The 962998-nt window shown below is 42.8% G+C and overlaps 3 protein-coding genes across 4 annotated transcripts; 2 read left to right on the forward strand and 1 right to left on the reverse strand.

The window, feature by feature from the left end:
* The first annotated feature begins 159303 nt into the window (after nt 1-159303).
* LOC126175546 (breast cancer anti-estrogen resistance protein 1) lies at nt 159304-678582 on the forward strand. Of its 2 annotated transcripts, none has more exons than XM_049922390.1 (8): nt 159304-159486; nt 569356-569499; nt 587212-587343; nt 643261-643420; nt 646331-646665; nt 658107-658493; nt 670995-671301; nt 677307-678582. In XM_049922390.1, exons 1-8 carry the CDS (start codon nt 159448-159450, stop codon nt 677756-677758), a joined length of 1956 nt encoding a protein of 651 aa, XP_049778347.1. In that variant the 5' UTR covers nt 159304-159447; the 3' UTR covers nt 677759-678582. The 2 variants fall into 2 exon arrangements, with proteins under 2 accessions (XP_049778347.1, XP_049778348.1); XM_049922391.1 differs by lacking the exon at nt 159304-159486 and adding an exon at nt 535892-536068.
* Nucleotides 678583-755033: 76451 nt separating this feature from the next.
* On the reverse strand, nt 755034-756481 carry LOC126175548 (N-alpha-acetyltransferase 10). Its single transcript, XM_049922392.1, has 2 exons — nt 756345-756481; nt 755034-756005 (listed from the first exon to the last, which is right to left on the reverse strand). Exon 2 carries the CDS (start codon nt 755779-755781, stop codon nt 755236-755238), a length of 546 nt encoding a protein of 181 aa, XP_049778349.1. The 5' UTR covers nt 755782-756005; nt 756345-756481; the 3' UTR covers nt 755034-755235.
* A 12-nt stretch (nt 756482-756493) lies between these two features.
* LOC126175549 (integrator complex subunit 5) lies at nt 756494-873804 on the forward strand. Its single transcript, XM_049922393.1, has 16 exons — nt 756494-756606; nt 758213-758451; nt 793030-793177; nt 797033-797209; nt 808518-808660; nt 813779-813871; nt 813962-814088; nt 826161-826385; nt 826629-826787; nt 848701-848849; nt 849018-849166; nt 855284-855507; nt 859776-859987; nt 868806-868968; nt 870448-870893; nt 873376-873804. Exons 2-16 carry the CDS (start codon nt 758215-758217, stop codon nt 873598-873600), a joined length of 2877 nt encoding a protein of 958 aa, XP_049778350.1. The 5' UTR covers nt 756494-756606; nt 758213-758214; the 3' UTR covers nt 873601-873804.
* The last annotated feature ends 89194 nt before the right edge of the window (nt 873805-962998 follow it).

Here is a 962998-nt window from a genome sequence, read left to right on the forward strand (position 1 = left end):
AAAAATCGGAGGCCTTAGAACTTGAATGCAACTCGTATGACTGATGGCACTCTAAATCATTTCTCCATATAGACACGAGTGTTACCGTCGTTTTCAAACTGTGATTGATTGTTTGCAACAAACTTCATGCAAGAGCAAATGTACTGTGATGCTAGCAAATGTACTTTCATGCTGTTTGCATGACCAGCTGTTTAAAAAGCAGTCTACAGTAGGTTCTAGAGTGGACTCCACATTCTGCCCTTACTACGCGCTTACGTGAAACAAATATCCTTTTCCTCATTGACGAACTATTCCAGAATACTGTACAGGGTCTATAAATTAGTTATAGAAAAGTGACCTTGAATTGTGAAAAAGGTAAATAACTTATAGAAATGTTTGGTACAGCACTCAGTGCAGTATATCTTCAAGTTTTATTTACAAATGTTCAATGTTAATTCGACAAAAAAGAAAGGACCGTAAATCTTGTTACAGCTAAAAGCGCAATAAAAAAAGAATTGTCTTAGGCGAGTCCCGTACATGTTCGATTATGTGACGAGGTTTCTGCCCACCCCGTCTCCAGACACGCCCTCGCTAGTCATCGGCGTTCAGTTCGCAGCGGGACGCATCACTGAAGACAGTTCTACTCCACTCAGTGAGATTCCAGGCCGAAGACATTTCTCGACACGCCCCAGACAGTGGTGGGATACCAACCTGATGTTGCCCGGCAAACTGCCCGACAACCAGGAGCGATGGTGTGGGGTGTAATTTCTTTTCACAGCAGGACCCCTTTGGTTGTCATCCGCGGCGCCCTTACAGTACAGCGGCACGTCGACGATATTCTACGCCCCGTTTTGTTGTCTTTAGTGGCAAGCTATCGTAGGCTTATATTTTAGCAGGATAGTGGCCGCCCGCACACGGCGAGAGCTTCTGCTGCTTGTCTTCGTGCTGTCCCAACCCTACTTTGGCCAGCAAGGATGCCCGATATCTTCCCAGCTGAAAACGTTTCGAGCATTACGGGCAGGGCTCTCCAACCAGATCGGGATTTTCACGATCTAACACGCCAATTGGACAGAATTTGGCACGATATCGCTCATGAGAACATCCAACAACCCTACCAATGCCTTGCAGAAAGTTTGCTTGAGGGCCAGAGGCGGGCCAACGCGTTACTGACTTACTCAGTTTGTGAAGCTCTTTCTCTCGAATAAATCACCAGTTTTTCTGAAATTTTTACCATTTGTTTGTCACTACATCAACATAATAATAAAAATGGTTCAAATCACTCTAAGCGCATCTGAGGTCGTCAGTCCCCTAGACTTGAACTACTTAAAACTAACTAACCAAAGGACATCATACACATCCATACCCAAGGCAGGATTCGAACCTGCGAACGTAGCAGGTGCGCGGTTCTGGACTGAAGTGCCTAGAACAACTCGGTCACAGCGGCCGGCATGAACATTATATCTACCGGTTCCGTCCCATTCGGATAATTCTTTCGTGGTGCGTCGTTTTCTTCGTCTTATTTTCAAGACATGACATATCTGTATGGATTTACTTCGTCCTCTGTTTTCTGTATCAGCTCGAGAAGTTTGGCTTTTCTATCCTCAGTATCCTAGGTGATAACGAATTTCTCACGGAGTTTAAGATGTCGCTTCACATGGTGCTTCTTCCACACCGATGAAGTAGCACTACAGAATAGTGGGGACCGGTTTGTATTTCAATAAAGAAGTAATCTTCTGCTAGCCCGTCCGGTTACCCGTGCAGTCTAACGCACTGCTTTCCGGGCGGGAAGATGTGCATCAATCCGCCCGGCGGATTGGTGTCGAGGTCTGGTGTGCCAGCCACTCTGTGGATGGTCTTTAAAGCGGTTTTCCATCTGCCTCGGCGAATGCGGGCTGATTCCCCTTATTCCGCCTCAGTTACACTATGTCGGCGATTGCTGCGCAAACACTTTCTCCACGTACGCGTACACCATAATTACTCTACCACGCAAACATTGGGGTTACACCTGTCTGGTGTGAGACGTTCCGGGGGGGGGGGGGAGGAGAGGGGAAGGGGGGGCAGGGAGGGGGGGGGGGGTCCACTGGGGGCCGAACCGCACAATAACCCTGAGTTCGGTGTGGGGCGGCGGTGGGGTGAGTGGACTGCTGTAGCCTGTTGTGGGGTTGTGAACCACTGAGGGCTACGGTGGGGAGGATGCCTCCCCGTCGTTTCTAGCTCCCCAGTTCAATATAACACAATACAATCTTCTGCTAAGATTAGGTTGGACCATAGGGATTCGACCGATTTTCGTTTTGAGGATCTCAGCTCCTCCTTGGCCATTTTTCTCTCACTAATTTTTTCCTGCTGCGAGCGCCAAAGAGACATCGACAACAGTGACAACACGAAGTAAAGAGGTACGACTTAGCACGCATGTCGGTATCAAAAGAACGATGTCTGCTGTGCATTTAATTGTGGATTTGAGATCAATTACACAGATGTAACGGAGAGGTGACTGACAGCGTCCGCGGGCAAGCAGTGTGGGCGTCCACAAAGCGTATTTGCCCATTCACTTGTATAACCTTTGAATCAAGAGAGAGAGAGAGTTATGGTACGATGAGCCTCTGGTAACATATTGTAGGCGAGGGGCAAGGTTCCAGATGTGACTAGAGAAGAAACCGTGTGAAAAAGGTTGTAGGAAGAGTAATGGGAAGTCGTCAAGGTGAAACCTCTTTATTTAAATGAGTGTGTCAGTACTTAAATTGCAGAATGACTGAGAAGATGAAACTTCTACGTTGTTTGATTCTGAAACAGCTGAGTAAAACTGAACGTACTGAGCCTACTTTCTCTTTACTTTTTCTTATTATGTCAACACTGATCCACAATATTCTAGCGCAACGCAATCTGACTGCTCAAAAAAATTAAACCTAACTTCAAATAATTAATTCAAAAGAATGGCCCTGACTAAAATGAAATCGCCCGCATCTCGTGGTCGTGTGGTAGCGTTCTCGCTTCCCACGCCCGGGTTTCCGGGTTCGATTCCCGGCGGGGTCAGGGATTTTCTCTGCCTCGTGATGGCTGGGTGTTGTGTGATGTCCTTAGGTTGCTTAGGTTTAAGTAGTTCTAAGTTCTAGGGGACTGATGACCTAAGATGTTAAGTCCCATAGTGCTCAGAGCCATTTGAACCATTTTTTTTAAAAAGAAATCTTAACAATAACCTATACATTTCATTAAGCAATTACTTCACAAAAATCTTCATTACTCGAACTACTGCAATACAGCGAGCGTCAATACTCCCAGCTAAATAAAACATTCTAACTACTAAAGCCACTAACTACTAATAGGGATGTGGTTAGCAAAGTAAAGATTTTGTTGCAAACGAAATAATGTATTTTTTACCTTCATAATGTGACATCCAGTTCAGGCACGACTATAAATCGTCATTGACATTTAGTACAAAGGTATATAATCATGAATAATATTCAATCTCCAAGTCGAACATGTACAGATCGTTAGCCTATACTAACACTTCAGACCTCTACCCTCCATCAATGCTAACTTCTCACATCTAACATCCATCACTGCTGGCTGTACACCTCCAACTGCCCAACAGTACTTCCATCGCCGCTGGCGACTAACTTCCAACAACGTGTCCAACCAGCCACAGAGTCTCTTACAAAGTGCAGTCAGAGATCCAATGCAAAGCGCTACACAGCGCTGCCAACACAGAAGTAGCCCATTTACAAATGGAGGTGACGTAGATCTTAAAAGGCGGGTAGGAATGCAGTTATGCAGGAAGAGGGTGGACTGAGCCCTCATTCGGGATGGAAGAGGCAGGATAAGTTAGGTTGATATAATGGGTCGATTTCAGGAGTGTAGCTGTGTCTGAAGGTAGTCACATTTAGCCCCAATGTTCGAATGATTAGTATTTTAGTCTACTTAGGTTTTGTTTGGGTGATTAGCAATTGCGGGTTCCAAATTAACTTTTGCTGGAAGTATTTTAGAGTTGTAGTTAGGCGAGTTGGACAGTTATGGCCTGTGAAACGACGGCTTGGTTGGTTTTTCCTATGACTATTTTACTGGATTCATAGAGAGGTACTACTGGCTACACCAGCAGGTAAACTGGTTGGTGTGGCATTGTCGGGTGACCCTCAGTGCAAATAAATGTATCGTACTGCGTATAAATAGGCGGAAATTTGCACTGTTACATGATTACACCATTGCTGAACAATGTACATATATTCTGTGCAAAACCATCGTGGGATGCAAGGCAGAAGGTATGTCCATTGTATCAGGTATTAGGGTTTCTCCCTGTTCCATTCACATATGGAGCGTGGAAAGAATGATTGCCTGAGTGATCAAAAGTAACCGGACACGCCCAGAAACTTACATTTTTCATATTAGGTGCATTGTGCTACCCCATACTGCCAGGTACTTTATATCAGTGACCTCATTCGTCATTAGTCATTAGACATCGTCAGAGAGCAGAATACGGTGCTCCGCGGAACTGACAAACTTTGAACGTGGTCAGGTGATTGGGTGTCACTTCCGTCATACGTCTGTACGCGAGATTTCCACACTCCTAAACATCCCTAGGTCCACTGTTTTCGATGTGATAGTGAAGTGGAAACGTGAAGTGACACGTACAGCACAAAAGCGTACAGGCCAACTTCGTCTGTTGACTGACGGAGACCGCCGACAGGTGAAGAGAGTTGTGATGTGTTATAGGCAGACATCTATCCAGACTATCACACAGTAATTCCAAATGGCATTAGGATCCACTGCAAGTACTATGACAGTTAGGTGGGAGGTGGGAAAACTTGGATTTCATGGTCGAGCGGCTGCCCAAAAGCCACACATCACGCCGCTAAATGACAAACGGTTCCTCGCTTGGTGCAAGGAGTGTAAACATTGGACATTTGAACAGTGGAAAAACGTTATTTGGAGTGACGAATCACAGTACACAATGTGGCGATCCTATGGCAGGGTGTGGGTATGGCGAATGCCCAGTGAAAGTCATCCGCCAGCGTGTAATAAAGTTCGGAGGCGGTGGTGTTATAGTGTGGTCGTGTTTTTCATGGTGGAGGCTTGCACCCCTTGTTTTGCGTAACACTATCACAGCAAAGGCCTTCATTGATGTTTTAAGCACCTTCTTGCTTCCCACTGTTGAAGAACAATTCGGGGATGGCGATTGCATCTTTCAACACGATTGAGCACCTGTTAACAATGGACGACCTGTGGCGGAGTGGTTACACGACAATAACATCCTTGTAATGGACTGGTCTGCACATAGTCCTGACCTGAATCCTACCTTTGAAATTTTTTGGAATGCCGACTTCGTGCCAGGCCTCACCGACCGACATCGATACCTCTCCTCAGTGCAGCACTCCGTGAAGAATGGACTGCCATTCCCCTAAAAACCTTCCAGCACCTGATTGAACGTATGCCTGCGAGAGTGGAAGCTGCCATGAAGGCTAAAGGTGGTCTAATACCAAATTGAATTCCAGCATTACCGAGGGAGGGCGCCACGAACTTGTAAGTCATTTTCAGCCAAGTGTCCGGATGCTTTTGATCACATAGTGTATGTGCGTGTAGTAATTATTCTAACCTTGTACACATGACCTCTATGTGAGCAATGCGCATGAGTTGTAGTATATCCCTAGAGTAATCATGTGAAGTTAGTTCTTGAAACTTTTTAATAGACTTTCTCGGTATAATTTACGTCTGTCTTCAAGAGTCTGCCATTTTAGTTCCTTCAGTATCTCTGTGCACTCTTCCACGGATTAAACAAACCTGTGGCAATTTGTGCTGCCCTTCTCTATATACGTTCAACATCCCCTGTGAGTACAGGTACCACACACTTGAGCAGTATTCAAGAGCCTGTCGCACGAGTCATTTATAAGCTATCTCTTTTGTAGACTGACTGCACTTCGCTAGTATTCTACCAATAAACCGATAGCTACTACCTGCTTTACCCACGTCTGAACCTATGTGATCATTCCATTTCATATCCCTACAGAGCGTTACACCAAGGTATTTGTATGAGTTGACATATTCCAACATTGACTGACTGATATTATAGTCACAGGATACTACGTTTTCGTTTTGTGAAATGCACAGTACATTTCTGAACATTTAAAGCAAGTTGGCCATCTCTGCACCACTTCGAAATCTTATCAAGGTCTGATTGAATATTTATGCAGAGTCTCTCAGATAGTGCTTCATTATAGATAAATGTATCATCTGCAAAAAGCCTAATTTTACTATTAATATTGTCTGCAAGGTCATTAATATACAACATGAACAGCAAGGGTCCCAATACACTCCCCTGGGACACACCCGAAGTTACTTCTACATTTGGCGATGACTCTCCATCCAAGATAACATGTCCTCAATCCAGTCACAAATTTCACTTGATACCCCGTATGATCGTTCTTTTCACAATAACCGTACGTGCAGTACTGAGTCAAGTGCTTTTCGGTAATCAGAGAGCACTGCTTCTACTGGTTGCCTTGATCGAAAGCTTTCAGTATGTCATGTGAGAAAAGTGCGGGGGTTTCGGTGATCGATGTTTTCGAAATCCGTGCTGGCTGGCACTGAGGAGGTCGTTCTGTTGAAGACACCTCATTATGTTTGAGCTCAGAATATGTTCTAATATTCTACAACAAATCGATGTCAAGGATATAGGACGGTAGTTTTGTGGATCGCTTCTACTACCCTCCTTGTAGACGGGTGTCAGTTCGAGGTCTCTAAGATAGATTGTAGTTAGAAGAGGGGCTAAATTAGCCGAAAATTCAGTATAGAATCTGACAGGGATTCCGTCGAGGCCTCGAGGTTTGTACAATTTCAAGGATTTCAACTGTTTCTCAGCAACACCGATGCTAATACTTATTTCATCCATCTTTTCAGGGGTACAAATATTAAATTGGGGGCAGTTCTCCTGGATTTTACTTGGTGCAGGAACATTTGGAAACGGAGTTAACCATTTCAGCTTTGACTTTGCTACCCTCAATTTCGGATCCTGTCTCATTCGCTAGGGACTGACCACTAACTTTGGTGTCACTAGTAGCCTTCACATACGACCGGAATTTCTTTGGCTTTTGTGAAATGTCATTTGACAATATTCTGCTACGGTAGTCATTGAAGGCATCACGCATTGCACTCTTGAACGCGTTTCATTCAGCATCTCTCTATCTATAAACCTACGCTTATTTTACATCTATTACGCAGTGTTCTCTGTTTCTTTAGAAGTTTTTTTTTACAGTGACTGTATACCACGAAGGTTCCCTCCCAATACGAACTTTTCAACTGGGTACATATCTATTCAGTGAATTGTCAACTATTCTTTTAAACTTGAGGCAGAGTTCCTTTACATGCTCCTAATATGCGCTGGAAGTTTCAAGTTCGTCATTGAGATATGACGGTACTGATTTTTTTATCTAGTTTACTAAACATATATATATCTTTCTGCTTGTTTTAGTTGTCCTTAGTACTTTGGTAATCATTGTTGCCACAACCGCGTCATGGTCACTGATACCAGTTTCGGTGTGGACATCTTCAGACACGTCAGGTCTATTTATTGCCATTAGATCCAATATATTTCCATCATGAGTGGGGTTCCTAACTATCTGTTCTAGGTAGCTTTCAGAGAAGGCATTTAGCAAAGTTTCACTGTTATTTTCCCAATTAATTGTTGGATGATTCAAGTTTTCACCAATGATTACAGTATGATTGGGGAACTGAAAGCGCCCACATGCCTTAAATATCTGAGAGTATGTCTGCAGAACGATATAAAGTGGAATAACGACGTATAGATGATTTTGCGAAAGGCAGATGCAGAACTGAGATTCGTTGGAAGAGTCCTCAGAAAGCGTAGCCAACCCTTGAAGAAGTAGATTACAAAAACCTCGTTCGATCAATACTTGAAAATTTTCTCGTCAGTCTTGGACTCTTACCAGATATAATTGATATAAAAAATAGAGGAAATTCCAAGAAGAGCAGCGCATTTTCTTCAGAGGGTCGTTTAGTAAGTGCGAAAGCATCTCAAGAGATGCTCATCCAACTACCGTCGCAGACTCTACAAGAAAGGCGTTGTGCATCTCGCTGTGGGTTACTGTTTACTATATTAGCCTAGGGCAGTAAACCCCCAATTCTTTAAAGAATGGAACTTCCATGTATAAAACAGCTTCAAACGTCTGATTATAAATGATTTAACGTTTTAAATATCTGACGTTCAGGGAAGGTTCATTATCTTTCGGCTCAAAAAATCGATTTTTTTAAAATTGCATTTTTGTATCCATGAAAGTGTTTAGAATCCACCCCTGAAACGGTTTTTCCGAATACGGAACGGAAACGTTTGTTATTCGGGGTGCTTGAGAGGAAACACACAACATTCAAATGAAAGTTTGAACGCGTGTGTTTGGAAGTTAGCCCTCAAGCATTTGCATTCCGGTGCGAAGACTGTGGAGATTGCGACTTTCCTGGCAGTGAGCAACTTCAACGAAGGGTATTCAGCAATTCTGAAGACCATGACAGCAACGGGCATCACCCTGGGACTCTATTCGACGCAGTTCACCAAGCATTCAGACGACCACTGGATTCTAGCGGCCGAAAACCGCTTGTCACTGGCCGTACGAGCGACTCTGGAGCAGCGCAGGATGGCCCAGATCCAGCAGAACGTCCTCTGTGAGGAAGAGGAAGGACTAGTTTATGGAACAGGAATAGCAGATTAAGCTAAGTCGCCTGATATTGCATTTATATGTAGTCAAAACTTCAAACGCGTTTTTCACGAACTAACTTTTTTTATCGCGCGGTATGGTAACTTCATATATACTGAACCGATTGGCATGATTCTTTGTTTCCGACGAAGCTAACTAAATTATCTAGGAGTTGTACCACTTTTATTCCGATCCATCAACTATAAATAATTTACTTGGCCGACGAAGTCGAAAAATCGATGAAAAAACCCTATTTTTTTCAAATGACTACCATTTTGTTTCCTATGGTCCAAATAACTTAAGCGAGGTACAACTCCTAAAGAATCTTACATACTTCGCTAACGTCAACTCAATTTTGATTTCAGACGTGCCGACTGACCTGTGACACACCGCGCGTGGAGGTATACATCGAAATTTGTTTCGTTCCGACGGCACTTCCGCCTTTTCTCTTCGACATTTCCGGTCGAAAAAATTCCAGTTTGTAGAGGAAATATAAATACACATTTTGACCAAATTTGACATTGACATCTATAACACATCTCGAGAAAAAAATTCTCAAAGAACATGCTTTCTTCGGGCCAAAGATAGTAAACCTCCCCTTAAGCAGATAAACGACAAAAAGTTTTAAAATGGTTTGAAACTATGCTTCATGTTTGTTGGCAGTTGCTAAGTGCTCTCGTTATGAAAGGCTAGATGAATATAATCTTGTAATTTGCGCTCCATTTTAAGCAACAGTAAGTTATGCACGTATCTCAATGTTTGTGATGTCATACTCCCGCACTATGTGCTGTACAATGGCATATTTGTAATTTTGCAGTTATATTAAGCGATATTTGTAGATACTGTGTGCAAGCTGTGCTCCGAATGGAGTCGGTAGTAAAGAAGTAATAAATTCCCCTGCGCTGTTAATCTACTGATCTTGGTACAGAATGCCAGGGGAAGTGCAAAGCTCAATTAACTGACTATATACCCACGCGCTACTCTGTAGAATATGGAATGCTCAACCTTGAAATGTGTGTTACCACGTACCTGTTACGAGCACATGGTTGAATACTGGTGTATCTGTACGTGCGCTTGTAATACAAAACTGGTTCTTGTAAGCTGTTCTCCTGCTCTATGTGGATGGTACTTATAGACTTGCACAAATACTCAATTCTCTATCCGCAGCTTTTGAAATAATTTTCACAGGACATACAAGAACATTTTGTTGTTAATTTAGATATATAGTCAATAATGTGGACTAAACTGGGACTATCCAAAATGTGTACCAATGGCGAATTATCATTTCTTATTGTGTTATCAGTAGCAAATTTATAGTATACTACCACTGTGCAACCTGTGTTCCATTTGCGTCTCGTTTACTCGTTTTCGTATACTCTAATAGTAAATCTGGCCTGTATTATTAATCCTACGTTACAGCATACTGGGGTACGACTTACAATAATGTCTACCATGAATTGTCGAAATAAATTATAATCGGCGGCCGGAGTGGCCGAGAGGTTGTAGGCGCTACAGTCTGGAACCGCGCGTCCGCTACGGTCGCAGGTTCGAATCCTGCCTTGTCCTGCCTTGGGCATGGATGTTTGTGATGTCCTTAGGTTAGTTATGTTTAAGTAGTTCTAAGTTCTAGTGCTTAGAGCCATTTGAACCATTTTTTGAATGGTTCACACGCTGACACCTGTTGATGGCCCATCATTGAAACCTGCAGCACTTTGGGGAAGGATTTCACTTCTGTCACGTTGAACGATTCTCTTCAGTCATCGTTGGTTCCTCACTCTGTCGAACAATCGTCAAGGAACTTCCTTTTCGGATGAAAATGTGCTCCGATCATAGCTCGACGAGTTCTTCGCCTCGAAATCACCTGATTTCCGTAGTAGCGGAATGGAATTAGTTACTGCAGCGTGGGCAGACTGATGTAAATAGTGAAGGAAAATATGACTAAAGTCTCTAGGTGTATCTGTTGTGTTTATGAAACTTATGGAAAAACGCTACAAATTTATGAACCACCACTAATAGATCCACAGGTCTGTGCGCCCGCTTGAGGCAGGGCAGACAGCGGCGGAAGGCCCTGGGCCGGCGTGGGATCGTACGCTGGCGCCGGCAGCCACAAAAAGGCGCCACTGCTCGCCGGAGACGGGGCCGCCGTATTTGGACGTCCGGCGCTGCATTCCGCCGCCCAGGCGAGCCGCGCGGGCCCGTCCCCCTGCGTGCCGTGCTCCACCACGCCAACGACAGGACCGGACATTTATATGCTCTGTCTCTTCAGTGTTCCACATCCATCGAGGTGCTCAAAAATGGCTTCAGTTGCAATAGGAATCCACAGATTGGGCAAAAATGACCGACACACTCAGGGAAGACACGGCATCATTTTTCTCCACATTCAGTGCAAAATCTAACTCATATGTCAGAAAAGGTAACAGGAAAAAATCAGGAAGGGAAACGGAAAAACGAGCGAAGCAATAGGACAAAAAGGAAAAAGGAAAGAAAAGAGCAGAAAAGGGAAAGATGGAAAAGAAAAAGAAAGGAAAGAAAACGAAAACGGCAAAATGAAAAGAAAAATGACAAAAGAAAACAAAAAGGAAACGGAAATGTTGATAGGAAAGGAATAAGGTAATGGGGAATGGAAGGGCTAAAGGATGAAGGATGAAGGGAAGGAAAAGGGGAATGGAAAAGATAAAGTATGAAGGAAAATGAGAAAGCAAAAAGTTAAAGGAAAAGGGGAAAGGAAAGGTAAAAATGGTAAGGAAAAGGGGAAAAGAAAGAAAAAACACAAAGGGAAAGCGGAATGGAAAGGAAAAAGAAACAAGGGGAAAGAAAAAAGAACAGAAAGGAAAGGAAAGGAAATTAAAAAGGAAAAATGGGAGAGGAAAGGAAATTTAAAATGGGAAAGGAAAAGGAGGAAAAGAAATTTAAAAGGAATAAAGGGGGAAGAAAGGGAAATTAAAGCAGAGTAAAGGGATGACGAAAGCACATTGAAAAGGAAAAAGGGGAAAGCTAAAGAAGTTAAAAATGAAAAAGAGGAACCGGAATGTAATTAAAAACAAAACACAGGGAAAGGAAAAATAAAATGAAAAATAGAGAAAAGAAAGGAAAGTAAAAAGGTAAAAAGAGACAGGAAAGAAAATTCAAAAGGAAAATGGGAACAGGAAAATAAAAGAGAAAGGTTAAGTTCAAATGATTCAAATGGCTCTGAGCACTATGGGACCTTACTTCTGATGTCATCAGTCCCCTAGAACTTAGAACTACTTAAACCTAACTAACGTAAGGCCGCGGGACTGCTACGGTCGCAGGTTCGAATCCTGCCTCGGGCATGGATGTGTGTGATGTCCTTAGGTTAGTTAGGTTTAAGTAATTCTAGGTTCTAGGGGACAGATGACCTAAGATGTTAAGTCCCATATTGCTCATAGCCATTTGAGGCATTTTTAACCTAAGGACATCACACACATCCATGCCCGAGGCAGGATTCGAACCTGCGACCGCAGCGGTCGCGTGGCTCCAGAGTGTAGCGGCTAGAACCGCTCGGCCACTTCGGCCTCAAAGGTTGTCTCATAGCATAGTCAGTTGGGGGAGTGTTTATATTGGGTGTGTATCTTGAGTGTAGGTGATTGTTCTGAGTATCTACAAAATAGTGTCATGTTGCTGTTGTATGCTGATCAGAGAAAGGACAGGATGAAACCTGGTCCCTGCACAAAGCGTACTCCTTTCGAGTAGCACACGTGGGACCGCTAGGGTTAACGCCCCCATCCATTTCTAATACATGTTGAATATAGTTGTATGCAAAATGGCTTGTGTTTAAACTTCACTTTTTTCTTTAATCTTTCCTACATCCTGTTCAGTAAATACGCCTCTGTTTCTTGATAACGCTTCAGTTTTGCACCTTAATGCGTCATCTGACATTTTTATGTACCCAGAAGATGTGGAGTGACTGACCTACACGAAACCACTCTCTTGTTAAACGAGAAGTAACCTGGGAATGTTTTGAGGCTGTACAGAAGCAACAAAGATACAGTGTTCCGATAGTACATATCGTTTATGCCCCTATTTTTCTCATCGCTATTAGGATTTAGCCCGATTTTTTTGTATGCTGTGAGTGTGCTGTTGTCTTTACATTATCAACTATCAGCTAGTACCTTTGGAGAGAGTTACGACGTATACCTTCTAATTAATTTTTACGGTGGGCAAAGCTTTAATTATGATCTCGAAAAAATCACTCTACGACTATGAAATTTGGTAATGATGTCAGTCCTTCTCTACATATTCACTCTTCAATGGTCAGGGAATGTTCTGCCTCGAAAATCACTTCGTTATTCCGGAAATGCCTGTCATCCAACGCTTTGTTCATCCGAAGAAAGATGGGACTGTCGCTGGATGCCTACGCTTGGGGGATACGGTGGATGAGGCACAATTTCATATCCCAAAGAAGTAACATGTGTGACTGTGTCCAGTACAGAATGAGCTGTGCATTGTCGTGGAGTAACAACACGCCATTAGACTTCTTCCCACGACCCTTAGTCTTCACAACCTCCCTTAACATCTTTAGGAGATTTAGGTAATGTGTTCTTGTGAAGGTTTGCATCTTACGAACATAATCTGTCAGCACCACACCAAGGAACTCACAAGAAAGCACTCAGTGCTGCGTTGCCCAATGATGCTTCTTGTGCTCCTTTTTCTCCGTTAAAGATACACCCAGGACTCATTCATGGTGATTAGGCTGCTAAAGAAGTCATCTGGATTGGCCCGACACAGCTGCAACATTTCAGCTGCTGCTCGGCGGATTTTTGAATGTGGGTGAGCAAGCAGTCGCGAAACGCTGCGGGCGGTGACCTTTCTCGTCTTCAAAGTGTGGTGCTAGATATTGAAAACTGATCCACGGCTGGTTTTCACTTTTTCCACTATCGCCGCGATTGTGATATCTGGTTTACGAGCACCTGAGTCTCCACCCCTCTAGCGATCACAAAGAGACGCTCTGCTACCTCGTTATCCGTCATCCAGACTTGTTTGTCCGCACGTAAAAGCGTCCTCCCACGGGACGAGAAGGCTAACGTCGACGTGGACACGGTCGGGTCATCCAACCACGCGAATGATTGCGCCGTCACACATACGTGATTTGCGCTCGCAGCGTTCTCCAGCGGCCGTTGTCGCCTTTATTTGGCTCGCAAAACATCGTTTATTTACGGTAATGGGCGTGCGTAAAATAGCTCCTTTAAGTCTATCAGCGACTGCTGAAGAAGAGCGGAGAAAATCGTGAAGGAGATCTTGGACCTGCTAGCGAATTGCTGGCAGAGGAACACTACATAATGCTGTACAACGATCTGGATTGCTTACTAGCAGAAGTTACTCGTTAACTCAGCTGCATTTTCATCCCAGTTTCTCTTTTTAAATTGAATAGAGTTAAGGTATAGTGACTAATGTGAGTTTGCACATGCGTAGTATCCATATTCTCAGTGTCGCATTGACTACCAACTCTCTGAAATAGCTACTTAATCATCGAGACTCGTTTTGTAATTTCATTCGAATGGAAGAGGAGATTTTTCCGAAGCTGTTCACCATCACTAAAAGCAAGATACAAACAGAGCCAGACCGTAAACCAGGAGATAGGTAAATATACTTTACATAATGTTTCATAGCAGCAGAAGTTTCCAGTGTGTAATTTGTGATTACTATCAGACATAGTCTGGCAACCACGTCAAAATTTCTGGCCACTGAAGAAACATTCCATTCATTGGTATTTGCAATAAGAATTGCAGAAAATGCAATATTTGTAGTAGAAAACTTCGTCTTTTGAGATAATACTTCTATGAATTGATTAAGAAAGACCCTGAATATTTTAGAAAACAAAAGGCAAAGGTAAAGTTGTGCACGCGAAACTGCTACCTTTCTGTTCACAGTTCACGACGTTATCAACTCCGCTACAGTTTCCACATGAATGCTGGCACTCCACATAGTTCATAAGTTCCCTAAAGACAGCATCTACAAATGGCATTATTTCATATTTAATATTGAAAACTGCACCAAAGAACATACTCTTTTTATAGATCTTCATTCTGCCGTAGTACTGAAATAGTATACTTTCGTAACCACAAGTTATAACACTAAAAACATCAACTACAAGAAACCTTTGCCTACCAATATGAGGTTTCCTGTCATTTTATTATAACAAATCGTAACCAGAACGACGCGTCTTCGAGAGATCCACAATTTTCTGATGCTTTGAAAGAACTTATATTCGTACCACACACCCCACGATAAATAAAAACCACCAAACACGATTTTTACCGCCGTACAATATGCCGGCTGCTATGTTCTGCTTGTGACGTGAAACCATGTCGCATTACACTGGCCACATTCCATTCCACGAGGCAAAAATCTGACTTGTCAAATTATCTAACCCTCCACAGCGTAGCGGAACGTGCAATTCCACCGAGGCCCACGAGAAAGGCAGGCCGCGGCGCGCACGCCACGAAGGTAGTCCTGAATCCCGCTCGCTCGCGCAGCTCAGCGGACAAAACGCGTTTCTAAACCTGTTAACTCGCAGCTGGGCGTGTAAGTACTAACGAGAATTGCACCTCCCACTGGAATCTGCTATTATGCAGTCTTACTGATTAATTGTAATACGGCAAAATTTAATGTAAGCTCAGTACTCGATATAAATGGTGTAACGGCGTGTTTATAGCATTTAGTCTCTCCTGCTTAGCAGTATTCATTACATGCTGGAAGTGGTGCCTTAAGCAACTGTAATAATTTTAGCATGATTTTATTTTATTGTACGCCAGTACAGCCGTAATAAATTCTAAGTAGGTCCATGGACTTCCCATCATTATAGGACTAATAACAGTAAGATTCTATAATAACGGATTCCAGTAGAAGATGCAGTTTTCGTTTGTACTGACACACCTAGTTACGAGTTAACAGGTGTAGAAACGTAGTTTGTCTGCTGATTTGAACGAACGAGCCAGCGAGCGCAGGACCTTCGTGACGAACGCGCCGTGACCTGTCTTTCTCGTAGGCCTCGAATTCCACGCTGTGACGTCACCAGCTCCTCGAGCACGTGGGTTTACACGCCTCGTGAGAGGACGGCATAAGCTTCTGCATCAACCAACCACTGTAACATACGGTAGCGGACTGTTGCCGTGCACTTCCACCATCTCAGCATGGACTGCTGTAACACTATTCCCGTTTGAATGCAGGAGACGAACTACCGCACGATACTCCACTTCATGAATGAGCTGCGCCATTTTGTTTTGGCTGCCGTAGCTGCTCAGTGGTCAGCGGGTCTGGCTGCTATGAGAGGGATCCGGGTCTAATTCCCGGTACTGCCCTGGAAGTTTCCTCAACGGGAGGTCTGAAACATGGTGCAGCCAGCCTCGTGTTGCCAGTTGAGGAGCTACTTGATTAATAAGTAAGAGTTCCAAGATCGAGAAAGCCGACAACGATAGCTGGAAGAGCAGTGTACTGATTACATGCTCGTCCACACCGCGTCCGAATGACGGCATCGGCAGAGGATGGCACGACGGCTGATCCGTCCAACTGGCCCTTCTGGCACAGAACTAGCTTGCTATATTTGGTATTCATCCTTCTCGCTGGATAAGACGCAAAGGAATTGAAGACAATAGCTGTCAGTGGGCACTGATTTACACTCCTGGAAATTGAAATAAGAACACCGTGAATTTATTGTCCCAGGAAGGGGAAACTTTATTGACACATTCCTGGGGTCAGATACATCACATGATCACACTGACAGAACCACAGCAAATAGACACAGGCAACAGAGCATGCACAATGTCGGCACTAGTACAGTGTATATCCACCTTTCACAGCAATGCAGGCTGCTATTCTCCCATGGAGACGATCGTAGAGATGCTGGATGTAGTCCTGTGGAACGGCTTGCCATGCCATTTCCACCTGGCGCCTCAGTTGGACCAGCGTTCGTGCTGGACGTGCAGACCGCGTGAGACGACGCTTCATCCAGTCCCAAACATGCTCAATGGGGGACAGATCCGGAGATCTTGCTGGCCAGGGTACACTTTCTAGAGCACGTTGGGTGGCACGGGATACATGCGGACGTGCATTGTCCTGTTGGAATAGCAAGTTCCCTTGCCGGTCTAGGAATGGTAGAACGATGGGTTCGATGACGGTTTGGATGTACCGTGCACTATTCAGTGTCCCCTCGACGATCACCAGTAGTGTACGGCCAGTGTAGGAGATCGCTCCCCACACCATGATGCCGGGTGTTGGCCCTGTGTGCCTCGGTCGTATGCAGTCCTGATTGTGGCGCTCACCTGCACGGCGCCAAACACGCATACGACCATCATTGGCACCAAGGCAGAAGCGACTCTCATCGCTGAAGACGACACGTCTCCATTCGTCCCTCCATTCACGCCTGTCGCGACACCACTGGAGGCGGGCTGCACGATGTTGGGGCGTGAGCGGAAGACGGCCTAACGGTGTGCGGGACCGTAGCCCAGCTTCATGGAGACGGTTGCGAATGGTCCTCGCCGATACCCCAGGAGCAACAGTGTCCCTAATTTGCTGGGAAGTGGCAGTGCGGTCCCCTACGGCACTGCGTAGGATCCTACGGTCTTGGCGTGCATCCGTGCGTCGCTGCGGTCCGGTCCCAGGTCGACGGGCACGTGCACCTTCCGCCGACCACTGGCGACAACATCGATGTACTGTGGAGACCTCACGCCCCACGTGTTGAGCAATTCGGCGGTACGTCCACCCGGCCTCCCGCATGCCCTCTATACGCCCTCGCTCAAAGTCCGTCAACTGCACATACGGTTCACGTCCACGCTGTCGCGGCATGCTACCAGTGTTAAAGACTGCGATGGAGCTCCGTATGCCACGGCAAACTGGCTGACACTGACGGCGGCGGTGCACAAATGCTGCGCAGCTAGCGCCATTCGACGGCCAACACCGCGGTTCCTGGTGTGTCCGCTGTGCCGTGCGTGTGATCATTGCTTGTACAGCCCTCTCGCAGTGTCCGGAGCAAGTATGGTGGGTCTGACACACCGGTGTCAATGTGTTCTTTTTTCCATTTCCAGGAGTGTATATCAATGGCGGAAGTTGAAAAATTTTGTCGGATCGAAGTTCGAACCCGGAGAACAATGCTAGTAAGCAGGAGAATATATATATATATATATATATATATATATTCTGACTGGTTTGATGCTGCCCACCACGAACGTATCTCCTGTGCTAACTTTTCGTCTCAGAGCAGTAATTGAAGACTTGAAATAAAAAAGGCTCTAAGTGCCAAAATAAGGGATTTTGAAGTTTTGTGTGAAATGGGATCTACATGCCAAGCCCAATGACGTATAAAAGGCTCAAACTGCCACGAATGAAAATGTAGTACGGAATGTACTCAACAGATGGCATGCGGTTTAACAGCCACTGCTGTTAACATATGAAAGGTTGTATGTTCCGCGCCCTTACTCCATAGTCTTAGACAAAATGCAGGAGGCAGCAGATGTTTGTCACAGTTTGAGTGGAAAGAAACGACGAATTAAAAGAGAAGGTACTGTTGCAGCAATGAGGAAATGGCTGAAAATGGACAGAGTAAATTCATTTGTAAGTACAACTAATAAATATAAACCTGCACAAGCTCATTCAACACAGGAGCTAAGTTGCGTTACTATCGCTAACCTAGACTGTCACTAGACAAAATGTTTATTCTTGAGTTACCAAATGTATTGTTCCAGAAAATGCAAAAGATGGACAGACCAATCAAGACAAATAAAGCCATTTATTGTCAGTAACATAAAGGCATCCGACTTCTTAGATTTCAAGAAAGCCGCAGATTGTAATATAAACACAGCAAACCTAAATTTGTTCTGTGTAAAGTGGCTATGGTTAGTCAAACACAAGCCTCATCTAGTTAAGACCGGGAGAAGATGGAATGAAATTGAGGTGTGGGAAGGTATCCGTATTTTGAGAAAGGGTGTACGAACCCAGGACAGCAAGAAAAGGCATTTACCTGCCAAGGATGTGACAAGTCACGTATGTGAATAAAGGATGAAATATGTGATTGAAATAATGGAGTACCTGACAAATAATGACCACGTACAGTTTTACAAAAGCAGAATGAACGTTTATTATCTTTTTGCTGAGTATTGAACGATGGCACTTAGAGCTTGCATTTCCTCTTTTAGTAAGTTTTTATACAATTACAGTACAATTTTTGTAATTTCCTTTAGAAACCAGATACATACAGTGCTTAACTTTCAAATAAAACACATTAATAGTGCAAATATGATCATTAATTTCCTAGTGTACACAAATTCATGATTTTGGGACTTTGATCAGTTTGTAATTCATGTCATCAATTATTTGCTGGAATATTCAAATATCTGTTTTCCTATATAATCTTTACCCTCTACAGCTTCCTCTAGTACCTTGAAAGCTATTCGCTGGTGCCTTAACAGAGGCTCTATCATCCTGTTCCTTTGTCTTGTCAGTGTTTTTCGTATATTCCTTTCCCCTCTCATTCTGCAGGAAACCTCCCCATTCCTTACCTTATCAATGCACCTAATTTTCAATGTTGTTGTGTAGCGCCACATTTCAAATGATTCGATTCTCTTCTGTTCCGGTTTTCCAACAGTCCGAGTTTCACTACCATACAATGCTGTGCTCCAAATGTATGTTTTCAGAAATTTCTTCTTCAAATTAAGGCCTTTGTTTGATACTAGTACAACAGTTTTTGTGGCCAGGAACGTAATGGGAATGAGTGATTATGATGAAGACGACACAACACCCAGTCATCTCGAGGCAGGAAAAATCCCTGACGCCGCCGGGAATCGAACCCCGGACCCCGTGCTCGGGAAGCGAGAACGCTACCGCGAGACCACGAGTGCGGACATTTGCTGCTTAGGTAGCACAATTCCTTAACTTTGTCTGCTTCGTAATCTCCAAGTATGATAAGTTTCTCGCTGTTCTCATTTCTGCTACTTCTAATTACTTTGGTCATTCTTTGATTTAATCTTAATCCATACTCTGTACTCATTAGACCGTTCATTCCATTCAACAGATCCTGTAATTCTTCTTCACATTCACTGAGGATAGCAACGTCATCAGCGAAACATATTTGATATCCTTTCACCTTGTATTTTAATACCACTCTTTACCTTTCTTTTATTTCCATTATTGCTTATTCGATGTATAGATTGCAAAGTAGGGGCGAAATAATTCATGTGACTGAATACCCTTTTCAGATTGGCATTGCTGCAAGGAACCGTTATTACCCTTTTGATAATATTTTTAATGTTACCTTTCTTCTCTGTTTAAGAAAGTTTCCCACGAAAACGAGTTTGTGGACGTAGAAGCTTGACCTTGTTATTGCAAGTTTTAAGTGGTAAACGTATCTTTTCGTATAAACTATGTGTACCAATGTCTTCTTCAGTACCCACCACCTATGATGCTTGTACATATTTTTCACGTTTAGCAGTTTTCTTTCCCTGCAACCCCTTCACTGAAAATCTTATACGGAGAGTTTTCGTGGTCAAACGACTTTTTATGATAATCTTCGTCTATTAGGAAGGCTATGTGAGAAATTCATTCTTGAATTTTTTTCACTCAACTTCTTTTAGTTTTAACATTTATTGATTTGCTTTCGCTCTGAAGAAACAACCGCCCCTACGGGACACAATATCCTCTTTTAATGTGGCGAAGGTATTATACAATTCTGTGGGATTTGTGTATTCGGATTCCAGAATTTAAATACGTTTCTGAAATAAAATTAATAAATAATGTACAAAGTATTTGTAGCACTACGAAATTCAAAAGACCAAATAAGCTTACTGCACTCATTCTCTCCTTCTTGCCGGAACTACCGCTTTCCAATCAACCAAGGCCACTCCGCAAAAGGAGGCCCGACACGATATTAGGAAATATCCCATGACCTTTGTAACGCCGGCCGCTGTGGCCGAACGGTTCTAGGCGCTTCATTCCGGAACCGCGCTGCTGCTACGGTCGCAGGTTCGAATCCTGCCTCGGGCATGAATGTGTGTGATGTCCTTAGGTTAGTTTGGTTTCAGTAGTTCTAAGTCTAGGGGACTCATGACCTCAGATGTCCCATAGTGCTTAGAGCCATTTGAACCATTTCGTTTTTAACTTTTGTAATCTCAATGTATAGCGAAGCACTGCATGACAGTCTTGATTAGTGAAAACAAAGCTTACTTTAAGCGCCTCCACTCTTTTAGCACCGACAGAAAATTCATGAAAAACCTTCAGCACAAGACTTTCGACACCGAAAGATAGTTACTTCACGCAGTGTTTTACTGCATCGTGCAAGACATGGGAGTCGCGGTTAGTTTTAAGGATATTTTGGTTCACTGACTTGCCTAGAGTTTGCGACTCAATAAATAAATTAGTGACATCGGTGGAATTATAAAAATGCCGAACCATTCACACTTCAGTAATGAACACCGAACATGGAGCTGACATGCTGAAAAGTTCGTTAAAAAACCGAAAACCTAGCAACTCAGGCCAGAACAAGGAGCTTTGTTTTGCCTGTAGCGGTGCGCAACGGGATGTGAATGCGTACCTAGACTGTTGACATGTACCTGCAACCAAACAAAAAATTAGTTAGGTAACTTTATTGTTTCGAGGCGAAAATTAATACCTTATCCCTCGTAGGTGAATCTGACGCCTGAAGACAGGTGGTGTGGGAATTAAGAGCGGGTGGACAAGGAGTGCTGTTATCACTGGAAAGTCGCGATATTCAAGAACAAGTTGGCGCTATGCCTGTTTCGAGCGTATGGATCGGGGTTTCTCTTCCACGCTAATCCTGCGCCACTAAAAGACTACGGAAAAACAGTTACGCGAAAAACTCGTCGAAAAATTCTTCCTAAATGCCGGATGAACTGGACTAGCGTTCTATTACTTCTGGTATCATATACCATAGAGAACGCCAACTGGCGGTAGACCATTGTTGGTCAACTCACAAGTAGGCGCCCCGAATTTGGTAAGGAAACTACCTTTGTGCGACTGCGGCAGACACTGTACAAAGATCTTCAACTGAGATCAGCTTATGAAAGGCTACCGCCCGAAATCCGGAGCTGCTGTCTATTCACATCTCGTACGCAAGACGTATTTAGTTCTTAATATGGCTCCCCAACCAGTCACGTAAGACATTATTCGGCCCGTTACAGTAACTCGCCGGTGCACCATATTAAGATTTCAAGGGATTATTCCGGGTAGGTACGACAGTAAGAACAGCTTAAAATGGTTACATATGTTTGCCAGAAAGGCTTTTACGACTGTCATTCTTTCGTGCTCCATACGCTAAAGAAATAGATAGGGAAGTAAGTGATTTTGTTAAGCGTACTGCACTCAGGATGATGGTATCTTCACGAAGTAAGACATTAAAATCTTAAGACTTTTATCCATTGTGGATGTGGAACACTGCGACTGTGGTGTGAAAAGGTTTTCAGAAGTTACTGCAACCAGTCGCCTTTTATGTAGATGTATTTTTATTTAACCATGACCGGTTTCGAGCTGCCTAGCAACTCATCATCAGATGGTATATACATTTAGTGCTTTTTTGTACCCATTGTGTGGGTGGTTGAGTATCTGTGGCTAAACAGAAACGAGAACAAATAATCGCTACATGTGGTACAGTAACACGAAATATTTACAGAATAATTTATGTTTAACGTATAAGAGCAAATAATCACTACATGTGGTACAGTTACATGAAATATTTACAGTTTAATTTACGTTTTGAGGTGTTACTTACAGATAAATCTTTCTGCAGGTATATATATCTCTTTTAGGATGTATTTTTGAAACCATTGTGTCTTGTTTTTCACAATTACACAAGTTAAAACTTTCACTAGATGTATATTACTTTTATGAGGCACTGTTGGAAACATATATCTTGTTTTTCGTAAACATCGCTGAACACACTTAGCCACAGATACGAATACAGGATTTACACATTATAAACAAGCCAAAGATTGCAATATAACTACAGTATCAAAGATTTCAAGTTGACCAGAGGCATTATTAGTCATCGCACACACTGACAAGAGATTTGTCTTTATTACATAGAAAATAAATGTAAATTAGCTTAAACTATTAAAATATTTATTTATAAATTAACTGTGCAATTTTAACAGGTATATTAAACTAAATTTTTTACTTAATATTTCAGTTACATTTAAGATTATTGGTATTGAGAGTATTATGACAGCTAATTTCTTGCTCCTTCCATTGGCTGATCTTGGCATATGATGTCAGGGATGAGAGATTGATGGTTAACTTGAAATAATAAGTAATGCTGGTACTTGAAAGGGTGTGGAAAAGGAGTTGGCGGTGGGGGGGGGGGGTGTATAGGAAAAAGGAGAGGGGGGGGCATTTTGTTTCTGAATGACTGTTTAGTTTTTTAAGTTCAAAGAATCCTTAAAATTCTGAAAGAAGGAGTTATTCGCCAATTCTGTCTGCTCATTTAAAATGGTATGTGGGGAATTATGTTTGTGGATGAAAATCTCTAATTGTTCGAGAAGATCCATCTTGAATCCCTTGTCTACAGTGTGTAGGATTTGAAGGTTAGTTTTAATGTCTGTTATGGAATGTTTATTATCTGCTAGATGGGTAGCAAAAGTGGATCTATTTAAGTTGTTTAGGCGTAGTGCATCAATGTGCTCTTTGTATCGGATCTCAAAATTTCTACCTGTTTGCCCTATGTAGTAGCAGGGGCAGCTGTCACATCTTAATTTATATATACCAGATTTTTGGTAAGGTGTGCTGGCTATTTTGGTGTTGTGGACTATTTTGTTCTGTATTTTGTTGTTAGTGTGAAAACTTATTTTGACATTATGTGGTTTGAATAGCTTAGCAAGTTTGTATGAGATATTGCCGAGAAACGGCATACAAACGAATTTGGTTTCTTCTGCTACTGAGGTCTGGCTTGCTGGTTTTGCTTTGTTAGATATAATGTTTTTATCTGATTTTTCAATTATGCTTGGGTCATAAGCATTGTTTGATGCTATTGTTTTTAATATATTGATTTCATTAATTTTTGCAATAGGATCAGCTTGAATCTTGTTGATACGGTTAAGTGCTGATTTGAAAAAAGCTAGTTTATGCTGATTTGGGTGGCATGATGTATTGTTTATTATGACATCTGAAGTGGTGGGTTTCCTATATATCTGAAATTTATGTTTGTTGTTGTGATGTGTTATGTTTAGGTCAAGAAAATAGATACCTTTTTGGGTTTGGTGTTCTACTGTGAACTGTATTTTGGGGTGAACATTATTAAGTTTACCAGCTAAGGCCTCAATTTCAGTGGCTGTCCCATCATATAACAACAGGGTGTCATCAACATATCGTTTATAATAAATGATTTTGTCTGTTTCTATTGGGTTTGCTTTAAAGAATTTAATTTCGAGATCATTAATGTAGATATCAGCAAGAAGGCCAGCTAGACTACTGCCCATTGCTAGACCATCATGTTGAATATATATTTTGTTGTTGAAGGTGAAGTAATTGTGGGACAGTGGTTAAATAAAATACATCTACATAAAAGGCGACTGGTTGCAGTAATTTCTGAAAACCTTTATTAAAATCTTATACAGAAGTACGTGTGTGAATTATGTGTTAACTGTTAAAACAATTTTTATTTCCTGACAACATTTACATATGTTTTCGCTATTCGTTTCAACTGTATCAGACAGTGATCTTCAGCTATGAGCACAAAAAATAAACATACTAGTACAATCTTTTGTACGACAACAAAATACTTTAATAACCGTACAGTAATAAAATCATAACATTCTCGTAACAACATGTAGCACAGTAGTTTTTGTGGGATCCTGCCCACTCGTGTAATTTAGAGTGCCTAGGAAGCTGTTTTCTCGGATAGCTAGACAACATTCAAGCAGATCTTATTAATGGTGTTTATTACAGTACATTGAATTGACAATACATAGACAACACTTAACTTTACCTTTTCACAATGAAGTGTCGCAAGCAATTGGGCGACATGCAAATAATCAATGTCCTTCGATAAGTATACAATTTCTACACAAAAAAACTTTAGTCACGACTAAAGAGTTAGGGTGACGGCTCGACTCCTAGTGCGACTGTTCTAGTCCGGCTGGGGCTAGCTGGAGCGGCACTTATATTCTTCGTATAGGTGCCGCTCCTGTCATGGTGTCGTCCTAGTCAGCGTGCTATTGGCTGACGTCGTCTCCTTCTCTGCTGTATCGTTCAGGCCGACGTGCCGGCGCTTGATGTTACACCGGAACAGTTTTAGCCCCGTTGAGGACTATGCAGTATCAATAATTTAAGATTTTTTTCCCTTTATTGGTATTCCATTTTCCATGAGCCACACTCATTCCTTCATCAGCCAGAGAGACTTAAAATACATATAAGTGATTTAAAATCATTAAAAAGCTATTAAAGCACAGAACATACAGCTCATGAGTTAAAATATTGATGTCTTTCTTTGTGCGCTCCTTAAACGAGAAAAGGACGATTTTCTTGGCATTCACTAAGATGACACTAATAACAGTGTGATAAATGTATATACTAGACTGTTTCGATTAAAAGAGAAACGTAAAACGACAAATCGAAATTTTTACTCTAATTCTACACACAACACATTTCTTTTTTATGCAGTATATAGAACAAACAGGACTTCGTAAAGAAGCAGCCGAAATTGTAAGGCTCCAACTTTAATTTGAAGAAAAATAAAATACATGTTTGGCATCTACCTGGCTCTACCTGGCACACAAAGTTCTAAAAACTAAGTACTAGAAAATTGAGTGTGTTTCTCAATCCAAATGCTTAGGCGGAATCGCCCAGGAAACTGATCTGGAAGATGATGGTTACGAAATTGGTTGTTACAAAATAGAAAAAGTTTTCATTCTTATAAAATGCATCTATAAAAAAAATGCAGCTCAAAATTCACCAGACTTGATATTACAATACGTTCATCAGACGTGAAGTTCTTTATGGTGCTGAAACTCTTGTTTTAAACAGGAAGAGGGCTGTTGAAGAAATTCAAAAGAGAAAAAAAACTATAAAAAAAATTTATGTCCAAATTGTACTGAAGAAGGAACATACAAAGTTTGAGCAAATAAGGACATTGAAAAGTATACAAAGATTTAATTGGATATGAAAAACACAAGCTGAAATCTATGAGAACTCTACTCGTAAGAGAATAGAACCAACCATATTAAGTAGATCAGCTTTGGAGTTCTAGGAAACCCGCAGCAAAGCTAAGACTGAAACAATAAAAGAAGACCTAAAGGGAGCAAGATGACACAATTTGACATACCAGACATAAGTACAGGGCTACTGTTAAAGATGTATTCGCTTTCAGAGCTCTATATTTTCCAAAGTAGTACATGTACAAAGACGATTGCTGCATGAACAAAACCATAAACTGGCCAAGTTTCCATTTTGCACTCTAGAAATGCTCTATGTGAGCCCCTCTACTCACACGACACGTTTCCAAGCGGTAGTCAGGTTCGTTTCATACTTTATGTAACAATACCCTATCAGAAGCCATCACAGCTGCACTGACGCGTTCTCTGATCTGTTCCAATGTTCTTCGCACTGGGCGGGGCGGAGGGGGTGGGGGGTGGGGAGGTACGTAGATACGGTACTTAACTTATTTGGGACTGATGACCTTCGCTGTTTAGTCCCCCTTAAACATCCCCCCCTTAACTTATTTCCCAAAGGAAAAAGTCATAAGGCGGTAGGTCAGGTGACTTACGGGATGAGGGCAAGACAATAGAGCCACATCATCTTTATCACCAAGCCCACTCCAACAACGTGGAAGTTCGTCGTTTCGATAGCGACGAACGTCGATGCTTCAGTGAGGAGGTACGCCGTCTTGGTGGAAAATGACAGTCTCGAAATCAGCAGTCAGCTGTGCAAACAACCAACCACAACTGTAACACATCAGGGTAGAAGTGTCCGCCACCGCCTTCTCACAGAAAAAAAACGGCACATTCAGCTTTGTCTATAACATTAGATAGTTAGTTAGTTAGTTACATGTTCCACTGATCAGTCTCACGGTAACCGCTATGATGTGGAACGTGTCAAATGCAGAGGAAATGCACACATTAATCAAGGTTTTTTTATTTTTAAAGCGTAGACGTCGTAGTCTATGACGTAGAAGGATTTGTCAAGGAGATATGATTTCAATTTATTTTTCAAACTATTAGCGCTATCTGTCAGACATTTTATGTCATCTGGTAATTTATCGAAAAGTTTTACAGCAGCACAATTAACCCCTTTTTGGGCCAGAGACAGGTTAAGTAGAGGATAGTGTAAATCTTCTTTCTTCTGGTATGATAATCATGAATGTCACCGTTTTCTCGCTTCCCACGCCCGGGTTCCCGGGTTCGATTCCCGGCGGGGTCAGGGATTTTCTCTGCCTCGTGATGACTGGGTGTTGTGTGATGTCCTTAGGTTAGTTAGGTTTAAGTAGTTCTAAGTTCTAGGGGACTGATGACCATAGTTGTTAAGTCCCATAGTGCTCAGAGCCAATGTCACCGTTGTTTATAAACTGGTCCATGTTGTTGAGAACAAATTTCATTACTGAGTAAATGTACTATGATACTGTTGTAAGAATTCCTAACCTTTTAAACAGATGGCTACGAGATGTGCGACTATGAGCCCCACACATGTGGACACTACCCATCACCACCTCAAAGTGGGTCCTATCTCCTTTCTCATCACCCTTGCAACCCGGTAGACCACTATCCTCTCCACAATCTCTACTTGGGAAGACCTTCAAAATCCTACTTTTCCTCAGACCAAACAAATCCCCCACTGATACGTCCTTGTACCACATTTCCCCATCTCAGTGTTTAACAAGGTCTTTGAATCCATTCTATCCTGACATATGCACTGCCATCTGCACACACACCATCTGCTTCCTATTATCGAGTGTGGCTTCAATTCCTCCTTGTCTGCTGATGATCAACTCCTGAATCTCACCCATCTCCTATCCCAACAGCTCAACAACCATAAATTTGCAATCTTTGCCTCCCTTGACTTAGAGAAAGCATGACCATGTACGGCATTCTGCTCTCCTTTTCAAACTCCAGACTTATGCACTTCCAATCAACTACGTCCACCTTATTGCATCCTTCCTCTCCGATCGCCCATCCCATGTCAGTGTTAACATCAGTAGCTCACGTACTTTCCATCACACTGAAGGAGTACCCCAAGGTTCTGTTCTCTCCCCTCTCCTGTCAATACACCCAAACCACCTCCTCCCATCCACCTCCTTCCGTATGCTGATGCCACCGCTTTCTTCGCCCTCTGTCTTATGCTCCAGAGATCCCAATGATCCCTCCAAACCCACCGCACTCAGTTTACCTCCTCGTGTAACCAATGGCTCCTTAAGATTAACCCCTCCAAAACCCAGGACGCACCGCCTGCACCTTCTATCTCCATGACTACTACCTCACCATTTATGACTGTCCCACCCAACACAACAAAATACCATGAGCTAACTTCCGACTGGCAGGAAACGTGGACACCTCAGCTATTAACCATCCAACAGAAAGCCCATAATACCCTAAAATTAATGGAACTACTAACTGCCCAAACGTGGGGACTACACCTCTCTACTGTCCTCCACACGTACTAACCTGTGATCCACCTCATCCTTTCCTATGCAAATGTCATATGGATATCCGCCCCTTCAAAGTTCTATTTACCCTTCCTATACATCCCATCAACCCTCACCTGCACTTCCTCCGTTTCCTCTCCCAAATAAATTTCAACCTTCTCTCTCTCTGCCGGCCTATGAACTCCGCCCCAGCGTATACCCCTCCTACCAACTCTGGATCCATCCTACCCTATACACCCTCCAACTGCTCCTTCCTGCCGGCCGCGGTGGTCTAGCGGTTCTAGGCCCGCAGTCCGGAACCGCGCGACTGCTACGGTGGCAGGTTCGAATCCTGTCTCGGGCATGGATGTGTGTGATGTCCTTAGGTTAGTTAGGTTTAAGTAGTTCTAAGTTCTAGGGGACTAATGACCACAGATGTTAAGTCCCATAGTGCTCAGAGCCATTTCAACCATTTTGCTCCTTCCTCCTCCTCTCCCCATCCTGCACCTCCTCCTTTTCTACTTTCCCATTCTTCCTGCACCCCTTTAATGTTCTTCAGGTGTTTCTCAAGTGTCTTTAACTGTGCTATATGTCCATATTTTTATCACTGTTTTTAAACAGTTCGTGAAGAAGCATTATATTATTTATTTTTCAATTTTTTTAAGCAACTATGTCAGCATTAACTTCTTCTGGCTGAAGAGAGGGTTACTTGTACCCCTGCCAGCCCCAGCTCTCCCCGCCCCCCCTCCCACGTGGGGCGATGAGGGATAAAATAACAATAAAGAAAAAAAAATATTTGTATAGTTAAGAGTGCTTTTGTAAATTAAGCTACCTTTCGGGCTTATATTTTTCTAGGTCTGAAGTTAGGCATTACTGACCGAAATTACCTGCTTACAGATAGAAATTTTGATTGATGTAGGAAAAGCAGCTAGTGGGCTGAGACTCACTGGGGGAACCACCCTTGAAAGAAGCAGCAGACAAACCACTAGTTTAACCTATACATGAGTATTGGGGTTTTTTCATTAATAGAAGGAAACTAAAAGATGCAACAAAGAGTGGCATGCTTCTTTACGGGAACGATTATCCTTCGCGAGAGCGTTACAGAGGTGCTCAACAACTCCAGTGGCAGACGCTTCAAGAGAGACGTAGTGCATAACTGAAGGGTCCAGTATCGAAATTCCGTCCACGGAAGAGCCAGACAATGTATTACTTCCCTCCAAATACGTATCGGGAAATATCCACGACGAGGAAAATCAGAAAAATTAGACATCACGCAGAGATAGACTGACCATCATTGTTGCCACGACCCATTCGTGTAAAGAACATGGAAGGAGGAAGAGAGAGGTCTACCAGAAGTGCTCTCTGCCACAAACCATAAGGTGGGTTGCGGAGTACAAATGTAAAGGTGTAGAAATACCCTTCTCAAACTAAAACAGGTGGATAAAAGGTAATTAAAACAGCGTAACATGGGAGAAAGGGGCAGGGGGAAAACCTGTGAGGCTTTCTTACAAACATGGCGGCCACTTTGGAAGCCGCCGTCTTGAGTATAATTCGTAATTTTCAAATAAAAAGCTTTTTATGCGACATATCAGACAGATAATTACACAAGAGAAACAGTGTGTCTCTCATTTGAGGACAGCTTTATTCATTCCCGAGTTACGTCGCGTTTAAAGAGACCCTCGGACGCTCAATATTTATAGCACAGTGCTCGGTATTGCGCAATAATATTGACTGTTTGAGAGCGGTATTGACGGTTTACGCAATATATCGAAGGAGACTGCCGAGCTTTCAAAATATTGACGCTCGCTCAACATATTGCGTCACAAATTGTACCGTCCGAAGGTGATATTGCGCAATACACAACAGTCCCTGCCGAGAGTTTGTGATTTACAGACATGTACACAACTGATACTGTTACGCCATATGAGCATGAGTACATCGGGAAATACAGATGAAAAGAAATCGTCTGCTGATGTATTTTCAAGGCAGCAGTCTGATTACTTACTCAATAATAAACTGTAGAAATATTCTACAAAAGTGTTTGAGTTCAGGGAAAAAACAATGCAACTACGTATTTGTTCGTTTCAGAATCTCAAGTTATTTATTGCAGAAATGTCTACTGTATTCAGTGGATAGGAAATCCGGCGAGTACATGAACAGTATCTTTTCTACGCACATAAGGCGTAACGAGGTTCACCAATTCGTTGAAAGATTGCTCGTCCATAGTTTAAAAAATTCCAATAGTCGTCTGGTTATGCTATTAAGTTCTCAGAGTATTAGTGTGGCCGTGTGCAGAACGCCTTTAAAGCCACTTTTCGCTGCACGCAGATCACCACTGGGAATTCGTGAACTGTTTACTGTGCTATCTGTCAGACATCACCAAGCAATTAATTGTGTTTGATGACTTCTATATGTATTCTCTAAGGGATTCTGACAGGGAAAAATGGTCTGGAAACCTATTTGAATCCCACAACTTCGTCTCAGTAATTAAGTTTCCATCATGGGTGGATAAAGTCAGTAGGACTCTTAATGATAATGTTTTCTCTGATAAAGCTCAAAGCAAGAAAATAAGTGTACACTGACCAGCCAGAACATTGTTACCACCCACCTAACAATCCGTATGTCCACCTTTGGCATGAATAATAGCGACGACGCTTTGTAGCATGGAAGCAGCGTGGCCTTGGTACGACGTTCACTCCAAAAGAAATGCACACTACTTTTTTAAAATCCATCTTTTATTCTACATGTTTGAAAGTTTTACAGTGTGTAGATACATCCTTTAGGAACAATTTTTCATTTCTCCACATAATTTCCATCCCTCTCAACTGCCTTACGCCATCTCGGAACCAGCGCCTGTATAACCGCACGGTAAAATTCTGCACCAACCTGTTGGAGCCACTGTTTGGCAGCGTGCACAAGGCAGTCATCATCTTCAAACCTTGTTCCACGAAGAGAGTCTTTCAGTTTCCCAAAGAGATGATAGTCACATGGAGTTTCAGTGTTGTCCATCCGAGTTTTGTGATCGCTTCCATGGTTTTTTGACTGACATGTGGCCGTGCATTGTCATGCAACAGCAAAACATCCTGCATTTGCCGATGTGGTCGAACACGACTCAGTCGAGCTTGAAGTTTCTTCAGTGTCATCACATATGCATCAGAATTTATGGTGGTTCCACTTGGCATGATGGCCGCAAGCTAGAGTCCTTCGAAATCGAAAAACGCCGTAGCTATAGCTTTTCCAGCAGAAGGTGTGGTTTTGAATTTTTTTTTTTCTTGGGTGAATTTGCATGATGCCACTCCATTGATTGCCTCCGTCTCTGGTGAAAAATGATGGAGTCATGTTTCATCACCTGTCACAACTCTTCCAAGAAATTCATCTCCACCATTCTCGTACTGTTCCTTCGCTGCATACGTTTCTCTTGTTTCTTTGTGAGCCACTGTCAACATCCTGGCAACCCACTTGGCACAAACCTTTTTTAACGCCAACAGTTTCAGTATTCTGCAAACACTTCCTTCCCCTATCCCAGCGTAGCGTGACAATTCGCTCACTGTGATGCGTTTGTCAGCAGTCACCAATTCGTTAACTCTCTGCACATTGTCTGGAGTGTGTGCAGTACGAGGCCTGCCGCTGCGAGGACAATCCTCAATATTGCTGTGCCCGCTTTCATCACGTAACCTGCTTGCCCACCGACTAACTGTACTGCGATCCACAGCAGCATCTCCATACACCTTTTTCAACCTCTTGTGGATGTTTCCCATTGTCTCGTTTTCACAGCACAGGAATTGTATGACAGCACTTTGCTTCTGACGAACGTCAAGTATAGCAGCCATCTTGAAGACATGATGTGACGGCGCCACTCACGGGAACAGGTTGAACTAAATTGGAAAACAAGCGGGAAGGATGTATCTATACACTGTAAAACTTTCACACATGCATAATTTGAACTGTATTTTTACAAAAATAGTGTGCATTTCTTTTGGAGTGACCCTCGTAGGTTGCTGGAGAGAGTTGGCACCACATCTACGCAAGTCACCTAATTTTCGTAAATTGCGAGGAGGGCGACGATGAGCTCAGGCGCCACATTCAATCACATCCCAGATGTGTTCAATCGGGCTCAGACCTGAAGAGTTGGGGGGTTAGCACATCAGTTCGAATTCGCCACTGTTTTCCTCGGACCACTCCATCCTGGCCTTGTGACATGGCGCGTTATCTTGTTGAAAAAAGCCACTGTCATCGGGAAACATGATCATCATGAAAATGTGTATGCTGTCTCCAACCCGTGTACGATACTTCTAGGACGTCATGGTACCTCGCACGGGCTGCAGTGGACCCATGGATGCCCACGTTAATGTTCCCCAGATCATAAAGGAGCCGCGGCTGGATTTTCTCCGTCCTGTAGTGCAGATGTCAAGGAGCTGTTCCCCTGGAAGACGACGGATTCGCGTCCTCCCATCGGCATGAGAAAGAAGGTATCGGGATTCATCGGACCACGCAACGCTCTGCCACTGCGCCAACGTCCTGTACCGATGGTCACGTGCCCATTTTAGTCGGAGTTGCCGATGTCGTAGAGTTAACATGTTAACATTGGCGTGTGCATGGGTCGTCGGCAGGGGAGGAGCACCGTTAGGAGTGTTCGGTGCACTGTGTGTTCACACACACTTGTATTCTGCCCAGAATTAAAGTCTGATTTTACTTCCGCCATAGTTTGCGCCTGTCCTAATTTATCAGTCTCCCCTGCTTTCGACGGCAGACGTATGTGATGAGGGATGGCCGCCCAACCCGACGACGTTTGGACGTGATTTCACCTTGGTTTCGCCACGACGGCGCTCCTCGAACACCCGGCAAGTCTTGCAGTTTTCGAAATGCTCGTGCCGAACCTCCGGGCCATTACAATCTGCCCTCGCTGAAACTTAGGTAGATCGCCCGCCTTCCCCAATCTACAAATGGACAGCACGCTGACTGATACTACATGCACCTTGCGTGTGTCTGACTAGCAGTCATTCCTCGCCAAGTGAATCTGCTGTCTCCTGCACGGGTTATATCGGTAGTAAGTAAGTGGTCATAGTGTTCTGCCTGATCAGAGTATACACCGTAAAAAATGCTCTCTCTGATCATGATGCACGGTTAGTTAGGATAAATAAGACAGCGCCTTACAATACTGACACTCTTCAGTGGAAATTGGTTAGAATAATTAGTGACTCCAGAACAAATATTTTTAAGAATAGTTTACAAGATGAAATTTATAATAAAGTAAATGCTGACATTAAATTTAATCTATTCCTTCATAAAGTTGTATCATTATTTGCAAATATCTTTCTGCATAAGCTAATCAGGAGGAGTACTAACCAGCGACGTAAAAAAACATGGATTACACTTGCCCCAACGTTGGAAAAACGTTTTTGCTGAAAATACCTTATTCTTAGGTTTTTAAGGGTGGGCAATCCAAATATGATACTTAAAAAACTGTATCACCCAAAATTTCTTCACATTTTACAGTTAAATTTATTAAATTAAGCGACTTTTTAATGAATTAACAGCTTTTATATAGTTAAAATAATTTAAAAAGGAGGTGTAATGAATATAGATGACGTTGGTAGCAGTGCTGAAACTCATTTTCTGGCAAAAAAAAAAGGTCGATTCTATTTTTGTGTTAACAGATGGTGTTTAGTTTACTGTCAACCTAACCTCACTTTCCCGTTTCCTGTACATGTGCTTAGTACAATGTCTAATTCTGGTTTTAAAAACTCTGCTGACAGTTTTTGTTATATTTGTGGTGAATTTGTGATTAAAAACACGAAAGAAACATTACAGACTTTGTGAAAAAGTTTTATCTATCGTACTTTGGATCTAAACCTGGTGATCAAGATAATTATTGGGCGCTGCATAAGGTATGTTGTGTGTGTGTTGAAGATCTGAGACAATGATCCAAAAAGGAGAAAAAAGCCGTTAGATTTTCTGTTCCTATGATATGGAGGGAGCCAAGAAATCATTCTGATGATTGCTACTTTTGCAGTGTTGATATTATTGGTCATAATTCGAAAAGCAAGAAGGTAATAAGCTACCCTAACCTTCCGTCCGAAATCCGACCAGTAGGGAATGGTGTAGATTTCCTGGTTCCTGAAACACCAGATGATTTAAATTTTATTCCAACAGAAGTATTTTCTGATGTACAATGTGATTTAGATGAACCGGATGACGATGAATTCCATTGTAATACAGAAAGTCTAGAGCCCAAAGTGTTTACTCAGATCGAACTTAACGATTTGATTAGGGATCTGGGCTTAACGAAAGAAAAAGCCGAATTGCTTGGCTCTACATTAAACGAAAAGAAATTATTGGCAGTGGGAACGAGTATATACATGTATAGAAAGAGAGAGCAGCAATTTTCCAAGTTTTTTCAACAAGAAGGTGATTTAGCGTACTGTTAGTGTTAGTGAGGAGCAAGGAGATCAAAGAGAGCGTTTGCACCAGGACGTTAAAGTGATGGAAAAACGTACCGAGGCCGCTGAAACACCAACATGATGGGGGACTACTGTTGGTCACTTCACTGAGAAGTTCAGCAAGCGACTCATCGTAGAAAAAGCTACACAAGAAGCTTCAAAGAAAAAGAGAAAGAAAAACAAACCAATTCCAGCTGACAAGTAAACCTCTGTTAATACATACCATTGTTTTAAGTAGCTTACTGTAAATACAAACCATGCTTATGTTGTAACAAAGTGTCTCATTGATTTCTCCATTTACCGTATAGCGTAGGATGTTGTGTACTATGTAATAAAAAGCATACTGCTCGAAAAATATGAGTGATACAAAAAAACTAAGGCTAGATTTGGATTCAGCTCATAAAAATCTACGAAGATCAACTATCAAAGAAAAAAAATTTCTTAGAAAAAAATTTTCGTGGGCCTGTGTTATTGGAGGGATTAAAGTATCTTATGAAAGGAAAAGGGAAATGTATCTCTTGGCAAAAAGAAGTAATTGCACACTGCAAAAACTACTCAAAACTACTAACAGAAGTTATTAAAAAGTCGAGGGACATGTAGATTACGCCAGAACTTAGTAATTCCGGAAACAGACTTACTGCTGTATGGAATGTAGTGAAACGAGAGGCAGGATAACCAGCCAATGAAGTGGATAACATCACTATTGAATTAAATGGGTGAGCTGTAAATGATGAGTCACAGGTAGCAAATTAGTTTAATAATCATTTCTTATATGTAGTAGAAAATACAGGGACAAATAGTTCAAGACAAAAATCGCAGTAGCCTGTTGAAAAATCAACACTCATAGAATTAAATCATATGGATGTTTCACAAACTTCTCACTCTCAAATAAAAAAAATTATGTAGTGTCTCGAAAATAAATGCTCATCTGGATTTGAAGAGCACTAAAGATTTGTTCCCATATAATAAGCCATGTCGTAACTGAAATATGTAATGCATCACTGACTCAGGGGATTTTTCCAGAGATTCAATTGTTAAACCATTCTATAAGAAAGATGATAGGAGAGATGTCAGTAACTACCTATGTTTCACTGCTGACATGTTCTAAAAGTTTTGAGAAGGTGATGTATTTTAGAATAGCACCTGAACAACAATAACACTCTCGTTAAGTCGCAGTTTGGATTTCAGAAGAATCGCTCTAATGTCATTTATACGTTCGTTCACAACATTTTTCAAACATCAGATAGCACAGTAGCACTGGTTGGTATTTTCTGTGACCTAGCTAAGCCATTTATCCTCGATAAACTGAGGTTTTATAGAATTAATGGTATAGCCAACTAATGGATAATGTTCTGTCTAACCGAAAGAATGCAGAAAGCTGTACCGCAACAGAAGAAATAGTTACCAACGTTCTTGAAAGTGACATTGATTGGTTTTCTGCAAATGAACTCACTCTCATTAACCAATTCGTCACCTCTAGAGGAACTACACCAATTACAAGTATAGTACATGGTGAGAAAATAATGAACAGGCTGGAAACTTCAAAAATTTTAGGTGTGCGTATTGACGAGAATTTAAACTGGAAAAATCATATGTTGGAACTCCTAAAACAAGTCAGTTCAGGCTCATTAGCACTTAGAATCACTGCCAATCTTGGAGAGAGAAAAATCATAATTTTACATATTTTCATTAAATGATGCCATAGAGAATAATGTTTCAAGCAACTCATCTTTAAGAAAGGGAGTCTTCATTGCTCAGATAGGTGCTGCAAGAATAATATGAAGAGCTATTTCAATAGTGGTACAAGTCCATTACCTCCACTTTTCTGTCTATAATGTTTCTGAAATTAATGATCCAAACAAACAGAAAGAAAGGTTCATCTCTAGCAAGAAGCCATATGCTTGAATATTTCTGTTATCTCAACTGCAGATTTTTCAGCGCTCATTTAACTTTAGTACACTGTATCTCAAAATGAACAAAGATGGACTTGTACCACTATTGAAATAAGCCCTTCATATGTGGTGCTCACCCAAGATCGTCTTGTATACATTCAGTAAGTTTCTCATATGAAAGGTGTCAAATTACTGAACAACAAAAATTTATTCTTCCTGGATAACACACTGCAGTAATCATTGACATAGTGAGAAGACATCTTTTGAGCAACATTTGTACAAGTGCAGATAACTCCGTTTGGAGCAGTCAATACGAAATAAATGTCTTCCATGGATATATGACCAGTTTCTAACTACTTTTATGCCTTACAATTTCTGAGAATCAGGCAGTGTAACATAAAAATGTGTATCTGGAATTAATTGGTTACCTAGTTTTCGGTCTTGAACAAAATATGGTTCATTTCTTCACGCTCAGTTTCTACTCTTCATAGAATGAACGAATGTCACTGCATGCTCTCTCTTGATGGACATGTTGGTTTCTGCAGTTCCTTCTACAGCTTCCCGTTACCACCAAGTTTTCTATGCTCACCTCGTAAAAATACTGTGATAGTAACCAGAAAACTGTGCGGTGAAAGTCGACCAATCAGCTGTTTATTGTGTATTAGTGATCTGTGTATTTGGCATTTTTCTTGGACTGAGAGGAGGTGTCTTTTTTACTAATGTTTTGGTTCTTATCTCTTTTTCCCTTGTGCTTAGCCTGTGACATTCCCATTGACGGTGGTCTGCAAATGTTGAGTGGCTTGTACTGTTTTCCATGCCCAAAATGTTCTGCCAACCAATGTAATGTAAATTTTAACATAAGCCCTTGCAAGTGAGCTGACAGATACTAGACATTTATAACGTGCTTTTTAAACATGTATTTCCTATTTTCTATGTAAATTTATCTTGGTGTACAAGCAGACGAAACTTCCGGAAGTACGCAGAAAAACAGACAAAAATTTAGTGAACCAAAAAACAGTGTTCAATATTTTCTGAAACGAACTGTATGTAGAGTTACAACCGCACGTAAATAACGATTCCAACCATTGAAGATGTTTTAATCCAATAAAACGTACGTTAACGCGTACGGTAAAATAAATACGCACTTTTAGTAGTTTATATATATATATATATATATAATTTAAAATGCCCTAAATGATTGTACAGTCACCACGAACGCAACGATAGCGTAGAATGAAAAACTCTTAGTTTTCTTTACTTCAGATAAACCGCTGGTTTGAGTAGCTGTCGCGATCTGCTTGTTTGCTAGTAGTTCAATAAAAAGCGGTTGTGGTTTGAAAGAAATAATGCTGTAACCTCCCCACAGATAAATTCTATAATAATCTCCCTACAGTAAAAAATATAATTATACAATTCACATTCAGCGGCACCTCCCACAGATAAATTCCGTAATCTTGGAACAATAAAATGTGACTTATCTCCTAATAAAAAAATGTGTCTAATAGATAACCTTTCAATAATTGACTGTGAATTTAAACTGGTAAATTTTGGACGACAGCGGTGCTGCGTCATGGCCCTTAAAATTCATTCTGAATAAACTGAAAATTGTTACCTCAATGAAGTCGCCGGATAACGCATATATATCTGCTCTTATAATAAATTTTTCTGGCACAGCCCAGTGCAATGCTGGCCGATAGATTTGTCATGTATAAAAGGAAACAACTGATTTTTCTTTGCAATAATCGGGATGACCATGGATTGGAGAAACAAGTAAATTCTTTACATTGAGACGAATGATTGTCAAAAGTTAATTTTTTATAAAAAAGATTATTATTAAGAGATTTTGTAACATTTTTTTAACATTTACATTGGACTTGATATAACAATACTACATAAGCGCGAGGCTGCTTTTACCTTATATTATATCGCTAAGGCTCCGCCATCGCTCCCCACGATCGGCCCAGCCAATTCCATACACTCGACTGCTAGCTACTACTACCACTACTGCTGCTATTGCTCCACAGTTCCTACTGCAGTCAACACTGCTCTCTGGTCTCAGATTCTGTTATAGCTTACATATCGCAGGCAGCGCGTGAGCAATCCATCGAAATTACATCTGCTCGATTGCGCTAGCAACAAATTCCTTAACCATGGACCTCTTACAATGTGAATGAGTGGACTTTTCCACAACTTTTCTCACAGAAAGAAAATTTGTTTTCCGCTGAGGCTGTGCGAACAATTGTGACAGAGCGTTACTCCCAAGATCACGGAAGAGTAATTTAAAGTTAGTGCTGCAAGGCTAAAAAGTGATCTTGCAGCGTAATCCCATATTGCTTAGGTGATTTTGATTTAACAATAAACGAATGTTTGTACGAAAGTTGTTGCATGACGTGTAAATATGAAAGTAGTAGCTAACCTTTATTTATGTGTACAGTTCGGCATAATCTATAAAAATTCAACTACTTTCACCACCATTAGGACCTCAGAGACAAGCTTCACTTTGTGCAAAATATACCCTGAGGTGACAAAAGTCATGGGATAGCAATATGCACATGTAGAGATGGCGGTAGTATCGCGTACACAAGGTATGAAACAGCAGTACACAGGCAGAGCTGTCATTTGTATCCAGGTGATTCATATAAAAGGTTTCCGATGTGCTTATGGCCACACGATGGGAATTGACACACTTTGAACGTCGAATGGTAGTTGGAACTAGACGCATGGTACATTCAGTTTCGGAAGTCTTTGGAGAATTCAGCATTCCGAGATCTACAGTGTCAAGAGTGTGCCCAGAGTACCATATTTCAAATATTACCTCTCACCACGGACAACGCAGTTACCGACGGCCTTCACTTGACGACCGAGAGCAGCGGCGTTTGCGTAGAGTTGTCAGTGCTAACAGAGAAGCAACACTGCGTGAAATGACCGCAGAAACCAATGAAGGGCGTACAGCGAACGTATCTGTTAGGACAGTGCGATGAGATTTGGCGGTAATGGGCTATGGCAGCAGACGACCGACGCGAGTGCCTTTGCTAACAGCAGGATATCGCTTCCAGCTCCTCTCCAAGGTTCGTGGTCATATCGGTTGGGACCAGTTGAGCGCCACGCAAACTAAACATCACCAGACTCAGATTCCGAAGAAACACCTGCCGAAAGTACATCCAAGGGCAAAGAGCGTCATTCACCGACAACTTTTTGCGTTTCAGGTAGTTTAGCTTGCCGTAAAAGATCTGCCAGTGTTGTTAAAGTAGGTATAACTTTCTTCTCTGCACGAGGCAAGGGCCTCTTTGGAGGTAGTACAGATAAATGTTTTAGCAGATGGTCATTAAATTTAAACCGCATCTGAATTCCTTTACCTCCAAGAATTAAGAAGTTGCAACATCTCTCCCTAAATTCCCTTATAAGATGAGCTATGGCCAAAACATCATTCAGTTACATTGCTTCCGTGAGTTCTACATCCAAATAAATGCTGTTAGTGTCCAAAAAAATGGGTCTCATATGCTGCTTCTAGAGGACCCACAATAATTATAGTTTAATAAATGGATTACGGAACAAGTTTACCATCTCTTCTGACTTATTAAGCATTTGTGTTTCCCACTAATCAATAAATATTAAAGTTAGTGCATCGACTGCTCCAACCTTCGTTCTACAACAGATGGAAGTGAAAGCCTATGAGTCTGCACTGAATGTAGTACGGTATTTTATATACTTTAAGATGCATATATTTTTGAAACTGATCTAGCTGACATTGCCGTTTGCAACCCAAATAAGTAATTGCAAATTCCTCACAAACTACGAAGTGACTTGGAACCATCATTAAAAGACAGGTGAATGACAAATACATTTTGTTAATTTGATTCCAGAGAGAAACACTTTTAGCCAACTGGGTAATGCATTGTGCTTCCTCACCACAGCATTTTCACCATCTGAGCATAAGCCAATGACATTTTCTAATGGAATAATATGTTGTACTAAGGCCTGAGTGAATTTCTCAAACAAGTTAGCCCCAATTATACACTCCTGGAAATTGGAATAAGAACACCGTGAATTCATTGTCCCAGGAAGGGGAAACTTTATTGACACATTCCTGGGGTCAGATACATCACATGATCACACTGACAGAACCACAGGCACATAGACACAGGCAACAGAGCATGCACAATGTCAGCACTAGTACAGTGTATATCCACCTTTCGCAGCAATGCAGGTTGCTATTCTCCCATGGAGACGATCGTAGAGATGCTGGATGTAGTCCTGTGGAACGGCTTGCCATGCCATTTCCACCTGGCGCCTCAGTTGAACCAGCGTTCGTGCTGGACGTGCAGACCGCGTGAGACGACGCTTCATCCAGTCCCAAACATGCTCAATGGGGGACAGATCCGGAGATCTTGCTGGCCAGGGTAGTTGACTTACACCTTCTAGAGCACGTTGGGTGGCACAGGATACATGCGGACGTGCATTGTCCTGTTGGAACAGCAAGTTCCCTTGCCGGTCTAGGAATGGTAGAACGATGGGTTCGATGACGGTTTGGATGTACCGTGCACTATTCAGTGTCCCCTCGACGATCACCAGTGGTGTACGGCCAGTGTAGGAGATCGCTCCCCACACCATGATGCCGGGTGTTGGCCCTGTGTGCCTCGGTCGTATGCAGTCCTGATTGTGGCGCTCACCTGCACGGCGCCAAACACGCATACGACCATCATTGGCACCAAGGCAGAAGCGACTCTCATCGCTGAAGACGACACGTCTCCATTCGTCCCTCCATTCACGCCTGTCGCGACACCACTGGAGGCGGGCTGCACGATGTTGGGGCGTGAGCGGAAGACGGCCTAACGGTGTGCGGGACCGTAGCCCAGCTTCATGGAGACGGTTGCGAATGGTCCTCGCCGATACCCCAGGAGCAACAGTGTCCCTAATTTGCTGGGAAGTGGCGGTGCGGTCCCCTACGGCACTGCGTAGGATCCTATGGTCTTGGCGTGCATCCGTGCGTCGCTGCGGTCCGGTCCCAGGCCGACGGGCACGTGCACCTTCCGCCGACCACTGGGGACAACATCGATGTACGGTGGAGACCTCACGCCCCACGTGTTGAGCAATTGGGCGGTACGTCCACCCGGCCTCCCGCATGCCCACTATACGCCCTCGCTCAAAGTCCGTCAACTGCACATACGGTTCACGTCCACGCTGTCGCGGCATGCTACCAGTGTTAAAGACTGCGATGGAGCTCCGTATGCCACGGCAAACTGGCTGACACTGACGGCGGCGGTGCACAAATGCTGCGCAGCTAGCGCCATTCGACGGCCAACACCGCGGTTCCTGATGTGTCCGCTGTGCCGTGCGTGTGATCATTGCTTGTGCAGCCCTCTCGCAGTGTCCGGAGCAAGTATGGTGGGTCTGACACACCGGTGTCAATGTGTTCTTTTTTCCATTTCCAGGAGTGTAGACACTGTCATTATGTCAGGCAAACTGAAAGTGTTTGCCCAATATTTGGCCTTCCATTGTGTCATAATGGCACACAACTATTCAAGCAGAACTGACTGAAGCAATATCGATATTTTCATCTGTCAAAATGGAGAATTTTACTTTTTTTAGGCTTAGAAACAAGGTGCGGCAGCCTTTCTTACAATAGCCGTGCTTTTGTTCCTTTTCATAACATTTTATGCTATCGTAGAATCAGAAAACGCACTTTTTAACATAGCTGTTAAATGGTCAGTTGTATTAAAAGGAATATCATGAGCTGCGGCAGTTTAAAGCTCGGCTTTCATAGTTTGCTTCTCGAGCGTTGTCTTGCCTTTGGATAAACACTTTGCAAAAGTTGCGCCTGATTTTTCAATATACCACTCATTTTGATTGCATGTGTTTCAGCGATTGTCCTTTGCTATCCATGAAAGAAATACTGGATCCTCTTCCCATGCAGTGCGATGCTGTTGAAGCCTGTACTGAGTGTCTCACTTTTTTGGCAACTCATCTCTTTGCATCTTCTTTTTCTTTGACGTAGAAATACTGCACGTCTCTTCACCCCTACTTGACATTACATCCTTTCAATGAATAACACAAATTAATACAAAATGCTTATGTTACATGTTGTTTGAGAAGGCGTGCTACGTACCGAACTAGAACACAAAGGGCTGAGAATCATTTTTAATCAGCTTTTGAAAGCTGTTTTGTGTGTGACTCATGGTTCGCAGAAGAACAGATTGCAAAAACAGATTTGTTTATCAACGATTATTAAGAAGCAGAAATTCCAGGACAAAGATGGTCTCTAAAAGCCGGAGTTGTTCCTCGATTATTTCCTTGTTTGCCGCATTATCTACCCTAAATATTACACAAAAGAAAATTTTCAGTAAAACACTTACAAAAGAGAAATTGTACACAGAAGACAGTAAACCAGAAGAAGTTGCGAAGTATGCCAGTGTTTCTTCTGGCGAGTAAAATTACGGTACGAATTTGTGCCGTACGTAGGAGTAGTTTCAGTACAAAGAACAGTGAAGTGTAAGAAACTGGAAATAGTGTGATAACCTAATAAACTGAATAAAGCGAATGCCATAATAAATGTATTGCGAAGGCAGCTCGCAGATGAAAAGCGTGGGTCGTCCTATATCATTCTACACTCGGTTAAGACTGATGTTCACTGAAATAAGTTAAAGCCACACTTTTTCACTTCATAACGTAAATTTCTGCTCTCGGGTCGCGTTCGTGTGTTGCGATTGCGGTAGTTACGTGTGTTGCCTGTGTTCACAATCGGCGCAACTGACATCTTACGGCGGCTACTGACTATACCGCTATTGAGCGGCGTTCGCTCGCAGTAGCTCGCCTTTCTGTCGCTATGTGCCGCCACTTGTAACCTAGTGCTAAAACGGCAAAGAAAAGTGAACTTATAGACATACGGGAGGAACAAATAGGCAGAACACATGACAAAATATATTGGAAACTAGCTGTTCTTGTAATCAGTTTTATTTGATGTTTTCAATTTTATTTTAATAATAAGAAAAATATCTGTACCCATTATATGTGTACAGTTGCTTGTCTATAATACTTTGCCCGCATGTCTTTGCCTCCTAAGTTTATGCCATGCAAATACCAGAACAGTTTTACATGTTAGTTTATATACTTGTGTGGGGACATGCGAGTTTCATGGCAGTGGGTGGTGTTAAATGTAGGGGTTGCTGACATTGTGAATGACAGACTGCAGTGTTGTCTGTTAACATTCGTCATTAAGTGAAATTAGTATTTGAAAGTTGAAATTGTGTTTTGTCACAGCTTTAAATCACGTCTTTCGAATTTGCAACCTGTATCCCTCCGCACTCCTCGCGTATTAAAAGGCTCCTTCCGTTACGTTATCACCGTTAACTGTTAACAATGTGATTAGTCAGGAACGTTGCGTACAGGGTACGTAAGGACTCCGTATTGAGTTGCCTTTTGGAGCAGTAATTGGCACTGCGCCCATACTTCCGACATGGCCGCTATATTACTCTTTTAAATGGCATTAACATTGGAAATCGTTTCGAAAAATAAGCATGTAAGTCTGCATAGTTCAGGTCGTTACTATTGCACTCACGTTAATGTGAGATGCAGACATAGACAATTAAACTTCAGGATAATATTATACTAATCCGAAACATTGCAACGATGAGTATTTTTTTTTAATTACAGAACTAACAAATGAGATTAATACTGTGATCGTTATAAGAAACATATAGTTAAGGAAGCAAAAACTTAGATCTTCATGTGTAGTGCTGGAGCTATTCTATTATATTTTTGTTAGACGAGAAGGGTGGAGCGTGTGCAGAAATCCAATTCGAGTAGCACAAGTGACACAAATGAAGGCTGCAGATACCGGAGCCCGCCATGGTCTTGTTCATTATTTTATTAACGTATTCAGTAGCGAACAATTATTAACTGTAGTTAATGTCTAAACAGTTATCATACGCCGTTTTCACTTATGCAACTTTTATGAGATAGCAACACAAAAAGAAGATAGAGGTTGTTTTCGTTGTCACGTGGCAAGCAGAACTACAAAAAAATGAATAAATGTGTTGTATCATAAAGTGAAAGCAATAATTAAGCAATATGCTGATGACAAATTTATTATCAAATCTAAATACCATTGTTACAATATCGGCATTAGACAATCGTTTTTTCTCTTCACAATTCTAAAATACTGGAAATAATGTTTAAATACAATGTAAAATACGTAGTTCTTATTTTCTGCTCAGTGGTCGGTTAAGTATTTTCAGCACAGAATTGGGCAATTGCACCACCGACGTCGGTGTGGGAGACGATACCGTATGAAACATTTTTCTTTTCAGAAGAATGATTCGTGGTGATTTCCACATTAGCTTGTATAGATGCCCCTAAGAGAACAGTTTTAACTGTGGTCTCTATTGCTTGCATACAGGAACGCGCATCCATCATATCATTGAAGCCTCCAAGCTACCTGAGGTGACTAAAAAACAAGTCAATGTCATCGCTCAAAAAATTCCTCGACAACACATAATGGAATCCAAATTTCAAGAGATATCGTATGCATGTTACTGCAGATTCTGTTGTGATGATAATGGCATCACACTTCTCAAGACCAAAAGCCTCTTGTCTACTTCGTCCAGATTTCTGTATTTTCTCCATGTAAGGAAGGAACGTTTCGTTGAGCCAAGTACGTCCGTCATCGAAGAAGTGTAGTTTGTCGTGGTTGCGTGAAGTATAAGCAAGTGTAGTATTGCATACATCGTGAATGTCATACTATTTGTGTATTATTTTCACGAACTGCACGGTAGCTTGAAGACTTTGCTTATTGGGACAATATTCACCTGCAACAGAAGCGCAAATTTCAAGAGCGGCTGGGGCTGATTCTGTAAACAACAAATTTGCCCGTCTGACATTAATTTTCTCCAAATTAGACGGATACACTGTTTTTCTGGTTACGTTACTTATCTGCTTGAACACCAGGTTAATTTCTAGTTTGTAGAGAGTTGTAACATGTTTGCCACTTACATCTCTCCCATCTATTCTGAGTGCGCTGCCCAGAAACTGAGAGCAAACATTTTTGCTTATGTGGCTTTGATTCTAACTTAGAAACAAATGAAGATTTTGATCTAAGTGATGAGTTGTTTTTGGACTAACCGAGCCATTACACACCCTCTCAGACATTGCTTCATTAACTTTAGAACTATCTGTCACATCTCTCAAAACGCGAAATCCTGCCCGTTCAACTGTAACAATTACCTGCAACGTTTTTGCATGTACAGTATTTGAAGCGCAATTAAGTTACTGCAGAAGAAGAATGTCACAGGTAATCGGTTGTTTTGTTGAGAGCCCTCTGAAAGCAATACGTAGCAGAATATTTGCCAACTTTTCACCACCTTATGATGGTTTATCATTAAGTTCATATTTACCGCAGTATTGGTCAAGCGTCTATCATAAAAAAACCGCGTATCAATAGGCAATTCATCTATTATTAATGAACCTACTTTCTCTTGTTCGTTGGAGAGTAACTCTCTTCCGTATGTCCTGGTAATTCCTTTCTGACCAGAAGACACACCAAGGTACTTTTTTCAAAGTGCTTTTATGTGAAATGTGAAAGAGTTCCATTTCCCTGACAAATGCATTATCCTTTTGGAAACTTTCTTTGCCAGAGAACAGAAATCTTTGTAACTACTTCGCTATACTTGACTTCCTTTTTTCCAAATACTTTTAGCTCTTCCAACAAAAATATTACCTTCATGTTCTTTGCTTCGTTGGAACGTAATTGAACATTATAAATTTCCGTCAGTTTCTGATTTTTTATTTTCAGTATCCTAGCTATGATTTTGTTTTTCCTCGCTACGACTCGTGAATAATACTTCTCCACAGTCCTGTTAGAAGCGTGGAGACTCTTATAAGGTATGTACACCTGAATTCCTGCCTCTAATTTGTTAGAAACATGGATGGCGATGTCACCTGCAGTGCATATTGCCGCTTTATCAAGTGCGGAATGGGAGGAATGCCTGAGACTATTTTAGTGCGCACCGAAGAGAACTTTTAAAGTAATTTCGTTTCCTGTGTGGATTTTCAGTTTTTGTTTGCTTATTGTAGCGGGCTGACCCGACAGCCAATCCACTATGACTTGTAGCCGAATAGCACGCGTTTAAGCTCACGCAGACTGGCGTGAGGTCTGGAACAGATTAAAGGAGTTGAGTCTACTAAATACAATACGGAGTTGATGTAATACTTAACTTTAATCCATAATTGGAGAACATCGCTCTTGTTGATACATTATATAATCTCAATATAAACTGGTCATGGCGCCTTGCTAGGTCATAGCAAATGACGTAGCTGAAGGCTATGCTAACTATCGTCTCGGCAAATGAGAGCGTATTTGTCAGTGTAGCTTCGCTAGCAAAGTCGGCTGTACAACTGGGGTCGAGTGCTAGGACGTCTCTCTAGACCAGCCGTGTGGCGGCGCTCGGTCTGCAATCACTGACAGTGGCGACACGCGGGTCCGACGTATACTAGCGGACCGCGGCCGATTTAAAGGCTACCACCTAGCAAGTGTGGTGTCTGGCGGTGACACCACACTTATATTACGGGTATCCAGGGCACATTGTTGGGATAAATTGTGAAGAAGTCTTCTAATTTTGTTAGAAATACTAAAGCAACTATTTTCAAAATGCTGATTGCATAATACCGCCGGCCACGGTGGCCGAGCGGTTCTAGGCGCTTCAGTCGGGAACCGCGCGGCTGTTGTGGTCGCAGGTTCGAATCCTGCCTCGGGCATGGATGTGTGTAATGTCCTTAGGTTAGTTAGGTTTAAGTAGTTCTAAGTTCTAGGGGACTGATGACCTCAGATGTTAAGTCCCATAGTGCTCAGAGCCATTTCATTTCCATAATACCGATTTTTTGGAGGACTACCGAGTACTATCTTCGTCTGGTCGCTCTCTTGATATATCCTTTACCCATTTTTCACGCAGATTTTTGGAATGAGGGTCCAACTATTCACTCGTCGCATTGACCCAAAATTACTCGACAGAATGAGGGCAGAGATTTGTTCAAGAAAGTTTACGAGTCACGAGGGTTTGAGTTTCATTACATCGTTAGATTTATATTCCTTGTGCCCTGCAGCAACAAGCTTCAAAAATGTGTTCAAATGTGTGTGAAATCTTATGAGACTTAACTGCTAAGGTCATCAGTCCCTAAGCTTACACACTACTTAACCTAAATTATCCTAAGGACAAACACAAACACCCATGCCCGAAGGAGCAATCGAACCTCCGCCGGGACCAGCCGCACAGTCCATGACTGCAGCGCCTAAGACCGCTCGGTTAATCCCGCGCGGCAGCAACGAGCTTAATCAACCTCCTGGGATGAATGTTTGTCCTTAGCGAGAACGTAAATAACGAAGCAGTATCTCAGCTAGCTTCCCATATACTCCAAGGTCTCGAAAAGGTCTAAGTCCAGATTGCTTCAGATTCAAGTTGAAGTCCTCAGATGCTAACTGGCAAAAACTACAAGCCCAAATCAACGCTCTACATTGGCGGTAAAATTTCAGAACCCGGAATCGTCCCCTGACGAAAACATACTCTTAAGTCCACAACTCTACAATATCACTGGCGGCACACACGCTGGCGCTGGCTCGGTGCTGTCCTTGAAGTAACCAATTTGTAACAGATCGTTGTGTCACTGTAGTGCAAATGCTGCTTGAATTGCTGCTGCAGATGCAGTACGATGCGCCAGAGCCATACACCAAACACAATAGTCTTTCGTCTTGGTAGTGCCATGTGGCCGTCCAGAGCTCGGTCTTCTTGTGACCGTAAATTCCTGTGACCACCGGTACCAACAGTCATGTACAGTAGGTACATACCTGCTAAGTCTTTCTGCAATATCGCAGAAGGAACATCCAGCTTCTCGTAGCCCTGTTACACGATCTCGTCCAAACTTAGTGAGATGTTGATAATGTCTTCTTTGTCGCCTTAAAGGAGGTCTTGACTAACTTCAGCACAACACGACCAATTCAAAAGGTAACTAGCGCTCACGACCGTTGTTGTTGTGGTCTTCAGTCCTGAGACTGGTTTGATGCAGCTCTCCATGCTACTCTATCCTGTGCAAGCTTCTTCATCTCCCAGTACTTACTGCAACCTACATCCTTCTGAATCTGCTTAGTGTATTCATCTCTTGGTCTCCCTCTACGATTTTTACCCTCCACGCTGCCCTCCAATGCTACGTTTGTGATCCCTTGATGCCTAAGAACATGTCCTACCAACCGGTCCCTTCTTCTTGTCAAGCTGTGCCACAAACTTCTCTTCTCCCCAATTCTATTCAATACCTCCTCATTAGTTATGTGATCTACCCATCTAATCTTCAGCATTCTTCTGTAGCACCACATTTTGAAAGCTTCTATTCTCTTCTTGTCCAAACTATTTATCGTCCACGTTTCACTTCCATACATGGCTACACTCCATACAAATACTTTCAGAAACGTCTTCCTGACACTTAAATCTGTACTCGATGTTAACAAATTTCTGTTCTTCAGAAACGCTTTCCTTGCCAATGCCAGTCTACATTTTATATCCTCTCTATTTAGACCACCATCAGTTATTTTGCTCCCCAAATAGCAAAACTCCTTTACTACTTTAAGTGTCTCATTTCCTAATCTAATTCCCTCAGCATCACCCGACTTAATTCGACTACATTCTATTATCCTCGTTTTGCTTTTGTTGATGTTCATCTTATATCCTCCTTTCAAGACACTGTCCATTCCGTTCAACTGCTCTTGCAAGTCCTTTGCTGCCTCTGACAGAATTACAATGTCATCGGCGAACCTCAAAGTTTTTATTTCTTCTCCATGGATATTAATACCTACTCCAAATTTTTCTTTTGTTTCCTTCACTGCGTGCTCAATATACAGATTGAATAACATCGGGGAGAGGCTACAACCCTGTCTCACTCCCTTCCCAACCACTGCTTCCCTTTCATGGCCCTCGACTCTTATAACTGCCGTCTGGTTTCTGTACAAATTGTAAATAGCCTTTCGCTTCCTGTATTTTACCCCTGCCACCTTTAGAATTTGAAAGATAGTATTCCAGTCAACATTGTCAAAAGCTTTCTCTAAGTCTACAAATACTAGAAACGTAGGTTTACCTTTCCTTAATCTTTCTTCTAAGATAAGTCGTAGGGTCAGTATTGCCTCACGTGTTCCAACATTTCTACGGAATCCAAACTGATCTTCCCCGAGATCGGCGTCTACCAGTTTTTCCATTCGTCTGTAAAGAATTCGTGTTAGTATTTTGCAGCTGTAACTTATTAAGCTGATAGTTCAGTAATTTTCACATCTGTCAACACCTGCTTTCTTTGGGATTGGAATTATTATATTCTTCTTGAAGTCTGAGGGTATTTTGCCTGTTTCATACATCTTGCTCACCAGATGGTAGAATTTTGTCAGGACTGGCTCTCCCAAGGCCGTTCTGATGGAATGTTGTCTACTCCCGGGGCCTTGTTTCGACTCAGGTCTTTCAGTGCTCTGTCAAACTCTTCACGCAGTATTTACAGCGTGTATTTAAAGCAAATCTGATTTGCATCCTCATAGTGACGCTACCAACGCCAATCTTATGCGACTGGCACGACATTTGAATAGACATCATCGTACAGATGTAGAAGCATGCCAAACAACTTTTGATTATGTCGCACATCTCCTTCCTGGTGTTTTTCCGTCAGTGAAAGTAGATGTGTAGAATAAAGATGTAGAATGTTAATAACGTTCGTTTTATTTATAAAGCTTTAAGAGTTTTCACACAAAAAATCTGGGGGCATTGCTTTCCAGGACGCCCTCGTACATACTGTTTAGGAGCTGTTATCACTGGATGAAGGTGTATTGTCATTTATTGCACGACTTTCAGATTTTTTCGTCAGCAGTACATAGCCATCGCCAAAGCTGAAGCCGGCCAGTGTGGCCGAGCGCTTCTAGGCACCTCAGTCTGGAACCGCGCGACCGCTACGGTCGCAGGTTCGAATCCTGTCTCGGGCATGGATGTGTGTGGCGTCCTTAGGTTAGTTAGATTTAAGTAGTTCTTAGTTATAGGGGACTGATGACATCAGATGTTATGTCCCATAGTGCTCAGAGCCATTTGAGCCATTTATTTGCTAAAAACACTTAATCACACATGAGCTTAAAAGAATTCAGAAACAATACGGCTGAAGGCGAGAACACAATATATTAAAATTGCGTTAAGGAATATACACGGCTGAAGGCCTTAGTTACAAAATAGAAGAACTGAGGGCTTAAGGCCTTAATAACAAGAACTCCAGTAAGGTAATTTAAAAGGTTTTAAACAAAGACCTTCCAAATTTTAGTTTAAGTAGGCTGAAGGCCTAGTCTTAAAATACACTCCTGGAAATTGAAATAAGAACACCGTGAATTCATTGTCCCAGGAAGGGGAAACTTTATTGACACATTCCTGGGGTCAGATACATCACATGATCACACTGACAGAACCACAGGCACATAGACACAGGCAACAGAGCATGCACAATGTCCGCACTAGTACAGTGTATATCCACCTTTCGCAGCAATGCAGGCTGCTATTCTCCCATGGAGACGATCGTAGAGATGCTGGATGTAGTCCTGTGGAACGGCTTGCCATGCCATTTCCACCTGGCGCCTCAGTTGGACCAGCGTTCGTGCTGGACGTGCAGACCGCGTGAGATGACGCTTCATCCAGTCCCAAACATGCTCAATGGGGGACAGATCCGGAGATCTTGCTGGCCAGGGTAGTTGACTTACACCTTCTAGAGCACGTTGGGTGGCACGGGATACATGCGGACGTGCATTGTCCTGTTGGAACAGCAAGTTCCCTTGCCGGTCTAGGAATGGTAGAACGATGGGTTAGATGACGGTTTGGATGTACCGTGCACTATTCAGTGTCCCCTCGACGATCACCAGTGGTGTACGGCCAGTGTAGGAGATCACTCCCCACACCATGATGCCGGGTGTTGGCCCTGTGTGCCTCGGTCGTATGCAGTCCTGATTGTGGCGCTCACCTGCACGGCGCCAAACACGCATACGACCATCATTGGCACCGAGGCAGAAGCGACTCTCATCGCTGAAGACGACACGTCTCCATTCGTCCCTCCATTCACGCCTGTCGCGACACCACTGGAGGCGGGCTGCACGATGTTGGGGCGTGAGCGGAAGACGGCCTAACGGTGTGCGGGACCGTAGCCTAGCTTCATGGAGACGGTTGCGAATGGTCCTCGCCGATACCCCAGGAGCAACAGTGTCCATAATTTGCTGGGAAGTGGCGGTGCGGTCCCCTACGGCACTGCGTAGGATCCTACGGTCTTGGCGTGCATCCGTGCGTCGCTGCGGTCCGGTCCCAGGTCGACGGGCACGTGCACCTTCCGCCGACCACTGGCGACAACATCGATGTACTGTGGAGACCTCACGCCCCACGTGTTGAGCAATTCGGCGGTACGTCCACCAGCCTCCCGCATGCCCACTATACGCCCTCGCTCAAAGTCCGTCAACTGCACATACGGTTCACGTCCACGCTGTCGCGGCATGCTACCAGTGTTAAAGACTGCGATTGAGCTCCGTATGCCACGGCAAACTGGCTGACACTGATGGCGGCGGTGCACAAATGCTGCGCAGCTAGCGCCATTCGACGGCCAACACCGCGGTTCCTGGTGTGTCCGCTGTGCCGTGCGTGTGATCATTGCTTGTACAGCCCTCTCGGAGTGTCCGGAGCAAGTATGGTGGGTCTGACACACCGGTGTCAATGTGTTCTTTTTTCCATTTCCAGGAGTGTATTTCACATAAGGTTTGGCTGAAGGCCATATACTGAACCTAGAACAACTCAAGGCTTAAGGCCTGGATAATGAATTAAGATAGAGAGGAAAATTTTGAAATTTCAAATGATTTTTTTTTCTTTGACAGCTGAGGGCCATATCTTAAAATACATCACATAAAGTTCGGCTGAAGGCCGTATACTGAACATAGAACAATTCAAGGCTTAAGGCCTGGATAGTAAATTATGACAGAGAGAAAATTTTCAAATTACGATTTTCTTTTTTTTTGTATACTTCAGACGGCTGAAGGCCATATCTTAACATATTTCACATAAGGGTCGGCTGAAGGCCACATACTGAACATTAAAACAAACTACGTTAATACACGGCTAAAGGCCTCGCACAGTACTTGAGACAAAAAACAATCACAATCCCAAACAACAGAACAGTGGCGCTCAGAAGTATTCCAAGGGTCGGACTGAGGAGGAAACTCTAACAACAGGTTAGATGAGACAGCCAGCCAAGCGTAACACTAAATAATCGGGTGGCAGAACTACCTTGGGACGGCTGAAGTACCAACCAACAACCTAATCAATTCCCTTCCGCCCAACCAACGGCACGACAAACGAAAATATCAGCGAGGACGAAATTTGCAGCAGCACTACGTCTTGATAATAGGCGTCTAAACACAATCAAGGCACAATAACCACTCAAAGGAAAAAAAAAGAACAACATCAAGCTATCGAACTACACGCGGTGCCGGACAGCATCAACACGGCGAGGAAAACACACTGCTGGAAAACTACGCTAACGACGAAGGCGGGTAGCCGGAACGTTAACGGCCACAAGGCAGAAGATACTGCTGGTGCACTTCACTAATAAGTTACAATCATTTCAATAGTTAAACACCATACAGGAAGGCGGCTGCAAAATTTGCCGACTCCAGTACACCATACGTTGCTGCTTGCAGGAACGGCCCAGGAAGCAACAACTGGCAATGAACAAAGAGATGTCACAACAGTTGAGGTTTCGTTACAGGTTAACTGATTACTCAACTCCAGTCTCTAGATTCGGCGGAGGACGAACTTTGCAGCCTTTGCAGCTCTCGCAGCTAGTGCCACACAACTCCGACAGCGCATGCACGCCGCCAGCAGCCCCAGCCTGACCACAAGCCGCGGAGACTGCCGCGCGCTAACAGCCGAGCGGTCTCAGTCGCTGCAGTCTCGGACTGTGCGGCTGGTCCCGGCGGAGGTTCGAGTCCTCCCTCGGGCATGGCTGTGTGTGTTTGTCCTTAGGATAGTTTAGGTTAAGTAGTGTGTAAGCTTAGGGACTGATGACCTTAGCAGTTAAGTCCCATAAGATTTCACACACATTTGAACTTTTTTTTTTTTTTTTTTTAACCGCGGTGACTTCCTCGCTGCTCTGTTGCAACCGACCGACTACCCACACACACCATCACATGGAAAATATCGGTCACACCAAAGATGGTACAGCAGTACCAGTATCGATAATCGCTGCTGCTGCCACTGACGGAGGCAAGTGAGCAACTCGTTCAAGTAGTAACTGAGGGAGCAATAAGGCGCCACTCGATGGTGAGAAAATGCCAAAAACGGAAAAACGATATGAGCGCAAGCCAGCCACGGCGCAAAAGCCATCTCCATAGCCATCGCTCTGCGACATAAATCAAGTCGTTTTAGATAAAATGTAATGGTGACAGGTTGAACACTTGTAAGTAGGCTGTTTATATTTTCTTATTGGCAACGTTACGTAGCGCTCTGTATGAAAATCACTGGCTGTGCTGTGTGCAGTCTGTGGCTAGTTAGCATTGTTGTCTGCCATTGTAGCGTTGGGCAGTTGGATGTTAACAGCGCGTAGCGTTGCGCAGTTGGAGGTGAGCCGCCAGCAGTGGTGGATGTGGGAAATGAGACGGCGGATATTTGAGTACAGAATGGATGTCATCAACTGCTGTATATATTATATTATTAAGGTAAATACATTGTTTGTTCTATATTAACATCTTTCAGTTGCTAGCTATGCCTATCAATAGTTAGTGCCTTCTGTAGTTTGAATCTTTTATTTAGCTGGCAGTAGTGGCACTCGCTGTATTGCAGTAGCTTGAGTAACGAAGATTTTTGTGAGGTAAGTGATTTGTGAAAGGTACAGGTTAATGTTAGTCAGGGCCATTCCTTTGTAGGGATTTCTGAAAGTCAGATTGCGTTGCGCTAAAAAAATATTGTGTGTCAGTTCAAGCACAGTCATGTATAAATGTTCTAAGGGGACGTTGTGTTTGTGTACCCTTGTGTATTTGTGTTTTTCCTGTCTTTATGTGTTTAGCTGATGTTGTTATGTTATAGAATTTTTCTAATACTATGTTATTTATTTTGTAAAGATGTTTAGACATTATTAATTCTGTTCTGTTTTAATGCTCATGTGTGAAGTTGACGTTTCAAAAGTTATTCTGATCTTTTATGTATGTACTCATGTCATAATTCCTGTAACACTGATGTATATGTTATTTATATTCTTTTGTAAAGCCTGTATTACTACAAATGTTATCTGTATTATTATGTTTTAATGATGTATTTTGTACCTTTGTTATTGTATTTTTTTATGTTATAAAATTGTAATTGACACCAATTTATCACATTAAGTAACTTGTAAGCATTCATTTCACTGCACACATTTCTGTTGGTCATAGTATATGGACAATATGTGAGAAGTAGGGAGTGATAGTGTTTGCACGTATGTTAATAATTCAGCAAGGGACTGGATAACAGCATTGCTGGTTCTAAGGACAATTCCAAAAACTTTGTGCGTGCACAAGTGGTAGTTTATGGACTTGCTACATTCTCCGCAAGACTCTTCGATGGTGAATGTGCACCTGCACAGTCGCAACAGATGGCTGCTGGCCGTCTCTACATGGACTACAGTGGGTCTGCATCTTTGATGACTCACCAATATAATTATTTCTACAAGGACTGCAGTGGGTCTGCGCCTCTGGTGGCCCACCAATACCAATTCTCTACCAGGACTACAGTGGGTCTGCTCTGTGATGACCTACCTACCAATATTCTTCAAAACGTCGAAAGACTCTGCTGTGGGTTTGCTCTGTTGTGGCCCATTACCTGTCAGCATGTCAAGAGTCAGCACTGTCTTTCCGTTGGAAGGACAACACTACTTCTTCAAGACTGCATGGACATCCACTACTTCCGTGTGCATTGTCTTTTACTGCTCAGACTTTGTTAAAGAAACGGCAGTTTTACTGTGATGAATGATCAGGACTGTCTTTATGGACTGTGAGAAAATTTTAGCTTTTGACCAACATTGTATTGATAAGTGTGTGCATTTGATATCTTTGTTATTGTAATTATGAAAAATTTTATCAAATCATTATTGGCCACTGCCCAAAACAATTTGTAAAATTTTTTGTGGGGAGCATGGGGGCTATGTAAGTAGGCTGTTTATATTTTCTTATTGGCAACGTTACGTAGCGCTCTGTATGAAAATCACTGGCTGTGCTGTGTGCAGTCTGTGGCTAGTTAGCATTGTTGTCTGCCATTGTAGCGCTGGGCAGCTGGATGTTAACAGCGCGTAGCGTTGCGCAGTTGGAGGTGAGCTGCCAGCAGTGGTGGATGTGGGAAATGAGATGGCGGATTTTTGAGTACAGAATGGATGTCATGAACTGCTGTATATATTATGATTATTAAGGTAAATACATTGTTTGTTTTATATTAACATCTTCCAATTGCTAACTATGCCTATCAGTAGTTAGTGCCTTCTGTAGTTTGAATCTTTTATTTAGCTGGCAGTAGTGGCGCTCGCTGTATTGCAGTAGCTTGAGTAACGAAGATTTTTGTGAGGTCAGTGATTTGTGAAAGGTACAGGTTAATGTTAGTCAGGGCCATTCCTTTGTAGGGATTTCTGAAAGTCAGATTGCGTTGCGCTAAAAAAATATTGTGTGTCAGTTCAAGCACAGTCATGTATAAATGTTCAAAGAGGACGTTTCACACTTTAAAAAGCCCTATAGCTTCTGATCTGAATTTAAATCCGCATTTTTTTAAAATGCGTCTTCTCACATCTTGGAACCCGATCATAATTAAGACTCCTTTTAGAGCTAAGTGCTTAGCACAAGTGTGTTACTAGAACACAAAATATTTTTTGAAATTACTTTTTGTGCCCTCGGTAGCTGGGTGCACTCTTCGTTACTCTGTATCTTTTCAGAGAAAGCAGGTTCCAATTTTTGGATACATTTATGTATCTCCTGGTGAAAGCTGACTGATCTTCACGCATTGCGACTGAAACCCAATTTCTGAATTGTTGTTACGTCATATCCTTCTGTACCATCACACCGTTCACTTCCGTTGTTAGAAATTAAGCTTTTCCGTTTGCTTTTTGGTGATATCATTATCAGTGTGAGGCATTTTCTTCCTTCTTTTTCGTAATCTTTCCCCGTTACTCGGGTTTCGCTTTCCTGATAATGCAGCGCCACCTCTACCACTGGTAGGCATCATCTTCACTAAGGTTCAGCTTCTTTATGTCGCTTGGAGTCTTTGTCAACTTGCTGGTTTTAATTCTTCCTCTCCCTCTCGTACTCGTAGGAAAGGAAACGCACTTATTCTTCACGTCTTCGTGTTATTTGACTGTACCACCTACACCTGGATTCTGAGACTTTCTCGTTTATGGGCGACTTTACAACTACCTCTTATGAGTTTTCTGCGCACTTTGACTTTCAGTCTTACTGCTCCTGCCCGTGGTAACATGCGCAGTTATGTTGTGTGTAGGTTCTGTTCGAGTGTCTTTTATGATGCCCAGACTTCATTGCCATAGAATAGCGATGGACTTACATCCCTTTATAAATCTTGCCTTTGGTTTTTATGGATATTTCTGCAAACCCACAGATCTCTTGGAAGCATATCTACTTGTTCCAACCACAGGTTATTCTTTGAGTTATTATATGCTTCAGTTGATCAGTCCTTTGATATTACTGATCCAAGAAACCTAAAATTTTTAAGTATTGGAAGTGTGACTTTATCAGGCTTGATGTACGTGGTTTTTTGTATCGCGGATGAAGTTGCACATCATGAACTCGATCTTGGTTCTACTGATGCTTAAACTATTTTCGAGGGTTGGAACTTAAATAGTCGCAATTATTTATTCACAGCCGATACAAAAGAGTTACATGTTTGCACCTGTCACTGTCCTTCAAAGTAGTCGCCAGTATTGTGTAGAACCTGTTGCCAGCGATGTGGAAAGCGTAGTATACCGTTAGCAGAGCCTGTTCTTTTGATGGTGCGAATGGAGCGGTCTACTGCTTGTCGAATCTCTGGAACAGTTTTGAAGCGAATGCCACGAAGTGGTTCTTTCATCTTCGGAATCAAATCAAAGTCACAAGGACGTAAGTCCGGGGAGTATGGTGGATGGTACAGTACTGCCCAGTACCATCGACCGAACAGAGCAGCCACAGCTTGCGCTGTATGCGCCCGCGCATTGTCGTGCAAAATGATGGGTGGGTTGCGCAGACAGTGTCGCCGCTTCATTCGCAAAGTTGGTCGCAGGTGATGCTCCAGAAACGAACAGTAATACGACTTAAGTCCTTGTGACTTTGATTTGATTCCGAAGATTAAGGAACCACTTCGTGGCAGGCAGTAGACCGCTCCATTCGCATCATCAACAGAACAGGCTCTGGTAACTGTATACTACGCCTTCCACATCGCTGGCAACAGGTTCTACACAACGCCGGTGACTACTTTGAAGGACAGTAGAAGGTGGAAACATGTAACTCTTTTGTATCGGTTTTGAATAAATAGTTGCCACTATTTAAGTTCCAATCCTCGTATTTCCAGTGCCCTCCTCCGCTCCTTAAGGTTCTCACTAATTTCCTGGATGATATATGATATAGTGCCTATTTGTCAGCATACAAACGATTCCACAGTGTCTAATCAGGAATCTGATAACTCGCAGCATTGTTATTTTGCCATAAACATGATACAAAATATTAGCGGTCGCGGCGTACGCAAAAGCGTTCGCACTCAACACATCCGGCGCACTGAGACAGACAGCGACCGAGATAGTCGTCAGTCCAGTCGAACTGGCTTCCAGCAAACAATCCCATGTGCCCGCCAAAGGTCCTACCTGCTGCTAACTTGGCATAAGATCACTGATTTTGCCTATCAGCAGCATAAACCAGACTGCCAAATAGGTCTGCTGCACGCCTGTGTTCACATACAAGGGTCATTGATTGAGTTAGCAGACGATAGTTACTGTCGCGGTAGCAAAAATGTAAACTAACGAAGACTACCGTTATCGCTCAGTCGGTCGGTCGATTTGGGTTAGGGGACCCAACAGCGAGGTCATCGGTCCCATCGGATTAGGGAAGGATGGGGGAGGAAATCGGCCGTGCCTGTTCAAGGGAACCGTTCTGATAATTGCCTAAAGTGATTTAGGGGAACCACAGAATACCTAAACCAGGATGGCCGGGTGCTGGTTTGAACCGTCGTCATCCCGAATGCGAGTCCATCGTGCCAACCAATGCACCACGTCGCTCGGTATCTCTCAAAGTGTGCAATTGCTCTGTCTACACGCTTCAAACCATACGAACACAGAAACAGTGAATTATTTTTGCTGAACTTAAGGTGCATGTGCATTGAATGTTTATAATGTTCCTGACATTCCGAAGCTTTCACACGTTCAGGATTACTCTTCCAAGACCATAAATTCCTATGGCCGTGCGGTTCTATGCGCTTCAGTCCGGAACCGCGAGACTGGTACGGTCGCAGGTTCGAATCCTGCCTTGGGCATGGTTGTGTGTGATGTCCTTAGGTTAGTTAGGTTTAAGTACTTCTAAGCTCTAGGGGACTGATGACCTCAGATGTTAAGTCCCATAGTGCTCAGGACCATTTGAACCATAAATTCCTATTCCGAGTTGTATTTCGATTCGTCTATAGGGTCCATCTATTTGTGCGTAGCCTTTTGAATAACCCTGTATATTTAACACGGCTTAGGCGGTTTTAATGAAACAATAATCGCGTTATTTTATTCCCTAGTGTAGATGTTTTTGAGGAATTATAAACTTCATTCGTGGACAGTATACGAGGGTTGTTAAATAAGTATCTCTGTTTCAAAGGCTGATGTCGTTGCTAAATCAAATTGGTGTTTTCATCGTGTGCTCCCGTCTATTAGACGACGCCCAAAAATGGCACAGATTCAACGATTACTTTTAATTCCGCAGCTATTTCAGTAAGTTGCGCTACATGTTTCCCTGGGATGAGTAAGATGCGGTATTGCCCAATGATTCGCTTAATGTCCAATGATACACTTTTTACCTGTCGATGGGAAAACATGTGACGAGATAAAAGCGAAACTGTATGCTTTTTATAATCACTCTTCACCATCAATAACGGCACTTGTCTGTTGTCTGTTAATTCAACGCCGCGCCGGGTAGCCGCACGGTCTAGGGCCGCCTTGTCACGGTTCACGCGGCTCCCCAGTCGGAGATTCGAGTCCTCCCTCGGGCATGAGTGTGTATGTTGTCCTTAGCGTAAGTTAAAGTTAGATTAAGTAGTGTGTAAGACTAGGGACCGATGACCTGAGCAGTTTGCTCCCGTAGGAACTTACCGCAAATTTCCAATTTCAGCCATTTTAAACGTAGCCGAACATCCGTTGTTGATGAGATACGTGAAGGTACTGAAGAAGTTCACAACATGATTCTCACTGATTGTTCAACGAAAGTGGGCGAAGTAGTAGAGGCCAAAGGTGTGTCATCGCTATGGCAATTAATATTTTACTCCATAAGTTGGCGACGTAAAAAAATCGTCGGCCAGGTAGTTGCTGCGAGTGCTTATGGTGGACGACAATCGTTTGCGGCTTCAAACTTCGAAACTGTGTCTGGGACAATTTAAGCGAGATCCGAAGCACTTTTTGCATTGAACTATCATTCTCTTTATGAGATCTGGATTCATGATTATAACTTAGACACCAAGCAATATCCAAAACAGCCCTTTGCTTCTGTTGAATCAGCTCCAAAGAAGGAAAAAACTGTCCCATCAAGCGCAATTGCTATCGCGACAATTTTTTTAGGATGCGAATGGCGTCAAACTCATAAACTTCTTTAAAGGGAGAACAACGGTCACTGGACAACACACCTGCTACAACAAAAAATTTAAAGAACACAGTCCCAGTGGGCTGAACAGGAAGAGCTGTTCACCCACCACAACAAATAGCCAGCACAGTTATCTGGAATTGTCACCATAAAACTCCATGAACTCTGCCAGAGCCTCATTATTCGCTCGACCTCTGTCCCTGCAACTTCTTCTAGTTTCTAACCACGAATAAATGGCTCGGAGGTAAAAAAAAAGTCCAAAAGAGGTCGTCATCGTCGAGACAGAGGCGTATTTGAGAGAGTTTTTTTCCCTTTATTGTTATTTTAACACCTTGTCAGAAGGTGGGCTGGCAGCAGCATCCTACGCCGGTCTTCAGCCACAAGTTGGACAAATGAAAATACAAAGAAGACACATAAGATATTGTACAAAGTGGCGAGCAAAAAACAGTAGACACAGAAAACAAAAAACACGAAGCCGTTCACACTCGACGAAAAACACACTAAAAACTGTCGGCACGGCACACAAACACTGACGACTTCGACGGCACAGGTGAACGGAGGAGCGTGACGGCGAAGAACACTAAACACAAACACGATGGCACACACACGAAACTGATGGCGATGATCTCCGGCACGCGAATGTCCACGTAACGTTTGTCAGTCTGGGGACCTGCCAAGAGGGGAAGAAGGGGGTGGGGGAGGGAGAGGGGAGAGCAAATTTGCCAATGGCAGAGGAGGAATGGAGGTAGGGGGATAGGGGAAGCCTGAGGGAGGAGTGGGGAGAAGGGAGGAGGGAGGGAAAGGGGGAGAGAAGGGAGAGAGGGTGCCTATAGGAACAAACACAGGAAGAGGGAGGAAGGATCAGAGTTGGTATGAGGGGTAGATGGAGGGGAGGAGGGCATCATCAGGGAGGGGGAGCTGGCAGAAGCCACCTTGGGAGAGAGTATGGAGAGTGGAGAGATGGAGAGCAGGTGGGGCGTGGAAATACAGGTGCGGCAGCAGACGGGGGGCGGGAGAGGATGGGAGAGACCAGCAGGTGAGGAGGATTGAGTTTATGGGAGGTGTAGAGGAAAAGGAGGAGGTGGGGGAACGGAATAAAGTCGTACAGGATCAGCGTAGGGGAGGGGAGACGGATGCGATAGGCGAGGCAGAGAGCATGGCTTTCTAGGATCTGAAGGGATTTGTAAAAGGTAGGGGGAGCGGAGATCGAGGCAGGGTGGGCGTAGCAAAGGACAGGATGAATGAGGGATTTATAGGTATGGAGGATGGTGGAGGGGTCCAGACCCCATGTACAGCCAGAAAGGAGCTTGAGGAGACAGAGTCGGGAGTGAGCCTTGGCTTGGATTGTCCGGAGGTGGGGGGTCCAGGAGAGGCGACGGTCGAGGGTGACGCCAAGGTACTTAAGGGTGGGGTTGAGGGCGATAGGACAGCCATAGATGGTGATGTAGAAATCGAGGAGGCGGAAGGAAGGGATGGTTTTGCCTACAATGATCGCCTGGATTTTGGAAGGATTGACCTTAAGCAACCACTGGTTGCACCTAGTGGTGAACTGGTCAAGACGGGATTGGAGAAGGTGTTGGGAGCGCTGTAGGGGGGGGGGGGGAGGGCAAGGGGAAAGGAAGGCGGTGTCATCGGCGTACTGGAGAAGGTGGTTGGGGGGTGAACGCGGCGGCATGTCCGCCGTATACAAAAGGTACAGAGGACGGAACCTTGGGGCACACCGGCGAAAGGGAAAAAGGTGTAGGAATCAGTGTTGTGGATGGTAACGTAGCAAGGACGTTGAGAAAGAAAGGAGCCGATCAGATGGACGTAGTTAATAGGAAGGGCGAAGGTTTGGAGCTTGAAGAGGAGACCGGAATGCCACACGCGGTCATAGGCTCGTTCAAGGTCAAGGGAGAGGAAGATAGCGGAGCGACGGGAATTGAGCTGTTCGGAGAGGAGATGAGTGAAGTGAAGGAGAAGGTCATCGGAAGAGAAGGACGGCCGAAAGCCACACTGGGTAACGGGAAGAAGGCGGTGCTGGCGGAGATGCCGGTGGATGCGTCGGGTTAGGATGGATTCCAAGACCTTGCTGAAGACCGAGGTAAGACTGATGGGACGGTAGGAGGAGACAGTGGACGGTGGTTTACCGGGTTTAAGGAACATCAGGATACGGGAGGTTTGCCACAGGTCGGGGTAGTAGCCGGTGGACGGGACTACATTGTAGAGCCTGGCCAGGGTGGAGAGGAAAGAGGCAGGAGCTTCACGAAGGTGGCGATAGGTGACACGATCGTGACCAGGAGCGGTGTTGCGTTTTGTGCGGAGTGTAGCGATGAGATCCTGTGTAGTGATAGGGGCATTGAGTTCGGTGTGTGCAATGTTGTCCAAGTACTGGAAACCAGGTGCGAGGGGACGACAGAGGTGTTAGGTCGATCGCGCACATCCGGGAAGAGGGAGTAATCGAACTGGGGATCAAATGGTTCAAATGGTTCAAATGGCTCTGAGCACTATGGGACTCAACATCTTAGGTCATAAGTCCCCTAGAACTTAGAACTACTTAAACCTAACTAACCTAAGGACATCACACACACCCATGCCCGAGGCAGGATTCGAACCTGCGACCGTAGCAGTCCCGCGGTTCCGGACTGCAGCGCCAGAACCGCTAGACCACCGCGGCCGGCAGCTGGGGATCGTCGGGGATGATAAAGACATCGGAGAGGTAGGAGGCAAAGTGATTGGCCTTACTAAGGTTGTCAGGGAAGGGTTGGTCGTCATGAAGGAGAGGATAGTAGGGGGGGGGGGGGGTTAGATCCGGTAAGGCGGCGGAAGGCTGACCAGAACTTGGACGAGTTTATAGGAAGTGTAGCGTTTAAACGGGTGCATGTCTGTCGCCAGTCCCGGCGTTTCTTAGCCGCGAGCAAGTTACGGATGTGTCTGGAGTTGCTGGTGGCGTCGTCGTAGGGTGTCCGGGTCACGCGTGTGGAGGAAGCTACGGTAGAGACGGCGGGATTCACGGAGGTGGAGGACGGCCTGTGGGGTTTGTGAGAGTTTAACGGCTCCTTTATTTGAAAGGGATTAAAATGACGGAGAAGTTGGTCCCAATGTTCTCCCTGATAGGGGGCAACGTTGAAAAATAAATAATTTGTTATAAAAAAATGGCATCTTCGTTTCTAATGCAGGTGATCACTGAACCACCATCGTAAATTGAAAATAATTGACTATATATATTAATTTTCCATTTGTGTAAACGAGAAAATCTTGTAGACGTCGATTTGTAGTGAGAAACCAATTGAGAACCCTGGTCAGCAGCTGAGTATGAGTACGTCAGCAGCTGGCAGCAAGAACCAGCCGAGTGCTGTGCGGGACAACTTGGCCACATCTTCAGACTGCCGGTCGGTTTTGCAGATTGAGATAAACAGCCGGGAGAAGTGTTTTGACGCAGCCGTGAAAGCCTAGCTGGCGCAGTTCTCCCGGCTGCTCGGGTTCTTTTTCAGCCGCGTTGATGACAAACGGAGTAGCGACCCCTGGAAGGGGCCAATTATGCCGAGGGCTCCTGGGAACTACCAGAAAGTGCTGGCCCCGCAGCGCACACTGAAGTCCGCTGGATGGCGCTGCACTGCACTTTGCTCATCGTGACGCCCCGTAAACATATTTGTGTGCTCCTCATTTACACAGTTTATTAATCTACTAATACCTTATTTGAATCATTTAAAGGTTTTCAATGACATAAGCTGCGTTTGGGCATTGGAATGAATCAATGGTAACAGAAAATTTGTGCCGGACCCGAACTCGAACCCGGATCTCCCACTTAACGCCAGCTGTCGCCTTCAGGGGGAACTTTCATGAGATTGGCCGATGATGCCAATTTTCAGTTTATGTTTTATTTATTAGTAGAACTCATGGGCAATAAGTTTCAATGATGACATCGGATCGCAAGTGCCTGAAAAATAATTAACTCCGTGATGCGACCTTCGTGCCACGCCCACTTTATGAAGCACCACAATACTAGCTCGGTGAACAACAATTTCGTACACTACTTTCAAGCAAACGCCCATAGGATACATCTAGAAGGCTGTGATATATACCCTTTGGTTTTATTGATCATCTGTGACTCTGTTCCGTATCTTAAAAACAATAAGAAAGTATTCTTGTTTTGCATTGTGCAACTGACGGATATTTACTAAGTTTTCGATTCTTGCATGATTCAATAGTTCCACGGACACAGAGCATGTAGGCCAGAAATCAAACCCACATATACTTAGAGACATTTATTTTACTTGGATTAACGTCGGAAGTACAGCTCTAAACAAAATACGAAAAACAAAGAATTAACATCAAACCAGAGAAATCAGCTACTCGTCCAAAGAAAAAACAATGCGCTTCACTGGTCGGTCTTTTGTTCCCACAAGTGTATAAAAAACTGGATAAACTGCATTTGCGTAAATTAGTGAATGCGAGGCGTAAGAACAGCACAAACCAGCAATGAGTTTAAGTCCGAAGTAAGAACATCTGCCGAAATTGTGAACTCGACTCCTAGCAGCCCCAGGCGAAAAGTTGGTGATGCAAACAGTGGATAATGCAGCAATGAATTTCACTACACTGAACTTAGATCAGTTGACATTAAATTATTAAATGCAGCAGTGAAATTGAAGACATGTGAGGAAAAACGGGCTAACCCTCAAATGTAAAAACATAGAGATAAGTGTTACCATCTGTTGCTGGATATGGGAACTATCAAAATTGACATTGGTCTCACCCCTAAATATCACGTAGTGTTGACACCAATGTCGATTTTGATGGTTCCTGTACCCAGCATCAGGTGGCAACACTTACCTCTAAGCTTTTACCATTGAGGGTTAGCCCACTTTTCCGCGCATGTCTTCAATTTTCTTAAGTTTGCAAGAGCCGTCGTAGTGATAACATTCAGTTTATAGATGCATAATGTATGGAAAGACTCTGATGCTGACAGTTCATTCAGAACTTCTAAGTAGCTAATATTAGGTTTTCCCATGGTTTGAGGTGCATTGGAGTTGGGAGAGAAGGGGGTAATTTCGTGTGCGTCATAATGAATATGTCATGTTTGAGACTGAAAAAATAGACTGTGAACTGGAAAACATAATTTCTGAAATTTGTGAAGAAAGTATGATAGCAGCTACAGTAGAAGCTATTGTAGAAAATGACCCCTTAGGGAGAACAATTCTAGTCATATTAGAATAGATCCCGTTGTGTCATGGAAGGAAGGCATATATCTTTATGTGGCGTGTAAAGTGTCTTAAGTATTGATACAGTTACGGTACTTGACATCTAAGTCATGTGCAAGATCTACAATAACTCTACATTTAGTGGAAAGAGTGAAGAAGGGGTAAAAAGTCATAACTGCAGTAAAATGTGCTCTGGTTCTAGTGGTGGAATGGAGGGGACTAATACGCAAATTATTTTTAAAAGTTCTGTCAAGAAACATGGTGTCATACTCCTGAAATACTTGGAGATAGTGACTCCAGTGCATTCAAGATTGTGAATGAGAGCATATCTTACGGAGAACTTCCAATTGAGAAACTTGAATGCATTGGACGCACCCAGAAGAGAATGGGCTCTGATTGAGGAAACCTATCAGTGGTAATGAAGGGCAAATAGTTGGAAAATGGAAGGTGCACTAGTGGACAGACGCACAAGGAAGATGATGGACACACTTCACATGTAGTATAGCAAGGCTATCAGACAGAACCTACCCAGTGTAAGTGACATAAAAAGTACAGTATGGGATACATACTTCCACATAGTATCAACAGATGAACATCCCATTCATCATCTATGCCTCAATAGGAGGTGTAAATATTTACGGGCTCAAAGGGATAACAACACCTATATTGAATATTGCCAAGCCCATTTACAGGTTTCTGGCCGATCTTGAACTTCTAAAAAAGTGTGTTTATGTCAAAACTCAGAGTCCAAATGAGTCTCTAAATTCACTCATACGGAAACGATGGCCTAAAACCACACATTCATCTGCTATAACTGCCATAATTGTAACTTGTGATGCAGTTCTTATATTTAATGATGGGAACATAGGGAGGAATATTAGAGAGAATGATTTAAGATAGAAAATTTCACTCAGGACATCTGGAGAAAAATAATTTATAGTGCCTCTCTGCAGCTGAAAAGTCAGTTGAAAGACTGGTAAAGGAAAGTAGGCAGAAAATAAGAAGCCAGAGGAGAAGCCTTGAAGGGAAAGAGGACCCTGAGTACAAATTTGGGGCCTTCTGAAGAGGTGATACGAGAAAAAAATGTTAGGTTGAACATGAAATTTCATTTCCTTAAAATTATGTTTCATAAAATTTACATACTTTTCCTCAGACTCTATGAAGGCTAGAGTTCTTAAATTTTCTACACATATTTCTATAAACTCAATAAATACCCCTAGGGAAAATTTTGAAATTCTGATTGTAATCTGAGTTAAATATATAAATTCAAGGAGCTTCATAGTAAATGTGTTAATTTTATATAAAACATAGTGTAAAATTTCAGTGCCATATCTTCAAAACTGTGGATATGATGAATCTTTCAAATAGTGTTTTTTTTTTTAACTGATCTCCTTAATCGCCTTGGCCATCCAAGCACACTTTCCAAAAAACGCTAAGTCCCAGCCTGTTACACATTGCTAGCGTAACATCAATTACCCATGGACCCCTTACTCTCCATTTCGGGTTCTTGCAAGAGATCGGGCATGGTGTCCATCTGCACTGGAAGAATTTATATTTGATCCTCTCACTTTTAATATATATGCATCATTTATATTCCTCCTATTGCATTAAACAGGATGTCACAATATTTTACTGTCTAAATTGAACACACGAAAATACTCATAAACGGAGCATTTTGAAACAATAAACTGTTGTCGTTATAGTCTTCTATACGAAGATTGGTTTGATGCAGTTCCCTATGCAAGTCCATTCTGTGCTAGCCTCCTTTTTTTTTTTTTTGCATTACTACTGTAACCTACATCCATTTGAATCTGCTTACTGTAGTCGAGCTTTGATATTCCTCTGTAGTCTCCCCTCCCCCCCCCCCCCCCCCCCAGCTTCCACCCACGTATTTTCCTCTATTATCAAATTATTTCTTGATGCCTCAGGATGTGTACTATCAACCGATCCCTTCTTATAGTCAAATGATGCTGTAAATTTTTTTTCTCTCCAGTTAGATTCAGTATGTCTTCATTGGTTATTCAATCTATACATTTTAGCTTTCTAGCACCACGTTTCAAAAGCTTCTGTTCTCTTGCTGACAGTTTGGCTCCTAGTTTTACATCTGTAAAAGGCTACACTCAAGAAAAATCTCTTCAGGAAAGACTTCCTAACACTTAAATTTATATTCGCTATTAAATAATTGTTCTTTTTCAGATACTCTTTTCTTGCTATTGCCAGTCTGCGTTTTATGTACTCACTATTTTTGGCTGTAGCCAGTTATCTTGCTGCGAAGTAACAAAACTCGTCTACTACTTTCAGTGTCGTATAGGTGGTTCAGGTGGCCAATAAATACAATCAGACATCTACATAAAGATAACACGTTAGTAAGTTTGTTTACACTGTGTGCACTTAATAACTGAGTTATGCGTTTGAATGGTGTAGGCTCTTTTCGGTGCTGAGCTACATATAGAATTGCGCTTTAACAAAACTATGGTTCGGTAGATTTGGTACACTAGATAAATGACGTAGTTAATGGTGGGATTACTGGTAGTACTGATAGCATTGGTAGGGAAAGAAACATAAATTGATGTGTAAGAGAGAAACTGGGAGATTGTTCAGTGCCGTCTCTCGCGTAGCTGTGAGTGGCGCGCGGTGCGTCGGGTGCGATAGACGAAGGTGACATCGACTCCGTATTTAGTGTCTCATTTCCCAACCTAATTCCTAGGGCTGTGTTTGAACACGACTCGAACTGTTCAAACAGTTTATGTAACATTTTGGGAAACCTCGAGTTACGTTCGATCTTCTGATCGGCCTGCAGTGTAGCGAATTTTGCTGGTACTATCACTTAGACCTGTATTAGCGTTATTTAATGCACTGTGAATATTAATAATAAAAATAATTGTGAACCACGAACTGAAATATGATGCGTATGCAAGTAAGTTTAGAGGCAGGAAGTTCTCTTTTTTCCAGGAAGGCATCAAAGACAGCAGTCAACTCACGCACGTCACTAACACCTCAGTACAATGTTGCCTTGACAAAAACGGTGCTTCCATCTCAACCTTTCCCCCCTGCCGCATCTTGGGCATAAAATCGAGTCTTCAGTTTCATAATTGCGGTGATTCAAAGTAAGCGACATGTGTTTATGACATAGTACAATCCCCATGTATATATCTGCTTAACAGATGCCCTGTTTATGGAGTTAGTGGTGGATGGCGTGTAATTTCGCATGTCAGACACCGCTGCTATGCGACTGTCTCTTTGTAAGAGGCATTCTCTGTCACTAACGATCATTTTACAGGGTGTTTCAAAAATGACCGGTATATTTGAAACGGCAATAAAAACTAAACGAGCAGCGATAGAAATACACCGTTTGTTGCAATATGCTTGGGACAACAGTACATTTTCAGGCGGACAAACTTTCGAAATTACAGTAGTTACAAATTTCAACAACAGATGGCGCTGCAAGTGATGTGAAAGATATAGAAGACAACGCAGTCTGTGGGTGCGCCATTCTGTACGTCGTCTTTCTGCTGTAAGCGTGTGCTGTTCACAACGTGCAAGTGTGCTGTAGACAACATGGTTTATTCCTTAGAACAGAGGATTTTTCTGGTGTTGGAATTCCACCGCCTAGAACACAGTGTTGTTGCAACAAGACGAAGTTTTCAACGGAGGTTTAATGTAACCAAAGGACCGAAAAGCGATACAATAAAGGATCTGTTTGAAAAATTTCAACGGACTGGGAACGTGACGGATGAACGTGCTGGAAAGGTAGGGCGATCGCGTACGGCAACCACAGAGGGCAGAGCTAGTGCAGCAGGTGATCCAACAGCGGCCTCGGGTTTCCGTTCGCCGCGTTGCAGCTGCGGTCCAAATGACGCCAACGTCCACGTATCGTCTCATGCGCCAAAGTTTACACCTCTATCCATACAAAATTCAAACGCGGCAACCCCTCAGCGCCGCTACCATTGCTGCACGAGAGACATTCGCTAACGATATAGTGCACAGGATTGATGACGGCGATATGCATGTGGGCAGCATTTGGTTTACTGACGAAGCTTATTTTTACCTGGACGGCTTCGTCAATAAACAGAACTGGCGCATATGGGGAACCGAAAAGCCCCATGTTGCAGTCCCATCGTCCCTGCATCCTCAAAAAGTACTGGTCTGGGCCGCCATTTCTTCCAAAGGAATCATTGGCCCATTTTTCAGATCCGAAACGATTACTGCATCACGCTATCTGGACATTCTTCGTGAAGTTGTGGCGGTACAAACTGCCTTAGACGACACTGCGAACACCTCGTGGTTTATGCAAGATGGTGCCCGGCCACATCGCACGGCCGACGTCTTTAATTTCCTGAATGAATATTTCGATGATCGTGTGATTGCTTTGGGCTATCCGAAACATACAGGAGACGGCGTGGATTGGCCTCCCTATTCGCCAGACATGAACCTCTGTGACTTCTTTCTGTGGGGACACTTGAAAGACCAGGTGTACCGCCAGAATCCAGAAACAATTGAACAGCTGAAGCAGTACATCTCATCTGCATGTGAAGCCATTCCGCCAGACACGTTGTCAAAGGTTTCGGGTAATTTCATTCAGAGACTACGCCATATTATTGCTACGCATGGTGGATATGTGGAAAATATCGTACTATAGAGTTTCCCAGACCGCAGCGCCATCTGTTGCTGAAAATTGTAACTTCTGTAATTTCGAAAGTTTGTCTGCCTGAAAATGTACTGTTGTCCCAAGCATATTGCAACAAACGGTGTATTTCTATCGCTGCTCGTTTAGTTTTTATTGCCGTTTCAAATATACCGGTCATTTTTGAAACACCCTGTATATAGGACTGATGCGAGAATAGTATAATTTCTGAACCGTTATCGAATGCGAATAGTCGAGGTTATATACCCCTAGAAAGCTATATTGAACATTTATCACAAGGAATCGATGTTTTAAGGAAGTAGTGTTTCATTTTACAGTGTATCACCATAGTTTATCGTAGAGAAACCTGTAAGAAGAATGTATGTCATGCACTGGAAATATATTTCTTACATTGGGATAGTAACAGCGATGCATTCCGTATGAGTAATAGATCGGAAACCGCAACGATCTAACATTATGGCGTGTTTTAAGTGCAGAACCTTGTAACATTAGGAGTGCATGTGTTTATATTCTCTCTTTCCAATACCTTCGTGGCAATGACACCAGTAACTAGAACCATGCTTTAGAATCGATAGCGCAGTTGATTTACGTAAAATTCAGCAAACTCTGTCCGTCTGGAGGTCCATCATGCATAAAAACGACCCATTTCTTGTTCTTGTCCGTCTGTTACATCATCATGACAGATTCAGATGTACTATACACTGTTAAGGGTGCGAATCTCCTCGACATCTGCGTATCTGGAGAAATCGTGTTCTCTTGGATGAGTGCGGGACAGCAGTTACAGCCTCGGTTCGCACTGTTCTTACATGAAACGTGGAATGTAGCTGTCTACTTCTGGTCACCTGCAGATAAGTGCCAGTGCTGCAGGGAGCACTGGTCAAAGACAATGCGACGAGATCTTTCGGTCTCTAAATTTATCCTTACAATGCGAGAATGCCCTGTGACTCCCATCCATATAGAGAAAGATCGCAAATTATGCAAAAATGGTTCAAATGGCTCTAAGCACTATGGGACTTAACATCTGTCATCAGTCCCCTAGACTTAGAACTACTTAATCCTAACTAACTTAAGGACATCACACACATCCATGCCCGAGGCAGGATCCGAACCTGCGACCGTAGCGGACTGAAGCGCTTAGAACCGCTGTGTCACAGCGGTCGGAGTAAATTATGCACTATGATCGTAGTGCTAGAGATATGTAGGTCGCTGTCTGGTTTACTTTGGTGTCTATGTTCGAGAATTAACAATGAATGAACGTACCGCACAGTCATCAATTTACATTTGGGATGGTACTCGGAAAGTAGTGGAAGGGTTGTTTAGCGATGATACAGAAACTTGTATGCATGCTGCCGCGTCATTGGTCGGTGTTCAAATTACGATAAAATTGCTAAAATTAATCGCAATATAAACTATAATGCTTATTATTACAGAACATGGGCGGTGTCTTTTCAATCTCAACAGTCCACAGGTACGCTGTTGATTACCAGATAATGATGACATCGCTTGTCTGAGATGGAGAAAGATTCTTGACGGAGTAGGCAACAGGTTCTGGGCATGGTTAACACTGAAACAATGATCACGTACATGGCAGCAATATGAGGAATCAATCAAACAGAACATAGCGCCATCAGCTATCCTGTTACTGTGAATGATGAGTTTAAATGTATAGGTCGTCAGTCACCTTCAGACAGCAATTTGGAAATTTCCACAATGATTCAAAACTCTTCCAGTTTCTTTATGTTCAAATTACGATAAAATTGCTAAAATTAATCGCAATATAAACTATAATCCTTAATATAATGGGCGGTGTCTTTTCAATCTCAACAGTCCACAGGTACGCTGTTGATTACCAGATAATGATGACATCGCTTGTCTGAGATGGAGAAAGATTCTTGACGGAGTAGGCAACAGGTTCTGGGCATGGTTAACACTGAAACAATGATCACGTACATGGCAGCAATATGAGGAATCAATCAAACAGAACATAGCGCCATCAGCTATCCTGTTACTGTGAATGATGTGTTTAAATGTATAGGTCGTCAATCACCTTCAGACAGCAATTTGGAAATCTCCACAATGATTCAAAACTCTTCCAGTTTCTTTATGTTGTGACTGTATTTTATTTCAATCATTCAGTGTGTGGGCGTGTTGTGGGATCAGCGGCACCAATGTGATTTACACTGTGTGATGTCTAGTTTTCTGGGAGAGCCAGTGGACCAAAACGTGTTAATGTCAATTTAGAGTCTGACACAGACGTCGGTCGTAATGGGACAAAAAAAGTGTAGCAGTGTACAAAATGTGTTACAGCAGAAAAAGCTGTGTATCAGACAACGAAACAGGCACCCTCTCCTGTGACTGCTAACCTGTGGGAGATGGTTCTCGTACAATACAGGCAATGAAACTTTACACCGGTCAGTGTAAGCGACGTCGATCATTGTCCACCTGTGCTAATGGATAAATACCTGTATATTTAATAGGATCGCCGCATATGCTCCATGCTAGCATGTAGACGGTATTCGTTTTCGATATATTGGAAGAGAGAGATTCGGTAAAAATCTCTCAGATGAAGTTAGCGGAGCTTTTATAGTTCGTAATTTTTCTGTGTTGGATGGGTCAGAATAACGATGATAGATTATAGATGTGAATGGACCGTGAGGGATGCGGATCTGCTTCGGACTGCAGTACCTGCATGACGTTGAGACTTCCTAATATTCCTGATAAGAAACACCACCATAACTGTTTTTACTGTCTTTTATACTACGTCGTGTTGCAAGAGCAGGTTTCATTTGGCATTGACCTCACACGTCGTACATGGGGGCAGAGCTATGACAACATGTTCCCATTTCCACCGAGTGGTCAAAACACGGTTCTATAGCATTAACTCTGCTCACTTTGTTTCTACAAAGGCAGCAGAATGTGGTAAATTTAGTTCTCTCTGACTTCTGAGTAAAATTGATCCTGCTATCAACTGCGGTGTTTATTACACTACATCATTCCATATCAACGACATCTTTCTCATCCTAAATATCCACTGGGTACACTGCTGATTACGCACATAATGATTGACTGACACCACTCGGCTGAGATGGAGGGAGCCTTGGCTGAGCACCAAATATCTGCTACTTGTCGCTGTGGAGCATGGGATTAAATGTAGAGGTCATCACCTCCATACAATTGTTTGGTAGCGTTCCTCGATGCTACAGACTGGTCCTATTTCCATATGCTGCAATGCCCTACACATGGTTTTTTTTCACCAGTAAGGTGACAGTACCTCTTTCCTTGTACTAACCCATGCGTGCTGTGAACAGCACCTTCCAGCGATGGTCAACACCGGAACAGTAGTCATGTACATGACTGCGAAATGAAGGAACAATGCTTTTTGAAATGGAACACCAAGACATCCGCTACCCTGTCGATGGAGAAGATGAGATTAACTGTACAGGTCATCACCTTCGAATAGCTGGTGGAAGCATTATGTAATACCGCAAACTCTTCCAGTTTCCATATGTTGCGATGTCTTCCACATTTTTGTCAATGAGAAACATCGCCCCTGTGTTTTATTTCTACCAGCCTGTTTTGTGGTCGCTGTACAGTTTATGCCACGCAATGTTTAACTTTATGTGAGAACCAGAGGATCGAAACGTGTTAATGTCAGTTTAGTAGCAGCTGAGATGGATCTCTAAGTCTTGGTAGAAAAAGTAAAGTATATCATGGTGTACAGTGATTGGATGTGTTACAATCTAAATAACAATGTATTAAACTGCTTGTGAAGGAACAATACAGGAATCCTCTCGTGTGATTGGTAGTCTGTTGGATATGGTCATCCTACAGTACGGGTGACGAAACATTACACTGGTCTATGGAAGCGAGTTCGATCACGACCAAGATGCAGAGGGAGTCTCTAAAAAATAGTGCTGGAGTTTTTGCTGTATGGGATCCTTAGAAGATAGGTTGGAATAAGGTGACTCGTTTCGAGATAGGAGAATGGCATGAGTGTGATTCACCAGTGGCTGTAATAATTAAAAGATGTCTCTACAAGATACAAATCAAGTACGTGGTAGAATGGTTAGACTTTATTCCAAATCACAGACAGCATTTCTGCCCGAAAGCGTAACGCTACCAGCAATTGATGTGTGTGCCTGTAGTCTCAAGACTGCTTTTTATGCAGGGTAACATAGTCGTTACGATCGTGTTTTAATAGCGCAGTTCTTAAGCGAAATGTATTGTGTGGTTTGTTGAATCCCTCTGCGGTCAGTTTCAAATGCCGGTTCTCAATAGTGTTCCTTGAAAGGAACATCGTCTTCCCTCCACGGATTCCCATTTCACCTACCTAATGAGTGTAATCCGACTAATGCAAAAAAAAAGAAGAAAAAATTACTCGCCCTGCAAACTGTCTCTCTTGATCAATTTAATTACTTAGCCTGTCAAACTGATATCAATGACGTGCCACCTGGTGGGTGCAGGAGATGGCTAGGGCACCATGGAATGATTGTCGACAGGAATTTCTTTTTTTTTTTTCGTTGTGGCGATATCTTTTAACGAAAATTTCAATCTCCAACTGCAAGCTATCATCCCAAAGATGTACAGGCTCACGTGCGGTTCCTCTTCGTCGAAATGTCTTGGCTCAAACTCGTCTAGGGATTTAACCGCACGTGTCGCATTACACGCCCTAAATTAGACACTTTTGACCCTTTGGTTAAATTGTCTGGCTGATGGCAAGTCTGCGAAATTGTACGAAAGATACAAAGTTAATATAGCATATAATAACAGTAATATTAATATCGGGAACTAAATTAACGACTCATAAATGATGTCGACCACACAGTTGCGATTTGGTAAGAATGATGTTTATTCAGACAGCAAACTAATAGCGAAAGTGGTTATATTTAATGTTACTGTTACACTCGAGCGCATATCCTTTTGACAAAGTTCGATCATTCACAATCTCATCGCGAAATACAATAGCTCGTTATCTGCGCGAAAAGTTAAGAGTTCACGCCAAGTGTGCGGCTGCTCACCGCTCAGAGACTTACGTCCCGCGATACCACACAACGCGAAATTTTCTAAGTCGTTTCACTTCCTAACTACCTAAAGACCGACTGTCCGGTTTCGGGTCTCAATTCAAACTGTACCCTTCGATGTCTAGAACTGAACTGCCCTGTCCACTTTCGCGTGTGCACCACCACTGTCCCTCTCCTGCCTCCGGCCGCGTCTGCCCTTATGCCGAACATCGTCGCTCAACTGCCAAGAGCATTTCCCTACCTTGAAGCCATCCATCTGATTGGCTACAGCTGATTCTACATTATTTTACATTTTATCATATTTAAATAATCAAAGCTTGACCACTTTCACGTTCTAATCAAAATAACAATAACATCCATTACATAATAAACGTTAAATTCTTTTACATAAAACCAATACAATTTCCTTCTTAACTTTGATTGTCACGGCCAGTAGCCTTGCACCAATGCAACTATTATGCACTAAACTCTACACCAAATATTCTGTTACCTAATGATTCAATAAGGTGTCATGCTGTCATCGTTCAATGTGTTTTGTGTGGAGGAAATGATCATCTGATGCTTAACTGAAATAATTTAAATTTACTGTATCTTTGAAACAAATAAAATTACAGAGTTGATACTTACAACATTTGTCATTTTAATGATGTGCTTTTATATGAAATATCGATCGTTAAGATCTACCAAAGCGTTCAGATTTTGGCTTTCAGGTCTTTCTTACAAAACTTGTTAATTTCAGTTTAACAGTAAATCCTAAACTATTATAGATGTGATCAATATTCAAGTTTTATTGGGATCGCCATGAAAATTTAAGAAAGATGGTAGATTAAAATTACTGTGGCTTCATTCCCTGAATTACTACAGACTTAAATAATTTTCATAAATGTTTCCCTTTGTGGCCGATCCTAGGTCCGCCATATTTAACACTGCTATGCCTCCCTGGTCACTAACAGCTCCTACGGGTTTTCCTACGACGTAGGTTCTCGTCTGTCTCACTTGCACACTACAGCGCTTGGGCCTGATCAGCCTGGCCTCATTCAGCAAAATAGACGCCTGTGGACTGTCCCCATCTTGTGGTGAATCTGCGCTCTTTGTGGCGCACGGTCCTGGACGACTGGATTCGTTTCACAATTCCTGGAAAGCTGTCTCTTTCGGCCATATACTTAAATGAGAGCGAAATGCTCGTTAACTCACACCACCCACACAGGGCGAGACAGGCTCTCGCGATTTGTTTCGTAGTCGTTAGTATGATATAGCATCGCATTGGTAAAAGTGGACCTGTCATAGTGCACAAAACAGCATTGTTCTCTTGAATTATAGCTTGTTGTTGTCAAACGTAAAATGAATGTGTTTTTCTTTTTCCGACATGTGAGTGTACCGAGCGAGGTGGCGCAGTGGTTAGACACTGGACTCGCATTCGGGAGGACGACGGTTCAATCCCGCGTCCGGCCATCCTGATTTAGGTTTTCCGTGATTTCCCCTAAATCGCTCCAGGCAAATGCCGGGATGGTTCCTTTCAAAGGGCACGGCCGACATCCTTCCCCGTCCTTCCCTAATCCGATGAGACCGATGACCTCGCTGTCTGGTATCTTTCCCCAAAACAACCAACCAACCATGTGAGTGTATGACGTGAAAGATTGTCTGAAATGTTTGTAATACACACGCGCACATGAGAAATGTTGTTAGGTTGTGTAATTTGTTTAACAAGCTGAAAGAAATTGCTTTACACATTTTTTTCTTTTGAGATTATATTCTCGCGTTTTCCTTACTCCAATGACGTTTAGAGAGAACGAAGACATTCTGAGGTGATCGGTAATTTTCGCAGCAAAAAAGTCGATTTTTTCCCTGATTTTACTCATGGTGGACATGTCTCTGCTAATCATTTGTGATCAGTGGTGGTGCACTTAGTTGGATGTCACAAAAAATGAGATGCAAATTGTACTCTGCAGTCAAACGTAAAACTATACCGATTTCGCTCATAAAACTAAAAGAAAATGGACATTGCCTATTATCTCTTATTGCTTGTTATCTCTTATTGCTTGGTTCACTATACATGCAACTGTGTAGGTGTAGGAGCGTCGCATTAAGGCAGAGGCCAGATGATGAAAAGCCGAGTGCCGCGGACTGTTCCCAGGATGGGCTGAGTTATGCTGGCAAATTTCCCGTTTGTGCTAAGGGGCGCCGCCTCTAGGCATGCTGTATATCGCGAGTGACCGCATAGGGCCTAGCGGGGCATGCAGTCGTAGAGGTTTCAGCAGTTTACCCGCAGAAAAACAGCAAATGGCGGGCAGTGGGGGAGCGAGATGTTCTGCGGAACATCTGGCCGTTTGAAGAAGCCTGTGTCCTCCCTGTAGGTGAATGGACGGGGGCAGGAGGGGGGAAGGGGAGGCTTGAGGGGAGATGAGAGGGCCTCGGTTTTCGGCAGTTTGTGATAGTACATTGAGGAGAACGCACATCCAACTACCGCCCTCTCTGCAGTCTTTTAGGACGACGATTTTCCCCAGTACATGCGTTGCATTATGACCTGTTTATAACGAGTGCCGGTTTTCTTTTTTTTTTAAGGACATTTTGGAAGTGTAATTAGAACTGTGACGCATTTTTTCCATCAGTTGTGATAGCGTGCGTGTAGCGTGGCTGTTGAGTAGGTGGCTGTAGCGAATTCTGATGTCGAACAACGGTAGATACTCTATGCTTACAGGTAACACCCTTTTTAAGCTCCTCTCTGTCCAACACCAGCATCTCGTCAGTAGAGCATATTTCCCACCAAAAAGAGTAAAGGCAGTACCTTACACCACTACCTTTTCCCCCCACCTTGTAGGTGCAGGGTAACGTTTGAGTGTGTCTGTCACCAGTTTCAAGTGGTATATGGTTGTGTAATTAGGCCCAACCTTTATGATTAATTACATAATTAGGACTGATTTTGTGTCAGTTTCCCGACCAAAATAAGTAAAGTACACTAACATAACCTTCCTCTCCTCAATCTGGACAGTTTCCATATGCTGGTGGGGGGGGGGGGGAGGGAGAGTGCACTTGGGCTTTCCATCTAGGAGAACCAGGATTCAAGTCCCAAAAAGAGCACTGCTAATTTTCAATTTCCCGTCAATACCAAGCGCCTCTGGTGGTATAAGTGTGTTAGGTGGGGGGTGCATTTGGGCTTTCCGTCTAGGAGGACCAGGGTTCAAGTCCCAGAAAGGGCACTGCCAATTTTAATTTCTCATCAATTCCGGGGTGGGGTTTGGGATGGGATGTCAACACAGCCCTGGAACAAAAAAATTTCCGCCAAAATTCGAAATTCCCTCCAAAATTCCCACCAATAGAGTAGGTTGAAGGAGGGGGTGGGTGAGGAGGCGGCTGGGCCCTGGAGCAGGCTGAAAAAAAAAACACGTGACATCATCCTGGGGTGGGGGTGGTCGAGGTCAGGGGCGGTGTGGGCTAGGCCATTCGCGGGGTTTGGCGTGATCAGGGGTGATCAATTGATGAATTTATTTCATTTGGATATCAATTTGATATCAAAATTGGACCGAGGAACCCACTACCCTACTAGTACTGGGTTCAGTCAAGTAGTATTTTCTAGAGGACAACATTTTCGTTTTTGTCTATTACCTTTACTTAAAACTCAGTGTGGACGTTTATACATCCATACATACCGGTACTGAATGAGAAACTGCAAATTTGTTCAAACACAACAGGAGTGTATGTGGTGGTAGGATTTAATGCTATTTCCACGTGTGTTTCACAGAATTGTCAGGTTTTAAGTAGAGCCATGGCTTGTGGTTATGGCTGTTTCATAATTACTTATTCTTGAACTCGCGCCGCGCAAGTCAAATGTCACGCGATTGTTCTAACAAGCGCGATCCTGTATCGAAAGCCGCGGCGTATTGGGAAATCTCGAGCGTGTTCGAACGCGGGTGTCATTTCCCCAACCCTACTAATTCCCTTGGCATCCCCTAACTTAATTTCACTGCACTCCATTACCCTGTTATTTCCTTTGTTGATGTTCATCGTATAACTGCTTTCCAATACACTATCCAGTACGTTCCAATGCTCTTCCAAGTCTTTGCTGTCTCTGGCAGGTTACAGTATCGTCGACAAACCTCAAAGTTTTTATTTCTTTGCCCTGATCTTTAATTTCCTTTCAAATATATCCCTGTTTTTCTTTAGCACTCGCTCAATGCACAGATAGAGCAAAATCGGGGATAGGCTACAACCCCGTCCCTCTATCTTCTCTTCTACTGATTGATTGATCGCCTTTCCAAATTTCTTTTTGGTTTCTTTTAGGGCTTGTTCTACGTCAAGACAGGATAACATGTGAGTTACGCAACAACCCTTTTTCATTCCGTACTCAACTACCGCCTACCCGACATGTCTTTTTCATGAACTATTGGTCGGAAATGAATATTTACGTATCTTATCCCTTAAGGCTACGACTTAAGCTGATAGCGACTGTTCAAAATGACGATCGCCAATCTCGGTATATTCATTAAAGTGTAGTCTACTGACAAAACATTGACAGCAATGTCCTCCCTCGGGCATGGGTGTGTGTATTCTTCTTGACATAAGTTAGTTTAAATGGTGTGTAAATCTAGGGACCGATGACTTCAGGTCCGTAGGAATTCACACATATTTCAAAATTTTTTTCCGAGAGTGAATGTGTTTATAAGTGGCTCATTACAGGAATTTATTTCCTTCATTTAGAAAGAGGTATAAGGACACGCATTACGTCATACTGGACGGCGAAAGTTCAACAGAGCGTAAGTGACACCGGGTGCTCTCCAAGAAAGCATAACAGACCTCTAATATTCTCAATAAACAGAAGCGATTAGTCGTATATAACCAGTACCTCTATCATATAATTTTCTAATTGACGATGCTGTTGCGTACAGCGACGTATCGTCACTGGATGGCTGGGAGGAACTACACAGCAACTTGCACAGGAGTTCCAAGACGCGTAATGAACACCAGCTCTCTTTATACATGGAAAAATGTAGAGTTATGCCAGTAATAAAGACAATTAACCTGTTGGCGTCCGTTTACCAGATTAGTGGTAAACTTATGGGACTCGTTACTTCTTTTGTGCATGTTGTGGTAAACACCAAGAAGCGATATGCAATGGGACGAACATGTGAACTCACTACTAAGAAAGACGAATGAGAGACTTAGATGCGTTTGAAATCTTCTGGGAACGTGCAGAGCATCTGTAAAAGAAACAACATGTAAGACAGTAGTGTGCCGAATTTGAGTTCTACCTCAGCATTTTGTTTACCTACGGATAGCTGTGACAGCAACAACAAAACGAGTTCAGGTACGCGCTTTTAGGATTTGTATATTATCATCTTACGAGTAATAAACAGACCTAATCTCTGTTTACCATAAACCAATATTTCGACACCTTGTTGACATAAGAATAGAAATGAGGCAGCAATTCAATTTGAAGTTTTGTTTAGTACGTATAATGTTCAGACATACAGACTGTATCATAATTAATAGCGCAAACGCATACAGTGAAAGTACACGATCATAGAAGCAAAAAAGTCACAATAAACATACGTCCACAAGCAAACTGCTTGCGAGGTGATTGTGCCTTTGTGTTTACTGGCCACCACTAACTTGATTCCGTGTAAACGTCACCCCAGTTAGGAAAAGGGAAAATACTGTACAACATTAAGAAAAGTTATTAGAGATACGTTGCTAGAAGCGTAGTTGTGGTGAATGGACACGACAGTGGTCACATAACTGTACTCGTAGTTAAAGGATATGTTCAAACTGTCGTCCTTGTACACGGATGCAGGCCTTTACCTGCCGCCACAATGAGTTACTACCCTTTCAGACCTGCGCGGATCATTTCGAAATTCTCGAAGAGCACTGACAACTCTCTTCTCCAGTTCTTCAATCGTGTAAATCACAGTGTCCCCGGGCATAGAAATCTATGGGGTTCAGATCAGGTGATCTTGGAAGCCACAGTACAGGTCCTCCTCTCCCAATCCATCTTTGGCCATATCGGCGCGTTAGATGTCGTTTCACCATAGCATCAAAAAGTGCTGATGCTCTAAGATGCTTGTACCACACCCTCTGGCACTTCTCTATGGGAACATTCACAAGCAATCCTGCAAGATGATGCCAAAGAACCCGATGGTAAGTCCGACCTTTGAGTTTTTTTGGTAACATGTACGGACCAATCAAATGATCACCTAGTACCCCTAACCATGCTTTCAATGATAAACATCGGTGATGTCGAGACTCATGCACAGCCCGTGGGTTGGAGTATACGTAACTCCAAACGTAAGAATTGTGATAGTTAAACACACCATCGTCAGTGACCCCTGCTTCATTAGTACATAAAAAGTTATTGTCAAACGTAACATTGCCAACAATACGTTGTTGTTGCATCCACTGACAGAACTTTAGTTTAGGACCGTAGTATGCCTCACTAATAAGCTGAACTCGTTAGAGATGGTACAGGTACGAGGTGCGTTCAAGTTCTAAGGCCTCCGATTTTTTTTCTCCGGACTGGAAAGAGATAGAAACATGCGCATTGTTTTAAAATGAGGCCGCGTTCATTGTCAATACGTCCCAGAGATGGCAGCACCGTACGGCAGATGGAATTTTACCGACAGTGGTGAGAATGAGAACTGTTTTAAATACTTAAAATGGCGATGTTTTCCTTACTTGAACAGCGTGCAATCATTCGTTTTCTGAATTTGCGTGGTGTGAAACCAATTGAAATTCATCGACAGTTGAAGGAGACATGTGGTGATGGAGTTATGGATGTGTCGAAAGTGCGTTCGTGGGTGCGACAGTTTAATGAAGGCAGAACATCGTGTGACAACAAACCGAAACAATCTCGGGCTCGCACAAGCCGGTCTGACGACATGATCGAGAAAGTGGAGAGAATTGTTTTGGGGGATCGCCAAATGACTGTTGAACAGATCGCCTCCAGAGTTGGCATTTCTGTGGGTTCTGTGCACACAATCCTGCATGACGACCTGAAAATGCGAAAAGTGTCATCCAGGTGGGTGCCACGAATGCTGACGGACGACCACATGGCTGCCCATGTGGCATGTTGCCAAGCAATGACAGCATGAATGGAACTTTCTTTTCGTCGGTTGTGACAATGTATGAGACGTGGATGCCATTTTTCAATCCAGAAACAAAGCGCCAGTCAGCTCAATGGAAGCACACAGATTCACCGCCACCAAAAAAATTTCGGGTAACCGCCAGTGCTGAAAAAATGATGGTGTCCATATTCTGGGACAGCGAGGGCGTAATCCTTACCCATTGCGTTCCAAAGGGCACTACGGTAACAGGTGCATCCTACGACAATGTTTTGAAGAACAAATTCCTTCCTGCACTGCAACAAAAACGTCCGGGAAGGGCTGCGCGTGTGCTGTTTCACCAAGACAACGCACCCGCACATCGAGCTAACGTTACGCAACAGTTTCTTCGTGATAACAACTTTGAAGTGATTCCTCATGCTCCCTACTCACCTGACCTGACTCCTAGTGACTTTTGGCTTTCTCCAACAATGAAAGACACTCTCCGTGGCCGCACATTCACTAGCCGTGCTGCTATTGCCTCAGCGATTTTCCAGTGGTCAAAACAGACTCCTAAAGAAGCCTTCGCCGCTGCCATGGAATCATGGCGTCAGCGTTGTGAAAAATGTGTACGTCTGCAGGGCGATTACGTCGAGAAGTAACGCCAATTTCATCGATTTCGGGTGAGTAGTTAATTAGAAAAAAATCGGAGGCCTTAGAACTTGAATGCACCTCGTACATTGCATTGCGATGCATTAGCCTGCACCCACTACCGTGGCTCACTCCAGGAATTTATGTGGCAGTGTCCCGTGTCGAGAGTGTTTGATTGTTTCCAGTACCACATTTTCAAGAAAAGATGTAATTTATGCCTGCCTATCCGCTTTCGCAACATGTGCAAAGCTCACAGTTCCTCAGAGTTGATGCACCCTTGCAAACGTTCGACTCTCGGGGAGCCTTTGAGCAGGGTATGCTTCTTGGTACAAGTGTGCAGCCTCTTGTACATTGCCGTTAGACCTACCATACATGAAATGCATACCCGCATACTCCTCGTTACCGTAATGTTTCATGTTACCACCACACTCGTGCAGCACAACGAACACTTCACAAGCAACTGAGATGAGTGGGAATCTGACTGTGTAAAGTACTGACGTATCCATTCTATTTACAACTCCACGTCTCTAAAATGAAAACAAAGACCACACCACGGACCGGTATACGGTGTTTACAGGGAATCAAGTCAGTGATGGCTTGGAACCACAAAGCCGCAATTATCTCGCAAACGGCTATTGCGCACTTACGTTTAACGAGTCTTTTTTGCTTCTAGTATCGTGCACTTTCAACTGTATGCACCCTGTATATGAACAGTTGAAATTCTCTCATACTATTGTAACACTATTTTATGGCATTCATGTTAACAACAGTCCGGGTCAAATTGTTTCCCCACTCATCAATTGTATTATATGCACACAAAACGAAACAAAGATCACTGAACGAAATATGTCATATCTTTGTAATACACATCAGTTGTACAGCACAATATGGATACTAACAGACTTATCGTCACATTTGTTATCTATTTATATTCCTAGTGAAAAGTAAAAATCGATGCCTAATTGGCAGCCGCAATGGAAGCTGCCAGGTGAATACCAATTACGAAGCGGTCCACTCTGTCGCTGTAATAGAATTCATCTTTAGATACAACTGACCATATAGCCATCTCTCATAGCGATACATTAAAGTATGTTTATCCGTCTTCTTGTCGCAGAGACAGTATCTAGCATTATGCTATGGAATTAAAAGTTTAACTTTCAGGTCACCATATTAAGGTGAGCCTGAAAAGGTTCCAAAACAAATTAACGGAATAAATGAATTTTGAAAAGAGTGGTATTTATACGGTTCAGTCACATGAATCTGACCTCCGTCTATGTTCGACGTGCAGTCACCACTCAAAGAAGGCAGGTGGCAGTACTAACAGTGGAGGGTATATAAAGCGTGTCGTTGTCGTTGTGGTAATGCGGAAACGGTTTGATTTATCTGACGTCCAAAAGGGCGGGATTATTGGCTCTCGAGTCGAAGGTGGAAGCATTTCACAAATGGCTAAATCTGTAAACTGTTGGTGTACCGCCGTGGTATACAGGGTGGTCCATTGATCGCGACCGGGCCAAATATCTCAAAAAATAAGCGTCAAACGAAAAAACTACAAAGAACGAAACATGTCTAGCTTGAAGGGGGAAACCGGATGGCGCTATGGTTAGCCCGCTAGATGGCGCTGCCATAGGTCAAAGGGATATCAACTGCGTTTTTTTTTAATACGAACCCCCATTTTTTATTACATATTCGTGTATTACGTAAATAAATATGAATGTTTTAGTTGGACCACAGTTTTCGCTTTGTGATAGATGGCGCTGTAATAGTCACAAACATTTGGCTCACAATTTTAGACGAACAGTTGGTAACAGGTAAGTTTTTTAAATTAAAATACAGAACGTAGGTACGTTTGAACATTTTATTTCGGTTGTTCCAATGTGATACATGTACCTTTGTGAACATATCATTTCTGAGAACGCATGCTGTTACAGCGTGATTACCTATAAATACCACATTAATGCAATAAATGCTCAAAATTATGTCCGTCAACCTCAATGCATTTGGCAATACGTGTAACGAAATTCCTCTCAGCAGCGAGTATTTTGCCTTCCGTAATGTTCGCATTGACAATGCGCTGACCCATGTTGTCAGGCGTTGTCGGTGGATCGCGATAGCAAATATCCTTCAACATTCCCCGCAGAAAGAAAACCGGGGACGTCAGATCTGGTGAACGTGCGGGCCATGGTGTGGTGCTTCGACGACCAATCCACCTGTTATGAAATATGCTATTCAGTACCGCTTCAACCGCACGCGAGGTATGTGCCGGACATCCATCATGTTGGAAGTACATCGCCATTCTGTCACGCAGTGAAACATCTTGTAGTAACATCGGTAGAACATTCGTAGGAAATTAGCATACATTGCACCATTTAAATTGCCATCGATAAAATAGGTGCCCAGTATCCTTTCTCCCATAATGCCGCACCATACATTAACGCGCCAAGGTCGCTGATTTTCCACTTGTCGCAGCCATCGTCGATTTTCCGTTGCCCAATAGTGCATATTATGCCGGTTTACGTTACCGCTGTTGGCGAATGATGCTTCGTCACTAAATAGAACACGTGCAAAAAATCTGTCATAGTCCCGTAATATCTCTTGTGCCCAGTGGCAGAACTGTACACAACGTTCAAAGTCGTCGCCATGCAATTCCTGGTGCATATAAATATGGTACGGGTGAAATCGATGTTGATGTAGCATTCTCAACACCGACATTTTTGAGATTCGCGATTTCGGCAATTCGTCTGCTACTGATGTGCGGATTAGCCGCAACAGCAGCTAAAACACCTACTTGGGCATCATCATTTGTTGCAGGTCGTGGTTGACGTTTCACATATGGCTGAACACTTCCTGTTTCGTTAAATAACGTAACTATCCAGCGAACGGTCCGGACACATGGAAGATGTCGTCCAGGATACCGAGCAGCATACATAGCACACGCCCATTGGGCATTTTGATCACAATAGCCATACATCAACACGATGTCTACCTTTTCCGCAATTGGTAAACGGTCCATTTTAACACGGGTAATGTATCACGAAGCAAATACCGTCCGCACTGGCGGAATGTTACGTGATAGCACGTACTTATACGTTTGTGACTATTACAGCGCCATCTATCACAAAGCGAAAAAGGTGGTCCAACTAAAACATTCATATTTCTCTACGTACTACACGAATATGTAATAAAAAATGGGGGTTCCTATTTTTAAAAAAACGCAGTTGATATCCGTTTGACCTATGGCAGCGCCATCTAGTGGGCCAACCATAGCGGCATCTGGTGTCCGCCTTCAAGCTAGACGAGTGTCGTTCTTTGTAGTTTTTTCGTTTGGCGCTTATTTCGTGAGATATTTGGCTCGGTCACGATCAATGGACCACCCTATATATTATATACAGTATGTGATTTATAGTATACTTTGAAGGCAAAATGACGCTGTCCAAAACCGGCGCTGTAGCAGCTGTGGTGCACCACTGGCCGTAGATGAAATGGGTTGAACGACGGCTGCGAATATGTGAAAGAGCGAATAGACGTGCAACTGTTGAGCAACCGATAGCCCATACGCACCAAGAGGCTAGTAACAGCGTCTCCTCATTGACCGTTCAGCGAACTTTGCTGCGTACGTGCCTCCGCAGCAGGCGTCTGGTTCATGCAACCATGTTGGCTCCTGTTCATCGGCGACGAGGGCTGGAATTTGCTCGCCAGTACCGCAACTTGACTTCCACAGAATCGCGATAGGTTGTCTTTTGCGGATGAATCACGTTTTATGCGTGTACAGCATGAAACGTCTGAAAGCAAACACCCTACGCCAGTCGTCGGAAGGGTCCAGCCCAGAAGAGGGAGCGCTAAGGTCTAGGGAATATTTTCGTGGCTTTCGCTTAGCGACCTCGGTCGATCTGGAAGGCACGATGTTATAACCAGGAATAACACAGTAACCTCTTCAGTCTGGTTTATTAAATCACAAATCACTTTAACAATTATGTTAGCCAAGCGTCTACCCAGGCTCACACTCAGAAGTAATGCAGAATTAAAGTTTGGTTATACCAATGTCCGAATGTGCATGGTGGGGTGCACGTCCCGTAATTATTCCCAAGTCCAGTGAAGTTAAGTCTCTCCAAGTGAAGTCGCAAGACTTTCCGCCGAGCAGCCAGGTAACCTCGAGTGGTGCGGCGAGTCATCCACAAGCAGCTGGAACACGGCGTACTGCACTTCCCGATGAGAACTGACGTTTGTGGCGGCTGCCGGGTTTATATAAGGCTTGCTAGCTAATGGAGCCGTCGGCTGGGGTCGCTGTTTTCCAGGGAAAACCAATCGCAATGTTTCCTGGCGTAGCCAATTGCTGTGTGCTGACAAACGCGCGCGCGCGAAGGCGGCCAACGATGGTAGCCGCGAGCCGCCCGGAGAAGTGCGGCCAGCGATGTATTTCTCGGCCACGTAAGGGAGCGTGCGTGTGAAGACGGCCAGCGGTGGAAGCAGCGGGCCGCCCAGAGAAGTGCGGCCAGCGATGTACACTCCTGGAAATTGAAATAAGAACACCGTGAATTCATTGTCCCAGGAAGGGGAAACTTTATTGACACATTCCTGGGGTCAGATACATCACATGATCACACTGACAGAACCACAGGCACATAGACACAGGCAACAGAGCATGCACAATGTCGGCACTAGTACAGTGTATATCCACCTTTCGCAGCAATGCAGGCTGCTATTCTCCCATGGAGACGATCGTAGAGATGCTGGATGTAGTCCTGTGGAACGGCTTGCCATGCCATTTCCACCTGGCGCCTCAGTTGGACCAGCGTTCGTGCTGGACGTGCAGACCGCGTGAGACGACGCTTCATCCAGTCCCAAACATGCTCAATGGGGGACAGATCCGGAGATCTTGCTGGCCAGGGTAGTTGACTTACACCTTCTAGAGCACGTTGGGTGGCACGGGATACATGCGGACGTGCATTGTCCTGTTGGAACAGCAAGTTCCCTTGCCGGTCTAGGAATGGTAGAAATATGGGTTCGATGACGGTTTGGATGTACCGTGCACTATTCAGTGTCCCCTCGACGATCACCAGTGGTGTACGGCCAGTGTAGGAGATCGCTCCCCACACCATGATGCCGGGTGTTGGCCCTGTGTGCCTCGGTCGTATGCAGTCCTGATTGTGGCGCTCACCTGCACGGCGCCAAACACGCATACGACCATCATTGGCACCAAGGCAGAAGCGACTCTCATCGCTGAAGACGACACGTCTCCATTCGTCCCTCCATTCACGCCTGTCGCGACACCACTGGAGGCGGGCTGCACGATGTTGGGGCGTGAGCGGAAGACGGCCTAACGGTGTGCGGGACCGTAGCCCAGCCTCATGGAGACGGTTGCGAATGGTCCTCGCCGATACCCCAGGAGCAACAGTGTCCCTAATTTGCTGGGAAGTGGCGGTGCGGTCCCCTACGGCACTGCGTAGGATCCTACGGTCTTGGCGTGCATCCGTGCGTCGCTGCGGTCCGGTCCCAGGTCGACGGGCACGTGCACCTTCCGCCGACCACTGGCGACAACATCGATGTACTGTGGAGACCTCACGCCCCACGTGTTGAGCAATTCGGCGGTACGTCCACCCGGCCTCCCGCATGCCCACTACACGCCCTCGCTCAAAGTCCGTCAACTGCACATACGGTTCACGTCCACGCTGTCGCGGCATGCTACCAGTGTTAAAGACTGCGATGGAGCTCCGTATGCCACGGCAAACTGGCTGACACTGACGGCGGCGGTGCACAAATGCTGCGCAGCTAGCGCCATTCGACGGCCAACACCGCGGTTCCTGGTGTGTCCGCTGTGCCGTGCGTGTGATCATTGCTTGTAAAGCCCTCTCGCAGTGTCCGGAGCAAGTATGGTGGGTCTGACACACCGGTGTCAATGTGTTCTTTTTTCTATTTCCAGGAGTGTATTTGGCGGCCGCGTACTGGAGCGCGTTGTTCGGTGTTTGTTAGAAGTGGTGTATACCACACACGATGAATCGACACAAGTATGCATCTCTCTTTGGGGACCATGTCCACCCCTACATGCAGTTTGTTTTTCCTCGGCACGATGGAGTTTACCAGCAGGAGAATGCAGCGTGTCACTCAGCTCACAGTGTACGTGCGCGATTCGAAGAGCACCAGGGTGAATCTACTGCAACAGCTGACCACCATACTCCCTGGATTTAAACCCAGTGGACAATCTGTGCGACTACCTCGACCCGGTTGTTCGCGTCATGGATCCTTGACCCAGAAACCTAGCGCAGCTTGCCAGGGCACTGGAGCTGGCATCGCTCCACATCCCTATTGGTACCTTTCAGAACCTCACTGAGTCTCAGCGGTCCGAGTTGGAAGTGGTAGGTACTCAGGCCTTTGACAGGTGACTGACCATTGCATATCCTCCGTGTTATGTTGACGCTTGATTTACCTCATTGAGCAACATGTAGTAGGAATAATAGGGGTTATATACTGTCTTTTGCCATGGTGAGCCGTGGCTGGCTCGTGTTATGATTTGCATTAAACCGTAGTTTCTATTCTGTGATTTGTCTCCCGCGGTTATCGCGATTATGCTGTTATCCTCTCTCTCCGCGAGTTTCAGTAGCAGCGGTATCGATATTCACACCCTTGTACTATCTTTGGCCTCGCGCTTATAGTTTTCGCGCTGTGCCGTGTCCGGGCAGTTGGTCGGTTGGCGTGGATCAGCGACGAAGTTTCCGTAGCGCGTATGAGGCCGGGGGCCGCTGGCGGCGTCCACGCGCGGTCGGAGTGTGGGGGGCTGTTCCCATTCCTACGAGGTCTGTGACTCACCGATCCCGGACACGAAAGTTGAGTCTTTACTTAATCTACCAGCCAGCCCCAACTGTTCACATTATGTCGTTTGAATTTCGTTGTGGGCTGGTGGGACATTGCCGCGAGTAACAACGTGTGTTTTCTAGATGCCGAAATTCTAGTCGCCCTCCTGTGGAGTTTAACTTAACTTGATTATTTTTGAATTGAAGTGCACCAGCGGAATCTTCTGCTTTGTGGCCTTTAACGTTCCGGTTAGCTGCCCTGCCCGTTGACATAAATTCAGGCAGTGTATTTTCCTCGTCGTGTTGTGGCTGTCCAGCACGGCGTGTAGTTCGACAGCTGAATCTGTAATTCGTTGTGGGCGCCGATACCTTCTGCGTTGTTCCATTGAACTCCCTGTTGTGTGCTGGTCGGGTGGAGCGGTAGTTATCCTGTCGCTTGGCCCGTTGACTGTCTGTCGGTTGGGTTGCCGTCGCATTGAAAATTGTTGGGCCGACTGCCTGTCTCACCTAAGCGAGCGATAGTGTTTGAATGCCAGGCGGACACTTGGAAACTTCTGAGCACCGTTTGATGTGCTGCCTTTTCTTATTTGTCCTTGTTTGTTTATGTATGGCTTCTAGCCGATTTTAAATTAAAGTCGTTTTGCAGCTAAGGCGTGAGATTGTTTTGGCCTTCAGTCTGATTCAAAGAAATTTTAGGATAAGGCGTTTTGCCTTTTAAATTCAAATTCCTGTTATGAGCCTTAAGTTATTGGCTTTCAGCCGATTTTAAGTTAAGGTAGTTTTGCCCTTACGGCGTGAGATTGTTTGGCCCTTCAGCCTAATTTAGAGAAATGTTTTAGCATAAGGCCTTCTGCCTTTTAAATTCAAATTCCTGTTTTTGAGTCTTAAGTTATTGGCCTTCAGCCGATTTTAAATTAAAGTTGTGTTGCCCATAAGGCGTGAGATTGTTTGGCCCTTCAGCCTAATTTAGAAACATGTTTTAAGATGAGGCCTTCTGCCTTTTAAAATTCAAATTCTTGTTTTTGAGTCTTAAGTGATTGGCCTTCAGCCGGTTTTAAATTAAATTTGTTTTGCCCTTGACGCGTGAGATTGAATGGCGCGTTTAGCCGGGAATTAAGTTCTAAAATTAATGTTTGGCTTGCTCTTTTTTTAAGTTTTTTCTTTACTCTTCTAATGTTTGTCAAATGAATAAAGTAATATGTTCGAGCGCAACTGACAGCCACTGATTTTGGCCTCTGTCCACAAATTATACAATCTGTCCTGTCCTGCGGGTACAGCAGGGCATATCACACGGAAAAAAAATTCAAAGTATCCTCGGTGGTCGGCTTTTTTTCTCTCTCTCCCCCTCTCTCTCCCTCTCTTTGTCTTTTTTTCTTTCTTTGCCTATCTCATTCCTAACGTTCACACACAGGTGCTCGAAGACTTTTAGAACACTGCAATTAAGTAACAGAGGATATAGTTACATTTTCACGTTGTGTGAATGCACTTACACCTCGTATGGTCTAAGTAACACTTTTATTACAGTCTCAAAAGATGGTATATAGTACATCTTACTTCCATAGCTGCGACTACGGCAAAAAGGGGGCCTAAAACCAAAAAAGACAACATGTATAAGAAAAATTAAATGGCACAGATATAAACGGCGTCCCTGCGCCGGGCTGAAATGTTTCCCTCGTTTTACTGATTCACGGATCTGCGCTCTGTGCTTCAGATGAATGCCATGGCTTTGCATCAGCCCGACAACTTGAGGGAGTGTGGTGGTGTGCACCGGCAGCTGCCATATCCGGCCGCGTGACGCAGCGCAGCCCTTCTGGGAAGCGCGTCACCAGGTGCCTCCAGTCCGCAGGCGAGATACGTGAGTCACGCCCACCTTCCCAGTGGCCGTGAAGCTCTCGGCAGAGAACGACGAGTCAGCCGAGGAACGCGGCTGCTATCCGCGGACTCCGCCGGAATTAGTGCCGGAGAAGCGGGGGTCGGGGGACATCAACATTCCGTATACATAGAATCCATTACACGGCGAAACACATCCGCTCGCAGCTAAGAGGCGGAGTTATTTAAGTACTACTTATACGTATACAAGAAAATCCGTGAGAGATCACATAGTCTCGAATTTAACCAGCCTGCTTGTCATAACTGAAGTAGCAAATTTAATTTGTAACACCCCACCCGTCACTTATCTGGTTTTGGCGTGTGTTTTCCCCAGCTAATTGACTAACAGGTCAAGAAAGAGTGCAAAACTGCCGCTATATCGGATAACGCAAAGAAACTAATAAGGCCCTGTGACTCCTGATTGAACTGCGGTGGTAGTGTTGACATTAATTGATTCAGAAATGATCCCTTTTAATTAAAAAGGGCTGCACATTGATGTTATATTCAGCTATTGAAAACCAGATGTAAATGTTGAACATAAAATTAATTAAGAAAGTGACGTTGGGATTTCAACTACTTGATTGAAAACAGGTGCAGTCGATTAGCACAAATTTATTTTAACTCGTGACCTTCAATCATCACATTACATGACTCTCCTAACAGGCAGTGGGAATAAATTGCGTTTACGTGGAGTAAAACGCGATAAATCAAAATTAATTCATATCGACTGACCCAGGCGTAACGCGCAGTGCGAGAAGAATTCTACAATACACAGCCCATGGAACCCTCATGGAAACTTTGCCGACGTGATCCAACAAATTAATCAGTGGCCTAACTCAAGCCGGAGCGGGCGCAATATCACCGAATTCATTGGGGGGGGGGGGGGGGGGGGGGAGGCGTCGTTGTGCGGACGTCGGCCGGCCTCGTGGTACTGCAAGGCTACGCTCGTCTATTCACTCCTAGCTATCTTGCTCAGTACATAGCTGAAGGAAAACTTTCTATCTCCAAGCTCAATCGTTCTGTTTGCTAGGTCCTAAACTGCAGAGATGCTCACTTTCTCTCAGGCAAGTTGAGTAAAGAGCTCCACATCGGCATTCTAGGCAAGATGGGAACGGAAAAAAACTCTACAAAGAATTCTGCCAGTCCGCTCTTCGCCTCGGTTCCCCCCCCCCCCCCCCCCCAGCAAGATCACTTACGCCAATTGCTGCGCAAGTCGCGTTAATTATGCGTCGCTTCCCAGCGCCGACCAATGCCTGCTCTTGGAAGTGAACAAATTCCCACAAAATGTCCCTTCCTCTGTTATTTAGCTCCTCCCAGGCCACCCATCAAGGTTAGCATCTGCATAAAACACCATTTTTTCCGAAATTCTGACTCCCAGGAGAGTATTTCAAATTCCTTGGTTCTAAGGTGTATTTCATTCTGTCACTGTTTACCTGATTTACTTCAGACTCTGCAGATCGTGAATTCAGCGTGAAGTTGCTATAGTCACGAACACGCATATTTCGGCCTCTGTGGACCACTCCACCGTAGCTTTGCGCGGCTTTCTCGCATGTTTCACTGAAAATGGGACGATGGACATTTATCAACAGGCGTACAAGTTCTCCCTCTGCTTCCCGGTACACCAACATGGAATCAACCACCCACTCACTGTCACTCATCTTAAGGCAGCTGGAGGCCGCGCCCCGTTACCACTTTCTCAGAGTTTGAGCCACCCTAAGCTGTCTATTGTCGCTTCCCTTCGCCTCTCGCCAGCCGCGCGCCGCCACCCGGCCGCAGTCAACTCTGAATACTTCCCTTGCCAGTCATTTTTGTTCAGTCCTACTGTTCGCTCAATAAGGTGATCTTTAATAACTTCAAATAAGGGGCATAGTTCTTGACATCTTACAAATTTTTTTCCTCCTCAGTCCCGAGTTTAGATTTTATGAATGAAAAGACTATATTGGGGTCGATACACTATTCTGGAATAAAATAATATTAAAATACTAAATTTAAAAAAACTTGTTTGATTCACTAAAATTGTAAGACATGTTCCAAGTGAATCAGTACGCATGCAACAGCAGGCGCTACAAGTATGACCCAAATGGCCGTGCATGAAAATGGGATTGTTCCCGGGCTCGTGTTCTGTTGGTGATAGAAAGATAGGGTCAAGTATTTTGGATAGCCCTTGGAGTAAGCACCATTTGTGTACCCAATAGATGGGTCGTCTTTCTGTGACTATGCTACACTACAGGGTCAAAATCTGAATGTTATACGCTTCCTCCAGCTTAGGCAAATGGAGCAAATCGGTTGGTTCATTTCGCATTAGATGTGGTCTACAGTGCGCCTTAAGGCGCTTATGGAGGCACCGTTTAGTCGATGAGCGCTTTCTTAGAAAACCCGAAAAAAGCATTTTTCACCATGTTTTGGCCGACAGCGGTAAATATCTAAATTCCTAACCGCAGCAAATTTCTCAGATTTTAACGGTATATCCTCTAGGAGTTCCATCTTCCCGTTTTCAAACATTCTATCCGTTATCGAGAAACACCCCAAAAACATCGCTTTTAGGTACCAAAACCGAGTCGTCGAATCCAAGACGGCTATGCACAGCAAATGGGTGTAATTTTTCGGTATATTCTTAAGAGCCCGATCTTGAATAATCTTGAAAATTTTCTTTCTATCTTTATCCATTTCCGAGATACAGAGGTCGAAAGTTACCCTACCTGTACATGTAAAATCAGGTGTTAAACGACAACATAGTTTATAAAATGACGTAGCACGGAGAGATCAGATATGGTATCTGTCCCACACACAATGTCGTAATATTTGTTAATAGGTACAATACCTACTGAAGAAGACAGTTTTAAAACTGAGATGATAATTATATCGCCATTCTAGCTGCAAACAGTCGCTGATATACATCGTTGGGGACATGTCGAAAATGTGTACCCCGACCAGGACTCGAACCCACGATCTCCTGCTTACATGGCAGACACTATCCATCTGAGCCACCGAGGGCACAGAGGATCTTACGCCTGCAGGGATTTGTCCCTTGCACGCTCCCTGTGAGACATTCGTAGTGCGCCTAATAGATGTTTGCCCATCACACTCATTACTCGTGGCAGATTAATCTACCAAGTCTCGTACGAGTTTGCCTGTTTGCAGCTAGGGTGTCGATTTAATTATCATATCATTCTAGAGAAGCTGCACGGTCGTCAATTGTATCTGTTCTTTCGGGAACAGATACTACCTTCATATATAGTTAAAATATGGCTACCCGGCCATTGACCTTCTTGTGCGAACGCACACACTATGCCCCAACTCGTACGGGACTTGGTAGATTAATCTGGCACGAGTAATGAGTGTGATGAACAACGTCAGTTAGGCGCCCTATGAATTTAGTGGTGTGGACATGTTGGGAATGTGGGTCTCACAGGGAGGGTGCAAGGGATAAGTTCCTGTGCCCTCGATGGCTCAGATGGACGCCGGCACGGAAGCTCAGTGTGTTCGATCAGAGAGCTGGTTGGTCTCTGTAATAAAAAACTGAGTGGAAGGATCAACAAACGAACTTCACCGGGTGTCATGTGAAGTCCACAACGAACAAACGCAACGATCAACAACGAACAAAATGCAAAAAAGAAAAAAAATAATGCATAGACCATCTGCCATGTAAGCAGGAGATCCTGGGTTCGCGTCCCGGTCGAGGCACACATTTTCAACATGTTACCAATGATGTATATCAACGCCTGTTTGCAGCTAGGGTGTCGATTTAATTATCATGTAATTCTAGGGAAGCTGCACGGTCATCAATTGTGTCTGTCCTTTCGGGAACAGATACTACCTTCATATATGGTTTTAAAACTCTCGATACCATAGTCAAAGTTTAATAAACCTATATTTTGCAACTTTCTGGCTGTTATTTTCAATCCATTGAAACTCTTGTATGCACAGTTGCTGATGCGCAGCCACATTTAAAATCTTACAGCTAGTTTAGTTTATTCCTTGACGCGAAAAAAATAAAAATTGGATGTAGCATATATGCTAGATAATGAGATTTATTCTGTCATTTGTTGTTAATGTAGAAGTTTCACCACGCCGTACTTGCCGTGCTATCAGACGTATATTGAGGCGAGTAGAATCGTTACATTACTGATATTAGTATCAGTGCTTTTGTTTCGATACCTACTGAATAAGTTTATAGCATAAGATATGTCAAATTAATGATATCGGAAATAGCGTAATGAGAATTGAATACATACGACACAGTTGTTACCTCCGTCCCTATCCCAGAAGCATCACGATGATATCGTATTAAACCGCCACCATCTCTTGTCATGGCTTCGATTCGACGAGGAAGAGAATCCACAAGTTTCTTCAGGTATGAAACATCTAGTTCTAGGCGCTTCAGTCCGGAACTGCGCTGCTGCTACGGTTGCAGGTTCGAATCCTGTCTCGGGCATGGATGTGTGTGATGTCCTCAGGTTAGTTAGGTTTAGGTAGTTCTAAGTCTAGGGGACTGATGACCTCAGATGTTAAGTCCCATAGTGCTCAGACCCATTTGAACCATTTTGAAACATCTAGCTGAACCTACTGTAAAACTACCAACCAGCTATGTTTTACCCGCTGCTCCAGATAGTGGTTCAAATGGCTCTGAGCACTATGGGACTTAACTTTTGAGGTCATCAGTCCCCTAGAAACATAGAACTACTTAAACCTAACTAACCTAAGGACATCACACACATCCATGCCCGAGGCAGGATTCGAACCTGCGACCGTAGCGGTCGCGCGGTTCCAGACTGTAGCGCCTAGAACCGCTCGGCCACTCCGGCCGGCCGCTCCAGATAGTTCCAGACATTTTCTATGTGATAGGCTACCTCCTGAGTACGAAGAAACGTAAGCGTGTAGTCCAGTGAACACGGCTGTTTTCATGTTGCAAGAGGTGTGTGTTCAGATCCTAGTCATCATGGAGAATGACGCGAAAAATGCCAGAGTTGGTCACAGACAATGTAAAAATAAACTTCCAGGTATTCACGGTAACCTGAATCAGTGGGTCGAAGTCTTGGTACTAAAAACATCACCAAAACATCACACAGCTACATCCTCGACGTAAGTGCGAGACAAAGCCTCGTGGGTCGCAAGGCACTCGACGCCTTGAATCATCTGAAAAGGGAAATGTCGCCACTCATACAACCATACGACACGACCTCACTCGTCGAACCGCACTACACGATACTAGTCAGATACTAACCGATTTCATTGTTGTTTGGCCTATTGAAACAGCGTAATGAGCTGCTGGAAGCAGTGGCCTTTTGCAAGAAACCCGACTTGAAGCGTCCATCGCACTGTGAGTAGAGAAAATTGGCACTAATAGAGGAAGTCGTAGCGGGCCACATCAAACCAGTCAAACGGCTAATGGAAAATAGTATCATTGCCAAAGCTACTGATGGAGGCAATGTTTTCTTTTTTTTTTCGGAAACATCTATTACGTGAATTGTGATGTTTCCCTACCGTCATTCACTGGCAGAAACATTCTGCGTCTCCATCAACATCTATTGCCTCATAATTGACTGCCGACATTGATGGAGACTGCGGCGTTTCTGCTATTATTCTGAATGATCGACTTTTATTGCAAAAATTTCGGCCATCAATTCCTCAACGTAGCACAAAACTTCAAAAAGTTTTTCAGTTCGAGTGAGCTGACCTATTGGGGTCTAAGATAAAAGTATCCTGATATAATAGGTGTTTCAGCAGAAGAATCATACTAATAGAAGAGGCTATCAATAAGTAAAGCAGCACATTTCTTCTCGGTCAGTTTCGGTTGAAAAAATGCGGAATATGTTGTGGGGTCATCTTGGAATATTCCCACTTCAGCCTATATAATTTCAAGAAGCTCTGATAGGTGGCAGCGCTATTACGTAGTCTACAGAATGGCCTCTGTAACGGAGAGAGCAGAGAGCTGTCATTGAATTTCTTTTGTCAGAAAACCAGAGTATCGTATATATTTATAGGCACTTGCAGAATGTCTGCGGAGACCTGACAGTGAACAAAAGCACGGTGAGTCGCTGGCCGAGGCGTCTGTCGTCATCGCAACAAGGTCGCGCAAACCTCTCCGACATCGGCGTTCCAACCGCCCGCAGACAGCTGTGACTTCATGCAGCGTTGGAACGTCTACATCTACATCTACATGGTTACTCTGCAGTTCGCACTTAAGTGCCTGGCACAGGATTCATCGAGCCATTTTCATACTACTTCTCTACCATTCCAGTCTCGAATGGCGCGTGGGAAAAAGGAACACCTAAATCTTTCCGTTCGACTTTGATTTCTCTTATTTTATTATGATGATCATCTCACCGTACGTAGGTGCGTGTCAACAAAATATTTTCGCATTCGGAAGAGAAAGTTGGTGATTGAAATTTCGTAAACAGATCTCGCCGCAAAGAAAACCGTCTTTGTTTCAGTGACTGCCACCCCAACTCGCATATCATATCAGTGACACTCTTGTCCCTGTTGCACGATAACACGAAACGAGCTGCTCTTCTTTGCACTTTTTCGGTGTCCTCCGTCAGTCCTAGCTGGTAAGGATCCCACGTGCGGGCATTCTCATTCGAGCTGATCGACGAATTACAATTAAACACCTAGCTGCTCAACTGGACGTCTCTGTTGGTAGCGCTCACAAAATTTCATTGGACTGTTCTTCCTAATTCACCCTGCAGCCTGGATCTCGCGAATTCCGACTTCCATCTATACGGCACAAAGAAGGATGTATCCGCGGGATGCAGTACGTGGATAATGTGTAGGTTATGATGCAGCAAGACGTTGGATCCGACTTTGACTAGTAGAGTGGTACCATATGGGCATACAGGCTCTCCCAGTAACGTAGCCGTCACACTGAACGGAAATTGTACTGAAAAATAGGGTTTTGTAGCCAAAACAGAGGGATGTTGTGTATTGGAATGCTGAACAAAACCACCCTGCTTTCAGAAAAAGCATCACATTATATATTGAACGCCCCTCGTATAAGGGGCTGTCAAAACAAAACGAGCCAGATGGAAAAAGTAAGTAAACTTTTTATTATTTCAATAGTAATCGCCATAACTGTTAATTTATTATGCCACAGTAGAGAAGACTGTTGATGCCATCATGTAAAATTTTTTGTTGTTGAGTACGGAGACATGATTGTACCCAGGCGTGCACGTCTTCGTCTGAAGCAAATCGACGGCCACAATTTTTTTTTCAGTGTTCCAAAATATGCAGATCGCATGGGGAGAGATCGTGCCTGTATGTAGGTTGTATAAGTGTTTGCCAGCGAAACTTCTGCTGCAGCGTCGTTGAAACAACCTGGGTAGCATGTGGGCGATCCGTTATGTTCGACTACGCTGGTAACCCCTTACACATCCTCCACATAGTCCCGATCCGTCCCCGTGCGATTTCCATCTTTCTGAAGCCTCTAAGAAAAAGATATTGGTGCCGTCGATTTGTTTCGGACGAAGAGGTGCACAACTGGGTACAATCGTGACGCTGTATGAAACAGCAAACATTTTTCCATGAAGGCATCACAGTGGGATAAATGTGTTAACCGTTATGGCGATTACTTTTGAAATAATAAACAGTTTACTTACTTTTTCTCGATCTGTCTTGTCCTCATTTGATTACCCATTATACCCTAATATATGCGATATGACTCCGACTTCATGCTGTAACTTCCTACGACAAATAAGTTTCGATGTCTGGAGGTGAAAACCATTTCCAAGCAGCAGTCCGCCAAAATCAAGGAAGAATAGCTGTCTCAGCTTCACGTAGCACTTACTAAGAAAAGTAACTTTACTCTTGTAACTAATTAAAAATAATTTATCAACACAGTCACTGATATCTTCTGACCATGTAAAAGGAAAAGATGAAATGGTGGACACATATATCCTCGTACATTCCCAAAGAGAAAAATACTGTTGTAATGGCTGCTCTAAATCTTAACTATAGTACAAATATTGTTTATCCTGGCTTGGCGTAATTAAAATGAACGTCAGTCGGCAGCGAACGCAAAACAGAGACAGACTAGTACACAATTTGAATCAAATCCTGTTTTGGCACTGCAACTAGAGCTGTAGACTCCGTACAGTCTGGTTCATTGTCGATTCCGTGGGTAATATTAGTATCTGTTTCGCTAATCTAACCATGCAGGCTCATAAAAGCCATACAATTTGTTTCTTAGATCGTCGCTGAGCAGCGACCACCTGATATTTCAAAGAATATCTTACGCGCCACGGCGCAGAATACGAATTGTTCATAAATTGTATCGATAGCGATATTTTGGGTTTCTGATTTTTTGACAGCTGAAGAACTGTAATCCTCTTCTATTACCACAGTCCTGATATATTTTTTTAAAGACGGCTAACGCGTATATGGCGTGGTCCGCAATCGCTAATTAGTTATTATAAAATATTACTATTGCGCAGTGCTATGTAAGAATTTATGTGTGCAGCTAAGACGAAATGTCGAAAATGCTAAAGGACTTTATTTAAAGAAAGAACCAGAAAGATATAAAATTGAAATGTACGGAGCCTATTGTTAGCAATATTGACTAAGGTAATTAAATTGGTTGTCCGCTGCTCATGGCCTCGCGGTAGCGTTCTCGCTTCCTGAGCACGCGGTCCCGGTTTCGATTCCCGACGGGGTCAGGGATTTTTCCTGCCTCGAGATGACAGGGTGTTGTTGTGTCGTCTTCATCATCATCATTCATCCTCATTGCGGTCGGAGGAAGGCAATGGCAAACGACCTCCACTAGGACCTTGCCTAGTAAAGCGGTGCGGGTCTGGTGCATCGTTCCCCTACGCTCTGTATAGAAGCATGGAACTTCATTTCATTTTTAAATTGGTTATTGTGCTCTCAATTGCTGTAGTGCCTGCTTATTACTTGAAGTATTTCTATGCTATCCATCTCCTATCAATGGCAGCAGAAATAACGGTGTTTTTAAAGTTTTCATACAGCTACCAGAGACCGACGGCATGTCGGCGAACGTCGTAGTTAAGGCAGAAGGCGCATTGCTATTTACCTTGTTTGTGATTTAAATCCAATTTCTTTTAATGTGTGGTGTAGTATAGCAAAGAAAATTTCCAGCTCTGGCTGGTCCCTTAGGTTTCTCTGTTCGTAGTTGCTATGTCTCATATCCGGTCGTGATCGAACGTGATTACGACACAAATAAATTAAGTGGCAATGCGAACTCTGTTCTTAATCTTGAGAACGCTACGCCTTCTGCAAACGATTTCAGGTGACATATAAACTACCACATTCAGTACTTAAGTTTTTGAAAAGTCTTTGCTCTTCCCGCCAAGAAGTGGTGCAAAACTCTCAACAGATTTCTGAATTTTCCCAAGAGAATAATAATTTAATCAAAATAAAAATAGTTTAAAAAAAATAGCCGCTGAGGTGCTGTTCTGCCTGAAGTGTACGTCTGGGTGGCGGTTCTCACGTTTTCAACATGTAACAGATTTTCCAAACACTGTAACGTTTTTTACCTTTATTGAAATAGTTAAATGAATGCCTGAACTGGGAATACATACAAAACTGGAGTTATCGTATAGCGTTTTGTAACTGCAAGCGGCGTACTTACTGTGTTATTGTTAGCAAGACGTTATACGAACTGATTGTGCAATGTAACTGCAATACCAATAAAGAAATACAGTCACTGCAAAATACATTAAGCCCCTTAGGTACTGAATCCTCAGGCCCTGTTCAAAACTGGTAACTTTGGTCCCTGTGCACGTAACAAATAAAATGTCTTACCTCTTAAGCAGCAATGGTGGATCGCCTTATATTCGGCTCTCCCATGAAGAAGAATAAAATATACTAGCTTTAGGCTCAGCGGTGTGCAATGCTGGCCGTAATACTTTAAAATATACATCAATTTTTTTGGCTGATAAATGAAAACATTTAAGAAAAATTCAGTGTCTTAAAAAAAAAATGTATAACCTGAACAGGGAGGCGGTAGTGATTTGGGTGAACTACTAACACTGACTTTTTCAATAGTGAACTTGTATTCGAAGTTAGGTTTGGCTTCTCAAAACATCTGACAATTGAAATTACATTACTCAGAAAAAATACCTCCTTTTTACTTAGTGAAAATCTTTTTGTGCTGACGTCACAAACTATGAGACTTGTACAGCATGTATTATCTAACATCACTAAAAATCATAAAGACAAATCATCAAATTACGTATATCTGTGTTAACAAATCTTAGAAACATTACAAAAGGGAAATATCTAACTAACCTATACATCAAATCTGTTTACGTACATTCTGAGGTTACTCATCATAGAACTGTTACCAATTATCAGCCAACTCATTTACACTAACGTGCTGCAAAAGGAAAGTAATAATAAATTAACTTCTTTACTTTAACTACGAGAAATGCTTTCTTGTCACACAATTAAATTTACATTTCATCATTTCACTTTACATTCCATTATAAAATCACTCATCATTTAACTATTTTACGTGTAGTGAAACACAAAATATTGATATGAGAAAATTCCTACATTATAATCTCACACTTAAGTGGCTTTACAGAGCACACCACTAAAACTGCCTACCACCACCTCTTTCGCTTACAGACTGCTGTGCGCCAAGCGCTCCCATACTCCAACACTACAATCTCAGACCAGAAGCAGTATCTTTGGCTCTGCGACCGTGCAAAATCAGCGATCAGCTTTATAGAGCCCATCAGAGACAAGCATCGTTTTCAATATAATAGTTTCACTTTAGTTTACATTAGTATCATTAGTATCATTACAATATTCGGATGCCACATATAAGTGTACCGGTACCCCACAAAACTCCTTTCAACACAATCAATACATATGTTTCCCCACAATAGTACCCCTTATCCAACCACATAGGAAACATTTTCAGTACATCATTCCACGGTTACCTTTTACTTTACTACTTTAGAGGCGCGGGGGGGGGGAATAAAAATGCTAATGTAGCCGGACATTTACAAGATATAGAGATGACACTGCATGAAGCTTTAAGAAGTCACCGTGTCTCACATTTAACACCTGTACTCTAATTACTCACAAGAGGTAAGCTCCACATTCCTCGTGCCGACTCAACGTTTCCGGCCCGCTCGTTTGTTTGCCACCGTTAAACAGTGGAAGATAGCAAGCCTCTCCCTGCGAGATAAGGCTTCCCGAGAAGCGCTTTCGTCAACCTGTGCTATAGCTCGAAAGAAGCGTATGACGCAATAGCACGTTAATGCAAACAGTATCTTCAGGTAAAGAACCACGTCTGGAGATTTCTACTGCCACGAGAATCAAAGCCTACGAGACACAGAGTGGAAATCACGCATCTCTATTAATACCCCGATAGGCATAGCGGATTGCCTGAAATCCGGCCCATTGTAGAGCAGGATTCTTTTAATGCAAAACCCAGGCAGTTGAGACTGGGACAGGAGACCCCAATTGGTAAGATTCCACGAGTTTACGGAAGTTTCGGCATTTGCCTTGCAACCAAGAAAAAATTACCCCCACAACTTTGGTCTGAAACGGGGACTTAGAGCTATTTTTAATTATGGAACGATATGTCCCCATCAAAAATATGAACATCTATGCAACGGACTTACCGTAATTCGACCACATGTGAGTAGGCACTAAAGAGAACTGCGAGAAGAAAAGCTAGTGGCACACTATATTAATAGTGTGGGACATGTTCGGTACAGCTACATTATCTTCACAGACTGTTCTTAGTGGACGGGCACATTATGAAAGAAATTAGCAACGATCTGACAATGAGGCACCGATAGTACTAAAAGAAATCAAGGCAGCGTCATATCCCAAAGAAGTAAATAAAAAATTTGGAGATTTGAATCCACTTGCAATGCAGACATTTAAAGCCAGTCTCGAAAGGCTAACTTGGTAATAAGTCTACAACTAAGATGACTTGAAAGAGAAATATAATACTTTTCTCTAAAGCTTATCAGTTTCTTTAATATCTCTTTGTAATTTAAAGAAGTGGAGCCGCATACGAGGGTTGTTTGATAAGTGTGGTAAAAAATCAAGAAAAATGTTTATTTCAGAAACAACTTACCATGTTCCTCGACATACTCCCCTCTACGGGACATACACTCGGTCCACCGATTTGCCAGTTTTTTCATTCCATCGAAATACATAGGTCCTATAAAACTGAAAAATACTTGTTGACCAACTATCGCTTCCTCATGTGAGAAAATTTCTTCCCATAGAGCCCAAATTTCAATTCAGGCAACAGGAAGAAGTCACTTGGGGCTAAAGAACTAGGATAGGGTGGATGATGAACCAGCTGACAGTACAATTCATACACTTTCTTATTGTTATCACAGATGTGGAGGATGGTACATTATCCTGGTCAAAGTGTACTTTTCTGCGTACCAACCTTGGTCTTTTCTTCAGCCAACACAAGTTTTAAACGATCCAACAGTGAAGCATAAGAGCGCCCATTTATGATTCCCCTTTTTTCGAGCAATATTTGAGGATTAGTCCTTGGGAATTTCAAAAAACAGTGACTATCGCCTTACCAGCTGGCAAAAGTTCTTTGCATTCTTTGGTGCAGTTTTACCAGTCCTTATCCTTTGTTTTGCCAGCCGTTTTGACTCTGGTGTGTAATGATGGTTCCAGGTTTCATCAACAATCACAAATCGACGAATTGCTATTAAACATCGCCATACATTGCGCTGAAATGTCGGAACGGATACGCTTTTGGTCGCTGTGAGCAATCGCGGCACTAACATCGCAACGGGTTCCTCATAGCCAATCCTCCGTCCAGGATATTGTGCACTCGCTCAGGTGAGATGCCTACAGTCTTAGCAACCCCATGAATTTTTATTCGCTGGTCTTGCATTACCAAATCATGTTTTTTTGTCAATAGTTTCATTAGTGGTGACCCCCAATTGGACGGCCGGAACGCGCTTCGTTTTCGGTGTTTGTCCAACACCGTTTAAATTCATTAATTCAAAAGTAAATAGTTTTCAATGATGGTGCAAAGTCCGCGAGAACTTTATTCTGTTTTGATTTGTGCAGCAGTCCAACACGTCAAATGAAAAGGTTTAATAACAACACGAAACTCGGTTTTCTCCACTTTCAATCGTAGTCGACACACCAACTCAGACCTGTCAAGAATGTACGCTGCACATCGTTACACTTTGTTATACGATCTTTGGAATAATCAGACTTATCAACCACGAAGGCGTAACAACAATGTTCCATTCGTTCATGGAAATTTACCGGACTTATAAAAAAAATGGTTCAAATGGCTCTAAGCAATATGGGACTTAACATTTGAGGTCATCAGTCCCCTAGACTTAGAACTACTTAAACCTAACTAACCTAAGGACATCACACACATCCATGCCCGAGGCAGGATTCGAACCTTGCGACCGTAGCGGTCGTGCGGTTCCAGACTGTAGCGCCTTTAATCGCTCGGCCACTCCGGCCGGCCCGGCAGCGTTTCCTTAAGATCAATACAGGGACCAGGGAATTACCATGGAAAACACCCCCATGCCTTAACACCAGATCCTCGGTACTCCTCTGTTGGCACTGCATATTATGGCAGGTTACTTTCTCCAGGCAGCCGGCCGTAGTGACCGTGCGGTTCTAGGCGCTGCAATCTGGAACTGCGAGACCGCTCCGGTCGCAGGTTCGAATCCTGCCTCGGGCATGGATTTGTGTGATGTCCTTAGGTTAGTTAGGTTTAACTAGTTCTAAGTTCTAGGGGACTAATGACCTCAGAAGTTGAGTCCCATAGTGCTCAGAGCCATTTGAACCATTTCCTCCAGACACTCGCTATAATCAAACCTTTCCATCGGGTTTCCGCAGGGTACGTCGTGCTTCATCATCCCAAATCACTCGTTTCCAGTCATTCACTGTCCAGTGCCGTCGCTCTTTACACCACCTCAAGCGTCACTCAGAACTGACTATATAAATCCGTGGTTTACGACTATATCCTATTCTTTTCGACTCCAATCACTGTGCTAGCCGGTCTGCTGGCAGCACTTTGGATCTCACGAGTGATTCCTTCCTCCGTTTTTATGCGATTTTCCACAACCACCCTCCGCAGTGCTCGACAGCCGCTGTACATAAGGTCTCTCTGGCCTTGGTGTAACTGCGGTTGTTCCTTCGCGTTTCCATTTTACAGTCACGTCTCCAACAGTCGATTTGTGCACCTTTAGAAGGGTTGAAATGACCCTGATGGTTCTGTTACTCAGGTGACATGTAACGACTTTTCCACATTCGGAGTCACTAAGCTCTTCTAACCGACGCATTCTGCTATCACTGCTTCTCTGATGACAGAACTCTCGCCTCATTTCATACTGGTGGGTCCGCCTCTCGCAACATATAGTGGTCAGTTCAGCATTACACCGGTGTGTCTGGACGCTTTGGATCACATAGTGTAGGGCGAGTATCATTGTGAACGGCAACATTTCAAAGTCGTCGCTGCACGAAGTTTTTTTGGGAGGGACGGCGGCAGTGCAGCGCCGCTGCAGTAGTGGCGATGTGAACGTGCAGCACGCTGTGGACTGCAGCCAAGGGAGGCGGCGGCACTTGCTGGCCAGGGACTGCGATCGATACCCGGCGCGGAACGTCTGTCGCGCGACGCTTTTCGATGAGTGACGTCATAGTCGGCGCAGAAGATGCGCTCGTCAGCTCCTTCTTGGTTGCACTGATGGGCTGTTTTCAGCTGTACAGTTTTTACCAGACTTTTGGTTGTTTCCTCTTCTGCGTCGGTCCCATTATCACCAGAAACACACTCAACGTTCTCAATTATTTGTTGTATTTATTCGAGACCCTTCATATAATTTCCGCCGTTAGCGACACCCGTTATCACCATGGTAGTTACTGATGACTTGAAACACGTCCCATCATCCTGTACCCACCAAAGGTTCACTTCCAAGCCGACTCTGCGGGGGAACTCGTTTCTTATCCTATAAGTCCGCGTAAGGAGTCTCTTATTTTCTGTATTTTCACAGTACAGGAGTCACATATGTGCCGTACTGTGCTCCAGCCTTATATTCTGACAAGGAACCCCTTGAGTGCTGGTCGCAAGTTTAATCTTTAGTAAGGCTCATTTGAAAATGTTATGTTAACAATTACGACAGGAATAATATCAAAATATTTGCTGCAAATGACTCACTATGTGCATCGAGTGGGCACAGAAAGTGTTTGTCCGGGAGGTCAGAGATCTACACTACTGGCTATTAAAATTGCTACACCAAGAAGAAATGCAGATGATAAACGGGTATTGATTGGACAAATATATTATACTAGAACTGATATGTGATTACATTTTCACGCAATTTGGATGCATAGATCCTTAGAAATCAGTACCCAGAACAACCACCTCTGGCCGTAATAACGGCGTTGATACGCCTGGGCATTGAGTCAAACAGAGCTTCGATGGTGTGGTCAGGTACAGCTGCCCATGCAGCTTCAACACGATACCACAGTTCATCAAGAGTAGTGACTGTATTGTGACGAGCCAGTTGCTCGGCCACCATTGACCAGACGTTTTCAATTGATGAGAGATCTGGAGAATGTGCCGGCCAGGGCAGCAGTCGAACTTTTTCTGTATCCAGGAAGGCCCGTACAGGACCTGCAACATGCGGTCGTGCATTATCCTGCTGAAATGTAGGGTTTCGCAAGGATCGAATGAAGGTTAGAGCCAGGGATCGTAACACATCTGAAATTTAACGTCCACTGGTCAAAGTGCCGTCATTGCGAACAAGATGTGACCGAGACGTGTAACCAATGGCACCCCATACCATCACGCCGGGTGAAACGCCAGCATGGCGATGACGAATACACGCTTCCAATGTGCGTTCACCGCGATGTCGCCAAACACGGATGCGACCATCATGATGCTGTAAACAGAATTTGGATTCATTGGAAAAAATGCCGTTTTGCCATTCGTGCACCCAGGTTCGTCGTTGAGTACACCATCGCAGGCGCTTCTGTCTCTGATGCAGCGTCAAGGATAAACGCAGCCATGGTCTCCAAGCTGATAGTCCATGCTGCTGCAGACATCGTCGAACTGTTCGTGCAGATGGATGTTGTCTTGCAAACGTCCCCATCTGTTGACTCAGGGATCGAAACGTGGCTGCACGATCCGTTACAGCCATGCGGATAAGATGCCTGTGATCTCGACTGCTACTGATATGAGGCCTTTGGGATCCAGAACGGCGTTCCGTATTACCCTCCTGAATCCACCGATTCCATATTCGAGGACCGAGAACTTAATATTGTTTTCTGTCCGACTGCTTTTATTTCTTGAGACCGCAGTCATCGATTTCTGGACGTTCTCGATTCTCTCTATTATTTACTGAGTGGTTGCTCTCATAATACCAAATGGCTGGAAAAGGGAACAAAACGAAGTTTCATTTAGTCTTAATTACAGTAGCGGCTGAAGTACACCTTGTGTTACTGTAGTAATTCCGCGTCATGGCACTACTACCTTAATTATTAAAAAAAGAAAAAGCCAGCGTAATGATCGCACACACGCGAACGAGGAACCCGTTCTTCCACTGAATTAGCGCCTCACACAGGGCTCTCCCGATCATGGCCATAAAGAGAGTGCATTAGTTTGCGGCGCGCGTCGTGTAACGGCCCCGCAGCCACCGTTTCATCGGTCAGTTAACGCGCGGGTCGTACGACACCTGACTGCGAACAGACGAGGAGAGGCGAGCAGACGTTCTGAAGTCGAGCCCCCATCGGATCATAACGCGTCGCCCATAATCGTCTACACTACACGGTTCGTGGCGGCTGTGCGTGTCATCTGCGTCTGAGCTTCCCCACCCCGTCACGCATTTCCACCCACTCACTCTCTCCCGCCAACTCCCACAACTTCCCCCATCCCTTGGACCGCCACAAACACACACCATGTATTTCTCTTCACACGTTTTTCTTCACGGGAATCCACAACTGTTATTCATTGTCAGTCACAAAATCCGCTTCACTTGGAAGAATTATTTATTTCTAGAAAGGAAAGCGCTGCCCGGTTTCAGCATCTGTGTCCCATCTTCAGGTGCATGTATAAATGTGAGTCGACAAGTATGCATAACTAAGGTTAAAATAGGATGTTTAAATATTGCATCCGCGGTACGTCACACGCAAGAGAATGTCCTCCCTAACCCTAGGTCTGCCAACGGTGCAACACCACATAGTCCATCGCACATCGACACAGTTTTTTCAGATTTAAAAACGCTGACCTCGATTCATAGTCTATACAGTGTGAGTAGGAGAAGGCGTCATGCCTCTTTTTTTTTAAATCCTATATGCAGCAAGAAGATACGCCTACGCTACTAAGAGAGAACGTATTTCTCTTGGCCCTACTTTGTATACTTCATACGACCCAAATACACGTCAGCTACAATCTGTCTCTATAGCCTTTCATAATTGCGAAAGTGTAGCCGGTGCAGGATTTTGTGCTCGAACTGACCTCTACATGCTACAATGTTAGTGGCAGCTGTGCGTGTCATCTGCGTCTGACATCTCCCACCCCCTCCCGCAATTCCACCCACTATATCTTTCCCGCCAACACCAACAACCTCCCCCGGCCCCTAGAAAGGAAGAAGAATCAGAAGGGGCTTAGGAAAACTACTTCAAGTGTGTGTTCGTCCTAATGTTTAAGGAGCTCGGGAAAGGTTCAAAATCATGAAATGTTCAATGTTTACTTTTTTGCATTTTAAAAATCTACAGACTTTTCCCTTTCAATTGATATATAATTTACTCAGTTCAGAAGGCAACTATTTTTAAAATATTCTTGAAATATGTTCTGTATGGGCGTGATCCACTGTGGTGCTGCTAAACTGCTGTCATATTTTGCACTCATGCATCTGCAAGCTCACCATGTACATTTTAGTGATGTGAGACAAAATAAGTATTGTGGTTAACCTGTGTTAGTTCCATATATATCGCTCGCTCGATCGTCGTGTGTTTCATGATTATTTACTTTTTTGTAACCCTGAAAATATTCGTAGTGAATTCTGTTCACTGAAGTCTCTGTTTTATTGAAGGATAATCATGGGTAAGAGTAATGTGACTAGAAATCCTCTGAAGGCTTTTAAGAAAAGGAGAAATGTTGGAAAGCCAAAGGTAGATGTTATTACCGTAAACAATACAGGCGGTAATCAAGTGAGTGAACCTAATCTTGCTGGTACACCTGCCCATTGCAGTGAAAGTGAGAAAGATAGTACTTCGCAGAGAAAGCTTGGTTCAGTTAGTGAAAAATATGAATGTTTTGTGGCCGAATCAGATGTGAATGAAATATTTGTTAAGTCAGTTTTCAACGCAATTTTTACAAACCGTGTAAGATGCATTCAGCGTAGTGAAGTCGGTCTGGAACTCTCTATAAAAAAAATCACGTAGGACTTGCCAGTGAAATGGAACTGAAGTGCGGTAAGTGTTCGTATATGACTACCTTTTGGAACACTGTTGCAGTAACTCCAAATGAAGAAAATGGTAGCAAAATGTATGAACACAAAATTATATTTCTTTATGCCTTGCGTACAATTGGTAAGGGTGCTACTGCAGGTGCAGTTTCCTGTGGCAAGAATCTTCCAAATCCCCCAACCAAGTTTACGAACTACAATAGATTTTTAGGGCCTAAAGATGTCTGTACTGAATCTTGAAGAAAGCTGTAGAAGAGGCAATAATAGAAAACAGTGGTAATAGAGACTTGACTGCAGCATTTGATGGTACCAGACATAAACGTGGACACACATCCCTTCATGGTGTGGTATCTGCTGCCAGTATGTATACAGGGAAAGTTTTAGATGTAGCAGGACTTGCAATACGGCGGCCGAACTTCCCCGCATGGGGCCTCCCGGCCAACAATGTCATACGATCATTTCATTTCATTTCATCTAAATACTGTAGCGTCCACAAAAAGATAAAGAAACGCATGAAAATAATTACACAGCTGACTATAGTGGCAGTACTGGAGGAATGGAAGTGGCTGGTTTGCCGGTAAATTTCAACGTTCTGTTGCTTGTGATAAAGTGTGATATGTGAATTACCTTGGTGACTGTGTTTCTCAAAGTTTCAAACATATTCAGGAACTGACGATGTTATTGTGCAGAAATCAGAGAGTATTAGACACGTACAAAAACGAATGGGATCTAAACATCGGCAACTGAAAGCTTCGTACAAAAAACAAAAAGTCAGTGATGGAGAGGGGTTGGATGGGAAGGGAAGGTTAACTGACAGTGTAATTGACAAAATAAATAACTATAATGGAATGGCTATTAAGCAAAACACACACAGTGTCGTTGAGATGAAGAAGACTGTTTGGGATCGTTTTTTCCATACTTTTCCAACCGATGAAAGTCCCCATCTTGTGTCCCAAAGGAGAAAATAGTTGGTGTAAGTACAACAAGGGATTGGTAACTGGTGACGTATACATTCATAAACATAGTCTGCCTGATGCGGTAATGGAGGGGATAGAACCTATTTTCAGTGACTTGGCGGCTCCTGAACTGTTGAAAAAGATTGTTCATGGAAAAACTCAAAACCCCAATGACAGTGTAAGTAGTGTCATATGGTCAAAAATCCTCAAGACTGTGTTTGTTTGAGTAGAAGCACTTCACTTTGGTGTATATTATGCTGTTGCTACTTTCAATGTTGGCAAAGTATTGCGAAATATGGGAATGAAGATAGGTTTCAATATGGTACGAACGATGCTTGCTTTAGACAAGGAACGTCTTCGGGCTGCTTGCAGGACTGTAAATAGCATAGAAATACAAGCCAGAGTAAACAGGAGGAGGTCAAAGAGAAAGGCGAAGGATGAGTTTGCAGCAGATGAAGATAATTCATCCTATGGACCTGGAATGCACTAAAAAGATAATTCAAACTTTGTCACTCGATTCATAGAACTTTTATTTTTCATACAAATTACATGCTTTCTCAGGATCTACCAAACCATATCGCTTCAATTTTTCCGGAACTGACACACATTCCCTTCTGTGCTACCTCACACAGCCTTTTTCCCAAAACCTGTATATTGCTGAATTTATAAAAAAAGACACAAAACAGTAGTGAATTTTAATGACAATAGAAACAAATAATCTCTAGCAACTGAATTCAATTTTTTAAAAAGCGCTGTGTTAAGTTGTAGCAAATACTCCAATAAATAACCTGTAAAAATTTCAACTTCCTATCTCAAATACTTTCTGAGAAAACATGTACTTTATAAGCGCTATTTTAACATCGGAAAGATAGGGCTTTCCGGAGCCCCTAAGTGATCAACTTTTATGGAAACAAGTAAACAATCGGAAGTCTTTGATTCAACGACAATGCCGGCCATGAGAGCCGCGCCTCACGGTGTTTACACCTTAATTGCTCACCCCAGTTGGGTCTTACTTTTCAGCTTCAGCATATTTCTCAAACACTTCTGCGAAATTTATCAGCATCAACATTAATAAGGGTCATGTCACTCCGTTCGTCTTTTCAAGTAGTACATCATTCCATTAAAGAAAAAAGAAAACATAGTTGTTTCAATATCTCAGCTGAAAGTAGAGTTAAATGTGTTAACCATACATCTAGGCTACGTGCCCCTCCCCCTGCGTACCACCATTTTCTCAAAATCTCATAATGCTGTCTCTAACCGTTCTCGAAATAAAACGGGCGTTATGTCTTACGTGATTCACCCTGTTTGTCTTCTGTCGTTCGATTATAATTAACTTCATTGTGACTAAGTTCTTAGTACACATGGTGTTAAAAAAGACCATTCCATATTTTGAGAAGTGGTAGTATGAACCAAAATAAGAAAAAAAAGTCCACTAAACATGGGCTCTAAAATGCATAGCTTAAAGAGCTTTAAGACTTGTTTTGGCTATTCTCAAATACTGCGAGCTCTTTGCTGTTATGAAAGACTTACAGAATGCAGTAGACAAATGAGGAGCAGCAGCAGGAGGAGGGGATTACTATTCAACGTCCCGTCGACATCGAGATCATTAGAAAAGGAAGGAAGATTGGGTTTAATGTCCATTCGACATCGAGGTCACTAGAGACAGAGCACAAGCTAGGACTGTTTCGGAGATGGGGACGGAAATCGGCCGTGCCCTTTCGAGCAACTATTATGATAAGTGATATAGGGAAATCACGGAAAACCTGAATTACGATGGTCGAAGTCGGGTTTGTACCGTCGTCCTCTAGAACGTGAGTCCAGAGTGCTAACAACTGCGCTACCCCACTTGGCATAGAGGAATGAGGACACGTTACTCTTTTAATGTCCGTGGATACAGCATACAGTAAACATCTGTTAGTGTTATTACTGTAAATCGTATTCACAGTTCTGTGTCAGCGCAGCGCAGAGGGACCACTTTGTATTTTGATAAGTCTGTGAAATGCTGTTACATTGTAGTTTTATGTTTGCATTTACCAGCATAATGGAAGTGTCTTATTTCTTATGGGAAATAGCAGACAATATCTTCTCTTATAGTCTGACAATGGAATTAGTCGTCGAGCCCGTATCACGTATGCTGGAAATTCTTCCATTTCACTGGTAAGTGATAAGTAAAAGCATTTCACGACTTCGAAAGTTGTGTCCAGTGCTTCTCAGACCGGACTTGAGGAGTGCAACTGCGATACTTGTTATAGAACAAATCTTTGATCATACAAGACAAGTGAGTACAATGTTTTATTCAAACTTCACAGAAGAGGGGCGTCAGTTATGTTAGTTTCAGCAGCACTGTGCAACATCCCACACGTCAGCTGCGTCACTGTCCCGTGTGCACAAGAGATGTTTACACCAGAGAGGACAGTCAGCGAAGGCTTGTGGCTTCCTCGGTCACCAGACTTGTCCACTTGTGACTTTTACTTGCGGGGGTTGTTAAAGCGAAGAATATGCGAGACAAACTCACACACAGATGAAGAACTCAGACCACGATCCAGTATGTTATCAATAGCATCACAACACAAGAACTGACAAGGGTATATATGATTTTCCACGTGTGTGCTGGAATGGGCAGATGACACTTTCAGCACCTACTGTGAAGGTGAGTAATCATCTGAATACATTACATTTCATTTCATGTTCATGTTTTGATTTTACGGGCCGTTTTACGTGCCGCGCCCTGTATAACTTCCTTGTTGAGTATAGATACACACTTCGTGCGTCATATGACGAACAAGAATTGCGTCGCACTGATTAAGAAGAGCGTGTTAGCACTATCTCCCAGTTCGCTTCGTGAACCACTTTTAGCCAGTCAACGGTTAGAATGAGGGCAATGCCTTACATGAAGCAAGGGTTCCCTGTACATTTTTTATTAATAAAATGTTCCGAAAATAATGGCTGACCTAAATTGCGTCTCAAAAACTTGGACTAACCGTTCTCTTTCTTCTCCAGATTAAATTTCTGCTGAAGAGGGCAGAGAGGTTAGCTTTAAAGGCTGAGCCTTAATTTACTCTTAGCTTGAGTGGAAGCGCTGTAGATATTTCATTGCGGAAAATTAATATTTAACAGCGTATCTTGCTGCAGAAATATCCTGCCGTGTTTGAAAGGGCAAGGTAATATTATTTATGGCTCTACATATACAGTCATAAACGAAGTAGCACACGCGAGACTATACTGGACGTCTACTTAATATGCACTTTGTGTATCTTCTATTGGCAACAAGAGCTGTTCACAAATACTATACTTTTATTTCAGTAATCAGGAGCTTTTTTCCTGTGATCCCCACGGAAGTATTTCCGTTAGTGTCCATGGGAGCCCTTGTCAACCTGGTTTGAGGTACTGAAATTAAAGGAATCTTCTGTGAAACCAAATAAAATTTACATAACTTAATCAACTGAATTCTTGAATGTACCTAGCACTCGAGTTGCTGCTTGTGTCACTGGCTTCTCTCACTAATGTAACTGTAACACAAAATTTAGCCGGCCGCAGTGGTCTAGAGGTTCTAGGCGCTCAGTCCGGAACCGCGCGACTGCTACGGTCGCAGGTTCGAATCCTGCCTCGGGCATGGATGTGTGTGATGTCCTTAGGTTAGTTAGGTTTAAGTAGTTCTAAGTTCTAGGGGACTGATGACCACAGATGTTAAGTCCCATAGTGCTCAGAACCATTTGAACCATTTTTTGAACCACAACATTTAAAGTTTTAGAATGGAGGCGACAGGTTTAGTGTAGGAAAGGGGATGGAGGTGGAAGAAGTTTGGTCGTACATTAAGGCGCAAAGATTACAATACGGATTAAATCATGAAAGTTAGGTCTGTACCTCCTTCATAGGGGCTTCATTAGATCAATGATGATTTTCAAGATCGATCCTGAAGTCGTCAAGATCGGAATGTACAGTCTGTGGGGTGTAGTACACCAAGTGCCCAGCCGGTCAAACGTAGATGTAACGTCTGGCGGGCGGCAGTGAAAAATATGATGTGCTTGTATGAGTTGCCGTCTGACGATGGGAGCCAGCTTCTTTCACGTCCAATTGAAAATGACGTTTTGGTCCTTATACAGCAATCGATGTTCGATCGTATCGGAAATCTGATAATGGTTGCAGAGAGGGATCTAGGCAAGGTTGGTTTACTTAAGTACAATGTGTTCATTAATGTTAACATTAATCATATATATCCATTTTCTCTAAAGTTCCACATCATTTCGGTAAAAGAATCGTTCACCTGTAACAAACTAACTCACTGTAGATAGTGTGTTAGTCATCGCTTCCCTGAACAAAGGTGGGTATCATTCGGCAGAAGACGTTGATCCATACCCTGGGTAGATTGCGCAGCGGGAACTTTGCTGCTAGGGGTGAGGCGAAAAAGACGAAGCAAAATACTGATTATGAATGACGAGCAGCTGCGAAGCAAACCCTCGCTCCGTTGCTTTAGGGCTTGTAGGAGATGGCAAAGTATTATGGTACATAAGTAGTATGGTAAATAATCAGTAACGGTCTGAAGGCAGCGATGGATGGAAATAATGTATTGATTGAGACAAAGAAGACTTGTTGGAGGCTATAGAGGTAACGTATTTTTTACCTACGTCAGATAGGTTTGATGTTTTACACCTTATTGCGCCAGTTGATCCCTATCATATCAAATAGTTTCGTAGGCGGGAATCCACAGCAGAAATATATCGTAGGAAATGCATGACACGGTGCCGCATTGTAATTTCGTATATATTCCGACCGATTTCGATATTTGACCATCATCGTGGAACTATACCAACGTCAAATAACGAAAACAAAGTGTAATAACCTACAAAGTCAAAGGCACAAGTGACAACCTATCGTGATTTGGTACTTACGAAAGAAAAAATTAAGCTTTCATATGTCATACAGCATACAACATAAGATTAACATCTTTATTACAGTCACAACATTGTGCACAACGAATCACAAAGCTTCACAACGAGATGATGAGGTCCAGTCACTGGCTAACGACAAACTGAACGTTATGACTTTGGGTGTGACCAAAGAAAGTGTTTGCAGTATCAGCCAAAAAGAAAAATGGCAAAGATAGACCCATGGCAATTATCAAATCGACTGAAATAAATTCATGAAAAATTTTAACACATATCCCCTTCGCTCTGTCCGTCACCTCCTTCCCCCTCTCGGACCATCTCCACCATATGGTATTTAAATATACAGGGTGTTACAAAAAGGTACGGCCAAACTTTCAGGAAACATTCCTCACACACAAATAAAGAAAAGATGTTATGTGGACCTGTGTCCGGAAACGCTTAATTTCCATGTTAGAGCTCATTTTAGTTTCGTCAGTATGTACTGTATTTCCTCGATTCACCGCCAGTTGGCTCAAAGGAAGGTAATGTTGACTTCGGTGCTTGTGTTGACATGCGACTCATTGCTCTACATTACTAGCATCAAGCACATCAGTACGTAGCATCAACAGGTTAGTGTTCATCATGAACGTGTTTTTGCAGTCAGTGCAATGTTTACAAATGCGGAGTTGGCAGATGTATGGATAGGCACCGGGCAATAGCTGTGGCGCGGTAAGGTTGTATCGAGACAGATTTTCAGAACGAAGGTGTCCCGACAGGAAGACGTTCGAAGCAAGTGATCGGCGTCTTAAGGAGCACGGAACATTTCAGCCTATGACTCGCAACTGGGGAAGACCTAGAACGATGAGGACACCTCCAATGGACGAGGCAATTCTTCGTGCAGTTGACGATAACCCTAATGGCAGCGTCAGAGAAGTTGCTGCTGTACAAGGTAACTTTGACCACGTCACTGTATGGAAAGTGCTACGGGAGAACCAGTTGTTTCTGTACCATGTACAGAGTGTGCAGGCACTATCAGCAGCTGATTGGCCTCCACGGGTACACATCTGCGAATGGTTCCTCCAACAATGTGTCAATCCCCATTTCAGTGCAAATGCTCTCTTTACGGATAAGGCTTCATTCCAACGTGATCAAATTGTAAATTTTCACAATCAACATGTGTGGGCTGACGAGAATCCGCACGCAATTGTGCAATCACATCATCAACACAGATTTTCTGTGAACGTTTGGGCAGGCATTGTTGGTGATGTCTTGAGTGGGCCTCATGTTCTTCCACCTACGCTCAGTGGAGCACGTTATCACGATTTCATACGGGATACTCTACCTGTGCTGCTAGAACATGTGCCTTTACAAGTACGACACAACATGTGGTTCATGCACGATGGAGCTCCTGCACATTTCAGTCGAAGTGTTCCTACGCTTCTCAACAACAGATTCGGTGACCGATGGATTGGTAGAGGCGGACCAATTCCATGGCCTCCACGCTCTCCTGACCTCAACCCTCTTGACTTTCATTTATGGGGGCATTTGAAAGCTCTTGTCTACGCAACCCCGGTACCAAATGTAGAGGATCTTCGTGCTCGTATTGTGGACGGCTGTGATACAATCCGCCATTCTCCAGGGCTGCATCAGCGCATCAGGGATTCCATGCGACGGAGGGTGGATGCATGTATCCTCGCTAACGGAGGATATTTTGAACATTTCCTGCAACAAAGTGTTTGAAGTCACGCTGGTACGTTCTGTTGCTGTGTGTTTCCATTCCATGATTAATGTGATTTGAAGAGAAGTAATAAAATGAGCTCTAACATGGCAAGTAAGCGTTTCCGGACACATGTCCACATAACATATTTTCGTGCTTTGTGTGTGAGGAATGTTTCCTGAAAGTTTGGCCCTACCTTATTGTAACACCCTGTGTATACTGTTATATTACATTTTGTTTATTATGTGTATAATACATATATTTATATACCATATGGTATCCAGTGGTTATATATAAACATGTGAGTATACGAATGCAACGTTATATCAAAATCGCAAACGATAAGTGACGAACTTCCGAAGTCTGAAGATTGTAAACAAAGAAATATGATGCTTCTCTTAGCAATGTGTCCACTTCATATATAAACTGGGTATAAAAATACACTCGTATTCGAGTGCAACATTGTGACAAAATTTAAATCAATTGGTGAAGAACTTTTGGAGATATACTATTTTGAACAAACGAACAATTACAATTTTATTTATATCGATAGATGTAGGAAAGTACTTACACACAACTGTAATAGGCCTTGTACGGACAACATCATATCAATGCACTCCTTAAAGTTTGTCATGTTTGTTATATGAATAACTGTCGTTTTACAATCATGGACCAACATAGTCTAACTGACTGATACATCAAGCTATTCCACGTCGAGAAAACTTGAAATACAAACTATGATGAGCTTGAATACAATGAATGTATCTCTCATTAGCTTGAGCTAACGGGTACTGTGACACTCATCTCAAGAAGTGTACAATTATTAAGCAAAAGAAAGCAAAATTTTGGAAAATTATATGCATAGCATAATGTCAAAAGACGCAATGAAAATGTGTCAAGTCATTTTATATGAAGTGCTGTCACTTTCTGAACCCGAACCAATATATTGAGTTACGTGATACATTAAAATCTACCATAGATAGATAAAACTTTAAACACTAACAGAACAATGGTAAAAACAGTACAAGTGTCTCTCATTAACTGGAGTCAATCTAAAAAGTGAGAAATATCTCTAGAGTTGAATAGTCCTTATATGAGGGAAATGTAGTTATCAACAACAAGATGCATAAAAAGTATAAAACACTTCTACTTCCATTATTATATGAGTTATTATACGTTTTTAAAATATCTGAGTGAATAGCGGAGCACCAACAGGGAGATACACTCAGTATTTTATGTCATCTATACATCTTACTAGTCATGAATTTTATGACTACAGTTTTCGGGAGTATGACTCCTTGCCTAGCATTACAGGTATATTCAACATGTACATATGGTTAGTTAAAAACACTACTTGTACATCCCACTTAAAGTGACTGTTCCGAGTGACATATAATACAGATTTCACTAGTTCATTTGAAAAGTAAACCAGCATGCTAAAGTCCAATATCAAACCACAAGGATTAGTTAGAACTAATAAACGAGCAGCAGCCTAGATTAACAAGTCAGCAAAATTTCCAGTGATCAGAGATAGTTACAAACAAAATAAAGTCCTTCAGTGTTACTCATTGAGAGATACCAAAGAAAATATGAAATGGAAACAAGATTAGGCTCAATACAGTGCGTGTATTTCTCATTAGCTACACCCAAAGTGTACAGTGGACTTACCTCTAGAAATTGTACAACTTTTAAATGAAAAAAATTACGGTTATGAAAAATTACGATATGTTTATAGCATAATGCCAACAGACACAATAAGGATATGTCAGGTCATATTATATGAACAGACGGCCTCTTTCCAATTCAGAAACAACGCAGTCAGTTATGTGATACAGTAACATCTAGCATAGATCGGTAAAATTCAAAATATAAACAAAACAAGGATAAACGCAGTGCAGGAGTGTCTCCTTAACTTGTGCCATTATAAAAAGTGAAGAACATCTGTAGATTATGAAATGTATTCGCAAACTGTGAATAAGATATTACACCGGCTACATGATTTACCAAGACACATGAAAATTTGTGCTGACTGGGACTCGAACCCGGATTTTCCGCTTGTCGCGAGTTGTCGCCTTAACCAGTCGCCTTTAGAACCTGGGCATCTAGTTTTATTCCTATAGTTTTTATTTAGAAACTTGTAGCTTATTAACGCATAATAGGTTCCACTTACTTGTGTTATTAAACAGCATATTTGTTTCAGTTATGCGAACCCATCTGTAAATGTTGAGTATTCTGTGATCTGTAAACCGACCTGATCCCGGTCATTAGGATACATCGTGCGAAGTGATTCACAGAACGTGTAACTAACCGCCGGCCGGAGTGGCCGTGAGGTTCTAGGCGCTACAGTCTGGAACCGAGCGCCGCTACGGTCGCGGTTCGAATCCTGCCTCGGGCATGAATGTGTGTGATGTCCTTAGGTTAGTTAGGTTTAATTAGTTCTAAGTTCTAGGCGACTGATGACCTCTGAAGTTAAGTCGCATAGTGCTCAGAGCCATTTTTGTGTAACTAACCAACGGATGCCCAAGGATGGACAGTATGTTGTCGTATCCTGCTCTGATGAAGGACGATGGAGGTTTGTCAAGGGCACCATTGCATCTGTTGCAGATATATCCTACATAAGAGTACCAATTACCTGCTTTCCATTATACATGTTTTACTTTTCTTTATTTTCATCTTATAACCTCTTACCAAGACACTATCCGTTCCTTTCAACTGCTCTTTCAAGTCTTTTGTCGTCCTTGAGAGAATCATAGTGTCATCAGCAAATCTTAATTATGTTTATTACTTCTCCCAGAACTTTTTGTAATTCCAAATTTCTTCTTAGTTTCTTATTTCCACAAATTGTTACGTCTGCGTTTTTGTGTGAGTTGACTGACTGCAGTTGTAACTCACTGATGATGTAGCCACAGGACACTGCTTTTATACTTATTGTGAAATCGAGAAGTTTCAATTTCTGTGCTTTTAAAGGAAGCTGCCAATCTTTGCACCACCTTGAAATCTGATCAAGATTGGAAGTTAGTTACTATGTGGAACGAGCCATTTTCCAGTATATGATACACGATTAGTTTTAACAGTAATGAACAGATTATCTTTCAGTCCTACTCAAGCAACTACACTTAGGAACTAGTTTTTCTTTCCGGCTACTAGTTTTTAAATAAAAATTAGTCTGTGGTAAAGAAAGTTTTAGTTTAGATTTGAAACTTGCTTTGCTACTTGTCAGACATTTTATGTTGTTGGGCAAATAATCAAAGATTTTAGTTGATGCATAGCGAACTCCTCTATGAGCCGCTGCCAGCGTTAATGATACGTAATAAGAGTCATTTTTCTTCTATTGTTTTGTAGGTATGGACTTCGCTGTTCTTCTCAAACTGTCGTGGGTTATTTATGACAAATTTGACTAGCGAAAAGGCCTACTAACATATCTCAAGGTCGGTCGCCTTTATTGGTGACACAGGCCACTTCCTGTTGTCAGCGCGCCTTCTGTTTTCCTCTCTGGATAGCAGCACCTGCCACTGTCCGCGCAAGAGTCGCAAGCGAGCAGCCGCCATGAACCTCGGGTTCTGCGCAGGACATTCTCCTGTGAACTATACAGGGAGCAAACTTTACTGGACCCGCTCATATCTGACGTGCTGGTAACAACACTGCCCTTCATAAGGAATGAAAGTTACTAATTTCCAATCGAATTAAAACAACATAACATCGTTTTTTATTTAATTTGTTAGTTTTGAATGAGTTAGGCAGACGCGATAAACCAACGCAACAACGTTAAAACTAAGCAGCCAGCTAACTGCTGGTTAAAATGGTTCAAATGGCTCTGAGCACTATGGGACTTAACATCTTAGGTCATCAGTCCCCTAGAACTTAGAACTACTTAAACCTAACTAACCTAAGGACATCACACACATCCATGCCCGAGGCAGGATTCGAACCCGCGACCGTAGCAGTCGCGCGGTTCCGGACTGCGAGCCTAGAACCGCGAGACCACCGCGGCCGGCATACGTAAAAACACTAAACACCAATTCACAAAGATAGAAGAGGATCTTAAGATACTCCATCACATCCAGAAATCACATACAATGGATTTAGTGAACTAGGCCAAAATTTTTGTACACTGCAAAAAGTCAGGAGAAAAAAAAATGACAAGCTAGATACTAAATCAATTAGTTTATCAAATGTTTTTCTTGCGTATAATAAGTATACTAAAGCCATAAATTGTTCATTCCTTCATATATTGCCCTAAAATATTTGCAAAGAATACTATAAAAATAGAATGTAAATCGTAGGCCTAATTGCTAATTTAAGTACTCGTTGTTGTTACTGACAGCAGTTACTCCTTTGTAAGTCACAGTTTAATGTGAATAATGGAATCCACTAAAATAGAACACCTCTAACGTTTGGAATTCTTTTGTAAGGAATGCTGTCGCAATATGTTTGTACAATCTTATGATTTTACATAAAGAAATATTATGATTGACGATTTACCTTTGTGTGAGTTTCTGCGCCGATGGAGGAGGAAGGAATATGTTTTCTAACATTAGCGTCTAATAATGACAAAGTCTATATCTTCTGATTACGGTAAAACCGTAAATAAAGACAACTGCAGGACAAGAGAGGCAGAACAATACACACAAGCAGACATCACATACAGTACTAATGTACATAATAACACTTTTCTTTTTAAAGGGACCAAACTACAGGGTCAACAGTCAACAATAGCACTTGAAAATGAAAATAAATGCCTGAATCGCGTAGTGATAGGCATGGGAAAAAGTTGCTGGCATAGTGTTTCAAGTATTTAAATAATCAGAGACATGTTGACACGTGAACGTAGTGTCCAAGATCTCGACAGTGAAAACCATTTTCTCAAAGATTTATTTGTCATGACTGATGTAAAAGACAGCAAAAGCAGCCGCAGTTTTTTTAGTAGTTTCGCTCTGCACGTTGGCAGTGCTAGCGAAAACATTTTAAGGTATTCGTCACCTGACAGTAACTAATCTCAAGTTTTTTCTAATATGTTCTAAAATGTATGTAACACATCGATACTGTATTGTTTTCATTTTATTTTATTTTATTTTATTTTTTTATAACCCATTCTTAGAGACTACTCCTATTCTCAAGTTCTCATGTTAGTTGTGTCCTCCCAAACTGCCAGAATTAGCAACTAAACCCTGACAAAGACTGCATAGATGCTGCCGTATGGCGACCGAAGAACAACAAACAGTCTCATAATAAAACTGACAGTCGCAGATGATCCCAGCTGTGACATCCCTCTTGCTCAGATTCACAAACGTAAAATGACCAGCAGTGACAAACATGCAGCCCTATCTCAGCATTAACGCAAGCTAGTCTACATCTACACTCCTGGAAATGGAAAAAAGAACACATTGACACCGGTGTGTCAGACCCACCATACTTGCTCCGGACACTTCGAGAGGGCTGTAGAAGCAATGATCACACGCACGGCACAGCGGACACACCAGGAACCGCGGTGTTGGCCGTCGAATGGCGCTAGCTGCGCAGCATTTGTGCACCGCCGCCGTCAGTGTCAGCCAGTTTGCCGTGGCATACGGAGCTCCATCGCAGTCTTTAACACTGGTAGCATGCCGCGATAGCGTGGAGGTTAACCGTATGTGCAGTTGACGGACTTTGAGCGAGGGCGTATAGTGGGCATGCGGGAGGCCGGGTGGACGTACCGTGGGGCGTGAGGTCTCCACAGTACATCGATGTTGTCGCCAGTGGTCGGCGGAAGGTGCACGTGCCCGTCGACCTGGGACCGGACTGCAGCGACGCACGGATGCACGCCAAGACCGTAGGATCCTACGCAGTGCCGTAGGGGTCCGCACCGCCACTTCCCAGCAAATTAGGGACACTGTTTCTCCTGGGGTATCGGCGAGGACCATTCGCAACCGTCTCCATGAAGCTGGGCTACGGTCCCGCACACCGTTAGGCCGTCTTCCGCTCACGCCCCAACATCGTGCAGCCCGCCTCCAGTGGTGTCGCGACAGGCGTGAATGGAGGGACGAATGGAGACGTGTCGTCTTCAGCGATGAGAGTCGCTTCTGCCTTGGTGCCAATGATGGTCGTATGCGTGTTTGGCGCCGTGCAGGTGAGCGCCACAATCAGGACTGCATACGACCGAGGCACACAGGGCCAACACCCGGCATCATGGTGTGGGGAGCGATCTCCTACACTGGCCGTACACCACTAGTGATCGTCGAGGGGACACTGAATAGTGCACGGTACATCCAAACCGTCATCGAACCCATCGTTCTACCATTCCTAGACCGGCAAGGGAACTTGCTGTTCCAACAGGACAATGCACGTCCGCATGTATCCCGTGCCACCCAACGTGCTCTAGAAGGTGTAAGTCAACTACCCTGGCCAGCAAGATCTCCGGATCTGTCCCCCATTGAGCATGTTTGGGACTGGATGAAGCGTCGTCTCACGCGGTCTGCACGTCCAGCACGAACGCTGGTCCAACTGAGGCGCCAGGTGGAAATGGCATGGCAAGCCGTTCCACAGGACTACATCCAGCATCTCTACGATCGTCTCCATGGGAGAATAGCAGCCTGCATTGCTGCGAAAGGTGGATATACTGTACTAGTGCCGACATTGTGCATGCTCTGTTGCCTGTGTCTATGTGCCTGTGGTTCTGTCAGTGTGATCATGTGATGTATCTGACCCCAGGAATGTGTCAATAAAGTTTCCCCTTCCTGGGACAATGAATTCACGGTGTTCTTATTTCAATTTCCAGGAGTGTACATCTACATTTATACTCCGCAAGCCACCCAACGGTGTGTGGCGGAGGGCACTTTACGTGCCACTGTCATTACCTCCCTTTCCTGTTCCAGTCGCGTATGGTTTGCGAAAGCCTCCGTGCGCGCTCGAATATCTCTAATTTTACATTCCTGATCTCCTCGGGAGGTATAAGTAGGGGGAAGCAATATATTCGATACCTCATCCAGAAACGCACCCTCTCGAAACCTGGCGAGCAAGCTACACCGCGATGCAGAGCGCCTCTCTTGCAGAGTCTGCCACTTGAGTTTGCTAAACATCTCCGTAACGCTATCACAGTTACCAAATAACCCTGTGACGAAACGCGCCGCTCTTCTTTGGATCTTCTCTATCTCCTCCGTCAACCCGATCTGGTACGGATCCCACACTGATGAGCAATACTCAAGTATCGGTCGAACGAGTGTTTTGTAAGCCACCTCCTTTGTTGATGGACTACATTTTCTAAGGACTCTCCCAGTGAATCTCAACCTGGTACCCACCTTACCAACAATTAATTTTATATGATCATTCCACTTCAAATCCTTCCGTACGCATACTCCCAGATGTTTTACAGAAGTAACTGCTACCAGTGTTTGTTCCGCTATCATATAATCATACAATAAAGGATCCTTCTTTATATGTATTCGCAATACATTACATTTGTCTATGTTAAGGGTCAGTTGCCACTCCCTGCACCAAGTGCCTATCCGCTGCAGATCTTCCTGCATTTCGGTACAATTTTCTAATGCTGCAACTTCTCTGTATACTACAGCATCATCCGCGAAAAGCCGCATGGAACTTCCGACACTATCTACTAGGTCATTTATATATATTGTGAAAAGCAATGGTCCCATAACACTCCCCTGTGGCACGCCAGAGGTTACTTTAACGTCTGTAGACGCCCGAACGCCTTCCGGAAGTCAAGGAAAATGGCATCTACCTGGGAGCTTGTATCTAAAATTTTTTGGGTCTCATGAACAAATAAAGCGAGTTGGGTCTCACACGATCGCTGTTTCCGGAATCCATGTTGATTCCTACAGAGTAGATTCTGGGTTTCCAAAAACGACATGATACGCGAGCAAAAAACATGTTCTAAAATTCTACGACAGATCGACGTCAGAGATATAGGTCTATAGTTTTGCGCATCTGCTCGACGACCCTTCTTGAAGACTGGGACTACCTGTGCTCTTTTCCAATCATTTGGAACCTTCCGCTCCTCTAGAGACTTGCGGTACACGGCTGTTAGAAGGGGGGCAAGTTCTTTCGCGTACTCTGTGTAGAATCGAATTGGTATCCAGTCAGGTCCAGTGGACTTTCCTCTGTTGAGTGATTCCAGTTGCTTTTCTATTCCTTGGACACTTATTTCGATGGCAGCCATTTTTTCGTTTGTGCGAGGATTTAGAGAAGGAACTGCAGTGCGGTCTTAATCTGTGAAACAGCTTTGGAAAAAGGTGTTTAGTATTTCAGCTTTACGCGTGTCATCCTCTGTTTCAATGCCTTCATCATCCCGGAGTGTCTGGATATGCTGTCTCGAGCCACTTACTGATTTAACGTAAGACCAGAACTTCCTAGGATTTTCTGTCAAGTCGGTACATAGAATTTTACTTTCGAATTCACTGAACGCTTGACGCATAGCCCTCCTTACGCTAACTTTGACATCGTTTAGCTTCTGTTTGTCCGAGAGGTTTTGGCTGCGTTTAAACTTGGAGTGAAGCTCTCTTTGCTTTCGCAGTAGTTTCCTAACTTTGTTGTTGAACCACGGTGGGTTTTTCCCGTCCCTCTCAGTTTTATTCGGCACGTACCTGTCTAAAACGCATTTTACGATTGCCTTGAACTTTTTCCATAAACACTCAACATTGTCAGTGTCGGAACAGAAATTTTCGTTTTGATCTGTTAGGTAGTCTGAAATCTGCCTTCTATTACTCTTGCTAAACAGATAAACCTTCCTCCCTTTTTTATATTCCTATTAACTTCCATATTCAGGGATGCTGCAACGGCCTTATGATCACTGATTCCCTGTTCTGCGCTTACAGAGTCTAAAAGTTCGGGTCTGTTTGTTATCAGTAGGTCCAAGATGTTGTCTCCACGAGTCGGTTCTCTGTTTAATTGCTCGAGGTAATTTTCGGATAGTGCACTCAGTATAATGTCACTCGATGCTCTGTCCCTACCACCCGTCCTAAACATCTGAGTGTTCCAGTCTATATCTGGTAAATTGAAATCTCCACCTAAGACTATAACATGCTGAGAAAATGTATGTGAAATGTGTTCCAAATTTTCTCTCAGTTGTTCTGCCACTAATGCTGCTGAGTCGGGAGGTCGGTAAAAGGAGCCAATTATTAACCTAGCTCGGTTGTTGAGTGTAACCTCCACCCATAATAATTCACTGGTACTATCCACTTCTACTTCACTACAGGATAAACTACTACTAACAGCGACAAACACGCCACCACCGGTTGCATGCAATCTATCCTTTCTAAACACCGTCTGTGCCTTTGTAAAAATTTCGGCAGAATTTATCTCTGGCTTCAGCCAGCTTTCTGTACCTATAACGATTTCAGCTTCGGTGCTTTCTATCAGAGTTTGACGTTCCGGTACTTTACCAATGCAGCTTCGACAGTTTACAATTACAATACTGATAGCTGCTTGGTCCCCGCATGTCCTGACTTTGCCCCGCACCCTTTGAGGCTGTTGCACTTTCTGTACTTGCACGAGGCCATCTAACCTAAAAAACCGCCCAGTCCACGCCACACAACCCCTGCTACCCGTGTAGCCGCTTGCTGCGTGTAGTGGACTCCTGACCTATCCAGCGGAACCCGAAACCCCACCACCTTATGGCGCAAGTCGAGGAATCTGCAGCCCACACGGTCGCAGAACCGTCTCAGCCTCTGATTCAGACTCTCCACTCGGCTCTGTATCAAAGGTCCGCAGTCAGTCCTGTCGACGATGCTGCAGATGGTGAGCTCTGCTTTCATCCCGCTAGCGAGACTGGCAGTCTTCACCAAATCAGATAGCCGCCGGAAGCCAGAGAGGATTTCCTCCGATCCATAGCGACACACATCATTGGTGCCGACATGAGCGACCACCTGCAGATGGGTGCACCCTGTACCCTTCATGGCATCCGGAAGGACCCTTTCCACATCTGGAATGACTCCCCCCGGTATGCACACGGAGTGCACATTGTTTTTCTTCCCTTCTCTTGCTGCCATATCCCTAAGGGGCCCCATTACGCGCCTGACGTTGGAGCTCCCAATTACCAGTAAGCCCACCCTCTGCGACCGCCCGGATCTTGCAGACTGAGGGGCAACCTCTGGAACGCAAAGACTATAATAAAAACACTAAAGTGTTGCTGTGGAACTCATGTTTCAAACAAAATTCTTCATTATCTACGGACCCCTAGAAAAATCCCATTCAGAAATAAAGGACATTATTAAAACCTTCGAACGTTCGCAGTTCGCAAACGTTCTCGTAAGAAAATTTCTTACCTTCCTTGACTACTGATTGCTATTAACATGCGACTGGAGAACAGTTCACATTTTATGGCAGGAATGTGGATGTGATGGATATACATCTCACCCAGAAGGTTTCTAGATATATGACTTAAACATAATTTTAGGGCCTATCTTACCAAAAAAGACTCAGTTCACGTAACTGTCAAAGTAAAAACCATTTTTTGAGTCTGTTAACTAAAAGTGAAGAAAGTGCAACAGCTGAATGATCGAGCAGAATATTATGCCTAGCATTAGACGCTAGTACAATAATAACGCAGAAAATTAACGTTGTCAAAAATTTTGAATATGAAGCTGCCGGGGCAGAACCCTCAGTTGTAGAAGCTGACATGGCTCACATAGCAGTACTGTTGTGAGAAACAGACTCTGTTGACAAAACACTCCTGTATATTGACTAGAACGCCACAGACGAAGTGAATAAAGACCTACTCAAAAGTTTCGTATCCGTTAAAACTAAAAGCTGACGGTTCTCAGTTTCTGTTCGATCTATTAGAAAAACGAAGACAAAGTCGATGAACCCAAAGCTTCCTACCGCTGGGGTACAGGAAAAGAGTGAATATTGTGCATACAAATTTACCATTTAGTGTTTGGCGATGATGTTGATCTCAGATCTGAGCTCTTGGCATGTTGTCGTGAGACGATGAATATCTGATGACGCTCTCTTTGGCAGGGTGAGAATAGCAAATAAAAAAGCAAATCATATGCGACCTGCACATATCTGTGTTTGCCTTAATCCTTGATGGTCGCTGTGTTCCCTGTAGGCGATTACTGCGAACACCATGACTGAAAGGCCAAGGACCAATGTAATTGTTGTGTACGACTTCGTACACAAAGGTATAGAGAGGTGGGTTACAGAGCGGTGCAGCAACTGTCGTCGTAGGAAAGCTGGACAGGAGACGAATTGATTAGCGAACAAGTTAACACAGTAAACAGATTTACCTTACTTGTATTTCTCCAAGTGTACTGCGGCTCCTTACAACTAATGCAGCAATATCAATGTCAACAAGGGTGAGGCTCTCTGAGCTAAAGCACAAATGATGGTGTCAGGGACACGACTAGGTGGCATCGGCTTGGAGTCACGTAGTAAAGAAGCTCCAAGTGCAAGTGAGCTGTATAGTTGCCATCGGCCCTCCTGTATTGCAGCGGCAGAGGGCGCTCCTACGCCGGAGCCTCTTTAGGTGTGGCCCAGCGGGTATGCACCATTGGGTCCGCCGGATTCCGCACAACCACTATCGGACTCTACATCTATCTACATCTACATCTACATGGATACTCTGCAAATCACATTTAAGTGTCTAGCAGAGGGTTCATCGAACCACCTTCACAATTCTCTGTTATTCCAGTCTCGTATAGCGTGTGGAAAGAACGAACACCTATAGCTTTCCGTACGACCTCGGATTTCGCTTATTTTATCGTGGTGATCGTTTCTTCCTATGTTGATAGGTATCAACAAAAATATTTTCGCTTTCGGAGGAGAAAGTTGGTGACTGGAATTTCGTGAGAAGATTCCGTCGCAACGAAAAACGCCTTTCTTTTAATGATGTCCAACCCAAATCCTGTAACATTTCTGTGACACTCTCTTGCATATTTCGCGATAACACAAAACGTGCTGCCCTTCTTTGAACTTTTTCGATGTACTCCGTCAGTCCTATCTGGTAAGCATCCCACACCGTACAGCAGTATTCTAAAAGAGGATGGACAAGCGTAGTGTAGGCAGTCTCCTTAGTAGATCTGTTACATTTTCTGTAAGTGTCCTGCCAATAAAACGCAGTCTTTGGATAGCCTTCCACACAACATTTTCTATGTGTTCCTTCTAATTTAAGTTGTTCGTAATTGTAATCCCTAGCTATTTCGTTGAATTTAGCCTTTAGATTAGACTAATTTATCGTGTAGCAGAAGTTTAACGGGTTCCTTTTAGCACTCATGTGGATGACCTCACACTTTTCGTTATTTAGGGTCAACTGCCAATTTTCGCACCAGTCATATATCTTTTATAAATCGTTTTGCAATTTGTTTTGATCTTCTGATGACTTTATTAGTCGATAAACGACAGTGTCATCTGCAAACAATCTAAGACGGCTGCTCAGATTGTCCCCCAAATTGTTTATATAGGTAAGGAACAGAAAAGGGCCTATAACACTACCTTGGGGAAGGCCAGAAATCACTTCTGTTTTACTCGATGACTTTCCGTCAGTTACTACGAACTATCAACTCTCCGACAGGAAATCACAAATCCAGTCACATAACTGAGACGATATTCCATAAGCACGCAATTTCACTACAAGCCGCTTGTGTGGTACAGTGTCAAAAGCCTTCCGGAAATCCAGAAATAGGGAATAGATCTGAAATCCCTTGTCAATAGCACTCAACACTTCATGTGACTAAAGAGTTGTGTTTCACAGGAACGATGTTTTCTAAACCCATGTTGACTGTGTGTGAACAGTTAGTTTTCTTCGAGGTAATTCATAATTTTCGAACACAATATATGTTCCAAAATCCTACTGCATATCGACGTTAACGATATGGGTCTGTAATTTAGTGGATTACTCATACTACCTTTCTTGAATATTGGTGTCACTTTCCAGTCTTTAGGTAGGGATCTTTCGGCGAGCGAACGGTTGTATATGATTGTTAAGTATGGAGATAATGCATCAGCATACTCCGAAAGGAACCTAATTGGTGTACAGTCTGGACCAGAAGACTTGCTTTTATTAAGTGATTTAAGTTGCGTCACTACTCCGAGGATATTTACATGTACGTTACTCATGCTGGCAGCTGTTCTCGATTCGCATTCTGGAATATTTACTTCGTCTTCTTTTGTGAAGGCATGTCGGAAGTCTGTGTTTAGTAACTCTGCTTTGGCAGCACTGTGTTTGATAGTATTTCCATTGCTATCGCGGAGAGAAGGCATTGGTTGTTTCTTGCCGCTAACATACTTCACATACGACCAGAATGTTTTTGGATTTTGTGCCAGGTTTCGAGACAAAGTTTCGTTGTGGAAACTGTTATAAGTATCTCGCATTGAATTTCGCGCTAAATTTCGAGCTTCTGTAAAAGCTCGCCAATCTTGGGGATTTTGCGTCTGTTTAAATTTGTCGCTGACTTTTTTAACTTTTTAACCATAATACACTGTAGATACCCCGAATAAAATACTGTGACCAGCAGCTGGGAGAAACCACATGTCACACAGGTCCATAAGAATGATAGCAGAAGTGACTCACAAAAGTTCCATCCAATCTCATTGATAATCACATATTGTAGAATCCTAGGACATGTTCTGAGCCCAAACATTACGAAGTATCTCGAACATAATGACATCCTCCGTGCTAACGGCCTGGATTCCGAAAACATTGGTCTGCAAAACCCAACTCGTCATGACATCAACATTTATTAACGAATATACTCTCATCTGTGTTATCAAATGAAATACTCTCATCTGTGTTATCAAATGAATTTTTTGGTAGAGAGGACATGGCATGTTACCTTGGATAGAGAATCTCATGGACAGAAGTAGAAGTAACGCCATGTGTCACCCAGTTAACTGTTTTTGGACCCTTGCTGTTCATGTTATATTTTAATTACCTAGCAGTGAATGATAATAGAAACCGTGCATTTTTCCAGGTGAAGCACTTTGCTATAAATGACGTACTACCTGAAAACACTGCACACAACATATCCATTCAGATCTTGATAAAATTTCAAAATGGTGTAGAGACTGGCAGATTGCTATCAGTGTACAGAAATGTAAGACTGTGAACGTCACAAAACTTATAAACCTCGTATCCTATGAATTCAGTATCAGTGAGTCACTTTTGGTGTCAGACAACTCGTGCAAATACTTCCGTATAATAATTTGTGCCGGCCGTTGTGACCGAGCGGTTCTAGGCGCTTCAGTCCGGAACCACGCTACTGCTACGGTCGCAGGTTCGAATCCTGCCTCGGACTTGAATGTGTGTGATGTCCTTAGGTTAGTTAGGTTTAAGTAGTTCTAAGTCTAGGGGACTAATGACCTCAGATGTTCCCATAGTGCTTAGAGCCATTTGAACCATTTTTGAATAATTTGTGGGGATTTCAAATGGAATGATCACCATAACTTCCCATCTGCGTGTGAAACAGGTGGCTGACTTCGATTTGTTGGCAAGATACTGAGAAAACGCAGTCAGTCTACAAAGGAGACACTCGAGCATCCCTTCTTAGAATACTTCTCAAGTATGTGGGAGCCTTACCAAATAGGACTAACCGTGGATAGGACGGAGTTAATGTCCGAACTGTTCCGACACGTGTTCTATAGGGGATGTACCTGGTAATCTTGTTAGCCACAGCATTACATCAGCAACGGGCAGACAGTTCACAGACATAAGTGCTGTGTGTGAACCAGCAAACGTTCTGTTAAAAAATGGCACCACAGATTTGCTGCATGAGAGGTAACATATTACGACGCAGGATATGTGCGTAGCATTGTGCTGTCAGAGTTTCCTCAGTAACTACCAGTTGTGACCTGTAGTTACAGGCGCCGGCCGGTGTGGCCGTGCGGTTCTAGGCGCTTCAGTCTGTAGTTAAAGGCAATGGCTCCCCACACCATGGCGCGAGAAGTAAAGCTGCTGAGCCCAACCGAAACATTGCAAGAGAGGGACCTATCCGTAGGTCGCCACCATACTCGTCAACGATGGTCTCCTGGGGTACAGCCGAACTGTGACTCATCGTTGAACACTATGCGATGCCATTCATCAGCAGACGATGCTTCCCATTCACAGCATCACTCCAGATGCAGCTGTTGTGATGTTAATGAGAGCCTACACATGGTGCGGTAACGCCCTACTCCGGCTGCTGCTAGTGGTTCAAATGGTTCAAATGGCTCTAAGCACTATGGGACTCAACATCGTAGGTCATAAGTCCCCTAGAACTTAGAACTACTTACACCTAACTAACCTAAGAACATCACACACAGCCATGCCCGAGGCAGGAATCGAACCTGCGACCGTAGCAGTCCCGCAGCTGCTGCTAGTCTCCGAACAATGGTGTGGGATAACACAGAATGTTACAGGCCATCATTACTTGATCTCGAATGGCAGGCATGGATGTTGAAGGGATTACGGTGTACTTGGTGCACCATATGGCGATCGTCCCTTGTGATCGTCAGTTGGACGACCAGAACCGTGACGACATTGGGCCACTGTCGCATGCAAATGCCCCACAGATATGGGTGTTGTGTGATATGACCAGCTTGCCAAATAGAGGCCCACAGTAAGGCCACTTTAAAACTCTGTCAGACGCTGATAATTCTGTCTGACATGGGTACACAGAATCTCTTTGTCCTTCACAGTGATCACTCAATCTGCTGCTGTTACACCCCATATATTCCCTTCCAGACCTGTAAGGATACTAATGCGACCGACACTAATGCGTCACAGACAATTGCGGCTCTAATCATTTACATATCCGCCGATAATGTATTTCTATGAGGTTGCCTTGACATCTAAACATGTCTTCTGGGTGGTTCACTTTTTCGACAGGCTGTGTAAAAAGTGGTTCAAATGACTCTAAGCACTATGGGACTTAACATCTGAGGTCATCAGACCCATAGGCTTAGAACTACTTAAACCTAACCAACCTAGGCACATCACACACATCCATGCCCGAGGCAGGATTCGAACCTGCGACCGTAGCAGCAGCGCGGCTTCGGACTGAAGCGCCTAGAACCGCTCAGTCACAGATGCCGGAGACAGGCCGTGTAGTTTACAGCTCTGTGTTGTCATATAAAGCCCCTTTAGGTGAACGCTGAGTGAGCTGCAAAAGTAGAAAATGATTAAACAGAATTCCACACTCAGCTTCAGACATGTTACTCCCATTAAAACACCATATCTGCCACAGATGGCACACAATTTGCCTCCTGCACCCAGAAGGGGCGCCAGGTGACTTCTTTAAATCTTTTTAACATTCAGGCCTTTCACAGAATCAGCCTCAGCAGCAGGGTGCAGGCGCTTCCGTTGACCATTTCCTGTTCCTACTAATAACACCGCCCTACAAAGAGGTGTTTCTTGATAGGACTTTTTGCGAGATTGTTTCCAAAGGGCGTGGGAAAGCACTTGCTACATTGGGCACTTAAGCCAGCGTTTTATACTTTGACTACCAACCACTTTAGATGAACTACAGTCAGAGCAACTTGTCAGCTCCAGGCAGAACAAAGCCCCATACCACCAGATACGAGGTACCGCCTCTTGCGTCGCTAAGAGACAAGAGGACGACCCCACAGTGTGGTCGGGAATGATATGTTATAAGCTGTGTTGTGAGCATATTAACCTACTTTCGTCTAGCTGTAACTGTGGGTTCTTTGATCGCTAGGTGAGGGCACATATGAACTGTAAGTCATGAAATGTTAATTTACTTTATTACATTAATGAATACAAATTTACTTAAGTTTGGCCCGCTTCTTTGTCACAGGAATGCTGTATAAAGTACAACTGTCACTGACTAGCAAAACAGCTTGATGTGCTAATTAACAAACTCTTGAGATACAATCTTCAAGCTTTATTAAAATACAAGTTCATCAGAAACTTGAGCAACTCGTTGGACCTACACTACGATGTTGACTCCAGATGTTGTCACGGACCGGGGCTGAGCTCTTGCATGATCTCAGCGTGAGGGCGCTGCTGTCCTAAGAAGGAGGTGTGGTCTTCTGGAGTACTTCCCATTTTTTATTGCGGATTGCAGCGAGCCCTCGCTAATGTCTGTGGTATCGACTTTGGTTTGGCACTGCAATCTCTGGACGATAACACAAACATAGATGAGCGCACCTGTTATATTACACGCTCTTGTTCTTCACGGTCTACTATAACCTGTAGACTGCCAACAGCCAAGAGATATGCTGTTGTTGTGATTTACGTTTAGCATGCGGGAAGTTAATGCTTGTGGGAGTACTCCACAGTTGTTGCCCAGATGGAATGGTGACAAGGCAATTACGCAGCAGATATCGTTAAAAATGTTCAAATGTGTGTGAAATCTTATGGGACTTAACTGCGAAGGTCATCAGTCCCTAAGCTTACACACTACTTAACCTAAATTATCCTAAGGACAAACACACACGCCCATGCCCGAGGGAGGACTCGAACCTCCGCCGGGACCAGCCGCACAGTCCATGACTGCAGCACCTAAGACCGCTCGGCTAATCCCGCGCGGCAGCAGATATTGCAACCACATTATTTTCAATACGTTCGGCAACGAAATATCAGGTAATGTCCATGCAGAAAGGCATGAGAATTATGTAACGAATTATAAGTGTGTACTGTTGATTCCAGGAGAGAGTAAGGGCCCCTTCTCGCCCCACCTCACTCCTCTTCCCACCCTTTGCAGATACCTGTTGTACTGTTAGGGTAATTGGCATAGCGATTACATATCTCTTCAAAACCGACGGAAAATTAAGACCGGGAAATCAATACTGAAAATGTACTTGGATTCCAGGACGGAGTTTGAGTCTGCGGGACTTGCAAATTTCTGCGAGGGATCGAAAAGTTCTCTGAGGGGAAAGACTTTGATTCCTGTGACTGGCTGATTCTTGGGAGCGGTGAATTTCAAACATTCAGAGCGATACAACACGCAGTTGTTGTTTACAGCAGTTTGCAGTGATCTTCGCTTCACCCCACCCGGCTTCCAATCTTTGCAAAGCCTAGTTATCATCGTTGTCCTTCAGCTGTTGTATGACACATCAGTAGTAAAAAGTCCTGCACCAGGCGACCGGTCTACTCGATGGGAGGCCATATCCAAACGCACAAATCATTTCATACGTCGACCATCGTGTATCGTAAAGCTACAAGAACTATTTGTTTTACAAGTCTATATTGACAAATCTTGCAAATTTCTGCGAGGGATCGAAAAGTTTTCTGAGCGGAAAGACTTTGATTCCTGTCACTGGCTGATTCTCGGGAGCGGTGAATTTCAAACATTCAGAGCGATACAACACGCAGTTGTTGTTTACAGCAGTTTGCAGTGATCGATGTCATACGATTCGTAGAAATTGATAAGAACAAGTGCAGTACAGTGATAAAATGCATTTATTTAAGGAAGCAGGCTGCGACCCACTTCTGACTTGAAGGAAGATTTTGCGGACTTCGCACCAGTGCCCAAGACCGCTTATGACTTCATGATCGTCATCGACGTCGTCGTCGTCGTCGTCGTCGTCGTCGCTGTGAGGAGTAAAGCACCTTTTGACATCGTCTGCTGGATAAGACACTGGTCTAGACTGCTCATACTTTACGGCATTCAAATACACGCATCGATGTTGCTTCAGCATGTTTTCTAATGTCCTCTACTTACCTTCAGTTAAGGCGTCTTCTGTTGTTTTTCTCATTTATTGGAATCCAGCAAATAGCTTTCCACTCCTGGTTACACGTCTCACCTGCCCCTATTTAATTTTTAGTACGGCCTTCAGTACTTCTAAAAGCTATACTTAAACACAAGTGTATTCTAAATAACTATGAATTTCTTAAGCACTAAATGATGCGCACTTGCTCTAAGTCTTCCAAGCCTCCATTTTTCATTTAGGGATAAAGTGTTTTATCATTAACACTCCACGTATGTAATATTAGTTTCTGCTGTTTTATTTGAATGACTCCGTCGCCACATTGATCCTATCGTACCTAAATTTTAGTATTCTTATCCACTACATGTAGACATAGTTTCATTACGCGCCACTTGTGTATATCAGTTTTAACCTGACTAAATTTTTTATATTAATACCTTGTTTATGTCTCCTAAAGATGAGGCCATACATGATTACCGATCTCAGCGGCAGTCATCTTTTTCTGGTCACCCTTCAGCTGTCGTTGTCTTATTGCTTGATTTTTTGATATACCTTATGTGTATCGTCAGCATCCCGTGTTTTTGTTGGAATTGTACATTTTAGCTTTTTATTATCTTGCGTTCCGTCACGTTCACTTTTAGGCACTTCCTCGTACACTTATGGTTATGTCTTATGACATTTTGTGTATTAAAAAGTGACGCTTCCAGGTATTTGAGTTCGTTTACGTTATTTCATTTCAACGACTCTGTAGTTGCATTAATCCTATTGTACCCAACCACAGGGCTCCCGTCCACTACACGTAGGCTTAATTTGTTTACTCGCTTTCCCTAGTCCCAGTGTATAGCCCTTTCGCTCCTCGCTTATATTTATCACGCCCTGGTACTCTGTGGACGCAAAGTGTTGTCTTATATGGTAAATTGTTAATCCTGTTCAGTTTATCATTTTAATCCTAACTAAGCTTTTTATACTAAGACGTTTTTACTGTGTAACGACTAGACTATACGTGGATACCGACCCTAACAGTTTGCATCATTCTCCTACCACACGGCCGGCCAAGTGGCCGCGCGGTTCTGCCGCTGCAGCCTGCAACCGCGAGACCGCTACGGTCGCAGGTTCGAATCCTGCCTCGGGCATGGATGTGTGTGATGTCCTTAGGTTAGTTAGGTTTAACTAGTTCTAAGTTCTAGGGGACTAATGACCTCAGCAGTTGAGTCCCATAGTGCTCAGAGCCATTTGAACCATTTTTTTTCCTACCACACGCTACCTCTCGTTGTCTTATTGCTTAATTTTTAGATATATTTTTATATTCATCCGTACCCATTGTTTTAGTTGTACTTTCTTCTTATTTCTCGATGTAGTTGTCACGTTGGCTTTTAGGCATTTTTGCCGATTTCTCACATTTGTATGCTGTTTCATTATTCTTATATTTGTAATTCTAGTTTGTGTCGATCTTGTGAACCACACTTATGTAGCGGATGGTCCAGTCAACCACCGTTTCCCGCTCTTTTGCGGCTATTTACTTCTGTTCGCCACCTCATTGGCTCCCACGTCCGCTTCCTCCGCCGCAGTCAGCTGGCTTCTGGGCCGTCTGCACTATACTCGGATCCACGAACGATGGCACTTCGCGCAGATCTGGACACCGACGGCGACTGCATTGTTGCCGGCCGGAGTGGCCGTGCGGTTCTAGGCGCTACAGTCTGGAGCCGAGCGACCGTTCCGGTCGCAGGTTCGAATCCTGCCTCGGGCATGGATGTGTGTGATGTTCTTAGGTTAGTTAGGTTTCATTAGTTCTAAATTCTAGGCGACTGATGACCTCAGAAGTTAAGTCGCATAGTGCTCGGAGCTATTTGAACCTTGACTGCATTGTTCCACGCGAAGGTGGCGATGAACGCATACGTGTGCTGTGCACTTGAAGAAAGCGTGTATACCACAAGTTATGTCTCTCGCTTGCTTGTGCAGAATTTGTCACCTACAACTACTATCAGCTGTGACAGCTCGCAACAAATGGAACAATGATTCACTACATAACTCTTTACGATCACGTTTGAAGCTTGCAATGGCTACGGCTCTCATAGCATTACGCTGAGAACATTTCTGAACACTCATTGGCTGTCGGAGAATGTGTGACGTAGATGTGCAGAACAAGCCTAAATTCAACCGTCTTCGTTCGTGGCTCCAACTATAGTCACTTCTGGGCCGTGCTGTCCAGGTTATCCTACTCGTGAATTCAGTTACTTGTTTATTTACAGTATTTGTTCAAATGGTTCAAATGGCTCTTAGCACTATGGGACTTAACATCTGAGGTCGGTCATCAGTCCCCTAGAACTTAGAACTACTTAAACCTAACTAACCTAAGGACATCACACACATCCATGCCCGAGGCAGGATTCGAACCTGCGTCAGTAGCCGTCACGCGGTTCCGGTCTGAAGCGCCTAGAACCGCTCGGCCAGAGCGGCCGGCATTTACAGTATTCTTGAGTTCATTTCTGTCCGGAACCCTCCCCAAAGTTAGCGTTTTCGTTCCAGTAGCATGCGTGTATGTGATCCACCATGACTGACTGGCCCGACCAACACACGTTTATGTTCTCATAATTATGTGAGTACATGACTTTTCGCAATTGAAGCTTTCATTTTATTATATCAACCCCATAGTACTTAGTAACCTCGCTCCCCTCTTATTCGCAGTTGATGGCACCTGAATATGAAGCTTTAAGCTTCGAAACCGGTCGTGAATAAATTAAGAAAATTACTGGCAACTGAAGCGCATTTTTCTATAAATTTAGTACTTGTGCCAATGCAGACTGTTCCCTCACTCAGTGTTTGTGTTCCAGTCTTTCCTAGTAATTCCAAAGACGCGTCGCTCCGTTGCATACTGACCTAACCTCAGTTTAGGAATGGTTTTTATATTAAAAACCTCTGTCTCAGTACCATACATCAAAACTGATAATACAGAATGTACACTTTCCTTATAGGTACAACGGAGATTTAATTCTGAAATCCTTATTTTGTTCGCCAAATCACTCTAGAGCAAATTTTATTTTTCTGTTTCTTCCTTTTTCCAACAATCGACTCATTGTCTCCGACTGTCTGTAACACGACTCTATTAATTCTGTCACCAAAAAGCCAACTATAACACTGCTATGTTTAATTTTACGCTTGTTAACTGTATTGAATTTAGAACGATAGTTTAATTTTTGAGCGTCGTGTCGCACCTATACTCTCGCGTGAAGTAGTTACATTTGCGTAATTTTATGCGCTCATTAGCTCTGCATATGAAATAGTTAATATTACGACAACTAGACACTAAAGCAGGTGATTTTTACGGAGTTTAGATTTAAAATTATTTAACCGTGGGGTTAAACAGAATTTTTATGATGGCAATACTACTTTCCCACCCATGTAATACTTTCTAGAATCACATTTTCCGTACACTGTACTTTTTACTTTAGTCACTACGCTACTATTCAATATTCTGACGAGAATAAGTACTACCTTATATTCATTTTTCCTCGTAAAAAGAAAAATACCTTTTACTAAAGAATACAGTCATCAGACCCCAAAGGGCAAGAACTGAAAGTTGTTTCTTTACTTCACTGAAAATCATTAACACGATTATTCTGGGAATTTAACTACTTCACTTTAATGAGGAATAAACCAAACAAGCAGAATTTTATTTTTCTGTTTTTTCGGAAATCTTGCAGGATCCAAAAGTCAGCTAATGATGGCAAAGTCACCATTCCAATAAAGAGCAAAACTTTTGTTTAAGAAGTCAAATAATCATTTTCTCTGTGTGACTGAACTGTTCATTTGTGCTTCTATTGCTTCACATCAGCGTTATTGCACAAACATTTATACTGCCAATAATTACTCGTTGTTTAACAATATGAGTTTGTAAAATGACAGGTGAGAAGGAAATGATAAGCTTTCAAGTAATACTAATGCACGTTATTATAGTAAAGTAATATACTAAATTAACATCTACTCTTTGTAAGAAGCCGGCCGTTGTGGCCGAGCGGTTCTAGACGCTTCAGTCTGAAACCGCGCGACCGCGACCGCGACCGCGACATCCTGCCTCGGGCATGGATGTGTGCGATGTCCTTAGGTTAGTTAGGTTCGGCCGCTACGGTCGCAGGTTCGAATCCTGCCTCGGGCATGGATGTGTGTGATGTCCTTAGGTTAGTTAGGTTTAAGTAGTTCTAAGTTCTAGGGGACTGATGACCTCAGATGTTAAGTCCCATAGTGCTCAGAGCCATTTGAACCATTTCTTTGTAAGTTAACTGATCCTCTCTTTACGTATTTAAGCATAGAAGAAGAATGTTCTCACGTTTTTAACCGAAGCATGGATGTGTAAGCAGTGACCAGTTAACACATTATGGCCTCTTCAGGTCCATGTCAAACATGTAGCTGCATTCCTTTGCTACAATGCTTACTGGATTTGTGGTGCGAGCAAATACGACATATATTTAGTACTGAGAAAAATCTTATATCTGAGGCAATTGCATAATCGAAATGTATCAAACTGACGTCCCGATTCATCATTGTGCACTATTTTACAGCACTTTTAAAATTAACTGCTTGTTGTGAACACTAGCTACCGACTGCACTGCAGTTACTGCTGTAGCGTTGCTCTTGGGGAACCAAAATAAAAAGAACTGTTACTTTTTTTTTTAATGTCGAAAAAGTGAATATTTTGGTGGGCCACTTGGCAACAGAATCAGGGATTGATTACACTATTATAATAACATACGTTGAGCATTAAATACCTGAATAAGAGCAGCATATTGATATATATATATATATATTTGAGATCGTTCGGAAGAAACATTATCATTTCTCTGCATTTTTATAGTCGCGATGTAGTCATACCCGGATCAACACTAAGGGACCAGAAGATTTATAGACTTTAAAAGAAATGCAACACTACACAATTAAAAAAAAAGGAGTTGGTTCAGAAATAATAGGAAAACGATAATGTTCCTTCTGCCTCATGCTGCATTCGGCCCATCAGCGTGATCGTATTTCTGGTGATGAAGTAACACAAAAATAATTATCATACAGGTAAATAAGGAGATGGATTCATCAAGGTTAATTTACTAAAATAAGCACACTTATCTTTAACACACGTTTTTTAATGCTACGTACCTTTTCATATTAAATTACAATAGATGACCATTGTGGTTAGATACTTTATACATAACAGTAAAAATGTCCTCTTGACGCTGTCTGTTCGATATCAGTTACAAGAAACTACATGTTTTCTGTTTGGAAAAAATAACAATTAGCATATTCACTCAATACTTTCACAGAGAATACAAAATACAGTTGCGGAACGCAGCAAGTCCGCGTCCGCCTCTCATGAAATACAAACAGTAAAAGGTGAGGCGCCAAAAGCCTCATTTGTCTTGAAACAACAGAGTTCTTTTTTACACCATTAATCGATACATGTACATAGAGATTTACTGCCACCGCGCAAGAACGGCAAAGATACAGAATAATAGATTCTATCACTGCTATGCGATGGTTCATTTCTTTTACTTTACAATTGTTCGATAACTTTAGGCCATCAGGCGTTTACTATTGAGCGTATATTAATGTTTGTGAGGCGAAAATTACTAATATTACACTGCCTCCCATGAGGAGGGAAGGAATACCGAAGGTATTACTTTCATCCTCATGCCCATTGGAATATTTGTAATTTTCGGGTGTAACATACAGGTTATTAAAAATTTCATTTTACATTCATTTCATAATAAAAGAATTAACGCTTCAATTTGTAATTACTGACGATGGATCATTGTGAATTTGTTCTGTGTTTCTATCAGTGTTTGCATGGATTCAGTCTTTCTTGATAATTCTTAAAATTAAGGCTATAAATACACATATTTACAAACTTTATAAGGAAATAGAGTCACACTTCATTTTTCAACGTTGCAAAAGTAATTTGACTATCACAACTGGTACACAACTTTCTGTTTTGACTGTATTCATTTTATTGTCATCGTCTTGTCGATTGACTGCCTTGTCCGTTGTCGCACTTAATTATACATTTATTTTCGTCGCTCATACACTATTTATGATAGACTTGGATTGTAGAGCGGCCACTGGTGATGGCTTCGACAAGGAAGTCCATATCTTTCACTTCCAGGGCTCGAGTGTGGCTCTCCGAATTATTTCACATATGAAACAGATAAAATGTCTTATATTAGAATAGCTTACAAAACTAATTTTATATACATATGGGATGGGATTTAGGAAGGATCGGATCCTTTGACGTATTTTCGTGTGCTTATTTTCATTCGTATCGTGACCTTTCGTTAAAGTTTACATTTCAACAGTGTTCAGATGTGACCTTGTGACTTATCTCTGTGTACAATCAGTCATTATACTAATTACGCTAACTTCTCTATCTTAGAGTCTCTCAGAAGGTTTATGATACATACAAAATGCTTTCAGTACTGGGTGTGAATGTTTTTGCTACAGAATGTAGCGCACAGCAACTGTGTTGGCGGTTGAACGTTTACATTATTTCGTCACGTGGTGGCTGTCCGCCTCCACTGTTGCGAGCAATCTTGAAATTCAGTCTGTGCGCGCGCACGTGACCGGAGCTTTCTTGCAGAGCGTTGATTTCGCGCTTGAGGTGCCGTGCGTCGCTTTTGTTCGGCGGATCGTGGCTTTGTGCTTTTTAGATTGCTGGAGGGAGCTTCTGCCACCGAAACTGCCTCATATCACTTCCTGTCCACTATCTAGTTACGGATTCACAGGTAAGTGGTAGCTACCGCTGCAACTGCACGTGTGGAATGACACTGATTATTACACACTGCACACATCAATGAATTTTTTTACACATATGGTGCAGTAGAATACTGCCACTGAAAATCGTCGAACTTTAAAACTTCACTTGCACTGTGGTGAGCGTCTGCGTGAACGGTGTATTAAAAGAAATTCTCGCTTCATAACATCACACGGTGTTTACAAGTTGATTTACATACTAATATTTACAAGAGTTCATTTAAATCGAGAATTAATCTAATTGACCACTTTGAATCAGAACAATTGTTTCTTAATTAGTCTTTTTTTTTATTTATGCCTACGGTCACAGGTAGGCTATTATAAGTCCTTTTTCTTTGACCAAATCAATTCCAATCTCCTTTACAAATTAATTTCATTCATAGTAATCTTTATCACGCTTGCTTATTCATTTTGTAGGCCCAATACATTTTTTTTTTAAATTGCTTGTCTTATTTAGTGACTTGTGAGGGAAGCTTCATTTATGTCAAAGTTGCTCTCGTATGTGCTTGTCTTTAAAGAAAGTTCGAGGACAGATTTGAAAATAGCAATTCCGCCTCGGGATTTCGTGTAGAAATACAAACAGTCGTAAAAGAAAAGTGGGCAAAGCGGGCCTACTCACAGATCGTCGACAGAATTTAAATTACTGCTCAACCTGGTCGAAAATTTAATTTACATTGCGCATTACAAAAGCAATATGCGCGTCGCGAACCTACTCATTTTTATATGTAGTGCCTCACTTCCTAAGCACACATGCATCTTTACAAGTTGATCCTGAGGAGTGGATAGGATCAAGGATCTTAAAGGATTTGCACTTAGAAAAGGGATTCAATAATCACATAATCACAGAGAAAACAATAAATATTGCAGTGCGCACTTAAAATAAAATCTATCACTTCAAGCATGTATATCTAATATGTATCTTACTGCAGCTTGCTTACTACTCTTTGCTCATTTCTTAGACTAAGTCAAGTTTATGCATTACGCACTTGGGTATTAATTATCATTTGTATATATAAGCCTCTCACTAGAGTGTTGTTGTTTGCTGCTGTCGCGACCTGTGAAGCTTGGGCGAGATTCTTATTCTATTTGCTGCTAGCTTGTGAATTTGCAGTATCGCTAATGCTCAATAGTACCGTGAAGTTGGCATAATAAATCATGTTACTCATATGTTCTTTTACTCAGCTTGTTTATAGTCTGGACTCATCTTACTTTGCGTTATATAATAAACTTCCTTTTTATTCCATCACGCTTTTACTTAAGGTTAACGTCAGGCCTTTTTTAGAACAATTGCACTGCGTTATCAATCTGTTCATGCTTAATCCTAGGTATCTGTTTACTTCAAAGAGATGTTATTTCATCGCTGGCACAGCACTGTGCTGGAAGTTACAAGTTAAATCTACCGACTGTTTCGCGCTAACAGGTGGTGCCTTATTTACGTCACATTTGAAAATAGGGAATAACCTCATGGAATCGAATCTTTTCACATAACTTTCCTCTTTTGTCTGGACGTTTAAGTATTTCCTTTTAAAACAGGTCATTAACTTGTCCTCGATTAAATTTCACTTACTAATACTAAGCACATAGAATCATCATTTTCATATTACTATTTAGTGAGAGAAGTGCATTATTCGCTCCTTCCTGCTCATTCTCAAATTACTATGTACCGAGAGAAGTGCATAATTCGCTCCTTCCTCTTTCCTCATTTTAGTACCTCGGGGCTAATTAATACCTCTCGAGTACATCATTTTTCTTACATACTAACTTATAACTAAAATTGAAAATCGCCTCTAGGACATGTCCTCCTGTTTACATAAAGATTATTCATGTTAATACTTGTCTACAACTTATTCTGTATTTTATTTTCCAGACACGTTGTTTTGATACATAAGGTTTCCTTTTAGCACCGGTTAACGTCCGTAGTCAGTTCAGTTCAGTTCAATTCTTGTTACTCATTGGTTAATCCTGATCTCCAATACCTTAGAATTTTCATACAGCTTAAATTAACTTAATTCCTGGCGTTATAAAATTTTCTTAAATCATGATGGTGGAACAATCCTTTGATTTTATTCGTGGCAGGGTCAGATAACAAATAGCTACCAATGTGTGGTTTCCTCATTATCACAAAGGGACCTTCATAAATATGTTGCCACTTACGATTCTTCTTTAACAACAGGGATGGTTTAAAGTGAGTCCTGACTAATACCTTTTCTCCTTCTTTGAAATCTATAACTCTGTTTACCTTCTTATCAAATGCCTTTTTTCGGAGGTTAGCATACGTTGTCAATGATATGAGAGCTTGCCTGATTTTTGCGTCTAGGTCCAATTCGTTGTCTTGTAACTTTGGAAGGGGGTCTATCCATTCATTCCTTTCTTTTGATCTTGACATTAACTCATGTGGCGTGAATCCGGTCGACAGATGAGGAAGGTGGTTTACAATCTGTTCGAAAGGTGTTACGAAGTCTACCCACTTAGATTGCTTATTCGGAATGTACGTCCTTATAAATCTGTTAAATTCTTTGAAGATTCTTTCTGTCGGATTCGATTGCGGTCGAAACAGGGATATCAAAATTTGTTTGATTCCATGGCGAGCAAGAAATGCACGCCACGGGCGTGATGTGAAATTTGAAGCATTATCAGACAAGATTGATTCTGGAACCCCGAATCGTGGGAAATAGTCATTTTCCATGCGACGAATTATTGGATTTGCACAAGAAGATTTTACTGCGTACAGTCTTATGTGCTTAGAAAAATTATCCAGGATTGCTACTAAGTATTTAGCGCCTCCCCTACCGGTGGGTAGTGGACCTGCCAAATCAATACTAAGAAGCTGGTTTGGCCTTTCAGCAATTATTGCATTTAGTGGGATTGAAGTGGAAACGTTTAAGGATTTTGCCTTTTGACAGATGACACAGTTTCTCAATAATTTATGGATTCTCTGGTGTAGATTCGGAACATAACAGTAAGTCGAGATTTTCCTTTTACATTTTTCTGGTCCGTAGTGACCCCATGAAATGTGAGTGTACCACAGAAGATGTTCAATGAAATTTCGAGGGATGCAAACACACCACCTCTCAGATGACTCAGACGTCTTATGAAATAGCACTTGGTTCTGAACTTTATAAAACTTGGACAACTTGTGGGCTGGATTTTCGTGAAGAATTTGTATAACCTTTTTCCACTTTGGATCTGTATTTTGAAGAATCTGAATCTGCCTACATAACTGAAGAAAATACTTTCTGTGAATTGGATCTTTCATTAACAAAACTTTATAATTAGACATTTGTTCCACCAGTTCGCTGGTTTCTGGTAAGCCCTCAGGTGAGCGAGAAAGTGCGTCTGCTATAACATTGTCTTTACCTTTAATATATACAATGTCAAAGTCATATTCCTGCAGGAATAAGCACCATCGAGTAAGACGAGGGTGTTGCAACTTGCATGTAAGGAGGAATGATAAGGCTTGATGGTCTGAATAGACTTTAATTTTTCTTCCATAGATATAATAGTTAAATCGCCTAAAAGCCCATATTACGGCAAGTGCCTCCAACTCCGTAACCGAATAAGACTTCTCACACTCTGATAACACTCGACTCGCAAAGCTAATCACTTGGATTTGCTCGTGTCCATTTACTAATTGAATCTGAAAAAGACAAGCGCCGATACCCACAAAGGAAGCGTCTGCAGTAATACAAAATTCCTTATCCATCTGAGGATGATGGAGAATGTTACTGTTAACCAGACTGTCTTTAATTTTCTTAAATCCGTCTTGGCATTCCGGCGTCCAATTCCAATGTGAATTCTTTTTTAAAAGGTTGTGAAGAGCGGGATTGTTCAGTACCTGATTGGGAACAAAACGTCTGAAAAATGACGTAAGACCGATAAATCCTCTCAGTTGCCTTTTTGTAACAGGGGTTGGAAAGTTTTTTATAGCAGACAATTTTTCCGGGTCGGGTTTAATTCCTTCAGGGGTGATGATGTGTCCTAAAAATTTAATTTCACTTTTTCCAAACTTGGATTTCTTAAGATTTGCTGTAACACCGTACTCTCTGAATCGTTGAAATATCTTCTGCAGAAGGGCCACATGATCTTCCCAATTTCTCGATGCTACAAGAACGTCATCCACATAGACTGTTACCTCGTCTAAAAGTTCAGGACCCAGTACATAGTCAAGGGCAGAAATAAAAATTCCGGAACTCACATTTAGTCCAAACGGTACAACTTTGAAATGGTAAGATCTACCTGCAAATATAAACGCAGTGTACTTTCTAGACTCCTGCGCAAGTTTTACTTGCCAGTAACTGCTTTTCAAATCAAGGGTGCTCAAATACTTAACTCCGTGAAATTTCTGCAGATGCTCTTCAAGAGCCTCTGGTCTCGTTCTTATGGGTACTATAATTCTATTGATTAATCTTGCATCTAGGACTAGCCTTACGCTACCATCTGATTTTAGTACAGACAATAAAGGACTCGAATAAGGTGAATGAGATACTTCTATCACATTCCAGCGTAACATTTTCCTGATCTCGCACTTGACAGCTTCTCGTCTCGCATATGGAATGGAATAGCTTGTTCTACAGTAGGTTGAATGGGGCAGGACATCCATTCGATATTCAAAGCCTTTTATTAGTCCAGGTTTCTTAGAAAATACTTGAACGTAATCTGTTAACAAATTGTAAAGCTCATTCTTCTGTTGTTTGGATAATTCAGTGGACTCACTAGCTTTACCGTATAATTCATTCTGACCGGGAATTAGGTCTTTATACTCATCGTCATTAACACTTTCAGGATCTGTCACGTCTTCTGTCTGACTGTACTGTTGTCTTTTAGTCCATGGCCGTACAGCTATTCGAAGCACCCCAAAGTTTGTCTTCACCTTACTTCTTAACAAATTTACAGTTACTTGTTGCTGGCTCGCTACTAGAGTACAGATTCCACACTCGATGTCAATTTTAGCTTTCGTATGCCTCAAGAATTCCATACCCAGGATACATGGCACTGATAGGTTTTTAACAATAAGAAAAATGCACGTTACTGAAATAGACTCTATCTGGATTTGAAGCTGAGTCTGAAGATTTACACGTTGTGTTAGTGGACCAATTGCTCCCGATACGGTGCAACCTTGAATTGGAAATGATAAAACTTTGCATACAGAGGATATTTGCTTAAATAAACATAAAGATAAGACATTTATATTAGCTCCTGTATCTACAATGGCTGTTACTGCCAAGTGTAGCGTTGCTCTTGGGGAACCAAAATAAAAAGAACTGTTACTTTTTTTTTTTTAATGTCGAAAAAGTGAATATTTTGGTGGGCCACTTGGCAACAGAATCAGGGATTGATTACACTATTATAATAACATACGTTGAGCATTAAATACCTGAATAAGAGCAGCATATTGATATATATATATATATATTTGAGATCGTTCGGAAGAAACATTATCATTTCTCTGCATTTTTATAGTCGCGATGTAGTCATACCCGGATCAACACTAAGGGACCAGAAGATTTATAGACTTTAAAAGAAATGCAACACTACACAATTAAAAAAAAAAGGAGTTGGTTCAGAAATAATAGGAAAACGATAATGTTCCTTCTGCCTCATGCTGCATTCGGCCCATCAGCGTGATCGTATTTCTGGTGATGAAGTAACACAAAAATAATTATCATACAGGTAAATAAGGAGATGGATTCATCAAGGTTAATTTACTAAAATAAGCACACTTATCTTTAACACACGTTTTTTAATGCTACGTACCTTTTCATATTAAATTACAATAGATGACCATTGTGGTTAGATACTTTATACATAACAGTAAAAATGTCCTCTTGACGCTGTCTGTTCGATATCAGTTACAAGAAACTACATGTTTTCTGTTTGGAAAAAATAACAATTAGCATATTCACTCAATACTTTCACAGAGAATACAAAATACAGTTGCGGAACGCAGCAAGTCCGCGTCCGCCTCTCATGAAATACAAACAGTAAAAGGTGAGGCGCCAAAAGCCTCATTTGTCTTGAAACAACAGAGTTCTTTTTTACACCATTAATCGATACATGTACATAGAGATTTACTGCCACCGCGCAAGAACGGCAAAGATACAGAATAATAGATTCTATCACTGCTATGCGATGGTTCATTTCTTTTACTTTACAATTGTTCGATAACTTTAGGCCATCAGGCGTTTACTATTGAGCGTATATTAATGTTTGTGAGGCGAAAATTACTAATATTACACTGCTCTCTACTGACTGTTTAGTCTTTTTACGCATTCCGCGTCAGAGCAACGAGAAAGCGCCAAACTAAAAGACATAGTACATCCTCTGCTTTTTTGCATAAATACATTTATTTCAATATCACTCCCTGAGGAAGAGCTCAATTTTCTACAAACATTAATAATGAAAATAATTTGATTTAGGACATAGTTTCAATTAAGCAAATTATTACGCACTTGTCGCATAACTATCGACAGTTGATCATAGCCAGAGTACACAAAAAATAATAGCTATTAAATTTTGATGGCAAAAAATGCGAGATAAAATCAAAACGTGGTGTTGTTACGTTACGTACCCTAAGTTCTAAAGCCCATCATCTTGTTTACCACTTCGTTGTTAGCTTGTACCATTTATTTTTCGATATGTTCTTTATACATTATTTTCGTTATGTTTCTCCAAGTACCGACGAAAAAATCCCTGTATATTATTACATTCATAGTGTCAAAGACTTTTCAGAGCTGTTTCCAAACTCACTGTGTTACGTTATCCATTCATTAATTAAGCTCGTCCGCACTAAGCACAAACACCACAATGTCATCGCCAAAATGAAAGTGCTTCAAATACGCGCCATTATCACGTATTCCTTTTTCCAGTTTAATTATCTAAAAGCTCCCTTTAGGACAGCTGAGAATAGTTTTGGTGATATGTACTCACGCTGGGTCTTTCCCAGCTTCTTTGTTGAACTACTTCATAACTGTAAATGAAACACACCAAACTGTCTATGTTCTGTAGTATTAAATTATTTCGTTAACTGGTTTTCCATTTACAAGGCCATTGTCAGACTTAAAGTGAATATCGTGGTCAGAAAGGAGACAATAGCCTATTGGTGAACAACATTGAAAGAAATATTGCACATGATGTGTAAACACAGAGCAAATGTCATGTTTGATTGTGCAATGGCAACGTTACTGAAAATATTTCAGTTAAACAGTAAATAATTAAAAGGGAACAAAGTAGAATAACATTAAGATTAAATATCGAAAAAGCTGATGTATATATTATTCAGTATACTTACATATATTGAATCAATATCTATTTCTGTAGGGTTGTTGCAACAGATATTATTAAAACAGAATCAAAATCTTCCTCAAATTCTGGGGTCCAAGATAAATCAGGAGTTCGGAGTAACCGATTCTTTTTATAATTCCGTTCACGACTCGCAGATGCTCCGTTGTACGACATGCATGCCAGCCGGAGTGGCCGTGCGGTTCTAGGCCTTACAGTCTGGAACCGCGCGACCGCTACGGTCGCAGGTTCGATTCCTGCCTCGGGCATGGATGTGTGTGATGTCCTTAGGTTAGTTAGGTTTAAGTAGTTCTAAGTTCTAGGGGACTGGTGACCTCAGATGTTAAGTCTCATAGTGCTCAGAGCCATTTGAACCATTTTTTTAACGACATGTAGTTTTAATGTTTCTTTGCGTGGTTAATATCCAGTGTTGTTTTTCTGCGCAGTTGCTGGCAATATTAATGAATATACTGAGACTGTTCTAGTTTGGGCAAATGCGTTAATCCACGGACATTCTGAAATAATCTGATCAGCTCCTCCAGCTTAAATCATTTCTGTTCAGATACCATCGTATGCAGGCGCTTCCTTTCATCCAATGTTTTACACACTACATCTGCCATTATTTTCGGAATTATTCACTGTGACTGGATAAGTAACTTAACGAACGCGGTTAAGGTCCGATAGCGCTCTTTTTCTGCGGAAGTAGTCGTTAAAATTCATGTTATCGTTGTAGAAGGTCATCTCACTAAGATAATGAGAGTGTTGAAATGGTTGGCGTCTTACTCGAAGGAGTACGCCTTTGTAATGATGCTGCACTAATTTTTATGTATGGAGCATTCAAGTGCCTGGTAGTTGCTGCGTCTGTGTTTATAGACTTCCGAGCAAAAACGTGATGTCATCGTCAGTTGCTTGGCATAGGCCACAGGAACGTATCCAGTGTGATGACAGTTCGTGGTTTTAACGCAGACTGGACATTCATCATTGATGGTGGTTTTACCAATTGAAGAAAGTTGGAAGCTTAGCCATGCCAAATGCAGCATTCCGTATACTATATGACATATCATTATACAGGGTGTTACAAAAAGGTACGGCCAAACTTTCAGGAAACATTCCTCACACACAAAGGAAGAAAATATGTTATGTGGACATGTGTCCGGAAGCGCTTACTTTCCGTGTTAGAGCTCATTTTATTACTTCTCTTCAAATCACATTAATCATGGAATGGAAACACACAGCAACAGAACGTAACAGCGTGACTTCAAACACTTTGTTACAGGAAATGTTCAAAATGTCCTCCGTTAGCGAGGATACATGCATCCACCCTCCGTCGCATGGAATCCCTGATGCGCTGATGCAGCCCTGGAGAATGGCGTATTGTATCACAGCCGTCCACAATACGAGCACGATGAGTCTCTACATTTGGTAACGGCGTTGCGTAGACAAGAGCTTCGAAATGCCGCCATAAATGAAAATCAAGAGGGTTGAGGTCAGGAGAGCGTGGAGGCCATGGAATTGGTCCGCCTCTACCAATCCATCGGTCACCGAATCTGTTGTTGAGAAGCGTACGAACATTTCGACTGAAAAGTGCAGGAGCTCCATCGCGCATGAACCACATGTTGTGTCGTACTCGTAAAGGCACATGTTCTAGCAGCACAGGTAGAGTATCCCTTATGAAATCAAGATAACGTGCTCCATTGATCGTAGGTAGACGAAACTAAAATGAGCTCTAACATGGAAATTAAGCGTTTCCGGACACATGTTCCCATAACATCTTTTCTTTATTTGTGTGTGCGGAATGTTTCCTGAAAGTTTGGCCGTACCTTTTTGTAACACCCTGTATACAACAGAAGATGCGAGTTAAAAAGTTGTGAAACCGGTCGCGTGAGTCTCTAATCGACTTCAATAAAAACAGCTACTGCGGACTGTCATACTTTTCATCCTGTTTTTATTCTAATAGTTTTAACACTGTTATACTTTATGAATTTGTCAGTCAATTATATACGTTATGAATAAACCTGTATGATCATAACACACTCTTTTGTTGCTGTAATAAATATGATAGTATAAACTTGCATAAGACAATCCTTCTGCTGCAAAAGGGCGTTAGTTGCCTCATCAGCACAATTAGATTCGAAAAACGGTCCTCTCTAATACATTCAAACTTGATTACTGACTGCGCTCGATGGAGTATATTGTTTCACCCTGCGGCCAATTGCTATGTAACAACTCCAAGATACCATGCTTAAGACCATTGTGTACTAAAAGAGTTTTTCGTGACTCCTGAAAAATTTGCTTTCTGGGATTTGACCCCTTTTCCAATTCACCTATTCAGTTATGCTTCGTTACGTAACCGTTATCTGTCTATTGATCCGGAGCATTTTCGTTTATGGTAGACACGTCATTGCTCAATTGAAATAGATAATTATTAAAAAACAGCAACAGTAGGAACATTCAGGGTGAGTTAGTCAGAATTTCCATTTGGTGTGGTGAATGGCAGCTTGCTCTAGATGTAAGTTGATGCACATTGGCACGAAAAACAATCCTATAATTTCCGAATACAGTATTAGTGGTGTGCTGCTCGCCGCCGTCACGTCGATTAAATATCTAGGATGTAGATATACAGGGCGGTCCATCTGAAGTTTCGAATGAGTTTATCTCAAAAACTATACATCAGGTAAAAACAGTGGGTAAGACAAGTTCGTAAGCTCAAAGGGGGCATGAAATGACACTACACGTGACCTCCAGCCCCCTCCCCCCCCCCCCCCACCTTGGGTGGGCCTAGGGGCAACTTTTAAATCTTACGTGGAAACCCCCATTTTATTGCAGATTCGGATTCTCCATAAAAAAGTAATCAAGTATTGTCTGAAACATTTTTTTAAACCATTGACAGATGCGCTGAAATCGAGAAATATTAAAATTGGGGAAGAACTCCGATTTATTTAGAATGATCAGAGAAGGACGCAACAAATCGATACAAAATGTGCACCAATTCTTTCATTACACCAAATTAAGTTTTTTTTTCTTTTACAAAATGTATCTATCTTACCCGCCACAGTTTTTGATGGAGGTAGGTGAAATGGTATTAAAATCTCGTTAGGGAACTCTTCACAATTGCGTTACTCACCCGACTGTGGCGCTACCGTGGCCAAACTGTAACTATGGCTCAGTATAAAGGACGGTGCAATGCGATCAGACGTCACTTTACTTTCAAATTGTGAACCGTAAACATCAACTGACGAAAGTAAATTATTCTTTAGCGAAACATGACTCACTATCCTCCTACAGAGATTGTTGATATGATGTTAATTTTAGGTGAATGCCACAAAAATTACGCTGCACCTGCGCAATTGAATGTGGATCGTTTCCCAAACAGACGACATCCGAGCGAAAACATTATTCGAAATTGCACTCGGCGAGCTCGATATGGATACATGCACCGTCCACGTCGTCATCGCGAATACAATGAAAATTACTCTCGTACCCTTACCGCTCTCGCCTGTGTTCAACTGGATCCCGAAATTAGTAGTCGTGCGATTCAGAGACAAACTGGAATACCAAAATCAACTGTTTTGAGGATTTTGAAGGCACACAAATATCATGCGTATCATATCACACTGACACAGGCATTAACGCCGAAAGATATGCAAATACGCGTGCATTTCTGCCAATGGACCTTGGAAATGATAAGAGGTGACAATGATTTTTATTAGATACGTTATGTTCACCGATGAAGCCACATTCGAAGACAATGGCGAATTAAATCGTCATGATTGTCATTATTGGTCCCCTGTCAATCCACACTGGCACAGACACGTTGACAGTCAACACAAATGGTTGTTAATGGTCTGGTGTGGAATTTTAAGCGGTTACTTGATAGGACCGTGTTATTTAGACCGAAATATTACAGAGGAATATTATTTACAACTTCTCCGCAATGATGGCTCTGAGCACTATGAGACTCAACTTCTGAGGTCATCAGTCCCCTAGAACTTAGAACTAGTTAAACCTAACTAACCTAAGGACATCACACGCATCCATGCCCGAGGCAGGATTCGAACCTGCGACCGTAGCGGTCTCGCGGTTTCAGACTGCAGCGCCTAGAACCGCAAGGCCACTGCGACCGGTTCCGCAATGATTTGTTGGAGCTAATGTAAGATGTTGATTTAGAAACTAGGCAACGAATGTGGTTCCAACAGGACGGAGCAGCTCCCCATTATGCTAAAAATGTGCGGAACGTTTTAAATTTACGGTACCCTGGTCAGTGGATAGGACGCGGCGGACCAATTCAGTGGCCTCCGCGTACACCATTCCTAACATCTCCTGATTTTTTTCTTGTGGAGTTAATTAAAAAATATTGTTATGAAAGACAGCCCACAACCCGAAACAATATGGAACAACGCATTCGAAGAGCGTGTGCAGCCGTACCACGGGATGTACTGCTCAAAACTGTGGACAATGGGGATAGTTTTGAACAATTTCTTCGTGGCTAATTTCATTGATTAAGCACCACCACACGTGAGAGGCAAGGAGACTCTCGCTAGTGAAGCACCCCATCATGTAAGAGGCAAGGGGACTCTCACTAATGAAGCACCCCATGGGAACATCATTCTACTACGTCCATGTCGTTGCTCCTGGGTAACGCTAAAAGTAGCGTATAATACATTTTGTACAAAAATAGCTTAATTTAGCGTAACGAAAGAATTGGTGCACATTTTTTATCGATTTGATGCGTCTTTCTCGGATAATTCTAAATAAATCGCGAAAGCGTTACGGAGATGATAGATAAACTCCAGTGGAAGACTCTGCAGGAGAGACGCTCAGTAGCTCGGTACGGGCTTTTGTTAAAGTTTCGAGAACATACCTTCATCGAAGAGTCAAGCAGTATATTGCTCCCTTCTACGTATATCTCGCGAAGAGACCATGAGGATAAAATCAGAGAGATTAGAGCCCACACAGAAGCATACCGACAATCCTTCTTTCCACGAACAATACGAGACTGGAATAGAAGGGAGAACCGATAGAGGTACTCAGGGTACCCTCCGCCACACACCGTCAGATGGCTTGCGGAGTATGGATGTAGATGTAATGTTTCTCGATTCCAGCGCCATCTTCAATGGTCTAAAAAAATGTTTCAGACAAAACTTGATAACTTTTTTTATCGAGAATCCGAATCTGCAATAAAAGATGGGGTTTCCATTTAAGATTTACAAGTTGCCCCCCGCCCCACCCAAGGTGGCGGGGGCTGGAGGTCACGTGTGTGTCATTTGATGTCCCCCTTTGAGCTTACGAACTTGTCTTACCCACTATTTTTAACCGATGTATAGTTTTCTAGATAATCTCGCCCGAAATTTCAGATATACTACCCCGTAGATGTGCATGAAGTAATGTTGCAAATCGAAATGAATTGGAACGAAAACGTGAGGTCAGTAGTAGGGAAGGCATATGGTCGACTTCGTTTTATTGAGATAATTCTAGGAAACTGTAGCTCATCTACAAAAGAGACCGCATGTAGATCACTGATCACCGTTCCTGAGTACTGTTTGGTTGTCTGGGATCCCCATCAGAGTCGTGCTGCAATATTTTTCATCGCTAGGTTCGATCAACGCATCAGTACTGCAGAGTTGCTTCGTGAACTCAAATGGGTATCCCTGAAGGGAAGACGACGTTCTTTTCGTAAAACACTGCGAGAAAATTTAGAGAATCAATATTTGCGACTGTCCTAGGGCCGATTCTACTGCCAACAAGACCAACGTGTATTTCGGGTAAGGTCCACGAAAACATGGTAAGAGAAATTTGGGCTCTTACGGAGGCATGCAGAAGTCGCTTTTTCCCTCGCTCCATTTGTGAGTGAAACAGGAAAGGAAACGAGTATAGTAATGTTACAAGGCACCCTCCGCCGAGCACCGTATAGTGGCTTGCGGAGCATTTGTGGAAATATAGATATATAAGTAGATACCTCAGTATTCCGCACAGGAGCACATAAACGTTGGGGATGTAGTCTACAAACATATTTTTCAAAGGTAACCATTCAAAGCATACATCATATCTTGTAAAAGAATGACTCCTTTATGACTGCCCCAAAGTCATTCGACAGCTCAGCCGCATAGAGGCGGAATGGGACGAACTCGATTGTAAGGTCAGAAGAACTACAATCAACTCGAAATAAATTCTGAAAAATAAATTGAAGAAAAATTGGGTACTAATTGGGCCTGGGTACATCGCGAAAATCCTTGGTAACACACAAGAGCGTTTGAAATCATTAAGGATATCCCACGAAGTACCGAGTTCCAGTACTGTCCTGTACTCAAGATCAGCTGTGCTATGACACATTATGAAAGATGCTGTAATGTTAATCTGTGAGTAGGTTTGTTTATAAATAACTTTTTTCGCTACCAGTTACGATTTTCTTTTATTTATATTTTATATTTTACACGACGCGTTTCGGGAAATGAATCCTATTTTCAAGTGCATTTCTCTTTATGTACTATGTCATTGTTTCGTAATATTTTCGTGTGTGAGGTTGTTCACTGTTCTGTGAACTTTCTGCAATATATAAAAAATTTACAATTTTTTCTTAATTATCTATCTGTATATACAGTTAGTGGCGACATTTGGAACAACTTGCACTTGCAGTTTTTTATGGTCTAATTGTGCAGAGAGACACACATATAAAATACCACACAAAATTTTCTGTGCACTGCATCCATGGAGGATAACTTACATAAACAAACAGTCACAAAGATGTTTTCAGACGTAGTCAACAGAGTTAATGTTATGTCTCGACAGAGTATGATATATTTTTGTACAGAGGGTATTCCTCAGAATCTGGATCATAATTTGCTTAGGTTTGTTTACAGTGGTGGTTATTTCTAAGTGTTACTATTTTTATTTAAGTGTATGGCAAAGTTTCTGAAGAAATTCACGGATTTACCTTGAACTCTTTCATTTACTATTTTGTCTTCATATTTTCTGTAACGTGAATACATCTTCAGTTCTTCTAACAAAAAATGGTTCAAATGGGTCTGAGCAATATGGGACTTCACTTCTGAGGTCATCAGTCCCCTAGGACTTAGAACTACTTAAACCTAACTAACCTAAGTACATCACACACATCCATGTCCGAGGCAGGTTTCGAACCTGCCACCGTAGCGGTCGCGCGGTTCCAGACTGTAGCGCCTAGAACCGCTCGGACACCCCGGCTGGCTTCTTCTACCAAATCCGTTTTATGCACTTTCTTTAGTGGTGGAGTACTTTGACATTTTACGCTGGTATTACAAGTGTGTGACCTGTATCTGTACGTGTTTAGGTACTGCTGATGTTTGTGTAGGCATTATGTGCTCTGTGTAACCGGTGTTGAGATCCGATCCTTATAACTGTTTGTTTATGTAAGTTCGTTATTCTCGATCTACACTGTGCGCAGAAAATTGTGTGTGATGATTAATATGTGTGAGGCTGCACAAATAGACGATAAGAAAACTGTAAATACAGTTCTCGCAAATTTTGCCACTAACTGCATACAAAAAACGATAATCAACTAAAAACTGAGGGGTTTTTGGGTATTGCTGTAGTCAACAGAATACTGAAGAAACTCACATCGTAAAAATTCTGTAAAGAATCGCTAGTACATAGAGAAAAAGTAGTAGAAAACGGCAATCATTTCTCGAACAAGCCATGGAAAATACAAGTAAAAAAATCGAGACTCGTAGCAGAAAAATTTATAAACAAGCCCGTTGTTTTCACAGTCTCTGGCTTTCATTTCCAGTGAGTCAAACCCGATAAATCTGTGAAATATTATTTAAGAAATTATATCCGTATTACCTCGCTTAAGGAATTATCTGATATAGTTTACTTTATTAAAGAGAATTATTTTTTTCATTTAAATATGTATGTGAAAATAAAATACGGCATATTACTGGATATAGTAAATGACCGAATATTAATGAGAGCCCCTGTACATGTAGATATCCTTTCTTTCAAGAGGACATTGTTGTATTTTTCTATCACCTGTCACCTCGAGCTTTTGGAATCCCTATCAGGAAGGATTGAGGGAGGACATAGAAGCAATTCAGAGGCGGGCTGCTAGATTTGTTACTGGTAGGTTTGATCATCACGCGAGTGTTACGGAAATGCTTCAGAAACTCGGGTGGGAGTCTCTGGAGGAAAGGAGGCGTTCTTTTCGTGAATCGCTACTGAGGAAATTTAAAGAACCAGCATTTGAGGCTGACTGCAGTACAATTTTACTGTCGCCAACTTATATTTCGCAGAAAGACCACAAAGATAAGATAAGAGAGTTCAGGGCTCGTACAGAGGCGTATAGGCAGTCATTTTTCCCTCGTTCTGTTTGGAAGTGGAACAGGGAGAGAAGATGCTAGTTGTGGTACGAGGTACCCTCCGCCACGCACCGTATGGTGGTTTGCGGAGTATGTATGTAGATGTAGATGTGCGCCTGACAGTTAGCAAACTGCAAAAAGTGCTCGGTTCTGGTAACAGCTAGCATGACTTCGGCGATACAAATCCATAACTGTCACCAGAGTTGTCATAATGATCGCTATTTATGCTGTTACAGATTAGTGGCTACAGGTTGCAAATAAGAATTCTCTGTTTTCGCTCGCTTTTCCATCATTTCTCGTCGCTCTTCTTCTACACTCGTCCTTTTCCGATTATGTACGCACGCTAATAGCCGCGTCATCGAGTGGACTAAACAAGCAACGAAAAGGCTTCCTATCTCAGGCATCCGTAATGGTCACTCTTCTACTGGTGTTATCGCCTGTGTCCCTTACAGCATTATCTGCTCTGTTATTCTTCCCGTGTGACAGAAATATTCTTTCTTGGCGCCTTTTGTTATCTCAAACATTCCTTTCTGCCTACATTTAACCCGCGAAAGAACCTGAGAGCTGGTGCGGAAGGAGCTATACGCTCCTTAAGTGGCGTCCTGCAGGAAGGACATTTATACGGTTCAAATTGATCTAAAGTAGCGCAACCCCTATAAAAACGGTCGGGGCGCGCCCGATGTTTCCCGACGGACTGTACGCGCGCGGCGGATGTTTCCCGCTCGGCGAGTATCGACGCGGCCGGGGCGGCGCTGTCGGCGGCGGCGCGCCGAGCCCTGCTGTCAGTGTGTGCGGCGTCGGCGCGCGGCGTGGTTGTGCAGTGTCTACCACTCCACACGTTGTCCGCGAAGCGTGTGTGCGTGAGTGGGATGGTGGCGTGCTGAACTGAGCAGGGCGGCCCAGCTGCACTGACCGGACGGCGGCTGCTGCGCTACAGCCAGACATGATGCCGCAGCCCGAGGCGGCGGTGCTCGCCACGCAGGTACGCAGCCGGAGGCCCGCGGATCGACGCCGCAGCTGCGCTATCGATTATCGCCATGCGCCGCGCGCTCCCTGTGCCGACAATGTGCAGTGTCGCGCAGGCAAAGACCGACTTCCGGAAGTCAAGGAGATGTGCCGCATGCGCTATCCGCGCATCCTAGCTAGCAGACATTCTCCCTAAGGAGAAGGAACTCATACGAGATGACTTATTATCAGTAGTAGTAGTAGCAGCAGCAGCAGCTTCGTTCATTCTTGTATTACTTTTACAAGAATACCAGACACGTCATGGTATTACAATTAAAGAACAAATACTTCTTGTATACAGGTGTCTGCCTCCATAGGTGCAGTCAGCGCGTCTGACTGCCATGTTTAGGAACCGGGTTCTATTCCCGATACGGCCAGGGCGTATTCCTCGGTGGGAGGACTGAATCAGGGTGCACTCAGCGTCGTGATGCCAACTGAGGAGCTACGCGAATGAGAAGCAGCGCCTCCAAGGCCTGGAAAGTTGACAACGGCCGGGAGCCTGCATCCAAATGACGCTGCAAGGGAGGTGACAGCCGGCCGTGTGGCCGTGCGGTTCTAGGCGCTTCAGTCTGGAGCCGCGTGACCGCTACGGTCGCAGGTTCGAATCCTGCCTCGGGCATGGATGTGTGTGGTGTCCTTAGGTTAGTTAGGTTTAAGTAGTTCTAAGTTCTAGGGGACTGATGACCACAGATGTTAAGTCCCATAGTGCTCAGAGCCATTTGAGCCAGGGAGGTGACAACGGCGGCCACTGGTCGTCGCTTTGCACTGTGGGCCTGATCGCGAAGTGGTTCTAGAATGCTGTTTATCGTAAAATCCTTTTCTATTTCTGTGATCCAATTTTCGGTTTATTTCTTTTTACAAAAGTAGACCTAGTGGGATGTTTGTACCATTCACCGCTACTACTACTGCTAGTGTTGTCGGTTTTGCTAGGATATTGGACATATCGTGCCATTACAGACTAACAGTATAAGACATACTTAACGTACGTAGGTACCTACACACTTACAGGTCTAATGGTTCAAATGGCTCTGAGCACTATGGGACATCTGAGGTTGTCAGTCCCCTAGAACTTAGAACTACTTAAACCTAGCTAACCTAGGGACATCACACACATCCATGCCCGAGGCAGGATTTGAACCTGCGACCGTAGCAGTAGCGCGGTTCCGGACTGAAGCGCCTAGAACTCGTCCACCGCGGTCGGCTCTCATAGGTCTAATTTGGCAAGAATGGTGACCTTACAGTGGGAAGCATCACGGCGTTTGCTTGAAGTTATTTAGAGAATATGCGTAGTTCTATAGGAAAGCTGGCTAGGTCGCATAAAAACTCATACAGCAGGTGGAGAATGTCTTTGCTAGTCACACAGTATACATGAGACGTTCAGGAATTATGCAAATTTTAAGAAATCCAAGTACAAAGGTAGCACGAGGCCAAGAGCATTACCACTAGTGCACGTAACATGAGATGAGAGACAAGTGAGTCCATGGGATATCTTAAATCAGGATAGCCTGGGGGAGATCAGAATCACCATCCTACCGAATATAACACCAGCCTGTTAACTTCGTTCAGTGTGTATTGCCGATTCGTGCTTTTGTTCTTGCGAAGGGGTTACATCATGATGTGCTACTGCTACATAGTTCATTTGTTTCTCAACACCAGTCACTGCACACAAAGCACATAATGTCAGCTGATACAAAGACCACGACAGTGATCTTTTATTTCCATATTGGTTGCGCGACTTTCCATTTGTTTGCCTGAAAAACTGATTCAGTGTCCCTCCATAATGACCTCAAAATGCGGATAATCTGTATAACGTAGAATTTTTTTGTAAGATTTTCAAGAAAAAAAGATTGTTATTACATATTTTTCTAAACTCCCTACCTTGTTTTTCTAACTTTTCCGTCACTTTATATATTACTCAACAATTTAGTTGGAAACTAGCTTTCAAAATTAATTTGTTTTAGTGCTCTTTAATCTGCTTAAGCAATTAATTGTATAATTTTAATTCCTGGTGGAAGATATCGAGTATTATATTGCTACACTGCAAAATACTCTGTCTCACATGGTAAAGTGTGTGACAGACAGTGATATTTGTTGTTTATGTGTTAATATCCTTCCATTCATTGGTGGAGCGTGGGAAGAAATTATTCGCTCTCTGCAAGAGTGAATAGTAGCAGACGCAAAACATCCGAAGCTTCCACAGCTGTAATGTTCCAATTTGGTTTATGTTTATACATCAAACTTTTTTTCTCGAGTGTGCTTGCCTGTTTGATGTTCCGTATTTCCTTTGCACTGTCGCAGGAATCAAGATTAGCGTGAAACCATTCGCACGATTTTTGTTGTATACGTTGTATACCCTCTGTTAACCTAGCTTATCATTGAATTACGGTTTTAATTCGCTGTGACTTTTCCCGATCCCCACAGCCATTCCCCTATTTGTAACTACAGCGTCGTACACAGCATGTTCGTTCAGCGCCGACGCTTTACTTCGCGTGTCTCCCTTAATAATATCGCTGTGAAAAGATCCCACTAATCATTGCTGCTGTCATCGCCGCCGTTCGGTTACGAGTTATTCCCTTCCGACCCACTTTCACCAGTTCTTTCCATGGCTGCTGCTTCTGCTAACAGAGCGTTGGTGACTTGAGCGTGCAACAGCGCTTCGCGTCCGATGTTTTCAGACCACGGCGAGCCCGACTCTCATTGTGTTTCTCAATTGAAACTGGTCTATTTGCACTGCATGCTTCTGCAGACACCGACCATGCTACGTTACTCTAGTGACGGAGAATGACATTCGTCAAAGAACTGTGCTAGAATTCACTCGTAAAATTACAACAGGGCTTAGAATACGTGTTATGACAAAGACCTACGCGTACCACATTGTAAGCGGCCCCTACTTCATCGCTTTTATATTTGTCTGGTACTTCCTGTTATCTGGCTGGTTAGAAAAATTAGACATCGGACGTTAATAAGTAGCCAGGTTTAAATGGTGAACTGACTCCCAAGGTATATGGGTGAATAATTAAAGTTCTAACTGTGAGCCTAGGCCGCACGTCTTATATATTCTCCCACACTGTTCTATGATCCTGTCTCTTCGAAAATATTTTTATTAGTAATGAAGAGATTGTAATATGTGAACTCGTTTGCACGACATACGCAATTTTATTCCACTTTAAATTCATGTACCACGTCCCTACTGGTTCTGACTGCACTCACTCTTCAATTGTCTCATTTATCACGAGCCTGTATTTTTTACTGTACGATCGCCCTTTCATTGCGTAACAATTCCCTTGATACGTAATTCTAATCTGAGCTTCAAAATCTCACATTCCTCACACACATATGCGTTCTACTTGCTCTTTAACTCTGATGCGACTGTCAGTATAATCCTTCCACAAAACTTATTCACTTTTTTTACGCACTTTGCTCGGAGCGCGAGCTCCATGGACCCACCCTGTACGCTTGCTCACGTTCGACTGACTCACGCCTTTGCGCCAAAAGATCTCCGGGGCATTCTAGAACGATGCGGCATCCCCGTCAGCGATGCCGCTGCGCTGTAGCGAACGAGCGTAAGGGTAGATTCGATCATTCAAGTAAAGAATCGATATCTGTACTCTTACAATCTCAAGCACAGCCACAGTTATGGTTGTAACATATACGTTAGTAGTTGTTACCTGGCGTCGTCTAGGCACATTTCAACTACTTGTACAATGTTTTGTGATGACTCTACGTCACATGCATTTCCAGATTCTTTTCCAGCAATTCGACGAAAGTGAATTTAATCATCGTTAGAACTGTTATTAATCAGCGTATTGATCCTGGAAACTACGAATACAACTTTCATGTCGATAGTTTTCTGTTGTCTACAGGTTACACCATTCCCATCACCATTTCGCTCCTAACGTACTATGTATGCTTTTCCCCCCACAGTATTTTTTTCTAGATAGTAAGTCATATACAATACGTATCAAGTTTTGTTGAAAACGTGTGATAAACAGCTGTACACACGTTCCCCTTCTCGCTCTTCGAGTGCTCCGGGAGTCTAATACCCACAATTTTTTCCCCTTTATGAAGTCGTAGAAGCACAATCGTTTAGTTGAAATTGCTCCACAAATGTCAGTGTTCCAATCACTACCCCCGCCTCCATCCCTGCGTATCCTTTAGATCTCTAATTCATGCAGTTTCTTTTTCCTTCGAAATATTAAGTCATCTTTGTTCTATGTTTTCGCAGAAATTTCTCAAGGCATTCCTGAGTTACGCTCACTTTATCGTGTTACCCCTACAGTATTATTTTACAAATAGCAGTTCATGTGTGAACCAGTTTTTGTTGAGATTGCCAGAGGAGTTTCAGAGTTGGGCGTGGGCATAGGTTATTGGAGGTAATGTGGCCGTGCGTTCTCCTCCAACATTTCGCGTGGAGTGGAAGGCACGGTGTTGTTTGGCACCTACACATAGTACTGTCAGACGAGAAAGGTAAGTTCCAGAAATAAAATTCTGCGACTGACAAAAGTTTGGTTGAAATTGCTCCACATATGTTAGTGTTCCTACCCCCATCTCCATCCCCACCCCTAGATGTTCTTTGGATATCTAATTCATGCCTTTTTTTTCCTTCGAGATAGTAAGTCATTTTTGTTCCAATTTTTTTTTTTTTTTTTTTTTTGCAGAAACTCTTCCAGTGCAGCTGGAAATTAGCATAGGGAGGAAATGTGTAACATCACATTATATTTACGCTATTCTGGACGGTTATGAGACGAAAGGAATGCGGAGAATAAAACAGTAACTGGAAAATAGCCTATTCTTCTTAAAAAAAAAAAAAAAACTGCAAGAGGCTCCCAAGACGGTTCTTTCTACTCGACGAGTGGATCCCCATCAATAGTATCTTTGGCGTTAACCCATGATATGAAAATTTTAAGATCCAGTACATTCAGAAAATGTTTGTCAAGTCTGCCGATCAGGGACTGAGTACGTCATTTTTATCAACTTTGTGGTCAGAGTCTGATGACAGAAACGTGTTGTACCTCCGGAATTCTATCAGACTATCTGCTACCAACGACATTTTTGAGTTTAGGTTTGTTGTAGGCTCAAAAAAGACACAACTATGTGAGAAAAAAAAGTTTTGGGATCTTTTAAGATTACATCCGTACAAAATGTGGTTGAGAAAGTTCTCACGTTTCAGCAACAAATGTCAATCAATAAGACACCTGCGAATTAGTTATTTACATATCCATGTGTCATGTTCGTGCTGCTACTCCACTAAGATGTGCAACGTATCAACTCATTAAATAAGTCTCGATAATTGAGGTCATTCGTATTTCTAGTGTCACATCTACGAGCACTACTGAAGCTTTTGTATTGTGACATGTTGCTAGCGAAAAACTGTTAGTAAACAGTTGTCTGCAGGAGGGCGTAGGACATATACCATATGTCATCTTTGTTGCACGTTCTGTGCAATGAATACTTTGTGTAAATGGGTCTATCATAGACGATTAATGAATGGAAGTGACCAAAGTAAACCAACTTTGTGATATTTTATCGCCGAAATCAGCTTTAACAGGCGCATCGAAAGTAACAGATTTAAACGCGCCGTAGGATCTATGTTGCCTATCGTTTTCAAGTTATCATCAATGCAAACATTCAGAAGGTTTTAAAACTGTTTCGTACATGCCTGTATTGCTTTTCACCGGTGCTCTAATGTATGAAAGTTATTGTTTTCTAAGTTAATTTTCTGTCTGTTTAAAAATAGTTCATTCAGTAATTTTACTGGAAATATCGTCATTGTTCCTGTTGGTGCATTTTTGGCACTGTTCTTTACGACATTACACCAGAGAGACTTTTTATCACTTCGTCAAGCTGAGGGTTATTTTTATTGACCGATTAGAGTAGTTGTGGATCTAATATTGAGCTCTGCGGGACGTTTGTGGTGAGTTATACTTAGTCGGAACATTATTTGTGATCTATAACAGTTGGAGTTGACTGCCGTGCACACAGCTTTCTGTTGGTAAAATAAGAACTGAATTAGTACTTAGGCCTAACTGCACATTCAGTAGACTGAAATTCCGTTCTCTAGAAGAGAATATTGCAGTTTGCCGAGTCATTACCACTAGATAGATCACAAGGAATTTTCATTCGTAGTACTCCGTACCTTCTCCATTATTTCAACACTCACAGTCAATTAGTGTACGATTACTGTGGTGTAGCCGCTGACGGTATGATGAACTTTAAGACGAATAAAATCGCAAATAGCGGAGCTACAGCGAACAAAAGAGGCCGAGATGCAAATGCTAGTTCCCGCCGAGGAAAGCGAAACTCGTTTCCTCGCGGTTCCTTTCTCCACGGCGCTGTTATGTAGGTTGCCGTGTCTGCTCACAGCGCGTTCTTTTGCCAGATAGCTTTCCAGTAATACCTTTTCCATGCGCTCTCTGAGAGGATGGACTTTTTTTCTACTCTGCGGTATTCACAACTCCGGAACAAACCGATCTCGTGACCTCTGAGCAGCATCGACCGCCGCCTTGGCAGCAAACGACAGGCCGTCCAATATGCCGAGTAATCGCAGATCCTTGTCAGGGGCCGAACACGCCGAAGCAGTCCCTTCGCGTGTCCGGCATTTTGCCATCTTCTTGATTCCCTTCTGTGTTTTACATTCACTGTTTTGTTAGAGGACGATGACACTAATTGTGTTTCCGCTCAAGCAAGTAGTATTCCTTGAAGTTAGTCTAACAATCTGCATGCGTATAGTGCAGACGTGAAAAACACTCTACCTGATCAAAAGTGCCAGGACGCCCCTATGTAGGCGATGTCGCTGACTTCGAACATAGACTAGTCATTCGTTGTGGCGCAAGTAATAAAACCATCAGGGACACTTCCAAAGATGCCCACATCGACTGTTGATGATGTGACGGTGAAGTAGGAGAAAGGAATAGCCCGGGCTAATTGAGACAGTACGGGATGACGGAAAACATACTCGAAGAATAAAATGGTAGAGCTGCACCGCAGATGAACCGAAAACATTTTTCGGATCGCCGTAGTCCACCACATATCATTTTCGTCCGACTACAGCCACGGCTGCGAGAGATTGGTACGTCCACAACTACGGGCGTTGACTGTCGTGCTCCACGGACGCGCCGCACTCTCGACTTTGAAGAGGGCGTCCATCGTCACGTCATGTCACGTCACTTAGAAGAGGAGCCGACGACGAGCACTCGAAACATTGGCCATGCCCTGGGCGTGCCCCACGCGAGCGTCTGTCGACTTCTGCGTCACCAGAAACTCCACCCTCACCGCCGACAGGACGTGCGTGCATTGACTCCGGCAGATTTTCCGCTACGTGTCAATTTCTGTACATGGTTTCTAAAATATTGTATCTACTTGTCCAAAATTTTCACGCCGCGTCCATTTTACGGATGAAACTTTCATCAGGGAGTCTGTTTTGAACTGTCGAAACAGACGCATTTGGGATGACGGAATTCTTCATAGCGCACATTCATTTGGATTTCAGCAGCGATTCATAGTCAGTATACAGGCTGGTGTCATTGGTGGCCATCTTATAGGGCAGTATGTTCTTCTGTACCGCCTGACGGATCCCTATTGCTTGACATTCGTGCCTCGTCGACAACGAAATCGTTAGAGACAGGTTCTTGCAAGAAGCAGTGTTGGATGATTAGCCAATGTCACTTGGTCAGAAAATGTTGTTCCAACATGATGGCGCACCCGCGTAATGCTTGTGACGTTCACAGACCTCTTATTCGAACGTAGGGGGTCTACAACGAAAAGCGGGTAGGTTGAGGAGGGCCAACTACTTGACCATCACGGTCGCCAGAATTAAATTTTTCCAGTTTTTTCTTATGGGTCCATATGAAGTCTGGACGCTGATGACCTCACCGTTTAGAGCCCTAAAAGACCAACCACACCACAGTGCATATGAAGAGGCTTATGCGAGTATATGAGCTCAGTGAGTACCGTGAAGCGGGAGATTTGGAAGTATGAAGGCTTTCACGAGCGTATGACATTGCCGCTGGTAAATCTTTCGGAGACTAAGGTCGTTGTCCACGAAACTCTTCTGTTCCTAATGTATCGTCCAGAACTGCGATGGACATCTTCAGAGGGGTTACTCGTCCGTTGAGTCTTACGGACTCATGACTTAACGGAGGAGCAACGCCTCTGAGGATGTCGAACGCAGTTCTGTACGAAACTTTAGGAACAGAGGAGTTTCGTAGACCACGACATTGTACCCCGAAACGTTTACCGGCAATGATTTGAAAGTCATTAGATCTTAAAAATTATTTTAGATCCAAACGGTTCATTTTCGATCATGGGTTCCTCATCAAAACTTAATCTATTAAATACCTTCTACAACCCCGAAGCTTGTAATAGGAACGGTGAAACATACTGCAAAGTGTGTCCTCGGAGTCTTTCACGGTAGCATGCTTCAATAAAATCTCTGTTTAAAAGCCGCGTCACTTCGAGTAAAATACTCAAGCTTTCGACAGCTGTCTCCGCCATCATCATCAGGAGTTAAAACCACTAAATGCCGGGGCTGGCTCGGTGTTCTGCTTATATAGATGCAATGGCAGCTTCTGGAACCTTCCAGAGAGGGTCGGATTGACGCGTGCGCGGTAGGCAAGATGGGTTGCTCCTAGCAGCTCCGTCCATCCGCTCGACGGAATGACATCAAATGGCGCACAAGAAAGAGGTTGTGAACCCGTTAGCACAAAGGATCACTATTATATCTGACGACGACCATTTAGATCGTAAATTTCAGCATTTGAATGGCGTATTCAGAGAAAACGGTTACAGGAAGGGAGAAATTGCAAAAGCTTCGAAATGCCACGGGCGAAAGACGCCTCGTGAATTGGCGGAAGAGGCCAAGCCATCTGCATTCCTCCCATATTTCTGAGCAGCTATTAGCAACACAGGACGCGTACTGAAGGGATATATGGACTGATACCAGTGTTCCGGCCCGCCTACAAGATGAGAGATATGTGACGTCTCGTTAAAGACAACGTAGGTCTTCGAGTGCCTGTCGTGTATGCTCATCCCTGTGAATATGGTCAAAATATTCGCACTGTTGCTGAGAGTTGTGTAGAGTATTCACGGCGTATTAAACAAGGGGACTTCAGAAGTCGTCCGTCACTGAACGTTGCGTAGAAAACGGGCATAAAATACAATTTGCAAAGACGAGAGTTTTGGCTCAAACACCATCATTTTGGGATTCACAAAAGAATCTGCCGAAATTAGAATAATCAGCAACAGTTTTAGCAGAGACCAGGGGTAAGCGCTTAGTAAGGCTTGGGGGGCGGGCTTTAGACATTGATTGAAAGCAAAGACGTGGGCTTGACGCTTCTCCAAAGGCGCCGGCCGCTCGCGCCACCTGTCGCTCGGCCAGCAACGGGATGAAGCTGCTGGGAGCTGCCCATGTTGCATTTCACGCATGCGTCACTCCGGTCCTCTCGGGAAGGTTCCAGACGCTGCCATTGCATCTGTACAAGCAGAACACCGTTCAGTCCCCGGCAGTCAGTGGCTTTAACTCCTGATAAAGATGGAGGAAAGCTCGAGCATTTTATTCGAAATGACGCGGCTTGTAAACCGAGAAGGTTTTGTTGAACCCTGTAAACTAATATTAAAATTTTATGACTAATTTCCTAAGCGGAACATCGTTCAGAAAACGCTTCTTACAGCTTTATTTAGTGTGTTTAGAATACTAAATAAACGTTCCAGAACCTTGCAGATCCCTTACGTGCTTCTCTCGCCTGTGCATCTCACTCGTATAGTACTGTTGTAACGAAAACTAAAATCCATGGCGGAATATTTCTGTAGGGCTGCACCGTTCGCGCTGTTTATGAGCCGCGACTGACTTATCCTTGACACAGACACCGTCTTACAAAACAGCGGGGCCCAGGGTACAGCATCTGGGCGCTGCACTAACGGCGCGGCGTGGCGTGTCTTGCCCTATGTCGACACCGGATTTATGTCGTGTCAGGGCTTCTACGCGTTGCTGCTAGCCGCGAACACTGGTTTACACGGGGCAGCCTTGACACAAACGTGTAAGCTATGATGGTGACGTTTGATTCCAAAACTTTGTCCCCTTGTGTGTGTGTGTGTGTGTGTGTGTGTGTGTGTGTGTGTGTGTTTGTGTGTGTCTGTGTGGACTCTAGCGTCTAGCTGCACGTGGTCTAGCAAATAGTGTTGTGGCGGTTCTCTTATTTAAATGGCCTGAAAGACTGGATTTATTTCTTGGATTCATTAACAGGCGTCCTTTAGACCCGGAACCCACTTTCTCAATAAACTGTCTTATATTAGTTTATTTTAGTTGCTGTCAAACGTAATCCTTGGAAATACTACTCACGTTCTTCGTAAAAACATTATTTTGCTGCAGTTCAAATTAATTATTTTATTTTATAACTTTTTTACTCATACGCGTGTAATGTATGACAGGGGTCTTTTAGATCCCTTAGCAGACAATCTGTTTTTGCAGTAGTTTATTTATCGTTGATCTAAATAGTGTGTTCAAAAATGGCTCAAATGGCTCTGAGCACTATGGGACTTAGCATCTGAGGTCATCAGTCCCCTAGAACTTAGAACTACAGCATCTGAGGTCATCAGTCCCCTAGAACTTAGAACTACTTGACCTAACTAACCTAAGGACATCACACTCATCCATGCCCGAGGCAAGATTCGAACCAGCAACCGTAGCGGTCGCGCGGTTCCAGACTGAAGCGCCTAGAACCGCTCGGCCACTGCGACCGGCTAAATAGTGTGTTAAAGCAGCAAGTTGTTAATAATAATTATCAGTTCTGCACAACTATACTCTTTGTTGAGAGTTCAGAAGTACTGTAAAAGCTGCAACCGAGTATTCTTTTGAAGGTTTCTCAATGCAACGATGCTGTCAGATCAGCATAAGTTCAGTTTCACAAACAGAATGATTATTTGAGACACATTTTCACTATATTACAACTTGGAACCATACTTCCTGTAAAAGACAAAAGTACGTCATCTAAAGTGACCACAATTGAACGAAATTTTGAACCAACTATTATTGTATGGCTTGAGGATGAAACTTCCTCTAATCAGGAAGCAGAGATTTACATCCTGATGATCCCCAGGATAATTAACCCTCTTGTTCTTGCGTCCCAAGTGAAGCAAGCAGTGAAGAATTAGATGATGCAGACAACAGAATTGCTGACTTCTCTATGGGTAAAGATGGAACTCAATAAAGAAAATTACGGCTACCAATGAACAGTATACAAGGTACACAATGTCATGAAGATTGCTCCTGGTCCAGTAAGAGATAGTGTAACAAAACGAAACAAAACGAAAATTCCACAAGAAATAAAACCTCCCACATACAGAGAAGTTTTGTCAACATCATTTAGGTTTGAAAAACAAATTGACAATCGGACTTTTTGTGGCCAAAAAGAACAAAAGTGTGATATTACTAAGTTCTTTGCATCACAGCACCATTGTAGATGAAGGACGTAAAAATAAGTGAGAAGAAGTTTTATTCTATACGGTATGCAAATCATGAGCTGACTCGTTTCCAGAAGTCAAGTAAATGCACGTCAATCAGACAATCAATCACTTGTTATTTTGCCATTTTGCCCTGGTTCTGGTTCGATCTTTACTACTGTGCCATGTCCAGTTTCTGCATCGCTCTCTTGTTCGATTGTAGGAAACCAAACGAAGAATACGTTTTCTAGGCGCTACAGTCTGGAACCGAGCGACCGCTACGGTCGTAGGTTCGAATCCTGTCTCGGGCATGGATGTGCGTGATGTCCTTAGGTTATTTAGGTTTAATTAGTTCTAAGTTCTAGGCGACTGATGACCTCAGAAGTTAAGTCGCATAGTGCTCAGAGCCATTTGAACCATTTTTTTTTTTTTTTTTTTTTTTTTTTTTTTTAAGAATACGTTTGCCGACACAGTGTCTGGCGACGAGGTTCAGTTTGCGCATGCAACGGCCTTACTGGCTAACTTCAATGTTAATTAACTCAGAAACGGCGCAACTTATCGAATTCTTTTCTTAATAATTATTTCTCAACACAACCTACTATGCAACATCCTTACAAACTTTTCAGATTGTTTCTCACCACCCAGAATAATGATTTTCCCCGTTGGTGCTTCTGATGCAAGGAAATATTACTATTATTAAGCATCAGATTGAGAAGAGAAAGCAACTTAATACTTGCGTGGCTCCCCTTCCCGTTTAGAAAGTGCCGCGTACCATTGTGGAACAGCGAGGCTTCGTGCGAGCGATGTACGATTTGAGAAGTGAAGTTTGCTAAGTAATTGCCAGACGTCACTCGCACTGAAAATGTACCTAAGGGCCAGTTTACAACAGTTTGAAAAATATTACAAGGGGGTGGGGGGTGGGGGAATAAAAGTAGTATGTTCATTACTCAAATCAGTGTTTTATGTGACGAGATGTGGCGGTGAGAAAACACAACATCTCATGCTTGAAATGCTATTCTCGTAAACTACTGAAATGTGTATAGGTGGGTAATTTATTATCTGGAAAGGCTCTAGCCACAACTATAGTCGTGTTTCAAACTCAACACTTTGTCTAAGGAAAATATAATTGACTGACACACTCGTGGTACAAGTTGAAATGATGAAAAGCACACCAAAGAGAGTGATCAACAGGTAAAAGAAACCACCTACAACATTCTGACGTTTTGTACCCTAAATGGAAAACCTTAGCAATATCTGTGCCTGCCGAAACTCGTAGCATTAAATAAATAAAACAAATAACCATAACTGGTTGCAGTCCAAATACGCAGTGTTTATACTTTGAGTATCGTTTATATAAATGTGTAACTAGTATGTGTGCGCAGGCTCCAGCGCTCTCTTTTTCCAGAAGCGAATCGTGTGCTTCCACACACGCAAATTTTTCTCGCTGTTTCCGACGTATAACGCAAAGAAAATATTTCACGCAAGGTACATATTTCTATACGCCCATGAGTTCATCTTGTTTTCTTCGTGTTTTCCAGTACACGCCGTCGCCTGCAGCAATGTCATGCATTTATTTCGTGCTCCAGAGGAAAAAGAGGGTTAATTATAGAGCGTCAGCCCTGGTGAGTTACAAGACAGCACGTCTGTAGCGAGTTTCCACAAAGAGTAGCAGCCTCGCTTGCGCGTGTTGCTCTCATTTTTCTCTTTTTTCTTTTATCGAGTCCAGTTTCCAGTGGTGTGGCATGGCGTTTTAAGTCCTTTCTCTAAACGAGCGGTAGTAATTAGGTGTACAGATCAGGGAGGCCTCGTCCGATGCTTTTAAAACACAGACAGAGCCGTTGTTGCTTCGGTGAGCTTTGGACCCGAGAGGTAGCGAGGAAAGCGCCCGTCACTGCCGTTAAAGAAGTGGCCTCGGAGGCGATTCCGGGGGATCCCCCCCCCCCGCCCCCTCCCCCTTTCCCCCTCCGGGCACACAGGCGCTCACCACTTGTTTCATCCTCTTCAGCCATTTACATTATCGTTTAGTCCCATTTACAAATATCACTAACTCTGCTTTACAAAAAATGAAGTACTTCTGAAAATTTAAGTCTGAATAGCCACACAGAAGTTACGTATAAAAAGCTGAATACACACACACACACACACACACACACACATATAATCATCGGCTGTTTCACTTCAATGAAATTTGCTTCCCGGCACGCCATCTTGTATTTTTTGGATTTCTCGCCTGTTACGGTTTTTCTAATATAGTGACACTGTTACGGATCAATCAAAACTTGGAGTCTTTCTTGGTATCCTTCATCAGTTCAAAAAATGTTCAAATGCGTGTGAAATCTTATGGGACTTAACTGCTAAGGTCATCAGTCCCTAAGCTTACACATTACTTAACATAAATTATTCTAAGGACAAACACACACACCCATGCCCGAGGGAGGAGTCGAACCTCCACCGGGACCGGCCGCACAGTCCATGACTCCAGCGCCTGAGACCGCTTGGAAAATCCCGCGCGGCTTTCATCAGTTATTATTTTAGAATTCCCATGTTTAGTGTAGAAGTAATAATCATCGAAGTTGACGTAGTGGTTTCGTGTTCTATAATCCATGTTACCGCATTGTTTTTACTGCGTAACTATCAGAGCTTCTCAGGATCAATAAGTTCCTTCACTTCGATATAGCTCGGATTTGTTCGGTCTATGACTGTTAGTTTGCGACGCAGATAAGCAGATATTGTCACTGCGTCTATGCGCGCAAACCTCTGGCTGAGGGTAGCCACCTGCCTACAAATCTCATATTCCGATGTGAGGCTGAGATGAATTTTGATCAGTTTCTCGTTTGTCGAGATTTCATCATTTACAATAAGATACCACTGTGATCTTACGAATTTAGACTGGAGTTGTGTACGTTTATCAGATGATATTCCACTTCTGTTGGACACGATTCCTGTTATTTAATTCGGTCAAGAATTCGCATAGTTTAGAGTTGGTTTCAGGGAGACCCGCCAAGTTAGCCGAGAGCGCTAATGCGCTGCTTCCTGGACTCGGGTAGGCGCGCCAGCCCCAGATCGAATCCGCCCGGTGGATTAACGACGTGTGCCGGTGTGTTGGCCAGCCTGGAAGTGGTTTTAGGCGGTTTTCCACATCCCACTAGGTGAATACCGGGCTGGTGCCCACAGCCCTCCTCAGTTATACGACACGCAGACATTTGTAACACTCGCGCACTATTTCATGGTTTACACTAGACGCAGACAGCTGGGGTACACTGATTCCGTCCCGGAGGGAGGGGGGGGATATGGGGTGGTGGCAGGAAGGGCATCTGGCCACCCCTTTAAATTAACCTTGCCAAATCCGTTGTAACCACGCCGATCCTGCGAACATTGCGGGACGAAGGCGCAAGTGAAAGAAGAAAGAAGGAGAGTTGGTTTCAGGGAGTTGCTGACCCTGTGCACGTAACTGTACTCGAGGTAGAACAGCCAGATGCGACGATAAGCTTAAGGCATCGGTGCTATACTTACATGGGACTCCATACTGTCTAGCCTCCATATAGCTTTTAGTGTATGATGACAATTATGCTCCACTTCACAAAAGCAGCAGAAGTAACGGACGAAAACACTGACATAATTACTCCACTCTTGGTCGCTTGTGAGCGTACGGAAAAAACATATCCATACAAGCGACCAGCTATGGGGTACTTACGTCATTGTTTTCGTTTGTTGCTCCTGCTGATTTTGTAAAGTGGGGGCGTGATACACCATAGTTCCCACGACTTATGACTTGATTTACACTGTACGACAGCACAAACTGGTATAACGCCGAAATTGCAATAGCACATAATTAAACATACACAACCATAAGATGAATTAACATCTTTCAAACAGTTTACACATTGTGGAAAAGTTCCTCAATAAGATAATATGCCATTTAGTTCTACAGTGTTCCGTTACTGGTTGATTCAGTGTTCTAGACTCTGTTCGCAACATGGATGCTTAGCCGTTGAATTTTAAGAAATCGCTCCAGGCGGATGCCAAGTTGTTTCTTTACATAGTCCTAACCACTCCGACACATCCGTTCAAACACGAGGTAGTCTTCTATCAACAACGGTGTCACAGTAGATCAGATGAGTAACTATTGGCTCGGCTTCACACTCGGAAAACCTGCAGCGTATAATACCTGGCGACTAAAATGAGTGGAGCAAAAGGGAAGTATTCCTGTGGCTACGATAATGACTTTATTTCAGAAATAAACATGTACGCTGAAGAGATAGCTCTCACAGTTCTTACTAGACCTGTTGATAAATAACGATACATCGATTTTTTTCCAAAAATATCGTTATATGTCGGCGATGACTTTTTCACCGATATATTGATATCGAAATCTCATTATCGAGAGCCGATATTTTTATTTTATATTTCTTCCCAATTTACGATAAATATGTGGAAGTGTTCTTTTGAAATTGTAAAAAAACACAATTTTACTTTCACTGTGTCAAGGAGTCTTACTACTTTTTGAGCTTTCATCACGTCCAGTCTTTCTTTTTGAGTAAGCGAAACAAGTATAGATGGCACAAAGAAGAAGTCCGATTGCACTGGGGAGGTGGCGGTGAGAATGGAAGAACAGGATTTCCGAAGAAACAGCACACCAGTTGCATTAAAATACAATTTTTAACACAATTAGTGTGCTATTTCTTCACATTGGCAGTTTTATAAAACAGTTGCTGAAAATGATGAATAAAAATATAACTGACAAGACTGCTTTTTGCAATGGGCAGAGACGTGTGAGGGGAAATGCCGACGTAATCGGCGCTCGGCGCTACCAACAGATACTGCAACCTTTAACTTCACCACGCAGTTTTGACACTACAACTGATAGATTGCCGGCATTTGCACAAATGAAAAAAAAAACAGAAGTCGACATGAAATGTTCCGGAAAAATCTGATATGTGACGAAACCAAACGACGGACCAATCGGATACCATTTATTGTGGCACTTACAATGTAGTTACCTTTTTTAGCAAAGTGGTTCTCGCCTTGCGTGAACGCGCATCGCTTTCCTTTCAATTCCTATTCTAAGGGAGATAAGTTGGCTGCTACCTTGTTGATGTAAAGAGTATCTAATAATAAATCAGTACTTAAATATGCATCTCTAAAATGCATGTGCAGACGATATTTTTATAGACCGGTACCTCGACACTTTTCCGTCGATATAATGATAGTTTTTCGATAAATTTTTCATTACTTATAGGCCCTGTAATGATACTTTTATTAATATCGATGTATGGAATTCGCGATATTTTTAAAAATTTTCAACAGTCCTAGCTAGCTCTTACGGGCATTCACAGATGCTGGAATTGGGCTCCACCTGTGTAACATCAGACGTCTATCTGGGACTGCTTTCCTGCCAGACTCGTTTCAGCTTAGCCCGATCAGTTGAATTAACCGCACCGACTATCAGGCCTCAGCTATTGTTAAGTCCCGTGGAAATGAGGCGATGTAAATCATGTCCTTCGCCGCGCTGGATTGGCCGAGCGGTCTCAGGCACTGCAGTCGTGGACTGTGCGGCTGGTCCCGGCGGAGGTTCGAGTCCTCCTTCGGGTATGGGTGTATGTGTTTGTCCTTAGGATAATTTAGGTTAAGTAGAGTGTAAGCTTAGGGATTGATGACCTTAGCAGTTAAGTCCCATAAGATTTCACACACATTTGAACACTTAAATCATGTCCTTCACTAATCCCCCAAAGAAAAAATCCATTAGCTTAAGGTCAGGCGACCTGGGAGAGCCACAGCATGAAAGGTGCATCATTCGACGCAGCATGACTAATCCAGTGCTGTGTGACTACGTATGAAGTTTGCCAATATTGCAGGGCTCTGTCTTGCAGCAAAATGAAGTCGGGAACGTCTTCTGTCAACTGAGGCAACGACCAGAGAGAGCATATCAGTATAATGTAAGCCTGTAAGAATTTATCTGCTATAGGAAGCATCAAGGACTCTGCTGTTGGTTCTGGCGCAGAAAACATTAAGTTTCGGAGAATCACGTTCATGTTCCAGAAGAGTGCGCGGGTTTTCTGTAGCCCATATTCTCAAATATGCATGTTCTCTTTGCCACTTAAGTGAAATATAGCTTCCTCAGAGAACACAAATCTCTCAGCGAAACCATCAACCTCCATCCGTGCTTGAAATTAATGCATAATTGTCTCCATTTGGGTTTATCGATTGGTATTAGCGCCTGTAACATTTGAATTATGTAAGCCATAAACTGCAGATGCTTGCGCAATGCCGTTCACTGCTCTGCTGGCACGACACATGTGCTTTCTGGGGCTTGTTTCGTTGGTCCTATGAATGTTCTCCACCACTTCATTCTCGATGGATGCCCGTCCTGTGGTTTTCTTCTTGCATATGCATCTTGTGTCCTCGATTTGTTTTGCCCATCTAGCAATGTTGTGACGGTGTGGTGCCACTTTACCAAAGGTGGCCCTGAAATGTCTTTGAACAGTGATTATTGATGATGTTTTTACGTATTCTGTGACACAATATCCTTTTTCTATCGTGGATGCTACCATTTTTAATACTAACGCCAGCGATTAACAACGACCACTTTCCATTGTTTCATTTTTGCCAACCTAAACTGTGAGATCTGATGAAATGTACATTTTCCTGGAGACATTTGAGCCTCAATTTTGTCTTCGATAAGGGTAGAAGCTGAAGCAATGAGTTAAAATTTCTATCACAGCCGGGACTTGAACCCAGGTCTCCTGTTAACCAGACGCATGTGTAATCGCAACAATACCGTAGCACTGTGACTGCCACTGCTGCATGGACTAGGTAATCGCCGGCACGGTAACTCAGCGTGTTCGGTCAGAGGGTTAGCTGCCCTCTGTAATTAAAAAAAAAAAAAAAACTGAGTTAATGGATCCACGACGAACTGAAACGGGTGTCTTGCGACGTTCGCTCCGAACAGATAAAACGAACAAAAACGAACAAAATGAGATAAAAAAAATTCATAGTCGAGTCATCTCTAACACAAACATCAATTCACACTTTCAGCCCATTTTCCCCTTCTTAAATAGTCAATATTTCCGAGGCACTCATACACTGGAATAGCACCCTAACTTTGCATGGAGAGCCTCGGCAAAACTGACGATTTAAGAAGGGGAAAATGGGCTGAAGACGTGAACTGAAGTTTGTGTTAGGACGGGAGCACTGACTAAGGTAACCCGTGCAGGTGCTGCAGCCACAACGTTGCGGTTGTGTCCTAGTGAGCCCGTCTGCCTCCTAAGTAAATTCTGTTAGAGGGCTTAGCTACCCTCTGTAATAATAATAAAAACAAAAAAAATGAGTGAACGGATCAACGAACAATCTGAACGAGTGTTATCGGACGTCCGCCACGAACAAATTCAACAAACACTATAGAACAAAATGAGAAAAAAGAAAAAAAAGTAAGAGACCCGAGTTCAAGTCCCGGCCGTGGTGCAGATTTTAACTAATTGCGTCAGCTTTTATTCTTATCGAAGATAAACTGTGAGAGCTAACCTTTGAGTCTATGTTTGCATTTGAAAAGTAAAGCCATTACTGTCATTACATTCACTTTGAATCCCCCTGTACAACTACTGTCAGAGCGACTGCTGGTGAAAACCTTGTTTACAAGTTTGCTCGCCTCTAGCCTCTTCTCTCTCAGAAACTTCCTCGTCCTCGCTGGAGCCCTGGCGACGCTTGACCCTGCTAGTAGCTAGCGGCCGCCAGTTGGCAACTCGGCAGTGCGGGTCGGAAGTCGGGCGCATTGCTCGTTAGACGGGCAATTTATTCCGCCAGGCTGGCTGCGTGTAATGAGGCGCGTCTCCGTCTGGCCCTCCGCGGCAGCTCCCTGTCTGCTGCTCCACCTCATTAATATGCATTTACATCTACGTCTATGCTCTGTACACCACTGAGAAGTGCATACTGAAACGTTCTTCACATTGCACCACGTATCAGCTTTTCTATCCGTCGCATTCGCATATGATGCGCGCGAAGAATTTCTGCTTAAATGCCTGTATGCACGCAGTAGTTAATCTAGCCTTGTCTCAGCGTTCTCTACGGGACCTGTACGTAATGGCCGTTGTGTTTTTCTAGGTTACTCACTGGTTACGCGTTCTTGAAAGTTGGACCGACCGCGGTGGCCAAGCGGTTCTAGGCGCTTCAGTCTGGAACCGTGCGACTGCTACGGTCGCAGGTTCGAATCCTGTCTCGGGAATGGATGTGTGTGACGTCCTTAGGTTAGTTAGGTTTAAGTAGTTCTAAGGGACTGATGACGTCAGATGTTAAGTGCCACAGTGCTCAGAGCCATTTGAACCATTTCTTGAAACTTGGTCAACACGAGGGATGTTCAATAACGACTACAACAAATTTTTTTCTCGGCCAATTTCGGTCGAAAAAGTGCGGAATTTGTTGAGGGACATCGTGGAATATTCCACGCTTCAGCCCTTATAGTCTCATGAAGTTTCGATTGGTGGGGGCTCTGTACGTAGCCTCCAAAATGTCGCCAGCAACGAAGGTGCTTTCCAAGCAAGGAAAACCAGAGCATCGTAGACATTGATAGACGATTCCAGAATGTCTGTGGAGACCTGGCAGTGTACAAAAGCACGGTGAGCCGTTGGGCGGGACGTCTGGCATCATCACAACAAGGTGGCGCAAACCTGTCCTATCTCCCGCGTGCCGGCCAACCGCACACAGTTGTGACTTCTGCAGTGTTGGGACGTGCGGACACACTCTTTCGAGGTGATCGACGGATCACAATCAAACACCACGCTGCACAACTCGGTCTCTGTTGGTAGTACTGACACACTCGTTCACCAGTTGGAGACTCAAAGGTGTGTGCCCGCTAGGTTCCACGCGCATGATAGAAAACCATAAACAGCAACGAAGGGCCGTCTGTGTGGAATTGCTTGCACGCTACGAGGATGATCGCGCCAATTTACTGTCGAGTATCGTCACAGGCGATGAAATGTGGGTTCATCATTTCGAACCGGAAACAGAACGGCATGCCATGGACTGGTGCCACACCACCACTCCCTCGAAGAAAATGCACAAAGCAGTTCTCTCAAACGGAAAAGTCATGGCTACGGCCTTCTGGGACTCTGAAGGGGCTATTCTGTTTGAAGTGTATTGCCAGCCGCTGTGGCCGATCGGTTCTAGGCGCTTCAGTCTGGAACCGTGCGATCGCAGGTTCGAATCCTCCCTCGGGCATGGATGTGTGTGATGTCCTTAGGTTAGTTAGGTTTAAGTAGTTCTAAGTCTAGGGGACTGATGACGTCAGATGTTAAGTCCCATAGTACTTAGAGCCATTTTTTTCGAAAGTGTATTGTGTTACCATCATGAAATTCAAGAAATGACTTTAGCACCTTTATCGCCACGAAAATACAAACGAACTTCTCCTTCTTCATGAGAAGGCATGGCCTCACACAAGTCTGTGTACCCGAGAGGAACTCACAAAGCGTAATTGGATTTTCTTCCTCATCCATCGTATCCCCTGACCTCGCACCTTCTGACTTCAGTGTGTTTGGCCCAATGAAGAATACACTCCGCGGGAAGCAGTACGTGGACGATGGGTAGGATATTTATGCAACAAGACATTGGCTCCGACGTCGACCAGTAGAGTGATTCCATGAGGGTATACAGGCCCTCCCAGTAAGGAGACATAAGGCCTTCGAAATTGAAGGGAGATTATGTTGAAAAATAGGGTTTTGTAGCCAAAAGAGGGGGGAATAACATGGTATATTTCAGAAAGAAATGTGTTGCATTACTTATTGAACGCCCACTGTAGGGTGTCTTTAGCGGAATAGTTGGCCTCTGGTTTTAATCATTGCCTGTTCAGATTATTCAGTCAGCGTCTCAGTGACTGTCAGACAAACCTGTAACCATTCGTGCTGCCCTTCTTTGTATACATCCGGTATCCCTTCCCTAGTTCACCTACAAAAAGTTTATTACAAATTTATTGTAGGTGGTCTTGCCCTTCCTATGGTACTTGGTATTGATTGCACACAGCTAAGATACAATCTCCTCAAAAGTATTCGAACACCACTATGTAATGTCCAGTTGACCACTAGATGTCACGAAAGACGGACTCGCTAGTATAAAAGAAGGCGGGGAGTGTTGTGTAGTCAGTAGGGAAGCAGCAACAGTAGAATTGATCAGTCAAGAGAGCACAGTGATTTCGAACGTGGACAAGTCGCTGTATGTCACCTGAGTAACAAATCCAGTTGGGACGTTTCAGCCCTTCTATAGCTAGCTGAGTCGACTGTTGATGATGTTATTGTGAAGTGGAAAAGAGAAGGAAGAACTGTAGCTAAACCGAGAAGAGACATATCTCATATATACTGACGAACAGAGACCGTCGAGCTTTGCGGAGGATGGTCGTAAAAAATCGCATAAAATCAGTGGAAGGAATCACTCGTGAGTTCCCTAGTGTTGCAAGCAGACCAGCTCATGCAATGACTGTGCGCAGAGAGTTAAAAAATAATGGGATACAGTGGTCGAGCAGCTCCTCATAAGCCTTACATTTCTGTAGTGATTCCTAAGGAACGCTTGAAGTGCTGTGAAGAGCGACCCCACTGGACAGTCGATGACTGGAAACGAATGACTTGGAGTGATATACCTGTGACATCCGATAGAAAGACTTGGGTTTAGTGAAGCAAGAGAACGTCACTTGCCATCGCATATAGTGCCAACAGTGAAGTGCGGAGGATGTGGTGTTACGGTATGGGGGTGGTTTTCGTGGTTGGGGTATGGTCCACTTATTGTGCTTCAGAAAACCCTAAATGCCGAAGGATATGAGCACATTTTACAACATTGCTCACTTTCTATAACACAGGAAGAGTTCAGAGACGATGGTTGATTGTGTCAGCACGACAATTCACTCTGTCATAAAGTAGCATATGTGAGGCAATGGTTGTGGACAAAAAGGTTCTTGAAATGAACTGACCTCCCCGGAATCCCGATCTGATCCCAATGGAACACCTTTGGGACGAGTTAGAACGTCGATTTCGCCTCAGACCACGGCGCCCAACATCACTACCTTCTCTGATTTCGGCTTTTGAAGAGCAATGGGTCGCCAGACCTCCACAGACATTCAGACACATCACTGAAAGTGTCTCCACCAGTGTTCAAGCCCTCATAAAGGCGAAGAGTGGACACACCCCATATTAACGTCCACTAATACGTCGCCGTATCTTTGGCTCAGGCAGTGTACATGGCATACTCACAATCTGTTCAAAGAAACTTACGAAAGCATAGGCTAGAGACGTTGCACAGTTCATTGACTAATGGACAGTCAGAAGAAGCAAGAGGTGTTGACGCCATTAAGAGCAACACCAATTAGACCGTCTTCAGGCTGGCTTTGCCATTTTAAAAGCTGCCTCAAGTCGCAACTCACGAGAGTCAACCACATCTGGAGTTAGTGATTCGCCAATGGGACCACTTGTTGCACACGCCCCTCTCCAGCTGCGGCTTTCGGAACTATGTTAGTGGTGGCCATGTCCCAAGAACATCCGAGAATATACCACATTTTCGACTGTTACCAAAATTGTGATAGACGGAGTATCTTCGCAAAGATTTCATTGCCTCGAAGAATTTTTAAATGATAAAATCCTATATATTATACTGAACACTGAATGTTCACTGACACGAAGGCGTCATCTGAGATGAATTTCTTTTCGTTTTGATGGCAGAAATTGAGAACATTTACCAGTTTCAGTGGGGAGATTCCATTAGAAAATAGGAGCGCGTCTAGATGGAGATAGTATTGTGCCCAGTGTAATTTTTATCTTGAGGAAAAAATTTTACTACATTCTTCGGGGGTGATGATGCTACACTCCTGGAAATTGAAATAAGAACACCGTGAATTCATTGTCCCAGGAAGGGGAAACTTTATTGACACATTCCTGGGGTCAGATACATCACATGATCACACTGACAGAACCACAGGCACATAGACACAGGCAACAGAGCATGCACAATGTCGGCACTAGTACAGTGTGTATCCACCTTTCGCAGCAATGCAGGCTGCTATTCTCCCATGGAGACGATCGTAGAGATGCTGGATGTAGTCCTGTGGAACGGCTTGCCATGCCATTTCCACCTGGCGCCTCAGTTGGACCAGCGTTCGTGCTGGACGTGCAGACCGCGTGAGACGACGCTTCATCCAGTCCCAAACATGCTCAATGGGGGACAGATCCGGAGATCTTGCTGGCCAGGGTAGTTGACTTACACATTCTAGAGCACGTTGGGTGGCACGGAATACATGCGGACGTGCATTGTCCTGTTGGAACAGCAAGTTCCCTTGCCGGTCTAGGAATGGTAGAACGATGGGTTCGATGACGGTTTGGATGTACCGTGCACTATTCAGTGTCCCCTCGACGATCACCAATGGTGTACGGCCAGTGTAGGAGATCGCTCCCCACATCATGATGCCGAGTGTTGGCCCTGTGTGCCTCGGTCGTATGCAGTCCTGATTGTGGCGCTCACCTGCACGGCGCCAAACACGCATACGACTATCATTGGCACCAAGGCAGAAGCGACTCTCATCGCTGAAGACGACACGTCTCCATTCGTCCCTCCATTCACGCCTGTCGCGACACCACTGGAGGCGGGCTGCACGATGTTGGGGCGTGAGCGGAAGACGGCCTAACGGTGTGCGGGACCGTAGCCCAGCTTCATGGAGACGGTTGCGAATGGTCCTCGCCGATACCCCAGGAGCAACAGTGTCCCTAATTTGCTGGGAAGTGGCGGTGCGGTCCCCTACGGCACTGCGTAGGATCCTACTGTCTTGGCGTGCATCCGTGCGTCGCTGCGGTCCGGTCCCAGGTCGACGGGCACGTGCACCTTCCGCCGACCACTGGCGACAACATCGATGTACTGTGGAGACCTCACGCCCCAGGTGTTGAGCAATTCGGCGGTACGTCCACCCGGCCTCCCGCATGCCCACTATACGCCCTCGCTCAAAGTCCGTCAACCGCACATACGGTTCACGTCCACGCTGTCGCGGCATGCTACCAGTGTTAAAGACTGCGATGGAGCTCCGTATGCCACGGCAAACTGGCTGACACTGACGGCGACGGTGCACAAATGCTGCGCAGCTAGCGCCATTCGACGGCCAACACCGCGGTTCCTGGTGTGTCCGCTGTGCCGTGCGTGTGATCATTGCTTGTACAGCCCTCTCGCAGTGTCCGGAGCAAATATGGTGGGTCTGACACACCGGTGTCAATGTGTTCTTTTTTCCATTTCCAGGAGTGTATTTTGCCACAGAAACTGGTAATTTTTTCTCAACACCTGCTATCAAGATGAAAAACTAAATTGATCAATCAGACTCACGGGGATTCCCATCTCACTCCATTGGCAGATGCCACAAAGGACTTCATCATGAAGAGGTTCACTGTTAACACTGCGAGAGCGTCCTTTCCTAGAAGATTGCTTGATGCCTCAGGATGAGCCCTGTCAAGCGATTTCTTCTTTTAGTCAACAAATTTCTTTTTCCTCCAGTTCGATTCAGTACCGCACCACTCGATCTATCCATCTAATGTTCAACATTCCTCTGTAGCACCACGTTTCAAAAGCTTCTCTTCTCGGGTGAACTGCTTGTCGTCCACGTTCCACTTCCGTACTAGGTTACACTCCTTTACGAGAAAATATTTCTTAACTCTAAAATTTATTTTCGATGTTAACAAATGTTTCACTTTAGAAAAAGCTTTTCCTGCTATTTCCAGTTTGCATATTGCATCTTCTCTATTTCGGCCATAGTCACTTATTTTTCTGCCCATTAGCTATTTTTAGTGTCTCGTTTTTAATCGACAAGTGTCAGTCAAATGAAAAGGAGACAGATGGAAAAAAGTAATTAAACTGTTATTGAAACTTCCTGGCAGATTAAAACTGTGTGCCCGACCGAGATTCGAACTTGGGACCGCTGCAGAGTGAAAATCTCATTCTGGAAACCTTCCGCAGGCTGTGGCTAAGCCATGTCTCCTCAGTATCCTTTCTTTCAGGAGTGCTAGTCCTGCAAGGTTCGCAGGAGAGCTTCTGTAAAGTTTGGAAGGTAGGAGACGAGATACTGGCAGAAGTAAAGCTGTGAGTACCGGGCGCGAGTCGTGCTTCGGTAGCTCAGATGGTAGAGCACTTGCCCGCGAAAGGCAAAGGTCCCAAGTTCCAGTCTCCGTCGGGCACACAGTTTTAATCTGCCAGGAAGTTTCATATCAACGCACACTCCGCTGCAGAGTGAAAATCGCATTCTGTAAACTGTTATTATTTTACAAGTAATCGCCATAACTGTTAACACATTTATCGCACTGTGAGACAACACGATCAATACCTTCATGGAAAAATGTATAAGGTTGCCTACGGAACCATGATTTTACGCAGGAGTGCACCTCTTCGTCCGAAGCAAATCAACAGCCACGAACGTTTCTCTTCGGGGCTCCAAAAACATGGAAATCGCACGGGGTGAGATCGGGACTGTATGGAGCATGTGTAAGGGCTTGGAAGCTAAACTTCTGCAGCGTACTCGAAAGAACCTTGGAAACATGTACGCGGGCATTTTGTTGGCAGATTGTTTCGACTACGTACCAGAAGATTCGCTGGGAAGCCCTTACACGTCCTCCATACAGTCCCGATCTCTCCCCAAGCGACTTCCACATTTTTGGAGCCCTTAACAAAGACATCCGTGGTCGTCAATTTGCTTCGGACGAAGAGGTGCACGCCTGGGTCAAGTCATGGCTCCTTAAGCTACTGCAAACATTTTACCATGAAGCCATTGACCGTCTTCTCTCACAGTGGGATAAATGTATTAACAGTTATGGCAAATTCTTTTGAAATAATAAACAGTTTACTTACTTTTATTCCATCTGTCTCGTTTTCATTTGAATGGCCCTTATACTTCAATGAAGAGCACTTGATTTAATTCGACTGCATTGCTTTGCTTTAAGTCATCAATCTTCTGACTGGTTTGATGCTGCCCGTCACAAATTCCTCTCCTGTGCCTGCATTTTCATCTCAGAGTAGCACTTGCAACCAACGTCGTCGATTATTTGCCGAATGTATTACGATCTCTGTCTTCCCCGACAGTTTTTACCGTCTACAGCTTCCTATTTTACCATGGAGGTTATTCCCTGATGTCTTAACAGGTGTCCTATCGTCCTGTCCTTTCTTCTTGTCAGTGTTTTCCACGTATTCCTTTCCTCGCCCATTCTGCTGAGAACCTGCTCATTTCTTACCCGATCAGTCCATCTAATTTTCAACATTCTTCTGTAGCACCGCGTCTCAAATGCTTCGATTCTCGTCTGTTCCGGTTTTCCCATAGACTGTCTTTCACTATCATAGAACACTGACTCCTCTTCTCTGAAGAATATCTCCCTGAAATTAAGGCCTATGTTTAATACTAGTAGACTTCTCTCTGCCAGGAACGCCCATTTGTCAGTGCTACTCTGCTTTTTATGTTCTCCTTGCTCGTCATGGATTGTTTTGCTGCCTAGGCTGCAGAATTCTTCAGCTCCACTTACTTTGTGATCACCAATCCTGATGTTAAGTTTCTCGCTGCTTTTATTTCTGTTTATTCCCTTTACTTTCATTTTTCTTCGATTTGCTCTCAATCCACATTTTGTACTTATCAGACCAGTTCATTCCATTCGATACATCCTATAATTCTTCTTCACTTTCACTGAGAGTGGCAATGTCATCAGCGAATCTTGTCGTTGATATCCTTTCGCCTTGAATTTTAATTCCACTCCTGAACCTTTCTTTTATTTCCGTCGTAGCTTCTTTGATGTATAGACTGAATAGCAGGGGCGAAAGACTACATCCATGTCACACAACGTTTTTAATCCGAGCACTTTGTTCTTGTTCTTCCGGTCTTTTTGTCTTTTTTGTGTTTGTTGATATTAATCTTGTAACATCTTTTCGAGACACTATCCATTCCGTTCAACTGATCTAACAAGATCATTGCCGTCTCTGACAAAATGTCATTGCCAAACCGCGAAATGTTTGGTAAAAGACGCCCTACGCCATACGGTGTCCGACGGGTTGCGAAGTATGAATATAGATGCGGATGAGTTTTATTGACCTAGACCACGGAGATAAATATCGCCATCATCGTCAGTGTTCTGTCATAAGGCAGGTTTTCACATGGTAGTTCTCCAGGCTGTCCGGTCTTCTGCCGTCCTCTTCAGGTCTGCATAATTTCCTCTTCCCTTTATGTCGTCTATCTTGTATCTCCTTCTTCCTCTCAGTATTCCCCCACAAACAAATCCTTCCAAAGCATCTGCTAGCAAGCACTCCCTTCTCAATGAATGTCCCAACCAGTTGTTTTTCCTTTCTCTTACAACCTTCAGCAGACATCTTCTCTCACCAACCCTTTCCAATACTCTGTCATTACTGACTCCTTCCATCCAGCTTGTTCTCTCCATTCTCCTTCACATCCACATCTCAAATGCTTCTAACCTTTTTTCATCCTCTCGTCTCAGCGTCCATGTTTCTGCCCCATGTAATGCCACACTCCAGACAAAACATTTGCCAAGCCTTTTCCTTAGTCCTTCATCTAATTTGCCACATAAGAGTCTCCTCTTTCTGTAGAATACCTCCTTCGCTATGGCAATTCGAGTTTTCACCTCTTGGTGACATCTCAAGTTTTCAGTTATTGTGCTTCCAAGATATTTAAATGCACTTGCTTGGCTAATGGTAGATTGTCCTATTATAATATTGAACAGTCTGCGTCTTGTTCTGATGACCATACTCTTTGTTTTTGCTGTGTTTATTTGCATCCCATATTCCACACAAGCTTCATTCAGATCTTTCAGCATGTTATTCACTGTCCGCTCACTTTCTGCCACTAATACTATGTCATCAGCAAATCTTATACATTATATTCTCTTTCCACCAATACATTTCCTCTTTCCCCATCTAAATATCGAGGTGAGTAAAATACCAGCTTAGCTCTTCATTCTGCTGCAATTACAACAACCGAAACTTCATGCACTCGGTGGATTGATGTTGAAAGTTTTTGTGTATTGGCTCCGTATCGTTCTTGCAAAATCTTCTCGCTGAAGCCATCTTTCAGTACTTGCTGCACACTGTGAGCTTTTTAACATACTCGACAACGGTCGGAAGCTTCCCGTCCTTATTTGACGCAAAGGATTGTTGGGACAAGAACATCCGGGGCTATCGCTACCTCTTTACCGCGATTTACAGTCCCCGTCCACGTAGGAGGATAGCACCACTTACCCCGTGGCATTACCGCCGGAAAAGACGCTCTTCAGATTAGGGGAGTCCCGGGGCGGCTGCTGAATATTCTGGCACCTGAGTGTTTCGGCGTGACGGCGTGCGTGGAATACGGACGCGGCCATTTACATGAGCAATGGGCGCCGGCGCGGGTAATGGACGCGCGGCGACGACAATGCTAAGCAGTGGGTCAGCCCTCGAGTTGTGGCCGCTGGCGCCGTGATATGGCGCCGCGCTGGTAGCCGGTACTTGGTACCTGGTAGCTGGTAGCACAGTCGCCTCACGTGCGGCGACCGCGGCGCCACGGGCGTGAGCGCCCGGCTGTCACGCGGCCAGCCCCGTTCCTCTTCCCACGAGAGAAATCACTCGCGCGTGACATCATTCCCAATCTCTTCCACAAAAAAAAAACAATCACTTACAGCGCCCGAGAGGCCAGTTTAAATTCCTAACCATTTCGGCTCTACCATTCCTTACAGGCATACTGAACAATCGTACAGCACCCGCGGCGCTGTACTTCTAGTCGTGGATGTCTGCGTGGGTGTGTTGTTTACGTGTTTCTGATAAGTATACGGAGATACGGAGAGGGGACGACCTTTTGCTTGTCATCACTGTTCTGATTGGTTTGGTGCAAGGATTGACGCATTGTGCAGGTACTGTCAACTGACGACAGAAATGAACGTATTGCATTATGCATAGTGGAATGTACCTAGTCTCCTCGGAACTCTCACATATTAAGCGAAATGTTCGATTCTGTATAATTTTTGGACGGACTTGGATTAATTTTTGTACTTAAAGTATATTTCTCTCATCTGTAGATATTTCTCAACATATGTAATTGGCAAAAAAAGATTTTTTGAGAATATATTTTTACTATTCGTATCAGTCCATTTCGTAAAATCGAACTTGTACCATGGAAAGTAGGAATCAGAATTGTCAATTTTAATAGTAAAAAAAACAAATTTACAGTAAATATAACATTTTCATGCTTTAGTTTTCACGTACACAAAATTTCTATCTTCAATTATAATTTTTTTTCTAACTGTTTTCGATAATAAAATCGATTTTATAAACTAATAGGAAGACCTATTTCTCACATTTTCAGAGTTTGCGGGCTTTTTATTAACCATCTTCACTTAAAAAGTTATTTTCAGAAAACAAGACATGAATTAACTTTGGAAAACAATTTCAATTAAGATAGTCATGTTAATACTAATTTGGACCACATCCTTTTCTGGAAGGTACTGGAAGCTGTCTTCGTAATATATATATTTTTTCGCGCCAGGCCGTCAGCTTTGGTTTAACATTTACTGAGTTTGGTACATGTCATTCTCTGATCGATTGTGTTCTTTGTATGGCTCAAGTAAGTTGCACAATGTATGTCTGAAAAGTGTCAAATATATGGTGGAAAACTGTGTTTCAGTAACATGCATATAAAAAAAGAAAATGGTTAAGAGCAACATAATGTTCCAATGACTTGTCATTGAAACGGCTCTGGACAACATCTTTTCAACAGGTTATGCAGACACAAAGAAAACAGCCATGAGACTGAGACCAATTTTGCAAGACGAGTACTATTTATTTTCGAATATAACGCATTTACTCGTACTATATATTTTAACGTTCTTTATTACACCTTGATAATGTGCTTCATAATATACTCCAGCTCACAAATAAAGGATAATTGCTGAATGTGGTGCCACACAACGTGGCACTGCACAAAACTGGTACTAATAGCATAGGCACATAGGGAACATACACGACACGGATCTGTAAGTCCACAGTATTGGTGATAATTTGAGAAAACAGTCCCGAAACACGTGTGCTACAAAACGCCACTGTTTCCTGTGTACCCCGACATCAATATGGGATATGTTCACCATGCACACGTACACAGGCCGCACAACGGGTTGGCATACTCTGGATCAGGTGATCGAGCAGCTGCTGGGGTATAGTCTCCCATTCTTGCACCAGTGCCTGTCGGAGCTCCTGAAATGTCGTAGGGGTTTGAAGACATGCAGCGACACGTCGACCGAGAGCATCCCAGACGTGCTCGATGGGGTTTAGGTCTGGAGAACAGGCAGGCCACTCCACTCTCCTGATATCTTCTGTTTCAAGGTACTCCTCCACGATGGCAGCTCGGTGGGGCTGTGCGTTATCACCCATCAGGAGGAAAGTGGGACCCACTGCACCCTTGAAAAGGCGGACGTACTGGTGCAAAATGGCGTCCCGATACACCTGACCTGTTACAGTTCCTCTGTCAAAGACACGCGGGGGTGTACGTGCACCAATGATAACCCCACCCCACACCATCAAATCACGACCCCCATACAGATCCCTTTCAAGGACATTAAGGGGTTGGTATCTGGTTTCGGTTCGAAGTTGTTCCTCATATCCATCCGCATTAACTCACAGTTCTTCACTTTTACAGCAAGGTGCCATTCATCGCGCTAAATAGAAATCCGATCGTACTCATCCTATATCCCCCAACAGTCACTCAATGACGACAGCGCCCCGTACATAACAACGTCATCAGCAAACAGTTGCAAATAGCTCCCCATCTTATCCGACAGATCGTTTATGTACGCTATCTGGTCAGAAGTATCAGGACACCTATTAATGGATATTAATGTGGAGTGTGTCACCCTCCGTCTTTATGACTGCTTGAACTCTGCTGAGGACACTTTGAATGAGGCGTCTGAATGTGTCTGGAGGAACTGCAGCTCGGTCTTCTTCAAGAACCCAAACAACAAAAAGTAGTGATACTGGACGCGGAGTCGACGTCCTAACTCATCCCAGAGATGTTCCACAGCGTTTAGGTCGGGACTCTGGGCTAACCAGTCCGTTTCAAGAATGTTATTGGCCATAAACCACTGCTTCACTGTTGCTGCTTTATGACAGAGGACGTTGTCATGCTACTGCGATCAATCATCGTCTCCGAACCGTTCGTCTACTGTACGCTGTACACAATAGCATAAAGTATATTCATTTCCTTCCGCATTTAGTGATTTCTTAAGAGCCATAAGGAAACAACATCATAACGACGAAAAACACCCCCATTCCGCAACACCCCCTCCTCTATACTGCACTGTTGTTGCTACACGTGACGTCGAAGGTCCACAGCTCGTGGTCTAGAGCTAGCGTTGCTACCTCTGGATCACGGGTCCGCAGATCGTGGTCTAGCGGTCGCGTTCTCGCTTCCCGAGCACGGGGTCCCGGGTTCGATTCCCGGCGGGGTCAGGGATTTTGTCCCAGATCCGATTCCCGGCCGAGTTGAGAAGTTTCTCTGCTCGGAGGCTGGATGTTTGTGTTGTCCTCATCATTTCATCATCGTTGTCATCATTGGTGACAGTGGCTAGATTGGATTGTGTAAAAATTTGTATGGGCGATGATGACCCTGTAGTTGAGCGTCCCACAAACCAAACATCATCATCATCATGATGTCAGGTAACGTTCTCCAGGCATTTGCCAAAGCCAAACCATTCTGTGGGATAGCCATGGGGTACAGTGTGATTCATCACTCCAGACCACTCGTTTCCTGTCGTCCAGAGTAGAGCGGCTTCGCTCTTTGCACCACCTCACGCGTTGCTTAGGATTGACGACAATGTGTGGCAATGTGTGGCTTATGAGGAACTACTCGACCATTGTACACTATTCTTTTTAACTCCTTACGCTCATTGTGCTAGCTAGACTGCTCGTTGCACTTCGTAACTTATGAGTGAATCTTTCCGCAGATTTCATGCGATTTCTTACAACCACCCTCCGCAATGATCGACGATTCCTGTCCATCATTACATGAGGTCTGCCTGGTTGTAGTTCAGCTGTCGTCGTTCCTTCGCGTTTCCACTTCATCAACAGTCGGCTTGGGCAGCTTGAGATGGCTTGAAATGTCCCCGATGTATTTGTTACCCGGGCGACATCCAGTGCCTAGCCCACGTTGTAAGTCTCTGAATTCTCCTGGCCGACCCATTCTGCTGTTCAGTGCTTCTCTAGTGACAACACAATATTCCCGCCTCATTTTACTCTTGTGACTCCACCTCTCGTGACATAAGCGGTCAGTTTCACATTACACAGAGTACTCGGATAACTTTGATCAGTTAGTGTACATAGAAAACAAGGCGGTCTTATCAGATTTCCTTTGATACTCCTGAATTTACCCTTATGTCTGATGTACACTCGACCTGCAGGACAACGTAATATGTGCTATTACTTAAAAAGTCTTCGAGCTATTCAGATATTTGAGAGCCTGTTCCGTACGCTCGGACCTTAGGTCTCCAGCGAGGTACAATGGTGATCCGTTTCTGAAAATGTAGGAATACAGGGTGTCGAGTAATATTGGTATTTTTATTATTTATAGTGGCGTATGTTTGTTACATGGTACATTTAACATGAGCACTACTCACATCTCGACACAATTCTCATCTACCAGGTATTGTACATAAAACATTTCGGAGCATTTGTCGCTTTATAGCTGTAGCAACTTGTCTATTTCGGTGTCGGAGCTCCGCCAATGAGCTGATAAGGTGTCGGTGAATATCCCTTGATAAATCCCAGCAACTTGTCTAGTTCGGTCTGCGAGTTCCACCAATGAGTTGATGAGGTGTCGGTGAAACACGTGTCCCTTGATAAATCCCCAGACGAAGAAGGCCAAGGGTGCGAGGTGAACAGAAGTCACCACCAAGATCATGGTCCTGCGTGCCCAATCCATCTTCCAGGAAAAACGAAAGTTAACAACGTACGCACATCTATGGCATAATGACACGATGCCCGTGCTGTTGTTTGTAAATATTATGCACACGTTCATCCTGCACAAGCTGTGGTAAAAGAAACTGCAGCGACGTATCTATGTACATAGCCCCATTAAGTTTTTGGCGAGGAAGAAAAGGTTGTAGATTTTGTAAACGGATATTCCCATCCACACATTAACTTTGTGGGATTCTCGCTGGATTTCCAGGTTGTCCTGTCCAGTGATGGTGCCTCAGCCCCTATAATGCAGTTATGTCGGTTAACCCTTCCACAAATGTGAAAGGTGGCTTCGTCACTGAATAGCATCTGGTTGAGGATGTTGCAATTTGCATCTGCTTCGGGGAAATCCTGGCATATATTTATACGCTCTGCCAAATCCTCGTTATGTAATTGATGCAGGACCTGCAGTTGATACGGCTTTTCTTTCGGCGTATTCGCAACACTTTATGTATCGTCGAGCGTGTCCAATTCCACCGACAATCGCCGCACCAAACTTAGACCGCGTCCAGAGATATTCTAATGTCTTCAGTTCGGTCAGCAGAGGTTGATGGATGGCCTTTCCGGGCTCGTTCTTAACAGGACCAGTCCACTTAAACTTGTTCACTAATTGTTGGATTACCATATCAGTAGGTTCCCCTGTATGGAATCGGCGATCAAATTTCGCCTGAATTTCACCATACGACAATCTCTATAATCTCCATATCACGACGGCTATCCTCTCCTGCACAGTTTACATCACGCTTGTTCAGGAAAATGTAACGACAGTCACATGTTTAGCGGTAGCATGCGTTGTTTTCAGCAATAACTGCAACCTGCAATGCACTAGCATTACATCTTATCCCTACATCACCGTTTACTGCAAAATCCACCCTTCATTTCTGGACATACTGTACAAGCTCACAGGCAAAAACTTAATCGCTCGTAGGAGACGTCACGCTAATACCGTGCAGCACCGCATCTAGCCACGAAAAGGGCCTGAGATAGTCCACAAGTTTCTTCATGTATGCAATATCTGTCTTAAGCAACTAAGTGATGTTAGGGTTGTTGACTGCTACATTTCAGCCAGTGTTCCAAATATAGTTCCTGACGTTTTCTGTGATCGTAATATCGGGCGATTTAGCAGCCAGTTGAGGTGTGATAGCGTGCCTCAGTGTTCGTCAAACCAGGATCGTATGCGAGCAGCCCTATGAATATGGTTATCATCATCTCGGAAGACAAGACTGTCCACATAATACTCATCATGAAGATTTACAATAAAAGGTAGCAACTGGTCACTGGTGATGCTGAAATAATTTTTTTTTTCAAAAGTGGCAAAATGGCAACTCAACGGAACATTCTGTACGTCTCCAGTGAAGTACAGTCCAGTTGCTGTACCGTCTGGAGCACTGAAGACGTGCTGCTCTACGTGTCGGCGTGAGTAGTTGCCTTTTTCGAGGTACTGGACTCCAAATGTCCGTTACATGCAGTTCCCTTACGATGCGTGCTCGAAAACTGGTTGAGATGGACCTGAATTTTTTGTCAGTAGCAATTCCTGTCAGGTTTGAAACCTACTGTCATTGACAAGGCGCGACACTTGTCTCTGGTCCGTGTGTCGGTTAGAATCTCTTTACGATCACCGTTGCCACCCCAAGTTACGTGAGATCCGTTCGACAGTCCACGTTGGTACTCGAACATATCGGGCAACTTCATTCATGGTGTGATTAGGGGTATGTCCAAACACGATAGCTCCTGTTCCATTAAGTTTCGGGTGTGCAACCGCAAGAATACTCGTATACCACGCAACTGCGCATGCGGCCACAGATGCAAATGCTCCAGAGACGTTGGTCGTGAAACGTCCCCTTAGAACATTTGTACATGACTGTGCTTAAACTGACACACAATATTTTTAGCGCAACGCAATCTGACTATCAAAGATCCCTGCAAAAGAATGGCCCTGAGTAACATTAAACTATACCTTTCACAAATAACTTACCTCACAAAAATCTTCATTACTCGAACTACTGCAATACAGCGAGCGCCACTATTGCCAGCTAAATAAAAGATTCAAACTACGGAAGGCACTAACTACTAATAGGCATAGTTAGCAAATGAAAGATTTTAATGGAGAACAAACAATGTATTTACCTTAATATCATCACAAGTTATAATATATATAATTTCAAAACTCCGCCATCTCTCTCCTCACATCCACCACTGCTGGCGGCTCACCTCTAACTGCGCAACGCTACGCGCTGTTCACATCCAGCTGCCGCTGCCCAACATTACAATGGCAGACAACAATGCAAACTAGCCACAGACTGCACACAGCACAGCCAGTGATTTTCATATAGAGCGCTAAATAACGTTTACAAATCTTTAACATATTGCAGCGTGTCAGCAACTGTGAAATGTACAGCAAATAAACAATGTTTTCAGCCTTCAGTTGCAAGGTAATTTTATTCGTTTACCTAGGTTTCGATTCCAGTAATGGAATCTTCTTCAGAACCTATAAATTAAACCACATATGGACATATATTACTCACTAAAATGCATTATCAGTCTAATGATTGAATAATGAAGAAATTGTGATACTTACAACAATGAAATTATTTTGTGAGCCAAACACTGGCCATGTCACAGATTAAAAATTAAAACATTAAAGACGCATAATCATAAGATTATGTCAGTCAAAATTAAAACCATTAGGGCGAACGTAGACGGAGCTGCGCCGGCCATAAATCAGGACCACACGTAAGCGGCTCGAAAACTAGGCGTCGTGAGCCGTTACGCGGCGAGGCTCGGCCGCGGCCAAGCGCATGCGCAAGCGCAAGCGCGAGAGACAAACTGTCTCAAAATTACTTAGAGCAAATATACATATAAACAAAATGTAACTGAAAGCTGTCTTACAATTGGACATACCTATCTATTGGTATAGCAACATTAAACAATTTACCTGAGAACAAACTACAAAGCCAAGGTATAATTTTTTTTTTTTTTTTTTTTTTAATATTATAGTAAGAGGGGGTAGCCCCGCTACAGTAACTAACAATTAGTGTCAAAACCATGCGTGCTGAGCATAAAATGTCTTTAACATAAAAAGGCCTTAGCAACTATGTGTCATTACCAAGCATATAAGGAAATACAAAGACACACATGTACAATCACATTATAATAAAGGGACAAAGCAGATAGGGAAACAGCATCGGCCATTCGAGGCAGACTGTGGGTCAACTTCACTGAAGTAAAGGTTGAAATCCTTCGAAATAACTTCTATTCTTTAATTGCAGCTGATCATTAAGTAAGTTGTCCCTATCAATACTAAGATGTTTAAAAATTTTTGCAATTCTTCGAGGGTGTCTAGCCTGCATCCCTTTACTTCATTATGCAAAAGCTCTGCGTCTTTTAGAGGCTTAGGAGCATGCGCCTTTTGGACCAGATGTTCAGCAAATGTAGATCCTCGAGTTCCATCACCGCTTTTTGTCGGCAGGTGCTCTTTAAACCTAACAGACAGGGCCCTTCCTGTCTGGCCAATGTAATAAGAAGGACATTCAGCACACGTGATTTTATATACACCTGACAGCGATGATTTATCATTACCTTTATCCAGAGAATGAACTAGGTTCTTTTTGAGGTTGTTAGTGGTAGAGTATGAAACTTTACACCCTAGGTTTTTTAATAAACGACCTACCTTATAGGATATGTTACCTATAAAGGGAACTGATATGTCTTTCGTTGCCTGGTGTTGATTGTGAGTATCTGAACTGGAAAGGGTGGTATTCTTCTTTCGTGTTTTTTTATTGAACAACTGTCTCACTATACTGGGATTATATCCATTATTCTGAGCGATGTTTTCGAGGACTTTTAATTCGTTTTGTAAGTTGATTGGCGAAAGCGGAATGGAAAGAGCTCGATGGATACTCGAGTGAAAAAAGGCCATTTTTTGGGCCTGAGGATGGGTGGAATCAGCTGGGATGATGATGTCGGAATAGGTTGCTTTCCGAAAAATTTTGAAATCTATTTTGTTGCCAATAATGGATAGCGTCAGATCGAGATAGTCTAAGGTCCTATCAGCTGTCTGATTTTCTTGTGTGAAACTGATTTTTTCATGTAGGTTATTGAAAGTGGTAAATAACAGTTCTAGCTCTTCATGGGAACCTTCAAACACAAACAGCAAGTCATCTACATATCTCGCATAGAATATTATATTATTTGCCAAATCTGGATTATTCCGAAAAAACATCTGCTCTATTGAGTTTATAAAAATATCTGACATGATACCAGCTAACGGGCTGCCCATAGCTAGACCACAGGGTTGCGAATATATTTTATTATTGAAAGAGAAATAATTGTACTTGAGGGTGGTGCGTAACAGAACCATTAGTTCATCGATCTCAGGGGCCGATAATTTTTTATGGTATCGCAAATTGGTTTCTATAATGTCCATCGTCTGTTCAACAGGCACATTGGTGTATAAATTTTTAATATCAAATGATACGAGTTTTGTGATGTCAGAACAGGCTAAAGTTTTAAGTTTGTTGGCCACGTCTACCGAATTTTTGACGGAGAAATTTTTTTTCAAACACAAAATTCTCTTTCAATTTACGGTGCAGGAACCTAGCTAGTTTGTGGTATGCACTTTTGGTACTGTCAACGATCGGCCGGATGGGATGGGAAATTTTATGAACCTTAAACTGGCTTCTCAAAATAGGTGGTTTCGGATTCATGTTTATAAGGCATTTTTTATAAAACTCGCCGATTAACTTTTTTGTACCGCTAAGAGCCGACCTTATCTCTTTTTGGATCACGGGTGTGGGGTCCACCTCGATTGGCACGATGCCATTTTCCTCAAAAAACATTTCCGTTTTACGGATGTATTCGCTTTTGTGGGCGATAATTAGGGAATTGCCTTTATCGGCCTTAGTTATCAGTGCTTCATTATTTTTAAGCTTAAGATTAATGCTCTTCAACGTTTGATGTACAGTAGAAACAGGATTTTGAACAGAGTAATCTTTTTGGACAATTTTACAGGCGTCATAAGCTATTCTTGTTTGCGCATTTTTTGCTATTTTAGAACAATCAAGCCCAACTTTGAGGTCGACAAGAGCACCTGCCGACAAAAAGCGGTGATGGAACTCGAGGATCTACATTTGCTGAACATCTGGTCCAAAAGGCGCATGCTCCTAAGCCTCTAAAAGACGCAGAGCTTTTGCATAATGAAGTAAAGGGATGCAGGCTAGACACCCTCGAAGAATTGCAAATTTTTAAACATCTTAGTATTGATAGGGACAAATTACTTAATGATCAGCTGCAATTAAAGAATAGAAGTTATTTCGAAGGATTTCAACCTTTACTTCAGTGAAGTTGACCCACAGTCTGCCTCGAATGGCCGATGCTGTTTCCCTATCTGCTTTGTCCCTTTATTATAATGTGATTGTACATGTGTGTCTTTGTATTTCCTTATATGCTTGGTAATGACACATAGTTGCTAAGGCCTTTTTATGTTAAAGACATTTTATGCTCAGCACGCATGGTTTTGACACTAATTGTTAGTTACTGTAGCGGGGCTACCCCCTCTTACTATAATAATAAAAAAAAAAAAAAAAAATTATACCTTGGCTTTGTAGTTTGTTCTCAGGTAAATTGTTTAATGTTGCTATACCAATAGATAGGTATGTCCAATTGTAAGACAGCTTTCAGTTACATTTTGTTTATATGTATATTTGCTCTAAGTAATTTTGAGACAGTTTGTCTCTCGCGCTTGCGCTTGCGCATGCGCTTGGCCGCGGCCGAGCCTCGCCGCGTAACGGCTCACGACGCCTAGTTTTCGAGCCGCTTACGTGTGGTCCTGATTTATGGCCGGCGCAGCTCCGTCTACGTTCGCCCTAATGGTTTTAATTTTGACTGACATAATCTTATGATTATGCGTCTTTAATGTTTTAATTTTTAATCTGTGACATGGCCAGTGTTTGGCTCACAAAATAATTTCATTGTTGTAAGTATCACAATTTCTTCATTATTCAATCATTAGACTGATAATGCATTTTAGTGAGTAATATATGTCCATATGTGGTTTAATTTATAGGTTCTGAAGAAGATTCCATTACTGGAATCGAAACCTAGGTAAACGAATAAAATTACCTTGCAACTGAAGGCTGAAAACATTGTTTATTTGCTAAATAACGTTGCCAATAAGAAAATATAAATAGCCTACTTACAGTCGGCGGCAGAGACGTGCACAACGCGCGAGTTACACCTATGACTCCGCAGTCGATCTGTGTTGGCATGTCGATATATCACTGTGAGCTGCATTGTGACGACGTGTATGTGAGTTTATTACACAAAGTGCCGGATACCATGATTTATCAAAGTTGAAACCACTATCTCTATTAATTAAATTCGTCGTCAAGCGAATCTCAATTGCCTCCTTCACTATCGAGTCCCAAGAAGATGATGTAGTTGCCAAAATTTCGACGTTGTCATACAACATACCGTGACCAGTGTCAATACAGTGCTCTGCCACTGCCGAGTTGTTAGGTTGTAAAAGTCGCGTGTACCTCCGGTGTTCTGTACAGCTTTCTTGGACAGTAAGCGTTGTTTGTCTAATGTAAGAAAGACCACATTCACATGGAATTTTGTAAACTCCAGATTTTCGGAGCAGCAAATCATCTTTGACGGAGCCCACGAGTGCAGCTGTCTTGGATGGAGGACGAAAAATCACTTTTACTTTGTGTCTGCTGAGTATCCGTCCTATTTTTGATGAGAGGCTACCCACATATGGCAGGAACGCCATCGATTTAAACGTTTCGTCGTCTTCTTCTGCTTTCTTTGTGGCCTCTTTCGGTTTCATTTTCAGTGCCTTCTGTATTTGCTGTGGGCAGTTCCCATTGTCTTCAAACACTCTTTGTAAGTGGGAAAACTAATCTTTCAGACTGCTTTCGTCAGAAATAATATGCGCTCTATGGATCAAAGTTCGGAAACATTTCGGAACACTCATCGTCTGGGCAGCTGCGCGGTACACGAGTATAAATGGACGAAGCGAGCAATGGAGCGGCAGTCTTGCGGATCACTCTGAAGATGGCTGAACGTTATACAGCCGACATATCTACATCTACATCCATACTCCACAAGCCACCTGACGGTGTGTGGCGGAGGGTACTTTGAGTACCTCTATCGGTTCTCCCTTCTATTCCAGTCTCGTATTGTTCGTGGAAAGAAAGATTGTCAGTATGCCTCTGTGTGGGCTCTAATCTCTCTGATTTTATCCTCATGGTCTCTTCGCGAGATATACGTAGGAGGGAGCAATATACTGCTCGACTCCTCGGTGAAGGTATGTTCTCGAAACTTCAACAAAAGCCCGTACCGAGCTACTGAGCGTCTCTCCTGCAAAGTCTTCCACTGGAGTTAATCTATCATCTCTGTAACGCTTTCGCGATTACTAAATGATACTGAAACGAAGCGCGCTGCTCTCCGTTGGATCTTCTCTATCTCTTCTATCAACCCTATCTGGTACGGATCCCACACTGGTGAGCAATATTCAAGCAGTGGGCGAACAAGTTTACTGTAACCTACTTCCTTTGTTTTCGGACTGCATTTACTTAGGATCCTTCCAATGAATCTCAGTTTGGCATCTGCTTTACCGACGATCAACTTTACATGATCATTCCGTTTAAATCACCCCTAATGCCTACTCCCAGATAATTTATGGAATTAACTGCTTCCATTTGCTGACCTGCTATAGTGTAACTAAATGAAGAAGAAAGAGAATTCTTGTGGCTGCACACCCGAAACTTAATGAAACAGTCTTTGCGCCGCCAACACCTGAAGATTCACGCGATAGCTCGTGTCTGCCATCATGTCACGTCTCCCGGTGTGCTCTCTGGAAGGTGTGAGTAATGTTTTGTCCTGTGGGCTTAGCACCTGCCTGTTGTAGTGAATCCTAGGTCCGCAAGTTACCATGGGAGAAAGAGGCGATACTTGTCTCGTACGACCGATGCTGACTGATGGCTAGAAGCTTTTCTCCCCCCATGCGCTCTCACAAGGGAACCTCCCCACCGCAGCCCCCTCAGATTTAGTTATAAGTTGGCACAGTGGATAGGCCTTGAAAAACTGAACACAGATCAATCGAGAAAACAGGAAGAAGTTGTGTGGAACTATGAAAAAAATAAGCAAAATATTCAAACTGAGTAGTCCATGCGCAAGATAGGCAACATCAAGGATACTGTGAGCTCAGGAGCGCTGTGGTCCCGTGGTTAGCCTGAGCAGCTGTGGAACGAGAGGTCCTTGGTTCAAGTCTTCCCTCGAGTGAAAAGTTTATTTTCGCAAAGTTATGATCTGGCCGTTAGTTCATTGACGTCTCTGTTCACTGTAATAAGTTTAGTGTCTGTGTTTTGCGACCGCACCGCAAAACCACGCGATTAGTAGACGAAAGGACGTGCCTCTCCAATGGGAACCGAAAACATTTGATCGCAAGGTCATAGGTCGACCGATTCCTCCACAGGAAAACACGTCTGATATATTCTATACGACACTGGTGACGGCATGTGCGTCACATGACAGGAATGTGTTGTCGACCCACCTACCTTGTACACTTGGCGAATGGGTAAAAAGATTCTTCTACCTTGCCCGATTTAGGTTCTCTTGTGGATGTGATAATCACTCCCAAAAAAGTGATGAAAACATAAGAATTTGTCACATAAACTGCAACAAATGAATGCAACTGTTTCACAGTCGCACAGTTTTCCCTGTGCTCTGTCAAAACATATGTTTTTAACGTTTTCAAATTTTTCCGTGTGTAGACCGTCAAATCCTGCATATGTCCAAGCAACTCTGAACATGTCCTGGAATTTTGGAGAGTGAAGTTGATTATATAAGAAATTAAACTTTCTCTCGAAGGAAGACTTGAACCATGGACCTTTCCTTCCGCAGCTGCTCGCGCTAACCACGGGACCACAGCGCTTCTGATCTCACAGTATCCTTGATGTTCCACATCTTGCGCATGGACTACTCAGTTTGTATATTTTGGTAATTTTTTCATAGTTCCACACAACTTCTTCCTGTTTTCTCCTGTGTTCAGTTTTTCAAGGCCTATTCACTGTGCCAACTTATAACTAAATCTGAGAGGGGTGCGATGGGGAGGTTCCCTTGTCAGTAACGGCGTCGCGTGGCCCGCATGTGCGGTGGGCTGGCAGTGCAGTCTCGGCGCGACGCGCTCCTTCATTAAAATCGGCCAGCCACGCAGCACGGAGCGGAGTCAGCGCATACTAACGGCCGCCAGTGTGCAAACAGCGCAGGCGCAGGCGCAGGGGCCGCTGGCTGCGCTCCTCGGTTCACCCAACCTGAGCCAGCTCGATTGCGGTCGCTGGAGGGCTCGTCGAACATGCTTCTGGGGGAACCGTGGGCGAGGGGGATGCAAATGACGCGTAATTTACAGAGGTACTTGTAGAAACGCCCTACTGCCTCTCCACAACTCATCGCAATGGCAGCTCTTCAAGTTTTTTCTAGTGTGCCAGAATTTCATTGTGTGACCCACTCGTGCATCGTAGAACGTCACAGTGATGTTCGGGTTCTGTCCGTTACGGATCAGCATTGCAACATCAGCAGTTGTGATTGCTTCATTATTTCATGCACGAAGGGTAACAATGGCATTGACTGATGTGTACACGCGATCCTTGATGTAAACCCCCAAAAAGAAGTGTAATAGCGTGAGATCGGGAGAGTGCGTGAGCCATGCGATGGGACCATCAGCATCCATCCACTTATTAGGAAATGTCATTCAGCACATTACACACAATAAACTCAAATGTGGTTGTGATTTTTTAGGGCTGCGTTGAAGTGGAGCTTGCATTTTGTCATCACATGCTTGAGTCGCAGCAGGGCATCCAGGCTCATTAAAGTTTTTGAACAGCTTTATTATGCTGGTTTTTGGTGGTGTGCGGTGCTATACTGGTGTCATATTTCCGCAGTATCGTTTTCACAGATTTGGATTCTGCAGCTCAGATGACACTGTAAGTAGGCTGTTTATGTTTTCTTATTGGCAACGTTACGTAGCGCTCTGTATGAAAATCACTGGCTGTGCTGTGTGCAGTCTGTGGCTAGTTTGCATTGTTGTCTGCCATTGTAGTGTTGGGCAGCTGGATGTGAACAGCGCGTAGCGTTGCGCAGTTGGAGGTGAGCCGCCAGCAGTGGTGGATGTGGGGAGAGAGATGGCGGAGTTTTGAAATTTGTAACACTGGATGTCATGAACTACTATATATATTATGACTGTTAAGGTAAATACATTGGTTGTTCTCTATTAACATCTTTCAATTGCTAACTATGCCTATCAGTAGTTAGTGCCTTCTGTAGTTTGAATCTTTTATTTAGCTGGCAGTAGTGGCGCTCGCTGTATTTCAGTAGCTTGAATAACGAAGATTTTTGTGAGGTAAGTGATTTGTGAAAGGTACAGGTTAATGTTAGTCAGGGCCATTCCTTTGTAGGGATTTCTGAAAGTCAGATTGCGTTGCGCTAAAAAAATATTGTGTGTCAGTTTAAGCACAGTCTTGTATAATTGTTCAAAGGGGACGTTTCAACACTTTGCGCCTTCTTGTGGTCTGTCGCTAGTTAAATACACTCCAAGTAAAATCTGCAGCAAACGACAAAGGAAATAAACTTTCTGAGTCCTAAAAGTTTTACAACGAACCCTGATTCTGTTCAAAAATGTGTGTGAAATCTTATGGGACTTAACTGCTAAGGTCATCAGTCACTAAGCTTACACACTACTTAACGTAAATTATCCTAAGGACAAACACACACACCCATGCCCGAGGGAGGACTCGAACCTCCGCCGGGACGAGCCGTACAGTCCATGACTGCAGCGCCTGAGACCGCTCGGCTAATCCCGCGCGGCGAACCCTGATTCTCTAATAGTTTCCAAGTTACGATTTTTTGAAATGATAAACGGTATTTTGTGGACACCCAGTATATCGCGTTGCTTTCACTCGTTCAGTCATCGACCTGTACATCCGCCTCAGAAAGACTACCGATGCCCCTGCCGCGCGGAGACGCATCAACACTTGGGCCTTGCCGTCACAACCAGCGGCTGTGCTTAGCTCCTCGGTGCGGCCTCGCTGACGGAGGAGGCTGTGAGATCGTCACAGCGAAGGAGGCCAAGGACGGCAAACGGTGTCTGCTTGGACCCTCCAGCAGCGGAATTTGCATACTGGCTGCCAACAGGAACTGCATATTCTGTCTCTATAATCAACCCGCCCACCAGTCTTCTAATTACATTCCTCCACCAAACGGTCAATGCACCTCCTCCTCCCATCTCAGTAGGCCGATTAATTCTCTCTACCTCTCGTGATTCCTTCCTATTACCTCCTTCCGTTGTCCCTATCTCTTCGTATCTCGACCACCTTCCCTCTCCCCACACTGTCTCTGCCTTCTATCCCACTCCTCCTGCTCTCTCTCTCTCTCTCTCTCTCTCTCTCTCTCTCTAACACACAGCCGACCGGGTGGCCGTGCGGTTCTCGGCGCTACAGTCTGGAACCGCGTGACGGCTACGGTCGCAGGTTCGAATCCTGCCTCGGGCATGGATGTGTGTGATGTCCTTAGGTTAGTTAGGTTTAAGTAGGTCTAAGTTCTAGGGGACTGATGACCTTAGAAGTTAAGTACCATAGTGCTCAGAGCCATTTGAACCAATCTAACACACACACACACACACACACACACACACACACAGACACACACACACAGACAGAGAGAGAGAGAAATCAAACACAGCACCGTGTTGACAGTTCGGCCTCCCATTCAGCACAGCTTCCAGATTTCCTTGCAAAATCTTGTTTGGTTATTCACATATTATGTATTGCAACATCACTGTACTTCTCAAGTTAGGTGTGTGTGTGTGTGTGTGTGTGTGTGTGTGTGTGTGTGTGTGTGTGTGTGTGTGTGTTTGGTTACAAGAGAGCAACTGGAATAGTATCTTCTCTGTTTGAATATAAGATCTGACTGTGTGGTAAGAAAAGAGTGAACCGTTCCGTTAGGGACTTGAAGAACTAATGCTACTGCAGAACTGATTCTGCTGCAGCCGTAGATAATTGGATCAAGATCGGTAGATCGTGTTAAAAAAGTCTGAATTTATTTACTGAGCGATACTTCCTCTTGACTGAAGATAAAGGATACTCTTATATCTTTACAGAAGTAGCGCGTTACTGCGCTCCATTTGGAGCCACGAAGGAAAGTAGCTGTTTATATCCCCATCTTTTTCTATGAGTGATAAATAGTGAGGTCGGACCTACAATGTGATTTGTTCAGCCGAACGATTGGTGGTCTTATTTTCTTTGTATTGTCTTAAGGACAAAGTTAATTTGTTTATTACCGTGGAAGGAACTGAAGCAAACAGCAACTGCTTATTTTATTAAATTTATTTTATTGTCCTTTCCTGGTCATGAGTGTTTCAGACCCACTTAAAACAAATAGTAGATCTAATATAGGTGAATAGTGCATTAAATATTTCTGTCAAGTTTATATATCTTAAAACTTTGTACTCATTTATATAACTAGGTGACATGCTGAAGACATTTAGTGTAATTATCATACTGCCAACAGTGACGAAATTATACGTACATAAAATTTTTGGTTGCTATTCAGATATACAGGATGAAAGGGGTGACAAAAGGAGCGCGAAGTTTTGGTTACGTCAGGGATGTGGGTTTGTTCGGCTTTCATCAGTTACTTGTTATTACCAAGTAAATGTTGAAACCATGCTTTGATAAGGAATTCAGAATATTCAGATAGATGTACTCTCCTTCTGTCACTCTTTAATCCTGTATTTCTGAACAGCAACTTGAACTGTTATTTACGTATAATTTTATCACTGTAGGCAAAATAATTAGTACATTTAATGTTTTCAACAAGTCAGCTGATTGCATAGATGAGCACGAAGAGGCTATTTAAACTTGACAGAAAAGGATTCGATTTCCTCTTGAAATATTTAATCTTACATATCTATTCACCTGCCTAACGAAAGATTTCCACAGTGCTGCAAGACTTACTCAGAAATAATGGGTTTGTATTGCTATATGTTCCTTATACTTTGAAAAAGTGTTTCTGTTTTGCTATATGTTCTTTGCACTTACCATTTTCTGTTCACCATCTTTGTTTACAAAATGTGATAGTTTGTGTGTGATGCATTCCAGCAGAGAAAGAAGCCTGTAACTACCTGAGGTATTTTATTTTAGTTGTTTTATTTGCACATTTACATTTACGTCCAGATTTTAGTCAAAGACCTCCACAGGGCTATATTCTGAAATAGTGTTTTGCTTCTCTACTAGACACTGCCACCGCGCGACCGCAACGGTCGCAGGTTCGAATCCTGCCTCGGACATGGATGTGTGTGACGTCCTTAGGTTAGTTAGGGTTAAGTAGTTCTAAGTTCTAGGGGACTGATGACCTCAGAAGTTTAAGTCCCATAGTGCTCAGAGCCATTTGAGCCATTTAGACACTGGCACAGGTTAACACAAAGTGGCAGCGCAACACACACATCATGAATACAAATAAATCCACTTCTTGATGGAGGTGTAAACCTTTGAAACGCGATGTCGAGATAAAGTAAACAGTGACTGGTAACAGTAAACTTGTTGCTTCCATAAATAACAGTTATGGCTAAACTAAAATGTTCGCATTTAAAGCATACGTTTCAGTATCTTCACGAATGCACATATTTTTGCTTTTGTTGGCCGCTGTAATATTTCCATGTTCCTTTCAATATCTGTGACTGTATATTCACTCTCAACTAATTTCCAAGCAAAAGTTCATTCGCTTATATGGCCTGATCGCAGAGCATATATTGTAAGTAGGCTGTTTAGGTTTTCTTATTGGTAACGCCACGTAGCGCTCTGTATGAAAATCACTGGCTGTGCTGTGTGCAGTCTGTGGCTAGTTTGCATTGTTGTCTGCCATTGTAGTGTTGGGCAGCGGCAGCTGGATGTGAACAGCGCGTAGCGTTGCGCAGTTGGAGGGGAGCCGCCAGCAGTGGTGGATGTGGGGAGAAAAATGGCGGAGTTTTGAAATTTCCAATACTGGATGTCATGAACTGCTATGTATATTATGATTTTTCAACACTATTAAGGTAAATACATTGTTCTCTATCAAAATCTTTCATTTGCTAACTATGCCTACTAGTAGTTAGTGCCTTCCGTAGTTTGAATCTGTTATTTAGCTGGCAGTAGTGGCGCTCGCTGTATCGCTGTAGCTTGAGTAACGAAGATTTTTGTGAGGTAAGTGATTTGTGAAAGGTATAGGTTAATGTTAGTCAGGGCCATTCTTTTGTAGGGATTTTTGAAAGTCAGATTGCGTTGCGATAAAAATATTGTGTGTCACTTTAGTGAATGTTTGAGTACGTTCAGTTTTGCTCAGCTGTTTGAAAAGCAAATAATGTAAGAGGTTTATCAGAACAGTAATTCTGAAATTGTTCTAAGGGGACGTTTCAATATATGCACTTCGCATCGGGAATTAAAACTTCTCGCTGTTTGCCATATGTAGTAGCAGGAGCAAGAATCAAAATTAAACTGGTAATTTCCTGACTTCCTGTGTATTTGGTCATTCATACCAGTAGCATTTTTTCTTGCTTTTGATAAGTGTGGCAACCGAAATCATCAGCCCACTATATCGAAATCAATTTGCACTTCTTTTACACGTGACGTTCCAGCTCGACAAGAGTAACCGGAAGTTACAATCGATTTTGTTTCACATTATCGACTTGTACAAATTTTGCTGATACCTTGCATTAATTTCCCCGCAGTATCACTTAAGTTTATAGTACTAGATAGCGATACAGATTTAACAGATATTAGGACCTACAGGGGTTGGACAAAACATGGAAACGCCACAGGAAATGGATGCTTGAAGGTAAATGCAGGTTGCGCAGTTGTACTTCACAAAGTACGGCTGCTGTGCACTGTTCTCAATACTTTGCAACTGTGAGTCGCGATCAGATCAATGTTCTGTAAAGCAGTGAGTGCATTATTCGAAGCTAAGTGTATTCCACACTGTGCAAAATGGCTCTGAGCACTACGCGACTTAACTTCTGAGGTCATCAGTCGCCTAGAACTTAGAACTAATTAAACCTAACTAACCTAAGGACATCACACACATCCATGCCAAAGGCAGAATTCGAACCTGCGACCGTAGCGGTCGCTCGGCTCCAGACTGTAGCGCCTAGAACCGCAAGGCCACTCCGGCCGGCCCACATTGTGCACGTTGTTGGTGTTGGTATGGTGGGTGCTTAAGTAACGAAGAGAGCTGAAGTGTTTGGTGTTTCAAGAGGCACCGTTTCGAGGTTTATATTGCATACGGGGAAAGCAGGAAAACTTTCCGCTAGAGCAAGGCAAAGTGTGTGTTGAGTGATCGTGACAGACCGCCATTGCAGAGGATTGTGGCGAAAAATAGGACGACAGAGGCAAAAGACACTGCAAAACTCAATTTCGCACTCGCGAATACCACGAGGATCAAAAGAACATGACGGAAACTCTATAATCAGCGCATTGCAGGGAGAGCCGAAATTCCAAAACTACACTTCAGTGACGCAAATGATAGTAACAGGGGAACGTGGCGCCGAAGCCATTAAACCAGGATTTATGGCTCAATGGAAGAAAGTAATTTGGTCGGATGAGTCTTGTTCCTCATTGTTTCCAACTTCTGGAGGAGTTTACGTCCCAAGAGTGGCGACGGTTCGGTGATGGTTTGGGCAGCCATATCGTGGCGTTTTGTGGGTACTGTGGTTAATGTACGAGGTCGCATTACTGCCAGTGATTTTCTGATCATTTTGGCTGATCACTTTGCCGTGAACTACAACCACAATTAGATATCATTTAATAGGTTGTACATCGTATGTATGAATATTTAAAGGAGACTGACATTGTCACGCACGCCTTGTAAATAATTGTTAACGCTTATTGCATGAAAGGTGACGGAGTGTCTTTATTATCATACTAGTAGAGGTTGGAACGGCAGTAGAAATGAAACGGCAGGCGGAACTCAAGCCCTGAGTGGAAGGCCCACAGAGGTGTGTTGGTCCTGCTTAAACAGAGGAAATAGCAAGGTGTACGTTGTGACATCTGAGCGATGGGGCTCAATAGAATCGCGACCGGCCAGTATTGTAGCCAGACGAGAAGGACTATACTTCGGAAACTACGAAAATCTCGGACGCAGCTGAAAGGAATGAGGAAGCGTCACCTCAGAAACCACATAGGCTGGGTTATTTTCAAGGATTTTTATTCAGAAGCGTACCATTGTACGAATATAGGTTTTTCCTCGCCAACTTTCCGCGCTGGACGACAAAAGACTAATATATTGTTGGTCGGCGTTCGGAAGAATCTGTAGATAGGGAGAATAGTCCATGGTTACGGGAATATGATTCGTTTTCGGAATTACGAGGATGGGGAGCCGAGCCTTGCTCGGAGGCCAGCGTTGGAGCGACGAGGTATCAGCTTTGTTGGTACAGACAGACTTGATGTCTTTGCTCTCAGGAGAGTTTATTGTTAGAACAGTTAGACACTGTACTGTTACGAACCTATACGATTCTGGACTTCACCTCCGGGTTGGAAGTCGTCGTTGAGTACGCAGCGTTCAGTAATTGACGCCGGCCGTTGTGGCCGTGCGGTTAAAGGCGCTTCAGTCTGGAACCGCGTGACCGCTACAGTCGCAGGTTCGAATCCTGCCTCGGGCATGGATGTGTGTGATGTCCTTAGGTTATTTAGGTTTAATTAGTTCTAAGTTCTAGGCGACTGATGACCTCAGAAGTTAAGTCGCATAGTGCTCAGAACCATTTGAACCATTTCAGTAATTGACAGCACTTCCTCTGCCTATACTTACGTTGAGAGATGTTATCTGAACTCTGTCCTTGTGGCTGGGAGTTCGCGTTTCTCGTCTGTAGAACACAGAGAGGAGAAGACAGTATTAGAGTATATTAGTCAGAGGACAGCCTTCTGCCGTCCTAGTGTTTGAAAGAGTTTATTTGTGGCTGGAGTTCTTCCATCGTCGCAGACGAGTGCGAGAACCATCACTTCGACGCACTGGACGCAGTACACACGGTGATATCGCAAATTGCTTCGGCTTTTTAGGGCTATAAAGCTAAACAGCTGTGATCACGTTAATTTCCACTGAGGTTCCACACCACTGTACATCATCTTTGAAAGCAGTGTCTTCTAGCGTTTGGTACGTAGATGATATCAGTCATTTCGCGTTATTGATTTTAGATTGCGCAGTCATAATAAGGGGCACAGTTGGGCAATTGATTAGTAATTTTACTTAGGAAATGTGAACTTTGTAATATAAGGTCTTTTTAATCCAGAATATATAAGCAGCAACAACGTTTATCATTTAGTAGGATTAGTTGCCTTTATCATTCATTTGTGTTTAGATTGTAATTTATAGAATTAAGAGATCTTAAGATCTGCTTCAGGGGGTACTCATACAGGGTCAAATCTTCATTTTAGCGTTTGTCATTCTCCGTTGCGCACATTCACTTTACACCCGCCGGGAGTAGCATCTTGGAAGGTCCATACTATGGCGCAATGTTTGTTCCTCAGCGATGATGCTGTGTTCCAAGAAGACAAGGCCCCTGTTCACACAGCTCGCATCGTCCAGAACTGGTTTTGTGAGGACGAGGAAGAATTGTTGCACCTCCTCTGGTCACCAGTATCGATATTATTGAACCTTTGTGGTCCACTTTGGAGAGAAGGGTGAGTGATCGCGATACACGTCTATTATCGTTGCGCGAACGTGTTGCTATTTTGCAGGAAGAATGCTGTAAGATTCTCTTGGAAACCGTACAGGACCTGTAGTTGCGCGTTCGGAGACGAGTGGAATCTGTTCTGAATGCCGACGGCTTTCGTTCATTGTATTAGGCATAGAAATGTGTTATGTTTTTGGTGTTTCCATATTTTCGTCCTGCCCCTGTACTTGCACATGACATATTTGGTTGAAATAGGCTGTTCAGTATAGTAACTGCTGTTGTTTATGCTGAGTCACGTGAGCACAGACCGCGTCTGCGGCCGTGGTCTTGTTGGCCTGCCGTAATTGCGGCCCCTCCTGCTCCAGCCCGTTGGCGACGTTTCGCAAAGCCGGTGCGGATTTACGAGTGACCGGCCCACTCCAGCTCCAGCTCCAGCTGCAGGTCGAGCTAGCGCGGCCGCGGCACACTTTCGGCCAGTAAACCGCCGCGCCGCCCACCTCAGCCGCGCCAGCCGCCTCTTACCGCCCGTCCGCCGCGGGCCTTTCTAAAAGCCCGCCGCCGCCGCCGCCACCCTTTCGGTCTGCCGCTTCCTTCCGCCCACCGCTTTCACGGCGTTTCAACTCGCCGCGCACACACAGAGCAGCTCTTCAGTGAGCAGCAGTGCTCTGCCATCTTCGTGCCGCTTTGTACGGTGAATCAGGAGTCGAGATACCGACTACGCTGAACGTAATAAACACTCTTAGACGTTTTGCGTGATATTAGCTGAACCGTGATTTATTTTCAAAGAATATTCTTAAGAATTTATCTTATTTACTAGCGATTCATTAAGAACATTAACACATTTAATCACAATATGTGAGCGTGTAAGTAGTTGCCAGGGAGTAACTGATGAAATCATAAGCAAATTCCTTTTTAACAAACGGTAATTTATTCACTTTAATGGTGCCTGAAGCATTTTTTTATAAAAAAGAAACATTTAAAATTATAATCAGAAAACACCCTCTAAATGTCAAGTTACAATTTATTCAGAGGCAGAAAGAAACAAATTTTTGACTGTATGAGCTTTTGGGCTGAGAACCTTGCCGCTCCCTTTTGACACGACCGTAGTTACGACCTCTCACAACCACCTCTGAAAGACTACACTGGTGCAAATCTGCAACACACCAGATAACTTTAAACTAAAAGTTTTAACAATTCACACAAGCACACGAACTATGCACCCCATAGGAGGGATGGTACAAAACACTAAAAATTAAAATATTAACTTTGCCACCGAAGGTGCAACTTGATTTTAACTTCTAACAAAAGTCTTATAGTGGAAGAGTGGCAACTTTATATACTAAAATGACGCTTTAAATAAAAGCCCATGAAATGCAATCTTATATAAAATTATACAAGGTTGGCTAAACAATAGTTAAGATGCTCTACAGTACACAGATGCCGCCTCTCAAGATGATAGGCAAGATCAAAACATATTTCAGGAATTAGACCGCTACACTCCAAGCAATAAATTTGTTAACACACCAATCCGACAAACATGACAGAGGCAGCTACTAACGTACGGTAGATTGATAGGGAGATTACCGAACAACCCGAACCACAGGTTGCTCTAACCCGCCCCTACTCCACAAGGAAAAACGGACCACCCAATTCATAAATAACCACCTCCCCGCGGCTGGGCAAACGGAGAAGAATGGTGGGACGACCCCAAAACAAAGCGGCTGCTGACCTCATCAAGAAAACAAGTAGAATTTAACAAGTAAATGAAACAACATATCAACAGTCACTTAACTTCTAATAAACTGCGATTTCTGGAGAAGACCTGGCGCAGCAACCCCAAATCGCTCTCCCGAACCGTCCGTTGCCAGCCGCTTCAACGGACGCAGGAAGGCGCGCCGAACTCCCGTCTCACGGCGTCGCAGCTCGCACCGGCCAGACCGATGTCGTGGGTTGACTCCTGTGGCTCTCGTCTCGACCGCGAAGCCACTACCCCTCGCTTTACGGCGCGGCCCACTGGTCTCACGTGGCGACCTCACATGCGCCGACGCTCAAGGCGGACAAGTCATCTTGCGTCTCAGTGCGCGACCGACCAACCGATCGATCCCACCACCAATTACCATTGCCTGAGGAACTCGGGCAGACTGGCGGCCTAACGCGCAGACTCAGATGCAGGAACTAAGCCCCGACCGGGCGACCACTCGCTGACTTCTCTTACTGGCGGAGTGGAAAGACTCTCATTTATCCGGCTTTAAAGATTGATCCGAACGACAGACATACTAGCACTCCGGACGACAGACAGACACTAACTGCCTCACAAATTCGGACGAGAGACTGACCCCAGACTCACACAGACTGACCACTGGCGAGCCCATAGCGCCCCTTAAATGCACGTGAACAGGCAACCTTTCCCCTTTCCCACCAGAGGGAGACACTAAAGCTGCGATTGCCACAGCGGCGCCACCGCCAGAAACGGAGGGCGACTGCTTCACACTACGCGCTGCGGCGCGCTCTTCAAAACAGCAATTTTTACCACGGCTCATTAGCCTCTCCAGAAATATCTATGGGGTTTCCTTCAGACATGTCTAAAGACGAATCGTGGCCTATTATTTCGTTTCTAGGCCAAAAATTGCAAGCCTGTTATCGTCTGAATGGTATACGGTGTGAAACCCGTCGACACATTGCGCAACATTTTCCCGGAGTGCTGCTGGTGTTATTGAGTATAAGACCCGTGTACAGTGGCGTGGGCAGAGCCGTCTTTGAAAACTGTTGTCCCTTCTGGCCGGAAACAGAGAGCATACTTAGCGCTGTATGTGGCTCACGGGCAAATAAAACTAAGACAAAGGGTGTGTGAAGTAGTAGAAAGGAGATTGACGACTAGCTTCATATGCTCAAGATCAAGTATCCCGACACCTCTAATACGCAACTGACCGCAAGATGTCGCGAGAAGCGCAACCACCGGTATAAAACGACGCGCGGGAGTATCGTGTTTGCCGCGTGGGATTAGCCGAGCGGTCTCAGGCGCTGCAGTCATGGACTGTGCGTCTGGTCCCGGCGGAGCTTCGAGTCCTCCCTCGGGCATGGGTGTGTGTGTTTGTCCTTAGGATAATTTAGGTTAAGTAGTGTGTAAGCTTAGGGACTGATGACCTTAGCAGTTAAGTCCCGTAAGATTTCACACACGTTTGAACATTTTGAACAGTATCGTGTTGTCAGCAGAGGAGCATTAACAACAGTCGACTGTTGGTGATGTGACCTTGAGGCGGAAACGCGAAGGAACAACCACAGTTAAACCAAGATCAAGCAGACCTAATATGCTGACGCGGATAACGACCGTCGAGCATTTCGGAGGGTGGTTCCAAAAAATCGCATGAAATCAGCGGAGGATTCGCTCGTGAGTTCAGAAGTGCTACCAACAGTCCAGCTCGCACTGCGACTGTGCGTAGGGAGTTTAAAAGAATGCCGCACAACATCGGGCAGTTCCTCAAGCCACACATTTCCTTCGTCAGTGCTAAGCGACGGTTGAGGCGGAGTGATTTGAAGTGAGGAGTCGCGCTGTACCCTGTGGAAGTTCGACGGAAGAGTTTGGGGCTGGCAACGTTACTTGGCATCATGTATAGCGCCAACAGTGAAGTACAGTTGATGTGTGTACCGAACGGGAGTGTTTTCGCGTAGGCCTGGTCCCTTTATTGCTCTCAAAGAAACTCTAAAAGCAGAACGACATGAATACATTTTACAGCGTTCTGTACTGTGTATAGTAGAGGAACAATATGGAGACGATGATAGCTTGTTTGAGGATGACAATGCACCGTATATAAAGAAATACCTGTGAGACAACGATTTTTGGACAGTGGGATGTTAGAACGTTGACTTCGCTCCAGACCCCAGCGTCCTCTGGTTTCCCCTCTGCAGAAAGAATGGCCCGTAATTCCTCCACAGACGTTCAGATAAATCATCGAAAGTGTCCCCAGTGGAGTTCAAGCCGTCATAAAGGCAAACTCTGTTTTCTTGTGCACTAGTAGGTGTCCGGACGCTTTTGATCCGGTAGCGTAGATTCCAACAGGCGTAGAAAGTTTTCTTCAATAGAAGAGCTCGACTGCTATCAGACATTGATAGGCGAATAAGGATCAACTTTCTGGAAATGAACAACCGAAGAAGAATATCAGAAGCAACTGAAACGTGGACCATCGGAAGACCAAATCGTAAGGATTTGAAATGTGGCAGTATCGTATATAAAGAACAAAATGAAGAAGTACTAGGAAGAAAACGGGATAAAACAAGTGTATGGATCACTCTTAATAGAAGAGGGACATGTCTGTGGCAAATTGCTTCGCCATCCAGGAGTAGTCAAGCGGAAGATGTAGGAGATGGGAAAAATACTGGTCGTTTGCAAAAGAACCGTCCGATTTCAAAAGACTAGATCTTCGACATAAATGGTGCAGGCTCTGATCCTGAACGTAAATAAATGTAACATATTCCGCATGCAGAAGAAAAGAAATTCACTACTGTATAGCTACACTGCTGCCGACAAACCGCTGGAAATAGTATCTGCCGTAAAATATCTAGGGGTAACTATCCTGAGCGACCATAAGTGGAATGACATATAAAACACATAGTGGCAAAAGCAGATGCCAGACTCAGATTGATAGGAAGAATCTTAAGGGAATGTAACTCATCCATGAAGGAAGTGGCTTATAAGGCCCCTGTTCGACCCGTTCTTGAGTATTGTTCATCTATCCGAGATCCCTACCAGATAGGACTGATAGAAGAGATAGAGAAGATCCAACGAAGAGCGGCATGTTTCTTCGCGGGCTCGTTTAGTCGGCACGAGAACGTTAGGGAGATGCTCAGCAAATTCCATTGGCAGACGTTACAAGAGAGGCGTTGTGCATCGTGGAGAGATATCCTATTGAAATTTCGAGAGTGCTCTTTCCGGGAGGAGTGGGACAAAATATTATTTCCCCCCACATACATCTCGCGTAATGACCATGAGAAGAAAATTCGACAGAATAGACCCAAAACAGATGCCTACCGACAATCATTCTTCCCACGCGCTATCCGCACGTGGAACTGGGCTGGAGGGCTCAATTAGTGGTACAAAAAGTACCTTTCGCCACACTCCATTAGGTGGCTTGCGTAGTATGATGTAGATGTAGACATGAGTAAAGATGGAAATTTATGGTAACTGCAGACTTTTCGTTTTTGACTGAAAAACTCAGCTTTACAAGGATACATCTTTCATGCGCAGGCACATACAACATCGGAGTACGTTTTGAAATTACATTTAGGATCAATATTTTCATTTACTTTTCACAAAATTTTAATATGCTCTCCACTGGATGCACGAAAAACATCGAGTGATAGTCAAATTAGTCCCATACTTCTGCGAGCGTGTCTGGTATTACTGTATTCTCGGCTGTTGCTGTGTGGTTCCGACGTTCCCAAAATTTTAGAAAGAGGAGGCACATAAACAGATTTTTTTAGGCTACTACAAAAAAAAAAAAAAATCACGTACCGCGGAGACCAGTGGTGCAATGCGATATCCGCACTCCCCTTCCCCCCCCCCCCCCCCCACCCTTACGTCGTTGGAAGCGTCTTGTCCAGCTCTCGACGAAAATCACGCCTCAGGGTTTAGGGTTTAATTTGCACCTGTGCAATTGCTACAATTAGCTAGCGTATTGACTTCTCTGTGTACAACAGCGTCATCTGCGAAAAGCCTCGTGGAAATTCCGACATTATCCACTAGGATATGTATAGGCGCTGAAGCGCCAAAGAAATTGGTATAGGCATGCGTATTCAGATACAGAGATATGGCAACGGTCAGAATACGGCGCTGCGTTCGGAAAAGTCTATATAAGACAAGTATCTGGTGCAGTTGTTAGATTGGTTACTGCTGCTACAATGGCAGGTTATCAAGATTTAAGTGAGATTAAACGTGGTGTTATAGCCGGTTCAAATGGTCTGATGCCGTCAGGTATGACCGCAGCTTCCGTATTTTTTGGTATGTTATGTTGTAACATTTAGTTTTAATTTTGTCCGAAGAAGGTGTCCCTTGTGACAACGAAACCTAGGTTACAAATTAAATGTGTTCGCGACTGAGGGCTGTATTTTTCAAAATTTTGAAATCGTATGAATCTTTGTGAAACATCCTGTAATACGGCCACGTAAAGACTACAATATCCAAAAACGTTTCTGGGAAATGTTGAGTGTAGTAGTTACGTTGAGATGAAGAGATTAGCGCACGATGGAACAACTCGAAAGAGCTTTGACGTACTGTAAGTCGGGCCTCTAGCTACCTTGGGATTCCCCTGCGGAAGAGAAGCCCGATTGTTTCCGGCGTGGCCCCGCGAGGTCACTGCCAAATTGAGCGGAAAACTCGGCTGTCCGCCCCCCCCCCACCTCCCCCCCTCCAACAGCTGCCGGCTAATCCGGTCAACAGCACTCGCCGCCCAGAGCAGGCGGCTCTGTCGGGCTGTCCCAGGAGACGTTCAACCGTGAAACGCATTTATCGTTCACCAGCTGTGTAGAATGAATATTGGTTTATTATACTATCTCATAAAAACTGCTTCAGTTTTCTAATCGTGTTTACCGTAGTAACATTATTTTATTCACCAAAATGACGTCGCAGAGACTCGCCATTGTTTCGCAGGAGAAAACAGTGATGTTGTTTCATAAATGTATGATCAAAGCACAGTTTAGATCACGTTTTTTTATTGTAATGGCCGCTTTCTATCGAACTGGGCCATCTTCAAGTCTAAACTATTAAACCGATAATATCTGTGACCGACATCAACTGGCGCTCGTCGTCGTAACACACCACTTGATTCCCGTTATAGCCATCATCGTCTCAATCTTTTAGATCTGAAGATGACCTAATTCCGCAAAAACTTAATTGACCTACACTCTGTCTTGTTCGTATAATGAAGTAGGTGTTCGGTCCGTAGGTGCTCGATTATTCGAGATGAAATTTATTTCGACTTCCTGGCTGACTGAAATTGTACTGGAGCGAGACTCGAACCCCAAACTTGAGGGCAATGCCTTTTCCGACTACGCCATCCAGGCACGACTCACGATCCGCTTTCGCAGCTTTATGTCAACCAGAACAGCTCTGCTATTATCAACACTTCAGACAAGTTCTTCTCTTTATCATTTGATTTTCGATAATGATTTTCGGGGCTACCAACCTCATCTTCGGATGCATCTTGTTTCCATTTCCTGACGTGACATACAGGGTTGGACAAAAATGGGGAAACGCATGCTTGGACTTAAATGCAGAGGCTAGCCGAGCCTGCAGGTTGCACTGTTGTATTTGACAATAAACGGCACCTGTGCAGTGTCCTGTATACATTGCAAGGGCCAGTCGTGGTCGGCACACGGTTCTGTGTAGTTGTGATGACATTATGTCGGGGCTAAGTGAATTCGAAAGTGATCAAATTGTTGGTGCTCGTATGTTGGGCGCTTCCGTAGCCAAGGTAGATCAAGTGTTTGGTGTTTCAAAACGCACCGTATCAAAAATTTATACCCATACTGTAACATCATCGAGTAAGTCACAACGCGGACGAAGTGTGTGTTAGGTAATCGTGGTACACCGTCATTGAAGAGGATTCTGACAAAAAATAAGAGAATGACAGCTGCAAAAATCACTGCAGAATGAACGTCACGCTCGCGAACCGTCTCAGCACCAAAACAAAACGAAGGGAGCTCCATAAGCAGGTAATTGCAGGGAGAGATGGAATTCGAAAACCACAAGCGAAGCAAATGCCCGTAACAGGAAAACGTGGTGCAAAAGCCATAATACCTCGACTATGGGGCAACGGAAGAAAGTAATTTGGTCGGATCAGTCTTGTTGCACACTGTTCCCAGCTTCTGGTCGAGTTTGTCACAGGAGTGCAGCATGAAGGGGGTTGGCAGTGATTTGGGCAGCCGTTCGCTGAATTCCATAAGATTATGTGGCCTTTTTGGCTGCTCAGGTCCATCCCATGGTACAGTGCTTTTTCCGCAGTGGTGATGATGTGTTCCAAGACGATACTGCCCCTGGTCACACAGCTCGAAACGGTCAGGACTGGTTTTGTGAGAACGAAGATGAATTGTTGTACCTCCCCCGGCTACACAGAGTCAATAGATCCCAATATTATTGAGCCTTAGTGGTCTACTTTGCAGAGAAAGGGGTGCGATTTATCCACCTCCATCATCGTTCCTGAACTTGCCACCATTTTGCACGCAGAATGTTATAAGATTCCCTTGAAAACCATAAATGACCTGTTTTTGTCCATTCCAAGACGACTGGTATCTATTTCGAATATCGTTAACAGCCGCCCGGCCGGAGTGGCCGTGTGGTTCTAGGCGCTGCAGTCTGGAACCGAGCGACCACTGCGGTCGCAGGTTCGAATCCTGCCTCGGGCATGGATGTCTGTGATGTCCTTAGGTTAGTTTGGTTTAATTAGTTCTAGGTTCTAGGCGACTGATGACCTCAGAAGTTAAGTCGCATAGTGCTCAGAGCCATTTGAACCATTTGGTTAACTGCCAGTATTAGGTATGGTAATGTGCTGTGTTTCATATGTTTGCCCAAGCCGACATAGTGGATGGTGGGAACACAGTCACGTGATGATTTGCAGTTATAAATAAAAATAAATTAGTCTCTGGCTAAAGATGGACTGGTAGCTCTGAAACATATTATGCATTAAACAAATTAAAAACCGTCATTGCAGCAGCGTCTAATTAATTTATAATTGTAAATTTTATTGCGTATTTCCGAAACGTACAGTCCTGAAAGAAAGTGTATTGCGGAGAAATGGCTTAGAGCACATAAGATTGTTTCCAGAATGAATCTTTCGCTCTCCATTTTGTGAACAGTTTCCTATGCTATGATCAAGCCATTTGTGCGCAATACCCTTTCTTGCAGGATTGCATGCCCCACAAATGCATGCAGGAGCACTTCTGTGAAGTTGGACGTTAGGAGAGAGCTGCTGGCCGATGTAACCTGTGACAGCGGCTCGCGAGGCGTTCCTAGATACTTCAATCATCAGTGCATTGCCCGCAAAATATAAGGTTACGGATTCGAGTCCTGGGTTGTTTGTTTTTTTGGGGAAGGAGACCAGACAGCGAGGTCATCGGTCTCATCGGATTAGGGAAGGACGGGGAAGGAAGTCGGCCGTGCCCTTTCAAAGGAACCATCCCGGCATTTGCCTGGAGCGATTTAGGGAAATCACGGAAAACCTAAATCAGGATGGCCGGTGGGGGGTTTAAACCGTCGTCCTCCCGAATGCGAGTCCAGTGTCTAAGCACTGCGCCACTCGCGTCCTGGTCCAGCACAATTTTAAACTGGCAAGAGCTTTTAAAACAGCGCTCACTTCGCTGCAAATTTTGTAAGTAGGCTGTTTAGGTTTTTATGTTGGTAACGCCACGTAGCGATCTGTATGAAAATCACTGACTGTGCTGTGTGCAGTCTGTGGCTGGTTTGCATTGTTGGAATATTTGCTATTGTAGTGTTGGGCAGTTGGATGTGAACAGCGCTTAGCGTTGTGCTGTTGGAGGTGAGCCGCCAGCAGTGGTGGATGTGGGAAAGAGAGATGGCAGACTTTTGAGAGCGGACGATCTGGATCATTTGCTAACTATGCCTATCAGTAAAAAAAATGGTTCAAATGGCTCTGAGTACTATGGGACTTAACATCGGAGGTCATCAGTCCCCTAGAACTTAGAACTACTTAAACCTAACTAACCTAAGGACATCACACACATCCATGCCCGAGACAGGATTCGAACCTGCGACCGTAGCGGTCGCGCGGTTCCAGACTGAGGCGCCTAGAACCGCTCGGTTACAGCGGCCGGCTTCCTGACACAAGAAATGGCTTCCTGACACAAGAAATGATTTTGAGAAGATGGCTGTGTTACATAGTGGTGCAAAGAAGACTCTCGTTTATTGAGATCGAGTATTTCTGCTGTCGTTCAGACATTAGTGCTGAAGGGAGAGTGCAATGATTGATCAGGCGGTAGCGCAAACAGAGGCTTAAATGCACCTATCCGTGATCACTGTTCGTAGACAGAAATGGTGTGGCCAAAAGCACGAACGTCACGGTTGATTCTCACACACGCGTTCGTCACCAGTTTCATCCGCGTGAGTTCTCACTTGAAAGTCTTCCAATAATAGCATCACTATAATCAAGAATTAGTCGAACTAATGATTATTCGAGTTACTTTATAAGTTCCAGAGGAAGCGCTTTTTTAAATATATCTGTAGTGTATGAAGATATGCTGACACCACCTTACAGACTGCAGATGTGTGTTCACTTTAGTCTTAGGGATGATCTAAAATCGTACCCACTTGCTTTGCTCAAGAAGAAAAGTTAGTTCTACGCCGTTAAGATTAAAGGTACCTGTAGGGTGCAAAATTTTTTGTGAGCAACTAAAGTTGAGTGTGTTATAGGTGGCCGGCCGAGCGGTTCTAGGCGCTTCAGTCTGGAACCGCGCGACCGCTACGGTCGCAGTTTCGAATCCTGCCTCGGGCATGGATGTGTGTGATGTCCTTAGGCTAGTTAGGTTTAAGTAGTTCAAAGTTCTAGGGGACTGATGACCACAGATGTTAAGTCCCATAGTGCTCAGAGCCATTTGAACCATTTGTTATAGGTGGATTAAATTTCAAACCTATTTCCTGTGTCCAGTATAACGCAAGTACATTGTCGTTTGTATTGTGGGTGTCTGAGCGTAATTTGGATTGCACAGTTTGGATTGCACTGGCGGATAACTGTATGTCGTTATCGTATGGGTGATATCTGCAATGGGAGAACAACTGACATATCATTAATATGTGAGGAAAGTAATGCACCCAATGCTGATACCTGTGGGACCCCTGATACTATTCTCTAAATAAAAGTTTTCGCTTGTGAATTTTGCATGTAGAATATCAACGCCGAGAGCGTCGAAAGGCTCGCTTAAGACCAAAAACCAAATAAGCTACCTGTTGTTTATGCAAATCTCTCATCATTCACTGATCACCTGCAAGCCTCTCTGAATTTCGCAAGAAAATTTCCAACGCCTTATACTCGACTGGATGTTCTGCGAAGAGCGTCATCGTGTAATAAAGGAATAAGGCAAAGACAGGCGTAAGAAGGGCGAACAGTCCGCAGCTCGTGGTCGTGCGGTAGCGTTCTCGCTTCCCACGCCCGGGTTCCCGGGTTCGATTCCCGGCGGGGTCAGAGATTTTCTCTACCTCGTGATGACTGGGTGTTGTGTGCTGTCCTTAGGTTAGTTAGGTTTAAGTAGTTCTAAGTTCTAGGGGACTGGTGACCATAGATGTTAAGTCCCATAGTGCTCAGAGCCATTTGAACCATTTTTGAAGGGCGAACAGCGTGTACTATGGTTGGAACTTAAATAGTGGCAACTATTTATTTACAGTTCTTACAAAATAGATACGTGTGTAAACGTTTTACTGACCTTCAAAGTAGTCACCAGCATTGTGTATAACTAGTTGCCACGATGTGGAAGTCGTAGGATACCCTTAGCAGTGCCAGTCGTGTTGACAGTTCGAGCGGCGCGGTATGTTGGTTGGTTGGTTGGTTGCTTTAGGAGAACAGACAGCGAGGTCATGGGTCTCTTCGGATTAGGGAAGGACGGGGAAGGAAGTCGACCGTGCCCTTTGAAAGGAATCATCCCGGCATTTGCCTGGAGCGATTTAGGGAAATCACGGAAAACCTAAATTAGGATGGCCGGACGCGGGATTGAACCGTCGTCCTCCCGAATGCGAGTCCAGTGTCTTAACCACTGCGCCACCTCGCTAGGTGCGCGGTCTGTTGCCCGACGAATTTGTAGCAGTTCTGAAGCGAATGTCGTGAAGTGTTTCCTTCAGTTTAGAAATCGAGTTGAACTCACGAGGGCTTACGTCAGGGGAGTGCAGTAGGTCGTATACCACTTAGCAGCCCCATCAGTCAAACAAATCAGTAACAGCTTGCACTGTACGTGTTTGAGCATTGTCCTGCAACATGATGGTCAGGTCCTGCAGAAAGTGTCATCACTTCTGCCTCTATACTGTTCATTTTTGCAACACAACCTACGGCCAGCTTTGAGACAGAAGTGATGACACTTTCTGCAGGACCTCACCAGCATTTTGCAGGACAATGCTCAAACACGTATAGTGCAAGCTGTTACTGATTTGTTTGACTCATAGAGCTGCTAAGTGGTATACGACCTACTGCACTCCCCTGACGTAAGCCCTCGTGAGTTCAACTCAGTTTCTAAACTGGTGGAAACGCTTCACGACATTCGCTTCAGAACTGCTACAAATTCGTCGGGCAATAGACCGTGCCGCTCTAACAGTCAACACAACTGGCACTGCTAAGAGTATCCTACGACTTCTACATCGCTGGCAATGGACTATACACACTGCTGGTGACTACTATGAAGGTCAGTAAAACTTTGAAACACATATCTATTTTGTACGAGCTGTAAATAAATAGTTGCCACTATTAAAGTTCCAACCCTCTTAGAAATGCCTGGCTCTGCCGTGTATCGACGTTGGCGGCAGCGCTTTCCTCCTGCTGTCGCAGTGCGTGGGAGAGCCCGTAGGAGGCTGGTGATAGGAATCTGCGGGCAGCCCCGTCGATCTGTGCAGTGTGGGTCCAGAGGCCGGACGGGCGGCGTGACCTTGGCTACCTGCGGCAAGGACACCGGCCTTATCTGCCGCGCGAGTCAACGGCCGGACAACAGTGACGCTCTGTGCCCGCAGCTGCCGCTCGCCGCCTTCGCGCTCGTCTGTGAATTGTGCCGCGAAGAAAGCAGAGTCCGCCCGCGGGGCGATGGAATGTTGTCTGCGCTTGCTCTGTAAGCATTGGAAAGAGTATTCGAGAGGGTTCTATTCGGAAACTTGCGAAAGTTTTCGAATCTAACGTGGGAAGTGTACCAAACAACATATGACTATCATGAAATGCGTATTTGACCATCAGCTGTTGTACTGAAAACGTTAAAACGTATACAATCAGGTCTGTATATACGAGGGCAGTTCAATAAGTAATGCAACACATTTTTTTTATCGGCCAATTTTGGTTGAAAAAACCGGAAATTTCTTGTGGAATATTTTCAAACATTCCCGCTTCGTCTCGTAATGTTTGATTGACTTCCGACAGGTGGCAGCGCTGTACGGAGCTGTTAAAATGGCGTCTGTAACGGATGTGCGTTGCAAACAACGGGCAGTGATCGAGTTTCTTTTGGCGGAAAACCAGGGCATCTCAGGTATTCATAGGCGCTTGCAGAATGTCTACCGTGATCTGGCAGTGGACAAACGCACGGTGAGTCGTTGGGCAAAGCGTGTGTCATCATCGCCGCAAGGTCAAGCAAGACTGTCTGATCTCCCGCGTGCGGGCCGGCCGTGCACAGCTGTGACTCCTGCAATGAGCGTGCGAACACACTCGTTCGAGATGATCGACGGATCACCATCAAACAACTCAGTGCTCAACTTGACATCTCTGTTGGTAGTGCTGTCACAATTGTTCACCAGTTGGGATATTCAAAAGTTTGTTCCCGAACTTCTCCTTCTTCATGACAACGCAAGACCTCACACAAGTCTTCGCACCCAAGAGGAGCTCACAAAACTTCAGTGGACTGTTCTTCCTCGTGCACCCTACAGCCCCGATCTCGCACCGTCGGATTTCCGTATGTTTGGCCCAATGAAGGACGCAATCCGTGGGAGGCACTACGCGGATGATGAAGAAGTTATTGATGCAGTACGACGTTGGCTCCGACATCGACCAGTGGAATGGTACCGTGCAGACATGCAATCCCTCATTTCAAGGTGGCGTAAGGCCGTAGCATTGAATGGAGATTATGTTGAAAAATAGTGTTGTGTAGCTAAAAGATTGGGGAATAACCTGGTGTATTTCAATGCAGAATAAAACAACCCCTGTTTCAGAAAAAAAATGTGTTGCATTACTTATTGAACTGCCCTCATACTAACCTGTTAACTGATGTCATTACTGAGTTCAACATAAATGTCCTGTCTAGAACTTACCATATTGGAATTTATTACATATTATAACACCTGAGATGTATCCACTATCAAATAATAGGGATCTACATCTACATCGACACTCTGCAAATCACTTTTAAGTGCCTGACAGAGGGTTCATCGAACCACTTTCACAATTCTCTGTTATTCCAATCTAGTGTAGCGCGCAGAAAGAACGAACACCTATATCTTTCCGTACGAGCTCTGATTTCCATTAGTTTATCATGGAGATCGTTTCTCCCTGTGTAGGTCGGTGTCAACAAAATATTTTCGCATTCGGAGGAGAAAGTTGGTGATTGGAATTTCGTGACAAGATTCCGTCGCAACGAAAAACGCCTTTCTTTTAATGATGTCCAGCCCAAATCCTGTATCATTTCTGTGACACTCTCTCCCATATTTCGCGATAATACAAAACGTGCTGCCCTTCTTTAAACTTTTTCGATGTGCTCCGTCAGTCCTATCTGCTAAGGATCCCACACCGCGCAGTAGTATTCTAAAAAAGGACGGACAAGCGTAGTGTAGGCAGTCTCCTTAGTAGATGTGTTTACTTGCACCGGTTTTAACCTTATACCCATTGATGATTGTCTAAGGCCGAAACCAGTTGACGAGTATGGTCTTCAGTAAAACAGCTGGTAGTCAAATAGGCATTTCATGATTTGCTGTTAACAATAACCTAACAAAAATGTTTAAAATGACTTTCTGTTGAAAAATTTATTGAAAGCATTCCGCACAAATAAATTGGGAACGGAAACTAAGCTTACATTTTGAAAAACCTCAAGTTGTTGTCCCGTATTAAAATATAAAGAAAGATCCCTGTTGTGCGCGAGAACAATAGAGGAAATAATTTGTCTGTACTACTACCAGTTATTTATTTATTTATGTAATATGTAACAATGAGTTTCGAGCATATTTTTTGTGTCGCAAGGCTTGTTTTATTACATAAATATGAATCAAAAGCTACTGACGGTCTCTAAAATTAACTATTTGAAAATTTACAAACTATTCTGATGTAATATCGACACAGTCGCTTTTTGTGAGAAACCGGGGTGAGATGCACAGAGAGAAAAAGACATCCACTGTCATGATGTTGGCCTACAAGGGTCCGACACAAGCAGTTTCATCAATGAGATTCAACCCAACGTCGCAGTAGCAGCGGATGTCACTTTGTCGCCCTGCCTCCCGCTCCATTGTATCACAAGAAGTGACTGTGTGAAGATTACATGAGACACAGTTTGTAAATTGTCAAATAGTTCGTTTTAGAGTGTTTCAGTATAGCTTTTCTTGTCATATGAAAGCAAAAAAAATGCCTGATGATGAACAAAACATGCTTGAAACGAATAAGAATGTGTTAAGTAAATGGTGTGACTGGTAGCAGTGCAAAGCAAATAATTTATTCATACAGTCGCGGTACTAACACCAAGTCTGTATGTTCAAATAAATAAATTTCCTTGAGACAAAAAACCTTCTGTCCACAAATCGGCACAGTTTTAGAAAGCATCGGTCGCGCGAAATTCATCTTGCCCTTTTCTCGCACAATGCCCTGCGATCCATGGTTAAAGGACAACGAGCAGACTCTATATTCTTAAATTTACGGAATCCTTTGAGACAATGGCTCAGTGCAGACTGATAACGAAAGTCAGAGCATACGGAATAGGTTCTCGGCTCTGAGAGTTGCTCGAAGACTTTTTAAGTAGTAGAACACAGAACGTTGTCCCGGGCGGCGAGTGTTCTTTAGAGAGATGGATATCGTCAGTAGTGCACGGGGGAAGCGTATGACCCACAATATACAAGGATAACGCTATCTGACTATTACTTAACACAAAAGAATGGCCCTGAATTAGAAGAAATCCTAACAATAACCCATACATTTCATAACTCACTAACCTCACTGAAAATCTTCATTACACGAACTACAGCGATACAGCAAGCACAAATACAGCCAGCTAAATAAAAGATTCTAACTACTGTTAGCTCTAACTACTAATAGGCAGGTGGTTAGCAAAGGAAAGATGTTGTTGCAGAGCAAACAATGTATTTAGCAGGTTTTACTTTAATCATGTGACATCCAGTTCAAAAATTATACAATCGTCCGTACATCCAGTTCCAAAAATTATATAACCGTCAACAATATTACATCTCCATGACGGACACACGTCCACACCGTCCGCTCGCGCTGACACATCAAACCTCTAACCTCCATCACTGCTGACTATTCACCTCTAACTTCCATCACTGCTGGCTATTAACTTCCAAATGCGAGTGCGACCAGCCACAGAGTCTCTTACAGAGGGCGCGCACTGCTGTCAGTGATATTAATGCAGTCTATAGCGCTGCCAACATACAAACACATAAACAGGCTGCTTACAGTTCCACCAGCACACGGTATTACGGAAATGCTCCGTGAACTCAAATGGGAATCCCTGGAGGGAGCGAGACGTTCTTTTGGCGAACCATACGTGGAGAAGCGGTATTTGCGACAGAACGCAGAGGGATTCTACTGCCACCGTCTTACACCTCACGTAAGGACAGCAAAGACATGATAAAAGAAATCAGGGCTCTGGCGGAAGCATGTAGGCAGTCGTTTTTCCCTCCTTCCATTTGCCAGTGGAGCAGGAAGTGTAATGATCAGCAGTGATACAAGGTAACCTCCCCAACCCCCACCAACCTCTGTATGGTGGCCTGTGAAGTACGTTTGTAGGTATAGGTCTGTTCTCTTTCAGAAACATAATGGGTACGACCCCGGGGATTTAAGAGTAATGTTGTTGTTGTTGTGGTCTTCAGTCCTGAGACTGGTTTGATGCAGCTCTCCATGCTACTCTATCCTGTGCAAGCTTCTTCATCTCCCAGTACCTACTGCAACCTACATCCCTCTGAATCTGCTTAGTGTATTCATCTCTTGGTCTCCCCCTACGATTTTCACCCTCCACGCTGCAATCCAATACTAAATTGATGATCCCTTGATGCCTCAGAACATGTATGTCCTACGAACCGATCCCTTCTTCTGGTCAAGTTGTGCCACAAACTTCTCTTCTCCCCAATCCTATTCAATGCTTCCTCATTAGTTATGTGATCTACCCATCTAATCTTCAGCATTTTTCTGTAGCACCACATTTCGAAAGCTTCTATTCTCTTCTTGTCCAAACTATTTACCGTCCATGTTCCACTTCCATACATGGCTACACTCCATACAAATACTTAACAAATTTCTCTTCTTCAGAAACGCTTTCCTTGCAATTGCCAGTCTACATTTTATATCCGCTCTACTTCGACCATCGTCAGTTATTTTGCTCCCCAAATAGCAAAACTCCTTTACTACTTTAAGTGTCTCATTTCCTAATCTAATACCCTCAACATCACCTGACTTAATTCGACTACATTCCATTATCCTCGTTTTGCTTTTGTTGATGTTCATCTTATATCCTCCCTTCAAGACACTGTCCATTCCGTTCAACTGCTCTTCCAAGTCCACTGCTGTCTCTGACAGAATTACAATGTCATCGGCGAACCTCAAAGTTTTTATTTCTTCTCCATGGATTTTAATACCTACTCCGAATTTTTCTTTTGTTTCCTTCACTGCTTGCTCAATATACAGATTGAATAACATCGGGGAGAGGCTACAACCCTGTCTTACTCCCTTCCCAACCACTGCTTCCCTTTCATGTCCCTCGACTCTTATAACTGCCATCTGGTTTCTACACAAATTGTAAATAGCCTTTCGCTCCCTGTATTTTACCCCTGTCACCTTTAGAATTTGAAAGAGAGTATTCCAGTCAACATTGTCAAAAGCTTTCTCTAAGTCTACAAATGCTAGAAACGTAGGTTTGCCTTTCCTTAATCTTTCTTCTAAGATAAGTCGTAAGGTCAGTATTGCCTCACGTGTTCCAGTATTTCTACGGAATCCAAACTGATCTTCCCCGAGGTCGGCTTCTACTAGTTTTTCCATTCGTCTGTAAAGAATTCGTGTTAGTATTTTGCAGCTGTGACTTATTAAACTGATTGTTCGGTAATTTTCATATCTGTCAACACCTGCTTTCTTTGGGATTGGAATTATTATATTATTCTTGAAGTCTGAGGGTATTTCACCTGTTTCATACATCTTGCTCGCCAGATGGTAGAGTTTTGTCAGGACTGGCTCTCCCAAGGCCGTCAGTAGTTCCAGTGGAATGTTGTCTACTCCGGGGGCCTTGTTTCGACTCAGGTCTTTCAGTGCTCTGTCAAACTCTTCACGCAGTATCGTATCTCCCATTTCATCTTCATCTACATCCTCTTCCATTTCCATAATATTGTCCTCAAATACATCGCCCTTGTATAGACCCTCTATATACTCCTTCCACCTTTCTGCTTTCCCTTCTTTGCTTAGAACTGGGTTTCCATCTGAGCTCTTGATGTTCATACAAGTGGTGAGTAATATGGATGTCTAAACACTTTTACTGCTCGCAAATTTCCGAAGAACGTTTGACAACATACAATGACAGACACTACCAAGAATTTGAAATGCCGTTAAAATAGTCAGATTTGTTACAATGTGTGTAAAAGAAAACTTCTGCCGATAGAGATATCAATGGGAGAAAATGAGACAAAGGGACGCCATTTTACCTGTTGTATATTATTTACCCTCATCCTTGACATAGTTGATGGCAACGGCCTTGCCGTAGTGGATACACCGGTTCCCGTTAAGCGCTGTCGAGCGTGGCCGGTACTTGAATGGGTGACCATCCGGGCCGCCATGCGCTGTTGCCGTTTTCCGGGGTGCACTCAGCCTCGTGATGCCAGTTGAGGAGCTACTCGACCGAATAGTAGCGGCTCCGCTCAAAGAAAACCATCATAACGACTGGGAGAGCGGTGTGCTGACCACACACCCCTCTTATCCGCATCATCAGCTGAGGATGACACGGCAGTCGGATGGTCCCGATGGGCCACTTGTGACCTGAAGACGGAGTGCTTTTGTGACATAGGTGATAGAGGGGTTGCTAAATCTTACTGCAAACGAATTGAATTGCAGGGTCTATACATTCCTATAATCGCCTACACAGATGGATGGTTGGTTGGTTTGGAGGGGGGTGGGGGGAGGGGACCAAGCAGCAAGGTCATCAGTCCCATCGGATTAGGCAAGGATAGGGAAGGAAATCGGCCGTGCCTGCATTTGCCTTAAGCGATTTAGGGAAATCACGGAAAACCTAAATCAGGTTGGTCGGACGCTGGTTTGAACTGTCTCGTTCCCGAATGCGAGTCCAGTGTGTTAACCACTGCGCCACCTCGCTCGGTGCCTATACAGATGATGTAGCATTAATAAGCAATTTCACAACAGATGAAATTAGTATAAAACAGAACTGTCATAGAGTTGCTGAGAAAACAAGACTGTGTGTTAGTTGGTTGGTTGGTTGGTTTGGGGAAAGAGACCAAACAGCGAGGTCATCGGTCTCATCGGGTTAGGGAAGGACGGAGAAGGAAGTCGGCCGTGCCCTTTCAAAGGAACCATCCCGGCATTTGCCTGGAGTGATTTAGGGAAATCACGGAAAACCTAAATCAGGATGGCCGGACGCGGGATTGAACCGTCGTCCTCCCGAATGCGAGTCCAGTGTGCTAGCCACTGCGCCACCTCGCTCGGTGTGTGTTAGTGAGGAAAAGACAAAATACGTTATGATAAACAAGAAAACCTACAGTAGCCAGTTCACAAGAATATCCCGTCCGCTGTGTTATTAGCCGTCTGATAAATATTGCCTTACCACTAAAATTCATCAGTTTTGTTGAATTTCATTGTTCACTGTCTGTGTCTCTATAGTCCCCCTTTTATTTTTTAGTGTACAGCACCAGTGCCGAAAAACAAATTCTAGTGGAACATGTATTCAGACGCTACATCCATGCTGTGAGCAAGGAACGAACGAGAAAACGCTACAATGGCGATATTTTTACCGAATAAAATGAAACGTATATCTCGACGAGAAAACGCTATTCGATAGTTGCATCCATAGGTGCAGAATTCATAAACTAGTGATACAGCAGATAGTGATACTGTGCACATATAAATGGAGAATTTAATCAGTTTTACCTCCGAAGTGGCAATGCACTGAACGGGCGAGACGCTAATACGCATACTCGTACTTGCGTTGACCGAATTTCTTGAAGCCAGTCTTAGTCAGATCGCACAACTGCATATATCAAACTGATTTTAGAATGGAGCGTATAATTCTGTTTTTGCACATGCCACAATGCACAGCCGACTTGGTCTCACAATTCATGTTGTACACATTTTTCTCAGCACTCTTTGTTGTAGCTACCGTCAAGGTAGCCGCCAGTTTAAAAAATTTAGGGAGTGTCAGCACAAGAGACTCTGCAGAAAACATGGTTCTGGATGGCTGAACACAGGTAAGGACCACAACTCTTGCCAAGAGCGTCTAAAACATCCTGATCAGATACGCTGAAAATGCAACACTATATTTTGTTCCTCTTGCGAGCAGTGTGGCAAGAAACTGTACGTTGACATACATCAGACGTAAGCATTACGTAAGAGGACTGGTGATCACGCGCACGTGGTCACGAACTGCACGGAAATAGAACAGGCTCCAGATGTGCGTCTGACAGCGACTCCAGTTATAGCAGAGTCTGGACAGGATAACGTACGCCTCTAACGTAATTAGCAGCTGACTATACGACCACAGGAAAGTTCGCTTTCAACCGTGTCATTTATTTTCTTCGCGCCTGTTAATTTCTGTTAACTTTGGGGAGCGAGCCTGTGGAAACTCGCTAAATAGATTGGGGAGCTTGAATGCAACTAAACTAGTTCTCAGTGATAAGTCATCGTATCGCTTTGGAGAATGACTATAGTTTCGAGTTTGTTAAGAAATCTCCAGTTCCTCTATAATAGTAAATGCGCAATTAATTTCAGATTCCTGCGAAGATGCTCTATTTGCAATTTTACGTTGTTCTCAAGAAATTCTGTTGGGTACATTTAGAGGGATGGTATTCCAAGAATACTGTCCCCGTCATGTACCTATGCCACATTTACACCTATCACTTAAATTCCCGACCTCCGACAAAGACTTTAAAGCTCTCACATCCGAGTCAAATAGGATTATTTTCCCAGGTACATACAGTCTGTCGACGATAAGTTGGCAGATAGAAATAAAACCATTGCGAGTTAAAAAACCTCAACGAATGTAAATGATCCAAACTTATGTACGTTGGACTGCAGCATCGAGACATTCTTTGCGGCAAGGACGTGTGGAGAGAAACGTACAATTATAGAATTGTATGAAGATGTTATTTGTTCTTTCGGACAAGTCCGAAAGAACAGATACCATCTCCATATAAATAAGGCTTACCGGCTAAAGATGCCCTCACATTGCTCAAACTCTTACGGGAATTGGTAGATTGACTGCCGCGAGTAATGAGTACGGCGCGCAGGGACACTACAAATGAAGTGTGTGGACAGTAAGCTGGAAATGTGGGTCTCACGGGGAGCGTGCCAGAGATAAGTCTCCGCATTCGCACTATCCTCTGTGTCCTCGATGTCTCAGTCGGATAGAGCGTGTGCCATGTAAGCAGGAGATCCCGGGTTCGAGTCCCAATCGGGGCACACATTTCAACTCTCCTCTTTGATATTTATCAACGCCTGCAAGCAGCTAATGGTCTGGATTTCATTGTATTTTCACTTGTACAACTAACCTGCCAGCGCACCTCTGTTTGGCGGGCGGGGCGGCCCACATGATCGTCGATTGTCGGCAACTTCTCATTGTTCTCAGTGAAGAAGTATGGAAAATCTGAGTATAGGATTTCTAGCATAAAACAATGGAAACGCCCTACGCGCTAGACCTCGTTTAGTGAATGTTAACTCAGATTTATTAAAATCGATTTACACACATCAGAAAAAGTTTTACATCACCTCGGTTCCGAGAGTTCCGGAACCTGTACAGAAAATTGGAATAGAGATCAACATAAACATCATTTCCGCCCTTTTAATTGCTCATGTTGTACCACCATATAGCGAGTCCTTCAGAGGTGGTGGTCCAGACTGCTGTACACACTGTTACCTCTAATACCCAGTAACAGTTCCTCTTGCACTGATGCATGCCTGTATTCGTCGTGGCATACTATCCACAAGTCCATCGAGGCACTGTTGGTCCAGATCGTCCTACTCCTCAACGACGATTCGGCGTACATCCCTCAGACATTTAAGCACAACATTCTCAATAGCTGCACCGTCTTACCTTGCAAGCGCTAAGTTTCGTCAAAGACGAGAGCGAAGTCAGAGAAGACATACTTCTGGATGACGTAACTTTGACGTAGTCTCACTGATGCTACAAAGATATCTGCAGCCGTCGCTACACCACGACAATATGGACGATACTGGTAACGGCGTGTCGCCAAAGTGTATTATCAATAAACAGCAGATTAAAATTCAGCGGGGTCGAGTTTTGAGCTAGGAATCCACCGCTCGCCTGTTGGCGACATACTGGTAGTGTCAGCAGTCACGGACGTATGCTACAATAGCAGCTGGGTGTCCGATTAGGGCGAAGCACTGTTAATACGGACAACAGTAAACGCCCGTTCCAAGTTTATTTCATCAGAGAGAGCATATTTATTTTAATCTGCAGACAAACAACACGTAAAATGCGCGGATGCCCCTACAATAGGTCTATTTAGACTTCACTTTGTTATTCCCACAAAAGCCGATTGCTTAAAATCGTCTCTCCTTAATGCAGCCCTGAAGAACAGATAGGCTAACAGTTCGATACACTTCAGCATCTGATTTACACAGTTCACAGTTCTTATCAGGAATTCTCACTTATTAAACTTCTACCTCCCACATGGTTCAAAAACATGAGCGCAATCTTTTAATAATGTTCAGGTTTAATACAACAGTAATCCACTTGCATAATATTGTGTCGTAGGAAATTAATATTCCGTAGCTTCCACAACAGGCCTCCACTTAGTCACATACAACAAAACGGCCTCTGTGGAAACACTTCCGGAACTATTGATAGTCCAAGCTCAAACCAGTTTCCAAAAAGTCTCATAATCATATTAAAATGTCCCTACAGCATGTCTGCATAAACTCATGCATCCTCCTGACTGCACGACAGCTCGCGTTCTCTTATTCAACAATAAAATCTCCTCGATTTTTACATCTTACACGGATAAAATAGGCCCCTACTGGATCACGCATTACTTTACATGCAGATTATTATTTTTCCGATCACATTGTAATTACAACCTAGATAATATTCTGCACAAGTGAAAAACAGAATATGATTCTACAGTTTGTCACAGATGATACATGTACAACAATAAGAGATATTTTACAAAATAAAACTGGAGAATGAACATACTACTGCGTGAACAGTTCAGTGAGTACATCTTAATAAAAAACTCTCACTTTCAAACAATCCCAACAGTTGCCTTATGTTTCTTAGGGAATTAACGGAAAATCTAAATCTGGATGGCAGGACGAGAATTCGAACCAGCATACTCTCGAATACGAGTCCAATGTTTTACCACTGTGAAACTTCCCTCGGTTGTCTTCCTGACCACAGATATGCCACCCGTGAGATCTGGAGCGGATGCTACTACCTGGATCTCATTTATTGATAAGAAGAGCTACAGGCGGATCATGGCAAGTTGTGGTGTGTCGTGTTAACTGCAGTTAAAAGTCAGTGCCATCATTGTGAAACATTAACTGTTTTTCATTTTTAATACATGCGGAAAGAATGGGGGTACGGAAGTACTAAGTAATGAAGATACACGCTTGAAGTTCTTTGAGGCTGTAGATGCTGCTATAGTGAACATCTCAGTAGGCATTTGACTTGAAGAGGAATGGACATCTCCAAAAAGGGCCATCGCAGATTTTGGAAAGAGAAACGTCGGTACGAGAAAATGATTACGAACAAACCATGGGTAACAGAAGATGTACTACAGCTGACCGGCGAAAGCAAGAAGTACAAAAATGTTCAGGGAAATTCGGCGATATAAAAATACAAGTCACTTAGGAATGAAAAAAAAAGGAAAAGTGCACAGAAGCCAAGGTGAAATAACTGCATGAAAAATATGGAGAAATGGAAAAAGAAATGATTGTCGGTAGGACTGATTCAGCATACAGAAGTGTCAAAACAACATTCGGTGAAGTTAATAGCAGGGGCGGCAACATTAAGAATGCAATGGGAATTCCACTGTTCAATACCGAGGAGAGAGCGGATAGGTGGAAAGAGTATTTTGAAGGACTCTATGAGGAGAAAATCTCGTCTGATGGCGTGACAGAAGAAGAAACAGAAGCCGACAGAGAAGAGATTGGTATCCAATATTAGAATAAAATTTAAAAGAGCTTTGGACGACTTAATCTCAAATACTGCAGAAGGGATAGATAACATTTCGTCGGAATCATTGCTGCAAGTGGCAACAAAACGACAGTTAACGTTTTTGGTTAGAATGTTTGAGACGGGCAATATATCATCATGCTTTCGGGAAAACATTATCCACACAATTCCAAAGATAGAAAGAGCTTACAAGTGCGGCAGTTATCACACAGTCAGCTTAACAGTTCATGAAGGCAAATTGCTGACAAAAATAATATACAATTATAACTGAGGATATATTAGATGGCGATCAATTTTGACCCTGTTGTTCAATGTATACATCAAAGAAGTAATGGCAGAAATATAAGAAAGGTTCAAGAGTTGGATTAAAATTCAATGTGAAAGAATATCAATGATAAAATTCGAAGATGACATTGTATCCTCAGTGAAAACGAAGAAGAATTATAGGGTTGTTGAAGGAATGAACAGTGTAATGAGTACTGATTATGGGTAGAGGGTTAATCGAAAATAGACGGAAGTGATGAGAAGTAGCAGAAATGAGAACAGCGAGAAATTTAAAGTCAGGATTGGTGAACACGAAGTAGATGAAGGTAAGGAATTCTGCTACCAAGGCAGCAAAGTAACCCGTGATGGACGGAGAAAGGGGGACATGAAAAGCAAACTAGCACTGACAAAGAGCATTTCTCGACAAGAGAAGTCTGCTAGTATCAAACATAGGCCTTAATTTGAGGAAGAAATTTCTGAGAATGTACGTTTGGAGCACAGTATTGTGTGACGGTGAAACATGGACTGTGGGAAAACCGGAACAGAAGAGAATTGAAGCATTTGAGATGTGTTGCTACAGTTGGATGTTGAAAATTGGGTAGACTGATAAGGTAAGGAATGAGGAGATTCTGTGCAGAATCAGAGAGGAAAGGAATATGTGGAAAACACTGACAAGGAAAAGGGACAGGATGATATGACATCAAGGACTGACTTCCATGGTACTAGAGGGAGTTGTAGAGAATAAAAACTGTGGAGGAAGACAGAGATTGGAATACATCCAGCAAAATAATTGCAGACGTAGATTGAAAGCTCTACAGTGAGATGAGAAGATTGGCACATGAGAGAAATTTTTTTCCTTTGCTTCCTCCACAGTCCTTTTACATGTAGCAGAGCAGAGGTCGTAGGAAATTGATGGCCAAATTTGAAGAAGAGACACTGTTAGCGTGGGAGTATAGAAGATAAGTGTCTGCTGCTGCGTATCCTTTTCAAGCGCGTATCACGCCATTTCCTTCCGTCACTTGCACATTCTTAAGGTCGCACTGGCCGTAAGTCCTAGTGCCTGTGGCCCGCCTGGCTCTGTCCGCAGGGGACGGAGACAGCTCGGAGCCCCGCTGATAAGGCCACGCGGCGAGGTAAACACTTTTAAGCCGTACACGGCATGCGGGCAGCATTCCCAGGCACTCGCGCAAACATGGACAGCCACGCTGCGCCCATCGCGCTGCGGCGGGCGTATTAAGGAACTTTTCTCTGAAGAGGCTGCAGCTCTGCAAAAGAATTCGACACGAAATGTTTATTTAAAACTATTACGTTGGTGTATCAGTTCGTAGCTTTTTTCAGTAAGTTTAATAAACACAACAGATACACATAAGAAAGATTTTAGTCATCCGTAATGTTTTCTCTTTCATTATTTACAACTCTGACGACGCTGGGCGCTGGAGGTTCGAGTCCTCCCTCGGGCATTCATGTGTATGTTGTCCTTAGCGTAAGCTAGTTTAAGATTGTATTGTATGTTAACCGGGGACCTAGAAACGACGGAGAGGCTCCGTCCCCACCGCAGCCGCAGTGGTCCACAACCCCACGACGACTACCGCAGTCCACTTCACCCCTCCGCCGCCCCACACCAAACCCAGGGTTATTGTGCGGTTAGGCCCCCGGTGGACCACCCAGGGAACGTCTCACACCAGTCGAGTGTAACCCCTATGTTTGCGTGGTAGAGTAATGGTGGTGTACGCGTACGTGGAGAACTTGTTTGCGCAGCAATCGCCGACATAGTGTAGCTGGGCGGGAATAAGGAGAATCAGTCCGCATTCGCAGAGGCAGATGGAAAACCGCCTAAAAACCATCCAGACTAGCCGGCTCACCGGACCTCGACACAAGTCCGCTGGGCGGATTCGTGCCAGGGATCAGGCGCTCCTTCCCACTCCGGAAAGCCGTGCGCTAAACCGCTCGGGCGGGCTAGTTTAAGGTAATCTAAGTAGTGTGTAAGTCTTGGGACCGATGACCTCAGCAGTTTGGTCCCTTACGAATTCACACACATTTGAACATTTGAACGACGCTGGGGGAACCTTTCGATTCCGCGACTGTAGAGTAACGTGGTTCTGAGGCAAGGATCTCGTCGAGCCATGTTAGCACCGCGTTTTCGTCCGGAAAAGTTGTTCGACAGAGAGCGGAAAATATGAAGATATGAGGGCAGAAGATGAGGTGAATAAGGCGGCTACAGAATGACTTCCCAATCCAATTACTGAATAGCGTTTTTTGCCAGTCTAGCAGAATGCGAGCAGGCGTTAATGTGGAGTAGCATCACTTCACGCGGTTTCCCTGGTCGTTGTTCTTGGATTGCATCTGCAAAACGTCTCAGTTGTTGACAATCAGACCGTCGCTGTTACACCAGATGCATAACATTGTCTTTCGTGAACTTGCGCGGGTCTTTGTACGGGAAGTTGCTGCTTTGTTTGGTCTCCGCCATTCCTTTCTTTTCGTTATCTTAGCATAAAGACGCTACAGGTCAGAAAATGTCGGTCTTGTTCACGAGCCAGTTGATGACGAGCAAACAGAGATGCCCCCTGTTCAACGATGTTGAGACTACACTTCGAGACAGACTTCCGAGCCATGACACATACCAGTTGCTTAGACGTGAAGATACTTTCCAACTGCTAAAGACATTGGCTAACGAGGTATCGCGGAAAGTTTTAACAGAATGCCTGAGGGACATGAAGTAAATAAAAACTGAGACAACCAACACCGATTGCGTCCAGAGCCCTATTCCCATACCGCCTGTGCGTGGACTGGCCGACTTTCCATCTTAGTTGGAATCCGCCACGTGCAGGACTAGGGGGAGGGGGGGTCAATGCTACCGATAAGGACATGCACCGGATATGACGTAGGATAAGCTAGTTTGTAGGACTTAGTTTAGGAAAATTAAGTTAGGGAACTGCAGCGATTTAACATCTTGGCCTGCCCAGTGCCAGGGGCATGCTCTTCGGGTTTAACTCGATGAGCAAAGCTATTAAAGTAGGTTTATATCTTACTGTCACACTTGTGAGGCTGCAGGCGATAGGAACTAGTTACAAGAAATAGATATAAGTCGTAGGTATTTGATACTAAATGCCCATTGTTTGTAATTCCAACTGTAGCTCACTTGAAAATTGTAATTAGCTGCAACATAATTATATCAGTTGTATAATTATTATGACCCACTAATCATATAAGGAAGTGGGTTAACACTGCATAATTATTATGGTTTGTAATAAACAGAGATGCACATATGACAACCCACTGATTTTTGTGATTTTGCCTTAGAGCATGCGGTACCCGTACACCCAATTTTTGAACCTTCCCCATTGCATGCAAGTGTCGCAAGATGGTGGAATGATCACATTTGGGAGTCCTCGAGTACCGGTACACTGACATGGATCATTGTGGATTAATGCGTTTAAACGTTCCTCATCAATCCCCTGAAGGCCTTCCTGAACGGTGAGAGTTCAAAACGATCCTCCTTAAAACGAGAAGACAATTTTCTTGCCGTGCTCTGCCTGTGGTATTATCCCCAGTCAAGGTTCAAATGTTTCTTTCTGCTTTCGCTGCTGTCTCCGCTCTACTGAAGTCAAACAGAAGAACACGTCGGAAATGTTCCGATTTCTTCACTTGGCACTCCATTTTCTAGCGTCCACAGCCCTACTCACTCGTTCCAAATGACAAAGTGGCAATGCATAAACTCAATTGGCAGCTATGAACTACAAATAAAAAATGACAAACGACAAATACACCCATAGCAAGCGGAATAGCAACATGCAAAACAACAACGCTACGAACTTCTTACTTCATTTGGAAACGGACAGCCGGCCGCTGTGGCCGAGTGGCTCTAAGCGCTTCAGTCCGGAACCGCGCTGCTGCTACGGTCGCAGGTTCGAATCCTGGCTCGGGCATCGACGTGTGTGATCTCGTTAGATTAGTTAGGTTTAAGTAGTTCTAAGCTCTAGGGGACTGATGACCTCAGATGTTAAGTCCCATAGTGCTTAGAGCCATTTGAACGTTTATTTTTTTTATTATTTTAAGCGGACATTTGCTCGTCGCGACTACGGCCCGTCCTCAGTCATTGTGGACGCCAGAGTCTTGTTTTCTGCATCCGCTGGAAGGGGTACTTTGACGAGATTCTGTGTCGGCAACTATTAAGGTTTTAGAAGGGCCTTTCCTAAATATGCTATCCACTCCAGCAACCGCACTGTTTTACGATCTGCATAAGGAATCTGAATCTGCAAATTATAACATTCTTTCGAAGGTCCAAGGTTGCTGTTTTCGCTGCACAAAGGTTCACTTCATATTTGTTTGTAAGCAACGCGGCATGTTAGATTGCTCATGCAGTTTTCATAATAAATCTTGTTCAGAGTGGTAACACCGAGCAAGGTGGCGCAGTGGTTATCACACTGGACTCGCATTTGGGAGGCCGACGGTTCAAACCCGCCCTCGGCAACCGTGATTTAGATTTTCCGTGATTTTCGTGAATCGCTTTAGGCAAATGCCGGGATGGTTCCTTTGAAAGGGAACGACCGACTTCCTTCCCCATGCTTCCAAAATCCGGTGGGACCGATGACCTCGCTGTTCAGTCCCTTCCCTCCCCCCTCCCCCTCCAAATCAAGTAACCAATCAATCGAGTGGTAACAAATTAGCGCAGTTGTTCTACATGGTTCAATAATATTGAAAGCATCCCTGTTGCTTCTATGGGTAGATGACCTTCCACTGATAAAGCAGTTGCAAACATAGTAACCAACCCCAGTATTGATAGAACAACATTAGTTAGTATGGATAAACTCTACGACAAAACGAACCTTTGAATGTGCAGTAACGGTCATTCAGGATATTGGCCACGAGGGATAGTCATACAGTTTAAATTATCACCTCGAAAAGAATCAATTTTTGTACCTGAAAATTGACGATCGTGTTAGTTTTTCTCTTCACATGCTGCTACGGAACACGCGGTGCAGCTGTTGGTGCAACCGGCACTAGAATACTACAAGTCTACTGTTATTTTCTTCCCTTCTTCCGTGATAATGTGGAATATGTCTCCTGTCCTCTCTCTCTCTCTCTCTGTGTGTGTGAGTGTGTGTGTGTGTTTGTTTTGTCACAAAGAAATGAAAGGGGAGGGGGGGGGGAGTAAATAATGTTCGCAGTTTATTTTTCTACTGAGGCGGGAGTCCGTTCACTTACGATTACGTGTGAGACGACAGGTGTACTTTGTCCCCGTCACCCGTGACGCGATGTTAAAAATACGTCGTTACTCACAAGTATCTAATCGGAAATCCGATGTGCCAGCAGGCTTGCTGATAGAGCTGGGTTCTACGGCAGGCTCAGGTCGCTGGGGCGTTAATTGCCTGGAGCTTGCACGCTAAACTGCAATTTCTCCGCCGATGAAAGTTGGAGACGGCTGAGGTTCTTTCCTTCCTTATTTTCCGTTCCACTCCGGCACGACAGGCGTCAGGAAATGAGGTCATTTGTAATTGGAGGGGGGCCTCACATCTGACGCAGTGAAAAAGTCGCACCGTGCTATACGATTTGTGGTGTATTCTGTCATCACTCATCAGCCGTTTCATATCCATTGTTGGATAAACGTCTACTATAAGCTTTTGTGTGCATCACGGTTTCCAGCTCCATGTATCCATGTCGCTCCTTCTTGCTCTCTTACGTCATCTACCCATCTTCATCAAGGGTGTCGTCTTTTCGTACCTCTAGGAATCCAGAAAAGAACTTCGTTCATCAGTCTACCATCCATAACAGTTATGGTACGCATGTCGCCCACCACCATTTCATTTTCGTTACAATTGTATGCTGCTGATGACATCACATGCCGACAACATTATTATATATTAAAAAAAAAAAAGCCTGCGTATGTTGTACTCGCAAAACTCGAGTATTAGCCGGTCGATTGAATTCTTTACTTCGTTTCCATTTGTAACGTCCCCTTAGAAAAATTATTGAATTACTGTGCTGCTAAATCTCTTACGAATACATTATTTGATTTTCAAACAGCTGATCAGAACTGAACGTACTCAGACATTTCGCTCTTTCCCTATTCTGATCAACACTAAACTGATACACAATATTTGTAGCGCAACGCAATCTGACTTTTAATAATCCCTACAAAAGAATGGCCCTGACTAAAAATAACCTATATCTTTCACAAATCACTTACCTCACAAAAATCTTCGTTACTCAAACTACTGCAATACAGCGAGCGCCAATACTGCCAGCTAAATAAAAGATTCAAACTACTGAAAGCACTAACTACTGATAGACATAGTTAGCAAATGAAAGATTTTGATAGAGAACAAACAATGTATTTACCTTAATAGTGTTCAAAAGTCATAATATATATAGCAGTTCATGACATCCATTCTTACAAATGTACTGTTTCTGATAGACACACGTCCAGATCATCCGCTCTCAAAACACTGCCATCTCTCTTCCCACATCCACCACTGCTGGCGGCTCACCTCCAACTGCGCAACGCTACGCGCTGTTCACATCCAGCTGCCCAACACTACAATGGCAGACAACAATGCAAACTAGCCACAGACTGCACACAGCACAGCCAGTGATTTTCATACAGAGCGCTACGTAACGTTGCCAATAAGAAAACAAACAGTCTACTTACACATTTATGCAGTGAGACACAGCAAAGCGTAGCCGGGTACAGCTACTTCAAGTGTATACAGGGTGCTGCAAATAATGTACTCCTCTGTGTAACTAACAAAATAATAAGTGAAAGGCATACTTATTTATAAAGGGAAACGTAAGAAACGCCACTCTTTCTGCGGAGCTGTGAACATTGTTTATTTAGTTCTTTTTTTCCCAGAGAGTTGCAGCAACGAGTTATACACTACTGGCCATTAAAATTGCTACCCCACGAAGATGGCGTGCTACAGACGCGAAATTTAACCGACAGGAAGCAGATGCTGTGATATGCAAATGATTAGCTTTTCAGAGCATTCATACAAGGTAGGCGCCGGTGGCGACACCTACAACGTGCTGACATGAGGAAAGCTTCCAACCGATTTCTCACACACAAAGAGCTGTTGACCGGCGTTGCCTGGTGAAACGTTGTTGTGATGCCTCGTGTAAGGAGGAGAAATGCGTACCACCACGTTTCCGACTTTGATAAAGGTCGGATTGTAGCCTATCGCGATTGCAGTTCATGGTATCGCGACATTGCTGCTCGCGTTGATCGAGATCCAATGACTGTTAGCAGAATATGGAATCGGTGGGTTCAGGAGGGTAATACGGAACGCCGTGCTGGATCCCATCGGCCTCGTATCACTAGCAGTCGAGCTGACAGGCATCTTATCCGCACGGCTGTAACGGATCGTGCAGCCACGTCTCGATCCCTGAGTCAACAGATGGGGACATTTGCAAGACAACAACCATCTGCACGAACAGTTCGACGACGTTTGCAGAAGCATGGAGTATCAGCTCAGAGACCATGGCTGCGGTTACCCTTGACGCTGCATGACAGACAGGAGCGCCTGCGATGGTGTAGTCAACGAGTAACCTGTGTGAACGAATGGCAAAACGTAATTTTTTCGGATGAATCCAGGTTCTGTTTACAGCATCATGATGGTCGCATCCATGTTTGGTGACATCGCGGTGAACGCACATTGGAAGCGTGTATTCGTCACCGCCATACTGGCGTTTTACCCGGCGTGATGGTATAGGGTGCCATTGGTTACACGTCTCGGTCACCTCTTGTTCGCATTGACGGCACTTTGAACAGTGGACGTTACATTTCAGATGTGTTACGACCCGTGGCTCTACCCTTCATTCGATCAGTGCGAAACCCTACATTTCAGCAGGATAATGCACGACCGCATGTTGCAGATCCTGTACGGGCCTTTCTGGATACAGAAAATGTTTGACTGCTCCTCTGGCCAGCACATTGTCCAGATCTCTCACCAATTGAAAACGTCTGGTCAATGGTGGCCGAGCAACTGGCTCTTCACAATACGCCAGTCACTACTCTTGATGAACTGTGGTATCGTGTTGTAGCTGCATGGGCAGCTGTACCTGTACACACGATCCAAACTCTGTTTGACTCAATGCCCAGGCGTATCAAGGCCGTTATTACGGCCAGAGATGGTTGTTCTGGGTACTGATTTCTCAGGATCTATGCACCGAAATTGCGTGAAAATGTAATCACATGTCAGTTCTAGTAAATATATTTGTCCAGTGAATACCCGTTTATCATCTGCATTTCTTCTTGATGTAGCAATTTTAATGGCCGGTAGTGTAATTTTTTTAAATAGAACTTTTTTCTGTCATGTAACTGATGTACTTACATAACTATGTGTTAACCAGTTCAGATCAAATCTTTGTCAGTTTCAATTAAGAACCAAATAACGGATGCCATATACTGTACATGAAATTACTTTCGTCATGGAGCGACAAGCTACTTGGTTGTGCTGCTGAGAACTACTTTGCGTTTGATTTTGGGACATTATTATCATACTAAAATATGAAATCCTAATATATCTGTAAAGGTATTTGTTTATGTGTATGGCAGAGTGCAGTCGAAGACCCGTCCTCTTTATCTATATCACCTCTGAAAAATGTGTGTGAATTCCTATGGGACCAAACTGCTGAGGTCATCGGTCCCTAGACTTACACACTACTTAAAGTAACTTAAACTACCTTACGCTAAGGACAACAGACACAGCCATGCCGGAGGGAGGACTCGAACCTTAGACGGGGGAAGCCGCGCGAACGGTGACAAGACGCCCCAGGCAATGCGATTGGCAGTTAAAAGACTAGACGACGATGACGACTTTTTCTTTATTTCTTCACATTCCGTACCTCTAAAGTTAGACCAGGCTGTTCGATTAATGATCCATTAACCAAAAAGGAAATTTTCATCTGAAGGCCAGGCGAGCTATACTGGGGCAGAGTTATTCCCATGTGGGAATATTTAGGAGGGGTTTTCCGTTTTTGGCATTTGCTTTACAACCAAAGAAAACTTCCCGAAAACCTTGGCTGGAACCGGGACTGGGGAACTGCAACTATTTTTAATTGGGGAACGATACATCACAGACAAGAAATATTAACCCTAATGTAAGTGAATGTATATTTGTGTGCATAGAGTGTAAAACTGACGACTTATGCGACATGTACAGTGCAACTTACATGTCAACGTGAAGACGACGACCAGAACAATAGTTTTGCATGACAGATGCGACGGCGAGAACAATGCCCTCCGACGCTTAACACCCACCCACTATTTGCTAGGCCCATACCCTTCCATCGGGCAGCAAATAACGTAATTCTTCGCTCTCCGTATTGCTCCTCCATTGTCCTAGACGTATGCGCCTGATTTGGTCACATACATCTTGACTTATACAGCCGGTCTTTGTGGCCGAGCGGTTCTAGGCGCTTCAGTCCTGAACTGCGCTGCTGCTACGGTTGCAGGTTAGAATCCTGCTTCGGGCATGGATGTGTGTGATGTCCTTAGGTTAGTTAGGTTTAAGTAGTTCTAAGTCTAGGGGACTGATGACCTTAAATGTTAAGTCCCATAGTGCTCAGAGCTATTTGAACCATTTGACTTATACAGGATGGGGAAAAATAAAACCGGCCCCGAGAACAGCAGAGGAAAGGAAATACAGTACTGACCTGACTAGAGCAGGGGTTGAAAGTGACCACCAATCATCTCTTGCCACTTTTAGGCTCTGATCGGCAAGTTGTTGAAGGCGGATCGAAGCTGGACTGCTGGAACTGCTGTAGTCTTATGAGGGTTGCTGCGATATGCCATAGATTTGAAGGCTCCCCGCACAAAGTAATCGCACATTGGCGGATCATGTGGCCAGGGTGGCCAGCTAGGGCCGCGACCAGACTGACCTCTGCTAATAACTCTGGCAGGCGTGAAGAATGTGTAAATATGCTGTGAACAGGTGTGGATCACATGGCGGGCGTACACGTGGTGTGTGCGCCACGGGCTGTGTTTATATGCATACATTCACGTCCTGTCATATCCACTCGTCCGGGTCACTTTTATTTGCCATACCCTGATAACTAACCCAATATATAATATTCGATAAAGTGTATTCATCAAAAGCAACAACGATGATCGCTATATCCCGACGAACCGCGATGTTTTCAACAAACACAAATAGTTGTCCCAAGTGAAGAATTTTTCGCTAGATAGGTCCAAGTAAATCAACTTCGGTAATATTTCCAGTTGGTATAATAAGTAAGTGGCCGCCTTAAAAGTTATAAATGCGTTATAGCGAACATAACCAGCTGAAGTGCTTTTGGAATATCTCCTCAAATAATTTCTAAATCTCTGATATTTGTGGAACATTAAATTCATAGTGTTTCCTGCCGTCACTATATTATTTACATAGTTAGACATATATTTACAGGTCATTGGCACTAATCTCACGGGAATGATATTGAATGAGTAAGTTTACGGGATATGTATACATCGTTCGTTTTTCTGTATGGCTGTATACAGACCACATTACACATTACTAAATAGCACAGTGGCTTCAGTTTAATAACCACGAGATATTCATGCTACAAAATGCAGTTAGAACGCTTAACTTATAGAAGAGGTACCTGCAGTGTGATTGTGGCTGAAAATTACATATTATTCTCACTGCTCGCTTTTTTTTTTTTTTAAAAAAAAAAAAAGATCAAATGTATGTGAAATCTTATGGGACTTAACTGCTAAGGTCATCAGTCGCTAAACTTACACACTACTTAACCTAAATTATCCTAAGGACAAACACACACACCCATGCCCGAGGGAGGACTCGAACCTCCGCCGGGACCAGCCGCACAGTCCATGACTGCGGCGCCGTAGACCGCTCGTGCTCGCTTTCCAGCGATCAATATTTTGTTAGTAAGTAATACATTACAGAATATTTGAAGGCGTTCATTTGTTAGTTTCAGAAATTATCCATGATGTGAACAGAAAAAGTTACTGAACATAGCTGTCTGAAGTGGTCAGTTATATATTCCATACAGTTCAAGTTCTCATCAGTGTGTAGACGCATACAGAGTATTACACTGAAATAGGTTAAAAATGACCCAATCACTTATTGCGCACAGTTTTTTCGGTGCATACTAATCTATGGCTCCCTCCTCTCTCTCTCTATCTCTCTCTCTCTCTCTCTCTCTCTCTCTCTCTCTCTCTCTCTCTCTCTCTTTTATGACTATTACTTATGATGCAGCTATAGTGGAGACGTCTCCGCATGGAATTAAAATAAACTAACTTGCCAGCCGACAGCATATCGTGGGGCACAATTGAAATACATCCATACATCAAGTGTTTCAACAGAACACAAACTATATATAGATGAGGAAGGGTAAAGTCGTCATCAGCATGAAGCTTGTCTTGAACACAGCAGTGGTTTATTAAACTTGGTCCTAATGGAGGCGATAACGCCTGCCTCCGAAATTTGAACTGACTTACCCAGCCAGTTATACTGTGACCTACAGTTCGATGAGGACCCCAAACCACAGAGCAACCGGACTTTTTTCACATCTACAAATCATTGTCAGAGGTAAAAGAACAAAAATTTTAAGAGGCGAAAACTGTTTGAGGTTCAGTGTTAAAACTCAGTCCGTCATAGGGTTATTCAAATAGTCTATACTATAACTTTTAAAATAGTTGCTCTTCCTCCTGGAACGTCGTGTACATACTCTGCTAGGCACTGTACAGTGCATGGCGGACAGTACATCGTATCAATGTTGTCATTTTTATTTTCTATTCCATTCGCATATTGATATAGGGAAAACTGTCTACATGCATTCAGTGCGCCCTGATCTCTGTTGTCACCCCTAATCGAGATATATAGTGATGGCAACAGAACGGTGGTAGAGTCTTCTTCTATTAGATGTTTACTGAAATTCGATGTGCGTATGGTACATTTAGCCGGGAGTCCTGTTCAGGGCAGTTCGGCTGATTGGTGCAAGTCTTTTTATTAGAAGCCAATTCGGCAACTTGCTCGTCGCTGATAATGAAATAATGACCAGGACAACACACACACACAGTCCCGAGTGGGGAGCAAAGCTAAACACAAGACCACGAGCTGCTGAGTACAGGTTCACTAAATTCAACAAACAGGTTTCCTCGAGAACAACGTCATCTTTGTTCCAATGATTCCTATTTAAATTATCCGAGCATTTCTGTCACACTTTCACGTGGGCTGCACCTACCTGTCACAATCATGGCAGCATGCCTTTGAACAATTTGATAAGTACTCCAAACGATGGAACAACATTGTAGAATTGACCACACTAGCGTCTTATTTGCACTTTCCTTTACACATGCATTGCATTTTCCCGGAACCCTCAAGAAATATGTCATTCACCTCTCTTAACACTGGGATTACGTGACCGTCCCATTTCATATTGCTTCTTAGTATTAATCCTAAATACTACGTGAAGTGCACAGACAGATCACCTCCAATCTTTTAAAGAAGGATAATGTATTTACAGGAGTTGTCGCTGAGACCTCGTGAGTACTGAATCAACAAAAACGGCACGAAAACCAGCTCCATCCAGACGGCACGTCAGTGGTTTAGATCCTGCGATGAGCGTAGTCGTACCGAGTCACGGAGATCTTCCAGCGTGTGAGGGAGTGGCGAGCTTTGTGCGTTGGGTGACCTACAGGGAGGGACGACCCTGAACTTGGCGCTCCATCTGGCGAGGCGCACCACTGCTGGCACAGAACCGGCCGCGTCTGCCGACGGAGAACACGCTCAGCCCTGAACCCATCTCCAGCGACGGCCAAGGAAAACACTGCGCAGACAGAGCCTGGCTGCTCCACTTTACTCACGAGAAATCGAAATTCTTTTCAACAATGTGTTTCTACTGCACTTCTATACTTGCAATAAAAGGCACAGTAAATTTCGTAGGAAGCATGCTAATACTTTGAAACTGGGTAAACACATTGAAGAGCGAAAGGAACTGGTATAGGCATGCGTATTCAAATACAGAGATATGTAAACAAGGAGAGCAAGGCGCTGCGATCGGCAACGCCTATATAAGACAAGTGTCTGGCGCAGTTGTTAGATCGGTTACTGCTGTTGCAATGGCAGGTTATCAAGATTTAAGAAAGTTTGGACGCAGTGTTATAGTCGGCACACGAGCAATGGGACACAGCATCTCCGAGGTAGCGATGAAGTGGGGTTTTTCCTGTGCGACCATTTCACGAGTGTACCGTGAATAGCAGGAATCCGGTAAAACATCAAACCTCCGACATCGCTTCGGCTGGAAAAAGATGCTGCAACAACGGGACCAACACGACTGAAGAGAGTCGTTCAACGTGACAGAAGTGCAACTCTTCCGCAAATTGCTGCAGATTTCAATACTGGGCCATCAACAAGTGTCAGGGTGCGAGCCATTCAACGAAAAATCATCGAAGTGGGCTTTCGTCGGACGAGTCTCGTTTCAAACTGTATCGAGAGGATGGACGTGTACGAGTATGGAGACAACCTCATGAATCTTTTGAAACTGAATGCAAGGCACGAGGCTGTTCAAGCAGATGGAGGCTCTGTAATGGTGTGGGGCGTGTGCAGTTGGAGTGATATGGGACACCTGACACGACAAAATACGACTCTGGCTGGTGACACGTACGTAAGCATCTTGTCTGATCACCTAAATCCATTCATGTCCATTGTGCAGTCCGACGGTGTTGGGCAATTCCAGCAGTACAATGCGACACCACACACGTCCAGATTTGCTACAGACTGGCTGCAGGAACGCTCTTTTGAGCTTAAACACTTCCGCTGACCACCAAAATCCCCAGACATGAACATTATTGAGTATATCTGGGATACCTTGCAACGTGCTGTTCAGAAGATATCTCCACCCTCTCGTACTCTTACGGATTTATGGGCAGCCATCCATGATTCATGTTGTTAGTTCCCTGCAGCACTACTTCAGACATTAGTCGAATCCATGCCATGTCGTATTGCGACAGTTCTGCGTGCACGTGGGGGGCCTACACGATATTAGGCAAGTGTACCAGTTTGTTTGGCTCTTCAGTGTAGTTGGTGCGCAGCTGTTAAGTTCTTCTAATCGTTTTCCAAGTTTATCGTCACTAGAGTCAACAGTTCAACGTCTGGTTCAAATGGCTCTGAGCACTATGGGACTTAACATCTATGGTCATCAGTCCCCTAGAACTTAGAACTACTTAAACCTAACTAACCTAAGGACAGCACACAACACCCAGCCATCACGAGGCAGAGAAAATCCCTGACCCCGCCGGGAATCGAACCCGGGAATCCGGGCGTGGGAAGCGAGAACGCTACCGCACGACCACGAGATGCGGGCTCAACGTCTGTATCTGCGTATAGAGGAAGAGATAAAGATATGGAATAGGGGTAGTAATATGAAATACTATGATTTCTCGCCTTGTAAGTGCTGTACTCTGACTAGCTACTTGAAAATTACGTTCAGCAGCGTTTGGGACACATTCATATTGCAGTTGGCAGCCAAGTTCTTTTAACGAATTCGATAGGAGGAATAACTGTTGCACGTTGGTTGTTTTCTCTTTCGTTCTTGTCATAATACATCCATTATTAATATATTTTCTACATAGACGTTTAAATAACGCATTAAGCTGTAAAACGGGGTGTTTGTTGCGTATTTAAATTTCATTTTCGATTTTATTTTCGTTTATGAATTTCAAGATGCTGTGTCACTAATATGGAATAGTAGTATTCCATAGCTGAACCTTAGTATTTCATATTTGTACTGTACTTTAACAACCTATTTTACTTATAGGTATTGCTCAGGAGATACTTCACTAGGCCGGCCGATGTGGCCGAGCGGTTCTAGGGGCTTCAGTCTGCAACCGCGCGACCGCTACGGTCGCAGGTTCGAATCCTGCCTCGGGCAAGGATGTGTGTGATGTCCTTAGGTTAGTTAGGTTTAAGTAGTTCGAAGTTCTAGGGGACTGATGACCTCAGATGTTAAGTTCCGTAGTGCTCAGAGCCATTTGATTCATAGTTCACTAGGTCTAAAGCAGTGGGATGAGTCTTCCATGCAAACAGCAATTAAACATCCTAGAGAAAATACGTTGGGCTACCTGAAGGCGGCGTAAACCTTCCTTGTTCCCAAGGCCACTCAACTGACGGTAGTAAAATCAGATTTGCCAGGTGATTTAGCCACAAAGACCAAACTTGGGGAAAAAACCGTATATCTCCCAAACAAGTACAACAGTTTAGCGAATACAGCAAGACAATGGAAAATACACTCCTGGAAATAGAAAAAAGAACACATTGACACCGGTGTGTCAGACCCACCATACTTGCTCCGGACACTGCGAGAGGGCTGTACAAGCAATGATCACACGCACGGCACAGCGGACACACCAGGAACCGCGGTGTTGGCCGTCGAATGGCGCTAGCTGCGCAGCATTTGTGCACCGCCGCCGTCAGTGTCAGCCAGTTTGCCGTGGCATACGGAGCTCCATCGCAGTCTTTAACACCGGTAGCATGCCGCGACAGCGTGGACGTGAACCGTATGTGCAGTTGACGGACTTTGAGCGAGGGCGTATAGTGGGCATGCGGGAGGCCGGGTGGACGTACCGCCGAATTGCTCAACACGTGGGGCGTGAGGTCTCCACAGTACATCGATGTTGTCGCCAGTGGTCGGCGGAAGGTGCACGTGCCCGTCGACCTGGGACCGGACCGCAGCGACGCACGGATGCACGCCAAGACCGTAGGATCCTACGCAGTGCCGTAGCGGACCGCACCGCCACTTCCCAGCAAATTAGGGACACTGTTGCTCCTGGGGCATCGGCGAGGACCATTCGCAACCGTCTCCATGAAGCTGGGCTACGGTCCCGCACACCGTTAGGCCGTCTTCCGCTCACGCCCCAACATCGTGCAGCCCGCTTCCAGTGGTGTCGCGACAGGCGTGAATGGAGGGACGAATGGAGACGTGTCGTCTTCAGCGATGAGAGTCGCTTCTGCCTTGGTGCCAATGATGGTCGTATGCGTGTTTGGCGCCGTGCAGGTGAGCGCCACAATCAGGACTGCATACGACCGAGGCACACAGGGCCAACACCCGGCATCATGGTGTGGGGAGCGATTTCCTACACTGGCCGTACACCACTGGTGATCGTCGAGGGGACACTGAATAGTGCACGGTACATCCAAACCGTCATCGAACCCATCGTTCTACCATTCCTAGACCGGCCAGGGAACTTGCTGTTCCAACAGGACAATGCACGTCCGCATGTATCCCGTGCCACCCAACGTGCTCTAGAAGGTGTAAGTCAACTACCCTGGCCAGCAAGATCTCCGGATCTGTCCCCCATTGAGCATGTTTGGGACTGGATGAAGCGTCGTCTCACGCGGTCTGCACGTCCAGCACGAACGCTGGTCCAACTAAAGCGCCAGGTGGAAATGGCATGGCAAGCCGTTCCACAGGACTACATCCAGCATCTCTACGATCGTCTCCATGGGAGAATAGCAGCCTGCATTGCTGCGAAAGGTGGATATACACTGTACTAGTGCCGACATTGTGCATGCTCTGTTGCCTGTGTCTATGTGCCTGTGGTTCTGTCAGTGTGATCATGTGATGTATCTGACCCCAGGAATGTGTCAATACAGTTTCCTCTTCCTGGGACAATGAATTCACGGTGTTCTTATTTCAATTTCCAGGAGTGTAATTTTTTTAGACGTACAGACTTATCCGAAGGGATCTCAAATACAGGACATTTTAGTTTGCAAAGCCAATCCTATCCAGAATCCAGTTTTTGGTGAACGGGCTGGGAGAGGGTGGTTACGCTTTTCTTGAAACTGCACAAAAAGGATACTTCGATTCGAAAACCCACTGCAACCTCATCTAACCGATCCCTAGGTTTCACGAGAGAAAATGTGACAATATTTAATAACTGAAACAACAATATTTCGCGAGTTTTTCTATTGTGTTGTTATGTTTTACAGTCTTTTGTTTGACAAATAATTATTAGATTTTCCGTTATTTGTTTTAACTTTAAGAAACGTGAAACGAATGGACTATTCCATATTTGTACTCCAAAATCTGAAGAGCTAAAAATGTCAAACTTAGTGTTAGGCCTAATTTAGAAATGTTCCTAGAAAGCATTAAAATATATCCCGAAGTACGAGCTACGGATATTTTATTTGCTTAACGTGAAAAATTGAGTATTTTGTGAACGAAAAACAAAATGGTGTTCCATATTTGTACCACTTCCTCTATACGCCGCAAGTCACTGCAAGGTGTACCATTAATAGGCATTACCTTTCCTCTTCCACTCTTATCTTGTCTTCGCACTTCTTAAGCGAAATGAACTACGTTGGCAGCAGTACTATAGTTCTGCAGTCACCTAGAGACGTCGGTTTTCTAAATTTTCTCAACTGTGTTTCGCGAAAAGAACGTCGCCTTCCCTCTAGGGATTCCAATTTGAGTTCATGACGCGTCTCTGTAATACTTCCGTGTCGATCGAACCTATCGGTAACAAATGCAGCAGTACGCCTCTGAATTGCTTCTATGTCTTTCTTTAATGCGACCTGGTGCGCATCCCAAACATTCGAGCAGTATTCAAGAATGGGTCGCACCAGTGTTCTATTCATGATCACCTTTACAGATGAGTTACACTTTCACAAAATTCTGCCAATAAACCAAAGTTGACCATTCGCCTCCGTCACCAGTTCAAAATGGCTCTGAGCACTATGGGACTCAACTGCTGAGGTCATTAGTCCCCTAGAACTTAGAACTAGTTAAACCTAACTAACCTAAGGACATCACAAACATCCATGCCCGAGGCAGGATTCGAACCTGCGACCGTAGCGGTCTTGCAGTTCCAGACTGCTCCGTCACCAGTGAAACGTGTGTATTTCAGACATGTTTCAGTAAAAGTCATACACTACATCTACATTTATACTCCGCAAGCCACCCACCGGTGTGTGGCGGAGGGCACTTTACGTGCCACTGTCATTACCTCCCTTTTCTGTTCCAGTCACGTATGGTTAGCGGGAAGAACGACTGTCTGAAAGCCTCTGTGCGCGCTCGAATCTCTCTAATTTTACATTCGTGATCTCCTCGGGAGGTATAACTAGGGGGAAGCAATATATTCGATACCTCATCCAGAAACGCACCCTCTCGAAACCTGGACAGCAAGCTACACCACGATGCAGAGCGCCTCTCTTGCAGAGTCTGCCACTTGAGTTTGCTGGCCATTAAAATTGCTACACCAAGAAGAAATGCAGATGATAAACGGGTATTCATTGGACAAATATATTATACTAGAACTGACATGTGATTACATTTCCACGCAATTTCGGTGCATAGATCCTGAGAAATTAGTACCCAGAACAACCACCTCTGGCCGTAATAACGGCCTGGATATGCCTGGGCATTGAGTCAAACAGAGCTTGGATGGCGAGTACAGGTACAGCTGCCCATGCAACTTCAACACGATACCACAATTCATCGAGAGTAGTGACTGGCGTATTGTGACGAGCCAGTTGCTCGGCCACCATTGACCAGACGTTTTCAATTGGTGAAAGATCTGGAGAATGTGCTGGCCAGGGTAGCAGTCTAACATTTTCTGTATCCAGAAAGGCCCGTACAGTACCTGCAACATGCGGTCGTGCATTATCCTGCTGAAACGTAGGGTTTCGCAGAGATCGAATGAAGGGTAGAGCTACGGGTCATAATACATCTGAAATGTAACGTCCACTGTTCAAAGTGCCGGCAATGCGAACAAAAGGTGACCGGGACGTGTAACCAATGGCACCCCATACCATCTCGCCAGGTGATACGGCAGCATGGCGATGACGAATACACGCTTCCAATGTGCGTTTACCGCAATGTCGTCAAACACGGATGCGACCATCATGATGCTGTAAACAGAATCTGGATTCATCCGAAAAAATTACGTTTTGTCATTCGTGCACACAGGGTCGTCGTTGAGTACACTATCGCAGGCGCTCCTGTCTGTGATGCAGTGTCAAGGGTAACCGCAGCCATGGTCTCCGAGCTGATAGTCCATGCTGCTGCAAACGTCGTCGAACTGTTCGTGCAGGTGGTTGTTGTCTTGCAAACGTCCCCATCTGTTGACTCAGGGATCGAGACGTGGCTGCACGATCCGTTACAGCCGTGCGGATAAGATGCCTGTCATCGCGACTGCTAGTGATACGAGGCCGTTGGGATCCAGCACGGCGTTCCGTATTACCCCCCTGAGCCCACCGATTCCATATTCTGCTAACAGTCGTTGGATCTCGACCAACGCGAGCAGCAGTGTCACGATACGATAAACCGCAATCGCGATCGGCTACAATCCGGCCTTTATCTAATTCGGAAACGTGGTGGTACGCATTTCTCCTTCTTACAAGAGGCATCACAACAACGTTTCACCAGGCACGCCGGTCAACTGCTGTCTGTGGATGAGAAACCGGTTGGAAACCTTCCTATTGTCAGCACGTTGCAGGTGTCGCCACCGGCGCCAACCTTGTGTGAATGCTCTGAAAAGCTAATCATTTGCATATCACAGCATCTTCTTCCTGACGGTTAAATTTCACGTCTGTAGCACGTCATCTTCGTGGTGTAGCTATTTTAATGGGCAATAGTGTAATTCGTTATTAACTACCGGTTTCGATCATCTGATTGTAGTATTAGATATTGATACCACCCCAAAGGCGTCACGGATTTGCCAACAGAGTTGCAGGTTTCCGTTAGATGCCGATAGTGGTCGCACAGGATCTGACGGACCCAATGGTCCGCTCCCGCTGGCCTGGTCTCCAGCGGCTCTGGACTACGAACGCCCTCAGCCGTCGTGATGCAGGACGGCCGCCGCCAGCCACTCAGCCAATTTGCACTCGGAGCATCATCACTACTACAGCATCGTTCGTGCTTAGTAAAGCGAGCCTCATCCTACGCACTATTGTGTGAGCTGGGTTCTTCTCTTGCTGTATTATCTGTAATGAGTCTGCATACACTTGGAGAAATACGATTTAAGTAAATCTTCTACATTAACGCTCATAAATTAAGGATAATGCCGATACATGGTGAAGCAACGCTCTGGTGGACGTTTTGCAGGTTTAAATCACATCGGGGTATGACCGTGCGGTGCATTTGACCTGCGGTCGTCGCACGGTAGCGCTGGCAGCGGTCCACATACACAGAGGTGTGTTGGTGCATGTTAGAGTACGGTGCAGCGAGTAAGTGTGCAGACGTTTTCAGACGTGCTAATGGTGACTGTTGGTTGAAAATGGCTCAAAGAACACATATTGATGACGTTTTGAGGGGTAGAATACTACGGCGACTGGAGGCTGGTCAAACACAGCAGGTCGTAGCATGGGCTCTCCGTGTGCCACAAACTGTGATCTCAAGATTGTGGCAACGATTCCAGTAGACAAGAAACGTGTCCAGGCGCTACAGTACGGGACGTCCACAGTGTACAACACCACAAGAAGACCGATATTTCACCATGAGTGCCCGCAGATGGCCACGGAGTACTGCAGGTAGCCTTGCTCGGTACCTCACCGCAGCGACTGGAACAGCTGTCTCCAGACACACAGTCTACAGACGACTGAACAGACATGTTTTACTCGCCCGGAGACCTGCAAGGTGCATTCCACTGACCCTGGTCACAGGAGAGCCCGTAAAGCCCAGTGTCAAGAACACAGTACATGGTCACTGAGACAGTGGCTCTAGGTTGAGTTCACGGATGAGTCCAGGTATAGTCTGAACAGTAATTCTCGCCGGGTTTTCATCTGGCGTGAACTAGGAACCAGATACCAACCCCTAAATGTCCTTGAAAGGGACCTGTATGGAGGTCGTGGTTCGATGGTGTGCGATGGGATTATGATTGGTGCACGTACACCCCTGCATGTCTTTGACAGAAGAACTGTAACAGTATGTCCGCCTTTTCTGGAGTGCAGTGGGTCCCACCTTCCTCCTGATGGATGATAACGCACGGCCCCACGGAGCTGCCATCGTGGAGGAATACCTTGAAACAGAAGATATCAGGCGAATGGAGTGGCCTGCCTGTTCTCCAGACCTAAACCCCATCGAGCACGTCTGGGATGCTCTCGGTCGACGAATCACTGCACGTCTTCACACCCCTAGGACACTTCAGGAGCTCCGGCAGACACTGGCGCAAAAATGGGAGGCTGTACCCCAGCGGCTGCTCGACCACCTGATCCAGAGTATGCCAATCGGTTGCGCGGCCTGTGTAGATGTGCATGGTGATCATATACCATATTGATGTCGGGGTACATGCACAGGAAACAGTGGAGTTTCGTAGCACATGTGTTTCGGGACGGTTTTCTCAACTTATCACCAATCCCTATGTCCCTACGCTATTAGCGCCACGTTGTGTGGCACCACATCCTGCAGTTATCCTTAATTTATGAGCATGAGTGTATTTACTGTAATAACTTGTTCGCTAACTATGTCTGTTACTGTCCGGATTTCCTACGACGACAGCTGCTGCACCACTCTGTAGCCCACCTCTCCTTGCTGTTGAGTACGAGGTTGTACAGCCGGCCGGGGTGGCCGAGCGGTTCTAGGCGCTACAGTCTGGAACCGCGCGACCGCTACGGTCGCAGGTTCGAATCCTGCCTCGAGCATGGATGTGTGTGATGTCCTTAGGTTAGTTAGGTTTAAGTAGTTCTAAGTTGTAGGGGACTGATAATCTCAGAAGTTAAGTCCCATCTAAGTTGTAGGGGACTAATAACCTCAGAAGTTAAGTCCCATAGTGCTCAGAGCCATTTTTTTCGAGGTTGTACACAACACTCATTATCTTCAGGTATCATAACATTACTGACAACAGCTGAATGACAACGACAGCTGGATGACAACGTTCTTACTGTGGTGTCCAAAAAGAAATAAGTCATTCTGTCTCACAGGTGTCAGTAGTTAAATACATTACACAGTCAACAATAAATTTTACTGACCCAGTGGACGATCTTCGTACAATTCATAATTAGGTTCCCCTCTTTCGTGTCGAGTACACTCTACATTTTGAGCAGGACAGTGTAGGGTATACTTAATGTGTAATAGCATGGCAGGATCAATATTGTTATAAAAGTAAACCTCTCAGAGAGGTCACAGTTCGTAGTGATAGACGGTAAATCATCGAGTAGCACAGAAGTGATATCTGGCGTTCCGCAAGGTAGTGTCACAGGCTGTTCCCGATTTACATAAATGATCTAGGTGACAATCTGAGCAGCCCCCTTACATAGTTTACAGATGACGCTGTAATTTACCGTCTAGTAAAATCATCAGACGATCAATTCCAATTACAAAATAATCTAGAGAGAATTTCTGTATGGTGCGAAAAGCGGCAATTAGCACTAAAAAAAGAAAAGTGCGAGGTCATCCACATGGGTACTAAAAGAAATCCGATAAATTTTGGGTATACGATAAATCGCACAAATGTAAGGCCTGTCAATTCGACTAAATACCTATGAATTACAATTACGAGCAACTTAAATTGGAAAGTCCACATAGATAATAATGTGGGGAAGGCGAAACAAAGATTGAGCTTTGTTGGCAGAACACATGAAGATGCGACAAACCCACTAAAGAGACAGCCCACATTACACTTGTTCATCCTCTGCTGGAGTATTGCTGTGCGGTGTGGGATCCTTACCAGGTAGGATTGACGGAGGACATCGAAAAACTACAAAGAAGGGCAGCTCGTTTCGTGTTATCGCGCAATAGGGGTGAGAGTGTCACTGATATGATACGCGAGATGGGGTGGCAGTCACTGAAACAAAGGCGGTTTTCTTTGCGGCGAGATCTATTTACGAAATTTCAATCACCAACTTTCTCTTCCGAATGCGAAAGTATTTTGTTGACACCCACCTACGTAGGGAGCAATGATCATCGTAATAAAATAAGAGAAATCAGAGCTCGAACGGAAAGATTTAGGTGTTCCTTTTCCCACGCCCCATTCAAGAGTGGAATGGTAGAGAGGTAGTGTGAAAATGGTTCGATGAACCCTCTGCCAGGCACTTAAATGTGAATTGCAGAGTTACCATGTAGCTGTAGCTGTAGATGTAGATGTAATAGCAATAATAACTACAAGTGATACTGCTTTGCCGGGACTTCGAAAGTAGTTATACATGTCGTCCCACACTAAGCTCACTGCGCACCAAGTGTGGCGCATTGTGAGGGGAGAGTGCTTGTTCCATGTTGCTTGCATAGACAATTCTGCCGCGGTACAGATGATAGTGGGGTCCACGAGAAATACGGGGCCCGCAACGAACTTGTGATGTTACACCAGTCGCCCTGTCCGCCAGACTTCGCAAACGCTCATCTCCGTGCAGGACCCACGGGAAATCAATATGTTAGCGAAAAAGTGCCCACTAAGTATTTTAACTTTGTCGTGTGTTATCGAGGGCTTGCGCGCGTTTAAACGCGCAGTTAAGAATTATTAAACTCGTTTGAAATAGTTAATCGCACCCTGCTGGAGACGGCTTCTGGCACTTGACAGACTTGCAAAGCCACGTGCTATGACTTACGCGCCGCGACCTGTCTTTCTCGTGGGCCTCGGATAATATGTGACATCACGCATCCTTGCACCATACGATTTCCATCTTCTCGGCGAACTGAAAGAAGATGTGGAGGGAACGACATTCTCCAACGATGAGGACGTTCGGAAATGGAAGTTTGTGGTAAGTTCTATGGGACCAAACTGCAGAGCTCATCGGTTCCTGGTCTTACATACTACTTAAACTAACTTACGCTAAGAACAACACACGGCAAGACGGCCTAGACCGCACGGCTACCCCGCGTGGGGAGGACGTTCGGACAGCGGTTCTCCAATGGCCCCGTGGAAGCGGATTTCTATCGTCGAGGAACTGAAAGATTGGTAGAAAGTTCCCACTGTTTTTACAGAGACTTGGTAACTATGTTGAAAAGTAGTGTCTTGTATCTGTGTCAGTGTGAACTACAGTACAGCATCCAATAAAAGTCATTTTGGCTGGAATAATAACTTATAACTTACTCATTGAACTACGACTCCTACTACGAGGTGCATTCAAGTTCTAAGGCCTCTGATTTTTTTTCTCCGGACTGGAAAGAGATAGAAACATGCGCATTGTTTTAAAATGAGGCCACGTTCATTGTCAATACGTCCCAGAGATGGCGGCACCGTACGGCAGATGGAATTTTACCGCCAGCGGCGAGAATGAGAACTGTTTTAAATACTTAAAATGGCGACGTTTTCCTTACTTGAACAGCGTGCTATCATTCGTTTTCTGAATTTGCGTGGTGTGAAACCAATTGAAATTCATCGGCAGTTGAAGGAGACATGTGGTGATGGAGTTATGGATGTGTCGAAAGTGCGTTCGTGGGTGCGACAGTTTAATGAAGGCAGAACATCGTGTGACAACAAATCGAAACAACCTTGGGCTCGCACAAGCCGGTCTGACGACAGGATCGAGAAAGTGGAGAGAATTGTTTTGGGGGCTCGCCGAATGACTGTTGAACAGATCGCCTCCAGAGTTGGCATTTCTGTGGGTTCTGTGCACACAATCCTGCATGACGACCTGAAAATGCGAAAAGTGTCATCCAGGTGGGAGCCACGAATGCTAACGGACGACCACATGGCTGCCCGTGTGGCATGTAGCCAAGCAATGTTGACGCGCAACGACAGCATGAATGGGACTTTCTTTTCGTCTGTTGTGACAATGGATGCCATTTTTCAATCCAGAAACAAAGCGCCAGTCAGCTCAATGGAAGCACACAGATTCACCGCCACCAAAAAAATTTCGGGTAACCGCCAGTGCTGAAAAAATGATGGTGTCCATGTTCTGGGACAGCAAGGGTGTAATCCTTACCCATTGCGTACCAAAGGGCACTACGGTAACAGGTGCATCCTACGAAAATGTTTTGAAGAACAAATTCCTTCCTGCACTGCAACAAAAACGTCCAGGAAGGGCTGCGCGTATGCTGTTTCACCAAGATAACGCACCCGCACATCGAGCTAACGTTACGCAACAGTTTCTTCGTGATAACAACTTTGAAGTGATTCCTCATGCTCCCTACTCACCTGACCTGGCTCCTAGTGACTTTTGGCTTTTTCCAACAATGAAAGACACTCTCCGTGGCCGCACATACACCAGCCGTGCTGCTATTGCCTCAGCGATTTTCCAGTGGTCAAAACAGACTCCTAAAGACGCCTTCGCCGCTGCCATGGAATCATGGCGTCAGCGTTGTGAAAAATGTGTACGTCTGCAGGGCGATTACGTCGAGAAGTAACGCCAGTTTCATCGATTTCGGGTGAGTAGTTAATTAGAAAAAAAAATCGGAGGCCTTAGAACTTGAATGCACCTCGTACTACTAATGCTGTTACTCTCCTTGACATTGCAGTAAGCCTACTTTTGGAGAAAGAAATGAACAGTATCTTGGATCACAGAAATCGACAAAGATGTGGAACAAATCGGAAATCAGAAGCATAAAACGCTTTGTTTTGGGAATAAACGCTGTGTTTAAGAGGACTGCTAACGGAGAAGAAATAAGAAACCAGGACTGAATCGGCTGTATGATAGTAAAATACAGCATGGGGAGGACGTGAACTAACACAGGAAAGGCAGGACGAACTGTCGCCTGACCACAGCAGGCAGAGGTGCCAAGAGCCTTCCGCCAGGGCTGAGACCGCTGCCACGTCCGTGTGGCGGTCTCCTCGCCTCACTTGGATTCGCGTGGCTGCCAGTGACTCCGCCAGTCTGTGCTTCCGTAAACAACACCGCGGGGTCGCGCAGCAGTACGGGCTTTCACGACCGGTGTTTACGTTCTCAGTGATAATGCTTTTATTTCTGGGGTTTCGGATGGGTTCCACGGAGTATTTTTTTTCTGTCTTGCGTTTCATCTTCTGCTCCTGAAGGCTTTCTCAGAGGCTATGGAGACAGATGACTGTTCGACGTTAAACGCTTTAAAAAGACGAGTGCAGTCCACACTTCACTCGACGAGCAGGTGACAGAAACAGTGGAACTGTTGTTCGTAACCGCGCAACGGTCGTCGTGACGTGAAGTTGTTCGAGTATTACCGAAGATAGCCGACTCGCTCCTACGTTACATTACATATGGAAAGAAGTCAAAGTTGCGCATTTAATTTTAGTACAGTATAATGAAATTATTGAAGGTCAGGAACTATTATTCTATTACAATGCTGATTCTACATCTCAATTTACATCTACATATATATACTCCGCTAGCCACCAAGCAATATGTGGCGGAGGGCACATATTCCCCCCCCCCCCCCCTCCCATCTGATCCTGTCACGGATCGCGGAAGGAAAAACGACTGTCTAAACGCCTCAGTACGAGCTCTGATTTCCCGTATCTTTCAATGGTGATCATTGCGCGATTTGAAAATTGGTGGTAATAATATATGCTCTACACCCTCGGCGAAGAAAGGATTTCGAAATTTAGTGAGCAGCCCCTTCTGTTTAGCGCGTCGTCTATCTACAAGTTGTGTCCCACTTTGAACTTTCAGTGAGATTTGTAACGCTCTCACGATGGCTAAATGTACCAGTCACGAGCCGGCCGGTGTGGCCTTGCGGTTCTAGGCGCTTCAGTCGGGAACCACGTGACCGCTACGGTCGCAGGTTCGAATCCTGCTTCGGGCATGGATGTGAGTGATGTCCTTAGGTTAGATAGGTTTAAGTTGTTCTTAGTTCTAGGGGACTGATGACCCCAGATGTTAAGTCCCATAGTGCTCAGCGCCATTTGAACCATTTTGAACCAGTCACGAATCTTGCCGCTCTTCTTTGGACCTTCTCAATTTCTTGAATCAGACCCAACTGGTAAGGGTCCCATACAGACGAACAATACTCTAAGACTGGACGAAGTAACGTATTGTAAGCAATTTATTTTGCTGAAGGACTGCGTCGGTTCAGGATCCTACCAATAAACCGCAATCTAGAGTTCGCCTTGCCCGTTACTTGTGTAATCTGATCATCCCATTTGAGATCATTTCGAATAGTCACACCCAGATACTTGAAGGATGTTACCGCTTCCAAAGACTGGGCATTTATTTTTTACTTGTACGTTAATAGGGATTTCTAATTGCAAAATAACCTAAAACATTAAATTTAAGCGTTTCTGTGAAGATCCCCTGCAATGGAGTAGAATGAATTCTCTAATTCAGTCTTAGCTCACTCCACTTTATCTGCATGACATGTAATGTGCTCCACCAGGTAACTGAATCATGCAGCCGACTCCCTCGTGCATTAACCCCCCCCCCTCCCCCCCCCCCACCCCGTTTTTCAAAGACTGGAGCTCTCGTGCATTAAACAGCTTCAAATGTCTGACTACTTTACAAGTTAATTAATATATTAAAGATTTCACGTCAAGCATGCAAAATATTTATGTTCGAAGACAAAAAACGCTAAATACATAGGTTTTATTGGTTTCGAAATATTCCTGATGCTGAAGTTTGAATGCATAAACGGCGAAAATATAATAAGCGATTTGCATTTATATCGATGTAAACAGGTTCTAGTTTTACAGAAATCCTTTTCTCGTTGTTGCCAGTACACATTTTATATTCTCTCTACTTCGCTCGTTGGTTATTTGGCTGCCCAAACACCAAAACTCATCTACTACTTTTAGTGGCTCATTTCCTAATTTAATTCCCTCGTCATTCTCTGATTTAATTAGACTATTTTCCACTACCCTTTTTTTGCTTTTGTTGATGTTTATCGTACATCCTCCTTTCAAGAAACTGTCTGTTCCGTTCCACTGCTGTTCCAAGTCATTTGCTGTCCCCGACAGAATTACAATGTCATTGGTAACCTCAAAGTTTTTATTTCTTCTCCATGCATTTCAATTGCTTCTCCCAAATATTCTTTGGTTCCCTTTACTTCTTGCTCAATGCGCAGACTGAATAACATCAGGGATAAGCTAAAACCCTTCATTATTGTGTATTAACCAATGCTGATTTTTTTCCTTCATTGAGTTTCGATTCCCCCTAAAGGGGGCGGGCTGGCAGCAGCTTATTACGCCGCTCTTCAGCCTACAGAATTTGTTTTAAAAAGATGAAGATAATAAAAAAATAATAACAGTTGGTGATAAAATCGGTGACTTAAAGGTAAAATGGCAGAAAATACTGGAGCTTAAAACATAAAACACAGGGTGGATGATGCTAATAAAATACACAGGAAGCAGAAAAATAATAGACAATTAAAAAACATGGCGACAGTCTGGTCTCTGTTCGCAAGAGATATAAAAAGCACACCCAGCGACAGCATGATTTCTGTTCGCAACACTGTGGAAAGACGCACAACACTGAACACTCACTTAAACACTGCAGTAAAATATTGGCACAAATATGACATACCACACCCGAGAGCAGGTGGGGGGAAACTGGTCAGATGACGGGAAAAAGGGGGGGGGAAGGAGAGGAAAAGTGAAGGAGGAAGGGGGAAAGGAGCCAATGGAAGATGAGGATACATAAGAGGGGGGGGGGGTGCTGAGCAGACGTGCCAGGGAGTGGGGAAGGCAGAGGAGGGGAGTACAAAAGGACGCGGGGGGGGGGGAGAAAGGAGATAGGGAGAGGGTAGGCGGGGAGAAAACACAAGATGGAAGGGGGGGGGAGGAAGAGTGAGCCCAGGGAAAGGACGGAGGAAAGGAGGGGGGTGAGGATCAGAGTTGATAGGAAGGATAAATGGAGGGAGAGAGGGCATCATCCAGGAGGGGGAGTTGATGGAAGCCACCTTGGGAAAGGAGATGTAGGGTGTAGAGATGGAGAGTAGGGGGGACACAACGGTGAAGACATGGCAGGGGGCGGGGATGGGAGAGGAGAGGAGCAACCAGGGGGTGAGGGGGTTCAAGACGGCGGGAGGTGTAGAGGATGCGGATATGTTCGAGGAATAGGAGCAGATGGGGGAAAGGAATGAGACCATAGAGGATCCGCGTGGGGGACGGGAGGCGTATACTGAAGGCGAGGCGGAGTGCATGACGCTCAAGGATCTGGAGGGACTTATAGAATTTGGGGGGGGGGGGGGGGGGGCAGATATCCAGGCAGGACTGGCATAACAGAGGATGGGCAACCCCCATGTCCGGCCAGAGAGGAGTTTGAGGAGTCGGAGGCGGTTGTGAGCTTTGGATTGGATGGAGCGGAGATGAGGGATCCAGGTGAGGTGACGGACAATGGTGAGGCCAAGGTAGGTGAGGGTGGGGGTGAGGCGGACAGGACGGGCGCAGACAGTAAGGGAGAAATCCAGGAGCCGGAAGGAGCGAGTGGTACGACCTACGATGGTGGCCTGGGTCTTGGAAAGGTTGAGTTTCACGAGCCACTGGTTACACCATGCAGCAAAAAGGTCAAGGAACCAATGCTGGTCAATTTCGGCTATAAAGCGATTATCAAGTGGTAGTTCTGCATGAGAACAGGCTGGCACGCTGTCCGGTCACCGGCATATGTTACTAATTTCAATGTAAAATAATGTTTTTCGAGCTTTCTCGCAATGTGATGCTTCTAGTCAACGGTGACCATAGTGTGAAGAGCGTCATTTTACGACGACAGACAGACATTCCTACACTGGCAATACCGTATGCATTATCATTGGTCGCAATATGGCGGCGAGCGCAAACGACGTGTAAACAGCTCTTTGTGCGCTGATAAAACAGTCGTAAGAAATGGGGATAAACTGATATAACTAAGTTACTTTTAGAGTTTTGACATATGGCCTATACATGCGCCGTGTTTGACTGTAATATTTCGTGGAGCAGACAGAAGAAACGAGGCAGGAACACGTCTCAGCGCAAGCATAACGAGAAACATCTTACGGATTTTTGCTTTTGCACTCTATGTAAGGCTTTTCTTCGAATAGTATGCTCGTTATGAAGGTGCTCCTATAAGCAGAACAGACTGTTTGTCGCTGATAACAGGTTGTTTTATTCATTGGTGTGTTCTTACGAAAACTGTAACCTGCTTTACACATACACATAATGTTTTTCTCACAACACGATTCCACAATGTGTGTGTTAAACTCAACTAATACGCAAATATTGACTCAACTGTAGAACTTGTTTGGATCACGTCGTAAAGATTCATTTAGTCTAAAAAAATCGTAGCAGTACCATGCACGAACTGTTTACCTCACTAACCCTCAGGCTTCAGTAAAATATATGTCTCTGCCAGTCCAGTAATCTATGTCTGTGGTCTGCACACTCATGGCTCACTCCACATATATTCCTACTCGATGACTTCGAACATATTACCTCACCTTTGCTATCAAAGTCTATGACATTATATTCCAGTGACAACAGTTCGAAAAGTGTTCTTGCTAGGATTCATCATACGTTTGAAGTTAACGTTAACAATACCTAATGAAATAGAATGGTGACGAACAACACTGAGTATGGGATTTCCATGAGCTCTAAGACCTTATAACTGACAGGATTGTTGATAAAACTGTAAAACATGTCTGAACTTGTAATGATCACTTGTAAGTGGATACTCAAAAGATATGATTTATGGCCATGAAAGCTAGTACAGCAAAATTTGCTGTCACATTCACTAATTATTGGTTCAGTGAATGAGGAATTTCAACCTTGAAAAACCCGAAATCTGAGGTAAATCGGCTGGCAGCTGTGGTCGAGCGGTTCTAGGCGCTTCAGTCCGGAACCGCGCTGCTGCTACGGTCGCAGGTTCGAATCCTGCCTCGGGCATGGATGTGTGTACTGTCCTTAGGTTAGTTAGCTTTAAGTAGTTCTAATCTGAAGACCTCAGATGTTAAGTCCCATAGTGCTTAGAGTCATTTGAACTTTTTCTTTTCTTTTTTTTTTAAATCTTTTGGTGAAGCGAGGTCACCACCTTGATTTAAGACCTCGCTCTCCGTAAAATATTCATTTCCGACCATTGGTTCCTGATGTCAAAATACCTAGTCGACGACACTCTGACAATATGTATAAATTTTTACCTAAATGATTGGGACACCTTGTATACCTTGTAGCACGTACCACACAAATGCAGCCGTAGCTGTAGCCGTGAAAGGTGTTCGTGTTATCTCGGGCCGTTGCTGCTTTTCATTCGGACCATCTCGCCCGTGTTTGTCGACGGATAGCCTGCGCGTCAGCCATGCACCGCGGAGCACAAAAAAGAGTAGAGGCGGCAGTGTTTGCCGATAGCCGGACATTGCAGGTCGCTGTCCGCCGTGTTGCGGGGTCAGTGTACAACGGGCCGCAGCGCCGTGTTCCCGATAAATTTTTCCGGTGCCTCTGACACGCTATACTCCAATCGGCGCGACTGGCTACGGGTAACACAGTCGTGCTCACGAGAGCGCGTTTCTGTTTCCCCGGGTTTAACTACCCTTCAACAGCGTAGCAATTTGAGGGGAATACTTTTCCATTGCCGATAAAGCAGGACAGATATTTTCGCGTTGTATCGATAAGATCCATGCTATCGTTTACATTCCACATCTGTATCTATGCTCCGGAAATCATTGTGAAGTTCATATCACAGAGTATTTCCAGTTGCACCAACTATTAAGGTCTGTTACCGTTACATGCGTGCATTGGGCGCGGAAAGAATGTTTAAATGCCTCTGTATGCGCTTTAATCATTAATAGCCCACAACAGACCAAAACCACGATAACGCCGAACTTGAGCATTACACAATTCAACAACTACAAAATCGTGATCCTACCCACTCTCTCCTACGCAAATGTTGCACGGCTATCCCCTCTACCTATCATCATTCCAAACCCTTGAACTTCACGCACTGCGGCTTGCTTTCCACATCCGTTTACCTTCCCTCCCGTAGATCCTCAACCATTTCATCAAATTCCCACTCTTCCTCAACTACATCGAACACCTCTGCACAGCCTACGTTTTTTGCAGCGGAAATTCCAATTTTCCCGCTGATCACCAATCTTGGTATGCTACCGCTCCTTTACAAACACGTACCACCATATCTACACCTACGCATATATCCTATTCCAACAAACTTCAACAGACTCCCTCTCCCATACAATGAAATTGTCACCGATATTTATCCGTGCTACCAACAATAACTTTTCCGCCCGTATCCCGTTCCACGTCAGTTCTCACCTATCCCCTACCCTCCTGGCCACCCATCAAACTCGTTTTCCCACTGTCCACCATGTCATCTTCCGTAGATGCCACCCAATGGCCTATATATTTACACCCAACCCTTCCTCCGTACGCAACACCCTATGTTTCCCACACTCAAGACCATTTTTCGCAGTGCATAGCCTTCAACTTTGTAGCGTATGTGCAGTGCTCCATTTCAATGAATGTCACAGTTCTTTTCAACCTGTTCTAAATATCTGTTTTTTTTTCTTTATCTGTTAGTTTTTTTATTTTAATTCAAGCAGAAACGAAGGACAACAACATTCTAATTTACGTAAATAGCATCATAAATTATCATTTCATAGATTTGAAAACCGTTTTTACGTCTGGACCCATAAATCTATATTGTGCACTAGCTGCGGTGCCTGATGTTATCCAGGATATTTAATATCTGCTCACAAAAAGCGACTGCTGTGTATCTTTGTTGATACTCATGGCGAATGCAGGCCGCATGGGAAACTGCAATCACTTTAAACCGAAGCGGTTCATAAAAATCAGATTCTAGGCTTCCGGCTCTGACTTTTGCAAATGTACACCAATTTCAAACCTAAAGTTTAGCAATAACAATTATTATATCACAGATTATGCTTTGATCCCTTTTTAAGTTACAAATTAAAGTAATATATATGTAATGCATAATGTACCTAAAATCTAGCTACAAAATACATACTTTTATCATTTCACTTCATTAATTTTCTGCAAGAAATATTTTGACTCTGAAAATTTGTGCGTATGCTTAAATGAATAAATATTTCATATAGTTATTAATATTTTGTTTAATTTAAATATATATTTATGGTCAGCAGGGGCGAAAAAGCCACTGATTACTTAAAAAGACATACCGAATTAGCATTACAAGCTGCGAAACTTCCCTTTCACGAAAACAAAATGAAAGTGTATTTACAGTCAGTAAACATATAATTTTACCAAGCTCGAATAACACTGTAAAATAAAACTCTTACCTCAAATCTTGAGGGTACCAATGTTCTTCGTTTGTCTCTCCGGAGTGTAAGCAAGCGCACATCCGGACTATCGACTGTTGACAAGCCACATGAAAACCATGGCGTGTTCAAGTTAATGCCTACCACACATAGTGATTGGTCCTGCGTCATGTTGATAGTCTTAGCAAATGAAAATCGGATGGGAAACTGCAATCGCGCGAAATCGAGTGGCATATTTAAATCACTGCTTATCAACGGAATTTGAGGAATATCGCCTGCGGCATTCCCAGTGATGATCTTGGCCTCTATCATGTTCGGCAGTGGGTTCTTCACGGCCAGTGTTGTTCCGTTGCACAACGAAGGCTGGCTGTTTGGTTGTTTGATCATCCCGCGGTCTAGTGACTTTTATTGGCACTACATCAACGACCTGCCTTTGCGTTTATATGACACTGTGGATTTTGGTAACAAAGATAACTGTGAAACTAGAACTAAAATATCCACTAGGGTGTAAGTCATAAGTAACAAAGGCAACTAATCAATAATATGAATTTGCAATCACGTTTCTGTTAAATTCTCGAATTTTCGCTCATTCCGTGATCTAGTGACGTCTGATGCTACTACTGTCGCTGTAATTTGTTCTCGCGAGAGGAATTACTGTCAGTTTACTACGATATATTTCGTTTGTTAAGGATGAAATTTTTCGTTAATTTCCTTAATTGTTTCATCTGAATGTAGAAATCTGAAATAGATCGGTCAAGAACTTTGAAGTAAATCGGTTAACTACTTTGCGAGATGCTTTTGGCTGAAGACCAGGATATTGTACCGACTGGCAGTCCAACCCCCGCCCACAAAGGGACGAGCGGAATGGGGCAACAATAAACAAAAAAAAAGAAAAGAAAGAAGTGTAATTAATCTACTCTTAACTTCGCGGTCGCTACGGGAGCAATACTCTGCGGGATTGTAGTGTATTTTTAACCTACTTGCTTCTTGAAACTTTGTAAGTAGGCCTTCGCTGGATAGTTAGCGTCTACCTGCAAGCAATCTGACAGTTCCTGCTTTTCTGCACCTCACGCTTGAGGACCTGTACTGCCCTTCTTCTGTAATTCAACGTCCCCTGTCAGTCCCATTTGGTGTCGGTCCCACGCACTTGAGCAATATTGGAGGATGGGACGAACGCGTGTTTGTAAGCATTCTGCTATGTAGACACATTACATTTTTCCACTATCCTAAATGAGCCGAAGACTGTTAACTGCTTCACCTACTACTGAATCTAGCTGTCAATTTGTTACAGTCAAGTTTTTGTTCGAGTTGAATGATACCAAATGTGATCTAGGATACTTAGTTATTGTGTTTTGTGAACAAAATGTTGCGTTTCTGAATGTTTAAAGCAAGTTTCCGCCCGTTGCACCACTTAGGAATTCTACAAAGATCTGACTGAATATTTACGCACATTTTTTGAGTGAAATAACTCTTAGGTTCGTGTTAGGCGCTTTGTAGGGAGTTTTTAAATTAAATTTTGAAACTCCATAAATCCAGGAAATTACTAAGTAAGGGAATTTATCGGAATATTTAAGAAATTATATCGGTAATGACGAAATGTTAAACCCTTATGTTTCTTGCTATTGCTTTCAATTTTTAATGAGTGACAAAAGTCATGGTATAGTGACATGCACATAAGCAGAAGACGGCAGTATCGCGAACACAAGATATAAAAGGGCAATGCATTAGCGAAGTTTTCATTTGTACTAAGGTGATTCATGTGGTAAGGTTTCCGACGAGATTGTGATCGCACGACAGGAATTAACAAACTTTGAACTCGGAACGTTAGTTGGAGCTAGACATTCTATTTCGGAAATCGTTAGGGACTTCAGTATTCCGAGATCCAACATGTAAAGAGTGTGCCGAGAATACCGACATTACCTCTCACCGAGGAAAACGCAGTGGACGACGGTCTTCACTTAACGACCGAGAGCAGCGACGTTTGCGTAGAGTTATCTGTGCTAACCGACAAGCAACACTGCGTGAAACAACGGCCGAAATCAACGTGAGACGTACGACGATCGCATTCGTCAGGACAGTGCGGTGAAATTTGGGGTTACAGGGCTGTGGCAGGAGACTCCTCTTCGCACTTGAATTCCTGTTCTTGAGGAAGGTAAGGGGGAGTCTCTTGTCGTTAGATATTTACTCCACTTAAGGTGGATTGAAGTATGCTGGGACGTTTGGGAATAACTGGGATGGTTGTGCGTAGTAGGTACTGATGATTGCCGGCCAGAAACAGAGGGTAGGTCACATGAATAACAGCGATGCGTCGGCTAGGGGCTTTTACTTGACTGGCCCTGTTGACGCCTAGGACTGCCAATCAACGACTGACAGGGCGAGTGGTTGTTGATGATGATGATGATGATGTCTGGCGCGATTACGAGGAGAGCCTTCTAAGTCCTCCTGGCGTTTGGGTGCCTCTTCTTGTCCTACTTCTTCTTGTAAGTGTCTACTTGTGACACTTCGGTATCTGTCACGTCCTCCCAGCTGGCGGCTTCAGCGTCTTCAGCGGTCCCCGCCCCTTGTTCTTTGCTTGCGTTCTCGGCTTGTTCTATCGAGGCAACGAGAACTTCCCAGTCAACAGGAGTGAGAGGAGGGCGGGCGTTGTAGGACCTGAGAGTGTCCAAGTGGATGGACACTATCTTCTGCAGCTGCGTCTTAGAGACGAGGCAAGGAGCTTCCTCCATGATGACCTGGGTTGCCTTGGTCTTCGCCGCGACGGCTGTCTGTACAGCTGCGTCTTGTGTTACCACCCCCGTGGCTTCCTGTGTTACTACAGGCTCCAGGGAGGTGGCAGTCTGCGTGTTGGCGACCGACGAAAGTGCTTTTTCTAAGAGCATGACATCGCCTGCAGCGCTTCTCTTGGGTTCGTGACCATATCGGTTGGACCCCAGACGGAAGGAAAACGGTGTCCTTGTCAGATGAGTCCCGATTTGAATTAGTAAGAGCAGGTGGTAGAATTCGAGTGTGGCGCAGATCCCCGGACCCAAGTTGTCAAAAAGGCACTATGCAAGCTGGTGGTGGCTCCATAATGGTGTGGGCTGTTTTTACATGGAAGGGACTGATCCCTCTGGTCCAACAGAACCGGTCGTTGGTTGGAAAGGGTTATGTCCGGCTACTTGGAGACCATTTGCAAGACCGATGACCGTAGCAGTCTGGTCGCTTTAATCCCGCAACCACCATTTGCAACCATGTATGGACTTCATGTTCCCTAACAACAGTGGAACTGACACCGCGCCACAGTTGTTCACAATTGGTTTGAACATTCTGGATAACTCGAGCGAATGATTTGGCCACCCTCATCGCCCGTCATGCATCTTATTGAACATTTGTGGGACATAATCGAGAGGTCAGTTCGTCCACAAAATTCTGCACCGTTAACACTTCTGCAATTATGGACAGCTCCAGAGGCAGCATGGCTCAATATTTCTGTAGGGGACTTCTAACGACTTGTTGAGTCCATGCCATGCAGAGCTGCTGCAGTACGGCGGGCAAAAGAAGGTCTGATACAATATTAGGGAGTAATCCATGACTTTTATCACTTCAGTGCACAACGAACGTTTTGTATCCAACGTCTAACCCGCTCTTCTAGTTTCAGTATCAGTGTACTTGCATCGCAGATTAAACCAGTAACATTTCAGTCTAAAGAGGACGCATCTTCTTGATTCTTCCATTGTGAAATCTTGCGGCACCTGCGGTGAAGGGATCGAGGGGAGGGGAATCTAATGAAAATCACATTAGTGTACTCCGGCCTGCGGCCTTTCCTGGTCAATTATATTCAGCTGGCGGCTGGACGCTTGCGCAACTGAACATCACATTGTGGCATCCTTACCGATAGTTAAATGTTGGCAGAAGAACAGAAAACAAACTGTAATTTTTATTCGATGGATGAGTAACGTAAACAACTTGATCTTCTCGACCTAGGACTTTGCGACCATTATGTTTTCCGCTAGCCGGTGTGGCCGAGCGGTTCTAGGCGCTTCAGTCCGATACCGCACGACCGCTACGGTCGCAGGTTCGAATCCTGCCTCGGGCATGGATGTGTTTGATGTCTTTAGGTTAGTTAGGTTTAAGTAGTTCTAAGTTCTAGGGGACTGATGACCTCAGATGTTAAGTCCCATAGTTCAAAATGGCTCTGAGCACTATGGGACTTACCATCTGAGGTCATCAGTCCCCAGCTACTCCGGCCGGCTAAGTCCCATAGTGCTCAGAGCCATTTGAACCATTTGTTTTCTGCTAAGTAATGAAATTTAGGACACGGAAGATGTTAAATACGCTATGCTTCTAGTAACTGACATATTAGTATTCTGATCATCTTAGGTGGAGCATTAGTAGGTAACGAATATGGTGTTAATACTTGTTGTAGTACATTTTATCAGGTAAGTGTACAACTGTGATCCTACAGTGGTTACTATTTATGAAACATAACATTGTTTTCGCAGTACTGTTTTACGTTTACAACTATCATAATTAACGGTGAAAGCCAAAATACCGCCTCAGTATTCATAAAAATATATTATCTATCTGCGACTTTGCAGTTATACAGGGTGTTACAAAAAGGTACGGCCAAACTTTCAGGAAACATTCCTCACACACAAAGAAAGAAAATATGTTATGTGGACATGTGTCCGGAAACGCTTACTTTCCATGTTAGAGCTCATTTTATTACTTCTCTTTAAATCACATTAATCATGGAATGGAAACACACAGCAACAGAACGTACCAGCGTGACTTCAAACACTTTGTTACAGGAAATGTTCAAAATGTCCTCCGTTGGCGAGGATACATGCATCCACCCTCTGTCACATGGAATCCCTGATGCGCTGATGCAGCCCTGGAGAATGGCGTATTGTATCGCAGCCGTCCACAATACGAGCACGAAGAGTCTCTACATTTGGTACCGGGGTTGCGTAGACAAGAGCTTTCAAATGCCCCCATAAATGAGTCAAGAGGGTTGAGGTCAGGAGAGCGTGGGGGCCATGGAATTGGTCCGCCTCTACCAATCCATCGGTCACCAAATCTGTTGTTGAGAAGCGTACGAACACTTCGACTGAAATGTGCAGGAGCTCCATCGTGCATGAATCACGCGTTGTGTCGTACTTGTAAAGGCACATGTTCTAGCAGCACAGGTAGAGTATCCCGTATGAAATCATGATAACGTGCTCCATTGGTGGAAGAAAGTGGGGCCCAATCAAGACATCACCAACAATGCCTGCCCAAACGTTCACAGAAAATCTGTGTTGATGACGTGATTGTACAGTTGCGTGCGGATTCTCGTCAGCCCACACATGTTGATTGTGAAAAATTAACAATTTGATCACGTTGGAATGAAGCCTCATCCGTAAAGAGAACATTTGCACTGAAATGAGGATTGACACATTGTTGGATGAACCATTCGCAGAAATGTACCCGTGGAGGCCAATCAGCTGCTGATAGTGCCTGCACACGCTGTACATGGTACGGAAACAACTGGTTCTCCCGTAGCACTCTCCGTACAGTGGCGTGGTCAACGTTACCTTGTACAGCAGCAACTTCTCTGACGCTGACATTAGGGTTATCGTCAACTGCACGAAGAATTGCCCCGTCCATTGCAGGTGTCCTCGTCGTTCTAGGTCTTCCCCAGTCGCGAGTCATAGGCTGGAATGTTCCGTGCTCCCTAAGACGCCGATCAATTGCTTCGAACTTCTTCCTGTCGGGACACCTTCGTTCTGGAAATATGTCTCGATACAAACGTACCGCGCCACGGCTATTGCCCCGTGCTAATCCGTACATCAAATGGGCATCTGCCAACTCCGCATTTGTAAACATTGCACTGACTGCAAAACCACGTTCGTGATGAACACTAACCTGTTGATGCTACATACTGATGTGCTTGATGCTAGTGCTGTAGAGTAATGAGTCGCATGTCAACACAAGCACCGAAGTCAACATTACCTTCCTTCGATTGGGCCAACTGGCGGTGAATCGAGGAAGTACAGTACATACTGACGGAACTAAAATGAGCTCTAACATGGAAATTAAGCGTTTCCGGACACATGTCCACATAACATCTTTTCTTTATTTGTGTGTGAGGTATGTTTCCTGAAAGTTTGGCTGTACCTTTTTGTAACACCCTGTATACTGGTTAATTAATTAGTAAGATAAAACTTCCTGGCAGATTAAAACTGTGTGCCGGACCAAGACTCGAATTCGGGACCTTTGCCTTTCGCGGGCAAGTGCTCTACCAACTGAGCTACCCAAGCACGACTCACGTCCCGTCATCACAGCCTAAATTCCACCAGTACCTCGTCTTCTACCTTCTAAACTTCACAGAAGCTCTCCTGCGAACCTGTAAGAAAGGATATTGCGGAGACATGGCTTAGCCACGGCCTGGGGGATGTTTCCAGAATGAGGTTTTCACTCAGCAGCGGAGTATACGCTGATATGAAACTTCCTGGCACATTAAAACTGTGTGCTGGACCGAGACTCGAACTCGGGACTTGCCTTTCGCAGGCAAGTGCTCTACCAACGGAGCTACCCAAGCACGACTCACGCCCCGTCCTCACAGCTTTAATTCCACCAGTACCTCGTCTCGTACCTTCCAAACTTCACAGAAGCTCTCTTCCCAGGAAGTTTCATATCAGCATATACTCCGCTACAGAGTTAAAATCTCATTCTCTAATTGGTAAGATACCTGCAAGATCCATTGACCATTTGTATGACTTTTTTTCGAAATTGTACAGAACAACTCAGTTTATGGGCTGCATATTTAAAAAAAATCCTTGTTATTATGGCTGCTCGCCGGCCACTTACAGGTTACTAAACAGCACACAGCTTTAAATTTAGTAAGAATGAACACATTAGTATTTAATACTAGTCGTGTGATACACTAAAATTTAGTTTTTCAGTTAACATTCTACGGGTTTACAATAAACATTCGTCTACGACAGAGAAGGAGTTTATTTTAAGTTAGATGTGTAATTTGCTTTGCTACCTTCCAGTTATTTTACGTTATTGTGTAAATGTTAAAGGATTTTATGACAGCATATGCCCTACTTTTTGAGACACTGACAGTTTTAGTAATGACTAAAAAAGTAATTTTTTCTTCTAGTTTTGTTGGCATGGACGTTACTACTCTTTCCACACTGCGAGGGATTATTTATGACGAACTTAGTACCGAATATACATACTGTGATGGCGCGGTTAAAATTCCCTGGTTACTTTACGAGTCATTCACAAGATTATTAGCGGTGAACAGCACCTATTATCCTCACTGCTCGTTTTTTTTTTTTCAACTGATGTTTTATTTCTAAATGCTGAGTTACCACAAGCGGGTAATCCGGGTTCGAGCCCCAATCCTGCACAAATTTTCACTGTCGTCACTCCATTATACAGTTAGTGGTTGTCCTTGTTCGCAACTGCGAATGCATTTCCTGTATGTCCTTTTTGCCAAGCTATGTACTGTTATGGTAGCTGACATGCGACCCCAGATAGTGGGAAACAGAGAAAATTTCTAAGTCATCCTGCATACAAGACAAGGACTGTAATACAATCAGGTCTCCGGAATGCAAGTCCAAAGAGGTCAGAGTAACGTTTGGAGCTGTTGTGACAGGGCGCTGGTTGCGTTGCCGCAGCAGAAGTCGCGACTCGACAGACAGCGGCAAGTGTGTGTGGCGTGGCGTGGCGTGGCGTCCCTAAAGGCCGAGACTTTCCCGAACAGGCTGCCGTCGGCCGTGTGAGTCACGCGAGGCAGCCGTGCAGAGCCCGCCAACCAGACACTGATTCACCGCGTCCGCGCCCACTGCCAAGTTGGCTCAATACACGACTCGGGCCCGCCCAAGCTTCACAGTTTACGAGCCGTCGACGGTCCCCACAATTGATACCTGAAGAGCTGTATACGTGCAGTCTTTCTATATCGACGCATATACTCTGCAAGCTAATTTATGGTGTATGGCGAAGGGTACTTTGTGCAACACTCTTACATCCCAACTTTCCTGATTTGATTATATAAAAAGCGTCTCGTTGCTCAATTTTTTGCAAGGAGGCCTAATACACTACTGGCCATTAAAATTGCTACACCACGAAGATAACGTGCCACAGACGCGAAATTTAACCGATAGGAAGAAGATGCTGTGATATGCAAATGATTAGCTATTCACACCATTCACACAAGGTTGGCGCCGGTGGCGACAGCTACAACGTGCTGACATGAGGAAAGTTTCCAACCGATTTCTCATACACAAACAACTGTTGACCGGCGTTGCCTGGTGAAACGTTGTTGTGATGCCTCGTGTAAGGAGGAGAAATGCGTACCATCACGTTTCCGAATTAGATAAAGATCAGATTGTAGCCTATCGCGATTGCGGTTTATCGCGTCGCGACATTGCTGCTCGCGGTGGTCGAAATCCAATGACTGTTAGCAGAATATGGCATCGGTGGGCTCAGGAGGGTAATACGGAACGCCGTGCTGGATCCCAGCGGCCTCGTATCACTAGCAGTCGAGATGGCAGACATCTTATCCGCACAAGGCTGTAACGGTTCGTGCAGCCACGTCCCGATCCCTGAGTCATCAGATGGGGACGTTTGCAAGACAACAACCATCTGCACGAACAGTTCGACGACGTTTGCAGCAGCATGGACTATCAGCTCAGAGACCATGGCTGCGGATACCCTTGAGGCTGCATCACAGACAGGAGCGCCTGCGATAGTGTACTCAACGACGACCATGGGTGCACGAATGGCAGAACGTCATTTTTTCAGATGAATCCAGGTTCTGTTTACAGCACAATGGTGGTCGCATCCGTGTTTGTCGACACCGCAGTGAACGCACATTGGAAGCGTGTATTCGTCATCGCCATACTGGCGTATCACCCGGCGTGATGGTATGGGGTGCCATTGGTTACACGTCTCGGTCACCTCTTATTCGCATTGACGGCACTTTGAACAGTGGACGTTACATTTCAGACGTGTTACGATCCGTGGCCCTACCTTTCATTCGATCCCTGCGAAAACCTCCATTTCAGCAGGATAATGTACGACCGCATGTTGCAGGTCCTGTACGAGCCTTTCTGGGTACAGAAAATGTTCGACTGCTGCCCTGGCCAGCACATTCTCCAGATCTCTCGCCAATTGAAAACATCTGGTCAATGGTGGCCGAACAGCTGGCTCGTCACAATACGCCAGGCACTACTCTTGATGAACTGTGGTATGTTGAAGCTGCATGGGCAGCTGTACCTGTACACGCCATCCGAGCTCTGTTTGACTGAATGCCCAGGCGTATCAAGGCCGTTATTAGGGCCAGAGGTGGCTGTTCTGGATACTGATTTCTCAGGATCTATGCACCCAAATTGCGTGAAAATGTGATCACGTCTCAGTTCTAGTATAATATATTTGTCCAATGAATACCCGTTTATCATCTGCATTACTTCTTGGTGTAGCCATTTTAATGGCCAGTAGTGTATAATTGTCTGGCACGGAGCTGAACCACGATTATTTGGCACAGATTAATATTCATTTCCATTGAATTTGTATACAGCCATTTTACTCGTTAATATTTCTGAAGGCATTTAGTACATTCCTACAAATTCTTTGCTTACCATCTCAAGATTGCCTGGAGACTGTAGCCTATTGTAGTCTTATCTTATTGAGCCGAAGCCAGGGAGTCCGCTGTGTTGGCCAGTCAGTCCCTGTGTAGCAGGCGGCAGGTGTCCGGCGCCTGCTGGCAGCCGACGAGTGGTGAGGCCTCTATTATAATAACGGGCTGACCTGCGATCCTAATGAGGTGGCGAGAGCGGGCCCGGCGAGATAACAAAGCAGCACCGGCCCTCGCCCTCTCTCACACTCCGGGGGTAACTGTTCCTGGGGGCGCCAATTAACAGCGCGATAACGAGCTCGTCCTACGTTTTACGTTTATCATCTTTTCACCACTCACAGAATTAAAACGTAGCCGTACTGGCGCCGCTTCACCTCCACAGCCAAATAGTCTGACTTCCAAGTGCAGAAGCCGGATTCGATTCCTAGTTGAAGGGTGTTTCCTTGGGAGGTCTGGAACGGAACTCGGCCTCGTGAGAGCAATTACGGACTTGGTTGAAGAATAAGTAGCGGTTCCAGTTTGGAAAATCCGACATTAACGACCGGGAGATCGATGTGCTAACCACATGTCCTCCTCCATCGTCTAAATGACGCCGCAGGTAGAAGATGATACAGCATCGCGTGGCGCTCTCTGTCCCTCGCAAGGTGTTGTACGACTGTTCATGCTGCACTTTGCCTAACTTCTTCGAAAGGTTACTTAAATTTGGAAGACGTTCGTTAAATAGTCACGTTTGAAATCATTAATTTCACGCGAGCTCTGAGCTGTTGCAAATACATTCTGCACTCGGGTGTGTTGATTGCTAAGCGGACCACGGTCTTTGGCTGGTAAAGTGAAGGTATAGGCGATAAACTCTAGCTCGAGCGAGCTAGCCAATAGGAGGCCTGTGTGGGCAGAGTCCTCGGTAAAGGGCAGAAAGAAGCTATATTCAGTAATACGCAATTTGATTCGCAAATTGCGTATTTAAATTGACTTTACCTGTACTATTTATGGTGACATATGAAAATTTGTGCCGGATCTGGTCGTCTTAAGCGATTCGGCTAACCGAGCAAGTCTCCAGGACCATCCCAAACTTCCATATGTCACACTTTTTCACACCTCGTAAGGCTCGCATACACACTACGTGATTATCACCAGAGGGCGACATTCGATATGACAGTCATTTTAACCCGTCAGGGAGTGTAATACTTATTATGTAATTGTACAATGTCTGGGTTGACAATTCACGTGAAACAGTGGTCCTTGAGACGCGCGTGCATGTCTGAACGAACATTATTTCACGTGAACTGTTAACAGAAACGTTGTACAATTACATAATAAGCTTCATTCACACCGTTTCTGTTTCCGCCTTGCTGCGGACGGCTGGTGAGCCCTGTTTCCCAACACTCGCTGCAGCTGTCTTATGGACGATGTGTTTTTAAGTTCGGGTTACGTTCCGATGGTCACTCTCTTGCTACAGTCTACGAGGGTTACGGAGAAACCGCGACGTGCTCGGGCTGATTGACGTGATATTTTGTTCGCATCTCTTTCAGATCTACAGATGTACCTTCGTGCTCAGGGCTAACACCCGATGTTCAGAGAAATAGATATTGTTCCATGTTCACGGTACAGTATCGGTGTTTCACTTGCTCAACCGTGAGGTTGGCCTGCTGACCCCACTGATTTAATAGTGCTTATCGTTCTAATTTTCATGTATCGTTGTCTTCTCTATTATGTGATCCATCAAGAGACAAGTGTAAATTTATTGTTTGTCATTCGTTATTGATTTGCTTATTAACAACCAGAACTTTCCCTACAGTATCTGATTTATTTTCTTCCTGCAATCATTTAGGAAATCAACGTCCTCATTACATTTCATCTGCCCACAAGGAAGGTCTAGTCCAAGCTTCCCACTCGTGTGAGGTCTGTATCGTGAATAACTGTGATCTTAGAGCCATCCGAACATTTTTTCGCGTCCCTGTTTATATCCTATTGCGCAATGAAAACGTCTGCTACTCTTGAATATTTCCATTAAGCCGTGGTCAGATAGCGCTAGCAATTAAACTTTGGCCAATGTTTTGTATGAAAGGAGCACAATTTAAGGGCATTTTACTTAAGTTACGTAGTTCATATACTCAGTGCAGAAGAAAGAGAGGAGGCTTTTAAACTATCATACAACGACGTACGAAAACGCCGACGAATTACTTCAGAAATGAGCAGGTACACTTTTACTTCGGTATTTATTTCTTGTCCTATTCCAACGCCACTATTATCAAAGGACGATTGGCGTTTAGCATTGCGTCGACGATGAGGATATTACAGACAGAACACAAGCTCAGACTGGTTATTATTGGGGGAAGAAACCAGGTCCCGCTCTCTCCAGACTACTCATTTGTTATCCGCCGTGTCTAAAAGGGGTCCTCATAAGCTCAATATTTATTGCTCAATAGTGAGTATTGCGTAATAATATTGACTACCTGAGATCGATCTTGACTGCTTGCTCAATATATTGAAGGAGACTGCGGAGCTTTAAAAATATTGCTGTTCGCTCAATAGATTGTACTGTGTAAGGATTGCAATATTGAGAAAGTAATGGAGTTACTATCGTTAGACGTCGACCAGGCGAAGACTCGTTGCCTCAGTGCGTCACTGTGCCATGTCATACCGCGAAAATCAATTAGAAATGTTTTGATGACCATCAAATTACTGTGCTCCTTTGGCCTGGCAACAGTCCCGACTGAACCCAATTGAGAACTTGTGGTCAAGGCTTAAAATCACGGTTTCACGACGGAATCCCAGTAACAAGAGGGAGTTCCTACAACTCATAATTAATTCGTGTCCGCTCCGACAGTGCCGCCACGGTAGCTCAGCGTGTTCGGTCAGTGGGTTTAGCTACCCTCTGTAATAAAAAAAACTGAGTGAACGGATCAACGAACAAGCTGAACAAGTGTCATCGGACCTCCGCCACGAACAAACTGAACGAACAATATGGAACAAAATGAGACAAAAAAAAAGCTGTGTGGTCAGCGGATTGCCGTCCTACGGGCCGGGTTCGATTCCCGGCTGGGTCGGAGATTTTCTCCGCTCAGGAACTGGGTGCTGTGTTGTCTTCATCATCATTTCATCCCCATCCGGCGCGCAGGTCGCCCAATGTGGCGGCGAATGCAATAAGACCTGCACCAAGGCGGCCGGACCTGCCCCGCAAGTGGCCTCCCGGCCAATGACGCCAAATGCTCATCTGCATTTCCATAATTAATTGGTGGTTAATAGTGATCAAACCAGAAGGTCTTCGACGTATGTGTGGACTCGAAACCACGTAGGGTCTGGGCAGTGATTAAATCAAAAGGATATCCCACAAAGCCGGTCCTTGTGGCCGAGTGGTTCTAGGCGCTTCAGTCTGGAACCGCGTGACCGCTACGGTCGCAGGTTCGAATCCTGCCTCGGGCATGGATGTGTGTGATATCCTTAGGTTAGTTAGGCTTAAGTAGTTCTAAGTTCTAGGGGACTCATGACCTCAGATGTCCCATAGCGCTCAGAGCCATATCCCACAAAATAAACCGAGCGAGGTGGCGCAGTGGTTAGCACACTGGACTCGCATTCGGGAGGACGACGGTTCAATCCCGTCTCCGGCCATCCTGATTTAGGTTTTCCGTGATTTCCCTAAATCGTTTCAGGCAAATGCCGGGATGGTTCCTTTGAAAGGGCACGGCCGATTTCCTTCCCAATCCTTCCCTAACCCGAGCTTGCGCTCCGTCTCTAATGACCTCGTTGTCGACGGGACGTTAAACACTAACCACCACCACCACCACCATCCCACAAAATACTGAAAACATTGCAATAACTTTTGTGCCAAATAATTTGTAACCTTCTGGAATGGTTGAGTTGTGCGTATTTTGTTTGATTTTTTTAAAGTCTTAATTAAAATTTTATATTTGAAATTTAGTTTTCAAGAAGTGGGCATTAAGGCATGTGTTTGAAAACTGGAAGTGAATTATACTGCATATTTCAAATAAAATAAACTCCTGACTGCAATATTCGATGAATCTTTAAGAAGTGTCCAGAATTAATGCCAGTGCCGTAATTAACCACATGTTTTAATCTGATCAGCCGGCCGGTTTGGCCGAGCGGTTCTAGGCGCTTCAGTCTGGAACCGCGCGCCCGCTACGGTCGCAGGTTCGAATCCTGCCTCGGGCATGGATGTGTGTGATGTCTTTAGGTTAGTTAGGTTTAAGTAGTTCTAAGTTCTAGGGGACTGATGACCTCAGATGATAAGTCCCATAGTGCTCAGAGCCATTTGAACCATTTAGTCTGAGCAGCTGAATCCTAACCAGGGCCATAAGTTGGTTGCTGCGGCATAGCACGCCGCGCCGCGCTTCGGCAATAACCGCTCGCCCACTCTAACCCGGCTGTGTGTGTCTCGTTGCAGGTAAGCAGAGGCGGCAGCCGACCAGCCCAGCTTTCCCGAGCGCCAGGGTGACGCCAGCCGGCGGGGGCGCCGTCTCGACGCGGCGCGACGCATCGTTTCTCCTGATGCGGTAACGCCAGCTCTTGAGTCACCGGAAACGAGGTCCTCGGCCCTCGTTCCTACAGAGTCAGCTCATACGGGGGCTATTTGAAAACTGTAGCTCCGTTAGGCTGTAAACACGACGCTGGCCATTAAAATTGCAACAGCATTAAGGGTAGCAAATATCGAAATTTTATTTATTGTGGTATACATAGAAAGAAGCCGAGGACGGTCTGTTAAGTTTGGTAAATTTCCATGGAAAATGGAACATTTTTGTTACGCCGTCGTGGTTGACGAGCTTCATTATTCCAAAGATCGTATAAAGAATTTTAACAACGTACGTCATACAGTGCTTTGTTGACAGCCGTCTGAATTCGTCAGTGGCTCGACTGCGATCCCTCTGTCTCATTTCTACTCATCATTTTCATCTCCATTCTTTGTTTGAAGGATATATTCCTTAGTTGTGTTTCATGTATTTTTACGTATTCTTCCAATGTAGCTTATTTCGACAAAATCAGTTCTGATATTTTTAAATTTAAAATTCACAAGAGTACGTAAACCCGTAAGCTCAGATGTATGAAATAACTAGGGATCGCCCCAGCTTCTTACTTGTACTAAGTATATACATCCAGACGTCTTGTCTCACGTAAGTGTTAAAAGTTACATGCACAAACCTTCCATGTGAATCAGTCTGTTGTAGGATAATTATTGGGAAAATGATTTGGAAATGATTAGGGAAATATTATATAAAGGATTGAATGATTTTTTAAGATTATTATCGGATAAAGGAGGGAGTTCGGCCATCCGAATAGTCACCGTAGCTAATAAAAAATTGAACAATAAGATTTCGTTATGAATATATAGATACAAAATATGAATATATAGATACAAAAATTAAAAATGTTCTTATGTCCCTTCTTGAAATAATTTCTTATGCCTCTTTAACGCCGCGGTGACACGATGGTGTCCTGGCAGCTTGTCACGATCGTCCTAACATTTGTTACAGTGTACTGTTATGGACTAATAAATAATTTTTTTTCTTGATGCAATATATTTTCACACAAAACCTTTACGTAATACATTCACAAGGTTAGTAATACTTGGCGTGCGCACATTTTTTATATGTACGTCCAGTCTCTTTCAGGTCTCAACACAGACAGCTACTAATTAATTAGTACGCACTGGATTGCTCATTAATAATCATTTCTGGCCTCGCTTTTATCGTTGTCACAGATGTTATCACTGTCTAGCGCTCAGAAAGCGCATCTTTTAATCATCGTAAAAATTAGCCTACCTATTGTGTTTTTTGCATTTTTTTAATACCTCACTGGAAACAGAGGATGTTACTGTAGCCACAACTCCGGCACAGGAGTAGAGTTCATGCTACCTCTTCTTGGCCACGATGCACGCAGTTATGGCATTGCCAAAGTCTCGTTTTTTTTAAATCGCACTTCCAGTAAACCTATTAGCGAGATTAGGTCTTGCCAAATACACTTTTGACTTGAATTGGGATGAGGAATCGGATGGCGACGGTCAAGTGTGTCATTTTTTCTTCATCCGGTATACGCAACCCTTCCTCGTGAATCTGCCTATTAGTGAAAACCGTATCAAAATCTCTACAGCAGTTATGCTGAACGCACGGACAGAAATCGCGGCAGGTTATTTCAGTTCAGTAGAAAATAAGGCGATAATACAGTGAAGTGTTTTCTGGAGACATTTCCGAATAATGTTGACGAATGTGACCATATTCTGCTGTTGAATTCCACGAGGTGCAGGCCTCCTTCACTGCACTGTCAGGGTGTTGTACCGATGGACACCTTAATTACGTGGCCCGTCTATACGATTTGGCACACAGCTCTCGCAATATTCTTTGCATTTCCTAAAGGTACAGGTAGACACTGACCTAAATAGAACGTTTTCGAGAGTATAAAGCAATTTACCAGCTGTACCTTCTGAATTTCACAAACAGCGAACCACAATGCATTGCAAGTCATTTAGGAGGTCAGCGGTAGCTCGTGCTGGTCTCCCTGTAGCAGTAGCTTACGCCAACCACACGCTGCAGTTGACGACTTTACGCCTGTCTCCTGTGCCCACAAACCTTCTCGTGATCAGTCTGTCTATTAGTGAAAACCGTATCAAAATCCCTACAGTAAATTCTGAGATTAGCATTCGTGTACAAACAGAAAAGCTCGGTAAGGGAGTTTAAATAATAATATGTATGAATGATTCCGACGAGTTGTGCCACTAACCACTAAATGACTATGGCATAACTTCCACAGGAGGAGATTTAGTGTTTAACGTCCCGTCGACAACGAGGTCATTAGAGACGGAGCGCAAGCTCGGGTTCGGGAAGGACGGGGAAGGAAATCGGCCGTGCCCTTTTCAAAGGATCCATCCCGGCATTTGCCTGAAGCGATTTAGGGAAATCACGGAAAACCTAAATCAGGATGGCCGGAGACGGGATTGAACCGTCATCCTCCCGAATGCGAGTCCAGTGTGTTAACCACTGCGCCACCTCGCTCGGAACTTCCACAGTGGCAGAATACTGTAATTCATTATGGTTCAGCCAGTTTACAGGAAATATTATAACTTATATAGACAAACCTTTCTCTTGATTCGGTCTATCTATTCGTGAAAAGTGTATGAAAATCTCTATACAGTATTTCCTGACATTCGCTCGAACATACAGTACTGGGGGACTTTAATTCATACATGTACTAGTGACTGCCCTGAGTTAGCACCTGTAGCACTAAGTATCGTCAGCCAAACCATTTATTTATGATAATTAGTGGTGTACACAAACCGTGCCTTTGAATCAATCTACAAGTGAAATCCGTATTAATTCACTAGAGTAGCTCCTGAGATTAGCCTTCTCGTACAGACATAAAAATGTGGCTGGGAACTTTAATTTATAATGTGTATTGATTATGGTCAAGCTTTGCTGGCCTCTGGATTTGTCGCGGCTTTTAGTTTACAGCTCTTCGCACCAGATACGGCCTCCTCTCTAAAGTTGCCCCGAAATCTGTCTTCAAATGCCAACTAAATACGGAACGGACAAAAATATATAAACGGTGTTCCTGGAGGAAGGGTCGATATTCAGGGATATGAGAAGAGCGAGCATTCGAAGGAAATAAGTATAGTGAACATGAGCTCTAAAATACAAACCTTAAGAGCTATGAACATTTGTTCATCTTCGATACTACGAAACAGATCTTTTCTACTGCAAGGTTTTTGCTCTCCATATTTTGAGAGGTAGTAGAATGAACTAAAACAAGAAAAAAATGTCCATAAATATGGTCTCTAAAGTGCATACCTTAAGAGGTATGAGCAGTTGTCCATCTTCGCTGCTGTGAAACATAGAACTTGATGTATACCTTTTAGGGCCGATGTTGACAATTTTTTAATGTTTTGGGCCATATTTGCAGCAGAAGAGATTTGTTTCACAGTATCGAAGATGAAGTAGCGCTCATAGGTCTTTAAAGAATGAGTTGTAGAGCTCACACCTTGTATATACTATGCATTTATTACTTAGCGGTAATAAATTATGCGCACAGCCCTTCCTCGTGAATCGGTCTATTACTATTTGTACAGTACTTCACGAGATTCCACTGAATACACAGGCGGAAACCGCGGTGGATGACGTTGATTTATACGACTAAATATACACATCAAAAAAAGTTTTGCATCACCCCACTACCCATAACTCCTGAAGATAGACGTTAACTGTAGACATTGTATCACAGACACAGTCCCTTTGAGTGTTCAGAGATGCCACTAAACCCGCCTAAAGGTGTAAATAACCAAGCATGAGCAGCGTCTGTTAGACGGAGGGGGTCCGACAGCCGATCAGTTCCAGTCATTCCACCAGGAAGGAGGTACACGACTTGCGCTGTCTGTTCTTCAACCATGCCGCTATCTACAGATTATGGCTCCCAGGAACCCTGACAGCAACGCCACCATGTTTAATAATGTTTTTCGTGCAGCTACAGGACGTCGTGTTACGACTCAAACTGAGCGCAATAGGCTGCAGGATGCGCAACTTCACTCCCGACGTCCATGGCGAGGTCCATCTTTGCAACCACGACACCATGCAGCGCGGTACAGATGGGCCCAACAACATGCCGAATGGATTTGCACCACGTTCTCTTCACTGATGAGTGTCGCATATGCCTTCAACCAGACAATCGTCGGAGACGTGTTTGGAGGCAACGCGGTCAGGCTGAACGCCTTAGACGCACTGTACAGCTAGTGCAGCAAGGTGGATGTGCCCTGCTGTTTTGGGGTAGCATTATGTGGGGCCGACATACCCGGCTGGTGGTCATGGAAGGCGCCGTAACGGCTGTATGATAGGTGAATCCCATCCTCCGACCGATAGTGCAACCATATCGGCAGCATATTGGCGAGGCATTCGTCTTCATGGACGACAATTCGCGCCCCCACTGTGCACATCTTGTGAATGACTTCCTTCAGGATAACGATATCGCTCAACTAGAGTGGCTAGCATGTTCTACAGACGTGAAACCTATCTAACATGCCTGGGATAGATTGAAAAGGGCTGTTTATGGGAGACGTGACCCAGCAACCACTCTGAGGGATCGCCGTTAAGGAGTGGGAAAATCTGGACCAACAATGCCTTTATGAACTTGTGGGTAGTATGCCACGACGAATACAGGCATGCATCAATGCAAGGTATCAGAGGTACCGGTGTGTACAGCAATCTGGACCACAACCTCTGAAGGTCTCGCTGTATGGTGGTACAACATGCGATGTGTTTTTTTCGTGAGCAATAAAAAGGGCGGAAATAATGTTTATGTTGATCTCTATCCCAGTTTTCTGTACAGGTTCCGGAATTCTCGGAACCGAAGTGATGCAAAACTTTTTTTGATCAATGGTATTTCCGCAGTGGTAACACTGGTTCCAGTCAGATCACTGAAGTCAAGAACTGTCGGACAGGGCTAACACCTAGATGGGTGACCATCCGGTCTGCCGAGCGCTGCAGGGTGCACTAGCCCTTGTGAGGCGAACTCACATGCCCCTTCATATTCGCATCCAGTGACGCCAATCGGCTGAGGATGACACGCCTGCAGTCGTTACTGTTGGGCCTTTGTGGCCTGTTCGGGCGAAGTTTAGTTTTATAGGTACAGAACATAGATAGATTTAGTGACACCTGTTCGGAGCGCACTAGTCGTATCTCCGTGTCGGTTGGCCTCTGCTCCGATCGGAGTGACTGCCCGTTCCCACTGCCCGCACATGGCCTCCCATTGCTCGTTGCCTCCTACAAAAGTACCGGAGATAACCCGAGGAGGCTCGCTACTCGGGAACACCGTTTTACCGATTTGAGCAGTTCTCTTAGGTTGTTCGCAGATGATGCTGTAATTTACCGTCTAGTAAGGTCATCCAAAGACCAGTATCAGTTGCAAAGCGATTTATAAAAGATTGCTGTATGGTGTGGCAGGTGGCAGTTGACGCTAAATAACGAAAAGTGTGAGGTGATCCACATGAGTTCCAAAAGAAACCCGTTGGAATTCGATTACTCGATAAATAGTACAATTATCAAGGCTGTCAATTCAACTAAGTACCTAGGTGTTAGAATAACGAGCAACTTCAGTTGGAAAGACCACATAGATAATATTGTCGGGAAGGCGAGCCAAAGGTTGCGTTTCATTGGCAGGACACTTAGAAGATGCAACAAGTCCACTAAAGAGACAGCTTACACTACACTCGTTCGTCCTCTGTTAGAATATTGCTGCGCGGTGTGGGATCCTTACCAGGTGGGATTGACGGAGGACATCGAAAGGGTGCAAAAAAGGGCAGCTCGTTTTATATTATCGCGTAATAGGGGAGAGAGTGTGGCAGATATAATACGCGAGTTGGGATGGAAGTCATTAAAGCAAAGACGTTTTTCGTCTTGGCGAGATCTATTTACGAAATTTCTGTCACCAACTTTCTCTTCCGAATGCGAAAATATTTTGTTGAGCCCAACCTATATAGGTAGGAATGATCATCAAAATAAAATAAGAGAAATCAGAGCTCGAACAGAAAGGTTTAGGTGTTCGTTTTCCCGCGCGCTGTTCTGGAGTGGAATGGTAGGGATGAACCCTCTGCCAAGCACTTAAATGTGAATTGCAGAGTAATCATGTAGATGTAGATGTAGACGAGCTCTGGTGTAAACGACCTGCAGAGCCGTGGTAGCTGATGGCGTGTGCAGTGAGCTCACTCAGAGTCAGTGTGTGTGCAGCGCTGTGGCCTGTGGCCAGCCAGCCGCAGCGAGAGGCGCCACGGCGCGGCCTTGGCTGCGCGGCCCCGCCTCGGGCCACAGCGCAACGCAACGCAACAGCTGCCCGCCGCCCCAGCTCACATCATTACGACCGCCGCCCCGCCCCCGTACAGGAGGTCGCTAGCGCATGCCTCAGCACGGAGACAGCTGGTCCTAAAACTAGCCGACGAACAAGCTTTCACCGCCAGTTTCTGCGGCGATTAAAAGAGTCAACACCGGCAGTCTGGGGTTCAAAGTGTCAGCCCGGAATCCGCCGCGCGGAAGAGCAAGCAGCGTGTGAGGATGACCCGGGACTCCAGGAGTTGGACTCACTGTGTTCGCTGGCTAACGCCGTTCTGCACGAGCAAGGCTGCTCAATAGGGGACCGTACAATCTTCCCCTCACCGATTTAATTAATATTGACAGGGTGTGCCCGACACAACTATGAATTCAGCATACGCCGGCCGGTGTGGCCGAGCGGTTCTAGGCGCTTCAGTCTGGAACTGCGTGACCACTACGGTCGCAGGTTCGAATCCTGCCTCGGGCATGGATGTGTGTGATGTCCTTAGGTTAGTTAGGTTTAAGTAGTTCTAAGTTCTAGGGGAATGTGACCACAGCAGTTAAGTCCTAAAGTTCTCAGAGCCATTTGAATTCAGCATACGATGGGGTGTGGAAAAATTTCTAACCTAGCAAATGAAGAATGGCAGAAATTTCATAATACGAATTTATTTTTCAGTATAATAACAGTGTACACTAATACACATGCGGGCATGCTCAGTTAACTTCTGAAAAGCATTCAAATAAAATGTCTTCGATTTCGAGTCCAACCAACCACAGCATCAATCATTGTTTTGACTGTCGTTTTGTCTGAGAATCAAAGTCGTGAACCCACGTTTTGTCCATTGTCACATACTTTACAAGAGAGCCGTCTTCATCCGCTTCAAATTGGAGGACGATTTCTTCACATCACTGCACACGCTCCCATCTCTGATCTGCATTCAAGTCTTTCAGGACGCACCGAGATGAAATTTTCCACATTCCCAAAGTATCCATAACAATGTCAACAGCACGCCCATGGGAGATTCCAAATGTGGTTTCAATGTGATGCAACGTTGTTCGACGATCCTGCAAAATCGGTCGTGAATTGCAGTCACTGTTTCATCAGTGGCAACGGTGACAGGCCTTCCGCTCCTTGGCGCATCTTCCACTCTCGTTCTTCCAAGTTTGAAGTCAGACACCCAGTTTTTCACTGTTGCATAAGACGGAACATTGTTCTTAAGTGGGCGTCATTCCCTCAAAATGAAGATGTGCAGTCACAAAATGGCTCTGAGCGCTATGGGACGTAACTGCTGAGGTCATCAGTCCCCTAGAACTTAGAACTACTTAAACCTAACTAACCTAAGGACATCACACACATCCATGCCCGAGGCAGGATTCGAACCTGCGACCGTAGCGGTCGCGCGGTTCCAGACTGTAGCGCCTAGAACCGCTCGGCCACTCCGGCCGGCTGTGCAATCACAGCACGGCTCTTGATTCTCTCGATATTTCACCATTTGCTTGCACTACGATATGCAACGCATCCCAGCTGCAAAACTAACGAAGCTGGGGCCACGAGATTTGACATACCTACAAAGGGTCACCATAATAGTAGGTGTTGTTGTTTGTGCGTGACATTACGGAAACTATCTTGGGCTAGATATGTTTCGACCGCCCCTCGTATGTAAACAGGGAGATGGAACTTTCAGCCGTTTTCCAGAAAATCGAGTATGAAAATATTAGGCCTGCTTTCTATGAGGTGCCAAAACTCGAAGGTAGCGATACGCGCATATACAGATGGCGGTACTATCGTGTGCACAGGAGCAGAGCATTGGGGGAGCTGTCATTTAAACTCAGGCGATTAATGTGAAAAGTTTCCTACGTAATTATGGCCACACGACGGGAACAGACTCAGAGTGTGGAATTATAGTTGGAGGTAGACGCATTGCACGTTCCATTTCGGAAATCGTTAGGGAATTCAGTATTCCGAGTTCCACAATGTGAAGACTGTGCCGAGGATACTAAATTTTAGGCATTACCTCTCACCACGGAAAAAACAGTGGCCGACGGCCTTAACTTGACGACCGAGAGCAGCAGCATTTGCATAGAGTTGTCAGTGATAACAGACAAGGAACACTGCTTGAAACAACCGCAGAAATCAACGTGGGACGTACGACTATCGTATCCGTTAGGACAGTGCGGCGAAATATGGCGTTAATGGGCTATGGCAGTAGACGACCGACGCGAGTGCCTTTGCTAATAGCACGACACCGCCAGCAGCGCCTCTCCTGGGCTCGTGACCATATCGGTTGGACCCTTGACGACTGGAGAACCGTGGCCTGGTCAGATGAATCCCCACTTCAATTGGCAAGAGCTGATGATAGGATTCGAGTGCGGTGCAGACCCCACGAAGTCGTGGAGCCAGCGTGTCAACAAGGCACTGTGCAAGCTGGTAATGGCTCCGTGACAGTGCGGGCTGTGTTTACATGGTTTGGACTGGCTTCTCTGGTCCAACTGAACCGATCATTGACTGGAAATGGACATGTTCGGCTAGTAGCAGCAAATGGTCTCCTGTTCCCAAGAAAAGGTTGAATCTTTATGGCTGGCAATGCGCCATGTCACCGTGCCACAGTTGTTCGCGATAGGTTTCAAGAACATTCTGAACAGTTCAGGCGAATGGTTTGGCCACCCACATCGCCCGACTTGTATCCTATCGAATATTTTTGGGACTAATAGAGAGGCCAGTTCGTACACAAAATCCCTGGAGCGTCAACACTTTCGCAAATATGGGCGGCTGTAGAGGCAGCAAGGGTCAATATTTCTCCAGGAAACGTCTAACGACTTGCTGACTCCATGTCACATCGAGCTGTCGAGTTGCTGCACTACGTCGGGCAAATGCAGGTGCGACACGACAATGGAAGGTATCCCATGACTTTTGTCGCATCTGTGTACAAAGATTAGTACGAAAGTTTTGCAATAAAACGCAACAATAAGCCGCAGGAGGCTGAGTGTTGCTGTGTTCTGAGAAAACTTCATACTTCCACTGTAGCCGCTGTGCCCAGTCTGTGGCGCTGTCATTCACTAGCAGAGTTAGTTCCAAGAGTTTGCTGTGGCATCGTTGTCACGGAGTGAGGTTCGCCCAGTTTTGCTGTACAACTTGTTTTGAACGTGGCCTGAACATAGACCAGTGCTTTGTAGAAATGACTCGTGCACTCGGTGGTGTGTGTCCATATCATACAACTATATTCAGGTGGCACAGAGAATTCCAAGGAGGAAATTACACTCTGGAGAGCGCTGAGAGGACGAGAAGGCTACGACCTTCAGTTACGGAGGAAAACATTGATGCTGTGAGGAAAATGCTAGACGAAGACAGGCGAGTGACCCATAAGGAGATAGAGGATACCTTAGGGCTAAATGTCTGTCAGATGATTTGCAAGTAAAGAAACTATGTTATCTCTGGGTGCCGCGTAGACTGGCGGAAGAGCAAATGACACGACGTCTGACTTGTTGCCGAGAGATGTTAAAGAAGTTTTAAAGGGACACTTTCAGTATGCTAATAACATTGTGACAGGTGAGGAGACTTGGCTGTACTATTATGACGTGCCGACTATTAGTCAAAACAAAGTTTGGGTCTTTGAACACCCGTAGCTGTCAGAAAATGCCGATCAGTAACGCAGAAAATGATAGCTGTTAGCTGTCTTTTTTTCCAAAATCGAGTCGAATTGTGGAGAGTATTGTTTTGGACAAACAGGAGACAGTCACAGCTAAGTGGTGCACTGAACAGTGCCTGCCCAAAGTCATCCAATCTTTGAAGAACCTGCGACCGAAGTCAACAGCGGACACTTGATTCCTCCAGTACGACAACGCTCCAGCTCACCGCCCCAAAGCATGCACCGAATATTTGCGAGATGCAGGACTGAAACTTCTTGAGCACCGACTTTACGGTCCAGACCTTGCTCATTTTCACTTTGCACTATTCCCGCATGTGAAAATGAAGCTGTAAGGAGTGCAGTTTTCAAGTGATGAGGACCTCCGGAGGGCTTGGGACAATGAGTGTGCCTGCGGAGACTTGGGAGAACTGGTGTAGGGATTGGTTTCTGAGTATGGAAGACGTATTCAGTGTGGCAGAAGTTACTTCGAAAAAACGAAATAAATAAAATTGTATTGCAAAATATGTAGGGTGTATCAAGATAATTAATAACGAAACTGACGCGAATGAAAGCCTACTGAAGCACATGCAAAAACGTTCCAGTAAACATTCGTACACAAACGAGCTTAGGTATTTAACAGATGTGACTGGTTCCAGTGGTTGTCCGACAATGGTGCAATCATAAAATAACGGATGTTTTTATCTATTTATAAACTATACGTTATACTTGTTTATGTTGAGAGTCAACTACCATTCATTGCACAAATCGTTTATCCGTTGCAGGTTTTCCTGTTTGCTTTTTTTCTCTTTTTTTTTCTTAACTCTCTTAGCTGACGGCCGTACGCAATGTCCGACGCTATCCACCATGTCGTTTAAATACGGGGTAATTATAAATATAAAAAAAAAATCGATGCAGAATGCCTGAGAACAACATAGCAAATACTACAGTATGTAAAAGGAAAATTATCAAAGCTGTTTTCTTACCATGTTTATGAATATTCTGTGTGTTCACACTTCGTCACGCGGCAAATGGTTCAAATGATTCTAAGCACCATGGGACTTAACATCTAGACTTAGAACTACGTAAACCGAACTAACCTAAGGACATCACACACATTTATGCCCGAGGCAGGATTCGAACCTGTGACCGTAGCAGCCGCGTGGTTCCGGACTGTCAGGCGGTACACATCTAATCGATAGTCCAGTTCTGCCCATACATGGCTCAGCATATTAGGAATGCCGGTATAAATGGAAATGTCGTGTGGGTAGGGTCTCCCGTCAGGCGATGCCGGTAAGAGCAGCTGTTGCAATGCAGTGTCGCAAGTCTTCGAGGTTCTGGGAGGAGAGGAACATAAACGCTATCGGTGATCCTTGGCGTAATCCCACAAGGAAAAAAAAAAAAAAAAAAAAAAAAAAACGCTAGGAGTCATGTCCGGCGACTGTGGTGGCTACTCCAGTAGCGTCAGGTCAGCGTCCGCAAAACAACCGCTGCCGCTCCCGTCTACGGTTTTTCCAAACTAACTTCCGGCACCACTCTCACAAAAACCTTCGTGACTTCGTCTTTCACGTGCTGTATCATTTGTTACGTTACCTTTACCAGTTTTTTTACATTTTTCATGGACTTTATACACGGTCCAGTTATATTAGTGTGAGCACCGCCTATGTTCGACGTTATCGCGCAATAACCATTCACAGACAGCAAGTGGTAGCACTACAGTGAAGGGTACACATGGGTTGGAAAGTAGAGGCAATACGGCTGTAATTCATAGCAGACTTCATTAAGAGACGTTCACTGTATTACATGCCCTCAATAATCGCCCCCTCCTCCCAGCCCCCACCCGCAGATGTGGAAGGCGCCGTACACCGTCAGCGCATATCCGTCTCTGTCGATGTCTCGCAAGGACTATCCTACGGTACGGGTGATGTCTTCTGTTGTAGCGTGTGCCACGAAGAGGTTCCTTCATAGTGGCGAACAGGACGTAATCACACCGACTCATACCGGGTGAATACGTTGGATGTTTCACCCTCACGTACGCAGGAGCTCCTGCACGGGATTTGCCGTGTAGCATCGTGCATCATCATGAAGGGTGGTGGGATGCGGTGCCAGAAGGAACACTGTTGTGCGCTCCGACCACGTGCCACTTCAGTCTTAATCCGCGCACGTTGTTCGTGTTTCCTAAACGTACTGTTAGGGGGCGCAAACTGGCCTCCCGCACTTTAAGACGGTACACTCTGTGTCTGACTCAAACACAGAAGTCGCCGCTCACTGCGCTACTTCAACTGACCTGCCATCAGCTACAGAGAGCGGGCGCGCTGTGTGGCGCACATCCTTCATGGTAGGGCCGTGTTGCCACTACTTTTTATCCAAGCCGTGTACGAGGCGTTTTTTTTTTTAAAGTAAGGTCTGTTTGAACATAAGTACACAACGAAAGGTTATTTTAAAAAAGTAAATTTACTTTCAGAAATTACATACTTCACTCTATTTTTCGACTTAGTTGTTAAGTTTGTTCAAACACGTATCACACCTCTGAACCAATTTTAAAATACCATCTTCATAAAAACTTGCCACCTGCTCCGATAACCAAGAGTTCACTGCCGGTTTCACGTCGTCGTCATCATCAGTGAGGTATTGTTTGAGGTGGAGGAACAGATGGTAATCACTCGGCCCAAGATCAAGAATGTAGGGAGGGTGGTCTAAAACTTCCCAGTCAAAACTGTCCAATAAATCGCGGGTCTGACCTGCAGTGAGAGGTCTTGCAATGTCATGGAGGAGGACAATTCCCTTTGTCAGCATGCCGCGTCTTTTGTTTTGAATCGCCCTGCGTAGCTTTCTCTGGGTTTGGCAGTATGCTTCTGAATTGATAGTGGTTCCTCAATGCACGAAGTCGACCAACAAAACACCATGGCTATCCCAAAACACCAATGCCATGATTTTGCGCTGGGACAGAGTCTGCTTGGCCTTCGCCTTTACAGGCGAGTGTGTGTGTCTCCATTCCATGCTCTGTTGCTCCGATTCGGGCGTGGTATGCGAAACCCATGTTTTCTCTCCAGTTACAATCTGACTCAAGAAGCCGTCACCTTCTTCGTGATAACGAGTTAAAAACTTCATCACACACTCAATTCTTTGTTTTTGTGGTCCTCTGTTAGGAGTTTCGGGACCCAACGGGAGCACAGTATCCTAAACTTTAGGTGTTCAGAAACAATGTTGTAAAGCCCTGATCTCCACACATCAGGAAATTCGTTTGAGAGAGCCGTTATTGTGAAGAGCCTGATCTCAAGAGTGCTCGCTTCAATTGAAGCCACCAAATCGTCTGTAATCACAGAAGGGCGATCGCAGAGGTCCTCATCATGGACGTTGTCATGACCATTTTGAATTCTCGTGGCCACTTACGAACTTTGCTTTCACTTATAACAATATCACCGTACACTTTGCAAATCTGTCGATGAATTTCTGTAGCAGACAGGTCCTTGCTGATAAAAACCATATCACTGAGCGAACCTCACATGCGGCAGACGAGTTCATAGCTTAAACATTTTGAATGCGCAGAACAGAACCGTACAGGTTAGCTACAGAGCTGAAACTGAGCACAGTTGTTCCCGAGGCATGCCGGTACATGACGCACGCGCTCGTTGCGGTATGCGCGCGAACTACTACTGTCTGCAACAAAACGGACCTTACTTAAAAAACACGCCTCGTATAAAGCTGACCCGTGGTTTATTTTCAAAGAATATTCGTAAGAATTTATTTAATTTAGTAGCGATTCATCAAGAACATTAACACATTTAATCACACTATGTAAGAGTGGAAGTAGTTGCCAGGGAGTAACTGATAAAATCATAAGCAAATTCCTTTTTAACAAATGGTAATTTATTCACTTTAATGGTGCCTAAAGCCTTTTTTTTAAGAAACAGATTCAAAACTATAATCAGGAAGCACCCTCTAAATATCAAGTTACAATTTATTCAGAGGCAAAAAGAAACAAATTTTTGACTGTATGAGCTTTCGGGCTTAGAACCTTGCCGCTCCCTTTTGACACCGCCGAAGTTACGACCGCTCACAACAACCTCTGAAAGACTATACTGATGCAAATCTGCAACACACCAACACTTTAAACTAAAAGTTTTAACAATTCACACAAGCACACAAACTATGCACCCCGTAGGAGGGATGGAAATGGTACAAAACACTAAAATTAAAATATTAACCTTGCCATCGAAGGTGCAACTTGATTTTAACTTCTAAGAAAAGTCTTACGGTGAAAGGGTGGCAACTTTATATACTAAAATGACCATTTAAACAAAAGCGCATGAAATGCAATCTTATATAAAATTATACAAGGTTGGCCAAACAAGTTAACATGCTCTACAGTACACAGATACCGCCTCTCGTTAACACACCAAATCCGACAAACATGACAGAGGCAGCTACTAACGTACGGTAGATTGATGGGGAGATTACCGAACAACCCGAACCGCAGGTTGCTCTAACCCGCCCCTACTCCACAAGGAAAAACGGACCACCCAATTCACAAATAACCACCTTCCCGCGGGTGGGTAAACAGAGAAGAATGGTGGAACGACCCCAAAACAAAACGGCTGGTGACCTCACCAAGAAAACAAGTAGAATTTAACAGGTAAATGAAACAACATATCACCAATCACTTAACTTCTAATAAACTGCGATTTCTGGAGAAGACCTGGCGCAGCACCCCTAAATCGCTCTCCCGATCCGTCCGCTGCCAGTCGCTTCAACGGACGCAGGAAGGCGCGCCGATCTCCCGTCTCACGGCGTCGCAGCTCACACCGGCCAGACCGATGTCGTGGGTTGACTCCTGTTGCTCTCGTGTCGGCCGCGAAGCCACTACCCCTCGCTTTACGGCGCGGCCCACTGGACTCACGTGGCGACCTCACATGCGCCGATGCTCAAGGCGGACAAATCATCTTGCGTCTCAGTGCGCGACCGACCAACAGATCGATCCAACCGCCAATGACCATTGCCTGAGCAAACTCGAGCAGACTGGCGGCCTAACGCGCAGACTCAGATGCAGGAACTAAGCCAGCCCCGATCGGGAGACCACTCTATGAGTTCTCTTACTGGCGGAGTGGAAAGACTCTCATTAAGCCGGCTTTAAAGGTTGATCCGAACGAAAGACCTACTAGCACTCCGGACGACAGAGAGACACTAACTGCCTCACAAATGCGGACGAGAGACAGACTAGGAAGCTGGGGACGAGAGACTGAGCCAGACTGACCGACTGGCGAGCTCTAGCGCCCCTTAAATGGACGTAAACAGGCAACCTTTCCCCTTTCCCACCAGAGGGAGACACCAAAGCTGCGACTGCCACAGCGGCGCCACCGCCAGAAACGGAGGGCGACTGCTTCACACTACGCGCTGCGACGCGCTCTTCAAAACAGCAGTTCTTACCACGGCTCAAAAGCGTCTCGGGAGGACGCAGAGAAAGAGTGCAGCCGTTGTCGTAATGCGGAAACAGAGCGATTTATCTGATGTCCAAAAAGGCACTTTCATTCGCTTTCGGGCCACGAATGGAAGCATTTCCGAAATGGCTAAGTTTGTAAACTGTTCGCGTTCCGCTGTGGCTAAACTATACCGCGCACGGCAAAATACGGCTATTCAAAACCGGCACGGAGGGAATTGTGGTGCACCACGAGCCATAGGTGACAGCGGTGAACGACGGCTACGACCAGTCGTGCAGCTGTTGAGCGGCTGACCGACCAGATGAGCCGAGAGGCTACCAACAGTATGTCCTCAACGACCGTTCAGCGAACGTTGCTGCGCACGGGCCTCCGCATCAGGGCGCATGGTTCATGCATCCGTGCTGACTGCTGCTCATCGGCGACGAAGGCTGGGATTTGCACGCCAGTGCCGTAACTGGACGTCCGGTGATTGGCGACAGCTGGCCGTTTCAGAAGAGTCACGTTTTATGCCCCATCGGACAGATGGTCGTTGGCGTGTATCGCGTGAAACGCCTGAAAGCAAACACGCGGCAACAATCGTCGGTTGTTTCTCAGGCCGGAGAAGGGAGCCTTATGGTCTGGTGAATATCTTCGTGGCGTTCCCTGCGTGATACCGTCATTCTGGAAGGTTCAATGAATCAGGTATGCATCTGTCCTTTGGGATCACGTTCACCCCTACGTGTAGTTTGTTTTTGCTCGGCACAATGGCATCTACCAGCAGGACAATGCAACGTGTCACACAGCTCGCAGTGTACGTGCGTGGTTCGAAGAGTGCCAGGATGAGTTTACCTTACTCTCCTGGCTAAAAGACTCCACGGATTTTAACCCAATCGACAATCTGTGGGACCACCTCAACGTGGCTTTCGTCGCGTGGATCCTCAACTGAGAGACTTAGTGCAGCCGGCCACGCACTGGAGTCTACAGCGCTCCACAGCCATGTCGGCAGTTCCAGAACCTCGTTGACTCTCTTCCTGCGTGTCTCGCTGCGGTCCGCGTTGCAGAAGGTGGTTATCCAGGCTGTTGACAGTTGGGTACATCAATGTGACTGCACAGTGTAATTATCCTGTATACCGCGAACGCTAATTGTCCTTTGGGGTACGCTCGAAGTTATGACTTAAAATTTCTCTTCGTTAAGAATGACATGTCGTGTTCTCAGAATGAGATTTTCACTCTGCAGCGGGGTGTGCGCTGATATGAAACTTCCTGGCAGATTAAAACTGTGTGCCGGACCGAGGTTCGAACTCGGGACCTTTGCCTTTCGTGGGCAAGTACTCTACCAACGGAGCTACCCAAGCACGACTCACGTCCCGTCCTCACGGCTTTACTTCTGCCAGTACCTCGTCTCCTACCTTCCAAACTTTACAGAAGCTCTCCTGTGAACCTTGCAAAAATAGCCGTCCTGAAAGAAAGGATATTGCAGAGACATGGCTTAGCCACAGCCTGAGGGATGTTTTCAGAATGAGATTATCACTCTGCAGCGGAGTGTGCGCTGATATGAAACTTCCTGGCAGATTAAAACTGTGTGCCGGACCGAGGTTCGAACTCGGGAAGTTTGCCTTTCGCGGGCAAGTGCTCTACCAACTTTTTTTTTTTCATTATTGATCGTTGTGTTTGGTCATTGCGGACGTCGCAAGACATCCTGTTCAAGTTCGGTGGTTGATCCTTCCACTCAGTTTTTTTATTACAGAGGTCAACCGGCTGTCTGACCGAACACGCTGCTGAGCTACCGTGCCGGCGAACAGCGAGGTCATCGGTCTCATCAGATTAGGGAAGGAAGTCGGCCGTGCCCTTTCAAAGGAACCATCCCAGCATTTGCCTGGAGCGATTTAGGGAAATCACGGAAAACCTAAATCAGGTTGGCCGGACGCGGGATTGAACCGTCGTCCTCTCGAATGCGAGTCCAGTGTGCTAACCACTGCGCTACCTCGCTCGGTGTCCAACTGAGCTACCCAAGCACGACTCACGTCCCGTCCTCAAAGCTTCACTTCTGCCAGTACCTCGTCTCCTACCTTCCAAACTTTACAGAAGCTCTCCTGCGAACCAGAAGTAAAGCTGTGAGGACGGGACGTGAGTCGTGCTTGGGTAGCTCACATGGTAGAGCACTTGACCGCGAAAGGCAAATGTCCCGAGCTCGAGTCTCGGTCCGACACACAGTTTTAATCTGCCAGGAAGTTTCATGTCGTGTTCTATTTGTTATTAGCTCTTCAACTCAATCAAAACGCTGTTATGATACTCCATGCAGCCGAATTTTGTTCATTAAGTGACGTGCCGAAACCACATAGAAGTTAAAGGACACAGCATCAACCTGGGTGCTGCTATCTATAGCTTCCGTATTTCGTAGACGAACAAAGCGAGTTGGGATTCACGCGTTCGTTGTCTGCGGATGCCATGTTGATTCCTAAATGAACAGAATTTCAATGTCCGTGAATTTCGTAGTATGCGAATATAAAACATGTTCCATCATTCTGCAACTGACGTCAGCGTTAGTTGTGTGCGTCTGCTCGTCTGCCCTTTTTTAAAACGGGAGTGACTTACGCACTTTCCCAACTGTTTGGAATGCTTCGTTCCTCCAGCGACCCTACGATAGCAAGCTCTTTCGTGTACACTCTGTAAAATGGTACAGGTAGCCCGTGAGGTGCGCTTCCCTTTCCTCCGTTGAGCGATTTTACTTGATTTTCAAACCCGCTGTTTCTTATTTCGATATCTGTCGGTCTCTTATTTCGCCATCTGTTTTAACCACTCGGCCAAGTCACACGGTAAAAGCAGTCCAAGGGAGCACGCCTACATCTGCGTAGTAAAACTACTCCGCAAGTCACTGTAGATTGCGAGGCGGACGGTATTTCGTTGCACTATCACGGGAACCTCTGTACCAGGCAAGTGTAACAGGCAAAGCATAATATTACCACGAGACGCACTACCATGGAGTATGCTTGAGCGTCCCTTAGAACATCCATTAGGGCTCCCCGCGGCGAAAATGGAAACTAGAGAAGTTTTCATTCAACGTAATGCAGAGCGAGTAAAGCATAGAACCACTGCTAGGCCTATCTTTACAGTGCAAAACAAGTAAATGTAGCGAGATATCTGCAAGGATTATTAACACGCTCCATGCCTCTCTCCACCCTATATATCAGCTTCGCGTCTCGTTTAGTCTTGTCTCTTTCACGCTGGAAGTCGAACAAACACAATGTTAACAAGACAGATACAGAGAAGCTGAGTTGAAAGAGACCGCTGACGAGATAGCATTTTAATTATGACGTTTACGTGTCTGCTTTAGTTTGCATAATATCGTTATCTTGGTAGACGCCGTGAAAATAAACATCGAATCTGAGTTTTTGGATCCCAAGAGAAGACTTCACCCGGAACCGAGTTAGTGGCGCCAGTGGGCAGGCTAGTGTTTGAAACATCTCGTCACGCTCTGATTACCGCCCGGCCATCCCGATGTAGGTTTTCCGTTGTGTCGCTAAACGGCTCAGGCTGAAGCCGGGGCGGTTACTTTGGAAAGGACACTGCCTCCTCCCCTCTCCGCCCTTCCTTAATCCGATGAGGTTTCTCCGTCTGTAGTGACCTCGTGGTCGACAGTATATTGAATCGTCTTCTGCCGTTACCCTACGAGATTTGAAGCCATGGCTGTATAATACCAGGTGTATGTATCTAAGATATCACACAGAATATACCGCAACTACCAACAATAAGACAAACAAACAACCACTGAATGTCATGTAGTGCCCTGAGATGCAACACGCCAAGTAATACACTGAAGAGCCAAAGGAACTGGTACAACTGCCTACTATCATGTAGGACTCCCGCGAACACGTAGAAGTGCCGCAACACGACGTGGAATGGACTCGACTAATGTCTGAAGTAGTGCTGGAGGGAATTGACACCTTGAATCCTGCAGGGCTGTCCATAAATCCGTAAGAGTACGAAGGGGTGGAGATTTCTTCTGAACAGCATGTTGCAAAGAATCCCAGACATACTCAATAATGTTCGTGTCTGGGGAGTTTTGTGGCCAGCGGAAGTGTTTAAACTCAGAAGAGTGTTCCTGGAGCCACTCTGTAAAAATTTTGGACGTGTGGTGTGTCGCATTGTCCTGCTGGAATTGTCCAAGTCCATCGGAATGCATAATGGACATGAATGGACGCAGGTGATCAGGCGTGCTTACGTACGTCAGAGTCGTATCTAGACGTATCAGGGGTCTCATATCAGTCCAACTGCACACGCCCCACACCTTTACAGAGCCTCCACTAGCTTGAACAGTCTCCTGCTGACATGCAGGTTCCATGGATTCATGAGGTTGTCTCCATTCCCGTACAAGTCCATCCGTTCGATACGATTTGAAATGAGACTCGACCGACCAGACAACATGTTTGCAGTCATCAACAGTCCACTGTAGGTGTTGACGGGCCCAGGCGAGGCGTAAAGCTTTCTGTCGTGGAGTCGTCAAGGGTACGCAAGTGGGCCTTCGGCTCCGAAAGCCCATATCGATGACGTTTCGTTGAATGGCTCGCACGCTGACATTTGCTGATGGCGCAGTACCGCAGTTTGCGAAAGGATTGTACTTCTTTGACGTTGAACGATTTTTTGCAGTCGTCGTTGGTCCCATTCTTGCAGGATCTTTTTCCGGCGGCAACGATGTCGGAGGTTTGATATTTCTACCGGATTCCTGATATTCACCGTACACTCGTTAAGTAGTCGTAAAGGGAAAATCGCCACTTCATTGGTACCTCGGAGATGCTGTCTCCAACTGCTTGTGCGCCGACTATAACACCGCGTTCAAACTCACTTAAATCTTGATAACGTGCCACTGTAGCAGCAGTAACCGATCCAACAACTGCGCCCGACACTTGTTGTCTTATATAGGCTTTGTCGACCACAGCGCCGTATTCTGCTGTTTACATATCTTTGTATTTGAATACACATGCCTATAGCGGTTTCTTTGGCGCCTTAGTGTATGTCAATACACACAAACACAATAAACATACACCAACACAGACCACTGCGGATCAGAATAGCTCGAGGTTCTACAAAGACCTTCTCACCTGAAATAGGTGGAAATTGACTATTATCAACCAACAAGCTACTTAGACTATATTACACATACAAATATTGTATATAACGTCCCTCTACGTATTGCAACTTATTTTCGCCACACTTATCGTATTACATTCTTTAATTGTTCTTTGACATTTTCATTATATAAATTATATTCTCATCTACTAGGCAGAAACAAATTATGTGGAACCACTTTGACAATTGTTAAGCCTTCACTTCTGTGCAACCTTTGAGAAATTTCTGTATATTATGTTCTTTATATTATAAAAAAGCATTAACCACTTTGTACCAGTAAGATTGTAGTAATAAGAAGTCTTTGCTGTTAGATTTAGAAGCATCCGACCCACCTTACACTTCAAGGCGGTGGATTACTCTGTACTCTTAATGAAATGAGTAAATAATAAGTGGTTGGCAGAATGTCATTTTTGCAAATGTTACACTATCTAACAAAAACTTGTGAGGCACGCAGAATCGGAGGAGAAAACGGAATGAAACTGGTTGAGAACGCATGTGATAGTTATTTCAGTGGTTACAAAATCGAATGAAATTTTCGAAGAATTTACCAGCATGACCTCGCATACCAGTATGACACTGCATTCATTCTGGCCTGATTCGGTTGGGAATACTGGCACTGGGACTGAGATGACGCCCGAGCTGGTCGCACACTTGTTCTATCGGGAACAAATCGGGGGATTTTGCTAGCCACGGGAATAGTTCAACATATTAAGCGTCCAATTAATAGACTCAAGTGCACTGTGTGGACGAGCATATGCCTGATGAAAAATGGCTCCACAGTACTGTCTCATGAGTAGTAAGACACGAGGACGCAGAGTGTCCGGGACATGCTGTTGTACTGTCAGAGTTCCTTCAATCGCCACCAGCCATACTATGAAGTCATACCCGACGGCACCCACACCATGACGCCATAAATAACATCACTATCCCTCTCCAAAACATCGAAAGAGTGGTACCTTTCTCCAGGTCGCCGCCAAACCCGCCGACGATAATTCGGAGTAGTGCAGAACTTGATTCACCGCTGATAACAATAAGACACCATTCGTCAGCAGTTTATGCTTTTCGCCCTGGGACCACTCCAAACACAATTGTTTGTGTTGTGGTGTTAACGGAAGCTTAAGCTTGGGAAGGCAGTTTCGAAATCTGGTTGCTGCTCGGCTCGGATAAATGGTTCGGAATGACACAGAATGTTGCAAGGGCTACATTAGTTGTTCACGGATGGCAGGCGCAGCTGTGAAACGGTTACGATGTGCTTCGTGCACAGTACGGCGATCCGCCCTTCTGGTGCTCAGACGTGGTCTACCGGAGCCTTAGCGACGAATATCCTCACACAGTCCAACATCAGGCCACAGCCACCTCAAGCCACATAAATCGAGATACTGCTTAACTCGACGAGACTCACAATAATGCCCTTTCCAAACTCTGACGGCTGCTCATGATGCGGTATCTGGTTCAAAATGGTTCAAATGGCTCTGAGCACTATGGGACTTAACATCTGTGGTCATCAGTCCCCTAGAACTTAGAACTACTTAAACCTAACTAACCTAAGGACATCACACACATCCATGCCCGAGGCAGGATTCGAACCTGCGACCGTAGCGGTCACGCGGATCCAGACTGAAGTGCCTAGAACCGCACGGCCACAGCGGCCGGCCGATGCGGTATCTCCGTGTCCTTCAAAGTGATCACTCAACGCCTGCCTGGCTCCTTATATACCTTGCCAGACCTGGTAATAACACTAAACACGAACAACACCAATGCAGTCTGGTGGGCGTTCTGTCTGTAACCGAGAACTGCATATCTAATGTTACATACCCGCCAATGGTGTGCACGTATACAAAGCTACATTGACATCCGTCCATGTCTTTGAGTGCTTCACCTTTTTGTTAGGAAGTGTGTTTTTCCCATTTCTCAGACGTTGACATTATCACTCAACTAGGTAATTAGATCGCAGGCGGCAGCCCGACTGCCGTGTTCTGAAGAAATTGGTACAGAGGTATCAAATGCTGCAGGAGCAAATCTAAACCACAGACACTAAGCCATGCACCTGCTAGACGAAAGTCCCATGTTTTATCATTACTACTCCTTTCTGTCATCACACGTAGACCGACATTATAAATGGGATGTATCGTCTGTTTGTACATTTTGTTTATTTCACAAGCCTCTTAAATATGCTACACTGAAGATCTGCTGCCCAGCTGGATATCACTTAGCGTCGCTAGTTTCTTCAAACAAGTCATAATAAGTTTTCCACACCTCTCTTCGCGACTCTCAGCTTAAAGCTGTAGACTGCGCCGGCCTTTTTTATTCTACAGTATGTTTCCAAAAGCCAGGCGATAGCAGCTTGAGGCAGCCTTGTCAGGTCGTTCTTGTTATCTAATGTACAGTACTGTATTTTAGGAGATATCCGACTGTAACGGAGTAATACGTGCTGTATACTGTGCTCGTATGTGAGCGAAATACGAGGGTTATTCGGAAGGTAAGGAACGATCGCTCGCGAAATGGAAAATACAGTGAAAATCTGATGAAGCTTTGCACAGATGCGTTGGGCACTGTGTCTAGTACGCCTGTCGATCGCATCATGTCGCTCTTTCCAGTTCTGAGCTCACAGTGAGAACGTAAAGATGGCTAGAAATTAGCGTCTCCCGCCAAGTATGAGGGCCTGGCGAAAGATTTCGCCTGAAGCTATGCAATCCACATAACATAACTGTCATACGGTTCGTTCTTCACGACAATTCTAGGCCGCACTCTGCTGGGGCAATGAAGATGCTCCGTCAGCGTTTTCGATAGGAAGTGTTTGATCACCCACAATACAACCCGTAATTGGCTACTCCTGAGGTTCATCTCTGCTCAAATGAACCGCTGGCTGTGAAGACAGTATTTTGACACAGACAACGAGCTGCAGTCCAGAGTAGAAAATTGTCGAGAAGCACTGGCGGCTGTCTTCTATAACGAGGGTATTGAAATGTTGACACAATGCTACGACCGATGTCTTAAGTCTGAGCGGCGACTGTGCAGAGAAGTAGCTGGAAGGTGTAACTGCAAACCGTTTCAAATAAAACAGTTTTGATTTTCACTATGGTTTCCATTTCGCGACCTATCGTTCCTTACTTTCCGAATAGCCCTCGTAGTTAACAGTGACCATGCAAAAAATTATTTTAAGTTTTTCATTCTTTATTTGAATACGATGTCCCTGTATATAAACGTAGGCTTCCGCGGCCGTTGTTGCAGTCAATAAATTTTTTCTGGGTTTGTGACCGCATTGTCAATATGTAAAACTACTGACGTTTCGGTCACTGTTCAAAAATGGTTCAAATGGCTTTAAGCACTATGGGACTTAACATCTGAGGTCATCAGTCCCCTAGACTTAAAACTACTTAAACCCAACTAACCTAAGGACATCACACACATCCATGTCCGAGGCAGGATTCGAACCTGGGACCGTAGCAGCAGCTCGGTTCCGAACTTCAGCGCCTAGAATCGCTCGGCCACAGCGGTCGGCTATGGTCACTGTTGCAAATGACCTTCTTCAGGTAGTTTTACATATTGACAATGCGGTCACAAACCCAGAAAATTTGTTGACTGTGACGATGTCCTTGTTATGAGAACATCAGATTTCTTATCGATTTCTATTGACGCACATATAATTTTCAATATGAACGTGCTCATCTCTTTTATTATTGTTAATTTATTTAATAAATGTAGGAGTATTTGAGATATGGTTGTATTGTTTATCTTGAACTTTCATCTGAGATCCCCTTTTAAAATGCCTAGCTAACCGCTTCGTGCGGGTATTCTTACCGATGGCGTAATTCTTTCCGATTGGGAAATTCTACTGCAGGGGAAAAGGACATTCTGCTTGTTGCGGCCTTCAGCAAAACTCAGAGCTACTGCTAACTTGCTTCTCTGCTATCCCACGCGTAAAGATGGGGTACGCCGAGATGCAAGCTGCAACCTCCACCTTAGCGTAACCTCGCAGCTCTTACTTGTGATCCAGTAACAACGTCGTCTGTTTTCTTACGGTACCCTCGTCTGCAGAATCCATTTATCTCCAATGTCAATTTTACAAATGCTGCTTCTGGATTATCTGACAGATGATAAACAATATGGTCACGGAGTGAGATGGAAGTCACCGTCTCTCGTGTGTATCTCTGGCAACCGGATGTGACGTTCGAATGGATATTGAAGTGGGAGGAAGAAAACAGCCACAAACGTCGATGGCAGCATTGAATACATTAAAAACTCCTTGTGACTGTCCGCAGACAATGCTGCTGTAAACAGGAAACATGCAACATCAGAAAACTCTTGTGAAATGCACGAAGACTGCAGACAATCGACGCTTGGTACCCGGACTGTGAGTTGGCCTTCGACGTGAATAAATGTAGCGTACTGGACACAAAGAGACGGAAAGACACGATACTACGCTAGTTGCGGTAAAACACTGAAAACAGTAACAACTCTCAAACATCTTGGCGTGTCCGACCGGAGCGCACTAATGTGGAATGACCGCTAAGACTAGTTGCAAGTAAAACAGATACGAGGTTGAGACTGCTTCGAAGAATTTGCAGGAAATGTAAAATCCAAGAAAGTAGTGCAATACTCGTTTGATCGATTATTAAATACTGCTCGCCAGTCTGCGTCTATTACCAGGTAGAGTTAGTAGACGCAATACAGAAGATCCCGAAAAGATTGGCGGCTGGAGTGGCCGAGCAGTTCTAGGCGCTACAGTCTGGAACCGCGCGACCGCTACGGTCGCAGGTTCGAATCCTGCCTCAGGGATGGGTGTGTGTGATGTCCTTAGGACAGGTTTAAGTATTTCTAAGTTCTAGGGGACTGATGACCTCAGAAGTTAAGTCCCATAGTGCTAGAGCCATTTGAACCATTTGAACCATTTTTGAACCCGAAAAGATTGACGTATTTCGCCACAGAATAGTTTTTTAGGAAGGAGAGCGTTGCAGAGATGCTCATCCAACGACGGTACTAAAAGAGAGGGGCTGTCTATCACAGAGAAGTCTACTGTTAAAATTCCAAAAAACGGATGTTCCAAGAAGAGACAGATAATACATTACTTCATCCCACATACTTCTCACGATATGGCAACGATGAAAAACTGAGAGAAATTAGAGCTAATACGGAGATTTACCAACAGTCGTTCTTCCTACACGTAATTCGCGAATTGAACAGGAAAAGACGGCATGACAGAGGCAGCAAGAGCATGCTCTGCCACAAGAAAGCTTGCAGTGTCTAGACGTAGAAAACCCCTGATGCAAACGACCCAGCTTGCCAGGAAGGTAGCACCAATATGCTCCTGTGGCTCACTTGGTATTGATTCACGAACGGGATGTACACTATCTAATAAAAAGTACCTAGACACCTATTAGGGGTGTGTCTACCCTTCGTCTTTACGACGGCTTGAAAACTACTAGGGACACTGCCAATGAAAATTGCAGTGAAATGCAGGAAGATCTGCAGCGGATAGGCACTTGGTGCAGGGAGTGGCAACTGACCCTTAACATAGACAAGTTTAATGTATTGCAAATACATAGAAAGAAGGATCCTTTATTGTATGATTATATGATAGCGGAACAAACACTGGTAGCAGTTACTTCTGTAAAATATCTGGGAGTATGCGTGCGGAACGATTTGAAGTGGAATGATCATATAAAATTAATTGTTGGTAAGGCGGATGCCAGGTTGAGATTCATTGGGAGAGTCCTTAGAAAATGTAGTCCATCAACAAAGGAGGTGGCTTACAAAACACTCGTTCGACCTATACTTGAGTATTGCTCATCAGTGTGGGATCCGTACCAGGTCGGGTTGACAGAGGAGATAGAGAAGATCCAAAGAAGAGCGGCGCGTTTCGTCACAGGGTTATTTGGTAAGCGTGATAGCGTTACGGAGATGTTTAGCAAACTCAAGTGGCAGACTCTGCAAGAGAGGCGCTCTGCATCGCGATATAGCTAGCTGTCCAGGTTTCGAGAGGGTGCGTTTTTGGATGAGGTATCGAATATATTGCTTCCCCCTACTTATACCTCCCGAGGAGATCACGAATGTAGAATTAGAGAGATTCTAGCGCGCACGGAGGCTTTCCGGCAGTCGTTCTTCCCGCGAACCATACGCGACTGGAACAGGAAAGGGAAGTAATGACAGTGGCACATAAAGTGCCCTCCGCCACACACCATTCGGTGGCTTGCGGAGTATAAATGTAGATGTAGTTGTAGAGGTGTCTGAATGTCTGCAGGCAAATGGCAGCTTATTCTTCCTCAAGAGCCGAGACCAGAGAAGTTAGTGATGTTGTATGCTGAGGCCTTGAGCGAAATCGATGTTCCGACTCAGCTCAAGGGCGTTCCATTGGGATCGGGCCAGTCCGTTTCAAGAATGTTATTACCCACAAACCGTTGACTCAGAGATGATGCTTCATGACAGAGTGCATTGTCATGGTAAGTATCATCGCCTCCGAGCTGTTCCTTCACTGTACGCAGTACATAATGCTGTAAAATTTGTTCAGGTCGTTCCACATTTAACGTTTTCTTAAGCTCAATAATAGAACAATATCGTGATCACGAAGAACATCGCGCCACCTCCTTTGTACTTCACTGTAGGCACAACACAAGATGGCAGGTAACTTCCTCCACGCATTCGGCAATCCAAAACACTTCCATCGGATTGCTAAAAGGTATAGCATGATTCACCTCTCCAAATCACTCGTTTCCAGTCATCTTATGTCCAGTAGCGTCATTCTTTACAGCGCGTCAAGCGTCACTTAACATCGACTGCAGAAATGCGTGGCTTATAAGGCAGCTGCTCGTCCATTGCACCTCTTTCTTTTAACTCCCATGCACAGTCATGGTGCTAGCTCGACTGCTGATAGCACTTTGAAGGTCGCGAGCGATTCCTTCCGCTGATGTCATGCGATGTTTTTTTTTTTCAACCACCCTCCGCAAAGAGACGGAAAGATACGTTACTACGGTATTTGTGGTAAACCACTGGAAACAGTAACAACTCTCAAGCATCTTGGCGTGTCCGACCGGAGCGCCCTAATGTGGAATGACCGAATAAGACTAGTTGCAAGAATGGGTAGCTTTGAGGAATGAAATAGTGAAGGCAGCAGAGGATCAATAGGTAAAAAGACGAGGGCTAATAGAAATCCTTGGGTAACAGAAGAGATACTGAATTTAATTGATGAAAGGAGAAAATACAAAAATGCAGTAAGTGAAGCAGGCAAAAAGGAATACAAACGTCTCAAAAATGAGATCGACAGGAAGTGCAAAATGGCTAAGCAGGGATGACTAGAGGACAAATGTAAGGATATAGAGGCTTATCTCACTAGGGATAAGATAGATACTTCCTACAGGAAAATTAAAGACACCTTTGGAGAAAAGAGAGCCACTTGTATGAATATCAAGAGCTCAGATGGAAACCCAGTTCTAAGCAAAGAAGGGAAAGCAGAAAGGTGGAAGGAGTATATAGAGGGTCTATACAGGGGCGATGTTCTTGATGGCGATATTATGGAAATGGAAGAGGAGGTAGATGAAGATGAAATGGAGGATACGATACTGCGTGAAGAGTTTGACAGAGCACTGAAAGACCTAAGTCGAAACAAGGCCCCGGGAGTAGACAACATTCCATTAGAACTACTCACAGCCTTGGGAGAGTCAGACCTGACAAAACTCTACCATCTGGTGAGCAAGATGTATGAGACAGGCGAAATACCCTCAGACTTCAAGAAGAATATAATAATTCCAATCCCAAAGAAAGCAGGTGTTGACAGATGTGAAAATTACCGAACTATCAGTTTAATGTCACAGCTGCAAAATACTAACGCGAATTCCTTACAGACGAATGGAAAAACTGGTAGAAGCCGACCTCGGGGAAGATCAGTTTGGATTCCGTAGAAATGTTGGAACGCGTGAGGCAATACTGACCCTACGACTTTTGATAGAAGACAGATTAAGGAAAGGCAAACCTACGTTTCTAGCATTTGTAGACTTGGAGAGAGCTTTCGACAATATTGACTGGAATACTCTCTTTCAAATTCTGAAGGTGGCAGGGGTAAAATACAGGGAGCGAAAGGCTATTTACAATTTATACAGAAACCAGATGGCAGTTATAAGAGTCGAGGGACATGAAAGGGAAGCAGTGGTTGGGAAGGGAGTGAGACAGGGTAGCAGCCTATCCCCGATGCTATTAAATCTGTATATTGAGCAAGCAGTAAAGGAAACAAAAGAAAAATCCATGGAGAAGAAATAAAAACGTTGAGGTTCTCCGATGACATTGTAATTCTGTCAGAGACAGCAAAAGACTTGGAAGAGCATTTGAACGGAATGGACAGTGTCTTGAAAGGAGGATATAAGATGAACATCGACAAAAGCAAAACGAGGATAATGGAATGTAGTCGAATTAAGTCGGGTGATGCTGAGGGAATTAGATTAGGAAACGAGATACTTAAATTAGTAAAGGAGTTTTGCTATTTGGGGAGCAAAATAACTGATGATGGTCGAAGTAGAGAGGATATAAAAGCGTTCCTGAAGAAGAGAAATTTGTGAACATCGAGTATTGATTTAAGTGTCAGGAAGTCGTTTCTGAAAGTATTTGTATGGAGTGTAGCCATGTAGGGAAGTGAAACATGTAGGATAAATAGTTTAGACAAGAAGAGAGTAGAAGCTTTCGAAATGTGGTGCTACAGAAGAATGCTGAAGATTAGATGGGTAGATCACATAACTAATGAGGTGTTGAATAGAATTGGGGAGAAGAGGAGTTTGTGGCACAATATGACTAGAAGAAGGGATCGGTTGGTAGGACATGCTCTGAGGCATCAAGGGATCACCAATTTAGTATTGGAGGGCAGAGTGGAGGGTAAAATTCGTAGAGGGACACCAAGAGATGAATACACTAAGCAGATTCAGAAGGATGTAGTTTGCAGTAGGTACTGGGAGATGAAGAAGCTTGCACAGGATAGAGTAGCATGGAGAGCTGCATCAAACCAGTCTCAGGACTGAAGATCACAACAACAACAACCCTCCGCAAACCTGGACAGTCTCTGTCCGTCAGTACGTGAGCTCTGGCTGGTTTTGGTTTATCTGTGGTTGTTCCTTCACGTTACCACTTGACAGCCACATTACCAACAGTCGACTTGGGCAACCTTAGAACGACTGAAAAAGTTCTTGATGGAACTGTTACGAAGGTGACATCCAATGAGTACTCCACGTTCGAAGTCTGTGAGCTCTCCTGATCGACCGAATCTGCTGTTACTGATTCTCTAGTGACAAGACAATAAGTACTCCCTACCTCCTTTTATACTGGCAGGTCCGCCTCTCGTGGTATCTTAGTGGTCAGTTCCACATTACATAGGTGTGAGCGCATACTTTTGACCGGAAATTGTAGTTCTCTAGCTAACAAGCTGACGTTTCTTACGCAGGCACTGCGTTGAGGTTTTTTATCTTTCACAGCAGAAGGTTGTTGTTAAGGCACAGCTGCATCTGTTAGTCTTATTGTATTTGGACGGTCCATTTCAGAGTGATTGTAAAGAGATGAAGAATAACTCACATATCTCACTAAAAATTGTTCCTGAATTTTTTAAAGTAGGTTTTCCTGTGATAACGGGCGAGGGTAAAGAATTGTACTCTAGTTAAATCAGACAATTCTGAAGGATTCAGACGCCAAAAGCAGCAAATGAGTGTTCTTAATTGGACAGCAGACCGGTGGCCGAAGTAGAGAGGGCTGCAGACTGGCTATAGGAAAGAAAACACGAATATTTCTGAAAAAGACAAATTTGTTAACTTGAATATAAATTTAAATATTGGGAAGTCTTTTCTGTAATTTAAACTCGCTTGGCAGTAAAACATGGACGACAAACTAATTCAGACAGGAAGGAAATAGAAGCTTTCTGAATTTTGTGCTACACGAATGTTTTCAAAATTAAATAGGTAGATCGAATAAAAAATCAGCACGGACTAAATCGAATTGGAGAAGAAAAGTAATTTATGGCACTGTTTGACTAAAAGAAAGGATCGGTTGAGAAATCCAGTGGCATCAAGGGATCGTTAGTTTGGTAATGAACGAAAGTGTGTGGGTAAAGGTTCCACAGGGAGACCAAGGTGGGTGATGGGCGTTGCAGCAGTGATTACTCAGACAAGAGGCTTGCGCAGGATTAGACTAGCGTGGGGAGCTGCATCAACCCGTCTTCGGACTGAAGATCACAACAAAGATAACATCGCCCCCCTTTCCCAGATGCATGATGATTCATATTTTACACAATTTCAGCCACACTCCTTCTCCTGTCAGACAAACCTGTGACTGTTGCGCTGTCCTTGTTCGTACATGTTGAATGTACCGTGTAAATCTGACCTGGCATATATTCCCAGTACTTCAGCAGTTGCCGGCCGCGGTGACCGAGCGGTTCTAGGCGCGTCAGTCCGGAACCGAGCGACTGCTACGGTCGCAGGTTCGAGTCCTGCCTCGGGCATGGATGTGTGTGTGATGTCTTTAGGTCAGTTAGGTTTAAGTAGTTCTTAGTTCTAGGGGACTGATGACCTCAGATGTTTAGTCCCATAGTGCTCAGAGCCATTTGAACCATTTGAACTTCAGCAGTTTCAGAGAACAGTATAGGGCTTTCCCTTTCTTAGACAACGGCAGTCTCCAGCATTTTAGAAATGATTTGAAGGCCTGCTATATGCTTCACCTACGGCTGTGTCTATGCGATCGTTCCATCTCAAGCCGCATCTGTTGTTGCTGCTGTTAATCGTGTCGTCCACTGTCTGCTGCTTCTGTATCACTGTAACTACAGCGCCAGCTCTGCCACTAAAGGATGAATGTAACTATTTTGTTTAGTAGTTTCGGAATAAATCCGCACATCCTGAACCTGATCCCAATACCATAAAATGTAACAGCAGAGTTGCAGGTGCAGCCCAAAAATTTCTGACCTACCGTTAGAGGGCCGTAAACCGCCGGGAACGGCCGCCGCTCCGTTGCGCTACAGCGACTGACAAAAGAACATCGCAGCCTGTTGCGGCGAAATTGCGGAGCGGCGTTTATTACTTTCTGCAAGCGCGGTTCACTTGCAGTCGTAAAGCAATCTCCGGGCCGCTGCATGCGCAGCAGCCGCTGTTGTGAGAGCGGCGAGCAGAGCAAACTACTGGCAAGTAGCCTTTGGCGAGCTATAAATGTCGTGAGGACGTTGTAAAAGTTAGCGACCTGTTCTTCGAAAGAGAGGGTCTGCTCGTATACGTCGCCAGTGCGGAATACAAGTGAGTTGATTGAACAGGTACTGCAGTTACTCTGCAGCTGTTTTTCTATCTCATTCATAGAGCTAGGTCACGTGTCACTTAAAGCGACCGTCTATTACCTGTAACAACTGACAAAAAAAGCGCAGCACCCGGAAGCAGAGGAGGAAACGAAATGAAAGTTCACTGGTTGAAAGTGTATGGGATGTTATTTCAGTGATTACATATGTAGGCAATGAAACCTAAGGACATCACAAACATCCATGCCCGAGGCAGGATTCGAACCTGCGACCGTAGCAGCAGCGTGGTTCCGGACTGAAGCGCCTAGTACCGCTCGGCCACAGCGGCCGGCCGTGAACCTCTGGCTTAAGGCAAACCTCCGAATACGCCTTGACTGTAAAATTCCCTTTTCAGACACATCGGAAGCTTAGTTTCGAAAATTCTAACTACAGTAAGCATTCTAGGCAGTTTTTAGTCTTCTGTTTATTTCCCAGCCGGCGATGCAGTCGTTCTCTTCAACTAACCAAAATCAAAAACTGATCAACTGGTTATGTGACCTCATCGTTAATTTGTACTACTTTTCGGTGCATTTATCATACGTTTTTAGTCCTGTTATAAATTATATTAAGGCCACCTTTCAAACATATTGTACTAAATTATTCCATTCACCCCGGAAACTAATCCGCACGCCGCGCGGAGTGGCCGCGCGGTTTGAGCCGCCATGTCACGGTCTCTGGCATAGGTGTGTGTGTTGTTCTTAGCATAAGTTAGTTTAAGTTAGATTAAGTAGTGTGTAAGTCTAGGGACCGATGAACTCAGCAGTTTGGTCCCTTAAGAATTCACATACATTTGAACATTATTTTTTTTTATCCGCACGAGAGGTAAATTGTATAAATTCGTCAGGTATATTACTTTAACATGTTTTCCTTTTCCTCTAAAAAAAATGTAATTTCCTGCAGGGCTACTGATTGGACTTCATCTTGCGTGCACAAAAGTAATATTCCCCCGACTTTTTAATGTAAAAACTCTTTAACCTTTTTAAATAAAACAAACGTTATTATCATTGTACATCTTTATTCTTCATGTCTACATATTTATTTCTCAACAAAGTCACCCTGGTGACGAACACGGTCAGAAACTAGATTACAGCACGCTGTTTCTCAAACGTCGACATAGTTACGTTACACGCCGCCATGTTACCCCCTACAGTTCGGAGCCTGCTGGTGGCAGAGGGCTGCAACTTGCGTCAGAGATGCGGGAAAGTCGCCCGAGGAATGTGCATAACATGTATTGCTTCAATTGATATTGACAACAGAATAAAAATTCGGAGACGTTACTTTTGAGCACGCACTCGTACAACCAAGCCTTACTACAAAGAACTATGTACATTTTAGGAGCTTATGTAGCATACTTTAGAAAAATAGTTGTAGCATGAATCAGACAAATTGGAGTAGACTTTAAAAAAATGACATTGGCAGAAAATGGCAAACGGCTATAGAAAGATTAAGGAGCCGGCTGTGGTGGCCGTGCGGTTCTAGGCGCTTTAGTCTGTAACCGCGAGACTGCTACGGTCGCAGGTTCGAATCCTGCCTCGGGCATGGATGTGTGTGATGTCCTTAGGTTAGTTAGGTATAAGTAGTTCTAAGTTCTAGGGGACTTATGACCTCAGATGTTGGGTCCCTTAGTGCTCAGAGCCAAAGATTAAGGAGTCCTTTGGAGAAAAGGAAAGCAACTGTACGAATATCAAAAACTCTGATGGCAAGTCAATACTAAGCAAAGAAGGGAAAGCTGAAAGGTAGAAGGAAAATATGGAGGGGCTCTACCAGGGAAATGAACTTGGAGGCAGTACCACAGAACCGGAGGAGGAAATAAATGAAAGTGGGATGGGAGATACGATACTGTGGGAAGAATTTGACAGAGCATTGAAAGACGTAAGTTGGAACAAGGCCCCTGCAGCAGACGACATTCCGTCAGAGTTATTTAGATCATAGGGAGGACCAGCTATGACAGAACTATCGCACATGCTGTGGAAAGCCATATGAGACAGACGAAATAGCCTCAGACTTCAGAAAGAATGTAATACTGAAGTTTCAATATCGATAGGTGCTGATATACATGAATATTACCGAACTAACAGCTTAATAATCCATGCCTGCAAAATACTGACACGAATTAGATACAGAAGAATGGAAAAACTGGTGGAATCAGACCTCGTGGAAGATCAATTGGGTTCCAGAGAAATGTAGAAACACGCGAGGGGATACTGACCCGATTCGAGTGACGTAAAAGTGAAGCAGTAGTTGAGAAGGGACAGAATTTAGTCTATCCCCTGTGTTATTCAGTCTGTTCATTGACCAAGCTTAAAAAGAAACCAAGGAGACATTTCGAAAGCAAAAATATAAAAAAAACGTTGAGATTTGCCAATGACGTTGTAATTCCGTCAAGACTTCAACGGACTTTGAAAGAGCAGTTGAACACAACGGATGTTGTCTTGACAATAGAATATAAGATGAGCATTAAAAATGTGAAACAAGGTTAACGAACTATAGTCGAATTAAATCAGGCGATGCTGAAGGAAGTAGACAACTGAACGAGACACTAAAATTACTAAAGGGGTTTTGCTGTTTGTGCAGCCGAAGTAGACAGCATATAAAATGGAAACTGGATATAGCAAGGAAAGCATTTCTGAAAAAGAGAAAATTTTTTGACATTGAATATAAATTTAGCTATTAGGGAGTCTTTTCTGAAGGTAAGGGACTGAAAGTAGCATTGAACAGAAGCTTTTGAAATGTTGTGCTGTAGAAGAATGCTGAAGATTAGCTGGGTAGATCGCGTAACTAACGAGGACATACTGAACCGAATTTGTGAGAAAAGAAATTTATGATACGCCTTGAGTAAAAGAAGGGATCAGTTGATAGTACGCATCCTGTTATATCATAGAGCTGTCAGTTTGGTATCGGCAGGAGGTGTGGGAGGTAAAGCTGTAGAGGGAGAGAGAGAGTATATGGATGTAGGTTCCGTAGTTATTCGGAACTGAAGAGGCTTGCACAGGACAGGCTAGACTGGAGAGATGCATCAAACATTTATCTGATCGTCATATAACTGACGTTACAAACTTATATTTCCATGTAACATGTTATCTGAATTTCTTATTGAGTCGTATGACAGAGAGAGCGTATGCTTTGCGAGTGTGCAAGTAAACGCTTACGTCCGACAGACGGGAAGTGAATCCAGTTCTCTGGTGGAAAATCTGTTTAGTTTGGACCAATGGCATTCCTAATAGTCGATGATATACTGTTTTGCGTGATTCATTTTATCAAAGCACAGGGTTGTTGGAATAGGCTTTATTTCATTTGTCGTAACAAACGTTTGGAGACGGGATGAGAAAAATGTCAAGTTTTTGACTTCATTTGGCAAGTACTCTTGCGAGGATTACTTTTGAAATTACTAGAAGAAATCAACGTCTTCCGAACGCGAAACAGTAATTACAGCAGCTCGAAGCATGCTTTTGAATATGGGCACGTAACATAACAGTTTTAAAAGACTAATAGTTTTGAAAGTATGGTAGTTTAGGAAGAACAAAAAGTAGAATTAAGCAAACTGAATAAATGGCGAGATGAAATACGCTGGGAAAAGACTTGTCATAAACACACGTTCCGTTTTCGATATTAATATATACCGTGATATTTGATTAATTAATTAATTATGTATTCTTGACTCATTTTAATTTGCATCATTTTCGCATTAAGCGCAATCATACCATTTGGAAACATAAAGCATGAACATTCTGAACTCGTTTCTGCATAATGTGGCTATTATCTGCTACCTACGTGCTGACGCACAGTAAATATACAGTTACCGACTGCTGTATAATCTGGTACTGGCCTACACATGACAGCAATAAATACGGGTGCTACGTCCGCCAGTGTATTGGAAATGTCGTGTGGCTAGGGCCACCCGTCGGGTAGACCGTTCGCCTGGTGCAGGTCTTTCCATTTGACGCCACTTCGGCGACCTGCGCGTCGATGGGGGAGAAAATCTCCGACCCAGCCGGGAATCGAACCCGGGCTCTTAGGATTGACAGTCTGTCATGCTGACCACTCAGCTACCGGGGCGGACGCCAGTGTATTAACAAAATACCTTGACAAAAGGGCCGTTGTATTCTATGTATGCGACCAGCGATCAAGTACTACAATCATTCGCAACCGTTGTGTACCCAGAAGCATCTGTTGGTGGCGATTTAAAGTAGAATTATCAGATAAACATTTCCGTGGGCTACACAAATGCTAGATTCAGACTTATTGGAGGAATCCCAAACAAGTGTAAATTCACGCATGGAAGAAGACGCTTCCAGAACCTTCATTGGATCACTTATTGATTATTTTTCTATGGTCCGGGGTCATTATGAATTTGTTTAAATGGAAGAGGCATAGAAAATTCAAAGAAAAATCGCGAGCTGCGTCATATGTAGCTTTAGTGAGCGTGAAAATGCCACAGAAATGTTCAACAAAATGCTGTGGGGAACGCTACAGGAAAGTTGTTGTGCTTTTCGGAGGGTCTTACATCATTGTAAGAATCCACTTTCCTAAACTAGCCTAAACGAGTCAACAAACATGTTATTTCATTGAACATACAGTACATCTCGCGTAATGACCGCGACGGTAAAAATTAGAGAAAGTCAGACTCATAAAGAGGGGTGTCGGCAGTCTTTCTTACCGCATACAGTCCGCCATTGGAATAGATGCAGTATCTATTGGTTCTAATGGCTCTGAGCACTATGGGACTTAACTTCTGAGGTCATCAGTCCCCTAGAACTTAGAGCTACTTAAACCTAACTAACCTAAGGATATCACACACATCCATGCCCGAGGCAGGATTCGAACCTGCGACCGTAGCGATCGCGCGGCTCCAGACTGTAGCGCCTAGAACCGCTCGGCCACTCCGACCGGCACAGTATCTATTCCTCACCGCACACGGTACGGTGATTTACGAAATGCAGACTTACATGTAGGTATCGTATTCCGCAGCATGTTCATGTCGCTGCAGGTTGCCATCAAATGAAATTTTTATAACTTTTTGAGGGTATAAAATCACTTGTACTTGCTTACAACTGGTCGTATAAATTTATCTTTCTGATTCCGTAGCAAGGCAATTGCGATTCATTTCGCTTTTTAAAAAATATATGATATACACTGACTTATGTCACTCAGTAGAGTGTACTTTCCATTTTTTTTTCTTTTTGTTGCGAGACTAATGTCCGGCACATGTCCATCTTCAGCGACATCTGCATTGTACAGGAGACAAAGTGCACTGTACTACAAGTTTATCTCTAGCTTATAGTGTTGCGTATAAGCTAATATGACTACTGTCTTTATCACATGTCGTAACTGTAATAGCCGTATGTGTATTGGTTCTTTTAGCACACGCAAAGTACATCTCTTAAAAACATAACGTGGATCTTTTGTTGTACTGCTGGTGAATCAGTACACAAATTTCTGATGTGAAATCTTTGTTCTCTCTTCAGATTACGGAATTTCGTTTCTGATTTGCTTTATTTGTGTTATCGCAATATCTGAAACAAAGAAATGTACTTATAGACTAGAAGTTCGCAAAAATATTAATGAGTTTCTCGATTTTTTTAAACATCGATCTGACCATTCAAAGTAATGCTAGGCTGTTCTCATTGTGGTCTTCAGTCCCAAAACATGTTTGCTACAGCTCTCCTTGCTACGCTATCCTGTGGAATCCTCTTCAACTCCGAATAACTACTGCGATTCATTTGAACCTGCTTACTGTATTCATCCCTTGGTGTCCCTCTACAATTTTTACATCTACATACATACTCCATAATCCACCGTACGGTGCATGGCGAAGGTTAGTTTAATCACTTCGCAAATGGAGCGAGCGAAAACAACTGTCTAAATTCCTCCATATGAGCCCTAATTTCTCTTATGGTGTCTTTGCGATCCTTAGGTGAAATATACGCTGGAAGTGGTAGAATCGTTCTGCAGTCAGTTTCAAATGCCGGTTCTCTAAATTTTCTCAATAGCGTATCGCGAAATGAACGCTGCGTTCCCTCCTAGGATTCCCATTTGAGTTCACGAAGCATCTACGTAATATTCGCGTTTTTTAATGAAGCCTATAGATAACAAGTACAACAGCACGTCTCTGAATCGCTTCGATGTCATCCTTTAATCCGACCTGATGGGGATCCCAAACACATGAGTAGTACTCAATAATGGGTCCCACTAGTGTTACGTACGCGGTATCCTTTGTAGACGCCTTCCCACACCATAGCAGCTAGACCACCAAAACGATCATTTTCGAGAATGCTGGACATACCCCCAGATGACTAGAAGTGTGAACACGTAGTGCACCCAGGTATATTGTCTAATATGGTCACTTAGTGGTCCAGGTTATTCGGTGTAGGGAGGCATAATGGTGCATGGGAGTACTGACCCCCAATCTGTGAATACGGTTATTCGTCCCTGACTTCATTTTACGGATGACAATGCGCGATGGCATCGAACTGCGCAGGTGGAAGACCTCTTGGAACGAGAGGATATTCGGCGTATGGACTGGCCTGCCCGTTCCTCCGAATTAAATCCCATCGAGAACGTGTGGAATGCGTTGGCGAGGCGTACTGCAACGTCCACATGCACCAACGTCCTGACCATCCAGCAGTTGTCACTCGCGCTACCGGATAATTGGAACATCCTACCACAAAAACTTCTTAACAACCTTGTGGGCACCATGAGAGCAGATTCGGAGCATACGTTACCGTCCGTAGTAATCACACATACTATTAAGAACTTCGCTCCACCTTTTATAATGTCCAGGAGACCATCATAAATCGCGGTGACTTCAGTCCAATATTGTCTTTGAATAAAATTATTACTTCTGTTCGCGTCGTTGCGTATTTATTTTAGTTACTTACTCTAGTATGCTGTAGCAGTTCTTTCCATGTATGGTCCAAGTTTCATCGAGCTCTGTTACTTGGCAGTGTGTTCCTTTCGTCCTTACGTCTTGGACATCAGCGTATACTTTAAATAGTAATGGCCCCATAACAATGACTTGGTGTACACAGGAAGTTACGTCTGAAGATTTCTCTCCGTTAAGGGGACCACACCGTGGTTCAGGTCGAAAAAATCGATTTTCGGTTTTCATCATATTTCGATAGATTCAGGTTTTATTTAAGTACTTTGAAAAGGATTTTGCTGAAAAAAATTTTTTTTCGAGCATTTAAAGAGCATTTTCCTAACACGTGTGTTTATGTGCCACGCCCACTTTCCTGTCACCCCCTGCAACCCACTCACTGTCAACTCTAATCCACATGGAGATGCCATTATTAGCAAAATAGAATGCGTAGCCCACGTTCAAAAACGTTTGGGAACAAGGCTAAGAAAACTAACTGTTGATATGAGAGGAAAAAAATTAAAAGATGAAAACTGTTGATCTGATTAACTAAAACTGAAATAGAAAACTTGCAGGTATACTATGGGGAGGCAATTAGGAGAAATAAAAAAATCTGGAGGCCATGAAGAGCGATGTTTGGGCCATACTCTTCCATAAGTCCTCTACTGATGATAAGCCATGTCATGGATTGTGTCCATCAGGAGAAAATTCGTGGTGCAAATACAATAGGGCTCGGGCAACTGGAGAAATTCTCACCAGCATTCTATTCCTGCTGCTGTTATTACAGCAATTAAACCTATTTTCGGAGACTTGTCTCATCCTGACCTTCTAAGGAAATGCCTGCATGGGCGGACACAGAACACAAATGAATGTTTCAGCAGCATAGTTTGGAGTCGCCTTCCTAAAATTGTATTTGTAGGCATGCATACAATGAAACTAGGAGTTCATGATGCTGTTATTACATTCAGTTGCGGTAATATTGGAAAGTGTTGGGTACTGTAAAAGCAGGGAATTAATCCTGGGCTGCAACATTGCGATAAAATGAGGATAGCCGATGAAGACAGGTCTGCGTTTAATATGGCCAAGAAAGCATGACAGACATCCAGAAAGGTGAAAAAGAATCTGGAAGACCTGCTAGAGACCAAAGAACGACCATCATATGCAGCAGGACAATTTTAATTAACTGTAAGTAACAAATTTCAAAAGTTTTTTCTTTAAAGCCAATTTTCCGCAAACTAAAATATCAGAAACTATCATAGACAAATGAATGAAATTTTCAGAGACTCTGCATAAACATAAAAACCCACCTCTGGTACCACATTCATTAATATTCCCCCATTAGGAAGCTCACAAAAAATAGTTTCTGCGGAAAAACTTAATATTTTTTATTGATAAATTTAAAAAAGTATTTCTTAAAAACTATATAATGGATAAAGTAGATTTTAGTACAGTTGACTCTATTAGCATCATGTAACATACAGTAAAAATATTAAGGTCTTGCATCAAATAGTATTTTTCAGAAATGGGTCAAATACTTGCCTAAATTAACATAGGGTAGATTGGCCTGGTGTGGTCCCCTTAAGGAAGGTATACACTCTTGTTTTTGCGCGGAATTCTTCAATATAAATTCAAAGCTTGTCTGGCATTCCATACGGTCATTAGGTGACAAGTCGGAACTACACTCCTGGAAATGGAAAAAAGAACACATTGACACCGGTGTGTCAGACCCACCATACTTGCTCCGGACACTGCGACGGGGCTGTACAAGCAATGATCACACGCACGGCGCAGCGGACACACCAGGAACCGCGGTGTTGGCCGTCGAATGGCGCTAGCTGCGCAGCATTTGTGCACCGCCACCGTCAGTGTCAGCCAGTTTGCCGTGGCATACGGAGCTCCATCGCAGTCTTTAACACTGGTAGCATGCCGCGACAGCGTGGACGTGAACCGTATGTGCAGTTGACGGACTTTGAGCGAGGGCGTATAGTGGGCATGCGGGAGGCCGGGTGAACGTACCGCCGAATTGCTCAACACGTGGGGCGTGAGGTCTCCACAGTACATCGATGTTGTCGCCAGTGGTCGGCGGAAGGTGCACGTGCCCGTCGACCTGGGACCGGACCGCAGCGACGCACGGATGCACGCCAAGACCGTAGGATCCTACGCAGTGCCGTAGGGGACCGCACCGCCACTTCCCAGCAAATTAGGGACACTGTTGCTCCTGGGGTATCGGCGAGGACCATTCGCAACCGTCTCCATGAAGCTGGGCTACGGTCCCGCACACCGTTAAGCCGTCTTCCGCTCACGCCCCAACATCGTGCAGCCCGCCTCCAGTGGTGTCGCGACAGGCGTGAATGGAGGGACGAATGGAGACGTGTCGTCTTCAGCGATGAGAGTCGCTTCTGCCTTGGTGCCAATGATGGTCGTATGCGTGTTTGGCGCCGTGCAGGTGAGCGCCACAATCAGGACTGCATACGACCGAGGCACACAGGGCCAACACCCGGCATCATGGTGTGGGGAGCGATGTCCTACACTGGCCGTACACCACTGGCGATCGTCGAGGGGACACTGAATAGTGCACGGTACATCCAAACCGTCATCGAACCCATCGTTCTACCATTCCTAGAACGGCAAGGGAACTTGCTGTTCCAACAGGACAATGCACGTCCGCATGTATCCCGTGCCACCCAACGTGCTCTAGAAGGTGTAAGTCAACTACCCTGGCCAGCAAGATCTCCGGATCTGTCCCCCATTGAGCATGTTTGGGACTGGATGAAGCGTCGTCTCACGCGGTCTGCACGTCCAGCACGAACGCTGGTCCAAGTGAGGCGCCAGGTGGAAATGGCATGGCAAGCCGTTCCACAGGACTACATCCAGCATCTCTACGATCGTCTCCATGGGAGAATAGCAGCCTGCATTGCTGCGAAAGGTGGATATACACTGTACTAGTGCCGACATTGTGCATGCTCTGTTGCCTGTGTCTATGTGCCTGTGGTTCTGTCAGTGTGCTCATGTGATGTATCTGACCCCAGGAATGTGTCAATAAAGTTTCCCCTTCCTGGGACAATGAATTCACGGTGTTCTTATTTCAATTTCCAGGAGTGTATATCGAACGCCTTCTGCAAATCAAACAACACGGCAGTAATCTTGGCGCCAGTACCTACTGCCATCTGGATCTCCGGTTTGACACTATCATTATTTGCGGAATTCGTGACGATTCCAAAATAGGATGTTTTCGGCCTCTAGAAACGTCAGAATAACCGAGCAAAAAAAAAAAAAAAAAAAAAAAAAAAAGTGTTCCACAATTCTACAACAGACAGATTGTAGCGATACAGGCCCGTAGTTTCATGTGTCTGATTGAGGACGTTTCTTGAAAAGAGGAGGAAATTCTTTCTCATAGCATACACTACTGGCCATTAAAATTGCTACACCAAGAAGTAATGCAGATGATAAACGGGTATTCATTGGACAAATATATTATACTAGAACTGACATGTGATTACATTTTCACGCAATTTGGGTGCATAGATCCTGAGAAATCAGTACCCAGAACAACCACCGCTGGCTGTAATAAGGCCTTGGTACGCCTGGGCATTAAGGCAAACAAAACGTGGATGGCGTGTACAGGTACAGCTGCCGATGCAGCTTCAACATGATACCACAGTTCATCAGGAGTAGTGACTGGCGTATTGTGACGAACCAGTTGCTCGGCCACGTTTTCAGTGGTGAGAGATCTGGAGAATGTGCTGGCCAGGGCAGCAGTCGAACATTTTCTGTATCCAGAAAGGCCCGTACAGGACCTGCAACATGCGGTCGTGCATTATCCTGCTGAAATGTAGGGTTTCGCAGGGATCGAATGAAGGGTAGAGCCACGGGTCGTAACACATCTGAAATGTAACGTCCAGTGTTCACAGTCCCGTCAATGCGAACAAGAGGTGACCGAGACGTGTAACCAATGGCACTCCATACCATCACGCCGGGTGATACGCCAGTATGACGATGACGAATACACGCTTCCAATGTGCGTTCACCGCGATGTCGCCAAACACGGATGCGACCATCATGATGCTGTAAACAGAACCTGGATTCAAAAAATGGCTTTGAGCACTATGAGACTTAACATCTGTGGTCATCAATCCCCTAGAACTTAGAACTACTTAAACTTAACTAACCTAAGGACATCACACACATCCATCCCCGAGGCAGGATTCGAACCTGCGACCGTAGCAGCCGCGCGGTTCCGGACTGCGCGCCTAGAACCGCTAGACCACCGCGGCCGGCGAACCTGGATTTATCCGAAAAAATGACGTTTTGCCATTCGTGCAACCAGGTTCGTTGTTGAGTACACCATCGCAGGCGGTCCTGTCTGTGACGCAGCGTCAAGGGTAACCGCAGCCATGGTCTCCGAGCTGATAGTCCATGCTGCTGCAATCGTCGTCTAACTGCTCGTGCAGATGGTTGTTGTCTTGCAAACGTCCCCATCTGTTGACTCAGGGATCCAGACGTGGCTGTACGATCCCTTACAGCCATGCGGATAAGATGCCTGTCATCTCGACTGCTAGTGATACGAGGTCGTTGGGAACCATCACGGCATTCCGTATTACCCTCCTGAACCCACCGATTCCATATTTTGCTAACAGTCATTGGATCTTGACCAACGCGAGCAACAATGTCGCGATACGATAAACCGCAACCGCGATGGGCTACAATCCGACCTTTATCAAAGTCGGAAACGTGATGGACGCATTTCTCCTCCTTACACGAGGCATCAACTGCTGTTTGTGTATGAGAAATCGGTTGGAAACTTTCCTCATGTCAGCACGTTGTAGGCGTCGCCACTGGCGCCAACCTTGTGTGAATGCTCTGAAAAGCTAATCATTTGCATATCACAGCATCTTCTTCCTGTCGGTTAAATTTCACGGCTGTAGCACGTCATCTTCGTGGTGTAGCAATTTTAATGGCCAGTAGTGTATGTTGACTCGCATAGGTACCCCATTGCGTCCAGTGGACTTTGCGATATTGGACGATTTCAGTTCCATTTTTATGCCTTGGTCACTTATTTTAATATCTTCCACTTTGCCAATCGTGATACTATTCAAACGAGAAAGTTCAGAGCCGTCCTCCTCAGTGAAACAATTCCTTCGCGGAAAACCGTAGTTGGGATCCATTGGTCTGCAGCGCTTGCCTGTATAAATCTGAAAGTCTTCCCGTCTCTGCTCCGTACTGCTGACTCGCTATCTGGAGGTTCCTCGAACGCCCGGTGACGGCTCTGCTGGTCGCGCATCGTTATCTGGGACACCTCCAGCTGCCTCAGGCTGTGTGTGCGCCGCCGACGTTCTGAGAAGGCGGCCAGCCTCCCGCACGTGCCCTGTGGGCGTACCGGGAGCCCGCTCCTATTGGATCAAATGGTCACCAGACATCACCGCACAACCAGATGGGAGAGGATAAAAAATTAGAAATATGTTGAAATGTTGCAGTTTGCTCTCACTATCTGCACTGGAGGTGGCTCGGCGGCTAATAACGCGTGTGCATTTTTATGTTTAAACAAAACGGAGTAAAAGAAAGTGCTTTATACGATCAATAAACATACAGGGTGCGTCAAAAAAATGTATACACTCTTTGAAGCGTCATAGAAAATTTATTCCCATTCTACAATGTTATGGTCGTGCGGTAGCGTTCTCGCTTCCGACGCCCGGGTTCCCGGGTTCGATTCCCGGCGGGGTCAGGGATTTTCTCTGCCTCGTGATGGCTGGGTGTTGTGTGCTGTCCTTAGGTTAGTTAGGTTTAAGTAGTTCTAAGTTCTAGGGGACTGATGACCATAGATGTTCAGTCCCATAGTGCTCAGAGCCATTTGAACCATCTACAATGTTAAATTTCTGGAAGTGGAAAGCTTAAAGTCCAATTGGAAATATAAATGTACTTTGCAAATGTGATTAATGTTCAAACTGGTAGCCTTCAGCATCAATAAATTTCTGAGTACAAGTCACCACTGATTCCGTACATCGTACCAAAGTGTCCAATGAGATTTCTGCGAACACTGCCTGAATCTCATTCTAAAGTGCGTCCAAGTTACGTGATTTTCGTTTGTACACCTCATCTTTTACTGTGCCCCATAAGATGAAATCCAGGGGCGTGAGGTCTGGAGAGCGTGCAGGAAACTCGATTGGTCCCCTGCATCCTATCTACTGGCCTGGCACATTGTGATCCAGGTATGCTCGTACGTCCCTATGATAGTGCGGCGAGGAGCCATCTTGTTGGAAATAAAACTCATCATTACCGTATAATGCACGAATGGCAGGGAATATGGAGTCAGCAAGCATTGTTAGGTACGTTTCTCCAGTAACAGTATCTTCAAAGCGGAAAGGCCCATTGAGTCCCCTTGCAGACAAACCACACCACACATTTATACCAGGCAAATTCACAGCCTTTTCAACTGTAATGTGAGGATTATCTCCATCCCAGTGCCTATTGACAGTTCCATTGAGTTTGAATTAGGCTTCATCCGACCAAATTATGCTACCCATAAATCCCGGTTCACGTCTCACCACCTCCTGAACCCATTCACACAATTCTAACCTTCGATCTGGATCGTCGTCACTTAGCTGTTGCACCAGCCTTGCAATGTACACATAAAACTTGCCTTTCTTCAGAATGCGTAGCACACTACTAGCACTTACATTACTATCACATGCCGCTTGCCTTGAAGATTTTTGAGGCGAACGCTGAAACAGTTCCAAGACCGCAGTTGTGGAATCATCACTTGTAGCTGTACGAGGTCGCCCTGATCGACCTTTATGCACATCTGTCACTGTTCCATGAATTTCGAATTTGTCTCGTAGACGTGTAATTGATAACCTTGAAGATGGTTCTGTACCATACTCACTTCTCCACTGTCTTCGAACCGCAGCTACATTCTTAAACTTCCAGTACCACTTAATTATCTGCTTCCGCGCTTCAAAGCTCAAACGCACGTCCGCCATGTTGCAGTTACTTCCTTGCCACTACTGCCACCTGTTGAAGAAACATAACATTACTTTCTCACAGATATTTAACCTTGTAGAACGGGAAATAAATTGTCTATGACAGTTCAAAGTGTGCATACATTTTTTTGACTCGCCCTGTATAATGCTGTTATTACTTCTACACCTAAAGCGTTTAGTTGCACCTGGCCAATTGGCTGTCGGTTAATTGTGAGCATCAGAATAACGTAGAGTACTGCACTAGCTATATGGTTCTATAAGTCTAGTCTTTGTACACTATCTGATCAAAAGGATCTGGACATCTCTATGTAGTGCAGGACTGAGCATTAGGTAATCATCTCGCGAATGTTACAGTTCTTCTGGTGGAATTCCTCTCCCGTTGAGCTCTAGATGTCACGAGGGGCGTGCCCGCCAGTATAAAAGGGGGAAAAATATTGTGTTTCACCAGAGAGGCAGTGAAAACAGAACGGCTCAGCCAGGAGAACTCAGCCACTTCGAATGTGGACTAGTCACTGGATGTCACCTGGGAAACGGATCCATCAGAAATATTTCAGACCCTTCTAAAACTGCACAAGTTAAATGTTGGTGATGTGATCGAGCAGTGGAAGCAGTTACACAGATAAACCAAGACCAGACAGACTCATGTACTGACGGACGTGGAGAGTCGAGCATTACGCAGAGTGATTGTAAAAATGAAATTAGCAGAAGGAATCACATGTGAGTTTCAGCCCAAACAGTACAATAACTGTGCGTACGGAGTTAACAGTGGTCAAGCCGCTCCTCATAAACCACACATCTCTGTAGCCAGCACTAAGCGACGCTTGAGGTAGTGTAAAGACCGACGCAGTGGACAGTGGATGACTAGAAATAAGTAATTTGGAGTGATGAACCGCGTTGTACCCTGTGGAAACGCTATAGAAGAGTTTAGGTTTTGGGAATGTCTGAATAACATCACCTGACATCACGTGTAGTGCCAACACTACAGAGAAGGTGGCGTTGCAAAATGGGGCTGTTTTTCGTTGTTGGGCATGGTCCCCTTATTGCGTTGAAGAAGTCGTTAAATGCGAAAGGATGTGAATAAGTGTTACAGCATTCTATACTACGCTACTGGCCATTAAAATTGCTACACCAAGAAGTAATGCAGATGATTAACGGGTATTCATTGGACAAATATATTATACTAGAACTAACATGTGATTACATTTTCACGCAATTTGGGTGCATAGATCCTGAGAAATCAGTACCCAGAACAACCACCTCTGGCTGTAATAACGGCCTTGATACGCCTGGGCATTAAGGCAAACAAAACTTGGATGGCGTGTACAGGCACAGCTGCCGATGCAGCTTCAACACGATACCACAGTTCATCAGGAGTAGTGACTGACGTATTGTGACGAACCAGTTGCTCGGCCACGTTTTCAATTGGTGAGAGATCTGGAGAATGTGCTGGCCAGGGCAGCAGTCGAACATTTTCTGTATCCAGAAAGGTCCGTACAGGACCTGCAACATGCGGTCGTACATTATCCTGCTGAAATGTAGGGTTTCGCAGGGATCGAATGAAGGGTAGAGCCACGGGTCGTAACACATCTGAAATGTAACGTCCACTGTTCAAAGTGCCGTAAATGTGACAAGAGGTGACCGAGACGTGTAACCAATGGCACCCCATACCATCACGCCGGGTGATATGCCAGTATGGCGATGACGAATACACACTTCCAATGTCCGTTCACCGCTATGTCACCAGACACGGATGCGACCATCATTATGCTATAAACAGAACCTGGATTCATCCGAAAAAGTGACGTTTTGCCATTCGTGCACCCAGGTTCGTCGTTGAGTACACCATCGCACGCCCTCCTGTCTGTGATCCAACGTCAATGGTAACCGCAGCCATGGTCTCCGAGCTGATAGTCCATACTGCTGCAAACGCCTTCGAACTGTTCGTGCAGATGGTTGTTGTCTTGCAAACGTCCCCTCTGTTGACTCAGGGATCGAGACGTGACTGCACGATCCGTTACAGCCATACGGATAAGATGCCTGTCATCTCGACTGCTACTGATACAAGGCCGTTGGGATCCAGCACGGCGTTCCGTATTACCCTCCTGAACCCACCGATTTCATATTCTGCTAACAGTCATTGAATCTCAACCAACGCGAGCAGCAATGTCGCGATACGATAAACCGCAATCGCGATAGGCTACAATCCGACCTCTATTAAAGTCGGAAACGTAATGGTACGCATTTCTCCTCCTTACACGAGGCATCACAACAACGTTTAACCAGGCAACGCCGGTCAACTGCTGTTTGTGTATGAGAAATCGGTTGGAAACTTTCCTCGTGTAAGTACGTTGTAGGTGCCGCCAACGGTGCCAACCTTGTGTGAATGCTCTGAAAAGCTAATCATTTGCAAATCAGAGCATCTTCTTCCTGTCGGTTAAATTTCGCGTCTGTAGCACGTCATCTTCGTGGTGTAGCAATTTTAATGGCCAGTTGTGTATGTACAGTTTAGGAAGATTTCGGAAACGATGACTGTATCAGCATGACAATGTACCCTGTCACAAAGCAGCACCTCTGAGGCAATGATTTGAGATAATATCATTCGTGAAGTGGACTGGCGTGCCAAGAGGCTGAGCTGAATGGAACACCTTTGGGGTGAGTTACTGTTAGCACGTAGCCAACGGCTTTGCCGCAATGCAAACACCGGTTCCTGTCAGGTCACCGAAGTTAAGCGCTGTTGGGCTTGGCTAGCACTATGATGGGTGACCGTCTAGTCTGCCGAGTGGGGTGCACTCAGCCCTTGTGAGGCCAGTTGAGGAGCTACTTGACGAATTCTTCGCCTCAATACAAGTGATTTCTACAGTCGCGGAATCGAACAGCTACCCCAGTGTTGGCAGACTGTCGTAAATAGTGAAGGAGAACGTATTATTGATGACTAAAGTCTCTGTTATGCGTATCTGTTGCGTTCATTAAACATACGACAGAACGATACGAAATTACGAACCAACCCAATTGTAGCGGACCTGATAGAAGAGGAGAAATATTACCATTCTCGTATTCCCAGTGAATTGAACCAATTTTGGCTCTCGTGTTTCCAAGTGCTTGGGGTCGTTGAAAAGTCGTGACATTTCGACTACCTTAGCCGGCTGGAAACACGAGAGCCTTATGATAACAGGAGAAATATTGCCTCCCATCCGTCCCGCGGAGCAACTTCCAGTCCAGCTGTCCGTTCCAGTACGGACTGTTGGCTCAGCGAGCACTCCAGCGCAGGACCCACTATTTCTTCCGATAGGCAGTACACAGTGCCGGCTTATCTCACAACTCGCTTGGCGAAGCTGTCCCGAGCTTGCGAAGCTGTCCCGAAGATTCAGTGTCAGGGGGCTGCATTCTCGAGGTTCTGCAGAGTCAGCCGTTTGTATTTCTTTGGCCGTGACTTCTGTAATGCTACGCCCCTCAGCGATTGTGTTTGCTTTACGACCGCGACCAGTCTGTTCTGCTCGGTTTTTTTCCATTTAAGTCTATCACAATGGAAGCGCTCCAACTTTGACGGTTAAAACCAAATACAAAATATTTAAAATTATGTGTCTATTCTAAAAGGTGTCATAAAATATTTCCGGGTGTAAATCTTGTTGTAAGACACACTATGTGGTCAAAAGTATCCGACCACCTGACTGAAACTGACTTACAAGTTCGTGGCACCCTCCATCGGTAATGTTGCAATTCAATATGGTGTTGGCACACCCTTAGCCTTGATGACAGCTTCCACTCTCGTAGGCATAAGTTCAATCAGCTGCCGGAAGGTTTCTTGGGGAATGGCAGCCCATTCTCCACGGAGTGCTGCACTGAGGAGAGGTATCGATGTCGGTCGGTGAGGACCTGGCACGAAGTCGGCATTCCTAATCATCCCAAAGGTGTTCTGTAGGACTCAGATCAGGACTCTGTGCAGGCCAGTCCATTACAGGGATGTTATTGTCGTGTAGCCACTCCGCCACAGGCCGTGTGTTATGAACAGGTGCTCTATCGTGTTGAAAGATGCTGTCGCCATCCCCGAACTGCTCTTCAACACTGGGAAGCAAGAAAGAGCTTAAAACATCAATGCAGGCCTGTGCTGTGATAGTGCCACGCAAAACAACAAGGGGTGCTAGTCCCCTCCATGATAAACACGACCACACCATAACACCACCGCCTCCGAATTTTACTGTTGGCACTACACACGGTGTCAGACGACGTTCATTCGCCATACCCACACCCTGCTTTCGGATCGCCACATTGTGTAAAGTGATTCGTCACTCCACACAGCGTTTTTCCACTGTTCAGTCGACCAGTGTTCACGCTCCTTACACCAAGCGAGGCGTCGTTTGGCATTTACTGGCGTGATGTGTAGCTTAAGAACAGCCGCTCGACCATGAAATCCATGTTTTCTCACCTCCCTCCTAACTGTCATAGTACTTGCAGTGGATCCTGATGCAGTTTGGAATTCCTGTGTGGTGGTACGGATATATGTCTGCCTATTACACATTACGACTCTCTGCAACTGCCGGCAGTCTGTCAATCAACAGACGAGGTCGGCCTGTACGCTTTTGTGCTGTACGTGTCCCTTCACGTTTCCACTTCACTATCACATCGGAAACAGTGGAACTAGGGATGTTTCGGAGTGTGGAAATGTCACGTACAGACGTGTGACGCAAGTGACACCCAATCACCTGACAACGTTCAAAGTCCGTGAGCTCCGCGGAGCGCCCCATTCCTGCTCTCTCACTATGTCGAATGGCTGCTGAGGTCGCTGAAATGGAGTACCCGGCAGCAGGTGGCAGCACAATGCACCTAATATGAACAACGTATGTTTTTGGGGGTGTCCGGATACTTTTAATCACACAATGTAAGTCACTAAACTGATAAAAACGAGTTTTCGGCAACAGTTGTAGTGGCCATCCCACGGCTCTGTGATCCAAAACTCGATTTTATCGTCTCAAGCTCTTATTTTATAACGTGAAGCATCTCTATGCTCAGAAACATACTATCACAGTAACTTCGCTAGACGTCGGTTCTTGCCTCGCTGACAGCTATAAGAGCCTCGTGCCAAGGTATGCCCATCTATCGGATCAGCTTCAAATGAACATGAAGTCACTGTCTCTGAATAACTGTCTCCACAGATGTAGGTTATCATCGAATGGCAAATCAGAGCACAACAGCGGCACCGCTTGCGATCGTGCCAAGAGCGTAGAGAGTGGACCAACGGGGTTGCGTGCTCTGAGTAATGATTCTGGATGTACCCTCACATCGTCACAGGTCGGTACACGTAATGCACCAAGAAATATTGTCAAACATGATTGTTTAGGTGGTGCAGGTCTTATAGTGTAGGAGGCATAATGTTGCATGGATGTACAAATCTTTGAACACACTACACTCACTTATCAATGTTTCTTCCTCATGGGCTTCTTTTCAGGGGTGCATTGAGAGGTGAGTGAAGGAGCTCTTGGAAGGAAAGGGCATTTGAAGAGTGGACTGACCTGCCGTTCCCCGACATAAATCCCATCGACCACGTGTGGGTTGCGTTGATGTCGCAGTACGTCCACAAGCACCTTCGACCATCTGGCCGAGGAATGGAACGCCCTGCCACAAGACTTCCTTGCATCCTTGTAGTGAGCATGGGAGCACGTTTCAAAGGACGCACTGCTGTTCGCGACGCTCACACACCCTGTTAAGAACTATGTCCTTTTGTTATGTCCGTGGGACCAGCAGAAGCGTGGTGACTTCGTGTAGTTACTGTCTTTGAATAAAAGTCTCATTTCTGTTCGTCTCATGGCGTACTTATTTCAGTTACCTGTAGCAGTTCTTTCTATGTGTATGTTACATGGCACTGTCACAACGTGCGAAACCCACTGCAATTCTTAAGTTTTGCGCACCTGTGTAGAAACGAGGTCTGGTTGGTGAATGCTGGTACAAAACGAAGCCCAAACGGTTTCTTGTCAAGTCCGTAATCAAAAGCTAAGTTCGGCTAGAGGACGCAGAATAGTCCGATCAAGAGTCCAAAGCTCATACGCCGCCTCAATATTCCATAGTCCTATTAGCGGTGCAGTCAGAGTTACTGGAGCTGCCGACCCGGACGTAAACCGCAGGTACACCCGCCAAGAGATGTTTCCCCAGATGTTGAAAATAGCGCTAAAGTTGTAAGGTTCTTTTACTTAACACACGGCCATGCACTCCATGCTCTGCGCTCGTTAGTAGCACACCGCGTCTTGTACAAGTCCACCGCGGTGCACGGGTTCACAGCACCAAATCACAGCACCTGAAGATGGGCCTACAAGAACCCGAAACCGGTCGTGTGTTAAATAAAAGAACCTTACAGCTGTAGCCGTATTTTCAACCTCTGGTATAATGTTCAGTTGCGGATGTTCCTCTGACACGACTGTTTACAAGAGATGTTTGTAACTGTTTCTCAGCCTTTCAGTAGTTGCTCTCATCGTTGGCTCATCATACACATTACTTTAAGCATGGGTGTCATTTTGGTTTTCTTTGTTGTGTATTTATTATCAGTCAGTACCATGCCGGTGGTCTTGGCGACCTTGTGCCCGGATGTGTCTGTTCTGGAGTCTTTTGTTTTCTCGAAGAAGGCTCGCGGTATTGTGCAGCAGTGCTCCTGTAGGTAACGGACTCCTGCCATCTGGTTGGCTGTAAGTCGGGCTGTAGATGTAGCGCCAGTTTAAGAGTCCTGTTTTGGACACGCTGGAGCTATTGACTTGCTGTTCCAAGAACTTGCCCCTGTCGACGGCTGCGTAGTCAGTGAGCGATCACAGGAGCATCTTGTAAATGGTGAGGCCAACGTCTTGTGGTAATGTTAATCGTACGTCGAGAACCAGATATAGCTGACACAGACATCCAACAGCCTGGCAGTGAATGTCCTCGACGAGACTGCACCACATCAGACGAAATTCCGACATAACGCTGCTGTACCATGGATCTCAGCTGCTGGGTGTGCAGCTGCGACGAGGCGCCTGGCAAGGATGATGGCCTGGTCTTGTATGGTGGCCTATGCAGTGAGTTCGTCGACTCCTCATTATAGTTGACACAGGTTTTATTTCCTAATATGTATATGTAGAACACAGTTTTTGATCACTCGCACTGGTGGTGATACACAGACCAGTCAAACTGTGATCGATTACAACAGAGTTCACTGAGTGAACAGTTAGCCAGAAGCAAAGTCCAGACTGTAGTTCAAACGCCCACTAAATCACGCAGGGCTTACAGGTAATTACGACTGTGGAAAGGATCAAGAGAGTTGCGATCGGATTCATTTAACAATTGAAATTCATTGTCATTTAGTTCACAAACACACTTTTAAAAGCAATAAATTTGCTTCGCGGCTGAAGGCCTCCAAGCAGATGCTTTAGAATAAGTTCAGTTTTGAAAAGACATGACACACAGTTAAATTTACGAATAAGATAAATCGTATACATCAGCATGCGGAGCGGCTGAAGGCCGCCGGATTAAATCTTCAAATTTCCAAATATACTATGATGATTACTGAAGGCAGAAGGCCACAATGTTTTAAGATGCTAAGAGGGCTGATGGCCCACAAGGTGCACAGAATGAGATAAACAAACGCAATAAGATGACTGAAGACCGCAAAATTAAATTCTGCAAATTAAGGAAATATATACATTGCAGCAATCGGTAAAACAATACATTAAGTTTAAAAATTTCCTTTAGGCCCACAATAACCTGTAAAATCTTTCAGAGGAAATTACAGTAACCTTTCAAGAGCAGAAGGCGATAATGTTTGGACTTGAAGGAAACTCTGAGAATATGTTTCGAGGGCTGAAGGCCCACAACTAACTTTGCTAAATCAAAAATACAAAATACAGTTAAATTACAACAACATTAAGACTTCCTAAAGGATGATTAAGAGAACGGCACTCAGGAGTCTCCAGTGGATCGGTCTGCCCTCGTTCACTTAGGCGAGACAAGTGGTGAGTCCAACTACACTTAATTCGTGCGAACCCAACCAAGGGACAACAGCCACGGACCGACCGACACAACGACTTGCTTCCCATCAATCAGTACATGAGAACTCAAACACCAGAGGTTAGAAACGTGATAATCGACAATGGAGTATGTATTAGCTGTCAAAATTACACACCATGTTGGACAGCGACAACAGGTGAGGAAAGTACGCTGCCTGAAATTACGTTAGTGGCCAGGGCAGATAACCAGAACACCAACGGCCACAAGGCAGAAAATTCCGCTGGTACACTTGAATTTGAAATACGGTAATATAGTTAACTTCACCCAAAAGAACACTGCCTGAATTGTAGTCAACCAATATAGTTAACTGCACCGCATGGCGGCTAAATTTCAGCAATAGAAACACTCGGTGTTGCCCACAGGAAAACCTCCCCTCAGCGAACCACCGAAACGAACCACCACAACATGGATGGGCATGGCTGGGGTTGTTGAAACCACTACTCAGCTTTGACGTCCTGGGTCGGTGACCCACGAAGCTCGCAGCGAACGGACAGCTCAACACACGCTCCGACACAGCGCAGGGACCACCAGCGGATCCAGCCGACTGCACCGCGCGGAGATATGTTCCCTGGTCCGCACCAACCGACCGACTGCCTCAGAATGCCGATAACATCTAAAATCGTCATCAGTGGAAATAACACCAACTACACACACAACCTGACAAACACTTGCACGAAGACCTGAACGATACCCAACAGTAACTAAGCACACACGAAGACAAATCGGGAGTCGATGCATATACACAGAGTCGACTCTTGAATCATCGGCGAGCCAAAACACGTAGTCCGGTAGGACGACCGGCCGACGATCCACCAAGACCGTGGCCCGGCTAAGTGATGCGTGGCGGCAATGACCGGGCGAGCCATGTCAACGCAGACCTCACTGCTGCTCCACCCGACAGCACTAGTACCGCATTGCAACTCCCCGGCTGGCAGGTCCGGACTGCGCTCCAGACGCGTTCCAACTGACTGGCAGCCCGAACTCGCAACCCGAACTCCTCTTACGACAGACAACTACAGGGAAGTAATAGCAGTCGAGCAAAGATATTATGAGAGGGGATATATCGATACGCGCTGCCAACGGCCGCTCACGGTCAGGCAAAACAGCAACTCAGTGACAGTAGCAATTTAGATTAGCGTAGTGAGGTGGAAGTAAGTTAGAAACAGGGTGTAAAATACATGATGGCGGGAACACGAGCCACGCACGGCTCAGTAGTTAAAGTCGTCGTAATCGTGTGCAAACAGTGCAGGGAGCGAATCGAAAAAAGTAAACACGGGCAGGATCAATCATTGAAATATCAACAGTGCATACCGAATCCTTCAGACAACAGTGAGAATTGCCCGGCAAGTGCAGCACTATGATATTTACAGGCACTCTCTCGTCAGTGGGCGGGTCCACGTGACATGACCGCAGCTACTGCGACATCCTCTGTGGGAACAAGCTGCGACCGTTGTATGAAGCCCGAGTACCTCTGACCTTTCTTCCATATCGGTATTCGGGCTAGGCGGAAAATTTGAGTCACTGTAGAATACTAAACGAGAGCTCCTGCTCCTACTCATGAGCGTCGTATCATCGGCATGTAGGGACCACTGTGTCTTTCTGACCTGCGGCAAGTCACTCTGGAAGAGGACATACACTGATGTGACACTGAGACGGTAAAATCTGCGAAATACCTCCTAATATCGTGTCAGACCACCTCTTGCCCTGTGTAGTGCAGCACCTAGACGTGGCGTGGATTCAACAAGTTGTTGGAAGCCCCTGCAAAGATATTGATGCCTGCTGCATCTGTAGCCGTTCATAATTCCGGAAATGTAGTCGATACAGGATTCTGTGCACGAATTGACCTCTTGATTATGTCCCATAAATGTTCCATGAGATTCATGTCGAGCGAACTGGGTGACCAAATCATTCGGTCAGATTGCCCATAATGTTCTTCAAACCAGTTGTGAAAAATTGTGGACAGGCGACATGGCGCATTGTCATCCATAAAAATTCCATCATTGTTTGGGACATGATATCCATGAATGGCTGCAAATAGTGCCCAACTAGCCGAACATACAGCATTTCCAGTCAATGATCGGTTCAGCTGGACCAGAGGATCCAGTATATTCCATGTAAACACAGGCCACACTCTTATGGAGTCACAACCAGCCTGCACAGTACCTTGTTGACAAGTTGGGACCATGGTTTCTTGGAGTCTGCGCCATAGTCGAACCCTATTCCCGTCTCTTACCAACTGAAATCGGAAGTCATCTGATCAGGCGACGGTTTTCCAGTCTTCTAGGGTCCAAACGATTAGTCATGAGCCCAAGAGAGCCGGTGCAGGTGATTTCGTGCTGTTAGCAAAGGCACTCGTGTCTGTCGTTTGCCATAGTCCATTAACGCCGAATTTCGCAGCACTGTCCTAACGGATACGTTCGTTGTACGTCCCACTTTGATTTCTGCGTTTATGTCACGCCGTACTGCATGTCTTTTAGCACTGACAACGCTACGCAAACGCCGCTGCTCTCCGTCGTTAGGTGAAGGCTGTCGGCCACTGCGTTGTCCATAGTGAGAGGTAATGCCTGAAATTTGCTATTCTCGGCACATTCTTCACCCTGTGAATCTGGGAATGTTGAATTCCCTAACGATTTCCGAAATGGAATGCCCCATGCGTCTAGCTACAATTACCATTCCTCGTTGAAAGTCTCTTAATTCCCTACGGGAGGCCATAATCACGTCGGAAACCTTTTCACATGAATCACCTGAGTACAAATGACAGCCTTGTCAATGCACTGCCCGTTTATAGCATGTGTGGGCCATACTGCCGCCATCTGTATACGTCCGTATTGCGATGCAAATACTCAGAATATGACACTGTCCCTAGTGCAGAGTCCATTTCCGGTTCCGTCTGATTGTACCACTTATATAAATCACTCCAATACAATGATCTCTATACAGACCTGGATGAGACGTCTGGTTTCTGAGTATAGAACTGCAGCGTATCTGCAGATTCAGGTGACTTGCGTCGTCCGCTATGTTGTAGTTTGGCAAATACAATTTCTTTCGGTCTGAACGTGACAAAGACCTGTAGACTGATTTCTTTTCCTTTTTTTTCTTTATAGTGATTTCATTCCCCTGCCCCATAAGGGCAGGGGAGGGCTGTGAGCGGCACAATCCGCCGCTCTTCAGCCGAGTGACATGGCAACTAAAACAGGAATAAAATGATACATACATAAGGCGATAAAAAGGGGGAACATAAAACAGAGTAAGGGGAGAAAATGGAGGTAAAAATACACTGACATGGAGGCGTCCATAGGGGGAAAATTAAAAAGTCGGCATAAAGTTAAAAAACATAGTTGGCGATTCGTGGAACACAAGAAAGACACTGAAGTCACACACACAGGTTAAAAGTCCACAGTATTAAAAACACTCCAGAACAAGACACTTTAAACCCACTTGGAGCACACACGATGAAGAATAAAACTGCCAGGTGGGACCTGACGAGGGAGAGACCTGAGACGATGGAAAAGGAGAGGGAGAGCAAGGTACACCAGGGGAGGGGGCGGGATGAAAAGAGTAGGGGCGTCAGCGGGTGCACCAAGAGGCAGGAGATGAAGAGGGAAGACAAGGCAGGAGGGAGTGCAGAGACACTGAAGGGGATCACAAGAGAGGGTGGGGGGGAGGAGGAGGGGAAAGTCGCGCAGGAGAAAGGAGGGGGAGGAGAGAGAGCCCTGACGAGGGGGCAGAAGGAAGGTGGGGTTAGAGTTGGTAGGAAGTGTAGATGTCAGGACGAAGCTTACCATCCAGAAGGGGTAGACACTGATTTCTTGTTTTGAACTTTATGTCAACTTATGATGTGGGAGCACAATCGAAAAGTATTTTCTTTTCGTGTTCTATTGACATTTCCTAGAAGGCAAGAAAAGAAATACGAGCATCTGTGGCTGACACGATTAGACAGCTGACGTTCGACATCCAGATCACTGCTCCAATACCACGGGATCTGCCCACGTGATACCAGTGGTGCGCTGTCTGGTGGTGACATCGAGGACCAATTCCTCCGTGGTATCGATAGGTGTTCCCCTGCAGTGGTTATCTCTGGATACACGCCTCCTACCGAATATTCTATGAACGTCGATCATTTCGTAGTGGACGTCTGAGCCGCTGGTACCTTCGCGGGACACTACGTTTTGAGAGGCGTGCCTTTTTGTTTATGGCTGCTGCGGCCCAGGCTCCGTGTACCGGAAGACAGGCGGCCGCTGCGGCTTATGACGGGCGTGTTCCGTGCCGGTGGCCGCCGCCTGGGCTGGAGTCCCGGGGCTGCGCCCACACCCACGCCCAGCGCCTCTCGCCATTGTTCCCGGCCGGGCGCTACGCGGACTCTCATTTCCGCCGCTGTCTGCCTCTCGCGGTCTGTACGCTCCTCCCCCACCCAGGCCTCCGGCTCCATCTCCACCTCAGCAGCTGCAGCTCGCTCTAATACTAGTTCTCGTCGCACGGAGTCTGAAAATTACTGTGTTTGCCATAGTTTCCGGCCGGGCTTTAGTTTCTCCCTCTTCTTTCTAGCTTTGTGTTAAGATTTAATTTGATTTAATCAGAGACAAAACTACAGTGGCCTTAGCCCCATAATGCCTGCACCGAAACCATGTTTACTTTGCGTTATCTCTCCCTGACATTCTAGTAAAACAAGCCTGTACGCTTGAAGTGTACTAGACTCCCTTTACTAGTTCTTCATTGGACACAACCCCTTCAGTAGTTAGTGAACCAAACATTTTATACACTACTGGCCGTTGAAATTTCTACACCACGAAGATGACGTGCTATAGACGCGAAATTTAACCGACAGGAAGAAGATGCTGTGATATGCAAATGATTAGCTTTTCAGAGCATTCATACAAGGTTGGAACCGGTGGTGACACCTAAAACGTGCTGACATGTGGAAAGTTTCCAACCGATTTCTCATACACAAACAGCAGTTGACCGGCGTTGCCTGGTGAAACGTTGTTGTGATGCCTCGTGTAAGGAGGAGGAACGCGTACCATCACGTTTCCGACTTTGACAAAGGTCGGATTGTAGCCTATCGCGATTGCCGTTTATCGTATCGCGACTTTGCTGTTCGCGTTGGTCGAGATCCAATGACCGTTAGCAGAATATAGAATCGGTGCGTTCAGGAGGGTAATACGGAACGCCGTGATGGATCCCAACGGTCTCGTATCACTAGCAGTCGAGATGACAGGCATCTTATCCGCATGGCTGTAACGGATAGTGCTGCCCCGTCTCGATCCCTGAGTCAACAGATGGGGTCGTTTGCAAGACGACAACCATCTGCACGAACAGTTCGACGACGTTTGCAGCAGCATGGACTATCAGCTCGGAGACCATGGCTGCGGTTACCCTTGACGTTGCATCACAGACAGGAGCACCTGCAATGGTGTACTCAACGACGATCCTGGGTGCTCGAATGGCAAAACGTCGTTTTTCCGGATGAATCCAGGTTCTGTTTACAGCATCATGATGGTCGCATCCGTGTTTGGCGACATCGCGGTTAACTCACATTGGAAGCGTGTATTCGTCATCGTCATACTGGCGTATCAGCCGGCGTGATGGTATAGGGTGCCATTGGTTACACGTCTCGGTCATTTCTTATTCGCACTGACGGCACTTTGAACAGTGGACGTTAAATTTCAGATGTGTTACGACCCGTGCCTCTACCCTTCATTCGCTCCCTGCGAAACCCTACATTTCAGCACGACCGCATGTTGCAGGTCCTGTACGGGACTTTCTGGACGCAGAAAATGTTCGACTGCTGCCCTTGCAAGCACATTCTCCAGATCTCTCACCAATTGAAAACGTATGGTTGGTTAATGGTGGCCGAGCAACTAGCTCGTCACAATACGCCAGCCCACTACTCTTGATGAACTGTGGTATCGTGTTGAAGCTGCATAGGCAGCTGTACCTGTACACGCCATCCAAGCTCTGATTGACTCAATGCCCAGGCGTACCAAGGCCGTTATTACGGCCAGAGTTGGTTGTTCTGGGTACTGATTTCTCTGGATCTATGAACCCAAATTGCGTGAAAATGTAATCACATGTCAGTTCTAGTATAATATATTTGTCCAATGAATACCCGTTTATCATTTGCATTTCTTCTTGATGTAGCAATTTTAATGGCCAGTTGTGTATCTTTTGTCCTTCAGTCCTTTGCATTGGAAGATGAAATGCGCGGCGGCATCATCTCCCCTACCCCCATCCAACACAAAGATGCGGGCGGTATCATCCACCTCGCCTACATAGTATTCACTCACGGGCTTCTTTCTCTATATCCATTGTGTTCATTTGTTTCTTAAAGTTCCCAAGTCCTTACCTTGAATTTGCCTCCTTTTTAAGCCCAAGGTCACAGAACTTCTCTTTAAGCTCGGTTCCAACATCATTAGCGTACTGGCTTTTTGTTTTTGCGTCTTAGTCTAAAGTTCAATCTGCTGCCTTCTGATCTAGCTATAGAGTTAAGATTTCATCAGCACCCTAATGAGAATTAGCCCAGGTTACAGACCAACGAATGGGGTCGTTGCTCTGTCCTGGATACCTTATCAGCTTGTTCGTTACCAGTGATACCTGAATGGCCAGGCAGCCACGGCGGATTTACCATATTGCTTTTCCTTAACCTCATATGAGATTCAAGGCACTGTGCGACAATCTTTCTCTGGTATCGGCCGAGCAGTTCTAGGAGCTTCAGTCTGGAATGGCGCGACCGCTACGGTCGCAGGTTCGAATCCTGCCTCGGGCATGGATGTGTATGATGTCCTTAGGTTAGTTAGGTTTAAGTAGTTCTGAGTTCTAGGGGACTGATGACAGATGTTAAGTCCCATAGTTTTTAGAGCCATTTGAACCATTTTGTCTCGTATCAGGGGCTGAAAGAGATGTCAGAGCTGTTTGACTGTTTGAACAAATATGGATGCCACGATCCTTGCAGCGCCCATGTATATTCTCCTCTGTGCAGATTTTGACAGATATTCTCCTCCGCGCACATTCTGTTAGCGAATATCTCCGCCTGGGATACCGTAGCTAGCTTTGCTCGAGAGACTGTAGTTCTTGCAGGACAGTGCGACACCCACACGTCCAGAATTGCTACAGAGTGATCCCCGGAACACTCTTCTGAGTTTACACACTTCCGCAGATACCAAATTCCCCAGACATTGGCATTATTGAGCATATCTGGGATGGCTTGCGACGTGTTGTTTAGATGAGATCTCCACCCCCTCGTACTCTTGCGGACTTATGGACAGCTCTGCAGGATTCATGTTGTCAGTCCCCTCTAGCACTACTCCTGACATTAGTCGAGTCCATGCCACATCGTTTTGCGGCACGTCTGCGTGCTCGCGGGGGCACTACACGATGTTAGGCAGGTGTCCCAGTTTATTTGGCTCTTCGCATGTAGCTAGACTAAGCCCTGATTTATTGATGCTATGCCTTCTTATAGATATATTCATGACCTAACAATCAGTTTTGCTACACAATCTGACTTCTAAAATAAGAAAAGAAAATAATCACAGTAGAACTCTGATGTGTTGGCAAATGTGCCAACACCTTAGAGGAGGCCGAAATGCACGCTATAATCTAACGCAGACGGGCGTGAGGTCTGGAACAGGATACGTAATGAATGCTATAAAGAAAAGTACGTAGCTGCGGTTATACTTAACTTTAATCCATCATTTGTATACAGCATTCTTGATGATACAAGTGAGACTCTCTATAGAAATGGTTAATGGCGCCTTGCTAGGTCGTAGCCATGGACTCAGCTGAAGGCTATTCTAACTATCTCTCGGCAAATGAGAGAAAGGTTTCGTCAGTGTAGTCGCTAGCAAAGTCGTCGTACAACTGGGGCGAGTCCTAGTACGTCTCTCAAGACCTGCCGTGTGGTGGCGCTCGGTCTGCAATTACTGACAGTGGCGACACGCGGGTCCGACATGTACTAATGGACCGCGGCCGATTTAAAGCTACCACCTAGCAAGTGTGGTGTCTGGCGGTGACACCACAAACTCACTACAAGAAATCGCGGAACGATAAGTTGGCGGGCATAGAGTGCACTGTGGAACATAACATCAAGTAGTAGTAAATCACTCGTAAAATCCTATCAAGTCTATGCAGTGTAGAAGTGGTCAGCTTATAGTCGAACATCGTGCAGTTACTTCGTGGAGACATGAGCAAATATACACTGTAGAAATCTGCAACAGCAACATAGTAATCCTGGAACCACAGACAAAAACCTACCTTTCATAACCTGAACATCGTGCATCCAACAGAGTAGGATATTTATCGCCATTTATGTGAAAGGGCTTTGTATGAGCTGAGCTTTTCCATTACATACACTATGGGCAGCCGCAACCTACGAACGGCGAGACCTCTTTCCTCAACGACCGCGGAACAGAATGTGTATTGAAACTTACCCTTCAGCATGGGCCAATATCGTTCATTGTTCTCATTAGCAGGAAGCGACCAAAACTCACCAGAAGTCCATACGCTAACGCTACCGCGTCCCAAAGAGAAATAAACTCAGTCTGCACAACAATTTTTTTTGAGTCATCAGTCTTGTGCCTGGTTTGATGCGGCCCGCCAAAAATTCCTCTCCTGTTCTAACCCCTTCATCTCACAGTAGCACTTAGAACCCACGTACTCAATTATTTGCTGGATGTCTTCCAATCTCTGTCTTCCTCCACATTTTCTACCCTCTACAGGTCCTACTAGTACCATGGAAGTTAGCCCTGGTGTCTTAACAGATGTCCTATTATCCTGTCCCTTCTTCTTGTCAGTGTTTTCCGTATATTCCATTTCTCGCCGATTCCGCGGAGAACCTCTTTATTCCTTACCTTATCATCAGTCGACCTAATTTTCAACATTCTTTTGTAGCACCATATATCAAATGCTTCGATTCTCTTCTGTTACGGTTTTCCCAGAGACCATGTTTCAGTACCATACAACGCTGTGTTCCAAATATACATTCTCAGAAATTTCTTCCTCAAATTTTTCTGTTGGCCAGGAATGTTCTTTGTGGCAGTGATAGTTTGCTTTTTACGCTCTCCTTACTCATTCCATCACGGTTTATTTTGCTGTCTAGGGAACAGAACTTCTTAACTTCGTCTACCTCATGTTCCCCAGTTACAATGTTAAGTTTCTCACTGTTCTCATTTCCGCTTCTTCTCTTTACTTTCGTCTTTATTCGGTTTACTCTCGTTCCATATTCTGTACTGCAAACAGCCTTGCCGCTGTGGTAACAACAGTTCGCGTGAGATCAGCGAAGTTAACTGCTGTTGGGCTTGGCTAGCTCTTGAATGGGTGACCGTCCAGGTCTGCCGGGTGCTGTTGGCAAGTGGGTTGCACTCAGCCCTTGCGAGGCCAGCTGAGGAGCGACTTGACTGAGAAGTAGCGACTCCCGTCACGGAAACTGACAACGTCCGCCCCGGTAGCAGAGTGGTCAGCGTGACAGACTGTCAATCCTAAGGGCCCGGGTTCGATTCCCGGCTGGGTCGGAGATTTTCTCCGCTCAAGGACTGGGTGTTGTGTTGTCCTAATCATCATCATTTCATCCCCATCGACGCGCAGGTCGCCGAAGTGGTGTCAAATCGAAAGACCTGCACCAGGCGAACGGTCTACCCGACGGGAGGCCCTAGCCACACGACATTTCCATTTCCAACTGACAACGACCGCGAGAGCGGTTAGCTGACCACACGCCCCTCCATATCCGCTTCGACAGCTATCTGCTGAGGACGACAAGGCAGTCAGTCGGTACTGGTGGGCCTTCCGAGATCTGTAATACGGAGAGAGAGAGAGAGAGAGAGAGAGAGAGAGAGAGAGAGAGAGAGAGAATCTGTACTCATTGGATTGTTTCTGTACTCATTGGATTGTTCATTCAATTCAGCAGGCCCAGTAATTCTTCTTCATTTTCACTGAGAATAGCAATTTCATTAGCGAACCTTAACACTGATATCAATTCACCTTGAATTTTAATCCCACTCTTGAACCTCTCTTTTATTTCTGTTGTTGGTTCTTCGACGTATAATTGAAGAGCAGGGGGTGATAGACTAAATCCCTGCCTTACATCCTTTTTAATCCGTGCACTTCGCTCTTGGTCTTGCATTCTTATTGTTCCCGTTAACAGTTTACTACGTTTGTCAGGTGTAGCCTCTACCCATACTATTTCACAGAAAGTATCTACTTGAATTTCACTACAAGGCAAACTTCTTCTTGAAAAAAATTCGGCTGTAATTATTTCCGGCCTTAGCCAACTTTCTATACCTATAACTATTTGAGCTTTAGTGCTTGCTATTAGGGCTTGGAGCTCTGGTTCTTTCCCAACACAGCTACGACAACTTACAACTACAATACCGATCGTTTCCACAACTACCTTACTGTGTTTTACCTGCCCCCATTTAGACGGACGCCCTTTCTGTGGTTCCCTGAGACTATGTAACCTAAAAAACCGCCCAGTCTCTACCACACAGCCCCCGCTACCCATATACACTCCTGGAAATGGAAAAAAGAACACATTGACACCGGTGTGTCACACCCACCATACTTGCTCCGGACACTGCGAGAGGGCTGTACAAGCAATGATCACACGCACGGCACAGCGGACACACCAGGAACCGCGGTGTTGGCCGTCGAATGGCGCTAGCTGCGCAGCATTTGTGCACCGCCGCCGTCAGTGTCAGCCAGTTTGCCGTGGCATACGGAGCTCCATCGCAGTCTTTAACACTGGTAGCATGCCGCGACAGCGTGGACGTGAACCGTATGTGCAGTTGACGGACTTTGAGCGAGGGCGTATAGTGGGCATGCGGGAGGCCGGGTGGACGTACAGCCGAATTGCTCAACACGTGGGGCGTGAGGTCTCCACAGTACATCGATGTTGTCGCCAGTGGTCGGCGGAAGGTGCACGTGCCCGTCGACCTGGGACCGGACCGCAGCGACGCACGGATGCACGCCAAGACCGTAGGATCCTACGCAGTGCCGTAGGGGACCGCACCGCCACTTCCCAGCAAATTAGGGACACTGTTGCTCCTGAGGTATCGGCGAGGACCATTCGCAACCGTCTCCATGAAGCTGGGCTATGGTCCCGCACACCGTTAGGCCGTCTTCCGCTCACGCCCCAACATCGTGCAGCCCGCCTCCAGTGGTGTCGCGACAGGCGTGAATGGAGGGACGAATGGAGACGTGTCGTCTTCAGCGATGAGAGTCGCCTCTGCCTTGGTGCCAATGATGGTCGTATGCGTGTTTGGCGCCGTGCAGGTGAGCGCCACAATCAGGACTGCATACGACCGAGGCACACAGGGCCAACACCCGGCATCATGGTGTGGGGAGCGATCTCCTACACTGGCCGTACACCACTGGTGATCGTCGAGGGGACACTGAATAGTGCACGGTACATCCAAACCGTCATCGAACCAATCGTTCTACCATTCCTAGACCGGCAAGGGAACTTGCTGTTCCAACAGGACAATGCACGTCCGCATGTATCCCGTGCCACCCAACGTGCTCTAGAAGGTGTAAGTCAACTACCCTGGCCAGCAAGATCTCCGGATCTGTCCCCCATTGAGCATGTTTGGGACTGGATGAAGCGTCGTCTCACGCGGTCTGCACGTCCAGCACGAACGCTGGTCCAACTGAGGCGCCAGGTGGAAATGGCATGGCAAGCCGTTCCACAGGACTACATCCAGCATCTCTACGATCGTCTCCATGGGAGAATAGCAGCCTGCATTGCTGCGAAAGGTGGATATACACTGTACTAGTGCCGACATTGTGCATGCTCTGTTGCCTGTGTCTATGTGCCTGTGGTTCTGTCAGTGTGATCATGTGATGTATCTGACCCCAGGAATGTGTCAATAAAGTTTCCCCTTCCTGGGACAATGAATTCACGGTGTTCTTATTTCAATTTCCAGGAGTGTAGCTGCCTCCTGTGAGTAGTGGACTCCTGACCTATTAAGCGGAACCCGGAAACCCTCCACCCGACGGCGCAAGTCAAGGAATCCGCAGCGTACACTGTCACAGAACCGCCTGAGCCTCGGATTCACACTCTCCACTCGGCTCTGCACCAAAGGACCACAGTCGGTTCTATCGTGAATGCTGCAGATGGTGAGCTCCGCCTTAATCTCGGAAGCAAGACTGGCAGTCTTTACCATTTCCGCTAGCCGCCAGAAACCAGAGAGAAACTCCTCCGATCCAAAGCGACACACGTCATTGGTACCGACATGACACACCACCTGCAGTTGGCTGCACCCTGTATTCTTCATGGCATCCAGAAGCACCCTTTCCACATCCGGAATGACTCCCCTCCGTATGAACACGGAGTGCACACTGGCTTCCTTCCCCTCCTTGGCAGCCATGTTCCTAAGGGATCCCATTATGCGCCTAACGTTGGAGCTCCCAACAAGCAACAAACCCACCCTCTGTGAATGCCCAGACCTTTCAGGCAGAGAAGCTTCCTCTGAAACAGGGTAGACGACTGCATCCGGCTTAGGGACATCATCAGCCACAGATAACGCCCGACACCTGTTCGTAAAACGAACGTGGGTGGCCCTATGATCGGCATCTCGGAAAGTATTTCGCTACTGATTACGCAATGTACACTTAGAGAAAGCTTTTGACAGTGTTGACTGGAATACTCTCTTTCAAATTCTGAAGGAGGCAGGGGTAAAATTCAGGGAGCGAAAGGCTATTTACAATTTGTACAGAACCCAGATGGCAGATATAAGAGTCGAAGGACATGAAAGGGAAGCAATGGTTGGGAAGGGAGTGAAACAGGATTGTAGCCTATCCCCGATGTTATTCAATCTGTATATTGAGCAAGCAGTAAAGAAAACAAAAGAAAAATTTGGAGTAGGAATTAAAATCCATGGAGAAGAAATAAAAACATTAAAGTTCGCCGATGACATTGTAATTCTGTCAGAGACAGCAAAGGACCTGGAAGAACAGTGTCTTGAAAGGGGGATATAAGGTGAACATCAACAAAAGCAAAACGAGGATAATGGAATGTAGTCGAATTAAATCAGGTGATGCTGCCGGAATTAGATTAGGAAATGAGATGCTTGAAGTAGTAACTGAGTTTTGCTATTTGGGGAGCAAAATAACTGATGATGGTCGAAGTAGAGAGGATATAAAATGTAGATTGGCAATGGCAAGGAAAGCATTTCTGAAGAAGAGAAATTTGTTAACATCGAGTATAGATTTAAATGTCAGGGAGTCGTTTCTGAAAGTATTTGTGTAGAGTGTAGCCTTGTATGGAAGTGAAACGTGGACGATAACTAGTTTAGACAAGAAGATAATAGAAGCTTTCGAAATGTGGTGCTACAGAAGAATGCTGAAGATTAGATGGGTAGATCACATAACTAATGAGGAGGTATTGAATAGAATTGGGGAGAAGAGGAGTTTGTGGCACAACTTGACAAGAAGAAGGGACCGGTTGGTAGGACATGTTCTGAGGCATCAAGGGATCACAAATTTAGCATTGGAGGGCAGCGTGGAGGGCAAAAATCGTAGAGGGAGACCAAGAGATGAATACACTAAGTAGCTTCAGAAGGATGTAGGTTGCAGTAAGTACTGGGAAATGAAGAAGCTTGCACAGAATAGAGTAGCATGGAGAGCTGCATCAAACCAGTCTCTGGACTGAAGACCACAACAACATACGCAATGTCTTTGCGAAAAGTTTACAGAGACTTTTTTCGCGAGTGAAAGGAACAAACAGTAGCAGAACTGAATGTCTCGTTGTAACGTGCAACGGCCAACGTAGCTCCACTTTTTCAATGTGATACTTAAACATTTGTTACTATCCCTCGTATAAAAATGGTATGTATGTAGGAAACACGAGTCGCGTGTGAGGGAGGTGCCGGCGCGCAGCTGTTGCGGGGGCGTGGTGCGCTGGCACCCACGCGCCGGCGTCGCTTGCGTGGGCCGCTCGCGGCCATTCATCAGCAGAGGCCGGCCGGCGTAATGCGACGCCACGCGGAACACTCCACACCGCTGCGCTAACTGGGCCAGTCTGGCAGTCTGCACTCTGCAGCCGTGATTTGTGTTTGCTGCACGCGCAGCCCCCACCACTCGAGCCCCGTGTCGTGTCTGCTGCATAAAATGAGGCACGACTTTGCATTTCCTCCTACTAGAGCAAGGTCCCATGAACCCGCCAGGTTAGCCGAGAGCGCTAATACGCTGCTTCCTGGACTCGGGTAGGCGCGCCGGCCCCGGATTGAATCCGCCCGGCGGATTACCGACGGCGGCCGGTGTGTCGGCCAGCCTGGATGTGATTTTTAGGCGGTTTTCCACATCCCGCTAGGTGAATACCGGGTTGGTCCCCACATCCCGCCTCAGTTCCACGGCTCGCAGACATTTGAACACGTCCGCACTATTCCATGAATTACACTAGACGCAGACAGTTGGGGTACTCTAATTCCGTCCTAGTGGGTACGGGGTGGCGGCAGGAAGGGCATCCGGCCACCCCTTAAAACTAACCTTGCCAAATCCGTTCCTAACCGTGCCGACCCTGCGAAACCGCGGGACAAGACACCAGCAAAAGAAAGAAGAAAGAAAAGAAAGATCAAACTCGCATAATTTACTGTAACTGCAGTTAGTTACCTTCGACACTGGGTTAGTTACCTTCGAGATTGGACGTGGTGAGTTGATGTTAGTCAAGAATCCCTTTAAGGTGACAGAGATGTCATTATCAACACTTCACTGACTTTGAATGAGGTCGTGTAATAGGGCTACCAACCCGCCGGGATAGCCGAGAGTGCTAACGTGCTGCTTCCAGGACTCGGGTAGGCGCGCTGGCCCCGTATCGCCCGGCGGATTACCAACGACGGCCCGTGTGCCGGCCAGCCTGGATGTGGTTTTTAGGCGGTTTTCCACATCCTAATAGGTGAATACCGGGCTGGTCCCCATGTCCTGCCTCAGTTACACGACTCACAGACATTTGAAACACATTCACACTATTGCACGATTTACACTAGACGCAGACAGCTGGGGTAAATTAATTCCGTCCTGGGGGGTACAGGGTGGCAGCAGCAAGGGCATCCGACGACCCCTTACAATTAACATGCCAAATCCGGTTAACCATGGTCGACCCTGCGTAACCGCGGGACAAGGCGCAAGCGATAGAAGTGTAGTAGGGCTACGAGAAGCTGGATGTTCCTTGTTCGATACTGCAGAAAGGCTTGGCAAGGATGTAGCCACTGTACGTGATCGCTGGCAGCAGTGGTCACGAGAATGTACGGTCGCAAGAAGATCGGCTTTCGGACGGCCACGAGCCACTACCGACACGAAGGACCATCTTTTTCAACGTATGGCTCTGGCTTAGCTACTACCAATCGCGACTTCAGCGGTGACAAGCGAGAGCTCGTTGGAGGGCACAGTGGAAGTCGGTACTGTTTTCTGATGAAATCTGGTTCCGCTCGGTGCCAGTGATTGCAGTGTGTTGCTTAGGAGGCCAGTGGAGGGCCTGCAACCAACCTGTCTGCGTGTTACACACATTGGATCTATAACTGGAGTTATGCTCTGGGGTGCGATTCCACATGACAGCAGGAGCACTGTCGCCGTTATCGCACTCGCCCTGACTGGAAATCTGTACCGGCCGTTGTGGCCAAGCGGTTCTAGGCGCTTCAGTCTGGAACCGCGCTACTGCTACGGTCGCAGGTTCGAATCCTGCCTCGGGCATGGATGCGTGTGATGTCCTTAGGTTAGTTGGGTTTAAGTAGCTCTAACATGGGGAGGCCACGACGTTTGGAACGCGATTTTACTGCGAACTTCGTACACTCGTAGTACTCCATGATGACAACAAAATGTGTAAATAGTAGCGCGTACTTCTCAAGCGTTGCTGAGAAAATCTCAAGATAATTTCGGTCGTTAAATATATACCTGTGCGTGGTCATTTTTACCACGAAGCGGCGGCAGCCGAGTGGTTAATGTTCAAGCCATGCCGGCACGGTAACACAGCGGGTTCGGTCACGGGCTTAGCTACCCTATGTAATAAAAAAACTGAGTTCATGGGTCAACGACGAACTGAGACGGGTGTCTTGCGACGTCCGCCCCGAGCAGATACAACGAACGAAAACGAACAAAATGAGATTAACAAAAAAACAAAACAAAAAAAGCCCCGTAATTGCTGAATCGAATCCCGTTCGTCAGTTTTTTTTATTTTCAACACAGTCGTTTGCTTTACTATCTATATTACAATTGATATAATGGGAGAAATACGTGTAATCAGATGAACTTTTATTAAATTTACAATGTTATTTGGCAGTCTACAAATTTTTATTATCACAAATAATATAATATTCGTAACTGTCGACTAGTAAACGACCAAACGCATAAAGTGATACTGAAAATGTATGCTTGTCCGTGATTTGAGAAATCCCTTATACCTGGATGGAGCCCGAAACTACTTGTTACCTGCAAGTTTTGATCGGAACAGACGGCTTTCGGAAGATGTACAATTAATCGTCGCTTTAGACATTACGAGTACAAGTTGCAGGATGGTATTTTTCGTAAAAACATGGAAAACAAAGTTAAACGGCACCAGCTGCATTGGATAAATGCTATGTTTCCGCATACGCAAGGTGTTTTGAGTTTTTCCGTGGGAAAACAAACCTCGTTAACATTTTCAGAATCCTCTCTTTCAGCCGATAATTTGGAAGTAAACCATGCATAACGCAGTATTTCCTTAAATATCGGCGCTAATAATTGGTAATGCAGTATCGAGTGTATTTTAATAGCGTCTTCACGAGAAGAAATTTCTCGTTCTCTTTCGATTAAATACGAACAATTTTGAAGACACGGACAAGCACACATTTTCAGTATCACTTTATGCTTTTGGTCGTTTACTAGTCGATAGTTATGAATATTATATTATTTGTGATGATAAAAAATTGTAGACTGCCAAATAACATTGTAAATTTAATAAAAGTTCATCAGATTACACGTATTTTTCCCATTATATCAATTGTAATATAGATAGTAAAGAAAACGACTGTGTTGAAAATAAAAAAAAAAACTGACGAACGGGACTCGATCCAGCGATTACGGGGTTTGAATGCTAACCACTCAGCTGCAGCCGCTTCGTGGTAAAAATGGCCACGCGCAGGTATATATTTGACGACCGAAATTATCTTGAGATTTTCTCAATAACGCTTGAGAAGCACGCGCTACTGCTTACTCATTTAGTAGTCCTCATGGAGTACTACGAGTGCACGAAGTTTACCGTAAATCCGCGTTCCAAGGGTTGTGGCCGCCCCTTGTAAGTCTAGCGGACTGATGACCTCAGATGTTAAGTCCCTTAGTACTCAGAGCCATTTGAACCACTTTTTTTTCTAATCTGTACGTCAGTATGGTGATTAGATCTCTTCGCTGCCTTTCGTGAACAACATCCCGTGGTGGTTTTCCAACAGGATAATGCTCGCCCACGTATCGCTGTTGTGACCCAACATGTCGACCTTTTGTGCCTTGGTCTCCTCCAACACCAGACTCTCTCCAATCGAGCACATATGGGACATAATCGGACGACAACTCCAGCGTTGTTCAGAAACAGCATTAACCGTCCCTGTATTGAGCGACCAAGTACAACAGGCATGGAACTCCATCCCTCAAAATAACATCGGCACCTCTGAAACACGATGATTGCATTTTTGCGTACTTGCATTCTACAGTCTGGCAGTTACGCCGGTTATTAATGTTCCAGGATTGCACATTTGCAATGGCTTATCTCGCGCTAACGTTAACCTGCGATATTGCAATGTTAATCACTTAACTATCTTACCTAGACAAATTTATTCCCGAAGTTTCGTTACTCCATATTAATTTTTTTTTGTTCTGGTATTTTCTGTCAGTGTACGACGGAACTTACGGAAATACAACATCGATGGATGCGAGAGGCACCACTTATATCATGTGCTCTTATTATCGCAGTTTCGCTGTGATATATAGTGCACCAATAGCATGCGTTAAACTGCATTCCCGCAATTCGTCACGAAATGAGTTCGTAGCTGAGGGCGACCCATCCATGGGAGAAGAGCGTCGTTGACTCGGTAGCAGTCTGGGCGGATCTCGCGATGAATAGCCCGTATGTAGGGTCGGGTTTCACCCTCTCCCTTCTAGCATTACAGTCACCTCCAGCGGCGCAAACACAACACGGCGCTCGCTTTACACACTCTCATCAGGCCTGTCTGCACTTCACACCCAGCAGTCCCAAGTGTCGTCATGTGTAAGTGTTTGTACCAGGCGGAGAGCACCAAGACATGTGGCTCTACTTCTACAACGTTTTTCACTGCCTTTATGTGACGAAGATTCGAGAGGGTACGTAACATACCTTGATTGCTAGAAATTGTTTCAATAAATAAACAAACGCCGTCTAGATTACAACTTTCTACTACCGAGTACCAGTTTCAATATGGCGCCGCAAATTACAGTTTGTCAACAACAGTGTAAAACTTAGTTTTACAGAACTGTTGACAAGCTGCCCTTTGCGGAGCTAGACTTGAAGTTGAACTGCAACACAGATGTACAATATAAGTAGTGGGTAATAAAACGTTCGCTAAGACATGACGTCAGTTACGAAATACATTGTTTCCTCGTATTTTATGAGGCCCAGGCCCAGAAAGAGGGCTATTCTTGGTGCATTTTTTTAGGGGACCGCATACCTAAACAAGTGCGTCCGATCCAGAATCAAAGTTACAGCCATCTAGATTCATCCATGACAACAGAACATATGTTAGTGAAGTCAATATTAATAGAAGGTAGTTACTTATTCTTGCGTATTACGTTTTCATACTGTTTATGTATGGTCATTCAAATCTCTTTGTTGACATGATGACTAATTCAGTGATTTCGGAGTGTTTTTCAAATATGGTGAGCCGACTTGTCATAATTGTAGCTGTTCGCGACCAGCAAAATAAAACGTTGCACGAAGGTAGATAATTGGATAAGGTCAAAATGAAATTCTTCTTTACCCAATGATATTTGTCCGTTGCCGAGATACGGTGGTTTTAAGTCGAGCTAAATGTCGCACACAAAATTGGTTCTTGCGTGAAATCAGTACACGGAAATGGTTTAAGGTGAATCAAATAAATAAAAAATGCATTATTATCATTTGGGCTTTTACGTGCAAAAAACGCGTTCTTTGTGAGATTCTTAAGCACACCACTTCTCTGTTTCAGACTTATGTGAATCGGTTCAAAAAGGTAGATAAATATATGTTATTAATGGCCGTCCTGTTGTTTTGTGAAAGCTTTATCCATTGTCACGATATAAGCAACATGATTCGAAAGACAATAAATAAACCTATACCGGATCAGTCGCCGCCCGAGTCAACAAAAATCTACATCGCTTGGCAAGCTATGGCGATCTAATGTCAAAATTATGGTGGAGTAAAGTTGGGAACCAGAATGAAAAATGCTGCAATCGTAGCACAAAAAAGACGAATATGTTATGGATGGCAGCTTGGAGGACATTTAAATAAAACATCTTGAGATATTCGCGCTATTTTACGAGTTAATCCTACTTCCTCAGTGCAGTGAACTTTCTTAGACCCACTCCTGTTACATGTGTGGTGATGTGACGAGAGGTGTATGAACAAATAGAAACAAATTTATGTGCTTCTAGAGAGTGGGATGCAATAGAAGTATCCGATAGTGGGTGTGCATCTATAATATGAAGTATCCCAGCGCGGAGATGCATGCATTTTAAATTGTAATGACACGTTGTGTCATATTTCATGACATAACATATGCCATTATGCCATAAAACATGGCCATTTTGAATGACACAGTGGCATATGTGATATTATACGACATGCCACCATATATCATGGTACTTCACTTGACACGATGGATTATATTACATTACATGGGTACTGGTACTAACAAGTAAATAAAAAAACAAAAAACGCAAATATGTCAAGATGTTTTGATTTAAATCTCTTCGAAACTGCCAGGTAAGCCGAAAATCTAGTTGCCTTCTCTTAAATCCCTAATTCTGCTAGGGCATTTTTGCCCTGGGCTACGATAAGAGCACTTTTCATTCTGATGATATTATGTTTGGTGTTGTATTCACGCTTTAAGTTTTTGTAGACCCAGTGGCCCAGTGTCCCACAATAAATCTAAACCCCAGTCGGTCCGGGCACACTTTCTCCCTCACTTACAGCGTCTTTCAACTCTGACAATGATTTATTATTGTGAAAAATGCCACATTGCATCGTGATTCGGAGCGCACGTTGAACACTAGGTTCTTCTATAACTAGCCGTCCAAGGATAAGTCATTTCACTGCTCGGTGGAGGGTAAAGGCTTGCCACCTCTGAGTGGACCATAACTAGAACATATTCTCAGTTCGAATATAATAAACTTTCTTGACACTGAGAAGTTTATGTTCACGAATAAGCGTGGTTTTAGAAAACAGCGCTCTTGCGAAACTCGGGTTGCCCTTTTCTCACATGTTATACTGAGAACTATAGACGAAGGGCAATAGGCAGATTCTATATTCCTAGATTTCTAAAAAGTATTTGACACGGTGCCCCATTGGAGACTATTAAGAAAAGTACGAGCATATGAAATAAAATAAGATCACAGGTATGTGAGTGGCTCGAAGACTTCTTAAATAATAGAACCCAGTATGTTGTCCTCGACGGCGAGTGTTCATGAGAGACAAGGAATGTCCAAGGGAAGTGTGATAGGACCGTCGTTGATCTCTATATACATGAATGATTTTGCGGACAGAGTTGGTAGCAATCTGCCGTTGTTTGCTGATGATGCTGTGGTGCACGGTAAGGTGTCGAAGCTGAGTGGCTATAGAAGACACAATAGGACTTAGACAAAATTTCCAGTTAGTGTGATGAACGGCAACTAGCCCTAAATGCGGAAAAATGTAAGAAAATGCGGATGAGCAGGAAGATCAAACCTGTAATGTTCGGATGCAGTATTACTAATGTCCTGTTTGACACAGTCTAGTCGTTTAAATATCTGGACGTATCGTTGCAAAGCGATATGACCTGGAACGAGCACGTGATAACTGTGCTAGAGATGGCGAATGGTCGACTTGGGTTTACTGGGAGAATTTTAGGAAAGAATGGTTCACCTGTAAAGGAGTCTGCATATAGTACGCTGGTGCGACCTATTCTTGAGTACTAATCGAGTGTTTGGCATCCGTACCAGGTCGGATTTAAGGAAAACGTCGAAGCAATTCAGAGGCGGGCTGCTAGATTTGTTACGGTAGGTTCAAACAACACCTTAAGTAGTGGCACAGTGTACCCTCCTCCACGTACCGTATGGTGGCTTGCGGAGTATCTCTGTAGATGTAGATGTCCATAATATAAAGCATTGCAGTGCTCAGACCAACAGACGTGGGACTCAGTCTGATATATAAAAATGAATATTTGTTTGTTCGTCTTCTGCGCGTTCCAATACCATTCATCCGATGGCCTGCTACGGTCGCAGGTTCGAATCCTGCCTCGGGTATGGTTGTGTGTGATGTCCGTAGGTTAGTTAGGTTTAATTAGTTCTAAGTCTAGGGGACTGATGACCTCAGATGTTAAGTCCCATAGTGCATAGAGCCATTTGAACCATCCGATGGTGATGGAATTATGGTGAGTTGTGAACACGTCCGGGAAGGTGTCCGTGGGTAGCGACCACCTACCACCCGTAGGGTTGGGGATGAAAAGGCGCTGACATTAAACATCAACACAGGAACATCTGGACCAGTTTCAGTCAAATTCTGTGTGTAAGTGATTCATTATTTTTACAATTATTTGTATAAAAATATAGTGAGGGTAATATACCCCAACCACCCCTACGCGTGGGAGTGGAGTGAGAAGAAGTGACATGTGAAAATATTCGATAACAACCCTTTTTAGTATCAAACTCAGTTTTCGGGGCCGTCAGATTTATTGGTGACAGCCACGATGATGTTTCACTCCTAGAGTTCTGGGTAGGTGGGACGTGGACAAAAAACATTGCCATATAAGCATGTATCTCTGTAACACCATTTTAGTAGATTTATCTACTATCTGCAAAAATTTACTGTGACAGTAAGGCACCCATAGCACCCTATAGGTGAGGGTTTTGGGATGAAAAAACATGACACGACTGTGCAGTGGAATCAGCTGTCTTGTCATAAAACTGATGGCAAACGCCTTCGAAGCGGCACTTCTGAATGGCAAGTCAAAAGGAGATTTACTTATTTCAAACATTCCCGTCATTCCCAACGACATGCCAAATTATTTCAAACAACTGCATTTCCCTTTCCGCTTTGCATTCTCAATGACCATCAACGAGACACAAAGTCAGTTGCTTCAAGTGTGTGGATTAAATCAGGACAATCCATGCTTTTCGCATTGTCAGTTATACGTTGCAAATCCGCGAGTGGGACGGCCGAAAAAATTGTATTTGGTTCAAATGGCTCTGAGCAGTATGGGACAACATCTGAGGTCATCAGTCCCCTAGAACTTAGAACTACTTAAACCTAAGGACATCACACACATCCATGCCCGAGGCAGGATTCGAACCAGACTGAAATGCCTAGAACCGCTCGGCCACCACAGCCGGCAAAATTGTATTTGCAGAAGAAGGAATGATCAGAAATATTGTGTATCCCAAAGCAGTTAAATAAACTTTTTCAAATTTGATTTAATACATAAAAACCATTGTCTTTCATTTACTGTGTACATATAAATGTGTCCGCTTTGTACATGTACCTACTCAATAAGAAAAAAAAGGAGTGCAACACATGCTAGGCACAGTTAGTTCCAACACGATATGTATATCGCAGTGTTCACGATCTTCATGTGTTAGACTCTGATTGATTCCATGATGTTCCGAAACAAAAGATTTATAAAAATGTTTCACAGAGCCTCCATTAGATACCAACAAAGACGTCCACTTATCAGCACCAATTGTAATACAAGAACACTTCTATTATCAGTTGCAAATGGTTTATTGTGATATCCTATCGAAGCATCTCTAGAAAATCGCTAAACTTATTTTCGATTGTGATAAAGCTGTTGCTTATTTACAAAGCGGCAAGCAATCGAAACGAATTAAACGTTCTTACTGGAATGTAAGTTTTCTTGCACTTCATCACTGATTTTATATGGTGATTTTTTATGGGAACCCATCTTCTTACTATACCGACTAGGCACAATGTATTTTCAACAGCGTGGCTCTTCTTCAAGAACACCTAACTGTTAGACCAGTCACGGCGCCAGAATATTGTGCCGATTTACCGAAGGCAGCCATAAGTATAGGGGAAACAGAGAAATTGATAAATCAACAATTCTGAAAAGACAGAAACGGTGCGTAAAAGTAACGCCTCAAAAATACCCCTACTGCACAGCGCTTGCGCGATGTGTGTATGGCAGACAACTGCCCCCCCCCCCTCCCTCACCCTTTCTGACCAACGCCTTCTTTTTAGTAGTAGGCTAGGCAGGGGGGGGGGGGGAGGGGTTGTTGGCCTTCTAAGAGTAAGAGAAGACTACTGGTTAGCCATTGTTTCTGGAACAATCATTAATATTTCCTTACGTCCGGCGAAGACTTATTGAGCTATCTTTCATTTCTGTGATTATTTCCTTGATTTGTGGAAAACGTTTGTAGTAAATCAGCAAATATCAGCTCTTAGCATTCCATCGACATTAATATCTCTTCAGAATGTCCCAAGACGACTGCAACTTATGAGTGCTCTTTTAACACACAGTTCTTGTGCGGATTTGGACTTTTTTGCGTAGTAATTAGAGTTCACAACTCAAAGAGCAGAAACAGTGTGGAAATTAGACGCCCGCTTTATTACTTAGTCGTATATTTCTCCATTCCGCGTGGAGACATCTCACAGTGCTTAGCTTCTTTTCTTTGCTGTTTTTCCTTTTCGTTTCATTACGGCGCGGAGCACTCCTCGCCTGGTGGCGTTAAATAGAGCGCCAGTGTTATCTCGAGCAGGAGGCGCTGCAAAAACGCGCTGACACGGGCCATTACGTCTGGCGAAGGCCGGGGAGCGCGGCGTTCGCAGGCGATACTTTCAATTACGCCAGCCGCAATACGAACGATACGTTCTTTCGCCACAGGCGCCTCCCATTCAGTTCGATACCCTATAAATAGCCGAGACCATTGACTCTTGCGTGATACTACCGCGGCGTCTAAAGTAGAGCAAAAAAGTGTTTACATCTTCGTGTTTAGAAGTTCTAAGATTTTTCTCTCGGGCTCGAGAATACTGCGCTCAAAAATTATCGTAGTTTGACGTCTATTTTTAATTGTCATAAACAGTATAGAGTTATTATTATATGGGAACAGCAGAAGAACAGCAAGGCTTTAGCAAAAACAGGAGCGCAATGGATGCTATTTTCGCTTTAACACAGATTGTAAAAAATCATTAGAGTTTAATAAACCAGCCTATCTGTGCTTCGTTGATTTAGCAAAAGCCTTTGACAGAATTAGAAAAAAGGATACAATTCAATCCTTAATAGAGAAGACAATTCCAATGGGTTCAGTGAAAACCATAGACAACTAGTAAATCAACAGTTAGACTACACTAAGAATTCACAGATGAAAGTATATTAGATTTGAGTTAGACAAGGAGACCCATTAAGCCCGCTGCTGTTCAACTTTGCAATGGGCCCATCGTTGATGGCCCAAGAAAGAAACCGGGATATGAAATGATGCTGTACTGATAACAAGTAATGAGAAAATTTACAGAGGTTACTTTACCAATATAATAAAACAGCTAAGCAATATAACACGGAAATCTCATCTAAAAAAAATTAAAAGTATGGTATATCAAAAGGACCTGTTCGATTTCAATTAGAAGTAGATGGTTTGCCAATCGAACAAGCAGCTATAAAGACTTAACCATGGAAGTGAAAAATCAAGTGACAGAGGCAGTAAGGGTAGCTGGACGCCTGCAGACTACTTAATGGAGAGATAAATTCATGCGAACTGAGGGAAGGATAAAAATATGTAAAGCAGTGGTGGGTCCTGTTTCGACATATGCGGTAGAAACTAGTGCAGAAACGAAAAAGAAAAAACAAAAGTTAACAGCAGTGGTAATGAAGGTACTAAGACAGATCGGAGGATTAACCATGTAAGTCAAATGAACAAATGTGTCTATAAGGAAACAGTGCGGAATGCAAGATACAGATAAAGCTATGAAAACGAGAAAAAGAAATTGCACGGATTATGTGGGAAGGTTGGACCCCACAAGACCAGCTAAAAACGTAAGCATGGACGACCATAAGGGAAATGACTACCCGATGGAACGGCAGTCGGTCCAGTACATCCACGGAATTAGGCAAACTGAGGCAGCCCTAGACAACAGAAGAAGAAGAAGAAGAAGAAGAAGAAAAATAAGAAGTGTAAACTTATTAATACCAATCTATTTACAGATTTTCGTTTGCAACCTCCGTTTTTCATGATTGCCTTAAGCATCTCAGTCTTCATTTACGGTACCTATTTTTAAAAACAATAAGCACGAAATAAATTTTCACAAAAGTTCAGTGATTTGGACACACGGTTCACAGCTTCCAACACACGCATCACTGAATTCATAAACTGAAGAGTTTTGACAAAGGTAGAGGTAAAATAGGAACACTAGCAACCATTGCTTACTTTGTTCGGCTAACGAAAAGAATATGCCAATAATACAGGGGCCGAGATGTGTGGGGGTGACAGTTTGCAGCAGACCATGCTCATAACCGCCAAATTGAACTTTCCACCAGCCCGACTTTCAGTGTTCCAAATAAACTTCATAATAGCAATAACAGTGAAATATATAAAACGTTTTATTATGTTAAGTTTAATATATTTTATAATATTCACCAATTTTTTATCTTTTTACGTTTTAGAATATATTTTTATATATTTCAATATTAATTTTAAAATATTAATCCTAAGAGGACACGCTATGATTTGGCGCAGAGGAAGAAAATATCCTGAGCAGATAAATTAAGATCTTATTTGACAGATGTAATAATTTCCGGATATTTGTTATGTTGGAGAAAAAGCTTTGTACATAGGAAAACCCCAATACATAAATCAAAAAGTATATTAATTATAATATCAATAACAATTAATTCGCATAAGCACATAATTTTAGCGTATCTGGCAAGAAACTGCATTTTAGAGAAATTCGGTGTTCGGAAAAGCGTTCGTCCAAAGGTTTTTAGAAGTAAATGTGTCTTTCAATTTGTTATGTAGCAAGCATGAGGTGCACAACAAACAACAAATACCGGCACAACCGCCCGCCTGTGCCTCGCAGCCGGCCGGAGTGGCCGTGCGGTTCTAAGCGCTACAGTCTGGAGCCGAGCGACCGCTACGGTCGCAGGTACGAATCCTGCCTCGGGCATGGATGTGTGTGATGTCCTTAGGTTAGTTAGGTTTAATTAGTTCTATGTTTTGTGCCTCGCAGTTTCGTGCAGCAGCCTGCAGATTGCGTTCACAAACGTGGGACCTCTTCTTGCTTCCGGTCCGCTTCCTCCTGTGCATCGGATACGTCTTCCGATATTGTGAACAGACACCATAGGGAGAGCTCTCAACTGTGGACTGCACTGCTCCCGTCTTGTACTGGCAGACAGGGGGCAACACGTACTAACACGCATTGTGCTGTGGACACACACACACACACACACACACACACACACACACACACACACATACACACACACACACACACACACAGTTACGAACCAGCAGTTAGACCTCCCAGTTCAGCGACTGTAGTCCGTTCCCTCCAGTGCTCTGAAAGACTACCTTCCAACCGTGCAGTCGCTATTTACAGAGAACTAGGACCGCTAACGCAGTGTCTGCAGTATTGCACTCGGTTATAGTGATGATATTGCAGACTATCAAGAAACAGAAAAGTTATTTAGATTGCGATACATCAGATTGTGCCAAAGTTAAATACCATGGCGTTCACAAACTCTGGGCCTCTTCCTGCTTCCCTGTCATTTCCTCCAGCGCACCAGACTCTTACGAGGTGCATTCAAGTTCTAAGGCCTCCGATTTTTTTTCTCATTAACTACTCACCCGAAATCGATGAAACTGGCGTTACTTCTCGACGTAATCGCTCTGCAGACGTACACATTTTTCACAACGCTGACGCCATGATTCCATGGCAGCGGCGAAGGCTTCTTTAGGAGTCTGTTTTGACCACTGGAAAATCGCTGAGGCAATAGAGCACGGCTGGTGAATGTGCGGCCACGGAGAGTGTCTTTCATTGCTGGAAAAAGCCAAAAGTCGCTAGGAGCCAGGTCAGGTGAGTAGGGAGCATGAGGAATCACTTCAAAGTTGTTATCACGAAGAAACTGTTGCGTAACGTTAGCTCGATGTGCGGGTGCGTTGTCTTGGTGAAACAGCACACGCACAGCCCTTCCCGGACGTTTTTGTTGCAGTGCAGGAAGGAATTTTTTCTTAAAAACATTTTCGTAGGATGCACCTGTTACCGTAGTGCCCTTTGGAACGCAATGGGTAAGGATTACGCCCGCGCTGTCCCAGAACATGGACACCATCATTTTTTCAGCACTAGCGGTTACCCGAAATTTTTTTGGTGGCGGTGAATCTGTGTGCTTCCATTGAGCTGACTGGCGCTTTGTTTCTGGATTGAAAAATGGCATCCATTGTCACAACCGACGAAAAGAAAGTCCCATTCATGCTGTCGTTGCGCGTCAACATTGCTTGGCAACATGCCACACGGGCAATGGTTCAAATGGCTCTGAGCATTATGGGACTTAACTTCTAAGGTCATCAGTCCCCTAAACATAGAACTACTTAAACCTAACTAACCTAAGGACATCACACACATCCATGCCCGAGGCAGGATTCGAACCTGCGACCGTAGCGGCCGCGCGGTTCCAGACTGTAGCGCCTTTAACCGCTTGGCCACCACGGCCGGCCCACACGGACAGCCATGTGGTCGTCTGTCAGCATTCGTGGCACCCACCTGGATGACACTTTTAGCATTTTCAGGTCGTCATGCAGGATTGTGTGCACAGAACCCACAGAAATGCCAACTCTGGAGGTGATCTGTTCAACAGTCATTCGGCGATCCCCCAAAACAATTCTCTCCACTTTCTCGATCATGTCGTCAGACCGGCTTGTGCGAGCCCGAGGTTGTTTCGGTTTGTTGTCACACGATGTTCTGCCTTCATTAAACTGTCGCACCCACGAACGCACTTTCGACACATCCATAACTCCATCACCACATGTCTCCTTCAACTGTCGATGAATTTCAATTGGTTTCACACCACGCAAATCAGAAAACGAATGATTGCACGCTGTTCAAGTAAGGAAAACGTCGCCATTTTAAGCATTTAAAACCTCATTCTCGCCGCTGGCGGTAAAATTCCATCTGCCATACGATGCTGCCATCTCTGGGACGTATTGACAATGAACGCGGCCTCATTTTAAAACAATGCGCATGTTTCTATCTCTTTCCAGTCCGGAGAAAAAAAAATCGGTGGCCTTAGAACTTGAACGCACCTCGTAATAAATAACTTTTGTTATACCTTGTTGTGTTGCCACATTTGTGTTACACACTTAGACGACGAATGTCATGGGATAGCGATGTGCATATATACAGATGGAGGTAGTATCGCGTACAATAGGTATAAGAGGGCTGCGCGTTCAGGTGATCCATGCGCAAAGATTTTCGACATTATTACAGCCACACGACGGAAATCAACAGACTGTACGCGGACTGGTACTTCGAGCTAGAAGCATGAGACATTCCGTTTCGGAAATAGGTGGGGAACTCAATATTCCGAGATCCATTGTGTCAAATGTGTGACGTTAATGCGCTACGGCAGCAGACGACTGAAGCGGGTACCTTTGCTAACAGCACGGCATCGCCTCTGCTGAGTTCGTGATCATATCGGTTGGACCCTACACGTTTGGAAAACCGTGGCCTGATCAGACGAGTCCCGGTTTCAGTTGGTAAGAGCTGAGTGTAGGGTTCGAGTGTTGTGCAGACCCAAGAAGCCATGGACCAAGGTTGTGAACAACGCACTGTGCAAGCTGGTTGTGGCCTTATAATGGCGTGGTCTGTGTTTACATGGAATGGACCTGGTTCTCTGGTCCAGATGAACCAATGATTGATTGTAACTGGTTATGTTCAGCACCTGGGGACTACTTGCAGCCATTCGTAGACTACACGCTCCCAAACAAAGACTGGAATTTTTACAAATGACAATGCACCATGCCACTGAGCTAAAATTGTTCGTGATTGGTCTGAAGAATATTTTGCACAATTCTAGCCAATGGTATGGCCACCCAGATCGGCCGACATGAATCCCATTGAACATTTATGGGATATAACTGGGAGGTCAGTTCGTACACAAAATCCTCCATCGACTACACTTTCGAAATTATGGATGGCTATAGAGGCAGCTTAGCTCAGTATTTCTGCAGGGGACTTCCAATGACTTGTTGAGCTCATGCTACGTCGACCTGCAGCAGAAGGAGCTCCGACACGGTATCAGGATGTAGCCCATGACTTTTGTCAGCTCTGTGTAGTGCGCTCTGTTACACAAGTGTTTAATTATCAAGTGGGCAGTCGATCATCATTAAGGAACTATAGCAGGACCGTGGATGTCTTGGCTGAATTAACAGTAATATTCAGGTACATCATTCTCAACACAATTGTTTTATCAACAATGTCTCATAAGATTGACAATACCAAAATTTCCACGATACAATATCGAAGTGTGAATGCGGTTCACCAATCCTACCTGTGCACTCGCGAACCATGTCGGATTTGGGGTCGGCTACTGGTGCACTTAGCCTATGAATGAGCTGGCAGAAGTGCACCTCATCTATGGAAAAGCGGACACCACTGCTGCGCCAGCTCCTCGTCTGCTGAGAGATAGGCACAGCGAAGATGTCTGGATCGGATGACATTTGAACGTCTTCATCGCCGTCTGTGCCCTCAGGGGAAGTTTACATCTCCTGGTTTCGCGAGGGAAGACCAGCTCCACATTGTATCGAATGTTTCCTGGTTGATGGATACAGGTGATCCAGCTGCTTGGCCCCCGTGCTCACTTGATTCGAACCGTAAAGATTTCTACTTGTGGGGCCATTTTAAATCATTGGTGTATTCGTCTCCGGTGCGTGACATGAAATCCATTCGAAATCGTATTGTGGGAAGTTGTGAGGAAATACGCTGCACTTCTGGAATTTGGGACCGTGTTCGCAGGGCCCTAGGGACGTCGATGTGAAACCTGTAAGCACATATTGAAGCAAAGGATGAACGTTTTGAACACATTCTGCAAAATCAACTACCTGTGGGAAGAAACACGTTCTGGCGAATGTCAGTGTTTCGAAGGCCATGACTCGGAAACCAAGCATTTCCGAATATACGTTGTAATGAACCTTTTTTAAACAATGGAAATCAAACAGTGAAAAACCCAGGACGGAATGTAACAATATTATGAGAAGGAAAGTTGCTACTCACCATATAGCGGAGATGCTGAATCGCTTTCAGCCATTAAAGGCCTTCGTCAACAATACACACACAAACACACACACACACACACACACACACACACACACACACAATCACGCGCGCGCGCACAAACGCAACTCACACACACGACTGCAGTCTCAGACAACTGAAACCACACTGCGAGCAGCAGTTGAGTTGCGTTTGCGTGAGTTTGTGTGTGTCTGTGTATGTGTGTCTATTGCTGATGAGGGCCTCAACGGCCGAAAGTTTCAATTGTGAGAGTATTTTTGTTGTGCCTATCTGCGACTCAATATCTCCGCTATATGGCGAGTAGCAACTTGCCTTTTCATAATATTGTTATAATGAACGTTTTTTGTTGACCGTGTGTGTGGAATACATACCTGTAATTACGCTTTCTATTCTTAACACACCTTATATCTTAAAGTTACAAAGAATGATGTGGCTCATCTTTCTGGTGACAGGTGACAGAGTAATGTGGACTGCTGTGGATGTGGGTGCACTGTGATATGGACGACGGTGGCGGTTTGAATGGCCTGCTACAATCACGCCTGGTACAGTCGTTCACTCGCTGTTGAGTTTGACGTCCTCAAGGTGGCCGTCTGGTCTCTGATAAATACATTGCCTTATTCGGTGACGGTGTTGCACTCGTGTCGAATATCCAAATTAGTAACTGGAAGTGAGTGTTAGTTGTTATTCTATCTTACTAATTTCACGGAGGCATTGATTTTTATTATTTGTTTTTTTAAATTACTTTGCTGAATGTTATGGATAAAGGTGCGAACGTTTCGCTTCGTATATACCATCCACTGTACAAGAACTTTGAAGTTGTAGTTCTGAGAGTGCGTTATAAATATTGTTGTTCTAGACGGAAGTACAGATCATTTTTCCTCCTAGTGTTATATGTGTGAATATATGAGATACTAATAAATTTGTTTGTGGGCGGGATCAGCCTTGAAAAACAAATTTTTTTCTTTTACCTAGACATGTTTCGCTGAATTTATAGCATCATCACTGGGTTTTTTTACTGTCTTTCTTGTTATTACACACTGTGGTTTTTGTCTTTTTCCATGTTTTGCATTACATTTGTTTTTCTTTCCCAGTTCCTCTTTTTCCAATTTCCCCATTCTTTTAATTGTGGGAAATTGTATTTTTTAAAATTTAAAACTCGGTAGTTTAATAAATAGGAACAGTGAAAATTTAAAAACGTGAAGTTTTTCACAGTGAACTTAATGGAGGAACCACAAAAAAATGAGAATTGGAAAAAAAATAACTGTAAAAGCAAAATACAGAAAACCGCAGGAACCAAGGCATGTAATAACAAGGAGGACAATAAAAAACTAACTGATGATGCTGTAACTTCAGCGAAACGTGTGTATATAAAAGAAGAAAAATTGTGTTTGCTCAAGACGGATCCCACCCGAAACCACCCTGGGCTCGCATTCGGGATGACGACGGCTCAAATCCGCGTCCAGCCATCCATATTTAGGTTTTCCGTGATTAGCCTAAATCGCTCTAGGCAAATGCCGTGATGGTCCCTTTGGAAGGGCATGGCCTATTTCCTTCCGTATCCTTTAAACATTACGAGCTTGTGCTCCGTCTCCAATGATTTCGACGTCGACAGGGCGTTAAAGCCTAATCTTCCTTCCTTCTGATCCAAAAACAAATTTATTTGTAAACAAACACGGAGCTTCAACCTCAAGATGAATATGAAATACCTTCAGACTGCAAGAGAAACTATAAAGGAGAGTACTATAAGGTAGGCACAGTGCAGTGGATATAAAATAATTTCTGGAAAATATTACCTTAAAAATTCCGAGTTCACTTTCCGTGTATCTACGTCTCTTATTTATTGAAGCCCCCGACGAAATACTAAGAATAAACAAAATCGGTAGACTAATTTTTAGGTTTTGTGCTGTGTTCTGGACGGCGCTTAGGTCAAGAGTGTAACACGTTTAAACTAGTTGGAAGTAGAGAGCCTGGCGTCTTCTTCTCAGAGAAAATGCTTTCTGAGGGAGACGCCGGTACCGGTATGTCGCAACCAGAACGTCGGGACAATGGCTGGCCGACATTCCACTGGGATGACTGTGTCGCTCCGCCGCAAATACCTGTGATTCCCTGGGCGGCGTTCTGTTAGTTACGCCGCACATGCCGTTCGCCGTTCCTGGAGCAGAACTTCTTGTCTTTTTCTAGACCTGCACTCGTACTCCGCAAATCACTAAAACAGCATTGGTCAAACAACTTACGGGAATGCAGCCGGGTGACGTCGTCGACAACAGCCGATATTTCGATAGGAGCACACCCTGCCATTTTCAAGGCAAAACTGCAGCACATAAACGCTGTGAAAGCTAATTTAAAACTTCAGTTTTCAGAGGAACTCCACAAAGATAACACACAGACACACTCTGTAAACACTAGCGCCGTCACAAAGCAAAGATGACCGACGTCAGAAGCCATCGATAGTGAAATTTAATAACCAACGGGTGAGGTAGCAGGAAGCTATTTAAATTAAATTAGCAAATAACATTATGAATAGAGATGGTAGTTTTTCTTTAAATTCTGTATGGAGTCCTGCTCTCTCACTTGTCAAACAATGGAGCGACAGAGTTCATGCTACTTGACCTGTTGATTATTAATTTCGCTATCGATAACTTCTGACGTCGGTGATCTTTGGTTTGTGATGGCGCTAGTGTTTACAACGTGTGTGTGTGTTAACCTTACAGAGTACCTCAGAAAACTGAGGTTTTAAATTCGTTTGTACAGTGCTTACTTGCCTTGAAAATCGCAGGCTGTGCCGCTGTCGAACTATTGGCGGTTGCGAACGACGTCACCCGGCTACATTCCCGTAAGTTATTTGGACAGTGCATACGCCGGGAGAAACCAAGGTAAAACAACACTTTTGTACGCACATTAATTAGGAGAGCGAATAAATACTCAGAGAACAGTGGCATCAAAGGCTGCAACATAAAAATGTCTCTGCATTTTGTTTAAATCATCACAGTTAAGTTTGGTTTCATGCAGTTCATTTCAGCTTAGCTGTGCAACGCACATCAAATACGATCTGTCTTATAAAGGACCGAGCGAAATGGCGCAGTGGTTAGCAAACATTACATATGCACATACTGTATTAAGTGCATACACAATACACAATAAAATTATCATTTTTGTATGATCGAAAATATAGAAATCGCCCATTGTTGTATTTTAATTATGACAAGTACAGATTTTAACCTTGACAACTACAGATTTTAATTAAGTATTTTTAGAGATAAAAGTAAATTAGAAAAATCTGCTTCATACAGTATGTGCATATGTAATGTAACAAATGTACCAGACGCCACCTGTCAGTATTATTTTTATAATTAATATAAATGAAGTGCATTCTGCCAACCAATTTAATGTGATGCAGCATGTGAAGGTTGTGTGTGGACGGGTTACCTCTGTACCGAAATTGCAGGTACGTTCTGGTACATTTGATGTTGATCAGATAGGATGAAAAAGGTCTGCATTTGTGAAATAGTAAATTGGTATCATAGTCGCTTCAGATCTGATGATGGTTCTAGAGGAACCGAAACCGGTCATGTGAATAAACTTCTTTGCAATCAAGACGGATTATAATTAACATTGTATAACCAGTGATTGCGGTTTCTCATTAGACATTATGTATGTTTTTGCAAAATAACGCCCACTACGTTTACAGTGTATATTTAAAGTAAACCTGATGTGCATCCTCACAGTGGCGTTACTAAAATGGCTCTGAGCACTATGGGACTCAACTTCTAAGGTCATTAGACCCCTAGAACTTAGAACTAGTTAAACCTAACTAAACTAAGGACATCACACACATCCATGCCCGAGGCAGGATTCGAACCTGCGACCGTAGCGGTCTCGCGGTTTCAGACTGCAGTGCCTAGAACCGCACGGCCACTTCGGCCGGCAGTGGCGTTACTAGTGCTACTCTTCCGCGACTGGCATGAAATTTGAACCGACATTATCTTTCAGATGTAGAAATACGTCTACCAACTTTTATTTATATCGCACAACTCCTTCTTGGTTTTGCAATTTTTTTCCATCACTGTATTTAAGTTCTCGTTTATGGATAGTGTATGCTTCTTCTCTGTAAAACTTAAGTACCGTGCGAGTTTAGCTATTTCGTCTCTCTTGTAGGATTACACTAGTAGGAAAAGTATCAGGACCTAGAGCAACGTTTTCACTGTGTCATTAAAACAACACAAAAAAATTTAGAACTCCACACTTGGCAAATGCTATACAGGGTGGTCCATTGATCGTGACCGGGCCGAATATCTCACGAAATAAGCGTCAAACGACAAAACTACAAAGAACGAAACTTGTCTATCTTGAAGGGGGAAACCAGATGGCGCTATGGTTGGCCCGCTAGATGGCGCTGCCATAGGTCAAACGAATATCAACTGAGTTTTTTTAAAAATAGGAACCCCCGTTTTTTATTATATATTCGTGTAGTACGTAAAGAAATATGAATGTTTTAGTTGGACCTCTTTTTTCGCTTTTTGTTAGATGGCGCTGTTACAGTCACAGACATATGGCTCACAATTTTAGACGAGCAGTTGGTAACAGGTAGGTTTTTTAAATTAAAATACAGAACGTAGGTACGTTTGAACATTTTATTTCCGTTGTTCCAATGTGATACATGTACCTTTGTGAACTTATCATTTCTGAGACCGCATGACCGGCCGGAGTGGTCGTGCGGTTCTAGGCGCTGCAGTCTGGAAACGAGCGACCGCTACGGTCGCAAGTTCGAATCCTGTCTCGGGCATGGATGTGTGTGATGTCCTTAGGATAGTTAGGTTTAATTAGTTCTAAGTTCTAGGCGATTGATGACCTCAGAAGTCTGCTGTTGCAGCGTGATTACCTCTAAATACCACGTTAATGCAATAAATGCTCAAAATGATGTCCGTCAACCTCAATGCATTTGGCAATATGTGTAACGACATTCCTCTCAACAGCGAATAGTTCGCCTTCCGTAATGTTCGCACGTGCATTGACCATGCGATGACGCATGTTGTCAGGCGTTGTCGGGGATCACGATAGCAAATATCCTTGCAACTTTCCCCGCAGAAAGAAATACGGCGACGTCAGATCCGGTGAATGTGCGGGCCATGGTATGGTGCTTCGACGACCAATCCACCTGTCATGAAATATGCTATTCAATACTGCTTCAACCGCATGCGAGCTATATGCCGGACATCCATCATGTTGAAAGTACATCGCCATTCTGTCACGCAGTGAAACATCTTGTAGTAACATCGGTGGAACATTACGTAGGAAATCAGCATACGTTGCACCATTTAGATTGCCATCGATAAAATGGGGGCCAATTATCCTTCCTCCCATAATGCCGCACCATACATTAACCCGCCAAGGTCGCTGATGTCCCACTTGTCGCAGCCATCGTGGATTTTCCGTTATTCTGCCGGTTGACGTTACCGCTGTTGGTGAATGACGCTTCGTCGCTAAATGGAACGCGTGCAAAAAATCTGTCATCGTCCCGTAATTTTTCTTGTGCCCAGTGGCAGAACTGTACCCGACGTTCAAAGTCGTCGCCATGCAATTCCTGGTGCATTGAAATACGGTACGGGTGCAATCGATGTTGATGTAGCATTCTCAACACCGACATTTTTGAGATTCCCGATCCTCGCACAATTTGTCTGCTACTGATGTGCGGATTAGCCGCGACAGCAGCTAAAACACCTACTTGGGCATCATCATTTGTTGCAGGTCGTGGTTGACGATTCACATGTGGCTGAACACTTCCTGTTTCCTTAAATAACGTAACTATCCGGCGAACGGTCCGGACACTTGGATGGTGTCGTCCAGGATATCGAGCAGCATACATAGCACACGCCCGTTGGGCATTTTGATCACAATAGTCATACATCAACATGATATCGACCTTTCCCGCAATTGGTAAACGGTCCATTTTAACACGCGTAATGTATCACGAAGCAAATGCCGTCCGCACTGGCGGAGTGTTACGTGATACCACGTACTTATACGTTGGTGACCATTACAGCGCCATCTATCACAAAGCGAAAAAGTGGTCCAACTAAAACATTCATATTTCTTTACGTACGACACGAATATGTAATAAAAAATGGGGGTTCCTATTTAAAAAAAAACGCAGTTGATATCAGTTTGACCTATAGCAGCGCCATCTAGCGGGCCAACCATAGCGGCACCTGGTTTCCCCCTTCAAGCTAGACGAGTTTCGTTCTTTGTAATTTTTTCGTTTGATGCTTAATTCGTGAGATGTTTGGCCCGGTCACTATCAATGGACCACCCTGTAGATCAGGGGCGGGCAGGAATCCTGCACGTGTGCGGTGCACTTGCACGCGTGCAGTTAACAGGTGTTCTGCGCGCACACAGGTGCAAGCTGGCCACCCGCTTACCTCCCCTCCCCACCATACCTTCTGTCCACTCCTTCCTCTGTAATGCGTTTTGTTTTTCTAGCTTGCTTTATTGAATGATGGAATAAGGTTAGCAGGAGTGCTTGAAATAAATCATGGTTTGAAAGAGTACCTATTAACTACGATAAGTTTTATTTATCACAGGTGGAGTTTACAATACGTTTAATATCTGGAACAAAATTTCTGCATACAGACAAACGGAAACAGTTACGTAAATTTTCATCACTTATGTTTGCTCTTAACCGAGGCTTATTAATTCAGCAAATGATTTTCCCAGCTCTCACTATATTAAGCGCAATTTTATAGCTTGCACGTACCGCTGGGCTATTATTGTTATCGTCCTGAAAAATTGAAAACAGTGCTCCATAAAATGTTAACTCAGTTAGATGAGAGACATGACGAGAGAAAGTCGCAGATCTCTCGTGACAACGGCAACTAGGACAGATGCATCTAATATCGTCAGGTCGCTCTTCTTAAGCTCAGTCAATTTCCCCATCCGCTCAGAATCCGACAATAAATTGTACTCGTCCTTGTGAAATTTATTATAATGGCCTTCAATACTAAACTTCCCTTGACCAGCGAGAATACTGCCACATATTAAACATTTCGAATTTTCACGTTTTTGCACAAAGAAAAAATGATTCTCCCATTACTTTTTAAAAGATAGCAAATCTCCACGTCTCCGTTTCCTTGATTCACTCTGCATTTTCCGGTTCTTGAAATACAACGTTCACTACGTAGTGGTCGCTTCGCATCAACGTCCGCGGCTTTGTACTACACTGCCGCAACCTGCCGGTTGTCGCCACTGTCCCCTTCGACGATTGCACGCGAGCAGCACACGTGCAGCGCTGTGCGCTCACGAGCCGCGTGCAACGTTTGCCCGCCCCTGCTGTAGATCATCAAAGTTACAGATATAATGGCGAATTGGTTGACAGCCGATTTACAGACAGGTGCGACAGGCGCACGCACATCGAATAGTCGATTTTGACCAGGAAGTCGCTTGTATAAAACGAGCAGAAGAATAATTTGTGAACACGGATTGTATGATATAGAATCTAGATGCTGCCAACGTCCTGCGAGGCGCTTTTGCCTTTTTTCCTGTCCGGCACAAAAAGAGAGAGACGCCGCTGACCGCTGGAGCGCCAGCAGCAGCGGAGAATAAGCGGTGACGCAACCGCGGCTGATTTACGTGTCGGCGCTTTTTGCTGGCGCGTCGCGGAGTGGCGCCAGTGCAGCCCTGCTAGCACTCCGCCAGGCGCGCTGCTGCGGTGGCGCCGCGGCGTCGCGCTGATAACGGCCGTGTGTGGCGTCCAAAAAGCCGGGCGAGACAGGGCTGGTTGGCGGAAAAACAAAACCAGCCTCCAGCAGCCAGCCGGGCGGCGCCGCGGGCCCCTGCCGGCCGCCTTGCCGCCTCGTAATTGGCCGCGCGGCAGCTGCTCGCCCCGATAGCGCCAGTTTTGCCATTTGATGTTCCGCCGGCGTCTGGCCGCTAGATAACCACCGAGTGAGACAATTAGCGCTGATGTTATACACACATTTAATTACGGGCGGTTATCCATTTTAATAAACTAGCTTCGTAGCAGTGATACGTTCAGATTTGTAACAAATGATCTGCTGTCAGTCACTTAGTGGTAAAGACATTTTTAAATTTCAAACCACTTACAGCTGTAAAGCCATTCAACAAGATCTATGGCTTGCCAGAAGTCTTATCATACTCGCAGAAGCCGTCAAGGCCCTTTTTTATTACAACTTCTCTGGCAGCAATACAAAACTGTCATGTTGTGGTTGTGGTCTTCAGTCCTGAGACTGGTTTGATGCAGCTCTCCATGCTAATATATCCTGTGCAAGCTCCTTCATCTCCCAGTACCTACTGCAACCTACATCCTTCTGAATCTGCTTAGTGTATTCAGCTCTTGGTCTCCCTCTACGATTTTTACCCTCCATGCTGCCCTCCAGTACTAAATTGGTGATCCCTTGATGCCTCAGAACATGTCCTACCAACCGATCCCTTCTTTTAGTCAAGTTGTACCACAAACTCTTCTTCCCAATTCCATTCAATACCTCCACGTTAGTTATGTGATCTACCCATCTAATCTTCAGCATTCTTCTGTAGCACCACATTTCGAAAGCTTCTATTATCTTCTTGTCCAAACTATTTACCGTCCATGTTTCATTTCCATACATGGCTACACTCCATACAAATACTTTCAGAAAAGACTTCCTGGCACTTAAATCTATACTCGATGTTAACAAATTTCTCTTCTTCAGAAACGCTTTCCTTGCCATTGCCAGTCTACATTTTACATCCTCTCTACTTCGACGATCATCAGTTATTTTGCTCCCTAAATAGCAAAACTCCTTTACTACTTTAAGTGTCTCATTTCCTAATCAAATTCCCTCAGTATCACCCGACTTAATTCGACTACATTCCATTATCCTTGTTTTGCTTTTGTTTATGTTCATCTTATATCCTCCTTTCAAGGCACTGTCCATTCCATTCAACTGCTCTTCCAAGTCCTTTGCTGTCTCTGACAGAATTACAATGTCATCGGCGAACCTCAAAGTTTTTATTTCTTCTCCATGGATTTTAATACCTACTCCGAATTTTTCTTTTGTTTCCTTTACTGCTTGCTCAATATACAGATTGAATAACTTCGAGGAGAGGCTACAACCCTGTCTCACTCCGTTCCCAACCACTGCTTCCCCTTCGTGCCCCTCGACTCTTATAACTGCCATCTGGTTTCTGTACAAATTGTAAATAGCCTTTCGTTCCCTGTATTTTACCCCTGCCACCTTAAGAATTTGAAAGAGAGTATTCCAGTCAACATTGTCAAATGCTTTCTCTAAGTCTACAAATGCTAGAAACGTAGATTTGCCTTTCCTTAATTTTTGTTCTAAGATAAGTCATAAGGTCAGTATTGCCTCACGTGTTCCAACATTTCTACGGAATCCAAACTGATCTTCCCCGAGGTCGGCTTCTACCAGTTTTTCCATTCGTCTGTAAATAATTCGTGTTAGTATTTTGCAGCTGTGACTCTCCCTTTTCCTACACTCGAATTCCAGTCACCCATGACTGTTAAATTTTCGTCTCCCTTCACTATCTGAATAATTTCTTTTATTTCATCATACATTTCTTCAATTTCTTCGTCATCTGCAGAGCTAGTTGGCATATAAACTTGTACTAATGTAGTAGGTGTGGGCTTCGTATCTATCTTGGCCACAATAATGCGTTCACTATGCTGTTTGTAGTAGCTTACCCGCATTCCTATTTTACCTCCGGAATATTTTACCCAAGAGGACGCCATCATCATTTAATCATACAGTAAAGCTGCATGCCCTCGGGAAAAATTACGGCCGTAGTTTCCCCTTGCTTTCAGCCGTTCGCAGTACCAGCACAGCAAGGCCGATTTGGTTATTGTTACAAGGCCAGATCAGTCAATCATCCAGACTGTTGCCCTTGCAACTACTGAAAAGGCTGCTGCCCCTCTTCAGGAACCACACGTTTGTCTGGCCTCTCAACAGATACCCCTCCGTTGTGGTTGTACCTACGGTACGGCTATCTGTATCGCTGAGGCACGCAAGCCTCCCCACCAACGGCAAGGTCTATGGTTCATAGGGGGGTGTGACGGTATCACAATCAAAAGAGAATACATTGGAATGTCAGAAGGGTTGTTTGTGGTGCGTAGTGCAAGTAGCTTATGAGGTACTGTCGTTTGAACATTGTAAACGCCGCCAGTTTGTGGGTATCCTGCATCGGGGAGCAGTGAGCAAATATGAAAATAATAAAATGGATCTGCTCAATAGCACGCAAGCCGCGCGGGGTGACCGCGAGGTTTAGGGCGTCATGTCACGGACTGCGCGTCCCCTCTCGCTGGAGGTTCGAGTCCTCCCTTGGGTATGGGTGTGGGTGTTGTTCTTAGCATAAATTAGCTTAGTTTAAGTAGTGTGTAAGTCTATGGACCGATGACCTAAGCGGTATGGTCCATTAGGAATTCACACACACATTTGAATAGCATGCAGTGCATGAATTAAAGGTTTGCCGTCGGTAGGACACACCACAGCTTCGATAACACGACGTATTGGATTTACATCCAAACATATTAATTATCTATTTCAATATTAATGTGAAATCCTGTAAGAAAAAAAAGAAATTTCTATCACTTACTGATTGGTGAGTGCATCAGATCGTGGGTGCTGATGAACGTACCATTGTTCGACAAATAGACAGACCGTGAAAAGTCTTAGCTTAATTCCTACCGTAAATAGTGGTAGCAAAAATGAATCGGACTTCGTATTAGAGCAACGTACGTTGCGCTTCCTGACGCACCATCTCTAAAACAGAAAATACACAACATAAAAACATATATGTGGGATTTATAGGCGAGCACATGCATGGTAGACACTTTTGAAAAACGTATCAATTTATTATTCACAACAATGTAAAGTACAATATTTGCCAGTTACTCATACCTACGTCTGCTTTGCGAGGACCGACAAACGAGAATGATTCTTTTTCCCTAAACAAACTTCAGTTGTTTAATAAATGACAGTTTTTTTTCATAATCGATGCTTTACGTTTTTATTATTGATTGATCTATTTTCTGTTTATCTTCCGCTTGGATGAGTGCACGTTTTATTATGACATTAAGATAAATAGAATTTTTTTTAAATTTCTTACACATTAAGTTGTTTGTTCCATGTGGTAGCATGAAACAGTGTGAAATAGATATGGGTGCCTATGTGCAGCGCTACATAGATGTCTTTGGAAGTGTCGTGTTGTTAAATGGGATTTTGACTAGGACGAACGAAAGACAAAGGTGAATACAGTACCTCTGTGGAGTCTGACAAGTAAAGAACCAATGTACCTTCAAAGCCAGTGCTCAAAATGACTACCACCAGCATCAGTACACGCTTGCAGTCTGCCAGGCAACGATTGCTGCATAAGTTCTTGCATTCCAGTTGAAATTGCAGCGCAGGCAGCAATAATACGCAATTTCATGTCATATGGTGTCATCCGTATGTCCTCGTAGGCAGCGTCTTTCAGCTTTCCTCCCCCCCCCCCCTTCCCCCCCCCCCCCCCACCACAAAAAACAAAAAAACAAAAAATCCAGTGGCGTCAGATCTGGGGAACGGGCCGGCCAAGGCACAGGTCTTCGTCCAATGTACCGATTTGGAAACAATCCCTGAAGACACGCAGTCGTAGTTGGTGCACTGTGGACTGGACAGCCACCATGTTGATACTACAGGTTCTTCCTAGTTTGAAGGGGAACGTCTTCTAACATATGTGGTTGACGCTCCGTTAGGCGGTTGAGACACTTGTGTGAATTCGCTGTTCACTCTACAAACAACGCGCCTATGAAGTCATAGTGTACTGTTCCACAACACACGTTTAAACTCCAAGGACGCTGGCGTTCCACGTAACGAAGCCAACGGGGATTGTCAACAGACCAGTACTGCATGGTTTCCGAGATTTATTTAACCATGGTTAGTCAATGTTGCTTCATCCACAAATAGTATACAGGGGATAGGCAAAATAATGCGAACAGTTGTAGTAATGGGATGGTTGTATTTGACGGTCAACAACGCAGGTAAGGCACGTGTCGCACTGGACTGTGCGCGTTCATTACGGACTAGGCATCAGTGCATGTCGTTTACGATTAGCGCTCACTTAGTATTTGCATTCAGAGGTCGAAGTCGACGTACAATGAAAGACCTAACAGAGGTTCAAAGCGAGCAGAGTGTGGAGGCCCGATTAGCTGGAGCATCAGTAACCAAGACAGCCAACTTACCGAATGTTTCAAGAGCAATTGTTTCAATAGTCATGACAGCCTACACAAAACACGGAAGGACATCGTCGTGTAAACGTAATAGTGGGTGCAAATCAAAACTAAATGACAGAGATCGTCGTACGCTAACACGAATTATGTCAAAACAACACAAAACTACGGCGCCTAAAGTGACTGTAGAGCTCAATAGACATCTTCGTGACCCAGTATCTACCAAAAGAAGCCTACAATCCTGGTTGCTCGATTCCAACGGTTAAGTATGGAGGTGGAAGTGTGGTGGTGTGGGCAGCCATGTCGCGGTATTCTGCTAGTCCCATCATTACTCTCAAAGGCCGTGTTACAGCTGATGATTATGTGAACATTTTAGGTGATCAGGTGCACCTCATTATTCAAATGTTGTTCCCCAACAATGATGCCATATTTCACACAGCCAGGACAGTACAATCGTGGTATTAGGTGCATGCAACTGAACTGCAGCGTCTTCCCTGGCCAGCGCAGTTCCCCCGACTTGAACATTATCGAACCCTTATGGGCGGTATTGGAGCGCAGACGCTGGAGCCAGAAGAGTGGCATAACATTCCATAGGAGGCTATAAAACCATCATATGCCAGTATTCCAAGAAGAATCGCAGCTGAATTACTGGCTAATGGGGGTTCAACCCCTTATTAATAAACCATTCCCAAGTAAGTACAGGTGTTCACATTCTTTCGCCTGTCACTTGCTCATGACATAGATTCGCAAAATAATTTCCATGCAGCACTTGATGGAGAGAGTTGTGATACGTTGGTTGGTTGATTTGGGCGAGAGGACCAAACAGCGAGGTCATCTGCCCCATCGGATTAGGGAAGGATGAGGAAGGAAGACGGCCGTGCCCTTTCAAAGGAATCATCCTGGCATTTGCCTGAAGCGATTTAGGGAGGAAATCACGGAATATCTAAATCAGGGTGTCCGAACACGGGCTCGAACTGTCGTCCTCCCGAATGAAGAGATGTGATAGGGATGTAACTTATGAGGGTGGAAAACGCGTTGTACACTTACCTGACCTATGCCGCTTCCTCGTGTGATTGTGCGGGAACTATTTTGCGGATCTACTGCTACAGCCGTCAGAACATTAATTTACCCTCCTCTCCAATACACGTTTTGTTCTGTTGCGTATTTTAGGCTTACACTATCACTTTCACGTAATTGTCTGAAGAGGTTCACAAATAATCGTCATTATGGTTGACCTCTATCGGGTTATCTTGCGGCGTACACGGTAAACGAACGAGTTCCCTACATTCGCCCTACATTCGCCATCAACCACGAGCATGGCCGCTCTTTCCGCATTAGGATAAACCATCTTGCAAGCACGCCGTACTGCGTCTACTATCATACAATAAGTGACAGGATCGTCGCAATGCAATCGCAGTGTACACACAACACAATGCACTCAAGCAATAGGATGGAAAAAACAGGTTCGGTGTTTACAACGTTCACAGTACGATAATTCCTTAACTACTAGCATTAGCTTCCTGCAACAAACACCATTAACAGTCTCATTCTCGCTACTCATAGGATTTTGCTGTCAACAGGCATTGTCCCATTTAAAAATTCGTAACTTTGGTAAATAACTTCACTTTCGTAAACGTCTCAAAATCTGTGTACTGGCTGCAAATACGTGCCTTTCTCCACAGTTCAGTTCCGTGGATACCGCATATCGACATGTCGGAAATATTTGCGGTGCAAATGCTAGGTGATTCACCTTCTTAAAAAGTCCTGTTTTGATTTTAGCTACGTCGACCTGATGACGGCCCATGATTGAAAGTAGTCCTAAGAAGAAAAAAAATGATGTAACAGCTTTGCACAGTTTGAAGATATCATTCCTGAGATAATTTTCTTAGGCCACATCTATAAACAACAAACTGATCTCTGTAAGTGGCTGCAAATGATTTCTTGTGAGCTCTTTACTATGTTTTTCGAGATATACATCCCCGTCTTTGGGTAGTTCCTCTTTCACCTATAATTTACAACAGCTGCATTCGTGCCCATCTCCCCGCCAGGTTAGCCGAGAGCGCTAATGCGCTGCTTCATGGACTCGGGTAGGCGCGCCGGCCCCGGATCGATTCCACCCGGCGAATTCACGTCGAGGGCCGGTGTGCCGGCCAGCCTGGATGTGGTTTTTAGGCGTTTTCCACATCCCACTAGGTGAATATCGCGCTGGCCTCAGTTACACGGCTTGCAGACATATGAAACACGTTCGCACTATTTCATGATTTACACCAGACGCAGACAGCTGGGGTACGCTGATTCCGCCGGGGGGGGGGGGGGGGGAGGTTACACGGTGGCGGCAGGAAGAGCATCTGGCCACCCCTTCAAATTAACCATGCCAAATCCGATTGTAACATTGTCGACCCAGGGAAAACTGCGGGACACAGGGACGAGCGAAAGAAGAAGCATTCGTGTCCATCTGAGACTTGCTATCATGATGGCAGAAAGCTCTGATTTTCATTTCCAGACACTCCAAGCCAAATAGTAACCTCACTTCAGAACACCTCACAATGTATTAAGTATACGTTAGAGGAACAGGGAGAAGAGTAAAGCCGACTGGCACTATTTACTCTTTGCCATACAAATATCTTTTAAGTACAAACAAAGGTAATAATACTTAATTTGTTAAAAAAATTATTTTTCTATTTGGACGCAGTAATAATAACTGTAATTGGTAAAGCACTCCTGATGTTCATCGTCCATGAAATGAGGTAGAATTTCCTAGCAAACTGCATGTATTCGGGAAGTTATAAGGTTTTATTAGCTACACTAGTTGAAGTTAATACGGAAATCGGAAATAGTTGAATACGTTACCACAGTGCTTTATAGATCGTCGTTTGAGATATTGGCAGTTGATATGAAACTCTTAAACGAGAAATTTGTGTTGAACGCTGGAAACCCACTCGTACTCATTTGATGTCTTCATCGGTTTCTCTACGCCAGCCAATATGGCCGTACGCATTCAACTCATTAAGCTGTCACACACATTTTGTATCGACAGCTGAGACAATCCGGTTCTTTGCCACAGCATCTTCCAAAGATTCGCTGTACGTGGTTGTCTGATCTGTTTTCATTGCAGCAATTGACAATTTGCTCTTTGTCTCGTGTCGTCGTCATTGTACCATTACTCATCTCGAATAACCTGTAACACGAAACCACTTTCAGTCGACGCTCGAGGGGGGAAAGGGGTGATTATGCCGTAAAGTGATGAACATCTACGGATTCCCAGTTGTTTTGACGCTGAAAAATCGTGGAATTTTATGGTTATAGATGTTTGTTGTAGCGATGCCGAAAGGCAAGCGAGCTTGATCAGAAAAGATACTTGCATATCTAAGTCACTATTAACGAGTCCAGCGCGACGGAAATAAGAAACAATATCTTACTAACGAGTCAGTTCTTGGAAAAACACTGATAGTGACAAGGCGATAAATACGATTCAGTCGGAAAGGAAATATTATTCAGCCTGAAACAACTTTCCCCGTGCTATAACGAAACAACGTTCGTACATTTTGTTACGTCTCAAGCAGAGAAAAATAAAGAGCTCAGGTGTGTTTGTCAACGGCATTGATGTTAATCAGTTCTGAGAACGGGTTGTAGGCGTGAACTACTTAGTAAGAGTTGTGAAACCCCGTCCGCAGGTATCAGACTTACAACAGCTATAGTTTCGAAATTTATGCTGTTTTAGAATCTGTACAAGCCGATTGATCATTATGCTTCCAAGAATTGTTTACACACCATTTAGCGTAAAAAATCAGATAAAAAAGTAAATTGCTGTTAGCTTGTGTCTGAAGGAAGGAAATATGTAATACAAATACTTTTCACGGCTATGTATCTCGAACTGTGGAAAGGTCACAGGTTTACATTCTTGTTAAAAGTAAATCAGTTGTTATTTATAACTCTGAAAAGTGTTAGAATTCAAAACCACTGAAATTACGCATCAAATAATAGAGACAGCGATAGAAATTGGCCATTTATTTTGCAAAGGAAAATTCGTAACCATATTCATAACAGCTCGACATATGGAGACATTACCAGGAAATACGGTAACCAACCCTTTCGGAAATATGAGGAACTAGGGTGTGGGGTTCTCGGGACACCAAAGCACATGTGTAAAACTGTCCTAATGTAGAACACTTACGTTAATGGGAATGCAGTTTCTCAAGGTGACTTTCTCAGGTAATAACTGGCGCATCAAGTCTGAGTCATTTCCGCCAGCTGGAAGAGGAAGTAGACGAAAGCTTCTGTTCTCACTGAAACATGACACGATGGGGAAAGGGAGAAAATGTTAGTGCTTTTCATTTTTTCACAGGCAATGATCGGTCAATCATTTTCATTTGAAGTATCTAAAATTGTTGTAACATGTTCTGTGAACATGTCAGAAAATTACATGAAGCATCATACATCAATCTGGAATTTCATTTGAAAATTACATCGCTTTAGTACACTTCGTACGCCGAAAGAACAGGCTCGCAAGCCGACAGGGCTTCTAGCTGTCAGGTGCGAAGTGTAAAAAACTGCTGGCAAACGTAGAAATCTTCTATAGAGCTGAGGCGTTATTTTACAGAAGCATGCAAAACCGCGTTCCATGATTAGTCGTGGCAGACGCGCGAAGTCGATTTTTGCTGTCAGGTTTCTTCTTCCAAATATCGGACCTAACAGGCACAGTCCTGTTGGAGAGTATAAATTTAATGGCTCAGGGTTCAGTTTTCAGCGAGTCGTGGTATTTCTTTTGCCTTTTAACGATTTTTTCACCTCCAGCAAAGGTTTTTATCTGTTAAAAATGCCAAGATCACCGGCGTTTGAAGTTCACATTAAACTTTAGCAACACTTATAATTAGCTGGGTAAGTCACTTCAAAGGTCGAAAGATTTCCAAGAGGACCATGTCTACTAATTTACTATGTTTAAACCAGCCTTTGTTTCAGTACTGAATCGTCTCTCTCTCTCTCTCTCTCTCTCTCTCTCTCTCTCTCTCTCTCTCACACACACACACACACACACACACACACACACACACACACAGACAGAGACAGAGAGAGAGCGAGAGAGAGAGAGAGAGAGAGAGAGAGAGAGAGAGAGAGAGCATTGTTGAAGTTGACAAGCGCATTTAGTGCTCCAGGAAAGATATTCCAGGGACAGTCGGGCATCGAACCCTACTCAAGCTGCCCCCGCCGCACTGTACCTCTAAAAGTCAACCTGATTGCGAATTGAAGGTATAAGTTTTTATTGACGTAGTTCTTTCATTATCTTGAACAAGTGTTAAAACGTCTCCATCGAAATTTGTCACCAGGCGGAAAAGACGCAAGGAAAAGGAAAGACTGGTGTGATGCACAAACCATTTGATTTAGCGGACCTAGATCCTACACATCCAATCATCTTGATTTACAAATGGTGTTTCCAACGTACCTCGACTGAGGCCAATTTGTAATTTTGACCAATACACCATCGCTGCCGTTGGTCAGACGGCTGCTGCAGTACCTTCCCTCAACCCTCGTCCGCATGCTTTATCCTCCAACTGGTCTAACTTTCCTTCCGTATTCCAGTGCCCAGGATATTGACGGGATATTGAACTCTATTACATTTTCCTCCTCACTGGCGCGTAAGGCGGTAACACAGTTTGTGAAATGCGAGTGTGTAACGTAAGGTTAGTGAACGACTGTGTTTTTTTTTATTCATCCATTAGTTGGTTAATTTTATAGCTACATGGTCAATGTGAATATTGAGAAACGGACTTAGGAGTATATGAGCTCAAACGTAATGAGGAAACTCGAACGAATTGATCTCTTCTATGCGAACGAGCATGGATTATGAACGACTGTCATGCGAAACTCAACTCGTGCTTTCCTCAAGTGCCACGCAATGCAACTGTTCAAAGCAATCAGGTGCCTACGGTATTTTTTTACCTAAAGCACATCTTGTGACCGGACTGTTGTATATTAACTACGTGGCAGACAAATACTAGTAGCAACCTCAGACTTTTGCAGATGATACACTTATCTATAATGAAATAATATCTGAAAGAACGTGCATAAATATCAGATCTTGACAAAATTTGGAATGGTACAAAGATTGGCAGTATCATTTAAATGTGCCGAACCCTAAAATTATGCACTCCATAAAACTTAGAAACGTACTATACCATAACTACAATATCAACGAGTCACATTTGGAATCAGCCAACTCATACAAGAACCTGGGTATGAAAATTTATGGGGACATGAAGTGTAATAGGCACATAGGCTTAGCAGGTGACAGTCTTCAGTCCATTGGTGAGTAATGGAACAATGCAGCCAGTCTACAAAACTGAAATGTCATGATAGTCAGGAGCTGGATGGTGGTGTCTTGAGAGGCTGCATTAGCTACTGTAAAACTGCTGTAAAACACATTTATTACAGATAAAATTTTCCAGAGGATAAACAGAGTCTCAGTTACAACTTTAATTGATGAGGTCCACAATAGACTTAACAAGCATCACAGAAGAAACAATCGCAAGTTCTCATTTAAACCTTGAAACGATCAATCAATTTTAACTCAAGAAGATTGCTGCAGTTATAAGACACAGAGTTCTTACAATGAAAGAATTTACTAGTGACCAAAGCAAACTTGCAATACACTAACAAAGGTAAAAACCAGTTAAAACCTTACGCAGCATTCTATTAACTGAATTACTCTCTGAGGTACTTACAGGATTTAACTTTACACATCAATAACGCTGCCCTTCGCATCAAGAATTACAGTAATAGCAGCAGCCGGCCGCGGTGGTCTAGTGGTTCTAGGCGCACAGTCCGGAACCGCGGGACTGCTACGGTCGCAGGTTCGAATCCTGCCTCGGGCATGGATGTGTGTGATGTCTTTAGGTTAGTTAGGTTTAAGTAGTTCTAAGTTCTAGGGGACTGATGACCACAGAAGTTAAGTCCCATAGTGCTCAGAGCCACACACAGTAATAGCAGACTTAGGCATCACACCCAGAATTAGCAAGTGTAGCAATTGGCATCAGGCAATGGAATAATTACATGTGGTAACAAGGAACCACTAAACCAGGACATACATAACGCTCGTCAGCCATCAGTAAAAGTTCTAGGATTTCAGGTACAGTTATTAAGTCACCTGAAACACATGAAAGAAATATGAGCACAGGCTCAGAACAAATAAACACAGTTTAAAAGGAATCCGTTTATATTTCCAAAAACGAAGAAAATTTAACCACTTAGACTGTAGCAACTATCTTACTAATAAAGAAACAGACTTAAAAAAATCATTTAAATGTATCAACGGCTCCGAACAGTGTCTTAGACAATTAGGTTGTTATACCACCGGTACGACAAACGCAACACCCAATAAATTATGTGTAATCGTTGTCTAATTATCTATTTAATCAAAGTGAAGCACGTCAACCAATTTTTTGAAACGGGTATGTTATTGGCTTTGCTTTGTGAGCAAACAATGAAGTGTTGATTGTTGTTTCCCAACCAACCTGGAAAACACATCATTGGTGTGAGCGAACAATGTTCTTCTGCTCTTGTACTGCTTATTGTTGTACCCTGAATTGTTTCCCTTTGAGTCACACGTGTTTGTAGGATCTTTCTGCGATTGTCGTAATCGGCTTTGCGGAGTAAACATGCTATTGAGCCCTGAACAAGCTGCGAAAGCTGCTGCTTTGGTGGAAGATGGCCACAGCATGCATTACATTGCAGAAGTGTTGAGGACTACACCTTCCTCGATTTCCAGAACTGCACGAAGGTACAGGGAAATTGGGAGGCTTTTGCAAGGAGACCAGGCTCAAGCCCGAGAACAGCAACATTTGAGAGAGATGTTGTTTATAAACAAATTTAACAAATTAAGCCAGAGATGCACACTTCAAGGAAATTTTGAGTAAGCTCATGAAGCTAATGAACGTTTTTTTGTGTTATACACTTCGCACTTACAATTTCAAGTTCTCCGCAACCTTCACACCACCACTACTGAAGCACGAAAACGACTCCACCAGGTTCGAGGGGTCAACGTTAGTGAGAGAACCGTTCGAAGAAGAATGGAAGAAGCCAATTTTCAGTCCAGAAGACTTGTTACAGGTCCGGAACTCAGCACAGAGCGTTGCACAGCATGACTACGTTTCGCAAGGGAACATCTTGGCTGAAGAGTACAACAATGAGATCTAGTGTTGTTCACAGATGAGTCGCGATTTGGCCTCTGATAACCTGATGGAAGAGAGGTCTGGAGAAGGCCAGGGGAAAGGTATTCTCCTTGCACATTCTCATCCACAACGCATTATCAGGGTGTTTCTGTGATTGTGTGGTTAGGAATTAATACAGCTACAAGCACGGATTCGATCTCTGTGGAGCATGAGAGCCTAATCGCGCTGCGGTATGTGGAGGAAATCTTTCTGGAGCACGTTTTGCCTTTCATCGCATTAATTGGTGATGATTTTACACTAATGCACAACAATCCACGCCCACATATGATGGGGATTGTGCAAGAGTTCTTGGATGAAACAGGGATTTATGCTATGGGTTGACCTGCTCGAAGCCTTGATTTCAGTCCTATTGAGCACATTTGGGGACTGGCTGGGGAGAGGAGCCAGACAGGACTATCTAGATACCCTACAAGACTTCGGAACGGCCTCTTGGGGAATGGGATATGATTCATCAACAGGACATTACCGCATTGATCAGGAGGATGCTTGAAAGGTTGAATACTATCATTGGTGCAATAGGTGGCAATACACGCTTTTAAAGATATGAAGAAAGGTCTCTAAGATCGTGTCCGAGATCTGTGAAGAAAAGTGCGAAGTGTATAACACAAAACAGACGTTCATTAGCTTTATGAGCTTACTTAAAATTTCCTTCAAGTATGCATCTCTGGCTTAATTTTTTAAATTTGTTTATAATCGTCTTTCTTTTTGCATAATTGGACACTTAGATAAGACCATACCACAGTATTCCATCATAAGATAGTGGATTAGTCTCATAGTCATAAATTTAAAATAAATTTCAGTTTTTGTAAGAAATTGAGGTGTTGCGTTTTCGTGCCGCTCACTGTGACGACCCCAGTCAACAAATTTGCCCACGCTGAGCACACTTTCATTACTTCACAAGTATTAGGACAAATTTGATCACAGCCCGGATAACCACACGCAACTAGTTTCAGGACTCTGTCTATTGAGGTCAGGCAACGAGAGTGCGAAAAGGCTGGTAGGTTTCCCCATAAAAAAATAATTTCGCAAGGAAATTTATAAGAAGTCAACATTAAACAAAAGAACTCTCCACAATAAGCGGACAAATCTACAGGATGTCCACCAGGATGCAGGTGAGAAGTAGCCATCGCAACGCCGTTATCCTCCCAAGGCGTAGAAGTTCCCTTCCACTATGCCCCAGGGCAGTGAATCCTCTCACAGCGAGGCGCTTTTGAGCACCACGGGAATACAGGCGTGCTTCATCCATTCGCCACTCAAGACCGTACCAAGTGCACTGCTACCACCAGGAGCGCACCAGAGCTCACGCTGTCTAAACGGACACCGTCAGCCTTATTTCTCTGGTGGTCACTCACCAAGCGAGCACTACTGAGCTTCCGCTCCCCTCCCTCATACTCTCTCGTCGCAACCAAAGAGCCGACGACTATCGATAAACGAGCAAAGAGAATATTCGCGCAAAGATAAAATAGAACTGCCGCGCCATGGCTCACAAACATACACGACTGTTTTAAGGAGCGCGACTAAATGTAAGTTTTTTTCAAATTTATTATCTGTATACAAGGTGTTACAAAAAGGTACGGCCAAACTTTCAGGAAACATTCCTCACACACAAAGAAAGAAAATATGTTATGTGGACATGTGTCCGGAAACGCTTACTTTCCATTTTAGAGCTCATTTTATTACTTCTCTTCAAATCACATTAATCATGGAACGGAAACACACAGCAACAGAACGTACCAGCGTGACTTCAAACACTTTGTTACAGGAAATGTTCAAAATATCCTCCGTTAGTGAGGATACATGCATCCACCCTCCGTCGCATGGAATCCCTGATGCGCTGATGCAGCCCTGGAGAATGGCGCATTGTATCACAGCCGTCTACAATACGAGCACGAAGAGTCTCTACATTTGGTACCGGGGTTGCGTAGACAAGAGCTTTCAAATGCCCCCATAAATGAAAGTCAAAAGGGTTGAGATCAGGAGAGCTTGGAGGCCATGGAATTGGTCCGCCTCTACCAATCCATCGGTCATCGAATCTGTTGTCGAGAAGCGTACGAACACTATGACTGAAATGTGCAGGAGCTCCATCGTGCATGAACCACATGTTATGTCGTACTTGTAAAGGCACATGTTCTAGCAGCACAGGTTGAGTATCCCGTATGAAATCATGATAACGTGGTCCATTGAGCGTAGGTGGAAGAACATGGGGCCCAATCAAGACATCACCAACAACGCCTGCCCAAACGTTCACAGAAAATCTGTGTTGATGACGTGATTGCACAATTGCGTGCGGAGTCTCGTCAGCCCACACATGTTGATTGTGAAAATTTACAACTTGATCACGTTGGAATGAAGCCTCATCCGCAAAGAGAACATTTGCACTGAAATGAGGATTGACACATTGTTGGATGAATCATTTGCAGAAGTGTACCCGTGGAGGCCAATCAGCTGCTGATAGTGCCTGCACACGCTGTACATGGTACGGAAACAACTGGTTCTCCCGTAGCACTCTCCATACAGTGACGTGGTCAACGTTACCTTGTACAGCAGCAACTTCTCTGACGCCTACATTAGGGTTATCGTCAACTGCACGAAGAATTGCCTCGTCCATTGCAGGTGTCCACGTCGTTCTAGGTCTTCCCCAGTCGCGAGTCATAGGCTGGAATGTTCCGTGCTCCCCAAGACGCCGATCAATTGCTTCGAACGTCTTCCTGTCGCGACACCTTCGTTCTGGAAATCTGTCTCGATACAAACGTACCGCACCACGGCTATTGCCCCGTGCTAATCCATACATCAAATGGGCATCTGCCAAATCGGCATTTGTAAACATTGCACTGACTGCAAAACCACGTTCGTGATGAACACTAACCTGTTGATGCTACGTACTGATGTGCTTGATGCTAGTACTGTAGAGCAATGAGTCGCATGTCAACACAAGCACCGAAGTCAACGTTACCTTCCTCCAATTGGGCCAACTGGTGGTGAATCGAGGAAGTACAGTACATACTGACGAAACTGAAATGAGCTCTAACATGCAAATTAAGCGTTTCCGGACACATGTCCACATAACATCTTTTTTTTATTTGTGTGTGAGGAATGTTTCCTGAAAGTTTGGCCGTACCTTTTTGTAACACCCTGTATATTGTCCAGTTGGTCAATACTGAGATAAAATCAACGTGTTAAAGTTGATGATGCACAGCTTGTAATCCTGAACACAGCACTCAATAGCACTATGTCCAAGAAACAACTGGACGACACGTGTACAGCCGAGGTTAAAACGTAATTCGTCAATACGATGGACGCAGCACCCACAGCACCCAGTAGCACTGTGTGTCAAGAAACAACTGTTTGGTTTGATGACACATATACAACCGAGGTTACCATATGACGTATACAGTATTCATGCATTGATGATGTTATTTCATTAACTTCATCAAGCCCGCCCGGTTAGTCCAGCAGTCTAATGCACGGCTTTCCGGAGCGGGAAGGAGCGCCTGGTCCCTGGCAGGAATCCGCCCGGCAGACTTGGGTCGAGGTCCAGTGAGCCGGCCAGCCTGTGGATGGCTTTTAGGCGGTTTTCCATCTGCCTGGGCGAATGCAGGCTGGTTCCCCTTATTCCGCCTCAGCTACACTATGTCGACGATTGCTGCGCAGACGAGTTCTCCACGTACGCATCCACCACCATTACTCTACCACGCATACATAGGGGTTACACTCGTCTGTTGTGAGACGTTCCCTGGGGGGGGGGGGGGGGTCCGCCGGGGGCCGAACCGCACTATAACCCTGGGTTCGGTGTGGGGCGGCGGATGAGTGAAGTGGACTGCGGTAGCCGTCGTGGGGTTGTGGACCACTGCGGCTGCGGCGGGGACGGAGCCTCTCCGTCGTTTCAAGACCCCCGGTTAACATACAACATACAACTTCATCAAGGTGTGTTCTGATACTTCAGTTAGCGGTTCCACCTCATACTTGAGTGATGAATGTTTCAGAATGACAGCAGAATTGCTAAGACTAATCAGACAAGATTTTCACATGTCAGCTTTGTTACGCAAGTAGCTGGACAACGCCGATTATCATCCAACATATACGACATTAAAATTTTAATGTTATGTGTAGATAAAGGCTTCACAGCAATCAATTACAATGATTTTGCTTGTTTAACATTACTGCATAACAAGGTTTAACTTAATATGATAATTTCACACTATTGTTTCCCATGACAAAGGTGTTGTGTTTAGATGTTACATATATTTCGGGTTCTCATAAATAATAGCAGACTTATTTCACACTTGTTACATTTGATAATGGTGACTGAGCTTCACCGAAACTAGTCATGTAAGCTTTCTGTAATTTACTGCGGCTGTGGCTTGACTAATCCACTGAATTCAAATAAATTTGAATATAACTCTTGCGAACCATTGCTGGAGTGAACGTGACACTAAACAGGACTAACATAACGACAGAACAAAAATAATAACTGTATGAATAGCCTCAGGTTAGAACTGCTAAAAACCACAAGTGGCAGACACTGGAAGAGACACTCACTAGTCTCGCGCAAGCCTACGTACAAAGTTTCGGGAATCAATATTAAGCGAAGAATCTAGGAATATATTACAGCACACCACATATCACTCACTTAGGGACAGACGGGTGAAGATTAGGTTAATTAGAACACGCACAATCATTCATTCTTCTGACGCCCCATACGTAAATGGAACGGGAAGATACGCAAATACATGGTGCAACGGGAAGTACCCTCGTCCACGCACTTCACTTCTCAGTCGTGCAGAGTATCGTTGTGTGTTGTTGGAACTGAGGGGGTGTGTGGGAAGGGCATCACAATCAACAATGTTACGTTTCATCGGACCGCGTAAATCCAAAGAAATCCGAAACGCTAGATACACTTAGGGAAGAAGTCTTTTGTGTGATATTTCTCGCCTCGGTATCTAATAGTTAACGCAGCACGTCATGGACGCTATTAAGTTCTGAAGGCCAGAGCTCTTATCCTAGGCGCTTGCTCAGAAGGCGGCAGCGATGGTCTCGCACAGATAGCTTTCACTCGACCGTGCGCCCTTGCCTAGCCAAGGTGTGTCCGTTCCCGTCTTCGTTGTTGGCCTTCATGACTGGACGCAGTGCTGCAAGACACTATGAGGGACTTGTCGGGTGCTCAGCGCAGTATCTGATACGTGTCTCCTAGGCAAACGTGCTGCCCGTACGTTATGATAATTTCCGTACCTCGATAGGGGCACAGATAGGACTGCCTTTAAACACAGAAAATTGCGACCATCTAGCCAAGTGGAGTGCATGTTAAGTCTGCGGGAGCAACAGTGAAGACGTGAAACACTTCTCGCCGGTATCCATTACTTGTTTCTATGGCCAGTCGCCCATCACACCGTTCAGTCACGACGTGGCTAGTACATAGAGATTTACATGATTTTGTTCTGAATAGTTGTTTTCGTCCAACTCTGTAGCTGAACGTTTAGCGTCTGTGGGAGGACTATAACGAGTGGACTAAGCCTTGTGAAACCATTTGAGGACCTACTTTTCGAGTAGTTTTGGCTCAAGGTTCTGAAAGCTGGAAACTGGTGCGAAAGCGGTGTGCTGGCCACTAGTCACTCCACACCACATCCAAATTACGCCACGTGGCAGAGGCTGACACGTCGGCTGCTCGAAACCGGGTGATCTTCAAGGTCTGATCGCAGAGGACCTTTTGTTTTACTTGGTTATTTTTTGTTCAGAGGTGTACTACATCAGTAAGGGATTTACACCTTAAGATTTCGTTGACTTTGAAGGGGTAGGAATCGCCCAGTCTTACAAATGTAGCGAAGGAACCGGCTTCGTCCTGTTTAACGCGGATCGACAAAACGCAATGTTTAAGGCACTGGACTAGCTTTCTGTAGGAGGAGGGGGTTCGAAATGCCCGTTCGGACATTCAGATTTAGGTTTTTGTGCGTACGCAGTGTGGCCCAGTTCCGTTAGGACTGTGGGTCTGAAAAATGAAAGTCCTGGATTATGCTCACAAAATCACTGTATTTTTTCAAAATAGTATGAATCAAAACACATCGGAAATCGTTTTAAAGGTGTTTGAAACAGTCACTGTAGTTCAGTACTGTACAGTAGTCGAGTACAGTTTTCTTTCATATCATTAACTGCGTCATAACGGTGTCCTTTCATTGCCGACAGAACAACCAGAAACAGGCTGGGGCCAAATCCGGCGAATACAGTCGGTGAGCCAGGATTGGGATCCATTTGCTGACTAAAACTTCATGCAAAGTCTTCGGTTTGTGGGCTGGGGTGTCGTCATGGAGTAGCAACCGCCGGCTGCTGAGGCCGGAACCGCGCTGCTGCTCCGGTCGCAGGTTCGAATCCTGCCTCGGGCATGGATGTGTGTGATGTCCTTAGTTAGGATTAAGTAGTTCTAAGTCTAGGGGACTGATGACAAATGTTAAGTCCATAGTGCTTAGAGCCATTTGAACCATTTGAGGAGCAACCAGAAGCCTTCATTTGCGTATTCGGATCGAATTCGACGAATTCTCGCCCACAAACGCTGGAGGACTGAATGCAGCAATGCTAGAGCTCTGAGTTTCTACGCAGCTGCTTTTGAAATTTAAAGGATGGTAATGCCGCAGCTCACCACGCGATAGCATTGCGGTCTGAAATTTCGCTCAAGCAGTCCTAAAGGAACGGGGACACACTGTGTATCATAAATAAGTTACGCTGATCGCAGAGATTGCTCCTGTGGAAAAGGCGTGGTCGATTAATTGTCCCTTCCGTCTCCAATCTGAGTTTGTCTCCGTCTCTAACGACCTCATTGTGAAGTGGTCGTTCAACCATAATCTTCCTGCTTTCCTCTGTGGTCTGCTTAACGAACTGTGTCCGCAGTCAGCTGAAATGACTTTAAGAAACAGCGGTAAACTTAAAAATGAATGGCCGGCAGTTTGTAGGAACCCTGCTGTTCCCGATTGATTAATTGATTGATTGACTGGCTGAGGGGGGGGGGGGGTTATGGGACTAAACGTGCTGTTCCCGAATACAAGTCCTGCCGCATCTAAATCAGTAGTTTCAAATCATAGTAGTGCAACTGCTGCATCCCACCTCATCAGTGATCTGTCTTGTAACACATTATCTACGCCTGTCCTTGTGATTCTCTCCATCCATCATCCCTTCAACTACTGTTGCCGGCAAGGAGTCATGTCGTATCATATGCCCAATGATTCTATCTCATCGTTTCATTATGTTCGTTACTAGGCACTTTTTTTCTTGCTGACGCATTCCAAGACGCTTTCATACCTTACTGCATCAGCTCACCTAATCTAGAACAATCTCCTGTAACTTCACATTCCAAAGACTTCAAATTGTCTTACTACTGTCTTCCTCTTTGTCTGCATTTCGCCCCCATACAGAGTTGTGCTCCAAAAAAGAGCTTTTCATGATAATAAATGAAAAGCACCAGTTTGCTTTTGTTCTACAATATTATTTTTATTGCTAACCGGTTTTCGGCTTACAAGGCCATCTTCAGGCATTTACTGAGTATTATCACCAAAGAAGTTAAATGTTAGCAGACAACATTGGAAGAGAAGTAACACATCTAGAGTGAACTAGAAACATACGGTGAGTAACATCTTTGCAATGAAATAGTTACTCACCGTATGTTTCTAGTTCACTCTAGATGTGTTACTTCTCTTCCAATGTTGTCTGCTAACATTTAACTTCTTTGGTGATAATACTCAGTAAATGCCTGAAGATGACCTTGTAAGCCGAAAACCGGTTAGCAATAAAAATAATATTGTAGAACAAAAGCAAACTGGTGCTTTTCATTTATTATTATAATGTTGTTCTACCAAGAACCGACGGAATATTCTGTTAAGCTTTTCATGAATTTTTCCTGGTCTCGAGGTTTATAGTTTGTATATTAACAGCTCATTATTTTTATAAGGAGCCCGTTTGCCTTCTACATTACTTGATATTATGTCATTTTGTACCTTCCTCTTCTATTTGTTGTACTTCCGAGCAGCAAAATTCGTCCACCTCTTCAAGAGTCTCTTGTCCTAGTGTCCACCTATTTTTTTGTATGTGTATGTTATGTCCATCAATTAGCACTTGCTCCATTTCTTAAAGCACCTGACTCAGTTACTGCTCATTTCGGGCGACTAAACAACGTCATCCACGGACCATACCATGCTGAATCGAGATAACTGTTTACATCCCTCATTGCCTCTTCAATAAACTAATTAATTACCAGCACTGACAATGATAAGCACTGACTGATACCTTTCATGATTTTTTCTCTTGCATTACTTTATAATATTAGAAGCCAACATCGTTTGATGTGAAATAGTTTATTTCATGACCAGTTTCGACAGTAACTAGCTGTCATCCTCAGATGCTGAGATCTCCCAGAAATATGATTAATCAGTTTCGTCGACATACTGAAAATATGCTCCAATTACAACAATGCAGCTCCATAGCGGTTTGTCAGATGCATAAAACTTGTTAAGTAAGATATCCAAAGCACCAATAATAAGTCATGGACAAAAGCAGGTAGATCAGTAAAAATGATGCATCTTCGACAACTCAGGAAGACTTGTATTATTCCAACGGTGTTGACTAGTCCATTCCGCTTTGCATAAAGAGAATTAGTTACCCTTCTACCCCTGTGGTTGACACTACACTGCCTAAGAGTAAGAAAGGATACACGTTAGCTTATCCGTGCGCGCCTCCGGGACCGAATGAAACCCACGAATTTCGATGGTGTTTCCCTCGTGTTATTACCGAATACGTCTTTGAAATAAATGTGTCGGTGGATATAAATTGCCCTGAATGTCTGATATTGTATTCGGAAGTAACAGGACCAGTGATAATGGGGGTTTGATTTGAATTGGTCCTGCAGGCGTTCTCAGAGGGCCTAATTGGTTAAGCCGACTGCTTGCGATACGTAGGAAAACCATATTAGAATACAGATCTAGTACAGCGTTCCACTTATCGTGAGTTACGAATAATATCGATATTAACGTCGTTCTACTGTTTTGCATAACATAAAATTATGTATAGATGAAATCGATACGTTCTCCAAGGACAAAAACGTAAACAGATTGTAATACGCGACTAGTTGTCAGTGGTGCTTATTGTGCTCACGAGTTGAGGATACACAGTGATGACGTCGTTTTCTGTTTGTATACCGCTGTTTGCGTGAAAAATTCACGTCGTACAACACTGCTTGTGCAAGGCCTTACCTGGGGCTTGTCTGCGAAGAAACTGTTCTGCATCATTGACCTGATCCTTTCAATTTGTAAACGCGCACGCAATTACTGCTGACAATTTTTTAAAAAAATTATATATCCTGACACTGTTATGAACAACTAAACGAACGAGGACAACAGTCTGCGAACCAAAAGACGGTTTTACTGGTAGGGTCTTTGCTTCCTTAATCTCAGCATGCTCGTAATCTCGTGAATGCTTCTCAAGCGTCGGTCTCCAGCTATGTTTAACGTTGTCTGATAATGGATTAATTATTTTGTATTCGTCAATATCTTAGCTACTCCATTTCTTTCCATCTTGTACAAACCACTCTATCACTGGACATTTACTGCATTAATCTCGGACGCATTTGTAGTTTTTGTACTTCCCTAAAATCCTTCTCCTTCGGTTTTCCTCTTCATTACCAGTATGACTAATTCTGGATACAGTAAGGCGTAAACAGCCAATCAGTCCGATCCACTGATGTTTCCAGCAGTTATTGTGCACTCAGATTGTTTTACACAAGTCGGTTTCTTGTACTGATTGGTAGCTTGATTTTTTAAAATCCTTTAATAAAGATATATTTAATATGGTACCAGAATCGGTTTTTTTTTTTGCCTTCCTAGCTTCCGGTAGTCACACTTAATCAGTGACGCACACATCTATAGGGACCGATGACCTCAGCAGTTTGGTCCATTGGAAATTCACACACATTTGAACGCACACATCTAGTCACCTCTTCCTTACTAAATTTTAAATTTTTTCATATATATTTTGTATCATTCCCGCTTTGGATTAGCGTGCCATTATTATTCGTCGAGCGTCCCGTAACCTTTGTCTTCCTTGTTTTTATTTATGGACAGAAGGTATTACGAACTCCATGTTTCCACTTGATAATCTTTCTTTAGATGAACGTAAAATCTGATAAGGAAAATCTATTTATTTTTTTACTTTTAGAGGATTTTCGCTAATTTGCCCGTTGACAATCTTTGACAGTCGCCGTGGGGTGCTGATATTTGCAGGAAACTGACCGTAAGCAACGTGATCGTCCTTGTGAATGTTGCACTCAAGGTCAAAAATACCCTGAGGTGACAAAAGACATGGGGCAACGATAAGCACATATCCATAGGACTTTCTATTTCATAAATCGTTAGGGAGTTCCATATTCCGAGACCACAGTGTCCAGAGTGTGCAGAGAATACCAAGGGTCAGGCATTACCTCTCACCACGGACAACGCAGTTACCGACGGCCTTCACTTAACGACCGAGAGCAGCGGTGCTTCCGTAGAGGTGCCAGTGCTACCAGACAAGCAACACTGCTTGAAATAACCGCAGAAATCAATGTGGGACTTAGAACGAACCTATATGCGTTACGAGAGTCGGGCGAAATTTGTCGTTAATCGGCTGTGGCAGCAGACGACCGAGCCGAGTGCCTTTGCTAACAACACGACATTGCCTAAAGCGCCTCGCCTGGGCTCGGTACCACATCGGTTGGAATCTAGACGACTCTAAACCGTGACCTGGTTAGATGAGTCCCGATTTCAGTTGGTTTGGAGTGTGGCACAGACCCTACGAAGCCGTGGACTCAAGTTGTCAACAAGGCACTGTGAAAGCTGGCCCCATAATGGTTTGCGCTGTGTTTACGTGGATTGGACTGGGTTCTCTGCACAACTGAACCAATCACTGACTGAAAACAGTTATGTTCGGCTACTTGGAGACCATTTGCAGCTATTCATGGACTTCATGTTCCGCGATTGTTTGCGGACCGTTGGAAGAACACTCTGGAGAATTCGAGCGAATGACTTGGCCACCTACATCGCCCAACATGAATCCCATCGAACATTTATGGGAAATAATCGAGAGGTCAGTTCGTGCACAAAATCCCCCACCGGCAAAACTTTCGCGATATGGACGGCTTATTGACTCAGTATGGCTCAATATATTTCTGCAGAAGACTTCCAACGACTTCATAAGTCTATGCCACGTTGAGTTGCTGCACAAGGCCGGGCAAAGGTGGTCTGAAACGATAATAGGAGGTATGCCGTGACCTCTGTCACCCCAGTGCACACTTACGCACACAGCTGACATACCCCGCGAAGGGAAGATGCCTGCGTGTGCGAGGGATAGAGAAAACCTTTCCAATTATGCGGCTGAATCCGTCCTTTGGGGTCTCCCAGTCCTTCTGCCACACAACTTTACTTCACTTTAATCCCAAATAAAAGTATGGGCAGCATCACATCTCTAATGCTTCGATTCTCTTCTGTTCCGGTTTTCCCAGAGTCCATGTAGGCTTGACGTTGGCCTCAGTTCAGCGAAGAACACAATCCACAACTGCATTCAGGTATACCACATCCAGCTGCAACCACGCATTGATGATTACATCCTGCAGCGATACCAAATTATTGGGATGTTGTTGGTTACGTTTTACTGCTGTTCCAAATAGTTCCAAATAAAAGTATGGGACTATTTGGAACAGCAGTAAAACGTAACCAACAACATCCCAATAATTTGGTATCGCTGCAGGATGTAATCATCAATGCGTGGTTGCAGCTGGATGTGGTATACCTGAATGCAGTTGTGGATTGTGTTCTTCGCTGAACTGAGGCCAACGTCAAGCCTACATGGACTCTGGGAAAACCGGAACAGAAGAGAATCGAAGCATTAGAGATGTGATGCTGCAAACAAATGTTGAATTAGGTGGACTGATAACGTAAGGAATGAGTTTCTTCTCCGCAGAATCGCAGAGGACAGGAGTTGAAACTTCTTTATTTACATGTGTCAGTCTGTACTTAAATTGCTGAATGACCGAGACCCACAATATCCTAGCGCAACGCAGTCTGCTCAAGAAAAGGATAACCTGACTTCAAACAATTAATTCAAAAGAATGGCCCTGACTGAAAGGAAATCCTAACAATAACCTATACATTTCATTAAGCACTTAACTCGAAAAAATGGTTCAAATGGCTCTGAGCACTATGGGACTTAACATCAGTCCCCTAGAACTTAGAACTACTTAAACCTAACTAACCTAAGGACATCACACACACCCATGCCCGAGTCAGGATTCGAACCTGCGAGCGTAGCGGTCACGCTGTTCCAGACTGAAGCGCCTAGAACCGCACGGCCACACTGGCCGGCCACTTATCTCACAAACATCTTCGTTACGCGAACTACTGCCATACAGCGAATGTCAATTCTGCCAGCTAAATAAAAGATTCTAACTACTAAAGCCACTAACTACTAATAGACATGTGGCTAGCAAAGGAAAGCCGGCCGCTGTGGCGGAGCGGTTCTAGGCGCTCCAGTCCGGAACCGCGCTGCTGCTACGGTCGCAGTCTCGAATCCTGCCTCAGGCATGGATGTGTGTCATGTCCTTAAGTTAGTAAGATTTAAGTAGTTCTAAGTCTGGGGGACTTATGACCTCAGATGTTAGGTCCCATAGTGCTTTGAGCCACCGAATTTTTTGTTAGCAAAGGAAAGATTTTGTTGCAAACCAAATAATGTATTTTTTACCTTAATAATGAGACATCCAGTTCAGCCACGAGTATAAATCGTCATCGACATCTAGTACAAAGGTATATAATCATGAATAATATTAAATTTCGAAGTCGAAAATGTACGGATCGTTAGCCTGCGCTAACACTTCAGACCTCTACCCTGCATCATTGCTAACTTCTCACATCTAACATCCATCACTGCTGGCTGTTCACCTCCAACTGCCCAACAGTACTTCCATCACTGCTAGCTACTAACTTCCAACTGCCCAACACTACAGACGATTAACTTCCAACAACGAGTCCAACCAGCCACAGAGCCTCTTACAAAGAAAGCAGAGTCAGAAATCCAATGCAAAGCGCTGCCAACACAGAAGCAGCCCACTTACAGAGTATATGGAACACAATGACAAGAAGAGGGGACGGGATGATAGGGCATCTGTTAAGACATCCGGGAATAACTTGCGTGATACTAAAGAGAGCTGTAGAGAGTAAAAACTGTAGAGGAAGACAGAGAGTGGAATACATACATCCAGCAAATAATTGTGGACGTATGTTACAATTGCTACCCTGAGATGAAAAGGTTAGCACAGGAGAGGAATTCGTGGTGGGCCGCATCAAACCGATCAGAAGTCTGGGGACTCAAAAAAAAAAAAACATAAAAAATAAAAAAATCAAGCCCGGAGATGGTGTTTTACACGATATTAGTATGATGTCTCCTCGGAGTGACTTTTTTTTTGTTCGGTATGCTTGTTAAGGTTTTTGTTCGGAGATGATGTAAACAGGGGCTACAGGTGTTGAGTTGCACCGAAAAGAATGTGAGTGCAAACAAAGACAAAAAATTTGCCAGATTACGGAAGCAGCGATAAGAAAACGTGCAGAGAGTGCCATTTGGACAGCACACAATAGAGTCCAAAGTTTGCGCCCACCAGCATGCAGATTGCTTCCGCGTTGACGACAGAAGAGCGACCGCCGCTGCCGGCGTCGGATTGCTGAAGCGCCGGCCAGCTGCGCGGCCATCAGCACTCGTGGGGGCAGCGGACAATTACGTCGGTCAATTCGCGTGCGCCGTGGCCTAGCTGCGTCGGCGTCTAGACGGATTGTTTCTGTCTCCGCAACAAGTCGGGCCGTTAAGGCAAACAGTTTGCGCAGCAGCTCATTCGACGTCATCTGGGCAAAGTCCCACTCGGGCCAACTTCGATGACAAAAAGTGGAGAAAGAACATCATTCTGAATGCTGAGAGCATGATCACAAACAAGAAACTTGGGCGAAGCCGCTTGTATTTCTCAACTGCTGCCTTCGTTTTGTATCTGACCACCGTGACAAACGTAAGATTAACGCTCGTAAAGCTGTTATTGTACCAATTTTCTACAGCTATAAGTACCTTGCTTTCAGCTACGTAGATGCCAAGGCAACAGATAAACCTACAACTGATTGGTCTGTAATGGATCTGTAAGTGACGAACTTCACTTTCGACACCATGGCTGCAAGCAAGTGCAGAATAGTAACGCAGTACAATAATAGTATCATTATGTTCTCAAAGCATAGTTATTACAATGCTGCTTCAGTGTTGCCGATGGGTCTCAGTTGATATCACTTCATGCCATTCCATCGTCATTGCTTTCTTTCCGCGAGTTTAATGCACTTAATATGCACTACTGGCCATAATGAAATTTAACGATTTTTCCCCAGTATATAATTCCCACTTACCGTATGCAAAACCTCTGGATGTAGGACGTAGCAATCATGAGTGGAAACATCAGTGACTATAAAAGTCCGAGTCAGGCCTGAAAGCGCACTCAGACAGCTTAATGGCTAAAGCTATTGCTGTCGAAAAGTAGAAAGTCCGGGTTCGAATCCCAGTCTAGCGTACATTTCTACTTGTTGCTAAACTGTCACTACATTGCTGATTAAGCAAAGTTGATCGGTTTGCGCTGATGTCATTTCATGTTGTTTACCTTCATTGATTTCACCCACATTTACACCACTTAATTTCAACAAGAAAAACTAGTACCAAGGATAACTCTCTCTGAAAATGCTGCCAATTCAACAGAAGTATGGGATGAAAGTCTTTTCCCTGAAAGAGCCTACTACATTCTCTCAGCATGGACACTAAAATAACGAGGAACAGAAGATGGGCGATGGGAGAGTAATGATGAGAAACAACTAGTAGGAACTGGAAGGAGTGGAAATGATGAGGCAAAGGCATTAGATGACAGCTTAGATACTGGAGAACTAGGAAGACAAATCGCAAGAAAGAGATTAAAAAAGCTGGGAGAGGAATGACAAGGAAAAGATGAGAGAAACTGTAGTAGAAGTTGTGATAAAGGTTGAAAGCCTCTGAAAGTAGAATGAGAAAGAGATGAAAATATCTGGGAAGAAATTAATGAGGATAAGATGAAAGGATCTGGTACTAAAATGACGAGGATAAGAGAAAAGGATTGCCTGAGAAACTACGAGGAAACGTTAATAAGAATTGAAACGAACGGCGAGAAATGTATGAGAGGAACTAGAAGAGAAATTTTGAACAAAAGATAAAATGAATTCAAAAAGACATGGCAAGGAAGGGAAGAGGAATTGTAGTAAGGAATTCCAGGAATTTGTGGTGAAAGGCATCTAGAAAACCTAGGAATCGCAGTGACTAGAAGACGGAGCGCTAACGAAGGTATCGTCGAACGCAGCGACTGGATGTAGAGCTGCGAAAAGGTGTCGAATAGAAAATAATTCTCGTCAAGCTTGATTTAATTACCGTTAGCAGCTAAACCACAATTATAAGCCGGAGACCTACACAGTTCTGATCATTCAATCTCGAGAACAGGACAACGCATAAATACTCTGGGCTACGTTATCATTGATTACTTATGTCACTGGCTGTGAAGTGTGAAGGAAACGAAGCTTCAGAACAAACTGCCACCTTTATCCCTTGGGGAAACATTGCAGTCTTTCTGTCATTAAGCTATACCGATTTAGGACCCCCTAGCCGTAACATAGCGCCAGTAGACACCTGGGATTCCACTTGCTCTTATATTTTCCGCCTAGACGCTGTTGCCACGCGGGTGTTTCAGCGGTACCTTTGATGTTGCCGGATATGCTTTTGTGCTTCAGAAACTGACAAGCGGTATGCGGAGAATCTGGCGAAGAAACTTGCTCTTCCGTTGTTGGAGATATACGAGGGTTTACTGGAATAGTAGCCGGGAAGCACTTGATGGGTTGCTCTGAAGATCGATTGCCTAAGCCGTTCACAATGTCAGGCATGAATATTTATCACTTATAATAAGAGGTACTTCCACATAGTTCAGCTAATCATTTGCCAGTCTAATGACCCTGATTCTTAAACGCGTCTCCTGACACACACACACACACACACACACACACACACACACACACACACACACACACACATTGATTGATTTGCTATACTGTGTTACATTTGGCTGTATTTTACGTCTTCCTTATTATGAACTTTTTTCCGAAGTCATCTGGCTTCCCATTGAGCTCATGCTGTCTCCATCATATTTCTTATCTTGTGCAAAACTCTTTGCCTCTTCAGATCTATTGTTCCCAGTGTTCGCGGTAATGTATTTTTTTATATTCAAATCATTGTTTGTCCCACAGTTTTTCCTTTGTACTTCTTCATCCAGCACCAATCAACTATTCCTGGATCCTATAACATATGTTCATTCTTGATGGTAGTGTTTTCCCTGCTTTTTTTCATATTCTTTCAAATACCTCAAAATACCGTATTTCATTTGTGCACTAACTATTTAACATACTTGTCTCCATAGATCATATCGTTGAAGTCCGCCACTATCATATAATTGACGAATTTTATATTAAAATGACGCAGATATTCGAATTGAACGGAAAAAGCGAAAATAATCAGCGAAACGAGACTCGAACCAGCGCTTACCAGTCTGTAGTGCTAATGCGTTATTTGGGCTCAACCATTCCTTTATTTTCCTTGTTAGCATAAACACACCATTTATCGTCACCAGTAACGACACAGGATAAGAATGGTCGGTATTGTTCAGAAGTCAGTTGATGATGACGAGCATACACATTCGATTTTCGAACCTTCCCCATTGTATGCAGATGTCTCACTATGGTGGAGTGATCACAGTTCGTCACATCTGCCACTTCTCGAGTATACTGACGTGGATCATTGTGGGTTAATGCGTTTAAACGATCTTCATCAAACCCCGAAACTGTTCTTCAACGTGCAGAGTCACTAATGTCAAAAATGATTCATCTTAAAACGAGAAAACCATTTCTTGCCTCCGCTACAGTCACCACTGAATTGAACTTAAACATAAGAATATGTCGGAAATGTTTCGATTGGTTCACTTGACACTCCAGTTTCTGGCATCCACAGCTCCACTCACTCTCTCCGAACGACCCCAAATGTTAGCTCAAGTAGCCACAGTGAATTCCAAATAAAAAAATGGCAATCGATAAATAAACCCATGACAACCGGAAAATCAACATGCAAAACAAAAACACTACGAACGGTTTCACCAACCTAATACATAGCGGGTAATGCGACTTTGTGATCACTCTGTAGGTAGAACGTGCTCTGAACAGCCACAATGCAGACTTCCACAACTAAGGTCTCTTCCAAGTCACCCGTCCTTGTCATTTTGGAGAGAGCTAACGCCATCACGGAGTTTGATGGTCGCAGTTTACTTTTTCGTGTTGATAGCTAGAAACTGTGTAACTTAATGCAGGTAGACTTCAGTTCTGTGACTATGGTTGCACCTCCTACATCACGTAATCCTCGAACAGGAGTTTCCGCATTCCCCGGCATCAGCTGGCGACCGCGTCTGGCGTCCTTGCCTTCGCAGCGCTAAGAGGTAAGGCAAAGCGACAGAGCTACGCGTGATGCGAGTCAGCACGCAAACACGTGGCGCTGATGGCGCCGTCTGCAGGTACAGCCACAGAGGTTAACACGGCGACGCTACGTCTACATCTGTACAGCACAGGTCGCGTCCATGTCTGCTTCTTCCAGTGGAACGTAAACAGCTTGGCGAATTCCTCTATATATTTCCTCAACGGCGAGAAGCTGCTTCAATGCAACTATCGCCTTACATATGCCAAATAACTAACAAGGAAACCTCCCCATCGCACCCCCCTCAGATTTAGTTATAAGTTGGCACAGTGGGTAGGCCTTGAAAAACTGAACACAGATCAATCGAGAAAGCAGGAAGAAGTTGTGTGGAACTATGAAAAAAATTAGTAAAATATACAAACTGAGTAGTCCATGCGATGATAGGCAACAAGGACAATGGGAATCGTGGAGCGCCGTGGTCCCGTGGTTAGCGTGAATAGCTGCGGAACGAGAGGTCCTTGGTTCAAGTTTTCTCTCGACTGAAAATTTTACTTTCTTTATTTTCGCAAAGTTATGATCTGTCCGTTCGTTCATTGACGTCTCTGTTCACTGTAAGAAGTTTAGTGTCTGTGTTTTGCGACTGCACCGCAAAACCGTGCGAGGACGTGCCTCTCCAATGAGAACCGAAAACATTTGATCGCAAGGTCATAGGTCAACCGATTCCTCCACAGGAAAACGCGTCTGATATATTCTATACGACACTGGCGACGGCATGTGCGTCACATGACAGGAATACGTAGTCGATCCACCTAACTTGTACACTTAGCGAATGGTTCAAATGGCTCTGAGCACTATGGAACTTAACTTCTAAGGTCATCAGTCCCCTAGAACTTAGAACTACTTAAACCTAACTAACCTAAGGACATCACATACATCCATGCCCGAGGGAAGATTCGAACCTGCGACCGTAGCGGCCGCGCGGTTCCAGACTGTAGCGCCTTTAACCGCTTGGCCACCACGGCCGGCACACTTAGCGAATGGGTAAAAAGATTCTTCTACCTTGCCCGATTTAGGTTTTCTTGTTGATGTGATAATCACTTCCAAAAAAGTGATGAAAACATAAGAGTTTTCACATAAACTGAAAATAAAAAATTAAACTTTTCACTCGAGGGAAGACTTGAACCTAGGACCTTTCGTTCTGTAGCTGCTCTCGCTAACCACGGGACCCCGGCGCTCCTTGTCTGCTATTGTCATTGATGTTGCCTATCATCCCATGGACTACTCTGTTTGTATATTTTACTAATTTTTTCCGTTTTCTCGATTGATCTGTGTTCAGTTTTTCATGGCCTATCCACTGTGCCAACTTATAACTAAATCTGAGGGGGGTGCGATGGGGAGGTTCCCTTGTAAGGATAGAAACTCGATATTTGGATAGGATGTCGATATTATGCTGTAGGCGCCGTTTATGAAGGGATTTTTCGGAATTCCACCTCTATGGGAGTGAAATAGGAGATGAAAGGTTTTTTGTAAATATGTCGCTATTATGGCAATTTTGAAGCTACACCTACGGGAATTGGCATTTTGTTTCCAGGTTCGAAATCATGAAATGCGTGTTTCAGCATCTTTTGGGAATTTAACTTGTGGGTAGAAATTAGTGGGTGAAAGTCTTTTTTAAAATAAACCATTATTGAAGAACTATAAAAGCATTTTTAAATCTACGTATAAGAAAATTGGTATTTGACTTCTTGGCTGCAAAAAAAGAAAGTGTTTTGAAAATTCAGCCTCTAAGGAATGAAAGAGGGGATGAAATATTTTAGGAAAATATGAAAGCTAAGTCTCTGAAAATTTGAATTTGACTTCTGTGTTGGAAATAAGAAGAACGTATTCACGGATTTTTGTGAATTCAATCCTTAAGGTGGTGAAATAGGGCCAGACTGATTAACTGACTGATAATCGCCCAGTACGAACCGCTAAGGATAGATCTAGAAATTTGGAGAGGGTATGGATCTTATACTACAGGTAACGTTTAAGAAGGGATTGTTCGAAATTCCATTCCCAAGGGTATAAAATAGGGGGTGAAAGGCTTTTTTGGAAATACATCGCTATTAAGGCAATTTTGAAACTAGAACTACGAAAATTGGTATCTGGTTTCTCAGTCAGAAATTAAAAAATACATTGTTTCACTGTTTTTGAAAATTCAGTCACCAAGGGAGTGAAATAGGGAATGAAAATTAAGAAAATATTTCGTTGTATTAAAATTTTTTAAAGCTGGATCTATGAAAGCTGGTATTTCACTTACCGGTTAGATACAAAGAAATATATGTTAGAGGGCGAAAGTTGCTATTGAAATATCTCCACAAGAACGCAAAAGCTCTGCAGCTCTGACCCTTATGCAAGCAGTTATTCGGCTTGACACTGACAGAGAGAATTGTTGTATGTCCTCCTGAGGGATATCATTTCAAATCCTATCCAACTGTCGCGTTAGACCGTCAACATCCCGAGCTGGTTGGAGAGCCGTACCCAAAATGCTCCAATCATTCTCAACTGGGCAGAGATCCGGCGACCTATCAGGCCAAGATGGGGTTTGGCAAACACGAAGGCAGGCAGTAGAAACTCTCATCGAATGTGGGCGGGGCACTATGTTGCTGTAATGTAGGGCCGTAGACTATCGTCGACGTACGACTGTGCTGTAAGGATGCCGTGGATGACAACCAAAGGGGTCCTGGTACGAAAATAAATGGCGCCCCAGACGACCACTGCTGACGTCGAGCAGCGTGCCGGGCAACAGCCAGGTTGGTATGCCACCGCTGTACGGGGGCTTCTCCAGATTCGACTTCACTGGCTATCGGGGCTGAGTTCGTACCGCGACTTATCACAGAAAACAGTTCTACTCCAGTAAATGAGATTCCAAGCTGATTCTGGAAATGCTCCGGATAGTAAAGGGATACCAACGTGACTGACGCCCACTATACGGCCCGAAACTGGGAGTGATGGTGTGCCATTTCAGTTCATAGCAGGACCCGTTTGGTTGTCATTCTCGGCAGCCTTGCAGCGCATCGGTACGTCTACGACATTCTACGGTCCGTTTTGCTGCCCTTCGTGGCAAGCCACCCTGGTCTCACATTTCAGCAAGATAATGCCCGTCCGCATACTGCTCATCTCCGTGTTTGCCAAACCATAACCTGACCAGCATGGTAGCCGGATCTACCAGTATTGCCGATCCCTTACACCAAAATACTCTGAAAACATCTTTCAACAAACCCCGAAATTTTGTTGGTGGGGCTCAGGTACACGCTGTACACCTTTGACAGCACATGGCATGTTCTAAATTTCTGATCTCAGAGAAACTCTCAGAAAAGACATGTTCGTCTATTTCAAAGGCCATGTTCACTGGCAGAGCTCCACATCTCTTAATACACTCCTGGAAATTGAAATAAGAACACCGTGAATTCATTGTCCCAGGAACGGGAAACTTTATTGACACATTCCTGGGGTCAGATACATCACATGATCACACTGACAGAACCACAGGCACATAGACACAGGCAACAGAGCATGCACAATGTCGGCACTAGTACAGTGTATATCCACCTTTCGCAGCAATGCAGGCTGCTATTCTCCCATGGAGACGATCGTAGAGATGCTGGATGTAGTCCTGTGGAACGGCTTGCCATGCCATTTCCACCTGGCGCCTCAGTTGGACCAGCGTTCGTGCTGGACGTGCAGACCGCGTGAGACGACGCTTCATTCAGTCCCAAACATGCTCAATGGGGGACAGATCCGGAGATCTTGCTGGCCAGGGTAGTTGACTTACACCTTCTAGAGCACGTTGGGTGGCACGGGATACATGCGGACGTGCATTGTCCTATTGGAACAGCAAGTTCCCTTGCCGGTCTAGGAATGGTAGAACGATGGGTTCGATGACGGTTTGGATGTACCGTGCACTATTCAGTGTCCCCTCGACGATCACCAGTGGTGTACGGCCAGTGTAGGAGATCGCTCCCCACACCATGATGCCGGGTGTTGGCCCTGTGTGCCTCGGTCGTATGCAGTCCTGATTGTGGCGCTCACCTGCACGGCGCCAAACACGCATACGACCATCATTGGCACCAAGGCAGAAGCGACTCTCATCGCTGAAGACGACACGTCTCCATTCGTCCCTCCATTCACGCCTGTCGCGACACCACTGGAGGCGGGCTGCACGATGTTGGGGCGTGAGCGGAAGACGGCCTAACGGTGTGCGGGACCGTAGCCCAGCTTCATGGAGACGGTTGCGAATGGTCCTCGCCGATACCCCAGGAGCAACAGTGTCCCTAATTTGCTGGAAAGTGGCGGTGCGGTCCCCTACGGCACTGCGTAGGATCCTACGGTCTTGGCGTGCATCCGTGCGTCGCTGCGGTCCGGTCCCAGGTCGGCGGGCACGTGCACCTTCCGCCGACCACTGGCGACTACATCGATGTACTGTGGAGACCACACGCCCCACGTGTTGAGCAATTCGGCGGTACGTCCACCCGGCCTCCCGCATGCCCACTATACGCCCTCGCTCAAAGTCCGTCAACTGCACATACGGTTCACGTCCACGCTGTCGCGGCATGCTACCAGTGTTAAAGACTGCGATGGAGCTCCGTATGCCACGGCAAACTGGCTGACACTGACGGCGGTGGTGCACAAATGCTGCGCAGCTAGCGCCATTCGACGGCCAACACCGCGATTCCTGGTGTGTCCGCTGTGGCGTGCGTGTGATCATTGCATGTACAGCCCTCTCGCAGTGTCCGGAGCAAGTATGGTGGGTCAGACACACCGGTGTCAATGTGTTCTTTTTTCCATTTCCAGGAGTGTAATTTAAGAGAAAACCTCTTAAAGCTGTTAAAGCTGCCTGAAGCAGTCTTAGTAATATTTTTTATTATTTTTGTATAGTTTCGATCTTCAGTCATCATCGGGCAACAAATGTAACCAGCACAACGTGGGAGGGCGATTCGTTGCCATCAAAAGTACTGAAAAATGCGGAAAACCAAGCATCGTGGTTGTACACTACCGTTCAGTTTCTGAAACCAAGGTGCTTGGTACTCTTGTTCACGTTGTATTTCTGATGTCAATGAATCATTCTTCCATATTATGTTGATAACGCTTGTCGATCTGGTGATGATTTCAGATCTATATTAGTCGAGAGTAAGAAACATTAAGAGAGAGCTTTTACCGATTTTGACGTGTCTACTTATAACATTTCTGTAACTACTCGTAATAATGGTGTTGTTTTACTCATCGTATCTGGCAATCTGTCGCAGCATAAGTCCTGAAACAGTAACTGTAAAAAAATAACTACAAAGTTATGTTTTAATTAATTAATTCTGTTTTTTGTTTCCACAGAATATTTATTGTAATCTCAAATTAATTAAAAACATCTTGACAAATCTGAAATAAGTTGTAGTATACTTACAATAATGAAATAAATCATACACAACAAGCTACATGCTCTCTGTTCAAAATCACACAAAGTACTGACCCCCCATGCCAATATGGCTACCCCTATATATATGTTCTAAACATTCCCGAACAATCCTCGGCATTGTTTAGGATGAACATTTGATTAATTGACAATTAAAATGTATACAAAAAACTGAAAATGCATATATAAACGTATGTCTGCTCAGTACAGTAAGTACACTATGATATCAGTACATGTCTGTTATTTCTTTCGAGAATAAACTCTCAAATAAGAAATTACAATAATACATTTATATTTTTCATTAATTACTAGAGACTCTTGTGGGGATTATTCCCTTCATTTACAGAGCTTCTACATTTAGAACTGAAATAGATTAAACAGTTATTTTTTCAGTTATAAGTTTTTCTAGGCGAGTTACATATTTTGTTTACATGTGCGATCGTGAATTAGACCGGGAAATGTTCGTTTTAAACTGTCGTAATGGGCTGTTACGTTTCATACTCTAAGTTTTTCATTTGTATTTGAGCTGCAGCAGCGAAAAATCTGCCTTGTCTCTGCTGTTCCACTGCGCGGTAACACTATCTGGAAGAACGCCTAAAGGGCTAAGCTAAGCTTTCCCACCTCACGCCAGTCCCTCCAACGCCCTTGGTGATGCTCGCGTCCCAAGCTCCAGAGATTTTATCCTTATAACCTGGAACAAATCGCGTTGGACGCGCACATCTTCTGAGTCCTAAACAGGCACTGTCGTAATAAATATTTCTCTTTTATGGCCTCAGTAAAAATAGCGGTCGTGGGAATGCCTGCAGGAGTTTTTGTTGAAGTTGGATATTACAGAGGAATAGGCGGACTTGGTGTTCTGATGGTGAACCACGTGCCAGGAAACCGAAAGACCGAGGGATCGAATCTCGTCCGGCTCATGGAATATTCCAGTCTGCCTTCAACCTAACATTTACCTCAGAATGACGTGCCGGCCGCGGTGGTCTAGCGGTTCTGGCGCTGCAGTCCGGAACCGCGGGACTGCTACGGTCGCAGGTTCGAATCCTGCCTCGGGCATGGGTGTGTGTGATGTCCTTAGGTTAGTTAGGTTTAACTAGTTCTAAGTTCTAGGGGACTTATGACCTAAGATGTTGAGTCCCATAGTGCTCAGAGCCATTTGAACCATTTTTTCAGAATGACGTAAGATTCGCCAGGAACGAAATGTGGTTAACTGTAGGTCCCCTTTCTTCGCTAAGATTACTGGGGTTGTGTGGAGATATGCATGTCACCAAGGTGAAAAAGTGCACGGAATTACTATAATTGTTATTATTATGAACAGTTATACCTAAATTCTTCTTTCTTGAATGATTGAATTATTATTTCTAAAGTCTTCTTTCAGACATAACCTGCCTGTTTCGAAAATGGTAAATCGACATAAATAAACGCAACGTCACACTGGATTAAGACAATGTGTTTGCGCTTACGTCTTTGAAGCTACATTCCCTTCAAATTAGTACCTCATCAGTGACGCAGTCACACGTACGTTACTACAAGTTTTTCAAAATCCTTCGGGAATCCTTTAAGTAAACTGGCTTCAGCAAACACGCGGTATTTTCTATCGCTTCTTCCTGATTCTCAAAATTTGAATGGCATAAGGACGACGATAAGGTATAGTCTGTATTACGTAAAAATGTGTCTTCACGGCCGGCCGTGGTGGTCTCGCGGTTAAGGCGCTCAGTCCGGAACCGTGCGACTGCTACGGTCGCAGGTTCAAATCCTGCCTCGGGCATGGATGTGTGTGATGTCCTTAGGTTAGTTAGGTTTAAGTAGTTCTAAGTTCTAGGGGACTGATGACCACAGATGTTAAGTCCCATAGTGTTCAGAGCCATTTGAACCATTTTTTGTGTCGTCACAGCTGTCCGCTCCGAAGTCAAAGTGTAGCCTGAGGAGAGTATTCTAATCATGCTGAAGACCATAACTAAAAATGGCTCATATCACTTCCCTAGACACCGACATGCACCAGTTTCTGCTCTGCTGACTGGGTATGGTGTCTCTGCGCTTAAATTTTATCTACCATCGAGGGATTTTTATTTTAAATTATCGGTTACTTATTTCACGTTCAAAAGGCAAGGAGGTATCGCCTTTTGCCTCTGGAAGTCTAACCTGATACCCTCAGATGGACGCTGAGAATGAGGAGGACGAGTGTCTCAAGCTACTCCACAAGATCTGATAGATACGGTGTGAAGTCTTGTTTTTGTGTGTCGTCGGGCAGACAACTTTCTTTATCTACATTTCCCTCACTATCGCGACGGATACGTTATGCAGTTTGAGATTCGGCCCATTGTAGTGTTCTGGCCCATTAGCCCGTTATGAGACTGGATTAATAAAAAATAGAGAAAAGTCGGAATTGTGGTTTTCATGCTTCAGCTGTTCTAAATTATGTTGCCTCCATTTGAGTACAGCACTCAGTATGTTCATGCAACAATGTGAAACTGTGAGGTTGGTTGGTTGTTTGGGGAAGGAGACCAGACAGCGTGGTCATCGGTCTCATCGAATTAGGGAAGGATGGGGAAGGAAATCGGCCGCGCCCTTTCAGAGGAACCATCCCGGCATTTGTCTGAAGTGATTTAGGGAAATCACGGAAAACCTAAATCAGGATGGCCGGACGCGGGATTGAACCGTCGTCCTCCCGAATACGAGTCCAGTGTCTAACCACTGCGCCACCTCGCTCGGTGAACTGTGAGAAAAGTCCGTTTTGGGATGTTGTTCAACTCACGCGTCACAATGGCTTGAATGTCAGTTATATCGTCACTCTGTCGTTTTGTGATAGCTACGTATTGATAACACTGATTGATTGCACAAAACGAAGGACGTATCGCCTTTTGCCTCTGGAAGTGTAACCTGATACCATCAGATGGAGATTAACTATGGAGAGCGAAGAGGGATAGGAGAAAAAAGGGTACCTGCCATTTTTACTTATGGTAACCAGTGATGCTGAGAATGAGGAGGAATCGTCACCCGTGATGACTTTTTTCCAGAATAGAATTGTCCGCGTTTTGCATTTTAGTCAGGTCACAGCAGGCGCTCATGTGTCGTTGTTTCGTTTGGGATCCAAGATGTGCGGGACAAACGTTGCAAACACTTTTAGCTTCTTGAAAACATTCTGGAGGATGACTTGTACACTTTATTTAGGGATTTTGCGTCATTGTGATTTGTGACACTATAACACTGACACACTACGACCGCACGTCCACCACTCAACACTGTCTGCTCACTACTGACTGGTCGAATGCACATCTGTTGTGTGTAGTTGTTAGTTCACGTCGCCACCGTAGTTTTGCTGTTGTCGCTTATACGCCAGGAATAAAATCAATCTCGGAACCTTTTGGACCGACGGTGCAGCGCCTCGGGACAAACTTTGTTCCTTGCAGTTTTCATTTTCTACTCCTGACCGTAGAGCAGGCTGTTCAACATCCCGCCCACTACAGAGCCTCTTTTTTTCGGGGAAATGTCATGTGAGCTGGAATGGACAGAGGTGTCTCAATTGGGAATAAATTGGGAGGCGGTTATGAGTCCTACCATTTGCCATACAACCAAGGAAAAACCGTGGACAGGACTAGGAGATTTGAACTATTTTTAATTTGAAGAATAAATTAATTTATTTCTGAGGTAATGTTGTTCATTATCCCAGACAAAAAATAAAATGTTTTGTGTGCGCATGTGTGTGAGTGTTTTTGTGTGTTGTAAGCGTGCGTGGGCGCGCGCGCATGTATGTGTGTGAGTGTGTGTGTGTGTGTGTGTGTGTGTGTGTGTGTGTGTGTATGTGTGTATGTGTAGTGACTGTTAATGTCGGATGCTTCAGTGTTCTTTAGTCAGTGGACAGGTGTGTTCCATACTCCATTTTTCTTCCTCAGTTTTCATTATACACTATGCAGTGAACAGTTTCATATTATTAAATACCTACATAAACTGCATGCTGAGATACACTGACGAATGCACTGAATGCTTTCATCGGTTGTGGGAGCTAAAAATTGTGATTTTTACATTGCCTCGTTTCCATAGGCTCTCTCCAACTTTTGCACAGACCCAGCACCGATCTTCATAGCAACACACAAAAAAATGGTTCAAATGGCTCTGAGCACTATGCGACTTCACTTCTGAGGTCATCAGTCGCCTAGAACTTAGAACTAATTAAACCTAACTAACCTAAGGACATCACACACATCCATGCCCGAGGCAGGATTCGAACCTGTGACCGTAGCGGTCGCTCGGTTCCAGACTGTAGCGCCTAGAACCGCACGGCCACCCCGGCCGGCGAGCAACACACAGAATATGATCATAGCATACATTTTGTACGACATCGTTTCAAAATTCGACTACGTGAGAGTTTTGCTTTCACTTCGAAGTCGCCGCCTGCACAGTATTCCCTTTTTTTTTTTTTTTTGTTAGTGGGAATGAATCGGGACATACACCAAGTGGGTTGGTGGACTCACTTAAGGTTGAGGCGTGGTTTGAAAGGTGGCAGGGATGTCATACACTCACTAAACTTCGGCATTTAGGTTTTCCAAGATTTCCCTGAATCACTATTGGTGTTTCTTTAGAATACACAGTGGTTAATTTTCTTCCTAATTGGAGCTTGTTTTCGGTTTCTAAGTACCGCAACCTCGACAGGACGCTAAGTGCTAATGCTAAATAATCACACTTAAGAAACCTACAACATTTCGCAATGCGAATGGATGGTAGATGGACTGTGAGAGTTCTTTGCTGGATTCCAAAGACGGAAGCTGGGCAAGTGATATGTAGAAAGCCTGCAGGATCAAGTTCATAATGTAGATGAAGTTCATAATGTAGAGAAAAGAGGAAGCCTCCATACAGCTGATGATATTGACAATGATGAATCACAGCTCGGAAAGAAAGAAAGGGAACATCTCATATTCGGAATTTAATCGCTCATTAGAGATTACTGTGCCAACAATACTATTATTTACCTTCCAAGAGCGATGTAGAGAAAATCTGGGTAGTTATAAGCGCTGGAAACAAGACAATGAATCAAGCGTAGCGTGAAATCGTCAGTCCTGCTCGTATAGTGCAATGCGCTGCGTTCTATCTTTCGAGACAAAGAGATGAGCCAGACCCGGATCGGATAGGCGCGGCGGATTACGACCGTGGTTTTGAGGCGGCTTCCCCCTCTCGTTTAGGCAAATGCTGGGATGAACCCCAAATTCCACCTCAGAGAATACCGTCTACAAACAGTTCAAATACGATAACACACGGTATAAATATTAGACGATCCACAGAAAAATGGCACAAACTAATTCCCTCCCTTAGGTTACTTTGACGATTGTGGCACAGAATAGAGTATACAGGAAGGAAAGCAGAGGTCGGCTCCTTTGATTTGTACGAAGTCAAGCGTTGCGCTCGACGCCATACTGAAACCGAGTTAACGATAGTGCTTCGTATTACGGCTCTGAATGGGCGTTCTTACGAAATGAAACTAATCTGACTGATTAAATGAAAACTTTTACGAAAGGAAACGCTATCTAAACAAATTGTGGTAAATATTTAGTTAAAAAATTATCAGATAAGCTTTTAAATTCATTATTGTTCACATGTGCAAGCTGTGAACTGCCACTGATATTAGTTTCAGAGGTCAACGACATTTGTATCAGTGCTGGAATTTTCACTCATGTTTTCAACCTGAGTGTCACACATAGGTATTACTTTAAATGATACAACAGACTGCATTAAAATTTGATTTCCACCAATGTTCTGAATTAGGCCGAAACCTGTAAGTTCATTCTACCATATTGTGTAATATGAACCGCATTCGTGTCCAGTGACGATTATAGGTGTCTCAATGAAAATTTTGTCAAGCTTTGCCCTAAATATGAGATATGTTTGAGCTCTGCCGTTATGTAACTGTTGGTGTGGAATGTCGTTTTCTTTCTCTTCTTCTTCTTCTCTAACATTATCATGGTTTTCTCCCAGCAATAAGTACAACAATGAATCGAGATCACTATTTAAGTAACGTTCCTCTACTTTCACGAACTGTTCACGACTGAGTTGCAGGTTACTTGGACATTGCGCCATCAGGTAGCAGGTAGAAATGAAATACTTTAACTTATATTTTCTGCATAATGTAGTGACATGTGGCTTTCCATCCAACTTTAGAAACAAATTCGATATGTTAGCTACGTTTAATACAGTGCAATGTATCACCTAAAATGAACCAAATGTAGCCAGCAACCACATTTTCATTGCAAACCCTTCAGATTTTATGCTGTGGAATACTAGAAAATTTAAGTATCAGAGTCACCATGACAAACATCTAAATAGAAGTTTCACCATCGAGCTGTGATATGAAACAATAAGATACAAAAGAAATCAGTTCCGTGCGACAGCCTCCTCTGAATCGAATAAGAGGTATTAGATAAGGCAGTGAAGAAAATGCGGTAATGCAGAATAAGATTTTTTAATTTTTTAAAGCAAAAAACCGAAAAGTTAACTTCAGGAGTTGGTGTTACTTTGCTTCATTTACGTACAGTATTTTCTGCAGTTTAATGAGTGTTTACTGTTTACAGCAGGAAAATTGAAAAACTCATTTTTTTCATGTATTGCTACAGCCGCTTTGTGGTAATTCCTCACAGTTTTCCTGTGTGGTCTTTTCTCTCATTACTGCCCATAATATATTTCTGACTGTAACAGTACGTCAGACAACTGCTGACTTGTAGATAAGCGCATCAGCTAAAAAGCACAATTAATAAAATAAACAAAACATATCCGTTCGCCTTTGGATTCAGACACAGTTGCTTACTCGAGTTCAAGACGGCAGACTTCACGCATACGCACAAACGTTTGGCGCATGGGTTGCAGCCTAGTTTCCATTCTGTATACTTTCTATTCCTTCACTGCGGTGTCAGGAAAAAATACGGGAAGAAAGTTAAATAATAAAATAAAAATTTGCCAAATCCTGAAGAAGCGAACCCCTTACTGTCCGATATGAACGCTAGGGAAAAGAAATAAAGACAATACCATGTCAAAATTCGTAATGAGAGATGCAGAAATCGTAATTATATAAGAGGAAAAAGTCTTCTCATTGTAAGGAATTGAAGCAGTAATTAACGCAGAGAAATATTGTGAGCGTAAGGATGTGACGTCTGTGACCGTAGTTGCGATTTACCACATTACCTGCAGTATGAGGCCTAACCAATGAGAACAACACGTCCTTAATCTGTCAACGCAGCGGTTTTGACAAAGTCGCCCGCCCTCCCGTTCTGTAGCCGGGTCTGGCACCGACCTTGCCTTATTAGATCACGCAGCGGGCACAGAGCCAACTTGACCGGCGGCCTTGCATCGCTGTTTACGTTCGTCCTGTTCCGAATGCCTGGCCTAACTCAGCTACGGAACCATCGGCGCTGCCACGCAGGTTTTTGACGGTCACTTTGGATGACGCACGGTATAACTGGATACACATCTGCTGCGTACGGCCGTAGAAGCCTTTTTCCGCTTCTATATGACATAAATCGTGCCACGATAAGCTACAGCAAGCTGTCGTTCTTGATTGAAATTCTTCCACAAGTACTAATCTGCAATTCTAGCACACACAAATTAATATAGAGGCTGCACCTTCACTGTTCTCGCGTGTAAATGACGCGTAATGCAGTTACGGTACGTGACTACCCATATTTGATAGTCAACTTGTTATGTTCGCTAGAACAGCTACTTTAATGGCCCCTTTGTGGTAACTTTCAGATTACGTACAATATGGAAAACGGATATCAATCAACGTTGTCGTAAATTATTTACACTCGAGCAGTTCAGTCATGCTGCTCCTTAACTGCCGCTACACGCAGTCGTCTCCGTGGCGTAGTGGCTGGCTATTCCTATTGGCTAGCGACGCGGAAGTCCCGAGTTCGAGTCCGGTGCTGGAAAGGTGTGGAATGGGTTCCAGTCAGCCTCTTGAGACAATTTGTTGATATCAGACTGACAGCCACATATTATTATATGCCGCTGCAACCAGTAATCGAAGAGCGATAAATCCATTTGACTTTCAACAAATGTGTTAAAATTTGAGCTGGCTGTATACAAAGAACGGTACCTATAGTAAGATGCTTTCCTTGCAGGCAAATCTCTACGTTACTTCGTGGGTAGATTCATTCCACGTCCTGTGGATACCTCATACTGGCAGTTCAATTTGGTTTCCATCTGGAACTGTCTGGCAGAATGCACTAACGCGAAGATTTTATTTAATTGTTGTATGGACACGAGTACACATATCGTGGCGACGGAATGAGAAGTGTTTTATCGAATAATGGCCTAGGTATCTTATCCACTTGATTAGTACGCTTGGCATCAATGTATTCCTTGCCAGATGAATACAACGCTTGAGCATGAAAGTCAAATAGCATATAAATTAGAGAGATACGTTCGTAGTGGCAAAAACAGATATTAGAGTTTTTAATTTTTTTTTAGTAATATGACTAATGAGGAAGTATTGAATAGGATTGGGGAGAGGAGAAGTTTGTGGCACAACTTGACCAGAAGAAGGGATCGGTTGGTAGGACATGTTCTGAGGCATCAAGGGATCACCAATTTAGTATTGGAGGGCAGCGTGGAGGGTAAAAATCATAGGGGGAGACCAAGAGATGAATACACTAAGCAGATTCAGAAGGATGTAGGTTGCAGTAGTTACTGGGAGATGAAGAAGCTTGCACAGGATAGAGTAGCATGGAGAGCTGCATCAAACTAGTCTCAGGACTGAAGACCACAACAACAACAACAACATGACATATGCCACTGGAAACCGTCATCGTACTGTAATCTGTTAATAATAATAATAATCCATCTTAATCATACAACAGTTTTATTGATTCCCCAATTTCGACTCTCAAAGTCATCTTCAAATGATAGAATCAATACATATATTTAAAAATATAATGGGAAGAAACAGGTTGCTGTGTGTAGTTCGTGAATATACACACGAGAAAGGTCAGTATTAAGTGCAATTCGATCTAGAGCTTAGTACTGTGTGACGTACGTACAAATGCGAAAGATTACCTTCTAGCAAGATAGATGAACTAACCAACAAGCTGGTAATCCAAAATGTGGTACAACGTCGTAGCGTACCGTCAAACCAATTTGTAATGTATAAAACTACTTGTAAATTATACAAAAAAGAATACACGAAAACTAATGTGCGTAGTCTGCCTTCTGTGAAGGGAAAACTGCAAAAACCTTCATAAAAACGTGTTAGAATGCAATGTGAGATAGCAGAAGGAAGGACGACATCAGACTGTTTCATACAGCTGGATATGTGATCGCAAGGGGTTGTTTAGTCGTGTAATTGGAAAGGAGTACTTCGTTCGTGTGCCATGGCATCTTTCTCTCATTATAGTGGGGATGGCCGTGACAAATGAGTGTACAGATCGATTAAGTCAAGGAAAACCATGTAAACTGTAGATTCTTCTGTAGCATGGTCCATTATTTCTACTCTCTGTGTGTATTTGTAACAAATTATTTTATAATGCCATGACAGTAATCATTTTGTAAGCAGAAGCATTAACTTATACCTAATTTCTGTTTTCATTGTTTCAGGTAAGCCACCATCTGTGATCGACGTGAGATTCAACCGTGTCAGCGTGCAGTTATCATATTCCGCTAGCATGCCAGGAACAGTTCAGACACTCCGGTTCACAGTAAGTTGTTTTCAATCTACGGGGATAAGAAATAAAGTACACCGATGTGTAAAACCTCAGAACGAAAGTAACTTTAGCGTGATGTGTCACTGACGAGTAACATGGCTCGATGAAACTTTGACCATACATAGAAAGAACTGATACAGTATAGCACATCGCATAATGTGTCAGTCACGAGTAACGTGGCTCGATGAAACTGGGACCATACATAGAAAGCACTGATACAGTATAGCACAAAAAATAAAGAAATACGCAATGAGGCGTTATTGAAAGACTATAATTACACTAAAATTACCACGGTTTTGATGGTCTCCCGGACATAACAAAAGGTGGGACATAGTTCTTAATAGGGTGTGTGATCATTACAGAGAGTGCATCCTTTGAAACGTGCTCCCATGCTCACTGCAAGGTTGGCAAGGAAACCTTGCGGCAGGGCGTTCCGGCCGGATGGTCGAAGGTGCTTGTGGACGTACTGCTGTACGTCCCATCAATAGATAGACCATTCCAGTCGCGAATATCCTCTCGTTCCACGAGATCCTCTGCTTGTGTAGTTCGAAGTCGTTGCGCATTGTGATCTATAAAAATGAACTCAGGACCCAATGCACCTATAAAAAGACCCACCTGGGGAAGGAGCACAGTGTCACAACAACAATGTTTGGTTAGTGTACCGTGTTCAAAGAGTCGGAGGTCAGTAAGCCCATGCAACATTATGCCCCTCCACACCATAACACCTGGACCACCAAAACATTCGCCGGCCGGAGTGGCCGAGCGGTTAAAGGCGCTACAGTCTGGAACCGCACGACCGCTACGGTCGCAGGTTCGAATCCTGCCTCGGGCATGGATGTGTGTGATGTCCTTAGGTTAGTTAGGTTTAAGTAGTTCTGAGTTCTAGGGGACTTATGACCACAGCAGTTGAGTCCCATAGTGCTCAGAGCCATTTGAACCATTTGAACCAAAACAATCGTGTTCAAGAGTGGTGGACGTACCTTTCAATTGGCGAGAGCTGGAACCCCGTAATGCACTCAGGAACATTGTCGACCATGATCGTTTTGGTAGTCTAGATGTTATGGTCTGGGGGCCATAATGCTGCATCGGCTTACTGACCTCCCCAGCGAACAGCGGAGGTGGATGAACTGTTGGAACGAGAGGACTGGCTTGGCCTGCCCGTTCCCCCGACTTTGATCCCATCAAGCACGTTTGGGATGCATTGGGGAGACATGTTGCAGGAAATCCAATTGGACGAACGACCATCCAGCAGGTGTCAAACGCTCTGGTTGAGGAATGGAACACTGTACCACAACAACTTTTTAACAACTTCCTGGCCAGCGGGGCGCACGTTGGAAAGCATGCTTTGCCGTTTATGGTGATCAAACACTCTATAAAGAACCATGATCTGCCTTTTGCAATGTCCAGGGGAACATCATAAATTGCGGTGACTATGAATAAAAGTGTCGTTTCTGTTCGTCTAGTTAAGCCATTACCTAACAAGGAAGGCTGCCACAGCACGTTCTGAGCCCGCATCTCGTGGTCGTGCGGTAGCGTTCTCGCTTCCCACGCCCGGGTTCCCGGGTTCGATTCCCGGCGGGGTCAGGGATTTTCTCTGCCTCGTGATGGCTGGGTGTTGTGTGCTGTCCTTAGGTTAGTTAGGTTTAAGTAGTTCTAAGTTCTAGGGGACTGATGACCATAGATGTTAAGTCCCATAGTGCTCAGAGCCATTTTTTGAAGCACGTTCTGATGCCCAACCTGCACTATCCAAGGCCTTAGAATATAGAGTCCACAACCAGCTAACAAACTACTTAACTACAAACAATCAACTAGACGAACACAAGTTAGGCTTCCGTAAGCATCGCAGCGCGAAATCTACCTTAATAAAGGTAACAGATGACCCGATGCTGGCCATTGATGCACAAGAGGCAACTATCATGTGCTTCTTAGTCTTCAGCAAAGCCTTTGGCACCGTCACTATAACATTTTACTTGCTAAACGTAGCAGACTAAATTTCTCGCCAAGTGCAGAGTAGTGGTTTCACTCATACCTGACGTCTCGCCAACACTGTGTCATGTCCGGCACCATAAAGTCACAATGGAGGCAGGCAGTATCAGGCGTCCCCCATGCTTCGGTATTAGGTCCTACACTCTTCTCATTGTACGTAAACGATGTGTCAGAAGTCTTGTCCTATTGCAAATATCAGAAATACGCTGATGACCTCCAGTTACATCTAAAACCTATAAACCTGAAGATGGCTATCGAGAATCACAATACCGCTATCAAAATAGGCGCAGGATATAGGGTTCAAGCTCAACGCATCCAAAATCCAAGCAGTACTTGGTGGTCATTCTAGATTCATCAGCCAGAAATTTCGTGAGTCCCTACCATCTTTAACCCTGAAAGCGACAAATATCAATTTCTCTCCTTCAGCAAAGAGCCTAGGAGTATTTATAGATGAACATCTAAATTGGACTGAGCACATAACTGCAATGTTCAGGAATGCGTCAGAATCTGTCCGTCAAGTCGTCTGTTCCTGAGCGAAGGGATAGTTTAGTGTAAACCATATATCTACCGACACCAGTTATTTAATATTGGCACACGAGATCGGATTTCTCCCAGTTGACGTTGCTCAAGCAGCCTGAAGATGATGTAACTGAACACCGAAACTGGTTACGTAAATAGATTAAATGCAAAAGAGACGCCTCTAGGTGTTTTACTTTCCATTTCATATCTATGCGTTATAAACCTTACTCTTAATAGTTTAAAATGGACGATTTCGCTCAATGTTTCGATACCTTTCACAGAAGTTTCGTGTCAAAAATTATGTGCATTGCGTTAATCTCCTCTCTGAAAGCCACATGCTAATGTTACCAACACTCCATGTCCTCCACAGTAACACTTGTGTCATCTGCAAACAGAAAAATTTTGAGTCATCTGTCCCGATCATTGACATATACCAAGAAAAGAAACCGATCGAGACAGGAAACTCTCACATTTGCACAGATAAACAGACCTGCACAGCACGGATTAGTGTCGAGAGCAGAAACAAACCAGTCTTCGGACAAGATCACAGGGAAATCGACGACCAGAACTGTTCCCTTAGCGTGACTGGAAGTGCTCTGAATAATGTGTGCAGTGAAAGTATTCACTTGTAAAATACACTGCTCGAATTCCGGGGAAAAACTCCATACCCCCGGGCTGCCGACAGAAGGCGTATCGCAGCTCCTTTGCCGAGGCTCTCTCACATCTCAGCAACGTTAATTTGGCTCATAGCTGTCAAAGCACCCAAGGTTACTCTCCAAGCATAAACTAGGGATGGGAAAAACCGGTATCGGTATTTTAGTTCTGAGTAACCGTTATTTTTCGATATTTGTTTGGTCACCGTTATAACAATAATAAACAAAAAAACATCGAAGCTGTGTGGACCTTATCAATACTCTCAGAATTATTCTGGAACAAAGTGCGGATTTGCAACACGCCCTCTACCTTATCTTCATTGACTTTGAAAAGGCTTTCGACTCTGTCAATCAAAGAGTCATGAGGAATACTCTTGCAAAATATGGCATTCCAACGAAGATTATTAACATTATCAAGGAAATGTATGAAGACTATGAATGCCAAGTACTACATAATGGAGAACTAACAGTGCCTTTCCAAGTTAATTCGGGAGTACGACAGGGGTGTATTCTTTCGCCAACACTATTTCTTTTGGTGTTGGACCATGTGATGAAGAGAGTGATGGGGCTACGAAAGAGACGTGTACAATGGGGGATGCGGGATAGGCTCGAAGACGTAGATTTTGCAGACGACATTTGCTTAATGGCACAACGATATCGAGACATCGAAGAGAAACTGGCCAGATTACAGAGAGAGGCGGAAGTTGCTGTCTTCAAGATAAATGTTCGCAAAATAAAAGAAAGGAGGATAAATTCGTCCATCACGAATAGGCTGGCCATTAATGGAAAGGACGTAGAACACGTCCAGTCTTTCCTCTATCTCGGAAGTATAGTCACGACTACAGGAGGCGCTGGGGAGGACGTCCGTAGTCGAATCCGCAAAGCAAATGGTGCATTTGTACAACTGTACCCTGTCTGGAGAAACAGGAACATCTCAAAGAAGATCAAACTCCGGCTTTTCAATAGCAGTGTGAAAGCTGAAACGATATCAGCGCACACTCCGCTGCAGAGTGAAAATCTCATTCTGGAAACATCCCCTAGGCTGTGGCTAAGCCATGTCTCAGCAATATCCTTCCTTTCAGGAGTGCTAGTTCTGCAAGGTTCGCAGGAGAGCTTCTGTAAAGTTTGGAAGGTAGGAGACGAGGTACTGGCGGAAGTAAGCTGTGAGGACGGGGCGAGAGTCGTGCTTGGGTATCTCAGTTGGTAGAGCACTTGCCCGCGAAAGGCAAAGGTCCAGAGTTCGAGTCTCAGTGTGGCACACAGTTTTAATCTGCCAGGAAGTTTCATATCAGCGCACACTCCGCTTCAGAGCGAAAATCTCATTCTGGAATGTGAAAGCTGTTCTGTTATATGGTTGCGAAACTTGGAAGGTGACTAACCACATCAAAAAACCAGCTACTACAAGTTTTTATCAACCGGTGTCTCCGGCATATTTTAAATGTGAGATGGCCAGATATAATAACAAATGAGGATCTTTGAAGAGAGACAAATCAGCAATCAATCAATATACAAATCAAAGAAAGAAAACGGAACTGGACTGGGCATACATTGAGGAAACCAGAAGGAGCTGTTGAAAGGATGGCATTGGATTGGAACCCTCAAGTAGTTAGAAAAGATGGTGGTCCCAAACAGACGTGGAAAAGGACGATCGAGAGAGAAGCTGCAGAGGATGGGAAAACCTGAAGTGAAGAGACTTGCTAGAAATCGTACCAGGTGGAGGAATTTCGTCACGGCCCTATGTTCCAGAGGGAACGAGAGGAACTTAGAAGAAGACGGTTATAACAGTTTTTTTCATTTTTTACTAATATCCGGGCAGAAAATCGGCATGACAGTTTGCCATAGAAGCAGTGCTAAGATTTTTGGTTTTTAAATAAAACCGTTTTTAAGAAAACGATTTTTTATTCGTAAAATTACCATTGCTTTGAAATATTGCATTATTATAGAAACTGTGAAAGCGATCAATCCTATTTCAATGACGACGCCTGCAGTAAGAAACTAACAACGAACGCATGACATAAGAATCAGTACAGATTGCAGAGACAGTAATGTACCTGTTGTGTGGCGTTGCCGATTAGACGGTACGCCTGTACCTTTTCTATATACTACTTTCTCACAATCGTTTTCGGGCATCAGTAATATTACAGAACGTCACCGTCGATCGTTTGTGAAAATATTTAATGAAGTCCGGTAGCAACGAAGTACAATGCTCCATTTGCTTTAAAAGATTAAAAACGGGGGGAGACACAACAAACTTGCAATACCATAGGACAAAACATACACAATGTTCCTTGGAAGAGAAGGTAACTTTCATTGGTACATCTATAATTCTACTGACGTGCCGTAAACTTGAGATAATAACCGAACCATTAATTGTGCGGTTGCTTCATGGCGAAAAACTGATACCATCCAAAAACGACAATGCAGGGAAGTCATCAACTTACGACACTACCGTTCAGTCTGTACATCAAAGTAGCAATGATGGAAATAAAAGAAAGGTTTAAGAGTTGTATTAAAATCCAGTGTGAAAGGATATCACTTATAAGAATCGCTGTTGACATTGTTATCCTCAGAGAAGTGAAAAAGAATTAAAGTATGTGTTAAATGGAATGTATAGTCTAATGAGCACGGAATATGGATTGAGAGGAAATGGAAGGCAAACGAAAGTAATAAGTACAGCAAGAAACTTAATACCAGGATTGGCGATCACGAAGTAGATGAAGTCAAGGTATTCTGTTACCGAGGCAGCAAAATAACCCATGACTGCCGGAGCAAGCAGGACATAAAAACCAGACTGCCGCTAAATAAAAGGGCACTCCTGGCCAAGAGAATTCCACTAGCATCAAACATAAGGCTCAATTTGAGGAAGATGTTTATGAAAATGTACGTTTGGAGCACAGAATAGTGTGGTAGTGAAACGTGAACTGTGGGAAAACCAGAAAAGAAGAGAATCGAAGCATTTGAGATGTAGTGGTACAAAAGAATGTTGAAAATTACCTGGACTGATAATGTGAGGAATGAAGAGGTTCTTCGGAGAATCGGCGAAGAAAGGAATATGTGGGAATCACTGACTTCCATGGTACTGGAGGGAGCTGTAGAGGGCAAAAACTGTACTGTAGGGGAAGGCAGAGAGTAGAAAGAATACATCCAGCAAATAACTGAGGATGCGGCCCGCATCAAACCAGTCAGAAGATTGGTGACTCAAAAAAAAAAAAAAAAAAAAAAAAAAAAAAAAAAAAAAAAATGCTAAGATTGTGCTAAAAGATATTTTCGGGTTCAAAACTCTACTTCTAAAAAATGGTTCATTGGCTCTGAGCACTATGAGACTTAACATCTTAGGTCATCAGTCCCCTAGAACTTAGAACTACTTAAACCTAACTAACCTAAGGACATCACACACATCCATGCCCGTAGCAGGATTCGAACCTGCGACCGTAGCGGTCGCGCGGTTCCAGACTGAAGCGCCTAGAGCCGCTCGGCCACTTCGGCCGGCAACTCTACTTCTGCATTTGTATCTATTTAATAAGGATGTTGTTCATAACAGTTAACACCAATTAGCGAAATTTGATTTGTTTTTCATTTTTTTGTGCTGTACATAAAGTATCCCCTCATCCCTCCCCCCCATGGAAAATGCGTTGGTATTGCTAGGGTTTATGTTTGTATTCAGATAGTTTCCCTTGCACAACATTTTATTCATTGACTATGCACCCTATGGACACTATGGTTTTAACTAAGAACGTTGGGCTTTCTATCTTCTTCGCCTTGCTGTTTACCATGTTTTAATGTCTACATGCACGTGATGATGTGGCTGCAAGCAACGAACCGGTAGTGCCTTAGTGAAACTGATTCGAGATATAGCTGTTTTGTAAGTTGTAACTACAAAATTTCGACCAGGATTACGAGCGGCACAGTGTCGAGAGGTTTTGGTTGGGAATAGTATCCGGTACGTTCAGCAGCAGTTGATATCTGTATCCGCAGAATACTTGAAAAAAATTAAAAATGGGAATCGTGATTTATTACACTTTTATTTTAATATGCTTTTCTTAGGAACTGTACTTTGCTTTACAGGATGTATTGCATTTTTCACTGACGCCAAGTGGGTTGTGTACATCTTTCTAGTCTGCTAATACAGTTCTTTCTTAGCTTATTAGTCGTCAATTCCTTTTATATTCATTGGTCTTACAGGTAGTTACAGTACCCAACTTGTGTCTCTATAAAAATGCTGTCAATAGCATCACTGTTGATTACCACAACTGTTTGTTATAAATTCTAGAAGGGATAATTTGATTATATGTAACGACAAGGGACTTGAGTATATCTGTGTAATAGATTTGCGCTGAATATACAAATTAAAATGTCCACTTAATATTAATGTCCTGTAGGTCAATCTATTTAGAAAGTAAAAGCTTGAATAATGCGACTAATTGTTTCACCAATAGCTTAGAATCAACAGATGGAGCACAGTGTATCGTGACTGTTACCCTGAATTTCCTATCAGTTCTACTTCTACAGCACAAGCTTCAACATGCTAATCACCGCACAAAGTCGGGGCGTGTGCATTGTATCACTTCTTCGTATAAACTGCAATTCCGACTTCTATTTCATTTTTCACAATAGCGGGTGCTTTCTGAATAACTATTGGTTGTAATGTAGAGATCTTAATGTGTGCGAAGGAAAACGAAATGAACTACACAGCCACGCTTAATAACTAGAGAAACAGGTCGCAGCCATATTGTCGTACATCGCAGGCAGTCATACTGCGTACACGAATCGCATGCGATCCATCACATGGCCTGGGATTTCCATGCGATTAGTGTTCAGCGATAGATCGCTGCGATTTGCCCACACGCGTGCGATCTATGAAGCAGTAGCATGCCCAGTCAAAAAACGCTGCGATCCAGCGCTCGTGAATGCCGCCCGTAAAGATGGGCAGATGAGATGCGAGTCTGCACTTGGCGCAGAGCTAGCGGGCAGATGGACAGTGCTGCAGGCGTCGGGTGGGGGAAGGGGAAGACACTTGGCCCCGATGCGCAGGTTATCAGTTTTATCCAGCACCGGTGTAGCACGATGGCCCGCCATGTTGGCTGCGTGTGCGGCGCTGCCATCGATCAGTGAGTGGCAGAGCGTGTCTTCCGTGTCCTGCTGTGGCTGGTGTCATGCCACCGCTTGTGAGTACGCCACCTGTCTTCTTCGCTGTCTCATGAATTCTTCCTATCAAGCATGTTCTGAACGCGTCACACTTTACGTATTACTTTTTATGATTTGTTTTCTTATGTCCGCACCGGTGCTCACGCTCTTGCACCTATCACTTTTTAACGATCTCGTTTAAAGAATCGCAGAAGCGCTTGCAGTAGCATGTCACTTTATGAGCTCGTAATCAAAAATGCGATTCCGTCCTCACACGGTTATCTTAACAGATTACCAGAGGTTTTTCTCAGTTATTGCAGGCGAATATTCCCGCGTTCTTATTGAGAGTGCTGACGGGGTGGTGGAGTAGCAGTGACGTCACTGCTCATTAGCCGCGGCACCTTATCCAACACCGACTCAAAGGAAGGCCTCGGCGCTTGTTCGTGACGTCACGTCAGCTAGGCACGGCGAACGCCAGGGCTGTTGCAGGCATACTCATAATGGTGGTGTCTCCCTCCCTGACACAGGAAAATGTGAAACTATTGGCAGTAGTTGACCAACACACATTGTTCTGAGAGATTTCTGCAATCAATTAATTGTGCAATTCATTACACTTCTTAACAAATAGTGTACTCCTGCTCTTAAATTTCCATCTGTTTTAAGGACTGACATACAAAAACAACTTCATGGTCCAGCAGCAACAGAATTCGTGCTTCTTTACCTTATTTGTAAATCTGAGGAAGTTACGTTTGTACTGGGTTGCTTTTACAAGAAACTGAACATATTGGTGCTCTTCTTTAGGTATCTTTGTTGACTGTGAGGTGAGGAGCACTGAATGTTAATGAAATATCTTGCGATTGTACTCGTTGGGGGAGGGGGTGGGGGACAGAAGAGGCAAAAGGGAGATACTTGTTTTATCAAATACAATTTTTTTATCTTATAAAGTTTCTCCTTTCAGTTGCAAGAGGGGAATATTTATCTTTTCTAATGTGCATGTTTAAAAAAGTTTAAGCTCAGCAGTATTTTCGATGTATGAAGCTATTTTGTTTCCTGTTTAGAATTCCTTTCGTTGAAAACGACTGTAATCTAATGACTGGTAACAGTTGGACAGTTACACATGTAAATTAGTTCACATTTCCAGTGACGATGTTCAAACGAAAATAAATAAATAAATAAAAGAACCGAGTTCATTGTAAGGGGGTTGGGGTAAGTTTCGATAACAAAATGGATCAATTAAATGTAGTTACTTGAATGTAAACTTTCCGAAGTTTGCAATGGGGCAAAGCATCTTCTCATATTGATCTACGTTTGTTTCGGCAGGATTCAGTAATACAGAACTATGATCTTCATTTGTAGATTTACGATAGTAAGGAAATCTTTCATCTAAATAAACCTGCAGAATCCAAAACAATACCAAACATTTTGTCCAAAAATAAGCGATTTATAGGGATAAGCACGCCCAGGCGTTTCTGGCTGTAACAGACCTGGCGTTCGCCGTGCCTAGCTGACGTGACGTCACCAACAAGCGCCGAGGCCTTCCTTTCAGTCGGTGTTGCCTTATCTCGTGTAGAGAAAATAGCAGCTGTTATTAAAATTCTTGAGTCGAGAAGTCCTGTCGTATCAATTTATAAAATACATAAAAATGTTAAAAATACTAAAATAACCGACGTTTTGACCGTGTTGAGCTTCTGTCCTCAGTCTATGCTCTGAAGAAGGACGCTCAGATAAGGCCAAAACGTAGGATATAGTATTTTTTGCTTTTTAAGCTTTTTACAAAACGACGCGGCGGTACACCCATAAGGATTCTAATAGAGACTGACACCTGGATGCGAAAGGCTGCGTACTTATGCCACGTAGTACTTGGTTCGTAGCCAGAGAACGTGCTCCTAAGGTCAGAAAAGAATCAGTCGCTTAGCCTTGTTGATCAGTTCGCCCGAGGCATCTCTCACCTGTGCTGTTGCAGTTGTTGGTAGAGCCTCCGAAATTATTACATGTCAGATTAGGTGTGTAGTTCCTTTTACACACCCAAGTTGACAAGATAGTGGACATGTAATATTTCCGATAAATATAAAATACATGATGTTTGTTAAACAAAAGTTCTTGTGCTTACATTCAATGTCCAAACCGTGTACTCGTAATACAGTTCTTAGCGACTACAAACGACTAAACAAATTAAACTCTTTTACAGTGTAACAACAAAAGTTGTCATGCACATTTAGAGATATACAGGGTGGTCCATTGATAGTGACCGGGCCAAATATCTCACGAAAGCGAAAATAGTAGTTCAACTAAAACATTCATATTTCTTTACGTACTACACGAATATGTAATAAAAATGGTGGTTCCTATTTAAAAAATCGCAGTTGATATCCGTTTGACCTATGGCAGCGCCTTCTAGCGCGCCAACCATAGCGCCATCTGGTTCAAAATGGTTCTGAGCACTATGGGACTTAACATCTGAGGTCATCAGTCCCCTAGAACTTAGAACTACCTAAACCTAACTAACCTAAGGACATCACACACATCCATGCCCGAGGCAGGATTCGAACCTGCGACCGTAGCGGAGATATTTGGCCCAGTCACGATCAATGGACCACCCTGTACACTAGTGCTAGCCCTGGTACGTATTTATTCCAATCTTCTATTTGTCCATCGCGTTCTTCCCCTTCTTTTTGTCGATCTCCTGCTTTCACCCTATCTCTCTGTGCACCTCCTCCACCCCAACTCTCTTTCCATCTCCAGCCTCTCTCTGTTCTACATCTCTGCTTGTCCATCTGCTCCTCTCCCCTTCCCTATGTCCATCTGTTCCTCCACCTCTGTCCATCTACTGCCCCCCTCTAATTTCATCTCTTCCTCCACTCCTTCTCGTTCTTCATCTCGTCCTCGCTCCTCGGTCTGACCATCTCCTTTCTTTGTCTATTTTCTCCTCCTCCATCTGTGCCCATCTCCTCCTCTCTGTCCATTTCCCACTCACCTTCTCTTTGTCCATCTCCTCCCCCCCCCACCTCACTATCTGTATCCATCGGCTCCTCCCCCTCTCTGTCTGTCCATCTCCTAATCCTCCCTACATCTCTCTCCTTGTTAGCACTCCATATCCCAATAGGAGACTAATGGTTCTTACCCCCACAGTATTACTTCCCATGTCGTACATAATTATGTGTCTAAATTTGATTGAAATCTTTCCAGGGATTTAGGATGAGATTTTCACCCGTGGCTTTGCCTATGTATGCACATGTCATATGCACTTCACGTATATTTAAACTATTGAAACATATGTCACACTTATTTGCTTGCACACATATTTCACCTCTATCTATAGCTAATTTCGCCCTCAGAATTTCGCAGCGCAATGCCTATCACGTCCTGAGCTGAGTGTCGTACAATATTATTCTTTTTTTTTTAGGTAGATTTTGCGACTTATGTGAATACTGTGTGCGAAATGTGTGCCGTGCAGAGATAGAACAAAGAAGTAATAAATTTAAACATGCATGATGCGGCAGTTTTTCAAGCATTCAATGTTCATGACGTCGTATCCCTGCATTATGTGTCGTATAATGACATAATGTTGCTGGTACATTCAATGGTATACATGAATATACCACTAAATATAATATTCTTCTGGGCCTCCTTTAACTGCACTATTTAGCTAAATCTTTCATTGCTGGCAAGTTGCTGAAAAGTATGAGTTCTGGAACAATGGAATTTCTTTTTACCACAATAAGTACGTTTAAATGCCTGTTGGTTGGTTTTGGGGGAAGAGACCAAACAGCGAGGTCATCGGTCTCATCGGATTAGGGAAGGATGGTTCCCTTTCAGAGGAACCATCCCGGCATTTGCCTGGAGCGATTTAGGGAAATCACGGAAAACCTAAATCAGGATGGCCGGACGCGGGAATGAACCGTCGTCCTCCAGAATGCGAGTCCAGTGTGCTAACCACTGCGCCACCTCGCTCGGTTTTTAAATGCCTGTGCGTTCTACTCTCGTTCCTAGTATTGAATTCGAGGACTGACCTCTTGCTGAAAAAAAACAATAAAAGGATATATTATTCACAACACAATTTCAATGAGGAATAAACATACTGAGACGTAGTAGTTAATACGCGACCTACTTCTAAATTACACTTTAAATTTTTATTGTCTTTCAGTTAAAAATTAAGTATTACCAGGCGTTATCTCGCCAGTGATTTCTCAATCCGAACATAGGCTTTTTCGTAATATATTTTTCACAGAGATTTGCCTGAGACTGTCGTGGTTATTTCAAGACATGTCTCTGTATAATTTTAAATAACTGCCGAGTGGATTACTCCTCGAGTACCACTGTTTTCTTCAAAGAGTAATGGGAACGCCGTATTCGGTTTTCGACAACGTGCGAAGCGAATTTGCGTCAGGTGAGAAAATGCCTGTGATTTATAGACGCACTGTTGCTAACAGTTCGCCGTTAGGCAGTACGTAGCCGGTTTTATTACCGATTTGGGAGTCGAAAGAGGTAACTCGGTAGGGGCAGGAATTTGCCCTCGCGCTTAATTGCGTTTAGGCGCCAGGATGATGCATGGCGCTGGAAATGTGATAACTTCTTGGAACGGTGATGGCCATCAGGGATGGAGTGTGGGGAGGCATTTCCGAGAGCGCGCAGGTGAAGGGCGCTCGGGCTCGGCGCGGTTAATTTCTCACGTGCCGGCCGGCTGCCGGCCAAGTCCCAGGGGCTACATGGCGACATGCTATGGCGCGTTGGCTAAGTCAGGGGAATCATATTCTGGGGAACGGCGGTTCATATCTCCGTCCAGGCATCCAAGTTCATTGCTTTGTTTATGAAAACCACCGCAGCTGTAATTTAGGTATTTTTATTGCTCCGCAACCAGTCTCGTGTTAAATGAACATCATCAGGTGAGCGAAAGTTCACCGACAGTCTTCGTAACAAATACTTTCAAAGTGACATATGTGACAGTTACGAAAATTGGTGGCGAACCTTCGGTCACTTGATGATGTTCATGTAGAACGAGACAGGTTGTGGCACAGTACCTTAATTGCAGCTGTGGTGATTTTCATCAGCCAACGGCCTTGCCGCAGTGGTAACTGCGCTTCCCCTCAGATCACCGAAGTAAAGCGCTGTCGAGCGTGGCTGGCGCTTGGATCGGTGACCGTCTTGGTCTCCAAGTGGGGTGCACTCAGCCCTCGTGGGGTCAATTAGCTACTTGTTGGAGAAATAGCGGCTTCGGTCACGAAAGCTGACAACGCGGTATGCTTACAACATGTCCCTCCATAGTCGCATCCAGTGACGCCTGTTGTCTGAGGATGACACGGCAGTCGGTCGGTACCGTAGGGCCTTCCGATGCCTATTCGAACGGCGTTTACTTTAGTTCATTAACATTTATCTTATACAGCTGCGGAACACTAGATCATCACGATTATTTCCTTTGAAAAGGACAAGTATGATGTTCTTCCCTTCCTCCATTCCCCTTCCTCAAACTATGATCTCGTATGTACACTACTGGCCATTAAAATTGCTACACGAAAAAGAAATGAAGATGATAAACGGATATTGGACAAATATATTATACTAGAACTGACATGTGATTACATTTTCACGCAGTTTGGGTGCATAGATCCCGAGAAATCAGTACGCAGAACAACCACCTCTGGCCGTAATAATGGCCTTGACACACCTGGGAATTGAGTCAAACAGAGCTTGGATGGCGTGCACAGGTACAGCTGCCCACGCAGCTTCAACACGATACCACAGTTCATCAAGAGTAGTGGCTAGCGTATTGTGACGAGCTAGTTGCTCGGCCACCATTAACGAACCATACGTTTTCAATTGGTGAGAGATCTGGAGAATGTGCTTGCCAGGGCAGCAGTCCAACATTTTCTGTATCCAGAAAGGCTCGTACAAGACCTGCAACATGCGGTCGTGCATTATCCTGCTGAAATGTAGGGTTTGGCAGGGATCGAGTGAAGGGTAGAGCCACGGGTCGTAACATATCTGAAATGTAGCGCCCACTGTTCAAAGTGCCGTCAATGCGAACAAGAGGTGACCGAGACGTGTAACCAATGGCACCCCATACCATCACGCCGGCTGATACGCCAGTATGGCGATGACGAATACACGCTTCCAATGTGCGTTCACCGCGATGTCGCCAAACACGGATGCGACCATCATGTTGCTGTAAACAGAACCTGGATTCATCCGAAAAAATGACGTTTTGCCATTCGTGCACCCAGGTTCGTCGTTGGCTACACCATCGCAGGCGCTCCCGTCTGTGATGCAACGTCAAGGGTAACCGCAGCCATGGTCTCCGACCTGATAGTTCATGCTGCTGCAAACGTCGTCGAACTGTTCGTGCAGATTGTTGTTGTCTTGCAAACGTCCCCATCTGTTGACTCAGGGATCGAGACGTGGCTGCACGATCCGTTACACTTACGCGGATAAGGCTGTTGGGATCCAGCACAGCGTTCCGTATTATCCTGTTGAACTCACCGATTCCATATTCTACTCAGTCATTGGATCTCGACCAACGCGAGCAGCAATGTCGCGATACGATAAACCGCAATCGCGATAGGCTACAATCCGACCTTTGGCAAAGTCGGAAACGTGATGGTACGCATTTCTCCTCCTTACACGAGTCATCACAACAGCGTTTCACCAGGCAACGCCGGTCAATTGCTGTTTGTGTATGAGAAATCGGTTGGAAACTTTCCTCATATCAGCACGTTGTAGGTGTCGCCACCGGCGCCAATCTTGTGTGAATGCTCTGAAAAGCTAATTTGCATATCACAGCATCTTCTTCCTGTCTGTTAAATTTCGCGTCTGTAGCACGTCATGTTCGTGGTGTAGCAATTTTAATGGCCAGTAGTGTAATTACCTCGTGATTAACTCTACTATTCCTTCCTCCCATTTGTTCCATGATTCGTAAACAGCACTACACAGTATTACTGTTTTGCAAGAAAGTATTTCATATTCTGAATGAGTCTTGGACTTTGTGTCTGCAGTGATCTCTCCAGACAAGTGAGAACTGTGCGCCAGACAGATACTTGAACCTAGGTCCACGCCTTTCTCGGAAGATGGTCTTGGAGGAAAAACATTCATGTATTTAATAAGAGCGCTGATCCTGCTGTGTTCAAGTTATAATCCTTATATTTCTACTGACAGTCTCGTTTTTTACATGGTAGTGTTTTATTTGGTGTACCCCATGGACAGTGCGGAAGATAGCAGTATTAACTGAAATCTTAAGCCTTCCTCAGGTGATGTAGTTACCTATGTGTTAATTTTGTCTGGTAAAAATCGCAGTAATATGTAGCTAGATCCCGGAAAAATATCTACCTGCTGGAGAGCCTGATAACTTGGTCTTAATGTACAGAAATGCAAAGTTGTATGCTTTGCTAAACTTTGAAAAACGTGCTATCATTTGACCGCAGGACTTATGGCTCACATCCAGAGTGAGACTGTCTCACAAATATTTGGAAATGATAATGTATGGAAGTATGAAATAGGGTAACCAATAGGCTCAGTTGAAATTTAAAGTGGCAGATTACGATTCATTGATAGGATACTACGAAACTGCAGTTTATGTAAAAAAAAGATAAAAAAGATAGCATAGGAAACACTTGGTCTGTATTTAATTGCTTCCCAAGTGTATGGGATCCACATCAACTCGGACTAATGGAAAACATGTCGCGTGTCCGAGGAATGGCGTTGTGGATGGCCACTGGTTTGTTTGACCAACTGTAGAGTGTAACAGGAAGTTGAAAAAAAAACTTAATTTGGTAGGCGCTCGAACAAAAAAAATGCGGTACATCGCGGGAGTATCCACTCAGAAAACTCCAAGAATCTGGTTTTAGAACAGAAGCTACGAATATTCTCCGGCCCGCGACGTATCTATCCTGTAATAGAGATTGTACAGATGAAAATAAGCAAGTAACAGCTCGCTTTAAGACGTGGAAACGTTCTTGTCACGTTCTGTCTTCGAATGGGCAGGAAGAAGCCTTAAGATACGCTAAAATAAAAAGTACACTTTGCCATAAACTTCGGGGTATAGATGTAGACGCTGACGCGCAGGAACAAGTCGCTTTCTAAATTTCCACTGCTTCAGTCGGTACCTCTTGCTGGTTAATACCTGTGTCCCACATAAGCCGAATATTCGCACCGGTTCGTTAACTGAACAAACACACCTGAAGAAAACACGCGGCCAGCTGTATCAACAGGCTGCACAGTCCGCGCTCACAGGGCGATGCGGCGGGCACGGGTCCGCGGGCGCGCCTCACATAGCTCTAAGCCAAATGCAGTGCAATAAAACTAGAAGCCACTCGGAGTAACGCATCCAGCAGTCTGACAGAAACTTTTAGGTGCAATGCAGTGCGGTCAGTTAATTCACAGATTCTTGTCAAATGAACTTGCCTCTATGCTTCGGTTCCACAGAGTTGCTACTCTAGTGACATTCATATTTCAGAAATAAACAGTTCGTTGTAATTCGTAGAGACTCAAAATTAAATTTATGTTGTCATTACTCTGCAAGTATTTGAAGGCTAAAAGTAATTTCATGTGCAAGCTATGCCTCCTCTTGCGGTAAGTTTTTTCTCTCTTATGTTTTCCGAACACTGAGGGCGTACCACCGCAGTCAAATAGAAACAGTTGAAAGAAACGAGTAATACCTGCAAACAATATAACTGTGTACGAAGAAAAGGATATAATTATGGACACATCATGAATCTCTCTTCTAATTTATTGCTGAAACAAGACAACTCCATGTCTAGCTTATTATACACATGTAACATGTACAATTTAACAGAACTGGATAGCTCACTTAGCGAGACACTTATGCGGTATCGCAAATGTGAGAGTCAATCTGGTCTCACGTAAGAAACACAGCATTGCCAGCCGGTGGTGGCCGAGCAGTTCTAGGAGCTGCAGTCTGGAACCGCGCGACCGCTACGGTCGCAGGTTCGAATCCTGCCTCGGACATGGACGTGTGTGATGTCCTTAGGTTAGTTAGGTTTAAGTAGTTCTAAGTTCTAGGGGACTGATGACCTCAGCAGTTAAGTCCCGTAGTGCTCAGAGCCATTTGAACCATTTGAAACATACACTCCTGGAAATTGAAATAAGAACACCGTGAATTCATTGTCCCAGGAAGGGGAAACTTTATTGACACATTCCTGGGGTCAGATACATCACATGATCACACTGACAGAACCACAGGCACATAGACACAGACAACAGAGCATGCACAATGTCGGCACTAGTACAGTGTATATCCACCTTTCGCAGCAATGCAGGCTGCTATTCTCCCATGGAGACGATCGTAGAGATGCTGGATGTAGTCCTGTGGAACGGCTTGCCATGCCATTTCCACCTGGCGCCTCAGTTGGACCAGCGTTCGTGCTGGACGTGCAGACCGCGTGAGACGACGTTTCATCCAGTCCCAAACATGCTCAATGGGGGACAGATCCGGAGATCTTGTTGGCCAGGGTAGTTGACTTACACCTTCTAGAGCACGTTGGGTGGCACGGGATACATGCGGACGTGCATTGTCCTGTTGGAACAGCAAGTTCCCTTGCCGGTCTAGGAATGGTAGAACGATGGGTTCGATGACGGTTTGGATGTACCGTGCACTATTCAGTGTCCCCTCGACGATCACCAGTGGTGTACGGCCAGTGTAGGAGATCGCTCCCCACACCATGATGCCGGGTGTTGGCCCTGTGTGCCTCGGTCGTATGCAGTCCTGATTGTGGCGCTCACCTGCACGGCGTTGGGCGCTAATGACCATAGAAGTTTTGCGCCCTAAAACCACAAACAAAAAAAAAACAAAAAAAAACCTGCACGGCGCCAAACACGCATACGACCATCATTGGCACCAAGGCAGAAGCGACTCTCATCGCTGAAGACGACACGTCTCCATTCGTCCCTCCATTCACGCCTGTCGCGACACCACTGGTGGCGGGCTGCACGATGTTGGGGCGTGAGCGGAAGACGGCCTAACGGTGTGCGGGACCGTAGCCCAGCTTCATGGAGACGGTTGCGAATGGTCCTCGCCGATACCCCAGGAGCAACAGTGTCCCTAATTTGCTGGGAAGTGGCGGTGCGGTCCCCTACGGCACTGCGTAGGATCCTACGGTCTTGGCGTGCATCCGTGCGTCGCTGCGGTCCGGTCCCAGGTCGACGGGCACGTGCACCTTCCGCCGACCACTGGCGACAACATCGATGTACTGTGGAGACCTCACGCCCCACGTGTTGAGCAATTCGGCGGTGCGTCCACCCGGCCTCCCGCATGCCCACTATACGCCCTCGGTCAAAGTCCGTCAACTGCACATACGGTTCACGTCCACGCTGTCGCGGCATGCTACCAGTGTTAAAGACTGCGATGGAGCTCCGTATGCCACGGCAAACTGGCTGACACTGACGGCGGCGGTGCACAAATGCTGCGCAGCTAGCGCCATTCGACGGCCAACACCGCGGTTCCTGGTGTGTCCGCTGTGCCGTGCGTGTGATCATTGCTTGTACAGCCCTCTCGCAGTGTCCGGAGCAAGTATGGTGGGTCTGACACACCGGTGTCAATGTGTTCTTTTTTCCATTTCCAGGAGTGTAGCATCTCATGAATCGCATTGTACCGATTTCTCTCAGATGGGTCCCTGGGAAAAGTGCGATACATCTCTCAGTGCAATGAACTAAAATTACGAAACTTTATTAACCAGTTTCATTGCTAATGTTAATTAAACTACATGCTGATACTTTAGTTTTAAGAGTTTTTATAGAGATACTCTTGAATGGAGTGGAACAGTTTCCGAGCAGACAGTTCTATAATTCGCTCATGAAACTCAACTATATTACCCACAACCCACTTATTAAGATCTGACAGCTTGTTCAATACGTGTGTACGTATATGTCAGATTCCTCTATTACTAATTTTAACCGTTTTATAGTGTTTTTCCGGTCCTGGTATTAGAGTCATGCTTAGCAGTATTTTTCGAGAGATGAGAAGATTGGTAACTGTCAAAACATAAATAAACAGAAGTACTATGAAACAGCTGACAAGATATTTAAATGACCTCTAGTTGTAATCATGCGTACTGGATACGTATGTGAACGGAGATGCTTATTTAATACTGGTGTATGGTTCTCCACTTCTCGTTATATACCACTAGTCCCAAAACTGAACACTACTGTCTTCTTGTTCAGCGTTTGGATAAATTATATTCGTAATTGTGAATTATGAGACATACCAAGCGACATGTACTGAATATTGGCCAAATTTAATGATCATCCATTTACCTTCAAATGTCTTTTGAAAATTTCCAATGTTTGACCAGTTACCTTTCGTAGAGAACTGATCGGTATCCTGGACGACATCATCCAAGCGTCCGGACCGTTCGCCGGATAGTTACGTTATTTAAGGAAATAGGAAATGTTCAGCCACATGTGAAACGTCAACCACGACCTGCAACAAATGATGGTGCCCAAGTAGATGTTTTAGCTGCTGTCGCGGCTAATCTGCACATCAGTACCAGACAAATTGCACGAGAATCGGGAATCTCAAAAACGTCGGTTTTGAGAATGCTACATCAACATCGATTGCACCCGTACCATATCTCTATGCACCAGGAATTGCATGGCGACGACTTTGCCACTGGGCACAAGAGAAATTATGGGACGATGACAGATTTTTTGCACGCGTTCTATTTAGCGACGAAGCGTCATTCACCAACATCGGTAACGTCAACCGGCATAATATGCACTATTGGCCAACGGAAAATCCACGATGGCTGCGACAAGTGCAACATCAGCGACCTTGGCGGGTTAATGTATGGGAGGAAGGATAATTGGCCCCCATTTTATCGATGGCAATCTAAATGGTGGAGTGTATGCTAATTTCCTACGTAATATTCTACCGATGTTACTACAAGATGTTTCACTGCATGACAGAATGGCGATGTACTTTCAACATGATGGATGTCCGGCACATAGCTCGCGTGCGGTTGAAGCGGTATTGAATAGCATATTTCATGACAGGTGGATTGGCCGTCGAAACACCATACCATGGTCCGCTCGTTCACCAGATCTGACGTCCCCAGATTTCTTTCTGTGGGGAAAGTTGAAGGATATTTGCTTTCGTGATCCACCGACAACGCCTGAAAACATGCATTAGCGCATTGTCAATGCATGTGCGAACATTACGGAAGGCGAACTACTCGCTGTTGAGAGGAATGTCGTTACACGTATTGCCAAATGCATTGAGGTTGACGGACATCATGTTGAGCATTTGTTACATTAATGTGGTATTTACAGATAATCACGCTGTAACAGCATGCGTTCTCAGAAATGATAAGTTCACAAAGGTACGTGTATTGCATTGTAACAACCTACGTTCTGTATTTTAATTTAGAAACCATACCTGTTACCAACTGTTCGTCTAAAATTGTGAGCCATATGTCTGTGACTATAACAGCGCCATCTAATACAAAGCGAAAAAAGTGGTCGAACTAAAACATTCATATTTCTTTACGTACTACACGAATATGTAATAAAAATGGGGGTTCCTATTTTTAAAAAAACGCAGTTGATATCCGTTTGACCTATGGCAGCTCCATCTAGCGGGACAACCATAGCGCCATCTGGTTTCCCCTTTCAAGATAGACAAGTTTCGTTCTTTGTAGTTTTTTCGTTTGATGCTTATTTCGTGAGATATTTGGCCCGGTCACTATCAGTGGACCACCCTGTATATACAGATGACTGGGATCTGTCACTTTTTTTTATTTTTATTAACTACTTATCGAGCATTTTTCGGTCGCTCTTCAGATGAAGCATGCGTCATCTGAAGATGAGCCTGAAAAGGTTCCAAAACTATTTAATGAAAATTAACAAATATTCAGTAAATGAGTGGTTGCAGTTACTTGTATTTATATTCAGTTAATGTATTGTCACATTATTCTACAGTAACCACAATGGACGAGTTAATCTAATTTATTGGGTATGACTGCTCGACGGTTTTTGGAAATGCTCAAACTTCCTGGCAGATAAAATTCGATAGAAATGTCGTTGCCATGAGTTGTGCAGGAGAACGTCTATGAAATGTGGGAGGTGGGAGATGAAATAGTGGCGGCAGTAAAGCTGTGGGGGCAGCTAGTGAGTTATGTTCGGATAGCTCAGTCGGTTGAGGACTTGCCCACAAAAGGCAAATGTTAAATGTTCCAGTTTCGAATCTCCGTCCGGCACACAGTTTTAATCTGCCAGAAAGTTGCAGATCATGGCACACTCCGATGCGAAGTGAAAAATCATTCTTTGGGAACGCTGGCACTGGTGAGAAGGGCCCTACCCTACTCGATTAAAAAAAAAAAAAATGTGAGGTAGCATCTGTGGGAATAATACGAAACATGACGTTTAAACAATAACAAAACCCCTCGCTTGGAGTGTCAAAGCATCTGTTTGTTTATATGCGCAACTGAAAATAACACGGCGAACCGGAGTGTGTATTGGGCGCTCCGTTTGCGAGCTACCGCTGTAGACGCGGGCGTCCCTTCCGGCGCGCGGGGGTGTTTTTGCGAGGGAGGTTACTGAAAGCCTCCCCCGGCAGGCGTGAATGCCCGCGGCGAACCTGTTGTCCGCTGCCCCCCGCCACTCAATGGCGCGCGGCGCTCCCTACCACAGCACCTGCCACTACCCCCTACTCTGCGCTACTCATTTGTCACTCGCACTCGAGTCTGCCGCAGACCAGCCGTCCGCGGCAAACAACTGCCCCGCACGTTGCGCATGCGCTCTTTGACTCCGTTCTGGGCCTCGCTTTGTCTCTCTCTCTCTCTCTTCCATTACGTAGAGTGGCTCTCGACACAAACCAGCCATTCACGGTTCGCCAATCGCCCCGACCACGGTTCAATGCCGCGCACTGCCAGCATACGATACAAACAGACAATGAAACTGCCGAATTACTCTGTGACAAAGCTGTTGTTATCGATTGTCAACATTTCTGTGGACATTCCTGACGTGTACGGCATTTATAAAAGACACCCCTCACGCTCATTAACCACAACTGAATAATTTGAGGTACACGTGTCTGTCGAGAATAAAAACTTCGTAAAAGAAAGATCCGAAATCGTGATTTATTCCCGTTTGTAGTTTCAATCTCGTGCTTAATTTTAGCTTGCCTTACTTGAACCTCATTCGATTTCGAACATTGTGGCCCTTCTTCAAGATAATACGTGGGCTGAGGGACAGCTATTATCAACCTGAAAGACCAGATTAGAGCCAACGGCAGTTACGGGCGATGTTCATCCACTGGTCGGTCATAGGTTGGTAACGCGTCGCTTTCCCGTAGCCACTGAGATGAGTCTCTGACATAACCATTGAGAGGCGAGAACAGAGGCAATATACACTCCTGGAAATTGAAATAAGAACACCGTGAATTCATTGTCCCAGGAAGGGGAAACTTTATTGACACATTCCTGGGGTCAGATACATCACATGATCACACTGACAGAACCACAGGCACATAGACACAGGCAACAGAGCATGCACAATGTCGGCACTAGTACAGTGTATATCCACCTTTCGCAGCAATGCAGGCTGCTATTCTCCCATGGAGACGATCGTAGAGATGCTGGATGTAGTCCTGTGGAACGGCTTGCCATGCCATTTCCACCTGGCGCCTCAGTTGGACCAGCGTTCGTGCTGGACGTGCAGACCGCGTGAGACGACGCTTCATCCAGTCCCAAACATGCTCAATGGGGGACAGATCCGGAGATCTTGCTGGCCAGGGTAGTTGACTTACACCTTCTAGAGCACGTTGGGTGGCACGGGATACATGCGGACGTGCATTGTCCTGTTGGAACAGCAAGTTCCCTTGCCGGTCTAGGAATGGTAGAACGATGGGTTCGATGACGGTTTGGATGTACCGTGCACTATTCAGTGTCCCCTCGACGATCACCAGTGGTGTACGGCCAGTGTAGGGGATCGCTCCCCACACCATGATGCCGGGTGTTGGCCCTGTGTGCCTCGGTCGTATGCAGTCCTGATTGTGGTGCTCACCTGCACGGCGCCAAACACGCATACGACCATCATTGGCACCAAGGCAGAAGCGACTCTCATCACTGAAGACGACACGTCTCCATTCGTCCCTCCATTCACGCCTGTCGCGACACCACTGGAGGCGGGCTGCACGATGTTGGGGCGTGAGCGGAAGACGGCCTAACGGTGTGCGGGACCGTAGCCCAGCTTCATGGAGACGGTTGCGAATGGTCCTCGCCGATACCCCAGGAGCAACAGTGTCCCTAATTTGCTGGGAAGTGGCGGTGCGGTCCCCTACGGCACTGCGTAGGATCCTACGGTCTTGGCGTGCATCCGTGCGTCGCTGCGGTCCGGTCCCAGGTCGACGGGCACGTGCACCTTCCGCCGATCACTGGCGACAACATCGATGTACTGTGGAGACCTCACGCCCCACGTGTTGAGCAATTCGGCGGTACGTCCACCCGGCCTCCCGCATGCCCACTATACGCCCTCGCTCAAAGTCCGTCAACTGCACATACGGTTCACGTCCACGCTGTCGCGGCATGCTACCAGTGTTAAAGACTGCGATGGAGCTCCGTATGCCACGGCAAACTGGCTGACACTGACGGCGGCGGTGCACAAATGCTGCGCAGCTAGCGCCATTCGACGGCCAACACCGCGGTTCCTGGTGTGTCCGCTGTGCCGTGCGTGTGATCATTGCTTGTACAGCCCTCTCGCAGTGTCCGGAGCAAGTATGGTGGGTCTGACACACCGGTGTCAATGTGTTCTTTTTTCCATTTCCAGGAGTGTATTTCTAGCGCCGACATTGAAACCATTGTCTTCTTTGCTGTTCTTCGGTGTATTAGTGAGTTTTGAAAGAAATATTTTGTGATTATGGCATGGTGTGCTGTAAAGTGGACTAATCTAAGAGATTTAGTCCTGCACAGCGATATCGTCCGTTTGTGCGTGCCTCATGTATTAATTGCAGAGACACGAAAATGTGTCAAACGTAGTGGTGAAATGACCTTTCAAACAGTCAAAAGTTGTGTGGATGGAATCATCTGGAAGTGCAGCAAAAGCCGCCAGTTTGAGTAAGTGGATCAATGTTTTTGAATTCGATCATTGGAAAGGCGGGTGGATCAATGTTTATTAATAACAGAGTCGCAGGTTCGATATGTTAAAAAAAACATTGATCCACCCACATTCTCCCGTGATTAAATTAAAAAACGTTGATCCACTTAGTGTGCTCGCACATATCGACTGCGTAGCAGCACAGAGCACAGAAATATTTCATTGCTTTTTCGAATATACCATGGGTAGCGACGCTGAATTTGGTTTGTAGAAGACACTACAACAGTTTAAGTAGCAGCGACTCAAACAAAGGGCAATTACATTTATAATCCTCGTTTACAGCAGTGTTTCACCCTTTCTTTTGAATGTATTAATTCGAAAAACGTTGTCCGCATGCTGCTCCCTCATTGACTGTCTAACACAAACAGGTAACATTCCTTCTTTTCTTCCCATCATACCTCCTGGCAAGCGCCCGACAACATTCATGCACGGAACAAAAATGGCTCTGACCACTATGCGACTTAACTTCTGAGATCATCAGTCGCCTGGAACTTAGAACTAATTAAACCTAACTAACCTAAGGACATCACACACAACCATGCCCGAGGCAGGATTCGAACCTGTGACCGTTGCGGTCGCTCGGTTCCAGACTGTAGCGCTTAGAACCGCACGGCCACTACGGCCGGCTGCACGGAACAACTAAGTACGCCACTGGCCCTATTCTAGAGTTTTAACATAGGTTTGAGCACCGCGGCGCTTTACCAGAGATCTACGTTATTCTTCTGCAATTCACAATTAAGTACCTGGCGGAGCGTTCATCGAACCACCCTCAACCTATTTCTCTACCGTTCCACTCTCGAATAGCGCGCGGGAAAACGAACAATTAAATATTTCTGTGCGAGCTCTAATTTCTCTTATTTTATTTTGATGGTCATTCCTCCATATGTAGGTGGGCACGAACAAAATGTTTCTACACTTTGCAGGGAAAGTTGGTGACTGAAATTTCATGAGAAGATCCTACCGCAACTAAAAACTCCTTTGTTTTAATGATTGCCATCAAATTTCACGTATCATATCCGTGATGCTCTCTCTTCTGTTTCGCGATAGTACAAAACGAGCCGTCCTTCTTTGAACTTTTTCGAGTCCTCCATCGATCCTGTCAGATGCGTATCCCGCACCGCACAGTAATACTCCAGAAGAGACGTACATGATTAGTGTAGGCAGTCTCTTTAGTAGATCTGTTTCATTTTCTAAATGTTCTGCCAGTAAATCGCACTCTCTCTTTTGCTTTACCCACAACATTATCTATGTCATCGTTCCAAGTTATTCGTAATTGTAGTCCCTAAATATTAGTTGAATGTACAGCCTTTAGATTTGTGTGATGTATCGTGTAACCGAAATTTAGCGGAGTCCTTTTGGTATTCATGTGTCGATTATTAAAATTCATAGTAAAGCCTTCAGCTGTCATTTATTTCGCACAATTCGCTACTAGCAAGGTAGCTGGCATAGACGGCAGAAAGTTATACCATAATTTGAACAAAAGTAATTTACTCTTTTAAGCCCACCGTGGTACGTAAAAAAATTCTCATAATAATAACTGTGTACGATAGTTTTCGTCAGTAAGAAGGTCCACATCGACAGACAGTAACACTCACTTGTATGAAATCACACTTTTCGTTATTTAGTTTATTATTGTGGTTCTGTTGCAGGTAATATACCCTGAACTTCTTCCGACCCCTGAACTGATTTAGCCAGTCAATTGTAGGGGGGACACACGGTTTAACGTGCACTTCGAGCCAAGGCGCAACTCGGCATTTTCACGCTGGCAGTCATTACGAGACGTGTGCCGGACTATAGTTCCCAAGTAGTACGATGACTTCAGTGAGGTTAAAATGCGCATGCAATGAATGAATCTCCCCCGACAGCGTCCCACAGTAGACACTACAGAGAAACTGGGAATTAACTCCAGACACTGCTGCCGACCGAAAAGTGTACACTACCCCTTCCGCACAAGTTCTACAGGCCGTCGAACATTTCTTACTAGTTTGTAAGAAATGTTCTGTAATTAATAACTAAAAAACGGGAGATCTTCTAATGTGTCGTTGCATGGTTTTTGTTCTGTCTTTGGCGTTAGAAGCCGCGCGCAACGTTTTATAAGAAGATGGCATGGTTAGATTCTTCCAGCGAAATGCAGAGTGCAGAGCACCTGGTGCAGATATTGCAGCTGATCCCCGATGTAAAGAAATGAAACACAATGCGGTTAAATATACGAAAAGATACGATATAGAACATATTCGGCGATCAGTCGCTGGACTCAGTTACTACTTTCATATGTTTAGAACTTTATGTATATAGTGACATGTTTAATGATCACGAAAAATTATACACCATCTGACAGAGTATACCCAGTTCATTACATGTAAACACAGGCTAGACCATTATGGATCCACCACCAGCTTTCACAGCTGTTGACAACTTAGGTCCATGGCTTCGTGGGGTCTGCACCACACCCGAATCCTACTCCCAGCTCTTACCAACTGAAATCGGGACTCATCTGACCAGGCCACATTTTTCCAGTCGTCTAATGTCTAACCGATATTATCGCTAGCGCAGGAAAGGCGCTGCAGTCGATGTTATTCTTGATACGTGTTACAAACCGGACACAATGGGAAGGACCAGACTTCTTTGCTTTTTTCTTTTATCACTTGTTTATTACATCAGAGAAATACACATTTTAAGACAAAATTTAACTACATGAAATACTGCTCCTAGTAAAGGTTAACATAAGCAGTGACAAAACTTAGTTGTCTTAAGGGTTTCTGCTGGCAACAGCAGTTCTGTCAAATGACACGGGATGGGGCTGGGGTGCGAAACTGCTCAGACAGCGGGATGCAGGTAACTGCACACGAGGCCGTGGCAGTGGAAATCCCTACCACCACTTCCCCTCAAATGCCGGCACAGGGCACCATCCAGTTCTGAGACATTTAGTCGCTGCGGAAGGTTACGTTATCGCTACCGAGTATTTTCTGGAAGTGTTTTTGGGAATCTGTGATGAGTCATGTCAGGAAGAAATTGTGCGGATCCAACCGGAAAGACACGGCGATGAAATTCTTTTCTTTCCCTGTGAAAGATGAGAAAAGGTACCTTTAAACAAATTGTATTACTTTAGCTGTTGTTGCTTTGAGAATGAGTATCTGTCTTGTGCTAGAACTCCCTGGCAGATTAAAACTGTGTGCCATACCAAGACTCTACACTGCTAGGAAGTTTCGTAGCAGCTGCAGAGTGAGAATGCATTCTGTCTTGCACTACTCCAACAGATACACAACATTTACAATCGTAATACTAAATCGGTAGAAACGGAACCGTTGTAGTCTCACTTTATCGTCTGTCCGACCCTTAAAACGCGTTTTCTTGAGAATGGGTAGAGATAATTAGTGGAAATTTATGTCACATAATACGGTATAAGGTCACTTCGTTATGTAAAAACATTGAGCTTCTGCGTCAACGCAAGCAACAGATACGGTAATTTATGCAAAAGAAATTTACACGTCAAAGGTCACTCGTCAAAACTTATAGGGTACCTCCTGTTGACCCAGGATCATAACATTTGGTATTAAACAAGGTTTCATAGAACAAGCAAAAGAAAAATTTCGAAAATTGTGAAATTATGTCACACGAAAAAAATATTGTTGTCATTTCTTGTCTGTCTGGCAGTCTTCAGTCTCCGTTTTCTAAAGATCGCGATAAGTTATCGAGTCGAAATTTATGTACCGTCCGAAGGCGGTGCAAAATATTTGAACATCTAAGTCACCGCAATCAAAAGATACGACTATTTATGTCACAAATTCTGTTACTCGCAAACTCACACTTGAAAATCTATAACATACTTCCAGTAGACCTAGAATCGTGAACTCTGACAACAAGCAATGTTCCACACTTCAAGTAAAGGAATAAATAGAAGTAAAGTAAAGGAATAAGAAGGCCATAAGTACATCGTGTCTGCATAATGGCTCAAATTTTTGCGTGAGGTCGATTGCTGGCCTTGTTTTTTTTTTTTTTTTTCGCGTGTAAATATGAGGTCGAGTTGATGAAGTTCCCTTGTAAGTGCGATCAAAAAAGTCATTTTCACTGATGAAGAGTCTGTGTGTTAAATAGTGCACGCCCTAGAGTTCTCAACACACAAAATTTTACATGTTAAAAGAGCTTTCTACACTGTCTGCAGATTAATGCCTTCACATCAGCGTTGAAAGTAATTATATGTCCAGTTATGGTTCTGCATTTTTCGAAGTAATCTAATTGGATTGTTGTTGTTGTTGTTGTCTTCAGTCCTGAGACTGGTTTGATGCAGCTCTCCATGCTACTCAATCCTGTGCAAGCTTCTTCATCTCCCAGTACTTACTGCAACCTACATCCTTCTGAATCTCTTGGTCTCCCTCTACGATTTTTACCCTCCACGCTGGCCTCCAATGCTAAATTAGTGATCCCTTGATGCCTCAGGACATGTCCTACCAACCGGTGCCTTCTTCTTGTCAAGTTGTGCCACAAACTCCTCTTCTCCCCTATTCTATTCAATACCTCCTCATTAGTTATGTGATCTACCCATCTAATCTTCAGCAGTATTCTGTAGCACCCCATTTCGAAAGCTTCTATTCTCTTCCTGTCCAACCAATTTTTATCGTCCATGTTTCACTTCGATACATGGCTACACTCCATACAAATACTTTCAGAAACGACTTCCGGACACTTAAATCTATACTCGATGCTAACAAATTCCTCTTCTTCAGAAACGCTTTCCTTGCCATTGCCAGTCTACATTTTATATCCTCTCTACTTCGACCATCATCAGTTATTTTGCTCCCCAAATAGCAAAACTCCTTTACTACTTTAAGTGTCTCATTTCCTAATCTAATTCCCTCAGCATCACCCGACTTAGTTCGACTACATTCCATTATCCTCGTTTTGCTTTTGTTGATGTTCATCTTATATCCTCCTTTCAAGACACTGTCTATTCCGTTTAACTGCTCTAGCAAGTCTTTTGCTGTCTCTGACAGAATTACAATGTCATCGGCGAACCTAAAAGTTTTTATTTCTTCTCCGTGGACTTTAATACCTACTCCGAATTTTTCTTTTGTTTCCTTTACTGCATGCTCAATATACAGATTGAATAACATCGGGGAGAGGCTACAACCCTGTCTCACTCCCTTCCCAGCCACTGCTTCCCTTTCATGCCCCTCGACTCTTATAAGTGCCATGTGGTTTCTGTACAAATTGTAAATAGCCTCTCGCTCCCTGTATTTGACCCCTGCCACCTTTAGAATTTGAAAGAGAGTATTCCAGTCAACATTGTCAAAAGCTTTCTCTAAGTCCACAAATGCTAGAAATTTTTGATAGTAAATATAAGTAAATTTCTTTTGAATCTACATGGATGACATCTGTCAGTTCAATCTTTAGGCACAACAATCGAAGCTAAAATCGCTTGTTTACGTAGAAATAAATAAAATATTTGCGTTCTAAAAAAAAAAGGGACAGTCTTTAATAACGGTTTAATCACAGGAAGTGATGTAGGAGGTGTCTGTTTTTCCATTTTTATGTCTTTTTTTTTCAAACATGTCATTAAGAACGGAGACTTGGTTTTCGGGCAGTAACGGGTGCTCGGCGGTGCCGGTGAGCAGGAGGAAGTGGCGGGGACGCCCACGGCTGCAGCAGGCGGCCTGGCTTTCGCAGAAGGCGGCTCAGCAGCGCCGTGGGACCCCCGCAGCTCGCCCACCGGAAACGCCCACCAGGGAGCCTCTGCGCCGCCCTGGGGACACCATATACTATACAGCCAACCAGGCCCGGTCAGACCGCACGGCCGGGCTGCGCCCACAGCTGGCCAGGACAGCCCCACCCTGCACGTGGCGCACACACGTGCAGCCACAGTTACGGATGCACCCACTCACATCAAATCTGCATCTACACTGAGGTGTCAAGTGTCATGGGACAGCGACATGCACATATACAGATGGCGGTAGTATCGCGTACACAAGGTTTAAGGGCAGTGCATGGCCACTGTTTTTTAGAATTCCCTTCGAGTAATCCAATTATATATTAGAATATAATATAATAATTCCAATCCCAAAGAAAGTAGGTGTTGACAGAAGTAAAAATCACCGAACTATTAGTTTAAGAAGTCACAGCTGCAAAATACTAACGCGAATTCTTTACAGACGAATGGAAAAACTGGTAGAAGCCGACCTCGGCGAAGATCAGTTTGGATTCCGCAGAAATGTTGGAACACGTGAGGCAATACTGACCCCACGACTTATCTTAGACGAAAGGTTAAGGAAAGGCAAACTTACATTTCTAGCATTTGTAGACTTAAAGAAAGCTTTTGACAATGTAGACTGGAATACTCTCTTTCAAATTCTAAAGGTGGCAGGGGTAAAATACAGAGAGCGAAAGGCTATTTACAATTTGTACAGAAACCAGATGGCACTTATAAGAGTCGAAGGGCATGACAGGGAAGCAGTGGTTGGGAAGGGAGTGAGACAGGGTTGTAGCCTCTCCCCGATGTTATTCAATCTGTATATTGAGCAAGCAGTGAAGGAAAGAAAAGAAAAATTCGGAGTAGGTATTAAAGTCCACGGAGAAGAAATAAAAACGTTTAGGTTCGCCGATGACATTGTAATTTTGTCAGAGACAGCAAAGGACTTGCAAGAGCAGTTAAACGGAATGGACAGTGTCTTGAAAGGAGGATATAAGATGAACATCAACAAAAGCAAAACGAGGATAATGGAATGTAGTCGAACTAAGTCGGGTGATGCTGAGGGAATTAGATTAGGAAATGAGACACTTAAAGTAGTAAAGGAGTTTTGCTATTTGGGGTGCAAAATAACTGATGATGGTCGAAGTAGAGAGGATATAAAATGTAGACTGGCTATAACAAGGAAAGCGTTTCTGAAGAAGAGGAATTTGTTAGCATCGAGTATAGATTTAAGTGTCAGGAAGTCATTTCTGAAAGTATTTGTATGGAGTGTAGCCATGTATCGAAGTGAAACATGGACGATAAAAATTGGTTGGACAGGAAGAGAATAGAAGCTTTCGAAATGAGGAGGTATTGAATAGAATAGGGGAGAAGAGGAGTTTGTGGCACAACTTGACAAGAAGAAGGCACCGGTTGGTAGGACATGTCCTGAGGCATCAAGGGATCACTAATTTAGCATTGGAGGGCAGCGTGGAGGGTAACAATCGTAGAGGGCGACCAAGAGATTCAGAAGGCTGTAGGTCGCAGTAAGTACTGCGAGATGAAGAAGCTTGCACAGGATTGAGTAGCATGGAGAGCTGCATCAAACCAGTCTCAGGACTGAAGACCACAACAACAACAACAATCCAATTAGATTACTTCGAAAAATGCAGAACCATAACTGGACATATAATTACTTTCAACGCTGATGTGAAGGCATTAATCTGCAGACAGTGTAGAAAGCTCATTTAACATGTAAAATTTTGTGTGTTGAGAACTCTAGGGCGTGCACTATTTAACACACAGACTCTTCATCAGTGAAAATGACTTTTTTGATCGCACTTACAAGGGAACTTCATCAACTCGACCTCATATTTTCACGCGAAAAAAAAAACAATGCCAGCAATCGACCTCACGCAAAAATTTGAGCCATTATGCAGACACGATGTACTTATGGCCTTCTTATTCCTTTACTTTACTTCTATTTATTCCTTTACTTGAAGTGTGGAACATTGCTTGTTGTCAGAGTTCACGATTCTAGGTCTACTGGAAGTATGTTATAGATTTTCAAGAGTGAGTTTGCGAGTAACAGAATTTGTGACATAAATAGTCGTATCTTTTGATTGCGGTGACTTAGATGTTCAAATATTTTGCACCGCCTTCGGACGGTACATAAATTTCGACTCGATAACTTATCGCGATCTTTAGAAAACGGAGACTGAAGACTGCCAGACAGACAAGAAATGACAAAAATATTTTTTTCGTGTGACATAATTTCACAATTTTCGAAATTTTTTTTTTTGCTTGTTCTATGAAACCTTGTTTCATACCAAATTTTATGATTCTGGGTCAACAGGAGGTACCCTATAAGTTTTGACGTGTGACCTTTGACGTGTAAATTTCTTTGCATAAATTTCCGTATCTGTTGCTTGCGTTGACGCAGAAGCTCAATGTTTTTACCTAACGAAGTGACCTTATACCGTATTATGTGACATAAATTTCCACTAATTATCTCTACCCATTCTCAAGAAAACGCGTTTTAAGGGTCGGACAGACGATAAAGTGAGACTACAACGGTTCCGTTTCTACCGATTTAGTATTACGATTGTAAATGTTGCGTATCTGTTGGAGTAGTGCAAGACAGAATGCATTCTCACTCTGCAGCTGATACGAAAGTTCCTAGCAGTGTAGAGTCTTGGTATGGCACACACTTTTAATCTGCCAGGGAGTTCTAGCACAAGACAGATAATCATTCTCAAAGCAACAACAGCTAAAGTAATACAATTTGTTTAAAGGTACCTTTTCTCATCTTTCACAGGGAAAGAAAAGAATTTCATCGACGACTGAAGAGGATCGATCAGACAGAAGTGCAACCTTCCCGCAAATTGCTGCAGATTTCAATGCTGGGCCCAACAAGTGTCAGCGTGCGAACCATTCAACGAAACATCGTCGATATGGGCTTTTGAAGCCGAAGGCCCGCTCGTGTACCCTTGATGACTACATGACACAAAGCTTTACACCCCGCCTGGGCACGTCAACACTGGTATTGGACTGTCGATGACTGCAAACTTGTTGCCTGGTCAGACGAGTCTCGTTTCAAATTGTATCGAGTGGAGGGACGTGTACAGGTATGGAGACAACCTCATGAATCCATGGACGCTGCATGTCAGCAGGGAACTGATCGAGCTGGTGGGGGCTCTGTAATGGTGTGGGGCGTGTGCAGTTGGAGTGATATGGGACCCCTGATGCGGCTAGATACGACTCTGACAAGTAATACCTACGTAAGCATCCTGTCTGATCACCTGCATCCATTCATGTCCATTGTACATTCCGACGGACTTGGACACTTCCAGCAGGACAATGCGACAACCCACAAGTCCGGAACTGTTACACAGTGGGTTCAGGAACACTCTTCTGAGTTTAAACAGTTCCGTTTGCCACCAAACTCCCCAGACGTGAACACTATTGAGCATATCTTGGATGTCTTGCAACGTGCTCCACTCTCTCGTACTCTCTCCGATTTATGGACAGCCCTGCAGAATTCATGGCGTCAGTTCCCTCCAGCACTACTTCAGACATTGGTCTAGTCCATGCCACGTCGTGCTGCGGCACTTCTGCGTGCGCGCGGGCGCCCTATACGATATTAGGTAGATGTACCAGTTTATTTGACTCTTGAGCGTATAAGCACGCCTAAAATGGGCCTATTCAAACGCAATTTTGTCGTAAACGGATGAGAGTAGCGTCACTCTGCTTACAGATGTTGAAGTCCTAATCGTGTCCACACAACCTGTCGATACGAATCGAATCGGTGAGGGGAAGTTCGTACGATCTTCTCGTAAGCCGTGTTTAGTGCACCAATCTTCCATGTCGTATAATGTTTCTGCATATACGTACACTACTGGCCATTAGAATTGCTACACCACGAAGATGACATGCTACAGACGCGAAATTTAACCGACAGGAACAAGATGCTGTGATATGCAAATGATTAGCTTTTCAGAGCATTCACACAAGGTTGGCGCCGGTAGCGACACCTACAACGTGCTCACATGAGGAAAGTTTCCAAGATATCTCATACAGAAACAGCAGTTGACCGGCGTTGCCTGGTGAAACGTTGTTGTGATGCCTCGTCTAGGGAGGAGAAATGCGTACCATCAAGTTTCCGACTTTGATAAAGGTCGGATTGTAGCCTATCGCGATTGCGGTTTATCGTATCGCGACATTGCAGCTCGCGTTGGTCAAGATCCAATAACTGTTAGCAGAATATGGAATCGGTGGGTTCAGGAGGGTAATACGGAACGCTGTGCTGGATCCCAACGGCCTCGTATCACTAGCAGTCGAGATGACAGGCATCATATCCGCATGGCTGTAACGGATTGTGCAGCCACGTCTCGATCCCTGAGTCAACTGATGGGGACGTTTGCAAGACAACAACAATCTGCACGATCAGTTCGACGACGTATGCAGCAGCATGGACTTTCAGCTCGGAGAGAATGGCTGCGGTTACCCTTGACGCTGCATCACAAACAGGAGCGCCTGCGATGGTGTACTCAAAGACGAACCTGGGTGCGCGAATGGCAAAACGTCATTTTTTCGGATGAATCCAGGTTCTGTTTACAGCATCATGATGGTCGCATCCGTGTTTGGCGACATAGCGGTGAACGCACATTGGAAGCGTGTATTCATCATCGACTTACTGGCGCATCACCCGGCGTGATGGTATGGGGTGCCATAGGTTACACGTCTCGGTCACCTCTTGTTCGCATTGACGGCACTTTGAACAATGGACGTTACATTTCAGATATGTTACGACCCGTGGCTCTACCCTTCATTCGATCGCTGCGAAACCCTACATTTCAGTAGGATAACGGACGACCGCATGTTGCAGGTCCTGTACGGGCCTTTCTGGATGCAGAAAACGTTCGAATGCTGCCCTGGCCAGGACATTCTCCAGATCTCTCACCAATTGACAGCATCTAGTCAATGGTGGCCGAGCAACTGGCTCGTCACAATACGCCAGTCACTACTCTTGATGAACTGTGGTATCGTGTTGAAGCTGCATGGGCAGCTGTACCTGTACACGCCATCCAAGCTCTGTTTGACTCAATGCCCAGGCGTATGAAGGCCGTTATTACGGCCAGAGTTGGTTTTTCTGGGTACTGATTTCTCAGGATCTATGCACCCAAATTGCGTGAAAATGTAATCACATGTCAGTTCTAGTATAATATTGTAAGTAGGCTGTTTATGTTTTCTTATTGGCAACGTTACGTAGCGCTCTGTATGAAAACCACTGGCTGTGCTGTGTGCAGTCTGTGGCTAGTTTGCATTGTTGCCTGCCATTGTGGTGTTGGGCAGCTGGATGTGAACAGCGCGTAGCGTTGCGCAGTTGGAGGTGAGCCGACAGCAGTGGTGGATGTGGGGAGAGAAATGGCGGAGTTTTGAAATTTGTAAGACTGGATGTCATGAACTGCTATGTATATTGTGATTTTTCAACACTATTAAGGTAAATACATTGTTTGTTCTCTATTAAAACCTTTCATTTGCTAACTATGCCCATCAGTAGTTAGTGCCTTCCGTAGTTCGAATCTTTTATTTAGCTGGCAGTAGTGGCGCTCGCTGTATTGCAGTAGTTCGAGTAACGAAGATTTTTGGTGAGTTAAGTGATTTGTGAAAGGTATAGGTTAATGTTAGTCAGAGCCATTCTTTTGTAGGGATTTTTGAAAGTCAGATTGCGTTGCGCTAAAAATATTGTGTGTCAGTTTAAACACAGTCATGTATAATTTTTCTAAGGGGACGTTTCATAATATATTTGTCCAATGAATACCCGTTTATCATCTGCATTTCTTCTTGGTGTAGAAATTTTAATGGCCAGTAGTGTATTTCTGCATATGCGTATGACAAGAGAAAGCAAACGTAAATCACTCACTAAAAGAATTATGCTTCCCGTGCAGCAGAAGGAAGGAAACGGATCTGCTGGGTCGTCCAGGTGCGGGTGGAGGGACGTGGCGCCAGCACATTCCTGAGGGCCGCTCCCACGGCATCCTCTTGCAGGTCGACGCGGCGTGGTCCGCTGTAACGAGATGCTCCCGAAATGGCCCGTGGGGTCTTTTGAAGGCTGCCGCCTCTGCGCTGCAAATGGGCTGCAGGTGCCCACCGCCCACCGGGACGCAGCGAAAGTGGTCGCTCCAGATGGCCGACAGGAGTCAAGGCCACGGCCGGCTTAAAACCTACCAGCTACCTGCCCCTGCCCCTGGCCGACGGGCTGTTCACGAAATTGGAGGGGCTATCAGGTTCAGAGCTAAACAGCCTATAAATTAACAGTGAGCTTTTGCGGCCGTCGTAATATCAGTTAAAAACTTATTTGGTAATCGTACTGCGTCATCTTCAATAATAATTTTCAAACGTTTCGGCTCAGTTCCGGGAGCCTTATCTCTCCACTCACCTTCCAGGTAGTAGGTTGTTATACTGGTGCCGATTTTGTGGGAAGATCAGTACTAAAGATGCTGCGGTACGTAAAAAGCGCAAACCTGTACACTGTAGATGATTTTATGTTGCAACTTTATCCTTAAAAATAATATTAGTATTGCGGCAGCAGATGAGGTCTTTCTGTGATGCTCTTAGCGTTTCCTCATTTGTGAAGACGCTACATCAAACATAAATCCATCAGCAAACGTATTAAACGCATCTAACACAAGGTAACTGACGATGGCCGAAGTAGGGAGCGTGTAAAAAGACAGTCTCCTAGAAACAAGAAAAGAATTTCTGGAAAAGAGGTTTTTGTTGACGTCTGATTTAAGTTTTAGGAACTCTTTTCGGAAGGCATTTGGATTGCAACCTAGCGCGGAAGTGAAAAGTGGACGATAAACATTTCAGACAAGACAAGAAGAGAAGAGAGGGTTTTGAACTGTAGTGCTACGGAAGAGTGCTGAAGATCAGATGAGTAATCAGATTGGAAGCAACTTGACTAAAATGAGGGATCAGCTGATAGGACGCGTCCTGAGCACCAAGGATTTCGTAACGGAAAGGTGTAAGTGTTGGGGGGGGGGGGGGAGAGGGGGGGAGCAAAAATTGTAGTAGAGGAGACCAAGGCTCCAATGCAATAACTATATTTAACTGTATATACGCTGTTATGCAGAGATGAAGAGCATCGCATTGGTTAGACTCGCCTGAGACCTGCATCAAACCAGTCTCAAATGGTTCAAATGGCTCTGAGCACTATGGGACTTAACATCTGAGGTCATCAGTCCCCTAGAACTTAGAACTACTTAAACCTAACTAACCTAAGGACATTACAGACATCCATGCCCGAGGCAGGATTCGAAACTGCGACCGTAGCAGTCGCGCGTGAAGCGCCTAGAACCGCTCGGTCACAGCGGCCGGCTGGAAACCAATGATCACGCCTTTTTGGACGCCAGACAAATCGTTCCGTTTCCGCATTATGACGACGACTGCACTGTTTTCTGCGTCCCCACTCCTCCCCCCTCCACCGACACGCTTTGTATACTCACTCTACTAGTGCTGCCACCTGGCCTCAATGAGTGTTTATTGCACGTTGACGTCGAAAAAGGGGTGGTGGTCACGTTAATGTGACAGAATCGCATACCTCGCAATGCTGGTGGCCTCATCTACATTTTCAGGTTGGGGATTGTCGCAACCAAAACGAAAACAAAATGATTTGAAAATATTTGACATTTCAGATTCCACAACAGCTCGCCATTGATGTTCAACAATAAAAATGGCTCTGTCGTCGTTTCTTTTTGCCGTGGCCCTGTTGTTCGCCTGATGTTCTCGTTCTCTGTCGGCCAAATATTTTAATTTCTGTATAGAGGCCCACCCACGGGACTGGCAGTCAGTTATTTGTAATAGACATTGATCTTTATAAAAATTCGAATTCATTTAAAACATTTACCACTTATACAGGGCGGCTCAGCTGCGCCTAACGATGTCGCTTTATGCAACACGCATTGTTATATCTCGCCTTCATAAACCACGGACGAGATTTTCATATTCTCTCGCTGGCTAAATACGAGTCCCACAGAAAAAAAATGAAAAGGTCTTCTTTGTAGGAAATTAAATGTAGTTAAATTTTGTACTGGGATACGTTCTCACAAGAGCTATTCAAGAAAAACGTACAAAAGTGACCAAACGCACCCCTACTCCCACACTCTGCCACAACCCTCAGATTTCTAGTATATTGTTCATGACACTCCCGCCTACCAGCGAATCTGCAACTGCATGAAGTATTTCCCAAGTTCGAGATTTTTCGGTCTTCAAAGACTGGCCTTACTACCCCACCATCTTAGATGAGCACTTAAAAATTGTAAAATTGACGTTTCCATCAAGTTTACCTAAAAATTTTGTGATTTTTAACAGCATAACATAAACAATTATATTGTTGTATTCGTCAGATCTCATGGTTACGAAACTACTGTTCTTGTAAGGGTTAAGTTTATATCCAACTGCCGAGGTAACTAGTTTTAGCGTAACATTTACAAAAATCATAGTCCTCAAGGACACGTTTAAAGTAATAATGTTAACGAAGAAGCCGACTATGCTGGTGACGTAATAGCCCAATTTGTACAGTGATATGAGGCAGTGGCGCGAGCAACATACTAGAAATCCTCACTGGTGAGAGATGAACGAGGGTGTGGAGGTCCGTGTGAAGGTCACTTTTGTGCGTTTTCTTGAACAGCTCAAAAACCGTGGCCTCCGGCGAAAACGTATCCCAGCGCAAAATTTAACTGTATTAAATTTCCTACCGAAAGGTCCTGTTATTTTTTTCTGTAGGACCAACAGTTTACGTATAACAAGCGAGAGAATGTGAAAATATCGCGCTTGGTTTATGAAGGCCAGATAATAACTTTGCGATTGCGGGTTATGTAAAACGACAACGGTAGGGCAGCTGAATCACCGTGTATATATATATATATATCCCGGCTGTGTCGGTCTCTTACCATTAATGATTTGTAAAAGAAGGGAAGGGAGGGAGATATTTGGCGTTCCGAGGGATGGAACACAAGCTCACTTTCGAGGAAGGATATCGGTAATATCCTCTTCGAAGGAACCGTCCCGGCATTCGCCTTGATCAGTTTAGGGGAAGCACTAGATGGTCGGGCATGGGTTTGCAACACCAAAGAGGGTGGCAGAGGATAGTCGAAGATGGCGTCCGAACATGGGCCCACACCGAAAAAGCGACCATACTGTCGAACGATGGCTTTCCTTTGAAAGTGCTGGAAGTACGAGGCATTCCGTAGAAGTAAAATGTAACTGTTCAGGCGATGAAGCGACAGGATACAATGATCGATACAGTTCTCTTCTGCTCTATGTGCACGTTTCGATTACAAAAATTCGTCCAACGTAATGGACATCGTTACGATTGGTTCCCAATAACTCCAAGAGCAAGAAGAAACCAAATACGACAGCTACAATATGCTATTAACAGCTACCAGTCGTTCTTTGGTAAATCCGATAGTTCCATAGTTTTATGCGCGAGGAGACAGGAGTGTCCCACACCATGTTACTCTACCCAGAAAAATAAAAAAAGTAGCATTCCTTGTTCGGAATGTAACCAGTAAAGAGTCTGTCTTGATGAAAGCTTCCATTAATATATGAGTGTAAGTAGTTTCTCATAGTAGCAGATACAGTAATGAAACAAATTACATTTCCTACCACTATTATGCACTTGGGGTGATCGCTCTCTGAGTCTGATGACCTCTTAAGTCGACAAAACACTGAAGCCCATCTTTCCTTCTTCCTGCACCATTAACAGAATATTTGTTGTCGCCTCTATTTCGTGACTGGCAGTGTATCTTCCAAAAAGTGTTCGTTCGTTTTGAAATTGACTCGAATCTGTACTCGTGACATCCGCATAGTGCATCTATCATTTCAACGATTGCACATAAAAATTTGAAAACATTTTTTGTCTTTTTTTTTTAACACAAAGTAGAAGCGTACGACAGCACTGCATTCCAGGAATATCACTTAGGGACGCATGCACTACAGACGTTCGTAGTTGTTATGATCGTCTCTCACGTTTATCGCCACCAGCTCTCGATAAGTTTCCGATGGCGAAATCTTTTGAGTGCTGGCTCTAAACATTTCTTGGTAGTACTGTACATTGTTCGGGGATATCATCGCTTGCACTTCCTGGGATTAAATACAGACGTCGCGCCACAGTGGTACCTTGATGAAGACAGCCTGAAATTGTTAAGCTCCTCATCATTTAACAACCTTCTACCGCAAGAATTTCAACGCTTTTTTCTATTGTAGGCATAACAAAACGAGTCCTTTTATACCGCATAATCTGTTTACATTAACGCAGACTTGAAAAGGATTCTTTAAAAGAATGACAACATCGCGCGCAGTGATAATTTGTTATTGTACTTAGAAGTTGTTTATTGTTGTGTAGACGTTAAAAACTGTTTTGTTCTTCCGTTAATAAACTATTTCTTGTACGTCACGTATCGAAACGATGTTCGTATAACTCCAACCAACCATTCAAAACCAATAGCTCTCTGAGTTTACTAATCCGTTGACTTGAAAACTTGTCTTGTCCGTGAAAAGTCATACTTATTGAACCATTTTGTTTCCATTTTCCCCGGCTAAACATTTTTAAATTCGGTGTATCAGATCCTTTCTTTACCTCCTACCGGATTTTTTGTCTGTTAAAGGCTGTATTTTTTATGTAACACTGCGGACAATAGTTGCTAACTGTTGGTAGGTGATGGGTGTCTATAAATGCGTGATTATCGGAAACAGTCGATCTTTTTCTATATGAGAGAGTCTTTATCGAAAGCACACATTATACATTCGTCTTTATTGTCCCTTGTATTTTCTTCTTCGTTTCGTATAAAAACATGACACACGCATTCATATCTCATAACAGTGAATTGAACATCCTCAGGCCGTGGCTGAGGCAAAAACATAAATAAATAAACAAAGAAATCTTTAGCAGAGCAGTACTTTTTGAAATCACCGCCAGAAACTTTCTTTTTATTTTGTTTAAATTACATTTACCGACAAATTATCGCTTTGCAGTACACTCCAAATTCGTCATTCTACTTCAAACTCCCATATTTTTTGGAGATCATTGCATTTGATGACTCCGAGATGTTATGGTCGAAGAATTTGTCGCCTCATAAAGGTGTTAGATTCCACATGCAAAATTCCTAGTTGTAGGGAAAACAGAATGAAGAGTGGTTCTGTGATAGTAATAGTGGATAATTTAGACAAAATCGACTTATCTCAAAGAGTAATTAATGGAAATCGTAAGGTGGTTTATTAGATTAATAGAAATGTGGTAATCTTAAAGTTACACGGCGCTTGTTCCCAGTAAGGCAGTTCGTAGCGTTTTGCGTTGTATAGATGTAGATAAGGGCGCAGTAGTTAATTGCGCAGTTGCCAAAATTAAAACAGTTCTGAGTTTTAGCAGAATATTTGCTGGAAAATATGTATATAATATTTAATAATGGTCTATAGTAGCTCCATTTGCCAAGGCTTAGTTCCATTCTAACACATGTGTATTCTGTAGTGTATTAGATAAGAAATTACTCCTTCACACAGAAATTGTGATCGCCACACTGGACGTGTAGATATAATTTAAAAAAAAATCATAAACCCACTGAAGATGGTGCATAAAAAACGGAACATGTATGGCTAATATTCAAAAAATAAGAAAACTGTCTTACAAGATGGCTATGTGTTATTAATGAAGGATAGTAATTGTTAATGCACAGGATTTTACGTGAATTTCCAGTAGTTATATTATTTTTAATGGAGCAGTAACGAGAACAAAAGCAAGATTATCTGGCATTCTTAATTTATTCTGCTGGACTTCACACAGTTGAATTTTCATTTCCCGTAAAAATTTCTACATTCACTAAAAGCTGATTGAATCTAACGTGCTTTTCTTCTAACGAAGATTTTCTAATCTTAAAATTCATGTTTGCGTCGTGTTTTTATTTGACTGTAGCGCTATGTCTTGGTATATGATGACACTGCAGTGGAAATTAATTAATAGCTGATTTTCTGTCGGGAAAATTCGAATTTTCTGTTGCTGATAACTAAATGCTTTTATGGGTTATTATTAAGTTCCGAGGAGTGAAGCATTACTGGGAGGTTAACCCTTTCAGAGATGAATTTTTTCTGTACGAAAGTATTTTTTCTTTATGCTGCAAAGGTCTTAGATGATTTTGTAATGATTTTAGACTCAAGATTTGAACAAAAATATGTACCCGTTTTCAAAATTATAATTTTCACACTTTGTTTCTTTTTATGGACTAAAATAACTAATTCGGAAATATTCACTGTTGTAATGAATTAACTGATCATTCACTAACTAACACGCAAAATAAAAACAGTAATATTCAATTATACGGCGGACTTTAACTAACGAACCACTTCCGTTTATTCTGGCGGTCACAAGCTGCTGCGCGCTGCTTCATTGACTTGTTGATACATTTTTATAGTGATACCAAACAGTTGGCAGCACTTATACATAATGAAAAGATTGAACATTCGCAACTGCGTATATGAGATCTCCACTGGGGAAAAATATTTCTGTTGCAGCTAAGACACATTAAAAGTTAATGTATACAGCCGTAACCAGAGTATCTGAAAGATTTAAGAATAGTGATCATTGAGACACTTGAGAGGCTGCTCCTCAGTGGTAGGAAGACAGTACCTATTCTAATACGCAATTGTTTGCGTCCATTGTTGCCCTCTCATACTTGGTTTCAATAAAAGAGACCTGGGTGGAAGCTGTGTAGTGAACAGTACATTTTTCCATTATGAAAATCCAGTGTATATTATCTGTGTTGCTGTATTCGGGTAAGGCAGCGGAACTTTTTCTGTTCTGTTTCACATAGTATTAATTGTATTTTCAGGTTTCAGTCATGCATCATCAGTAATGATCGTGTGGAAATAAAATAGGTAGTGCAAGAGCGAGAGCAATAATTCTGTTTTTATTGTAGTAATAGACTAACCGTCACGTATTACGGCATAGTACTGTACGTATTGCTTTACTTGCAATTCAGTATATTTTTCTTTTTTCGCGCGAGTGGAAAACATTTCTGTTTCCTGTACTGAATTAATTCGTGCACCCCTTTCGTTAATCGCTTGAAGTGTTCACAGTTGGTCAAACGAGATTAAGCCTTTAATTAAGGGCAAACTCGTTTGCATCAAGTGTAAAACCGTTCTGCTAATTACAGTGAGCTCTGATGTCACAGTCGGACGTTATTTTTGATTCTAAACGAGTTAAATTTGGCGGAGAGTGGTTGATTAATTTCACCGCGCTCGGTTTCTCGGCAGAGTGAACCAGCTGTCGGACTTCTGCTATGTCATCAATTGTTATAACATGGTTTGTGCGTGCTGCCGCTGCAATAAGTGTTGGTGTGGTACAATAAAGTTCCGGCAATTACTTAAATTCACCCAGCAATAAAAATAGCTAATGGGAGTTTTGTTTACAAACTGAAGTTACAGTTGCAGTTTCCAAACACATTCACAGTAACTAAAGAGAAATTAAATCTGTCTATATCGCAAGAGCAATCGCAAAATGGTTTCCTTTAAAGTGGCATTCCTCAATACTATTGGATTCTCTCTCTCTCTCTCTCTGTTTTTACTTTGAAGGCTGGAGCGAAACGAATTCATTCGCTTTTGGTTCGGTGTAAGTAATACTGTGTACATTAGTCACATGGAGAATATCTGAGGAGTAAATTAATTCGCACTAGAGTACGGAAAACAGTCTTAGAGGAGGTTATTTTCCTTTGCGTGGTCCGAATTACATGTCTTAGGTTTCGTTATGACGCGGGGGCTATGAAATAGCAATTTATTTCCTCATTATTAATCCCCAGATTCAACGTCGTTGTTCTTTGACACATTCGATTGTGGTTCAAATAGATTCGATTCCTCAGGAGCAGAACATTGCGAGTACTTTCAAAAGTGCCACGAAACTTTACGTCAAAACAGCTCGTATTCTTTTCTGGAACTAATAGGGCGTACTGTTCTTTGATGCAGCCGCTTTACTGCAACACTAATACCTGTAATCCCATGCGCGATGTGAAGATAATCCACATACTAACGAAAAAGAATGTTTTTTAACATTGTTTTTGTCTGAATGTTTAGGATGGTGATATTCTAAACAGTCCAAACAGCTCGTTGTCTTCCGAAATCGCCGTACAAGGGTCGTTTATGGATTTTTCTTTGTGACAAATAGACTGTGTCATTGGAAGACTATATATGTTCTTATGATGAAATCCTTGAACATTCTACCCATCACATAACACATCATCTGACTATAGAATGACCTGAACAGTAGAAATCGTAAATTTATTGAATGTCACAGAACCTTGTCTGTTTGGATTTTTGTTTGTGGGGCTTCATGAAAAGCGCTATCTAAACTTCTAAAAGTAAAAACTTGATAAGAAGTCGTTGCTTGCACTGTGAGCAATTCTATTTTCGAAAAAAAAGGTTCAAATGGCTCTGAGCACTATTGGGACTTAACTTCTGAGGTCATCAGTCCCCTAGAACTTAGAACTACTTTGACCTAACTAACCTAAGGACATCACACACGTCCATGACCGAGGCAGGATTCGAACCTGCGACTGTAGCGGTCGCGCGGTTCCAGACTGTAGCGCCTAGAACCGCTCGGCCACACGGGCCGGCTACTTTCGTAAAGGTAACGCCAAGACTTTGTCCCAAGAGGTAAAGAAAAAATAGTGAAAAGTCCATCACGAGGAGAGCCTGAAAAGTTTTCTATTTGGCAGTAAATGATGGTACTTTTAGGTAAAAGGTTCTTCTATCATTATATTTCGGCCTTTGGTCACTACATCATGTCCGATAGTTTCCTAGTGAGTAGATTCTGGAAGGTCTGTCAAAGATATACTTGCGACTGCCAGAAGTCTATTTTCCAAACAAAATTTCTTTACATATGGGAGTAGACGTAATTCAGGTGATGGTTCATATGTTGAATGAGGTGGGTCAGATTGAAAAGCGATATTGAGGAAGATTATCACGAATGGTCACATGTTTGTTTGAGTAACGAAAAATTCTGAATAATCAGAACCTGCAAGCGCTCGAAGAACGACGTATGTTATCAAGTCCAAACTTTCGATGGAATACTCAAGTATCTGGTTTACTGGTGATGTGGGATTCAGGCACAGCCGATTACGTATCACTCCCACAGGGGTCATAAAGATAAGACCGCGCCATCAATACCTTTCCCAAGGACATGTATGCATTTCTAAAGTCCATCAGTCACTGCAAAGAGAAGAAATAGTATTATGTCGTACAATGAAAAGAAGCCTCTGACATATATATAACAGCGATTTGGAGATATCTGCGTAGATATGGATTTACAACTAGTTACCTCGCCTCTGTATTTTTCAGCGGACCATACAGCTGCCGTAGAATATTGACTCCTCCGCGTTCGTTGATGCAGTAGTACAACCAGTAGAAACTTGTAAGTTTTAAGTAAAAGCAGAGAAGTGTTAGTCTGTTAATGAGTTACCGGCGCAAAGCAGTATCCAGAAAACGGAGAAGGTGTAATGCTGCTGTACTGATTCAGTTCACCAGGTTACAGCGAGTTTCAGGTCCATATAGTATCTGTTTGATTTTGTTTGTATTGTATGATCGATAACAGTTTTAAGAAAAGGCAGTTAACTGAAAAAAAACTAGATTGGACCTTTGTCTTTCCGCCGTAAAACGCAGTCCACATAATTATGCTGGTACATTAATATTATACACTCCTGGAAATGGAAAAAAGAACACATTGACACCGGTGTGTCAGACCCACCATACTTGCTCCGGACACTGCGAGAGGGCTGTACAAGCAATGATCACACGCACGGCACAGCGGACACACCAGGAAGCGCGGTGTTGGCCGTCGAATGGCGCTAGCTGCGCAGCATTTGTGCACCGCCGCCGTCAGTGTCAGCCAGTTTGCCGTGGCGTACGGAGCTCCATCGCAGTCTTTAACACTGGTAGCATGCCGCGACAGCGTGGACGTGAACCGTATGTGCAGTTGACGGACTTTGAGCGAGGGCGTATAGTGGGCATGCGGGAGGCCGGGTGGACGTACCGCCGAATTGCTCAACACGTGGGGCGTGAGGTCTCTACAGTACATCGATGTTGTCGCCAGTGGTCGGCGGAAGGTGCACGTGCCCGTCGACCTGGGACCGGACCGCAGCGACACACGGATGCACGCCAAGACCGTAGGATCCTACGCAGTGCCGTAGGGGACCGCACCGCCACTTCCCAGCAAATTAGGGACACTTGCTCCTGGGGTATCGGCGAGGACCATTCGCAACCGTCTCCATGAAGCTGGGCTACGGTCCCGCACACCGTTAGGACGTCTTCCGCTCACGCCCCAACATCGTGCAGCCCGCCTCCAGTGGTGTGAATGGAGGGACGAATGGAGACGTGTCGTCTTCAGCGACGAGAGTCGCTTCTGCCTTGGTGCCAATGATGGTCGTATGCGTGTTTGGCGCCGTGCAGGTGAGCGCCACAACCAGGACTGCATACGACCGAGGCACACAGGGCCAACACCCGGCGTCATGCTGTGGGGAGCGATCTCCTACACTGGCCGTACACCACTGGTGATCGTCGAGGGGACACTGAATAGTGCACGGTACATCAAAACCGTCATCGAACCCATCGTTCTACCATTCCTAGACCGGCAAGGGAACTTGCTGTTCCAACAGGACAATGCACGTCCGCATGTATCCCGTGCCACCCAACGTGCTCTAGAAGGTGTAAGTCAACTACCCTGGCCAGCAAGATATCCGGATCTGTCCCCCATTGATCATGTTTGGGACTGGATGAAGCGTCGTCTCACGCGATCTGCACGTCCAGCACGAACGCTGGTCCAACTGAGGCGCCAGGTGGAAATGGCATGGCAAGCCGTTCCACAGGACTACATCCAGCATCTCTACGATCGTCTCCATGGGAGAATAGCAGCCTGCATTGCTGCGAAAGGTGGATATACACTGTACTAGTGCCGACATTGTGCATGCTCTGTTGCCTGTGTCTATGTGCCTGTGGTTCTGTCAGTGTGATCATGTGATGTATCTGACCCCAGGAATGTGTCAATAAAGTTTCCCCTTCCTGGGACAATGAATTCACGGTGTTCTTATTTCAATTTCCAGGAGTGTATTTTGAGCAATACTAGAGTTTGCTCACGGAGCAAAGATTTGTACATCCTATTTCCTCACACATGTAACATCGAAATCAATGACAAAAACATTCGAGAACTAAAGAACAACAGTTGTACGGCGTCCTTAAGTACGCCTTATTAGGATCTCTGGTCGGGTGGCAAGCGTAAAATAGCGTCCAGTTCACGATTCTGCAGTATCAGTTCTTAATGAAAACAATAATTACTAATATTAAATGTATAGCACACTAAATTACAAAACATATTAACTTCATATTGAATTACAAAACGCAATAAAATTTGGCTGTACTTGTGACTGCCCAAGCGTTACCAGCACCGAAAATCTTTAAGGTATAGGTCGCGCAGAATACAGTGGCCGATGTTAGTGAGCAATTTTAGTCCAATGCGCTAGGCGAGTTCATTCGCTTGTTCCGAAGGCGAGCCGGTAAGTGTTTTCCACCTTTCGGCAAGTCAGGGATGACAGCATCGAGGCGCGCGCCTTGCAGTCTTTCTCAAACAATTTTACTGAAGCTATTCGTACAAAATTTTCATTTTTGCTTTACTTATAGCCTTATGTGTCAAGTTCATGATGACGTGCCCATCATTTCGTTTATGATCATAGTTATTATGATATTTACGTGAACCTAAGACACTGCGCGAAATTCGCGAAAGTGTACAATGAAAAATAGAGGTCGCTATGATTTTGCGTTTGGTGCATATTACATAATTTGCTGTTGCGTCTGAAATTTAACTAACATATTGAATTTTTCTTTAGACTTGGGTAGAGGTGTCTGTCACCAATCTCGATAAAACTGATGTGATGTAGCACATACATTTGAGATAGTGCTGCGCCTGCGCTAAAGCCAAAGTGAAATATCTGCGACATTCCTCATATTTGGGAAATTGTCTAAAAATATTGCGTAGTACTGCACTGTACATCTACAACAACTCCAGAAAATTGTTTTTGCGTGTTCCAAACAAAGAAAAGATGTGTAAAATGTGGTTGAAACAGGCTCGTATATCCCAAATATTTCTTTTCTTTTCTGAAGCACCCCTGTACTAAAGCGAACAAAACAAAACAAAAATTATTCAAATTGGTCAAGCCATTTCTTTGTTTTGGTGAGACTAACACACAACAATTGATTTTTATATATAGGAGGTAATATGTATAACGAAATAACACTAATTTTGAATTGGGTACCATATTTTTATTGAATTTAATATAACTGTAAGCCATAAACCTACATTTCCTGTCAGTCATCTGAACACAAAACATATTACGCCTAATGAAAAACAATTATAAACGACTAAAATTTTACGTTTCTCGCTTTTCTGTCGGCAAAGTCTCTGATCAGATTAGCAAAGTCCAGGTTTTCTGCAACTTCATTTTCAATGGACAGTGAGGCCAAACTGGTTAGTCTTGTTTGAGACATTGTAGACCGCAAGTACGTTTTTATCAACTTCAGTTTGGAAAAACTGCGTTCGCCGCTTGCGACAGTCACTGGTATTGTTAGCAAAATACGTAACGTTATCCAGATGTTGGGATATAACTCTTGAAGATTATGCTTTTTTATGAAGTTTAAGGCTTCAATAGGCGTTGCCTGGCTGTCTTCGAGATAGTGTTGCAGGCCTAAAATTTCGTCGCACAGCAAATTTCCGTCAATATCTGACTTCATGTTGACAGTTAACTTTTCTTGTAATTTAGAACAGCATTGTATTAGTTCTTCTTTATTTTGATTTTTTTTTAGTGTCAAACAAGAAACTCTACGTCGCAGAAAATTCTTGCATCTGTTCAAATCTTTCTTTCATGGATATGTGCACGGTGTCCAACAGTGCATTGAAAAACTCTACTTTAAACTTCTTTTTTGGGTCAGTTATTTGATCATCAACAGCCTCTTCACCCGGCCTGCGTTTAATACGTCTTAATCGCATTTGTGGTTTAAATAATGGCTGCGTATCAAGATCCGAAGCCAGTTCAGTTGCTGTTACAATAGCTTGTTCGAAACCTGTTTGTCTATATGTTTCCAAATAAGAGCAACATTTGTCAAGGATTCCCATAAACTCGACAAAGTTGATTGTGGGTGACTGACTTGCTTTACTCACAACGTTAATTTGAAACAGAACATCATACCATGTCACGAGAGAAACAATGAAGCTGAAGTCTTTTAATTGCCCTCCTAGTGTTGTCGCTTCGTGTGACACCGCAGCATCGCTTTGTTCAGTAGCATCGGCCAAGGAAACCAAAGCGTCATGCATTTCGCATAATTGATAACGAATTGCTTTGACGCTATCAATTCGAGCTTCCCAGCGTGTGACATTTTTCAGGGTGTATATCTTCAAATGGTCGGTCAAAATTTTCCATCTATTTACCGATCCAGCAAATAGATTAAACATTTTTTGTAACATTCCGAACAGTGTCACGGATTTTACTGATGATTTTGCCGCATCACACAATACCAAATTATAATTATGGCATCCACATGGCACAAAAAAAGCTAGTGGATTTAACTTCTTAATTCTGTTCTGTTCTATCAGTAGACGTAACTAGAAAAAAACCTGAACTGAAAGATAAAAATGTTTTTCGCACCTACCAGAAAATTAAAATGTTGACACAGTCACGACACTCGTTTCACTCACAATTATTCAGCCACGAATTTCTTTTATTTGGAGCGACCGGTAGTTTCTGTTGTAAACGAGAGATGGTGCGGGTGCATGGGCTCTTCCTTGTTGCAGTTCTTGAAACAAATAAGAGAGGCGCTTTGGTAGAGCCCGTGCTAGCCTGCGTCAAACATGGATGGTTGCAGACAATACGAAGATTGCATTCAGCATGATTTCTCTTCTGCTACCCCGAATTCATCGCGCATTCGTGAGATTAGCGACGTATGTTGAATGAGACTGAATAATATTTTAGTTTCGCGAAATGGGTGATTGTAAATTGTAATTTTTTTTTTACATGCTTTTAGTACGTGGCGCCCCTTGGGCCCCGGCGCCCTGGGCGACCGCCCGAGTCGCCCCACCCTAAAGCCGGCGCTGACAGTCGTCCTTGGGAATCGTTTCAGTGGTATTGTTTCTTGCGCATCGTTGTATCAGAATAAGTGATGTTATGCGTGACATATTTAATGAACTTTTAATTTAATCAGTGAATAAGAACGACAACAATTTTTATCTAACTGCTGAGCAATATAATAGTTTGTTAGGTGAAGTGAAGATGCAAAAGCGGTTGCCAATAAAAAATCTGTTCACCACAGATGTTTGAAGCGATATGGTGATCTTGACATCGGAGGTGTAGGGAAACTCTTTATCAGTGTCTGCTGGAGAAGAAGAAATTCGTTGTTACGTTTCAAGTTGGTCCGAGAAGCTCCCAAAGAAGGTCATCAGTTGTAAACAAAGAAAATGAAAACAGCTTCAAGTAATAAAATTCCAAAATCTTCAGCTGCACAGAATGTGAAGACTAAAGTACGGGATGTAGCCCGGGAAAAAATAATGCAAAATCAATAACAGCAGTGGCGATAAATATTCCTGATAATGAACTTTATCAGCTTGGTACCAAATCCGGTAAACTGAAGTCATTGTACTCAGGAACTAGTTTACATTGTGCAAAGAAAATTTTGTAAGTGTCGAAGAAGTGGGCAGAGAAGAAATTAGTGTATGGGAAATGGTTGCCAAGCTGTCTAGCGTTCAAGGGCAAACGTCCAGAAGCAGCATTTATTTAATACACTGTTCATCTAAAAACTGATTGTGCAATTGTGTTCCGTGTTATGTAATTCTAAATGCTACAACAGTCAATGTTGTTGTGGCAAAATTTACAAGCTATACAACTTTGCTTCTGCCGTTTTTTTCCCCAACATTTAAGGCTTTCATGAAACAAATTGGTTACACATGTATCATTAAAAGTATTTTCCATCGCTGGCCACTACTTTCTCCCATCTTTCGGGCAGTGTACGAATACCGCGTATCTTTTGAGGTGATCCGCGAATCGATCCAATTTGTGCCCTCTGCATGAGATTGGAAGTGTTGGTCAGCCAGACCATGCGCCATTGATCTAAACAGGTGATATTCAGAGGGAGCAATGTCTGAAGAATACGGCGGGTGGGGTAGGACTTCCCATTTCAACGTTTCCAAGTACGTTTTGACCTCTTTTGCAACGTGGGGTCGAGCGTTGTCGTGCTGCAAAATCATTTTATCATGCCTCTCGCTGTATTGCTGCAGTTTGTCTTTTAATGCTCAGCTTAAACGCATTAATTGCGTTCGATAACGAGCACCTGTGGATGTTTCACTTGGTTTTAACACCTTATAGTACACGACGCTGATTTGGTCCCACCAAATGCAGAGCATGAGCTTGGAGCCGTGAATATTCGGTTTGGCTGTCGACGTGGAAGCATGGGCGGGATATCCCCATGATTTTTTTTTTGCGTTTAGGGTTATCATAAGGGACCTATTTTTCGTTCCCAGTCACACTGCGATGCAGAAATCACTTCCGTTTTTGCCTCTGAAGCAATTGTTCACAAACAGACACACGCCGTTCAATTTCTTGGTTTCAGCTCACACGGGACCCAAGTTCCTTCTTTCTGAATGACGCCCATAGCCTTGAGACGTTTTGAAATGGCTCGCTGTGTCACTCCCACTAATTGTGCCAATTCTTCTTGAGTTTGCGAGTCTTCACTCAGCAGTGTCTCCAGTTCTGCATCTTCGAAAACATTCTCTCTTCCACAACTATGCCGGTCTACGACGTTAAAATCACCATTCTTGAAGCGTTGAAACCGTCACGACACGTTCTTTCACTTACAGCGTCCCTACGATACGTACTTGATAGCATTCGATGAGACTCAGCCACTGTTTTCTTTATATTGAAACAAAACAGTAACACCTCCCACAAATGACGAGAATTAGGCTCGTAAACTGACATTTTCAATCAAGAACAACTTCATGATGCAGACACAAATCGACTAATGTTTGAATGAGGTTATGTTGACCGAGGTCCAACGTAACTGCCTGACCTCTGCGATCTGTTTCTTTCGACCGCTACTTACCGCTATCGCCATCTCTCGGCAAACGGCGGAAGCAGAGTTTTACCCTTTGTAACATTCACGAAGTTACCTTTTTATAACATTTTTGTTATAACTATAACATTTTTCTCTAATTTCAGTATGAAATATTGTTCATTATAGTCACAATGGAATGTAAGAATATTTCAATAATGTTATTTTACAATCAGTACAAACTATTTCAGTAACTGCCAAGGTGATATTTTAAATGAATGCGTGTTTACGAGTTAATATGGGTAAATCCTAGCATTTACGATAGTCTCTTGATGAAAGTTCGAGATTGATGCATGTAATAAGAAATTTCGGACTGTTACCATACCACGATGATAAATGTTGAGTTTTACCAGTAAATTTTAGGATTTACCAATCATCTTACGTTTACAGTAAGCATCTTTTTAGTACGCAAAGGAACGTGCAAGACCGTACTAGGAGGTCAGCATCATACTCGGCCCCTCTCTACTATCGCCCAGAAAGGACAAGTAATGTTTTACAGGCATGTCAGCTGGCGCCGATGCTATAGCCTGAACTGGCAACATTCGCCCACTTACCACCTAACAATGAAACCGCTGATGCTTGCCACAAGGACTTCTCTACTTGTGTTGCGCATGCGCACAGGGCACTTTCCTCCTTCCCTGGCCCTCGCCCAACTGACAGCGGTCATCTTGTGGCGCGACAATAGTGCGTGTTTTCGGAGAGGAGTAGACCACGCACCACAATGCGTTTTACCTCTAGATCCCGTATTTATGTTCGTCTCTCTTTTTCTGAAGTATACGTCGGTGTCGGCTCGGCGCCTGCCCATTGCAAAGCGGCTGGCCTGGTGTTTGTTACGCAGGCAGCCACGTGGCGTAAGAGGTGCCCCACTCCCAGTGGGCCGGCCACGCCGCCTGTTTACCGACGCGGTTATCACGCGGAGGCGCCACCGAGAGCCGCCGGCTATTTATCGGGGACACGGGGTCGGTGCGGGAGATATACAGAGGGGCAGGGGCGTCTAGAAGGGAGATACCAGCGCGTCTCCGGAATTCTGGAGGAGCCAGGCGCCGCTGCACACTAACACTTGTCACGCTGGCCTGGCGAGTCTGAGGCTAAAAATAACTGCTCCTGGAGTAGATACCGTGCATACTTCGGCTAGGACAGGGCGGGAGGCTCCTCATTCCTCGTGATCAGGGCTTTCCTAACTGTATGAAAGTTGTGAATAACGCAGGATGAAGGAAGACAGCTTGGTAATAAGGGTAGGGTAGGGTAGAGCACGTCGAACCGAGCCAAGGTTTCCATTCCACCACAGGTCGGAAATGCACAGTTGTCAGACAACAGCCAGAAAACAATACGAGTCAGCGAAGCGTGCGCGTAAACGCTTGCATTTACATTGAAGCGTCAAAGAAACTGGTATAGGCACGCTATTCAAATACAGAGATATGTAGACAGGCAGAATACGGCGCTGCGATCGATAACGCCTATATAAGACAAGTGTCTGGCGCAGTTGTTAGATCGATTACTGCTGCTACAATGGCAGCTTATCAAGATTTAAGTGAGTTTGGACGTGTTGTTTTAGTCAGCGCTCTAGCGATGGAACACAGCATCTCCGAGGCAGCGATGATGTGGCGATTTTCCTGTACGACGATTTCACGGGTGTACCGTCAATATCAGGAATCCGGTAAAACATCAAATGTCCGACATCGCTGCGGCTGGAAACGGTCCTATAAGAAGAAACCAACGACGACTGAAGAGAATCGTTCCACGCGACAGAAGTGCAACCCTTCCTCAAATTGCTGCAGATTTGAATGCTGGGCCATCAGGACGTGTCAGCGTGCGAACCATTCTACATCTACATCTACATTTATACTCCGCAAGCCACCCTTCGGTGTGTGGCGGAGGGCACTTTACGTGCCACTGTCATTACCTCCCTTTCCTGTTCCAGTCGCGTATGGTCCGCGGGAAGAACGACTACCGGAAAGCCTCCCTGCGCGCTCGAATCTCTCTAATTTTACATTCGTGATCTCGGGAGGTGTAAGTAGGGGGAAGCAAGATATTCGATACCTCATCCAGAAACGCACCCTCTCGAAACCTGGACAGCAAGCTACAACGCGATGCAGACCGGCTCACTTGCAGAGTCTGCCACTTGAGTTTGCTAAACATCCCCGTAACCCTATCACGCTTACCAGATAACCCTGTGACGAAACACCGCCGCTCTTCTTTGGATCTTCTCTATCTCCTTTGTCAACCCGACCTGGTACGGATCCCACACAGATGAGCAATACTCAAGTGTAGGTCGAACGAGTGTTTTGTAAGCCACCTCCTTTGTTGATGGACTACATTTTCTAAGGACCCTCCCAATGAATCTCAACCTGGTACCCGCCTTACCAACAATTAATTTTATATGATCATTCCACTTCGAATCGTCCCGCACGCATACTCCCAGATATTTTACAGAAGTAACTGCTACCAGTGTTTGTTCCGCTATCATATAATCATACAATAAAGGATCCTTCTTTCTATGTATTCGCAATACATTACATTTGTCTATGTTAAGGGTCAGTTAAACATCATCGCTATGGGTTTTCGGAACCGAAGGCCCGCTCGTGTAACCTTGATGACTGCACGAAACAAAGCCGTATGCCTCGCCTGAGCCCGTGAACACCGACATTGGCCTGTTGATGACTGGAAACATGTTGTCTGGTCGAACGAGTCTCGTTTCAAATTGTATCGAGCGGATGGACGTGTACGGGTATGGAGACAGTCTCATGAATCCATGGACCCTGCATGACTGCAGGGGACTGTTCAAGCTGATGGCGGCTCTGTAATGGTTGGGGCGTGTGCAGTTGGATTGATATGGGGCCTCTGATACGTCTATATACGGCTCTGACAGGTGACACGTACTTAACCATCCTGTCTGATCAACTGCATTCCGAAAGACTTGGGAAATTCCAGCAGGACGATGCGATACCCCACACGTCCAGAATTGCTACAGAGTAGCTCTGGGAACATTCTTCTGAGTTTAAACACTCCTGCTGCCCACCAACCCCCCCAGACATGAACATTATTGAGCATTATTGGCATTATTGATGCCTTGCAACGTGCTGTTCAGAAGAGATCTCCATCCCCTCGCACTCTTACGGATTTATGGACAGCCCTGCAGGATTCATAGCGTCAGTTCCCTCCAGCACTATTGGCGTCTTTACTATTGTCGATTAACGTTTAGAAGCGGCTCTCCGTACGCCGCGAGCCGATGTTATCGTGCACTCTTCTCCGTCTGGACTTTCCCCCGCAAGCTAGGTGTGATAAACACCGAATAATTTACCTTCCGGCTGTTTTTCGTGGCCGTCTACGCTCGCAGAGCTGAAGCGCTATCTCTGTCGTCCTAACGCGTCTAGCGTGTCATTTCCGTTATTCGTATGGCCCACTGACTTTTGCTGCGGTGATGTTTCGGTACAATCCGCTAACTAACGTGACGGTCGGACAATCCCAGTTTCTCATACAGGAAACTCATTTAACTCGTTCTACGTGTAAAATCTTTTGTCGGTAGCTGGATGACTGAGACTACCGGACAGATTCGAACGAGCGAGGGATGCAAGAATTGCAACTGTTCTTGCAAAGAAATACTGTATATTTCAGCATATGACATCATAAATCTGAAGAAGTCCTGTGATGAATGAACTGTATGACAAGGACTCTACGTATAGCGTTTAGGATGATTTGCAGGTAGTTATAGTCACAGGTGATTGAATTGAGACTGCCGGGTATGTTGATTAAACTGGATAGGGCACTGACAGAATCGTATTCGGACATGTATTTGGATCTTTTTTTCACACAGCAATTATCTGCAAGACGTTTCAGTATTGCATATCCTACATTTCAGAGTTTTCAGAGTGACTATTCCTATACGGCGGCACACACTGTGGTAAGCAAAGTCGTAAATCATTTGTTCCCTTGTTTTGGTTTTGTTCTGTTGTTTTAAATTTCTAAATGCTTAATACGATCTTATGGAATAGAGAACTCTGCCTAAATAGTCTTAAATAGTTTTATTTAACTCCTATTGTAAATTCTATTGTATGTCATTTCACTTGATGCCTATTTTAGAAGCCAAATTGATCAAAAATCAATTTTCGTTGAGTATTGCCGCGTTGCATTGTGGAAGGCCTGCCATTTGTAATTACGGTCTTGTGGAATTCAGAGCATCGAGCATTCGCTGTCGAGGTGTATTTAAAACATAACGAGTCTGGCATCACTGTTCAGCGAGTTGAAACGACGCGATGTTCTGGATTATTGGACAGTTGTACAGTGGATGCAACAATTCGGGACTACTACATCTTGTGCAAAGAAGAAAGGCCCAGGACGATATAGGACGCAGCGGGCCGCGGAGCGAGTGGAGGAGGCGCATCAAGTGCTCATCTCAAGTCCACAGCGTTTGCTGTCAGACGCGCCATGGCACTGACAATGTCAGATCGTTCCTTGCGGCGCATGATCAGTGAATAACCTGCACATTCACCCATCCTGAACGCAAGGGCAGGATACGTACAGCTGTGTAGGAGATCTCATTGAGCATGCTGAATCAGTTGATGTCTACATCTACATCTACGTGGATACTCTGCAAATCACATTTAAGTGCCTGGCAGAGGGTTCATCGAACCACGTTCACAATAATTCTGTTATTCCAATCTCGTACAGCGCGCGGAAAAATCGAACACCTATATCTTTCCGTGCGAAATCTTGTTTCACTTATTTTATTATGAAGTTCGGTTCTCCCTATGTAGGTCGGCATTAACAAAATATTTTCGCATTCGGAGGAGAAAAGTGTTGATTCTGCTGCAACGAAAAACGCCTTTGTTTTAATGATATACACCCCAAACCCTCTATCATGCCAGTGACACTCTCTCCCGTATTTTGCGATAATACAAAACGTGCTGCCCTTCTTTGGACTTTCGCGATGTTTCCATAATGAGATTTTCACTCTGCAGCGGAATGTGCGCTGATATGAAACTTCCTGCCAGATTAAGACTGTGTGCCCGACCGAGACTCTAACTCGGACCTTTGCCTTTCGCGGGCAAGTGCTCTACCATCTTTTTTTTTTTTAATCTCATTTTGTTCTCTTTTGTTCGTTACATCTGCTCGAGGAGGACGTCGTAAGACATCCGTTGTAGTTCGTTGTTGATCGATTAGCTCAGTTATTTTATTACAGAGGGCTGCTAACCATATGACCGAACATGCTGAGCTACCGTGCCGGCAGCATCTGAGCTACCGAAGCACGACTCACGCCCAGTTCTAACAGCTTTACTTCTGCCAGTATCTCGTCTCCTACCTTCGGTAGCTCAGATGGTAGAGCACTTGCCCGAGAAAGGCAAAGGTCCCGAGTTCCAGGCTCGGTCGGGCACACAGTTTTAGTCTGCCAGGAAGTTTCACGATGTTCTCCGTCAGTCCTATCCGATAAGAACTCCACACCGCGCAGGAGTGTTCTAAAAGCGGTAGTGTAGGCAGTCTCTTTAGTAGATCTTTCACATTTTCTGAATGTCCTGCCAATGAAACGCAATCTTTGGTTGGCGTTCCCCACAACATTTTCTGTGTGTTCCTTCCAGCTTAAGTTGTTCATAATTGTAGTTCCTAGGTATTTAGTTGAATTTACAGCCTTTAGATTTGACTGCTTTATGCTGTAACCGAAGATTAATGGATTCCTTTTAGCACTCATGTGGAAGACCTCACACGTTTCGTTATTTAGGGTCAACTGTCAATTTTCGCGCCACTTAGATATCTTTTCTAAATAGTTTTGCAATTTGTTTAGATCTTCTGGTGACCTTACTAGTCGATAAACGACAACATGATCTGCAAACAACCTAAGACGGCTGCTCAGTTTGTCTCCTAAATTGTTGATATAGATAAGGAACAGCAAAGGGCCCATAACACTACCTTGGGAAACGCCAGAAATCACATCTGTTTTACTCGATGACTTTGTGACAATTACAACGAACTGTGAGCTCTCTGGCAGGAAATCACGAATCCAGTCACATAACTGAGACGATATTCTATAACCACGCTATTTCACTACAAGCCGCTTCTGCGGTACAGTGTTAAAAGCCCTTAGGATATCTAGAAATATAGAATCAATTTGAAATCCCTTGTTAATAGTACACAACCATGGGAGTAAAGAGCTTGTTGTGTTTTACAAGAACGATGTTTTCCGAATCCGTTTTGACTGTGTGTCAATAGACCGTTCTCTTCGAGGTAATTCGTAATGGTCGAACACAATAATGTACCAAAACTCCTGCTGCATATCGACGTTTATGATATGAGCCTGTAATTTAGTGGTTTACTCGTCCTACCATTCTTGAATATTGGTGTGACCTGCGAAACTTTCCATGTCATACCAATATTCAAGAAAGATAGTAGGAGCTTTCGTTCGCCGCCTGAAGGAATGCGTGGAAAGTAATGGCGACATCCTGTACTGTGTTGTACTCAAAACGAAGTAAAGAGCGTGTATGATATGTAATGGGATTTTTTTTCAATGTGTGTTTCAAAAAATATGCCGGTTTTTTCCAGGTTCTGTCCTTTTTGCATCTTACTATTCAATCTTCTGGTCTCTGCACATAAAAATATTACACTTATGCTAAATTATTTTTGCGGTTGGGGAGTGATAACCTCCTGATGTGCCATCCCCTCTCTTGGACTTGTGTGTCATCAGGGCGTCGTCGTGATTAGTTTACTTCAACTGAAGTGGAGAGTATATAGCGGTAATAGCAGGACAGCCAGTCACCAATAGAACAGATTACACGTCACCGCCGTCGCCGATACTTGTGCCCCTGTTCATCAGACGAGTTAGTCAGTAAGCTGTTACACAGGGGGAGGGAACGGACGGCAGATAACGGCTGCATTTCCACGCGGCGGGATGCGGCAAACAATAACAAATGACAGTTCTGAGTCACGCCTGGGGCGTATCTCGTTTGCGGAAATGGAGACGCGCGCGGAGCGTGAAGAGCCCGGCTCCCTGGTCCCTCGGCATCAGACGGCAGCTGGCCGGGAACGATCTGGCCTGGGGACGGCTGTCCGCTCACCATGCGAACCCGCCCGGCCGGCTTGGGGTGTCTCTATCAGCCGCGTGACTCACAGACTGCTGCTGTAATGCTGGCGCCTGATTCACCCTGCGAGCCCCTATTGTCTTTCGCCCTGGCGAGAATTAGGCGTCAACCACACGCAGGGTCCCACTGTTCCGTGACGGCTGCGCCCAGGGTAGACGTGCGCTCCTGTCGCATTCGAGGCCCGACCGGAGCACGGACGAGCGTGAAAGGAACGGAGGGGGAGCAAGAGAAAAGAAGCCGTGACAATGAACCGCAGTCTGCTGCAGGCAAGCAGGTCTGCATTGCGCCCTCTGGAGATAATGAGCTCAGGCGACTGCGTACAACCGTGTGCTATTTTTAGGTTTACGTATTCTGACAGTAAGATCATTAATACACTGTCAAATTTTCTTTGGCACGGTTTCTTTGTCAAATAAAAATTGACAGTGAACGAGGAACTTTGTCAGAGTTAGTCACTGGTCAAATTATCTTTGATCAAATCTAGCGCCTCGTCTCAGATCTGAAGACAGAAAGCGTTCGTCTTCTGTTTACTGTACGGAGAAACGCAACCGCTTGGAGCGCTAGCATCGCTGCGTCTGTCTGGCATCTGATGTTTACCAATGTGGCTTTGAAATATATACGGTGCATCGTAGTTACAACGAAATTGACAGAAATGTACGAGGCAGATGAAGCAGTGTATAGCTTGAGGCATCCCGCAAACAAAAACAGAATAAGAAGCAGCGAGAGCGAAAACAATTACGGAGACCATTAACCGTGAAATACGGCCAGGATGCACCTCCGTGGATATAAAGGACAAAAATCTACAACTTGTGAAGAAATAAAAATATTTTGGTGGCTGTAGTATGTACTAAACAGTGATTTGCCTTCGGATATTGCGTCTTCAGTGGTTTATAAGTAGCGTCACACATTTCTAGTATTATTTTCGTCAATGTGCGCTGCGGTATGACAGTGTTGTACAGCAAACTAGTGTCTCCTGTTGTAATAAATCGTACTGTTACGGCAAGTCTTGCCTTTTACAGGAATAGCTTTTGTGAGGTGAGAGTTCTGCTTCGTAATATCAGGAGCCACTTTCCATTCACAAGTAATTTTCATACGGCTTTACGTCTTCGACATGCAGCTCATGTAACAGATTTTTTTGGATGCGTTTAGGATCACGCCGTGAAACCTACGACTTCGCCCAAGTACATTTCCTTTTTGTTTTCTTCTGCTCCTCTTCCAAATGTAAATACAATGAAGTTGTGGTACACGCAACAGCAGAGCACAGTGTCTTCGTCGGCTATTCTGAAGGAGCTATGACGTCAGAAATCTTTGTAAAAGGACATTTGATGACAACGTAATATCCCGATTTGTGCCACGTCAAATATCTTCGTAAAAAGAAAATATGATGAATATATGACCACGTTTCTTTGTCAAAGACAAATTTTTAGTGTAACACATTTATACAAAGCAGTAATTCATTCATATAAATGTGTTATGTTAGTTTATTATCTTCAATACTGCCTAAGTAACCAAAAAAAAGCGTAGTATACTTTGTACTTAGAATACTTCTTGGTAAAATAATCAAAGTGTGGGCTACACCCCTACGTCAAGCATGCATCCAGGATTCGGTTTTAAGGATTTTAATAATAAGAACAGTGTAACAGTGATACGAACTTGATTACATCAGTGGTTAGTACAACGCTTAAGCGTAACTTTCAGGAAAGTGCAGCTCTGGGAAATACATCGTTTAAAAAGCATTTGACCATAACTTTGAAAAGCATGAGTGGACCCCAAAAAGTAAGTTACACATTATTATGGTAAGCCGAGTACCTTATATTGAATTTTGCACTACACTTCAAAGTGACACAGATACACGACACAAATTTTCGACATAGTCCTTAATCACGAAGCCATCCCTCACCGCTGGAAAATCTCTTTCTCTCTATATTTTGTTTCAGCTTGCCCAAAAGATGGACATTGCTTGGTGAAAGATCTTTAGTTCCTCATGAGAGCACCCACGTCCGTACAGCCTTTATCAAATTGTCGGCGCCATTTTACTACCGCTGGACGCGACACTGCATTTGGTATATGCACTGCCAGAGTTTCACGGTGAATCTGTGTGCAGTTTAGCCGTTTTGCTCACTACCAAGAACGGTACTGTGCCGCGTGCTTCAACTTTTCAATATGCTCCCAGTTGTCTCATATGTCACTCCCACGTTATGCGCTTGTTATCTGAACCGCATCGGCACCTGCAATATGATAATCCGTCATTCTTATTCCACAGTGGTCTTAGCATTGGACGACATATACAACTTCTGAAGTTCCTACGTACACTGATATACACAAAAGTAAAAACGCTTATTCTAAAATGTTTTATTAATCGGTGCCTTATAACACGCATGTATATCGACTTCAGCGTAGTATGTGACAAAAATGGGCAACAAATCAAAGATGATTACTGGCTGTTTTAGTTGAGTGCCATATTTCAGACAGCAACAGTGTCCAGAATGAGAGAAGGGACATGAACGATACATTATCACTACTGTAAGTCTGAAAGAAAAGTGTTGTGGTGGACGTCGGTCCGTCAGCGTGATGTGAAGAGAGAAATTTTCCTACATAATGAGGAGACACCGTGTGCCCTAAACGTAATCTCCTAAGCGGCTCAAGAGCGAAAATATGCACTGAAGAAATTTAGACACAGTAGCTGTGTGTGTGTGTTTCGTTCTTATTTTCAAGGGTACACCGACGTGAAGGTCTGGTGTGGTAGTATCTTTGACCCCTCACCCCAGGGTGTCACGATATTTCAAGACTAGGGCCACCCCACTCGATGCTGTATTGTCCGCAGGATCCCCCGACCTGCGCAGGTGTCTGCGTTGTGTTCAGACATATTTCTGGGACCTGAGCGCTGCGCGTCCTCTTATAAAGGCGACACAGACGCCGGTGCGTGTGTCGGGGCGAGATTTCCCGTATCAGCAGTCGTGTACCGGCGGCGTGGACTCGATATAACACACGACAGTTGGCTCCTTCTAAGCTGCAATAAACTACTGTCACGGAATGCCTACGGTCCTAGTCAGCGCAGGCACTCTTGTCGCAGCGCAGTAGCTAAGAGGCCCCGTGCATGCTCAATACTGATAGCGCAATACTGAGAATTGGTTCAGGTCGAAAAAATCGATTTTCGGTTTTCATCATATTTCGATAGATTAAGGTTTTATTTAAGTACTCTGAAAAGGATTTTGCTGAAAAAATTTTTTTCGAGCATTTAAAGAGCATTTTCCTACCACGTGTGTTTATGTGCCACGCCCACTTTTCTGTCACCTACTTTTCTGCATATATTTTAGATCTTTATATCCCCTACATTGCACGTTAGGGATTTTTTTACTCCCTGTTGGCTATCCTTGGAACGCAACGCTCGATATTCTTTCTGTTTGTATTCTTTCTGTTTGTAAAGAACACGTTTTCAAACACGTGGTTAGTTTTGTTCAAGTGTGATTGCGAATAGTTGTTATACTTACGTTTGCAGTGCTTGTTTACGAGTGTTTTGTTGTGTTTATTGAAGATGACCAAACGTAAAGGCATTTTCAAGAAACGACAATTTAGAGGAAACAAGTCCATGTCATGGATTGTGTCCATCAGGAGAAAATTCGTGGTGCAAATACAATAGGGCTCAGGCTACTGGAGAATCTTAGGCTCACCAGCATTCTCTTCCTGCTGCTGTTGTTACAGCGATTAAACCTATTTTCAGAGACTTGGCTCATCCTGACCTTCTAAGGAGATGTCTGCATGGGCAGACACAGAACCCAAATGAATGTTTCAACAGCATAATTTGGAACCACTTTCCTAAAACTGTATTTGTAGGCATGCATACAATGAAACTAGGAGTTCATGATGCTGTTATTACATTCAATTGTGGTGATATTGGGAAGTGTTGGGTACTGAAAAAGCTGGGAATTAATCCTGGTGAAAATATGATCACTGGTCTGCAATATTGCGATAAAATGAGGATAGCCGATGCAGACAGGTCTGCATCTAATATGGCCAAGAAAGCAAGACAAACATCCAGGAAGGTGAAAAAGAAGGCTAGAGGCCAAAGAAGATTAACTGTAAGTGACAAATTTCAAAAACTTTTTCTTTAAAGTCAATTTCCCGCAAACTAAAATTTTCAGTACATATGCCCCATTATATCAGAAACTACCATAGATAAATGAATGAAATTTTCAGAGACTCTGCATATTATAAAAAGCCACTTCTGGTACTACATTCATTAATATTCCCCCATTAGGCAGTTCACAAAAAATATTTTCTGCAGAAAAAACTTAATATTTTTGTTAATAAATTTAAAAAAGTATTTCTTAAAAACTATAAAATGGATAAAGTAGATTTTAGTACAGTTGACTCTATTAGCATCATGTAACATACAATAAAAATATTAAGGTCCTGCATCAAATACTTTTATCAGAAATGGGTCAAATAATTGCCTAAATTAACGTGGGTTAGATAGGCAGGGTATGGTCCCCTTAATATTGGCCCTCAGAGATCAGTATTAATGGTCTGCACAATATATTGAAGAACACTTCACAACTTTATAAATATTGACGATCTTTCAATATATTGTGCAATATATTGTTCTGTGTAAGGGTGGTATTACCCTATGCAGGGCTGCTTCTGCCGAGACCTAGAGAAATTCAGTTAACTCCGAACGAATTTCTGCAAAGAGCTGGAGAAAGTAAATGACACAAGATCAGGAAATGGGCCGGAAGATGTGCGTGAAAGCACCTTATGGTACTTTGAAGACATGAAGCTCTTGATAGATCAGGAACCGCCAGATACCTTGTTGTCCACGATATCGGAGCAAAACTGAAGATTTGGGAGCAGTGATAGCATTCAGAAATGTTTTCTTTATTTGTAGCACCGATTGGCAAGTAATATCAGGCAACGTGTCCAGTGAGCATAGGGTAGCTGGGGGTAAAGCCCAGCGTGGGGTAAAAACCGTACTAAGTTTTTGAACTGGCACCCGTCGAATCAGGAAGTGATCACCTTGTGCCAGGTTTGTCTTCTGTAACTTATTGTTCCGTGAAAGTTCTTCCCGGCAGGCGAGGTAAGTCTGTTTACTACTTAAATATCGCTTGTCTGACATTTAACTTGAACATTGTATAACGTAGATTTTGAAAAGAAGAATCAACGAATTACTCATTGACACTACTTCATTTTAGCTTCACTTTCGCATGGCAATAATAATTCCAGTTGGTCCCCTCAATCAGCTTTGCGCATTTGTGAGAAAGCGACACAGGAAGAGTCATTCATTGGCACGGACGATGTGATAAAAAAGTGTTGAAACCCGCAAGAATGAATACAGCACGATTCCAAACCGCGATAACATTTTCTGACGACCTACAAAGCACAGTATTTATCTAGATAGCTTAGCCTTAGTCATTAACTCTTTCAGGTTACCCTGATAATTCTCCTTTCGTGGAGAAGAAAGTATTTTTGTACAGGTACTTTTGAGCTTCATGTTCAAATATATGAGATATTTAAGTACAATACTGTGTCGGGTAACTTCGCTACAATACAACAATGGTACACAGAGTTATTTCAAGTGTTTTTATCATAAAGCCATCTATTTTTAGCTATGTTTATCACAAATGGCGCAGACACCTGCAAGTGGTGCTTTACTCCCATTTTATGGCGTAAAACGCCTGAATTTTTTTATTCCTAAATTTTAAATTTCTGTGTAACTAATAATCACGCAGAGCTGTAATTGCGATGGGTTTTATGTAACAAACCAATCCATGACTTTAATTTGAAATCGCGTGAAAATCTAGCCCTCATTGATTACAATGTAAGAAAAACTGAAAATAGCGGGGCTTTACCCCCACCTACCTTACATGTTTATTTTCTTGCAATAGTTTTCACACACTGGCATACGATCATGTACGCTTTCAGCAGCATAATTTTTTTTATTTCGGTTGCAACAGCAGTTACGGTAGAGAAATGCGTAGAAAAGTCACCTATACAAGATAAATGATACAGTTCACGTCTTTAATTGTAATTATTTACGAAACTACGCTGCTCTGATCCATTGAAATGCGGACAGAAATCTTCTCGGACTTGCTTCGCCCGTTCTGTATGATTTCTGAGGCAAGCAACACAGTCGCAATACACATGCACATCGTCGATCGCTTACATGTTCCCTTTGAAGGCGGAGCTCTAACTAACGTGTAAGTAAATACTGTGCAATAATATTGTGTAGTTCTTGTCGTCGAACTCTCGTGCAATAAATTGTCACAATATTATTGCGTCAATGATACTGGCCGCGTGAGGGCAGCGAGACGATGGACATCCAATCGAGGAGACCGGGGTTCAAACCTGTGCCGATTCTGTAATTTCTCAAAGTCGATAAAGGCGAATGCAGAGGTGGTTTCTTTGAAAAGGACATGGCCGCTTTCCTGTCCTACCGAAACATATCCTAGGTGGTTTTTTGTTTCTACTGATCTCGTCGCCGACTGGGTGCTAGTTGCTAACCCTCCTTTTTAATCGTGGTTTCATACGCACGTACAAAGACAAAAGTTATTGGATTGTATTCGCTACTTTAACAGTAATGCATCCTCACTATCTCGTTAATCGAACTAGCAATCCAAAATGCGTTTATCTAAGGTACTTTTCAAATATGCACTGTCCAAAATCAACAATACATTGGTAGCACTTTCTTTGTACTGATCTCCAAGGAGAAGCGTATTCCCCCCCCCCCCCCCCGCTTCCCCCTGTGCGGCAAAACCATTTACATCATCTACACCTATAATCGGCAAGCCAAATTACGGTGTGTAGCATTGGGTGCTTCTGGTGTTACTACCATATCCCCCTTCCATTTCTCCCCTTTCATTTCTCTTTCTCATTGGAAGAACGACTGTAAGACTTCAAATTTCTGTGATTTTCCTCGTTGTGATCGTTCCACGAGACTTATGTAGGAGGAAGCTATATTTTGCCCGACTCTTCCTGGAACGTGCATTCCCTGATGCACGTCTCTCTTGTAGCGTTTGCAAAGCGAGTCTGTTGAGGACTTAAATAACGTTCTCGAGCTTACTGAACGCCCCCCTGATTGTAAGAGGCGCTTTTCACTGGTTTTCTTTATTTCTTCCATTAATCCAACATGACAGGGGTCTCAGACTGATGAACAATACTCAAGAATCGGCAGTGACCACCACGCTCTCCACATTATCAGGGCGTAGCTCTAAACAAGGTCCTCACCACTCGTAAAAACAAATGTCGGCTCGCGCCACCACAGCAGTAGGAAGAGGTGAACAAGTTTGTCTTCTGAACGATACCGAGCGAGGTGGCGCAGTGGTTAGACACTGGACTCGCATTCGGGAGGACGACGGTTCAATCTCGCGTCCGGCCATCCTGATTTAGGTTTTCCGTGATTTCCCTAAATCACTCCAGGCAAATGCAGGGATGGTTCCTCTGAAAGGGCACGGCCGACTTCCTTCCCCATCCTTCCCTAATCCGATGAGACCGATGACCACGCTGTTTGGTCTCCTTCCCCAAACAACCAACCAACCAACCAACCATCTTCTGAACGCGGGAAGTGACTAAGCTGCAGCGACATGGAACATACATAGACCTTTCCTGGATACCAGCGCACAGACACATCCAGCAGAATGAGAACGTGGGCTCCCTGTAAATGTGCACAGCGCACAAATGGCACTTACTTATCCCCTGTTTCAATGCATCAGACCACACTCCTGAATTGAAAGCAGGGCCTTATAGGGTGTGGAAAGAAACACGCCGCCTGTAAAATAATCTGAAATCCATTCCGTTCCACGCTTCAAAGATCGCACTATGCGAAGTTACAAGCCAGTAGACCCGTCACCTTCACAGAGTAAGCTTAGAAAACATTTGAAATTAAGTTTAAAGTTGGTTGGAGGTCGCTAAGTGTTCTCATTATCAAAAACCAGATGAGTAGACTCCGGGCAATTTGTGCTAGTTTTTCTCGCATGTCAGTGTTTACGGCTTCGTATCTCCTGAGCTATCTATCATGCAATATAATTTTGCAGGTAAATTCAGTGGTAAATGTGGTAACTATCTGCAGAATTTGTAACAATAGAGTTAGCAGTAAAGAAGCTAAGAATTAATACGTCAGGCCTGATGCTTCAGTTTTACTGCATGAACAGCGAAAATGTAGTAAGCGATACGCTTTTTTCCTTTCATCGTTTTGTAAGGGAAAGTCAAAGAGAGAAACTTTCGAAAGGTTTGAAATTATGTGTAACGTTTGCTTGAGTCACTAAGTGCTGTCATTTTCAAATATTGGGTGAATACAGTCTAGGTAATTTGCACGCCGTGAGTTACACTGCTTTAAGATATTTGTAGTACATGTCTCACGGTGTTAAATCTTTAACGAAAGGTTATAGCTGTTAATGAGTAGACTATGACAACATTTGAAACTTGCTCCATAGTTATATGAAATATTGGATGTCAATTTTTTATTGCCCCCCTGGAAGCTGTTAGATAGGCTTCTGCATCTAGTGCCGTGCACAATGAATTGCGTTAGTCATTTAGCAATTTTCCTGGCAGATTAATACTGTGTACCCGACCAAGGCTCGAACTCGGGACCTTTCCCTTTCGCTGGCAAGTGCTATACTATTTGAGCTACCCAAGCACGACTCACGACCCTTCCTCACAGCTTCAGTTCTGCCAATACCTCGTGTCCTACTTTCCGAACTTCACAGAAGCTCTCCTGCAGACCTTGCAGAATTGGCACTCCTGGAAGAAGGTTTTGCAAGGCCTGCAGGAAAGCTTCTGTGAAGTCTGGAAGGTAGGAGACGAGGTACTGGCTGTGAGGAGTGGTCGTGAGTCGTGCTTGGGTAGCTCAGAAGGTAGAGAACTTGCTCGGGAAAGGTAAAGATCCCAAGTTCGAGTCTCGGTCCGGCACACAATTTTAATCCCCCAATAAGTTTCATATCAGCGCACACTCCGCTGCAGAGTGAAAATTTCGTTCTAGTATATGTTGCATCTACTATGTGCTGAAGATGTCCTTCTGAGTTTTTTTAATCGTCAGATCCACCTCAAGTAAATAGGTGTCGGATGGATGCTACTTACACGAAACGCCGATCGTTTGAGATGTTAGGGAGTCTGAAGGAGTGGTAGGGGGGATGGAGAACCCTTTGTAGTGGAGAGTGGTCCTAACGATCCACATTCGCAGTCTTTGTTCCCGGTTACGGCAAGCTGTGCCTGAGACGTACAGTATATCAGCAACAGTTTAGTGCCTGTCCGCGACGGTGACCCGTAATTGGACCGACGTCTGGGAGGCGAGGTTTGTTTTTCAGGCATCTCCGGAGCTGTTTGCGCTGTCCTTCGCAGAAATGTCGCCGCAGCCGGTGTCGCGCATACGTCACGCCTACGCGAACTTTCCGAAAACAGCCAGCGCCGTGGCAGACCACTCACTGCGAGAAACGTTGAGCGCCGCTTAGCCTGCCCGCTGTATACGGTCGACGGCCGGGATACACCGCAGCTGCGAGACCAGGGCTCAGTTGTGCAGCGTTCTACAGGTCGTAACCACTCTCTTGTCTGCACTCAGTCCATCAGGGCACTATTTGTTTATAATGGGTAGCGTAACTGGTTCAAAGTAAAGGCCGGCCGCGGTGGTCTGGCGGTTCTGGCGCTGCAGTCTGGAACCGCCAGACCGCTACGGTCGCAGGTTCGAATCCTGCCTCGGGCATGGATGTTTGTGATGTCCTTAGGTTAGTTAGGTTTAACTAGTTCTAAGTTCTAGGGGACTAATGACCTCGGCAGTTGAGTCCCATAGTGCTCAGAGCCATTTGAACCATTTTTTCAAAGTAAGCACCGTGACAAGGCTGAATCAAAATATCAGACTTCCAGACAGATAATAACTGTGTCCCACACCGGGACCCGTATCAGGACCCTTGTATTTCGCCGGTAATGCACTTACCTACTGAGCTATCCGGGCACTACTTACGGCCCACCATCGCAGCTGTAGTTCTGACAGCGCTTCTCTCCCACTTTCCAACCTTCATATTCCTCTCCATACCTGTTGGACAGGGACTCCTGTTTACCAGTTACGTATCTTTTGTTACGATAAAGTTCAGTTAAGGTAAATCTGCAATTACCCGTAGATTGCTTCGAAAACCGTAGTACTCTTCGTGGGATGATCGTATGGGAAGTGGTGCGCTCTTGCCGTCCGCTGGTATTTTTGCTGACTTACTGTCAGATATTTAGCGTGGAACGATGCTGCAGTTTGCAATTTTTCACGTGAAAAGTTGTTGTTAGAGCTGAAAGAAGCGCAAGGGACAGCAAGAAAAACTTAGGACCTACTGAGGACTGAAGCCTAGATCTTGGATTTGTAATGTGCCACATACCGACTTAGTCACCGAGACAAATTCGTTTTGAGTAAATTCTGCTTACTTCGCGTGGGTCTGCATTGGTCAAAACTATTGATATTTCGTTTGAGAACAAATACTGCATATGCGGTAATGTGCGAAACTATCTCGAAGCTTGTCGTAACTGAACATTACCATCACTATATTCAGGTGGTAGTGCAATTAATAAATAGCCAGTTGAAGGCATATCTGTATCGATATCTTCTCTTGGAACTGCAATTACAGTAGATACATTGAGTCCTTGTCTCTGAAAGGCTGTAATAAATCTGCTCTCAAAGCGTTTTTCATTAGTCTTGCAAATGTTGTTGTTTACGACTAGTTAGTGAAACAGCAGATCCCCAACGTTTAAGAATCAGTCAGATTAACATGAGCTTCACACTTGATCATCTATTACCATAGCAGTTAATTAAGACGAACAAACGGAAGGACGATATTTCTCGTCGGTTACACAAGTCGCGTACGTGAAATTCACGAGTAAGAAACTACATTTTCACACGACTTCTCTCTTTATAATCTCAAGTTCCATGTATTATTCTATTTTAAAACATTTATTCCACTTATGTATTTTCGCAGGTTTAACAGACGATTTAGAACCAAGCTATGTATACTTATTACAATATCATTAACAACCAAATATTTCTGCCTTATGTGTAAGTATCATCACTGACGATATAGTAACAGCAGAAAACTAGTGTGATGTCGCTACAGCGAGAAATATGTACGAAAACTTTGCGCGCAGAATCGCAGTTTGTTGGGAGGGCGTCTTGGGCCAAGGTTCCTGTTTCAGCTAGGAAGTTTTTGGTTTAACCCGGACCAACGGCCTTTTGTATAGCCATTTGAACATCTGTCGTACTGTAGCTATATTACAGTGTATCAAACAGCGGAGCCGGTGCCAAGACAGATTGTTGGAATAGATTAATTCCTTTTACAGTAGATTTTAATTGGGCTGAAATTAATGCTCAGCTAATAGCACAATTTGTATGTGCATCATTAGGATTTTATTTGTAAGAACAATCACCCTCCTTCGAATTTTACGTGCAAAAACAGTCACCTTTAAATAACTCACGAGTGGAGAGAGAGACTGATGGTTCAAATGTGGTCCACCGGTATATCGGACCTTAGCCTAAGATGAGTTTGAGAAAAAAAATCGTGTTTCCTTTGGGTTTTACTTGCAAGAAACACGTTTCTGTGGCATGTTTTGAAGCGCGCCAATTCTATACTTTAATTTTGAAGGAATCAAAATCAAATCTGTGTGAATTCCTAAGGGACCAAGCTGACGCCCTCGGTCCCTAGACTTACACAATACTTAAACTAACTTATGCTAAGAACACACACCCCCAAGCCCGATGGAGGACTCGAACCTCCGGCGGGAGGGGCTACGCAAACAGTGACATGGTATCCCTAACCGCGCGGCCACACCGCGCGGCGTTGAAGTAATAGGTTCAAACTTTGCCACGAAGGTAGTTAAAGGGATAAAGTCAAAACGAAACTTGTTTCTCCAATAATATTTGTCCGTTGTCGAGATACGATGGTTCAAAATCGATCTAAATGTAATACGTAAAATACGTTCTTAGGTAAATTGAGTGCGCGAAAAAGGTTTAAAATGAATCAAATCAGCAAACAAAATGTATTCTTATGACGAAATTGAAAGCTCACTTTCAAAAATCTAGCTTCTTTGGGATTTTACGTGCAAAAAAACGCGTTTTTTGTGTTTTTTACACGCGTCACTTTTGTGTTTCAGACTTGTGCGAATCGATTTGTATTTTTTAAGAAGGCAGGCAAATACATGTACTTAAAGGTCATCCAGTTGTTTTGTGGAAGCCTTGTCCATTGCCACGATGTGAGCAACATGGTTCGAAGGCTCTGAGCACTATGGGACTTAACATCCATGGTCATCAGTCCCCTAGAACTTAGAACTACTTAAACCTAACTAACCTAAGGACAGCACACAACACCCAGCCATCACGAGGCAGAGAAAATCCCTGACCCCGCCGGGAATCGAACCCGGGAACCCGGGCGTGGGAAGCGAGAACGCTACCGCACGACCACGAGATGCGGGCAACATGGTTCGACAGACAATAAAAAAAAACATATGCCGAATCAGTAGTAGCCCGATTCAACCATAAGTTTATATCGGCTGCTCAAGATATGGCGGTCTAATGTCAAAATTTTGGGCGAGTAAAAGACTTATCTGGCAGTTTCAGAGGCATTTAAATCAGAACATATCCGCGATTTTCTACAAGCTAGCCCTACATCCACAGTGCAGTGAGCTCTGTTACCCGCAAGGTGCTGGCACACCCGCATCTTGCAGTTTATAGGCTAAACTCCCTGATCCTGGGAGTGAATGCATTATATTACATGACACGGGTACTAATAGCAACAAGTAAAAAAGCGCGAATATGTCAAGATGCTTTCATTGAAATTCTTTGAAGCTGCCAGATAAGTCGAAAAGCTGGTACCCTTTTTTTACATCCCTAACTCTGCCCGGGATATATTCGCCTTTTTTGTGCTAAGATAGGAGCATGTTTGATTTTCATCAACGAATATTTAAGTAATAGGAAAGAGCTAATTAATCGTGGTATATTTTGTCTGACATTGACCGTTAAGGATAGAATATAAGGTTCTGAAACTTTCAAGATGTCATCTGTCAGACGTATAATGTTGACTTTTCGGCTACCGGTTAGTCCAAAAAATTTTGTCTCCGACTGAATCAACGTGAATAATAGAGGATTTGTGACTACCGCAGCTTTCCAAATATTTATTTCTAGAAAGGTTAGTGATGGGCCACCTACGTCTCTTGCACATGTACTCTGTGAATCACTATGAAGCGTCCTTTATTAGGTTTTCTCCTCGTCCACAAGAACAATACTTCTATACCTTCTCATTCCGGGCTGTTATTAGCCTAATTATGTCTTCATGGTCATTACGAGAACAGAAATGAAGAATATTTGTCCATTCTGCCCTGAAAAGTAGTTCTTAGAATTTTCCAAACAGGTTTCAAAAATATATTTGTCACTTATCTTCGAAACTGTAAGACAGTTATTGTTTGATGTCCGTTTCAATGTGTGTTCCGGAATAGCTCGAAGAAGTATCCCAAATGTTTCTCACCAGGACAAAATGCCCTCCAGTCTATGGTTGTTGTGAATCTTGCTTTCTTTGCAGAATAATGTCATATATTTGAGCATATCCAACCCATTACAAAAGAAACCGCTGCGAAAGACTTGTGAGTCGCTTCCGCAAGGAGGCCCTGTTCTGAAATGTCGAGCTATAAGCGTAGGAGGCGTCAGACTTGCGTTCGTCGCGTAGCCCAGCGTAGGTGTTTCCAGTTACTCCGCAGCTGCAAGCACGCAACCCTGCGGAGGATGCTTCACGCAAGACGCGTTAAAAGCGCACGGAACGAAATGGCAGACCTGTAGAAAAACGATGTCAAGGTGTTTGTGAGTGGGAGCTACTAGTACAGGGTGACACAAAAGTGTTCGCAGCTGGAAACACCGCAGAACAGGGACGGTGAGCTGCAGACATACACGCTGATCACGAAATGTGGCGGTGTCACACGTCGATTCACTTGCGGAATACTGGGGCAATGCTGTCAGTTTACAAAGGAGACTGCTTACGTAACACTTTCTACACCCCATCTTAGAACATTGCTCAGCTGTATGGGACCCATACCGAAAAGGACCAACAGGAGATACTGACCGAAAACAAAGAAAGGCAGCGTGAATGATAACAGGTTTATTTGACTTACGGCAGAGCGTCGTGGAAATGTCGCAAAACCTGAACTGGTAGGTTTTTGAAGATACACGTCAACCACTAATCGAAAATATACTTGCAAAGTTTTGAGGAACAGTATTAAGTGGAGAATCTTTTTCAAAAATGCACCACAATTCAAAATTGCTGTCACTTCTGATATTATCATTGAGTCATTGTAATATCTTTATTTTTTACATCTAAATATTGCAATTTTCCATAATTGCGCGTAGCCTTCTTTAACAGGAAGCCACGACATCACACACTGAGCGACAGTCCTGGATAGTTATAGAACAATTAGTCAATAACTGTCATCCCAAGAATCGGAGTCGTCTCCTAACACCCAAGTACGCTGAATTCATCTGCATTAGAGTTTTTCCTTGTGAAGATAACCTAAAACTGTGAATTTATTTGAAGTAACAAATGAAGAAGTGTGAGAGGAGAGCAGTTTTTAGCACACTGTTGTAAAATGGAGAGGTAAGATTATTGGACCTCTATTGAGACATGGGGGCAACTAAAACAATAACTGAGGGATATGTCAATGGAAAAAGAACTAGAGAAAGACCACGACTTAAGTACATAGATAAAATTGTAAGTGATGACGATTGTAGATCTTACACAAAAACGAAGCAAAAGACAGAGAGGCCTAAAAACTAAAGATATGCAGACAACCAGACTTTGCCTACAAATCCTTGCACAAGGAAGCAATAAATTAATGACAAAATTCTTGGTACCAATTAAAATGTTGCAGACAGCGACTGGGAACCACGACAGCAGTTCGCAGCACCTCATTTACAAGAAAAAATTTTCAAACACTAATGGTCTGGATAACTGCCTGTTAGAAGGCAGATTGCAAACTTTTATTTGCTGTGTTTAACGCGTATTTTGAGAATTTCTTTCAGTTTTGCAGAATTTTTGAGAAGGCTTCGTCTTTTGTATTATCTGGTAGTCTCACATTTCCCTGTAGTTTTAGACAACAAAGAGTTCATGTTGTGATCGCACTTGCCATCAGACGGCGGTTACCCACTTTGCTTGCGCTGTTTACTATCTGTCCTTCGGGAGCAATTGAGCTGTAATCTCCAGCGACGTGGTGACCGCAATAGGATAAGAGTGCGGTGCATGTTTTCCTGTCTTTATTTAACAGGTAAGTTCCGACGGACATTATGTAGTCTTCTTTATGATTGAGCATGCAGTTGTTCGAGAGCTGTGGCACAGATACTCCTGCATATCACAATATCTGGAGCAGTGGTCGCTATTTTTTTCGTGATAAAAATGTTTTGTGAACTGGGACGCAGATACTCATGCACGTCATAATATCTGGAATAGTGATCGTTATTTGTTTCGTGATAAAAATGTTTTGTTGAACATCTGGTATATTTTTCACTTTTTCTCCTGTAAGATGTGTGCAGTAGTAAATCAGTTGCCTCAAGTTATTCTTGCTGTTAATTCGATGAGAGTTTCTGCTTTCTTCGCAGATTCTACTCCACCTGTGAAAAAATGAGAGTGTTAAATCATAAAACTTTACTTATTTTCCAAGAGGGGCTACCCACCTCCATACGGTCACTATTGGGTTGTTACTCAGATTTGAAACATAGCTACGATTTGAAGTATGTATTGACCTCAAGGTTCAACCAAGACTGTCTGGAAACCTTATTTTCCCAGATAAGAGCAATTTCCAGGGCCTATGATCATTCCTTACCAGTGATTCACTTACGTAATTCTTCACCAGTGGCAGCGGAAACTGATACAAACGGTCTGACTTCTAAGCTGTTTACAAGACTTACGTCGGACATTGAAGAAGCATTGTCAACGACAGAAGGTGAGCAACAAATGAGAGACATAACAATAGATGATTTAACTGTTTAACCATTGATAGGAGCTTGTTCTCTAGAACATTACTAGAAAAACAATATAAGAGTTTCATAGTCGTAGTAAGTATCAACATTCAGACCCTGTATAGGTAAACTTCTATCGAACCCATCACTGGTTACATTACGCTTCAGTTTTCGTAAATTAATGTTAGTATGAGCGGAATAGCACCATATGCGAACGTGAGAATACGTCTCACACTGCTGACGCTTCTCGACAGTGACGTCATGCTGACGCGCACGATCGCTGCCGGACGCATTGACCCAACTTTCTATGTAGGAATCTTGGGGTTTGGCAAACGCGAAGACAAGCACTGGAAACTCTCATCCTTTGCAGGTGGGCATTATCTGGTTGAAATGGAAGCCCGGGATGGCTTGCAATGAAGGGCAACAAAAGAGAGCGTAAAATACCGTCGACATACCGCTGGGCCGGCCGCTGTGACCGAGCGGCTCTAGGCGCTTCAGTCCGGAACGGCGCTGCTGCTGTGGTCGCAGGTTCGAATCCTGCCTCGGGCATGGATGTGTGTGATGTCCTTAGGTTAGTTAGGTATAAGTAGTTCTAAGTCTAGGCTACTGATGACCTCAGATGTTAAGTCCCATAGTGCTTAGAGCCATTTGAACCACTTCTGAACATAGAGCTGTGCTGTCAGGGTACCTGCGGATGACAACCAAAGCGGTCCTGCTATGAAAAGAAATGTCACCATACACCATCACTCCTGGTTATCGAGCCTTATGGCCAGAGACAGTCAGTCTTGGTACCCCACCACTGTCCAAGATATCTCCGCACACTCATTCGATGGTCATCGGGGCTCAATTCGAAGTGGAACTCATCACTGGAGACAGTTCTACTCCAGTCAATGAGATTCCAGGTTGGAAACGTGTCTGGAATCGCCTTGGTGGGATACCAACCTGATTGTCGCCCGCCATACGGCTCGACAACCAAGAGTGATAGTCTGGGGTGCCACTTCATTTCTTTGCAGAACTCCTTCGGTTGTCATCTGCGGCACCCTTCGAGCACAGCGGTAAGTTGACGATGTCCTACACCCTGTTTTGTTGGAGCTTTCAGGGCAATCCTGCAACATGCTCCTGATTTTGACGACCCAACATGCCATTTGGATAGAATTTAACGTGATATCCATCTTGCCGGCCGGGGTGACCGAGCGGTTCTAGGTACTACAGTCTGGAACCGCGCGACCGCTACGGTCGCAGGTTCGAATCCTGCCTCGGGCATGGGTGTGTGTGATGTCCTTAGGTTAGTTAGGTTTAAGTAGTTCTTAAGTTCTAGGGGGCTGATGACCTCAGAAGTTAAGTCCCATAGTGCTCAGAGCCATTTGAACCATTTTTTATCCCTCATGAGGACACCCAAGAAATCTATTAATCAATCCCAAGCCAAATAGCTGCTAGTATAAGGGCCACAGGTGGACCAACGCGCTATTGGCACTCAATTTTTGAATCTCGTTCTCTTGAATAGATCGTCCAAGTTTTCTCATATTGTGAAATTTTTGTAAATTTCTCGTAAGATCGTATGGGACCAAACTGCTAAGGACATCGGTCCCTAAGCTTACACCCTACTTAATCTGACTTAAACTAACTTACGCTGTGGACAATACACGCGCTCAAGCCTGAGGGAGAACTCGAACCTCCGACGGGGTTAGCCGCGCAGACCGTGACAGGACGCCCAAGACCAAGCGGCTATCCCGCGCGGCTCTTATATTGCAATCATTTGTTTGTCTGCACATGTACAATACATCTACTGACTTCGGTTCCTTTGGGATAATTCATTCGTTGAACGTCGTTTTTCTTGTCTTAGAGGATACGCAGATTCTAACCATCGCATCATGATTCTTAGGTGCTGTTGTGAGAGGAACGCCCTTATTGTTCAGATCAGTTTAACGTAATCGTACCTCTAGGTAGCCATGTCGGAAAAACGAAGGGAAGTTAAGGTTTAACATCCCGTTGACGACGAGATCATTACAGACGGAACACAAGCTCATACTGGGGAAGGATATCACCAGAGACCTTTTAAAGGAACCGTCACGGCATACACCTTAGCCGGTTTTCGAGAAGTCACGGAGAACCTAAATCTCGAAGGTCGGACTGGGATATGACTCTCTATTCCCGAATAGAAGTCCAGCGTCGTACAATTGCGCCAACTCATTTGGTAGCTCGTTGACGCGTGATTAACGTATTTGCAGTGTAAGTAAGTGATGGTAGGGAGTCATGGGTGGGATCTGTAAACTATGATGACGAATTAGTCAGTTCAGAAAGCTTCGAGACTGCATTAACAAAAAAAAATAGATAAACGTTAAAATGGTGGTTTTCATACTTAATGCATTAACAAAAAAACAGATAAACGTTAAGATGGTGGTTTTGATGCTACTTGACTACAAACCACAGAATGTTAATCGAGCGATGTGAAATTGTCAGAAAAGTCCTTCCTTGGTACGTAGGCCAGTTCGCGCATCACACTGACTTGAACGGCGATTATGTCGTCAAAGCGTTTTGTCGTTTTATGATAAGTTCGCATTTCTAACACCAAGCCTCGTCACCCTTGACGGTCTTTTTTGTGGAAAAGAGTTGTCTGCGTTTCGCATTTCAGTCAAATCGCGGCAGGCGTCCACACGTCGCTTTGTTCGATCCAGGACTGCGGAACTAACTTTGCACAAACTTTTCTCTTCTTCAAAACATTCCGAGGAGTGTCTTGAACACTTGATTTGTAATACAGTAACGTTGACACGTTGGGGCTGCATGTTCATTATTTAATATTACCTGCTCAAAATTGACTCTGTTGTTTACAGTTGTTAATTCAAGTTACCACCGTAGTTACTGCGCTGACGTCGCTTATAGCCAGGAAAATCTGTCTCGGAACTTTTTAGACGGATACCTTGTAGCTGCACGCTACAAGACGATTTCTAACCTGGTAAAAGTATTGTTCGCCCGTTTTTTTTTTTTCTACATCTGAACGCGTATTATATTCTGAACACAATATGCGTTCTGTCCTGACACGATAAAATCTGCCAAACGGCACTAGGGCAGGTTGGAAATCGCAGCATGGAAGTATTCTACATCTTTTGCATTAGTTTCATAATGATAAGGAAGTTGTAAGTTACATATAATACACATATTATCGTGAAAAAGGAGAGAGTGTGCCACAGGTATGATACACGAATTGGGGTGGCAATCATTAAAACAAAGGCGTGTTTCGTTGCGGGAGTATTTTCTCATGAAATTCCTATCACCGACATTCTCCTCACAGTGTGAAAATATTTTGTTGGTGCCCATCTACGTAGGGAGAAATGATCATCAGCATAATAAAATAAGAGAAACCAGAGCTCACACAGAAAGATTTAAGTGCTCGCTTTTCCTGTGCGCTGTTGGAGCGTGGAACGGTAGAGAGTTAGCTTGAAGGTGATTCGAAGAAACCTATGCCGGGCACTTCATTTTGAACTGCAGCGTAAGCATGTAGATGTAGATGAACTTAATAAAACACAATTGATCAAGATAGGGGGAAATAGAGTGACGTGAGTGATTGAGAAAGAGGAAGAAGCATAAATGTTATTTTATCCACGTTGGACCTTGCGACCTCCGCGGCCGTTAATGATAGTTGGTGAATGACGCAAACACCGACAAATATTTTTGAAGGCTTTATTTTACTGCCACAACCAGTTTCGAGCTAACAAACCATTGCGTAGATATTTGGGTTAACAGCATATCGTCTGCTCCACAATATGTTCCAGTGGATAGCGGTTCGCTTTGTTGTGGTCCATGTGGTATTCTATCTGGATGTATAAGTTCTTGAATTCCACCACAACACACATATTGTAAAGCCATAAAGAAAAACGACTAGTGTACAACATATATGCGACGTTCAGCACACATTTTAAGAATATAGTGAGATGTGCCACAATTACTTTCTTAGAATATGTGGTTTATGGTGGAATTCAGGAACATATACGTCCAGGTAGAAAACCACATGGAGCACAACAAAGGGAACATAGGCATGGTAGCCCGAAACCGTTTATGGCAGTAAAATAAAACCATCAAAAAGTATTTGTGGCTGGTTGTGCCATTCACCAGCTAGCATAAATATTGTCGATGGAGTTCGAGTTCGCCTTGTATGCTGCAGCGTAACTCGAGTGCGTGCAGTGACCGCAGCGTTAGAAGCAAAAAAAGTAAACCCGAGTTCAGTATCATGTAGCTATAAGCAGTTTACATGTGCCTCAAAAGGCATTGTAAGCGGCAGTGAATTTTAACAAGTGCAGTGTTGGCCGCTGCTGATGGGTGTGGAGAGAAGGTCGAGTTTGTAAATAGTGGAGTAGCGAGGAGGGCGGGCGGCGGCCTTGCGGGTTCCTCCGCCTCCATTATAAATAGCGGCCGACGGCGAGGTGGTCCGCGGAAGACGAGCTTCCGGAAGCGGCGCTGAGTCAGAGGCGCTGCCTGCCACGGCTACGTCACCAGGGAAAGGCGGCGCGCAGCGGCTGACGTCACAGCTGCCGGGCTGCAGCGGGCAGCGTTCCGGGGGCGCCGCTACGTGCTCTCGCAGGGGGCTTATCACCGGAAACACAAGAATCTGGCAGTCCGGCGGTGGTCGTGACCACAACGCGCCAGTGAGAACGCTAGGCGGTTGTGGCTGTACGCCGTAGACCAGGGCTTCCCAACGTGTGGTCCGCGGCCTTCACCAAATCGTGTAAAATAATTAGTAAAATTATTGAATAAAATTGTGAAAATCAAATTCATCACTTTTTTGTGTGAAAAAAAACGTGTACTTTTACTTCAGGTCGTATTCCCAAGCAGCCTTTGCGGTTCCTAAGTGAGAACGCATCACAGTTTAGTGCCGGCGAATGCGGCTTCTCGATCGATTGTTTCTCAACAATACGAGGGTCGTTTGTGCGCCGGCTCACAGCGGTAGATGCGCTGAAACCTTTTACGCATGCGCGGAGGGAGCTTTTTCGACCAATCACAGCACTCGCTGGCACGTATGCGGCCCCAGGCATCATTAAATGTTAAACTTGCTTTGTCAATGCACTACCTATTTCATAAGTCGATTTTTGACCTTCAAGTTGTTTTCATTCATCTCTAAACCAAAGACTATTGATACTTCGAGGGGAGGGGGCGGGGAGGGGGGTGTCATTGGGAACAGACTAGGGGTCTGTCATGGATTTTCGACTGAAGAAGGGGTCCACCAGTTGAAAAGGTTGGGAAGCCCTTCCGTAGACTATATTCAAAAGTGATATCACCGTACAACAAACGATTATGTCGTGACTAATAACAATATGTGACAGACTGGTATTATAAACCGGATTTCCTGTCTTTTCACGAGCAGTCGCCTTAACCACTGTTTTCCTTAACTTCTTCTGTTTGTAAAAACGTAATCTACTAATATTAAACTGCTAACCCGGGGCGTAACATTATTTATGGGTTCCCTATTTAACAGCTTCGAGGGGCAGCAAAATTTATGTTTCTACATTTCGTACAGTTACTGACCGAATTGAAAATTTTTGAAAGGCATTATAATCTACTCATTATGAACTAGAAACTTGAGTTAAAGGTTAAATACAATAGATCAAGAACTGTAGTTAGAAACTGTGTATATATCTTGAGGCAGCGTAAGTCACAGAGCGGAAATTACCCAGACTATATTCTGAAGGTGGCAGGGGGTAAAATACAGGGAGCGAAAGGCTGTTTACAATTTGTACAGAAGCCAGATGGCAGTTATAAGAGTCGAGGGGAATGAAAGGGAAGGGTTGTAGCCTATCCCCGATGTTATCCAATCTGTATATTGAGCAAGCAGTAAAGGAAACAAAAGAAAAATTCGGAGTAGGTATTAAAATCCATGGAGAAGAAATAAAAACTTTGAGGTTTGCCGATGACATTGTAATTCTATCAGAGACAGCAAAGGACCTGAAAGAGCAGTTGAACGGAATGGACAGTGTCTTGAAAGGAGGATATAAGATGAACGTCAACAAAAGCAAAACGAGGATAATAGAATGTAGTCGAATTAAGTCGGGTGATGCTGAGGGAATTAGATTAGGAAATGAGACACTTAAAGTAGTAAATGAGTTTTGCTATTTGGGGAGCAAAATAACTGATGATGGTCAAAGTAGAGAGGATGTAAAATGTAGACTGGCAATGGCAAGGAAAGCGTTTCTGAAGAAGAGAAATTTGTTAACATCGAATATAGATTTAAGTGTTAGGAAGTCGTTTCTGAAAGTATTTGTATGGAGTGTAGCCATGTATGGAAGTGAAACATGGACGAGAAATAGTTTGGACAAGAATAGAATAGAAGCTTTCGAAATGTGGTGCTACAGAAGAATGCTGAAGATTAGATGTGCAGATCACATAACTAACGTGGAGGTATTGAATAGAATTGGGGAGAAGAGGAGTTTGTGGCACAACTTGACAAGAAGAAGGCACCGGTTGGTAGGACATGTTCTGAGGCATCAAGGGATCACTAATTTAGCATTGGAGGGCAGCATGGAGGGTAAAAACCGTAGAGGGAGACCAAGAGATTCAGGAGGATGTAGGTTGCAGTAAGTACTGGGAGATGAAGAAGCTTACACAGGATAGAGTATCACGGAGAGCTGCATCAAACCAGTCTCAGGACTTAAGACCACAACAACAACAACAACAACATATTCATCCAGTTTTTGAGAGTGAGAGCACCTAACGACTTCCAATTAACTTTACACATAATTTCAAATCGTTACGAAAATTTCCTCGCTGATATCACCCACAAACTAATGAAAGGAAAAATGTTTACTCTATTCTACATTTTCGCTGTTCATACAGGAAAACTACAGCATCACGCATGGCGTTTCAATATATCTCTTCTTTACTACTGATTCTAATGACAACACATATTGCAGACAATATCTACACACACCACTGAACGCAGCTACTAAATTATATCGTTGTGCGATACATAGTTCAGGAGACATGACGTTTTATACTGGGAGTTCGATTCTTTAAATGATCTGCGGTGAGGTTCACTGCTGTATAGCTAAATAAGATCCTCATTTCATCACTTAAAGTTGTTCTTTCTGTAGATTCAATAAAAACTCCCCGAAATATAAAAGTTAAATCATTCATTTTGCTAGAAAACTGGTGCTTTTGCGAGAGTTAAAACACTCATTCAAAGGAAAATCTCAGAATGAAAAAGAACTATTCCAGTGTCACTTTGTAAGCGCCCTATTCGGTCAGCGGTTTTCTATCCCAGCTGTTACGCTAGTAATCCGTTCTTGACAGGTGGACCGTATGCCTAAACCTGACAGGGCTAAACCTCACATGGGACGCATTATAAATAATGTGTGTGGGCCTAAACAATTTCGCGGCGGTAAGAACATAGTTCATCGAAGTCACTGCTTTGATTAGCAGTTGAGCCACGCGCATGGCCGCTTCCATACGGCATCTGCAGTTCCAGTACACCACATTTGTACAGGGCATGCTAAGTAACCTTCCACATGTTTACGAACACACATGACTATATTCTGAAAGTGGTTCATACAAAGTTCTGAGTTACGCTTTACTCAGTTCTGTGTATACAGATTTACCACAGTCCATGGCGGAGCGCTATTGTAGTTATAAGCCTGTATATTCTGCGGTACTTCTACGAGGTTCCATTTTTTATTACCAAAATCGTGCTTCCAGTTTAGTCCTGGTGCAGCTGAATGCTCTTATATGAATATGCCTGGTCATATTAGGGAAATATTTTCCAAGTTCTTGGTCTTGTTGCCCAGGCATCATCACATGAGTGAGGGGTGTGTCTCCTAAGAGTAGTCGGGCCCATTTTTTCTGATGTTTCAGCAGATATTTACAATTTCGCTTTTGCATTGTGTTGCTGGAGTCAGTCTAAAGAAATATTGCTCGTCTTGTCTTTCGTGCGACGCACAATTTCAGCTGAAAGCGTCGGTTTCTTTCCCGTTGCAAACAGGATGATTTTTAAAGCGGAACTCTACGTGCCCATTCTATAGAGCGGTCCCAGGTTAGTCTAGTGCAATATTTGTTTTTGCAGTATATATTAACAGGAACAGAAAACACGAAGAATGAACAGCAATACAGCAGCGACTGAGTAGCGCTGCTATGTGGCGGTAGCAGATAGTGCGGGGCAGGCCAGTGCTGTCGCTGATGAAGTACTGGTTATTCTTCGTGTTTTACATTCCCTGTTAATACATACTGCGAAAACAAATATCGCACTAGACTAATCTGAAACCGCTCTATCGAATGGACAACTAAATATGTGTTGAAACACGTGAGAGAAAGCGCCTGACGACTCTTGTGAGAGGCACCTTGTATGTCGTTACTATAGTGAGGCGCTCTCTGTTCACCTGATATTATTAGAGAGCTCTTTTATGAGGTAAGTCACACGCTTTTACACTACTGAAACCACATTAAAATAATATTTCTACTTAATAGTAACTACACGCTCTTTGTATAACGCGGCCGTCCGGTCGCACGACTTACAGTTTATGTCACACTAGACGATTTTCGCTGATGAAGTTAAACGATTTTTGTCGCTGTCAGAAATAGAACTAATGGATCCAAACGGAAGACACCACACTGGGCTGAAATGGTCGCTCCGAGAAGTTCCGCTTGCAGTTGTCTCTTTGGAATGGGCCGAGAGGTGCAGTATTTTTCTCGCGGCGATTCTCGTTGGCTGGCCTTCCACACCTTAATGTTTTTGTCGCCTGTCGCGCAGCAGCCTCGAGGTTTAGTCGACTCTGTTTCGTCCGTGTGTCGTAGTGTCTGAAAACTATGTAGTAAATGACGTCCCAATAGAGAATTGTGAAGGTGGTTCGATGAACCCTCTGCCAGGCACTTAAATGTGATTATCCATGTAGATGTAGATGTAGAACTGACAATAACTGTGGTGCAGAAATATCTCTGTCTCTAAAACACAAAAACTCCTGATTATGAAGCTCGTTTGTCAGCTAAGTCGACATCAACGTCCACGCAAATCTTAACACCTGGGACTCCAGTCCCTTATTTTTCACCGATAACTGGGATGGTCAATAAAAAATCGATTTTGTTATTTGAAGACAGCTAGAAAAGATTAAGCAATCGCCGTGAAATTGTGTAACAAACTTGTTTATTATATCCTAGTTCGTGTTGTGGTCATATTTGTATTAACAAATTACTTACTGTGTTTCATATTAGAAACTTACTCCGATGTTAAAGCCAGTTGCTCTTTTGCACCAACACAATCACATGTTACTCTCTTTCTTTTGTTACTTTTTAATATTCGACAGCAGTAACATGAAAGATGCTACGGCATACACTAATAATCAAATAATTTTCTTGTGTAGCAATACATAGTTCCTTTCGTAATATTTCTATAAATTTACCAATTTTGTAAGCAGTTACGTATTCTGCAACGATGAACAACATATAATGCTTCTGCACCTATATATTTAAGTTTAGGATAACAGCTCATTTTGGAAGGTCCGTCTCGTACGCTGGTTACAAGACAACTGCAAGAGGCACATATTTTTGTTGGAAGTGTGACATCAAGTTTTCATTGTGTTGCGACTTCATCCGTCGCTATGTTGCGATTACAATCGTTTCAAGTGTGGCACACTTCGGCAACTATTTCAGCCGCTAATATTATGTAACGGCAAAAATCGCCTTGTCTGGCGTTAGTCTTAAGCCGACTCACTCTAACCCGGACTACCAGCACGTAATCGGCGGCCAACATGAAAACGCGGAGACGCTGCACATTTGCTTTCAAACATCGTGAGCGCCTAACTTGAAATGTTTAAAGGTAAGGTAACGTCGAAATAATAGTGTCCTTAATTTGCATTGTTCCCACTCGACAGTTTATTCAAGTGTGATGTTTAGAAAATTATGAATTCTTATTTTATATTGCACCGTTCAGTCTCTAGAAATAAAAAAGTACAAGTATTTTATTTTTTATTGCAAGAAATTTTAATTTATTGCGAATACTGTATTTTTAATGCGACTATTAATTGAAACTAAAATGATGTCATATCAACTGAAAAATTATGATTTAATATTTGTTCATTAACAATTATTTTGGTCAATAAATATGTAGGTTAAATAAAAGTAAAAAAATGTTACTACTAACGAGATTCAAAAAACTTTTACGCTAAGCACTTAGCTACCAACACTTGTATTAATAAAATACAAATTTTTAATGCTTCACAGCGTTCGAAGATTTTTCTTCATTCGTAATTCAACGCACTGCTTTAGGAAACTGATGTCCAGGCACTAACCTTCACGTCCTATGTGTAAGTATGAAGAAAATCATCGAAGGGAGCCTACCGTAAGATCGCCTTGTGAGGTCTTTCTTAATACACCATTTGCGAAATGTGCACTTGCAACTCGTCAAATATTATATGGTGTGTGTCGAGAGTAAATATTATAGCACTCGAACTTGTGTTTGGAAATAATGTTTGAACATCTTCGTACGCTTTCCATATTACTGTGTTCTTACCAACATAATTATTGTTGTTCTGAGCTTCAGTCCGAAAGCTGGTTTGATGCAACCTCCCACGCTAGTGCGTCCTGTGCAAGATTCTTGCGTCTATTTTATGAAAACAGGATATACTTGTCAATAAGGAGTGGCCACAAATTTTACTGTTTCCTGATAATGCACTTATTTTCAGTCTGTCGGTCACCGTTTTATTCTCTCAGAATTAGTGGTTTCAGATATTGTAGCCCATCTTCTGAACTGTTACAGGTCATAAAAATAAATGACCATTGTGCTACACTGAGGTTTCTTCCGTGTTTTCGAGATCGACGCTGCTTGGAGATACTTTCCGCCTGGCATTTATGCAAGTCACTCTACGAGGTTTGACGGAAAAGAAGAGACGACACGCCTCAGTTTTTTTTAACTGTTTCTCTGTACTAAAATCCGTTTGTCAATGTAGGACATTCTTCGTGATGTTTTATATCTAATGATCTGGGATGTTTTACGTATAAATTATTTACAGATTTTACTTTTAAATCAAATCGTACGTGCAAAGGGCACACTGTAACACTAGAGGGTTTGTATACCAGTCAAATTTCTTTCAAATTTCCACGTAAAGCGACGGCATATGAGGTTATTTTTAGTATACATCCTGATAAGTTTACGGTAAGACTGGTTACTCTGTAACTACAATGTTTGTATTGTGAATAGACATAATTATTTTGGTTTTTTTGATATTGTAAACACAGGTTTAGAAACCAATTGTAATTTACTTTTACGTTTTTTAACATATCTGAAGATGGCGACGCTTCCGAAACGGTAATTTGAGATATGAAAAGACAGACTGAAAATAATTGTATTTTCTCATCATCTCTATTTAACTACTGCGGCCTAAATCCATTTAAACCCGCTTATTGTGATGTTCGATCGCTGCTATATCGGCTAACAGGAGGCAACCCACACTCGTGCTCGACGTCAGTAAATACTGGCGGGACAGTTTGCGTGTCGATCTAGACGTAACTGGTAACGTAAAGTGTACCAGGGTCGTAATTTTACTAGCAGGCGATTTATTCCGGTATTCGTAAATTTCGTGATCGCAGGGCTATGCGCCGATACCGTGGGTTAACACCATAGTTCATCGAGATCCATTACGACATGAAGTAGGAACCGTACGAAGGACGGACAAGTAAACGAGCGATTAGATTTCGCAAAGCATTTAAACTGATCCTCAGACACGGAGACATGTTCCTCCCTAATTTTTTTCGACGTTACTTCCTTTTTAGGTCAGTTTTATATGAATAAAATTTAGTCACCTTTGAATATATTTACGTGTAATCGGTATCATCATATAAATGATATTAATAGAGCATGAGTGAGTAAAATATTACCAAAATATTACAAAACTGTACGAAGGACGGACAAGTAAACGAGCGATTAGATTTCGCAAAGCATTTAAACTGATCCTCAGACACGGAGACATGTTCCTCCCTATTTTTTTCGACGTTACTGCCTTTTTAGGTCAGTTTTATATGAATAAAATTTAGTCACCTTTGAACATATTTACGTGTAATCGGTATCATCATATAAATGATATTAATAGAGCATGAGTGAGTAAAATATTACCAAAATATTACAAAAACTTAAAATAAGGCGTTTATATTGTCAAAATTACTTTGCAAATGGTTCAAATGGCTCTAAGCACTATGGGAATTAACTTCTGAGGTCATCAGTCCCCTAGAACACAGAACTACTTAAACCTAACTAACCTAAGAACATTACACACATCCATGCCCGACGCAGGATTCGAACCTACGACCGTAGCAAATTACTTTGCATTTTGCATCAAATTACATTGTACGATTAAATAATTTATTAAAAATGAAAAAGATAATCTTATTAGAGAGTCCATCTTTTGATTTGCAGCTCCTTGTAATGGCCGTGTTTGTAGTTAAAATTGTTGGATGTGAGGTCCGCCAGTTATGCAAAACACCGTTTTTCTCAGTACCCAAACATGTTTCGGCACCACTGTGCCATCATCAGTGGGTTTTCGTTTATTCTACAATGTGAACATTTTTGTTAAATGATTATAAAATTAGGTGCATTTTTAGTTCAAAAAACAGATCGCTTGTTTTTGCAAATACCTTTACATTTCGTGTGCATGAATTTTCTGGATCACTTTTGTGTTAATTACTACAGATAGCTTGTCATCTGCAACCAAACGATGCTGATGAGAAAGTTTTTTTACTGGGAGTTAACCTATCTTCTAGAATGTAATTTAGTTTTTCGCGATGTTTTCGCGCCTATTTTCGTATTTACTTTCTTTTTCGTGTGGCAAGCACTTCCATTCTCCGCATCATGCTGAGATGTGATGCACACGTAACTGTAACAAGTATTTTCCACAAATAACGCACTAAAACACTTTTCAGTACACATGTTATGTGTCCCAGTACACATAACAAACCACAATCACACTGTGTTCCGGTGCACGGAATGCAGGCTCACTCTTACTGTACTACATGCACCGTGCGTGTGTCTATCAGTCACTCTTCACCAGGTGACGCTGCTGCCCCCTGGACGGGTTTTTATCAATTCTAGGTCTGGCTTATCAGTGCATGTATATAATTTTGCTGAACGAGGGAAAAACTGTTTTCCTTCGCAGTAATAGCAGCGGTGAAACGCATGGTGCTCGATTCTCAAAACGTCGCCGATTAGTAGAATGCCTTCGGTCGCAGACACTTGAAAGTAGCCGATAGTCTGTGGGGACGACGCTGCAGTAAAATAATCTCGGTGAGACGCCCACTAAATTCTCTGGGCAGAACGGGTAATAGGATTGTGGAAAGGGCCAAGGGTTGAAGTCAGTTTCTGCTTCTAATGGTCATTTATAATTTAGTAACTTTCTCACGGCTGAAGGCCTCCAACAAGAAATCTTAACAAGATAAAAATCCAATTAAGATAGCAATAAAATAATTGAAAAAAAACAACATACGCAAAGTGCAATACAAATGGCTGAGGGCCACAATTAATTTCCAAAATTTTAGAATATATTCCGATAGACCTTTAAAGGCAATAGGCCGACAAGAAATCTTTAAAAAAATCAAAATTCAATTAAGATTGCAATAAAATAATTTAAAACCCAGAAGGCAACATACACAAGATGCAACACAAATGGCTGAGGGCCACAATTAAATTTCAAAATATATTACCATAATCTTTAAAGGCAGAAGGCAGCAGCGTTCAAGCTTGAAAGATAAATTTAAAAATTAATTTTGCAAAATTTTAAGAAACAAACAATAACCACAAGCCTAAAATTTAAAACAGCTGACAACAGATAATTAAATACCGGTGGCACTCAGAAGGCCTCCAGGGAGGTCGGCCTGCCCTCGTTCACTTAGGTGAGACAGGTGGGTAGCCCAACTATACTTGATGCGTCGGAACCCAACGAGGGTGCAGCCACGGACCGACCGACACTACAACTTGTTTCCCGTCAATCAGTACATGAGAACCCCAACCGGCAATGTTACAAACGTGATAATACACAATGGAGTACGTATTAGCTGTCAAAATTACACACCATGTTGGCCAGCGACAACAGGTTAGGAAAGGACGCTGCCTGAAATTACGTTAGTGGCCAGGGCAGGAAACCAGAACGCTAACGGCCACAAGACAGAAAATTCCACTGGCTCACTCAAATCGTAGTCGACCAAAATAGTTAATTGCACCGCATGGCGGCTAAATCTCAGCAGTAGAGCCACTCGGTGTTGCTCACCGGCAAACCTCCCCAACAGCAAACCATAGAAGCGAACCAACACAACATGAATAGACGTGGCTTGGGTAGTTTAAACCACTACTCACCTTTGGCGTCCTGAGTCGGCAAACAACGAAGTTCGTAGCGATCGGACAGTTCCACACACGCTCCGACACTGTGCAGGGACTGCCAGCGAAGCCCCGGCTGCACCGCGCGGAGAACTTCCCTCGTCCGCAACAACCGACCGACTCACTCCAGACCCCCTTGCCGGAAACCATATGCACCAAATCAAAGATGGTACACGCCTCAAATATCAATACACATCACTGCTGCCACACGTAGAAGGAAGAAGAACCACGACGTAACCGCGACAAGGGCGGGAAACCAAGCACAGATAGCGAAGTAGACAAAAACGCATGGTTGGGAGAGAGCAGGACTCACTCGGATTAATAACTGCGTCACGCCGCAGATTGTCCGACGTTAGACACTACTGGCCATTAAAACTGCTACACCACGAAGATGACGTCCTACAGACGCGAAATTTAACCGACAGGAAGAAGATGCTCTGATATGCGAACAATTAGCTTTTCAGAACATTCACACAAGGTTCGCGCCGGTAGCGACACCTACAACGTGCTGACATGAGGAAAGTTTCCAACCGATTTCTCAACACAAACAGCAGTTGACCGGCGTTGCCAGGTGAAACGTTGTTGTGTAAGGAGGAGAAATGCGTACCATCACGTTTCCGACCTTGATAAAGGTCGGATTGTAGCCTATCGCGATTGCGGTTTATCGTATCGCGACATTGCTGCTCGCGTTGGTCGAGATCCAATGACTGTTAGCAGAATATGGAATCGGTGGGTTCAGGAGGGTAATACGGAACGCCGTGCTGGATCCCAACGGCCTCGTATCACTAGCAGTCGAGATGACAGCCATCTTATCCGCATGGCTGTAACGGATCGTGCAGCCACGTCTCGATCCCTGAGTCAACAAATGCGGACGTTTGCAAGACAATAACCATCTGCACGAACAGTACGACGACGTTTGCAGCAGCATGGACTATCAACTCGGAGACCATGGCTGAGGTTACCCTTGATGCTGCATCACAGACAGGAGCGCCTGCGATGGTGTACTCAATGACTAACCTTGGTGCACGAATGGCAAAACGTCATTTTTTCGGATGAATCCAGGTTCTGTTTACAGCATCATGATGGTCGCATCCGTGTTTGGCGACATCGCGGTGAACTCACTTTGGAAGCGTGTATTCGTCATCGCCATACTGGCGTATCACCCGGCGTGATGGTATGGGGTGCCATTGGTTACACGTCTCGGTCACCTCTTGTTCACATTGACGGCACTTTGAACAGTGCACGTTACATTTCAGATGTGTTACGACCCGTGGCTCTACCCTTCATTCGATCCCTGCGAAACCCTACATTTCAGCAGGATAATGCACGACCGCATGTTGCAGGTCCTGTACGGGCCTTTCTGGATACAGAAAATGTTCGACTGTTGCCCTGGCCAGCACATTCTCCAGATCTCTCACCAATTGAAAACGTCTGGTCAATGGTGGCCGAGCAACTGGCTCATCACAATACGCCAGTGACTATCCTTGATGAACTGTGGTATCGTGTTGAAGTTGCATGGGCAGCTGTACCTGCACACGCCATCCAAGCTCTGTTTGACTCAATGCCCAGGCGTATCAAGGCCGTTATTACGGCCAGAGGTGGTTGTTCTGGGTACTGATTTCTCAGGATCTATGCACCCAAATTGCGTGAAAATGTAATCACATGTCAGTTCTAGTATAATATATTTGTCCAATGAATACCCGTTTATCATCTGCATTTCTTCTTGGTGTAGCAATTTTAATGGCCATTAGCGTACATAGCAGACACTCCCGTGTCTTCCTCTAGAATATCCTACGCTGTCCTACAGCAGTACTGTCTGGCCTCGGAGGCATACGACGATGCGCCACGCCTCGCACTTGAGTCTACTGGAGTGCTGTCGGGCCATCTCCGTTGAACAATCTACTTTATTGCACAATTAGCCGTTTACCAGAAAGAAACGTGCGCAAGTGCGTTTGTAGGACGCGGTGACGCAGGAGCAAGGTGACGGACGTTTTAAAATCCAGTTATTCCCAGCAGGTTTCCTAATAGCGACGGCGTAACGAAAGCACTCGGCAGGTGTCGTTAAGGCGCGTCCTCCTTATGTCGCTACAAATTACTGCTGACGTGGGCGGTGAGTCCACCTGTCACATCTGACGCCTTCCCACATAGCTGCATTTGGTGGTGTACCGCAACATTCATTATAATACCACTCAGAACCTCATTTGCATAGTTTTAAATGACAACTCGAAGTATAGTTCATTTTGCAGTTGTCGTTTACTACCGCAGCCACAATATTTTACGCAGTGCAGTTAATGTATTTGCCAGATGTGGTACAGTAAACAGGTAATTCTGCTGGTGCTAGGCGTTGTGGTACACTAGCCACTCAGACCGTAGTTTTTAAGCGGTTTCCCACACCCTTCGCAAGACAAATGCAGGTTTGATGGCCACTTGCGCCGTAGACTCAAAGGAGCAAAATTTACACGAGTCAGAGAGAGATGATGTATAATAGATACCTTTCTGCCCCGGGCTAAATAAAGCTGCATAATCCAGACCCCCAAAAAGTAATTCGTGTCATCAGTAATGAGGAGTCCAGAATGAGATTTTCACTCTACAGTGGAGTGTGCGCTGTTATGAAACTTTCCTGGCCGATTAAAACTGTGTGCCGGACCGAGACTCGAACTCGGGACCTTTGCCTTTCGCGGGCAAGTGCTCTACCAAAGTTTAATAACAGCGCACACTCCGCTGCAGAGTGAAAATGTCATTCTGGAAACATCCCCCAGGCTGTGGCTAAGCCATGTCTCCGCAATATCCTTTCTTTCAGGAGTGCTAGTTCTGCAAGCTTCGCAGGAGAGCTTCTGTAAAGTCTGGAAGGTAGGAGAAGAGGTACTGGCAGAAGTAAAGTTGTGAGGACGGGGCGTGAGTCGTGCTTGGGTAACTCAGTTGGTAGAGCACTTGCCCGCGAAAGGCAAAGGTCCCGAGTTCGAGTCTTGGTCCCGCACACAGTTTTAATCTGCCAGGAAAGTTTCATAGTAATGAGAAGTACATATAAACTTGTGTGCAGTAACTGCCCCAAATTTTCATTTTGGCATACGGAAAGAACATTAAACATTAAGTTCAAGAACGGTTAAGGGTTATCAAGTTCTTGTCGGGTTTCCAGCCGGATCAAACTGTCATCTGAGCACAATGTTTCAGCGGTCCACCTGACCGCCATCATCAGATGAGATAACTGTCGCCGATAACTGATGCCACTCACAATTGACTGCATGCGCTAGATACAGTGCGCACGCATTCAATTATTCCTGCTGCCCCCTGGCGCAAAAAGAGTTGCAGCGCCTCCGGTGGTGAATACTGTTGAAAACGATATATCATTATAAATAATTATTCATAGCTGGCCGATTCAGATGGCGTTGTTTCTTCATATCTGATAAAACAGGATTCCATGTTTTACTTAGCGGGTATCCATTATTATCTGCTAGTCTGATTTCGACAGATTCTTTTAAAACGCAATCCCAGTACCGCGAAGCATTGGCAACTACTTGCGTCTCATTGTAAAGCATCCTGTGCTTCCGATGCATATAAAAGTGCAGTCAATTGCGAGTGGGATCAGTGATCGGCGAGGGCAGCAGAGCTTTTCGCACCTGATGATGGCGGCCAGGTGGACCGCTGAAATATTGTGCTCAGATGACAGTTTCATCCGGCTGGAAACCCGACAAGAATTTGATATACTAATACTCCGGGAAAGTCTACATAGTCACAATGAGTAAGGGAGTGGACAAGAATATGGAAACCTCAAAACTGCAACACATTTCCGTGCCTAATACGGTGTAGGTAAACAGCTGGAATTCGAAAGAGCTTCCAGTAGTCTCGGAGTCGATAAATAAAGGTACTGTACTGTTTAAGAGGGTATCTTATACCATTATTCCTGCAAAAAGTGGCAATATCAAGAAACGATGATGGAGGTGGATAGCGACCACGGAACCTTCTCTCCAACGTAGACCAGTAAAGCTCAAAAATATTAAGATCCGGTGACTGTGATGGACAGGGGAGATGCGATGATACATCCTGGTGCTCACAAAACCATTACCAGACTGTAGTCTCATTATCCTTGGCAGTAATGAGAAGTTACGGGGAACCCACGGTACCCAAGGAATACCACGTTATGGCTGCTCAAATTATCACCGAATCCCCGCTATGTTCCACTGTTGGGACGTAAACTCGGCCAGAAGTTGGAAACAGAGTGAAACATGACTCATTCGACCACATGACTTACTTCCATTGCTCCATAGTCCATGTTTTATGGCTTCGGCACCATGTTTTCCTGTCATGGGCGTTTAAATCAGTGATGAGTGGTCTTGGAATTCCAACTCGGCGTACATCTCCCAGCTTCGTGTTCTTTTGGTGCTGACAGAATTAGCAAGTGTGACATTCAGCTCTGAAATGACTTTTGCAACAGTCGTCATGTTTCGTCAGAATTATCTTCAGTGACAGTTCGTTACCATTATTTAACACACACTTCCGTCCTCGTTGTGACTTAGCGGATGACATTTTTTAGCTGTCACTGTATCCGACAGAAATCTTCAATACGATGTCTGTTGAAAGACCAAACACGGCTTGATTACGGAACCACCCACCATACAAGCTACAGCAATATGCCCACGTTCGAATTCACTTATCTCCGATATAATGCACTCACAGCTGTATATGACTGTTCTGACAGCGACTGGAAGTTGCAACGTGTTGAGGACATTGCACAGATACCGTTCATGGACAAATACAATTTTCTAATATCTGCACTGTCTGTTCCTAATTTCAAAAGCCCACAACAAAGAAATGTATACACTCCTGGAAATGGAAAAAAGAATACATTGACACCGGTGTGTCAGACCCACCATACTTGCTCCGGACACTGCGAGAGGGCTGTACAAGCAATGATCACACGCACGGCACAGCGGACACACCAGGAACCGCGGTGTTGGCAGTCGAATGGCGCTAGCTGCGCAGCATTTGTGCACCGCCGCCGTCAGTGTCAGCCAGTTTGCCGTGGCCTACGGAGCTCCATCGCAGTCTTTAACACTGGTAGCATGCCGCGACAGCGTGGACGTGAACCGTATGTGCAGTTGACGGACTTTGAGCGAGGGCGTATAGTGGGCATGCGGGAGGCCGGGTGGACGTACCGCCGAATTGCTCAACACGTGGGGCGTGAGGTCTCCACAGTACATCGATGTTGTCGCCAGTGGTCGGCGGAAGGTGCACGTGCCCGTCGACCTGGGACCGGACCGCAGCGACGCACGGATGCACGCCAAGACCGTAGGATCCTACGCAGTGCCGTAGGGGACCGCACCGCCACTTCCCAGCAAATTAGGGACACTGTTGCTCCTGGGGTATCGGCGAGGACCATCCGCAACCGTCTCCATGAAGCTGGGCTACGGTCCCGCACACCGTTAGGCCGTCTTCCGCTCACGCCCCAACATCGTGCAGCCCGCCTCCAGTGGTGTCGCGACAGGCGTGAATGGAGGGACGAATGGAGACGTGTCGTCTTCAGCGATGAGAGTCGCTTCTGCCTTGGTGCCAATGATGGTCGTATGCGTGTTTGGCGCCGTGCAGGTGAGCGCCACAATCAGGACTGCATACGACCGAGGCACACAGGGCCAACACCCGGCATCATGGTGTGGGGAGCGATCTCCTACACTGGCCGTACACCACTGGTGATCGTCGAGGGGACACTGAATAGTGCACGGTACATCCAAACCGTCATCGAACCCATCGTTCTACCATTCCTAGACCGGCAAGGGAACTTGCTGTTCCAACAGGACAATGCACGTCCGCATGTATCCCGTACCACCCAACGTGCTCTAGAAGGTGTAAATCAACTACCCTGGCCAGCAAGATCTCCGGATCTGTCCCCCATTGAGCATGTTTGGGACTGGATGAAGCGTCGTCACACGCGGTCTGCACGTCCAGCACGAACGCTGGTCCAACTGAGGCGCCAGGTGGAAATGGCATGGCAAGCCGTTCCACAGGACTACATCCAGCATCTCTACGATCGTCTCCATGGGAGAATAGCAGCCTGCATTGCTGCGAAAGGTGGATATACACTGTACTAGTGCCGACATTGTGCATGCTCTGTTGCCTGTGTCTATGTGCCTGTGGTTCTGACAGTGTGATCATGTGATGTATCTGACCCCAGGAATGTGTCAATAAAGTTTCCCCTTCCTGGGACAATGAATTCACGGTGTTCTTATTTCAATTTCCAGGAGTGTATTATCAAGTACAGGGATTTCAAGAGGTTTTACAAGGGGCCATCAAAAAGTTTCCATTCGAAGGCCGTACAGTCCAGAACGGGTATGACAGTGAGGCCAATTCGCGGTGAACGTTGAGGCAATCATCCCAACTACGAACCAAGTTGAAAGCACCCGTTTGGTAAAACACGGTGTCCTGCTGCACGAAGGAGTCCGCAACTGCCTGCTGTACGTCATTGTCCGCGATATGTTGCGTATACGCTGCAGCAGCGCCGCATATAATAGAAATTATGAAATTTTAATATTTAACTGTACTCAATAACAGACTATGATAACATACAATGCTGTTTAATGTGATGTTTGTAGTTAAAAGTATTGCAATGTAAGCAGTAGGACACAGTTTGCTGAAATGTATGGAATAACAAATTATTTTGGCTACCTGATATTATCAGCAGGTGAGCGACTTTCTTTTTTTCTTTTTTTTTTTTTTTCATCAGTCTACTGACTGGTTTGATGCGGCCCGCCACGAATTCCTTTCCTGTGCTAACCTCTTCATCTCAGAGTAGCACTTGCAACCTACGTCCTCAATTATTTGCTTGACGTATTCCAATCTCTGCCTTCCTCTACAGTTTTTGCCCTCTACAGCTCCCTCTAGTACCATGGAAGTCATTCCCTCATGTCTTAGCAGATGTCCTATCATCCTGTCCCTTCTCCTTATCAGTGTTTTCCACATATTCCTTTCCTCTCCGATTTTGCGTGGAACCTCCTCATTCCTTACCTTATCAGTCCACCTAATTTTCAACATTCGTCTATAGCACCACATCTCAAATGCTTCGATTCTCTTCTGTTCCGGTTTTCCCACAGTCCATGTTTCACTACCATTCAATGCTGTACTCCAGACGTACATCCTCAGAAATTTCTTCCTCAAATTAAGGCCGGTATTTGATATTAGTAGACTTCTCTTGGCCAGAAATGCCTTTTTTGCCATAGCGAGTCTGCTTTTGATGTCCTCCTTGCTCCGTCCGTCATTGGTTATTTTACTGCCTAGGTAGCAGAATTCCTTAACTTCATTGACTTCGTGACCATCAACCCTGATGTTAAGTTTCTCGCTGTTCTCATTTCTACTACTTCTCATTACCTTCGTCTTTCTCCGATTATTATGATACGATATTGTTGTTAGAGAGTGTTACTTGCTTAGATCGCAGTAATTACACATGTAGACTACTAGTTTCGGCAAATTTTAATTACCATCTTCAGATCATCCACATGCATCATACATATTGGTACTCTGTTATCAGACTTTAGTACTCGGCAGAGAACAGGTGTGTCTGAATACACAGTGCACCTAACGATGGGCCTCCGCAGCCGACAACCCATGCCTGTGCCACGACATCTGCAACTACGATTGAAATGGGCACGTGACCATCAGCATTGGAGTTTGCCGCAGTGGCAGAGCCTTTCATGGTCTTATTATTCCCTATATCTTCTTCATCATGCAGATGGGAAGGCACGAATCCATCGCCTTCCAAGGGAGCAGCTACTTGACACGTGTACTGCAGGACGGAGACAAACTGGTGGTAGCTACCTTATGCGCGGGAGAACATCCAAGTGCGCATCCATGGGTCCAGTGGAGCTCGTCCAAGGCACCATCACGGCCAAGGAGAATCGTACACTGGTTGCAGACTACATACACTATGCGATCAAAAGCATCCAGACACCCCAAAAACCATACGTATTCCATATTACGCGCATTGTGCTGCCACCTACTGCAAGGTACTCCATATCAGCGACTTCAGTAGTCATTAGACATCGTGAGAGAGCAGAATGGGGCGCTCCGCGGAACTCACTGACATCAAACGTGGTCAAATGATTGGGTGTCACTTGTGTCACACGTCTATACGCGAGATTTCCACACTCCTAAACATCCCTAGGTCCACTGTTTCCGATATGATAGTGAAGTGGAAACGTGAAGAAACACTTACTTCACAAAAGCGTACAGGCAGACCTCGTCTGTTGACTGACAGAGACCGCCGACGGTTGAAGAGTAATGTGTAACAGGCAGACATGTATCCAGACTACCACACAGGAATTTCAAACTGCGTCAGGATACACTACAAGTACTGTGACAGTTAGGCGTGAGGTGAGAAAACTTCGATTTCATGGTCGAGCGGCTGCTTATAAGCCACGCATCACGCCTGTAAATGCCAAACGACGCCTCGCTTGATGTACGGAGCGTAAACATTGGGCGATTGAACAGTGAAAAAACATTGTGTGCAGTGATCAGTCACGGTACACAATGTGGCGATCCGATGGCAGGGTGTGGGTATGGCGAATACCCGGTGAACGTCATCTGCCAGCGTGTGTATTGCCAACAGTAAAATTCGGAGGCGGTTGTGTTATGGTGTGGTCGTGGAAGGGTCTTGCACCCGTTGTTGTTTTGCGTGGCACTATCACAGCACAGGCCTACATTGATGTTTTAAGCACCTTCTTGCTTCCCAGTGTTGAAGAGTAATTCGGGGATGGCGACTGCATTTTTCAACACGATCGAGCACCTGTTCATAATGCAAGGCCTGTGGCGAATTGGTTTAACGACAATAACGTCCATGTAATGGACTGGCAAGCACAGAGTCCTGATCTGAGTCCTATAGAACACCTTTGGGATGTATTGGAACGCCGACTTCGCGCCAGGCCTCACCGACCGACATCGATACTTCTCCTCAGTGCAGCCCTCCGTGGAGAATGGGCTGCCATTCCCCAAGAAACCTTCCAGCACCTGCTTGAACGTATACCTGCGAGAGTGGAAGCTGTCATCAAGGCTAAGGGTGGGTCAACACCATACTGAATTCCAGCATTAGCGATTGAGGACGCCACGAACTTGTACGTTATTTTCAGACAGGTGTCCGATTACTTTTGATCACATAGTGTACATCCCTTCATGAGGATCAAGTTACCCGACGGTAGTGCCGTTTTTCAACAACATAATGCGCTATGTCACTACTAAACTGTAACAGTAATATTCAACAAACATTCATGATACATTATTAAACGACGTTGAGCATGTAATTGTTTGCAAATTGTCAAGTGGATTTTCATTTATGTGTCATCGTGACAATGGAATATGTATGTAAAGAACATAGGGGCGCAGATTAACTTCGGTGGTTACTTTAGATGTTTCTTTGCTCAGAATCGTGTGTGTTACAACCGCTGAAATGGCCACCCGGTCCCAGATGAGGCTGCGTGCCTAACGGTTCCCAGAAGCAACAAAAATTTGATTTTCAGAATTTCACGTGATTACTGACTGAGTTTAAAAATTTAAAACGCTGCCATAATCTCCTCATGCAGAGTGTTAAAATCTTACAGTAAAGGTCTAACAGAATAATTCAAGCATTAAAGTTATAAACTATGAGTATGTCTCGAGGCAGTAGATCTCACGGCGCGCAAATTTCTCAGACTCTATACATCCAGCACTTGAGAATGGGAGCACTTCCAGTAAACTTTACACATAATTTCGAACCTTTTCGAAACTTTTTCTCAGTATCACTTCCAAAAAAAATAATGAAACGAAAAAAGTTTATCGCTTACTACATTTTCGCTGTTCATGAAGTAAACCTTTAGCATCAGGCATAACCTTTTAATGTGTTACTTTTTGATACTATCAAGGAACTTCGACTCTTTAAGGAATCTGATGAAAGTGGGGGGGGGGGGGGGCGGAGTTATTGATCAGTATATTTTCGTGACTGTTAGTACGAGGAGGTGATTTTCTGGTTAATTACTATCGTACAGTAAAGTGCATAAACATTACTAGAGTAAAAAATCGTTTTAGTAGCTCACCTCACACCGTGTGAATTTTCAGTTTTAGGGTACTGAAAGAGAATGACGTCGTTACAAAAACATTAAATCTACAGCATTTAAGGGATTTGATTGAACTAGGATTTGAAAACATAATGAGGAGTTATGTAACAAGATATGTAAATTAGTATTTACACGTTGTGTTAAATGTGTGTATAAAAATGGAGAATACGAGATATGGTCTAAAAGTAACGGGAATTTTTTAATTTCGCGGGCTTTGTACGCCCGCTTTTCAATTTTTTTTGTTGCTGGTACACGTATTCCTGATATATGTTTGCATTTTCAGCTGTTTTGAATATTTAGTTTATTGTTGACAGTCGAAAAGGTTATGCGTGTTTTCGAGTGCTCGGCGAATTTTTACGTTCGGAAAAGGTGGATCAAACAATTTTAATTAAATGTTATTTGAAAAATGGAATAATATGCAGCACTGCATTCGAAATGTTGACTCTGGCTTTTGGAGAATCAACTACGAGTAAGACAACAGTTTACGAGTGGTTTAAACGTTTCAAAGACGGTCGAGAAGACGCTGAAGGCGACGACGCCCTAGCACATCAATTACCGACAAAGTAGTAAAGAAATTGGTTGTGTAAAACCGCCAAATCAGCATTAGAGACGTTGTTGATGATGTCGCCATATCATTTGCCTCATGCCAAGCAACTTTATCGGAATTTTTGGGATAACCAGAAAAGTTTGTTCCGAAATGTTGAATTTCTACAAAAAAAAAAGGCGTTGTGTACACATTCGTCCCAATGGAAACCGCCTAAAGATCCAAGGCAAAAAAAAATAGAAATAAAAAATCGATCAGATCGATCACAAGTGAAGATTCTTCTCACAGTTTTCTTCGATTACAGTAGGACAGTGCATCACGAGTTCGTGCCTTATCGTCGTATGATCAATAAGGAATACTACCTGGAAGCTATGCGGCGTGTAAGTGAAGCAATACACAGAAAACGACCAGGATGGTGGCAAAACAACTCTTGGAAATTGCATCACGACAATGCTCCCGCTCACGCCTAAATGCTCGTTGGCAAAAAACAAAACCTTTATGTTGCCTCAGGCACCCTATTCGACGGACATGGCACCCTGAGACTTCTTTCTATTCCCGAGGCTGAAGAGAACCAGGAAAGAACGTTGTTCTGCCACCATTGATAAGATAAAATCAGAATCGCTGAAGTAGCTGAACACTATAATGGAAAATGAGTTCCAGAAATGCTTTCAAGATTCTAAAAAGCGCTGGAACAAGTGTATTACATCTAAGGGGGATTACTTTGCAGGGGACAAATGAATAAATAAAGATACTTTAAGAAAAACAAAATTTCTCGTTTCTTTTTGATCACACCTCATACTTTGAACTGTTTCAGTGGGAAAAATTAATTTGTATAAACCGTTAGAGCCGCAGAAAAGCGTTATAAACGGTCATAGAAAAATGTCGTTTTTTTTATCCGCGCCTGTGGTGGAGGCAGCGAGTGCATGGCGCCGGCAGCGCGGGCGCCACGCACGCGGTGTTATTTAGGGAGCGGCCACGTGCCGTCTCCCACAGCGCGCTGGCGGCTCCAGTCTTTGTCCAGATAACTGCCCGAGCCGCGCCACACACGCGCCGCCCGCGATCGATAGCCCGGCGCGGCGGAAGTGGCGAGCTGCACCACGGGTCTGTCACCTGCGCGTCTCTCTCGGTGTCAGGCGTTACAGAGCAGCACGTGGCCTCCCAGAATAGCTCAACCGACAACGGGTGCGTTCGCTATCCTCACGTGACGTCCTATCGCGTCTATCTCTCCTCTCCGCCAAATATTCGAAGTCAGTTAAGTACGTACCACAGTTTTACCTCTGTTTGTACAGATGGATTCCAGCAAGGAAATGCCCTCGGTTGTTCTGCTGTTTTCCCTGGTAGGGTTTTTAAAGTACTTCTTCCGGAACACTTTACAAATTGTGATGGGGAATTATATGGCATTCTGATGGCACTGGAGAGGGTTCACAGACGTTACCGTACAAGGTTTCTTATCTGTCCCGACTCACTTAGTGCACTGCACTGCAAGCACTTCACCAAATGTATCCAGTAGACCTGCTGATTCAGCTCATCCGTGACCCCTTACAGCGGCTCGAACACCATGGCAAGAAGGTGATCTTTTGCTGAATACCTGGCTACGTTGGGATACAGGGCAACGACATGTACGACAAAACCGCCAAGAAAGCATGTCGGGATGGTGCTGTCCATCAATGTCCCATCCCGTTGCACGCCATCATCCCATTTTCTGACAGACGCATCATGCGTCAGTGGGAGACTGAATGGTTGCAGGTAACAGACAACAAATTGCGGTCGATCAAATCGACCACAAAGGCATGGCGGACTTCATGTCAGCCTCACCGCTGGAAGGAGGTTCTGCTTACCAGATTGCGCATCGGGCAAAGCCCTTTAACGCGTGGTTTCCTCCTCCGGCGGGAGCATTAACCACTCCGTGAAGTTTGTGGCGCCGCGCGGGATTAGCCGAGCGGTCTAGGGCGCTGCAGTCATGGCTGGTCCCGGCGGAGGTTCGAGTTCTCCCTCGGGCATGGGTGTGTGTGTTTGTCCTTAGGATAATTTAGGTTAAGTAGTGTGTAAGATTAGTGACTGATGACCTTAGCGGTTAAATGCCATAAGATTTCACACACACACACACACACACACACACACACACACACACACACAAGTTTGTAGCGTGCCACTTTCAGTTCAACACAAGTGGCTACTTGTGTCCGACATACTTACGTTAGGACAGCCCTCAGTCTCGATGGAGATGTGCCCACCATCCTCGCAGATACTGATTCTAGTGTTACAAGGGTGGTGAAATTTTGTGAACTGTCAGGCCTCATCCCTAAATTGGTGGGAAAGGGAGGCAGACTTTAATACATTATAAACTGCTCGGCATGTGGTGGCAGCCTTCGTCCCTGCCCATGAGATTAGCATGCTAAATTTTCGTCACGGTGCTGATGACCATGATGTAGAGCGCGTCTTTCCTCAATTCATCATCACCATTTTCGAGGTCAGTGGTCGAGTGAGCCACCGGACAGGTATTACATCTGCATATCTACAATCTGATAAAAATTTATCGCAACACCTACTAGTAGACTATACTACGGGATGTTTTTGTTGTAGGATGGGGCCCCTCCACGCCCACACCGACGTGGTGACCAAACCAAAAGTTCTACTGTCACCTCCGTACGACATGTTAGTTTTCGAATCAGGAATCATAGGATGCGGGCTGTGTTTTCCATGCGTCTGGGTAGGGTTACTCATTGACGTGGTCCATCAGGAGACAGAGAGTGGACGATAGCGATCAAAGGGTAGCGGTTTGTAAGGGCAGAGTGCCAAGGAAAAAAAAAAACCTCTGCGACAGTAGGACGGGTAGTAAGAGCAGTAGCGGCTTAATAGCTGAGGTCATCAGTCCCCTAGAACTTAGAACTACTTAAACTTAACTAACCTAAGGACATCACAGACATCCATGCCCGAGGCAGGATTCGAACCTGCGACCGTAGCGGTCGCACGGTTCTAGACTGAAGCGCCAAGAACCGCTCGACCACAGCGGCCGGCGCCTGTTTTTCGGCGGGTCGACCATCTGGGGTTGCCAGTAGTAGCTGTGTTGCAGGGGCTCGACAGTACTGTTGTGTTAGCGTGCTATGGTCCGCCTGCCTAACTGGGTGGTAACGTGCTTGCCTCCCATGCAAGTGGGCCCGGATTCGATTCCCGGCCGGGTTGGAGATTTTCTCCTCTCGGGGACTGGGTGTTGTGTTGTCGTCATCATCATTTCATCCTCATCACCGGGGCGGAAGTCGCCCAATGTGGTGTCGACTGAAGTAAGACTTCCACCTGGCGGCCGAACTTCCTCGAATGGGGCCTCCCGGCCAACGATGCCATAAACTCATTTCATTTCATTTCCAGCGTGCTGTGGACCATAGATGTTTAGTTCCTTGCTAATAGTGTCTTTGGTCTATTACGTTTCCATCGATGGTTGTGGTAGTAGTTCTCCAGAGAAAGAATAAACTATGGGATGTATCCACTCTCTGTTTTTATAGCTGCTTGAAGTCTGCTGCCGACACTTTCAGTGAGGTGCCTGAATGTCTGTGGAGTAGCAGCCCATTCTTCCTCAAGTGCCGAAACCAGAGAAAGTAGAGGAGTTGGGCGCTGTAATCTGGAGCGAAATCGACATTCTGATTCAACCCAAAGGTATTAAATTGTGTTCAGATCAGGAACTTCGGACGCCAACCTGTTTCAGGAATGTTATCGTCCACAGATCATTGCCTCACAGAGGCTGCTTTATGACAGGGTGCAGTGTCATGCTGATACAGTCATCTTCTTCCAACTGTTCCTCTACTACACTTAGTACACAATGGTGTAAAATTAGTACATATCTTTCTGCGTATAGCGTTTTCTTAAGCGCCACACCTTAATCACAAAACTTACCTCCATACCGTAACACCATCTCCTCTGCATTTCACTGTTGATACTGCACATGTTGGCAGGTAACATTTTTCAGGCATTCGCTAAACCCAAACCCTTCAGTCATATTGCCACAGGTTACAGTGTGATTCGTTGCTCCAAAACGCTCGTTTCCGGTCATCACTGTCTGTCGCGACCAAATTTTATTCGTGCCACAGTCATATAAAATTTTTTTGCAAGATATAACCGCCATTTGACTGTAGAACAGGTTTTATTTCACACTCGAGATTTCGGCTTTAGGCCATTATCAAGTAGTACAACTGCAACAGATTAAAGTACAATAAGAGCACAAGTATCAGAAAAATAGCAGGAAAAACAGTTAAATCAGTATACGGGCTGCATGATTTAAGTAAGAGAACAAATCAGGCGGTTACATCTGGCGGTTATATCTTGCAAAAGGAAAGAAAATTTATTCAAATCGACACTGGGCCCTGGAAGTTATGAAACATTTTATACTTATTAGGACGCTTAGCGATGGAATTATAACAGTTGTTCTGAGACGACTGTATCAGTCAACCAATAATTCGTCCGAGAGTCATAAAGAAATCACTTAAGCGAGAATATTGAACGAGAAGATTGCGTGGTTCATTATTGTTTCATGCAACAGTTTTCTGCCCCGATTATGAGTTATTCGATGGGTCGTAACAGGCGTAACAATGAGGAAGCCCACAGTTCGCTTGAGATATGCAGGAATAAAACGCTTGTAATTGAAAAATAACGGGTATTTTGTAATTTCTCGTGTTGTATTCGTAAACATGTTTCAAACATGTATGTTCAGTGTTACCCATATCGTACATTTTGTCTGTTGTAGGCTGTCAAAAAGGTTAAATGTGTCTTTGTAGTATCAGTGATTATTTATTTTATATAAAACAATATCAGAGAATTTCTATTACATTTTGCATTAAGGAGGGAATAAAGCGAGGCAACGTTTTATAAATGTTAAATATTGTATCTGATGAGTCTTCTGTGTGTAAACCAAGGGCTTAGAGTGGCATAACTGATTCGAAAAAGGCCGTGAAAACGTTGGAGATGAGGAGCTCTCTAGACGCCTAAACACATCATCAAACGATGAAATCGTGGTAAAAGTGAAAGTAGTTATTATGAACAAAACCCAAAATCACAGTCAAGGAGGTACTATTATCAACTGGGTCGTGGCATGAAATTTTGTTGGAGACAGCAGCGAATGCAAATTGTTAAGCTGTCGCTAGATGAAGTGACAAGCGACACAGAAATACTGAAATGTTTCGTAACAGATTCTGAACACCGAGTTACGAACAAGATGTCGAAACTAAGGCCAAGGAATAAAAAAATTTCCATAAATGCGGACAAATCTTAATATAATGCTCATCGTGTTCTTCGGTTTTAACGGGATCATGAGCTCTTGCCACAAAGGTCAAATGATCAGTAAGGAGTATTATTTACAAGTTTAACGCCGTTTCCGTGAAGCAAACACAGAACGGTTCGCATCTATGGCGAAACAATTTATGGCGTTTGCACCACGATAATATACCTGCTCATACTTCGTTACTTCGTGAATTTTTAACCAAGGACAGAATTGTAATAATTGACAGACATGCCCTCATGTGAGTTTTTTCTCTCTTCATAAATATTAAAAAAACCTTAAATTGCCGTCGTTTCACAAGCGTAGGCTAGGTTACAAACGGATCGCTGAGAGAGTTAAAATCCCAAACATCGAACCATCGAGTTACCGAAGTATTTCGGGAACTGTTTTGAAGGGGATAAAATTTATGTAGACCAATAAACAAAATTATTTCCAAAAAAATAAACGTTTGCATTATGAGTTGAACACAGCTCGTATTTTGTAAGGACCAGAAATGCATTATAAAACAGCCGACAAGCGGCAGCGTACGTTAGTTTCACGATACTCAAAGACGAAGAGACACCGTTATTCAGGTATTATCACAAGTAATGCAACTGAAATCTTCAGCAACATTGTCCCTGTTCTTCCGTCCGGTCCCTGTTTTAATTCGAAGTGTCCGTCTGAAAGAATGAGTACCCCGTGCTAGCGATGTATTTCTTTTCTTTCGTGCTGTCTCTCTGATGCACCACTGACGCGGACGTCTTCTGCGTCTGGCTGCTTTTATCTCTTTTTTGTGAATTTCTTGTGGTGCCGCCTTTCCTTCTCGGTTTATTTGCTCTGGGTGCCCGGGAGCCTGAGTAATCAACGGGCGCCATTAAGCGGATTGCGGCGTTGCGGATACAATTGCGCGTCTACCGGAAGATGGCCACCTCTCCCCGCCTCGCACCGCCTGTAATTTTAATCTCTGGAAACCGGGGGGGGGGGGGGGGGGGGAGGGGGGGAGTCTCGTTTGCTTGCCAACGGCATAATCTCTACCCGCATTCCGGAGGAGCAGGCGGTAGAACAACCGTGGCGCCTGAATTGCCTCATTGTCAAACTAAAAGGAAAAGAAGACAATTTTTTCTTCACTCTCTGCAAAGAAAAGAGGCAGGCTTTCGCTCTTTATTCGGCGTGACGTAGCGTGACTGTTCTTTGATGCACGGAGGATAATATTAGTTTTACTTTATTTGCATCACCAGCCTCAAGGCTGATTTGAACAGCAGTGTACTCTGGTACGTCTACGTCTTCATATACCTGTACTGCTTAAGACCGGCTCACACCAATTCTTGTTCCAGTTGCGAGTGGTTTGTGGAAAGAGAACGACTGTTGACTAGCTTCCGTACGAGCTGGAATGTCTATTCTTTTAATTCCATGATCTTTTCGTGAGATGTACGCAGGAGGGACCAGTATATTGGTTGACTCTTCTACGAACGTACGTGTTCAGAACTTCAAGTAGAGGTTCTGGTCGAGAGGCGCGAAATTTGGGTGAAGTTAGCAATTTTATTTTTCATACAAGGCTTGTTTTTTATTAAAATGGGGCTTTTACCACTTCATCCATGTACCGGGTGATCAAAAAGTTAGTCTAAATTTGGAAACTGAATAAATCACGGAATAATGTAGACACACATGCTTGGAATGACATGGGGTTTTATTAGAACCAAAAAAATACAAACGTTCAAAAAATGTCCGACAGATGGCGCTTCATCTGATCAGAACAGCAATAATTAGCATAACAAAGTAAGACAAAGCAAAGATGATGTTCTTTACAGGAAATGCTCAATATGTCCACCATCATTCCTCAACAATAGCTGTAGTCGAGGAATAATGTTGTGAACAGCACTGTAAAGCATGTCCGGAGCTATGGTGAGGCATTGGCGTCGGATATTGTCTTTCAGCATCCCTAGAGATGTCGGTCGATCACGATACACTTGCGACTTCAGGTAACCCCAAAGCCAATAATCACACGGACTGAGGTCTGGGGACCTGAGAGGCCAAGCATGACGAAAGTGGCGGCTGAGCACACGATCATCTCCAAACGACGCGCGCAAGAGATCTTTCACGCGTCTAGCAATATGGGGTGCTTTTTTGGTTCTAATAAAACTCCATGTCATTCCAAGCATGTGTGTCAATTTTTACCTCTCTATCTACATTATTCGGTGGTTTATTAAGTTTTCAAATTTATACTGACTTTTTGATCACCCGGTATGAGGTCTGCAGTGTCTGTAGTGAACTGTCTCAGAGACAATGTTTCCGCATGCTTAAACCGCCGCGCAGGTGAACAACGAGTGTTTGACGAACGGACGTCACGTCGCCTCCACAAATCTATACGGGGCGATCGGCGGTCTGCTGTTAGATCGCCGTCGATTTGAAATGAGGCGTCAGTAACGTATTTCTGCCAGGAGCGTCCGGGGACAAATGTACCGCATAGACTTCGGTAGGCGATGACTGTCCCGCGTCTCAGTGCCTACCCAAAACTCTTGACTACTCCGTATATTTTATTTTTCGCAGACATGAAGAACGTCAACCGTGGAAGCTTTCATTCTGATTTGCTTTGATGGAAATGATCAGTGCCTCCCATTAACTGAAAGCATTCGAATGACTTAGTTTTATGAACGTTTTTTGTTATTATGTACAATAAACTGTTACCTCAGTTTTTATTTCAGAGAATGGAGCCGAGTTGTTTGTTTCACGTCGCGTGCGTATAATATATTTAATTATAAATAAATCATAATTTAATCAAATGAAGTATCAGATGTCTTAGGTCACTGAATTTGTAGTGGATATTCTTTAATTTTCTGTTTCCGCTTTATTTTCATATTAGCATCATTTGCCAGTAGGGTGTGCACCGTTTTCTTCGTATTGCTTCCATATCGGGAACGTTCAAAACCAAAGCCGAGAAATCTCTTCCAGGATATACATTATACAGTAAGTTTTGATGATTTTCTGGCACAGCCACGTCATGGCTAATGTTCTGTAGATTTTTACTTATTTGCAAGTTTTAACGACATTGTCTTGACATAGAAAAGAGATATTATATGAAGTAACCGTTCATTCAGTGGATGAGTCAGCAGGTGTTAGCAGATATTTGTCCCTGACTGCGAGAACGGTGTTCATATACACGATGCCCCAGGAGGAATTATCAGTGTTCAGGGATGTGACAAGAACCGTCATGTGTATCATGGAAGTCTTAGTACACGTGAAGTCTGTGATGTATACCTTAAGAGCTATGAGCACTTGTTCAGTAGAAGAGATGACGCTCATAGTAGCGAAGATGAACAATTGCCCATAGCTCTTAAGGTATGCATTTTGTAGCCCATGTTCATTAGACTCTCTCGCTTCGAATGACCGTTTCTGTTGTGTCCCATAATTATGGTTACCTGATATGATCATTCAGTCTGGAGGCGAACTTTAATTCTTTATTAGAGTCTTCTTTTGAGAACAAATTTATCTACCAAGATCGCTATATTAACAAAGTTGGTGGATTACTAGCTTCGGCAATATGTATTACCATATTCAGATTCATAAAACCAGGCAGTTGTAAGTACATCATACAATTCTTACACCACTCTGTCACATGGGGGCTGCACAGTACTGACCATTCGTCCTGGGACATCCTGTATACGGCCACCGGTGGAAAGGATCGGTGTTTGTTTCTTCGTTAACGGAGAATTTCTCAGCTTGTCGCGGAAAGAGCCGAAGAGATATCATCTAAGTACGAGTCATCGGAAGCGCTCAGCCTTGGCGACATCCGGCGTACTTTACGCATTTGGTCGTCACAGAAAATGTCACGCCAGTTGGAATTTTCAGCCAATCGCGAATATCACCGTCTCACATCTACATCTACATGGTTACTCTGCAATTCACACTTAAGTGCCTGGCAGAGGGTTCATCGAACCATTTTCATACTACTTCTCTACCATTCCAGTCTCGAATGGCGCGTGGAAAAAACATAAATCTTTCCGCCCGAGCTCTGATTTCTCTTATTTTATTATGATGATCATCCCTCCCTCCGTAGGTGGATGTCAACAAAATATTTACGCATTCGGAAGAGAAAGTTAGTGATTGAAATTTCGTAAATAGATCTCGCCGCAAAGAAAACCGCCTTTGTTTCAGTGACTGCCACCCCAACTCGCGTATCGTATCAGTGACACTATCACCCCTGTTGCGCGATAACACGAAACGAGCTACCCTGCTTTGCACTTTTTCTGTGTCCTCCGTCAATCCTACCTGGTAAGGATCCCATATCGCGCAGCAATATTCCAGCAGAGGACGGACAAGTGTAACGTAATCTGTCTCTTTCGTGGGTTTGTCGCATCTTCTAAGTGTTCTGCCAACAAAGCGCAGTCTTTGTTTCGCCTTCCCCACAATATTACCTATGTGGTCTTTCCAATTTAAGTTGCTCGTAATTGTAATTCCTAGGTATTTAGTCGAACTGCTAGCTCTTAGATTTGTGCGATTTATCGTATACCCTAAATTTATCGAATTTCTTTCAGTACCCAGGTGGATGACCTCGCTCTTTTCTTTGTTTAGTGCTAATTGCCACTTTTCGCACCATACAGAAATTCTCTCTAGATCATTTTGTAATTGGAATTGATCGTCTGATGATTTTACTAGACGGTAAATTACAGCATCATCTGCAAACAATCTAAGGGGACTGCTCAGATTATTATCTAGTTCATTCATATAAATCAGGAACAGCAGAGGGCCTATGACACTACCTTGCGGAACGCCAGATATCGCTTCTGTTCTACTACATGATTTATCGTCTATCACTACGAACTGTGACCTCGCTGAGAGAAAATCACGAATTTGATTAATAGTCGCTTGTGAGGAACGGTATCAAAAGCCTTCTGAAAATCTAGGATATGGAATCGATCTGAGATCCCTTGTCGACAGCGCTCATTACTTCATGGGAACGATATTTTCTGAATCCGTGTTGGTTATGAATCAATAAGTCATTTTCTTCAAGATGACTCATAATGTTCGAGTACAGTATACGCTCCAAACTCCTACTGCAAATTGAGGTCAGTGATATTGGTCTGTAATTCAGTGGGTTACTCCTATTTCCCTTCTTGAATATTCGTGTGACCTGTGCTACTTTCCAGTCTTTAGGAACAGACCTTTCGTCAAGTGAGCGGTTGTATATGATTGCTAAGAAGGGCACTATTGCGTCTGCATACTCTGACAGGAACCTCATTGGTGTACTATCTAGACCGGAAGACTTGCCTTTCTTAAGTGATTTGAGTTATTTCGCAACACCTAAGATATCTACTTTTATGTCACTCATGGTAACAGCTGTTCTGGTTTCGAATTCTGGAATATTTACTTTGTCTTCTTTCGTGAAGGAATTACGGAAAACTGTATTTAGTAACTCCGCTTTAGCGGCACCATTATCGGTAACATTTCCATCGCTATCGTGCAGTGACGGTATTGACTGTTTTTTGCCACTGGTGTGCTTTACATACGACCAGAATCTCTTTGGGTTTTCTACCATAATTTGAGACAATATTTCACTATGAAAATTATTAAAAGCATCTCGCATTGACGTCCGCACTAAATTTCGAGCTTCCGTGAAACATAGCCAGTCTTTGGGATTTTGCGTTCTCCTGAATTTGCATTCTGCAACAGTGTTCTGACGTTTTGCGTACCATGGTGGATTAGCCCCATCTCTTATTAACTTATGTGGTATGAATCTATCTATTGCTGTCGATACTGTATCTTTGAATTTGAGCCATATCTGGTCTACACTTACATAATTAGCTTGGAAGGAATGGAGACTCTCTCTTAGGAAGGCATCAAGCGAATTTTTATCTATTGTTTTAAATAGATATATTTTGCATTTATTTTTAGTGGTTTTGGTTGATATGGTTTTGAGTCTCGCTACAATGACCTTGTGTTCACTAATCCCTGTATCTGTCATGAACTCTCTCTATTAGATCGGGATTATTTGTGGCTAAGAGGTCAAGTTTGTTTTCACAACCATTTACAATTCGTATGGGCTCATTAACTAATTGTTCAAAGTAGTTCTCAGAGAAAACATTTAGTACAACTTCGGAAGATGTTTTCTGTCTACCACCGGTTTTGAACATGTATTTTCACCAACAAAACGAGGGTAGATTGAAGTCTCCACCAATTATAACTGTATGAGTGGGGTACTTATTTGTAATGAGATTCAAGTTTTCTTTGAAGCGGTCAGCAATTATATCATCTGAGTCAGGGGGTCGGTAGAAGAAGCCAATTATTATTTTGGTACGTCTGTTGAATATAACCTCTACCCATAGTAATCCGCAGGAACTATCTATTTCAACTTCACTACAAGATAAACTACTACCAACAGACACATACACACCACACCTACTTTATTTAATCTATCCTTTCTGAACACGGTTTGCGCCTCGGCAGAATTTATCTCCGGCTTTAGCCAGCTTTCGGTTCCTATAATGAAGAGGTAGAAGGAACCAAAACAAGAAAAAATTGTCTAGTGAACATGGGCTTTAAAATGTTCCTTTAGCTCTTAAGGTATGCACTGTAGTGCCCATTTTTATTGGATTTTTTTTTCGTTTTGGTCCATATTACCACCTCTCAGAATGTTGAAAGCAAAGAGCTTGCAGTACAAGAGATTTGTTTCACAGTATCGAAGATGAAAATTGCTCACAGCTCTTAAGGCATGCATTATAGGGCCTATTTCTGTTGTACTTTTTTGCTGAGAATAATCGTTCCTATCATGTCGATGAATATTACCGTTCCTCCTTGGACACCCTGGAGGAGTGCTATAAAATGAATATTTGTCTGAAGAAGTGTGAACGATAAGCAGTAAATACAGAAAAGAAGCTGATTTTTTAGAAATATGATTCTGCAGAAGAGTGCCTTACATAATATGGGTAACTCCGATAAATAATGAAGAGGTGTGAAATCGTGGAAACAATAAATATGACACAACTGGACTAAAGGAGGGGATAGCTTGACAGTAGGTTTCTAAAGGCATCAAGGAATAGTTGATTCGGTAATTGAGGAAGCTGTGAGGAAGGGGGAGGGGGTAAAAATCGTGTTGAGGGTTTGTGAACCAAGGTTTGAATACAGTAAGCAGATTCAAATAGATGTAGGATGCAGTGGTTGCGCAAAGATGTACTGGATAGATTACCGTGGAGAGTTGCATCATATCAGACTTCGGGCTGAAGATCACAACAGCAGGCCTGGTGCACGCATTTATCTCTCTTATCTCTTTCTCACGGTCCGTAAGCGGAAGATAAGACAGTGGTAGCAGTATTGTAGTATACGTTTTCTCGAATATCTGTTCTCTAAATTTACCCGACAAGCTTTTGCGAGAAACGCGTCGCCTTCCACGGAACTTCTCATTTAAGATCTCTGGACGTCTCCATTATACTGTCACATGGACTGCGCTGACATGACTCTAACAGCGCTTCTCTGAACTCATTTGAAATATGGCATAATGCCCACTTGATATGGAATGCTCTAGAAGTGATTGCACTCGCGTCTTTTCAGATGTGCCGTACTTGATCAAAAACCTGTCAACGAATCCAAGTCTTCGTTCGGTCTCTCTTAAACCGAATTTACATGTTTGTTCTATTTCACATCGCTTCGCGGTATTACGCCTAAATATTGAAAATATCTCACGGAAAATAAAGGTAGTGCAAGGAATAAGGTTTCGTCTACACAAGGTCATTGGACTGGGCGCAACCTCAGATTTCGGAATGACAAGGAAAGGTATTGGACCTGTTCTTTCCTATAGCTGTTAACGGAAAACGCAAATCTGGGTAAGCGGACGGGGATCTGAACCGTCATCCCCGAGAATGCTAGTCCAGTGTACGATGTGATGGTCTCCGGAAACTTACCGCTAAACCTGTAATCGGATGTGGTGGGAGTTTTTGATTTTTGGTTCAAATGGTTCAAATGGCTCTGAGCACTTGGGACTTAACTGCTGAGGTCATCAGTCCCCTAAAACTTAGAACTACTTAAACTTAACTAACCTAAGGACATCACACACATCCATGCCCGAGGCAGGATTCGAAACTGCGACCGTAGCGCCTAGAACCGCTCGGCCACCTCGGCTGGCTTTTGGTTTTTCATTGACATTATATTCCACTTATCCACATTCTAACACTTCTGCCACAGATATATCAAGTGAAACTATTATCTGAGACGTTATAAACTATTAAAAGTAGTTTACAAAATGTGACGGTCACGCATCCATAAGAATGTTGTACCTGTTTATTTTATTTTATTTTTATTTTATTTTACTTTTTTTTTACAGACTGAATCGTGAGCCTCAGGCTCTGACAGGACTGCGTTTCTATTAATTTCTTCTTTTCTAAATAACCAGTACAAGTAATATTTTCAGTTATACAAGATGAACATTAATGAAACCGACAAACTGCAGGGACAGATTCCTACTGGAAATGGAGGAGAAAAGGTGCTATGAATATGTGTCCGGAAATGGACGTGCAACGACAACAAATCGTTCCGAAACACAGTAAAGTGCTGCATCGTCTCCATGTCACAACAGATGTTCAAAGTGGCCTCCATGGGACTGCAGGTAATAGAGACAGTAGCAGCTGTCAATGCATGATGCACATAATAGTACTTTTGATTACACCATGTTGTCGAGCCTCTTGCCTGGAGCTTGTACCAGGGTACTTCTCAATATCCTGCAGAACCCGGTCCTCCAACTCTGGTGTACGCACATTCCGCCGCCTCCCTGCACGTTCATCTGCCTGAAAGGACCCATGATCACACGATCGCCGGAAAAGGGCGTGAAATATTGTATGACGTGGTGTCTGTTACTTATAGCCATGCTATCTCTCCACCGTACATCAACACCATTTCGGTTTGTTCCTGACATGAATTCCGGACCATTCTGCTGCTTACAGCACGCTGCGTCAATCACACAGCCTGCAACACATACGGAACACAAGGCACGTGGTCAGCGTCATCTACCGTGGCAACGATGCATTTCCGATCAAATGTTCAGTGGACCTTTTTTATCCCATTTCCAGTCACGAATCGGTCCCTGCAGTTTGTCGGTTTTATTAATGTTCACCCTGTATGCACGAAACCTTATCGGCTAGTGCAGTTCTTATCATTCATTATTTTTCGCTATATTTCGCTATTGTCCTGTATCATCATGTAACAATTGATGCATGTATCACCATCATGTCCTTGACTGTAAGTTCTTGTAATTTTTCCAGAGACTTGATCATGCTATCATTCGGCGCTTAACTTTCAGACCATTTCTTTGTCACTACATTTTAGGATCTCCATCCTTTCCTTACCGTTTTCTAATGCTTGTAATTTAATATCCATATAGCGGTGTGAACCAGGCTATATACGCGTGTCAGGTATGTTCTTCATCATTCGGAAGATAATCCTCTTCTTGGAAGATTTATTTACTGGTTTTTCTAGTGTGTGTTTCATACCATCATCTGAAGGGCCTCTTATAGTGAAACATGGGACTTGGGGTAATGGTTAGTTGTCTGTGTAAAATTCACAGTGAATGAGGCATCCTACAGGAACAATCAGGAATGAATGAAGATAGTCTACGCAGGATTCACTTGTCAAGTAACGCATAAAAAGCTGTGAAAACTGTGGATGAATAACCGGGACCGATGGAAAAAATATGATCTAAAAACAACAGAAAATAAATTTAAGTATCAAATGGTTCTGAGCACTGTGGGACTTAACATCTAAGGTCATCAGTCCCATACACTTAGAACTACTTAAACCTAACTAACCTAAGGACATCACACACATCCAAGCTCGACGCAGGATTCGAACCTGTGACCGCAGCAGCAGCGCGTTTCTAGACTGAAACGCCTAGAACCGCTCGGTCACAGCGGCCGGCTAAGTATCAGTAATCCGTCATTGGTGAAGCTGCAGTTAGGTCCCAATGCCTAGTTTTCTTGCATCGCGTCAAACGTGTTCTGAATCCGTTGATGGGCACTGACTTTTCGGAGTGTGTCAACCCGAGTCTGGATATTCGAGTATATTTGCTACGGAACGAATATCATGAGTCACGACTGCCAGTCAAGTCACAGACATCTTCAGTGATTGTCTTCTGAGTTGTAGCCGGTCGGTGTGGCCGAGTGGCCGAGCGGTTCTAGACGCTTCAGTCTGGAACCACGCGACCGCTACGGTCGCAGCGAGTTTGTTTGTGTGTGTGTGTGTGTGTGTGTGTGAGAGAGAGAGAGAGAGAGAGAGAGAGAGAGAGAGGGGGGGGGGAGCGCGAGAGAGCGCTGGAAGAGGGAGGTGTTAATTTACCGAACCTCCAGTCAGATGAGTGTGGCAAATTGCTTAAATATCACAGTCAGTTCACCCCGCTTTCCAATACTCTGTGTTCCACAGATCAGTGGAACTAGCTTGTCAAAACAAGTAAAAAGTTGTGACAGTCACAGGCGCCCCCCAATCACTGAAGCAAGATGACAGGTGGTTGGAATCCACCAAGGCTTGGAGTGTTGCGTTCTGTCAGGCTTATCCTGCTAAGCTACTCCATTGTCCCTAATGACCTAATGACGGACGGCTCTAAGGGCAAGCTCACAAAAAGAGGGCTCTGCCGTCTACGTGGGAGATGTAGCTGAAGATGCTGTGCTCCTGCGGTTCGTGGAGACTATTGTTTCTTGCCGAGCTGCGGTGTGGTTCCAAAATAACGCGGCAGCGCGGCGCCAAACTGCCTGGAGACTCGTTCGGATGCTGGAGCGAGTGAGTGACTTGGCCGGAGGGCAGAAGAACCCGTTCCTCGCTACGCCTCGCACTAAAAATACCGCCGCAGTCAGCATTGTGGACGCGCCGCGTCACCGGCTGCGACTGCCGACTGCGGCCGCTCTGCTCGGCGAGGCCGCTGGCGCAGCTACACACGTCAGCGCGGCCGCTATCTGTGTGTGTGTGTGTGTGTGTGTGTGTGTGTGTGTGTGTGAGCCGCTGCTGCTGTCGTGTGCGGACTCGGCCGGGCAAAGCCAGTCTGGCGGCGAACGCGCCGGCGTTACCAGTGTGCTGTGGAGTGCTGCGCGGTGCACATGCGCGCTAGCTCACCTGTTGGAGCGAAACTCGTGTGCGCGTTGCTAGGCGGCCAGTGACTTTTGTGTTATGCTCGACGCATCGACTTCCAGGCAGCACAGGTGTCGCACTGATCGAACGAGATGAAATACGTAAGTAACAACTTCTGTTGCTACAGTTATACCTAGCAGCATACCGATTCTATGACTCGGCCGGGAGTGCGTGGTGCTGCTTCGCTTCGCTCGCTCTTCTGTTCGCAAATTAAGATTACAACAGAAGATTAGCTGTGTATGACACTACTCTCCAATCCATTTGTGTGGCTAGAAGAGCGTAATGGTACTACATGGCTGACTGCCGCTTGTCGGTAATTTTCACAGCACCGATGGCGATGACATTGTATTGGGTGAGCGTTATGAATTGCCGTCCATTCCCCTTTGCATTTTTCATACTTGATGTCCGCTATATGTACGTAATACTCGTCGGAGATTTGTATATTATATAATACACCTTCTCTGAATTTATTTCGCGGTTTTAGCTGTATACGACGAAACGTTCGTTACACGAGGAAAGAACGTGTATCTAGAGCTATGATGCAGATCAGTCTGTTGCCACAATATTTTCCGTGTGAGTGCTTCTGGTACATTTGAGGATAAAAAAAGACATCAACGCAACCAATATTTTTGTGTAATACTGTTCTATCATTATGTAATATGACCGTGGCAGTGTTGGTGAAACTGTTATGTGGTTATGACAACACATTTCGCAAGTTTTTGCGCTACTTTTGCGAAAAGGCGGACGGAGAACTTTGTTATTATACCCAACCTTTCGTAATCAATTGACTGTATACAGATATCGAAAAACCGCCGACCTTTCAGCAAGTAGTCTTTCCTACGTAAAACATAGTTTTCGTATTTTGAACCAGTTATGATGTTATGAAGATTTTCACGGTGTGTGTGTGTGTGTGTTTCGTAAGGAATTACAATTGAAAATGGGTATTAATATGTAAAATATGAAGTACATCAAATGAAAGAAAATAATCTATGACGGTGTTTTTCATTATTAACATTCTATCTGTAGTAACAAGTTTCCGCAGTTTCACTATGTCATTTGTTTCGCTTTAACTCAGTTTTATTCATTGCGAGCTTCCACTGAAAGATACCTAAAGCGCGTGTAACAAATAAAAGCAATTCTAGGCGCTACAGTCTGGAACCGCGCGACCGCTACGATCGCAGGTTCGAATCCTGCCTCGGGCATGGATGTGTGTGATGTCCTTAGGTTAGTTACGTTTAAGTAGTTCTAAGTTCTAGGGGACTGATGACCTTGGAAGTTAAGTCCCATAGTGCTCAGAGCCTGTTGAACCATTTGAACCAAATAAAAGCATACCCTTCGTAAGTTCACGGTTTTATTTTCGTTAACGCATTCTGAATCCTCCTGTTTAGAATAGTACGGAAAAAGTGTGAGTTGTAACGCAACTTGTCGGAGAAAAGATATTTTGTAGAAAGATGAACCGTATCGCGCGGAAAAAAAAAAATCTGATTGTGGAGTCACTGTTAATTATGCTCGCGCAGCAGAATTCGAAGGCAAAATGATTGGTTGTCAGTCAGTGTGACACAGCAGTTTTCTAAACATCGCGTACGCTCAGTGGAAAAGACGCTCTTTTCGCTGCAGAATGATGTTTGTAACATCACGTCATTCTAGAACAACTTTGTCGTTCGAAATATCAATACCAATCTCAATTAATTAAAAAAAAATGAGCAGTAAAGCTTGCATTTTGAGATTTCATACATGAAAACCATAATTCTCGGGATCCCTGGGACAGTGGGAACTGTCATATTATCCTATAAAGACAAGCATAGGAGCTTAAGTCCATGTACCATATGCTATATATTCTCGCAATTTCCGTATACATCTCTGCAAATCACAGTTAAGTGATAATTCTCTGTTATTCCAATCTCGAAAGGTGCGCGAAAAAACGAACACCTATATCCTTCCGTGCGAGCTGTAATTTCCCTTATTTTATTATGATGATCATTTCTCCATATGTAGGTCGGCGTCAAAAAACTATTTTCGCATTCGGAGGAAAAACGAAATTTCCGCTAACTAAGCTTAACGACTAAATTGTCAAATCTTCTCAATCTGCATCTTTTCGTTCCGTATTTACATTATTGTTCAAAGGTCGACAGATAGCCCATGATCCGAAAAGAAACAGTTCCTAAAAGACAGGAATATGTCAGAAGAAAATCGATCGTAACATTTTGTAATACCGATGTGTAGGAATTGGTTCAATGACATTCGAGACAACTCTGGCATATGACTATCCAACGCGCCAAATTGAAAAAATACTCGAGTGTTGGTATGGCTTTTCATTTTACTGTTACAGAAAGGTGAGTTCACTCATAGAGTTGCTGGAATTTGCGCTGTACAGCCAAGAACTGAAGATGACGTAATATAAATTCATTGCGTCTTCCCGTGTGCATTTCTCTTATCTCAGGGGCACTTTTTCAGCTTTGTTATTCCACGAGCGTAATCATCAGACGCGCCGGCTGTCACGTACCGCTATCCAAAGTCTGCCCACGTAGCCTTGAGTGAAACAGCACAATCAGTTTTGATATCTCCTAGTTGCAGGTGTACCTATAGTCAGTCTCTAGCCGGGAGTTGATATTTCCATAATTACGGAATGTGAAATGTTTTGCAGCCCCATCAGCTGCAGGAAGCTTAGAGCTGAACTTTCCGTCGACGTAAGAATCGCTGGAGCCAAGGCAGTTGCGCGGTTTATCAAGGATATTGGAAGAAATACGCCTAGGCCTGGATGAAGGAAAAACCTCAAGTGAAATTGGGAAACGCGCGGAAAACGAAGTAAAAATGGAACAACGAAGATTTGGACTCTGTTTATTTCAAATACGATCCCAGTTGTTGAAAGCTGCACCATTTCGCTAGATTTCTTCGAAAACGATGTGTGTCATCCGTTTGAATGATGACCCAGCTTGTGGCAAGTAATTTTTGAGTGCCCACGACGAAAATGTACGGGTATGTGGTAACAATTAGTGAACATCATATTTTGATCGTATATGATGTCATAAATGTCTCGTCTAGACTCTTCGAAGAACTCCGTCTTCAGCTAATGCATCCACGTTTCTTTTCCAAGGTTGTTTTCTACCCATCTTCCATTACGTCGTTTCAATCGATATTCTCTCATCTGTTGGGATCGCCGTATGATTAAAACCATTACAGAATTTGACATGACGAAGGAAATTTTTCCAAGTGGAAACAGGATTAAGACAAGGAAATGGATTATCACCTGCCCTTTTCAATCTGACTCTCGAAAAGGTAATATGGGAATTCAACAAAGAGAATTTTCAGGGTGTCAAAATGGTTCAAATGGCTCTGAGCACTATGGGACTTAACATCTATGGTCATCAGTCCCCTAGAACTTAGAGATACTTAAACCTAAGTAATCTAAGGACATCACACAACACCCAGTCATCACGAGGCAGAGAAAATCCCTGACCCCGCCGGGAATCGAACCCGGGGACCCGGGCGTGGGAAGCGAGAACGCTACCGCACGACCACGAGCTGCGGACCAGGGTGTTCAAATCTATCATGAAAATATGACGTATCTGGTCTAGTCAGATGACATTTCCCTAATAAGAATAGCTGAAAAGAAGTATTCAGACCCAGGTATTAGTGTCTCCGAGAGGTGGGTTGTAAATTAGTATTGAAAAGACTGAGCACATGACCATAAAAAGAAATATCCATAACTCCGAAGATCTGACAGCGAACTGTGACAGGTAGAAGTATGTGAAAGAATTCAAATGTCTTGGATCAGTTTTTTTTCTGAAGTAACATCAATTGAAGCAAAGAATGAGGCAAGACTGTAGGTGGGAAGCATGTGCTACCTGTATTACTCTCTAAACTTTATATTAAAATGTAGAAATATTTCTCAATGCAGAAATATTTCTCAATAACTACCACTAAGATTTTATAAAACATTAATACTGCTAGTGGTACTAAATGATTGTCAAACCTAGAGCAGTGGAACACAAGACCTTAATCGACTGCTTATGTTTGAGAGTAAGGTCTTCAGGAAAATACGTGGACCAGGTTGGGATCCAACTACAGGAGAGTGGAAAAGTCGCAACGATACAGAACTAGAAGAGCTACATAAGAAACCAACATCGTTACAGTGCTGAAGAGAAAAAGCCTCCAATGGGCTGGACTTGTAGTGAGATTGATACAGACTAGATGGCCAAAAGTTCCAGTCGACTGGACCCTATCAGACATCAGACCAGTCTAGAAAGAGAGTTAGAGAGAGATAGTAGAAGACAGAAGCGGATGGAGAGCACTAACTGTGATGTCACGCTTTCCTCTGGGCCTGATCGTGTAAGTAAGTTGTAAGTAAATAAGTAAGTTGGGAACGAACAAAGAACTCCCGTGCTCAAAGTACCATCCATTCGCTTGGTTACATGTCACTCACCACGGCTTCATTTTCATTACAGCCATTTCTGCTCTATTCAGTATATTTAGTCAACTGTTTGCTGTCATTTCTCCATCGCCCGCTGAGAAGCCCTCGGTTTTCACATTAATAAATCCATGTCACATTGTCATACTGAGGTGACAAAAGTCATGGCTTGGCGATATGCACATATACAGATGGCGGCAGTACCGTGTATACAGGGTATAAAAGGGCAGCGCATTGGCGGAGCTGTCAGGTGGTTCATTTGTAAAGGTCTCCGACGTGATTATGGCCGCACAACGGGAATTAGGACTTTGGTAGTTGGAGCTAGACGTATGGGACATTTCATTTCGGAAATAATTACGAAACGCAATATTCCGAGAACCACAGATCTATAGTGGACCGAGAATACAAAATTTCAGACATTATTTCTCACCACGGACAACACATTGACTGACGGCCTTCACCTAACGACCGAGAGCAGCGGCGTTTTCGTAGTTGTTAATGCTGACAGACAAGCAACACTGTGTGAAAGAACCTCAGAAATTAATGTGGGACGTACGACGAACGTATCCGTAACGACAATATGACGAAATGGGCTATGGCAGCAGACGACCGACATGAGTGCCCTTCTTAACTGCACGACGTCACTTGCCGCGCCTTTCCTGAGCCCGTCACCATATGGGTTGGACATTAGACGATTGGTAAACCTGGCCTGGTCAGACGAGTCCCGATTTCAGGTGGCGAAAGGTGCTGATAGGGTTCAAGTATGGCGCAGGCCCCTCGAAGCCATGGACCCAAATTGTCAAGAAGGCACTCTGTAAGTTGGCGGTGGCTCCACAATGGCGTGAACTGTGTTTACATGGAATGAACTGGGCCCCCCTGGTCCAAGTGAACCGATCATTGACTGAAAATGGTTCTGTTCGGCTACTTGAAGACCATTTGCAGCCATTCATGAACTTCAAGTTCCCAAACAAGGAGGGATTTTTTTATGGATGACAGTGCGCCATCTCTTCGGGCCACAATTGTTGGCGACTGGTTTGAAGAACATACTGGACAATTCACGCGAATGATTTGTTTACCCAGATGGCCCGACATGAATCCCATCGAACATTTATGGGACGTAATCGAGAAGTCAGTTCGTGCACTAAATCCTGCACTGACAACACTTTCCCAATTATGCAGAGCTATAGAGGCAGCATGGCTAATAATTTCTGCAACGGACTTCCAACGACTTGTTGAGTCCACGCACTACGTCGGGCAAAAGGAGGCCCGACACTATATTAGGGGTTATCTATGACTTTTTTCATCTCAATGTAAGTCAAAACTGGTAACGCATACTGAATGTGCACTTTGTGGCTCAGATACATCGCAGTTTTCGTGTTGAAAACTCCAATTTACTTACTAAAAGTGCTCGTGACCATTTTCACTCTCCTGTTCATTTCTTTTACTGTCAATCTAGGCATTTTCAGCTGTTGTAAATACAAAAAATTCAACTGGTTCTATCGCGTAGCATTATATTTACATCGTCTTCTTATCGGTGTGTTTGTTGTTCACTATTCTAGTTTTGTATTTGTTTTATATGCCTGCTCTCCTGCTTATATGAGCTCCGTCAGTCGATGTTAAAATTGATCCGCACTAGAGGCAAACAGTACACTGCCAGTAGGAAAAGAAAGTTCAGTGAGACATGTTCCAACAAAACGTATTTTTTCTTTATTTTTCCATTTTAAGGAGACTGAAAATTACTTCTAGGACTGCTGAGAATAGATTTGGAATGTGGAATCTCCTTGTTTAACTTTCTTTAAACACTGAAAAAGAATTCTAACGTATACGACTTGAGTTTGTCAACTCTGTAACGATATTTTATGCAGAGTTCTGTGTCATCTTCTGTTCTTTTCTTATACTGTACATACTGTAAGCAGGTAGAACAATATTTTTTCTGTCTATTTCACATCAGCAGATGATTGCTAGCACAATTAAAACCTGTCATATCAGCTTGTAAACTTGCCATTTGGACAAATAAAGATTATTGAATTGTGACTTCCCCTGGCCTTATTTCTGCTCTGCAACAATATTTTGCGTGGCTGCCTTCTCAGTGTTTGACAACAGCCCCCAAAACAGCTGCTGCATCGTACGGAAAGGGTTAGAACAAATTAGGACTCTTTTCCGATATATAAACGGAAAGTGCAGGTATAATAAGACAGCAAATCACGCACCTAAGGGGGGTAGGACGTCAAACGGGCCGACTTGGAGCAGGAGAATCACCACAGGACATTTTAATTTCTACTGTCTATACTTTTAGAAATAAATTCGTAAAAGTTTGTCACCATGACCAGGAAGGATTGAGGACTCACACTCATCGCAGTGGAAGTTCAAAAACATTGCGAAATACCTTTTTTTTTACATGTGAAATTTCATCATTTTTTCTTATTACTGGCTGCGTTTGTTGCTATAGGTACACTTTTCTTCCTAAGTAAGAGAGATTCTTCGATGCATTTTTCATAGTATACAAACAGTAGTTACAGGTGTATGAAACTCTAGAATTTTCCAAATCTATTAAAAAATTGTGGAAAAAATTGAGATAATTAATTATAAAACTTGAGTTTTTTCTAAACATGAAGTTTAAAATATAACAGTTCGTTCATTTTTTCGTAAGTTAAATAACTTCTAGAGTTTCATACACCTGTTACTATGGTTTGTATGCTGTGCAAAAGTCATGGAAGAATCTCTCTTACTTAGGAAGAAAAGTGTACCTATAGCAACAAATGCAGCCAGTAGTAAGTGAAAAAATGATGAAATTTCACATGTAAAAAAAATGTGTTTTGTTACATTTTTGAGATTCCACTGCTATGAGTATGAATCCTGAATCCTTCCTGGTCATGCTGTTAAAGTTTTATGACTTTATTTGTAAAAGTATAGACAGTGGAAATTAAAATGTCCGGTGGTGCCTCTCCTGCTCCAAGTCGGCCCGTTTGGCGTCCTACCCTCCTTAAGCTGGAAACAAAAACGATTGACTATCACATAAGAAAACAGAAGCAATAACAGTCCTGTGCTACTGATTGCGGCCATGTATGTAACTGGAAAGAAAGTAAGTGAAGAGGGCACAAGCGCAAGTGATGATCTGTTTATCAGGAACTCATGTTGGATGCCTGTGCTGTCAGTACATGTCAAAAGACAATGTACTCTGCCCAACTTCTTGACCAGTACGCAACCGAGAGACAGCGACAATAGGAAACTTCTGCGTGCCGGGCAGATGCTAGCCGAGCACAAACAGCTGTCGGATTTGCGATAAGTGCCGCTAAGCAAATCAGCACTGTGTTTCGACAGCGGCCTTCAGCCGTTCAGTGCCACCTACTCCCGTGAGATTATGCGTGGAGCGATGTGACGTCACAATACGAAGTTTGCCCCGGATCTGATGTAATACACCTGTTCTCCACAAGCCACCTTGTCGTGTGTGGCTGTGAATACATTGCGTACCACTCTCGCTGGCCCCTTTCCTGTTCTGGGTGGGAATCCTGCGCGGGAAGAACAGTGTTGATACGCCTTCGTTTCGATTCTAATCTCCCTAATTCTAGCTTCACGTTCTTTTAGCGAGATATGCGTAGGAGAAAGCAGTATTTTGTCTGACTTTTCTCGGAATTTTAACCGTAAATCACAACGCCACTCTTGTAGTGCCTACCATTAGAGATAGACGACCGCCTCCGTGACGCTTTCTGCCTTAACTAACGGACCTGCCATGAAACGTGCTCTTCTTTCATTCTTCTAAATTTCCTTCACCAGTCCTATCTGGTAAGAGCCCCAGTTTGAGGAGTAATTTTAATCGCCAGAGCGAGAGTTTTGTAAGCTACCTACTTCGTGGGTAGACTACAGGCCTACTTCGTGAGAAGTCTTCCAACAATACTGTATGTCGTTTACCTTTTCTACGGTCAGTATTATATGGTCGTAGCACTCACTGGCGCTTACTCCCAGATATTTAAAGGATGTGGCTATTTCCTGGGATTGTTATGCAATTATGATGTCATATAATAACGGGTCTTCGCGCCTGTGATGCGATATTAGGTGCGTTTATTTATGTTAACGGCCAACCGATAATCCCTGCGGCAAGCGTCGATCTTTTGTATGTCTTCCTGCATTTCGCTACAATTTTGTAGCTTTGCGATTTTTCTACATAGCGTGATAGAAGAACAGCCTCATTGAACTTCCGACGCTGTCCACTGGGTATTTTATGTAAACTGTGAAAAGTAATCGTCCTGTAACATTCTTTTAGTAGGCACCCGATGTTACTTCTGAAAATTTCTCTCCGTTAAGAGTAATAGGCTGTGTTCTTTTTGCTAGGAACTATTCAGTCTAAACTATAAGATTGTCTGATCGAACGCTTATATTTTGCACAGAAGGCGACGGTACGAAACGGTATCGAACGTTATAAGGGAATGTGATAGAAAAATGGGCAGCGGTATCGACTGCTTTATGGGTCTTGTGGAACGACTGAGTGAGCCGGCTTCCACGTGACCGTTGTCTGCGGAATCCATATTGGTTCCTACAGACGAGGTTCTCCGTCATCAGAAAGGCCATAATATGCGAGCATAAAACTAGTTCCAAAATTCTACAACGGGCTGACGTAAGCGATATAGCCCTATAGGTGCGTCCTTTCAATGAACCTTCTTGGAAACAGGGGTACTTTGTTGTCTTGCTGGAAAAAGTTATTCAGTTCGCAAGGCGCCATTGCCCCCGTAACAAAGATGCAATTTGATCTCGTAATTGTGTTAAGCAAGTGTTGGTGGCTACCTGTTGCAGGCAGATAGACTGTATTTTATACTAAGACCGAACAAAGGGATTTTCTTTTCAGATGCAAGTGTTAAACGTCTGATACCAGAAACCGCAATAATCTTTCAGAGCCGGCAGGAATGCGATAAAGCCTTATTATATCAGTTCAAAATAATTCACTTTATCTTTTATCTCAGTTTTCTGATGATAAGAAGTGTAAGCATGCTACCTGAAGGAGATGTTTTTCCTTTATTCAGTCCCTGACACTCAGTTGTCACATAGTTATAGTTGTGATGCCCTTCACAGCTCACATGTTTATCTTTGTTCGTACGTAATATCCTTCTCTCCTCCTTCCCTCCCCCCCTCCTCCCACCCCCTACCCCACCCCTACCCGACCTCCTCATCATTTGTGAAATCCTCTCTTAGAACCGATGTACCAAGCTCCAGTACCTTTCTCGATCTGGCTCTCTGTTCTATAAGTCACTCAGAGCCATTCCTCTGGTGTATTTTTTTTCATTTTTTAAGAAAAGATTGCATCTAGTCCAGTGCCATATCCTCCACAGGGCATTTCTTTATTTTCTTTATAGTGGCGTACTGGTCCTGCTGCATTTTATGCTTCCTTATTTATATTTTTCCCCGTTCGCGGAATCCTTAGCAATCGCCCAGAACGCCAAGCCTTCACTCTTCACGAACATGTTCGTTAGCATTTCAAGGACGGGTTATGATAGTTGTTTGGATGATTTCACTGTGACCATCTTGATGATGTTGTATCAGCTTAAAAGGAAAATGGGATCTGTTTTATCTTACATACAGTGATATAGTCTATGATCGAAACCGGTAGATGATACATAGGTTAAATACAGTAAAACAGCTGATGGTTAAAATGCATTTTCTGAAATGCTGTTTATGTTACAAAGTAACTGAAATATGCGCAGTATTCAGAAAACTCAACAATACGCAATAAAAATATGGAAACTATGGTACATGAATGGGAATCTATAACTCGTTGACGAATGTAGACCCATGGTACATCGAAAAAACTATATCGATTTATTTTCGTGATGAAATAAACAATTATTTACTTGATGATGTCGGGGGTATTAGCATATTACATCGATTGCAAACACAAACACATTCTACCTTCATATTACTAAAAAAGAAAAGAAAAACGAAATTACCTTTACTCCTCGAAGACATGCTGAAACTGTGAAGCCGGCCGGAGTGGCCGAGCGGTTCTAGGCGCTTCAGTCTGGAACCGCGCGACCCTCGAAGACATGCTGAAACTGTGAAGCCGGCCGGAGTGGCCGAGCGGTTCTAGGCGCTTCAGTCTGGAACCGCGCGACCCTCGAAGACATGCTGAAACTGTGAAGCCGGCCGGAGTGGCCGAGCGGTTCTAGGCGCTTCAGTCTGGAACCGCGCGACCCTCGAAGACATGCTGAAACTGTGAAGCCGGCCGGAGTGGCCGAGCGGTTCTAGGCGCTTCAGTCTGGAACCGCGCGACCGCTACGGTCACAGGTTCGAATCCTGCCTCGGGCATGGATGTGTGTGACGTCCTTAGGTTAGTTAGGTTTAAGTAGTTCTAAGTTCTAGGGGACTGATGACCTCAGATGTTAAGTCCCATAGTACTCAGAGCCATTTTTGAAACTGTGATAAACAGCCTTCTTTCTTATTTACAAACGAAAACTTCTGATACTCAGAAAGCATGTGTTGTGGACTACATGCTGCATTCAGACACAGCAGTATAAATTTATTCCTGAGCTAAATAGAAGTGAAATATAATGTCGGAGGTCTTTTTGACCGGTGTAGTGCAGCAACTCGGCGTGGTGTGGACCCACAAGTCGTTGAAAGCCCCCTGCAGAAGTATTGAGTAGTGCTGCCCTTACAGCTGCCCATAACTGCGGAAGTGCTGCTGGTGCAGGATTTTGAACACGAACTCAGCTCTCGATTATGTCCCATAAATGTTCAATGGGTGGCCAAATCATTCGTTCGAATTGTCCAGAATGTTCTTCAAACCAATGGCAAACAAAAAATGTTTCAAATGGCTCTAAGCACTATGGGACTTAACATCTGAGGTCATCAGTCCCCTAGACTTAGAACTACTTAAACGTAACTAACCTAAGGACATCACACACGTCCATGCCCGAGGCAGGATTCGAATCTGCGACAGTAGCAGTAGCGTGGTTCCGGACTGAAGCGCCTAGAACCGCTCGGCCACCGCGGCCGGCGTATAATGGCAACAATTGCGTCCTGGTGACATGGCGTATTGTCATCCATAATATTTCCATCGTTGTTTCGGAACACGAAGTCCATGAACGTCTGCAGATGGTATCCAAGTAGCTGAACATAACCATTTCCAGTTAACGATCGGTTCAGTTGGACCAGAGGACCCCGTCCATTCCATGTAACCACTGCCCACACCATTATGGAGCAACCACCAGCTTGCACAGTGCCTTGTTGACAACTGCGGTCCATGGCTTCGTGGAATCTGCCCCACACTCTAACCCTACCATCACCTCTTACCAGGGAAAATCGGGACCCCAGACTACGATTTTCCACTCGTCTAAGGTCCAACCAACGTGCTCACGAGCTCTGGAGAGGCGTTGCAGACGATGTCGTGCTGTAGGAAAGGCGCTTGCGTCCGTTGTCTGCTGCCGTAGTCCATTAACGCAAAATTTCGCTGTACTGTGTTAACAGATAAGTTCGTCGTACATCCCGCATTGCTTTATGCGGTTATTTCACGCAGAGTTGCTCGTCTGTTAGCACTGACCACTGTGGGCGAACGCCGCTGCTTTCAGGCCATCAGCGATTGCGTTGTCCATGGTGAGAGGTAATGCCTGAAATATGGTGTTCTCGGCACACTCTTGACGCTGTGGATCTCGGAACATTGAATACCCTAACGATTTCCCAAACTGAATTCTGGTCGTGCAGCCACAATCACGTCGGAGACGTTTTCACATGAATTACCTGAATACAAATAGTTGCTCCGCCAATTCACTGCCCTTTGTATACATTGTGTACGCTATATTACTGCCATCTGTATATATGCATATCGGTATCACGTGACTCTTGTTATCTAAGCGTATATTAGGATATTACAACACATTCTAGAGACATTGTAGTGAGAAATTACTAAAATACGATCCAAAATTACCTTTATTTCTCGAAGATATGCTTATATACTGTAAGTAGGCTGTTTAGGTTTTTATATTGGCAACGTTACGTAGCGCTCTGTATGAAAATCACTGGCTATGCTGTGTGCAGTCTGTGGCTAGTTTGCATTGTTGTCTTCCATTGTAGTGTTGGGCAGCTGGATGTGAACAGCGCGTAGTGTTGCGCAGTTGGAGGTGAGCCGCCAGCAGTGGTGGATGTGGGGAGAGAAATGGCGGAGTTTTGACATTTGTAAGACTGGATGTCATGAACTGCTATGTATATTATGATTTTTCAACACTATTTAGGTAAATACATTGTTTGTTCTCTATCAAAATCTTTCATTTGCTAACTATGCCTATCAGTAGTTAGTGCCTTCAGTAGTTTGAATCTTTTATTTAGCTGGCAGTAGTGGCGCTCGCTGTATTGCAGTAGTTCGAGTAACGAAGATTTTTGGTGAGGTAAGTGATTTGTGAAAGGTATAGGTTAACGTTAGTCAGGGCCATTCTTTGGTAGGGATTTTTGAAAGTCAGATTGCGTTGCGCTAAAAATATTGTGTGTCAGTTTAAGGACAGTCATGTATAATTGTTCTAAGGGGACGTTTCAATACTTTTGTTACCGCGTCAGTGCCCTGCAACGCCTTCAGGCGGCATCGAACGTCACGGTGGGCGGTGGTCATAATATTTTGGCTCATCAGTGTATATGGCGTTAGTCCCACCTACTTCGTGCGGTTACACTGAGACTTTTACATATCCAGTAACGTAACTACCGACCAATGTGACGGTCGTTGCATGCCGCCTTGATGAAGTTTTGATTTTAAAGGCAAGCAATATAGTTCCTTAGTAAGGCGAGCAACCTCACTTCTTTTTGTTGATCGTTGTAGTACACTGATAGTGTGTTGATCGTACAAGATACAGGCCGCGAACTTTGAGTATCAGTATCAGAGTTAAAATCGACGTGGAAGTTGACTCGGGAATGTGTTGATGACGACGGCGCAGCTGGAAAGAAGGTCGAGGTGGTAATGTCGGCGCGAGCATTCCTGTCGGCGCGCGGCACGCACGCACCGCACGCACGCGCTTGCCTTTGCGCGACCCGGCAGTCGGCGTGACGCCCATGACGATTAGCGACGGCGGCGGCGCCGACAGCGGCCGTGCTCCCGACGCTGCCCGATAGCCGCCGCAGCGAAACGTGTGCCGTGAAGTAATCCCTGTGACAGGGACACGCCGCCCGCACGCGGAAGGGCTTCAAAAGCGTGCGTGTCTGGCGCTGCGGTGACGTGCCCCAAGGAAATTAGAAGACCTCCGCATCCTCTGGCGACCCCTTATACCGTATGTGATACATCCCACATTAGCTGTCTGTCATTCTCAGAACAGCTTATAGTTTTTGGAAGGAGCCAAAAGTAGTTCTAAGTTCTAGGAGACTGATGACCTTAGAAGTTAAGTCCCATAGTGCTCAGAGCCATTTGAACCATTTTGTTTTTTAAGTAAGTACCGTTTTGAAATTAAAAGAAGACATGCTTAGATATCTCAATAATTTTATTGTTACATGAAAGCCTGTACCTTAATCTAGTTTTCTACACAATTTCCGTCAATATTGTGGCACTTGTCGTAACGTTGTACCAGTTTTTGAATATCCTCCTCATAGAAGTCAGCGCCTGACTTGTTAACCACTGCATCACCACTGTTTTGACTTCTTCATCGTCTTGAAGACGCTGACTGCCCAGGTGTTTCAAGTGCAGAAACAGATGGTAGTCACTGGGCGCAAGATCAGGGCTGTACGGAGGATGATCTAGAGTTTCCCATCGAAAAGATGTGATGAGATCTTTGGTCTGATTCGCCACATGCGGACGGGCATTGTCTTGCAGCAAAACGATGCCCTTGCTCAACTTCCTTGGACTGTTGCTTCGATTCTGGTGTGACGTAGGCCACCCATGTTTCATCGCCCGTAACAGTTTGGCTTAAGAAATCATCACCGTCGTTCTGGTACCGCTCAAGGAAAGTCAATGCACTGTCTAAACGTTTGGTTTTGAGCACATCCGTCAACATTTTCGGTACCCAACGTGCGCACAATTTTCGGTAATTCAAGTGCTCGGTCACAGTGCCATACAAAACACTGCGAGAAACATTAGGAAAGTCATCCCGCAAGGAGGAAATCGTAAAGCGTCTTGTCCACTTCCTGCACCAAATTTTCATTAACGGCCGAAGGACGCCCACTCCGTTGTTCATCATGCACATTTGTGCGGCCATCTTTAAATGCTCTCACCCACTTTGTTACCATTCCATCACTCATAATGTTTTCTCCGTAAACTGCACAGCTCTCACGACGAATATCCATCGCTTTTAGGCCTTTAGCACTAAGAAATCTTATAACAGCCCGTACTTCACAGTCGGCTGGACTCACGATTATCGGAGGCATCTTAAACACTCAGTACACAACGTAAACAAGGAAGAATCAGACTGTAATGGCGTCAGTGCGTAGATTAAGGTACAGGCTTTCATGTAAAAATAAATTTATTGAGATATCTTAGCACGTCTTTTTTTAATTTCAAAACGGTACTTACTTAAAAAACACGCCTCGTACATGATCTAATTAAATAATACATTAGCACTGGGTGTGTGCAACCTTCGTCTTTATGGCGGCTTGCAGTCTGTTGGGGACACTTTCAGTTAGATGTCTGAGTGCCTGTGGAGGAACGGCAGCGTATTCTTCATCAACACCCGAAACCAGAGAAGGTAGTGATGTGGGCGCCGAGTCTGGAGCGGAATCGACGTTCTAACTCAACCCCAACGCGTTCCATTGTGTTGATGTCGGGATTCTGGGCTTTTGCTTAAGCGGAATAAGGGGAAAGTATCCTAGCTACTGAAAACTGCTCGATACTGTAACACCACCTTTTCGTACTTCACTGTAGCTACTACACATGATGGCAGGTAACGTTCTCCAGCCATTCACAAACCATTCCATCGGACTGTCACAAGATTTATCTCTCGAAATCACTTGTTGGTAGGCATCCACTGCCCAGTGGCGTCGCTCTATACTGCAAGGGTAGTGGCTTATGGGGAGCTGATCGACCACTGTACCGTAATTGTTCTAACTGCTTGACTGCTGGCAGCACTTTGGAAGCCACGAGTGATTGCTTTCGCTGATTTCATGCGAGTTTTTGCAACCACCTTCCGCAATGCTCATCTGTCCCTATCAGTCGGACATGAGATCCGCCTGGTCTTGTTTTAGCTATGGTTGTTCCTTGTCTCCACTTCATAATTACTTCACCAACAGTCGCTTTGGGCAGCTTTAGAATGGTTGAAGTGTCCTTGATGGAGTTGTTACTCAGATGATATCCAGTTCTCATTCGAACTCATTGAGCTCTCCTTGCCATAACATTCTGCTGCTAATGCTTCTCTCTGTCAACACAATACTCGCCAACTTGTTTTGTACTCGCGGGTCCGCCTCTCGTGACATCTGGCAGTAAATTCCGGATGACGTGGCAGTGTCCGGATACTTCCGACCAACTAGTGTTCTGCTGCTTCCCCGATAAGCGAGCACTGCTACAGGGAGAGAATTTTGGCACAGTATTGCTAATTTCACTTCATTTATTTCTTGTACGGTGTTGAAATGTTAAAATTTCCATGATGCTGACTATACCTAGAAAATGTACTGGAAGCTGATTTAAGTTCCTCAAATTGTGTTTTATGGGAAGTAGCACATTTGATACGTACCTTTTGTCTGGGCCTTTTCTAAATCATACAATGAATGCTTTCACGACTGGATGTTTCAGAATTCTTCCGGGTTGCATGGCCGAGGTCCATGGAACTCTTCTATCCCTGTGCGCCGGAATACCTTGACGCCGAGTTAAAACATCTGAAACAGGCTTTTGAGAAGAATGGGTACTCTAGTAATGATATAAATAGAGTTTTGCGAGCGAATAACAGGAGGCCTAAGGACAACGATAGGACACAGCGATGGAAGAACACGGTTTCTCTACCCTTCAATTACCTACCAAAATTAACGGATCAAATTGGGAAGATTTTAAGGAAACGTAACGTTCGACCGATTTTCAAACTACCTAAGAAAAGAGGCCGAGCACTTCGTTCCGTTAAGGAAAGGTCCCCCTCTGTCTGCAAGTGGTGTAACCAAGATTCCTTGTACATGTGGTAGGGACTACATTGAAACTACAAACAGAAGTGTGAATACACGGTTGAAGGAACATAAAAGTCTTAGCCGACTAGGGAAAACAGACAAGTCAGCCGCGGCGGAACATGCTCTGCAGTTGGGTGATCACGTAGTGAAATTTTCGGAAACTGAAATTTTATGTACTATGACGAACTATTATCCACGGTTATATAGAGAAGCCATCGAAATATATAAACATGGGGATAATTTTAACAGAAAAGAAGAAGCTATTAAATTCAGCGATATATGGACAGTGGCGCTACAGAATCTATGAGAAGTTTTTATCTTTGACGTACTATAATCGATAGTTATATTTTAAGCTTGACGAGGTTTATCTCTGCTATCACGAGAAATCCAGACCACACCCACTTTCCACGGTATTTAGGCCGTTCTTCGACGTCCTACTCGTCAGTCGGCAAGACTCAGCACAACCAGGAGCACCTCCGAAGATGCCCAACGTAGCTTTGGACGAAACGTCAGGGATAGAAGAGTTCCATGGACCGCGGCCATACAACCCGGAAGAATTCTCGGTAACTTTTATAAATCTCTCTTGCCTTGTTGAATCCAGAATATAATTTTGAGTCGTTCCGTGTACGTATGTTAAATCTTCCTGTGTAAGTCCTTTTGCTAGAATTCTGTGGATGTGGGCATAATATTTTTATCTTCTCTTTGAATTTGTGCCGCGCAGTGAGATAGTTTTCCCGTTGTTTTCTGGGATTTTAGTGTGTAATCATCTTCGGTTCTGGTTGGGCCTTTATCATAGTTTTGCGTTTCTCTTTCGGGATGTTTTAGATGTCGCCTTGTATATCTGAGGGCTTCGCTGCTGTACAAGATTTGTGGTTTGATAACTATGTTGTTGTCACTGATTTTTATGTGTGCACGGATCCATTCTTTTGTTACAGATGTCGTGAGTTCCTCCACAGGCCCTCTTGAGTTACTGTGGGCGAATTCTTTGTACTTGTTTTCCTCCTCCCACAGGTTTATGTCGCGTAAGTACTGAAGCAGGGGCTCACTCGATCTGACCATACTTTATGCACAATTCTGGATGCCGAATTTTAAGCTCATGTATTTGAGCATACGAGTAGACAAGCACTAGTCACGAACTGTTGTTAGTCTACATAACAACAGTATCCTGCAGTGACTGCTTTCGACAGCTAATGTATAATGTGACCTTCTCCATATCCCTAAGGGTCTCCTTCGTGGTGGGATTTACGGAACACGATGCGTGAATGAATGGATGAACTGAATGAACGAGTTAGTGTTTGAGTATAGATGAACAGAATGAAATGCCAGCGCAGATAGTAGCTCTCGTAACGGTGGTGATACGACCGCTGTCCACCCGCGTACCACTTGTTGGCTCGGAGAGCGGTGCCGGAACGTCAGGAAACAGGCGGCTGCCGCTGTTTGTCTGCAAATATTTGGGGGCATCGGCCAGGCGCGTGCTGTGTGCTCGGAAAAGGCCGCGCCGGATTTCCTTTTGCTGGACACATATTTGAGTGGGGCCGGCCTGAATGCGCGCACTCGCCGCTGCTCGTTGCTCGAGGTTCAAGGACGAGACCACCTCAGCCACTGGCCAGCGTCGATTTTCTTCATACTTATAGCAGATGAAGCTCCGTGCCCAACACCTAAGCAAGTCCAAAAATCGGGTTTGAAGTTTTAAGGATATTGGAGCAGTGTCAAGCACAACACGAGCCTTTTTGGCAGAACCACCGGTAGCTGGTTCAAATGGCTCTAAGCACTATGGGACTTAACATCTGAAGTCATCACTTACCCAGAACTTAGAACTACTTAAACCTAACTAACCTAATGACATCACACACATCCATACCCGAGGCAGGATTCGAACCTGCGACCGCAGCAGCAGCGCGGTTCCGGACTGAAGCGCCTAGAACCGCTGGGTCATAAAGGACGGCCCACCGGTAGCTGAGTGCGTGGCGTGGACGCGAAGTCGGCGGTTGGATACTCAATAGGATCGAGAGTTTTTTAGTTTTTTTTTGGAATTCTATAGTTTTTCAACCAAATTTTTAAGAAAAATGTTTTTATTTTTAATTACTGCTCGTACGAAAATTAAATTTGGTAATACCTTACTGTTAAAGAAAATAAAATGTAGCCTATATAACAGTAATACTGTTCAATCTCAAAAAATAAAAAAGTATTTTATTTCCTATTTCTTGTTTCGTATTTTTATAACAATTTTTAACTTCCTGTCTCTACTTCCACTTTCGTAAAGTTAGTAATTGAAAATAAAACAAGAAATTTTTATTAAAAATATTGTTTTATCTTTGTTAACTCACATTTACATTTGTGGATAAAGATGAAATTCAAATAAAAGTTTAAAAAGTTGCTACTGACGAGTTTCGAACCGACGACTTTACGACTGCAAAAATCTTGCCCTATACATTATGCTCGCGGTGACAATGGTAACTAGCTAGGGATATTTTATATTTACGTGCGCTGAAAGTGATTTAATTTGAAAAGTTGATTTTTTATTATTTTATTTTATTAATTTTTTTTATTTCACAGTACTGCTTTAGCAAACTGATGTCCAGGAGTTGCCCTTCAAATCCTATAAGTATAATTAAAATCAAAGAGTGCCAAACTGTAACATCTTCTTGAGAGTGTTAGGCAATACCTAACGGGAACGTCGTTCGCCCTTTAACACTGTCTGCAATTGTTGTTGATGATGAAGTTGCTGCTGCTAAAATTAAGTAAACTTTGCGCTCATGGTACACTATTATGGCGCAAAGGTTTGAGAAGCTCATCGCCACTTACGTGTCGCGGTCTGATGCAAATTATGCATGTCAATGCCGCGGACTACGTAGCGCGTGGATACTAAGAGCTCCGCCAAATCGATGGCCGAAAACATAGTAGGGGGTGAACGCTACGACTGCATGCAAGATGAGATCAAATAAGTGCCAACAAACAGAGCTAGACTGGTCTTAAATAACAACAAACACAGTTATAAAACAAAATCTAGGTGAGAAAGCTAGCTACGGTAAAGCTAGACGCACACGAGCTATGTATTACCGCGAGCTCGCAGCGTAGTTTCCTAGCGCGTTTTAGCAAGACATGTGAAACTGTGGAGGCTCGTGCACTACGGCACTGAAGCTGCCAGCTCGCCGCGAGGACAGTACCTCGCCGGTCGCCGCGAGCAAGCAGTCGTTGTGGCAGAACTGGCCGGTGTACACGTGTTCTCAAGTCCAGCAGCAGCTGCCGTCAGCCTGCCATGAATGCAACCCGTTTTAATATCTATGTGTATATTGGAGAGGTGAAGAAATGTACTGAAATGTGGGACACACGTCGCGACGTTTACCATGATAGGACCGGGAAGAGGTGCATGGTTTCACATATGCGAAAAGTACATAAAGAAATGAAGCACCTGCAGACGTCGTTTTGATGTTACTTTATTATCTTGCGACCAATTTCGGTGACTCTTTACACCATCTTCAGGCCTTATCTGACGCTGACGGGGAGAATTTCAATTGTATACACGATCCCATCAGTGGCGAACATCTATGCAACCTACGAGGGCAGTTCAATAAGTAATGCAACACATTTTTTTTCTGAAACAGGGGTTGTTTTATTCAGCATTGAAATACACCAGGTTATTCCCCAATCTTTTAGCTACACAACACTATTTTTCAACGTAATCTCCATTCAATGGTACTGCCTTACGCCACCTTGAAATGCGGGCCTGTATGCCTGCACGGTACCATTCCACTGGTCGATGTCGGAGCCAACGTCGTACTGCATCAATAACTTCCTCATCATCCGCGTAGTGCCTCCCACGGATTGCGTCCTTCATTGGGCCAAACATATGGAAATCTGACGGTGCGAGATCGGGGCTGTAGGATGCATGAGGAAGAACAGTCCACTGAAGTTTTGTGAGCTCCTCTCGGGTGCGAAGACTTGTGTGAGGTCTTGCGTTGTCATGAAGAAGGACAAGTTCGTTCAGATTTTTGTGCCTACGAACACGCTGAAGTCGTTTCTTCAATTTCTGAAGAGTAGCACAATACACTTCAGAGTTGATCGTTTGACCGTGGGGAAGGACATCGAACAGAATAACCCCTTCAGCGTCCCAGAAGACTGTAACCATGACTTTACCGGCTGAGGGTATGGCTTTAAACTTTTTCTTGGTAGGGGAGTGGGTGTGGCGCCACTCCATTGATTGCCGTTTTGTTTCAGGTTCGAAGTGATGAACCCATGTTTCATCGCCTGTAACAATCTTTGACAAGAAATTGTCACCCTCAGCCGCATGACGAGCAAGCAATTCCGCACAGATGGTTCTCCTTTGCTCTTTATGGTGTTCGGTTAGACAACGAGGGACCCAGTGGGAACAAACCTTTGAATATCCCAACTGGTGAACAATTGTGATAGCACTACCAACAGAGATGTCAAGTTGAGCACTGAGTTGTTTGATGGTGATCCGTCGATCATCTCGAACGAGTGTGTTCGCACGCTCCGCCTTTGCAGGAGTCACAGCTGTGCACGGCCGGCCCGCACGCAGGAGATCAGACAGTCTCGCTTGACCTTGCGGCGATGATGACACACGCTTTGCCCAACGACTCACCGTGCTTTTGTCCACTGCCAGATCACCGTAGACATTCTGCAAGCGCCTATGAATATCTGAGATGCCCTGGTTTTCCGCCAAAAGAAACTCGATCACTGCCCGTTGTTTGCAACGCACATGCGTTACAGACGCCATTTTAACAGCTCCGTACAGCGCTGCCACCTGTCGGAAGTCAATGAAACTATACGAGACGAAGCGGGAATGTTTGAAAATATTCCACAAGAAATTTCCGGTTTTTTCAACCAAAATTGGCCGAGAAAAAAAATTTGTTGCATTACTTATTGAACTGCCCTCGTACATTCGCTTGAACTTGTTTACTGTTTTCGTCCCCCCACCGCACACCCCCACCCACTTTCGTATATATGCAAGTAGTGCGTAGTGCAAAAGCTTCTGTTCTTTTTTAGGAATTATAATAGAGCTCGCTTATACGTATTTCAGTTACATTGTGGTCAACTGCAGCATCGTAAGCCAGGAAGACGATCGGTTTCGCTGAGGTACACTTGTAAAGGTCCAGTTATGTCCGCGTCTTTTATTGCAGAGTGTTTATTTGTACGTGCGTTAAAATATGTTTCATATTACTCTCTGGCAAAGAACATTTGAGCCGTCACCAAACAACGCACACCCGAACAACTGATGTGTTTCTGAAGGTAATGAAGTATATAGTAACTTTTTATTTCATTCCACCTTCGTATATCAGGAGTGTTAAGAAATGTATGTTTTCACTATTTACGTACATTTGCTTGTAAATAATGTGAAGTTTTAAAATAATTCATTATTGACGCTTACAAGCTAGAACAGTTGTCTATTTTGTGGAATATCAACTTTTAATTCAGTTGTTTTTTGAGAGAATCGGGCAGCGGCTGAACATTCACATTACACAGTCAGATGCTTATTCAGGCTCCTAGTAACGTCTTTTGTGTTGGTCTCTTAAAAGAGGTGTTCCACCCAAGCGGAATTATTTGTCATGTTGAGGTCTTCAATTCCAAAACAGAATTAATGCAGCTCTCTACACTAGTCTATTCTCATTAAGCATTTTCACTCCTCCATAACCGCTCAACCAGCATCCATTTCAACCTGCTTCCTGTACTAGGGCCTTGGTCTCCCTCTACTCTCCCTTCTCCCCCCCCCCCCCCCCCGCCTATATCCTACCATTACCAAATTAACAATTCCTTGATGCCTCAAGACGAGTCCTATCAACCAATCCATTATTTTGATTATGTTCTTTTTCTCCAGTGCGATTCATTTCCTCTTCATTAGTTATCCAATCTACCCATCGCACTACTCTTGAATATTCTTCTGTAGCACGATATTTTCAAAGTTTCTCTTCTCTTCTTCTGTGAATTGGTTATTGTCCACATTCCACGTATGTGCAAGGCTACGCTCCAGACAAATTCCTTGAAAAAAAGATGAACTGCCACTTATGTTTATATTGGCTGTTAACCGTTTCCCTTTTTCAGGAAAGCTTTTCTTACTGTTGCCATCGTCAGTTATTTTGCTGCCCGATTGACAAAACTCTTCTAATGCGTCTAGAGCCTTATTTCCTAATCAGATTCCTTCAGCGCCATGCAATTTACTTCGACTACACTCCTTACTGTTATTTCACTTTTGCTTATGTTCGTCATATAACCGCTTTCCCAGACAGTAACCATTCCATTAAATTGATGTAAGTCTTATAGATGAATCTTCATTCAGTTTCCAAATTTCTCCTTGATTTCCGTTGCTGCTTACTCCCTGCACAGGCTGAATAAGGTAGTGAAGCGGATAAAGTCCTGCCTTACGCCATCCTTGAATACACTGGTGTGCAAAAGTTAAGGACGAAAGTAACTTTCTCGTGATGTAGAACGCCAAGTACCGTAGCTCGATGAAACGTGGACCATACACGGAAGGAACCTGCTATGATATGTTACAGAAGGTAGCTGGAAGAAAAACGCAATGAGACGAACAAAAATAAACTTTTATCCAAAGGCAAAAATTACACCGAAATCTCCGTTATTCTTGATGGTTCCCTGGACATTACAAACGACAGGACATGGTCCTTAATAGGGCATTTCTTCGTCACAGACGGTCGTGTATGTTCTGCTACGTACAGCCATGTTGGCCACAAGCTTGTGAAGGAGTTCCTGTGGTGGGCAATCCATTCCTTCAACAGCGCGGTTGACAACTATTGGGGCATGTGGACGTGGTTGCAGTATGTCTCTCCAATGCATCCCACACTTGCCCCGAATGGGATTTAAGCGGGGGGGGGGGGGGTGAGCGGCGAGCGGGCAGGTCAATCCATTGGCTGAATATCCTCTCGTTCCAGGATTTCCTTCACCTGCGCTATTCCATGGGGTCGCGCACTGTCATCCACAAAAATGAAGTAAGGGCACAATGAACACGTGAAAAGACGAACGCGTTGGGAAGGAGTACAGTGTTACAATAACGTTCATCGTGTAAGTGTTCTTGGAGGTCAGTACGCCCATGCAGCTTTATGCCTTTCCATACAGTAACCACTGGACCACCAAAACGATCGTGTTCGTCAATGTTCCTGGATGCATTACGTGTTCCCATGTCTCGCCATGTGAGAATACGTCGAGCATTGTCGAATATCCCATCGAGCACTATGAGATGAGTTAGATGTATTACAGCACGTCCAAAGGTACCAACAACCATCGAGCAGTTGTAAATCGAGGTGGTGAAGGAATGCAACGCCGCACAGCAACAACTTCTGAACAACCTTGTGGCCAGCATGAGAGCCCGTTGCTGAGCATAGCACCATGTGAAAGTTACTTTCGTCCTCAATGACACCAGTGTACTTCCTCCCTTTCGTGTCCTTCAAATCTTGAAACTGGAGTCTTCTTTCTGTACAAGTTCTTGGTAACACTTCGCTCCCGATCCAGTGAGAGGGACCGGGCAGGTAGAATTACTCACTGAATGTTTCAGCAATCGCACTCCCTGTAGGAATGTTGGCAGCTTCACGCAGCGAATACCGTTTCACTTGCGGGCCGCTGTCAGACGCGTGGGCGTGGGCGGGCAGCTAGCGGGTGGTCCCTGCGCTTATCTGGCGGTTCCTGGGAACACCGGCGTACGTCAGCCGCCGACGCTACGCCTCGCGCGCTGTCACCGCGCCACCCCACGCCGCCGTCCGCGCTTATCTGCGCTCGCGTCACTTGTTTGCCCTGTCGCCGCTTCTCCGCTCCGGGGTTCGCACAGTAATTGCACACAGATAACGCGGCACCCTAAATTTACAGCTCTGACACTGTGCGTGTTTCCGTGGAATTCGGTGACTCCCACAATTATGCTCGTGGATTACTTCGCGCTTATTTCTTTCTAACTACTGTACCTCGGCGAAAATATTCTTCTGCGTAACCCACCACTCATATATCTCTCAGCGTGTGTATCTGGGAGCATAGGTAATTTAGGTTGAAATATTACATAAGGATGTTTTCCAGCAGCAAGACAGAGAACCGCCATTTTGGTGTCTGCGTGTAGAAGATCTTAATTGGACGATTCTCTAATCCACAACAGTGTTTTTTTTAGATGGACTTCGCAAAATGTAGAGTGCATTGCATGAGAATAAAACAATTTCATACAATCACAAGATGTGTAGTAATAAACATTAGCTGCTGTGAAGATGTTGCACCAATAGAATATACACTCCTGCAAATTGAAATAAGAACACCGTGAATTCATTGTCCCAGGAAGGGGAAACTTTATTGACACATTCCTGGGGTCAGATACATCACATGATCACACTGACAGAACCACAGGCACATAGACACAGGCAACAGAGCATGCACAATGTCGGCACTAGTACAGTGTATATCCACCTTTCGCAGCAATGCAGGCTGCTATTCTCCCATGGAGACGATCGTAGAGATGCTGGATGTAGTCCTGTGGAACGGCTTGCCATGCCATTTCCACCTGGCGCCTCAGTTGGACCAGCGTTCGTGTTGGACGTGCAGACCGCGTGAGACGACGCTTCATCCAGTCCCAAACATGCTCAATGGGGGACAGATCCGGAGATCTTGCTGGCCAGGGTAGTTGACTTACACCTTCTAGAGCACGTTGGGTGGCACGGGATACATGCGGACGTGCATTGTCCTGTTGGAACAGCAAGTTCCCTTGCCGGTCTAGGAATGGTAGAACGATGGGTTCGATGACGGTTTGGATGTACCGTGCACTATTCAGTGTCCCCTCGACGATCACCAGTGGTGTACGGCCAGTGTAGGAGATCGCTCCCCACACCATGATGCCGGGTGTTGGCCCTGTGTGCCTCGGTCGTATGCAGTCCTGATTGTGGCGCTCACCTGCACGGCGCCAAACACGCATACGACCATCATTGGCACCAAGACAGAAGCGACTCTCATCGCTGAAGACGACACGTCTCCATTCGTCCCTCCATTCACGCCTGTCACGACACCACTGGAGGCGGGCTGCACGATGTTGGGGCGTAAGCGGAAGACGGCCTAACGGTGTGCGGGACCGTAGCCCAGCTTCATGGAGACGGTTGCGAATGGTCCTCGCCGATACCCCAGGAGCAACAGTGTCCCTAATTTGCTGGCAAGTGGCGGTGCGGTCCCCTACGGCACTGCGTAGGATCCTACGGTCTTGGCGTGCATCCGTGCGTCGCTGCGGTCCGGTCCCAGGTCGACGGGCACGTGCACCTTCCGCCGACCACTGGCGACAACATCGATGTACTGTGGAGACCTCACGCCCCACGTGTTGAGCAATTCGGCGGTACGTCCACCCGGCCTCCCGCATGCCCACTACACGCCCTCGCTCAAAGTCCGTCAACTGCACATACGGTTCACGTCCACGCTGTCGCGGCATGCTACCAGTGTTAAAGACTGCGATGGAGCTCCGTATGCCACGGCAAACTGGCTGACACTGACGGCGGCGGTGCACAACTGCTGCGCAGCTAGCGCCATTCGACGGCCAACACCGCGGTTCCTGGTGTGTCCGCTGTGCCGTGCGTGTGATCATTGCTTGTACAGCCCTCTCGCAGTGTCCGGAGCAAGTATGGTGGGTCTGACACACCGGTGTCAATGTGTTCTTTTTTCCATTTCCAGGAGTGTATTATAATCTTATAAAAATTCTTCATGAGTTCATGCTTGTGCGACATGCTATATGATTATGCAGTGGCGTATTTACAAAAGGGCAATTTACCTACTCTACCGCTTTTTTGATAGACCAAGAAGTCCCAACGGTACCGACCGGCCGCAAGGTCATCCTCAGTTCACAGGTGTCAATAGATGTGGATATGGAGGGGCGTGTGGTCAGCACACCGCTCTCCCGGCCGTCAGTCAGTTTACGAGACTGGCTTGCGTAAGGTACACTGAAAATTTGGTAACTTTTCCGCAAAATGACAAGTAGGATGTGATTATATACAGGATGGTCCAGGAGGAATGGTCAGTTCCCAGGGATGTGACAGAGGATCATTCGTAGCAAAAAACGTCTTTTAAAAAATGGCTCTGAGCACTATGCGTCTTAACTTCTGAGGTCATCAGTCGCCTAGAACTTAGAACTAATTAAACCTAACTAACCTAAGGACATCACACACATCCATGCCCGAGGCAGGATTCGAACCTGCGACCGGAGCCGTCACTCGGCTCCAGACTGTAGCGCCCAGAACCGCACGGCCACTCCGGCAGGCCGTCTTTTAAAGATGACTTTAAAAGCATACCTTAAGAGTTATGACCACTTCTTCATTTGTGAAACACGTCTCTTCCGCGGAAAAAGCGCTCGTAGCTCTTGAGGTATGCATTTTAGAGTCCATGTTTACTAACAATGTTTTTTTTTTTTTTCTTCTTCTAGAATGATCGTTTCTGTCGTATCGCTCAATATTGACTATTCCTTGTGGGAAACCTTGTATAAAAGAGGATCCCATCTGCAGCTGCAGTGGTGAAATTACGTACTAGGGTTTTTGTAGTTTAACACATTTTGGGCTCACAGTGTATGGAACAAACATGTACAAATCAGTCAATGAGTTTGTAAATACCTAACTTTCGTTACGGTATGCTGGTATTCCATGGTCACGTAAAAAAAGTGAGTAGTGAAACGGGACGTTAAAACTGGCGTAGCACAAAACGAAATGAGGACTGAATTACTATCTCAGTCTCCTATGGACAAACAGACAATTAAGTAACCGCATATCACCGCTCCAAAATATTCACGCAGTGGTAAGGAAAGTCGAAAACGGGACGAAACCGAATCCATCGACAAAATTCCGGAAGCTGTACAGGGAAATTACCAAAGTATTTTGTATAGGGGATCAGTGGTCTTGGATTGTTTTGTTTTGTTTTAGGGCGCAAAAGCAACTAGTCATACGTGCCCACGTGAAAAGTGTAGAACACGAAGACAAAGTGGTCTCCGATGGCCTGTAACTGCATTTCGGTTATTCAGGCTGCAGTATAATTGCAGTAACTGCGCTCCGTTTGATTTATTACACCTCATTTCCTCTCCATTTTGTAGCTGTATAGCATTGAAAATATCTGTACAACAGAGCAAACATCAATGGTGTGCGTCGTGTGTCTTGTTTGGAAAAAACTTTTCCTTTTCATCGCGATATTTGTTGTTGACAACAATAATGCCCACTGTATATTTCGCCCTCAAGGTTCCGTTCTGTCACACGTTTGTTTCATCAATAGTGTTAGTTGTGCTTAAATAGTGATAACAGTGGTATGCTTAGGTTTACTACTGAACAATTTCCTACAAGCACCTCCTGCATGGCTTCGCTGACGTCTTTGGAATAGGGGCGCAACGACTCTATATTAAGCTATTCCCGCAGCGATGGCAACTGCATCACAGAACTTCAGCGTGTAAGACAGTCGACGCTGCGTCGCTATACAGTCTGCCGTGAGCATGGTGGTCGAAATATTGAACTATACATGTAAGAGGACAGTTCTGCATTTATTACCATCTGTATTGTACACTGACACAACAGGCTGAACACATTATGATTAATTTTTTGTATGTCCATCCTTCTGATTGATGGTTTGTTGGAATTCGGCCGTTCGCTTAAACAATAAAGTGAAACACGAGCAGCTGTCATTTTCTTGTTGTTTATTATATTGCAACCTGTTTCGGTGACTCAGTACACCATTTCAGGTCTTAACGGACGCTCAGAGGATGAACTCCAATCGTATACACGATCCCATCAATGGCCAACATCTGTGAGCTGGCTTCCGTAGAAGACTGTAACAGCGATGTTGGTTGTTCGTGGCTGCGGACACAGCATCACTGTTATTTTTATCATAGCCTTCGTATTTCAAGATAGGGAGGTACAAAAGCCAGGACTGCAACGACGACCTCCGCAGCTGAGAAAGAACCAAGAGATTAATGTTGTTCGTGACATTTTGTTAACTTTAACAGTAACAAAGAATTTTCTTTAGATCTACCTTTTGATGGTTGACAGTAAGCACCAGTGGCTCGAAAGGCGTCTCAAACAAATGTAAAAAATAACAGACATATTGTTACTAGTTGTAGTAAATATGTGTGAATTGATTAGACTAAGTGACGGAAAACAACACATTCAGTAGGCTAATGTACACCGTCTGTCCAAAAAGTTCAGAGACTGATTTTATTCCTAGCATATAAGCGATGTTAGCGTAGTATTTACGGTGGCAGCTTGAAGTGACAACGTAGGCAAAAGATTCGCGCCCGCACAGTCGTGAGCAGGCAGTGTTAAGTAGTGGATGTGCAGCCTAGTGTATAAATGTTGTTGTGTCACAAACCGCAGAGAATTAAGTATTCAAGAAATTATCCAGAATGCTCTGAGAAAGAGAAAAGTCTGTGCAAAGTTTGTCTCGCATCCATTGACTCCTGAAAAAAAAAGCAACTACGTGTGGATGTCTACTGCTATGTTGTTGAAATGCAAGCCGCGAACAGTTCTTTTCTGGGAAAAAAGAAAAGGAAACCATCATCACGGATGGCGAGACTTGGTGTTACCAATACGAATCCTCCACAGAACAACAAAGTGCAAAAGTTTACGTGAAGGCTTAACGCTGTGACGTCCTGATTCTCAGACCAACGTGATGCGCAAGTTGAACAGCATCCCAAAGAAGAACTTTTCTCATGGAATTTTTAATAGCACAATTGGACGAAATACAGTAGTATGCCTTCCTCCTCAGTCCAAATTCCTATTCACGCCTCAGCCCACCTTGGTATAACCCTTAAACGCGAACAACATCGCAGAGGCTCTCCAACTGTATTCGAAAAGCACTTCAGCATCGAACCAAACGGATATCCTGCTTGAAACCCAGGTAGAGGTGATTTTAATCAAGTCAAACTGTAAGGTTCCAGAGACGTTTTCAAGTCTCCAGCATCTATGATGTACAGGGTTATTACAAATGATTGAAGCGATTTCACAGCTCTACAATAACTTTATTATTTGAGATATTTTGAAAATGCTTTGCACACACATACAAAAAGTCAAAAAGTTTTTTTAGGCATTCACAAATGTTCGATATGTGCCCCTTTAGTGATACGGCAGACATCAAGCCGATAATCAAGTTCCTCCCACACTCGGCGCAGCATGTCCCCATCAATTAGTTCGAAAGCATCGTTGATGCGAGCTCGCAGTTCTGGCACGTTTCTTGGTAGAGGAGGTTTAAAAACTGAATCTTTCACATAACCCCACAGAAAGAAATCGCATGGGGTTAAGTCGGGAGAGCGTGGAGGCCATGACATGAATTGCTGATCATGATCTCCACCACGACCGATCCACCGGTTTTCCAATCTCCTGTTTAAGAAATGCCGAACATCATGATGGAAGTGCGGTGGAGCACCATCCTGTTGAAAGATGAAGTCGGCGCTGTCGGTCTCCAGTTGTGGCATGAGCCAATTTTCCAGCATGTCCAGATACACGTGTTCAACCGTTTCTTCGCTCACTGCAGGCCGACCCGTTGATTTCCCCTTACACAGGCATCCAGAAGCTTTAAACTGCGCATAAAATCGCCGAATGGAGTTAGCAGTTGGTGGATCTTTGTTGAACTTCGTCCTGAAGTGTCGTTGCACTGTTATAACTGACTGATGTGAGTGCATTTCAAGCACGACATACGCTTTCTCGGCTCCTGTCGCCATTTTGTCTCACTGCGCTCTCGAGCGCTCTCGCGGCAGAAACCTGAAGTGCGGCTTCAGTCGAACAAAACTTTGAGTTTTTCTACGAATCTGTAGTGTGTCGTGACCATATGTCAATGAATGGAGCCACAGTGAATTTATGAAATCGCTTCAATCATTTGTAATAGCCCTGTATATATGCAGACTGAAAAGCCTAATGAAAATTTGTACTAAGGCTGGCATTCGAATCCGGGTCTCCTGCTCGCTAGGCAGACGCGCCAACCACTTCGCCACCCTGGCCCAGGGGCTTTGAACAACTCAACTGCACGGACTACCCTACCACGCTTCCCTCCTCCAACTAGTCAGCTGAAGACCCGTGTTTCTTTGGTACAAATTTTCATTCTTCGCTGCAGTCTGCATATATACATCATAGTGTTGGAGACTTGAAAACGACTCTGAAACCATACAGTTTCGTTTGTTTGGCGATTTTTCTGACGTTTCGCCAGCACGAGTGGTTGGTATTGTCAGAGCTTTAGCCTACATAACTGGTGGTGGATTTGAGTCGAGTTTTGCGGCCTCAAGTTTTATGTACCTGGCGAGCCAACGTCTGTGGTCATTACCGTTGCGGTTCTCCTCTTGCTACCTGAAACGGTCGTTCGCTACAGCACGGGAATCCAGTACCCGCTCACCTTGAGGCTTTATTCTTTAATGGTGAAGCTATTGTCATTCGCCGACACGGGAATTCTTGTTGTAGAGAAGAGCTGTACACCTGCTTGTTCGGGGCGGCTATAGAAATACACAAACGTGTAGGATGGGGGAACCGCAGCGGTAACGACCACGGAAAATTCTTGGACGTTGGGGCACAGTCGTACATAAGCTGCGACCGCGAGCTCGACTCAAGTCCACCACCAGCACTGAAGGGTGAAACTTTGACAATTCCAGCCACTGGCGCTGGTAATACGACAGAAAAATCAACAAAAAGAAGTCGGCAGCAGAACCCGAGACAGAAACCAAGAGGCAATTTGTCACGCTTCCTGTCACAGTTTCACAAGGTCGTTCTGTGCCCTCTACTCAAGTAGAACATCTGGAGTATTAAAACCACCGTCTTAACTTTTATCTGTCTACATCTACATGTATACTATACAAATCACATTTAAGTGCCTGGCAGAGGGTTCATCGAACCACCTTCACAATTTTCTATTATTCCAGTCTCGTATAGTACGCGGAAAGAATGAGCACCTAGATCTTTCCGTACAAGCTCTGATTTCCCTTATTTTATCGTGGTGATCGTTCCTCCCTATCTAGTTCGGTGTCAACAAAATATTTTCACATACGGAGGAGAAAGTTGAGGATTGGAATTTCGTGAGAAGATTCCGTCGCAACGAAAAACGCCTTTCTTTTAATGATTTCCAGCCCAATTCCTGTATCATTTCTGTTACACTCTCTCCCATATTTCACGGTAATACAAAACGTGCTGCTTTCTTTGAACTTTTTCGACGTACTCCGTCAGTCCTGTCTGGTAAGTATCCCACACCGCGCAGCAGTATTCTAGAAGAGGACGGACAAGCGTAGTGTAGGCAGTCTCCTTAGTAGATCTGTTACATTTTCTAAGTGTCCTGCCAATAAAACGCAGCCTTTGGTTAGCCTTCCCCACAACATTTTGTATGTGTTCTTTCCAATTTAAGTTGTACGTAATTGTAATACCTAGGTATTTAGTTGAATTTACGGCTTATATATTAGACTGATTTATCGTGTAACCGAAGTTTAACGAGTTCCTTTTAGCACTCATGTGGATGACCTCACACTTTTCGTTATTCAGGGTCAACTGCCACTTTTCGCACCATTCCGATATTTTTTTCTAAATCGTTTTGCAGTTTGTTTTTATCTTCTGATGACTTTATTAGTCGATAAATGACAGTGTCATCTGCAAACAACAACAGACGACTGCTCAGATTGTCTCCCAGATCTTTTACATAGATAAGGAGCAGCAAAGGGCCTATAACACTACCTTGGGGAACGCCAGAAATCACTTCTGTTTTACTCGATGACTTTCCGTCAGTTACTACGAACAGTGACCTCTCTGACAGGAAATCGCAAATTCAGTCACATAACTGAGACAATATTCCATAAGCACGCAATTTCACTACGAGCCGCTTGTGTGGTACAGTGTCAAAAGCCTTCCAGAAATCCAAGAATGCGGAATCGATCTGAAATCCTTAGTCAATAGTACTCAGCACTTCATGTGAATAAAGAGTTAGATGTGTTTCACAGGAACGATGTTTTCTAAGCCCATGTTGACTGTGTGTCAATAGACTTTTCCTTCGAGGTAATTCATAATGTTCGAACACAATATATGTTTCCAGAATGAGATTTTCACTCTGCAGCGAAGTGTGCGCTGATATGAAACTTCCTGGCAGATTAAAACTGTGTGCCGGACCAAGACTCGAACTCGGGATCTTTGCCTTTCGCGGGCAAGTGCTCTACCAACTGAGCTACCCGCTTCAGAGTCAAAATCTCATTCTGTAAACATTCCCCAGGCTGTGGCTAAGCCAAGTCTGCGCAATATCCTTTCTTTTAGGAGTGCTAGTTCTGCAAGGTTTCGCAGGAGAGCTTCTGTAGAGTTTGGAAGGTAGGAGACGAGGTACTGGCAGAAGTAAAGCTATGAGGAGGGGGCGTGAGTCATGCTTGGGTAGCTCAGTTGGTAGAGCACTTGCCCGCGAAAGGCAAAGGTCCCGAGTTCGAGTCTCGGTCCGGCACACAGTTTTAATCGGCCAGGAAGTTTCACAATATATGTTGTAAAATCCTGCTGCATATCGACGTTAACGATATGGGCCTGTAATTTAGTGGATTACTCCTACTACCTTTCTTGAATATTGGTGTGACCTGTGCAACTTTCCAGTCTTTGGGTACGGATTTTTCGTCGAGCGAACGGTTGTATATGATTGTTACGTATGGAGCTAATGCATCAGCGTACTCGGAAAGGAACCTAATTGGTATACAATCTGGAGCAGAAGACTTGCTTTTGTTAAGTGATTTGAGTTGCTTCACTACTCCGAGGTTCAAATGGCTCTGAGCACTATGGGACTTAACATCTATGGTCATCAGTCCTACTCCGAGGATATTTACTTCTACGTTACTCATGTTGGCAGCTGTTCTCGATTCGAATCCTGGAATATTTACTTCGTCTATGTTTTATTAATGCAGTCTGGAAACTTTTTGGTCTGACCGGATTGTGGTCAGTGTGTTGCGGTGGCTCGCGGGACTGTGTAGTGACGCCGCCGTGTGTGTGTTTGTTGCAGAACTGCGTGGCGCGCGCGCTGTACGACAACATCGCAGAGTCGCCGGACGAGCTGGCATTCCGGCGCGGCGACCTTCTCACCGTACTCGAGCAAAACACGGCCGGCATCCAGGGCTGGTGGCTCTGCTCGCTGCGCGGACGGCAGGTGAGTCGCGCCCTTCCCGTCACCGTAAACCATGCCCTCTCCAATCCGTATCCGTAATCGATAACACACGCCCGTATCCGTAATCGATAACACACGCATGACAGGTGGCGCTCGACTCGGAGGAAGCCGATTCTAATGGTGGTTGGAAAAATTTTCACCACCAGTGTTTGGCCAACAAGGGTAGGACTTACACCAAACTTTGCGCCAATCCATCATTATTTTGAATGAGGATAAGTCTAATGTTCTCAAAATTTTGGAAGAGCACAATTAAGTTTAAGCCTACAATTGATAACAACAGTATTAGTTTATCGCAGCAATTACGAATGTTTGAAATTTCACAACAGAACACAATACAAATGGGCATTGATACAATCAATGAAAGATTATGTAGAAGTGATGCAAACAGTAAAATACATGAATCTAGATCTTTAAATTGCCACACAATCTTGTACACGCGGACTAACGCAAAGGAAAATTCTGAAGTCGGCATTTATATATAAATAAGTGTGCATAATGCACGGATTTTTTACTTAGCTGATTCTGTGCACACTTCTACACTGGTGTGCTGGAGAAGAATACTGCAGCACAAGTTTATCTCGATCAAAACTGCTAAAATGAACAGCATCAAGAAAGCACTTTTCTGCCTGTTGCAGCTAATAATGCTTGCACAGTTCAGCATACTGAAGCATTGACCTTTGGTCAGTTAATGCACAACTCAGAGCAATAAAAACAGATAAAACAGGTTTTTTTTTCTTTTTTTTTTTTTTAGTGATGCACTTGTGAAGTCCTGAGTGAGTGATAAAATTTTTATGCCAGAGCACAAGCACTGAATTCTCATTGAATCATTTTCCAGCCATGTAGGAGTGTGTTGGCAGTTTTGTGAGTGTGAGGTGCTCGGAAGGCAGAAACCTTAGATCATGGAGCCATCAGCCAGCCTGAAATAATGAATGAAGGGGACTATGTGAAGTTTAACTGAAGTAAAAACATGTACAAAGTGACAATTATTGAACTATACGAAATAAAATCGTCATAACTTCTGAACGGTTTGCGTTAGAACGTTAAAACTGCACTGTTGGCCGCGGGGTATGATGGGAAATAGTATGCGATGTATGGTTTGGTCTAGCGACGAAGCCCCCTTTCATTTCGTTGGGTTTGTCAATAAGCAAAATTGGCGCGTTTGGTGGACTGAGAATCTGCATTTCGCGATCGAGAAGTCTCTTCACCCTCAACGGGTGTCTGTGTGGTGTGCAATGTCCAGTCACGGAATAAGCGGTGCGATATTCCTTCATGGCACGTTGACTACCGAACGGTACCTGAAGATTTTGGAAGATAATTTCATCCCCATTACTCAAAGATATCCTGATTTCGACAAGATGTAGTTCATGCAGGACGGAGTTCTCGACCCTATCGATGCAGGCGAGTGTTTGATATCCTGGGGGAGGACTTTGGGGACCGCAGTCTGGCTTTGGCGTACCCAGAGGCCACTGGCATGGATCTCGATTGGCCTCCATATTCTCCGGGTCTGAACACTTGTGACTCCCTTTTGTGGGGCTATATTAAAGACAAAGTGTACGGCAATAGCCCCAAAACCATTGCTGAGCCGAAAACAGCCATTCAGTACGTCATCGATGTTTCGTCACTTCAGCGGGTCATGCTGAATTTCTCTATTCGCTTGCGCCACATCATCGCCAATGATGACAGGCATATCGAACATGACATAACCTAAATCCGAATATCTGTAGTGACCATTAGAGGCCGGCCGGAGTGGCCGAGTGGTTCTAGGCGCTACAGTCTGGAACCGCGCGACCGCTACGGTCGCAGATTCGAATCCTGCCTCGGGCATGGATGTGAGTGATGTCCTTAGGTTAGTTAGGTTTAACTAGTTCTAAGTTCTAGGGGACTGATGACCTCAGAAGTTAAGTCCCATAGTGCTCAGAGCCATTTGACCCATTTTTGACTATTAGATGTTGAATAACTTGTGTGTACGCCGTAGCTAGTAACTAATTTAAGTTTTTTTCATATAGTTCAGTAATTGTCACCCTGGAATACTGTTGTGGCGATCCGTCCGTCGGGTGACGGAAGTTAAACCAAGTGGCCCCTTGGTGCTATTCGATGTTGTTGTTGTTGTGGTCTTCAGTCCTGAGACTGCTATTCGATAGGAGTAAGTAAACCTGCACTGGGTTTCACCCTCGCCCTTCTTTCATGAGCATTATACAATACAGGCAGGATAACACGCTATACACATATCCATTACAATATAATTGCGTATTTGACTACCGTGAACATAGTCCTGGACTGAAACCGGCTGGCAGGTAAATTGCATCAAAGTCAGCATTCGTGTTATGAGTTTCTTACATTATATATTCGCTGATATCCATCTGCACTCCATGTTTTCTGGTAATGACATCACACCAAGCGCAGCCGCATGTGTTGCGATGTTAACTACAGTCTACGCATGGGACAGTAATTCCCCATTCTGGCTGCTGGTAGTTCAAATGGTTCAAATGGCTCTGAGCACTATGGGACTTAACATCTAGAACTTAGAACTACTTAAACCTAACTAACCTAAGGACATCACACACATCCATGCTCGAGGCACGATTCGAACCTGCGACCGTAACGCTCAGGCGGTTCCAGACTGAAGCGGCTAGAACCGCACGGCCACACCGGCCGGCGCTGCTGGTAGTCTCCAACCGATGGTATGGGATGAGAGAGAAAGTTGCAGTGAGTCCGTTACTTGTTCTCGGATGACAGGTGCGTATGTTTTGGGGTTGGGATGTTCTTGCTGCGCAATACGGCATCCTGTCTTGTGGTGGTCTGAGGTCGTCGACCAGTACCTTGGCGTCAAGTATACCTGCCTTCACGTTACCATGCAGTCCAACGTCAGGCCACTGTGACTTCTGAAAGCTCCAAAAATCTGGATATTGCACGATTCGACCAACCGGCGAAATGGAGACCTACAATGACGCCCTTTTCAAACTGTCAGGTGCTGATAACACTGTCCAACACGAATGCATGGCATCTCCGCGTCATTCAACATGATCACACAACATCTGACACAGTTCATGCCTCTTACATCCCCTTGTACGCATGGTAACAACACTGAACTCGAAGAACACTAATGCACTCCGGTGGCCGTTCTAACTTTCACAGAGAATTGCAACTCTGATTTTTTTCTAAGCATACGATGACGTGTGCTTTTACGAAGCTACATTGACATCTGACCATGTTTTCTGGATCCTTCCCATATTTTTTTTTTTTTTTTTTTTTTTGTCGGACAGAACAGAACTCTTAGTATAAAACCGTTTCCCCTATTAATCGCACACGGTATTAGTCGTAGGCGTCCAATTGATGCTGCTCCAGTGCTCTTGATGTTGTTCTCTTTGTCGAAGGGCACGTAGGCAGGTGTTTGATGCATTTTCTCCCGCATGATCCTGCGTAAGACTTACAGCGGCGAATAGATTACGAATGGATAATGAAGCACTATGCTGAATTACAAGAGATGCGAAGATACCGAGACGATGACTTGATGGGAGATGGTTAGGATTAGAAAGTATAAACGATCCACATACACTGATCTGGCAGAACATTATGACCGTCGACCTACTATCGATATAAAACCATCCAGGCGATAGCAGCGCGCCGGCCGAAGTGGTCATGCGGTTCTAGGCGCTGCAGTCTGGAACCGCGAGCCCGCTACAATCGCAGATCCGAATCCTGCCTCGGGCATGGATGTGTGTGATGTCCTTAGGCTATTTTGGTTTAACTAGTTCTAAGTTCTCATCAGAAATCCGACTGTCAGAATTGACGGTTCACCAGTTCTCCGACGACGTGAGAAACGCTATCTAGGAGTTGTTATTGATGAGAGGTGGAGCTTCGGGAAACACATTGATACCGTTACTCAGAGAGCTCTCCAGATATTAAATAACCTCATTTCAATAGGCCATAAAAGATTCCATCTCCCTCCACACCCTATTAGACTCTACCACAATAGTTGTGGGTTACGGCTCGGGAGTCTGGGCGCACAGGCTCACGAGGGTTGTGCCCGCCATGGCAGTGAGAAGGGTCGAGAGAAGCATGGTATTAAGAGCTGTGAGAGCCTACAGAACATCTCCAGGGGGGGGCCTATTAGTCATAATGGGGCTCTGCCCTCTGGACATAAAGATAAGAGAACAGGTGGCTTGGTATTGGGCCAAAAAGGGAAATTATGAGAAGATTGTAGATATAATGGGTATTAGGGTGGGGGATAAAAGGGAAATAAGGAAAAGAGGGGAGGAACTCTGGCAGGAGTCTTGGGAGGTAGAGAAGGCTGGACGCAGAGCTTTCCAGTTTATACCTAACGTAAGGGATCGCCTGGAATTGAAATACTTTGAGCCCACACGTGGACTAATCCATTTTCTCACTGGCCATGGACCCTACCCGACATACGTATGTCGATTTGGGAAGAGGGCTACACCAGCGTGTGACTGTGGCGATCCGGAAGGTACACCCGAACATGTAGTTTACGAATGTCCCCTTTTCAATGATGTCGCAAACACACTACGAGACAGACTACCCAACTATGACACATATCAACTACTTAGACGAGAGGAAACTTTTCAGACCTTAAACACATTGGCTAACGAGGTATCGCGAAAAGTTCTAAATGAATACTTAAGAGAGATACACTAAATAACAAAGACAATAACCACCGAATGCGTCCAAGAGCCCTATTCCCATGCCGCCTGTGCGTGGACCGGCCGACTTTAATCTCAGTTGGAATCCGCCACGTGCAGGATTAGGGGGAGTAGGGATCAACACCACCGATTGTGACACACACCCGATATGACGTAGGATAAGTTAGCTTGTATGACTTAGTTTATAGGAAATTACGTTAGGAACTGCAGCGAATTTAACATCAAGGCCTGCCCAGTGCCAGGGGCATGCTCTTCGGGATTAGCTCGAAGAGCAAGACAGATTAAAATTAGGTTTATATCTTTCACTGGCACGCATGTGACGCTGCAGAACATATAAATTAGTTATAGGAATTAGATGTAAACTGTAGATGTTAGATATTAGATGCCCATTGATTGTTAAACAATAACTGTAGCTCACTTATCAAAACTGAAACTAGCTGCAAACTTAGTATAAATGTATAAGTGTTATGACCCACTAATGAATTAAGGAAGTGGGTTAACTTTGTATAATTATAATGGTTTGTAATAAAGATTTTTAAAAAAAAGTTCTAGGGGACTAATGACCCTAGAAGTTGAGTCCCATAGTGTTCAGAGCAATTTTTTTTTTTTTTTTTTTTATATAGCAGCGCACGGTGCATGTAGTATCAGTGAGCGTGTTGTCCGTGTTTAAAAGGCGCACGATCTATGTGAGTTTGACCGAGGGCAGATTTTAATGGCCCGGAGGCTCGGCACGAGCGTTTCGGAAACTGTACGACTTGTCGCGTGTTCGAGGAATGCTGTAGTGTCTTCAACACGTGGTGAAACCACTTCCAGACGTCCTGGGGTTGGGTGGCCATCCCTCTTTACAGAGACGGACGTCGTAGGCTGGGCAGACTGGTAAAAAAACTAGAACTACAAGCAGGCTTTAATGCTGGGCAGAGTACAAGTGTGTCTGAACACACAGTACACCGAACACTCCCAACGATGGGCCTCCACAGCCGACGGCCCATGCAATTGCCATTGCTACACCACGACTTCAGCAACTACGACTGAAACGGGCATGTGACCATAGGCATTGGACGTTGGTGCAATGGCAGAGCGTTGTATGATCTTATGAAGCTCGATAAGTTCTTCATCATGCCCATGGGAGGGCGCGAGTCCGTCGTCTTCCATGGGAACAGCTCCGTGACACATTTACTGCAGGACGGAGACAAGCTGGTAGCGACTCCATTATGCTCTGCGAAATATTCATTTGGGCATCCGGGTTCCAGTGGAATTGGTTCAAGCCACAATGACGCCAAGGAGTATCGTTCACTGGTTGCAGACACCTTGTCATAACGATCGTGTTTCCCGGCGGCAGTGGCATTTTTCAGCGAGATAAGGCACCTTTCACGAGGCCAGGAGTGTGATGGAGTGGTTCGAGGAACATAGTGGCGAGTCCCAATTGATGTGCTTGCCCGCCCAACTCGCCAGATCTGAATCCGATCGAACACGTCTGGGATGTGATTGAACGTGGCGCCACAGCTCATAGACCCCCTCCGCGGAGATTACGGGAACTAGGAGACTTGTGTGTGATGTGGTGCCAACACCCTCCAGCGACGTACCAATGCCTCACTGCTTCTATGTGACGAAGCATCGCCGCTGTTATCCGTGCCAAAGATGGACACACTGCCTATGAAGTAGGTGGTTATGATACTCTGGCTGGGCAGTGTATTGCGGCGAATAGACGATCAATATATAAGGAAGCACTATGCTAATTGTAAGAGATACGAAGATACTGAGACGGTGACTTGATGGGAGATGGTTAGAATTAGAAAACATGAACGATCCACATAGAAGCATGTTGATGAAGAGCCTGAAGTAGGGGAAAGAAAAGAGGCATTTATCCTGACGTTATCTGTCAAATGGCTAATTATATGGTCGTGAGTATGCGACTGAACAGTCACAAAAGATTATGACGAACACTGTGAAATCTGGGAGATGGGCCTAGGAGCCACAGCAAAGCGCAAACGGTAAGCAGCAGCTGTGTATCCGGCCGCCGGCCATATCCGGCTGCAGGGGGTCGACGGCTGGGGCAGCGACCAGGGACAGCGCAAAAAACGCCGCGAACTCTGAGACCGCTGGCGAGCCAGCGCTCTGCATCTGGTCTGCAGATCACTCTGAACAGATGCTGAACGTGCAAACTCATCTGCACTCTCTCCATAGCTATCGCTGGTCGATAGGTCATCTAAAACAGCAGGAGCGCCTTATTCTCAAAACGTAAAGCTAGTGTCATTTCGCTCCGACAGAATATTTTTACGAGTAGAAGCATTTATCGTTCGCAGAAACGAAAACGTACTACGAAGAATTTCATAGTCGGCGTCCGAATGATATTCGGAGGGAGGGGGGGGGGGGGGGATGGCTTGCCACTCTTCTTATACTACCCCTAAATGTCGTCCAATGATTTTTAAATACAGTAGAATACGTTTTCTTATTTCTTACTTTTTGCGTGCCTTTGTGACAGATTAGTCACTATCATAAAGGTTTTCGACACTGTACTACGTCGTCGACTACTAAGACACAATCACAAGTAGGAACTTCGCAAATATGTGGCTCGCTCGATAAATATCTAACAGAACCCAGTACGTTGTAGTGACCGTCCCGGATAGTCGAGCGCCTTAAAACACCGTTTTGGGGATTCGGGGAGTCTAGCCTGCTGCAGGTCGTATCCGCCTCGGGGATTAATGAGGAGGGCTGTTGAGCCGGTCGGCCTGTATATGGTTTTAGGCGTTTTCCCGCACCTATCTAAGTAAACATCTGGCTGGTACCCATATCCCGTCTCAGATACACGCTACGCAAACATTTAGAAAACGTTTCCACACTTGAACACAAATTTACTCTAGACGAAGACAACGGGGTACAGAGCTTTCCGTCCCGGTGGGGGGGGGGGACTCTCGGCGTCACGGAGAGCATACGGCCACCAACTACCGCCCTATAGAAGATACAGAAGAAGAAGATCCATACAGTACGCCATACTAGACAGTCATTGTTCTGCAGAAATGAAAGTAACATCGAATGTGTTCCAAGGAAACGTAATATGACGTCTGATACTCTCTATCGCGTAATCGATTTATCAGACAGCGTCAGCTGCACTATCAGATTCTTCACCGACTATGCTGTTTTGAGGAAAGTATCATCGTTGATGATCGAAGAAAATGAAGAAAGACTGGGACAAAATTTCCACCTGGTGTAATCAGTATGCTGATAAATATGAGATAACATAACAGCAAAAACGAAGTGCCTGATAATATCAGATTACAACGCTAGCGATAAACATCACTTCTCAGAACTAATCTGGGGCAGTACTACGAAGTTATATGAAATGGGGCAATCACGTATTAGAGAAAGCGGGTTCACCTGTAAAGGAAATCGCATACAAGGCCTTAATGTAGCCAATTCTAGAGTTCTAATTTTCCATCTTAGTGGATGGCGGGAACGCAACCGAGTCGTGATTTGTAATTATAAATAAATTAGCTTCTGGCTGCAAGGATGATTTTTTAATTTCTTTATTGCAAATCGATCTTGGGACTGGCAGCCCCATCATCAGTCGCCCCTTATTACGTACATCTAATCGATGTTAGGTTTTATTTTCTCCGGGAACATAGCTAGCTCCCGACTGCTGAGGTGTCTTTTGTGTGGTGTGCACGCGGGTCTTGCACTTTGCTGGGGGGGGAGTTAGATGCTTCAGCAGTAACGCCTAAAGATAGCGAGAAGTTGACTTGCCGAAACATCCCGCCTTCTGGACGACGCCACCCGCCTAAATACCTGATAAATATTCAGAATCACCTGGGATACTGGTGATTTCCTCTTCAATCTGTGTTTTGAGCTGAGCTAGGGTTCTTTGTCCAGTCCGGTACACGACGCTCGCCAGATGTCCCTTTGAAAACAAGTCACAGACGGAAATTTGTGGAATCTGGAGCAGTCGAAGGATGTTGGCGTCCCTTGAAATTACGCGATCCCCAAATAAACGATTTTCTGCCGTCATAGACTGTATGGCAGAGTGCGAGGTGGCTCCGTCCTGTTGAAGCCAAGCGTGTTGAATGTCGAGATTTGGAACCAGAAACGTCTCTAACATGTTGACATTAATGTTCAGACGTCATAGCGGAAGCAATGCCGAACCTCTCGCTGTGCAACTGTGGAGCTGGAGGTGGGGCGACTGCACGCGCTGCACCGGTCCACTTCTCCACGGTCACTAAATGTCCGTTACTGGTGACGTCTTTCCTTCTTTTCTGCTGTCGTTGTAGGGCAGCCAACATAAACTTCAAATTTCCCCCTTTTTTCTGTGCAGCCCTGTACTTTTCTCTCTTCCGTCCTATTTTTGATAGAACCAAAAATTAACTCGTTAATAACAAGATGTTTGTCGGTGGAAGGATCAGCTGCTTTCTATTTTGTTAAAAGTATAGCGTACGCAATATTCCTCTTAGCTTCACCGTGTTAGGACAACGATTTAATGTTCCTGGAACAAGGGTAGCTTTCATATACTCGAATAAACTTTTCCAGCAATTTGCGATTGATCCGATCCACATTGCTCGTCATAGTGTCGATACGAAACATTCCTCATATTTGTTGTTTGTTTGTATAAGCTTGCACGTTTCGGTACACACGCAGCGTGGATGTCGGTATGCTTGTAGCGTTAGAAATCTGTCAGTATCAGGCAGCTTGAACAGGGCGAATGCTGGCGCAAAATACTCTACTCACCGTCAAGCACGCATGCTTGTGAAGCTCACTTAAGCTTGTAGCCATGTTTAGAAATCGAGAATATACAGAAACACCAGTTTGTTAACGATAAAGCTTGAGGTAAATAGCCTGTATTCTGGGGCACCTAGAGAAGTCTGTTTATCCATCAAGTTTCGATTGGAATAATGGTCAGAGTATTTTGGGACCTGAATAGGAGCAGCTGAATGTATGTGAACGTCATGAAGAACGAAGAAATTTGATAGTGTGTCACTTTTAATATTCTTACTTGAATATAAAATGTAGTCAGTCACCGAACGCAAGTGCGGGCGCTATGTGTGATTTTCACGTACCGTGCTGGAAATCGTTCTGAACGCTGCTTACGTGATAGCGAACGTGTAGTAGATGTGTGTTTACGGCTCTGAAATCCGCGATGAAATGGATAAAAGGCTTTCTGCACATATTTTGTGTTACGAAACCTGCCAGTATTTACAACCGTGTCGCGTTGTCACGCCTAGTCAGACCTGTTTGCTGTTGTTGCTGTCTTCAGTCCGAAGACTGGTCAGATGCTCCCCACGCTAGTCTATCCTGTGCCAGCCTCTTCATCTCTGCATAAATACTGCAATCTGTAACCCTTCGAAACTAATTGCTGTAGTCAAGCCTTAGTCTTCCTTTACGGTGTCCATCCCAACACTTCCAGCCATTGCCACAATCATTTATCAACCGAGCCCTTCTTTCAGTTAAGCTTCATAAGACACTGCAGAAAGGTTTGGAATTTTCATCCAAGACATTGGCGGAAACACTGGTGGTCAGGGACATTACGCCGCCAACCCCCCTCCCCTACGCCATAAAGGCAACGGGAAGACGAACTACAGCACGTAGCATACCCGAGAGATACCCATACATGTACTGGTCGCACCTAACGTTGCCTAATTTCGGTGATCCGAGGAGAACCGGCCTATTCAATGAGGTAAGGCCGAAATCCGATTCCGCACCTGTTCATTAGTTATATGTAACCGTCAACATTTTTCTGAAACACCACGTTTCAAAAGTTTCCGTTCTCTTATGTCTATACTGTTTATCTATCATATTCTACTTCCTTTCAAGGTTGTACTCCAGACAAATACCTTCAGAAAATACTACCTATCACGTAACCATGGACAGAATTATAAAGCAATATAGGCAAACAATTCTAAATACTATATTTGTGTTACTTCAGGAAGTCAACAAGCATATATTGATAAAAAATACATTAATTCATGTTATATAATATAAGTTGCAGCAATACATATTTGTTGTATTAGCCATTAAAGGATCTACTTAATTAAATGTTGGCTTGTAACTAATTACATTTATAATTTGCTGACGTATGAAAATATTTAAGAATTTGAAATTTTTGACCTTCATAGTTTATATTATTTACGAAAGTTCAGGAAACAATTCTTTTGCTTTTCAATGCACAAATTTACATTACGCTTAATTGGTGGACTTCCTTTGCGATTTGGCAACCTTGCATCCACCTTTCTTCTCAGACATGATTGGCCAGTGTCCAACGTTGTCCTTTCGAACAAACTTCTGGGGAATTGGCTTCGATCTATGACCTATTTTCTTCTTCTTTGCATATTTATTATCTACAACTGAAGAAGGTCTTCCTCCCACTTACTTCCTTGTTCATTTTGTAGAGGGCATCAGCCAACTAAGCTTTGAACCGACAAAATAGCCTCTGCTTATTTTTGGGTACACCTAGAGAGTCACAGTCCCCTCTGTACAATAGGCACGCATTTACTACCACCTTATCGAGGAAGTGAAAACGATAGCACTCCTTCGGTATGGTGTTGATTCTATACAGTGAATCTAGAAGAGCCACTCCTCCGGTAACTGATGGACAGTCAACTTCACGTCTTTCTTTGTTCTTCTTATGCCATCGGTTCAGCGTACTTATTGGTATTACTTGAGTAGCCACTCATGCAACTGGCATAACTCTCTCCACCAGTCTCACGAGCGACTACACTCCTCTTCTTTCTATAAAATGCTGTAGGATTTTACAAAATGCACTTTAACCATCAGCTGTTTATTTGTCCTATTAGTTCTCTACCGGTTTTGGTCACTAACCATCATCCAGGATGTAGGATGATAGTTAATAACAGAAACCGGTAGATCATTAATGGGACAAATAAAGAACTGATGGTTAAAGTGCATTTTGTGAAATAATTTACGGCTGTTGAACCTCGCCTTACGGAAACGCTACAGGATTCATCATATACACTCCTGGAAATGGAAAAAAGAACACATTGACACCGGTGTGTCAGACCCACCATACTTGCTCCGGACACTGCGAGAGGGCTGTACAAGCAATGATCACACGCACGGCACAACGGACACACCAGGAACCGCGGTGTTGGCCGTCGAATGGCGCTAGCTGCGCAGCATTTGTGCACCGCCGCCGTCAGTGTCAGCCAGTTTGCCGTGGCATACGGAGCTCCATCGCAGTCTTTAACACTGGTAGCATGCCGCGACAGCGTGGACGTGAACCATATGTGCAGTTGACGGACTTTGAGCGAGGGCGTATAGTGGGCATGCGGGAGGCCGGGTGGACGTACCGCCGAATTGCTCAACACGTGGGGCGTGAGGTCTCCACAGTACATCGATGTTGTCGCCAGTGGTCGGCGGAAGGTGCATGTGCCCGTCGACCTGGGACCGGACCGCAGCGACGCACGGATGCACGCCAAGACCGTAGGATCCTACGCAGTGCCGTAGGGGACCGCACCGCCACTTCCCAGCAAATTAGGGACACTGTTGCTCCTGGGGTATCGGCGAGGACCATTCGCAACCGTCTCCATGAAGCTGGGCTACGGTCCCGCACACCGTTAGGCCGTCTTCCGCTCACGCCCCAACATCGTGCAGCCCGCCTCCAGTGGTGTCGCGACAGGCGTGAATGGAGGGACGAATGGAGACGTGTCGTCTTCAGCGATGAGAGTCGCTTCTGCCTTGGTGCCAATGATGGTCGTATGCGTGTTTGGCGCCGTGCAGGTGAGCGCCACAATCAGGACTGCATACGACCGAGGCACACAGGGCCAACACCCGGCATCATGGTGTGGGGAGCGATCTCCTACACTGGCCGTACACCACTGGTGATCGTCGAGGGGACACTGAATAGTGCACGGTACATCCAAACCGTCATCGAACCCATCGTTCTACCATTCCTAGACCGGCAAGGGAACTTGCTGTTCCAACAGGACAATGCACGTCCGCATGTATCCCGTGCCACCCAACGTGCTCTAGAAGGCGTAAGTCAACTACCCTGGCCAGCAAGATCTCCGGATCTGTCCCCCATTGAGCATGTTTGGGACTGGATGAAGCGTCGTCTCACGCGGTCTGCACGTCCAGCACGAACGCTGGTCCAACTGAGGCGCCAGGTGGAAATGGCATGGCAAGCCGTTCCACAGGACTACATCCAGCATCTCTACGATCGTCTCCATGGGAGAATAGCAGCCTGCATTGCTGCGAAAGGTGGATATACACTGTACTAGTGCCGACATTGTGCATGCTCTGTTGCCTGTGTCTATGTGCCTGTGGTTCTGTCAGTGTGATCATGTGATGTATCTGACCCCAGGAATGTGTCAATAAAGTTTCCCCTTCCTGGGACAATGAATTCACGGTGTTCTTATTTCAATTTCCAGGAGTGTAAAAAAAAAGGTTTGCTTGCGAATGCCTAAGTTGACAAATTTGTTACTTCTGAAAAATATGCTCCTCAAGGTCTAGGAGTGAAGTGTTTTTTACACAGATATACCTCAAAATTCCCTCTATTACGTAATATTTACTTAAAGTTGATAACTTACATTTTTGTAGATCGATAATTATAAATATCAACAGCTGAACATTCGTCCACTCTACACACAACTCCGGAGATGCAAATGTTCAAATAATTGAAGAAATCCTAACTGTGCGGCGCCACTTCCTATATTTGTAGTCTGGAACGTTACGAATGTTCTACGCACAGCGACTGCAAGGAAATGCTTCTCGCTATGCAGGTACAACAATGTACTGTAAGCGTTACAAATTTGTCGAGCTCGTCCGTGGAGGGCTAAGCTTGCATTAAATGTTTTTGTCTGCAGTGAGTACCTGGGCCACGGGACAGTAAACTATAACCTTCATTCGGCAGACAATCCACTTATCGGCTACAAGTCCTGGACTGGCAAAGAAGAGCGATGCACAGTAGATAGCGCAGGGCTTGCAGAACGAGAGTAGCTGTGCTTCGAGTCGCTTTCGTGACGGTCGTAGGCGAACCGTTGCTTAAGACGAAATTGCAATGTATGCGGCTGTGGCCCGGATTTCTCCGTCTGACGGATTTGCGGGGGTTTTAAAGAGAGAAAGCGCGCAGCGCTGTGTGGTTACACGACCGTCGCCCGCCGGTTTTACTGCGCAAAATCCTGTGTTCCAGCGTCAGAATGCCTGACTCCCGCGCGAAGTGCCTGTCATCCCGGTGCCGGCAGCCACCGCAACGTTATTAGAGTCCATACGCCGTACGGCTTGCCTCAGATGTGACTGAACTTTAATAATTCACCTCTGGCACGGAAGAGACAAGGAGTGTCTCTCTGGAGTGCGCAGTAATGTTTAGTTTCATGTTTTCCAACTTGCCTTTTGTTAGCCGCAGAAAAGTAGCTCGATGGAACGTTGGTTTGCGCGGAAATTGGTACACAGCCTTTCGATTCCTTTCAGCATTATTTGTACGTAGTTGGCTTTCCGTACACATCAAAAAGTCATCATGCATACGCCGTAACACGAAACGGGAGGCAGTATTACACACGCACTGCATTTTGACACATTGCACGGGGGATGCCGAGAGCTGAGGAACAGAGTTGCAGTGAACATATAGGACTAGATGGTTTCAGAAAGTAACGAGAACTTTTATTTTTTTCTAAAAAATGTTATTTATTCGTCTAGATGAATGTTACACTCTTCAAAATCGACTCCACTGGGTATTATACACATATATCAGCGCTCTCTCCTATCCTTGAAACTTTAGGATAGCTTTTATCTTTCACAGTGATGTGTTGTTAATCTCATCTGTAGCTGTAAAATGACAGCCCTTTAAGGTTTTCTTTTGGAAACAGAACAAGTTATATGGGGCCATGTCTGGTGAATATGGAGCCTGAGGCATCTTACAGTATTATTTCTGGCCAAAAATTCACGAACTAGCAACGGTATGCGATCAGGTGCGTTATTGTTGTGTTAAAGCCATGGACTGTTTACTTATGAAAAAACAGTCACGATCGCAAAATATGATTTATTTCAAATGACCCGTTTCGTCACATACTGCAGGCCATCTCGAGACTGAGTGCACCATTTGCTGGAGCTGGCGACGTGCTGAGCAGCTGCTTATTGTCAAGACGATAACTGCTCACAATACGCAGCGGCTCAGCATGTCGCCGGCTCCAACAAATGGTGCAATCAGTCTGAAGGTAACCTACTGTATGAACCGAAATCGGCCATTTTAAATAAATGACATTTTGCGATTGTGGCTGTTTCTTCACAAGTAATTATCACAAGTCAGATCGCTGACACTCCCATTTTGTTAAAACCATGAATTGTTACTCAAAAGCTGCGCGGGATTAGCCGAGCGGTCTTAGGCGCTGCAGTCATGGACTGTGCGGCTGGTCCCGGCGGAGGTTCGAGTCCTCCTTCGGGCATGGGTGTGTGTAGGGACCGATGACCTTAGCAGTTAAATCACATAAGATTTCACACACATTTGAACATTTGTTACTCAAAAGTATGGGAATTTTTATTGGGCTGCTTCACGCAGACGGTATTGAACTTTTCAACAGCACTCGCGTTGAGCGCCACAGCTGATTAAAACTAATATTAATGACTAATGAAAACCACCACAGATGTATGGTAACACGTTTATTGTGGTACGGCCGGTTTAGTTCTTAGAACTTCATCATTAATATTAAACAGTACACCTTATTGATCGCTCGAGCCCGTGGCAAGAAATAATGGCTCACTCTGCTGTTAAAATCAAACAGCACAGTGAATAAAACCTTCACATTTATCCACAACTGAACTTTTTCGGTGTTCGTGGCCTTGAACAGTTCCTCTGGTACCAATAAATCTCAGTTTCTACGTCGTATTCGCAAGCCCACGTTTCTTCGTATGACACGTTACAGTAATTACACAGCGTTGTTGACTTCATCTAGCAACTCCTGAGCAATTTCCATTCGCCGCTGTTTTTGTTCAAAATTCAGTAGTGTTGGAATAAATTTTGCTGTCACACGTTTCATACCCAAAACACCCGGAAAAATTCAAGGCATGAGCCAACTGATATGCCAGCATCAACGGCGACTTCTCTTAATGCGATTTGGCGATCGTTGATAAACATTTCTTTAGAGGGCGTAGAAAAATTTCCACTACCAGCCACAGTAGGTGATTATTTATTCGTCAGACGACCGGTTTCGGGCTTGTGCCCATCCTCAGGCGTTTATACATTCATGTACTTGTTTATATTGCTGGAGAGCAATAAAGATGAAGCATCCTTATTATAATTATGCTGTGGTGTCAGTTTTTCCACTCAGTTGCATATTTGTTATATTTTCACGTCCATGTTTCAGTTTTTTTAAAATCTAGCTGCATATTTCACTAGTATGTCGTGATATACACTGTGTTTACATAAAAACATGTAGGCTATGGTCAAATAACTTAGATGTACGAGGTGCGAAGATGTTACTCAAACAGAAACTTGTAGGTTATGGTCAAAGAACTTAGCTAAGTTCTTTGACCATAATTTACATGTTTGTATGTAAACGCTGTGTATATCACGAGTGCACGACACAGTAGTGAAATATGCAGCTAAATTTTAAAAAAACAAACATGGACGTGAAATTGATAACAAATGTGCAACTGAGTGGAAAGCTGTCACCACGGCACAATTATAATAAGGATGCTTCATCTTTATTGATCACCAGCGATTTATACATGTAAGAATGTATAAACATTTGAGGACGTGCAGAAGCCCGAAACTGGTCGTGTGACGAATAAATAATCTTTTGTTGTGACTGGTAGTGGAAATTTTTCTACCCCCCATACAGGAACAGTCACGGAGTTCAACAGCATCCACTATGGATAAAATTCACTTAACATTTCTTTAATTGTTTCCTTGATTTTATTGACTGACGATGTGTAGGGGAGTCCAGGGAGCTCGTCGTCTTCGACGTCTTCACCGCCTTCTTTGATACGCTTTTATCACTCGTGAACCCCCAGTTTTACTAATAGCTGACACACCATAAGCGCCGGCCGGGATGGCCGTGCGGTTCTAGGCGCTACAGTCTGGAACCGCGTGACCGCTACGGTCGCAGGTTAGAATCCTGCCTCGGGCATGGATGTGTGTGATGTCCTTAGGTTAGTTAGGTTTAAGTAGTTCTAAGTTCTAGGGGACTGATGACCATAGATGTTAAGTCCCATAGTGCTCAGAGCCATTTTTTTGAACACCATAAGCAATATTTAGCATTTCTAAAACTTCACTGCATTCTGTTTCGCGATCAATTTTTGTACAATTTAATAATCGCCGATACTACCAAAGTACATGTAGGCTTTCCAACAGCTGACAATAGACTAAATATTTCAAAAATGGTTCAAATGGCTCTGAGCACTATGGGACTCAACATCTTAGGTCATAAGTCCCCTAGAACTTAGAACTACTTAAACCTAACTAACCTAAGGACATCACATACACCCATGCCCGAGGCAGGATTCGAACCTGCGACCGTAGCAGTCCCGCGGTTCCGGACTGCAGCGCCAGAACCGCTAGACCACCGCGGCCGGCGACTAAATATTTGATTTGGCTATCAATGTATACATACTTTCCAAACATGTGTAGAAACAAAACACGGAAAAAATCGTGCGAACCGGACTAATACAATACGCGATATTACAAATTTCGCGTTACTTTTTGAACGCATCACCGAGTGAGGTGGCGCATTGGTTAGCACACTGGACTCGCATTCGCGAGGTCGACGGTTCAAACCCACGTCCGCCCGTCCTGATTTAGGTTTTCCGTGCTTTCCGTAAATCGCTTCAGGCAAATACTGGGATGCTTCCTTTGAAAGGACACGGCCGATTTCCTTTCCCATCCTTCCCTCATCCGATGGGACCGATGACCTCGCTGTTTGGTCCCCTCCCCCAAATCAACGAACCAACCATCGAACACATCTCGTACGCGAGAAACCCCTGTAATTAGGCCGACCCGCACGGCAGAACACTAAACAAGTCGAGGTCAGGCCGGCAGCTTGTCAGCTTTGAAACACGACTATGGCGGGGGAACGTAACGCACGGTGTTGTTTTCTTGCAGGGTATATGTCCCGGTAACAGGCTACGTCTGCTGGCCGGTGTGTACGACACGGGAGGCGAGACCGTGGTGGCAGACCTCAACACCCTGCAGCGGCAGGGCAAGCGTCGCAGCTGGCATGTGCAGCCCAACAAGGTGAGTGAGTCCACGGTCTTCCATTTTGTTTATTACTCTCACCTCTCACCGCTAAGCAATGTTCACATCTCACCGCTAAGCAGTGTTCACAGGGAAATGCAGGCAAAACTGCACTGCGCAGGCTGCCTTGGTTCTCGTATTTACAACATTTACAGAATATTTTTTCCGAAGGATTAACAAAGGATAATCAAATGCTATTAAAACCCTTTTTACTTAGAAAACTGCGTAATTTCTTTAGTAATTCGCTTGCTAACGAACATGTACTCCTTAATTCAATGCAGTAGCCGGCTGCTGTCGACGAGCGGTTCTAGGCGCTTCAGTCCTGAACAGCGCTGCTGCTACGGTCGCAGGTTCGAATCCTGCCTCGGGCATGGATGTGTGTGATGTCCTTAGGTTAGTTAGGTTTAAGTAGTTCTAAGTCTAGGGGACTGATGACCTCAGATGTTAAGTCCCATAGTGCTCAGAGCAATTATTTTTCAATGCCATACACTGATATGTGGAACTTGCTGAAATACGTGAGGATAAAGACCATCGCTTACTTATCTGCTTACAGAGCACCTGATGATGCCAATATGCCGAAATGGGCTCATAGTGAATGATATAAAATAAAAACAATTTACTGGGCAGTGTAGCTGGCTATTATTCATAATAATAATGTCATTAAAAGATATATTTTGCGCTGCGGGCTCCAAACAACAAAAAACATTACTCTCTTATTCGCGTGTTTTCACTTTTAGAAACAGTGTTTCAGTATCTTGATTTTTTTCGAAAAATTGTGGTTGATCACGTGACTTAGGGTAGCCTCAACACACACATTATTTTGTAGATAACGTTGGAAACTTGCGGAGGCCTACTGTACTCCTAATGAAATTAAGTCCTTGTGCAAATGAAAATCGTGCTAGACAGACCAACTACATTAAATTTACTCAATGGATCCGTTTAAAGCCGCAGCAGTTGTTTTCACAATGACCACATAATTAAAAACGTGTTACAAAATGCAGGGCGATACGCATACAAAAAGTCGCTTGACATAAAGACCGGCGTATGACCCTATAAATAAGCAACTGTAATTTAATGCATCAAACAATGTCAAAAAATATACTGACTGGCGATGCAATCACCGATCAGCCTCTAGAATGAGTCACATGTGTCAGACATCTAGGGGCTATCCATTCTGAGAGATTTAACGTGGAACAGTTACGTAATTTACTCACGCTAATTGTACGTAGGTCCTCTGCCACTGTAAAATGTTTTGAGAGACAAGATTGTTTTCCAACTGACAAACATCCTCCCTTTATTTCTTATTACTGCATAGTATTTTGGGATGTCTGAAAATGGTCACAATTCGAGGGGTCAGCGGAAGGAAGTTCTAACCTGCAAGTATGTATTTTGATTCACTGTATGTTGTGTTTGGTTAAATTCAAAGACGTGAACGTAAATACAATAAGACAAATCAATTTGTATAGAAGACAGTGCTTCCTTGCGGTACATGTGGAATAATTTGTTACCAGTATGTGGTACATCCGAACATACAGCAGATAACGTGATCATACTAATCCTTGCTAAATTGAGGGTTAACACTTTCTTCCCGCCCATTCCTCCAATTGTATAATCACGAGGAAAAATGGGACGTTACATATTCAGACACTTCTTGGACAATACCATTGGTAAATTTAGTTTTTTCGAGAGGGAGAATCGTGAGGAACTGCAATTCACTCGTGAAGGAAATCGCTTAAAAATAGTTTTCTTCCCATCAGCGGTCTAAACAACTGTTTTGCTATATTAACTTACGTACCCTTATGTTTATCGTAGCCAAAGATTACTTTAGTTCGTTGCATAACCTGACATAGGTCAAAAATCCATCACCACTGAAACAAAATATTTGCTCTGCCTGTCCTGACTAACTCATCATCGCCCAGCCCAAACTGCTGAGTACAGAAACTTGAAATCTGGAGGTGTGGATCGTAGGCGTAATATAGGAAGAGATTTTTCAAATTTTCAACCCTAAAGGGGTGAAATAGGTGATGAAGGCTTAAAAAAAATGTTGCCATTAAGATAATTTTGAAGCTAGACCTACGAAAATTGTTAACTGGTTTCTCGGTCAGAAATAAAGAAATACGTGTTTCAGCATTTTTGGAGACCCTATGGGGATGAAATAGTCGGTGAAAGAGCTTTTCGAAAATATGTAATTATTGAAGAACTGATAAGGTATTTTTAAAGCTACGTCTATGAAGATTGGTATTTGATTACTCGGCTACAAATTTTTAAAAAAATGTGTGTTTGTGTTTTTGGAAATTGAACCCCTAAGGGTGTGAAATAGGGAATAGGGTTTTTTGATGAAAATAATTATGGAAGCATTTTTGAAGCTAAATCTATGAAAATTTGTATTGGGCTTCTCTGTTGGATATAAAAGACACGCATGTCACTGTTTTTGGAAAATCAACCCCCACGCGGGTGAAAAGGGAGATGAAATGATTTATGCAAGTATTTCATTGCAAAAGCATTTTAAAGCTAAATATTTGAAAATTGGTGTTTGGCTTCTCGGTTACAGATGAAAAAATCCGTGTTTCACTGTTTTTGGATATTCAACCCCTGTTGTTGTTGTGGTCTTCAGTCCTGAGACTGGTTTGATGCAGCTCTCCATGCTACTCTATCCTGTGCAAGCTTCTTCATCTCCCAGTATCTACTGCAACCTACATCCTTCTGAATCTGCTTAGTGTATTCATCTCTTGGTCTCCCTCTACGATTTTTACCCTCCACACTGCCCTCCAATGCTAAATTTGTGATCCCTTGATGCCTCAAAACATGTCCTACCAACCGATCCCTTCTTCTAGTCAAGTTGTGCCACAAACTTCTCCCCAATCCTATTCAATACCTCCTCATTAGTTACGTGATCTACCCACCTTATCTTCAGCATTCTTCTGTAGCACCACATTTCGAAAGCTTCTATTCTCTTCTTGTCCAAACTAGTTATCGTCCATGTTTCACTTCCATACATGGCTACACTCCATACAAATACTTTCAGAAACGACTTCCTGACACCTAAATCTATACTCGATGTTAACAAATTCCTCTTCTTGAGAAACGTTTTCCTTGCCATTGCCAGTCTACATTTTATATCCTCTCTACTTCGACCATCATCGGTTATTTTAGTCCCTAATTGGCAAAACTCCTTTACTACTTTAAGTGTCTCATTTCCTAATCTAATTCCCTCAGCATCACCCGACTTAATTTGACTACATTCCATTATCCTCGTTTTGCTTTTGTTCATGTTCATCTTATATCCTCCTTTCAAGACACTGTCCATTCCGTTCAACTGCTCTTCCAAGTCCTTTGCTGTCTCTGACAGAATTACAATGTCATCGGCGAACCTCAAAGTTTTTACTTCTTCTCCATGAATTTTAATACCTACTCCGAATTTTTCTTTTGTTTCCTTTACTGCTTGCTCAATATACAGATTGAATAACATCGGGGAGAGGCTACAACCCTGTCTTACTCCTTTCCCAACCACTGCTTCCCTTTCATGCCCCTCGACTCTTATAACTGCCATCTGGTTTCTGTACAAACTGTAAATAGCCTTTCGCTCCCTGTATTTTACCCCTGCCACCTTCAGAATTTGAAAGAGAGTATTCGAGTTAACATTGTCAAAAGCTTTCTCTAAGTCTACAAATGCTAGAAACGTAGGTTTGCCTTTTCTTAATCTTTCTTCCAAGATAAGTCGTAAGGTCAGTATTGCCTCACGTGTTCCTACATTTCTACGGAATCCAAACTGATCTTCCCCGAGGTCGGCTTCTACCAGTTTTTCCATTCGTCTGTAAAGAATTCGCGTTAGTATTTTGCAGCTGTGACTTATTAAACTGATAGTTCGGTAATTTTCACATCTGTCAACACCTGCTTTCTTTGGGATTGGAATTATTATATTCTTCTTGAAGTCTGAGGGTATTTCGCCTGTCTCATACATCGTGCTCACCAGATGGTAGAGTTTTGTCATGACTGGCTCTCCCGAGGCCATCAGTAGTTCAAATGGAATGTTGTCTACTCCCGGGGCCTTGTTTCGACTCAGGTCTTTCAGTGCTCTGTCAAACTCTTCACGCAGTATCATATCTCCCATTTCGTCTTCATCTACATCCTCTTCCATTTCCATAATATTGTCCTCAAGTACATCGCCCTTGTATAAACCCTCTATATACTCCTTCCACCTTTCTGCCTTCCCTTCTTTGCTTAGAACGGGGTTGCCATCTGAGCTCTTGATATTCATACAAGTGGTTCTCTTCTCTCCAAAGGTCTCTTTAATTTTCCTGTAGGCAGTATCTATCTTACCCCTGCTTAGCCATTTTGCACTTCCTGTCGATCTCATTTTTGAGACGTCTGTATTCCTTTTTGCCTGCTTCATTTACTGAATTTTTGTATTTTCTCCTTTCATCAATTAAATTCAATATTTCTTCTGTTACCCAAGGATTTCTATTAGCCCTCGTCTTTTTACCTACTTGATCCTCTGCTGCCTTCACTACTTCATCCCTCAGAGCTACCCATTCTTCTTCTACTGTATTTCTTTCCCCCATTCCTGTCAATTGTTCCCTTATGTACTCCCTGAAACTCTCTACAACCTCTGGTTCTTTCAGTTTATCCAGGTCCCATCTCCTTAAATTCCCACCTTTTTGCAGTTTCTTCAGTTTCAATCTGCAGTTCATAACCAATAGATTGTGGTCAGAATCCACATCTGCCCCAGGAAATGTCTTACAATTTAAAACCTGGTTCCTAAATCTCTGTCTTACCATTATATAATCTATCTGATACCTACTAGTATCTCCAGGATTCTTCCAGGTATACAACCTTCTTTTATGATTCTTGAACCAAGTGTTGGCTATGATTAAGTTATGCTCTGTGCAAAATTCTACAAGGCGGCTTCCTCTTTCATTCCTTCCCCCCAATCCATATTCACCTACTATGTTTCCTTCTCTCCCTTTTCCTACTGACGAATTCCAGTCACCCATGACTATTAAATTTTCGTCTCCTTTCACTACCTGAATAATTTCTTTTATCTCGTCATACATTTCATCTATTTCTTCATCATCTGCAGAGGTAGTTGGCATATAAACTTGTACTACTGTAGTAGGCATGGGCTTTGTGTCTATCTTGGCCACAATAATGCGTTCACTATGTTGTTTGTAGTAGCTAACCCGCACTACTATTTTTTATTCATTATTAAACCTACTCCTGCATTACCCCTATTTGATTTTGTATTTATAACCCTGTAATCACCTGTCACCCCTAAGGGGGTGAAATAGGGTGAGACTGATTCACTGACTCATGATGTCCAGCCCAAACCGCTAAATATAGAAACTTGAAGTTTGGAGAGGTTGTGGATATTATATTGTAGGCATCGTTTAAGAAGGTGTGAAATAGGGGTGAAAGGCTTTTTGAAAGTATGTTGCTATTAAGGGAATTTTGATAATAGAACTACGAAAACTGGTATTTCGTTCGTAAGTCAAGAAATAAAAAATACGTGTTTCAGCATGTTTGGAAACTCAACCACTTAGTTGGTAAAATAAATAATTACTAAAGAACTACTAAAGGATTTATAAGGCTACATCAATGACGATAGGTATTTTTCTTCTCGGGTAGAAATTTAAAAAAAATACTTTTTTCTGTATTTCCGGAAATGCAACCCCTAAGAGAGTGCAACAGAGGATGAAAATTTTGAAGAAAATATTTCGTTACATTAAAAAAAATTTAAGCTAGATTTATGGAAACTAGTATTTCACTTCTCGGTTATATATAAAGAAATATTTGTTAGCGGATGAAAGTTGCTGTTCAAGTACCTCCACAAAAACACAAAAGGCATGGTTAACGAAAACTTTGGATTGCAGCTAGAAGAATCGTTTTTTGGTTAGAAGCACATTCGGAAAAGACAATGCTTATATGGCCTTAATTAGCGTGAAAAGTTTAGAAGGTGTTGCAGTTTGTGAACAAAATAAACACTCGATTAAATAAAAACAAAAAGAAATCTCTGCAGGCCATACAGTCTACGCGAACGAAGCAGCTGGCGCTCAACTAGTTTAATAAATATAATGCCATTAATTAGGCACACGGAGGTTTCAGGGAAATTCTGGTATGCGCCGTGCCGAATTCCTGTAGTAAAATATTATAGACGACCTTCTTTAGCAGGACTTCTCGCTTCACGTTCAGCATCAACATACTTTTCCATTCTTGATGATTGAAGGGACCTAAGCTGTTGATTCCCCAGCAATGTTGTTACCTACATACACTCCTGGAAATAGAAAAAAGAACACATTGACACCGGTGTGTCAGACCAACCATACTTGCTCCGGACACTGCGAGAGGGCTGTACAAGCAATGATCACACGCACGGCACAGCGGACACACCAGGAACCGCGGTGTTGGCCGTCGAATGGCGCTAGCTGCGCAGCATTTGTGCACCACCGCCGTCAGTGTCAGCCAGTTTGCCGTGGCATACGGAGCTCCATCGCAGTCTTTAACGCTGGTAGCATGCCGCGACAGCGTGGACGTGAACCGTATGTGCAGTTGACAGACTTTGAGCGAGGGCGTATAGTGGGCATGCGGGAGGCCGGGTGGACGTACCGCCGAATTGCTCAACACGTGGGGCGTGAGGTCTCCACAGTACATCGATGTTGTCGCCAGTGGTCGGCGGAAGGTGCTCGTGCCCGTCGACCTGGGACCGGACCGCAGCGACGCACGGATGCACGCCAAGACCGTAGGATCCTACGCAGTGCCGTAGGGGACCGCACCGCCACTTCCCAGCAAATTAGGGACACTGTTGCTCCTGGGGTATCGGCGAGGACCATTCGCAACCGTCTCCATGAAGCTGCGCTACGGTCCCGCACACCGTTAGGCCGTCTTCCGCTCACGCCCCAACATCGTGCAGCCCGCCTCCAGTGGTGTCGCGACAGGCGTGAATGGAGGGACGAATGGAGACGTGTCGTCTTCAGCGATGAGAGTCGCTTCTGCCTTGGTGACAATGACGGTCGTATGCGTGTTTGGCGCCGTGCAGGTGAGCGCCACAATCAGGACTGCATACGACCGAGGCACACAGGGCCAACACCCGTATCATGGTGTGGGGAGCGATCTCCTACACTGGCCGTACACCACTGGTGATCGTCGAGGGGACACTGAATAGTGCACAGTACATCCAAACCGTCATCGAACCCATCGTTCTACCATTCCTAGACCGGCAAGGGAACTTGCTGTTCCAACAGGACAATGCACGTCCGCATGTATCCCGTGCCACCCAACGTGCTCTAGAAGGTGTAAGTCAACTACCCTGGCCAGCAAGATCTCCGGATCTGTCCCCCATTGAGCATGTTTGGGACTGGATGAAGCGTCGTCTCACGCGGTCTGCACGTCCAGCACGAACGCTGGTCCAACTGAGGCACCAGGTGGAAATGGCATGGCAAGCCGTTCCACAGGACTACATCCAGCATCTCTCCGATCGTCTCCATGGGAGAATAGCAGCCTGCATTGCTGCGAAAGGTGGATATACACTGTACTAGTGCCGACATTGTGCATGCTCTGTTGCCTGTGTCTATGTGCCTGTGGTTCTGTCAGTGTGATCATGTGATGTATCTGACCCCAGGAATGTGTCAATAAAGTTTCCCCTTCCTGGGACAATGAATTCACGGTGTTCTTATTTCAATTTCCAGGAGTGTAGAAGAGAGGAATACGAGCCTCTGACGGGCGTAAATCCACTCTTCTACACAGATACCGGCTGAAGTACACTGAGATGACAAAAGTCACGGGATACCTTATAATATCATGTCTGATCTCGTTTTGCCCGGTCTAGTGCAACAAATGGAACGTGGCATAGACTCAACAGGTCATCGGAAGTCCCCTCCAGAAGTATTGAGCCATGCTACCTCTATAGGATCCATAACTGCGAAAATGTTGCCGGTGCAAGATTTTGTGCACGAACCGAGCTCTCGATTATGTCTCATAAATGTTCAAAGGAGATTCATGCCGGGCGATCTGGGTGACTAAAACATTCGCTTGAACTGTCCAGAACGTTCTTCAGACAAATGACGAACTGTTGTGGTCCGCTGACATGGCACATTGTCATCCATAAAAATTCCATCGTTGTTTGGGAACATGAAGTTCATGAATTGCTGCAAATGGTTAATGATTGGTTCAGCTGTACCAGAGGACCCAGTCCATTCCACGTAAACACAGCCCACACCATTATGGAGCCACGGCCGGCTTGCAAGGTGCCTTGTTGACAACTTCGGTCCATGGCTTCGTGGGGTCTACGCCATACTCGAACAGTACACCAGCTCTTACCAACTGAATTTGAGACTCATCTTACCACTTCACGGTTTTCCAGTAGTCTAGGGTCCAACCGATATGGTCACGAGCCCGGGGGAGGCGCTGTAGGCGATGTCGTGCCGTTAGCAAAGGCACTCGCGTCGGTCTTCTGCTGCCATAGCTCATTAACACTAAATTTCGCCGCGTTGTCATAACGGATACGTTCGTCGTACGTCCCACATTGGTTTCTGCGGTTACTTCAACCAATGCCGCTTGTCTGTTAGCATTGACAACTCTCTGCAAATGCCGCTGCTCTCGGTCGTTCATTGAAATAAAAAAATGGTTCAAATGGCTCTGAGCACTATGGGACTTAACATCTTAGGTCATCAGTCCCCTAGAACTTAGAACTACTTAAACCTAACTAACCTAAGGACATCACACACATCCATGCCCGAGGCAGGATTCGAACCTGCGACCGTAGCAGTCCCGTGGTTCCGGACTGCAGTGCCTAGAACCGCACGACCACCGCGGCCGGCCGTTCATTGAAAGCCACCACCTATCGAAACTTCATTAAACTATAGAAATGTCACACAACAAATTCCGCATTTTTTTCAATCGAAATTGGCCTAGAAAAAATATATGTCGCATTAATTACTGAACGCCCCAAAGTCATCCACTGTGCCACCTCCTCGCACCCTCTGGCAATTCGATTAAAGGTCGGAAGGCTTCTCCGCTTTCATGTTGGGAAGAGGGCTGTTGTAACTCGCGCTATACGCCTCTTTGACCCAGCTGAGGGCGGTAGCAGCAGCAGAAATTACATATGGGATTTGGGTCAGCGAGGAAGTGGGACTGAACAGAGAGAGAGAGAGAGAGAGAGAGAGAGAGAGAGAGAGAGAGAGAGAGACGGGCCTCCTCCCAGGAGACCCGGAACGGGACACAGAGAGGCGGTTGATTGGATTGGATTTACGACGCCGGCCGCCTGTTGCCGGGCGAACAGCAGCGTCCAGCGAGCGGACCAATCAAGCAGGGGACAATGCTCAGCGGGACCCGCCCCGCGTTTCAGGGTCGAGTCATCTTCTGCTTCACGGGGTCTCCCCACTACGTCCCTCCACTTAATGAGGCGGAAAAGGGGGGGATCTGGTGTTTGATTGACTTCTCTTTCCTTGCGCTTATCCTGTCGTATGGTGTCTGCCGTTTTCACTTTTGCAAATTTATGTTTTCCAATCTTGTGGACGGCTGCCCTTCCAGTCACCAAAGCCGCTGGCTCGCGCAGGTAGACAGCCTAGGTACAGAGAAGAAACAAAAGTTTATTGAACACAATTTCCATAAAAATGTATTCCCCAATGAAAAAAAAAGAAAGGATGGCTTTTCGGTAGGTGAAACAACGTTAATGTTATTCCTTCAGTAAGTGAAACAAAGTATTTGATGGTTAAAACTTCCTGGCAGATTAAAACTGTGTGCCGGACCGAGACTCGAACTCGGGACCTTTACTTTTCGCGGGCAAGTGCTCTACCATCTGAGCTACCCAAGCACGACTCACGACCCGTCCCCACAGCTTCAATTCTGCCAGTACCTCGTCTCCTACTTTCCAGACTTCACAGAAACTCTTCTGCGAACCTTGCAGAACTAGCACTCCTGGAAGAAAGAATATTGCGGAGACATGGCTTAGCCACAGCCCGGGGGATGTTTCTAGAATGAGATTTTCACTCTGCAGCGGAGTGTGCGCTGATGTGAAACTTTCTGGTCGATTAAAACTGTGTGCAGAAGAGCTTATGTGAAGTTTGGAAACTAGGAGACGAGGTACTGGCAGAATTGAAGCTGTGGGGACGGGTCGTGAGTCGTGCTTGGGTAGCTCAGATGGTAGAGCACTTGCCCGCGAAAGTCAAAGGTCCCCAGTTCGATTCTCGGTCCGGCACACAGTTTTAATCTGCCAGAAAGTGTCATATCAGCGCACACTCCGCTGCAGAGTGAAAATCTCATTCTGGATATGTGATGGTTAGTAAATAACGCAGCCGCTTAGACCTCGGGGATCACAAAGTAAATAAATAAGTTCCATGATGTTTGAAAGATTTCGACAAACTTCAGTGAACACAATATTAAAATCCTAAAAGCTTTACGTTAAAAACAGTTAATTAAGTTTTTATAGTCACATACTCGTTGATGAGCAAAGTCTTGAAGTCGTAATAATTTCAGGTTAAAACGGAAAAATAAACTTCTCACTTCAGGCTTAAAATCAAAGTCAAAATCCAAGCTTCAGTTAAGAAGAACAAACACTTAAAAACACTTGTGGTGTACTTCGCTGAAGAAGTATTGAGAGACAACAGTAATGAAATATCTACATCTGACAAAGACAGAAACGTCCGGTCTGATACTAGTTCATCAGCTAGAACAACAACTGTACAATTATACCAAGCCTCAACGAGCACATTGTTGATGACTTTGAGTCCCAGATGAGGAGGCAGCTTTCTGTCCAGAACACGATGGCCCCCTCCTTGGCGCGGCATAGTGGAGATCTTCAGATTGCTGGTTGCGACGGAACTACTTTCCAGAGCTTGTGAGTTCGCCTAAATAGCCGCCCCACGAACGGAAAAGTGAGGTCCTATTTTTGGCACGTGGTATGGCAGATGCATGAAGAGGTGCGGTTTGCCAGTGACCACGTACGCCACCTGTTGACCTGGGCGGGATGCTGTTGAATGCCTCTGCTGGTCTAGCTGAGGAATTCTGGGGGTTGCGAAGATACGTGACGTCTGCGCTGTAGGGGCTGAACTCGCTTCAACCCGCATGGCGAATAAGCTATGCGGAGTGCCTTTTTCTGTGTGTTACTGTATTATAATTATCAGTGTATCGCATTTTCTGAGATGGAAATCGGAGAGCAGCCCACCATATGCCTTAACGAGCGTGGAAAACCACCTAAAATCCACATTCTGGTTAGCCGGCGTACGAGACCAACAATCATTAATCTACCGCAGGGTGTGGTGAGTATTTGACTCACCCCTCTATTACGGAACGGCACTGTAAACTATATGAGCAGGTCTTCCCTTAGATTTATTCACTTTTTTAAAACAAGGTGTTTGTCAAATACCTAGCATCCACTAAACTGATCATATATTTACATCCCTGTTTTGTTACCTACCACAAAGACATTACCTTCAGACGGCTTAAAATATTATATTACTGTTATTACTATTAAATCGTGGCAAATTTCACTGCTCCGAAGTTTATTCAAAGCAAGTCATAATTTTAAGTTATGCACTTCTTAATTACAATTATTTGATCTCCATACAACGTAAGTACAAATGCCTTGTTTTATACCCTAGAAGGCCAATTTTACTGCTCAAAATGCTATAGGAAAAGAAGTCATAATTTATGCTATGGTATGCACTAGTTACAAATCTCTGTAATTATTATGTCTCCAGGAGTATTTCACACACAAAATCAAGGGTGTCTTCTACTTTCTACTTTCTTGCACTGTCACCCACGAATTCTTTATCTGAGTCCTCATTTGCTGCTTCAACGTCTGCTTCTACATCACTGTCATCTGTACTCACAAAATTATCTTCTTGAAGAGAATCTTCCTCTTCACTAAATTCTCCATTGTCTGTGTTTTTTCATCAGCTTCTCGAAGCAAATTTCCCAGTATGTTAGTGTCAAAATAATGTTGTGCTAATTTCAGTAGCAAAAGACGATGTAAGCTAACACTCTTCTAACTGTACATGCTTGATTTTTTTACGTATTTTACCGCACTGAGATAAATTCTAAGCGATAAGACAAGTATGCTGACTATTAGAGTGCAGCGCGCATTCATATAATTTGATAGGCCTAGCTGGGCAATAAATCCACCTTCTTCAGTGCGGACGCACAAATGTCCGACCTCCTGCGGGAATCTCGAAAGAGAGAATATGGAGGAAATGGACAGGGGCTGGGGATAGGTGGTCCTGGATGGAAGTGTGGATCGGCCCTGAGGCGAGCGGGGACAGTCCGCGCAGTTGCGATAACGCTGAGTCCCGGATGGCGGAGTGGTTACCGCACTTCCCTAGTAAGCAGGGTTCGAATCCCGGTTCGGTACACGTTTTCAATCGTCGCCGCCGATTCCGCGTAATGTCCCCATGCAGCTGACAGCAGTGATCCCTCCCTTTTTCTTTTCTTTCTTCCCCTCTACACCTTCAATTTATATATAATGGATAATAGCTGCGGATTCAGCGTGATGTCCGAAAGAACAGACACCACACATTCATATGGTTGGACTCCAAACCACGGTGTAACATGGAATTTTTCACATCACATGAAAGTAAAAGCGTTGAGTGCAAGGGGAATGTTCAGGAGACTTAAATGGGACACTCTGGTAGAATGACGATGTTGTTCTCGTAAACTCAAATTGAATAAATTTAGAGAGGTTGTATTCGTCGTAGATTGTGCAATAGCTCTGCTGCCTTCATCGCATATCTAGCATAGAGATGGCAAGAATAAAACAGAAGAGGTTAGGGCACATGTGGTAAACTTGTCAGCGGGTCCTATGACGTCATCTCCAAACTCACCGTATTCGTACGCTTGGAGGCGCAGCTCGCGAGTCTCCGCCGCTGCCCGTTTACCCGGAAACACGTTACTCGGGTCTGTACCAGCATAGAAAGGAGATCGAATACGTGAATACGCAAGTATAGCCACGGACCCACTACATTGCCGCTACATGTATGACCGTTGCCCGTGATGATGACAAAAGGAATTCGAAAATAACGCGCTGAGAGTCGGCCATCTTCGCCTTGCCCGTGCTGCTTTACAACAGAAAGGTCGTGCACTCAACTTCCGTGCTATGTTACGGCGTTAAGCTCCTGCACACTTTAATGAGAGGTCGCGAGACATCGAGTAGGAAGGCCTCGCAGCACCACTGTTCGCAGGCTCAACGTATTCGCGGAAGTACATTGGGAATGAAAGAAGGAAACCGCTAAGACACTGACGTAACAGTGGCGCCTTGATTTCCAATGCATGCAACCCTCAACACTAGCCTCGAACTCGCTCCGTTTCTGAATCCTACACACAGTATTCCCTCCATTTGTGAATGAAATAAGTAGTGACTGATATCGGATCTCACAAGGGGACATTACTCTTCGATTTTCTTTTTACTTAGAGAATTTTAAGTGCAGTGCTTGGACATCAATTTCCTAAAGGAGTACAATGTAGTTGTCAAAAGAAAAACTTGATAAACCTGTCTTTGAAGATTAGTAGTTTTCCAACCACTGGTAAGTGCAAAACATTTCATGCGTTTGAATAAAATGGCCAGTAGCTGAGTGAGTAACGTGACAGTCCAGTAATCATGAAACCGACGTTTCTATTCTCGCTTGTATTAACTTTTTTATATTTAAATTCTGTATTTCTCCCTCTCGTTTAGGGTCATTAGAGATTACCCCCAAATAACTATAAGGCATTTATGGAAGCCTTTTTTGCCGCCCAAACACGTTTCATGCCTGCTGTCCTTTCTCTTCTGTCTAATCACTCTCCTGCTTTTGTTCATTGTGGAAGTCTTTAAAGTTGTTGTTCTATGATCTAGACTTTGATCGTTTAGAGATGTACTCCTGATTCACTTGAGTGCTCTTGAGGTCTTTCCTTACTTCTTAGAACCATTTATTAGACACATTGGGTCTGATGTGATATATCAGGTTTTCTCGGTGTGATTGGTTAAGTGTTTTTTGTGGCCGTTCTGCCGATTTGTTTCCATTTTCTGCATAATATTTCGATGATCGTCTGACTCGTCTTCTTCAGGTGCTGTTGGTTTTGGGATGTGTACTCGCTGCCCAGATTCCAACCAGACTGTTAACAGTGGTCTCACACTGTTATTTATACTCAACGTCTCTTTCCAATGACCACTACACCGCCACATCCAAAAGAGTCGGAAAACGTTAAGAGAATTTGCATGTCACGGAATATCAGTACCAGCTGTGAGGAAAAAAACAGCATCAATGGGCGTAGTGGGTGTCAGGAATCGAACTCAGGTATAAAGAGAAGCATGAGACCAACAGTAGTTCAGTTGGGTTCGACTCCAGGCAGCGAGAACACACAACAGCAAAACTCGCAGTAACTGAAAACGACGGGTGGGTCGACCGTCGAAATATTGTGGAGAAACTGGAAAGAAAAATTGGTCAGATCACCAGGAAGAACGCTATTGAATTTAGGTCTGTTATCCAGTACGTTAAAAATATATTTCGTTTGTCGCGTTTCATCCGTGCTGATAGATGCCCATTGAACTTCAGTCACCGTTTCCTTATTGACTCCATCGACCGTTCACTATCCCGTATAATTCGTCTCTTCCTCAGAGTCTACACTGCCCCTATGTATTCCTAGTACCCATTGTTTTGCAAAGGATCTTGTGCTCAACCTTCTTGGCTTCTCCTAGTCCAACCATTCCTGTCATTCTAAAGGATTCACTTGGGTACAGGCTTTTCGTTTTGATCATCATGTTACAGAGCCTGAGCTTATTATTATTTTTTTTAATTGCCTTCTTCTAGTATAGAACTTGTCTACGAAAAGGAGCGGCCACCTTCTCTCGGCTGCTTAGTTGGCTTTTTTTATTCTAAATGTATCACCTGTTGGACATGTTAATTAACAAATACTGAATTATAAATTTTTATAAACATACGAGGGGTGTTCAATATGTAATGCAGCACATTTTTTTGTGAAAGCAGGTTCGTTTCAGTCAGGATTCCAATACACCATATTATACCCACTCTTTTGGTTACAAAACCATATTTTTCAACATAATCTCCGTTCAATGCGACGGCCTAATGCCACCTTACTGGGAGGGCTTTTATGACCGCTTGGTACCACTCTACTGGTCGACGTCGGAGCCAGCGTCTTGCTGCATCAGCAACTTAACCGTGATGCACGTACTGCTTCACGTGGAGTGCTCCCTTCGTTGGACCAAATAGCTGTTTCGAATTGTTGTATGAAATTATAATGTACTGCGAGAACTCATATTTTCAAGCGCTTAGTAAGTATAAAAAGACGTTGTTTTTATTAAAGATGAAATTTAGTATTCGTTAATTATCATTTGTAATTGGTAATAAATATGGAATTTTAAAAAAAAAGTAGAACGAAGTTCCGACTAGTGCGAATTGAATCGGCAACTTGACGATTACTAGTTTTTCACGCGGTACACTCAACTATTCTTTTATACCAGCCGTTTTATTCGAATGCGTAAATCATCAAAGGCTTTTTTCTTCTAGAATTGCGCCGTACCGGTTTTTGATTTTGATGGACACCTCCCCCCTCGCACCCCCTCCCCACCCCCCCTAGATGTAGAGAGACTACCATGGTTAAATATGGAAAAGGGGAAAGTTCGTTGAGCACGGAATGCCCCAAACCAAAATATCTGTACCGAGCGTGGAACCCCTGTGCACCGCAATGCAAGTCTAGACTGTTACCCCTGAACCGACCGCTCCACTAGTCCATTTACATGCGGCTCCTAGAGAGAGCAGCCCGCCTGCATGTGTTCACGCTCCACCGCCATGGCTCGTTAGCACGACTAATGAGGCCTCCAGTGCTGCAAGTCCGATCGCCCCTGGCTGCAGCAGCCGCTGCCTGTCCTGGCTGTTTGCCTAGCTTCCACCTACCGGCTGTTTTCTTTTCCACTTAGCCTTCCAGCTACTCAGCCCGAAGAATCTCCACGGCTCCAGAAAAAGAGCACATCCATATCCTCCGTCTACGAGACGCTGCTGGCTGTATCCCACTAACAGGAAGTAAGATTATAGTTCAGCATCCCGTCGATATCGACGTCACTAAAGTAGTTGTTTATTGGGAGCAGAAAAGGAGAGCAAATCAGTCACAACCTCGTGTGAAGGGTCAACGTCACATAGCTCTCATCTGATTTAGAGAGGTTTCACCAAACCTAATTTGGGATGGGGATTTGAACGCCGCTTTTCTGAATTAGGAGTCCATTGTGCCAACACAAAAAAATTAAACTGTGTACTCTCAGACGATGCGTACGCGTGACCGAACGTCCCATGTACTAAATAAAATCTTCTCGGTTGTCAAATGGTTCAAATGATTCTGAGCACTATGGGACTTTAACTTCTGACGTCATCAGTCCCCTAGAACTTAGAACTACTTAAACCTAACTAACCTAAGGACATCACACACATCCATTCCCGAGGCAGGATACGAACCTGTGACCGTAGTGGTCGCGCGGTTCCAGACTGTAGCGCCTAGAACCGCTCGGCCACCCCGGCCGGCGTCTCGGTTCTCAAGCCGCATAAATTCGGATAAAATTCTCGAGCTTTCGGAGGCTATCTCCGCCATCGTCGGCAGGAGTAAACAACCGCTGATTGCCGGAGCTGACACGGTTTTCCGGTAATATAGGCACGATTGCAGCCTCTGGCACCAGTCAGAGAGGGCCGAAACGACGCGTACGCAGAAGGTGATTGCGCAGCTCGTAGCAGTTCAGGCCCGCTGCGGGACCGTGTGACGTCAGGTGGCGCGAGGGGCTGGTGCCATGTTTGAATCTGCCTCTCGCGCCTCCCTACAAGCGTCAAGCGTCCGTCTTTTGTCCTTTTTGATATTCAGAGCCCGCTCCAACGCCATACTAAGTATGTATCCCAGGTCTCTGTTAAAATTGTTTGTGTTTATTCCAATCTCATCCGCCTCCTTTAAAACGAAGTCCAACATGTTGACGCATGAGCTAAGACTCTCGTGTTTTCAAACTGCGATTTGTGTTCGGTTTCCAGAAAATGCTCAGCTATAGCCGACTTGTCAAGCTCCCTTTGCTGTGCTTGTCCTCTGTACAAAGCTCTACAATTGGGCGAACTGCCTGAGCCATATAGATGCTACCGCATTCGCAAGGGATACCGCATACGCTGCTCACACGAAGAGCCATGTCGTCTTTAACGGGGCGCAGCACATCCCATATCTTGGGGACGGGTCGCAACGTTGCTCCCAGGCAATGTCTCTGTACCACACTTCCTAACTTGGTGCTCGTTGCCACATAGTATGGCAGTAAAGCAGCCGTCTTTGGCACCTCTGCCGTTTCACAAGACGTCCTTCTTCGGTGGCACCTGAAAGCGTCTGCATGTCCCTCTTCCTATAACCATTCTCTCTGGACACGTGTCTCAAGTGCTGCAGCTCAGACTGGTGTACAGGATGGTGAAAACTCTCGTCGTTCAAGTATCGATCAGTGTGCATCTGTTTCCTGTAATTGCATGACCAAGCGATCTTCTGCCTTCCGCTCAAGAACTGTACCTTGACATTCTTCTCCATTTCGATGGTAAATTTAATGATGGGATGGACAGCGTTCATGTGATGGACGAAATGCTAGAGTGCATTTTCCGATGGCAGAGATAGCCATCGAATTTTATTCGAGTTGACGCGGGTTGAATACCGAGAAGATATTATTCAGACAGGCTACCACGAAAACCTCCGAGGTTCCGCAAACTGCTGATGAGAAGCTCTCTGGTTTCAATCCGTGTGACAGCGGTGAAACTCCGTGACATTTCAACTTTTCCACCCAGATGGAAATCGGAGAGCTACTCACCGGCTGAAACAGCGGACGGTCGGCATCGCGTGATAGCGGAGTTGTTATTTTGTTGCTCTTATCGTGAACGATACTTGTCCAATGTGTCGGCTTTGTAGCCTCTGCGCTGCTGATAGAAAAGTTAATCTACATCCACACCTAAAGCTGTACTCCATAAGCCACCTTAAGGTGTGTAATGGTGGATACCTCTGGTAACGCCCCCCTCCCCTCCCTCCCCCCTGCCCCAGCCGCTTCCATTTCCTGCTCTATTCAGGACGGGGCGCTAGAAGAATCACTGTAGCTAAAGTTCCGTATGACATTTACGTACGCTCCCGAAATTTCACCAACAAACCTCTCGGTGGTGCACTTCGCCTCTCTTGTAGCGTCTGTCAGTGCAAACTATCCCGTGGCAGAGAGGGCCGTTCCTCATTGAATTTACCCTTCTCCTCTATTAAACGTGGTTAGTAAGGTTCCCAGAATGACGAATAATACTCAAAAATCGACCGAAGTGATGTTTTGCAAGCGACTTCTTTCGTGATTGAATCACATTTCCTTACGATTCTCAAAAGAGTCTTAATCTGGTATCTGCTTTAGTTCATATGGTCATTCCCCAGGTCTGTCCGCATGGTTACTCATGGATACTTTATGGTAGTTACTGTTTCCAGTGAATCGAGAGCACTTCTTGCATTACTGCTGAATGGGTCGCTTGAAATGAAAGGATCACTTATTGCCGAACAAAATATATTTTACGTCTTTAGAATATCATAGAAAATGTCTTAACCTCTTCGTTCCCTCGGTCCACAATATGGACTTTCGTTAATTTTGTTCCGTAAATAGGCGTATTTTTCGGCTGTTAGACCGATGGTCTACGAGTGTGAACTTTCTAGTTCGTACTTTTAAAACAAGGCGCAACACCCTGCAAGGAAAGATTCCTATGTTATTTTACTGCTGGTGATACACAGAAAATGGTTACTTCTACAAATCGAAAAGGTATTTACAGGTAAATAATTGTTGTACCTGAACATTAGACTGAAAATCTGTGTTTTTTTTTCCCTGATGTTCGCTAACTATTCTAAATGTTGAGAATTACTTCAGATTTCCATAAATTTTGTTCCCTGCTATGAAAAAACTCATTTTCTAAAGGTGCTCGTACGTAGACAAAGTCATAATGCATATGTGCTAATTTCAATTTGGTCTTCAATAATGGAATACTGAAATGACCGTTATTTCCACACTCTACAGCAATGTATGAAATATTAATTGATGAACAATTAGAAGCTCTTCTTACCGATAGCAAAGCGGAATTATCTGATTGAGAAGATGACGAATTCTCGTTTTAGACTGAAGATTGTCCGGCTGAATTTGATGCAACTGACTGGTAAACAATAATAACGTCGAGATGTCGAGCCAGTAGCAGAGAAAATGACGTCTTCTACAGTGCTTTCCTCTGAGAGTGAACATGTAGGTGATACAGAAAATGTGAACAAAAAACCAAGAAGAGCTGAACTTCAATCAGTTTCAGAAGTTAGGTCTTACAATGTTGTCCAAGTATCAAAATTTGTTGAGGCAAGGAAGTCCTCAAAATGCAGGAAACTTGGCTGCAATTCCAAGAGAAGAGACGTGTGCGTCAAATGTGGAATATATTTATGTACTATGAAAAAATAACTGTTTTGAAGCATATCATAAAACGTAGCGTAAAGATTTACATTTTTACTGGCAGTAGCAAATTATTATTTGCCAGAATTACCGCATGATTCTTTTTTGCAAAGTTATTTAGAACATTAACAAAAACCTGTATTGGACATTATGTATTTCAAAAATATTAACGTTATGAATCCTATTTTCTTTGTGCATGAGCATATACAGTTAACTGTTTCAAATTAAAAAAAATATATTGCTGAATAACATATTTTATTGAAGAATGGGAAAAGAAAATGCAAAGCAAATACCAGTACATTTTGACGATAAGTACGACCTGAGATCCATGTGTGTGCACCTCCATATATGCCTTAGTGAAATGGCTCTGAGCACTATGGGGCTTAACTTCTAAGGTCATGAGTCCCCTAGAACTTAGAACTACTTAAACCTAACTAACCTACAGACATCACACACATCCATGCCCGAGGCAGGATTCGAACCTGCGACCGTTGCGGTCACGCGGTTCCAGACTGTAGCGCCTTTAACCGCTTGGCCACACCGGCCGGCGTATGCCTTAGTGAATCATTAATTTTTTGTCCAGTTGGTTTTTTGACATGCTTGTTTATTAGTTTGCTGTAATATATATATATATATATATATATATATATATATATATATATATATATATAGTGGAGAGGTTCTACGAAGTATAGTGTCACATACGTTCGTCCGCAGCATGACTATTCAATTAAGTGAGTCGCCGATTTTGTTTTGTAACTGGTGGTGAGGACCAACTTATGCGGCGCTACACTTTGTATGATGGCATTGGTATGATATTCTGAAGATGGGCTGCCCCCGACAGCGTTAAATATAATTTGTTCAACAACAAATGGACAATTCATTTCAAGCGAACCATTCAGCAATGACATAAGGCGTGCTCTCAGTTTGCATTATTGGTCGCAGGCCTCTTCCGCTACTTTGTCAGTACTCTAGTTAACTGTCTTCAGATATTGGTCGCCAGTAGTGTAATCGACGAGCAATAACACACATTTCATTATGATGAGGGTCACCTACCATTCCCCAGTAATGTGACACAGGTGTTCGTTTCATCCTAGATGTAGGCAAAGTTGGCATAAAACCGAGTGTTATTTTGAGCACCATAGTGCTTTACTAGGTATGGTTCTATTGAAGCTGGTACGCCTTTGCCTTCCTCCGATCTTTGAACTGACTTACCCAGCCGAACCACGATGCAATACGGTTTTTTCGTGACATTCACAGAGGTGAGAGAAACGATAGGTGACATATAAAAATTCTACGATAGACCATGGATCGAATCCGGGACATTCACATATATATCGTCTGGTGTTTCACCAATGCGCCACTCTCCTAGATTGCTGTTGACTGGGACAGAGGTGTCGATTTGCTTCCGACGTCGGCGTATTGTCCGGATTTCTCTGCGCCGCTCGTCTTTTGACGGGTTGCCGTTATCCCGGAAGGAGGAAAGCGGATCGGGGCCTGCTAGAACCAGTTAACTGTTGATTGCGAGTTTGTAATTAAGGCAGCAGGCAGGTGGTATCGCGAATCGCCGGAGCAGGGGAAGGCGGAGGGCAAGTTATTACTGGCGGCGCTGCGATAACGCCGTAACGAGACGGGCGCGCCCGTAATAAACTGTCGCCATGGCAACCGAGATCGATTGTTGGGGGTACCTGCAGGAGGGGGCTCCACGGAACAGCCCTCCAGGGAGCAACTTCCCGCCAGCTCTTCTCGGGCGGGCGCGCCGAGGCGGTGTCGCGCGCTGCTTTGCCGGGTATTCCAGGCGGAACTCAGCGCCCTGTAAGTCAGGCTGCGCGTACAGAGACGCACGCACACCTTGTGGAAGTAGTCGTAAATATCGTATTACTTTTTACATTAAAACACAGCAATCTATCAGGAATACAAAATTACTTTAGTTTTGTGAACGACTCATTTGAAGTATTCAACACTGATAAGCAGATTTTTGCACCGTATTTATTCGGCACTGTCAAGAAACATATCCGTTGCTCGTTGGTTTCGTTATTAAGCGTCATTACTGTTGTATCCATTACATGTAAATACTTTTTTTGCTGACTCATCAAGTTGTGGCGGTAACTCTGCTGCTAAATGCGTCATTTGAATGGGTCTCTTACGTGAACAGATTTTTCTCTTCTACATAGTCATCAACAATCACCATGGCTCTGCTGGCATTAACATCAACAACTGCAGTTGCAAGAGTTGAACTCGTTGTCGTATCGAAAAATGTGACGATATGGTGTATTCATTGACATAGTTTATAATACTTCACAACGTTCGCAATATTTAACTGGAATTGTTATATACCTTCACAAACTGTCAGCGAATTAATCTGAAGATAGCAAACAATTGCTGAAACTGGTAATGTGAACACTGTAATTTTTAAGCGAACTTGGATGTAATAAATTAATATATATTTTATTTGCCTTTCTGTCTTTCCAGCCCTGGTGTGATGTCTGCGTTATTTACAAAGTGTTCTCTTGCACCTTTTTCACTTTACTGTAACAGTATTATCGTTAATACACACTGCAAATGACGTAAAACAGTACTGTTTCACAACTTATAGTGTTGCCGACCTTTCCCCCAGAGGGACAGGATTATTATTTAACATTGGGCTTAAGTACTGAAGACAGGGGAACGTGAGTGCCCTTATTTTCTCTTCTTCAACTCCCCCCTCCCCCCTCTTAAATTACGCCGTCCGCGGTGACGGAGCGGTTCTAGGCGCTTCAGTCCGGAACCGCGCGACTACTACGGTCGCAGGTTCGAATCCTGCCTCGGGCATAGATGTGTGTGATGTCCTTAGGTTAATTAGGTTTAAGTAGTTCTAAGTTCTAGGGGACTGCTAACCTCAGATGTTAAGTCCCATGGTACTCAGTGCCATTTGAACCATTTGAACCTTGACTTACATTTGAGGGGAGAAGTGAGTAGTTCTTGCAAATAGTATTTTATGACAGCTAAGACGACGATTAGGATTTAAGGTCCTGTCGATGATAAGTTCATTCGAGACGCAGCTCAATATTGGACTGGAAACGGTTCGGAAAGCAAATCGACTGATCTGTTTCTTAGCAGCATTCATGCCATTTGCCTTAAGCGATTTAGGGAAACTACGGAAGACCTAAGTCAGGATGGCAAGACGGGGATTTGAAATGCCGTCCTTCTAAATGCAAGTTGTTGATCGGAGCAAACTGTGAAGATCATTTTGCAGTTGTTAGAATGAAGGTACGTGGCGAATGGTATTTTAGTAGTCATAAGACTCGTATCTTCGCCAGAGATAGCTTTACATTGTTTTCTTTGAAAGAGCTACAACAGCGTTAGATAGTAAAGAGGTATAGATGAAAAAAAAGTACTGAAGTAGTACTTGCAATAATGAGTAGTAGCAGAGAATGAATCTTTTACTCTGTAGCAGTGTGTACGCTGTTTTGAAATTTCCAGACATATCAAAACTGTGTGTCGTATCGGGAAACGAACTCGGAATCTTGCCTTTAGGGTGTGATGCTCTACCGACAGAGTGATCCACGCACGACTACGACTTTACTGCTGCCTTCCAAACTTCAGACTCGTCCGGCACACAGTTTAGATCTGCCAGGAAGTGTCAGTAGTAGCGTAGCTGCACATTAACTTTGCGTAAAGTGGCTTGGTAATGCAATGAATACTGTTCTTATACATATAGGGTGATTCACAAGGCTACGCGCAAACTGAAGGAGCTGATAGAGGAGTCGAAATAGAACAGCTTTGGAATAGGAACTTTGGAAATAATCCTGAACCAGTGAAAGCGAGAGAGCGTAAGTCACATACAAGATCTTCATCGGACAATTTATTCCAGAACATGGGTGGTCAGATGTGGATGCAGCGAGACGGAGAACATGCACACTTCTCTGTGGAAGTACGTGACGTATCCAGTGCCACATGTCCCAAATCCGCGACCGATCATCTAGATGTTTTCCGTAATTTCCTGAATCGCTCCAGGCAAATGCCGGGGTGGTTCCTTTGAAAGAGCACGGCCGATTTCCTTCCCCGTCCTTAAAATAATCCTAATGACATCGATGTCGACGGTACGTTAAACCCCTGTTGAATAGGAAGGAGGTCCAGTTGCATGTCCATCTCCCTCTTCTGACTTTTTTTTCTTCTTGGTGGGCCATATGAAAATCCTTGTGTACGTCACACCAGTTCCCGTGCAGTGTCATGCTTGTACGATGCCTGGTGTACTTGGTAGAGTGCTCCAGAATTTTCTGCGAAGATTTTATACCTGTATTGAATGTAGTGGTAGCCGTTTTGAACATCTGTGATGTACAATATTGTTGAGTAAACAGTACATTCTGGCACGGGCTTACTTCCAAACCAGTTGCTTTTCGACTCTTCTATTTGCTCCTTAAATTTGAGCGTAACATCTACATCTGTATCTATATGGATACTTTGCAAATCACATGTAAGTGCCTGGCAGAGGGTTCATCGAACCACCTTCACAGTTCTCTATTATTCCAATCTCGTAAATCACGCGGAAAAAAATAACACCTATATATTTCCGTGCGAGCTCTGGTTTCCCTTATTTCAATATAATGATCGTTACTCTCTGTGTAGATCGGTGTCAACAAAATATTTTCGCATTCGGAGGAGAAAGTCGGTGATTGAAATCTCGTGGGGAGATTCCGCCGCAACGGAAAACGCCTTTGTTTTAATTATGTCGAACCCAAATCTTGTATCATTTCAGTGACACGCTCTCCATTATTTCGCGATAATACAAAACGTGCTGCCCTTCTTTTAACTTTTTCGCTGTACTCCGTCAATCCTATCTGGTAAGGATCCCACACCGCGCAGCTGTATTCTAAAAGAGGATGGAGAACCGTAGTGTAGGCAGTCTCTTTAGTACATCTGTTACATTTTCTAAGTGTTCTGCCAATAAAACGCGGTCTTTGGTTAGCCTTCCCCGCAATGTTTTCTGCGTGTTCCTTCCAATTTGAGTAGTTCGTAATTGTAATTCATAGGTGTTTAGTTGAATTTACGGCCTTTAGATTTGACTGATTTATCGTGTAACCGAAGTTTAACAGATTCCTTTTAGCACTCATATGGCCGCCCGCCGTGGACGAGTGGTTCTAGGCGCTTCAGTCCGGAGCCGCGCTGCTGCTACGGTCGCAGATTCGAATACTGCCTCGGGCATGGATGTGTTTGATGTCCTTAGGCTAGTTAGGTTTAAGTAGTGGTTAAGTCTAGGGGAGTGATGTCCTCAGATGTTAAGTCCCATAGCGCTCAGAGCCACTCATATGGATGGACTCATTTTTCGCAGTGTAGGGTCAACTGCCAATTTTCGCACCATACAGATAGCCTTCTGTATCCCCTTGTATAAAGCAAAATTCAGATCGCAGTTAAGTAATGCGATGATAACCAGCACTGTTGTAGACTGTCAACGTTTGTGAGATGTGAATTTATGCCGATTCGTTATAACTGAAATAAAATAGTAGAAGGAATACGGCATGAAAAACAGTTGCTGGCGAATCTTGATCGAAACCAAGAGTGCTCCTACAAGGAAGGCATGTTAGTTCCTTTGATTCGATTTTTTTAAGCCTGTCAATAAAATGATTAGCAACGATAATGCTCGAGCACATACAATCAGAACTGTCGCGTCATACAGATAATTTCGTATAACGTAACAATAACTCGCAGGAAATGTACCGATTAATGGGCGGTTCTTAGGCAGAGATGTAGGCAGAGATGTCGCCGTTCTGTACCAGATTATCCCCATCGTGTCGCCTTTTTGGGCAAGGGGAAATATTTCAGCGAGTCCTGGTGACAGGTGACTTCCACGTGGTGTCCAGTGGAGAGCTAAATTTACGCGCGTATTTCTGGAAGCCGGAACGATCGAGGGACGGGAGTGCGCAGATTCGCGAAACTAAATCTGACGAGCCGGACCCTCGCCCAAGTGTCGTAGCGCCTCTAAACTTGGATCCAGCCGGACGCTTCACTCACTGTGAGGCTGATGTGCCGCCGGCTGCAGATGTGAACGTACGCCATGCCTAACGAACTTGCGTGGACGCGAAATCTACATTCCATGCGAACATCCGCAGGATCCACCGGAAATAGAATGGGATTAACTCAGTTGCGTAATCATGTAAAAGCAAACACAGCGTAACCAGTCACTAAATCGTATTTTTTTTTTTAACTTACGACGCATTTCGGATACTTTGCTGCAGAATCATGTGTATATCTTCATAGATACTCCGCAAGCTAGTGTGTGCTTCTACGTGGATGGTACCTTCTACCACAACTAATCATTTTCTTTCTGTTCCACTCGAAAATGGAGCAAGAGAGAAAAGATTGTCTATGTGTTTCCGTAGGAGTCCTATTTCCTCTTATCTTCGTCGTCCTTATGCGAAATCTACAGTGGCAGCAGTAGAATCACTCAGCAGTCAACTTCAAATGTTGGTTCTGTAAATTTTCTAAATAATGTTTCGCGAAAAGTACGTCGTCTTCCCTCCAGGGATACCCATTTGAGTTCACGAAGCATCTCCATAATAATCGCGCCTTCTTTGACCCTACCAGTAACAAATCTAGTCGCGCGCTCTGACGCGTCTTTTCACGGTCACTCCGTCGGAGGTTCGAGTCCTCTCTGGATCATGGGTGTGTGTGTTGTCCTTAGCCTACGTCAGTTTAAGTTAGATTAAGTAGCGCGTAAGCTTAGGGACCGATGACGTAAGCAGGTTGGTCCCATAAAACCTTACCACAAATTTCCAAAGAAATCTAGCAGCCTGCCTCTGAACTGATTCGATGGCTTCCTTTAATCCGACGTTGTGGGAATTCCAAACACTCGAGCAGTTATCAAGAATGGATCGGACTGGTATTCTATGCGCGATCTCCTTTGCAGATGAAACACACTTTCATAAGATTCTGCCAATAAACTGAAGTCGACCATTCACCTGCCCTAATGACGTTCTTATGTGCTCGGCCCATTTCATATCGCTCTGCAACGATATGCCTAGATATTTAATCGACATCACTGTGTCAAACAACACAGTACTAATGCTGTATTCGAACATCATGCGTTTGTATTTCCTACCCATATGCATTAACTTACATTTTTCCTCATTTAGAGGAAGTTGCCATCCACTATTTTCTATGACTGGGCCTAGGATTTTACTCGTGGTCTGTCTTTCTCTTATTTCTAATTTCTTGATTTTCTATCCATAGTAGGGCATGCAGGCTGCGGCATACAGAGCTTCCTGACATATACTGATTTCTTCCTGTACACACTTTTGGTTAGTTGATATGCAGTTTACATTTTTCTAACCCTTGATGCATAAGATTCTTTCTCAGAGGTGTTTGGCTGTATCCATTCACTTAGATATTCAAACTTCTCCATCAGATTGATTCCCCCCTTCTCCTACCTCAAGTATTCTGGATGCTGATTTTAAGTTTGTTAAAAAATTACTTTTCTCGAAGGAGATCTGGAGTCGTGAGTTTGATGATTGTGGCGTAAGTTCATTGAATTGTTCTGCAGGTAATAAACTGTGTTTTGATTTGTATTTTCACAGACACAGCCTACCAGACATGTGTATGTGTCGAGTACTTATTTTGCGAACTGTTTCTAAAGTGGGCTTATTCCAATGCGGAATTTCCGTTCGCTGTGTGTGTACGGGGCTCTTCCTGAGCATGAGACATCGAGAGAGTGCTTGAGGTGGGTCACATCCCGAATCTCCTCCTGGTTTACATGACCTTCAGGTGGCTCGAAAGGTGAAAGGTGGAAGTCAAGGAATGTGAGGTTCGTGGACCGGTCTACGCCGATTAGCAGGATGGTTAGGAAACTGAATGTTGAATCAGACGCGCAGCCATGCCACGGTGAAAGCAGAGAAAGTTCTATAAGGAGGCTGTACCACTTCACAAAGCATCTCCGATGCTTTAGAATTATGTATCGGACTAGCATTCGAACCCGGGCCGTTCTCTTTCACTGGAAGTGCTCTTACCGAATGAGCTAGCGAGACACGAGTCACTTGCCCTCGTCAGTTTCATTTCCGCCAGTACCTCTACCCTACTTTCTAAGAAAAACTACTCATCGAAATCCAATACGCCTAAAATACGCGCCATAGCAAGTATCGTAGTTGCTTTCTTGATATACCAGACTGTCACCTTCGACTATTAAAAAAAAAAATTCATTGAGGTCTACGTATCGTGGATATTTTTATTTTATTTTTCATTTTTTTCTGAACTCCTATGCAGTAAGACTATTCCAGATGGCTACTTCAACAGAATATGGTTACTCATTCATGAAGTATTGACCGCAATGTGTAACTTGCTATCCTATAAAAAAGAAAGAAAAATTTTGATACGCACGCAGTACGCAGCATATTATCCTAGGGTAGTAGTTATCTAAAGACCCAGCCACAGGGAGTGTAATTGTAGCATCACAATTCACGTTATGAATTAGAGGCTTCGCCGATACTATTAGTTTCTATATTCGATTTTTTACGAATTATGCTGTAATGTCTGAGGAAGTTTCGCTGCCTATAACTTTTAGTAGTATTTAGTTATACCTGAAAATTAGTAGTCTGACGAAAAGACTGGCACCTAGTTTTTTTTAATTAGGGAAATGTAGATTTGTGCACTTTACGAGACATAATAATGTGGTAGCCTTTTACTATACCATTTATGAGTCACAACTAGATGTAGTCTTGCCGTACAAATGCCGAGACTTGAACTGGAACAGTCACTTTAGTTCAGTTGTAAGGTAAGTAAAGCACCCAGGTATTTCTGGCGTGACGGTTTCTCGCGGCGTTGGTCAAACTATAACGTATCGTAGTACTGTAACAAGTACATAAATGATACAGGGACGGTGTACTGTTTCTTGCAGTGATCCGTAACGTCACCTTGAAACTTGAGCTCGCAGAGTAATTAGAAGACAGAAATGACTAAGTCGTGTCATTGTAACTGAACTGCATCGTGAATTTCAGAAACGTAATTAAAGGATATGCCTGGACTGGGTATTTTTGTTGTTAATTCAAGAGGGTGTCGGGGGAGAGATGCATTACGAAGAAACCGTTTGGAAAGAGACTAGGTTTTCATGCTGAACTCGGCAAATTCCGCCGCTTTTCCGGTGGAAGTGCATCGCTCCCTGAGGAATCCGTTTGTAACCTTTACCCGGTTCGAGAGGAGAAAAAAATTGATGCCACTTCCTGCAGCAGTGATGACTGGGTAGAAACGACGCTACCCGCTGCTACAACCATGTCAACAACGACAACAACATTCTTTCTTGTTTACGGACGACCCAGTGGGAGCAACGGCCTCCCAGTGGTTGTGCTAACGGCGACAAGTAGCGAGTCAGGTAAACGCTATTGTATTCATAGAAGGCCAGAGCAAGCAGCTCGCGGTCGCGGCTATAAATAGCAGTCTTCCCCTCACCTCTCTCTCCCTCCCCCCCCACCCCTTCCCCACTACTAACTGGCGTGTTCTTTACCCTTTACGATCGCCTCGCGGTGTCCTTGTGGCTTGTCCTGCCTCGGGCACTGAGGCCAACGAGCTTAGATGTTGCTGGAGAGGTGCGCAGAAAGCTATACTCCCGCCAGCTGGAGTTCCAGAGGCGGGGACTCCTACATCCTCTGCCAGCGTTTGTGTACTGGACAAACTATTGCTCAGTGCATTATGTCAAACAAACTTTTTTTTATTTTTAGATCAAGTAGCTTCTCTGCTGGGATCCACATGGATCAGGCAGGCGTCAACCAGGTTCATGGCATGTTTCTTAACCTCCAGATAGCTTTGGATGTAGCCGTACTAGCTGAACGTATGGTCCGCCCCCGGTATCTGAGTGGTCAGCGCGACAGACTGTCAATCCAAAGGGCCCGGGTTAGATTTCCGGCTGGGTCGGAGATTTTCTCCGCTCAGGGGCTGGGTGTTGTCCTAATCATCATCATTTCATCCCCATCGACGCGCAAGTCGCCGAAGTGGCGTCAAATCGAAAGACTTGCACCAGGCGAACGGTGTACCCGACGGGAGGCCCTCGTCACACGACATTATTATTATTTATAGCTGAACGTATGAACGGAAGTACCATTGAATTCAAGACTTCCTACAATTGTCGTACAGTCGAGCTAAAAACTTGCCACTCGTCCAGCAGGATAGGACAGTGTGCGTCATTTACGTTGAGTCTGTTTCTTTGCTTTTCTTGAGTTAGTTACAGCAATTACTGGCGCTTGTTATTTCATTAATGTTTCCACCGATGTAAGGTGCGCCCATCATGCGTTCAGTATCCTTTCTCACAGCTGCTGTGGCATTTTGCTCCAAGTTCAAAACGACACCCTGTCACGAAATCTGTAACTCGGTTACAATTCACCTAAGAAATGTAGCAATAATTCTGCTGTAAAGTGCTGAAAACATTATCGATATCCGTATATTGAATATCGAGTTCTATCGGGAAAAGTTTGAGTTGTGAGAATTGTTACGTTTCTGGTAACAGCCCCCCACCCCCCGTCACATCTTGCAGCTATCACTTCAGTAACAGCGAAAAACTTGCACTATACGGTGTTGGAAATCGTAATGAAATACATGAAACTTTCTTTTATTTATCAAACAGCTTTTCATGTTACTTCACGAGTCCCAGTGGGCCCAGTTTCAGACCTCTCCACTACAGAAAAATCCGGTCAAATGTATGGTATCAAGCGCGCTGCTGATTACGTCATCTTGTACACGTGTTGCGTTCGCCGTGGCACCGCCGTGCAACCGGAAGCAATTTTTGTACTGTGCCGCGGCTATGACGACATGAAACACCGCAAGCAGGCGCTAACTCATTACTAATTCCAGGCCACGGGTGGCTATCCTGAAGACTGTGACGTCACTAACGGTGATGTGATAATGCCGAACGCAATTGGCGATCACGCCCCGAGAACGTGGACATCGCTTCCTGTTGCTGTAGATGTGGTGACCACCAAACACTCTAAGTCCCTTCTCGACGTACGTATTTCTGTATCCACTGCTTCCGATTTAAACTTTTCGGCCATTTCACCGGGAATCCATGATTCAACAACCTAGAGGTCTCGCGTATCCGGCAGTGCGACGATTTTGGGGAATAATAGCAAAACACTTATTAGTTTTCTATATAATAAATGAAAAGCGCTAGTTTGCTTATATTCTACTGTATAAATTTATTGTGTCAACCGGTTTGGGCTTACAAGGCCATCATCAGGCATTTATTGACTGTTGCCGCCAAAGAAGTTACAGTGTTTGCAAACGACATTTGAAAAGAAGTTAAACATCTAGATTGAAGCACAAACGCGCATTAAATGACATCTTTGACAGTGTGGTGCTAATGCAATGTAAAAAGTAAAAAGTTTAACAATATTAATAGAAAGCGAGTCAACAAGAAAAAACTTTAAGACAAAACTGCAAAATATGTCTACACAACAGTTCATATTAATAAACAAAACCAATAAAATAAAATGAGTACTTTTCTATATACACTCCTGGAAATGGAAAAAAGAACACATTGACACCGGTGTGTCAGACCCACCATACTTGCTCCGGACACTGCGAGAGGGCTGTACAAGCAATGATCACACGCACGGCACAGCGGACACACCAGGAACCGCGGTGTTGGCCGTCGAATGGCGCTAGCTGCGCAGCATTTGTGCACCGCCGCCGTCAGTGTCAGCCAGTTTGCCGTGGCATACGGAGCTCCATCGCAGTCTTTAACACTGGTAGCATGCCGCGACAGCGTGGACGTGAACCGTATGTGCAGTTGACGGACTTTGAGCGAGGGCGTATAGTGGGCATGCGGGAGGCCGGGTGGACGTACCGCCGAATTGCTCAACACGTGGGGCGTGAGGTCTCCACAGTACATCGATGTTGTCGCCAGTGGTCGGCGAAAGGTGCACGTGCCCGTCGACCTGGGACCGGACCGCAGCGACGCACGGATGCACGCCAAGACCGTAGGATCCTACGCAGTGCCGTAGGGGACCGCACCGCCACTTCCCAGCAAATTAGGGACACTGTTGCTCCTGGGGTATCGGCGAGGACCATTCGCAACCGTTTCCATGAAGCTGGGCTACGGTCCCGCACACCGTTAGGCCGTCTTCCGCTCACGCCCCAACATCGTGCAGCCCGCCTCCAGTGGTGTCGCGACAGGCGTGAATGGAGGGACGAATGGAGACGTGTCGTCTTCAGCGATGAGAGTCGCTTCTGCCTTGGTGCCAATGATGGTCGTATGCGTGTTTGGCGCCGTGCAGGTGAGCGCCACAATCAGGACTGCATACGACCGAGGCACACAGGGCCAACACCCGGCATCATGGTGTGGGGAGCGATCTCCTACACTGGCCGTACACCACTGGTGATCGTCGAGGGGACACTGAATAGTGCACGGTACATCCAAACCGTCATCGAACCCATCGTTCTACCATTCCTAGACCGGCAAGGGAACTTGCTGTTCCAGCAGGACAATGCACGTCCGCATGTATCCCGTGCCACCCAACGTGCTCTAGAAGGTGTAAGTCAACTACCCTGGCCAGCAAGATCTCCGGATCTGTCCCCCATTGAGCATGTTTGGGACTGGATGAAGCGTCGTCTCACGCGGTCTGCACGTCCAGCACGAACGCTGGTCCAACTGAGGCGCCAGGTGGAAATGGCATGGCAAGCCGTTCCACAGGACTACATCCAGCATCTCTACGATCGTCTCCATGGGAGAATAGCAGCCTGCATTGCTGCGAAAGGTGGATATACACTGTACTAGTGCCGACATTGTGCATGCTCTGTTGCCTGTGTCTATGTGCCTGTGGTTCTGTCAGTGCGATCATGTGATGTATCTGACCCCAGGAATGTTTCAATAATGTTTCCGCTTCCTGGGACAATGAATTCACGGTGTTCTTATTGCAATTTCCAGGAGTGTATGTACCTTGAGGTGCAAGCTCACTTTGTGTGTCCCGATTTGTAAAGTTGTGCACTTAACGTGACATAAAAATGTCACCACTCCTGAGACGCAACTAGGATTAGTCTTGCTCTGGGAATAATAATGTGTGGAGGCACGAACTGGAACGATGACATTAGCTCAGTTGATAAACAGCTGTCAGAAATTTCGGGATTCAATGATATTAGCTCAGTTGTAAAATCAGACTAGATTAGACGAATTTTTATTCCGTAGATCCATGGTGTGAAATCCACAAGCATATGGAACATGATATAAAACAAGAATACACAATACATATTGACAAAGAACAAGAGAGATGCTAATGCAGCGTCTCCAGAGAACACGAGTGAAGTGGTTCTCAAGGATGTGAAATAAATAAAAAAAATTCTTAACAAATTTTCATTTAAAAAATAATGACAAATTTGTGACAAACAGTACACCGAGGTGCAAACGTTAATTCTTAGACTCTATTAACCACGCTTTACCAAATCGAAACTCAGGTTACTCAACTTATTTACACTTTAGTGTAGATGTACGGAGGTGAGATTTTACGTAATAGACTATTTGATATTATTAGTAATATATACAGATCTACTGGTTCTACTAAGATGTTCGCCAATGGAATAAGAGGAGTTGGCTATCAATAAATTCTTTAGGTTCCTCTTAAACTGAACTTTATTAGTTCTGGTAGTCGAATTTCTTCAAGCTGCTGGCAAGTTATTCAAAATGTGTGTTCCTGAATAACTGACTTCTTTCTGGTCCAAAGTAATTGCCTTTAAATCTTTGTGAAGATTATTCTTATTTCCAGTATTGATTCCATGAACTGAACTGTTGGTTTGAAAAAGATGTATATTACTTACTAGCCACCCTCCCGGTTTCGCACGGGTAACACTCGGTGTCTATGGCTGGACGACTTATCTGGCGTAACCATAATAGAATATATACACAAACCTTCGTCGTGAATCAGCCTATCCATTAGTGCAAACCGTATCAAAATCCCGTCTGTGGTTTCCTAGATTAGCCTTTATATACAGACAGAAAAAACACGTCGGAGGACTTCAGTTTAGTAAGAGGTATAGATGACAAATTTCACTAACGAATAAATATCTTGGGAAGCATTAGTTAGTATCCCTATTTCCCTTGTACATTCCTCTGCAGGATGTTGTTGAGTTGACACCAAAAGCCGGCCGCGGTGGCCGTGCGGTTCTAGGCGCTGCAGTCCGGAACCGCGGGACTGCTACGGTCGCAGGTTCGAATCCTGCCTCGGGCATGGATGTGTGTAATGTCCTTAGGTTTGTTAGGTTTAAGTAGTTCTAAGTTCTAGGGGACTGATGACCTAAGATGTTAAGTCCCATAGTGCTCAGAGCCATTTGAACCATTTTTATGACACCAAAAATAATTTCTGTTACACGCCTTTGGACTCGGAAAACTTTACCGTCGCTTGGTGAGTTACGCCACAAAATGATGTTGCATGACGTTTTGAAAATGAAAGTAAGCGATGTATGAGTATGCTAGCTTTTTTGTTTGTATATTACATATATCTGTAAGTAAAGCAAATGGCTGGCATCGACTTACTTCTCAGAAATTTCGAGAGTAATGGTTTGAAATGGTTCAAATGGCTCTGAGCACTATGGGACTTAACATCTGAGGTCATCAGTCCCCTAGAACTTAGAACTACTTAAACCTAACTAACCTAAGGACATCACACACATCCATGCCCGAGGCAGGATTCGAACCTACGACCGTAGGGGTCGCGCTGTTTCAGACTGTAGAACCGCTCGGCCACACAGGCCGGCTCGGCAGCAACAGGCGCAGGTTGAGGAGGAAGGCGACCCAGTGGCGGAGACCGCAGGCGGCCGGCACAGCACGTGCTGCGGTCTGCGTCGCGGTGTATAAACGGAGACCGGCTTTGCTTGTACTCACTCTCCCCCACTACTTGCCTGCCATACGCGCTTCACTCAAAAACCGCTTACGAAACGCAGAATTTCTCTCCGACCTTTCAGAAAGGTTTAGTGTTCGTCGGTAACGAGACCAGTAAGAAGCATAACATTGGCTTCCTGCTTCTGTTTTAATAAGGATACATTGCCGTGTAATGTGATCTAGACCGGTTTACGGTGGGACGTATGCAGAAATTTATCCAAGGAGTGATAAGATTCTAATAATGACATTATGTATGTAGGGGCAAAGAAACTTCACCGAAAAAAATTCGGAAGTTTTCGAGGGGTATTCTCTGCGCGTTTTGGTACAGGGAACGTGTAGTCGCTGCTGGCTCGTTATAGAGTAATAATGTAACTACACTGAAGCGCCAGAGAAACTGGTACAGGCATGTGTATTCATATACAGAGATATGTGAACAGGAAGAAAAAAAATGGTTCAAATGGCTCTGAGCACTATGGGACTCAACTGCTGAGGTCATCAGTTCCCTAGAACTTAGAACTACTTAAACCTAACTAACCTTAGGACATCACACACATCCATGCCCGAGGCAGGATTCGAACCTGCGACCGTAGCGGTCTCGCGGTTCCAGACTGTAGCGCCCAGAACCGCTCGGCCGCTCCGGCCGGCGAACAGGAAGAATATGGCGCTGCGGTCGGCAACGCCTATATGAGACAACAAGTGTCGGGTGCAGTTGTTAGATCGATTACTACTGGTACAATGGCAGGTTATCAAGATTTAAGTGATTTTGAACGTGGTGTTACAGTCGGTGCACGAACGATGGGACACAGCATCTCCGGGGTAGCGATGAAGTGGAGATTTTCCCGTACGACCATATCTCGAGAGTACCGTAAATATCAGGAATCCGCTAAAACATCAAATCTCCCACATCGCTGCGGCCGGAAAAAGGTCCTGCAAGCAGGGACCAACGACGACTGAAGAGAATCGTTTACCATGACAGAAGTGCAACCCTTCCGTAGATGACTACAGATTTCAGTACTACGCCATCAACAAATGTCGGCGTGTGAACCATTCAACGCAGCATCATCGGTATGGGCTTTTGGAGCCGAAGGCCTACGCGTGTACCCTTGATGACTGCACGACACAAAGCTTTACGCCTCGCCTGGGCCGGCCGCGGTGGCCGTGCGGTTCTAGGCACGTCAGTCCGGAATCGCGTGACTGCTACGGTCGCAGGTTCGAATCCTGCCTCGGGCATGGATGTGTGTGATGTCCTTAGGTTAGTTAGGTTTAATTAGTTCTAAGTTCTAGGGGACTGATGACCTCAGATGTTGAGTCCCATAGAGCTCAGAGCCATTTGAACCATTTTGAAGAGCCTCGCCTGGGCCCGTCAACACCGACATTGGACTGTTGATGACTGGAAACATGTTACCTGGTCGGACGAGTCTCGTTTCAAATTGTATCGAGCTGATGGACGTGTACAACCTCGTGAATCCATGGACCCTGCATGTCAGCGGAGGCTCTGTAATGGTGTGGGACGTGTGCAGTTGGAGTGATAACCCCTCATACGCATAGATACGACTCTGACAGGTGACACGTACGTAAGCAACCTTCATCCATTCATGTCCGTTGTGCATTCCGACGGACTTGGGAAATTCCAGCAGGACATTGCGACACCCCACACGTCCAGAGTTGCAACAGAGTGGCTGCAGAAACACTCTTCTGAGTTTAAACACTTCCGCTGGCCACCAGACTCTCCAGACACGAACATTATTGAGCATATCTGGGATGTCTTGCAACGTGCTGTTCAGGTGAGATCTCCACGGCCTCTTACTCTTACGGATTTTTGGCAGCCCTGCAGGATTCATAGTGTGAGTCGACATTGCATGGTGTTCAGGGCCTGATCGCTGAGTTAATTTTTTTGTTTGTTATCGTAATTACTTTTGTTGTGGAAAACTGCCTTCATAAAAATGAAAAACCTGTATTACAGAATCATAAAAACTGCCGTGTATCACTGGTACCGTGCGACTGACATCGTCGAAAAACATACTGGTGACAGAACTGAGGAGCACTGAATGCAAGCTTGAGGGTGACAGTAAAGTGATCATTGCTGTTGGCAACAGGAATTATCGAAAGTTCCCAGACAAGACACACAAAGCAGTCCGTTGACGTTTGGACTTTTGTTAGTGTAATGGAAATGCAAACACAGATGGGTTAAAAAATCCATCGAAATGAAATTAACGTGTAACTAGGCACCGGAGATTATGGGTCTTTGGTACCAGAATAATCACAAAATATTCGTGAATAACAGAAATTTTGTCGACGGAACTCGAATTCTCACTGTATAAGAGATACCGTGAGTTAGACGTCGTCCGACAACCCAAGAAATAATTTTATGGGACACAGGTGAAAGTTGATGTATCTGAAAGACTGAGAGTTATCTATTCAGTATATTCATTGTTCGACTAGTTTGATACGCAACAGGTAAGCGCGAATTAATGAATATTTCTAAAGTTTAAATTTTTATATTATTAATATGACAATGGATACACCTCATTTGAATTAATTACCTGAAATTATGTTCTCATACGATTAAACCCAAAAAATGATCAAGAAATAAAGGTAGAATATTTTTCCAGAGGGTACAATATTTTTAATCACTTTACATTGACAGTGAAAATAAAGAAAGGAGAAAATGCAAATCAGATGGCAAAATCCAGTTGGTTATTAACAAAAAGAATCAACAAATCGAGCCATCGACTAATACCTCTCAAAGTGAAGAAGTAGGGAATGAAAAAAGAAACAATTATCCAGCTCTGATGACATCTGTTAATGCTATATTTCCGTACAGAACTAAATATTTGATCATATTACTGAATGTATCACATAATTTTCGTTGGCCTATCTTCTATTTTTAATGTTGAATGGCGACACTAAAATAGGGCAATTTCGCTATGAGAGATACATTTATTAGATTGTCTGTGTAAAGTTTTTAACAGATATATCATTTGACTAAATGGACGTGGAAAGCTTCACAAGAGCATGCTTAGATTCTCCGGTGAAAGTGACTCCGCCTAGGATCGAACCTATACACTCACGCCTCTCCAGTTTGGCTCATTACTGCGCAGGCCGGCCGGAGTGGCGGAGCGGTTCTAGGCGCTACAGTCGCAGGTTCGAACCCTGCCTCGGGCATGGACGTGTGTGATGTCCTTAGGTTAGTTAGGTCTAAGTAGTTCTAAGTTCTAGGGGACTGATGACCTCCGCAGTAAAGTCCCATAGTGCTCAGAGCCATTTGAACCGTTACTGCACAGTGCCAGTGCCAGTGCCAGTGCCAGTGCCAGTGCCAGTGGTTTGTAGAATTTGCTGACTCTTTTCAGGACTCGCAAGTTTCACGCTTAAGAAACAAAAACTCCTCTCCTCTAGCACAGAACATTCCGTATTTCCTTACCGAATATTTTGCCTGTGGATAAATACATGGATAGCTAAGCATACCTACAATATACCAAGGTCGTGTGCGTCAGGTTCTATTACAATCGCTCAGCCACGTAAAACTGAATGTAGTCTCATAAAGCCACCAAAGGTCTAATTTGAGTACGGATAAAAGGAAACTAAGATGTTAATGAAGTTGTGATGCTGGAGGGGAGGGGTGGAGGGTGGTGAGAGAGGGGGGGGGCGGGGGGTTGGGAATGGATGCTTATCAGGTGTAAGATATTTACGTGGGGTGTTCAGTAAGTAGTACAACACAATTTTTTTCTGAAATTAGGTTGGTTTTCTTCAGGATTCCAGTACTCCTTACTATTCCCCACTCTTTTGGCTACAAAACCGTGTTTTCCGACATAACCTCTGTGCAGTGCTACAGCCTTACCCCACCTTACTGGAAGGGCTTAAATGCCCGCATGGTCTCACTCTACTTGTCGACGTCGGAGCAAGCATGCCATTTGCATATCACCCATGTAATAGTCTTCATGCCAATTGGATATTTGTTGCATACCGATTTCATGGTGCTGCAATCATAATGGCGGAGCTAAGTCTGTAGATATAGGAAACTTCAGTGGGATAGTTGAATCGTGATTTAATTCGGGCTGTTTCCGAGTAACTGTTTGTGCGTGCCCTGTCCCAGTAGGCAGGGGACGGCGGCCCGGTGCACCCAGCACCTGCCTCCTCGTAAGGTGGGCCCCGAGACTGCACGGCGTGGGTTTGTGGTGGGCGGGCAGCGAGCCCCGCCCTGCCGTGGCGCAGGGTGCGGAGGCGTGTCTCGGCACGGTGGAGCGCGTGGGCAGCGCACATGCGGCGGCAAAGCACGCTGTACGCCTTTGCTTCCTCGCCGCTTAAATGGATGGCGAATGTTTGTGGTATTTCTGCATGAAGCGAGCTGTTGTGATGATCTGTCTAAGGTTCGATCGGACGCAAATGCTGTAAAGAGAGTCTGAGTGGCGGAGTGTAGTAACAGTGCGAAATTGTGACGCAGTTGCAAATCCCTTTCTGTTCGTTCCTTTCATTTAATTCAGTTTTCTTTTATTTATGCATTCAAATTTCTTTATGTGGCACGACTAAAATTCTTGGAGGATTAACCAGGCATAGGTTAGTCTGTAAGTTGGGAGTTCAGGGCCAAAACAGCGAGTTCGTCAGTCCCTCGGTCAAGAAATGAGACATCTGGAGTTAGTGACGTCAGCCAGAAATTTGATCGAATTGCGAAAGTATGCAGGAGTAGCAAAATCGAGCCATTGAAAGCAACATGCCAGAACTGACAAATAATTTAAAGAGAAGTAAAGTACAGGGTGATCAAAAAGTCAGTATAAATTTGAAAACTTAACAAACCACGGAATAATGTAGATAGAGAGGTAAAAATTGACACACATAGAACAAAAAAAAAAAAAAAAAAAACGAAGTTCACAAAATGTCCGACAGATGGCGCTAGACAGCAAAACTGCTACCGTGACGGGTGAGAAGTACGCCGATGTGTTACAGAATCGCATCATCTCTAGCCTGGCTGATAAACACCTGCTGGAACGTACGATGTTTATGCAGGATGGCGCTCCACCCCATATTGCTAGACGCGTAGAAGATCTCTTGCGCGCGTCGTTTGGTGGTGATCGTGTGCTCAGCCGCCACTTTCGTCATGCTTGGCCTCCCAGGTCCCCAGACCTCAGTCCGCGTGATTATTGGCTTTGGGGTTACCTGAAGTCGCAAGTGTATCGTGATCGACCGACATCTCTAGGGATACTAAAAGACAACATCCGACGCCAATGCCTCACCATAACTCCTGACATGCTTTACAGTGCTGTTCACAACATTATTCCTCGACCACAGCTATTGTTGAGGAATGATGGTGGACATATTGAGCATTTCCTGTAAAGAACATCATCTTTGCTTTGTCTTACTTTGTTATGCTAATTATTGCTATTCTGATCAGATGAAGCGCCATCTGTCGGACATTTTTTGAATGCTTGTATTTTTTGGTTTTATTAAACCCCACGTTATTCCAAGCATGTGTGTCAATTTTTACCTCTCTATCTACATTATTCCGTGATTTATTCAGTTTTCAAATTTATACTGACTTTTTGATCACCCGGTATATATGGGATGAACCGCTTAGGTCTCACCTGTTGCTAGAGAAATGCCACCCGCACCTGCCCCCCCCCCCCCCCGTCCCTCCTCCTCCCCCTATAAGGGTAACGACAGTTACAGTTTAAAGAATGTCATCTAGCCTGGAGAATCGTAATAGTAAAACAGATGATGAGGTCCCATACAACGAGGAGCGTAGGGGACGATGCGGGAGGCCCGCACCGCTGTACTAGGCAAGGTCCTAGCGGAGGTGGTTTGCCATTGCCTTCCTCCGACCGTAATGATCATTATGATGAAGACGACACAACAACACCCAGTCATCTCGAGGCAGGGAAAATCCCTGAGCGCGCCGGGAATCGAACCCGGGGCCCCGTGCGCGGGAAGCGAGAACGCTACCGCACGACCACGTTGTACCAAATTTTGTGAATAGTAAAAGAGAGAAGGCTAAAAGAGTAACAGATATCACTTGGACCGACAATAATGAAACTAGGTGAGAGAGGCAATCAGGTCAGTAGGTGGGTGGCCAAGAGCTCAGAGTAACATATCGTTGTCTGTGCCAAGGCCAGGGGAGCGTCCCTCGGGCTCTGCATGCGACGGCGGCCGATCCTCCCACAGCAATCCCACCACCGATTCAAGTCAAAGTCATAGACAGGGGAGCAGCACCAACTATTGATCAGTGCGCTACCTCTAAAACGAAAAGCTGCAGTGGCAGACAGTAAGGTTAACCGTATCTCAAAGCAATTAAAACAGAGTAAAAGAGGAATGAACAACGCAGCTGGCAAAGAAAGAAGTACCCCTGACCCATGATGCGGTGAAAGACGCACAATCCCAACCAGCCTGTTCTGCACCGAAAGTAGTTGGAGAGGTTACGAGGGAAGGGAAGTCGAAAAGTTTCTAGCCTAACAAATGAAGAATGACAGAAATTTCATAATATCAATTTATTTTCAGTATAATTCACGTGTACACTAATACACTTGCGGGCACGCTCAGATAACTTCTGCAAACTATTCAAACAAAAGATCTTCGAATTAGAGTCCAACCATGCCTTCACAGCATCAATCATTGCATCATCATTGTCAAATCGCCGTCCTTTGAGGTCCTTTCTTAGGTTTGGAAAAAGAAAAAAAGTCTGATGGAGCCAAATCTGAAGAATATGACGGATGACGTAATAATTCGAAACCGCAGTCACGCAGAGCTTCTAGTATAGCGAGAGCTTCGTGCGCCGGTGCTTCTCCTGATGCAAAACAACTCCGCACGCCAATTTTCCGCGCTTTTTCTTTTTTCTTTATGTTTTCTCTCGAACGACGCAGGGGCATGCAGTAGTATGATACATTGATACTTACGCCCTTTGTAAGTAGGCTGTTTAGGTTTTTATGTTGGTAACGTCACGTAGCGCTCTGTATGAAAATCACTGACTGTGCTGTGTGCAGTCTGTGGCTGGTTCGCATTGTTGGAATATTTGCCATTGTAGTGCTGGGCAGTTGGATGTGAACAGCGCGAAGCGTTGCGCAATTGGATATGAGCCGCCAGCAGTGGTGGATATGGGGAGAGAGATGGTGTTTTGAGAGCGGATGATCTGGACGTGTGTCCATCAGAGACAGTAAATTTGTAAGACTGGATGTCATGAACTGATATATATACATACATATATTGTGACTTTTGAACACTATTAAGGTAAATACATTGTTTGTTCTCTATCAAAATCTTACATTTGCTCATGAAAGGTGTAGGTTATTGTTAATCAGGGCCATTCTTTTGTAGGGATTATTGAAAGTCAGACTGCGTTGCGCTAAAAATATTGTATGTCAGTTTAGTGATGATCAGAATAAGTAAAGAGAGAAATGTCTGAGTACGTTCAGTTTTGCTCAGCTGTTTGAAAATCAAATAACGTAAGAGGTTTATCAGCACAGTAATTAACTAAGTTTTCTAAGGGGACGTTTCACCTTTTGCAAGTAATCCACCATAATAACCCCTTCTGCATCCCAAGAAGACCGATGTCATCACCTTACCTGCTGATTTTTGTACCTAGAATCTTTTTGAGGTAGGGGATGAAGAATGTTGTTTTGTCTCAGGATCAAAGTGGTGGACCCACGTTTCGTCCATTGCCACATATCTTGCAAAAAAGCCGTCTTGATCCGCTTCAAATTGATGGTCGATTTCTTCACAACACTGCTCACGCTCCCCTCTCTGATCTGCACTCTTTTCGGGACCCACCAAGATGGAATTTACCGCATTCCCAAAATATCCACAACAATGCCATGAGCACGTCCATGCGATATTCCAAATGTGGTTTCAATGTGCTGCAACGTTGTTCGACGATCCTGCAAAATCGATCGTGAATTGCAGCCACGTTTGAAGTCGGACACCCAGTTTTTCGCTGTTGCTTAAGATGGAGCACCGTCCTTAAGTGTATTCCTCATGTCCTCCGCAATTTCCTTGGGCAGCTTTCCCTTCAAATGAAAATATTCAATCACAGCACGGTTCCTGATACTCTCGATAATCGCCATTTTACTTACAATACGGTCAAACTAACGAAGCTGGAGTCGCGAAATTTGACTTGCGTACACACAAAGGGTCACCATAAAAGTAGACGGTGTTGTTGACGCGAGACATTACGGTAACTATCTCGGGCTAGAAACTTTTCGACCGCCTCTCGTATATGTGAGAACAAAAACCACTTTCACGGAATAAACGGAGCGTAACCACATGGTCGATTGTACATCGTCCTTCGCAGAAACCACGCCGTGAGGGTGACGAAAGGCTGCAGGATCGAGAAACCAGCATAATCGTCGTCGGACTACCATCATTTTAAGCTGTTTGCAAAGCACGTTGGTGAGGCTAATCAGTCGGTACCTGCCTGGTTTGAAGACTGGGACCGTGATACTATGTTGCTAAATACAGTTGAAGACCTCGAGTAGATGGCGTCTTTGAGTAGCACACAGAGGTTGGATCATCTGATTAGGACTCGACTCGGGGCCAGAATGCAACTAGAATTCAGAGCAGGTTCCGTGGCGACCTGTGAATTTAGTCAGCGCAGGTAGCAGAGGAGTGTTTAATCGAGCATAACCAATTGCAGCAGTCGCCAGACATTCTTCACGAGCCGTCCTCGTTTAGAAAGAACAGTTGACTGACAGATATCGCAGCTGCTGTTCCGTGCCAATCACATCGCCTTTCTTCCGAAACTGTACACTCCGATTGAAAACAGAAGTGCGACGCCATCTGCGCGGCTGCGGATATAATATGTAGTGCTATCCCTTTCATTAGATGTGCTCACTGTTGCTGGTGTACGAGTTGTCGTCCATCGTCATCTGCAAGGAAGTTTCGTTTCAGCGCACACTCCGCTACAGAGTGAAAAATCCGTAGGATACTATTGTTTTTTTTTTTTGTTCGTTTTGTGAAGTGCAGAATTTTATATTTCTGAACGTTTAAAGCAACTTGCCAACCATTGCACCATTCTGAAATCTTACAAAGCACTGACTAAATAGGTGTGCACATCTTTTCAGCCGGTACTTCACTGTAGATAACTGCACCATCTACGAAAACTGAGGTGTTAATCTTATCCGCAAGATCACTAATTTACAACACGAATATGAAGAACCCCAACATTCTTCCCTGGGTTACGCTTGAAGCTACTTTAAAATACACCTCTCGACGATTCTAAAATAACAATTAGTACCCTTTCTACCAAGAAATCCTCGGTCCATTCATAAATTTCGCTTAATATCTCATACAATTCTACTCTCGTTTATAAGAGATTGTGTTGTAATTTTGCTTTTCGGAAGTCAAGAAACAACGGATCTACCGGGCTGCTTTGCTCCATGGATTTCAAGATTTTATGTGAGAAAAGCGCGAGGTGGGTTTTGCATGACCCATGTTTTCGGAATATCCATGCTTGTTAGCATGGAGTAGTTCATTCTGTACGAGAGAGTTCATCACTACACGAAATTGTGTTTCTCTTGCAGCCACATGACACGGTACAAGAACAGTGGTCGTAAAAAGATCCCAACCTAAAGGGATCGGAGACGAGCGCTACGCGTTGTCAGTGACAACCGGTTTCAAACCCGTCCGTAACCGCTGCTGTCAGTCAATGTAGATCCCTCTCAGACAATTTCCGAGCTGACATTCCGAAGGGAACTGCATGCAATGTCACATTTGGAATCCGAGTACCTAGCAACTGGCCACTGCTCGCAGCGGTACGTGGAATTGTGCGTTTACTATGTGTCAAACACCACAGAAATCAGACAGGAGCTGATTAGATGCGTGTAGTGTTGTCCGATGAATCGCGATTTTTTTTCTCTTTATCGAGTGCAACGATGGCCCAATGGGGTGTTCAACCCGAAGTCTATAGAGCGTATAGTTCCCGAAGGACGCTGTTCTGTGATGCTTAGAGTCCTTATTTCTTGCCTTGATTTGGGCCCACTCATTAACCAGCGTGTTAGTTGATTCTTTCGTCGGTTCTTGGCACGACAACGTTATAATAAACGAAAAGCATTCCACTGCTTATATTCTATAATAATTTATTGCGTTAACTGGTTTTCGGCTTACAAGACCATCATCAGACTGTAACTGATCATTTATCGCCACTTCTGTGGTCATCATTAGACTTTAACTGACTATTTTCGCCACTTATTTGGTGACAGTAATCAGTTACAGTCTCATGATGGTCATGTAAAGTGAAAGCCGGTTAACATAATAAATTAGTCCTGTAGAACATTTATTACGAACCAGCATATTTATTTCAGGCCTTCGGAATGACAAGAGAATTATTTATTTATTGCTTTACAATGGCTCCGCCATCCTGTGATTCTGCAGTGGGTCATTATATTCTGTACATACTTCATATACTCAATGTGATATTGAATATATAACACTGAGCATCTACTGCTAAATTCTAAAGCTTTCTCAAGTGAGAAATGTAGAAATCAAAGAAAGCAATAGGAGTGAAGCAAAATGAAAGAAAAAATCCACCACCGCCACAGGAACCTCTGTTCCTATTCTGTTAGAGTGGTAATTAGAAATCATGGAATTATTCAAGGCTGTTGACAAAGCAGTTATCTACACATGTTTTTATACCTATACTGAACACAAAACTATTGTCACGTGATCTTGTGGCTCTGCAGCGCTCCAGCCTTCATGTTACAAATCGGGTTCTTCTTCTTCAGCATCGTCTTCTTTTATCATCATCATTATCATCTGTAATGCCCACGTTGTGCTTGGTGGTCGAGCTGTTATGTTGCACCTTGTCTTTAAACGTCAAGGCATTGGATAGTTTTGTTTTTTCCCTTATTGTGGACCCTTTTCTCTGTGTGTTCTTCCTAGAGAAAAAATTTACTTTCTTTTGAGTCACGAAATTAGGGAATTGATGTCTATCAAATTATAATTGCACATAAAAAATTAAAAAAACAAAAAATGTATGAAAATGAATAAAATAAAAACGATTCAGTGCAATGTGAGACACGAGAAGATTGACAGGCGGGGTGGAGACGTGGCCAGGCCTCGGCATTCCACCCCTGCCTGTTTATTCTCCACCCAGCCTGCAGCTGACTGTCCATTCTTTCCCGTAAGGTAACATAAAGAAACTGAAAGGAACAGAGCCCTGGTTTTATAATTAACGTGTTATTACGTTAAAAAAAGGCAATGTGTGTGTATCCGGCTGATACCCGAGCTCCCATGGTCTAATCTCAACAGTTGCACAATTTTTTCCTTGTTAGAAGTTTTAGCTCAGTGAACACAGTCCCTGGAAGTGAACTGAGGAACTGCTTGAATGAGAAGTTTTCATCTGTCTACGCACTGAATATGCACATGACTCTTTTTATTTATTCCAATGTATGTCCGTTGCCTTGCAGCTGTATTTTTGTCGTACTTTGATGTTTATCTCATATATATTGGCGATCTGAAGACAATAATACCTCTTCTCTTGGGCGGTTTTCATGAATACGAGCTTCGAAACCAAGAGACACAGGATCGAATCTCGATCGGACCACGGATTTTTCAGTCTTTATTCTAACCTAGCTTCACCTCTCAACGATGTGAGCAGTCGCCAGAAACGACACGCGGTTCGGATTCCACGTTAAACTGTAGGCTCTCTTTCCCGATTGAATAACACGTAACTTGCTGAGGTTGTGTCCAGTTCAAAAACTTGCACCAGACCAATGAGCCACACGAATTTACTATTATTGTCGCATCATCATCATTATCATCATCATCAATAATGTCCGATGAGCTTTCCTCTTCAGTGTTTTTCTCGAGATGGTTCTGTTGCTGCTGCTCTTCTGGTACGCATACGCTCCAACGCTCTTGGACGTTGACCCATTTGGTTACAAGGTGTACTGTCCCAAACTTCGGCATCGATACCCCTATGCTCCCAACTACAAAACTCATACTGCAGTACTCTTCATATTGTATTGGCAGCAGAGTTAAGTAACTTCAACCCTTTGGTATCTTCTCCACTTCTGTCCACGCTCAGATCAACCAATCTGTTCTCCGTTTCGCCGCGGGGGCAGCCGCGCTGTCTGGGGCGCCTTGCCACAGTTCGCGCGGCTCACGCCCCGTCGGAGGTTCGAGTCCTCCCTCGGGCATGAGTGTGTGTGTTGTCCTTAGCGTAAGTTATATTAAGTGGTGTGTAAGCCTAGGGACCAATGGCCTCAGCGGTTTGGTCCCATAGTGACGTACCACAAATTAACTTAAATTAAATTCTCCGTTGCTGTTGTAATTGTTGTTGTTTTTGTTGTTATTGTTGTCGTCGTCTGCAGTCTGAAGACTGGTTTGATGCAGCTCTCCATGCTACTCTATCCCGTGTGAGCCTCTTCATCTCCAAATAGCTGCAGCTCCCCCCGTCGGAGGTTCGAGTCCTCCTTCGGGCATGGGTGTGTATGTTGTTCATAGTGTAAATTAGTTTAAGTTAGATTAAGTAGTGTGTAGGCTTAGGGACCAATGACCTCAGCAGTTTGTTCCCATAACACCTTACCACAAATAGGTATATCAACCGAATAGCTACTGCAACTTACATCCTTCTGAATCTGCTTACCGTAATGGTCTCTTGGTCTCCCTCTACGACTTTTACCCTCCACGCTTCCCTCTAATACTAAGTTGGTGATCCCTTGATGCCTCAGAATGTGTCTCACAACCGATCCTTTCATTGAGTCACATTGTGCGACAAATTTCTTTTCTCCCTAGTTCCATTCAGTACCTCCTCATTAGTTACGTGAACTACACAAGTAACGTTCAGCATTCTTCTGTAGCACCACATTTCAGAAGCTTTTATCCTCTTGTTCTCTCAACTGTTTGTCGTCCATGTTTCACTTCCATACATGGATACACTCCATACAAACAGTTTCATAAAAGACTGCCTAACACTTAAATGTATACTCGATGTTAAAAAAATTTCTCTTATTCACAAACGCTTTTCTTACCATTGCCAGTCTACATTTTATATCCTCTCTACTTCGGCCATCATCAGTTATTTTGCTGCCCAAATTGCAAAATTCATCTACTACTTTAAATGTCTCATTTCTAATCTACTTTGCTTTTATTGATGTTCACTTTATATCTTCCTTTCAGGAAGATGCTGCTCTTCCAAATTCTTTGCCATCTCTGTGAAAATTACAGTGTCATGTGCAAAACTCTAAGTTTTTATTTCTTCTCCCTGGACTTAAATTCCTTCTCCAAATTTTTCTTTGCTTTCCTTTACTGCTTGGTCAATGGGCAGATTGAATAATAGCGGGGATAGGCTACAAAGTACAAACCTCTCCCTTTCTGTTTTGTATAAATTACAATGAAGCACTTACTACCAAACAGAAAGGGAGAAACTGCCAATGACTGATGGTTATTAAATCCTACAGCAATTGCAGTTGACAGTGAATGCAGGTCCATTTCAACCACTGGAAAGGCACTGTCGCTTGCATCCTCTGCTAGCGCTGTGGTTACATGTGGGGCATATTTGTCACGGAGTTCCCACACAAGGGCGTGGCCCTAGAGGCGGGAGCTGCTACACGGCGCCGCGCTCTTGCGCGTCTCCGTTATTTCTTCGGGACGCTCAAAAAATGTTTGTGTTGGGCGAGAGTGACGTTTTGTTTACAAATAGCGGCCGGTGAGTGACGGGAAGAGGGCGCGGGCAGCCCCGCGATAGCTGCGGGCGGGGGTGTTCTGGGCCGCGCAACCCCTCGATCGATAGGCAGGCTGCGTTGCCTGGCAACGCGGCTTCTGGGCGGGGAGGCCTCCCCCGGCGTTGCCACGCACTCCCCCGTACGCGCTCTATCTGGGGCACGCGGGTACGCCTCTGCGGAATACGAAATCACGAAAAAAATACGCGAATCGCGAACGCGCTACGCACACTCCTGCGGCTGGAGTACACCGCATGGCTTCATCAGCAGAAAAGCGCGCGCTGCTACTGGTCGTTACTCGAGAGACTGTTAGCGTCGCACCTTCCATTCAGGACCGCACGGGCGTCTACTGAATGAAATAACGCAGTACCGCTTTCGTAATGAGGTATGGATTATGGCTGAGGTTTTTTCGAGAAACAAGCGTAACGGCTGTCAATAGAGTGCGAACTAACTTCGAATCTTCCACGAGAAAGTGTGCACCGATTTAGAAAGCATCGCTCGTGCGAAACTCACCCTTTTCTCACACGGTATCTTGCGAATCATGGATAAAGGGTAACATTCGGATGCCACAAACCTAGATTTCCGGAAAGCCTTTGATACCGTGGCCCACTGCAGGCTGTTAACCCTTTGACTACCATTGGGACGTGCAGGGTGACAATTATTGAACGAAATGAAATAAAATCGTCATAACTCCTGAACGGTTTGCGTTAGAACATTCAAACTGCACGGCTGACCGCGGGGCAGATGGGAATTAGTATGGGCATGCATGGTTTAGTTTAGCGACGAAGCCCATTTTCATTTGGATAGGTTCGTCAATAAGTAAAACCGCCCCCCGGAGTGGCCGTGCGGCTCTAGGCACTACAGTCTGGAACCGAGCGACCGCGACGGTCGCAGGGTCGAATCCTGTCTCGGGCATGGATGTGTGTGATGTCCTTAGGTTAGTTAGGTTTAATTAGTTCTAAGTTCTAGGCAACTGATGACCTCAGAAGTTAAGTCGCATAGTGCTCAGAGCCATTCACTCAATAAGTAAAACTGTCGCATTTGCGAGACTGAGAACCCACGTTTTCCGATCAAGAAGTCTCTTCACCCTCAACAGGTGACTGTGTGGTGTGCAGTGTCGTCACGGAATAATCGGTGCAATATTCCTTGATGACGCGTTGACCACCGAACAGTACGTGAAAGTTTCGGAAGATGGTTTCATCCCCGTTATCCAAAGTGATCCTGATTTCGATAAGATTCATGCAGGACGGAGCTCGACCCCATCGAAGCAGGAGGGTGATGTCCTGGAGAAACACTTTGGGGACCGCGTTCTGGCTCTGTGGTACCCAGAAGCCACTGCCGTGGGTCTCGATTGGCATCCATATTCTCCAGAAGTGAACAAAAAAAAAGTTCAAATGTGTGTGAAATCTTATGGGACGTAACTGCTAAGGTCATCAGTCCCTAAGCTTGATGATGATGATGTTTGGTTTGTGGGGCGCTCAACAGCTTGGTTATCAGCGCCCGTACAATTACCCAATCTTTGCTCACTCCAATTGCGCCACTTTCCTGGATGATGATGAAATGATGAGGACAACACAAACACCCAGTCATCTCGAGGCAGGTGAAAATCCCTGACCCCGCCGGGAATCGAACCCGGGACCCCGTGCTCGGGAAGCGAGAACGCTACCGCGAGACCACGAGCGGCGGACTAGTCCCTAAGCTTACACACTACTTAACCTAAATTATCCTAAGGACGAACACACACACCCATGCCCGGGGGAGGACTCAAACCTCCGCCGGGATCAGCCTCACAGTCCATGACTGCAGCGCCTTAGACCGCCAGTACCTCGTCTCCTACTTTCCAAACTTCACAGAAACTCTTCTGCGAACCTTGCAGAACTGGCACTTCTGGAAGAAAGGATATTGCGGAGACATGGCTTAGCCATAGCCTGGGGGATGTTTCCAGAATGAGATTTTCAGTCCGCAGCGGGTAGCTCAGTTGGTAGAGCACTTGCCCGCGAATGGCAAAGGTCCGGAGTTCGAGTCTCGGTCCGGCACACAGTTTTAAACTGCCAGGAAGTTTAATATCAGCACACGCTCCGCTGCAGAGTGAAAATCTCATTCTGGAAGAGAAACAGTGTTCGTACGGAGGCATAAGGACAGCCGTGTCTCCCTCGCTCCGTTTCAAGTCGAACAGCAAAGGAAATAAATAGTAGTGGTACAGGGCACAAGGTACCCGCCGCCATGGACCGTATGATGGTTTGCGGACTAACTTTGTGGATGTACAGGTATGTCAGGACCATTATTGGTCATAGCTTGTAGGTGTTATACAACGTGTCCCATTTATATGGACCACGCTAAGAAACGCATCTTCCACAAGCAAAGTAAAAAATGCACCAAACAAATAACCAAACATTAACCGCTACGATTTTCTTTCTTGTAGCGTAATTCATTACGAAGATATGAAAAGCAGTACGCCTTTTAAATGACAACCTATATTTCTTATTCGCTAAACCACTTCCTCTCCTGAACATCTGTTCAAAAAGATATATCGAAGTCTACTATGCACGTAAACATGACGCTGCTAAGAACGTAACACAAAATTGACTTTGGCTGTTTTGTACTAGCAGACACAACGGGTACCTGGAGCAACATAATTCGTCCACTTGCTGAAGCGTACAGGGGAAAAAAAAAAAAAAACCCGAGGAAAATGCACATCTGTCATTTACCCTGACCGCTCCAAATGAGTAACATTTCTGCTTTCTCCTCATTGGTGTACATTGTGCTCAAACAAACCTTCTACTGAGGACTGCTGACTGACTGAGCGGCGTACAATCTTCTCGTGTTTCCATTTCTGCACTATCAACTTCTGCAAGTTACACCAACGTCATTGTGGCGGATTCATTCTAAAGAAACCCTAGGTCGTGGCTAAGCAATTTCTCTGCGATATCTTCCCTTGCAAGAATACTAGTCCAGGAGGGTATCTATCTTTCCCTAACGATAGCTGAAATTGGAGCGTTAAACTATATCGTGTGGAAACTAAGAGCCACATAGTGTGGTGGCAACAAGCGAACACGCTGCGGTCACCTGCTTGGTATATTCTGTACCAGAACATTGTGCGCCCACTTGACTTAACAGCTGCCTTGCAAAGACGATTGATGTGCGACTGAACCACACAATGAGACTGACATCAGGAGCCATTGAGTCCAGTCCGCTCCACTTGTTTACCAGCACACTGCAATATATCCCTGCCACACCACAGAAAGCAAAAGGCTATGGTTCGAGAATATGGAAAAATACCGTCCAACGAGCAGCTAACTGTTCGTATTATTATTCTGGAACGATAGACTTTTTCCTCCAAAACATGAAAAAAATCATGTACTATCTAAAGAACTCTTTGAGACTGCCAACACTCTGGAAAGTAAATAAAATGTGTTGGGGACAACCAGAGCGCACACGATGCAGCATCCCACCTGAAAACAGCATACTTGACCTCTGCGAAGCGACCTATCTCGTCCACTATGGGCTAATACCATAATAGTGCGTCCAATCCACGGATTATGTGCTAATTCAGCGGTAAAGCTGGGTATACAAAATTTGCGGTAAGTTCCTATGGGACCAAACTGCTGAGGTCATCGGTCCCTAGGCTTACACACCACTTAATCTAACTTAAACTAACTTACGCTAAGGGCAACTCACACACCCATGCCCGAGGGAGGACTCAAACGTCGGACGGGGAGAGCCGCGCGAACCGTGGCAAGACCCCCTAGACCACGCGGCTACCCCACACGGCTGGGTATACATCTGTCGGCTGTATGTGACTGTGGAACTGACAACTAGAATGTCGGATGTCGCTTTTGAGGTTCACATCTGGAGGCATTCAATCGAGAAAGATGATTTCATTCACGATAAAGTTGTCGACTGGCTGAAGAATGTGGACTGGAACAGTATTTTGAAAGTCAGTGATGTTTTTAATTATATTTTAATTTTAACTGAACAATGATCTGATTGTTTTGGGCCATCTATTGCGTATGCTTCGTATACCACTTGGTAACTAAATTACCGCCATCTGTGTTTCCGTCTCGTAGGAACCGACACCTTTGCACCATTGCAACTCGCTACCGTTATCTATGTTCGTATTTACATCTATGTGCATAGTCTGCAAACCACTGCGAAGTGAGTAGGAAAGGATACTTATTGATTACACATTAGGGTTCAAAAAATGGTTCAAATGGCTCTGAGCACTATGGGACTTAACTTCTGAGGTCATCAATCCCCTAGAACTTAACTACTTAAACCTAACTAACTTAAAGACACCACACACATCCATGCCCGAGGCAGGATTCGAACCTGCGACCGTAGCGGTCGCGCAGTTCCAGACTGTAGCGCCTAGAACCGCGTGGCCACCCCGGCCGGCTATTAGGGTTCCTTCCTGTCCCCTCACGTATGGATCGCTGGAAGAAAAAACTGCTTAAATACCTAATCTTTTCTCCGAGGACCGTACAGAAGCGACATCTACAGGGCTGTTGTATATTGCTGGACTCCTCACGTAATACTGGTTATAAAAACTCAGTGTGTGGGCCTTGGCACGATAGTTAGTGACTGTACGTCGCCGGGGGCAAACTTCCCACTTAGCGTCGCTCGCTCTCTCTCTCTCACACACACACACACACACACACACACACACACACACACACAGGCACCCGCCTCTACTGCTGATATCTCACCATTTTTTTATATCATTGTACTCGTGCCATTCAAGACACACAGCTCGGAGTCACAATGATCGCGTCAATAACGCTATTCTTTTTTCGTTGTTTTTGTGCCAATCAATGCAAATTCGTAACAAACTAAATAAGGGAAACTAATACTCGTCACAATTTACTTAAAATGTATCCGCAAACAACACAGGCACTGCAGTATCGTATTATGTTTACAATTTTGCTGTTTTCGTTCGCTCAACATAACGAGAGGGCCTCCATCTGGCACCGAATACAAGAGGTAAGCGTTTCCGCGTAATGAACTGGTAGGTCGTGTAGAACTGCCGCTCAATACAGTCCACTCTGAATCTCCACATTATTTCTTTTTACACAGGGTTTTTCAAAGTCTTGACATCAGACGTCTAGGGGTGACAGATGACATCACGGGGTACAACTTTTGTTGCAGGCATAATGTTCACCGACGCTTCTCTGCGACGTAGGCGTCTTTGTATAGAATTCGTCGGCCATCGGACGAGGAGATATCACAGAATTGGCAGGACCTACTAATCAGGATAATACGTGCCCCAGGAAATTGACGGAGTGATTTTCATCAAAGAAACCTTAAGATTTGGCATGTCTAAAAGGAGAAAGATATTTTAGAAGCGAATCATGTGCTGGACCTGGCACCTTTCACGCGGAGCATATGACTTGATTATAGGCAACACACACTGCATACGCACGGCACCGACACCGCAGTACGAGCTGCCACGTCTCCTGGGTATAATTAACAACAAAACGACGCATAGCGTCGCCAGGGAGGTTCAGCGAACATTTTGTCAATATCGAAAGTTGTTCCCCGCCACGTGATCTATCACCCCTAGACATTTGATGCAAAGACTGAAACGCACTGTATATCTGCATCCCCTTCACATTTTAATGCTCTCAAATCGGTTCCTGTATCGAACGACATGAAGTTGTACAACATGAGAGAGACTCACCAAAATTTAACGAGTTTTGTGCAGTTTCATGGGAACAGGTGTATGGTCCATTTTTCTCTGCTGAGAACACTGTTACAGGAAGCACACATCTCGATATGCTTGAGAACTTTCTTTTCCCGCAATTGGAGCCTGATTCGAACGACTTTTTTTAGCAACAGGATGGGGGACGTCAGGAAGTGCGGGCATTTTTTAAATCAAAGGATTACTTAACAATGGATCAGTCACACTGGACCAAATGATTCAGCCTTGCATTACTGGCCTCCAAGGTCACCGGACCTGGCTGTATGGGATTATTTCTTGTGCGGGTTTATAAAAGATTCTCTGTTTATGTGGCTCAGTTACCAACAACAAATAATGAACTGAAACATCACATAACAGCTGTGGAAGCTGTAACTAAACACATGCTCGCTGCAGCGTGCGAGCAATTTGAATACCAAATTGACATATGCCGTGTATCTCAAAGGGGCCATACTGAGCACCTATGGAAAGGTATGGAAAAAACTTTGTTTCCTGTTCATCAAAAAACAAAGTGCATTGTATATGTTTATTACACTGAAGCGCCAAAGAAACTGGTATAGACATGCGTATTCAAATACAGAGATATGTAAACAGGCAGAATACGGCGCAGTTGTTAGATCGGTTCCTGCTGCTGCAATGGCGGATTATCAAGGTTTAAGTAAATTTGAACGTGGTGTTATAGTTGGCGCACAAGTGATGGGACACAGTATCTCCGGGGTAGCGATTTTCCCGTACGACCATTCCACGTGTGCACCGTGAATATCAGGAATCCGGTAAAACTCCAAATATCGAACGTCGCTGAGGCCGGAAAAAGGTCCTGCAAGCAGGGACCAACGACAACTGAAGAGAGTCGTCCAAAGTGACAGAAGCGCAACGCTTCCGCATATTGCTGCAGATTTTAGTGCTGGGCCATCAACAAGTGTCAGCTTGGGAACCATTCAACGAAACATCATCGATATGGGCTTTCGGTTCAAATGGTTCAGATGTTCAGATGTGTGTGAAATCTTATGGGACTTAACTGCTAAGGTCATCAGTCCCTAAGCTTACACACTACTTAACCTAAACCATCATAAGGACACACACACACACACACACACACACACACACACACACACACACACACACACACACACACACATGCCCGAGGGAGGACTCGAACCTCCGCTGGGATCAGCCGCACAGTCTATGACTGCAGCGCCATAGACCGCTCGGCTAATCCCGCGCGGCTCGAATGGTTCAAATGGGTCTGAGCACTATGGGACTTAACAGCTGAGGTCGTCAGTCCCCTAGACATAGAACTACTTCAACTTAACTACCCTAAGGACATCACACACAGCCATGCCCGAGGCAGGATTCGAACCTGCGACCGTAGCAGCAGCGCCGTTCCGGACTGAAGCGCCTAGAACCGCTCGGCCACAACGGCTGGTTCGAATCCTGCCTCGGGCATGGATGTGTGTGATGTCCTTAGGTTAGTTAGGTTTAAGTAGTTGTAAGTTCTAGGGGAGTGATGACCACTGATGTTAGGTCCCATAGTGCTCAGAGCATTTGAACCATTTGAAACACTTCCGCTGGCCACCAAACTCCCCAGACATGAACATTATTGGACATACCTGGGTTGCCTTGCAACTTGCTGTTCGTAAGATATATCCACCCCCTTTTACGGATTTATGGACAGCCTTGCAGGATTGATGGTGTCAGTTCCCTCCAGCACTACTTCAGACATGAGTCGAGTTCACGCCACGTCGTGTTGCGGAGCTTCTGCGTGCTCCCGGGAGCCCTAGACGATGTTAGACAGGTGTACCGGTTTTTTTGGCTTTTCAGTGTAATTTCAGAAATATAAACGTGCCAAATCGGAGGATTCTTTTTGATACACCCTGTATATAGGACGTGGGATGTAAAGTAATAGTTTAATTTTTTTTGTTTCTTCTGAAATAAGTTTAAAATATGGAATGTGCCCTCTTTTCAACGTAAACTATAGAAAATGCCCTCCTTTTTGCATTGCATTGCCGGCCGGTGTGGCCGTGCGGTTCTAAGCGCTTCAGTTTGGAACCGCGTGACCGCTACGGTCGCAGGTTCGAATCCTGCCTCGGGCTTGGATGTGTGTGATGTCCTTAGGTTAGTTATGTTTAAGTAGTTCTAAGTTCTAGGGGACTTAAGGCCCCCTGAAGTTAAGTCCCATAGTGCTCAGAGCCATTTGAACCATTTTTTTTTTTTTGCATTGTATTATATGGTAACCCTGGGTGCGCTCATGTTCAGTTCCTACGCGTGACGCGCATTGCCGCCAGTCGCCGTGCTCGGCTCTCAGCTAACTGCCCGGTCCGTCGTGTTGCAGGTGCTGACCCCGCAGAAGGTGGGCGACGTGTACCTGTACGACCTGCCGCCGCAGCGCGGGCCCGCCGCAGCCAGCGCCGCCGCGGCCGCACAGGAGAAGTACGACGTGCCGCCCGGCTCCTCGCACGTCGTACTGCCGCCGGAGCCCGTCACCTCGCAAGGTAAGCACCGGCTGCTCGCCAGCCGTGCATCGAGTCTCATGCCTAGAAAAAGCGAGATTTCAGAAGGAGGTCACAAAATCTTTACAACGTATACAACCTAATCAAAAGTATGGGGACACCCCTACGTAATGCGAAGTTGCCCTCTAGATGTCACGAAAGACGGACACGCCAGTATAAAAGGAAGCGGGGACAACTGTGTTATCAATAGAGAATCAGTAACAGTCGAATTGGTCAGTCAGGGGAGCTCAGCGACATCGAAAGTGGACTAGTGTGATTGGATATCACCTATGTCACAAACCCGTCAGGGGCATTTCATCCCTTCTCAAGCCGGCTAAGTCGACTGTTGTTGACGTGACTGTGAAATCGCAACGCGAAGGAACTGCCACAACTACACCAAGATATTCCGCACGATTTTGGCACATATATTGTGTTCGAACATTTTGAATTACCTCGAAGAAAACGGTCTATTGACACAAAGTCAACACGGATTTGGAAAACATCGTTCTTGTGAAACACAGCTGGCTCTTTATTCGCGCGAAGTGCTGAATACTATTCACAAGGGATTTCAAACTGATTATTTCTAGAAATCCAGAAGGCGCCGGCCGCTGTGGCAGAGCGGTTCTAGGCACTTCAGTCTGGAACCGCGCTGCTGCTACCGTCGCAGGTTCGAATCCTGCCGGGGGCATGGATGTGTGATGTCCTTACGTTCGTTAGGTTTACGTAGTTCTAAGTCTAGGGGACTGATGACCTCAGATGTTAAGTCCAATAGTGCTTAGAGCCATTTCAACCCTTTTTCCAGAAGGCGTTTGACACTGTACCACACAAGCGGCTTGTAGTGAAATTGCGCGCTTATGGAATATCGTCTCCGTTATGTGACTGGATTCGTGATTTCCTGTTGCAGAGGTCACAGTTCGTAGTAACTGATGGAAAGTCATCGAGTAAACCAGAAGTGATTTCTGGCGTTCCTCAAGTTCCGCTGTAAATTTAACCATTAGCTGTTTAGATGAAACACGCATAGAGGGGAATCCCCACAAAATAAATAAAAAAGGAGTTGGGGGGGGGGATGACATTTCGGATTACGCACCTCTGCAGTTCGTGTAATGTTTCTCAGCACTGTCATAAGGAATTAGCCCCGTCCTTATAAAGTTTACACCTCTGGATAGAACAAAACTTCATGACAGAATCCGACGGGAACTCCATTCTCAACGGCTGCCAAGCCAAGACTGAGCGCCTCAGCGCGGCGTGCGCATGTTTACACACAGCGCGTGAAGCACTCTTCATAACAGTGTGACGAACTGCCGCACAAACAGAGTTCTGTACTTATAAAAAAATAGGAGAACTTACTTTTGGTATTACCCTCGTAGTTTTAAGTCTAGGGGACTGATGACCTCAGATGTTAAGTCCCATAGTGCTTAGAGCGATTTGAACCAACACCATTGGAGCGAAAGTACAAAAGTTCGGGAATTTTTTGAACATACCTCGTACACTATCTGCAGAGCTCCATATCGGTTAGTATGCTGTTTGAGGGGGGAAGGGTTTGACTGAAATGTTGTCCGGTGAGCTAGTGCTACAACCTACACGAGACGGCTACACTTATAAGACGCTTGACGTGCGAGGTGGCTAAGTGGTGTCAGTTCGTTAGGCCGGTGTTACACTATCAAATTTATTTGTCAAAGATTTGATCAAAGATGTGATCAAATATATGTCAAATATTCTGTCAAATATATTTGACAAAGATCTTTGACGTAGCGCTAGAAGGGGTATTACACTGTCATCATATTTTTCGTCAAAGTTCAAGATGGTTGACAACAACAACTTGTTATTAACCGCAGCAGCTGCATGTACCACATCTGCACTGTGTGCACATGTGGAAGAGAAGCGTGGGGAAAAAAAAGGAAACATACCTGGGTGAAGCCGTGGGTTTTACGACGACACGATAAAAGCATTCAACAAAACTTGTTACGTGAGCTTATAGTGGAGGGCGTCAAGTCTTACATCAATTACTTAAGAATGGATGAGCATACATTTCTGTATGTGCTCAGTGAAGTGTATCCTCATATCACAAAACACAATACTCACTTAAGAACTGCTATATCTGCAGAAGACAGGATCACGGTAAAACTCCGATTCCTTGCTACAGGAGAGGGTTAGGTTACGTCAGGTCAGGTCAGGTCAGATCTCCAATCTTCTTAATCTATTTTTGTATTCAGCGTGCCTCACGTTGTAAAGCGCCTCATCAGCTTCATAAATCTCTATTAATTTTGTAGTTGTCGGCAAACACCAATTGTATTTACCGGCAGTGTTTATAAAAACACTACAGACGACAGAATGCTGCAGCGATGCTAGCGCTCCATGTGGTAACATGTCACATTGCAGTGAACAGAAGACAAGCGACTTCTTTGATCAAATCTACAGCGAGACCCTAGATTTGATCAAATATTGGACGACATTTGACAAAGTTCCCTATTACACCATCAAATATCTTTGAGAATGATATTGGACAAACATATTTGACAAAGAAATTTGATAGTGTAGTACCGGCCTTAAACACGCGCACAAGAGTGTGAGCCCCACGAGTCCATTGTCGTGGACGTCATTAGACGTGCTGCTATATCTTTAGTCGTCGAGAGCGAATTGTACTGGGAAGTGGGGCGGGGCCCAGAGCAGAGCAGGGGTTAGAGCGGTGCGGCGGTTGCTGACGAGCGGGCCGTGTTGCAGACGACGCGTCGGACGACGGCGAGAGTTACGACGTGCCGCGCGGCTACTACGACGTTCCGAGGCCGGCGCGGCCGCTGCCCAGCAGGCCGCAGACGCCGACGGCGCCGCCGACGCTGACGCCGAGCCCGACGCCGCCGCCGTCGCGGACGGGGTCGCCCGGTCTGACGCGGAGCGCGCCTTGTCGCTTTGCAGGCGGGGAGTCGTACGACGTGCCGCGCGGCTGCTACGACACGCCGCGCTACCCGCGGCCCACGGCCGTCGTGCCGCCCGCCCCCGCCGCCGCCCCCGGCCCGCAGCCCTGCCCGGACAGCTACGACGTGCCGCGGCCGCTGGGCGCGCCGCTCACGCCCTCCTCGTCGGCGTCGTCGCTGACGGCCGACTCGTCGCTGCCCGGCTCCAACCGCTCCAGCCTGCTCGCCGCCGAGTACGACGTGCCGCGCCCCCAGCGGCCCGCCTTCGCCACGCCGCCACCGCCCCCGCCGCAGACGCCCCCGCAGCCCGACAAGCAGCAGCAACACCAGCAACAGGTGAGTACCACTACTTCGTCTGTAGCAGTCCGCCTGCACGACATACAGCCCCATTCCTGCCTAAGTGTGGTCTGTCTGTAGCGTTGCGAGAAGTTTAACGTCCTATCGATCGCGATGTCACGAGAGACTAAAGCCGTCGGCACACGGACCGTGCTGTCGAACGTTAACGTTGCGCGTGCTAAGTTCAACGTGCTGCTGAACGCCCAGGAACGATCCGACTTGTGCATACGGTGCGTGGGCCCCAACGTGGTATCCGCGATCGCAACGCACTCCAGCGGCAGTTGAGGGATGTTTCTAGCTCGTAAATCATCTAGATCTACATCTACATCCATACTCCGCAAGTCACCTGACGGTGTGTGGCGGAGGGTACCTTGACTACCTCTATCGGTTCTCCCTTCTATTCTAGTCTCGTACTGTTCGTGGAAAGAAAGATTGTCGGTATGCCTCTGTGTGGGCTCTGATCTCTCTGATTTTATCCTCATGGTCTCTTCGCAAGACTGTTTACTCAACGGGCGCGCGTAAAATTCCCACGCTAGTTCTATTAAAACGCACATTTCGTCCACGAAAAGGAAAGTACCATGTCCAATCAATAAGGACACAGGCTTATAAAAGTTCCGTTACAAACAGTGCGTTACAAATTTGGAATACTTCTCCGCATAAGATAAACATTTTTTCATCATTCCCACGTTTTAGTAAAACCCCAAGGTCAGTCTTACTTGATCACTGTTCCTACTCAGTAGCAGAATCTCAATGTAGACAAGTGTAACGTGCTGCGAATACATAGAAAGAAAGATACCTTATCATTTAGCTACAATATAGTAGGTCAGCAACTGGAAGCAGTTAATTCCATAAATTTTCTGGGAGTACGCATTAGGAGTGATTTAAAATGAAATGATCATATAAAGTTGATCGTCGGTAAAGCAGATGCCAGACTGAGATTCACTGGAAGAATCCTAAGGAAATGCAATCCGAAAACAAAGGAAGTAGGTTACAGTACGCTTGTTCGCCCACTGCTTGAATACTGCTCAGCAGTGTGGGATCCGTACCAGATAGGGTTGATTGAAGAGATGAGAAGATCCAACGGAGAGCAGCGCACTTCGTTACAGGATCATTTAGTAATCGCGAAAGCGTTACGGAGATGATAGATAAACTCCAGTGGAAGACTCTGTAGGAGAGACGCTCAGTAGCTCGGTACGGGCTTTTGTTGAAGTTTCGAGAACATACCTTCACCGAGGAGTCACGCAGTATATTGCTCCCTCCTACGTATATCTCGCGAAGAGACCATGAGGATAAAATCAGAGAGATTAGAGCCCACACAGAGGCATACCGACAATCTTACTTTCCACGAACAATACGAGACTGGAATAGAAGGGAGAACCAATAGAGGTACTCAAGGTACCCTCCGCCACACACCGTCAGGTGGCTTGCGGAGTATGGATGTAGATGTAGATGTAGATGTAGATCTTTGCAACATGTGCATTACGTAGCGTAAAAGAAAAAGGAGCAAAATATCTTCATACAAGTAGCGCAAGCTGTCCTGTAGATTAAGCCAATCGAACAAAGTCACCCCTCAAAAAAAGGTGAACTTATATTTACATAACACCAAATATTATAGTATATATTTATATGAAATATTAATGCATGAGAACCTAATAAAAACGCGAATGTTAGGAAAGAAATCTGGAAGTGTGAAGACGCGATCCACCACCCCAACGGAGGACAGTGACGCTACTCATTACGCTACACGAACTTCACACCCCGTACATCCATCATATTATGTTACCCCGTGCTGAAAACCTTAATCGTAGATATGTTACTAATTCAAATTTAATTATAACAAATTGTACCAAGAACAATACGTTTTGGGTGGATCATCAGTGTGTCGCTGCCTTCAAATAGCCTACTCTCATAATACGCAAGTTACAATAATTCTTTTGCCACGAATATGATGTTTCTCATTATTTTATTGGAACGAATCACACAGTTATCAACGGGTTTTCCAGTGATTCTCAATTTGCTGGTGCTCACAAACGGCATATATACATATAGGCTTGAAATGAATGCCAATATGGCGCCTCACAACTCTGTACTGAAGGGAGACGGCGTGCATGTGACGTAGGTGGCGTTGTGCCATCTCACTAGTCAACGCTGAGACGCACGCTCAGAATATCTGACATGCCAGATATTGCTCTGCACGTTCGGAAAGATTCCCGAGCGTGCTATTCCACGCTATGACGTCAGAAACCCGGCACGCTCAACGCTCAACGTTCGATTCACGGTCCGTGTGCCGACGGCTTAAGCATGATCTCAGATACAGGAAGGATGTTGAAGGAGAGTCCAACGTATCCCTTTCAAAGAAACCATTCTATCTTTCTCTTAGATTAACGATTACTAGTAATTAGTGTACCGTGCTTACACTCAGTTTACAAAAGTTATGCGGTACCGGTACGCACGTATACAGATGGCTGTAGTATCGCATTGTATTGTATTGTATTGTATGGAGCTGGGGACGTAGAAATGACGGAGAGGCTACGCCCCGCCGTAGCCCTCAGTGACTCATAACCCCACAACAGGCTACAGCAGTCCACTCACCCCACCGCCGCCCCACACAAAACCCAGGGTTATTGTGCGGTTCGGCCCCCAGTGGATCCCCCGGGAACGTCTCACACCAGACGAGTGTAACCCCAAATGTTTGCGTGGTAGAGTCATTATGGTGTACGCGTACGTGGAGACAATGTTTGCGCAGCAATCGCCGACATAGTGTAACTGAGGCGGAATAAGGGGAACCAGCTCGCATTCGCCGAGGCAGATGGAAAACAGTCTTAAAAACCATCCACACACTGACCGGCACACCGGACTTCGACTCTAATACACCGGGCGGCTTCCTGCCGGGGACCAGCGTGCCTTCCCGCCCGGAAAGCAGTACTTTAGACGGCACGGCTAACCGGGCGGGCTTCGTATCGCATACACAAGGTATTCACTGAAGCGCCACAGAAACTGTTCTAGGCATGCGTATTCAAATACAGAGGCAAATAAACAGGCAGAATACGGCGCTGCGGTCAGCAACGCCTATATAAAAAACAAGTGTCTGGCGCAGTCGTTAGATCGATTACTGCTGCTACAATGGCAGGTTATCAAGATTTAAGTGAGTTTGAACGTGCTGTTGTATTCGGCGCACGAGCGACGGGACACAGCATCCCCGAGGCAGCGATGAAGTGGGGATTTTCCCGTTCGACCATTTTACGAGTGAACCGTGACTATAAGGAATCCGGTAAAACATCGAATCAATCACTTCGCTGCGGCCGGAAAAGGATCCTGCATGAACGGGACCAATGAAGACTGAAAAGAATCGTTCAACGTGACAGAAGTGCAATCCTTCCGCAAATTGCTGCAGATTTCAATACTGGGCCATCAACAAGTGTCATCATGCGAACCATTCAACGAAATATCATCAGCCGGCCGCTGTGGACGAGCGGTTCTAGGCGCTTCCGTCCGGAACCGCGCTGCTGCTACGGTCGCAAGTTCGAATCCTGCCTCGGACATGGATGTGTGTGATGTGCTTACGGTAATCAGGTTTAAGTAGTTCTGAGTCTAGGGGACTGATGACCTCAGATGTTAAGTCCCATAGTGCTTAGAGCCATTTGAACCATTTTTGAAATATCATCGACATGAGCTTTCGGAGCCGAAGGCCCGGACGTGTACCCTTGATGACTGCTTTACGCCTCGCATGGGCCCGTCAGCACCGACATTGGACTGTTGATGACTGGAAACACTTTGCCTGGTCGGACGAGTCTCGTTTCAAATTGTATCGAGAAGATGGACGTGTACGGGTATGGAGACAACCTCGTGAATCCAAGGACCCTGCATATCAGCAGGGGACTGTTCAAGCTGGTGGAGGCTCTATAATGGTGTGGGGCGTCTGCAGTTGGAGTGATATGGGACCCCTGATACGTCTAGATACAACTCTCGCAGGTGACACGTTCGCAAGCATCCTGCCTGATCACCTGCATGCATCATGCCCATTGCGCATTCCCACGGACTTGGTCAATTCCAGCAGGACAATGCGATACCTCACACGCACAGAATTGCTAAAGAGTGGCTCCAGAAACACTCTTCTGAATTTAAACACTTGCGCTGGCCATCGAACTCCCCAGACATGAACATTATTGAGCATATCTGGGATGCCTTGCAAAGTGCTGTTCAGAAGAGATCTTCACCCCTCGTCCTCTTACGAATTTATGGATAGCCCTGCAGGATTCATGATGTCAGTTCCCTCCAGCACTACAGATATTAGTCGAGTCCATGCCACGTCGTGTTGTGGCGTTTCTGCGTGCTTGTGGGTGCCCTACACTATATTAGGCAGCTGTAACAGATTCTTTGGCTCTTCAGTGTAAAAGGCAGTGCGTTGGCGGAGCAGTCATTTGTACTTAGGTCATTCATGTGAAAATGTTTCCGATGTGATTATTGCTGCATGACGGGAATTAACAGACTTTCACCTCGGAATGTTACTTGCAGCTAGACGCATGGGACATTCCAATTCGGTAACTGTTAGGGTAGTCAATATTCCCAGATCCAAAGGTTTAAGAGCGTGCCGAGAATATCAGATTTCAGGCATTACCTCTCATCACGGAAAACACCGAGTGCAACAGCGGTGCCCATTTATCACAATTTTGGCTCTCATTGATTCTAATCATCGAAATGGCATCACTTTACTTTTAGTTGTGGAACTTGTCGAATCAAATGTCGGAGCAGCAGTATGTACTGCTGCTTGTACTTCATTCTCAGCCATGCCCACTATGACCTTCTCGTCAGCAAACAGTGAAGTTACAAAATTTACGAAGTTAGTAGTAGAGGCACCGTCTACTCTTTCTTTTAATCCAATTTTATGTCCGAGTCAGTACAAACATTAAAACGTGTTATTGAAAATACACCCTTGCCTGCCTATTTAGTATTCGCATAAATTGAATCACATTTTAAAGGATGAATCCTTATCCTATTATTGATTGAGGGGACTGAAATTTCCATATTTCCTACTGCTTCCCATAATAAGTTTTGTTTCACCCTGACAAATGCTCACTTGTAGTCTATGAACACACAGACATACGAAGTAACAGCGTAAATTGAACTCTCATCTTTTTTCGATGATTTATAATAGACTTTTTTTCTTTTAGGGACATTAAAACCACGTTAGGTAACTATAAAGCATTCTTTTTCTGGACGCCTGCCTTCTCCCGTCTGTCCAGCGGCTGTTGTGCTTCTGGTAATCGTGGAAGCCTTTAAAACTGCTGATAGGTGATCGGTACCTTCAGCGGTTACAGATGTTTTCCTGATTCAGTCCAATGCTCTTTATCTACTTCTTTACTTCCTTGAAACGCTTATCAGAGACTTTAGGTCTGATGTACGTCGGACTTTAGTCGTTCTTTCCTTATTGACTCCATCAGCCGTTACCTATGCCGATCTCTTTCCTATTCCTCGCAGTCTGTACAGTCCGTCGATTATCTTAGGACCCAACAGTAAACTCCCCACCTCCAATTCTTTAAGGCCAGGTTTTCATTCAAATGAGCCAAAAATAGGCATTTTTTCAGACGGTGAAAAGCCATACAACGGATCTATTTCGTGTTTATGATTGATCATACTTTGAACTTTATGTTTGATTTTCAATAACAAAAATGGCGCCCTTAACTATGGTTTGATCAAGGGCATGCGAGTTTAAAGTACGCAGACTACGTGCAGTGTAGCCCCTCAGGAGTTACCCGAAATCAAAAATAGATAACATCAGTCAATGGTACATTAAATTTATTGGAGCTGATACATTACCACAATGAAATCACCTTAAAGTTAACGATATAGTGCTGACTCGAACTTTCAGTTCGATTTGTGGAGGTTTCGTTCACTTTAGAAAAAATAGTTAATATTAACAACTTTCATACAATATGAGTAAACGCTCCCAACAAAAGTGTTTACCTTTCGAGGGGTCAAAGGTAGGAGTTGACTTGTTGATCCGTTTTTAATTTTTGCTGCACGCAGTTTTGACAAATCTTTTCACGAGAAAACCCTGTTTAAAGTTTAGGAGAAACTTTTATATGTATTATTAGTTCAATTTACATAAAGCTACATGGTGTTATATATGTTTGATGTCACTGAACACAGATCTGAAGTTAGGTTTTGAAAATTCAAAATGGCTAATCCAATGTGGTGGACCAAAAATTGTTTTGACCAAAACTTGACCAAAAGAAGTGTTTTTGTTACTTACGTTTAGTCTGCAATTCCAGGACCGTATAACAACCTTTTCGTTAATTGTTCCTGGAGAGCAATTCCCTCGTTCTTCTTGGCGAGAAAAGACGATCTGCGTTCGGCAGCCTGCACACGTTGTTCGTCGGCTTTTTCGGCGAATATGTTTGCATGCATACTGCAATATAAATCAATTTGTGAACGTGCGTCACGGCACAAGTTTCTATCTGAGCCGTGCGTCTCCAGCTGAGAGCGTACAACAGCAGCCGTCACACTGCTTCGAACAATGGGCTGTTGAAACTAGAAACACACGGATTAAAAAAAAATCTCTTCTTCCTAACATTCTAGACAAATATACCTTAAAAAAAGCAATTAAAAATCGAATTTTCGACCATTTTGAATGAGAACCTGGTCTTAACACGTCCATGACGACGAGTACCGCCGGATGGCTCACGCTAAAACATCTCATCGAAAGGCGTCTACCACCGGTGGTTCACTCTTGACTTTTATCAGTTGTGCTACCAGCAAAACAATAAGGTGTGATGTATTACGTATCAGCCAGGTGTAACGAACAGCTCTGAATACCTGAACAAATAAAAGATCATATAATTTGTGATCAATTTAGTGTAAAATTATTTTCTGTTATCTCTCGTTTGAAAAATAATTGGTCAATTTATTAAAATAGTAGCCTAGGGCGTTTGAATACTGAATCCACCCTACGGCGTGAAAATGGAAAGCAGCGCCACTAGATGAAAGAAAGCATGAAAACGCGCGTCGCCCTGTAGCGAGAAACACAATTCGCAGCGCTGGCGTGAACGTGTTAATCGAACTGCCCTGTGTAAAACAGCTTCAGACGTCATTACTTCTCAAACGAGTTAATTGTTAATTATTTTACATTAAGCATCTAAAACCTTATGCTGAAGACGCAGAACCCTAATTAGGATGATTTTATTAGTTTATTGAACCATAGACTAATGAAAAAGTCGAAACCGAAACTGATAAACCAAGGAAGTGACAACTCCTTTATAGGTTCATGTAAGACATTTTTAGCAAATCGCTCGGAAAGCTTGTAAACTGTGCGTTGTACAAAGATATAGTTGTATAGGGACCTGCAGTAGTATACGTGGATACTGTCTGAGAAATGGGAGTCGAAATAATAAATGAAAACATCGTGTGTGATATGAAACTTCCTGGCAGGTTAAAACTGTGTGCTGGACCGAGACTCGAACTCGGGACCTTTGCCTTTCGCGGGCAAGTGCTCTACCATCTGAGCTACCCAAGCACGACTCATGCCCCGTCCTCACAGCTTTACTTCCGCCAGCACCTAGTCTCCTAATTTCCATACTTCACAGAAGCTGAACTAGCACTCCTGGAAGAAAGGATTTAGCGGAGACATGGCTTAGCCACAGCCTGGGGGATATTTCCAGAATGAGATTTTCACTCTTCAGCGGAGTGCGCGGTGATATGAAACTTCCTGGCAGATTAAAACTGTGTGCCGGAACGAGACTCGAACTCGGGACCTTTGTGATGCTGATTTTTTACCGCATGACCAACGAACATTTAGTAGGCAATAAACTGTTTTCCTTTCATTATTTTGTGGGACTGTAAGATAAAGCTTAGAAAAGGTTCGAAATTATGTTTTAAGTTTGTTGGAAGTCGCTAAGCGTTCTCTTTCTCAAATACTGGGTAAACTCGTATATAGTCTAGGTAATTTGCGCGTCGTGAGTTATAATGCCTCAGTACTTATAGATGGTTTCCAACTTTAATACTTGGACTTAATGTGTTAAACTTTTAACACTTGATTACGATAGCACTTTAAATTTTTAAATTCGATCAATAATTATATGAAATACTGAAAATCAAATTTTTCGTGCCTCTAGGAGCCATTAGATACGCAACCAGCAACTGGGATGGGGTGACCAAGTGACCGTTTAGCCGTTTAGTTGTATAGTTTATTATCCATAGTTAGTTAGATACATGTTCCAATGATCGTTTGAACGATTCTTTTACCGATAAGATGTGGAACGAGCCAGTTTACAGGATATTTATACTTAATTAGTGATAACATTAATGAACACATTATGATTTTAGTCCTACTCGTGCAACTACACTTATTTCTTTTAACTGACTACCAGTTTTAAGTAGAGATTCATCAATGGAATAAGGGCTGTCCAGTTGATATGATTTTAAATTAAATTTAAAGCTTGCTATGCTACCTGTCAGACATTTTGTATTGCTGGGAAAACGATCAAATTATTTTGGTGCTGTGTACTGAAATACTTTCTGAGCCACTGACAGCTTTAACAAGGGATAATGAAGATCATTTACCGCTCTAGTGTTGTGCGGTATGTACATCACTGTTCTTCTCAAATTGTGATAGATCATTTATGACGAATTTCATTAGCGAATACACATATTGTGGTGGCGCAGTTAAAATGCCTAGCTCCTTGAAGGTGTACATAAATGGGTGAACACCGCATATTATTCTTACTGCTCGCTTTTGCGCAATCAATACTTTCTTTCTAAGTGATGAGTTGCCCCAGAAAATTATTCCATATGGCATTATTGGGTGGAAATATGCCAAATATGTTAGAAAGCTGATACGTCTGTTTCCAAGATTAGTAACTGAACATAATTGTTTGAGAAACTCGGTAATATGCTTCTTGCAGTTCAACTTTATAATATGTACACCCAAAAATTTGGACCACTCTGCACTATTTACTGAGTCCTGCTCATGTGCTGCTACATCTGCAGAGAGTTGTACGCAAGGAAGCAAGGGAGACGATGTTGTTATGTGTGGTGGGTATCCTCTTTCTACAACGCAAGTGCACATGTGGATTAATACGGTGCTTTATTTACATGAACTGAAAACATGTACTTAACTTGAATGGAGTCCATGTTTTGTGGTACAAGCTCATCGGTAATAGTCCTTTTGCCGACTGATGTAATGTCAAAATCTGTACTCTCGCCGTTACAAACTTTAGTTTCTCACTGCTGGTAAAGTACAATTGTGGTTGAGGTAAACTAATCCCGCTATAATAATAATAGTCTCTAATTTGATCACTATGTACCGTAGTAGCCTGTGTTGAACTAGATCCACTCTGTGAGTAAACTGACAGACGCCAAACTAGATGATTGAGGGAGGCCCTCCGGTCAGTGGCGGCCTAAATACATTGTGTTGAGTGGGCGTTGGCGGCATGTTGCTTGTAGGTGTGTCTCTGGTCTCTCTCGTGATAGGCACACTAGATCCAGCACCTACTAATCGATCTTCGCGCTTCATCTTTGCCGTCTGGTCTGCTGGCGACATCTTACGCCAGCATAACATCAGAGGTTGGTGTGACTATTTGTTGGTCAAAACTGAATGTAGTGTGATTTTTCAAAATTTAGGTGCAGTCCATTTAGAGAGAAGCAATTTCGTTTACCATCTCTTCTGTTGATGTCTCTCTAATTGGATTTATTATAATACTTATGTCACCTGCAGAAAGTATCAGTTTTGCTTGTTGAGTGTTAATTGGAGGTCATTGAAATAGGACTCGGCCCAAAATTGAACCCTGTGTGACAGCATTTGTGCTGTTTCCCGAGTCACTAAAACTTTCTACCTCTCCAACAGTGCCTGAATTATTCAACACACCCTTTGGCATTCTGTTCGTCAAGTGTGATTCGAATCAGTTGTGTGTAAAGCCATCAGTTCCATAAAACTTGAGTTTATCCGAGAGAGTATAATGATCTATAGAATCAGACGTATTGGAAAAATAAAAATACCAACTGTAGCTTGTACTATGTGATGAGTGAATGTCCAGATAGCATTCTCGGTCCAGAAATCCTACCGGAGGATGTTGTGTCCAAACGTCTCGCTTTCTCTCATTCTGTAGGTGAGTTATACAAGGGTATTTCGGAAAGTAAAGATACACCTTACGTCAGAGGAACAGAAGAGTTTTGGCGAGCAAGTTGGCAACACTAGTGTTAACCTTGAACTGTTAGCTTTCTCCTCGTGGTCGTTCGGCAGTTGGACGTTGCTTCTGGTTGGAGTACGTCGTGTTTAAAATGGCTGCGCCGATTCAGAATCCCGCCAAATGCGAAGTGCGCTCCGTCATACGTTTTCTTCATGCAAACGGTCAGCAACCAGTGGATATTCACAAATAAATTGTTTCTGTTTATGGGATCATTATGAATCGACAAAATGTAGCGAAATGGTGTCGTCATTTCTCTGAAGGTAGGACCGATGTTCATGACGAACAAAGAACAGGTCGGCCACCTGTGATCTCTGATGCCCTTCTTCGGAGAACGGAGGAAGCAATTCTTGCGAATAGACGTCTCACATTGAAAGAATTGCATCAGATCATAACGGACGTGTCAATGACAACTCTTTATGACGTGGTGACTGTCAAGTTAGGGTACAGGAAATTGTGTGCGCGCTGGGTTCCTAAACTGTTAACGGAAGAACACACAAAGAAAAGGATGGGCTTTGCACTCGACTTCCTCACACGCTATGCTGAAGCAGGTGATGAGTTCCTTGATCACAATGTGACAGCTGATGAGACGTGAGTTTATCCCATACACCTGAATCCAAGCAACAATCATGCAATGGCGCCATTCAAATTCACCAAAAGCCAAGAAATGCAAAACGTCGATTTCAGCGAAGAAAATCATGGCTTCTGTTTTTTGGGACAGACAAGGCATTCTTTGTTGGAATTTATGCCTCCTGGAACGACAATTAATGCTGCTGCATATTGCCAGACTTTGAAACGTCTTCGAATGGCAATTCAAAACAAACACTGGGGAATGCTGACAAGTGGAGTCCGATTGCTTCATGACAACGCTCGGCCTCACACGGCGCTCGTAAACAAAGCATTACTCAAACAATTGAAATGGGACGTATTGGACCATCCGCCATACAGCCCGGACCTTGCGCCCACAGACTTCCATGTCTTCCGTTGCCTGAAGTCACATCTTGTTGGAAAATCATTCCACGACGATGAAGAGATCAAAGATGAAGTTGATATGTGGTTCTGACAACAGGAGGCAACCTTCTATGACTCTGGGATACAAAAGCTTGTGCACCGACTTAACAAATGTTTGGATAATGGGGGTGATTATGTAGAAAAATAAGAAATAATCCAGTTAGTAAGATGTAACTGACGTTTTCTAAATAAATGTTCTATTTAAGGACTTTTCGAACTGCCCTCGTATAACAGTAGTAACGGTTGCAGCTGTACGACGTGCCGCCGGCGAGCAGCCCGCTGCCGCTGGAGCTGGGCTCTGCGCTGGACTCGCTGGAGCGGCTGCAGGCGGAGGCGGCGGGCGCGACGTCGCGCCTGCTGGGGCTGGCGGGCCCGCAGTGGCGGCGGCGCGACCGGCTGGAGGCGCGCCTCATGGACGTGCGGCTGGCGGCGGTGCGGCTGCGCTCGTCGCTGCACGACCTGGCCGACTTCTGCGAGGGCGCGCTGGGCAACGCGGCGCGCGCGCCCGACAAGGCGCTCGCCCCCAAGCTGCGGCCGCTGGCGCGCGCGCTGCGGGACGCCGACCGCCTCGTGCAGGACGCGGCCGCGCAGCTCGACGCCGCCAACTGGGACCTCGACCGCCTCGCCAGGGACCAGGTCGGCACTTGTCTGCTTAACTCCCGTCCACGCTCGGCCCAACTGCAGGCGCGTGATGCTCGGTCGTCTGCGATGTGCGACGACAGGGCGAATACATTTTACGGCGCATTTATTTATACACTACTGGCCATTAAAATTGCTACACCATGAAGAAATGCAGATGATAAACGGGTATTCATTGGACAAATATATTACACTAGAACTGACATGTGATTACATTTTCACGCAGTTTGGGTGCACAGATCCTGAGAAATCAGTACCCAGAACAACCACCTCTGGCCGTAATAACGGCCTCGATACGCCTGGGCAATGAGTCAAACAGAGCTCGGATGGCGTCTACAGGTACAGCTGCCCGTGCAGCTTCGATACAATACCGCAGTTCACCGAGAGTAGTGCTCAGCCACCATTGACCAGACGTTTTCAATTGGTGAGAGATTTGGAGAATGTGCTGGCCAGGGCAGCAGTCAAACATTTTCTGTATCCAGAAAGGCCCATGCAGGACCTGCAACATGCAGTCGTGCATTATCCTGCCGAAATGTAGGGTTTCGCAGGGATCGAATGAAGGGTAGAGCCACGGGTCGTAACACATCTGAAATGTAATGTCCACTGTTCAAAGTGCCGTCAATGCGAACGAGAGGTGACTGAGACTTGTAACCGATGGCACCCCGTACCATCACGTCAGGTGATACGCCAGTATGGCGATGAAGAATACACGCTTCCAATGTGCGTTCACTGCGGTGTCGCCAAACACGGATACAACCATCACGATGCTGTAAACAGCATCTGGATTCACCCGAAAAAATGACGTTTTGCCATTCGTGCACCCAGGTTCATCGTTGAGAACACCATCACAGGTGCTCCTGTCTGTGACCCAGCATCAAGGGTAACTGCAGCCGTGGTCTCCGAACTGATAGTCCGTGCTGCTGCAAATGTCGTCAAACTGTTCGTGCAGATGGTTGTTGTCTTGTAAACGTCCCCATCTGTTGACTCAGGGATCGAGACGTGGCTGCACAATCTGTTACAGCCGTGCGGATAAGATGCCTGTCATCTCGACTGCTAGTGATACGAGGCAGTTGGGATCCAGCATGGCGTTCTGTATTATCCTCCTGAACCCACCAATTCCATATTCTGCTAACAGTCATTGGATCTCCACCAACGTGAGCAGCAATGTCGCGACAGGATAAACTGCAATCGTGATAGGCTAATTCCGACCTTTATCAAAGTCGGAAACGTGATGGTACGCATTTCTCCTCCTTACACGAGGCATCACAACAACGTTTCACCAGGCAACCCCGGTCAACTGCTTTTTGTGTATGAGAAATCGGTTGGAAACTTTCCTCATGTCAGCACGTTGTAGGTGTCGCCACTGGTGCCAAGCTTGTGTGATTGCTCTGAAAAGCTAATCATTTGCATATCACAGCATCGTTTTCCTGTCAGTTAAATTTCGTGTCTGTAGCACGCCATCTTTGCGGTGTGGCAATTTTAATGGCCAGTAGTGTATTAGTGCAGTGTCTGTATAGTTACAGCAGTGTTTCTTCAGACATGCGTGCATGTCCAAAGGAACATCCTTTCTTTTTATTGTAACTTACGTAACCCATTACCTAGTAACAAAAGTGGGTGCTACTGTCTAGACATTACTACTGACTTACAATAACAGTGATTTCTACATTTATAGTATACTTTTACAACAACATGTTACAAAAAAATTGCCCTCTTAGTCACTCCAGATATCAGGGAGCGTTGCCCGTCCCTACCGCGAGGAGGTGGGCCATCTACTACCTTAGAAAACCACTGCCATTTTACATTTATTTTTTTTCCCTCCACCACCCTTATTTAACACAAAGACTACTTTACAAAAGAATCTACTGCTACACAATGTGAAACTAAACTTGTGCTTCTGCGCTATATACACAAAAACTATTTTACAAGGAATCTACTGCTACGAATGTGGATCTGAACTTGCGCTTCTGTGCTAACATAAACCAAAAAATTTTTACAAACAAAATCAGAAAACATGGAGAAAATCAATGTATACCAAGTATTTACAATTTGTACAATTACAGTTTGCAATTTATACATTTCAGTGTCTGGTCGAGTTTGTGTCTTGATCGGGTTTGAGTTTGGACTGCAAGAAGGCAACCCTTCCATTGGAATCCCCCCTTGGGGCAGCACTCGTGCCTATGTTTCCATAGATCAGGAAGCCCCTCGATCATCTTCTTTCTTGCCCTCTTTGTGGTCCCCAGACCATGTAGGTCCCCCATTGGAGATAGGAAGGCAGGCACCCTAGCCAACGGCAATCCAGAGGGCGACGAGAACCTGCCATTCTGCTCTCCATGGGGATGTAACTGTTGGTTTTTGCCACTGATAATGCACAATACTCCTCAGTCAGTCCTGAGGAGTACGGCTTTTCTCTAGTAATTCAGTAGTTTTATTCAAATATTTATTTTAAAAACTGTGAGACTTGATCAACCAGATTTTGTAGTGTGCTGTAAGTTTCAGAGTTTCTTAATGCTTCCATTATTTGTGTATTTTGTAGTTCTTGCCTTGCCTCAAAGGCAACCGGCTTTAACTCTGGGCATTCCAGGACAATATGCTCAGGCATCCCTACAGGGGCACCACAGACACATTCAGGCGTAGGACGGCTCCCTATCCTATGGAAATATGTAGGGTAGGGACCGTGTCCTGTTAAAAAATGAACAATACCTGGTGTTGGTATAAAATGTCCAAAGGAACAGATACTACAGAAGATCGCATATTGCGAATACAGTTATGCAACAGCTATACAATTTACCAGGAACACATGAAAATTTGTCCGGACCAGGACTCGAGCCTGGGTTTTGCCACTTGTTGTGGGCAGTCACCTCAACCTCTTCAGCTATCCGAGTGCACAGTTTTCAGGGCAAGGTGAAGGCAAGATGATGAGTAAACTAAATGCAGGACATATCAAAAAGAATCATCAAATTTTAAAAAATTATAACTATTTCAGATATGTGCATGAACAATGTAATGTTGGAAAGAGCAAACTCTCGAGTTTTACACGGTTCCCGCTAGGTAGCAGCAGTGTGCGTCCACTCCAGTTCTAGTAAAAATGGTGTTGGAACAACAGAAAGTGTTTTGTGCTCTACCCTTTGTGCAGTTTGGGTTGGTAATAACTGTTCAGCGTGACTTTCGTACTACGTATGGTGTGGATCCTCCTACAGCACAGAGCATTAGACGATGGCACAAACAATTCCAAGAAACTGGTTGTCTGTGTAAAGACAAATTGCCTGGCCATCCCTGAGTGTCTGAGACAGACATCAAGTGCATTGGCCATAGTTTCACAAGAAGTCCGCAGAAATCCGTTTGCCATGCAGCTCAAACATGACCCCTGTGTCCATCTGGGTGTGTTGCGCCGACGTTTACACATGAAACCATACAAAATTCACTACTGCAAGCTCTTCATGAAGGTAACAAACAACACATGTTGAGTTCTGTAATTATGCTCTTGGCAAGATGAAGGATGACAGTTTTCTGCCACACTCAGCGTTTAGTGACAAGGCAACATGCCATTTAAATTGAAAGGCGCCATCATAATGTGAGGATATGGGGTACAGAACAACCACATGAAGTTGTACAACAAGAGAGACACTCTCCAAAATTTAATGTGTTTTGTGCAGTTTCACGGGAAAGGGTTTGTGGTCCATTTTTCTTTGACGAGAGCTTGTTACAGGAAGGCCATATCTCGATATGTTTCAGAACTTTCTTTTCACACAGTTGGAGACTGATTTAAATGACTTCATTTACCAACAGGATGGGGCACCATCACACTGGCATCTGGAAGTACAGGAATTTTTAAATCAAAGGATTACTGAACAGTGGATCAGTCATACTGGACCAAACAATTCAGCCTTACATTACTGGCTTCCAAGGTCACCACATCTGACTGTATGTGATTGTTTCTTGTGGGAGTTTATAAAAGACTCTGTTTATGTGCCTTTGTTACCAACAACAACGAATGAACTGAGATGTCACATAACAGCAGTTGTGGAAGCTGCAACTCAAGACATGCTCGCTACAATATGGGAACAATATCAATACTGCATTGACATAAGCCATGCATCTCAAGGGAGATTACTGAACCCCTATGAAAAGGTATCAAAAAAATGTTGTGAGGTTCTCGATCATCAAAAAACAAAATTCCTTGTATATGTTTATTAGTTTCAGAAATATAGACTTGCCAAATCAATGATGCTTTTTGATACACCCTGTATATCTTTCCCTGTGCACAGACCACAAATTGTGTGAACACTATCAGATGTACACACTGGGACATGAAGATCTGGTCAGTCACAGAAACTTGCTCAGACAGCAGAAGTGGTTAAGGTGACTGCTCATGACAGGCAAACAAATTTTGTTTGTTTCTGGTAAACTGCATAGCTATTGTGTAACTGTATTCTCGATTTCAAAATTTATTTATATAGCATATGGCATCAAACATGAGGATTGCACAGATTCATCATCAGTGATTACGTCCAAAACTTATGGTATATATAGGACTTGGCAGAAATGAGTCACATAAGTGGGGGCTGCAGATGGCCAATCATTTGGAGAAAATAGCATTTTTGGCATGATTCGGGTGACGGATGTGCCATGTATGTTGGCATAGCTTCCCAGCAATGGTTGGCGTTGTGAAAAGAATGCACAGCACTAATCCGCAGGTCATGGTATCGTGACCCTATGCAGAAATTTTTTTTTTATTTTCAGGTTTTACATTACTTAAACTGCTAATAAACCGAATTATGTTCATCATATTGTGTTTATCAATATTTTCATGAAAGACGTGAGAAGGGAAGGGAAAGAAAAATTTGTTATTACAATTAAATTTTTGTGAAAGGATTGTAAGGCACACACTAGAACTTTGTATACAAAGTTAGATTCTCTTATTATTTCACAATTGATGATTTATACATGCTAGATTGATGGTCATCATAAACACAGTCTAGCAGCAATTCTCTTAGCATTTTCCACACATTACAAACACTGCATTTTTATAGTGATATTGATGTGTTAAAGTTTCTATAGTAAAACAGTATTCTCACTGTGTTTTTATGCTATTCCTGAAAAATTCACATTATTCAATCAACAGCTAGCAAGGGAATGAGCTCTGTAGCTTTAATTGGCCTTGACCCCAATGGCCAGGCTATTTTACCCACACCAGGGATCTATCGTTAAAGTGCAGCTACCGGAGGCTATTCAGAGGTCAAAATGAAACCAATGGAATACCAAGTCATGTATGCATTAATTAAAATTACTTTTTGGAAAGTTACTTGCAAAGTCCTCGAGATGCTGTAAGTACAATCCTTTCTTGTAAATTTATTTTGCAACCTCAGATTTTCTTTTGCCTTTCATTTTCATACCATTTATGAAAATATTAATAAATGAAATATATTGAGTATTATTTCGGTTTATTTGCAGTGCAAATAAGGTAAAAATTGAAAATAATAAATTACCACCATTCTGTACTCTTTCTGGTGCACCAACTGCTGCTTGGGAACTGCACTTCACGGATACCAAAACTGCTGTTTTTCCTAGCATTTGGTCATGTGGAGCTCCCTCTTCTGTCGCTTTCATTTCTGGCCAAGCCCTGCATATACCATAAATTATGATGAAATTGGTGATGAAGAGTAGGCATGATTCCCTTGTAAGTACATTTCACTGTTGAATCACATTACACTATTTCTCAACACTTAAGACATAATAACAAACTTACATCCTATATGCTCTGTTGTTGCATTCTTCACTAAAGAGTTCCAGAGTCTGCCTCATTGTGCAGCAGTGGGACTGGTGAGGGCAGCATTCCTCTTTTAAATAAGTGAATATGCACATCTTCCATGTCCTGTTCTCTGTGGGTTGAGCATATCTTGCGGGGTTGATCGAACCCAGGGGCTTCCTCAATAACACGAGCCAACAACTGGCATGTTGTTGAGGTATGTTGGAGCCATTTCCTACCCCAGGAACTGGTGATTGTTAATCCCAGTGAGACTATTTGCAAGTGCAAGAGGAGGATACCTTGAACAAATAGATTCTGAAATCAGGAAAATCAGAACGCAATTAAAGTCCAGGGCTTCCTTGAATCTGGTTGTAGTCCCTGATCAAGGCTTCTTTCCATTGCAGATATTGGGGTGATATGTGACATAGGATGGGCAGCCATATAGTGGAAGTAGATGTAATTGTTCCCAAAATGATATCCATAGTATTAATAAGCTGGACATTAATTAGCTGGACATTAATTTTGTTTACATGAGCACTGTGTGATCATGCCAGTGCACAGTACTCTGCCGCAGAGTACACTGAGCTGAGTGCAGAAGTCTGCAGAGTTGTTGCTGATTATCCCTGTGTGGTTCCAAAAAGTTTTTGAATGAGATTATTTCTTGTCCTCAGTTTGGTGGCAGTTTTTGTGAGGTATGATTTAAAAGACAGAATTCTGTGTAGTGTGACAGCCACATATATTGTCTCCTTATTGTGGCTAAGATGTTTGTCATTAGTATAGATATCCAGACTCTACTGGAGTGTCTGTTATTAAGATAGAAGCAATTCACTTCTGTCTTAGTGGCATTAAGTCTAACACTCAATTTTCAGAAGTATCCTGCCAGTACAGACTTTTCTTCCGAAGTTTCAAAACAAATGTTTCTTCTTTCTATAGCGCAATCTTCAGCATAACCAATTTTTTTACAGACTGTTTCTGGCTAAACAGCAGTGGGGCTAATACCAACCTTGAGGTAAGCCATTTTGGAGGAATTTCTGGTTACTGATTTTGTTTCCCATGATGATCTGGAATCCTCCCTTACCAATCAAGTTCTCAATAAGCTTTGTAACTTTTCTGGAATACAGTTATCTTCATTAGCTTATAGAACAGGTCTTTTCTCCAGATGGTATTGTAGGCTGCTGATAGATCAATGAAAGCCATGGATGTTTTCTTTTGAAAGCCCACTTTAGTATGTGAAATGAGAGCCAGGACTTAGTCAACATAGCTTCAATTGGGATGAAAGCCAGCCTGTTCTACCGGCACAGCCATGAGTATCATTTGACCAATCCTGTTAAGCAATACTAATTCTAGAAGTTTTTTACCACACTAAGCAGTGCAATGGGACAATAGCTTTGCAGAAGAACTTCAGGTTTACTGAACTTTGGGGTAACAATAATCTTGGCACAATTAAATAAGAAGTGGCGGAAACTGCTGATGATGACTGACTTGTATAGTGGCATGCATTGCCACGAAGAACTCTCACGGATACAGAAAGGCCACGAAACTGCAGTTTGTGCAGGCTCAACGATATTCCTCTAACACTCTACTAAGCTGCTCCAACACCACCTCACTGGGCACATGCATTATGGAGTACTCATTGACTCACTTGCAGGCAGGCACAACTATAGAATGGGCTAACCTCCAGGCAGCCTACCCTATTGCACACTTCCGCACTTGTGTAAACCACTTGCACACTACTGCCTGTGGATGCAAGGCGACGACAATAATGTCATAAAACTACAGGTGGTGGATATGTTGGGATGGGCACATTACAGCAAGGTCTTCAGTGCCCATATACACTACAGCCCTGCTGCCTGAATGTCCACTACTGCCCATGGGTGCTCAGCAGGCACTCAAGCAGGAGTAGCCATCCTAGATTATATTCAAAATCTCTCAACAGTGTCTCGTGAAGTGAGGGCATCTGACCCTGTAAATAGGTACATTAAGCTCGGCAGATGCGTTGGTGCTCTTCGAGAGGAGTATGCTATATACCGAGTTTGTCTCTCTCATCATCATCGTATAACAAAAACATAACGGTACACTATACACTGATCAGCCAGAACATTATGACCACCTACCCAATAGCCTGTATGTTCACCTTTGGCATGGAGAACACTGGCAGTGCACTGTGGCATGGAAGCATTGGGGTCTTGTTAGGTCACTGGAGGGAGCTGGCACCACATTTGCACACACAAGTCATCTAATTTTGATAAATTCTGGGGATGGGGTGATGAGCTCCTGTGCCGCGTTCAATCAAATCCCCAAAGTATTCATATTTGGTGAGTTGGGAGGCCAGCACATCAATTAAAACTCGCTACTGTGTTACTTGAACAACTCCATTACTCTCCTGGCCTTGGGACATGGCACATTATCTTTTTGAAAAACACCACTGCCTTCAGGAAACATGATTGTCATGAAGGAGTGTATATGGTCCACAACCAGTATACGACACTCCTTGGCCAATGCCTTGGACAGGCTCCACTGGACCCATGGATCCATGGATGTCCAAGTCAATGTTCCCCAGAGCATAATGGAGCTGCTGCCAGCTTGTCTCCATCCCACAGTACAGGTGTCAAGGAGCTGTTCCCCTGTAAGATGGTGGATTCACACCCTCCCATCAGCATGATAAAGAAAGTATCGGGATTCATCACACCAAGCAATGCTCTGCCATTGTGCCAACATCCAGTGCCAATGGTTACATGCCCACTTCAGTCATATGTGCCAATGTCGTGGTGTTAACATTGGCACATGCATGGGTTGTCAGCTGCAGAGGCCCATCATTAGGGGTGTTCAGTTCACTGTGTGTTCAGACATGCTTGTACATTGGCCAGCATTAAAATCTGATGTTAGTTCCACCACAGTTTGCTTCCTGTCCTGTTTCACCAGACTGCCCAGGCTAGGACATGGGACATCGGTAATGAGGGGTGGATGCCCAATCTCATGATGTCTGGACATGGTTTCGCCTTGGTTTCAACACATGTTGAAGACACTGACCACAGAACTTCTTGAACACCTGTCTAGTCGTGCAGTTTCTGAAATACTTGCGCTGAGCCTCTGACCCCTAACAATCTGCCCTCACTCAACCTCAGATAGACACCGCACCTTCCCATTGAAAAAAACGGGCAGCATGCTCACTGATACTACATGCACTGTGCCTGTGTCTGACTTACAAGCATTCCTTGCCAAGAGATGCTGCTATTGCCACAACAGCTTTATATCAATAGCACGTCAGTGGTCATAAAGTTCTGGCTGATCAATCCATTACACTTGCCTACACTCCACAAATATACATATGACACAGCTCGAAAATATCTGCAAGGAAAGGGCCAATGTGTGCAGAGGAAGAATACCTTTCCCTCTGCCAGGTGGCTGAACCCACTCTGTGGGATATCCTAGCCAACAATGCCAATTGACATTTACATTTTTTTACTGTTGCTTACTCAGCTTTGCTGTGTTGATGCAGTGCTCTAGAATGGGATGTGATGTCAATGTCAAAATCAGTGTCAGTGTTTGCCATGAAGAAAGTTTTGGTGTTAAAATTGATGAGGCATCATCTGCTGATGTGAAATGTTGAACCTTTTTTTCTTTTTTTGCATGGCCCATCGCAAAAGTTCCATGAAGTCCTCATTATTTTTTCCATGGGCAATGTTCCAGAAAATGAGCCAGATATCGGAAAGGAAAAATGTTTTACATTTTACAATGTGCAATACCTGGACAAAGGAAAAGCTCACACAGTGCATAAATTGATGAAAGAACTTTCCTTAAATATCGTTTTGTTAGCAGTGAAAAACTCATCTCTACTGAAGGAGAAAAATACATTTGTTTTTTACTTTATTTGGCCTCTTGAAAGGAAATAAGCAAAAGTGTAATATAAAATGGCTCATTGTGTTGCCTTTTTAATATTATTTGATGCAGTTGTATGTATATATTTTCTCTTGCAAATAAATGTTGATCTTTTGAAATGTCTGGATAATACTTTTCCTCTTCTTTCACTTCTCATCAGTTTATCATATGAACTTTGTAATGAACATCAGTTGTGAAGTTTGTTTTGCCGAATAATAAACTTTATAATGGCTAATTTTTAATTCTGATACAATATTCTGAGTTTTTATGTAACAGATGTATCTCATAATCTCACTTTCAATGTTCTGTGCTGCGATAAGAGGGGAAAAATTGAGTTGATGTGTCCATTCTGTTGATGTCAAGTATGACCCAACCTTTATGCATTGGTGGTTTATCCAAACAGCATATTGAAAACTTCTCTTCAAATCTTCTGTGATGTCAAGTGATGTCACACTTATGGCTGTGCCCAGAAACTGCGCACTGTCAGCACTGAGCGGTGTGCAACACTAATTATGCAACATACTCATATACGGATGTACCTGGAAACATCAGTTGGTGGACTTAGATTAATTATGTGACCTGCTACATTTGTAAACTCATTCATAAGATGCTCAATCTGATCCACGAGACAGGGTTAAACTTCTCACTTCTTTAAAGTCAATAATTAAATCCCTTCACTGTGTAACTATTCTCAAGAAGATTCTGGGATCTGACTCCTGGACTGGAATATTTGTTGTTAATCCCCGCAATAACAAAGCAGGAATATGATTTAGAGTCATCAGGGAAAAGGCAACACAAAAAGACCACACTTAAATTTCCAAGGGAGTACAATTTATTGGTTTCAATTAAACATTTGCAAATCCATCTCATCCAGTAATCACCATCATCCTCCTAGCTGCTTGGCTCCACAATGTATTGTGAGGTCTGTGTCTATGGAGCAAGTGAACACTCACCAAATGGCAACACTGGAAATAACTCAATCAGAAATCTACACCTGGATGCAGGAACACTCTTTCAGATTATCTCAGTTTTCCGTACTGCAAGAACCAGCTTGACTGATTGAAAGGATCACCTTCTCTCAAATTCAAAAGTACAGCACAAAACATGACAGCCGCCCCAGAGGACACACAACTTCTACATTCTATGAGAAGTGACGGTGAACTCCCAATTTTGCAAGCTGCAAAAGCATTCCATAAAATTATTTTATATCCAGGCCTTTCTGCCAAAAAGCCTCAGGAACTGAATACAACTATTTCATTTGGCTATTTACTGCTCCTCCTAACAACACGTCCCTGGAAATTGCTGCTTCCTGCCCAAATTATTCAAAGTCTCTTTCCAAGAGCTGCTGGAAACAACCTAACACAGTGGAAAGTTGCCAGCCTTTAAGCCAGCCAAGTACACTGTGACCTCAACCTGTGCAGAAGAATAAGAGAAAAACCAGCCCATCATCCCCAGGCTGAACAAAAAACCACTTTTTAGATTGGCACATACTAATCCACTCTCCACTGCATGGTGATGCACTCTTAGTTTGCTGCCGTGTGCATTCTTCTCAGCAATGGACAACTGCAGGTGCAGTGAGCCTTGTGCAGTCTGGAGCATTACAGTGACACTACCCAGTTTACTGAGGGGGGAATTAATCTTTAGCAGTTTTTAACTGTAAATAATAACACTGTTTAGGATTTTGTGTGTATGTTTATGTATTATTTTTAAAGCACTGGAAATAATAGACAAATGACATAAAATTAAATGTATTTTGGAATTTTTATCTATTTGTAATTGACATACAAGTCTTACATACATGTTTTATTCCATTCTAATCTGTTGTGCATTATTACAAATCTGCATCACAATATCGTCAACAGAGATTGTTTGTTTTACATTGTAAACAAAGCTCAACCAAGGTTTGACTGTAAGTAATCCACTCTTCTTTTCTAGCCCTAACATGATTAGAGCAAACTAGAGCTTTTGAAACTGCTAGCTCTTCTTACACTACTGCCAAATCACCTCAGAGTTTCAAGATAAGTTGCTCTTTATCTAGTACTGTGTAATGGTACTGATAGTCATGGCATTTTCAGAACTGAATCACATCATTCCTCCTGTAAGTTCTACTAGAACATCCTATATGAGGACAATGTTAACATTCCTCACACTGATTGCCATTTCTGACAATTTTGTGGCACTGTGCACACTTGTCCATTTTGATAGTCAAGACATTCTGGTAAAAAGCATATTCAATTGTCAAAACCTAATAATTTTTAAATCAGAGTTTTTGATAAAATAGTTCAGGAATGAGGATTATTTAGTGACAATTGCAGAATATAATTTAAATTTAGCTTTTGAGCCTAAAATTTTGTTTAGTAAAAATAAGCTTCAAATCTGCAGTTGACATATCTTTCATTGATTAAATATATTTCTTGAATTTATGAAGACTAATGATTGTTACTTCATGGATAACCCTTACAACAGTTTGTCAACCAGTTCTTAGATTTCACATGCCTTTGTGCCACCATGCTACTTCTCTCCTCCCTCTATGTTCATAATATTCACCTCCACATATAAATGACTACTTGATACTGGGTGTGGCTTCGTTAGGGCGAGTGACCAATATTCTGATGAATATTGTTCATACATTCTAAGGGCTAAATACACTGTTATGATGACACTGTGCATGATAACTGTGATTTAAACTTTGATGAGTATTGCATGAAAAGTGATAAAATAAGGAAGGTTGCCAGCTTTGCAAAAATTACTATTTATGAACACTATAACTTATAAAAAGCATTGAAATTTAGCCTTTAAAACACATTATGTTTCTGTTTTCTTGAGATGCTGAACTTTTGTGATAGAGTGCTTACGTCTATTTGTGCCCTCAGGGTGAAGAGAACTGCCGCACACCGGATGCTCTGGACCAGCTGGTTGCATGTGCGCGTGCTCTCACAGAGGATGTGCGCCAAGCTGCCTCCTTCATCCAGGGCAACTCAACGTTACTATTCAAGCGTGCTGCTTCACCTCCACCGCCAAGCAGTGGTTCTGATTGGCTGGAGGACTATGACTATGTCAACCTAGAGTCACGAGAAAGTGTTGCACGGCAAGATGCAGAGATCCTCGACTCCCTGCCAGCTGAGTTGCGTAAATCGTATGATGCTCTTGTCAAGGAGGCAGAGTCTGCTGCTGTCATAGGTGAGTCACTAGCATTGCAACAAAAAAGCTAGTAGCAAATAGAACTATTTAAGTGAAATAAACAGCGTTCCTTGTGTGTGTGTGTGTGTGTGTGTGTGTGTGTGTGTGTGTGTGTGCGCGCGCGCGCTTGCATGCATAATTAAATGTATTTTTTAATTTTTATCTATTTCTAATTGACATACAAGTCTTACACACACACACACACACACACACACACACACACACACACACACACACACACACACACACACACACACACACACACACACACACAACCCCCCCACCCCCACCCTCTCTCTCTCTCTCTCTCTCCTCCTCCTCCTCTTGCCCTGGGAAATGTGATATCAGTCTTTAAAAAAGAGCTGAATTTTTCACTTATAAACTTGTTCATATAGTGTTGGGTGAAGCCAGCTGAGATGTTCCTTCCCTCATTCTTCATGATGTCATAGTGTTGCAAAAAGTATCCTATGTGTTTATGGCCAGAATCTATGCACTCATAGTGATGTGTGTTGTGCAGGCCAAAATTATGCCACATATTACGCTACCAATACTTATTAGAAAAGCAAATGTTTACTGATGGACTTGGATCAATTCTTGGCTATGATACTCTCATAAATTGGTCTTAGTAAGGCTTACTAGCCTCACTAACACCAGTGAAGCAAGATTAAAATATTCACTACTCTAACATCAGTGACAACTACTGTGTGGAAATCGAATTGTACACAGAAACATATTATTGCCAGGTATGTCTCTTCAGTCAACACCACTTCCAGCTAACCAACAGCACCATAGTTTACAAAGAAGACCTCTCTACCAATCATATGCACATGCATTAACCCATAATTCTATTCTAAAAATCATAAATAAGTGATTCGCATTTCTTGCCCTTACATGGGAAACACACTTGTAAAGTCTTTAACCTATTTGTATTGGAAGAAAAAGTTTGTTAATCTCTGTGTTTCTAACTATAGAAACATGGAATACTCTTGAACATCGCCTCCACTCTAGAAAGACCAGGATTCTACCTTCTGCACCCAGGAGGATGGCCACCTGACTCCCAAATTTAGATTTCCAAGCACGTACTGAAATTTGTTAAACACATATCTTTCAGCCAATCTGACCTGAGGTATCATTGTCATTGGTCATCCTCTGTCTTTCACTAATAGCACTTAATTGGTAAATTTTGTCCTTTGGCACAGATTTCTGCACTATTATTACTTAATGTCACTAGGAGATTACCTGATTTCACTGGAAAGTCTGACTTAAGTGAGTCTAGCAGACTCTGACCATAATATTCAGTATGCATTGTGAATCTCCTGGATAAATCACATTATGTGGAGTCACAAATAACTCTGTCTGAGGTGCTACCAAAAAGTTCCCAAAATACACCAGTAAATAACATTGCATTTTACCCAGCTGTTGTTCACCAGTCACCTTCAAAGCCACACACACTGCTCCCAGTGGTTTTTCATGAACTGAACACTCTCTGGAATGCACTGTTTGTGAGACAATTTATCACCACTTGCAGTTCTGCATGAATCTCCTCAACTGTGTGAAATCTTCAGCCTTTAAACTTGAGTTTCAATCTGGGGAACAAGCAAAAGTAGCTCGGCTCAAGGTCAGCTGAATATGATGGATGAGGAACAATGGTAATTTTTTTTTTTTGCCAGGAATGCCTGGAAGATCAACGCATTGTGTGACCTTGCATTTTCTTGATGGAGGAATCAGTCACATGTGTGCCACTCTTCTGCACGTTTTCATCACACATCCTTCCTTATGTACCTCGGAACATGTTAGAACACGGCATTGACAGATTGAAAAGGAGGGATGAACTCCTTATCGACAATGCCTTCCATGCTGAAGAAACATATGAGCATGGATTTCACATTATTCTTCATTTGCTGGACTTTCTTGGGATGGGGTGATCATGAACCTTCCCATTGTGACAACAGTTGTTTGTCTTCTGGATCACACACATAAACCAAGCGTTCATCAGCAGTTCACTTTCATGCCTTTCTTGAAGTTCTCTGCATAATCACACACATTGTTGTTTCTGCTCTCTGTGAGAATTTTCAGCACAAATTTTTCCTGCAATCCATTGCATGTGCAGTTTGTTGGACACAATCCTCTGAGGAGTCCCATAAGGCAGCCCCACAAGTTGCGTATGTCCTGGACAGTCTGCCTATCATCTTATAGCACCATATTATGATCAGCAGTGACACTGTCAGAATTAATGCCAGTTAACAGCCATCCTGAATAGGGAACATTGTCAAATGATGTTATGCCATCTAGAAAACATTTAAGACAGTGATAAGTTTGACTGTGACCCAAGGTATCTTCCCCAAATACTTGCTTTAAACATGTTTTGTGTTACTGAAATGGTTTCTCAGAGTTTGAAACAAAAGTTTATGCACATATATTGCTCCCAGACATCTTCTGTCATTAATTTTGCAAGAAACAAAACACACAACAATGGAGAAATGAACATAACAGCGAAACATGGCTACCTAGCATAAAGCCTCTTGCAGTGCTGACCCACAAAGAATATATGAGGTATCTATTTGGGGCGTTATGTCATATTAGCTAGATTTTACAAACTATGCATACATTCTGGGAACTTTTGGGTAGCACCTCATATCAGGTTTCGTTATTATACAAAAGGGAAATTCCGCTAACCAACAGAGTGGCATTCTGTTGACATAACATTGGCAGTACAGCAAACTATTTCATTGTTTCACATTGTTGAAACATCATTTAGTTTCCAAAACATTGTTCTTTGAGTAAAAGGTAGCTGAGGATTTACAGAAGCAATGGTGGACTATGAAATTTTGTGTGGAAATAACAAAAACATGTACAGAAATATTTGAAATGTCAAAAAAAAAACTTATAGTTTAGGTTGTACAACTAGTTAAAAATGGCTCAACAATGACTGCTAATTGAAGAAGATGGTTCTCAACAAGGCAGGTTTGTCATCTCATCTGGTAGAATTAACATTCAGGAAATCAAAGATCTGTTGTGTGACAATAGGTTTCTGCCAGGGAACTTCCAGAAGAGGTTGGAATTTCAATTTTTGAATCACAAGTTTTTAACTAAAAAATTGAACATGCATAAAGCTATATCTGAGTTTGTTCTTCATTTGAAATGAAGAGCAGAAGAAACATTGAATGACACAAAGAACTTCTTGATTGAGGTGATGATGGCAAAAGATTCACGCAAAGGATTATCACAGGAGAAGAGTAATGGTGCACTTGTTGATTCCATTTTTATGCACAGTATTTCAAAAATTCACCCAGCTGTCTTCCTCTGGTGCTATGGGATGTGTTGTAATGTGTACTAACTGCCTGGACACCAGTCATACTGGAATCCAGACAGTGAGTATGCATAACAACACAGCTCGCAGCACCTGAAGAAAACAGGTGTGTCAGTCATCAAAATACTCTGCATAAAAATGGAATCAACAACTTGGCTGAACACCCAAAAGCGCACTATTAATCAGTCACTCCAAGAAAACTTGAGAGAAGACAAGAGAAGAGTGTTGTATTTACATTTATGACTCTGGGGCAAAATTCCAGTCATTGTTATAGGTGTGGAAAGGATATCTCCACCCAACATAACAGTCTCAATCCAATGTCAACTCATGCTCACAATTGTTTCCAGCCCACTGTGTGTTTCCCATTTTTATTTCATTATAAAACATTTAACCATCATTACCATGCAAATGGTTTGAAAATGTTGGACAAAAAGCTTTGTAGGAAGAGAGTAGTTGAATCAAGACAACTAAATGTTCCTTCACTAACACTGACTGTGCAGAATTATCAGTTCACAAGTAGTTTGCTGAAAACAAGACAATCAATTCATGTGATCTTTTCTTACCTGTAAAATTAAAATGACTTCAAAGAGCTATGATCAATTTTTTTTAATTTCTATTTACATCAACCGTACTTATAATTTTATCTCCAGAATGTAAATATTGGCCTTTAGCTGTGGTATCATCTCTGACAGGCTCAATTTTGGAGCAATATCTTGTGAATCAATAGAAGAAACAGACAGTAACTGTCCAGTGAAAGGTCTACCAGATATCTTGAAAAATATTTTATAGAAGTATAGAACTGGGAATTACGTGAGAAAGCATAATTATTGTTGGCCTCATATTATTTAGATCTCAAACACATAAAGTGAAAGTTATGGTATTTCAGTGAGCCCCAGCAAACGAAAAAAAGTTTAAAGTAGAAAAATAAGGCTTTGCTGTATTTAACTTTTAAAATGAGTTATATAATGATTACTTCATGTGTTATTTAACTCTACCGATATGAAGATACTTACATTCCAGTATCTAATGTAATTTTTCTTGTTAACAGGTGAAAGGCTAATGTAATGATAAATTCTATATTGGATATTTTGTGCCTTATTTCACCATATCCTTAATGATTTTACTATCAGTTGTATTGTTTAACAAAAGTGTCTGCAAAAAATGTTACATTTTATGTGCACAGTTATATGTTCTTTCTTTTGTGGAACTCCAGAACACAGTGATAGTGAATGATAGATGACACAGTGATACAGGGTACACAACACACTTTATTTCATAGAAACTCTATACATACAAGGATACACAACATAACACACTTGAGCACAGAGTGAACTGCACTGTTACCATCAACCAACAGAGATAAAATTGCAAGTTATTTTCACTGGCCAGCGATACTAATATTCCCACATACTCATTGTTGTTCCACTCCTCTGAAACAATATATCGTGTCAAGATTTTGATAACAGTACAAAATATCTTTTTTCTAAATATTTTTCCCTAATAATATGAAATGCAAACCATTAATTGTTAGGACATGAAACATACAGTATTTAGGAAAGATTGCTTCTTACCATAAAGAAGACACATTAAGTTGCAGAAAGGCACAATTAAAAGACACTTGCATATAGCTTTTGGCCGTAGCCTTCATCAGTTGAGAGAGAGAGAGAGAGAGAGAGAGAGAGAGAGAGAGAGAGAGACCCCCCCCCCTCCACACACACACACACACACACACACACACACACACACACACACACACACACACACACCAACCAGGATTTCAAGCCAGAATGAGACATCACATGGGATGCAAGCAGCAATCTGGAGAGGGTTGGGGAGGGGAATCGATAGGAGTGTTGTCCTTACAACACATTCACCGCTCCCGTAATTATCCAAGCATCAACTTACGGTAACATACTAAACACACATCCTCCAACCAACTGTTTCCACCCCTTCTGTCCTCCTATCTCCTCCCCATTCTTGTCTCATGCCCTCTTTAGTTGCAGCCCTCTACCAATGCATCTGCCTGTCTTTCCCCACTCCTCTCCTTTTCTATTCCTTTTTACCCCCACCTCCCTGCCCTACAATCTACCAATCTCTTGATGCTGCACCTGTTGGCAGTCTAGCCCTTGCACACTCCCCAGACAGTGTTTGCCTCTCCCCCCACCCATACACTACTATTCCTTCCCCTTCTCCTTCTACTCTTCTACACCGCCTCCAGATTGCTACTTGCATCCCATGTGATGTAGCATTCTGCCTCGATACGCTGGCAGAGAGAGAGAGAGAGAGAGAGAGAGAGAGAGAGAGAGAGAGAGAGAGAGAGAGTGTGTGTGTGTGTGTGTGTGTGTGTGTGTGTGTCTCTCTCTCTCTCTCTCTCTCTCTCTCTCTCTCTCTCTCTCCCTCTCTCTCCCCCCCCCCCCCCCCCCCCCCCAACAAAGGTCTTTGCCCGTCTGCAACTTGACATGTCTTCTTTACAGTAAGTAGCAATGTAGTAATCTATCTTTTCCTATATTGTTGATATTCCTACCTGGAGTTTCCATTGTTTGATTAGTATTTAAGAAAATTAAGATCTCTTCTCACATTCATGTCATAAATGTAAAATATTGTTTGTAGTTTGTTACATTAACAGGCTGCTATGTCATGACAGAAGTGTACTATCATCATGGGAATAATGAAGATTTTTGTTTTTCCTTTTCAGGAGAGCCTAAACAAACCACCGAAACAACACCACCAGCAGATGGAAGTTCTGAGCTGGATGCCAACGATCGACAGGTTTTAGCGTTTTATGCTGCACAAACAGCCACACATTCTGCATTATTGACCCACGCTATTGATGCATTTCTCCAGACTGTTGAACGTAATCAGCCACCGAAAGTGTTTTTGGCACATGGAAAGTTTGTAGTCCTCAGTGCCCATCGCCTAGTGCATATTGGTGACACTGTCCACCGGAATGTTGTCCACCCAGGTGTGCGTGCACGAGTCCTCACCTGTGCAAATGCACTAAGTGAAGCTCTTGCCACAACTGTTGCAAAGACCAAACGTGCTGCTCTTCATTTCCCTTCTGTCACAGCAGTGCAGGAGATGGTTGACTCAGTTGTGGATGTTTCCCATCTTGCTCGAGATCTCAAACTTAGTCTTATTCACCAGTAATAGCAAAACATATTGCATAAGGCATTAAATTGAAAGATGAACAATTTTGAGGTGGGTTTTTTCCCTGATAGTCATGAAATGTGACTGATTATTCATTCCTGTGAAGTAATGGACATGCCTGTGGAACAATTTCCCCTATGAAAGATGAACTTTTGATTGCACAAGGACAGTGCAAATGTCTGTATAATCTGAGCAGCCTGCTTAATAGTAATCAGAGTATCAATAATGGCGTCCGCAGTGTAGAATAAGGGTGAGAGGAAGTTTGTGCTCATAGTTTGAAAATACTTACTGTGCTATTACTATGTTCATCAGTACATTTTCATTCACTGCATGTATGCAGATTTGAAGTAAGATGAATAATGAGTGTGTATCTATGGTATAATATTGTATGATGTGCAAATATTTGTTGTTCTTTTTTCTCATTCTGAACATTTGCTATAGAAAAGTATTACAATGTTTACTCCTTTGAAGGAACATAGTTGTAGATATGCAGCTATACTGTAGCAGCTCTTGTAATATATTATCTTCTTCCATGTATCGTAGAATCTTAAAAGTCATTTAAGACTGACAGATAATTTATTGCCATTGAGCATGTCATTATATAGATTTGCTGATGAATTTGTGTATTTATAATGTCCTTTTTAATCAAAAGCTGAAGGAAGGTGGAAGAAATGTAATTTTCATCTTTGAAGATGTGGAGTGCTGTTGATGATGTTTTATTTTAATGCTGATTTATGTAATATTCAGCTACTGAACAGTTTAGCAGTTTTACTGCTGTGCTGTTAAAATATACTGGCTGTATCCTGTATTTCAGTACAATAAATGTAATGTATTATATAAAAAAATTAAGTAATTTCAGTGTATACTTGTCATCGTAATAACAAAAAAATATCATAAAGAGTTTAACTGTATGAATTGTACTGTGGGGGGCTGCTAGAGATTCTTTTCTCTGAAAATCATGTTGCTTCCAAAACTCTACCATTGTGGCTTCAGACTTGCTAATCAGGAGTGACCAGCCACCATGTCATCCACAGCCAATGGTGTCATTTGGATGTGGTATGGATGAGCATGGAGGCAGCACACCCTCTCCCGGCTGTTGTCAGCTTTGCAGGCCTTGAAACCACTACTTCTCATTCAAGCAGCTCCTCCATTGGTATCATGAGGCTCAGTGGAGCCTATTCCATTCCTCCCACCAAGGAAAACATCCCAGCAGTACCAGGAATTGAACCCTGATCCTCCACATGGGAATCGGCCACACTGATTATACAACTATGGAGACAAATCAGATAGCTTCCAAAGGCTCTTAAATATCAGAAAATATTTTGCCCAATGAATAACATTAAATTTTAAGTAATAATTAGCATATTCCAATGAGAATGTGTAAACCTACCATAAGATGAGAGTAATAGGATTTCTGTCTCAACGGTCTCCAACAAAAACTGCTGCAAAACAGTTCCAATAAATTTTATGTAACTCCTATCCTCACTAAGGTAGGATAAACTCTGTAGATTTTTGCATCTACACCGTTTGTTATGTTGATCATAATGGATAACTTGATGCTGGTGTTTAATCAGACTACAGTAAACCATTTTGCTCTTCGATCTTGGAACCATATAGCAATTAAGTAAAGGTCCTCTTATAACCTACTGTCTAGCAAAACATCATCCATCTTCATTGAAACAAATCACAAACCATTGCTTGGAATTATCTCAAGTTCTTATACTTCCCTACAGTCTTTTACACCACCTGTGCATCCTGCAGTTTGACACAATTAACATACAGGCATTTAAAAGTTCTTCAAATCTATTGTTAATTTGCAGTTCTCTTTCATGGCCATAGGGGTGATCAAGTGCAGCTTCAGTATATCCACATTCAACTCAAAGTTCATGTAAGGGTCCATAATGTAGCATGACCCATGTAGTTTCAGAATGCAATGCATTGATGTATACGATGTTCCACAAAAAAAGTATGATACAGTGAATATCCCACAGCACATAGAATTACATAATGTGTATGAAACTTGCTCACCAAAATCATTTAGGGTTTTGGCTTAGTTTTCTAATCTAGATTGTCAAAGTCATTGTGTTAACTGAGACAGTGTCCAGTGGAAAACACATTGTGGATAATGTTTTGAGATTTTCTTTATGAGATAAATATTTATGTAAAATATTTGCAGAGGAGTATAAAAGATATCTTCAATGTGGGACTGAGGTCAGTCATTTTGGCTGGCAGATTTGCACTCATGTGGCAAGCTATGATGACCTTTCTACAAAGAGATAAATTATGAGACAGAAAGGCTGGTTGGAACTTACCATCATAAGGTAAGTGTATAGTACTGGTGATAGACATGTATAAAAATAAAAGGGACATACTACTTAACTTTTGAAACAAATACAGGGCTATTACAAATGATTGAAGCGATTTCATAAATTCACTGTAGCTCCATTCATTGACATATGGTCACGACACACTACAGATACATAGAAAAACTCATAAAGTTTTGTTCGGCTGAAGCCGCACTTCAGGTTTCTGCCGCCAGAGCGCTCGAGAGCGCAGTGAGACAAAATGATGACAGGAGCCGAGAAAGCGTATGTCGTGCTTGAAATGCACTCACATCAGTCAGTCATAACAGTGCAACGACACTTCAGGACGAAGTTCAACAAAGATCCACCAACTGCTAACTCCATTCGGCGATGGTATGCCCAGTTTAAAGCTCCTGGATGCCTCTGTAAGGGGAAATCAACGGGTCGGCCTGCAGTGAGCGAAGAAACGGTTGAACGCGTGCGGGCAAGTTTCACGCGTAGCCCGCAGAAAATTGGCTCATGCCAGAACTGGAGACCGACAGCGCCGTCTTCATCTTTCAACTGGATGGTGCTCCACCGCACTTCCATCATCATGTTCAGCATTTCTTAAACAGGAGACTGGAAAACCGATGGATCGGTCGTGGTGGAGATCATGATCAGCAATTCATGTCATGGCCTCCACGCTCTCCCGACTTAACCCCATGCAATTTCTTTCTGTGGGGTTATGTGAAAGATTCAGTGTTTAAACCTCCTCCTTCCAAGAAACGTGCCAGAACTGCGAGCTCGCATCAACGATGCTTTCGAACTCATTGATGGGGACATGCTGCGCCGAATGTGGGAGGAACTTGATTATCGGCTTGATGTCTGCCGAATCACTAAAGGGGCACATATCGAACATTTGTGAATGCCTAAAAAAACTTTTTGAGTTTTTGTATGTGTGTGCAAAGCATTGTGAAAATATCTCAAATAATAAAGTTATTGTAGAGCTGTGAAATCGCTTCAATCATTTGTAATAACCCTGTATTTCCCTCTTTGGGGAGGAGAGAGGGGTAGATTAACAAGAATGGACAGGTCACAGTTATGCTTGACAATGTTCCTGGGGGCATTACATTGCAAATGGTGCTGCTCATGTGCAGATGTCAATGCAACACAATGTGCTGGTCACTGGGCATTAAGACTACCTCCACACAGTCACCATGCCACTGTGAAGTATGAGATTGTGTATCTCACAGTCCTGTTAAATGTGGTTGCAATTTCACTCACTGTTTGATGTGGGTCCCTTCTTGTCTGTTGCACATAGCAGCCATCTGCAGCTATATTTGATCATGGTGGACCACGTCCTCTCCTTTGGGTAGCAGTGCCTTTGGTTTGGAAGGCTGACAATGCACTTGAAGCAATGATGGAACAGTGCCAAACTCCTGGGCTACACTTCTGCCACTTCATCCTCCTTCCAGCTTCTCAATGACTGTTCCCTGTGTGAAGTCATCCAATTGTTGTCTCTGGGCCATGTTGTAATCAACAATATCACCACAGTGAATTGTAACTGCTTGCTGATTGACATACATTTTCTTGTTCAGTTCCATCAACTGCATCACATTGCAGGGCTGGTACTATAGTCAAGCTGACCTGAAACCATATGATGCCCAGCTTCCTGTGCATGACTGAGAGATGTCTGACAATATCCTTGTGCTCTTTCATTCATTTCCACTGAATTTTTAATACATTATGTTACTTTATCTATCTCATCCTTAAGTTTTGCAGATAAGTGTATGCATGCTTCCACATCCAGTGTCAATTTCATTAAAATTCTTCTTGGTGTATTAAACACCACAAAGTTCAGGATGAAATAACAGCAATATTATTAAAAGGATAAATTGCTACTCCCCATATAGAGGAAACACTGAGCTGCAGAGAGACACAACAAAAAGACTGCTATACATTTGAGCTTTCGGCCAAAAGGCTTTCTTCCAAAGTAGAAAAAACACACACATTCACACATGCATAGCTGCATCCAGCCACAGCATACAGAGGCAGTGGTCATGTGAGTGTGACTTATGCTTATGTGAAAGTGTGTGTATGGTGTTTTTTTTTTTTTTTTTTTTTTTTACTTCAGAAGAAAAGGCCAAAGGCTTAAACATATAGCAGTCTCATTGGTGTACTACCATATCATATTACAAGATACTTAAACTAGCAAAATATACTGATATTTCAGCTGAGTTGCAGTAGTTTTTCTCATGACAACAACTAATTAGCTGGACAGTGGGTGCAGCAGGATATCGCTTTCCTAACAGTGTCGCTAGACTACCGAGGGTAGCCTGTGCAACTTACAAATGGTTGACCACATATACCCTCCTCTTTACACCCATCAATGTTATTTCTGGGCCAATAAAATTTAACAAATGTGACCCACTCCCCAGCTAATTAGCATTGCCCTCAGGAAGACCGCAGAAACTCAGCTGAAATGTCAATATTTTACTATTTCAATTATTTCCTAAGGTGATGTGGCAATACATCCAGAAGGATTTTAATGAGACTGCAGTTATTGTTGCTTATTGGTTAGCTTTATGTGGACTAAAGTTTGGATGTGAGCTTCATTGAAGTTGAGGCCAACATCAAGGTATGTGGTTTTGGACTTTGAAAAGGAATTAAGTTGCTGAAGTAAACAGAGGAGTTCTGTTTCAGTCCAGGACATAAAGATGTCTTCGATAAATCTATACTGAGCCAGGTGGTCCAGATTCTCAGTCTCAAGAGGTGCTTTTTCCAAGTGATCCATGAAAAGATTGGCATAGGAAGGGGTCGTCCTTGTTCCTATGGCAGTCCCTTAATTTATTTGTAGGCCTGACCCTCAGATGTGAAGTAATTATGTGTAAGGATGATGTTCACTGGGGTGACAGTAAACAAGGCTTTAGGAAGTCTTTCAGGTGGCCATTGGGAAAAATTACTTGTTCACTTTATGATGAGTTAGCTGATGACAACGTGTTCAGTGCATCTACATGCTACTAAACGGAATTTGACATGATGCACAGAGTTAGAATTAAGAGAAATATTGTATGTAACTGAATCTGAAATGATTTAAATTTTTCGATATGTTCGATGACAATACTCTTTGCACATCTTATTAAAAGATAAGGTTGGCAGCAACCAGAAACAAGTGAATATCAGTCCACACACCTTCTACTGAAACAGCTACTTCCGTCAGCCACTGTGCCTTAATTCTTCATAATAGTGTTCTATGGCTAACAAGTTGTGTATGTGTGTAGGATGTTGACTATAGTGAGGTTGCATCGATGGTGCCAAGTAGGATTCTAGGTGAGAGAGGAGTGGGAATTGATTTGAGACTATCCAGGAAGTGATAGGTGTCTTGTATGTAGGACAGGAGGCTGTATATGATGTGTTGGAGGTGTCAATCAACCAGGACTGAGATGTGTTCATAGGGTCACTAAAGCCAGCTATATGAGACAGCCAGGAGGGTTGAATTAGGTAGAAAGTGAGTGGGTGTGGATCAGGAGATAAGAACTTCTCTGGAAACAGTTGTGAATCCTGGGGAATGACCTAGGGCTTTCAGGATTTTTTGCAACTCAGTTTGGATGGAATCAAAGGGGTTATTAGGAGCAACTTTGTCTGTTGAGGTGTCCAAGAGCTGACAAGACCCCTCTGCCATATACCCTTCATGATCAAGTACCACAGTAGTAGAGCCCTTGTCTACAGGAAATGGCTAGGGACTCAGCTTGAAAAGTTTGGGATCTCAGTGAAAGTTCTCAGGAAGGATTGAGAGGTAAGGTTGGAATTAAGGAATTCCTGGGATTGCCTAGAAATGATGGTTTTGGGCATATGTGTTGTAACTATTCCAGACAATGTTTGATGCTCACTCTGTTGGTGTGCTTTGGGAATGGGTGGTGAAATGTTCCAGTTGAAGTTACAGATGAGTAAGAGGATATCTTTGGCTAGGGCATTGTGGTTGAATATGGATGAAGAGCTGAATGTCTGGCCTTTGGAGAAAAGTGGATACCTTAGGATTGGAGAGGGATTTGGATGAGAGTTTTAGGACAATAATGGCCAGGGTTGTAAGGTGTTGAAGTTTGATTATGGATATAGTTGGGCTTAGACAGGAAATATTTTGGGATTGGGAAGTTAAGTTAGTAGGCCAGGCTGGGCTCACTAGTTAAAAATGCGGGGTGGTAGGTGGCAGTGTTGTGTGACAAATGAATGCAACTTGATGGACTGCTGTGGCTCACTCTGAATGTTACATATTAAACAGATTTTTATAAATATTTCTTCCTAATTAACCCAGAAATGTTGGAATTTCCTAGTAATGCTATCAATGCCTACTATGTTACACTCCCATGCAATCAATTCAGTTATGTCTTTGTCACGACTTTTGACATGAACTTAGATGAACAGAACCTAGAATACATCCTGAAATCTCTGACACACACCAGCTTCTGTGCTGATAATTATACATATGGATACTGTGGATGTATTGAGTTTTATTACCTCTTAGCAAGAATGTTCCATTTTGAGGAAATATGTCCATCTACACACCTGAGTAGAGGAAGGGATTGGTTGATAAGGTACATCCTAAGCTATCAAGGAATAGTCAGTTTTACAATGGAGGGTTGTGTGGAGGGTTAAAAATATTAGAGGGAAGCTAAGGCTCAAATACAGTAAGCAGTTGCAAATGGATGTAGGCTGCAGTGATTATGCAGAGATGAAGAGACTTGAGCAAGGTAGACTCATAAGGAGAGCTGCATCAAACCAGTCTTAGGCCTGAGGACCAGAGCAACATTTACTTTTAATAAGGCATATAAATATTTAAAAGAGAATTTGTTACACTAAAAAATAATTACAGGCAAATGAAGAAACACCTTGAGTAACTTGGCCTTGCAATTCTGAATGGGCACTCATGTTCTGGATAATACACTCTAAGGCAAACAAAAAATAAACTATGCATCATGAAGGAATTATCCAAATGGGTTGGATATCAGTAGACAAGCTGTACATGTACAGACAAACAAATGATTACACTTCCAGAAAAATTACAGTTATTGAAGAGAAAGAGTTTCACAAATTGAGCAAGTCAATAACATGTTGTTCCAGCTCTGGCAGTTATTGGCTTGGCATTGATTGATAGGATTGATGGATGTCCTCCTGAGGAATATTATACCAAATTCTATCCAGTTGATGTGTTAGACCATCAAAATCCTGAACTGGTCTGAGGGCCCAATATGCTCCAAATTTTATCAATTTGGGAGAGATCTGATGACACAGACTTAGAGTAGAAGTGCGATTATTTTTTCCTGCCAAAATTTTTGGGAAAATTTTTTAAAGGCGCTGAGGAAAGTAGAATGTAAGGCAGCTGGTACCCCACTTTTTAGACAGAGTCTATTAAATACACTCCTGGAAATTGAAATAAGAACACCATGAATTCATTGTCCCAGGAAGGGGAAACTTTATTGACACATTCCTGGGGTCAGATACATCACATGATCACACTGACAGAACCACAGGCACATAGACACAGGCAACAGAGCATGCACAATGTCGGCACTAGTACAGTGTATATCCACCTTTCGCAGCAATGCAGGCTGCTATTCTCCCATGGAGATGATCGTAGAGATGCTGGATGTAGTCCTGTGGAAAGGCTTGCCATGCCATTTCCACCTGGCCCCTCAGTTGGACCAGCGTTCGTGCTGGACGTGCAGACCGCGTGAGACGACGCTTCATCCAGTCCCAAACGTGCTCAATGGGGGACAGATCCGGAGATCTTGCTGGCCAGGGTAGTTGACTTACACCTTCTAGAGCACGTTGGGTGGCACGGGATACATGCGGACGTGCATTGTCCTGTTGGAACAGCAAGTTCCCTTGCCGGTCTAGGAATGGTAGAACGATGGGTTCGATGACGGTTTGGATGTACCGTGCACTATTCAGTGTCCCCTCGACGATCACCAGTGGTGTACGGCCAGTGTAGGAGATCGCTCCCCACACCATGAAGCCGGGTGTTGGCCCTGTGTGCCTTGGTCGTATTCAGTCCTGATCGTGGCGCTCACCTGCACGGCGCCAAACACGCATACAACCATCATTGGCACCAAGGCAGAAGCGACTCTCATCGCTGAAGACGACACGTCTCCATTCGTCCCTCCATTCACGCCTGTCGCGACACCACTGGAGGCGGGCTGCACGATGTTGGGGCGTGAGCGGAAGACGGCCTAACGGTGTACGGGACCGTAGCCCAGCTTCATGGAGACGGTTGCAAATGGTCCTCGCCGATACGCCAGGAGCAACAGTGTCCCTAATTTGCTGGGAAGTGGTGGTGCGGTTCCCCTACGGCACTGCGTAGGATCCTACGGTCTTGGCGTGCATCCGTGCGTCGCTGCGGTCCGGTCCCAGGTCGACGGGCACGTGCACCTTCCGCCGACCACTGGGGACAACATCGATGTACTGTGGAGACCTCACGCCCCACGTGTTGAGCAATTCGGCGGTACGTCCACCCGGCCTCCCACATGCCCACTATACGCCCTCGCTCAAAGTCCGTCAACTGCACATACGGTTCACGTCCACGCTGTCGCGGCATGCTACCAGTGTTAAAGACTGCGATGGAGCTCCGTATTCCACGGCAAACTGGCTGACACTGACGGCGGCGGTGCACAAATGCTGCGCAGCTAGCGCCATTCGACGGCCAACACCGCGGTTCCTGGTGTGTCCGTTGTGCCGTGCGTGTGATCATTGCTTGTACAGCCCTCTCGCAGTGTCCGGAGCAAGTATGGTGGGTCTGACACACCGGTGTCAATGTGTTCTTTTTTCCATTTCCAGGAGTGTAGTAGCATATTGCCTTTTTTGTATTCGAATAGGATTATTTTTCGTTGTTTCCCTTCTTTTCCCTGCTACAGCAAGCCAAGTCACTCATAAGAAAATAACTTTGTGTGCCAGTAAAATTTACATAGTTTAATTATAATAACACAAAACTAATTTTAAACCTCAGACCAGATTTTATGTGAACTAAAAGTTTGCATGTGCTTCTTCAGTAAACAACACAGGGTTCCCAGAACCCTTCTGGTGGTAACAGAGATACTTTACAGCATATATCTCCATGCTGCATCACTTTATAAACTACATTTTTACCTCAGACCAGATTTTACATGTATGACTTTGAACCTCTGCATATTGCAAATGGATAAAGATACCAAGAAAATTTTCAAGGTTATTTGAGTTTGGGATCTTAGGAATATATCGAAAAATTTCAGCCATTCCCTATGTACAGCCATTTTGTAAGCCTTGGTTAGGTTTTGGTCCACTGATGATGGCGAAAATATAGTAAAAACACTCTTTTTGTGGGGTTCTCCAAGGAACTGCCCATGAATTAATGGTGTCCCATAAGTCCCATCAAGCCTACTGTAGACCACATCACATACAAAAAGAAAAAACTGATTTGCTCTCTTTGCCTAAGCAGAAGGAAGTGTGCAATATTCTGTAATGTAGGATAGTGACATTAAGATGACTCTTCTATTGAGTACACAAATGGTCCCTAGCTGAAAGGCTATCCAAAACACTTGACCCTCTCTTTTTACCATCAATAGAACCTGAGGTATGAGCACCAGAAAATCTCATTTTTATCCATAGTGTTTTGGAGCAAATGAGATATGCATGCTGTCACATGCATACAAACTTTCCACAGAGACCCCCATTAAATATAAACAATAACAGAGGGTTAAGCTGAAGGATACCACAATAAGATAGTGAAGCTTTACTGTCTTGTAAATGTTTGAGAGAATACTTTTTCTTTAATTTATAGGAAAACTAAACCTTTAATCTTATTCAACATTAGAAATATTGCCCCCCTTCCCAAGGTACTTAAGGAATTTAACAACTATATTCATTATTTTAAAATCAATATTACAATGTGCATAATACTGTTGACAGTAAAAAAAGCAAGAGAGCATTAACAAATCAACAAGCACAAGCAGTTACAAGAGCAACCAAGTGCACATTCGAACCCAATAAAGGGTCTGAAACACATGGATTAGCCAAAGCACAATAACTGCCCTGAGCTCAGCCCACCCCCCAAATAGTTGCTCATTTCAGAACAAATTTTAAAACACATGCATAAAATGTATATTAAATTTACATAACAAATAAATGGCAAGTAGTACATGAGCCTCCAGACATGGCAGAGAGAATTAGGGTGGGCAACTGAGCCCATGTACTTGCCAGTACTTAAGATTAAGAGAGTAAAATTTATATAACAAAATATAACAAAATAAATTACAACATGTACATGGGCCCTTGAATGCTGACTGAGAAACCCACAGCAAATAACTGAATCTATTTGACCTACAAGTACTTAATGTTTCTTAACTGACAATGAGAAATAAAACTTACAGAGTATGTGCACCGGTAGTGCAGATAAAGGCAAATCTGACAAATAAATATTTTAAAAATACCTAAACCTACAAATGATGATGAAAAATTTTAATGATAGCTAAACCTAGGAAATAAATGCACCAGTAGTGCAGGTAAAAGCACATCTTTCTAGAAAAGGTACCCACAAATGGATCTAGGTAAAATGCAAGTTCTTTTACAATTGATTCAATGTTTAACTTATTACTGTGATGTTAATCCACGTTAAAAACATCAACAAAATTAATGGCCACTAGCATAAGCCAGACTAGCTTATAGCAAGAACACCAAATGAAACTCAGTACCAAATGCACAGAGATTTTCATAAAATGTGATGGGCACTTTACTGCACAAAAGAAATGACACTCACTATTACTCTTGCAGTGGTCCTATGAGAATTAGGGCTATAATGCAGAAGACAGCCACTAAAATAATATTAATTTCATTGTAGCCCATGTACGGAGCAGTCAGGATGTCCTGGTTACAGGAGCAATTAGAACGTGCCAGATTGCATGGCAGTCAGCTGGCTGTGCCTCATTGAGAATGTATGGCTGCCTTCAGTCTCTGCACACTTGTCAAAGCAGCCAGACATTGTTTCTATCCTCAACAAGCTTCGCAATGACTGTCAGTACAGATGAATTGATTCAAAAATTGTAAGCCAAAAGCAATATGGGGTGTGTCTCATGAAGAATACAGCAATCATGACATGAAGGGAAGATGGGAGGAAACCACAAATGTGATGTGTAACGAGAATATGACTGAAAATAAAAAGAATGAATTTGGTAAGTTATTTTTTATCTATTACATAACAACAGTTTGTTCTATGTACAATAGGAGAGAAGAGTGTATCAGTGTACACTAAACAATAATATAAACTAATTCACATGGATGCAATAATAGTTACATTATCTAATTGCTTTATATACTTACTACACCAAAGCATTTCCGTTTTGCCATGCTAGCGGATTTTCATTCACAAAATAATCCACAAACAGATCCCTATAGGCTGATGATTGGCTCCCTCTACTAATAAGATCTCAGGGAATTTCCAACTGTGGAGGGACATACTGAGTGTCTTCACATTTATATCCATCTCTTTCTCATATATAAGTGTGTAAAACACAGCATGTTTTTATTATCACACTTGAAAATTCTTCTCAAACACCTTTTGGGTGATCCAAAATTCTCCATTCATTTGCCAGAATGCCAAATGTACATTATAGAGACCAAGTGACTCATCTCCGACAATGACATATGGCATCAGTACTCAACTGTTTCATTTGGGGCTTTTCTCTGGTGTTAGTAAATCTTTATTGACAAATTTTTCATGCAAAACTGATTGCTCACAAACAGATGAGTCACTACATTTCTCATATGCTCCGACATGTATATAAGTGAACTTACAATCCACATCACTTAAAGCAAGTAAAACAATGAAAAAATAATTTTTATAATTATAGTAAGTGAACCTAAAGAATGCAGCTTTTTGATATGTTTTGCATTTTTATTAAAACCATTTGCTATCTCTATCCATCTTTCCTCATGTCATTTCAGAAACAATATTTGTCTCATGTTTTCCCAAATCACCAAGCAAGTTTCATGTATGACTTCTCAGATGGTGATATATCCCAACCGAAAACTGAGAGTCAGTGGTGCTGTACTACATTCTGTAACTAAATATCTGAAACAAAATATATGTTCATATGAAAATATAGAAACCCACGTATTTGTGACAGAAAGTTTTGTATCTGATTTTAATCGTTTTTGTTTCTGACTCAATTCCCCCCCCCCCCCCCCCCCCCCATATGAACATCCTGAAATTGATCCCACTAGAGTTAACTGAAGTATTTTTTGCAGGTAAACCTCAACAGCAAAAGTAGAAGAACGTTAGGACACATTTCACCTGGAATTAATTTGCAGAGCAGGTGCTAAAAGTGGATCAACAGCTTCATGTCATGTATATAGTACAAAAAATTACAGTGTCTTAAGGAAACTGCCATAAGCAATAAAACTCAAGCTAGCCTGGTTGAAACAGACATTACTGAAAGTAATGACGAGGATGGCGATGTACAAATTCATTCACCTGTTACCAAAGAGAAGCAGAAAACTAATGAAGACAGTTTGATGATGTACTTATGCAGAGTATCACAATGAGGGAAGGTAATAAAGGAACCAAGCATCTGATTCAGATTGACTATTTCTGCTTTCATTGTTAGAAGAAATTAAAAAGATTCCAGAACATCATAGGCTTACTACAAAAATGGGGATAACTGATGTCATATAAAGGGCACAAATGATTCTGCTGGAAGCTCTTTGCCATAACCATTCTGAAAATGTGCCAGTAACATCAGTCACTGGACCATATAGCTGTAGGGTCTAGGAGTCTTTAGCACAGGGCAAAGGAAAGTTGCCATCGTTATTCCATGTCTGTTCCAGACAGGCACAAAATTGGTGTGGAATATGTTATTATCACCTACTGACTAAATTGTATCAACTCAGAATTCTGAAATACTTGACCTGTTTCAGTTATCAGTACTATAAGAACATTAACATTCAAATTTTTTTCAACTGTTTTTAAAATTTACCATATAACATTACAATAATTTTCAAATTATCATATACACTCATTTTAAAACTATCATTTCTGTTCTGTGAATTTATTCATTTTCAGTGTTTTCAAATTCTTAGCATTAAAATTTAAGAGTCAGGGGAGAAAATGGTGATAGTTCAATTTTTCCATAATTTTGGTGCTTAACTGCTGTTAATTTTTTTAATGGTATATTTTCTCAATGGTGCAACCATTAGTAGTTAGTGCCATATACCTCTGGAGTTATTAGTTGCCATAGAATTTTGCAAGAATAAATATCTTGTAAGAAATAAGTAAAGTGTGACTACCACCATTTTACCCCCTGACCCTTCAATATTTTCAAATATTATTAAAAATAAACTTTCATTTTTGTTTTTTGTACTCACCTCAAAGCAATTAACAATTTTTCTTCTGGCCTTACATAAGCTCACATATGAGTATCAGTAGTGACAACAGAATTTTTTGTATTTTCCAAAAGGTTATCAAATGATTGCTCTGACATTCTTATATAGCTAAAAAACAATATGGTTAGTTTTGAAGATGCTTTCAATAATTTTCAAATAACCTTTTGTGTGCAACTCCACAAGTAGAGGATGAATCCAATTTCTTTTCTTTGCATTTCATATGAGACAAATGGTAAACAATTATAATATCTTCCACATCAAACTCACTCAGCTGATTGGTCCTGACTGACTATCAGCTAGCTATCGAAATGAGATCTCAACATTTTGACTGCTGTAACCAGGCTACCTAATGCATTACAGCCCTCAAGGATGGTGTATGTGATCACATCCATCAACCAAGGCAGCAGGAAACAGGTCTAGTTGAACTCTAACAAACGAAACCTACCGCAAAGGCAGAGGGAAGTGCCAGACTTTTGGTAGTAATAGACATGCTGCCCATTGAAGCATCCATCATTTTGGCATGACAAGTGGACCCTGCATGACTAGCAAGTTCAGGCTACAATCCAGACAGATGCTCTCACTGGCAGTGAAACCCCAGCAGCCTTCCAGAGGTTGCTTAAATCACGCTTATGGTGCCAAAAGACTGCCACTTACCAAGACGTCAGAGAAGTCATAGCTAGGCAAAGAGACTCAAAGAAGTATCACGAGGGCAAGAATCAATATGAGTCTGTGCACAGAGGGGGGCGATGGTGACAAGACCCCAACATTTAAGGGACAATCTGCTGTTCAGCAGCCCAATTACCAGGGCTAACTCTGAACTGACATAAATGTGCCCTGAGCTGTCTCTTAGTGGTTCTGTCTAGAACAAGGAAACTGATTGGGGATATCACTTTGATGGCATCATATGACCCCAAAAAGAGGGGGAACATCATAGGAGTCACCTTCTGGTCAGTCTTACTCTACACCCAGGAATTCTTTGCACAAAAACATCACCAACCTTTAGTAAGGCCAGGCACCTATCTCTGTTATACGAGGAAGCCTCCCTCTGGTGTGCAAGGTGAATATTGTTTCTAACAGCTTCTCACTTTTCCCTGATGACATTGGAATTAATATCTTCAGAAAGGTGTTAATTTGTAGACCACAGGTTTGACATAGTCAAGTTAACCAGAAACACAGACATCAATAAGGCAGGTGTAGTTCTGTGTATTTCATGCACAGCTGTATTGCATGCACAATTAAGCCAGTTGATGGTCAGACCCCACTTTGGCTGAGACTGTACGTGGAGGTGATTCCAAGTTATGATTAACTTTTACCTCAAATTGAGGCAGTGGATAATAGGGCTGGTTGTAATGTGAGAAATTGGACTATTAAAACAAAACCTTCTTAATTTTTGGGATAAAAATGTTGGTGCATTATTATTCACTGGATGTCCTAAACACCAAAAATATTTTGGCAAGGTGCTGAATGGTAACCCCGATTGTCATAGGCTTACTTGGAAACAACTAAACAAAATGGATAAATGCTTCAATCATCACAAATATGTATTGGTTACTGCTTTCAGTACAGAGGAGAGGCCTGAGATAGTAGATAAACAGCTTATCAGTAGGGCTCTCTACCTAACTGGAACACGGACTGCCCCTGCAGGTACTAGATTAGGTTTAGCCATTCTGCATTCCTGTCATTGGCTTACAAACTTTCTTATGTCAGCATTCAAACTTGGTCATCATAAATTCTTCTTAATCCTCATGAATGTTTTATAAGTACCCCAGAATCCCCTACACAGAGATTGGTGAAAGTACTTAAAAATCACTGGAACCAGTTCCTTCAGAAGACAAATCTTCACCTTTCGGTCATAGCTGGTGTGGTAACACAAGGCCTTTATTGATGGAATATTGTGGTATTGTTGACCATCTATAAACTATTGGTTCATGTTATTTAACTGAGCTTTTTCATATTGTTTCTATTTTAAGTCACTGAACAATGCAGGTATCTTGCTGAGGACTGCAGAAACACATGGATTGCTGGCTAATTTCTGGGGTTTCAACAACTTCTGATTGACAGCAGAACATGCAACGGAGGGCACCAGCAACTTAGTTGTCTGCACCTTTGATATGCTTCATTTGAAAGTGGGAGGTGGAAATTCTAACCTCCCAGGGAGCAATCCTGTCTGCTATACAGTACCCAGATTAAAGTCTGGTTATTTGTTTCCACCTGGGATAGTTTGCTTTCAGGATAGAACATAAATTCTCAAATCCGAATAGGATACTCAAGGCCTCCAGTTCATATTCAGAGCACTTAACATCAGCAGACTATAAGAACCTCGATGTGTAGGTGACCAGCTTCCATTATCCATCACACTCTTGGAGTACCACAGCCACTATCCTTGAATTAGAGACATCAGTTTGCAAAATAAACTCTCAGTCAAATTTAGGAACAGCTACAACAGGAGCACTAGCCAAGGTCATTTTCAAGGTGTTGAATGTGGATTGCTGGCTGTTGGTCCACAAAAAATTTTAACCTTTTTGGCATGACTGATTCATGGTGCACCCAACTGGACAAAATTAGTGATAAATTTATGAAAAAAATCACCATTTGTATAATCCTTGCCATCACCTTCTTGTCTTTAGTTGGAGGGAATTGGTAAACAGCCTTAGTGTGATCCTGATTGAGCCTGATTCATTCATCCATCATGATTTGTACCAAAAAAACGAAATCTCTCAATAGGCCTAATTTACTTTGGAAGGTATCACAATCAGTCTGGCTTTGCATAAACAGTGCAAGACCTGACATAAGTGATCAAGATGTTGATCATATGTCTTACTTAATTTATTTGAGCTCTCCTAACACAGAATCCAGCAAACATAACAGCACAGCCACCCTGGTAGCCAACCCAAAAGTTACACAATTATATTCAGGTTGAGTCAGTATGAAATGAAGTGAGAGGCTTTGACTCTTTGGCTAGCTGCACCTGATAATAGGTGTGATTAAGATTGAGAATGGTGATATACTGAGCTCCTGAAAACCAAGTAAAATAGTTATGGAGGTTGAATAATAACAGCAATTCTAATATCACTTTTCAGTTAAGGAAGCAGTAATCAACCACTGTTGCCACTGGGCTTAGGAACTAGAAAAATTGGCGAGGCATACAGTGTCACTGATGGCCTAATCATACAACCCACCAACAGTTGGTCTATAATCTTATGCTGCTCCTTCATTTTTGAAAGAGACAGTCAGTAGGGATTACACAGCAAATACCTTTTGTTAGGCTGAAACTTACAAAAGGAGCTCTCTACTCACATAATCTAAAATGCATCCTATCTTCTTTTTAAAAAATCACAGCCAAGCAATGCATCAGTCAACAGAGCCTTGACAACAGTAAAACTGTGAGATCTGAGTTTCTCCTGGCACATACAATGTTCAAATAACTTATAGGAATGAAGCCGGGTAATGTCATCAACAACTGCTGATATTCCACAGAAACATACCTTGCTATTTTCGAGGCAAAACTGCAGCAAGTAAGTGCTATGTAAGGGAATTTAAAACTCAGCTTTCAGAGGAACTCTGGAAAGAATGGTTATAGTGAAAAACACATCAGATATGCTTTGAGCTATCAACCAACCATGCACTGGATGAGTGATGTTGACACTGAGATGGGATCAAAGTCTACGGCCTTTTTGCCTTGCACAGAGAGCATTTAAAAAACGATGGGTCATATTTTGTGGAAGTATGATGTGAACTGTATTTTTTGACCACCACCTAAGATCAAGGACCTTATAGGTTCTGTAAAGGATGATCCTGGTTTCCATAAGACAGGTGTCTACCATGTTCCTTGCAGTTGTAGTATGTAATATATTAGTCAGACTATCACGACTGTGGAGGACCGGTGTACTGAGTATGAGTAGTACACACACTTACAACAGGTGAGCAAATCTGCCATTGCAGAATGTTATCTTAGCACAAGTCATCCTATGGGATATAACAACAGGGAGATTTGAACATGAATTTCCAACTATTGGGATAGTGTTATTGATGATGGTTTTTGTTTAAATTCTGTGTGAAATCCTGCTCTCTCCTCTGACAAAAAACTGAGGGACAGAGTTTGTGCTACCTAACTATTGATAACTTCTGACATGGGTCATCTTTGGTTTGTGATAGCACTAGTGTTAACAATGTGTGTGAGCATTATCTTTTCAGAGTTCCTCTGGAAATTCAGGTTTTAAATTCTCTTGCGCAGCACTTATTTGCTGCAGTTTTGCCTTCAATGGCATTCCTGTGGAAATACAGGCACTTGTCGATGACATCACCCACGTGCATTCCCATAAGTTATTTGAACAACAGAATAACTCATCAGCCATAACAGAGCCTGTAACTCCCTAAATTAACACAGATATTACCCAATACAGTCAACAACTCCCCATTGACAATATGACATCGCTTGATTATTTCTTGTAAAGGAGAAAGTTCACCAATGTGAAAACTTGTTATTCCACCAGTAATCAGCAAAGAGATGTTACTAAATGAATGAAGTAAACCGCATATTGGCTCATGTTACAAGATGGTACAAACAAAGGGCAAACCTAAATTCACAAATGCTGAGCCTTTTATAAACTGAATGTTTTCTATGTTCATTACTGTCTTATCCAGCTCAGTAAAGGTCTCCGGTGTATTGGTGAAAGGAATACACAACCAGTCTTCTGGATGCATACCCTCTAGAACATTGCTTACTGCCTCCAGTTCAGTAATTCTAAGGCAGAGAGATGACATGCATATCTGAACACCCTAAATATATTGGTTGAGTGGCTCATTATGATTTTGAGCATGACAAAATTCTGAGTGGCCAACTCCTTTTTAATTCTACTTCAAAAAAATTTTCAGTAGTAAATTTTTGTTGATGCTGATGAATGAGTCACCCGTACAAAGGGTCTTGGCTACAGTTCTGCTCAATTTATGACAGGTTAATGGGTAAATAATTTGAAATATGACTGAACTGGTAATTTGCAGAACTTTGGCCTGATTTTTCAAATAGTTAACCAAAAAATATCTACTATCCCACTACTCATACCTATTGATAACTATCAATGCTCTGTACTATAGACAAAAGAAGATTAGGAATTTACTATACAGTTTCCACCTTTCCTTACAATTCCTACCCGAAGTTTCAAACCCCTCACTATGGCAGGAAGAAAACCATCTTCTTTTCCCACCTACAGGTATCTTTTCAACAGAAAACTGGCATAAAGCTGTAACTCACTGATTTTACTGCTCAGTTGTTCAATAAGAGGGACAAGGTTATAATTGGTATTTACCCAACTTTAATCCCAAATTCAGTTACACAAACAGTTCAAATGTGACCGAGTCCTAAAGACTTGCCAACAAAATGCCAAAGTGTCTTGCAATAACTGGATGTTTGCCTGCATACTGAACAGCAAACTCCACATTGCACAAAGCACAGGCATCACCTACCTCACTTGTGGTGTCAGTTGTAGTGCTGAGACAGTGGTCCAATACACTGTGCAGGCACTGACTTAACTTGGCTACACTGCCTTCTACGAATAGACTATGTATGACAAGCTCATATTGGAGCTGCATTTTAGACAGGTAGCTTATCCCTGCCACAGCTCTTCTGTCCACTGCTAGTCCACCTTTACAGCCATCTGGTATTAAGACAATAAGCAATAAAGTTTGCTAACACTAAACAACCTGATTCCCTACCAAAAGTCCTTAATTTATTTATAACATCAGCAGACTATCAGGCTGTAATGGCAGGGAAGTTGGGCCTGAGATCAGGCAGTTGCTCATAATTAAGAAGACAGTCTTGTCTGTCACTTCCAGCCACTCTTCCTCCCATCAACGCACCACTCTGTACTTCCACAGCGACGTGATAGCATGCAGGGGAATGGCACACTGAAATAACTGAGGATCTTGACATGGCTCCTTGACTGCTACATCTGTCCTATCACTCCTCACAATACCCATGTCTCTTGGTTCTCAGCAGAAACATCCTTCCTTTCCCAGCCTTTGTAGTCAGAGGAGGGCATCCTAGATACACTGGACTATTTTATATGCTGGGTACAGCCATTGTAGAGAGCGAAGGGCACTCAGGGAACTGGAACAGACAAGGAATTTAGAGCCCATAACACATCTCATCTGCTCCAGTGCCTGCAAGATCATGTATAATTCTGTGAGGAATAGAGTAAACTTGTGAGTAGTTGGAACTAGAGGACACTATCATGAAAAACTACAGAACAACCAACAGCACCTCCCTTTTTAGAGCCATCCATAAATATAGGTACAGAGTTGTGGCACTCAGTTAAGAGGAACACCATTCTCCTGCTCAAAATGACCTGACAACATGACACCAACTTGGGATCTAAGAAAGCACTTAGAAGGGAAGGGCCAGATAAAGTTGGGGAGGTGGCCACGGAAGCCCCATTGGTGGAGCTGCATTGGAATACTGTGTCTGCAAGTTGTGCTGAACACCTTCCTGACGTCAAAGAATATACAAATACAGTGATGTTTATGTAGGAAAGCCTCCTGGATACCTGCCTTTAGCAGGCCAGATTGTTTACAGTGGATAAAAATCTCCAGAATCCACACTGAGGGTGACTAAGGAGTTGCCTTGTCTCTAATATCCAGACCAGATGATGGTTGACTATGTGATCTAGGACTTTTCCTACACATCTCATTAAGGCAATGCTCCAATAACTACTGGTTTCCTGGTTTGAGGAGAGGTGTCAAAATGGCCTCTCTGCACTAGATGGGAAAGTAGCCTGTTTGGAATTTCAAATTGAAACATTCGAGAAGGATTTCCTTTGACACCACTGCCAAATGTTGAAGTATGCTGCACCAGATTTGTTCGCAAGCAGGTGCAGCATTGAGAGCCTCAGACAGTTCTGAATCCTGCTCCCACATAAAGGAAGGACAGTGTAGAACTCAGAATTATTGGATCTGAAGTCCAACTTGCCCTCTCTAGAGCTGCACAGTAGCAGTGGAATGCTGGATCCTGGCTGGTGTTGGCAGCAGTCATTGCAAAATGCTCTGCCATTATCTGAACATTGTCTCCGGACATTGTTTGGAGCCACTCAGTTTACAGCACGGGTATGATTGGTAATTGACTGTATTTACCAGAAATCCTCTTGATAGTTTCTCATAATTTTAGTGAACAAGTGGAACAGTTGGTAGAGTCCAGGAAAGCTTGCCATGATCATTTCTTGATTACGCGTTGAGCCTTAGCTCTAGCAAGCTGAAAGGCTGCGAGATTGTCTGTTTTCGGGTGGTGTTTAAACATTCATAGAGTCGCACACCTGACCCAGATTGCTGAGCAGCACTTATTGTGTGATGTTTCAAGGTGCACTAAGTATTTAGTTATTTTAGTTTGACACACTAATGTTATAGTTTAACTAACTCTTTAGATTACTGTAGATAATCATTTGATAAATAAGTTCACTGAAGTTCTTTCAATTACAATTATTATAAATCTTTGATTTTATCCACAAATTTTTAAGCATTGACAAAAAATAACCAGGTCAATTTATTGTAAATGTTCCTTGGTTTAGTTGCCCACTGTATATATTGCCTCCAGATAACCTGAGGACTCTGGAATGGATGAGTCAGTGGTATGGTGGATCACTTGTTTGATGTGGTCCACCCATTCCTGGCTGCTGTTCAACATTCAGACACAGCCAAATGGCTGAATAACATCCAGGTAGCACTGCTGACTACCCATTTTGGTGACCTCTATTCAAGTAATGCTCCATCCAGTAGATGAATTCACAGCGAGAAGTGGTCACTGAAATGTAGGTCATCAGCTGCTTCCCACTGAGCTGAATCTGCGAGGGTAGGAGAGCAGAAAGAGTGGTCAGTGGCTGAGGATGACACAGTAGCAGCTGAGAAATGAGTGGGACTGCCTGTGTTGAGGATCCACAGCTCCTGAGACATCATGAGCCTCGCCAAAACTCAACCCCTAGGGCGAGTAGAGTTCAAGCCTTATAATACGTTATGGACATTGAAGTCACATAGTGAAGAAATTGATGGGGAAGTTGTAGAATAAAGCTGCGAGAGCCTCAGCGTTTACCACATCCTGTGAGGGATAAAAATAGTGAGCAGATAGTGACCTTCTGAGCCATGTGAACTTCAACAGCTAATGCTCATAGATCAGTAACTAAGAAGAAAGCAGAGGTGTCGTGTGCATTATTGATAAACACAGCTGTGCCACCCTTTGCTCTTTCCCCAGTGAGGTTGTCCTTGTGATGGGAGGTATAGCCCCCTAGCACAGGGGTGTCAGATACTTTAAAATGTGTTTCTTGTAAACACAACCACAGGGGGTGTGCTTATGCTAGGAGTTTTAGCTCCTCCACATGAGTCCTGAACCAATTCACGCTCCACTGTAGTACGGGAGCCATTTATCATGGAGGTAGCACTTCCACCCACTCTTTCCACTGAGGAGTGGGGCCTGCAATGGGTGAACACTCTGTCTTAGGGTGAGACAAGTGCCCCAGGCTGACAGCTAGGTCTGTAGGCCACAAATACAAATCAAGAGAGATATTGACATCATCAGACTGTTTCTCTTTTTTTCTCCAGAGATTGATGCTTGGCCTTTGATTTTTTGGCTTGGGGAGGTTTGGAGCACAACTGCATCAGTGGTAATGACAGTATTGGATGGTGCATCAGACTGAATCTTTGGAGGGGTAGGGAGCCCCACAGTATCTGCAATCACAGCCTTTTTCATGTTCGGCAGGGGGGGTGGGGGGTGGGAGGGAGGAGTAAGGGCTTCAAAATAACTGCAGTAACATAGGTGCATTAACAAACACACATAGTAGTGCTGACACTGGCAGCCTCCATTTGTGTAGCAGCATCAGTTGTATGAACTGGCTTTTTAAGAGCTGAAGTAAAGGAGGAGTGAATGTGGAGGGCTGTATGACCATACATCTTCTTGGTCTCACCATGCAGGATGAACTTTGTAGTGTTAAGCTCTTGCATCTTCCGTTCTTCAAGATATATGCTGCAGTCCTTACTCCAGACATATTGATCCCTGGAGTGATTTTCACACATCATACGAGATGAACAAACAACTTCATGGGCAGCCTTAGCACATTTACCACAAGTGCCTTCTCCCTTACATCCTAAAGTGGAAAACCCAAATCACTGGCATTTGAAAAAAAACATGTTGGGTTGAGGACATAGGGTCATATGCTTAAATGAAGAAAAGCAGCCTTGACAAGCTCTGGGAGTTTTGTGCTACTGAACGTAAGATTAAGGAGTCAGATTTTACCAAATTCACATCCACTATTTTCACGATATTCTGCACATTCACAATGAATTCTTGGACCTACTCAGCTGACAGCTGCCAAGCCCATACCCTGCAAACAAACACTGAACCCTGAGGGTGGGACAACAACAAGTGAGCAAAACTTAATTGTCCCTTAAATATTTCAGAGAATTATTTTTCTTTAATTTCTAATAAAACTACACTTTTTAACTTGATAAACATGAAAAAAGGCATGCAAAGAGGCACTCAGGTAATTTAACAATTATATAGGTTATTTTAAAATCAATATTACAAGGAGCACAAAATGCATAACATTTTAAGCATTTAAAAAGAAAACTTTCAGATTAGTGACTTTAAAAATAAGAATGGGAGCTTAAACAAGCCATATGAAATTATTCACAAGAGCAACCATGGACAAACTTAAACTCAATAAAGGGGCTAAAACACATGGATTGACCAACACACAATGATGACCTCAGCTTGGAGTATACCCCAAAAGGTTGCTCAGTTCAGTACAGATTCTAAAACACAAACATAAAATGTACCTTAAATTTACATAACAAATAAATGGCATGTAGCACACAGGTCTCCAGCCGCAGCACGGTGAATTAGGGCTGACGCCTGTTACCATATGACTCACAAGTACTTAAAATTGACAGAGCAAAATTCATACAACCAAATTAACACCGACTGAGGGGCCCAAAGCAAATAAATGAGACGGTTTGACCAACAAGTACTTAATGTTAACTGACAATGAAAATGTTAAAGATACCTTAACCTAGAGAGTACACATGCCAATAGTTCAGATAAAGGCAATTCTGACAAACAAAAATCTTAAACATACCTAAACCAACGAAATGCATGCACCAGTAGAGCAGATAACAGCAAATCTTTCTAGGTCAAAGTTTACTGACAATGAAAGATTTTAAAGACACATAAACCTAGGAAATAAACACACCATTAGTGTACATAAAAGCAAATCTTTCTAGATCAGGTACCCACAAACAGATCTAGGTAAAATATAAGTTCTCATCGTGGACACTTTACTAAACACAAGAAACAGTGCTCTCTGTTATCCTGAACTGGGCCTAGCAGAACTAAGAATGGTGTATGCAAACATACACACTACCCAATGCAGCAGAAAACAGGCCTGGTCGAACTCCACTGTACAGCCCACTTGTCCAAAGCAGAGGGAAGCAGCAACTCTTCGGTAGGCATAGACACCCCCAACCCCCCCCCTCCTCCCCCAAAGTAAACATCTGTCATCCAACATGGTTAGTGGACAATCAGATATGGACCAAAATCCAGACACTTTCTCTCACTAACAGCCAAACCCCAGCAACTCTCTAGCATGAGTTGTGCATGGTCTTAATTTGCACCTAAGGTGCTGCTAGATTGCCACCTACTGGGATGTCAGAGAAGCTGCAGCTAGGTAACAATGCCCAAAGAAGTTCAATGTGTTAATAATTTATATGAATGCAAGCACAGCTCAAAAGCCTCAATCTTGAGGTGTGTTGTGTGCCGATGAGACATACAGCTGTTGAGGTGGAACTATTGTTAGTGGGCATTATCTGTGGAACCTGCCACAGCTCTGATGTATAGGGCTTACCCAGGGAAGTGGGGCTCTGTCTGGATAGACCATTATTTCTCTAGATGCTCATGAGACCAAGATGGAACCATGAACTTTTTCCAATCAACTCCCAGTGCAACAAGTGTAGTGCTTGCAAGTTTGCTCACCTGGTATTTTTCACTCAGTAGCTGCACTGGCACTTGGTGTTCATGGTGTTCCTGTTAAAAAAAGTTTCTTACAAACCTATGGCAAATAATGTATTTCTTCTTGTTTATTTATAACCAATGACAATGATGATCAGCTTTGACTCAAGCAAGAGTTTCAACATATAAACTGCATGGGAAACTACATTCACATACACAATTTTATACACCTTACAGGTGGCAGCTTGATTCACAGATCCATAACAAAGTTACTGTATATTCTGACTGATTTACCAATAGGTTTTATAAAATTAACTACTTAATATTGACTGACTTTGCTATATACTACATGATATTGAAGAAATGTGTGTGAACTACATTGACACAGAGATGTCTACAATTTGGCTATTGGGCATTGACAGATTGTATCCACTTCAACTCGAAAGGGACTACAATGTGTTTATGTAATGAATGTTATCCTCCAACTGACTGACATGAAGTAAAAGTACATTTTAATGACTGCTAGCGACACAGAGATGTTTATGATTTGACTATCATGTGCTGGCTGACTAAAGCATTGTCCTGCATGCCTAAGTATACATGCACGTAGGAGTAAAAATCAAAATTTGGCTCTATATTTGTAAGGGTGCAATTGTGCATGGTGGTCAATGGGAGTTGGTGATATGCACCCTTACTGCTGATTCGAAATTGCAAGATCATATGTGCATTTGTGTTTCAGAAAAATTTATAAGGCTGCGAATTGAATTGCAAAAGACTAGTTTTAAGTAATAATAGGTAAAACTAAATTAAGTTCTGTTTGGGTTGGTATGGTAATTTATGTTGGAGATATTCTGGGAATGCAGATGGCTGCTCATGATGTCGGAGCACGCTTGGCTTAGAATCTGCAGAACAGTGCGGCGTGCTACGGAGCTCCATCCATGGCAAAGTTCTGTGATCAGGGAACTTGGTAAATAAGGAGACCAGTAGAAAACACAGAACTGGATTTGACTCAGAAGCACCATGAAAGTCTGTTCTTGTCATAGGTTTTAAGAAGTTATTGTCAATCAGAAATTAAACCAATTTGTAATTGTAATAATAAACCCTTGTTTATGAACCTAACCGCACCTATTACTATGTAACAGTAGTCACTCCACAGGAGAAGTCTGGTGGCAGGCGAGGTCCCTCCAAAAAAAGTGAGAAATTTGTATCAGGAAGGGGAGAGAATCCTCGCTCAGGGACACCATGGATTTGTGAATCTACAAACAAATACAGGTACGACGTTTCACATACGGAAAGAAGACGAAATAACCAGTGAAATGATATCCCCTGATAAGTATGCAGAAAATTCACAAAAACCTAGGTATAAATTTGTGGTACTAGTCTGCAAAGTTGAGTTACAATTGCAGTGATAAAAGCAGACACTGGTAAGGTGAAACAGTGTGTGCTATTATGTGTTTTATTCTGTTACACAGTGGAATATTAATATTTACCAGTGTAAACTATAATTTTTTTTTCATTCAAGAACAATTTAACTGCTGTAACAAGAATTAATAACATGTTGCCACACATATAAACAACCGATAATGAGTTTATTCATCTACAATATCACACGTTGTGACTGGTTTGCATCTACATATATGTATATATGTAGCTGTATAAAGTTCATTTAAAGTCAAGTTTTAATACCATAGTATAGTAATAACCTTGTGCTGATCTACTGAATAGTTAGGACACAATTTTAACAACCTTGGGTCTTACAGGAGATCACCAAACAGCTACATCATTGTTACATACATTCATGCAACAAATCAATGACAAGTTTTCACAGATAGAAATTCGATTTTCACAGGTGGAATCATGTTTTCATCAGGTTACAGGAACAATGACAGATCTAGTGACTAACAATTTTATGCAATTAGATTCAAGGTTAAGCCAAATGGATACCAAATTACAACAGATGGAATTAAATTTCAATAATCATATGACACAGGTCAATGGGAGAATGGATAGAATGGAAACTAGACTCTACCTAAGATTCAAAGATACAGAAGAAATAGACATACAGGGTGGAGAAAAATTGTGTCACAAAATTTAACCCTGGATAGCTGATGCCAGCAGGAACCAAAATTACTAATGTTGTGTAGGTCGAAATGTACCATTTTTAAACTACTAAAACTTGGCGCCATGTGCTCCGATTGGCTGTGGGATTGCCTTGTTGCCATTTATCAGTTGACGAGTAGTGTTATGATTGTCATGGCCAATCGGAGCGTGTGCTGCCAAGTTTCCATAATTTAAAAATTTTGCATTGTTGACTTACACAACATTAGTAATTTTGGTTCCTACTGGCATCAGCTATCCAGGGTTAAAATTTTGTGACACTATTTTTCTCCACCCTGTAAAGTTGGAATTATTAGACGACAAGGTAGAGGGTCAGTTACAACACATACATTCCCTTAAGACAAGCCAAGACATAATTAAACAGCTCCAAACCAGATTGCAAGAGACAAAAATGAATGTACAAAAATTTTTGAAACTGACATTCATTTACAAACATTGGAATGTCATAATGAGCACAAAGAAACTAACAAGTCTCCCATATTTATAATCCAAGAGCGACAATATATCCACAACTAGAAAGAAAGAGTGGGGATGATGAAACAGTTAAGAGCAATCAACACAGTAGCGTATAATGATTTTTCGTCAATACCATAAATTTCCTAAATTTGCACCTGGCAGAGATATACATCCTCTGTTATTACTCAAGGCATTTCAGGATATACCACCCAGTTCTTGGTCAGACCACAACAAAATTAGATTCATGGTCAGTCATTTATCAGGAAGTCAGCTGAGGGTAGATGATTTTGTCTTTTACTGACTTGAAAGATAGTTCAAAGCTAAATACTGAAGTGATGGAGCACAAATGAAACTTCACTTGGAATTACTGGGGTCAAAACCATATAATAGCAGTGAATGGATGGGATACAGAGATTTTGTTGAGTGTCAACTAAATGAAGCCAAATAACTTGATGATCCGATTCGTGAGGAGCACCTATTGGAAGTTATTATCAGCCACCTACTGTGGAGTATACGAGATAAGTTATTAGGAAAAGACTGGGAAAAAGTTAACAGACTTTTAGAATATTTTGAACAGCTGGACACAATAGAAAGCCAGTTGGAATATTGGAACAATAATCATACGAATACAATTATGAACAGTAGACGAGACTAAACTAACAGTCAGTTTATGGGACAAAGAGAACAGATACACGAATATAATTACCAATATAACAATAGATCAAGACATAGGTGGAGAGGTGGTAATAGAAGTATTCCTAACAGAAGTCAGGACACTCGAGAATTTCATAACAACATGCAGAGGGAAAACTGATACACTTCAGAAGAGAGGCTCGATCTTCTGAAGCTGTTGCAATCAAGCCAGTATCATTGAAATCCCTTATGATTAGGTATGATAAAGGTGAAATGATGATGACTGATTAATTAGATGGGAATGAAAGCATAGCTAAAAATTACGTCTGACCAAAGCTTCGTGGCACAATAGGTGACTTACCAGTAGATCACAATTGTGGATTTGGGCAGTGAAATTTGTGTTGTGGACCAGAATTTTTTAATGACCTGTAATTTGATGCATTTATTCCTTATGCTGCTGGTCATGGGAGTTATGATGATGGGAATTACAGGAAAAAAGAGTAAAGCAGTACAGGCAAAAATATTAATTCAGTTTACTATCAGCACATATAAGTTTAGTTACCCGATGTTCCTTGTATCTGATTTAAACATCCCTATCCTTCTGGGAATGTACTGGCTATTAGATTCTAAAGTTATTTTAAACTTTTCTACAGGATCTGTAACTTTTCCATATGGGGACAATCAGCAATTAGTATCATTACCATTCAATTCCACAGCAACTAGTCACATGAATGTAATACTCGTGTAGAAATTGCAGTACATCAAACGGAGATACATAAGGGCCCTGCATATATGGAAACAATATCAGTCGAAGATATAGTTGGTAATATTGATAAATTGTTAGGACTTAATGCAAGGAGAAAGTAGACATTATTCAATGGCTTACCACTCATAAAGAGATATTTTTGTTGAAACCTGGGACAATCAATCTCCTGATCCATTCTATGTGGGACCATACAAGATACTAGTAGCATTAAAGGACATGATAAGGCACAAAAATAATAGGATGATAAATAGGGATGTAATTGAAATATCTAATAATTGTTATAGTAACCCACTAGTTGCTGTTAAGAAACCCGATGGAATTGTCAGACCAGTATTTGATGTGAGAACACTAAACAGGATAATAGAACCAGAAGGAGACAGACCACCCATAACAGATGAGTTCAAAAAATGGTTCAAATGGCTCTGCACACTATGGGACTAAACATCTGAGGTCATCAGTCCCCTAGAACTTAGAACTACTTAAACCTAACTAACCTAAGGACATGACACACATCCATGCCCGAGGCAGGATTCGAACCTGTGACCGTAGCAGTCGCGCAGCTCCGGACTGTAGCGCCTAGAACCGCTCAGCCACCGCGACCGGCAACAGATGAGTTGTTGACAAGATTTGCAGGGATTAAGTACAATAGTACTAGGGATTTAACATATGGATACTGGCAAATCAAACTGCATGAGACATCTCACAAATGTACAGTATTTATGTTTGAGGGTAGAGCTTATCAATTCAGGGTTCCATCATTTGGATTCAACATCTCAGTGTTGGTCTTCATAAGAGCTCTTGATAAGGCAGTTGGAGATAATCTGAAACACAATATATTTATTTATATATGTAGATGACAAAGCAATTATATCAAAAACCTGGGAGGATCACATATACACATTGGATAAACTAATACCTCAGTTATATTCACAGCAAATAACCTAAAACTATCTAAATCTCAATTCGGCAGGACTGAAGTTAAATTTTTAGGACATGTGATAAACAGAGAAGGGATGAGACCAGACCCACGTAAGTTAGATGCAATTAGTAAATGTTTGCAATCATCAAACAAAAAACAACTGTGAGCATATTTTGGTATGGCTGGATTTCACAGAAAGTTTTTGAACAAATTAGTCCTAAATGCACGACAAATGACAAAGTTATTGAAACAATATTCAGTGTGGTGATGGACACAAGAATGCACAGCTGAGTTCTTAGCTATCTGGGACAATTTAGTATCAGCACCATTACTGGTGCACCCTGATTTCAGGATTCAAGGAGATGGGACCTGGATAAACTGAAAGAACCAGAGGTTGTACAGAGTTTCAGGAAGAGCATAAAGGAACAATTGACAGGAATGGGGGAAAGAAATACAGTAGAAGAAGAATGGGTAGCTTTGAGGGATGAAGTAGTGAAGGCAGCAGAGGATCAAGTAGGTAAAAAGACGAGGGCTAGTAGAATCCTTGGGTAACAGAAGAAATATTGAATTTAATTGATGAAAGGAGAAAATATAAAAATGCAGTAAATGAAGCAGGCAAAAAGGAATACAAACGTCTCAAAAATGAGATCGACAGGAAGTGCAAAATGGCTAAGCAGGGATGGCTAGAGGACAAATGTAAGGATGTAGAGGCTTATCTCACTAGGGGTAAGATAGATACTGCCTACAGGAAAATTAAAGAGACCTTTGGAGATAAGAGAACCACTTGCATGAACATCAAGAGCTCAGATGGAAACCCAGTTCTAAGCAAAGAAGGGAAAGCAGAAAGGTGGAAGGAGTATATAGAGGGTCTATACAAGGGCGATGAACTTGAGGACAATATTATGGAAATGGAAGAGGATGTAGATGAAGATGAAATGGGAGATAAGATACTGCGTGAAGAGTTTGACAGAGCACTGAAAGACCTGAATCGAAACAAGGCCCCCGGAGTAGACAACATTCCATTGGAACTACTGACGGCCTTGGGAGAGCCAGTCCTGACAAAACTCTACCATCTGGTGAGCAAGATGTATGAAACAGGTGAAATACCCTCAGACTTCAAGAAGAATATAATAATTCCAATCCCAAAGAAAGCAGGTGTTGACAGATGTGAAAATTACCGAACAATCAGTTTAATAAGCCACAGCTGCAAAATACTAACACGAATTCTTTACAGACGAATGGAAAAACTGGTAGAAGCCGACCTCAGGGAAGATCAGTTTGGATTCCGTAGAAATGTTGGAACACGTGAGGCAATACTGACCTTACGACTTATCTTAGAAGAAAGATTAAGGAAAGGCAAACCTACGTTTCTAGCATTTGTAGACTTAGAGAAAGCTTTTGACAATGTTGACTGGAATACTCTCTTTCAAATTCTAAAGGTGGGAGGGGTAAAATACAGGGAGCGAAAGGCTATTTACAATTTGTACAGAAACCAGATGGCAGTTATAAGAGTCGAGAGACATGAAAGGGAAGCAGTGGTTAAGAAGGGAGTAAGACAGGGTTGTAGCCTCTCCCCGATGTTATTCAATCTGTATATTGAGCAAGCAGTAAAGGAAACAAAAGAAAAATTCGGAGTAGGTATTAAAATCCATGGAGAAGAAATAAAAACGTTGAGGTTCGCCGATGACATTGTAATTCTGTCAGAGACAGCAAAGGACTTGGAAGAGCAGTTGAATGGAATGGATGGTGTCTTGAAGGGAGGATATAAGATGAACATCAACAAAAGCAAAACGAGGATAATGGAATGTAGTCGAATTAAGTCGGGTGATGTTGAGGGTATTAGATTAGGAAATGAGACACTTAAAGTAGTAAAGGAGTTTTGCTATTTGGGGAGCAAAATAACTGATGATGGTCGAAGTAGAGAGGATATAAAATGTAGACTGGCAATGGCAAGGAAAGCGTTTCTGAAGAAGAGAAATTTGTTAACATCGAGTATAGATTTAAGCGTCAGGAAGTCATTTCTGAAAGTATTTGTATGGAGTGTAGCCATGTATGGAAGTGAAACATGGATGGTAAATAGTTTGGACAAGAAGAGAATAGAAGCTTTCGAAATGTGGTGCTACAGAAGAATGCTGAAGATTAGATGGGTAGATCACATAACTAATGAGGAAGTATTGAATAGGATTGGGGAGAAGAGAAGTTTGTGGCACAACTTGACCAGAAGAAGGGATTGGTTGGTAGGACATGTTTTGAGGCATCAAGGGATCACCAATTTAGTATTGGAGGGCAGCGTGGAGGGTAAAAATCGTAGGGGGAGACCAAGAGATGAATACACTAAGCAGATTCAGAAGGATGTAGGTTGCAGTAGGTACTGGGAGATGAAGAAGCTTGCACAGGATAGAGTAGCATGGAGAGCTGCATCAAACCAGTCTCAGGACTGAAGACCATAACAACAACAACTTCCATCTTGCAACAGATGCCTCGGATTATGGCCTCAGGGCCCAGCTGTACCAAGAAACATGATCAGGTGTTATAGTTGAACACAAACCTGTAGCATTTGTATGCTGTATGCTCACAGATACTGAAATAAATTGTGGTATAACAGAAAAAGAGACATTAGCAGTAGTACGGGCATTAAAAAGTTTAAATACCTATTAGCAGGACACAAGACTACTGTCCACAGTGATCACAAGTCATTAACACTGCTCTTAAAAAGTAAGTTGATACACAGTAAGCTCACTAGGTGGGCATTGTTCTTGCAGGAATTCGATTTTTCTGTAAGTTACCTCAAAGGCAATGAAAATATAGTACCGGGCACATTGTCGTGCTTTCCAACAGGTTTACCACCACAAGATTTCAGAGACTGTGGCACTTTTCCAGAGTATTTTTTTTTTAACAAACAATTTAGATAGGGATTTATAAATTTCTGTCATAACCTACAAACAGGCAACATGGAGATCAAGCACTACTTAAACATATTCAACAGTTAGAAAATGGGGCTAGCAAGTTCAACACCAGGTGGGAGCTTCAAAGACACATACTATTCCACAAGAATCACATTTTGAGTAACTGGTTGCTCTGTATTCCCTTCAACTGTATTGACTGAACAACGTGGTACATATGTCTAGGATATCTTCACTTTGGCCCTAAGAAATGTGTCATGGACATTAAAAAGCTTTATTACTTTAAGAACATGCATGAATGAGTTTAAAAAAATTTACAGCAGTGTGAGACATATCAGAAAGTGAAAATACAGATGACAAAACTGCACACTTTACTTCATCCGCAATACCCAGTGAGTTATGGGACCTAGTAGCAGTGGACATCTATGTTCCACTGCCTTGAGGGCAGAGAAGTATGGAGTTCATTTTTGTTGCTGTGGAATGCTGGTCAAAATTAGTTAAATTGTATCCATTGAAAGGAGCCACAATGCATAGTGTCATACTGAAGCTGAGTGACAATTCTTTAATGCAAGTAGGGAGATTGAAACATTTGTTGTTGGATAACAGCATACAATTTACAGCAAGGCAATTTAAAGAGTTCCTTGCATGAGAAAAAATCAATCATCTCCTCATATTGCGGTACTGCCTCCAGGCTAACCCCACCAAATGTGTGATGAGGAAATTAGGAAAGTTATGTCGAAAATATTGTGCTGGTAAACACTCTAAGTGGATTGAGATGGTGAGAGATTCTGAAAGGATACTGAACAAACTTCCCCATTTGTTTATCAGGGTAGCACCAATAGAGATTTTAGGCAAGCAAATCGAAGGTGAACCTTCATTGAAGTATATCAATTGGCCCAAAGAGAATGTGTGGATTACTCCAGCATCACAATCAAACATCAAAGAGCCATTATTAAAGCAGGTAATGAGAGAAAAAAAGAGATGAGAAAGGAGTGCCCCAATAGTGCATAAATTAGGGGGCTTGATATTAGAAAAGAAGCATATTAGAAGTTCAAAAAATGATGGACTAACATCCAAGTTTCAACATGTCTATTAAGGGCCATATGTAATTACAAGTGTACCTCACCCAAAAGCAACTGTGCTAACCGACTCGATTACAAGGAAAGAAAAATGATGTTTAACATGCAAGTTCTAACCCTCTGTAGTCAATGATAAATTCTTCAATATGTTATGTTCAAATTTTAGGCAAAGTGGGATTCAACAAAACCCTACAACCTGTCTTTAGGTCCGGGCGTATGAAGTCAAGGGCAAGGGAGTACTCAACGACAGTCCATAGCTAAAGCTGTGATGAGATGATATATGGAAATTAAATAGTAGTCAAGTGATGAACTGAAATATGAGCTGAGTGGGTTGGCAACTATGAAAGTCATGGCTGATATAGAACTGTGAGGTACCTGGTGAAGGAGAATTAAGTATTAATGTTACAGATACTAATAAAAATAGTTATTAAGTGTCCAGTGGGGTTTCCTTTTAAGATTTGAAATTTTGATTGACTAGGGTATATTACTTAAGATAACAGTGTTGGTTCAATAAATTTAGATTAAAGAGAGATGGCATTAGCATTAAATGGGGCATGTCAAAGAAACTTTAGTGGATAAGAAGGTGTAATCCAAGGCAGACCATCAGGAATGATATCTCCTGGTTTCTACTGGGAAGAGAATTCAGGCCTGTATGGCATAGTTCAAACTTAATGGACAGAACTTTTTTTTTAAGAAAAATAATGGTAATAAATGTGATTATCCTAAGGAGTCAACCGAATGTGAGATATAACAGTATGGGGATGTATACTAGAACAGTGAGAACAGTATGAAATAACTGTGTATCTAAGAATCAAGATTTTGTTATATGAACTGTTGCGGACATGAGAAGAGAATAAGCTTATAGAGGTCATACTAAATGAAGAGTGGTTTTATGAACAGATAGTTTCTATCAGCAGTAATGTAAGATGTAATTTGGCAAAAAGCATATGTTGTGAATAAATGAGTAGTAATTAAGTTACAGGATGCCCTCAATTGTTATCAACATGTGCGTAAGCAGACACAATCAGACCACCTTGAGGGGTGGCAGATGTAATGGTGCAAATGCACTTGGTGGTCAATAAAAATTGGTGATAAGCATCCTTATTGCAGATCTGAGACTGCGAGATTATGTGTGCATTTGTGTTTACAAATATATATATAAAACTGAGAATTGAACTGAAAAATACTAGATTTAAGTAATAATAGCTAAAAGTAGGTTAAGTTCTGTTTGGGTTGCTATGGTAATTTATGCTGGAGATATTCCAGCGGCACCAGACAGCTGCTCATGACTTCAGAGCAGGCAGGGCTCACAATCTGCGAGCAGTGTGGCTTGCCATGGAGCTTATCCCTGGTAAATAACGAGACCAGTAGAAAACACAGAAGTGAATTTGACTCAGAACCATCGTGAGAGTCTGTTCTTGTCATGGATTTTATAAAGTTATTGTCAATCAGAAATTAAACCAATTTGTAACTGGATTAATAAACTCTTGTTTGGAGACCTACCAGCACCTGTTATAATGTAACAGTAGTTATATCTCAGGAGAAGTCTGGTGGAAGGTGGGGTCCCTCTGAAATGAGTAAGAGGATTGTATCAAGAAGGAGAAAACCCTTGCATATTTTAATCATTTACATAAAAGATAGCAATATTAGTGGACACAAAGATACAATCATCAAAGAAACAAGTTGGTTTCAATGTGAGATGGGTAACTAAAAAATAGACAGAATTATAAGAAATATTTTATGAAAATACTTTCTACTTCCACAAGGATTCCCAAATCCCACCACTATTTTAAAGGGGGTGAAATTATCTAAACTGAACAATTAACAAATTAACTAAGTTTTCCAGTCGGCATTTTTGGACTCTGAAAAAGCCAGGCTACAAAATTATGGCACTGAGTTTTGGAAATAAGCACTTTTTAAGATTCAAAACTTTCTCAATATGAAAACGTTGAATATGAATCACTTTTTAAATGTGAAGTTCTTTGAAAAAAGAAAACATTTGTAATGAACAGGAGAATGAGGGCTTTTAAATTAACTAACTCGATTTAGAAACAAACAGTTATTTGCTCACTGAAAATTTCATGTCAACATGTTTTTCATGAATTCTAAATTATGTATATTTCTTCAGAAGAAGTATTTCCAGAAGAGCTATTATCATTATCATTAGAAGTCTGAAAACTACCCAAGGCATAAAAAATTTCTATCAACTAAGCATGGGTAATGAACTATGTAGTTATTTTGTGTAGCCACTGAATACACACCAGCTGCGACATAGTCGCGTATACAAACAGTGATCCAATACTGAAAAATGGTTTTTATTCCAGTCTTTGAGCACAATATCAATGTTTTCGCCGATGACCAGTTTCAGTCCATAATGACTATCCTCAGAACTACAACATACGAATAACTACACCTAGTGAGCAGCGTGTCTTTCAACACAATACAGCAATACGTATCACAGCATACTATCATGCAACCAGGGAAATGTACAGATAAAATACGGTAAAATGTACTTTTTCTACTCCATGTCCTAAAGTGATAAGGCCATAATGGCACTGTCAAAACATATAAATATAATCAGGGCAGCATCGTCACATAGATCTAAAAGAAGGTGCAGAATAGGCCACATTATCTATAGTCATTATCGCAACTGGCTACTGAAGTACAGTAGCCACCAGAAATCTACATCCTACCTAGATGTTGCTACTGTGGGCTTAGATGTAGTCATCATCTACACAAAAAGTCTGCTACATGTATTTTACCTAACGTGTTTTTATCAGCTTTTTTTTTTTTTGCATAAATGATGACTACATCTAAGCCTACAGCAGTGACATCTAGGTAGGATGTAGGCAAACAGATTTCTGGTAGCTACTGTACTTCAGTAGCCAGTTGCAATAATGACTGTATGGACGATGTGGCCTATTCTACACCTTATTTTAGATGTATGTGACAATGCTGTGCTGATTATATTTATATGTTTCGACAATGCCATTATGGTCTTATCACTTTAGGACATGGTGTGGAAAAGGTACGTTTTACCATATTTTATCTGTACATTTCCCTGGTTGTAAGAAAGTATATTGTGATACGTATTGCTGCATTGTGCTGAAAGACACACTGATCACTAGGTGTATATATTTGTATATTGTAGATCTGAGGATGGTCATTACAGACTGAAACCGGTCATCATCAAAAGAACTGATATTGTGATCAAAGACTGGAATAAAAAACATTTGCTGAATACACACTTTTAACAAAAGAAGATTGAGTAGAGGAAAACAATTATAATAATGGAAGGAGTGGTATGAGAACAAGTAGGATGGTTTTACTTTGCTCTGCTACATGCTCATGGATATCAACATCCAACCAAGCTCATGGCTTCAGTTTATAGTAACAGTACACAAGCTGCTAGACAGACTGTGTTTTTAATAGTTAAAAGAGAAGAGGGCAGCTATGGGAAAGTTTCACTTTTCTCCATTCAAAAGGGCTTAGAAGGCACTGCTGTCATCCTAAAAATCTATAAAGTGACTGAGAAATGTTTCACTGTTGGTTGGAACATCTAGTTCTCAACAAGCAATGAACCCCCAGGTAGTAAAACGCTTGAAGGAATATGCCATTAAAACAGAGCTACACAGCACCCTCAGCTATAGCAAAGGATTTGTATCATGCAGGAGTATTATAAATATTCCCAAAGAAGAATGGGAAGATGAGTGGGTGCAAGAAGCTGTTACTGACATGCAAAATATTATGAAAAGGGTATATGACGAATTGGTGCAAAATGATGTCTTTATTCTTACATTCAGCACCACAATACTTCCAGAGTGTATTATGGCAGGTTACATTTGCTTTAACATGAGGCCTTACATATCCAGCTCTATGCACTGTTTTAAATGACAGTGCTTTGGGCACTTTACTCTGGCATGCAAGGGAGCAGCCAGTGGGAGCAAACTGATAAGGCAATCCATGAAGGAGTTTGTTCATCTCCTTCGAAGTGTGGTAATTGTTCAAGGGCTCACCATGTCTGCCTTAAAGAAAAATGGACACAAGAGCTGAAAATAATGACGGGGGGGCATGTCACACCAACGGATACACGCAGCAGCAGATGGGGCGCCAGCGTTCCAGTTCACGGCAGGTCACTGGTTCGACTGAGGCCAACGTGGAGTCCACAGCCAGCCAGTGGTGGGCCATGCCACGACTTGCTATCGCTGGCAGTCGTCTTGACTCTCAACATGCACCGGAGACATCCAGGGCGAGGGCCGCAGATTCAGCTGTCGGATTGCAGATGCTTGTTGTTGCCGTGACCCAAGCCATGCCGGTGGGGACGCACAGGGGGGAGAGGAGGCCACATTGCAATTGCCAGCAGAACGTGCTGAGGTAGTGCAGGACAAAGGGTGCTGAGTCGGCTGCCGGCACAGCCATGACGTCGTCATATCACTGCAGCCGTACAACGCCAACACATTACCAGAGCGCTTGACAGGTCGATGAGGTTGCGTCCTCAGCATTGTGGGACCTGGTGAGGCAGACCGAGGGGAACACGGCACTGTAGTTGGAAACAATAAATCACTTGGAAAGCTCAGATGAGTCTTAATACTGTGCCTTCTACCCCTTCCCACTACATTTAGTGTCAGAATAACGGACAATATCTGTACAGTACAATGTTCAAGCCCACCGCCTGAATTACAGTCACAAAATGTGGTGAGTGTTGACCAATTTTTCTTTTTGAGTGTTGGATGTTTTCCTTCTTTTTTGTGTTTTTGAGTATGGTTCATGGCAGTGATTGTAGACGTTTTGCGTGGGCATAGTATTTTTTGTTGTCAGTGTAAGTGTTTGTGTATTTGGGGCAGTAAGATTTTTTTCATGGCATTTAATTACCTTTCTATTGGTTTGAGTATGATGATACTGAGTATGATGGTACTGAGGTGTAGGTTGTTGGGTTATTTTTGTACTTAATTGTTTTGTTTCAAGATTAACGGGGAACGAAAGCAACACAATGGCTGGGTCAGGGATGCAAGGTGTGTCGGAACCAGAAGTGGTATGGATATTGTTGGAAAAGGTAGCACAGTTGACAGTGGACAATACGCAGTTGAGGAGTGAATTAACATCTAGAAGTGAGCGGGAAACCGCATCGGATCAGTTGTTACCTAGGATGCCACAGCAGGAGATTGATCCAGCTGCCGCGAGTTTGATTATTCCATTTTCTGGCAAGGCACCTGAGGATGTGCGTTTGTTTGTGGATGACTTGGAAACTCCAGCTGTGATGAATGGTTGGTCTGATGAACAGTTGTTACATGTAGCCAAGATTAGATTAACGGGTGAAGCGAAGACATATGTAAGGTGTTCTGAGGTCTTAAGGAAGGCAGGACAGTTTAAGCAGTTGAAGGAGGGGCTTAAAGGTACAAGAAACAGAATAGTGCTCGGTACTTTAGGGAGAGGTTGAGTACAATGACGAAGAGACAGGGGGAGACGGTAGAGAAATTTGCAGACATAATGAGAGAATTGAATGAAAACACTTACGAGTTGGGTCAGAGTGATTAAGTGAGTGGTGTTCTGTTGCAGGAGGCCGAGCAAAGGGTACTTGATGTATTTTTGAGGGGTTACTGGTGCACATGTCACAGAAAGTGTGTGAAGAGACTGCAAAAGATTTGTATTTGGTCATTCAGCTGGCAATCCAATGTGAGGAAATAGATGTGGCAATGGAGGTACGTCATAGACAAACAGTGTTTACAGTGGGTATAAATGTTATAAGTGTGGTCATATGGCACATGTGCAGAGGCAATGTACCCAGTCACTAAGGAATAGAGGAAGGGGTGGAAACAGCATCGTGGAGGATGGAGAGGTGGAGTTAGTAGAGGTGGACAAACATTAAACAGCAGAGGGGGCCCAAGACCCAACAAAGGGAGCTCCAGTTTAATTTCAATGCTACAAATATGTATGCAGATGTGGAATGTTCAGTGGTAGGATCCATAGGAACTAAAACATTTAAGATTTTGTTGGACACAGGGGCGCAAGTGTCAGTAGCTACCAAGGGTTTAATGGGATGAAGGAAGTTAGACCCACCACATTATATGTTGTGTGGAGTGGGGGATAAGAAGGTCACACCTTTGGGGTCAGTGACAGTTGACTTTTGTATAGGGAAAGTCTGATTTGATGCATGCATGGAGGTAGTACCATGGGTAAGTGAGGGCTATGACGTGATCCTGGGAGTAGATTTCTTACATCAACATCATGCCAAAATTGACCTTGGACAATGAACTGCCGTGCTTGGTGGAATGTTATTTCAGCTAGGGGAAACTGTTGTCGATGCAGAGCTGTCGAGAAGAGCGTTCAACATAATGAACAAACCAACTGAACCACGTACATTAGCATTAAGGCTTAATTCGCATGAGTGTGTGTGTCTGGTGGCACCAGGAAGTCGCTTTCAGTAAGTGTGGAATCGAACCTACCTGTGGGTACGGTATGTGTTGTTGAACCATTGAAGGATAATGAATTTTTGGATCCATTAGGTTGTTTTGTGAAACGTAATATTGTGTGCATGCAAGAGGGAAACAACAGGCGAGTAGTCCCCGTGAACATGGATAATTTTAGTGCTGTAGACGTGAATCTGAGTTTTAGTAGTGAATTTGGAGGTACCAGACGATGAAGACTGGTGTTCGAGAGGTAGGCGTAGTGATCAACCACTAACTGCCAATAGAACTGCATTGTGTAACAAAGTTAAGCATTTGAAATGAGAAGAAAAAGAGCATACGGAAGAATTGTTGTGGGAATTTAAGCATTTGTTTTTTCCGCAAGGGCCGTTCCAACAACTCCATTAGTCCAACAAAGGAGACCAACAGGTAACGAAGCACCTGTTTACTGTGAACCATACAGAATACCAAGGTATTTGCAGCTGATTGTGGAGCATTTCATTGATCAGTAACTTGCAAAAGGTATTATAGAGTATAGTAATAGTTTCTGGGGAGCGGGCATTGTCGTTGTGCCTAAAAAATCTATGGATGGAACTAAGAAATACAGGTTCTGTTGTGACTACCGATACCTCAACAATAAGACAGTAATGGATGCATACCCCATTCCAAACATATCAGAGACTTTGGATCACTTAGGACAGTGCCAGTACTTTTCTATGATGATTTGACAAGAGGTTATCATCAGTTAGAGGTGGCTCCAGAGGATCGTCCAAAAACTGCTTTCTCTACTCCTGGAGGCCATTACCAGTACATCAGAATGCCATTTGGTTTGAAAAACTCTCCGGCAACATTTCAGAGGTTGCTAGACAGTATCTTGAGGGGTTTGAAACCACGGCAGTGTCTTGTCTATTTGGATAACATTATAGTGTTTTCAAGTAATATGGAGCAACATAGACAGAGGTTAAGGGACGTCTTTATGAGGTTAAGAGCAGCTCATTTGACATTGAGCCTGGAGAAGTGTCATTTTGCATTAGAAGAAGTAAAATACTTGGGTCATATTATCAGTAAGGACGGAGTGCAAACAGATCCAGGGTTGGTATAGGCTGTAAGGGATTTTTGGGAACTGAAAACAGTTAAGGAAGAGCAGTCATTAATCGGAATCTGCAATTTCTATCGAAAGTTCATGAAGGGCTTTGCAGATTTAGCACAGCCATTGACGTGATTGTTATGGAAGGGTGTGAAATTTGAGTGGACAGAAGAGTGTCAGAAAGCATTTGACAAACTGAAAGAAGTGTTAACATCAAGTTCGGTTCTTGTGTTTCCAGATTTTGAAAAGGAGTTTATACTAGCATGCAATGCATTGAATCAAGCATTAGGATGTTTTCTTAGTCAGGAAATTGATGGGAAACAACATCCTGTAGCCTATGCATCTAGGCAGTTGAATGCAGCAAAGAGGAATTACTCAACAACAGAGAGAGAGAGAGATGCTTAGTGTAATCTATGGAATCACATTTTTAAATGTTTTTTATATGGGATAAGATTTTGGGTAGTGACAGATGATGCAGCATTGAAGTGGTTGTCGGGGTTGAAGGAACCATCCACTAGACTCGCTAGGTGGGCTGTGAGGCTTAGTGAATTCAACTAAGAGGTGGTGCACAAGCCTGGGAAGAAGCACGGTAATGCGCATGCACTGAGTAGAAAGGTGGCAAAAGTAGAAGTCATAGGTTATGACCTAGTAGTATGGCAAGAATTTCAGGATGCGGACAACGATTGTAAATTGTATTGGACACAGCCACAATTCAATATGTATGATGGTCTTCTGGGAAGGGAAATGAAGTTAGGACCAAGGGTAGTAGAGCCAGTAAAGCTGAGGGATGAGGTTTTAAAGGAAGCACATGATCACATGTTATCTTGTCATGGAGGATATAGAGCGATGAATAGGACAGTGGTGGAGAGGTACTGGTGAAGAGGTAGGAAAGTAGATGTAGATCAGTATGTCAAGAACTGTATACCACATGCACAGAGAGCAGATTTGAGTTGGAAACAAATACAGCAACAAAGATTGCTGGAAGTGACATGTCCATTCTCTATGTTGGGGATCGATGTCTTAGGACCTTTCAGGCGAACACCATTGGGGAACAGATTCGTTCTGACAATAATATACCATTTTCTGAGGTATATGGAGATGGTGGCTATGCCAAATCAACAGGCAACAATGGTCGCACAAGCGTTAGTAAACAACTGGATTTTGAAGTTTGGTGTACCGGATCTAATGAATTCTCTTACTACTTTGGTTTTGATGAAAGTCTATGTGTGTGTTAATGCAGCTAGCCGCTAACTTGGTGTAATGTTTTGTCTGTACGGAAGTGTATCTGTCGCCTTTATCGTTCTCTCACCCTCACACACAATTCTGTACAATAAAGTCAAGGGCTTAGGTTTTCTTATCAGGCTTATCCGTGCAAAGACAGACAAAACATTATACTAATGGGAGGATTCTGAGTAACTTCTAGAATTCCATTCGCTCTCTCTCTCTCTCTCTCTGTTCTTTATCTGTGTACAGTTCAAATATAAGTTACATGAAATCAGCTTAGTAGAATCTCTGGTGGAGCCCTTCTTCTTAATATTCAGCGGCTGGCTTGCTAGAAAAGATCTTTACATACGTTATTATTATTAAGCGCTGCATTCAGTTGGGAAAATCGATCGTTTGAACACTTCGTTCAGTTTACGACAGATCTAAAATTTCAGATGTGGACGAAGCCTTTTTGCACGATTTCAAAAAAACTCAGAGATTGCAGGCTCTCTTCGTCACAGCTGAAACTTCCCAATTAAGTACAGGGCCCAGACAGTCATCAATGATTCAGACAGAGAACGCATTCGTCATTCACTCTAGAATAAAATGGTCACAAACCTTATTTCTGAGGAAAATTGTATATTGAATCCATTTCCGTACATGTTCCGTTTCCGTGGATTTTAAGTCTCATGCAATTTACTTTTACAAGTCCTTCTTTCTCTTTATCTATCACGCTAGCGGCACAAACTTTCCTGTCTCGCTTTAGCGCGAAGAAGAGTAAATAAATCTCCTTTAGCAATCCGAAAATCTTCCAACCGATACTTTCCGAAGCTGTTCCTTTCTCTCTCTCTCTATCTATAATGACCATGGAGCATACATCTCTGTACCTCTGTTGTTCCAAAGAAAAAACGTACTAGAAAAATACCTTGGCGTCGACGAGCTGTCGGCGCATATATTACTAGAAAGTCTGCTCGGATATTTTTCAAACGTAAATAAATGTGGATGATTTGATTGACCATTATTAATTATTGCGTGGTAGAGGGTAATTTTCCGTGGGGCGATTACAATGCCCCTCGCAGGGAGCGAAGTTTGTGAGGTCAATTTTTATTCACCGAACACACTTCGCGAGCTATCTATTAGCGTGGATAACCCGGAAGTGATGATTGTCAGTCCTCCGACTGAAAAAGAATATTATGTTTGAACTATACGAAGAAAAGAAATGTTGAAGACAGAAAAAATGAAGAGACCGGTACCGCGGCTGTATTACTTTTACGTGCATCTACGTGTTATGTTTGCTGTGCACAACCAAGGAAGATGATCTTTCATGAACTTATGTCAGGGTCTACCCATTCGGGAACTTTCTTAAGCAGGGAAACCTTGGAAAACCTCTTAAGCTTAGACCCCCAGCCTACGGTACATAGAAGATAGGAAAGCCTATAGAAGAACAAAAATAATTTTGAAATTTATCTCTAAAGGAAAGATAGGGCTTAATTTGTATCACGATTTGGAGAAGAGTAGTTTGTGCCTCTAGCAAAAAAAACGTTTTACAATAAACAACGTGAATTTGCGTTTTACAATCTTGCTCCTAGGACAATATCTTGCGGTGCTAAACTCCCCCGGGTCTTGCATGTCCCCGACGTCCACATTTGTAGTCGGTCTTCTATGCGGCCCCCTCTGTCGTTGATCTTCTACGCGGCCCACAATGGGAAGAGTAGAAGGGACAGGGATACTCGAATACACATGCAACATTCATTCCAAAAGGATTAGCAATGACCAAAAGGGAAACTCTTCCTGTAAGAGAACTGATTAGGTTGCACCGTCCAAGATTCTCCTTTTTGAAAGCAAAATCCTTGTGGCTTCATGGATCCTTTTTGTTACGACGTACTTCAAGGAATTCAACTCTTAATTAATGATGTTGCCAAAAGCATCATCCGATTTACTCTCGTTTGAATACTCCTTTTGACTTTGCCTCCCCACTTGTGCTTATAAGTCCAAAAGTTTTAATAGATTTTCTATGACTGATTTGTTCTTCGTAATTTAAAGGATTCATGTAACTGACTATAGATTTTGGATTCAAATCATCGAATAATGGAAAGTGTAGTTCATTTTATACCAAGACATCATCCATATTTCCTTGATAAGTCATATAATTTAGCTATACTCAAAAAAAAACTTTTTATTCTAAATACATATATTTCTACGCTTGAGTGCTGAAATGTAGAAGTTATTAGCATTGAGGAATGCGGAATCACTTCTTTCATTCACTCTCTGATTCATACGGCGTTCATCTATGCTCATATATGGAAATGGATTTTTCACACAAAATTCCCAAACGAACACGAACCAATAAATTACTACTGAATCTATGAATACTACTTTCTTTAATCATTCAATAATAAATTAAAACTCTTAACTTCAAATTATACCACCTATTCCTTTTAAAGTTCAACATGAATCAGTTTATCCTCACGTTTGGTGCGAGTCTCTTACAAAGGATATCTGTATCGTCTATATCGATTTTAATTCTCGCGCCGACGTCAACTGTTTTGCGCGGGAAATAATCTTTGCGGCGTTAACCGTCACTCACGATTCACTACCACAACACATCCCTTCACATATTTACACATTTAAGCGTTCACATGAGATTATATATGAATCTTCACTCGAACCTCTTTAGATTATTCAGCGTCATATGCGGGGAAACATTTCATTCTTCTTGAAGGTCAGTCAGATCCTTTATACATCTTGATAACATTAGCAATGCTAAAGTTCTATGTTCACCCAAACCACAGGTGAAGCCTATCTCCACTATCTTTTTTACAACACTCAATAGTACTAATTAGTCACTATTTCTATACTCTATGTCACTGACTAACTATTTCAATTTAAAGGCTTTTAACACTACACACACACAGTTTATTGTTATATTTTTTACAAGCGTTCATCTCTGTCACTCGGAACACCATTCCTCCCTATCTTCTAATCTTTATTATATCTTTTTAAGTCGTTATGAGGAAATAATCCTTTTATTTTGTTCGATCCCGGGTATGCTAACAGATAAGCTCCAGGATTCGGAATTTGTAAGATAATGTATGGTCCAGTATATAGTAACTCCCATTTCTTTATACTTTTCTTTATTATGGATGATTTGGTATGTCGTTTAACTAGTACCTTCTCGCCGACATGGTATGTCTGTACCCTCTTGATTAATTTGTCATATCGTTGTTTTCTTTGATCAGCCTTTTTCGTCATATTTATGATAGCCTGTCTTATTTTTTCTTCCCAAGGCATCTCGGTTTCCTGAGTTTTGGGGATATGGTCAGTCCAGAAGTTTTCCTCTTTTGCTTCGAACATCAATTCACGAGGTGTATATCCAGTTGAGGAGTGGGGCATGTTATTGTATATTTGCTCAAACTCTTCCACATAATTTGCCCACGCAGTTTGCTTATTATGGCAATACGTCCTCATAAATCGATTGAATTCTCTAAAAATCCTCTCCACCAAATTACCTTGTGGGTGGTAAAATGATGTTAGTACGTGTTTCACACCAACTTGAGACAAAGTCTGCTTCCACCGGAGTCCCGTGAATATTTTAGCATTGTCAGTTATGATCGCCTTTGGTGTACCAACATGTGGAAGATAATCTCTTATCAATCTTAATACAATTACTTTGGCTGTAGCCGTCTTTATCGGGTATAGCTTCACGTATTTCGTGCACACATCGAGAAATGCTAACACATATTTAACCCCACCTCTTGAAGTAGGTAACGGTCCACACAGATTGCACGAAATTAATCCTTTTGCTTCTTGTACTAATATAGAGCATAATGGGTGCTTAGTCCCTTTTGAATCCGGCTTTGTTTTTTGGCAGATTATGCACCTCTTTAAGACCTCATGCACTCTGCACTTTATGTTGGGGAAATAACAGTACCCACTTATCTTGTCTGCACATTTTGTCGCACCGAAATGTCCCCAGGTTAAATGAGTGAACCAGACAAGTTTCTCTATTTGTGCCTCAGGTATACAAACACACCAACGGACTTTGTTTGGCCTTACACAGCGGAAAAATAATACGCCATTTACCAGCTTGTAATAATTCGCGATCTGAGGAATTATTTACTTCAATCTCTTTGGTTAAACCCTGCGGTGACCTTGATAGAGCGTCCGCAATAATGTTTTGCTGCCCTGAGACATGTACGATCTTAAACTGGTATTGTTGCAGAGCGAGAGTCCATCTAGCCAGTCTGGGGTGTAACAGTTTACACGTTTGTAAAAACGTTAATGATTGGTGATCACAATATACGATAGTCTTCGACCCATATAAATAATAATGAAATTTTTTAAATCCCCAGATGACCGCAAGAGCCTCTAATTCTGTCGTCGTGTACGTTCGTTCACAGTTGGACAAAACACGACTAGCAAACGCAGTAGGACAAAAGGTAAGCTGTCCATTTATCTTGCGTACTTGGAAAAGGCACGCTCCAAGACCCACATTTGACGAATCTGTTGACAAGTAGAATTCCTCTTGCATGTCCGGATGGTACAAAAGCGGTGCATTTACTAATTGCTTCTTTATCTCTTCAAATGCTTCTTGACACTCTAATGTCCAGAGCCAGGGCACATCTTTCTTCAGCAAACTATTCAGAGCTGCTGCATTCATGGCCTGATTCGTTATAAATCTTCTAAAAAATGATGCAAGACCCATAAACCCTTTTAATTGCCTCCTATTTCTTGGTGTTGGAAACTTACTAATCGCCATTAGCTTCTCCTTGGTCGGTAAAATTCCCTTTGCGTCAATTATATGCCCCAGGAACTTGATTCTATTTAGTGCAAAATTTGATTTCTGTAGGTTAGCAGTTATTCCCATGGTTTTGAAAACGTCCAACACCCGACTCAGTAAAGTAATATGCTCTTCCCAGGTCTTCGATGCAATAAGCATATCATCAACAAATATTGTTATCCTGCTTCTTAGTTCTGGGCCTAATGCGTAATCTAGCGCTGCTATAAAAATTCCAGCACTAATGTTGAGTCCGAAAGGAAACTACAGTAAATTGGTAACTTCTTCCTGCATAAATGAAAGCTGTATATCTCCTTGATACCTCATCCAGCTTGACTTGCCAATAAGAACTCCGCAAATCGATGCTCGTCAAATATTGGACATCCTGGAACCGTTGTATCAGTTCGTCTATGTTTTCCGGATGTGTCCTCACTGGAATTATAATTTTATTTATTTCCCTGGCGTCGAGTACCAGTCTCACAGTTCCATTTGCTTTTGGCACAACCAACAATGGGGAGCAGTATGGGCTTGTAGAGGGTTCAATCAAACCCCATTTCAACATGCGATCTATTTCCTTTTGAACTTGAGCCTTTAACCTCCAGGGAACAGGATAGAAAGTTCTACAATACGTTTCGTGCGGCTTAACGTAAAGATGGCATATGTATCCTTTAATCACTCCTGGCCTTTCATCAAACACGTTTTCATACGCTGATAATAATTCTTTGAGCTGCTTCTTCTGATCTTCAGTGATGCAGTCGGATTCATTTAACTTCTCATACACTAATTGACCGAAATCTCCTTTGACTTTGAACTCATTATTCACGTGCTGTTTAGAATTTTGTGCAGTCCTGATTACTTGCACACTGATCCCACTATTATATTTACTGGTAAGGCTTTCTTTTTTCAACAAGTCCAACTCAATTTCTTGTTTATTTACATTTAACCAAATTTTTCCTGTTTTAAAATCTATTCTGCATCCGTATTGACGTAGGCTGTCGACTCCGATAATGCAGTCTACCACCAAATTTTTCACAACAAGGAATGTGCTTAATATTGCTACCTTTCCTACTTCTACACTAAGTAGTGACTGCACTTTTACATTCGCCGATCGAGCCCCAACGGCGCCTATTATTTTGCAATTTTGAACTGGAAAAATTGGTACTCGTCTTATATTTCTGATCTTGTTGAATAGAGCCTCTGAAATAACATTTGTGGTTGCAGCTGTGTCTAAAACCGCCACTATAGGTACAGTTTCCAAAATGACTTGCACTTCGGCTACTGCCACCTGTTCCTTATCCTCATCTTGGGGTTCTAAGTCCTCGGTCAATTCATCTGCCAGTAATCGTCCATCATTATACGTTAGCATGGGTACACATATCCTGTTGCCCCTCAACCTATTGTTGACCGCTCCTCCGGGGCACGGGTGGGTCCTTACAAGTTTGTTGGATTTTGATTCACCTGGTGGTTGACCTCATCCGTCACTTCGGTAATTACCGGTTGATTCGCGGATGTCCGTCCCCACTGATGTTAGTTATTTGAGTTTATTCCCCCCGGTTGGTTCCACTTTCTATTACTGTTATTGTTCCAAGCTTGTGGTCTGAAATTCCTTTCGTTCCCCCATACGGGATTATATCGTTTCCCATTCCTGTTGTTCCTTGGATAGCCCCTCGCAAGACTATTGCCGGTATTATTATTGAGATTTTGAGGGTTTTCTCCACTATTTATCGATCTCTGTGCGTTCCCTTGCCTACCATTTGGCGGAGGTTCTATCTCCCTATATTGGAATCTGTTGTTACGGGCTTTCTGGTTGTTCTCTTCTATAATGTCTATATGATCTAACGTCGTGAGGAACGACTCCAGGTCTTTATCGTTGCCGTAAATTAATTGATTCCGGATGCTAGTTGGTAATCTTGCCTTAAGTATGTTTATTATGTCTGGCAAAGGCATAGGTCTGTCCCAATATCTAGTTTTATTTATATATTTTTCAAAATTCTTCCTAAGGCTTCCTTTCGAAAAAGAGAAAGGCTCTGGGTAGAGCACCTCCTGCCTTAGGCGTTCCTGTACTCCTTCTGACCAGAACTTTGCTAAAAACGCTTTCTCAAAATCGTCATAGGTCGAGCAAACAGAAGTCATGTCCGAGGCCCAGATCGCCCCCGAACCTTGTATATACCCAGTAACGAAACTGATCTTCTGCCACTCCGACCAATTTCTGGGTAGAACTCCTCTAAAACTTCGAATAAAAACAATAGGATGGACCCCCCTTTTGTCAGTGTTAAAAATCTGAAATTGCCGATGCTTTATCATTTTTTCTTCGGCATGGCAAAGGCTTTCGTAATCTCCGTCAGATAAAACTTCACGCGAACAACTAGCTCGTGGCAATTTAATATTTGAGTTACTCACACAAGTCGGTATTGTGTGCGAATGTGCAGTAACTGGCTCTATAGTCGCTGGCAACTTCTGCTGCTGGCCTGTATTCATTTGTTCTGAGCCTTGTTGTGAAACGCGTATCGACTCTGCTATCGTTTGTTTCCAATGCTCGAGATCAGCATCTAACTGCTGTCGCACTTCCTCTAGTCCTTTCGCAAACAAATTCTCTTCCTGTTTGCCGCACAGACTCTGGAATGCTTCTTTAACATTTTGCTCAACGTTTTCACACATTAGCCTTTTGTTTTCTAATGTGATTTCGGATAATTTACCCGTTAATACATTAATCTGGTGGTCTATAACGTCTTGACGTTCTGTCAGATGTTCCACACTTTCCTTTAGGTTCGTCTGCGTACGTGCCAATTCAGGAAGTTGCGCAATTGCACATGACATGGCATCTTGCTTTTGTACTAATTGCGGAACCATTTCCACCTGTTCGCGTACGGTATCTATCTTAATAGCCACGTACTCCATCATTTCTACACGTACGCGTTGAGTAGATTCCTCACATTGAGCTTTAACCAATTCGATTTGTGCAGTTAATTTTCGTTCCGCCTCTTCGGCCTGATCTTTAAGTTCCTTTGTCTTCGCCTCTATCCGTTGTTCTAATTCGGAAAAACTGTCATGTAACTGCTGCTTAATCTCAGCTTTCAGCTTTTCCTGCCCTTCAGTAACTGAGGCTAACTTCGCATTCAAATCATTTTGCCCTTCATTCACTGCGGCGAACTTCGCGTTAATGTCGGTTTTCAAATTTTCTTGCCCTTCAGTAACTGAGGCTAATTTTGTATTCAAATGGTTTTGCCCTTCAGTAACTGAGGCTAATTTCGCATTAATGTCGGTTTTCATGTTTTCTTGCCCTTCAGTAACTGAGGCTAATTTTGTATTCAAATGGTTTTGCCCTTCAGTAATTGAGGCTAATTTCGCGTTAATGTCGGTTTTCATATTTTCCTGCCCTTCAGTAACTGAGGCTAATTTTGTATTCAAATGGTTTTGTCCCTCAGTGACTGAGGCTAATTTTGTATTCATATTATTCACGGTCTCCGTTAACATCTGCATCTGCCTCATGATAATGACCAATGGGTCTAATCCATGTTGCGTACTGGCTGATACATCTCCAGCCGTGTCTACCGGGTGTTCTATTGCGCTATCTATAGCGATCGGTTCTACAACACTTCTTACTACATCATTATCATCAGTGCTCACAGCTGAAGGCTGTTGGGTGTTGCTCTGCTCTGCTTGACTAATCTTAAACATTGCCCTAGTTAAAACCATATAAATGTTCTACAGTCAAGATGTATATATATCTCCCTTCACAAGAATACTTCTGTGGCTACTTTGTTATAGTACTTATACAGGTAAATGCAACTAGGGCAGGTCAGTCAAACTACTTCTGTTATGAACACAATTAGTAAATGTTCAAATCTACGTCTACTTCCTCAATACTAGCAAGTTTAATAAAAAAGTATAGATCTGGCCTTTTTTCTGCGTCCAGCGTGCTGCTTTTATTTGTAGATCAAATAATACAACTGCGAGTATTTCTTCTCTTTTCCACGTTAAGTTGTCTCGACGTAGTTCACATGAAACAAAGAACAAAATTATTTTAACAACGTCCAAAAACGTGTCCTGTCACGGATTGGCCATTCTAATGAATTCTCTTACTACTTTGGTTTTGATGAAAGTCTATGTGTGTGTTAATGCAGCTAGCCGCTAACTTGGTGTAATGTTTTGTCTGTACAGAAGTGTATCTGTCGCCTTTATCGCTCTCTCACCCTCACACACAATTCTGTACAATAAAGTCAAGGGCTTAGGTTTTCTTATCAGGCTTATCCGTGCAAAGACAGACAAAACATTATACTAATGGGAGGATTCTGAGTAACTTCTAGAATTCCATTCGCTCTCTCTCTCTCTCTCTCTCTCTGTTCTTTATCTGTGTACAGTTCAAATATAAGTTACATGAAATCAGCCTAGTAGAATCTCTGGTGGAGCCCTTCTTCTTAATATTCAGCGGCTGGCTTGCTAGAAAAGATCTTTACATACGTTATTATTATTAAGCGCTGCATTCAGTTGGGAAAATCGATCATTTGAACACTTCGTTCAGTTTACGACAGATCTAAAATTTCAGATGTGGACGAAGCCTTTTTGCACGATTTCAAAAAAACTCAGAGATTGCAGGCTCTCTTCATCACAGCTGAAACTTCCCAATTAAGTACAGGGCCCAGACAATCATCAATGATTCAGACAGAGAACGCATTCGTCATTCACTCTAGAATAAAATGGTCACAAACCTTATTTCTGAGGAAAACTGTATATTGAATCCATTTCCGTACATGTTCCGTTTCCATGGATTTTAAGTCTCATGCAATTTACTTTTACAAGTCCTTCTTTCTTTTTATCTATCACGCTAGCGGCACAAACTTTCCTGTCTCGCTTTAGCGCGAAGAAGAGTAAATAAATCTCCTTTAGCAATCCGAAAATCTTCCAACCGATACTTTCCGAAGCTGTTCCTTTCTCTCTCTCTCTATCTATAATGACCATGGAGCATACATCTCTGTACCTCTGTTGTTCCAAAGAATAAACGTACTAGAAAAATACCTTGGCGTCGACGAGCTGTCGGCGCATATATTACTAGAAAGTCTGCTCAGATACTTTGCAAACGTAAATAAATGTGGATGATTTGATTGACCATTATTAATTATTGCGTGGTAGAGGGTAATTTTCCGTGGGGCGATTACACGGAGACAATAGTTACTGAGCAAGGGACCAACTTCATGTTGGATTTAATGAAGGAACTGTGTAAATTGTTGAATGTAAAGAAGTAAAGGATGAGCGCTTTGCATCCACAGGCCAACGGAAGGACAGAACGGGTACACAGAACAATCGGGAAGATGCTGAGTTTTTATGTGGATTCTCATCACCATCAGTGGGATGAGTATTTGAAGCATATTGTATGTACATACAATGCAAAAGTCCATACCAATACCGGTTTGTCTCCATATGAGGTAGTGTATGCGCGAAAAATGCCGTCACCGTTTGATTTAGTGAAGCTACAGAAAGGAAAGACCAGTGAATCTATACGTCAATTCGCGAGGCCAATTCAAGATGTTTGGAAACAGGTACAAAAGGCGAATATGAAGGCTTTGGAAAGGCAGGAAGACACAGTGAAGCGAAAAGGAAGTTTACTGCAGTATAGAGAATGGCAATGGGTAATGCTATCCAGCCCCTATATGCCAAAAGGGAAAATGAAGAAGTTCGTAACGAGGTATCAAGGACCATACCAAGTTGTTGAAACCATATCCCCTGTTAATATTAAGCTCCAGCTGCCAACTAGAACAACGATAGTACACATTGCGTGGTTACGGCCATTTAAGGGTTGTCCAGATGTGATTCCAGGCATGTCACAGGAAGGGAAGAGGAAGAAAGAGAGAGTGAAAAGAGGTGCTGAGCATAGAGAAAACCAGGAAGATAGAGTACAGCATGAAGTACCGTATGCTTTGTGATCCAGAAAGTAGTAGAGTATTTGTATTTTTGTTTTGTTTTATTGTTATATATCATTGGGTTTGAGTAGATTAGTTAGGCATTGTATTTTCGTATATGTATTTTCAAGTATTGTGATCCTGCTAGGGACACCAGTCTTTTTGAAGTGGGAGGAAGGGTGATGGTGATCCCTGTCCTCAGGTCATTGAAAAAGAAAAAAAAAAAAAAAAAAAGCTGGGGAGGTAATGCTGATCTCTGCAGTTAACAGCCGGTACGCCAAGATGACAAGGGAGGAATTATGGAGCTGCCATAGAGGGAAGGTAACGGTATGTTCAGCCAGGGTGATAAGCACCACACATGCACGGTGCAATTATTTTTAGCCAGGAGGAAAGAAATAGACTGTACGAGGGACATCATGGAGCCAAAATTGAGCTTGCAATGGGTCGGGATGCATTGGATCTTCTCCACCTACAAAAAATTAATAGTAGTAGCAAGTTGTTTTGAGCATGGAGTATTTGCCAAAGCAAAATGTATAGAGCTCAAGGGGAGCGGAATTTTAATCAATGGAACTGTGTGTAACACAATAGGACCAACCTTCCACCTGCCAGCATCAATTTCAGGAGTCACGCAATTGAATGTTACACAGAGACAGCTGTACTGGCCAGAAGCAACTTTAGAGTTTTTGCCAAGGCAGAATCTGACCTTGTTAAATCAAACTCTGGAGTCAGGTCCGTTGAGATTCATAAACTAGTTCATTTTAGACCAAGAGGGGTGCATATCAGCCGAACAGCTTGTGCAACATGTCACTCTGTATAGGGAAAGGCAACAGCAAATAACGATCATTTTGAGCAACTCTGTGCCAAGTGTCTTCGCAGCCTTAACTGTACTGTGTGTTGTTTTCATTCTGATCAGGCGGAGAGCCAATTCCAAGAGGGAACCAAGGGTAGTCCAAGTCCCAGTGGATTGGATACTGAGGGCATGAGGTGTGTAGGTATGAGGTTGATCGAGCAGTGGTCGTCCAGTAAGGAATTTTTACGTTTTGTTTCATGTCATGTGTTTTAAGGGGCAATAGACCACATTTAAGTTTTCTAAAAGTATGGAAATATGTCATAGGTACTGACCCAAATAAATTAAGATTTAGTTAAAGGTCGACCCGGTGACTGTGTCTTTCTGAATCGGGAAATAATGTAGCGGCACTACCATTTGGGATAGGAAAAGTCAGTTTTGGTGTGATATTCCTGAGCACACAAGTTACAGCCAGGTGCTGGCCTGTTGACAGTAAGTTATGCTACCAGTGGTTTCAAAGTAAAATAGAGGCTACAGGGGCGCAGAACCACCGGAAAAAGTACACACAGCGGTTTGCATGGCACAAGTCGCTGGCAGAAGGGGCCCACTGGCCAACCTAAGTGTTACGAGTATGTGACGTGGAGTGGTGTGTTTAGCAAGACAGAGGCACACAGCCGCATATCAATAGGTGCCAGTTCACTAACAAAGCATTCAAGTGTGACAGCTCTTCTGGACGGCAGTGTGTGTCACACCACTGGCTACACGCAGCAGCAGATGGGGCACTAGCGTTCCAGTCCACGGCAGGTTGCTGGTTCGACCCTCTGAGGCTAACATGGGGTTCACAGCCAGCCAGCAGCGGGCCATGCCACAGCTACCAACATGCACCAGAGACATCCAGGGCGGGGGCCGCAGATTCAACTGCTGTATCGCGGGCGCTTGTTGTCGCTGCAACCCAAGCTACGCCAGTGGGGACGCACGGTATGGGCCACCTTGCAGTTGTTAGCGGGTGGCACTGAGGCAGCGCAGGAAGAAGGATGCTGAGTCGGCTGCCGGCACAGCTGTGATGTCATCATATCACCACGGCCGTACAAGGTTGACACATTAGCAGAGCACTTGACGGGTCACTGAGGTGGTGCCCTCAGCATTGCGGGACCTGGTGACACAGACCGAGGGGAATGCGGCACTGTAGTTGGAAACAATAAATCACTTGGAAAGATCGGACGAGTCTTAATCCAGTGCCTTCTACCCCTTCCTAGTACACCACAGAATTTGGGGAGTGGACAGGATACACCTGCTCTAGCTTTATACTGCTTCAGTGATATCATTGCTAGACTATGGGTGCACAGTGTAGGGCTCAGCAGACCTTCTTATGTGAATATCACTGATGCTATCCACTATGAGGGCATCAGGCTGGCCACGGGTGCCTACAGGTCCAGCCCCATACCCAGTCTCTATACTGAGGCTCGGGAACCACCACTCACCATCTGGAGGCAACTTCTTATGGTGCATCCAGCACTGCTCCAAATTTGCCAGCATACCAGATGGTTGCTAGTCCTTTTCTCAAACCATCCAGCTGCACCAAGGCCATTTGGAATTCACGTGAAGTTTGAGCTGGAGTCACTTTGTGTGGGGCAAGTACAAACCTAAATCCAAAGCTGGAATTGACTGCCACCCTGGTTACTGAAGAAAACTTCTGCATTCTGGCCCTAGACAGACTATCATGTCATCCTCTGCTAGTAGTGTCATTGGTTATGTTATGGAGGTGCATATGGTCAGTACATGACTCTCTGTCTTTGTCAGGTGTTTTTGACATTTTAACCACTACTTATCAGTCAAATAGCTCTTCAGTTAGCTTCACTAGGCTGAGTGTGTCCCATACCAGTCCTCCCACCACGGAAAAATTTGTGGAAGTACTGGGAATCAAACCTGGAACACACGTCACCACCAGCCTTGAAGAGCCAAGAAGGCAGATGGTTGTTGCAGAGTCCCAGAGTAATTTTAGATTTAGTGACATAAAGGAGAAACTGCATCCTTGCAACTTTTTTTTAATACATTATTTTAGAACATTTTTAATGAGCGCAAAAACTAAGCAGCTGTGTTCATGGATGGATCTAAACACAGGGACTCCCTTGGCTACTCTGATGTTTTCCACAATCATCTCCTCAAAATCTGGTTACTTATAGAATTCACTATGTTCTATAGAGCATTATATGGGATGTGTTGCGAATGCTCAATTCCTTGTCTGTTCTGTTTGGAAAAGGTGGTGTTTTTCTGCTGGGAACATGTGTATTGAGCGAAACAATATGGCAGATGTAATTGTTAAATCTACAGAGCAGGAACCAACTTGTTTTGCCAACTTATTTATTAAGGAAACTACAGTAAACCACCAACAGAAACACACTCTTCAAAACCATCAAAACAATAAGGATACCTTCTGTGGATCAAGCAAATAACAACTAATTCCTACAATCAGAGTTCCCTTCAACTCTGTATCCATACAACTGCTCCATGACGAAGTCAGCTGTTAGCAGCTGGTAGCGAGCGTAACCTGACGGGAGCGACATATCATAATTGTTGTGAAAGAGGGGATGATTGAGGTGGCATGGAACCAGCTGAGCTCCTATGCACTTGTCTAGTTGAGAACTGCCCACTGAATGGCCAGATGCCACCTTATCTAGCCCTAGGTGGAAGGATATTTCCGGGACTATTTGCACACACATGATCATCAGGTAATAGTTCTTTTATTGTCACACCCCCTTCCTCTGCTGTTGGTTGATGCCCTCTGATGGACAGTGGCTGCATCTACGTGTTTGTTGTCAACTGTGGTACTTGCTGGTAAACAGTCTTGTGTCGGCCAGACTTCGCTGCGGAGCTGGCTACCCGCATCGCTGGTTTGTCTGCAGTGTTGCTGCTGCAGTAGGCATCTGTGGTGACTGCAGCAGTAATAGCCTTGGAGGTGTGTTGCAATAATTGGATAGTTCAATGTGCCACCCGCTGACATGCCAGCATCGTACTACTGATGGGAAGAAAAGTTATTGCAAGTATGGTATGCTGGCAAATTTAGTAAAGTCAGCAGCTCAGCCATGGCATATCCCCTTCGAACCAAGCAAAAGGGATGAAGTCCTTATTCTCTGCACATAGGGTATAGCCTTAAGATGCATGTCTTCTTCCTCCAGTAAATCCATTCCACTGTGTGGCACTTGTTGCGTACAGCATACAGCCCACAAAAATTTTGTTGACTGTGTTACACATTCAGACAAGAGAGCAGCACCTGATTTACCTACAGATTAGGCCTCTATTTTAACAGACAATGGCAAAAATGAGAGACAACTTTTAATGTTCTGTGAAATATTTTTGGGAAAAGTTTTTAATGTCTTATCTGGAGGGCTGGCTCATCCATATTTTTGTAAGTGTTTAGCTAGCCACTTACTCCTGTGTTTTTATTTTAGGTTTTCTCTTGTATTACTTGGGTTTTAACTGCCAGTTCTAGAACATCTGACCAAATTAATGGTAGCTTAAAGGATGTGAAACAGTGGGATTCTGCAGTGACCTTGAGTGGTATTGCGAAAGGCCACTACAAAACAAATCACTGGACGATTACCTTCATAAGAACATGCCACCTCATATCGTGAACAAATTAAGGAAAAATTGACTTTTTAGCTGAGAGATTTTTCAACATCCTCCCTATAGTCTGGACTTGGGACCAAGCAACTTTTACCTCTTTCCCAAGATGAAGTCCTAGCTGACTACTAAACACTTCACAACCAACAATGAGTTCAAGTATGCTGTCAACAATTGTCTGAAACACCAGTAGGCACCATTCTTTATTAAAGGAATAACAACACTGGTGTCACAGTATGACAAATGTTTGAATTCAAGTGGCAACAACATGGAGAAGTAATGTCAACATTTAAGTACAGATTGTTTATAAAAATTGTTTATGTACGTACTTTTTTCTTTTTTTAACTGTCATTTGGTGGTTAATGTATCAATAGCCCTCATAGAGCAAATCTCTTCATAAACAAAGGCAATGTGTTGTGATCCACTAAAAAAAGTTGTGTGTTGCTCTTCTCTACATTGATTTTGTATTTATTATTCTTCGACTAAAAATTATTTAACAAAAAAGAAAAGAAGTAAGTAGTTTGTACCACAAATGACTGTTACAATCAAACCAATGTAAGTCTACACAAGCAACTGTCATATACCTGAGGCAAACAAAAATCAAACCTGCAATTGCCACCCAACTACTCAGTGATCCTCACAACTAGGACTAGCCCATGGAGGCATACACTGCACATAATATGGATCTTTCTTACAGCCATCAGTTCAGTGAATATTCAAAAAGTAACTGAAAGACTTTCTTTCCATTTGCACAATGTACCAGTTTCCTCACACACCAGCCATTTGAAGGGGTTGGCAAAATAAAGTGATACTCCTCAGTTAGTAAGGATAAGACTGATCATTTGATCAGTTGTGTTTTTGAATGTATCACATGCTTGTAACATGTAATTCCCTATGGGCCACTGTCCACTAAGCAAATTATGTTATATTTACTTTCGTATGGACATACTCTTCGATACATGGAGAAATATTGACCAGCACTGTGGAGTGGTGATCTGGAACCTCTGTGACCAAAATGCCAAGTCAGACCAAGCAATCATTCATTGTAGTTGCCTCTTGTATTATCGTATATTATTTTCATATCACATATTATTTTCACAGTTAATGTTATCATATGGAGGTGTACTCCCATTTTGGCAAACCCGACAGCAGTGGATGCCACATTATTTGAATACTGTCATTAGCCACACTACTGTGCATTAACAATGGACACAAAGTTTAACCCATTCACTGTTCCACACAGTTCTATGGCTACAAATTCATCCATAACAAATACAGTGCAGTGTGGCCATTGCCTCAGGCAACGAACTATGTGGGATATGGAGCAAAAAGTGTGTACAAATGCGACATCAAAAAATACAATGACTATGAATCAACAATGGCTGCCATCACAGCCTTTATTAACAGATTTGCTAGTAGACCCCATGACAGCCTGCTTACAGGACAAAGTCACATTCGGTTTTTGTAAGAATGGACATGTTGCCGACTGTGTTTTCCATGTCTGCTGCACCACAATCACTTATGCTCAGAACACAGCCTTCTCATATGTGCAACATTTGCGCAAGGCCAATGGTATCTACATTTCTTCAGCTGTGCCACAATCGATGGACCCAGCATTGATTGCACCATAAATGTTTCCGGTGCTACATTAGATATTGGGATTCACAGGGCAGTGTTCTGCTACACCACAAGTGGAGGCCCCACCATTCTGACGTAAACAAGTGTCTTTGTGACTGAATGTATTTTCAACACAGTGGGCATTGTTGATGACAATTCAAAGTTTGTAAATCTAATCTGTCACCTTGTGAAACATGAGGAACTGATAAGTGAATCATTCTATCTCCTGCACTGCTCAACAAATACAACACAGGAAAACAGCTATACTAAAACACACTGCCCTCACCTCAGAACAACAGGTGTAGCAAGGCATTTGAGCTTAACAGCTCAATAAAGGAACTCCCTCACAATTATGGCACTGTCTATGATCGCTAGTGGAGCCCTCTCTAATGCCAGACACAACTCTGTTACATTATGGATTTTAAAACTTCCATCTCAGCAATAGATAGCTCTCAATGATTGCGCATGAGGCGGAACCACTGAACAGGAAATGCCACACAATCTTACTGCGCCCCTCTTGCCTGCAACACTGCTGGTATCATATGAAACACAGAGCATCAGCACACTACTGTCTTCAGCCTTGCAATCCCCAAATGACAACTGTGGGATGAAACAGGTGCACACTGACAAGTCGCTTCCCCTCATCCACAGCAACTTCACTCAATGGACACCTCTACATTCCATATTTTGACACTAATCTCTACTTCCTCATCAACACAAGATCAGATTTGTGCACTGTGCCTCACCTATTATTTGAACCACACACTGGAAATATAGGACTGTAGCTATATGCAGCTAATGACACAGGCATCTGCGTACATGGTACTTGAAATCTCGAAATGCATCTTTCTGACACATTATACTGTTAATGGACCTTCTACATTGCAAAGCCTGTGGTAAGAGTAGCCTTTCTCTCAAGTTCAACCTCTTGCCTGACCTCCACCATGGTGCCTCATTCCACCATGCCTCCCAACAGCTGAACCCGCGGCATTTTGCTCCAACTTCATTACAGGCTCAGAATTAGAATTTTGCCTGTCGCTGACCCACATCATGGCCTTTGTCAACAGTAGTCTACTACTAGAAGAAATGAACACAGCTCAGGATCAACTGTGTGAGACCCTGCACTGATGCACAACAACAATGACTGCACCAAAGGATACACAAAACATTCCTTACACTCACACATGCACATAGCCATACCCAACATCTGTCATGTAACTGTGAAAACATGAAGTTACATTCCTTGGCCATACTCCCAATCCAGGATGCACAAAATTGACTCCAGATTGAGTTGAATCAGTTCACCAGCTACCTAACCTGCAAACTTACCATGAGCTTCATAGGTTGCTTGGTATTTTGAACTTTTATTGGTGCCACTTATCTCAGGCAGCTGAAGTACAGGAAACTCTGACAGATGCCCCTGTGGGTCCTCACACACAGGGAAGTGAAAAATAGTGTGGCCTGCAGACTGCAAAGGGCAGTTGACCACTGTACAGCGATGGAAGTGCCCTTGACACACCCGATACCAGACCTACAATTACATTTAGGACTGATGCCAGCAACTTGGCTACTGGCACGGTACTGCAACAGGAGGTAGTGGATAGCACACACCCTCTCACATTTCCTCTAACAAACTGATAACTTTGTAATCAAAATTGTCAGCATTCGACCAGGAGTTACTAGCAGTGTACAAATCCATTGGGTACTTTCATGAAGCCATAGAAGGGTGCCATGTCATCATTTACACTGATCACAAGCCATTAGCAGAGCCCATACAACACCCTATGGTGAAAGTTAACCCCATGCAATACCAACACTTAGATTTAATCACACAATATTCAAACAACATTTGGCACTTGCACAGAAAAGATAATCTAGTAGTAGACTACTTATCATGAGTGCACATATTCTCTCTCACCCTTGATTATACCAAACTGGCAGAAGAACAAGAAAAGGACCTGTCAGTGCAAGTGTTGCTCATGGACACTTTTTCGTCCAAACTCTCAATCAAACAACAATCAATTCCTGGTTCAAAAGTCAATATCCTTTGTGACGTATAGCAACACAGGATCTGCCCAATCCTGCCCAGCACCATGCAGCAAACTGTCTTCAACAGTCTACATAATCTCATGTATCCAGGCATCTGCCCCATGACATGACTAGTAACTGAGAGATTGGTTTGGTCAGGTGTTAGACGTGACTGAACACACACGTACCTTGACTGCTAACGAACACCGCTTGACAGTTTTGAAATACTGCATGGGCATTTCTACCATGTACACATAGACCCCGTGGGACCATTACTGAAGTCAGAGGACTACAAATACATTGCTTCGGGGCTGACAGAATCTCATGCTGAGTAGAAGCCATTCAGCTAATAGACATCACAGTGCAGTCCACAGCTAAGTCATTTATCACAGCCTGGATATTGTGTTATGTAACATCTGGGGCATTTCTCACAATTGTACAATGGCATAGCGTTCTCAAAACAGAGGCTTAGAAGACAGATTACACTGCACAATGAAGGCAGCTCTCATGTGCCACAGAGTCATGTGGACTGAATCTGTTCCATGAATACTCCTTGGTATATGCACGGTGTGTAAAGATCTACAAGCCTCACTCACAGAGATACTCTATGGTAAGATCCTAACACTACCAATTGAATTTGTATTACAGGCACCCATGAATCACCCCTCGGATCTTCCGGCAATGGTACACCACATCAAGAACCACATATGCAGTTCACCCTGTACCTCCTCTGGCACCATGCACCTCTCACCCAAACTGTGCATACATACGAGTCATGAATTAACAAACATCTTGCTATATGATGCTACCATACAAATGGCATTACAACATCCACACAACAGCCCACTCCGAGTGGTCAAACGGGGAACCCATACCTATGACATTGATATCAATAGAAACACCACGACACTTATCACTGAAGATGACATGAATACACCACAAAATTACAATGACCTAGACATCAAATTTAGCTGTGAATCATGTCCAGCCCAATCATAAAGGCTCACAATCAATGTACAACGCTATCATCCAGATGAAACTTTGGTCAAGTTAGTCGAGAATGATCTACGCATTGAAGTGAAACACATCTACCCACTAAGCTTGACTAAGGTGATTGCAATCAGTTCTCTCGACTTCTGCCAACTGTGGCTTTCACTGTAGTGTCATCACATCTCTCACTCATGGGCAAACTGTCAATCAGTCTGCCAACTAACACCACAAACAATGTGGTTATCCTGGAAATGCATCCTGACCACTCTGTGACAATCAAAAGTTGAAGAGTCAGTGCCAGCCATGCCCACTTCTTGCTAAGGTCGGCCACCAGACCATCCTTCATGATTCATGTCATACCAGATGCCGGCCATCTCCACGCTCCAACAAGTACTGCCGATCAACATCTTATATGCCTCACAGGTGACAACCTTCAATCACACCCTCCAGTACTCTGCACTCTGGGGTTGGGGGGGGGGGGGGGGTCTCTGTGGGGGACATTGAGAAATCGATGTAAAGAAACTGCAATCAGAGTTGCAGTGTGGGGATGTGGAAGCTCTGTGTCACGATGCCAGTTCGGACAGAGCGATTGGCGATGGTAGTAGCGTCTTGTATTCTTGTGTGTCAAATAAGTGTTTATCCATAAATAACAGTGTTTGTATATTATAGTCATGTCACTTATTACCATACGGAGGTATACTTCTACACATTCTTGTCTTTGAATATTGATTAAACTTATATCATGCAATAACTCAAAGTACACTCTTGTGGGCTACCACTTTCTTTCACCATGCCATTCACTTGTTTGTGAGACAGCTTGTTGACTTACTGTGAAAGAAGTTGAAGCTTCTTAGCATTCCCTGCCTACTGCATCTCTACGATGTAATAAAAAAAAAACTTCTCTCTTGAGATTCTCATTGGAGATACTTTATGAGAAAAGTGCCATGTAGTTCTCAGGATATGCTCTCTCCTTTCCTATTAACAACTGTTAGTTGTGAACCAGTACAAGCTTAAGTTTTAGTATAAGTCTTAATCTCACATAAAACAACTTGATGGAATTTCAGATAATTAAAAATGAATTAGATCAGATGTCTCAACTGCATTCCAGCCTTCTGAGTGCTGCTGGTAATAGGTCACTTCTGCAACTAATTACCAGCAGTGTCCATTCCACACAAAGCACTGTCTATAATACACAAGTGATTTACAATGTTTTCATTAGGTATCTGTTAGAGTAAATTCATCCAGAAGACAACTACACAAGGTATGTTTGATTACAGTCAAAGAGCTACTAGCAAAGAAAAATCAATGGAACTTGAAAAAAGGACATAGATCTGAAGAGATAATGTGTTAGTGTCTTTCATCAAAATATAAAATGCCTCATAAATAAAAAAGACTAATGCCTAATATCAATACAGGAATATGTGGAAGGTCGGATGATGTATTATACTCAACATAGTATCACTTTGGGTGCTAGTTAAATGATACTGCTGCAAAACCAAGATTAATGCACAGAGCAGCTATAAATACACGAACAGTGGCATTGAATCCCAGGACACCCAGATCAGTGAATACTGTTCTGTACAGATTTTGTAATGGTATGCCACAACAGATCTGGAAACACATAATCTAGATATAGTGTCAGTTTACATACTATTGGCAGGAAATAACTATCTCAGGTTTCACCAAACAGTGAAGAGTATGAAAAAAACTTGTCTCCCTTCATCCGACGGTCTGAGTGACCTGCCCTTCATTTCTAAACTTCCCCAACATATTCCTATTTTCTCCCTGAGGAAGGAGCTAAAAATTTCAAAAACAATGATAGTGTCTTTTAATTTTATTTGTTTCTCTCGACAGTAAAGTAAGTTTTGATCATGGTCTCATAATTTTATAGTAAGTGTATTAATAATGTTATTAGGACAAAACTAAGGATTCATTATTTACAGAGATTTTAATAAAGATTTTCCTTTCAAGAGTTCTGGTTAATGTCAGCTAGAGTTGTTATGGCCTCGTTTGGTTTATCCGATTATGGGTGAAAAGTCAATAACAAAATATGCAAACCAAATTGATACAGAACATTAAGATGAAATACTGTAAAGTGAATCATAAACAATGATTCGATCACGACAGTTAGAAAACTTATAGGATAAGTACTCAGAAAATGCAAATCCTTTAACTGAAAATTTAACTCTTTCTCCAACATATTCCTACTGAATTTTGAGTCCTGTCTTCTCCTACAGCAAATGGGAGTAAAAGTAAACACAAGCACTGATGGGGGATCAATAACACCAGAGATTAAAGTATGCTGTGGCAGAAAGAGGGGGATCTTACTAGTTTGAAGGACAGACTCTCATTAAAAGATAAAACTCCATCACCAAAAATAGTATAAAATCATGCAGTCTGTCACTGAAAGAGTAAAATACATTAACTACACATAAAAAATAAAGTATAAAGCAAAAGCAATCTGGGATATTATTAAACAAGAAAATAGTTATTATTGTTAAAAAGGTAAAAAAATTAAAATGTATGCTGATGTAAGAAAGAGGTTTTTACCTCACAATATTAGAGGTGTTTTAAGCATGTCTGTTGCACTACAAATTTTTTGTTCCCATAAATAAGCTTTGTTTCACTTCCCAGTACCAAGAACCAATTTTGATAATATTATTGCACCTAATAAACTATAAAAAAAATGTTAGTAGGCAAAAAACTACAGTTTTTGAGACCTTTTTTCAAAAATTCTAATTTGCAACTTTCCATTTGCTATGTTAAAGCTGATACCTTTTTATTAAGTTTCCAGGTAATCTGATGCTCATTATTCATGTTACCCTTAGGATATTGCCTAAAATGCATTTCATCTAATAAAGGTCAGAAGCACACTTTCTGAGAAAGGGAATAATACAATAGGGCCAAGACACTCAGAATATCAATGATCTGTCACTGAACATGACAGATAATCCTCTATTTGCTGATAAAAATGCCACTGTGAATTATGTAGAAAGTGCTCTAAATGCTTTAGCAAATAAAATAGCAAGTGACATCTGGTCATAGCTCAAAAAGAAAAGATTTTTGCTTAAATGCAACAAGGGGCACTGCACAGGGAGTCCAACTGAGAACTTTCACAAAAGTGATTTCATCACAAGGTGATGAAATAATCAGCAAAGTCAAGCATTTTAAATTGTTGGGAATGAAGACAGATGTAAAACTTTCTTAGTGTAACAGTATGCTGCAGTCTTTATTAAAAGAAAATACATATCTTCACTAACGCTGAAATGTAAAATGCTTCTTCACTTCAATTCTTTTTACTCCATTACATCCTATGGTATCACATTTTGGAGTAACTTTACACTTATAGAGGACTCCCTTAGCCAGAAGAGAAACCATTAGAGCAAGGAGAGATATTAAAAACACAACTTGAAAAGAAGGGATTCATTAAGGGGATACATACAGAGGTATTAAGGAATAATGAACCTGGTAAGGGAAGCAAATGTAGTGCATAAATTATAGAGGGTGACCAAGACTTGACCACAGCGAACAGAATCAGGTAATGTACATTTCAGAAGCTGAATAGAAATCAAGAGGTTTGCACAGGATAGACTTGTGTGCAGAGCTGCAGCAAACCAATCTTTTGACTGAAAAAACTAACAGCAACATGTGCAAACTATAAAAAGATAAGTAGAATACCCACTGAAATATGCCAAAAGTGGAACCTGTAACTTAGAGAGACAAGCAAAAATGTGTGATTGAAATAGTCTATGCGGTCAGATTTTCTGTAAGTACATGTTTATAGTATGCAAGAGTAATGCAGTGAAACATCATGGCAGTAAACTGACTGATGCAACAATTAATAGTAAAAGGAAACATTACTTCATATGACTGTTATTTATGTAAGAAAATTGGTTCTGACATTCAAATTATTACCACAAATACAAACTCTAATGAGAAACAAGACAAAAGGACAGTAATGCAACTAAGTTCTTCCATATGCACATATAAAAACTACTCCACATTATTAGGCTCTGTTGTGTCACTTATCTCGTTGACCTGAATCCCACATTCAGCCATCCTGACAATTATCCCACTTTGATGATGAGTAGTCATTTGACATTTTTTGCTCATAATTAAACATTTTAAACAATTGGAGGTAACGTGTTTCATCTTACTGGCCAGATCTGATACATAATAATCTTGTTTTGCTTCCTCTTCCATTCACATAACAGCACATGCATGAAGCTTTTCTTGGGCACAAGCTTGATGATTTCAGCTTGCATTGTATGTGGAATCACTAAAGTTTCTTTTCAGTCACTGAACCTGAAAAGAAGTCCATCTCTCAGTAAAAGCTGTAATAAGGATATTCTCTGGGGATGTCCTTGGTTGCTGTCAAACCAGCTTCCTTCTCTTGAGAGCTTTTATGATTCGAGATATTAAACCATGTAAAAACTTAAACAATGTATTCACAATGACTCAAAGTATCTACATGTTTTATTCTAAAACCAGATTGGTGTCCTATAATGGATGAAGACTTTTTCTAACACGAATGCTCATCTTGCTATTCTTGGTGACAAGCCCTTGTTGTTCTTGGTCTTTTGGGACAAAGCACAGTCTGTTACAATTTTGAAATGTATTCCTAGGATGTACATTTAAATTTTCCTTAAGATGTTAACAATGGCTAAGACTTCAGGTTCTCTTGACATGTCACATTTTTACTCACATAACAGACTGGACGAAACCCGTTTTCATCTGGAGATTATGGCAATAACCCAACACCTTATTTGCTTGCATTTTTGTGTAATTCAGTTTTGTATTTTTGTCTGGATGTGATGAAAGTTTGTCTTTGAGCATCCTGAACACCTGACTCTGCCTTTCTTCAAACTTATATTCCTGATTATTTTTTAATAAATCAATCATGCTTTCGCAGCGTAATTTAAAATAAATTTCCTGAAGTATCGTATTAGTCTTAGGAAATTTTGTATTGTTGTAATATATTTCAGTTCTGGGAAGTTTTGTATGGCTTTTGGTGCCTCAGAAAGAGGTCACATTTGTCCACACTGAGTAAGAAAAATTATCTTCAAGAACTAGCACTTTGGAAAATTGACAGCCTCCTTTTCAATAGTTTCTTTTCAAATGACTTTGCTTCCAAATTATTCTAAGTTTTGGACAATCTTTAGTGTAATACTAGTTTACTGTGTAACTCTTTTGACTCATTTTATCCACTTAGATATTGACTTGAATGATGCGATGTAACTGAATATATTTTTTGCTCAAACGGTTTTTGTGATTCTTATTATGTATCAACAGATATGTGTGCTCCTTTGGTGTGATCTTTTTGGTGTACTTGTACTGCTCTTCATTTTTCTTATTCTGCTGAATCCCATCAGTAGTCTTTTGGGTTCCCAGAATTTTCTGAGAACCTTTGTTTCCTTTTTTGCAAGTTCTTCCAACATTCCCTTTTTTATTTAAAATAAGACACTGAAAAGCACAAAGTTCTCCTGGTTTTTTTAATTTAATTATAAATCCTTGTTTTGACCATACAGGATACTGCCCGTTTGAGTGTCTGTTCTGTGTTAGTTGGCAAGCAAGGTTTAGTTTTATGACTCTTTCTTTGACTGTCTCTTTTATTCTCGTAAGTATCTGAATCTATCTGTCATTTTAATCTTCCCATATTTTACCTCCAAGTATTTTGCCCTTTGGTTTCTGTGTTCCACATATTCTGTTTGTTCGTAAGAGACTTCAGTGCTCAATTCTCCAGCAATTTCATTAGGAAAAGTAGAGTGGAATGCTTTTTTTTGTCCCAATTAACCAAAAAACTGAAGCATGAAAGAATAGTTTCAGTACGTGGCTGTATTTAAATATTCTAAGATTTTACAGGTAGCTGCATGCAACAGATCTTGGTACCAAATTGTTAACATGTTGTACTGCTAGTTTCATCATGTGAAGTTAAAAACAGCAATTATAATTTACAGTTTGTAAAAGCATTTAACTGCTTTGTGTCAGCTACTGTTTCTAAATAGCTGTGTGAACTGTCATGGTATGAAATTGTTGCAGTCCCCTGAATTTTCCACAACTCAAGATTCCATATGTTTTTGCAAGTGGCTTAAGTATAGCGTGATTATAATTACAGTTAAACTTTCAAAACTCTGTAGAAATAACACCACTGGTCAGAATGACGTCAAATTGCAATGGAATATTATTGGAGAAGGGGGAAAACGCATGACAAAAGAGGGGTGGGGGCTGGGGGGGAATAGTGTGAAAATTGATCAATAGATGGTACTGTATGTGTCAGAATACATAAATGAAAACAAGTCATGGGCACGATCCATTGAAGTTCCAACACGCTGGATACGTGCTTTTCCTCCTTTTGTGGCTGCAGACGTTTGCCGTGGACTGTCAATGCAGGATCGTGCTCTGCTTGTAAAGCTGTGTTAGAAGAATAATGACTGTGAACATGTCGCTCTGCAGAAGTTACAAACACTGAAGGGTTTGAAAAAAGGCATTGGTCTGATGACTGCCGAGGGTCTGGAGCAAATGATTCGGAAATTCGAAAAAACCAGTTCTTTTGATGTGCAGCTCGGAAGGAGGAGGAAACAAATTGATTCGACGTCAGTGGAAGCAGTGGTCACAGCAATGCAGGAGAAGATGCGTGGTGACGTGCAAAAGTGTAGTGCACCGAGAAATGCCCTGACATTGGACATACATCTACATCTATACTCCGCGAGCCACCTTACGGTGTGTGGCGGAGGGTACTTATTGTACCACTATCTGATCCCCCCTTCCCTGTTCCATTCACGAATTGTGCATGGGAAGAACGACTGCTTGTAAGTCTCCGTATTTGCTCCTGTAAGCACAGTGCGTAGAATCCTATGAAACATCCTTCTTTGCAATCCATTCAAAATTACCCGTATGCACTAGTTGCTTCCTGTTGACCTGCCAGCATGAGAGACCTTTGCTTTAGAATTTCTTGCTTGCATGTGTAATGGATCTGGGAGATGTTATTTTTTTACCGTATTTGTCGATACCGAATTGCAAATGTTTTCTTATATTTTTTGTCAGAATTTTTTTTATTGTAATTTGCCTTATTATATGTTAATTTTCTTATATTTTTGAGAGTGAAAGCATATTGATTACTATTAGTAAATGTATCGATGAATAGCAAAGAGACTGATTACAAGTGGAAGCTTGTGTGTTGCGTAAAATGTCTTTGACGCTGGAGTCGTCTTTGACTGTACTCAGTCGGCAGTTAACTCTTGGTGTGTGTTGACAGAAGAAGAATGTGCAGGTCGCTGTCATAAATAATTTTGAATTATGTTACTATTTTTTTATATAACCTATAAGAAGAAACTACATTCGAAGAAATGGAATTTGAAGCACCGAAAATGAGGCAAACACATTGAACTAGGTCATTTCTGCAGCTGACAAAGATACATTGTGGAATCATACTTCAACTAGACAACTGAAGCCAAGAGTAATATCGCCTTGTATGGGCAACGGAAAACCCACACGCAAATCAACCAGAACCACTTCATCCTGAAAAGGTCACTGTGTGGTGTGGGTTTACAGCATCATTTATCATAGGGTCACATTTTTTTGAAGAGACAGGAGCTTCCAATCCTGTTACTTGTACAATCGCTGGTAAGTGCAATTAGTGTCTTTTGAACAACAACATCATTCCAGGTCACCAACAGCACGGTTGGGATCATTTTTATGCAAGATGGTACACCTCCGCACATCGCAAATCCGGTTAAGGAGCAGCTGAATCACCATTTCGGAAACGCTAGAATTATCAGCAGCCATTTCCCTATAGCCTTGCTGTCCCAATAACCTGATCTTAATTCGTGTGACTCCTGGCTGTGGAGCTATCTGAAAGATGTTGTGTTCAGTGTTCTAATTGCAAAGTTAGCTGCATTGAAGGCATTCATTGCACAACACATTCTGAACATGACCCCAGAAACACTTCGATCAGTTGTGGAACATGCTGTTTCTCGACTTCAACTTGTTGCAGAAAATGGTAGACAGCACATTGAGCATGTTTTGTGCCAGTCACACAGAAATTAGTAATCCGATTTGATTTGGATTGATGCTTTTTATGTGGTTTTTGGCCTCAGAACAATTAAAAACCGATGCGATTGGTGCTTTTTTGCCTCAGGACAATTAAAAACCAATATGAGTGATGCTTTTGATGCAGTTTTTTGCCTCAGGACAATCAAAAATCGATTTCTTCCCATTCAATGTGATATGACCTTGCCATGGTAGATGTACTTATGTAACTAACAATATCATACCTGTACACCCATGCACACTGAGTAGAACAGGTTGTTTAACGTCAAACATACACCTAGCATTGTTGTATGATTCATTTGTCATTTGTAGTCTACCACTATTAAATTATGATGCTTACAGTGCCATCTATTACTACACTTTGTAACTATTTATTTTTCTCCTGCCATATGTTTTCCTCCTCGTGCGATAATATTCCTTTGTAATTTGACGTCCTTCTGACCAGTGGTGTTATTTCTACAGTGGTTTGAAAGTTTAACTTTAATTATAACCACCCTGTATTTGGGAATGGCTAGTTTACAAGCAGGGTATGGAAGCGTCACAATTTAATAGCACTGCAGAAAATATACAAATTTATTCAGTTTTTCACTCCTATAATTACGCTCAAAACTAGTAGTGTAGCACTGAATAAGTTATCAGGCAGTTGCTGGCAGCAGGCTCGTTATTTTATGAGTGAATAAGTTTCTTCTCTTAGAGGAACTCAAAAAAGAAATATTTCTTCACTTAAAACGTCTATGCTGAGAGGCCATGGTCCAAGACCAAAACCATTCATTCATTGATGTTTCACCACTCACATCCATGAGACAGTTTCAAAGTTAAATCAGCAACTACATCAAAAGCTCAAGAGGATGCCAGATTTATAGCTACCTTTTTCAGCACCGTTTTGAGCTTACCATACAGTTGCCAAAATATTTAACTGAAGTAAACAGTAGCTGTAAAATTCCGAATAGTATTATAGACATTTTTCTTACCCCAACTAGCACTTTGGATACAAATAATCTTCATTCAGTTCAATGCAAATCATTTTATATTAAACTATCCTTACTGCTTGTGTTTTATTTCTTTAATTTACTTCTGCCACAGAACTCTGTCAACAGCTCCTGTAATCATCCTGTCCTCAATCTCCAGTAATCCACCATCCCCATAAAATTCACCTGCCACCTCCTAATTTCACACCTCCTTCAGTGCGAGCCACTCCTCACCAGGTCTGACAACTGTGCATCACACGACTAGCTTGTTTACCTGCCAACCCGCCTTTCCCGCATTTCTGGCTGACAAACCACACCTCCCTCTGTGCCGTAGCCACCCAACCCCAGTCCCTCTCCCTGCCTCCTATCTGTCTATACTAATCACCCCACCACAACCTAGTCCACCTCCCGAAATACCGCATTAGCACTGTTTGTCCTGGCAGCACCATGTAGTGTCATAGATGTGAGTGTGTTTTACTCTAGTTCAAAAATGGATTACTCCAAAAGCTTTCTATCTATCCGTGGGCGCCCGTCAAGGACTCTACGCTTCTGCTTTTCAGTGAGTGGTCCCCTTAAATTGAGAAAATACAAGTATTAAATACCAAAGCTACTGGACCCACCCAACAGGAAACTACTATCCCTGCAGCTCTTACTACCTCTTCCAAGACTAATTTGTAATATGGAAGCAATATTACAATCCTCTTGCAAACCGACAGTCGTAATATCATTAATCTATGCTGTAAATTGGTTTGCTTTTCTGTATCCTTAACAAACTAAATTTTGCAGTCCTTTTACTGAGGCAACTTTCATAATTCCTTGGATTAATAGTAGCATCAATGTTGCTTGCACGACATATTTAATATTCAATTATCACACATGTCAATTTTAACATGGGACCTCAGCACGAAAAAGAAACCTTGATTCCCAGTGCTCCTAATAGCAGGTCTAACAGCAAGACATACAGCTGAACCTACTCTCTACCCTCATGCACATCTATGCGGGTCATATTTACTTCCTCTCCATCCTTTGACACAACTCTGGATTCCAGAATAAAAGAATGTTGGCATTAATTACCATGAAAATACAGCACTGCTGTTAGATCATCCTTTATGACAATTTATTAAAGTAATCACAAGAAACTGAATTTTCTTCATGGTTACAAATTCAAACATAACAAACACGAAAGGTAGGTAGGTTGGTTGGTTTGATGGAGGGGACCAATCAGTGAGGTTATCGGTCCCATCGGTTTAGGGAGGGACGGTGAACAAAGGCAGCTGTGCTCTTTCAAAGGAACCATCTCAGCATTTGCCTGGAGCAATTTAGAGGAATCATGGAAAACCTACATCAGGATGAGTGGACATGGGTTTGAACCATTGTCCTCTAGAACTGTGCTACTTCGCTCGGCATGGAGGAAAGAAAACAAATATCTGTAATAGAAAATGTCATGTGCACACGACAAACACAAACTAAACAGGCCATGTTATTAACTAATGCCTACTACGCATTACATTACTGCTCAACAGTAGAATTAACAGATTGGGGGGGGGGGGGGGATCTGGAGGTCAATAATAGAAAGGGGTGGCACTTTAATATATTATCAACAATTTCTTTATAGGTGAAGCAGAACACGAGATATCAGGACAGAGGAAGAAAATTAGCCACGTCTTTCAAAACAAACCCTTCCTTAGGTCATTAAACCTCGCATTACCAAGCGGAGTATTCTGACTACCCCAGGTTCATTTTTTCCCTATAATAATGTTATCTGGAGGGCCACATGCCTGGTGTTTCATGACTTTGTACTAAAATGACTGACGCTGAATTCACACTCACGACTCTGAATTTTTTGGCTTTATCAATGTTATTCAAGTCATTTATTGGTGGAATTGTGAGACTACCCCGCTTGGTATGAAACGTCTTATTTTCTTATTTGTAGAAAAAGAAGATTTTGGGAAATATATCTATCATTCATCTTCTTTGTTGAGTTTTGCCATAGATCCAATGTTCTATAATTGTTGCTGGTTACTATTGTCGAGTTGAATTTGACTTTCACTGTTGAGCTGACATTACACGAGTCAGTATTTCTGCTGCAAGTACGGATGTCCAAAGGAATTTCTAGCGAAGAGATCATTGAAATTCTATACAATTCTGATGGCAGTGACTATGAAAACGAATGGGACATTGATAATGAACTGAATGAATATATGGAACCTCTCGACAAAGACCATATCATAGTATCAGATGAAGCTGATGATGAAATATCAGAAGAAACTACACATTCACGTGAACAAGTAGAAGAAGAAGAAGAAGAAGAAGAAGAAGAAGAAGAAGAAGACACTGGAGATTTGTTTGTTTCTAGAAGTGGACTACAATTTTGTAGTGAACCACCAAAAGGTAGGCGGCATCGATGTCACAACATTTTGAACATGATACCTGGCCCAGTGAATGATGGAAAAACAATCAAAACAATAACAGTCATTTTTATTATTTATCTCACCGGAAATCGTGAGCATCATTGTAGAAGAAACGAACAGGGAAGCCAAACAAGTAATTTCTTTGTGGAATGCAGCTCATTCTTCGAACAAAACGACATGGAGAGGTATAAATGCAACTGAAGTGTACGCTGTATTACCAATTCTAATAGGAGCTGGTCGAATTCATCGACATCGCACAAGTGCTTCTGATCTGTGGGGAGGTAATGTTGCCTTTCGGCAACCATCCTTTTCTGCTGCCATGTAAAGAAACCGATTTTTGTCTATACTGAAATTCTTGCGATTCGACAACAGACACAAGACCACTGAGAATTGGAAAAACCAAGGACAAGCTACAAGCCATCAGGGTAGTGTTCGACAAATTTCAATCTAACTTGTGGAAGAACTTCTATCCTTAAGAATACATGACTATTGATGAACAATTAGCAATGTACCGAGGAAACCGCCATTTCAGAGTTTGTATGAAGAGCAAGCCTGATAAGTATGGCATTAAAATTTGGGTTTGTGCTGATATGAAGACATCTTACTTATTACAGATCCAAATTTACACAGGAATGGTGGAAAATACTCGGGAAGTGAATCAAGGACAGAGTGTTGTTTTGGATCTGATGGAACCATTTCTGAATAACGGTCAGGGTATAACAACTGATAATTTTTTTCACCAGTTTTCCATTGGCTGCTGAACTACTAAAATGAAACACGACATTGGTTGCGTTCCAATAAGAAAGAGATTCCGAAGTAATTCTTGCCAAACAGAAAGAGAGAAGTTCACTCTTCAATGTTTGGTTTCACAAATGACTTGACCCTAGTTTCCTATGCTCTAAGGATGGGAAAGGCAGAAATACTACTCTCTAATCAGCATAATGATAGACAAGTGAGTGGTGGTGAAAGTGAACACAAACCCAAAATCATACTGCACTACAACAAAACCAAAGGTGCTGTAGATAATGGGGACAAAATGACAAGAGAATACAGTTGTGTTAGAGGAACGAGGCGGTGGCCACTAAGAATCTTCATGGAAATGATAGATATTGCAGCACTGAATGCATATATTCTGTACACTCAAAGATTTCCTGAATGGCAGAAGAATAAACGAAGCCGACGTAAACTCTTCACAACTGAACTGGCATTTGGACTCAGCAAAGGCAACATGGAAGAAAGAGGCAAAAATACCAACGGCCTTCATAAAGATGTACAAGATGCAGTGAAAGCTCATGGTATTGCAATTCCTACAGCAGTGATCCAGACCCAGTGTTCCAAGTTATCAACGCCACGACGACATCGAGGTTGCAAGAGAAACGAAGATCGGAAAACAAGATTCTGTTGTGTAACGGGCAAGAAACCTGTTTGTAATATACACAGAGAAGAAACTGTTACTGTGAAGTGCAAGCAGTGCAAAAATGTACTTGACTGAAAAGTTGAAAGAAGTCCAGTGTTATTTTACTGCAGTGACTGTTGAGGTACATGGATTATTAATTTTATGTTCGTTGAGTACTGAATTTAGTGAAAGATATAATTTTTTTTTTTTTTTTTTGTACTTTGTATCTGTGATCTGATTAAATACTTCTAATAACCTGAAAAGCTGTTTTTCAATACTAAATAAACCCATTCAATGGAAATAACGAAATCTGAGAACAAATATTACAATAAAACACACAACTCTTTTGGGGTAGTCCAAATACTCGGCTTGGTAAAATAGAGGCGTGAAAAACTTGGTAACGGGAGGGTTAAGGGAAATTATAGAAAACAAAGCTGGCTGGCCAAATGAACCTCATGCTCTCAGAATGTAAATCCTGTTTCTTAATAGTTGTTCCATAAGAAAACAAAGTGCATATGGTAGAAACGCCAGAGTATTTACAGAGAAACTCTTACTGAACCCAGAAAATTGATGAATCCACTGAACACGGATCAGATGATGTCGTCTGTCCAATGCAGCACTTCTTTTTCTTCACAAAGAAAAATTCAGGACCTTCCCAATTAATTCTTGCACCGCTGCAAACAAGAGTGAAGCAAATAGTGTCAAGAAACAGCTGAAACCAGAATGAGATTTTCTCTCTGCAGCGGAGTGTGCGCCGATATGAAACTTCCTGGCAGATTAAAACTGTGTGCCAGACTGAGACTCAAACTCGGGACCTTTGCCTTTCACGGGCAAGTGCCCGCAAAAGGCAAAGGTCCCGAGTTCGAGTCTCAGTCTGGCACACAGTTTTAATTTGCCACTAAGTTTCAAACAGCTGAAAGTCTTAAAACTGTACGAAGCTCTAGTCAGACCCTCTTAACCATAAAACATTGCAGATCCCTCGAACAAACAACCATGTCAATGGTTGGAAGAGAGCACATGTCACACGCATGTACAAGAAGAGTAGGGGAAATGATTCACAAAACTGTCCAATATCCTCAACATACATTTGTCATGAAACTTTAGAACATATTCCGAGCTAAAATAATAAGATATCTTAAACAGAATGACCTCTTTCATGCCAGCTAGCATGGATTCCAAAAACTTCTATTATGTAAAACTCAGTCTGCACTTTTCTCGTGACATCCAGAAAACACTAGATCAAGGCAGTCAAGGTATATGCAGAACTTATTGGCTTTTGAAAAGCAATTGCTTCAGTACCACACCTATGGTTATTATTGGAAGTAAGATTTCTGACTGAATTGAGGGTTTCTTGTTACAGTGGACACAGCAGGTTATCTTCAACGGAGTGACATCGACAGATAAAATCATTTCAATTACGCCCCAAGGAAGTGTGTTGGACCCTTATTGTTCTTAATGTTGTATATTGATGATGTTTTAACTAATAGTAAGCTCGGGCTTTTTGAAGATGATGCAGTTATCTACAATGAAGTATTATCTAAAAAGCTGCACAAATATTCAGTCAGATCTTGATAAAATTTCGAAGTAGAGCAAAGACAGAGCTTACTTAAAATGCTCAGAAATGTAAAATCTTGCACTTTGCAAAATGAAAAATCATAGCATCCTATGGCAATATCAATGAGTCACAGTTGGAAGCCATAAACTCATAAAAATATCTTAGTGTCCTATTCATAAGTACATGAAATAAAATGATTGCACGGGCTACATAACAGGTACAGCAGCGGACATTGTTAGAATACATGGGAAATGCAATCAGCCTACAAAGGAGATTGCTTGCACAACACTAGTGGAATCCACCGTAGTATACTGCTCATGTTTGAAGGACTGATACCAATACAGACTAACAGGATATACTGTACACAACTAAAGAAAGGCAACACAAATGGACAATTTTGTTATGACCCAAAAACTGAACTTTAAGGTAGGCACCAACTAAACATTTATCGTGAAAGCCTACTTATGTCAACATGCATTCCACAATGGTTAGCAAAGTATGGATGAGGACATATAAAATATATACAGCCAACATACTAACAATGCCATATAACCAAGAAAGATTTGGAATGATGGCAAATGCCCTTTTGTTTATTTTCGTCACTTTCAGTACAAACTCAACCAAACCATGATGGAGGTTACTTCCCTGCCAGTGGCCATTTTTCTCTCTCAGTAGCTATAACCCCCCCACAACTACCATTGAGATGTGGCTGGGTTATGTATAATCACACATACAAAAAGAATATATTTGCAATTTAGAACTGAGAGACCAAAGTGTGGTGAATTAAAATTATAACAGGTTATATAATTTCATCACAACATGGGCAAAACTGCAATAATGGCTATGAACATCACATTCAAATCTGTTAATATGTAAATAAAATATCAATTTTAAGATATAAGTATGGGGTATGTCACAACCATTGATCATTGAATCCATTACTTATTTTTGCCAGAACTGTATTTTTCCAAAAACTGCACAGATCATGATTACAAGTAATTAATACAGATTAAAATACTAGTACTTCTTAGTAGTATTGACTCATATAATTAGTAAAAACACTTCCACTGAATAGGAACAAGAAATGTTCCAGCTTCCACTTATGTACTGCAACAAGTTTTCACCAAATGACCCAGAAATGATATCACAATCTTTCTGACAAAACTTTATCATCAACATTTTTGGTGTCAATGGTTGTGTTTGTATCACACGAAGGCATCTGGGCTGCAAATAACGATAAATCCCTCTTCATAGCGTACGCATCTTCGCCATCGGCATAGTACTTAGGTTCAATTTCAGAAATTGTGAATTTGAGCGTTGTCGTATAAAGATTTAGGGCAGCTCTGTTACTTTTCCTGACGTGTAATGATACATACTTCGCGTTAAAGCACTCGACCATTGCTCTTGAAGCCTGGTCCATTAATTTCTGAGCCAGACCTAGTCTTCGATGTGAACGTTTTACCGCTAACGACGTAATATGACCATGAGGATTGTCTTCACTATCTTCTTCCATTTTAGCGAGCACGTAACCTACAATCTGCCCCTTTTCGTCTTCTGCTACGTAACTTAGTTGAGGCCATGACAAACCATGATAAAAGTAATATTTCATTTGATAATTCTCTGGCAGACACAATAAATTACAATGCTGCATGTTCATCAGGTCTTCCGGTTTCGCGCATCGTATATTCATTTTGATTATTTTTAAATGTATCCTTCAATTACAAATTTTACACAGTTCAGGGCAACAGTTCGGAGTTGTCTGGATGAGAAAATGCGATCACTCTTTCCTGTATTTTCTTCTCGGTCGGGCAGGCCTTTGTTCAGCAGGAGGTTGTGGAGGTTCGTTCATGCCACCAAGCAATTCCCTTACAAAACGGAACCGCGACAGAAAGAGTTTCCACACGAGGTACCAACCTGTAACCGAAATAGTATTGGTCATTTGACATCGTTTGATATATAAGGAACACGAAGTAATACAAACAAAACAGCCCTCACCTATAACGACAATCAACAACACTAACAACAAGGCCGAGATCAGAGAGAATATTGCTAATAACAACTCCTTCATAGTAACAGAAAAACTAATTTCTATAAATCACTCCTTTTGTAAATATTTAAAAAATGCTAATTTGAATCATAACACTCAGTCGAATGAGGAGCATGCACTCATCACAGCAAACACGCCATTTTGATTACATAGAAAACAGCTGTTAGATTAGAAAAGTAATAATGTCTAAAGGAATGGGAAACTACCTCTTCAAAAGATTTCTGGCAAAAGTTATCACAGTACAAGAAAAGTACCACTGCACCCGTCTTTACCCTACGCAATCATCGCAAACTGAACGTTCAAAGAGTCACATTATCATCATAAACGATACAACAAACGACTATCATTCGCCGCGCGAAGCTTATATGTCGACTGGTCGATAATAATATTGTCGATAAAACGAGTAGTAGGAGGCGCTGTTTGTGTTTATTTGCGGACCGGACTTCAATGTCGTATTTGAAGTAACAGGTATGTATCTTCTTAAATAAATCAACATAAAGAAGAAGTATAATTAGATAGATTTCATTTAAAAGTACGTGTCGAAGATAGAGTGTTTTTCTCTGCAGCGCTATTTAACTGTTTTGTCAATTCTATGAATTTTTGCCAACTGTAGTAAAAACAATGCTTTTTCTTTTTAGTGTTAACTATTACAGTTATCGCAATTGAAATACATTTATTAAAATTGTAACAGAAAATACAGGTAAGAAAATCCACTCATTTCCATTTTTGGGAACTTTACTAGAAAAGATGTAATAGCACCATTGTTATGTTTTGAACAATTTAAGAGAGGAATTATTTTCAGAGTAGTACAAAATAATTTGACGAAGTTGAGGCTCGACTATATCACACGCAAAATTAGGATTTCGTAGTTTGTATTTTCACGCATCACGTTCCATTGGGAGAACTGTGATAAATAATCTTGCTACTCTAATCCAAGCTATGTGAACACGGAAATGAAATTCGATAGCTTCATTAAACTGTAGGCACTGCAGATGAAAACACACTCTACTTTTCTGCTAGGAGCAACCATTCCCGTAATAGCTGCAACACATTAAAACAAACTTTTCAAGCTATTTTAACTTGTATGTATTTATCATATCTACAGTAGATATGTTCACTTTGTGCTCGTACATACATTAGCCCTACTGCTTTACCAACTTGTAAAATGATCTGCAATTAAAATAATAGTAATGATTCAAGGAAATCAATACAGCTGTATTAAAACACATTTAATGTATCAACAGGTTTCGTTCTTTTAAAACATAGGTTACCGAGTTGTGCTGATATTGTACCGTAATATAAAACATTGTTGTTATATGTGACGAAATTGGGGAAACGATGATCAATTGAACATTGCTGTGTACTTTAATTTTAGTACAAATGCCATGTTGCATGCACTTACTGCTTGCCAGGCGGTCAGCAGAATGTTTATGTCATAATCATTTCCTGATTTTGTCATTAATGTCACATACAACTACACCTTTTATGTCATGATACTGGTGCAAGTCGGCAACCTGATGTCGTTCTGAAAGAACGAAACTGGTTGTGGCACAAGAAATGAGTGTTAATATAGCTAGGGTGGTTTTCATTAATCATCAGTGTTAGTGTCAGTCAGCTATGGAGCTCAGCATTACAAAGAAGTTAAAAGCCTTGTGACAAACAACAGAATTTGTTTAAAAGTTTGCCAGTTTTATCGGTTAAACTGTGCAGCAGTGTAACATAGTTGCATTCAAAAGACATCTTTCTTTTTACGTCTGATTTCAGTTTTGCCAGATTTTGTTTGAAAATGAGTGACACAGTAGTAGCTGGGGCTCTCACATTTCACAACTTCCCATCAGATAGCATAATGAAGGTTTTATCTCACAAAATAGTTAATCAGGAGCCCTGTGTTATCTTAAAACTACATAAAGTACAAGATACAACTCTAAATTCTGTTATTGGTGGCAATTTATGAATGAGGTGTCGCTAACCTTCATCAAGTGAAGTAATATTTAGTGCCTACAAAGGGACAAAGGGAAGAATCTAAATAGTAATGTGTTATGATGAGACCAAACTAATGTTAAATTTTTTACAGGTATGGCTGGGACAAGTGTTATCAAAGCTGTACCGTCTCATGACCTGCTCAGTGAACTGCGAGCATTCCTTGCAGGAGCAACCAGGTCAGTGAAGACAAATCCATTAGAACTTGCACGCAGAGCACTGTCATTACTGAAGACTCTACCAGCTACAAGGGATGCTGTGCTTGAATACTTTTGTACATTATTTGAAGGTTCAGTTTCCAAATACATGAGTGAAACTGCAGCAGGGCAGAAGGTATGAGAACACCATTTATACTACTGTTGTTTTCCTTGTAATCATTTTCTGTTATCCTGTGTATGTAAGGCATACTTAGCACGTACCTAATTTGGGGTCGACCAAAGCGTCCGAAGGCCCAAAGGTCCCGAGTTCGAGTCTCGGTCGAGCACACAGTTTTAATCTGCCAGGAAGTGTACGTAACGACTTTATATGTGACATATTGGAATCGTGGTTTATGGTCGTTTCCGCCATGTTTGTGACGTCATGGGTCAAAGCAGACGGGCGGGATCAGACGCTTCCGTATTTCCCTAATTTGGATAGAGAAATGAGTATTGCATTGTGTATGCATTTGCTGTAAATGTTGCTGTAAATGTATAATCACCACACAAAAACATAGATTTTCTACACCTACATATATACTCTGCAAACAAATCTACGGTGCGTGACCAAGGGTAAATCGTATCACTGTTTGATTTCTTATCCATTCCATTCACATATTGAGCGAACAAAAAATAATGGCTATACTTGGTTGTAGGGTACTGTAAGTCAGCTTAGACTCTTGATGAAGTTGCATTGTGCTGTGATAAGTTTGTTGCAGAGTTAAAGTGAAATGTTTGGGACACCAACTTTTGTACTTGTGGTTGGGGTATATTGGTATCTGGACTAGGGTTGAGCTGTATAGGTTAACTGAAGATTGGGATCTAGCTTTTATAATTGTGGAGAGCGGTTATTAGTGGGTTATTAGCATCCCGGTCTAGGGGTGAGCTATATATGTTTACTGGAGATTGGGATACCGGAATTTGTGCTTGTGGGGGAAAGGGGCCGTTAATGGTAATATGACCTAGGGTTTATGTAGCTGTATAGGTTACATGAATTCAATATTGTACTGCTATGTATACTTCATTGCTATTTATTATTTGAAATAGTAAATGTAATAGTAACTCTGTCCCATATATAGCAAAAGCAAAATATAGGCAGAAAAGATAATTCCGGTCTTGGGTTGAACTATTTAGGTTTACGAGAATTTGGGGTACCAACTTTTTTAGTTGTATGTATCGTGGTCTAGGATGAGCTGTGTAGATTAATTGCAGTCTGGCATACCATTACCTTATGATGTGCTTTGTATGGTTTTATTAGGTTTTATTTTTTGGCAGTTTCTTGTGTTTAGTTTTTTGCAGTGTGTTGCAACATGTACAGTAATGTTGTTTTTGTTATTGAATTCTTAGTTCGTCCCCGCCCAAAACACACTCCTGCCCCACTAACTGCATTGGTTTCAGTCACTGAGCTGGTTTGCGAGTTATTTGTATTTTTGTGACTGTTATGATCAATATTTTGATGGCCATGTTGGATACACTTGAAATAGGGGTTTCTGACATGGTGATAATGTCATTGGTCAAAGCAGATGGGCGGTATCACAGTCTCTGGTAATTCGCCAGTAACGGTATATATGCCTCTCTTATCATATTCGCATGATCCCTACTAAAGATATAAAATGGTATGCAGCATTGTGATTATACAGCCTTCTTTGAATAACGGTTCTCTAAATTTATGCACCAGGGTTTTGCAAAAATAATGGCTTCTTTCTTCCAAGGATTTCCATTGAAGTCCCCTGCGTCTTTCTGTTGCATGCGGCTGGTCCCGGCGGAGGCTCGAGTCCTCCCTCGGGCATGGGTGTGTGTGTGTTTGTCCTTAGGATAATTTAGGTTAAGTAGTGTGTAGGCTTAGGGACTGATGACCTTAGCAGTTAAGTCCCATAAGATTTCACACACATTTTAACATTTTTTTCTGTTGCAATTGTGTATGGTCTTCATAGACCTGTTACAATCCTAGCAGTGTGTGTCCGAATTTGTTCGATATCTATTGTCATGCCGCCTTGATAAAGGCTCCAAATGTGGGAACAGTGCTCTAGAATTTGACAAACTAGCGTCTTCTGTGCAATTTCAATTGCAGATGCATTGCAGTTTTCCAGAATCCTTCCAACAGAACTTCCATTCACTTTCCCTAATACTGATTTTACATGTTCATTCCATTTTTCTCTCCTCTCTGCCTTCTAAATGCTATGTGTCATGTTGGCTACTTTTGGTGTCGGCACAAACACAAACAAGGAAGGAGAGAAGTTGCAATGGCTGGTGGCAGGAATCGAAAATGATCTGTACATAACACATGGATATTAATAGAACACTTTATTTCTAAAAAGGAAAGAAACAAAATTTAACTTCTTGTTATGAGGTGGTTTGATGTGATTCCTGTGCCTCCTAAATGCTATTACTTTGACAGACTATTAATACTCACAGAACGCAGATTAAGTGTTGTCTTCCTATTATTCAGCACTGATGCTCTTGAAGTCTCTGACCGAACGGGCCACGACCAAGGATGGACAGCTGGTAAGGGCGCTGAACTGTCTTCCAGGAGGCATGGCACTGCCCACCCTTTCCATTGGCGTGTGAGTCAGCACCTTCTTGATGGTGTTTCGCGGCTCTGCGCTGGTCAGAGTGCAGTCAAATGTTTTAGGACCGCACATTGTTTTATGATGTGCTCAAAATGTTCAACACTAATCTTGTAATCCAGTACTGTTAGGTTCTTTCTGTCTGTTATAGGCCCTATCATACTTTCATCCACATTTAAAGAACATTGTCACTACTGGAAGTGCAATTTTTGTCCATGTTTCTCTGTTTCCATATGGACAGTCAATGACGATGCCCAACTGTAGAAACGACATCATCATCATCAAACAATCTTATAATGTGGCTTATCCTTTCTTATAAATTCTTAATTTATATTGAGAACATCAGACGTCCTATTATGCTCCCGTGGAGAACAACCTTCGTTACTTTCATTTCTGTAGATCATTCGTTGTCTAGTATAACTTTTCTTTGTGTTAGTTGAATATTTATCAATCCAGTTACATACTTGGCAAGATACATCATTGGATCATATTTTGGCTAGTGGTTGACTATGTGGTATAGTGTCCAATGGCTTTTCTAAATCTAAGAAGGTAGAATCCACCTGTTTACTTACATATATTGCTTGTGAGATGTTGCATACGAATGAGGCAAACTGTGTTTCACATGATCAAACAATGGAAAATCAAGGATGGTGTAACAAAAATGTTATGGATAGGATAGACTGTTTACTTACTATACAGGGGCTGATGTTGAGCTACAGACAGACACAACAAAAAGACTTATACCTCTATATGGTGTGTTTCATATGAGTGCCTTTTCCTGAATCTGTGTTGATTCTTTAAGAGAAGCTTGTTTTCCACCAGAAACTTCATAATGTTTGAGTTCAGAATATGCTCTGGGATTCTGCGACAGACAGCTGCCAAAACAAGTCTTGCTAATTAAATATTAACAAAAAAGTGAGCAAGCTGCTGAAACCCATCAAGGTAATTAAGTATTAGTAGAAAAATAACTGAATCAGAAAAAATTATTACATAAATTTATAATATAATCACAGTTGACGCATTCCATATGAAATGGACAAATTAAAGATGTCAGGGATATTTATCTGCAATTCCATACATTTGGTCTTACACTTATTTTGTAAGCAGGAGTGCCCTGTACTCTTTTCCAGTGATGCAGGACCATTCATTGCACAGATTTTCAATAAACATGACCTAGGAAAGGTCCCACAATGTATTCAGTGTAAAATCTAACTGGAATTCCGCCAGTCCCTGGTATCTTCTTCACATTGAGTAGTCTTAATTGTTTTTCGGTATTGGGGCCAGCTGTTATTTATGAATCTGTGGAACAGTCAAAAAATGACATAACAGTATTCCCTTGCCTAAATACATTTTAAATGTGGAATTACATATTTCATTTTCTTTCTGCTATTTTAAGTTTCAGCAACAGATAAATGTCATACAGTATTCATCTATTTAATGAACTGACTTTTTTTTAAATTTTTGTAATAACCCAAGAAACAGTTTACTAAATAAATTATTCTGCTGAACAACTAAAATTTGTGTCTTCAGTTATAAGTATGAAATTGTTCTTCTGATTGTGTCTGTAATTTATGTAGTGAATCCTGTTTCATTTTATGTGATAAGTTGCAAACAGAAGGTCTTTAGTCTTAATTCATTCAGTGACAGAATAATCAGTTTACTTAAATTCTCATAGTTATTATTTAATAGTGTTGATATTACTCAGATAGAGGACAACCACAGCAGTTCATGCAAGCATGTTGAACACCTCTCCACTAATGCAGAACTACTAAAATTTATTAATGCCATTTTTGTGTTTGAGGAAAGCATAAAGTTTCTCTGAAAAATTCTATTAGTGGTTCAGTTATATAACTCTGCTCTGACAACAGGTTAGTTTGTCATTAGTGTCTTTTTGTGCATGCATTATTAAAATGTACAGTTATTTTGACATTTTTTGATTTCATTAAACTGATCCATATGGCTGGTTACAAGAAGGCCTAGAAAGTAACTGTAACACTTGTTTTTATGAAAATTTATTGTAACCTCTTCTTAAAGGGTGCTTTCAAAACTTGTGGTAATTGGTTAGTTACATATTCCATTGAGCATATGAATGAGTTTTTTTTATTGAAATTATGTGGAATGAGACAATTTACAGGATGTGTATACATGATGATAATATATATAATTAATGAGCATTTTATTTTTCTGTCTTACTCAGGCAGCTACATTTAAAACTAGCCTTTTTACATTATACTAGTTTTTAACCCTTTAGTGACCAGTGGGAACTATAGTTCCCACTTATTTGTTTTCGCTGTAAGTTCAGTGGTAATCCGTGTTCGCACTTCTAACTTGTGCTACCATCTCTGTTAGAGTGTGCTAACTATGTGTAAATTAGGCGAAAGCTGTTGTATTTCTACCTTGTGAGTCAATCAATGCAGAAGCTCAGTTCCCCCGTGAAAACGAGCCACTGTTTGGACCGCTACAGCGTTTTTTGGATAGTGTGCTTTCCTTTTACATGTGAAGTGACTTGTGTTGTATTTATCTACTTTTATATTTATTAGGGAGATAGTATTCGTGTATGTTTGCTGGATTTGACTGAAAATTACATAAATATTACAAGGTAAGTTAGTAGAAGCAGAAGTGAAGTATTCTGCCCATTGGCTGTGGCAGAGTATAATAAAATAATGGGAGGAGTGGATAGATTTGATCAGCTGCGTGAATGGTATGCTGTAGGCCGTCGTTCATGGAGGTGGTGGCACAAACTGTTTTTCTTTCTTGTGGATTTGGCAGTTGTTAATTCCTACATTATGTGGAAGCTACAGAAGACAGAAGCAGACTAGCTAACATTTAGATTGCAGTTGGCACGGGAGCTTATCTCTGGCTTCTCAAGTCATAAGAGAAGAGGAAGGCCCGTTCATTTTCAAACACCAAAAAAAAAAAAAAGGTGTGTCTGGAGAAAGTTGGAACTCATTTCCCTACAAAAGGTACAACAAACAGAAGATGCCGCTGAAGTGGCACCAAGAGGAAAGAAAAGAGACCAAAAATAATGTGTACCAACTATTGTGTACCTTTGTGTGTAGCGCCATGCTTCTCTGAGTTCCATAGTACATCACCTTAGTGAACTCAAAGGACAGTATGAACTAATATAAATATAAATGTAATGTTTAACATGTTTTTGTACTAAAAAATAAAGGAAATACATTTTTTAATTAGCAAGTGAAGTTACTCCAGAGTTCGATGGGAACAATAGTTCCCACTAATTTTTTATACTCGTAGACTAAACTCTCACTTTGAAGATTTAAACTATGATTTTATGAACGGTTTCTTAGCCCAATAAAGTGTTCATAAAAAGTCTACAACTTTTGGAAATAATTTGGTCACTAAAGGGTTAAATGAAATTTCGTCCATGGGATAGAAAAAGACTTATCCAGAAGAAATGATTTTAGGTTACATTTAAAACTTGCTTTGCCATCTGTCACACATTATATTATTGGGTAAAGATCAAAAATGTTTGTTGCTAGCTTCTGACATCTTTAATAATGGGTAATAAAAGTCATTTTTTCCTGTAATGTTTTGGACATGGACATCATTATGATTTTCAAATTGTGATGGTTAATTTATGATGAATTTTTTTTGCGACTATTATGTTGGGATGGTACAGTTACAGTACTAACACCTCACAGAGGTACCTGTAAGATGACTGTTGGTGAACACCACATATTATTTTTACTGCTTACTTTTGTGCAGTTAATACTTTCATTCTGAGTTACCCCAGAAAATTATTCATTAATATTAGGAGATTGATTTGTTTGTCCCCAAGACTAGCATTTATGCGAAGGGCAGAAGTAGCTGAGCATACCTGTTTAGGGACTCAGAAAAATGCTTCTTCCAGGTAAAGTTTTCATCAGTATGCACAACCAAAAATTTGGAGCATTCTACCCTTTTGCTGGCTGCTGTTTGTGTGCTATATCAATTGTTGGTATGACTCTGTTAGTTGTACGGAAAAGAATGTAGGTGTTTTCTCAAAAGTTACTGAATTACAAAATAATTCTATGAGTAACACCACTAAGAATCTCTTCTGTTGCTTTCTTTCTAATTGGGTTTATCATAGCACTAGTATCATCAAAAAAAGCACCAGTTCCATTTCATAAATGTGGAAGGTAATTCACATATTTAAAGAATAGGAGTGGATCTGAAATTGAACCCCGTGGGATGCCCTTCATGATTTCTCCGCAGTTACTAAAATTTTTTCTCCTTCCAACTTTGTTTGAATTATTCAGTGCAACTTTTGGCATTCTATTTGTTAATTATGATTCAAACAAGTTGCTTTTAAAGCCATCAATTCCATAAAACTTAGTTCTTCTAAGAGAATAACATGATCTGTGCAAGCAAGCAACTTGGAAAGATCACAAAAAATACCAACTGATGATATTTTATTATTTAAGGCCTGTAGTATTTAATGAAAGAGCGACGTTATTTAAATTTTTCTTGTCATTGTTCTTAATATTTTAATCTGTCTGGAAAAATTCTCTGTGCCAGTTACTCATTACATGTATCACTAAGGGCATTATATATTAAGTTAGAACAATTCATCAGACTTGTGTTTGAAATTCCGTCAGTACCATCTGAGCTTTTGTTTTTTAAAACTTCTATAACTCTGTTAATTTCAGTAAAAGGTATTAGTATTATGTTTAATTGTTTGAAGTTTTGTGGGCTGACATTTTTAATACATTGTCTTCAAGTGAACCATTTGATAATATCTTTGCTAAATGCCTTTTCCAAAAACTACCTAGAACAGATAGTTCAGAACCACACTCATGATGGAAACACGTTAGATCTGATTGCCACAAACAGACCTGAATAGTCCACATTGGAACTAGTATTAGTAACCATAACACAGTTACAGCAACAAGGAATACGAAAACACACAGGATAACTAAAACAAGCAGAAAGATTTACGTGTTCAGCAAACTAGATAGAGAAATAATATTGTCATACCTCAGTGAGGAACTGGAAACCTTTAGCTGACAGGAACATGTAGAGATAATATGGCTTAAGTTTAAAAGAGTAGTAGACCATGCACTGGATGGATATGAACCCAATAGAATAGTTCATAATGGGAGAAACTGTCCATGGTATACAGTAACTAGGGGAAAAAAAAGAAACAGAGACTACTGCATGAAAAGCATAGAACAAAGCATAGGGCTGTAGATAGGGGGAGGCTGAAGGAAACATGTTTGGAAGTCAAGAGAGCGATACATGAAGCCTTCAGTGATTTCTGTTGTAGATTATTGTCAAATGACTTCCACAAACCCAAAGAAATTGTGGTCACATGTAAAGGCTGTTAGCAGCACTGAACTCAGTGTCCCCCATGGACGAGACTTGAACTGAAGCTGAGAGTAGTAAAATGAAAGCAGATATGCTTAACTCTGTCTTCAAATGTTCCTTTACAGAGAAAAACCCAGGAATATTGCCCCAACTTAATTCTTGTACCACTGAAAAGATAAGTGAACTAGGTATTGGTGTCAATGGCATTGAGAAACAGCTGAAAACATTACAACTGAACAAATACCCAGGCCCCAAGGTAATCTGTATTAGATTCTTACCCAATTCACAGCTGAGTTAGCTCCCTCTGTACTTTGTAACCTGTTGTTGATCTTAAAAAACTAAAAACTGTGCCCAGTAGTTGAAAGAAAGAACAGGTGACACCTGCTTTCAAGATGGGCAGCAGAAGTGACCCACAAAGCTGCCTTCCAATGTCCTTAGCATCTGTTTGTTGTAGAATCTTAGAAAATATTCTGAGCTCAAACTTAAAGATGTATCTTGAATGGAATGACCTGCCAACCACCACGGATTTCGAAAATGTAGAACATGTGAAACACACCTAGCACTTTTTTCATGTGACATCCTGAAAGCCATGGATTAAGGAAGCCAGGTAGATGCAATGTTTCTGAAAGGTCTTCGACTCAGTACCACGTGTATGCTGCTTAGCAAAAGTACGATCGTTCAGAGTGCATTCCATAAGTAATGTGACCAATTTTTTTCTGATGGAATGGTACACCACAGCGTGTTGTAACTGGCTGGGCTAAGTGGAGGGGGGGTGTTAGCTTCAAAACGCTCTTTGTCTCATTCGGCTGCGAGCTGTCAAGAGAGTCAGGATGTGCATTTCCGTCAACCCTGTTTTGAGTTTATGTAACATAGCACAATGGATCATTCTGTAGAACAACGGTACGCTATCAAATTTTCCGTTAAACTTGGGAAGTCCGCTACCGAAACGTCTCCATTACTTCAGCATGCCTTTGGGACTGATTGCTTGTCCAAATCACAAGCTTTCTGATGGCACAAGGAGGGCTGAGAGGAGATCACCGACGAACCTCGCAGTGGATGGCCATCAACCGCAAAAGTCGATGAAAATGTGACACATGTGCACGGTTGTTTGAACTCTGACAAATGACTGAGCCTTCAATTGATAGCACAAACTCTAAACATGTCAAAAACAACCATTTTCCACATTGTGACCGAAGATTTGAACATGAGAAAGGTGTGTGCCAAACTCGTCCCAAAAGTGTTGACCGACGAACCCGAGCACATGTGAGTACTTCGGTGCTGAGAAACGTTGGAAATGTGTGAAAATGATCCTCATTTTTTTAAAACTCAGTTATCACTGGCGATGAGTCATGGATTTTTGAGTACAACCCTGAGACAAAAAGGCAGAGTTCAGAGTGGCACACCCCATCGTCGCCCCATCCCAAGAAGGCATGCATGAGCAAGTCGAGGATCAAAACCATGCTCATTGTCTTCTTTGACATCAGAGGCATTGTCAGAGTTTTCACAGATGATGCAGTTCTCTACGATGAAGTAAAGTTTGAAAAGCTGTACCAGTATTCTGTTGTAGCTTGATAAGATTCAGAACGGGGAATGATTTGCAGCTTGCTTTTTTTTAAAAAGAGAGAGAGAGAGAGAGATAGCATCCTATGAACATAATATTGGTGAGTCACAGTTGGAATCTGTAAACTCGTACAAATACTTGGATGTAACATGTGATGGAGATATGAAGTGTAACAATCACATAGGCTCAGTTGTGGATAAGGCAGGTAGCAGGCTTCAGTATATTGGTAGAATACTAGAGAAATACAATCAGTCTACAAAGGAGATTGATTGCAAATCACTTGTGCCATCCATCCTGGAATATTGCTCAAGTGTGTGGAACCCATACCAAGTGGGACTATCAGGGTGTATTGAACATTACTGAGAAGGACAGCATGAATTGTCACAGGTTCGTTTGATCTGCTGGAGGGTGTCACTAAGACGTTGAAAGAACTGAACAGCCAAACTCCTGAATATAGACAGAAACTATATCGAGAAGGTACTGACATAGTTTCAAGACCTGGTTTTAAATTATGACTCCAGGAATATACCACAGACCCCTGCATATTGCTCCCATAGGAACTATGAGGTTAAGATTAGATTAATTACAGCATACATAGAGGTGTTTAAATAGTCAGCTTTCCTACATTCCACATGTCAATGAAATGGGAAAAAGCCCTAATAACTGGTATAATGGCTTGTACCCTCTGCCATCCACTTCACAGTGGTTTGCTGAGTATAGATGTAGCTGTAGATAGAAACACCAACCCACAATCCACATTTTTCTGCCAGACTCACTAATCTATGGCAAAATCTACATTTATCACACGTGACACTACTTTTACAGTAAACCAAAGAAGCACTAACACACTTAAACTGAAATGAAGTAAGAATTAGTGAATACTTATCTTCTGATGAGTTGCATTACTATCTTATGGGAATGAAACTTCCTGGCAGATTAAAACTGTATGCTGGACCACGACTCGAACTCGGGACCTTTGTCTTTCGCGGGCAAGTGCTCTACCATATGAGCTACCCAAGCATGACTCACGTCCCGTCCTCACAGCCTTATTTCTGCCAGTATCTTGTCTCTTACCTTCCAAACTTCACAGTATCTCTCCTGCGAACCTTGCGGAACAGGCTATCACTAAGCCATGTCTCCACAATATCCTTTCTTCAGGGGTGCTAGTTCTGTAAGGTTCGCAGGAGAGCTTCTGTGAAGTTTGGAAGGTAAGAGATGCGATACTACAGAAGTAAGGCTGTGAGGACGGGGCATGAGTCATTCTTGGGTAGCTCAGATGGCAGAGCACTTGCAAACGAATGGCAAAAGTCCCAAGTTTGAGTCTCGGTCCGGAACACAGTTTTAATCTGCCAGGAAGTTTCATATCAGTGCACACTCTATGGCAGAGTGAAAATCTCGCTCTGGGAACTTCTGGGTAGCAGGTCGATATAACCATGAGAATGTAATACCTCACAGATATTCAGTGAATGTACAAGTTTTAGATTACATAAGTCACAAAACAAATGAAAACTAAAAATGCACTATATTTTTAACAAATTAAGGAAAGCAGTGTAATGTATCCAAAACTACGTGTACTGTTCCATACAGCTGGTGCTGTTGTCAAATAGAGAGTATGATGGATCACCACGACTGCCAGGTGTGGGTTTGAGACTTTTCAATAAATGCTTGTGATTTGGTAACCTTGTGAGCAGATGTGCGAGATCTCGTGCAGTACTGCCTTTGACTACTTCTCTTGGATTTGTTTTGAAAAGTTCAGGAAGTTATTCAGTAGGAAACCAGTATGTGGTTATTGTTGTACCTACTTCAACTTTAAATGTATTAATACAGTCAATTGTAACAAAGAAACTTCACACCGTACTTTTGCCTATGCTCATTTCTGTCTCAACTTTTGTTGAACAAGCATCATTGAAGAAGGTACAGGTGCATGACTGAAGCATCTGAAGGCCAAATTAACACAGAATTAAATCCATTAGCAGAATTACCTATGTTGATCTTCTGTTACTTTCTTACAAAGTTGATATTCACTGTATGGATACTTTCCTAACATTGTTATATCCAATCATAAAAGAACACTGATTGTTCTTTTATGTGTTGCACCCATTTCCTTCACCTGTCCCATGAACAAATATACTTTGTTATAGGCATCAGCTGTTGTTAGATGCTTTGATTGACATTGATCTTGCCGGCCGGGGTGGCAGAGCGGTTCTAGGCGCTACAGTCTGGAACCGTGCGACTGCTACGGTCGCAGGTCCGAATCCTGCATCGGGCATGGATGTGTGTGATGTCCTTAGGTTAGTTAGGTTTAAGTAGTTCTAAGTTCTAGGGGACTGATGACCTCAGCAGTTAAGTCCCATAGTGCTCAGAGCCATTTGAACCATTTTGGGCATTGATCTTCAAAATATTTTTTTCTCTCTTATCTGTGCAGTGGAAGAATGCTTCTGTCAGAGACTCTGACAAAAGACTGGCGTACGGGCCGTCCCATTCTACCTTCCTCAGGACCTTTAAAAATTTTCCCAAAAATTTTGCATGCAAACATATTCATGCTCTTTTTAGCATACAACTCACCTCTCACTTCCACAAGCTCGCCCAGCTCTAAGTCACTCATTTAGCCCAACTCATTGTCATTAACTCTTTGTGTCTCTCTAACTGTCACTGTCTCCTGTCTCACAGCCACAGTCACCTTTGTTCTCTCATACTACTACTGTTTCTTCTCACTGTCACTCTCTCCCACTTGATCTCTTTTACTGCAATTATCTCATTCATTCCTTCCCACTGCTGTTGTCCCTCCTCAGTGACACTGTCTCTCTCTTACTCATTGTCATTGTGATATACTCAGTCTCTCATTGTCACTGGTTCTCACCTACTTCCACTTTCTCTCTGGTTTTTCTCCTTCTGGCACTGTCTCCTTCAGTCTTTTCCTAGCACTGTTATGTCGCTGTCAACTGCATTCCCTTGTCACTGTGTCCTTCTCTTCCTCTCACACTTCAATTGTCTCCTTTGTTCTTCCTACACCACAACCACTGTCTATTACCTTCCAATATTTATTACTTTTCTGTCTCTTTCCCACGCCCACTGTTTCCTTCCTTCAGGATACAAAAGTGTGATTATGTTCCCGTGCCAAAATTTTTGGGAAATTTTTTTAAAGGTGTTGAGGAAGGTAGAATGTGAAGCAAGTGGTACCCCATTACCATATTTAGCTTTTTTTCTACCCTGATAGGAGTATTTTTCACTGGTTACCTCCTTTTCTGTGCAAAAGCAAGGCATGACATCCATACGACACTTTTATGTGCCAGTAAAATTTATGTAGTTTACCTATGTGGAACTGAAATAAGACAAAACTAATTTTGAACCCATTTTGACTAATTTTACATATCAGACTGGATTTTAAGGCATGTCATCCATAAGACACTTTTATGTGTCAGTAACATTTAGATATTTTACCTATGTGGAACTGAAATAAGACAAAACTAATTTTGAAGCCATTTTGACTAATTTTACATATCAGACCAGATTTTATGTGCACAGAAATTTTACACGTGCTTCAGTATGACATGGGGCTTCCAGAACCCTTCTGATGATAATGGAGACATTTTACAGTGTATTTTTCCATGCTGCATCACATACATTACATTTTCATCTCACATTTGATTTTACATATGTATTTTATGTGCACAAGTAGGGTAAGTTTTAACCTCTGTATCTCAGAAACGGATGAAGATATCAAGAAAATTTTCAACATTGTTCAAGATTGGGCTCTTTAGGAATATATCATAAAAATTACAGTCGTTTGCACTGCACAACCATCTTGGAATCCATGGCTTAGTCGTGATGCCCAAAAACCAAGCTTTGGCAATGTATCTCGATAAAGGATAAAAGATTTTTGAAAACAGGAAGGTGACACTTCTGGATAAATGCCTAGAGAACGTTCTGTTAAAATTTGAGCATTTTGCTGCAGTTACTTGTGCTGGCAGCTTTTTTTCAGATTTTCTCAGGAACTGCCCATGAACCAAATGGTGCCTCCATAAGCCCGGTAAGGTGAGCCGTAGACCATATCTAATGCAAAAAGAATCAACTGAACCAATTTGCTCCATCTGCCTAGGCTGGAGGAAATGTGTAATATTCAAACTTTTACCCTGTACTATAGGATACTTCCATTAAGATGATTGTTCTGTTGGGTATGCAATTGATTTGTAGCCCAAGGGCTATCCGAAACAGATGACACTACCTTTCTATCACCAATAGAACCCAAAGTACAAGTCCCAGAAAAATCCTGTTTTTTATGCATGGTGTTTTGGAACATACAGTGATAAGCCAAAACATTATTACCACTGCCCACTGCGATGTTGGATGTCACCTGGTGGCGTTGCAGCCACATGACGCAGTAACAAAAGTATGTTAGTGGAGCAGACATGGATGGGGCATCACCCTAGTGAAGATACAGGCTGTGAATGGGGACATCCATTGAGGTAGGCAACTTTGACAAACGTCAGATTATTATTTCACAGAAACTGTGAACGATCATCTCGAAAATGGTGAAGCTGGTTGAATGTTCATGCGTTACTGTCATCAGGAGCTACGGAAAGAGGTAGAACCACAGTGAAACTACCACTAGATGCTAAATGGTTGGACATCCATGACTCTTCACAAAGCATGGGGTTTGGAGGCTTGTCTGATCCGTAAAATAGGATAGGTGGCAATCTGTGGCATCTCTGCTGAAGGAGAACATTGCTGGTGCAGATGCAAGTGCTTCAGAGCACACCATTCATCGTACATTATTGAACATGGAGCTCTGCAGCAGACCACCCCTATGTGTCTGTACGTTGACCCAACGATGTTGTCAGTTATGATTGCAGTAGGCACGGGACCATCAGGATTCGACTGTTGATCAATGGAAATATGTCAGCTCTTTGGGTGAATCACATTTTTGCTACACTAGGTCGATGGTCGTCTCCAACAACTCCATCATTGATGTGAATGGCGGCCCAAAATGTGCAGCATGCCACGGACACAGGCTGCTGGGAGCAGTATTATGCTTTGGGAGACATTCTCCTGCATTTGCATGGGACTTGAGGTAGTAATTGAAGATATGGTGACAGCTGGAACCACCTGCTTCCCTTCATGCTTGATGTCTTCCCCAATGGTGATTATCTTTCAGCAGTACAATTCTCCATGTCTCAGACCCAGAACCATGCTACAGTGGTACAAGGATCATTATAGTGAACTCACATTGATGTCTTGGCAACCAAATTCACCTAATGTAAATCCTGTGGAAGCCATCTCGGTTGCTACTGGGTGCCATTATTGGATACGCAAATCAGCAGTCGATTATTTGTGCCAATTACCTCCACAAACCTACCACCAAAGAGTTGAATCCCAGATACGCAGAATAAGTGATGTATTTCATTCCCAAAATGGACAATCAAGCTATTAAACAGGTGTTCATAACATTTCAACTCGTCAGTGTATTGGTAGTGCATGCTGTCGCATGTACACCAATCAGCCAGCCTCAGAATGCAGTATATCTAAATTACTCCCCCCAGGGGGTGCACAGGTCTTTTGTGGTTACTTGTTTGGTGCACACAAGGCCCTGAGCTATTGCAGCCTTTCTTCTCTTCCAGGCTGCATTCCCTTCCCCATATCTGCTCCATCCCATTCTATCTTCTCCCCTTCCTGCCCCCCCCCCCCCTCCCCCCTTTCTCCCTCGGTGTTTCCCTTTATGACAACTATTCCCTTGGTTCTGCTGTTCCTTTTTGGTCTTGTTTCTCATGTTTCCACTCTCCCTTTTTTTCCATCTCTCTTGAGGTTTGACCTCCCATTCTAAATTCCATAATGTGAGCCATTTGTGGAAGAAGGCTCCTCCCTAGCATCTCCGGCTTGCTTTCCTCTCCCCCTTCTCCTCCCCCGCTTCCCCTTGCATGTTGGATTCCCCAATCAATAAAAAGGAAAGGAAGATTCAAGAAATCAAAATTGTCAACTTTCTACCCTATCCTGAGGCCCGACAGAGATTAGACCCCCTCCACATGGTATCTTTGTCTACCTCTGCTTCTGTTTTGTTCTTCCCTCTTCTTCATCCTCCTCCTTCCATCCCTCCCTCCATCCCTCCCTACTTCTGTCCTGTCCCCTTTCTTACCTTCTGGTGGTTAATGTTCCCTCCCACAACTCCTTGTCCTTGCTAGGAGAAGAAACTCTCTTCCCTTGCACCCACCGTGGATGGGACTCCCTCTGGAACTTCCCTCCATGACATTTCCAGGACAAGAAGCCTGTTACCTCAAGTCGGACACCAGATCCATGTTCTGTGGACCTCAAGGTTGTTCATTCTCATTTGGTTCTAGATATTGCTGCCACTTGCTCTCTTTCCGACATACCTCTCGCCCTTTGAAGAAGAAGATGTGTAAGTCTTAGTATGAGCACCCGACCCCCCTCCCCCCGACACCACAGGAGCTATTGCCCACTCCCTCTCAAATAGCATGCATCCAATCTTGTATTCATCAGCGTCACTCCGTTCTAACAGGTGATGGACGCTGACTTGACATGATGACCAATGACCAGTTCTGGCCCATTTGACTTCCATCTGGTCTCTTGTGCTACTCTCCTCTGATAGAACTGTAAAGGGTACTGTCATCACCTTCTAGAATTGCAGTCTCTTCTTCCTCTTTCCTCTGTAGCTTTCATGGTATTGCAATAATTTTGTTTTGATTGACTCTTCATGATTTCTAAGCCTTCTGCCGGAACCGTGTCAGCAATTTGCGAGCCTTCGGTGGTGTCTGTTAGTTGGCTTGGACATTGTTGGTTCATGGGTTTCTCTTTATACTGTGCTGGAAATGGTGAACATTCGGTGACAATGTGCAATCTTTATCTCCCCCAGACCAGTATCCTCTGCTTCCTACTCTTCTTGCCCTCACTTGACAGCTCCCTCCTCCCTTCCTTCTCCTTGGGTATTTTAACACCAATAATCATCTGTGGAGTGGTACCGTGACCACTAATCGGGGCAGGATTGTTGAAGACTTGCTGACACTGTTTGATCTCTGCCTCCTCAACATTGGAGCCCCCACATACTTTAGTGTAGCACATAGCACCTTCTTGGCCATTGATCTTTCCATCCCTTGGCCATTGATCTTTCCATCTATAGCCCTTGATTCCTCCCCTCCACTCAGTGGGGGTTTCATTATGATTTGTGTGACAGTGATCATTTTCTGATTGTCTTATTTTCTCTCCAATGTCATTTTCCTTTATACCCACCCAGGTGGGCTTTTACTTATGCAGATTGTGATGTCTCTTCTACGACTTCAATCCGAACTGCATTTTCAGATGGGCTATGGCAGAAAATTTAGTCCACCTGCTGTCCACTATCCGAATGGCTTTTGCCATTGTCAACACCATGTTGCAATCGCCTTCGATCTGTGTAAAGCTTATGATACCATGTGGTACCACCATGTCCTTGCCACCTTACATGAGTTGGGCCTCTGTTGCCCACTCCCAATTTTCTTTCATGTCACACTTATCAGGAAAAGTTTGGCGTATCCTGTATCATCTTCCACCTGCAGGAGAATGGGATTCCACTGGTTTCTGTTTTGGGTGTCTCTCTCTTTTAGTGCTATTAATGGTCTGGTGGTAGCTGTGGGGCCTACGGTGTCCCCCTTTTTGTGTACTGATGAATTTTGCATTTATTTTTGTTTGTCCACACTGATGACCTTACTGCAGTGGTAATGCTACTTCCTGCCAGTTCATTGAAGTTGGGCACTGTTGGGTTTGGTTGGCATTTGGATGAGTGACCATCTGGGTCTGCCAAGTACTATTGGCAGTCGGGCTGCACTCAGTCCTTGTGAGACCAATGGAGGAGCTGCTTGCTTAAGGAGGAGTGGATCTGGTCACAAAAACTGGCAACAGCTGGAGGCAGGGTGCTGACCACATGCCCCTCTATATCTGCATCCAATGATGCCAGTCAGCTGAGAATGACATGGCATTCGGCCGGTACTATCGGGCCTTCCGAGGCCTGTTCAGACGGAGAAGTTTGTTTGTCCTCGATGGGAGTTGTTTAACACAGACTGCAAGGAGCAATACACTGAGCACAATCTTAGGTTCTTACTCATGGCTTCCATTTTTCAGTTGCCAACATGTGTGTTACGCATTTCTGTCATTGACATATAGTCCATCCTAATCCAAATCTGTATCTTGGTGGCTTGTCCGTCCGTGTGGTGGATTCACATTGTTATTTAGGACTAGTCTTTGATGTCTAGTTGACATGGCTTCCCCATCTTCAACTAAAGCAGACATGTTGGTCACACCTCAATACCCTTTGATGCCTTAGCAGCACCAACTGGAGTACGGACCATTCTACTCTGTTACAGCTCTACCCAGCATTGGTACAGATGTGTCTGGATTATGGAAGTCTCACATACAGCTTGGCATCACCTTTGACTTTACAGATACTGAACACAGTACACCAGTGTGGGATACAACTGACAACTGGTGCTTTTCAGACTAGCCCTGTGATCAGCCTCCTAGAGGAGGCAGGGGTTCCACTGTTGCGGGGTCTGCGCCATCGACAGCTGATTGCTTATGTGTTATGCATCCATTGCTGCTGGGAGCATCTGACTACCGTCTGCTCCTGTCAGATCCAGAGACCCACTCCCGCAGCAGTGCCCTAGGCCTGAGGCTATGACCGCCATCTGTATCTGGTCCCTTTTTTCTTAACTCCAACTTTTCCCTCTATCATTTCTTCTCTGGGCCTGCTCACATACACCTCTGGTGCTTGTCCCATATGGAGCTCTGTCTTGACCTATCATGAGGTCCGAAAGACTCTGCTCATCCTGAGGCCCTCCACTGCTAATTCTTCTCCATTCTTAGTCCATCTTGGGGTTCAGAAGTAATCTATATGGATGGCTCAATGGTTGCCCATTGTGCGGGCTTTGCGTACATTCATGTGGGGTGTAATGAACTCCACTCCATGCCAAATGGCTGTAGTTTTTTTCACTGGGGAGTTGTTAGCCATGTCTCGTGCTCTTGAGCATATCTGTTCCTGCACCAATGAGTCCTTCCTCAACTGTAGTGACTCTTTGAGCAGTTTACAAGTTCATGACCAATATTACCCTTGCCATCCCTTGGTTCTGACTAACCAGAATTACCTCTTTGCCATCGAATAATGTGGATGGTCAGTGGTCTTTGTCTGGATCCCGGGTCACATTGGGACCCTGGGGAATGAACTCACTGACATGCTGGCCAAATTGTCTCCTGGCAAGCCACCTCTTGAGATCAGTTTTGTGGGATAGGCTCTTTAATTGGCATTAGACCATCAAGTTCTAAGGATCTGGAATATGAAATGGCATATTCTGACTTTGCTGAATAAACTGTGAATGATAAAGGAGTCTGTGAATTTGTGGAGGCCCTCCATGCAGACCTCTTGCAAGGATTTCATCATACTTTGCCTGCTCCGCATCCTCCATATTTGCCTGACTCATGGTCATTTCTCCTGTTGTGAGGATCTGCCCCACTGTCATTGTTGTGCCCGTTTGACGGTGGTCCACATTTTTCTAGACTGTCCTAACCTAGCCACCCTGCAGCGGACTCTTAACCTTCCTGACCCTACTCGTGGTATCTGTGGATAACACCTTAGTGGCTAACCTAGTTTTACTGTTTACTTGTGAAGGGGTTTTTACCATTCTCTCCAATGTAGGGCACCTCAGCCTTGTTGGCTCATTGAGGGTTTGGCAGGATGTCCTGTTGTTTTCTCTGCCCCAAACTGGCAGTGGCTGTCTGGGCTTGGTGGTCTGCCCCAGCCTTCACCTACCTGCTCTTTTGCTTTTCTTGCCTCTTCTCACTGTTATGTTTGGCTTTGTGTTCTTCCTCTGTTTTCCTGTGCTTCTCTCACCTTGTCCGTGTTCCTAGTCTTTTCTGGGTATTTTGTTGAGTCTCATGCATCTGCTAGATGGTGGGGGGTATGCCTCCCATCATACTTTCTGCCTTTGGGGGCCTTTGGCTGCTCCCTGGTTGGGGCACCTTGCCCTCCTTTCTTCCTCTCCCCCCCCCCCCCCCCCCCCAAATTTCTTCTTCCTTGTTCCTTTATTTAGGGTTTGCTGATCTTTTGTAGACTTTCGAGTTTTCTTTCCTTAGGTTTTGTGCATTAGGCCCTTCTTTGATGTGTAGTTTTGTTGTCTTGCCAGTTCCAGATAAGAGGGACTGTTAACCTCATAGTGTGGTCCCTGTAATCATTAAACCAGCCAATCAAAATAGCTATCCATTACAAGAATTACAGTTATTCTCATGACATTTTGTGAGTTGCCAGCTCTCGCCCAAACTGTGAAATGTGGAAATCAACTAACAAAAACAACTTTGACAAAAGACAAATTTTTATGGCATGCCACCTGGGAATGGGCATCTCTGGAATGTAGTAACTTGTTGGTTGTGTGTGTGTGCTACTGTCATGAGCATTTATGGAAAGTGATCGAAGGACAGTGAAACCACAAGTAAGCACCAAGATGTTGGATGTCCACATCTCATCATGGAAAGTGAATTCAGAGACTCACCCATTCTTTAAAGCAGGATAGGCAGCAGTCTGTTGCAGATCTGACAAGATAGTGCAGTGCTGCAGGTACAAGTGTTACAGAGTGGACTGTTCAGTGCACAGTCTTGAACGTGGGATTCGGTATCAGACAAAAACTTTTATGTGTTCTTATGTTGACTCAGTGACACGGTCAGTTGCGATTACAGTGGGCATGGGGTCACCAATATTGGGCAGTGTTATCCGATTGGCTAAATCAGGTTTCATTACACCAGTTGGATGGTTTTGGCCGGATATGTTGTCATCTGAACAAATGGCTGCTCTAAACATATACTACATCAAGGACACAAGCCAGTGGGGGTTGCGTTGTGCTATGGGGGACATTCACCTGGGCTTCAATGGGACGTGTTAGTAACTAAAGGCTGTGAACTGTGCGAATGTTACTGCGGATTACCTGCATCCCCATCATATTTGATGTATTCCCTGATGGTGATAACATAATCCCACAGAATAAATCTCTTAGTTACAAGGCTAGAATCAAGCAATAGTGGTTTGAGGAACGAACTGATGTTGGTGTCTTGGCCACCATGTTTGCCTGCTCTGAACCCAGTGGGACACACCTGGGATACTGTTGGGCATCAGTTCCACCCTCAAAAATCATCAGTCTGTAATTTATGGGAATTGGGTGGTCTGCATGTAGACATCTGATATTCAAGAAACCTACCAAGGACATGTTGAATGCACAGCAAGCTGAATCGCTACTGTACTGTGTTCCAAAGGTGTGCCAATGCTCAATTAATCATATGGACATAAGTTTTTGGCTGATCTGTGTACTTGCCACAGGATTCAAACTAGTGGAAGGTATGCTACTAAACACCTCTTTCACAGCATCCACTGCCAACGTACTCAAGATAAAGACTCCTTATTGCTTGAGAGTGTCAGTAATGTGCAGCAAATGCACTGTGGTTTGGATGTCTCCTACAAAGAACCTAATGCCCACATATGTATAGGACAGATTTCTCTTACATTATCTCTTGCTTCACCATAACACAATCATGTCAGTGAGTTGGACCTCACATTTAAACTGTAACAACTGTAAAGGGCATACTGAAGTCTTAGAAGAACAACTGCTGTGAGATGACAACAATGCATTGCAGTAGCTGCCATTGCTTACTGATTGACGTTTTTTTCTAGCATCCTACATGTCCAGTGGCTGGTGAACATGAGAGGTTAGCTTAATTTGTTGCCAGCTGAGCAAACAGCTCCAACAGTTCAGCAGTAGCTGACTTGGGTTGCTTAGCATTTAACCCTTCTTTTTTCCATTTTTAAATAAAGTGCACATATTGAGATTGTAGTTAGATTGCAGCTTCACAAGTTAATTTAAATTCATCACTGCAAAAAGAGAGAGAGAGAGAGAGAGAGAGAGAGAGAGAGAGAGAGAGAGAGAGCTGATTGCTTAAAACCAGCTATCATGTCATTACCTCTCATTTATGTTATATGTCATTCTGAATGCCGCCAGCATTGCTCTGGAAAAGCTAGTAACATGTTAGCCATCACTGTTGTCCACAGTGATAACTCCAAATTGCACACTGTACGGTATAAATTAAGCATTTGTGGATTGTTATTTACTGATTGTGCTTTTGTTTTAATATAAGATACTGCTGAATTGTCCATTGTACCTACATTTATGTGTTGCTGCAATGTGGTTTAATATTTTTGGAAGATAGCTAATAGACAGATAGTTATGTACTGCGACTCGGAAGAATTTAGGGTTACTCATGTGTGAGGAAAGTGGTAAGTGAAGCTGGTTTTGCCTGAGGTGAGATCAAACGCTTTTAAATCATTTGTTGCTTTGTCAGAATGACTCTTCGAGTGACTGTCAGCATAGTATATCTTTGCTTGTCTGCAATCAGGTGACTGTGATTTCTTGATATCCTTGAATGTGATATCTTGTATTCCCACTCGCACTGCAAGAAATGCCTTAAAATGAAAGAGCATCACATTTGAGTAATTTATTGTTAAATATCCATTGCTATTATGTCACCATCACACAGTGAAATTTGTACTTTGGATTCCTGGTGTAACTCAGGATTCCAGCTAGTTTCAGATGAAGAATAATATCACAGTTTATCAAATTGTCCACAGTATGAATCACCAAGGAGTCTTCTACATGCACCTGGGAAAGGATTTGTGTGGGCCAAGGCCTCCAAGCCATTGCAGTTCATTCTAGGATCGAGCAAGTCCACCTTCATGAATGAGGTTGTTATTTGCGGAGATGCCCAGCTGGAGGTCTTATAGTATTTATTGTAGTGCCATCAAGTGGACATTACCTGCATCTGGAGATATATTTCAGAAACTATATTTCTGCAGAGCACTTTACTTATTTTGTATTATGCGCTTCTCTTGTTGTAGTTATGTATGTCAGTTTTCTCTTAACTGGTTGTATGGCTTTGGGACAGTTTATTTGTTTATCCTCTTGTAGTTGTTTGTGTAGTTTCAGCATGTGTTGTTAATTGCTTTTATTTGATTGTATGAAAGTAAAGGGGAAAACGTAGTCCTGTTTCATTTGTTGATTAGACTCGAGTTGGTACTGTCATCATTATGTGTTCTGTTAGAGTTGTTGCCTGCTGTCTGTTGACATCTGGAATCTGCATTGGCAAATATAAGCTAACATAATATAATTGCTGCCATGGTATTGGTGTTGTTGGGTTATCTTCTGCTGTTGGAGTTGTCATAAAGCTCACCAACTTCTCCTTCTGCCGATGTTTGTAGCAGCCAGCTTTGATCTGAATGTGTCTTATGATCTATATTTAGATTTGAGGTCATTTCAGAGAAGTAGTATATAAAACCAGCTAAGAGGCTAGTGTATTTAATGTAATGCAACATTTTACAATTCGTAGATGCAGGGAAACAAATGGATGTCATTCTTTCTAAATATCTGGAGTGTTTGACACCAAGCCATAGTGTTCTCTGTTAACAAAGATGTGATCCTACACAATATGCCCCTATTTATTTGAGTGGCTCTGAAGTGTTCTTGACAGAAGCCAGTTCGTAATGCTGTGTGGTGAAAGTTCATTAGAAGAAACTAAGATACTTGATTGTTATCTAGCGATGTGTTACAGGAGTAATATTGTTCCTAGTACATATAAATGATATATTTGGGAGTACTGTCAGATTATTGTATGATGGTGCCATCATCTACAGAACATTAACAAAAATAACAAGGCTTAAACTGAGTTATGGTGGTACCAAGTATTCTCTGTCTTTCACAGACTGTACACTTTTACAGTAAATACACCATTTTCCTTGGTGTTTTTGACTCAGTGTTGCTATTTTTAGGTAACACCACATAGTTTTGTTAGGTGAAGACCATAGTTTCACTGTTCGAACACCCCTGCTTGATATTTGTGATCATTGGATGACACAAAAAGTATTCTGTGGGCATTTCAGGCTCATGCTCCTGTTTCATTTTTAGAAAGTAATCTGGCATCTATCCCAAGCTGGGAACCTAGCCTTCTATCAGGAAGTTCAGAATATTCTACATGCAGTTTTTATGTTGTTTAACATTTTTATGTAAGTTCATCAAACTGGGAATCTGTGAGTAAAGAATACTTTCAGTAGAAAACCCTAAGTGCTTCATTATCACCTGTTACTCCTTTGTAACTGTGTAGTATTGTACTGCAAAATGTAAAAATTTTGCTCCATACTACACTGCTCAAAAGAAGTAGATGAACATGACTGTGGGCTCTACCATACTCCATTGACTAATAATTGACAGCTGGGTACGTTGTCAAATTACACCTTTATATTTCAAAAATTAAATGCACACCCTCGATCGTTCACACAAAAAGAATTGAATATCTGACAGGTGTTGGAAACAAAGTGCAAACAATCATTCATGCCATCATCCTAGGTGCTTGTAATTGGACTTCGAGAGCTTCTGTAACGTGTTTACCCTCTGTGAGCATTTATCACTGCCTGATAGCTACATAGCAGAGAAGTAAAGTTACTACTCACCATATAGCGGGGATGCTGAGTCGCGATAGGTGCAACAAAAAGATACACACAATTATAGCTTTCAGCCATTACGGTTTTTGTCAGCAGTAGACACACACACACACACACACACACACACACACACACACACACACACACACAAAATCACGCAAATGCAACTTGCACACATGTCTGCAGTCTCAGAGAACTGAAACCACACTGCAAGCAGCAGCACCAGTGCATGATGGGAATGGTGACTGGGTGTGGCGGTAAGGAGGAGGTTGGGGTGGGGAGGGTGAGGGATAGTATGGTGGGAGTGGCGGACAGTGAAGTGTTGCAGTGTAGACGGAGGGCAGGAGAGGAGGGGGAGGGGCTAAGTAGCAGAAAGGAGAGAAATAAAAAGAAATTAAAAGACTGCGTGTGGCGGTGAAATGACGGCTGTGTAGTGCTGGAATGGGAACAGGGAGGGGGCTGTATGGGTGAGGACAGTGACTAACGAAGGTTGAGACCAGGATGGTTACGGAAGGTTGAGGCCAGGATGGTTACAGGAACGTAGGATGTATTGCAGGGAAAGTTCCCATCTGCGTAATTCAGGAAAGCTGGTGTTGGTGGGAAGGATATATATGGCACAGGCTGTGAAGTAGTCATTGAGATGAGGGATATAATGTTTGGCAGCGTGTTCAGCAACGGGGTGGTCCATTTGTTTTTTGGCCACAGTTTGTCGGTGGCCATTCATGCGGACAGACAGCTTGTTGGTTGTCATGCCTGCATAGAATGCAGCTCAGTGGTTGCAGCTTAGCTTGTAAATCACATGACTGGTTTCACAGGTAGCCCTGCCTTTGATGGGATAGGTGACGTTAGTGACCAGACTGGAGTACGTTGTGGTAGGAGGATGTATGGGACAGGTCTTGCATCTAGGTCTATTACAGGGGTGAGAGCCATGAGGTAAGGTTGGTCACATTGTCTGACTCACCTTCTGTATTGACCAGTCTTCCTGTATGTGACACATGGAGAGGCATTGGCACCTGCAGTATCTAGACTGAAAGCCCATCCTTTCTGGATAAATTGCCCTTGCAATTTGCACTACATTAAGATGTTGCATTGCATGGGCTTGATTGAATACAGTGTCCACACATGACAACTGCCATCAGTGTACCTCAGTAGAAAACAGTGACTTGCTACCTTCTGAGGAGTCACCTGGCACTGTAATGTATATCTCAGGCAATAGATGGTGAATGGTTTTAATTGTTGGCTCATTGAAAGCAAAGATCTCAAGCTGTGCAATAAGACCTCAGGTACAACCTGTATCAAAATAGATATGACATACTGGAGGTTGACACACATGTTCCCCTAATTCTTTTGAATGGTGTATTTTGAGAAAGAAGTACAGAATCAGAGTGAATTTTAGTAGGAACAGTATCACAGCCTGTGCCTTTTATAACACACTATCGCTTTTGAGAGAAATGTTGATTGGTTGTTTGAACTTTTTGTAAAGACCGTGGTAGGCCTGTGTATTCATCCAATTTACACCCATTTGCAGTTTTTTCCTCTGTGAATATCTAAAACCAGAGGTTTATGCAAGTCACCTGGAACTTATTCAACATTTAAAGAAAGCAGCATGAAATCATGTTACTCCAGTTCTGTTAGAAATATCCTACACAGCCGTTGACAGCTTCTCTGAACAGCTTCTACAATTTGTCATCAGTAAGTATTGCTAATTGAATAATATTATCTCCAAAAACGATTGAAAAAGCAATACTTATTTTTTTCTAATAAATAATATAAATTTTTGTATCCTGTATTTGTTGATTTTTATGGAAGTTAGTATAGTAATTCCAGTGGATGTAGGCAAGGATTTGCCGCTTAGAGATGAGTAATGGAATCAGTCCATAATGTTTCCAAAAATCATTGTTTTATCGCTATGCTTGGTAGTATATAACAGTTCAGCAAAAAATTATTTAGTGGCTTCACTGGTGCATAATCATGCTAGAAAAAACTTTCACGTCATCCAAAGCTATTACTTTTTCCTTTAACTCAACAGATCATGTTTTGTGTTTTGTCTATTTTCCATATTATTCAGTAACAAGAGGTATAGACACTGGAGCTCTACCTCCACAAAACTCATATCACATTCCTTTGTGAAAATAAATTCTTTATATATATATATATATATATATATATATATATATATATATATATATATATATATATATATATATAAGATTATAATAGAGGGAAACATTCCACGTGGGAAAAATATATTTAAAAAGAAAGATGTGAGACTTACCAAACAAAAGCGCTGGCAGGTCGATAGACACACAAACAAACACAAACATACACACAAAATTCTAGCTTTTCCGCTCCCGGGATTGGAATGACTCCTTACCCTCTCCCTTAAAACCCATATCCTTTTGTCTTTCCTTCTCCTTCCCTCTTTCCTGACGGGGCAACAGTTTGTTGCGAAAGCTTGAATTTTGTGTGTATGTTTGTGTTTGTTTGTGTGCCTATCGACCTGCCAGCGCTTTTGTTTGGTAAGTCTCACATCTTTCTTTATATATATATATATATATATATATATATATATATATATATATATATATATAAAAACAAAGATTATGTGACTTACCAAATGAAAGTGCTGGCAGGTCGACAGACACACAAACGAACACAAACATACACACAAAATTCAAGCTTTCGCAACAAACTGTTGCCTCATCAGGAAAGAGGGAAGGAGAGGGAAAGACGAAAGGATGTGGGTTTTAAGGGAGAGGGTAAGGAGTCATTCCAGTCCCGGGAGCGGAAAGACTTACCTTAGGGGGAAAAAGGGACGGGTATACACTCGCACACACACACATATCCATCCACACATATACAGACACAAGCAGACATATTTAAAGACAAAGAGTTTGGGCAGAGATGTCAGTCGAGGCAGAAGTGCAGAGGCAAAGATGTTGTTGAATGACAGGTGAGGTATGAGTGGCGGCAACTTGAAATTAGCGGAGATTGAGGCCTGGTGGATAACGGGAAGAGAGGATATATTGAAGAGCAAGTTCCCATCTCCGGAGTTTGGATAGGTTGGTGTTAGTAGGAAGTATCCAGATAACCCGGACGGTGTAACACTGCGCCAAGATGTGCTGGTCGTGCGCCAAGGCATGTTTAGCCACAGGGTGATCCTCATTACCAACAAACACTGTCTGCCTGTGTCCATTCATGCGAATGGACAGTTTGTTGCTGGTCATTCCCACATAGAATGCATCACAGTGTAGGCAGGTCAGTTGGTAGATCACGTGAGTGCTTTCACACGCGGCTCTGCCTTTGATTGTGTACACCTTCCGGGTTACAGGACTGGAGTAGGTGGTGGTGGGAGGGTGCATGGGACAGGTTTTACACCGGGGGCGGTTACAAGGGTAGGAGCCAGAGGGTAGGGAAGGTGGTTTGGGGATTTCATAGGGATGAACTAAGAGGTTACAAAGGTTAGGTGGACGGCGGAAAGACACTCTTGGTGGAGTGGGGAAGATTTCATGAAAAATGGATCTCATTTCAGGGCAGGATTTGGGGAAGTCCTATCCCTGCTGGAGAGCCACATTCAGAATCTGATCCAGTCCCGGAAGGGCTGTGCTTAGCAACTCGCTATTTGGGTTCTTGGTGCTTTAGTTGTGGTGACATAATGGATGCTGAAGAGCAAACATCTGGTTCTGTGTTAAGTGCAGGAAAACCCCTAGTGAAATATGGACAATGATTAAGCAAGCAAATGCAAGTGAGGCACTTTCAAGAGATCTGGTTTTCAAGTGGCACAAAAGGTTTCTTGAAGGCAGAAATTCAATGCAATATGACCCCAGAGCTAGTCCCCCATCTACAGCACATACCAATGTAAATTCAGAATATGTAAAGCAGTTACTGCAAGAAGACCATCATATAACAGTGTGTGCAATATCAGAACAACTCAATTTAAATCATGATTTTGTCATTAGATTTTATGCGAAGATTCAGGGAAATGGAAAATTAATGCAAAACACATCTCTCACACACTAACATGCAAAGAGAAAGAGCAAAGATGAAGAATTTCTGTTGAACTCCTGGATGGAACCAGACGTTATCCCACATTTCTATCAAAGATTATTGCTAGGGATGACCCTCACATGAAGCATCAGAGTTGGCAGAGAGTCCTGGATCACCAGCCTTGAAAAAAGTCAATTGACAATCATCGAGAACAAAGACAATGTTGATCAGATTCGATGATAGTAAAGGATTAGTTCACCATGAGGTTGTTCATCCAGTTCAAAGAGTGGACCAAACTCTTTACATCAAAGTCTTGAAACGTGTGGGACAAGCAGTTTGATGTTGCTCTGATTTGTGACATTCTCAGGACTACTTCTTACTGCATGACAATGCAAGACCCCACATGATTTATCTGTTACCAAATATCTGGCCAGACATTCTGTTATTGCCATCCCACATCCACCATATTTGCCTGACTTCTCACTTTGCTATTTCTTCTTGTTTCCACAAGTGAAAAGGTGACTGAAAGGAAAGTTTTATCAAGATATCGCAGACATAAGCATTGCAGTTGTAAATTACCCTGCTTGCTTCCAAGACCTCCAGAAACGTTGGCAATTGTGTGTATATAGCCAAGGGGGGGGGGGGGGGTACGCCAGTAGGAGCTAGGATCATTAATTGGTAAGTGGAATTTTCAAAAAAAAAAAAAAAGAAAGAAAAAACTGTCCTGAAATTTTTCTGACAAATAAATATTTATTTAGTCTTTTCCAAAACATATCATGTTTATTTGCTTCTTGTAGTAGGCTAATTTTAATGTCTTTCTTTCTTCCACAAGAGTGACAAATACTAAATAGCATAGTAATATACAGGAATCAGAAATGAGATGTCTGAGGTCTGTTAAAGGCTGTGTGAGACTGGATAGATTCAAAAACAATGATATGCTGAGAGAGCTGAATGCTTTTAAAATAGAAAATGGAATCAACAATAAAGAAGGATGAGTCTTACACTTGAACAGAATGTAGAAAGGAATATACCAAAAGAGGTTTTATCATACAGACTGCTTGGTGAAAGAAACATCGGAAGACCATGGAAGCATTGCAAATCTCCTACTCCTTGAAAGAAATGTTTTTAATTATTGGTTCTCAGCTGTTGCATCAGATGTTGTTGCTGAAACTTTGCAATATTTGAATGAAGCACTTGCTTGTCTTATTTAAATGGTGACATTGACTGAACTGGATAACATTATACTCTGGTAGAAGGTGGTTGTTGGCTGTTGGATGTATTGCTAAATCCAAAGGCAGAAGTAGTGGACTTCACATCCAATGCTAACTGCTACTTCTCATGCATTACTGTATCCAGTGTTTCTGGTAGTTAAAAAATAACTTTTGCAGGTGCAAATGGCCTCTTTCAATAATGCTGCCCCTGAAAGACGAAGCTTTGGCATTGATGTAGATATGTTTGTAGTCATTCTTGTGCCGTGCATTTAGATGGTGTGCTAAAGCCTCAGCACTCCTACTATCCTTTGTGATAATAAGCTGATTCTGGGTTGCCCTCACTGTGTTCCAACTATGATTAATATGGCAGCCAATTGGAAAATACCTTGACATATTGATATAAGATGAAATGGCCATATGAATTATGTTGGGAAAGACAAATGCTACACTATGGATCATTGACATTGGTGAACCCTGAGTAAATGTAGCCTAACGGGAAGGGAAGCAACTTAGAAAAATCAAATGCTACAATATTTCAATGAAAGTAGTTGGTATTTAAAAGTATACTATAGGAAAGATATGAAATCTAGTCACCAACCTTTGGCAGGAGAAAACACATACAAAAGATGTGGAATATGCAAGCTTTCGGAGGCAGTGGCCAGTGGAAGAGGAATGGGAGTGGTGAGGTGTAAGAAATGAGAGAGTTATGGAAATGTTACTCAGTATGCTGGGTCGGGAGAGACTTACTCGATGATAAGCGCCCCCCCTCTCCTGCCCCTGACCATGGGTTGTGGGTGGCTTTTTCATAACCTTCCTCATTTCTTAAACCTCATTAGTCCTTTTCCTTCATCCCTCTTCCTTTCCCTTCATTCCTTCTGCCAGGAGATGGAGCTACTGTCTCCGAAAGCTTATATATTTCTGTATCTTTTATGCCTGGTGTCTCTACTAAGAACAGTCGGGCAAATTTTCTCTGGTGTTTCAGTGGTATTTGCAATTTCTTTTGTACAGTGTGTGACTAGAGTCAGCCCAAACACACAATGCTCATCAAGTCTTACATGTGACGCCAAGTGCTGACAGAAAGTGTCAGTTGATTTCATGTTATGAGCAAAATTATTTTTAAGTGAAATTTTACTTCCCAGTTCGATTTAGTGGTCCAAGATTAGTCTAGTGTGATATTTGTTGTGTTGATATGCAGTACGTCAGACAGTAAGGCTGGAAGACTAGCCAGTACTCCAGCAGCAGCTACTGAGCAACGCTGCTGCATGGTGGTAACAGTCAATCTGGGCCTTGGTAGTAATGTCACTGCTGAAGTACTGGTAATTCTTCATGTATTACTGTTGCTATTAATACAGATTGATAAAACAAATACCACACTAGACTAATTTGGGGCTTCTCAATCAAGTGGGTGTGTGAAATTCCACTTTAAAAATGATTTTGCTTATAACGAGAAACAAACTGACACTTTATGTTGATGTACATGAAGGACTTGATGAGCAGTATTTGTTTGGGCTGACTCCAGATACACATTGCAACAAAGAAATTGCAAATGTCTCCCAAAACGACAGAGAAAATATGTCTGAAGACTGATGAGCAGACACTCTGTTTCTGTTTTCTCCTGCTGCCACTTGGTGAGCAGATGTTTTATCTAGCCAATTATATTATAATGTAGAATACTGGAATATTATTTCCCTATCTCGAATCTGTATCAAGCCAGTATGATTTACAAAGTTAGCAGTGTTCAGTGGGAGCTGTATATTTAATTAAAAGGTTGTATAGTTAGTTACTTTTGAGTAGGTAATGTTACTGGAGGCATGTGGTTATGACAGGTCCAAATATGTTCCATCATAGTGTAGTCAGTAGATTATATCTGTGTGCACAGATGATGTTTCTGAATGCCTACATCATGAAGCATTTTACAACAAAGAGTACTGAATATGATTAAAACACAGTGCGTTATTTCTTATGTAACACAGTGAAAATATTATATTGCTAAAAATGTAGATTATTCGATGTAAGATAGTATTTTGTTGATTTTTTTGGTTACTGAATGAGAAAATCAGCTTATATAATCTGCTAACAATGTGTATTATGTAATTAACAACTATCAGTGAGAGATGAGAACACATGGGCCCCTCTGAACCTCTCTCTCTCTCTCTCTCTCTCTCTCTCTCTCTCTCTCTCTCTCACACACACACACACACACACACACACACACACTGAAAAATGTTGCATGAATACCCATCTGATATTATGCTGAGCAACCATTGGCCTACAAAATCGCGTTCTCCTGTGGTTCGGTGCTGTAAACCCAGCCAGAATGGAGATTAACGGAGTTTTATGCCACCCACACAAAAAAGCTGATCCATTTCTTTTGGAAAATGTTGGAGGATTTTAACATCTTCTTAATTGTTTTTCTGATACAGGCTACAATGATTAAGATTCAAATTTACTGATTTTTAAGGCCAGAGAATACATTTGATTCCGTCATTGTGCCCGCACGCGTGCACCATAAATATTCCAACCCATGCAGTTGGAGACGTTGTTGTTGTGGTCTTCAGTCCTGAGTCTGGTTTGATGCAGCTCTCCATGCTACTCTATCCTGTGCAAGCTTCTTCATCTCCCAGTACCTACTGCAGCCTACATCCCTCTGAATCTGCTTAGTGTATTCATCTCTTCGTCTCCCTCTACGATTTTTACCCTCCACGCTGTCTTCCAATACTAAATTGGTAATCCCTCGATGTCTCAGAAAATGTCCTACCAACCAATCCCTTCTTCTAGTCAAGTTGTGCCACAAGCTCCTCTTCTCCCTAATTCTATTCAGTACCTCCTCATTAGTTATGTGATCTACCCATCTAATCTTCAGCATTCTTCTGTAGCACCACATATCGAAAGCTTCTATTCTCTTCTTGTCTAAACTATTTATTGTCCACGTTTCACTTCCATACATGGCTACATTCCATACAAATACATTTAGAAAAGACTTCCTGACACTTAAATCTATATTCGATGTTAACAAATTTCTCTTCTTCAGAAACAATTTTCTTACCATTGCCATTCTACATTTTATACCCTCTTTACTTCGACCATCATCAGTTATTTTGCTCCCCAAATAGCAAAACTCCTTTACTACTTTAAGTGTCTCATTTCCTAATCTAATTTCCTCAGCATCATCTGACTTAATTCGACTACATTCCATTATCCTTGTTTTGCTTTTGTTGATGTTCATCTTATACCCTCCTTTCAAGACACTGTCCATTCCGTTCCACTGCTCTTCCAAGTCCTTTGCTGTCTCTGACAGAATTACAATGTCATCGGCGAATCTCAAAGTTTTTATTTCTTCTCCATGGATTTTAATACCTACTCCGAACTTTTCTTTTGTTTCCTTTATTGCTTGCTCAATATACAGATTGAATAACATCGGAAAGAGTCTACAACCCTGTCTCACTCCCTTCCCAACCACTGCTTCTCTTTCATGTCCCTCGACTTGTATGACTGCGATCTGCTTTCTGTACAAATTGTAAATAGCCTTTCGCTCCCTGTATTTTACCCCTGCCACCTTTAGAATTTGAAAGATAGTATTCCAATCAACATCGTCAAAAGCTTTCTCTAAGTCTACAAGTGCTAGAAATGTAGGTTTACCTTTCCTTAATCTTTCTTCTAAGATAAGACGTAGGGTCAGTATTGCCTCACATGTTCCAACATTTCTACGGAATCCAAACTGATCTTCCCCAAGGTCAGCTTCTATCAGTTTTTCCATTCGTCTGTAAAGAATTTGCGTTAGTATTTTGCAGCTGTGACTTATTAAACTGATAGTTCGGTAATTTTCACATCTGTCAACACCTGCTTTCTTTGGGATTGGAATAATTATATTCTTCTTGAAGTCTGAGGGTATTTCGCCTGTCTCATACATCTTGCTCACCAGATGGTAGAGTTTTGTCAGGACTGGCTCTCCCAAGGCTGTCAGTAGTTCTAATGGAATGTTGTCTACTCCCGGGGCCTTATTTCGACTTAGGTCTTTCAGTGCTCTGTCAAACTCTTCACGCAGTATCATATCTCCCATTTCATCTTCATCTATATCCTCTTCCATTTCCATAATATTGCCCTCAAGAATTGGAGACATTATCGTCTTGGAAAGTTCAGTCTTCCGATGAAAACAATGCCCATGCTACTGATAGACAGATCACTTTAACAGATATTACCAGTTACATTTCGTTTTAGTAGGCTGATAAAACCCACCGAAAAACACAGTATGACTGTGCAAACAATTACAGAACTACCACCATGCTTCACAGTTGGGAGAAGACATTCTGAAATGAATATTTTTTCACATATATTCTATCAAGCAATTTTTGTTGACTGTATGTTCTCTAGAACCCACAGCCTTGGCGCAGTGGTGACACCAGTTCCCACCAGATCACCAAAGTTAAGCACTGTCGGTCTTGGCTAGCACTTGGGTGGGTGACATTTGGGTTTGCTGAGAGCTGTTGGCAAACGGGGTGCACCCAGCCCTTGTGAAGCTAATTGAGGAGCTACTTGACTGAGAAGTAGCAGCTTTTGTCTCAAAAACTGACAGTGGCTGGGAGAGCAGTATACGGACCACATGCCTCTCCATGTCCGCATCCAGTGACACCTACTGGCTAAGGATGATACGGTGGTCAGTCAGTGCTGTTGGGCTTTCCAACTTATTTGCCCCATGTCTCTTTAGTTAATTTCAGTTTCTTTCCATAGCTATGGTTATCAAAGCATTATACTGAGGAAAAACTGTTTATAGATGCAGGCACTCTCCATACTCATAGTAGGTTGAAACTTCCTGGCAGATTAAAACTGTGTGCCCGACCGAGACTCGAACTCGGGACCTTTGCCTTTCGTGGGCAAGTGCTCTACCATCTGAGCTACCGAAGCACGACTCACGCCCGGTACTCACAGCTTTACTGGCAGAAGTGAGTCGTGCTTCGGTAGCTCAGATGGTAGAGCACTTGCCCACGAAAGGCAAAGGTCCCGAGTTCGAGTCTCGGTCGGGCACACAGTTTTAATCTGCCAGGAAGTTTCATATCAGTGCACACTCTGCTGCAGAGTGAAAATCTCATTCATAGTAGGTTGTTAGAATTTTGCCAAGTGGGTGCTGATCTGTATCCCTTAGTGGAAGTCTGAAGTGTTGAGCATGACACTAGCTCAACACAACATTGCAATTACCACAGACGCACTGGTGGCTCAATACACTTGCTCACACATTATAATTCAAAGAAGAACAAATACAGTGCTGCATATTGTAGGTGAGCCAGACTATCTAGATGTGTATACCAGAATTTTATGTCGTATTACTTAATTTTGTCCAACCCCTTTATAACAATAATTCAGAAAAAACATAAGTGGAAATAAGTGTATGTGTGTGTGTGTGTGTGTGTGTGTGTGTGTGTGTGTGTGTGTAATGCGCACATGCTGAGAGAGGGGGGCGGGAGGCGGGATCCAAAACAACTTCTCCTCAAGTAAAAAGAAAATAATCATATGTATGGAATAAATTTATTTCATGTGTGTTATGTTAGACAACCTATAAATGTCTTGTTTCAATTATCTTTAGACAGATCAAAATCATGGAACTCCATCAGGCATCACAAGCCAGGAAGATGCTACTATATCAGAAATCCATGATGTCTTGTGTAACTTCGTGAGTTCAAATCCCGAAGCTTGGGCACCTATAATATCAGCTTGGGCTCTGCAGTTGCTTGGTGAGAATTTTTTGCAAACTGTAATCTCTAATGTTAATAAATATAATCTGTGCTCTCTGATGCCAGACATTAACATTCAAACTATTTTTATATTGGAAAGTATGATTATTTAATCTTCTTTCTTTGAGTTGATTTCTGCTTATTTGTCAAACAAAATCAAATGCATTGTCGCCTTTATTTTATTGATCATGCTTACTTCCGAAACTCGGGAGCTGTGTCATGTCCAGTCCAGCTTCTAAACAGTTGAACAATTGAAGTTTAGCATTTGAGGTACTTGAGTTTTGTAAACCAAGCTTTCTCACACTAGAATATGCTGACACAAGATATCTTTCAGTGCCTAAATAAATATACTGTTATTTCTTCCCGCTGAACGTAAAAATAATGACATTGTCTTGCGTGTTGGTCTGGAGTATTTTTAGCACATGCCGCATATATATTGCTGAAAATGTTTGTATTATGCTATCTACTTGATGAAAAATAAAATAGCTCATTTATTATTAGGAAAAGCACACAGAAAAGTACTGTAAGGCCTGTACACCGATGTTGTTTATTGTAATGCATCTGTTCAGATATTGTGACAAATCTGTAAGCAGTTCAGAAAAGAAAGTTTGTTTACTGATTTTATATGACTCCTAAAACAGTAAAGTTCATTTGTAGACGGTGCAATAATTTCTGTTAGTGATGATCCGTGTCAAAGAAACATTGCTTACCAGCATCACTGAAAACAGCAGTCATATTGTTCAGTTCTGCTACATTTCAGCAATTCCGAATTTTCTCACATCTTACAAAATACAAACAGAGTAACTCTCTAAATGAATGTTCTAAGTTAAGGCTACAACACAAACTCACAGCAATTCTGTCACTGTGAGGTACAGTTTCAAATTATCTAATAGTCTGATCAAACATTTCAGTATTAAATTCTAATGTCTTGTTAGTGGCTGCACTGTGATATCTACACTGGTTCCTGGCAGAAGTCGGGTGTGGTCAGTACTTGGATGGGCAACCGTCTGAGTAAGTTGCGTGCTGATGACAATTTTCCCTTTGCCGTTATGGCAAAAGGGACAGGAGTGGTGGTAGTATAAAGACCCTGATAACCAGTTTTTGTGATAATGTTCTGGATAAATTTCAAATGTGTCTGCTGTGCCTCATGAAGATAGGGCATGCAACACAGTTGAAGACGATCGGTCTGTCAAATGGGGACATTAAGCTGGGTGCCCCTCCCCTCCCTCCCTTGTTGCTATTTGAGAGTAGCAGGCCATGTGCTGGCAATGGGTTTCAACCTCCCCTTACTCTCATTATCATCCAACACATATGTGACACCCACAGTTGCACTTAAACAACAGACAGCATTCACATGTCATGGAGGAAAGATGCCTGCAGATGCAAAGTGTAGACACACCTATCCAATTCAGATGGCTGAACCTGTTCTTTGGGGCCTCTTAACAAATCATGTCATATGACTGTACTTTTAATATTAAAATATTTGCTTGCATATATCCAAATCCAAAAAAATGGTGAAGTCAGACACATTTTCTGCTGCAAATAGTCTAAAACACTTCATACTAGAAAAACCCTTTCATGGATTCCGTTGATGAACTGTTCAACTCAGATTAAATCAGCAGCGTGATGCTTATGTGTTGTCATCCCAGTGTATATAATCACCATTTTTATGACAAAAAAGCTATCTTCTCAGATCTTTCTAATCATCTGGATTGGCTGTTCCAGGCTGCCAATCCAAAGACCTGTTATTCTAGCTGACCCAAATGAGTTCCCAGCTGCATATTGGGGAATCCAGCAACATGTAATATTTTAATTTCAGATAGATATGAAGCACCTATCTATTGTATTTTATTGTAGTGTATTGAACTGGGCACATAGAAACGACGGAGAGGCTTCGTCCCTGCCATAGCCCACAGTGGTACACAACCCTACAGCAGGCTACAACAGTCCACTCACCCCACCGCTGCTCCACACCGAACCCAGGGCTATTCTGCAGTTCAGCCCCCAGTGGACCCCCCCGGGAACGTCTCACACCAGAAGCGTGTAACCCCAATGTTTGCGGGGTAGAGTAATGATGGTGTACGCGTACGTGGAGAAAGTTTTTCTGCTACAATCACCGACATAGTGTAACAGAGGGGAATAAGGGGAACCAGCCCGCATGCTCCAAGACAGATGGAAAACCACCTTAAAAACCATCTACAAACTGGTCAGTACACCGGACCTCGACACTAATCCACCGGGCGGACTCGCGCCAGGGACTGGCACGCCTTCCCACCAGGAAAGCAGTGCGTTAGATCACATGGCTAACTGGGTGGGCTGGATCTATCTTTGTCAAAACTTTAATCTGTAATTGCAAAAACACAGAGGACAAATGTTTTTTTTTACAATTCACTAGCCAGTGTAGTCCGATTTCTTTTGATTATAATAAAAATTACTATGGTGCAGAGTTTTTTTTTTTTTTTTTTTAAGAATGTTCCTTGCTAAAGCGTAAGTACCCACATTGTTTCTCAAAATTGCTGTGGCTTCCTGAAAATGATAATTAATCTTAAAATTTCTCTAAAAGTGTAATAAACTTCAGTAGTTTATGTTATTTGTGTTAAAAGTGATTTGAACAATAGGTTCTTTGTTTGCCTTAAGAATTACATATTATAACCAAGTATGTACTTTCTGTTTAAATTTTATCAATCTTTTATGCATAAATCATCATCTGTGGAGTGACCCACCAGGCAGGGGAAATATTCTAGGGACTCTACACACACACACACACACACACACACACACACACACACAAATCTGAAGGTCCAGCTGCGTGTTTCAAACACTCTCCCAATGCATGTTACAACAGGGCCTATGTGTGTGTGAGAACTGTGGGCTCATCATCATGCCACCTTTTAGCCAGTAGGAAATGTGACAAAACAAATAAAGTGTGGTTGCTTCCGCTGTTTGTCTCTGGTCCTGTTCGCCAGAACCAGCCACACAAACACGGACTGCCTTCTCTTTATCCAGACCTCTTAGACTGGCATTCGACCTGTACTTTCTCCCCAGGGCAAACCCTTCTATATCCCGAGTTCCGAGAATGTAGACCAAGTTTTCTGCATTTCACTCTTTTATTTCACCACCTCCCTTCTGACATTTGCCCATCCTGCTTGCCTCCTAAAAATTTACTTAATTTCAGAAAAAATATTGAACAGGTTGTTCTTGAATTTGGTAACATGATATTGTAAATGCAAGTCAAATTTACACCTCTGCACACAACCCAAAAATAACAGTAATTTTTTTGGAGTATGTTAAAGCTGACTGTGCACGCATTAAAAAAAAAGTGTATTCTCCAGTATGCGTCACCAGCTACTGATCCATGTGCTCGAAAACTACCCCAGACCATATGTCCTTAACAGTGGCTCACACAAGGCTGCCTGCTAATTATTTCCCATTAACTGTCTTTCTTACTATAGTGCTACGACAATAAGATCAGGGCAGTTATCAAGTGAATGGATCAGTAGTAGTCCTGCTTGAATCGTAGGAAAACTGTTGACTTTGGGAAAACAAAGACATGATATTCAACATGAAAATTTTAAGTTTTTAAATACAATTTAGTCCTTTACCAAATACAGAATTGCTGATCAGACAGAACTTCAGAAGTAGAAATTTCAGTACTGCAAAAAGACACTCATAAAAATATGAATACTATCCTAGATGGTTCCCGTCTCTGGGAGAAGAGGGGGATATCTTAGGGAGTGTCAAAAAGGAAGGGCAGATCATGCAGACTCCAGGATGAGAGTAGTAGTTATGGATTTAACTTTTTTGTCTTTACAGTGAATTATTTGTACTTCTAACTACTTGTCAACATATTTTCAGGTGATATATCAAGTCGTTACCCAAACATATCACAGCTCTCAATGTCAGCTGGCTTGAATGATACTTTGCAGCTGTGGATGTCTTGCTGTGCAACACGATCACTTCTTGATATTATTACACAATGCTTATCATGCCTTATGCACTCCAACATAGAAGACTGCATTAATGCTTTGCTTGGTAAGTTATAGTTTTTAATCAAATGGAGGAAAGTTTAAGCTGTATTGATTTTGTACTATTGTTCACATATTCTCTTGTGCAATTTGTTGTGATTATTATTGTTATCATCACTATCACATAACAAGTAGTGCTATTGATATCTGTGAAGTATGCATGTGGGATGGAGCATGAGATGCATATACTGAGCCTTAAGTACTTTGGTTCTATACTTGCGTGACTTTTCAACCTATCTCCCTCTCCTGAAAACTGTAAAAACTAATTTGTATTCACGGTGTCCCACAGCCTTTGTGATTTATAACTCTAACATGCAGAAATACCTAACATGTAGAAAAACCTTTCAACCTATCTCCCTTTCCTGAAAATTGTAAAAACTAATTTGTATTCATGATGTCCTGCAGCCTTCGTGATTTGTAACTCTTAACATGCAGAAATAACACATTTCTCTTGCTTTATTGATGGTGTTGAGACAGCAACCAGCCACAATTCACTTCCTTTATTAAAAGGGTACTGTTACAGGTTTCAAATCGTTATGATTTCATGCTTTCATTACAACGATTTTTACAGATTAATTGTCCTAAAATATAAATAATACATAATTATAAGCATGCCACACAGATGGTTGCATTACAGATTTTCATTGGATGTGACTTACGTGAAATGTCAGTTTGGAGTGTTTGTTTTCATTATATTCGCCCAACAGACGTGAATACATTCCCACTGCATTCTTATCATTGCACATGTAAATTTTCTCACTGAACACTTTAGATTTGTCACAGAAAAGGTTTTTAGCACACACCACATGTTTTGATACAATACAAAGTGCTTTGCTTTCTTGGTTTGCTAACTTAATTTTATCCGTAAAATATGAAAAGAGTGTGCCTTACCATTGTTCATAATCTGGCATACTAACCAGAACACATCAGAATTTGTTGATGGATATTGTCCTCTGTATACAACCAGATACGAAGGATTTGAAGGAGATTGTCAGTCGACACTTGCCCACATTCTTTGCAAAAGAGCATGCTCCAGATATCTTGTCTAATAACTATTCTTGTGTGGAAACATTCATCAGTTCTCTACATAAAAGTTCCAGGATGTCATTAAATGAAAATAATTTAATCTTTTCCATCAGCACTATAAATGTGCCTCCCCGTGGGAACATCTGTGCCTCATGGAACCCAAACCACAAATTATGTTCTTGTGCACATAAATTACTGTTACATGCTTAATTTTGAAGAATGCAAAATATCTTTCTGTTAATTCATCCCATACTATGACAATAACAACATCAACAATAATAATTGTTTTTAGTAGATATTGTGCAGTCTGATGCCACAGTGTGTTACGAAATCTTTACAGTTTACAACTATGAGTTTTTCACATAAGGGCAGAAAGAAACCAAGTGGTCCATGCACTGGCTTAGTAAACAACTGTTATAAGGATGTTGAAAACTATAAACTGTACTAGACACTGATATCATCTCGTTTTGGGGTAGCATACAGAACCCATTCGGCTGTAAATGTTGTTCGTGGTCAAGTAATGTAAAATTTAAAGCTAAACATCGTGCTGAAGCATCTTCAGGGACTAAGGGTGTATTACACTTACATGCCAATGCATGTACTGCCTAACGGTATTTGGGGTTAGAACAAGAATGAATTTAGGAAAACTATGGAATTTACAACCACAAAACCAGAAGTAAAGGCATTTCCCTGTAGATTCTGCATCCTTACCTTATGCTTCAGATTGGACTTTTATTTTCTAGTGCAAAAGTTGTAACAAGCTCCCTAGCTATTGAAAAATAAAGTTAAAGGACATCTTATTAGCCACTGCTACAATTTATCAGAATATTTTGACCCAGGGATGTGAATTTGGCTTGACTTTAATGTTTTTGTGAAACAGGTCTGGACTTTGCTAGTTTATAAGGAGCTGACAGTGGTGTTTGTAAATTTACATAAATACTTAGTTTTAAAAATTTGTAAAGGCCAAATGTCTGCTTGTGTCTGTGTATATGTGGATGGATATGTTTGTGTGTGTGCGCAAGTGTATACCTGTCCTTTTTTCCCCCTAAGGTAAGTCTTTCCGCTCCTGGGATTGGAATAACTCCTTACCCTCTCCCTTAAAACCCAAATCCTTTCGTCTTTCCCTCTCCTTCCCTCTTTCCTGATGAGGCAACCGTTGGTTGCGAAAGCTTGAATTTTGTGTGTATGTTTGTGTTTGTTTGTGTGTCTATCGACCTGCCAGCGCTTTTGTTTGGTAAGTCTCATCATCTTTCTTTTTAGATATAAGTATAAGCTTGACTATTCATATTAGTTATGCTAGCCATCGTTGTGTAAATTTATAACCATCTACAGAAAATTATTCAAATATAAGCATATCATTCAGTACACTCAAAGTAGTTCAAATTTCTTTGTACAGAACCTATGACAATTTTTTGCTACCACCAACTAGAAAACAATACAAACTCTCAACAGATTTTTTTGTCATTTGATAAATTAAATCTACAAAACTTTATCCTTCCCTACCCTCTCCCCACCTCCATTAGCTCAGGCAATGGCTTTCAGTAATTGAGTATGAATAATCAATCTTACCATGGTAGTGTGTGTGAATGTGTGTACTATTGCTGGAAAAAGAGCTAGTGCTCAAAAGATAGTGTGAATGTTGTTATCTGTTACTGTGCCCCATGCATCAATCTTCTGTAGGTGAGCAGTTACCGTATTTACTCGAATCTAAGCCGCACTTTTTTTCCGGTTTTCGTAATCCAAAAAACCGCCTGCGGCTTAGAATCGAGTGCAAAGCAAGAGGAAGTTATGAAAAATGTTGGTACGTGCCACCACAACTAACTTCTGCCGTCGAATATACGTAGCGCTATGCGGGCATGCTTTGTAGGCACAAAGATAAATACTGGCGCCAAAACCTCTGCGTCAGTAAATAATTTTTTTTAAAAAAAGTGGAAGACGAGCTTTTTTTCTCCGCCGCGAGTTTCGACCACTGCATTTTCATACATTATCCAACGAAGTAAATACAAATTCCGTATTGTTCATCTTCGAATGTAGCACAATTTCAGTGTACTACGAAAATCTGACTGGCAAGACTGCTTGGGATGTTTGTCAATATGGCCAACTCTATGTTCTGAATTTTTTCCTATCTGTGAGAAGAGATGGTTGCTAATAGGAACCTGATGAAATTTGAATCACATACAGTATTCTCTTCACCATAAGAATAATACGAATATAAACATTTTGCCATGTATTCTTTCGTGTTTGCTGCTATCTCATTTAAATCCTTCTGCCTAATAAACTACGAAACTAGAGTGAGACAACAGCAAACGCGGAAGAATATACGTATCGTGTCATGTTTATATTCGTTTTACAGTCAGAAATTAAGCACGGCAAGTGACTAGATTTTTAAATCTAAGATGACTCAAATTTCTGTGCAGAATTTGATGTAATAAAGAAGCGGCCGCAAAGATTTTCAAACGGAGAAAATTTTCGCCTAACTCCAGTGTAAGTAACGTCTCTTGCCATTGTTTCTCTAATGAGACGATTCCTCTCTCTCTCTTTTTTTTAATTGTACGCGGCGGTAGCGCGCGCAAAAGCAAGCCATGCCGCGAGCCGCGACAGGCCGTAAACACGCACTATCAGAATGCGACAAACAATACATGACACAGTACAGTAATGCATTTTCAGCTTAAGAGTGACGCAAACACCTATAACAAAGAAAACGGCACTTATCAGATCAAAGCAAAATAAGCAATCGATTCAAACCAGACGAAGCACGTGAAAAAGGAAGGGTACCCGTATAAATACGGACGGAGCGCCTGACGCATAGCAATGGCTACGTGGTAAAGCTTAACTGCTAAGGTTACGACTCGAACCAAAATACTGTAGCTGTATCGTCATTCATTCGACCTAAATTGTGTCTCATATTACAATGGACCAACTTTGTTTCTATTTGGAGGTGTGGCCTAAAACTTTTCTCTCCCCTTGAATTTCGAGTCTCAAATTTCAGGTGCGGCTTAGATTCGGGAGTTTTTTTTTTCCTTTATTTCGAGTCTCATTTTTCAGGTGCGGCTTAGATTCGAGTGTGGCTTAGATTCGAGTAAATACGGTACCTTTTCCTTACTTTATGTATAAACCCATTATAAAATTCACTAAAGTATACCTTCAAACGTAGGCATCCATATTGTTTAATTGGGTGAGCACAGTCATTAGTATTTTGTGTGTTATTGTATTATTGATATTTAATTCCTTACAGCAGCACATATTTTGTAATGGCTTGATGCAATAGAATATATCTTGCAATGACTTTAAATTGCATTTCTTACAACAGCACAAATCTTGTAATGGCTTTACTTCTTTTTGGGTCAATGCAATCAAGCAATTGCAGATAAATTTTTGAGCAACCAGCAATTTTTTAGCTTTGTATACTACACTCCTTTCCTCACTATATCTTACACTGTGGTCAGTATTTAAAACTCAGACACTTGTCTCCTTTTTAATTATTATTATTATTATTTTTTTTTTTTTTCCAAATCCAGTATACCTAGACTGCTACAATTCAGGTAGGTTCCTCTACTTTACAACTTTGGAGTAAGCCTCAAAATCTGTAGTATCTACCTCAGTAGAAACTATCAATGACACCTTTTGCCTCAGAAGGGCATTCACACATCATATAACCTTCCACAAAACAATTGTGTCTGGAAGTGGTTTGAGAAAGAAAAGAAGGAAGAGATGGATAGGGAGACGTGAGGGAGAAGACGACTAGAGAATGATGGAGGAGGAGAAGATGGAGACGCGCATCCACATCCTCCTCCTGCCCCCTCCCTCCCTCTCTGTCCAGCTTCTGCTCCCCTCCCCACATACATATCTTCCTCCCCCTGTGTGTGTGTGTGTGTGTGTGTGTGTGCGCGCGCACGCACACACACACACACACACACACACACACACACACACACAGGGGGAGGAAGATATGTATGTGGGGAGGGGAGCAGAAGCTGGACAGAGAGGGAGGGAGGGGGCAGGAGGAGGATGTGGATGTGGATGGATAAGATGTTTGGAGATATGGGGTGGAGGAGATGGACAAAGTGAGGGGGAGGAGGGAAGAGATTGAGAGACAGAGAGAGTGGGAGGAGGAGATGGATAGATAGAGATGAGAGGGTGAGGTTGACGGAGAGAGATAGGGGGAGGAAGAGGAGGACATAGAGATAGTGATGAAGGTAGTATGTCAAACGCACATGAGAGCTAAGCTGCCAGGAGTAGGCTAGTTTATGTATGTAAGAGTATAGCATCCTGCTTGTAAGTATATGGGGTCTCTCTCCTAAGAGTCATCAGGTGCATTTTCTCTGGTGTTTTAGGAGGTATTTGCAATTTCATTTTTTCATTGTGTAGCTGAAGTCAGCCAACTTAAATGGTGCTCATCACATCTTTCATGTGGTGCTCAGTGTCAGTGGAAAGTGTCAATTTGCTTCCCAGTAGAGACAAAATGATTTTTAAACTTAAATTTTACGTGCTCATTCGATAGAGTGGTCCCTCATTAGTCTATTGCAATATTTGTTTTATCAATATCCTTAACTCTAAAAGTATGTGTATAGCATCTGAAATTACTAATTCTGAAAATAAAATTAAAACAATCTGGAATGTGATAAAGAGAGAAACAGGGACTGTAAACTACACCAAAGACAAAAATATTGTTTTAACTGTTGACAACTCAGAGATAACTAATGGTGAGGAAATTGCTGAAATCTTTAACCAACATTTTTTAACTGTCCCAACACAGATAATTTGCCATGGTTCTGTAGATAAAGCTGCCTGTATAATGAAAAATAATTTTCCAGAACCTTTCAGTCAAATAAGTGTGCTTCCCATTACCGCCAATGAAATCAAAAAAATCATACAGTCTTTGAAAAATAAACATTCTGCTGGTATCGACGATATTTCAAGCAAGCTGTTGAAGGCTTGCTGTAGTGAAGTGACCGAAGTTTTGTCTCACATCTGCAACACATCCATGCGACAAGGAGTGTTTCCAGACAGAATGAAATACTCTGTTGTCAGGCCCCTGTACAAAGCAGGGGATGCTACAAATGTGTCAAACTATCGCCCTATCTCTCTATTAACAACATTTTCAAAAGTCCTAGAAAAAGCTCTGTACAACAGGATTGTGGCACACCTTGGTGACCTGAACATCATTAACAGTCAGCAGTTTGGTTTTCAAAAGGGAGTTTCAATAGATAACGCAATTTTCTCATTCACAAATGATGATCTAGAGTCTATAAACAGCAAGAGGCTGCCAATTGGTGTCTTATGCGACCTATCAAAGGCGTTCGACTGTGTAGATCACCAGATACTCTTCAAGAAGGCCTGTCATTATGGAATTACAGGACCTGTAGGGAACTGGTTAAAATCGAACCTCGAAAATAGGAAGCAGGAGATTATTCTAGATGTTTGAGATAGTGTATCATAATACAGGGTGATTCAAAAAGAATACCACAACTTTAGGAATTTAAAACTCTGCAACGACAAAAGGCAGAGCTAAGCACTATCTGTCGGCGAATTAAGGGAGCTATAAAGTTTCATTTAGTTGTACATTTGTTTGCTTGAGGCGCTGTTGACTAGGCGTCAGCGTCAGTTGATGCTAAGATGGCGACCGCTCAACAGAAAGCTTTTTGTGTTATTGAGTACGGCAGAAGTGAATCGACGACAGTTGTTCAGCGTGCATTTCGAACGAAGTATGGTGTTAAACCTCCTGATAGGTGGTGTATTAAACGTTGGTATAAACAGTTTACAGAGAATGGGTGTTTGTGCAAAGGGAAAAGTTCTGTACGGCCGAGAACGAGTGATGAAAATGTAGCACGCATCCAGCAAGCATTTGTTCGCAGCCCAGGAAAATTGACTCGCAGAGCTAGCAGAGAGCTGCAAATTCCACAATCAACTGTATGGAGAGTCCTACGAAAAAGGTTAGTTATGAAACCTGAACATCAACTACCCGAGGCGATGGATCGGCCGCCAGGCAGCCCGTGACAGAGCACTTCATCACTGGCCTCCAAGAAGCCCTGATCTTACCCCCCTGCGATTTTTTCTTATGGGGGTATGTTAAGGATATGGTGTTTCGGCCACCTCTCCCAGCCACCATTGATGATTTGAAATGAGAAATAACAGCAGCTATTCAAACTGTTACGCCTGATATGCTACAGAGAGTGTGGAACGAGTTGGAGTATCGGGTTGATATTGCTCGAGTGTCTGGAGTGGGCCACATTGAACATCTCTGAACTTGTTTTTTAGTGAAAAATAACCTTTTTAAATACTCTTTGTAATGATGTATAACAGAAGGTTATATTATGTTTCTTTCATTAAATACACATTTTTAAAGTTGTGGTATTCTTTTTGAATCACCCTGTATATAGTGGATTCTGAGTGGGGAATTGTGCAGCATGGAGTGCCACAGGGATCAGTGCTTGGGCCCTTGCTGTTCCTCATATATATTAATGACCTGCCTTTATCCATCAATAAGCAGTGTAAATTTACAATGTTCGCTGATGATACGAGCATTGTGGTGGATAATGTGTCAACTACTGACTTAGAATCCAAGGTCAATGATATCCTTAAAGAAGTTCTGGGTTGGTTTAGTATTAACTCCCTTTCAATAAACCTGGAAAAAAAAAAAAAAAATTTGATCCAGTTCCAGACAACCCACAAAAACCCAAAAGAAATAGTTATCACACAGAATGATCAGATGATAAAGCAAGTGTACTTATCAAAATTCCCAGGCATATACGTGGACAGTAGGCTGAACTGCGAACATCACGTCCTACAAACATTAAAACGGCTGACGTCGGCAACATTTGCTTTACAAATTTTGTCACGCTTCAATGACATTACCATCTCAAAGTCAGCTTACTTTGGCTATTTTCATTCAGTCATGTGTTATGGCATCATCTTCTGGGGCAATACACCTGCCGCAAAGAAAATCCTCACAGCACAAAAAAGAGCAATAAGAATCATTTGTGGTGTACCCCCACGAACCTCATGTCGAAATCTTTTTAAACGACTTGAAATACTGACAGCAACATCTCAGTACATATTTTCACTGATGTGCTTCATAATAAATAACCCCACTCTGTATGAAACGTATTGCCTACATCATGAACGTAACACCAGAAGCAAAGAGGATTTCCACTGTGAGTTAAAGAACTTGACACTTATTCAGAAAGGGGTAAAGTACGCTGGAACGAAAATTTTCAATTCCCTACCCAACAGCATCAAAAGTATAAAGAGTAGTACATCAGTATTTAAACGTAGCTTGAAAAATTATTTACTTGAGACCTCACTTTATTCACTAGAGGAATTCTTTCAGAGAAATAAGTGAAACCCAGATTGGAAAGATGTTATTAAAAGTTTTGACACTGTTTACTGTTAAACTAATGTAATAATGCCCTAATGTAAAAATTCCTGTTTTTCTCATTTCCGTTTTTGGGTCACTTGTAAAACCAAAGTGGGAAGTTTTGATTACTGTTCAAAGTTACAATAGATGCAATAATGCCCTAAATATGAAACTGCTATCTTCACATTTATGTTGACTAGTTTTTAAGCCAATAAGTATGACTTTTGTGCACTGTTATTAATACTATAACAATGTCTTTATTCTATGTATTTTATTATGTACGTTGACACTTTCCACATCTGAGTGACTTGCTCACATGAAATATCTATGGAACAAGTATATAAATAAATAAAAATAAATTAATAAATTAATTAATTAACAGGGACAATAAAACTCAAAGAATAATCAGTACTCCAGCAACAACAACACTGCCCAGGCCCATGGTGACTGTTAATGCCAAGCATGCTGTGCTACTGACTCACTGATGAATTGGTGTTTATTCTTCATGTTTTACTGTCCCCACTAATACATATCGATAAAACAAATATCAGAACTAGACTAATTTGGTAGCACCGTGTCAAAGGGGCATGTAAAATTCTTATTTAAAAATAATTTTTTATATTGGGATACAAACCGATGCTTCTTGTTGGCACATGGAAGATATGACAAGTAGTAATTGTTTGGGCTGACTCTAGCAACACAATGCTAAAACGAAGTTGTAAATATCTGCCATAACACCAGGGAAAATGCGCCTGATGAATCTGAGAATAGACTTCCAACACGCCTCTCATCGCTCCTCTTTTCTCCTGTATTTTGAGATTACTTACTCTTACCTTATTGCAAACTCGTACCTGATTACCTTTCTTTCTGTCTCTTAAGTACTCATCTACCTTCCCCTGACAGTGACCAAAACATATTCCCTATCTACAACTTCCATTGTGTTGCCAAAACTAACATCAGTTTATGCTGCTGTGGATTTCATTGATCTCTTTTGACTCTAATTTGGATGTTGATTAGCTACATTATCTCATGAAAGAAAGGTGTTGTTGAACCGTTTGTTCAAATAAATCACTACTACACTGCTTGAAAACTGAGAAAGTGTGGCACAAGATGTCTATCTTAGTTAAATCTGTATTCTGTCCCAAGATATTCAAACCAGCACTTGTTTCTGAAGTTTGTCACACTATTTAATTTGACAAAACCAGTAATTAATGGCTTTATCACTAATCAGGCCATACAGATATCCTAAAATGTAATTCCCTTGTTATATTTAGAATGTTGGACTGTAGTTCAGATATTCTATTATTTATTTCTATGTTTTCTACATGGGAATCAATAATAAGTTGATAGAATTTCTGGTTGGGTACTTGTAATTCAATTTTTAATTCATCCACTTTAACCTTTAAACGTGCACTAGTGACTGGAGAACGGGACTGCCGTTGATAAATCTGCAGCAGATGTGGAAATTGTCCTTTGTTGTGGACCTGATGTAACTGTTGTAGTCCTGTACAGTGTCAGCCACCTATCTTGCTGGGTCATAGACATTAAGTATTCTGCGACATGATAGCTGTCAGTTAATTTAGTTATCGATTATCAACAAATTATTTCTTCTGAAATCTCTCTATCTTTCTTGAATGTACTACTTATTTATTTTAACATAATGTTCTGCTGTTGACTTTGTTGCTCATCGCAGCAGCGATATTCCTTGATAAATCTTCAATTATTTGATTTAATCGGGATTTTTCATCTTCATTTTTGTCGAATACCACCATAGAATTATTCTCAGTCCTAGCGCAAGAGTGCCAGAATGCAATATTCCCCTTGTTTGAAATTGTACCTGTGCTGGAAACTTAAAACCTTCAAGTAATTTCAAATTTGTTAAGAACTACACCACACTTCTTTTAACGGCTGTTTATATTGTATTCGACATTTCAACATTGCAACCATTAGTAACAGAAAACATTGCTTCTCCATTTAGTTTGACACCAAACAACAGACTTTGACATTATATGAATGAAAAAATTATTTCAGAATTTTGTCTACTTCTTTTGTTCGCTACAATGTCATCGGTATTATCACAGGGTGCTGCTTACTCAGTGATATGCCTTGCTACCCCAAGCCGGTACTCTGAAACAGGGAAAAAAAGCAAAGCCCTGCAGGCACCTCAAGTTGTGAACACACTGAAAGTACTGTCCCATCTTGAAAATGTGCAGCATCCAACCAAATTGTGTTACTTGGGGGGCTAACTATTTAATTAATTAATTAATAAATGGTTTCAACTACTGTGATCATCATTCATCGGCTAGGTAGACATAGGGTTACACATCACTCTACTGGAATGGCACATTACACCCCAAGTGATTGAGTCCTACATAACGTGTGAGTAGAACTGTTACTTAAGTTGTTTCTTTCTTCTTCTGTAAGTCTGCGGAACTCAAGGTTTAAAAGTTTGTGTGTGTGTCTATTATGCTGCTGCAAGTAATTTAGGTCTGCCTAATGTGTGAGTAGAAATGTTGCTTAAGCCGTTTTCTCTCTCTTAGTTCCAGGGACTCAGTGTTTTAAAAGCCAGCACACCCATCAGTTTTTGTATGTGTCTGTTAGGTTTCTGCAATCTTGTTATTTTTTGTGTGGTTGTTTGTTTAACGGTTTTTCAGAGAGTGGAATATGCAAGTTCAAGAAATTTAACAGCTCCTGTAGGGAGAGTTGTACATACTTATTTAACAAGAGAATGACATCGGAATCCACAGTCATGGAAGTGAAGTAAAGTTGGTGTAGAAATACACATTCCCCACTTGTGTTCGGAGAGCTGTTTACATTTTTCTGATGTATTTTTATTAACTATGCCTGTGTGTCTTGTATGTGTTCATACAGCATATTGTTATCAATGTTAACTTTTGAGCTGCTTGTCTGACATAATATTTATTTATTACAGATACCAGTGTTGCTCACAGACCTCACTTTGATTGGGTTGTTGCCCATGTTGGAAGTTGCTTTCCTCATACTGTTATTACCAAAGTTCTCTCTTGTGGTTTGAAAGATTTTTGTCAACATGTATCTGCCGATGAGGGTGTTAAGGTAATTGGTTATTTATGAAAAGACATTTATATTATACAATACTTCTTAAACAGATGTCTAATTGTCAGAATCAGAAGTAATGGAAGCAAACACTGAACAAAATCAGTGATTACTGAAACCTTTAAATTGACAAACTCTTTCTCAAAGTGCAATGCGCGATGAGCTGTGCAGGCACAGCTTTCCATAGCCAAGAAATGTGTAATATGATAACAGTGTGAAATGATTATCTGATGCAGTTAGAGGAGATGGGCGAGAGAAAAAAATAATGAGGAAAGTATGCAAACTGGAAAAGACTGCACTTGTGGAACACCTACACTTATCAATTACATCAGAGACAGGTAAAAACAGAAAATCAGAAAATCATTAGCTTTTAAGGGAATGTGGCAGTACTCTTCCTATATCACTCACTATATGAAGTATTCTATCATCACACTTTAAATTTGACAAATTAGCTTTACAGTGACACAAACTAATATCAGAATTGATTGGTGAACTACTGGCAGAATGATAAAGCACATGACCTCACATGCTATTATTATGTGGGTTTGGTGGAGGGGGAGGGGGGGGGGGTTAGCGGAGCTCAATGACGAGTTTACTACCAGCCATACGAAATTTGTAGAAACGGATGTGACATTTTCATGATCTGGACTCACAGTGAAGAAGAACTCCAGAATTTCCTCTCCAACCTCAACTCCTTTGGTTCCATCAGATTCACCTGGTCCTACTCCAAATCCCATGCCACTTTCCTTGATGTTGACCTTCACCTGTCCGATGGCCAGCTTCACACGTCCGTCCACATCAAACCCACCAACAAGCAACAGTACCTCCATTACGACAGCTGCCACCCATTCCACATCAAACGGTCCCTTCCCTACAGCCTAGGTCTTCGTGGCAAACGAATCTGCTCCAGTCCGGAATCCCTGAAGCATTACACCAACAACCTGACAACAGCTTTCGCATCCCGTAACTACCCTCCCGACCTGGTACAGAAGCAAATAACCAGAGCCACTTCCTCATCCTCTCAAACCCAGAAACTCCAACAGAAGAACCACAAAAGTGCCCCTCTTGTGACAGGATACTTTCCGGGACTGGATCAGATTCTGAATGTGGCTCTCCAGCAGGGATACGACTTCCTCAAATCCTGCCCTGAAATGAGATCCATCCTTCATGAAATCCTCCCGACTCCACCAAGAGTGGCTTTCCGCCGTCCACCTAACCTTCGTAACCTCTTAGTTCATCCCTATGAAATCCCCAAACCACCTTCCCTACCCTCTGGCTCCTACCCTTGTAACCGCCCCCGGTGTAAAACCTGTCCCATGCACCCTCCCACCACCACCTACTCCAGTCCTGTAACCCGGAAGGTGTACACAATCAAAGGCAGAGCCACGTGTGAAAGCACCCACGTGATCTACCAACTGACCTGCCTACACTGTGATGCGTTCTATGTGGGAATGACCAGCAACAAACTGTCCATTCGCATGAATGGACACAGGCAGACAGTGTTTGTTGGCAATGAGAATCATCATGTGGCTAAACATGCCTTGGTACACGACCAGCACATCTTGGCGCAGTGTTACACCGTCCGGGTTATCTGGATACTTCCTACTAACACCAACCTATCCGAACTCCGGAGATGGGAACTTGCTCTTCAATATATCCTCTCTTCCCGTTATCCACCAGGCCTCAATCTCCGCTAATTTCAAGTTGCCACCACTCATACCTCACCTGTCATTCAACATCTTTGCCTCTGCACTTCTGCCTCGACTGACATCTCTGCCCAAACTCTTTGTCTTTAAATATGTCTGCTTGTGTCTGTATATGTGTGGATGGATATGTGTGTGTGTGCGAGTGTATACCCGTCCTTTTTTCCCCCTAAGGTAAGTCTTTCCGCTCCCGGGACTGGAATGACTCCTTACCCTCTCCCTTAAAACCCACATCCTTTCGTCTTTCCCTCTCCTTCCCTCTTTCCCGATGAGGCAACAGTTTGTTGCGAAAGCTTGAATTTTGTGTGTATGTTTGTGTTCGATTGTGTGTCTGTCGACCTGCCAGCACTTTCATTTGGTAAGTCACATCATCTTTGTTTTTGTCTGGTCTTTAAATATGTCTGCTTGTGTCTGTATATGTGTGGATGGATATGTGTGTGTGTGCGAGTGTAAACCTGTCATTTTTTCCCCCTAAGGTAAGTCTTTCCGCTCCCGGGACTGGAATGACTCCTTAGCCTCTCCCTTAAAACCCACATCCTTTCGTCTTTCCCTCTCCTTCCCTCTTTCCTGACGAGGCAACCGTTGGTTGCGAAAGCTAGAGTTTTGTTTGTGTTTATTTGTGTGTCTATCGACCTGCCAGCGCTTTTGTTGGGTAAGTCTCATCATCTTTCTTTATATATATATATATATATATATATATATATATATCTAAAAACAAAGATGATGTGACTTACCAAATGAAAGTGCTGGCAGGTCGACAGACACACAAACGAACACAAACATACACACAAAATTCAAGCTTTCGCAACAAACTGTTGCCTCATCAGGAAAGAGGGAAGGAGAGGGAAAGACGAAAGGATGTGGGTTTTAAGGGAGAGGGTAAGGAGTCATTCCAGTCCCGGGAGCGGAAAGACTTACCTTAGGGGGAAAAAAGGACGGGTACACACTCGCGCACACACACACATATCCATCCACACATATACAGACACAAGCAGACATATTTAAAGACAAAGAGTTTGGGCAGAGATGTCAGTCGAGGCAGAAGTGCAGAGGCAAAGATGTTGCTGAATGACTGGTGAGGTATGAGTGGCGGCAACTTGAAATTAGCGGAGATTGGTGGATAACGGGAAGAGAGGATATATTGAAGAGCAAGTTCCCATCTCCGGAGTTCGGATAGGTTGGTATTAGTAGGAAGTATCCAGATAACCCGGACGGTGTAACACTGTGCCAAGATGTGCTGGTCGTGCACCAAGGCATGTTTAGCCACAGGGTGATCCTCATTACCAACAAACACTGTCTGCCTGTGTCCATTCATGCGAATGGACAGTTTGTTGCTGGTCATTCCCACATAGAATGCATCACAGTGTAGGCAGGTCAGTTGGTAGATCACGTGAGTGCTTTCACACGTGGCTCTGCCTTTGATTGTGTACACCCTCCGGGTTGCAGGACTGGAGTAGGTGGTGGTGGGAGGGTGCATGGGACAGGTTTTACACCGGGGGCGGTTACAAGGGTAGGAGCCAGAGGGTAGGGAAGGTGGTTTGGGGATTTCATAGGGATGAACTAAGAGGTTACGAAGGTTAGGTGGACGGCGGAAAGACACTCTTGGTGGAGTGGGGAGGATTTCATGAAGGATGGATCTCATTTCAGGGCAGGATTTGAGGAAGTCGTATCCCTGCTGGAGAGCCACATTCAGAATCTGATCCAGTCCCGGAAAGTATCCTGTCACAAGTGGGGCACTTTTGTGGTTCTTCTGTGGGAGGTTCTGGGTTTGAGAGGATGAGGAAGTGGCTCTGGTTATTTGCTTCTGTACCAGGTCGGGAGGGTAGTTGCGGGATGCGAAAGCTGTTGTCAGGTTGTTGGTGTAATGCTTCAGGGATTCCGGACTGGAGCAGATTCGTTTGCCACGAAGACCTAGGCTGTAGGGAAGGGACCGTTTGATGTGGAATGGGTGGCAGCTGTCGTAATGGAGGTACTGTTGCTTGTTGGTGGGTTTGATGTGGACGGACGTTTGAAGCTAAATGAGATCCATCCTTCATGAAATCCTCCCCACTCCACCAAGAGTGTCTTTCCGCCGTCCACCTAACCTTCGTAACCTCTTAGTTCATCCCTATGAAATCCCCAAACCACCTTCCCTACCCTCTGGCTCCTACCCTTGTAACCGCCCCCGGTGTAAAACCTGTCCCATGCACCCTCCCACCACCACCTACTCCAGTCCTGTAACCCGGAGGGTGTACACAATCAAAGGCAGAGCCACGTGTGAAAGCACCCACGTGATCTACCAACTGACCTGCCTACACTGTGATGCATTCTATGTGGGAGTGACCAGCAACAAACTGTCCATTCGCATGAATGGACACAGGCAGACAGTGTTTGTTGGTAATGAGGATCACCCTGTGGCTAAACATGCCTTGGTGCACGACCAGCACATCTTGGCGCAGTGTTACACCGTCCGGGTTATCTGGATACTTCCTACTAATACCAACCTATCCGAACTCCGGAGATGGGAACTTGCTCTTCAATATATCCTCTCTTCCCGTTATCCACCAGGCCAATCTCCGCTAATTTCAAGTTGCCGCCACTCATACCTCACCAGTCATTCAGCAACATCTTTGCCTCTGCACTTCTGCCTCGACTGACATCTCTGCCCAAACTCTTTGTCTTTAAATATGTCTGCTTGTGTCTGTATATGTGTGGATGGATATGTGTGTGTGTGCGAGTGTGTACCCGTCCTTTTTTCCCCCTAAGGTAAGTCTTTCCGCTCCCGGGACTGGAATGACTCCTTACCCTCTCCCTTAAAACCCACATCCTTTCGTCTTTCCCTCTCCTTCCCTCTTTCCTGATGAGGCAACAGTTTGTTGCGAAAGCTTGAATTTTGTGTGTATGTTTGTGTTCGTTTGTGTGTCTGTCGACCTGCCAGCACTTTCATTTGGTAAGTCACATCATCTTTGTTTTTAGATATATTTTTCCTTCGTGGAATGTTTCCTTCTATTATAACTATATATATATAGGGAAGGAGAAGGAAAGACAAAAGGATATGGGTTTTAAGGGAGAGGGTAAGGAGTCATTCCAATCCCGGGAGCGGAAAGACTTACCTTAGGGGGAAAAAAGGACAGGTGTACACTCGCACACACACACATATCCATCCATACATACAAGACACAAGCAGACATTTGTAAAGGCAAAGAGTTTGAGCAGAGATGTCAGCCCGGAAATTTTAACTGAAGAGAGTGATGGTTGGGTTTGAGAAAAGTGTTGCCAATTTTTTTTTTGTAAGTTTGTTGATCTCTCTCTCTCTCTCTCTCTCTCTCTCTCTCTCTTTCTCTCCTTCCCCCCCCCCCCCCCCCTCTCTCTCTCTCTCTCTTTATAATTACATTTCTATTGTTCTGAGCATGTATGTTTCTTGTCTATGTTACAGGCTCCAAAACTAAATTCTGTTGTTGGTATCCTTGGTCATCTGGCTGGCAGCCATTTTGCAGATATTCGAACTGCTCTTTTGGAGCTTTTTAAGGTACCTAGAAAATGATATGAAATATTAATATTTTCTTTTTTTAAATATTTATGCCATTTGTTCCTTCTGTTCATTTCCTTTTTATTTCAGTGGAGTTTGGAACCTGGAGGGGCAGATGAGGCCCCACAGAGAAATGCTACTGTGCCTTTCCTCGTTCAGCTGGCATCCCTATCTCCTGTTCTGCTCCGAGCTCTGACCACAGATGTTCTGCAGACATGTGAGTGCACTGTAACTATTTTTTTCAATTTTATGCAATTAAACTGGGCTCGTATTTGGGACGATGACAATTTAAACCTGCATGCGACCACCCGGATTTAGGTTTTCCGAGATTTCCCTAAATCGCTCTAGGGAAAAGCTGGGGTGCTTCCTTTGAAAGGGCACGGCTGATTTCCTTTCCTGTCCTTGCAACAACGTGAGCTTGTGATCTGTTGCTAATGGCCTTTATGCTGACAGGATGTTAAACCCTAATCTTCCTTCTTTCCTTTATTTCTAATTAAACATGAAGGCATAGAGACCAAAATCCACACACACACACACACACACACACACACACACACACTCTTTTTCCTGGTTATCATTATATTAGAATTTTTGAAAGCTTTGTGTGCTGTGGATAGTTGTTTTGTTTTAAAAACACAATATCAATGCAATGTTCAAACTTTCTGTATGCGTGGAAAATTTATAGATTTTAAGCATGTATTGCAACTGCAATTCTGCGCTATGCACGGTTCGATGTTCTGCATATACAACATTTTAAATGGACTTTATAAACAAGACAGAAGTAATGTCTATGATACACATTACCATTCCTTCAGGGATGACAAATGTTCTAACCCATTCATTGAAGATAATAGCCTTTTGGAAAGAAATTAGTTCAAATGGTTCAAATGGCTCTGAGCACTATGGGACTCAACTGCTGTGGTCATAAGTCCCCTAGAAGTTAGAACTACTTAAACCTAACTAACCTAAGGACATCACACACATCCATGCCCGAGGCAGGATTCGAACCTGCGACCGTAGCGGTCGTGCGGTTCCAGACTGTAGCGCCTTTAACCGCTCGGCCACTCTGGCCGGCAAAAGAAATTAGTATTCTGGCTACTTGAAAGATAGTATTCTAGTTACTTGGAAGAATGATTATAAATACTGGTGTAATTAGAGTTAGTATTCAATTTTATGCAGACATTGTGTCCAATAAAGAAAATTCTTGGTACACACTGGATAGAAAACAGAGATAGCTGCAGAAACTAATGACAGTGCACTCGATACACGCCATTCTACAGAACACACATTCTTTAGGGTAGACAATTATGGTTGAAGAAATTAATTTGCATGCCGTATGAAGTAAAGGAACAATGTCTGTGATACAAAGTTACATATTTAGTTTCAAATCAGGCACTTCATGTTTTGATGAAATGAGTTACAAATATGTACCAACAGAATTAGTTATTAGTTTGATATTTTATGAGAAGAATCAGCTGATAACTTGCAGACAGTCAACTCCCATTTGTCTTAAAGAGTTACAACAACAGAAATCTGCTTAGTCATAGTTACATCGAAATCTTTCCAACATAGAGATCTTCAGAGTCATAGTGCTTGTGGCGTCTCTAACAATTGTTGGTGTAACATGTTCTGCTGCCTTTTCTTTCACACCCAGTTTGGCAGATCTTCTTTCACACAGGGTCCATCTACAGTATTGAAAAGATGTCTTTTTTTTTCCAGGAACGATAAATGTATATTGTTTTTGCTCCTAGTGATCATCAACATGTGTGGTAAGATGGTTGCTATTTTCACTGATTTTGTAAAAAATAGTGCAGATTGCTTATAGTAATACATTACTAGTAGCTGGGTTTCTTAAAATTACATATCCTATACTGCCTACCTCAGAACATGCGTGCACAGCTGGTGTCCCATGGGCCAAATGCAATGTGGGATGGTTTCAGTCCGGCCCGTGGAAGAAAATTTATAGGAGAGAGAGTGAGGTGCTCGCATTGTATTTTGCCCAAAATGCTTTACAGATATTCTCATAATCAGTCATTAAAAATGTGAAGTGGAGTCAAATTAAAATCTAAGAGTGTGATTAAAAATTGACATTTTGTTCTGTAAGTTGGCAGTACTATTACCAATGATGTAAGAAATGCCCTACAGGTGGCATCATACTACAGACTAACAGTACCGGTTCAAAATGGTTACCCCACTTGCAACTTGCACCAAGGAAGAACAGTGTTCTGTCATACATTTTCTGATCAGTGAAGGTACAAAACCTATTGAAGTCCATCGGCTTGTGAAGGTCCAGTAAGTGATGCATATCTATCACTGCAGCAAGTGCGTGAGTGGAGTAGAAAGTTCAGAAATGACATGACTTCTCTGACAGATGCCCAGTACCCAGGTTAGGCACACTGTGTTGTGACACGAGTCTACTGCAGCAGTTGAAGCCATTGTGGTGGAAAATCACCTTTTGACGTTGAATCAAATAGCCACAAATCTGTACATTAGTCATTGCGTCATTCATGACGTGCTTAAGTTTCACAAAGTGGTTGCAAGATGGGTGCCACAGCAGCTCATTTCAGAACTGAAAGTGTGACCTGCTGGCATTTGTGAAGAACTTTTCCATCACTTTGAAGCAGAAAGTTATGGCTTCTTCACGAGAATTGTTACAATACCACAAACTTGACACAAAGAGAGTAAGCAAGCATTCCTCATTACCAAAAACCCAAGAAGCTTCGGATGCAGCCATCTGGAGGGAAAATTTTGGTGATGTTCTTTTGGGACTGAACGAAGCATTGTCTTGGAACACTACACAACTAGGAGGAACACCACAACCAGTGTATTGTATTCCAATATGTTAAAAAACCTGCAATAAGATAAAAGTGAAAGGAATTTCTGATAACAGATGTCATTCTTCAGCATGGCAGTGTTTGTACTCGTACGGCCAGTGCGACTCTTGCAACCATCGATGACCTACACGTTGATACTCTGCCACATCCACCATACTCATCAGACTTTGCGCTGAGTGGTTACCACATGTTGGATCACTCAGAGAGGCAATGGGAAGAAAGAAATTCTGTTCCGATGAAGAGTTGTAGTAAAAGTGCACGATGGAGAAATCTGTGCACTTTCTACGTGCTGGAGCAATTGTGTTGAACGACAGGAAAATCATGTCGAAAAATGATACACTTGTGTTCCACCTTTGTTCAGAAAAGAAATTGTAAAAAATATTTATTCGTTTGACTCCCCCTGTTATTTTTAGACAAATGTTTAGAAAATGTTTGCTAGCAATGCTTGTGGATATTAACATACTATACTTTAAACTCTTGAATGACCTGCATGTGGCCAATAATTACCAAGTTATTCATAATTGCTTGTCAACTGAGATTGCCTATCTCATTGCCATATTATATTTTTCTGTTCTTTATATCAACCTTAGAAAAATAATTCTTGTCCATTGTGGGCATATTAAAACACTGCAACTGTTGAATTTGGAAGAAATTTATAATGAATTAGCTGCAGCCAGTTGCTTTTATAGGCATTTATTTTTCCATGATTGCATTTCAGGGTGCCTGGTATGTTTACATTTATTTTCACATTGTGAATATTGTTTCTTTATAAAGTCACTGCAGAATTTTGAACAGAAGTTTTTAAGACAGCTATTGTAAAATGTTACAATTAAAGAAACAAGTTTCATAATGTGGAAATAGTAAACATCTGAAGATGGGGTTAATATAAAATGAATGTACTCTAAAAAATTCATCTCTTGAGGCACCATATTTTGGCATGCCGTGTCGGGTGCCATTCATATCAGTGCATTACCCCATAAACTTTAATGTCCTGGATGCTGTACTTTTGACTTTATGCTGCAGTCATGTCAAGTGACAAGGCAGCCTGTGAACCTATCAAAGTATGTGAATCAGACTTGCAGGTCACCAAAGGTTGCCCATGCCTGCTCCAGAAGACAATTTCAACTTAAATTTACAAAGAACAACTTTTCAAAGCTATTGAGACATAGTGTGGTTGTACAGTGATTGTGTATCAGAAAGTGGTTTCAAACAAGTTTTCTCTCTGTGTACAGGCCAGATGATGCGAGGTTCCGATAGTTCTTACCATGATATCGGGTGGCAAAGTAAAATGTGATTGGGAGCTAAGACGTCCTTCAGTCTTGCTCACCTTATCATGTCCACACGCTCACCAGTATCTTCTGATTGCACTTCGTTTCTGAGAGTGCTATAGTTACTTCAGGAAGTTAAGAGTAAGATCCCATATCCAAATCCTGAAATAAATTTGATGCTTCTCATAAACAGCACATTGTATATTGTGCTGTTGGTTACAGTGACCACACATTACAAAGTTTCTTCATTATTTGGAACATCATATTTACATTGATAAGGACCGTGTCCAAAAATGTTCTGTCTTACTAAACAGATTCCAATTGAGCAAGTATATAACAAGTTTTCTCTTGCCCTGTGACATTTCATGCATTGCCACGGTCTCTTTTTCTCTGTGGCTCACATCAAACCTCCAAGAAACAGAATAAACTGCCCATCCAGCAGGTACTGTGAATGTTGTATGATGTTTATCATCATCCCGGGTTGCATATATGCTGCATCCATTCATTTCATAATACATGTGCATAAATAAAACATACATACAAACAGGTTGTACTAATTTATTACAGAAATAAACATTTTATAGTGGCAATCATCATTCATTGGTTTAGAAAATTCTTGTGTAACACATCACTTCACCAAAGTGATATCTTAAACATCAGACATGTGTAAATAAATTCCCTGCCAGCAGAAAAGGTAAATTGTTGTGCTGCAGATCATTGGCACTAAAAATGAAGAGATTGACTTTCATCACATATCTATTCAATTTTCCTCACAGTAAGCTTCTTCTTCTCCCTCTTCCTCTTTTTCCTCCTCTTCTTCTTGCTGGTGAGACAGAATCGTGCCACACACAAGGCACGAGACCACATGTAAGGGGGGTGATGTTCACCGTAGCTCTAGTATTCTGTATAAAGGCACGTTCCCTCCCAGAGTATTGAAAATGGTGAGCTCCGCAGAGGGCTTAGCCATCATTGCCTGTGTACGGTTTTGGTAAGTCTGGGTTTCATGAGTTGGAGATTGGTGAACACCACCAGCTTTTGTAACTGTAAGCTCTGAGAATGCTTCACCAATCCCTGTGCAGCATAGTGATGAAACATTGTGTGTCAAAGGGAGCAAGGATCCTGGTTTAACCACACTGCCCTTACTGCGTGCTGGTGAGGTGCGCTGCTGTTGAAGGGGAACAGTCAGCAGGCAACTCAGTTGTGTGAGGCTTATTGTGGCTGCTCTTGGTGTTGTTATTAATCACCTTTATCTCTATAGACTATCTTGTAACACTGTCCCAGTATCTGGGGGCTAAACATGATGAATAACCTGATGAATGGGGGATAAAGGTGATGACTAACATGATGAATCATAACCCTGGGTACCAACTCAGTAGAGCCTGGACTCCTGCACTGGAGTTGCTGAAAACACAATGGGTGTAGCACCAGAGGTCCACAAAAAGAATAACTGAGATTGTGGACATGGGAAATGAATCCCAGGTAGAGCACTAGGCACATCAGGCTGAAGAAGGAATGTCACAGGGTGCTTCTTGTGGGAGCGGACCGAAAACGGAATGCCAGCATGCAGATGGGTGCATAGGATTGAAGATGTAACACTAGCACTCAGGCTGGTGCACTGGAATGAAGAGGGAATATGTAAGAACATCTGTAGTTGGGAGTGGACCATAGAGGGAAGACCTGCAACCACAGCGGACTGAAAATGGAATTCCAGCACACAGACAGGTGCTCAAGGCCAAAGATGAAATGCCCAAGGATGCTGCTAACGGACGATGGTGGGGGAAAAGTATAGGTATAAAATACTGGACTTGGTTCAATTGACAAGCAGTCTGAGGTAGCACCAGATGAAGGTGCTAAGTCATGGTGTTGAACTATTGTGCAAGAAAGATGCTGACATCTGGCAGAATACCCGAGACCTCAAGATGTAGCAAAGGTGTTGTGTCATACAGAGATATTACAGATATTCCCAAAGAAGATGAGTGGGTTCAAGAAGGTGGGATTAATGCGCAAAATATGATGAGAGGGGTAGATGGCAAATTGGTGAAAACGGATGTCTTTATTCTTACATTCAGTAGCATAACACTTCCAGAGCATATGAAGGCAGGATTAATTCGCTTAAACATGAAGCCTTACGTACACTACCCATAGTGCTGTTTTAAATGTGAACACACCATTCTTGCAGGTAAGGGAGAAGCCACTTGTGGCAAATGTGGTAAGGCCACCCACAATGGAGTCATTTGTTCATCACTTCAGAAATGTGTTAATTGTTCGGGGTATCACCCTGTCTGGAATAGAGACTGCAGTGTCTACCTTGGAGAAAGGAAGTATAGGAGCTAAAAACAACTAAATGTTTTTCATTTTTTTTCAGCCATCAAAAAGCATATTCAGAAGGCTGATGCCTCTACACTAACAGGTATTAATAGTGCCAGAACTGAAATCTGTGTTTGTAAGTGTAATTGCAAAGATGCTGTTATTACAAAACATATAGCTCCCTGTAGAAAGTCCTAAAAGCCCACAGTTGCTGACATTGTAGAGCTTTCAGCACCTCGACAGGCAGATTCAGTAAACAGACCAGCACTGCCACTGCCATTGCAACGAACACTCCTATAAAGTCTCCTCTGACAAAAAAAACCCGAAAGGGAAGTGCAAATCACAGAAGACAGGTTGTAAACAGTCAGACCATCCATTTCCCATTCTGTCTGACAGTTCTAATGATTCCACTTCGGAGACTGTGGAATACAAAGTCTGTCTGTGGCAAACCTTTAACCCCTTAATACAGCGTGGAGAGATTCCAAGTTTTGCGTGGCACCTTTGTGTTTTATACGTGGTGCTGTAGACAACATTGCTGTGATGTATTTAAACTACTTCTTTAGGTATCAAAATTGATTGCCTTCATATGCTTTTTGCTTATTTAGCATTTTGATTGTATTCTGATATTTCAAAAAATTACTGTTTTCGTTGAAGTTCTTCCTGGTGTTAGAGATGGCCCTATTCAGAAAAGGAAGGAAATAAATGAATGTGAAATACTTTCAGGGGTTTCTGACTATGATTATTCAGATGTTACCACTGAGAATGAAGATCTTGATGACTGTGTGAATGAATGTTTTTATGATTCTGGGTAGGGTACCAATAAAACAATGGCATCTTTAGACCTGAAAGACACGGAAGGTGACAGTGCTTTAAATTGGTTTCAGCAATAATGATAAAGGTGATTCTGTTCTTGAGAATAATTCGTTTTGTAATAAAGTTAGCCCTCTCGAGACGGCACTCCTCTTCTCTGGAGCACTCGCCTACCAACAATTGCAGCTGAATTTCATGTGAACCAAAGACTCACTACATGCTGTTGATAGCTAACACTACAAGAAGCAGGAGAATCTGAGACTCTCAAAGGTCTTATAGAACAACATGAGTGAGTCTCAGGTGCCATCTCAAATGTGTTAAGTAAACTTCCAGCCCATACAGAATCTCCACCCCGGCACGGGGACAGGTTGAAAGAGAAATTTTTTCAGATAATATGACTCCCATGCTATAGTGGAAAATCAATGGGTTCAGGACATGTTTGGAGGAACTGAAACTCCTAGTGCAGAAAGTCTTCTGTCCTTGTGTTTACAAGAAGCACCCCTATGCTATAGGGCTGTACCCACCACTGTAAGGATCACATAACAGGGGGAAGGGCCAAAAGTGGGGCAGGGAGTGGGAAACTGTGTTATAAATAACACACACCACTCCTCTGCTCTGTCCCTGATTACTGACCTACCAGCAGTTGAAGCTGAAATTTATGTGGTCCAGAGACTCACTACATGCTGTCTGTAGCTAACACCACAAGAAGCAGGAGAATCTGAGACTCTCACAGATCTCATAGAACAACACCCATGATCATTTCTACAACTGGGACATTTCAGTGCCCGTAATGTATATGGGGCTCAAATCTACTTGTCCTAGAGGTTGGGTATTAGGGACCCTCATGTCTTGGTTGCTGTGGATCCTCAACGTAGGCCAGTCCATTTATTTCAACACTGATACTGGGTCATCCTCAGCCATATACCCGGCAAGCATCAGGAATTTACCCATATTTTCAGCTCGGCGCAGTTGGCAGTAAAATTGGATGCCTTTAGGGAACATTGGAACCATTTGGAACGGCACCTCATCAGTAATTGTTTTCTGCTTCACTGAGTCAAGATGAAAAACAATGTAAATGATGATGACTCAAAAACTGATCGCTCTGGAATTGTACGAGTGATAACTTTTGCATCTCTAATGAACTGAGTGCGCTTTCAGCAGAAGAATTTGACAAATGGTTCAATATTGACAGAAATTTGGCTGACAAAGAAGGGTTGACTGACAATGTGAAGTTAAGAAGTATTTTCAACCTCCACCACCAGAAACTGAGTGTGATGAAGAAGAAGCACATAAAGCTCACACCCTTGGGGTGAGTCTTCAAAAGCCTTAAATATGTACAAAACATTGTTTGTCAAAAAAAAAAAAAAAAAAAAAAAAACCAGCTCAATTTGGCTTAGTAGCATTTCTGTAATGTTCCAGAGGACTCAAAAGAAAATTTCAGTCAAACCTTGAGTGGTTGATATTGGTTGGACGTATTCCATGCCCTTGAGAATGTCAGTTATCTGTGCTATTCCTAAAGATAATGATTCCAATTAAACTGCGCCAAAATGTAGGTATCAAATTTTATTAGGTACGTTCTTCTTGATTTTTCAAACCAGTTCTGGTAATTTTATGACATAACTGGTGTACAAAAACTTATCTATGTATAATGAACATTTTTAAAACTTTGAGCTGTAAACTGATTTAATAATGTAGTGCAGGTTCAACTTTTCATTCAGTTACGTTTATACAGGGAAGTAATATGTACTTTTAATTTTTTTACTGTAATCTTGCCTGTTGTGTTTAATAAATAACAGGTACTTATTTTTGCACATTAAAACCATAAGTTTTACTTGTAGGATTATCCATTTTATTTCTTAAACAGAAAGTTTTTAAAAATGACCTAGATAATCGGGCATACTAGATAATCTGGCATTGACAAATCCCCAAGCTTGCTGGATTATCAAGGTCCTACTATATATCTCTTTCTGCTCTCCACCCTCACATATTGTGCTCAGTGGAAATTTACTGTTGACTTTCATTCAGGTGACCAGTACCCCCTCTGGATCCATCTGCCAAATGGAGCAGTGTGCATAAGAATGCTCCCAAGATGGATGGTCAGCATACACAACACTAGCCAAGCAATGGAAGTGAAATGACCATTTATTGTGAAGAGTTCAGGCATGACACTGAATGCTCCGATTGGAGGAAACCAGTTCTGTTGCACGAAGTGTCAACTAACAAGGAATTTTACTTTTAGTTGGATTTCCTTTGATTCAGTTCACAAGTTTTGAAGCACACTGTATTGGATTTGATCATGACCAGGTGCAGTACTCGTGAGCTTCAGATGTCGTCAATCCATCTCCCATACAGAAAAAGGACAGTGGTATGACACAGAATTGTTAGATCTTAAGTCCAAGTCAACCCAGCATACACTGTTCATCCAGGTGGTTGGTTTTGAACACCAAGGCAGCTTCTAGGAATTGCAGAACCACATAACAAGTGTCATCCACCGTGACACTGTCATATCCACCTCAAAGTCCTCAGGTGATCTTAGAAGGTAGCCTGTGTCGTACTGGACTGCTGAGTGCTTCCCAGTGAGCCCAGTCAGGCATACAAGAAGATCACGAGTACTGCACCTGGTCATGATCAAATCCAATACAGTGTGCTTCAGAACTTGTGAACTGAATCAAAGGAAATCCAACTAAAAGTAATATTCCTTGTCAGTTGACACTTCGTGCATCAGAGCTGGTTTCCCCCAATCGGAGCATTCAGTGTCATGCTTGGCTGGTGTTGTGTATGAAACATGAGTATTTGTTGTCACCATTGTGTGTGTGTGTGTGTGTGTGTGTGTGTGTGTGTGTGTGTTTGTTTGTTTGTTTGTTTGTTTGTTTTTGGTGCGGCAGACCCAAACACATAAGAAAGAAAGCTGGACAATGAATTGCATTTAAAGGACAATTGCGACAACTTGTGTGCAATGTGCAAGAACTCAGTGAAAGTGAAATGGAAGATGGGGAACCACTCTTACCACTTTCCAGAGTAGTCTTGTGATCTGCAGCCATGTTTAAGGTTAATGAAATGACCATACTTCGTATTGGTAAAGAAAAATACAGGAAGGAAGGAGGGAAGCAACACAGAACCCATTTGTCTTCATATGCAGTACAAAAATAGAAGTATTCAGAAATATATAACAAATCTGGATCATTTCATACAAGATGCAATTCGGCATCACCTATACAGTTATTATCATCACAGAGGTTTGCCTGGATTAGATAAGCTGCATACAGCATTGCATGAGGCCAAAAATTTTGAAGGCAGCAAATCGTTTTTGTGATTGATTCTGCAGAGTCTCTGTTTTAAATACAAAAATATCTCAGGCCGCAAAATGTTGATCGAATGAACAAATATAACCACATGGCCATGCAGAATTCTTCCTGAAGTAAAAGACATTAATTTCGTGGACATTATTTCTATTGACAAAATATGGGTTAATACTAGTCATACTGTTACGAGAGGTTGGACTGGCAGCAAAGGAGAAGGTATGGCACTCCCTGCTGGCAGAGGTGGTAGAATTATCATTTTGCATGCTGGTACCTACCATGGCTTTAATCCCAGCTGACAACTGCTTTTCAAAGTCAAAGGAAATGTCGGAGTACCCTGCAGAAATGAATTGTGAAACTTTTTAAATTTTGAAAATACTTTGTTACCAAGAGTAGTAACTTCTTGGGTAATTATTCTCAACAACACTTTGTACCATTCAGTTTTAAAGGATAAGGCTCCAACCCTGTTCTCTCGAAAGGATTATTCACTGGTTCTGACAACATGAAGTTATTGTGGATGATAAACTAAAAAAATAGGATTATTAGAACACATGTTATTTCATACACCACAATTCCGGACATTGTTACCAGTGAGGTAACTTATAAATATGGACGTAGTCATAACACTATACCACCTTATCACTCCCACTTTTTCAATGCAGTTGAAATTATCTCCCTCCCTCCCCCCCCCCCCCCCCCCCCCACACACACACACACACACACCTGCCTCCTCTATCTGTCTACCTCTTGTATACAGGTGAACAGATACGTTACTCGCAAAAATAAATAGTTTACTCATTGTTGTGCAGCCACTGATTCATCTGTTGAAAGGCGTGCCTCACCTCACGCTATTTCACTACCCTCTCCCCGCCCCATGCGTCCTTCCATACCCCCTCCCGACCTTCACTTGCGCTGGCAACTGCCCTCAATAATCAACAGTCAATCTCACTGCGGCCATGGGTGTGAGCATTTGGATGGCTGTGATTTTGTGTGTGTGTGTGTGTGTGTGTGTGTGTGTGTGTGTGTGTGTGTGTCCTTTTGTTAGAGGAAGGGCCAGAGCTCGAAACCGAGTGTAAATACTGTATCAAAATTTTTCTATACACCACACACCAATCAGCTTTAGGTAAGTGGCAGCCTTCCCTTTACTTTACATACAATTCCAGCCAGGAATTTTCATTGTTGGTGTTTTATTGAACTGCTATACAATAGAATGACTTTTAATGGTGTTGCACCCCTACTATGAAGTTTATTAAAATACTTCATTTTTAAGACATCACTTGAAGATAATTCTTGAATTATCTTGAACTTCACTGTATTACACACAAGGCATTTGATATGCTCTAGAAGGATATTGAATTCATATGTGTGTTTCTGACTGTCCCCTTTTTGTACATATTTTCAACCCTTTAAGTATTTCTAGTGTTGTTTTAGTCTTAATATTATAACAGTCCTTTGAATTATCTTTTTGAGAAAAGAGAAATATTATCACTGATAACAAACATTATGGAATAAGTGTTGTGAGATAGTTATCTACAGATATCAGTTGTCATCCATATTTTTGTCATATTGCACATAAATTGTGGTTCTACACTTTCTGTTTGATATCAAAAATAAATTTATCGTCAAATTATAATAGTGTTTTGTTTGCTAGGCAGTTGTTATTTGTAATTCTCTTATCTCTAGTGCAAATGCCATAAAATAGATGTTATACATTTTGTCTTCGTTGAGAAAATTGTATAAGAATATATTATGTTTATACGTTATATAACAGTGACTCCAGCCATGCTGCCGCAGTTGGCAATGCTGGCCCCTGACTGGTGCAACTATTTTGGGAGCCGTGAGGCCCTGGAAGACCTGGTGATACATCTGTCATTACGCTGTGAGAAAGGAGGCACACAGATACTTAAACTGTTATTGGATGCTGCCTCACCAGAAGTGAAACCTGAGAACATAGAGCAAAGTAGAACAGTGCAAAAATGTAGCAGGGACCTTTTAGGTAAATAAATCAAAGCAAGATTATCTTTGTGCTCTCTCTCTCTCTCTCTCTCTCTCTCTCTCTCTCTCTCTCTCTCTGTACCAGTTAACACAGAAAAATCTCAAAGTTTTGTTCTTTTGTCCCATCATCACAATCTTCTGCAGTTGTAATATATTTTATAAGCATAAGAATACTACTACTCAATTACAAAAAATAAGGAAAGGAATTCTCATCTGATGGATAGATTTGTTTTGTATGTTTCAGAGTTACTATTGCGTGAGATAGACATACAGCTACGAAGCACGGAGCCGGGTAACTGCACTATTGAGTTGTTGGAGTCTCTCAGGAAAGATTTGTCAATGATTAAACCATTACTTCTTAGTAGAGACATGCTTCGTATGCAGACTGCTGTGAGGCTTTTAGGTAATAATCGTATAAACTTTGTTATTGCTGTGCTTAGCTCATTGAGGTAATGATTGATTGTTAATGCCTGTGCAAAGGAGTGTGCTGATAGATCTTCGATTTCATAAAGAAAGTGACAAATATGAAAGAATAGCAGAAATAAGAAAAGGTTATATGCTTAGGGTATAGTTTTGAAATACAGATTAAACATTACAGAATGGCTAATTGTAATGTCACATTAGTGTTACTATGTATCATAATTTATGTGTAACTCTCTGCAGCCAAATGTATGGTGTGTTGCATAGAGCATGTAGTGTACCAGAATGATTTGCCCCTCGCTCTGTTCCTATTTCGTTGGTTAATGGTTTACAGAGTAAGTGTTGGTACCCTCCACATGAGCCTGATTTTTTTCTGATTTTACCTTAGTTTTCATTATGTGAATTGTACATAGTGGGAAGTAGTGTGTTTCTTGGTTAGTTTCAGAATGTAGGAGCTGGAATTTTGACGGTAAGACACTCTGTTATGCTATGCCTCTTTTACTGTCTCCCTATGGTGTTTCTAGAGCATTTGCGAGATGCTCTCAAGCTGACTAAACAAATCCATGACAAATCACACTTATCTTTGTATCATCTTCGCCCTTTTAATTCACCTATTACATGAAAAGTACCCCAGTTTGAGCAGATAAAGCAAATTGGAAACTAAAAATATAATGTTGTACCTGTTTGAATAAATATCAGTGCCATTCATCTATAAAACTTCATATGCAGCCACTAGTGCCATCTGAAGGTCAATATACTAGCCTTACTGTGTTGTCACTGTGAAAACAGTACAACTGAGAGTGTTGCTGTGTTCGGTTGTGAAGGACCTATACTAATGGCAGACCTGAGTAGGTGGAAGCTAGATGAGTCTTTCGAACACCGTTAAGTTGTTGTATAAAAAGGCATGCTGAATTCATGTGCTGGAAAACGAAGATGCAATTGAGGTGAAGCTGGGCCTTTTTCATGCATCTTATGTGATACCATAATACAATAATACTGTAGAGTATTAACAGAAATACATGCAGACATATTGGAGAGGAATACTCGAAATTTAAAATTGTCTTAGCCACAGTGTTTATTGATTGTGTGTCCTAGACAATTTGAAATTCAGAGTACATCATGGCTGCTATATCTCACTGCATTTTTGCAGATCATTAATGGAGAGTAACAGAGACAGTGTATTGGACAGTGGAGAAGAAAAGGAGGACATGAAAGATCTAACAGTTCTGAAATATTATATCCAGCATCTGAAGGAACTACCAGTCAGATGAATATGCACTTTCACCCCCAAAATATAATGAACAAATTTGCTCTGGAGAATTTATGATCAAATGTTGGAAACATATTTATGAGGATTATTATAACCACATTTACAATTCGTACAAGAAACAAATGATCTCTGATAACTGCATTAATTCGAAGTCCAAATTAAAGGTAATTTGAGATTTTGTTACAAGTAAAAGGCAAACCTTATATCCATTCAGGAGAAACAAAAGATCTGAACTGAAGGATTTAAAAGAGTTTGTAAGAGTGCTTTTTGGCTGCATTAGATACAGTAGATCAGTAATCCATTATTGACACATTTGCGCCTGGGTTCTGTAAGCTACGAGAGCAGTTGCTCTGGACAGTATTAATGCATTTTGTCCGTGTCTTCAAAGAAGAGTATATCATTTCGTCCAAGTTTATCACTGTGGTCATAGCTTACAAAGGGATTGAGAAAGACAATGTTATTATGCTTACAGTACAAATGTTAGTGCTAAACATGAGTATGTTCATTAATGTTGAAAACATAAGTAAGAAATGTGTATAGAGTGGTAACAGAGCCAAATTTTTCTGAACTTTCCTGTTCTTCAATACATCACCTAGGGGAGAGAAATCAACACCTGGAGTTGTGCAGTTTGTTCATATGTCCACACACAGATATACAATAGATGTGGCTTTGTTCAATGCTGGCAGATTACAAAGAAATTAGCAGCAATGTGTCCACAGAACATCACTGTTGGAGCTAGTAAAATTATAAAAACAGCTAGAGTACAAAAATGCATTTTACATTTGATATTTTTGTGAACATGTTGGTAAGTGGGGGCTCTTATTATGTGATTCTTGATCAGGACACAAAATAATGTTTTTCATTGAGGATGTTATGTTAAATTGTCATCAAAGACAACCAAAAATTTCCAGTCTTGAGATGTGTGTATATTTGACGGTACAAACTCAGCGGGAGAATTCTTGTTGATTATGTAAAATTGCAAACTGATGAATTACAGGTGTTGTCACAGGATAAATATTTCTTCATCTGACTTTGCTCTCTTATCTAAAGACCGCTTTTTGTATGCAGATCCAGAGCTGTGTTAACATTTGCAGGCTAAGATTTGGTAATGAAGCAGATATTCCTGTTGCTTCATCTGATAATGAGATCGCCATGACTAGTGCAGTTCAGATACAACAGAAATGATATGGCATGTTTATATGTTACCATTGTCAACTGACCAGACTTACATTCTGCTGTTTTTTAATCACTTAATTGAAACTCCACATTAGAACTTCAGTTATGAATAAGGGAAGAACATGTGATGACACAGAAACTTTTATTTTGAAAACTGTGACTCTGCAAGTTCTGCATGTGTTAATATATATTGTTTTAAGCAAATGTGTAGCTTTTTGCCAAATAGTACCTCATTTATGACTCATGAATCTAACAAAAATGAAACTTTATGATTAGGCACTGAAGAAGATGCAATGTTGACTGGCCACTGTGTCATCCTCTGTCATATGGCGGTATTGGGGGGGGGGGGGGGGGGATGCAGCACAGTGGTGCACTTTTGGCAGTTGTCAGCATTTAGACCCTGCAGACCTCTCAAACAGGTAGCTCCACAATTGGCATCATGAGGCTGAGTGCATTCTAGTCCAGTCCTCCCACCAAGGAATAATCCTTGACAGTACCAGGGATCAAACACGCACCCTCCACATGGCACTCATCTACATTGACCATTCCGCTTGTGAACCTGCTGGACACAAGTGTCTACTAAGTGGTACAGTTTCTCTAGTGACTTGTGCCTCTTTAGTCTTTATATTCATGAACTTTTCGAAGATTGATTGTACACAAAAGCAGACTTTTAAGGATAAATTAACTTGATTGTTGGCGAAACAAACATATCTTCCTATTATAAAATCATTTTTATTTGGTTTTAACTGATAAAGCTGAGGCACTTACCTTGTTAGTAAGAGCCCAAGGCTCTATTTATGTTCAGGAATTGTTTGAATGTGAGTTTTGTTAGAAACCCTTTTTGTGAAAGAACTGCACTTTTACAGGTGTCTTCAAATGTCTCTGACTAGTATCTACCTTCTCCACGTCTAGGTTTAAGTAGCCATTCCACTTTTGAATGACTCCAAGTACATGCTTCTAGGTACTCGATGTTGTGAATTGCTTCAGTAACTGACTGATGATTGTGTAGTCAAACAGTGTCCTTTCTTTTTGTTTATTTCAGCACATTACATTACATTTATTTGTAATGAAGGTCAACTACTAGTCTGTTTATCTGTGAGTCTTCTTGCTGATTCTGGCTAGAGTGATCAGAGATGGGCGGGCATGTGTGCCATGAGTTGTGCTTGCTTGTGTGAATGTATGTGTGTTTTCTGAAGAAAGCTTTGGCTGAACACTCAAAGTTTAATGGTCTTTGCATTGTGTCTGTCTACGTCTAAATGGATCATCTTTACGGCGAGGAACAATATATCCTTTTCAGTATATTGTTGATCTTCCAACGTGGACCTTCCACTGTTTGACTTTTCCTGCTGCTTTTGTTTCTTCACAGCTTATCATGTTCCCCGTTAAGAATGATACACTGAGTTCTATTGCTATAAAGTTTCTTTATTCAACTGCATGCCTGTTCAGACATTTTTTAAGCACTTGATTTGTATACTGATTTTCTGAAACTTGGATGCGGGCAGTGGACCACTATTCCTGAAACTTACAAATGGTTTGAAAAATAAATTCATTATCCATTTATTTGTACAGCTTGTGACTAGCTGTTAATGAGATTCGGTCTAATTTGATAATTAACCAGTAATAATAATGTATTTTATACCAACATATGTCTTGATAGATGGATGCATGTTGATCTGAAAATCCATATTTACCAAAGTTTTAAAAGCAAAATCGTTAGTTGCGCTCTTGTCTGGTCATCTATTTTTCATTCGTAGCAGCCTTGCTCAGAATAAAGTAAGACTATGATCCATATATGATTTTTAAATGTCCCAATAGTCTTTCCTCTATACCATTACCTTTGTTGTTATTCAGTGGACTGAAAGTGTAATATGATTTAAATTTATCGAAAACACACAGAAGATGACACAACATGATAAAATTGATGATTCATTTCACTGGTGAAAAGAATTGTATAAAAGAGTTTTTATGGTCAGATGCAACAGTCAGACATGAAACAAGGAACTCTTCAGTCAGTTCTGTCCAGAGTGCAGTCCTTATGTAAGTAAAACAATATATAAATTGTATAAAAAGAAAATTCAGTCAAGAAATTTAATAAATTATGAGACAGAATTGCAGGTCAGTACCTACCATCAGAAGTTGAAATGTGTACTGCTGTCAATAGCACACATAAAAATAAAAGTGACACGCTTCCTAGCTTTCTAAACTGATATTCGTTCCTCAGGGAGAAGAGACCAGGTAGTTGGAGAAGGTTAAAAACAAAGGACAAGTCACACAGATCACAGGACGAGAGGGACCCATTTATATTGAGGGCAAGGGTAGGAAACGATATGTTATGTCATAATAGGAGATGTGCTGTAAGATACTGAATGGGGACCATAAGCGAAACATGTTTTCTGGCTGGCTGCAGTGCACAAAGGTTTCATAATGTTATGTAGACAAAGGCCAACTGTTACATTTTGTTTATTGACAGGATTGCACTGTACTTGCTGTGTAAAGTGTAACACTACAAGCTGCATATTTTGTTTGTAGCATATACAAAGAACTCCTCCTCCCATGAACCGTGGACCTTGCCGTTGGTGGGGAGGCTTGCGTGCTTCAGCGATACAGATATCCGTACCGTAGGTGCAACCACAACGGAGGGGTATCGGTTGAGAGGACAGACAAACGTGTGGTTCCTGAAGAGGGGCAGTAGCCTTTTCAGTAGTTGCAGTGACAACAGTCTGGATGATTGACTGATCTGGCCTTGTAAGATTAACTAAAACGGCCTTGCAGTGCTGGTACTGTGAACGGCTGAAAGCAAGGGGAAACTACAGCCATAATTTTTTCTGAGAGCATGCAGCTTTTCTGTATGTTTAAATGATGATGACATCCTCTTGGGTAAAATATTCCAGAGGTAAAATAGTCCCCCATTCGGATGTCTGGGCGGGGACTACTCAGGAGGACGTTGTTCTCAGAAGAAAGAAAACTGGCGTTCTACGGATCGGAGCATGGAATGTCAGATCCCTTAATCGGGCTGGTGGGATAGAAAATTTAAAAAGGGAAATGCATAGGTTGGAGCTAGATATATTGGGAATTAGTGAAGTTCGGTGGCAGGAGGAACAAGACTTCTGGTCAGGTGAATACAGGGCTATAAATACAAAATCAAAAAGTGGGTAATGCCAGAGTAGGTTTAATAATGAATAAAGAAATAAGAGTGCAGGTCAGCTACTACAAACTGCATAGTGAATCCATTATTGTAGCCAAGATAGAGACGAAGCTCACACCTACCACAGTAGTACAAGTTCATGTGCGAACTAGCTCCGCAGATGATGAAGAGATTGAAGAAATGTATGATGAGATAAAAGAAATTATTCAGACAGTGAAGGGAGATGAAAATGTAATAGTCATGGGGGACTGCAATTCAATAGTAGGAAAAGGAAGAGAAGGAAAAGTAGTAGCTGAATAGGGACTGGGGATATGGAATGAAAGAAGAAGCCGCCTGGTAGAATTTTGCTCAGAGCATAACTTAATCATAGCTAACACTTGGTTTAAGAATCACGAAAGAAGGTTGTATATGTGGAAGAGACCTGGAGACACTCAAACGTTTCAGGTAGATTATATAATGGCAAGACAGAGATTTAGGAACCAGTTTTTAAATTGTAAGACATTTCCAGGGGCAGATACGGACTCAGAGCACAATCTCTTGGTTATGAACTGTAGATTAAAACTGAAGAAACCACAAAAAGGTGGGAATTCAAGGAGATAGGACCTGGATAAACAGAAAGAACCAGAGGTTGTAGAGATTTTCAGAGAGAGCATTAGGGAACGATTGGCAGGAACAGGGAAAAGAAATACAGTAGAAGAAGAATGGGTAGCTTTGAGAGATGAAATAGTGAAGACAGCAGAGGATCAAGTTGCTAAAAAGACAAGGGCTAGTAGAAATCCTTCGGTAACAGAAGAGATATTGAATTTAATTGATGAAAGGAGAAAATACAAAAATACAGTAAATGAAGCAGGTGAAAAGGTATACAAACATCTCAAAAATGAGATTGACAGGAAGTGCAAAATAGCTAAGCAGGAATGGCTAGAGGACAAATGAAAGGATGTAGAGGCATATACCAGTGGGGGGTAAGATAGATACTGCCTACAGGGAAGTTAAAGAGACGTTTGGAGAAAAGAGAAACACTTGTATGAAATCAACAGCTGAGATGGAAAACGAGTTCTAAGCAAAAAAGGGAAAGCAGAAAGATTGAAGGAGTATATAGGGTGTCTGTACAAGGGAGATGTACTTGAGGGCAATATTATGGAAATGGAAGAGGTCGTAGATGAAGATGGAATGGGAGATATGATACTGTGTGAAGTATTTGACAGAGTACTGAAAGACCTAGGTCGAAACAAGGCCCCGGGAGTAGAAAACATTCCATTAGAACTACTGATAGCCTTGGGAGAGCCAGCCCTGACTAAACTCTACCATCTGGTGAGCAAGACGTATGAGACAGACGAAATACCCTCAGACTTCAAGAAGAATATAATACTTCCAATCCCTAAGAAAGCAGGTGTTGACTGGTGTGAATATTACCGAATTATTAGCTTAATAAGTTACAGCTGCAAAATACTGACTGAAAAATACTGACACAAATTCTTTACAGATGAATGGAAAAACTGGTAGAAGCTGACCTTGGGGAAGATCAGTTTGGATTCTGCAGAAATGTTAGATCACGTCAGACAATTCTGACGCTACAACTTATCTTAGAAGACAGATTAAGGAAAGGCAAACCTTCATTTCTAGCATTTGTAGACTTGGAGAAAGCTTTTCACAGTGTTGACTGGAATACTCTCTTTCAAATTCTGAAGGTGGCAGGTGTCAAATACAGGGAGCGAAAGGCTATTTACAATTTGTACAGAAACCAGATGGCAGTTGTAAGAGTCGAGGGGCATGAAAGGAAAGCAGTGGTTGGGAAGGGAGTGAGACAGGGTTGTAGCCTATACCCAATGTTATTCAATCTGAATATTGAGCAAGCAGTAAAGGAAACAAAATAAAAAATTGGAGTAGGAATTAAAATCCATGGTGAAGAAATAAAAACTGTGAGGTTTGCTGATGACATTGTAATTCTGTCAGAGACAGCAAAGGACCTGGAAGAGCAGTTGAACGGAATGGACAGTGTCTTGAAAGGAGTATATGAGATGAACATCAATAAAAGCAAAATGAGGATAATGAATGTAGTCTAATTAAATGAGGTGATGCTGAGGGAGTTAGATTAGGAAACGAGACACTTAAAGTAGTAGATGAAGTTTGTTATTTGGGGAGCAAAATAACTGATGATGGTCGAAGTAAAGAGGGTATAAAATGTAGAATGGCAATGGCAAGAAAATTGTTTCTGAAGAAGAGAAATTTGTTAACATCGAATATAGATTTGTGTCAGGAAGTCTTTTCTAAATGTATTTGTATGGAATGTAGCCATGTATGGATGTGAAACATGGATAATAAATAGTTTAGACAAGAAGAGAATAGAAGCCTTCGAAATATGGTGCTACAGAAGAATGCTGAAGATTAGATGGGTAGATCACACAATTAATAAGGAGGTACTGAATAGAATTGGGGAGAAGAGGAATTTGACAAGAAGAAGGGATCAGTTAGTAGGGCATGTTCTGAGGCATCAAGGGATCACAAATTTAGTATTGGAGGGCAGTGTAGAGGGCAAAACTCTTTAGAGGGAGACCAAGAGATGAATACACTAATCAGATTCAGAAGGCTGTAGGGTGCAGTAGTTACTTGAAGATGAAGAAGCATTCACAGAATTGAGTAGGATGGAGAGCTACATCAGATCAGTCTCTGGAATGACGACAACAACAAAGAACCATGGAAAATAAGTAATAGCATATACATTGTGACACGCTTCTAATTTTCTCAGTAATTAAACATAAATAAATATTCAGCATCTGAACTGAATAGTACATAAACTCCTAACAGCTTGGCAATGAACTTTCTGATACTGAGTGAAACAGTCAAGAAACTCAGTGAAGGAAAACAGTGTCCATAGTAGGCTGTACAATTAAACAAGGTATGTGAGAAAAGTAATGAGACTAATTTTTAATCTACCAAAGTTGTTACTATTTTCAAACAACAACAACAACAACATTGTCCCCTGCAAAGTAGTTCCCCTCAACAGCTATACACCAGCATAGTTGTCATTCCCAGTCTTGTTAGCAGCACTGATAGGGTCTTTGACATGTCAGTCACAGTCTTTTGTATGTTCTCCAGAGTTCCAAAGTGACATCCTTTTTAAGATATCTTTCAATTTCAGGAAAAGAAAGCAGTCACAAGGACTCAGATCAGGTGAAAAGGGGTGCTGTGGAACAACAGGAATGCCTTCTGAGCTCAAAAATTCCACAATGGAAGTGACTGTGTGACGTGGGCTGTTGTCACGATTCAACATCCACTTGTCTGGAATGTCTGGTCTGACTCTGTTCACCCTTTACTGAGATCTTCAAGGATATCTTTGTAAAACACTTGGTTGACTGTTTGTCCTGGAGGAACAATTTCTTTGTGCGTGATACCCCTACTGACAAAAAAAGCAAATCAGCATTGTTTTGATCTTTGATTTACAAGGTTGGTCTTCAATGTGTTCTTGGCCTTCCAAAAAGGATTTGTGTCAACAAAAAACTTGTGCTCTTGATAAGAAAAGTTCCCCTTAGTCCTGTTTCAACTTTAAAAGGTCACACTTTTGGATTCTCCAAGTTTAACTCAAAACTTGATGGTATAATATTTGTCTAAATTCTGCAGATCCATTTTTGTAATATGCAACAAAATACAACTTTACTGATGGTGCTTTAAAAAATCACAAGATGGCTACACAGAGCTACAACTCAGAGTGAGCATCTGGAAGGGATGAACACACCCTTCTGCATGAGTAGAACAACACAGCATTGCCAGATCACTTGGATTGTCTTCAGTCTTACTACTTTTCTCACATACCTTGTATCCTTTACTTGTTGTGCAGTTGGCCAGTATGGAACTAACAAGGGAAACTCCCCATTGCACCCTCCTCAAATTTAGTGGTAAAATGGCCTAGTGAATAGCAGCACTGATATAGCTCATTAAAAACTGAACACACATCAAGTGTGAAAACAGGAAGAAGGTGTACTGAACAGTGAAAAAGAAGAAAAGTAGAAAGAGTGAATGGCCGAAGCTCAACAAGTGCAATATTGAGCATAAATGAACAGCCATAGTGTCGTGGTGTTAGACTGTAAAGTGGGAAAGTCATGTTCATAACTCCATCATGCACTTTATTTTTATTTTATTTTTTCCTCACAATGTTATGAAATGTCTATCTGGTCATTGAAATGTGTGTTCTTTTTCTGTAGCTGTCATACTACACATTGGTTATAGAATATGAGTCATGTGGTCAGAATACATTACCGTTGCAGGTAAACGTGATGAATAGTGGAGAGTGGGCGAGATATCACGTAGTTGTCTCACAAAAATGAAAATAACAAATAAATGGTGTGAACTATGTTACAACAAAGGAATTCAAGAGTTAAAACTTCCAAAATGGAACACAAATTCTAAAATATTAAAATATATGTATTGACAGAGCACAGAGAAACTGTGTGGTTGTGAAACTGTTGCATGCATTCATTGCAGCTTATGTGACAAACTATTACCTTTTTATTTTCTTGCGAGTGACTGCTTTCACATTCATACGAACTCCTAAATCGGGCAAGGAGGCATATCTCACTCACTTACCAGGCATACAAATTAGGTGTGTAGGTAAGAGGTTCCTATCATATGACACACATGCTGTCGCTAATGCCATGTATGACTCACCAGACATGTTTTCTGGTGGAGGATTCAGTTGACCTGTTGCCTTTTCATCAAATGTTTGCAGTTTCCATTCGAAAGCCGCTTCCTTTCAGCTGCCTAGAGTTATTGTGCAGAATCGGCTGTCATTATAGGTCCTATTCTTAAACAACTCGCTGTTGCAAACAGACGTTACACCACGACACGGACACAAATTTGAATACAGTGAGCAGAGGGAGGGGGGGGGGGGGGCACAGGGGGAGATATTGGCACATCTGTTTTATATTTTTCCCCCCTCTTTTTAATTTTTTTTCCCCACTGTTCAGTACACCTTCTTCCTGTTTTCATGCTTGATCTGTGTTCAATTTTTGATAGGCTGTCTAGTGGGCCCTCTTACCACTAAATCTGAGGGGGGTGAGATGGGGAGTTTCCCTTGTAAGTAATTTTCAAGCACCTACAAGACATTGCCGAATATTGCATTACACCGTGGAAAACCATTAAACATAACAGCAATTGTATTTAAGTTCAGCAGAATCAGTCTTATTTATTTATACATAGGTATTATGCAATATGTTGTTTGTGATACGGCAAACAGTCAAAAAGTCATTCCATAGGTGAACCCATTCATGAAATAATCCATCTACATTATAATCTAAGAAAAAAAAAAATATCCTAGAACCATATAACTATGTCATATCGTGCGTGAACCACAACACTTCCACACACAAACTGAGACTGATATCAGCTGTTCTAATTTCTAGCAAAGTTACATTCCAAGATGTACAAAGATGTACATTATCAGTAGTCATCTGTGTTAACTTTGAATGCATCTCTGCTAGAAATTAGAGTGGCTGATTTCAGCCTCAGTCTGTATGTGGAAGTGTTTTAGTTCATGTGTAATATGATGTGATTAAATGGTTCTTGGAGGATGTCTTCTTCCATAGGTTATAATGTAGATGGATTATTTCACATAGGGCTCCACATATGCGATGACTTTTCAATTCTATATCACATCATGTACTACAGGTTGCTTAATGCTTATGTATAAGTAACAATGACATGTTGAGTTTCAGGCAGGCACAACATTGATATTCCAACATGTTTCCATTGTTTGATTATGCTTCTATGTAATTTAAGCTTAGTTGTGGTTGTGTTTAATGTCTTTCTACATTGTGTGTGTGTGTGTGTGTGTGTGTGTGTGTGTGTGTGTAATACTCAGCACGTTGATGTATTCTTTTTTTGTAAATGCTCAAAAATGACTCAAGTGTCGAAATCGGCCAATTGCGCAACGAATAAATGATACTTTTGTACAGCCTACTACTATGTTTTCCGTCATAAAATTTTAGGAGACTGTGGACCCACATATGAACAAAATTTTCGAGTTAAAAAAATTACTGATATTACAACTTCCTCATTTAAGAGAAACTGAATATAGTTCTCTCTCCACTTGTCTAAATTAATATGAGATTTAGGAACAGTCTACATCTATTAAGAGGAACAAATCTGAAATAATCAAATTTACTTTAAAGAGAACAAAGTCCATAAATGTGCCCCTAGGCAATGTCTTTTTTTTCTGTTTGCATTTGTGCATATGCTTGACAGTTTGTACAGTAGAAGGAAGGTACGAGTGGTCACTCCAAAAGAAATGCACACTATTTTTGTAAAAATACAGTTTTCATTCTGCATGTGTGAAAGTTTTACAGTGTGTAGATACATCCTTTCTGCTTGTTTTCAAACTTAGTTCAACCTGTTCCTGTGAGTGGCGGAGACAGTGGGAAACATCCACAAGAGGTTGAAAAAGGTGTATGGAGATGCTGCTGTCGACCGCAGTACAGTTAGTCGGTGGGCAAGCAGGTTACATGATGAAAGTGGGCACGGCAATATTGAGGATTGTCTTCGCAGTAGCAGGCCTCGTACTGCACGCACTCCAGACAATGTGCAGAGAGTTAACGAATTGGTGACTGCTGACAGACGCATCACAGTGAGCGAATTGTCACACTACATTGGGATAGAGGAAGGAAGCGTTTGCCGAATACTGAAAATGTTGGCGTTAAAAAAGGTTTGTGCCAGGTGGGTTCCCAGGATGTTGACAGTGGCTCACAAAGAAACAAGAAAAACGGTATGCAGCGAACTTTTGGAACAGTACAAGAATGGTGTAGATGAATTTCTTGGAAGAATTGTGACAGTTGATGAAACATGGCTTCATCATTTTTCACCAGAGACGAAGAGGCAATCAATGGACTGGCATCATGCGAATTCACCCAAGAAAAAAATTCAAAACCACACCTTATGCTGGAAAAGTTATGGCTATGGTGTTTTTCGATTCCGAAGGACTCTTGCTTGTGGACATCATGCCAAGTGGAACCACCATAAATTCTGATGCATATGTGACGACACTGAAGAAACTTCAAGCTCGACTGAGTTGTGTTCTACCGCATCAGCAAAAGCAGGATGTTTTGCTCTTGCACGACAATGCACGGCCACATGTAAGTCAAAAAACCATGGAATCGATCACAAAACTCGGATGGACAACACTGAAACACCTGCCTTACAGTCCTGACCTGGCTCCATGTGACTATCATCTCTTTGGGAAACTGAAGGACTCTCTACGTGGAACAAGATTTGAAGATAATGACTCACTTGTGCACGTTGCCAAACAGTGGCTCCAACAGGTTGGTCCATAATTTTACCGTGCGGGTATACAGGCGCTGGTTCCAAGATGGCTTAAGGCAGTTGAGAGGGATGGAAATTATGTAGATAAATGAAAATATTGTTCCTAGAGGATGTATCTACACACTGTAAAACTTTCAAACATGTGGAATAAAATATGGATTTATAAAAAAATAGTGTGCATTTCTTTTGGAGTGACCCTCGTATGCATTTTGCAGATGCATGTTTTGGTAAAAAAAATTCATGCACATCACAGAACATAGCTTTCTATCCCTGGTAGGAATCTTATGCACTGTTTGACCAATAACAATAAAGTTTGGTCAGATTGTTTATAAAGGGCAGATGTGATACATAATGTTCTGTTATTTGTTTCTGTCTGTCATGCTTATCACCAACAAAAACAAAAATAGCACACTGGAATTTGTAGAGGACAAAATTCACCTGGAAATCCATTGTAGAAATTAGCTTAACAAAAATACAAGTAAAACTGGGAAAAGGGTTGTAAACTGAAATTTTAAATAAAATCTTTGACATGAAAGTTAATAACCTTGATAAATAATTTTGTTGCCCATATATGTGGTGTCTGTTGCTTGTCAACTGTTAAAATTTTTACAGTTTGTGCACATTAACAAGTTTAGTTGTCTCATTATTTTGTCTGTCTTGAAATAATTTCATTGTCGGTACCTTAGAAATATAATAAAATGTTACTGAAGTACATTGACAATAAGAAACATGGGTAAGTGGTAGACTACAGATCGTAAGGTCCAGGACTAAGTCCTCTGTTTTACCAGATTTTTTTGTGTTATTTATTGCTTCTTGCACCACAGGCATTGATTTGAAAAATGCCAAGTTGCACCCTGGTTCAAAGCTCACATTAAACAGGTAAATTCCAGTATAATGGACTGGGCAAGTCCTATCAAAGATCAGAGGAAGGCATGGTCATAAGACTTCCAACAGGAATATATGTAGTAAACCTTTGTGTTTAAGATGTGTTTACCTTTAAGAATAATGTATGGAAAGTTCTAGTTGAATATTACGAATTATTTAGGAATAGAGGAGACAACTTGCTGTGTCGTCGATAGGTATACAAACAAAGGGTACAGAGCTTTGCTGTCTTTCAGAATGAAATTCCTTTTTTAAGCTTGTAGGAAAAGCATCCACCCAAACACACACACTCGCTCACGTGCACACGCCTGTCTCTCTACATTATGCTGTTCCTCAGTAGTTTGCTTTTTCAACAACACTCATAGGAAGGTTTTGTTTTTAGATATGTTGAATTAGTAGCTGATACTTAGACATGAATCATCAGATTCCATGTAGTGAAATGTTATCCCAGCTTTATCTCTGAAAATAAATGCATTGTGTATAGTGCTTAGAAATACATTTTATCTTCCATTTTAAAACAAAACAGAAAATTTGTTTGGATACAAAGTTCATCAAAATCTAAAATTCCAATAAGTATGACATGTCAGCCATGTATAAGATAAAATGCATATTGTGTGACACTAAAGAGTGATGAGGAGGGATTTTAAATTAAAATATGATGAGCAGAAAGGTGCATTCAGCCTGAACAACTACAGTAGATCATCCATTGCCCCCCCCCCCCCCCCCCCCATGCTTTGATACTGGAAATTCACTAAACGAACTAGATGCAGATCTTGAAGTTTTATATACACTGTGGAAAAAAAGGGGGGAAAACTAGAGTTAACTGAAGAACTGGAAATATTTCTGCATAATAGTGAGAGCAAGAGTATTTTAAATGGTCAAGTCATGAGTGGCTTGAGTGTTTTCTTTATAAACTTTGTGATGATGCTACAATAAACTGCAAAAGTACATTTCAGGATCAGATTAATGTGCCTCTTATTTAAACTGCTAGTTCAGTTGCCACATGCAGACAGAACTGACATAACATAACCCAATGACTGTGGTAAATGCACATGAATGTCAGTGACGTGTTATTACTTCGCTGCCACAATAACAGCAAATAGTTCTGTGCACTTCTCACTCGCACCACAGATGCAACAGTAAACGAACTGCGGTATTGGTGATACAAGGTGATAGTGCTAGCTGCTGCAAGAAGGCAGTGTGTAGAAGACAGAAGTATGTAGGTTCAACAGGATCAGCAGAGTGTATGGAGGACAGAAAGTAAAGTAAGAAGGAGACTGTTTAGTCTTATGTTTTTTACTGGTGTTTTTTTTTACAAGAATCATGTATATTTTTCCCCGAAGATTAGCATAAACTCTTGAAACACATTGTGTGACTTGTGATCTTATCACAATTTTATATGACTGAGCCATATTTTAATATTTCACATATTATAATTTTACCAACCAGAATAAGAAACTGTTGCACTGACAGTTTGATATAAATTGTTCTAAAATGGGGATGCTACTACATATGTGTATGCATCCAAATTTGATTCATGTAAAGGTGGGAATTTAAGGAGATGGGACCTGGGTACACTGAAAGAACCAGAGGTTGTACAGAGTTTCAGGGAGAGCATAAGGGAACAATTGACAGGAATGGGGGAAAGAAATACACTAGAAGAAGAATGGGTAGCTCTGAGGGATGAAATAGTGAAGGCAGCAGAGGATCAAGTAGGTAAAAAGACGAGGGCTAGTAGAAATCCTTGGGTAACAGAAGAGATATTTAATTTAATTGATGAAAGGAGAAAACATAAAAACGCAGTAAATGAAGCAGGCAAAAAGGAATACAAACGTCTCAAAGATGAGATTGACAGGAAGTGCAAAATGGCTAAGCAGGGATGGCTAGAGGACAAATGTAAGGATGTAGAGGCTTATCTCACTAGCGGTAAGATAGATACTGCCTACAGGAAAATTAAAGAGACCTTTGGAGAAAAGAGAACCATTTGTATGAATATCAAGAGCTCAGATGGAAACCCAGTCCTAACAAAAGAAGGGAAAGCAGAAAGGTGGAAGGAGTATATAGAGGGTCTATACAGGGGCGATGTTCTTGAGGACAATATTATGGAAATGGAAGAGGAGGTAGATGAAGATGAAATGGGAGATATGATACTGCGTGAAGAGTTTGACAGAGCACTGAAAGACCTAAGTCGAAACAAGGCCCCAGGAGTAGACAACATTCCATTAGAACTACTGACAGCCTTGGGAGAGCCAGTCCTGACAAAACTCTACCATCTGGTGAGCAAGATGTATGAGACAGGCGAAATTACCTCAGACTTCAAGAAGAATATAATAATACCAATCCCAAATAAAGCAGGTGTAGACAGATGTGAAAATTACCAAACTATCAGTTTAATAAGTCACAGCTGCAAAATACTGACACGAATTCTATACAGACGAATGGAAAAACTGGTAGAAGCCGACCTCGGGGAAGATCAGTTTGGATTCCATAGAAATGTTGGAACACGTGAGGCAATACTGACCCTACGACTTATCTTAGAAGAAAGATTAAGGAAAGGCAAACGTTTCTAGCATTTGTAGACTTGGAGAAAGCTTTTGACAATGTTGATTGGAATACTCTCTTTCAAATTCTGAAGGTGGCAGGCGTAAAATACAGGGAGTGAAAGGCTATTTACAATTTGTGCAGAAATCAGATGGCAGTTATAAGAGTCGAGGGACATGAAAGGGAAGCAGTGTTTGGGAAGGGAGTGAGACAGGGTTGTAGCCTATACCTAATGTTATTCAGTCTGTATATTGAGCAAGCAGTAAAGGAAACAAAAGAAAAGTTCGGAGTAGGTATTAAAATCCATGGAGAAGAAATAAAAACTTTGAGGTTTGCCGATGACATTGTAATTCTGTCAGAGACAGCAAATGACTTGGAAGAGCAGTCGAACGGAATGGACAGTGTCTTGAAAGGAGGTTATAAGATGAACCTCAACAAAAGCAAAACGAGGATAATGGAATGTAGTCGAATTAAGTCGGGTGATGCTGAGGGAATTAGATTAGAAAATGAGACACTTAAAGTAGTAAAGGAGTTTTGCTATTTGGGGAGCAAAATAACTGATGATGGTCAAAGTAGAGAGGATATAAAATGTAGACTGTCAATGGCAAGGAAAGCGTTTCTGAAGAAGAAAAATTTGTTAACATCGAGTATAGATTTAAATGTCAGGAAGTATTTTTCTAAATGTATTTGTATGGAATGTAGCCATGTATGGATGTGAAACATGGATAATAAATAGTTTAGACAAGAAGAGAATAGAAGCCTTCGAAGTATGGTGCTACAGAAGAATGCTGAAGATTAGATGGGTAGATCACGCAACTAATAAGGAGGTACTGAATAGAATTGGGGAGAATTTGTGGCACAACTTGACTAGAAGAAGGGATCGGTTGGTAGGGCATGTTCTGAGGTATCAAGGGATCACCAATTTAGTACTGGAGGGCTGCGTGGAGGGTAAAAATCGTAGAGGGAGACCAAGAGATGAATACACTAAGCAGATTCAGAAGGCTGTAGGCTGCAGTAGGTACTGGGAGATGAAGAAGCTTGCACAGGATAGAGTAGTGTGGAGAGCTGCATCAACCCAGTCTCAGGACTGAAGACCACAACAACAACAACAACAATTTTGTTCTGTTGAATTTGCATTTAATTGCTATAAAAAAGGCATTGTGTGAATTTAAATTAAGTCTGTCAGAATTAACAAAGCTGCAGCAAGAAACAAATAGTACCCCCACTTAAAGTTATTTTCTGACTCAGACAAATTAAAATATGTTTTACTTCTGTCATTGAAAATTAATGCTGATATTATGTAAATTAATGTTGCCGATATACTGAAGATCCAGAGAAACTGGTACACCTGCATAATATCGTGTAGGACCCCCGCGAGCATGCAGAAATGTCACAACACGATGTGGCACGGACTCGACTAATGTCTGAAGTAGTGCTGGAGGGAACTGACACCATGAATCGTGGAGGGCCATCCATAAATCCATAAGAGTATGAGGGAGTGGGGTTACCTTCTCAATAGCATATTGAACACATCCCAGATATGCTCAATAATGTTCATGTCTGGGGAGTTTGGTGGTCAGCAGAAGTGTTTAAACTCAGAAGCGTTCTCCTGGAGCCACTCTGTAGCAAATCTGGATGTGTGAGGTGTTGCTTTCTGTGCTGGATTTGCCAAAGTCCGTCAGAATGCACAAAGGATGGATGTAGGTGATCACACTGGATGCTTACGTATGTGTCACTTGTCAGAGTCATATCTAGGTGTATCAAGTGCCCCATATCACTCCAACTGCACATGCCCCACACCATTACAGAGCCTCCACCAGCTTGAACAGTCCCCTACTGACATGCAGGATCCATGGATTCCTGAGGTTTTCTCCATACGCATACACAACCATCCGCTCAATACAATTTGAAATAAGACTTGTCCAACCAGGCAACATGTTTCCAGTCATCAGCAGTCCAATGTCAGTGTTGACAGGCCCAGGCGAGGCATAAAGCTTTGTGTCATGAAGTTATCAGGGGTACACAAGTGGGTCTTTAGCTCCAAAAGCCCATATTAATGATGTTTTGTTGAATGATTCACAAGCTGACACTTGTTGGTAGCCCAGCATTGAAATCTACAGCAATTTGCAGAAGGGTTGCACTTCTGTCATATTAAACAATTCTCTTCAGTCATCATTGGTCCCGTTTTTGCAGGATCTTTTTCTGGCCTCAGCGATGTTGGAGAATTGATGTTTTACCAGATACCTGATATTCATGGTACACTCGTGAAATGGTGGTACGGGAAAATCCCCATTTCATCGCTACCTCAGAGAGAGAGTGTGTCCCATCACTCGTGTGCCAACTGTAACACCACATTCAAATTCACTTAAATCTTTTTAACCTGCCATTGTAGCAGCAGTAACCGATCTAACAACTGCACCAGACACTTGTCTTGTATAGGCGTTGCCAACTGCAGCACCGTATTCTGCCTGTTTAAATATCTCTGTAATTGAATATGCATGCGTATACCAGTTTCTGTGGTGGTTCAGTGTGTATAAATACTCAGAAATTGCAGATTGTCTCATCTTTAAAATACATTCTGCAAAAAGAACTTTACATGAGTAGTTGGCCGTATCTTACATATTGGATGATTAGAACAAGAGTGAAAATTTTCATCATAAAACTCTCCTGTTTACGGCAGTTCTTGCTGTGAGGCTTACGTAGATTTACCAGGTGTAGAAGTATGAAACGAGAATTTGGTTGCAATAATTATACATCTGTTGTTTGAAACTGATACACAATATTTTATTCAAAATAATCTCCATTGCTATTTATACATTAAAAAAAAAAAAAAGAAAACAGTTCTTTTTTTGAAGCGAACCATTCAGTGAGCCATTTTCGTACATTTTCATATGAATTGAAGTGTTGTTCAGTGAGAGCATATCCCAGTGATGCAAATAGATGATAATTGGATGGAGCCAAGTCAGGAGAATAAGCTGCATACCTTACTATTTCCCAGCTGAAGGCCTCGATCGTTTCCCTGACCCGCTTTGCTGTGTGTGATGGGGCATTATTGTGGAGCAATATGACTTTATGTTGCCTTTTTCCATAGTCTGGTCAATTTTCACATAAAGCTCGATTTAAATCGATCATTTGCTGTTGGTAGCAATCAGTATTAACAGTTTCACCAGGTTTTAGCAGCTCAGAATAGATAACACCCTTCTGATCCCACCAAACACAGAGCATTGTCTTCTTTCCAAAGCGGTTTGGTCTTGCAGTGTTTGTCGATGGTTTGCCTGGGTTCACCCATGATTTATGACGCTTAGGATTCTCAAAATATATCCATTTTTCATCACTGTCACTATTCGATGGAGAAACGACTTTGTTTTATCTGGTGAGCAGCATTTCACAAGTGGTCTTTCTATTGGCTTGCTGTTTTTCATTCAGGTCATGCAGAACCCATTTTTCCCACTTTCTTCGCCTTTCCCATAGCTTTCATCTGAAGAGAAATGGCTTTCTGTGTCACATTCAATTGTTCTGTGAGTTCCTGTTGAGTTTTAGTATCTTATTCATCCAGTAAGACCTGCAGTTTGTTTTCTTCAAACTTTTTAAGTGGTTTCCTGTGCTCATCGTCACTCATGTCAAAATCACCACTTTTGAATTTTTTGAACCACTCGAAACAGTGTTTTCTTAAGAGCATGTTCACTGAAAGCTTTGACAAGCATTCAATGCAATTCTGCAGGAGTTTTGTTCAAATGATAACAGAAAACCAATGGTGTCCTCAAATTGTGGTTCGTAGGCACAAAACTCAACATGTTTATCGGTTTGAAACGGATACCGATGCATGGAACTAGGGTTACTGTGTATTGACATTCGTCGTCAGCCATTACGAGAAGCAGATGGTGCTGCAGACACAAGTCTCATGAGCCCTACACCGACGGCTAGCACCATCTATAGGGAAGTTACAGTTTCAGACTTCTACAAGTGGTATTCTCTCCAAGCAGGAGCTTCTTTATATATGTAGGGTAAACAGGAGTTAGTCTGGTTGGATGCTTTTTTTATGCCTTGCTAGGAGGCAATATCTCTTGATTTGCGTTCTGTGCCTAGCATGCTCATAGTCTACGTATACGCAGATCCCAGGTAACTCTGTCCCTTCCTCTGTCTTCTGTTTGTGGTGTGCTCATAGTGTACATATAAGCAGATTCCAGGTAACTCTCCCCCCCCCCCCCCCCCGCCCCCCCTCCTTTATCGTACAGAGTAAAGTTGCTGCTTCTGTTTCGTCATTTGATGCCTTCAGCATTTTTATTTATATTTTCTTCCCCTCCATTCAGACTATGTGCCATACTTGCATTCCACTTGCAATAATAGGAAAGGCAAAAATAAACGGGTGTCACTATTCTTTTTATTCAGCCTGCCTTACAAGTAAACAATTCAACATCTTTGATCAATATTTACACTTTTCATCATTCCACAGGTTTTGCAGCCTACCAGCACTCACCAGAATATACCAAATGTCATGATAAAAGCTTAGAAAAGGTGTAAATACAGCATTTGTTAAAACTGTATACATGGTATCCTCTTAAATTTTTTGGTATAATGACAAACCATCATCTGTAGTAGCCACACAGTAATTCTATCAAGCTGACACCAGCCAAAGTAGAAGGAATAAATTTTCTCTCTACATGGTGGTGCCAGATCACATACAAGTTTGAAGATGTGATCCTAGTGGCTGTACCGAGTGAGGTGGCACAGTGTTTAGCACACTGGACTCGCACCCAGGAGGATGATGGTTCAAACCTACATCCTATCATCCTGATTTAGATTTTTCGTGATTTCCCTAAATCACTTCAGGCAAATGCTGGGATGGTTCCTTTGAAAGGGCATGGCCGATTTCCTTCCACTTCCTTCCCTAATGTGGTGGCACCATGACCTTGCTGTTTGGTCGCCTCCCCCCCAAACCAACCAGCCAGCTAAACAACCAGTGGCTCTAATTCCTTGCTGTTTCCAGTGTGCAGTCTAAGAATTACTCTTTCTAGTTCCTGTTAATTCAGTTAAGAGAAAGATGAAGTGCATCAACATTATTTTCCTCCAAGAATGCTATCCTAGCAGTTGCGGAATAGCAGTTGCCTTGTACTGGTAAAGATCCTAAAAGCATGGATTTAAGGTAGCTGTATGTGATGAGTTAGAACTATATGCTGGCCTGTGATTTGAACCTGGGTTTCCACCTTTCATGGGCAGTACACTACCTATTATGCTATCTGAACATGCGTCCTGGATTGACTCAAGCTTGTCCCCTTTGTGTTCATACACAACTTTGATAGTAAGCTGTTACTAGATACCAATCTATATTACTTAGGTGAAATTGCTGCTTGGTCCCTGGTCCGATAAAAACCTCATAAGAGGTATTGCGTAACAGAGTGTGCAGTTGAGTGTGTAATAGATAAGTTTTCTTATAACTGCAGAGATTTATGAATGATGATGTAGGCTAGTCAGTTATTTGACAGTGAAGAACAGTTGTGTGGGGAAAGCTATGACATTGTTTCCTGCCTGCTAGCACTGCGTATTAACATAAAAATAAAATCCCGTTTTTCTCAGGGCTGCTTGGTTATCATCGCCAAAATGTACTTGTCAGCTCAGCTGCTTATCTGCTGCAGAAGGCAACAACAGACAACCAGTTAGCTGCCTTAGTGAGACTCATAACTGGAAGAATAATAACTGTTTCTCCTTCATCATATTCAGATCTGGTAACATTTCTTTGTTATCATATGAACTTTATTATTTAATTTGCAATTAATTCAATATTGTTTAGTTGTAAATTAATTTAATAGTATATTGGTTATAAATGTTTAATTTAATAATAAATTGGTTATGATTTTTTTTTGTAATTCTCTTCTCCTCCCCTTGAAATACAGGATGCCAGTGAGGGTATTAATTGTGAGTATTTTGCACAAGCAATGGAGCAAGCAATGTGGACGACGTCATGCACATTGAAACTGGAAAGCAGTTTAGCTGAACAAGCAGATCCAGAACAGTTGTGGATAAATATTGCAAAGCTGTTGAGGTGAATTATTGACTACATTTCCTTAATTTTACATAAAATATGTGATCTAAAGATGACAGATATCACTGTCTTGAAAGTTTATCAGGTTCAAAAGTCTTTACTTAGTAATGGCCATAATTGTCTTAGCTTATTTAGTGTATCATACTTGTGTAATACTATCTTAGTACTAGACAGTGTGTAGGCCATACAGGGACTGCTGTAATGACTTGCCACAAGCTAGAAAATGGTTTTCTGTTACAGCTTCCATTTATAGTGTCACCAAGAGCACGATCATATGATTTATGGCCAGTATATTCACTTAACCAGATATTAATATAGTAGGCACTTTGTTGATATCTCTCTCTCTCTCTCTCTCTCTCTCTCTCTCTCTCACACACACACACACACACGCACACACACACACACACACACACACACACACACACACCTGTACCTCTACATTTCAGCATGGATTCTAGGGGTGGGAGAGAGGCAGGAAGAGCGCTTGGATGTGGCAGCTAGTGGCTTGGAGGAAGGCAGCAGGAGGTTTGCCAGATAGGAATGCTGGAGGCAGTGGTGGCAGGTGCATGGGCTAGGCTTGTGATGCACAGATGCAGGAGCCAGTGCAGTGCAGCACACAATGAAGGTGATGTGGATTGGGAGGGGGGTAATAGGACATAGCAAGGGTAAACTGTTAATGGAGGGTCGAGGGTAGTGGGTGAATAGAGATTGAGGCCAGGAGGCTTATGAGAATGAAGGATATGTTTCACGGATAACTCCCATCTGCAAAGTTCTATGCCTCAATATCGTTACAAATGCTGTACCAAGATTAGTTAGCATCTAAATATAGTCCCATGAATTTTGTACTTTTTATTTTCTGTAACTGTTGGTTATTATATACATCACTGTAAAGTCCTCTGGGTATCTGTGATTAGAGCAAAAAGAAAGGGAGGTGACAGTAAACTAGTTGAGCACCTCAGAAAGGAGATTAATGGTGTCTACAGTTGACAAATATTCACAGTTGTCGTGCTGTTTATACTCACCATTCATGGCAGCAGGCTAGTTGTTGAAATAAATTTAGAACTATAGGGGATCTAGAACAGAATCCTGAGGGACTCCATTATGAATAATTTCTCATTGTGATGCAACTTATACTGCCTATGTGTAATTCACCAATTGAAAAATTTCTTCCTGTTGATGAGATGGGATTTTGGCAGATTACTTAATGAGCTACCGATAATATTAATCTGGCTGTTCTCTAGTGTTAGGTTATCATCAACATAATCAACACCTTTTGTAGGTCACTGAATATATGCAGTAACACACAATTCTTGATTTGAAACACTATAAGTTCTCATCCACAAACTGGAAGATTACCTGTTCTGTCTCTATATTCTTTTGAAAGCCAAATTTCCTTTTTGTTAAAAATATCTAAGTTGTCAAGAGATTTGACTGTTTTTGCACTCAATAAATGTTTGAATACTTTGATAAAACACTCTGACATGAAATTGATCTGTAGCTGTTCACAGTTGTGGCATCATCTTTCTTGAGAAGAAGTTTTACAATAACATGTTTAGTTCTGTCGGGAAGTATATGATGTCCTTTGCTGTGATAAAGATGTGACACCATATTCTACTTACATAACCACAAAGACTTTCAAGAAAGATATGTTGTATTAAATGTTCTTGGTGCACTTGTAGTGTTCATTTCTTTATAAAGATTGAGCTTTCAGCAATATCCACCACCATTGTGTTTTTCAGGAGAGCAACTGACTGACAGAGAAATAACAGAGCCACATAGTGTAAATGCTGTAGTCGTGTTAATTGCAACTAGATTATTTTCATACCAGTGACGACTTGCAATTCACAATGTTTCTCTCTCTCTCTCTCTCTCTCTCTCTCTCTCTCTCTCTCTCTGACACTTTATAACAAGGGACATAATCATATGCAGGCCTTTAGTATCAAGTGTCTGTTTCCACACATCCACACTGTGCTGAGTGTATAACCCTTATTTCTATTAAAGCTGTGGACACATTTCCACAACATCTTTGATAGTTGAATGCTACAAGTTTGAAGTTTGGCTTGATATTGTGGCTACTCCAATAAGATCTTGGGCTTATCCATTAAGGCTGTATGTGGTAACAACAGATTTTTCTTCATTTCTATGGTTGATGTGCTGTTGTTGGAGGGTTGCCAGGTCCAAAGACGGAAAGGCCGGACAGGTGTTGTATTTAGCCAGACATTTTTCTCTAAAAACTGAACTAGCTGTTTTAAATAGAAGTAGGGTCAGTTGGGTATTCTTAATTGTTATTAATAATCACTTATAGTCAGTTTGCAATTATGATAGCAACTAAGTGCTCAGTTGTCTTCATTTCTAATGTCGAAATAAACTAAAAGTTTTTCATTAAACAAAATAAACATTTATCTATTCTTCTTTGGCAGAAAAAGATATTCACGTACTTTGGTCCTTTTAGGCTTATAAAGAAAAAACAACATAGTTAACTATTATATTTCTCATTTGGGCCCATAATATGGAGAACATTGTTTTTCTTGGAAATCATTTTGAGGAGCTCGTGAAGTGATAATTTTAAATTAACATCATCATCTTTGTGATTTTGCCAGTTTGCAATTTATTGTGTTCCTTTGTCAATTGTTCCTTTATGAAAGACTATATTCTTTCAATGTTGACATTATGGCCTGGAATTGCAGAATAATATCCTGCCAATTTCATTAATTCCGAATAAAATTCTTCATTATGATGTGACTTGAAACAAGCCTTTTAAAGGCAGTTCTGCCTTTTTTATTGCATGAATTTAATGTAATTTTGCCACTGAGCAAAGAATTTACTGCCCTCGCAACTTCATGTTTTTTCTAGACAAAATATCTTTGGTTTCTGTTGGTCATTAGTAGATTGGAAGATCAGCTAGTGTTACTGAAAGTGCTTTAATTGGATGCTGAATTCACAAGTTCTGGATTTAAGTACTTTTTGGTAATCATGTACATATTATTCATGTTTGCTCCTCCAAATTCTTCTGCCTGATTTTGATGTGTCTTTGACAACTACCTTAAATTTCCAAAAACTGTAATTGGACGAAACTTTTGCCTAAAGTGTTTCAGTAATGTCATGTAGAATCTGTGAGCACTGGTTGATTACTTTATTGAAAGAAATATCTGAAGTTTCAGCATGTTTAATTGAGCTTTGTTATTTTGTCATAAAAGAATGTAATAAACATAAACAACACACGGAGAAATTGGCCTATGAAGAAAGCATAGGACACCATTGGTTGGTAATGTATCTGTATAACGTTATGATATCTATTCTTATTCCTCCTCATACTTATTTCTTGTGCTCATGTCATTCATCTCTAAAGAACCTGACTAAAGACGAACAGGCCAAACTATAATACACTGACAGAAAAAAAATTGCAACATCAAAAAATAATTGATTTACAGTAATGAAATTTTGGGAATGAATTTGTCTACGTTAAAATTCATGGAGAAGAAGTAAAAACTTTGAGGTTCGCCGATGACATTGTAATTCTGTCAGAGACAGCAAAGGACTTGGAAGAGCAGTTGAACGGAATGGACAGTGTCTTGAAAGGAGGATATAAGATGAACATCAACAAAAGCAAAACGAGGATAATGGAATGTAGTCAAATTAAGTCGGGTGATGCTGAGGGAATTAGATTAGGAAATGAGACACTTAAAGTAGTAAAGGAGTTTTGCTAATTAGGGAGTAAAATAACCGATGATGGTCGAAGTAGAGAGGATATAAAATGTAGACTGGCAATGGCAAGGAAAGCGTTTCTCAAGAAGAGGAATTTGTTAACATCGAGTATAGATTTAAGTGTCAGGAAGTCGTTTCTGAAAGTATTTGTATGGAGTGTAGCCATGTATGGAAGTGAAACATGGACGATAACTAGTTTGGAAAAGAAGAGAATAGAAGCTTTCGAAATGTGGTGCTACAGAAGAATGCTGAAGATAAGGTGGGTAGATCACGTAACTAATGAGGAGGTATTGAATAGGATTGGGGAGAAGAGAAGTTTGTGGCACAACTTGACTAGAAGAAGGGATCGGTTGGTAGGACATGTTTTGAGGCATCAAGGGATCACAAATTTAGCATTGGAGGGCAGTGTGGAGGGTAAAAATCGTAGAGGGAGACCAAGAGATGAATACACTAAGCAGATTCAGAAGGATGTAGGTTGCAGTAGATACTGGGAGATGAAGAAGCTTGCACAGGATAGAGTTGCATGGAGAGCTGCATCAGACCAGTCTCAGGACTGAAGACCACAACAACAACAACAACAACAACATATTTAAGTGATTAACATTGTAACAACACAGGTTAATAGTGGGAGATAGACTACTGCAAATGTGAAATACTGGTACATTAATAACCAGTGTTGAATTCAAGCATGCAGATGTACATGCATTGTCTTGTACTGCTGCTGGATGTCAGTTTGTGGGGTGGAGCTCTATACCAGTTGCACATGGTCGTCGAAACAGGGACAGTTTATGCTGTTTGGGATTATGCTAGTGTTGTCGTCCAATAAGGTACCATATGTGCTCAATGGGAGACAGATCTGGTGATTGAGCAGGCCAAGTCTACATATCGACACTCAGTAGAGCGTGCTGAGTTACAACAGCAGTTTGTGGGTGGGCATTATCCTGTTGGAACCTGGTATGAAATTTGAATAGATGTCATCTTTCATATGTAGAGACACACTACCAACTTTTGGTTATGTCGCACAGCTCCTTCTTGGTATTATGATTTTTTTTACATCAGTGTATTTGGCTGAACTTGACCGTAAAAAGCCAGACACGTGGCAATCCTCAGCACTTGCAAACATCAGCAGCACATACAGTACAGAAATGCAGAAAAAATTTGTTTTGCTAAACACAACATTTTTGAGTTTGTTGTGAATAATGCAAATTCTTTTTTGAGCAGATTTGAGCACACCCTAAGGTATTGTATCTCAGATCATCAAAGAGGCTGTGGAAATTGGACTGTATGTTCACAAAGCTTTCTAGAGACAATGACATATCCACTGATGAACAGGAGGGAGCACCTCCCAGGGGCAAAATAAATAAATAAAATATTTTTGTAAAGCGAACTTGCATCATGCTCCACCAAATAGCCAGATGTATTAATTCAATATCAGTTTGAAAGAAGCCAAAACATTTATTGGATGTTGTCTAGTAGCAAGTATACCTAAAGCCATTTGCTGTAAATCCCAAAAATATTTTAGCATTCACAAGTCCTAGCTGGGTTCACTCTTGGGTAGAGATATGGGGGCTACACGCTTAGCAGTGTGTGGGAGTGAACTGAGAGACAGCAAGATAGCAGAGGGTATGTCCCATATTACACACCAGGATTGAAACAAATTTGCTTTAGATGACATCATCAGTAGTGTCACTGGAATATCTGGTCTCAATTGGCCGTACACCAATTTACACATATGTAGTTATTTTATTTATTTGGACCCTTGGACTTCTATGTAGAGTTAACATGACTAGTGCAATGAGAGCATTTAATACAGTGTTTTATTTCATTAACTTCATGAATTTACCTGAGATATTTTCATCAGCAAATGAAATTTTATTTTCTATTTATTTAATTATCATCTTGAGTTCTACAATTGCGATAGACAATACATTATTTCCTCACAAGTAACGGTAACTATATACTTGATGCTACTCATAGCCTCAACAAGAGCAGATGTTCAGGCTGTCTTCTCAGTATTCATGAAGTATCATTGCAAATTTATGTAGTCATTAGTAAGATGAACCACAGAATTGGAGGCCTGGAAGAAGCTATGGCTGTCTCACTTTTTATTACATCCCACATAATTTTGATTTTGTTACCCAGATAATTAATTTTGTCCAACATATACACTTTTACTGCATTTTCAGTCACTTTGCTTGGAATATTGTTGTAATTTTGCATTAGTTCAATTTCTTTGAGATATTTGGAGATATAGATTGGTATATAATTAACCTTTCTTAGACATATTTAATGATTAAGAATCTCCATTATTTATCCCTTGCAGATACCTTGAGGGAATTTATTGATCGTATTATGAATAATCCTCATTCCATCTACAAGATTTTAATATAATAAAAATAATGCTTTTTGCAGGTGGGAAAAAAGTGGAAAATCACCATACCTGAGATGTGGACTTGTGTCTAGAGCATTGCTGTCCAATTTGTCTCAGGCTGCTCAGTTACTTGTCAGTCCACCATCCATTGCTGCAGCCCATTCACTGGCAGCTGCACTCCAGCTGCTGCCTTTGCCAACACATGACGTTTTACAGCTGGCACGTGCTACAGTTTCGTATTTCTTCATCTGCGTCAATGAACCTGGTATTTTCCTACAACTTAAATACTCACCACAGTCTAGTATTGATAAAATAACTTTCCGATAATTGTATGGAGATAGGGAATTAGGCATTTACATATAAATGCTTAGTGGTCCAGTAAACAAATGCATAATTATTGTTTGGGCTGTATTCTGACAGCACTGATTTTTTTATTGTTTCCAATACACTTGAAATATCACAAACATTGCTATAAAATGTAATACTGCTTTTCGCATATTGTCTGATGAATACACATCCGTGGCATGGATCCTGCCCACGTGAAGACCTGCTCATTGCCAAACCAAGCTGATCTTTTGCTTGTGTTGTGATTTGTTTGGGCTTTTTAATAACAGTGTCTTAAGTGCACTGTGCAAAGTACAGAATGCAAATCGTGTGAACACTGACTCCTACAACTTTGTGGGAACCTTTTCCGTCTTCACAACTGATTCATGTTTAATGTCAGATACCTGATTTGGAATGAAGAACATCCATTCTGCGACATGTAGAATGATGCACTCATTGTTCTAGCTGTTCACAGGAAGATGATAGATGATTTTTGGAAACTTTAACAGAGGTTATTCATGAATTAACCCCCACTTGACTATTAAAAATAAACTTATGCTTGTAGCTTCATGGCACTTGTGTGGTTGGAAAAAGAGAATTTGTAGGGCATGTTGCACCAGTCAGTTGTCTGTTTTGTTCATCAGTGTGTAAGCAACAAGTGATTGAAGCGGACAGGGTTATTTTGTCTCCCTGCAGTTATGAGGTACTTTCTGTCATTCACTTCATGCGAGCTAAGAAGCCAATGCCACTGTGATTCATTGTCAGTTGTGTTGTACATATAGAAATGTAATTATGAGTGGAGGTGTGAGGTGGTGGTGCAGAAAATTCAAGGCTTGTCATACAGCTGTGCATGATGAAAGTGGTTGAGGAAGACATTCAGATGTGATTGATGAATTTGTTCAACATGTTGACATATGACCGATGTCACTGGTTTATTGTGAGATACTTATGAATTTGCACAGGTCAATTTAAACAAACAGTTCAGGATGATTACTAAAGGAATCATTCTCCTTCACGACAGTGTGCAGCGCAATACTGTGAATCGAACAAAGTAAAAGCTCAGAAGTTTTGGGTGGGGAAATTTGTAACATCCTTCCTAGTTGGGACACAAGTGACATTCATCTTTTGCCCAAGATGAAGGTGTGGCAGGCTACTCAGCACTTCATGACCAACAGAGAGCTCAAGGATGCTGTCGACAACTGCCTAAGGCACCAATCAACACTATTCTTTTATGAAGGGATAAGGTAACTAGGGTCACAGTACAAAATATGTTTGAATTTAGTTGGCAGCTATGGAGAAGTAATTTCAGCATGTAAGTAAAGACTGTAAATAAGAAAATATATTTTTTTCATTTTTTAATAGCCAGTCAGAGGTCAATTTATGAACAACAGCATTGATAAGTGCCCTGTCCAGACAGCAGAATGCAAGTCATGTGAACAGTGACTCCTACAGGCTTGGGTGCAAGCTTTTGCACACTCACTAATGATTCATGTTTAATGTCAGATATCTGACTTCAGATGAGGAACACCCATTCTGCAGCATTCTAGTTGCTCATCAGGAAATGATAGACACCTTTCAAAACATTGTGATTTGCCACTGCTGTTACTTCTAAATCCGAAACTATTCATTGTTTTATGTGTTGTGGTGACAACTCACTATAAAGTTGATCAGTTGATCAGCTGATAGACATATACAAGAGACTTAAAACATTGCTAAAGTGCTCCTACTGTATGTTGAGTTGCCTTTGTTTTCATCTTTCCTACTTAATGCGTTAAATAATACCAGTCTGTTTGAAATGACATTAAATGATTCAATTATTGGTTGATGATTCATATATATGGATTCATGTCAGTCACTTTTAAAACTCATCTATGTAAGTAGAAATTGCTGTCCAGTAAAAATAATTTCAGTTTAGTTTTAAAGTTTGTCTCAGGCACCTTTCTTTCTTGTTATGTCATGACTGAGAACGGCTTCAAAAATGCAATGCTGTAGTTGTTTAACTATATCTGCTAATAAACTATATGAGAGGCTACTCAAAAAAATGGAATAACATTGCCGTGGGCAGAGCTTATGTAGTACCCATTTCTGCCATGAGGCGTGTATAGTGCAACTCATTGCCAGTTCAGTGCCGCCTGTGTTGTCGACCTGTTTTGTTCTGTTCATATGTAGTGATTGTTTTTGCTAGTGCTGTTTTGTTCTTGTTTCATTTTTTATGAGGGCAAGTTTTAAGTGAACAATGTGTGGCTGTAAAATTTTGTTTTCTACTTGGTATAAATGCTGCTGAAATGTTTTAATGATTAAAACAGCTTACGAAGATGACGCTACGGGAAAAACTTAAGTTTACGAGTGGTTCGCTCAATTTAAAAATGGTGACATGTCGACTGATGACAATCTCATTCTGGACGTCCATCAACTGTCCAAATTGAGGAAAATATTGAAAAAATTCAAGAGCTTGTGCTCACAGATCATCGACAGACAATTGATGAACTGTCAGAGATTAGTGAGCTATCTTGGATCAGTTTAGCGAACTTTAAGTGAATATTTGGGAATGAGGAGGGTTGCTGCCGAGTTTGTTCCTCGAGTTATGACTGACAATCAAAAGAAATGTCGAGTTGAAACATGTTGTGCTTTGAAACAGCTTGAAACTGATCCAGATTTTCTGTCAAAGGCCATTACCGGTGATGAGTCATGGTGCTGTGGTTATGACGTAGAAACAAAGCAACAGTAAAGCCAATGAAAGGTGGTGTCACCCCGTCCAAAAAATTTTCGTCAAGTCAAATCAAACATCAAAACTATGCTGATTTGCTTTTTTGATGCTGAGGGCATAGTTCATTCAGTTTGTTCCCCCAGGTTAGACCATCGATCAAACCTGTTGTTTGGAAGTTTTAAGAAGATTGCGCAGCAGTGTTCATCAAAAAAGACACGATTTGTGGCAGACAGGAGATTGGTTCTTCCACCACGACAATGCACCTGCACACACACAGCTATCTCTGTTATTGTTTGGCAAAAAATGGCATGGTTCCACTGCCCCACACACCTTACTTTCCAGACCTGTCTCCATGTGACTTTTTCTTATTTCCATTCATGAAAAAGGCTTGAAAGGACACCGATATGATAACATTGAAGAAGTCAAGAAAAAAAAAAACAAGGGAGGACTTGTCAGCCATTTCTAAAGATGACTATAAAAATATTTTGAACAGTGGAAGCACTGGTGGGACAAATGTATTAGTTGTAATGAAGAGTATTTTAAGGGAATAGGTTGTTTTGTAAAAAATTTGAAAATTTATAGCTTTTAAAAAAATGGTTCCTTTTTTTATACCCCATCATAAGTGGCAGAGAGAAGCTATTTGGCCAAAAGATGCAAAATACTTGTGTTGGCCCAATTTTCAGATATGTGTAGCAAAAACTATGAAATCATTCATTCCACAAATTGTTTAATGACTGTATTCTCTCTTTTATCCTTTAAAAAATCACTTGAAAAATGAAATGCATGTTTATCAGATATGGTTAACTGTTTGAGTACAAACACTTTTGTGTACAGTAAATTTTAATAACTGTTTGAATATATTGAATTTGAATAAAATTGTCAGCTTATTTTGTTAATAGTTCTCATTTATTTTTGAAGATTTGAAAAATCTGTAGCACATAAGTATGTATAAGGCACTCATTCATATATGTTCATACAGTATTTCCACAAGTTTCGTAGGAAAAGGTACATGTATGGCAGAAAATGTAAGTTGTGAGAGTTGCCTCTTCCTGTTCCTTGGTTTGCTATTAAGCACATCTGTCTGACCCCCACCCCCACCCCCCACCCCCAACCGCCTTCAAAGCTCTCTCATCTTCATCACTTACATAATAAATCATTTTCTGCTGACTGTCTTTAAGATACGTGTAATTTATTATTTCTGTAAAATTACAAAGAGGCAGTGTGGATCGCCAGTCCATACATTCAGAAGGGGAAATTCGTATCACTTGTGATAAGCAATTGTGAAAGTAGAAAAAAGTATCCTAGCTTTCAAAACATAAGTCCTTTATTCGGAAGGGGAGAGGGATAGGTTGGGGAAGGTTAGAATGGAGGGTCAGGTCCCTCAAACTTTAAGATCATAGAGACCCTCCTGTTATGACAACAAGTGCAGACAAAGATCTTTTGATTTAATTTATTGTTTCTTTTTTCTCTCATTATACTAATTTGTGGACTTATTATTACAGATCCAGTAAAACAACAGAGTGGGACAGAAATTTGCTGTCAGCTCTTCTCTCACATGTCAGTGAACAGTGCACCAGCTCGAGTGTTGGCACTAAGGCAGCTGGTTGAAGAGTCTCTTTTTAGTACTAAATATGCATATCTCTTTGGAGCTCCATTAGAATCTGGCTGCCCAGTGCAGGAAGATATTAGTTTATTGGATGAACACCACAAACAGGTATATCATTTTAAAAGTTGTTTATTGTTAGTAACTATATGTTCTGTCATATTTTACATTAAAGGTTATGTTCAGTGAATTTCAAATGAAAATAGAAATATTCATGTCTGGTGCATCTTTCCACAAAAATGTTTAATTTTCCTAATTCCATGGATAAGTCATGAGCCTGTTGTGTCTCAAAGGCTACCTTTCCATCAAAAACTGAAGTTTGTAAACACTGCAATATGAAGAAGGGTTTCTGTTGCTGAAATGAACTTTGTGCCAAATATTGGATATGTGAAAATACTTATATGATTAGGATTGCAGAACTGTGTAAGATCTCTATCTCTGAGAATTTGGAGCCTCTAAACACAGTGACATAAAAGCTAAGTGGCCAGAGATGTTTCCCTGAAGAATTTACTTTCACATAATGTCTATGAGGCATCGACTGTTGACAGGCTGTGATGAAGAATTTACCAATCAAGCATATCCACCCCATGATAAATGTCAGATTAATGTGCAGGCCAGGGAAATAATAGTGCCTGTATCTAGAAGAGGATGTGCTGATTCAGGAACTAACTTGGTCATGCTCCAGTTCAAAGTAGCATGTGTTGTTACCTCACAGTGCAAGAGTTAAAAGTGATTGCAAAAAATACCTTCCCAGGAAACCTACGATACAAGGAAATACCATCTTCACAAAAACTTGTAGGGCGGATACTTTTTGAAACAACCGGGGAATTTGATATAAAGTCAAGAAATTTTTCATCCGGGAGAAAACTGGGAAAAAGCCAGGAATTTTTTAGAATTCCAGGAATTTTTCATTACTTGGTTTTGAGTTAAATTTTTGTAATTTCAACTGAAAAGAACTGATGCTCTAACAAAGAATTTTACTTTAGCCTGCTACTGTACAATAATACTGCAGCAATAGAACACAGACAAGAGAAGAACACTAATGTAAAACTTAAGTTGCAAAGAAAATGCGCCATTTACAACAACAAAATACAGAGCACAGATAAGTGTTCGCCAACAGCAAAATGTCTCAAAGGATTTAGGACAAAGACTACGCAATACCTCATAACAACTGCTTTTGATAAACATGACATCACAGCTGTTTTTCTAACAGGTTGTGGGAACAATATTGCAAATGGTGGTTTGAGAAACATTACTTTCAAAGTAAATTTCCTTTTACTTAAAGTGAATTATGTTAATGTGAGAATGTGTGATGACTTTCTTAAATCAAAGAGTGTTTGGATGTCATTCAAAACTTAACATTTTTTGAGGACCAGCCACTGAGAAAAATTTTGAACCCAGAAGACAAGACGTTTATGCCATCATTCAATATTTTACTGGCACATTTGTGTTTGATATATCTTAAAGGGTAACACACGCAAAAAAAAGAAAAAAAGAACATATGTGAAAGTTTGTAGCTATACGATGCATACATTAATGTAAACGATGAACTTTTTCTGTATGTTTTCGCTCTGCTTTACAGTGATGTTGCTGTTGGCTGACTACATCATGTATCCTATGTTCTGAGTATCTGCTTTCATTTAGTGGTGAGTTAACACGGCATGAGCTATGACTGGTTGATAAAAGCGCATCACAATCTGGATTTCAGTACTTCGGAAACTAACATGTTGTGTTTGGTGGAATTCGTATTTATACTTTTGTAATACGAAAATTTTGTAGTGTTCATATTACTGCATATAATAGATCTTTCCAAAATGCATTTTTTTTCTTTCTTTTCTTTTTTTTCTGGGTTTTGTTTCCTAAGTGTGGGGAAGTGGTGTATAAGAATTGAATTTTTTGTTCTGAGGGAAAATATACTGTCACTGAATACGGAGAAAGTGTATTTTCACTTAGGAAAATTTGTATTTTTGCGAGGGGAAAAAATATATTTTTAACAAGGAAACTTGAGAAAAATCCAGGAAATTTGTTTCCCTATCCATATATAAACCCTGACTTAATAAGTTTTATCACACAGAACTGGACTACCAAGCTAGCAAAGAAATGTTGAGAAATACTGTTACAGCTGCCGTATTTGATTTCAAAAGGTGCCAGAATAAAGGAGCCATTGCATGTGGATGAGAGCAGATGTAAATAAGAGCAATCTGTGAAAAAATGAAGCTCTGGAATAACAGTGGCCAGTGGTTTATTTAGACAAAGTACAGACAGATTCATACATACTATGCTGTGAATAAATGTTGCAGAGTAGCAGTATCCAAAGAGTACCGACAAACAACAATGCCAGGCAACATAACATTGTTATGAATGCAGAGCTTCATTTCGTGTTCACTTCTCCTCTGACTATCACAGGAAAACTGCAGGCTATCATGTAGAAATGGGCAGAACAAAATTAAAAGTACTTAGAGACAAGGAAAGCTGAACTGTTGGCATTAATTAAGGAGCACAGACCCCCTCCTTTTCAAGAAAATGATTCCCTACCTACCGCCACCGTACTGTCTAGACCAAAATCTACATCTACATCTACATCCATACTCCGCAAGCCACCTGACGGTGTGTGGCGGAGAATCGTATAGAACTGATCAAGAACTAGTAAAGAATAGGATCAGTAGGCATAAAAGTTCAACATTTTAAAAACCCCCAAGAGGAGTGATGCTTTTGCTGCTATTAAATAAACATTGCGTGTCATCGTACATGGTGTTAGCCTTTCGACGTAGTGTTACTTCAGTGACTTGCTTGTCTGTTTCATTGCTTTTGTATTCAAGTACCTTTTCAATTAGCCTATAAGGCTGAGAGTACTTCTGTGCATACCTTTCCACCAGAAAAAATATTTGAGGGGACTTGTACATGAATAACTGTCAAAAAATCAATTTTTTAAAATTTTTGTCTTAAAAAATTCTCTGAATTTTCTGAATGAGAAAAAGTTTACTTCCAGGAAAGTGGACCACAGAAAGTACCACAATTAGAGGAATTTAAAAGTGGCTCCACACACCACAATGTCCCTGTGGCATACATTCTAGCCCCTTAAGTTGGCTACCCTGCAAAAGCTTTACAGTTGCGTATCTTTTGTCTATACGGAGAGTTTAGTCATTGTTTGTTGTTGTTTTGGCACGAATATTTTGTTGACAGCGAAGTAATTGTGTGCGTGAGTTTCTTTTAGTGTGCGTAAGTTTCTTATTCCACTTGAAAGAAATGGGAAGAATTAAGTAGTTCAGTACTAAACAATGTAAATTTTATGGAAATCTGTTCACCAAACAGATTAACTCTGCTAATACTGGAATATAACGTGATACAACACTTGAATCACCTTCAACTACTCCAAGTGCTGCGAAGCTAGAACTAAAATATTTGGACAGAGGGCTTAGCAGTATTAATGCTGATAAATATAGAGGCACCAACTATTGATTCAGGTTGTGTCATTGTTGAACTCTCTGCTCTATCTGAACTAATAAATAAAGCTTTGCAGTGTAAGGAATGTGGCAATAGTGGTGTGAAGGTAGTTGAGGAGATATGTGCTAGAAGAGGTTATGCATCAAAATTAAGAACTATTTGTAATTTTTGTGATTTAAGCAAATGTAGTTATACTTTTGGTATAACTAAACAGAGTCTGTATAACACAAATATTAAACTTGCTTATGTTACGAGGCATATAGGCAAAGGTTACAGAAGTGCACGAATTTTCTGTGCTCCCCCTACAAGGTGTGACAGGAAGAAGTAGCAATTAATAGTATGAAAAATGCTGTTCCAGAAATTGTAGACATGAATGACAGCAATACATGTATGTCTGCAGCCCTAGATGCTTCCTGGCAATGAAGAGGCCATAGTTCCCTAACTGGTGTAGTGACAGCTACCGCCTTTGACAATCGTAAAGTCATTTATGTGAAATGTATTACCAAGTACTGTCATGGCTGTGCTAGTGGAACTGAAAATCATAAATGTGTGATTAATTTTAGCTGTTATTGTGGAAGGGTGGAATCTGAAGGTGTTGTGAAGATATTTCACAGGTCATTGGAGAAATATGTGTACATCTTGCCTAGGAGATGGAGACTCAGAAGGGTACCAAAAGTTTGTGAATCCAAACCGTATGCCGACACAAAAAAAAAGGAATATGGATATGTCCAGAAAAGGTTAGATACAAGATTACGGAACTTGAAGAGGAATTTGAAGGGAAAGAAATTAGCTGATGGTAAGTGCATTAGTGGACGAGGTTGGCTTAAAGATGAAAAAATAGACAGGTTGTAGTATTATTATGGACAAGCCACAAGACAAAATAAAAATTACCTTGAGGGAATGAAAAAGGCAGTATGTGCTACCTTCTTTCATAAATCCTCCACGGATGACAACCCATGTTATGCCCTCTGCCCACCTCCCTCTGCCCACCTGGCAGTGATCCATGGTTTGGCTACCATAGGGCTGTTACTAAAGGTGAGACCTACAACCATAAACATTCTTTGCCATTCGCTGTAATGGGAGTTATAAAACCCATGTATAGGGATATTAGTGACACAAGATTATTAGAGAAATATTTATATGGTAGGACTCAAAATCCAAATGAAAGTTTCAACAATTGTACTTGGGAATGGATACCAAAAACTGTCCTAATAGGACTAAATACTTTGAAAATAGGCGGGGTTGATGCTGTTCTATGTTTCAATGATGGAGCAGTGTCAAGGCTTAATGTTATAGAACTGATGAGAGTGCATGGTGGACTAAATATGCATAGAGCTCTAATAGCCATTGACCGATGGAGACTCTTCAAAGCAGAAAAATCAATGTTGGAAGCAACAAAAGAAGCAAGAATAAGAAGTATGAACAAGACAAGAGAAGAAGAACAACACAGGAAACAAAATGAATATGGACCTGTGGATGGATTAGTGCCATGCAAGTTTAATAGAAAAAGCATGTTTTAATTTGAACTTGAATTTCTGAAAGTTAAATTATTTCATGTTCTGGTACACTTTGGCTAAAAACTATTAAAGATAGAGAGCTGAAATTTTGTAGTGTCTTAAAACCTTCTTAACTAAGAAGTAGACTACTCTCATGACGTATATTTGAAAATAAAATCCTTTTTTTGAAGAAAAACCCTGAATTCATTTCCAAAATTTTTCATACCATCATCAGGATTTCCTTCCAGCGAGCTGGGTAGGAACTTTATGAATGATTTGCCTCCATTGGGTTTCTGTCCTGGTATAGCTTTCCCTCTCCACTACATCCCATGATACTCCTCTCCTCTTGAGATCTCCCTTAACCTGGTCTGTCCATTTCTTTCTGTGCCGCCCAAATGGTCTTCTTCCTGGTATCTCCATCTCCAAATACTGGCATGGAGTTCGAGTCGGATGCATTCGCTTCACATGACCGAACCACTTCAATCTCCAAGCACACATCCTCTCCTCTGTAGTCGATGTCACCTGCAGGTGTCTCCTTACAAAATCATTCCTGACTCGGTCTCTCCTAGTTTTTTGTAGAGCTGACCTAAGGAACTTCGTTTCACATGCTTGTGTTTGACTCTCTTCTCTCTTATTTATCACACAGGCCTCTAGACTATACATCATGATTGGCAGGAGATAAATTTTATACATGGTCTGTTTGGCTTTTTGAGGGATTTCCTTGTCCCAGATTAGTTTTCGTACTTGGTGAAAGAAGCTAGATCCTTTTGTTATTATGTTTATGACTTATAGTTTGGTACTTCCATTGCATGATATGATGCTGCCCAGATAATTGAAGCTTTTCACACATTTTACCTTCTCCCCCTCAAGTACGATGTGACATGGTGTGGGTGTCCTGCTCATCTTCATTGCCACTGTCTTGTTCCAACTCACAGTTAACTTGAATTTTTTTAATTTTGTGTCCCAGTAATCTAGTCTCCTCTGAACCTCCATTTCCATCTGTTCCCAAATGCCGATGTCATCAGCAAAAACAAATGTGTTGAGATCTTCATTTTCTTCTTCCTTGATTTTTTTCATGATTGTGTCCATAAGTGTAATGAAGAGTAAAAGGGAGAGTGAACTGCCTTACTGAACACCTCTCTTTGTCTTAAACCATTTTGATTTTCCACCTCCTACTTGTACCCTGCTCTCACAACCATTGCACAGCATCTGGACCTTTTTAATTAATGAATCGGAAACATTATGTTATCTCAAGCATTCCCATATTTTATCCCTTGGTACACTGTCATATGCTTTTTCCAAATCCACTAATACTACTATCAAGTCCTTTCCTTTTTCCCAAAACTTCTCCCTTAACTGACAGAGGGAGTTGTTCCCCTGTTACTTCTGAACCCATGCTGTTGTTCCTATAATTGGTGTTCTAGAATTTTCTGCAATCTTTTTTCTATGACCTTTTCCAATATGTTTACGCTGTTTGATAACAGTGTGCTTCCTCAGTAGTTAGTGCATTTCTTTATACCACCATGCGTGAACAATGATATAATTTTTGAAAACCATACTTAATTTTTTTTGTACCACACTTTATGACAGCAGTGTCATTTCAGTAGTCTGCTTTAAAGATTATAGTGTAAAGAACTTACAGAAAAAGAAATAAATGTTCTACTTTGTTTGTATTTTGAGTAATGTGTACCTATGATTACATAAATAATTAGCATGGTTTATTTCACTTGCAACAAAAAATACAATTAAAACAAAGTGTAAGAGCTAAAGCTATGGTTCATACATAAAAATGGTCCCAAAAGATTTCTTAAAAGATGGTAAGCATTACTCTTTGAGTTACACTGTTCAGAAAACTGACAATTTTTTCAAGGTATCTCCTGGTGGTATTCATGGACTAGTGCCCTTAAATTGATCACTGGGAATCAAACCCAGGACCTTGGTGTTACTAGCAGAAACAATAACCACTAGACTTTCTGGTCTCCCCCCCCCCCCCCTCCCTTTGATATTAACTTTTACTATTGTGATATTAGAAGACTTGATAGGCCTTGTATCTTGCCATCTTGCCAAAAAAAAAAAAAAGAAAAAGAAAAAAAAGGTGTCAAGCACACTGGAAGAGAGATACTTTGACAGATGAGGACACTAAAAAAATTTGTTTGCACACATTCGAACAAACATTTGGCAAGATCATCTGCGAATGAAACAGAGGATAATAAATCAACTGCTGTGAAACATAGCGACATCAGTAGAGAAGGTAATTTTATGGATACTGCCAGTGAGCTTCTTGAGTAAGCAATGCTAAGCTGTGCTGTTCTATTCGTGTTCTAAGTGTGCACGTCATTCAGGATGTGCAAGACGTGTAGCCTGTGACAGTTCTCCACTTGTAAGAGTACTGAAGTGTACGCTATTGCTACCTCCCCTCCCTGTTTGTTCGGCATAAATACAACAGTTCTACCACCCTTGCCAGGTAATGAGTTTACTTTGGCAGTTAATAATTAAATGAACATCTGGAAATATTGACTTTCTTTATACACCTGTTTGAACTCATTTCCAAATACATTTGATTAAGTTGGCATATTCTATTGTGTTGATTATACTGACTCCTCAAATTCTTCCTCTCTCTTTTGTAACTGCCTTTTTCTTAAGTGTAATTTCCTTTGCTGTGTCCATACAGACCTGTGTTAAATAATTTTCTCTCTGATCTATGCTTGTGTATTCTACATTATGTAATACACTGAACTTCTTGCTTAACTCAAATTTGTGTACCTCTTTCTTATAATTTCCTGCTGGATGGATCTGTTTCTTTCTAGCTTCTTATCTTGAGTACTGCTGCAGTGTGTGGCATCCACTCTGTGCCAAATTAAAGAAAGAAATCATTTCATTAGCATGCTACTAGATTTTTTAGTGATCAGTACAAGAGTGTATTGGGAATGGTCTGTGAGTGTTGTGGGAATGCTTGAAAGGCAAAAGAAAATGTTTTTGCAAAATGCTGTTAAGGAAGGTTATAAAACATACTTTTGCAACAGACTGAGAGAACACTTCTACTACTTCCAGAATGCAGCTTGTACAGAACAAAATAAAGAAGGTTAGGTGTCCTACCCAGACGTAGAGGCAGTCATGTTTCCCTTGCTCTGTGACTGAAAAAGGAAAGGGAATACTAGCAGTGGTACCTAGTTCCTCCACCATGTACTGTTTAATGTCTTGCAGAGTATGTGGGAAGGTGTAAATGTATTCGTTTTTACTCTACATTTTACAAGTCTTCGCTCACTTGAAATTCTAAAGTGGTGTAAGATTATTATATATGTATAGTTTATTTATTTTTTAATAAAATATAATCACTTTTTGTTCTTGCCAATTCTATATTTAATTTTTTTCTTACATAAAAATTTGTGAGTATAAACATGCTGTTCTTATAGGCATATTCTACTTAGGCATGACCTCTAGCATTTTTTATTCCATTTTCCACTGAAGAACTGTCTTTGGGTTTTGATCTGTTTTCCCAGTGAAATCCTCCATTATCATCTTTCAGTGGGATTTTCTGTCATTTATCAGTTTCAAGTGATGTACTTCCCCATCAGAATCAAATGGCTTCAACAATTTGTGAGGAATACTTTTTGTTTACTTTTAAAACAAGTATTGCTGTTCTGTCCAAAATTCCTTCAGTGTCTGTAATATTGTTTCAAATTTTCATTTTTACAATAAAATGTACACCTGGAATTCCTCCTTGCTATATTTCTGTGTAGTAAAACATGACCTGTATTTTTAGTTATGTTAGATCCTCTTTTACGCCACACCTCTGGTGACCATGTTTATGTAATTTTGTTTAGTTTAGCTCCAGCTCCACTAGCCTATCTTTAGATCCTAGACTACTACCTCCTGAAACCTGGGAAGTTTATCTAAGATATTGTAATTCAGTTTGGAGCAACTTGTTATGTTAAAATTCTTTCATTATTTGTTGCAATCAGTAGTAGTAAAATTTCTTCTGTTGACAGGGCACAACAGCACTTGTGGTACAACGTCGATCATCCTTATTCCATACAAACAACCAGACGAAAGCACAGCCAGATCCAGATGCCTGTCTTTCACCAGATGTTGTAGCCAACAATACTTGCTTGCTAATTGAGGTCATCAAAGCATGCTGTGCAAACCCAAATGGTAATACTAACTTAGTGTACATACATTTCATATCATTATTTCCTTTCTTTATTTTAATTTCTTATTCTGTTTCATACTTCTTTACTCCTCTTCTGTAGCTTCTACTGATACTAGCGGCCCTTTTCAGTCACATTTTGTACTGCCCTATTATTTCTGTGCCACTGTATGATCTATTGACACCTTGCAATATCTGATAAATTTACTCCCTGCAATAAGTTTTCCAGAATTTTAACCTTATTTTGTTGTTAATACTGTTTATAATCATTCCTCTTCGTTACCTCTTTTCTCTGCTAAGGTAGTGCATGTAATCGTTTTATTGTTCTGTGTATCACCTTTGGCTCTTGTCCTCATATTTACCCTCCTTCTCTCATTCTTGTACACTAAAGATTTCATAGGGAGGCTATGAGTGGCTTCAATTTGATAAATATGATTTATTGATACCCTTTGTACATTGATCAAATATAAAATGAGCATTCAAAACATAGAAACTAGTGTAGACGGAATGCACATAGCAACATGCATAACCCAGCAAACATAAGATTGCACTTGGCCAACTAAATATTTTCACATACCATTTTACACCTGTTTATCTTTCCACAAGAACAGTCTGTAGTTTCTATTTTTTCTGAAGTGCTCATTTCCCGACATAGTTCTTTATGGTGATTCAGTGCAGATATTCATACACTTAGCTGATGAAGTATGTTGCCTATTGTCAACAGATTTCAGACTAATACAGTTTTACCTGCAAGACGGCCTCTAGCATGTACATGTTGGGTTACTGTCAGTGCAGACACTCACACCCTATGAGTATGTACTCAGGTTATTGGCTTCAGGAGTTAAGCTGATGACAATGGAGAGGAATAAACATGCACCACTGAACTTCTCCAGTGAGAATTTCCTCTTCAGCATATTGTAGATGCCTGCCACCTACCTGTCTTCAACTTTAAGTAATTGCTCCCATTGTTGTCTATGAGCTTTTCATTTCCACACCATCTCGAGATAACTACTACCATTCTCCTGTATTTATTTATTTATTTTTTGGCCTCTGCTTTACAATTTGCAGAAGGCCGTGTCATTTCCCAGTGCTGCTTTTCAGTTGCTTTCTTTTTATTCCTTTTCCTTTTTTGGTATCCATTTTTCTGTAATCTGTGCTAATATTCTCAACCTATTCTTTTCTTTTGTGATTTGCAAACTAAATTCCCTCCAGGAACATGGAAGATTTTCACTTCTTCATATTGGAATAGTATGTGGATTTAGTTTGATGATAACTTTCATGGATAAATTCCTCTCCAAACAAAGACAATTAGTTTCAGTTGTTATTGCTTAATTATAAGATATAACATAATTAAGGTGACTTTTGCTTTGTACATTATATTGTAGCATTGAAAGAAAGAAAGAAATTAAAGACTATCTTTTTACATTTTTTATTGTGTCATGGTTCTTTACGGCAGTTGGTAAAAATGGTATGTTTGTTCACAGTTGCCAAAGCCCAAGATGGTAATCAACTGCCTGTACAACATCCTATTTCTCTAGAGGCTGTAACCAGTATTGCCCTGCTGCTTGTAGAACTAATATCGCCTGATGTAATGTACAATGGTTTGCCGTGGCCAGAGGAGGACTTTTGTAAAGTGACAGTGGAACGTGATCTACACATTCGACGTGTTTTCGAAGAGCGACCTTTGGCATGGGTGCTTGCCCGCTTCACTGCACAGCACCGACCGGCATTGTGCTACTGCTCTGTGTTACTCCGTGCGCTAACAGCCACACTACTTTCTCAGTGGAGTGGGAGTGGAGGGACGGAGGTGCGACGACCTGCGATTATTGCAACTACAGTACGCTTGCTTGAACTGATGTCCTTAGGCCAGCTTCTTCCACCACCACTGTCTGCTTTAGGTGATGTTGTGACACGTGTCCGCTCCCATGAGGTAATCAGCATTACAGTACATCTCTTATTGGACCTTAAAAATAAAAATAAAAATTCGTTACTAATTCTTTAACTGAGACGAGATAGTTTTCTTTTTGTATTTTGTTTATTTCATTCTGTGAATTATTTTTGTACAGTTTTATGTGTAGATTTATCAATCTTGTAAAGAAGTTCTTAATACCTTACTTTATAGAACACTAATTGTTGTAAAAGAACAACTGATCGTAACAAACTTCGATCACCCACAATCATATAACAACTTTCTTAAGTACTGTGTCGGTGGTTCAAACTTAAACACACAAAACAAGAGTTTTAGATTATTGCCTGATTTAGAAGGAATGGCAGTCATGTGTAGATCATGTAATTCTTGTAAATTACTTGAATGAATTTAGGACATGTGAACTGCAGATCTATCATATGTGGTATATGTTCAAAAATATTTATATTTGGCAAATTTGGAGTGCAGGGCTTCTAGAGAATTTATCACAGTCTATACTTTGAGAAAGGATTCTGCTGAAAGATTATGTATCATGCCATCATAATTGATGCTACTTTGAAGTATGATTTAACTTAAAAAGCAACTTGTTTCTGTGTTCCATAGTTCAGTCACAATTTTCCTGTGCCTGCTGTAATAAAAACATTGAGAAGTAATGGTACTAATGCGGTTGTCTACTGAAGAGACCAATTTCCAAAAGTATACCATGAATTGTGTAACTGAATCACTTGTACTATCTCCAGTATTATGCTTCACTATTTATCGTGTTGCAGGTTGCTGGTTGTTATGTTTTACAGAGCAGGCGTATTTCCAGTGCCCACATTCTAGGATAATTGTGTCATTTTTTTGATTCTCATTCTCCACCAGAAGGTTATCAAAGCCTGTTCATTGATGTTAATGAATATTTCATACAATGTGACTTGGTCATCAGTGCCCATATCGATGAAAAGAAGTAAAACGTATTTGATAAAACAGTAAACACACACACACTCTGCTGTATAACTATCTATAAATATTGTAAATAAAAACCTTAATCTTTGTCAAACTTACATTAAAAGGAAAGTGGTACAACAGACAACAGTCAAAACTGTTAACACTGATTCAGTGACTGGTTCATGATGAACTACAAAAAAGGATGAACATGCCATTTGGAGACATACAGCTGATCAAATGGTGTGGGTAGGTAACTGGTTAACACACAGAACCCTAAAATTTGTCACAAATTCATATCATCATTTCAAAAGGTAGAGATCAGGATATTATCGAGACAAATTACAACCATGTTTAAAAAGTAAGATATTGTCAATTAAATTATGAAACTACCACTCTGCAGAGAAGATAGTCATTTGTCAAAAGACGTGGTCCAATTCTTTGACTTGTTAACGTGACCTCTTTCCATCCGAGCGAGTAAAGTTACATCTGATAGGATCTTGTAGTCGGCTTCACTTGGTATAGCTTGTTGTTTTGTATTTCTGGCTGAACTGTGAGTTAGTAGCATGCAGTAGAATAGTACATGATGTATTGGCAGAAGAGCCAACACAGTATAGCTAGAGGAGGCCGAAATGCACGCGTTAAGCTCACGCAGACTGGCGTGAGGTCTGGAACAGTTATGGGAATTGAGTCTAATAAATAAAGTACGAAGCTCTTGGAATACTTAACTTTAATCCATAATTGGAGAACATCGGTCTGACGGTACAGGCTTTATAATCTCAATATAAACTGATAATGGCGCCTTGCTAGGTCGTAGCAATTGACGTAGCTGAAGGCTATGCTAACTATCATCTTGGCAAATGAGAGCGTTTTTGTCAGTGTAGCTTCGCTAGCAAAGTCGGCTGTACAACTGGGGCGAGTACTAGGAAGTCTCTCTAGACCTGCCGTGTGGCGGCACTCGGTCTGCAATCACTGACAGTGGCGACACACGGGTCCGTCGTATACTAGCGGACCGCGGCCGATTTAAACGCTACCACCTAGCAAGTGTGGTGTCTGGCGGTGACACCACAGTACACTGCATTACAAAACATTTCTTAGTGGCTTGTCTGGCTTCTTTGTCAGCTTTCTCATTCCTGTGGATTCCCATATGTAACAACATTCAGCAAAACAATACTTCCTTATCGTCTCATGGTAATAAGACTAGGTTGCCTCGCTATCGTGAACCCCCCCCCCCCCCCCTCCCGGCTCTAAAATTTTATATATACCCTGAACGGTACTTGGGCAGTCTAAGAATATGAGGAAGTATTTGTTTCACTCAATGACTGAATAGCTTCTCCGTATCCCCAACACTTCTTATAGGGCTTACAAATCATCTTTTGTTGTTAAAGAAAGCTATGTGTGGCACTTTGCATTGATTTTTAGTTATCTTACCCACACAAAATGTCTGTACAAATGCTGAACCAGTTTCATAATTTTTTTGTTATGCATGTTCCTTGTAACCATGGCTGTCACAAAAATATTATGTAGTCCTTAATGTTACTATGCTTTTTCCCCCCAGGTTGTACAATTATTGCGAGACTGCGTGTGGAACTACATGCGTGACCAGGTGCCATCTCCTGCTCTTTTCACCCAAGATAGCACTGGACTTATGTGGAGGGATCCTACACTTTCTACACCTGGACCTCAGTATACCAGCACGCTGAGATTCATAATACAGAGCAATATAGAACAGCTTGGGAGCCTCCATGCTCAGTTGTTCCACACCACATCACAAGAAGAATAATAATAATAACGTGTAAAAAATATATGTTGGTGCCTTCACTCCTCAATTTTGTAAAATGTTGTATATTTTGTACTTATCTACTGTGTAGACAAAGTGTTTTGTATTCCTCTATCACTACATGAAAGTGTTCTATATGTAGATAATTGGAAGTGTACTATAGGTATACTTAATATTTTGCTTACTTTTAATATATTTTCAACAATGTTTTTTTGTTTCTTTTAAAAATTCTTTGATCTGTCCTTATCTTTCAAAAGAATGCAACATTTACAGAGGTTGGACAACATGCAAAAACCCGTAACACACAGACATTGCATTTTGTTTCTCCCTGTACTGTATAATCTCTCTGTATCATCAGTTGCCAGTATGTCAGTTTATGTTGTGATGTATTTATTGAACATACAAACTTCCAATGAAGGAGAATGGTCAGTGACTGATGCCTATTTGACCTAATGTGCCTGGCAGTAGAATTCTTGGGAGACCTTCATCTGCAATCAGAGTAGTGGAGGAAAAGAATGAAGGCTTTCATGACTGGATGACATAGCTGCTGGTAAACCTTTTGGGGTATAAGGCTGTGGTCCACGAAACTCTCATGTTCCTAACTTTTCATCCGGATTTGTGCCGGACATCTTCAGAGGCGTTTGTTCTCTGTTGAGTCTTGCTGAGTGAGAGGTCTGACGTCTGAGAGTGGCATATATACTGTAAAAAAAGGGGCATGGGTAAAGAAACACAAAAGTCTTTGCCGACTAGGGTTATAGACAAATTGTCTGTAGCAGAGCATGATCTTCAGCCAGGAAGTGAAGTTTTCTGAAACAAAAATTTTATTTACGATGACAAGCTATTATCCACAGCTATGTAGAGAAGCCATTAAAATGTGTAAACATACGGATAATTTTAATAGAAAAGATGAGACCATGAAGCGTAGCAACATATGGGCGGTAGCTCTGCAGAATCACTAAACTTTTTTTGTCTGTAACAAGATGACAGTCAGTAGTTAAGTTCTATCTTTGACAAGAATCATCTGTGCTTATCTCGTGTAACTCCAACCATGTCCCTTTTTCTGCAGTATGTATGTTACTCTCAGATGCCTGACCCATCAGTTGGCAAGATTCAATTTAGGAGCAGCACCACTGAAGATGTCCAGTGTAGTTCTGCTCAAAAGATTAGGAACTTGAGAGTTTTGTGGACTGCAGCCTTATACCTCTGCAAGGTTTACCAGCAGCAGTGGAGGAATAACCAAATTCACAGATAAACATGAGATGGCTAGTAGATCATTGGTGAAGTTAGTAAGTTTGTGCTGAACACAGTGCCTGTGACAACAGTTAAACAGAAACTGCATAAAATATAGCTACACATCTTGCAAATGAAGTGAAAGCACTGAAAAGTCTTCAACAGCCCAAGGAGCAAAAAGACCTGCTGTGCCTAGTAATGTAAACATATACTGTGATCCAGTGTTCTGTACTGCAGGATGTGTTAAGGTATGGGAAATGTGAATAGTAATCCCACGATCCCTCTGAAAACAAAGGTAACTTAAGCCATTTTAGATGTTCCTTCAGTGCCCCAGTCATTTTTTTCAGCAGGATATTTATAAAGGCTCCATTCATATGGCTCAAAAGACCTAGGTTTATTTTGAAGAACTGAGGATAAAGCAGCAGGATTTCCTTGTGTTCATAATTGACAGTTTCTAATATTATCAAGCCATTTATTACAGACTTATTGGGGGCAAAACAATTAATGGCCAGGCATTCTCCATCAAAATCTCTCAAAGAATTGGAATGTACATACAAAGGAATGGCAGACATCGCATTGACAACCATTCTGTTGAGAGGCAAGGCATTATAGACCATTTCAAATGGCAAACATGTCTCTATCATACATTAAATGGATGTTCACAGTATTTTGTGCACATTCAGGTATTAGACTATCAGAATTTTATGGTTGTAAATATTGATTAGGAGTGTCAGCAATTATATTTCTACTAAAGTACATAAGCAACTGTCATCATAATATCATGCTCAAGAAGTCTTCGGGGTGCTCGAGAGGGTATCTGCCGCAGCATCCCAAACGAGATAGCGGCGTTTCGCACAGTCATTATTGCAAGTCATATCACCAAAAACAATCACTTTCTTAGCATCAGGCATTGCGAGCCCAGCAGCAATGTACTCATAATAAAAGATTTAAGACAGTCTAGCTATTATCACAAAACCCTATCAATACCTATCTGGATTACCATTAGACTAACTGAGTGAACCTCTTGGCTTGAGCCAAATTCTCAATCTGAATTTGCTATTTTCTTCTAAATGCCAAACACTTACTCGCATTGGTTCTCTCATCTGCTTGTTCGGTGGGAAAATGACACACACAATGTCTGACATGAGAGAAAAGGAATGCCTGCTGCATATTTGTGTGCGTATCAGAGAAGTTCAGTTAGTAATTGTCACCATCGAAGTAAAATTCTTTTGAGTCCTCAAACAACAGCATTTGTTCCATTTACTGCTCAAAATATTACTGCATGTAGTTTTCTGAGATGCACTTTTGTCTTCTGAACAGTCTTAAGAACAAAGTTGTGGTAAACTCCTTGTCCACTGCCCTTGAGTCAACTGATTTTGATAAAATTTGTCACAGTGTAAGAGCCACAGATCATTGTTGAAAAACAGTCATGTGATAATACATTGCGACAAGTAGTTCCTTACAAGGGAACCTCCCCATCTCACCCCCCTCAGATTTAGTTATAAGTTGGCACAGTGGATAGGCCTTGAAAAACTGAACACAGATCAATCGAGAAAATAGGAAGAAGTTGTGTGGAACTATGAAAAAAATAAGCAAAATATACAAACTGAGTAGTCCATGCGCAAGATAGCAACATCAAGGACAGCGTCAGCTCAGGAGCGCCGTGGTCCCGCGGTTAGCGTGAGCAGCTGCGGAACGAGAGGTCCTTGGTTCAAGTCTTCCGTCGAGTGAAAAGTTTACTTTCTTTATTTTCACAAAGTTATGATCTCTCCGTTCGTTCATTGACGTCTCTGTTCACTGTAATAAGTTTAGTGTCTGTGTTTTGCGACTGCACCGCAAAACCGTGTGATTAGTAGACGAAAGGACGTGCCTCTCCCATGGGAACGGAAAACATTTGATCGCAAGGTCATAGGTCAATCGATTCCTCCACAGGAAAACACGTCTGATATATTCTATATGACACTGGTGACGGCATGTGCGTCACATGACCCTTTATGTTGTCGACCCACCTAACTTGTACACTTGGCGAATGGGTAAAAAGATTCTTCTACCTTGCCCGATTTAGGTTTTCTTGTGTATGTGATAATCACTCTCAAAAAAGTGATGAAAACATAAGAGTTTGTCACATAATCTGCAACAAATGAATGCAACAGTTTCACAGTCGCACAGTTTTCCCTGTGCTCTGTCAAAACATATGTTTTTAACATTTTCAAATTTTTCCGTGTGTAGACAGTCATATCCTGCATATGTCCAAGCAAATCTGAACATGTCCTGTAATTTTGGAGAGCGAAGTTGATTATGTGTAAGTGCCTGATCTTTGATAATTGTCTGAAAATAAAAAATTAAAATTTTCGCTCCAGGGAAGATTTGATCCAACGACCTCTTGTTCCGCAGCTGCTCACGCTAACCACGGGACCACGGCATTCCTGAGCTCACTCTATCCTCGAAATTGCTTATCATGCCCATGTACTACTTAGTTTGTATATTTTGTTTATTTTTTTCTTAGTTCCACACAACTTCTTCCTGTTTCCTCGATTGATCTGTGTACAGTTTTTCAAGGCCTATCCACTGTGCCAACTTACAACTAAATCTGAGGGGGGTGTGATGGGGAGGTTCCCTTGTTAGTAATCTTAGCATATTGTTTCTTTTATGTCGTAGCATGGTTCATGCACTTTAGCTCTGGTGTACAATGAAGTCCTGAAAGGTTCATAATTAATAAAACATGGATACTAATGTGAAAAAAAGCTTGTCAATAAGACCTTCAGCTGTGAATACAATTGGTCTTAAGAATTTTGTGATTAGATATTGTCGCTTAATAGTGAAATTTTGGCGATTGTCATTTTTTTAAATATTGTAGTATCTCTTGGAGAAGTTTAACTGGTTCTTAAGAATTTGCTATCTGACAACAATAAAACTTGCTGCACCCAGTCCTCAAACATGGTTAAAAGAATGATAGTTACTCATAAAAACAGGAAAATAATCTATCAAATGCGGTATTGTAATTTGTTAGAACTAAGGAACCAAAACACGAGAGAATATTCTACAAAAGAACTTCTGCAGTAACAGAGTTATGTTATCTTTATAATCAAACTGTTGCACTGTGTTAATGATGCTGATAAATAGGATTTCATTTATCTACCCTGTCTTAATTTGCATCATGTCCTTTTGTTTTATTTTTGTGGAGTAAGTCTGACATTAACACTAGATATGACTTTGCCTCCAGTGCCAGTACAGCTTCATAAGTACACTATATATGCCTGAAGTTAGTCAAGCAAGTAGATTCCAGATAATTTAAACTGTTGTTAACAATCCTAGAGGAAGTCTTCTGATCTGTAAACTGGAAAAATGAGACAAATGCATATTAGTGTAATATATCTGAAACACCTTCAGTTACCGGACTGCATTGTGCTGCTTGCCTCCAGTGCAGACGACGGTTCAATCCCGTCTCCAGCCATCCTGATTTAGGTTTTCCGTGATTTCCCTAAATCGTTTCAGACAAATGCCGGGATGGTTCCTTTGAAAGGGCACGGCCGATTTCCTTCCCAATCCTTCCGTAACCCGAGCTTGCGCTCCGTCTCTAATGACCTCGTTGTCGACGGGACGTTAAACCCTAACCACCACCCCACCACCCACCTCCAGTGCAGATTAGGGATGGCAAATACTTATACCAGTATTTTAGCTCTGAATAACTAGCATCTTTTGTCATTTTTTTCGTCTTGGTGATAACAGCATAATTTTTGCTGATAATAGGGTGCCATAGCAACAGTGCTAATGTTTTTGGTGTTCAAATAAGACTTTCATTACAAATAAATAATGTTTAACCGTAAAAATCAGTTTCTTTGAAGTATTGAGTTATTACAGAAAATGGGGAAAGCAATCAATGCTATTTTAGTTGCAACAGCGACAGACACTAAACAAACATTACATAAGAATTGCTACAGAACTGCCATGTTGTGTGACCTATTAGATGATACATGTGTACATGCAGTATCAAGACGTTTCCTCCACCTCACTGTCATCTGAGACATCAGTTGTATTGCGCAGTGGTACCATCCCTAGTTTGGAACTAGTTTACAGAATGCTGTAGCAATGAAGTACAGTGTTCCATTTGGTTTAAAAGAGTACAAATGGGAGGAGGTATAACAAACTTATGACATCATGTAAGGAGACTTCCTCATTGTTCCTTGGAAAAGAAGGTAAATTTGATTCATGTATGAATAATCTTATTGACATGCTATAAACTTGGGATAATAACAGAACCCTTAATTGTGTACATCCTTCAGGGTGAAAAAATGATGCCATCTGAAGTTATGATGCAGGAAAGTCATCAACTTGTGAACTTTCACTCTTGCCATTGCTGCAGCTTTCGCCATCTTTGCTGGAGGAAATGAGACAGATTTCTGCCACAGCCTCAACCACATATCAGTCAAGACCTCCTCTTTCATTGTATCACTTGTTAGGACTTCTTCCTGTTCCATTCAAGTATGAAGTGCAGGAAGAAGGACTGTTTGAATATCTCTGTGCATTCTGTAATTATTTGAATCTTGTCCTCACAACCCTTGTGTAAGCGATATATGCTCCTCCCACCTTTCAGCTTTCCCTTCTTTGCTGAGTACTGGTTTTCCGTGTGAGCTCAAGCTATTCATACAGCTGCTTTTCTTTTCTCCATTGGCTTCTTTAATTTTCCTTTGGACAGTATCTGTTCTTCCTGTAGTGAAATACGCTTCTAAATCCTTACATTTGTCCTGTGGCCATTCCTGCTTAGCCATTTTGCACTTCCTTTCGATCTCATTTTTAGACATTTATTCCATTTCACCTGCTTAATTTGCTGCATTTTCATATTTTCTCCTTTCATCAATTTGTAGACAGGTGGTGGATTTTGGGTGCACGGGTATTCCATGTGGCACCAGACAAACAACCAGAAATTCCCAAATATCTTTATTATGCTTCCCTGTCATGATTGATGGCAAGTAAACTGCTTCCCAGGGCCATTGCTGGCCCAGTGTTGTGGCAGCTCCAGCTCCTGTGGTTTCAGGGTGGACTGCCTGTCGCAGAGTTGAACTGCGTTCCACCAACAACATTACAAATGAAGCCTCCTGTTATCATGGCCCCATACTGGCAGAACTGCAATACTAACGCAAGTGACTTTAGTACAAAATGGCTAGGTATTTATATGCTTTTGGGATGCTCTTGCTTGGGCTTTGCCGTGCGTGTGACACATATGCTGAACACACTCTTCGCTGCCAGTGTGGAAGGCTTTCACTTAGGTTCTGCTGTTTCAACTGTTTCCACACCTTGCAAGGCTGGCTTGCCTCACAACATTGTGATGGCTGAGCTATATTGTGTAAGGCATAACATCCACGTTTACCTGCAGCTGGCACTGTTGCAATGTGCTTCCTACACTGCGAATTTCTGACTAGATATGGTGGGTGGACTACACTGCCCTCCTCTTCAACAAGACACAATCCCTCGACTCACTTCAAAGTAGATTATCCTTATGCAAAAACCAAGAGTGACCAATTATCTGATCGCTGGTCCAGTTGGCTCTGGTACACTTCCCCACCCCCCTCTCCCCCTCCCCCTCCAAGATTACTTTTATTATTATGTTCTCTTATGCACTACTTATTCTAAACTCTGTCAGTTACTTTTTAGTTTAACTTACTGTTACGGTTCCCTTTGCTGCATCCTAGGCTCTGGGAGTCCACTCCACTGGAATTTGAACAGTTACCTGCCCTGGAGGTGTGGTATACACCACTCCTAACAAACACTGAACAACGCGCTCCAGTACGCGGCCGCCAAATACATCGCTGGCCGCACTTCTCTGGGCGGCCCGTTGCTTCCATCGCTGGCCATTTTCACATGCACGCTCCCTTACGTGGCCGAGAAATACATCGCTGGCCGCACTTCTCCGGGCGGCTCGCGGCTACCATCCTGGCCACCTTCGCGCGCACGCATTTGTCAGCACACAGCAATTGGCTATGCCAGGAAACATTGAGATTGGTTTTCCCTGGAAAACAGCGACCCCAGCCGACGACTCCATTAACTAGCAAGCCTTATATAAACCCGACCACCGCCGCAAACGACAGTTCTCATCGGGAAGTGCAGTACGCCGTGTTCCAGCTGCTTGTGGATGACTCGCCGCACCACTTGAGGTTACCTGACTGCTCGGCGGAAAACCTTGCGACTTCACTTGGAGAGACTGAACTTCACTGGACTTGGGAATAATTATGGAACGTGCACCCCACCCTGCACATTCGGACATTGGTATAACCCAACTTTAATTCAGCATTACTTCTGAGTGTGAGCCTGGGTAGACGCTTGGCTAACATAATTGTTAAAAAGTGATTTGTGATTTAATAAACCAGACAGAAGAGGTTATTGTGTTATTACTGATTATAACAGGAGGTGAGCGTATTTTCGCGGCAGTGTACCTTTCCTCACCTTGCTGCTGCTGTCCGGTAAGGCATGTAGTTCAACAGCCTCCTTGATTGTGGTTCGGATATTTTGTTTCTTTTGGACTACTTTGATCGTACTGGTTCCTTCTGCTTCTGGATGTTCTAAACACCGGATTCTGAAGACACAGTGCTGTCCGCCTGTTCCACCTTGCCTGGGTTATTTCATCGTTGTATTGGTTACCAGACGTTAGGTATATTTTGCAAGAGTGTTGATCTGCATTTAAACTGTCACTAGTTTGAATTGCCATCTGGTTAAGTGAATACAACTCGTGGTTGCCTGTCTCATCATTTACGAAGTTGTGCGACTTTCCCAGTTCGATCCTTGGAGCACTGTCTGAGGCCCACTTCTCCCTTGATTTGGTCACATTGTGATGATTGTCTTAAAATAAAAAATTTAAAAAAATTTGAGTTATTACTGTTTGGACCTTCAGCTGATGAAGACTTGCATTTCTTGTTAATAAGGCCTTCAGCCGTGAGTGTAACTTGTCTTAAGAAATTTAATTAGGCAAAATATCTTAACAATGAAATGTTGATGATTGTTCTTTAAATATCTCTCGAAGAAGTTTAATTGCTTCTCAAAAATTTGCTATCTAGGCCTTCAGCCATCTAACTGTTTTTTGAGTTATTACTATTGCGGCCTTCAGCCGACAAATAATTTGAATTTCTTGTCAATAAGGCCTTCATCCGTGAACACAATTGGTCTTAAGAATTTTTAATTAGATATTATCTTTTAATAGTGAAATTTTGTTGATTGTCCTTTTTTAAAATATTTTAGTATCTCTACATCTACATCTACATACATACTCCGCAATCCGCCACACGCTGCGTGGCGGAGGGTACCTCGTACCACAACTAACATCTTCTCTCCCTGTTCCACTCCCAAACAGAACGAGGGAAAAATGACTGCCTATATGCCTCTGTACGAGCCCTAATCTCTCTTATCTTATCTTTGTGGTCTTTCCGCGAAATATAAGTTGGCGGCAGTAAAATAGTACTGCAATCAGCCTCAAATGCTGGTTCTCTAAATTTCCTCAGTAGCGATTGACGAAAGGAACGCATCCTTTCCTCCAGAGACTCTCACTCGAGTTCCTGAAGCATTTCCGTAACACTCACATGATGATCAAACTTACCAGTAACAAATCTAGCAGCCCGCCTCTGTGTTGCTTCTATGTCCTCCCTCAATCCGACCTGATAGGGGTCCCAAACGCTCGAGCAGTACTCAAGAATAGATCGTATTAGTGTTTTATAAGCCGTCTCCTTTACAGATGAACCACATCTTCCCAAAATTCTACCAATGAACCGAAGACGACTATCCACCTTCCCCACAACTGCCATTACATGCTTGTCCCACTTCATATCGCTCTGCAATGTTACACCCAAATATTTAATCGACATGACTGTGTCAAGCGCCACACTAATAATGGAGTATTCAACCATTACGGGATTCTTTTTCCTATTCATCTGCATTAATTTACATTTATCTATATTTAGAGTTAGCTGCCATTCTTTACACCAATCACAAATCCTGTCCAAGTCATCTTGTATCCTCCTACAGTCACTCAACGACGACACCTTCCCGTACACCACAGCATCATCAGCAAACAGCCGCACATTGCTATCCACCCTATCGTAAAGATCATTTATGTAGATAGAAAACAACAGCGGACCTACCACACTTCCCAGGGGCACTCCAGATGATACCCTCACCTCCGATGAACTCTCACCATCGAGGACAATGTACTGGGTTCTATTACTTTAGAAGTTTTTGAGCCACTCACATATTTGGGAACCAATCCCATATACTCATACCTTAGTTAGGAGTCTGCAGTGGGGCATCGAGTCAAACGCTTTCCAGAAGTCAAGGAAAATGGCATCCATGTGATACCCTTTGTCCATGGTTCGCAAGATATCATGTGAAAAAAGAGCGAGTTGCGTTTCGCAGGTGCGATGCTTTCGAAAGCCGTGCTGATGCATGGACAGCAACTTCTCTATCTCAAGGAAATTCATTATATTCTAACTGAGAATATGTTCGAGAATCCTGCAACAAACCGATCTCTTGGAGAAGTTTAACTGTTTCTTAAGAATTTGCTATCCAGGCCTTCAGCTGTCAAATTGTTTTTTGAGTTCAGCCGACAAATAATTTAAATATCTTGTCAATAAGACCTTCAGCTGTGAATACAATTGGTCTTAAGAATTTTGTGATTAGATATTGTCGCTTAATAGTGAAATTTTGATGATTGTCTTTTTTAAAATATTGTAGTATCTCTTGGAGAAGTTTAACTGGTTCTTAAGAATTTGCTATCCAGGCCTTCAGCCGTCAAATTGTTTTTTGAGTTATTACTATTGAGGCCTTCAGCCGTGAGTGCAACTTGCATAAGAATTTTTTTATTTAGCCATTGTGTCTTAACAGTCAAATTTGATAATTGTTCCTTATTGCCAGCTTTATTTGCAATTGTTTCCAAATAAAGTGTAAATGATTTTTTTTTTTTTTTTTTTTTTTTTAACTGAGCAACCAACGGTAACTGATTACGGCCTCATCCACACCAAATCCTGCCTTTCCCTAAGTACCATGTCTCAGACTGGGTCCAAACTTCATCTTGTGTTCTGCTTGTTGTACATCTAAACAAGCACTAAGCTTAGAAGAGTAAGTGCCGCTGTGGTATCTGGTTAATTATGGTCAATGTTGTTTCTATCTGGTACTGGTTCTTCTTGTATTGATCCACGATCTGCATCAATGTCTCCACGGAGACCTGTCCTTCCTATTTGTTAACGAGTTTGTCAATGGAATCAACTCAGGCCCTCAAGTCCGGTTCAACATAGTCATATTTGTGACTGGTAACATCTCCATAGGTTCCTCTGACCAATACGGTTGAGGCTGTAAAATGCCTAGTCAGGTTATTCCTGAAATTGTGGCAGGAAGACAGAAAGAAAGTTGGCCCCACTGTTTCACACAATGTCCCATTTATGAATCCACTTCTGTCTAGCTCTAACCTTTTCACTGTCATGAGCTTTGCCTGTTTTAAATAACTGGTTACTATCATCACTTTATTGAAGGTAGAGTACAACCAATGTTTCTCAACGTGTTAGAAGTACAACTCAGGCCTAGTCAGTTCTTTTTTGCCCCAGCAGAAACTCCACTGCGCAGGAAGTCTGACGTACTCTCACTACCCTTTTCGGACAAATGATGACCTCACCTCTATAACACTTCTGCAACTCCACTTCTCCCATTTCTGCTCTTGCCCTATGCAGCCAATAACAACTGCTGCACTGTTACCTGGACAGAGTTCTTCAACATCTTCCACTTAACAGGATATTTGTGGACTATGTAATAATGGTGTCGTGAAAAGGAAATGAAAATTTGCACCTTTGCTCCATCAGTACTTGCTTCTATCGCGGCTAGGTTAAAAAAGAAGAGAAGTTTTTATGGCTAGGGTCCAAGACCAACTTTAATTCTGATGGTAGTTCATTTTGCACTTTCCGTAGCCTTTCCAGGTACTGACCTGGTGAAACAAGTTCCCAATCATTTTCGCACAGCTTGCTGTATAGCTTCATGCGGTTCAGATACCACTCTGCGTGCTTTCCACACACTGTTCTCCGTAGACTAAACGTGTCATTACCACTACTTGCATGTCCAATACTACTGCTTCAGCTTGTAATCTCTTAATATTCTGGTTAACTGATTCTTTCACAGTTTTTGCGTAGCTTATTATTTCCCCAGTCAACTGGCCTATTAACCGAGTTGTTTAAAACATCTTTCTCCAAACTTACGATTTATGTGGTGTGCTGCTCACTTGCTGCTATGTATCCTTTTATCTGTTGTTTCATTCTTCCCAACATGTCGTTCATCCTCTGGATGTCCCCCTCGTCAACTGTCCCAAATACAGTTTTCAAAAATCTGCCCCCCCCCCCCCCCCCCAAAAAAAATCGATCCAAATTCTCCTCCTACTTGTATAATGTAAGGTATAATCCACAGAACCTGCGTCTTCTCGTCCCTCAACTTTTCATAAGCGCTGTGTATCCTCACACATACCTCTGTAACTCCTTTAAGCACACCCTTCCAGAAACTGTAGAATGCTTTTTGTAGTCATCTCATCTCATTCTGCATGTCGTGTGCGTTAAATACCACCTGTGTCACCCAGTAGTGACTAGTGATCACCACATTACATTTGATGCTGTAAAGCAAAGATGGTATAATTTGAGAGAGTGTGTTGAAAAAAGTAGAAGTTAATACCAATAGCCCAATTGCAAATTTCAGGCGTTAACACTTGAGTAGATAACGTGGAAAGAAACTTTAAAGAGAAACTAGTAACCTCAGACTTAATAAATATAAATAGTCTGAAGGAACAGCTAAAGGAGATAATTGACCGAAAAGTTGCCGCAACAGTAATCTCCGAGAACGTATCTCCTGTCTTATCTTGATACCAAGAAAGGTATGGATGAATTATGGAAAGAATTCAAACTTATTGAGGACAAGGTAGATAAGAGGATGACTTCGCCTAATGTGATATTGACTAGTGAGGTAATGACGGATTTACAATGGGGAACCAACTCAGGGTTATCTAGGCAATTCCCTAAGTTTAAGCCGGATTGGGAAGTCCATCCCACTCATTTTCTGAAAAGATTTAACCAGGCCTTGCCAAAGAATTGTGAAGATTCAAAAAAGATTGAATTTGCTGTTGGGTACCTTTTAGGGGAAGCCGGAGAGTGGGATACTGTAAATATCGAGAACTTTTCTTCCTGGGGAGACTTCCAGAAGAAATTTAAGGAAAAATACTAGTCTGCTAGTGCTAAAGTAAAACTAACATCAGATTTGTGGGACCTGAAGTATTACAATAATATGTGAGGAACAATGAGAAAGTATTTCGACTGGCATTTAACGCAGGTGAAGTACCTAGATAAACCAATGGAAAAATAGGGGTTAGTTCAAATTTTAATCAGATGCTTACCTATCTCTGCAAGGAAAGACATCTTGTGTAGCTGCTGGAAAACAGTAGAATTGTTGTCCTTTATGGATGCAGTTGATGCCTTCAATAAGGACTGCAACGAGAGCGTACACCAAAGTGAAAATCAGAATTACAAAAGGAATAGTAATAATAATTTTTAAAAACGTGAGGACAACTTAGCTAGAGTACACCAGTGCAACAGAAATAATGGCAGTGATAATTATCAGAAGAAGCATCCACCTTCAAATTTAGGTCCAGTAAGTGTAGCTGCTGGAAAACAGTTGAATTGTTGTCCTTTATGGATGCAGTTGATGCCTTAAATAAGGACTGCAACGAGAGCGTACACCAAAGTGAAAATCAGAATTACAAAAGGAATAGTAATAATAATTTTTAAAAACGTGAGGACAACTTAGCTAGAGCACACAAGTGCAACAGAAATAATGGCAGTGATAATTATCAGAAGAAGCATCCACCTTCAAATTTAGGTCCAGTAACTTCGCAGGAATTTGTGTCAACTAATAATAGAGCACAAAGTAGTAACGTAGTACCCCAATTTGGTAACCAATCAGTGATTACTAATATGAGGAAAACACAGTGCGATCTGGATCCAGGACCAGGACCCAGGTCATGGAGATACCCTAGGAGGCCTGGTTCATAATAAGTATGCTAATTTTACACACAAAAAACCTACAAAAGAATGGTTGTTACTGGAAGAACCAAGCATGACTACCAGCAATCCACAACCAATAATAGCAGCACCCATGGAGACTTCTGAAGTTAACATATTTATAGACTCAGAGAGTGAGGTGTCACTCATTTCTAGCATGTTCTTTAACACATTACAGATTAAGCATTACTTATCGCTGTTACCAGTAATTGGAGTTTACATAGTTGGTATAGCCGGAACAAAAAGTAAGGTTATGAAACATGAAACCCAAGTGAACTGCCACATCAGATTTTATGAAACACTTTTAATAGTAGAAAATATTAATAGGGATGTTTTATTTGGCCTAGATTGGTTATTAGAATTTAGCATCATATTGAATTTCGAGGAAAATCTTCCCTGCTTTGGTAAAGATGACAGTAAAAGTTGGAATACTGTTTGTAACCAATAATTACATTGCAAGACAAACAACTGAATGTCAATGTTTACGATTAACTGCTACAGCACGACTGTCACCAGAGATTGATAATGTAAATCAAATATCACATCGAGCTGGCATACAAAACGAAGTAAATGAATCTCTAATATTAACCAGTGAACAAAACCTAGATTTATATAAAATTCTAATGGAATATGAAGTAGTATTTTCCGATCATCTTGGTAATATCAGCAATTATATATGTAAGTTTAAAATCAAAGATGACACTCCATTTTTTTGTAAGCCATATCCAATACCTAAAAGTTTGAAAGAAGCAGTTACGGAGGAAATTGACAAAATGATTGACAGCAATATAATAGAACATAGTTCTAGTGTCATGAATAACCCCTTAGTAGTGGTAAAAAAGGTTACAGGTGGGTGTGCGATTAGTGCTAGACGCGTTTATATCGAATAAGCATATAGAGACAGACCAATTAACATCGATGAATTACTATCCAAATTTGAAAAAGCAAGGATTCTTTAGCATGATGGACCTGACAGCGGGATACTGGCAAATTAGGCTACATCCTGAATCAAAGAAGTGTACAGCATTTCTGTTTGATGGTAAATCATATCATTTCAATGGTTACCGTTCGGACTAATCTCAGTACCCATATTTATACATGCTCTGGTTGGGGCATTAGGAAGAGATTTATGAAGTATTTAATAATATGTGTAGATGATATCCTCATAATCTCTGCTACCTGGGAAGAAAATTGTCTAACCTTGAGTAAGACCCTGAAAAAATTTAAAGAAAAAGGTATTACAGTGAAATCATCCAAATCGCATTTTGCGCGACGAGAGCTTAAGTTTCTAGGGCATATTGTAGGGGTGCAGCGGATCAGACTGGATTCTGAGCGCAAAAAAAGCTATTAAACAATGTCCACCCCCTAGAAACATAAGACAGTTGAAGGGATTTATAGGAATGGCCAGATATTATAGACGGTATATACGAGGTCAAGAACTGAGCGACCCAAGAATTTTACGTTTATTAAGAAAGAGAATAACGTGGGTTTGGGATCAAGAGGCAAACGATGCATTTGCAAAGTAAAAAGAGCACTGGTAGAATCATCCATATTACATCATCTGAATCTGGGTGAGCCATTTAAAATTTTAACCGATGCATCTGATTACGGTATCATAGCAGAACTTTTTCAAGGAGAGTGGGGTCTAGATATTGTAAATCATAGATCCATAGCTTTTGCTAGCCGTAGTCTTAATAAACATGAATTAAACTACACAGCTACTGAAAAAGAACTCTTGGCAATAGTATGGAGTATCCAAAAATTACAGACACTAGTATGGGGTTCAGAAATCCGTGTCTATACAGATCATCAAGCTCTGTCTTTTTTAATGAGTATTTGGTCATTACATAGTAGATTAATGCAATGGATGTTCCTACAGGAATATGACATTAGGATACAGTATGTAAAAGGTTCTGAGAATATTGTACCAGACACTTTGTCTAGGTTACCAGTAGGCATGGAAAACTTAAAATGTACGGAGGGACCTGGTGTAATTTTTGGAATTAATTTTATGACAGTAGAATATCCATACACCAGTGTACAAGAGGTGGCCCAAAGAATAACAGAAAACATCCATCATGATCTCTATTTTACAGAAATGTTCGCTATGTGTATCAGGAATTCCTTACCTCCTAATCAAGCAGTGAAGTGGAAAATTAAAGGGCATGATTTGTTTTGGAGAGAGAGTATAACATCCCAATGTTGGCTCATTTGCATTCCAAAGTTAATGGAAGACGAAATTGTTTGGTATATTCATGCAGGATATGGACACTTCAGAATAAAAAAGTGTATAGCTCATATGAATAAGTTCTATTATTTTAAGAGGCTAGGACATAAAGTAGCATCTTTAATTAGGACCTGTGAAATCTGTCAGAAGGTGAGAGTAACACTCGTGTTAAATATGAAATGTATCCAATTATTCCTAAATCGTTACACGATCTTACAGCAGCAGAGTTTTTTGGACCGGTTCCTAAAGGAAAGGGAGGAGTGTCATACATTTTGGTCATCATAGAGTGCTGGTCAAAATATGCTAAATTATATCCTATCAAAAGAGCAAATACACAGACGGTTATACACTGTTTGCAACAGTACTTTCTGGAGGTGGGAAAACCAAAACGATTTCTCACAGATAATAGACCTCTGCTGCCTTCACTACTTCTAGCTCTGAGGGATGGAGTAGTGAAGGCAGCAGAGGATCAAGTAGGTAAAAAGACGAGGGCTAATAGAAATCCTTGGGTAACAGAAGAAATATTGAATTTAACTGATGAAAGGAGAAAATATAAAAATGCAGTAAATGAAGCAGGCAAAAAGGAATACAAACGACTCAAAAATGAGATCGACAGGAAGTGCAAAATGGCTAAGCAGGGATGGCTAGAGGACAAATGTAAGGATGTAGAGGCTTGTCTCACTAGGGGTAAGATAGATACTGCCTACAGGAAAATTAAAGAGACCTTTGGAGAGAAGAGAACCACTTGTATGAATATCAAGAGCTCAGATGGCAACCCAGTTCTAAGCAAAGAAGGGAAGGCAGAAAGGTGGAAGGAGTATATAGAGGGTTTATACAAGGGTGATGTACTTGAGGACAATATTATGGAAATGGAAGAGGATGTAGATGAAGACGAAATGGGAGATAAGATACTGCGTGAAGAGTTTGACAGAGCACTGAAAGACCTGAGTCGAAACAAGACCCCGGGAGTAGACAACATTCCATTTGAACTACTGATGGCCTCGGGAGAGCCAGTCATGACAAAACTCTACCATCTGGTGAGCACGATGTATGAGACAGGCGAAATACCCTCAGACTTCAAGAAGAATATAATAATTCCAATCCCAAAGGAAGCAGGTGTTGACAGAGGTGAAAATTACCGAACTATCAGTTTAATAAGTCACAGCTGCAAAATACTAACGCGAATTCTTTACAGACGAATGGAAAGACTGGTAGAAGCCGACCTCGGGGAAGATCAGTTTGGATTCCGTAGAAATGTTGGAACACGTGAGGCAATACTGACCTTACGACTTATCTTAGAAGAAAGATTAAGAAAAGGCAAACCTACGTTTCTAGCATTTGTAGACTTAGAGAAAGCTTTTGACAATGTTAACTGGAATACTCTCTTTCAAATTCTGAAGGTGGCAGGGGTAAAATACAGGGAGCGAAAGGCTATTTACAGTTTGTACAGAAACCAGATGGCAATTATAAGAGTCGAGGAGCATGAAAGGGAAGCAGTGGTTGGGAAAGGAGTAAGACAGGGTTGTAGCCTCTCCCCGATGTTATTCAATCTGTATATTGAGCAAGCAGTAAAGGAAACAAAAGAAAAATTCGGAGTAGGTATTAAAATTCATGGAGAAGAAGTAAAAACTTTGAGGTTCGCCGATGACATTGTAATTCTGTCAGAGACAGCAAAGGACTTGGAAGAGCAGTTGAACGGAATGGACAGTGTCTTGAAAGGAGGATATAAGATGAACATCAACAAAAGCAAAACGAGGATAATGGAATGTAGTCAAATTAAGTCGGGTGATGCTGAGGGAATTAGATTAGGAAATGAGACACTTAAAGTAGTAAAGGAGTTTTGCTATTTAGGGAGTAAAATAACCGATGATGGTCGAAGTAGAGAGGATATAAAATGTAGACTGGCAATGGCAAGGAAAGCGTTTCTCAAGAAGAGGAATTTGTTAACATCGAGTATAGATTTAAGTGTCAGGAAGTCGTTTCTGAAAGTATTTGTATGGAGTGTAGCCATGTATGGAAGTGAAACATGGACGATAACTAGTTTGGACAAGAAGAGAATAGAAGCTTTCGAAATGTGGTGCTACAGAAGAATGCTGAAGATAAGGTGGGTAGATCACGTAACTAACGAGGAGGTATTGAATAGGATTGGCGAGAAGAGAAGTTTGTGGCACAACTTGACTAGAAGAAGGGATCGGTTGGTAGGACATGTTTTGAGGCATCAAGGGATCACAAATTTAGCATTGGAGGGCAGTGTGGAGGGTAAAAATCGTAGAGGGAGACCAAGAGATGAATACACTAAGCAGATTCAGAAGGATGTAGGTTGCAGTAGATACTGGGAGATGAAGAAGCTTGCACAGGATAGAGTAGCATGGAGAGCTGCATCAAACCAGTCTCAGGACTGAAGACCACAACAACAACAACAATAGACCACAATTTGCAGTAACGAATTTAAAGAATTTATAGCTTGGGAAGATATTCGTCAAGTATTAATATCCAACTATAACCCGTCCTTGAATCTGTGTGAAAGAGTTATGGAAGAAATTGGGAAATTATGCCGCACCTACTGCCATGAAAAACATACTTTATGCGCAACGAAAATTAAAGACTTTGAACTTATTTTAAATGAATTACCACATTCATCAACTGGATTAACACTTTTGGAAGTAATAGGCAAACCCTTTGTAGGAGAACCTCTCCTTAAATGTTTTACTTGGCCTGAACATCTTACTGTCAACTATGAACTGAATCAGGAAATAGTTTCTAGAAATTTAGTTGAAAAGGTATAATGAGAAAGCTGTAGAACCACAGTACAAGGTCAGTGACCTAGTCCTTGTAAAACAGCATCTTCAGAGCTCTGCCCTGAATGAAAGAGTATGAAGGACCACACCGGGTTCAAATGGTAATCCATCCCAAGACATTATTTTTAGTGGATCCTACAACTGGGTCAGAAAAAGGAAAGTACAATGTAAATGACATAAAGTTCTATATCTCCCAGGGAAGTTAACGTTCTGTGTTAATGGGCGGAGTGATGACCGTCGGATCCCGAGTTGTTTTTGGTGTTTCTTCTGTAATAATTTTCCTGCACCAAATTCCCCCAAACTCTTAAACTATTCTATCATCCCACACTTAGAGGTACTGGTAAAAACCATACCAGGGAGAATTTGTTATTACGTCACCCAAAATTGCTCCTGTTATGTGACTGTGTCGTCCTCTGTTGTTAGAGAGTTGTGCCCGCTAGGAATTTTCACTGTGTCATCCTCGGTTGTTAGAGGGTTGTGCCCACTAGGAATTTTAACTGTATCTTCCTCAGTTATTCCAGGGGTGCCCCTACCTGTCTTCATGACTCGTCCTGGCTCGCCCCAACTTCTCCAGACTTTACTAGGCAGCGACAGGAGGTGGGAATTGGTGCGCATATTATCCCTGGAAGAAGATAGATTAAATCTGCATAGCCAGCCATTCTCTCCTGTGGTTTCGATCGGAATGTCGGCAGAAGCCGGCACTGTCTCCACGTGTAGATAGGTTTTATTTTTGCCTGAATTAGTCCTTGTAAGTAATCTCTTCATCAGTTTTCTGTGCAAATCTGTGGACAGAAGTCTGAGTGAAATCAATGTCATTAAATTTGTATATTCTATTAATATGAATCATAATTACAATGATTCCAAAAATGGTTTTCTTGAAAGCTGCCTGGTCCATGAATCACATTTTTCTTAGTAATCTGAATGGAATATTATATTTGTGGAAAACATAATATTGTGTGACTAATTAAATGACTGTGATAATGGAATATATAATTTTATACTTGGTACAGAATATTTTATACCTTTTGTGAGATTTGACATAGATGGGAGGGTTTGTATTGATGTCGAAAGGGGGTGAGTAGTGTAGGTAAAAGCATGATTTACACTGACAGATAAATCATGACTAACACAAAACACGCATCACACCTTTCAAATGATCCTCGCAAACAAGTGTGCCTGATTTTTCACCATTTGCCATTTTGATAGGGTTGCTAAAATTTTCTTCGGAGACCTCAAGGGTGAAGGAGGGAATGTCCGTTCTGTAGAAGACAGTTTAACACCATACCTCCTCCGGCTTCTCACTCAAGTACCGGCGAGTTAGGGATCCTGGGGAAGGGGGCTGGGAAGGGTTTCCTGTCTTTGGGGCTGTCTTCTTTCTCTTCTTCAATCTTAGCAACCACATCTACCTTTTTTTCCTTTTTTACTTTTTGTTTGAGGACCTATCTATTTTTCCCTCTATCCATATTCATCTATGTCTATCACAGGAGTCCTTCCTAGTTTATGTAGTTTCCAATAACTTACAACTTATCTTCAGATAAGAAGGCCGAAGAATCAGACTACATGAAAACACTTCTGCATACACACAAAGAAATACGAATACACAAACCATGAAGTTACAGATTAAAAGGATGTAAGAACAACCAAGGGTTGTGGGGGAAAAAGATATGTGTAAATCTGGAAGAAAGAATGGTTGCAATCAACTCATGCACCGAGAGAGATAGTAGGAGCAGGAGTTAATTGCGATAATGATTTAAGAAAAGTCAGGGTAGCAAACACTCTGATGAAGTGATGAGTCATAGAGTAGTGGGACTTCATCACTATGGGTTAACGTAGTATCTACCATGAGTTGAATAATACGTGTAGATATAGTATCTACTAAGATTATAGAAGTTGAGAAGTGGAAGAGGACTTTAAGGTATTAGAGGAGGTACTAAGAAGTGAGAGTGAAGTGTAAAATAAAGGGTAGTTTTACCAGGAAATATTTAATTATAGTGTACATAAAAATGTATACTAAGGCAATGAACCATGAGGCCTACTCATAAATGATAAAGGGGATGTACCCGGCATTTGCTAAGGATATAGGGCAGGCGTACCTACATAGAGATAGGACGACCTGTGGCCTGACAAATAGGGATGTTTTATAAAGGAGCATATCTACCAAAACAGAAGGAGGAAGTGCACTCATAGGGTCAACCACATGTAAGGTATAGGTACTGATCCTAGCGGAAAAGGACAGTATCGTGACAGAAGTCACACATTTAATAGGAATTATTTTGGTAAGTTTGAATTCTATACACTACTAGCTTTATTATGCTTTAGGCAAGTTTATGAGTGTCCAAAGGAAACACTTTTATTTTGTCCAGAGTCCCCCTAGTCTGCAAACTACTATAAATAATGATACTAGTACATACTAAGGAAAACAAATAGTACAAGGAAGTACTCAGTGTCCTGAACACCTGGAATTTACAATTGGATAAAGAGCAGACAAAAGAAAAAGAAATTGCTCCTCACAATTTTTAGATACTGAAAGAGCTAACTCCAACACTGATTGAAATATTCATGTTTTATAATTAAAATAAAATGAAAAAAATAAGGAACAGCTAAGCAATAAGAAAAAGGGTATTCACGGTTATTAAAAGAACAAGGTATACTGTTGAAAGATGAATTGTTATTCTATGTGATATAAATGTACATAATGATGATATATAAAATATTGCATGTTTGATCTGAGGGGGGGAAATATGTAGTACTTTGAAAATTTCCGTGTAAATTCTAGAACCACTTTGCCTTCCTCTATCGCGAACCCACGATGTTTTAAATAGAGGTGTGAGAGAGACGAATCCGACCTACTGCGCATCGCGTGTTTGTACGTGCTGGTCTAAAAACAGTCACAGGCAAAATGTGGACATGGCAGCCTAACAGTGGCTGACAAGTACTTTCTGTACGATCCATAGAGTATCAATGTATGTGTAGAGGAGAGCCTGCACTGTTCTTTGCTGATTTAGTGACTGTGATGATTGTTAAGTACAAATGAAGAAATGAGATTAGACTTTTAAGTAATTCATGTGTTGGACTTGCTAGAAGTAAGACATGTTCATATTTTTTGGTGGTTATTAAAACAACCTTGTTGTAAATGTATCCTAATAAAGTCTAATGTTTGATGACTTGGTTGATTCATACAAGTTCGAATATTTATATGAGAAGGGGTAAATTTGTTTTTAGTGAAATATACCATGACTGAACTAAAAGTATTCTTTGAGTACCAAATTATTTATCAGTAGAGAGAGAGTCCTATAAATTCCCTTAACCAGCATTATTCTTTGGAGAAGAAGTTTTTGGAGATTGATGTGGCCGGCTATCCAGAGCAGAAGATTAGCTGTGCACACCAATATGTCAACTAAGAGAGAGAGGTGGGAAGTTTGCAAACCAGATCCACATCGCTTCTTGTCGTCTGTTAGAACTACACTGACAGAAAAAAATCCCTGCACCAAGAAATGAAATAGAGTAATGAAATTTCAGGAATACATTTGCCTAGGTAATATATTTAAGCAATTGCAAGTTGACAGGTTAATGTAAGTGTGAGAAGGGCCATTGCAAATGTGAAATTCTGGTACATTAATAACTGGTGTAACTGCCAGAATGTTGAATGCAAGCATGCAAATGTGCATTCATAGTGTTGTGCAGGTGACATATGTCAATTTGTGGGATGGAGTTCCATATCTGTTGCACTTGGTTGGTCAATACAGGCGCAGTTAATGCTGCTTTTGGATGATGCTGGTGTCATCATTCAATGATGTCCCATACATGTTTGGAGACAGATCTGGTGATCAAACCCCACCTAAGGCAGCATGTCAACACTCAGTAGACCATAATTGCTTAAAATATTGGTTTATGGGTGAGCATTATCCTGTTGGAAAACACCCCCTGGAATGCTACCCATGAATGGCAGTTTAACTGGTCAAATCACCAGACTGAAGTACAAATTTGCAGTTAGGATACATGGGATAACCAAGAGAGTGTTCCTGCTGTCATACAAAATTGGACCCCGGACAATAACTCCAGGTGTAGGTCAACTGTGACTGGGCCATGGACAAGTTGGTTGCAGGCACTCACGTGGCCCCCTTCTAACCAACAATCAACCATCATTGACACCAAGGCAGAACCAGTTTCCATAAAAAAACACAACAGACCTCTACTCTGCCCTCTAGCGAGCTCTCACTTGACAACACTGAAGTCGCTCCTGTCTCAGAGATGTCCCTGATGTTATCGATTTTTAACAGCTCATTGTGTCACTGTGGTGCCAACTGCAGCTTGAATTAATGCTTAAGATGAAGTATGATACACCACAGTCATACATTGAATGCAACCGTCTTCCTTCTCGGTAGTGCTTCGTGGCAGTCTGGAACCCATTCTGCTTGTAACCATTCATTTCTGTGATCATCATTGCTGGGAGGCATGTACAGTGGCTACAGTCCTGTCAACTCTTTCTGAAGTATCATGGAAGAACATCCAGCTTCTCATAGTCCTATTACACAACCTGGTTTGAACTCCGTGAGTTGTTGCCAATGGCATCTTCATCACCTTAAAGGCATTTTTGACTAACATAAGCTCACTATGTCCAATATCAAAGGTGACTAACACTCACTACCATTACAGGGCATATTTAAAGTAAACCTGAAGTAGTATTGTGTAGAATAAAATTGAGTATTAATGTATATTGCATTATTTCCGTAAGAATCAATACAGCGTTGTTTAAGTTATAGAAAACAGGCTACAATGGAATGGAATAAATAAAGGTAGTATGAGTAACAGAGAACAGAGGAAATCAGTCCCAGTTTCCATTGATTTATTTGAGAAACACATGAAGTTATTTTGAGCATCCAGTTAGCTGTGCCACGTCGTGCTGCTACTTCTCCCTCACTCTTCCCCTTGGCCCATCCTTCCACAGTGATGAACTTGTTTGTTCACCCAACACTGTGGGACAGTGTCAGGTGGCTCATATTCCCTCCATGCACCCAGCTCCAAAAAAATGCAGTTATGGTGAGCATACTGTTTCCCTTTCTCCATCTCATCCCTTGCTGTCCCATATCCTGGGGCTACCTTGGGAGGGGGGCAGACCAGTTCACACATACAGCAGAGAACCCAACTGTCTCTGTTACTTTTCTGCTCTCACACCTGTCCGCAGCTCTGCACAATATTTAGGGCCAGCCAGCTTGGGCCAGTAGCCCAAATTTTCACCTGCATCACTTAATGCACCTACCTGCAATCATTGTCATGGCCTTACTACATTCACCCCCCCCCCACCCCCCCGGTCGCCGCACCTTCTTTGTCAGTGAGAAATGTCTCGAACAGCAAACAGGGCCATTTCTCAGTAGTTTTCCATATCCCTGACCTGTGTGGTTGAAACTCAAATATTCTTACAGTGATTTTAAAATAAATGAAGTAGATTGTTGCTAAAAAGCCCTTTAATTTCTTGATAATGGAAGAGGAGCTACAAATTAAGCAACAGGTGCACATCTACAAAAAAATTTCTTAATGTCTCAACTCAGTGGTCTAAAGAATAGAACTTCCTGCAGTATGGTTCTGCAAAAAGTCATGGTTAACAATGAGTGAAGAGAAACTACATTTTTTTGTTTCTATTGTGTGTTATTTGCTGGTGAAGGATAGTGAACCACAATCACCTGTAAGGTTCTAACGCATTTAGGCAATCTAATTAGAGACGCATTAAAAAAGTGGACTACATTTAGAAAATGCTGGTAAACACAAAATATTTGGCACCGTTAACACTGTTGCTCAGGTTGATTCAGCATATAAAATGTCAGTTCAGGAAAATGATGAATTAGTTACAAAGAATAGACACATATTAAACAGAATAGTAGAGTGCTTAACACTTTGTGGAACTTGTGAATTATCACTAAGGACTTCCAATGAAAAATGGGAGTCAGCTAAATGTGGCAATTTCTTAGATTTGTTGTTTTTTTAGGAAATTTTGACAGTGCATTAGCTCATCACTTAAAGAACTGTAATACTTCCATCTGTAAATATATGTTACTCATTATACAAAATGAAATTTCTGACTTTATGTATCAAGTTTACATTGAAGAACTGATTAAAGATATTAAGCTGCCTCTTTTGTTTCTGTGCAGGATGGTGAAACACAGATATTACATGCAAAAGTCAGTTTGTCATTATATTACAGAATATTAAGAGGAAGAAACCTGTTGAAAGATTCCTGGTGGATTTCTTGAGAAATTACTGGGTTACATTCAGTAAGTGTAAGTATAAGTGGTATAAAGTAGTTCAGCTACTATTAGGAAGAAGTCATTGAATTCAGCAGTCAATGATAATATCATTTGTGTTCCTGCTTTTATTTATTTCATGTCTAATAAGACTCCAAGTTCTCCTTGTTTTAAGCTCCTTCTCTCTAGTGCAAGATAAGCTTGATCCCAAATGTTAGCTACACTTTTCCTTGGCTTAAACTGCAAATGTCCATGATCTATTGCAAAGTAAAACTGAATCTATAATACTGTAAGAATATTTTTATGAGAGAATGTGTTCTGGGTTCACTTCTTCCCATTTTGCATCCCATAAATTGTCTCAGAATAGTGTAACAGTGTCACCATTTACAATTCTGCAATATTTCCCATTTTCCTTCCTTAGTTAAATCTGATTGAAGGGAATGCTTTATCACTGACATTAGTAATTGAGCACATGATAACCATTAGTCAAATATTAAATAAAATGCTCCCATGCAATAACTTGGTGTCTGCACAGAAACACATTCTCATTCTTAGTGCTGAATGAGTTTCTTCCTCTGTTGCAGATCATATTTGCATTTATTTATTTATGTCCTTGAACCATTCTGTACAATGTTATTGGATAAGATTACATGAAGTTTGATAAATTATAAGTATCAAAAATACATAGCTACATGCATATATCTGTAAAATGTCTGATTTACCCAAAAAATAGCCTTTTAAATACAAGAATCTAAAAAAAGTTAATATAGATACATAGTTACCGAACTTTGAAGTCACTTTATGATTTGTCAAAGGTTTTTTTTTCATATTTGCACAGTTATGTATGAAACATTACATTAATTTTTTGCTTCAAGGTATTCTTTCACACTGTATGGACAAGTTTTAATCAAGTAACATTTTAGTTTATTTTTGAAAGCTGACATGTTTTCTATTATTTTATATACACTCCTGGAAATTGAAATAAGAACACCGTGAATTCATCGTCCCAGGAAGGGGAAACTTTATTGACACATTCCTGGGGTCAGATACATCACATGATCACACTGACAGAACCACAGGCACATAGACACAGGCAACAGAGCATGCACAATGTCGGCACTAGTACAGTGTATATCCACATTTCGCAGCAATGCAGGCTGCTGTTCTCCCATGGAGACGATCGTAGAGATGCTGGATGTAGTCCTGTGGAACGGCTTGCTATGCCATTTCCACCTGGCACCTCAGTTGGACCAGCGTTCGTGCTGGACGTGCAGACCGCGTGAGACGACGCTTCATCCAGTCCCAAACATGCTCAATGGGGGACAGATCCAGAGATCTTGCTGGCCAGGGTAGTTGACTTACACCTTCTAGAGCATGTTGGGTGGCACGAGATACATGCGGACGTGCATTGTCCTGTTATATATATTGGGAATTAGTGAAATTCGGTGGCAGGAGGAACAAGACTTTTGGTCAGGTGAATACGAGGTTATAAATACAAAATCAAATAGGGATAATGCAGGAGTAGGTTTAATAATGAATAAAAAAAAATAGGAGTGTGGGTAAGCTACTACAAACATCATAACCTAACTATCCTATGGCCATCTTCCCCAGGTTTCTTCCTAAGAATAACAACCTTTCAGCAGAAGAAAGGGTTGCCCTATACAACCTAACAATGGATCCTGACCTGATCATCCTCCCAGCAGACAAAGTTTCCACCACTGTTGTGATGAACTGGAATGAATACCTGGGAGAGGGCCTCCACCAGTTGTCTGACACCTCTACCTACAAGCTCTGCCAAAGTGGCCCCATCCCAGAAGTCCAACATAACCTCCAATCCTTGCTGAAATCCTTAGACCCTTCCCAGAATCTCTCCCTTGAATCCATCTCTGTATTCACCCCAACAACAGCCGGCACACCCATCCTCTACATGCTGAATCCATGAGGTGTATGAGGAATGAAGCAGTGGGTCTGGAATCTGCAGGGCATTGGGAAAGGTAGTGTTCAATCGCGGCAAGGCCATGGGCATGAAGGATGTTGGTGTGCCACATTGTGGCCAGTTACAGTGCCCCCAGCAAAAGAATCTTTGCCCTTGCTGACCAACATCTGCAATCAATTGTCCAAAACCTAGCCTCCCACATTAAAGATACCAACCACTTCCAGCACCAGCTCTCTACCCTCCCCAGACCCTTACTTCCAGTGTTCCTACTTATCACTGTAGATGCAACCTCCCTATACACAACATCCTTCATGTCCATGGCCTTGCCATGATTGAACACTACCTCTTCCAATGCCCTGCAGATTCCAGACCCACCATTTCATTCCTCGTACACCTAACCAACTACATCCTAACCTTTAACTACCTCACCTTCAAAGGGAAGGTATACAAACAAATTTTTGGCACAACCATGGGTACCAGCATGGCACTCTCCCATGCAAGCCTCTTCAAGGGCCACCTAGAGGAAACATTCCTAGCTTCCCAAAACACCAAACCCCTTTTCTGGTTCACATCTATTGATGACATCTTTGTAATCTGGACCCAATGCTAGGACACCTTATCCTCATTCTTCCACAATCGCAACATCTTCTCTCCCATCCACTTCATCTGGTCTTCCATCCATTGTGCCACCTTCTTAGATGTCAATCTCTTCCTCTCTGATGGCTCCATCCACACCTCAGTCCACATCAGACCCACCAATCACCAACAGTACCTGCACTTTGACAGCTGCCACCCCTTCCACACCAAAAAATCCCTCCCATACAGCCTGGCCACCTGTGGCAGAGGCATCTGCAGTGATGAGAACTCCCTTGCACAGTATTCTGAAGGCCTCATAGAGGTCTTCACATACGTGCAATACCCTCCAGACCTAATACACAAACAGATCTCTCATATCATATCCCTCCCCCCCCCCCTCCCCCCCATGAACCATGGAACTTGCCGTTGGTGGGGAGGCTTGCGTGCCTCAGCGATACAGATAGCCGTACCGTAGGTACAACCACAACGGAGGGGTATCTGTTGAGAGGCCAGACAAACGTGTGGTTCCTGATGAGGGGCAGCAGCCTTTTCAGTAGTTGCAAGGGCAACAGTCTGGATGATTGACTGATCTGGCCTTGTAACAATAACCAAAACGGCCTTGCTGTGCTGGTACTGCGAATGGCTGAAAGCAAGGGGAAACTACGGCCATAATTTTTCCCGAGGGCATGCAGCTTTACTGTATGATTAAATGATGATGGCATCCTCTTGGGTAAAATATTCCGGAGGTAAAATAGTCCCCCATTCGGATCTCCGGGCGGGGACTACTGAAGAGGATGTCGTTATCAGGAGAAAGAAAACTGGCGTTCTACGGATCGGAGTGTGGAATGTCAGATCCCTTAATCGGGCAGGTAGGTTAGAAAATTTAAAAAGGGAAATGGATAGGTTAAAGTTAGATATAGTGGGAATTAGTGAAGTTCGGTGGCAGGAGGAACAAGACTTCTGGTCAGGTGACTACAGGGTTATAAACACAAAGTCAAATAGGGGTAATGCCGGAGTAGGTTTAATAATGAATAGGAAAATAGGAATGCGGTTAAACTACTACAAACAGCATAGTGAACACATTATTGTGGCCAAGATAGATACGAAGCCCACACCTACTACAGTAGTACAAGTTTATATGCCAACTAGCTCTGCAGATGATGAAGAAATTGAAGAATTGTGTGATGAAATAAAAGAAATTATTCAGATAGTGAAGGGAGACGAAAATTTAATAGTCATGGGTGACTGGAATTCGAGTGTAGGAAAAGGGAGAGAAGGAAACGTAGTAGGTGAATATGGATTGGGGCTAAGAAATGAAAGAGGAAGCTGCCTGGTAGAATTTTGCACAGAGCACAACTTAATCATAGCTAACACTTGGTTTAAGAATCATGATAGAAGGTTGTATACATGGAAGAATACTGGAGATACTAAAAGGTATCAGATAGATTATATAATGGTAAGACAGAGATTTAGGAACCAGGTTTTAAATTGTAAGACATTTCCAGGGGCAGATGTGGACTCTGACCACAATCTATTGGTTATGACCTGTAGATTAAAACTGAAGAAACTGCAAAAAAGGTGGGAATTTAAGGAGATGGGACCTGGATACACTGAAAGAACCAGAAGTTGTACAGAGTTTCAGGGAGAGCATAAGGGAACAATTGACAGGAATGGGGGAAAGAAATACAGTAGAAGAAGAATGGGGAGCTTTGAGGAATGAAGTAGAGAAGGCAGCAGAGGATCAAGTAGGTAAAAAGATGAGGACTAGTAGAAATCCTTGGGTAACAGAAGAAATATTGAATTTAATTGATGAAAGGAGAAAATATAAAAATGCAGTAAATGAAGCAGGCAAAAAGGAATACAAACGTCTCAAAAATGAGATCGACAGGAAGTGCAAAATGGCTAAGCAGGGATGGCTAGAGGACAAATGTAAGGATGTAGAGGCTTATTTCACTAGGGGTAAGATAGATACTGCCTACAGGAAAATTAGAGAGACCTTTGGAGAGAAGAGAACCACTTGTATGAACATCAAGAACTCAGATGGAAACCCAGTTCTAAGCAAAGAAGGGAAAGCAGAAAGGTGGAAGGAGTATATAGAGGGTCTATACAAGGGCGATGCACTTGAGGACAATATTATGGAAATGGAAGAGGATGTAGATGAAGATGAAATGGGAGATATGATACTGCGTGAAGAGTTTGACAGAGCACTGAAAGACCTGAGTTGAAACAAGGCCCCCGGAGTAGACAACATTCCATTGGAACTACTGACGGCCTTGGGAGAGCCAGTCCTGACAAAACTCTACCATCTGGTGAGCAAGATGTATGAAACAGGTGAAATACCCTCAGACTTCAAAAAGAATATAATAATTCCAATCCCAAAGAAAGCAGGTGTTGACAGATGTGAAAATTACCGAACAATCAGTTTAATAAGCCACAGCTGCAAAATACTAACACAAATTCTTTACAGACGAATGGTAAAACTGGTAGAAGCCGACCTCGGGGAAGATCAGTTTGGATTCCGTAGAAATACTGGAACACGTGAGGCAATACTGACCTTACGACTTATCTTAGAAGAAAGATTAAGGAAAGGCAAACCTACATTTCTTGCATTTGTAGACTTAGAGAAAGCTTTTGACAATGTTGACTGGAATACTCTCTTTCAAATTCTAAAGGTGGCAGGGGTAAAATACAGGGAGCGAAAGGCTATTTAGAATTTGTACAGAAACCAGATGGCAGTTATAAGAGTTGAGGGACATGAAAGGGAAGCAGTGGTTGGGAAGGGAGTAAGACAGGGTTGTAGCCTCTCCCAGATGCTATTCAATCTGTATATTGAGCAAGCAGTAAAGGAAACAAAAGAAAAATTCGGAGTAGGTATTAAAATCCATGGAGAAGAAATAAAAACTTTGAGGTTCGCCAATGACATTGAAATTCTGTCAGAGACAGCAAAGGACTTGGAAGAGCAGTTGAACGGAATGGATGGTGTCTTGAAGGGAAGATATAAGATGAACAACAACAAAAGCAAAACGAGGATAATGGAATGTAGTCGAATTAAGTCGGGTGATGTTGAGGGTATTAGATTAGGAAATGAGACACTTAAAGTAGTAAAGGAGTTTTGCTATTTGGGGAGCAAAATAACTGATGATGGGCGAAGTAGAGAGGATATAAAATGTAGACTGGCAAAGGCAAGGAAAGCGTTTCTGAAGAAGAAAAATTTGTTAACAGCGAGTATAGATTTAAGTGTCAGGAAGTCATTTCTGAAAGTATTTGTATGGAGTGTAGCCATGTATGGAAGTGAAACGTGGACGGTAAATAGTTTGGACAAGAAGAGAATAGAAGCTTTCGAAATGTGGTGCTACAGAAGAATGCTGAAGATTAGATGGGTAGATCACATAACTAATGAGGAAGTATTGAATAGGATTGGGGAGAAGAGAAGTTTGTGGCACAACTTGACCAGAAGAAGGGATCGGTTGGTAGGACATGTTCTGAGGCATCAAGGGTTCACCAATTTAGTATTGGAGGGCAGCATGGAGGGTAAAAATCATAGGGGGAGACCAAGAGATGAATACACTAAGCAGATTCAGATGGATGTAGGTTTCAGTAGATACTGGGAGATGAAGAAGCTTGCACAGGATAGAGTAGCATGGAGAGCTGCATCAAACCAGTCTCAGCACTGAAGACCACAACAACAACAACAACACACACACCTAATCCTCACACCCAACCCAAGAATCAGCCACAAAGATGCGCCCTCCCTCCTTGTCACCCAGTACTACCTAGGACTAGAACGAATGAACCATATCCTTTAGCAGGGCTTTGATTATCAGTCACCATGCACTGAAATGAAGGAATGGAGGATGTCCTACCCAAGATACTTCCATCCCCTCCCAAAGTAGTGTTCCACCATCTACCCAACCTCCCCAACATCCTAGTCCATCCCTATGCCACTTCCAACCCCAATCCCCTGCCACAGGCATCATACCCTTGTGGAAGACCCTATCCACCCATTGAGCACCTTCTACTCCAGACCCATCACAGACTTATCCTAATACATCAGAAGAAGCCATGTTGTATACCAGCTCTGCTGCAACCCCTGGCCCGCATTTTACTTTGATATGACAATTAACCAGCTGTCAACCAGAATGAATGGCTTGCCAAAAACAAGGTGGACCACCCAGTGGAATAACATGCAGCAGAGTGATATTTCAATAGCTGCTTCACAACCTGCTTTTTTTTCCCCTGCATGTTTCTCCTACAGGCTTGAAAAAGGAATTTCATTCTGAAAGCTAGCAAAGCCAAAGCCCTGTACTTTTTGTTTGTGTACCTGTCAAAGACACAGTGCTTCTGCCTTTCATTGGTTCATCTCCTTTATTACTACCTAATTCATATTTACACCTTTCTTTTACAGCTTTAGTATTCTTTGTATGTGCACATTTGCAGGTTTCTTCCAGACCAGGATATAATATGAAATTTGTGAATGAACTAGCCCATAGTAAGCTGTTAGCAGTGCTCCCAAAGAACAGTTTCCTTAGTTTTCTGTCCCATGTTGAGCTGTGCACTTCACCTTTTATGAACAAAACATTCTTTGCCGATGGGTGACTCACTACTCTGTGGGCATGGCAGTGTGTGTGTGCTCCCTCACACAATATTAAAGAAACTATTTGGTGAAAGAAGTTGATTTTTGTGCAAATTACAGCCTTATTTGTAATTTGTGATGAACTGCCTATTGTTTTGTTAATTATCATAGTTAGAGTATTACTTCAAAATTAAATAATCCATCACATGAAATTAGAATAGACTGCAACAAAAAATAGGAGTCATTATGAGTTTACATTTGGTGCATGTTAAATCATATATTGCTGCATATAAAATTTAGCTAATTTATCAAATTTTTCTTTAACCGATCTATATCAGTCTCTAGTCTTGAGCAAATGGATTGGACGTAGTGCACCTCAGTTCTGCTCATGCTCTGTGAGAGTGAAATGTTCACAGCATGCCTCATATCTCATAATTGATTTGAGGTATCAAAACTAACTGTTGATAAATGATAGCTTGCATCAAGGAGAATATTTTTTCATATAGTTAGCAAGCAAAACTTCCTTATCTATTGCAATGTACAAGTAACTACAGATTTTTTCAGTAAAATAGTGTAACTTTTTTAAGGGCAATCAATAGCTGGTGAAATGGTTATTATTACGGGTTTGCAACAACGTAAGTGAAGAAATTATGCATTTATTTTTATACTGAGAATGAGCTTTCCATAAGCAGTTAACCTGACTTTTACTTGGTTATTTGTTTACTAATACACTGTTCCAGGATTCTGTCACAACTGCAACTGCTTTAGCATGTTGATGAAGTGAAGTTAAGTGAATCCTGCTGTGGCTGGGCAAAGATGCAGATTTTAATGTGTCAGCAAGAGAAGTAGCATTACTCAAAACTTGACACTCATGACGCTTCTCTAAAAGAAAAAAAACTACAGCTTTGATTCATCTCAAGAGACCCAATAATTTACCTGTTTTAGCCATATAATATGTAAAAGTTTTTGTTTTTTGTTTTACGAAGTCCATGCATGTTCTGGAGACAATTGCAGATGTCTCAGCATGGATCGTCAAATAATATGATACATTTTCTCATGCAATTACAAATGATCAAGTTGATATTTCCAACAGGGGTCCTTCAAACCATTGCTGAATTACATTTCCATTACAGTCTTAAGTGGTAGTCCATTTTCCTGGCTTTGAACAATGTACCATTTTGTATAGATCCCACTGATGTGTCTGCATGAAGATGAATCAGTGTATTATCTTTCCCAATGGCAGCAGTTTGGAGCCATTTATGCTTTCATGAAAAGCTCTGTTACAAATATTTCTGTATGCGTACTGTAACTATTTATGAGATACCAACTGACATTACAAGTAGTACAGTATTCCATAAAAAATAGATAAGAAACAGTTTTATGTATTAGCTCATAATCAAATACAATATATATTGTATACTAAAGTTTACAAGACTCTCATTTCAATGTCTAAATCTGAATACGGTACAAAGTATTGTGGGTATTATGACTTTGAGGACTCAGTGCTTTAGATAAATGTGCTCCTGGATCTGCCATAGTCTGTTGTCAATTGTTCTTAAACAAAATAAAAAGACTGTGGATTTGATGTAAGCTTATGCTGTGACTGTGAGTTACTTGATAAACCTTGGGTGAAAAATAAACAAGAAACACTTCAGTGAATTATTTTAGGAAGCAAAGACCACTTCAAGTATAGTACGGTGTTGTATCCCATCACTACATAAAACATATTTACTTTGCTTAGAGGAGACTGTGGCTCACCTTCCACTTTTAAAAATGATTTAGAAGTGTTAGCCACATATTGCACACACCAACTTATGTCCTAAAGTGCATTGTATTTTAGCCACCCAGCATCATATTTGTCACTGAAAAAGTTCTCCAAATTAGGTGGGGTGGGTTACTTAGATTCAATGCACCATACTTTGGCTAAATACAAGGTGTCCAATTTATTATCAGCCTGAGTGTATTCTATAAAATCAACTGATGAAGACTGTACACTGAAGAAAATGTGGCTCCAGTAGTTTTGAATTTGTTATACAGTAAAAAAGTCATTAAGAAAATAATTTCAGAAATCACATAACATACTTCGTAGAGAGAGACAGCTGATGATGCCTTCCCCTCCAGCGCATGCAGCCAGCCACACTTGACATGTATGTATAAAACAGTGAGCACTAGTGCCTATAAAACAACTGTGATTTGCTGATAGCTAGTGCCTACCACTATTAAACCCTAGATATTACATCCAAATGTCCTAACAACATTTGAAAATACAAATAGTGTATTTGGATGCTCATATAATGCAATTTTTATCCAGCATTTGTGTATTGCATTTTCTGATGTACATTTTTTTCCCAGCAGTCCAGGATTCGATAGGAATCTGAAAATTGGCTTTGTATCATTTATAACAGCAATTTACAAATCTTATTTGCAAGAATATGGTTTTTCACTGGGTTTTGCTTGATGACGATTGCACAACAATGTGTCATGGAGGTAGCATTAGTGACTCTCATCGGTGGAAGAATATTACCCATACTGCTACATCCTTGAGCAGTGAGGACTGCATTATCCTACAATAATAATACTGCAATACAGTGGAGAATCATTTAAAGTTCAATATCAGTACTGATTTGTAAGTCGGGTATTCATTGTTCCATCACTAGAAACAAGTTATCTATAGAGTATAAAGGACCTTCTTTTAGGTCACACAACATATTTGCTTTAAATAGGTCCTCTTGTAGAAACCAAAAAGTGGTAGTGTGCTAAATCTTTTCATGGTCATCTCTAGAAAACTATCTTGTGTCTTCATTAGCTAACATCTGTCTAAGCTGTCTTTATTCTGACTGTTGTGCTGATGAATTTCTTGGTCCAACCACATGGGAATGTAGTAGCTGAATGCATGTTGACTGTAAACAGACATAAGTTTTAGTTTAGCAAAGATAGGTCTGCAATAGTTCATTTTCACTGTAAGTAATATCTTCACTGCTTTCTTCTGTAGAAAAACAGCATGTTTCTGCACCTTGGATGCAAAGTGGCCATTCTCTCTCTCTCTCTCTCTCTCTCTCTCTCTCTCTCTCTCTCTCTCTCTCTGTGTGTGTGTGTGTGTGTGTGTGTGTGTGTGTGTGTGTGTGTGTGTATGTGTGCACGCGCACACATTTTTCTGGGTTCTCAGTGATGAAGGTATCAGTACCCATACTACAATAACTAGAAACAAATGTGGTTAAGATTAATAAAATGCTACAGAGAGATAAAAGTTAATCTACACTTCAAATTTGCATTCACTCTGTCCCAGTCTCTCCCCCGTTCATGCATACAGTCTTACCACCATGCAGCCTTTAACATAGAGCAAATTTCATCGCATTTTCTAAAATGTGCAATTAAAACTCACCTTATATGCAAAAGGGACTAAACTAAATGTAAAGGGATATGTTGCAGGCTGATGACTTACTACAGACATGGATTACTTAGGCACCTCTACACAAACTTCTACAGTATGCTCTTTCCAAGTTAATTTATTGTCAATGGAGAAGCCAAGAATTTTAATAGATCCTATTTTATTGATTGTTCCACTACCTCTGTGTTTTGTTTTCATTTAGTTACATATTCTGTGCACTAAAACATTCCTTGGCCTCATAAAAAGGAACATCAGTTTGTTGCACTGCCTGTATATTTCTCTTCCCACTGGTGAATAATGTTGTGTTATTTTTAAACTGCAGAATATGTCCATTTAAGCTTAGATCATTACCAAAAATATGAAACAACAGAGTGCCTAGTGCACATCCTTGCGGCACTTCATGTAGTAAATTCTCTTTGTGTTGTACAACTTCTTCACTTAGTAGTTGAGCAATTTAACCAATTATCTTCTTTTTCAAAAATGCCATTAATGTCTGGCCTCAATGGTGGTTCATAAATTTTTTACAGTGTCATTTGGTTAGGATGTATGCTCTACCAGTTTTAAATGATGCACTGCTTTCTAAACTTCACAAAAATTGTAGGATCTATTCCTGAGTGTAGTATTTCACCTGTAATACTTTCTGCACTCCACATAAAGTACTGATTGAATTCTTCTAGAATGCAAATATTAAATATTTGTGCAAGATACTTTTTTTTCCACTATGTTTGTTGACCAGGTGCCATGCTGCCTGGCAGGTATTGTGAGCTTTTTTAATGAATCTAGCATTGTTTTCCTTCTTTATTTCTTCCACTTCCTTTCTGCAGATCCTTTTGGACTGGTTAATTGCAATAAAGTGCTGTCTTTGTTCAAGTATCTGTTGCTGCCTGTATGTGATCATTTGGTATATTGACACTGCTATTTATGTAAGTCACTCTATGGCCAGACCACAAATTTTACTTGACACTCACTTGCCCCTTTTGATTAGCCTAAAAAGTTTTTCTTATTTTTCATAGAGGATGTACCATTAAAATTTGTGTTAAGGCTCCGGAACATTCTATTGAAATCATTAATTGGTGAAGTATCTTAGCAGACAATGCAGTGAGGTGGTCTATTGGGCATTGTATTATTTAATGCAGTTTCTTCGTTACCTTCATGATTTCTTGACCATAACCTCTTGTATGGCTGCTGTCAGACTCATATCCAACTGCTCTTATACTGCTGTTGAGAGAAACTTCTGTTAAATTATATAAGAAGTCCATCTAGTATCCATAACTCACCCATTGACTCTTTAAATGTATAGTGTCCCACAAAGTATAGCAAACATTCTTCTCATTACTGATATTCAACATTAGAATCCAGACATGAAACACTGAATGAATATTCCACAGAATACTTCATTTGTTTTCTAAAACACATTGTAAAAAGTGTTTATGTATTCTCTTAGGACTTCAGTGCCTTTCCAAAACAGGTCAACAATTCCTGGCACTTAAATTTTCATGTTTGAACAGGTATTTCCTCTGGCAAAGTTGCTGCACCCTGATCCATCTTTAAGACATATGTCCTCCCTCAGCATGACTCACCACATGCAGATAAAAATAACAATCCCTTACAGTATCCTATGACACCTTATTTCATATTTTTCATTCACAGTTATCATTCGTTGGTAAAAAGACATTGGGATACATATCACTTCTCTGAAGTGGTATGCGTCACCACAGCAGTTTTAAATACATCTAAATTTTCCTTTTTGATAATTGTACTACTAACCATATACAGGGTTATTACAAATGATTGAAGCGATTTCACAGCTCTACAATAACTTTATTATTTGAGATATTTTCAAAATGCTTTGCACGCACATACAAAAACTCAAAAAGTTTTTTTAGGCATTCACAAATGTTCGATATGTGCCCCTTTAGTGATTCGGCAGACATCAAGCCGATAATCAAGTTCCTCCCACACTCGGCACAGCATGTCCCCATCAATGAGTTCGAAAGCATCGTTGATGCGAGCTCGCAGTTCTGGCACGTTTCTTGGTAGAGGAGGTTTAGACACTGAATCTTTCACATAACCCCACAGAAAGAAATCGCATGGGGTTAAGTCGGGAGAGCGTGGAGACCATGACATGAATTGCTGATCATGATCTCCACCACGACCGATCCATCGGTTTTCCAATCTCCTGTTTAAGAAATGCTGAACATCATGATGGAAGTGCGGTGGAGCACCATCCTGTTGAAAGATGAAGTCGGCGCTGTCGGTCTCCAGTTGTGGCATGAGCCAATTTTCCGCGGGCTACGCGTGAAACTTGCCTGCACGCGTTCAACCGTCTCTTCGCTCACTGCAGGCCGACCCGTTGATTTCCCCTTACAGAGGCATCCAGAAGCTTTAAACTACGCATACCATCACCGAATGGAGTTAGCAGTTGGTGGATCTTTGTTGAACTTCGTCCTGAAGTGTCGTTGCACTGTTATGACTGACTGATGTGAGTGCATTTCAAGCACGACATACGCTTTCTCGGCTCCTATCGCCATTTTGTCTCACTGCGCTCTCGAGCGCTCTGACGGCAGAAACCTGAAGTGCGGCTTCAGCCGAACAAAACTTTATGAGTTTTTCTACGTATCTGTAGTGTGTTGTGACCATATGTCAATGAATGGAGCTACAGTGAATTTATGAAATCGCTTCAATCATTTGTAATAGCCCTGTACTTTAGATGCCATATATCTTACTCACTGCTTTTGCTTCTGCAATGTATAGATAGAATGCCCTTATTGTATGGTCAGTACATCAAAGAGGCAATGGGGGAAATAAAAGAAAGATTCAAGAGTGGAATTAAAATTCAAGGTGAAATGATATCAATGATAAGATTCACTGATGACATTGCTATCCTCAGTGAAAATTAAGAAGAATTACAGGATCTGCTGAATGGAGTGGACAGTCTAATGAGAGCAGAATATGGATTGAGAGTAAATAAAAGAAATATGAAAGTAATGAGAAGCAGCAAAATGAGAACAGCAAGAAAAATTAACATCAGGATTGGTGATCATGAAGTTGATGAAGTTAAGGAATTCTGCTATCTAGGCAGCAAAATAATCCATGATGGTGAGAGCAAGGAGGACATAAAAAACAGACTAGCACTGGCAAAAAGAGCATTCCTGGCAAGAGAAGTCAACTGATATCAAACATATTCTTCAATTTGAGGGAGAAATTTCTTAGAATGTACATTTGGAGCACAACATTGTATGATACTGAAAAACGGGCTATAGGAAAACCAGGACAGAAGAGAATTGAAGCATTTGACACGATAAGGTATGCAATGAGGAGGTTCTCCATAGGACTGGTGAGGAAAAAAATATATGGAAAACACTGACAAGAAGGGACAGGATGGTAGGACACCTGTTAAGACATCACAGAATAACTTCCATGGTTATACAGGGAGCTTTAACATGAAAAAACTGTAGAGGGAGACTGGGACTGGCATACATTCAGCAAATAATTGAGGTCATAGTTTGCAAGTGCTACTCTTTGAGATAAAGGTGTTGGCACAAGAGAGGATTTGTGGTGGGCTGCATCAAACTTGTCAGAGACTGATGAGGGGGGAAAAAAAAATGTGAATGTGGGTTCAACCACGTCTTACGTCTTTTAGTCCAAACTATTTTGAATTTTTACTATGGTGCTGAGACAGACACCAGCTTGAGTTGAAACATAATTTTCCATGAATTAGGTTCAGAAAGACAGTCCCTCTAACACAGTTCTCTCCTACAATGATGAGCCAAAACTTTATGACTATATACTTAATAGCATGTGAGTCCATCTTTGGAATGCTGTGCAGCAGCAGTTGTGTATGGCATGGATTTGACAAGTCCTTGGTCAGTTTCCAATGGTAAATGTCTACGCACAGATCACATAATTCCTATAAGTTACGGAATGGTGGTTTGTGAGCCTGTAGCTGGTTCTCGATAGGGTACCAGATTTGTTCTATTGGGTTCACATCAGGTGAATTTTGTGGCTAAAGCATGAATGTGAGTTTACCTTCATCTTTCATAGCATGTGTCTGCCCTAGTGATGCTTACAGTTATCTTGTTGGAAGATGCCATCAGTGTTGGGTAAGACATCAAGCATAAAGTGATGCACATGATTTGCAATATGTTAATGTAGTCCCCTTGTGGAAAACCAGATGAATGTCTCCCACAGCATAATGCTGCTGCCACTGACTTGCTTCTGTGGTGCAGTGCATGTTTTGAGCAGCAGTTCATATGAAAGATGACACATCCAGACATGACTATTGACATAGTTTAACAAGAAACATAATTTATCCAACCAGATGACACTTTTACATTGATCAACTTTTGGATTTCTATAATTCCACATCCTCTGAAATCGTAATTGATTATGTGGTTGTGTTGGTGTGGGAACACGTAGAGCCCATCTGCTGCAGAGACTCATATTCATCAATGTGTGCTGAACTGCATTGTGTGAAACACATGTACCTGCACCAACATCATATTCTGTCATAAGACTGCTGGCTGGCTGTCTCATTTTACATAGCAGATAACCCTCCAACCTCCATGCTCTGTGATGAGGTGTGGACATCAGCACTTTGTTGCCTGTTTATGGTTTCACCATCCTTTGACTACTGTCCTTAGATGCTCACGCCAGTAACATGAGAACAGCCAACCTGATTCAGCGGTTAGAAGATACATGTTCCCAGACACAAATCCAAACAATCTACCCTTTTTAAAAATATAGTTGAATGGGATGGATAAAAAATCTATTCACCAAGTAGTGGCAGAAGAAGGGGAAAGAGAGGGGTGATGGAAATGGACTTTCCTTTTCATTCTGTCCAGTAATTCTCCCCTAATCCACGGTTCTGGGTGACTTTCCTGAACTCCCCCCATTTCCTAAACATCTTTTTCCTTCACCCCTCTTCCATCCCCTTAAACCATTCTGTCAGAAGAAGGAGTCACCGACTCTGAAAGCCTACAAATTTAAATCTCTATATATGTGTTTTCTGCAACCACTGCCTGGTGAGTAGATTTTTTATCTACCCAATTACATTGTACTTTCAAAACTAGATTATTTTTGTTGATATATTTGCCCTTCATTACTGTCATGTACAGGGTGATTATAATTAAACTTTCAAACCACTGTAGGAATAACACCACTGGTCAGAATGATGTCAAATTGCAACAGAATATTATCAGAGAAGGGGGAAAATGTGTGGCAAAAGAAAAATAAATAGTTAAAATATGTAGCAATAGATGGCACTATAAGCATCATAATTTAATAGTGGTCGACTACAAATGACAAATGAATCATACAACAAAGCCGAAGGTGTACATTTAACATTAAAGCAAACTGTACTGCTCAGTGTGTATGGGTGTAGAGGTGTGATTCTATTAGTTATGTAAGCCTATCCACCATAGCAAGGTCATATGACATCGGATGGGGAAAATCAGTTTTTAATTGTCCTCAGGCCAAAAACTGCATAAAAAGCATCACTCACATCGGTTTTTAATTTTCGTGAAGCCAAAACCACATAAAAAGCATCACTCACATCCGTTTTAAATTTTACTGAGGCTAAAAACCACATAAAAAGCATCAGCCATATATGTTTTTAATTGTCCTGATGCCAAATACTATATAAAAAGTATCAGTCAAAATCAAATTGGATTATTAATTTCCATGTGACTGGTGCAAAACATTCAATATGCTGCCCACCATTTTCTGCAACAAGTTGAAATTGAGAAACAGCATATTCCACAACTGATCAAAGTGTTTCCAAGGTCACGTTCAGAATGTGTTGCGCAATGAATGCTGTCAATGCAGCAAAGTTTGCAATTAGAACATTGAACACAGCATGTTTCAGACAGTCCCACAGCCAGAAATCACACGGATTAAGATCTAGTGACCAGGATGGCCAGGCTGAAGGGAAATGGTGGCTGATAATTCTAGCATTTCCGAAATGGCGCTTCAGCAGCTGCTTAACTGGATTTGCGATGTGCGGAGGTGTGCCATCTTGTATAAAAATGATCCCATTCACACATCCACGCTGTTGGAGAGCTAGAATGACGTGGTTCCACAAAAGACACTCATAATGCTTACCAGTGATGATACAGGTAACAGGACTGGAAGCATCTGTCTCTTTGAAAAAAATATGTCCCTATGATAAACAATGTCATAAACCTGCACCACACAGCTACTTTTTCAGGATGAAGAGGTACTGGTTGATTTGCAAGTGGATATTCCGTTGCCCATATTCAACAATTCTGTGCACTGACATATCCTGTCAGATGGAAGTGGATGAATCTGTCCACAAAATCTTCCACAGCCAATCATTGTCCACTTCCATGTGACCAAGAAATTCTAAAACACAGGTCACTCTTGCTGGCAGGTCAACAGGAAGCAACTCGTGCACATGGGTAATTTTGAATGGATAGCAAAGAAGGATGTTTCATAGGATTTTACACACCGTACTCACGGGTATGTCCAATGTTTGGGCAATTCTCCATACACTACATGTTTGCACATCACCACTCATCTCCTCCTGCATTGCTGTGACCACTGCTTCCACTGACGTCAAATCAATTTGTTTCTTCACTCTACCAGGTTGCACACCAATAGAACCCATCTTTTTGAATTTCCAAATCATTTTCTTCAGACCCCTGGCTGTCTTCGGACCAACACTTTTCTTCAAACCCTTCAGTGTCTGGAGCTTCTGCACAGCAATGTTGGCATGATCATTTTTGTAATACAGCTTTACTAGCAGAGCGTGATCCTGCATTGAGACAGTCATGGCGAACATTGCAGATGCGAAAGGAGGAAAAGCCATGTACCCAGTGTGTTTATACCATCTTCAATGAGTCATGCACATGACAGGTGTTTTCATTTATGTATTCTGACACATTCAGTGCCATCTATTGCTCAATTTTCACATTATTTATTTATTTTTTGCTCCTGCCATATGGTTTCCCCCTTCTCCAATAATATTCCGTTGCAATTTGATGTCATTCTCACCATTGGTGTTATTCCTACAGCTTTTTGAAAGTTTAATTATAATCACCCTGTATGTCACTGGATTTTGGCATTTGTTGCCCATATCAGTTCTAGAGTGATTCCACTTTTGTCTCTCCTCTGCTTACATACTCGCAGCACCACCAGGCAGTATTTGGTCTCACAGTTGGCAGTGGTCCGACACATTGTCTCATTAATGTACATGTATGTTGAAATCACCGTATTGGGCAATGTTTACTCCTAAATGGATCAGTAAGCATAAATGGCTTTCGAGTAGTTTAATGAAGTTTTCAAAATTGGTATCTGGGGAAGGATGCACCGAAAGAGCTATTGGGTTTGTATTTTGTAGTTTCTGAGCAGTCACTTTTAAATCTGCATCAACACAGAATTCTTTAAATCTATTTTCTTGGCACTGAACTTCCTGTTATTTTCACATGCACAGAAACACACAAAAAAACCCGCCACCATCACCGCCTCATGGCTGCATCTTTTTCAGTAATATTATTCCTTTTCTAGTGTGGTGTTTTTGAGATCCATTTTTATGGAATAATTGTCACACTGGGCAATCTCTTGAATGAAGCACATTGTTTCACAAAATTTTTGGGTCATATATTGTTTGTTGCCCATTATTTTTTCTCTTAGACCAAATGCAGCACCAGTTATACAGCTTTATGTCATTCATTAACATCCAACAATTCAATGGGAAAGTTATTGTGACATGGAAAATACTTATCCAGAAGATATTAGTTACGTTTTCAGCTGTTATGCAGCCTCACAGTGGCTGACATTTCCACACTTTTACGTTAGCTGTGCAGCTACAGATGAATGTCTTATACTTCCCTACTAGTTGTTTACTTCTTGCCTGTCTGTTTTTATGATTTACAGAAGGTGTTCATATGTCACTTGTTACTATTGTTCTGCATTTAGTTTCTTTTTGGTTTCACTGAAGGTAACTGCAGTAATGTTTGAGTCTTCATTCAAAGAGCTCCAGCGCTTTCTGGGGACAGTTAAATATTATTGCTGACATCTACCTTGTGCTGCGAAGATTCAGGCTCTACTGATGGACGCCTTGGCAGGTACCAACACTTCCAGATCTCGGCCTGTTCCATGGACCCCTGCTATGACTGACTCTTTTACTGCCCTCAAAAATCTTCTTGCCGAGGCCTGCACCATCGTGCACCCTCATCCCAATGTGCAGCTTTACATCACCACAGACGTGAGCGATACTGCCATCGGTGCTGTCCTAAGCCATACAATCGATGGTCAAACTTCGCCTCTTCAGTTCTTCTCACGCAAGCTCACCAATGCACAATTGAAATATTCTGCATTTGACAAGGAGTTGCTCGCAGTCTATGAAGTGATTAAGCATTTAAAGACTGACATTGAGGGATGCCCTTTCTATGTTTTAACGGACCACAAACCACTGGCTGCGGCCATTACAAACCCGGCAGCTGACCCGCCTCCTCGCCACCTCACATACATGGACTACATATCTCAGTTCACCACCGATGTTAGACACAAAAAGGGTGCTGACAATATAGTTGCTGATTTCCTTTCATGAGTCGACACTGTCCATTTGCTGTTAGACCTCTCTGAACTGCCTAACCTCCAACCCGCCGACGAGGAAACACAAAACCTGATTTCAGACTCTACTTCTTCACTACACTTCATCCGCACCACCTTCCCTGGCATTTCTGGTGAGATCTGGTGCGACGACAGTACGGGCATGTTATGCCCCCTCATCCCAACTATGCTCCATCGAGCTGTCTTCAACGCATTGCATAATTTAGCTCACCCCAGTGTTCGTGCACCCGCCTGCCTCATAGCGGAGCACTTTGTGTGGAGAAATGTCAACAAGGACTGCCAGCAATGGGCACGCTCCTGTGTCACATGCCAACACTGCAAAGTACACAAGCACACTTCACCCCCCCCCCCCCCCCCAGGTGCCTTTTCGATCCCTCCTGGGCGTTTCCAGTATATTCATATTGATATTGTCGGCCCTCTCTCCCTCTTTAACGGCTTTCGTTATGTTCTCTTGTCTATCGACCGAACAACTTACTGGGTCAAGGCTGTCCTTCTCCCCAATATTACGGCAGAAACTGTTGCTCGAGCTTTTGTCGAGTCATGGGTATTGCATTTCCGATGTCCAGCTATCATCACAACTGACCAGGGCAGACAATTTGAGTTGGCACTGTTCAATGGGGTTTGTAACATTTGCGGCATCCATCGCATCCATACCACAGCATATCATCCGCAAAGTAACGGGCTAGTCGAGTGCTGGCACTGCACTTTCAAGGTGGCTCTTTGATGCACGACTCTCTATGGACAGAGGCCCTTCCCCTTGTGCTACTTGGCATTCGTGCAATTTATAAGGAAGACCTCAAAGGCACAATAGCGGAGTTCGTATACAGCCAGAACATTGTTCTCCCTGGCGAACTTGTGAGCCCTTCCGCTTCTCTCCCTCAGTCTGACTTACCTTCCTTCGTGGACTGCATCAGACACCACTTCATCAACCTCCATATCCCTCCACCCACCAGCCATTCCCGCCCTAAGGTTCACGTCCAGAAATCTCTGGACAATTTACAGTCTCTCTCAACAGACTTAAGCCTGCTCATGTCGAGCCTTCCTCTACCCCCCTTCAGGCCACGACCACACCACTCACTGTCATGGCTCATGACACTCCGACCACTCCCTCCACATTGGACTTACACACTCTGTCAAGTGACTTCCATCTCCAATCATCAAGCTCTCCTCCGACCTCGCCCTCTACTCCGGTCTCACGCACTCTGTCCAGTGACCACATGCTCCCCATGTCGATCTTACCAGCTTACCTATGATCACGCCCTCACCGCCGGGCCCTTTGCCAGTCCCTTCGACCACTCCACCATCGCCTGCCTTACCCTGTTGAGGTTTCTCATGCTCCCCCGTCTTGAATGTGCCCTCGCTCGAGGTGTTTGTGCCTGTCCCCCCGGACGTAATCCATGACATCTCAATGATACTGTGCAATTATACACTGTTCATCATGTGTTTCTCTTCATCCAGTGCTCATGACAAAACCTCCGCCATTCCCTGCCACCTGGTGAAATGTGTTCCCCTCCCACCCGACGTCGACCTGGACATGCTTCGTGTGTTTGCCACACCTACTGGAGACAGCGTCGTCATCACTCCGTTCCACTCGCAAACCGCCGGCCTACCTGTCGCCACACAACCAGCACACCCAGTACAATGCCCGGGTCACTTCAACAACTTCCAAGTTCGGTGGCCGGACCTTCCTTCACGACATCTACCCACACAGCTCCTCGACGACCTGTGATCCTTGTATGTGTTAAGGTTAATAAATGAACTATTGCTAAATAGGTGTGATTATTGGTGCAACCAACCCGGTAATCCTCCTCATGCATATTATTGTTTTCATGTAGATATGTTTCATCATATTCTTCCTGTTTATCTGTGAGCTGGAAATGCTTATCCAACCCACTGTTGTCCAAATAAGTGTGGATAACTGCATGAAAATCATAGCCAGCTTGACTAGCCTAACTGACTTGCAACAACACGGTTAGGTAAAGGAGGCCATAATATAGCACTTGACTCCATCTTCCCATATTTATGCATAGACACTGAAGAGAGTTAAGAATTTTCTTGTTGGGAAAGAGTACAAAGAATGGGGTTATGGGTATCTGTGTATAGTACTTGACTACACAGCAGTTTTTCCTTCCTGTGTGAATGGAGCTACTTAAAGTCAACAGCACAGGGTAGTTTTAGTGTCCTGACTAAGTTTATTATTTTATTCATAATCTCTGTTAGGTGTTAAAACTGGTGAAACAAAATGTTATTAGACATTGCTTTCACCAATCTCAAGCATTGAAAGCTTTTTAGTGAAAGTTGATATACTACTGCATAAGAAGTTTTTGTGATGTTATCACTGCATACAATCTCCATTTTCATGTAAAAGAATCCAACAAAATGTACAGAAATGTCAAGCATATTAATACACCATGTTGTATCAAAATAATATAACTGCAGATATACTAAAATTCAGGTTGTGCATACTGTTGTTGCAGACAATTTGGACAAACAAATGAACTGCAAGTTGATGTAAACGATGAGGATAACATAGTTGCTGAATTTAGATGATCTAAACTTGGTGTTTGAGTTGGATAGAAGTTTTTCTATAAGCAGAAAAAGGGTATGATGCTTATATAGAGGACAACTTAGAAAAGAGTTGGGGTTCTTTCTGCGATATACGGAGACACAACATAAATGTACCTTACTCTTCAGTATGCAGAAGTATTATTGGTAAAGCAACAAGAAATGCATCAGCATGAGAATTAAAAAAGAAAGAAATGAAATGATTGTGATTTATGAAAATTACCAGAAATTTAAAAGGACAGGTCAGTCATGAGGCTTACAGGTGTAAGAATAAAGCATGCACTAGGATGATAAGAGAAGCAAAGGCTGGTCATAAAAACTAGAAATAGAAACTACTTCTAACGTCTCTAAAATACTCTGGAATTATATAAATGAGAACAAAAGAGAGTCTTGTGTCTTAATGTACACAAATATCTTATTGACAGAAGCAAAAGAAGTAACAAGTCAACAACAGGTGGCAGTAGTTTCAATCAGCACTACATAGCTGTAGTAGAGCAACTTCTAAAACAAATCATAGCAACACCAAAGAGCATGGAAATCCCATAAGGGTGGCTGAGAGTGTACACCTACTCCCTACAGATTAATTGTAAGTTTTAAAAGTAATGGAGCACAAAAACTAAACATCACATAGAGCGAATATGGTAAAACACTATGCTACATATCTTGCAAAGCCTCTGACATTCTTGATAAATTTAGTTGTGCAGGAAGGAATATGGCCACAGTGCTTAAAAAGGAGCAAGGTAGTGTCAGTATTTATAAAGAAGGGGATAAAGGAGATTCAGGAACATGTGACCCCTAACTATCACAATTGTTCTGTCTAAACTAATAGAGACAGTGATCAAAGATAGAATAATAGGCTTTGCAGAGAAACAAAATATTTAAATGAAACACAAAAAGGGTTCAGAAAGGGGAGATTGTGTCTATCATAGACTTCTACTAGGGAAACATCACTGCTGTGATGTAAGGGGAAACACTGCAGATATTATAACAAATTTTGTGAAAACAGCCAGCAGTTTGTTGAAATAACATGTAAACCTTAAGATACTGAGAAAAGTGTCTACTGTGATTTTAGTAAAATATGGAGCAGCTCATGGTTTGGTACTGGAGCCTATGCTCTGTATCTTGTATATAGATGACATGCCCACTGAAGTAAACGAAAAACTGGTTGGGTATGCCAACAGCACAATTTTACTACTATGTGGCATCTTGGAAAAGGATTGGAAAAGACAGTTAGTGAGAACATTAAATGGCAAAAAGATATTTTACGGAAAATAATCTGTTGATTAATAGGCACAAAATTTCAAACAAATAGAGCTATAACCTCCAAGGATTTTATTCTGAGCATGAGAATGCAAGCCTAGAAGAAGTGGCCTGTAATAGGGTTCTGGGTATAGAGGTGGACAAATTCCTGACATGGAAAAACCACATTGGTGAGATCTGTTCAAAAAAAGATTACAAGTATCTTATCAATGAAGATAATGTCCTATATACAGTGGGTATACTGCACAGGTGATTTACGGGCACTCAGTGGTCAGGCTATCGCCACACAATGCAAACAGAAACTTTACTAAAAATGTACTATGGACTTATCTTCCCACCCATACTGTACTGTATACCAGTAAGGGGAGGAGCAACAGTTTTACATGCTCAGAGAATTTTAAAATTTCAAGCAAAAGCCATGAGACACACAGCTAGGCTAACACAAAGGGAATCTTGCAGGAACAAATTTAAAGAATTTAAAATATTGATCATGCCAGTTCTATACATATATGTATAATACTTCTTTTAATGGTAAATTTACAGAACCTCTAAAACAGGTATTTTAATAACTACAACACAAGAACTATGGGAAATTACCATAGCAGGAAGCTTATTTTATAACTGAGTGGCACTTAGAATAAAGACTGTAAAAGAAATGAGCACCTTCAAAAGAAATCAGAGGGAACATGTCATCTCTGGATGTCAGTATAAGGTGAAGCGATGTTTGCAGCAAATTCATAAAACAAGGTAAATTTAAAATTGGGAACAGTCTATAGCACTTCTTCATTTTGGAATCAACTTCCTGAAGCAAGAATAAAGGAAGACCAACTGTAGTGCTGAAAATACAGATGAAGAAAATGTATAGACTAAGTGGAAAACTGTTTCTGATGCTGTGTATTAGTGCAAATATGATTTAAAAATTAATTTTCCAGTTTATATTAATGTCTTAATATATACAAGGTCTGTTAGAAAAATATCTGATCTTTGTCTGGGGAAAAAAATGGGCTTACCTGGAGTGTTGGACACTTAATCACCATTACTGGAAGCATGCTGAAAAAAGCTCAGCTGTCACTGCTGCCGTAATGTCCTGTCTTGTCTGAAATTGCATTCCTTTCAATGGCCTCTTGAGTTTGATGAGGAGCCAGAAGTTGCAGGGGGGCATATCAGGAGAGTAAAAATCCTGTTGAAGCACAGGAATCTGGTTTTTTGCCAAAAAAAAGTATGAATCAAGTCAAGCGAATGTGCTAGGGCATTGTCATGATGGAGGTGCCAATTTCCTGAAGACCACAAGTTTGGTCTCTTGTGCAACACAGCATCACATAGGTGATGGAGAACATCCCTGTAGTACATTTTAATGATTGTTTGAACCTGGATGTGTACTTGTGATGTACACTGTGGGATCAAGGAAAGCAGTCAGCATTACTTTGACATCACTGCACACTTGGTGGGCCTTCCTTGGTCTTGGTGATAAGGAATGCTTCCACTGTGATGACTGGGATTTTGTTTCTGGGTCAGAGCTGTACAGCCAGGACCTTGTCACCAGTGATTATGGTGTTCATGAAGTTGGGGTCACTGTCTGTGGAGTCCAAGATGTCCTGCGAGACTTCAACACAAAGTTGCTTTTGCTCTGCCATCAGCAGCTTTGGCATGAATTCCACCAACACTCTTTTCATGGCCAAATCTTTGGTCACAAGGGAATATGCCAAGAAAGTGCTGGTGCCCACCCTCTTGCACAATTTTTCTGATGTCACATGATGGTCCCACATCACCACTGCATTCACTTTGGCAGTGATCTGATCATTTCGGCACATTGGTGGCTGATCAGAGCATGGTTCACTCTCCCTGAATGTGCAGCTGATTGTGAACCAGTTGTAGTTCTCCCTGATCTGTGTGATGCCCATAGCATTGTCGCTGAAAGCTGTGTGAATCTTCCGAATGGTTTCCGCCTACCTGTCCCCCAGTTGCTGGAAAAATTTGATGCAATGGTGCTGCTCCAGTTGTTCCATCATCTTCCTAGCAATGAGAAACTGATGTACGTGCTACACACTGCCTCATTCAACTGCTGCTTGCCAGCAACTGATGCTGTTTCACAAACATACATAACTTTTCATAAATACATCCACGCGGTAGAAACACCTAAGCATTTGTTGTCTTAACTATGTGACATACTTCACAAGTCATATTTCCCGAGTTCAAATCTTGGTCCGGCACACAGTTTTAATCTGCCAGGAAGTTTCGTATTTCATAACTATTTAAAACAATCTGTGTTACTAATTCATCCTTACATTTTTGAAAACTTTAGAAGATGCAGTTTTGCTTAAATTGTTCATTACTGAAAAACAGGAAGTCAATATAATTGTTAACTTGAACCTCACAAGAATATACTAGAAGCTTAGGTTCTAACATGTAAAATTAAATCTGTGCCAAAGCATTTGATCATTCTACAATAATTGTTGAGTCATAATCTAGCATGTAAATCGTGTGCCGATCTCATGTTCTTTGTTTCAGTCTGTAGCTAGAAGCATATATGTGCAATTATTGTTTTGAATTTAAATGAGCTCTCTGTGAAATGTGATTATCATGAAAAAGGTCCATTTGGAGAAGCTCTCTTTAGTACAAATAAGTATTTATTGCAAAACCTCAGTGTTGTGACAACTAACAGAAATGTGCAATAAAGTATTGTGCAGTGTAATTATGAATATGCTTCTTTACTCTGGACTGAAAAACCTATGACCTCAGTTTTACACCTAGACAAAGAAGATGATGACCTGAAATTTGGAACTGGAATAAAGACGAGCGTAAATCTCACTCATATTATCATTCTTCTATGAACTTTAGTGAATGTCAGCTTTTTCCTGCAATATTAAATGTGTTCTGGATTAGCAGAGTCAAATGTTAGAAGTGTATATAGGTCAGAGACGTAACTGCAAGAGCGATTCTTATGGAAAACAAGGAAAGGGTGACATTTATAAGCAGCAACAGCAGCTGGACATGTAATAACTAGTCTCTTTCTAGGGCCAGACCATCATGTCAGCTATTGCTCTCTACAACTTCTTGCATCAGAATGCAGTGACAGTTTTCTGTTTGCTTGGCAACAGGCTACAGTTGCTAAGTTGAAAGGTAGTGATGCTACATAAGTCAGGTTATTAGTGTTTATCATTTATTTATTTGGTGCCCATTTTATCACATTTATGATTAGGACTTGTCAGAATGTGAGACAGTATAAACTTTTTAATTATTTATTTTCCTGCACAAAACAGAGGCATGTATTATAAGTTGTAATATTATATGTAGACTGGTAACTTTATTATCAATATATCTTGATTGATTATAGTAAAATAAACACTAGTCTGCTTAATTAAATATAAGAAAATAGAATTTTATGCACATACTTGAGGATACAAAAGACAAATGGCTCAGAAATTATTAAAACATCTTGACTCATTTTACTACAGTAATATTTCAGTTAAATGTGTGTAAGAAAACAAAATTTCATGTCTATATATGTTGCACAAAAGACACATAACTGCACAAATTAATTAACAGGGGTATGCTGTACAAAGAGTTTTAGTTTTATCTACAAATACTGTGATAATTATAAATTTCTGAGAAGGGAGATTGTGAGACATACCACCAGATTTGCTCAATATGCCAAATGTCTATTAATACTGTAGAAGTTATTACTCATTCATAGATCTTTTTAGTTCTCTTTTAAATTTATTAATGTTTTGTATTCTTTTTATCTTATTTGGCAATACAGTGAAGAGTTTTTTTGGTTATATAATACATTGTCCTGATTTATTGATTTTGTGTACATGCCTATGAAAGTTATCCCTATTCCTTGTTTCATAATTGTGGACCTCACCATTCAAATTTGAAAACTCTCTATGTGTTGTGACTCACTGATCATTCAAAGCGCCGCTGCGCAATTACATGCGTCCTCTACGTGCGGCGCTGTCTGCCAGCCATGCAGCAGCTGCGCCACCTAAGCAGCCAGCCGAGCAGCGGCCGCTAGACTGGGACTCAGTGCTCGTTCGAATGCTAACGTGTACACATGTCTTGCTTGTCAACTTACTCTGTGACTTATATGTGTTGTGCTGTTCTGAAATATATGTGTTAAACTTGACGTTATAACAATTGGTGACGAGGTAGTGGATTTTTCCTTTTCACCGTAGACCCACAGGGTTCCATGGCTACTGTCGAGCAACTATTGCAAAATCTCCTTGAACAGCAAATGCTTCTAACAGCGGCGATTCGCGATTTCGTTGCGGCGTCAAATGGTCAAATGTGGGGTGTTTCTCGTCGTTGGCTATACCTCCTTTTCCTCCTTATGACGAGATGGCGGAAGACTGGTCTGATCATGAAAAACGTCTTCGACAGCACTTCTTGGCATTTCATGTCACAGATGAACAACCATGTAAGTCTCTGTTCCTTTCCTGGATTTCACTCAAATGTATCGGTTGTTGTCGCAATTGGCTCCTTTGAAGGATCCTGCGTCTTTGTCCTTTGCTGAAATGTGCTCACTTCTATCTGTCTATTTTCAAAAGCAAACGCATGTGGTAGCCTCTCGTGTTGCCTTTTATCATTGTCAAAAACAGCCACATCAATCCTATCGCGCTTGGGCTGCTGAACTTCACGGCCTCAGTCGAAAGTGTCAATTTGTTACTGACATTCACAAAGAATCCTATGCCGATACCATGGTACGGGATGCTATTATCTGGTCGGCGCCCGACAAAGAAGTTCGGCAACGTGCCCTTCAGTTGGCGAATCCGACTCTAGATGAAGTTCTCTCCATTGCGCAGTCTTTTGAAATTTCTCGCGCTGCTGGGGTGCTAATAGAGGCGTGGGGTGATGTCGGGGAAATACAACCTATGTGCGCTGTTAACGACACATGCGGCGCATCCCCGCTGGCCGATGTGGCTGCAGTGCGCTCCCAAGCGCAGCCTTGGCCTAGCCGTAAACAACCCGCTAAGAAACTGCAGCGAAACCCCCGGCAAATTCCTTCATGTCCACGGTGTTTTACGAAACATTCATGCGAGGATTGTCCCCAATGTTGGGCTGTGTGTCACAATTGCAAAAAGATAGGTCATGTGTCTTCCGTTTCCAAATCCAACCGCATACATGATGTTCATGAACATGACGCTGATTCTGATTCTGTGTTGTCTGTCAATTGTACTTCTTCCCTTTCAGGGAAGTTATTCCTCACTGTCCAAATCCTTGGTCGAGATGTTTGCATGCGAATGGATACCAGTTCTGCTGCCACTATAATTAATTCTCAGACGTATCTTCAATTGGGTTGTCCACTCCTGTCACCTGTCACTCGGCAATTACGGATGTACAATAAACAGAAGATTTCTCTCTTGGGACAGTTTAATGCTGAGGTATCTTACAAATCCGTCATTCGCACTGTTCCCGTATTTGTGGTCAACCAGAGCAATGCAGAAAATCTTTTTGGTTTCGATGCCTTTCACGTTTTTGGGTTCTCCAAAGATGACTCTGTCAATATTGTCTCTGATGCTATTCCGTATGCTCAACTGGATTCCTTGTCGATGACATTTTCGTCCCTGTTTTCTCCTGGGTTAGGCCGTGCAAACGACTTTGAAGCTCATATCACGCTCAAACCCACTGCTCGGCCTAAGTTTTTTTGGGCTCGGCCCATTCCTGTGGCCCTTCGTGATCGGGTAAAATGGGAGTTGGATCATCTCACTACTTCAGGGGTCTTGCTTCCTGTCACTTCCAGTGAGTGGTCCTCTCCTGTCGTCGTTGCTAAGCCAAATGGTGATATTCGTCTCTGTGGCGATTTCAAAGCCACTGTAAATGCTCAATGCCTCATCAACACTTACCCTATGCCCCGTCCTGAAGAACTGTTCACTAAGCTTGCTGGAGGCCAGTATTTTTCTAAAATTGACCTGTCAGAAGTTTATCATCAACTTCCTCTCGACGCTGCTTCCCGGCAGTTTCTGGTCCTTAACACGCCTTTCGGCCTCTATCAATACCAACGCTTGCCATTCGGGGTTGCTAGCGCCCCTGCTGTCTTTCAGCGATTCTTGGAACAATTATTGCTCCCTGTCCCTGGGTGTATCAATTACATGGACGACATTGTTGTCACTGGCTCCACCACTGAAGAACATCTTCAGAATCTCCGCACACTTTTTCATGTCTTACAGACTGCCGGTCTTAAGTGTAATCTTAAGAAATCGCAATTTTTTCAGGCATCTATCACGTACTTGGGGTTTCAACTCTCTCGGGATGGTATTCGTCTGCTTCAGCAAACTGTCGCTGCGATCGATGCCCTTCCTTGCCCTACATCTGTTAAGGAACTGCAGGCCTTCTTGGGGAAAATAGCATACTATCACAAGTTTTTACCGTCTGCGGCTTCGGTGGCTCAGCCGTTGCATCGCCTGTTGCATAAAAACGTGCCTTTTCACTGGTCTGCGTCATGTGAAGCGGCTTTCCAAAAATTGAAGACTATGCTGAATCAGGCCCCATGCCTGGCTACTTATCGACCTGGCCAACATCTTGTTCTTGCCACAGACACCTCTCAATACGGGGTCGGTGCAGTCCTTGGGCACTGTTTTTCTGACGGTTCGGAACAACCCATTGCTTATGCCTCCAAAATGCTCACGCATGCCCAACAAAAGTATTCTCAAATTGAGAAAGAAGCTTTGGCCATTATTTATGCTCTTCATAAGTTTGGTGTTTTTCTCTATGGCTCAAAATTTCATCTTGTTACGCATCACAAACCACTTGTTTCCTTGTTTCATCCATAAATGTCACTTCCTGACAAGGCTGCACACTGCCTCCATCATTGTGCTCTTTACTTGTCTCATTTCAATTATGAGATTCATTTCCAGCCAACGGCTCAACATGCAAATGCTGATGCTCTGTCTTGCCTTCTCATGGGTCCTGATCAGGCATTTGATAGGGACGAACTTTTGTGTTTCCACCTGGATGTTGCCGAGCAGCGGGTTGTGGACGGGTTCCCCATCACTGGGGACAGGCTGGCGGCTGCTATGGGTTCTGACCCTACCCTCTCCCGGGTTTTATGCTGTTTTCAGAAGGGTTGGCCAGATCGCCAGTCCGCTAAGACTTCTGATCCGTTGCAGAACTACTACGCTTTGCGCTACCGCCTCACGGCTAGGGATGGTGTTATCCTCCTCTCCACTGACAATGCTTCACCGCGTGTTGTGGTACCTGCGTCTTTGCGTGCTTCGGTCTTGCGCCTCCTTCACCAAGGGCACTGCGGTGTGTCTCGCACAAAATCTCTGGCGTGCCGTCATGTGTACTGGCATCAACTCTGAAATAGCACACATGTTCGCTGCCTGCGGCCCTTGTGCATCACAGGCCGCTGCCCCGAAGTCATCTTTGTCATCGTGGCCTTTGCCTGAGAAGCCCTGGGAGTGTATTCATGCTGACTTTCCGGGACCCTTTTTAGGTACTTATTGGCTCCTCGTAATTGACGCCTACTCTAACTTTCCTTTCATTGTCCGTTGCACGTCGCCTACCACCGCGGCAACCACCAGTGCTCTCGCCTGCATTTTTTCTTTGGAAGGCCTCCCCTCTACTCTTGTTACTGATAATGGTCTACAATTTGCCTCTTCCGAATTTGTGGGTTTTTGTGCTCGTCACGGCGTTATGCATGTCACGGCCCCGCTGTTCCATCCACAATCCAACGGTGAGGCTGAACAACTGGTCCGCACATTTAAGGCTCAGATGCGGAAACTTCTGACTTTTTCTGCTGCTGATGATGTGCTTCTCCAGTTTCTGGTGTCTTACCGTTTCACCCCCATGGGCGACCACAGCCCGGCTGAGCTCTTACATGGCCGACAGCCCCGCACGCTACTTCATCTTCTGCGGCCTTCCACCTCACAGACGCGGGTGCCTTCACTTGGCCGGATCACCGCCGACGACCTCGTCTGGGTACAGGGATATGGCAGGCAGCCAAAATGGAGCCCGGGCCGCATCTTAAGACACCGTGGCAGACACCTGTATGAAATCCAGATGGACATGGGTGTTGCAGTGCGTCATTCGGACCAGCTTCGGCCTCGTGTGCCAGCAACGCCTGTTCCAAATGCCGCTGCACCACCTTTGGCTCTACCTGATGCTCGGGATCTCGGCATCTCTCAAAACTCACAACGCAGCCCTCTCACCGTCATCGCAATGCCAGCACAAGAATGGACGCCACCAGGAGACATGCCCATGCAGAAACCGGATGACCATCCTCTGACAGAGCAAATCTACTCGCCTCCTCCTCCAACGGACGCCAACACATCGCCCATGTCTCCTGTCATATCAACTGGACTTGCCGCAACGGGCAGATTGGTGCATGGGGCCCCAGCAGATTCGACCCCTACGTCTTCTGTCATCTCGATCCATTATCATTGGGGACACTTCCGTCCATACAGGAAGCCTCCTCCTCGAGACTTTACGGCAACTCAAACAACGCCTATGGACGTTAGCCATCTCCAGGACACCTCCATCAAGACCAGTGCAACAATTTCAAAGGAGGGAAAAGTGTTGTGACTCGCCGATCATTCAAAGCGCCACCGCGCAATTACGTGCGACCTCTATGTGTGGCACTGTCTGACAGCCATGCAGCAGCTGTGCCACGTAAGCGGCCAGCCAAGCAGTGGCCTTTAGACTGGGACTCAGTGCTCATTCGAATGCTAATGGGTACACATGTCTTGCTTGTCAACTTACTCTGTGACTTATATGTGTTGTGTCGTTCTGAAATATATGTGTTAAACTTGACGTTATAACACTATGAGTCTTAATGAAATAGATACAGGGGATGAACGAAAATATGGAAACACCATGAGAAGATTGAAGATAAACCATGAGAAGATTGAAGATAAAAACAGATGCTAGCCAAACCTGCAGGTTGTGCTGTTATATTTGACCATGAACAACATCTATGCAATGTTCTCAATAAGTTCAAAGTGTCAGTTATCGTCAGAACAGTCTTATGTGTAGTTGTGAGTATATTATGTCGGAGCTCAGTGCAGTTGAATGTGGGCAAATTGTTGGTGCTCTTATGGTGGGTGTTTCTGTAACCAAGTTAGCTGAAGTGTTCAACAAGGATGAAAGTGTATGTTTAGTGATCTTGATAGATAGTAACTGAAGAGGAGCATGGTGAAAAATAAGAGAATGACAGCTGCAAAAGTCACTGCAGAACTGAGTGTCTTACTCGGAACCCTGTCAGCACAACATGAAGGGAACTCCATAACCAGGGTACTGCAGGGCAAGCTGGAATCCCAAAACAACTCATCAATGATGCAAATGCCATAACAGGAAAACATGGTGCCAAAGGTATAAAACCTAGAATATGGAACAATGGAAGAATTTCATTTGGTCGGATGAGTCTTGTTTCACACTGTTTCCAACTACTGGCTGAGGTGATGTCCCATGAATGAGAAATTGCAGGAATTCATCGATGATTTGGGCAGCCATATTGCAGTATTCTATGGGGCTCTTGACTACTCTGCAAGGTTGCTTTACTGCCAAGGATTATGGGACCATTTCGGCTGATCAGGTCCAGCCCATGGTACACTGTCAGTTCCGCAGTGGTGACACTGTGTTCCAAGATGATAGGGCCCCTGTTCACACAGCTTGCAACACCCAGGATGGGTTTTGTGAGCACAGGGATGAAGTTTTGAATATCCCATAGCCATCACAGTCACCAGGTCTCAATATTATTGAGCCTTTGTGGTCTACTTTGGGGCGGAAGGGTGCATGATCACTATGTACCTCCACCATCATTATCTGAACTTGCCACTATTTTGCAGGATGAGTGGTGTATATATAAGATTCACTCGAAAACCATACAGGACATCAACCTTTTATTGATCTTACAGCTATCTTATGAAGTTTAAATGACTGTATTGCAAAATCAATGTATCCTCAGAGTAGTATAGCATACCTTTGTAGATTGTGCATGTAGTAATAAGCTCTTAACACTGTTTCACCAAAGCAGCAATCTTTGAGCATTATCAACATGTAACAGTACTTGCTTCACTTTTTGTTACCATTTCTACCTTAAATGTTCATCGACCCACAAATCTCAAAATTCTGTGTGATTTTTTTGCTGAATTTGGCTGTTCACTAATGTATGTTGATTCTAGTTTTATTTTTTATATGGCTGAATTTCGTGCATACAGTTAATTTTTAATAATTGCTGCAGTTACCTTTTAACCATTTTTTGGCTACTTCTGCTGTTTGACAGTTTGCTACTGCAACTCATAATCATTATTTTTTTTCATAAATAAACAGTTACCATTTGCAAGAAGTACAGTATCTGTTTTTGAATACTGTTGTGGTAGGTTATTAATAATAAATTAAAGCTAACAATACATAGTGAACCCTGTGGCACCCCATAATTAATTATTTATATTCAGAATGGTATTTATTTATTTAGTCCTTCAAATCCTATATGTATAGAATATATACAAGGATATTGGACATGGTTATGTATTTACAAGATAAAATACAGTTTGTATTGCAATCCTAAGGACTAGATATTGAAGTAATTTAGCACAGATTCATAAATACAACAAACATTACAGGCAACATACAAAGTAAAATATTAATAATGCATCTTTATTTTTGTTGTTTGGCTTTTATATATTCTGTCAGACTGTAAAAGCAATGATCAATTAAATATACCTTTACTTCAGCCTTAAAACTACAGAGTTTACCTATTGATTTAATATGTTTAGGTAGATTATTGAAAATCTTTATCCCAGTATGTAGTGTGCCTTTTTGGCACAATGATGTTCTCACCTGTTTCACATGAAGGTCAGATTTTTGCCTTGTATTGTGTGCATGTATATCTTCATTTTTTAATAAGATATCTGGGTGTCTATCGATATATTGTTTGATGAAAACTGATGTTTCATAGATAAAAATGCAAGGAAGAGGAAGAACTGACAGTTTTTTTGAATATGGGTCTGCACAATTTCGTATTGTTTACCCCTTCAATAATTCTTAGTATTCTCTTTTGCATCCTGAAAAGTTGTTGTTGTTGTGTTGCCCCAGAAGATTATGCCATATTTAATTACAGAATGCACATAGGAGTAGTATACATTTAACAGGCTGGCTTTGCTGCAACAAGTTTTTAAGATCCGTATCATGTAACAGGTTTTGCTTAGTTTTCTTTGCAAATATTCAATATGTACCTCCCATTTTGTGTTGTTCTGGAGCCAGAGTCCCAGAATTTTAGTGCTGTCAACGCTTTCAAAAACTCTGTCCCTAAGTTCTATTTCTATTTTTGGGTGGTGTCTTCCTTTTACATTATAGAAATTCAGTGCTACTGTCTTTTCTTTGTTTATAATTAGCTTGTTGTAGCTGAACCACTGTTCTACACTGTTCATTGTTTGGATAGCGGAGTCTTTTAGTTTTTCTTCTGTTTTACCACTAATAAGGAAGCTTGTATCGTCTGCAAATTGGAGGGTAGTTTGGCAATACTTGTTGTACATAAGATCATTGACATAGAGGAGAAACAGAATGGGTCCTATTACTGATCCTTGAGGGACGCCATATTTCACATTTTCATATCCTGAATAGTAGCAGCTGATTATGTTATGGTCAGTATACTGCACTTCAACCACCTGTTTGCGACCACATAGGTATGTCTTGAGCCACTCATTGGATATACCTCTAATTCCTAACTGGTCAAGCTTCTGCAGTAGGCCACTATGGTCAATGACGTCAAAGGCTTTAGATAAATCAAGACATATGCCTGTCACAAACTCACTTGCATCCAGTTTAGTATAGATTTCATTAAGAAATTCAAATATTGCACTTTCAGTTGAATAGCCTTTCCTGAAGCCATGCTGTGAAGGAGAGAGAATTTTATTTTTATTTAGGAAATCAGACAATCTCTTATAAAAAAAACTTTTTCTAAAATTTTAGAAAATACAGGCAGTAGGGCTATTGGTCTACAATTTGAAACACATTCTGGATTTCCTTTTTTGAACAGTGATTTCAGCTTTGCTGTTTTTAAGCATGAAGGGAAGGTTCCTGATGGCAGTGAGCTGTTGCACAAATGTGTCAAGGGTTCAGCTAAGGCAAGACAGCATTTTTTAATAATTGCATCTGGTATTCCATCAATTCCACATGAGTACCATGTTTTCAAGGTTTTTATAACTGATAAAATTTCTTCAGAATTTGTGGGTGAAAGGACAAAGATGTAGACACATTTCTCACACTATTGCATGTTGGAGGTGATATTTTGTTGTGTTCTTCCAGTCCACTCACCAAGATGTAGACACATTTCTCACACTATTGCATGTTGGAGGTGATATTTTGTTGTGTTCTTCCAGTCCACTCACCAACTGTTCACTTACGTTTGCAAAATATTTATTGAAGGTCCCTGCAATTTCTGTTGGGCAAGAAATCATTTGTCCTTCGTAACATAAGTTCACATTTTTATATTGTTTAGTTTCACTTGTTGTTTGATTTTTTATAACTTCCCATATAGCTTTAGATTTGTTTTTTGAGTTTTCAATGTATTTGTCATTTGCCATTGTTTTAGCTTTCCTTACAACATTTGTGAGGATCCTCTTGTAATTCTTCAGGTACAAATGAAATTCATGAGGCATGTTCTGTGTCTTTGCTATATCGTGTAATCTTCTTTTCTCTGCACAAGATATACTAATACCTGTTGTAATCCATTTGTTCTTTTTGAAGTTAGGTTGACATTTTTGCTTTTTTAATGGAAATGCAGCTTCAAAGTATGACATGAAGATTTCCATGAATTTTTCAAACTTTTTGTTAGTATTTTCACAAGTATGCACTTCATACCAAGTTTCTTCACTTAGTCTCTGTACAAAAAGGTTTATTTGTTTGTTAGTGAATTTCCTTGCTTCTTTTACAAGTTCCTCTTTCTCAGTTGTTTCACTTGGGGTGTGCAAAGCAATAAACTGTGCATAGTGATCACTGAAGCCGGTGTTAAGATTTCCGGCAAAGAAATTGTGATTTACATTTGTGTTTATTAATATCTGATCAATTGTTGAGCTAGTTGTTGGTGTAACTCTTGTAGGAGAGTCTATGGTGGCTTTTATGTTATATGTTTCCAGTAGGGTCATCAAGCTTTGCTGGTCTTTTGAAATTTCTTGAAAATCAATATTAAAATCTCCACATATGATCATTGTTATGTTGAAGTTTTTTATAGTATTTAAAGCTGCTTCTAGTTGGTGACAGAAATCATTTAAGTTCCCATCAGGGCTCCTATATACACAGATGATTATTAATTTTAATGCAGAGAGTTCAACTGCGGATACTTCAAAAATTTTCTCTTCAGCTAACAGTTCAATGGGTTTTATGTTACAATAATCAATGCCACTTTTAACAAATTTACATGACCCTCCATGACTGGATGTAATTCTGGAAAATGATGAAGAAAGATTGAAGTCTGCAAGTTTTGTGACTGACATTGCATCTTTAGGCAGCCAGTTATACACACTACAGAAACGTTTTTTAGCTCATCAGTACATAAAATTTCAACTTCACTTAATTTGTTTAGCAATGATTGAACATTTTGATGAATCAGCATGAAATTAAAGGATTTGTTAGGCTTTGGCATATTGTTAGACTTTGGCATATTTAATTAATCACTTACCTTTACCTTGTCAATAAAAAATCATTCAGGTGTGCTGGAAGTACTGCTTTTCTTTTCCCGACTGCACCTATTCTTCTGTAATCATCTGCAGCAGAATTTTCTTCTGTGTCTGGCTCCCCTGGTAGTTGTTCAGCTGCTGCACCTACTGTTGATAATATTGTTGCTGGTGTTAGAGCTGGGTCTGCAATTGGTAGAGCTGTTACTGCATTCATTGTGCCTGAATATTGGAGGCACCTAGTTCCTTCTTTTGTTGCTGATGTTGGTGAGTGAGGTATTGCTGGCGTTGTTTCCTTCCAATATTTGGGGGGCCAATCCAGGATGATTTTGCTTTTGAGTGTTTGATGCCTCTTGGTGATAATTTCTTCCATTTTTCCGATGAGCAGTTTTTTCCCCATGTTGTTAACGTGCAATCCATGTAATGTGTGGAATCTGCGCCAAATATTATTAACATTTACGCGTTCTACATTTCTGAAATGTTTGCAAAGTAATGAAATTTGTTGGTTGGCATTGATTATTTCTTTATTTACGCATGACCAAGACAGTAAGTCATGCCGATGTGGAATGTTCAGCACTAAAACATTTGTGTGTGTCAACTGTCCTAAGCACCTTTTTAGTTCTTGTTTTGCTTTGTGGGTTTCGTTTTTATATCATTTGACCCACCAATTAGCACAACAAAGTCTTCATAGGGTAAGTCAGCAATGTCTGTGGATCATACATGATTGCAAACTTCCGACATAGAAGCACCAGGCTTTATGTAAGCGATTGTTTGTAAACTGGACTGACCGTTCAGAAGGTGAGCAAATCCACGACCATGACTGTCTGCCATCAAAACTACTTTTCTTTGTTTAGGTTTCTCTGCCTGTTTAGAAGGTCCACTGTCGTTATGGCCAAACAATTTAGTATCAGCGCTGGACAAATACTTGATATTTGGGTCACGCAAGTGTTCAGGTCTTCCAGCTTCATTTCCTTTCATAACAGTAGTTGAGTTGTTAGGCATTCTTTTGGATGTATCACTCCGCTTATTTGTAGTTTCATTTTCAGCTCGGAAGTTAGTTTTATCACATGCACAATGTTTCTTACCTTGCACAGTTGATTGCACACTGAACCTGCCTGTAAACGTGGTATTAGGGTCATACAATAACCTTTGTTGAGAATGAGGCACTTTGTTTTTCACTTTGCCTGGAATTTCATGGTTACTGTGAGGCAAGTTTGATGTAGGTTCACACTTTCTGGACGTAAGTTTTTTTAGTTCGCTCATCAGAGTATTAATGGTTAGTTGCAGACTACTTAAACGATCAGTTAACTTTCTGATTTCATCACTACAATTCGTGCACACGCTGTTTTTATTGGTGTAATTTTCACTTTTTTCCGCATGAACACTATGCATATCAACACTAGCCGCCATCTTACATTGTCTTCCTAACAAAATTTCTCTCTCTGTTTCCTCTCAGCTAATTATTACATACAGTTTAACTAAAAAATAAATGCTTTCTTGCATTTATCCTGTATTTACAATATCTGTTCACTATTATCTGTTATCATTCCTATTACTTGCGTTATTGGTGTATGATAAATATATCAGCAGTTTTGTTTATTCTATATAAAACGTGCAACATGATGTATCTAATATCATTATAAACTTGATCTATAGACAAAAATAAACTAAGCTAATCACTTTCAGATACTTTACTGGTCTCATACAGATATGATTTTATGTACATACTGAATTGGCAAGTGAAAACTTGTACCAAGGCAAGGAATAGAACCCAGGTCTCCTGCTTGCTAGGCAGGTCTGCTAGCCACTAACCCACTTTTGTACTGCAGTTCACAACTGCACAGATTACCCTCCTTGATCCAAATTCTCACTATTGCCCCAGTCTACTTTAAATTCCCCTCATGTCATTTCATTTGTATAGGTACCTGCACCTGGGTTTCAGGCTGGACCCCCCCATTTACATTCAACACTGAGGTGCCATTAAAGAACACTGAGAGCCTTGGCAATTCTGTTCATGTGTAAGGGTGAATTTAAAGTACAGTGGGGCAGCAATGGGAATTTGGATTGAGTGAGGTGTGCCAGGGTAATCCATGCAGTTGTGTCAACCGTTGTGCCAAGGTGGCTTAGTGGCTAATGCACCTGCCCAGTAAGCAGGAGCCCTTGGTTTGATTCCCAGTCTTGGTACAAATTTTCACTTGCTGCTTAAGTCTATAAGCTAAACATGTTGCATGGTAGTAAAATACCATGCTTAAAATTAAAAAAAATGAGTAAATGCTGCTGATTTAGTTCCTCACAGTTCTCTATGGATATAAGCTCTGTGCGTTATTAAACTGGTCCTGATTAACAGACACTACCTTGCAAGTTTTCAAATGATACATGCAAGAGAGCTTTGGGGACTAATCATTAGTTGTCACCTTTCTTGTGTAGAGGTGTAACATCTGTCACTTTTTAATAATCAAAGAAAAGAACAAAAAAAAACAAGAAAAAGAAAAAATAATCAGATATCAGACTGGATGTACTATTACACCCTCTTTTATTATTATGGTTCTGGAATGGCCATAAATGCTCTTTCATTTTAAGTGATTTAATTTTGCTATTGGTTTTGTTATGCCACTTACTTTTACTGTCTCTTTCCGTTTAAAGGTAGGAATTACATCTTAAAACAGTGCAGTAAGTTTAGCATGGTTTTAGTTCTGGACTTTGATATGTTTATGGATTTATCGATTTGCAGAAGAGTTACATTGTCATAAGCATTAATGTAGATAGCAGTGGAGACCTCACCATTCACACTGAGATAATAAGACACTTTGGTTAGCGACTGAGCTCCCTTGAAGAGACAAAAGTATAGATTATGTGGTGACTACTGGGCTTTAAATGCCAACAGCCTTGCCGCAATGGTAACACCATTTCGTATCAGATCACCGACGTTAAGCACTGTCAGGCTGGGCCAGCACTCGGATGGGTGACCATCCGGTCTGCCAGGCACTGCTGGCAAGCGGGTTGCACTCAGCCCTTGTGAGGCAAACTGAGGAGGAAACTTGATTAAGTAGCAGCAGAGCAGCAGCTCCGGTCTCATAAACTGACGTACGATTGGAAGAGTGGTGTGCTGAACACACGCCCCTTCACCCTTCATAGTGGAGATTTTTTTTTTAATGGGGGGGGGGGGGGGGAGGGCGGGGCTTTAAACACTCGGACAATCCCTGACAGTTACTCAATAATACCAAACATTCCAGATTTCACTCATTCTTCAACAGGCACCTCTATGATGAGTTCTAGATTTCACACATTCCTACTGTCCAAGACACTGATAATTTCACTGTTTGGACTCTAATAATTTTTGTTTATTTCTTATGATTTAAAAATGCATTCATACTTTGGCAATGCTTCATTGACAATATCCTCTTGAAGTTTCTTTCCTGTCATGTGTACCTGGATGACAGTTTGGTCTTTTCATCTTCTCTACAAGAACACAGGGAACATCTCACCCTCATTTTCAAGAGTCTTGAACTTTTTGGCATGATATTAAACAATGACAAATGTAAACTTAGGAAATCTGAAGTAACTTTGCTGGTCCACTATGTTAGTTGTAACAGTATTCACTCTATGACCCAGTGCATGGAACTCATCCATCAGCTTCCATCGCCTACAAATTAACATGAATTGCACCAATTTCTCTGCTTGATAAACTTTTGCATATGTTACTTACCTCACATAGCAGCTATATAGGCATCATTGACAAATAAACTGGACAGCAAACACACATGCTGCAAGCATGACCTTTCTTGGCCCTCTAAAATGCAACATGTGTTTGATGAAATTAAACTCAGTTTAACACATGCTATGATAGTAGCTCATTGACTCCCAACAGGTACCTTGTCAAGCACTTATGACGTGAGCAACACTGCTATCGAAGCAATACTTTGGCAGGCAGTAGCAGATGAACAACAACCACTATATTTCTTCTCCCAGAAGCTAACTGACTCCCAGTGTAAGTGATCAGCTTATGGCAGAGAAATCTTGTTGTGTACAGATTGGTGCAGCATTTCAGAGATGACACTGAGGGCAGCGAGCCATGTGCGATATTGCAATGTAGGCACTCTGTGCTATCTTTCTGTTGTGCACTTGGCTTGGGCTGCATGGTCATCTGCTGGAAATCTTGTGCAGCTGGGAGGAGTGGCTCTGGATCACAAGGAATCTGGTGTTGATTCTGTACAAGTTGGTGGCGAGGACAAATAGAACTCAAGTGGACTCTTGGCCAGCCGAGCACTTGGGCTGTGCTGCGGATATCCTGTATGACCTGTCTGAGTGTTTTCTAGGGAGTGGCTATTGTGTTCTGCTGGTATGGTATTTTCTTGCCACAGTATTTGCTGATGGCTAGTTTTTTCAAGTGAGAACAGGGGAAGGCATTCATGTTATTTGTACAACACTCATCCAAAGTACTATCTGACATTGTAAGCATGCTTTCATTCTGATTGTTATCTTGAACATTGCTGTGAGCAGCCGTTTGATGGTTTTGTTCCCTAATGCAAAGTGAACCCACCATGTCAAGCACTGGTGGTGGGCTAGCTGCCTTCAGTGTGCGAATTTGTTGTTGCCCCAGCCACTCCTGATTGGTCTGGCTACTGGTTGTCTGTCCTGCAGTAATGATCTGGACTTAGTGGAAGTGTCTTGTACGGTTATGCTAGGCAACACAAATGAGGATCTCAAATTTTGTCCTTTAGTGAAGCTGGTTTTATTGTTCTTTAGCATTGGGGATTTGACTATTCTGTGTGGATTTAAGAGCAGGTATTTCTGATTGGTGTTTTAGATACCTGCCTTGCAAGGTTAAATTTTATCTGGCTAGTGCCTCATTAATTTGTGTATAGTGTTGTCTTGAACTCTAAATTTGGCCTAGAATGTCTAACCTCATCCTTGTCATACGTTACAAATTTTGCCTGGGTGGGCCGAATACATGTGTCAGCTTTATTTTGGGGTGGCATGTTAATACTGGCTCCCATTTGGTGTAATGAGGCCCTTGCACTGTGCTGTGAGTATTTCTGTTATTAGTATTAGTATAGCTGAAGTTGTTGCAATGTTTGTTTGTGGTGTGGCCATGCTACTGAAAAAAAGAAAAGAAAAATGAAGGGAAGGGGAAGTATTTGATGCAGTGTCCTGTATTTGTGCATTTATGTTTCAATTTCATCTGTTCCATTATTATTCACTCATGGACAATCTTAATGTGTTATAGATATGGTTCCAAGTGCAGCTATGTTGTTATTAGTGTTCTGGGGTAAAAATTTCTAGCTATTTAAAAACTGGTTTTGCAGAAGCTTGTCATTATTATTGTGAGGGGTAAAATAATTAATTATTTGAGCCCCTGCTGTTCAAGTGCAGTTTTATCATTATTATTGTTCTGGGGTAAAAATTTCTAGCTATTTAAAAACTGATTTTGCAGAAGCTTGTCATTATTATTGTTTGGGGGTAAATTATTAATTATTTGAGCCCTAATATTTAAGTGCACCTTTATCATTATTATTTATCAGGGATAATTTTTTTTAACTGTTTAAAATCTAGCATTGTGAATGAGGTTTGTTATTTGTTGTTGTGGGATAGGGTCACTAACTACTTACTGTGGAGATAACATTTGGCTATTTTGGGCTGAATGTCTGAGAACCTCATTATTAATTATTTTGAGGTCATTCTTGAGTTTCTCACAGCGTATTTGATAGTCAAAATATCCACGGGTGTGCTGCCGGTCTATAGTGTCCAACGGGCACAATATTTCGGCGATCATACATGTCGCCATCATCAGTTGAACTGACGGACGGAGCTCATGTGAACTTCCGGCACGGAGATCCGTACGCTACGGCTGCTCAGAGGGAACTGGGTTCGGTCGCGGCGGCGGCCGATTTAAATACCCTCCGCCCGCGGCGCGCTCCCTCCGCCGTCCGCGCCCCGCGCCACGGTCGCGCGGTGGAACAGATTGCGACGGCGTCTGAGATGACATCGGTGTGATGGCTCTGTCCGCCGTGGTCGTCACAACTATACGTTTGCTCGATTTACTCTTGATTAACCCAATCGCTGGTTCCCAAGCCTTGCTAAGATTGTAGCCACAGTCACGGTTTATGAGGTCGTCATTGGTGCGAATTTCGATGGCCTCTCTAACAACGCTGTCCCAGTATCTCGACGTCTGTACCAGAATCCTCGTGCGGTCATACTCCATGGCGTGATTTTACGACAAACAATGTTCAGCGACCGCCGACATCAGTCGAGTGTGCCTCTGGTGTTCACGGCATCGATCCTCGACGGTACGCATCGTCTGACCAATATACGACTTGCCACATTGACACAGAATCTGGTACACGCCAGCCTTCCTCAAACCGAGGTCATCTTTGGTGCTCCCCACCAGTGCACGACTTTTATTTGGAGGACAAAATACAGTTCCGACCTGGTGTTTCTTCAGAATGCGGGCGATTTTCCCCGAGAGTACGCCTGTGTATGGAATAAATGCAGTGCCTACCTCCTCCCTCGTGACTTCATCCATCTCAACAGGTTGTGCTGCAATGGTTGGGCGGAGAGCATGTTGAATCTGCCACTCTGAGTACCCATTTTTTCGAAATACAGTTCTCAGGTGTTCCAATTCCAGGGGTAGACTCTCTGCGTCAGAGATAGTGCGCACCCTATGTACTAGAGTTTTAAGTACCCCATTCCTCTGTGAAGGGTGGTGGCAGCTGTCTGCGTGCAAATACAGATCAGTGTGCGTTGTCTTCCGATACACCCCATGACCTAGGGTGCCGTCAGTCCTTCTCTTGACCAAGACGTCAAGGAAAGGTAATTTACCCTCTGTTTCAGTCTCCATAGTGAATTTGATGTTGGGGTGTATGGAGTTTAGATGTGTAAGGAAGTCAAGGAGTTTATCCATACCATGTGGCCAGAAGACGAACGTGTCGTCCACGTAACGGAAAAAGCAAGTAGGTTTCCATACGGATGACGACAGGGCTTCCTCCTTGAAGTTCTCCATGTACAAATTCGCTACCACTGGTGAGAGCCATGGGTAGTCCACTCTCACCAGTGGTAGCGAATTTGTACATGGAGAACTTCGAGGAGGAAGCCCTGTCGTCATCCGTATGGAAACCTACTTGCTTTTTCCGTTACGTGGACGACACGTTCGTCTTCTGGCCACATGGTATGGATAAACTCCTTGACTTCCTTACACATCTAAACTCCATACACCCCAACATCAAATTCACTATGGAGACTGAAACGGAGGGTAAATTACCTTTCCTTGACGTCTTGGTCAAGAGAAGGGCTGATGGCACCCTAGGTCATGGGGTGTATCAGAAGACAACGCACACTGATCTGTATTTGCACGCAGACAGCTGCCACCACTCTTCACAGAGGAACGGGGTACTTAAAACTCTAGTACATAGGGTGCGCACTATCTCTGACGCAGAGAGTCTACCCCTGGAATTGGAACACCTGAGAACTGTATTTCGAAAAAATGGGTACTCAGAGTGGCAGATTCAACGTGCTCTCTGCCCAACCATTGCAGCCCAACCTGTTGAGATGGATTAAGTCACGAGGGAGGAGGTAGGCACTGCATTTATTCCATACACAGGTGCGCTCTCGGGGAAAATCGCCCGCATTCTGAAGAAACACCAGGTCGGAACTGTGTTTTGTCCTCCAAATAAAAGTCGTGCACTGGTGGGGAGCGCTAAAGATGACCTCGGTTTGAAGAAGGCGGCGTGTACCAGATTCCGTGTCAATGTGGCAAGTCGTATATTGGTCAGACGATGCGTACCATCGAGGATCGATGCCGTGAACACCAGAGGCACACTTGACTGATGTATCCGAGCAAGTCGGCGGTCGCTGAACATTGTTTGTCAGAAAATCACGCCATGGAGTATGACCGCACGAGGATTCTGGTACAGACGTCGAGATACTGGGACAGCGTTGTTAGAGAGGCCATCGAAATTCGCACCAATGACGACCTCATAAACCGTGACTGCGGCTATAATCTTAGCAAGGCTTGGGAACCAGCGATTGGGTTAATCAAGAGTAAATCGAGCAAACGTGTAGTTGTGATGTCCACGGTGGACAGAGCCATCACACCGACGTCATCTCAGACGCCGTCGCAATCTGTTCCACCGCGCGACCGTGGCGCGGGGCGCGGACGGCGGAAGGAGCGCCCCGCGGGCGGAGGGTATTTAAATCGGCCGCCACGACCGAACCCAGTTCCCTCTGAGCAGCCGTAGCGTATGGATCTTCGTGCCGGCACGTTCGCAGGAGCTCAGTCCGTCAGTTCACCTGATGATGGCGACATGTATGATCGCCGAAATATTGTGCTCGTTGGACACTATAGACCGGCAGCACACCCGTGGATATTTTGATTAATTATTTTGAGGTTCAGTGATTATACTTGAAATTTCATTGTACTGGAGACAGAAAAAATTCTCTTTAAAGCTGCTTTCTAATCAAGTGGAGAGGTTGCCAGAATGAGAATTTCACTCTGCAGTGGAATGTGCGCTGATATGAAACTTCCTGGCAGATTAAAACTGTGTGCCCGACCGAGACTCGAACTCGGGACCTTTGAGTTTCACAGGCAAGTGCTCTACCAACTGAGCTACCGAAACACAACTCACGCCCGGTCCTCACAGCAGTTGCCCGCGAAAGGCACAGGTCCCTAGTTTGAGTCTCGGTCGGGCACACAGTTTTAATCTGCCAGGAAGTTTCAATTGGAGAGGTTGTCTGTTAATTGTCATCTGATTTGAAATACAGCCTTTGTGTGCAACTATGAATGCTACTGCTCTTGCATGCTTTTTCTGGTCCAGCTTTTCACTCCACAGCCACTTGCACTGCACCTTGCATCATTTTAACCCAAAGAGATGCACCAGGCAGTCCAAGTGATATTTATTCCAACCACCAGCCACTGGCGGATTCTATATGTAATCCAGAAATATAGTGCTCCGCCATACTGTTTTTGACACCTTGACTCTGTCGCACACTTTACAACTGATGTCCATCATCTCAAAGGAATGATTAATATTTTGGCCGACTATCTCTCACGAGTACACAAACTTTCAGTTGATGTCAGTTATGATGAGCTTGCCAAGGTATAACAACTTGATGCATAAATATGCAACCTGTTGTCAGATACCACTGTCGGTTTGAAATTCGAATGGTGTTCCATTCCAGGTTCGTACACAGAAGTCAGGTGTGATGTATCACAGAACTGCCTTTGGCCACTGGTCCCATTCAATATGCATAAATCTGTTTTTGACAGCTTGCATGGGCTGTCACACCCAGGAGTATGCCCCACAACTAAACTAGTCACTGACCATTTCATTTGGCCAAATGTGAAATGAGACTGTGGACTGTGGACACAATCTTGCACAGCTTGCCAACAAAGCAAGGTTGGATGACATGCACAACCAAAAATCACCAACATGAAATACCTAAAGCCTGTTACCAACATGTTAATCTTGATATGGTTGGTCCTCTCCTAAAGTCAGATTCATTGTCTCTGTCACTTATCATGTCACCCACTTTATTTAATTTATTTAATCGTATGACTAGGGCCCCCCATCGGGCAGACCGTTTGGCGGGTGCTGGTCTTGCAATTTGGTGCCACTTCCGTGACCTGCAGTCAATGAGGATGATAGGAAGATGAGGAGGACAGCACAACACCCAGTCTCTGGCTGGAGAAAATTCCTCGACCCATCTGGGAATCGAACCCGGTCACAGAGGATTGACAATCCGACATGCTGACCATTCAGCTACCGGGGGCGGACGTGTCACCTACTGGGTTGAAGCAACATCCTAGCCTGACATTATGGTGAATATGATGATGAGAGTGCATGTCAACTTATGGACATTACGTTTTGGCTGATCGACCTCCATCACTGCCGACCAGTCGCCAGTTCACTACTGACCTGGATTGTCAATTTGAATCTATACTGTTCTTTGTAACATCTGTGGCATCCAACAGTACCGTTTATCATCTGTGAAGTAATAGTTTAGTGGGGCTCTGGCACCAGACATTTAAGGCAGTGCGTATGTGCTGTGATGGCCAGTAGACAGAATCTTTATCTTGGGTGCTGTTAGGCATATGCTCCGCATACAAAGATGAACTCCATACCTCTTTAGCAGTGATTCTTTACAATGAACCCCTCATACTGCCAGCAGACTTCGTCTCACCACTGCAACCCTCAGAGAATAAGGAGCTCCTTTCTCTCATCAGTAGAGGGATACAATACCTTGCATGACTCAGAATACCCCAGCGACAAGCACACAGCTTGCTGAAAATGTGTATAAACAATGCTTTAACTGACTGTGATAACATCATCCAGTAGGATGACACCTCCGACCTATGCTGCAGCATAGGTCTGCCCTCCCAAAGATCTAAAATGAGGAGCTAATACCTTCAACATTTTTCTACAGAGAGAGCCTACCATTGTATCATTGAATTGCCGTAAACTCAGACAGATGTTCTGCAATACCACCAGCACAGCTGAAGCAGAGGTTGGCCAGACCGATGACATCCGTCGTGCCACCCCGGGGTATGACAGAGCATTGGATACTTTGCACAACAACATGCTTATAGTCAGACTTGATGTGCAGCAACACCATCTGGACAACACACAAGTGAAACTTGTGGGTGACTTTATTGTGGCTTTAGGACAGCATAAGGAACACCCAGTAGGCAATGGGTGTATTTCCAGGCAGTTCACTCACAGTTATAAACTTCTCACTGATGTTGAACCAGCTGCGAATGCATCAAGATTGTCAGCTGAAAGGTTTCTTACCATCCAAACTCCTAGGTTACAATAATCAGCCCCCTAGCATGCAACAATAACCCGATGCTATCGGACACACTACTGTGCTGCCTCCACAGTACAGCACCTACTGCCACAAATCTACATAGACCAACAATCCTGCTACACCCCCTCCCCCTCCCCCTGACTCTATAACAGCCAGTATCACCTGTATTGAAATGAGGCTGAGATTGCGGCACCATTTTCTTTTTCCTCTCATTTGATGAGATATGGTCCAGCTGTGCCCTATGTAGCAGCCAACTACAACACAGCTGCTCATGCACACTGTGCGAAGAGGACTTCAGGAGCTGTGGCCTCTAGCAACTTTCACAACCCAGTGCCAGTGCTCTGCACCAGGAGGGGGAGGATGGGGAGGGGTGGTGGTGGTGGCTACTATGTGGGGGACCTCACCATCAGCTATGAGATAATAAGACTCTCTGGTCTGCAGTTGTGTTCCTGCAAGATTTTCTCTGGTGTTTTCAGTTTGCTGTGAACAATTTTCTAGTGCACACAGACTCAAGTTGTATCTCTGTGTCATAATAAATTGTTTTATAATAGGCTAAATCTGCATTTTGCATTTCCTGCAAGTATTTGCTGCCAAGAAATTATACAAAGCTATTCTGAACTTCCAGAGGAGGAAAAATTGCTTTCCTTTTACAAACATGTATTTCCTTAAATGGGTGTACAGATCATTACTGTGACTTGTGAATTTGTGTGGAACACACTTTTATACAACATATGCATTGAAGGCTCAACTTGACAAGACCATATATTTCTATATCTACATCTACATCTATACTCTGCATACCGCCATGAGGTGCATGGCAGAGGGTACATCCCATTGTACCAGTTATTAGGGTATCTTCCTGTTCCATTCATGTAACGAGTGCGGGGAGAATGATTGGTTGAATACCTCTGTGTGTGCAGCAATTATTCTAATCTTATCCCCATGATACCCATGTGAGCAATATGTAGGGGGTTTTATTATATCCCCAGAGTAATAATTTAAAGCCGTTCTTGGAACTTTGTTAATAGACTTTCTCAGGATAGTTTCTGTCTGCCTTCAAGAGTCTGCCATTTCAGTTTCTTCAGTATCTCTGTGTCATTCTCCCATGGATTAAAAAACCTGAGAACATTTGTGCTGCCCTTCTCTGTATACGCTCAATATCCTCTCTTAGTTCTATCTGGTATGGGCCAGACACTCAACAATGTTCTATGATGGGTTGCACGAGAGATTTGTAAGTGATCTCTTTAGTATACTGATTACACTTCCAACTACCAATAAACCGAAATGTACCATCTGCTTCATCCATGACCAGACCTATATGATCATACTGTTTCATATCCCTACAAAGCGTTACATTCAGGTCTTCGTATGAGTTGACTGTTTCCAACAGTGAGTTGTTGATGTTATAGTCATATGATACTATTTTTTTTATTTTTTTTATTTTTTGAAGGGCACAAGTTTTCATTTCTGAAAATTTATAGTAAGTTGCCAATCTCTGAACCATTTAGAAATCTTATGAAGATCTGACTGAATATTTATGCAGCTTCTCTCAGAAAGTACTTCATTACAGATAACTGCATCATTTGTGTGGAGTTATTCTAGGGATATTCTCAACATACAACCTTGAGCAATTGGTTAGAAAACCAACTCGAGATGGGAATATATTAGATATCTTGGTGACAAACAGACCTGATCTTTTTGAGGAAGGTTAATCTAGAAGAAGGTATTAGCGACCCTAATGTCATTGTGGCTTCTATCTCAGTGGAAGTTGCAAAAAAAAAGAAAAAAAAAGTGTCATTAATGAATATCTTCATAGTCAGCTCCAAGCATTCACTACGGGACACAAAGATATTGAGCATCTTTGGTCGAATTTTAAAGATATTGTCCACCATGTGCTAGAGAAGTATGTGCCTAGCAAAAGTATAGCGGAGGGAAAGGATACACCTTGGTACAACAAACATATTAGGAAGTTGCTGAGAAAGCAGAAAATTTTGCACAGTCGTTTTAAACGTAGTCACTGTCCCGCTGACAAACAGAAATTATGCGAAATGAAAGCAACTGTCCGAAGGACAATGAGAGATTCTTTTAATGAATTTGAAACCAATATTTTATCTGCAGATTCTGAACATAACCCCAAAAAATTTTGGTCACACATAAAATGTATGAACACTACAAATAATTCAATACCTTCTCTTGCTGACAGTACGGGTAATGTAACTGATGATGATAAACAGAAGACCAAAATTCTAAACCTAGCATTCAAAGACTCATTTATGGTAGAGGACTGCAGCACTGTTCCCCCTTTCAATTATAGAACAAACGGAAGGATGGCTGTCATAATGTTTAGTGTATCTGGCATTGTAAAACAGTTAAGTTCCTTAGATGCCAGGAAGGCATCTGGCCCAGACGGTATTCCCGTAAGATTTTATGCTGACTATGCTACAAATATAGCGTCATTCTTATCCATCATCTATCAGAGATCACTGGAACAGCGGAAAGTTCCATGGGATAGGAAGAACGCCCAGGTCATAGCAATCTATAAAAAGGGTAGAAAATCGGATGCACATAATCACCGGCCAATTTCACTGACATCGATTTATTGTAGAACCATGGAAAATATTTTGTGTTCAGACATAATGACATTTCTAGACTCTGAGAAGCTCATCTGCAGAAACCAGCGCGGTTTTAGGAAACAGCGGTCATGCGAGACACAGCTGGCCCTCTTTGTACATGGTATACAACAGGCTCTAGATACTGGCTCCCAGGTTGATGCCATATTTCTCAACTTTCGAAAGGCGTTCGACTCAGTTCCGCACTATCGCTTGCTACAAAAAGAGTGCGCTTATGGTCTATCCGATGACATATGCAGTTGGATAGAAAGTTTTCTAACAGACAGGGAGCAGTATGTCATCTTGAACGGGGTGACATCAACAGAAATTAGCGTAATATCAGGTTTGCCCCAGGGCAGCGTAACAGGTCCTCTGCTTTTTACAATTTACATAAAAGATCTGGTTGACGGTATTGACAGTGGCCTTTGGCTGTTTGCGGATGATGCTGTAGTCTACAGGAAAGTAGTATCACACGAAAAATGTGATCGAATCAATGAGGATTTGCACAAAATAAATGCCTGGTGTAATGACTGGCAGATACCTCTCAATATCGGTAAGTGTAACCTACTGCATATAACAAGGCGAAAATCCCCATTAATGTACGAGTAAAAAATAAATGCCCAGTCTTTGGAAGCGGTAACGTCCGTCAAGTATCTGGCTGTGACTATTCGAAATGATCTCAGATGGAATGATCAGATTACACAAGTAATGGGTAAGACGAACCCTAGATTGTGATTTATTGGTAGAATCCTAAAGCGATGCAGCCCTTCAACAAAGGAAATAGCTTACAATACGTTAGTTCGTCCAGTCTTGGAGTATTGTTCGTCTGTACAGGACCCTTACCTTTTGGGACTGATTCAAGAGATTGAGAAGGTCCAAAGAAGAGTGGCAAGATTCGTGACTGGTACAATTAGCCATCGCAAGAGCATTACAAATCTCACAGAAAGTTTGAAGTAGGACACACTTGCAGATAGACGGCGCGCTAAACAGAAGGGGCCATACACTAAATTCCGAAATCCGATCTTCACCAAGGATGTAGAGCATATATCATTACCACCAGCTTTCATATCACATGATGATCACCTTTCAAAGATAAGGGAAATTAGAGCTCATACTGAGGCGTCCAGACAGTTGTTTTTCCCTTGCGCTATCTGCGAGTGGAACAGAGGGAGGGGGGAAATATGACTTTGGAGTGAATAGGGCCCTCCGCCACACACCGCTTGGTGGCTAGTGGAGTATATATGTAGATGTAGATCTAGATCATCTGCGAAAAGCCTGATTTTACTATTAATATTGTTTTCAAGGTCACTAATATACAACATCAACAGCAAGGGTCCCAACACACTTTCTGGGGCATACTTGAAGTTACTTCTACATCTGACAATGGCTTTCCATCCAAGATAACATGCTGTGTCCTCCGTACCAAAAGTCTTAAATCCAGTCACGAATTTCATTTGGTATCACATATGATCATACTTTTGACATTAAACGTAGGTGCTGTACAGAGTCAAATGCTTTTCAGAAACCAAGAAAGACTGCATCTACCTTGTTACCTTGATGCAAAGTTTTCAGTATGTCCTATGAGAAAAGTGCGAGTTGGGTTTCACATGATCGATGTTTTCGGAATCCATGCTGGTTGTCATTGTGAAGATCATTCTGTTCAAGATACCTCAACTATGTTTGAGCTCAGAATATGTCCTAAGTTTCTACAACAAATCGATGTCAAGAATATTGGATGGTAGTTTTGTAGATCACTTCTACTACTCTTCTTGTAGATGGGTGTGACCTGTGACTTTTCCAAGAACTGGGCATGGTTTTTTCTTTGAGTGATCTACAATAGATTATAGTGAAAAGAGCGGCTAACTCGGCCACAAATTCAGTATAGTATTGTGAATTGTGGTTTATTAGTCTCATAAAATAGATAATCAAAATCATTTGATTCAGGTACAGGAGACATATCAAAAGTTTGGTAAAATTTACTGTAAACATTAGAAAGCTGATGTTTACATACAGCATAATAATAATAATACAATTTTATTTTATATACACAAAAGGCAGATATAATAATAATAACAATAATAAAAATAGTATCTAAAACTCATAACACTAAATTACCCGAGCTCAAATTATCATGTCATCCTGTAAACATTTTTCTATTGTATAGTAGCATTTCTCCCCCAGAACCAGATGTAGCCTTATTTTTAGGATCTCTGGCTTAAGATTAAATATATTTTTGCGCATTAATTTGTTATATATTGTCATCCCCATGTACTGTGGAGTCTGTTTATATTATTTAAATTTGTGTGTGGGAAGCATAAAATTATTTTATTTCTTGTGTTGTATTATGTGTGGTTAAAATAATTTTCCTCAAATAATTTTTGTCTGCTGTGTAGGAAGATAATAATTTCATAAATGTATATGGAGGGTATAGTTAGGATTTGCAGTTGTCGAAATAATGGGTGACAAGATGACAAGATTCTGTTTTCTGTGTAGTACACATGTATCTGATAATATTTTTCTGAAGTTTCAGTATACGACATATTGTACTTGAACTTCCTCAGAAAATTATACCATACCTAATTACAGTCAAAATAACCATGGTATGCTATTTTTCATGTACCCATGTCCGTAGAATTTGCAAGTATCTGCATTGCAAATGCAAAACTGCTTAGTTTATTTGATAAGGAGTCAATATGTGTGTTACAGTTCAAATTCTTGTCCACATTTAGTCCTAGGAATTTGACATTGTCAAATTCTTCCATAAGTTGACTATTGCGTTCTATTTTAAGCTCTGCACATTTTGACGGTTTGACTTGGAAATGTAGCATATGGGTTTTTTCAATGTTCAGTTTCAACCTATTTAAGTGGAACCAGTTTTCTAGCGTATCCAGTGTGCTCACAATGAAGCTTGGAATTTTTTCTACAGCACCATCTTCAATTAAAACAGAAGTATCGTCTGCTAACAGAACTGATGGGGGAATTGATATTTGTGGATAAGTCATTTACATAGAATAGGAACAAGATTGGCCCCAAAATAGAGCCTTGAGGCACACCTTGTGATACAGTACTCCACTTCGAAAAATAGTTAACCACATTTGAAGTGATAGTTACCCAATGTTTTCTATTCTGCAGGTACGATGTAAGCCATTTGAGAGTATTCCCCTTAATCCCATATTTATCTAATTTGTAGATGAAAAAGGCATGATTTACAGAGTCTAAAGCTTTAGTAAGATCACAGAAAAAACCAGCAACTTTACTCCTCTGGTCCAGTGCTTTGCATATCTTTTCAATAAAGTTATTTACTGCATCCAGGGTGTCTTTTCCTGGTTGGAATCCAAATTGATTATTTATAATACTATCATTTTTTACAATAAAATTTTGTATCTAGTTTGGAGCTACTTTCTCAAACACTTTCGACAAGATTGGAAGAATAAAAATATGACGTTAGTTTCCCATGTCTTCACTCGACCCTTTCTTGAGCAGAGGTCTGACTTAGGCATACTTCAACACACCAGGAAAGCATTCCTGTTCAAAAGATTGATTAATTATTTTAGTTAGTGGAGGTGCTATTATGTGATACACTGCTTTAATCACTTTAGTTGGTATCCCATCCCACCCAGCTGAGTTTTTAATTTCTTAATGATAATATAATATTTTCCACATGCTTTATTGAGACTTTTTTAAAATCTGTGAGGTACTCAGCTCCTAGTTTGAGTCCAAAGGGGTTTACTTTACTCTGATACTCTACTATATCAACATCTGACTTTGCCACATTTATGAAGAATTCATTTAAACACTCCGATATTTGAGCTGGGTTTACAATAAGGCTATCATTTACTTTAATCCTAGATATTTCATTTCTATTAATTCTAACACCTAACTCTGATTTGAGAACAGACCACATTGCCTTTGTTTTACTTTTATGTTGTGAAATGAACTTATTGTTTGCCATTTGTTTGGCTGCCTTCACAACTTTTTTGAAGATAGCCTTATAATGTCTAGCACATACAGTAAAATAATTGTTTTTATTATATTTCACTTCATTATGTAGTTTCCTCTTCTTAGCACTAGTAATTTTTATACCCCAAGTTATCCATTTAACTTTACCAGTGACTTTTTTACATGTTCTAAGTGGAAAAGTTTCATTAAACACCCCAAGAAAACTGCTTAAAAATTGTCAAAGTTTCTACTACTTGAAATACAGCTGTTATAAAGCCATTCAACCTCTCTTAACTTATTTCTAAATGCAGGTAAATTTTTTTTCATTGAAGTTCCTTTTCATGAAGCTTCTATTACATGGAATTTCTTTGTTAATATTTGGTAGCTCAACGAATAATGGTCAGAGTGTCCTAGGTCTAAGCAAAATTTATGAACATCTTCAAATACTAGCTGGTTAGGATATTATCAATACAGATGGCTGACTGTGCATTTATCCCAGTGGCTTGCTTGAAGTTTACTTTGAAGACAAAACTTTTTACTATGTCAGTGAATTTGGACACATCATTGCTTTCACCTAGGATATCAATGTTGAAGTCAGCAGCTATTACAACCTTTTTTTCCTTTTTCTTTAGATTTTCAAGGAGGCACTGACATTTGGCCAGAAAAGCTTCAATCGCAGCTTTCTCTGGTACTCTGTAAATAGAAACTACTATGATATTTAGGTTCCATAACTCGATACAGCAGCTCTCAAATATGCTATGTTCATTCAAATGATTAAAATCATTTCTTATTATATATTCTATACCCCCTTCGCTTTTCCTCACCTTCCCCCTTTTTTATTTTCCCATCATCTGACCAGTTTCCCCCCACCTGCTCTCAGCTGTGGTATGTCATATTTTAGTGCAGTGTTCCAGTGACTGTTCAGTGTTGTTTCGTCTTTTCCCGTGTTGCGAACAGAAACCATGCTGTCGCTGGGTGTGAATTTTATGTCTTTTGCGAACAGAAACCAGACTGTCGCCGTGTTTTTTTAATTGTCTATCTATTATTTTACCTGTCTGCTTCTTATGTATTTTATTAGCATCATCATCCCTTTTTTCTCTGTATTAAGTTCCACGATTTTTTTTCGCCATGTTACCCTTTGTCTCCGATTTTGTCGCCTGTTTTTTATTATATATTATCTTCTCCTTTTTTTAAAAAACAAAGTCTGTAGGCTGAAGAGCGGCATACTAAGCTGCTGCCAACACGACCCCTTCGGGGGGAATCGAAATTCAATAAAGAAAAAAAAAAAAAAACATATTTTATATCAGAATGAGTAAGTATGCAAGATATGAGCCACGTCTACAAAAGCTGTTTGCTACTTCAAAATTTTCGATGTTGTTAAGAATTTTAATATTATCATATGCAAGCCAATGTTCATTGAGGTAAATAACTTTGATATTTTTACACTCTGAAATAATAATTTGTAATTCGTCCAGTTTATGACTTTTGTTTTTAAAGTAAGCACTTAGACCGTTTATATTCCAGTGCATTATGTAGGAACATTCTTTCTTATTCATGTTCCGGTTTTCAAGCAGTATTTTCTTTCTTGGGTACCATTTCGGTCTTGCCGTTTTTGTTACCAAACACCGTTTCTTATCCCCATCCTTCCTCATAAGTTTCCCCCATTATTCAGAATTTTACAAGTATCGGCGAATATTTTACTAAGAATTTTTGATCCTAATCTGTTTAAATGAAGACCATATTTACCCAAGTGTTTATTGCTTAAGAACTAATTTGGATTTACGTACACGGCTCCCATATCATTACAGCTTCCTTTTATATCACTGTTTATTCTCGCTATATAACTATCACTCACGGATCTTCTGTAGACAGTACCACTCACTACAATTCTAGACGTCAAGACGTTTCTGGCAGATCGAATTTTTTGTTACATTTACAATTTCCTCTTCAGTGTTGCTTCTAAGGGTAACTATAACTACGTGGATGAAGATCCCCTTGTAATTCTTCCGAGATGCCCCTGCTGAACCATCCTGCGAGTTATAATGTTGTTACAATGTTTCTACAAATGATGGGTCTGGATACATGGGCGAACGTCTATGTGGAATTTGGCACTGCCACATTTTTAAGCAGAGAATCCCATACAACAAGGAAATCGCTGTTTTCGTTCTGTTTTACGTTGCTGAGGCGCTTTGAGTTCTTTTTTCTGTATTTTACGCTTTTCCACTTATATTTATTTGGAGTTTTTGTGATTTCTGGGCTAGTTTCTTCTGTAGTGTTGTTGATGTGTTGTTTTGAACAGATGTATCAATCCGCGTGTTTTTGATGTTATTTTCGGCACTCGCCTCGGGTATTTCACAAAAACATTTTCTTCCGCTTTTCTGGTCACAGTTTTCTTGCTTCAGCACTGATACTTTTACTTTTAAAGTGTGAATGTCGCTACGTAGGATTTTGATAATTTCTTCCTAGTTTCGCTTTTTCGTCCTGCACACAGTCTAGGCATGGCTAGGCTAGTGAATATCGTCGCTAACAAATTTTAAACATATTTTCGCACACCTTTCGTGCAGCCAAAAGTTGCATTTAACACACAAAATTCCTTTTTCAACCCGTTTTAAACAATGCACTGTTTAATTTTTGCTTATGTACGAGCGTTGTGTCACCACACATTTCAGTATGCACCATCTTGCTTCACTCAGTCCACTGGCAGGATTCTATCGGGGCTTTGAGCTTTGTTCAGTTTTAACGATTTCAGCTATTTCTCAACACCACTGACACTAATACTTGTTTCATTCATCTTTTCAGTAGTACAAGGATTAGACTGGGGCGATTCTCCTGATTTTCATTTGTAGAGGAACATTTGAAAATGGAGTTCAGCTTTTGCTTTGCTACCCTCAATTTCAGTTCCTGTCTCCTTCAGTAGGGGTGGCCACTAACATTAGTGCCCCTAACAGCCATTATATACAACCAGAATTTCTTTGGATTTTGAGAAATGTCATCAGACAATATTTTGCTATGGTAGTCATTGAAGGCATCATGCGTTGCTCTCCTGGCAGCCTAACACATTTCATTCAGCATCTCTCTATCTATAGCCCTACACTTTGCTTTACACCTGTTATACAGTAATCTCTGTCTCCTTAGAAGTTTCTTTACAGTGACTGTATACCAGGGAGGTTCCCTCACATTATGTACTGTTCTTGGGTACATATCTGTCTAGTGCATGGTCAAGTATTTGTTTAATCTTGAGCCAGAGTTCCTCTACACGCTCTTGACCTGTGCTGGAAGTTTCAAGTTCCTCACTGAGATAAGACACTTTGGTCAACTACAGCTTATCTCCATCTGCTGAAGAGATGCAATGTACACTCCTGGAAATTGAAATAAGAACACCGTGAATTCATTGTCCCAGGAAGGGGAAACTTTATTGACACATTCCTGGGGTCAGATACATCACATGATCACACTGACAGAACCACAGGCACATAGACACAGGCAACAGAGCATGCACAATGTCGGCACTAGTACAGTGTATATCCACCTTTCGCAGCAATGCAGGCTGCTCATGGAGACGATCGTAGAGATGCTGGATGTAGTCCTGTGGAACGGCTTGCCATGCCATTTCCACCTGGCGCCTCAGTTGGACCAGCGTTCGTGCTGGACGTGCAGACCGCGTGAGACGACGCTTCATCCAGTCCCAAACATGCTCAATGGGGGACAGATCCGGAGATCTTGCTGGCCAGGGTAGTTGACTTACACCTTCTAGAGCACGTTGGGTGGCACGGGATACATGCGGACGTGCATTGTCCTGTTGGAACAGCAAGTTTCCTTGCCGGTCTAGGAATGGTAGAACGATGGGTTCGATGACGGTTTGGATGTACCGTGCACTATTCAGTGTCCCCTCGACGATCACCAGTGGTGTATGGCCAGTGTAGGAGATTGCTCCCCACACCATGATGCCGGGTGTTGGCCCTGTGTGCCTCGGTCGTATGCAGTCCTGATTGTGGCGCTCACCTGCACGGCGCCAAACACGCATACGACCATCATTGGCACCAAGGCAGAAGCGACTCTCATCGCTGAAGACGACACGTCTCCATTCATTCCTCCATTCACGCCTGTCGCGACACCACTGGAGGCGGGCTGCACGATGTTGGGGCGTGAACGGAAGACGGCCTAACGGTGTGCGGGACCGTAGCCCAGCTTCATAGAGACGGTTGCGAATGGTCCTCGCCGATACCCCAGGAGCAACAGTGCCCCTAATTTGCTGGGAAGTGGTGGTGCGGTCCCCTACGGCACTGCATAGGATCCTACGGTCTTGGCGTGCATCCGTGCGTCGCTGCGGTCCGGTCCCAGGTCGACGGGCACGTGCACCTTCCGCCGACCACTGGCGACAACATCGATGTACTGTGGAGACCTCACGCCCCACGTGTTGAGCAATTCGGCGGTACGTCCACCCGGCCTCCCGCATGCCCACTATACGCCCTCGCTCAAAGTCCGTCAACTGCACATACGGTTCACGTCCACGCTGTCGCGGCATGCTACCAGTGTTAAAGACTGCGATGGAGCTCCGTATGCCACGGCAAACTGGCTGACACTGATGGCGGCGGTGCACAAATGCTGCGCAGCTAGCGCCATTCGACGGCCAACACCGCGGTTCCTGGTGTGTCCGCTGTGCCGTGCGTGTGATCATTGCTTGTACAGCCCTCTCGCAGTGTCCGGAGCAAGTATGGTGGGTCTGACACACCGGTGTCAATGTGTTCTTTTTTCCATTTCCAGGAGTGTAGTAGTCAAGCAATAACTTTTTATTTTTTCTCAAGCTTGAACACCAATCAACTCAAAACACAAGTCAATACAGAGAATACTAATAAAAATCAAAGAATAAAGCAGATCGTCTGTGTGCTTGTCGCCGCAGAATAATGCTGCGTTTCTTGTGCATTCACAGGTGTTCTTCTGGTGACTCCCATACAGGCCCCCCCCCCCCCCCCCACGGTATGTAGGAGCTCTGGGAATGTAGGGGTATTTATATTTCACCTAATGTCCAGCTCTCGTGTGTACTGAAGGCACTGCTTGAACTTCTTCAACCTCTGGTGCTGGCAGTGACAGTTCTATTTCCTCTTGTGTCACCGAGACAGTGTCATTCGTGTCCTGTAGTGTGAAAGTTGACACGTCGTGTTTAGCGTGTACATCTTCTTCTGTTGGTAACATACGAGGGGGAACCCAAAAGAAACCGGATTGTTGTCATAAAAAATTTATTGATGAACCCTTTTACAAAATTACTTCAGTCACCTTCAAAACACTCTCCATTACATGCAATGCACTCATTAAGTCTCTTTTCTCACAGTTGGAAGCATGTTTGGAACTCTTCAAGTTTGATATTGTCCAGTGCCCTTTGCGAAACTGTTTTTACCGCCTCACATCGTCATAACGCTCCCCCTTTAGCGTTTTTTTCATTCATGGAAATAGGAAAAAGTCGCACGGGGCTAGCTCCGGCGAATATGGAGTGTGGGGAACGACAGACCACCTCTGAGATGCCAAATAGTGGGTCACTCCTAAGGCCGTGTGTGCTGGAGCGTTGTTGTGATGCAGAAACCAGTCACCTGAACGGCAAAGTTCCGGGCGTTTCCTCCTCACATCCTCTCGCAGATGCCTTAAAACATTCAAGTAAAAGTGCTGGTTAACAGTTTGGCCAGGGGGTACGAATTCCCGATGCACAATTCCACGAGCATCAAAGAAGACAATGATCATCGTCTTCACATTTGACCTCACTTGCCTTGCTTTTTTTCGTCTGGGAGAGTTAGGAGTCCTCCACTGGCTTGATGCTTGCTTGGTTTCTGGGTCATAACTTCATAGAGTGGCTGAGATACTAGTTACAGCGCTCCTAGCGGCAACCAACGCTAACTCGGCCGCCATGTTCTCCTTAGTCAAAACATTAGGAAAGCGTTACTGTTGTTTGTGAATTGTGTTGGAAGTGTGTCAGCTGTTGTGATATTACTGCAATATTTAACTTTTCTAGTTGACTTTTTTGTTACAAAATATAAAGTCAACATGCCTGCAGTGTGTTCAGCGTTCAACTGCACAAATCGCAGCGATAAAACAACAAATATTTCATATTATAAGTAAGTATATTAGTACCGAAATACGATACACGTTTTTTAATGTTTATTAAAGAGTCATTTGCATTGGAACTGTAATTATGCTTAAGACAAATGCAGGAAAGTAATTTATTTATCGTTGATTACAAATTTCCTTTAAGAGATAAGGAAATTACAAAAAGATGGGTTATAAATATGAAGCGAGAAAACTGGTTTCCTACTACAGCCAGTTACCTCTGTTCAGCTCATTTTGAAGAGAAATATATGTACCACACAAATGTCCAGAGGCGCCTTTTGTCAAAAGCAGTACCTACTATCTTTAACTTTCCACCACATTTACAAAAGCAAGATAAAGTATTACGACCACAACCCAGAAGGCGATCTTTCGACAATTTGCAAGATAGTGCTGTTACAGTGACATTATTAGCACAAAGTAAGTCAATAATTTAATTTTACTCCATGTTCTTATTACTTTGAATTACACACTTTCTATTATAATCTTATGGTGTAACTCTGTTATAAACTTATGATGTAACTGCATTCTTTCAGTGCCTGTCAGACCCACATCTGTTTCTGCTGACCACAATTACTGTCTACCAAGCCCTAAGAAGTTGAAAACACAATATAACAGAGTACAAGCTGAGAATGTGCGACTAAAGAAGCGGATAAAGCAAATGAAGTAACTTAGTGTACGACACAAAAGAAGAATAGTGCAGTTATAGACTTTAGTTGCTGGTTTGAGAAGACGGCTATGTAGTTCAGTTTCTGATATGTTAAATAGTGAACATGTAGTTGGCTTGTTGAAGGAGCTATTGGAACTTCAGTGCAGTGCTAAAGTATGCCATTATTCTCAGCAAATAAGGAAATTTGTCCTGACCCTACACTTTTATTCTGCCAAGGCATACAGCTACTTACGAAAATTTGTGAAATTACCCCACCCAAGAACACTTCGCCGTTGGGCAATGTCAGTGGGTGGCCATCCAGGTTTTACTGAGGAGGGTTTCACTAAAATTGCCTCTGAAGTTGAGAATAGCACAACCCAAATTTTTGCAACATTGATGTATGATGAGATGGCTATTAAGAAGGACCTTGTTTGGGATGGGGAAAAAATAAGAGGCTATGTTGATTTTGGGGAGGGTGGCATAGAAAGTGATGATAGCGAGGCAGCAAAAGAGGCTCTTGTGTTCATGGTCACAGCACTAAACAGAAATTGGAAAATTCCTGTGGGTTATTGTTTAGTTCACTCCCTATCTTCTACTGTAAAGCTAAATTTGGTACAACAGTATCTCCGAAAAGTTGAAGACACTGATGTTACTATAGTAACTGTGGTTTGCGATGGTACTGCCACAAATAGATCTTTAATGGCAAATTTAGGGATCAGATGTGATGAACAGGGAGCACAGTGTTGGTTTTCCCACCCTTCAAATAATGATATGAGGGTATTTTGCATGTTTGACACAGCTCACATGGTAAAGCTGGCACGTAATTTACTTGCAGAAAAGAATATTTTGTTAGATGGTACCATTTCAGGCAGTGATAACATAATTAAATGGGAATATTTTAAAAAGTTAGTTGACTTGCATGAAAGGGAAGGTTTGCATGCTGCAAACAAACTTAGGAGGCAGCACATTCTGTACCATACTCAAAAAATGAAAGTGGCTTTGGCAGCACAAACCCTTAGCAATTCTGTTGCAAATGCCATGTTTTTCTCCAAAGATTTAGGCATTAACAAGTCTTTAAAGCTTTCTGATGGAAGTCCTGTTATTCTGTCTAACAGAAAAATGCCGTTGTATGGACTTATGCTGAATTTAATGAGCATAAGGCAAATTGCAGAACTGTACGTTTGGAAAGAAAATGCAGAGCTCAATTATATTTTGACCCGTAGAACAAGTCAAGATAACATGGAATTATTTTTCTCCAGCATTCATAGTAGAGGAGGAAACAGAAATAACCCAAACGCTGTGCAGTTTAGATCAGCATACAGGAAATGCTTAATTGCACAGATAGAAGGTTCTCAAAATGGCAATTGCCAAGAATCAAATACTATTATGCTACCTCCTGCTACCGTTCCATCACTTCCTTTTGCTAAGGTAAGCCCTGCAGCTGTAGACCATGATTATGTGCCAGATTATGCCTCACTGAGTATGTACTCAGAATATGTCATTGAGTACATAGCTGGAAGTATAGTGAGACAGGTGCCAAACAAAATTAACTGTACTGACTGCTTAGAAGTTATTTTTGCTTGTATTGAGGCTAAAAGAACTGGATTGATTGCAGTGAAAGATGTGAAAACCAGTTTAATCAATCCAGCTAATGATGTTGTTAAACTTTGTAATGTTGCTGAGAAGGTTTTCAGAAATAATGAGGACATAATCCTGAAATGTCAGAAAAACGTTTTGTTGAGGTTCCAGACAGAAGTGTTGCAATTGGTGAGAGGCTCCTTATTTATAAACAATGAACATCTTTTTACAGAAACTGAATTTGGTGAAGAAACCCATTATGTTAAACTGATAAAACTGCTGCTCAAACATTATTTTGTATGTCGAATAAATCACTTATGCAAATCAAAATCATCTGAGCAGAGAGGTAAAGTTGTGAGACAACTATACATGAAGCTTATTTTGTTTAAAGGTCAGTGAAAAGACTGAAGAAATACGAATGTCAGTTAAAACATTGTAAAAATTAAATGTAAATAAATTATTTTACTTTTCTTGTAGATTATTATTATTATTATTATTATTGAATTACTATGCTTGTGTTAACTACTTGTAACACATATTTCAAATAATATTCTCGTTCACAGTGTACTGGTTTTTGAGGCTTTGACTCTTTACTTTGAAATAGCGACAAAAATATCGCATTTCTGCACCCGTTACTGTTTCTAATAGTTAACCACAGCATGTTTAGAAGTTTCACCGTAATATTCTGGTGGTACCTGCGCTAATTGCATTAATTTATGGGCAACAAGTAACGTTATAGTGGATGGACAGACTTATTTGAGTTGTCTTGTAGTGTTATCTACATCGAAAAGTTTAGCCATATTTCGACAAAAACATCCCTTTTTGCTGTCAGTGTACACTGAAATCACTGCTGTCTATTGCTTGTTTTAGAAAAAATAAAGCTAGTATGGGCTATTTCAAGTAAGTCAAACGCAGTTACAAGGGGGCGGGACACAGCAGACGAATGCCTTGACTAAAGAAAACATGGCGGATGGAACTTAAATTTGCTTCAGACATGGCGGACCTATAGCCACTCTATGAAATTTTAACTCGTTGGTCATAACGGTAACATCAAGTCTCATCCCCTGTAATGACTTTGTTCAAGAAGTTTGGATCACGTGCAATCTCTGTTTTCAAGTCCTGACACACATTCATGCGGATGGTTTTTTGCTCCTGTGTGCGAAGGTGCAGAACAAATTTAGCAGCAACACATCTCATGTGCAAATCCTCACTCAAAATCCGCTGGCACGAGCTCCAACTGATTCCTGTCTGCCGAAATTTGGTCGATCGTTTGGCGACGATCCTCGTTGATCTTTTGGCTGACCTTTTCAATGTTCTCATTTCGCGATGTTGAAGGGCGTCCAGACGAGCTTGGTCTTCAACACACATCTCACCACGTTTAAAGAGCCCAAACCACTCGAAAATCTGTGTGCGGCTCATAGCGTCCTCCTAGAAAGCTTCCTGAAGCATTTGATGTGTCTCCGTTGCAGTAATTTTAAGCAGGAAACAAAATTTCACACACACGCTTTGTTCTTTTAAAGTTGCCATAACGACTTCACAGAGGTAACCCGCCAACAGTCAGAGAAACACAATACCACACTTGCATGTTCAGTTCTACACTGACGCCGTCTGCACAGCTGTTTCATGAAGGTCTTTACTAACACCATCTAGCGTGAGAACGCTGCACTACGTCTACGAGTGGCAGCGCCCTCGGAGTCCGGTTTCTTTTGGGTCCCCCCTCGTATGTGTAGGTTTGACGCGTTCCAACGATACCACTTGGGTCTTCCCATTTTGATCTATATGTACGGTATGTTCATCGTGGAAGAGAACCCTGTAGGGCCCAGAATATGGGGGGCTGCAGCAGTGACTTGACGGTGTCCGTCCGTAGCATCACATGTGAACACGAGCGTATGTCTTTTTGCACAAACGTTGTTATTGCCCCATGTCTTGAGACAGTGGATGATGGGCCATATGCTCTTGCACCATTTGTAGCACATAAGGCAATTCAGTCAGTCGTGCCCCAGTTTGATCGGTGAAGAATTCTGTGGGCAGTCTCAAGGGTTCACCATAAACCAATTCTGCAGTGGATGCTCCTAAATCTGCTTTTAGTGCTGTATGAAAGCCCAACAAAACCAGTGGCAATGCTGATGACCAAGACTGTGCGTGGCACATTAAAACAGCTTTAGACGTTCTGTGCCAGTGTTCCACCATTCCATTGCTTGCTGGGTAGTAAGCTGAGGTACGATGGTGGTAAAAACCACAGAGGTTGGCCAATTATGAGGACAGTGTCGATTCGAATTGACGCCCCTGGTCTGTGGTGACATGTAAAGGGCAGCCGAAATGTGCGATCCATGACGAAAGAAATACCCGTGCCACCGTTTCCTCGGAAATGTCCGATAATTGAACCGCCTCCGCCCATCTGGTGAAGCGGTCCACTGCAGTAAGGTGGTAATGGTATCCTTCCAACGGCAATAGAGGTCCCACAATGTCCATGTGCACATGTGTGAAACGTTGCATCGTAAGTGGGAAGTCTCCCACCACTTTGTGCACGTGTCATCAAACTTTGGTCCTCTGACAATCTAAGCACGTTTTTGCCCAACTATGGCAGTCCTTCTTTATGTTGCGCCACACAAATCAGCCCATTATCAGCTTGACACTGGCGTTTATTCTCGGATGAGCCAGCCCATGG

Source organism: Schistocerca cancellata, chromosome 3 (assembly GCF_023864275.1).
Source record: "Schistocerca cancellata isolate TAMUIC-IGC-003103 chromosome 3, iqSchCanc2.1, whole genome shotgun sequence".
Lineage (NCBI taxonomy): Eukaryota > Metazoa > Arthropoda > Insecta > Orthoptera > Acrididae > Schistocerca > Schistocerca cancellata.

Bases quoted from the DNA above. Each gene is read 5' to 3' on its own strand.
- LOC126175548 (XM_049922392.1), bottom strand. From the start codon at position 755,781: ATGAATATACGATGCGCGAAACCGGAAGACCTGATGAACATGCAGCAT.
- LOC126175546 (XM_049922390.1), top strand. From the start codon at position 159,448: ATGATGCCGCAGCCCGAGGCGGCGGTGCTCGCCACGCAG. The intron at 643,421-646,330 runs GTAAGCACCGGC...GTCGCTTTGCAG, and splicing joins GGAGCCCGTCACCTCGCAAG to GCGGGGAGTCGTACGACGTG. The intron at 671,302-677,306 runs GTGAGTCACTAG...TTTCCTTTTCAG, and splicing joins AGAGTCTGCTGCTGTCATAG to GAGAGCCTAAACAAACCACC.
- LOC126175549 (XM_049922393.1), top strand. From the start codon at position 758,215: ATGGCTGGGACAAGTGTTATCAAAGCTGTACCGTCTCATGACCTGCTC. The intron at 793,178-797,032 runs GTGAGAATTTTT...ACATATTTTCAG, and splicing joins TTGGGCTCTGCAGTTGCTTG to GTGATATATCAAGTCGTTAC. The intron at 808,661-813,778 runs GTAATTGGTTAT...TCTATGTTACAG, and splicing joins CTGCCGATGAGGGTGTTAAG to GCTCCAAAACTAAATTCTGT.